Consider the following 1,153,433-nt stretch of genomic DNA (forward strand, 5'->3'; position numbering starts at 1 on the left):
AAATGTTATCATGCAACTCCTTTGTACAATTAGCATTTGCTGATGAAAATGCCTTGAAACAAAATTGCACACTTAATGATCATTCCCACAGTGTGTACAAAAGTCACACTAAAGGTGCTGGAGAGATGGTTTGGCGGCTAAGGTGCTTGCCTGAAAAACCTAAGGACCAGGGTTTGATTCCCTATTACCCATATAAAACCAGATGCACAAGGTGACACAAAGTGTTTGGAGTTTCTTTGCAGTGGCTGGAGGCCCTGGAGTGCCCATTCTCTCTGTTTCTCTATCTGCTTCTTTCTCTCTCTTCCATAAATGAATAAATAGATAAATTTCCAAAAAAAAAAAAAAAGCCATCACAATACAGTCTAAGAAAATGCCTGCCTCCACTTTCTACCCAGATAGAAGCAGACAATTAATATTTCAGTCCATAAATTTCCTTTAATTAATTGGGGTCATATGGCATTATGCTATATAGTAAATCACATATAAATGAGATGGTCTCCTATTATTGCCAAAAATATAGTCGCTACTGAGAGAAGACTATACTGAAGAAACAAGTTGGTTCTGGCAATGATCAGAGTACCCCGAGACAAGTCTGAAGTTCCCATCCTGTGGTGAACTCTTTCCCCAAGTCTTCTATTCTAGCTGTGCATGGAGCTCTCCCTGGAATCTCCTTGCCGATTATGTCTTTAAGGGCAAGCTAAATTGACTTCCCCTTACTTATATTATATAGTCCTATATTTCAACCATCCCAGCTGCAGTTCAAAAAGCTGGATATGTATACAACATGAATCAAAGTAGAGCACTAACTGAAAGGTATGTCAGTGCTTGAACTCTCTGCCTTTAAAGCCAGTAATGAGAGGACGATGTTTCTATTATTTATAACTATTGAGTTCTGAATCTTTGTGTGTTAATATCTCAAAGATCAACTTTGAAAAGCCCAATAAAAATAAATGGCTCAGCTCTTCAGCAATTCCAATCTATTGCTAGAGCTTAATATTCATGAAGTACAAACTAAATTCTTTGAAATTTTGACATCTTTTTCTCACTCCAAAAATCACATCTTTGTGGAAAATATATTTAAACTTCAAATAGGCTGGTTATTGGCAATTAATGGTATTTAAATTGCATTTAAAAATGCACTCTCAGTTTCAGCTCCAGAAACTCTAGTATTGATCATCTCAGCAGAACACAAGAAAGAAACCTAACCAATGTTTCTTTCTTTTTAAGTGAAGAGATGATGTTTTATTTTTTTAATCAAAAAGGACCTCAAGTTGGGAGAGTTTTTAAAAAGTTGAAATATAAAGAAAGACCTTCACCTATTTCTTTTTATCTTTGACTTTATTCTCCGTATTGCTTTCTTCCTTTGGTTTGGAAATCAGTTGGGAATGCAGCTAAACATACCAGGAAAGGGAAATAGGGAATTTAATTCACTTCTTTAAAAAGAGAACTAACTTCAGTATGTAATAAATAAAATATTTTTTATTTCCAATTCTGTTTGAATCCTTATTCTATCTAGGGCTGGAATGAAGGGGCGGGGGGGACAATGAAATCCCACCTCATGATCGGCCGAGACAGATACAGTCATAACAAGGAAGTTTTTCAAACAGTGTTTGGACACATTAATCACAACACACAAGGGAATGTGTATCTTTTCATTACAAAATCCTCTGTCCAAGTCAGGACTACAAAGTTTACATAGCTTTTGCCCAGCTCATAAAACATATATTCTGACAAGGAAATAATTCCACAATGTCTTTTTCGTTCGTTCGTTCTTTCTTTCTTTCTTTCTTTCTTCTTTTTTTTTTTTTTTTGAGAATTCTTTAGAATTACACAAAGATCAACAGACTACAGAAAAGACTGAAGTCTCTTTCCACCCTGTACCTTACACTAAGCATGCTGTTTGAGAAGCTGTTTTCAGGATATAAGAGATAAGTCATTGCTGATGGCTTCAAAAGGCAGGCACGGAAGAGGGTTTGTACTTTAAAACAGATATGACCACAGTGAAATTCAAATAAGTGTGGAAATGCTTTACGGTAAGGAATGTGGAATAAATTTAATTATTGCTGTGCATGTGCAATTTGAAAACATTGGTGTATTTTGAGTGTTTAGGTTGAATGGAAGCAGAGGTTCATTGTATTTGTAAGTAAAGTGTGTGTGTGTGCGCGCGTGTGTGTGTGTTAAGCTTAAGATGGTCTTAAGATCACTATGTAGCTAAGGATGACCTTGAACTTCTGATCTCCCTCCCTCCACCTCCCGGTGCTGGGATCACAGCATGTACCACCACAGCTGGCTTAGGCAGTGCTGGGATCACAGGCAGAACTTTGGACATGCTAGGGAGTATGCCACCAACCGAGCCCATCTCCAGCCTAAAAAGTTTCTTTCTCATTTGCTTCATGAAAACCATGTTTGTAAATAATTCCATAGCTTATTTGGTATAAATCTATGCTCTCATGTTTAAGAATATCTAGGCATGTTTGGATTTAAAATAGAGGGAGATGTTCTATGTGGTTGAAAGTAAAATATTAAACGATCATAATCTTTCTTATCTAATGATATTAACATATATTACTATCCTTCTTTATATACCATAATGAATGAATGAACAAGAACACAATTGTACATTTGAAGAAAGAAAAGATAACATGAAAGAGCAGAGAAACCAGGCCACGTAGTGATGGGAGCTGAGCTCCCCTTGTACCAGTGAAGCTGAGCTGTGAGCATGCTCAGACAGGGGAGGCACCACGCTCACTCACTACATCAGAACTCCTCCCGAGGTGTGAGCAGCACATGTCTAAGAGCCCACTTGCTATAAACCTGTTGCTGGTTTGAGATCTTAGACGTCTCTTCAGCCTCTGATTGACTGCAATGTTCCTTCTGCTTCCTTTCATCATTCTGATAGATGTGAAAGGTAAGGTCACTGCTTTCTTGCTTTAAATGAGCGCAACTCCCCAAGAACATACAATTTCACTTAGCGGTGTGATATTTACTAGTCTCATTGTAGTATCTAAGAAGTCAACATCAAATTTGCATTTCATTGTCATTATCATTAATTACTTGAAGCCTAGCTATTTCCATATGCAAGCGAACTTTTCATGGAAACTTGTCTTTTAATATTGTAAAAGCTAAAGATAAAAACAATGTTTTAGAAAATAATGTTGATGACAGGAGCCATAGACAAAATATATGATTTAGTCTTTCTTCCTTTTAGAAGTAGGGCAAATTAGAAAACTAGAAGCTTAATTTGAAAAACTTCAACCTGTTGAAACATGGCTATGAAATGCATGTGGTTCTTAAGAGCTGTGCTGCCTTGTTAACACGGTGAAGGCAACAGGCAAATATGAACGAGAAATTCTCTCCCTAAGAGTTAACCTGGGTAAATAATGTTCTTGAAAATCTACAAAAGCACATACATGTAGACTAGATAATTTTCTTCTGCGTTCTGAGGTTTTACAAATTTTTATGTTAAATTACTGATCTTTAGATCAGTGACATTTTATGGTAAAGCTAACAATAATTAAATTACACTGATTTAAGGGAAAAAAGTTTTATTGTGAGCTTATGAAATTATAATGCGTTCACCATACTCAAAGGATGTGGGCTTACAGTTATTGTGATTCAAAACATATTCGGTTTAATTTGTAATCTTTCCCCATGACATTTTATAGCCCTCTAAGAATAAATATTAGAATTTGGAGTTATCTTTGTTTGCTCAGAAATCCTTTTTTGGATTTTTAAAGTACTGAATTTTATTAAATGAATTTCAAAGGAGCCCTTTTAATTTTGAAACAAAATGTAATACCTGTGAACATAAATGAAATATGTATGCACAGAAAAATATGCTACCTAAACTTACCTTAAAAATTAAAGATTTCCAAATTTTATCACGAACTTAAAATGATACTAAAACTTTGTTCCAAATTATTTAAAAGTCTTATCTCAATATACCTAGCACCATTTTTTATTTTGGGTTTACATGGAAAGTTAACTTTTATCTAAGGAGAAAAAGCATATTAACTCATCTTACATGAAGCAACAACTGTTGAGGCAAGTTATTTCTTTGATTTAAGATATTCAGAAGTTTGTGGCCTGTCTGTATTTATACTATTCAATTTTGTAGGATTTCTAGCAATACACAATTTTAAAAAGTAGGTTTTTGGACCCTTACAACCGTCTTTGATGTTTAGAACTGTAGCTGGCTAATGCGGCGGACTCTCTTACTCATGATAGCACATCTGAATTTGATTCGACCTTCCTGACATCAAACCCTTTCCAAAGCAAGCTGTCACTTCCCACAGTGTAATGGTTTTCTTGAACAAGACATGAAACAGTTTTAAACACATCATTTTGTTTATCTCTGAGTAAGTGTCCAGTCTTGGATCCGTAGCCACCAATCTGTAACCAATAAGTGCTTACTGATGAGTTACAGTTCTCTGAAAAACGTTGTCTTTTAAGTTCATGTACTGTTCCTTTAAGCCTTTATAATTAAAGTGATCCATTTTCAAAGTGAGACATGTTAATCACCGCTTTGATGTCTTAATTGTACTAATGAAAATTGTAAGTATTTGTTTTCTAGTTACTAAAGCTTTTTGTCTTCTTCACAGAAGAGTCTAGACAGGTGAAATGGAAAAGCTCTTTGTAATAATCATACAAAGCTCATTTAAAAAATTATATCAGAGTAAGTGTGGCTTTCTAAATTTAAATTTGTGACTAGGCCACTTTAAACCAAGTGAAAAATGATACAAGTTTATTATTTTATTTCTTGGAGTCATGATCACTCTGGAATGCCTAAGACGTGAGTGATGTTTCCTGTTTTCACACACTCACTGATAACTTACAGATGACACACATGATTGATGTTACATGTACAGTTTATCATCAATTTACTCACTGTGTTCTTGCTAACCAGCCACTGATCACCTCTGAGAAGCTTTTAAGTGAATCAGTAAGGACAATATTACAAACAAAAACATGGCTTACATAGGAAATTAAAGTTTCCAATATTGAGGATTCTACTTGATAGCTACCAATCACTGCTTATTCAAATAATTTGTTACGCAGACGCCCAGGAGCATTCTGCAGCGAACGGTGTTCGATTGCCCCCTAGTGGCCACATCCTACGTATGACTTGAGTAGTCCTTTCCCAAGGAAAAAAGAAGGTTCTCCAACTACATTTTAATTTCACACAATTTCATCCATGCTGCGCATGGTTGTGAAAATCAATTGTATTTCAAGCAAGATCTCCTGAATTTTTTTCTCACCAGTAATGAAAAAAGAAACTCACTTGCTTGAGGCAAAATGGAGGTGAGTGAACATGGGCCAGAGACATCAAAGCCTTCATAGGTATGGAATCCAAAGACACTAGCTGACTACACAGATCTTGCAATAGATGCTTACACATCTTACTGTGAATAAATACAGCCAGGTGTCAGAAAAGGTTTAAAGCCTCTCGTATGAAGTAACAAGCTGCTTGCCACTTGAACTCTAGAGACAAAATTGAGATTCTGCTTTCAAAAAGATGATTTTTAGAAAGGTTAAAAAAATACATATTTTTTTTAATCTTGGAACATAGCATCTCAAATAAAGCTCAATTAACAAGAGAATAGTTGCAGTTTGTAGTTACTGGGCAACAGGTAGGTAAAGCTTTTAAGAGGATATATCAATTTAAGAGCTCGAAACTTTCTTGGCTTGCTTATTTGGTTACATGTGTGACCTCTTCAGAAAGCACAACGGATGTGTTTCCTTAACACGAGAAATAATAGTGAAATCAGAGATGCAATTATCTGGAAACAACAACAACAAAAAATCCCAAGTCTTTCTTGTAAGTTTAATTTACGTGGTGTCAATGTCTTACTCCACTTCCAGAGTAAACGGGGCACTTGCAGGGTTTTGTATGTATAAAAGGTAATAATATTATTTGCTAATGAATACCATGGGTCAATACCTAAGGGAAGTACCCCATACAAAAGTAAAGTGGTTCCCTTAGCATCTGTGTGATAAATCGGCTTGTGAACGTTTTAATATCAAATGGGATGTAGTGGAGAGATTAGCCATATGGTGAAGGAAAGACCATTGCAACGTGCTCAACAGTGACGGGCAGCTTCCCAGCGCTCCTTTCCTGACTCCCCCTCCTTGCCCCTGATCACCTGACCTAGGCCCCTTCCTCCCTGCTCCACCTTCCCCACATCTGCCCAGCTGTTGCTCTTCGTTTCTGTTGTGTGTCCTCTGCTTTCATCTGGACTTCATAGTTTCAGCTGACATGGAAAGCCTGTATCCATTTATGGGGTACTGTGGGCTGTTCCCAGGATGTTTCAGAGTAAACAAATCTGTCTCCTCAAATATTGATCATGTCTTTACAGTGAAATGATTCAAAATGTTTTCTTTAACCTCATTCTTATTCTTTTAAACATATATTCTTTATAATTTGTTTTTTTTTAAACTTTTTTTTTTAAATTTGCAAACAGGGTGGGAGGGAGAGAAAGGATAGGCATGGCAGGACCTCCAGCTGCTGCAAAGGACGTTAGACCCATGCTCCACTTTGTGCATCTGGCTTTATATGGGTCCTGGGGAATTGAACCAAGTTGTTAAGCTTTGCAGGCAAGCGCCTTAACCACTGAGCCATCTCTCCAGCCCCTCATTAACACACCATACACATCAGGGGAATCTTTCAACACCTGTGTTCAGGGGCACAGATCAAATCAGGATGATTAGCGTCTCCCGCCCCTCACTGCTTTAGGCTTGGAGCATCTGTCTACACGGAAAGACAAACTCCGTATCTACGTGTCGAAGCTAAGAAGGTCTGCGTGAATGTAGCACACTGAGTGCCAGAAAGGGGCACAAAGGCAGAGGGGAAACGGGCACCGAAACACAGCACTAGGTTCCGGTGTTTCGCTGCACATGGGACGGCTGTCGGTAATGACAACCTGCCATGTGTTGAATGCAGCAATTGCTCTTTTTAAAAAATTTATTTTTGCTTATTTGACAGAGAGAAAGAGGGGGAAAGAAAGGGAGGGAGAGAGAGAGAATTATCACTCCAGGGCCTCCAGCCACTGCAGATGAACTCCAGACGCGTGTGCCCCCTTGTGCATCTGGCTTACGTGGGTCCTGGGGAATCGAACCTGGGTCCTTTGGCTTTTGCAAACAAATGCCTTGACTGCTAAGCCATCCCTCCAGCCCAGCAATTGCTACTTTTATCCGTTCACTGCCTGGACATTTCTCCTTTGCTCGCCTCTGCACCCATCTGTCCTAGACACTCTCTTGGCCCCTCCTCCTCCTGCTTCTGCCTCTCACCCCTCACCCCTCACCCCCGGTGTTGCCTCCCGTCCCTGAAGCCTTTCTCTCTGCCTCCCCTTCCCAGCCCTCTTCTCTCCGCAGCGGCTTATGCTGCAGCCACGGCAATTCTCCCAGCTGCCCGGAGCTGCTCGCTGGCGTCTGCTGTTGTGTTTGTACTTTGGGGTTCACCTATCCTTCGACTTGCCCCTTAGTCAATCCATCCTTGCCCCTCACCACTTCCCGTCTTTTTGCTGCGCTTCCTCCCCTCCCAGGGGGCTTGGGGCGGCTTCTTCCTTTGTGGCACTTGTCTCTGGCCCGATCAACGCAGGCCCAAACAGAACCAGATGAGTTTTGTGTCTTAGGTCGCAGGACTCCCGTCCTGACAAAATCAGGAAAGCTCTCAAGTCTGAAAGTTCCATGGCCGTGGCCTACAATTCCAGTCTAAACTGACTAGTTTTGATCTTTCTTTTATACACTTCCTTGAAAATCTCATAGGTTTGTGCTGTAGCAAATGATGCATTTGATTACAAGATTTGTCTAAGACATAGTAGGGAATGTTGTATATCTTATGGAATATGCATCGTAGGAACTTCCTAAAATTAGAGTACGTAAAATATTACAAGGAAACTTCCCATGGGGTTTCTGCTAAGACGATACGGGCCGAGCTGCCACCCCGTTCTGGTCCTCTAATATCCTGTGGCCTTGCTGTCTCCACCAGTAGCCAAATGACTCTTTTCTTTGCCCAGGAATGTGTTTGATGAGGGAAAGATAGTTTCAACGACTCCTTTAGCTGATTCCAGTTTGTTCTTTAACCCAGTTTCCCAGGTCTTTTTGTATTTCAACAGTGATACTTTTCACTCTAATAATTCCAACTGTGCCAAGAGCAGTGTGGTCTGACTTTGTAAACTTCTATTCCTATTTCATGACGTTCGTTCTGCTCCTTTTTTTGAGAGTTTTTGGTACAGGGATTTTCAACTACTTTTTAAAAAAGTTTTGGTATCCCCTAGTCCTCAAGTAAAAGTTCTCCCTTTGTTTAAACCATGGCCATATTTGTGAAGTTGGATAAATATTTCTCCTTGAGCTGGAGAGATGGCTTAGAGGTTAAGGCACTTGCCTACAAACTCTAAGAACTCAGGTTCAATTCCCCAGTACCCATGTAAGCCAGATGTACAAGGGGGAGCGTGTACCTGGAGTTTGCAGTGACTGGAGGCTCTGGTGTGCCCATTCTCTTTCTCTCTCTCTCAAATAACTAAATAAAATATTAAAATATATTTATTGAAAAAGCAAAATAAAATAAAATAAAAATATTTCTCCTGCTCATGTCCCCTTACAAGTGTTTTACTAAGTATGTCAACATAGTCCATGGACTATAGGTCATGTTAATAGCTCAGGCATTTGGCCATGTGGGTGATGCAGCTCCGATCCTAAACCCCGTTTGCACAGTTCCACATTGTTTCCTATCAGCTGTGAGCTGGGGGCCTTATTTAAACTACAACTTTGGATGGTCCTGCCCTCCTGAGCCACCGTCTGCAACTCAGTCCCAGCACTTCACTGCGCGTGGTCACAGCCTTTGCCAACCTAGCTTTGCCCCCCAGACTTCTTTCAAGCTATCATTGCGCCCCTCTCTGATTACTTCATTGCACGTCCATTTCCCCTTCCCAGTACGGCTTTAGCTCTGCTGAAAAGAACAGTTGCCTTTTCTCTATCCATGGTCTATGGAAACTTCTCTCTCCTATGACATAATTCAATGAAAATACATAATGTTAATACTCACATGTAAGAGAGAAGATGCAGGGTTTTGAGGCCAGAGTGAAAGACAAAAGGATATATCTGAATGGAGGAAGCGGAAAGAGGGAGATGGAAGGTTGGAGGGGAGAATGGGAATTTAAAAAATGCATTTAATGCAAGAATGGATAACTAAATCTCTGTATGTCAACTAAAAATTAAAAAGAGAAATTTTTAAAAGAAAAACCTTTTAGTCCCCCCCCCACATACACACATATACACCAGAACAGAAAATTAAAAATTTCTCTCTTCTACCTGGCAAGCAGTCTTTTCTGTCTTTGGAGAAGTGTGATAGAGCATATGTAGAATTTGCTCTCCATGGACTGAGGTGCTTATCTAGAAGTCGGGGGTGGGGGGAAAGGTAGCTTTTATTCCTAAGTTTGCACCTCATCGGAAAAGAGGTGTAAGGGCTGGAGAGATGTCTCAGCAGTTAAGACACTTGCTTGCAAAACCCAATGAGTCAAGTTTGATTCCCCAGTACCCACATAAAGCCAGATGCACAAGTGATGTGTGCGTTTGGAGTATGTTTGCAGTGACTAGAGGCCCTGGTGTGCCCATTCTTTCTGTTTGTCTCTCTTCTATCTCCTTCTGCTTGCAAATAATAAATATATAAATAAATAGGGCAGGCACAGCACAGACCTGGGGTCATGGAGTGCCTGACAAAACCAGGACAGATGAGACAGCAGTGTGACAGGTAGGATCGTTGCCTGCACCTCTCTCTCTCTCTCTCTCTCTCTCTCTCTCTCTCTCTCTCTCTCTCTCTCTCAGTTATTCAAGGTAGGGTCTTGCTGTAGCCCAAGCCACCTGGAATTCACTATGTAGTCTCAGGTTAGCCTCGAACTCACAGCAGTCCTCCTACCTCTGCCTCCCAAGTGCTGGGATTAAAGGCGTGTGCCACCATGCCAGGGCCTCTGTCTCTTTTGTGTGTAGGGGAAGAGACTGGTGCTGGAAATGAAACCTAAATGCATTACTATATCCCCAAACCCTCTGTCTTTTATTCACAGCTTGTCTGAGGCATTCTGTCTGACCACTTAGGCTAAAAATAGACCATTTATTGCTGTAAATATTTCTGCTCCTAATTCTCTTGTCTATAAATGCATGATGTATTGAAAATGTAGAAGACATGGTTCTCTCGCATTCTCTTGGAGGCTACTACACATATTTCCTTAAGAGCCATCTGAGGACAAGATGAAAGAGCCCTTATATAAACACTCTTATAGGCAGGCAGAGGGTAGCAATCTACGCTGAGTGTTACTGACAACCCCTGCTCCTTTCCTGGAAGCCATTACCTTCATAGTTGTTTTCTCCTTCCCACTTTACAATGCTGCTCTTACTGTAATAACTAAAGCTAAAATTATCCACTGAGAAAGTACTTTGCTCTCCCTAGGAACACAAGGTTTCACAAAAGCTAGGTGCATTTAACCCCTGTACGTGTGAACTGTGGGTTCTGCAAAGAGTAACATGTAGAGAAATTAAGCTGTGCTCTGCACGGTTTGAGAGATCAGTGTGGACCACTTAGTGCAGCCTTCACATAATTTTCTGGACTGTTAAGGGAGGCTTAGCCTCCTATTTGGCTCTACAGTGGATAGCTTCAAGCAAAAATGTCAATGGCAACTTTTAAAAAAAGGGAGCTGGGCAGATGGCTCAGCAGTTAAAGGCACTTGCTTGCAAAGCCTGATAGTCTGGGTTCAAGTCCCCTGTACCCATATTAAAGTTATATGCACAAAGAGGCACATGTTTAAGGAGGTTTTTTTTTTGTTTGTTTGTTTTTTCTTTCTGTCTCACTCTAGCCCAGGCTGACCTGGAATTCACTATGTAGTCTCAGGGTGGCCTCGAACTCACGGCGATCCTCCTACCTCTGCTTCCCAAGTGCTGGATTAAAGGCGTGTGCCACCACGTCTGGCCCAATCTGGAGTTCTTTTGTAGTAGCTGTAGGCCCTGGTATGCCTATCTCTCTCTCTCTCTTCCCTTGGAAATAAATAAAAATATTAAAAATAAAACTGACAAAAAGAAGTATTGTCATAAGATAAATAAAATTTTATCTTTTAAAATTTCGTGTTTTATATATATATTCTCCCTGGGAATTTTTAATGGAGTTTGCTTTATGGATATCAATTTGAGGAACAATTAACATCTTAAAAACATGAGCATACAGGGACCATTGTGGAAGAGGTGACAGAAAGAAAGAAAGAGCCAATGGAAAGGGAGTTGTTGAGAAGTATGCCACCATCTTTTACTACTTCAAAGATATTTGGATTGTTTCCAGTTTGGGGCTGTGGTGAATAATTCTTCTGGGAATGTTCTAGTGGGAGTGTTGGGGGACGCATGCACATGCATTTCTGTGCACAGATGCCTAGAAGGGAGGCTGCAGACCTGTACCATTTGCAAAGCCTCGGGGTCCGTAGATGGTGACAAGCTGTTTTCTGAACCAGGTGTTCTAATTAGTGCTTAGGAAGTCTGTCCAGGTTTGTTTGTACATGTCCTCACCAGTCTGCATCATTGTTCTTTAAGATGATACCAGTGATGGGGGCTGGAGAGATGGCTTAGTGGTTAGATTGCTTGCAAAGCCAAAGGACCCAGGTTCAACTCCACAGGACCCACGTAAGCCAGATGCACAAGGGGGCGTATGCATCTGGTGTTCATTTGCAGTGTCTGGAGGCCCTGGTGCACCCATTCTCTCTCCCTCTCTCTCTCTCTCTCTCTCTCTCTCTCTCTCTCTCTCTCTCTCTCTCTCTCTCCCTGTCTATTTCTGTATCTCTCTCTCTCTCAAATAAATAAATAAAAATAAAATATTTTAAAATGATACCAGTGATGGCTTAGCAGTTAAGGTGCTTGCCTGTGTAGGCTAAGACCCAGGTTTGATTCCCTGGTGGCCACATAAACAGATGCACAAAGTATCTGGCCTTGATTTAGAGTAGCTAGAGGCTCTGGCAAGCCCATTCTCTCTGTTTTTCTTGTCTTTATCTCTGTCTCTCTACTTGCAAATATTGAATAAATATAAAAAATTAAAATATACTAAAAATTATACCATACGTAACCAGTAGGGGATCTTACTGTGGGTTAAACTACACTTCTGTGGATACAGACTAGATTTGATAACTTTTAAGGAGCTTTAAGTCATTTAGACATCTTCTATTGTTTAGATAACATTCAACTTTCCCACCTGTTTTCAATTTCCTGTTGATTATATTATTTCTTATTGATTTCTATAATATCTATGTAGTAGATGCTCTTGCTAATGTCTTCAAGTATGTGGATTGCCTTCACCTTTCCTAACGATCTCTTTCCTTTTATTCTAGTTTTAGTGAAAGTTCCTAATTTTTATTGTTTTATTTTTAATTACTTATTAGAGAAATAGAGAGAGAGAGAGAGAGAGAGAGAGGATCACACTAGGGCCTTTAGCCACTGCAAATGAACTCCAGACACATGTGCCACCTTGTGCATCTGGGTTTACGTGGGTATTGGGGGATTGAACCTGGGTACTTTAGGCTTCCCAGGCAGGTGCCTTAACCACTAAGCTATCTCTTAGTCCAAAAGCTCTTAATGTTTTATAAGACAGAGAGGGAGACTTGGCATGCCAGGGCCTCCAGCCACTGCCATCCAGCTCTGGTACGTCCACGGTGACCTCGCCTGTGTAGCAAGCAGAGATGCTTCTGTACTGGATGAGAGCTGAGGACAGAGGGCCAGCACTCTTCGGAGGGATGCCCCTGGTGACCCCTTGGCAGTTGGTTACTGTAAAGGTTCCTGCTGCCCATGAAGTCACGACGACCTAATTGCTGGCGCCAATGAGCTGTTTTCTGCGCTTTGTTTCTCTCCTGCTTCCTTCTAGTTGTTTGTCAAAGAACAGCTAGGTTCTACGCTACACTTACTATTAATCTTGCACGCAATCAGAGTACAAAAAACAATTTGAGTATTGAATGTGCCCCTCCTATGATTAGGGCAATGGAGGAAATGTATAACTCTATTAGGAATAAAAAATTAACTCTAGAACAGTTTTTAGATGGTGTAGAGTAGAAACAGCTTATGATGTTTTAGAACAATACTGATCCTGAGAAAGTGAAAGTAGAAATGTTAATCGGTAATGTTCATTAGAAGTATGACAGTTCTACAGATAAGGAGTTGTAAAACTTAGGCTTTTCCACCAGGAAACTTCCTGGGGGGTATGTTCAGTACTTGATCAAGGGCTGATAGTAGACTCCCAGAGCTGGGAACTACCTAGATCCACTCCCCTATGAGGGAGGATATGATGAATTCGGTAATAGATGAATGAATTATGAAGGAATAAGGAGGCTATGGCATTCTCTTCCATTTATGAAATGCTTAGCAAGGACACGTAAGCCTTGGTGCTTATACTCTAGACAAGAAAGAAAAGAATTCCTGGAAAACATTAAACCAGCCTTAAAATATTGGTGGTCTTTTGGATAGAAACACTTTTATAATGAATATGAGGATTATATAAATAATCTTATAAGTGGAAAGAGATGGCTCTCTGCTCGGTTTATAAAAAATAAATAACCTATTGTTCACCTTACATCCCTTACCCCAAGCTTCTATTCATGTAAAGCTGTGGTCAATGATGCAAGGCGTCCTTCTTAAAAAAATGGGTACAGTTCCTGCCTGATCAACATTGCATGTATGCTTACAATAGAACAATACTTAAGATTGTTTAGATTAATGATTTCTGAGATCACTTGTTGGCTTGCTAAGTTTCCCTGTTCAATCTGTATAAAATCTTCATGAAACCTTCAGTAAATTGCAGCAGCATATTCTACCTAGAGTGTGTCTGTCTGTCATTTCCTCGCCGAATCCCGAGTTCTCCTTGAGCCTTCGCCCTTGTTCTCCCTCGGTCCTGATCTCCCCGAGAGTCAGTCCGCGGCACAGCTCCATATGTGTGCGCCATCCTGTGCGCGTGCACAACCTTGCGTCACCTAGCGTGTCTGGCATATGTGGGATCTGGAGAGTAGAACATGAGTCCTTAGACTTTGCCAACAAGTACCTTAACCACTAAGCCATCTCTCCAGCCCCAAAAGTTCTTAATTTTTTAATATAGCCTCCCTTCAGTCTCTTCCTTCATGATTAGGGCTTTATTCTATTTTTGCCCTTATTGATACTCTCCCTAAAGGAATACCCCAGAGTCATAAAAGTTCCTCTCATTTATCTTCCAGACACTGATGTCCCTTTTCATGCTTTGATACAGAAACTACCTGGGGTTGATTACTGCCTCGTCTTGCTTCTCTGCAGTATCATTGGGCATGTATCGAGTATTCTTTTATGTGTCCATCATTCTCTAAAGTTTCTATTCTGTTCTTCTGGTCTGTTTCATTAATCTTTACACAACTATCATGCTGCCTAAATCAGGGTGCCATTATAATAACTTGATATGTGTGTAGTGAGGATGAAATTTCTTTGGTATTCCTTTGATGATGGAAATAAATTTGGGCAAAAAAATTCATGTCTTTAAAATAGTATCCACTCTTTAGCTTTTTAGCTTTAATTTCTCTCAATAACATCATATATCTTTTTTTTTTGATCCTATAGTGAAAGGTGCTTTTATCACTTTACCTTCTAATTGTTTGTGGTTTATATTCAACTAACTTTGTAGGAAATCTTGCTTCAGTCACTAATAACTCATCTTTGATGGCCTCATGCATGAAGAATGACAGGTTTAATTTCCTCTTTTCTAGCATTTACAGCACTGATTTGTCCTCCTTACTCAATTACACTGGCTAAGTCCTCCGGAACTGTACTACTGAGAGGTAGACATTGTTATGCCCTGTCTCAAAGGAAAAGCCTTCAGAAATTCACCATTAAATAAGCTGGAGGGGATGTATAGAATTAAATCAAGTAAATTACCTTCTCTTTTCAGTTTGCATAGTTATTTTAATGTCAAGATTCAGTAGTTCCACCCCAGGACCCATTTTGTAAGCAAAGTCACAGATAAGAGACTAATGGGAAAGAAATATGTGTGAGTTATAGCAAGAGGGCTGACCTCCCCCAAAGAATTTCAGCCTCATTGCCAGATTCTGTTTCTCACACATAGTTCCAAGTCCTGTGTTCCAAACCCTTGCTGTCAGGAATGAAAGTTCCAGCCAGTACATGGGCATAAACAAGTTTTTTTGTTTTGTTTTTTTAAAGCCACTGTATTCCTTTTAAAGAATTAACTTTGCCTCATGAATAGGTTTTCTATAATTTTTGACAATAATATACTATTTTTCTAATAAATCAATTTGAAAATATAAGGCAAACAAGAACTATTTTTAAGTATCCTTCTTTGAAAAGCTTATATTAGCAATATTTATAAGTTTCTCTAAATTCTTTGACTTTATTGTTCAAAGAAATGCCTTTATGGTAATCCCAGCATTCAGGTGGCAGAGGCAGGAGGATCCCCTGAGTGTGAAGTCACCCTGAGACTATATAGTGAATTCCAGGTTAGCCTGGAATAGAGCGAGACCTTACCCGACAAAAAACAAAAACCAAGAAAAACAAAAAAAGGATGATGATGAGGAATAAAAGGAGATGAAGAAAAGAAAGAAAGGCAAAAACCTAAACCTCTTGACCTGATGCATGCCAATGACAGTTACAGTACTGAGCAAAAAATAAAAATTTAAAAAAAGGTGAAAGCCGGGCATGGTGGCGCATGTCTTTAATCCCACCACTAGGGAGGCAGGCAGAGGCAGGAGGATCACCATGAGTTCGAGGCCACCCTGAGACTACAGAGTGAATTCCAGGTCAGCCTGGACTAGAGTGAAACCCTACCTCAAAAAAAGAAAAAAAAAAAAAAGTGAGACGGTGAATTTTAAGGAGATTAAAAACAATATAAAGATGGAGGAGGAGGTTTGGCAAGGCAGCCAAGAGAGAAAGCTTCACGCCTGGCAAAGGTGGGGGGCGTGGGGGTGCACGACTCATTAAATGTTTCAAGGGACAAGTGAAATAAAACGATCAAATATACATGGGTTCAGTAGCAAGAAGGATATCATTGGCTTTTGATGAGAATCCCAGAAGTGCAGTGAGGCCAACAGTGGAAGCTGTGGATGAGAGAGTGACGGGTGGGAACGTAGTGGAGATACTGGCTTCCATGAGCCTTCGGAGAAATGTTAATTGTGAAGAGGAGCCGAATGCACCCCAGGGCCAGAGCCTTGGGGATGTGGCACGTTTTGACTTTGTTTGCTTATCTGATTTGAAGATGAGACCTGAATGTTGTTGTGCTGTTGTTTTCTGGGTCGTTTGATGTTTCTGGTTTTGGTGGTGCTGAAGACTAAACTCAGGCTTTGAGCCTCTAGGCAAGCCCTCTACCACTGAGCCACATCCCCAGCCTTTGAGACCTGATTGAAGAAAACGGATATGAGGGGAAACATATTATTGAAAACACAAAGATATTGACATAGGGAAAAAAAGTAATGATTTTTTTAACATTTTATTTATTTATTTGAGACAGAGATAGAGAGAGAGAATGGGTTCACCAGGGCCTCTAGCCACTGCAAATGAACTCCAGATATATGCACCATGTGCATCTGGCTTATGTGGGACCTAGAGAATCAAACCTGGGTCCTTAGGCTTTGCAGGCATACACCTTAACCGCTAAGCCATCCCTCCAGCCCCCAAAAGTAATGATTTATATGGCAAAAATATGGCAAGGAAAGCTTCGCTGTGGGCAGGATGGGCGACCCTCATTCCTTTGTGCATCGCGAGAGAACGTCCCTGGTCCCAGTCCATGATTCTGTGGTCTCCACACGGCTCCTCACAAGCAGTCTGTATGAACTACAGCCAGTACTGGTGTGAGGTTCATCTGCCCAAAGCACACAGAAGTCTTCTTGGATGCAGGGGAACTTGTACTGATTGAACTGATTGGACTAGAACATGGAGGAATCCTCACTAAGAGGAGGAATAGCCAATGGATGCTCTTAGAGATGGGGCAATCAGTGAATCAGAAGTAGATGAGTAAGAAGAAAAAGGACAGAAGCACTGTCATCTCTCTTCTCCGTGATTCCTTGGGCCAAAGCTTCACCTCAGGGTGTCCAGCCATTTGTCCAACAAATGTGTGGAGACCCAGTCATAGCTTTCCTGGATGCTAGCGGCCCATGGAATAGAGGTTGGACATGCCCTCCCCTCTACCTATCTGTTACTTTCCCCTTTTCCTGCCCTCCTCATTCCTTCACCCACTCACTGAGCAGTCTCTGGGTTCCCCGTTCTTGGACAGTTTTTAGAAAGGAGGTATATTCTTTTTTAAAAAATTATTTTTGAGGCAAGCCCAACAGACTGACCTTTTAAAATTTTATTTATTTATTTATTTTAGAGAGAGACAGAGAAAGAGGGAGAGACTTGGTGCACCAGGGCCTCCAGCCATTTCAATCGAATTCCAGATCTGTGAAACGCCCTTGCACGCATGTGTGACCTTGAGCATTGCATCACCCTGTGCGTCTGGCTTACATGGGACCTGGAGAGCCAAACATGGGTCCTTAAGCTTTGCAAGCAAGCACCTTAACTGCCAAGCCATCTCTCCAGCCTGAAAATAGGTTCTTAAAGCATGGATATTTGTTTAAATACTAAAATACAGTCAGATGTGCTGGTACAGGCTTATAATCCCACAACTCAGGAGGCTACAGCGGGAAGTCTGTGAGTCTCTGTCTAATAATAGCAATAAAACAAAACTGAGAAGTCAAAGTTTTCACTTAAAGCAACTTCCCTTTTAAGTATGAACTTTAGGCTACTTATTGGTCCACAAGAAAACATAGCTATCTAGGGACATCTTTCTGATTCCCTTTAATCTAGTATAGTCCTTGAAAGGTACACCACTCAGTGTGTGGCCCTTACAGAAGCCTAATGAAAAATGATGCTAGCAATTTGAAACTCTACTTTTTTTTTTTCCAATCTAAATCAAATTGAACATATATACCATTCCCAAAATTAGACATCATTTCCCCAATTATATATGCTCAATCATCAAGCCATTATCTCAAGTAAGACAGGGCCATATTTCCACAGAAAATCTCTAACCCTTGGCCTAAGGGTCTTCCACCCGCATAAAGTACGTGGTTTGTCCCAGAAGAACGTGATAGACACAGGATATGTGGGAAAGTTCAGTGAAGGCAAGAATCTGAACTGAGAAGGAGGTGGGGTAAGTGTGTGATTCAAAGTCCCTGGATGTCCCACTTAAGAGATTGCCCTACGTAGTACAGCAGAGAGCCCTAACTTGGAGAATGGAGTGTGAGATGTCCAAATAGAAAACAAGCAGTCAAGAGATCTACTTCTCTCTACTACTTTAAGATGAAAACCCTTGAGAAAGACCTTCTGGGGCTGGAGAGATGGCTTAGCAGTTAAGATACTTACTGTAAAGCCAAAGGACCCAGCTTCAATTCCCTGGGACCCACAGAAGCACAAGGTGGCACATGCGTCTGCAGTTCCAGCTGAAGGTCCTCTCCCTCTCTCTCTCTCTCTCACTCTCTCTCTCTCTTTCTCTCTCTCTCTCAAATAAGTAAATAAAAATAAAATATCTTCCTTTTAAAAGAAAGAAAGACCTTCGGGTTTTCTACAATGTGTCTATCATGTGCCACACAAGGGAGAGCTTTTAGGGACTCCTGGGAAACAGAGATAAGATGGCTCCCAGCAGGTGGACTCACCAAGTAGAGTTGAATTCAGCTTTACTTCTCGCCGGTGATGCTCAGAGTTGATGCTCAGACATGCCCATGCCAGAGCTCCTGAGGGGACAGGCAGCGCCCGCCTTGTGGACTGACACCACAGCAAGTCACCCAGTGAGCTGAGTGTCTCAGGTAACATTCCCTAGATGCTAAAGGAAAAGGAACATTTTTTAGGTTCTCCAGTTATTGCACATGACCACACCTTCCTCTACAGTGTCTATAGTCTTCCGTGTCTCCATCGCCTTCCTCCGTGACCTGATGAGATAGTCTCCATGCTGCCCTGAGGCCATGGAGCCCCACTGCTGGCATTTGCCAGGGGAGAGTTCCATCCAGAACACAGGGCTGACAGGACACTCCTCAGCTCCATTCAGGGTAGTCCTGTCAGAGAATCAAAACAGAGGGACTTGTGTGTCTCCAGGGATCCTGTTGCGACCACCTCGACCAGCAAGAATGACGCGACCCGAGAGCTCTTCTTTAAGCAGTTGATTCAGGAACCTTGAACAATCTTCTGACCCCGGGGAGAGCCGACCCACAAGCTAAGTAGTCCTGCGCTAGCCAACCCTAGTGAGCCACGTGGCCCATGCAGATAGGTCCACGATTAAGGAAGCAGAATTAGTTAAGCAGCCTCAGCCAAATAAGGACTTGTTTATCCCAGAGAGCGCTCGCTATCGGGCTAGCGAAGGCGGAAGCCAACGCCATCTTTAGGGCAAGGCACATCGCAGCACTCCACAGGATCCTTAACAGTGTAAGCCTGAATGGTCATTCTCACCTGTGGCTGCCAGGGAAGCCCAGGGGAAGTGCTGGGGGGTAACACAAACAGACCCTCGGGCAGCAGCCCAGATGGCTTCCACAGGTGACCACGGAGTCCTTTTAACACTAGTGCATGGACATGTCCAGGATATTGAGCAAAGACAGAGGACAGACAATGAGGGTTTCTTTCACATGGTCAGACCTCCCTTCTGCTGAGTTTGGCTGAAGAAGCTATCAGAAGCTCTTTGATGCAGGCAGTCTCGACTTCCCTAATTCCCATGTTTCAATGAAACTGCCTCTTTCCGCTCCCATGAATGCCAGGAGCCACAGACCACAGAACATGCCCTCTCGCAGAAGGCCAGGGGTCCTTTTTCTGTATCTGCCAAATGCAGCAGGGGCTCTCAATTATTATTGAAATTTCATAAAGACAGAGCAGACTGATAAATGAGGTGCATGGAAACTAAATATGTCCTCATCAACATTGGAACCTAAGTGTGCAGCTTTGGGAAGGTTAGATTTTGAAAGACACACTTTCCTTTTTAATTCCGCAATGACCCATTCATGCATTCATTTATTTTTTTGTTATTCAATTTTGTTTTGTTTTGTTTGTTTGTTTGTTTTGGTTTGGTTTCTTAGTTAGCATACTGAGTTTTAGGTATCATTTATTTGGCATTTTCAAATACAATTTGTTTTAGTTGGTTCTCCTCCCTCCCTCCTGTCCTAAATCCCTCTCTCCCCAACCTCACACTTCTGCTTACATGCCTCATGTGTCTTTCACCACCCCAACTCCTTTCCTAATTATCTTTTTATATCAGCTCTTAGTTATCATTCTAGCTTTATACCTTTTTTTTACCTATGTCTCCCCATTTAAACACATACATATAGATATTACCAGCTAGGATCTGCCTATGAAAGAGAACATACAGTGTTGGTCTGTCTGAGTTTGGGTCATTTCACTTAATATAAATTCTTTCCAGATCCATCCATTTCCTACAAATCTCATATTTCTGTACTGCTGAATAGAAGCAGTGTGGGTTTATTCTGGGGTCTTCTAATCTGCTCCATTGATCTATTGTGTGTGTTTGGGTTTCCAGTACAATGCTGTGTGTGTCACGATCTTTCTGGAACATAATTTGAGATCAGGTATTTGGACACAGCCAGCTGTTTTCTTTCCCTTCAGCATTGCTTTGGTAATTCATCATCTTTTGTGTTTCCATATGAATTCTTGGATTATTTCTTGATATTCTAGTTCAGCAAGGAATTTTATCAGGACTTTGATGGGGATTGCATAGGAACTAATGAGTACTGTGGTGGTTTGTTTCAAGTATCAACTTAATAGGACTGAGCATCCACTGAGGTGGGGGGGTGGATTATCTAGATGAGGTTAGCCTCTGGGCATGTCTTTGAGGGATTGCCTGGGTGAAGTTTATTGAAGACCCACCTTAAGCACGGGTGGCATCATTCAGTGGGCATGTGGATGTCTGTGTAGGTGTGGGCATGTGGCTGTGAAAATGGCCATGTGTAGCAGTACCTAAGGGGGGATGTGTGGGTGTGGATGGGTATGCGGGTGGGTGTAGGCTGGGTGTTGATATAAAAGGTATATGATTGCTTGTGTATATATGTGTGGTGTGCATATATACATGTGTGTGTGCATGTTCCTGTATGTGCTGGTAGGCATATGTGTGCATGTTTGAATATGGGTGTGGAGGCCAGAGTACGACATTGGATAGCTTCTACAATAACTCCTCACTTTATTCTAAGTTTATGATTAATTTATCTACTTTTTTTATTTTCTTATTTTTGAGAGAGAGAGAGAATTGACATGCCAGGGCCTCGGCCACTGAAAATAAACTCCAGACGTATGTGACACCTTGTGTACTTGCTTACTCGGTTACTGGGGAATTGAACCTGGGTCCTTAGGCTTTGCAGGCAAGCACCTTAACAGCTAAGCCATCTCTCCAGCCCCACCTTATTTTTTTGAGACACTGTCTGTCACAAAGCCTACAACTCACTGATTCATCTAGAGTAGCTAGTCAGTAAACCCTAGGACACTCCTGTCTCTGCCTCCTCAGGGCTGAGAACATGTCAACACGTCCATGTGGGTTCCAAGGGTCTTCATACTTGTTTGGCAAGCACTTCACCATGAGCCGTCTCCTCTGACCTATAAATATATTTCTTAGTAAACTAATAAAAAAAATTAAGCTGGGCATAGTGGTGCATTCCTTTAATGCCAGCACTGGGGAGGCAGAGGTAGGAGGATCTCCATGAACTCAAGACCACCCTGAGGCTACATAGTGAATTCCAGGTCAGCCTGGGCTAGAGCAAGACCCTACCTTGAAAATCCAACAAATAATACTAATAATTTGGGACCTAGAGAAATGGTTTCGTGGTTAAAGGTGCTTGCTTGCAAGCTGGCCATCCTGAGTTCCATTCTCCATCACTCACATCACATCACACAATGTGGCATGTAACCACGATGTACCTCAGCAATGAGGGAACGGAGCCATGAGGATTTAGAAGATCATGTGCCAGCTAGACTGGTGAGCATGCAGTAGAAAAAAACATATCTCAAACAAAATGAAAGGAGAGGACAAAGACCCTCAGGTTTTTCTTGGACCTTCGCACATGGACTGTTGCATTTATGCATACATACACCACACACACACACACACACACACACACACACACATACACACACACACCATATACACACATGCATACATCATATACATGCACAGATACAACCACACATAATTTTTTTAGTGACTGTGAACAAAAGTATCTTGTGTGGGTGAACAAAGTTGCTTCCTTAGCCCTAGGTTATTGAATTAAAAATTCCAGTGCCAGAGATGGGCTCCCTCCCTGTGAGTTGTTGGTTAGAGGAGCCCCTGAGGTACAGGTATCGGCAGTGTACTTGGTTGCCCACCATAACCGGACAGTAAGATGCCATTGCTTAAGACACCATGCACCCTGGCTGTGGGACACACAGAAACCAAGCCAGAGCTGGAGTGGTTGCTTTCTCACTGCTGGATGTCCCTCAGGGTTCCTGAAAGTGCTATGCAAGCCACTTCTTCATCAGCAGTCTTGTTCACTCGTGGGCTCTGGGAGAAAAAACTACCAAGTGTCCAGGCATGATGTACCACTGGTGCAATAGTGGCAAGTCTGTTGCGGGAGTAACCAAGCACTTGCGGATTAGATCAGAGGCCCCGTTGCACAAGAGGAAATTCATAAGTCCTGGAAACCAGGTCAAAAGCTCTTGGATGGGCATGTTGTTGCCCCTAGTGTGGAAGCTGCTGCTGCTGTTTGACTAAGTGGGTAAGATGTTCTCATTAAAGTGCTTTCTCGGTGACTGCGTGTCCATAGATTAGTTCTGCAGTCAGCTTTGGTCAGAGGAACTTCTCTGACCAGTGGCTGGTGGTTAACTGCAGAGAATCATAACTGATCAAAGTGCTGAGAATTCATAAAGGTTGAATACTGAGACATTTATGTCACTCCCTCCAAGGCTCAGGGAAGATGACAGAAAAGGGGCAGTGGGAAGAATGTAAGAGCTAGAGAAAGGTGAGGTAGGGAATGTTGACCTCTGGACATGACATGGGTGGTGCGCTCTGGGACGCGCAATAGCTGTGATTACCTACACAAGATCTGCACAAGGCTGGGCTTACTAACATGCTGTCATGGAAGAAAGAGGGGCTCATGAAGACATATACCTTCGTTTTTATGCAATTCCTAGGGTCAAGAGAGACGTTTTCTCCAGTGGTACATCCACATGATAAGTTTTCCATGCTTCTGTAAACAAACTTTCACTCGTGATTCTGTAAGTAACCCTAATGAAACTCAATGGGTCACTCCCTCCCCCATAAAAACGATATGAAAGTATGAGGCTGGAGAGATGGTTTAGTGACTAAGGTACTTGCCTGCAAAGCCTAAGGACCCAGATTTGATTCCCCAGGACCCACGTAAGCTAGATGCCCAAGGTAGCACATGCATCTGAAGTTCGTTTGTGGTGGATAGAGGCTCTAGTGTGCACATTCTCTCTATATGTACCTGCCTCTTTCAATCTCTTCTCTCTCACATGCAAATAAATAAATAAATATGGCATGATAAGGTCATATAAAAGGGGAAAACTGGGAAGAGGAAGGGGGTCAGTGGGAGAGAAGGGGAATGAGAAAAGGTGATGGTGTGATATAATTGAAATTTATTGTTTGCAGGAATGAAAATGTCATAATGAAAATGTATAATTAACATATGCTAATAAATAAACATGTAAAAAGATGCTTAAACAAAACTTTTGGTGCTGCAAAGCAATCTCCGATGGAAGGGTCAGACCCCACAAGGGAGGGAGTTTTCTCAGAACCAGATTACAAGCATCTTCACATCCTTGTCTGTACATAGAGATAGTAACACAAATCAACAGGGTTGTCATTAGAATTCAACAGCATTCTGTATTCAACCAGACCCTTGTTCAACTCTCATCGTTCATACCTCATGTGCCCTGCCCTAGGAGACTATGGTTAATTTTTCTTCATAAGTGACTAAGACTCTTTGAAATGCAGATTCCAGACCCAATGGCACAGTGGTTGCAAGTGGGCTTCTGGGGCCAGAAGACCAAATAATATCTTCCCTGAGTTAGTTTCTAGATGGTGACAGGCAAGATCCTTAGCTTCCTTATCCCACAATATAAAGAAGAGTGCCACTAGAGCTTCAGGTGAGGGGAAAGATTAGCTGAGATGGGTGCTGCGTGAGGTGCTGGTACCTGGTACACTCAGTCTGTGAGACACCATTGCTTATTATTACCACCACCACCTTGTTTTAATGATTACTCATGATCTCATGTTTAGATAGTGCTTTATATCACTTCTCAGCTTTTGGGCTAAGATCAAGTGTACTATCTATTCTTAAATGGTCCTTCAGCATGTGTTTTTTTTTTTTATTGTAAGTCACCACAAATCCTTCTTGTAATAAAAAATTAATGATGGAATAAATTCATCCTTTTGAGCCTACTTAATTATGGCTTTTCCTGTTTCCAAGTGTGGACGATATCATGACTTCTTGCAAAAGTAGGCTAATGCCTTTGGCTTTCCTTACAATTACCTTCCTGAAAGGAAAAGTCAACATGAACCTTCATCCCTTCCTTGGTATAACTGATGCTGGGTCTAATCATAGACACTTAAAATGTCATTCTTGGGGCTGGGGCACTAAGAACAGCTCTAGAACACTCAAGTCATGAGTTTATTTTCTGTAACATTTAATGGGACAATACATGCGGGGGCTTATCCACAGTACCACTTGGTATCTTTCATGTAAGATTTCTTTTTGTGTCTCCCCACCCCTCTCCACCCTCATGTAGATTTTGCACTGACGGAAGGCAATATGGCCACTGCCTTGTGCCCCAAGGGCTACTTTCCGTGTGGGAATCTCACCAAGTGCTTGCCCCGCGCTTTTCACTGTGATGGTGTGGATGACTGTGGCAACGGGGCCGACGAGCGCAACTGTGGTGAGTCCCCCACCTGGCTTCACGTTGCCTGTCGCCCTGCATGTCCACCCCCAAGTTATGGGTCAGCTGTGAGCGATAGGAACGGAGCAGAAGCTGTGATCTGGCGTTCTCTAGAAAACCCTTTCTCCACGTCAGTCATCACTGCCCAGTGCCTTTGTGGTAATGACCTGAATTTTCAGGTAGAGAACATGCTCAAATCAGAAGAGCATTCTGTGAAAATTGAAATTATACTCAAAATCTGCTTGGGGTCTCCTATTTTAATCTTAAGGTGCTTCTTCTGACTACCTCCCAGTGGCCGCTGACTTGGCTCAGCTGCAAGAATGTCCATAAAGAGTCACTAGGCTTACCTACAGCAAGAACTGACTGAGCAGACTGATAGGAAGTGCTAACTGCGTGCCTGGACCTTCCAAATCACCGAGATTTAGTAGGCCCAAGGAAAACGAGGACCATAACCTTGTGGAGTTCACAAGGTCAATATGAACAAAGAAAACACCACCTGTACATAAACAGATTGATCACATCCAGAGAATGATAAATCCCATGGGCTTAAAAAACAAACAAAGAGATTGAAAGTAACTTGGAAGAGGGCTTTGACAGAATTAGAGGAAGCATTTTTTTTAAGATGGTAATATTTGAATTAAGAACAAAATAAGACAAGGGAAGGGAGGAAGGGAGGGACAGAGGAAGAGAAATAAAGAACAAAGAAAGAAAGAAGAGAGGAAGGAAGGAAGGAAAAGAGAAAGGCAAAGACAGGAAGGAAAGGAGGGAGGAAGGAAGGAAAGGAGGGAGTCAGGAAGGAAAGGAGGAAGGAGGAAGGAAAAGAGGGCAGAAGTGAGGAAGAGAAGGAGGGAGAGAGAGGGAAGAAGGAGGTAGGTAGATAGGAAAAAATGTAGGATTTATAGAATTTCAGGCAAAAGGAACAGCAAGGTCCAAGGCTCTGAGGCTAAATGAAGCCAGACTCCATGGTCACGAGCTAGACCAGGCAGAGCAGCTTGAGCAGAGACAGCAGGCGCACGAAGCGTGCAGAGGGAAGCAGAGTTGACCCAAGGCCTTAAGGTCACGTTCAGGGCTTTACACGGACGGGACGACAGATCCTGTCTAACCCCCCTCTCCTACTGGAGCGGGTGATGGGTCAAGTTACTCAGAGACTTTCTGAACCTGCCCCACCCACCTCAGCACTGGCCACCTTGCAATGTGAGGGGACCGCCAGTCCCTGGCATGGCCAGCAGCTGTGCGCAGACTACTCTCATTTTTTTGTTATTTTTGTTGTTGTTGTTTATTATTTTTATTTATTTATTTGAGAGTGACAGACAGAGAAAGAGGCAGGTAGAGAGAGAGAGAGAGAATGGGCACGCCAGGGCCCCCAGCCACTGCAGATGAACTCCAGATGCGTGCGCCCCCTTATGCATCTGGCTAACGTGGGTCCTGGGGAGTTGAGCCTTGAACCGGGGTCCTTAGGCTTCACAGACAAGTGCTTAACCACTAAGCCATCTCTCCAGCCCATTTTTTTGTTCGTTATTTTTATTTCTTTATTTGAGAGTGACAGACAGAGAAAGAGGCAGGTAGAGAGAGAGAGAGAATAGACTGCTCTCTTGTCCCTGATCCCTCAGCACGTTCCTTTAGGTGTAGACAATTTCAGCCACCTTCCCCATGAGTCCCTTCTGTTCATCCTTGAAGGCTCAATCCAGAGGTTGGGGGTATAGCTCAGTGGTAGAGTGCCTGCCTAGCAGATGTGAGGCATTAATAAACCCCCAACACCTCAAAAAAGAAAAAAGAACACCTTTGTTCGGGTGTCCCTTCCCAGGCAGGTCTCTCTGGCCACACAGCAGCACCATCTCCAGTGAAGGCCGGGCATGATTCCTCCTCCTGTCCCGGCACCTGGGCATACCTACAACCACGTAGAATCACGTGTGTTACCTTTCCACTGTGCTTCTCCTAGTCGTGAACACCCGGAAAAGAGGCCTGCATCTTCTTTGTTGTGTTATTGCCCAAACCTAGGGCAGCAGAGTATACAGTTAGGCATTCAATCAGTGCCCAGTTTCAAGAGCAGCTCTCTGGAGGGCAACAGACAAGTCACACAAAGAGATCTCCTCTTGGCTACTTGGGAATTGGGGAACCACAAACATTCTTGTATCTCACAAGGATGTTCTGAACCTACTTGGAATGATGCATGTGCAGCGGCCTATGATGTGATCAAAAGCCTCAGAGAGTCATGAAGATATTAAGGAGGAGTAGAAATAAATTAAAGATGACAGGGACCAAAGAGCCCAATGACAATTACTTAAGTCTATACTTTAACTTTCAATTTTTGTGAACTTCGGTATCATATACCATAATGCAAATCTTATTTCTACAACATCTACCCAAAGTAAATGATGCTTCAAAATTTGAATTCCTTCTTTTAATTATATATATATATATATATATATATATATATATATATATATATATATACATATACATATGTGTATATATTATTTTATCACAAAAAAGGGAACAGCAAAAAAGTAGACCATATTAACAAATGACAAATTGTCATATGACATATTAACATTGACACTAGTATATTATAACCTGAGGAAATATGATTTCTCTCAGTAGGATTCAACACCCTTTAACAAAGAGCACCTTGATTTTTAGTTTTATTTTAAAAGACCACATGTCTCCAAGTGGTAAGAGCACATGCTTGGGGTTCTGTCCCCAGCACCAAAACAAAACAAAATCCGTCAAGTGATTTTAATTTTATAAGAACTAATTATATCTATCAATCAAGTTATTTCCATACTCGAACGAAGTAGTATGAACATGATAAAAACAAAATTCAGAGTAAATATTCTTCTGAGGCCCTCAAAATTCAGGTCAAATGTTCAAAATGTTAGCATTAGAAACAAATAATATTTTCCATAGTTGTGTAAAATAAGATTTGCATTATATATTTTATGAAACACACATGTGAAATATGTGTATCAAAAGGGAATCCCCGCCTGGGTCTACCCAACTCTCCAGTTACTATCTACGTGCTTAAAATATCAATGATTCGATAGCTTGAAAATTTCTCGCATTTAATTTCATTAAATTTTTAGACTTGTTTTGTAGCATGGTACCTGATTTCTAGACTAACTTACATGTCAATCACCATTTCGCAGGTGACACTAGTGGATGGGCGACCATATTTGGCACAGTCCATGGAAATGTTAATAATGTGACACTCACACAGGAGTGCTGTAAGTGGTACGGGCTCAAAGACAGTTTCAGCTTTGTGGCGTGTGGGCTTATGTGAGAACAGTGGTCCCCTCTTATCTGTGGTTTCTCTGCCAGCAATCTCGATGACTCTTGCAGTCAACTGCAGTCCCCAAAGTTTAAATGACTGTCTTGAGGAGTTGGGGATATTGCTCAGTGTAATAACGTTTTGAGAGTCTCAGACAGACCACTGTCACATCATGCTTGTGATGGTATGTGGTTATAATTTTTTTTTCTACTATGTCATTAGTGACTGCTAATCCCATTGGCCTGACTTACAAATCAAACGTTATCATGGTACTTATGTGTAGGAAAAATAATTCTATGCAAGGCTTGGTACTATCTGCTGTTTTAAGAATCCCCTGGTCATCTTTGAATGCATCCCTTGTGGATAAGGGGGGACTGCTGTGGTGCATTAATTCCCTTCAGAAGTTCAGTTTCAGTTCAATGAAAAGATGCAAGAGTACGTGCATCTCTATTCATGGTAAGTTTGTGTGCTAACCTCTGGGTGCAGGGATATGGAAACAATGAATGGTTATGACAGATGATAAGGTCTGATTTCCTTTGACTGAGTTCACACTACTTTTGAGACCCTGTGTTAGGCACTGAGACTTCAAAGGTGACTAAAATGGGTTCCCAACTCGTGAATACGCCATGCGTAGCAGGACCAACGTATGCTTACAGAAGTCTTGATGAGTCAATGCCTCACCCAGGAGTCATGGGAGTACACCATAGCTCTGTCAGAGAGGAGAAAAGATGCCCCAGGTAGATGCCATTGAGGTGGACTTGAGAGTCCTCGGGGAAGGGAGAAGTGGTAACAATACAGTCAGGAAAGCAAAGTTGGCAAGACCCAGTGCCTTTTCACCTTTGCCCAGATGTGCTGAGGTTCTGCCAACATGAGGTAAGGCAGAGCTGCCACTAGAAAACTACAGCCAGCCCTTAATGGGTTGGAGGCACGCACTGTGGAGGTTGGCCTCTATCCCATATAGAGCTGGATTCAGCTATGTGTGTGTGCGTGTAAGCATATAGATAACAGACAATTTCATACATATTAGCATGTATGCATATAAAGGTATGTATATGCTATGTGCATAAGAGTATACAGTCAGCCCTCCATATCCAGGGGTTCTACAATTGCGGTACCAGCCGACTGCAAATCAAAAATATTTTCTAATTTCATCTGTGCTAAATTTGTACAGGCTTTTGCTAGTCTTTAGTCCTCAATGTAATCATCTATCAATCACACTACAGTAATGGCAGATAAACATATAAATACTATAATCACTATTGGCATAGTATTTATGTCATCTTGCATGTTAAAATCACCTAAATATAAAGGATATAGGTGGATACATGTAGGTTCTATGCAAATGCCACACCATTTTACAGAAGGGACTTGGGCATGTATGAATATGGGTATCCATGAGTGTCCTGAAACTAATTATAAAATGGCCAATGGAAGGATTCCACGGGGCAATGCTGGGTGTGCTGCCTGAAGCAAAACCACGAGCCTAACTCTCCACTTCCGCTCTCCTGAAAGCCATTATGATCCCAGGTTCTGTGGATTCTGAAAACACCCTTCCCTACCTTAGTCTCCTGTGGTGGCTGGAGTGTGAAACGCCCCAAGAGCGCCCTCATCCTCATCACATCAGGCACATAGAGAATAGTGGAATGTACATTTCATAACACCAGCTTTATAACTCAAGCACCCGCTCAGTTATATGCAAGATTATAATGTATAAAATTAGAAGTTAAGCCAGATATGATGACACTCATCTGTGATCAGGAATTGAAGGCAAGAGGAGTGTGACTTTTTTAACCGTGGCCACAAAATGATACCCTGTCTCAAAAAAGGGGGTTTCTTAAAAATTTATTTAAAAGGATAAGTTTAACAATGAGTGTAACTGAAAATACTGATATTCTCTTCCTGACACTTCCCACTGGAGCTCACTGCTCTACCCATTGGGCAACTACCAGATTTTGGGGTTTTTTTGTTGTTAGTTTGCACTGGGTTGGATCTTCCCTTTGCTTTAAAAGAAGATGAGCACATAATTAGAAATGTACCCCGTCAGAAATGCAGACAGTGGATTAGGGCAGTGAGTCTTCACCAGGGTCACTGTACCTGGAGGTAACTGTGGACGTTTTTAGCTGTCACAGCTAGAGCAGAATAGGTTGCTGCCAGCACATATCAGGTACAGGCCAGGGACAGATGAGCTTCCTACCATATGCAGGACAGCCCCATAACAGAGAGTGTTCTGGGGAAAACTGGCAGCGGTGCTGACTGAGCAGAAGGAATGAAGGGAATGCTGATTATAATGTCTATTTCAGCGCTCCAGAGAAACACTAAAAATCGGGGTACAGAAAACATCCTTGGAGAGATGTAACGGTTACCTGCTTGTTGCTGGGACAAAACTCCTGAGCAGAGACAGCCTATGGGAACAAAGGGTTTATTTCAGCTTACAGCCTTGAAGGGACGTTTCATCATGCAAGGGAAAGCACGGCAGAGCAGAGCAGCGCGCCGCACCTTGTCAAATGAGCTGAGCAGTAGTGCAGGCGGGCAGGTTGGATAAACCTCGAGGTCATCCCTCCTCCAGCAAGCCTCCGCCTCTCAGAGACTCCATAAGCTGGAAATGGAGGGTGACGTGAGGCCGCTGGGGACGTTTCACATCCAAACCAGCACAGGAGAGTAAGGTGGTACAGGAGGCTTTCCAGCATATAATCCACAGAACTTGAGATCATTACTGGCTTGCAGAAAAGGGAAACTGAAGAGTTAGGCCCACCTTGTTGTTTTAAGCAGCACTACCATATGAAACTCTCTCTCTCTCTCTCTCTCTCTCTTTCGGTTCTTCGAGGTAGGGTCTCCCTCTAGCTCAGGCTGACCTGGAATTTATTATGTAGTCTCAGGGTGGGCCTCGAACTCATGGCAATCCTCCTACCTCTGCCTCCTGAGTTCTGGGATTAAAGGCGTGTGCCACCATGCCCGGCTCTGAAACTCTTTTTTATTGGCAAGTAGATTCTGGCCACAGTTTTCAATCTACTAATATGATCATAAAATTCTCAATGTCAGTACACACTGATGTAACTTATTAACAGTATCTTTTAAAAAAAATTTTTGTTTATTTTTATTCATTTATTTGAGATCAACAGAGAAAGAAAGAAGCAGAGAGAGAGAGAGAGAGAGAGAGAGAGAGAGAGAGAGAGAGAATGAGCACGCCAGGGCCTCCAGCCACTGCAAACAAACTCCAGACGCATATGCCCCCTTGTGCATCTGGCTAACGTGGGTCCTGGGGAATCGAGCCTCGAACGGGGGTCCTTATGCTTCACAGGCAAGCGCTTAACTGCTAGGCCATCTCTCCAGCCCTAACAGTATCTTTAATGTGTTGAGACAATCAGCATATATCTATAGACAACATAAAATATTTTCCAAAACTTTATACACTAAAAGCATCTTCTGCATTAAGTGAGGACTCAGTAACAGCTTTTATGGCTTTTGCAAGTCATCAAAATTCACTTTTAATATAACATTTGGCTTAAAGGGATGTAAAAGAAACAGGGAGACTGTAAATAACCCACAATCACATTGAGGTAAATACTAATAGGCTGAGTTTGGTGGCATATGTATGTAATGCCAGAACCCAAGAAGACAAGGCAGAAAGCCGTGTGCTAAACAGCAAGACCCTGTCTCAAAAGTCCTCACTACAAAAAGTGCTCTCTAGTTAAAAATAATACAAAATCAAAAGTACGCATATTCTTTCTATTTATTTGTTTGTTTATTTTGAGAGAGAGAATGGCCACACCAGGCCTTCAGCTGCTACAAATGAACTCCAGTCACGTGCGCCCCCTTGTGTGCATGTGCATCATTGCATGCTAGCATCACAGTGTCTGGCTTACATGGGACACAGAGATCTGAACATGAGTTCTTAAGCTTTGCAGGCAAGCTCCTAAACTGCTAAACCATCTCCCCAGCCAAAAGATACTTTCTTAATGGCACCAAATCAAACATCCATCAGATCAGTGTAGAAATCAGAATCTAAACACATTCTCTTCCCATTCCTCACCCTTCTGTCAGTTATTCTGTCTTTCATCCCACACACATATGAACACGTGCTGTGGTTGCCCCATGAACTGGCTTGACCTTTTTGTTTTTCTCCATAGTTTTCTCACTCTTTTTTTTTCTCACTCTTTTATATGTCACTGTATTAACAATTCTTTAAGTTCCTCTGGAATAAATTCTAAAGCATACTGCATGATCCCAAATGTTTCACGTAGATGGATCTTGGTTTTCTCAGCTGTGTAGCTTCTCTCCAACTTTTAATTTCTACTTCTAACTTCATGGTAAGGGGAAAAAAAAACTAGAAAGATATCTGGGACTGGAGAGATAGTTAAGTTAAGGCACTTGCCTGCAAAGCCTAATGATCCAGGTTCAGTTCCCCAATGCCCACGTAAAGCCAGATGCATAAAGTAGCATACGCATCTGGAGTTCATTTTCAGTGGCTAGAAACACTAGTGTACCCATTCTGCCTCCCTCTCTCTTCTCTCTCCCTCAATCCCTCTCTCTTTGCTTACAAATAAATAATTACATAAATAAAGTATTTTAAAGGACATATGAGTAGGTTGATTTCAGTGAGGCCTGATGGTGGCTGGGGCAGGATCCACATCTAGTTCCTCATAGCACTGATTTTAAAAAAGTAAAATTACTTAAATTTTAATCAATAAGCATTTATTTGGCAACTACTTTGTGGTATTGAACTCAGTTGATCCAATCACTGCCATTAAGAAGGCAAAAAAGTGGGGGAGTACAAAAGAAAATAACGGGAGGGGATTATAATAAAACACAATATTTATGTGTATGAAAATGTCAATTAATATGTTAAAAATTTTAAAAAAAGATTTACTCAATCATACTATGGTATTTCATTGAAAATAACTGAATCTTACTTTGCCATATGATTTTATGCTACTTACATCTGCCTGTGGTTTCTTTCTACTCATCTGTTAGATGCCTGTGAGATCCCTGCTGGATGCTAGAAGTGAGAGGAACACTTCATTGCTCTGTACTTGATTAGGAGAGAATTCTTATATGTCTTCGTTATGGGATAAATAAGTCTGCTACTGGATGTAATTTTTGCACATTTAATGAAAAGAAGGCAGTGTCAATTGTTATAAAGTCATAACTAAATACATGTATTTAATCTGATAAAATTTTCTCACTCTGTCATTAGTTCTCGACCAGTACCCCCAACACTGTTACTGCAAAGAAACCGAACTGGAATGTATAAAGGCTGACTTGAGATCTGTGCCAGAGATTTCCAGCAATGTGACATTACTGTAAGTACAATGGTCTTTGTCCCTAAAGTCACATGAAAACCACAAGAAGAAAAGAACTCCCATGGTGTTATAATAATAAATACTATAATACAGAAGCCAGTCATCAGAGAGGTTGACATGTTTTCTTATAGAGAAAATATGTTTTAAATACTGTCCCTCAGAGTAGCCTAGGTAACACTGAAGTCACAAACATCTGTGGACTAGAGGACTTTACAACTACTTTCTGATATGTATATTACTACTAATGTGTATATGCTAACTATTAAAAGGAAACTTACAGGGCTGGTGTGATGGTTCAGCAGTTAAGGCACTTGTCTATCTAATGACCTTAGTTCAATTCCCCAGCACCCACATAAAGCCAGATACAAAGTGATTCATGCATCTGGAGTTCATTTGTAGCAGCTGGAGGCCCTGGTGTACCCATTCTCTCCCTCCCTCTCTCTCTCTCTCTTTCTTCTTGTAATTAAATAAAAAATATTTTTAAAAGAAAGGGAAATACACACCTCATTTGCGATGTCAATAATTCATCTAAGACTATGAAAATATCAAAGAGCCATAATTTAGCTGTGCTAAATCATATAACTTTTTTTTGAACTTTGCTGAAAAAATTTAAATCTCGGGGATTTGCAATCATATCATCATTTGGGCATGCCCAAGTTGGCTAGGATCTTTGGCTGTCTTGGTTTTACTTGTTACTGTGTTTTGTTAATTTATCTAGAGACTAAGATAAAAAAATTAAGTATGTAAACATTTTCTAATTTTTTTAATACTAACCAGTTAAATTTGCCCAATACTTGTAAATAAACCATATATCCAATGATGGTACCAAAAGATTGCGACAGGGACTTGAAGCTTTTCATTGACTGTTGATGTTGGAGTTATCCTAATGCCCTGGCCACAGCCACCACTCATGTGTTTGTGGTGATGCTGGAGGAAGCAAAGACTGTTATTAGTAACAGGAAAGCACAGCCCATGCCCTTATGTGCAGTGTGTGACAGTCACCAAGAATGTTCGTTGATTGCTGTACTTCTGGTTGAAATGTTTGCTGTACTATATTTTATCCTCAGTGTTCCACTTATTTAAAATGCTTCCTCTCAAGCAGGGTGTCATGCCACACCTCACGCATCTCATTACATTTCTCAGAATGCCTTATTTAAAATTTTTTTTTAAATTTTCCCATTGACAGTGCTTAATTACTGCCGTGATCAAATATGTATTGAGTACCATGTACTGTTTTCAAATATTCTCTTAGGCATGCAGCTTCTAGTGAAATGTCTGGTTGGCTATTTAAAAAAATCCATAAAGGGGGCTGGAGAGGTGGCTTAGCAGTTAAGTTGCTTGCCTGTGAAGCCACAGGACCCAGGTTTTATTTCCCAGTACCCACGTAAAGCCAGATGCACATGGTAGTGCAAGCGTCTGAAGTCCGTTTGCAGTGGCCAGAGGCTCTGGTGCACCCATCCTCTCTATATCTGCCTGCCTCTCTCTGTCTCAAATAAATACATAAAGAAGGTTAGGAAGATGACCCTGTGATTAAAAGTGTTAGTGTGCAAAGCCAGCCAGTCTGGGTTCAATTCTCCAGTAAGGCCAGATGCAAAAAGTGGCAAGAGGCCCTGGCATACTCATATTCTCCCTCTCTCTCTCTCTCTTTCTCACTCTCTCCAAATAAATAATTTTTTAAATTATTTATTTATTTATTTGAGAGCGACAGACATAGAGAGAAAGACAGATAGAGGGAGAGAGAGAATGGGCGCGCCAGGGCTTCCAGCCTCTGAAAACGAACTCCAGACACGTGCGCCCCCTTGTGCATCTGGCTAACGTGGGACCTGGGGAACCGAGCCTCGAACCGGGGTCCTTAGGCTTCACAAGCAAGCGTTTAACTGATAAGCCATCTCTCCAGCCCCAAATAAAAATTTTTTTTTAAAAAATTGAAGTTCACAAAGAAATTGTTTATGGTGAGACACGTTTATAATATTAGCACTGGTGAGGCTGAGACAGAAGGATTGCAAACGGTGCTCAGACTAAGCTCATAGTTCTGTGCATAGAGAAACTCTGTCTCAAAGAAAAGAGGAAAACTCCATACTGACACCTGTTTTGCATGTTATTTTTAGGTCTCTTAAAAAAAACAAAATCCACAGTCTTCCCGATAGAGTTTTCATCAAGTACACAGAACTTACAAAGATGTAAGTAACTATTAATAGTGTATTTGTGGGAAAACCCTTGGTTGTTTTCTTTAAGCTGTTCTTATCTAAAAATAAAATAAAATATAAAGTTTATGTCTTTTTATTTCCAAATTTATGTTTCTAAACTTAAGATTAGAAAATAAAGCATTTAAAAGTGTGTTATCTTTGCATTTCACAACTTAAAGTAGCTGACTTGATTTTACTTAAAATTTTCAGAGCATTTAACTTGGACTAGAGATAAAATACCCCAGTACATAGTCTCCTGTTTTTCCTTATGATTATTTGAAAAATGACTTTGCAGATACCAAGGTATTAGATGTACTTTGTAATTTGGGGGAAAAAAAAAGGTAAAATCATGGGCAAGGATGATAATGTCATTTAAAACACATAATGGGGGCTGGAGAGATGGCTTAGTGGTTAAGATGCTTGCCTGCAAAGCCTAAGAACTCATGTTCAAATTTCCAGATCCCACCTAGCCAGGCTCACAGCGATCCAAGTGTGCAATGTCGCACATGTGCACAAGGGGGTGCGTGCATCTGGAGTTCATTTGCAGCAGGCTGAAGGTCCTGGCATACCCATTCTCTCTCTGTTTCGTCTCCTTCTCTCTCAAACTAAAAACAATAATAATAAAAATTTAAAAACAGGGCTGGAGAGATGGCTTAGCGGTTGAGTGCTTGCCTGTGAAGCCTAAGGACCCCGGTTCGAGGCTCGGCTCCCCAGGTCCCACGTTAGCCAGATGCACAAGGGGGCGCACACGTCCGGAGTTCATTTGCAGAGGCTGGAAGCCCTGGCGCGCCCATTCTCTCTCTCTCCCTCTATCTGTCTTTCTCTCTGTGTCTGTCGCTCTCAAATAAATAAATAAAAAATGAACAAAATATTTTTAAAAAAATCTAAAATCATGTAATGGTAGGATGCAGACCACTTGCTAGGGTTATAGGAGCAAAAGCACAGTAACACAGAGATGTTAGCCTACTGGAGGAGAGAAGAGGTCAGTAAACAGTGCACAGCAGCAAATAAGAAACACACACAAAGTGAAAGAAAGGCCAAAATGATTCTAGCACCCAAGAGATCTAAAACTGCAGTCCTTGGAGACAGTCTCCGTGGGAGGGCAGAGACGAGTCACCCTTGACCACAGCTCTCAAAAACAATCACTTAATACCATTCGTACTCTGTTGCTCAATTCCATCCTCACAAAGCTATTTCATGATCATCAGCTTACTTTACACACATCTACACAGTGGAGTATTGGAAGACTTCTACCAGCAGACCAGGATGCCTGGAGGTCCCCCAGGGAAGTGGGGGCCAGGGTTGTGAGAGGATATAAGACTATAACGTAAGTAAAAAACTTATATATGTGAGTTTTAAAATAATAATAATAAATTAATAATAAATAGCGTCCATACAGACTTCCTTAGCAAGATTTAAAAATAAAAATAGAAGATACACAGGATCCTATATCACGACGTTGAGTTAGTGTCTGCCAGTCCTTCCGAGCCCTCTCACTCTGAGACACCTCTTCACCTGCCAAGAGGATCAGCAGTCTTGGTAAAGAAATCAGCAAGGTGATGCTACACATACTGGAAAGAAGCTGTTGGCACACACAACCATTGCCTGGTTTTGTCCTTCAACATCTAGCATAAAACTGAAAGTTTCTGGGAACATTTTCAGTGATGCCATGTTCATGAAAGTAAAGACAAGTCCTTCATATAAGAAAAGAACCCCCCTGGGTAGAACTGGGTGTGACTTAGTCTTACCTGGGATTGATTTTCACCTCTGTAAACCCACATACAGTTGGGACATTCCGTTCCATCCTAGATCATGTGGTCATGTTGTCATTGTCACGCTGTCAGAGCTACACATTAGCTCCAGGCTTCTAGAGTCCTCCGGGGGGGGGGGGGGGGTTCTATCCATGGTACTTTCTAATCTTTCTGGAAATTCTTTAAATCACAACATTTGCTCGATGAATCAACATTGTTCTTGCACTGCCTGAATCATACTCAAGGGAGAGGAAAGACATGAGCAAAGACATGAACACCCACAGGGAGAGAGGGAAAGCCTTCTTGTATGACAGTAGCTGTCTAAACTCTGAGTTATTCAGCTAGCTCTCAGCATGGAAATGCCATCAATTTAGAAAGAAAAAAAAAAAGGCTCACTTGGCTCATAGCTTTGGGAGGTTTCAGTCCAGGATTGATTAGTTCTATAGTGTTGAAACAAAGCCCTTCATAGATCATTACCAGAGAGAAAAGAGAATGAGGAGGATGAGCTCAGTAGCCCAGGCCATGCCCTCAAGGACCTGAAGACCTCCCTTTAAGGACCTAGCTCTTAAACTTTCCCCCTCCTCTCAACAGCACCAAACAGGGTTCTAAGCCTTTAACATGTGGGTTAACGTGGGGGGGGGGGACACATAAGATCCAAATTATAGCAAATTATTTTTTAACATTTGATTTATTTATTTATGAGAGTGAGAAAGAGGCAGAGAGAGAATGGGCATGCCAAAGTCCTTACCCACTGCAAACCAACTTCATACACATATGCCACCCTGTGCATCTGGCTTTACATGGGTACTGGGGACTCAAACTCAGATCCTTAGGCTTTGCAGGCAAACACCCTTAACTGCTGAGCCATCTCGCCAGCCCAACTATAGCAAATTCTATCATCTAGTATCATAGAAGTTTTAAGAACATCTATAGATCTCATTACACACAAGCTGACTAAAGTCTATATTGGTTAAATGATTTTCAGCTAAGACCTACAGTCAGTTAGTAGGAGGGTCAAAGTCCAGGTCATTGGATGCCGTGGGTAATATTTATTCTATCGTAATGAAAAACATAAAGAGGAATCGAAATTTTTCTAGCATTTAACAAAATTTTTACCAAGACATACAGTCCTGTAAGAATTCCTTTCCATGCCTTTGCCCATTTGGGGGAGCACCAGGGTGAAGACCTAATCGACTTCTGTCCATGGCCTATCCTGACCCCTGTTGATGTCCCCCTTACAGCTGACAGCCACTGGAGGGAAGAATCTGGAAGCACTTTGACAATGCAGGTCCCAAATTTTCTTAGTGAAGGAGGTATAAATTGGCCTTCCTTCCAAAACTTGCTGACATGTCAACAGTCTTAAGATCACAGAGTTTTTTTGTCAGCCAAGTCTCCATTCTGAAATGCTTTCAATACCCATGGTAGAGTTGTGGTCATTTTGACACTGAGAAAAAATAAATTCCTAAATCAACAAGTAATTTTCATTGCCAGATAAATAAATGTGGCTTAACTGATCTGAATTATTATTTTTTTACTATTTTATCAATGTACTCATCTTCATAATCTTTTTAAATGCCAGTACTTTCTAAAGTTGAAGAGGAAAGAGCAGTTTCAGGGAAATAAAATGCAATTTATAATACTTCATCATGGTTACCATGGAAACAAACAGCAGTTCTCCTCCTCATTGTAACATGAGCCTTACATAAATTAGGTAGTTCTTCTTCAACTGGGTCCTTGTTCAATGTAATCACTAGCAACAAAATGTAACTCAAGGTGTTTCCCTGGTTCTGGAGGACATAATGCCACACTTAAAAATAGCCTATAAACTTGCTTGTCATTAAAGCACTTATTTGCCTTAATTTCATGTGTATAAATTCCCAGTGTTCTGCTTGAAAAGTCCTGATGGCTGAAACAGCAGGAATTCAAGAACCCGTAAGTTATTCTTAGAAAAGCCACTCAGTGTTAAACGCATTAAATGGACTCATATCTCAATTTTGAATCAAAAGAGGAGGACGCCTGCCAAACTGTCATGTTTCCAGATTTCCTCCTACATTCTCTAACCTCCTATTCTGGAGAAGAAAAGAAATAAAAAAGTAGAACTGAAGAGAGAGTTTATGTTCATCAGCCTACACCAGACACCTGAGATTGGATCTCTGTGCACTGAGAGCCAGCAGGGAAACACAAGAGCAGAGCTGAAGTGAAGTCAGAGGTAGGAGAGAGTTGGAACACATCAGATGAATCATGCAGATCATTGTTGGTTTTATTCTTTCCTGTGACTGCCAAGACAAAAGCACAAGGTCAAAATCAAAATTTTCAGCTGCATCCATCTCTTCAAGATGTAGGTAAAACATGCATTGCATTTATTTTTTAAATTTTTTTTTTTGTTATTTTTGTTTATTTACTTGAGAGAGACAGAGAGGGACAGAAAGAGGCAAATAGAGAGAGAGAGAAAGGACGTGCCAGGGCCTCCAGCCACTGCAAATGAACTCCAGACACGTGCGCCCCTTTGTGCATCTGGCTAACGTGGGTCTTGGGGAGTTGAGCCTCGAACTGGGGTCCTTAGGCTTCAAAGGTAAGCGCTTAACCGCTAAGTCATCTCTTCAGCCCTGCATTATTTATTTATTTATTTGACAGAGAAAGAGGGAAAGAGAGAGAATGGGCGCACCAGGGCCTCAAGCCACTGCAAACGAACTCCAGACGCATGCGCCCCTAACCCTAACCCTAACTTGGGTCCTGGGGAATTGAACCTGGGTCCTTTGGCCTTGCAGGCAAATGCCTTAAACTCTAAGCCATCCCACCAGCCCTCACTTTTTGAATTAATAATCATCTCAGATAAAATGGAACTAACCCAGGTAGTGAATTTCATATTTAAGAGAAACTTCAGCAGATCCATCCCAGAGTAAGCTATTTTTTTCCTCCATTTTCATCAGTATTATAATCTAACTCACCAAATTAGCTAGTGTGACATCACTCCAGAGACTGAATATACTAAATCAGATATTGACCTGCGTAGATCCTTCCTATTCGTAGCAAAATCCCGAGCCCAAAGAAAGTGTTCTGCTGCCCTTGGGAACTTCCCCCCCACAGATGCGACACAGGAACGGGCGGGGTGCACGGGGTTGCACTCGCTGGCTCTCAGACTTACTTTCCAGGATGAAGTCCTGCTTTGTGTAACAGCAGAGAAGGCATGCGTGTGCTGGGCCGTGCCTACCTCTGGCCCCATGGTGCTGTGGTGGTGTAAATGGGAAATGACCACCTTGTAGGGCATTAGAGCCAAAAGGATGCGTTTGCTGACAATGGGAAGCCAGTCTTGGCTTCACCTGGCTGCCTTGAGATCCAAAGACACGAGTACCCTGGCATTTGTGTACCACATCCATAACCCAAAGACAAAAGCTGGGAAGCATGAAAGTCTAACAAGACTCCAAGTATACCCAGACACCAGGTGCACGTGGGTTCTACCAGCAGCGTTGCCCTGGAGCACCCCAACAGTTGGTGGTGGTGTGTAGTGTCGCGGGCAGCAGCAATTCAAATCAAAGTGAGAGCAACTGAAGCCCTTCCGAAGACTGCATAGGGGGATGGACAGATGGCTCAGCAGTTAAAGGCACTTGCTCGCAAAGCCTGATGACCCAGACTCCGTTCCCCAGTACCCACATAACGCCATGTAAAGTGGCCCATGTATGTGGAGTTTGCTTACAAGGGCAGAAGACCCCTTGTGCACCCATTCTCCCTCCCTCCCTCGCTCTGTAAATAATAAATACATGCTTTAGGAAACAAAATAAAATACTATGTAGAGGTTGGGTTTGCGGTTAAGTAGTAAAGCACTTGCCTAGCATGCACAAGACCCTGGGTTCAAAGGAAACACACACACACACACACATACATATACACTATATATATACACACATATGTGTGTATATAACATATATATATGTATGTGTGTATTTCCTTTAGAAAATCTGAATTCAGGGTGTGTGTGGGGGGCAGGGGTTGTGCCCTTTAGAAAATCTGAATTCAGAGCTCCCTCCCCCCCTGTGGACAAGACATGGCATCAGTTACAGCCTCCTGCTGGGGCCGTTACTGAATCAATACCATATGTTCCTGTTGCATTGGAAGTGCAGAAAGTCATGGGCTGGCAAGTTCAGGCCCAAGTCTGTCGCTATTGGAACCCTGAGCATCTCCCTGCCTCACTGACTGGCCTTGTGCCTCTCTCCTAATTTGCACCTGGAAACAGAAAGGAATCCAACGGTCCACTCCTCTGTTCGTGGGATCAGAATGAAGACAAATGTGGAACTAAAAGCTCAAGTCTGTGCTGAAAGACAGAGAGCTCGACAGAGAGGCTGGTTGGCCTTCCATGGCCAGCAACTCCCGCCAGCTAGCGCAAGAGGGTTGCCATAGCTACAGCTCCCAGAAAAGAAGACTACATCACACACACACACACACACACACACACACACACACACACACCATCATCAGAGTTCAGTGTGCACAGATCAGGGACGTGTGGACCTCGTTACACAGCTGCCGTGGACACAGCTTACTCTGGTTTGCTTCATTAGCCATCACTGACATCTTTGTCCCCAACAAGCGAATAGGACCTTGCGGTTTATTGTCCAGTTTTGCCAGTCGCCTTCAGGTAGAGAAAGTTCAAGAGACATTCTGCCACTTACAAAGCCCACAGAACACAGCTAACCGGCTCTCTTGTCTTATTCCTACCAGGTATCTTCAACATAATTACATTAGACACATTTCCAAGAAAGCATTTTGGGGATTATATAATCTACAAGTGCTGTGAGTAACTTCTTTATCGTTGGACTTCAGGGTGTGATTTGAAGCGAGGCCTACAAGGGGAGAATGGGAGTCCTTTGCCAAACCAAGAGTTGACTTGGTTGTGTATAACTACAAGGAATAGTGTATTAAAATATATTTACGTTAAGGGGCTGGAGAGGTGGCTCAGCAGTTAAGGCACTTGACTGCCAAGCATAACGACCTGAGTTCAATTCCCCAGTACCCATGTCAGCCAGATGCATGGAGTAGCGCATGTGTCTAGAGTTGGTATGCAGTGGCTGAAGCCACGGCAAACCCCATACGCTCTCTCCCTCGCCTGCCCTCTCTCGATCTCTGCTTGCAAGCAAATAAATAAAATATTTAAAAGGACTTTTAAAAATGTTCACACGAAGGCTGGGAAAGCAACTCAGTGGTAGAGCATTTGCCTAGCATGTGAGAGAACAAACTCTGGGGTTGATCCCCAACATGACAGGAAAGCACCTTGATTGATTATTACAGTGAGACAGTTACCCCAAAACTTCCGATGTCTACCAAAAAGACTTGCAGAAGCCCTCTTTGAACAGTGTCTTCTCGGTCTTGAGGTACTTCCATGGTGCTCTTGTGTTTTGTTTTTCTCTAACCGCTGATAACCCACTGTATGCTTCCTTAAAAGAGTGTTACCTGGGGCCAGAGGGCTTGCTTAGTGGTTAAGGAGCTTGCCTGCAAAGCCAAAGGACTCGGGTTCAATTCCCCAGGACCCACGTAAGCCAGATGCACAAGGTGTCACATGCATCTGGAGTTTGCAGTGACTGGAAGCCCTGGCAAGCCCTCTCTCTCTCTCTCTCTCCCTCTCTCTCTTTCTCTCTCCCAAATAAACAACTAAACAAGAATGTGAATTCTTTAAAAAAAATAAAATAAAAGAGCATTATCTATTAAAGATATGACCGAAAAAAAGGAGAAAAGCCAGAATTTCTCTACATATTTAGTTATTATGCTCTTACACTCCAACCTAAAGTAATATCCCCTATACTTTGTTCTTGGCCACTTTCCCTGGCTATGCTGTGTTACCGGCTGGACTAGTGGCTCCTGGTGTGTCTGGGCCATCCTTAGTGGCTCTGCTTCTGATCTTCCAGCAGGGCGCTTGCAGAGGCAGATAATCCCCCAAGAGGCTAATTAGATGGGACTGACTGGGGTATGGATGGAGTTTGCCTAATGAACTCACCCGTGCTGTCTGCAGGTACCTCAACCACAACTGCATTACCACTCTCAGACCTGGAACATTCAAAGACTTACACCAGCTCACTTGGCTGTAAGTACCCTCGTTTTTCTACAGTGGTCATAGCTTTAACGATTCACAACAGTGTTCAGATAACCTCCGTGCTCTTCTTTTAGGAGCACTTTGCCCAAGCACTTAAGACATGGGCAGGTCAGGGGATAGCCTTACCAAGCTAGTCAACCATCAGTTGCTCACCAAGAACAGAATTCCTCATTTTGACTTGTATAATTAATTCTCCATTCCATGGAGGCAGAACAAACAATATGCCTTGTGCATTTTAGGATGTTTGGCACCACCTGTGACCTCTGCTACCTAGATGCCAGCAGTCTTTACCTTCTTTTACAGTGGTGACAGCTAAAATGTGCCTCCAGACACTGCCAAGTTGCCTGAAGGGGACATGGCCTCTGTTAGAGGCCAGCGAGCTAGAAAGCAGGCTAAAGACTTGCTCTGATTCAGAGAAGCCTGGGAGGATGGGAAGTTTCAACATCTTCCTACTTTCCGGCTAAGTCAGCAGCTCTATCTCCAGGAGTCCCCCATCAGCTGCTGCCTGCCTTGGGATGATAAGCAAAGGGCAGTAGATGTCTCTTCGTCCCTCTATTATCCAGTAGAAAAGCCAGGGCTACCCCTTCAGCCAAATCCTGTGTGTGCCTGGATTGATGTTCCAGGCAACTTCCTTGGTGTTCCTAGGCTGTTTCTTCTAACAATTGCTTTTGTAAGAGGGACACTGAGGGCTGAAGAGAGGGCTTAGTGGTTAAGATGCTTGCCTGCAAAGCCTAAGAGCTCATGTTCAAATCTCCAGGTCCCATGTAGCCAGATGCACAGTGACGCAAGCACACAATGTCGCATACGCACCTGCAGTTCATTCACAGAAGCTGAAGGCCCTGGTGTGCTCTCTTTCTCTCTATCTCTCTCTCCCTCTCAAAATAAAAAAGGGGGATGTTGAGAAGATGAAGTCACATCATATACATAAAGTGCCACATGTAGAGGTCCAGGCACATAGTAGATGCCCAGTGTAATTCCTACTGCCAATCCCACTCAAGACCTCTGATGGTTAAGAGGACATGGCAGTTGGCTTCAAAGGCAAGAGAGAAGTCCTGGCCTCCTCATCTCCCATGCAAATACGTTTCCTCTTTCATCCACAACGTTCCTTACAAACGTGTTCACCAGTGTTTGCTGCTCACTCGTACAGACCTTGCTGAATGCATCACATAGCTGTGGGGCTGAATTATTTGTGATTCCCTCAGGATTTTTTTTTCTCACTGCTTGTCTCATCAGCAGGTGGGAGCACTTAGGAACCCACATTCAGTCAGAAAGTGCAGCTTGTGAGATAGACGCAAGGGGAATAAAGAAACACTCAGGTCCAACCCGGTAAGAGTCAGGAGCAGACAGAGCTGTGGCGATTTGGAGAAAAAGGAAGCTCCGGTCACAGATTGCAGGATAGGCTTTCCGGAGGACATTTTATCCACATACTGAAGAGACTGGTGTGTGTGTGTTGGGACAGTGTTGCATTTACCTTCCGGTTGTTGGGACAAAACACCCAACCAAAAGCAGCTGATGGGAGGAAGGTTGTTTTATTGTGGCTTACAGTCTCAAGGGGAAGGAAGTTCCATGATGGCAAGGGAAAGATGGTAGATGAGAGGCGGGGCATCACCTGGCTGCCACAGCAGGTGGCCAACAGTAGCAAGTGAGCCAAGCTCTGGCAAGGGGGAGCTGGCTATAACATCCCTAAGACCTCCCCTAACAATGCACCTGGAAGTCTCCACCTCCCAAATTACCATCAGCTGGGAACCAAGCACTGAAAACACTTGAGTGAAGGCTGCTGAGATTGTTCAGTGGTTAAGGCACTTGCCTGTAAAGCCAATGACCCAGGTTCAATTCGCCAGGACCCACGTAAGCCAAATGCACAAGGTGGCTATTATATCTGGAGTTCATTTGCAGTGGCTGGATGCCCTGGCACACCCATTCTCATTCTCTCTCTCTTTCTCTTTCTCTCTCTCAAATAAATCAAGTGCTTTTTAAAAAAAAAAATGAAAAGACATGAGTGTACGGGGGACACCTAATTCAAACCACCACAGGGAGGTAGGATTGTCACTGGTCTTGTGTTTTTTTCCTGGTTGTATTTCAGAAATGCCTCTAACAACTGATTGAGAGGGGGAGGGGTTATGATGGAGAATGGAGTTTCATAAGGGAAAGTTGGGAGAGGGAGGGTATTACCATAGGATATTGTTTACAATCATGGAAGTGTTAATAAAAAATAAATTAATTTTTTAAAAGAAATGCCTCTAACATTGGAAATGTTTTTGATTTGTTTTGTCAGAATTTTAGATGACAATCCAATAACTCAAATTTCACAGAGGTTGTTTACTGGATTAAATTCCTTATTTTTCTTGTGAGTATTCATCTCTCTTTCAATATATCTGTCTACAAATGGCAATGACACCTAACACCAGTTTACAGAAAATGCTTTAAAAAAATACCAGATTTACTGAAATGTTGTTGGTCACAATCTTTGTTATGTTTCTAATCATAATTACTATTGCTACTTCCTTGCTCAAAGGGAACAGCTGGTCAGATTATAATGTATACCTAAAGCCTAGTAGTTGATTGTTTTTGATCCTCTTTAATTTCCTAAAGTCAAAGGCTTGTGTTTATTTGCAGTGGTTGAACAGAGATTCATTTTTATAGCCTGGTCTCCCAGCTACATTGAAGTCTATTAGAATCTCATAGGAGTTCAGCTCCAACTCCATTTTTCCATAGGAAATAGTGCTTCTGCCTAGCAACAGTTACTGACAACTCCAAAATCGTTGTCTTGCTAACAGAGCAGTTTTCATAACTACATGCTCACTGTTTATTAATATATCAGAATGATTTATCAGCGGGGGTTACAATATCCCTTTGCAGTTGGTCATGTGGCATCATTATTATTCCATTTTTCAAAGGAAGTACAATGTCATAAATTAATCTTTTAGCTTAACATGCTCTTGACTTCATTTGCTTTCTCCAAATTCCCCTTAGTGTCATTTCTTAGGTTTAATGTATTTCCACTGTGGCACTTAATGTCATAAATGAGTAATACTTCCCACAGGAAGAAACTGTGGATATGTGACACTGGAAATGAGTGCAAACATGCAGCGTACAAGAAAAATCATCATAAACCTCAAAATTCTTCCACACGATATGCCTTTGTTTCCTCTCATAACGTTACACTGTGTAATGGTTGCTCTGAGGATGCATACCATACTCGCACAATCCGAGTTTCTTTGGCAACGTGTGTGCCGTGATCCTTGTCATTAGCACATTGAAGGGCCACTTGGAAGGACTTTGTCCTAACATGAATCTTAGCACACATTTCCAACTTGTGGAATAGCAAAATGTACTGTTTGTAAAGTGTCATGTTTTGTTTCTAATTACTATTTTCTTTTGTGTGGAGGTCCATGGTTAATAATCATCTAGAAGCCCTTCCAGAACGGCTATGCACCCAAATGCCTCAACTCAACTGGATGTGAGTATTTATTGAGGATTTGTCATGTGCCCAGATTAGGAAAACTAGCCATGAATTTAATTCAAAATTATCTTTAAAATCTATGCTTTATTTAACCAAAGTCATTTGAAGGTCTGGAGAAATGGCTCAGTGGTTAAAAGCATTTTCTTGCAAAACCTAATGGCCCAGGTTCAATTCCCCGGTACCTACATAAAGCCAAGGTCTAACACTGTGGCAGTCATCCTATTTAATGTTTGGAGTGAAAAGGATCTAAGACGCAAGACAATTTTAAAATAGGACTTAAAAAGACTACCATTAGATTAGTGATATGAGTGTGAGAATGAGAAAAGTTAAGAAGCAGAAAAACAGCTATCTGTCATGATATTTGGAGATTTCAGGCTTCTGACAATACAGAGAAACTTGAAAGCTGGGTGTGGTGGGGCACACCTATAGACCCAGCACTTAGGGGCTGAGGCAGGAGGGTTCCAAGGTCAAGACTTGCCTGAGCTATGTAAGAAGGCCTTGTCTCAAAAAGAGACATTGGGGGTTGGAGAGATGGCTCAGTTATTAAGGCGCTTGCCTGCAAAGCATAATGACCTGAGTTCTATTCCCTAGTACCTATGTAAAACTGGATGCACAAAGTGGCCCATGCATCTGGAGTTTGTTTGCAAAACCTTGAGGCCCTGGTGCACCTGTTCTCTCTCTCTCTCTTTCTCTGTATCTATCTCTCTCTGTTTGAAAATAAATAAATAAAATATTTAAAAAAAAGAGAGAGAGAGAGATTGTTTGGAAACTTGGTAAAAAAGTCACCTCTCATTCTCCTTACATTGCTCACAGTGGCCTCTGATGGGTATTTCTTAGTGAGGTGCCAATTGTCCGGAGGAGCCTTCTGGCAGAAAGCATTCTCCCTAATAGTGCTCTCTAGAACATCAATATACATCCCAAATAGCAGGAGGATTTGCTAAGACAAGGTAACTGAACCTTGGTCCTAGAATTTCTTAATCAGTGTGTCTGGTGTGGAGCCTGAGAAAATAAATTTCTGGAAAGTTCTACAGGGGCACTGAAACCGCATCCCCACTACTGTGCAAGCAACGCTATGCCACCTGGAGTCAGCATTCCTGCGGCCTCGTGTGTGTGGGGGGACCTTACATTTGGCATCACACAGACTGGGATTTATATCCTGACTCTGGTGTCTGATATGTTCAAGATAACTTTGACTTGAGTTTTTCCTTCGCCAAAATATTGAGAACAATGTGGGAATGCAATTGAGGATCTTAGAGACACGGCTGAACATTTGTCTGGGCTTCAGATACAGACAGATCCAAACTAGAAAGGCCTTTCTTCCAATTACTAGTTGTGTGACCAGTTGGAAATTGACTCTCCTAGACTTTCAAACGGCCGCCTTTCTGTTGAACAAGAAGTAATGGCACCAGCTCTGTAGGAATGTAACCCACAGTGATGTACCAGGCTGAAGGATGGTTGATGCTGATGGTTGGGCATAACTATAACTAATAACATGGTGTCCAGCACAGAGAGACACTCCTCTTCAAATTCTGGCTGCCCTTTCTCTTGGATGAATTGAGTTCTAACATCACTTGGAAGGGCACAAGAAACATAACATTAGTTACGTTAACTCTGCAATAATTGGGAAGAAAATATGGCAAAAATTAGAAGGATGTGAAAATAAAGTTTGGTACATTTATATAAACAATAAATATTCATAAGCAAATGATTTATACAACAATATTTTTTAAGGTTTTTCCTCCCATGACTTTCAGGGATCTGGAAGGCAATCGAATACAGTATCTTTCGAATTCCACATTTCTGTCCTGTGATGCGCTAACCGTGCTGTAAGTACACAATGGGCTTCAGTAAATGGCAAGACGCCCCAGTGGTTGGGACATTTAATGGAAACACTGGCGAATGGATTCTAAGCAGAGTTTGGTTTCCAGCCTTGGTGTGAAAGTTCAAAACTAGGACAGTGCCATATTGATGTATTTATTTCCCAATGAAGTGAGAATTTGTCTGTGAAAATGGAAAGCTATGCAAATATTGGGTGTTACTTCCCATGACGCCTACTCTTATGTCTCTCTCCCTAGCAAAAGGGGGGAAAATCTATGTATTCCAATTGGCCATAGATTTTGACTAGGGATTCTGATTGCTGGTTTTCTGGGTTCTTTTGGGGGGGGGGGGAGATGTGAAGGCATAGATGGAATGTCCAGTTGATACATTTGGATCAGTAAGCTAAGAAACACAACGTTTGCATTTGTTCTAATTTTAGTTTTCCATAGAGAGTAGGCATTCAGCCAGGCTTACTGGTTAGTGATCAGGTGACTACAGGAAATAATAGGGGAAAAGTGAAAAACAGACATTTTCTGAAATCATAGTCTAGTTTATGGGCCACATTCAGTGACTCCAATTGCTCATTCATCACTTCCTAAGAGAAGTCTTGTGGAAATGTCCTCAGTGAGAAAACCCTGACTCAGGTTGCACACCGGAAAAAAAACTCTTTGAGACCTCACAGGAGGCTTGTTAAATCACACCTGGAGCAGAGGCGTCTCCTGGACAGAGCTAACCATGGCCACAGAAGCAAACCTCAGCACTGACCTTCACTGTGTCTTACAGGTTTCTGCCTAGAAATCAAATTGACTATGTTCCAGACAAGACATTTTCTTCATTAAAAAATTTAGGAGAACTGTAAGTATCATCATCTACTCAGAAGAATGTGATTGCTTCTTCCAAGATTATAAATTTAAATGACAAGTAAGACTGCTTTTCCACGAGTGGCAATCAAACTTCTGTAGACTTTTGGATATTAAAAACAAATTACAGGGCTGGAGAGATGGCTTAGCGGTTAAGCGCTTGCCTGTGAAGCCTAAGGACCCCGGTTCGAGGCCCATTTCTCCAGGACCCACATTAGCCAGATGCACAAGGGGGCACACGCGTCTGGAGTTCATTTGCAGTGGCTGGAAGCCCTGGCGCGCCCATTCCCTCTCTATCTGTCTCTTTCTCTCCCTCTCTCTCTGTCACTTTCAAATAAATAAATAAAAAATGAACAAAAAAAAAATTTAAAAAAAAAACAAATTACAAAATACAATAGTTTTTTTTAAAAAACAAGGGGGGCTGGAAAGATGGCTTAGTGGTTAAGCACTTGCCTGTGAAGCCTAAGGACCCCTGCTCGAGGCTCAATTCCCCAGTACCCACGTAAGCCTCATGCACAAGGTAGTGCATGCATCTAGAGTTCGTTTGCAGTGGGCAGTGGATGGAGGCCCTGGTGTGCCCATTCTCCCTCTCTCTCTGCCTCTTTCTCTATCTGTTGCTCTCAAATAAATTAATTTAATTTAATTTAAAAAACAATTAAAGAAGCCAATGTTATCCTAAAGTCAAAAGTACATTAAAATCATATAGTGAGGGGCTGGAGAGATGGTTTAGAGGGTAAGGCACTTGCCTGCGAAGTCTAAGGACCCACTTTCGATTCTCCAGATCCCATGTAAGCCAGATGCACAAAGGTGAAGCAAGTGCAAGGTCGCACATGCCCACTAGGTGGCACAATCATCTGGAGTTTGATTTTAGTGGCTGAGGCCCTGGAATGCCAATTCTCCTTCCCTCGCTAAAAATATTTTAATTAATTTTTAAAAATCATACAGTGGGCTTAATCTACCCTAATCTTAATCTACCCTAGTTTCCCTTCCTACTTTTTGAGATAATTCCGTGTGTGTGTGTGTGTGTGTGTGTGTGTGTGTAAAGTTAGTTTCCCATAACTTCTTTTAAGCATGGGGATCATTTATCTGTAATAGCTGGAAGAGCCAATACTGAAAAAATGCTTGCTGAAAGAACAATGAAATGATGAAAGTGATATGAACTACTTGTAGCTGATCAGGGAAATGAGAATTGTTATCATCAGCCTAGAGAGATGGCGTAGTGGTTAGGGTGCTTGCATGTAAAGCCACAGGACCTACGTAAGCCAGATGCACAAGTCTGTAGTGCTAGAGACCCAGACACACCCTTCTTTCTCGACCTGCCCCCCTCTCTCTCATAAATAAATAAATAAATGTCCTACTGAGGATTAATAAAAATAATTCTTTTCGGGCTGGAGAGATGGCTTAGCAGTTAAGCGCTTGCCTGTGAAGCCTAAGGACCCCGGTTCCCCAGGACCCACGTAAGCCAGATGCACAAGGGGGCGCACGCGTCTGGAGTTCGTTTGCAGAGGCTGGAGGCCCTGGCATGCCCGTTCTCAATCTCTCTCTCTCTCTCTCTCTCTCTCTCTCTCTCTGTCGCTCTCAAATAAATAAATAAAAAATGGACAAAAAAAATAAAAAAATAATTCTTTTCATCGCTTCAGAAATTGTGACTTCTGTAGCACATGAAGCAAATCCATGTATCTAGAATGAGGATGAGGCTCACTGAAAAAGTTTCAGAGAATCCATGCAACTTTCTCTGTTCAAATACACGTTTTTACCAAAACATTTGTTTTCTTATTAATTCCTTGCTGCCGACATAGCTGCATCACTAGAAGCTAAAATTAATCCTAGGACATTACAAATAATGGCCCCCAGGGTAGAGAAATTATGCTCCCCATTGAGGCCTTACAATGGAAATCAGTATCTTAAGCTCTTCTGCAGTCTTTACACCTTGTCTTGCAAGACTGAAGTTAGTAACATGATGAAGGTGATTTTAAAAATAATTGATGGGGCTAGGGAGATGGATCAGTGAATAAAATGTTTGTGATGCCAGCATAAGGATAGAATTAGGACCCTGGGCACTCATGTAAATGCCAAGTGGGTGTGGTGATCGCAGGGCTTAAGAGGCAGAGAAAGGGAGATTCCCCTGGGTACACTAGCTAGCTAGGTTGCCAAAATAGTGAGTCCCAGGTTCAGCAAAAGACCCTGCCTCAGTAAATAAAGTGGAGAGCAATCAAGAAAGACACCCACTGTCAACCTCTGGCCTCCATACACATATGCACACGTGAGCACAAATACTCACACACATATGCACTCACACACAGAAACATGCATATGTGCACCCCACACACACAAATAACAATTCGTTAATAATTCTAATGATTCAGTATGGTTAATGAGCATCACAAAGAAAATTCACAAATATGTAAGTGTCTGATATATACTGATATATCTATACTGGTAATAAAAATGTCATTTTAGGGCTGGAGAGATGGCTTAGTGGTTAAGGCGCTTGCCTGAGAAATCTAAGGACCCATGTTTGGTCTCTCTCCAGATCCCACATAAGCCAGATGCATAAAGGTGAGGAAAGCTCAAAGCCATACATGCCCACTAGGTGGCACAAGTGTCCGCAGTTTGATTTCAGTGGCTGAGACCCTGGTGTGCCAATTCTCTCTCTTTCTCCCTCTCTCTCCCCACCCCCTCTCTCTTTCTCTTAAAAAAAAAAAAAAAGAAAAACGAAAAAACAGGTCATTTTTATGGCAAACAATTAAAAGTGTCTCATTCAGAAGCAATTTCCTTGAAGGTGCATTTCCAATAAGGCTCTGGAGAAGCAATGTAGATTTGGGCTACAGGATAGGGAAGTATTCTTTGGGTTGTAGGTGCCATTTCCAGTTTGGAGGAATAGGATAATTTTACATCTTCCCAGAGAAAAAGTCACGCAAGTCTAGGTGAGGAAGCAAAGCCGTGTAGGATGCGCCATTATTAGTCTTGGTTTAAGTTGCTGGAGAGGTTTACCCCGGCCCTCAGCTCTCTCCTAATGGTTGATGTTTTCTCAGGCCTGGTAATGTCTGCGTTAAGTCTTCCATCATCTCTCACAGCTCTGACCTGGTCCATATAGACAACTTCTTCCTGGTCTTCTCCTCCTGACTCTTGCTTTGCAGCCTTTTTTTCATGCTTCTGATATAATTGCCCTCCTGACTAATGTTCCAGCTCCCCGCTGCCTGTCGCTGGGCAAGGTCCTTGAGCGCTTCTCGCATGTTAAAGTATGAAAGAATTACAGGGGGCATTTGTTTATTTCAGCTTACCAAGCTTCCTCCCTGGATTGTGATGGGTCAGTCCTGGAGTAGGCACCTGGAACGGGATCTTTCTAGAAGCAGCCTCAGTGATTTGAATGTCTAAACTGTAGAGTGAGAAAGAATGCCGTACAGTCTGTTTGTGGTCCTCACATCTTATCTCCATGGTTTATTTTTTATTATTTTTTTATTTTTTTGTTTATTTTTATTTATTTATTATTTGAGACAGACAGAGAGAGAAAGAGGGAGAGAGAGAGAATGGGTGTGCCAGCGCTTCCAGCCACTGCAAATGAATTCCAGACGCATGTGCCCCTGGTGCATCTGGCTAACGTGGGTCCTGGGGAATCAAGCCTCGAACTGGGGTCCTTAGGCTTCACAGGCAAGTGTTTAACCACTAAGCCGTCTCTCCAGCCCGGTTTATTTTTTTTTCCCATGCTCCCTTTCCCTATATCTCCTCCATTTTTTGTCTTCTACCCATTTTGGACCATTGGCTTATTCCTAAACATGTTGCCGACTCCAGGTCTCAGTTTCTCTGGTCACACTTGGCTCACACCTGGAAATCTGCTCTTCATGTACCTCATCTAAAATCCCTGGACTTTGCTCAAACACTTCCTAATTTCTAAGGCCAAGACACTGGTTCCTTCTGTGATGTCATCTGTCTCATTTCTTCCTTGACCTTTGGTCTGGTTGCCCATTGTTCTGTTGCTATAACAAAATACTTGAAAGCTGAGTACTTTATGAAGAATAGAGATTTATTTAGCCCACAGTCATGGAGGCTAAAAAAAGCCAAAACCAACATCTCCATTGATATCACATTTGGTGTGGTGAGGGCATTATGATGAATGTTATTTTGAGCATGTACAAAGGGAGTCACATGGTGAGACAGGACGCCAGAGAAATAATCAGGAGACAGATGTATTTTTTATAGCAACTCGCTGTTTCAGGATGTACCTGGAGTCCCATATAAACTAATCTTTTCAGATGGTATGCACACTGTTTCCCACTAAGGCCCTCCCCTTAAAGATCCCATAACCTGTGCACTGAAAGCCAAGTTTCTAACACATAAACTATTGAGTAACGAGCCACATTTGGCAACGAGCCACTCTTTAGGGAAAGCGCTTTGTCTTATATTTGTAACTCTTCCACAAAAATAATGGCAATCTTAACTAGGCAACTGTACGTGGGTTTTAATCTTAACATCTTCTCTAACTTGGAGGGACTGTAGAATCTTACAGATAAATTTCTTCTGATACCAACGGATCTCTGTCATTCTCTAGTCACTTCCCCATGATTCTTTCTAGACAGGACAATTCTGTCGTCTTTAATTATAAATATTTAATTTATGGTGTAAGGCAGTCCTATAGGACAATGTATTTTAAAGGCATAAACGTATCCAGTGTAGATGGTCTGAGTGATACTGAGTAGCCAACGTTAGAATGCAAAATAAATAGAAGGCTTGACCTCAGAAAGATTAGTTGGATAAGCAAGGGATTACATATATGGAAGAAGTAGGCATCTCAGAAGTGTACAAGCAGTACCTCAAACAGGAAATTAATCAGAGAAATTAAAGCCAGGAAGTATTGGCGAAGGGGTGAGAGGAAATTCCAGATCGGAACTGGATGAACAAAATGCCACATGTCTGCTAAGTGATAGATTGCAAACCCCGTTGGCTGACTCAGAGGGTCTGTTGTGTAACGAGTTGTTTCCAATGTTTTGGTTTTTTTCCTTGTCATCAACAGGGATCTGTCCAGCAATCTGATCCCGGAACTACCAGTCCATCTTTTCAAAGACCTGCAGTTTCTACAAAAACTGTAAGTTCTCCTATTCATCATCAGATTTAAATGGCAACCTATTAGACTTCCAAAATAATAACATTTGTACTTATTTCCCCCTTCCTGTAATGGTTAAAAAAAAGGAACCTGTCATCCAATCCTCTTTTGTACCTCCACAAGAACCAGTTTGGAAGTCTTAAACGACTTCAGTCTCTGTAAGTAAAACACTACAATTATGTTGCCTATCATTTTAATGGGTGTCTTTTACTTAGAGACATTTATTTCGAAATGGGTGTTTCTCACTCAAGAGCACACGTCCTCAGGCAATCTTGGACATGGTGGGTACCATCAATTGTGTGCCAATGGACAACAAGCTTCCTTTACGACCATTCAAGTGTGGAAAAACTACTTTGGTGTTTGGCACTACATCTATGTTGTTCTTGAAAACTGGGCTCCTAGGGGGAAAAATGTCTATTCCCACAGCCTTCACAGAGGATTAATTTGTAATAATTTCTGTCCTAAAAGTTTGGCAAGAATAAATTATTCAGGACTTGCCTTCCTTTCCCCTTTCCTGAAAGAAATTAGACATATCCGTCTACTTTTACTTTGCAATGAATGAAAAAACGTATCCCACAACCATGAATAGTCTAACAATTAATGTTGCTTTGTATCTTAAAATTTCAACCAACTTAGTTTTCAAGAACTCTGCTACTTGTCATTTCGAATATTATATTGCCTGATTTCAGCTAAAAGCACTACTTTATTTTTTTTTATTTTAATTTTTTTGGTGGGAGGAGAGAGAGACAAAGAGGCAGAAGAGCATGGGGAGAACAGGGCCTGTAGTCCCTACAAATGAATTCCAAACTCATGCACCATTTTGTGCATCTGGCTTTATATGGGTACTGGGGAACTGAACCTGGGTCCTTTGGATTTGCTGGCAAGTGCCTTAGCCACTAAGCCATCTCACTAGCACAAAATGTGTTGTTTTTAATTAATTTACTTATTTGAGAGATAGCAAAAGAGAAAGTGGCAGATAGAGAAAGGAAGAATGGGCATGCCAGGGCCTCCAGCCACTGCAAATAAATTTCAGATGCATGCACCACTTTGTGCGTCTGGTTTGCATGGGTACTGAGGAATTGAACTTGGGTCCTTAGGCTTTCAAGCAACATCTTAACCAGTAAGCCATATCTCCAGCCCCTCCCTACTTTATTTAACTTCAAATACTATTTTTTGATTGTAGGCATGTGTTTGGTTGGCTTGGCTTGGTTTTATTATGATGATTCAGGATTACATAGAACCATTTTCACTCAACTATATAATGTGCTTTAAGCATATTCCTCCATTCCCCATTGCCCTCTCCATCCTCCTTGCCTCCTCCTTTTTTTTTTCTTTTGCTTACCAGACAATTTTACTACTACTTTCTTGTCATCAGTATAGACATTATTTTATATGTCTCTAACATCTAGGACCCACAAATGAAAGAAAGCTGATGCTATTTCTCTTTCTGAGACTGAATTTGCTTAATATGATTGTCTCTAGTCACATTCTTCTTTTCCATAAACAACCTAACTTCATTCTTCTTTATGGCTAAAAAAACAAAGTCCTTTGTATATATAAAATATATTTTCCTTATCCTTTCCTCTATTTATGAAATGAAATAGCTTTTATACAGCAAAGAAAACAATTAATGGAGTGCAGAGGTGGCTCTCAGAATAGGGAAAATCTTCTCTAGTTGAACATCTGACAGGACTGACACACAAAGCACTCAAAAAGCTAAATCTAAAAAATAAAATAGCATAACAAATACATTGGTTGTGGGTTTTTTTTTTGTGGGTCTTTTTCTTTCCTTGAGAAGGACAGGGTCTTATCTAACTCAGGATGAGCTCAAACTTGCTTTGAACCTAAGGATGACCTTGAACTCCAGAACCTCCTACCTCTACTTCCTAGGTTCTGGGATTCCTGGTGTGCTCTTCTGCTCCAAGCTCAAAGATGAATGGTTAACATCATGTTTCATTCTTTTCCAAATAGGTTTCTATTGGAAATTAATGCAAGGTAAAGTTCTTATCAACAGAGCTTAATGAGCATCCACTGGTGGAAAGAAAGGCATGGCTCTGCTCCCAAGAAGCTCGAGAAGTAAAACAAAAATAGGGCTGCAGAGATGATTCAGTGGTTAGAGGCATTTGCTTGTAAAGCCTCAGAGCCCAGGTTTGATCTGCCCGTACCCACGTAAATCCAGATGCACAAAGTGGCACATGCATCTGGAGCTCATTTACAGCAGCAGGAAGCTCTGGCACACCCATCTGCATTTTCCTCTTTCCTTCAAAATGAATGAATACATAAAACATTTTAAAAAAACCCAAAATACATGAATAACACATTATTTTGGAACCTAAGAACAGACTTCAGGATGTGACCCTTCCTTTCACTGACCACATACTGCGTTTCAGAAAATTGAGTAGTAACTACTCCACATTTCTCTTTCTCCATACTTACATTGCTTTACTGTCTATTTCTAAGGCTTGCCTGCACAATTATTTCACAAACACTTAGTAGACACCAACTTATGCATTCCGTCACCTTATACATTTAGGATATAGGAGCCTCTGCTCTTTTAAGATTTTCCCAAAGTATTACTCAAATGACCTCATAATCTCTCCTAATGATTTGTAAACAAATGCTAGAATAAGAGAGATTTAGCCAGTTGTGACTAAATCCCAGCACTTGGGTTCGTGGCCAGTTTGGGCCACATTCCAGGTCTGTCTGGGATAGACTGAGACTCTGCCTCAAATGAAAGAAAGAGAGAGAGAGGAAGGAAGGAAGGGAGGGAGGGAGGGAGAGAGAGAGGGAGGGAGGGAGGATGGGTGGAAGGGAAGGGAAGGGAAGGGAAGGGAAGGGAAGGGAAGGGAAGGGAAGGGAAGGGAAGGGAAGGGAAGGGAGGAAGGGAGGAAGGAAGGGAGGAAGGAAGGAAGGAAGGAAGGAAGGAAGGAAGGAAGGAAGGAAGGAAGGAAGGAAGGAAGGACAGAGAGAGAAAGAAAGAAAAGAAAGAAAGAAAGAAAGAAAGAAAGAAAGAAAGAAAGAAAGAAAGAAAGAGAGAAAGAAAGGAGTAAGGGAGGGGGAAGAAGGAAGGAAGGAGAGAGAAGGAAATAAAGGGAAAGAAAAGGAAAGAGAAAAAGAAGAGAGACTTGAAAAAGAACCCAGTTTCTTCCCAGTGCCATGTGCTAATTCAAAAGTATAAGAGCCTCTGCATGTTTCCCTTCTGACTTTCAGGGAACAAAGGGATACCTGTGTGGAGAAGCCACTGGACAAGGAAAAACACAAAATTATATTGAGAAAGCAAAAAAAAAAAAGTGAAAATTAGGCATCTTTCAAATTAAATATTAAAATCCAGAGGTTTCCCTTGGTAAAGATGGCCCTTTCCTATCAGCTTCTTGAGAACATGGTGGTTCTGAATTCACTCCATTCTGAGAAGGTCTTCTAAAGATCTCTGAAGCCCTTTGAGGGCATGTTGGGCCTGGAGGGATTACACGATCACCCTGAACAATGATGAATGAATGCTGTGCCTACTGCAATGCTTCATCCTAAAGGCATATAGGATGCGGAGAGATAATACAAAAGCTACCATGCTGCCTAACTTGTTAGGGATGGATCAAAGAATGGTGGATGTGGAGAGAGTATCATCATACAGGTTTGATATGAGGAGGTGTGCTTAGGGGGTTAGCTGATAGGTAGTTGTCTGGGTTGCTTAGGAGATCTGGGGAAAATAGAACTAACATGAGAGGGAATAAGAACATTAGTAGAAACGGAAGGAACTCTTACCTGCATCAGAGTTAAGTCTGATTGGGTTGACATTGGAGCCTGTTGCGAGAAGGAACAGCAGATGAATGACAGCAAGTGCTGGAATAAGGAGAGGGTTTCAATCCACCTTCCCATCAGCCTCACTTTGATTATGTCCGGGTGGGAATTACCAACACCTAGAAGAAACCTTGAACCTTCATGGAAACATTGATTAAATAAAAGTGAAGAACAATTTCACATGCATATAAAACACCACTGCCAGGCTGGAGAGATGGCTGAGTGGTTAAGGTGCTTGCCTGCAAAGCCAAAGGATCCAGGTTCAATTCCCCAGGACCCATGTAAGCCAGATGCACAAGGTGGCGCATGTGTCTGGAGTTCTTTTCCAATGGCTGGAGGCCCTGGCTTGCCCATTCTCTCTCTCTCTGCCTCTTTCTCTGTCTCTCAAATAAATAAGTAAAAGTAAGTTTTAAAACACTGCCATTTATTTATTGGTTAATTTTTGTAGCTCTGGGGATGGAACTCAGAACTTCTTGTATGTTAGGCAAGAAGTCAAGTAATGAGCTATTCTTCCAGGCCCTTGCCATTTTTTAAATCAATGAGATGAATCAAAGTGCTATGTTGGACTATAATTCTACATATAAAGTGACAAAAGAATTCCAACTTACAAAATACTTAAAGCAGAGATGGTAAAAAAAAAAAAACTGCAAGAAAATATGCTATACATATTTTATCCTAATTTAAATTGTTAACAAATTTTTTTGAGTCACCTTATTTGGGACAAGACAAAGAATGCGATTGTCAATTAACAAGTTTCATTCTGAAACAAGCCCTATCGTGCATATTTTTCAGAGACCTGGAAAGGATAGAGATTCCAAACATAAACACAGCAATGTTTCGGCCCATGAAGAATCTTTCTCACATGTATGTATGTATGTGTAAAGGACTGAAGGAAAAAGTACAGTGAAATGTTTCAAATGTTCTCATGTCAACTGTCTAATTTCACTGCAATGTGTTTTTCTTATGCAACAAAAGTCTTTTTTATTGAGAACTTTTTAATTTTGTCACCTTTGGTCCCTGTCAAATAGAGTTCAATATTATGATGTGCCGACACGAATGACCCTTCTCTCTGGAAACACGCTGTTTATCCAATTGAGGCCCAATAAGAGATCAGGGTACCAGAATGCCACATTTTACACAAGATGAAGTCACTGGCTAAAGGGTACACAGGAGGCCTGGAAACATTAATTCACTTCACATGAGTGAGCAGTCGGCTGCTCTAAGAGTTGAGCTATATAGATTCCAGGTGTTGTTACTGTTACTAAGTGCACTACAAAATGGAGGTAATTGATCTTTATCGTAGTTTTTTTGTTAAGTCACTTTAAATATATTTGGCTAAAGTGCACTGTGTAAGTTGTGTTCATATATGTGTTTTTTTAATCATGACTATTTAGCAACTGTATAATCTATTATGTTCATAATTTCAAAATTAACCATTGTTGTCCACAAAAACTAGGGAGAGCTCGGGGTCAGATCCCAAGTTGGGTGCAGCCAGTGGACGAAAAGTGTTGACTTGAAAGTGCTCTTTTGGGAGAACATTTTGCTTATGTCTACGCAGGAGGCATGAGATGCCTGAAAGATAGGTGTTTGATGCATATGCACGTGGTTTTACTCATTTCTCTTTCTGAGGCACCATTAGATAAATATTTAATGAGGCTATCCATTCTTTGCTGCAGGCAGAAGGTGAGTTCTTAGCATAGAGAAGTTCAAACTATCTAGCTTTTAGTGAACAATGTGCTGTCTTAAATAGAAACCGAAAGCCAAGGTCTGTTAGAAATCAATTTACAAACAGAAAACATGTGAGATTCGCTAGCAACCTACTAAGCAACCTCACTGCTCTTTCCCTCTCCCTCCCTATCCTTTGCTTACTGAAACACGTCATACCCTCACCCCATCCCTTTCACCCACCAACTGGTTACAGTATAAGAACCAAGATGGCTCCATCTGATGACAGTTGACTTGATGAAATCCTAACAGAACCAAGAGGGCAAGCCAAGTATATTCAAGGAACTCCGGAAAAGGAAAAGAAAACAGTAGTCATATAGGTCAAGTTCCTTCAATGGGATGTCAGATTTAGGGAGCTGGATCGCAAGCAGCTTGAGGGCAAGGTTTGCTCTCTGTGTCTGTAACACAAGACCCAGCACCTGGCTGGTGATCTAAGAATTATTTATTTATTCCTTAGCATGGTGCCAGGCACTATTCTAAACACTGAGGACATAGTACTGAACAAGAGAAAGAATACCCTATGCATCTTACATTGAGCTTTAGAACCAAGGTCATTTAACCAACAAATAATTATTAAATTCCATGACAATAAGTGAAGCAAAATAAAGGGATACATGCATGATTTGGAGGATGAGAGTGACATGGCATTCGGATAAACCTGAACATATCCAGAGGCAAGATTTTCAGAAGGGAATGAGCCTGGCTTACGGGGATCTGGAAGCTGTTGTGTCTGGGTGGAAGGGAGTCAGGCCATTTGGGATGTCCAGGGATGCAAGCACAGGAAATTTATTTAACCTGCTGGTATAGAAACTGAACTGGGAAATCACACACATACAGAGACACACACACACACACACACACACACACACACACACACACACACACACAATGTGACCTGGAGCAAAGAGCAGAGGGATGAACTCTAAGAGGCAGGAAAAGAATAAGGACAACAGAATGAGTTTTTATGGGAAGAAAGGCTAAACATCGGGTTTGGGGGGCGTTGATTGTAAGCTACATGACCTCGCAAATTCCAGCCCTTCAAGATGCCCCGTACCCAGACTGAAGAAGCAGGGACCACAAGCAACCCTACATTCCCCTTTAGAATTTAAGTCCTTCCAGACCTTAGAAGAAACCCACGTTGACAGGGCCTGCGTCTCCTCCAGTCTCCAGTGAGTGTCAGAGTCTCTCCCTTCCTTCCAGTGCCAAGGCAAAGGCTACTTTAAATAGATACCCACGTTAGCCAGGAACGTTTCCAGTGAGTCGCAATCAGTCCCTTATGAGACAAGGCTCTGCATGCTGGCTAGTACCGACTTCTTAGTATCCTCCTCGAGAGACTAACCCAACAGGGCCAGTGAGACTTCAGGATCGCCATAACCCCCCTAACTCTCCTCAGCCAAGCGCACCTTAAGGTCTGTGTCCTTTGGGGTGCCCAGCTTTCAAACAACACCGCCTAGGGTTACATATGACTTCAGGACATTATCACTGCTAAATGAAAATAGGCGACCCGAGAAAAGTTGTACACCCAGCATGCAGTTGCAGTCCTAGCGGGGTTGCAGCTGTCATTTCTGCATCATTGCTGCAAGTGACTCTCTTTTTCCCCTTTGACTTTAGTTATTTCAAAAACTTTCGCTACTGCTCCTATGCACCTCATGTCCGAGTATGTATGCCCTCGACTGATGGTATTTCTTCATTTGAGGACCTCCTGGCTAACAATATCCTCAGAATATTTGTCTGGGTTATAGCTTTCATTACCTGCTTTGGAAATCTTTTTGTCATTGGCATGAGATCATTCATTAAGGCTGAAAACACAACTCACGCTATGTCCATCAAAATCCTCTGTTGTAAGTATGTTTCCTATGTAAGTAGAATATCGTCCATGAGCTGTGGACTGTCGGTAGATCCAATTTCTGTGCATGGTACACACTGAACTTCGACAACATGAATTATACTTGGTGGGAAGATTTATTTTCAAGATGTCCATGTGGCTGCCCTTTAATTCAATTACAAAAAACAGCCATGTTTCACAAACTTGGGGGGGGTGGAGGGAATGACTCCCTTTATTAACTACACAAGTAATACATGTTTATTATTTAAATACTGGCTCTTTTCCTCCTTTCTCCTTTTAACTGGAAAACAAAACCTAGTGTGGAAATGGCTCTAGAACTTACACAGGTTTTGGCCACTGGCTGCTTGGTAGTCTAGTGGGTGATTTCATCCGTTCCTTTAATAGGGAAGGGTCGAGATCTAATTGCTGGCAAAAGCCAACATGCACTGCATTGTCTGTCCTCAGGTGCTGACTGCCTGATGGGAGTGTACCTGTTCTCCATTGGCTTTTTCGACATAAAATACCGAGGGCAGTATCAGAAATATGCACTGCTGTGGATGGAGAGCATACCGTGCCACCTCATGGGCTTCCTGGCCACGCTGTCCACTGAAGTCTCCGTCCTCCTGCTGACCTTCCTGACGCTGGAGAAGTTCCTGGCCATTGTCTTCCCCTTCAGCAACGTGCGCCCGGGCAAGCGCCAGACCGCCTGCATCCTGGCCTGCATCTGGCTGGCAGGATTTCTAATCGCTGTCCTTCCTTTCACCAACGCTGACTATTTTGGCAACTTTTATGGGGAAAATGGAGTATGCTTCCCACTTCATTACGACCAAACGGAAGATATCGGGAGCAAAGGGTATTCTCTTGGAATTTTCCTAGGTAAACTACTTTTTTTTTTTCCATTTCCAGGAGGAACATCATTTCTGTCGACTTCAGAAAGTAAACAAATAGAGTCATGGTTATGTCCTTCATAAAGAAAAGTTCTTGATATGTATTTATAGACGTTTTATTAAACTTTTTTATTGTAGCGCTTTAGTGTGGAAACAGAGATGTACTTTCAGAGTCCTTATGTGATTTTTTTTTTTTATTATCCCTATGTTCCTTTGATTGTGTGTTCATTTATAGTGACTGTGAACTGGAAGAATTCCAGTTAAGCCTCATCCTGAAATTTGACCAGTTACTTGAATTCCTTTTATCTTTAAGTCCCTAGTCATGAGTTAGATAAATAATGATGAAATTCTGCTAGTATCAGATTTATTACCTTTTATAAAGGTAGCTCTCAGGGATCCTGACAAGAAAAGGGTACTTAAGCTAGGCATGGTGGTGCACACCTTTAATCCCAGCCCTTGGGAGGCTGAGATAGGAGGATTGCTGTGAGTTCAAGGTCAGCTTGGGATAGAGCAAGACTCTACCTCAAAAGAAAAATAAGAAAGAAAGATACTTAATATCAATCCTTTTCAGCTTTCTAGTCATTTTTTCATTTTTAAATTTAATTTATTATTGAGAGAGACAGACAGACAAACAGAAACAGAGAAAGACAGAATAGGTCCACCAGGGCCCCCCGCCACTGTAAACAAACTCCAGGCACATGTGCCACTTTGTGCACCTGGATTTTCAAGGGTACTAGGAACCAAACCCAGGTCAACAGACTTTGAGAGCAAATGTCTTTAACTGCCGGGCCATCTCCTCAGCCCCCTTTCAGCTTTCTTAACTCTCCCTCAATTTTTTTTTTAGAATAGAAGATGACATTTTCTGTTATAATTGAATGACAAATTTAGACATTAAAGTTAAAATATTTTCTATTTTGTAACATGTGTTAGTTCTACTTAAAGTTAAGGTCATTCCTATGTCCTTTCTTAACTATGGCACATTGTCATTGCTCTGTGGTAATTTCTTCAAATAATTTCCATCAGAGCACCTCTTTATGTTCCATTTCTTCTGTCTCTGAAACCTTGCTACCTCCACCCTGAGTTATTCCTTCCTCCGTTCTGCACGTTTGACTTCACAGCCTTTTCCACCTCCCATTTATCAATCTACCATCTACATTCAACCTCCCTGGCCATCAAGGCAACTGTGCTCACTTCTGCTCAGAGACCTTCAATCATCCCATAGTATGTTGCCAGTCAAGTTTAAGTGGGTCTCTAGGCTTTACCCACTTCTGCCTTCTAATAGACAGGAGCTTATCATACTCTTCCTTCCTTCTCTTAATCCAGTAAAGTCTCTATACAGTTTTAAAAATAGGCTAGAGGAATGGCTTAGCAGTTAAGGCACTTGTCTGCAAAGCCAAAGGACCCAGGTTCAATTCCCCAGGACCTATGTAAGACACATGCACAAGGTGGCTCATGTGTCTGGAGTTCATTTGCAGAGGCTAAAGGCCCTGGCATGCCCATTCTCTCTGTCTCTTTCTCTTTCACAAGGCTCTGACCTTGTTACCAGCTTTCCGTCTACTCCTTCTCTTCCTCCTCTAGAAAGCAAAGCTCTCCATTTACACCATTTGGATAATACTCCTCAAACACTCCTCACTTGGGTTAGCTGTGGTTCAAAGGTTTGTCCCTCCCTAGAGAGCATAGCCTGTCTTTGTGTGTCCCCTTGACTCATTTCTCCATTGCTCCTAGCCCAGGTGCACTTCCTACATACTCCCTACATGCTCAGTGACATGCATCCCACGTTTCACTCACTGAATCATCACAGACTTCCTTAGCACCTGCCCTGGCTGTGTACTGTACTGGGAACTAGCAATAGACCCGATTCTGCCCTCGCAGACCTTACAGACCAGAAAGCAGCATGCAGGCAAGCAAATACTTTACATCACAGGCCAATAACACCATGATGGAAGAGTGTGGGTTGTTCTCAGGCGTCCCCCCTCTGAAGGCCAGGGAAGGCTTCTGGAAAGAAGTGAGGCATAAAAGAGAAGAAGGCAGCCAAGCATGGTGGCGCACGCCTTTGATCCCAGCACTCAGGAGGCAGAGGTAGAAGGATCGCCATGAGTTTGAGGCCACTCAGAGACTACATAGTGCTTACACAGGTCATAGGTCACTACATAGGTCAGCCTGGACTAGAGCGAGACCCTACCTTAAAAAAAACCTTTAAAAAAGGAAAGATAAAAAGGCACAGTCAAGTGAAGGCAGAGGAAGGCGGGCTTTGGGGCTGTATTCCAGGAAAAGGCAGTGGATTCAGAGGCCAAAAGTCAAGCAACAGGCCTGGTGAACGGGCTAAAGAAGTTGTTGGTGGCTCTTACAGCTAAGGCATGGGAATTTACTAAAAGGGGTTAATCACCTGTGATTATCGGCAACAGACACATCCTTATCAGCACCATCAGTGTGTGCAAAGTGAGGGTGGGATAAGCACCCTAGATCTCCAGATAAAGTGCTTTTGTCTCAAGAATACAGGGACATGCAATTTGAAACCAATTTCTACTTGAGAACAGTTTTAAATTTAGAGAAAATTGGCAAGGATGTTTCCCTTGCAAATTTCCCTCTTGTTAGCACTTGGCTAGTGTAGTACATTAAGAATATGCTTTACTTGGGCTGGAGAGATGGCTTAAGTGTTAGGCACTTGCCTGTGAAACCTAAGGATGCCGGTTCGAGGCCCAATTCGAGGCCCACGGAAGCCAGATGCACAAGGTGGCATATGCATCTGCAGTTCGTTTGCAGTGGCTGGAAGCCCTGGTACACCCATTCTCTATCTATCTGCCTCTTTCTCTCTCTGTCTGTCTGCCACTCTCAAATAAATAAATAAAAATAAAAAAAACAACAAAAAGTTTGAATCTTCATTACAGCAGAATAAAAGCAAGTTAAGGTACCAAAAATCAGCATTATTTGAGATCATGATATTAAATGTGAATTGTGAAAATATTTGGCCACAAAAGACTGATTTGTATAGTTGAATGTTAAACCTTTTATTCTTTCTTTTTCTAAAAATTAAATCTAAAGGTTTCTGAACCACAATAGTTTAATTACTGTGAATAACCTAAAAATAAGGAAAAACACATTTTTGTTTTACATATTATTTTTACTTAAGACCCTAAAACATGAAGAATAATGTTTCTGAGGCAAGTATGCCAATAATGACTTCTAAGGTTATTTTACTCATATGTATAAAACAAGGAAATAGGGTTGTGTTTATTTTTTAAGATGTGCATAAAAATATGGTGACTCTTTAAGGATTGGCTTTGAAGAAAGCAAAATCTTGCTTTGTGATATATTTACAACTGAATTTCAGAAGTCTGATTCTTTACAAAGGTTTTATGTATTTGAAATCCTTTTTTGAGGAAGAAAACCCAGTTCTTTGATATCCTTAAACTTGGGGATTTTAGCTAGATACACAGAGTTCATATGAAGAAATCCTTCTTGATCTGGAGAGATGACTTAGTAGTTAAGGTGCTTGCCGGTGAAACCTAAGGACCCAGGTTCCATTCCCCAGTACCCATATAAGCCAGATGCACAAGGGGGCGCATTTGGAGTTCATTTGCAGTGAATAGAGTCCCTGACTTGCCCATTCTCTCTATCTACCGCTCCCTATTTCTCTCTCTCTCTCTCTCTTTCTCTCTCTCTCTCTCTCTCCAATAAATCAATAAAGATATTTTAAAATAAAAGGATGCCTCTTGAAATTGCCAGTATAAGAGTCACTACATTTGCCATCCACGTGCCCCAGTGCCACTGCCAACTTCCCCCGATGCCGAAGCGTGTGCTTTTCCCAACAGGTGTGAACTTGCTGGCTTTCCTCATCATTGTGTCTTCCTACATTGCTATGTTCTGCTCCATTCACAAAACGGCCTTGCAGACTGCAGAAGTGAGGAATCACATGGGGAAGGAGGTGGCTGTTGCAAATCGCTTCTTTTTTATAGTGTTCTCTGATGCCATCTGCTGGATTCCTGTATTTGTCGTTAAAATCCTTTCCCTCCTCCAAGTGGAAATTCCAGGTCAGTAATCCCTTTTATCATTTTATCATGCCAAGTACATTATGCCTTCTTGGGCCCTTTGTTTGACAAGGCCAGAGTCTATGAGAATGCCTTACACAAGACAAAACTTTCATAGTTTCCTATGTTTCAATACAAAGGGATATTATTTCTCTTTGTCTTATAATTATTATATACTAGTTATAATAGTATATATAATTTGTATATATAATTCTAAGGAGGAAACTGGGCAGTGGTGCAGTCCAGTGAGCAATAATAAAAATTAGGAGCTAGAAAAAAATGTAAGCATGAGTACCCTTGCTTCTATATGACCTAGAAAAGTTCCTGGCATGCAGCCTGTTTCCTCAGAGAAAATCCCCCTTCTATTGAGTAGAATTTATTTTTTCCTTTTAAATTATAGAGGCTTTTGTTGGTTTGTTTGTTTTCCAAAGTAGAGTCTCATTCTAGCCCGGGCTGACCTAGAACTCACTCTAAAATCATGCTGGCCTCCAACTCACAGTGATCCCCCTTACCTCTGCCTCCCAAGTGCTGAGATTTAAGGCAAGTGCCACCATGCCTGGCTTTTCTGGGAAGCTCTTTCTGGGATAGAGACATCACATCCACGTGGGGGACCTCCCACGTTTTAGCCTGACTCTGAAACACAGCTTGGGTGTATTCTTCTACTCACTGTTTCTGGAAGAGTTCATCCAAGGTGGGAGTTGTGTTTTAACTCACTGAGACACCCCGGGGTCAAGCATGTTGTCTGGCACATCAAAAGCCTTGATGAAGAGTGACAAAGCACAAATGACCAGCAGCTATGGAGACCTCTTTTCCTCTGGCTGGTGCACAGGTAATGTTAGGCTCTGTCACATGCCTTACTCTGAACCAGTGTACACAGCCACCGTTGTCCCTGTGGGCTTCACCATCAAAGTGTGTGAGGTGCAGACCTGGAAATCAGGCAAAAAGTCTGGCTGAACATTGAGAGCCTTTGCTGGTCTGGGCGGTGAGAACTGAAGTCATAAGAATTTGTTGTGACGCCAGTGGAGGAGAGCCAGGTGTACAGGAAGAACAGGGTTAGGGCTGGATAGATGGCTTAGTGGTTAAGTGCTTGCCTGTGAAGCCTAAGGACCCTGGTTCGAGGCTTGATTCCCCAGGACCAAGCCAGATGCGCAAGGGGGCGCATGCATCTGGAGTTCGTTTGCGCAGGCTGAGGCCCTGATGTGCCCATTGTCTCTCTCTGCCTCTTTTTCTGTCTGTCTGTCTGTAGCTCCCAAATAAATAAATGAAAATAAACAGCAACAAAAAAGGAACAGGATTAATTAAAGATTTGTGACCTTAGTTGCTTTCTTGAGTAATCTCTAATCTGTAACTGCTACCGAGATAGTTCAATTTTTATATCCTATCACTTTTAAAAAATATTTTTATTTGTTTATCTGTTTATTTATGAGAGAGAGAAAGAGGCAGATAGAGAGAGAGAATGGGTGTACAGGGCCTCCAGCCATTTCAAAGGAACTCCAGATGCATGTGCCCCCTTGTGTATTTGGCTTAAGCAGACCCTGAAGAATCGAACCAAGATCCTTTCACTTTGCAGGAAAATTTTTTTAACCGCTAAGCCATCTTTCCAGCCCCTTTTCCCATTTTCAAAATGTAAAATATGTAAATGCAATAGCTATACTATATATCTTACAATTTTTAAGTTTATCTGAGTTTGCTAGTAAAATCAAGGGATATGCTATACTGAAGATAAATAAGATGTATTATTAATACAGTGTTAGTGGATAAGAAGATGTCATATCTGGGAAATCAAACCTGGGTCCTTAGGCTTTGCAGGCAAGTACCTTAACTGCTGAGCTGTCTCTCCATCCCCACCTTCCACTTTTTGATAATCTGTGAGCCTGTGAACCCCTTGGGACTTTTTCTGTGTGTGTTAGTTTCTACAGCCATCATAACAGTGTATCCCAGAACTGTATCTTCTTATCATTCTGGAGACTGGGTACATGAGATCAGTGTCTGCCGATTTGGTTTTTTCCTGAGACCTCTCGCATTGTCTTACAGATGGTCACTTTTGGCTGTGTCCTTAAGTGCCCTTCCCATCCAGGGTTGTCTCATCATGTGTCCATATTTTCTCTTACAATGACATTGGTCAGATGGGAATAGGCCCCACACTATGACCTCATTTTAATTTATTCACGTCTTTAAAGGCTCTGTCTTCAAACATAGTCACATTCAGAGACACCCAGGGATGGGAACTAAACCTACCCTGTCATACTTTTTAAGATCTCTGGGATCTGTCATCCGTGGTATGTCACTGACAGTACCTGGGGTCAGGTCAAAAGATAGACCTGGGTTGTTAGCCCTTGGTCTCAGAGGCCAGTTGCTGATCTGGAGTTACAAGATCTACCTGAGAGCAAACAGGAAACCTCATCCAGGGCACACATTCTAATGGACTGATTATATGTGGCCCATTTATTTTTGCTTAGTTAAAAACTGGTCCAATCAGGGATTTCTCTCTGCCAGCTCAAATGGGCTTTCTGGTAATAATTCCTCTGGGGATATAGTCATTAACTGTTCAGATCACTTGATTTTTTTTTTAAATTTAGGACAAATAATATAAAACTTTAATAAATCTAAACTAGGCTTATGAATGTATTTTTTATCCATTTTCTTTCTGATTTTAAGAAACAGAGACAAAGGGGAGCTGGAGGGATGGCTTAGTGGTTAAGGCATTTGCCTGCAAAGCCAAAGAACCCAGGTTCAATTCCCCAGGACCCACATAAACCAGATGCACAAGGTGGCACACACGTCTGGAGTTCATTTTCAGTGGCTGGAGGCCCTGGGGCACCCATTCTCTCTATCTGCACCCCCCCCCATAAATAAACGACTACAATATTTTTCAAAAGGAAAAAAAGTTAAATAGTAAAGCCTGGAATCCACTGCCCCTGTGTTCTTCCAGCAAAGACTTTTCAGGCTGTGGATGTATCTCAGTGCTAAGCACTCGTCTAGCAAGAGCGAGGCTCCGGGGTCCATCCCCAGCACTGCGAAAACAAAACAGAAATCCTCATTGTCTCTGGTGTTCCCACTCTGTCTCTCTCTCCAGGCACGATCACTTCCTGGATAGTGATTTTTTTCCTGCCCGTGAACAGCGCCTTGAACCCAATCCTCTACACTCTTACCACCACCTTCTTCAAGGACAAATTAAAGCAACTGCTGCGCAAGCATCGGAGGAAATCAATTTTTAAAATTAAAAAGAAAAGTCTATCCACTTCCATTGTGTGGACAGATGACTCCTCTTCCTTTAAACTTGGAGTTTTGAACAAAATAACCCTTGGGGACAGTATAATGAAGCCAGGTTCCTCTTAATGGCGTTGGATCACTGGACTTTCAAGGCACTACCTAAAGCAAGGTGCAGCTTGTGGAAGATGGCACCACGATGCTTCTCATCTTGGCCAGCAGCTACCCTTGCCCATGCCACAGGAGGGGCACAGCAGAATTGGCCCCACATTCCAATGGCGGCTTGATGACCTGTCAACTGTGCTGAAAACTGTACCAACACTTCTTGTCCCCTCAAGCCTGGCAGCACAAGTGAGTCCATGTAGAGTAGGCTAACATGCCACTGATCTCCAGCTAGCCATCATGGCCAGCCTGCCCACGAGTGCCCACAGGTAGACACTGTGATGTCTTCTTTTCCATCGAGTTTGACTGTCCGTGAAAGCATGCATGATGTCGTATTCCAGTGCTCCGTCATCACGCAGTCCAGCGTCTTGTTCCTCGCTTTTTCAGTTTTGCATAAAATCACCAGCAACGGCTTTCTCATACCTAACCCTCCCCAAATCTACCTCCCAGGCTGATGAGATAGGAACTCTAAAAGCAGGACCTCATGCAATTGAAACATGTCTAACATAACCAGAGAGGCACACTGTGGACACCTATTACCTTCTTGGCTTTTATTTAAGATCAGAAAACCTGAGATCTTGGATGATTTGCTTTTTCCTAAAGTTGCCCAGGGAACAAAAGAAAAATGGGCATCCATCTTCAAAAAAGAAAAAAAACATAAATATGTTTACATATTTTAGAGCAGCAATTCTATTGCCAATATGTTCTGTTATCACCTAGGACACAAACTGTTATTTAATGGGATTCAAGAAGATTGGCTGGATTTGGGATCATTTGCTTACTTGCAAAAACTCCATTTTCTAAGCCAAAACATCAGTAATTTTGAATTTGTTTTTAAAAAGTGAGAAATGCTTATGAAAAGCTAGATATTTTTATACTGAACATTTATAAGTGAAAAAAAGAATCAGATAAATAAATTTATGTTTTGCAGTTGCCTGTATATTATTTTAAGTTTAACAAAGAACAGGGATGGAGTTTGCTAACTGTTGGGCATCTGGGTAAACATAGAACTTTGTCTTAAATAACACATCTTAACACTTTTCTTCCCTTCCACTTTTGCCAAAGCATGATGGCATACACTTCCTTCTTTCTTTCTTTTTTGTTTTGTTTTTGTTTTTATTTTTTGAGGTAGGGTCTCATTCTAGCCCAGACTGACCTGGAATTCACTATCTAGTCTCAGGTTGGCCTTGAACTCACCGTGATTCTCCTACCTCTGCCTCCTGAGTATGAGAGCTGGGATTGAAGGTGTGCACCACCATGCCCAGCTACATTAATTTCTTAACCACCTCTTTCTGAGTTCCTGTAGAGACAAAATGCAGGCATCTGTCCACATACACCATATCACCTGCTTTTGGATATTAACTCTCCTCTAGTAACATCCAAGAGATAAGCTCAGAGTTTATATGGTACAGCCCTCCTGGTATTTTACTTACTACTTAATAGTGAACTACATATTCCTGCATTTTGATCAAGGTATCTCTTATGAAAGTGAAATCTTCTATTGAGATTCTAAAAATGATGTCACTACCCATTGACTAAGCTGCCCCCTTTCCTTATGGTTTTGAACCTATCCATATCTTACCTCTGAAGCATGAACTACTGTATCACTGCCTCTTTAAATTCTCTGATATTTTATCATGTCTATTGCAATTCCTTGATCGCACTTATAGTTTGCATCTTTTTTTTCAGCTTTTAATTTTTATTTATTTAATTGAGAAAGAAGGAGAGAGAGAGAGAGAGAGAATGGGCATGCCAGGGTATCTAGCCACTGCAAACGAACTCCAAATACATGCATCACCTTATACATCTACCTTTATGTGGGTCCTGGGGAATTGAACCTGGGTCCTTTGGATTTGCAGGCAAGTGCTTTAACTGCTAAGCCATCTCTCCAGCCCATGGTTTGGCTCTTCAAAATCCTCCAGAGGCTCATGTGGTGAAGGGTTGGTCTCTAGCTGATGGCGCTGTTGGGAGGTAACTGGGCCGGGGTTAGGGGTGGTCAGGCTAGTTAAAGGAAGTGAGGTCACTAGGGGTGTGCCCTTGAGAGGGTATTGGTACCCTGTCCTCTTCCTCTCTGGTTGCTTCCACAAGGCAAACAGGTCTCTTTCATCATGCGCATCTGTTGCCATGGACCACCAACCTCAAGCAACAAGGCCAAGTGACCACAGACCTGAGCCTGTGAAACTGTGTTCCAATAACTGTTTCTTTAAGTTCTCTGTCTCAACTATCATCTCAGGCACTCGTCACCACAAGCTCACAAGCGCAGTCATCACAAGATGTCTTTCCTGAGACATTTCTGAACAGAAAAATTCCCCAAAACACACTGACTACAGACTAGGCCCTAACCCTATAGTATTCCAGTTTGGACACAAACTTTTGTTCATGGCTCATTTACCAGCCATCAGTTATTCATGCCCACACTAGTGCTGGTGAGCGGTGGCCATTAGAAGCAAAAGACCAGAGCCTTCCAGAAAGGCGGCAGCTATAAGTAAAATGAAAGCCATTCATCAGTCAGTAAGTTGACAACAAGTGACATAACGCTGAAACCTAATAGCTTAGTGATTGACAGTCTTCCTCTGTACTACCGTACAGATGGAAAACCCTAACAAACATGCGTGCTTTCAGCAAACCATAGTCTCTTATTTAGTTGAAGAAAACCTTTTGTTAGGTGAAACCTGTTTTCTAAACCCAATATTTCTATGTTGTTGTAAAAGTACCATCTGAATTTATGAATCATTTTCTAAGACAATATAAACATCAAATACATATCATTTCAGCATTGAAGCAAGGCCATAGATTGAGTTACCTCTGAGGAGAAAAGAGTAAGGGCCAGTCATCCATTCTACATCCTCATAACACATCTGTACATGACTGGCATCTTGTCCTTCTCTGTTCACAGATAAATAAGTAAAATATTTTAAGTCAATGTAGCAGACAGCTTCAGGTTCACTGAGATGAACTTCCAGACCAGGCACAGTTATGGAGGAAGGGATATTTATTGAAGCTTACAGATTCAAGGGAAGTTCCATTACAGTAGAAGAAACTGGCCTGCCTTCATAGGACCAAGCAGAGAAAGAAGCACAAGCCTAAAGCCAAAAGCCACACAGCACACTTGAGGAACTCCAGCTAGGCACACTTTGCCTATCTTTAGACTGAAATCTGAAACCCACCACCACACCTTAAGATTTACCCAGTAATATTGCCTCCAGCCAGGTGGCTGCAGATGCAAACTACAAATAAACAACTGAACATATTGGGGACCATCTATTCAAACTACCACAATCAATATAGGGGCTGGAGAGATTGCTCAGTGGTTAAGGCACTTGCCTGCAAAAACTGATGACCTTGGTTCAATTCCCCAGTATCCAGTTAGAGCTAGATACACAATGTGGTGCATGCATCTGGAATTTGTTTGTGGTGGCTAGAGGCCCTGGCACACCCATTCTCTCTCTCCTCTGTCTCCCTCTGCTTGCAAATTATATATATATCTCCATCCATCCAATATGGGCCTCATATGAGAGTCCAAAGAGAGCATATAGACTATTTGTGTAAGATATAGCCAAGCTTATTTACATCATTTTGTCTCATTCTTAAGTCTCAATTCATTTTTCTGTCAGGATGGTTTGTGTCCATCCCAACTGCTAAAATAGCTTCTTTATAGTCCACAGATCTGAGCTGCATTTAGAGGTGGTATTACACATTTTTCCACCCTCAGCTGGCACCCCATGCCCTCGTGTGGCTGCTTAGTCTCCAGGATATTTACCCACATGGCACATAGAAGATGAATAAATTACAAGTGAAGAAATTGACTACCTTATTGGAATTTTATTATTCTTTTTCACTGATTCTTGTCTCTTCTCTCTGTACATCTCTTTGCCCTTGCAGAATCTCTTTTGATTTTGCTCCCCTGCCCCAAGGCTGTTCTCATGCCATGCCCCATCCCTGGCTGGTCCCCTTCATTATTCTAAATAGTCTTCCATTTTGTTTTCACGTCACATATATTCCATTACCCTCTTTTCCCCTCACCCCAAGAACTCATACTTCCCTCTTTAGATCACCTTTCTACTTTCCTGATACACACACACACACACACACACACACACACACACACACACAAAATTTTAAGTCTAGGTTCCACATGTGAGAGAAAACATGGTGGTGTGGTCAGCTTCACGTTGCTGGGAATAAACCTCTAAACCAAACACAGTCTATGGGAGGAATGGGATTTATTTGAAGAGTACAGATCCAAGGGAAGTTCTGTAATTATGGAAAAAGCTGTCCCCCTTTCACAGGTCCAGGCAGAAATACCGCCACCAGCACCATAAGTAAGCACACTCCAGGAACCCCAGGCAGAGTTCAAGCACTCTGCATGTCTTAGGCTGAAATTCAGATCTCTGTCCCCAGTGACACCTTAGGGCTGGATCCTAACATGTACCCACAGTGACACCTACTCCAGCCAGGCAACTGGAGATCTCATATTACAAGCTTGAATAAAACTTCTGAGTCTATCGGGATATATCTATTCAAACTACCAAACATGGTACTTATCTTTCTGAATCTGGCTTATTTTGCTTGGCATAATAACTTTAATTTCCACCAATTCTCCTCCAAACATCTGGATTTCATTTTTCTCTATGGCTTAATAAAATTTCATTTTATTTCATATGCACCACATCTTCTTTATGTATTCATATGTTGATGGACATCCAGGATGGGACCATTTCCTGGCTACTGTAAATAGTGCCACAAACAACATGGATGTGCTAGTATTTCTAAGGTTTGTGGACTTAGCCCAGGGTATAGCCAAGAATGGCATAGCAGGATCATATGGAAGTTTGATTTCCAGGTTTTTGAGAAACCCCCATGTTGCTTCTCATAGTGGCTATACTGGTTTCCATTTCTACCAGCAGTGAATAACAGTTCCTCTTTCCCTACATCCTCACCAGCATTTGAAGTCATTCATTTTCCTGACAATAGCCATTCTGACAGGGATGAGATGGAATCTCAGTACAATTTGAATTTGCATTTCCCCGATGGCTAAAGATGGCATTTCCCTGATGGCTAAAGATGTCGCATATACTTAAAAATATTTATTGGCCATTGGCATTTCTTCATTTGAGAACAATCTGTTCAGATTGTTAACCTGTTGTCTGATTGGAAAACTTGTTTGGGTGTTTAATTTTTGCAGTTGTTTATAATTTCTAGGTATCCATCCCCTGTCTCATATGTAGTTGCTCAGACATCCCCTCTGACTCTTCACTAATGTTGACTGCTTCCTTTGCAGTACAGAAGCTTTGTAATTTCATGTAATCCCACTTGCCAATTGCTAGGAATGTTTCATATGGGATTGGAGCACTTTTCAGAGAGTCTTTACCTATGCCTATATCTTGAAATATTTTATTTGTTAATTATTTATATTAGAGAGAAAGGGACAGAAAGAAAGAGGCAGACAGAGAAAGAGAGAGTATTGGTGAGCCAGAGACTTTCACCACTGCAGACAAACTGTAGATGCATGTGTCATTTCGTGCATCTGGCATTGCATGGGTACCGGGAAGCAAACCCAGGCTATCAGGCAAGAGAATGGAGGAACAACTCTAGAGTGGTCTCCAAAGATTGAATCCCTCATGTTTACCAGTCTTATCACTTCAATTCACAGATCACTTTCTTATTACAATATCTTTTCTCTGCCCGCATTCCTCCCTCTTCTGTCAAGTACCTGTCACCTTCTTCCTTTTAGTTCTCTTTTTCTTTTTCTCTCTCCCATCTTTACTTATCTATAAATCTGTTTCTTTGCCCCTCTCTCCATTGTTCTCTCTCTCTCTCTCTATGCAGATAGTGTTTTTGACTCTCCTCAGGTAGAAGCAGTGTTAGGAAAGGGAATGTAAGACCACATCAAAGCCCAAGTTAGATGGACACTTATGTTGTACAAACCAGGAGATTGATTGACTGGATTCATTGCTGTGCTCTCAGTGCCCTACGTGTATGGCATGGGTCCAACCAGCTGGCAATCCATCCCACGGCCTCAAAATAACCATGGAAATACATCACCTTAGAACAGCCCTTTATAGATTGTCATGTGCTTTCCCATAACCTTGAATTCACTAGTTAGACATTATTTATTCACAGCTACATGCTTTTTCAGGCACATCCATACATAAAATACCTTACTCCATTGGAATTAGTTTGTTTAATAACCTCACCAACTCGGTACATACCTAAGTTAAAGGAAGCCACCTAGTCTTAAAGACCTTTAAGGTGGGCTAGAGAGATGGCTTAGCGGTTAAGCGCTTGCCTGTGAAGCCTAAGGACCCCGGTTCGAGGCTCGGTTCCCCAGGTCCCACGTTAGCCAGATGCACAAGGGGGTGCACGCGTCTGGAGTTTGTTTGCAGAGGCTGGAAGCCCTGGCGTGCCCATTCTCTCTCTCTCCCTCTATCTGTCTTTCTCTCTGTGTCTGTCGCTCTCAAATAAATAAATAAATAATTTAAAAAAATTTGATGAAAAGAAAACTAATAAATCAAATTAAAATTAAATAAAATTAAATTAAAAAAGACCTTTAAGGAACTGAGAAGAACAGTGGTCACCAAGTCGTCAATTAAAGTTGGCAAGTGCTATACAGGAAAATGCTCAGGGCATGTTTGCGGGGTGCCCGTTTACCCCAGAGCGATTTCTAGGTGATATAAATACAGTGGCAAATATATGGACCTCCTTAGTGGAGAGGCAGGAAAATAAACACAAGTAGAAAGGATGAGCAGAACCTCTATACTAGAGGACAGGAAATCTATACAGAAAAACAGCATTATGGACAGAAGGAAGCTTTGCTAAAGTAGCGGAACTCTTTGGGCATCTCTGATAAAGGTGAAGGTTTATAAAATAGCCTGTCACCATTGTTTATTTCTTTTTAATTTCCTTATTTTTAAAAAGAGAAAGACAGGGGCTAGAGAGATGGCTTAGTGGTTAAGCTTTTGCCTGTGAAGCCTAAGGACCCCGGATAGAGTCTCAATTCCTCAGGACCCACATAAGCCAGATACACAAGGTGGCAGATACATCTGGAGTTTGTTTGCAATGGCTGGAGGCCCTGGTGTGCCCATTCTTTCTCTCTTTCTTTCCTTCTTTCTTTCTCTCTCTCTCTCTCTCTCTCTGTCACTTTCAACTAAATAAATGAATAAAAATAAACAAAAAAATTTTAAAGTGAAAGATAATGACTACTTCAAATAATTACTGAAAGTTTTGAGTGTGAAAACATCTATTCTACCACAGAGGACAAAAATCATTAATAAACCAACAAATATTAAACATATTTTAATCTCTAAATTTTACTCAGCATAGAGATTATATGTAGTCATACTGCAATCTCATATAATTCACATATAATATTAAGATTTTTTATTTATAAGCTCAGTGATTTTTTAAAGGTCTCTCTTATTTATTTTTATTTGAGACAGAGGGAGAGGGATAGACAAAGACAGACACACAGAGAGAGAATGCGCATGCTGGTGCCTCTAGCCACTACAAATGAACTCCAGATGCATGTGCCACCTTGTGCATCTGGCTTATGTGGGACCTGGAGAATCCAACCTGGGTCCTCAGGTTTCTCAGGCAAGCACCTTAACTGCTAAGCCATCTCTCCAGCACTGAGCTCAGTGATTTTAAGGAAGTGTGTGTATGTGTGTGTGTGTGTGTTGAACAACCAGTAGTTTGCACTACACATTTATACTATGAACTCCAAAACTAAAAGAAATTATGTAAAAATCAATTCTAAAATGATTCCAGTTACCTTTGAGGAAACTGGAAAAAGTACACAAAATCTATACAACATGTGATCCCAACTCAGTTCTAACAAACATCTCTAGAATCTTAAATCCATATGTCATCATATGTAGAATTTCCCAAGTCATGTCTCAGAGAAGACTTGTAATGCAATGTGGCAGGAATGAAAGGATTGATGAATAAACCACGAGATCAGAATAGAAAACCTGGAGGACATCTATATGTATGGAGGGTCTTGGTATGTAACTATGACAGGTAATGCTGACGAGGTACAACCAAATTGACCACTTATATGGAGAGTCCCAATAATTAAAAAAATAACATATTCAGAGCAATATACAGAATATGTAAAATGTAACATTTCTATACTATCACATTCACATTGTTTAGCATACAATCCAAAATTGTTCTACACATAAAGAACAAGGAAAATATGAATCGTTTTGTGGTTGTTTTAACAATAACAGCCAACTCAATAGCTGAAAACAACAGAAATGTGTTCTCTCACGATCCTGGAAACCAGAGACTATAATTAAAGTGCTGAAAGTGCAAACTCCCTTGAGAAATAGAAAAGGAAGTCTCTCTTCATTGTCTGCTCCAGGTGTTGCTTTGCATTTCTTGACTTGGGGTTCTGTCACTCCAGTCTCTGCCTCCATGATCATAATGCCTCCTTCTCTGATCTACCAAATCTCCCCTGTGTATCTTTTATATACTTCGTTAGTTATTTGTTTGTCTATTTATCTATCTATTTATTTATCTGCAAGCAGAAAGAGGATGAGAGAGAAAAAAAGAGAGAAAAAGAATGGGCATTCCAGGGTCACCAGCAGCTGCAACTCCAGATGTATGCACCACTTTATGCATCTAGCTTTAAGTGAGCATTAGGGAATTGAACTTGGGTTTCTAGGCTTTGTAGCCAAGTGCCTTAACCTCTGAGCCATTTCTCCAGCCCCCTCTCCTGTGTATATATTATGAGAAGGATGCATGTCACTGGATTTAGATTCAGATCATCCAGGATGAACTCTTCATCTCAAGGTCTTAAACATCATCACATCAGAAGAAAAAAAAAAAAAAACACTTTTACAAAGTTAGGCAACATTAACCAGTTTGATAAATTTAAAGTGAGTGTTTTCTGATAGGTCAATTTTAAAAAATCTATTTATTTGAGAGAGAGAGAGAGACAATGGGTGTGTCAGGGCCTCCAGCCACTGAAAACAACTCCAGACATATGTGCCACCCTGTACATTTGGTTATCTGCATTCTGGGGAATTGAATGTGGGTTCTTAGGCTTTGCAGATAAGAGCCTTAACCACTAAGCAATCTCCTCTGCTTTGGTAGGTCACTTTTTAGCCAATAGAATATAACCCCTGAAAAAATAAATATGTTGGATGAACCTATAGCAGAATAAACAGCAAAATTTAAGATAGACACATATAAAATATTCAATTTGAATGAAAAATAGAAAAACTCAAAATGAAAAGAGCCTCAGGAACCCATGAATCATTATCAAAAGAGCTAGGCATTGGACCTCCAGAAGGGGAGAAAAGAGAGAATAAAGAAAATTATTTTCAGGAAATAATAGTCACTTTTTTTTCCCCAGAAGTTTATGAAAGACAAAAATGCAAAAGATTCAGGTGATTCAGCACATTCCTAGGGGGATTAATAAACTAGAGAAAGGACTGTGTATCCCTGTGTAAAGAGGTAGAGTATTCATTCTAAGTAAGTTACATGGGGACAGATGGAGGATGGGTATGAGATATTTTCTGGATTGGTAGTAAAGATTTAAAGCTCGATAAGGATTTTGATTGTGGAAATGCACGCATTTGCCAAAACTCAGAAAGCATAATCTTAGGACATGTGTTTTGTTTATGACATGTTCACTTAGCCTCAAAAGAAGAAAAAAATGAAGCCAGATACAATGGCATATACCTATAGTAAAATTACTTGGGAGAGTGGCACAGCAGGATTAGGGATTCAAGGCCAAACTTGGCTACAAAGCAAGATTGAGGTCAGAGTGGAATACCTAAGACCTTGTCTGCAAAAAGCACCAGGACACCTTTCCATCCTTACATTATTTTGGTCCCCTTCTGCAATGTTGCAGAACCTTAGAGGGCACATTATATATCTCCCATAGTGTCAAGCTCTCAATAGTATTTGATTTTCAGTTTTGATGAGATCTGAGTCTCCTGAGTGTCTACCATTGTGTCCCTGGAGGAGGTTCTCAGGCAAGCATTGAGAGCAGCGCTCATATTTAATTTACACACCATCTATAAGGTTTCCTGGTCCCTGGCAGGTTATTGATAACACTACTGATGAGGGTCCTCTGTAGAATGGGGGTGGGGGAGGGAGAACACAAGGGGTTTATGATCAATTTGCAATATGTTCATATCCTAAAGATCTCAATTAAAAGAAAACAATAGTGAGCAATAAAAAGAAAACAATAGTGAGCTGTAGTTAATGTGTATGTATTTTACTATTTTAGAATGTATTAATATATAAATTTAAATGCATGAAAAATAGGAATTTAGAGATAGACATAGTAATGGACTGATAATCAAGTACAGTAAATATTAATGGCAGGCTCTAAATAGAGTCAACTCAGGAATTCACTGAAAAATGCCTTTAATGTTGCTGAATGTTGTTTTTCAGGTTAGAGTGTTGAAGAAATCAATGGTTTAAGAAAAGGACTAGGTAAATGCAGGTTTAAATTCATGGGTTATCCATATTACAAAAACAATTTCATCAAAAGTTTTGTTTGCATACAAGATAGCTCCACAGCTGAGTGCTATCTGTGTTTTCACATCTTAAGATTTGTGTCTTAAATATCTTTTGAAGGCCTTAAAGGTGCTAAAAATTTGTTCACAAACCTGTGGCAAGAGGTCCTGGTGTACCCATAATCACTCTCCTCTCTAATAAATAAATACACATACACACACACATGGTTTTTTGAGGTAGGGTTTTGCTTTAGCTCAGGCTGACATGGACTTCACTATATAGTCTCAGGGTAGCCTCGAACTCATGGCAATCCTCCTACCTCTGCCTCCCTATTGCTGGTATTAAAGATGTGCACCATCATGCACAGCTAATTTTTTTTTCAAGCTGGCTTGATGTAAACGTGAAGAACAAAACTGCTACATAGAAGATATTAGTGGGATTTGGAAGGTAGGGAGATTATATATGTTCATGTGTCTATGTGGGTACACACACACACACACACACACACACACACTTGTAAGAACAACAACAACAAAAAAAAAAAAGCTCAAGAAAGTAGAAGCAGTATAGGCCTTGGCATCTACATAGAAATGGCTCAATGAGATTTATGACTTTTTTCTGTGCTTTGATTTTTCACTATCCTTACTTACCAGGGAAAGTCTTGTGAGCATTGTGTGTGTATGTGTGTATGTGTGTGTATTTTACTCAGCCACATAGAAAAAACATGGTATTTGCTCAAAAACCAATACAACTAGAGATAATCATATTAAGTGAAACAAGTTAAACCCAGAAAGATAAATATCACATTTTTTCTCATTTGTGGGTCCTAGAATTTTTTATGGATACAGGAAACCATATACATACATACATACATACATACATACATACATATATATACATACATATATATATATGTACATGTATATACATATGTGTGTGTGAGAGAGAGAGAGATATGGAAGCAGAAGAGAGAGTAGGGAAAGAGACAAGATTAGCAGGAAGAGAAAAGAAGGAGGAACTAAAGGGAAGGAACAGGAGGAAGAATATGGTCAAAGTGCCTGTATGCTTGAAAGAAATAATCTATATGAAACCCAACACTATGTACAATGAATACATACCAATAAAACATAACTAGATATTAAAAAGGAAACAGGGAAGGCTGGGCTTCACTCAGTGGTCAGGGCTTGCTAGCATGTACAAAACCCAGAATTCAATCTTCAACTGTACCCCGTGTGTGGTGGGTGGATGGGCATGAATGATAAGCAAGTTAAAAAAAAAAAATCCAAGGAATATAGAAACCCTACCTGTAAGAAGATACCTAGATTCAAGTGAGATTTTTCAACATTTACATTATACTGAATAAAACACCTTTCATATAGTCTGCGCTGACACTTTCTTAAAAGAAAGGACGTGTCTGATATCCTTCAACAGAGATGGAGGAGGGGATCCTTGACTTTGATGCTGAGGAGCAAAGTCTGGTCAAGGTCGGTGGCAAGACCTTGACTCCAGGCTGGGAGTCGGGGGTGGGGAGACCACAGTCTTTTATTTTGGCAGGATTTGTGTCAGAGAATAAAAGCAGAGAGGAAAGATCCAAAGAGACAGACAGGGTGAGGACCACATTCTAAATCCCTCATAAAAGCTCTGTGATAGAAACACACTGGAAAATGGAAAACAACAACCATATGCATGCAATCAATTCCCTGCCACCATGATCTTTGAATGGGCTCAGTGTATTCCCACAGGAAGCTTCTAGAAGGCTGCCACACACAGACTATGTGTTAACTTGAACTCATGGGTACTGCAGAGGCAATTTGACAGCTAATGATCTTAGACTACCTTTTAACAAGAAAACTAATGTCTTTCCTACAGCGTAGCTTTCCGAGAATTCCATGGTGGTCGACTGAATTTGCTTTGCAGTTCTATACATAGCTTTCTTAGCCCCAGCTCACTGCTGGGGTCCACCATGGTTCACTCTCCAATTAACTGTGGTATGAATAAAGCCACAAATGTTTTCCTTCTTTCTTTCTTTTTTGACAATGTAGTTGTTATCCCATAAGCTAAATTATAGCACTATTGAAAGAAATTTAAATAAATAAATATAAATCTTTCATAATCCCACTATTTTAACATAATTTAATTGATTTGATTCTTCTTGCCCCTTGTTATGTGTAGGTATAGGCTCCCTTTCATGATGAACCCAGCATACATATAATTCTTTGAGCTATTCTTTTGCAAGAATGCCAATGCTGGTCCACATGGTTGCATAATTTTCCTCCTTTTTTTTTAGAAAGAGAATTCTAATTTTCTTTTGAAATATTAATTTTAATTGACTTAACCACAACCCTGATGTGAGTCGTTCTTTCCAACGTTGCTCACTCAGAAAATGAAAGTATGTTATTTTGCACTAAGCACAAAGAACCTAATGATAAATAAGAAACGGTCTCTGCTCCTAAGGAGTTCAGGATGAAGCAACAAATTCACTGCAGAGGAACCCAAACAGTGCAATGAGTGGGTTGGAAGTCAAAAAGGTATGGGCAGTTTTGGGGAGGGTTAATTAGCATATCCCAAAAAAAGAAGAGAAAAGAAGTTAGGCAAACGTTGGGGAGAAATCAAATGAAATAAAGTTAACCACCATTTTAAAAATCTATATTCTTGACTGAGTATGATGGCTCATTCCTGTAATATTAACACTTGGGAGGCTGAGGCAAGTGGAGCAGAAGCTCAGGGAAGCCTGGAATACTAACAAGATCATAGCTCCAAAAAAGCAAATCTGGGCTCCTATAAAGCCAGTGTGCATTCTCTCAGGAGGGAGACAATGTCTGTTGAGAAATAGAGCCTTTGCACAAGTAATAAAATTAAATTGAAGTCATTAGGTTGAACCCTTAACCCAGTATGATTGGTGGACATCAGAAAAGGAGATGTAAATCCACAGTTATGCAAGAACCACATGCCAACATACGCCTGGAGCTCCTGGAGAACAAAAGCCTCTTCTAGAAGCTTCCAGAAGGAGCATGTGGTAGTTTGAATGTATGTACCCCACAGACTCAGGTTTTTGTTTTATTAAAACTTGTAACTTGGGCAGCCAGCTGTACGTGTCTCTGAGGGGGTGGGTCCTGGGGTCCAGCCCTAAGGTGTCTGTGGGCAGGATCTGATTTTTAGCCCAAAGGTGTGCAGAGACGTCAGAGCTCTGCCTGGGTCCTTGCTGCTTATTTGTTTGGGTTTTGTTATTGTTGTTGTTGTTGTTGCTGGTTTTGGTGTGGGTGCTGGTATTGGTGATTTTGTTACTGCAATTTTTCTCTCTGCTTGGGTTGTTGAAAGGGAGCGAATTTCTTCTACCATCTTCCCCTGGATCTCTAAGATTGAAACAAACCCCTTCTTCCCATAGTGTCTGGTTTTGGATGGTCATTCCCACAACCCAAAGCTGACTGCAACGGAGCATAACCCTAACACCCAACACCATAATTTCAGACCTAGAGCCTCTGGCTCCTGGGAAGACACATCCTGGGTTGGGATGTGGAGGCAAAATAAAGATCTTGATTAAAGGAGGGCCAAGATGAGGTGATGAGTCTGGTGCCTTGCTCTTTAAACTGTAGTCAGGCAAGCAGCAGCAGCAGTACCAGCTGAGAACTTGAAGAAACACAGAAGCCTGGGCCCCACCCCAGTGAAACCACACTTTCACCTCTTCAATCAGCACACATGCTGACTGGCATGCACGCCCAGCCGAGGACCACTGCTCTGGAGCACTGATGATGGGACCCGGGTTCATGCTCCTGACAGTGAACTCACCTTGAGCATAAGTACTCCTTTTAGGGTTCCCCTTGAACACCTGTACGAGGGCCTAGTCTTTTACTTGGAGATATGAAAGAGCAAGGCTGAGATTATAATGGTGAGACTCTCAGAATGTGAACTTGCTGTTAATGTATGACCATTTCCAACAAGTGTCCTTGGAAGCTTCTAGTGAAGGTTAGGGTGAAGATGCACAAGGGGGTGCATGCGCCTGGGGAGTGTGTTTGCAGTGGCTAGGGGCCTGCTGCTCCCATTCTCTCTCTCTCTCAAGTAAATAAATAAACATAAAATATGTAAGGTTAAGGTGACTAGAATTTTTTCTTCTTTTTCAGTTCTCCTTTTCTTTCCCTCCCCTTCCTCCTCTTCTTCCTCTTCCCCCCCCCCCCGCCCTTCCTCTCTCCCTCACCTTCCTCTTTGTTCTCTGCATTGGCTACAGAATGTGTCACCTATCTGCCTGACCCTTACACAAGGACATATCCCAGTTACTATAAGTGCAGGCCGTACCCTTCACTTGTCAACCAGCCATCTCAGGGACTGCCTTGCCTGTAAAGAGACATCCCAGCTGAGGTCACACCAACCCTAAAGTGGCTGGCATCAGTGGTCGGGTTGGCTGAGCCTTTCTGGCCCAGTGCAGTCCAGGACATGGCAGCTATGATGGGGATCTCAATCCAGAACTACAATCCAGGCTTAGGCTGCCAGTCCTACATCCTGGCTCATGTCTCTTACAATCTAAAATCGCCTTCTCTCTCCCTTCCACAGGTATTGGCCCCAAGAGCATTCTCTAATATTTCTGAACATTAAACCATGTTCTTAGCCCATATATATATAGGTGCCTGTAACATGCATGGCATGAAGGAAATATGAGATTTCCAGGCAACTATGGGACGGAAAGGAAACGTAAATCTCACCCTGGGCACCGAAAGAGCTTCTTCAAGTCCCAAATTGGCCACAGAGAGGCAGTGTTATCTTTAGCAAGCCTCAAACATCTGAAAGACAAGAATAATCTCTCCCGACCTGTCTAACATGGCTATTGTCATAAGGACTGAGTGGAAAGATAAATATATGTGTCTTGGGAAAGCACCCCACAGAGTTAGGGAATTTGCCAGTACTCAGAAGCTTGTATGGGGTTTTTGGTGGTGGGAGGGGCGTGTGTGTATGTGTGTGTGTGTGTGTGTGTATTTGGTTTTGCTTGTTTTGCAGTAGCCTCTCCACGTTCAGCTCACTCAAGAAAAATCCTTCTCGTGGCTATTTTCACAGCAAGTCCAAGCTAAGATATTTTTATTTGTATTTTTTATTTTTATAGAGGGCGGGGGGATTGGCACAGCAGGGCCTTGGCCACTGAAATCAAACTCCAGACACTTGTGCAACCTAGTGGGCATGTGCAACCTTGTGCTTGCCTCACCTTTGTGTGTTTGTCTTACGTGGGATCTGGAGAGTCGAACATGGGTCCTTAGGTTCCACAGTTAAGTGCCTTAACTGCTAAGCCATCTCTCCAGCCCTGGGTTCTTTATTTATTCATTTTTGTTTGTTTTTGAGATGAGGCCTTGCTGTGTGATCCAGGCTGAACTAAAACCTCACTATGTAGCCCAGCCTGGCCTTAAACCCACAGTTCTTCTGCCTCAGCCTCTTGAGTGCCAAGATTATGGGCCTGAGCCACTACACCCAGCTTTGAAATTGAGTTTTGGGGCTAGAGAGTGCTTAAGTGTGGTTCCTGTGCAAGCATGAGGGTCTGAGAGGGCCTGAAACTGCCAGAGTTTGACTCTCCAGAGTCACAGCTGGGTGTGGCCATCCAGCTATAACCCCAGTCCCACAAAGGGAAGCAGAGACCAGGGAATCCTCCAACTCATGACAAGTAGCAAGGTCAGGATCCAGTGAGAGAGTCTGTCTCAAAAACAACAGGCTTGGAAGTGCAGTCCAGTGGGAAACCCTACGTTCTGCTCTGGCCACCCCAGGGGACCAACTACTGCATCAGGTGACGACATGGGGAGTGCCACAAGGTACATACACGTGCATATGCCACACGCCCTCCCCCCCCACAGCACATTACATACACACATACATGCAAGCAACAAAAGAAAAAGAAAGCAAGTTTCAACAGCTCCTAAAGAGATGTCAAAAGTCAAGAATGTCACAACACTCTGCAAAATGTATGCCAAAACTTTCTTTGTTGCACAGGTTCAGGTTCAAGGAAATAAAAACCTGTATTATTAAGTACAAATGCACTAAAAATATTCAAGTTTGGCAGGAAGAGCGTGGGCCCCTTGTCCTGCTCATGTGTGAGAAGCCAGAGTATAATCGATTGAGGGGAGAGAGCCACATTGCTAAGGAAAGAACGCTGCAGGGAATCACTGGGTATTTTTCTTTCTGCCTGTGATGTGTCTTTATAAGAATGAGTCTTATGTTAAAGACAGTATCCCAACTAAATAGCTAAGGAACAATGGCCATATCCATGTGCAGTGGGAAGAGAGACAAACTAGAGGCTTGACAAACTAGTGGTGGGGGGCATTCTCTGTGAACAGTGTCAACAGGAGATTCTCTCACTGGGTGTTTGACAACCGTGCCCCTCGCCTGCCTGCCTGCCTCTCTCTCTATGTCTCTGTTTCTGTCTCTCTCTTTTCCTGGAGCAGAAATAGTCACAGACAAGCGTCACAGTTAGTTCACTTACTGGTAAGTGGCTATCCATGAAAATTGAAAGGGCCAGAATTTTCCCAAATCTTCGGAGACTTCTGAGTTCTTAATTTCAAATTTATATTACTATATAATCTATACATTCTAGTATATATAATTATTATATATTATTTACTACATATATATGCATTATGTTCATATGTTTGAAATTACATACATGTGTGTATATAATTTCCACTATCCTATAATGATCCTTTGGGCTCATGAAAAAATATTAATTGGGCTAGAGATATGGCTCAGTGGTTAAGACATTTGCCTGCAAAGCCTTACAGCTCATGTTTGATTCCTGTAAGGCCAGATACATGGAGTGGGTGTGTGCATTTGGAGTTTGCAGAGGCTGGAGGCCTTGGCGTACCCATTCTCTCGCTGTCTCAGTCTACTTGCAAATAAATAAAACACAAGCACAAAAAGACAAATTATGCACGTTCTCCTTCATCTGCGGTTCCCAATCAGGAGCAGCTTGAGTTGCAGGGATAGGCAACTCGAGGTACAGATAACAGGGATGGAAGGGTCTCGGGGGAGGAGAAGAGAAGGGTGGCGGGAGATACACACAAAACTAAATCCAAAATGAATTACTACCATAGAAACCTTCCTCCTGGAGAGTAGACTAAAAGACATAACCCTCAATAGGAGTACAGGGGATCGTCTGGTAAGAATGGCCCTGAGAGGGTGGGATGAAGCAAAACTCTAACACATTTGGCTCTGGCTTGCAACTCCCAGTATCAGAAATTGGTTATAACCCACTTAGAGCTGTTGATCAGAGGGACACAGGAGGTACCCAAAACAAGACAGGCTTCTGTCAAAGCACTTGGTTACCAGCCTTAGGTGAAAGGTAAGACCATATTGTTGAAGACACCACGTGCTGCTGACACAGATAATGGAGAGATCTGGATGGAATTTGGAAGAGGCTAGTTCCCTGATAGTTGGACTATATAGTGCCAAAAAGTGCTACAAGAGCTTCTGGGGGGAAATGGCCACCAATATTGTGAGCAACCAGGGACACCACTGTACAAAAGCAACCAGCCTGACCAGACATCCATACCTGTGCAATGGTGGCACCCAGCCTAGGTGAGTAACCAACGGCTCTCTGATTGGCTAAGAGATCCACTCAGTTGGAAAGAAATGAAAATGAAAATGATTTTAGAATTCTGTCTCCATGATTTTCTTATACAGGAGTAATAGTTGGAGTTAATCAACTTAGAAGATGAACTAGATCACAAAAAAAATGCTAAATAGCTGGAACTGGGCCCCACATCAGAATCCTACAAAGACCAAGATTATGGATTCCAATGAGAAGCTCCCACTAGTTTTTGGCCAAAAGAGAGGCTACACCCATCAAAATCTCTCTAAATTAACAATGCTTATCCCCTTTAGCCTATGCTGATCTCACTCTCCCTTGGAGAATCTGATATTGTCTTCAGAAGGCAGTGGAGAACTGAGGACAACCAAAATCTATCAACAAGACAAGAAAAGATAGCTGACTTCCAGGGAAGAGATAAACCACCCCTTGCACATCAGCTAGGACCCAGGTGAAACCACAGAGGAATTGCTGAGAGGAGCAAGAGTGCTGCTTCCATGGAAAGCCTGAAATCCTGCACCAGGGTGGGAGACAGAGGGTAAGGACGCTCAAGAGCGTCTGTGAATGAACTCCAGATGTACGCGCCCCTTGTGACCCATGCACAACATCGTGTGTTTGCATCCCTGTGCATCTGGCGACACGGGACCTGGAGATTTGAAAATGAGTTCTTAGGATTCACAAGGCAAGTGCCATAAGCACTAAGACATCTCTCCAGCCCTCTTTCTTATTTTGCAAGAGAAAGAGGGAGAGAGAAAACATTTCATTTTTTGAAAAATTCAAAGTATATTCCATCAAAATGAAAATGATTTTAGAATTCTGTCTCCATGATTTTCTTATACAGGAGTAATAGTTGGAGTTAATCAACTTAGAGGATGAACTAGATCACAAAAAAATGCTAAATCTGAGCAACTAACCTATTGATTTCCTATAGCTAGAACTGTGTAACAGGGGCCTACCAGACATATTGACTAAGAGGGAAACAAAATAAAACATTGTTTCTTTTGTGTTAATGCTTCCAAAAAGTACAGAAGGAACATTTCATATTGTGAATAACCTAATGTGTTTTTGTTCCCTAATTACTTGGCAATTCACTTCTCGAAGGCATGTTTTGAGAAACAAAATAATGATGAAATTGCATGGATAAATCTATGAAGAATAACTGCTAAATAATGAAAAGTATAATGAACCTATGTATTTCTTTTTAAGTTCCTTTGCAATTTTAGAATACTGAAGAGGCAGATATATTAGCTTTAGATGAGATTTGCAACTTTTCTTTCCTTATTCTTAGAGAAATTAAGTCTTCCTTTAAGAAAACAACTGTTTTATAATTATACATTACCTTAAGATTTCACATCCTGCAATGTATAGATGACAATCAAATTTATTAATATGTTAATCTGAATCATTACAAATCATGTTGCTGTTTATTTTTCCACTCAGTACAGTGTCACCTCTATTCTGCACTACAGTTGGATCCAAAACTGCTTTGTTTCCTGAGAAGAGATACTGAGAATCTCATTTTATTTATCCCTTTTCTCTTTTTTTTTTTTTTGTGGTAGTAGGAATTGGACTAAAGTCCTCATGTATGCTAAGCAAGTGTTGTACCATGGAGCAATATTCCCGGCACTTTATTTATATATTTGGGTTTTTCAAGGTAGGGGGTTTCGCTCTATCCCAAGCAGACCTGGAACTCACTATGTAGTCTCAGGGTGGCCTTATAAACTCATGGTGATCCTCCTACCTCTGCCTCCCACGCGCTGGAATTAAAGGCGTGTGCCACCGCGCCTGGCTTCCTTTATTTATAATAATTCATTGTGCAGCATCTTCAAATCATCAAAATTAGTTTATTTATTCTTTATCACATTAAATATGTACTTTGGGCGCATATTCATCATGTTATTAAAAATTGTATAATAATATTCACCTCAAATCAGAAACTGTGATTATAAGATATTTAGAGCTTCTTACTATAGAACTTGGTAGGTGTTATTTTGAAAATATGACTATAGAAATACCACTGAGAAATACATAGTCCACAGAAAAAAAGTTAATGAAGTGTTTAAATATATCACAAGAAATGCACAAGGTCCACCAGCTATAGGCAAACCCAATTCACAGGCAGTTACCTCCTTCATGCAATTTTGAGGCACAATAAGCCACCAACGGTCCTGCTATGCTGCAAAGAAGGGGTTGCGTGAAAGAGAGAAGCTGAGAACAAAATTCCCTATCAATGGTGCTATCAAAACCTAGACTCCATGTCTTTTCAGTTCCTAAATTTTCAAAGGGTGGGAATTGTCCCTCCTCCCTTTGTGTATGTGAACACTTCAATCAATGTCACACCTTGCCCTTAAAGAGGCTGAGTTTAATTTAATCTGATTTCACATCAATAAATTTCCATGCTGTTAGACCTCTCCACACTGTACATATTTGGCGGGAGGGTGCCCTGATTTCTACCTCCACAGGCTGTTGACTCTGGTTAGTCTGTACATGAGTCCCCAAGGCTGCTAGTCAACAAATATACGTCTTTTTTTTTTTTTAATCAGCAGAGCTCCAGAATTTGGTTGGCTTATTTTTAACACTCCCAGGGCTTAATTTCTGACAGCTCTTGTCACTCAGTGAGTCCTCGTTCTGCATCATGATGAGAGTTGTGGGTGCACCGCACTCTGGAATCTACCTAGAACTAACAGGCTGCAGCTGCTTTTAGAATATTGCATATGGGTGGTTCTTCCAGCAATCACATGTCTGGAAACTAGATGAGAACTAAATCTTTAAAGCAAGCTAATATGATTAGAATCGCCAGAAATACTTCATCCCAATTCCAAACCTATCCTGGGACAGTTTTGCTTCAGTTGTATTGATCATTAGTGTGGAAGCACCTCTAGCCTTATTTTAATACCCTTAAAAGAAATAGAGAAGATCCGGGTGTGGTGGCACACGCCTTTAATCCCAGCACTCAGGAGGCAGAGGTAGGAGGATCGCCGTGAGTTTGAGGTCACCCTGAGACTACATAGTGAATTCCAGGTCAGCCTGGGCCAGAGTGAGACCCTACCTCAAAAACAAACAAACAAGAAACAAGGAAGGAAGGAAGGGAGGGAGGGAGGGAAGGAAGGAAGAAAGAAATAGAGAAATTGCTAACATACTAAGCAGTCAAAGACAATTAGAGATTTCTGTAATGGTGAAAAGATGGTATAAATTCTTGTCCTCTACTTGGCTATAAGATTTCTACTGGCAACATCTATGCACTGTATATTGCATGTATATATGTATATTGTTGCCACAGTCCCATTGATTCACAGATGCTTTATAGCTGGCCCAATATTTGCAATAGGAATACATGTAAGTGTTTCATGAACTAAAATGTCCATGAAAATCATTAAAAGTCATAAAAAGACAACTTTGTATCACTTTGACTCATTCTTCTTGTTCTCATACATGTAAAAAATTTAGCTATTCATTTCTTTACATATTGAAGGGAGAAATAAGACATTTTTCTTTCTTTCTGAAAGAGCTCACAGTTTCTAACAGTAATTTAAAAAAATTGGGTCACTGATGTCCTTTGAATTTTAATGAGACCACCCCCAAACTCCTCCTGAGAAAATAAACGCATCCATAATAAACTTTGATATAAATTCTTAGGGAATTGATAACCACCTATATCTCATCTTTAAAGCTCACACGGAAAAATGGGTGTTTGCATTCCATCAAATTCCATATGTTGATGCTCTAAAACAAATAGATGGTATCTTGAGACAATCACTCTAGGAACTTTCTGGATTGTGTTCTATCATGATGTGCTATAACCACAAGCATAACAGGTTTCAGTGAGGTCTGTGAATCCTCTTAGTGAGGGATCAAAGCTGAGAGTTATCTTAGGGAACCAGACTTAAAATTGGTATCAGAAATAAGAGTGGTCTTGGAACCTTTCTAACAGTGTCTGGCACTGGAGGTGAAGGTGGTCTTGGATATTCTAACATTACACCTGTTAAACATCTTTAAATTCATTACTACATTCTGCTATTTAAAAATTGGTCATGTTTGGAGGATGTTTAAGATAGTTACAAAGATAATTATCTTAAAACTGGTCTGTAAAGTAAATACCATACTTTATATAAACTCCACCACTGGAAAATCAAAGATTACAGCAAGTGTATCGTTTACAAGTAATCCAAATTTTAAAAAATCAAGCAGAAATGAGAAATAGATGTGGCCATTTTGCAACCCTTCACGAATTAATAGACTGTGGCAAGACAACCAGATAGCATGCACTTCCTGCTGAGAGAATTTCACCACCATTTTGCCAAAGGAATCAAACAAGAATCTTATCAGCTACCTGGTACCAATACGCTATCAATAAGCAGTAATAATAAGTACAGAATACTGTGCAGTTACCATGGTAGCTCATGTTTGTTTACTCACTTCTCCTTTCCTGACAGCAGGATGGCTAAGATTAACTGTGGCCCATTCTCCATAAAGCAAACAAGCCCCTGGAGATGGTGAGACAAGTTGTCAGGAGGAACCTGAAGATCTGCATGACTCTTTAGGGGAAAGATAGCAGCTAACTGGAAATGTTGTATGATTTCAGTATGACCCCTAAAAGTTCATGTTAGGACCCCACTTCCCATGTTAAATTACTTTTCATCACTGCGACCAGACTACCTTACGGACACAATTTCAAGGAGGAATGATTTGTTGTAGCTCACGGTTTCAGCGTGTTCAGTCCATGTCAATTTGCTCCTATGTGTGGGGCAAAATATAGCTTTTCACTTCATGACCAGGCATGCGGGGGACAGACAGGAGCCAGAGATAATATTCTCCAAAGGACCAGCTTCCAGTGGCCCTACTTCTTCCTAAAGTTTCATTAATTTATGTATTTTCAAGCAGAAACATAAAAAAAATAGAAAGATAGCCACAGGCACACATGCAGACAGACAGACAGAGAGAAATGAGTGTGTGGGTGCGCCAGGGCCTCTAGCCTCTGCAAACAAACTCCAGATGCATGCTCCACTTTGTGCATCTGGCTTACTTGGGTGCTGGGGAATTGAACCTGGGTCATTAAAGTGTGCAGGCAAGTCCTTTAACTGTGGAGCCATCTCTCCAGCACCCCCTCCCAAAGTCCCTACAAGTTCCCAAGATAGGGCTACCAGCTAAATACCACGCATTGTAAACATTTCATATCTAGCCTGAAACAGTTCCTAGTGTCGACAGGCAGAGCCTGATGGGAAATGTATAGGTCAGGGGGATGGATTAGTGCTGTTCTCAGACAAGTGGGTTGATTCTTGCAAGAGTAGGTTGTTGTTATAAAAGTTAAGTTTGGCTTCTTCATTCCTCTCTCCTGTCTTTGTGGCCTTCCAGTGTGTTATGAAGCAACAAGGCCTCCCGCCAGAAGCTGAAGAGACAATAGGGCCACACTCTCCGACTCCCACCCAGCCTTCGGACCAATCAGCCAGACACATTTCTATTCTTCACGAATTCCCTGCCGTCTTTGGTTATAGCAACAGAAAACAGACTACAATGGAACACTCACCTACAACTGTGAGTGGAAAAGAAACAAATTTCTTTCACTCTTAGCCCTTGTTTGTAATGGTAAAAGTACACAATTGCCCTAATACCTTAAAAGGTTGCTAACTCAAATGTCTTGAGCTACCAAGCAGGAAATATATATAAAGAGACAGGAGACAGCAAGAAATGTGGTGAGTTAGCACAGACTGTACTGAAATCACTCAAATTTAAAAAAAAAATCAACTTAATGTTCTGTAAACAAAATATCTAGCTGGCAATCCTTGCTTGGTCAGGATGATTTAAGTGAGTTCAGCTACAAATTCACACAGCTCTTTTTTACACCTTTTTTTTTTCTCTGAATCAAAAAGGTGTCATGACACCTCAGCCTGTGTCATATTACAGTTCATAGTCGTCTATTAAGCAGGATTAATCTAGGATGCTATAACATCTTAGATGGTTCAGAGCAGACAAAACGAAGGAGTACTCCCCTTTAACAGTGTGATCCGGGGACTTGGGAATCTTCTGCGGTGTTTGTTCCACTTCCACTGGGTGACATCCCCTTACGTGGTGGAAGCTTCCTCGCCATCACCAGCCTGCAGGAAACGGAAGAGGAAGCAGGAAGTGGAAGGGAGAAGGAACCAATCCAGGGGCAGGCATGTTTCTTCTTGAATCTCATTGGCTGGCCCCTGGTTACATAGCCACGCCCAGTCACAATGAAGTTTTAAGAAGTCAAGTCTCCACCTCAACTGTTTTGCAAGCAATTAAAACCTGGGGTGGGGGAGTTGGGGGGGGGGCTCTTGGAAAAGAAGTTGAGAATGTTGGGAGTTATTTCGTAGTCTCTGCCACATACACACTAGGCCATAAGTTTCTGCTCTGTCTTGGCTTGAGGGAAGCCAGAGAGATGACTTGACATGATTATTCTTCAGTAATCTCTGCTGGGTCCTGGTGGCCCTGGTAGACTTAGAATATCCTGTCCTGGTCTAAAAATCACCACGACAGTCCTTGCCAGCGCTAAGAACTTTGGTTTCACTTTGCAAGAGTCAATTTCAATTTCCTCTTTCACTATCTCCAGAGAGTATTTAGTCCTCAGAATTCCCTAGAAATCAATACCTTGGTGATTTCCTTCCCAGGCACTCCTGGTGCCATGAAAGGTAATTCTTACAGGCCAGGAGCTAGGAAAATAAAAGCAAAAGAAGCCACTGTAACAAGTCTTTTAAGTAAGCAAAATGAAAGGAAATCTTAAGCCAATGGGCGTGGTGACCCACACCTTGAACGGAGGCACTTGGGTAGCACAGGGAGGAGGATCTCAATGAGTTTGTGGCCATCCTGAGACTACACAGTGAACTCCAGCTCAGTCTGGGCTGCAGAGAGATCCTACCTCGTGAAAACAAAAATAAATAAGTGGAAAAAAACAAAGGAAAAATGACAGGAAATTTTAGAAAGATAATTCATTTTTTAATGTTTAGCTATATCCAGACTTAAAATCATTTACTTAAAAGATAGTTTTTATGCCAATCTCCTTTACAAACACACATCCTTTCCCCCCCCCCCAGTCATTTAAGGTAATTAAAACTACAAACATTAGCTTCTGTGAATCTCTACAAAGTCTTCTGCAAGGAGGGCAAGGACTGTAAGCCTAGTCTGTATTTCTGGTTGTCATCCCAGTTAAATGCCACAACAGTAGCTTCCTTTGGGATATAAATATTCCTTTTTTTTTTTTTTGATTCCCCAGAGAGCCCTTTGAGTGGGTGATTTGGAATAATTACATATCATATCTGACTTTACTTTCACATAATATGAAAATTTTTATTTTCTTGTTCCCTATGGTAACTGCTGACACTTCAAGGCACCTTCTGTTCTCCTTTAAGCATGTATCAATATTTTCTGGGGACCGGGCTGTAAATATATAAAAGCAGGTACAAGCAATTTAGGTTAATAGAGACATGTATTTCAAGCTTCATTTCTTGATAACCTATCTTCATTTTATGCACATCAAGTCAGCTTCTTTTTTTCCCCTGCAGCTTGTAGACATTTTTGCACCCTGTGGTCTTCCTGGGGCTGTTTGTTCAACGGCACCTCCTCTTTCCTTCTCGGCCGATGTACCCTCATCTATGTCTCACCGTCAGCTTCAATCTTCTCTCTGGTCATGCCAGACAGCACGTGTCCCGGTTTCAGCTAGTGCTGAGCGTTTGTAGATACTGTACTATTACATTATCTTTAGTTTAAAAAATTCCATAGTTTTTACACTTACACTAACTACATCCGAGTTCTTCTTCTTCTTTTTTTTAATCTGCTGGTACATTTCCTTTCCTGATATTTTAAAAAATATTTTTGTTTTATTTTATTTATTTGAGAATGATAGGAAGAGAGAGAAAGAGGCAAGTGAGGCAGGGGGAGAGAGAAGGGCCTCCAGCCACTGCAAATGAACTCCAGACGCGTGTGCCGCCTTGTGCATCTGTGATATTTAACCGTAAGGTACGTCGATTCTCCTGAAATCGTGAGGAACTGAGGCTAGCAGATTGAAAATAACGGGAGCTGGCAGACAGCTCATCAGGGAATCATTTTGGCTCCATCCGAGGTCCTATTCCTGCTGGCTTTTCATCCACAGAAGTAAATCCCATAAGCATAAGGAGACACAATAGATCACTGTCCTGCCCTGTGACCTTGGACAGGAGGAAGTCTGCTGGAGAAGGCTGTACAGCCATGGCTGGGGGGGAACAGATGACAGCTGACAGCCAGCTGAGCCAACCCAGCCGCACACTTTCTACTTCCCAGAGACTGGTTCCCACATGCTATCATGGGGTTGGGGAGAGGCTCAATTAGGTCAGCCTTTGAGCTCATATTATTTTCTTCTGAATGTACTGAGAAAATTATGATGTTCATCTGCTTCTGCCTCTATCAGTAAAAAGTATTTACTCACTTAAGACAGTTATCTTGCCTAGCACTGAGTATATTTCATGACATTCACAAAGTAGATTGTTTATTTTTATTATCTCAGTTCTTCCAACTCCTAACTCCCTGGGGTGGGACAGCATCTGCTCCTGCAAGAGAAATAGCTACAGCCTTCTCATTGGTTTTCTTTGGGTGTCTCGCTCCAGGGAGATTAATAGTCCTTCATTCTTTTGGATCACCCAGATCTACGTACAGAAATTTATGGGAAGGGCAGTTGTAATAGCGTGGTGTTAGATATCAAAATCTTATGAGAGAAAAAAAGTATGAGCCTAAAAGGAAGTACTGAAAAGGAGAGAAGGACTGGGGATGGAGCTCACAGGTACAGGCTTTGCCACCCTCCAGGAGAGTGGAGTTCTATCCCTAGCACTGACAAAAAGAAGAATAAGAAAGAGGAGAAGAAGGTAAAAGAAAAGAAACAACGAAGATTTAGCAAAAGTTTTCAAGGCCTTTAAAAATCACAATTCTCTAGTGGGACTTTCAATCTCAGAGTTCAAAAATACCGTTCCCACACCTTTGGCTTATTTACTACTAAAGTATTAACATCGTGTTCTTCTACATGGAGACTACCTTAGTTTTCAGGCAGTTAGATTTAGGGTTCAATATACAGCTTATTGAAGTATGGAAAGTGTTGATGTAATTCTCTAGTGTTCTTGCTGTTGTCCCAAAGCTCTAGAGCATGCATGCTATATAGGCCAATTATTTTTCAAGTTTCATAATGCATGTCAGCACTGTAGACTATTAGGATGGTAATAAAAAAGAAAAAAAGAAAAGAAAAGAACCCTTTTCTGAGGGTAAATCTGCACCTGACATTTAACAAACATGCCCTAAGGTCCTGCTAAGGGTGGGAAAGGTATGTGTGTTGGGCAAGTGGTACTAAGGATGGAGGGAAGGGAAGGAAGGAAATTAACAAAACACAGTAAACACCGTACCATCCCAGCCTTTAAAAGTTTGTAAACCGGGTGTGGGGGCTCATCCCTTTAATCCCAGCACTTGGGAGGCAGAGGTGGGCAGAATGGGTAGGGTATCACTGTAGCCCAGGCTGACCTGGAATTCACTATGTAGTCTCAGGGTGGCCTTGAACTCACTGAGATCCTCCCACCTCACCCTCCTGAGTGCTGGGATTAAAGGCGTGTGCCACCACGCCCAGCAAATCATCTCCTTTTTAATTGGCACAGTTACTTTTCTGCCTGTGTGTGCGGTGTATGCATGTTCATGTGTCTGGGTGCATATGAAGGCAGAGGTGGGCCAGCAATGTCTTCCTTATTCACTCCCCACCTCATTTTTTCAGACGGTGTTTCTCACTGAACCTGGCACTAGCTAGACAGCAAGTCCCAGGTATGCACCGCCACACCTGTCATTTCTTGTATGAACTTGAACTCAGGGCCTCATGCTAGTATGGCCGTGCTTTACCTAAATAGCCATCTCTCTAGGCCCTAGTCACTTTAAAATGCATTTATTATTTATTTGACAGAGAGAGAGAGAGAGAGAGAGAGAGAGAGAGAGAGAGAGGGAAAATGAAAATGAATTTGGTTGTGCCAGGGCCTCCGGCCTCCGCAAATGAACTCCAGATGCATGCACAATTTTGTGCATCGGGTTTTAAGTGGGTACCGGGGAATCAAACCCCAGGCACTTGATGTTGCAAAACAAGTGCTTTTAATCGCTGAGCCATCTCCCCAACACCCCAGTCACCTTTTGATAAAGTTTAGAATCCAGGGTTTTGCTCCTCAGGTCACCACTGAAAGGAACGATCACTCGCCACACATTTTGCACTTTTATTTAGATATAATTCACATACCATGAAGTTTACTCGTTTAAAATGTACAGTCCAGTGGTTTTCAGAATAGCCAGAGCTGGGTGTACAACACCATTATCTAATTGCGAATATACTCATCACCCCTAACATAAAAACTTTGATCCATGAGCAAGCATACCGGATCCCCTCTACCTCCCCCCTAGCAACCACGGATAATTTTGATCGCTGGGTGCTTTTAATTAATTGCTTGCTATTTTACACGTTGGAATTACACCTCTCCGCGTGAGTTTGAACAAAAACTGCATCTTTCATCCAGCAAGCAGTACAGAATCCGCCACCAACTGGCTCTGTGACCTTGACCAAGTTGCTAAAAACCGGTTTGCGTTTCTCCAAGATGAAGTGTAGAAGGCCTTTAAGAGAACTCTCAGCTTCAAAGAGCAAACACACGAAATCCCAAAACCCCCCCCAAGGCCTCCGTCTATAATCTCAGTCCTCCTCCCCACCAAGGCGGCCAGTGCCGGGCTCCCAGAATGTAAGTGTTTATGTAAATAAACTCGCACCCCATTGCGCCCTGGAGAAGGTGAACCCTTTCGGCCATGTCTCCAGGACGTGTTTATTTATTTCTGGGTTGGAAGAGGAGAGAAAAAGTGCAGAGCGCGGGCGCGCCGGTGCCCGCAGGAAGCCTCGCCCAAGCGCTGGACCCCACCCTCCGCGCGCCCGTGGTGAGAGCCTGCGCCGAGGGGGCAGGGGGCGTGGCCAGGAGATGAGGGGGCGTGGCCGTCGTCTCCCGCAGCCAATCAGCGCGGCGGCGCGTCCCGGAGGGGCGTGGTCCTCCGCTCGCCCGGCGCGCAGGGGGCGGGGCTGCACTTGACAGTGGCTGTCGCGGGCCGGCGGATCCGCGGGCGGTGCGCGGCGCGGGGACGGCGGTGGGCGCGCGAGGCTGCGGCTGCTGCTGCTGCTGCTGCGGCCCGGGCTCGCGGCTCCGAGAAGTGGCTTTGCGCGAGCGCGGTGGAGGCGGCGTCCCGGCGATGCTGCGGGGCTCCTCGGGTCCGGGCATCCCGGCCTCTTCCTAAGGTACCCAAGCCTCGCTCGTGCCTGTCTCGCCGGCCTCGGGGACCGCACGCCGGGGAATGGCTTTGTGGAGCTCGCGGCTCCCGGAGGGGGTGGGTGGGGCTGGGCGGGGCCGCGCCGTTGGGGCTGGCTTCCCCGGGAGGAAGGGGTGGGGGAATTGCGCTGCCACAGGCTGCAGCTGACGGCATCCCCACGCTCCATCCTCCTCCTGTGTGCTCCATGTGCTTTCAAAGAGGATTTGCTCCTGGAGAAAGTTTTGGCCTGGAGAGTTGCAGAGCTGGCCTTCGCTGATGGATGTTCCCCCCCACCCCCGCCCCACCGGCCCCGTCCCCACCGCCCAGTACCATGCCTTTAAAGACCGACAGCCTGCACCGCCCTGTGCACTGAATGAATACCCATGCCACTTTCTGACTTAAGAGCCTTGCTTGAGGAAGTTACTCCATGGGAATCGCCCTTGAGGAGGGAGCAGTTCTGCAGACACATCCAGAGTCCAACCTTGTGGGTTTTTTTTTTTTTTTTTTTTTTTTTTTTTTTGAAGAAGGAGGCCTGAAAACAGTGCTGCCAAGTATAACCAGTGGCTGGTAGACTAATTTTTTTAAACCTACCTTATGATATGTTTTAATCAGAGATCCCCAAGTCTAGCATGTTCAAGGGGCCAATGATTACTCGTGTTGATTCTGTAATACTTGCCTACTTGCCCTTTGTTTTTAGTTTTATTGTTGGAACAGGTGCTGTGGAGGGCAACAAAGTGGCAAGAAGTTATGGCCCCTCTCCTCTTTAGCTTAGTGTGAGAAAGGGGAACAAGGAACCCACTTGAAAGGCAGCAGAAGGCCTTAACTATCGAAGTAAGATGATTTGGGAGAGCGGTATTTGCTTTACAAGCCGTTAAAAATACTTTTTATTTGAGAACAAGAAAGAGGCAGACAGAGGGAGAGAGAGAGAGAGTAGTGTGGATGCTCTAGGTGAAAACGAACTCCAGTTGCATGTGCCGCTTTGCATATCTGGTATTACTAGGGAGAGGAGAATTAAACCGGGGCCATGAGGCTCTGCAAGCAAGCACCTTTAACCACTGAGCCATCTCTCCAGCCCCTGCAAGACTTTTTCTAAGGCAGAGTAGTAGTGAGTTGATGTAACCAAGATTGTTGGAACCCATCTGTCATAAACTGGCTTGTGTAGAGGTTGTAACATTATAACATGGAGTTATTGCTTGGTCTTAGAATGAGCAGATCTTTTTGTTTTGTTTTGTTTTGTTTTGTTTTGGAGGCAGGGTCTCACTGTAGCTCAGGCTGACTGGAATATACTATGTAGTCTCAGGGTGGCCTCTAACTCTAGGCCATCTTCCTAACTCTGCCCCCCACCCAAGTGCTGGGATTAAAGACATTGCCACCACGCCTGGCAGAGTGAGCAGATCTTAATAAACATATTGAGCCCATTTGATTCTAATCTGCCTAAGATCTTCCTGATATCCCATATCGATTCTCACAATTATACTCATCAACACACAGGCAATACCTTAGACAGGGCTGTCTTATTCCTACCCATATAATTTTACCTCTGCACCCAAGAAACATCATCTGTAGAAAAACAATTTAAGGCCATGTCCTTACTGATAATGCAACCATATCCCTACACTAACACTATGTGTGACATGCTTAGTACGTGTCATTTGTATTATTTAATTCTCACTATCACCCTAATGAGGTATTATTACTTTCCCTGAGTTGTTTGTGTGGTTGTTTCTTGTTTTGTTTTTTTGACAGGGTCTTGCTATTTAGCACAGGCTGGCCTTAAACTCATTGCAGTCCTCCTGTCTTAGCCACCAAAGGGCTGGAATTATAGGCATTATCTTACCTTGCCCAGCCTATGGTCCCTGAGTTGATAGACTTCCTTCCAAGGCTATATGGCGAGTGAGTTATGGAGATAGGATTTGAATATGGATCTGCTCTTACCCACTGACCTGTTGTGTCTCCTCGTTCTCTACAGAGAGCTAGCCTGTACAGTAGGAAATCCAAAGATGGCAGCATAGGCCGGTGCTGGCCTGGCATATCAGACCCCTTTCTAGAATGTCTCCTCTCTTTGGACTACTGTGTGCCCATTTGAGGGAGGGTAACAGCAGACCTACCCTAGTTCCATCCCTGTTGGTCTGATGGAAGGCTCCCCATGTGAACCTTTCCAGAAGACAAATAGCCAAGTGTTTCCATGCCTGGAGCCTAAGGAGTGGTCCAATGTCGCTGTCGTCAAGGCTATTTTAGCTCCGCACACCCTGCTGAGTGGCGGCAGTACGTTCATGCTGGCTCACGGGCCGCCCACACCAACTGTCGGAGAATTTCCGACCCAGGCCAGCCTGCTTAAAAGGAAAGACCGAGATGAAGTTGCTGGGAGAGTAGAATTAGTCCAAGGAATCCCTGAATTTTCAAGTGCTGAAAGGAAAAGGAATGAGTGTAAGGCCCTGGGGATAGGAAGCAGATCTTCTCCACACTGGGAAATATCATGAATATGCCGGCGCCTGTTGTCAACACCACTGAAATATGTCCAGCCTGTAGGAACCCCTTTTACCTATTGTCTTGGTGACTAATGACTATTTTTGATTTGGTTGTTATTTTTGCTTTTTTTTTTTTTTTTTTGGTTTGTTTTTTTTCTGTTTTTCAAGGTAGGATCTTGCTCTAGCACAGGCTGACCTGGAATTTGTCTCAGACTGGCCTTGAACTCACAGCAATCCACCTAACTCTGTCACCCGAGTGCTGAGTAAAGGCATGTACCACCTTGCCTGGCTGATCTTATTTCTGATTTGGTATTCACTTTTTTTAACTTATTGTTATTAATTAATTAATTTATTTATTTGAGAGGCAGAGAGAGAGAGAGAGAGAGAGAGAGAGAGAGATGGGCACATCCGTAGCCACGGCAAATGAATTCCAGACGCATGTGCCACCTTGTGCATCTGGCTTACATGATGAATCAGAATCAGACCTCGGGGAATCAGACCTCGGTCCTTTGGCTTTGCAGGCAAATGCATTAACTGCTAAGCCATCTCTCCAACCCTGGTATTTGCTTTTACAGTAAGACAGTTACAATTGACTGAGCAGCATCAAAAATTGATGTCACAATTGTGACCCAGTAAGCTTTCAGATGGTACCTAAGAAGATACTATTATAATTTGCATTCATTGTTTTGGAATATCTCCCCTACCTCACTCCCGTGTGTGTATGTGTGTGTGTGTGTTTCAGAGAGAGCGAGAGAAAGGAAGAGAGAGAGAGAGAGAGAGAGAGAGAGAGAGAGAGAGAAAGAGAACACCTTGGTATATTTTTCAACTTTTTCTTATTCCAAAATGGTTTTCAGTACTCAGATTAAAAGGAAATGCATGCATTTTTGAGCAGTGACCGTATGCTTTCTGTAAACATACCCTTACACTTACCATTGCTACTGTTATTCTTAGTGCTTCGAATCTTGGGATCCTGTACGTACACTTTGGGATTGAAACATGATCCTCTTGTGTAATAATTTCACTCCATCCTCTTTGGCATTGATAAGGTTTGAGTTTAGAACAGAGTTCCAGCACTTCTCTTCTAAACTGTTAAAAAAAAAAAATGATAAAAGAGAGAGAGAGAAAGAAAAAGAAAAAAAAAAACAGACTGGAATACCACCAACTAAATGGAGAAAGTAGAACATGAGGTTTGCTTATCGCCACACTCTTGTCCCACAGTGGAAGAGTTGGTAGACACATTGTTAGAGGAGGGGTGACTAGATTTCTTTAAGTGACTAATAGTCTGAAAAAACTGTATGGAACTGTTGAAATTGGCCAGTTCGCCTAAAATTACACACATGAACTTGAAACTGTCCTAAACAAAAACTTAATGAACTTGAAGCTGATATGAAAACCAACAGACTTCCTTTCAGCCTTCTATTCGGTTCCTAAATCATTTCATTTGCAGTTCATCTTGTTTTCCCATATTTCATCAAATCTAAAATGCCATCAACTGGAAAATACAGCAGCGTTATTTTCATGCCAAATAAGAAAAAGAAAATTCTGTCAATTTCATACCATTTTAACTCTGGTCTTCCATGACCTTGTGTGAATAGATCACACTTCTCTTTCAGTGCTTTTAAGTTCCCTTCATTTCTTCCATGGGTTTTGTTGTTTTTTTCCCCTGCCAGTTCACTTGGTAGCATTGCTAGATGTGATGGACAGTGCACTTGCATGAACCTCAGTAACGGATTATAACACAGCTTCCTCATACGTGTCTTTCTTTCAGTGTGGTAAAGCATTGAGATCTTGCTTTGCCAAGGCATTAGGGAAGTGCCAATCAAGTATAAATGCTTTCTTTAGTAATACAATGTGTATGCCCCACTGCTGCGTTTCAGTGCCTTCACGCATATGTACATCTTTCAGTGCCAAAATCATAGCGTAATGCTTTTGAAAACAGCCATTGTTGCATTAAATTTTTCTGTGGAGAAATGAACAAACATCTATTCACCCCAGATAGGGAACTAGCAACAAACCAAAGGAACACTTCCACCCAAGTCTGTCTTGGTGAACCTGTGAGCTTAATTGGGGCTACAAACAGGTGCCTACATCGCTGAAGAGTCCCCTTCCCAGAAATTAACTATTTGTAAGGGGTGGGCCGCATGGTACCAGAGTGTGGGGCCTTGTGTGTGTCCTCCCCCCCTCCGTGAGCGAGCTTAATCTTGAGGGGGAGGTTGCTCCTGGTGGTAGCACAGCTGCTCTGATTTCAAAATGGCAATTCCATGCCCACAGAATACCATTCCACAGCACGCACGCAGGCCTGGTAATGACCATAGCTCAGTAGAAGTGAAAACAGAATGCATCACTGTGACCGAGCTCGAGGACATGTGTGCCACGGCTGTCATCGAATTGTCAGCAGTTTTAATTAGCCCTCGGTATTAAAAACACGCACCAGTTCCAGGAATGTTAACATGTGCAAAGAACACGAGAGATGAAATACGCTCAACCTTGCTCACTGACTCTTACGAGCACTGACCGGCCTCCTTTCTTGTATCTCTCCATCCATCCACCATTCATGCACGCAGTCATGTCTTTTATCAGCCTGCAAACAAGTCGTGTAGTTTGTTAGTCCTGATCACTGCTGTATGAAAAGCATTTGGGACCCACCTTAACTGTGGGTAGCGCCATTTCCCAGGCCAGGGTCCTGGACTGCGTAGAAAGGAGAGAGCTGCTGACTAGCAGCAGCCATCGCTCTCTGCCTCCTCGCCCTGCCGAGTGTGAGCAGCCGCCTCAAGCTCCTGCCACCTTCCCTGCCCTGACGCACTGTTTCCTGGAACTGTAAGCTGAAATAAACCCTTCTTCCTTTCCATTGATTTGTGTCAGGTATTTTGTCTTAGCAACAAGTAGTTGACTAATACGCCTGGCTGTGCAATCCTGAGAATCCATAGATAAATAGATAGATAGATAGATAGATAGATAGATAGATAGATACATACATACATACATACATACATACATATATGTATTATATATGTTATATATATTATATAATATATTATATGCTATATAATATATATTAAAGCAATCACAGCTTTAATTATACATATTATATATATATATATATGATTAAAGGCTGTGATCAATATATATTAAATATACACATTATATATATGATTAAAGGCTATGATCGATATATGTTAAATATACATATTATATATATGATTAAAGGCTGTGATCTCTTGAATGTCCCTCATAGACTCAGGTGTTTTACTAACGCTTGTAAGTTGGATCTCCAGCCACCTGGCTAGAGGAGGTTTAACTGGGGGTAGATCCTGGGGTCCAGCCCTAAGGTATAGTTGGGAACAGATCTGGTTTTCCTGAAGGTATGCAGAGCAGTTCGACCTCTGCGGGGGACCCTGCTGCACGTTTTGTGCCTGTCACGTTTGGTGTTTGCTGGCCGGAGATGGTTTTGGTCATCGGGGACGTCTGGAAGCTGCTGCTTCGGCCACGGATGAGACGTCCCCCTGCATCTGTCAGCTTGAAGCAAGCCCTTTTCTGCTATAAGCTTGCCTAGTCTGGATGTTCTTCCCAGCAGAGTGAAAATGTCTGCAACAAAGGCCTTGCTTTGCAGTTCATTTAAAAAAATATTTTTTATTTATTCACTTAGAGAGAGAGAATGGGCATGCCATTGAAAATAAACTCTAGACTCATGCTGCCACTTTGTGCATCTGGCTTTATGTGGGTACTGGGGAGTCAAACCTGGGCCCTTTAGCTTTTGAAGGCAAGCACTTAACCTCTAAGCCGTCTCTCCAGCCCTACAGTCCACTTTTCAATACAAGAAGTGACCATATTTACATTTTGACATGAGCGGTACAGATCTCTGCCTGTGCCTGTCCTCCACACTGTTACCTGGTCAAAGAGAATGCCTGTCTAGACCAGCCACAAGAAGCTGGACAAAGATGCCAACAGAAGGAATGGTACCCACAGGAATTTAGTAATAGCTCGGAGCCAGTCCCAAGAACCTGAAGTGAATTAGCATTCCCCAAAGAACCCCACAGTGTATGAGTGAAAGAGCTGGCCTGCAAAGACACACCCAGTGACATGTGGGGCCCCTGGATAAATCTCACGAACCAAGCAACCTGGTGGGTTTTTAAGGTGCATTCAATCTTCTCACTGTGCTTTTCCTCTTACACATTGAACTCAGCGTGATGAGCAGCGAAAGCCTTTCTTTAGGTATGTGCCTGGTGTGATTGCTTATTTATTCATTGTCAGCATAACTGATGTAGATGGAGGATCATCACTGCATGTCCCCAACTATAAGTGACACAGTTGAACGTGATTGTGACAATTCTGTATGGACATTATATAACAGAGCCTGCTTTAAAAAAATTATTATTATTATTATTATTATTTTTACAAAGAGAACAGGGGTGAGTATGGGCATCCCAGGGCTTCCTGAAACTGCAAACAAACTCCAGACACACTTGCCACTTTGTGCATCTGGCTTTCCCTGGGTCCTGGCCGATGGAACCCAAGCCCACTAGACTTTATAAGCAAGCACATTTAACCACTGAACCATCTCTCCATCCCCGCTCTTTTATATTGTAGGAAATAACTACTGAGTATAGTTAACCACTAATAAAACAAATATAATTGCTTTTACTAAATGTTGTTAATGCAGGCCAAAGTAATGCAAATGTTAAGCTTGAAACCTGTTTCCTGCATACAGAGGGTGGATGACAGAAGACTTAATTGTAGGCATGTGGGGCTTTTATACCTAGAACTTATTTTAATCTGGTGTGGTAAGGCATGCAGAAATGATTAAATCATTAAGGAAGAAGTTTATTTTACTCACATTCCCCTAGAAGGCAGAGGCTTAGCCTGCCAAGCGGGGCTTTCATGTGCAGAAGCCCACAGCCAAATCAAGGGAGTGAGAAGCAGTGTGGACAGGGACCTATTGTGACTTCTGTGAGGAGGACCAGGCTAGGCCAGGGTGGGATTAAAACAAGCAGAAGAGCCATGTGTGGTGGCACACACCTTTAATCCCAGCACTTGGGAGGCAGAGGTAGGAGGATTGCCGTGAGTTTGAGGCCACCCTGAGATTACATAGTGAGTACCAGGTCAGCCTGGACTACAGTGAGACCCTACCTCGAAAAACAAAAACAAAAACAAACAACAAAAAAAAGCCGAAGAATGAGTGTCCCTAACTTTCCATTACCTGTCCCTCACGTGATGTAGAGCTGCTGACGAAGGTACTGAGGTGGGCTGTGGCAGGGGCTTGCATTTGAGGCATGCTGGGAGCAAGTCCTTACCTGCCCCACACATTGGCTGACCCTGGAAGTGGCTGTCCCTCTAGGTCAGCAAGGCTCTCGGATGTCAGAACACCAGAGTACAGAAAATAAAACTCATAATTAATACATAGGATTTTTTTTTCATGGTTAACTAATGAATTAGGCTCATGGACACATAGAATGTCTTATCACAGGGGCAGCAACACTTGGCATGGGGTCTGACAGATGTCCTCATTCAGTAAACATTAATTAAATCTGAGCCACAGTGCCAGATGGCCTATGCTACACTCAGTTCGTAATGGATATGGTAGTCAGGTGTGCAGGGCTGAGCTTGAGGAAAAAGTGAGGAAGCCTGCACTGTATGAAAGATCCCCAGATGATGGATAAACCATCGGGACTGAAAAGGAGGCAAGACACAGCCTTTAGAACGTTACTACATAATGTACATAAATGGAGTATATAAATCATTATCTCTAAGATGGTAAATCTGTAAGATAGCGCATGTTTGTAGTACTTCCTTATTCAGCACACATTTGGAATATTGAAGGTCAAGAAACTTTGGCTGGAGAGATGGCTTAGCGGTTAAGCGCTTGCCTGGGAAGCCTAAGGACCCCGGTTGGAGGCTCGATTCTCCAGGACCCACGTTAGCCAGATGCGCAAGGGGGCACACGTGTCTGGAGTTCATTTGCAGTGGCTGGAGGCCCTGGCGCACCCATTCTGTCTGTCTGTCTCTCTCTCTCTCTGCCTCTTTCTGGCTCTCTGTCTGTTGCTTTCAAATAAATAAATAAAAATAAACAAAAAAATTTAAAAGTCAAGAAACTGGAAAATTGCATGCAACTTAAAAAAATTATTTGTTTGAGAGAGAGAAAATGTATGTGCCAGGGCCTCATACTGTTGCAGATAAACCCCAAATGCACACACCACCTTGTGCATCTGGTTTTTACATGGGTGCTGGGGAATTGAACCCAGGCTGTCAGGCTTCATAAGCAGTTACCTTTAACTGCCAAACCATCTCTCCTGCCTCACATGCAACTTTGAACAAGGTGGGATTTTTATTTTTTCTGAATAAAATTGAAGTTGCAAAGTGAATTGTGTTACACATTTTGTGCTCAGGAGTGGGCTTTATGTGTTACTCAAAAACGTGTCAGACATATTTTTCTCTTCTTGATTACATGTTAGTATTATTTGGATGATTATACAACGATCATACACACACATACACATATGAAGCACACATACTGCAGAGAGCTGTAGGAAGGCAAATGACAGAATATTTTATGGCTCTCCAGATAGTAGGGAAAAAAATCAACAGATGTCAGATTAGACACTTGATATACAAGTAATGTACTGGATAGTGACTTCACCTTAGTTGTCTGTCCCTTACGTTTTTTTAAATTTTTATTTATTTATTTGACAGCAACAGACAGAAAGAGAAAGAGGGAGAGAAAGAGAGAGAATGGGTGCAGCAGGGCTTCCAACCACTGCAAATGAACTCCAGACGCATGCACCCCCTGTGCATCTGGCTAATGTGGGTCTTGGGGAATCAAGCCTCGAACTGGGGTCCTTAGGCTTCACAGGCAAGTGCTTAACCACTAAGCAATCTCTCCAGCCCTGTCTCTTGCTTTTTGTTAAATATTTATTTGCAAGGAAAAAGAGAGAATATATGAGAATGGGCATGCTGTGTGGCCTAGACTGGCCTAGAACTCATAATCTTCCTGCCTTAGCCTCCACAGGGTTCGGATTTCAGGAATGTCCAGAGTTTTGGAAGTCTTTGTTTTAATTTATTTTTTGTTTATTTTTATTTATTTGTGAGCAACAGACAGAGAGAGAAAGAGGCAGAGAGAGAGAGAGAGAGAGAGAGAGAATGGGTGCACCAGGGCTTCTAACCACTGCAAACAAGCTCCGGACCCGTGCGTCCCCTTGTGCATCTGGCTAACGTGGGTGCTGGGGAATCGAGCCTCGAACCGAAGTCCTTAGGCTTCCCAGGCAAGCGCTTAACCGCTAAGCCATCTCTCTAGCCCCGGAGTTTTGGAACTCTTAAAGGCACACAATGAGTACTGAAATGTGGTCTCAGTTCCACAGAAGTGTTCACATCGGTGTTTCTTGCACCTCTGCTGGAGCTTAAGGTGGAAACTCTGAGCTTCTCATGGAAGTGGAGCATGGCACTTTTGGTCATACAGGTTATACGAAGAGGAGCTTAGAGTACTGTGAAGCCACAGCTACATTGTGCATGCACACCTACAAGTGAATCCTGTCAGAATTAACCACCTTTGAATCAAGAAGACTCGGGGTGGGGAGATAAAAAAAATCTCTGTATCAACCGCTGTGGTAGTATGAACTTATGTTCCCTATAGCCTCACGTATATTTTTTTTACTATTTTTTAAATATATTTTTAACTTTATTTATTTATATATTAGAGACAGAGAGAGGTAGAAAAAGAGAAAAAAAAGAGGGAGAGAGAGAGAGAGAATGGGCACACCAGGGCCTCTAGCCGCTGCAAACAAACTCCAGACATATGTGCCACCTTGTGCATCTGGCTTATATGGGACCTGGAGAATTGAACCTGGGTCCTTAGGCTTCACAGGCAAGTGCCATTAACCACTAAGCCATCTCTTTAGCCCCCCCGGGTAGTTTTTTAAAATTCACCTTACTGCTTAAGTCCCCAGCAGCCTGCTGGAGGGGCCGTGTCACTGGGAGTGATCTGATTCCAGTCCAAAGCTATGGAGAGAAGAGCTTGAGCTCTGCCATTGCTGGTGGTGTGTTTCTGCTGGTGTTGGTGTTTTGCCTGCTGCAGAAGTTTCTCTGTGCTTGGATGTATGGAAGTAAACAGCTTCTTCCACCAATGATGGAACTTCCCCCTGGATCCATAGCTGGACTGAACCTCTTCCTCCTGTACACTGTGTGTGGTTGGGATGCCTGTCCCAGCACTGTGGAGCTATCTACAACAAGGACCAAGAAGGCTGCAGTAAAGTCACATGACACAACGCAACACAGGCAGGCACTTCCAGAAACACCTCAGATTCATTATGTGATTGAGTTTGGATTACCTTTTGGTCACAGTACATTCAGAAATCTCTTCCTGTTGTTAAATTTTTTACTACCCACGGGTTAAGAATCTGGGCCCTAAGTAATGCCATATAGCAGGCACTTGCATTGTAGCAGGTATTATAATTTATCAAGAGAATATTTAAAGTGTTATGGGAGGATGTGTGTATGCTCTGTGCAAATAGTACACCACTTTATATAAGGACCCTGAACACATGCCCATGTTGGCATCATTAAAGACGAATCCCCCATGATACTGCAGGTGACTCTATTGGCTCTTTTAGTCATAGAAACATCCTTAACTCAAACTGATCTGTACTTGCTGTCAGCACGAGGAGAGATCAGTGATTTTTTATCACTGATGTTCTCCTCAGGGCTTCGTATTCTCTCTTTATAGCATTTAGTCCCCCTGTGTGGTAGAGTCTGTTATTGCTTCTGTTTTACAGATTAGGAAATTAGGAACATGCAGGTTAAGGTATCTTCCTGAAGTACCTTGACAGCCAATGAAGAAGTTAGGCAGAGAGCCCAGAGTATCATAAAAGTTATTTCAGCACAATATCATACTTCCATGGTGTGGGCTTAATATTCCTCCACCAGCTTGCTTGTGCAGAAAGTGGAGCCATGCCTTTCTACAGGGCAGGTTTGTTGGAAGGCAGCGAGGCTGTCTGCATCAAGTATCTACTATACTGATGGTTCAGTTCTTAATGCTGCTTGTGTTATTGGACATTACTCGCCAGCAATGGCCTTTTAAATGCTGTGGATGGTTTGAATCTGTCGGTCAGCCCAGCCTGTCACGGCAAGCACCTCTCCCAGCCCCACGTCACCACACACCTGCACAGCTCTCTCTCAGACCTCCACAGGCTCAGTTTGGAGTCTCTGCTGCAGAAACCTGTCTTCTCTTCCTTACAGGAATGATGACGAGGTGAGTGGGAAGCAGAGGGGAAAGGAGGCACTTTAAAAGCCCAGGGCATGAGGCGGCTTTGTTCTCTGCAGGAGGCTGCACCCACTCACATGGCAGTGGATTAAATCTCCCACCCATAGAACAAGAGGAAGGTTTCCATTCAAGACTGCAGCGTCAGCGCTGGGGGACACTCATCTTTGCCGTCCCTTGGGTCCGGGGTTTGTTACTGTCTTAAGAAAGAAGAAAAGCACACCAGCTTCTAGTTTCTTTTGAAACCCTACGCAGAAAGGATGTGCTTAATTACAGACTCCATGAGCTCCCAAGCAGCTATCAGATCTTAAACATTCTGGTAAATATACTGTAACCAGTCAAACCTATATTGTATCCCCCATGACCTTTATGTAAAGAAATCCTAGGGATGGAGAGATGGCTTAGCACTTAAGGCACTCGTCTGAAAAGACTAAGAATATCTGTTCGAATCTCCAGGTCCTACATAGCCAGATGTGACAGTGACAAAAGCATGCAATGCCACTCATGCCCATGAATCTGGAGTTTGTTCACAACACCTGAAAGGCCCTGATACGCACATTCTCTCTCTCTTTCTCCCTCCCTCCTTCGCCCTCTCTCTGTCTCTCTCTCAAAAATAAAATAAAAATAGTGTTGGAGAGATGGCTTAAGGTGGTTAAGGTGTTTGTCTGTGAAGCCAAAAGACCTAGGTTCAATTCCCCAGGACCCACCTAAACCAGATGCACAGGGGCACATGCGTCTGGAATTTGTTTGCAGTGTCTGGAGGCCCTGGCGTGCCCATTCTCCCTCTCTCTCTCTTTCTCTCTCTCTCTCTCTACCTCTCTCTGTTTGCAAATTAATTAATTAATTAAAAACTTAAAAAAATAAAGATTTCTTTGCCTTAAAGAAGTCCTAAATCCTGGAGCACTTGGGAGTTTTGAGACATCAATTTTCACATTGCTCTTTAATTCTCAGAGGCCCAAACACCATGGGTTTATGACCTCTGATGAACACAATTGAGTGTGCTTCCCAGTGCTAAATATATGTTGTTATATAAAGAATATATGCGGGCTGAGAGATGGCTTAGCGGTTAAGCGCTTGCCTGTGAAGCCTAAGGACCCCGGTTCAAGGCTCGGTTCCCCAGGTCCCACGTTAGCCAGATGCACAAGGGGGCACATGCGTCTGGAGTTCGTTTGCAGAGGCTGGAAGCCCTGGCGCGCCCATTCTCTCTCTCCCCCTCTATCTGTCTTTCTCTCTGTGTCTGTCTCTCTCAAATAAATAAATAAAAATTTTAAAAAAAAGAATATATGCCCAGTGAGGAAAAATCTGAATATTTAGATAAGGAAATAGAAGAAAAATGGAAACTATTCATAACTGCTCCTCCTAAATACAATAATTATTTGCATTTTTTCTTTCCAGTTTACCTCTTTTCATGTATGGACATGTTATTTACAAAAATAAATCCATTTAATATGCCATTGTATAAGCTACTTTTTCACGTAGCACAGTTTATCCAAGATACCTTTGCATGACAGTAAATCATTACATAGATTATTTTAGGCAGACTGAAGTCATCAGGCCTTGGTTCTTGTGTGCAAAACACTGGAATAGCCATTTCTCAGCTCCAAGACTCAGAACCTGTCTCTTTCTACACAGGAACCACTTTGTGCGTCATAGAGGTTTCCAGTAGCCCAAGCGTGGCTTCCACCTGCTAAGTGAGAGCTCTGTGTCCACACTCCTTCCTCTGCTCACACTGTGGTTATGTCATAAACTACATGGAGTCTTGAAGTTTGCTGATGGGTCTGACCGGGAAGTACCAATGTCCTTTCCCCTCTGAATCTAGGTGGATGTCTTGAGATGCACAGCTCTGCCAACCAGCCTCTTAAAACCAAGCCCATGTGCCAATAAAAACTGCCATTGAGAACGTTGACACTCTTCCCCACCTGATAATTTCCATTTCTACAGCTGGTTCTTAATTATTGCTTCTCCTGGGAGCCAGGACGCCGATGCTAATTGAAGCCCACAGATAACACCCAAACTGCACGATGGTTTAAATCTCCAATCAGTCTTGGGGGCTGCTTACAAATGGGGTAGTTCGAGTTTCTCCAGCTCCCCAGCATAACCAGATTCAGAGCTTAATGAGCAGTGAGGTTGCCAAAGCTTGGTTGCCAGAGAGACAGGCAGAAGCAGCCATCTTCACTCTTTCATACCCCCCCCCCCCCCGCCAGCCAGCCCAGTGTTCTATTAGGAGAATCCAACACTATTTCGTCTTGGTTCTTTATCTAGAAACTTTTCCCAGGAACATGTTTATGGCTTTTGAATATGTTTACTTCTTTATTTGAAAGAAATTTGGGTTTATTTATTTGAAAGAGAGAGAGGCAAAGAGATAGAGTGAATGGGTATGGGCACTCCAGGGCCACCTGCCACTGCAAGTGAATCCCAGATGCATGTGCCACTTTGTGCACCTGGCTTTACATGGGTACTGGAGAATTGAACCCAGGCCTTCAGGCTTTGTCAAACAATTGCCTTTAACATCTGAGTCATCTTTCCAGCCCCATTTATGGTTTTTCGTACCAAGTGTCTCCAACAGCCCATCATATCTCTTCACACACATTCCACCTAATTGTTCTCTTGTTTAAAGATAACTGATTTCAGTTTTTCTGTCTGTCCTGATCTTCCCCCCGCCCCCGCCACCAAATGCCTATCAAAAATGACAAACAAAATGCCACATGGACAGTGTGAATGCACACAGTTTTAAATGCACGAATCATCCTTTTTGAGCTCAAATACTCCTTCTCCTCATACCTGCTTCACCGTCCAGCGCTGAGCCTTGAACTCACCGGCCTCCAAGCGCCCTCAGACAGGCCTCTCCCATTTCTTCCGGCAGAGGGTGCTGCTATAGCTCCCTAGCCCTCGCTTGCAAGACCATCCCCCCTCCCCCAGTGTTTTCACGGCCCTTCCCCCTTCTCTTGCTTGATGCCGTGTGTTTTTCTATTCTCCTGGCAGATTTGTTTTCTTGACAAGGACATACGATGTCCTGAGAGGGCAAACTTGACAGTATTTTCTGCGGCCATCGCAGATAAAACTTCTTACAGGGCTGTAGAGATGGCTTAGCGGTTAAGCGCTTGCCTGTGAAGCCTAAGGACCCCGGTTCGAGGCTCAACTCCCCAGGACCCACGTTAGCCAGATGCACAAGGGGGCGCATGCATCTGGAGCTCATTTGCAGTGGCTGGAGGCCCTGGCATGCCCATTCTCTCTCTCTCTCTCTCTCTCCTCTCTCTCTCTCTCTCTCTCTCTCTCTCTGTCTGTTGCTCTCAAATAAATAAATAAACAAAAAAAATTAAAAAAAAAAAAACTTCTTACAAAAGCATGGCTGGGGCTGGAGAGATGGCTTAGCGGTTAAGTGCTTGCCTGTGAAGTTTAAGAACCCTGATTCAAGGCTCGATTCCCCGGGACCCACGTTAGCCAGATGCACAAGGGGGCACATGCATCTGGAGTTCATTTGCAGTGGCTGGAGGCCCTGGAAAGCCCATTCTCTCTCTCTCTCTCCTTCTTTCTATGTCTGTCACTTTCAAATAAATAAATAAAAGTAAACAAAAAATTTGTTTCAAAAAGCATGGCTGTTGAGCTTTTTCCTTAAAGGACATCTATCATTAGCTAATTGAGCAGAAGCCATAAGAGAGGGTTGAAGCCCTCTGCTGACATCATGGATGGGAGCGAGGCACACTGATCTAAGCACTGCAGAGCACTTATTTCTGGACACAGTCTCCCCATCACTGCTTTGTAAGTGCCTGATTTCTCAGCTGGAGTGGTGATGGAGGCCCGTGGGACCACAGAGCCTTTTGAATAAGCTATCAATAACATTAAAAGCCTTCCCAGATGCTGGTGTTTGCCAGCACTTACTGGCTAGTGCAAATTGGATGAGTGCCTTCCTCATGGTTTTCATTTCTCTTCAGTGTTTGTTAAACAGTCGGGGTATTTATCAGAAATGTCAATGGAATAGAAGTGCGTTATAATATATGCTTTTCCTTGTACTTTTTTTTTTAACTGAAGCTGAAGAACTTGATTTCTTAGTGGATTGTGTCCATCATACCACAGAGGAATTCTGGGAATACTGAAAAGAAATTGGACATGCATTCCCCACAGAAGACAGTCAACGCCACGCAGCTTTCTGAGCCTCCAGCCAGGGCTGTGCTCAGGGGTGCTCGGGAGAAGGAAGCGAGACCTGAAGACTCCCATCTCTCACCAGCCTCCCCTGCTACCCCCATTTAGCAGCCTGATCAGTGTCTCAAAGGAACCCACGATGCAAAGTCTCTTTCCTTTGCTCTGAGCAAATTTTCCTGAGCTTCATTATGAAGGGAAAAAGTTTGAGATGGGTTCCTATACCCCCCGCCCCCTCCTCCAAGTTCAGCTGAAGGGAGGGGCCGGAGGGAAGGCTTTTAAACCTGAAAGTGTAACTTCCGACCTAGTATAAATCGTATCCAAGAAACCTAAAGTTGGAGGGAGGCTGATGCTGTCCACTCCTGACATGGGCCTAAGGCTGCAGAAGTTGCTGCTGAACCACGTTGTGGACAAATCTGTGTTCTTGTGGCTCAAGAGGAGGATCTAACTTTCCATAACCAGCTATAGTTGTAAATGGTTGTCCAAATATATGCTCAGACTTCCAGCACAGTAATTGCAAAATATATGCCTTTTTTTGGATCATGGGTGAGAATTGATTAAATTTTCCACTCAGGATCTGAGTGACTCATGAGTGTGGACATTGGATGCTTCGATACCATCAACGGAATTTCCTTTAAAAAAAATGAGTAGTCTGGCCAGACATAGTAGCACACGCCTTTAATCCCAGCACGTGTGAGGCAGAGGTAGGAGGATCGCTGTGAGTTCAAGGCCCGCCTGAGACTACATAGTTGATTCCAAGTCAGCCTAGGCTAGAGAAAGACCCCACCTTGAAAAAAAAAATGAGTAGTCTGAAATAATATACATTAAAATCAAAATCAAGTCATAACTAAGCCCAGCTTCCTATGCAATCAGTTCGTCAGAATTTGAGGGTTTTTTTTTATTGTGTCACACACTGCTTGTAATGACTTGAGTCATTACATATTCCCCTCCCCTCCAAGAAAAGACATAGAAGTATGAAATGATCAGCTTTGGAACCTTGTTTCATTAGTCTTAATGTCTCTGTTGTAGAGAAGATGCTGTCTTACTGTAAAAGGGAGATGGTAGGAAACCTATTTTGCATTAGATATCTGTTTGGTTGGCTGAATTCCCTCTTGCTAACCTTTTGAATCCATGGCTGTGCTCCTAAGTCTTATCTGTAAACTTAAGTGAATTTTCTGGAACTTTGTGAGTAGATTTCTTGCTCACAGCATTCTGCCGGATGTCCTCTGTTTTTCCAGAACACTTACTGAAAAAAGATATGTATGCTTCACGGGAAGAAAAGGTCACATCAGTGAGGAGTAATGGACCAGAGCAGAAGTTGACTGATGTTCACCTAACTTGTGTGGTTGGTGCTAAATCATTACTGCTTAAGTACCACTTGAGCCTTCTGCTTACAAACAAAAAGCATTATTTTTGGCACTGGCAATCACTTAGCGTACCATTTGGAGGGTTTATTTTATTCTCTGTCTTTTGCTTTGTTCTGTGGTGCTAGGGACAGAGCCCAAGCCTCACACATGCTAAGCAAGCACTTGACCGACCAAGCCACATCCCCAGCCCCTCATTTTCTTTCCTTCTTTTTTTTTTTTCTTCTTCTTTTTTTTTTTTTAGTGTATAATGTACCACCTCACAATTACAATTGAATTGCCACTGGAGCATGTTCCAAATTGCTGGTTTTTCAGAGACTTAGACTTAGTTGGGAATCCTTCTGAAATGTAGCCACTTTCGTCTGTCTTCTGTGACAGTCCTGAAGTTAAGGCTGTGGATGGGTAACTGGCCATCTGTGTGGACACAATGATGGACCCCCAGGGGCTGTAAACCTACGTATGCAGAACTGTTTGTCCATTAAGCTAAATTGTTCCAGATGTGCCTTTTTTCTTACTCTGTTTTTATAGACCATGTTTTTCCTTATGTGTATTTCTCAAACCTGCCACAGTATGTATGTATGTAATATATATATATATGTGGTATGTGTGTATATGTGGCATATACACATGTGTGCAGAGGCCAGTGAAAGACATCGGGTTTCCTCTTCTATTGCTTTGCCCTATTATTTCCTGTGTTGGAGTCTCACTGAACCTGGAGCTTCCCGTTTTCTGGTTAGACTGGCTAACCAGGGATACTTAGTGATCCTTCTGTCTCCACCCTGCTCAGTGCTGGGGTTACAAGCATGCAGGACCATGCCTAGCGTTTGGAGTAGATGCTGGAGATCAAATAGAGGTCCTTGGGCTGGAGGGATGGCTTAGTGGTTAAGGTGTTTGTCTGCAAAGCCAAAGGACCCAGGCTTGATTCTTCAGGACCCACATGCACAAGGGGGTGCACATGTCTGGAGTTCATTTGCAGTGGCTAGAGACACTGGCGTGCCCATTTTCTCCCTCTCTCTCTCTCTCTCTCCCTCTTTTTCTCTCCCTCTTTCTCTCTGTCAAATAAATAAATAATAAAATATATTTTTTTAAATAGAGGTCTTCCTGTTTGTACAGGAAGTGCTCTTAATTCACTGAACACATCCTCCCATTCCCACAGTTTATTTTATATAGTTATTTCCTATAGTTATGTGGGTGGATCCATACCTCTTCAATGCTAGAATGAGTACTCCAGAAATGCTAGACTTTGAAAAATAGTAAGAGAATTAAATTGACAATGCTTGATTTAGGTATGATGCATACTGGTTTTAATCATTCTCAAAAATGAATTTAAGGGCTGGGGAAATGGCTTAGCTGTTAAGACGCTTTCCTGCAAAGCATAAGGACCCTGGTTTGATTCCCCAGGACCACATAAGCTAGGCACTCAAGAGAACACGTGCATCTGGAGTTCATTTGCAATGGCTAGAAGCCCCGGCATGCCCATTCTCTCTATCTGACCCCTCCTCTCTCTAATAAATAAATAAAACATTTTTAAAAATGAATTTAAGTTGAAGACTAGGTTCTGGTTTGCCATAGTGGAACTACAAAATTTCTGAAATATCCATTACAGTTTCTAAAGCTGAGTGCTCTGTAGGCACTGTATATGCAAAGTTCCTCATGTAGCTCTACCTGGATTCATTCCACTAGTTGCAACTTGTCCCAAAAATTCACCTAATTTAGGTTACATGTTATAAATAACATGAGTAAAGATTGACAGTGAAATTGGTGAGAGCCTAAAAGCAGGTAAATATAAGATTAAGAGAGCTCACATCATTTGTTTGGAAGCAGAAAAATAGTTAAATATGTTAGATCTTTGCCTCTCTTAGATGCAAGGAGCTGGATATGAACTAGAACCGATACACATATAAATCTCTGAAGAAATCATCTTTAATTTATTCTTAATAATTTTAAGTGATAATTTTTATTTATTTTCAGGCTAATTTGTCCTTTCATAAAATGGGAGCAGTGCCTCCATATTTCATTGCATCTCTTACAATGATTATGTCATCATGCTCCTGTCAACATTATGAGTGGATACATTTTAGTATGTAAAAAATTAAACATCTACAGTTAGCTTGATTAAAATATTTGTGCAGCAGTGGCTATAAATAGTGTAATGAAATGCTGTTTTGTTGGATCTGAGTATGTTTCAGTTGTGTGGGGAAGTCTGGTTGCTACAACAACTTCCCCTTTTGCCCTGTGGCACATTTAATTTTCATTCCCTTGTCAGTTCTAGATTACAAGTGTTCTGCCTTTTTTGCCCTCCCCCCCCCCCCCACCTCATGCCAATCACCTGGATACAGGACAACTGTTCAACAAAACTGATTACCCAGCCGATTTAAACCAGATAACATAAGTCTCCAGGTCATTCTGGGTCAGAAAGATGTAGCTGTCTTTTTTTACTTATCACAGGATAATTATAAACTATTCCCTTCCCTTTTGTAGTCTTGTTTATAGGTATAATCTTTAAAGCTTTAAAATATTTTTTATTTTTTTGCAAGGAGAGAGATAGAGAGAAAGAGAGAAAGCAAGAATGGGTGCCTCCGGGCCTCTAGCTACTGCACACTAACTCTAGATGCATGAACTGTTTTGTGCATCTGGCTCTACATGGGTGCTGGGGAATCGAACCCAGGTCATTAGGCTTCACTGGCAAGTGCCTTAACTGCTGAGCCACCTCTCTAGCCTGTTAAACTCTTAGCCTGATTCTTGCAGGAAAACGTGTGATCATCATAGTCTGTAAGTTTACTTTCTCTGGTTTTTACCAAAATTTTCCCCCTACTTCCTTCACTTCAAAATGAAGCTGCCCTGGGATTCACTCGGAAAAGTCTTCATGCATTTGGACCCAATTTTGAGAGAGGTGAGAGAGGCGATTTCCCCCTAGATCTTGACGGCCAGCCAGACACTGGACTCCAAGGCCAACTTTGAAGGCAGCAGAACAATCTGGATGTTACCTCATAGGCAAATCCAGATCTGCTCCTGATGGCCCACGTGCTCTAGAGTTTGGCTCTCCCATTGGTGAGGGAAGTTGTCCAGCACTGAAAGGGGAAGTCATATTGCTAAAAGTAGGACTGCTCCAGACAGCTCCAGGTCTTTGTCTCTTTGCTTGATAACTAATCCCAACCCTAGTTCCTTGACCAAGACCTGGTACATAGTAGGTGGTTTCAGTATATATATATATATATATATATATATATATATATATATATATATATATTTTTTCATCTAAAAGTGGAGATTGTAATGTCTACCTCACAGGCTTGTTATTAGGAGTGGATGCAAGAATGTAGGAAAGGCCCCATGTAAGTAAGAATAAAAAAAAAAAAATCAAGAAGTCAGCAAGAACCCTAGCCAGGGCACCATCCTCGCTAGTCAGGTCAATGTACGTGAGTTGTGACCGTAATGTCTTAATGAGGTCTGTGGGCGGGGGAGGGGGAAATCAACTTCAGACAGTGATGGGGGGGCGGGGTGTTTGTGTGTGTAAGCAGCATATCCTAATGACTCTGAAAATTACCCCAGGAAGACACAGCAACCAGCCGGGCCACGCTGACGTATCAGCACTGGGCCGTGTAGTGTGTCTTTGCATTTCTAATGTGATTAGCTGGAAACTTGAATCATTAAACTAAAAGGCATCACATTTTGTATCCTGATAGGGGAAGAAAGGCTAATGATACTTCACTTTAGGAAATGATCCAACTTGACTTTACTCAGGAAATGATTTCTTCACACTCATTTTGCATTTCAGCCTAGAACAGTACTGCTATGTCTCTGTAATTAGAAATGTAATATTCATATCCAGACATTAGAAAAAAAAATGTTGGGCTCATTTTCTATACTTCCACATATGCTATATTTGTTTGGCTTATTATCTTCTTGCTCAGTGAAGCAAATTTATTTAAATATAGGTGTCAGAAAAAAAACAAAACTAAATGACTCACAGAATTTTACCATTTGGGGAATATTCAGCTTTTATACTAGTTAATCATGTTTGCAGACATAAGGCACAGGACAGGTTTTCCTGTAGTGCTTACAAAATGACATTTTAGCCCACAGAAGTGTGTCGTGTTTGAGCCCATACGACAGATAAATACTTCTGCTGGAATGTCTGCAGGGAAGACGGTGTGATTTCCTGTGTGTGGAAAGCATCTCAGAATACTTTGAATACGAGGCCTGCAAGGCCTTAGAGCACTGGAACGTTGGTTTTATGTTTAGAACAAGATCGAAGCCAAGGGTATTTGGAAGCTAACTGCTAGAAAAAACAACATTTTGCTTACTAAAACTAATTTTAAAATTTCATAGTCTAATAATCTCTTCCAAATAATTATTTATTTATGACAGAGAAAGAGGCAGGAGAGACAGGGAGAGAGAGAGAGAACAGATACGCCAGGGTCTCTTAGCCATGAACTCAAGACATTTGCACCACCATGTGCATATGGCTTACGTGAGTACTGGAGATTTGAACCTGGATTCTTAGGCTTTGCAGGCAAGTGCTTTAACTGCTGAGCCATCTCTCCAGATGCCAAATAATTTTTATTAGGCACTTTCCTACAAGCCGACCTTGACCCATACTCAGTCTTCATATTGTAGAATTGCAGACAGCTCCCTCCAAAGACAAAGCATACTGGTTGGCAATTCTAGAAGAACGCAAGTTTCCTTGCTTGATCCCAGAGTCCACACACTGCCCCAGCAGCATGAAGTTGTGCAGTTGTGTAACTCAGAGTGGAAGTCAGGAAAAAAAAAAGTAGCAACAGTAAAAGGTTTCCAAACACACAATGGCCAAAAGTTAATTCAAATTTAAACAGCTAATGAATCTGAGGTGTTTTTTGCCAGCAGCCACCCATGTCACATCATGTGACTGACTTCGCCAAGCCAGGCTTCTGAAAGCGCATTGTGCAGGTTCCCACCGAGCAGCAAGGAACGCTGCCTGAAACACCTTCCCTCACGTTTGCGACTGTCGTGTGCTGTGAAGTGTCATTACTGGGTATCCACAGATCTCTGCGGAAAACAAAGGCTTTTAATATTTTCCAACTGTGATTATTCAGCTTGGTAGTATATCTTTGGATTAGGTTGTGTTAGGCGAGCAGGCACATTCGTCCCACTGGTATGCACATTTGCTTAGTAAATGGTAAAGTGGCCGGGCGTGGTGGCGCACACCTTTAATCCCAGCACTCGGGAGGCAGAGGTAGGAGGATCGCCGTGAGTTCGAGGCCACCCCGAGACTCCATAGTGAATTCCAGGTCAGCCTGGGCTACAGCGAGACCCTACCTCGAAAAAAATAAATAAATAGCTAAAATAAAATAAATGGTAAAGTGATATGCATATGGAAGACTTGCTGTACAATTGGTGATTGATGATCAGTATGATGGTGTATTTTATATGTATAGAGTCACGTAAAACTTCTCAAGAGGAAAGGTATTTACAAGTGGAAAAAGCTTAAGAAGTCGGAGCGGGTAGGCTACCTAACAGGTAGGCACAGAAAGCAGCTGGTTAGAACCTGGGGGTTATGTGTGGACTGTAGCCTGTGGAAGCCGGGAGCTGATGTGGGAGCAGGTAGAGAGGAAGACTCCAAGCCTTAAGTAACTCATGGACTCTGAAGAGAGATGAGCATGAAGAACCCGTGAAGAAAGCTGACTCTAGAAAAGCAAGTGCCCGGTCGTGGGAGGCTCTAGTTGTTTTCATGTTAAGAGCAAGGAAGTTCAAGGTCTTCAGCTCTGTGGGTGGCCCAGATCTCCCGTGGTGGGTTCTGTACGTGGTATGATGACAGCTCCAGACCTCGTCCCTTTTAGTTCTCATGTGGGGCTTAGGGGCTGGAGTGAATTACATTGTGATAATTGTTTCTGACCCTGTGGCCATTTAGAAGAAGCTGGCTCACCTCAAGAAGCAGTCCTTCCTCCTGGATGAAGCTGGGTAACTTGAATATTAGGCAGGTGACATGTTTACAAAACTATGGTGTGACATAATGATGAAGAATTGACCTATCATCCTAGGAATCCTGTGGGAAGAGGAGAGGAAAAGGGGGAAAGAAGGAAATAGAGACTTCTAGAGCCCGGCGCAGTGGCACACACCTTTAATCCCAGCACTTGGGATGCATAGGTAGGATGATCGCCATGAGTTCAAGGCCACCCTGAGACTATATAGTGAATTCCAGGTCAGCCTAGGCTAGAGCGAGGCCCTACCTCAAAAAGCCCAAAACAAAACAAAACAATAATAGGGATTTCTTGTTGTAGCTGTTATTGACTCTAAAATTAATGATATAAATATACCTGTAGTCTTTTTTTGTGGGTCTTTTAAAATATTTTATTTGTTTATTTGAGAAAGAGAGAGAGAGGAGGAGGCAGAGAGAGAGAGAATGGCATGCCAAGGCCTCTGGCCAGTGCAATCGAACTCCAATCGCATGTACCCCCTTGTGATTCCGGCTTACGTCCTGGGGAATCAAACCAGGGTCCTTAGGCTTCGCAGGCAAACGCCTTAACTGCTAAGCCATTTCCCCAGCCCGGTGGTGGTCTTCTTTCACATGTAATTGTCCTTGGTGGTAGTTGAGAATTGAAGCCAGGGCATCATACCTATTAGGCAGACGCTGTTCCACTAGGCTGTATCCTAGCCTTATGGTGGCCAGTTTACTTGAAGCTGATTTATCCACCTCTATGTGATTTAGAACAAAAATAGGACATTGCAAGAAGAAAACGTATATGAGTGCCCAGTCAAGAATGCGGTAGCCCCGCCTCTTGGTATGGTAGCCTGGACATCACTTCTGGAACTTCTGCGACTGAGAATACAAGTGGCCAGTGGTTTGCCCTGTTGCTGACTGGCAGGAGAAAGCCATGCATGCCTGTCCTACCGTGTGAAGCCTTTGGAATCATTTATTGCAAAATGCAGATGGCTCCCATACTCCATCTGTTGTCATGTTGGGGTCACAGTTTCTCTGGCATGGTGTACCTTTAAATGATGCTGGGAGTCTTTTTTTTTTTTTTTTTTTTTTTTTTAGATTATCCTCCTTTTTTCCTTGTCTAAAGTATTTTTCAGTGGGGACAATAACGAACACACTGAATTCACTGTAAACAGGAAGTCTGGCAGCAGTAACTGGAGCAAGAACTGACTTTGCCAAGCCAAGTTTTAATGAGTCATTAATCAGGGGGCCATTGTCCCTAGAAAATAGGGTAAGTGTACCCCACACTGACTTGGTACCTCTCTTGACTGCCAGAGGGCACAGTTTTTCATGGGTCAGTGCTCCTTATACCCAGTGAACTTTTCTGAATGATCCATCACTCCTAGAATCAGAAAAAATGTTCTCAACTTCAGAGTCTTGAAGAATCATAACGTGAACTGTTAATGACCCCATCACTAGATCAGAAAATCAATTTAGTGAGTCAAGGGCAGCTATTAAGGAAATTAAATGTACTGGGTTGGAGAGATGGCTCAGTGGTTAAGGTGTTTGCCTGCAAAACCAAAGGACCTTGGTTCAATTCCCCAGGACCCACATAAGCCAGATGCACAAGGTGGCGCATGTGTCTGGAGTTCGTTTGCAGTGGCTGGAGAGCCTGGCGCATCCATTTTCTCTCTTTCTGTCTTGCTCTCTCAAATAAATAAATAAATAAATAAATAAAATAAAATGGATACACTAGAAATATGAAGGTATATAATGTGTTGATAGGTAGAGAATTGTGACCTCAAGGCTACATAGTGAATTCCAGGTCAGCCTGGACTAGAGTGAGACCCTACCTTAATAAACAAACAAACAAACAAATCTAAAAATAATGTTCCTATATTAAAATACTGCAATGAAACCCATTGTTTTGTGTATTAACCTAAAAATTAATTATAAACACACACACACACACACACACACATATCCCATGTGAGTGTGGATGGTGATACAGCATCTTTTTTTTTTTTCTTTACTGTGGTATTGTGGATATGGTTAAAAAGTTTAAAGTTAGTACTTTAGTACTTTTTAAAATTTGGAAGTGATAGTTTTTCCAACTAAATTTTAGATACAGTTAATGATTGAATAACACATTATTTATTTTTTTTCCTTTTTAATATTTATATTTATTTGTGAAGAGGGAGGGAGGGAGGGAAGGAAAGAAGGAGAGAGAGAGGACGGGCACATCAGGGCCTCTTGTCACTGCAGACAAACTTTGTGCATCTGGCTTTATGTGTATACTGGGGAATCGAACCTGGGCTGGCAGGCTTGACAAGTAAGCTCCTTTAACAGCTGAGCCATCTCCCCCATAGTATCTTTCTTTATGCATATGACATGTACCTCCCCTTGGAAAATACAGAATCTACTTAAGGTCACTAGATTTAGAGAAAATAAATGAACACGTTTATATTGTCCTCCAAAAAATGACATCAAACATAAGTGTTTGATATTTTAAGCATCTTGAAATATTTCAAAGCTATTATATTTTTGTTGCCATTTTTGAAGTATATACTAATCCATAATGATATTGCAAATTTAATTACTTAAGCGTCTTAGGTGGTATTTCAAAATTTAGAGCCTGTCACTAAAATCAAATAAGTAAAATGTAATAAAAGTCAGAAACCTACCAAGTCTGCTGATTGTTCTAAGTAGGAGAGAACAGAGTTGGGTTGCGTGAAAACTGCCACTAATATTTCCTTCCATACACTGTCACGGATGTTTGAAGAGTCCTCGTTGCTTATAGTATTTGGGGTGTTTTATCAAGTGGAACATTCACATGCCTACCTCCCGGGAAGTGGAGCATCTTGCTTTGTTGATGGATTGTTTTTACATAAAATTTGGAGGCAGCACATAGGAATGTAAACTTCTTGGGTAGAGCATCCTGAAGCTGCCTGTTTTCCAGGCCTGTGCCTCTGTTTTCTCATCTGTGAAGTGGAGAAATAGCAGGGCACGCGCCATTGAGGATTGCTTGGGTTAGCATTGGTGAGGTCTGGCACCAAGGGTGGTGTCATTTAGAACTGATGATTTCTGACGTGCAGGAGGTACCAAGTGGTGGCTGTGGTTGGAACGCCGCCTAGGCCTCCAGCCGTTCCACGGCCATTCGCTGAGGACCCAGACGCTCATCTCAGAGACTAGGGGTAACAAGCCAAGTTTCAACATAGCAAGAGTGCAGTGGGCAAATCAGATTCCTAGAGAGGTGACCAGAAAACAGTGAGGAGAGAAAGTCCAGTGCCCATTTGGTGGGGCTGTGGAAGGGTCGAGCGTGGTGGGGGTGTAGCCGGTCCCACAATAGCTGGTGTCATTCTCAGTGCTGATCTATACAACAGCATGTGCCTGAAGTTAATCACCTGTTGGAGATATGAAGAAGAATTCCTAGTTTAGTTTACAAATGACCTTTCCACCCCTCCCAGAGCACTTAAGCAATGGCTCAAATATTCTCTGATCATATTAGATATAACAGACTAATCCTCTGGAGTTCATCTTCCCCATGAACTCACACGTCCTGGGCCTTCTGATTCCCTTGATTGGCCACACTGAGCAAGGGCTCAAAACATCAGCATTACCAAATGGATCCTGCCCGCCGAGGCCAACAGTTAGGGCTAAAGGAGCCCCTCAGGGCAGTGGTGCAAGTCTTCCGGGAATTACTTGGTAAACCCCAGCTGTGTAACTATAAATGCGACTCATTGCATGGTCATGGGAGAGACGTCGGCGCCACATCTTGGAGCACACTCACGGAGTCACAGCCATGCTTCAGGGTGACCCAGAGCACTGAAGGCTTGTCTGTGCTCTGGGCGAGGGGCTGCTGTTCAAGCCCCCTGGCAGGTTGGTAGCCACGGCAACAGCGTGATGTTAGCTGAGGACCTGCTGCCAGGCAGGACAGCATCTGGGACACATTGTCCACTGAGATGGGACGGCAGAAAAACAGACCAGGAAGCCCACATGATCACTCAAAGCCCCACCTAAACCAAGTTCATGTCCCAGCCACGAGCTACCTATGGTCATGGTGTCTGTTCCCATATGGAGCTTTATATGTTATATTTGTTTCCCCCCCACCACTCTCTCTCTCTCTCTTTCTCTTTTGGCTTTTCAAAATAGGGTCTCACTCTAGCCCCAGGCTGACCTAGAATTCACTATGTAGTCTCAGGGTGGCCTCAAACTCACATCGATCCTCCTACCTCTGCCTCCTGAGTGCTGGGATTAAAGGCGTGCACTACCTTTCCCAGCAAGATGTTATATTTCTGACTATCATTAATGAGATTAAAAATGTTTCCCCTGGGGCTTGAGAGATAGCTTAGCAATTAAGGCCTTTGCCTACAAAACCAAAGGACCCAGGTTTGATTCCCCAGGACCCACGTAAGCCAGATGCACAAGGCGGCACATGTATCTGGAGTTTGTTTGCAGTGGCTGCAGGCCCTGGCGTGCCCATTCTCTCTCTCTCTTTCTGCCTCTCTCTCTCTCAAATAAATAAATAAATAAGTTTTTTAAAAAACTTAAAAAACAATGCTTTCGCCTGCCCATTTTTTTGCTGGGGATAAGTCTCTGTTGCAGGTAGAAATCACCCAACCAAGAGCAGCTTGTGGAAAAAGAGATTTATTTTGGCTTACAGACTCAAGGGTGAGCTCTACAATGTCAGGGAAAAGGATGACATGAGCAGAGGTAGACATCACCCTCTGACCCACATAAGGTGGACAACAGGAACAGGAAAGTGTGCCAAACACTGGCATGGGGAAACTAGCTATAACATTCAAAAGCCCACCCCCAACAATACACTGCCTCCAGGAGGCATTAACTCCCAAATCTCCATCAGCTGGGAAACCTTAGCTGGAGAAGTTTTGGGAATAGGTGTTAACTTGACATTAAAAGAAAGATAATCGGGCTAGAGAGATAGCTTAGCGGTTAAGGCACTTGCCTATGAGGCCTGAGGACCCATGTTCGACTCTCCAGATCCCACGTGAGCCAGATGCACAATGGTGAGGCAAGCACAAGGTCATACATACTCACTGGGTGGCACAAGCATCTGGAGTTTGAGTGCCAATTTTCCCTGACTCTCTCTAGAATAAAATTTAAAATATATATTTTTTAAAAACGAAAGATACTCATATGTGAAAAGTCAATGTAAAACTGTGAAAATACCTGTGAGAAAGTCAACTAGACACAAAAAAGATAGCATTATGATAGAGTCCAGGCGTGGGATCAAAGCAGAGAGGGGTTAATTAGTGACGCAGCCAGAGCTCAGAAGTGCTGGGACAACAGGAGGAGAGAGCTTGTTCTCAGGTCCTCATGCTCCAGCGGTGGCTCTCTTGAAGGGGACAGCAACCCAGCCTCAGTGAGAAACATGCGCACAGAATTCAAGATTCCAGGCCGAGCCCAAGAAGCTAAGATGATTTAATCAAGCCAGGATACAGTGCGTAAAATATGATTAAAGATGTATGCCGCTTATCTTCTCAGATTCCATCCTGAGCAGGACTTCCTTGTGCTGGCGGCAGATAAACAAAGATGAGAGAAAACGTGTAGCGAGCTCAAGGAGGTGCCCATGAAGTGCCAAACAGTGATGGCATCAAGCAGCAGTCAAAGACAAGGGCCTTTCTGGCTCGACCTGCTACTGGAGGAGTGGAAAGAACGACCTGGGTGAGACAGGGAGGCCGTTCGCAGAACGCAGAGGCTGCGGCAGGAGACGAAATGGCACTAGGAAGCGGGTATCTGGATGCTAATGTCTCTACTCCTGCCCGGCCTTGTGGTCACGGTGAGAGAGTTACCTGATAGCTTTCTGTGTTCTACCTGTGGGGGGAGAAATGACTGAAATAAGTGAAGTTTAAGATCCATACTGTAATTAGAAATTCCTATGGGGACTGAAGAAATAGAAAAATCAAAGTGAATCTAATTCCCGTGGTAAATTCAAAGTGGATTTTCTTTGTGAGGAAGTAAAAATGGGGCTTTTTTTTTTTTTTTTGGTTCTTTGGGGGGTAGGGTCTCGCTCTAGCCCAGGCTGACCTGGAATTCACTATGTAGTCTCAGGGTGGCCTCGAAATTCACGGCGATCCTCCTACCTCTGCCTCCCGAGTGCTGGGATTAAAGGCATGCACCACCACACCAGGGTTTTCATCATTTAGGGTTAGGCCTTCTCCCTACATTGCCAAGTTACTTCTGATTTGGGGTCACAAAACAACAAGCCTGTTCCTTCCTCAATGTCTCTGCAGTGCCCTGTCTTCTTCATGAGACTATTCCACTTTCAGTAAGAGGCACAGTTACACCTTCGAAGCTCGCCATGTATAAATGTGCAGACCCTGCCCACTTTTCTCCTCTCAAAGCTGCTTCACGGGGTACTGGGACCCTCTGTGTACCTGCCGATGAAACTTTGCCCAAATGGGTCCACCAGGGGAGCCAGCCTCCGTAAGAAAAGTGTGCACAGAATGTGCTGCCACTGTGCAGGAGGTATTATTTGGTGGCATCAGATTAATCGCTTCTTACTTATTTATTCATTTATATTTTCACACAGGGTCTCACTGTAGCCCAGGCTGGCCTGGAACACGTAACAGTCTTCTTGCCTCAGGCTCCCAATGCTGGGATAGTAGCCATCATGGCCAGCTTCAGTTCTATTCATAAATCATCAAATGTAGAACATGAGGCCCAAGTTGCCTCATATCTCCTGCGGGTCAAATGTTCTCACTCTTTCAGGCATCATGAATAGCAGTCTAAAGGAGAGCAATGCTGGGATGGAGAGATGGCTCAGCCTTTAAAGCGCTTGTGTACAAAGCCTAACGAGCTGGGTTCAGTACCCCAGTACCCACATAAAGCCAGACGTGCAAAGTGGCATCTGCATCTGGAGTTCATTTGCAGTGGTGGGCACACCCATTCTCTCTGTGTGGCTGTCTCTCTCTGCTTGCCAATAAATAAAATATTTTAGAAGAAAAGATAACATTTCATCCAGTTAACCGGGAAACTTCACTGACAACTTTGTGTTCCTCACGTGCTAAGGCAGCCCTAAGGAGTCAGAAAACTGGAATCAGAAAGCTCTTGCAGGGATTCCAGAATACCAGGTTATTTAAGACTTTGGTGAAGCCTTCTATAAAAATACCTTGAGGAAGATGGAGACCCTGTGGCTAGAAGGGCAAATCAATGAGAGTGGAAGTAGAGGGACAGCTAGGCAGGAGTCGGGTGACCGGGCTGAGCGGCCACAGAGGAAAGTCCCGGTAAGTCGTAGACAGCAGTCTTGGTCAGGTTACACTTGAATTGCTCATGAGCTGCCTCCGAGAAGATGCTACAGAGATCGCGGGGAGAGTCCGCGGGATGAAGAGATCTGGGGAGGACCGGGGCATTGGAGACCTGCAAACCGAAGGGAATGATAGCATTTGGAGACAGTTGACCAATAAGGAAGGCAGGTAGTAGACCACCAGGGAAACCTGTTTTGTTTTTTTCTTCCTAACTTAACCCAAGAGAAAAGCAAGGTCTTTAAGGCTATGTCTACATTAAATTTACAAGTGAAGTCAGAGAGTCCAGGCTATCTGTCAGCGTCCCCAGCAATCCCACAACCTGGAGTTACCCAAGAAGTTTCTGAAACGGATGCTCCACCTGCATTCCAGGTAGGAGAGGTGGTGGGTTCCTTATTTACGGAGGGAGTGTCAGTGCCTTCATGGGATGCTCCAACAGGGGGGTGTTGGTGGTACTCAGTCGATCTGTAGACACTGGGTTCCTTTGGAGCCTGAAATGTGAGCCTTCTAGTGGTGGCTTCACTTATAACTGAACAGCCTTGAACGTGGAGTTGGAGAAATCTGGGAAATCCGTGGACTGGCAGTGCCACTGGGGGGAGCGGACGAAATCCAGCAGAGAGACTTCTAGATAAGGAATGTCTGTTTTCAAAGTATCTACTTTGATGATGAGAAAGGTAGAATGTGGGGGGGTGGGGGAGGGCTAGCAGAAATAAGCCGTTGGGATCAAAAGAGGCTTTTATGAAAATGAGTTTGAGAAAAGGGTATTTTTGATTGATGAGATAGAATGGCATAAAACAAGTTTGCACTTGTTTGCTTTTCTGTTTAATGAATTGGGATCTTCTGAGATGTCAAGACACTAAAGATTTTGCAATATTCTCTCCGTCCAAGCTGAATGTTATAAACAAATGTATATGCATGTGTGTTTGCATTATATCATAGAGCAAATGCTCAGTCAATTTCCAAATCAATTTTGAGATTCTTAGCTTGATGATTCACATTAACAGAAATATATATGTGGTCTAGGAGTACAGCTCAATGGTAGAGTGCATGCCTATAAGACCCGAGCTTTAGACCCCCAATTTTTAAAAAAATATTTATTTACTTATTTATTTGAGAGAAAGAGAAAGTGGCATATATATATAGAGAGAGAGCATGGGCACACCAGGGTCCCTAGCCACTGCAAACAAACTCTGGAGCATGCACCATCTTGTGCATTTGGCTTACGTGGGTACTGGGGAATTGAACCTGGATCCTTAGGCTTTTCAGGCAAGGGCCTTACCGCTAAGCCATCTCTCCAGCCCAGCTCCCAGTATCTTAAAAAAATGTGTTATGTGACAACCAACTAGTATTGCCCTTTTCCTTGAGATTTAAGCAAGGCTATATATAGTTATTTTCTCTTTTACTGTACACATACATTACCATGTGAGTTTAATTTTTTTTTCTTTTTTAACAGCATATTAGAAAATTTGCAAAGGGAAAGCTTGGTTGAAATTTTAACTTGAGATAGACTCATTTTTCCCTTGCTAGTACAGACAAACCTACAGGGACCTTTTGTTGCTGGTCAAATGGAAAAAGCCTATTTTAAGAATCAACCCTGACTGTTTTAAAATGGTTTCTAGTCATTTCTGAATCAAAGGCTCCTGATGTGTTTCTTGAAGGATTAAACTAATAAACAACAACAACAAAAAAATCTGAGCTTCAAGTGAAATGCTAACAAATGGCACATACATCCTATGTTATGTGTTAATTGTTGTGTGATTAGTTAATCCTAGAGCATATGAGATACATTTTCATGGCACTAGCCATTCATCTTGGGCTTTTTTTGGTATTTTCCTTTGCATGTTTTGACGAGATATGGTGGCACAAGCCTTTACTTCCAGCACTAGGGAGGCAGAGATAGGAGGATCGCCATGAATTCAAGGCCACTCTGAGACTATATAGTGAACCTCCAGGTCAGCCTGGGTTAGAATGAGACCCTACCTTGAAAATCAAACAAACAAAAAAAATCATTTGTTGTATTTCATATGTTTTAAGGGGCATCTAAATTCCATTTAATTACTTAGTTACATTAAGGTTTTTATCTGTGCTAAATAAAGTCTGCGTATGTCTAAAACATGGTTTGCAAAGTTTGACGTCTCAAATCATGAGTACCCTTGATGGGTGGATGCATTTCCAAATATGCCCAGGCCTTTAGTTTAAGTGTAGTTTAACTGACTGAAGATTGAATGACAGAGGGAACTGAGATGCAGCGGAAACTTGAAGCTCTCTTAGATAAAGAGAACTAGCATTACCCCGAAGCATGGGCCAGAGTGGAAGAGGGAGCTAGGATCCTGATGTGATAGCTACCCCTGAAACTTGATGCCCCAAGCCTGTGAATGGACAGTGTTTGTAAATCCTTATTTCGAAGGGATTCTTCATGACTATGTAAGTACTGAATAGATCACAGATCATAGGCATGGGTGTGTATCTGTTGTGTGGGTATTTGGCTAGGTGTTTATTTTATGAGTGGATATATATATATATGTACACAAATATATGTATTTAAAAATTTGTCCCAGGTGGCTGGAAATTACTCCTCTGCCTTTTTATTTTCTTTCTGGCAGTACTAGGGATTGAACCCAGGGCCTTCTACCTGCTAGACAAAGTCTGTCACTGAGCTGCATGGAGCTCAGACTAGATTCAAAGTCACTGTGTAACTGAAGATGAAGATATGCTAGAATTCTTGATTCTCCTGCCTCCACCTCCCAGGTTCTGGAATTACAGGCACATGCCACCATGCCCAGCTTGGTGTATTTCTGCACAACACGAGAGGTGTTAATAGTTGCAAGTGACCCCGCGATCACATAGCATATGGAAGAAGGCCAGTTGTAGATAGGTGATGCCATCATTGGTTTACTAAGACATATCGTTTTTTAGTCCATGGATTTCATTTAATAAATAAAGTCAATAGGAAGCATTTCAAATGACTTGGCGGTGCTGGGTGGGGGGAGAATGTGAAGGCCATGTTAAGGAATAGTCATCATAAGTATGCAAGGGCTAACTGCAGTTCTGAGAACAGCATTTCTTATATATATATTTTAACATTTCTGTATTCCATTATTCTTCTTGCTTCTGTGAGCAAATACTGAGAAGAAGCAACTCAAGGCAAGGAGGGTTTACTTTGGCTGCCTGTTTGAAGGTACAGTCCATGCCATCGTGGCAGGAAGGCCAGCAGCAGCCTGAATGCCTCTCCGCTGTGGCGGTAGCAGTGTGAGGCTCTTTGCTCACATCTGGGAGGCTCAGGAGACAAAGAAAGTTGGCTCCTGGGCTGGTTTGCTCCTTTTCCTTCTTGTATTCAGTCCAGGACCTTGACCTGTAGGATCCTGATCTAAGAGTATGTCTTTCCTCCCTCAGCTAATGTCCCTGAAAAATGCCTTCACAGGCACATGCAAAGGGGTACCTCGCTAATGTTTTGACTACTTATCTGATCCAGTTGACAATCAAAATTAACCATCACAGATTCTTACTCTGAACCGTTGTTCTATAGGGGCCTGTGGTTCACATGTGAGGTGTTCATAAACAAGCATGGGGTTTTCAAGTGATCATAGAAGTAAAGTTTGTTTGATGAGGAAATTAACACTGTGCCTTAATGGGAACATAAGGGTTTATCATCAATGCTATACCAACCATTTCTAAATCTGTACCTGCTCATGAAAAGTTTACCTTTGCTTACGTGGTAATGTAAGGTACGTGGTGGTAAGCTAGCATCAGTACATGGTCAGGATGCAGTGAGTTATTTCTAGGTATGCCTCCAAATATGACTGTAATATAGTCAAAGGAAATAGTAATGGACAGGGATTAAGTGACTAGCTTTGGGGTTGTTCCTATTATTAATATAGTAAATTAAATTCACACACAATATGAAGCTGATGATTATTTGAGTAAGATATTAGCCTAGTCTCCACTGTCTGTATCATAATGAAAGGCAAAATTAATAGCACAAAATGGGGGGACCTCTGTAAGGGTGCAGTGTAATATGTGGCTGTGTGTGCTAGGTACCCCCTCTGGGCTATCAAACTGAATGTTCATAAGTGTCTTTTGAGTTAGATGATGTCTGTATTTCACCAATGAGAAAATTGCAGCTCACAGTGGCTGACCATGGTCTTGTATCTAAGGAAGTGGACTGAGAATGTGAACTTTGGTCCTTTTTTTTTTTTTTTTTTTTTTAGTACCAAGCTTATGAATGTTCAGTCTTTCATTCAATAGTTATTTCCTGAGCAACAGCACAGGCTTGTTAGATAAGCATTATTCTTGTGAGCAATGAATGTGCTTATTACCATATTTACTAGTCAGTCTTTGCACACTAGAGCTATTTTCTCAAGGACTTGAAGGCGCTAATACTTTTCGTAAATAGGCTGAGACTCTGTGTCTGCCCATTGAAAATGCTCCTGTACTACTAATTTACTCTCGTAGACTCATGCATAGCCCCCAAGAGAACTGACTAACTGAATTGGATTTTGTGTTATCCCTGGAATGACTCACTATCTAGACTCAGAATTTGCTATGGGCCAGGATTAATAGAAGACTTAATAGGAGACAGTTTTATACGTTAGAGGCTGCCACTGAACATCAGCCCTAAAAACATTCTCATGCCAGCACCGGTAAAGACCACATAGAATTTTCAACTAGAAAGCTTTGGAATATTTTTGAGTGTCAAGTAGGAGGAAGCAGCTGTGAATATGTGTTATTTTAAAAACGGAGAGCGAAGGCCTCTTTGTGTTTTCATTGCCAGTTTCATGTTTCTGATGGTTGAGTTCACAAACAAATGAAGTGTTTCCATCTCAGCTCTAATTTCAGTGGGTCCTTAGGTTCTTAGAGGTGTCGAAAGTATTTCTCTTTGCCACTTAGGCAGACATAAGCAATCTTACTGAAATGCACATGGGCAAAACAGGCAGTCACGCTAGTTCACCGCCACTGTTATGTTAATTACCATTACTTTCAAGCTTTTGTTGCATCTCTGAGATGCACTGAATTTTAAGTGAAATGCTTGTGAGATGCCAGTGAACTGATTAGGCAGGCAGATAGAAGCTACATTGGTATAGTTAGACTCTAGGATACATAGCTTAGGAAAAATAGCTCAGGGGCTGGAAGCAGTACACTATATTTTAAAGATGTTTAGGAATTTGTCAGCAATGCATACTCTTTATTTTAAAATATTTTATTTATTTATTTGAAAGAGAGAAAGAAAGAGGTAGATAGAGAATTGGCACGCCAAGGCATCCAGCCACTGCAAACTCCAGACGCATGCACAACCATGTGCATCTGACTTACGTGGGTTCTGGGGAATCAAACCTGGGTCCTTAGGCTTTGCAAGCAAGTGCCTTCATTGCTAAACCATCTCTCCATCCCTGCTTTATTTTACTTCTTTTATTTTTATATCCATTTTTATCACACATTTTTATCTTGGAAGAATGAAATTTTGTCACAACACAGACTTTCCAAAGCCTGTGAGTTATAGTTTCCCTCACACTGATGGGCAGACCTTCTGCTGACAGACTTATTTCATCTGTTCCATAAACGTTCATTAAGTGGCATTGCATGTGATCTGGAAGGTCCCCCAAGGTCGCGTGTGTTACAGGCTTGGTCTTCAGCTTGGTGGTTGAGGGAGATGGTGGAACCTTCTAGGACTCGGAGCCTAGCCTGCAAAAGTTAGGCCGTTGTAGGCATGCCCATGAAGGGATCCCAGGGCTCTGCATATTAACGTCTCTGCTTTGCAGCCACCGTGAGGAGAATAGACCTCGACCATGTGCTTTCACCATGATGCACAGACCCCAAGCAACGCAGCAAAGCAAACTTGAACAAAACAAAACGAACCTCTCCCTTCTTCTCGGTGGATTATCACAGCTATTGTGTCACAGTAATGTAAGGCTAACACATGTCCCATGACCAAAAGGGAAACTCCAAGTAGAGCTTCAGACACAGTGGACTGACCTTCTGGTGTGCACCCCGGAAATCGACTGTCATGTTCTTGCTTGAAAGTCACACTACAGAATGATCCCTCCATAGGAGCAATTTATATATTTAGAATCTGCTATCTGCTAACATGATAATGTCAGAAGATATTCTTTGTTTTTAAAATATTTTATTTATTTATGAGAGAGATAGAGAATGAATGAGTATAGGCATGCCAGGCCTCTTGGCCACTACAACTGGCTTTATTTGGGTACTGGAGAGTCAAACCCGGCCGTCTGTCTTTAAGTGCTGAGCCATCTCTCCAGTTCAAGATTTTCTTCATAATAACAGTGTGTAACAGTGTAAAAGCTGAAAGACATTTAGAGATTTTGGAGCAGATACAGTAAGAGAAAGAGGCTAGAGATGTGGCTTATGGTAGAGTACTTGCCTCGTGCACACAATGCCTGAAAAAAAAAAAAAGTGAAGGAAAGGATAACAGGAAGAAATAAAGAGAAAACAAAAGGAAAAAAAAAAGAGAGAGACTTCATAATATCCTGGCCATGGAGGCTACCTCCAAGTGTTTCTCTAATAGTTACACTGATGCAGAAAAGTGAGAAGGTGTGTGATTACAGATGGATGACACCCAGGTGACTGTGCAGATGTTTTTGTGTGTTGAGTGAGTACCTTCTGGAAGGATATGTCTCAGCCCCCATCTATGACTTCTTCACACCTAAAGTTAGAATCCCACGCAAAGAAAATAATAGCCATCTAGGTGGTGGGAGATGTCTTTGCGTGCACGTGCGAGACTGTCCCCTTGGCTCAGCTTAAAACCCTTTGGCCCGTACTGCTAGAAACGAATTTTAACTGTACCCTTTACTTAAGCTTGAAGACTTTAAAAAAGTAGTTACCTAATAAAAACATAAACTCATGGCCACCATGAAGTTCTACTTTCACTAGCAGTCTTTAAGCTTTTAATGAAAAGAGTTGTGAAAGAGGTTTAACGAACACTTTAGATTTCATTTTAAAAGGCACTAAGTGACATAAATATATATAAATGACTTATCCTGTAACTTAAATGTCGGGGAAGCAGTAAAGAGTCGGGACAGTATTTAGGTATGTTATTTTAGTATCCCTATCAGAGAGAAATAAATGTATTTTAAAATAACCTGAGCTAGTTGGAAGAAGTGGCTGGATGTGTGCCTTTGAAGGGTAGATCTTGCCTCTGTCCCCTTCCTGACCTCCTCTGTCTGCTTCCTGGCTGAGGTAAGATGGGCCACACGTTCCTGCCACCTTAGCATGCTGTTTGGCATCAGGCTGAAAGCCATGGGTCCAGCTGAAACAGTATAGCAAACTGAACCCTTCCGTTTTCAGAGATTTTTATATTAAATTTTACATTAGCATAGAAAGTAATGGCTTTTGCTGTTGCACACACACACACACACACACACACAATTATGTATAACATACGTGTGTGTGTGTGTATGCATTTATCCTGATTTCCTCCCACTCCCCTCTCCCTTCAGATATCTCCCCCTCCCTTTCCAGTTCATTCTCTCTCTCCTCTTTCCCTCTCCCTCCTAATATAAATCCTGAGCTCCATGTATGAGAAAAAAATGTGTTATTTGTCTGAGACTGGCTTATTTTTCTTAGCCTAATGATTTCCAGTTCCATCCTTTTTCCTACAAATGTCATGATTTCATTTTTCATAATGACTGAATAAATACATGGTGTTAAAAATAATATGAGGCCTGTGATGTCAGATTTTTTTATGTGGGTTGCAATTTATATAAATAATCAGTGTCAACCTTGAGATTGTTTTCTACTTTAATAAATTGTATATGTGATTATACATTATAAGAAGAAATTAGAACATAATTCAAATAATGATAATTTCTTATGGGAATAAAGTCCCCGGTATGTTATGCTGGAAGAACCCCCAGAATGCCATAGAAATCTAGCATGAGCATACATACAACCATAAGTTTCCCCATGGGCTCATGACAACAAAAAACTAAAGCATGTGGGCTGGAGAGATGGCTCAGCGGTTAAGCACTTGCCTATGAAGCCTAAGGACCCCGGTTTGAGGCTCAATTCCCCAGGACCCATGTTAGCCAGATGCACAAGGTGGCACATGCATCTGGAGTTTGTTTGCAGTGGCTGGAGGCTCTGGCATGCCCATTCTCTCTGCCTCTTTTCTCTCTCTCTCTGTTGGTCACTCTCAAAAAAATTAAAAAAAAAACTAATGCATATAAAATACTCCCCCCCCCAACCCAAGTCAAAATTGAATCATGTGGTCTAGGCTGACTTGAAACTTAGGCTGTCCTGCCTCAGCCTCCCTATTGCTAGATTTGTAGGCGTGCATCACAAGCCTGGCTATGTAATAGCCTTGTAATAGTACATTTTAAAAAATGTTATTTATTTATTATTTGAGAGAAATATGGAGGGAGAGAGAATGAGAATGCCTAGGCCTCTAGCCAGTGCAAACGAACTCCAGACACACGTGCCACCTTGTGCATCTGGCTTATGTGGATACAGGGGAATTGAACCTGGGTTCTTAGGCTTTACAGGCAAGTGCCTTAATTGCTAAGCCATGCCCAATGTAATAGTACGTTGTATAAGCCAGTTGTGGTGGTGCACACCTTTAATCCCAGAATTTAGGAGGCAGAGGTAGGAGGATTGCTGTGAGTTCTAGGTCAGCCTAAAACTACAGAGCGAGATCCAGGTCAGCGTGTGACCCTACCTTAAAAAACAAACAAACAAACTAGTTTGTCCAAAAATGATCATTTAACCACGTAAATATGAAATTATTAGTGGGATTTCTTTTCTCCATCTTTCCTCATTTGTGAATGCTGGTATAAGTTTCTGTTTGGCACATCCCAGTTCAGACCGACCAGGGTTCTGACGCTTTGCAGCCATGTGTGGGATGACTGCCATACCGAATGGGACGGCGCTGAAGCACACGGGCTCAGCAGACAAGAAAAGCAGCGTTCTCAGCTTAGCTAGCTGCTGCCTTCGCTTTAGCACTGCTGGATTCTATGAGTTTCCAGGAACACTAGAAATTCAGAGTCCAGTGAGACATGTCTTGATTTCTTGAATTGCTTACAAGTGATGGCCACTAATTCAAAACTTTCCACACGTTAACTCTGGGTACCCACTGAACATGTAGTGTTGGGCTTGGTTAAGGATAACAAAGGACCTCTTTTTCATAAGTAAAAGTTAAACATAGTTTTCAAGTTCGTGGACTAATAGTACTCCACATTAAAATCTACTCAGTGCTTGGTCTTGCTGCCCCTGGGTGGCCAGACAACACAGAGTTGGGGGGCTCTAAGGTTGAGCATTTAAAATTTTTTGTTTATTTTTATTTAGTTATTTGAGAGCATCAGAGAGAGAGAGAGAGAAACAGGCAGATAGAGAAAGAGGGAGAGAATGGGTGCGCCAGGGCCTTCAGCCCCTGCAAACGAACTCCAGATGCATGTGCCCCCTTGTGCATCTGGCTGACATGGGTCCTGGGGAGTAGAGGCTTGAACTGGGGTCCTTAGGCTTCACAGGCAAGTGCTTAACTGCTAAGCCATCTCTCCAGCCCAGGTTGAGCATTTTATTACTCCAAGCTATGTGCAACTCCCCCTTTAACATTTCTTCCCACCGGTAACTGATTGCTAGCTTTCCCTAGTTCATGTCACTGAGAACAGACAGAATCTTTTTCTCCGTTGTTTCCCCAGAACCTGGTATATGGAAGGCTTTGGAACAATACTCACTGAATGGAAGACAGAGTATCCCAACAACTTAAAACCCAAGAAGGGTGTTGCAGTTACCTTTTTGTTGTTGAGACAAACATCCAATCAGAAGCAGCCTGTGGGTTTACTTCAAGCTCACAGATTCCAGTACCAACCAGCACAAGAGCCAGAGCTCAGGCCGGCTCGTCACATGCCTAGTAGGGCTGGACTCAAGCTCCTCCTCCGGCCAGGCGCCCCCTTTTGAGGACTAAGCAAAAAGCTTAATTAAAAATACCTAAGGGAAAGTGGGGCATGGTGGAGCACACCTTTAATCCCAGCACTGGGGAGGCAGAAGTAAGAGGATCACTGTGAGTTCGAGGCTACCCTGAGACTACATAGTTAATTCCAGGTCAGCCTGAACCAGAGTGAGACCCTACCTCAAAAAAACAAAAACAAACAAGCAAGCAACCCTAAGGGAACCTGGCATAGTGGCGTGCAACTTTAATCCCAACACAACACTCTCAGGAGGCAGAGGTAGGAAAATCACTGTGAGTTCGATTCGAGGCCACCCTGAGACTCTATAGTAAATTCCAGGTTAGCCTGAGCTAGAGTGAAACCCTATCTTGAGAAACAAACAAACAAACAAAAAACCTAAGGGACTTAGTGGATAAGGTACTTGCCTGAAAAGCTTAAGGGGCCCAGGTTCCATTCCCCAGCACCCACATAAAGCCAGATGCATCAGGGGGAACATGAATCTGGAGTTTATTTGCAGTGGCTAGAGAACCTGGGGCATCCATTCTCACTATCTGTACCCCCTTCCATCTCTCTCTCTCTCTCTCTCAAAATATATAAATAAACAAATATTTTTTAAAATACACCAGTCAGGCATGGTGGCATACACCTTTAATCCCAGCACTCAGGAGGCAGAGGTAGGAGGGTCTCTATGAGTTCAAGGCCACCCCGAGACTACAGTTGTGAATTCCAGGTCAGCCTGGACTAAAGAGACACACTCCCTAAGTCTTAGGCTCCTTTCTTTGGGTCAGACCTCCAGCTAGGAGGAGCCTCATCCTCAGACTCAGGTGTGTGAGGGAGAGACCTGATTGGTTGGTGGACTGAGGAGGCTGACCTGGGAGGAGCCGGCCCCCAGGTGTGGTAGACCTGGGGAAACTTGAAGAAGAGGCCGGAAGTTGTCGCTGAGTTGATGCTTGCAGCCATCTTGAAGGACACTGGGTCACGTGCAGGTTCCAGTCCTGCCAGGACAGGCGAGGTGGTGTCTCCTTGGACCTCTGTCCCTGGATGACTACCTATCCAAAAAAAAAAAAAAATTAATCTACTTTGCTCCTATTCTGTATTGACACTAGAAAAGTAGACTGGGTGAAAGAGATTGGGGGTTCTGGATCTGTGTAGATCTGTGTGATCTTGACCAATATGGTGTGACTTAAATAAAGATATCTTATGCTCCAAACAAAATTTACCTAAGTCTGAGCGGTACATGCATTTGCATTCAAACCACCACCAAGGGTTTGGGAGGAGGTAGAAAAATTAGAATCCTGTACACTGTTGACAAGACTGTCAAATGGTCTGGGTGCTATGAAAAATAGTTTAATAATTCCTCAAAATATTGAAAATGGGACCACCCTAGGCTTCAGAAATTCTACCCCTGAGTATATGTACCTGAGAGAATTGCAAGCAAGAATGTGAAGAAATGAATATACACCCATGTTTCCAACAGCATATTCATAATAGCCAAACGGTGGACACAACCCTTGTGTGCAGAAAGGGATGAGTAACCAATGAGACGTGGGCTAAGAATACAACAGAATAGTATTCAGCCGTCATGAAACTAATGCTTATCATATCATATGATGTAATAATACATTGGCAAAGGGCAAATACTGTATGATTCCACTCATGAGGTATTTCTAGTGGAATTCATGAAGATGGAAAAAATAGATTGGCAGTTGCTGGAAGGTAGTGAGAGGGGAGTAAAAGATTAGTTAATGTTTCAGAGTTTCAGGTTTGAAAGACAAGGCCTGTGAGGCTCATGATAGGTTTACAACAGTGTGAACGCACCTAATATCACCGAGCTGTGTACTTAAAGGTGTAACATTACACTGTAATTAAAAATAAAGATTTTTATCCAGGCATGGTCATATGCACCTTTAATCCAAGCATTGGGGAGACCAAAGTAGGATGATCACTGTGAGTTCAAGGTCAGCCCAAGACTACCCAGTGAATTCTAGGTCAGCCTGGGCTAGAGCGAGACCTTACCTGGAAAAACCATACATATACATATACATATACATATACATATACATATACATATACATATACATATACATACATACATACATACACACATATATATATATATATATATATTTGGGAAGGTTGCCAGGCATGGCATACACCTTTAATCCCAGCACTCGGAAGGCAGAGGTAGGAAAATCACTGTGAGTTAGAGGCCACCCTGAGATTACATAGTGAATTCCAGGTTAGCCTGGGCTAGAGTGAGAACCTACCTCAAAAAAAAAAAAAAAAATTAAAGGTTAAAAAGTCAATGAGAAGGTTGAGTGAGTTACCTAAGGTCCCAATGTTGTACCCTGTCACTTTTTAGACTAATCCTAGTCTCTTTGTAATATTATTTGAGGTCACATGCTATAAAGGCAAGACACAGAGCTTAGAGCACAAAGAGCCAGCTGGGTCTGGATAAGTCACTTGCCACTGTGAAACCTACACACAGCTTGTGTTGTTTCCCTGGGACCAGCGAGCAGTAAGGCTAAGGTCATACAGGGAAGTAGGCGTGAGAAACCTATATGTACTGGATTAGCCCAGCATCTCGAAACATCCTGGTAATGTAGCCCATGTTACAAGAGCTTTATTGATCTGAGACCTCAGCTTACTTAAAGGGATTGGATCTGAGAATTTGCCTCCAGTGAACACGTGGGCTCGTGATTATGAGAATGATTTTATTTTGTCAACTTCCCTGTGCTGAAACACCCCCCAGATGGAGCTGTCTTTAAAAAAAAAAAAGATTTTATTTTTATCTATTTATTTGAGAGAGAGAGAAAAAGAGGCAGAGGAAGAGCGAATGGGCACGCCAGGGAAATGAACTCCAGATGCATGTGCCATCTGGCTTACGTGGGTCCTAGGGAACTGAACCAAGGTCCTTTGGATTTGCAGGCAAATGCCTTAACCACTAAGCAATCTCTCCAGCCCAGAGCTGTCTTTTTTTATTGTTTTGTTTGTTTATGTTAGTTTCAGAGGGAAAGAGAGAGAATGGGTGTGCCAGGGCCTCTAGCCACTGCAAGCGGATTCCAGATGCTTGTGCCATGATGTGCATCTGGCTAACATGGGACCTGGAGAATTGAACCTGGGTCCTTAGGCTTCACAGGCAAGCACCTAATCACTAAGCCATCTCTCCAGCCTGAGATGTCTTTTTTAAAATGTTTTTTTAATCTATTTATTTGAGAGAGAGACAGATAGAGTCAGAATGGGTGTGCCAGGGCCGCTAACCATTGCAAATGAACTCCAGACATATGTGCCATCTTGTGCATTTGACTTTACATGGGTCCTGGGGAATCGAACCTGGGTGCTTTGACTTGGCAGGCAAACGCCTTAACCATTCAGCTATCTCTCCAGCCCCAGGTTATCTTCTTCTCAAAATGAAACAGGGAGGGAAAAGAATCCTCATGCAATGGAAAATCTGTTGTCCAGGGACAGCACTCTTCCCCACTCCCCAATCCCCCATCGTCAGCGACCATTCCTGCCTCTGTAGCTCTGGAAATGCCTGTTATATACAGAAAGCCTGTTGAGCACTGAGAGGAAAAAGACACACCCACTCAACATTTGCCCCCCCCAAATATTTGCATTAGTGGGAAGTACAACTCTCAGTCTTCTGTCACGTGCTGTCACACACTGAGGTTGTCGAGAGGACACTGTCACTAAACCGAGAAAGCCAAGCTCTCTCCTGGCTCTGAAGACCAAGCCTACTTTACTGACTGTCCTGTTTCCGAAATGAACACATGCCGACGTCTTGCAGGTGATGTGTTCTTCTGATTGTTCCATGAGTCTTGTCACGTCCTACGATCAAGTAACTTCAAGATGCACTGACAAGAGCTGGGAAGGCGGTTCAGCTGTTAAAGGCGCTTGCTTGCAAAACCTTGCAGCCTGGGTTCAATTCCGAATGCACCCGTGTAAGCCAGGTACAAAAAGGGAGATGGTGCGTGCATATGCTGCTTGGTTTGTAGCAACAAGAGGTCCTGGCATGTGCACACACATAATGTGCGCACACACACACACACACACACACACACACACACACGTGTAGACACACAAATACGTAATTGCTTTGAAAGAGTGACTGAGAAAAGTTGAAACAGAAAACTAAAGCATAAAAATCAAGAAGGAAATATAATCGAATAGCAAAGCTTAGTTTGGGGAAAAGCCAATGAGGCCTAAACCAGTGAAAAATACATAATAGAAAAATTGGTAACTACATGCAATTTCTCCATATTAGAAATATTATATGATAAAGAGACATGGTCAAGGGGTGGGATTTTTTTTTAATTTTTATTTTTTTGGTTTTTTGAGGTAGGGTCTCACTCTGGTCCGGGCTGACCTGGAATTAACTCTGTAGTCTCAGGGTGGCCTTGAACTCACAGTGATCCTCCTACCTCTGCCTCCCAAGTGCTGGGATTAAAGGCATGCGCCACCACGCCCAGTTCTTTTTTTTTTTTTTTTAAGAAAGAAATGTGAATGGTTAATTTGTATGAAAAACTCATTCTTTTAGTAACCAAAGAAATGTAGGCTAAAATAAGATGAAGACAGTTTCTACATGACAGATGGCTTTGTTTTTCTTCTCAAGGGTAAATTCGTATCCTGGCCGAGTTCAGGGAGGTGTTGGTGTGATGCTGGGAGAAGCTTTGAGCTGCTGTAGTTTCTTGGAAGGTTATAAAAGAACAGGACCGAGGATTTTGCAATATGGACAAGCAATGTGGAGATTTATAAGTAGCTGCACAGTCCACAGCCTGTCCTGAGGAAATAATTAGAAGTGCTGATGAAGGAATATGTATATGTATATATGTGTATGTGTGTGTGTGTGTGTGTGTGTGTGTGTGTATAGTGGATGTTCACTTCAGAACTGTTTGTACTAGTGAAAAATTGAAGATCACCCAACGCAATTGTTGTAAATTACGGTTCATTAATGATAACGGTAACACTAATGCTAAAAATCAGTTTGAAGAACAGAATGTATTAAAATGTGCTCATTATTTATTGAAGGTATTAATATTTATTTCAGTATGTTCAGTGTCGCTCATATACAGTTTTATAATGTACCATTCTGTAAATATGTACAACCGACATCTACTACTTGCACACAATAGTATTCCAATTTTATTAATTATATGTATATTCACCAAAAAATGTTCAGTAGTATGGAGAAGCAGCTATCTCTGAAAGGCTGGATGATCAGTAATTTCATTTTTCCTTGTACTTTTCTTCCTGTTCTAAACTTTCCTGAATAGAAATGTACTATTTTTACGAACAGAAAATAAAGTCTCAAAGAACTAAATGGTTAACAGCAGATTTATTATAGAGATGACTTTTCAAATCTTTTAAAAATATATATTTTTTTATCTGTTAGAGAGAGACAGAGAATGAGAATGAATGGGCATGCCAGGGCTTCTAGTTACTACAGATGAACTCCAGATGCACACCCCACCATGTGCATCTGGCTTACACGGGTACTGGGGAATCGAACCAGTGTATTTAGGCTTCACAGGCAAGCACCTTAACTGCTAAGCCATCTCCCCAGCTGGGCTTTTCAACTCTGTTCATAAACTTTCTGCTGGTGCCATCGTTAATGACTCCATGGTTAATGACTGCGTTTGCTCTTTCTCTCTGTCGATCACCAGCTTCTTCCGTCTTCCTCCTCTGTTTCCTTGGTCTGCTCCTTCCTTTCCCCTCGTGCAGTCAGCCCAGCGTGTGGTTGGGGTCCTCACTGGATTTTCCAGGACAGAAGCCTCCTCTGGTTTGCCATAGACCTTGATTTTGAAAAATATATATTTATTTGTTCATTTTAGAGACTGGGGAAGGAGGGGAAGAATATGAGTGCACCAGGGCCTCTTTCCCCTGCAAATGAACTCCAGATGCCTGTGCCACTTCGTGCATCTGGCTTTGCATGGGTACTGGCAAATCAATCCTGGACCAGCAGGCTTTGCAAGCAAGCGCCGTTAAGCCTTTAATTGCTGAGCCATCTCTCCAGCCCTAACCTTGATTTTTAAATCTTTTCAAATTATTTATTTATTTATTATTTGTGAGAAAGAGAGAGAGAGAATGGGCATGCCAGGGCCTCTAGCCACTGCAAACAAACTCCAGATGCATGTGTCACTATGAACATCTGGCATACATTGGTTCTGGGGAATCAAACCTGGATCCTTAGGCTTCTCAGGCAAGCACCCTAACTGCTAAGACATCTCTCCAGCCCCCTTGATTTTACATTTTGACCTTGTCCTGGCTTCTGCCATTCTTAATATTTCTCAGGTCTACCTGAGACTCCCCTTAATCACACTACACCAGACTGCACTGTGCTTTCTCGTCTCTGAGACATTCCTTTGACCAGCCCCCCCTTGGTCATTCATTCGGCAGGCATTGACTGAGCAAGTTTTATGTGCTCTGGGTGGGCGCTCTGAGACACAGAGAGGAATTAAACGTCTCTGTCTTAGTCTCTGCTTGGGTGACATGTTAGTTGTCTGTCGCTACAACTAACACTTGAGATATCAACTTCCAGAGAGAAAAGGTTCATTTTGGCTCACAGTAGAGATGCTTCAGTCTGTGATTGGGCCTGTGGTGAGGCAGTCCATCATGGAGAAAACCTGTGACATCATAAAGCTGCTCCTCTCAGACCCAGGAAGCCAAAGTGGGAAAGAAACAGACCAAGCTCCACACCTGCCAGTAACCTGCAGACCTCCCACTACATCCCACCTCTTAAAATTTCTGACATCTCAGGCTGGAGACATGGCTCAGTGGTTAAGGTGCTTGCCTGCAAAACCCAACGACCCTAGTTCAATTCCCTAGTACCCACATGAGGCCAGATGCACAAAGTGACACATGCATCCGGAGTTTGTTTGTAGTGGCTGGAGGTCCTGGCATGGCCATTCTATCTGTCTCTCTATGTATCCATCTCTCTCTTCTTGTAAATAAATATATATATTTTAAATTCTGACATCTCCAAATAGCACCTTTCTGGGGATCAGCCCTCCAATACATGGGCCTTGTGTTAGTTTGAATGTGTATCCCCAATAGACTCAGGAGGTTTCATTAAAAAGCTTGTCTCCAGCCACCTGGATAAAGGGGGTATCACTGAAGGCAGATGCTAAGGTGTTACTGGGAGTGGATCTGAATTCCAACCTAACATGTAGAGTGAGCTCCAGGGGTCTTGCTGCTGCAGTTTCCTGCTTGTTGGTGGTATGGTTGTGTGTCTCTGCTTGTATCTGTGAAAGGGGGCCAGCTTCTTCTGCCATCAGTGGAACTTTCCTGGATCTGTAAACTTGAAATAAATCCCTCCCTCCCATAAACTGTGTCTGGTTTGGAAGTTCTTCCCAGCAGCATGGAGCTGACTACAACAGACCTTGTGCATGTATTTAAGATTAAAAAATTCTATCAATGATGCAGATAAATGTAACTCAGTTACATTTTTTGTAATGGGTGGCCCTCATGTTAAATACATTGGGCCAGTGATGAGAATGGGACGGAACCCGGGCCTGCTGGCTTCTAGAACCGTGTTATTCCCAGGCAAGGACAGTAGCACGTGAGAAGAAATTCCATTGTGGGCACGTGGGCATCCGCCCAGAGCAGGAGACAAGGCTGCATCATGGCCATGTGCACTCCACTGAGGCGCTAAGATCACAGTAATTAATACCTAAGTGTCTGTACTCTGTTCGGAGCACTTCCCACACTCAAATGCAATTAATCCTCACAAATAATTTCTGAGGCAGGAGAGAGAAATGTCTTTTATTTAAATTTATTATTATTATTTTATTTTTGAGAAACAGAAACAGAGAGAGAGAAGGGGGGAAAGAGAGGGGGGGGGGAGGGAGGGAGGAAGGGAGGGAGGGAGGGGAATTCCAGGGCCTTTCAGCCCCTGTGAATTGACTCCAGATACAGGCACATATGCAACATTGCACACGTGTGTCACTTTGCGTCTGGCTGACATGGGATCTGGAGACTCAAATATGGGTTCTTGGGCTTTGCAGGCAAGCACCTTAACCACTAAGGCATCTCTCCAGCCTGGTAAATATCTTTTTATACATCAACAAAGTGAGGCACAGAAAAACAAGATGGTTGGTAGAGGTCAGAGCCACTGTCAGCTCCAGGGTCCGAGCTCTTTGTGGCTGGGCTTTAATAATTCACGTTCTTGGTTGTCTTGTCCCTCACAAAGTAAAATACAAGAGGTCAGAGCCTGGAGCAGGCACATCCTAGCAGAGCTCTGAACATGCAGGAAATGACTGAATTGACTTGAGCAAGAAGCTTTCAAGCTCTGTCTCGGTGCAACGTTGTTGCCTGCTTTGATAATTATCCAGGCTTATGTCGTGGGAGAAAGTGAAGAAAAAGAAAGGGCCAGTCTATTTCACATCTTCATTTCACAACCCATGCCATTTAGAAGCGTGACAAATCCTTGTTGGCCGAATTCATACTGTTTCCCTACCTCACAGCCTCAGGGTGTCTTCACATTGGAAGCCGTATCACAGCTTGTTGAGCCTCCCACCCCTTCAAAAACCGTAACGAGACCGAAAGGTTCCAAGAACACGATTCTGAAATGTGAGAGAGACAGCTTTGAAAACTCACTTTCTGGGAAGGAGAGAGTGAGTCTGGCCTGGTCCGATTCCAACAGAATAGAGTCATGATGTGTCTGTTTAAAGGGGATCCTATGCAAGTGGACACTTATTTCCTCGGTAGGCCCAGACACACAGCAGCAAGCGGAGGGAACATGCTGAATTTTGCCCTGTGGGAGTTGATGGCCAAGCTACGAGGCCACAATAGAAGCATCACCAAAGACTGCCCTACCTGTGCGCCCAGAGAGGGATACTTCAGGCCTCCTCCCTTCACCCTCGTGCTGGTGGCAGGGGCCGTGTGGTCATGTGAGGGCACTGAACACTTCTCATGCCACCCAAGCGTGGCATTTGACTTAGCAGGGCAGGACAGGAAAGAGTAGGGAAACACACTATATGCTCTTCCTCTGGTTTCATACCAGGGCTTTTCCCGCCATGGCCCTGACCCTCCCCGTAAATCTTAGCCTCAGTGACCAGCTCAACAACGATTTTCCCCTTTTAAGAACAATAGAAGTGCCGGGTGTGGTGGCGCACGCCTTTAATCCCAGCACTCGGGAGGCAGAGGTGGAAGGATTGTGAGTTCGAGGCCACCCTGAGACTCCATAGTGAATTCCAGATCAGCCTGGGCTACAGTGAGACCCTAGCTCAAAAAACCAAAAAAAAAAAAAAAAAAAAAAAAAAGAACAATAGAAGTGCTGATATCCATGGAATACTTAACCCAGACACAGTGCTGTGTGTCTTGTTGGAAGCTGAGCATGTGTCACCTTTTTAAAAAACTTTATTTATTTATTTATTTATTTGAGATAGAAAGAGATTTTTTTTAAAAAAGGCTGATAGAGAAAATGAGCATGCCAGGGCCTCTAGCTACTGCAAAAAAAATCTCCAGATGCATGCTTCTCCTTGTACATGTGGCATACATGGGTACTGTGGAATCAAACCTGGGTCCTTAGGCTTTGCAGGCAAACACCTTAACCACTGAACCATGTATCACCTTAGAGTGAGGTTCTGTTCCTATTTGTGTTAACAGTTGCAGAAACCTAGGTTCAGAGAAGCACAGTGGATTGCCTGAGGAGCCACAGGGCTCACATCCAACTTGTCTTCCTCCCGAGCCCAGACTTTTTGCCTTTGCGCCCCACTTTCTTGGCCCCAGAACACTGGCCTCCACATCCTCCCTGCTCTGTCCTCCGGCCAAATTCCTCCAAGTTCCCACAGTGATTGAGCCGCATTTCTTTTTTGGGGATGTCCCAGTTCGAACAGCTTCTTGCTGTCACGTATAAAAAGTGCTTGGAAGCAGAGATCATCAACCCTTAATCCTTGGTGTGGCCTTCATGGCACTACATGTGCCGTGTGGACGAGGGGACGAGGGTTTCCATCACGCCGCTGCATCTGAACCCCTGTGCCTTGGCCGGGATAAACTACCTACAGACATTCCGCAGTGCAAATTTCCTAAAGAAAAGATTCAACTGAGAAAGACGGAGTCATGCTTTTCTTAACACGCCGGGCAAATCATATTGCATAGTCCCCCATAAACTTGCCGTGCCCCCGTCCCTTACTGTCTTGGCACTTTTGCCATTCCAAGGTCATGAGTGTCTCCCTGGGCTCAGAACGTTTGCTCATGGTCCAGACTGACTGCCTCCTTTCTGAGAACTTTGTGGGACAGAGTTGACTCTGTCCTTTGGCCCTTGGTGGTGGGCTGCAGAGATGTCTCCATCCTCTCCTCACTTCACAGTCAGGCGGTGACTGTGGCATTAACTGTCTTGTGTTATATAAGCTGGCACACCACATGGATTTCAAAACATTGTGTGAAATGCCTGCTGTAGCTGTTTGTTATGCCAGGAATGCCCACTCCCCTGTCTCTCTCTCTCTCTCTTTCTCCACTCCCTCCCTCTCTGTTTCTCCACTCCCCTGTCTCTTTCTGTGTGTTTCTCCACTCCCCTCTCTCTCTTTATTTCTCTCTCTGTTTCTCCTTCTTTTCTCTGCGAGGCTATTTCCCTCTCATCTTGCCTTTTGGGGTGTAGCAAGTGACAAGGACATGGAGCTCATACCCTGCTCAGTTCTTGGCAGAAGAGAGCAAGTTTGAACATGAACCCAACTCACTGATTCCTCCTACTTGCCACCCTTCAACATCTTTCTGAGGGTGTTGCTCAAGGTTTTAATGTTTGTTTGTTTGTTTTCCTCTGTAATCATTTCATAATCACTGGGTCAGAGCTATATTAACGCAGTGTTTTGTTCATAATCATGCTGAAATACATGTCAGTTAGTTAGTGGGTACAGGGTGGAGAAGAGAAACTAGAATGTCCACGAGTGTCAACACTACCACCACCCCACCACCCCGCTCCCCCAAGCACAACCCTAAGCTGGACATCCAGTCCTACCTGCACTGCTGGCCTCCAGCCATCGTGATGGCAGTCAGTCACAACCTTAGGCCTATCCCGGGGTCATTCCTGGTGCGTATGCTGCATGTTACGGAGCGAAACCTACAGTTGGCTCAGATGTTGCTGCCACCATCCTGCTTTAGGATCTAAGCAAGTCCATGATATAACGTCCCTGCATCTTGCTTCAGAGAGCCGCATGTTGCCTGTCTCCACCCCCTCCCAAATAATACCCCCCAGAAAATTACAAGGCTGCCTGCATCAAGCTTGCCAGTAAAGATGCAGCAAAAATAGCACCCAGTGCCAGGTTGCCTGGACCCTTGAGTGGTAAGGTTCTTTGAGTGCAATGCCCTGTGCTCCCATGGAGAGGAGTTGCTGGTCCTGACACATCCCACTGGGCCTGGAGTTCCAGGCCTGCTGAGACGAGACGGAAGATAGGTGTGGCCCTGTCACTTGCTGAAATTCAGCGAGGCCACAGAGAAGTAAGTGGCCCTGTGGCTCCCACTGCTGTCACTGGCGGCCTTGTTGGCACTCCCCAGGTCACTTGTTCTCGCCCTGAGCTTCACGCCGCATCCCGCAGGCCCCGGGGGCGTGGTGAGCTGATCTCACAGGCACCGTCTGTGGGCATTTTTCCTGCCACCCGCCATGGAACACAGAGGAAGCCACTTCATGGACTGAGAGTCACATCTCGTGAGTCCCCGGCCCTTGACGTAGACGCAGTTGCCCGGGCCCTGTCTCGTGCTGTCGGGGGTCCACTCATCAGGCCCCTCTCTTCTCTCTTCCATCCGGCCGTGGGTCATTTTTGTTGACTCCCGAAAGACCCCTCCAAGTAAGCGTAGTGTGTACAATTTCATTTCTGGGAGAAAGGTGCCACCACACTCAGCCTGGGCGCACCGTGGTTCCACATGTGAGCACATGTAGGGACAGGGGTGACACTCGTGTAGCGTGAGGTGACACTCCTTTGCTTACCTGCGGGGCCTGAGACCCAGGTCAACCCAGCTGTGCAGTCTTATAAACACTAATTTCTACCTGTGAGTAGAGGAAAACAATCTTAGTCACAGGGTCTTACAAGTTTTGTCCAAATCAGATGCCTTTATTTCTAGTCATCTCTTTTTTTAATTTTTCGTTGTTTACTTATTTTTATTTATTTATTTATTTTAAAATTTTTATTTATTTATTTGAGAGCGACAGACACAGAGAGAAAGACAGATAGAAGGAGAGAGAGAATGGGCTCGCCAGGGCTTCCAGCCTCTGCGAACGAACTCCAGACGCGTGCGCCCCCTTGTGCATCTGGCTATCGTGGGACCTGGGGAACCGAGCCTCGAACCGGGGTCCTTAGGCTTCACAGGCAAGCGCTTAACTGCTAAGCCATCTCTCCAGCCCTTACTTATTTATTTTAAGGCAACAGACAGAGAGAGAATGGACACGCCAGGGCCTTCAGCCGCTACAAACAAACTCCCGACGCGTGCGCCCCCTTGTGCATCTGGCTAACGTGGATCCTGGGGAACTGAGCCTCGAACCGGGGTCCTTAGGCTTCCCAGGCAAGTGCTTAACCGCTAAGCCATCCAGCCCTAGTCATCTCTTTTAATTTGGTAAATTTGTTACTGATAGGACCAATTCGTTGTGGGCTTTTTGGTTTTTCGAGGTAGGGACTCACTCTGGCCCAGGCTGACCTGGAATTCACTATGTAGTCTCAGGTTGGCCTCAAACTCACCGCGATCCTCCTACCTCTGCCTCCCGAGTGCTGGGATTAACAGCGTGCGCCACCGTGCCTGACTCAATTTGTTATTTACATAAATTGTTCATAAGTAAATATTTGCAGAAAATGCTTTACAAATTTGTACAGCTCAATGGTTTTTAGCGTATAAAAACCATTTTTTTTTTCCAAAGAGTATGCAGTGCCATAATCGATAACTAAGCCAATCAAATCATTCAAATAAATAGAAATTCAGAGGTGACTCGACGCTGCTTTATCTATGTGTGCCATGGCGCAATGTGGGGACACAGTTGTCACTTGCATTTCAGTGAGGTAGAGTGGAGCAGAAGAGAAGATGAACGTCCTGTGCCTGGGAGGCTAAGTGTGGTTGCAGGAAGCTTTTACTTCAGCTATATGTTAGGTACATACATGTGTATTTATTTGAGCCCACGTGTTGGGTTCATACATGCTCCCTTGCATGTGTCCCATGGCTTCTAGAGCTCTGTGTCAAAAGCATGCCTCGTCATGGGGGAATTGCTGCTTAAGGGTCCCTTTGAGCCTCTGCCCAGCCACTTTCATCAGGGCTACTTTGAGCCGCTTTGAATGTCACCTCCCTTCCCTAACCAAACCTCCAAAGGCATTTGCTGTTCTTCAAAGCCAAATCATGCATTCCTAACTGGTTGTGCCACCTTTGAGCCCTTGTTTTTTTTTTGTTTTTTAAATTTTCCCCATTTTTACAAGATGACTGAGGAGAAAACCAGAAATGGTGATAAGCAGTAAATAAATGGCATTTCATCATTCCCACTAGCATATCATATGAAAAAAATGATTCCTGTTGCTATTTTTAAGTGTTGCTCAAGTTAATGTGGTATTTCTGCTTGTGGAAAGTGCATGCCTGTAACCTTGTGTAATACGTGCCGGGGCTTCAGCACGGAGTCCTGAGTAAGATTTGCAGCTACCTAACCCGGTGTGTTTACCTGAGGCAGGTGAGTATGGCAAGGAATCAAGAAGGCAAACATGGGCTGGAGAGATGGCTTAGCGGTTGAGCGCTTGCCTGTGAAGCCTAAGGACCCCGGTTCGAGGCTCAGCTCCCCAGGTCCCACGTTAGCCAGATGCACAAGGGAGCACATGCGTCTGGAGTTCGTTTGCAGAGGCTGGAAGCCCTGGCGCGCCCATTCTCTCTCTCTTCCTCTATCTGTCTTTCTCTCTGTGTCTGTTGCTCTCAAATAAATTTTAAAGAAAAGTTTTTTAAAAAAAGAAGGCAAACATGTGTAGGATCATTGCAGAATAGCTGTGTTTACTACCAAAAATTCCTCTTTTCAGGGGCTGTTCGGGAATATGGCAGGAGAGGGGTGCCCATGAACAAACAGTTGAATGTCTGTAAAATGCTCAAACAGTTCAACTCCTACTTCAGGGCCAGGCACCAAGGCATGTGTGCGCACCATGAGCTGTAGTGGCATGTGCCAATGAAGGGCTTGGCAGGTCTCCCCTGACATGCCAACCCTCATTTTAGTGCCTGGCACTGTCACTATCAGATATACAATTCATTTCCTTAAGACGGAACTCAGAGTTGAAAGGAGGTTAAATGAAAAGGAACACAGCAGAGCCAGGTTTCCATTCCTTCCTTTGGTACTTAAATATTAATAGACACTTGGCACGAGATGCGTATAGCTTTGTGATACTCTGTGCTGCTCGGGGCAAGCTTCAGGTTGGATGTGTTAATTCCCCATTAGATTGTCCATGGTTAGCCAGCATATTTCCACATCCCTGGATTGTAGTATGACCCACCTATGTGATCCAACAGGTACAAGCAAGCAAGTGAAGGGGAAAATGAATTGGCTAGGACCTGGATTTCTTGCCAAGTCTCCTGAGTTATGTAAAATATAAAAGTAAAACAATACAGGGGGCTGGAGAGATGGCTAAGTAGTTAAGGGGCTTGCCTGCAAAACATAAGGCCCCAGGTTTGATTCTCCAGGTCCCATGTAAGCCAAATGCACATTGTGGTGCATGTGTCTGGAGTTCGTTTGCGGTGGTTAGCGGCCCGGGTGTGCCCATTCTCACTCAGTGTTTGTCTCCAATAAATAAATAAAAACAAATCAGAAAAAAAGTTTAAGTGAAACAATACAATTTTAAGATTCCTCTGCTCAAAGAATTGAACAAAATTACTTAGGTAGGGAGGAGGGAGGGATTACAGACACATGTAGGAAACACCTCTGAAGAATTATCTGTAACAAGTAGAAAGGAATTTCAGTCTTCCCTACACAGAGAAATGGCAAATGTTTGAGGCAGTAGTTAGCCAGTCCATCTGGTCTAATCATTAGACATGATATCCATGCATTGGACTATCACAGACCCATAAATTTCTCCAGCTATTATGCCCATTAAAACTTTAAAAAATATTTAAATAAAAAGCTTTACTTATCTAAAATGAAGAATTAACATACATTGTTTAGAGGGATGAGCAAGGAGCGTGCTTGGTTGGGTTCCATAGTCTGTGTCAACCAGGTGACCCTCGCCCAGCCATTGTCCAGCCGGAGATGTGATTTCAGCATCTGTAAATTGTCTTACGAGCAGCTAGGAGCGTACACATGCCGACCAAGCACCGTCTGTCTTCATGGCCTAGTCATAATATCCAGTCCACACGATCTAACGCATGAGACTACCCCTGGAGCACACTTCTCCATGTTCATAACGTAGACTCTGTAAAACTGGAGATATATATTGTTGCTTCTCTCCCTTCTTCTTTTCAGTCTCGGTAGTTCCTACCACACAGGAACAGCCTATGAATTAGCTTTGCTAATCGTAGACCCGTGTCCGTTAGTCAACAGCCTGGCCTCTGTGCTCTGTCTTACAGACTCCGCGGGCAGCGTTGCCCCATGGCTCTGAGCTCGGGCTGAAAGAGACACGTTATGTTAGGTTTCTGTGTCCTCACACAATTCTGTTGTCACAGTCAGCTTCACATTGCTAGGATGAACTTCCAAACCAGGCAGTTTATAGGAAGAACAGAATTTCATGCTAACAGATCCAGGGGAAGTTCCTTAATTGTAAAACAAAAAAATATATATATTTTAAAAAGATTTTGTTGTTTATTTTTATTTATTTATTTGAGAGGGACAGACAGAGAGAGAGGCAGAGAGAGAGAAAATGGGCGTGCCAGGACCACCAGCCACTGCAAATGAACTCCAGATGCATGCGCCCCCTTGTGCATCTGGCTAACATGGGTCCTTGGGAAATGAGCCTCGAACCAGTGTCCTTAGGCTTCACAGGCAAGCGCTTAACCGCTAAGCCACCTCTACAGCCCAAGATATATGTTTTTAGCTGACTGAAAATATTTGGTTTTACTTTTCCTCCACCCTTTACTTCTATGAAATTTTATATGAAATTTAAGAATAACATTATTTTCTACTCTTCGGTATCCATGATTAGATGATAGTTCTGCTGTGTGGGTCATTTAACATTTGAGAAAAAGACGTGCTATAAAAGTAAGAATATGATGGCGAATGGAATTTCAAAGGGGAAAGTGTGTGGGGGAGGGAGGCTATTACCATGGGATATTTTTTATAATCATGGAAATGTTAATAAAAACTGTGAAAAGAAAAAAAAAGTAAGAATAGTATAACCTGTGTTTGCTATTCCTTGTAAACAAATTCAGTACAAAATTCAACAGTTGTTACTTTGTATCACATGAGAAAGTATGTAGACTGTCAGATTTATAGGATTTCATATGTATACTGTGATTAATAGTAAGTCTATGATTGTCAGGAACAGTGACACAGGCATAAAAAAATCCATCCTATTTATAATTTTTCTCTCTATATTTTTTTGTTTCATCATGGGTCCCAGCAAAGGAGAAAAATCATCTTAAGCAAAGACCACAGTGTCACTATAGGCGCTCCTGACAGGAGAGATCAGTATCCTATGAAGGCCTCACACAAAAGACAGATGCTGGGGCTTGGAGAGATGGCTTAGCAGTTAAGGCGCTTGCCTGCAAAGCCTAAGGACCCAGGTTCAATTCCCCAGGACCCACATAAGCCAGATGTACAAGGTGACACATGCATCTGGAATTCATTTGCAGTGGCTAGAGGCTCTGGCATGCCCATTCTGTCTCTGCTGGTTTCTCTCTCTCTCTCTCTCTCTCTCTCTCTCTCTCTCTCTCTCTCTCTCAAATAAATAAATGAATAATTTAAAAAAAAAAAGATGTTGGATTGGAGAGATGGCTCAGCTGTTAAAAGTGCTTTCTTGCAAAGCCACCAGCCTGGGTTCAATTCCCCAGCACCCATGTAAAGCCAGATGCACAAAGTAGCACATGTGTCTGGAGTTTGTTTGCAGTGGCAAGAGGCCTTGGTGTGCCCACACTCACTCTCCTTCTATCTCTGTCTCACACACATAAATACATGTGAATATTTGGGTGGGGGAAAAATCCAGGTTGGTGATACTGGGATGAGTTCCCCCTTATTTTAAACAGTAAGGAGGAGGAGGGAGAGAGGAAAACCAAGGAGGGGACTAAGACCACCTTCACCCATTTTGAGGAGACTTCATGATCACGTCGGTCACCCCAGGCCCTTTGATCCGAAGCTCTCTTCCCTCACAGTGCACATCCTAAGTGTGCCTGTCCACCGAAGCAGGCCCACACTTCTTCCTGGCCCTTGATTGAGCTCCACAGAGGAGGCTTCACCGCACAACTGTTGGCTCCCAGTGAAGGGCACAGTCTGGCCGAGGAGGAAATGAGGCTAGGCTGTCTGATGATGGCTCAGTCCATAGCGCTGGGATCATGAGTGTTTTCCCATCATCCAGCCCCACACCCCACCCTGGAATCCAGCCCCTGGACTTCCCGGAACTGCAGGACATAGACTTACTTGCAACCTGCTAAGGCTCTATAGGAGACAAGATCATTTTAGACCACAACTTTTACTTGGTGTATAGAAGGAAATTTATGTAAATAAATAAACATGAAGTATAAACACAAAGATGGTAAAATTTAAATTGCTGCATTATAAGATCTGATAGGTTTTTGTTGTTGTTTTTTAATTCCTTGTTGATATTGGTGGGCATAAACCTTAACCATGCTGTCAGTATTTTTATCTTCAATATTTCATGGATTAAGCACTGATGAATATTAGATGCTTTTATGAAATCCATTATAATTAACATTCTGCTCTGTACAGACACTAGAATGCAATGACTCTTATCTACCTGAGGGCATTATTTTCTGTGCCTACTGCAAAAAATGACCACAGTTTCATGGCATAAAGCAACACAAATTAATTCTTATTTCAGGTTTATTTATTTATTTATTTTTACCTTTTCAAGGTAGGGTCTCACTCTAACCCAGTCTGACATGGAATTCACTATGTAGTCTCAGGCTAGTTTTGAACTCATAGCCATCCTCCTACCTCTGTCTCCAGAGTGCTGGGATTAAAAGGTATGTGCCACCACACCCATCTTGTTTTGGTTGTGGAGACCAGAAGTCTACACTGGCTGTGCTCCCTCTACAAACATAAGGAAAGCCCATTCCTTAACTTTGACTTTTCTAGCACCTACAGGCAACCTGGTCATCTTGGTTCCAAGCCACTTACACCGTGGGCTACACCTGCATAGCGGTAGCCCCCTCTCTGCCTCTGGCTCTCCTTCTTCTCTCTCATAAGGACCTTTGGGATTGCCCTTAAAGCCCACCCAAATAGTGCAGGACAATCCTCCCATTACAAGGCCCTTACTCTTCTCTGCAAAGTCCTTTCTGCCACACTGGCTAATACACTCACATGTTTCAAGGATTAGGAAGCAGAGCCCTCCAAGGGACTGTGTTGTAATCAGCCCCACATTGCTGGGATGAACATCCAAACCAGACACATTTTATGGGAGGAAGGGATTTATTTCAAGTTTATAGATCCAGGGGAAGTTCAATCAACTGGCCGAAAAACCTGGCTCCATTCATCAATCCAAGCAGACAGAGATGCCAGCACCACAAGAAAGCACAGCCAGAGCGCAACACTATCTCAGCACACCTTTAGGCTGGAATTCAGATCCACCTCCAAACACCCCTTAGGGCTGGATCCCGTGATCCGCCCCCAGAAACACCTCTTCTAGCCAGGAGGCTGGAAATCCAAGTTACAAGCTTTAAATAAAACACATGAGTCTATGGGGGACATGCTTTGAAACTGACACAGACTCTAGAGCTCTGGAATGTGTCAGACTGGCTGACTAGACCGAAATCAAACTAAAAAAAAAAAAATGAAATCCTGCAAGTGGAAGGTGAGCTCTGTAGTTTAGTATGCTGTTGTATGTGTGACGAGTGAAAATGCACTCTAGTATTACGTTCAGAACGAGACAGTTTCTCTCTGAACATTCTGTAAGTACTTGAATACCGGTTGATGTAGTCAGCTCCGCACTGCTGGGAGGAACCTCCAAACCAGACACAGTTTGTGAGAGGAAGGGTTTTATTTAACACCTGCAGATCCAGGATGACAGAAGAGGCGGGCCCCCCTTTCACAGATCGAAGCAGAGAGACATCACCACACAGTGCCACCAGCAAGAGCAGAAATGTACTGCAACAGTACCCCCAGAGCTCACTCTGCACACCTTAGGTTGGAATTCCGATCTGCCCCCAGTAACACCTTAGGGCTTAGACCCCAGGATCAACTCCCATTGACACCTTCTATAGCCACGTAGTTGAGATAAGTTTTAATAAAACTCCTGATTCTATTGGGAGACATAAAATCAAACGACCTCACTGGTCCATACCTTCATCATTCTGAAGTGGTCGACCCATGATTCATGACAACGGCACACTCACTACCCACTCAGTGCCATCATAAGCCCCAGGCAGACCACAGCCATGCCAGCTCATTTCCCTCTGGGCATATATGATATCTGGTCTTATATTTAGCATTTAAACTGGTAGTCAGCCCTTCCCAGAGCGGCGATGTGAACTTGTAGCTTAGTCCGTCACATGCTATGAAAATACAGTAATGTTCTCCGGCTTCCTGTGTGGCTCCTGAAGCAAGATGGCGAGCAAGGCAGAAGGAAGAACAGTAGATAGCAGCGTAAAGTTGGGGATCCAGTTACCAGATGCCACCCTTGCCCCAAAGCAGGTCCTGTCCCATGGAAACGTGACTGGCACGGACTGACAGACCTGAGGTGCTGTGAGTGCACGCCACACCCCGTGTGCTCCCCACGTTGAGGAAGCTTGGTGCGGAAGGAAGGGCGCAGCATGTGGGGTGAGAAGCCACAGGTTCAGAATAGGCACCTGCTGGCGTTAGAAGCTGGAGCTCGGCAAAGGCTGCGCAGTGCTCAGCATGCTCTGGGGCTCCTCGGGTGCTCCTCGGGGTCCCCCCACCTCGCTAGGTGCCAGGCTTCAAGCACTCTCCCCATTGCCTACTTCTGCAAACCAGATAAGCCGCTGATCTCCGTTAAACTCGCCTTGCTGCCATGCTGAATTCTTCAGGTCATGTGGTGGAGAGGAGGGATATTGTACTAATCCAGCCACGGAATATTCCTCTGGAAGCAGTCCTCCATTCAGAGCTAGGCTCCTGGCTCCATCCAGAATAAGCAAGGCCCCCACGGGGTATTTGCGAACTCAACCTGGGGACCGAGAGAACTTTATTTTGGTCAGCATCTGGCCAACAGAACCCTGGTGTTCACTGTGTGACAAAGTCTATCCACAGTGGAAAGATTGAAGGCAAGATGCAACATCTGAGAGCCTGGGGGGCTCTCTGCTCCCCGAGATGGGCCCTCTCCTCCCCAGGCATGGAGTTTGTGTCCAACTTTCCCAGGATTCATTCAGCATCATTCCCCACCCCCAACCCAAATGCATTGTAGGCTGTGCATTTCCAATCTCCTTTCTTTCACTTTAGACAGGATCTAGACTCAAAATAATTCTGTCTCCTATAGGAATTATTATTATGCCTAGTTTTAAAAGAAATTTGATTTCTGTAGCCCTATCAATTACATCATTGCTCCTTTTTTTTGGACATTTGTCCCCTATTTGCCCAGCACAAGGAAGCCTTGCAATCTAAATGTCCTCAGAAACTTCTCTTACAAGCATATTGTGCTGGATGACTGAGCTATAGATATTGACTGATGAAGCCGGGCATGGTGGCGCACCCCTTTAATCCCTGCACTCGGGAGCCAGAGGTAGGAAAATTGCCATGAATTCGAGGCCAGCCTGAAAATACATACTGAATTCCAGGTCAGCCTGAGGTAGAGCAAGACCCTACCTCCAAAAACCAAAATATATGAGACTGTGTGTGTATTTACTGATGGCCGCATATTGGGAAATTTTGCTTCTCAATGAGGCATAAGTAGATAAAATTTATTTCCTAAAATAGGCATGATTGAATGAACTTTGCGGTCAGTGCTCTACAATACAGAGGCCCAGTGGTGACTTTAGAGCCTGTCCAGGCGAGCTAACTATGCAAAGTGAAACTGGCACCTCTGCCTCCATCTCACCCTGGGGTTCTCTGAGGCCCTGGCCATAGGAATGCCTCAGCCAAGTGCTTCAGTGGGGAAGGATCCAGAAGCAGGGCCACCTCACTCCATTACCTCCATTGCCTATTTCCAGTGTCTAGCTAAAGTTAGATTTCTGGAAACGGTCATTTGATTGACCTGAACTAAGAGTATAAAGCTGCGTGGTTCACTAATGCGTCTGTCCCTGAAGCTACCCCCCAACAATTGTCCTTCACTCAGTAGTGTCTTCCTGACTAAAAGTATCGGCCTTTCTATACTTAGAAATGCTGTTCTCAGCCGGGCGTGGTGGCGCACGCCTTTAATCCCAGCCCTCGGGAGGCAGAGGTAGGAGGATCGCTGTAAGTTCGAGGCCACCCTGAGATCACATAGTAAATTCTAGGTCAGCCTGGGCTACAGCGAGACCCTACCTTAAACAATTAAAAAGACCAAAAAAACAAGCTGGGCATGGCAGCACTCGGGTGGCAGAGGTAGGAGGATCGCTGTGAGTTCGAGGCCACCCTGAGAATGCAGAGTGAATCCCAGATCAGCCTAGGCTAAGGTGAGAACCTACCTTGAAAAAAAAAAAAAGAAAGAAAGAAAGAAAGGCTGTTTTTAAAGGCAGCTTTCAAAAGAAATTGCTATTAAAACCTAATTTTCTAACTAGAACAATAAAAAATGGAAAATCTGATCTTTTTTTGGCTAGGTATTCAATTTTTTTTGTTGCCATTTTCTCTAAGAATAGGTCTGGTTGGCTAACTTTTATTTTCCCATCTCAAAATGAGATGCATTTCCAGCATGTTATTATGCCCTGTTCAAATGTGGCATCTCTGCATGACTATCAATTAAGGTAAATGGGAACGTTCCCTCTCTCTCCTCTCTCCACTGATAGAGGTGAATAGATGTTATTACCTGCTGATTGCAAAGTACTAGATTAGGCATTTGTGAAGGCAGCTGCCGTGGAAAGTTTAACTAGTCACAACAACAAATAATAGCAGCGGTGACAGTTCACCCATGACTGGGGCCATCTCAGAGCGGAAGTACCTTCCTGGGTGCACAGAGAAGAAAGGAACTACCACCAGGACCTTGACTCATGGCCCCACAAATCCACAGGATGGAATATTCCCTGGCTTCGAGTGTGAAGGTGGTACCACCTCTAAAGGCAGGTGTCTAAATACAAACAGAAAGAATAGGAATTCCTGGGCAGGACACAGCACCTCTTCCAACACGAAGATTCCATGTCGAGTGAGAAGCACTAGCCTGATCTTATTTGACCACAGGAAAATGAGCGCGATTTGAATCGTTGAAATAGAAAAAAAAAAAAAAAATCACTAAACTTTATTTTAGACAATGGATTCAAATTTATTAGGAAAAAAGTTGTTTTCAAAGCACCGTTCAGGGCTGGAGGGATTGCTCAGGGGTTAAGATGTTTGCCCATAAAGCCTAATGACCCGAGTTTGATTCCCCAGTACCCACATAAAAGCCAGATGCACAAAGTGGTGCATGCATGCGGGAGTTCGTTTGCAGCAGCTAAAAGCCCTGCTGTGCCCATATTTTCTCTCCAGCTGGGCGAGGGGACACATGCCTTAAATCCCAACACTTGGGAGGCTGAAATAGGAGTTTGGGGCCACCCTGAGGCTTCATAGTGAATTCCAGGCCAGCCTGGGCTAGAGTGAAAGCCTACCTTGAAAAAAATATAAAATAAAAGGGTTCAGCAGAGAAGACCAAAGAAGTCACCAGTTGAGTGTTAGCTTAACCACTCTGTGTGTGTGTGTGTGTGTGTGTGTGTGTGTGTGTGTGTGTGTTATCCTTCATGTTGAATTAACAGGAAAAAAAGCCGCAAAGAATATTGGTAAGGCAGCTTGCAAAGTGTGTAACAAAACACGTGCTTACAAAGTTCTAAATGAGTGCATGTTTAGGTGGCTGGTCTAAGGCCTTGACTAGAATTTTAGGTGTTCTGGTTTTGTTGCTTTTTTGTTTGTTTATTTTTTGGCTTTGGTCTTTTTTGTTCTTGAGATATGGTCTCATGGAACCCAGGCTGGCTCCTCAAACCCATGTTATAGCCAAAGATGACTTTGAACTCATCCTGATCTTCCCGGCCGCCACCTCCTCTGAGTGCTGGAATTGTGTCCTGCACCACCCTGCTGAGCTGGATGCTTTGTTTTCTGTTGTGGCTGCTGCTGTTGCTTTGTTTTGTGGTTTTTCAAGGTAGGAAGGATCTCACTCTAGCCCAGGCTGACCTGGAATTCACTAGTTGTATCAGGGCCTCCAACTCATGGCGATCCTCCTACCTCTGCCTCTGGGAGTGCTGGGATTAAAGGTGTTCTGTTTGTGCGGGCTCCTCCTCTGTTCGGTCTGTACTATGATCGAGCTTCCTGGTTCCCCCTCTCTCCATGTCTTCTAAGACACTCTGGACCAGCTAAGCAGTGGTCTCCCTGCTCTCCATGTTTGCTAGACATCATTCTCTCCACCCTCACTGAATGCTGGTTACCCATGCTCTTTGCTAGTTCCTTCTTCCTAACCCAGACACACTCAATGACCAGTGCCCCAAGACACTGTGTCCCAAGTCCCGTCCTGTTTGTAATCCACTTTGTCCAGTCACAAATGCTAAGGCACCTAAATCTACATCTCTGGCCCTGACATCTCCCTGAGCAATTCAAGTCCTTTCTAAACGCCCACCCACAGCTGTCTTGGAGGCAGACTTAACATGATTGATCTCTTTTCCTATGCCTCTTCCTCCTGCAGTCTTTCCATCTCAGTGGATAGCATCATTGTGGTAAAGCACCCATCCAGTCACAGCTTATGGGCAGGAAAGGTTTTATTTTGGATCACGATCTCAAGGGGCAGCTCCACGATGGCAGAGGAAAGCATGGCATGGGCAGAGGCTGCACATCACCTCTGCCACAGCAGGTGGGAAACAGCAGCAGGAGAGTGAGCCGAACTGGAAGTAACACTGGCAAGCCAGGCTAGTAAACCTCAAGGCCCATCCCCAGCACACACCTCCACCAGCAAGGCTCCGCCTCCCAAGTTGCCACCAGCAGGGGAGTCCGTCGTTCAGAACGCATCAGTCTATGGAAGTGCCTGATTCACACCACCACAGCCATCAGCCGGCAGTTAAGACTTGATCATTGCCATGCTTCGACCTTCCAGATGCTTGCGCCACCTAGTGGGCATGCGCGACCTTGCGCTTGCGTCACCTTTGTGTCTGGCTTACGTGGGATATGGAGAGTTGAACATGGGTCCTTAGGCTTTTGCAGGCAAGTGCCTTAAGTGCTAAGCCATCTCTCTAGCCCTCGGATCCTATTCTTGTCAGCTTTCAGTCATTTCCCTACCCAGCAGTAAGAGCGGTGGTACTTAAAAAATCATAGTGATGGGCTGGAGAGATGTCTCAGTGACTAAGGCACTTGCAAAGCCCAACAAGCCAGGTTTGATTCCCCAGTACCCATGTAAAGCCATATGCACAAAGTGGTGCTTGCATCTGAAACTCATTTGCAGCAGCTGGAGGCCCTGGCCATGCCCGTTCTCACTTAGTTCTGTCTCTCTTCTCTCTATCTCTGTCTGCTTGTGAATAAATAAACAAAGGTATTTTTAAAAATCACACTGACGGGCTGGAGAGATGGCTTAGCGGTTAAGTGCTTGCCTGTGAAGCCTAAGGACCCCGGTTCGAGGCTCAGTTCCCCAGGTCCCACGTTAGCCAGATGCACAAGGGGGCGCACGCGTCTGGAGTTCGTTTGCAGAGGCTGGAAGCCCTGGTGCGCCCATTCTCTCTCTCTCCCTCTATCTGTCTTTCTCTCTGTGTCTGTCGCTCTCAAATAAATAAATAAATAAATAAAACCACACTGACTATTATACTACACGTTCTCTGTCCCTTTTATGCCACTCCCCATTGACACCACCTCACTACAAAATCCAGACTCTCTTCTCTGATTACAAAGCAGCTGCATGCTTCTCCAATATCATTCTGTATCTTTCCTTTTATAGTCCAGGTTTACTCTTTATTTGTGTGATGCACCAAGTGTGACACCACCTCAGAGCTTCCCAAGTGCATTTCTGGGCAGAAAGCTCCTCGCCTTCTCTGTGTCTCAGCCTGATTCACTCTTCCGAGGCCTCCCTAGGGCCCAGGCTAACACCTGTCACTCGCTAGCGTGCCAGGCGATTTCAGTTCTCTATGTACTTGTTCACCGACCTTTCCTTCTTCTCTTTTGTTAGCTGTTAACTTTTGGCTCACACGTGTGCGTGTGCCCAGCTGTGCGGTCAAGGCCTTGGTGGTCCTTTTCACCACAATAACCTCAGGGTTTGGAGCAGCGTGGATTGTAGGTGCTTGAAAAACTAACTCTGAACAAAGAGATGAACCCGTTTAAAGGAATAGGAAGATCTTTAAAAATATTTGAATTTACTTATTTACAAGCAGAGAAAGAAAATGAGAGAGGGGGAATGGGAGCAGCAGGGTCTCTTGCCACCGCAGATGAACTGAGGATGCATGCTCCACTTCATGTGTCTGTCTTTACATGGGTACTTGGGAATCTAACCCAGGCTGTCAGGCTTTGCTAGCAAGCACCTTTAACCGCTGAACCATCTTTCCAGCCCTAGGAAGACCTGTTAAATGGAAATCGATGACCCTTCTGTTTTATGTTCTATATTTATTACGTATTTCATAGTGAGGTCTTAGCCAATCCAGCTACATTCCTCAGGATTAACCAAGAAAATGAAACTAAACCTTAGTATCCTTTGGCTGATTTGATTCTGAGTTCTACATTTGGGATGGAGACCTCCTTAAGGAAGCGCCAGGGTGTTCTGGCATGGGGACTCGTTGCTGATCAGATGCACCAGATGGCGACGCACCCCCGGTGGTGACATAACCTTACCTTTGCTGGGTCCTTGTTCTTGTGATAAGACTGTAGCTGTAAAGTCCAGGTTAGTCTCAGCAGACACGGAAAGCTTTCGTGCTGAGAGCTGTGTCAGCAGATGCCTCAGTTCTTCCCTCATCCATCCCTGCTTATCACTGGGGCAAGATGAAGGTTCTGGAAAGCACCACTGGCTCCATGGTGGTGGTGCCCAGTCGGGCTTCCTCACCATGGGTCCCACCCGTGTGCCTGCGGCTCCTGGCAGCAGCCTTCCCCTAAGGAGACCTTTAAGGCCACGTGCACTGACCCTCGCAGAAATTCTGGGGTGAGGAACTTTCTGTTTGTCCTTGGAGCACTATTTATGGCATCTAACCACGTGACACCATTGAGACTATATTGGCAGAGTTTTATTGGAGAACAGTGGTGAGCATTGCTGGTTTTGCTTTCTCCTGTGGGAATTTCCTATTGAAAAACAGGTTTATCTTTTTCTTTAGTCTCTTAGAACTAAGTTATCTTGCTGTTGGCCTGTTACCCACCTCTCCCTACGCCACTGCAGAATGCTGCTGTGCAGTTTCTCTCTGTTTGCAGCCCCTCCCGCGCTGTTGCTAAGCAGGTGAACTGGATTACATCCGTCATGGATTTCTCAACAGTAACACTGAGGGGGAGATTTAGGACTGGGTGATGGAGGAGTCAAACGGCAATAAAAGGAATTTTCAGAGACACAAAGATGGACTTATAAAGGTACCAACTAGGAGAGCGTGGACGCAGGACAAAATGTAATCTCCTTTGCCCTAATTTTCTTCTCTGTATTTTTGGAAACACCCAAGAAAGTAAATTCCCCTTGCAGGATGTTCATTTCATCATTTCTCCCCATTGTAGAAGAGATTTTCTAGCATGACCAAAAGGAAAAGGAAAATTATAGGAGAAAACAGTCAAGTAATTCCACTGCTTTATTACAAAGCCTATTCTGGCATTTGGGTGTATTTCCTTGCGGGATTTGTACTCATGACACTAGGGCAGATTTCATGTTTATTTGTTGATTTGTGCCCAGTTATAATGTACATACTTGTATTTTAGAATAGTTACTGAATTGTGATCATCACTTTAATATTTCAGGTTAGTTTGACTGCTAAAACAGGAAGATACTTCTAAATCTTTGTATTTTAAAAAACATATTTTATTTATTTATCTGAGACACACACACACACATACACACATATGGCATGTCATGGCCTCCTGCCACTCTATATGAAACCCAAACACACACACCACTTTGTGCACCTGGCCTCACCTGGGTGCTGAGGCATTGAACTCCATGCAGCAGGCTTCGCAAAAAAAAAAAGTGTTTTAACCATGGAGCCATCTCCCCAGCTTTGTTTTGTTATTACATAGCTCAGGCTGGCTTCAAACCCACAGTCCACTTCCCCCACCCATTGAATCCCCGGCTGCGCCACTGCTCCCAGCTGCCCAGCTCTTCTCTGTGATAAAGCTAATTCCACAACACTGGGGCCTACTAAACAGTCGGCTCTCATCAGGTCGTCTGTGACTTCCCATGGACATTTCCCACAAAAGAAGCATTGAATAAGATTCCAAAGGTTTCCTCTTGGAGCCCTCATATTTACCCATTCCACTCACCTGTGCAGTTTCTAATAAGCTTCATGCTGGCTCGGACTCCCAAGAGCAGGAAACAGTGTCTGTGGGCATAATTAGCCTCCCGCTTGGCTGTGAGATAGAGAGGGTAAGAGCCGCAGATTGGCCATCTTTGATGAGGCATTCCCCTCCAGACACGTTAGTGGTTTCCCAAAGTACAGCTTTGCACATAACTATAGACACTGCAAATAATGAAGTCACCAAGGCATGCTGCCGGAGGACACCAGAGGGCGCTAGCGGAGCGTTATAGCGTGCCTCTGTCGTCCTGTGAGCTCCGCCATGAATAGTGACTTTTCTTTTTATAGGAAGGCACTGTCTTGTCTTGAACACATTTATTTGAAGTGAGATAATACAGCTTGTAATACGAATTCGAATTTGTTATTATCATTCTAATCAGTCTTTTCCTGATGAAAGGCCTTTCTCCTACTGCAGAATTAGAATTTAAAAAGGGAACTTTATAAAAATAGTCTCTTCCTAGACAGTTGAAACACACACACACACACACTCTCTCTCTCTCTTTCTCTCTGTCTCTTTCTCTTCTAAGATTATACCTTTCGCTATTCAAAGAGTCAGCCGTGTTCTAAAGTGTCTAGTCGTTGTGGTCTGTGAGCTGTGGAAGAAATGAATCATTTTCAAACTAGCTTTCAGGCATGTAGCATTTGGTCCCTTCATCAGCATATCCTCCTGTTGAGTTTAAAATAAAGCATTTGAGTACCTCGGGATAAAGTTAGGGTTGGAAAAATGTAATATTAGAAAATTAAGCTGGCATTTATTTACAAATGACCATTATAGTTTAAAGGTTATATTCATTAGTGTCAAGGTATCTTAAAAATCTAACATAGTTCCATCCAACACAATTTGCTTGCAAATATGTGTTGAGTGCTCAGTATATGTGTATCCCAAATTACTTTTGAGCCATTCCTGCCTTAAAAACTGGATAATTAACTTGCAAGACAAAGAAGTCACAAGGCAAGTAAGTCAAAAGATAAATAACACAGGCCAAGGCTGCAGAGATTGCTCAGTGGCTAAGGTACTTGCCTGCAAAGCCTAACAGCCAGGTTCAATTCCCCAGTACCTATGTAAAGCCGGGAGCACAAAGTGGCACATGCATTTGGAGTTTGCTGTAGCATGAGACCCTCGTACATCCATCCTGATTCATTCATTCTCTCTCTCTCTCTCTCTCTCTCTCTCTCTCTCTCTCTCTCTCTCTCTCAAATAAATAAATAAAAACAACACAAACCAGACGGAGGGAGCCAAACATAGAGAGCCTGGCCTCGAACTCACAGCAATCCTCCCGCCTCAGCCTTCCGAGTGCTGGTGCATAGCTGTAATCGCAGCACTCGGGAGGCTGAGGATGAAGATTGAACATTCCAGGCCAGCCTGGGCTACACAACAAGACCCTGTCTCAAAACAAACAACAACAACAAACTCACAAAATTTGGCAACTATCAGGTAAAATAACAAGTGCTCAAAAATTAGAGCTGCTGTAACACTGGCGTGTTCAACGGAGGAACTAGATGGGTAGAATTAAGTTAGGTGGAGAATAGATCATCACAGAAAAGTAGTGGGGCGCTCCCTCTGGAGAACAGGCAAAAATGTTCTCAGGGGGTCATATCAGTTGTCCCCTTCATTCTCTTGCTGGGAGAGGCCGACCCCAAACTCAGAATTCCACTGTTTTTCCAATGGCCTGGTTTGGGTTTGGGATTTTTCTGTTGCTTTCTTTTTGGGTTTGTTTCAGTATTTGTTTGTTTTTACGTTGTAGTGTTTGATACTTTTAAAAGGAAATAAAAGGACTGGAGAGAACACTCAGCAGTTAAAGGTGCTTGCTTACAAAGCCTGATAACATGGGTTTGATTCCCCAGTACCCACACGCACGACATAGCACGTGCATCTGGGGTTTGTAGCACTGGGAGTCCCTGGCACGCCATTCTCTCTTTTCTCCATTCTCCCTCTCTCTCTTTCAAATAAGTATTTTCTAAAAAAATAAATAATAATAATAAAGGGAAACAAAACTATCGAATCATTGTTTAGCCTCTCCCACTTTCTTCCTTGTGGAGTCACATTGAAATAGAATTAATTCCTGTCTTCCTTCCTTCCCCTGCTCCTTCCCACCTTTCTTACCTCCCTCCCTTCCTCCCTCCCATCCTTCCTCTTTTCCTTATGTGGTTTGTTGAGATAGACTCTCACTCTGTAGCCTAGACTGGCCTGGAACTCATTATGCAAACCAAACTGGCCTCAAACCTGAGGAGATCCTCCTGCCTCGGCTTCCCAAATGCTGGGATTAAAAGCATGTGCCGCCATGGCCTGCTTCAACAGTCTTTTTTATTTATTTGTCTATTGTTTTTGTTTTTTGTTTTTTGTTTTTTTTCCTTTGAGGTAGGGTCTCTCTCTAACCCAGACTGATCTGGAATTCACTGTGTATCTCAGGCTGGTCTCAAACTCACAGCGATCCTCCTACCTCTGCCTTCCAAGTGCTGGGATTAAAGCTGTGTGCTAACATGCCCTGCTTTCAATAGTCTTTTAAAGTGGCAAGTCATCAATCGGTACTTTTTTTTTTTTTTCCTGGCCTTTTCCAGTTCTCTTCTAGCTAGACAAGTTTGGGCTGCGGGGAGACCCATACTTGCCGCTGGCTGCCTTGGAGAAAAATAGGGCTTCAGCCCCATTGGTCCACAGCACTTCATTCAAGTGGAAGTCACAGCTCTTACCAACCATGCCCAATGCCCTGGGAATGTGACATTTCATTCCAGGGACTAGAGTTTACAAAGTAGACTGGTGACCTAATTTTAGCAGTCTTAACTCTCAATAAACATTAAGAATGCAATAAGCATTTTTTTTACTAAAAAATAAGTCTTGTTAGTATATTGATAGTATAAGTGCAGTACAAATGCATTGAAGAATATTAGAGAAATACATGTAAGAAAAAGTGTTTTGAAGCCAGGCGTGGTGGTGCATGCCTTTAATCCCATCACTCGGGAGGCAGAGGTAGGAGGATGGCTGTGAGTTTGAGGCCACCTTAGGACTACATAGCGAGTTCTAGGTCAGCCTGGACTAGCATGAGACACTACCTCAAAAGTCCAGAAAACAAGCAAAAATAAAGTGTTTTGGGAAGCACTGTATTCCTGGAACAGTTACTGTAAATAACGTTTTTCTGCACACTGCTATGTCAGTCCATCTTTTTACCTATCTGTCAGTTAGATTATTTTGCAGCCAATATTTTCTACGCTGTATTTTTCACTTACTAGTGTTCACAGTTCCATATTACTAAGTCTGGAACTCCACTTCATATGATAATACTTACCAACAATTCATTGCCTAAAAATCCGCCTGGGGAATGTTTGCGAAAATACAAATTCCTTGGTCCCAGCCTGTGGATGCAGAGTCCTTAGGGATGTGGCTCTTGAATTTGGATTTTAACAAGGATTTAAATGCCATTATCCCAGGCATGGATCTACAGCATTATTTTAGGGAGTCAGAATAGATTGCACTTGTATAAAACAGATTCACAGCAATTAACTTACCCGATCTCATAGATTTATTTTTTCATTATTCTGACCCAGGTGATAAGTGTCATTAAATAATAAGCATAGGAAGTTGAGGTTATGGGCGTTCTTAAACTGTATAAGTAGTTATGGTGTTTTTATGATGTTGGTATCAAAATCAAATCTGTGCTCAGTAATTATAGGTCTTTGGTTTACAAAGTGGTATGATCACAAGACCTCAAGACAGAAATCATTGAAAAATGGACGGAATTAAAACAGTATTTTCTTTCTGACTTTTCCCCTGTGGACCACAGAAACAGTGTGAACGTGGGCGTAGCCGTATGATTCAAATCACCAAATTAGTACCTGGATCTTCTGCTTTATATGGACCCATTGACCCATTTGCCTGTGGGTCCCTTTAACACTACTGATAGATCTTTCTTGGTACCACTGATTACATCATAATGAAATTTCTGCCCCATGTGTATAATTTCATCTCAGTGTATGTTGGTGTAACTGGCCCATTTCTTAAAATGCTATGTTGATTATTCCAACAAAAAAAAAAAGTCCCAGAAGTTTTGGCATGCATATCTTTCTCCTTTTAAGTTATTGTCATGGTTCCTCCAATTTCATGATATAATGTTGGAATTAAACTTGAGCATCTTAAAACTAAGTAATTCATTGTGTGAGGCTTCAGTCGTAATTACTAATTGATCATCACCTATGTGGGTGTCGTCTGTTGGCAGTGAGTTACACAGCACTGTCAGGAGCAGATAGTGAAGTTACATTTGACCTGTCACTTACAGAATTTAGATGATTAAAGCTAAAAAAAAAAAAAAGAAAGAAAAAGAAAAGTGTCTTGGCTGGAGAGATGGCTTAGTGGTTAGGCGCTTGCCTATGAAGCCTAAGGATCCTGGTTTGAGGCTCGATTCCCCAGGTCCCACGTTAGCCAGATGCACAAGGGGGCGCACGCATCTGGAGTTCTTTTGCAGTGGCTGGAGGCCCTGGCACGCCCATTCATTCTCTCTCTCTCTCTCTCTCTCTCTCTCTCTGCCTCTTTCTCTCTCTGTCTGTTGCTCTCAAATAAATAAATAAGAATAAACGAAAAAAAATTTAAAAAAAAATGTATGTTGCAAAGACCTCCGATGGTCTACATTTGTCTAAGAGACTGTGTGTGGTCATCTATGCACCATTAGACTAATCTTTTTACTCTAATAACGGTGCTACATTACTGGAGTCTGTCCCAACATAATAGGTGGTTCCTACTCTTGCATTCATTTGCATTTATTGAGCCCGTATTTAGTGGGTACTAGGCACCATGCCAGGTCCCGGAGCTTCTTTGGAGAAAAGAAAGTTATTCCCTGCTACATGGAGATCAAAGACAAAAACCCAGGTAATTCCTATAAACATGGGAGGAGAGCATACAGCCAGGGCAGTTAGCCTAGCCTCAGAGTGTTAGGGGCACTCTCCGGTGAGTGATGCCCAGATAGGAACCAGTCCAGAGAGGACAGGGCATGTACAAGGCAAAAGGGTCGGTATCCATAGAGGTCTGTGAGCCACTTGCGCAGACAAGGGACCGGAAGCAGCTCTGTATGCCTGGAGTACAGAGGTGGCCAGATGACCCAGGTCAGCTGGACTCCTGGGGGAAATTTTTTTCCTCTTGATAGGAACAAATGGAGCTACATAAGATTTTAAACAGATTAAAGTGAAGGATTTTCAGTATGCCTATGTTTTAAAAGGACCAGGTTCCCCCAGGTAGGAGGAATAGTTTAAAAAGTTGCTCAAGGCCACAGGAAGAAATCGGGTGGGACCGTCCTGTACTCACTGAGGTGAGACGTGCTAGTGGCTCATGTCAGAAAGGATTGGTTATGATTTGTGCAGTCACCACGCAGGTCTGTTTCACTTGTAACATTGCCTTTGGCTTCTACTGTTCCTGTCAGAAGCCAAGTGCTGCTCTGTCGTTTGAGACCTTATGTTCAGGTAAAGATAGGCAAATAGTTTTCGAAATGAACCCAACAGCAATATTACTCATCAGTGGCCACTAGGTGGACATGACTCAAATGTCTTGTGGCCGTGTACATGGTTAGACAGAACGTAGTGTAACCACACAACGGACTGGTTAGCCTTGCAGACAGAGAAATTCCGATATATCCTGTGGCCTAGATGAATCTTAAGGACATGTTGCAAGATGAAATCAGCCCAGTCTCTACGGGGGCAAAAACTGTATCTTTCCCATGGTACTTAAGAGCAGGCAAAGCCATACAGATGAAAACTAGAAGGCTTGGGGCAGGGAACGAAGGAATTATTATTCAAGGATGTTATGTCAAAGCTCTGGAGACTGAAGAATCACTGACATTCAAGGATAATAATACAGACATTTGCCTGATAAAGAAATGATCCTGGGGCAGGTCCCCTCATCCAAGAGCAGCAGAGCTACGTGAGATTGGAAATCGGTCTGCTGGACCAGAGTTAAGAGCATTTCTTTTTGTCATTCTTGTTACTTATTATGTGTGTATGTACATGTATGTATGTATGCATATGTGGATGAAGGGGCGCACACGAGCCATGGAAGTCAGACGACAGCCTCAGGGTGTTCTGCATCCCACTACCTTCTTGTCAGACAGGGTTTTCCTTACTGCCACTGCTTGTGACTTCCAGATTCTTTAGGCTCTGACTCCTGCTGCTATTACACTGCGGATGTGTCCACCACTTTGTCCTCCTTTACTTGGCACAGAGGACACACTCAGGTCCACAAGCATGTGCCTTAAGCCCTGAGCTATCTACCACACCCCCATGATCGTTTCCTATGGTGAAAACTTGAGCAAAGAAGGCATAGGTTATACACAGTAAACCTTCACCCACCATAGATAAGAGGGATGGGACTATGGAAAACAAGGAAAGCACCGGAGGATAACCTATAAAGAAATTGTTGCTTCTGGATGGGTTAGGTTGTGATCAGGATTGCGTCAGGATGGGATTTGAGTTGAGTTCTTGACATATATTTAGAAATGTAGTCTTTTAATCTTGAAAGCCCGTAACTGAATAGTGAACTCCCCAGATTTCCCGACTTTATCTTCTGGTACGTATAATGATTAAATTTAGGGTATCTCAGAATTTTTCTCTTATACAGCATTTCAGTTTGGAGAGGTAAAAAGACTTCTGGAGACGGACAGACAGTGGTACAAAGTAATGTGAAAGTACTGACCATGCTGGACCAGTAATGGTGAGAATGGTAATATTTCTGTTGTGTATTTTCCCACATGTTAAAATAATCTTTTTTAAAGGCTCATTTCTCTTCTCAGCCAAACATTTTTTTTTTTTGAAGCTATGAAGTAAATAAAGGCAAGAAGAAAGAATGGGCAAAAGTTGTTTCATATAGATTTATTATTATTATTAATATTATTTTTCTGGCTTTTTAAAGCAGGGTCTTATTCGAGCCCAGGCTGATCTAGAACCCACTCTGTATCCCAAGCTGGCCTTGAACTTATGGCTATCCTCCTATCCCAGCCTCCTGAATGGTGGGATTAAAGGCACGTGCCACCATGCCTCGATCCTGGTAGACTATTTTTTTTGTAGGACAAAAAAAATAATACAGATAGTACTAAATTATATAAGGAAACAAACTGGACGAGCTAAACATAGAAGTAAATACTTGTAATCCCAGACATTGGATGACTAAGGCAGGAAGATCTTGAGTTTGAGGCAAGTCTAGTCTACCTAGAGACCCTGCTTCAAAATGACAACAGCAACAATAATAAATTTCATTCTGTGATGCACTGGGGAGTAGTTTGGAAGGTCAGGGTGCGGCCTGGGCTCTTTCCAGTGGCAGGCCATGAGACAAGTGAGGCAGGAACAGGTTCCAAATAAAAAACCAAAAACAAAACCCTGACAGGTCATGGGAAAGATGTGGGTTCATGTTTACTGCATTGGGTGGTACTGGAGGTTTTTAAGCATAGCAGAAATAAAATTAGATTTTCGTAACAGAAGATCACTATGCCATGAGACCATAGACAGTGGTGGGTGAGTGGGGAAGGCTAGAGGCCTTCAGTGGCAGCCAGAGTGGGGAGATGGTGAGGTAGATACATAGTGAGGATGTGATGGCTGCCTGGAAGGCAGCTCCAGCAGGCTAGGTGCTTGGCTGGCCACCCAAGGTGAAGTTCAGTTGAATCCTTGCCCACATTTTAGATGAACACTCACAGTATCCCAATGGTGTTTCTGGTAAAATCTTATGCTGTGAGGCCTGGGTTCTGTTTCTTATCAGGGAAGTAATATATGGAAAGAAACACATAGGAAAACATAAGCAGTGGCTCCGAGCTCAGAAAGGCTTGGGATAGAGGAAGCATCACTTATTAACTTTAGGAAAGATTACTTTCATTTTGGGTCTGAAAATGAGGCCAGTATTATGAACTATTAAAATGACGTAACCAAAGCCTGAAGGGTGACGGTTGGCCTTCCTTTCTTTGAGCCCCAGTCCCGCTATCGGAAAACTCATGGCTCACATGTGAACAGTACAAAGTCCTGGGTGAAGGATCAGCTGGGCAGATCTCAGAAGACACACAGTTCCACAGTAGCTAAGCCTTAGGGAGGCTCCGTGACTACTGGATAGGAGGCCAGCACTCAGACATCTGCTCATCTGCAGTTTCGTGACAATAGAACAGAGAACAGTGAAGGGGAGCAGTGAGGGGGAGACACCAGGAGTTCTCATTCACATTATGCAAAAGTATGGAGGAGTCAATCTAGCATATATTTAAGCCCTCATGGCGAAGACAAAAAAAAGAAAAATCTCATTAGAGCACGTGAACCAAGATGCAAATAAAGGGAGATCTATGCCATATTCTTAGATGGAAAAATTTCATATCAAAGTCTATTTTGACCAAAATGATATTCAAACTCCAAGGAGGCTCTGTGTTTATATAGGAGAGTGTGAAATTTTACAAACTGGTCCTAGAATTTTTAGGAAAGCACCAAAAATACAGAACAAAACTACAAAGTATAAAAGGACATGCTCAGAAAGCATGCAGGAGAAAGCTGCTCTGTCAAACAGCAGGGCTTACCTTAATGCTCTCCTGATTAAGTCAGCTTTGAGGTAGGCCTAGAAACAGACCAAACAAAGTAAAACACACAGAACATGTTCATACGGCGGCTCTTGTATAGAAGTTGATCTTGACATTATAGATGAAGCAGGGGAAATGACTAATGGAGATTATGTGTGTATATTATATATCACCTTAGGCTTTTATACACACACACACACACACACACACACACACATATATATTTGTATGTGCATGTATGATATGTAGATAAATATTTAATGATGAGAAAGAGAGAGAGATTGATTTCAAGATAAATACCAAGCCAGTTTCTAACTCTTTCAACTTTGCCAAAGGTCAGAAGGTCAAAAGCCAGAGCAAAATGGAATTCAGTTCTTAAGCCAAAACCACACAGTTCGGGAGAAAACAGAATGTGACTGATGCTTCATGGCACAGGAGGCCTGTGACCATCCCAGGGAAAGTTTCTGCAGGCAGATGAGAGAACAGCATCAGAGGAAGCCAGGGGACAGGCTGAAGCCACCTCGGTTCTCACTCCCATTAGCATAAAGCAAGGGAACCTCAATGCCAAGGCCAGCCGAGCCCACAGGGTAGCAGCGGTTCTGAAATGGTCTGCCAGCGGCCCCTGGCCTCCCCTTTTCTTGCTGCCGACTTTCCTCAGCCTCAGGACAACCTCGGAAAGTCGGGGCTGACATCCTCCTCCGCAAATTAATGCGGAAGTTCCCAGGTCACGCCGCTTGCTTACTCAACGCCGAGTGTTTGTTCTAGATGCCTGGGTTACATCCATGAACAGTGTTGACAAAAGAACCCTGACATCAAGATGCTACGTGCCGGAGAAAAGTGGACACTTACAAACAATCGGAATAACAAGCACATTAATTTGTGCCCAGCCCAATCCCATCCTGCTGGAAAAGAACCTGCATTTTTACTGGTTATCTGGGACTTCCTGTTCATATAGAAGTTTGAGACACTCTGTGAGTCTAGGAATCATGGCAGCTGCACTGGACCTGCCCTGGGCTGCGTTCAAGTACTTACGGCATCTCACGGGGGTGGTGGCAGCAAGGGACCTGGGAGCGGATGTTACAGGGCATCATTTGCCAAGTCATTCTGAATTTAGAGTTGCTTTCTTTCTCCTCAACATGGCTGTTTCTTTTAGTGATCAACCGGGAACTATAATTAGGACAACTTTAATGGCAGTCAGTAGTTTTGTTATTTTTACACAACCTGGCTATTTCGGAGCAATTTGTTTTAGTTCTGGCATATCTGGCTAGACCAAAAACCTATCAAATCCTGAGCTAAATAAAGACATACTTAGTATTTTCTGGGCTGCTGCTAGAAAGAAGCAGGCATATAGCAAGAGGTATTTGGACAGCCCAAGTGACCTGACGTATTTTCCCTCCTCCATACTTTGTCTTCATTATGGCTACTTCCAGAACGTTCTTTTCATGTTTCTCTGTCAATATGAATCCTATCCATTCTTTGATATACAGTTTCTAGTCTTTTCCATTAAGATGTTCCTGACCATTCCAAAGTGAACTGCTCATCTTTGACTTTCGACTCATGGGGCGCCTGCCATCTCTGTAACTCCCTCGGAAATGATTCACGTGCTGACTTGCAGTAGAACGTCTGTCACTTGTGCCTTGAGGGTTGTCACTTACAAGCTTCTTGGATTGCGGTTTGCATGCCCATGGTGGCATCTCCTCCAGTGCAGACTTCACATTTCTCAGGACGGAACTGTGTTCTAAGTTTCTTTTTTGTTGTGTGTGAATGTGAGGGATGTGTGGTACAGGCGTGTGTGTGTGTGAGCTGGTGTGATGCCCTGTGCACTTGACTGAGGTGCCCCTGTACGTTACCTACCACAGCTGGAGGGGAATATCAGGTGTCCCCTCTGTCACTCACCTGTCTGTCCTTGTGACTGAGTCTCTTACTGATTCCGGGGCCGGCTATTCAGTGATTCTCTCACGTCTCTGTTCTCCATAGGACTGGAGTTACAGACGTGTGTAGCCATGCCCAGCTGTTTGTGTGGGTTCCAGAGATTCAGAAAGGACACTTAACCACTGAGCTAGCTCTCCAGCCCTTATTTTAAGTATCAAAGTGCACTTAAAGGGTTGCATTGTCTTGTACAAGCTAGTCATTTTGATAAATGCTCAATTTTAGTATGTGTTTTTCGGTGGGTGAAGACTGTTCCTTTGAAATGTCAGGAACTTACTTTCTAAATGATAAAATGTGGGGCTTATATCACCTAGACATTTGCTGTTGGACTGGGGCTTTCGGTAATATTTTAAGAATTGGATCTGGGTCAAACTTAGCTTGGAATGCTATTTCTTGGGTTGCGAAGTAGAAAGAAGTCTTTGAATAAATGCTGGCTTGTCTGTAGCATGGAGATGACAGAATCTGTTGGAAGATCCAGCAAGAGAAGTGGCCTCAACCCTCAGAACACAAGCAGGCATGTGTCTGGAATTTGGCCTGAAGGCCTCTTGTCTTCTTTGTATCGTATAATCACCAAATATTTGAAAGAAGGACATAACCTAAGTCTAAATAAAATCCACACCAAAGCAGAGAGAATGTGAAATGTACACAGAGATTGTTTGTCCTGTGGCCTTGTGGAAAAGCAATTCCATACTGAAAGTAACCAGTTCCCAGTGAAATAGATAGGTCACTGCACTGAAACTTTAATCAGTTTATGTCCTGCTGTGCAGGTTACCCAAAAAGAGGAAGCTAGCAGGTAATAAATGCCCAAGAGGCATGATATAGAAAGATAAAAGACAACTCTCACCATGCATCCTTCTCTCTGTAACAAAAGTACACATTTTTTACTGTATCCTGTTTTCCCCCCACATTTCTATTGATAAGAGGAAAAAATGGGTTATGCCACTACTCAGGTCATTTTTAATAGCTCAACACACCATCCTGTGCCACACTGGTCTGGTTGGAATCTTGCTATATACTGTGAACTGCCCAATTTTGAAGTAGGATGAGTGGAAATTGTCTGCATGATTGAAGATTTTTGTAAGTAAAGAAAGAAAAAACTTCAAACATTAAAAGCTCATATTAAAAGAAGTGTGGCAGGTTGCATCTATCCCATGACTGTTGTAAAGTTTTCACATTAATTACAATTTTCTGAAATATATCACCTGCTGATGTAGCCCAGAGTAAAGAGTGGGCTGGGCTTTACGAATTTAAGTTGTGGAAGCAGCACCTCTACTCAGACTTTCTAATGAGAAATTGTAAGTGATAGTTGATCCGATTTTCTGAAAGCAGGAGACTGCTTGACCACACTTCCCAACCTGCACGTGCCCCAAGTCAGAAAGTAGACTGGAAGAGCTGGCAAGTGCCCAGGAAGCACCGTGCCACAACCAAACCAACCCTTTTGTTCTTAGATTTCCTCCTCTGAACGAATTGATTCTTCCTTTCATTTCTCTGTTTGGTTCTCCAGACTGCAAATATACTTATCTACCTGTAAACAGTAGGGCAAAGGTGACAAAATGTGACTATTAGGACCTTGTTCACAGCATGTTTACTGTGTGTGTAGAAAAATAATGGTCATATAAAGATGGTTTAATGGGATTAGCGTTAGCGCACAGGTAAACAGAACCTTCCAAAACTCAAAATTACTGATAATCGGCCTGGAGAGATGGCTCAGCAGTTAAGACATTTACCCACAGAGCCCTACTAACCTGGATTCAGTTCCTCACTACCCATGAAAAGCCAGACAGAGACACACAATGGCACATGTGTCTAGAGTTTGTTTGAGGAGCTAAAGGCCCTGATGTGCCCATTCTCTCTCTCTCTCTCTCTCTCTCTCTCTCTCTCTCTCTCTCTCTCTCTCCTTGCAGATAAATATTTTTTTCTTTGTAAATATTTTTTTTAAATACTGATAATTTGGTATGGGCAATATAAGCTGTTTCTGAAATATCTGTCCAATCCATTTCTCCAATATCATTTGAAGGAACTCTGCAACAAACTGAACTAAATCACTAGATATGGAAGCCCCTTGTTAAGAAACAGAAGGTTTAAAAGAATAATGAAATTGGGCTGGAGAGATGGCTTAGCGGTTAAGCGCTTGCCTGAGAAGCCTAAGGACCCCGGTTCGAGGCTCAATTCCCCAGGACCCACGTTAGCCAGATGCACAAGGGGGCACACGTGTCTGGAGTTCGTTTGCAGTGGCTGGAGGCCCTGTGGCCCTGGCGCGCCCATTCTCCGTCTCTCTCTCTCTCTCTCTCTCTGCCTCTTTCTCTCTCTGTCACTCTCAAACAAATAAATAAAAATATTAAAAAAAAAGAATAATGAAATTTTCTTGATGATTCTATAGTCTGCCTAAAAGAGACAGAGACTCATTAGGAGGAAGAGTGACTATGAAATACCTTTAGGGTTTATTTCATGCTATGTTAAATTATTTTCAGTATTTGTGTTGTATCCCCCACCCCATCCCTAGAATTTTAAGAATCAGTCTATCTTAACAACACGGGCTGATAAAGCACAACCATTCAGGAAGATCTCTGAGCATCAAGGAGTAGAGTGAAAGTGGACCACTTGAGGACAGCTGGATGAAACAGGACACTTCCCTCTACCACTACTAAGAAGAGAAATCAGGGGCTGGAGAAATGGCTTTGTGGTTAAGGCATTTGCCTGCAAAGCCAAAGAACCCAGGTTCGATTCCCCAGTACCCATGTAAAGCCAAATGCACAAGGTGGCGCATGCGTCTGCAGTTCGTTTGCAGTGACTAGAGGCCCTGACGTGCCCATTCTCTCTCTTTCTCTCTATGTGCCTCTTTCCCTCTCAACTCTCTCAAATAAGTTTTTAAATATTTATTTATTTAGTAATTTGTTTATTTATTTTATTTTTATTATTTATTATTGAGAGAGGGAAAGAGGCAGAGTGAGACAGAGAGAGAGAGAATAGGCACTCCAAGGCCTCCAGCCACTGAAAACAAACTCCAGACGTATGTGCCCCTTGTGCATCTGGTTTACGTGGGTACTAAGGAGTTGAACCAAGGTCCTTTGGCTTTGCAGGCAAGTGCCTTAACCACTAAGCCATTTCTCCATCTCTCAAATAAATATTGTTTAAAATTTTATTTATGTATTAGAGACGGGGGGGGGAGAGTGATAATGGGTACATCAGGGCCTCTAGCCACTGCAAACAAGCTCAAGATACATGCGCCACCATGTGCATCTGGCTTATGTGGGACCTGGAGAATTGAACCTGGACCCTTAGGTTTCGCAGGCATGTGCCTTAACTACTAAGCCATCTCTCCAGCCCATCAAATAATTTTTTTTTTATTTATTTGAGAGCGACAGACACAGAGAGAAAGACAGATAGAGGGAGAGAGAGAGAATGGGCGCGCCAGGGCTTCCAGCCTCTGCAAACAAACTCCAGACGCGTGCGCCCCCTTGTGCATCTGGCTAACGTGGGACCTGGGGAACCGAACTGGGGTCCTTAGGCTTCACAGGCAAGCGCTTAACCGCTAAGCCATCTCTCCAGCCCCATCAAATAATTTTTTAGAAGAGCAAGCGGAGATCATTTCAGAAGAGGCGATGGTAAGAATTTAAGAGCCCAAGGCTGGGGAGAAGGGCTGTGGAGCGCTGTCTTCAGGAACCTCAAGTGTCTGGTGTTTGCTTGCAGTGGATAGAAGCCCTAGCACACCCATCCTCCCTTCCCCCTCAAAATAAACAAATAAATAAAATAAATATTTTTTTTATATTTTTTTTAAATTTTATTTATTTATTTATTTGAGAGTGACAGGCACAGAGAGAAAGACAGATAGAGGGAGAGAGAGAGAATGGGCGCGCCAGGGCTTCCAGCCTCTGCAAACGAACTCCAGACGCGTGTGCCCCCTTGTGCGTCTGGCTAACGTGGGACCTGGGGAACCGAGCCTCGAACCGGGGTCCTTAGGCTTCACAGGCAAGCGCTTAACCGCTAAGCCATCTCTCCAGCCCAAAATAAATATTTTTAAAAGATATCAACATAGAAAAGGGACTAGTTATAGAAAGGGGGACAAGAAAAGGCAAAGGAGGGAGAATTATAATCAAAACACATTATAAACCTGTGTGAAAACTGTCAACTCAAAAAGACCAGGATGGGCTAGAGAAATGGCTTAGCAGTTAAGGCGTTTGCCTGCAAAGCCTAAGGACGCAGGTTTGATTCCCCAGGACCCACATAAGCCAGACGCACAGGTGGCACATACGTCTGGAGTTCATTGCAGTGACTGGAGGCCCTGACACGCCCATTCTCTCTCTTTCTCTGTCTTCCTCTCTCGCTCAATCAACCAATCAGTAAATTATTTTTTAAAGATCGGGGATAAAAGAAGGGACATTCATGTCACCTGGCCTATATAGGTTTTTGGTGCAGACTCTGGCAAGGTAACAAGGTAGCTGCGGTCAGTTTCTTCATTCACTGAAGGCCAAGCACTGTGCTGGACCACAGTGGGTGAGGCCAGTGGGTCCTTCCCCATGCTGTTTACACTGGAAGACAGTCTTGTCGGCTTTGCAAGCAGACACCTTCCAACTGCTGAGCCATCTCCCTAACACCCAACTGCTGTAGTTTCCTCTACAGCCATTGGTTTGTTGTGACACCCGTGTTTCTTCTGTTCCTCTAATAGCCGTTTCCCGTGGAATCACTTCTTACCTATTTTCAGAGTTGCTCCTGGGGAGGGCCCGCACGGCTCAGCCCATCTGTGCTGAGGCCTCCGCCTCCATGTCCACTGTTAGTGCTGCGCTTCCTGTCAGGTTTAATCTCTGCCTTTGGCAGAAGTCTTGATCACTTTTTTTTTTTTTAAATTTAAGAGCAACAGTCAGAGAGAGAAACAGGCAGAGAGAGAGAGAGAGAATGGGCGCACCAGGGCTTCCAGCCACTGCAAACAAACTCCAGACATATGTGCCCCCTTGTGCATCTGGCTAATGTTGGTCCTGGGGAATCGAGCCTTGAACCGGGGTCCTTAGGCTTTACAGGCAAGCATTTAACCGCTAAGCCATCTCTCCAGCCCATTGATTGCTTTTTAATTGTTTTAAAGAACTGACTTAAGATTCATCATTTCTATGTACTGCTGATTCTTTAACTTCCGATTTTTTTTTGTTGTTGTTGTTGTTTTCCCAAGTAGGGTCTCACTATAGCCCAGGTGACCTGGAAATCACTATGGAGTTTCAGGCTGGCCTTGAGCTCACAACAATCCTTCTACCTCTGTCTCCCAAGTGCTGGGATGAAAGGCGTGCACTATCACACCCAGCTATTTCTTGTTTATTTTTATTTATTTAAGAGCGTCAGACAGAGAGAAAGAAGCAGATAGATAGAGAAAGAATGGGTGTGCCAGGGCCTCCAGCCACTGCAAACGAACTCCAGATGCGTGCGCCCCCTTGTGCATCTGGCTAACATGGGTCCTGGAGAATGGAACCTCAGACCAGGGTCCTTAGGCTTCACAGGCAAGTGCTTAACCACTAAGCCATCTCTCCAGCACCCCCCACCCCAGCTATTTGTTATATCTTACTAAAATTAAAGTGTACTCACATTTTTCGAGGTAGGGTCTCACTCTAGCCCAGGCTGACCTGGAATTCACTATGTAATCTCAGGGTGGCCTTGAACTCACTGCGTTCCACCTACCTCTGCCTCCCAAATGCTGGGATTAAAGGCGTGCGCCACCACACCCGATTCACATTTTTGAGATAGGGTCTCACTCTAGCCCAGGCTGGCCTGGAATTCATTATATACTCTCAGGCTTGCCTCAAACTCATGATAATCTTCCTACCTCTGCCTCCCAAGTGCTGGGATTAAAGGTGTGAGCCACCATGCCCGGCTTCTGTTTTAATTTAATAACTAAAATACAGGGTGTTGGTTTTTTTTGAATATTTTGAGGACTGGAAGGAACCTTTGGTTTTGCAGAGCCACAAAGCAAGCAGGCTAAAGGGCTTGTTTCATGGCTCGCTAGTTGCAGAACCAAAAGGATGGAGTAATTTTCTCAATCCTTTTTTTCTGCTCCAGTTCTGGTGGGATGTGACCCTCTGCTGCCGCAGGCTGGCTTACCCTCTCAGTGGCCGTGACCCACAGTAGCCAACCAAGTGTGTTCAGGGCAGGCTCTGTCTTTTCTTCCTTTGGGACAGAGGTTCATTTGTTTTGACGCAAGGGCAATAAATAACCCTTCTGTTGATTCAGGTAGGGTTCAGGGGACCTGCCTTAAGGGAGCCACGGCACACCCCTTTCAGCTGCCCACTCTACATCAGAGCTCCTGGTAAAGTGGACATAAGGTGACCTTACTCTGCTCCCTCCGGGTCCCAGGAGTAACAGCACCCCCTCCAGTGGGCACCATGATCCCATCAGAACTCAACTGCACTTCTACCCCAACGCCTTTAATCCCAGCACTTGGGAGGCTAAGGTAGGAAGATTGCTCTGAGTTCGAGGCCACCCTGAGACTACAGAGTGAATTCCAGGTCAGCCTGGGCTAAAGCAGACCCTACCTCAAAAAACCAAATAGATAGACTGATGGATGGATGGATGGATGGATGGATGGATGGATGGATGGATGGATAAGCTACAATGCATAAAATCTCCCGGAAACTAGGTGACAAACGCCTTCTGTGCAGGCAACCATGGCATTATGCTAGACCATAAGGAATCTATGGAGAAGGACATCCACTTGCTAGTGTCTTCAGATCAGAATCAACGAGCCTGTCAGTGTGAGCAGAAATCAGAGACCACAGCCACTTCTTGCCTGCAGCCAACCCATGCCGGCTGTGCGTCCCCGTCTTCTCCTTTTTGGGAAAAGATGGGGTGGCATCCACAGGAAACCGCACTAGTGTGAACTCTAGAAGGGTGGCGACAGGTGCCATTCAGCGTTAGGTAATGGTGTTCTCTTGCTTAGGAATGGAAGTCTAAAGAGGATGTGTATAGACACATGTGTACATAAAAATGTATACATACACATTCTCTCTCTCTCTCTCTCTCTCTCTCTCTCTCTCTCTCTCTGTCTCTCATGCGCACGTACACACACACACACACACACACACACACACACACACCAGTAGACAGTAGAAGAGCTGAAACCCAAGAACATCTCATGGAGAATCCTTTGACCCATTCTTTTGAGCAACTGTCTTGTTTGAGCTTTCTACATTTTGTATAGACTGACACTCACTATATGTTTTCACTTTTTGTTTTGCTGCTGTTTTTCATTTCCCATTCCTTGTTTTGCTGCTTACTTGCTTTCAGTGAAGACATGGTATTTACTCCTGCCTCCTGGAGCTCCCCATAAAATTCAGTGCGGTTCTTGAAGATTCTAGTCAGCTGATGTTTATTACTGCTGACTCTTCTGCGTGGAGCCCTATACCCAGGGGCTCCTGCAACACGATTGTGTTTGCTTCCCCAGGACGGCTTCTAGTGCATCTGATGTCACCACTCTCAGTTTGAGGGTGAAGCCCAGAGAGGCTACAGTACTTGATGCCAAACCTGGATCTCCCGATTTCAAGTTGAAGTTTGGTGTTTTCATCTGCTGCTCAGAAAAACACAGTCTCACACTGCCGTGCAGATTCCTTATGGGCTAGGATGATGCCATGGTTGCCTGCATACAAGGTGTTTGTCACCTAGTTTCTGGGAGCTTATATGCATTGTAGCTTATTATCTACCTAATATCTATGTCTCTATCTATCTATCTGTAAGGGTCTGAGAATCGCTGAAGAAAGACCCCAGACTCAAATAGTATGTAAAAACAAAGAGCGTTTATTCTGCAGAATCAGGCAGCATGCGAGGTCAACCATCCTTGCAAAATGGCTACCCCGAGAGGAGCACGCAGACCCCTTTTCAGCACAACTGGGGGAATTTTAGGTGGGTTAGGTAATCTTTTAAAATGACTGGCTAGGCAAGCAGCAGTTACAGTTGTACATCTCTGATTGGTTGGGGCAGAAGGCGCAAAGGGTTGCAAAAGGGACGCGTCTCTAGAAACTGACTCAGGCCCCAGAGCCCAGCACCTCGTTAGAGGTTTTTCCCAGAAGTCTTGCCTGCCTCTCTGGGAAACTGAAACTTAGGCCTAGCTGTCAACTGGAGCAAATTTGATGCTCTCAATATCTATGTCTGTCTGTCTATCTATCTGTCTGGTATATCTGTATATCTACACACACACACACACACACACACACACACATTTGGATTTTCAAGGTAGGGTCTCACTCTAGCCAAAGCTGACCTGGAATTTACTATGTAGTCTCAGGGTGACCTTGAACTCATGGCGATTCTCCTACTTCATTCAGGTGCTGGGATTAGAGGTGTGCACCACCACGCCTGGCTCTTAATTTTATTTTTATCAAAGTATTGCGTAAGTACTCTTTGAGGGTCAAATAACAGCCCTATAACTGCTGCAAAAACTAACCTTCCAACCCAGCTGTATAATGAGCTTTTGTTCTAGGATTATTCTCTATGGTTTGATTTAAAACTTGAATGGACTGAGAGAATATGAAGTTGTTTTTACTTAGCAGTTCCCCAGGTAGTGGGAGCTATATTTCAGCAAGTTATCTCATTTAACAATTCTGAGAGTTCTAGCTAACCTATTACGCTATTCCAGGCCCAGGGCTATTCCATTCTATCTTCCCTGTGACTCCAGAGGAGCATTGGTACTATAAAATGTCAAGCACATTGTTTAAAGAAGAAAAAAAAAAGTTAACAAGATTTTGTATATACCATTTGCAAGTTCAGCTGTTTTCTGAAGTGCATCCTTCTAATTACATCATAAATTGATTGATTACTAATTAGACAACACTGAAGCAATGTTTTAATGAAATCCTCCCGAAAATCACTGTACTTCCTACAGCTTTATTTTAATGTTTTGTAGCTTTTCAGTTGTAAGTTTTGTAATTGTGTAGAGACTATATGAATTGTCCATAATTTTAAATAAATGTTCTTTAATTGGCCTCGGATATACTGCACTTCTGGCTGTGAGCAGTGACATGGAGTGACCCTTTGAACTTGAGAGAAGTTGGCACGCTCTGCTGTGTTTGTGAAATTTAGGGCAATCACTGGGTCATTTCTTGGCCTAAGTTATGTTTATCAATTTCATGCCCATGTTTGCTTCTCTGTCTAGCTTATCCCTAAACATATATGATGCGAATTTGATTTCTTCCTTCCCTCCACCATATATGGATGGATGGATGCATGCATGCATATATATATACATGTATTTATATTTTTTGGGGGGGGACTTTTCAAGGTAGGCTGTCACTTTAGCCTAGGCTGACCTGGAACTTGATCTGTAGCCTCAGGCTGGCCCAGATCTCACCACAGGGCACCTCTGACATCAGTCTCCTCAGTGCTGAGATAAAAGGTGTGACCACCACACCCAGCCCCTCCACAATTTCTTATTCCAGGTTTTCCCTGCTTGGTTTGTAACCAGAAGGTTAATCTGGTTTTGTAGCATTGTTCTGAGTTCATTACAGTGTAAATTCCCCAAGTGTTGAGGATCTCTGTCTAGTTCTTTTCTTCCCACCTCTCTTCCTGAACTGATAATATGCCAAAGAGCCCAGTGAACGTTTGCTTCTTGGGGTGACTGAAATGGGGGATTCTGTTTGTTCTTGGTGGGTGATCTGTGTGCACCTCTGGGAGACCCATAAGTGTGTGGCCAGCAGTTAACAGAAGGGCCCCAGGGGCTCACAGGGAGGGGAACAGACAGTCAGCAGAACACAGCTTCCTGGAGCCCACCTGCCTCTCCTGTCCTCTGGTATGGAAGACCCTCCCACTCCCCCAGGTGGTGGTGGGGCTGTTGTCATTGTCCAAAGCTATTGTCATCTTCTAGGATCTAGAAATGCCAATTAAATGGGACAGCACCAAAGTCTGCTTCCCATTCTCCCTCTTTTGTGTGGAACTAAAGAGGGAAGACACGTTCTTTTTTGTTTTTCCTTTGTGCCCTCCTTCATTTTGAAACATAACCAAAGATGCCATCGTTGAAATTTCCATTTTGACCTTCTGTGAATCCAGATCAGCTTTACAAGGTTAAGAGGCAAGTGTTTCAGCCTTATCCTTCCCTATCAGCCTTTGACCTGCATATTTTCTTGGTCTTGAACTCTCCTTATTTTTCTCTTTCTACCTACCTGCTTTCTGATGGGAGTCAGCTACTTAGGTACTTATGTTTGTTTAGGTTATGAAAACATAGCTTCTACAGTCTCGAATTGCTTCTAGGATTTGCCGGGACTTGGATGAGAGTTTCCTTGTGTCTCCCTCGATTCCTCACACGTGCACCTGCACGGCACTTCCCACAGTCCCGGTTGTAGAGAGTGAGGCGGGAGGGAGCAGAGAAACCAGAGGGAGTCAGAGATTTTCTCAAGGGGCCTGGGAAGGAGGGTGCGGTTAGGCAGGGAAGGCAGAGGAATGAAGGAAGGAGCAAGGGGCCAGCTGAGGACTTCAGGAAGAGGTTCTGCAGAAAGTCAGGCAGAACCTGAGAACCAGCTGGACAAGGAGCTTAGAGGGAGTGTTTTGGGGGAGTTCACCTCACGCATGTGCATTTGCTGAAAAGCAAGTGGTGGAGGTATAAGGAGGTGAAGTTGTGCAGAATGACAGAGGAAGGCTTTGGTTCCACCAAGTTGAGAGAAGCAGCAAGCCCGACCTCTGAAGGGAACCAGTAGACGGTGTGGTGGCTCACACCTTTAATCTCAGTACTCAGGAGGCTGAGGTAGGAGGATCACCATGGGTTCAAGACCAGGCTGGGCTACAGATTAAGTTCCAGGTTAGCCTGGGCTAGAGTATAACCCTGCCTTAAAACATAGACACACACACACCACATAATAATAAATACTCAAACTAAGGTATTCTAGTCTGAGAAGAATATTGTGAGAAAATGGAAAACAAAAAATAATCTTTATTAAATTATGTGTCGGGGGGCTGGGGAGATGGCTCAGTGGCTAAAGGCACACACTTGCAAAGCCCACTGGTTGGGTTTAGTTCTCCAGTACCCATGTAAAGTTGGATGCACAAGGTGGCACATGCATCTGGAGTTCATTTGCATTGGCAAGAGACCCTGGTGCCCCCAGACACATACCCTCTGTCTCTCAAATAAATAAATAAAAATTTTATAGATTATGAGTCAAGCTGCTATGTCCCTGTAAAGACCAAAGTAAAGCCACAGCAATCATGGAGGAATAAAACCTGACCTCCCAAATAGGGTGGCATTTCATAAAGGTGGTGTGACAGTGGCTCCTTTGTGGAGAAACTTGTTCAACAGCCAGAAAAATACAGGTCTGTGTATAGCAGGCAATTACTGATTTAATATGAACTCTGCTGACTTTTAGTCGGTGTTGGTCTACTTTGAGGGCAATCTCTAGAACAGCACCTATTGTATTTTGACTACATTTTTCTGCTTGGCAACAGTGAGTGTGTAGAAACCCAAGTGAAAATTCATTTATTTTTTTGTTTTTAAAGAGAACTAAATTGGACCTTATTTTACTTATTTGAGAGAGAGTGAGAGAGAAAGAAGGGGAGAAAGAGAATAAGAATGGGCACGCCAAAGCCTTCAGCCAATGGAGATAAACTCCAGACATATGTGCCATCTTGTGCATCTGGCTTTATGTGGGTACTAGGGAATCGAACCTGGGTCCTTAGGCTTTGCAGGCAAGCACCTTAACTGCTGAGCCATCTCTCCAACCTAAAAATTCATTTCTTTATCTACCAGTATGAACTCTAAAGACAGGTTCTTTGGTTTGCATGGGGTTCCTGAGCCTGGTTAGCTGGCATTAAGGCCTATCTATGTGAAGGAATCGAAAGACCGTGAGAGCAGATTGCAAGACTTGAAGGCCCCATTATAGCTGGTTTCCGGTTCTCCTGCAACATCCAAGTGACCACTAGGGAAATGGCTCTGTGTTAACAAAGCACTTTGCCAAACAAACATTGTTTTGTAAAACGTAAGGACTGAAGATCTTCGTAGTTGTCACAAGTTCTGTATCCATCTGAGTTTGGGAAATCGTTAGACAAGGTTAAACAGCAGTGGCTTTGGCTTTTGGCTGCAAGATTCAACATTCTTCCTAGTGTAGTGAGTCTCCAAGAGAGGAACTAATTTCAAGCTATTGGTCATGCGGGCACATGTCTGAGACCGGGTTGTTCACAGATGTAGGGTGAATGAGAAATTAGTATACTGACTCCAGACCTTCCATGAAAACCCTTTTTAAGTCGCTGCAGGAAGGGGGTCAAACTGAAGACCCCAGTGTGTGCCTCGTTTGGAGTTCTTGGGCCCAGACAGTGTTTTTCAAAACCAGAAGACTGTGTTCATAAACCAGGAGGGTTTATCATAAAAGTTTGGTTTACAAGCCTCTTGAAAATGGTTGAGTTTAGTGTGGAGAATGAGTTTAGTATGGACCCATAACTCAATACTCAGGAGGTAGAGACAGCCTGGCCTACAGAGGTAGCTTCAGGCCAGCCTAGGTCACATAGTAAGATCTAAGGACAGAAGGAAGATAGGAAAAGAGAGAGAGAGAAGGGAGGGAGGGAGGAAGGGAAGAAGGAAAGATGGGAGGAGACTAAAAGAGAGGTGGGAGAGAGGGAAGGAAGGAGGAAGATGAGGGAAATAAAAAAATATGTGGGGGACTGGAGAGATGGCTTAGCTGTTAAGCGCTTGCGTGTGAAGCCTAAGGACCCCGGTTCAAGGCTCGGTTCCCCAGGACCCACGTTAGCCAGATGCACAAGGGGACGCACATGTCTGGAGTTTGTTTGCAGTGGCTGGAGGCCCTGGTGTGCCGGTTCTCTCTCTCTCTCTTTCTCTGCCTCTTTCTCTCTGTCTGACACTCTCAAATAAATAAAAATGAATAAAAAAATTTTAAAAAATATGTGGGTCCTGACTCCTGATCCTCCAGAGCTGCAGACCCTGTGTCCTGGAGCTACTGTGCCCTTCAGAGAAAGAAACCCATCCCAGTTTTCACAATGTCCTTACTGACTGCTTCCTCCCCCTCCCCATTCTCTCCTCCTCTCCTAAGTCAGATTGTTTAATCAATATCTAGTTGTTGTGGGTTGCTTTTTTTTTCATGTGCATATGCATGTTTATATGTGTGTGAGCACATGCGTGTACCTGCTTATGGAGGCCAGAGGTCAATGTTGAATGGCTTCCCCAGTTGTTCTCACATTACATTTTGGAGACAGGATCTTGGAATGAGCCTAGCGCTCACTGATTTGGCTTAGCCAGCCAGCCCCACCCCTTCCCAGTACTGGCATCACAGGCATGTTCCCACAATGCCCTGTGTTTTACTTGGGTGCTGAGGATCCAGACTCAGTTCCTCGTGGTGTTTGTACAGCAAGAATATTAGCCACGAATCAATTTCTCCAGCCCCGGACTTAATTTTTATTCATTCCTTGTTTCCTCCCCTGTGCACTCAGGATGAAGGCCAGGGCCTGATGCCAAATAAGCACTCTTCCCGTCATTTTCCCACCTGCTTCTTACAGCGCGACAGCCTCGTTAGCCTATCTCACTTGGGGGGCTCCGGAATGGCTCCTCGGGCTCCTCCTAGCCATCTGAGGTGCTTCGTGGGAATTCATTCACACACTGGGCTGAGGACAGGCTCTGAGATGGGATCTGGGGGCGAGGGGGTTGTTAGAGGACAGGACAAAGTGAAAACAAAGACGGCACAAAGTTAAAAGCGCTCATCTTGGTTGATGAGGTTACAGGATGCTTTTTCCTTTGACTCTTTTTTTTTTTAATGTAGAAATATTCAGTTTAATTTACACTGAAACTGGAAATACCAATATATTTGTTAGGGGAATATTATCTAAATATAACATTTTGCAATACATATCTATATTTATGATTATCCTTAAAATCAAATAAACAGTGTTATGGTGTTAACTATATACATAATATTTAAGTATGGGATGTTTTAAGTTATCATATGATATAAGAATTATAATTTTTTTTTACCTCTTTTTTCACACTTAACAAGATTTATTACTGTAGATGCAGGGAATTTAATTCTAGTTTCACATTAGCACATTAAATCTTGCCTTGTAATTTTGCGGTTTGTACCATTTTTTTAACTTTTTTTTTAATTAAAGATTTTTATTAACATTTTCCATGATTATAAAATATATCCCATGGTAATTCCCTCCCTCCCCACCCCCACACTTTCCCATTTGAAATTCCATTCTCCATCATATTACCTCCCCATTACAATCATTGTAATTACATATATACAATATCAACCTATTAAGTATCCTCCTCCCTTCCTTTCTCTTCCCTTTATGTCTCCTTTTTAACTCACTGGCCTCTGCTACTAAGTATTTTTATTCTCACGCAGAAGCCCAATCATCTGTAGCTAGGATCCACATATGAGAGAGAACATGTGGCCCTTGGCTTTTTGGGCCTGGGTTACCTCACTTAGTATAATACTTTCCAGGTCCATCCATTTTTCTGCAAATTTCATAAAAAAATATGGAACGCTTCACGAATTTGCGTGTCATCCTTGCGCAGGGGCCATGCTAATCTTCTCTGTATCGTTCCAATTTTAGTATATGTGCTGCCGAAGCGAGCACTTGACTCTTTCTTGTGCTTTCCAAATATTCTGAATACAACAGCACAGGTATTTCTTTTAAATTGGAGATTTAAAAAAAATTAAAACAGCCAAAACATCTGAAATATGGATTTGGGGGAATTTAGAAACTGTGAATATGGGCTGGAGAGATGGCTCAGTGGTTAAGGCACTTTGCCTGCAAAGCCTGACAACCAGTTTGATTCCCCAGCACCCACATCAGGCCAGATGCCCAAGTGGCACATGCATCCGGAATCTATTTGCAGTGGCTAGAGTCCCTGGTGTACCCATTCTTGCTGTCTGTCTCCCTTCTAATCTCTCTTTGCTTGCAAATAAGTTAAAAAATAAAAACTCTGAGCATATCTGTCATTCTTAACTCAGGATTAAACCATGATTAGTAGAGAAGGACTACAGAGAATAAAGGGGGAGAATTCGATTTTCTAGATTGTGCTCTGAAAGGAATAGACATGTCTGTAATTGCATGTCTGATGCTGATCCTTGGACCCTCCCCCTCACAAGTCTTCCCCTCCACACAGCAGTTATAATTTTCCCACTATGATGCCTGAAAACGTCCAGACTAGAGCTGGTTTGTCGTGTAAAAGGACCAGAGCAGCCCGACATGGCTCACACCTCTAGTCCCAGCGCTGAGGGAACTGAGATAGGAGGATCAGTAGGAGTTCAAGGCTAGCCTGGGCTACAGAGTGAGTTCCAGGTCAGCCTGGGTTAGAGTGAAACCCTGCCACCACCTCCAAGCCCCCATAGGAAGACCAGCACTTGTCATTAATTATGTGTAGCAGGGCTGGAGAGATGGCTTAGCGGTTAAGGCACTTGCCTGCGAAGCCTGAGGACCCAGGTTTGATTCCCTCAGGACCCACGTAAGCCAGGTGCACAAGGGGGTGCACGCGTCTGGAGTTTGTTTCCAGTGGCTAGAGGCCCTGGTGTTCCCATTTTCTCCCTCTCTCCCCCCACCTTCTCTGTCTCTAATAAGTAAATAAAAATAAATTTTAAAAAATATGTGATGTAACTGCTACAGAGATTCTTGCTGCACCAAGACCCAGGTTCAAATAGAATCATCTGACGAACATCAGCGACACCAGGAACTGGGGGAAGAATGCACACACTTGCTTGTTTCTCCCATCCCTAGGATGTCCCAAGCCTGTACTTGAGCCAGCTACGAGAACCAGTGTTTATCCTGAACTTGAAGTTCTTTGGGCTAGGAGATTTCAAAGTCTGTCTAGGGAGCTTAGGAAGATGCTCTTCTTGCCCACCCTTCCCCTTATCCACGTGTCTTCTTTTTCCATTGCAGCCTCCTCTCATGCATTCATTTGTGAATTCTTTCTTAGAGGGGAAGTAGTCAGTCCTTTCTCATTCTGAATGATGCCGCCTATAGGTTTTTTGTTTTTGTTTTTTTTTTTTTTTTGTCTTTTCTTATTATTTATTTTGAGAGAGAGAGAGAGACAAGACAGAGAGAATGGGTGCACCAGGGCCTTCGGCTGCTGCAAACAAACTCCAGATGCATGCGCCACTTTGTGCATCTGGCTTTAGGTGGGTCCTGGGGAATTGAACCATGATTAGTAGACGTTGAAGGCAAGCGCCTCAACCACAGAGGCATCTCACCGGTCTGTCTTTTGTTGTTGTTGTTGTTGTTTTGTTATTTTTTGAGAAAGTTCCTTTTTGCTCCTGCTGTGTTAAATGTCATTATCAGAAATGCCAACTTCTAATCAGATGAAACTTACAAGTTTGGCATTATGACGGTACAATTTAATTTACCAAAACACTGCTACCTCGTATTTGTGTATCTCATGTAATCTTACAACTTCTGTTATTTATTATCTATGTAACGGACCTACAATATCTTTCATCCAGAGATACCAAAGACAAGGCATGGATGAAATAAACAAAATGGCTTCCTTTCTTTCAGAAAATGAAGGTGCCTGCATGTGTAATGGCTTAGTCCTGTGAATGATGGTTGTGTGTGCTTCTCCAGATCCAGAATGGATGATTTAGATTTTTGGGTCCAAGAAACATTCCTGCAGAAAATGATTAAAATATATTGAAAATGATGGGCTGAGAGCTGGCTTAGCGGTTAAGGCACATGTCCTTAAAGCCAAAGGATGTAGGTTCAGTTCCCCAGTACCCACATACAGCCATATGCACAAGATGGCGCATGCGTCTGTGTCTGGAGTTCATTTGCAGTAGCTGGAGGCCTATCTCTCAAGTAAGTAAATAAATGAATAAATAAAATATGTTTATATCAAGAGCTGGTGAGATGGCTTAGCAGTTAAGGCACTTACTTGTGAAGTCTGGGCACTCTGGTTCAATTCCCCAGTAACCATATAAGCCAGATGCACAAGGTGGTACAAGAGTCTGGAGTTAGTTTGCAATGGCTGGAGGCCCAGGGACACCCATTCTCTCTCTCTCTGTCTCTCTCTCTCTCTCTCTCTGTCTCTCGTAAATAAATAAGTAAAAATTACATGTGTGTGCATATATATGTGTGTGTGTATATATATATGTATATATATATATTTATGGAATGAAGTGGGGGTGATATAAAAACTGGTGTTATCTTTCAGAGTCTGTTGCTTAGGAAGCTTGCGTCAACCCACAGACATTTGCAGGAGGGAAATAAAAGCTGTCATAAAAGCTACAGTTAATTACGTTGCATAAGATATACATGGTGTTTATATCAGTCTAACAATTCTCTGGACTCAAAGGTGCATCTAATTTTTTAGCAGCATTTTCAAAGAAGAAGGCTGGCTAAGGCATAGAGAATCAAAAGGCCTCGTTAATGGTGGGATGTGGAGAGAATCAACCCTCAGCGGCCTGACCTGTTGGGGGCTGCAAGGTCAGGAAAGAGACGAGTCCTGCAACCAGGCAGTGACAGCAAGGAGAACAGAAGCCAAAAGACGTCGAAGGGGAAAATGTAGTCCGATCTGATTAGAGTAATTCCAAGATTTCTGGCTTATGTCACCTGGCAAATTGTGGTAGCAATTTACTAAGGTCAAAAATCCAGAGAAATTCCAGCAGCTGCAGGGCAGAAGTGCCAGGTCCGAACATGCTGACCTTCCCCCGGGAAGTGTCTAGGATGCCTTGGAACGCAGAGCATTAGCACACCGAGGCGACACTTGGGAACAGGGCCTGGATTCAGCTGCCACCTGTGCACAGGTGAGCATTGACCTCCTAGGCCAGGACTGCCATTATGGGGCCACTTCTCCCATACTCACAGTACCTAACTGCCAACCCAGGTTTTGGAACCATCTTTTTCTGAGGGCAAAAACATTTCGGAATCTTCAGTTATTTTATGAGTGCATTTTTTTTTTTCCAGTTCAATCTGTTTAACAGACGAATAAAACATAAACATCAACCTTTTCATGGCCTGGACCATGTAGGTGTATCGGGGTGAAACAGGACAGGTTTACTTGTATTCTCTCACCAAAGAAATCCACACAACCTCCCCCCCCTAACCCACAAAAGAAAACATGCCCTTAGGATCTTTCTTTAGTTTGAGAAAGGACAAGGCAGTTACTGGCATTTTGCTGAGACTTGCAGAATTGAACACGGAAGAATATAAATGCAAATGAGGTTGGGTTGCCAGCCAATGAGAGCTGGTTCTGAAGGTTTTAAAAAAGATACTGTTTGCCTGACATTATAAATGAGTGCAAGCGTGCACTTCGGCTTATCCCCTTTCCACACAGCTTTTGAGATAAATAAAGATGGTTCAGGAGAAAGGTTACTGGCTGGAGGCAGACTTTAAAAAAAAAAAATGTCTGTTTAACATGTTAGGAGTTACCAACTTGTTTTTAGCAGTTAAAGCCAGCTTTTATCTTTTTTTTTTTTTTTTTTTTTTTGGCTTTTCGACGTAGGGTCTCACTGTAGCCCAGGCTGACCTGGAATTCACTCTGTATTCTCAGGGTGGCCTCGAACTCATGGCAATCCTCCTACCTCTGCCTCCCGAGTGCTGGGGTTAAAGGCGTGCGCCACCACGCCCAGCTTTGAAGCCAGCTTTTAAATACAGACTTTTAAAAATGTACTTACTATCTACATGTCTAATTGATGCTACTGTTTAAAATGTATATATATATATATTTTCAGACCCCTATTTTCTGAAGTGGCTCAACCCTGTTTCCCCAGTGGGTGCATTTTGTGTGATGATAAATCCCCATTGTAGGTGTGGGACAGCTCTCCATAGTCATCTCTCAGGGAACTCCACTGATGCTCAACTTGCTTGTAGAAATTAGTGTAGTATTTACATTCTTAAAATATTATTATTTATGTTATGAGAGCGAGAGAGAATTGGCACGCTAGAGCTTCTAGTCACTGCAGTTGAACTCCAGCTGCATGCGTCTCCTTGTACACATGTGTGACCTTGTGTGTCTGGCTTACGTGGGTCCTGGGAAATTGAGCCTGGGTCCTTAGGCTCCGCAGGCAACGGTCTTAACCACTAAGCCATCTTTCCAGCCTTAGCGTGGTATTTACATGCAATCTACACGTATCTCCCACAGAGTTTGAGACATGTCCAGATAACTAGTGCACTGCCAAAGACAATGTGAATGCTATGGAATAGTCATTTTGTCATGTTGTGTAGGGTTGATTCTGTGTGTGGAACTCAGAGCTACAGAGGGCAGCTTGCCTATGTTCTCAGACACGCTCTACTGCGTCATGTCTTACTGCCCCGGCAGAGTCCTCGCTCTGCCTTCAGAACGCGTCCCTTGAGAATCAGCAATAGTTGGTCAAGTAGAGTTCTGGTGTCACCTCTGCATAGACTAGCTCCTCTGTATTGCAATAACTCTTTATAAAATCCATTTCCTTCCTGCCTACTACGCATTCTTGGTAGTAGAGACCTTGGACTTTTGCATGGCTCCAGACACATAGTAGGTCCTCCATGAAAGGCTTGCCGAAGAGAGGGGGTAACACATAGCTGTTGTTTCTGTTGGAAAACGGGCTTTTGTGGAGCCTGTGAAGAGTAGGAGAGGAAGAGAACTAACACAGGAAGATGCAGCTGACGACATGGCTGAAGCCCAGGAGCAGCGAGTGTTAACATCCCACCTCGGATCCTAAGTGTCCGTTGCTCAGAGACCTATGAGATGATACCACAGGCACTGTCACCCAACCCAGGCAAAGTGGGGCTGGCACCAGGAGTGCTTGGTGACCTTTCAGAAGAGAGAAATCAGCGGAGTTTCTAGACTTGGTGATTTTCATTATTCTGCTAGATGGGCTATCTTCCTTTAAAAATTGAGTAAGAGTCAAAGGGAAGAAATATTTGCAGAAGTGAATTACAGTGGGGGCAGATGAATTCAAAGCCAAGTTGATGAGGCTCAAGGTTAGTGTTGCAAAGTATCATTTTCAGTGCAATTGCGGCTTTCTCACAAGAAGAAAATAATTCAGAAATATTACTTAAAACCTGTCAGATTCATCAGGAATTCATTCTATAAACTGAGTAATTGTCTTTCTATAAGCTATTGGAACATTCCTAAGGAAAGATTATATCTTACAGCCAGGAAGAATACAGCTTGTGTAGGGATGGTAGTAGCATCATTTCATATAAAATATATAACTCCTTGAAGGACAGGGATTAGGATAGTCCAAAGAAGATGAACTTAATGGATTCATAGGAAAATGGGCACCTTTAAAGTGTAATGATTATTATAATAAAAGTATCTAAATACGTATTTATAGTTACTTAATTATAAGTTTTAAGATTCCCTTTTAGCCCAGAGCCCACTGAAATGAAAATTTTGAACTATTGACATAAAGAGGATTACAATCAAGAATATTATCGTTTAAACCAAACCCTAAATTTCCTTTGGTCTATTGTTACATTGCAGCCAACTTAAATATTTTGAAAGGATGGTTTCCTTTATTTGCATCCATTTCTATAGATTTTATTATGTTTTTGAATAAATAAAAAAAATGTTCTTGGCTGACATCACCCTAAAAATGTAATAATAGCAAGTTCAAGTTTTCCTCACGTTCCCTTTCAAGAAAATATATTTTCTGAGATTCTTTTCAGCTTATATTTCCTATGAGGGGGAAATTGGTGGGCAGGAAAGGAGTTGAATTGGGCAATCAGGAAACCCTTTTTTCCTCTCTTACATTACTTAATTTTTATAGGTTCAGGTCACTTTGGGGACCTCAGAGATAAGACAAGGATTTTGTTAATCCTCTTTTTAAAAATATTTCTTATTTTAAAAAAATATTTTATTTTTATTTATTTATGAGAGTAGGTGAGAGTGAGCACACCAGGGCCTCCAGCCACTGCAAGCAAACTCCAGATGCATGCACTACTATATGTGCATGTGGCTTACATGGGTTCTGGGGAATTGAACCTAGGTCCTTAGGCTTCGCAGGCCTAGTCCTCCAGCCTTAGTCTCTCCAGCCCTGTTAATGCTCTTATAATTTAAATCTCAGCAAAAGACAATACTTTTATCCAAATACACTTTAATATGTGAAGTTTCAACATGGAGACTGGGACTTACTTCTGACGAACACGTGTTACCACCTGAGCTCTATTTCTACTTTTTTGTTTTGTTTTGTTTTTTTGTTGATGGGGTAGGGTCTCATGCTAGCTTAAGCTGACCCGGAATTCACTGTGTAGTCTCACGGTGGACTCGAACTCTGGGCGATCCTTCTGCCTCTGCCTCCCAAGTGTTGGGATTAAAGGTGTGCGCCACCACGCCGGGCCTTATTTCTGCTTTTATCTTCCCTTTGCTCCAGAGCCTCTGAAAGCCTGTCATACAGGTCAGGTCTAGTTGGGCTGCACCAGGTCCCACCACAGCCCTGTGGTTACTGCAGTGGGAATCAACCCAAAGCTTGTCACAGAAAACTACAGAAAGGCTTTCAGTTCCTTTTAGGTGTCAAGTCTTCCTTGTAATGTGTTGGCGCAATTTACAGTATGCATTTGAAAATGAGTTTCAGCCTCCTCCTCTCGTCCAGCTCTCGACATTTGACTCTGTCTCAGAGTGCCTATGGATAAAAGGAACTAGGAGGCATCAGTGAGATCCTGTGTGCCAAACACTTAGCAAGGGCATAGCTGGTATTAAGTAGTCACTATGTGACTGCCAGTATAAATGCCAAGGGCTGGAGGGATTGCCTAGTGGTTAAGGCATTTGCCTGTAAAGCCACAGGATCCAGGTTTGATTCCCCAGGACCCACGTTAGCCAGATGCACAAGGGAGCACACGCATCTGGAGTTGGTTTGTGGTAGCTGGGGGCCCTGGCATGCCCATTCTGTTTGAGTGTGTGTGTGTGTGTGTGTGTGTGTCACCTTTCTCTGTCAAATAAACAAATAAATAAATAAAAATATTTACATGCTAAGTGCCTGTGCACTTAACCTCTGAACTTCCACCCAGCCTCTTAAAGACAGAGGCACAATTCTATGTTCACACGTACGTGCATTCCTGCTGCGCTCCATGGAATGGTAGCACCTTTGCTTAGACTTGGGATGCATCTTCCTGAATGCTGTGGGTTGGGAAAGCAGCAGTCCCCAGCGCTGAGCTCGCTAGCACACTGCTCGCTGTTCACACACACTCCCCCCCCCCCCTGTCTTCAGACTCCACCATGCTACGAGTTTAAAAGTTGAACACTGCTCTTGATGCTTGGGTTATGGGAATATGTATTGTCTCCTGGTAAATCACACCTCTAAGACTCCTTTACCTTGGTAAAGGTGAGGTTTGAGATAGGGCTAATAGGCCAAACTAGCCTGGAGCTCCCTGTGTCTGGTGCAGCTATAAACTTGTAATCTTCCTACCTCAGCCTTCTGTGAATTGGTATAGGAATGCACTGTGCCCAGCAAAGATGTAATATGCTTTTTTACTTGGGGGAAAAAAAAACAAAGGTATCTTTATTAAGGTAAGTGAGATTCCAGCTGTTTCCTAGGTTGTTAAGTGTGGTTTTATACAGGCCACTCACATTTTGATTCACCTTGTTCATTTTACTTTAACAAGAGTAGTTCTAAATCCTGGGAGGGACACAATTCAGATGATTCACAGAATGGTTAAAGAAAGGCCACAAAGGGCTGGAGAGATTGCTCAGTGGTTAAGGTGCTTGCCTGCAAAGCCTCAAAACCTGGTTCAGTTCCCCATTACCCATATAAGACCAGATGCACAAGGTGGTGCATGCTTCTGGAGTTCGTTTGCAGTGGCCAGAGGCCCTGGAACACCTATTCTCTCTCTTTCTCTCTGTCTCTGCATACAAATAAATAAAATACTTTTTTTTTAAAATTTTTTATTTATTTATTTGAGAGTGACAGAGACAGAGAGAAAGACAGATAGAGGGAGAGAGAGAGAGTGGGCGCGCCAGGGCCTCCAGCCTCTGCAAACGAACTCCAGACGCGTGCGCCCCCTTGTGCATCTGGCTAACGTGGGACCTGGGGAACCGAGCCTCAAACCGGGGTCCTTAGGCTTCACAGGCAAGCGCTTAACCGCTAAGCCATCTCTCCAGCCCTAAAATACTTTTTATGTGTGCTCTCTCTCTTTTTTTGTTGTTGTTTCGTTTTTCAAGGTAGGGTCTCACTCTAGCCCAGGCTGACCTGGAATTTACAATGGAGTCTCAGGGTGGCCTCGAACTCACATCAATCCTCCTACCTCTGCCTCCCGAGTGCTGGGATTAAAGGCGTGTGCCATCACGCCCGGCTAATAAAATACTTTTTAAAAGCCACATAATTTAGTAATCTAACATATATATGGTTGCCAGATTAAACTTGGAAAAATGTGCTTTTCGCTTCCATAGTTTGAAGACCTGTTGATGAAAGGGCGTAAGGAGATTGGAGGGTAACAAACAGAACTGCTCGTAGTGAAAAAGTGTGTCCTTGGCTAGGTAAAGAAATCCAGTGCCCAAATTTTAACCAGTAATACAACCACCTTTGCATCCAGGAAAAAAAAAAGGCAAACAGTAATTTCTGAAGTACCCTTTATAATGTTTGTGGTTACTGACCCCCAGCAGTGGGGAGCTCCTCACCTTCTCAACACATGTGAGGTGTGTGTGTGTGTGTGTGTGTGTGTGTGTGTGTGTGTGTGTACGTGGTATTGTCTATGTGCAAGCATGCATATACACACATGTCTGAACACACACTACAGATGGACACAGCCCTTGGGGCATGGCTGGAGAGGGTAAAATTAAAGACTTAGGATTTCTGCCCCTAAGAAGGAATGCAGGACGTTGCCACATAAATGGAGCAAGGGAAAATGGAGCAAAGGACAGAAATTCTGGAAGAGAAATAAAGAAAAAACAGGACCGGTGTAAGCAGGAAGCTGCTTGTCCTCAGACCACCAAACCAAGCAAGCATTTCAGTGGGAAACTGGGCGTCAGCCCACAGAGAACACATTTATTTGTGATCTGTTGAGTGGAGGCCGTCATTGCCACTGGGAGTGAAGTCTGTTTTCTCGACCTGACTCCCCTGCTAGGCCCGGTGAACTTCTGGAGAAGTCAGCTGCCAGGTGGAGTACAGGATGGAAGGGTGGGTGGTGACAGTCGGGGTTCCCGGTTCCAGGGATTCCTGGCACTGCTGCCTGACGGCGCACACCCACAACCGGTTCCTTCTTGGTCTCCGCCAGCCATCTCTCATCTCCCTCTTCCAACCAGCTTCTAATTGGCGGCCAGCCAAACAGGAATAGAGCAGGATTTTGTGTGTGTGTGTGTGTGTGTGTGCGTGTGTGTAGTTTGAAACACAAAGATAGGAAGCAGTGTAAAAGTACCTCCCCCAAACTGTTTAGAATTTGTAATCATTAGGGAAATAGAAATATTAGACTCACAATTTGCATTGGCACTGGCATTGGCATTCACTCTGGAGTGGCATCAGCAAAACAGATTTCACACGGGCACTCTTGATAGCACTTTATTGCCGTCCAGGAGAGCATGTCCTGTGTGGTGTCACATCTGCTCAGATTTCCTGGTCTCCAGCACCAGTGATTTTTTTTTCTTTTCTTTTCTTTTTTTTTTTTTTTTTTTTGGCGGGTGGCGGTGGGGGACTCTCTCTCCCTCTGTGCTATTAACTTTGGCAAGGAGGAGCTACTTAGTAATTCTACACCTGTTCAAGTCCACGCCCATCAGCTTGCTCAGCTTCCCAAACAAGTGCAGGGTAGTGCCTGAGAGCCTCCAGTCTGGGCAGCCTGGTGGAGGAGGAGGGAGCCCTGGCCACCGCTGGGTTCTGTTTGGGACATTTTTCTTCGGGGTTCCCAATGAATCTCCTACAATGGCAGTTGATGACAGCAATTTGTTTTCCAGAACAAAGAACAAACTGAGTGCATCTCAAAATGATTATAAATCACTGAGACGGAGCAGCCTGCCTCCCGAGCTCCCCATAGGAAATGATATTCGAGGACGACTTCAAAGAAACCTTAAGAACTTGGAACCCTTTCACCTGAGGCGCCCCAGAAAGAGACCATCCATATTTCCAGGTAGGAATTGTTTGAATCCATGCCATCCAGTTAAAACGAAACACAATGAAACGTGGCGTTGGTTAATTTGAAATTAACTTAGAGTACTTTTGAGAGCTCTTAGTACCCAAATAAACGTGTCCCTCTACAAGTTAGAACAGTCCTTCAGTTTAAAAGCACCTTGTTGCTTTCCTATTCCTTTACTGATCATGGCATGTTTAAGGATATGTAAGTGGGTATCTATTTTGCAACTGCTCGGCACCCACATACTGCAACAGCGTTCCTTGTGGCCCTAAAGAATTCTCTGTGACATTTCATCCTGGAGATTGGAAATTAACACCATCAAAAATACTCCGATGCATGTTTCACATTCCTGTCTTGCATCAGAGCCTAAAACCATTTGTCGTAAAGGGCTCAATTAAACAATGTGGATGGCGAAATGTATTAGACAGCAGGAGACACATGGATCTCAGTCTTGATAAAGGGACTCTGATGTCTGCCTTTGATGTTCTTCAGTGGGTTATTACAGATACGCAGAGCCTGGGAGACAGGCCACAGTGAAGCCTAACCGAGTACCCTGACTGCGCTCAGTCACCATTGCGGTTTCAGTTATTGAAACAACTTCATTTTAGTAACATTTGCATTGGAGTTTCTATGAAAATCCGCAAGTGCCTTTTTATTGTAATAGATTGTCTCATTGGAGTCTTTTTAAATGAGGGTTACATTAATTAATAACTTGGGATGAGAGCTGCCCCTGTTATAGAAAAATGAGAAAACAATTCAGTCCAGTATTATTTCATAAAAATTAAACAGACTCGCCTAACAGCTGACTGTTTGTGTTGCTTTAAGAAATAGCTAGGAGATGATGTCGAGATCTGAGGCTCCAGGCCACAGACTAAAAGTTACATTTCTTACGGGAGATATTACTTTAATGAATTTCTTCTTGGTTCGTTGGCAATACTCTGGGGTTGTTTATGTGGAAAAAGAGAAAGAAAAAAAAAAAGGTAGACTGGACCAGAGAGCATGAACCTGTGAGTGTATTGGGGAAGAGGAAGAGGATGAGATGGAAAATGAAAATGTGGGCTGGGAAAATGGCTCAGTGGTTAAGATGATTGCCTGAAAAGCCTAACAACCTGGGTTCGATCCCCTGGTACCCTTGTAAAGCCAGATGTACAAAGTAACTCATGTATCCGATGCATCATTTACTCATTTACGGTGGTTAGAGGCCTTAGTGCACCCATTCTCTCTCTCGCTCACTCTCTGTCTATCTTTGTCTCATCTCTCTCTGCTTGCATATAAATAAATTCAAACAAAATGGAAACTTCTAGAAGGGGCGGTATTTGGGTGTCTTGTGTAAACAATAACTTTTGACTTGCTCACTGTGATCTCCCAGAGCTACCAGACCTCAGGCCTGCTTTGTTGTCCTGAAACCCATGGCAGGAATCACTTTCTGATGATTGGTTCGCTGACATTTCTTCTAGAACCTTTTCCCAGAGCTGTCACTCTCTGCTTTTCCCTGTCTTATTTTATCCATTGGTTAACAGGCCTGGACTTGTGTGCTTCAAACAATGTAGTGAGAGGCTTTCTGGACTCTCCTGTGGTGGACAGCTTCCATTCAGAACACCGGGGATGGACCAGGCATGCTTGCCCCAGTGCAGAGTTCAGCCTTCCCAATCCCAAAGTCCTAGATCCCAAATGCTGCTGACTAGGAAACATTTCGGATGCTGATATCACACTGTCCGTGGGAAGTTCCACAACTGACCTGATGGAACGATCAAGTCAAACGCACTAGAAATGCTGTAGAAATTTACCTCTGGGCTTTGTGTAGAAGGTGTTTATGCAACAAAAATGAGTTGATCCTGTCATCAATATATCTCATTGCTGGCGAGGAATGGACGCTTACACCTTTAATCCCAGCACTTGGGAGGCTGAGGAAGGTGGATCACTGTTGAGTTCGAGGTCAGCCTGAGACCATGGTGAATTTCAGGTCAGCCTGGGCTAATGAAAGACCCTAGAGGCAAAAATAAATAAATAAATAAAAATAAAAGGCTAGAGAGAATGGCTTAGCTGTTAAGTGCTTGCCTGTGAAGCCTAAGGACCCTAGTTTGATTCCCCAGAACCCACATAAGCCAGATGCACAAGGGGCGCACGCATCTGGAGTTTGTTTGTAGTAGCTGGAGGCCCTGGCATGCCCATTTTCCCTCTCTCTCTCTCTCTCTCTCTCTCTCTCTCTCTCTCTCTCTGCCTCTTTCTCTCTCTTGTCTGTTGCTCTCAAATAAAATAAATAAATAAATTAAAAAACAAAAAATTTTAAAAATAAAAATTAAATTTAAAAAATAAAGATAAAGATAGTTCATTGTGTTTATGCATACATTTTTGCAACCTGAAACACTTCCAGACCCAAGTATTTCTGATAAGGGATGTTCAACCTGAGCTATGTTCTCTGTTGAGTTTTGCTGTCACTGAGATCTATAGAATGGTGCATTTGCTGATGTCTTAGTGGGTTACCAGGACCATGGAGAGCTTGGTCAGGCCCTTCATGAACACTGACTGTGATAAGGATATTTCTTGGGATTGCCTTCCTAGGTTCAGTAGTTGCACGTGGTGCTGACAGGACCCTTGAATTATTCTCCGTGGTTATTCCCCACAACATCCATGGCAGTGCTCTACATATGGTACGTGTGTCCATGTGGCTGGAGTAGCCATGCCAAATGAAGGAAAGAAAATATCTGATATGTGTCGTAAACCATGTCACAACTTCTCCATGGGCCACACCCTGCTCCTCTGGCATCATACTTTCCTCAAAAAAAAAAAAAAATACACTCTGAAATCAGGCCATGCTTGCTCGGGGATAAAGCTGAGGGGTCTTGTAGGCAAATGTTTGAAGCCCCTGTCATGGAAGGACTTCAGCCCAAGACTTTCACAAACTGAACCTAGCTGGGTTCCGTTCTGATGATCCTTACCTGGCACAAGCCACTTGATCTCTCAAAACATATTTCTGCATCTATGACTTGGAAATCCAGTGCCATTTTTAGGAGTCGGGTTAAACCCTGTGTGTGATCACGAAATGTTACGTAGCTCAATCTCACTCTTTGGTAGTGTTAAAGGTTTGGTTTTTCATAATTAGTACTTTCTTTTCCTTAACAAGTGGGCCATGGGTACAAATTAAAAAGCTTTGAAAATCGGTCTGGAGAGCTGGCTCAGCAGTTAAGGCACTTGTCTATGAACCCTAAGGACCCAGGTTTGATTCACCAGAACACACATAAGCCAGATGCATGTGACGGTGCATGCTAGAGGTCCTGGTGAGCCAATTCTCATTCATTCTCTCTCTGTCTCTGTCTCTCTCTTTCTCTCCCTCCTTCCCGCCCTCTAACAAATAAATTCTAAAAAACTATTAAAAAATTTTTTTGAAAATCTTCATGTTTGGAAATTTATCCAAAGAGTTAATCAGACCCTCTGCTGAAGTAAATTTTATGTAATGAGACAGTGCCACAAGACAGATCCATTTTACTTTTCTCACAAGAAACAATGGCATGGAACTCTTCTTTGCAGCAAATAAAACTCATATTTTCTCAGAATGAGTCACTAAGAATATTGTCATGAAAGGCCTTTAAAATTATACAGTGCTGGAAATTCGTATGTCTTTGTTTAATTGATACAATAAATATATTACGTAGCTTTATTGCATTTAATAATGTTGCCCAATTCTTTGTGTCTAAAGCCATGATTTTTGGAATTCAACCCATAAGTGTACCTTTGAAGAAAACTTGGAATCAGATCATTCTTTTGCACCCATAATTAAAAAAACAGCTTTTATGAAATTTTATTTAAAAATTCAACACTTGAAATTAATCTACTGAAATAGTGGAGCTTAGCCTTCAAAAACCTTTGAAAGTCAACACAACATTTTGATTTAAAATGTGATAACTTTGACATTTTTTTCAGAAATACCATACATCAAAAACTGATGTAGCCTATTTAATTAAATAATAAGTTTATTTATTATCAAGCTTAGTAAGATAATAGAGTTTTTTTAATTTATAAAATCATTTAGCACTGGGTATGGTGGCGCATGCCTTTAATCTCAGCACTTGGGAGGCCCAAATAGAAAGACTGTTGTGATTTCGAGGCCAACCTGAGACTACATAGTGAATTCTAGGTTACCCTAAGCTAGAGAGAGACCCTACCTCAAAAAAAAAAAAAAAAAAAAAAAAAAGGAGGGAAAGTAACTCTTGTCATCCAAAATAATTAGCAGTCCCTATGACTTCTGAAATGTAAATAATTTCAAGAAGAGTGTTGCACACCAGTGCATAATTATTTAAATAAAAAGCAGTGCTGGTTTGGAAGCCCTAAGCATTTCAAAGTTATGGCCTTGTCTTAATTTTTGCTAAATTCTAAAGAGCTTTGCTGTTTGGAATATATTTTGGGCCTTCAGTTTTTCAACAAAAGGGAAGTACTAAAAGTATATTCTTAAGTTAATATTTATAGTAATGATAGAAGCTGTTTTACTGGCAATAAATAACTTCCTGATTTCTGTGCCAAATAGACATGCACACACACACACACACACACACACACACACACACACACAGATGGACAAGAGGAAAGGAAATGGCTGAGAGAGAGTAAAAAATGAAAATACCTGGGGATAGAGAAATGACTCATTTGGTTAAGTGCTTGCCACATAAACATAAGGACCTGAGTTCAGATCCCCAGTGCCCACATTATAAAAAACAAACCAAACAAACAAAAAAATAAGCAAAACAAGGCATGGCAAAGTGTGCCTACAATCCCAGCACTAAGGCATAGAGACTAGAGAATCCCTGGGCTTGCTGGCCAGCTGGTCTACTCAAATCAGTGAACTCCAAGTTCAGTGAAAGACCTTGTCTCAAAAAGAGAAAAGGTAAAAGAGCTGTTTAGGAATACACCCAGCATTAGCCTTTGGTCTCCACATGAATGCACACACGTGCACATGCACCCACACACACCACACATGTACAAATAAAATGAAAACACAAAATCTGCACCATCAGGAGATATGAAAGAAGGGAAAGAGAAAAATAACAGAAATGAGTCTAATAGGGTCAGCAGAGAGAACATTGAAAAAGATGACAGCAGGGCTGGAGAGATGGCTTAGTGGTTAAGGTGCTCTCCTGCAAAGCCTGAGGACTCAGGTTCAATTCCCCAGAACCCATGTGAGCCAGATACATAAGGTGGCCGGAGTTTGTTTGCAGTAGCTGGAAAACCTGGTGTGCCCATTCTCTCTCTTTCTCTCTATCTTCTTCTTCCTCTCTTGCTCTCTAAAATAAATAAATAAATAATTTTTTTTAAAAATTTTAAAAAGAGCGCTGGAGAGATGGCTTAGCATTTAAGGCTCGTGCCTGTGAAGCCTTAAGGACCCCAGTTGGATTCTCCTGGTCCCATGTAAGCCAGATGCACATAGTGGTATATGCGTCTGGAGTTCGTTTGCAGAGGCTAGAGACCCTGGTGCGTCCGTTTTCTCTCTCCCTCCCCACCTCTCTGTCTCTAATAAATAAATAAAATCTTTAAAAAATAAAAATAATAATTTAAAAAAGATGACAACAATAGAAATACAATAACCCGACTGTCCCACCCACATCCACAGTTGCCACCCCCAGAAGGGATATGCGAGGTATTTTATTGTGAAAAGTTTGTTGACACAGGACAGTCAGCTGCCGGATGTGGAACTGGGTTTGGTCTTGCCTGGGGGAAATCCGAAGCTCTCAGGTGTCACCTACTTGGTTATGATGGGAGAAAAGGAGTGGAGCAGCTGGACAGGAAGGGTTCTGTCTTCGAAAGACTCTTGTGAAAATGCCCCGGCATTGGAGAGAATGATGAGCTAGCAGATTGAGACTGTAAGTACAGGGAGAGGGTCGGCTCATCCTCCCTGCAAAACCTGTGTCCATGAAGGTCTGATAGGCCAGGGGGGTGGTGTGGGACGGGGAAGGAGGAAGAGATTGAACTGGTTCTCCCGACATGCTTGGCCTCAGCCTCCTGATAACCATGACGGGATCCAGCCTCGGGTCACCGGGCAGCACAGATACACATCGCTAATACCTGAAGTTGTCTTGTTCACACAGAAGCTCGGTATCCTAGGATTTAGGTCTGAAAATAGAGTGTGTGGCAGGAGATGGACATTTTGCTCATAAATCCACCATTTTTGGTGGCTATTTATTTTTGACTTGACGTCTTTAAAATGTGGAAGTTTGGGATTAACGAACACTACAAAGCATATTAATATGTACAAGGTCTGTACAAAATACACATTAATCAGTCAACTGGAATTCTGCCCCTTTCCTAAACCACAATGTTTATAAACCCTAATCTCCTCTACTCTATAATTATAATTTCCGTGCACCACATTGCCACATGTTACTCATTACTGAAAGGACGGGTGCATAACATCTGTTTAAATGCTGTGAAATACAACTGTGGGGTATGTGGAGACTTTAAAGAAAAATTACAGAATTTGAAATGTCATGAACTTTATCCAAGGCAGGTAACATTTCTCCAGCTAGCTTGTAAGGAATGTGGTTATAAGAAGATAAAATTTTTTTTGAGGCAGGGTCTCACTCTAGCCCAGGCTGGCCTAGAATTCACTATGTAGTCTCAGGCCGGCCTTGTACTCACAGTGATCCTCCTACCTCTGCTTTCTGAGTGCTTGGAGTAAAGGCGTGTGTCACCACACCTGGCATTTTTTAAAATTTATTCTTTTATTGGGAGTCTATTGCCTCAATAATTTACTGTCTCCCAAGATAAGAGCATTAATCCAGTCTTGAGAGTACTACATCCTAAAAAGCTACCCTGTTTGCTTGTGGGGTTTGTTTCATTGTTAGGACAGGGTCTGGGGTGACTCCCAAAAGCTTATATTACAGGTATGTGTCACCACACCCAGTTAAGACACTACCTTTCACTACCATCACACTAGCAATTAAATTTCAACATGGGTTTAGAGGGTACATATCAATGATAGTATTACTCTACTATCAAATTATTATAATTTAATTTGGGGAGAATTACACAATTTATAACTTTAACCTTGAGCCTTGCCAAATCTGGACATCAACAAAGTATTTTAGGTTTTGAGATGGGTTTTTGCCAGTCATTATCTTAAGTAATTTTTTTTAATTTATTTTGTTCATTTTTATTTATTTATTTGAGAGTGACATAGAGAGAGAAAGAGGCAAATAGAGAGAGAGAGAGAGAGAATGGGCGCACCAGGGCTTCCAGCCACTGCAAACGAACTCCAGATGTGTGCACTCCCTCGTGCATCTGGCTAACATGGGTCCTGGGGAATCGAGCTTCAAACTACGGTCCTTAGGCTTCACAGGCAGTGCTTAACTGCTAAACCATCTCTCCAGCCAAATATTTTTATTTATTAATTTGCAAGCAGAGAGATAGAAGAGAGGCAGAAAGAGAGAATGGGTGTACCAGGGCCTCCAGCCACTACAAACAAACTCCAGATGCATGTACCACTTTGGGTAGTCGGGAATCATACCCAGATCATTAGGCATTGCAGGCAAGTGCTTTAACCCCTGAGTCATCTCTCCAGGCCAGGAAGTTTTAGAGAGTCACTCTTGGTAAGGCACTTATGAGGAGCAAGCCTAGCGCAAGACAAGGCCTCGGGATCTGAGCTCATCTCGGTTTTCAGTCTATACTGAAGTGTGTTTCTTTGAAGAAAGCCATCAAGTGAGAGAGAAGGAATTTTAGTCCCACATAACATGATTCTCCTCAGAGATACTATCCAAGAGATAGCCTGCTTAAATATGTCTTCTGAGGGGAAAGGGCAGTGGATGTAGTCCTTTTGAAAGTCTAGAGTATTTTTGCACGTGTCTGTTGCAGTCAGATTTGCATTGCTGGCAGAAATCACCCAACCAAGAGCATCTTGTGGAAAAAAATGGGTTTATTTTGGCTTACAGACTCAAGGGGAAGCTCCATGATGGCAGGGGAAAATGATGGCATGATCAGAGGGTGGACATCATCCCCTGGCTAACATCAGGTGGACAACAGGAACAGGAGAGTGTGCCAAACACTGGCATGGGGACACTGGCTATAACACCCATAAGCCCAACTCCAACAATACACTGCCTCCAGGAGGCGTTAATTCCCCAACCTCCATCAGCTGGGGACCTAGCAGTCAGAACACCCAAGTTTATGGGGGACACCTGAGTCAAACTACCACAGGGTCTCACTGACTGGGGGCCATGTCTATTCCCTTGTCACTGTAAAGCAAATTCTCCTGGAGAATAATCTCGTAGTGGCTAAGAAAAAAATTGAAATGGTAAAAATTTATATCTTAGTTTCACATTCTTCACCAAATATTCAACAAAGTTAAGACCAAAACCCTACATTCATGTACTTTAATAGTTAATTTTAAAAAGGTATCTTTTAATAAAACTAGTTACAATACATATATCTAAATAGCTAATTGAAAATAAGTTAGTAAGCCTATTGATTAAAAGGGCAATAAAGAGAGATGGCAAATTTGGCCTGTATATGCTTTGGAGCAGTTCTGGGATTGCATCTGTGAGTTCATGTTGGAGAAGCACTTTCATATCAGTAGGTGGACAAACTTCAATTTAATCCCTAAAAGGATGTCATGGTGTTATTTCATAAGGTCTTAAGTTTGAAAAGATACTTTGGGGGCTGGAGAGATGACTTGATGGTTAAGGCACTTGCCTGCGAAGCCTAAGGACCCAGGTTTGATTCCCTAGTACCCATATAAGCCAGATGCACAAGGGGGTGCATGTATCTGGAGCTCCTTTACAATGGATAGAGGACCTGGCATGCCCATTCCCTCCCCTTTCCCCCTCTCTCTCCCTGTCTCTTTCTCTCTCTCTCTCTCTCTCACACACATACACACACAAAATAAATAAATAAATAACATATTTAAAAAAAAAAAAAAAAGGTGCTTTGGGCTGGGCAAATGGCTCCACACAGTTAAAGGTGCTTGTTTGCAAAGCCTGCTGGCCTGGATTCAATTCCCCAGTACCCATATCCAGACAGAAACACAAAATGGGGCATGCATCTGCAATTGGTTTGCAGTGGCAAGAAGCCCTGGAATACCCATTCTCTGTCTCTCTCTCTCTCTCTCTCTCTCTCTCTCTCTCTCTCTTTCTCTCCTCACACATAAGTAAAATATACTTAAAAATAAATAAATAATAAGATAAACAAAAGCTCTATACCACTAAAGAGACTGAGCAATATATAAAAGATAGGAATTGATTTGGAAAAGGATTTCAGAAGGACTCAAAATGAAGCAGCTTTCAAAAGCAAGTAGCTAACTTTCCTCTTAAGTATGAGGATTTGAAAATGAAGATGGTGTTCTTTGGTTTGAAGTAGAAGAAGGCGGGGGGCGGGAGGTCAGTGGTGAGTGCTTACTACCCAGGCTCAAGGCCGTGGGTTTGATCCCCTGAACTGCTAAAACAGAACAGAACAGTGCAATAGAAAAAGAAGTTCATATAAGTTCACAAGCCCATATGTTAGCTGGGAACATTTTGCTCTTCAACTTTATATTAGGAAAGTTATCAACCTTTCATTCACCACCTGTAGAAAATCTCAGGCCCATGCCCAAGAATTCTGTAACTTTTTAGGGGTGTATCCTGCGGTTGAAACTCCCAATTTTATGGTTGTATCTAAAGTAATTTGTGACAAGTGCACATTAATATGGGCAGGATTGCTCAGTGAGGTGGTTTTTTGTAGAAAAAAATTATGGCTGGGTCCCTTTTGAAAGATAATTTCATTATAAACAAAATATCAGAAACCAGTTAGGGTATCATTATTAACTCTTAGAAGTTATTGAGTTCATGGATTAATAAATCCCATATAATCATTTTACATGCTTTACAAGAATGTGTGTGATGTTTACAGCCATCCATATATATCCTACTAATCTTTATGTTTTTATCATCTTTAATTCTTAGCTCTTTATTTATTTGAGAGAGAGAGAATGGGCATGCCAGGGCCTCTAGCCACTGCAAATGAACTCTAGATGCTTGTGCCACCTTGTGCACCTGGCTTTACGTGGGGTGAGCATTAGGAAATCAAACCTGGGTCCTTAGGCTTTGTAGGCAAGTGCCTTAACCACTAAGCTGTCTCTGTAGCCCAATTCTTAGCTCTTTGCATAGAACTGAGCATTCTCTATTTTTAATTGCCCAGAGATCTGTGAACTCTTTCCACAGTGAGTGCTCAAGAAATACTAATGCCTCTACCCTCAGAGCTGGGTCAAACTACACTTTCTTCCTATAGCAGTGAATGAATATAGGCAACTAATTTGCCCATGTCTGCCCTAGCTTCATCCTTCCAAAGTAGGATGAAAATAATAGCAGATCACACTAGACTGTCTGCTGTCCTCAAGACCCCTGGAGTCTAGCATGTTTTCCTCAAGTGGTTCTCAGCCACTGTAGATTTTCTTCTTGTTGATGCACAGTACTCTGCTTGATGGTATCTCTCATGTTTAAGCCGTGTTGCTTTTAGAATCAAGCCCATATTCCTAAGCGAGGCGTGAAAGACCTGTGGGCCCTCCAGTCTAGCCCCATGCCCAGATGGAAGGCTCTCAAGCCTGGCCTTTCTCTACATGTCGCTCAAGTGAGCATCCTTTACTGGTTTATCTGGCTCCTATACGCAAGTCTGGCTGAAATCATCCGACATTTTCTTTGGCTGAAACAGAATGACACAAATCAAAACTTCCTCATGTGCCTCCTGTGTGATGATGTCACCGTGTGTGCAGTGGTGGCAGCATTGCTTAAGCAGTAATGTGGAAGAAATAATTAGAAAGAACGGGGACTCCACAGTGGAGATGGCCTTGAACGAGTCAGAAAATAAAAGTGAACTTTTAGGACTGGAGGGATGGCTTAGTGGTTAAGGCATTTGCCTGCAAAGCCAAAGGACCCAGGTTCGATTCTCCAGGACCCACGTTCGCCAGATGCACAAGGGGGTGCATGTGTCTGGAGTTCTTTTGCAGTGGCTGGAAGCCCTGGTGTGCCCATTCTCTCTCTCTCTCTCTCTCCCTCTTTCTCTGTCAAATGAATAATTTTTTAAGTGAATTTTTGGAAATCATTAATATGGTGACAAATTATATATATATATATATATAAATACATATTTATAAATAATGTATAAATTTATATATATACATGTATATGTATATATAATATATATGTACATGTATGTATGTAATATATACATATATATGTATATAATATATATTATATATATTATTATATATAATATTATTATATATAACATATTATATATAATAATATTATATATAATAATATATGTATATAATTCCTTACATTAAACAATTGGGTCTAAGTCCTAATCCTAAGAAAACTTATGGAAATGACAATTCTTTGCTGTTTGAATTTGATTGTTTACCTAGTGACACAACATAACATATATTTCCAGAACAACCAGCTGCGTGACTGACAGCAGACTCCTCAGGGCATGGACTTTATGTGTTTGGCACAATCACACTTATTGTACATCAGTGCTATTTAAATATTTAATAACAGTTCCTCCCACACCTGTTCCTGGCAATGCTAGCCTTCCTGACTTGTCATGACCATAATCAAATATGTATTTGGACATTAATCATTTGAGGTGTGGCACCATTTTTAACCCTGGTGAGGTGATGCCATCTTCTCTGGGTGATGGGAATAGACATGATTAGTGATGAATATCAGACAACATTCTCCTTCCTTTCTTCTTAAAATACCTTCATTTTACAAAGTTAGCCTCATTTTCTCATAAAAATAAACCAGCCACATTTTGGAAGGACCTAGGCTTCTCCATGTAGGCTTCAACACCAGTGATGGGACCAAGGATACCTTCCTTTAACTCCTTGGAAGTGTGTTTGATCATTTGTGGAAAAATCCTTTTGGTCTAGTCACAGACCTACTCCCAAAGGTCATGTTTGCGTTTCTGTATTCAGAATCAAGAAATTAATTCTCTTTTAAGCCTTTCTTTTTTAATATTTTTATTTACCTATTTATAAGCAGAGAGATAGAGAGAGAAGAGAGACAGAGAGAATGGAAGTGCCAGGGCTTCCAGCTGCTGCAAAGGAACTCCAGGTATATACCCCACTTTGAGCATCTGGCTTTAAATGGATACTGGAGAATCAAATTCAGTTTGTTAGGCTTTGTAGGCAAGCACCTTAACTGCTAAGCCATCTCCCTAGCCCTCTTTTAAGCTTTTCTGAGGAGTCAAAAAGGCCCTACTATGGGGGCTGGACAGTTGGCTTAGTAGTTAAGGCATTTGCTTGCAATGCCAAAGGACCTCGGTTCAATTCCCCAGGACCCATATAAGCCAGATGCACAAGGTGTTGCATGCGTCTGGAGTTTGTTTGCAGTGGCTAGAGGCTCTACTGTGCCCATCCTCTCCCCTCTCTCTGCCTCTCTCTCTCCCAAATAAATAAATAAATTTTAAAAAGGCCCTCCTACTGGAATGTTTAATGTGTTTCCTTATTGAATGAATGGGAACGGCCCATTACTCATTATGTAGAAGAGACCAGTTGTGATAACCAATGGGGATGCCAAAGTACGTATATAGAGAACACCTCATTATTTAATTAGGTGATCTGTAAAATACCAACAGAAATTAAAATGATCAGAACAAACAAACTCTCATGAATGTGAGAGGAGTCACTATGTGACCTCTGTCCCTTGAGTTCCTTAGCAGTAAAATGGAAAATATCTTTTTGTTGACCGGAGCTCAAGGAAGGAAGTCGATACATAAAAGCATCAAGGTCCATCGCAGTTACAGGCACTTCTGCTGAGAAGTCTCTTGTGGAGATGTTACTGCTGTCTGGTGCTCTGACTTTCCTAACAGAGGGAGTACTTTCATTTGCACCCCTTCCTTTCTTTCCCATCCAGTGGTCTGGTGTCTGGTCATGTTCGGAGCTACCCACTTCTGCACAAGCCAAATGACGCTTGTCAGGTTGCATTGCCTTCTCTTGGCAGCTTCTCCCAAAGGCCCAGGTTTATCTGCCAAAAGAAAGGTATTGTAAGGGCTGGAGAGATGGCTTAGCAGTTAAGGCACTTGCCTGAGAAGGACCTATGTTCAACTCTCCAGAGCCCACCTAAAGCCAGACACACAAGGTGACACAAGCATTTGGAGTTTGATTCCAGAGAGTGGCTGGAGGCCCTGGCACACCAATTCTCTTCCTTCCCCCTTCCTCCCTCCCTCCCTCTCTCACTCTCTCTCTCAATCTCTCTTTCTCTCACAGTTGCTCTTTTTCTCTCACATTAAAAAAAAGGCCAGTCTGATGGGCTTTCCTAAAAATAAATAAATAAATAAAATAGTTTAAGAACCCAGGAAAACACTGTGGCCAATCTTTTCATTTCTACTTGCCTTGCCTTCTTTTTTATTTATTTATTTATTTATTTATTTATTTATTTATTTATTTGAGAGCAACAGACACACAGAGAAAGACAGATAGAGGGAGAGAGAGGGAATGGGTACGCCAGGGCTTCCAGCCTCTGCAAACGAACTCCAGACGCGTGCGCCCCCTTGTGCATCTGGCTAACGTGGGACCTGGGGAACCGAGCCTCGAACCGGGGTCCTTAGGCTTCACAGGCAAGCGCTTAACTGCTAAGCCATCTCTCCAGCCCATTGCCTTCTTTTATCTTGGAATTAGCAGAACTCCAGACGTTTTGCTGATGCATGCTGGGGTTTCCAGGGGTGACTCAGGTGAGCTGGAAAAATCCTGTGGCACAAGCCAACTCGGGATCGTTTCTGCCTGTAGCCACATTAACTTTCATGAGGTTAAGCAACTGTCAGAGAAGTTGACTTTCTCAACAAGAATGAACGAACGTTAAGAGCTTTGGCTCCACTGTATCTTGAATTAAACAACCTGTAACACCCAGCAGTGCTTTCTCTGCTCCCTGCCCACAGCAGTGGTTTATAATTGTATTATAATTGTATTGAGCTCACCTTTCAATTATTCATGTTATATGGCAATGCACACATAGTCTCAGATGCGTATAAGCTCTGTATGCCATTTTCTTTTTTTAATTTGGGGATTTTCAAGGTAGGGTCTCACTCATGCTCAGGCTGACCTGGAATTCACTATGTAGTCTCAGGGTGGCCCCGAACTCATGGCAATCCTCCTACCTTTACCTCCCGAGTGCTAGGATTAAAGGCGTGCGCCACCATGACTGGCTGTATGTCATTATTTTAATGAAACAGCCTTATTTTTTCCTAGCTTTAATACTTGCATACTGTCCAGCAGAACTCTGAAAGTGTGATTTTGACCTTTCTATCATTGCCTAGGGTCAACTTTCCTCATGCTATCTTCATTTTCTATTAATAATACTTGTAACCTTTGTTGTTATGCTCACTTATCTGCTTTTTCTCTCCATGTCTGTGATCCATAAAAGCACACAAAGACCATTTGTTCATTTTGAGGGCCTAAGAGATGACTCTACAATTAAAGGCTCTTGCTTGAAGATGCTTTTGAACACTTACTGTATGTCAAGCACTTGTCTAGAACTTGCTAGAGCTACTGTAGGCAACTAAGAGACACTGCAGGAAGAGGGCTGAGGTACAGCTCAATGATGGAGCACCTCCTTGGGTCCAACCTCCACAGCACCAAAAAAAAAAGAAAGAAAAGAAAGAAAAATAAAGAAAGAAAGAGAGGAGGGAGAAAGGAAAAAGAGGAAGGAGGGGAGAAGGAAGGAGGGGGGAGAAAAATACACCTTTGAACCTTCGACCCTACTATAGAGCATGAGCTGGGAAGTGAAATGAATGAGATATTGCATTTTTTTTATATTTTAAATTTATTTATTTATTTATTTGAGAGTGACAGACACAGAGAGAAAGACAGATAGAGGGAGAGAGAGAGAATGGGCGCGCCAGGGCTTCCAGCCTCTGCAAATGAACTCCAGATGCGTGCGCCCCCTTGTGCATCTGGCTAACGTGGGACCTGGGGAACCGAGCCTTGAACCGGGGTCCTTAGGCTTCACAGGCAAGCGCTTAACCGCTAAGCCATCTCTCCAGCCCAAGTAATTGCATTTTTTTAAAAAAATATTTTTATTTATTTGAAAGAGAGAAGACGCAGAGAGAGGGAGAGAGAATGGGCACATTAGGGCTTCCTGCCACTGCAAACAAACTCCAGACACATGCTCCACCATCTGACAATTCTATTTTTAAACTAATCAGAATAATCTGCTTAACCCTGGAACAAAGCAGTTATGGGCTGGTGAGGTGGCTCAGGGGTTAGGGTGCTTGCCCACAAAGCCTAACAACCTGGTTCTATTCCCCAGTACTCAAATAAAGCCTGATGTGCAAAGTGGTGCATGCATCTGGAGTTCATTTGCAGGGGCTACAGGCTGTGGCATGCCCATTCTCTCATTCTTCACCCCCTTCTTGTCTCTCTTTCTCTCTCTCTCTGCTTGCAAATAAATAAAGAAAAATATAAAAAAGCAGTTATACATCAGATTTTAAAAGATCATAATAACATAGCCAGATTTTCTGACAGAAGAAACACCAGTTGATTTATAAAATGTGAAATCTCAGTGGTGGGTGTGAGTCAGGATTCTAGGGTATGATCTGAGTGTTCATGTAGCTGCAACGTAGCCTCCTTTCTTTCACCACATCCTATATTCCTATACCACCAATAATGAGAATTTTCCACAGTCCTGCATTTAATACTATTTTATGTATTTGGGATTCTTCTCAGAAAAAAACAAGCCAGACATGGTGGCACACACCTATAATCCCAGCACTCAGAAGGCAGAGGTAGGAGAATCATCATATGTTTGAGGCCACCTGAGATACATAGTGAATTCTAGGTCAGCCTGGACTAGAATGAAACCTTACCTCAAAAAATAATAATAATAATAATAAATCTATGTACCTATCAAGTAGTACCAACTAACTCCTTGTTCCAATACTGCGATATATTTCCTCCATCATGTGTCTTATTTCTTGAAGTAGTCACATATAGCAGGTTCCCACAGATGACTAACAACCACATTCTTTGTTACAAAAAATGATGAGACATGGATGGGATTCTCATTTTTAATTTATTCTTATGTGTAGGGAGATATTTTTGGTTCGCTGAGCACTAATAGCTGAGGAGACCCAGGCGTTCAAAAACGGGGTGATGTCTCACTTGATTTTACTGGGTGACATCATATTATTTGGAGATATGACTCAAGAGCAGTGGAGGATGCATTGTAAGCAATGACACGTTGAAGTGTAGACACAGTCATTTTTGTAGTAAAGCCTTATCTGTCAGAGGGCCTAGCCCAAAGGATAAGCTTGCCTCACGAGTCTGCTGGCTTCCCAGACTCATCCGTGCACTCCAGGCATACCCAACTCAGGCCAGGTCATGAAACCAGAGCACCCTGTTTTCACCATCGGTACCTCCCACGTGATCATTCAGGCATCTTCCCTCACCTCGGCGCTGGTCCGACAGGCCGGAATGAGTTTGATCCCTCCTTGTTCTGCCGATGCCGCTCTTATCTGAACTGATTTCTTATGTTGCCGTCCAAGCTGCACTGGGTCCCTTTCTAAGCAGTTCCTGGCATTCTGTGAAGACCTTGTTTAAAACGTGCTACTCATTTGTCTTCTTTGATGAACTGTGAGCTCTTTGAGTCTATATATATATATATCAGGTGTGGTTGTGCACACCTTTAATCCCAGCGCTCCAGAGGCAGAGGTAGAAGGATTGCTATGAGTGTGAGGCCAGCCTGGAACTGCGGAATACTTCCATGTCAGCCTGGGCTAGAGTGGGACCCTACCTCAATAAAACGATATATATATAATTTGCCTTCTTATGAAAATACCTAAGATAGTACCATAGTGCCTGGTATTTAGACAAGACCTAATAAACATGTGTTAAAGGAGTAAGGGGAGAAAGGAATAAATAATTGCATCTTGCTCTGTAAGTGGGGCACTGACATGTCTACGTAAAAATCATAACTAACTCAGGATTACCCGCTCAGGACCCCTCCTGGTTTACAGGAGCTCTGCTTTCTTTCTCTCCTTCTCTTAAGCTCTACAGATAGGTTTTTGCTGTCCTCGTCTTTCACACTTTTCCTGCCTATTAATTCTTTAATTGACAGAGAAGAAAAAAGAAATCTGGGGCTAGGCGTGGTGGGGCACCCCTTTAATCCCAGCACTCGAGAGGCAGAGGGTAGGAGGATCGCAGTGAGTTCGAGGCCACCCTGAGACTACATAGTGAATTCCAGGTCAGCCTGGGCTAGAGTGAGACCCTACCTCAAAAAAAAAAAAAAAAATACCCAATCCCTAGAAAGTAGCATCTTGGAGGGGGCTTGTCCTGGACTTGTCACCCCCCATTCTGAAGACCACCAATGTGGGCCCCTCTAAAGTCAACGCCCATGCAGGTGGTCCTGTGACAATCTAAGTCCATCTACCTGGGTCCTCTAAATCACTCTTCAAGGCCTGAAAGCCTTCAAGAACTGGAACCCTACAGAACCTCAGTTGGCTCAGTGTCCACTTCCCCATGATTCCTTGACTCCTTCTTTCTCCTCAACATCTTCCTCCAGGACTGTCTCCCCACACTGTGCACTTTTAGGGTCCCTTAGATAGACTCACTGGAGGAGTGCCCTAACTGCTATGCCCAAAGCCAGTGTAGTCACCACCACAATTCCCCGGTGGCAGTTAGGGTTACCTCTTCAGAGGAGCATAATGAGGTAGCTTGGGAGCAACAGGGCCACCAAAAGTAAACTAAAAGTAGCCAAAGATGAGACTTGGCCTTCACCCTGTAGGGTGGGAAATGTCCTCGAGCCTATAAGGGAAACTGCTTTTCTTATCTCTTCCCTACATCTCTTTTTCCTTAAATCTGACTCCTTCTCTACTTCTGTTCCTCTCTAAAGGGGTTCCCCTTCCTTTAGAAACCTGGAGCAGGGGCTGGAGAGATGAATTAGCAGTGAAGGCACTTGCCTGTGAAGCCTAAAGACCCATGTTCAACTCCCTAAGTACCACCTAAGCCAGATGCACAAGGTGACGCATGCGCAGGGTCGCATGTGCCCACTAGGTGGCGCACGTGTCTGGAGTTTGGTTGCAGTGGCTGAAGGCCCTGGCATGCTAAGTCTCTCTCTCTCTCTCTCTCTCTCTGTCCCCTTGTCTTAAGCTCTCCATTACAAGAGCTCTGCCTTCTTGCCCTCTTAAGCTCAAGCAACAATTTTCTGCTCAACTTTACTTTCAGAGGAAAAAAATATATGAAGAACTCTTATCAGCTTCCTTCTATGAGCCAGGTATGGTGAACCTTCTGATAGTCCTCTAAGATAGAAAGCTTTACGTTCTTTATGCTGAATATATGAAAATGAGGCAGAGAATTAAAAAGTAAATGACCAGGACTATGCCATGCAGGCAGATTTCTACCTTAGACCTTTTTCTTTGGCACTTTTATATTCAAGCTTTATTTGAAATATGCCTGCCAATCAGAGAATGTGTCAAAATTATTAGTGTTGAGAGGATAAATAAAAATGTAAACCTTTTGCTATGTTTATATGAACAGAAAAAAATCATCACCTATAATTCTTCAAACAACTTTATTTCCTGTCATATTTTTTCTTATTTAAAATATAATGATGGGGGGCTGGAGAGATGGATTAGTAGTTAAGGTACTTGCCTGAAAAGCTTAAGGATCTGAGTTTAATTATCCAGGTCCCACGTAAGCCAGATGCACATTGTGGTGCATGCATGTGGAGTTCGTTTGCAGTGGCTAGAGGCCATAGCACACCCATCCTCTCTCGGTCTCCCTATCTCAAACAAACAAATAAATAAATATCTTTAAAATATAATGATGGGGCTGGGGAGATTGCTCAGTAGTTAAGACACTTGCCTACAAAGGCTAATAACTTGGGTTCAGTTCCCCAGTCCCATGTAAAGCCACATGCACAAGGTGGCACGTGCATCTGGAGTTCATTTGCAGTGGCTAGAGGTCCTGGCATGTCCATTCATTCTCTCTCTCTCTCTCCTTGCTAATAACTGAATTAAAAATACTTTTAAAAAAATATGTAATGATTATCACGTATATTCATCTTATCACTATATTTTCCTCATATTTATATTACTAGTTTGTCGTTATAACTAAAACAGTTGATGGTTGATGGTGTTGTGTTACTGTAGTTACCTTTGCATTGCTGGGACAAAACAACTGACCAAAAGCAGCTGTTGGGAGAAAAGTTTATTTTGGCTTGCCATCTTGAAGCGGAAGATTTATGATGGCAGGGAAAGGCTGGCAGAGCAGAGGCGGGTGTCACTTCTTGCCATAGCAACTGGCAAAAAGCAGCAAGACAGTGAGCTGAATTCTGGAAAAGGGGGAAGCTGGACTGCAACACCCCAAAGCCTGCCCCTTGAAAAACACCTCCTCCAGCAAGTCTCCACTTGCCAAATTGCCACCAGCTGGGGACCAAGCGTTCCAAGCAGATGAGTGGGTGTATGGAGGACATGTCATTCAAACCATGATGTGTGATGTCCCATGCGAGCTGATAGAGTTAACCGATACCTGATGGACACGTATGATTCTAACAATATGGTGATGAAAACATTTGTGTGCAGGATGTGTTTTAATGACTTTTTCTTAGATTTTCTGAATAAAAGCCCTCACATGAGTTATTAACAGTAAAAAGTTGAGAGGCTGAGACATGCTGCACTATGTCTTGTGGTTTCTAGTGTGATGGGGTCCTTGCGTCAAACCTCATTAGCCAGATAACCCATCTTAGGGAAAATGCCCCTGACCCACCGACCCAGATCATCAGTCCACAACACGACACACTACAAAGCCAGTGTCCACAAAGGGCACCGATAAAGGCTGGAAGGAAGCTGTCAAAAAATTGGCTGTGTACATCTTACCAGGTTTGTGTGGAAGAGATACCCACAGACCACAAAATGACCTGCATTGGGTGTGGCCTTGGGATATTTATATTGGGAATCCCCTGGTTATCCCCAGGTTTCTGTTACCATCTCCCTTCTGCCACGCGTGGCTTCAAGGCCGTTTTAGAACTAGGATTCTTAAAACACCAAAGAGGACACTGTGAGGATGATTTCTGCTTTTGTGACATAACTTCAACACCAAGTGACATGGGTTTAACACAATACTTCACGCATGGTCGGCACTGACTGGATATTTGTTAAAGGAAGGTATGGGTAGAGTTGGCAGCAAGTGCTTTGCAAACAGAAAGATGTGGGCTTGAAAGTCCTATCTATCTATCACCTGCTGACTTTCTGGCCTTGGACAAGAGACCTCACTCCACTTCAGTCTCCTCATATAAAATGCGGACACCATGAGCTGCTTACTGTGCCTGGTGACTTCTGTCGTGCTTGGGTGTTGAATTATCAATAAGAGCTACTCACATGAGGGAAGATTCAAAGGCTGCTTACAGCAATAGTGTCTCTGATGGGAAATAAAATAGGTCAGATCAGAGAGCATACAGGAAATGTAACCTTACCCAAAAATAAGAATGCAGGAAAAATAGGAATGAGGTGAAGCCGGGACTTTCCACTAACAAAACAAAGAACCAGCATTTCTAATGGTTCTCTTGGAGTCCTTACAAAACTTAATGGCTATCTCGTACATTTTAACCTTCTTATTACTTATTTGAGTATCTCATTTTTTGTATTAATTTCTTTTTTAAATTTTATTTATTTGAGAGAGAGGGAGAGAAGGAAAGAGAAAGAGGCAGATAGAGAGAGAATGGGCATGTCAGGAACTCCAGACACATGCACCCCCTTGTGCATCTGGCTTATGTGGGTCCAGGCAAGTTGAACCTGGGTCCTTTGGCTTTGCAGGCAAATGCCTTAACCACTAAGCCATCTCTCCAGCCCCTGTATTAATTTCTTGTGTACCCTTAGGTAAAACTCATGTAGATAAAAAACTGATTTTATAACATAGAAATTTAAGTTTTCTCTTTTAGAAGAGCCTATCTTTTTTATTTTTCTTTTAGGACATGTGAAATTTATTTTAAAATCCTCATTTGACTTACAAAACACTTTCTATGAATCTTTTTTTTTAAAGATGAAGCTTGTGTAAAATAGAAATGACGGTTTGAGTCGTCGTGGCTGAGTGATTCAGATGATGACTAGAAATGACAGTGTGAAAGCCCCCCTAGACTCTACTACGTCCCTCGTTGCGGGGTAGTGGGCTCTGGGTAGGCCATGTACACTTCTTCATAGCAATGCGCGTGTGTGATTCTGTAAGGGCTGTTGGCTGCTGCAAATGCCGGGTGACTTGCCACTAGAGCTAGAGCTAAGCCTGGCGGCTCGTACCTGTAGTCCCCAGCCCTTGAGAGGCTGAGATGGGGCTTGCCATGAGTTCACGGCCAAAATGGGCTACATAGTGAGCTCCAGAACAGCCTGAGATACAAAGTGAGACTCTGGTGGATAAAAACCAAAACAACGACGACAAAAGCCCCCTAAACTAATGCTCCCAGCTCTCCCTATACAGATCCACTTAAAGATGTTCCATATTCCAGTATCATCAACAAGATTGAACCTCCCATCGAACATTTCTTTCTTTCTTTTTATTTATTTATTTGTAGATGCTCAGAATGAAACCTGGGGCTTGTGTGTACTGCTTAGGGTCACTCCCTTGCCATTCTTCCAACATTAAACAACACTGTTGTTTATATAAACTCTGGATACTGATTATAAAAAAAAAAAAAGAAACGCCTATAAGCATCCGTGTGGACCTCCACGCTTTACATTTTCATGTCAGGACGCTGACTTCCTCCATTCTCCCAAGAACAGGTGTGTGCCTTTCTGTGTACCCCATAAGACGTAGATCTCTGGCTCTGTCATTTGTATAGCTTTATAGTTTTCCTTTAATTTAAATTATTGTTGCAGTTACTTTCTTGTTGCTAGGACTAAGCAGCCCACCAAAAGCAGCTGATGGGAGAAAAGCCTTTTCTTCTGGCTTACAGTCTGGAGGGGAAGCTCCATGCTGGCAGGGGAAAGCATGGCATGAGCAGCGGCTGGACGTCACCTCTGCCACAGCAGGTGGAACACAGCAGCAGAAGAGTGAGCCATGTCCCTTAAAGGGGAGCTGGTTATCACACCCCAAAACCTGCCCCCAACAGCACACCTCCCCCTTTCACAGTGCCACCGCCTGGGGTTCAGGCATCCAGAACGCATGCATTTATTTATAGGGGACATCTGTTTCACTCCAAAAAAAAAGGAACAGAACAATGCTGTGATAGGCACAACTGGGTTCCCACTTGTGAAACAAAGGTCAAACCATGCACACAGCGAAATTCCTTCTCTTTCCCCGTTTCTCCCACCAGACAAATAATCATTTTGGTTCTTTGTGTTGGGATACTTCATTCTTATGAAGAGTATTTGTGTTTTTATTTCATTCATGAGTATCATGAGCCTCGTTCCTTTGTCCTTAATCTCAAGCTTCCAGACTCCCATGAACAGCCATGTCCTCAAAGCTGACAGTGCTGTCACTCCATGCATGGCCTCCTTGGTTGTCAGTGCCTGGGGCATTTCTGGAACACTGTGACTTCTTTTGCTTGCCTAAAGCCTTATCTGTGAATGCTAAAAAAATTGTGTCCTGTATCTTAGCCAGGCTGTCTAGTGTCTTTCCCAGGAATACGTTTAAACCATGTGCCAAAACCAGTGCAGAATCCAGAGGTCAACCATTCTCTCTTTAAAAAAAAGAGAGAGAGAATTGGCGTGCCAGGGCCTCAGCCACTGTAATTAAACTCCAGACACTTGCGCCACCTAGTGGGCATGTGTGGCCTTGTGCTTGCCTCACCTTTGTGTGTCTGGCTAACCTTTCTCTTTAGAACCAATCACTGTCCTGTGATAATCATTTCACGCCTTTTTCCAAATTAAAAAACATAGTTTGTTAATTTCTGTTGACAAATTGAAAGTGTATATATTTGTGGAATATAAGACATGTTTCGATATGCATTGTAGAAATCCCCAAGCTAGACGCAGTGAGTGCACACCTCACATCCCCACACTGGCTTCGGTGGTTTGATAGTACTATCCAGAACTTCCTGTTGTGTGCCAGGGTCACCACGGACTCCATAAAGCATCACCCAGGCCTCTGCTTTTCTTTCAGCGCCGATCTGTTACAGTTCTGTGCGTTGTATGCTACAACCTAAGATGAGAAGTATTTAGGATGGGCCTAAAGGTTTTAGCATCCTATTCATGCGAGCATAACTCTGCATAAAATGTTTTTAAATAATTTTATCATAAAAAATTCTTTCCTTGCTTCTTTTTTTTTTGGTTTTTCAAGGTAGGGTCTCACTCCAGCCCAGGCTGACCTGGAATTCACTATGGAGTCTCAGGGTGGCCTCGAACTCACGGCGATCCTCCTACCTCTGCCTCCCGAATGCTGGGATTAAAGGCGTGCGCCACCACGCCTGGCTTTCCTTGCTTCTTTTACTTCTTTTTATGTTTTTAAAACATACTTTCACTTATTTGCAAGCAGAGAGAAATAGGGAAAAGAGAGACAGAGAGAATGGATTGCCAGGGCCTCCAGCTGTTCCACATGAACTCCACATTCATGCGCGTCTTTGTGCATCTGGCTTTATAGGAGTCCTGGGGGATTACCAGCAGGCTTTGCAAGCAAGAGCCTTTAACTACTGAGACTGGATTAGGACAATTTTTGTTGTTGTTGTTGTTGTGAGACTCTACCTGGAAAAACCAAAAAGAAAGAAAGAAAATGAAGAGCCTGAGTCTGGGTTGTGACTCCAGATAGGAGACTACAGAAGGGGAAAAGAGGTGATGAGGAGGGGGAAGGACAGAAGGAAACAGGTAGGATGAAAGCAGAAATGAGGCCAAGATGAGGGAAAGGGAGAAGTAAAAAGGGGTAAAGGAGGCCGGGCATGGTGGCACTTTAATCCCAGCACTCGGGAGGCAGAGGTAGAATTGCGATGAGTCTGAGGCCACCTTGAGACTCCATAGTGAATTCCAGGTCAGCTTGGACTAGAGTGAAACCCTGCCTCAAAACACCAAGAAAAGGGGGGTAGAGGGAGAAGAAGGGAAACACAAAAATACTGTTTGAAAACACCATAATGAATCTAATTTTTGTATGCTAGTAAATAAATTTAATAAATAAATTAAAATTAATAAACAAAGTAAATTTTAACGAGGTCCAATGGTAGGATAATGAATGGATGATTCTAGAAGACCCAAGAAGACTAACAGGAGAATTTTAGAATGCTCTAGAGGAAGCAACAAACATAAAAATTACCACAGGGTGTGTGATAAAGAACTCAGCACTCTAAGAACGTACAATAGGGCATGGACTACCTGGGGAAACTGGTAATGGTGAGTTACTCATTCATCAAATACTCTTAAGGACTGGAGAGTGCTGCTCTAGGGTATGATTTGAGCTGCATCTCATGGCTGTGGCACAAGGCATGGCTGGCATGGAGTGGACATTCCGTCGCTGTGGACATAGGTGAGTGCAAGAGGAGAAATTTGCATATCATTGTGCACAGGAAACAAGATCATCTTATCAGGGGGGCTTTTCTCACTGGTGTTTTCTTACAGTCCACCGCTCCCTATTCTGTAAGGAGTGCTTTTAGTTTTGTTAGACTTGTTACCTCACAAATACAAAGAGTTAAGAGGAAGTTGTATTTAGTTTTCTGACACCCAATGCCAGGTGTTTGGTTTTTTTTTAAATACTTTTAAAGTTCTTTAAAAAGTAAGATATATGGGGCTGGAGAGATGGCTCAGTGGTTATGGTGCTTGCCTGCAAAGCCAAAGGACCCAGGTTCGACTCCCCAGGACCCATGTAAGCCAGATGCAGAAGGGGGTGCGTGCATCTGGAGTTCGTTTGCAGTGGCTGGGAGCCCTGCCACACCCATTCTGTCTCTCTGCCTGCCTATTTGTGTTTCTCTCTCTCAAATAAATAAATGAAAATAAAGTTTTAAAATGTTTTTAAAAAGTAACAGTTATGGGGCTGCTGGTTAAAGGCACTTGCTTACAAAACCTGACAGCCTAGGTTCAATTCCCCACTATCCACATAAAGGCAGATGCACAAAATAGTGCATGCATTTGGAGTTTGTAGTGGCAGGAGATCCAGGTCCACCCATTTCCTTGCTCTTTCTGCTTACAAATAAATACATATTTTAAAAAATATCAGATGTATTCAAATCTATATATCCTATTGAACATGTACAACAAAGTCCTCAGTTCCTGATCTGTTCCTGGCAAAACTAAAATGAATTTTGTCACAGTGGATACAACTGTGTGTTATATTTAGGACATAAAAAGGAATGAACAAACTAAATATCACTATGCAAGGTGGTAGATTTAAATCATTCCACCTGATCAGGAGGTGTTTAAATAAAAGGTGTGCTACAGAGTCAGGGACAAGAACATCAGTAAGAAAATTAAATGTAGGGCTGGAGAGATGTCTCAAAGGTCAAGGCACTTGACTGCAAAGCGCAGTGACCTGGGTTTGATTCCCTAGTATCCCCATAAAGCCAGATGCACAAGCCAGATGGTGCATGCATCTGGAATTAGTTTGCAGTGACTAGAGACCCTGGCATTCCCATTCTCTCTCTCTCTCTCTCTCTCATAAATAAATTAAATTTTAAAACTTTTTTTTTTTTTTTGCTACCTTTGACCTCTTTTGAAATGCTCTTACACTCTGAAAACATGTTGTGAGGTACCACAGGAAAATGCTACGGCAGGAGGAGGCAGCCATTACTGAAGACAAAGGCCGGCTTGTGTCAGACAAGATCACGATGATCAGGCGGGCTGCACGCAGTGAAAGATGCACCTAGTGAAAGAGGGCACCTGAACAAACAGGTGTTGAACTTAAGGAATTCCTGCAAGTGTGGCCTGGGCTATGTCCCCATGGAAGACTTGGACGTGACACGTCCCACCAGCTCCCTTCTGCAGTGACAGTGTTCTCCCCATGTCCGAATGGGGAGCTTCTGCAAAGCTCCAAATCCTGCTCTTTCTACATGCTCACCAGGGACAGTTCTTAGTGTGACTAATTATCTTCAACTGGATGATGGAATGAAGTCAGTATTTCCACAAACCATCCAAGGGATGCTGGGTGGAAGGAACACTTCTCCTACACCTCAGAAACCAAGCTAGCCTCTCCATTGCGGATGTCAGTCCCTGCAGGAGAACAGAAATTCAAAATGAAGTAGAAAATCCAGTGTGAGACGCCATCTGTTAATAAGAAATGGAATACCTCATGTGCTTTCTTGATTGTCTCTTGGCCTTTTAATTACTAATGCAAGGGAGAGCTGCGTGGCCTAGCATTCTGGAATAGTGTTCCGGCCCACCTTGCCTTTCCATGTAATCTCACTGTTTGCTATCCACAAAGGTAGACAACATGCTGAGCGTAGCACCCTCCATTTTTACCCAGGAATTTAACAGCCTGTCTGCTTCGGGTGTTTGTAAACCTTCATGCGCTCAGCACCTGTTGGCAAATTGAGGTCGCTGACTTTCCACTGCATGTGATTTCCCCAAATGAAGCTCCCTTTCTACCACTCTTGACTCTATTCTCACAACTCCATTCTTCTTCAGTGTGCTCAAGAAATCGCCCCACACCTTTATACAAGTGCCGTTGAATGGAGTGGCTCATCGAAGACTCAGACTGAGTAATTGAGACGTTTGTAATATACGTGATATGTTTGGTTCTAATGTAATGAGAGTCTTGCTGTTTGCTTGGTTGAGCGTCCTTTTCATGGGATAGGAAGCTGGAGTAACTTAGGAAGAGCCATTATACTGTGAACAATGAGCCATCTTTTAAAAAAAATTATTTATTTGCAAGCAGAGATTGAGAGGGGAGGGGGGAGAGAGGGGGAAGGGAAGGAGGAAAGGAGGGGGAGAGAATAGGCGCCCCAGAACCTCTAGCCATTGCAGATGAACTCCAGATGCATGTGTCACTTTGTGCATCTGGTTTTATGTGGGTACTGGGGAATTGAACCCAGGTCATTAGGCTTTGCAAGCAAGTGCCTTAACTACTTAGCCATCTCTCCAGCCCTGATCCAATCATTTCAAGAAGTAAATAGGATGAGGCGTTTTCCTTTTCCTGGTGGGGGTGGAATTATATAGGCTTGGTACTCTTTCTAACGAGCTGTCAGAGGTTAGAATCCAGTTTGGGTTTGGATGGAGCATGGGGTGGGAATAAATGGAAAGTGGTATTGGTCTCCCGGGGCAGGAAGGGAATGGCAGGTTTAGGGACTGGGCGGAACCCAAGTGTCCATGCATCCAATCTGGGGAGCAGGCCCTCAGAAGAAATGAGACTAGGTCCACTCAAAGGCAGGCACTGTGGCTTCCACCTTGGGAGTCTGCGCACAGCCAGCTACGGGGAAAGGAGTGAGAGTCATTACAAGGCACTCTACAGTGCCCCGCTTGTCTTTCAAGTAGAGAAACCCGTCACACAGCAGAGGGGCCCATGCACAATCGTAGTACCCCACTAGCTATAATGATCTTCCCTGTCCAGGAGCAATGGTTTCAGACTTTTAAAAATGTATTTTTTTATTTATGAGCAAAAGAGAGTGAAAAATATATGTATGTATGTGTGTATGTATGTAAAGAGAGAGAGAGAGACAGACAGACAGGCAGACAGAATGGACACACCAAAGCCTCCAACCACTGCAAACGAACTCCAGATACATGCTCCACCTTGTGCATCTGCTTTACGTGGGTCTTGGGGAACTGAACCTGTGTCCTTAGGCTTTGCCGGCAAGCACCTTAACCCCTGAGCCATCTCTCTAGCCCTCAGAAGACTTTTAATAGGAATTGGCCACTTTAAATTGGTTAATTTTAAGTAAATACATTCTGCGTCTCTAAGATGTTAAAATAATACAGTGGTGAGGTCTCAGCCCTGCTCAGGAACTCAAAAGTCTGGCCAATTGCTTGTTGAACTATTTGACGGAAACCACTGAAAATTCTCAGATACTCCCAGGGGAAGAAAGGGAATACCAGGCAGTAGGCGAGCAAGTGTGAGGACGGGCTCAGATCCAATCAGAGGAGACAGCGAGGGATACTGACCTCACCCTGAAGCATTCATAGCAGCGCAGATCCATGATCCCACCACACTGAAGGCTCTGCTGCCCACAGAAGCATCTTAACTGCCTCACAGGCACTCCAAACTCTACGCAGAGCTCTAAGTCTTTCCAGCCTTGTTTTCTCTCATTTTACCAAACTTTCATTTTATCAATCACCTAGTCGTTTCTCGACATGAAACCTTAATTGATTCACTTGATAGATATTCAACAAACACACCAGCGCACTGTGCTTAGTCTATGGAACACAAAGATGAGGTTCTGAACCCAGGCAAACCCTACAATTAAAAGAAACTATGAGGGCTAGAGACATGGCTTAGTGGTTAAGGCATTTGCCTGAAAGGCCAAAGGATCCCAGTTCGATTCTACAAGACCCACATAAGCCAGATGCACAAGAGGCGCATGCCTCTGGAGTTCGTTTGCAGTGGCTGGAGGCTCTGGTGCACCCATTCTCTCTCTCTACCTGCCTCTGTCTCTCACTTGCTCTCTCAAATGGATAAATTTTAAAAATAATTAAATAAAAACTGTAAGAATCAAGAAGGAAGGCTTCCCTGCAACTGTAGAGTCATTGTCCTTGAAGATTCTGTTGGATAGGTACCATAGAGTTGATGACTGTTGCATTCTTCCAAAATTTCTATGTTGAAATCTAATTCTGAATGTGATTTTAATATGACAGAAGCCCTTTGGGAGAAAATTGGGTCATGAGAGTGAAGACTTCAAGAACCAGAAGCCAGCCCACATTAGACCCTGAACCTGAAATATAAATTTTTATTTTTATTTATTTATTTTTTAAAGACTTATGAGTATTAATTGATTACAGAGAGAGAGAGAGAGAGAGAGAGAGAGAGAGAATGAGCATGCCAGGGCCTCTAGCAACTGCAACTGAACTGCTTATGTGGGACTTAGAGAATCAAACCTGGATCTTTAGGCTTTGCAGGCAAGCGCTTTAACCGCTAAGCCATCTCTCCAGCCTACATTTTTATTTTGATAGTAGTCCAAGTGGACCAAGACAGAATGATTTGAGGGGAGAAGTGATTTGAAGATCTGTATTATTTGCTTAGACTGTTGGGTTCAGAATAATTCCTAGTCAGCTGCTAGGCAGCCTGGTTCCTTTTTTAGACAGTAGCTAAAGCACTACATAATCTGATGTGAGATCATTTAAATCCTTTTTATTTTTCTACATCACTGCATCTTTGGTTACGAAACATACACTGGCTGGAACGGCATGTCATAGAAGTGATATGGCCAAAACAGGGCATCAGGCCACATTTGCATAAGTTGAGAAAATGTGGATAGAGCAATGTGAACATGTATTTTTTTCCCTCTTACAACATAGGTGCCAAAGGAGGAAAGAACAGTGCATTGGAAAGTATCCAATTAGAATAAAAACTATATGAGAGAAACAAAAGCTAGAACTTTGATTTCCTGAAGAGATAAAACCTTCATGGGCACAGCCACTGTGCCCAAAGGGCACAGGACAGATGGCAGACGCCACCCGGGAAGATGCTGAAAACATCTCAGCTTAACGTCTCTGCCCTCTCCTCCTGTTGAGTACGTTGTGTTAATGAATGATTTCTTTTGAAAGGTAGGAACAGTGAAGTGAAGATATGTCTTCACTTGATTCCTCTCATTCCTGGAACATGATTTCAGTTCACTTCTCGTGGCTTTGCTCTTCTCATTAGTGATATTGAATATGCTTGTGACAAGAGGGGAAATACTTTCTTTCAGGGTCATTACCTGGACAATGACAAATTGCTGATGTGGAAACTTACCTGGCACGGTGAAGTACATTCTGGAATGTAGGCTCCAGCTTCCCCACGGCATTCTGTTTGTAACTTCGCCGTTGTCTCTGCCAACTTTTAACAGCTCCTAACGTTTATGAGGAAGACTGCTATAACCTCGGGCTTCACCCAGATACATTTCTTTTTCTTCTACTGCGTGGATTGGCTGATAGTTTTTACCTTGAATTTTTCTGAGTTGTTGCTGTTCTGAGTCAGAGTCTCATGTGGTTCAGGCTGGCCTTGAATTCTTCCTGTAGCTCAGGATGGTCTTGAACTCCTTATCCACCCGCCTCCACTCACCAAACTCAGTTGTACACCACTACGCCTGGCTTGCAGTGATGTTTTATGTAGTGCTGGTTCTATCATTGTTGTTTTAGAATATTTAGAACAATGTAATTCCTTTCTGCTTTTTTAAAGTAGCCCAGTTGAGGAATCAGAATCCCAGTTCCTCCATTTAGTACAAGACACACAGCCTCGCAGAAGCGGCGGGCCTCTCAAAGCTGTCCTGCCCTGAGACTGCAGGATGATCATCTACTAATCTTACCTTTGAGGGGACTGCCATGTTCAAATCCAGTCATGCTCCTGACACTCTGCCATGTAGTAACTGCTCAATAAATCTTGCCTTTGGTATTCTCGGAACAACTCTTTTTTTTTAAGTTTTTTATTTATTTATTTGAGAGCGACAGACACAGAGGAAAGACAGATAGAGGGAGAGAGAGAGAATGGGCGCGCCAGGGCTTCCAGCCTCTGCAAACGAACTCCAGACGCGTGCGCCCCCTTGTGCATCTGGCTAACGTGGGACCTGGGAAACCGAGCCTCGAACCGGGGTCCTTAGGCTTCACAGGCAAGCGCTTAACCGCTAAGCCATCTCTCCAGCCCTCTCGGAACAATTCTTAAGGAGATGTGGCAAAACACACATAGCATTGACATCTTTACCTTTAGGAAGTACACAATTCAGTTCATGTTACTCAACCAATGTCCAGAGTTATCGCTAGCCCATGGCAAACACCATTTTATTTGTATGTCTGTAACTTGCCTATTTTTAGATGTGGAAACACAACCTTTTGTGACTGGCTTGTTTTACTTAATGCAACTCCTCAAGATTTATCCATGCTGTAGCATTTGAGAATTTTCCTTCTATTTTCATTTATTTATTTGAAAGAGAGAGAATGGGTGTGCTAGAGCCTGTAGCCACTGCAAACAAACTCCAGACACATGTGCCACCTTGTGCATCTGACTATACATGGGTCCTGGGGAATCAAACCTGGGTCCTTTGGCTTTGCAGGCAAGTACTGTAACTGCTAAGCCATCTCTCCGGCCTCTTGTTGTTGTTGTTCAAGGACAAATTGTATTCCAGGATACGCCTATGCTACATTTTGTTTGTTCATTCATCTGTTGGTGGACATTTGATTTGTTTCCACTTGACTAATGCAAATAACATGACTCCTGCAGCTTAGGCTCATGGTGAACAAAATTCTCTCCAAGACTAAACCTTCAATTTGTTGGGATATATATTCAGACATAGGATTGCTGGAAACAATTGTTTTGTTTTATTTTCAATTTTTAAATTTTTGAGGACCATTCAGACCATTTTCCACAGTAGCTATGCCATTTTACATTCATAGCAGTGATTTTCAAGAGTGTATATGTCTCTGTGTTGTCTCTAATACTTGTTTATTTTCTCGGGTTTTTTTTTTTTTCTCTATTTATACTCTATTTATACAGGAGGTCCTGGAGTACCTGTATTCATTCTCTCATAAATAAATAAATATTATAAATAACAAGCCAGGCATGGTAGCAATCATCTTTAATCTCAGCACTCAGGAGGCTGGGGTAAAAGGATAGCTGTGAGTTTGAGGCCAACCTGAGACTACATAGTAAATTGTAGGTCAGCCTGGGCTACAGTAAGACCCTACATCAAAAAAAAAAAAAAAAAAGGGCTGGAGAGATGGCTTAGCATTTAAGGCATTTGCCCACTAAGCCAAAGGACCCAGGTTTGATTCCCCAAGATCCATATAAGCCAGATGCACAAGGGGCCCATGCATCTGGAGTTCATTTGCAGTGGCGACAGGCCCTGTTATGCCCATTCTCTCTGTGTCTATCTCTCTTTTCTCTCTCTCTCTCTCTCTCTCTCTCTCTCTCTCTGCTTGAAAATAAATAAATAAAAATTTTAATTGTTCTAAATTAAGGTTGGAGAGGTGGCTTAGTGGTTAAGGTGCTTGCCTGCAAAGCCTAAGAACCCATATTTGCCTCTCCAGGTCCCACATAAGCCAGACACACGAGGTGTCACAAGCGTGCAAGGTTGCACATACGCATAAGGTCGTGCACGTGTCTGGAGTTCTATTACAGTAGCTGGAGGCTCTTGTGAGCCAATTCTCTCTCTCTCCCTCTCTTTTTCACTCGCTCATTCTCCTTCTCTTGTAGGGAAAAAAAAAAAAAAGCCAGTCTGTTGGGCTTGCCTCAAAAAAAAATTAAATAAAATAAAAATAGGAAGAAGAGCTTCTATGATGAATTTTTGCTAGGAACCAAACCCAAGGCTTTGCATATTTCCCACCAAACTACATTCCTAGCTTCTAATTGCCATGGGTTTAGCCTGTAAGCTGGAGATGGTCTGCCTGGCCACCTCTTTAGCCTCTTTTCTCACTGATTCCCCCACTAATACTCTGGCAGGGGTGGGGACATTGTCCTCTAGGCCCCAAAGACAATATTTCTGCCTTGTCCTTCTTTCTTTTCTTGGCACACCTAGTAACAACCTTGAGCCCACTAAACACACTGAAAGTCAGTGTGTATCTTTTCCCACTTCTTTCACAGCGTGAATTTCCTCTTGTGTCTAATTGGCAGGCACAGCTGGGAGAATTCACACGTAATAAGTCAAATGCCATTCCTGTTATTCCAGAACTATAACTAACTGATGGGTTAGAATTTCTCATTTGTCTCCCTTGTCCCTTAATCTTGCTCATATTTTCTTTATCTCTTCCCTTTGTGCTAGATACTGGACCATTTCTTCAGGTATATCTTTAAAAAATTTTTTGTTTATTTTTATTTATTTATTTGAGGGTGACAGACAGAGGGAGAAGGAGAGAGAATGGGCACGCCAGGTCTTCCAGCCACCGCAAACAAACTCCAGACATGTGCAACCCCTTGTGCATCTAGTTAACGTGGGTCGTTGGGAATCGAGACTCGAACCGGGGTCCTTAGGCTTCACAGGCAAGCCCTTAACCACTAAGCCATCTCTCCAGCCCCAGATATATCTTTTGATCCACCATTTCTTCATGTTTAATTTATCTTTTAGTCTATTTATTTCTAATTTCAAGCATTAGATTTTCTTATTTCTAACAGTTTGTTTCTTTTTCTGATATCTCTAGACTTTTTAAATGCCTCTGGCCCCATTCATATATTTTTTTCTGCAGAGACAGGAGATAGGAGAGAAGAGGCGCCCCAGGGCCTCCAGCCCCTGCAAACAAACTCCAGACACATGCGCCACTTTATGCATCTAGCTTTACATGGGTACTGGGGAATCGAACCTAGGTCCTTAGGCTTTGCAGACAAGAGTTTTAACAACTGAGTGATCTCTCCAGTCCCCATTCATATATTTGAAGACTTGTCTTCTATTTACTTAAACATAGTGAAATGTAGCTATTTCTTAGTCAAATCTAGTAATTCTATTTTTAGTATTTGGGGGTCTGTTTTTGCTGTCTCTCATTTCTACAAATTGTTCTCTATGATTCTCTTTATATATATGAAACTAGATGATTAGATGCAATTTTGATATTCGCTGTTTATTTTCTTTAGAACTTTATGCATGGGAAGTTATGAGCCTACAGCCTGTGTTCCTGTGGAGGTGTTTTGCACTTGCCTCCATCAGAAACACTCCATGAACCAGGCGTGGTGGCACACACTGCACTCGGGAGGCAGAGGCAGGAGGATCATTGTGAGTTCAAGGCCCCCCTGAGACTACACAGTGAATTCCAGGTCAGCCTGGGCTAGAAAGCGACCTTACCTTGAAAAAAAACAGAACAAAACCAAAAAAGAAGCACTCCCTGAGAGTTTAGACCTAGTCAGGAATCACTCAGAACCAACTATGGGGCCTGAAGATGCTTTGGACTATTTAAGTACTACGAATTTGCGTTTCAAATTAATATACACTGGGCTTGTGCATCAAAGCTCTCAGCAATGATTCTTGCCCTCTCTCCTTGGTATCTAGATTTGAGATTCTTATTCTTTCTCTACAGTAGTGGGAATAGGTATCTTTCTTGCTTTTATTTTTTTCCCTTCCCGTTTATGGGCACTGAGAACCTTTGCAATCCCACTTTATGCTAGAGAGGAACAGTTGTTATACCTGCACCCTAGGGAGTCATGAAAAGCAAAACTGAAGTTTGTGTAGATTAGCAGGAGCACCCAGAGAGAGCTACGGGGCTCCGCTGAAGCCCTCTGCAGTCGTTTACTCATCTATGCATTTGTTAGTGTACTCAACACAGTTTTAGTATTTCATCCAAAATGTGGAAGCTTTTTTCCAGCAGGCAGGTTGATGTAGATATTAGTCTCCATAGTACCAGATGCAAAATTCTCACAATACTGTCTTTTGTTTCAAATTTGGCATAAAGGGAAATTTGTAAAAAAAAAAAAAAAAAGTCAGTAAACTGTGGTTAACAAGTTAACAAGTAAGTCATTCCTTTAGAAGATTGTATTTCTTGGGCTGAAGAGATGGCTAAGCAGCTGGGTGAGCTCTCCTGTGTAAGCACAAGGGCCTGAGTTCAAATCTTCAGATCCACGTAAAACAGCCGAGTGTGGTCCCAGTCCAGCAGGAGAATGGTGAATTGCCACGGTCCTGAAAGCTCTGGAATTAGCAAAAGGAAACTCTGGCTCAAAGTCCAAGACCAACTAGAAGAGTAAGGGAGGGGTCACCCAGCAGTCCACCCTGGCCTTTGCAGAAAAGCAGCCCCGTCACAGGTGAGCATAGAGAGCACCACATGGGCTGTGAACATTCGCACATGCACGCACACTCACTCAAGCAAAACCAAAAGATTAAAAGTATACTCTGTACGTATTTAGCCTGACTGCAATCATTGTGTGGTGATTATATGGGGCAAGGACGCTTCCCTTGCTCAGAGGGGAGCTTCAGACCAATCTCTCATGGGTTTACATTGTCCTAACCACTGACATTCCATGTGGTCTATTTGTAGTGTCTGGCGGTCCTGACGCACCCATGTTCTTCCTCCGTCTCTTTCCTAAACACATAAACAAATACTATTAAAAATAAGAGTCATACCGAGAGTTCGAGGCCACCCTGAGACTACATAGTTAATTCCAGGTCAGCCTGTACCAGAGTGAGACCCTACCTCGAAAAACCAAAAAGAAAAAAAAAAAAAAAAAAGAAGAGTCGGGCTGGAGAGATGGCTTAGTAGTTGCTTGTTTGTGAAGCCTAAGGACCCGTGTTCAACTCTCCAGATCCCATGTTAGCCAGACAGATGCACAAAGGTGAGGCAAGTGCAAGGTTGCACGTGCCCACTAGATGGCGAAAGCGTCTGGAGTTCAATTACAGTGGCTGAGGCCCTGGCATGCCAATTCTCCCTCTCTCTCTAAAAAGAAATAAGAAGAGCCGTGCTGGAGAGGTAGCTTAGTAGTTGCTTGTTTGTGAAGCCTAAGGACCCATGTTCAACTCTCCAGATCCCATGTAAGTCACATGCACAGTGATGTACATGTGCAAGGTCGCACACAAACACGTGGTGGCGCACATGTCTGGAATTCAATTGCAGTGGCTGGAGACCCTGGTGTGCCAATTCTCTCTTTTTCTCTCTCTCTCTCTTTCGTTTTTATTCTCACATAAAAAAGAAAAGGCTGGGCTGGAGAGATGGCTTAGCGGTTAAAGCATTTTTCTGCAAAGCCAAAGGATCCTGATTCAATTCGGACCCACATAAGCCAGATGCACCAGGGGGCGCATGCATCCACAGTTCGTTTGCAGTGGCTGAGGCCCTGGCAAGCCTGCTCTCTCTCTCTCTTTCCCTCCCTCTTTCTCTCTCTCAAATGAATAAATAAAAAGTATATTTTTTAAAAAGCCTAGTCCATTTGGCTTGCCTCAAAAAGTTAAAAATTAAAAACAAAAAATAAGGGTTGCCATGATGAGTGTGTGCCCTACAGACTACCATGTTTATAGGACTCAATGCCTTTGGCTTGGTAATGTTGAGAACTGCTAAGCATCAGATTAAGGGGTGTCTGCCCTAGAAATGTGATGGAAAGTCATTAGGGGTGGAAGTGGGAAGTAGATCATCTTGGGGACAAAGTGAACATTATTCTAGAAAACTAGTTCAAAGAGCAAAGGTCCTTCAAAGATCCTCAGCAGAGAGCCACAGTGAAGACAAAGCTGGCTGGACGCGGCTCCCCAGCACGGCCACGGTGCTTGTGACAGCAGACCCTTCTGCATGCCCACAGCCCCCAAACATGACTTTCACTCAGTCTAAACGTGAGTTTGCCCACTCACCCGCATGCCCCGCTGCCCTCCATGCCCAGCTGGCCATCATTTATCAAGCAGAAAACTTTCATTCGAGAAACAGATGTGGGAATCTTCCTCTACGGAGCAGCTCCTACAGCAAGACAAAGACATCTTTTGGAGCCTGGGGTTAAAGTACAAATTTTAAGATTTAAAAAGAAAACTTCTGGGTGGATCAATTTAGAATTAGAATTAGAAATGATAAGGACTTTAAGTGAGTCTATTCACCTTTTAGCTTTCTGGGAACATTAAAAACTTCTTCTTAGGGCTGGAGGGATGGCTTAGAGATTAAGGGGCTTCCCTGCAAAGCCTAAGGACCTGGGTTTGATTCCTCAGGACCCACGTAAGCCAGATGCACAGGTGGTTCAGGTGTCTGGAGTTCGTTTGCAGTGGCTACAGGGCCTGGCACATCCATTCTCTTGCTCACTCGCTCTTTTTCTTTCTCTCTCTCAAATAAATAAAATTGTTTTAAAAACTCTTCTGAGAACTAGTTTCTTCTTGTATCCACTGGCTGCTTTAGGAAACACCCTAATGTCTAGTGAGGAATGGCCACCGTGTGCTGTGCTTTTTGGGGCTCCTCCAGTTTGGTTCTGCTCACCTGGACCTGAACAAGCCAAGACATTCTCCCTGGCCTTCCCGGCCCCTGTGTGTGTAACAAGAATGGCAGAACCTGTCTCCACGTGGTTTCTAATCTCAAGAGGCCTGCCCTGGCCTGTTCTCCCAGTGGTCAAATAGTTCTCAGTGGCTAGAGAGAATGCCATCATACTCTTACCTCGTGTTTGCTAATGTCCCATTGGCCAAATGAGTCATTCAGGCAAGCCCAGACTCTAGTGGCTAAATAGATTCCTCCTCCTGATACAGGGAGCCTCTGCTACATTGCAAATGGAGGTACACACAAGGATGACTTCGTGACCCTTTGTGCGACCCTCTGTTATGGCCGTAAACTCCATTTCACAGAAAAAGAGCATCTCACTCCAAAAAATGTTCCTCAAACGTAATACATCTAATTTTATGAAGGAACAAAAAGAGAATACATTGCACATGGCCTTTTTGGATCTTCACATCTTGATACTCAGTACTACTGAGAATGTCCTTACTGTCAACACGTTCCTAGAGAACAGTGCTGAGAACCGTGAGGTGGTGAAGCTGAATCTAGGGTTAAGCCTGGGATTGGAGCTGAGAGTGAGGACTCTGGAGGAGGAAAGCCAGGTGAGATACGGATGAAGAACAGTGGTGGCTGGGGGGGGGGGGTAGGGAAATGGGCACAGCAATAACTAGGAAGGAGTTTAGCATCAGGATGGGATTGTGGGGGCTCGGTTATATGTGTACAACAGAGTCCTAATTATAAGGTCCCTAACCCAAGCCATGTACACTGGGTTTCTCTTATTATTTGATAACACCAACTCATTGTCTCAAGAGTTTCCCTAGACCAGGCACGGGTCAAAGCTTGAGCTGTTTGCTCAAGGTCAGAATCAAGGTCTCGGTTAACCTGGGCTCGTGCCTAGAGGCTCTGGGGAAGAATCTACTTCCTGGCTTATCGGTGCATCCTTAGAATCCAGATGCATATATGTGCTAAGCCTTGAGGTCCCTGCTCTCTTGGTAGCTATCAGCTAGAGTCATCTCTTCCTCGGATGCCATCACAAAGCACCACAGGCTAAGTGGCTTAAACGGCAGACATGCATTTTCTTGGCAGTTCTGGGGGCTAGAAGTCAATGATCAGGGTGCCAGCAGGGTTGGGTGTTAGCCAGACAGTCATGCTGACACACTGTCTAGTCACCCTACAGAGAGGAGGGGTGGGTAACATGCACAGGCTTTCTGGCATCTTCTTTGAGGGGACGAATCCTATGAGACAAGGACCCCCACCTCCACGACTTCATCTAACCCTCAGAATGACCCCCCCCCCCCCCACAGGCGCCATCTCACAGCTTCATTACTCTGGGGTTATGACTTCAACAAGGAAATTTGGGGGAAGCACGGGTGGTTCAGTTCCTGAAACAGCTCCTCCGGGCCACTTCTATTCTTCTTCTGTGGTAACTCCACTCCAGGCCAGTGGAAGCATATCAAAATCCCATGGTAGGTGGCTCTGTCAAAGAGAGGAAGAACTTTGCTTTTTAGGGCTGTGTTGCAGTCAGGTTTGCATTGCTGGCAGAAATCACCCAACCAAGAGCACATTTTGGGGGGAAAAAAAAGGTTTATTTTGGCTTACCAACTGGAGGGGAATATCCATGATGGCAGGGGAAAATGATGGCATGAACAGAAAGTGGACATCACCCCCTGGCCAATACAAGGTGGACAATAGCAATAGGAGAGTGTGCCAAACACTGGCAAGGGGACGCTGGCAATGATACCCATAAGCCCGCTCCCAACAATACACCGTCCCCAGGAGGCGTTAATTCCCAAATCTCCATCAGCTGGGAACCTAGCATTCAGAAGGCCTAAGTTTATGAGGAACACCTGAATCGAATTACCACCATGATTAGATCCCATCCACCTGGATCATTTCCCAGGTTTAAGTACACTTCCGACCTCCAACGTGATCCCAGGATGGTGCGTCACATATTCACAGGTTCGGAGAAGGGCAGGATGCCCATGGGTGCGTGGAGGGATGGTTCTATAACTTCTGCTTACTGTATCATCACTTTTCATGAGAAAATGAACAAATCAGAGAGGTTTTCCCCTGAAAAACTAACTTAATTGTGTAATCATCATGTCACTAGATTGTTATCAGATACATATTACATTAAGAAAACACCATGGCGGGGGGGGGGGATTGCAGGGATGGCTTAGCGGTTGACGCATTTGCCTGTGAAGCCGAAAGACCCTGGTTCGATTCCCCAGGACCCACGTTAGCCGGATGCACAAGGGGGCGCACACGTCTGGCGTTCGTTTGCAGTGGCTGCAGGCCCTGGCGTGCCCATTCTCTCTCTTTCTCTCTGTCTCCCTCTCAGTCTCAATAAATAAAAATTTAAAAAAGAAAAGACGCACTGTGGGGACTGGGGAGACAGCTCAGTGGTAAAAGGTGCTTGCTTGCAAAGCCTCCTGGCTGTATTCAGTTCCCCAGTAACCATGTAAAAGTCAGATGCAAAAAATGGTACAAGTGTCTAGCAGCAAGAGACTCTGGAATGCGCATGCACACACACACACATGAATAAATTTATGTATGTATATACACCTATAAATTTATTCATACATATATGAAGATATATGAAGGCATTATGGACATTCAGCCCTTTAGGAATAATGTCTCTCAGAGAGAGTGGATGGACAGATGTAGAATGAGCGCCACTAGATGTTACTTGATGCAGCTGGACGGAAGAAAAATGAGGCTGTTGCGTTCTAGAATACGCGAAGCTGCAGTCGCCTTGAGAAGCCAGCGGCCGTGGCTCCCTGAGGCGGGTGAAGGAGCCATGGTGCCGCCCGCTCGCTGAATCTCTGCCTCTACCTGAATCTTGGAGCCCTGCTGTTTCGGTGGGACAGCCGAGCGTGTTCTCACACCACCAGCCTTAGCAGTGTGTTTTGGTGCCTTCCAGACGGGATGGATGGTATGAGCCAAGGCTAAGTCCAAAATGCTGGCGCTGCCCATCATGTCGCTTTCAGAGTCCAGTGGGTGGTCGTGACGTTCTTTGTAAAGGTCACTGTGAAGCATGGATCTCAGACCCTGGATCTTGTTTACTATGCATCGTCGCTGGGTCAGATCAGTAGTCTAATAGATACAGTCAGAAATCTCAGCACCAGGGAGCAGAACACCACAGGAGGCTGGAGTCCAGGACTAAGCGGCTGGCTAATAGGCTAAAATAACTCACAAAAGGCAGCCGTAGTCAGAGCTCTCTCCTGAAGGATGCAGGATGCAGACTTAGAGAGGGCATCTCTAAATACATGCATATTGTACATATGGGGAATGTGAGCTCCCGGGGGAGGGAAGGCATGTCCACACATGCCTTGTGAGCACTGGCCCTTGGTACCAGAATGTCCCTGAAGTGACCGAATGAGGCTTTCAGAATTGGTGCCACTGACGGATACAGAAGCTTCACACACTGAAAATTTCACGATATTAATTCATGCACTCACTACACAGAAATCTCTCATGTTTCAACAACTTAATTTTGTATGAGATGTTTCAGTATTTTAAGAAACACAGAGAAGAATGTAAAAGGCAAATTATAAGTAATTTATTTTCTTTTTTTCCATGGTTTCAAACATTATTGGTCCTAAAAATTATTCATGAGGGTTCTGGGGCTGTTGCTTAGTGACAGAGCACTTGCTTAGAATACACATGGCCCTGGGTTCAATCCCCAGCATGGCAAGATAAAACAAACCACAACTAGAATTATTCCTGGAATCTGGAGCCTGTAACCTGTCTTTTTTCCATGGTACTGGGCATCAAACCCAGGGTCACCTGACCACCGAATAACACCCAGGACCCCTAGAACTTTTCATCACTTCCCAAAAAGCATAGAAATATGAAGTAACAGAAAAATACAATTGTTTTAAATCTACCTAAGTGGGGTGCAAGAGATAAGTTGGTGGTTAAGGCGTTTGCCTGCAAAGCCTAAAGACCCAGATTAGATTACCCAAGACCCACATAGGCCGGATGCACACGGTGGCACACGCGTCTGGAGTTCGTTTGCAATGGCTAGAGGCCCGGGTGTGCCCATTCTCTCTCTCTCTCTCTCTCTTTATCTCTTATCTGCTTCTCTCTCTAGTAAATAAACAAGGTAAAATACTTAAATCTACCTAACATTGGATCCAGTAACTAAGTGAAATAGATGTTGGCCAAGGAAGACATCGGCGGGCTACGGGCCTGCCTTGGCTGTCTGGAGGGTTGGAGAGTGCTCTGAGACCACAGCCCTTCCCAGAGCCAGACTGCTCTGTGTTTAGTGACCGGTTTCTTGGGAGAACACGTTTCTCTTTCCTGGTGAGCTTTGGTTAAGTTCAGAACATAAGTTCCTGAAGTATTGCAAGGGTATATTTATCCCTTTCATTAACATCATTTAGAACCAGGCACTGTCTTCTGCTTCCTGCTCAGCGACACTCAGTGTGCTTTTATATGAGGAGTGTATTTGGTGACAAGATTGCTACCCGGACCTGCAAAGGAATCGTAGTGATGTGGGACATGTTTGGAGGGGGGAAAGTCATTGAACTTGCACTTGTCTGAGGTAAGACTTTTACCTTTGGTCTTCCTTCATCTGCCTAGTTCTTTCTTCTTAAAAATTATTTTTTTAATTTCTTTATGAGAGATGGGGGAGGGGTGGAAGTCCTGGGCATGCCAGGGCTTTTTGCCCCTGCAAACAAATGCATGCCCCACTTCATGCATTGGAAACCAGCTGGCCGGCTTTACAAGCAAATGTCTTTAACTGCTGAGCCATCCCCTCATCCCCATCTATTTCAAAGATAGCACTGGTTCTCAAAGCCTCAGGGTCCTACCAGGGAAATAGGTGTAATTTTTCCTTGCTTACAACACCTAAAGGGTATTAGGGACATGACAAGAGATTAAGTGTAGTCATGATCTTAACACGGTTTCCCAGCAGGTACCATTGTCATTGCAATTACAGCTTATAATTCAACTTTAGTACATTGATGAGGCCTAAATTCTACTTTTCCTTGAAATTACCATGTCATTTTTCAATAAGGAATTAACTAGCCCTGTGGTCTTTAAGGAATATCTTGCTTCATGTTGCTTTCTGGGAGAAACGTGGTGTTTTCGTTTCCTGTGGAGGGAGCGTGGCGGCACATCATTAAAACCAATCCTAAGGAGCTTTCTCGCTCCCCTCTATGGTGGCATTTAATCAACAGTCTCTACTCCCAGGCATGTGCTGACATCCTCAGACTAAGAATTTTGAGATAAATTGTTAATCATGTAAAATAAATTCAGAGCAGAGACCAGGGGGAAAGTATGCTTCCTGGATTTAATTATGCCTTATTCATACATGATAAAAGCACCCTTGTAGGCCCCTTTTCCCCTAGAATGAGGGCTACATGTTTAGGAGAACAATTTGAGAACCACAGCAGAGCACATCTCACAGATCACCTGAGCATCTGTGAAGATCGTGGCAGCTCCGAGGCAGAGTGACCTCAGTGCATCATTGAGCTAGTTGATTGTTACACTCCGCAGCCACGGGGGGATTCAGGGAACACATCAGAAATGGACCAGAGCAGGATGCTCCCCAGATTATAAGCAGCCCAAAACCATATATAACAAGATTAAAAAAAAAAACATGACTACCCATTGCAATGGATCATTCTTCTTAAATTCAGTCCAATCTCTCTCTCTCTCTCTCTTTTCTTTCTGCTCTGTTAAAGGAAAAAAAAAAAATTAAGCCTGTATTAATCTCTATAAATCAGTAGGTTTTCTCCTCCAGAAATAGCCATGGTTGAGTCTGTGCAAAGGTTCCTTAGATATTGCTATGGTTGTGGACCCTATTTGTGGACTGGCATTGTTCTTTGTTCTCAAAGAAATATTTGGGTTTTGATTTTGTTTTCACACGGTGGGGTCTTGCTATAGCCCAGGCTGACCTGGAATTCACTATGTAGTCTCAGGCTGGCCTCGAACTCACAGTGATTCTCCTACCTCTGCCTCCCCGAGTGCTGGGATTAAAGGCATGTGCCACCATACCTGACCCGATGAAGTATTTGTTGAGCTGTAACTTTTGTTCATATTATTAATTTGTCAGGTTCTATACTTAGCCATTTCTTTTGACCTTCTTAAAGTGTCATGAATGTCAGTTGATTCAATTCCTGTTCTCCCTTCCCCACGCTATCATAAAGTCCAGATAACCAGCACACGGAGCACTCATCTAAAACAATGTTTCCTCTTCCATGTTCTTGGGGTCTTGTTTCTACTTAAAGCAAAATTGCTTTAAAAGTAGAATTCTGGACACAAGTGGATCTATACATATTTAAAAAATAGACGTGTCTATAGTCATACCACCCTGAACGTGCCCTATCTCATCTACTCTTGGAAGCTAAGCAGGGTTGGGCCTGGTCAGCACTCGGATGGGAGAAATATATATAAATATGGCTTTAACTGTGATATTCCCCTCGTCCCCTTTCCCCTCTGTAAGTTAACTCGCCCTTAAATGTGACTGCCTTGCTCTGTGTGCAGCCCAAGCTCATCAGTCTCTGACGGGCCACCACTGTCTGCCTGGGCATCGCAGGGTCATCCTGAGAGTTGGCTGACATGCCAAATTCTAGAAAATTCTATTTACTAGTGCCAAGTATCTCCTCATTTACAAGAAAATGCACATGGTATTTATTTTTATTTTTATTTATTTGAGAGAGAGAGAGAGAGAAGCAGATAGAGAATGGGCACTCCAGGGTCTCTTGCTGTGTGCACTAGCACTTTGGGCATCTGGCCCACGTGGGTCCTGGGGGGTCAAACGGGGGTCCTTTGGCTTTGCAGGGAAGCGCCTTAGCTGCTGAGCCATCCCTCCAGACCATCACGTGGTATGTTTATATTCCATTATATTCCAAGTTCTTGAAGGCAGGGGTCTGTTTTATACCTCTTTGGATTTCTATTACCTGGTAAATATGACTTAAGGGTACAGGTTTCTGTATCTTCTTACTTAGTGACTCCGCTTTGGATTAGATACGCTCATTCCTCTTAAGTTCATGTACTGAAGTCTTTAGGAGCTTTGATGTTAAATTGCTTTACAGAAACCAGAAGTAGAAATTTTCAGCCTAGAAGACCCAGCTCCCCTTTTGTAACATATGATAAATACTTTATTACTAATCCAGGACTGAAATCCAAAGATAACATCACATATATATAAAATACAATATATTATATAATGTTATGTATATAATTGTTACGGATAATATGTTGCAAATGTTATGCAATTATATATATATGTGTGTGTGTGTATGCATACATATATATATGCATACATATATATGTGTGTATATCTATCTATATATATGTGCATATATATATGTATATTTAGGGCTGAGGTGAGGACCTGAGTTGGATCCCCAGCACCCATGTAAGAAGCCTGGTATAGAGCGCCAACCTAACCCCAGAACAGAGGTAGCTAGACACAGAAGGATTGCTAGGGTTCCCTGGTCAGCCAGTCTAACCAGAAAATTATGAACTTCAGGTCCAGTGAGAAATTCTGCTGTCTTAAGGAAATAGGTGGAAAGGTGACAGAGGAGAACGTGTGATGCCTGCTTCCTCCAGCCTCCACATGTGTGTGCATGGGACATGTTCATCAGCACACACACACACACACACACACACACACACACACACCACATACTTCATGCACACCAAATAAATGTATATTTAAGTACATATCCATAGTTTGAAAGAAAGGGGTAAGGACAGTGATTCCTGATACTCTGGATATCATTGTGTTGGTGGTCTTCACCGTTGCTGAGGAAGACAAAGTGATAAGCTAATGTGTCCCCTCTTGTAAGTGTGCCCTCACCACCCCAAGGCACACCAGCACAGGTATAGACCACTATAGGGCAGGAATAGCATTGCCTTTAGCATTACAGCCTTCCAATTTCTGCCCAGTCACGGTTAAAGCATCAGATAAAACCAATTGCAGTTTTTCCTCCAGATACATACCATTTACATTCTGAGAAAATTTCGATGATATTAATCTTGTGCAAACATGGTTGTTTTCTCTGTGTAACAGTCTAGACGTAGATCATTAGACACAAGGTTTTCATTGCTGTGGATGTAGGGAGGTACATTGGGCAATCGGATGGACGTGGGCCAGCTCCTTATTGCTCAGAGATGCTCACGCCCGTCTGAGCAATTCTGCTTCCTGCCCATGAAGTATAAGAGGCAATCTTCTCCCATCACTGACTGATGAAAACCAAAGTTTGACCCAGCCCACCCAGTGAGAACTACCACAGATTATTGAGGAGGCCTCATAATGGATTTCATTCAATTTTATTAAAGAGTGTCATCCTGATAGACATCTATATAATAGACCCCATCATGTTGAAAAGTAATCGTCTGTCTTCCTGCTATTCCATAGATCTACTGAAGCCAAGACTACATCTTTCTTCTTGTTGTTTGTTTTGTTTTGTTTTGTTTTGTTTTGTTTTGTTTTGTTTTGTTTTGTTTTCAAGGCAGAGTCTCACTCTAGCCTAGGCTGACCTGGAACTCACTCTGTAGCTCCAAGCTGGCTTTGAACTCACAAGGCATCTTCTGCCTCCTGAGTGCTGGGACTAAAGGTGTGTGCCACCACACCCAGCAAGAAAACATCATACGGCATTCAGAAAGTCCAGTGTAGTGTGAGGGAGTTATCTGGTGTTCAGTGAATAAAGACTTGCAGATATCTGCCCTGTTCTCAGAAGAAGGGATTCTACTTTTATTAATAATTCATATCACTTTTTATCAAACTTCATTGTAGTATATGATTGTTAAGCTGTTTGGGGCTGAACTGTACAAACCTAGATCATGACTAATAATCTGTGCCTATCTGGTAGAAGCAGGCCCTTTGTTGAGTATTTTTATTACTGCTATCTAAATATAAGATGTAAGAAATGGAATGCTGATAACCTTTTACACCATGGCTTTTTCCTCTTAAAAAAAAAAAAGAACTTCTAATATAAAACTGTAAAGACCATCTTGGGTACAGTTATACAGAGAAAAATAGTAAAAACAATTGCTATCTCTAGACATGCCATAACCCACTTGGAGAGAGGGACTATACATATAGAACAGTTAAAGCAAGTAAGCGAGTGTGATGTGGAATAATGATGTCATTAAACACAGTGTGTGACTAGGGAAGGACTTGTAAGTCACTGGGACAGGCAGAAGGCTCAGGAAATCACAGGACCTGGTCACCAGGGTGAGTGATGGGTAGAATTTTAATGAACTGATAAAGCAGACCATACCCTGGACAAAGGGAGAAAATTTAACAGAAGTTGGGAGTCAATCATTAACATGACAGATGTGGAAGGGGGCATGGGGGTGAATGGGGAGAGGGGGAGCCAGGGGTGATGGTAAGGAGAAATAGGAAGTTTGTCCATTGAGGGAAAAGATAAGAAAAGTTGGTCAGCTAAATAAGGACCAACTTGAAAGATTATTTCATTTTAGACAAAATTACATTAATTGCATGTTACATTTTTAAAAAGTACCTTGGGCTGAAGAGATGGTTTCGTGGTTAAGGTGTTTGCCTGAGAAGCCTAAGGACTCATGTGCAACTCTCCAGATTCCACGTAAGCCAGACGCACAAAGTTGGGGCAAGCACACAAGGTCATACATATAAACAAAAGGACATACACATCTGGAGTTCAGTTGCAGTGGCTGGAGGCCCTGGTGTGCCCGTTCTCTCCCTCTCTCCTTTTCACCCTCCTCTGCTTCTTTCTCCTCTCTCTCTCTCAAATAAATAAGTAAATTAATTTTTAAGTGTCAACTTGTTACTTGGTAAGGCTGGACTTGAATTCAAGTCAGATGTGGTTTCTGCTGTGTAGGTTCTTTGCAGGGTTCCAAGATAGTCCTGTCCTCCAAACACTGCTTATTATAGAATTCATGAAATGGTTTGGAAACCACTGGGTGGAATAAAGAGCATCGCTTATGAGCCAGAGCCACCATGTATGGCTCCAACCCTGCTTAGAGCTGCCTGTCGGACAGTGAGTAGAAACTTGAGACAGGGACTGGGAAGATGGCTCAGTGGTCAGGTGCTGGCTAGACCAACATGAGGTTCTGGGCTTGGATCTCCAAGCATCCATGGCTTACAGAAGCCAAGCACGGTGCGCACCTGCAATTCCAGCACTGGGGAGGCAGAGAGGAGATAGCTGGCCAGCCAGGCTGACTACATTGATGAGCTTCAGGCTCAGTGAGAGATTCTGTCTCAAAAAACAAGGTGGAGCCGGGCGTGGTGGCGCACGCTTTTAATCCCAGCACTCGGGAGGCAGAGGTAGGAGGATCGCCATGAGTCCAAGGCCACCCTGAGAATCCATAGTGAATTCTAGGTCAGCCTGGGCTAGAGTGAGACCCTACCTCAAAAAAAACAAAAATAGAAATAAAAATAAAAAATAAGGTGGAGGTGGCAGGCGTGGTGGCACATGCCTTTAATCCCAGCCCTCAGGAAGCAGAGTTAGGAGGGTCACTCTGAGTTCGAGGCCACCCTGAGACTACATAGTGAATTCTATGTCAGCCTGGGCTACAGTGAGGCCCCATCTCAGAAAGTAAAACAAATAAAGTTGAATTTAAAGACTAATAAATAAATAAAAGTGGAGGGCTGGAGAGATGCCTCGTTGGCTAAAAGCACTTGCTTGCAAAGCTTGACAGCCGGCATTTGATGTCCAGGTGCCCACGTCAAGCGAGATGCCCAAGGTAGCGCGTGTGTCTGGAGTTCATTTGCGGTGGCTGGAGGCCCTGGCATACCTGGGCTTGTTCATTTGTTCTCTCCTTGCAAATAAATAAAAGAAAGAAATATTTAGAACACCAAAAAATAAGGATGGAGGGTGATTAAGGATGACATCCAACACTGACCTCAGTCCTCCACATACATGTACACACACATACACTCATGAGCACATGTGTATACACACACACACACACACACACACACACACACACCAAATAAAGAGAAAGGTAGGGAAAGAAGAAAGGAAGAAAAGAAAGAAAACGGACCTGCTACTTACATGAACACCCCCCCCCATTTTGTTTTTAGTGCATTTTCCCAGTGACTTTATGCTCACTCTGTAAACTCTGGGTGTAAGGTAAGAAATTCGCTCATTTACGTTTACACAACACAGTCTACCTTTGAGTGCTGGTCACTTTCCTGGGGAATGCAAACATTTATCACCACTATTTCCTAGGCCAGTTTTTTGTTTGTTTGTTTGTTTTAAATCTGGTTGCCAGCCAATGTTAGTAGTGTCCTTGGTTGCACTGTAAATGGCAGCATTGCCTCCTATAAAGCTAAATATTTGGGAGGTCCAGCTAGAACGGGAACAGAGGTACTGTGTGGAAAGCCAGGCATTTGCTGGACTGCAGAAGCTGCCGTTTTGGTGCCATATGTCTCATTGCTGTTTGGCGCAAGGCAGGATTTCAGCAAGGTGGGTATATAAAGCGTACAGGAGCAAGCGAGTGTTCAACACCTACCAACAGCAGTTACGAAACAAACGGATGTATTCACAGAAAGTGCTTGTGCTTCGCGATTGCCTGGACATCGCCATGCTCAGTATTACCAAGCTATGCGAAAGGCCGGAAGTCTTGACATTGACATTGGAACCTTACATCCTTCTGTGGAGAAGTAGAATCGCTTCTTTTATTTATTTATTTATTTATTTATGCATTCAAAGACGGGCCTTTAAATTTCTTTTTTTTTTTTTCTGGAAGGTTGTCTTTTTAAAATAAAATTTTAAAAAGCTGAGAAAAAATATACAATCTCACCTGCTAGTGCAGAGCCCATGCCCACAGAACCTTTGGAATAACAACAGCAAAATTCACGAGATTCAGGTGAGTTCCCCTGTGCCGTTCCAGTGATGGCTTCTTTAAGATCTGGGAGCAGCCACCGGCACAGCCAGAACCCGCCATCTGCTGCTGCTGTCGGGAGGATCCGGAGGTGATGGTAATTTTTAATATGATTAACTTTTCATCACTGCACACTTATTAAGAGTCCATAGTCTTCCACTTCGGAGTTCATCCTGTAAATTAAGCAATCACAGAAACTGAACAGGAACCAGAGGAAGTGTGTTGTCTCCTTTAAAAAGTAATGAAAAGGACTGGCTTTTAAGAAAAGAATCTATGCTTTGCTTGGGCTGGAGAAATGGCTTACTGGTTAAGTCATTTGCCTGAAAAGCTAAAAGACCCAGGTTCAATTCCCCAGTACTCATGAAAGCTAGATGCACAAGGTGGCGCATGTATCTGGAGTCGGTTTGCTAATGGTTGGAGGCTCTGGCACACCCATTCCCTCTTTCTCAAATAAATAAATAAAAATTTTAAAAAATATTTTTAAAAATTTCTTTACTCTCTTGAGTTAGGCATAGTGGATATATAATATATTCAGGCTGAAGAAATACAAAATGGGGCGAATGATACTTTAAGTAGGGTCCTTAGAGGAGAGCAGATGTATTTACATGAGGAAGAGCTGTGCCATTCATCACAGAAGTGAAAGCAGAGTGACAACATTTCAGCTTGGAAATGGGTCCGTGAAGTTACCCAGCCCTGAGCCTTAACCATTGCCCACTTCCCATGACAGCCTCATCGTGAATGCAGGAAGCCTCTGCTTCAATACCTCCGTGACAAGAGACTCCTTATTACCCCTGAGGAAATCCCCCACTCAGTGTAGTCCCTGAGCACCTACTGTATGCTCTGTCTTGTGGTTCTCACATCTAGAGAATAAAATAAATTCTAACGCCATTTCTGATGCCTTTTTTTCAGAAAGTTTTTCTTTCTTTTCTTCACTAGAATAACTGTTTAGGTGTTTGAAGAGAGAGGTGTCCCTTGCCCTCTCCCCCTCACTTACCACGTTCGTTTCATGTTGAATCAGGTACCATTCCATTTATTGATTGATTCGCAAGCAGAGAAAGAAGAGAGAGAGGCAGAATGAAAGAGCGTACCAGGACCTCTAACTGCTGCCGGCGAACTCCAGATGCAAGCGCCACTTTGCGCATCTGGCTGTACGTGGGGACTGGAGAATCCAACCCAGGTCGTTCCCAGGCTTTGCAGGGAAGCACCTTAATCGCTGAGTCATTGCTCCAGCCCCCTCAGGATCCATACTGATGGTTTTGTTTTAACCCAAGTACCTCTTTAAAGACACTGTCTCAATTCCAGCCACATTCTGAGTATTGAACGTTAAGACTTCAACATGAGTGTAAGAATACATAAACTAACTATAAATGCCCCTAACTGGAACACGTGTTGACAAGAGGATGACTCCATAGGAAAAGCCAGGGAGGACAGTCCTAGGTATTTTGGACATCTAGGTTACCATATTAGTTACTTTTGCCATGGCTGTGACCAAAAACTGACCAGAAGCAGCTCCCAGTTCTTGGGAACATCATGGTGGCGGAGAAACAGCAGAACATGAGGCAGGTGGTCACATTGTATCCACAGTGAGGAAGCAGAGAGCCTTGAATGCCAGTGCTCAGCTGGCTTTCTCTTTTACATTTAGTCTGGGACCCCAGCTCATGGACTGGGGTCTTCCTACCTCAGTTAACCTAATCTGGAAATTCAGTCACAGTCGTATCCCAGAGATCTGTCTCCCGGGTGACTTGGAGTCCCATCAAGTCTGCGCAGTGGAGGTCAGCCAGTCACAGTTTCCTTGCAAAATCCCAGCACCATTGACTGTATTGAGCATAAAGTCAGCAAGAAATTTCAAGTCTCCAAGCAAGTGGTTTCCAGCTATGTCTTTCTCCACCCTTTGCATAATTCACTCATTCATCTATTCATTCAGTAAGAGTGTCCCAAGGGCCTGAACCTGTCAGGCACAGAGACTGGGAATTGAGCAAAGCAGACCAGCCCTTGGTTCTTTGAGAGCTTAAAATATATCAGTGAGGGCTTCAATCAACAAATGAACAACAAAATTAGATGTGCTGGGACGTGGGTAAACATGTGAGTAATATCAGAGGCATTCTATTTGGGGTAGTTTGGTGGTTCTTTTTTTGTTTTGTTTTGGTTTTTGAAAGAGGGTGTAGCCAGAAGATAGTTTGGCATTTATCCTAAAGTAAAATATCCTTGTTTCCTATGTACCTGGTGTCCTTCTGTGCCTCAACCATTTATTGGGGAGATCATTTGCTATTTCTCATGGCCCTCACTTTTTCTTTATGCCCATATATGAGAATTATGCTATGTGAGCCTTCATCCAGATCATTAATGGGACATCAGACAGGTCAGACAGTGTCACCATTGTTGAAGAACTAACATTAATGCCCATTAACTACATAGCTACAGGTTTTAGCTGTCACATGTGAAAATGGGACTCTAGTTAGAAATAATGATAGTTTAAAAGTGCCCACAGTTACGTTTTCAGTCTCATTAGCTGAGTCTTAAACGTTCCTTCACATCCTGCCTAACATGGATCATAAGAGGCACTTCCAGGTATCTGCCTGATGATTCTTAAAAGGTCAAGTCTCTTTAAAGTGTTTCCCTTCCTCAGGTCAGATAAAGAAATTTGTTTCCAGTCTAACCAGAAAGAACACCATTTGTAAAACAAAATGCTCACATTCTGCAATGCCAAAAACTCAAGGGATGCCCACCTTCTCAGTGGCCAAAAGCTGCCTCAATAAACCGACCCCAGAAACCTGATGAGTACCGCCTCTTCTTCCCTGGCCATTAGTGACCAGGTCTACACCTGCTGCCCACTCTCACTCAGCCTGGTCTCCCAGCCGGGCCTGACAGTGCACCCAGTGTTCAGTGAAAGGCACCCCATTCCTGTAGCTGTCAGTGCAGTGAATGGCTCTTTCTAGCTGTGGGAGACGTTTCGACAGATCCAGAAGTGACTGAGTCGATTATCAGCCATTGCTGGCAAGGGTTACCCACCCAGAGGTCAAGTTGGTAGGAGATCAGAAAAAATGCAGACTTTTGTAGACCAGGGCTTCTTAAACCCTCTCCTCACAAATCCTTTCCACCATAGAAATTTTATACAGCCCCAGGTATATAGGTGTATAAAACAGTGTGCAGATCAAGCATTTTCTGATAACAAATCATAAAGAACTTACTTGAGATAATATTTTGGCATACATGCAATTGTAACATTTAAAAAAAATTTGTTTATTTTTATTTGTTTATTTGAGAGTGACAGAGAGAGAAAGAGGCAGATAGAGAGAATGAGCACACCAGGGTCTCCAGCCACTATAAATGAACTCCAGACACATGCACCCCCTTGTGCATCTGGCTAACATGGGTCCTAGGGAATCAAGCCTCGAACCGGGTTCCTTAGGCTTCACAGGCAAGTGCTTACCTGCTAAGCCATCTCTCCAGCCCCCAATTGTAACATTTTTAAAGAAGAAAGGAAAGCACATGCTTACTAAGGGGATAAATGTGCTTATATAGTTTTGCAAAATTAAATCAGCTGAATATCTGATTCTGCAGGATACTTGATGGGTATTTTGATTTCATAATCTCTGATCATGAGAATGCTACTTAATCTAAACATGTAACACAAAGTGCCAGAAGTAGAATGTCTAGGTTTATTTCAGAAATTGTTGGAAATTTTGTCCTAATCCCAAGCCAAAACTCAAGGCAATATGCTAACAAAGTACATTCCAAAAAACATATTAATTGGATACATGCTGAGAAATAATGATTGAAAAACACTAATATTTCAATAAGAGCAGAAACTTTGTTTGTGTGGTAAAAAAAAAAAAAAAACAAAAAAAAAAAAAACACCGCAGTTATAAGATACAATAGTTCCATTGCTGAGCTTGGATGTGTCAGGCAATGTACATTCATGTTGAGTGTCTCAGCAACATGCAGGGTGCATGGGTGTGTTTAGAACCAAGGCTATGGTGAAATCACGTGACAAAATATAAGCCAGTACTGTTAAAAACACCTGAGGTACATGGTACATGGTGAGTTTGGTTTTGAATTATTTCTTGGTCACCGTTTCAAAACAGTTTACTGCCAAATTTTTCTCATACGTCTCATTCAGTGATCAGATCTCCAAGCAGTTTCAGAAGTTGTGGTACAGGCCACAGCCAGCCAGGACCCAAGCAAAGAGGGGCTGTGGTTGGCATTTGCTTATGCAGATACATTACTTAACATTGGTTTATGTATTATCCTATTACCCAGTGGGGTAAGTAAATTACATTCTAACGAAATTCATCATTCACTCAAAGTCCCTTAAGCACCTATTACAAACTAAAATTCTACTAAAATTGCAGCAGGGATTAAAACAGAGGCTCTCTCCACTCTCTTGGACCTTAGATTCTGATGGGGATGGGAGATAGACATGGAATGTATTGATTTGTGCTACTCAGAAGGTTAAACATTAAAAGTCTCTTTTTCCATCATTAAACCATGTTCATTTCAATAGGAGCAGAAACTTTGTGTGTGTGGTAAAAACACTGCAACTCATGAGATATAATGGTTCCAGGTATAAAATATAAAGATATGATGAGCTGAGATGTGTCAGACATGACATGGTTCTTAAGATATTCACATACTTTCAGTAAAATAGGGGAAGGAAAGGAGGTAACAGTGACAAGGAAGTGGCATCATGCCTACCTTATGTCTGCTGTCACAGAAAATCTTGTTGCTAAGCAAAGACCTGAAGGAAGAGGAGGAGCAAAGCGTGTGACTAGATGGAGAGAGAGAGAGTCTAGACAGAGCTCTCAGTTGCATGGGCAAGGGCCTGGACTCTTCTCACTTCAGGACTAGCCTGGCATGCAGCCGGTGCTTATCAGCCATCACTGGTTTTCTCAAGGCTAGCAACGCATCTGAGTGCTCTTGGATAAACAACAAATTTTTGTGAACTCAAAGTGCACGAAAACAGCATTTTTGTTGTTCTACCAAGTATGTGTTTCTTATTGCTTGAGGTGTGCGTGTGTGTGTGTGTGTCTATATGCAGACTTTTGTGAAATAAAACAGGGAATTGGGACAATACTTAAGAGTGTGAGATTTTGTGGTATCCGTGATATAAATTCCCCTTGTCTATTATGTGGCATGCTGTTTGCAATGACCTTTACCCGCACTATTGTTCTTATCTTCCAAGCCAAGCGCAGAAGTTGGGTAAGGCCAGGAGGTTTGAAATCTGAATAAGAGCTTGTGGTACTTTGAATGCATGTTCCGTGTAGACTCGGGTGTTTCATTAAAGCTTGGAACTTTGGTCTCCACCTGCCTGGCTGGAGGAGGTGTCACTTGGCAGGGAGCAGGGGCAGAGTCTGGGGGTCCATCCTAAAGGTGTGTTGAGGGGTGGATCTGAATTCCATCCCAAAGGTGTGCAGAGCAGTTTGAGCTCTGGTGGATTTTTTGTACTTGCTGCTTTTTGGTGTATGCTGGCCAGCAGTGGTTTCTCTCCCTCTACTTGGGTTTATAAATGGGAGCCAGCTTCTACCATGGACAAAACTCACCCTGGATCTGTAAGCTTGAAATAAATCCCTTCCTCCTATAAACTGTGTTTGGTTGGATGTTGGTCTGAGATCATGGATTTCCCCACACCTGCTGTCTTGCTGTCTCTGCGCAAGAGCTGTCCCAGGTAGCAGGAGATTGTAGGATACTGCCTGAGGTCAGGCTGGCATTCAGGTGTCATTGGCACATCGGGATTCTGTACATCCTGAGAAATGGCAGGATGCACAGTGATGTAAGCGTGCAATGTCACATATGTGCACAAGGGAGCACACATGTCTGGAAGTCATTTTCAGCAGCTGAAGGCCCTGGTGTGCCCCATTTTCTCTCTCTCTCTCTCCCTCTTTCTCTCTCTCTCTCTCTCAAATAAATAAATAAAAAAGGACATCAGATCATACTCTAGCAAAGTGGAGACTTCAAAGATAGGCCCAAAGACATTCCTGCTTCTTAATTTTACCGGCCCAATCACCTCACCTAACAAAACTACCTGAATCCCTCTCAAGTCTACCTAATTAAATTAATGGGCAAAGCGCCCTAGAGAGCAAATAATATTGAAAAACAGACAGCACATGTATAACTACAGATTGTGATAAGCACCATTAAAAAAAAAAAAAACATGCCAGGTGTGGTGTGGCACATACCTTTAATCCCAGCACTCAGGAGGCAGAGGTAGGAGGATTTCCATGAGTTCGAGGCCACCCTGGGACTCCATAGTGAATTCCAGGTCAGCCTGGGCTAGAGTGAGACTCCACCGCAAAAAACAAACAACAAAAAAAAAAGGAAAAAAAAGAAATGTAGCAGTAAGAAATTTTATCCTTGGTTCTGGATTTACCCCAGAGAGCAAAGAAGGGATTCTGAAGAAGTTACGTAGGCTGATGGAAAGATAAACAGAATCTAGCCAAGGGAAGAGCAGAGAGAGGGGCATCTGTGTTTGGTTGGATGTTGGTCTGAGTTCATGGATTTCCCCACACCTGCGGTCTCTGCGCAGGAGCTGTCCCAGGTAGCAGGAGATTGTAGGATACTGCCTGAGGTCAGGCTGGCTTTCAGGTGTCATTGGCACAAGTGGACCAGCACGGCTAAGACCCTGAGAAGTCCAAGGCAGCTGGAGGATAGTGGGTGGGTGGCGGGGTTCAGGCAAGGTGGGCAGGGCAGCTCTCGCCCAACCTGGAAAACCAAGAAGGCACGAGGTCATGGGCGCAAGGGCAGGTTTCTCAAGAAGGGTGCTTACCTGCTGCTGAGATGCCAGGTAAGCTAAGGACAGAGTCGCTGGCGAGTAGGCAGGAGGGTTGAGGGGACAGCTGCAGGCGGTGTCCAAAGGCAAGTAAGGTGGACCTTGGAAGGGTGTGTTAGGCGGGAGGCTTTGTTTCATGGGCTGTTTGAATTTAAAGTGAGAGGTTTTGGACGTGCTTCCATGAAGGCAGGGAAGTGGTCACCAAATGTAAGAGACCCCTGGAAAGGAGACAGAAATGGGGCCCTGTAAGAGCAGGAAAGTGACTTTGTGCATCTGGTAGTGGAAAAATGGCCTTGTGGCATGAGGAATACCTATGGCTGCTCCAGCCCCCCACCCGCCACTTTACTTCAGACACCCCAAATCTTCCTTCACTGTTGTCCCACAACCATCTGAAGGGGGGAAGAATCCCTCTTGGCAAGACAAGTCATCTTGTTTCTGGTCCATACGTCTATACCAATCATCCTTAGAAATCCAGAAGGAATTGTAAAACGTCTTCCTGAGTTAGCTGTGTTTCTTACACTGTCTTTTTTTTTTTTTTTTTTTTTTTTTTTTTGGTTTTTCGAGGTAGGGTCTCACTCTGGTCCAGGCTGACCTGGAATTAACTCTGTCATCTCAGGGGGGCCTTGAACTCACGGCAATCCTCCTACCTCTGCCTCCCGAGTGCTGGGATTAAAGGCGTGCGCCACCATGCCCGGCTTTACACTGTCTTTTTTTATTAATCCTTGTAGAAATACTGTGATGTGGGAAGGGGTTGTTCCCATTTTGGAGACAGATAGACCAACTCCAGAAAGTTCCAGTGACATTCGAGAAATATGCCCACGCCACGACTGGAAATCAACTTTCTTTTCTGCCAAAACGGCTGACAGTTGTCATTGCACAATATCTAGCACTCCTGAGACGGACACCCTGCTTGGGCTTTGGCTCAGCTTGGGGTAGTGCACCCCTGTGAGGTGGAAATGGCTGTTGGCTCCTTTGTTAGGCCGTCCTCTGCATCCTGGCGACCTGACTACAGGATGCTGTGGCCACTAGGGGGCGACCGAGCAACACGATACAAATGAGGGGCGCACCTCTTGGCCAGTCTCCCAAAGCAAGGACAGTCACGTTAAATAACTAAATGAGGTGAAATTCATAGCTATCGATTTCAACAGTGACATCTCAGTAGCATGTTGTGTGCCCACAGAGCCGTAAGACTGCCACTTTGCCCTCAACACATTTCTATGACTCCATAGCAAAACCCTTACCTGTAAAATAGATCCCCCCCCAACATCCACCCCTCTCCTGGCACACCCCGTCAGTGGCCCTTCTGCGAACTGTCCCTATCTGTAGCTTTACCTGTTCTGTTGAAATGGGGTCATAAAACGTGGGACTTGTTTTTTATTTTATCGGACCTAAAACGATGTTGTTTAAACTTCAAATGATATTGTTGAGGCTCTTCCGTGCGGTAACATCATCCACACTGCGTCCCTTCCTATGAACGAGCGGTGCCCCACTATCTGAATACACATGGCCTGTCTGCTGCTTTCATTCATCCCCTGATGGACGCTGAGGGGTCTCCATCCCAGCACTCGGGAGGCAGAAGTAGGAAGATCACCCTGCATATGAGACCACCCTGAGACTGCATAGTGAATTCCAGGTCAGCCTGGGCTAGAGTGAAACCTTACCTCAAAAAACAAAACAAAACAAAACAAAAGGCGTGGCAACAAACGTGTGCATATGTATGTGCTAAAATATCAGTTTTCACTTCTGGTGAATACTCAGGAGTGAAATTATCTTTAGCTCTTTGGGGAAACCCCTAAACTATTGACATAACAGCTAAACTATTTTCCATTCTAAGTAGTAGTCAGTGCCTGAGGATTTTAGACTTTTAAAACTATAGCTCTCAATAAATAAAAATAAAATATTTTTTTAAATTGTAAGAGCTGGAGAGATTGCTTAGTGGTTAAGGTGTTTCCCTGCAAAGCCAAAGGACCCAGGTCCAATTCCCCAGGACCCGCAAAAGGCAGATGCACATGGTGGTGCATGCATCTGGAGTTCGTTTGCAGTGGCTGGAAGCCCTGGTGTGTCCATCCTCCCTCCCTTCCTCCCTTTCTCTTTTTCTCCACCTCTCTCCCCCTTTCTGTCTCAAATAAATAAATAAAAATAAAATATTTAAAAAATTATGGCTCTCAGTAAGAAATCCATTTTACATCACATTGCAGCCCAATATTAAAGCCTATATAGACACACATCAATATATTTCACAAACTGATCTTCACTTTTACTGAAAGACGCAGCCTTCCTGTTCTGTTTTATTAGAAAAAGCATCATGGTTTCAACCCAGCAAATTAATTCCACAATTTAAAACAACATGAAATTTTAAAAATCAGATTAACTGTTAAGACTAGAGTGTTGCTCTAACTGTATAATAACATAGCCCAATTTCCAGTAGATTGTCAGTAAACTTGGGTTTTTTTTAAGTCCAATGTTAAATTATATATGTATTTTTATGTTCTGTGAAAGAGCTTATTTAATATCTGAGAATGACATTTTTATATTAGCCTCAAACCTGGACGGTGGGGTGCATATTTAAATGTGAATGGTAATGTATACGCTTGAAATGCTGTGAGGACTGTAATTTCGCTGGTGTTCGATAATCAAGCGCTAATTGGAGGAAGTTTCTAGGAAAAGTCCACGCTGATGTGTGTTGTTTTCATTCAAGTCTTTAAATATAATTTGAATATCTCATAGAAGAGCATGTGGGGGACCACAAAAAGAGTGCAGGATGGAGAGAAAATAGGGAAAGGCATAGTCAAGGAAGTTGGAGACGGAGTCTGTGATAGGGTTCAATGGAAGACCCCTTGCCTGGCAAACATGAGGCCCTGAGTTCAATCCCCAGCACCACAAACAAACAAAAAAGAGGACAGCGGGAAGAAAAAAAATGTGCGGAGCTTTTCAAAGATGTGGTAGTTATCTGTGACCAGCTTCAAGTAGCACCTGAAATTGTGAGTTTTCCGGAATAAGCAGAGTCTGGAGCAGGCAAAGCACAGTGATGGGATCAGAAGGTCTCAGGACTCAAATGGACAAACACTCCTTTCTATTTTCACTAACCTGTAACTGAGAGGGAATATTTTCTTCAATTACAAATACAGGCAACAAAAATATTAGTGGTGCTCATGACTTTGCTGCCGCATGAAGTCTCAGACGTCTTCATCACGTGACAGCTGTTTTAGGTATATTTAGGCTCATTTATGTTATTTATGCTCGTTATTTCATTTTAAATGCCAATTATTACGCCTGTCTCTGGGCTAAGCTGCTTGCTTATTGTGTTATTAAAGAAGAAAAGATATATAATACCACAAGTGTGAGGTTTTTAAAAAATAGTCTGATAGTTGCATCTCAAAGTAATTGTAATCTTACATATTTTATCTTATTCATGGAAATGTATTATTCTGATAAGGAGCCCATTGGCTTTGTCAGACTTTCAGACATGTTCATGATACAAAAATTTGGGCTGGGGCTGGAGAGATGGCTTAGCGGTTAAGCGCTTGCCTGTGAAGCCTAAGGACCCCGGTTTGAGGCTCGGTTCCCCAGGTCCCAAGTTAGCCAGATGCACAAGGGGCGCACGCGTCTGGAGTTCGTTTGCAGAGGCTGGAAGCCCTGGCGCACCCATTCTCTCTCTCTCCCTCTATCTGTCTTTCTCTCTGTGTCTGTTGCTCTCAAATAAATAAATAATTAATTAAAAAAAATTGGGCTGGAGAGATATGGCTTAGTGGTTAAGCACTTGCTTGTGAAGCCTAAGGGCCCCAGTTCGAGGCTGGATTTCACAGGACCCATGTTAGCCAGCTGCACAAGGGGGCACATGTGTCTGAAGTTAGTTTGCAGTAGCTGGAAGCCCTGGTGTGCTCATTCTCTCTCTCTCTGCCTCTTTCTCTGTCTGCCGCTCTCAAATAAACAAATAAAAAACAAAAAAAAAAAATTAGAACCTTCTAGAGCTGTTCTGTCAAATCAGGGAGCCACAGATTGCGATTGTGCACTCAGAGTGTGGTTCAGATTTACATGTGCCGTACAATACACAGAAGATGTCAAACAGTCAGTGCTAAGCAAGAATATTAAACGTCATCCTAGTAATTTTCATATTTATTTCATATTGAAGTGGTAATGTATTGGGCATATTGGGTTAAGCAAAGCGTATATGTGAAGCATTTACTTTTAGCTATTTGAACAGACTTATTCAGATGTTTAGAGATGCCTTTGTGGCTTGCATCATATTTCCATTGGACATCACTGTCCTGGTGTCAGATCTGAGGTCCAGTCTTTGCAGTATACCATGACCAGCAGTCATCACACTTAGAGTTAATGTCATTACTCGGGGTGTCCTAGTGATGGGGCCTCCATAAGTCTCAGTTTCCTCCTCTGTAACCCACGGCGAAGGATGGATCACTAGATGTGTTCCAGGCCAGTCTTGTGCTTGTGACCAATACCTTCCTTGGTATAAGAAAGTCCTGCCACCCGCCTTTCTCCTAGAAGTCTATCGAAGGCCATGGATGCAGCCCTTGTCCTTACTCTTTCTGCCACCGGTTGTCTTAATGAACATAATATAAATTATGTGTGTGAAGAGCACTATGCAGAAGGAAGGGTGACTAGCAAAGTTAACGTCTAAAAATAATTCTTACGGATAAGAAGAAGGGCTAATTGCCTCGAGCAGCAGAGACGATGGAAAATAAGGCTTAAGGTAGGGTGGAGTATTTCTCTCTGACTGCATGCAGTTCCCACCCATCCTGTATTTATCCAGAGACTGGAATGGCATTTGGATAAAACTCAGACAAGCCACCAGCACATTCCTGGAGTTGGTAAATGGCCACTTACAGAACAGGACACCCTTAGCATGTCTCTAAACTAAACTTGAAAATCCAGCAGGCTGGTGCCATGACCAGGAAGGCACCCATGCTTTTCTTTAGGGGGAAGGACTGAGGAGGGACCACCTTCCCTGGCATGAATCTGGTTCCACGGAGCCCTAATAAGCACAGCACTCTGGGAGGACAAACTCTCCCGTCCACACAATCTCCCTGGAGATCCTGAAGCTACACGTGTCGTAGGCAGATGGAGGAGCATTGTGGAGATGAGAGAGAGTAGACCAAAGATGGTCAGGACCTGAGAAATAGGAGCTGGCCCAACTTGAACTTGGGTTTCTGTGTGGTAAACACGGAGGGACAGAACCCTGACCCTCCACCTCCATTTCCCTGGCCGGCTCAGGGTGGGGGTGACTTCACCCGGGCTGCCCATCTGCAAAGCTCATTATTCTCACCTCTGACTCCTGCTCTGAGCTTGGCAGTTGGCACTTCTCTCCACACCAGGCCCTGAGCCTCCGCGGTCCCTGGTCTGGTTTCTGACAGCTTCACCCTCCCACACAAAGCGCTGCCTGTCTGCTCGCGTAGGGTGGAGATCTCCCACCCGTTCTGAAAACACACCTTGCAAGACTTTCTCTGTCCTACAAAATAGACTTGCCCCTTCTCAGTTCACTTTCTAATGTGGCTGAACCCTGCCTGTGGTGGGGAAGAAGTCTTCCAAAAAAGTGGGGATCAGGGGGTCTACACCAGGCTGCTTCGTGTACAGATGAGCATTAAGGAGATTTTTTTGTTGTTGTTATTTGGTTTTTCGAGGTAGGGTCTCACTTTAGCTCAGGATGACCTGGATTAAAGGCATGTGCCACCACACCCGGCTAAGGAAATTTTTTTTAACACTTAATAAATATTTTTATTTTATTTATTTGAAAGAGAAAGAGGCAGAGAGAGAGAGAGACAATGGGTATGCCAGTGCTTCCAGCTGCCACAAATGAACTCTAGGTGCATGTGCCACTTTGTGCATCTTGCTTACGTGGATACTGGGGAATCGAACCTGGGTCCTTAGGCTTTGTAGTCAGGCATGTTAAGGATGTTTTGAAGGTAAAATCAGGCTGCTCAGAGAGACACTTTTTCTTAAAACGATGGCTCTAAGTGAGGTGATGCTACCTGGCCTTTGGCTCCTAACTTTGGCCCTTGGGTTATAAGACTTCCCTGGCGTAAGTTCTGTCTTTTCCTCTAAGCTAAGTGAACACTTTTATACTGTCCCATTTGCTTCACTTTGGATGACTTTCTCATTTCAGTATTGATCTATCTCTTAATATCCCCTCTGTTTTTGGTCAGCTTGCCCTGCCTGCCAGCCAGTGTGTGCTTTCACAGATACCCTTAACACTTGTCTTATTAAATGCAGTGAAAAGGTGAATCTGTTGCCAAAAAGAAATTAAGTTGTATATACCAAAAATTTACAAAGAATAATTTATTATCCAGTGTCCTGCATTTCCTGTGCCTTTTAGAGGTTGGCCTGTGAACAGTCTGAGTATGGGAAGGGATATTTTTTATTGTAGAGAAATAATAATTTATCTGAGGTTGGAGCCTCTGGGTCCAAATAAGAAGCAGAATAAAGTTTCCTAATTCCAAGTTGTTCTGTCTGTGGTGATTGATAGGTAGCTGAAAGCACGCAGTCAGACCTGGAATATAAACATGGGACTATCTGTAAAATGTAAGTAATGATGAGAAGACTAGATTAGGTAATCTTTAAAAATTATTTATTTATTTGAAAGCAAGAGAGAAAGAGAGAGAGAGAGTGAGTGTCAGGGCCTCTAGCCACTGCAGATGAACTCCAGATGCATGTGCCACCTTGTGCATCTGGCTTACCTGGGTACTGGGGAATCAAACCTGGGTCCTTAGGCTTCACAGACAAGCATCTTAAACGTTAAGCCATCTCACCAGCCCTAGAATAGGTAAATTTTGAAATGATTGTATTCTAACCAGAAGCTGGACTCACATGAGCATCTATCATGGGCCCCACCCTGCATAGGTGCAGGTGTAGGTAAGCTTTACCCTTTGCAAAGCCTTAGTCCTGTTGGTAGGAGCCCCCACCATGGTGGATTTAAGGGGCCATTTTGCACTGTGTAGTCCAGGTTTATTGCTACATATAGACCTGCTATCGAATGCTTGTTACCTGCCTGAGCTCCCGGCAACTCCTTGTGACAGGTCTGCCTGATGAGCAATAGCTCACAGAAGACAAGGACACTGAGGTCAGGAGATGCAGTTCCCGGGTGACAAAGCAAGGACTCCCCTCGGACACACAGGATCGCTCCCCTTGTAAATAAAATCCACTGGATGCTTGTTCTTGATGTCACTATTCAGCTGTCTGGAGCAGAGTCCTGGGAGAAGCCTAACTTTCCTTTCCCAGGCTGGAGGCCACAATTCCAGTTCATTCTGCAGCTGCTCCCTGGCAGGTTTTAGAAGTGCCCATCAGCTATGCCTTTGGTTCAGCTCTGTCCTGAGATAAAGCCTCGATGAAAGCTGCAACATTAAGTGCTTGATACCTGTCAGTTGTCAACTTGGGTGGCAGTGAGTGTGTGGAGGCTCTTCATGCGCAGAGCAATGGGTGGGGTGGACTCCCTTTCTTCCCGACTTCCTTTAGTCACCTGGGAGGGAGGCTTTGACTGACTTCTGCTTAAACCCTTCACGGCTTCCCCGTACAGGACATACCCATCCGTTTCTTTATTCTTGTCCTCAGGTCCTTACAAGTCCCCTTCAAAAAAAAAAAGAAAATAGTTCAACTGCTACGTTTTTGTTTTTCTTAATGAAAACCATTTTGGGAAACTTGATTTTTCTTATTTACGTCTGGGTCCGTAAAACAACAAGCTGTCTCAATAAACATTTAGTGGCATTCAGAAAAGTTAAATGTATTTTGAGGCTGGAGAGATGGCTTTGCTGTTTAAGGTATTGGCCTGCAAAGCCAAAGGACCCAGGTTCAATTCCCAAGGACCCACGTAAGCCAGATGCACAAGGTGGTGCATCTGTCTGGAGGTCGTTTGCAGTGGCTGGAGGTCCTGGTATGCCCATTCTCCCCCCCCCCTCTCTTTCTCAAATAATTAAATAAATAAAATATAAAAAGAAAGCCATTTTAGAAAAGTTAAATGTATTTCAATTAATTGAAAAAATGACCTGCAGTGGGTAGTAATGAAGTCAGTGTTTTCAGAACACAACCTGTTTTTTATGAAGCTGTGTGTCTGCGTGTTTTGTTTTTGTTTGTTTGTTTGTTTGCCCAGGCTGACCTGAGAGTCATAGGTTGGCCTCAAACTCACAGTGATCCTCCTACCTCTGCCTCTTGAGTGCTGGGATTTAAGGTGTGTGTCACCAGGTCCTGCTATGTGTGTTGAGTATGTATTTTTAAATAATTTATTTATTTGACAGAGAAAGAGGCAGAGAGAGAGAGAGAATGGGCACGTCAAGGACTCCAGCCACTGCAAACGAACTCCAGACGTGTGCGCCCCCTTGTGTAACTGGCTAACATGGGTCCTGGGGAATCGAACCAGAGTCCTTTGGCTTTGCAGACAAATACCTTAACCGCTAAGCCATCCCTCCAGCCCTGTGTGTTGGGTATTTTAAGCGAATGGTTACCACATTACGTGATAGGACAATTTCATGTGCTTTTCTCTAGCATTACTTAGATGGAATAGATAGATTAACCCAATTATGTATATAAAATAGGTCAAGAGAGAAGTTATCTATTTCAACACTTGGTTCTTTAGGTTATCTCTGTGAGGAGCTCTCTTCTTCATTCATTTTTCACAGCTTAAAGGAAAACAAGGTGCTGAGGATGGAGCTCAGTTGGCAAACACTTGCTTAACATGGCCAAGGCCCAGTTTGTCTGACAGCACAAAAAATATTAAAATAAATAAATAAAATGAAAGAAAGAAAGATAAAATCCTTTTGTCCTGTTACCATTTATCTCAGTTGTTGTTGTTTTAACTCAACCTATGGGCTGCTCAATTTAATTCAGAACAGTTCATATACGGTAGGAATGTAATATATATAATATTTTGGGGGGCCCTTGAAACTGCTGATCCAAAATTTATAAGGCAGTTTTGTTTTTCCTTGAGGCGATTTTTCTTTGTTTCTTTGGACCATGAAGTGTTTATTTCTCTTCTGCCTAACATTCCGTGTGTGTGTGTGTGTGTGTGTGAATGAGCATGCCACCCTGTGACAGTAATTGTGGGTGGGTGGGTGTTCACGTGCCCCCATTTTCTGGGAAAGGGGCGGGTTCAAGACCCAACCCAATCAACTCACTCAGACTCTTGGAAACCTGAGGTCACGATTCCTGATGCGCGCAAGTGCCCAGGCTACCTGATTTCATTTTCCCGCTTTTTGGTTTTGTTTTTGAATGCCCTACATTTCAGTCTCAAGGAACTGCTCCAAATTCTAGCTAGGGAAGCATGGATGAAATACGGATTGAGACACAAACTGGCTGTGCTTCAGCGACATTGATCCCCCAGAGGCGACCCTCGAGCCTGTTCACACACTCAACCTGTCTACCGCATGGGAACTTCTGTGCCAGGAGCGGCGGGGGCGGGGGGGGGGTGTGCTGCCAAACAGAGACATGGCTCTTCGGAAGGGAGAGAGGGGCAGGTGGTTAGGATGGGAACAAAGGCAGGGGCAGGTGGCACCAATTCCGACATTCATTCCCTGCACCCACTTCGCACTCATCCCCACCACTGTCGCTCAGCAAGGGGGACATCAGACTGACCCCCTTCTCAGAGCCCTCTGCCCGGTTGGGTCCTCCTGTAGTACCCAACACTCAACCCATCCATATGCCTTCCTGTGTAAAATACGACACTCTCTCTGGGTTGAGTCCTCCGCTGATGGAGATTTCGTAGCCAGGGTAGGCAGCGCCTACTCCAACCCTTGACGGCTTGGAGAGTAGAATCAGCGTACATTTTATCTATAGAGATGCAACTGTTCGGTGAATTAGATTGGTTGGGGAAACAAGGGCATCCTTTTTCTGGGTTCCTTCAGGGGACTAAAGTCCCCAGTTGGGGCAATCCCTTACCTAGGCAAAAAGCCAGGCAGGAGGGCAGTGATTGGGCTGGGAGGCTGGCACACCTTGAAGCCCCTTTGTTTGTGATAAGCCAGGTGGGGAGAGGGTGTCTCGACATCTCTTCCTGAACTTTCTCCAAAGAAGTGGGTTTTCCTGTTGCTTTTGATTTGGAAGGTAAGAAGCATATTCAGATAAAAGACTGAGCTAGCTAGACCTAATTTCTTCTTGAAGAAAGCTTCTTTTACAAGCTGTATTGGCCCACTGCTTTTAAGTTAATTGAGATAAAGAACATTTTTAATTGACAGGCTGACAGTTTGTGGAAGCAATACAGGTTGGTTTACCTCAAAATGTAATACCAAGCTCATAGTAAACAGTGAACATAATTTCATTTCAGATACATAAGAAATAAAAAGGGACAAAAACCTGGTGCCAGCATCAAAAATTCAGCACAGTAACGGTTTTTTTTTTTTTTTTTCCATCTTATAATCTCTGGGTTCCTTAACAAAGAAAAAGGGTGACATTCTTTTTAGCATTTGGTAGTTTCATGATACAAGGACTTCAATCTGTAAATAAATCACTTAGACCTAAATTTTGTCAGCCAGGTAATTTGACCTTATGTTCAGGTTCTTTGTCTGGTTTTTCTTATCTGAAAAGTGTATAGTAATAGTAGTTATCTCTGAGGTTTGAAGTAACAATTAAGTACAACTTTTTGTTTGTTTTTCGAGGTAGGGTCTCCCTGTAGCCCAGGCTGACCTGGAATTCACTATTTCGTCTCAGTGTGATCTCAAACTCATGGCGATCCTCCTACCTCTGCCTCCCAAGTGCTGGGACTAAAGGCGTGCACCACCACGCCTGGCTAAATATGATTTTATTTTTTACTTTTTTTTTTTGGTTTTTCAAGCTAGGGTCTCACTCTAGTCCAGGCTGACCTGGAACTCACTATGTAGTCTCAGGGTGGCCTCGAACTCATGGCGATCCTCCCACCTCTGCCTCCCAAGTGCTGGGATTAAAAGCGTGCGCCACCACACCCGGCCTAAATATGATTTTAAAACATGTATTTTAACACAGAACTTGTGTGTAATAAATATAGGTGGTCTCATCAGTTGTTAGCCCTTGTCTTGGGTTACTTTCTGGCTTTCTTCCTACTCTTGGATCTCATTTCCAGGGGTCTTCCATTTTCTCTGAACTATGGTTATCTTTCTTTCAGTCCCCAATATCTATCCTAAAAAGTGCTTGCTCAAAGGTTCACTGTATATTCCCCCCAAGACTTTTAAGGAAGGACTCCCTCAGTTTTATAGGTCTCAAAGCTAAGATAGCTTTAGGTCATCTTTAATGACAGTAGGAGTCAGGAAGCAAGCCAGGAACACATTTTGATTTTATTGTTTTATTTTATGGTACTTTTGCCCAGGTGCCTGCAGGTAGGGGTGCGCACATGCGCACGTGTGTGTGTGTGTGTGTGTGTGTGTGTGTGTGTACATTTTATGAGGCCCTCAGGGAGAGAAAGGAGACAAAAGGATACATGTTTTATCCTAGTTTGGAGCAGGTGTCATTTTATTGGATTTGCAGCCTTTCAGCCAAACAAAAGGCCCTTTTTGTTCATTTACAATACATGCTCTTTTTAAAGGTGCTTGAATGAGAAATAAAGTTTACACTGGACACAATTTGGGGTATAACATACATAAATGAGGCTCCTAGTTGCTGATTCACTATGAAGAAAACTAGGTACCATTAAAAATATTCTTTTCTATGGGTTGGAGAGATGGCTTAGCAGTTAAGGTGCTTGCCTCCAAAGCCTAAGGACCCAAGTTTGATACTCCAGGACCCACATAAGCCAGATGCACATGCATCTGGAGTTCATTTGCAGTGGCTGGAGGCCCTGCCATGTCTATTTTCTTTCTTTTTCTCTCTCTGTCTCTCTATTTAATAAAGTAAATAAATGTTTTAAAATATTCTTTTCTAAGCTGGGCATGGTGGCGCACACCTTTAATCCCAGCACTAGGGAGGCAGAGGTAAGAGGATCACCATGAGTTCAAGGCCACCCTGAGACTCCATAGTGAATTCCAAGTCAGCCTGGACTCGAGAGAAATCCTACCTCGAAAACTCAAAAAAAAAATATCCTTTTCTAAATAACATTTAAATTTTTATGACAATTTCCTTTGAAATACATAAAGTAGGGTTTTTATACCATTCACAGAATCCATGTTTGAGTGACAATACAAAATAGCTGATTTTATTATTTATTTATTTGCAAGGATAGATACTGGGGACTGAAAGAAAGATAACCATAGTTCAGAGAAAATGGAAGGCCCCTGGAAATGAGACCCGAGAGTAGGAAGGAAGCCAGAAAGTAACCCAAGACAAGGGCTAACAACTGATGAGACCACCTATATTTATTACATACAAGTTCTGTGTTAAAACACATGTTTTAAAGTCATATTTATTTGCAAAAGAGAGAGAACATGCCAGGGTCTCTTGCCAGTGCAAAAGAACTCCAGACACATGCACCACTTTGTGCATATGGCTTGACATAAGTACTGGGGAATCAAACTCTGACAGTCAGGCTTTGCAAGCAAGCGCTGGTAACCAACCTTTGAGCCACCTCTCCAGCCTCTCCAGCTGGTTTTAAGTATCTAAAACCTGCTGTCCCCAAATAGTTACTTGCTGTTCGATTACTTACGAAAGTAATCTGCTGTTTAGGTCATATAAGCAGGTAAGAGAAGTATTTAACTTAAAAAGTAAGTATAATTTTGGAGTTACTGAGTGGGTAAGAAAACAACAAGTAAATTAATAACTTAATAAATCCAGTAGGTAATAAAATGTAGCGTGTTTGCTATGTGCAAAACACTGTGCTAAAATCGTCATACATAAAGTCATTTTTTTTTTTTCCCATATCCATAGGAAGTGGGCACGTTGACTGTCCCCACAGACAAGGAACTAAGGCTCAGTAAGGTTGGTAGCTTTCCTTAGAAAGGTCTCAAAGTGCTGGGCATGGTGGCTCACGTCTTTAATCCAGCACTAGGGAGGCAGAGGTAGGAGGAGCGCCATGAGTTCAAGGCCACCCTGAGATGACATAGTGAGTTCCAGGTCAGCCTGGGCTAGGGTGAGACCCTATCTTGAAAAAACAAACAAACAAAATACAAAAATAAAAAAATAAAAAAAAATAAAAAACAAGAAAGGTCTCAAAGCTAGAAAGACTTGGTACCTAGAGTAATCTAGGGTCTTGCCAGGAGGTCCAGGCTACCATTTCTTTCAAGTATCCTGTGTCCTAACTGTTCATTTATTGCCATCTAAGGTGAGGGGGAAACACCAGATCTGGCGGATGCAATTATTAATGTATCATTTTGAAGTAAAATTTTTGGGCCTTCTTAGAGTATAGTTGATAAAAGAAAGTTGGTTAATCAGCCACAGTATGCATATGAATTGAAAAGAAGACCAGGCTGAGAAGATGGCTAGGTGGATAAAAGTCTTCTGCTGGGCAAGTATGAGGACCTGAGTTCAGATCCCCAGAACCCAGGTAAAGCTGCAGGGCTAGGGTCTGCCACTCCAGCACATCTAGGATGAGCAGGGAAGCAGAGGCAGGAGACTTGTCCCAAAGCTCGCCGGCCAGCTAGCTGGCATCCAGGGCAGTGAACAGTGAGAGACTGTGCCTCAAACAAGGTAGGTAGAAGCCATGACCTACACTGGGCTGTGCCCTGACCTCCACGCGTGTGCTATGGCATGCACGCCATGCACACCAAGAGAAAAAAAAAGCCAATTGTTGGTGTTGAGGGACTTGATGAGAATAAAATACCATGACGGGAGTTGAGGTTAATAGTGGCTGTGGAGCTGGAGAGATGGCTTAGCGGTTAAGCGCTTGCCTGTGAAGCCTAAGGACCCCGGTTCGAGGCTCGGTTCCCCAGGTCCCACGTTAGCCAGATGCAGAAGGGGGCGCACGCGTCTGGAGTTCGTTTGCAGAGGCTGGAAGCCCTGGTGCGCCCATTCTCTCTCTCTCCCTCTATCTGTCTTTCTCTCTGTGTCTGTCGCTCTCAAATAAATACATAAAAAATTTAAAAAAATAGTGGCTGTGTAGTGATCTGAAAGTGCTGATTAAGTGTTGGATTTTCAAAGTTCTTTTGTTTTAAAAGTATAAATCCATTGGATGCTTTCCTTCCGTTTCTCAAGTGAATTGTCGATCTGGGGCGTCCTCCTGTTTGGGTGTGTGTTGTGAGGTGGGGGTCGCCCAGTGGGTCTTAGGCTACATAACTGTCACGTCACTTACGCACTCTTTTGGCAGACATCAGTCATGGAGGTGCTGAAGGGGAGGCTCCCATGGCTGATGAGATGGTTGGCCAAATCTCACCTGCCCAAACACAGCCCGTCACTACTAAAAATACAATGCTCTTATTTAATCCCACCCTCACCCCCTCACCCCCCTCCCCCGGTCAAGCTAAACAATAATGTGATACAAAGCTGCCTGAAATCAGGACACCCGATATCAAGAATTCATGAAGGAGAAAGCCATCGTACAGCAAGGAGTCTAATGCTTTTGCATCTTATCTTTTTAATACATGAGAGATAAGCCGAACTGGGTTGGGAGATTCCTAGATATGAGAAGCATTGAGGAAACAGATCCAGGGTGGAATGGGGGCATTCTGAAAAAAAAAAAAAAAAAAAAAAAAACAAAAAACCAAGCAGGCTGACCAGTTTGTAGTTTGTCGCTTTCCTTCTAGAACACACATGGGGCTCGGTGCCCCTCCAAACGCCCACACTGCCGGAAGGGAAAAGCACAAAAAGGAATGCAGATTCTGCTGTGCTGTGCGGGTGACAGAAAGGGAAGACAAGGCCAGGCCACCGTCTAGCCATCAGCTAGCTTCCCTGTAGGCAGGAGGCTGACGGATTTTTTTTTTTTTTTTTTTTGCAAACGCCCTGCGGCCCCGACTCGAGGAGGGCGCAGTTGCTTACCGCAGCGTGCCGCAGTTGTGTATTTCAGGGTCAGACACAAGGGGAAGTCGCAGCCCCAGAGCAGCCTGGGCGGCTGTCTGTCTGTCTGTCTGTCTGCACAGCACAGCCCCAGCCTGGGAAATTTCCTCCTCCCAAGCCCAGGGTGCAGGCTGACTTGGCAGCTCAGGTTGAGCAGGGGGCAGGGGGAAAGGGGGCGGTGCTCCAAGCCCATCCCTCATCCCTTGACTGCTTGGGTATCAGGGAGGCCGACCAGGAACCCACAGCGTCAGCCCTCCCTTCCCCCTGGGGACAGCGGCTCTCGGTTCAGGTGGGGACTTCCACGCCCGCCGCCGCTGCCGCCCCCGTACCTGGCTGGAGCGGAGCCTGTGGGCAGCCGGCAGGCAGCGGGCATTGCTGGCTATGGAAGCTCAGCAATAACTGCAGCTGCCTCTGATGACCGCAGGGGGATCGGCACCCAGCAAATAAGAAGCAAGTCTTGGCCCTGGAGGAGGAGGAGGAGCAGTTGAGCATCTCTCTCTCTCTCTCTCTCTCTCTCTCTCTCTCTCTCTCCCCACTCCTGGTTGTCCTTTAAATGAGGACTCCCGGGCCCCAGCTGGAGGTGGATTTGCAGAACCTCCCTCTCGGCTCCTGACCCCTCGCTTACATCACTAACCTGTGACAGGCACATCTCCACCCCTACTACCTGCTCCTCCAGCAGCTCCCAGTCCGTGGAGCCTCTTTGTATGCCGCAGACATGGCCAGCCAGCAGGATTCCGGCTTCTTTGAGATCAGTATCAAATATTTGCTGAAATCCTGGAGTAATAGTGAGTAATAGGAAATTACCTCTTTTCTTTTGATTGTTTGTTTCTTTGCTGGGTGTTGCATAAGGTCTGAGAAATCAGATCTCAACTGGACGCACATATGTTTGGGAGCCGAGGAAGTTTTTTGTTTTTTAATTTTTATTTTTTCCTTCCATATGCTGTGAAAATCAAAATGTCAGAGACTGAAGGAGCTTTACTCAAGTGCAAAGGATGCAGTGGAATTGCAGTTGATTTTGTTTGCTTAAATTTCCAAGTGATAGGGCCCTTCAGACTTGGGGGGGGGGCAGGATCCATATTCCAGGCTACATCGCCTGTCTGCGTGCTTAGTTGATGTGTTCAGGCTTTATCTAAAAGATTCTGTGAACTGCAGTTTGATCGGAGGGGTGTGGCAGGGTTTCAGAGTACTTTGTGATGTTTTATTAGGTTATTGTCTGAAAAGAAAAAAGTACTTCTCAACCCAGAACCTAAGATTGATCTTTGTTACACATAGAGACATCTTCAGACTCGGTTTGTTTGATCTCTGCCTTGTTCCTGCGGGTGATTTCATAATGTCACTTACTGTTTGCACTTTCTGGAAAAATTCCCCACGGTTGCTCTGGCCCAAATAACGTGCTTGTCTGAAGTGTAAACAAGCAGGGTTCTGGCCTTCAGCATTCATTTGGCTGCAAGGATATCATGGATTTGGACTTGTGTTTCTGACCTATAGAAAGATGTTATCACTGAGCTTTTTTTCTTTTAATAAAGGACAGCCTCCCTAAGCCATCCCAGGTCTAGGATCAAATTTAAATGAGGCCTTCAGGTCAGTGATCAGTGACGCCTGGTATGTATGTGTGTATGTGCGTGTGTATGTATGTATTTATCTTTGAACAGTTTGAAAACAAAGTCCGCTCTGCTTCCACCAACAGCCTTTGTACTTGCTTTGAATAAAAGACTTGGCAGGTCTTACAGATCTCTAACTTTTAAATTAATAATTTCTAAGAAAAAATTTTGATATTATATTTTAGGTATATACTAATGAAACTTGCCTTTTCTCACAGACAGAGGTGAGAATTATCTCCACAGGTGACCTGTGGTCCAATCTGTCCTTATGTAAACAAAAACCATGGCAAAAGAAGAGCTTGGGCTGTAATTGCTTTGAGGGAAAAAGAAAAAAAAAGAGTCGGAGTACCTGCATGAAGGTGTCCTGGGATACTCTTGTCCATAGAAACAATTTTTCCCAGGTTGTTTAGTGCCCCTGTGCACTGTGGGGCTTGTCTATGGCTGTTTTGCTACAAGTGGGAAGCCATTTGGGAGTCACACTGTTGCTCAGACAGCATTCCTTTATCTGTTAGAACCATAAATCATTTCACTTAGATCCATCCTTGTACCTCCATGCTCATGCATGGCTCTTCCTTTGTCTAACCCTTTCATCAATGAGAAGAATTTGACACGCCAGATACCTTATGGAGCAGTTTTCTTACTGAACAAAAAAAAAAAAAAAAAAAAAAAAAACTCATGAGTTTGACATCAGTCTGTGGATTATGATGATTGCATTTGATTAGTCTAAGGCCAGATGATATTTTCTTCCATCAATTTTTGTTGGTGCCTTTCAATGGAAAATTATGTTGTGACAATGCTGATCCTAGTGGGATTTAAAAGTCCCCCACTCCAGTCTATTCTCAAATGACTTTAGACAAAGTAGATCTTCCTTCCACTCCTTCCTTAAGCTCCTTTTCTTCCTCCTACATCCCCACACTGGGAAATAGTTTTAAATTTCTGTTCATTTCTACTTTGTTCATTCATCAAAGACTTATCGAGCCCCTTATAGAGGCCAGGTGGCAGAGCTGACAGAGGTGATTAGGACACAGCCTGGCCCTCTATCTTAACTGGTGATTTCAGAAGGATGAAGTTGGTGGGTCTCCAGTGTTCTATGAAGGTCGGGGGGGGCACAATGATTTTTTTTTTACTCTTTTCGTGACAGAGGAAGAGGAAATACACGTGAGACCATCTCCTTTTATCCCAATACACTTACCTGCCCACAGGTAGCATAGTTCCCATCACGAAGTTTTACATATTTTCAGTAGCAAAGAGAGCAAGGCATCTGTGCAGAAGACAAAGTAGAAAACAGAAGCCTTAGGGCTCAACCTACTCGGCGTAACCTTGGCTGAAAGGATGCATTACAGGGCAAGGAGCTAGTCCCGCGTGCTTGCGCCTGCCTAGCGTCCCAGGTCGGAGAGGAGAGGATGCCCGCCCACATACCTGAATGGAGAGCCAGCCCCTAATTACATGGTAGTGCTTATTTACACAAGTGCAGCAATTAAAAAGAAAAGCAATAAAACAAACTCTCTAACTGCAGCTGGCTGACTGCTTAGCTCTGCAATAGTAAGAGGAAAAATGGTTTCATAAGCATTTGCAGGTTAAGGTCTCCATCTAACAAAGTAGGGCGCGTGGTGGGGGGTGGGGAGTGGCATTTCATACAACTTTGTCTCATCCGAAGAATTAACCAGCCAATTAAATAAACCGGCCGCTGCCTGGCGAGAGACGTTAGCTCTTGACTCGGCGCTCACGTTGGCATTCTCCTCTTCCTTGGCCTGCCCGTCCTGTCACGGTGCCACCTCTTCCCTTGCCAGTCAGTGGCATCCATAGCTGCTGCCCTCAGTGTCATGCCCGTGGTCACACCGTGCCCTTCTCAGTTGAAATAGTTAATGGACTTCTAAGGGCTGTCACCGCCGTCCAGCTCTTTCCTACTTCGGTGCATCCGTGGCCACCTACCGGGACCTTCTGAGCTACATATCTGTCCTCTGTCCCCTTGTTTTGCTTCTCACCCCCTCTCTCTGGGATTCACTAACTAGCAAGTAAAGAAACTCTGTCTCAGTGTTTTCATCTATGACATAGAAGTTAAAATAACAGGTGCCTCCCAGGCATGAAGTAGTAAGCTGTGGAGCAACTGGGATAACACTGAGTACCCCATAAATGTTCGACAAATATTGGAACAATGTGAATGTACCCTAATGCTCCCCCCCTTTCTGAACCCACTTAAAATTTGACGAGACCATTTCTGGCTTTTGCTCGCCGTCTTCAGTGAGTTATTTTGAGTTCTTAACACTTGCTACACCCCTGGACAAGGCGACCACATGGATAGGTGCCAGTTAGTTTACTTGCTTTGGACTACTTTTTTGTTTTCAGATTTATTTTTCAACATTACCCTTTTTTTCCCCATCTTGGCTACTGTCAAAGATTCCTACCTTCCCTGAGTGTGTGTCTTCCAGCGGCATGGGAGTTTCTCAGTGGCACCAAGTCAACTTGGCCTCGTAGAGTTGCTCTGGAAGGAGTTTGGAATGGTTCCTCTCTAGCTACTTCACAGCAGGGAGGGCCTGAGCAAGTTGGTGTGTGGGCTCCTGCCTCTGAAAGGTCTAAATGGCTCCCTTGTATTGCTACCCAGCCCAGGATGCACAGGGAACACTAGGCCCACTGAGATGAGGAGGCACTCAACGCCTCACTCTCTACAAGACAGCATGCACCCTTCCTATAATATTTGGCCCACCTTGTTACAGCATTGAGGTGAACTGTTGCATGCTCGTTAGCTCTTTTAAATCTTTGGAATTCCCAGAATCAATGAATTGCTCTGGGAGAACTGAATGATCTCTGCCCAGGGATCGTGGGGCACTGAAACATATCTATTATTACATGAGGAGATCGAGCGTTTCCCAGTCATTTTGCAACGGCATCATCAGGCAGACGGTGAGGCACACTCCTATAATCCTAGCATGTGGGGAGTGAAGACGGGAATCAGGAGCTCAGGGTTACCCTCTGCTACACACGGAGTTCAAGGTCATCCTGCACTACATGAGATCTTGTCTCAAAGCAAAAGAAAACAAAAGGAGCTGGAGAGATGGATTAGTGGTTAAGGCACTTCTCTGTAAAGCCTAGGGACTCATGTTCAACTCTCCAAGTCTCATGTAAGCCAGACATACAGTAACTGAAACAAAGAAGGTCTCACATGCACAAAAAGGGGCACATGCATCGGGAGTTCGATTGTAGTGGCTGGAGGCCCTGGCATGCCCATTCTCTCCCTCCCTCCCTCACTCTCTCTCTCTCTCTCTCTCTTTCATCTCCCCATTGCGCTCTCTCTCAAAATCAAACAAAAATAAAGAAAAAAGAAAAAGAAAGCAAAAGGACAATATCTATTCCACACAGAAATGCTGGCTCTACCCAGGTGTGGTGGGGCCCTTTCTTTAATCCCAGCAATGAGAGGCAGAGGTAAGAGGATCACTGTGAGTTCAAGGCCAGCCTGAGTTTACATAGTGAATTCCAGGTCATCCTGGGCTAGAGGGAAGACCCTACCTTGAAAAACCAAAAGAAAAGAACTTAGGTTCGCTATGGAGCCAAAGAAACCACGAGTGGATTCAGATGAAAAATCCCTTGGATAGACTGCAGAGCAGTGCTTTCCCTGTGCCAGATTCATGTGCCCCATGATCCTCAAGAGCACTGTGAGGGAGACCTCAGAAAAATTCGAAGATTAATGCTAGCTTGAGCCTTTTAATAGAGTTGGTTTAAGGAAGTAGAAAACGAAGAAGTTAGTGGAGTTGTCTAAATCTAGCAAAGTGGTTATACCTAAAGCACAGACTCATTTTGCAGAGAGAGAGAGAGAGAGAGAGAGAGAGAGAGAGAGAGAGAGAGAGAGAGAGCGAGCGCACACGCACTAGGTTTGGAACTCTGGGCCTCATGAAAGCTATATAAGCATTCTATCACTGAGTCCACTTGGTACTTTTCACGGAGGATCCACCAAGCACTGTTGCCTGCACTCAGCAATGGAGTGGCCATGGGGTCGTGTCCCTTAGCTCTCAGATGTTGGATGGTCACCCTCTCTCCAAGGCCACTGGGTCACTTCTGCTGGAGTAGTCATAGCCCTCATGAGAAACAACCCCACTTCAAACTCTATCCTTGTGTCTATAGTTGAGACAAATCAGTGGGATTTGCTTTGTTTTCTTTCTCATTTAAATGCATGGACAGCCCTAGGAAAGAGTCACTAACACTCTGTCAAACATCATGCTTCTGCTTGGGGACTTACATGTTTGTAGGGCAGCCACGTAGTTATTCGTCCAAACTGGGACACTTTGGAGAGCGAAAGTTAGTCATTATGCTAGAGTACTGAGCTCACCTGGGATAGCCCTGGGCAGAGGAGACATATGACTACTCTGTGCATTGTCTCTGGTCTTTTGCAATAACTCTCTGGGCTACAAGTTATGTACATTTTACAAGTGACAAGAAAAAGAAGTGAGTAGCTTGTTTGAAATCAGGAGGCCAGTAAGTGTCATAAACGCCTCCCCCCCCCAATCCAACTGATATCGCATTGTTTTTATGACCCCCCTCCCTCCCCGTAGCACAGGGGGTCAAGAACACTGTTGGGGACCTTGGGGCTTTTTACATTCTTCAATTTCCACTGGCCACCCAGCCTCACCCAGCTGCCCCCATTCTCTGTGCCTCATAAGTGTGTGCAAGCGTTCTCTCCCTCTCTCACCTGACCTCCTTCCCTCCAGCCTTCCTTCCTGCCTTCTTCTTGTTTCTTTACTTGCTAGAGACTATCTTCTCCTTAGGACAAGCCGCTTTGAAGGAACTAAATATTCACAAGTCATCTTCTTCATCATCATTGCAAACACCACATAAGCAATTCTCCCTATGATCCTATGTAAAAAAAAATTATTTATTTAATTCATTTAGTTGCAAACACACAAAGAGAGAAAGAGAGGGAGAGGAGACAGGGGAGGAGGGAGGGAGAAAATGGGCATGCCAGGGCCTCCAGCCACTGCAAATGTACTCCAGACGCGTGCACCACTTTGTGCATCTGGCTTCATGTGGGTCCTGGGGAATCAAACCTGGACCGTTAGGTTTTATAGGCAAGTGCCTCGACCATTAAGCCATCTCTCTGCAGCCCCTTATGATCTTTTAATTAAGCATATGTGCACACAAAATAAGGTGGTAGTAAAATTGTTCTGTTAGGAATGTTTTGTGGTGATTTTTCCCCCAGTTTGAAAAGGATATATAAATATGTTATTTAATTTAACTGGCTTCAGGGCTGGGGTGGTATCTTAGTGAATAGTATGCATGAGGCTCTGAGTTGTTTGAACCCCTGCAGTAGGGTGTGTGTGTGTGTGTGTGTGTGTGTGTGTGTGTGTGTGTATAAATCTCTCTCCAGCATATAAAAATGCATGGTAGTTTGGCTATATTGCTGAGGTTTCTTTGATGAGATATATTCCTATTTAGAAATATGTAGCTAAAGTCAGGTGTGGTGGCACACACCTTTAATCCCAGCACTCGGAAGACGGAGATAGGAGGATCACTGTGAGTTCGAGGCCAGTCTGAGAATACATAGTGAATTCCAGGTCAGCCTGGGCTACAGCAAGACCCTACTTCAAAAAAAAGGAAAAGAAAGAAAGAAAAAGAAAGAAAGAGATCTGTAGCTGCCTTTTACTTATTATTAGTAACAACAAGATGGGTCATATCCCTAGGGCTCATGGAAATCTACCTACAACTTCAGTATCTCATTTTACCTGACAGCTGTGGCCTGCTCTTTCCTAATGCCATCTAGAAAACTGGCAGTACAAATGACTGGATTTCACCATCTCTGCCTTCTTTGGCATGCTTTGGCATGGTGAATTGGCAGGGTGAAGCTGCCACCAAGAATGGAAATACGGAGCGGCAAGTAGCAATCAACAGTTAGGAGACATGACCTAGATAATTGTACAGTCGGGGACAAGTCCAGACTATCAGAGAAAGTCGCCAACATTTAGATGTTTCAACTGATACGCCAAGTTTCTCTCTCTTTAAAGGACATCTATTTCAAATATTTTCATACTCATGACTCGTTCATTTACTTTTGGGTACAGTTCAGGTAATTGAGTAAATTAGAAATGTCCTCATCAGCTTGTTGGTAACTTGTACAAGTCGGAGCCTGATTCAGGGTGAGCTGGGCTCTCATGTAAGTTTGGACCAGTGAGGAATGGCGCTGGCTGGGGTGGGGGCTGGGGTGCCCCATCTGTGTGCTGTGTGTGTGTGTACAGCCCTCTTGCTGGTACTAAGCCTTGGCTCTATTTATTCAACCCCTAAGTTTCTTCTTGGCATCTTCACGCACATCACCTCTTGAGGAGTGAGGCGAGATGCATGGATTGCGAGCGAACCCATCTTTTGAAAGTGCCATTAAGGATAATAAGACAGTTAGTTCTTCCCAAGTGTAGTTCCTGTGGTCGGACGTACCTACATGCTGTCGGATGATAGAGATTGTCATGTTTCAGATTAGACCTGAATGAACAGATCATAGTCTTAGTTCACAGTTTAGAGTTTTGAAAAAGACTATTTAAAACGCAAGGTAGGTTGGTATTTATCATTTAAGATATACAGGATAAGCCCATCTTTTAACATGAATTAAGATTTTTTTCTGTATTTTATTAGTCTTCTTTTAAAAGCATTGAAACATTTGTAATTTTCCACAACGTGGTACTTCCCAGGAACCATCCACTATGAGCACCCTATCCCGTTGAACAAAGTTTAGCCAGAAACCACTTCCTGCAAGTATGAATGGCATTGGTGGTACAAGACAGTTTAACTTCATTTTTTTTGTTGTTGTTTTACTGGTTTCTCTCACTTCATACACCCCATTCATCACATGCATTTAACCATTGCTGCTTTCTATCGGGATTTGTTACCTCAAGAAGAGAGTGTTCTCTTTATTTTTTTCTTTATTATTTGGCTGAACAGTTGCAACTCTCAGGCTCAGAGGAGCAATGGGCACTATATTTTTCAGTAAAAGCATCTTTTCTTACTTTCCAGTACTCGATTATACCACAAGACTTACTACCCATGCATTAGTTTGTCTTGGTTATTGTGCCCATGTAATTTGCTCTCCCATAGTGCCAAAGAAGGAAGACAAACACCACTCCAGTGTTTCTTCATCAGTCTTCAGCTGTATACAAGCCACGCATTGTTCTGAGAGCTTATAGATACATCCCCCTGGGAGCGACATCCAGGCCCTCAGAGCTTCCCTTCATTCTTTGTTGGGTGTGGGACTTAGCTATGTTAATGCAGAAGCTCCCTGAACTTACAGAACCCCGGGGAGAGGTAGCCGGTGCCCCACATAGTGGTGTAGAGTGTAGGCCCTGGAAAATCTCATTTGGGTCGATGTGTTTGATAGAGTCTATTGACTCTGTATTTCTACATACACCACATCAAAGAATAATTGGAATGAAGCCTGGTGTTTATAGACAAGGTTTTGTTAAGAACACTTTGAAATATTTTCTCCTAGTAGGATGGCTAAAAGAGAAAAAAATGTAAGCTACTTGCATTAAACCAGAATAGAAAACATGACCAGATTTCATTAAATGTATGTGTTTCAGATGGGCAGTCTTTTGTTTGTTTGTTTGAGGTAGGGTTTCACTCTAGTCTAGGCTGACCTGAAATTCACTAGGTAGACTCAGGTTGGCCTCAAACTCATGGTGATCCTCCTACCTCTGCCTCGTGAGTGCTGGGATTAAAGGCATGCGCCACCATGCCTGGCTTAGATGGGCAGTCCTTAACTTAGAAAAATGGAAAGAAAATTGGCTGTAGTTTTTTTGTGTTGTTTTGTCATTCCTGTGTATGTTTGTTTGCTTGTTTTTTTTTATTTTGAATATTTTATTTATTTATTTTCAAGCAGAGAGAAAGTGAGTGTGGGTGGAGCAGGGCCTCTAGCCAATGTAAACCAATTCAAAATGCATGTGCCACATTGTGCCTATGGCTTAATGTGGGTTCTGGTGAGTCAAACCCAGGTCTTTGGCAAGCGCCTTAACTGCTGGGCCATCTCTCTGGCCCTGCTTGCTTGTTTTGAGACAGGATTTCAATACGTAACCCTGGCTGGTCTGGAGCTGTCATTACATACACTATGTTGACCTCACACTTGTGGCAATCCTCCTGCCTCTGCCTCCAGAGTGTTGAGATTACAGAGCTTTGCCACTGTCCCCTTCTTCCGTGTTTTTCTTAAGGTATGGTGGTGGCAGTGTTCAAGACAGATTGGGGTAGGGGCTTGCCATGTTGCCCAAGCTGTTCTTGTGCTCTCGTGCCCTAGAGCTCCTTCTGCCCATGTCTTCTGAGTAGCTGGCACTGCATGCACGCCTTCCAGCTACCATACCTATCACGTTGTGCCTTTTGAGCAGAATACACAACACACGCGTTTAAATGTTAGTCACCCCAAATCCCAGATGCTGAGCAGCGGAAGTTGATATTCTACCAGCATATCCGACTCTGTAGTGAGTCTGATTTGGTTTAATTCCTTTCTACTGTTCAGTCATTTGATGAGCTGCAGATGGAAATGCAAGGCAAAGCCATAACATTTCCGCTGATACACCCTGCGCGGCTGGAGGGATTTGTTGTCATGTCAATTTAAGGAACTTGAAATCTTTTTTAGGAAGCCATTCAAATCTACATTAAGTGCTTTTATCAACCCTAATTTGATACACAACTCTGACTCTGCCGTTCTTAATCAATTGCAGAGTAGAAAGTAGTTTAGCACCAGAAGATGGTTTTGAAATTTTGGAATTTCCCAGCTATAGTGTAAGCACAAAATTATAGAATTATACAATTAAATTGCCATTCAATACTTCTCTACGACACTTAAGAAACACTAGGCTGACTTCGGCGAGTTTAGCTTTAAACAAGTAAATATGTATTATGGCAACCATGAATAAAGATAGGGTATTCGATTAACTAGGGCAATTTGTTAGCGAAATTCCATTTGAGGGTTATAGTGATGCAGGTGGGGTTGAGCCAGTCAGTAAAGTGGTTTGCTAGCTGAGGGTCGCATCAACAAGCCGCTTCGACTGTGTAACTTTCAGATTGGGTTCTTTTTCTTCTTTGCTTCAGTATGTGTGAGAGAGTGGGGGAGAGAGGAAAAAAAGGAACATGCCTGACCCTGTGCCCTCAATGAAAACTAAGGCTGATGGAAGCATCATATTGATCAGTTATTAAAGCACTTCAGTGGTGTGATGACTGAACTTTACCGATCAAGGAGGCTGAGTCCCAGAGCTGTTCAGCTTCTTAGACCTGCTTTTCAGTGACCTGAAAAAGAAAAGGCTGTTGTTCTATATAGCCTATCAGGTTTTTTTTTTCTGTTGTTATTTTATTTGTTTATTTATTTTAGCAGTAAAGTGTGTGTCTAACTCAGTGAATTGAAACATGGTCATCTCCAACTTGAGAGTGTAGCATTTGGGGTCTGAAGTATACACTTTTTTTCTTTCTTACAAAGCTGAATAGGGTATTTGTGGAAATTGCTGGCATTCTAGAGGTTTTGGCTATGTAGCTTAAAGACTCACCTAGCTTTGGGTAGGTGTTATGATTCAGATGCACTCAGCTGTTAAGAGTCTGAAACAACATTTGGTTGGCTGCATCATGCTTTGTACCTTCAAGAAGCATCAAAAAAATTGAAAACTGGAGGGCTGGAGAGATGGCTTAGCGGTTAAACGCTTGCCTGTGAAGCCTAAGGACCCCTATTCGAGGCTTGATTCCCCAGGACCCACGTTAGCCAGATGCACAAGGGGGTGCACACATCTGGAGTTCGTTTGCAGTGGCTGGAAGCCCTGGCATGCCTATTCTTTCTCTCTCTCTCTCTCACTCCCTCTCTCTCTCTCCTCCTCCTCTCTGTCTGTCACTCTCAAATAAATAAAAATAAACAAAAAAAATTTTTTAATTTAAATCTGGAGTCTGGGAGATGGCTCCATAGCTAAAACCTTGATCACGAGGTCCTGGAAGAAACTGAGATGGCCTGAGTTTAACTCCTCAAAACCTACTATAAGAAGCTGGGTGTGGCCATGCATGTCTGTTGCTCCAGTCTTCACAAGGGCTGAGAGACTAAAGACCTTTGATTAGCCTCCTAAGTGTACCACATGAAGGTGACCTTCAAAGCTCTTATGTGAGCTTGGAAGCCCAAGTCCAGACCACCATTAGCTGTGTCCCAAGATAACCAACCTCAGTTCCAAGTGTCTTTGCTTCACTTGAGAATGAGGAAGGGAGACTCGGAGGATAAAGGGTTTGCCGTTCACATGTGAGGGCCTGAGTTCTAATCCCCAGAACCATGTAAAAGCCGGAAGCTGTGATGGGCTTCTGGAATCCCAACACACCTATAGCAAGATGTGAGCTGGAGACAGGAGCATTTTCCAGAAGCTCTGGACTAGCTGGCCTGGTGAGCAAGCAGTGAACAAGCTGGAATTTGTCCCAGACAAGGCGGGTCGTGAGGTCTGACCCAAAGTCGTCCTCTGGCCTCCACACGTGTGACATGGCATGCACATCCCTCCACACACAAACATACACACACACACACACACACACACACACACACAAATAATAAGAACCATGAAAAGACAGGGAATATAATTCGATGGAAGAACACCTGCCTTGCATGTGGGAAGCCCTAGGTTCAATCCAGAGTACTGGGAAAGAAAAATTAAGGAAGAAAGCTTTGGTTAAAGATGTCTTCTCAAGGCCGGGCGTGGTGGCACACGCCTTTAATCCCAGCACTCGGGAGGCAGAGGTGGGAGGATTGCTGTGAGTTTGAGGCCACCCTGAGACTACAGAGTAAATTCCAGGTCAGCCTGGGATACAGTGAGACCCTACCTCAGAAAACCCAAAAAAAAAATTTCTTTCTCAGAAAAATCTAAAGCTCCTTATCCCCCCCGCCAAAACTGCCTGTTGAATCTCTTGGATCCTAACTGGGGCACACGCCTCTCATTAGACCAGCCACTGGCAAGGGTAGATTGCTAAGCTATCAAGTGACTCTGGTTCATGGTTCGTACCTGGACACTGGACGTAAAGACCATACTACTGCTTCCTGGAAGGAAAAAAAGAAAGAAAATAGACCGTTTTATGTAGGAAGAGGACCAACAGGAACTTCCATAAAGTAAAAATGACAGCAGAAACTCATTACGGTGGCAAATATTGCATCAAAGGCAGTCATAATAGTTGATATTCACTAGCCCCGTGAAGTGCCAAGAGCTTTCTCGGCTTGCTTTTCCTTTTCATACGTATGGGCACGTGAACTGAGCGCGCGTGTACGAATGTGTGTGCCTGTGTTGTACACAGCTTGCGCAGGTGTGCGTGCCCACATGTGCACATGCTTGTGGAGGGCAGGGGTCAGTGGTGTCCACCTTATTCACTTTGACAAGGCCTCTCGCTGGCCCCAGAGCTCCCCAATTCGACTAGTCTGGCCAGCCAGCAAGTCCTGTCCCTGTCTCCCCTACGCTGAGATGACAGGCGTGCGCCGCCACTCCCGGCTTTGACGTGGGTTCCGACGATCCGAGTTTAGTTCCCCATGCTCCTGCAGCAGGTACGCTACCCACTGAACCATCTCCCCGGCCTTCTCTCTGCTCATCATTCCCTCTAACCCTGACCTGACACAGTTTTATCCAAGGAGAAAAAAGAAGGAACTGTTTGTAAGTGGCGGAGCTAGGGGCCCGAGCCCAGTCTCTGAGCTGAGCATGGAACGGTGGTCATCTCATCATTACTTACCAGGTGCTGGTTAAGAGGAGATGCACTTAGTGACCTCAGGTAGGGGCAGAACTGCACTGACATGCGCTATGACAGTGGAATTTGCCAAACGGAAATGACAAATAGCCCAAGACAAAAAGCTTGTAAGACTGTCTCCCATCTCAGAAAAAGGGAGTGCTTCCTGCTCTTATTTTTACTTACTCATTTGCTTATTTATTTTTGGTTTTTGAAACAAGAGTCTCAGCATGTAACCCAGACTGATCTCAGACTTCTGGGCATTGGGATCACAGGCATGAACCTCTACCATGTTTCTTTCTTATGCCCACTCAACAGGAAACTGAGTCTTCTGTTTAAGAATAAAGCAATATGATAGAGAATGGAATTTCAAAGGAGAAAGTATGGGGGGGAGGGAGGGAATTAACACAGGATTTTTTTTTATAATCATGGAAAATGCTAATAAAAATTAAAAAAAAAGAATAAAGCAAATTATGGGCTGGAGATATTGCTTAGTGGTTAAGGCACTTGCCTGCAAAGCCTAAGGACCCAGGTTCAATTCCTCAGGACCCACATAAACCAGATGCACAAGGTGGCACACGCATCTGCAGTTCTTTTGCAATGGCTAGAGGTCCTGGTACACCCATTCTCTCCCCCACCCTACCCTCGACCTGTCTCTTTCTCTCTGTGTCAAATAAATAAATGAAAATAAAATATTTTTAAAAGAATAAAGCAAATTATAAATACTACTACTATGAGATCAGAAACTTGAACCTCTTAAGATTGTACCTAGCGTCAGCTGAGAGACAAAAACAAAGGAGTATATTAGATTTGCTGAACTCTGTTGGGTTTAAATGAACAAATATAGGAAAAAGGTGAGTGGCTGAGAGGTTAAAGGGACTTGCTTGCAAAACCTGGAGACTTGGATTCAAGTCTCCAGTATTCAAGTAAAGCCAGATGCACATTCATTTGGAGTTCATTTGCAGGGACCAAAGGCCCTGGTAGACCCATATTCTCTTTCTCCCTCTTCTCTTTCTCTCTTCTCAATCTCTCTCTCATAACTAAATACATTTAAAAACAATTAATTAACACATACAGTGTTTAGCTGTTTTATACCATCCAACAACAGAATGTGAGTTGCCCTTAATTTCCCCTTAGGTACCAGGATGACAAAAATACGTAATTATTTTCAGATATTTCCATTTCAGATGGAAGGGTCAATATTTGTCAGTCAGTATTATATTTTAAACTTATTGTTCTAATGTAGCTACCAATTTTTAAAAGCTTTTATTATTCACAAATGTACTTTCTAGACTAGCTCTTCCAGTGGTCTCATGAGAAAAACAAAACAAGCATTGATGAAGGACCAGTACATCTCAACCACAGTATTGGACACCAACCTGAACTTTATCATGTCCTGTTGAAGCCAATGCCACTTTACAGACAGAGAAAATGGAAAACTAGGATTCCTTGACAGCCCAGCAACAGCCATCCTTGCTACTCTCTTGGACACAGTTCCACCAGAACATCCCAAAGAGCTAGGTGTTCACTTCCTCCGTCTTCAGTGAACATTTGCAAGTGTGATTCAGTTGGTGAGAGAGCTTTTGGAAAAGGTATTTTTTTTTCCTCCTGAAAATAGGAGACATTCATCTTCATCTTCTTAGCCTCCTTGATTGACTTACTGCTTCTAGCCTTTGGACACAGTCCTGTGTAGACACCAGAACAGCAAATTTCTAAGACTCTGAGGTGATTTTAAGCCAAGTTCCAGACCCTAAAGAGAAGAGTTTCAGGTGGAAGAGAGTCTGTCGATTAATCTTGTCAATTTATTGGCTTTGAAAAGCACCTAGGAGGGCTGGAGAGATGGCTTAGCGGTTAAGCGCTTGCCTGTGAAGCCTAAGGACCCCGGTTCGAGGCTCGGTTCCCCAGGTCCCACGTTAGCCAGATGCACAAGGGGGCGCACGCGTCTGGAGTTCCTTTGCAGAGGCTGGAAGCCCTGGCCCGCCCATTCTCTCTCTCCCTCTATCTGTCTTTCTCTCTGTGTCTGTCGCTCTCAAATAAATAAATAAATAAATAAAAAGAAAAGCACCTAGGAGATTTGTAAAGCTTGACCCCTGGGTGTGTCTGTGAGGGTACTTCCAGAGAGGATTACCTAAGTGGGGGAAGACCTGCCCTGAAAGTGAATAGAACCTTTCCACAGGCTAGAGGACTGAATGGAGTAGAGATGTGGAGAAGAGAAACCCCTCTGTCCTGCCAGCGCAGGTATTTATTGTCTCTCTGCTCCCTGGCTGCCTTGCTGCTCTTCTCCGCCACGCATTTCGTACCATGTCAGACTAAAACCTCTAAAACTGTGAGCAAAAATGAGTAATCCCTCCCTTGACGTTGTTTGTTGAGTATTTTGTCAAAATGGCAAACGAGGCTAACATCATGATGTACAGAAACTAGTAATTATAATCGAGTATGAGCTTCCGTCAGCCCCCTAAAATACTATACTGATTTAAGGAAAATTATTATTTGTACATTAATATGATGCATTAGCTCTGTTATTTTCATAAACTGTTGACTTAGATCTCCAAAATGAGACCTTTCCTCACTGGCGTGACTTGCCCTCTCGCCTTCAGGTCCTTTATTGGGTTCATCATGAATGCTGAATTTCATTATCAATCAATCCCAGGTTCTTGAGAAATCAGTTTCCTTTGTGGTTGTTTAACCAGATCCATGTTCAAACTAACCTCGGTTTTCTTCCTGAGTGACTGGTCCCACATCTGGATCTTAAGTCAATTTCTCCTCTGCTGACACCTGGTTCCAGGACACTTGCCACCTGAAACTCCTCCTTCCCAGCTGTAATGATATGAGTCTCTCCTGCTGGGCACCCCCCCCCCCCATAGACTCATGTGCTTTATTGAAGCTTGTCTCCAGCCACTCTGCTAGAGGAGGTGTCACTGGGGGCGGATCCGTTGGTGGGGGGTGGATCTGATTCCAGCCCAAGGGTGTGCAACGAGGTTTCACTTCTGCCTGGGGTTCCCACTGCTTACACCGGTTTGTACTTGCTGCTTTCGGCTGTGTCTCTCTGCCTGGATGTATGGAAGCAGCTTCTTCCAGCGTGGGTGGAGCTTCCCTCTGGCTCCGTAAGCTGAAGTAAACCCTCCTGCCATCCACTGTGTCTGCTCTGGATGTTCATCCCAGCATCGTGACCACGGCACCAGCATTCACTACTACCGCCATCCCGGGACAGTACTGTCCTTCCCGCAGCTTTGGGTGGTAACCTTCCCTCGCAATGTGTCAGCTCTGAGAGTGAGCCTTCCCCAGGCAGAGACGTGTAACAAATGCCTTTGATGTTGGCAGTTGATTTAAATAGTCCTGGAAACTGGAAAGCATTGTCTGACATTCGTTTTATTGGTGATATATGTCTAAATCATTTGTTTTTGCAGATTTAAGTGTTCTATGGGATGCCAAGAAGGTCCCAGTCACTCAGCCATAGCCTGTAATTGAAACATCAATAGTATTCTCAAAGTATAATTCATAGCCTTTGGCTGAAAACAGTGTAGGAATCGGATTATAATGCTAGCAATGCAGTGTAAGGTAAAAAAGAATGATACCTTCTACTCTATACTATATATTTTTATGCTGGTGAAATTTAGAGTATATGTGTGTGATGTGACATGATATGCAAATTGAGGAAAAGCTTGCCAACAATCAAGTGAAAGGCCAAAAATTAAGTATAATTACCTGATTAGTATATGAAATGAGCCCAGGAAGAAGACAGAACATTTTCATGGAGTGTGTCATGACATTCCTACACTTCACTGAGGGAAGACCCACTCACCAGCTCTCAAGTGTCCCTCAGACACAGAATAACAGCCACCAGTCTGGTCCAATGAGCTCATTAAATATATTGTTCTGCCAGAAAAGGCTTTTGTTTTAGGGAGTGACCAAGAGACTGTCACTTCTTGGGCCAGCTCTATGGGCTCTGGGACAGAATAAATTGTTGGTACTGTTCCTAGCATGGCCCTCCCCATTTTGGTCTGTGATCGGACGATGTTTTATATTGAAAGATGACCGCACAGCTGATTGAGTCTGCTCTGTTTTCGCAACGTCACTATTGGTCCACACAAGGGAGGAGAGATTAGAATGTTCTGTATGGACAATGTTTAATTGATGCCAAAAGATCAACCCATGTCTGGTGCTGCTGGGGCAGGCAGAGTTACATGAGCTCAGAGCTCCAGGCCAAGCCTCCATCTCCTCCCCGAGAGTCAGCCAGGAGTATCATCACATTTGGGTTATTGACTTTGATTCTTTTTCGATGCAAACAAAAGTGAGTCAGTCTACACTGAGCCCTGCTACAGAGGGAAGTGGTACAACATGGGCCATGTGGCACAAAGAAAGGCCCATTATGCAAACCAGTTCTTCATGGGTTCTAGCGTGAAGAGAAGCTCAACATCAGTGCTCCTTACTGGAAAGAAGTACGCAGTTTTTGTCCCTTTGTTCATGGTTCTTTTTAGGGATAGGGAGCAAATGCAGAGCCTCCTTCTTGTCTGAAAACACTGTGTCTACCTATGCTTCCTGTCTGCAAAGTTTTATCGTACTGTAGATTAAACACAGGGCCTTGCACATGCTAGGCAGACACTCTCACTACTGAGCTACATGCATCACTGAGCTACACCCCCAGTTAGGTCCATTAATTTTTTTAATATATTATTTTTATTTATTTATTTGAGAGATACAGAGTCAGACAGAGGGAGAGAGAAGGAGAGAGAGAGAAGGAGAGAATGGACGTTCCAGAGCATCCAACCACTGTAAATGAACTCCAGACTCATGTGCCACCTTGTGCATCTGGCTTACATGGGTCCTGAGGAATCAAACATAGGTCCTTTGGTTTTACAGACAAGTGCCTTAACCACTAAGCCATCTCTCTCCAGCCCAGGCCCATTAATTTTTATTTCAGTACAAAGAAAAAATAAATGCTGGCTTTTTAATTTACTTTTCAAATGAGTAAGAATTTTCTCACAAGGTCTGGAACAGTGATGACCATATAAAAGGAAACAAAGATAACGAAATATATGTATAGTGTAGATTTATTAATGTATTCTTAGCATATTAGTATATTTATAATTATAGAATGAGGATATTGGTAAGTGTATGGATAAATGTATATGCCTTCTCAGAGCCATAATGATTAAATGAGTTAATACCTATGGAGTGTTTTTGTACTCAGTTATAATTGCTTAATACATGGTAGCCATTATTGTTAATTTACTGAATTATTACTTGTCTGAGGGTATTAAACTAAACTCACTATGAATTAAACGTCATTAGCCAGAAAATATCACTAAGGAACTGGCAGTCTGAAAGTCACCCCCCCCCCCCCCGCCATCAAGGGCAAGTTAGTAGAAAGGATGTTTCTGGAACCTCAGGAAAAAGAAAACCATCAGAGCTGTCTGTTGTTGTGTTATGATAGGGTCTCACCATCTCGCCTAGGTTGGTTTCAAACTCGTGATTCTCCTCCCTCACTTCCCTCATGCTAGAATCGGTGTGCATCGCCATGCACAGTTAAAGTTAGAGCTGTGCATAGTGACTGGTAATGTAGTAAGACGTCAGTGTCCACTACAGTTGCAGAATTCCCCAACCTTTTCTACCTATCTCCTTTGTAGCGGAGCTGACATTGTCATGTACTTGTCTTTTGTCTAAGTTCTTCCCAAACTGACAAACAGCCATCATTTCATTTGTTCTGCTCCTTTTATATCTCAGGGTACATTTACTTATTTATTTATTTATAAATATATGTTTTTGAGGTAGGGTTTCACTCTGTCCTAGGCTGACCTGGAATTCACTGCGTAGTCTCATAGTGGACTTGAACTCACAACGGTCCTCTTACCTCTGCTTCCCGAGTACTGGGATTAAAGGCCACCATGCCTCTTGTTACTAGTCTCTTAAATGTTAACCGAGGGGGAAGAGTTAGGTGAATAGATGTGAGAGGGTTGTGGTAAAACTTAAATAGCATGTTTGGCCATCAGGGGATGAGCATTCAGCAAACAATAACCAAATGTCTTGTCTTTGGGTTCTTTCTCTTTTACTTCAAGCTGAAACTTAATGCCAGCTATGCAGCTGATTTCTTTATTTCACCTGATTTCTTTACACTGATTCAACCAGCCAAAGGTCATCGTGGAGCTGGACAGATGTCTCAGTGGTTAAGGCACTTGTCTGCAAAGCCTAACGACCCAGGTTCAATTCCCCACTACCCACATAAAGCCAGATGTGGCTCGTACTGCTAGAGTTCATTTGCAGTGGTTGCAGGCTCTAGTGTGCCCCTTTTTTTCTGTCTGTATTCCTTCTATCTCCTTCTGCTTGCAAATGAAAAAATAATTTTAAAAATTCCCTATTAAAAAAAAATAAAGGCCATTGTGTTTACTGGACCCCGACACATGTGTCTGTGAACCTCAAAATGAAGTTGGAGAGAAACCATCTTCTATGTGTCTTGATCAGCCAACTTGAGACAATATTTCTGAGATTAATCTTTTGGATTGTTTTTCAATTAGTTGGCACTGTCAAGGATAGTTCTCTGCAAAAATATTAACTTATTCCTACATGTCATTTAAATTACATGGGCTTAATTTACTTTCAAAGCTTTCAGGCACTTTTGCCAAATTGGAAGGAAACCATGCTCCATGAAACCTCTGGAGTTAATTGAATTCTTTACAGACTGATTAAGGTCTTGTTCCACGTGGAGGGGTTGCTGTGCCATATTTATTTGGAGAAACTGATTGCCATCCTAGAAAAAAAAAATGTTTTGAACCCAAAGATTTTTTTTTTTCGAGGTAGCGTCTCACTCTGGTTCAGGCTGACCTGGAATTAACTCTGTAGTCTCAGGGTGGCCTTGAACTCCTTGAACTCACGGTGATCCTCCTACCTCTGCCTCCCAAGTGCTGGGATTAAAGATGTGCGCCACCACGCCCGACTCCAAAGATTTTTTTTTTTTATCATGGTGATTAAGGTACATGTGCCCACCCTAGTTAGACATGCCTGAATACGTGTCAGGAAGTGCCTTGCCCTCCTTATTCCCGATTAACTGCTTACACGTTTAGGACACTGTGGTAAACCGGCCCGCCCTCTTGCCCTCAGCGGACCTCACGGTCAGGCAGCTTTAGTGAAACGGGAGATAGGTGGAAGTTGAAGCAAGAACGAAATTGCCGATTAGAGGGATGTCCTACTTGTGCCGGGCACTGTTCTGAGATGCGGGGATCCTGACCTCCGTGAGCACCCAGAGAAGGAAGTGGGGCGTCGTTCTGAGTGCCAAGGAGCAGGCTGAGGAGAAGTCCACAGGGACTGGGACCCCAAAGCTCCAAGGACACCACAGAGGAGAGGGGAAAGGGTGAGGGAAGTCTGAGCAAGTCATGGAAGTGTAAAGGTGCCTGAGCGGTCCAGGGCGAGACAGAGGACACCCAAGGGAGAATGGTGGGCGGTATGCAAAGGCAGGTTGATAGCATTGACGGACCCAGTCTATCTGGAGAGCGCTGATCAGCCCACTAGTTTTTAAGCAAGGAGCAGTGTGGCCATGTCCCTGCTCAGTGTCGGAGTCTGGGTTGAGAATGGAGGTCGGGAGGATCGGTGGCCGGACTTCGGGTAAGATGACTGTGGTAGTTTGAATGTGAATGTATGCCCCCCACATGCTCAGGTATTTAAGCCTCCTGCTTATGTCTCCAGCAACCAGCTGGAGGGGGCGAGTCACTGGGCATGGATCTGATTCCAGCCCCAAGGTGCGGAGAACAGGTTTGAGCTCCGGCAATTCATGCTGGCTGGTGGGGCTGGCTGTTTGGTTGCATCTCTGCTTCTATCTAAGAAAGGGAGACAGTTTCTTCTGCTCTCGGTAGTGTATTTGTAAGTGTGAAGTAAACCCCTTCCTCCCACAAGCTGTGCCGGGTACGATGTGTGTCCCAGCAACAAGGGGCTGACTGCAACAGCAACTTGAGGGCAGGAAATGGACCCAAGCCCTTTGTCTGAGTTCAGGATCCAAATGGGTCTGGACTCATCTTGTATTTTACGTTGGGAACAGCCAGACATGGTGGTAGACCATGTGTACACAAGAGGCCGAGGTAGAAGGATGGCAAATTTGAGGCTAACCCATGCTACATAAAAACCCTCTCCCCAAAATAATGATGACGTTGATAATAGCAAGTTGTAAAACAGTGTTTGAAAATTATGCTTGGAATAGAAATATACTATTTAAGTAGAATGTATTGAAGGCTGAAGGTGATGATAGCATTATTTAGTATTAGGTTGGTGCACTACACCAAAAATCACAGAAAGACATTCTATAGACAATGTGTACAGCCCCATCATATTTATCACATGGTCTTATTAGGCTTTTTTGGTCAATGTCACCAGACATTTGACAGAAGCCATTTAAATGGAGAAAGACGTTCTTTGACTTAGGGTTCCGTGGGTACACTCTGTCATGGCAGGGGGGCACTGTGGCTGTGGTGACTGGAGTGGACCATTCATGGCAGTGAAAGCTTCAGGTAACAGTTCCTTCCATGACACCGGGCAGCAGAACGTTCTGGCTTGAACCACAGAGAGGGGTGACTTGTGAAGCCTGCAACAGTGACCCACGCCTGCTGGTCGGGCCTCATTTCTAGATGGTTCTGCAGTGTTCCAAAATAGCACGGTCATCTGGGGACCAAGTCTTCAAGCACATAAGCCTGCCGAGGATATTTCACATCGGAACTGTAACATGTTTATTCCAAAGCTATAGATTAGCAAAGGTTGTTGTTGTTGTTTTGTTTTGGTATCCAGTAAAATATGCAATTTATTTGACCTAATTACCTTGAACCAGTTAAATGTTAACTAAGCACCTTATGGGTGCTGTGTAGCTACCAGTTTACCTTGGGATAGTTCGGGGCATCTGTACATCTCAGTTGCCTAACCACTTTTTATATATGACAGCTTCCCAGGAAAATGAAGTTCCCTTTCGTAGTATTAAAAAATAATTTATGGGCTGGAGAGATGGCTTAGCAGTTAAGCGCTTGCCTGTGAAGCCTAGGGACCCCTGTTCAAGGCTCGGTTCCCCAGGACCTACGTTAGCCAGATGCACAAGGGGGCGCATGCGTCTGGAGTTCATTTGCAGTGGCTGGAAGCCCTGGCGCACCCATTCTCTCTCTCTGTCACTCTTTCTCTCTCTGTCGCTCTCAAATAAATAAAAATTTTTTAAAAATAAAAATAAATAATTTATTTGTCCCAGCACTCAGGAAGCAGAGGTAAGAGGATCGCCATGAGTTCAAGGCCACCATGAGATTCCATAGTGAATTCCAGGTCAGCCTGGGCTAGAGTAAGTAAGACCCTACCTCAAAAAACCAATAATAATAATAATAATAATTTATTTGAGGGGGGCAGATAGAAAGAGAAAAAGAGAATGGGTGCACCAGGGCCCCTATCCACTGCAAACAAACTCCAGACATATGTGTCACCTTGTGAATCTGGCTTATGTGGGTACTGGGGAATCGAACCTGAGTCCTTAGGCTTTGCAGGCAAGTACCTTAACTGCTAAGCCATCTCTCCAGCCCTTTTTTTGATATTTCATTTATTTGAGAGAGAGGCATGTAGAGAGAGAGAATGAAATATTAAGGCATTGTAGTGGGTCCTGAAGATAGAACTTCTTAAGAAATGCATTCAAGATGATCTTGTTAATTACTTTCACTGTATCCTAGGTAACATAGTTTGGTCCTCCCATGATATGCAGGCATTATCAGCTGGTAATTCTACACTCTTTCCACACTTTAAGGACAGCCATTTGTTTTCTGGGGCCAGCTATATTTGCAAAAACAAAATCACTCTAGGGAAATGTTTGCTGGTCATTGATGAATTTCTGAAAGGGATAACATGCCAATTTTTTTTTTTTTTTTTTTTTTTGCCAGTTCAAACTGCACCCTGTTAGACTATGAATCAGGTTCTCCCAACCTTTCATCTAAGCTTTTATTATGAGGGAGCTTCTGGAAGTTTAGTAACTTTTATGGTCTGCCAGGGCATGACATGGACAAGTTCAAAATGCCACCGAGTGCTGTGGTCACAATGAACAAGTCCTGGCCCATGGCTAGTCATCACATCAGGAAATAACACACAGATGCCAAAATAATAACCCACGGCTTGTAAACCTTGCATTTCATACTCTGCTGTGCCCTTTCAGTTTTCTGAAAGAATACTGTGCAATGGAGAAGCCCAAAATCAATTTTTAATCTCATATATGCATTGGTACTTCGCCATGCTCTGAGACTGTTCCTTAGTGAGGCTTCGTCAGGTAAGCAGACCTGTAGCTCTCCAGGTGAAAACAGGGAAGTTATGCTGCATTATAGCTCCATTCCTGGATAGGAGATGACAGAAAGAAAGAAAGAAAGAAAGAAAGAAAGAAAGAAAGAAAGAAAGAAAGAAAGAAAGAAAGAAAGAGAGAGAGAAAGAAAGAGAGAAAAAGAAAGAGGGCTGGAGAGATGGCTTAGCAGTTAAGCGCTTGCCTGTGAAGCCTAAGGACCCCGGTTCGAGGCTCGGTTCCCCAGGTCCCACGTTAGCCAGATGCACAAGGGGGCGCACACGTCTGGAGTTCGTTTGCAGAGGCGGGAAGCCCTGGCACGCCCATTCTCTCTCTCCCTCTATCTGTCTTTGTCTCTGTGTCTCTCGCTCTCAAATAAATAAATAAATAAATAAATAAATAAATAAATAAATAAAAAAGAAAGATAGGTAGATAGATAGATAGATGATAGATAGATAGATGGGATAGATAGATAGATAGATGGATAGATAGATAGATGATAGATGATTGATTGATTGATTTAGTGTTGCTGCAGGATGCAGGGGGGTGAGGGAAAGAACTGCTTCCCTTTCTTTTGGCTTAGGGAGTTTTCGTGGCACAGTGACATTTTATTTTATTTTTCCTAAGGTCTTTGAAGATGGGCTGGCACCATGGAGGGGGAAAAGACACGGCAGGCAAAATAGTGAGTGGAAGGAACTGAGGAAGGGAGTGGTGGCATGGCTGGCAAGTGTGGATGGAAGGGAATGAGGAAAGTGTCCACCGGACTGAGCGAAGAGCCCGGGGACAGACCACGGCTTTGGCTTTCTGTGGACTGCCGAGCCTGTTTGCCACGGTGCTCCTGACTTCGCGGTGGACGGGAGCCTTGAGAAGCCAGCGCAGGCCCTCCGTGATTCTGCTGCCGTCGTGCTGGGAATTAAAACAGGCCCGGTTTGTTTTGCTAATTCAGGCGCCTACAGTTCTAACACCTCTTCTTCCCACACGAATGCGTTTTTAAAAATGTGCAGTGGCTGGGGATGTAGTTCAGTCATGGAGCACGTTCAAGGCCATGGATTCAGTTCCCCATGCCAGAAATGAAAATTAACATGGACAGGTTTAAACAAATCAACTAACATCTGTGAAGGACCCACTGTGTGCAGAACGCTGCAATAAAGGCCAAGGCAAATTGCAAAGAAATACGAGCCAACTTGCACAGAGGAGAACGGCAAGCAAGGTGGCAATCTTTGTTTCATAGACATGTTTTACAAATAAGTCTTATATATAAGTAAAAATGTAGGGGCTAGAGAGATGGCTCAGCAGTTAAGTGTGCTTCCTGCTCAAGCATGAGGAGCAGGAGGGCACTAAAACCACCCTGTTAGGATCTCCAGATCTGAGATAAACAGTTGAGCCTGGCCTGTACCCCAAGTTCTGCAAAGGAGAACAGAGACCAAGACATCTCCCCAGCTCATGAAAAACAGCAAAGTCCAGTATCAATAAGAGACTTGGGCTCAAATAAGAATAGGCAGAGGGCTGGAGAGATGGCTTAGTGGTTAGGGTGCTTGCCTGCAAAGCCTAAGGACCCAGATTCAATTTCCCAGGACCCACCGAAGCCAGATGCGCAAGGTGGCACATGCAACTGGAGTTGGTGGCTGGAGGTCCTGACACACGCATTCTCTGTCTGCCTCCTCCTCCTCCTCTTCTCCTTCTCCTCCTGCTCTTCCTGCTTCTTCTCTTTCTCCTTCTCCGTCTCTCTCTCTTTCTGTCCCTCCCTCTCTCTCTAAAATAAGCCAACAAATAAATAAATAAAGCTGGGCGTGGTGGTGCAAGCCTTTAATCCTAGCACTCTAGAGGCAGAGGTAGGAGGATTGCCATGCGTTCAAGGCCACCCTGAGATGACAGAGTTAATTCCAGGTCAGCCTGGACCAGAGTGAGACCCTACCTCGAAAAAACAAAAATAAATAAATAAAATATTTTTATTTTATTTTTAATTTGTTGTTTATTTACTTATTTGAGAGCAACAGACAGACAGAGAAAGAGGCAGAGAGAGAGAGAGAGAATGGGCGCACCAGGGCCCCTAGCCACTGCAAACGAACTCCAGATGCATGTACCACCAATAAGTAAAAATATTTAAAAATAAATAAAAAGTGCTGGAGAGATGGCTTAGCAGTTAAGCGCTTGCCCATAAAGCCTAAGGACCTCAGTTCGAGGCTTCATTCCCCAGGACCCATATAAGCCAGATGCACAAGGTGGTGCACGCATCTGGAGTTCGTTTGCAGTGGCTGGAGGCCCTGGTGCACCCATTCCCTCTCTCTCTATCTGCCTCTTTCTCTGTCTGTCTGTTGCTCTCAAATAAGTAAATAAACAACAAGTTGAAAATAAAATAAAAATATTTTATTTATTTATTTGTTGGCTTATTTTAGAGAGAGAGGGAGTTACAGAAAGAGAGAGAGAGGGGGAGAAGGAGAAACAGAAGAAGAAGGAGGAAGAGCAGGAGGAGGAGAAGAGGAGGAGGAGGAGGCAGACAGAGAATGCGTGTGTCAGGACCTCCAGCCACCAACTCCAGTCGCATGTGCCACCTTGCGCATCTGGCTTCGGTGGGTCCTGGGAAATTGAATCTGGGTCTTTAGGCTTTGCAGGCAAGTGCCTTAACTGCTAATCCATCCAGCCCTAAAATATTTTTTTTAAGAAAACAAAAGGCAGAGAGGCTAGAAAGATGGCTCCGTGGTTAAGGCACTTGCCTGCAAAGCCTAACAGCCCGACTTTGATTCCCAGTACCCATGTAAAGCCATATGCACAAAGTCGCACATGCATCTGGAGTTCGTTTTCGGCTGCTGGAGGTCCCCCATATTCATTCTCTCCCCCCACATTAGAAGGCCTAATGTTTAGGCCACACACAAAAAAGTATGAAATATTTCATCACTGACTTGTGAGTAGATGCAGCTGTAGTGCTTAGTAATTTACACACCCACCATGCGCTGGCTCTTTCATAAAAGCTTAAAGGAGAACTTCTCGTGTCTTTGGTAAGTGTGCGGACAAGAACATGACATAAACTCCCAAGTTCCCATATGTCAAAGATATGGAAGGCAGCAGTTGGTCTAGAAAAGTACATTCAATGGACACATAATAGAAAACATGTAATTCTAAGTTTTTTATTTTTAATTATTTATTTGAAAAAGAGGGGGGAGGGATGATTTTTCAAGGTAGGGTCTTGCTCTAGCCCAGACTGATCTAGCATTCACTGTGGAGTCTCAGGGTGGCCTCGAACTCACAACAATCCTCCTACCTCTGCCTCCCAAGTTCTGGGAGTAAAGGCGTGCGCCACCATGCCTGGCTATGTGTATATTTTTAAAACTTACTTATTTGTGTGTGTGTGTGTGTGTGTGTGTGTGTGTGTGTGTGTGTTCATGATGTTGGGGTCTCTTATGTTACCAGTGCAAACAAACACCAAATACTTGAGTGACTTTTTGCAACTGATTTGTGTGGGTGACTTGGGAATTGAAACCAGGCCGGCAGTCATGGCAAGCAAATGCCTTTAACCACAGAGCCATTATTCTAACCCTGGCCTAGATTATGTTACAGTATTCAAAGTAGAGTCAGCGCTTCTAGACTGCCAGTTTGTAGGAACAAATTTATTATCTCCAGAAGTATGTGCATAGCAGAATATACAATAAAGTTAAAGATCCAAATAATGGACAGATTTCCTCAGAACATCTTGTTGCACACACCCTGTTTTGTTCTGGGTGTGTACAGTTGTCCTTAGGGAGGCTGTGAAAGGGTTCTAAGATGTATATAAATGGCACCATCTGCCTTTGTTGGTGTCATTTATTATGTAAATGCTATTTGAAATATGCATTTATCAGGGTATCTTCTCTTACATCTTGCTTTCAAATTTCCTGTATCCAATTTGCTGATGGTTTAAAAACTACCCCTCCTCCAAAAAACTTCCCCTCCTCCAAAATACTTGTTTACCAACTCAGTTGGTAAAAAGCTTGAATTGCAAGCATATGGATCTGAGTTGGATCCCCATGAAAAAAAAAAAAAAAAAAAAAAAGCTGAGCATGGTGTCATGTACTTGGAATCCCAGCACTGGGGAGGTAGAGTCAGGCATATCCCTGGGGCTCCCTGGACTGTCAGTCTAGCCTACTTGGGGAGTTCCAGGACAAAGACCCCGCCTCAAACAAAATGAGGAACAACACCTAAGCTTGTCCAAACAAGGTGGATGCCATTTCTGAGTATCCCCACCTGAGGTTGCCCGCTGGACACACACACACACACACACATACACACAGAGACATGCTTGAGTTGCATATTAAGAGTTAGGCTTGTGGCTGGGGAAATGGCTCAGCCATTAAAGATGCTTGCTTGCAAAGTCTGCTGGCTCAGGTTTGATTCTTTTTAATTTAATTAATTTATTTGTAAGCAGAGAGAGAGAGAGAGAAGAGAGACAGATAGAGAGAGAATGGGCCATGCCTCCAGCCACTGCAAAGAAACTCCAGACACATGTGCCCCTTGTGTATCGGGCTTACGTGGGTCCTAGAGAATCGAACCTGGGTCCTTTAGCTTCACAGGCAAATGCCTTAACTGTTAAGCCATCTCTCCAGCCCTGGTTTGATTTTGATTGCCCAGTGCACATGTAAAGCCAAATGCAAACAGTGTTGCATGCCTCTGGAGTTTTTTGCAGCACCAAGAAGCCCTGGTGTGCCCACACACATATTGCCTCTCTCTTTCACTCACTCTATATGAAAATGAATATTTTTTAAATAAGGGGCTGAATAAATGGCTCTACAGTTAAAGGTACTTGCTTACAAAGCCTGATGTCCTGGGTTTGATTCTCCAGTATGCATGTAAAGCCAGATACATGAAGTGGCACATACATCTGGAGTTCATTTACAGTGGCTAAAGGTCCTGGTGCACTCATTCCTTAACCCCCTCCCTGATTGCAAATAACTAAGTAAAAATATTTTTTAAAGAGTCTTGAAATGAGAACTTGCATTGGTCTCTACTATGTATACGTGCTCTGTATTAGTACGTGGGTTTTGTGAATACTACATTCGATCTTAGCCAAAAGGCCAAGAAGTGATCCGTTAGTGTACAGTAAGCTTACCAGTGCCAGCTAGATAGCTCTGTTCAGTGGGGAACAGTTTAAAACCCTCCCATGCATTCTTGTGCATGGAGACACGGTTTACTGGTCATCATCTTTTATTCATAAATATTTCCAAGGGTGGTCAGTAGCTTCCAGACCTGGCCGCCCTTATAATCAGAATCTGTACTTGAAAGCAAAGCAAACCAACAACAACAACAAAAACAACACAACAAAAACTCAGGATCTTTCTCTGTTACCCCATGTTGCAAACAGCTTCATTTTGCTGGGATGAACATCCAACCCAGACAGTTTTGGGGACAAAGGGATCCATTTGAAGCTTACAGATCCAGGGGGTCATTTCATCTTTGTGGAAGAAGCAGAGAGAAACAGCCACATGGCCAGAAAACAGCAAGCAAAATGAACCACAGCAAGCAGGACCCCACCAGGGCTCAGACCGCTCTGCACACCTTAGGGCTGGAAATCAGATCCACCCCCGCAAACACACTTTAGGACTGGACCTCAGGATCCACTCCCAATGACACTTCCTCCAACCAGGTAGCTGGAGACCCAAATTACATGCTTTAATAAAACACCTGAGTCTATGGGGGAACATACATTCAAATGACCACACCTAGATTGGCCTTGAATTTATTCCTCCTCCTTCCACCTCCTAGGTGCTTGAATTACAGGTGTGTGCCACTGTACCTGGCTGAGTGTACTTCTCAGCTTTGGGGGAATGTTGGGCTTTTGCCATGTCCCCTCTGCAAAAACACCTAAGCCAAATTGAGAGATAGGATCAGTGCAGTAGACCTAGCAAAATGGTGAACCTAAGAAATCGGGAAAGATTAAGGTAGAACTTACATATGTTCTGTAGAACGGTGGGGAGGGGTCTGTTAGCTGACCAGTGAGAAGCACTGGAGAAAGTTTTCTGGAGAAAAAGCAGTTAGAGTTTTTCTAACATGTTAAGTCCTTTTGGAACTAGATTTTTTTTTTTTTAGGATAAAAGCCCTGGTTTGGGGAGACCCAACAAACCGTACAGCTACCCATCCCAACATGTCAGTTAGAGAGACAAGTAGCCAGGCATGGTAGCTCATGCCTTTAATCCCAGCACTCACTCAGAAGGCAGAGGTAGGAGGACTGCCTTGAGCTCGAGGCCAGCCTGAGACTATATAATGAATTCCAGTTCAGCCTAGGCTAGATCAAGACCCTACTTCAAAAGAACAAATAGATAGATATATTAAAATAAATTTAAAAAAAAACAAGTACAAGGCAGAGGGGATTTATTCACTGTGGCTACATGAAGGAAAAGAGCAGATATAAAGTGACACCAGTGTGACCCACTTGAAATTTGGTTTAAACAGTGGAAGAACTGGGACAAGAGGAATGCACAGTGAAGCAGTTCTTGTCCAGGTATGGTGGCGTTGCCTGGTGTTGTCTCAAGTCTGGCCCTACTCACTGCTGGAGTAGACAAGGTGGTTCTCCGGAGATGATCTCTTCTCCCGAGTGCGGCCTCGCCCTCCTGGGTCTGTGAGTTGAAGTCGGCTCCTGGCAGGCACACCTGGTTGGGAGAACAGTGACCTGGCTCCAAGGCACACACACCTTGTGCCAACGCAAACCAACATTTCCCTAGAGGCCATCCTGGTGACCGCATTCAGGGTGCACTTGTTTAAAGCATGTGCCTTTAGGTAGTGACATCCTTGGCAAATGCCACATACAACTAGAAGCCTGTTGGGAAACCTGTCGTGCCCAGCACAATGTCACGTTGTCTTTCTGGGGTTCTGCCCTTGCTATGGTTTCCGCGGGCACAGGAAGGCCATGGGTGATGTCTGCTCACATTGAATTCCCTCTCTCCCTGTGGTTCCCTCCATATGACAGCCTCACCGACCCTTGGCTCTAACAGCTTTATTTTTCTAATATCTTATTTTTGTTTATTTATTTATTTGACAGAGAAAGGGGGAGAGAGAGAGAATGGGCATGCCAGGGCCTCCAACCACTGCAAATGAATTACAGACACGTGTGCCCCCTTGTGCATCTGGCTACTGTGGGTGCTGGGGAATCGAACCTGGGTCCTTTGGCTTTGCAGGCAAACACCTTAACCACTAAGCAATCCCTCCAGCCTTCTGACAGTTTTATTGATTCAAATGAATGACTAGATCCTCTTCTGAGCTGTGTCAGGGAAGAACAGGGAGAAGATAGGCTGCTTTTGGCATAGGCATCTACTGTGACTTGCATTTCTGTGATCATAGTTTAGTGCATGTATCAACTGAGATCCCCAAAAGACTAATACATATATGATTATGCAAATAGAATGTGATTTTTTGGCTGAAATATTTTACAGACTGGACCTAAAGCTTTATATGAGTGTTGGATTTATAAGACCAATAATGAATAAATAAATGAAAATCATCATTCCTTACATTTCTCCTGGGATGGGAGCTTTGAATTGCGTAGGTAAAGTTGTTTCCAATTAGCTAGCTGAGATCTTTTCGCTTTTCTTTGACCGCAATCTAGCAGAAGCTCTTAAAGTGCTGATCTGGGGGCCAGTTTGGTATAGACCTGCTTTGTTGTTCGTTGTTGTTTATGGCTCTGTTGTGGTGGTGGTTGCTTTTCCAAGGTAGGGTCTCACTGTAGCCAGGCTGACCTGGAACTCACTCTGTAGCCTCACGCTGTCCTCGAACTCACGGTGATCCTCCTACCTCTGCCTCCCTAGTGCTGGGATTATTAAGGCCAGGTTGAGGTTTGCATTTGACAGCCACGGGCTGGAGGCCAGCAGGCAGCAGCAGGTGGCGTCCTCTCGTGTGTCAGCACCCAAGCAGGCCCTGGGTGCAGGCCCCTGAGCTTAGCTGTTGTGTAGGCCCAGAAATCCCGACTTCCTGAGCTCTTGGCAGTGGCTAACATTGCAGCTCTGGGATCTAGGGTTTCGAAGACCCGTGGCCCTGAGACCGCTGCTGTTGCTTCGGCCGCTGCCCTTGCTGACGCTGAGACCCTCACCGGACCAGCAATCACCTCTGCATCTCCTCCACTGCTGCTGCCAGGGCTGCTGAGTGTTGCCAACTCTGCCCATGCTACTAACAGTAGGCAGGGAAAGACCACTGGGAAGCTGGGTGTGGTGATACCCAGCTGTAATCCTGGTACTCAGGAGTCCAAGAGCAGAAAAGTAGAGGTTAAGTCCAGCTTGAGCTACATGGAATTTAGCAACAAAAGCAAAAAGAAAAGAAGGAAAGGAGGGGAAAGAAGAGGCGAAGAAGGGGGGATAGGAAGAAAGGAGAAGGTGAAAAAAGGAAGGAAGGAAGGGAAGGAAGAAGGGAGGAAGGAAAAGAAGAGGGAGAGAAGGAGGGAGGGAGGGAAGGAAGGAAGAAAGAAGTAAGGAAGAAGCCTTTTTATGTAGGACACACTTGCATTCATGAGCAGTCCTTCTGCTACAGCCTCCCACGCGTTGGGATTGCGGGCATGCACCACGACCCCTTGGAGACAAGCTTTCTTACACTGTAGTACCGAGGAGAGGCAGCCCAGGAGGGTGTCTCCAGTGACCAGAACAGCCTGCGCAGACAGCCTCAAAGGGAACTGTAGCCTTCATGCAAATGGAAGGCAGTGTTTACACTAATCATGACACTGTCCTTTTTGAACCAGTCGCAACAGTCCTTCTGCTGGTCTTCCCCAGGAAGTGTTCTCACCTCTGGCCAGGGTGGATCAAGGCTGTGGGGTCACCTAGAGTTCACCCAGCCTTGCCTTGGCAAAACGTCCTGGTGTGGACGGCAGATCCTTTGTACCAGTCCTGGCGGAGCTGTTCCTTCCTGTAAGAGCCAGGCAGGGGTGGCGCTGTTTGAGGGACAGTCCTGTACTCAAGGCAGCCTGGGCAGCAGGGAGGAGCCCGACAGCTATTTATTAAGCAGTCAGCATTTTGCTCATTTATAGGAAAATAAACATCTGGAGTGCTCACAATAAGAACTTATTATTAACATTCATATCGGTTCAGCAGTGTTCAACAGCACTTTTAACAATGCTCTACTCCTGCTCAGTGCTCCAGGTATCAGTATGACTTTTTCTTTTCTTTTTGGTTTTTCAAGGTAGGGTCTCTCTCTCTCTGTAGCCCAGGCTGACCTGGACTTCACTATGCAGTCTCAGGCTGGCCTCGAACTCACAGTGATCCTCCTACCTCTGCCTCCCAAGTGCTGGGATTAAAGGCGTGTGCCACCACGCCTGGCTTCAGCATGATTTTTTTTAATTTTATTTTTTATTTCATTGTTTTATTTTCCTCTGACATTTCTTACCTTAGTGCCTTACTTACTTCTTTTTTAAAAATATTTTATTTTATTTATTTGCAAGCAGAGAGAGAGAGAGAGAGAGAGAGAGAGAGAGAGAATAGGCACAGCAGAGCCTCTAGCCTCTGCAAAGGAATTTCAGATGCATGCAGCACTTTGTACATCTGGCTTTACATGGGTACTGGGGAATCAAACCCTGATAGTTAGGCTTTGCAGGCAAGCACTGTAACTTCTGAGCCTTCTCTCCAGCGCCTCTAAGGTATTTCTTGCTTCCCATAATATAACAGGGTGGGATGACTCTGCTAAGGCAGGGGACAGAATTCAGGTAACATTGAGAGAGTATAGTTACAGGAGACTAAAGAACGTGGCTGGATCTGACTCAATGCATCTACTTGGCTACGGTCCTAACAACATTCCTTCCTTCAAGTGAGAAATTAAGTTACCTAGGAACTTCCTCCCAACTTCTAAGCCTGCTGTGGTAGAACTGGGTTTGATTTTCATCTGTACTTCATGCGACCAGGCCACAGAACAAAAGGGATTTTTTTTAACTTATTTTTTTGAGAAAGGTCTCACTTTGTAGGCCTGGCCAGCCTGGAACTTTCACTCTTCCTGTCTCAGCTGGGATGACTGGAATGTGCCCCCTCTCCAGCTGGAAATGAAAAATTTTATTAATATAAGATTTTTTTTTCTTTAGAATCTTTAGAATCAACTTGAAAGTCACTAATTCAGTTAATATTTGATGGTTGTTAAGAAACTATCATTTAAACGCAGCAACAATCCAGTGTGTTTTTTAAAATTAAATGTAGATTACATTAATGTAATTTAAAATACTTGCCATTCACCCTGAGACTACATAGTGAATTCCAGGTCAGCCTGAGCTAGAGCGAGGCCCTACCTCAGAAAACCAAAAATAAATAAATAAATAAATAAATTAAAAAAACACATGCCATTTATTTGGAGTCACTGAGGAACAAATGATGTATAAGTAAATTTCCTCCAGTCTTGATATGAACCCCTTGATGTATCAAAACACTTAAATTTAATAATTTGGAAGAATTCTTTTAACCTATCTTTTACTATTCTTTTTTTATTTTTTTGTTTATTATTTTTACTTATTTATTTGAGAGTGACAGACAGAGAGAGAAAGAGGCAGGTAGAGAGAGAGAATGGACATGCCAGGGCTTCCAGCCACTGCAGACTAACTTCAGACGCGTGCGCCCCCTTGTACATCTGGCTAACGTGAGTCCTGGGGAATTGAGCCTCGAACTGGGGTCCCTAGGCTTCACAGGCAAGCACTTAACCGCTAAGCCATCTATCCAGCCCATCTTTTACTATTCTTTATAAGAATCTGTAGTATAGAATACTATTATAATTTAACCATGTCTAAATAATTTAGATCATTGAGAAATGTAATAATTATTAAAGATTTAATAACATTGCTACCTTCAAGGCTTTGGAAATAGGGAGGCCTGGGTTGCAGATATGGCTCAATAGTTAAAGGCAATTATTTACAAAACCTGCCTGACTGGGTTCAATTCCCCAGTACCCATATAAAGCAGACACACAAAATGGTGCATGTGTCTAGAGTTCATTTGCAGTGGCAGGAGGCTCTGGTGTGTCTATATACTCTCTCTTCTTTAATCAATAAATAAAATAAATAAAATCAATAAATAAAATAAATAAAAAGAAGAAATATGGGGCCAGAGATATAGCTTAGAGGTTAAAGCGCTTGCCAGTGAAACCTAAAGACACAGATTTAACTCCCTAGAACTCACCTAAGCCAGACGCACAATGTGATGCATGTGCACAAGGTGGCCCACATCTGGAGTTCTATTGCAGTGGCTAGAGGCCCTGGCATGCCAACTCTCTCTCTCTCTTGCTCTCACTCTCTCACTCTTGCTCTTTCTCACTCTCTTGTAAAAAGAAAAGAAAAGAAATATGAAGGTCTGCCTTTTTGATACTAAAATATCCTCAGTTGCTATTCTTATGAGTTTAAAGCCTGCATTTTAGATATTGGCTTTTGATTTTATTATATTACCAGTGTTAATTGTCAGCCTGCTTTTAATCCAATATATTTCACAGACAGGGGACAAGATTTTTAGAATTGTGTGTAACGTAAGAGAAAATTGACTGCATGTGTGATAGAAAAAAAGATAAAAGTTGAAGTAATTCACTGATTACTGTAAGAGTTAATTGCTGAGGAGCTAAAACTTACCTTTGTCAGAAGCTGGAAAAAATCCCAAAGAAGGAACTATCCAGAAAGGACCCAAAGGGACCATGAGAAGGAAAGACAGTGTAGGCTAAAACAAAGTAAAATGGAGTTCATTGTTGGCCTGACTACAGAAATAACTGATATGCAAATTGCCACATCTAGTTTGTTCACTTACCCTTCCCTTTGGCTATGAAAACTATAAAATGGAAATGAAATCTCAGCTCGGGGTCAGAGCTTATTTGGAGAGCTATCTCAAGTTCCTCGATTTTCATCCATGTTGTTTGGTAATTCCAACCTCCACTGCTAAAGGAAAACCTTCAATTACCCTCAGCCAAGAATAGAAAATTAGTTGGGTTTCTTGCTTTTCACAGATGTGTTAGTGTAAGGATAGATTTTCATGGACCCTCAGAGTTGTGTCAGAAATAATGCCATTGAAAAATCAGTTCGTGTCTGGAGAGATGGCTCAGTGGGCAAAACCTAATAACCTGGGTTTGATTTCCCACTACCCACTTAAAAGCCAGATGCACAAAGTGGAACATGGATCTGGAGATCATTTGTAGGGGCTGGAGGCTCTGGCATGTCCATTCTCTCTCCTCTCTATGCTTGCAAATAAATAATTTTGTTTGTTTGTTTGTTTGTTCTTGTTTTTCAAGGTAGGGTCTCACTCTAGCCCAGGCTGACCTGGAATTCACTATGCAGTCTCAGAGTGGCCTCAAACTCAAGGCGATCCCCCTTCCTCTGCCTCCAGAGTACTGGGATAAAAGGTGTGTGCTACCACGCCTGGCAAATTATATATATATATGTATATTTAAGAGAAGATCAATTAGTTCCACTTTTATTTTGTCATTAAGTAAAACTACATTTTCTTTCCCAGTATCCATGGTTAGCCTATATCTGGTTTCTCTTGAGGATAATGCACCTGACATTGGTAAATACTAGCTTCTTGATTTTATATATTAAGTTTTTACCAAGTCCGTTTAGACTGTGTCTGTTAAAAATCACCTAATTCTAAATGTTAATAAAAATTTAAAAAAAATCACCTAATTCTAGATTTGAGCCACATCACTTTTTTTAGGACTTCCATCAGCAGTGTTGCGTTTCCTTTAAGGGCACAGGGTTTCTCGCTGCCTCTGGCTTCCAATAGGAGTTCTCTACTGTAGGTTTTGTCTGGAAGAGTCTTAGCTGGTTAAAGCTGTTGGTACTTGTGGCTGAGAGCCCCTAGCTCCCAAGGCAATAGTTCATCACCCACTGTGGGTTGTCTTTCCCCTTAGATATCTCCAGCGTGGGAACACGAGCTGGGCCGGTTGAGCCTGTGGGGTGGCACGTGTGTTCCGTGTGCCTGGGCTTTGGTGACAAACTGTGTGCGGAGCTCAGGTTCCTGGAGTGCTTTGAGCTGCTTTGCTAATCTGTCAGTGTAGTGTGTTCTTGTGGATAAATATAGATCTACAGGCCCTCGGTGAGTTGTAGGGCACTTTACTGTGCGGCTAAAAATTGTCCCCCCCGGTCTGAACAGTCTGCCCTGGACGGAAGGCCTGTTTTAGTTCGTCGTCTACTGTAGATTTCCCGCAGTTGACTAAAAATATACCTTGAAGCAAAACCACCAGAGCGCCCTACCTTGCGCCTGAGACCGGCGTGGTGGCGGAGCGCACCGGGAACCATGGAGCGCGCGGTTACGCTCTTTGGCTTCGGAACGTAGGCTGTGTTGCTGACAGTCCAGACAGTTCGTTTGGGATTTTGTTTTGTTTTATTTTGGTTTCCAGGCTCATGGAGATTACAACGGCTTGCTGGAGACGGTCCTACGTGATCGGCCTCATCAAAGGTCTTGGTAGGTCTGAAAGCCGGCTGTACGTGTGGAGGGCAGGGTCGGTCACCCAGTGCAGGGGGTGGGGGGACAGGGCTCAGTGGGTGGGGGGAAGGACAGTGGCACCTCTGAGAATGGCATTGTTGAGACAGCAGCAAAAGCCTCGGAGGTCTTCCCTTTGGGGTTGTAAGATCTCACTCTCTCTTCTGTGGCTCCATGAACAAGCACCTATGTTGTAATGGAATTTTTCTGTGCACACAACTTTTACTAAGAGACTTCTTGTGACGATGGCACTAGAAAATCACTGACCTGTATAAACAGCTTATGGTGTATTTAGAAGATATTTCATACTACTGAATTGAATGTTTGGGCACAAGTACAGTTTATTCTTGATGTCATCTAAAGTGCTTATGTAAATCCCCTAGTTTTGTTTTAAATATTGAAATTGTCCTAGATTTAGTACTTTTCCCTTTGTTTCTGGCTTAGCTTTCTCCAGCATTTAAAAAATAATGTTTTTGTTTTTGTTTTGTTTGGTTTGGTGGTGGTAGTGAATTTAAAAAACAAAACAAAACAGGGTATATAGTGGGCAACCTCAAATGGGTCCAAACCACATAGTGCTGCATTTTCTTATCAGCTACATTACCTCTAGCCTGACATTGTAAACAATATTGTATAACAGTTCCAAAAAATTAATGAGAGGAAATAACCATGACAGAGTTAATTGCATGTAACTTGGATATTGACTGTTTAACTTTCTATTTAATGAAGGTAGGAAAAGTTCATTTCTAAGTGGGAAAAGCTCAGCATATTGCTTTAATTGAGGAGAAACATTTTGCTTATTAAAGACTCGTGAGAGCAAATTGCTTGCTAATTATTTCACTTGCACTATCTCTAATGAAATCGTTTGATATTTGCCTACGATAGCATTCTGCATCTAAGACCAGAATCCTGATTACTTGTTCTTTTGCCCCTTACTTTGTCAGGTTATGGAATATGGTTTAGGGAACAGCGTTTCCTCTCAAAAACCTTCTCATTGTGGAATAAATATGCGTGTTAAATGATAATAATGTCTCCAGGAATTGAGAAGAGCCACTGCATCCTGACAGGATTTGTGACATACTTACTATTCTTATCATTCCTTAAAGATGCTACTGACTTGCCAGCGTGTTTCCGCTGAAGAAACCTTGTCCCCACTCTCCCTGGCTTCTCCCTCCTCCACTCTTCCAATCATTGCCTTTCTCTTTCTTTTGTTTTTTTTTATCTGTACGTCATTATTATTTATGATTATTATCATTGTTATTGGTCTCACGCTGTAATCCAAGTAGGCCTGCGGCTCACCGTGTAACCCAGGTTGGCTTCAGAATCGTAGTGGTCCTCCTGCCTCCACCTTCCAGTTCTGGGATGACAGGCATTAGCCACCACGCCCAGCTTTCTGTTGCTGTTTGGTCTTAATATTTTATTTTTATTTATTTATTTGAGAGAAGGAGAGAGAGAGAGAGAATGGGCACACCAAGGCCTCCAGCCACTGCAAACGAACTCCAGACACATGCACCACCCTGTGCGTCTGGTTTACGTGAGTCCTGGAGAATTACAACTGGGTTCTTTGGATTTGCAGGGCAACACCTTAACCACCATGGCATCCCTCCAGCCCTGTGTTGTGTTTTGATTCACAGTCTCTCCATGTAATCCAGGTTGGCTTCAAACTCTTCCTTTGTTTTTTGTTTTATGTTTTGTTTGGATTTATGTGGCCTCGAGCTCTATCCTCCTGCCTCAGCTTCCCGAATACTTTCTTTTTTTTTTTTTTTGAAATGTTATTTACTTATTTTTCTGAGAGAGAAAGAGGCAGATAAAGAGCAAGTGAGGGAGATAATGGGAGCACCAGGGCCTCTGGCCACTGCAAATGAACTCCATACCTATGGACCACTTTGCACATCTGGATTTATGTGGGTGCTGAGAAATCATATCTGGGTCCTCAGGCTTTTAAATCAAGTGCCTTAACCACCAAGCCACCTTTCCAGCCCCTTCATTGTTCTTCTTTATTGTTGTTGTTGTTTGTTTGTTTGTTTGTTTTAATATTGTTTGTTTATTTGAGAGGGAGAGAGTAAGAGACATACAGAGATAGAGAATGGCACGCCAGGGCCTCTAGCCACTGCAAAGGAACTCCAGACACATGCGCTATCTTGTGCATCTGGCTTACATGGGTACTGAGAATTGAACCTGGGTCCTTAGGCTTCACAGGCAAGGGCCTTAACCACTAAGCAGTCTCTCCAGCCCTTATTGTTCTTCTTGTTCATGGGATGTACAACTTACTTCTAGAATGGGCTAGGAGCAAGAGATCTGTCTCAGTGGCTTTGTAGATATATCACCGCCTTAGATGTTAAATTTCTACTAAGCATGTTTTAAGTGAATTTTACATAGTCATTATACAGTTCTGTAACTATTTTAAAAAATCAATAAACCTTAAATATTGTTGTTAAATGACTTAACATCTACTGACAAAAAGCCCATATGAACCACAAATTTATTGAGTGTTGCAGTATGGTTAAAATCAAATACTAACCAACCCACAGATCACTTAATGTATTCAGTTAACATATTTTTTTGTTGTTGTTGTTTTTGTACTCAGTAAATACAGTCAAGTTGGTACCGTTAGCCTCCTTCCTGTCCTCCCCATCCACAGGGACCCTTCTTTTTGGGGTGTATGGGTCGTGCATTGTGGGGCTAGCCCTCAGTTATGAGTAGGGGAAATGTCTCTGTGTATCATGACCAAACGTGTGGCTCTGACATTCTTTCTGCCCCCTCTTCTGCAAATTTCCCTGAGCCATGTTGGGTTCATTTTAGGTCTGCTTCAGTGACGAGGTCTTGGGAGCCTCTGTGTCTCTGGATATCTGGTTTGGTAGGAGTTGATTTTTCTCTGTGTCTATCTCCTTCACTATTGTGCTGGTTCCCGGTTCGCCAAGAAAACAAGTATTCTTGCATGTTTCCCCAGTTATTCTTAGTTTCAGCAGGGGCCTTTTGAGGTATGATGGGGTGGTTCTCTCCTTAGGATCTGCACCTATCTGAAAAAAAAAGAGAAGCAGATTCTCTGATGGAGAGTAAAGTTAGCACCAGATAAATGTGATAACCATTATTTTTTAGAGAGAGTTTAATAGGTGTAGGCCCTCTTGTAGCTCATGATTGGTGGGGGCCTGATAATGGAGAGCGGGCTCAGTTTTGGATATGTCTCTGACTTGTTTCTCAGCACCAGCTATGGGTCCCGTTCCACTGAGCAGATCAGTGAGCCAGATCAAGAGTAGTTGGCTTCCCACCAAGGCTGTGCACCACTATTGCACTTGTGTGAGCATCACGCCAGGTTGTTTGCCACTAAGTAGTTTAGACCATGAGTTGCTTAGACAGACATTGATCATTTTCCCCCAGTTGCTCATGTAACACCTTCCAGCACTAGACGCGCTAACTGTCTGGGGACTGGCTCTCTTCCAGCTTCCAGCCATGACACTCCATGTTACGTGTCAACCGCATATGGTGTCTTCAGCAGTAGAGTCTTACCACTAACCTTTGGCGGGTCATCAAGCGCTCTTCTTTTGGGAAACCTTGTAGGTCTGTCTGATCAAAAGCTCATTGTGGATGATATCCACCTGCTGGTACTGGGAGTTACAGGTCAGCACCCAAGAAGAGAAGGAAGAAAAGGATAGGTGATATAAAAGAGAAAGAAACAGAAATAGGAGGAGATAAAGGTCAGTTTTCATCGTACCCTCTTCAGTTAACATATTGTACAAGTGTCTGTTGTACTTTTTGTTTGTTTTGAATATTCTATTATTTATTTATTTGAGAGAGAGATAAGTAGAGAGAAAGAAGCAGATAGAGAGTAGGTGCCAGGACCTCCAATTGCTATAAACAAACTCCAGATGCATGTGCCACTTGCATCTGGTTTATGTGGGTTCTGGGGAATCAAACCTAGATCCTCTGGCTTTGCAGACAAGTGCCTTAACTGCTCAGCCATCTCTCCGGCTCTTATTTAATTTTGAGGTAGGGTTTCACTCTAGCCCAGGCTGACCTGGGACTCACTACTCAGTCTCAGGGTAGCCTCGAACTCATGGCGTCCCTTTTACCTCTGTCTCCCGTGTACCACCATGACCAACTAACTTTTCTTGTGTACGACTCAATGGAAGCCTTCACAGGCTATAGATGTTCAAAATATATATTGTGTCATCATATACACTGTGTAAAACATCTCTGCTACACATATACATACGTACATATGTGTCCATGTGTGCACTAGATATATCTTTTGGTTGTTAGAGGTAGGGTCTCATTCTAGCCCAGGCTGACCTGGAATTCACTATGTTGTCTCAGGGTGGCCTCAAACTCATGGCAACTCTCCTATCTCCACCTCCGAAGTACCGGGATTAAAGGCATGCACCACCATGCCCAGCTCTAATGTAATATATTTTGTCTGTGTATAAGTATATAGGTAGCTGTGTGTAGTATGAAAGTACAGCATTTTATCTAAGTCACTTTCCACATGATATAATCCCCAAGTAGATGCTGCAGGGGAAGTGCTGCAGCTTCGGATTACAGCCTGTGTTTGTGAAAATGTGGCAGCTGCTGGTACTGCCTTAGTGGCAGATACACAGAGAAAGAGAGATAGAGACTGCATAGTCTTCAGTGTCCCTTTATGTTGGGTTTCTTTGTAATATGCCCACCAATTCTGTTATAAAAGCTCATCATGGGCTGCAGAGATGGCTCAGCAGTTAAACTCGCTCACTTTCAAAGCCTGAAGCCTGGGTTTGATTCCCCAGTACCCACGTAAAACCAGACACACAAAATGGTGTATGCACGTGGAGTTCATTTACAGTGGCAGGGGACCCTGGCATGCCATATTCTCTCTCTCTCTCTGCTTCCATCTGTCTCTCAAGTAAATAAATAAAGATTTAAAAAATAAAAATCACATTGAGGTTCTTCCTCACTAGCCCTTGAAGCTTGGCTTAAATACATGTCTGGTAGAATAGATCAAGACGCTGGTTTGTCATGCGGCCAGCCTCAGACAGTAGTCTGTAGATGACTGTGGTCCCCTCAGCATCGACAGCCCCTTAGCCCATGACCCACGGTAGGAGCCGCGGTCTGCAGCGAGACCCGGAGCAGACGTCCACAGCTGAGGGCTCAGCCGGCTCCGGATCGCCTCCCTCTGCCACCTGCAGCGTTCCCATTCTGTCTTCTTGTCACTACGCTGGGGCTTATGAGCCCTTAACAACATGGCTTCTGTGACCCGGCCGTGACAGACTCTGCTTTAAAGGCTCTGCAAGCCAGGCATCTCCAGGGCACCGTCAGTCACATTCTCAGCTGCAGAGGTGTGCTGCCGGCCTCAGTGCAATCCTCTACTCCTGGGCGCTGCGGCTGTTTTATTTGCCAGAGTAAATGTGTGATTGTGAAATAGCTCCCTTGAGGGCTGGAGAGATGGCTCAGTGGTTAGGGCGCTTGCCCGGAAAGCCTGATGACCCCGGTTTGATCCCTGATGCCCACATAAACCCGGATGCGGATAGGCGCGTGCATCTGGAGTTCATTTGCAGTGCCCGGAGGCCGCCACGCCCATAGCCTCACTCTCTCTCGTTTTCTCTCCCGTCTCCATCTTCTTGCAAATACGTAAATGTCTTCTGATAGTCCTGGTGCGAACTGTGGGTTGAAGGTAGGATTTCCAAGCTTCTTTTGTTCCTCGTTTTTCTATTCAGTTTTTTGCATAGGCGTGTGTGTTGTGCAGACACGTGGGCGTGCTGTTGTACACGCCATCCTTGCACTCTTGCCGGATCACTCATCCTCGTATTTCCTGGAGATGGAATCTCTCGCCGAACCCAGAACTGTTGTTTTTTTTTGTTGTTTTGTTTTGTTTTGTATTGGTCAGAATGACTGACCAATGAATCCGGTGACTCTGTCATCTCTGCGCCCCTCCACGCTGGGGTTACAGCCACGCAGGCTGGAGAAGCACACTCGGGCCATCTTAGGCTTATGTGGCAAGGCTCTTACCCACGAACCCCATCTCCCAGCCCTGACCTTATGCAGTCGTATGCGTCCTCACTCCTCAAGACAGCAAATACCAAGAGGAGAAAAATGCAACAGGCGTAAAACAAATTCCTTACCCTTTGGCACTTCAGAATCATGGGCAGTCATACGTGGTACCTTAGGAGGCAAGTGAAGCTCTGGGTGACAGGAGTCACACCAGCTGTCAAGCTAGAAGAGCTTCAAGGAGGTCGGCCAGAGTGGCCTCTAGTAACTCTATCAGGAAGCCTGCAGGTGAGCCACCATGATGTCACCTTTCCCACTTCGTGCCTTTCCTACAACCCTCGGGCCTCCATTCTTGTCGCCTTAAGCCCTCTCCACAAGTGTCTATCAGCAGTTATTTCTAGCTTCTAGCGTCAGTGTCACTATCCCAGGGAATCCGGCCCTGGCATCCCACAATCACAGATGTGCGTTCCCCCGACCCCCGTGTCTCTGACACAGGGCAGCCAGCCCAGCGTTTCCCATGGTGCCGCCCTGAGTCTGCGTGTATGCCAGGGTGTGTTTCCCTGCTTGCCAAGGGCTGTGTGAGGCCAGGGGCACGCCTGGTCATGTGTCCCAGCAGATAGTGCAATGCGTAGAGCCGGGTGAGCCTTCAGACAGTGTTTGATGACTGAATAGATGAGTGGATGGATGAAGGAATTCTCTCCTAAACTCACGTGTTTGTACATTGACTTCAACATGGTGGCATCGTGTGCTTGAATGTAGAAAAGTTTAAATCATTCAGTCTGCCTTTAAAACCTGTCTTTGTATTCTCTATGGAATTTTGCAGTCTTACTCATATGAGGGCCTCATAAAAATGTGTTATTTAGTAAGTTCCTTAACTGACTATATTCCTAACATTCTGAGACAAAAAAAAAAAAAAAAAAACATTTCAGGAAGAACCCAACCCACATTGTAACATGAGCATGATAAAGGATGCCGTGAGTGACACCTCGCCTGTGTGTGTATGTATGTCACGTATTGCTTGTGTGAATGCTCCAAGATCACACCATTCAGTTCAACATTTTCAACATTCAGTTATGCAGCAGGGCAGAGGATGTGAACCCTTAGTAAATGCTTTTGAATATTCAAACCTTTGTGAAAAAATTTGGATTACAGACAAGGGGCAATTTTTTTTTCAAATTGGGGTCCTAGAATCAAATTCCATGTTTTAAAAATATGTATTTACTTATTTATTTATTAGAGAGAGAGAGAGAGAAATAGGCAGGTAGAGAGAGAGAGAGAGAGAGAGAGAGAGAGAGAATGGGTACACCAGGGCCTTCAGCCATTGCAAACAAACTCCAGATGTGTGCACCCCCTGGTGCATCTGGCTTGTAGCTCCTGGGGAATCAAACCTGGGACCTTTGGTTTTGCAGGCAAATGCTTTAACCGCTAAGGCATCTCTCCAGCCACAAAATGCCATTTTTATTGCTATTATAAAGATACATGAGGGCTGGAGAGATGGCTCAACAGTTTTAAGTACCCACAAAAAGCCAGATGCACAAAGTGGCACATGCATCTGGAGTTCATTTGCAGTGGCTAAGGCCCTGGCATATCCATTTTGTCCGTCTCTCTTTTCTCTATCTCTCTGCCTGCTTGTAAATAAATAAATAAAATTTTTAAAACTATGAAATGATTTTCTAAATGAACCATGTCTTTTAGTTTTATTCTGATTTTAATTTTGATTTTGGTTTCAGCTCTCTGAAAGTTTTACAGTGTAGCCCAGGCTGACCCCAAACACATGAGCCTCCTGCCTAATCTTGTAAACTGTGATTTCAGGTATGCACCACAGGCTGTGTGTGTGTGTGTGTGTGTGTGTGTGTGTGTGTGTTTCCAAGATTTAATAAACAGGTAGAAAATATGTTCAAGCAAGTCACTAAATAAAAAAAAAAAAATACAACTGCCTAATAGACATTTGAAATGATTCTCTAGCAGAAATCAGGGAAACGTAAATTGCAGTAATTAAATTACTTTTATTTGATTAAGTTACTTTTCACCCATCATTTTGACACAAATTTAAGAGTGATAACATCCCTTGCCAATTATAAAGAAAAGGCCACTTTTGTTGTTTGTTTGTTTCAAGGTAGGGTCTCTAGTCCAGGCTGACCGGAAACTCACTCTGTAGTCCCAGGCTGGCTTTGAACTCACAGCAGCCCTCTTACCTTTGCCTCTCAAGTGCTGGGATTAAAGACGTGTGCCACCACCTGAATTTTTTAAAGCCATTTTACTATGAAACACAAAGGGAGATACAGTAGTAAGATAAGACTGGATATTTCATCACTCAGATTCAAGCCATCTAGGGTTAGTCATTTAGGCTGACTTAGGCCCTGAAGTTGTTGTTAAAGTATTTTGAATCAAATGTAAAGCATCATTGCATTGAAGCCTCATAATCAGTGTGTATTCTACCAAGTAGAGCTGTTTGCTTACACATCTGTACTATTGGGATCATACCTAACGAAGGTGACCATAATGCTTTGGTCTGACCTAATATCCATTACATATCCTAATTTTTTTCTTATCATAACATGTTTTATAACAAGTGGTTTCATTGAAACAAGATTCAGATGAGGTCTGAATGTTGCACTTGGTTGTTTTTGTTTTGTATTTTGAGTGTCCTTTACACAAATCTTTCTTTTTTTTTTTTTTTTTGCTTTTTTTTGAGGTAGGGTCTCACTCTGGTCCAGGCTGACCTGGAATTAACTCTGTAGTCTCAGGGTGGCCCTGAACTCACGGCGATCCTCCTACCTCTGCCTCCCAAGTGCTGGGATTAAAGGCGTGCGCCACCACGCCCGGCTCTTTCTGTTTCTTTTTGTTGTTGTGTATTTGTTTGTTTGTTTGTTTTCTGCATGATTTTTTTCCGGCTTTTACATGGAGTCTGAGAATCCAAACTCAGATACTCAGGCTGTTTGTTTGTTTTAAATATTTTATTTATTGATTTGCAAGTAGAGGGAGAATGGGCACACCAGGGCCTCGAGTTGTTGCACACAAACTCAAGACGTATGTACGTGGTGCATCTGGCCCCAGGTCATTAGGCTTTGCAGGCAAGTGCCTTATAACCTTTGAGCCATCTCTCCAGCCTTTATTTGTTTTCTACAAGGAGGCATCTGTGGGTGTGTACTACATAAGGGGTGTGTGTGTGTGTGTGTGTGTGTGCAGATACACAAGTCCTGTATGATCACGTGTGAAGGCGGGAGGAAGAAGTTGGATCTCCTCATCTGTTGCTGTTCCACCTGACAAGCTGGAGCTTGCCGTTTGCCAGATGCACTGGCTGACCAGAGATCCTCAGTGACCCCCTGTCTCCACAACCCTCACCATGAGGTTACAGACATGCAGCCATCCCCAGCTTTTCACTCGAGGGCTGGGGATTTAATTCAGGTCCTCACACTGCTGCAGAAAGCACTCTTACCCCTCCTCACCCCCGAGCCACCCCCTCCAGCTCCCATCCTGGGTTTATCTCGTTCAGTGACTTACTGAAGTGAATGCACATTTTCTGCATTGTCTCTTTTGCTCCCGTATGATGACACTTGACTTGTACCTGTGTCCCACTGTGGACGTCATCTCTGATGCTGTGAAACCTTGATGAATGTAGACACAGGATGCAATGTGCAATTCTCTCCCTGCTGTAATGCCAAAGCAATTTTTGTCCCATGGCTGGAACTCCAAAGACAACACTACCCTTCCCAGTTGTACCGAGCCAAGAATTTTCTTTTTCTTTTTTTTTTTTTTTATTTATTTGAGAGTGACAGACAGAGAACGAGGCAGAGAGAGAGAGAGAGAGAATGGGCATGCCAGGGCCTCCAGCCACTGCAGACGAACTCTAGATGCGTGCGCCCCCTTGTGCATCTGGCTAACGTGGGTCCTGGGGAATCGAGCCTTGAACCGGGGTCCTTAGGCTTCACAGGAAAGCACTTAACCATCTCTCCAGCCTGAGCCAAGAATTTTCGAGTCTGGGTACAAAAGACCAGAAGCCTGACACAGGGAGCGAGCCTTAAGAAAGTACTGTGAGTCAGTATTCCAGAAAAGCTTCTGAAACACCTTAATCATTATGTGTCTTGCCAGGAAACATATCGTGGCTATTTCCGTTATGAACCAGAAGCAATATGACAAGACTTCAGATTCCTTTCTCTAGGCTGGGCACAGCTCATGGTAGAACACTTAACTGAAAAGGCCTCTGTCTAAGATATAGGATCTTCCTTCTGTCCCAACAGATGCCTTCTGGAGGTGTCCCCCCCCCCCCCGGTACTATTTTCATGACAGGTATGTCATCTTGTAATATGTATTGTCACACCTATTTTGCCCCATGCAGCATAACAAAAGCAGATCAACATTCGGCCTGGGACCATAAATGAAGTGCATATCTAAGGGCTGGAGAGATGGCTTAGCTGTTTAGATGCTTGCCTGAAAAGCCTCATGACCCAGCTCTGATTCCCTTGTAGCCACCTAAAGCCAGATGTGCAAAGTGGAGAATGCATCTGAAGTTTGTTTGCAGTGGCTACAGGCCCCGGCACGCCACTGCAGAACTCCAGATACATACCCTACGTTGTGCATCTGGCTTTATGTGGTTACTGGAAAGTCAAACCCAGGCTGTCAGGCTCTGCAATCAAGTGTCTTAACTGCTAAGCCATCTCTCCAGTCCTCATGATCTTAATTCTAACAATAGGAATATTTAAAAACTTCTATTTTAGAGCTGGAGAGATTGGCTGTTAAGACATTTGCCTGCAAAGCCAAAGGACCCAGGTTCAATTCCCTAACACCCACATAAGCCAGATGCACAAGGTGGCGCATGTGTTTGGAGTTTGTTTGCAGTGGCTAGAGGCCTTGGTGCACCCATTCTTTCTCTCTCTGTCTCTTTCCCTCCTCTCTCAAATAAGTAAAAAAATAAAATATTTTTTAAAAATAACTGAGAGTTCCAGGCATGGTGGCAAACTTTGGAGGCCAGGGAAGGAGGCTGTGAATTCAAGAACAGCCTGAGACTACATAGTGAATTTCAGGTCAGCCTGGGCTAGAATAAGACCCTACCTGGAAAAAAATACCTGTGAGGGCTAGAGAGGAGGCTCAGCGGTTAGGGCACTTGCCTGAAAAGCCTAATGACCAGGGTTCCATTCTCCAGTACCCACATAAAGCCAGATGCACAAAGTGGCACATGCATTGGAAGTTTGTTTACAGTGGCTGGAGGCCCTGGTGTGCCCATTTTCTCCCACTCTTTCTCTCTCCTCTCTGTCTCTCTCTGCCTATAAATAAATAAAAATACTACTCTAAAAAATACCTGAGAGCTAGGTGTGGGGCACATGGCTTTAATTCCAGAATTTGGGATCGCTGTGAGTTCAAGGCCAGCCTGGGACTACAGAGTAAGTTTCAGTTCAGCCTGGGTTAGAGTGAGAGCCTACCTAGAGGAAAACCTACAACCACAGAAATAACAACAACAAACATATCTGAGGTGGGCTGGAGAGATGGCTTAGCAGTTAAGCGCTTGCCTGTGAAGCTTAAGGACCCTGGTTCGAGGCTTGATTCCCCAGGACCCATGTTAGCCAGATGCACAAGGGGGCGCACGCATCTGGAGTTTCTTTGCAGTGGCTGGAGGCCCTGGCGTGCCCATTCTCTCTCCCTCTTCTCTCTCCCTCTTTCAGTCTCTGTTACTCTCAAATAAATAAATAAAAATAAAAACGATTTTTTAAAAAATACCTGAGGCTAAGAGGGACATTTACAAAACCACCACAGTAGTCACAGTAGTGCCTGAGATGTGACAACCACGGTTGTCCTCTGGTGTATGTGCACATGTATGTACATGCTTCTGCACATGTGTGTGTATACAGAGAGAGAGAGGAGGGAAGGAAGCTGGGAGGGAGGGAAAGAAGGAAGGAAGGAGAGAAGGAGAAAAGAAAAAAAGAAGGAAGGAAAGAAATAACAACAGGCACGGTGACACATGCCTGAAACCCTGGCACGTTAGTCCTCCCGCTGGAGGATAGAAGACTCAGGAGTTCAAGACTAGTCTCTGCTTCAAGGCTATCCCAGGTGTCAAACAACCACACAAACCAAGTAGAATGCCAGGTAGAGTTGGGGGCATAGCTCGATAGTAGGGTGCTCTCCTCACATGCATAAGACCTTTGCTCATCCCCAGCTCTCCAGATAACAGTAACAGGTCCAGTCGGTGCCAGTTCATCCCCCAGGGTAATGCAAAACTCACACCTTTGGCTTTTGGCTAAATATTCTTCCTCATATCTTTTGCCTCAGATGCATTCACTTTATTATTTAGCAAGGCGTGTGAGTTCTTCTGTAGACAAAATTGGAATCAATTTTGCTAAGTAGATTCTTTTGCTTTCCTATTTATTTATGCCTGGTGTCAGTTGGTCCAAGCAATGACCTCCCCAGGGGTTGGTTAGAAATGTACCATACCCCCATCGCAGGCCCTGACACTGAACTACAGGCCCAGCCTCTCAGGTGAGTTCAAGTATTCACATTGTGAGTCAGCTACAGCGTCAAAATCCTCAAGGCCTTGTTCAAAGGATCACAGCATTTGAATTCATAGAGGTCAAATTCGTGATCTGATGGTTTTCTGCAGGAAATAAGCAAGCCACATAAGAAAATAGACTTGAACGAAGGGGAGGGAGGGAGTCCAGCAACCGAGGGAGACTTGAATGAGCAGCTTGTCTGTTCTCTTGAAGAGAAAGAGGAAGTTGAAAATCAGGATTATCCTGCCTCCAGCAGGCTATTCGATCTCCCTTTAGTGAGAAAGGACCTTGAAATGTCACTGTAACCTCATCTTCCCTGGCTGCAGGCTTTGGCAGACATGGTTGCAGTCTCCGATGACAGCGCCTCCTTTGAAAATCGGGGGAAGTCCGTGTAATTGCATCTTAGGAGTTGACAGACATTTATGAGAGAAGTCACTGAGGTGTGGCTGTCATTTTTTCTCAGATAAAATACTGGAGGGCAGGGAAGAGACAACAGGGCAGCAGCTTGATGCTCGCTCCCCTTTTGACCAACGGCTTCTCGCTGCAGTTCTTGGAGAGACCAAAGACAAAAGTGGTTTTGCAAGGACAGGGATGGAAGGCAAACAGAGAAGTGAGCCTTCATTGAAACGGATGTGCTCCTGGTCCGGGCAGGAGGCCCTGAGAGGTTCTGGGAGGTTCTGCCATCTCGAGAGGAGCAGTGTGCACCTTCCCGTGGTATGTCACCACTCAGATCTCATCTGCTTCCCTGGATCTGCAGTGCTTGGTTCTTCTTCCCTCGTGTGGCCTTTCCCAAAGCCCGTTGAATGACTGCATACAAAGTCCATCTTAGTTCATGAGGTCACGCAACAGGACGAGAGGAACCTCCGTGGCCTGAAGATAGATTAGATGCAAGAAGATCACAGACTGGAGGGTATGAGATGCTTCCAGAATGTGCGCGTGGGCTCAGGTCCTGAGATGACTGCTTGGACGACTCTCCTTGGCATTCCAAACCTATGTGATCTTATCATATAAGGGAGATTTTTGATCTACCAGAATTATATCATGAATTAAAGGTACAAGATGTGCTAAGGATGTCTTATGAACACTGCAGGTTTAAGGAACACAATTTGAGAACTGTAGGAGAGCTAAGAGATAGAAGGAATATAGTTTATCCATTAAAATGTCAGAAGTATCTCACTATGGATTTTTATAAATATTCATTAAGAAAAAAATTAACTTTACTCTGAATATTTTTCTTCCGAGGCAAAATATACATTTTACCCAGTGAGCCTTTTTCTTTCCTCCTTTAAAACAGCTACTTGAGAAGCATCTTACTTTTCTAAGGAAATTTTTCTGTCATTTTTAAGCTGAATTTATTTTTAAAGTTGTTTATTTGTGTATGTAGGCGTGTGTGTATAAGTTCATGTGTGTGAGTGGGGATATGTGCATGCCTCGGTGCTTATGTGAAGGCCAGAGGACAGCCTTCACATCCATCCTTACTGTTCCATTTGAGGCAGTATTTTTCCCAATCTTACTCCATTATTTTTTATTTTTTAATTATTTTACTATTTATTTACCTTGTTTTTTAGGAAGGGTCTTACTATAGCCCAGGCTGACCTGGAATGCACTCTTCACCAGGAGCGCACTCTGGAGTTCCAGGCTGGCCTTGATCTCGCAATGATCCTCCTACCCCTGCCTTCCAAGTACTGGGATTAAAGGCATGCGCCACCACACTGGGCCTCCTTCTTATCTATGCTCCCAACACAACCTGTAGTGAGCGAGCCTTTAAAGTAGGTGTCCCCCCTCCCCAGAAATGGTGGTCTAGTTAAACAAATTTACTTTCTAGAGCTCAGAAGACCCTTATGTTTCACCTAAGGTGAAAATGTATCAGATGCCTGTTCTTTTCGCTGTTCTTCCTGCGAGCTCCCGAGACACCCCCCCCACACCCCGTCTCTCCCACACCTCACCATCAAAGTGCTGAGATTATAGGAGCCCTCCAACGCTGCCAGCTTCTTACATAGGGTCTGAAGATGCACTTAGGGACTCAAGTTAAGTGGTGAGTGCTTTATCCCCCCCCAACCATCTTCCCAGCCCTGAATTTATGTTTCTTATCCCAACAGTGTCTATTTCTTAATATTATTGTAAAGAGGAAAATAATTCTTACTACTGTATTTGGGGAGGGCTATTTATTCATGTGTTTATATACTATTTATTTATTTTACTTCTTACCCATTTACCTGACTCCTAGGTTTTCTGGGTAGTTTAAGAATTTGCAGTGCCACGTCACTTGCCCGTTTCTTCGGCACCCTCATAAAGAAAGGCATTACTTAGTGGACACTTTGTTATTGCTCTGTACACACAGTGACATGTTCTCGCAGGAGCTGCGTCATCCATGCTTATGTTTGATGGCATGTTCCTGTAATGCCAGTGAACAAAGCGAGGCTGACAGGAAGAGCAGGATGTGGGTGGAGGGATGACATGGTTCTAAAGAAAGACCCCAGCTGTTGATAACTAACAGGGTTTGCTCTCTGCACCTGCCTAACGAATGAAGTCCTGAGACCTGGCAGAAAGAATCTAACTTCTCTCCAACTGTGAACAAAGACATCTGTTGCGTTTTCTCCATAGGGTCTTCTAAACCCTAGAAAGTAAATGTGTTTAACTAGACCACCATTTCGAGGGAGGGCTCCTACTTCAAAGGCTTGCTCACTGCATGTTGTATTGGGAACAGAAAAGAAAAGAGAGGAGAGGAAAAGAGAGGAGAGGAGAGGAGAGGGGGGAGGGGAAGAGAGGAGAGGAGAGGAGAGGAGAGGAGAGGAGAGGAGAGGAGAGGAGAGGAGAGGAGAGGAGAGGAGAGGAGAGGAGAGGAGAGGAGAGGAGAGGAGAGGAAAGGAGGGGGAAAAGGCCAAGTATGGTGGCGCATGCCTTTAATCCCAGTACTTGGGATGCAAAGGCAGGAGGATCACTATGAGTTTCGGGCCACCCTGAGACTACATAGTGAATTCACATCAGCCTGAGCTACTGCAAGACTTCCTCAAAAAAATCGGGGGGTGGGCTGGAGAGATGGCTTAGCGGTTAAGCGCTTGCCTGTGAAGCCTAAGGACCCCAGTTCGAGGCTCGGTTCCCCAGGTCCCACATTAGCCAGATGCACAAGGGGGCACACGCGTCTGGAGTTCGTTTGCAGAGGCTGGAAGCCCTGGCGCGCCCATTCTCATTCTCTCCCTCTATCTGTCTTTCTCTCTGTGTCTGTCTCTCTCAAATAAATAAAATTAAAAAAAAAAAATATATATATATATATATAAATAAAAATCGGGGGGCAATGGGCTAGAGAGATGGTTTAGTGGTTAAGGCACTTGTCTGAGAAGCCTAAGGACCCATGTTCAATTCCCTAGTACCCACATAAGCCAGCTGCACAGCTGCACAAGGTGGTGCATGAGTCTGGAGTTCATTTGCAGTGGCTGGAGGCCCTGGTGGACCCATTCTCTCTCTTTATATCTGCCTCTCTTTCACTCAAACAAGTAAATAAATAAATAAAAAATTTAAGAAAACTGGAAGGCTGGTGTCTTCCTGCATCCTTTAAAAAAATGTGGAGGGCTGGAGAGATGGCTTAGTGGTTAAGCGCTTGCCTGTGAAGCCTAAGGACCCTGGATCAAGGCTCGGTTCCCCAGGTCCCACGTTAGCCACATGCACAAGGGGGCGCACGCGTCTGGAGTTCGTTTGCAGAGGCTGGAAGCCCTGGCGCACCCATTCTCTCTCTCTCTCTCCCTCTGTCTTTCTCTCTGTGTCTGTCGCTCTCAAATAAATAAATTTTTTAAAAAAATTTTAAAAAATGTGGAAAAAGAGAAGAGAAGAAAAATAAAAAGAAAAGAGAAAAGAAACCCATTTTATTGTAAACACACAGTATCAGACTCTAGTAATGGAACATCAAAAACAAAAGCATCAATTGTTTTGAAAAATTGGCCCAGTGCTTTATCTGTCTTTATAAGATAGAGAAAAGGTGGGTGAAAGGATGCTTCTTCTGAGGGGTCCCCTCTATGAAGGGAGGAGGCAGGCTATGCTCCTGTGGGCTTTTAGCTCGTGCCCTTCACAGGTGTGATAAAATTCCCAACTCCAACCATCCTGATACAGAGATCGGGGCAGGCCAGAGAGATGGGTAGGAGAGCAGATCCTAACTGCTGGCGTGTTGGGCCTGTCTGGGTCCCAAGGAACACAAACAGCCTCCGTTCCTCTCCAAGCCCCCACATCCTTTGCACAGGCATGGAAGAGCAACTGCCTCTGACCACAGATTCTGCCTCGCTTCCCCTTTTCTTTGAGAACGCACTGTGATCTGACATCATTGGTGTACAGGCTGGCATGTGAAACTGCCCCCTGACAAGTACACGAAAGCACAACCTTCAGCTCTGTTCACCTCCATGTTCCCACTGCCTAGAATAGGGCCAGAAATCTAGGGGTTCGTGAAGCAAACCCTGGTTGCAATAGTGGGTGACTGAGTGTGTCCCTGAGGAGAGATGGAATGACTTCTGGGAAACACTGACTGAGGAAACCAGCTGCTTGCTCGTCACTTCCAAGGCCACCCTGGGTTCTGATAGGAGGAAACTAAGCTGCCTTTTCCTTCCTTTTCAGCATCATGATAAAAATGTAGCGGAGGGGGCTGGAGGGATGGCTTAGCGGTTAAGGCGTTTGCCTGCAAAGCCAAAGGACCCAGGTTCTATTCCCAGGACCCACGTTAGCCAGATGCACAAGGGGGCACACGCATCTGGAGTTTGTTTGCACTGGTGTGCACATTCTCTCCCCCACTCTCTCTCTTTCTCTGCCTGTCTGTCACTCTCAAATAAAATAAAATAAAATAAAATAAACAAAAATATTAAAAAATACAAATGAGAAATTATGGAGAGCAAATATAAGAAGGAATCAGTAATTAAATTCAAAAGTAATATATGCAAATGATGTCCCTCCTCCCCACTCACATCAGCCCAACTAGGAAAAGTGAGCTATTGGGGGAAAGTATAAAGTTGGAATGCAGAAGGAAAGGGTTGAAGTGGGGTGAAGTTGAGGCTTAAAAAAAAAAAATCAACACACAGATGCCACTGAACTTAAATATATGTAAGTGTGGCTGAAATGGCAAATTTTAGTGACAATGTTGTCACAGTTAAAAATTAAAATCGTTGGGCTGGAGAGAGACGGCTCAGCAGTTAAGGTGCTTTCCTGCAAAATGTAATGACCTGGGTTCAATTCCCCAGTGCCCATGTAAAGCCATATGTACAAAGTGGCGCGTGCATCTGGAGTTCATTTGCAGTGGCTGGAGGCCCTGGCATGTCCATTCTCTCTGTCTCTCTTATCTCTCTCTGCTTGCAAATAAATAAATATTTTTTAAAAATTTAAAGCTTTTTTAAAAAAGTTTGTCATACGCAAGAAATTTAAATAGGTGGAAGTTTTGAAAACACCAAACTGAAAATCACGCCAGGTTGATGATGCAAGTCCGTAATACCAGCACTCAGGAGGTGGGGGCAGGAAGATTGCCACAAACTCCAGGCCAGCCTGGACTATACAGTGAGTTTGATGCCAGCCTGGGACACTTCCCTGTCTCAAAAAACTCCCACCCAAATAACAACAACAAAAAAAAAACCAAAAAACATTTCTTCAACAAATATTTGCAAGCGGGGAAATGCGACAGATGACCTGTCTGGGCCCTTTCATTGGAAGAGGTCCACATTCCAGGATACCCCGGATTAAAGCTGATCTTTTTCTCCAGACAGGCTAAGTGGTACTGAAAGGCACAACAAGGCTCACGAAAGTCAGGGCCCAGCCCTGGCAAGGCGTAAAAGGAGATAGGGCTCTGGACCCTGCAGGCTAGGCGGATTTGTTTGCCAGGCAGGTCAAAAGCAAGGAAAACGTCCCAAATACAGAAGAATGGATTCAGTCTCTGCCTACATTTAAAAGCTGGAGAACAGAGCTGAAGTTTGGGCAGCTGCTGTAGCTGCTGTTGCATTTTTTTTTTCTTTTTTTAAATAATGCCACAGAAAGGTATAGAATTCTTGAGAGCTGGATTCTGAGGGGCGGTGAGTCTGGTTCTTTTACATGATAAAAATATTTTATTTGTAGTCTATTTGAAAAGGTAAAAGTTTTATTTTCTTCCTACTTTATCTTTACCTCTCTGTAAAGCAACTCAGGGTCAGTTGGCTGGCTAGGTGCAGTAGTGTACTGCTTTATTCCCAGTGTTTGGGAGCTTGGGAGGTGGCGGCTGGAGGATCAGCTGTTCCAGGCCAGCCTTGGTTTCATATCACGTTTGAAGCCATCCTGGGATACATGAGACCCTGTCTTTAAAAAAAAAAAAAAAAAAAAAATGGAGGAGTGGGGCTGGAGGGATGGCTTAGCAGGTTAAGGCACTTGCCTGCAAAGCCAAAGGACCCAGGTTCGATCCCCCAAGACCCATGTTACCAGATGCACAAAGGGGCACACTTGTCTGGAATTCATTTGCAGTGGCTGGAGGCCCTGTCACACCCATTCTCTCCCTCTTTCTCTGTCAAATAAATAAATCAAAATAAAATATTTAAGAAAAAACTGGAGGAGAGAGATTAGAGAGAGAAAGGGGGCGCTGACTGAGGGTGATGTGCTCTGTGGACCCGTGGACCGTGCTGAATGGGGTGAGCATCCGTCAAGCCTGTGAGACCTCAGGATTCAGGCAGCCACGTTTTAAAGTTCTTGTGGCAAATATTTGTAGTATTTCTGGACTATGCCATTTTCTTTCACATCCTTTTATTTGATTGTATAGTTTCCATCCATGAAAATGATATGCCTTCCTCCTAATTTTCTGTTTCTGGGTTGTAATGAGTTTAGAAATTGGACAGATCTTTTCATTTTTTTTTAAATAAATAGTCTTAATAGTAAGTAGGTGTTAAAGGGAGGGGCTAATGATTGTATCTAATGGTAACTTTTTAGACTAGGGTAGACTTTCTGGTTTTATTTATTTATTTACTTTTTGAGGCAGCAGTGTCTTTATGTAGACCCCACTGGCCTTGAACTCCTGATCCTCCTGCCTCTGTGACACCCAAGTGCCAGACTTGCAGGCAGGTGCCACCATGCCCAGCTGCAGACACCAAATGCCTGATTTACTAAAAGAAGCCATGCCATAATGTTTATTTTTGAAAATTATACTGATGAAAGACTAGGACTTGTTGTGAACTAATTATGGCAGGATAAAGAGGGATTACTGAAACTTGAGAGTAGATCCAAGTCAAGGGCGCCTGCACCTCCATCTGCCCGAGGCTGAACTGCGGGAATCCAGAGTCACGGTGGCCGCTCTCCCCCGACTCATTCCCTGCTCTGGCATGAGGTTCAGTTGGTCAAGGGGAGCTCCAGCTCACTCAAGCTCTTCACATAGGCTTCCTAACTCGCAAAGACATTGGTGGAGACTGTTTTTCTTAAAAAAAAAAATGGATTTATTTTTACTAATTTATTTATTAGAGACAGAGAGAGGGGGAGAGGGAGAGAGAGAGATGGAGAAAGAGTGAGGATGGACATGCCAGGGCCTCTAGCCACTGCAAACAAACTCCAGATGCATGTGCCACCATGGGCATCAGGCTTACGTGGGACCTGGAGAGTCAAACCTGGGTCCTTAGGCTTCACGGACATGAGCCCTAACCGCTAAGCCATCTCTCCAGCCCTGGTGAATACTGTCTTTTTTTTTTATAGAGAGCAGTAAGCTGCACATAGTGACACACGCCTTTAATCTCAGCATTCTAGAGGCAGAGGTAGGAGGATCACCATAAGTTGGAAACTACATAGTGAATTCCAGGTCAGCCTGCGCTAGAGAAAAAAAAAAAACAAAAACCTAAATAAATAAACAAAAACAAAAAAGCAGTGAAGCAGCTGGGAAGATGTCTCAGGCACTTTCTTGCAAGCCTACTGGCTTGAGTTCGGGTCCCCAGACACCCACCTAAAGCAAAGTGGCACAGGTGCCTGTAATTCCAAAGCCTTTACGGCAGTGAGACGTGGAGCCAGCAACATCTGGAAGTTTGCAGCTGGGCTAAGCAGGTGCATGCAGCAACTAAACAACAAGCAACCCTATCTCAAAGAAGGAGGGAGAGGACGAACACCCAAGGCTGGCCTCAGACCTCATACACACACGGGAAAGAAAACAGAGGAGTGGCTGGGAGTGGTGGCACATGCCCTTAATCCCAGCACTTGGGAGGCAGAGGTAGGAGGATCACTGTGAGTTCGAGGACACCCTGAGACTACAGAGTGAATTCTGGGTCAGCCTGAGCTAGAATAAGATCCTACCTTGAAAAAACGAGAAAAAAGGGGAGGGGCTGTAAAGATGGCTTAGCGGTTAAGCACTTGCTTGCCTGTGAAGCCTAAGGACCCTGGTTCAAGGCTCCATTCCCCAGGACCCACGTTAGCCTGATGCACAAGGGGGCGCATGAGTCTGGAGTTCGTTTGCAGTGGCCGGAGGCCCTGGCGCACCCATTCTCTCTTTCTCTCTCTCTCTTTCTCTCTCTGTCTGCCTCTTTTTCTCTCTGTCGCTCTCAAAAATAAAAATGAACAAAAATTTTTTTAAAAAATACAAGTGAATTAGTACTTTGGCCTTGTAAATAGGTTTTTCTGAGGCATTGGGGTACTTGTGCCTCAACTCACTGGATCAAAATGCAGCCGCTTTGCCAGAGGGTGGCCAGGGTCAGTCATGAATGTCCCCTCACCACACCTATGACTTCAGTACCAGTTCCAAACTGTCCATACTGTTCAGTTATCATCATCCAGTCTCAAAAACCTCACCTTGAGCTGGATGTGGTGGCATGCCCCTTTCATACCAGAAGTCACGAGGCAGAGGTAAGAGGACTTCTGTGAGCTTGAGACCACTCTGAGATTGCGGATCTGGTATTTTCTGTCCGCTCCATTGCTGCTGTCCTCTTGTAATGGCTGCAGCCCTAAGCGGGACTCCAGATGGAGGCTTCAGGTTTGTATTCCCGGCCCCAGTTCTGCAGCATGGTGACCTCGATACATTAGGAAGATGGTGGAGTTACGCTGTCCCTCTGATCTGGAGATGGGGCAGTGTCCTACTGCCTCAGGGGATCCCCTTGCCAAGCGTGTAGAAATTAGACGGAGTGAGCAGCATTGGGTTTCTGTTGCTTGAAACTCATTCCCCAGTGGCGACACAAACATGTCTATTCATCCAAGATAGGGCCCAGACAGCAGACCAAAGCAGGATTGTAAGCAAACCAGCTTCGGTGAGCCAGTGAGGCAATCGGGATTACTTATAGAGCAGGAGCCTGCATGACTCACAGACAAATGCATCACGGACAAGCTCGCCCCAGCGCTCACGGAGTTCCCCCAAGCGGTTGTTCCCCCTTCATATAATCTTAGGGAAGACTCTTGCAACCTTTTTAATTTTCAGCTTTCCCAGCCTTGGTGACCTCCTGAGTCTTCCTCCTCCCTTTCCGGAGGGAATGTTTTGTTTGGGAAGAGTGTGCTATATGGCAGTTTCCATCACCTGACCTTGGATATGCACTAGTAGAATAAGTCGGGTCTTTTAGTTAGCCGCTTGTGAATCGAGGAGTCTTCATTAAAAATAGTATACCACTTCTTTTTTACTTTACGTTATTTTTTGAGAGAGAGAGAGAATGGGCACGCCAGGTCCTTTCAGCCGCTGTGAACAAACTCCAGATGCGTGCATGCCCTTGTGCACATGTGCGACATTGCACGCTTGTGTCACTTTTGTGACTGGCTATACACAGGACCTGGAGATTTGAACAAGCGTTTCTTATTTAGGCTTTGCAGGCAAACACCTTAACCTCTAAGCCATTTCTCCAGCCCATCCACCTATTCTTTTTTAAGTTTTTTTATTAATTTTTTTAAATTTTTTTGTTTATTATTTATGTATTTGAGAGTGACAAAGAAAGAGGGAGAGAATGGGCACACTAGGGCCTCCAGCCACTGCAAACGAACTCCAGATGTGTGCGCCCCCTTGTGCATCTGGCTAACGTGGGTCCTGGGGAGTCAAGCCTCGAACCTGGGTACTTAGGCTTCACAGGCAAGCGCTTAACCGCTAAGCCATCTCTCCAGCCCCATACACCTCTTCTTTAAAGATTCTCCCGCCATATGAATCCCTCTTAGGCCTGCAGAACTAGAACTAGAAGCCATGTTCATTTAGCCACTCAAGAAAATTTATTATTACCTATGCAAAGAATGCTACATAGAGACCTGGGGAGATGACTCAGTGGTTAAAGGTGCTTGCTTGAAAAGCCCACCATCGCAGGTTCAGTTCTCTCTCTTCATGTAGAGCCAAAAAGCGGTGCATGTGTCTGGAGTTTGCAACAGCCAGAGGCCCTGGCACACCCATTCACTCTGCCCCTCTCATGAATAAATAAATAAATATTTTTTAAAAAGAATGCTGTGTAACAGGCCCTCCATTCCTGTGGCTTCTGGATCTACATATTCATCCAGCCGATTGATTGAAAATTCTTGGGGAGGAAAACTTATTTCTGGACTGGACATGCCTATACATTTTTCTTCTTAGTATGCCATAAACAAAAACAACATAACAGTATTTTCATCACATTTGTATTGCCTTAAGTATCAAAAGCAACCTGTAGGCTGCAGGAGGATGTGCCTCACTTATGTGCAAATACCAGGCCATTTTAATAATGGAGCTGAGCACTTACAGATTTTGATGCTGAAGGGATCCTGGAACCAATCCCTTCTTGATGCCAAGAGATGGCTGGGAAGCTGTGGTCTTTTGTTGTTATTTGTTTTTACAGACTGGCTCTCACCTTGTAGCCCAGGGTAGTTTGGATTCAAGGCCCTCTCACCTCAGCTTCCTGAGACTGGGATTACAGGCACGCACCATGCCTGGCTGGAAGTTAGGGTTTTGTGAGGGAACTTTCAAGGGACACAGCCATAAAGGGTGCAATTACAGGAGCAAATAGGCAGAACAGTTTCTCCAACTGGTCAAATAAGAGGAGAACTGGATGGGCAGAGAAGAAGGGACAGAAAGAGGAGAGAAAAAAAGGCATACACGAGAGTAGAGCTTGCATGATCCAGGCAGGTTAGAGGCAAAATACTGAAGCCCTCGAAACGAGATTGGGAGGTGTGTTTCAAGGTAGGGCCTCGCTCTATCCCAGGCTGATCTGGAATTCACTATGCAATCTCAGAGTGGTCTCAATCTCACAGAAGTCCTCCTACCTCTGCCTCGTGAATTCTGGTATGAAAGGGGCATGCCACCACACCCAGCTCAAGTTGAGGTTTTTGAGACTGGATGATGATAACTGAACAGTATGGACAGTTTGGAACAGAAAAGTGTTATGATGAAAGCCACACTGAAGAAAGATTATAGGTGAAGTGAAATCCCAAAGAAACCACTGCTATCATCTCACCCCAGACCGCCGAGGGGAGAGACTAGCACAAAAGTAGCTTGAATGAGGAGGAGGAAGAGAAGTAATTAATATGCAGTGCACTTTACCATATGAACTTGGGAGGACATATTCCTACTAGGCAGTGGTAGCTGAGACCTGGAAAGATATAAGGGGCTCCTTAAGTCTATTGAATTGAGGGCAGGGGGATTGGAAGGAGGAAGGAGAATCATCAGTGGAAATTCAGTAATTCTGTAAAAAATCAACAACATCCTTGCATGACTTCTTCAGAACTGGTTGTGGGATGGAAAGAATGTGAGAGACGCTGTAATGTTTATTTGTCATTAAGAATGTTCAGCTCTTTGGAGAACTTTGCTCCCCTTTATAATCAATGACATCACTATTGTCCTGATGCTTAAACCAGTGGCCAAACTGGAAATTCACGTTTTTAAAAATATTTTTATTTATTTATTTGAGAGAGAGAGAGAGAGATACAGAAATAGGTAAGGAGAGAGAGAGAATGGGCACACCAGGGCCTCCAGCCACTGCAAACAAACTCCAGCTGCATGTGCCCCCTTGTGCATCTGGCTTACGTGGGTCCTGGGGAATCGAACCTGGGTCCTTTGGCTTAACCACTAAGCCTTCTCTCCAGCCCTGGAAATTCACTTTTCTTTCTCATGATTATTTTCCTTAGTTTCTGTGTCTAGTCATCCAAAATTATGACTCCCTTGAAGAATCTAACTTATCTCTGTTAGTCCTCTTCATCCCTAATGCCTCCATCCTAAGCTTGCCTGTACAGTGACACTGAACCACCTTACAATACTTGCCTGATGCAGTCTAGAATTCTTTTTTTCTTTTAGAAATTAGGTCCTATCAAAAGGAAATGTGTACTATGAAAGCAGAAAGGAGACTAAGCTGGGAAGGAGGACATGAGGATAGGGAGGAAGAAAGGGAAACAAAAAGTTGCTTAGAATGGAGGCCATGCCCCAGGAACCCTGAGAGCAGCTCCTGTTCAAGATCTAGCCAAGGACTCTGCACCATTCTTTTAAGGACAAAACTTGACCCAAGGGTGGTAACAGTAAAAAAAATTTAGCCATCCTTGTTTGTTTGGTTTTTTTCAAGGTAGGGTCTTGCCCAGGTTAACCTGGAATTCACTATGCAGTCTCAGGGTGGCCTTGAACTCACAACGATCCTCCTGGTCACCCGAGTGCTGGGATTAAAGCACACCTCACTGAGAGTGAAACATTAAATCCATACTTTGGATGGCATAAATAGGGTACGATTAGGAACCCCTAGCCCCTTAATTTTTGTGATAAGGTCTTGCTAGAATGTCCAGGCTGGCCTTGAACTCACTGAATGAGCAAGCTAGATTCAAATTCACAGCAGTCCTTTTGCATCAACCACCCAAATACTCGGATTACAGACGTGACCTTCTGAGCCTTTTTTTTTTTTCCTTCTAGAAGTACATTCCTTTTGCTGACAACAGCCAGCTGGCCTGAAACTTGGTCCTTAGAGATTTCTGAAAGAGTTGACCCCATAGTCTTTTCCATTATTTGACCCACAGAGGACAGAATGTGCCTACCATTAGGAAAGCCTAGACAAATCACTTTTTTTTTCCTGTGTACATTTTTTTTTTTAACCCAATTGACTGGAACATTGAAAAGGAGCACAAACCATCTTAGATATTGTAGAATTTATCAGATATACCAACATAGTAAGCAAAATTGTCAAGATGATCTACTTGGTTGTCATGCAAACATAATGTAATCAAAATGATTCTAACCCCATTTCTGAAGAATAGAGCCTGGTTATGATATTAAGCATGATGTTTGATGACTCACGTCCTTATGATTGTGGTGTATGGAGTTATTTCCCACCAGTGAGAACATCCATTCTGTTTTTCAGCTTCTCCAGTCGGCAACGGTTACATCAAGCCTCCAGTTCCAGCCGCTTCAGGCACACACAGGGAGAAAGGGCCACCAAGCATGTCACCTATCAGTGTGGACCCAGACAGCAAACCCGGAGAGTATGTCCTCAAGAGTTTATTTGTCAACTTCACCACTCAGGCTGAGCGCAAGATTCGTATGATCATGGCAGAACCCCTGGTGAGTACCTGCCATGAAAACGATTTATTTTCAAACTCATGTGTGCCCTGAATACAGCTGGCACTCCATGTCTGTGGTTTCTATGTCCATGGACTCAACAAGCCTTGGATGGAAAACATGCCAACACAAAAGATGCAGCTCTCGTCGTAAAGGGGATTACCTAGTTTATTCAAATACGAGTGACCATGGCCCAGGACCACAGATTCAGGTTCCCCTAATTCCATGTTCCCCCTTGTTAACTTCGTGAAGGTTTTATAGGCACAGAGCAGAATAAAGTCATAAATCAAGGTGCTTTTCAAATACATTGGCTGACTTATCAGGTAGGCCGGTTACAGCAAAGAGGGAGAGAGAATCTCTACGATAGCTTTCAGATGCAGTCTGATGGCTTTCCTAGCCCTTGGGTTGGTAGAAGCTGGAGATCTGTTAGTGCATTCCAAACAGATTGCACCTGATTAACTGATAGTCACCAGGATATTAGGTCAGACACAGAGGTGGGCAATACATGTCTGTTAAGGAGCTAAAGGTCGCCCAAGGTAATTTGTCTCTGACCCTGCAACATTCCATGGGTCTGTGATCGAAGGAGTTTTATCAGTCCTTCAGCCTTGTTGGAAGTAGATATAGCAGATGCAGCACTTTTCTGGGAACTTCAGTTCACAGATACTGGGCGGGTGGTGGGGGTAATTGGACTTAACTAAGCATTGTCATTGTTTTCTAAGACAATACAGTATTGTAACTATTACTATTTACACTGCATTAGATGACTTGAGACATACATGAGAATATACACAGACTATATCTAAATATGATGCCTTAAGAAATGTCAGCATCTTTTTTATAAAAATCCTCAGCAGATTTTCAGATCCAAAGGAGGTCCTGGAATGTATCCCCCACAAATATGTAGAGGTGACTATAATGTAGATTTAATCACACATATAAAAGATAGATGCTATTCCCTCAATTTCTAGGGTATTTTTCTCTTAACATCATAGGTTATTTTTTTTTCAAAGTTATTCTTTTAGTTTAAGGGGGAAATTTTTGCCTGTCAGGAAAAATTCAGTAGCATGTTTTGCTAATGTATCTAGTACTAATAAACATGACCTAACGAGGCTGGGAAGATGGTTCTGTGGTAAAGGCACTGGCTTGCAAAGCCTGCCAGTTTGGGTTTGATTCCCCAGTACTCATGAAAAGCCAGATGCACAAAGTGGCACATTCATCTGGAGTTTTCTTACAGTGGCAAGAGACCCTGGCACACCCATATTCATTCTCTCTCTCTCTCTCTCTCTCTCTCTCTCTCTCTCTCTCTCTCTCTCTCTCTCACACACACACACACACACACACACACACATAAGTAAATGAAAATAATTTAAATTAAAAAAATTAAAAATATAATCCAACAAAACTCCTCATAGCCTCATAGAAGAATTGTATTTAGAGTCTCTGTTGTATATATGATTTAATTCAAATCCTTAATCCTATTTTTAAAGTTAATAAAAAAAACTCATTGTTCAAATGGCTGTGTGGATTCCCAGAGTGAGAACACTAGGTTCTTGGTACCATATTGTGAGATAAGGTGTTTTGATGAGACGTTCAGAAACCACATTTCACCTACAGACTGGAGGACAGAATTTTTTACTAACTTACCTTTAGGTCTCTTAGGAGAGAGATGATGCCCTTGGCCTTCTGTTGGAAATTGGGACATAATGTTAGCCTTTTCCTAATTGCTTTGCCAGGGCTGTGAGGAGCACTGACTCTCAGAAGGACAGTCAGGAAGGAAGCAAGTGCAATCAGGAGATTCAGATTACTTGTTTTCTGACCTTGGTGGGGCCACACACAATAAGGGACAAGGAAAGGAATTCTGGGTGATGCAGTTCTTTCTGTGAAGCACATTTGTACCTCCCAAGAGATTAATTGGAGGCACAAGTTAATCAGTTGGCTTTGAAGACTATAGCTTAACATGGTGAAGGACACTGTCATCAAACCCACATTGCAGATCATTGTAAACAGTTGTTGCACAGCACCTATTAAAAATGGATCGCAACATAAGCTTGGGAATGAGAATTCAAGAACATTTGCTGCATGCTCGGCTGAAACTTTATACTCGAAGTTTTCATTAGATCAATGACTATTGTCTTTATATTTCAACTCATAAAATTCTAGTGAGGTATGGAATTTTTATAATTATGGAAAATGTTTGTTGCTTTTATAATTAAAATCAAGTAAGTTTACCCTGAGTGTGGCACCTATGCCTTCCACTCATATTTTTACTCAATCCTTTTACTTAATACTTTTGCTGCTACCCAAACTAGCAGCTAATATTTATGGAATGCTTACTAAACATATTGTATTTATTATATTGTATTATGTTATGTTAATGTTATAACTTACTATAATGACCTTAGGTCATTTCCCATTTACAGATGAGAAAAGTTAGCACAAAAGAGGTTTAAGAGATTATTCAAGAGAGGCGTGGTGGCGCACACCTCTAATCCCAGCACTCGGGAGGCAGAGGTAGGAGGATCGCCATGAGTTCGAGGCCACCCTGAGACTCCATAGTGAATTTCAGGACAGCCTGGGCTACAGTGAGACTCTAGCTTGAAAAACAACAAAGAGATTATTCAAGATCACACAGGGTTGATTGGGACCAGGCTGAGTGACAGTAGAGCCCACCTCTGAACTATGATCACTGTGCTCTGTGGCCAGTCTTTACAGTGCGCCTGTCTGTGTAGATACCTTCACTCTCCTTTTATACCAACAGGGCTCTCCTGTAATTGAATCAGCCAAGCTCAATACACTATTTGCTGTTGCTCAGAGCAGTGTGAATCTTTTGAAACCTGTGCAACAAGGACTGTCCCCCTTCCCCCCTATGGAGGGTGGGTGTTGTAGTCAGCTCCATGTTGCTGGGACAGACATTTAACCAGACACAGATCATAGGAGGAACAGGTTTATTTCAAGCTTACATATCTTGGGGACAGTCCATTAGTGGTGGAAAAAGGCTGGCTGTCTTTTGTATCCAAGTGGAGAGAGGAAACCACAAAACACCCAGTAAACACCAAAAGCAGCAAGAACAAAACAGCACCAGAGCTCAAAACTGCTCTCTCTCCACACCTTTGGGCTGGAATTAGATCTGCCCCAGTGACATGCTCCCTTATAGCAGGAATTTGCCCGCTAGAGGCTGAAGTTGCAAGCTCAACTTTAGTAAAACATCTGAGTTTATGGGGCCATGCATTCACACTGTCACATTCAAACTACCACAGTGGGAAGCTGCCTTGGAGTCCAGAATACCTGGGAGAGTCTAGAGAGGAGAATGATAGGCATAATGAAGGCTCATTTCATTCTTCAACAGCAAAACGTACCAGGCTAACACTTTCTGAAATAGTGTATCCTAGAGAATTTTCCTGAGCAACTAGGAAGTTGGACAAAAGTTGAAAGACCTAATTTGCTTTGAATCGTCTATGTCTCTAAAATTATAGCTTTATTTATTTATTTGAGAGAGAGAGAAAAGAGGCGGGAGATGGGGCAGAGAATGGGTGTGGCAGGGCCTCTAGCCACAGCAAACAAGCTCTAGACACAGGCGTCACCGTGTGCTTCTGGCTTACGTGGGTACTGGGGAATCAAACCCAGGTCCTTAACGCTTAGCAGGCAAGTGCTTTAGCTAATAGATTTATATAGTTACTTAAGACTTTATGAAGTGAAATAGTTTAAATTTGCTCATATTTTACTTAGCTTGGAACTTGATTCTGTGGGCTTCTTGTTTCCTGGGGTGACCAGTAGTCTTGCAGAACTCATAGGTGTTATAGCATTCTTCTAATTAGAGGGAGGCGTTTCTTCCCATGTCACAACCTAAATGTCTCAGAAAAAAACCAGATAAGTAGTTTTCACCTAAGCATCTTGATGGTGTGCCTACTATGAAGGATTTTGATAAGTACAAATGACCAAATGCAATTTTCATTAAAGAAATATATTTACTCAATTTTTGGTACTGTTATTTTTTATTAAATAAAACTATTTATTCCTTGTATTTCTTTGACAACAGTATAAACAAAAATGCCATATTCATTTCTTATCTGCTGAAAAATCTTGGAGATTTTTTTTGTCCTTATGTTTACTTACTTATAGGACAGTAATTATAAATGCGTTCTGTGTCTTGGTACCTATGTGTAAGTATGAATTTGGCATTGTGTCCTGCCACCGTAGAAATAGGTGCTTTTTGTTATCTTGTTTTGGTTTGGGGTTTGGCTTTGGCCTTTGTGGTATTAGGGATCCAGCCCAGAACCTCGGACAGAACAAGCAAACATTCTACCAAGGAGCTACATCTCCAGCCCAAGAGGTGCTGTCTTTGACATTTACAGAACACATTTAAAAGGACTTTTAGGACTGGAGAGATGGCTAAGCAGTTAAGGTGCTTGCCTGCAACCCTGATGACCCAGCTTTGATTCCCCAGTACCCCCATAAAGCCAGATGTACAAAGTGGCACATACACACACACACACACACACACACACACACACACAGTTTCTTTCTCTCTATATATTTAAGTAAACTTGAAAAAAATAAATCCAGGATTATGAGACTGACAGCATTTCCTGTGAGCAACCACAGAAGGAGGGCTGAGCCTCCCTTGAGATCTCAGCATCCCCTGAGCCAGCTATAGCAACAATGCATGGGGTCTCGTGGTCTCAGCGGGAGTGTATAGAAAATGGAAGATCAAAAGATGGAAATTTCCATCTCAGCAGCTATGAGAATATAGTCATCTAGGCTGGGATGAGACTTTTGATGCTGGGGTACTCCTACAGTAACCCCTTATCCCTGCTCTGTAAAGAAACCCAGTAAACTCGTTGGTTCAGTGGGGTGAATCCCAGTGGAGTGGTCTCCAGTCTGTCATGGTTGCCCTGCTCTGGAGAGCAAGTGTTCAGCCCCTTCTCCCCAGAAGAGAGCTCACACTGCAAGTCACCTACGGAAGGAATTCTTCGTTGGCCTCTCATGCAGATACAGTTAGGGTGTGCATGTGTGGGCAGGTGTTCTGTGTCATGCCAGAGATGTCACCAGGTGAATCAAAGGAAAGATGGGATGTTGTCACCAACCAGGTTTCTCTTCTCTGATCCTGTCGGAAGAATCTTCTCTCAATACAACTCTGCCTCTGGCATCTTCATTTGGAGCCTTTGTGTCACACCCTTCCGTTCTCAATTTGGCCGCAGTCTGTCTTTCTTCCACCACACACCTGGCTAAGTGCATGGTTCTCACCCCCACTGTGCATTGCTGCACGCTGAACCGTCTTCCTGGAATGCCACTCAGCTTCTCCTCCTGCCTAGCCGTCAAAGCCCGGTGCACCCTTGTCACTGAAAGGATTGCTAGATTTCTTCCCCTGTATCTCAGACAGTGGTCCCCATGAGGACACACTTGCCTGTAAGTATCGGTTTCATCAGAGCCAGCACATCCTTATCTCAAACACAGTATTCTGTCTTCATTGAATTGGAATAATTCAGTTGCATAGAATCCAGAAAGTCAGAGTGCATTATTATAAGCTTTAAAGATATCTGTTGTTTTATGAAATTTTAGTCATATGTGTACGTATCAGTATAAAATATATTTATTGGTAGTGGAAATTTTTTGTTGAAGAAGTGCTGTTATTGTATAAATTGCTGGGAAGCAATTCCAATGTGTCTATGTCTTATACATCTCACTCATTCTGTCCTTCTCCACACTCCCAAGCTCAAGGGAATGCTTTATATATAGTAGATAACATATGTTTTTGAATGAATATGTAAAGAAATGTGTAAGTAAAATATTAACAGACTAGTTCAAAAAGGCATGTCTTGGGCTAGAGAGGTGGCTTAGTGGTTAAGATGTTTGCCTACAAAGCCAAAGGACCCAGGTTCAATTCCCCAGGACCCACAAAGCCAGATGCACAAGGGGCACATGTGTCTGGAGTTTGTTTGCAGTGGCTAGAGGCACAGCATGCCCATTTTCTCTTTCTCTGTCTCATCTCTCTCATCTCTCTCTCTCTCTCTCTCTCTGCTTGCAAATAAATAAATAAAATTAAATAATAAAAAATGTTTTGGGCTGGAGAGATGGCTTAGTGGTTAAGCGCTTGCCTATGAAGCCTGAGGACCCCAGTTCGAGGCTCAAATCGCCAGGACCCACGTTAGCCAGATGCACAAGGAGGCACTCGCGTCTGGAGTTCGTTTGCAGTGGCTGGAGGCCCTAATGGGCCCACTCTCTCTATATATATGCCTCTTTCTCTCTCTATCTGTCACTCTCAAATAAATAAATAAAAATTTTTTAAAAATTTTAAAAATGTCTTAGGGCTAGAGAGATAGCTCGGTAGTTAGGTACTTGACCACATACTTTAGCGACCTGAGTTCCATTCCCCAGTACCCATGTAAAGCCAGAGGCACATGCATCTGGAGTTCATTGGCAGCACCTGCCGGCCCTGCTGCACCCATTCTCTTTGTCTCTCTTCTCTCTATCACTCTCTGCTTGCAAATAAATAAATAAAAGTGTCTCTTGTAAAGGAGTGTCTTTATAGGAACTTGTGTCCTGTAGGTCCTCTTGATAACCTCTAGATTCATAAGGGATCTTTCTCTGTTCTTTATATGTAGTAGATCAGTGCCCTGTAATGTGCTGAATACAAAAGACATTGATCTCAGCCTCTCCCTTGGGGCATCTGAGGGTACCTCATTATTCACAGACATGCTAGTCTGCCCCACCACCACTGCACCAGCAGATGACAAGTCAGGTAGACTCTTACCAGTCTGACTCAGTTTCAGAACGTGCCCTCTCCTTACAGTGTTCTCCTCATCTGTCACTGTAGTCATAGACCATCATCTTCTCCATAAGCTCACGCTAAGAGGCTAGTTAGATAAACTGTCCAATCAAGTAAGTAAAGAAAGCTCCAAAATGTTTAGAATTTTCAACGTTTTCCCAGGCTGGCTGAAACCAGATTTTTTTTTTAATTAAGACTTTTAATACATGACTATTTTGTAATTAAATCATAAGCCCTTCCTATTACCCTCTTTTATCACCATTCCTCTTTCAAAGTTGTCCTTCCGTTTGGATGGCTCATTCTTTTGTTTTTGTAAAAAATAAACTTTATTTATTTATTTTTAATTTATTTTATTTATTTGAGAGAGAGAATGGGCACCCCAGGGCCTGCAGCTGCTGCAAATGAACTCCAGACACATGCACCACCTTGTCCATATGGCTCATGTGGGCCCTGGGGAATCAAACCTGGGTCCTTTGGCTTTGCAGGCAAAGGCCTTAACCACTAAGAAATCTCTCCAGCCCCTGGATGCCTCGTTCTTTTTGTCCTTCTCCATTCTACATGTCAAAATGTTAATGGGAATCCAGACTTGGTGGTTCTTGCCTTTAATTCCAGCACTTGGGAGACAGAGGCGGGAGGATCGCTGTGAGTTCGAGGCCATCATGAAACTACATAGTGAACTTCAGGATGGCCTGGGCTAGAGTGAGACTTTACCTCAAAAAAACAAATGTTAATGGGCTGAGATGTGTGCAGCTCTTGTGGGGGCAGTGACAACCACTGTGAGGGCATGAGTGCCCTGGTCAGTTCATTTCTGGGGGACAGTGCCCCAAAGTACTCCTTTCCATCCTCTGACTCTTACGTTCTTTCTACCCTGTCTTCTGTGATATTCCCTGAGCCTTGGAGAGCAGTATAGACATGTCTCAACCAGTGAATCCTGAAAACTGTAAAACCGAGCAGCCAGGCAGGATTTGCTCGCTGATGCACTAGCGGCATGTAAGTTATGGGGGTAACTAACTGCTCTCTGATTGGATCTGAGGCCTGCTCACAAAGGGGGCATCCATGTCTGGTACTGAAAACAGGAATTTTATTTGTTTTGTCATCATATTGCTAGTGATCTTGCTTGTGGCACAGTCACTTAAATGGGAGCCATTCTTGTTTTCTAGGAGATGAGAGTGGTCAGGTGGCCACTTGTAGTGCTAATGTATACAACAGAAGAAATAAAGTACAAATTTCTGCATCTTTGCAGAAATAGATATACCTATATATAATAATGTATCATATGTAATTAACATAATAATAAATATTACATCATATGTAGTATAAATCATAATATGTAATCTCTGCATATAAAATAATATATAAATAGAAATAAGATAAGGCTTGGGCTGGGAAGATGGCTCAGGGGGTAAAGTGCTTGCTACATAAGCATGAGAACCTGAGTTCAGATCCCCAGCACCCGTAGAAAATTCCTGACCTGATGGCATACAACTGTATCCCAGTGATGGGAATGCAGGGGCAAGAAATTTCTGGCTAGCTAGACTAGACAAATCAGGAAGCTCTGAGTTCAGTAAGAGATCCTATCTCAATAAATGTGGGCTAGAGAGATGACTTAGTGGTTAAGGTGCTTGCCTGCGAAGACAAAGGGCCCATGTTTGACTCTCCAGATCCCAGGTAAGCCAGTTGCACAAAAGTGAGGCAAGTGCAAGGTCTCACGTGCCCATTAGGTGGCGCAAGCCTCTGGAGTTCAGTTGCAGTGACTGAGGCCCTGGTGTGCCAATTCTCTCTCTCTCTTTCTCTCTCTCTCTAAAATAGATAGATAGATAGATAGATAGATAGATAGATAGATAGATAGATAGATAGATAGATAGTAGGATATACCCAGTGTTTACCTCAGGCCTCCTAGGCACACTGACGTGCATGTGCACCCCACACATATATGAACAGACACATGCATACACTTGTACACATGAGAGAAAAAAAAAACCCACATGGCTTGTTGAAGCCACCCTCATTTAATCCTCCACGGTCCCTGTGAGGACCTGCAATGGAATCTGCTTTCAGGCACTGGCCAGTGTATGGGTATGAAATGTCAACAGGAAGAAGCAATTCACTCACCTGACAAAGAAGGAGAAAGTGCTTTCGACTTTGAAATCTGAGGAAAGGCACCGACAGGTGATTCTAGAAGGTACCACACCCACCGCATTGTCACATTGTCCTCAGCAGAGACTGCGACAGCCACCGAGCAGTGCCTGTCTCCCTCAGGCTTCTGGAACCTCAAAGTCCCTTCAGGGTGAAAAGTTTTGTGAGGACAGGTTTGCTTGGCCGGGGTAAGCCTTGCTCACAAACCACTCACCGGTCAGTGGTAAGAAGGGTCTCTCAGACACTGGACTTGCACAAGCTGGGAGACGGGTGGGCTGGCGGAAATGGTGATAATTCATCGAGATCATAACTGTGTCGCTGTGGAACACAGGCTGAAAAACAACACAGCATGATCGAGCTGGTTTGCTGACAAGAAAGAAAACGCGAAGGGAATGTCTACTTTAAAGACTGAACCCCAACTCAAAGTAAGCACGCTAGTTTCTTAGAGTAGGAAATCCTCAAAGAATGCAGGATGTCAAAGCCTGTGGCACATCCAGCACGAATGTGCCATGAAACTCATCAAGCCTTAAGACCAAACCTACACCAGCTCTTAGCGCTTAAGGCATTTGCCTGCAAAGCCAAAGGGCCTCGGTTTGATTCCTCAGGACCCACATAAACCAAATGCACAAGGTGGCACATTGTCTGGACTTCTTCTGTAGTGGCTGAAGGCTCTGGCTTGCCCATTTTCTCTCTCTTCTTCTTCTTCTCTCTCTCTCTCTCTCTGCCCTTTCTGATTTTTTTCTTGCTCTCTCTCTAAATAAAAATTATAAAACAGATAGAGGACTGGGAAGATGGCTCAGCAGTTAAAGGAGCTTGGTTGCAAAGGCTGATGTTCTGGGTTCAATTCCCCAATCCCCACGTAAAGCCAGATGCACAAAGTGGCACATGTATCTGGAGTTGTTTACAGAGGCAGGAGGCACTGGTGTGCTCATTCTTTCTCTCTCTCAAATAAATAAACATGTTTTTAAAACTAGGTAGAAATTGCTCCAGAACTTATTTTCAATCTAGTTCTTTTAAAAAAATATATTTATTTATTTATTTGAGAGTGACAGACAGAGAGAGAAAAACAGAGAGAGAGAGAGAGAGAGAGAGAGAATGGGCGTGCCAGGGCCTCCAGCCACTGCAAATGAACTCCAGCCGCGTGCGCCCCCTTGTCCATCTGGCTAACGTGGGTGCTGGGGAATCGAGCCTCGAACCGGGGTCCTTAGGCTTCACAGGCAAGCACTTAACCACTAAGCCATTGCCCCAGCCCTCTTTTTTAAAATTATTTGCTTCTGTTTATAATATCCAGAGATACCATTTGATTACTTTAAACTCATTATATAAAATTATGGCCTTCATGACAATATTTTTATCCATGTATGTATCCTTTGATTAAAATGATTCCATTACTCTCTCTTGTCTATTAATTTCTTTCCCCACTGGTTCCTTTTCTCTTCAGTAGTCCCCTTTCCACTTTTATGTCCTTTTATCTACATGTGCACATCTGTCATACATGTATACATGTTCAAGAACATGTAAATTCCAGCTAGATTTGATACGTGAAAACTTGCAATATCTGTCCTCTAAGTCTGGCTCATTTGATTTAACATGATCACCAATTCCATGTTTTCCTGCACACGACGTAGTTTCACTTGTCTTTATAGCTGAATAAAACTCCATTACGTACACACCACATTTTCTTCACCTTCATCCACAGTGTACACACAGTCTGGTTCCATTTCTTGGCTACTGTTAATAGTCCTACAGAAAGTTGGGGCATATGGGTATCTCTGTCGATGTTGACTTAGATTCCTTGGGTGTTTACCTAGGAGCAGTCTATGTGGATCACATGATAATTCTGCTTGAAGGGTTTCTATTTTGTGTGTAGGGGGGGGAGTTTCAAGGTAGGGTCTCACTCTATCTCAGGCTGACCTAGAATTCACTATGCAGTCTCAGGCTGGCTTTCAACTCACGGCGATCCTCCTACCTCAGCTCCCTAGTGCTGGGATTAAAAGCAAACACCACCACGCCTGGCCCAGTTTTCGTTTCTTGAGGACCTGCTATCCTATTCCCATTGTGCCTACCCTAATTTACATTCCCACTAACAACGTAGAGGGGCGCCTTTTGCAACAATTGCGCCTCGCCAGCAGCAGTTGTTTTCTGTTGATGAAAGCCATACTGACTCAGACAACATGGAATCTCACTGTGGTTTTTATTTATATTTCCCTGATGGCTAATGATGTAGAAAAAAATTTTAATGTATTACTTGGCTGTTTGTACTTCTTATGAGAACTGACAGAAGCATCATTTTTAACACAAAGAAGAGATCGTATGAAAGCAATCATCACATTTTATAGTATCAGAAAATGCCAAAAATTGTATTCAGTTATACTGACATAGGAGCTGGTGGTGTCATTCAGTGGTAGAGCATGAAGCCCTGGGTTCAATCCTTAGACCCAAAATAAATAATTGCATAGTGGTAAGTTTTGAAGGCTCTTTTTTAAAGTGCATATCTTTCTTATTTTATTTTATTCATTTGCAAGAAGAGAGAGATAGAAGAGAGACAGAAAGAATAGGTGCACCAGGGCCTCCAGCTGCTACAAATAAACTCCAGATGCATGCGCTTCTTCATGCACCTGGCTTTATGTGGGTACTGGGGAATTGAACCCGGGTCGTTAGGCTTTGCAGGCAAGCACCTTAACTTCTGAGGAGTCTATGTTCTTAATAATAATGTGGCTACATTTCCAAATAACATTTTACATTCTTAAAAGTTATCAATATGATTTTTAACAGCAGGACTGTTTCATTGTAGCAAATTTTTTTATATTTATTTGGGGGAGAGACAGAGAGAGAGAGAATGGGCACAGCAGGGCCTCCAGCCACTGCACACAAACTCCACATGCATGTGCTACCTTGTGCAGCTGGCTTACATGGGTCCTGGGGAATTGAACTTGGATTATTTGGCTTTACAGGCAAGCACTTGAACCACTAAGCCCTTATTATAGCAGTTCTAACTGGCATGCATCTGATGTCTACAGGTCTTTCTAGAAATTGTATGACGTAGTTTATTGGGCTTTTAGGTGTTGATGTGTATATGGTATGTGTGTGTTTATATGTATATTTGCATCAGTATAGGGACACATGTATGTGTGTAGGCCAGAGACTGAAGTCATTGTTCTCTGTCTTATTTATTGAGACAAAGTCTCTCACCTGAACCCAGCACTCACTGATCAGTTAGTTCAGCTGGCTACTTTACCCCAGGAATCCACCTGTCTCCACTCTGGGATTACAGGTAGACTATCATACTTAGCTGGCATTTATCTGGGTGCGGAGGATCTGAACTCCAGCTCTCACACTTGAGTGGCAAGCTTCTTACTGATCGAGCCATCTCCCCAGCCCAGATATCTTCTACTGTGATTTTATATATGTGTTCTGAATTTAGAGATTTTTATGATTTGGTGATATTATCTGATGCCTTTGAGCATGTCTACTTAACTTGTCAATTATATAATCACTTAGGGAGGTGGAGTTGTAATGTTCCAGGAGGTTTGTCCTCAAGGTGGTTTAGCCTTAGAGAATGTGAATATTAAGGAGGAAAAGCCTTATGAAGGCCAACAAAAGAAATGACAAGAGGGGCAAAGGGGCAGCTGACCAGAAGCGGAGGGACTCAAGAGGAAAGAAAAGAATGATGAGCAATGTCTCGTTGCAGCTGAAGGTCCAGGGAGAAAAGTACTGAGAAACAGCTCCCATTTGGAAAATTCCGGGGATCCCTGGGGGCTCTATTTTTAGTGCTGAGAGAAAAGCCAAATTGCAATGGTTGAAGCAAGAACTGAGGGGATGACAGATGTACAGAACACTCACTAGAGAATTGAATAGAAGAGAGACATAAAAAGAAGTCGCAGCCAGAGGAGGGGGTGAAGTAAGCGGGGCAAGGCACCAAGATGACCAGGGTTTGAACGTGTTGGCGCCTGAGAGAAGAGCCGGAGAGGGGATAAATGAAGACGGGCTGTGCAGAGCTGCCCATGGAGCAAGGACCCAAGGACAAGAGCACGTTCCAGCCAGATGAGGTAATGGTCCGTTTATTGAACATAGCATGCCCAGCTAGAACAATATGTTTGGACAAATAAAATAAAAAACATACCAATAAAATAGATCATAACCCAGAAACAAATGATAGGAAATTGTATCTCTTGTTTCTTGGTAGCTGTTGTAGACAGAAAAGAAAGGAAAAGAAGAGTGCCCGTGAGAGCCTTTTGATTTTTTTTTTTTTTTTTTTTTTTTTTGGGTTCAGCTACACTGAAGACTAACTTTGCAATTGAGTGTAGTTGAAGTTTCCCCTCCAGTGTTTGAATGAAGAAGGTGTTCTCAGGATTGTTAAGTTTGGCAGAGAGATGGGCTCCACTGAAATGACCAGAGCCAATTGCAAGTGAGATAGATTACCTCAGGAACCTTTACTTTAAATAATAAGTGCGAGGGGCTGGAGAGATGCCTTACCGTTTAAGACACTTTCCTGCAAATCCCAAGGACCCACCTTTGACTCTCCGGATCCCATGTAAGCCAGACACCCAAAGGTGAGGCAAGATCACACATGCCCACTAGGTGGCTGAGACCCTGGTGCACCAATTCTCTCTGTCTCCCTAAAATAAAATTAAAGTTAAAAAAAAAATTAAAAATAAATTAATAAATTTAAAAATGAGTGCTGGGCTGGGGAGATGGCTCAGTGTTTAAAGGGACTTGCTTACAGAACATGCCAGCCCAGGCTCAATTTCCCAGCAACCATGTAAAGTTGGATATCAAGTGGAGTGTGCGTCTGTGATTCCAATGCAACTGGTATAAGGAAAAGCAAAGCCACAAAGATCCGCAGCTTGCAAGCCAGCCAGTCTGATTGATATTCCTTTGGAATCTGGAAGTTTCTTGCCATTGGGCAAGTGATGAGACTCTGTCTTCAAAACGTTGGAAGCCAGGCGTAGTGGCTCACGCCTTTAACCCCAGCACTAGGGAGGCAGAAGTAGGAGAATCACCTTGAGTTTGAGGCCACCCTGAGACTCCATAGTGAAATCCAGGTCAGCCTGTGCTAGAGTGAGGCCCTACCTTGAAAAAGCAAAACAAACAAACAAACAAACAAAAAGTTGCAGTACAGATACCTCAAAGTTGACCTCTGACCTCCACACACCTACCATGGCATGCTTGTCCATACATACCCCCCATGTGCACAGAAATACTTTTTTTTTTTAACTTAGAAGTGGTTCTAAAATAGCACAATGGCTTTGCCTTGCCTCCGTGTTTCATATCATAGCTTCCTGCACAGCATCTGACCTGCTGACCGCTGCAAGCTCAGATGGTCTATTCCACTCTCTTGTTCTTGAGTTGCTTTACCCAACGTTTTGAGTAAAAATGAGCATATGTTGTTCTGCTTACAGAAACTCGCTTTATTCACAATAGGAAATTCAGGGGGAAACAGTTGGGTCTGTTTCTGCAGGCACACATCTACAGGTCTCCAGGGGTTTTAAGTGTGCCTCATTAGTTCTCGCTAGAACCCGTTCGGATGTGGCGTGCAAGACCCGTCATTACTGTGGGCAGACTAAGCCAGGCATCGAGGGGGTTCTTGGCCAGAAGCTGATGAGCTACACAGCAGACAATGTACTACGTCGTCGAGACAATTCATGCCTAGGGCCCCTGGCTGCCCCATACCATGGGGAGTGATTTGGGTCCAAAAAATAAAAATAAATTTAAAAAAAGGTCACTGGTTCAGAGCCGGGTGTACTTTCGCTTCTCAGGTATATTTTCAAAGGCGACTCAAAGGCACCACAAAGATCTGAGCAGAAAAAAAATGACAGTCACCAAACTGTTCAGGGCTCCACTTTTCTTTGGTTCAGACTACCGTCGTGTGTCTGCGGCAGCGAGCTGATAGCGCTGGATGGGAGGTTTTAGCGGTGCTGAGGTCGCCGGGGCCCTGTCCCTGTGCTCTGAAGGACACTGTCACCATGGTGATGAGGCAGCACACAGCTCAGCATCCTCTGGGTCTGGTAAAGAAGGGAGATCCCGATCAGAAATTAGTTTGGAAATTTCTTTGCTAACTCAGACCAAACATTATAGTAAAATCTTCTCCATTGATAGCATGCAGAGCTGCTGGTTAACTATATATAAACGTGTTCTTATCATCAAAAACAATGTAGCTTCAAGACTTGCAAAATCTACTGGTTGGCTGTTTTGTTATTGTTGCTGTTGTCTTGTTTCTTTTTATAGCCACCCGTCATTACATTACGCAGTCCATCTAAATTACCTACTGAGATTAAACCATTGTAAGAATGTTAGGAGTTTTTGTTTTTGATGACAGTTACTCTTTTTTTCTTTTTGGTTTTTCAAGGTAGGGTCTTGCTCTAGCCCAGGCTGACCTGAAATTCACTACATAGTCTCAGGGTGGCCTCGAACTCATGGCCATCCTCCTACCTCTGTCTCCCAAGTGCTGGGATTAAAGGTGTGTGTCACCATTCCTGAATGAACAGTTACTCTTTGTAATTTTTCCTTCTTTTTTTTTTTTTTTTTTTTTTCTTTTTCAAGGTAGGGTCTCTAGCCAAGGCTGACCTGGAGTTCACTTGGTGGTCTCAGGTTGGCCTCAAACTCATGGCAATCCTCCTACCTGTGCCTCCCAAGTGCTGGGATTCAAGGTGTGTGCCACCATGCCTGGATGGACAGTTGCATTTTGTAATTTTTCCTTTATATTTTCTACAATGCAACTTTCTGGTTACACGTGGCACCTTCCAGCAAGTTGAGCACCCAGTCTCAATGTAAGTGGGAATATCTGCTGCCCAGGCAAATATATGGAACTGGTTGCAGCTCCAGACGTAATAGAAGAAAAAGGCATGCATCTCCATCTTACCTACTTCCATGATGTTAAATAACAACAGTAAAAGAAATTCCCCCAGTGGCAATGGCAACAGTGAGTGACTGCTTCATGCCATGCATCTTCTCAATCCTCTGAGGTGGATTGGTATTTTCCCTTTTTTTTTTTTTTTTTTTCTTGCCTAAAAGGTAACTGGAGCTTAGGGTAAAAAGTCTTACAGATTATAGATGAGACTGAGAACCATTATCAGGTCTTCAAAATTCTAAATTTCTGGCACTTTTAAACTACTGTGATAACTAAGAGATACTAGAATAGCATCTTCAAGGGCTGGAGAGATAGCTTAGCGGTTAAGCGCTTGCCTGTGAAGCCTAAGGATCCAGGTTCGAGGTTCGATTCCCCAGGACCCACTTTAGCCAGATGCACAAGAGGACACACGCGTCTGGAATTTGTTTGCAGTGGCTGGAGGCCCTGGCATGCCCATTCTCTCTCCCTCTCTCTGCCTCTTTCTCTCTCTGTCTGTAGCTCTCAAATAAATAAATAAAAATAAACAAAAAAATTTAGAATAACATCTTCAACAGTGTTGGTGATATGCATAACAAATTGAATAACCACTTGTGAATTCCGTGACATTGTTGGGTTGAACATATATATTTTCCTATCCCTGAAGACAGGATAACTTGAATCTTCCTAGCATCCTGAACTCCTGGCCTGTATGGCTCACATTTGGAATTTGGGGGCACCACTTGAAAAGTCAGAAGTACATAGTGATTTAGTGAATGAGTTCCTTGTTTCCCTCAGATAAACCCACCTTGAATACACAAGAGTCTCTCTAGTCTTCTGGTTGTCTGGGACCTGTCCTGATAGGCCGTCTCTCCTCTTGGAGGTTACAGCGGTGTCTAATATGAAAAGGCTGGGAAGTTTCAATGCAGCTAGCGCACACTGAAATGGTTTGGAAATTGGGGCAGATGTCCATGTCTTCCCTCAACCCTTCTTAGGTAAATTTGGACACAAAGAGCTTTCGAGCATCTTAAGGGGAGGGTGGAGGAGGTGGGAGCTCCCTAGTGCAGCATACACAGGTGGAGCCCTGCTCACATCCACTGGAAACCCCTATGGAAGCCTTCAGGATAGGCGAGATGCCCCTCAGAGGACTAGACATCAGGAGAAGAAAAGGGGCTCCTGAGAACTATAGCTGGCTTCTCATATAGCAGGCAAAGTGCTTGACACCAAGCTATCTGATGACATATCGGATAAGTGCTATTGAAGTAGGTTTTGAGAACAGCTTGTACCATCTTTAAAAATAAAACATTGTATGACTTCTTGAAAACTCAGTAGTAAAAGAAGTTGCTGTATCATGGCTATATTAGTTACTATTTTTATTTTGGAGAATTCAATCATAAACAAATGACACAGTACACCAGGTGACCATTTCAGACAGTGGTCAGTCGTGGCTAATTTGTTGCGCACTCCCTGTATATGCCTCCAGTATTATTTGAAACAAATATGGTTATCCTTCAGTATTCACAGTAGAGTGTGTCCAAGACCAACCACACATCCCCTCCCCAATACAAAAGTCCACATATGTTCAAGTCGCTTGTAGAAAATGGGACTGGAGAGATGGCTCAGTGGTTAAAGGCACTTGTTTACAAAGTCTGACAGCCTAGGTTCGATTCCCCAGTACACATGTAAAGCCAGATGCACAAAGTGGCTTATGTGTCTGGAGTTGTAGTGGCAAGAGGCCCTGATGTGTTTTCTCTCCTCCACCTGCCCCCTTCCTTGAAAATAAATTAAATGTTTTTCTTAAAAGAAAAAAAAAAAAGAAAGAAAATTATGGCTGGTTATGATGGCACACTCCTTTAACTCCAGCACTTGGGAGGCAGATGTAGGAGGATTGCTGTGAGTTTGAGGTCAGCCTTGGACTACAAAGTCAATCAGTCTAGAGTAGAATGAGACCCTACCTCAAAAAAGAAGAAGAAGAAGGAGGAGGAGGAGGAGGAGGAGGAGGAGTAGGAGGAGGAGGAGGTGGAGGAGGAGGAGGAGGAGGAGGAGAAAATGATGTGTTTACATAGAATCTGCACATGTCCTCCTGTATGCATTTATTTTTATTTTAGCTCATTATACTTTATTTCATCATGTTTTAGAGATAGGTTCTCAGTGTGTAACCTAGACTAACTTTGAATTCTTGATCCTTCTGCCTCAGAGCCCTGAGTACTGAAATTAGAAGCATGTGCCACCATGCCCAATTTCCAATATAATTTAGATATTTGTTCTTTGGGCTTTTCAAGGTAGGGTCTCCCTGTAGCCCAGGCTGACCTAGAATTCACTATGGCCTCAAACTCATGGTGATCCTCCTACCTCTGCCTCCCGAGCACTGGGATTAAAGGTGTGTGCCACCACGCCCTGATTAGATCTTCTTTTTTAAGACTTACGGCACATGACATACTGTAAAACATGTTCTAAAATCAAAACAGTTGGTGTGTACATATTTGGTACAGTTTGTTTCAAATATTTTCAGTGTACAGCTGGTTGAACTTGTGGATGGTCTCAGGTACAGAACAGAGGGCCAAATACACTAGAAGCCTTGCTGTCTCATCCCTAAGCATTTCAGGATGTGGCTCTAAAGAGATAACGTATCTGGAAACATCCATGATCCCTTAGTATCATCAAATATCCAATCATAGTTCAAGTTGCCACTTGCTTCATATATGTAATGCTTTCATTTTTATTTTATTTTTTATATCTATTTATTTGAGAGTGACAGACAAGGAGAGAAAGAGGCAGAAAGAGAGAGAGAGAGAATGGGTGCGCCAGGACCTTCAGCCACTGCAGACGAACTCCATATGCATGCACCCCCTTGTGCATCTGGCTAACGTGGGTCCTGGGGAATCGAGCCTCGAACCAGGGTCCTTAGGATTCACAGGCAAGCACCTAACCACTAAACCATCTCTCCAGCCCCGCAATGCTTTCTTTTAACGGGTTATTTTAATCACTGTTCAGAGAAGGTGCACACTTTGTAGTAACTTTGTAGAAGGGGATTGGCAAGGATCGGGGAGACAGTTCGTTCTGTCAGCAAAGTGCAAGCCTGAGGACCTGAGTTCTATCTGCAGAAGCCCTGTGAAGAGAGCCGGTCACGGCGGCACACCCTTATCAGCCCTGCTTTGGGGAAGTGGAGACAGGCAGATCTCTGGGGATGACTGGCCAGCCAATGAGTAGAGCCTAATTGGCAAGCTCTAGGCCAATGACAGACCTTATATCAAAAAGGGCTGGATGATAGCTAGAGAAATGGCTTAGTGGTTAAGCGCTTACCTCTAAAGCGTAAGGACCCAGGTTCGAGGCTCAATTCCCCAGGACCCACATAAGCCAGGTGCACAAGGTGGCACATGCATCTGGAGTTCTTTTGCAGTGGCTGGAGGCCCTGGTGTGCCCATTCTCTCCCTCTCCCTCTCCCTTCCCCTCTGTCCCTTTCTCCCTCCCTCCCTCTTTCTCTCTCTGTCTGTCTGTTGCTCTCAAATAAATAAATAAACAAAAAAAAATTTAGAGAGATGGATGATGGGCTGGTGGGATGGCTTAGCGGTTAAGGCACTTGCTTGCAAAGCCAAAGGACCTAGGTTCAATTCCCCAGGACCCATGTTGGCCAGATGCACAAGGGGCGGACACATCTGGAGTTCGTTGGCAGTAGCTAGAGGCCCTGGTGCACCCATTGTGCCTCTCCCTCCCCCTCTCTCTCTCTCTCTCTCTCTCTCTCTCTCTCTCCCTCTTTCTCTGTTAAATAAATAAATATAACTATTTAAAAAAAGAATATGATTAAGACAGCATACTTGAATACAAATTGTTAAGGCAGGAAAACTTAGTATGTTATTCTGCCTGAGGCTTCAAGCCCACATTCTTGGCTCATGGCCTGAGTACTGCGGATGGCAATAACGTATCCTATCAGCTTTGCCTGCCTTGCAGCATTGCTTCTTCCACACGTATGTGAAAATGTGCAAGCATGAAGTCTTGTCCACACCAGCTTTCCACCATTTGTAGTGGGAAAATAATTACCTTAGGGCATGGGAAGTTCCGGGATGTGGCTGAACCTGGTCACCTTCATCCCCCCATAGCAGCAGGATCCTCTTTTCAGTGGTGATGGAAAGGGAGTCACGCTGTGGGTCCCCAGGGTGACAACTACAGAGAGTCACACTGTGGGTCCCCAGGGTGACAACTACAGAGTTATTGCAGGGGACCGCACGCCCGTGTATGTGATGAGCATTCACTTTTGGTTGGCATATAGATACATTCTCATTTTTAAAAATATTTTATTTATTTATTTATTTGACAGAGAAAGAAGGAGAGAAAGAGAATGGGCATGCCAGGGCTTCCAGTCACTGCAAATGAACTTCAGACGCTTGTGCCCCCTTGTGCATCTGGCTAACATGGGTCCTGGGGAATCAAACCCGGGTCCTTTGGCTTTGCAGGCAAATGCCTGAACCGCTAAGCCATCCCCTCAGCCCCTCATTTTTGAATGTATGTAAAATAAATACCATTGCTGATATAGTACAAAGTACCAATTGAAAAGTACCAATGGTGTCATGTTAGCTCTGTTATCATGAGTGGTTTAAGAAGATAGATAAAATAGAATTACTCTCTTGCCTATTTGGGGTGTGAGTGTGTGTTTCATGGTTGAAAATCTCAAGCCTGAAATGAGGTCAAAAACTAATAGTGGAGGTGATTAACTTTATCATAAATGTATATAATGATACTGAATCATCTACTTATTCATAACCCCACAGTGATTACAGATGTCCCCACTGAAGAAGAATGGGGACTGGGCCGGAGAGATGGCTTAGCAATTAAGCACTTGCCTGTGAAGCCTAAGGACCCCGGTTCGAGGCTCAGTTTCCCAGGACCCACATTAGCCAGATACACAAGGGGGCGCACGCGTCTGGAGTTCGTTTGCAGTGGCTGGAAGCCCTGGCATGCCCATTCTCTCTCTCTCTCTGTCTCTCTCTCTCTGCCTCTTTCTCTCTCTGTCTGTCACTGTCAAATAAATAAATAAAAATAAACAAAAAATTTTAAAAAGAAGAATGGGGAGAGGGGAGAAGGGACATGGAGGAGAGCCTGATGAGAATACGACTAATTTGCAATATGTTCGTATCTTAAAGTTCCAAATGAAAGTTATAAATTTTTTTAAATGGGGATGGAGAAATGGTTTAGTGGTTAGGGCACTTACCTGCAAAGCCGAAGGATCCAGGTTCAATTCCCCAGGACCCACACAATCCAGATGCATGGGGGTGGGGGCACGCATGCATCTGGAGTTCGTTTGCAGTGGCTAGAGGCCCTGGTGCACCCATTCTCTCTCTCGTTCTCTCTCTCAAATAAATAAATTAATTTAATTAAATATTTAAAAAATGGTAAACCTTACATATGCTTTACTCCAATGTAACACTAACCTATGTACACTCAAAGCAGAGATCCGCATATTTGCAGAAACCGTAAACCCTGTTGTCAGCTTGGCAGACACACAGCCAACGTGAAACCCTGCTCTGCTCTGTGACATTTCTGTCATTGTTGTTTTTCAAGGCAGGGTCCCATTCTAGCCCAGGCTGACCTGAAACTCACTCTGTAGTCCCAGGCAGGCCTCGAACCTACAGCGATGCTTGTTCCTCTGCCTCCCGAGTGCCCAGCATGTTCTGTGACTTTTCAGTGCTGAGAGAAAAACAAACAGAGGTGGCTGTGTGTCTGGGGCACCTTGGCAAGCAGAAGTGGCACTCGAGTTATCCTCCGCGCATATGTCATAGTGAATCATGTCTTTTTTTTTTTTTTTTTTTGGTTTTTCAAGGTAGAGTCTCACTCTAGCCCAGGCTGACCTGCAGTTCACTATGGAGTCTCAGGGTGGCCTCGAACTCACAGCGATCCTCCTACCTCTGCCTCCCAAGTGCTGGGATTAAAGGCGTGCGCCACCACGCCCGGCTCATGAATCATGTCTTTACAGTGGGATGTGGCTCTGTGCCGCGGTATAGACTGTGAAAGGAAGAATGTGTGAGGCTTTGCGTGTTTGTGAGGGTGGGGAGTGGAGCTGGTGTTGGAGATTGGTTCGGGAAGACTTCCTTGAGGGAAGGGTGGTTGAGTGAGCAAAGTCCTCACACTCCCTCTGGTCCAGGGATGGTTTTGGAACCTGGTGCCACCTGCTTTTTTCGCTTCTTTAATTTTCATTTTTGTATTTCTTGGTTTTACAATGAACACTAGAAAATGTCATTGTAACCTTTACACAGACAGTAAATGCTTTTCAGTTTCACTGGGGACTTTATCTCTTTGTGCTATCAGCCAAAACTGTTGTTTCTTTAATTTCTCACTGACGTTTTGGATCCACTCTCCACTTGTGTTGTTCTAGACGGGGCTTTGAAGGGCAAAGGCTTCTTGGTGTGTAAGAACAGTATTCTCTGCTGTTCTGACGTGTGTGCACATTCTCAAACTATATTCCACGGTGAGGGCAGGCAGGGGATTCATAAGCTCTTTGGAAAACGTCAGCTGTGTGGCAACGAGTCCACGATGGTTGTAACTGTCATTCTCAGCACTCGAGAGGCTGAGGCAGGAGGATTGCTGAAAGCTCGAGGCCAGCCAGGAGTGGGAATGACGCTTGCACCTGCCTTAAGGTATATGATATGTCCCATCTCAGTTAGTAGAGAAGATTAGAGAAGCCAGGCAGCCGTGGGAGTGTGTGATCCGCTCACTGAAGTCTCTCTAGGGCATCTACACTGCTCAGGACCAATGTAATATAGATGTGACTTTCACATGGGTTTTTGCCCTCACAGAGCAAAGACTATGAACAAGAATAAGAAATCATATAATGTCACGGTGGTGGGTCCGCCACGGCTTCCTGATGTCATCTAAGAAGAGTCTTATCTGTGAACGTGTCACTAATGAAGGTAGTTCGATGTCATGCAAATTGAATCACGTGTTCCAGTTACACCTAGTAAATGTGTAACAAATAGCATGTCCCCAAACACCGATCTAGCAAAGAAACTTTCTTTTCTATTTCGACACCTAAGGACTCGGAAGTGTAGACCTTTCAACTCGCTAGTATCTGTCAAACGCTAAGATAAATAAAATCTTAAGGCCAAATCCCTTAGTGTTTGTTATGTTTTCATTAAAAACCACATATGGCCAGGCGTGGTGGTGCACGCCTTTAGCCCCAGCACTCGTGAGGTAGAGGATCACAGTGAGTTTGAGGCCAGCCTGAGGCTCCATAGTGAATTCCAGGTCAGCCTGGACTCCAGTGAAACCCTACCTTGGGAAAAATGAATACATATGGCATCAGATTGTTTCTTTTTCACAATTCATAAATTAACAAAATAAATATATGTATGATATATGTGATTCCTTTTTCCTTTTTTGTGTTGTTGGGGATCCAACCCAGGGCCTTTCACTTGATAGGCAGGTGTTCACCACTGAGCCACCGCGCTAGCCCAAAATGATGTTTTAATATCTGTATACTTTGGGGAGTGAATTTAAATCAAATTATTTATCATTTCTACCCCTTCAGATGCATGTGTTTTAAAGTCATTTAAAATCTACTTTCTTGGCAATTTTCAAGTATATGGCACATCTTAATCTACTCAGGTGGTTATAACAAATTATTATAAACCGAGTAATTTAGAAACAACAAATTTTGATTGCTGGCACTTCTAGATACTTGAATACCAAAGCTTTGTATCTGTTGAGGGACTTCTCCCCACATGATGGCTTCTTTGTTTTTAAAATATTTTTTATAGGTTTATTCATTTATTTGCTTGGCAGAGAGAGAGAGAGAAAAAATGGGCACACCAGGGCCTCCAGCCACTGCAAACATACTCCAGATGTGTGTGCCCCCCCCCTTGTGCGGCTGGCTAACGTGGGTCCTGGGGAATCGAGCCTGTGTCCTTTGTCTTTGTAGGCAAACACCTTAAGTGCTAAGCCGTTTTTAAAATATTTAATTTATTTATTATTTATTTATGAGAGAGGAAAAGAGAGAATATGAGCACCCCAGAGCCTGTAGCCCCTGCAAACGAACTCCAGCCATACACACACCCTTGTGCATCTGGCTTTATGTGGGTAACAGGGAATCGAGCCTGGGTCCATTGGCTTTGCAGGCAAGCACCTTAACTGCGGAGCCATCTCGTTAGCCCCACATGACAGCTTCTTACTTGAGCTTCTCATAATGGGGGACAAGTGAGCACTCTTGGCACCAGTTCCACCAATGGCGAGTCTGGCCTCGTGGTCCAGTCAGTTCCCAGCAGCCTCAACTCTTAGCATCAGCATCCTGGCGACTAAGTTGCAACTCTGGAATTTTGATGGACACATTAAGATCACAGCACATCACACTCTTACTAACTATACACGGATGGCTTTGCAATAGAACTCTGTTCTTCCTTCTTCTGACTGTCTAACTAAGCTCGGCACCCCGTGACATCTCGTGCCCCCTTCCCCTGCCCCTCGTTGCCATACCATCCCCTGGCGCCCATTGCTCTACTCTCTGTTCCTGAGTTGGATGCTGTTAGATCCCATACCTAAGTGAGAACGTGTAGTATTTATCTTTCGGTGACTGGCTTTATCACTTAGCATAATCCCTCGGGTTCATTCCCGTTGTCCCCAGTGGACAGGAATTCCCTGTGTGCAGCTGGGTAGTATCCCACTGTGTAGGTATAGCTCATTTCCTACGTCCACTTGTTCACTGATGGACGTTGAGGTACGTTTCTTGACGTGGATATAGTGATATTGCTTCAGTGGATGTGGACATGCAAAGACTCTTCAGCATACCGATGTGTCACTTCTCTAGGGAATATTCTGGGAGAACTGTTGGTTCATATGGTAGTTCTGTTTTGCTGCTGCTGCTGTTGTTTTTAAGGAACCTCCATACTGTTTTCCATAACGTCTGTACTAAGTGACATTTCTTTTTTTTTTTAAATATTTATTTATTTATTTGAGAGCGACAGACACAGAGAGAAAGACAGATAGAGGGAGAAAGAGAGAATGGGCGCCCCAGGGCTTCCAGCCTCTGCAAACGAACTCCAGACGCGTGCGCCCCCTTGTGCATCTGGCTAACGTGGGACCTGGGGAACCGAGCCTCGAACCGGGGTCCTTAGGCTTCACAGGCAAGCGCTTAACCACTAAGCCATCTCTCTAGCCCCTAAGTGACATTTCTGCCAACAGTTTACTGGGTTTTCTTTTTCTCTGTGTCTTTACTACGTTTGTCTTTTTGACAAAATACATTCTAACAAATATGAGTTATTACCTAATTTGGGATTTTAATGTATGGTTTTCTGAACATCAGAGTCTTTGTGTTTTAGTCTATTAAGACCAATGCCAAGAGCTTGTTGAGGTGGTTCACCGTATAATGCCAACATTCAGAAGATTAGACAGGAGAATGGAAGGTTCAGGACTGGATTGGGATACCTAGTAAGACCCTGTCTCAAAAAACTAACACCAACGGAAACATTTGCATCAAGAATTACGGCAGAGGACTGGAGAGATGGCTTAGTGGTTAAGGTGCTTGGCTGTGAAGCCTGAGAATGCATGTAGCCAGACGCAGTGATGCAAGCATGCAGTACTGAACATGCACAAAACGGGGTGCAAGTGTCTGGAGTTCATTTACAGCCACTGAAAGGCCCTGATGCACCCATTATCTCTCTCTCTCTAAAGATCAGCTGCCCTGTGTTAAGGTCAGCCCAGCTAAAAGAGATAGCCTGGTGCCTCCTCATTTGTGAAAGGGGGAGGTTTGAAACATTGATATCTCTTTTATAATATTTTAAAATCTCTAGTAATTATCTTTGTATATCCTTTTCTTTTTCTTCATAGGAGAAGCCACTGACAAAATCTCTGCAGCGTGGAGAAGACCCTCAGTTTGATCAAGTAAGTGAGATGCTTCCAATGTTGTATCTGTTTATTTCAAAATGTACAGAGATGGGACCTGGGATGCAATTCAGTGGTAGAGTGCTTATCTGGCATGTATAAAAGGCCCTGGGTTTGATCCCCAGTTCAGAGAGAGAGAGAAGGAGGAGGAGGAGGAGGAAGGGAGAAAGAAAGAGCAAGATTGATAAGAGTGGACCATGGATGCTTGCCGTTGTTTTGAGTTTCCTTCCCCAGAGAAGGCCTAGGCGTGTGGTTTTAGTAGCAGCTCATTTGCAGCTGGGCTCATACATGTTTGGTAGATGGATGCCTTTGGATTTAAATTAGAAAGAATTGCAAAGGATCAACGCAATGAGAGTAGGACCTCAATTGTCTTCTGAATCTTTGTATACTGAAGGGAAAGAAACTGAAAAAAAGACAGTAAAGGTAAATCCCTTCAAAGAGATGAAGTTCTTCAGAATCAATGACACTCTGTGAGGACCAGGCCTCTGCACTAGAACTCATTCATGTTTTCATCCAGTTCTTTTGCTGGGTGCTTACTGGGTCTGAGCTGTGTTTTAGTCCTTCATGAACTCATAAGCCTGGTCTGGGTTATAATTCAGTGGTAGAGTGCCTGCGTAGCATGCACAAGATCCTGAATTTGATCCCCAGTACTACAAAGATTAAAAAAAATTCATTGGTTAGCTAATTAATTAATTTAAAGTCTTGCTAGGCTTCATGGTATGTGCCTGTAATCTGAGCCATTGGGAGGCTGAGGCAAGAGTGGGAGAAGGATAAAAAATTATTGATGAGGGCTGGAGAGATGGCTTAGCGGTTAAGAGCTTGCCTGTGAAGCCTAAGGACCCCAGTTCGAGGCTCAGTTCCCCAGGTCCCACGTTAGCCAGATGCACAAGGGGGCGCACACATCTGGAGTTCATTTGCAGTGGCTAGAGGCCCTGGCACGCCCATTTTCCCTCTCTCTCTCTCTCTCTCTCTCTCTCTGCCTCTTTCTCTGTCACTCTCAAATAAATAAATAAAAATAAACGAAAAAAAATTTTTAAATATTGATTAGCTAATTATTTAATTTACAGTATTGTTAGGCTTCATGGTATGTGCCTGTAATCTGAGCCACTGGGAGGCTGAGGCAGGAGGATGGGAGTGGAAGGTCAGCCTGTGCTACACGTTAGCTCCAGACCAGCCCCGGCTACAGAGCTAACCCCGTCTCAAAAAAAAAAAAAAAAAAAAAGACAAAGGAACGTAGAGATGGTTCAGTGGTTGAGTACTTGCCTCGCATGTGCAAGGCAGGTCCCAGTCTGGTGTGAGAGAGCAATAAGAAGCCTGTAGTCAGATAGCTTTTAACTTCAGGCTAGTCAGGACGCTTCCATGGGGAGGCCCCAGTGTGGTGAGAGTTCATGGAACAGGCAAGTGAGGCCATATGGCTCTGACGTCCAGCCCCCTAGTGAGAAAGTCAGACCATGAAGGAGAATCAATAAAGGCAAAAGAGATTCCCAGCAGCATTTTATAGATGCCTAATACCATGGAATTCTTTTAAACAGCTGTATTAACTGTCGGGGTTTAAATTTAAAACAAAATTGTCCTGGGCTAGAGAGGTGGCTTAGCAATTAAGCACTTGCCTATGAAGCCTAAGGACCCCACTTCGAGGCTTGACTCCCCAGGACCCACGTTAGCCAGATGCACAAGGGGGCGCACGTGTCTGGAGTTCGTTTGCAGTGGCTGGAAGCCCTGGCGTGCCCATTCTCTCTCTCTCTCACTATCTGCCTCTTTCTCTCTCTGTCTGTCTCTCTCAAGTAAATAAATAAAAATAAAAATAAACTGTCCTGGTACCAAAGCATGTGTGTGGGGTGTGTGTGTGTGTGTACATACACACAAAACTGGTGGACAAAGATGTAAGAATGTCTTCCCTAAGAACCTAAGTTCTGACTGGAGGCCCTGGTATGCCAATTTTCTCTCTCTCATAAAAAAAAGTACAAAAAGAAAAGATTCTAACTTAAGCACTAATATGTTCTTATGTGTTCTAACTCAAGCCCCTCCCCAAAATAAATGTTTTCAACATCAGATATGGCTGCCTGTGGTAGAGAGGACAGTTTATCAAGTACTTGAATCAATAATTTTTTTAAATTATTTATTTATTTATTTGAGAGCAACAGACACAGAGAGAAAGACAGATAGAGGGAGAGAGAGAGAGTGGGCGCACCAGGGCTTCCAGCCTCTGCAAACGAACTCCAGACGCGTGCGCCCCCTTGTGCATGTGGTGGGACCTGGGGAACCGAGCCTCGAACCGGGGTCCTTAGGCTTCACAGGCAAGCGCTTAACCACTAAGCCATCTCTCCAGCCCCAATAAGATGTTTTTCACTTGTATTAATGGTGAGGAAGATAAGAAATTTTAGAAGAAAGTAGAATAGCATACTTTATGCAAATGACCTGAACAGAGAAATGACATTATAAATTATCTTTCGGGACTGACACATAGATATTTAATTGTAGCCAAAGGCATGTATTGTCACAGCTTCAAAAATGGGCCAAATTATGACTCACAGAGATAGAAAATGAACAGCGTAAAGATTTTATTCAAGTCATTAAGGAGGAACATTTTTACAACCAGTTCAAAAGAAAATGCTGGGCTTGAGAGATGGCTTAGTGGCTAAGCACTTACCTATGAAGCCTAAGGACCCTAGATCAAGGCTCAATTCCCCAGGACCCACATAAGCCAGATGCACAATGTGGCACATGCATCTGGAGTTCATTTGCAGTGGCTGAAAGCCCTGATGCACCCATTCTCTCTCTCTCTTTCTCTCTCTCTTTCTCGTTCTCTCTCTCCTTTTTCCTGTGTCTGTCTGTTGCTTTCAAATAAATAAACAAAAAGTAATAAAAGAAAAGAAAATGGTAGCAGCAGACATTCATAAACCTGGAACACTGAGACCCAGGCGCATTCAGGAGCATTGCTGCATATTTCCCATAAAGAAGGGAAAACAACTACACCTTCCCTGGACAGTTTCTTCATTTCTATTGACAAGAATTCTTTGGTAGTAACATAATATATATACCACTTGAACAATTTTAGCATAGCTCAGAGGTATTGGAAGGCCCCTGGAATTAGAAACACATAGGCCCTGGAGAGGGGTGTAAGTTTTCATTGCAACCATTTTATTTTCTGCACACTGGGTATGTTAGGAAAGAGCTTTTAGACAAGAGGGACTCAGATTGTAGAACTCAATGCCACTGGGATGGGGCTTCATCTTATATTAGCATTAAGGTGATAGAAGGGGCAATTTGATGTCAACAGCAAGAGGCCATGTCCATGACTGAGCTGTGGAGAGACCCTTGAAGGCTCAAGGCATCGTGGGAGCATGATGCTAACATAGTGTTGAGGCTTAAGGAGCCTGAACTAAAACAGAGGCAGGGAGACTCATGGGATGAATGATTATTACCAAAATGATGAAAAAATAATCAGTATTTGCTTAAAGAAGAAGCAGAATACAATTAATTTCAAACGAACTCTTGGAGTGATTTCCACTCAAGTTAGCAAGCACCAAGTGTCTGGAACATGCTAGGATCTACACAAGATGCATGGGCAAGAAGAAAGTAGAGTTTTCATCTTCAAGGAATTCCCAGACCTGCAAGAACACAGATCTGAATTCTGCCCTGGAGAATGTTATAGTTGCCATGGAGAACGTTGTGGCTACCTTCACGTTAGGACACCTGACCTAAAGCGTCTGATGGGAGGAAAAGGTTCACGTTGGGCCATAGCCTGGAGGGAAAGCTTCATCATGGCAGGAAAAGAATGGCAGACCAGAGGCTGAGCATCACCTCTTGCCACCGCAGCTGGCAGAAAGCATCAAGAGTGAGCTGAATAGCACTGGTAAGCTGAGAAATAAACCCCGCTGTCACACCTCCTCCAGCAAGGCTCTACCTCCACACTTTCCACCAGCTTAGGACCATGCATTCAAAGCACATGAGGCTATGGGGCCATCTCATTCAAACCACCACATTTTGCCCCTGACCCCATAGATTCATGACCATCTGATGATACATATGGATTTTGGGGGATTTGAGAGTCTTTCTAAAGAAATAACCAGTCTTCATTTACTTATATGGTATGGCAGTTTGAAAGCCAACTGTCCCGCATAGCCTTGTGTGTGTTGAGTACTTGGTTTCCAGCTGGTGGCAGTTTTGGAGTTGGAGCTTTGCTGGAGGACTGTGTCACTGGGGCAGGCCTGAGGTTTTTGAGTCCAGCCCTACTGGCTCTGCCATCTTTCTCTGCCATGATGAAACTTCTCCTTGACACTGTAAGCAGACAAGTGCCTTAACCACTAAGCCATCTCTCCAGCCCCTACGCACCTCCTTTTTAAGTAGAAAGTTTGAGGCACTTGACTTTAGATTCTCCAGTGAAATAGCAGCTAAGCCTGTGATGAAGTTAGACCTACTTGAGTGGTGATTAAGTGTTGTTCAAATAGAAAGTTAGATCACTTAAAACAGCACACTCTGCAGTGAGTTACCCTTCCCTGAGCAGTATTGCCGCAGTTTCCTTATGAAGGGAGAGGTGATGAGTGACAGGCACTAAAGACATGAACACTCAGCAGAGAAAGATGAGGCTGCTGAATCATTCATAAGTACCTGCTGAATCATCCCTGAGTACCTGCTGAATCACCCCCGAGTGCCTGCTGAATCACCCCGAGTGCCTGCTGAATCACCCCGAGTGCCTGCTGAATCGAGTACCTGCTGAACCGTCCCCGAGTACCTGCTGAACCGTCCCCGAGTGCCTGCTGAATTGTCTCCAACTACCTGCTGAATCACCCCTGAGTACTTGCTGAACAACCCCCAAGTACCTGCTGAACCACCCCCTGAGTACCTGCTGAACCACCCCCCGAGTACCTGCTGAACCGTCCCCGAGCACCTGCTGAACCGTCCCCGAGTACCTGCTGAACTGCCCCCAAGTACCTGCTGAATCATCCCTGAGTGCTCCTGCATATACCTTCCAGCTTTGTGCAGATACCTTCTCGTGAATCATTTTTTGACTCTTAGGCTGCTGCTTATATATTATCTAATCATGACAAACATAAAAAGACTTATATAAGCTGAGTATCCCTTACTCCAAATGCTTAACACCAGAAGTGTTTCTGATATATAGATGAATGATATTATCCTAGGAATGAGACCTGAATCTAAATATGAGGTTCATTTTTGTGTCATATACACCTTCGACACATAACTTCAGGGTAATTTTATGCAACACATTACATAATTGTATGCACTTGTATTTCAGATTGTGGAATTTTCCACCTGAGAGGTCAGCTGGCACTTTAAGATTTTCAGATCATGGAGCATTTTGAATTTTTCAGACTAGGGACTCTCAATTTGTAATGCAAATAATTGTGTATCCCATATACTGTTTTACTATTTGAAGTATTACTACAGCTTTGCCTCTTAAAACATTCTCATTCGGTAAGTGGAGGTATTTTCTCTTCACATAGTTAACTATGATTGCTCCCCAAAAGACCTTTTTACCAGAACATCACAATTAAGAGTCCAGATCCTTACAGCCACAAAGGAGTCCTCTGTGCTTTGACAATTGCATAGGGAAACACAGAAGATGAGAGAATGAGCTAGAAGCATCTTAGGAACCTGAAGAGGAAAGCCCAGCTGTCAAGAACTCAACACTTCAGAGGACATGCCTGAAGAAAAAGATCTTAGCTTAGCTATTAGGTTTTTGTTTAATTAATTAATTTATTTATTTGACAGAGAGAAAGAGGGAGAAAAAGAGGGAAGAGAGGGAGAGAGAGAGAGAGAGAGAGAGAGAGAGAAAGAATGGGTGCACCAGGGCCTCCAGCCACTGCAAACAAACTCCAGACGTGTGTGCCCCCTTGTGCTTCTGGCTTACGTGGGTCCTGGGGAATCGAACCTAGGTCCTTTGACTTTGCAGGCAAACACCTTAAACCGCTAAGCCATCCTTCCAGCCCTAGCTATTGGGTTTTGACCCTGCTGATCTTTCAGGAAGAAACTAGGGCAGTGTGGCAAGAATAGACATCAGCTTTCAAAGATGGAAGAGTCAGCTGACAGTGAGACAGGAAGAAGTGCCAGATACACAGGGGACTGAGCACTGAGGAGGACAGAGACTTCAGGTGTGACGAGAAGAGGAGAGCATGCCTGGGGAGGGCTGCACACTTTTCCCAGACCCCACTCACACTGAATGAGTGCAAGCTCTTAGTGCCTGCTCAGCAGTGTGTTCGCTTTTTACCCGACACTCTTCCGAACTGCCCGAGATGTGTGGGTGAAGTGGACATTCTGGTAATAGGCCTTATCCAATTGGCTTATTCTGATTCCAGGATAATTCAGGTTACTGTCACCAGTGTCCTTTCTTGTTGACTTAAGAGTAGGAATCAGACATTCCCTCTCCCTCTCTCTCTAAAGGGTCTAATGAGTAGGTATCACTCAGCCAACTCTGTCATAAGAAGATGCCAGGCAATACGAAGACACTGTGCTTACAGCTTCTGGAGTCGGAAAAGTGTGGGGACATAAACTAAGCCCCGTGAATTCTAAAGGAGCCCCTGAGAGACTATGCCTTGGATGAGGACCAGGCAGTGCTCTCCCATGGCAAGAAGCGTTAAAAGCAACATTCCTCCATCTCTGGTGTATGCAAGTCCATCATCAACTTCTGTCCCTCCCTCCTCACTCACTCATAAGCCAGTCCCCATCCGAGTGGCTTTGTGTCAAGGCTTTAGTTTCAATATTTGCAAATGGAAGAAGGAAGTAGACATTTGGGAAGATCTACTCCACATTTTATAGCATTCCATTTTGTCATCATTCAATCCCAGTGAAGTAAGTATGTATGGTCTGGTCTTTTAGCTGAGAACCCAGAGCTTTGAAGAATGGTGGCTCGCCAGGCTCATGTAGCTCATAAAGAACAGAACTATCACCTGGACACAGGACTTGCTGTTCTTTCCAGTACCCTTATAAACATTTGAAAACATAGCAAAATGGAGGACCAGTCACCACTCAAGGACCCTGAATTGCATCTACTTGCTCTGGAGTATCACTTATATTCTTGGCTGAAATTATCTCTGTAGATTCCAAATCATTTAATGAACCATTCTAAGTAGCTACTTCTGAGTTTTCTTCTAAATTTTACATCTTATGTATTTTTGTGGCACTTTAGTTTGATTGTATGTTTAAAATACCATGTAATAATGGAAAACTTGTGGTAAAATATGTCCATATATACAGACACATGTGTATGTGCATTAAAGTTATGATAGCTTTTCAGCATCTTAGGTAGTAATGACTTTCCTCAATAAGAAAGTGAAATTTTAGTGTTTCAACATTCATTCAGATACTACAATTTAATGTACATCTATTTAAAATGAGGGAGTGAAAAAATACAAGCAACTAGGAATAAAAATCAACTGTCATTGGGTGTACACATATTACTATTATTTAGCATTTCTGAAATGGTTCTCCTGTGGAAAAAATGTATTCCATAAAATGAGCCAAGATGTTAATGGAAAATGACGGGATCCTTTTCTAATTATCCAAAAAAGTTATCACATCTCTGATGTCTGTTACCCCTCACCAATACCACAACCAAACAGTAGTGTAGTATATGGCTCAGTAAAAGTAACTCACATATACAAATGCAATTAATATGTCTTTTTTGCGATATTACATGGTGGGTACTTTCACTCTCAAGGTTGTTTGACCACCTGAACTTATTTTAGAAATTAAGGTATCGGTGGAGTGATTTTAAAATTATTCATTAAGTGCACCACACATGAGGAAGTCTGCCTTATTAGTGAAATATATGGAATAACTCCATGAGTAGATATTCAAACATGTATGTATGAACTGTCCTTCTTTGATTCCAGCAAGTATAATAAAATGCTCAAGAGAAATTAGCATCTTTGCTACAGCATAATAGACGGTCTCTTATAGCCTATTTATAAAAAAGCAAAAGTAAATATTAGAACTCTTATAAAGTACATTTAGTGCTTGCCCTCCCCCTCAAAAAAGAAAACAGCGTATGAAATGGTGCTGTGATTCGGTGTGCTCTATCTCCTCCTGCTGCCTAGTCGCTAGCTCATCGATGGTGGAAGAATGTGATCTTTTAAAGGCAACAAGAACATCTTTGTGAAGAGCCTGTCCCCTTTCAGCAGCAGCACAGAGCTGGAATTCATCTGGCCATTGGCTCTGCTTCCAGTACTTGAAGGAGTTTAGTAATGGAGAAGCCAGTTAGACCTTCCTCCCTTCCTGAGCTCAGAGGGCCAGGCCTCCTCAAACCCACCCTTCCTTCCTGAAAGCCCAGGCTCCCAAGGGAGTAGCAGAGAGATGGAAGACACACATGTCCAGCCCTGCTCTCCCTTCCTCCCTCCCCCCCTCCCGATGTTATCTTGGTGTGTGCCATGCAGAATGGGTCCAGGAGCTCAAATAACACAATGGGTTTCATGATGGCTTTTAAAACTTTTTTGTTTATTTTTTATTTATTTATTTGAGAGTGACATACAGAGAAGTAGGCAGAGAGAGAGAGAGAATGAGCACGCCAGGGCATCCAGCCACTACAAATGAACTCCAGATGCTTGCGCCCCCTTGTGTATCTGGCTAATGTGGGTCCTGGGGAATCGAGCCTTGAACCAGGGTCCTTAGGCTCCATAGGTAAGCGCTTAACCACTAAGCCATCTCTCTGGCCCTCATGATGGCTTTTTAATTGGCGGAGAATTTATATATATATATATATTTATATATATAATATATATATGTATATATATATATGTATGTATGTATATGTATATATATATTTTATATATGTATATATGTATGTGTATGTGTGTGTATATATATGTATGTGTGTGTGTGTATATATATGTATGTATGTATATTACTGAGGTTTGAGGAATACTATGGACATCCAAAACAGAGAATGTGGGTTTCACTAAAATAAAGTAGCCTAACACTGTGGCCTCTACCCAGAGATGTTTGGAAATTAGAGATATGATTTTGACTCCTTTGTGGTCTGTAGCAACTAAAAGTGTCTAAGTGCCCCACACCAGATAAACTTCATTTAGAATAGTTTGGATTTTATAGAAAGTTGTACCAATAGTATAGACTATGGCTAGTTTCCTCTGCTGTTGACACAATGGTGTATTTATCATAAGAAATCAATATTAGTATATATTATTCAACAAAATATCTCTATCCCTAAAAAATAATTTATATGCTGTTAGTTTTTATCACTAATATCTTGTTTTCTGATACCATCTAGATAACACCATGTCACACTCAGTAGGCATGTCTCTTTAGGTTTCCCCAGACTTGTACAAGTATGTTTTAAGTACTGAAATAGTAAATGCACTTGGATTTTATTATATGTGTAATAATTAAAACTATTAACCTATAGTTGATGACTCTTGAGTTGTGATCCCTTTTTGGCACTGTGGAAGAAACCTTCATTCTCCCAAATCAAAGCATTTCATTAATTGTTTTTATCTCCTTATTTATTTTTGTGGGTGTATGTATATGTGATGTGCATGTACACATATATGTATGTATGTGGGCATGTGCATATGCATATGCATTATATGTCTTCCCCACTCTCCATCTTTAATTTTTTTTAGAGAGAGAATTGGAATGCCAGGGCCTTACCCACTACAATTGAACTCTAGACGCTTGCGCCACCTAGTGGGCATGTTCAACTTTGCACTTGCCTCACCATTGTGCCTCTGACTTACATGGGATCTAGAGAATAGAACATGGGTTCTTAGGCTTCACAGTCAAGCACCTTAACCACTAAGCCATCTCTCCAGCCATCCATTTTTTTTAGACAGGGTCTCACTGAGCCTAGCACTGGCTGTGGATATAACTAGGGTAGAGTAAAAGAGCATTCTTCACCAAATGATTAGATTGGCTTCAGTTTTAAAAAATCAAAGGCACATAGTGAATTCCAGGTCAGCCAGGGCTAGAGTGAGACCCTACATCAAAAAAAAAATAAAAATAAAAACTTTTTAAAGGCTGCTTGTAGTGGGACGTGGTGGCACACAGCTTTAATCCCAGCAGCCGGGAGGCAGAGGTAGGAGGACTGCTGTGAGTTCAAGTCCAGTCTGGAACTACAGAGTGAATTCCAGGCCAGCCAGGACTGGAGTGAGACTCTATGGGGTAAGGGGAGCTATTTGTAACTAAGTTCACAGAGCAGACTGAATGGAACAACTTATTTATTTTTTAATTTCCATTAATTCATGACCAAAGACAATGAGCAATTTCATATACATATATATATAGACATGGCTCTGGGAGGAAGAGGGTCAGGTAGACCATCAGTAAAATCTGAGGATATAAGCCGTCAAGGTCACTGTTTGCTTAATCTAAAGGACTGCTTGTGAGCTAGGGAGATGGCTTAGTAGTTAAGTGGTATGCCTGTGAAGCCTAAGGACCCAGGTTCAATTCTCAAGGTCCCACTTGAGCCAGATGCACATGGTGGCACATGCGTCTAGAGTTTGTTTGCAATGGCTAGGGGACCTGGCATGCTCATTCTTGCTCTCACTCTCTCTCTCCCTTCCTTCCTCTCTCTGTCATAAGTAAATAAAAATAAATCTTTAGGGCCAGAGAAATTTCTTAGTGGTTAGGTGCTTGCCTGTGAAGCCTAAGGACCCTCGTTCAAGGCTTGATTCCTCAGGACCCACGGAAGCCAGATGCACAAGGGGGCACACACATCTGGAGTTTGTTTGCAGTGGCTGGAGGCCCTGACAGACCCATTCTCTCTCTCTCTCGCTCTCTCTCTCTCTCTCTCTCTCTCTCCCTCTTTCTCTCTCTGTCACTCTCAAATAAATAAATAAATATAAAAATAAATTTTAAAAAATAAATCTTTAAAAGACTGCTTGTAAAGGTGGCACTAGAAAATGCTAATGACACTCTGGCTGCCTGCTTTCTAAAAGGAAGTTAGGACTCCCTGCTCAGCTGCAGAAGCAAGTTACAAGATGGCTTCCATTTCTTCTGCCTCTTCCTCAGTGTAGGCCAACATCGTTGCCTGCCTGGAATCCTTGGGGTGACCTCGTTCAAGTGGATATCTTCCTACTTATCACTTCTACCTAAAAACTCCCCACATGCTTTTTAGAAATGATTATTGGCTTATTTCTCCATTCCAAAATCTGTAAGGACTTTAGTATTTCAGAAGAAAAATATTTTTCACTCTGGCATACCAACCCATCCCACACACACCCCTTCATCAATCACTTCAGTCATAATCATTATCAACAGTTATTTAGCAATTATCTTGTGACACCATTGCCATTGGTGTTTCTTCCTTGGTTCTTTGCATACTTTCTTGACTATCATGTCACAGTTGTACCTTCATTCCTAAACTTCCCCCCTTCTCCCTCCAGTAGCCTGTCCCTCCTGAGAAGGCCTGGCTTCAAGAGCACTCCATAGGTTGGCACATTTCCTCCCGGTCATGTTTTCTATGTGTTCATACTTATGTAGTATCTGCCAAGTAGAAGTTATATAAATATATTATTTCTGCCAAATAGGAGTTGGGCAAATTAATGAATTTTCAATCTTTTTTCCCTTGATATGTATTTTATATCATTTATTGATTTTGTATATATATGTGTATGTATGTGTGTATGAATGTATGCAGTGATTGATTGCTTGATTGATTTAGTGGGAATTAAACCCAGGGTCTTGCATGTGCTAGGCAAGCACCCAGTCACTAAGCTACAATCCTAGCCAGCAACAAATATTTTTTAAATGTTTTGGGAAGGATTTGAGACAGAGAGAGAGAGAGAGACAGATTTTGTATATATACATGTACAAATGAACTACATACACATATACCACTTTGTGTATCTGGCTTACACGGGTACTGAGGAATCAGAGTCTTAGGCTTCACAGCCAAGCGCCTTACAGCGCTAAGCCATTTCTCCAGCCTGAATGTTTTGGAAGTAGGATTCTTAAATGGTTTCATTGTCTATACTAAGTTCCACATTGTACAACTTTTGCTAGAAATAGCACTGCCCAAACATTCATAATTGTGCCTAATTCTAGATGAGATATATCTCGATTTTATTGGGTTTCTTGGATCTGTTTCCAACTCACCTTCCAGACATGTTTTGCCAATTTCTTTTCTCTGTCCGTAGCAGCAGCGTGTAAGCACGTCCACCTCCTCACTGCTTATCAGCGCTGAGCATTGTCATTATTTCTACTCCTTGTTCATTAAGAACTTGAAGCCCGTTTCAATGCAGGGCTTTTATCAGATGGGTATGTCATAAATATTTTCTCCCAGTCTGTAGCTTAACAACGTCTTCTAAAAGCAGGAGCTTCGAGTATGGAGGACATTAAGTAGATCACATTCTTAGCATTCCAGGTCATGCCTGTGACCTTGTGGCATAATCTGAAGCCACAAAGATTTTTTCCTCTATCTTCTTCAGATGTTCTATAGTTTGGGGTTTTACGCTTAGGCTTATGATTTGTTTCACATTTATTTTTACATATAGTGTGAAATCTGGGTTGATATTCATTTTGTGTGTGGTCATTAGTAGCAGATGAGGAGATCAGAAGAACAAAAGCATGTTTATTGTTTAAGGATGAGGAGAGATGTTTGCCTTTGATGTAATATCAAGTTAAATTTCCTACTTACTCATATCTGCAATCTAATTTGGGACATAAATAAATGAGTGCTTATTGGCAGAAAATAGTACTCATTATTACCATATAGGTGATTATTTAAGAGCTAGATTTGGGGCTGGAGAGATGTCTTAGTGGTTGAAGTGCTTGCCTGCAAAGCCCAGGTTCAACTCCCCAGGACCCACATAAACCAGAGGCACATGGTGGCACATGCATCTGGAGTTCGTTTGCAGTGTCCAGAGGCCCTGGCGCACCCATTCTCTCTCTGTCTGCCTCTTTCTCCCTCTCTCTTTCTCTCAAATAATCAAACACAAGAGATAAATTTGCCTATTTAACTTAAACTATTAATACAATTGAATTATTATATTTATTTACACAATAAGAAATTTTGAAGACCCAAAGAGTTACAAAGTAGGTGACCTGATGAAATAATTTCTTTGTGGTTCATGAATAACTGATGCAATTATCATCTGATTTCCAGAAGGTAGGGGAGTCAAAGTAATTAACTTTCTTGAACCACAAAATTATCCTTCTGTGAGGAACGTCTGTCAGCACTAAGAGACTTGAGCTCTTGGGAAGGAACTAATCAAGATTATGAAAAGGAAAGCCTGGAATGAGTAAAGGAAGTTTGCTTGGGGGTGATTTGTTCAAGTTCCAGTAGCTGGCATGGCCACAAAGCCTTTTTTTTTTTTTTTTTTTTTTTTTTTATTTCCATGTAGGGTCTCACTCTGGTCCAGGCTGACCTGGAATTAACTCTGTCATCTCAGGGTGGCCTTGAACTCATGGCAATCCTCCTACCTCTGCCTCCTGAGTGCTGGGATTAAAGGCATGTGCCACCACGCCCGGCTCCACAAAGCCTTCTAATGGCTGCCATCTTTCTTTTCCTGTAGGTCATAAGCTCTATGAGCTCCGTTTCTGAGTACTGCCTGCCTTCCATCCTGCGGACACTGTTTGACTGGTATAAAAGGCAAAATGGCATTGAGGATGAATCACATGAATACAGACCAAGAACAAGCAATAAATCAAAAAGGTACATTTCCTTGGTGCTCTTCCCTCCCTCCCTTCCTTCCTCCCTTCTTTCCTTCCTCCCTAACCCTCTCTCTCCCCTTTCTCTCTTCCAAATGAGTCCAAACCGAGAGCCATGTGGCATCTGTATCTTCCCTACTCCCCCCAAGGAGACCCAGCCCGTGCTGCAGTGTCCTCTGGCCTGTGGCGGGCAAGTTGTCCCTGCCAGCTGTCACAGCTCGGAAATTCACACACACCCTTGTTTCGGCATTTGTGGAGACAAGCTGCGATAGGCCACTTGCTTGCTTCTTCCTTTTGCAGTCTCCTCCTAATCTACACTCAGAATCAGGCCACTGAAAGCCCAGTGACATGCGGCGACATCTCCGCCGCTGTCAGAGTGCCCTTGACTACTCAGGGAGCTGCAGAGCCTCAGGTCTTGGTCATCCCAAGGCTCTCCACCTCTGCACCTGGGTGTCTCGAAATGAGGACATTAGGTTCTTGTCACTAACTCCTCCCTCCAGCGGAGAACTGTTTCCTTACACTGCTTCCTCCCCCCTGGTGGCTTTGAAAAGTGGACCTTATCACCACACAAGCCCTTTGGCACCCACCAGACTCAAATCCTCATATGCTCAAAATTATGTATGACCCCCAAAATCTTAGGTAAATATACTTAATTTCATGTGTCTGAAACCCAATACAGTATAGCTAAGCTGCATATAGATGAAAGTTTAATGCTTATTTTTTAAGAAAAATAATAAAATACTATCTTAAAGGTAATGATATTTTTCTGCATGAATTGATTCTGCAGGTTTAAATACTTTTAGAGACAGCACTAAGAGTCAGACTTGGGGCTGGAGGGATGGCTTAGCAGTTAAGGCATTTGCCTGCAAGGCCAAAGGACCCAGGTTCAATTCCCCAGGACTCATGTTAGCCAGATGCACAAAGGGGCACACACGTCTAGAGTTCATTTGCAGTGGTTGGAGGCCCTGGCACACCCATTCTCTCTCTCACTTTCTCTCTCTCTCTCCCCCTCTTTCTCTGTCAAATAAATAAATAAATAAAAATAAAATATTTAAGTCAGACATGGACTACCTCTTCTGAGTGGATTAGCCTTCATTTTTCTCAACAGTCCTAATACTTTTTAAAAACTTTTGAAATTGGGGCTATAGAGATGACTCAGTAGTTAAGGTGCTTGCCCATAAAGCCTAACGACCAGAGTTTGATTTTCCAGGACCCATGTAAAGGCAGATGCATATGGTGGTGCGTGCATCTGGAGTTTATTTGCAGTGGCTAGAAGCCCAGGCATGCCCATACTCACTCTCCCTTTCTTTCTGTCTCTCTCTCTCCTCCCCCTTTCTTTCTCCTTGCAAATAAAATATTTTTTAAAAGTTTCAATGGTATAATTTTTATTCTGTGTGAAAATGTTTGACCACTAAATGTGCAGGGTAATTTCATCCTTCACATTGTCTGTGTTGAATGGTGAACAGAAGTAAGGCTGCCTTGGGGATCAGCAGCATAGCAACTTTTAAAATTTATTTACTTATTTTAGAGAGAGAGGTAGAGAGAGAGAATAGCTGCACTGAACACTCCTGCAAACAAACTCCAGATGCACATGCCACGTTGTGCATCTGGCTTCACATGGGTTCTAGGGAATCAAACCCGGGTCGTCTGGCTTTGGAGGCAAGTACCTTAACCACTGAGTCATCTCTCTAGGCCTGAAACTAGATTTTTGCATGACTTGATTTCTTGATGGATTAAAAGTATGTCTTTTAATCACTGGTGATTATTTGCAGGAAACCCAAGTAGCTACTGTAGCCAAATGCCTCCGGAATCAGGACTGTAAGACGTGACTCTAGCCCGTTAGCTACACTTGAATGTTTAAAACAAGAGAATGTGTGTCGGGGGAAAAAAAATGCGGGTCAGTACAGCATGCTGTCTCTAAGCTATGTCTAAAAGAGGAACTTCAGGGAGAGGCCTGAGCAACTGAAAATAGTTGGTGGGAGGGATGGACACTGAGCAGTGATTTCTAAGATTAGTGTAATAGCAACACTTTTGCCTGCCAAATGGATTTGTCAAATGCTTGTGGCTCCTCGCGGCTGGACCTCAGATGGGTAATAAAGTTGAATTCATTTTTGGAAAAGTGTATTCTTAACTTTTATTTGAAAGCATAATTTGGCTTATTAAATAAAATAACATCAGGGGTCTTAAAAGTATGGGCTTTTTTTTGTTGTGGTTGTTGCTGTTGTTCCTTGCGAAGAATTATTCCTTTCTCTGGGTTCTCTGGCCGTTGTTAAAGGCCATCTTATCAGCCATCTGTCATGGAACTGCTCTCGCTCTAGACGCCGAGTGGCTTGAGAGCTCTCCCGGCCCTTGTTTTCAGACTTGCTCCCTCTCATGTCCTGAGCTGCAGAATACTGTTCTCCTTATGCTGCCCTGGAGGGACAGTGTCCCTTTCCCTGGTGAGCAAGAGCGCATTCTAGTTCAAGTGGGTCACTTGACATCTTGAAGGATGTCAGGTGAAAGGTTTTGTCTGCACCCTCCTCCTGGAAGGCTGCTTGTAAATGGTCCTGCATGAATGACACTCCCCACACACACACACAACACCCCCATGGGTGCATTTCCCCTGCGAAGACAAAGCCAAGCCTTTCCTTGGTAACCCATCCCTCATCTGACTGCCTCCATTTGACTCGCCCACAGCCATGGGCACCTCCAGGCGTTCTTTTTGTTTATATACCTATATCTCTTAAATCCCACGTTGCTTTCTTCATGTTCCCTCTCGACTGAGGACAACAACATTCTGTGTCATTTACCATGTCTTCCTGGCAAGCCTGAATCCTGTCCTTCTCAACAAGGACTGAGCAATTACGTGTGGAAGAGATGATTATGCTAAACATGTTATATAGGGCTTTGCCTCCTCAAGCCGTTATGTAAGGAAGGGGGAGCCCCCCAAAAACCAAAAATCTGAAGTGCCCCCAAACTAAAAATTGATGAGCACTGGTGTGACACAAGTAGAAAGTTCCATAGCTGATCTCATGCGACAGATCAACACACGGTACACAAGAGCATTCTAAGATTGCGTCCGGGCCGTGTACTTGTGGTACTAATGAGATGCAAGCGCTCTGACTTGGGTCCCAACCCCAAGATGCCTCATTATTCACATGTCAGCATTCCAGAGTCTGAGGAAATGTGAGACCAAACCCGATGGTCTTGTGTGTTTTGGATAAGAAATACTCAGTTCGCACTATTCCTTCCCATTTTGCGGAGGGAGATCCTGCTCATAAGTATAAGAGGACGGATTTTAAGTCAGTGCTTTTCACACCACGCCTATGCCAAGGCACCAGGCATTCATTTCAGTAGTCTTTCTTCATTTTTGTTTCAAATTGCATTCTCGGTGGACGTTAAGTGGAAAGTGGGGTGCAGGTAGCACGTTTCTGATCCAACGGTCTTATTTCTGCTCCCTAACTTTTGAAAGGGTGCGAATAATGTGACTTTTCCCTTCACTTCGCTCTTCCACTTACGGTTTAGTCTTTTTCCAACACTCCTTTACTTCTTTCCTCCTGCCACTGAATCTCAAGTGGCAAAGGACAGAATGAGGGGTGGGAAAGGGGAAAGAGAAATGCAATGCTGATCTCTTCTCTGTTCTCCACTGTTTTGCTCCTGTTGATTATGGTGACAGTTTCTAATCATGTATAGCTCCTTTCCTGAAATCCTCATAGTGCATCATTATATGACTCTGCTACTGTCAGAAAGTCCTGTCACTGAGGACCCCCAGCATTGTGGCTCTGCCTCTTGTGAGGGTCACGTTTTATGAATGGCATTCCTGGGATGTAAGGTAACAGTAGCTATTTGAATTTATACGCTTCGAAATTATTTTTAAATATTTATTTATTTGTTTAAGACAGAGAGAGAAATGAAGAGGCAGATAGAGAGACTGGGCATGCCAGGGCCTCCAGCCACTGCAAACAAACTCCAGATGCATGCACCAACTTGTGCAACTGGCTTACATGGGTACTGGGGAATGGAGTCTGGGTCCTTAGGCTTTGCAAGCAAGTGCCTTAACCTCTAAGCCATCTCTCCAGTCTGCTTTGAAATTTTATATTTGGAAGCAAATATCCTTATATTTTTAAGACATAATCTTATTCTATACGCAGTGCTTGTCCACTGTACCACATTGATACCAGAAGCAGCCTTTCTGTGCATTTAGCCACTGTGATGTTAGAGGAACAGAATGGCTTTACAGTCCTCTGCAGCTGAGAGCTGAACTTCATGTGTGCAGCGTCGTGGAGTGCATGGTGTTTCCATGTTTACATGTGTGTGCCCGTGGATGCATGTGCACGTGGAGACCAGAAGTTGATACCAGATATCTTCTTCAATCACTCTCCACTTTATTTTTTAAATATTATTTGTTTGTTTGTTTGTTTGTCTGTTTATTTGCAAGCAAAGAGACAGAGAGATATAGAGAAGAGGGAAAGCAGAGAGAATGGGCACACCAGAGCCCCAGCTACCACAGACAAACTCCAGATGCATACACCACTTTGTACATCTGGCTTACGTGGGTCCTGGGGAATTGAGCCTGTGTTGTTTGGCTTTGCAGGCAAACGCCTTAACCACTGAGTCATCTTTCCAGCGCTCCACTTTGGTTTTTTGAGACAGGGACTCTCATTGAACCTAGAGGCCACCTGATGTGACTAGACCAGGTGGCCAGCAAGTCCCAGGGACCCTCCTTTGTCTGCCTCACCAACGCTGGGAGGATGATAGACACATGCTGTCCTGCCCGGCTTTTACACAGGTCCGAGAGTCAAACTCAGCTCCTCATGTTTAAGCATTTTAGCAACAGAGCCATCCCCTCGAGAGCCCAGAGAATTTTTCTTTTACTTTTCTTCTTTACTTTTTTTTGTTGCTTATTTTTATTTATTTGAGAGTGACAGAAAGAAAGAGGCAGAGAGAAAATGGGCTCACCAGGGCCTCTAGCCACTGCAAACGAACTCCAGATGTGTGCCCCTTGTGCATCTGGCTAACGAGAGTCATGAGGAATTGAGCCTCAAACCGGAGTCCTTAGGCTTCACAGGCAAGTGGTTAACCAACCGCTAAACCATCTCTCCACCCCTGTTCTTTACTTTATAGTTTTTTCTTACTTATTTGTGGGTGTGTGCACATGCGCATGTGCTATCGGACACGTGTGGAGGTCAGAGGACAATTTCAAGGTGTCTGCTCCTTGTTCTTTGAGACAGTGCTCCAGCAGAGGGATTGCCAGACTGCAGACAAGCATTAGACTGTCTCCTGTCCCCTGGCTCCACCTTCCATGTCCTGGGCTCCTTCGAATCACAGAGGCATCACTTTGCATCCAGCTTTATGTGGATGCTGGAGAATTGAACTCCAGGCCAGCAGGCTTTGCAAGCAAGCAAGCACCTCTCACTGCTGAACCATCTCTCCAGTCCCAAGAGTTTACAAAATATTTTTAAATTTTTATTTACTTATTTGAGAGAGAGAGAGGAAGAGAGAATGGGTGCACCAGGACCTCTAGCCCCTGCAAACAAAGTCCAGATGCATGTACGACTTTGTGCCTCTGGCTTACGTGAGTCCTGGATCAAACCTGGGTTCTTTGGCTTTGCAGGCAAGTGCCTTAACTGCTAAGCCAGATGCACAAAGGGGCACATGAATTGAGTTCATTTATAGTGGCAAGAGGCCCTGGGATGCCCATTCTCTCTCTCATTCTCTCTCTCTCTCTCTCTCCTTGCAAAAAAAAAATAATAATAATAATAATTTTTAAAAATCAATAAGGTCACCAGGTGTGGTAGCACATGCGTTTAATTCCAACACTTGGGAGGCAAAGGTAGGAGGATTGCTGTGTGTTCTAAAGCCAGGCGTGATGGTGCATGCCTTTAATCCTAGCACTTGGGAGGCAGAGGTAGGAGGATCACTGTGAGTTCGAGGCCACCGTGAGATTACATAGTGAATTCCAGGCCAGCCTGAGCTAGAATGAGACCCTACCTTGAAACCCCCCCAAAAAAACCATCAATAAAAATTAGGTAGATTAATTTATTTTTTGGAATATTTCATAAGCATTTTGAAAGGGCTATTTGGCAAATTTCAGCATTAACTCCCAACTCTATAGCTATTGTTAACAAAAAAAAAATGCTATTTACTGTTGGCCCCCTTTAGAAAAAAATTTTATTCATTTGCAAGGAGAGAGAGCGCAAGAATGGGTGCACCAGGGCCTCTAGCCACTGCAAAGGAACTTCAGAGGCCTGCTCTGTTAGCAGAGGCTCGCGTGTCCTAACAATTTTAACACAGGAGTGTCCTGTTGCATGACTGTGGTAGAGATGTAGTCACATTGATCGGATAGTGTTCAAGGAGCAAGATGGTTTCTTCCAGCTGCCGTGTAGTTGACAAGTAACGTTACACAAACATACCCGGATGGAGTCACACCCACCAGTGGTTTCTAAAAGAAAGCCCTTCAGTCTATCTGCTTAGAAGGCTGGAGACAGTAAAAACAGAAGCAAATTGTTTTTATCTGTAAATGAGCCACATACCTCCCTTGGATCCAAGATTTATAGGGTATCCTGGGGAGTCAGGGAAGGGGACGGGGGACTGGTGATGCGAGCTGAATGGGAGTAGGGACAGAGGCCAATGTCATCCTTTTGTTTCCCTTCCCTCTTCTGACCCCGCCCCCATCCCGTACCTCTGGCCTCCTTACCCTGGTGGTGGTACCTGCCTTGTTTTGATCTCCCTCACCTCCATCACCTCCATCGCCTCTCGCCCCTCTCTCATGGCCTGTTTTGAATCATAGTCTGTACTCACTCCCACACCCTTATTTACTTACATGCAGGCATTACAAGTTAGGATCTGCATATGAGAGAGAACATGCGATTTTTGACTTTCTGGGCCTAGGTGACCTCACTTAGTATAATCTTTTCCAATTCCACTTATTTTCCTGAAAATTTCATTCGCATTTTTTTATACAGCTGTATAAAATGTCATTGTGTATATATATATGTATTACATCTTCATTACCCCGATATCAGTGGAGGGACATCTAGGTTGATTCTATTTCTTTGTTGTATAATAATATTATATGTACTTACTTATGTATTTGAGAGTGAGAGAGAAAGAGCCAGATAGATGGAGAATGGAGCACCTGGGCCTCTACTTACTGCAGATGAACTCCATAGGCAGGCACCACCTTATGCAGCTAGCTTTACATGTGTACTGGGGAATCAAACCCTGATCCTTAGGCTTTGCAGGCAAGTGCCTTAACCACCAAGCCATCTCTCCAGTCCCTGGTTCCATTTCTTTCTTTTTTTTTTTAATATATCTTATTTATTTATTTGATACAGAGAAAGAGGCAGAGAGAAAGAGAGAATGGGCATACCAGGGCCTCCAGCCATTGTAAATGAACTCCAGATGCATGCACCCCCTTGTGCATCTGGCTTATGTGGGTCCTGGAGAATCGTACCAGGATCCTTTGGCTTTGTAGGCAAATGCCTTAACTGCTAAGCCCTCTCTCCAGCCCTCCCTTCCCTGCCCCCCTCCTTGGATTCCATTTCTTAACTCTTGTGAATAGAGCAGTAATGAACTTGGATATGCAAGTATCTCCATGGTTGCACTTACAGTCCTTTGGGAATATGCCCACCTGGGTCATATGGCAGTTCAGTTTTTAGCTTTTTGAGAAATCTCCCTGATTTCCATAGTGGCTGCACCTGGTTATCCTCCCACCAAGAGTGAACATGAGTTTCTTTTCCCCCAAACCTTGACATCATTTGTTGTTAGTTTTCTTGATGCTAGGCACTCTGACTAGGGTGAGATAAAATCCCAACATGGTTTTAATTTGCATTTCCCTTACGGATGAAGGATGTTGAATTTTTTTTTAAGGAAATATATTTTGGCCATTTGTGTTTCTTCTTTTGAAAAAATATGTTTGCTTCATTAACTCATTTGCTGATTGGCAATTTCGTTTCTGGTGTTTAGTTTGAGCAGGTTTTTAAAAATATTTTTATATAATTGCAAGCAGGGGGAGAACTAGAGAGAATGAGAGATAGAAAGAAAAAATGGGCACACCTGCCACTGTAAATGAACACACACACACACTTTTTTTCTAGATATCAAGCCCCTGTCACAAGAATAGCTGGCAAAGGGGCTGGAGAGATGGCTTAGTGGTTAAGCACTTGCCTGTGAAGCCTAAGGACCCCAGTTCGAGGCTCGATTCCCCAGGACCCACTTTAGCCAGATGCACAAGGGGGCGCACGCGTCTGGAGTTCATTTGCAGTGGCTGGAGGCCCTGACACGCCCATTCTCTCTCTTTCTCTCTGCCTCTTTCTCTCTCTGTCTGTTGCTCTCAAATAAGTAAATAAATTTAAATTAAAAAAAAAAAAAGAATACCTGGCAAAGGTTTCCCATTCGGTGGGCTTCCCATCTACCCTTCTGATAGTTTCTGAGTTAGATTTTGGATAAACTATGTCACTTTGAAAGCATCTTCACTGTTACTTAATATATGATATTTTTCATTTTACAGTGATGAACAACAGCGAGATTATTTAATGGAGAGACGGGACCTCGCCATTGATTTTATTTTTTCTTTAGTGTTAATAGAAGTCTTGAAACAGGTGAGTGATTCCCATCTCTTTTGGTTAGCATGTACTCACTGAAAGCAACTGAAGTTTTGAAAGTCTAAGGTGATGCTCTATAAATCCCAAATGCCGGGCGATGTGAATCGTATGCGTTGGTTGCTGTAGGCCATATGTAATTATTGGGGGTACTATTACTGATGTGCTGTTTAATGGGCCCTTCCAAATTTCATGTCATCTTTTTCGTTTCAGATTCCACTTCATCCTGTAATAGACAGTTTAATACACGATGTTATTAACCTGGCTTTCAAGCACTTTAAGTACAGAGAAGGGTAAGGTGACTTCTTGCCTTAGAACGTTGAAGTTGGGCGCTTAAGACTGCATCACTAGTCGGCTCTTTTCTGGCCCATCTGATCCCCTTTTCCGTCATGTCTTACTTAGGTACCTTGGTCCGAACACTGGCAATATGCACATTGTGGCAGACCTGTATGCGGAAGTCATCGGGGTGCTAGCCCAAGCTAAGTAAGTGAACCTCAGAGGCCGTGGCTGGGAGAACAGACTGTCTGTAATTAAGGAAGGGGGTGGGTGTAAGTCCACTGAACCTGGAGTTGCTTTTGGCATCTCTGCCCATCCCTGAATTCCTCTCAAGGCTCCTTTAAGACAGGTACTAAATTACCTTTGGCACTTGGGCCAAATCCCGCTAAGACCCTGGGTTTCGAGTGGCTGTTTCTGAGAAATGGACTAACACAGTTTCTTGTCTCCTCGCCCAGATATTCGAAAGAAGTTCTTCGAGTTTTGAGTTTCTGTGTTTCATGAGGGATTTACAATCTATCATTTGTGAGTGGGAAAAATTCCATTCTACAATGTCCCTTTTACTATAGACCTTACTTAATTCATCTGTGCTAAAAATGTCCCAGACACTGTCATGGAAACAAGTCAGAGGGAAAATTCTCATTGCTAAATTTATCTGGCCCAGTAATGCTACTTAGCAGGCTAGGGCAAAGCTATGTTAGACTATTAGCAATAATATACTCCTTCCAAAAATGATGTCACACGTGACTTACCCGTCTCCATTTTATCCAACCCGGAGGCGAATCAGCCAAGATCCCCACTGTGTAGATTAGGTAAAATGAGCTAAAGACATAATATGAACTTGGGCCAAGAGACCAGCCTACAGCAAGTGATGCCTCAATCCTTTTGAAACACAGTCCTTAAAAAGAGATCTTTATCTTCAAGGGATGGAATTTCTTCACTTAGTAACATGCAGATCACAATTTATCAAAAAAAAAAAAAAATTCAAAGCTGGGCATGGTGGTGTACTCCTTTAATCCCAGTAATTGGGAGGCAGAGGTAGGTGGAGCGCCATGAGTTCGAGGCCACCCTGAGGCTACATAGTGAATTCCAGGTCAGCCTGAGCTAGAGTGAGACCCTTCCTTGAAAAACTAAAAAAAAAAAAGAAAGAAAGAAAGAAATTCAAGTACTTAGTAACATTACCCAGCCAAAACAAACCACAGAAAATAGACCCCTCCTAAAACTCTTGGCTATGATTAATTTTTTTTTTACTCTAATCTGTTTGTCCTGCTCATCCTGACAGCCTGTTGTTTTCTAATGCATGAAGAATCAAGGTTAGAAAGTGAAGGAGGAACGTGCTGAGGTCAAAACACTGCAGTGAGAAATATCAAGATCAAAGGCCGACAGCCACAGTGAAAAGAGACTAGAGAAACTGTATATGAGAATTAAATGAGGGGCTGGAAAGACTAATCAGTGGTTAAGGCACTTGCCTACAAAACCTAATGACCCGGGTTCAGTTCCCCAGTACCTACATAAAGCCAGATGCACAAAGTGACACACGCATGTGGAATTTGTTGGCAACGGTTGGAGGCCCTGGCCCATACTCTGTCTGGCTTCTCTCTGTCTCTATCTGCTTGCAAATAAATAAATAAAAACTTTAAAAAAATTTTAGAGAATTAAATGATGCACAGAAATTGTGTTAAATTTAGCAATAAAAGAAAAAATAATGTTTCCCCAAAAAACGAATTGCAGGATAGTTGTCTGGACCTCAGTGAACGAGACTGGGTGTACTTTTATTGTACTCCATTACAATTGTTCCTGAGTCATTAAAGAGAAAAGGAATAAAGCCCATTGTAACTAAGGCATACATGAATTGTCATCTACCTAAATAAGCTATAATTTCCTGACAGTTAACTCATGTGTATGATCTCATTCTTCAAATGATTTGAAAATGAAGGCATTAATATGTGTATCTGATGATTTATTAGACTGTGAAAAAAATCTCAACATATTCCTTGGCAATAATCACATGTGATTCTCTTGCGCTATCATTTGGAAAGTTTAAAATATGCTCCAGTGGCTTTTTGTGTTCCTCTTAGTACTGGGTACTGTCCAGCACAATAATCCTACATACTACCAGTCACGTGACCTTCCTTAGCTACATAGATAATGGGTTGAGAAGTCATGGCATCCCAAGCCTGTCTTAGTCAGGGTTCTCCAGCAAAATAAAACCTATAGATTAAATATTTGTACAGTGAAGGAGATGTATTAGACTGGCTTACATGATGCAGGCTGGGCGGTCCAATGGTGGCTGTCCGCAGGCTGGAGAGTCTGAGGACCCCGTGTCTGCTCAGATCACAAGGCTGCTGGCCCGAGCAGACCTCTTCTCCCACGTGTACCCAGAGGACATCCCGGAGCCTCTGGTCTGCAGTCCTTGCTGAGAGAACAGAGAAGCTCCGGGCTGAGGGCAGCGGAGGCTGGCAGCCGCAGGGTACATGCACACGCCAGTGAGGGGTGCCGGCAGGCAGGGGCGAACTTACTGGTTTTGGTCTGGAACCTCTTTATGCATCAGCCGCCCGCACCACTGGAATGGCTGTCCATTCTGGGACATTCTTTCCCCTTGTTAATCATTCCTAGAAATGCTCTCACAGACATGCCCAAGAGGTATGTCACTTATTTGATGATTGCTAATCTATTCAAATTGACAGTAGAGATTAATCATCATGTGGTTTACGCCTGTAATCCCAAAGCTCAGGAGAATGGGGCAGGAGAGAAACTACAAGTTTGAGGCCAACCTGGGCTACATGATGAGTTTCAGGCCAATTTAGACAACACTGGGCCCCTATCTCAAAAAAAAAAAAAAAAATCCCAGCACTTGGGAGGCAGAGGTAGGAGGATTGCTGAGAGTTCAAGGTCATCCTGGTACTACATAGCGAATTCCAAGTTAGCTTGGGTCTCGCTAGAAAAGAAAAAAGAAAAAAAAAACAGACATGACAGCTCACACCTTAAATCCTAGAACCTGGGAGGCAGAGGTAGGAAGATCACTGTGAGTCTGAGACCAGCCTGGAACTACAGAGTGAGTTCCAAGTCAGCCTTGATTAGCTCAAAACAATAAAATAAAATAAAGATGAGGAGGAAAGAAGAGGTGAAAGAGGTGGGAGAGAAAGAAGAAATGGAAATAGAAATAATATCATAACTAAACAGTGTTCAAAGATTATAGGAGGGGCTGGAGAGATGGCTTAGCATTTAAGGCATTTGACTATGAAGCCTAAGAACCCAGTTTGATTCTCCTAATCCCCACATAAGCTGGATGCACCTGGAGCTTATTTGCAGAGGCTAGTGGCCCTGGGGTGCTCATTCTCTCTGTTTCTCTCTACCTGCTTCTTTCTCACTCTCTCTCTAATAAATAATTTAAAATAAATAAATTTTAAAGCATCATAGGAATTTCCCTGTTAGGTTGGACTTATATCTATGAACTCAGTTTATTTCTTTTTTAATTTTTACGATGTCAGTTTGTCCTGGCTATAATAGTTGAATATAAGGAACTCCTCAATTTGGACAATACTCTAGTACTTTGCACTCATTGACAATCTCCTTTTTTTTTTTTTTTTTTTTGTCTTTAAAAGAATGTTAGGGACTGGAGAGATGGCTTAGTGGTTAAGACGCAAAACCAAATGACCAAGGTTCGATTCCCCAGTATCCACATAAAGCCAGCTGCACAAAATGCCACATGTGTCTGGAGTTTGCAGCAACTGGAGGCCCTAGCATGTCCATTCTCTCCCTCCCTCCCCCCCATATATATATATTCTGCCTCTTTCTCCCTCTCAAATAAATAAATATTTTGAAAAAACAAAAAGAATGTGGGCTGGAGAGATGGCTTAGTGGTTAAGGCCCTTGCCTGTGAAGCCTACGGACACATGTTCAACTCTCCAGGCCCCATGTAGCCAGACACAAAGTGACACAATCATGCAATGTTCCATGCGCACAAGGGAACACACACGTCTGAAAATTGTTCACAGTGGCTAAAAGGCTCTGTCGAGCCCATTCTCTCTCTCTCTCTCTCTCTCGCCCTCTTTCTCTGCCATTCCCATTCGCTCGCTCGCTCTCTCCCTCTTTCTCTCTCTCTCTCTGTCTCTCAAAAATAAAAGAATAAAAAGAATGTTAGGCAGAGGTAGGAAGATCACTGTGAGTTCAAGGCCAGCCTGAGACTATGGAGTGAATTTCAGGTCATCCCAGGCTAGAGTGAGGCCCTATCTCAAAAAAATAGAAAATAAATAAATATGTTCCATGTCTCTCCAGTGATACTTACACATGGAATTGACGTTTGCAAATTCACTTGAGTTAAAAAGCATTGTGTGAGGAACTTCAGCTGGTCCCGTCTTGAAGTATTCCTACTCTCAAACAGCCCTTGAGGTTTTCAGCCAGGCTACATGTAACTGACCTCTTTTAATAGATAGTACAATCTTAAATGAGTGTCATGCCATGAAGTATCTCATTACTTCTTTCTCAGACCTTTAAATATCACTGCATTAGAAAAGGAGTATTTCCATTATTAAGGGGTGGAGAGGGACCCATGTCTGGTAAAGTATGATTAACTATTTTTCTCCTTTTTGAAAAAGATATTTATTTATCTGACAGAGAAAGAAGGAGAGGGAAAGAAAGAGAGACAGAGAGAGAGAGAGAGAATAAGGATGCCAGGGACTCCAGCCACTGCAACTGAGCTCCAGTCACGTGCACCCCCTTGTGCATCAGGATAATGTGGGTCCTGGGGAATTGAACCTGAATCCTTTGGCTTTGCAGGCAAACACCTTAACTGCCAAACCATCCCTCCAGCCCTCTTTTTCTCCTTTTTATAAAGTTGAATAATGGCATCATTATTAGAATAGAGTGATGAATAATGCTGATTTTAGATTATATATCTAATTCCCAATGGTAATGAATATGAAATATTTTTCCTCATTGTGACTGTAGTTATTAAGGCTTAATTTGGTCTTTGAGTTTTGAAGTAATCATGGTTCTTATTCTTGCTATTAATAATGCTGGTTAATCCCAGTCTTTGAGGAATGTCTTGATATTAATAAGAACTGTAACCGAAAGTGAATATGAAGATATGATGAGCTGGTGAGGGGTGTAGGGGGTGCAGCATATAAACAAGTGAGAAAATACAGAGAGGAGAGAAACTGGAAGAAGAGGGAGGTAGGAGGGAAATAGAAATCAACAAAAAATTGCATTTGAACCGGCCTGGTGGCGCACGCCTTTAATCCCAGCATTCGGAAGGCAGAGGTAGGAGGATCTCCATGAGTTCAAGGCCATCCTGAGACTACATAGTGAATTCCAGGTCAGCCTGAGCTAGAGTGAGACCCTAACTCAACCCCCCAAAAAAAATTCATTTGAAAATAAAAGTACTCATATGTAGTATTGATGTTTTCAAAGTCAACTATGCTTAAATTAGATTTTCTTAGTAGTTAAACTTTGGTATATATATATATATATATATTTGTTTAGATATTGATTGCTTCTTGGGTTCCCACATCTTCATTGTGGTCTTATCTCTGTGAACTTGAGTTCTCTTCATCTTGTCTAGGCCCATCCTAGAGAACTCATCTGACCTTCATTACCTCTTTAAAGACCCTGTCTCCAAATGGAGTTACACTCTTCTGTACTGGAAATTAAGACTTCAACACATGATTTGGGTGTGGGAGTAGAGTGGGGGAGAGGGAATTCAGCCCATTATAGTAAATCTGGGTGGGGGTCAGAGAATGTGCATTTCTAGTGAGTTTTCAGATGCTGCCCATGTGGGTTAACACATGTAAGAATCACAGGCTCAGATATGGCACGTGGTGCTGAGAGTAACCCGTGATGCGGAACCAGACATGACCTTCAAACTCCTGCTCTGTCACTGCATTAACTTATGAAATCTCCGCTGTGGAGCTGGCCACTGTGGCGCATGCCTTCACTCCAAGAATGCCCCCTCCCCTGGGAGGCTGAGGCAGGAGGGTCTCTGTGAGTTTAAAGACAGCCTAGATTACAGAATAAATGCCAAGTCAGCCTGGGTGAGAGTGAGACCCTGCCTCTAAAAACAAACTGAAAATAAATAAATAATAAATAAATAAATAAATAAAAGCCAAGACATCTCTGCTGTGTGATAGTAATAATACCAGGCATATCAGGTGAGTTGCTATGAGTGAGAAGCCATGGCTGGCGTAGAGTATTGCTGTGTGTGGATTTCTGTCATTGTTACCATCTTAACCATCTGTTTACTTCTGTAAGAAATAGGAAGCATGGTGACATTGGAGGTTGGAATTTATATTCTGAAATGTGCAAAAGTATATTTTTAAATTTTCACCCTAATGTTGTATGATACCAAATCTATTTTCATACATTTAATGAAATATATATATATATATATTTAATGAAATATATATATGTATATTAAAGATATATACATATATCTTTAATTTTTTGCTAGTTTCCTCACCTGAAAAATTAAGACATAATTTTATAGTCTGTAATATATTTTTTGGTTTTCTTTGTAAAGCAAATGCAACTGATATTTTCTATTCCGCAGTATTTAAGAAATGTCAGAAATGTTAAAAGGGACCAGTTAATAATGTGGCCTAGAAAGTGGATGTTTCATAGGAATCCACAAAATACCACACAGATCAGGAATAAAGCCTGAAATATCCTTAACTATGCCACGACCCCTTAGAGAATACTTTATCCAAATATTTAGATGTCTTGAGGCTATTGATATTTTTTGTTTATTGACTTCTTGAAACCTTTTTGTTAAGAAACACATGTATAAATATAAAGGAAAATCTGTAAATCATAAAATCCAATAAAGTGCCGCCCTGCACTGCTGCTTGTAACAGGATATATATATGTCTACTTCTTCCGTTGTGTGCTCTGCTGTCTCCGCTCTGAAGCAAGGTTTTCCAAACTCCTGAGACTTTTATAAGTTTAGCTTTTATAATCACCATCACCCTTCCTCAATTAGGATAATTGACCTATGTAACCCATGTAGGAACTTCAGGCTAACAGACTCAGGAAGCCAAAAAACAATGAGTCCTAGAATGTTTTGTTTCTTTTCTTTCCTTTAATTAATAGTCAAACCAGCCATTGGGCTGAAGTGGTTTGGATGGTTTTCATATTTACATTCTTTACCCGTAGGTACTTTGAAGATCTGTTCCTGCTTTATAGCCTCTTTACCTTAGATCTATTCTTTAAAAAAAAAAAATACAAATGGCATTACTTTTGCTATAATCAGTATTATTGTGCTTTCAAACAAGACAAATAGTTTACGTTCCTTTGAAAATGGGACTGCACTCTTTGTATGTGTTTCGCATTCATCAGATCCCATTGTAAAATTCCGTGCGTGGGGTAGACAGCTAATTCATCTCTCTTGTTTGTTGTTACAGCCCTGGGGGGCACATGCACGATCTTGCGTATTCTAGGCAAGTCTGTACACAGAGCTACTGCGCCAGTCATTGGTTCTTTGAGCCAAGGTCTTGCAGTGTAGCCCAGGCTGACCTCAAACTCATGATCCTCCTGTCTCTGCCTCCTGAATATAGGGATCACAGGTATGTGCCACCACACCCAGCTTCATCTTTGCCTTTTAAAAATGACTTGAGGCCTGGAAAGATGGTCTAGTGGTTAAGGTACTTGCTTGCAAAGCCTAAGGACCCAGGTTCAATTCCCTAGTACCCATATAAAGCCAGATGCTCAAAATGGTGCATGTATGTGGACTTCATTTGCAGTGGCTGGAGGCCCCGGTGCGCCCATTCTCTGTTTGTCTCTCTTCTCTCTGTCTCTCTCTCTCTCTTTCTCTCTGCTTGCAAATAAATAAATAAATTTATTTTTTAAATGATTTGAATTTTCCCATGACTGGATTGGCCTTCAACAAAAATATATTTGTCCATCGTCATTAACCTAAAATTATACAAGAACAAGAAAACTTTGGCAGTGGAAATTAGAGTATTTGGGGCACTATTTAGAAAACAAATACAAAGATTATTTTCTGTCACTGTCGGAAACAGCCAAGCCTCATATGCCATTATGCACACACCGACCACTGAATAGGCTTCTCAAATCTATGCCTTGTGAGCAGCTTGCAGCCTGGGATAGCTATGAATGTGCCCCACAAAAAAAAAAAAATTAATTAATAAAAAATATTATATGGTCTGGAGAGATGGCTTAGTGGCTAAGCGCTTGCCTGTGAAGGCTAAGGACCCTGGTTCGAGGCTCGATTCCCCAGAACCCACATTAGCCAGATGCATAAGGGGACGCATGCATCTGGAGTTCATTTGCAGTGGCTGGAAGCCCTGGCGCGCCCATTCCCTCTCTCTCTCTCTCTCTCTCTCTCTCTCTCTCTCTTGCTCGCTCTCTCTCTCTCTCTCTGTCACTCTCAAATAAATAAATAAAAATAAAATAATTTTTTAAAACATTATAATTTTTTCTTCAGTTTGTTTATTGCAACTCAATCACGCTGTTTCCAAGTGTGCATTTGCAGAGAGAAATGAAACCGTTGTGTCAGTGTCCGAGGGTTGGACACTCCCAGTAGACCTTGGTTTCTGCAAGTACTTTGAAAGTAGCTAAGGGTGAAGAGCGGGAGGGTCATTTGTCTTGTTGGTGTGCTCAGTTTAAGACCTAAGCCAGGGGGGTGTGGGGGTGCATGCCTTTAATGCCAGCACTAGGGCGGCTGAGGTAGGAGGATCTCCTCGTGTTTGAGGCTACATAATGAATTCCAGGTCAGCTTTGGCTAGAACAAGACCCTACCTTGGGGAAAAAAAAAAAAAGAAAAAAAAGCTAAACCAGCCAGGCGTGGTGGTGCACACCTTTAATCCCAGCACTCGGGAGGCAGAGGTAGGAGGATTGCCATGAGTTTGAGGCCACCCTGAGACTACATAGCAAATTCCAGGTCAGCCTGGGCCAGAGTGAGACCTTACCTTGAAAAACCAAAAAAAAAAAAAAAAAAAAAAAAAAAGCCATAGTAAGAGAAGAGTTCAAAGACAATACCAGAGCTGCTGCCTGTTGTGAAGATGTGGAGCACATTGATGAACAAGCAGGGACAGGGCTCTAACAAATCCGAGTCCTGATGATATGACAGTCTTTGTACCTCACCTTGTTCCGGGACACTGAGTCACACAGAGATAGCACCAGAGAGAGAGAGAGAGAGAGAGAGAGAGGAGAAGCAGAAAATTTATTCATGTCAACATGGACTTGGGGGAATAACTTCCTAATCATGACTGAGCTCTGATGGCTCAGAGTGTTTATAGACAGTGTGGCAGGCAGTCTGACGTCATCTTGAATTCTTTACGCTATTGGTGGGTTGCAAGTTTCTAAGGTTACGCGATTTGGAGCTACAAACGGAAAATTCCTTAGCACTCGGCGCGTGATAAGAAAGTACAAATGTGGAAGGGAGAGCTGTTTGTTCAGGGGTTGCTTGTGCCTGTGGGTGTGCAAGCAGAGTGCAGCTGCATCGACGGGGAGGAGGCTCAGTGTCATGCTGCCTCCGTGTGTTGTAGAGTCTCATCCGGGCCTGGTTTCTCCGTGAAATTTCTTCTAGCACAGCCTGAGCCGAGAGGCCCTCTCACTGGGCCAGGGTCTTGCAAGACACCTTCCTGCCCGAGGCTGGGCCAATCATTTTGTTCTCTTCTTAGGTTCCCTGCTGTCAAGAAGAAATTTATGGCCGAGCTGAAAGAATTGCGGCACAAAGAGCAGAACCCGTATGTGGTACAGAGCATCATCAGCTTGATCATGGGGATGAAATTCTTCCGGATTAAGATGTATCCCGTGGAGGACTTCGAGGCGTCACTTCAGTTTATGCAGGTAGAGTTCCTACGAAGGAGCCTAAGCTGGTCGTGATGCAGCTGGAATATGGGAACCCTTGCAGGCAGTACCCAACTTAGGAAGGTTCGACCTACAATGGTCCACCTTTACGATGCTATCAGGCGTAAACATGGAGTAGCCACAATATTTCACATGTTTTACAAAGTGTTTGCAGTACGGACAATTGAACCCAGAGCCTTGTTCATGCTAAGCAAGCACCCTGCCAATGAGCTAAATCCCTAGCCTTTACTTTTGTTTTGTTTTGAGCACTAGAGAGATGGCCTACATTCATTTCCACAGCACCTGCTCTCATCAGGAGAGTCTAGACACCCCTCAGTGGACCATGCTGCTGAGGGGGGATCATGCAGTTTAAGTGTGTTGTAGTTATCTACATATTACTGGGACAAAACACCCAAACAGAAACAGCCAATGGGGGAAAGGGTTTCTTTTATCTTATAGGCTCGGGGGGGGGAAGCTTCATGATGGCAGGGAAAGGACGGTAGAGATCTCTGCTTGCCAGGGCAGAAGAAAGAAAGCAACAAGTGTGAGCTGAACTCTGACACACCTCCTCCAGCAAGACTCCTCCTCCTAAACCACCACCAGCTGGGGACCAAGCATTCAAACCACAAGTTTATGGGGGACATCTGATTCAAACCAGCACAAAATTTCCATTTATACTACTTTCAATTTATGATTTATTGTGACAAAACGCAATCAAGGGCCATTTGCACTTAAATATATATATATATATATATATATATATATATATATATATATATATATATATATATATGTGTGTGTGTGTGTGTGTGTGTGTATGTATGTATGTATGTTAGTATGTATATATATAATCTTACCTTCACAGTAATTCATAGAGTGTCTCCAGGCCACAAGGCCACCAAAATAGAACTTCATTTTTAACTTCTATACCATCTTTGCTGTTGAGGGTACAACATAATTTCCTGGTTTTGATCTTTTTTTCATCTCTTTCACCCATTGATACATGTTGATCTATGAATATAGAACTTCCTAGGGTCGTACCACCCAGCCTAGCCTGAGTTCGTGACAGACAGAAGACCTTCGGGAGTCTTTTTGCTAGTCTTCCCAGTGGTAACTCTAAGGGCAAGAGCTAATCAACATGTCATCAGCACAGGCAGTGTTGGACTCCTAATGAAAACAGAACCTCACAGAGGCCATAGGAAGTTGCTAACAGAAGGCCTGGAAGGGATGGAGAGAGAGCTCAGTGCTTGCATGTAAAGTTCATGGCCCCAGTTCGATTCCTCATGACCCACACAAAGCCAACATGCAAAGCGGCCCATAGCATGGAGTTTGTTTCCAATTGGAGGAGGCCCGCCCTTCCCTCCCTTCCTTCCTTCCTTCCTTCCTTCCTTCCTTCCTTCCTTCCTTCCTTCCTTCCTTCCTTCCTTCTTTCCTTCCTCTATCTCTCCCTCTCTCTCTCAAATAAATAAATAAACATATTAAATTTTAAAAAGGAAGGCCTGGAAGGAGAGAAGGACCAATTTTCCTATAGAATGAGTCCCTGGCAACCAAAATATATCCCCTCATTAGGCAGTAGCTTTATAGGCAAAGACATCCTGCCTGAACAGTCGATTCCAAAGGTTTCCTTGTCTGGGGTGAAGGGAAGCCTTCCAGACTTGCTTAAGAAATGACCCAAATAATAAACAAGCCTCAAATGTCAGGCTGAGTAAGTAAACAGCTCTGTACCCAAGGCTGTGAGGCACAGGACCTCTTGTAAGTTCCTTGCCCCTCTGCTCCTGTTTCTGTCCCTAGGGATCTGTGTTTGTACACCAGTCAAGGGCCCAGGGCCCCACACAGAGTAAGTGATCAATAGAAATTCATCGGGAATGAATACTTGAAATTTAGAGGATGCCTGTGTACTTACAGTTTATAGATGATTCGACCTTTCAGAAGAGCGAATTGAAATAAAAGTGGGAGAGGGAAAAGAAAACAAGTCTTGTGAAATGTCCTTAGGTCCCTGACAAACATTGAGACCCTGTCGAAATATTTGAATCCAGTGATTTTGTTTTTAACAATGAATGACAGACTGTGCTATGTTGGTGCATAGGGCTGAATTAAGAGCTATTATTTATTTAAATATATTTCACTTGACATTTCAATGTATGTTCCCTCCCTGTGTTCTTTTTCTACTCCCTAGGAATGTGCACATTATTTCCTGGAGGTCAAAGACAAAGACATCAAACACGCTTTGGCTGGGCTTTTTGTTGAAATCCTTGTCCCCGTGGCTGCTGTGAGATACATTTTCATTTCTAAGTACTTCGGGTTGGGTCACTGGCTCAATTCCATAGCAGAATATTCACATGTGTGTGTCTGTTTCAGGCTGTAAAAAATGAAGTCAATGTCCCCTGCCTTCGAAACTTCGTGGAAAGTCTCTATGATACCACACTGGAACTTTCTTCTCGAAAGAAGCATTCCTTGGTTAGTAACTATGAGACCACCCCAAATACAGTCAAAGTTGCAGACTCAAATTCCTAGGTAGAAATTTACTTGAAAGACATAAGGATTTCCCAGCTGGGAGATGACGCGAAATTCTCTTGAAAAGTCCTAACCGTTTCAAGCCCTCGAGCTTGCATTTAGCCCTGATACATGCATCGCAGTGAGATGAGGAGACTAGACAGAACCTCAAACAGCCCTTCTAGTCCTATAGCTTCAAGTAGTTATTTTTAAGATGAGCTTGATTTGCTTGTTGTTTCATTTTCTGAGATTTCCCAAATCAATAGGCTAAAGATTATAATAGCAATTTCTCTACTTAACCCCAGGAGCCTACATTGGCTAATTTCGAGCCGATACCCAGGATAAAACTTGAATGCTGGGCTAGAGGGATGGCTTAGCGGTTAAGGCACTTGCCTGCAAAGCTAAAAGACTCAGGTTCGATTCCCCAGGACCCACGTTAGCCACATGCACAAGGGGGCGCACATGTCTGGAGTTCGTTTGCAGTGGCTGGAGGCCATGGTGCGCCTATTCTCTATCTCTCTCTCACTCTTTCTCTGTCAAATAAATAAATTAATTAAATTAAAATACGTTTTTAAAAAACCTTGAACACAACAGGAAAGAGAGATGGGAAATAGTTGCCTACAGGCAAGGGTCTCGGAAAGCTAGGAGTAATTCTTGGGAAAACTACACGGAATCTCTTTAAGATGATGCCATCTGATGCCCAGCATGGTGAACAGAGCAATGGTTTATAACCTGGCAAGTAGTATGCCAGCTAGAGTTGCGGTCATCTGAAGGAAATAGATAGCTGATTGCACACCTGATCTCTACCAGGCTCCAAATCATGCATAGCACCCTCATGACCTGAACAGACACTCAGGGTTCTTTGGTTGGCTGTGGGGAGGAATTTGCTCACTTGCCTACATCCGGCATTCACTGTGACTAGTTGTACCCATTTAGGAACTGGTGTTAGAATTGCACCTTAAACCCTCTTAGAGTAAGTTCATACTGTAAAGAAAAATTAATGAATTGCGAAGCACCAAATCTCAACCACTGGCAATTGTCTCTTCTGAAAAAGAACCAGATCCACAGATAGGGCAGCTAAGATTCTTTTGTAAGTCTTCTGCCGCCTTTAAGGTGTGGCCACCTGAGCAGAGTGGTGTGTGCCTGTTCTCTGGGGGGCAGGGCTGCCCACTGGTTTTGCTATCCTCTCCAGTTGCTGTGGGAAAGTGGCCCAGCTAAGCAGGAAAATTACAGTAGCTCCTCTGTTTATTTGGTCGTAAGCAAATTCCTCCTGCGGTCAAATTTGTCTTGGTAGAGTTTACCAATGAAATAACATTTCTTTCAGGAATCTCCCTTAACTACAGGAAGATTACTTGTATAAATAAAAATATATATACACCTATCTCTAAGACCAGGACAAACCAGGAGATATTTATGAGTGAAAAAGCCAAATTCTATTTTCAAAAGTAATATAGCTTCATGTGTGTGCGTGTGTGTGTATGCATGCGCCTTTTTTTTTTCCTGGAGGTTGAGAAAGTGATCTGGCAAGGTGAGTTTGTTTTTAAAGTTAATAAGTGAAAACAAAGTTAGTGAATCAGTTTGCCTTCAGACTGTCCATGAAACATACATATGACTATACGTTAGCCACAGTTCTAGATGGTTCCTTCAAGCATTATCAGGAAGCAGTCACAAAATACTTGTCTGCTGGGCACCCAGGGGACCTGGCTGCGTTGCACGGCATTGTGTTTATTCTGGTCAGCAGGACCACAGGGGAGAGGGCGGTGGGGGACAGGGAATGGGTGTTTCCTGCTTTGTTAACCGGTCAGTAATCCTGGGCCTGGCTCCTTTCTTCTCAGGCCTTGTATCCCCTGGTGACCTGTCTGCTCTGTGTCAGCCAGAAACAGCTGTTCCTGAACAGGTGGCATGTTTTCCTCAACAACTGTCTGTCCAACCTTAAGGTCAGTGTCTGTCAGATCAACAAAAGACAGTCTATAAAAAGTTACAACTAGCTTTTTTTTTTTTTGAGACAAGGTGTTGCCCCAGGCTGACCTATAATTCACTGCTCCTGCCTTAGCTTCCCCAGTGCCGGGATTCCAGGTGTGTACTGCTTACAGTAAAAGCCGTAGGCAGGTGCAGGTGCTTCTGGCTAGAGATCAAAGAATTGACTACAGATGTGGGGATAATAAGTCTGATCCAATAAAGGTCACTTTAAAGATAGAATGAAAAATCACTTCATATCTATATACACCTGTAGATATGTGCATAGAGAAATATATACCTGTTGTCACATATTAATAAGTGATATGTAAATAAAACAATGATCGCACTGGGCTGACCTAAGCACGCCAGTAGATTTCAGACACTTTCCTATTCTTCACCATTTTCCCCCTGTCCCTTTCAGATTAGGCAAATATTTTGGAAACAAAAGCTCCATTCTGTGGAAAGGCTGACATAGCAGAGAACACTTAAAACATCCTGTCACTCATGTCTTTGATTATTTCGGGGGATTCTAACCCCATGACAGTGTCTATGTTACTGTTGTCCAGGTGGGCAGGAAGGTGCCACGCGGTGTGAGGAATAAAGTCATGGCCCTTGAGACCACGGAGCCTATAGTTAAGACATCTACTTGCCTGCAAAACCTAAAGACCCAGGTTCCATTCCTGAGTGCCCATGTAAGCCAAATGCACAAGGTGGTACATGTGTCTGGAGTTTGTGTGCAGTGGCCCTAGCATTTCCGTTCTCTCTATCTCTCTCTCTCCCTCAAGTAAATAAAAACATTTTTTTAAAAAATGGCTTTGGAATTTGAAATGAAAACATGTTTTCAGTTTTAGTAACAGATAGGACAACTGAACAAAAACCCTCTCCATCTAAGAGCAAATAGTGTGGTGATGCACGCCAGTAATCCAGCACTGGGGAAACCGAGGCAGGAGGATAACAAGTTTGAAGCCACCCTGAGCTACATAGCAAGACCATGTTTCAAAAAGCAGAACAGAGAGACTACATACTGAATTCCAGGTCAACCTGAGCTGGAGCAAGATCCTACCTTTAAAACAAAACAGAACAGCAGAACTGAACAGTAAAGTGGGATGCAGCCCTCACATCTGTTCTTGTTTGTGTCCAACACTGTGGTTCAGTTTCTTTGACAGGTTTGATATTTGTTACTTTTGACTTTTTTATTTTTTAATTTTTATTTTATTTGACAGAGAAAGAGGGAGGGAGAGAGAGAATGGGCATGCCAGAGCCTCCAGCCACTGCAGACGAACTCCAGATGCTTGTGCCCCCTTGTGCATCTGGCTAACGTGGGTCCTGGGGAAATGAACCTGGGTCCTTTGGCTTTGCAGGCAAATGCCTTAACTGCTAAACCATCTCTCCAGCCCTGCTGTTAACTTTTTTTAAAAAAAAGACTTACTTATGAAATCCTGTACGTGCTTCTACTTGTTGCCTTGTTTTGTAATTTTCTGAAGACACTTTAATTTGAGGTAGTTAAGATTAATTATATTATTTTGTCATTTACAATAATTATATGATAATTTCCAGGGAGCTGTTTTAAGTACCAACTATGTCCTGGCTCTGAAAGCTGATTGTGAAATCCAAAATTAGAATAATTCATTTTCTTCAAATTGGCAGTGAAATATAATCACAGTGGATAGAGAAGGAAGCTTTTAAGCGCTCTGAAAAATGAAATGTCTTTCAGGGTGATCAACTGTTATGTAATGGCCATGCTAAGGTGTTTTGTCTGAAGACAGCTCCATCTGTCATGTTTTCTGAAGTGCAGCCCTGTGCCCATCTTGTTATTTGGCTCACTTGTTATCCAGTAATTTTTAAAAGTTGTGTGGAAACAAAATGGTCATTTTGTTCAAAACAAACAGAATATCATTGAAAGTGCTTATGATGCAGCTTTCTGAATATATTATTTTTAATGTATCTAAAATTACAATATTTTGTACAATTTACAGCTTTTGTCAAAAGTACCAAACAAAATTTTTTTGGTCAAAATTAGTTTGGAAACACAGCAAAGCATGTTACTTTGGAACTTAATTATTTCAAAATCATAATACTTTTTGCGCGCTTAACAAAACCCACCAGAAGAAATAAAAGTTATAAACTGTCCCTGAAAGAAGTAGGTGCTTCCTTACACAAGCATTGCACACATTAGCATTTTTAATTTTAATTTATTTATTTGCATGCACACAGAGAGAGAGAGACAGAGACAGACAGAGAGAAAGAGACAGAATGGGTGCACCAGGGTCCCCATCAGCTGCAAATGAACTCCAGATGCATGCACCACTTTGTGCATCTGGCTTATGTGGGTACTGGGGAATCAAACCTCAGTTGTTAGGCTTTGCAGACAAGTGCCTTAACCACTGAGCCACCTCTCCAGCTCCTCATTAGAATTTTTTTTTTTGAAGTAGGGTCTCACTCTAGCTTAGCCTGGCCTGGAATTCGCTGTGTAGTCTCAGGGTGGCCTCGAACTCACCACAATCCTCCTACCTGTGCCTCCCAAGTGCTGGGATTAAAGGCATGTGCCAGTACACCGGGCACACATTAGAATTCTTCAAAATAAGACACAGTAAAGTGTGATCGAATATGTAGAGTCAGTGCTACAATGACTGAACCACATTCTGAACTTCAACTCAGTTCAGCAAGGGTGTGAAGTGCTGGGGACGAGGCTGGACATGGGGAAGATGGATAAGGCAACTGTGTTCAAAGTAGATTCAGCAGAGTCTCTGTCCTTGGAAAGCTTAGCAGTTTATTTGGTAGAAGTCATGTACTCATAAAGCATGGAAGAGGTGTTTGCTAAGCAACATAAAGGCAAGAAAATCCAAGCGCAGTGGTATGCACCCAGCACTGTGGAGGTGGAGACAGTGGGATTGCCAGCTCAAGGCCAGACTGTGTTACGTAGAGAGTTCCAGACCAGACTATGATACATTAGCAAGACCATAAATAAATAAATAAATGGATGAAAGACAGATCAATAGATTATTGAGACATAGATAGACAGACAGATGCAAGATTATTTTACTTTATGAGTAGTAAATTGTTAGAATCCACTACCCTTACCCCAAGGGTGAAGATCTTTGATGGTGATAAGCAGAATAAACTTATATATGTTTAGAACTTAACCCTGTAGGATTTTGAATTCGTTAAATGCCATTAATATATAAAACATGGTCCAAACCCCTCACACGTGCTCCAGACACACACACACACTCTTTCTCTCTCTGTGTCTGTCTGTCTGTCTCTCTCTCGCTCTCTCTTTCACACACACACACACACACACACACACACACACCCTCACTGGGTAGGAAAATCCCAAGAGAAAAACAACATGGCTTCAAAAGTAAATTTACCTTGAATACCTTCAGGATTTTATACCCCTTAGCACCAGCCATATTATTTGAAAGGGAGCCACCTGCCAGCGCTGACCCATATTCCTTTCACACAGTCCGCTGCCTTCCTTCCCTGTCCCCTGGATGGCTTGGGTTATAGTATCTGCATCATCTTGTCACTTTGGTGCCCATCGTTTCTGCAAAATGCCACAAGCAGAGCAGAGAGCTTTGAGCAGTCAGGTTCAAGGTCAACACTCTTTCAATGCAGTGCCTTGGCTTGTCCTCGGCACCTGCAGGATGCTTTGGGAACATAGACTTGAATTCTTTAATATTTATACTGAATTCACTTAGTCAACTGTATTCAGAAATATGCCCACTTTGAAGTCATGAGAAATTTCTGGCACTGTCTCAAGACATTTACATTTTGCAGAAACTTTTGGTCAGTGCTGACCAATTATTTTTTTTCTTTGATGCATTTTACATCAAAATCTGAGCATATTGCGCTGTGTAAAAAAAAAAAAAAATGACACATCACTTCATGCCTGCTGTATCAACAGCTAGCTCTGAAAAAAGGAAACGTACTTTGAGAGTTTAATAATACTTTCAAAATATGTTCTTTGCATTCATAATAACTATGCGTTCCTTTCTTATTCTTCCAAGCTAAATGTAATTGGGGGAGTTTGCAATTTTCTTTCCTTGTACAAAAGAGATAAGTATTCCAAGCCAGGCGTGGTGGCGCACGCCTTTAATCCCAGGACTCAGGAGGCAGAGGTAGGAGGATCGCCACGAGTTCGAGGCCACCCTGAGACTACATAGTGAATTCCAGGTCAGTGTGGGCTAGAGTGAGACCCGACCTCGAAAACCCAATAAATAAATAAATATTCTAGTGAGTCCCAGATTGTTTGAAAAATAAAAAGGAAAGAAAAGAAGGTTGGAAGTCAATAAATGCATTCATTGTATGGTTTGCAGTGGCTGGAAGCACTGGCACACCCATTCTTGCGCGCTCGCTCTCTCTCTCTCTCTCTCTCTCTCTCTCTCTCTCTGCCTCTTTCTCTCTCTTTCTGTCACTCTCAAATAAATAAATAAAAATGAATAAAAAGTTGTTTAAAAATAAAGCAAAGTGTAGCCAGATGTGGTAGTACACGCCTTGAATGCCAGTACTTGAGAGGCATTTAGGTAGGAGGATCACGGTGAGCTCAAGACCAGTCTGGGACTAGAGAGTTCCAGGTCTGCTGGGCTAGAGCAAAACCCTACCTCAAAAAAAAAAAAAAAAAATGCAAAATGTAAAGAAGGTGGGCATTTCATTGGGCATGCTGGCATGTCATATGAAATCACTGATGGGTGCCTAGGGGAGATCCATTGGGTTTCAGGAAGATCTACCCTACAGCCCACTGGTTTTTCTAAGTAACTTTATCAGCAAGCCTCATGGCCACTGTAAATACACCCATGTTAATTAGTAGGTAATTAATTCATGGAGACACAGACCAACATTTGAACTTGAAGCTGAAACCTTTGACCCAAATATGAGTGATGTGAGCATATGCCTAAAATGTTTTCACCCTGAAAACTTACATTGATGACTGATGACATTAGCTAATAAGGGAATGCAAAGGCTTATGAGGAAGACGTCCAAATAGAGGAGTCTAGTAGGTTCCAGGAGCATATCTAAGCAGCCTCTTTTTAGTTTTGGGCTGGAGTAGAACGTTTTAAATTCTTATTTATTTGTTTGTGTTTGTTTGTGTGTGCATGCACATGCACAAGTGTGCCACTGCCCACATGTGGAAGTCAGAGGACAGCGTCAAAATGTCTGTGCTTGGGCTGGAGAGATGGCTTAATGTTTAAGGCACTTGCCTGCAAAGCCAAAGGACCCAGGTTCAATTCCCAAGGACCCACATAAGCCAGATACACAAGGTGGCGCATGCATCTAGAGTTTGTTTGCAGTGGCTGAAGGCCCTGCTGTGTCCATTCTCTCTCTCACTACTTGCCTCTTTCTCTCTCTCCCTCTCTCTCTCTCAAATAAAAATAAATAAAATTTTTAAAAATATCTGTGCTCTTCATCTGCCTTCTTTGAGATAGTCTCTTGACAATGCACATGAACACCAGCCTAGCAGGCCTGTGATCTCTGGATTCCCCTAGCTTTGCCTCTCTTTGTCATAGGTGCTTTGGGATCACAGACACAAGGTAGCTCTTTGCATCTGGCTTTATATGGGTGCTAGAGAGGGTCAAACTTAGTTTACCATGGTTTTTGTTGTTGTTTGTTTGGGTTTTTCAAGGTAAGGTTTTGCTCTAGCCCAGGCTGACCTGGAATTCACTGTAGAGTCTCAGGGTAGCCTTGAACTCACGGCAATCCTCCTACCTCTGCCTCCCAAGTGCTGGGACTGTTTGGCAAGCAAGTTCCTTTAGTCAAGCCCTGGAATAGAAATTTTAATGCTGTGAATATACTGGGGCTAGATTACACAGATCAAATTCTGCCTTTTATTAGCTATGTGACCTTATGTAAGTTGGCTTCTCTGGGTCACTAATCTGTAAAATGAGAAAAATAAACCCTTCTCCATATATATTTCGATGAAAAATTAAGTTACTATGTATAACAGTATTGTCAGTCAGTGTTTCATCCCCATGACAAAATACCTTAGTTAAATAAGCTATAAGTGTATAGGTTTGCTTTGACTTATAGGTTTGGGGGTTCCAATGGATGACCAAGTGGCCCCTTTGCTGGGGGTGTCTGGCAAGGCAGTACATTACGATAGGAGTACATGGAAGGAAAAAACCATTCACCTCATTGCAAACAGTAAGAAGGATCCGGTTTCCATTGTCCCCTATGAGGGCCCCTCCCAGTGAATAAAGACCTCCCACTGTGCTCCACCTGATCAAGCCTCTATCTCCCAGTAGCTCCACAGGGAGCCTTTAACACATGGGCTTTGGGGTGACATTTACCCAAAGCACAGCAAACATGGCCGACAATGCCTGGTTTCACAAGCACGTGCATTCTGATTTCTGAGAAAAACGGTTCTTATGACAACAGAAGTCCCAGCCATCACTTACCAGCCTGAAGACTGGGCGATTCATTACACGTCTCTCAATTATAAAATTCTTCAACTGACGTGTTAGTTGAAAGAGCTTTTAAAATACCCAAAATGTCACATAAGTGCAAGACGGTGTTGACATCATATCACAGAGAACTGCTTTTCCCTGGGTTCTGTGTAAAGCAGTCTTCTTTGTATGTCTAGGTGTGCAGCTAGGTTTTTGGTCTTGTTGTCGTCATTGTTTTGGTTTTTTAACAAGAGAGAGAGAGAGAGAGAATTGGCACACCAGGGCCTCAGCCACTGCAGTCGAATGCCAGTTGCCTGCGCCACCTAGCGGCCATGTGCAACCTTGCACTTGCTTCACCTTTGTACATATGACTTACATGGGATCTGGAGAGTCGAACATGGGTCCTTAGGCTTTGCAGGCAAGCGCCTTAACCGCTAAGCCATCTCTCCAGCCCAGGACGGGGAACTTTAATGGAAAAAAAGAAGAAGTTGAAATTAAGACAGAAGAGAGAGTGGTGAGTGACTGAAACTACAGGTCTAAAGTCAACAGTCAGATTTTCAATGTGAGGTTAGTTAGGTGTATGAGAATTCAGAGGGAACCCTGTGCAAAGCTGAAACACAGCTAGATGTGCTACGAAAAGAACTTGATAAGGGAGAAGATATTTCCACTAGGATAGAAGCTCTCAAAAGGCAGGGCCATTGTCTCCCTTGTTTGATGGATTGCTGGTACGTAATGAAATGTATTCCTGGCAGGGAGAATGGCGCATGCCTTACGTGCACTCGCTCACTTGACTCCCCTACCACATCTGTGCGGTAGGGAGGATTGCCATCTGCATCTCTCAGGAAGGAAATGTCTGACCCCAAGAGAGATTAAAAAGCTTGTTCTTCAAGGCAGGCCATACAGCTGTTATGTTACAGAGTCAGGGTGGGCTCAAAGGCCCGTCTTCTGTTTGGAAGCAGCTTGGCCACTATGTACGTATACCAGAGACAGCTGCTGATTTGGAGCAATTGGAGGAAATGGATTCAGAATGCCTAAAATTTTTAAATGAAAAGAAATTTTAAATGCAACTTTACTAGTTTCCAGCTCCCTTTATCCAAAACATTTTACAAATTATCTCATTAACTTAGAAAAAAATCAAAACTTTGCATATAAATAAGTACTTCAAAAAGGCTGAGTTCTTTTTTTTTTCCCTGCACCTAGACAGCTAGTTTTAAAGTTTATATAGAGGGTTAAACATGCAAAAATGTTTGGGAAAACCCAAAAAATACAAAGATACTATAATACATTATGAGACCTTATTAATTAAGTTACTATAGTATTAGCACTTATTAGAACAATAGAAAAAAAGAAAATCACTAAAGACAGACTTAAATGCACATGGAAATTCAGACATTTAGAATAATGATCACAATAAAAAAGCTGGTTTTAGGGCTGGAGAGATGGCTTAGTGGTTAAGGTGTTTGCCTGCAAAGCCAAAGGACCCTGGTTCAATTCCCCAGTACCCACATAAACCAGATGCACAAGAGGACCCATGTATCTGGAGTTCATTTGCAGTGGCTGGAGGCCCTGACATGCCCATTCTCCTTCTCTATCTCTTATAAATAAATAAATAAAATGTATCTTAAAAAGCAGAAGTCTATCATCCCCAAAGAGGAAGAAAAGATGATTTAAATAAAAAGATGGTTTTAGACTATATAGACATAAGAAATTAAACTTCTCTAAATCTAAAAACTACTACTGTAATTGTTCCCATAGAATTCATTTCAGTGGCCCATCTTTCTGCAGTAAATAGTTCAAAGATAAAACTTACTCCACGATATTTTTAATCTATTATAAATTTGCCCTAAATGATCTATAGTGAGTAGAAAATGGGCAGAACTGTTATGGTAAGGTTGAGAAATAAAAAGGAAAGAGAAGTAAAGGCAAAATCCTACAAGAAGACTGACATCTAAATACTAATTCAGGGCTGGAGAGATGGCTTAGTGGTTAAGCGCTTGCCTGTGAAGCCTAAGGACCCCGGTTCAAGGCTCGGTTCCCCAGGTCCCACGTTAGCCAGATGCACAAGGGGGCGCACACATCTGGAGTTCGTTTGCAGAGGCTGGAAGTCCTGGTGCACCCATTCTCTCTCTCTCCCTCTATCTGTCTTTCTCTCTGTGTCTGTCATTCTCAAATAAATAAATAAACAAAATTTAAAAAAATATATTAAATACTATTTCATAAACTTTTATCTCCTACAGAATGATAAATTCTAATAGAGACCAGGAGTTGATACTGTCCTTTCCATTTAGAAGACCCACTACCTAAGTGGGAGCTGACTTTAATCAGAATTTAAAGAGGTGAGGGGCTAAGCTAGAGGTCTTTATGGATCTGGGGGCCCCCAGGAGCCCATGACTAATCTTACAACTTATTTGTTGCAAGCAGGGAGAGAATGGGCGCACCAGGGCCTTCTGCCACTGCAAGCAAACTCCAGGTGCATGTGCCGCTTTGTGCATTTGGCTTACGTGGGTGGTGGGCTTTGCAGGCAAGCACCTTAACCACTCATGAAACCATCTCTCCAGCCCCAATTGCATTTAATGTTTGCAGTGCTGGGGATGGAATTCAAGCCCTTTGCACACGTTAAACAGGTGCTTTACCACAGAGCTACACGCTAGGCAGATTTTAATGGGATGGGGTTTGGGGAGGAACAGAATAGGCTGAAAGGAAGAGAAGACATTCAACTCATCTCTGGAGGAGCAAGTGTTAACCTAGGAGAAAACCATGTGGGGAGGGAAGGGGCTTCCCAACATGAAAATGGAAGGAGCAGAACCAGCTAGAATAGGCCACGCCCACAGGTATTGCCTTGATCCTGCAGTCATTGAGAGGCGGCCACTGGATCTGTTCTAAACAGAGAGGATAGTGTCCAGTGTAAGAGAGTCGTCCCCCCACCTCCAGCAAGGGACCCCACTCAAGGAGATGAGGAGGTGGTTCCTGGGGCCAGGGCTTGAGCAGGGGAGGCTGTGTGGTAATCAAGACGACGCCGAGGTCACCAGATGCATGTGAGCAAAATCCACAAAATCGGTTACAAGGATGGAGTGAGCGCACCGGTGAGAAAGGAGGGCCATGCCCATCACACAGGAACCTGTATCCTCCTCTCTGCCTGGTTACCTGGCACCTAGATGCCACAGCTGTGACCCAGTGGGTCTAGCTGCCTCTGCTCCATTCCCCACACCGGACACGGAATGCCTGTCTGACGAATCTGGGTGACTCTCTCACCATCATGAGAAAACTGAGACGGTCATGGAGAGGCCATCATGTGACCCCACCAGCCTCTGCTCTTTCCCCTAGACTTGCGCTGGCTGTCCCCAAGTTCATGAGCTTCCTCCCCCCCCCCGACTTAGCTTCCATGTACTCATGTCCCCGACTGAAACACTCCCTCCCACCATCACTTACAGCTTTCATTTTTTAAAAAAAATTATTTATTTGTTTGACAGAAAGGCAGATAGAGAGAATGGGCACACCAGAGCCTCTAGCCACCTCAAACAAACTCCAGATGCATGTGCCACCTTGTGCATCTGGCTTACCACGTGGGTACTGGAGAATTGAACCTGGGGCCTTGGGCTTTGCAGGCAACTGCCTTGACCAATAAGCTATCACTCCAGCCCCTCATTTACAGCTTTCAAAGTTTCTCGTGCCTAATGTGGCCACTCACATATTTGTTAAATGATGAATGAATGAATGAATACATTTACAGTGTATTTGGGTTTTTAGCTGCTCCTGGAAACCTTTCCTGACTATTGAGTTTGCCCTTCTATACCCCAGTGCCCATCTCTGCCAGCTTTTCACTCTTCTGCTGTTGACTATAGTCTCCTCCACCTCATCTTAAGGAACAGGACCCATTTTCTCTGCACCTAGGTTCTAACATGGTACCTAGTGCATACCACTCTCAGTAAATCATGGAGGGTCACCACATAGGGTAAGGGCAGTGGTTGGAAGATTAAAACATAACCGCATTTAAAGAGATGTAACCAAGGCTGGAGAGATGACTTAGTAGTTAAGGCACTTGCCTGTGAAGCCTAAGGACCCAAGTTCAATCCCCCCAGTACTCATGTAAGCCAGTTGCACAAGGTGGCGAATGCATCTGGTGTTCATATGCAGTGGCTAGAGACCCTGGTGTGCCCATCTCTTTCTCTCTCTCTCTTTCTCTCTTAATAGTAAACAAACTAAATTAAATTAAAAGATGTAATCAACAGGAAGACCAAGTGGATTTCCAGTTGATGTGTTATTCTCCTGTTGGTTCCTTGGTTAGCCTCTTCAGTTCCTGCCTTAACAAACAAGAGAATAGCTGGGCGTGGTGGCACATGCCTTTAATCCCAGCACTCGGGAGGCAGAGGTAGGAGGATCACCATGAGTTCGAGGCCACCCTGAGACTACATAGTTAATTCCAGGTCAGCCTGGACCAGAGTGAGACCCTACCTGGAGAAAAAAAAAAAAAAAAAAAAGGGCTGGAGAGATGGCTTAGCGGTTAAGCGCTTGCGTGTGAAGCCTAAGGACCCCGGTTCGAGGCTCGGTTCCCCAGGTCCCACATTAGCCAGATGCACAAGGGGGCGCATGCGTCTGGAATTCGTTTGCAGTGGCTGGAAGCCCTGGCGCGCCCATTCTCTCTCTCTCCCTCTATATGTCTTTCTCTCTGTGTCTGTTGCTCTCAAATAAATAAATAAATAATTTAAAAAAAAAAAAAAAAAAAAAGAATAGCATGGCCCCTTCCCCCACCGCCACCTGATTACTCTTTCCCACCATCACGGCCATATCCCTGGGCACTATTGATCTAGCAAGCTCTTGGGAGGCAAACACACCATGAGTCCCAGGTGAGGCCATGTCTTAAAGGTACCTGCCACCTACCCAGCCTGCCTTTCCCATCCACTCAGATGGTCACTGTCATGGGCTGCTACTGTCGTGGGCTGCTGTTGAATCAGCTATCTTACATTTGGGGTTCTGTTACAGAACAAAGACCCCAAGATGGCTCGAGTCGCGCTGGAATCTCTCTACAGATTACTGTGGGTTTACATGATACGAATCAAATGTGAAAGCAACACAGCTACTCAGAGGTAAGGGCTTGGCTTGTACTGGGGTGAAATCCGTCATGCAGCTGATTTCCTGGTGACCGCGTTAACCAGCCACTGCGGAGGGGGTTTCTCTTTATTGCCCTCTGCCCTGACCCGGCTGAGAGCTGCTCACCCTGCTCAGAGCTGACAGTTCCTCCTGCGCCGTTGGCCTGGGAGTCTTTACTGAAACTCCAGCCTCCCCCAAGATTGCACTTGCCACCTTCCCAAAGGAAGCAGCCTTACTTTGCTATGTCGCTCTCCTTGGTTTCCAGAACCAAGCTTCGTGTGGAGTGATGAAGCTAGTGGAAAGGGAGGAGGTGGTTTGTCTTCTTTCTCTGAATCCTCTCTGATGCTCAGATAAGATGAAACGGTGGGCCATCTCTCCCTTACAGAACTGGAGCTCAGCCAATCTTGCTTGTTCTCTCTCTCTCTTTTTTTTTTTTCTCTTATCTTCCAGCCGACTTATAACCATCATCACAACACTTTTCCCCAAAGGGTCCCGCGGTGTGGTGCCAAGGGATATGCCTCTGAACATCTTCGTGAAAATCATCCAATTCATTGCCCAGGTAATGCAGGAGTTTCTGGCAATAAGCATCTTCTAATTGTTTTTAATGTAGCCAGCCTCCAGAAGAAATACTAAAAGAGATTTTTTTTTAATAAAGCTGAAATAATATCTTTTCAAGTGTTTAGACTTGTCAGAAAGGATCTGAGCATTTTCACACATAGGCATTTCTTTTGCTTCAAAACTAATTGTCATATGAATGCATCAAGTGTCTTTGGCATCTAATGAATACGCTGAGAGAGTTCAAATAACTCATCTGAGGTCCCAAAGTTATGGTAAAGAGCTTCCAGCACAGGAAAAATTCCTGGTTTGATCCACCCACTAAAAGAAAACAGAAAACTTCTTATAAGATTATAAGAGTACCTTGACCATCTTCCCCACTTCTCCAATCCTCTGTTCTTTTTTTTTTTTTTTTTTTTTTTGGTTTTTTGAGGTAGGGTCTCACTCTAGCCCAGGCTAACCTGGAATTCACTATGTAGTCTCGAACTCATGGAGATGCTCCTACCTCTGCCTCCCAAGTGCTGGGATTAAAGGCGTGCGCCACCATGCCCAGCTAATTCTCTGCTCTTGATTCGACTAGTAAAGAGGGAGCAAAAGAATCTGGTATTCCACAGAAATTTAAATGTTGTAATGAGCCAATATAGTGACATGTGAAGAGAAAATTTTCCAATTTTCCACTGTGAAAAAGAATTTCTGGGCTGGAAAGATAGCTTAGTTAAGGCGCTTGCCTGCAAAGCCTAAGGACCCAAGTTTGATTCCCAGGACCCACATAAGCCTGGCTTATGCACAAGGTGTCACATGCGTCTGGAGTTTGCTTGCAATGGCTGGAGACCTGGTGTGCCCCCTCTCTATCTGCCTCTTTCTCTCCCTCTCTCATAAAGAAATAAATATTAAAAGCAAAAAAAAAAGTATTTCCTAAGGAGAGTAGCACTTACCAAGTTAGCTTTATTCTTTGCCAAAAACTAAGTACAGTTCCCATACATTAATTTAATTAGTGGGTCCAGTAATATTAAAGCCAATTTGACCTGTGATGTGGTGTTCAAACACAAGATTTTGACTTTGTGGAGGGCAGACTGGTGAAGCGCTGGGGATTGGACCTAGGGCCTAGAACATGCTGAGCATGCACTCCGTCACCAATCATGCCTTCCAGTCCCAAGCTTTATTTATTTTATGTTATTTTTATTTTTTGGTTTTGTTTTTGCTTTTTTAATTTTTTGTTCATTTATTTATTTATTTATTTATTTGAGAGTGATGGACACAGAAAGGCAGGAGAGAGAGAGAGAGAGAGAATCGGTGTGCCAGGGCCTCTAGCCACTGAAAACGAACTCCAGACGCATGTGCCACCTTATGCATCTGGCTAACGTGGGTCCTGGGGATCGAGCCTTGAACCGGGCTCCTTAGGCTTCACAGGCAAGCGCCCAACAACTAAGCCATCTCTCCAGCCCTTGTTTTTGTTTTTTGAGGTAGGGTCTTACTCTGGCCCAGACTGACATGGAATTAATGATGTAGTATAAGGGTGACCTCGAACTCATAGCAAGACTCCTACCTCAGCCTCCTTAGTGCTGGATCTAAAAGCGTGCACCACCACACCCAGCAACTTTACCCTCTTTTTGACCTCTGTGATTTGCAGAAGGGCCAAGAGGGTATTTATTTTTGTTTTGAGGCAGGGTCTTACCCTGTTCTAGATGGCCTAGAACCCATTTTGGACCCCCAGGCTGGCCTTGAACTCTCAGTGATCCTCCTGCCTCACCCCTGAATACTGGGATTAAAGAAATGAGCCACCACACCCAGCTTAGGGAGACGCTTTCATTCCTCTCCTTCCCAGAGCAGCCCTCTCTCCTTCAACAAGCCAGAGAGCATCTTTTGTCTTCATTTCTGTATCTGTTATAATGAGAAGAGAAATGCTTTTCTTGTATGCCTCAGAAGAATGTGTGGCCAAAAGGAAATAATAGGCACACACAAATACTGTTGAAGTGTAATTAATAGAAAAATCCAGTGTTTCTCACAGACCATTCCATGTTTGTCATCTCTGTGTTGGGTCTGTGAAAGACTTCTGTAACATGTATCCTGGGGAAAAAGTACATTACTTGTTCTACAGGTAGAAATTGTTTTTTGAAAATTTAATGTGTTTTTTCTCCATGTTAAGGATATGCAGTGAGTATTCTGGAATATAATATGAGCATGTCATACCTTAGTAGCTTTTAATTTTTACTACTAGAATCTGTCTTAAATGTTGCCATTTCAGTAATCATTTTTAATATTTTATGTTTATTTATTTATTTATGAGAGAGAGAGAATGGGCATGCCAGGGCCTCCAGCCACTGTAAACGAACTTGAGATTCATGTGCCACCATGTGCATCTGGCTTACGTGGATCCTGGGTCCTTTGGCTTCCCAGGCAAGCTCCTTAACCACTAAGCCATCTACCCAGCCCTTAAGTAACCTTAATATGTCTTATTTGTTGATTATTCTTCCTACTTGCAGAATTATGTCTTATAATACAAGCCAGAGGATGTTTTAACATTATAAGGATAGAAGAAAATACTCATTTTACATTGAAAGCATTAAAAATATTTTGTAAGCTGAATTTGAAAAAGGTTACCAGCATTCACTGTACAAATAAGCTGTTTTAAGGCAGGGATATTTTTTGTTTGTTTTTTGGTTTTTGAGGTAGGGTCTCACTCTAGCCCAGGCTGACCTGGAATTCACTCTGTATTCTCAGGGTGGCCTCGAACCCACAGCAATCCTCCTACCTTTGCTTCCCGAGTGCTGGGATTACAGGCATGTGCCACCTCACCCAGTGGCAGGGGTATTTTTTGTTAATATTTGTTTTGGCACATGTGTCACGCTGTATGTGGGAGCTAATTCTGAGTGCAGTGCCTTGTGGACATCTATGCCCAACACAGGCGCGGAGCCAGCTCGGCCAGCAGTTCACATGGGCCTGGATTTTCCCCTGGAGGTTCTCTGTGACCCACAAAACTGAGTAGAACCCCTCTCCCTTTAGCAGCCACTTGCTTGATTCATATGGTAAAAACACAACAACAACAACAACAAAATAACTGCTATTTGTATTTCACCATTTTTGTTTTGTTTGTTTTCCCTCCAGGAACGCCTAGATTTTGCAATGAAAGAAATCATTTTTGATTTTCTTTGTGTGGGAAAACCAGCCAAAGCCTTCAGTCTCAACCCAGAGGTATGAATGAGCCTTCTATGCCCTCTGACAGAGCACATATTCACGGAGCCATACCTTTGCTTGGAACTGTTGGAGACCAGAGTTAGGGACAGCTTCTCTCAGAGGTCTTCTGTTCTTTCTGTTCATGTCAAAATTCAGATGATGAAACTTCAGAAGCAAAATTTTGGGGTGGGGCTGGAGAGATGGCTTAGCAGTTAAGGTGCTTGCCTGCGAAGCCTAAGGACCCATGTTGGAGTCTCCAGATCCCACGTTAGCCAGCTGCACAAAAGGTGAGGCAAGCGCAAGATCGCACACGCCCACTAGGTGGCATGCCTGGAGTTCAATTGCAGCGGCTGATGGCCCTGGTGTGCCAATTGTCTCTCTCTCTCTATGAAATTTAAAAAAAGATAATAATAACTAGGTAGTGGATACACTTAGGATGACAAAATGCTGGTGTTTACCTTATTCCACTCTTGCTAAATGGAGTAATTCTTGCCCACAAAAGATCATCTAGTGCTACAAGTTAGCCATTTTATTTTAGAAAAGGAGGTAGGGTAGGGGCTACGAAGATGGCACGTTTGGTAAAAATGCTCGTGCCACAAGCATGAGGACCTGAGTTCAGTCCCCAGCCCCCCACCCAGGCGTCCCAGTGGGAGGAAGGCAGAGGGCAAGAGGGTCCCTGGGGCTTGTTGGCCAGTCAGTTTAGCCTAATTGGAAAATTGCATGTGTGTCTGCATACACCCCACCACACAAATGCACACACACACACACACACACACACACACACACACACACTAAAAAAAGGTAAGCGTGGTGGCGCACGCCTTTAATCCCAGCCCTCGGGAGGCAGAGGTAGGAGGATCGCCGTGAGTTCGAGGCCACCCTGAGACTCCATAGTGAATTCCAGGTCAGCCTGAGCTAGAGTGAGACCCCACCTCGAAAAAACAAAGTTAAGTGAGCCCAGCATGGTGGCGCACGCCTTTAATCCCATCTCTCCAGACCCTAAAAAAGAATAATTCTATCATCACAGTGATATTATATTATCTGGCTCGTGCACCCTGTCCTGAAGTGAAGTGATTCAGAGCACAGAGACAGAACATAGCTTGTTAGTTGCAGAAGCAACCCAGAATCCCCCACTCCTTCCGTCACGCCCCACATTCTCTTATTGGCATGTCTGCCAAGAGAACAAGAAACTAAAATATGGGAGTTTCTGTCCAGTGGTTAATAATCTCCCAGGCCTCTATGGCCAGGGCCAGCTGGCCAGGTCGGGGCAGGCGGGGAGTCAAAGCCATGGTCTTTGGGCTGGAAGAAGGCCAGAGACTGGATTGTCACAGGACTTCCGTCATTCTGCTGAAGGTCTCAGCATAGTTTTCCTTTCTCAGTAGTCATAGGTCTACTATGTCAGCAACTATTTCTTAGGATTACTGGGTTCCTTGTCCAGACGGATATCTAAAGTTAGCTGTATGTTGTGGTACTTGTCTATATTTCCAGTACTTGGGAGACGGGGGCAAAAGGGTCACGAGTTCAAGGCCATCTCTCCAGCCCTGTTCACATTTAGGCTCCATGTTTTCACTTTTTCTGTGTGAATGGAAACGTATGATATCTCCTCCTACAAGGCATTAGAACATGATGCCTACCTCAATTTGCCCTAGTCACATCTGCCCAACTGGATGCTCTCCATGTTTAATGAGCGTCTTCATGGTTGTCCTAGTGAGAAGCAAATAGTGAAAGATGATTTTTGTAGATCCAGCCTACAGCCTTGTACCTTTTAAAAATTATTTTCTGAGCCGGGCGTGGTGGCGCACGCCTTTAATCCCAGCACTCGGGAGGCAGAGGTAGGAGGATCGCTGTGAGTTCAAGGCCACCCTGAGACTACAGAGTAAATTCCAGGTAGCCTGGGCTAGAGTGAGACCCTACCTCGAAAAAAACAAAAAAAAAAAAAATTTATTTTCCGGCCTGGAGACATGGCTTAGCAGTTAAGGCATTTGCCTGCAAAGCCAAAGGACCCAGGTTCAAGTCCCCAGAACCCACATTAGCCAGATACACAAGGGGGCGCGTGCATCTGGAGTTCGTTTGCAGTGGCTGGAGGCCCTAGCGTGCCCATTCTTTCTCTCTCTGTCTCTCTCTTTCTCTGTCTAATAAATAAATAAAAATAAAATATTTTTAAAAATATTTTCCTTTACTGATTTAGACCATAAGCCGCACCTAACTTCTCCTGCGATGGATGGTTTCATTTCATGACTGTCCCTGGGCCCTCGCCTTTTCTCATGGGCGCGTTGTCTCTTACAGAGGATGAACATTGGTCTGCGTGCATTCCTGGTGATAGCCGACAGCTTGCAACAGAAAGACGGGGAGCCTCCCATGCCCGTGACAGGAGCTGTGCTCCCTTCCGGAAACACGTTGAGAGTAAAGAAAACGTATTTGAGTAAAACTCTAACTGAAGAGGAAGCTAAAATGATAGGTGGGTTCCCGATGTTTTAGAGGAGGGCCCAAGCCTTCACAGTCACCGTTAGATACTCACCCAAAGAGAGATGCCCTTTTTAAAAACCATCTTTGAGAAGCATCTGATGAGACATCTCAATGTAATTTCGCTGATTGATTCATGCTGTGCTCTGGTTTTGCTGCCCTTTAAACTTTTTAGAACTTCCTGGTAAATAGCTTGCCCTTTCAATGTTGGCATTTTATTTGGGTCCTTGTAAACCTCTAATATTGGTTATTGGTTATCTTCAGTTTACAGTAAATTTCAAAGACTTCTGTGTGCTTTGCTAAATAATCTTCTTTATAAGTCATTCATTTATTTTTTAGAAAATTTCCTTCAATTCTTTTCCAGTCTAATTTGTATTTCAAACATTCCAAATCCTACAAACACTAGGGTATATTACATAAATCTAATCTGCATGAGATCTTTCTAACTTATCTACGTTAATCCAAAGAGGTGATTTTTTTTGTACTTGTTTATTTAAGTACCCAAATTCAGAATCCTGTTACAAACCTTGTTATAGTAATTCCTAGATTTCAAAGATATGAAGCACATGCATAAACTTTTTTTAATTAGTTAAGCAAAGCTTAACTGAGTTCAGAAGACTTCCTGTATGAGAAATGATTCTTTCATTAAAACTTACTTTTCATTTCTTTCCTGTGTATCTATAGTACATATGCATTTATATGACTAAATGTAGGGTATACAGTTTTGTCTTCTACTGCGATAGGAACTTATATTTAATGAAAACAGCACATATAATATAGCTAAAATACATCTTCTTCATTTATAAATATTGCACTTGTATGCATGCATGTGCCAGGGTCTCTTGCCACTGCAAAGGAATGTCCACCCAGCTTTATGAGAGTAGCTGGGGAATTGAACCTGGGCTGGTAGGCTTTGCAAGCAATCACCTGTCCACCTTGCTTTATGAGAGTAGCTGGGGAATTGAACCTGGGCTGGTAGGCTTTGCCAGCAATCACCTGTCCACCCAGCTTTATGAGAGTGGCTGGGGAATTGAACCCTGGCTGGTAGGCTTTGCAAGCAATCACCTTTAATCACGAAGCCATCTCCCCAGCCCTCCATTTTAACATGTATGTGAAGTCATTTTGTTTATTTTTCTCAGGAAGAATTTGCACACATATTTCAGAGGACAATCTGAAATATAGGTACTCGTAACCCCAAACTTTAGATTTTTCTTGTTTAGTACTCATTGAAAATACTTCCTGGTGACATTTCAGAATGTCTACTAACTTGATGTAAGTGGTTATTTGGTGAATACCTGCGGAATGCAGAGCACTATGCCAAGAGCCATGCAGTGAGAGACCAAGTCACACTCAGCCCTTCTGCCCGAGGAAATCGCTGACTCAGAGGGTCTGCAGCTTAAAAAGAAAAGTTCTAGAAGATGGATAAACCAGGATATGATTGTTTGACTCAGTTAAATGTGTAAGTGATATGTGTTTTTCAGGCATGTCTTTGTATTACTCTCAAGTACGGAAAGCCGTAGACAACATTTTGAGGCACTTGGATAAAGAAGTGGGTCGGTGTATGATGCTCACGAACGTCCAGATGTTGAACAAAGAACCAGAGGACATGATCACGTGAGTGCAGGCGGCCTGTTAGGAGGGGTGGACGAGCCGCAAGGTAGAGGTGGGAACTCTTCTCATTTCTCTTCCCACATGTTTCTGATTTGCTCTTATCTCAGAATCAGAGTTCTAAGAAGTGTTAAGGATAGAAAAAAAAAAAACTTAGTATTTGACTAACCATACAAATAAGTTCAAGCCAGAAATTGACCTGTTATGGTTATGTCTTGAGTATCATCATGCCAGTGTGTTAGAAAATGGGACCCAAACTCATTTGCTAGTGTGTGTTTTACAGAAGTGACATTTTGTTCCCCCTCAATCATGGCCCATGTGCTACAGAAAGCCCCAATTTACAGATGTTCCATCTTTATAAATCTCAGGTTCTCCAAGTTTCAGTGACAGGTCCTACTGAATAGTTTCTGTGACCCTATGCCAGAAATTTTTCAGAAAGCATTTGTAGCTCCAACTGGAGAACTGAAAGGTTCTTAGCCAAAAATCTAAAAGGCTGGCTTTGTCATTAGAGCTCTATAGAGGAAACTTGTACAACCTGCATTTCTATTTTTGATTTTACTATGACACAAAGTAAGGTTAGTTTCTATTTTTATACTTTAAGAAAGTTTAAACTTTATTGTTGGGATAAAAATCATATTTATCTGTGCATATAATATAATTCATATTTTCTTTATCACCCCCAATATCTAGCTATAAATATCAGAATTATTCTGAACTTGCTACCTATGTAGAGAAGTTCATTTTAGGGGCATGCACTAACACATGATGGTGATCAAAACAGATATATGGAATTATTTTACATACACATTTAGCATCTATAGTTAAAATAAAAGGCTTAGGGTTGAAGAGATGACTCAGCAGTTAAGGCACCTGCCTAATAGCATCCTGGGTTCGATTCCCCAGAACCTACGTAAATCTAGATGTACAATGTGGCACATGCATCTGGAGTTCATTTGCAGTGGCTGGAGGCCTGGACTACCCATTCTCATCCCCCCCCCCTCTCTCTTTCTCTCTGATTTAAAATAAATACATAAAAATATTTTTTAATACAGTCACCAGACAAGGTAGCCACACCTTTAATACCAGCACTTGGCTGGTAGAAGTAAGAGGATAGCCGAGAGTTCGAGGCCACCCTGAGACTACATAGTGAGTTCCAGGTCAGCCTGGGCTAGAGCAAGATCCTATCTAAAAAGAAAGAAAGAAAGAAAGAAAGAAAGAAAGAAAGAAAGAAAGAAAGAAAGAAAGAAAGAAAGAAAGAAAGAAAGAAAGAAAAGAATTAAATAAGATGAATTCAGCATCTAAGTGATATATTCAAAGCCACTAAAAAGGCACAGGTTCGAGCTGGAGAGATGGTACAATGGTTAAGGCGCTTGCTTTTAGAACCTAACAACTTGGGTTCAATTCCCCAGTACTCACATAAAGCCAGATGCACAAAGTGGCACATGTATCTGGGGTTTGTTTGTGGTGGCTAGAGGCCCTGGTGCACCCATTCTCCCTCTCTTTCTCCCTCTCTCTCTCTCTCTTTCTCTCTCTCTCTCTCTCTCTCTTTCTCTCTCTCTCTCTCTCTCTCTCTCTCTCTCTCTCTCTCTCTCTCTCTCTCTCTGTATCTCTCGTCTTGCAAATAATTAAATAAAATTTTTTTTAAAGGCGCAGGTTTGGAGCTGGGGAGATGGCTAAACAGTTAAGAGCAACTGTCACTTAAACATCAAGGTCTGGAGAGAGCAATACTCCCCAGAACCCACATCATAACAGAAGTCCAGAGTCTACATAGAACTCAACACTAAGAACAAACTGCTAATATGCCCACAAAGGCTCAGGGACTATTGCAGAAGAGGGGACACCAAGATTGTAAGAGCCACAAGGGGAGTAGGAATATCCTGAGGCACTGAAGACCCTCCCCAGAGACTGACTGAATGAATAATCACAGTGACCACCCAGAACTCTACTGAGGGGGGTCCTCAGGGACATAGAGACTAGGGGTGAGGGGTTAGAAGACTAACGTGTATAAAACATACACATGATATAAACTGGAAAAAGAAAGTTAGGCATGGCCTCACACGTCTATAACCTCAGTCCATGGGGAATGGTTGGGGTTAGAGATCGGAGAATCACTGGGGCTCCCTGATGTAATAAATGGCACCCCAGGCAGAGGAGAGACCCCATGTCAAGGAAGTGCATGGATGAGTGATAGACAAGAGCACCTCAAGTTCTCTGCATGTGCCCCACATGAACGCATCTTCACACACACATGTGTAAAACACACATAACACAAAACACCATGCCACACAAACACCAATAAAAAAGAAAAGAGGCACATGTTTGAATGTAAATATCATACCTGAGAGGCCGGGCGTGGTGGCGCACACCTTTAATCCCAGCACTCGGGAGGCAGAGGTAGGTGAATCTCCATGAGTTCAAGGCCACCCTCTGACTACATAGTTAATTCCAGGTCTGCCTGGACCAGAGAGAGACCCTACCTCAAAAAAACAAAAACAAAAAAATTGTACTTGTGTTTCAGTGTTTCAGGTTTTTTCTAAGCTTGCTCTCTACTTTTTCTTTATTTAATGTTTTTATTTATTTATTTGCAAGCAGAGAGACAAAGAGAGAGCGGGAGAATGAGACAGAATGGGCATACTAAGACCTTCAGCTCTTGCAAATGAACTCCAGATGCATATGCCACTTTGTGCATCTGGCTTTATGTGGGTACTGGGGAATCGAAGCCGGGTCGTTAGGCTTTGCAGGCAAGAGCCTTAATCACTGAGCTATGTCTCCTGCTCCTGTACTGTTTTTATACAGCTATCTTAAGAATCCCCAAAGTCAGGCATGGTGGCACACGCCTTTAATCCCAGCACTCGGGAGGCAGAGGTAGGAGGATTGCCATGAGTTCGAGGCCACCCTGAGACTCCATAGTGAATTCCAGGTCAGCCTGGGCTAGAGTGAGACCCTACCTTGAAAAACCAAAAAAAAAGAATCCCCAAATATGCCTAAGAATATTTTTCACAATGGATTTAGGCTGATTTCTAAGTGGAAAATAACTCACTCATTGCTTCATTTAAAAAAAAAAAATGAAAGGAGAAATGTTGGGGAGTCATACAAACACTTAGAACAAGAGGGTGGAGGCCACATCGCCCTAACGGGAACAGTCATGGGAGTTGGTATTTGAGGCTGGTCCACCTCTTTCCCAGGCTCAGCTTAGGGTATTAACTTGAACATTGCTCAATCTCCATTCCACATTTCTTTTGTGGCTAGTTTAAAAAAAAATAAAAAGAATATAAAGAAAAGAACAAATAAAAAATTACTTTTAATAAATTGTCTTAATTGTGTTTTTGGAAGAACTCACATGCTTCCCATAAAATCCCAGAGACCAAAGGCTGCAGCAGGAAGAGGAAATCATGCATCAATTAGTTTCCAGTCTAAGGTTCTTTATCAGCTTAGAAGTCTGGAAGAGTTTGCCCTACTCTTTAGGCCAGACAGGGTCATCTATTTTCTGACAGATAGGAACATAATCCCAGCTGTTTAAAACATCTGGTGAGTGAGCCAGGAGTGCGGCTCTAAACCCTTCGCTGGGGCAGACGAGCAGTCAGGAGCCATCAGTAGCCTGCAACACGGCACGTGCACGGCCACGTGAAGGGACCGCTCACCTCCAGCCAATTGGAAGCCACCATGTAATCTTTTCCTTTTGGGAATCCTCCGATTGTTGAGACAGAAAGTCCATGGAAAATGAAAGAAAACTGTCTCATGGCTTTTGCACAAAAGCAAAGTGCTGCTGGGCCTTGAGAGGTGGCTTAGAGGTTGAGGCACTTGCCTGCAAAGCCTAAAGATCCAGGGTCAACTCTCCAGGACCCACGCAAGCCAGATGCACAAGGGGGCGCACGCATCTGGAGTTCGTTTGCAGTGGCTAGAGTCCCTGGCGCGCCCATTCTCTCTCTCTCTCTCTCTCTCTCTCTCTCTCTGTCTCTCTCTCTGTCTCCCTCTTACTCTCAAATAAATTATTAATTATATATATTTTTTAAAAAAAGCAGAGTGCTATAGAAGACATGTGTGTCTTTTTTACCTCATTTTAGGATGACCAAACTTAAGCTTGCTGGATTCCTTTTGATTTTTAAAAATATTATTTATTTATTTATTTATTTGCAAGCAGAGAGAGAGAGAGAGAGAGTGCCACTGCAAATGAACTCCAGATGCGTGTGCTACTTTGTGCATCTGGCTTTACGTGGATAGTGGGGAATCAAACCTAGGTTCTTAGGCTTTGCAGGCAAGTGCACTAACTGGTAAGTCATCTCTCCAGGCCAATAAGTGCAATCTTAAAAAGTCACAAATGAGGGAAGGAGGGATGGCCCAGTGGCTAAGGCACTTGCCTGCAAAGCCTAAGGACCCAGTTTTGATTCCCTAATACCCACATAAACCCAGATGCACAAAGTGTCCCTGTATCTGGAGTTTGTTTGCAGTGGCTACAGGCCCTGGCATGCCCATTCTCTCTCTCTCTCAACCTCTCTCTCTCTCTATCTCTCCTCCTTCCCTCTTGTAAAATAACCAAAATATTTTTCAAAAAGTCACAAATGAGTACACAATTATATGGATTTTAGGATTTTGCTTATCATTATAATGTTCTGTTTTAGAAGCACTTCATTTTTAAAAATGGGGCCAGGAGAGAAGTTTGCAGATGTCCCGTTAGGTGAAGGCGCCATTGCTTGCAAATATTCAAATCTTACTTCAAATGCTAAGTGTAGGAATGTTGGTGACATGCTTTACATTTAGGCTTTTCTGTGATTTCTGGTGTCTTGCTAAGCCCCCGGGGACTATTTCCTGTGGGACTCAAGCGGATGGCAAATCTGTAGAGCAGTGCTGTCGAGATCAGCATTTTCAGAGGTGTGTGCCACGGTCTCATATCTACACTGTTTAACGTCCTTTAGAGTAGGGATGCTGTCCAGTGCATTCGAGAACTCCGTGGAAGTGACACCAGGCTATGATTTCAAAGGCATGGGTTAAGTTCACGTCTTACTGTACATATTTATTTAACCAATTGTGGTTTTTTGTTTTTAATTTTCATGGCTTTTTGACCTGTTGAAACTTTGTCTTCAAACTCCAGGGGTGAGAGAAAGCCAAAAATAGACCTTTTCAGAACCTGTGTTGCTGCTATTCCCCGACTGCTCCCTGATGGGATGTCAAAACTTGAACTCATTGACTTGCTGGCCAGGTGAGTGAGAACTGATGTGGATGTTATGCGACCAAATTTGCTTTTAACCCTTGGTCATGCTTTAAAAAAAATGAAGCAAAAATAAAAATAAAAACACCAGGAGAATGATCATTTTTAATTGATAGATGTTTACTGAACAGGTTGCTATTCTAGGTTGGCAGTACTTGGATTAAACATAGGGACTCACGCATGCTAAACAAGTGCTCTACCTCTTAGCTGTATGCCCTAGCTCTTTTCATTTTCTATTTTGAGAGAGTCCCAGGCTGGCCTTGAACTTGGGATCTTCCTTCTTTCACTTCCCAGCTTCCTGTGCCACTAGGCTTGCCCTAAAATATTTTAAATCTTTTTTATTATCTTATCATGCTTAAGGCGTTTATAAAAGTGCATAGGGGGCTGGAGAGGTGGCTTAGCGATTAAGGCATTTGCCAGCAAAGCCAAAGGACCTCAGTTCGATTCCCCAGAGCTCATGTAAGCCAGATGCACAAGGTGGCGCATGCGTCTGGAGTTCATTTACAGTGGCTAGATGCTCTGGCACGCCCATATTCTCCCTCTCTTTCTCTCTCTCTCTCTCTCTGTCTCTCGCCCCCCCTCCCTCTTTCTCTCTGTCAAATAAATAAATACAAATAAAATATGTTAAAATAAAAAAAATGTTTAAGTGTATAGGATAACTAATAACCCAAAGCAAGTAACTATACAGAGTGGATGTCTGAGGTCAATGGGTAATAAGATCACTATGGAGTGAGGAAGTAATTCTGGGATAAGGTGGACTTTGAACTGTCCTTCAAGGAGAAGATAAGGTTCAGAATTATAAGGAGAAAGACATAGTCTGGCTGGAAGGGTTCATTCAGGGTTAGACTCTTGAGTTTGGGGGGGTCCCCAGGCTTACAGGATGTCAAAAGAAGCTGGTGATGTCAAACCAATTGCAGCATGTCAGGAAGCTCCCCAAAATCATGTTTCTCACCCTTTCCATCCTCCATGACAATGCACAGTCCAGCCATGACCTAAAATTTATTTTCTTTGAGGGAAATTATCTCATTATGGTTTAGTAAGCTTAATTACATCCCATAACTGCAGCTGACAGTTCCAGAGGCCTTTTGTAGCAAATCAAGAGTGACATTACCTAAAGGCATCATAGAAGGCAGAATTGCTTCACACCAGGGATGCAAGGAAACAGAAGTTCCATTGCGTTAGGAAGGAAAAAAAAGAGTTTGGAAACCTAACAACGAAAGGATATAGAAAGAATCCTGGAGAAGTAGACTTTCACAGCAAGTCGTAAATATTTGTGGAGGCATTTGGATGAAAGAAATTTTAAGCGGGGGAATACAATGATAAAAATGTCATTTTAGTCTGATTAATGTGATGATGGCATAAAGGAAAGCCTAGAGAAGGGTAAGACAAAAAAAAAAAATAGTGACCCGTTAAAGTTGCACCAGCATAACCCGTTTACCCCATCCTGAGACTCTGGCATATCCCTGGCATTCCACATCGCTGTTGTCAGTCATGGACCACTCTGCCATGAGTATCTAGTTTGATGCCATTGATTGATCCCCTTGGCCTCTCACATAAAAGCTTTGGTTGCCCTCATCCTTCCCCATCTTTTTTCCACACCACTAGCACATGGGTGATGCTGGGTGTGAAAGTTACCTAAGTCCCATTGCTTTCAAAACCGCTGTTCCAAGCCTCAGTACTTTCAGACCAAGCCTTCTGCTCTTCAAGCTGCCATGTGTCACCCGAGGTCAGTCACCAGAGCCCTTTTTTTTTCCTCCCTCACCTTTCTCCTTCCCATTCATGCTTAGATCATACTTTGAGGGCCTGTTTAACATGCACCAAGCCCTGGATTCAATCTCAGTACCACGGAAATAAATGGGGGGGGAGGGGAATAGAAAAGGATAAGACGCTTTTAACAGCTAGCAGCCTAGGCCTTTGCGAAGGCCCAGCAACTGCAATGTGAGAACAGATTGCACTCGTCAGAAGCAGGGAGGCCGAGAAAAAGAGGGAGAAATAGACTTGGATGGAAAAGGGTGCTCCAGCTCTGGGTGAGGGGACCCAGAGGAACGGAAGGTAGAATTCCAAAGAATAGCACTCAGAGACTTGGGGGTGAGAACACGAGAGACTGGGGTACCGTGGGATCATCGCTCTAATACTGAGCCTTCCGGGATGAGAACCAGGAAAAACTGTGGTGACAAATTCCAGAAGAACCCTAGCCTGCAGGACGGTCACCTGACACTGCTGCGGACTATGGCGAGATGTTAACAACAGGAAGCCCCCGTTCCCCGGATGGGGAGAGGAGGTGACCCAGTGAAAAGGCTGAATGTGTCCATGAGAAATCGGTGGCTACGACCTCTCTCCACAGCCATATGGACCACCAGAGAACAAGGGACTGCTCTCTGAGAGAGGGAGTAGTTATTGTGAGAAAATGAGAGGATGGCAGAATCTTCTAGAAAGCCCAAACTGTGTATCCCTGCTTGCTATTTTTTTTTTTTTTTACTACATAGGTAATCTAGACAAATAACTGAAACCCTGAGCCTATCTTTTTTCCCCCATGATAAAAATTTTGGTAATATTGAGGGCTGGAGAGATGGCTTAGCGGTTAAGCGCTTGCCTATGAAGCCTAAGGACCCTGGTTCAAGGCTCGATTCCCCAGGTCCCACGTTAGCCAGATGCACAAGGGGGCGCACGCGTCTGGAGTTTGTTTTCAGTGGCTGGAGGCCCTGGCGCGCCCACTCTCTTTCTCTATCTGCCTCTTTCTCTCTCTGTCTGTCGCTCACAAATAAATAAATAAATAAATAAATAAATAAATAAATAAATAAATAAATAAATAAATAAATAAATAAAATAACAAAAATAATTTTTTTGGTAAGATTGAAATGACACTGCCTGACTCCTAGGACCGTTGAGTCACTACAAAAGTCTTGGCACCCAGTTGGGGCTGGGGAAGGTGTCTGTGGGAAAAAGCTGTGAGTTAGACGATGGTAGAAGGGAAGCTGGCTTTTTTTCGGTGATCTAACTGGTGGTCATGTCCGCTTAAAACATCCAACATTCTGGGGGAAAGCTGCTATTTTGCTAGAGACGAGTTGGAAGGCACTAACCTCTGAGATCACCTTGACAGCCTAATCCGGTGAGGCTGGCATCTGCAGACGTGGTGCCAGACGCGTGGGGAGGGCATTCTGTGAGCCAGGCCGGAATGTCAGTGCTATTTATAGCGAGTTTGTTATTATGCACATTCTCGTGAAGCCAACGCCATGGCTACTGTTTTTTATGAGGGAAAAGAACAAATAAATGTTCCCGAGAGTTTGGAAACATGACTGCACTTTATCTGATGCTTCTGAAGAAGGCTTTTTTCTTTTTCTCTTGTTTTTACAAACTTCAAAAGGAACCGCAGGCTGTTCCCAGGGGGGTGGGGGGGAGCAGTCACCAGCATGTGACCTCCTGGGCCCTGGGTCCTGTCAACCCAGGAGAAAATGAGGCTCTTCCGCTACCCTCTAGAGGTTCAGGGGACAAAAGTAAAATGCTTCACTTGCAATCAATGTGAGTTTCGAGTGCCGCCTAGGAAATCTCTCATTGCCTTTTGCTCCTCCGGTCCAGTCACATTTGGATTAAATTGACTCGAGACAGTCAGTGCCGTGTAGCCAGAAAGGATTTTATATATGTGATTTCTGATGCCTCCCGCTTACCCATGATGCGTTTTTACTTGATGTTTGATCTTCTTTGTAATCGGCAAAACAGCACCGCTTTCGCCGAGGCTCCCGCTCCTGGCCAATCAGCTCTCTAAGGATTTTCAAAGGTGGTGTCCCCACAGGGCTGCCCCGGGCCCCCAACCTAGCATTTACAGAGACAGCTGAATCTGCAAGGTTGAACATGATCACGGGATATGGAAAGAAGCTGTCAAGCCGCCTTCTCCCAGCCACTGAATTTCTGATGTTGAGCTGGAGTGAGGGCTTAGCAGTTAAGGTTCTTGTCTGCAAAGACTAAGGACTCATGTTTAACTCCCCAGAACCCATGTGAGCCAGATGCACAAGGTGGCACATGCATCTAGAGTTCAATTGTAGTGGCTAGAGGCCCTGGCATCCCAATTCTTTATATCTTTCATTAAAAAAAAATCAATAAATTTCTGGGCTGGAGTGATGACTTAGTGGTTAAGGCGCTTAACTGCGAAGCCTGAGGTACCAGGTTCCATTCTCCAGGTCTCACGTTAGCCAGATGCACAAGGAGGCGCACGCATCTGGAGTTTGTTTGCAGTGGCTGGAGGCCCTGGTGCGCCCATTCTTGCTCTTTCACTCTCTTTCTCTCTCTCTATCCCAATTAAATAAATAAACTAAATCTTCTTAAAATATATTTATTTATTTGAGAGAGACAGAATGACAAGCCATGGCCTCCAGCCACTGCAATTAAACTCCAGATGCATGCGCCCCCTTGTACATCTGGCTTTGTTTGGGTCCTGGAGAATAGAACCGGAATCTTTTGGCTTTGCAGGCAAATGCCTTAACTGCTAAGCCATCTCTCCAGCCCAAAGCTAAATCTTTAAAATAAAAAAAGGCAAAATAAGAAATAACTGTCTGATGTTACATGTATGGTTTGACCACCTCATAGTGGCTAGGTGTGAGCAGTGTCTCTCTCTGGAGGCTTCCTGGAGGATGTGGAGGCTGGCCTCATGGCAGAAGCCCTTCCTTTCCTCAGCACCAGAGCTTTTCTGGCTTGGCTGTGTAGGTCCCCCAAGGAATGTCCACATCTAAGAGGGAGCTGACTTTGTTCCAAGTGGTTACCGCCACGTCCGTCTCCCCCTCCCGTTTATGTCCTGCTTTTCCTTTGACCTCAAGGCCCTTGTCCTTGATAGTTCAAGACTCCTGTCGTCTGTGACTTCCTCGATACCAAAGACACATTAAGGGTTTGTTGTTTGATATTTACTTGCCTTTCAAAAAGACTTTGGAGCTGAAGAACTGGCTTAAAATCACAATTAAAGGCACTTGCTTGCAAAGTCTGATGGCTCAGATTTGATTTCCCCAGTACCCATGTAAAGCCAGATGCACAAACTGGTGCATGTGTCTGGAGTTTATTTGCAGTGTCTCCAGTATACCCATACACACTCTCTCTATGTCTGCCTCTTTCTCTCTGTCTGTGTCTCTCTCAAATAAATATTTTTAAATATATTTGACTTTATTAATATGATACTCACCTCATAGGGTTATGATAACTAAGTAATACGTAGAAATCGTCTAGCATAGTGTCTAGCACACAGTAAGCTTTCAGCCAGTGTTATTATGTTTAGGTATTTCCAAATTTGTATAATATGTACTATGTTATGTGGTGTGTTTCATATACATTATTAGGTAGGCTGGGTATATACCCATGCTTACTTTTAGATAGGAGACTGAACTCCAGAAACCTAAAACTGGGTGCTCAAATTTTCGGAACTTTTCTAGAAGCAAATATCATTGCTTTTATGCAAAAATTGTAATGTTTTATTTTTAATTATTTATCTGAGAGAGGTAAGGAGGCAGAGAGAGAGAGAGAAAGAATGGGCACACCAAGGCTTGCAGCCACTGCAAACGAACTCCAGGTGTATGCGCCACCTTGGGCGTTTGGCTTATTTGGGTCCTGGAAATTGAACTGGGGTCCTTTGGCCTCGCAGGCAAACACCTTAACCACTAAGCCATCTCTTCCAGCCCACTTTTAAAATTTTTTTTTCTATTTATTTGAGAGAAGGACAGAGGCAGGGAAAGGGAGAGGGCATGCAAAATTCTTTTTTTTTTAATTTTTATTTATTTATTTGATAGAGACAGAGAGAGAGAAAGAGACAGACAGGGAGAGAAGAGAGAGAATGGGCACGCCAGGGCCTCCAGCCACTGCAAACAAACTCCAGACGCGTGCGCCCCCTTGTGCATCTGGCTAATGTGGGTCCTGGGGAAATGAGCCTCGAACCGGGGTCCTTAGGCTTCACAGGCAAGTGCTTAACCGCTAAGTCATCTCTCCAGCCCGCAAAATTCTTTTATACAGTGTTTATTTATGGAATAACACATTATTAATTTGTGAAAATGTCTAAGTTAATGCATGAGTACGTCCATGATCCTCTGTGGTATCTGACATCTATTAACCATTTCTTCTACTTTCATCTTTAAGCGTGTCTGTGTTGTGAAAAGCGGCCCATTGTTGTGTGCTTTCGAGAGGGAAGTAGTTTCAGTTGTATGCTTTGCTTTAATAATTCACTTCATCTTATGTCTTTGTTTGAACTGGCCCATGGTCCAAAGAACTTGGAATAGATGGAGGTGCTCTTTCAACATCCCCAGACAAGAATCCCACCAATGCTGGCAAACTAATGTCAGGGCCAACGGTCTGCCCTCAGCATCCTGGGTTTCCCTTTGAAGTCCTTTCTTCCTCCGCTGCCCCCTGTGATGTCAGGGTGTGGTTTGTCAGTCGGAAGCACCTCCTTTACATAAGTGTGAACACTCACATCACTGAGAGCCACACAGCTGACACGTGGCAACCGCAAGTTCACCTTCATGTATTGAAAGCCACTGATTTGTCTAATCTGACTCAGCCAGGGGGTGACTTTGCCCTAGATGTAGTTTTCCCCCATTTTTAGCGTGCCCTTTGTTTTTGGCCAGAGCCTTGCTCACGAAGCACGTGTCCTCGGGCTCATTTCCCTCGGTTTGCTCTAGGTCGCTGCAGATGGGGCCCTGGCACCTTTAGCAGTAGCCCCACGGCCTGCGCAGAATGAGGTGCTGTGGTTGTTCACTGACCTGAGAAGTTGTGACCATGCCAGGGCCCCTGATGGCAGCAGCCTCTTGGGGGCATAGCAGCATGGGTGTCACAGTGCTGGGTCCCTGTGGAGACTTCTCAAGCCCCCGTAGTGGCTTGATTTGTGTGTAGTCATGTGTCTGAGAGCCGGAGCAAGACCTTGGAGAGCCAGATGGCATCTTAGAAATTGTACGTGAGTCCCCAAGACCGGTCAGACTGCTTCACCAGTCACTTCTCTTTAAGGCGCCCTCTCGCTCTCTCTCTCTCTCTCTCTCTCTCTCTCTCTCTCTCCCCTACTGCCACTAACTCCTCTTGGATAAAAGTGGAGTTTGTTTGTTTATAATTGTACTAATCTGTTTTACAATTAAGACCTCTCTTTTGCAAGATATTTGACACATAACCTCTCTTCCCAGTGCCCAGGAGGCTGGAGCAGGAAGACCGTGGGTTCAGATCCAGAAATATATATATATTTGCAAGTAGAGAGGGAAGATAGACAGAGAGAAGAATGGGCATGCCACGGCCTCTAGTCGCTGCAAACAAACTCCAGATGCACGCGCCACTTGTGTGCTTCTGGCTTTACGTGGGTACTGAGGAATTAATTCCTTGTTATTAGGCTTTGCAGGCAAGTGCCTTAGGTGCTAAGCCATCTCTCCAGCCCGTTGTCTCTCTCTCCCCATACATATATACATATATGTATATATATATATGTATATATATATGTGTATATATATATATATATATATATATATATATATATATATATCTCCTTTCTTACTTTTGTAGCCCAGTTTTTCTATGAAATGGCCCAAATGGGGTCTGGAGCTGTCCTTTCCATACCTCCCTCCTGTCTTTGCTAGAGACAAGGAGACCTAAGTGATTCAATGTTCAGTTTTAGTTTCTGCGTGGTTATGTGGTATACATATGTGTGTTCATATGTGTTCCCAGCATTTTTATGTGGATCGCGGGGGGCTCGAACTCCAGTCCTCCTGCTGCTGAGGCAAGCACTTTACCCATTTAGCTGTCTGTCTCCCCGGCTCTCGTGGCTTTGCGGTGATGTGAGGCAACCCCACTCAGCTCTCCCATGGGACTCAAGTCTTGTCTTCCCATTAGTTAGCCACTCTGTTCCCGTTTCATGATCCGCATCCATCTTACATGTTTCCCAAGATCATCTTTGGATAGCTGGCTTAAAAGCACTGAAGTCAGAATGAAAAATATCTGGATATAAGAAGCAGCAACAGTGTCTGACTGATTCAGTTGCTCTCCATTCGTGTGCTTCCAGAAACTTCCCTCTCCCTCACTTGTCCTGACTTGTCGTGATGGGTCTGCCCCCCCGTGACTGTCTCAGCCTTTCTCTTTTACAAGGATTATGTAGCTGGGCCTTCTGTCCCTCAGATGTCCCTCACGGTCCTGTATGTTCATTCTTCAGGAATATTTTCAGGTTCTTTCACTGGTGGAACATGGGAGAATTATCATTTCAAGAGGCATCATCAAAGCCAGGCGTGGTGGCGCACGCCTTTAATCCCAGCACTCGAGAGGCAGAGGTAGGAGGATCTCCATGAGTTCAAGGCCACCCTGAGACTCCATAGTGAATTCCAGGTCAGCCTGGGCTAAAGTGAGACCCTACCTCGGAAAAAAAAAAAGAAGAAGCATCATCACCCAGATTCCAGCAAGGACCACACAGCCCTGGGGCTTATTTTTTAAAAAATATATTTACTTATTTATTTATTTGAGAGAGAAAGAGATGGGGCATGCCTGGACCTCTTGCTGCTACAAATGAACTCCAGACATATGCACCACTTTGCATCTGGCTATATGTGGTTACCAAGGAATTGAACCCAGGGCCATCAGGCTTTGTAAGCTAGCACCTTTAACCACTGAGCCATCTCTCCAGTCCCTTCCTGAGTCTTTAAAATGGTCCTGCATCATGGTGTTGAAGTTAAGACAGATTCGAGATTGTTCATGAGAGCACAGTTAGCTAAGGGAACAGAATTACTCTCACTGGAAAAACTCAAAGTACTGGTACTTTTTCACTGGTTTCGTCTATTATCACAACACGGCTTTGCTTTGTTCTTGATGTTTGCCCAGTTTCAGGCCTGAATTGCTTTTGTAGGGCACTGACCCAATGTGCCACAAACTGGAGGCTTAAACAAGAGCGCTGTTCACCTCTCAGTTCTGGCCCAGGGCTCACCTCGCTCCTGGAGCTTGTGGACACATCACCAAGGTCAGCAAGTCTCCTTTCTCATAGCTCTGCCTGTGCGCTTGTCTGTGTTCCAAAGTGCTCTTACAAGGAAACTCGTCACGATGGACTCGGGTCCTGACCTACTCTCGTATGACCTTTCCCTTATGTAATGATCACTGCACGGGACCTTATTTCCAAATAAAGTTACTGTGTAGGGTAGGGTAGGACTTCAACACATGAGTTTTATAAGGGATACAATTCAACCCATTAACATTATCACTGGCTAACATTGATTCATGTCATTTCCTGATTACCATGCTAGTAACTAAAAGTGTAGTCTGTGGGCTGAAGAGATGGCTTAGTGGTTAAAGCGATTGCCTGCGAAGCCTAAGGACCCAGGTTCCACTCTCCAGATCGCACGTGAGCCAGAAGCAAAAAAGTGAGGCAAGTGCAAGGTCATATATGCCCAGTAGGAGGCATAAGTGTCTGGAGTTCCATGTCAGGGGCTGAGGCCCAGGTGTGCCAATTCTCCCTCTCTCTCTCTCCTCCCTCTCTCTCTCTCTCTCTCTCCAAAATAAAAAAAATAAAATAAAATTTAAAGCAATGTAGTTTGAGGACTAGAGAGAAGGCTCCGTGGTTAAGGCACTTGCCTCCAGAGTCTAACCACCCTGGTGCAATTTCCCAGTACCCACATAAAGCCAGATACACAAAGTGAGGCATACATCTGGAGTTCATTTGCAGCCTCTCTCTCTCTCTTGCAAATAAATAAATAAAATATTTTTAAGCAACACAATATAGTTCAATATCTGTGAAAGATTATTTCCTAAGATACTCAGGATCATAAACAGGTATAAATATAATGAACTTGAATGATAAACTTTAAAAAAAAAAAGAAAATGACTTCAAGTGCTTTTTAAAAATAAACTATTTCAAACCACAAATATGAATCAGAGCTGCTGAGCGAGGGAAAGGGCATTTCCTCCCCAAATGAGTAAGCTGTCTGAGTTTTGACCAGAGCAGCTCGGACCCTGTGTCCTATGAACCGAACTGCGTTGTCAGCCACTGTTCTTGAGAAACGGCAACAGTAAGGTAAGGAGACTGAAGGAAAGAGACTTCTTACAAGGACTTGGCTGGCACGTGATGGAGGCAGGCTAGTTCAAAACCTGCAAGGCAAGCCAACAGCTTGGAGCCCCAGGAGAACCAAGACCCCAGCTTGTAATCAAAGGCCATCAGCTAGTGACAGACCCAGGAAGAATCAGGGTCGCAGACAAAGTCAACAGGCCACCAGCTAGACATTCCTTGGCTCTACTCTGCCGCTTCTTTGTCCTGTTCAGACACGTGATGGAGAGAAAACTCTACCACCCTGAATGCTCATCTCACCCAAAAGAACCCTCCCAGAATCACCCAGAACATGGCACATGAAAGTAGTCATTATCATGGAGCTTGATGTAAAACTTGAGACCAAAAAAGGATGTGCCGCTGATTAAAATAAGTGAAAGGTTGGAAGCCCCTCCTGGAGACCGGCCTTAACTGGAAGTCCAGGTTAAAGGTCTGTTTTCTTTCAGAAGCATTATCTACTAGAGAAATAGAGATTTAATTGTGTAAGCTTCCTGAAGAATGGCCTTAGCTCTTCCTTTTTGGCATTTTTGAGGAAATGTATGTGCTTTTAAGATAGGAAATATATTCCCTAGCCCAGCATAAATCACCAGACTACAGAGCTTTTGATCTGGCTTATATTGTCAGATTTGGACCAATTCGTGCACTTTGTATTTTAGAGAATAAGAAAGGAGTTTGTTTATCTTATCAAGCTTTGAAATACCATCTACTCGGTAGTGCAGAACTGGAACACCTAATAGACGTGCTTTGTGGGGAAAAGATTTTTTTGGAGCAGGAGTTATAAGTCTGGGATTGGAATCCTAGCTCTTTCTTTTATCCATGTGACTTTGGGCAACTTTCATAACCACAATCTGGGTCACGATGGTTTTTTTTTTCTATTTTGTGGAGATTGTACCTGCGCTGTTTGTGGAAAGCACTGTGGTGTGGAACCCATTGTTCTCCTGTGCTGAACATCTCCACTGCACTAAATCCCAGAACTACTGTCTTCACAACACCTTTAATCTCCATCTCTCTTCCTGAATAGTCCTTAGCTCGGGTCAGGCCCTTACAGCCATATGCTCTTGACCTTGGTCTTGTTTCTTCTCCAAGGAAGTCTCCCTATTCCTGCCTGACTTTTTTCTTTCTTAAATGTGAATGGAATCACATTTCTTCCCCTATAACTTCCAGTGTCATGTTAATGTTCCTCTTCTAGTAGGAATTGCATTACTGGCACTTATTGCTTGTTACTGAGTACTTAGCTGTTCTCTCCCTGTGGTGGTAAACAGAGTAGAGCATTGTAGTGAACCTTACGCCTCAAACATAGTTATGAGATGCAAGTTTGGCTTTCTCCAGTTTACAAGTGAGGGCTCTGAGGCCTATGGAGATTAAGCAGGTAGCCAAGGGCATAAGGCCTGGGACACCCACTGATACCCAGAGTGTATACTGGTAACTCCTTCTCTGCTATGATGCCTCCCCCAGTGCCCAGTGACCCTCCAACAACCTATGCCTGCTTTCTCCACAGTGTGGCTCACACCGTCTAGTGTGCGATCCCCATCCAGTAGATATGTCAGCGCTGACCCACCCGCCTGGACATCCTAAATGCTGTGTCCAGTGGATATGGTACTTGAGCCTTAAGAGGCTACGTCACTACTGACCCACCCACCTGGACATCCTAAATGCTGTGTCCAGTGGATATGTTACTTGAGCCTTAAGAGGCTGTCAAGTGTTCCACTACAAAATGAATGAAATAGGGAATGTATAAGGCATTTTGTCAACTATAACCCTGCATGCCAATGTCAAGATTTAATAGGATGATGTTTTGATTAAACTACAAAAACACTGAAATTCTCCAGTTGACTAATTTCAAGTATCTTGCAACTATCCATATTTTTTAAATTTATTTACTGTCTTATTTGCAAGCAGGGAGAGGCAGAGAGACAGAGAGAAAGACAGACAGAGTATGGCCATGTGAGTGTCTCCAGCTACTGCAAATGAACTCTAGATGCATGTGCCACTTTGTGCATCTGGCTTTACATGTGTACTGGGGAATCGAACCTGGGTCCTTAGGCTTTGCAGATAAGCACCTTAACTACTAAGCCGTCTCTCCAGCCCCCAAACTATCAATATTTTCACCCAGATACTTCTTCCTTGTTGGGAGCTCTAGGATATTTACCAACCTCTCTAGCTTATACCCTCTACAGAGATGCCAGGAGCTCAGCCCAAGGTTTACAACCAAGAATATCTACAAACGTTGTCAAATGCCCCCTGAGGAGTAAGATCAATTGAGGATCACTGGCCTAACTTAATTGTTCATTTTATCGACCTTGTCCATGAGCCCTTTAGCTTCTCCAGTACTCAGGTCTAACCCTTAAAAATAGGGCTTGAGGGCTGAAGAGATGGCTTAACAATTACAGTGCTTGCTTGCAAAGTCAAAAGACCTAGATTTGATTCCTCAGGCCCCATGTAAGCACAAGGTGGCACATGAGTATGAAGTTCATTTGCAGTGGCTGAAGGCCCTGGCATGCCCAGTCTCTCTGTCTCTCTCAAATAAAAATAAATTAAATTTTAAAAACAACATAAAAATAGGGCTTTACATTAATTTATTCTGTATTTTTTAGTGTATTCAAAAGTATTCATGGGCTGGGGAGGTAAGTCAGGTAAAGTACTTGCCTTGCAAACCTGAGGGTCTGAGTTTGGTCCCCACTACCAGTGTAAAATGCCAGGCATGTTGGCGTGCTCCACTGAAGACAGGAGGGTCCCTGGAACTCACTGGGCAGCCAGTCTAGCCTGGTTCCTAAGCTCCAGGCTAGTGAGGACCCTGTCTCAACACAGGTCAACAGCATTCCTAAGGACAAGACTGAGGTCCTCTGTGTGAACATTTTAAGTATATATACAGTTAAGTATAATGTGGGGTTTTAGATGGCATTCTGAAATAGAAAAGAGGCAGTAATGAAAAGCTGATGACATTTAAGTTAAGTCTGTAGTTAATTAGTGGCACTGAGCCAGTATTAGTTTCTTAGTTTTTCCTTTGTTTGTTTGTTTCCTTTTGTTTTGGTTGGGTCTCACTCTAGCTCAGGCTGACCTGGAATTCACTATGGAGTCTCAGGGTGGCCTCAAACTCATGGTGATCCTCCTACCTCTGCCTCCCGAGTGCTGGGATTAAAGGTGTGCGCCACCACACCCAGCTGGTTTCTTAGTTTTGATTAATGTGCCATGGTTATAACAAGTCGTTAACATCAGGAATAGTTGATAAAGATGGAAACTCTATTAGCTTTCAGTAAATCTGAAATTAACCTTTTTAATTTTATTTTTATTTATTTATTTGGGAAAGATGAGGGATAAAGAGGCGGGGGGGGGGGAGAATGGGCACACCAGGGCCTCCAGCCGCTGTAAATGAACTCCAGATGTATGCGCCACCTTGTGCTTCTGGCTTACGTGGGTCCTGGGGAATCAAACCATGGTCCTTTGGCTTTGTAGGCAAGTGCCTTAACCACTAAGCTACCTCTCCAAGTCCTCTGAAATTAACCTTCTTAAATATTCACTTGGGTCATTCACTTGGAGAAAAAATAAGGAAGACTAGTCGGAAGACACAAGTAGGGGTAGAGAATGATATATTCTTAGGGCTAGGAGAAAAAATAACTGAAGCCAACAGTCTCACTGTCTTTCCTGCCCCAGGCTGTCCATTCACATGGATGATGAACTACGGCACATTGCCCAGAATTCCCTTCAGGGACTACTGGTCGACTTCGCCGACTGGAGGGAAGATGTTCTGTTCGGCTTTACGAACTTCCTGCTCCGAGAAGTCAACGACGTGCTCCACACGCTGCTCGACTCCTCCCTGAAGTTCCTTCTGCAGCTCCTCACCCAGTGGAAACTGGTCATACAGACACACGGGAGAGTCTACGACCAAACAAACAGAATCAGAAATTCAGAGGTGATTGTCTCTTTGCCAGCGTGTGTTCTGGTGTGCCCTGCACTTAGAAGCAGCAGCCTAGAGAACCTTTGGCACTTTTCCTTCCTGCCACATAGGAGCTGCTTGTAAAGCTGCCTCTTGGTTCTTCCACAATCCACATGGTGACAAAGAAACTCAGGGCAAGATACACCATCCGGTCAGATTTGTTAATACCAGCAAGGCCAAGTAAAGGCAGAAATTATTGTTTGTTTGAGTGAACTATGATTACAAATCTGTTTGCGGGCCTAGGGAGATGGCTTAGTAATGTAAGGGTGCCTGCCAGCCTGAGTTTAATGCCCCAGCCACTCACATAAAGCAAGAGACCCTGGCATACCCATGCACATGCCACGCACACGTGCAAATAAATGCATAGACAATTTCTTAATAATTTTTGTTATTTTTATTTATTTATTTGAGAGTGACAGAAAGAGAAAGAGAGAGAGAGAGAGGATGGGCGTGCCAGGGCCTCCAGCCACTGCAAACGAACTCCAGATGCGTGCACCCCCTTGTGCATCTGGCTAACGTGGGTCCTGGGGAATCAAGCCTTGAACCAAGGTCCTTATGCTTCACAGGCAAGCGCTTAACCACTAAGCCATCTCTCCAGCCCCTAAATACATATATAATTTTTTTTTAATCTCTTTGTAAGAACCAGTGACTATGGAACAGAGAGGTAGAAGTAGAGACGTGGATGTAGAAACGGCTGTGGTTATGCAAAAGTGAGCTGTACAGCAATTTTTTTTACATTAACAGCATACTTGTTGCTTTGTCCAGTGTCTACAGAAATGAAAATGCAGGCTTGTGCTTTCTCAGTAGTGAATGGTAAAAATTCACGCCAGGATTTGAGAGTGCATTGAGGAGGACCAGGGCTCTTGGAGTCGTAAGACCAGCTAGTATGAGAAATGCAGGTGGAGCCCAGCCTGCCTGGTCAGGATCATTGCTGAAGTTCTGAGGACTGTGGAGACTCAGGGCAATACAGCAGCATCCAGGAAACACTGAGGGGCCCAGATGGGCTGACCTCAGAGGCAACGTGCTACACGTGCAAACAGATAATCAGTTAGAAAGACAAGAGTTACTTATGCTTAGAAATGCAACTGGCTATGGAGCCTGGACTCTGCCATCTCATGTAGTCACGTTTGCTTAGGTTCACGTGATTACACCTTGAGAACTTTCAGATCCCATCACGTCAACATGCAAACTCTAGATTAGTTGACCGGAAGAGATGGCTCAACCAGTAAAAGTGTCTGTTGTGCAAGCAAGAAGACCCGAACATGGATGGAGAGATGGCTCAGTGGTTCAGGCACTTGCCTGCAAAGCCTAACAACCCAGGTTCAATTCCCCAGTACCCACGGAAAGTCAGATGCACTAAGTGGCACATGTATCTGGAGTTCATTTGCAATAGCTGGAGTCCCTGGCACACCCATTCTCTCTCTCTCTTTCTCTCTCTCTTCCCTTGCCCTGCTTACAAGTAAATAAATAAGTTTTAAACAAAGAGGACCTGACTTCAGATTCTCAGCTTTCCATGCTGAGTATGGTGGCATTTACCTAAAATCTTAGTGCTGGGAAGGCAGAGAGAGAAGGATCCTGGGGTTGGCTGGCTAGCTTGTCTATCCAAATTGGTGAGCTTCAAGTTCAGTGAGAGAGGAAGGTGAAGGACTGGGAGATGGCTCAGTGGCAAAGGCACTTGCCTGCAAAGCCTCCAGAGCCTTATGATCCAGGTTGGATACCCCACTGTCCACATAAAGCCAGTTGCACAAACTGGCACAAGCATTTAGATTTTGTTTGCAGTGGCTAGAGGCCCTGGCGCTCCCATTCTTTTTGTCTGTCTGTCTTCTCTCTATCTCTCTCTCTCTCTGCTTGCAAATAAATAAATAAAATATTTTTTAAAAAAAATAAGGTTAGAGAGAAACAGGGAAGCCCTTGACTTGGACCTCTTGCCTCCATGCATACAGACACACTATACACACACCCGTATGCATCCAGACATATATGTATAGATATATGGATAAAAGTATACAACACATGCGTTAAATTTAAGTTTATTTTATTTAATACATTAAGTTAAAAAAAGTTAAAGTCGAACACATGAAAAAGTATCTGGGCATGCTGATGCCCACCTGTAATGTCAGCACACAGGAGGCTGGGGCTGGGGGTAGTGAGTTCCATGCCAGCCTGGGCAGCACAGCAATACTCTCATCTCCACAAAACAAACTGGAAAAAGCCCCTAAACTCCAAAAAACTCTCATCCTGCAATGTTGCTCAATGTTAGAGCTCTTGCCGAATATATGGGAGGCCCGAAGTTCAAGTCCTAACGCTACAAGGATATGCAAGTCTAAATTAAAAGTAAAAGGTTGTCGGGCATGGTGGCGCATGCCTTTAATGCCAGCACTCAGGAGGCAGAGGTAGGAGGATCTCTGTGAGTTCGAGGCCATCCTGAGACTACATAGTGAATTCCAGGTCAGCCTGGGCTAGAGTGAGACCCTACCTTGAAAACAAACAAACAAAAAATTTAAAAGGGGCTGGAGAGATGGCTTAACAGTTAAGTGCTTGCCTGTGAAGCCTGAGGACCCCGGTTCGAGGCTCGATTCCCCAGGACTCAACATTAGCCAGATGCACAAGATGGCGCACGCATCTGGAGTTCGTTTGCAGTGGCTGGAGGCCCTGGTGCACCCATTCTCACTCACTGTCTGTCTGCCTCTTTCTCTCACTGTCTATTGCTCTCAAATAAATAAAAATAAACAAAAAAAATTTTTTTAAGTAAAAAGATTTTCAAATTCAACTTATTAGTGTCTAAAATCTGTGGAGAAATTAAGTGAAAAAAAGTCATACTACTTGGATTTTATATATAGCATATATTGATTATTAGTTTATTCATATATAATATAATATTACTTTTATTTTACATATGTGCACATATATATGTGTGTGGGTGTGTGTGTGTATGTATGTATGTATCACTACATGTATATATAGTGTTTTCCCAAATAGTATGGATGGAAGCAGTTTTATTTTAATCACTATGAACAGCCTTTTAAAAATTCTTTCTTTCTTTATTTATTTATTTGATAGAGAGAGGGAGAGAGAGAAAGGATGGGCATGTGAAGGCCTCTAGCCACTACAAACAAACTCCAGATGCATGTGCTACCTTGTGCATCTAGCTTTTTGTGGGCCCTGGGGAGTCAAAACACAGGTCCTTGTGCTTCACAGGCAAGGGCCTTCACTGCTAAGCCATCTCTCCAGCCCCACGAGCAGTCTTTGAAAGGTTGTTTCTCATCAGAGATAACAGATGGTTGATGTTATTCCAAAGCAACAGTTGGTCTGAAAAGCAAAAGCAGGGATCTATGATATTTAATGATTAATAAGCCATTCATAAGCACTGCCTCTAAGCCATCACAACTCATTTTAAAATTCCAAGGCCAAAATATCAGAAAATTCACATCTTTTTTTTCCCTTCCCGTGTTACTTTGCTGAACGTAGAATGTCATTCGTGTTTCATTGACAGCTCATTCCAAACAGCTCCAGCCACAGAATGCAGTCGGAACGAGGCCCTCACTGCACCGTCCTCCACGCGGTCGAAGGCTTCGCTCTGGTTTTGCTATGCAGCTCTCAGGTGGCCACACGCAAGCTGTCAGTATTGATCCTCAAGGAAGTCCGAGCTCTGTTCACTGCCCTGGGTCAGCCAGAGGTATGAAGTATTCCTGTGAATCTTTCTGTTCATGTGTTCCAATGGTTTTGAAATTTGGGTTTTTACAGCATTACATACATAGCATTTATTACTATTACAGGTATATTTGTGTCCCGTGTGACATCAACACATAACTGTAGATACCTTGTGTTGGATTTATTTATTACACAATACCATTCTAATCCCAGTAGGGGCAAGATGATGCATTCCGACAGCAATAGAAGAGATCATTCCTGAGAATAAAGATTCGACCTTGCTAAGAATTTTAAGATTAATTCACTTACGGGTTACTTCTCTTATAGTATTCAGCCTACATCTAGCTAAGATGTTAACATTTGGGTTCCAAATATATATGGCTTAGTGGTTAAGGTGCTTGCCTGTGAAGCCTAAGGGCCCAGGTTCAATTCTCCAGGTCCCATATTAACCAGATGTGCATCGTGGCACATGCATCTGGAGTTCTTTTGCAGTGACTAGAGGTCTGGCATGCCCATTCTCTCTCCCTCTCACCCTCTGTCCCTCTGTCCTTCTGTATCTAATAAATAAATAAAATGATAAAAAATAAAAGATGTTAACATTTGTATTAGAGAATAAACTTGAAAAAGTAATGAGTCCTGTTTAAAATGATCAAGGTGCCAAACCCAGTAGCCTGGCTAAATGAAGGTTGTTAAACCTCAATAAGGTTAGGAAAATAGCACCACAGGAAACATGTCCTTACAGATACCACAAAGAGCGCATGGTCAACTCCAGTGTCCAGTGTTTCTCTGGGACTAAAATTAATCACATCGATGTTCTAAGCCACTCTGGAAAGCCAGTAGCACAATATAAGTAGCATTTTAGAGATCTGGGAAGGTCTGCTCTTGTAGGGTTTCCATTCCTTAACCTTAGCAAAACTATGAACCCTTCTGGGACTAATGTATGGTATTGGTATTTAGATTCCCATGTGCATGCACGTCTTTGAAATTTGAGTATATGTCTTTTGAGAACAGTGTGAAATTGAAGCTTTCAGTGTCTTGTACTGAAATTTGAGAGACTGACCTCAGAACCACGGGGAGTTTTACTCACTGGCTATCACCATCCTGGCCCTCATGAATCTGTGAGAAAACCATTATTTCCGACCAGCATGCTGTTGTGCTCTGTGTGCTGGATGAGGCAGTGGGCTGGGTAGGAAGGATTCACTTTCCCATGGAGAATAAGGGTCTCCCTCTCCCTCTGCATAGGATGATGACAGGCCAATGATTGATGTCATGGATCAACTAAGTTCTTCCATTCTTGAAAGCTTCATTCACGTAGCCGTTTCGGATTCAGTGAGTATACATTTGATACTGATTTATATAATTCTTAGCTATAAGCCATGGACTTATCTATAAAAGAGAGTCAAATAAATATTGTGTGCAGAGAGCCGGGCATGCTGGGCACACGCCTTTAATCCCAGCACTCAGGAGGCAGAAACAAGAAGATTGTCATGAGTTCAAGGCCACCTTGAGAATACATAGTGAATTACAGAGCAGCCTGGGCTAGAGCAAGATCCTACCTTAAAAAAACCAAAAGAAAAAAAAGTTATATGCAGAAATTTCAGGGCTTCGTGTTAGAAAAATAAATTCATGCAAAGATATTGAGGAAAATAAGGTTAACTTTTCAAATGATAGCTTAGAACACGTTTCAAATAAACTTAGGGCCTTAGAAAATCAAGTAATATTTTTCACAAACTTCAATGTCAAGAATTCTTAAAATTAATTTACCTTAATTAATATATTTAATATACTTGATACTTCATATCATAATATTAATTCTGAAAATATAAATCCCCTATATGTATTAGTTAATAGTTTATAAAATACCTTCATGTTTATTGTTTTATTTGACTCTCAAAGTTATTTAACTCAAAATTATACAGTGAGAAAGGACTGAGGACTTATTAGCTCAGTGGTGGAAGACTTGTTTATCATCCAGAAGGGCTTGAGTTCCACCCCCAACATTAAGTTTAAAAAACAAAAAAAGAATTTTTGGGGCTGGAGAGATGGCTTAGCGGTTAAGTGCTTGCCTGTGAAGCCCAAGAACCCCGGTTCGAGGCTCCATTCCCCAGGACCCACGTTAACCAGATGCATAAAGGGGAGAATGCGTCTGGAGTTTGTTTGCAGTGGCTGGAAGCCCTGGCGAGCCCATTCTCTCTCTCTATCTGCCTCTTTCTCTCTCTGTCACTCTCAAATAAATAAATAAATAAATAAAAATGAACAAAATAAAAAAAGAAGAAGCATTAAAAATGGAAGTCCTGGGCTGGGGAGATGGCTTAGCAGTTAGGTGCCTGCCTGTAAAGCCTAAGGACCCCAGTTCGAGGCCCCATTCCCCAGGACCCACGTTAGCCAGACGCACAAGGGAGCGCAAGCATCTGGAGTTCGTTTGCAGCAGCTGGAGGCCCTGGGGTGCCCATTCTCTCTCTCTCTCTGCCTTTTTCTCTCTCTGCCTGCCACTCTCAAATAAATAAATAAAACAAAGAAAATTTTAAAGAAATGAAAGTCCCACCAGCATATACAAGAAGAGCATCAGGGTCCGGACTTAGCCATCTGGGCTGTGAGTCTTGCAAGTATCTGCTCAAAAATACTTTCTTCCTTTGAAAGAGCATATTGGCAACATTCAATTTCCTGAGCAAGTAGAAGGGAACTCTAAACGGATTTCAGTTATCTGACTTTTTTAAGATAGAAGTCCAGCAAGCAAGCCTGCATTCATTTCAGCTGGCGGGCTGGCGGGAGGTGCGGGCATCTGGGGCAGTTACAGAAGGCACCCGGCTGATGCCTAAGGTGTGAATGAATACAAGGCAGCGGGCACTGTGAGATCGCAGCTCCTTTCCTGAGCTGGGGCACAAGGCCTGTTCTTGACAAGAGCAGTCGTTGTCGGTTACTAAAGCCACAGCCAGGCCCTGCCGACATGACAGTGAAGTAGCCCTGCTTCGTTCGATGTTTATTTATTGACTTTTGAGGGAGGAGAGAGAATGGGCACTCCAGGGCCTCCCGCAACTGCAAATGAACTCCAGTCACACGCATATGGTTTTACTTGAATACTGGGGAATCGAACCCACGCCATCAGGATTGGCAAGCCAGTGCCTTTAATCGCTGAGCTATCTTTCAAGCCCCTAGTAGTACTTCTTTTAGAAGTGCATTTATTTTGACATGGAGTGGAATAGTTATCTCTCGTTCCCTTACATGACTGTATTACTTTCCTGCAGACAGTTATTACATTTGTTCACTTGATTTTATGCTGACTTTGCTAGAATCAAAATGTTGAGCAGGGGGCTGGAGAGATGGCTTTGCGGTTAAGCGCTTGCCTGTGAAGCCTAAGGATGCTGGTTCGAGGCTCAGTTCCCCAGGACCCACGTAAGCCAGATGCATAAGGTGGTGCATGCATCTGGAGTTTGTTTGCAGTGGCTGGAGGCCCTGATGCACCCATTCTCTCTCTCTCTCTTTCTCTCTCTCTCCCCGTCCCTCCCTCCCTCCCTCTTTATCTCTCTGTCCTCTCTCTGTGTCGCTGTCAAATAAATAAATAAAAATGTTGGGCAGGGGTCTCTAGGTCAGCAGCATTGCACATAGAAAAAAATGCACGGAAAGGGAAGGAGAGGAACGGGAAGGCAATGCTAGCTTGGTGCATGTGTTTCTGCCACTGCTATCTCATGTAATGCACTAAAAGATGAAGTGAAGTGAGAAGTATAATTTCCAAGTCATAAATGACAAAGGCAGAGACTCTGAGTGGATCTGATTTTCCCAGGAAATGGGTTTGGAGCAGGCCATTTGTTGGAATGTCATCTCGGTTTCTGGAGCTCCAATTCTGCCCTTTCCAGCCCATTGATCATCTAGCAAGTTCTGCAACATTCTACCCATGGAAGAGGGATAAAGTCTGTCACTTTAGATGCCCAACACACTAGAAGGCAGTTTCCTCCCCTAGCATAGTAGCTAGATACTTTGAAATTTGGTATTGCTTAAACATCTATATGAGTACTTAAAGGAAAATGAAATACAAAAACTTATTGATACATACATATACTTTGCCTTGAAGGAGGCCTTGAAATATATTATCTTGTCTTTGATAGCACAGGGCAAGAGTAAGTAGACATCTTACCTCAAAATCAGGAGAGGGAGTTCAGTCAGTGATTGACCAATGGTATGTGTTGTTCAAATACTATCTTGCGAGCAGCCTGTATGTGCAGATACACAGTGCTGTGCGGCATCAGAACTTTAAAAAGGACTGGGGAGATGGCTGAGCTGTTAAGGTGCTTGGCTGTGAAGCCGAAGGACCCATGTTCAACTCTCCAGATCCACATAAACCGTACCCCCAAGGTGATGTGAGCACTCAAGATCACAAAGGCACACACATCTGGAGTTCGATTGCAGTGGCTGGAGGCCCTGATGCACCAGTCCTCCCTCTCTCTCTCTCTCTCTCTCTCTCTCTCTCTCATAAAAAATAAAGGAAAAATATCTTAAAATATCAGGTGGGCATGGTGGCACATGCCTTTAATCCCCACACTGGGGAGGCAGAGGTAGGAGGGCATCCTGGGACTACATAATGACTTCCAGGTCAGCCTGGGCTAGAGCAAGACGCTACCTTGAAACCCCCCCCCCCCAAAAAAAAAAATATGCCCCTGATCCTTGAACTTCCCACTGAAGTTGCTCATCAGTTGACAGAAAAAAAGCAACTGACTGGTGTAGAGCAGACAATTCAGATTCAAAACGGGTCCCTCCCTGTGGTGGTCAGGAAAGGTGCTATGGGAAAGGAACATCAGATTGGGTCCTGGTGAGGACAGATCATTCCTGCCCAGCTTTCATCTGCCATCCGGCTCTTTGCCTGCAGGCGACCCTGCCGCTGACCCACAATGTGGATCTTCAGTGGCTGGTGGAATGGAACGCGGTCCTGGTCAACAGCCACTACGACGTGAAGAGCCCCTCCCATGTGTGGATCTTCGCGCAGTCCGTCAAAGACCCCTGGGTGCTGTGCCTCTTCAGCTTCCTCCGGCAGGAGAACCTGCCCAAGCACTGCCCCACGGCACTCAGCTATGCCTGGCCCTACGCCTTCACCAGGCTGCAGTCCGTCATGCCGCTGGTGGACCCGAAGTAAGGCATTCCCTGTTGCCCTGCTGGCTCTCTTAATTAATTAAATACTGGCTCTCATAAATCATTGTATGCAAGCAATTGAATACCATCATCCTCTCTGATCTTTCATTGCCTGCTACTGCAGAATTCTCCACAATGAATGAAGTTATAAAGTTTTGTTTTAGAGCCAGGCGTGGTGGCGCACGCCTTTAATCCTAGCACTCTGGAGGCAGAGGTAAGAGGATCACCATGAGTTCGAGGCCACCCCGAGACTACATAAATTCCAGGTCAGCCTGAGCTAGAGTGAGACCCTACCTCAAAAGAACAAAACAAAAAGTTATAGCTTTTTTCTACAAGAAAGGGGCTTTGCCTTGCGAACCAACATGGCTGTGTAAATGGGGACCCTCTGCCTCAAGACAGCTGAAGTTCTTCAGCTCAGCTTCTCATCCCCAATAGGCAGCTGTATAATTCTTGATGATCTTTATTGAGCAGATGATATTTAAAGACAGGCTTGATGGTGCTTATCTGGAATGTCAGCACTTAGGAGGTTGGGGTAGGAGGAGAGCCACAAATTTGAAGCCATCCTGGGCCTCAAAATACTGGTTTCAATAAAATACCAAATAAAATAATCTTTGAAAAATCAAGAACTTAGTGTTTATTTTCTTTTATCTTTTGTCTGTATGTCTCTAGCAGCCCAATTAATGCCAAGAAAACCAGCACGGCAGGCAGCGGAGATAACTATGTCACCTTGTGGAGAAATTACCTCATTCTCTGCTTTGGCGTCGCGAAACCCAGTATCATGAGCCCCGGACACTTAAGAGCTTCCACTCCAGAAATAACGGCAACTACGCCTGATGGTACAGTGAGCTACGATAACAAGGTGACATGACATGCTTCACAAGGATTATTCTGTAAGGTTTTTTTTTAGCTTGTTTGTCTAGAGTTTCCCAGTGCAACGTGCGCTTGCCTGCCATCCGGAGTATTAGGGAAATCAGACTTCCATCCTGCGCATTTCTGAATTCCATTGAGCATCTGTGTGAATAATTTTTATTTTTATTTGATTTATTTGGAAGCAGAGAGAGAGACAAACAGAAAGTGTGTGTGAGAGAGAGAGAGAGAGAGAGAAAAAAAATGGGTACACCGATGCCTCCAACCTCTGCAAACTCCAGATGCATGTGTCACTATGCATCTGGCTTTACATGGGTACTAGGGAATCAAACCCATGCTTAGCCACGTTGAACAGCCGAGCTCTCTCTCCAGCCCAATGTGAATAATTTATTACTCTTCTAGCAAATGGGAAGCTGAACACTAAAGAGCTTAAGAAGGTGGTTCAAGCCTGGGGTGACTTGCATTTATTAGTACTCCGAGATTGGGGTTGTCTCCTTCATGTCAAATTTCTCTGTCTTCACCATGTATTCACCTCTCAACCATGCCTTGATTAAATTATTTTGTCAATGGTAGTTTTGTAGGTTTACATGGTTAAAAAAAGAGAAGACTGTTACAATTTTTTTTTCTTTAGAATTTGTGTCCCCCGTGAGAAATGCCTTCATTGTTCTGCATTAAATTTGTCCCTTTTATTTGTTTATTTATTTATTTTTCCTGAAATGATGGCAGTGCCTTGGGATGTGACTCGGTCCTTTGAAACTGTTGTGATCAAATCGTCGTGTGATTAGAGGAAACTTCAGTTGCCATGTTACCTTGTTTTCACTTTTAATCAACTTCTTTCAGGCCATAGGCACCCCATCGGTGGGAGTTCTTCTAAAGCAGTTGGTGCCTTTGATGAGACTAGAGAGCATTGAGATCACAGAGTCCTTAGTTTTAGGATTTGGAAGAACAAATTCCCTTGTTTTCAGGTACAGTGGTTTCGGTGAGTTTGTCTAAATCATCCGTGCCGCTGTTGTCAATGTTTCTTTCTTATCCGGTGCCCGAGCGTGCGTGTGTCAAGGTGTGCTTGGGTGGCGTGTGTGTCAGGGTGTGCCTGGGTGGCCTGTGCGTCAGGGTGTTCCTAGGTTGGTTGCGTGCGTGTCAGGGTGTGCATGGGTTGCGGGCAGTTTCTTCATGATGTCCAGGTAACAAACATTTCTCACAACTGCTTCACATTCTGCTTGTAGCCACTGAGCTGTGATTTTTGCCTCCCAGGTTGTATTTTACCTGCAAGTCTTGTCTCAGATAGCTATCAATGAAAACCATTCCCCATCAATGCCTAGTTAGCCAGAATCTTGAGAGGCTGCAATATCAAAGTAAGGACGGTCCGTGACCATACATCATTCACACAGCAGTCCCACTGATGTCACGTGACTCGAGCCCTCCCAGATGTGTTCCCTGAGGGTGGTGTATCTTTCCATATGCCTCAGTAGAACTGGCTTTCTGGCTTCCTTGATTTTGTGTCTGCAATCAAATATCTCTTCCATCTGGGACAGTATCCAAGCCTTACAATGAAGATATCAGAACATGTTAATTCAAGCTGCTTCTACTGACATTTGCTCAACCTCAAAAGCCTGTATGGTCAAAAAAATTTTAAGCAAAAATTTTATACTCTGAAAAATATGGATTAATAAAAAGATGTTGAAACAACTAAAAAAAAAAATTCATTATATCATTCACTAATAGAGCCAGATTTTTTTTCCTTAAAAATTGGTAAGGCTGGCCGTGGTGGCTCACGCCTTTAATCCCAGCACTCAGGAGGCAGAGGTAAGAGGATTGCTGTGAGTTTGAGGCCACCCAGAAACTCCATAGTGAATTCCAGGTCAGCCTGGGCTAGGGTGAAACCCTACCTTGGGAAACAACAACAACAAAAAATCAGTAAGAAGTGGGCTGGGAATATGACCCAGTGATTAAAGGCACTTGCTTGTAAGCCTGCCTGCCTGAGTTTAATCCTCAGTACCCACATAAAGCCTGACAGGCGCAGGTGGTATATGAGTGTGTAACGTCCATGCGCTCCTACAGCAACGAGGGACAGAGGCAGGAGAATCCAGAAATTGGCAAGAAAGAAGATAAAAACCCTGAGGAGGCCGGACATGGTGGCACATGCCTTTAGTCCCAGTATCCGGAAGGCTGAGCTAGGAGGATCTTAGTGAGTTCGAGGCCAGCTTGGGTTTGCAGAGTGAATTCCAGGTCAGCCTGGGCAAAAATGAGACCCTGCCTCACAAAAACAAAACAAACAACAGGGAGATAAAAAGGTTGTCCTCTGACCTTCACATGTATGCCATTGCACAGACACATTCATACACACACACATACTTGCACACTCATGCACACAGGCATACATACATGCGTACAAACAAATGATAAAATTTGTTTAAGAGTTGCAGGTTCATATTACTGGAATACTCATTAACCATTTTACCAGTGATTTTTTAACTACTTAAAACTAAGAATCCTATAGACACAAGAAGACAACAATAACAATTGGTAAAATTGCCCAACATTCTGTTCCAAAGGACATAAGGCCCTTCTGTATATCTTGCTTTCTGTATTCCTGAAGGTGGGGGCCGTTATTCAGCTGACTACCCCAACAGCCTGGTAAAAGTAGTGTCTCCGAGCCTCAGTTTCTATAACTGCAATATTAGTATGGCAAATAAAATGAAGTATATCTCTAGTAAGAATCAACTGATATAATAGAATTTATCTCCTAGACTTGTTGAGAAATATGTTAAATGTGTATATTCACATATACACATGGAAGACATTTGGTAGATAGCTGTTAGGTGAAGGGAGCTATTCCTATTATTCCCATTTCTTTGATTAAAAAAAAAAAACACCACCTTTATTAGAGTAAACAGAACCAGAACCCAGATTTTCTTTTTTATTTTTGGTTTCTCGAGATAGGGTCTCACTCTAGCCCAGGCTGACCTGGAATTCACTATGGAGTCTCAGGGTGGCCTCGAACTCACAGCAATCCTCCTACCTCTGCCGCCCAAGTGCTGGGATTAATGGCATGTGCCACCACGCCCAGCTCAAGAACCCAGATTTTCTGTCTGTCAGGGCAGAATGCCACAGTGTGTCGGCTTCCTGTCTTTGGCTCTTCCTGGAGTGTGATGCTTAATGGCATAGATACAGTGCCAGGAGGGGTCCAGCTTTCAACCTGACAGCCATTTCAGACAGAATACTGAGGTGTTTATTTGGCAACAAGATTAGTCTCATGATTTCGTCCACTTTGACATAGAAACTTAGAAATTATTTCCCGAAGACAATCAATTAGATTAGCGAGTATAGATGAGAGCTACAGATTTGGAGCAGATGAAATACATCTACAATATACATGTAGAGATGCAAATAAGATATAGCAATGAGATCAGATCATTTGACTGCACATGAAAAAAAGGCTTCAACAAATACCTCACTGATTTAGTCCTTGCCACAATTTGCATGTGTCATGTAATTCGAATAAAAGAGTTTAGCTCAAGCCAGGTGTGGTGGTGCATGCCTTTAATCCCAGCACTGGGGAGGCAGAGATAGGGGGAGAATTGCTGTGAATTCGAGGCCAGCCTGAGACTCCATAGTGAACTGTAGGTCAACCTGAGCTAAAGAGAAACCCTACCTCAAAAAAAAAAAAAAATTTAGCTCTGAATTCCAAAGACTCCATCTTTACATCAACTGTAAATCAGTCTCCCGAGCAGCCAAAGGACAATTTAATATTATTCCCACCTCTTTCCTTCAATTACACTGAAAGTTTGGGGTGTATAGATATTCAAGATATTTTCAGTTTCATAGCATGTAGTAAAGTGCTCTGAGTTTAGTAAGCACTTAGAAAATACTGCTTAATTGTTCAGATAGAGCACTTTGTCATGGTGATGTCTAGACCATTAAATCAGTTAAGCTGCCAAGTATATTTGCTGTTGTTTTTTCGAGGTAGGGTCTCACTCTAGCTCAGGCTGACCTGGAATTCACTAAGTAGTCACAGGCTGGCCTCAAACTCATAGTGATCCTCTACCTCAGCCTCCCAAGCGCTGGAATTAAAGGCGTGCACCACCGCACCCAGTTGGCAGGTGTATTTTGAGCCAGAAGTATACGTATAGAATTGGGGTGAAGTTTGATTTTACTTGCATTAGGCAATACCTATTGCCAGCTCACCCCACAACTTGGAAATGAAGGCATCAAGGGAGATTTTGATCAGAGGCAAAATGAAAAAACATCAAGTTATGTATGGATTGAGTGGACATATTTGGAGACAAGTTTTGTGTAAATAACAAAGAATTTCAACTGTGACCCTTCTCCTCCACAGAGAATTGGTAGAAGAACTTCATCCACTAATGAAAGAAGCTTTAGAAAGAAGACCAGAGGTGAGATTGGGAATTAACTCTTTGTGCCTGACTTACCTGGACATTAATATAAAAATTTAAATCAAGCTTTGTAGTTGGCCCTAAACAATACCAACACCCCAGCAACGACTGTAATTTTTTTACATTTTTTGTTATTTTTATTTTTTCAGTTTTCAAATGTTTAGTATAATATAGTTCCTGTTTTAAAAAATTTTGCTCTCTGAATATACAAATGCAAAACAACTTGAGACATCATGTATATATTTACATTCTTTTACAAAAGGTTTGAGTTAAATGTTTTTAATATTTTATTTTTATTTATTTATTTGAAAGACAGAGAGAGAAAGAGGCAGGGACAGAAAGAGAATGGGCACGCCAGGGCCTCCAGCCACTGCAAACAAACTCCACACGCGTGCGCCACCTTGTACATCTGCCTTTACATAGGTCCTAGGGAATCGAACCTGGGTCCTTTGGCTTTGCAGGCAAGCTCCTTAACCACTAAGCTATCTCTCCAGCCTTGACTTAAAGTTTAATATTGTTCTTTAGATTGCTTGTTTTCCAACACCAGGAGTCAGTGGCCCAGAATATCATTTGTCTCATTTAACATACGATTACGTTCCCCCATATTGCTTTCCCTGAAGTGAATTCACTTGCATTGTGCTAAGACTGAAGAGGAATCTTCCCATCTAGTGAATATGATGCAAGAAGTGGCAAAAATTTAGCAGTTTGCAAAAGAGATGGTGTTCCCACATTGAGCAGACTTGGGGGTTTCAGTGGCCCCTTGTCCCCTCCCGCTGGTCTCAGGTGCCTGTCAGCAGACACTGGGGGTCACTGGGGAATGAGGCTTGCTGCTCCTACTTAACATTTTCGCCTTCTATGTTTTCATTAACCCACCTACGGTCTGCTTTCTTCACGGTCTATAATAGCAAGATTATCTCCACTGATTTAGGAAGACCGGGAAATACATGTCTGTATGTTTAGAAAGCTGAAAGTACTGGATCTTGACATTTTCCAGTTCAGTTTCCTAAAGCCGAGTTCACCCTGTTTTGCCTGTGGTGACAAGTACTGTCACCTCTCTCTCCACAGAACAAGAAGCGCCGGGAACGGCGGGACCTGCTGAGGTTACAACTCCTACGGATATTTGAACTTCTGGCCGACGCCGGTGTAATAAGTGACAGGTCAGAAGTCAACTGAAGAGCCCTCTCCTCACAACAGCAAGCTCTGCTTCTCTATTTTTTTGTCTTTTAAATACATTAACTTAAAATTTTCAAGTTTGCTCTTGTTTTATCATTTATTTGTTGGCAAGCAGAGAGGGATAGGAGATAGACAGAGAGAGAATGGGCGCACCAGGGCCTCCAGCCACTGCAAATGAACTCCAGGTGCACGCACCACCTTGTGCATCTGGCTTTGCCTGGGTACTGGGGAATCGAACCTGGGTGCTTAGGCTTTGCAGGCAAATGCCTTAACTATACAGCTATCTCTCCAGCCCCAAGCTTGGTCTTTTCATATCCTACTTATTATGCATCTAAGGACCAAATGTGCCATATGGATTCTGACAGTGAATACCATTTTTCGTGAAGCATTCACCTTGGCATGAAGGCTGATGTCAAAAAGTTTGTTTTTCCTTTATTCTAGCACAAATGGAGCCTTAGAACGGGACACGTTAGCTCTCGGAGCTCTGTTCCTAGAATACGTGGACTTAACCCGCATGCTCTTGGAAGCTGAAAATGACAAAGAAGTTGAAATTCTTAAAGATATCCGAGCTCATTTCAGTGCCATGGTTGCCAACTTGATTCAGTGTGTACCAGGTGTGGTGATATATCATTTCTAATTATCTTTTGGGCTTGGAAAGCCATTTTTTTGCTTTTTTGGTTGGTTGGTTGGATTTTTTCAAGGTAGGGTCTCATTCTAGCCCAGGCTGACCTGGAATTCACTCTGTAGTCTCAGGGTAGCCTCGAACTTACTGAGATCCTCCTACCCCTGCCTCCCGAGTGCTGGAATTAAAGGCGTGCGCCACCACGCCTGCCTGGAAAGCCATTTTTATTCCTCGTAACTGTTCTTTCCTCTTGAATCCTGCGGGTGGCACGCAGATCTGGTGGTGGGATCCTTTATCTCGAGATGTTTAGAAATCCACGTGTGAACAAGTCGCCCTAACTTAGCAGCATCACAAAGGAAAAGGTGGGAATCAAATTTGGTTTTGTGCTTATTGTTTCTGTCTCTGTTTTGGCTCCCATTTTCATTCTGACTGGAAGCATAGGAAACAAAATGGATGGTTTGTTAAAAAGGTATTCAAGTTACAAATTTGGGGTGTAATTACAAAAAGCATCTTTTGCGTTGTTTTGCTGCTAACTTCCCCATTCCTCATCATCTGTAATGACCCCAAACTAAGATTTCAGTTCGTTTGCTCATTAAAGTACGTGTGTTAGGGTAGGCGGTGCAGTCTGCCCTCTATTTCACAGTCCTCCCACCATCAGGAAAACTTGTCCTATGAACACAGAAGCTGTGAGGATTTGCAGATCTCCTTAGGTCCAGTTAGAAAAGAGTGTCTGATGGTGCCCATGGGAATTCTTCTCTGAGTCAAAGTGACTTTGGCTGCAACATGGGGAGAGGAAGGAGTCCCACACAGAAAGTAGAACTATACTGAAATATGGTCTAAAAGTCAGGTCCCCGTACCTAAAGAAAATCTAAGTTAGGGATGAAAGTTGTTTCTTTATGAACAACTTGAGACCATGTGTTAGGATTGCGTTCAGTCTAACTGGCTCTGTGTTATTCACTCTAGTTCACCATCGAAGATTTCTCTTCCCTCAGCAAAGCCTGAGACACCACCTCTTCATCCTGTTTAGCCAGTGGGCAGGACCCTTCAGCATCATGTTCACTCCCCTGGATCGCTACAGTGACCGAAATCACCAGATTACAAGATACCAGTATTGTGCATTAAAGGTTGGCATCGTTTTCCTCATTGGTTTATGAGACAAGGATCATCATCCTTAAACTAACAGCCATGCCTTGAAAAATAAGATCAAAGTAGGTAATAGGATATAAAATACAAGTGCAGATGCAAAAGTTCAAGTGGGTAAGTGGATGCTCACACATATAAATACATAAATTCTAAAATTCTAAACGCAAAAGCATATGTTGATAGACATGTATAAATATGTCAGCACTCCACTTGGACTCATGATGTAAAATGCAAAATTTGAGCTGGAGAGATGGCTTAGCAGTTAAGCGCTTGCCTGTGAAGCCTATGGACCCCGGTTCGAGGCTCGGTTCCCCAGGTCCCACGTTAGCCAGATGCACAAGGGGGCGCACGCGTCTGGAGTTCGTTTGCAGAGGCTGGAAGCCCTGGCGCGCCCATTCCCTCTCTCTCCCTCTATCTGTCTTTCTCTCTGTGTCTGTCGCTCTCAAATAAATAAATTAAAAATTTTTTAAATAAAATAAAATGCAAAATTTTATCAAGCTCCCACTTTGATCTAATGTATCCCCTACATGAAAACCATAATTTTACTTATTTGACCCTTAAATTTCTGCCTTGACAATCAACTAACTTCTAATGTGGGGGGGGGGGGGCAAAAAAATGGATGTTACTTCAAGTTCAAAATTAATCAAGAACTACAGTCGCTTTTATTGTTTTCCTAGCCCAGAAAACTTCCACACTGAGAAAACCATCTCAAAGCCTATGCCAGCACTGCCTTGCCGCCTAAGATCACTTGGAGAAGTAACTCTATTAACTGCTGTACACGCCACAAGTTTGTCTTTCAGGGTCACATACGCCACAGCTGGACCCACTAAATGACAGTCAGACCAGCCAAGTACAAGTTAGTCAAGATCTCCCTTCTCTTCCCCTCTCTCCATTTTCCCCTAGCTTATAGGAACTAAAAAGTCTATAATCTGAATTTTCTTTACCAAGATCAAGGATTGTAATTATTTATTTCCACACTTCATGATTTGTTTAGAACACTGGCCAAATATGGGTCATAAAACAAAAGCTAAAACTCTGAATTCCTTTCAAGTAGAATTCATCTCGCTTGAAATAATTAAAAGAACCTTTATCTGAAATATAATAAAGCACTCACTTATTCTAAAGGCTGTTTCTTCATAAACATTCGTTATAATCATAAAAGTATCCACAAAGCTAGTTCTATATATATATTTAACTTTGATTCTAAAAATTTGAGTCTGCTGGGATATTTATTTTTTTAGTTAATGCAAGGAAGGGATTTATTTTTGGCTTGTAGTCTCTAGGGGAAGTTTTATCATGGTGGAAAAAGCATGACAAGAACAAACTAACAGCGTGCCACATCTTGTGCCATCCTCTGGGAACAAACAGCCTGCTGGGATTTTTATATTGAATTTACTAAATAATGCTTTAAGATCTTGGATGAGGGCTGGAGAGATGGCTTAGTGGTTAAGACACTGGCCTGTGAAGCCTAAGGACTCATATTTGACTCTCCAGGTGCCACATAAACCAGACACAGTGACATAAGTGTGCAATGTCACACATAAGCACAAGGGGCACACGCATCTAGAGTTTGATTGCAGTGGCTGTAGACCCTGACATACCAATTCTCTCCCCTTTCCCCCACTCACACACACATTAAAAAGAAAAAAAAGGCCAGTCTGTTGCACTTGCCTCAAAAAAAATCGGGGGGTCTGGAGGGATGGCATAGCAGTTAAGGCACTTGCCTGCAAAGCCTAAGGATCCTTGTTCGATTCCCCAGGACCCATGTCAGCCATTTGCACAAGGGGGCGCATGCATCTGGAGTTCATTTGCAATGGCTGAAGGCCCTGGTGCACCCATTCTCTCCCTCTCTCTCTCTCTCTCTCTCTCTCTCTCTCTCTCTCTCTCTCTCTCTCTCTCTCTCTCCCTCCCTCCCTCCCTCCCTCCCTCTTTCTCTATCAAGTAAATAAATAAAATATTTTTAAAACAAAACTTGAATGAACAACTGCTCTTAAAGGTTTACGGTCAAGCAAGACAGAGTGGTATAAACCTGTAATTCCTGCTAAGGGAGGCTAAGCCAGGAGGCTTGTGAGTTCATGGCTGGCTGGGGCTACATAGTTGAGACCCTATCTCAAAAATAAAATCAGTAAGGCATTTGTCATCTCTAAGCATGGTAGTTGGGTTGTATGAAGTCAGTTAGAAACCATGATGTCACTGTAGGATTTCTTGCCAAGTTTTGTCTCCATAATTTGTTTTCATTTCCAGGCGATGTCAGCAGTATTGTGTTGTGGCCCAGTCTTCGACAATGTGGGCCTTTCCCCGGATGGCTACCTGTATAAGTGGCTTGATAATATTCTGGCTTGCCAAGATTTACGGGTAAGTAGTAAGCAAGAATATACTGTTTTTAGGCTGAGGGTGGTGGCGCACACCTTTAATCCCAGCACTCGGGAGGCAGAGGTAGGAGGATCACCGTGAGTTCAAGGCCACCCTGAGAATACAGAGTGAATTCCAGGTCAGCCTGTGCTAGAGTGAGACCCACCTCTAAAAAAAAAAAAAAAAAAAAAAAAAAAAGAATATACTGTTTTTAACTGTCTTTGGGTTCCTTCATTGGTTGAGTTTCCAAAGTGCATAAGCATTTCACAGCACGATCTTTCCCCACTTCAGCCACATAGGTACAGGTGTACATGGTGGGTACATTACACCATGATGTACTAGGCTCAATACACAGTAACTTTTATCCACATGGATCATAAACTGGGTCATAAAATAACTCTCAAAGTAGGTAACATGGGGCTGGAGCAATGGCTTAGAGGTTGAGGCGGTTGCCTGCAAAGCCAAAGGACCCAGGTTTGATTCCCCAGGACCCATGTTAGCCAGATGTACAAGGGGGCGCACGCGTCTCGAGTTCGTGTGCAGTGGCTGGAGGCCCTGGTGTGCCCATTCTCTCCCCTCCCTCTCTCTCTCTCTCTCTCTCTCTCTCTCTCTCTCTCTCTCTCTCTCTCTCTCTGTCTCCCTCTTTCTCTGTCAAATAAATAAATAAATTAATTAATTTTAAAAAGAGGAAAAAAGCCCACCTGGAGTGACCTGCTTCTGCCAGCCAAGACCCGCCTCCTTGGGCTCCATACCCTTTCAAATAGTGCCAAACCTAGAGACCAAACTATCAAAATTTAGTCCTGTGAGGGATCTTTGAGATTTCAGATTCAAGTCATAAACAAACACTAAAGCCAAAAGTTGAATAGTTTAACAGCAACAAATTTAGTAAATCCATAGCAAGTCCTATGAGAGAGGGAGAATATTAAGGGTGTGTCACTACTGGAAATGAAACAGGGGCTGGAGAGATGGCTTAGCGATTAAGCGCTTGCCTGTGAAGCCTAAGGACCCCGGTTCAAGGCTCGATTCCCCAGGACCCACGTTAGCCAGATGCAGAAGGGGGCACACGTGTCTGGAGTTCGTCTGCAGTGGATGGAAGCCCTGGCACGCCCATTCTCTCTCTCTCTTGTTCTCTGCCCCTCTCTCTCTCTCTCTCTCTCTCTCTCTCTGTCACTCTTAAATAAATAAATATAAATGAACAAAAAAATGTAAAAAAAAAAGAAATGAAAGAGAACATATGTTTGTCTTTGTGCCAATGAACATGAAATTTTAGCTAAAATAGACAAAGTCCTAGAAAAAGCAAACCAGATTAAAGGAAAATATTACTGGTCATATAAATATAATAAAGAAACTGAGTCAGGAAACTGAAAGTCTTACAGAAAGCCTTAAGGACAGATGGCTTTTCTGATAAATGCTACCCAGCATTTAAGAAGCAAAATAAATAAATAAGTAACATTTTTAAAAAGACACACATAGGAGCTGGCAAGATGGCTTAGCAGTTAAGGTGTTTGCCTACAAAGCCAAAGGATCCAGTTCTACTCTCCAGGACCCACGTAAGCCACAAGGGGGCGCATGCATCTGCAGTTCATTTGCAATGGCTGGAGGCCCTGGACAGCCCATTCTCTCTCTCCCTGTCTCGGCCTTTATTCTCTCTCCCTCTCTCCCTCTCCCTCTCTCTCTCTCTTTCTCTCTCTCTCAACTAAATAAATAAAAATAAAGTTTTTTATAAAGAAACATATAAAGTATTATTGAGAAAAATTTAAAGACCCAATAGGTAGACAAATACGCCATGATTGTGAAAAGTCAACCTTGTAAAGATGTCGTGGGGCTGAGATGTAGAATGAGTGTCTGAGCATGCCCGAAGGACTGAGATCAGTCCCCAGCACAGCATGAAACCAGCTATGATTCCAGCAGTTGGGAGGTGGAGTCAGAAGAACCAGAAGTCAAGGCCATCCTCCGCTGCACGGAGTGTGTGAGGCCAGCCTGGGCTACATAAGACCCTGTCTGAGGGCTGGAGAGATGGCTTAGCAGTTGGGGCGCTTGCCTACAAAGCCAAGGGACCTCAGTTCCATTCCCCAGGACCCACGTAAGCTAGATGCACAAGGTAGCACATGCATCTGTAATTCATTTGCAGTGGCTGGAGGCCCTGGAGCACCCATTCTCATGCTCTCTATCTCTCCCTCTTTCAAATAAATAAATAAATTTTTTAAAGACCCTATCTGAAAGAAGGAAGAAGGAAGGAAGAGAAGGAAGGAAGAAGGGAGGAAGGGAGGACGGAAGGGGAGGAAGGAAGGAAATCTATAAAAGGACATGAGTAGACTAACCATAGAGTAAACAGTATTTTTTAATTTTTTCTATTTTTAATTATTTATCTGAGACGAAGAGAGAAAGAGAAAGAGAGAGAGAGAATGGATTTGCCAGGGCCTTCAGCCACTGCAAACGAATTCCAGACGCATGCGCCCCTTTGTGCATCTGGCTTACATGGGTTTTGGGGAATTGAACCTGGGTCCTTTGGCTTTGCAGGCAAGTGCCTTAACAGCTAAGCCATCTCTCCAGCCTGTGAGCAATATTTTTAATGCATAACTAGTGAAGGATTCTTATCTATGACATATAAAGGGCCCTAAAATAGCTAAAAGCAGATTCAACAGGAAAGTGAGCAAGAAAATTAAGCAAGTCATAGTAGATGTTATCTAAACTGGCCACACACTTAAGAGAAGGTTCTCAAACTGAGCAGCAACCAGGTATCTTAGTCTCTCAGGAAACTATCACAAAACACCAGACTAAGTGGCTCATCAACAATAGGGATTTATTTCTCACAGACCAGGAGGGAGGAGAGCCCAAGACAGGTACTAATAGGTTCAATATCACGTCCTGGTTCATGGCCATCATTTTGCTTTGTCCTCTCCATGTGTAATGGGCAGGAAGCTCTCTGGGGACCTTTTATAACGTTCATAGAGGATCCTCACAGCTCAACACGTCTCAAAGGACTCATCTCCATCTACCCCATGAAACGGAAAAAGGGGTTCAGTGGAAGGGGAACAGAGAGGAGGATTAAGAGAGGCTAATGGGAGGGGATTTGATAAAAATACACTAAAGATAAAAATTGTCAGCAGGGCATGGTGGCGCATGCCTTTAATCCCAGCACTCAGGAGACAGAGGGAAGAGGATCGCCATGAGTTCACCATCACCCTAGAATCCATAGTGAATTTCAGGTCAGCCTTGGCTAGAGTGAGACCCTTCCTCAAAAAAAAAAAAAAAAAAAATTGAAAGCTGGAGAGATGGCTTAGCGGTTAAGTGCTTGCCTGTGAAGCCTAAGAACCCTGGTTTGAGGCTCGATTCTCCAGGACCCATGTTAGCCAGATGCACAAGGTGGCGCATGTGTCTGGGGTTCGTTTGCAATAGCTGGAGGCCCTGGTGCATCCGTTCACACACTCTCTCTCTCTCTCTCTCTCTCTCTCTCATAACTAAATAAAATATAAAATATTTTTTTAATTTCTAAAGAATAATGAAAATCTGATTTCTGTAAAGCAAACAATTTTTTATTTTAAAATATTTTATTTATTTATTTATTCATTTATTTATTTATTTGAGAGAGAGAGAGAGAATGGGTACTCCAGGGCCTCCAGCCACTTCCCAAAACTCCAGACTCATGCACTACTTTGTACCTCTGGCAATGTGTGGGTACTGGGGAATTGAACCTGGGTCCTTTGGCTTTACAAGCAAGCACCTTGAATACTAAGCCATCTCTCCAGCCCATAAACTCATTTTTAATGAGATACTATTTTCACACTCACCATCAGCTTTTATCTGCTGCTGGTTGCATCTGTGGGTGGGCGGGGTGGGGGGAAGACTAGATTGAAGATCCTTAGCTAGACAATAATATTATATATCCCACTTGGGCCCAAACCCTGTAAGTAAACAAACAAGTTAGATCCTTCCTTCCCACCTGGTTGCAACTGCCAAGAAACGTGGACCACCTCAGGAAGTGGCAGGGGGTGCTTTCTGAGGGAGGCATCTTCTCCACCGAGGCGTGTCCTGCGCAGATATGCATGCTCACGGACCATCTAGCGTTTGACAGTAGCTTCTGGAATCTTGACTAAGGGTCCTGTGAACTCTATCCAGAATGATTTTTTTTTTTTTGTCTTGATTTAGAAGAATCCATTAAGAGCAAATTTCTGTCTTTCAAACTTTTTTGTTTTTGTTTTTGTTTTTGTTTTTGCTTTTTGAGGTAAGGTCTTGCTGTAACCCAGGCTGACCTGGAATTCACTATGTCATCTCAGGTGGCCTTGAACTCAAAACAAACCTTCTACCTCTGCCTCCCAAATCCTGGGATTAAAGGCGTGCGCCACCACGTCCCACTCCAAATTTATTTTCAATTGACATAATACACTATGTCTTTATCATGTACACTGTGATACTCATGGTGGGACACAAATAAATGCTCAATCTCCACTTACATTTTACTCAATTTATATTAGCTAAGTTTGATCTTATGGCTTTCTTTAAAATATTCCTCCACTAAATACGAGTAATGGATTTGCTCCGTGCATTCATTCAGGTTCATCAACTTGGCTGTGAAGTTGTTGTCTTGCTATTGGAACTTAATCCTGATCAAATAAACCTTTTTAACTGGGCCATTGATAGATGCTACACCGGTTCCTACCAGCTTGCATCTGGCTGTTTCAAAGCTATTGCCACCGTGTGCGGAAGCAGGTAAGAGGTTTCATCATTGCTGGTCAGTGGCACGTATAAGCCTTGTTCTTCAGGCCAGGAGTGACTGAGAGTGTTGTGTTGTTGTTGTTGTTGTTTGCGATTATCTTAGTGGAATAAATCCCATGTGAGGGCTGAAGAGATGGCTTAGCGGTTAAGCACTTGCCTGTGAAGCCTAAGGACCCCGGTTCGAGGCTCGATTCCCCAGGACCCACGTTAGCCAGATGCACAAGGGGGCGCACGTGTCTGGAGTTCGTTTGCAGTGGCTGCAGGCCCTGGTGTGCCCATTCTCCCCCCCCCACTTCTCTCTCTCTCTGCCTCTTTCTCTATCTGTCACTATCAAATAAATATATAAAAACAAAAAAAAAAAATTTTTTAATCCCATGTGAACCTGGAATGACCTCTTTCTCTCACAGACTAATGACTCCCTTTAGGTTTGCTTCTCATTGAGTCGGAAGATATCTGTGGTTATACTATCTTGCTTTTGAACTGCCCAGGTATTTGAGAGCAGAATTTGAAACTGCTAACAGATATCTAATGGAACTAAAGGAACGTGTATGCATGCTCTTGACGGGTTCACCGAGAGCGCCTCAGCTACATCCAGATCAAATCAGACCCAGGGAACGTACCAAACTTCAGAAAGAGGGAAAATAAGGACATGTGGTGCCTTACATTCCGTAGACTACATTTCTTTGGAAATGTGCCGAGTATTGAACCCAGGACCTCATAGGTGTTAAGCATACGACCTCCCACTGAGGTATATACCCCAGCCTCTGAGCTTTGCTCTTGAAAATATTGTCCTTGTTATATCGTTAACAAGTGAAGCCTTTCAACACTACAGTTTATTGGGTGAAATAATTTCATAGCTAAGAAGAAAAGGTTGATGAAGGTTCCTCAAATTCCACAGACTGTCCCTAAGAAAGAGCTTGTAACAGTTGGGAGAATACATTGGAAGTTTTATTTTTGGAAAGACTCATGTAGGCATTCAGTTTTTCTTTTTATAATATCATTATATATTTTTTTAAATATTTCATTTATTTGAAAGAAAGAGAAACTGGCAAAGAGAGAGAGGACAGGCATGCCAGGGCCTACAGCCATGGCAAATGAGCTCCAGATGTATGTGCCACCCTGTGCATCTGGCTTACGGGAGTTTTCCTTTTTAAATTTAAATACAGGATGTTAAAGCTGGATCAAGAGAATAAAAGTGAATTGGTTTATAAGCTCTGACTTGTTATGGGCCTAAATTAATAAGAACAGTATTTTTGAAGACATCTATTTTCAATAAGTCCAAATGAGCATACTATTTAGAGAGATAGCGTCTCTTTAAATTTTTTTAATTTTTTTATAATGATAGTAGATTACTTTCCATGTCTAAAACTTTTACCATCCATAATCTTAGCCGTGGAATTTTTATTACTTACTTCAATCTCCATAAAAGTTATAGCTGATGACAGCAACCCTAAATGATTTTTCCATCAAGTTTTTTTTTTTGTGGGTTTTTTTTTGTTTGTTTGCTTTTGTTTTTGTTTTTGGTTTTTTGAGGTAGGGTCTCACTCCAGCCCAGGCTGACCCGGAATTCACTATGGAGTCTCAGGGTGGCCTTGAACTCACAGCGATCCTCCTACCTCTGCCTCCTGAGTAAGTTTTATTTCTTTTTTTTAATATTTTATTTATTTATTTGAGAGTGACAGACACAGAGAGAAAGACAGATAGAGGGAGAGAGAGAGAATGGGCGCGCCAGGGCTTCCAGCCTCTGCAAACGAACTCCAGACGCGTGTGCCCCCTTGTGCATCTGGCTAACGTGGGACCTAGGGAACCGAGCCTCGAACCGGGGTCCTTAGGCTTCACAGGCAAACACTTAACCGCTAAGCCATCTCTCCAGCCCAAGTTTTATTTCTTGATGTAAGAACATTGCTAAAAATTATGCAGAACTATGGGGCAATATTCCAGTGAGAGTCTTACAAAAAAAACTGCTCTTCTTCAGATTGGTTTTTGTCTGTTTATTTTGATATTCCAAAAATAAAGTTCTGTTCACATGACCCTTGGAGTTTAAACAGAAATGTACTTATAATCTATAACTTGGAATCTCTTTCTTTGATTAATGTAAGAATGATAAAATTGCCCTCTGCATTGCCTTTCTCCCAATGAATTTGGTTTGAACTAATACAAACTTATTTCATTGCATGGCTATCTCATAAGATGTCACTACATTCCTGTGACTAAGTCTAGGTAATTCTCCTCAGGGACACAGATAAGTGCTTCATGAACTTAGCAACATAGCCTCAGCTTCAATAATACTGTTAGTCACAAAACTGTCAGGTCACAAACCCCTTCGTGTTCCATGTAGATGTCCTAAGGTATTGTAACGGGGTGCTAGGGGGTTCAGGAAAGTCCTTGAACTCTAAACCTTAGGTCCATGTCTACTTTCTTTTGTAAAATATCTTATCTTTATTTATTTAGTTGAGAGAGAGAGAAAGAAAGAATGGGCTTGACAGTGCCTCCAGCCACTGCAAATCATCTCCAGACGCATATGCCCCCTTGTGCATCTGGCTAACGTGGGTCCTGGGGAATGGAGCCTCGAACCGGGGTCCTTAGGCTTCACAGGCAAGCGCTTAACCACTAAGCCATCTCTCCAGCCCACAAGGGAGCTTTTAAGAGTGGCCAAAGCAGGAATGGTGGCACACGCCTATAGCCCAGCACTCAGGAGGCAGAGGTAGAAGCATCACAATGAGTTCCAGGTCGGCCTGAGATAGAGGGAGACCCTGCCTCAAAAAAAAAGGAGAAAGAACAAGAGTGGTCTGGAGGGCATGGCGGTGTCATTCATGAGTGATGGGGTTAACGAGCCCTCGGGGGCTGGTTCTGAGAGGGAGTATCTGTCAGGCTCACTAGCCAGACTGCGTCATAAACTCTGCTTCTATATTCTTTTCAGGAACTACCCCTTCGACATCGTGACCCTGTTAAACCTAGTTCTCTTCAAGGCTTCCGATACCAGCAGAGAGATCTACGAGATCGCCATCCAGCTCATGCAGGCACGTACCGTTCATTGCCTAGCGAGGGAAACTTCCATGCTTGAACTGAGAAGGGGTGGCTGGTTTCTGTACGTCATTTGCACAGTAAGAAGACAAGTACATAATGCCCGATAGCAATATTAATTCACTAATGTTTTACCTCTAAATTAAAATAAGCATCTGCTACTTCTGTGACATCTTGTTTTCATGAAACATAAATGCTCATGAGAGAGCCAATGAATATATTCTCTTTTTCTCTGTTATTCTTTATAGATCCTTGAAGCGAAGCTTTTCGTGTACTCCAAGAAAGTTGCTGAGCAAAGACCCGGCAGCATCCTGTATGGAACGCACGGCCCGTTGCCACCTCTTTACAGTGTCTCGCTGACCCTCTTGTCATGTGAACTGGCCAGGATGTACCCCGAACTTACTCTCCCTCTCTTCTCAGGTACCGTCCAGCTGTCGGTAGTGACATGTGTGAGCATTTATTCTGCTCTAAGTAAATTTCCCTTTTTAAAATTTTATTTGCCCATTTATTTGAGAGAAAGAGAGGGGGACGAGGAAAGAATGAATATGGGGTACACCAGGGCTTCCTGCCACTGCAAACAAACTCCGGACACATGAGAAACTTTGTGTTTTTGGTTTTGTGTGGATATTGGGGAATCCAACCCTGGACATCAGGCTTTGCAAGCAGGCGCATTTAGCAGTCATCTCCACGGCTTAGCTCAAAGCGCAGGCAGTTTTCAAGTAGATTCCATAAACTGGTTTAGTATTCATAGGGTCCCACACCTCACTTTTCTAATGAAGTCTGAGTGATCCCTCCACCATAAAACCGAATCGTTATATCCGGAAATCATTTTCTTGCATTAAATCCCCAGTTTGGTACCTTTCATGTGTCCTTTTCTCTTTTGCCCCAGAGTTGGTAACTTCACTTCTCTCCCACAAAATCCTTCCTAGGCTCATGAGCCACACTGTTAGTAAATCCTTGCTGTCTTCGTCATGCCCAGTACAAGTGGCTGCGCTAGAAAATGCCCAGCATTGGACTGGAGGGATGGCTTAGCAAAGCCAAAGCACCCAGGTTCGATTCCCCAGGACCCACGTTAGCCAGATGCACAAGGGAGCGCACATGTCTGGAGTTCATTCACAGTGGCTGGAGGCCCTGGTGTGCCCATTCTCTCTCCCTCTCTCTCTCCCCTCTTTCTCTGTCAAATAAATAAATAAAGATAAAAGATTTTTTTAAAAAAAAAAAAAAAGGAAATGCCCAGTATAGAGGGGAAACGAACACTCTGAATTGATGGGGTTCAAGGGTGAATCATCACACTCACAGCATCAGCCAATATACGTCAGCTTAGAAATTAAATTCAATTTAAATTAAATTCAATATACGTCAGCTTAGAAATTAAATTCATTGGAAACTTTCACCTAACAGCTGAGCACTGTCACATCAGTACAGCATTGAATATATTTTTCTACAAAATAACAACAACAAAAAAAGACTAATTTTTTTTTTAATTTTTATTTATTTATTTGAGAGCGACAGATAGAGGGAGAGAGAGAGAATGGGCGCGCCAGGGCTTCCAGCCTCTGCAAACGAACTCCAGACGCGTGCGCCCCCTTGTGCATCTGGCTAACGTGGGACCTGGGGAACCGAGCCTCGAACCGGGGTCCTTAGGCTTCACAGGCAAGCGCTTAACCGCTAAGCCATCTCCCCAGCCCAAAAAAAAGACTAATTTTTTTAATTTTAAGGAAAGGGTCAAATCAATTAAAGGGGTCACTTGGAGGATCCAGGGAATTCTTTTATCATAATTTCTGTAGCAGCCATGAGCACTCGGAGTGAAGCTCCACCCCGTGTTGGACAAGAGTCCATGGAGAGGACACAGCTTCCTAATCCCCTTTGGGGAAAACAGGTTCTTCTCTGGAGCTGAAACCCAGGTGACCACTTCAGCACCTACTGTGTACGCTTGAAGTGTGCTCCTCTATCCATAGAGGGCTTGTTCAGGTCACAGGCAGCCTCAATGCCTGGTACTGACACAGTGAAGAAACGCCCTAAGAGACTGTTACACTGGGAGGCCTGAGCTGGGCGGAGCATTGCCCTTTGCAATCACAGCTCAGAGTCAAATGTAGAACTTGCTTTCAAGTAGATGACAATGAACTGGGTTTATTCTTTTTTTAAAAGAAATTTTTTTTTGTTCACTTTCATTTATTTATTTGAGAGCGACCGACAGAGAGAGAAAGAGGGAGAGAGAAAAAGAGAATGGGCGTGCCAGGGCCTGGATCCAGCCACTGCAAACAAACTCCAGACGCATGCGCCCCCTTGTGCATCTGGCTAATGTGGATCCTGGGGAACCGAGCCTCAAACTGGGGTCCTTGGGCCTCGCAGGCAAGCGCTTAACCACTAAGCCATCTCTCCAGACCAAGTTTATTCTTTTTTAAAAGCATTTATTTATGTGCAAGCAGAGAGATAGAATGGGCGCACCAGGGCCTCTTGCCACTGCAAACGAACTCCAGATGCATGCTCCACTTTGTGCCTTTGGCTTTATGTGAGTACTGGGGAATCGAACCCTGGATAATTAGGCTTTGCAGGCAAGCAACACCTCTCTAGCCCTGGGTTTTTTCTTCATGAGTCTCCATAGCTATTTTTTTTAAAACAAGTGATGTTGTATAGAAGACACTTTGTAAGTCATGGGCGTCTGGGAAAGATAGTGGTCATGGTAGAGTGACCCTGCCCGTCTCTGATCAAGAGCCTACTGGCCAGCAGGTTCTGCGCTGAGAATACACGCGCACTGGGACAGTGTCTCCTGCTCTTCAGTTGCCCAGTGTGAGTCACAGGGGTGAAATAAGTAGCTGAGTCACTTGTAGCTAGTGTGTGGTGGCATTCGGATCCAGTCACAGGTTCCAGAACTCTCAGCCCCCTCTTTTTTTTGTATTTATTTAATTTATTTTATTTTATTTTTTATTTTTTTGTATTTTCGAGGTAGGGTCTCACTCTAGCTCAGACTGACCTGGAATTCACTCTTTAGACTCAGGGTGGCTTCAAACGCTCGGTGATCCTCCTACCTCAGCCTCCCGAGTGCTGGGATTAAAGGCGTGCGCCACCACGCCCAGCTAACTTATTATCGATTTTTCCCCCAGCCCCCTCTTTTGCACACTTTGATACACCTCTTCCACTAGAGTGCATGTGAACTCATGAGGGCCTCCACCTGCCTCCATGTTGACCAAGCCTGAGCCGTTTCCACAGTGTTTTCTTGTCGGGCATGGTGGCACATGCATTTCATCCCAGCGCTTGGGAGGTTGAGCTGATTTCAAGGTCACTCTGAGACTGCATAGTAAATCCTAGGTCAGCCTGGGCTAGAGCAAGATGCTATCTCAAAAAACCAACAAAAAATAAATAAATAAATAAAATAAAATAAAATAAAATAAAGCAGTGCTTTCTTGCACACAGTGCTGGACCTGGAAGACGTAGGCTTACGGATAAACCTTAGCTATCCAGGGCCACAAAATCAGGCACTGAGGGGGCTGGAGAGATAGTTTAGCAGTTAAGGCCCTTGCCTGCAAAGGCTAAGGGCTTGGGTTCAGTTCCCCGGTAGCCATGTAAGCCAGATGCACAAGGTGGCACATTGCTCTGGAATTCGTTTGCAGTGGTTGAAGGCCCTGGAGCGCCCGTTCTCTCCCCCCCTCACCTCTGTGTGTGTGTGTGTGTGTGTGTGTGTGTGTGTGTGTGTGTGTGTGTGTGTCTGCCTCTATGTCTCTCAAATAAATAAATAAAACGTTTTTTAAAAATCAGGCACTGAACAAGCCAGGCGTGGTGGCACATGCCTTTAATCCCAGCACTTGGGAGGCAGAGGTAGGAGGATCGCCGTGAGTTTGAGGCCACCCTGAGACTCCATAGTGAATTGCAGGTCAGCCTGGACTAGAGTGAGACCCTACCTCAAAACAAACAAACAAACAAAAAGAAAAATCAGGCACTGAGATATCTGATAATCCTTATAGTACATTGTTTGATCAGTCATTGGTATCTTAGTTTGTTTTCATAGAGTAACATAGGGCTATCCATCACTGAGATATCTGATAACCCTTTTAATGCATTGCTTGATGAGTCATTGGTATTTGAGCTTGTCTTCGTAGACTAACACAGGGCTCTCCGTCACTGCATTGCTCTTTAGAGGTGAGCCAGCGATTCCCCACGACGCATCCAAACGGGCGCCAGCTCATGCTCACCTACCTGCTGCCTTGGCTGCACAACATCGAACTGGTGGACAGCAGGCTCCTCCTCCCAGGCTCAAGTCCCAGCAGCCCCGAAGACGAGGCCAAGGACCGGGAAGGGGAAGTGACCGTCTCCCATGGCCTGAAAGGGAATGGCTGGGGCTCTCCAGAAGCCACGTCGCTCGTTCTGAATAACCTCATGTACATGACAGCCAAGGTAACTGAGATAGCACCACTCTGCCATCAGAGAAGCCCCCTGGCTGCAAGACCAAACCCAGGCTGCCATTCCAGGGAAAATGGCATTTACAATGAAAATCGCGGGCTGGCAAGACGGCTTAGCAGTTAAGCGCTTGCCTGTGAAGCCTAAGGACCCAGGTTCAAGGTTCGATTCCCCAGGACCCACGTTAGCCAGATGCACAAGGGGGCGCACGCGTCTGGAGTTCATTTGCAGTGGCTGGAGGCCCTGGTGTGCCCATTCTCTCTCTCTCTGCCTCTTTCTCTCTATGCCTGTCACTCTCAAATAAATAAATAAAAATAAACAAAAAAATTAAAAAAAAAAAGAAAGAAAGTCGCCCAAATAGGGATGGGGAGGCAAGCCGTGAAGATAACTCAGGAAAGTGCTTGCCTCGCAAGCATAGGGACCTGTGTGCAACCCTAAGAACCCACGTGAAAATGCCAGTGTGGGGCTGGAGAGATGGCTTACTGGTCAAGGTGCTTACCTGCAAAGCCAAAGGACCGAGGTTTGATTCCCCAAGCCCCACGTAAGCCAGAGGCACAAGGTGGCGCATGCATCTGGCATTCATTTGCAGTGGCTGGAAGTCCTGGTGAAACCATTCGTTCTCTCTCTCTCTTGCTGTCTCAAATAAACAAAAATAAAACATTTAAATTTTTTTCTAAATGCCAGTGTGATGCGACATGCCAGTAATGTCAACACTGGGCAGGGGAGTGGAGCTGGGAAGGGGGGTGGAGACAGGAAGTACCTGGGGCTCAGTGGCCATCCAGTAATGTCAACACTGGGCAGGGGAGTGGAGCCGGGAAGGGGGGTGGAGACAGGAAGTACCTGGGGCTCAGTGGCCATCCAGTAATGTCAACACTGGGCAGGAGAGTGGAGCCGGGAAGGGGGGTGGAGACAGGAAGTCCCTGGGGCTCAGTGGTCATCCAGTGTCAGCTAATTGATGACCTCCAGGCCAATGAGAAAAAGAAAAAAGAAAACTTCTTTTTTTTTTAAATAATGTATTTTTATTTATTTATTTATTTGACAGAGACAGAGAGAATGGGCCTACCTCCAGCCACTGCAAATGAACTCCAGATGTGTGTACCCCCTTGTGCATCTGGCTAACGTGGGTCTGCTAAGCCAACCCTCCTGCCCAAACCCTTTCTTTAAAAAAGGTCCATGGTGGGGCTGGAGAGATGGCCTAGCAGTTAAGCGATTGCCTGTGAAGCCTAAGGACCCCGGTTTGAGGCTCGACTCCCCAGAAAATTCCCCAAAAAATTATAAAATAAAATGTTGTCTTCTGACCTCCAGACACATGCCATTGTACACGTATACCAACACCACTCATACACATGAACATGCGTGTACACACACACACACACACACACACACACACACACACACAAAAAAAAAAAAGCTGTAATAAGTACTGGGAAGTATCTCCATGCAGAGCTCTTGCCTTGCATATACAAGGCCCTGGATTCAAACCTCCCAAACTGCTTTCCCTCAATTGTTTTTTTTTAATTATTTATTTATTTATTTTTGAGAGAGATGAGAGAGAGAGAAAGGGCACACCATCACAGGGCCTCCAGCCACTACAGACGAACTCCAGACCTATGCGCCCCCTTGTGCATCTGGCTTATGTGGGTCCTGGGGAATCGAACCTGGGTCCTTAGGCTTCACAGGCAGGCGCCTTAACCGCTAAGCCATCTCCCCAGCCCGCCCTCGAGCATTTTGCACCATCATGTTCTTGGTGCGTCACGTCGTGTGGGCGGGTTTCTATTCTGTCCAGTACGGAGATGAGGTTCCTGGGCCAGAGATGGAGAACGCCTGGAACGCGCTGGCCAACAACGAGAAGTGGACCAACAACCTGCGGATCACCTTGCAGTTCCTGATCAGCCTGTGCGGCGTCAGCAGCGACACCGTCCTCCTGCCCTACGTAAGTGCTCCATGCCCAGCTCCGCAAACCGTGAGGCCCTCAGGAGCACACCCACATGTTGCGCCCAAGCTCACTTCTGCCCCCAACACACCAGCCCCACTGGCTAGTGACAGCAGTCAGCCCCATCCCGGAGCCATGGGACACAGGACCTGTGACTTGAAGAGAGGATTTTTTCTAACAGTTTCCAAAAGCTGCCATCTGTAAACATTAGTACCAATACATAGGAGGCACAAGATGAAGCTTATTATTATGATGATGATCATTTTTTGAGGTAGTCTCTCTTTTCGCTCAGGCTGACCTGGAATTCTCTATCTAGTCTCAGGGTGGCCTCAAACTCATGGTGATCCTCCTACCTCTTCCTCCCAAGTGCTGGGATTAAAGGCATGCACCACCACACCCGGCAAAGCATCCCATTATTACTATTAAAAAGTGGCTCTGGGCTGGAGAGATGCCTTAGAGGTTAAGCGCTTGCCTGTGAAGTCTAAGGACCCTGGTTCGAGGCTCGATTCCCCAGGATCCACGTTAGCCAGATGCACAAGGGGCACACGCATCTGGAGTTTGTTTGCAGTGGCTGGAGGCCCTGGCACACCCATTCTCTCCCCCTCACTATCTGCCTATTTCTCTGTCTGTTGCCCTCAAATAAATAACTGAATAAATAATAAACAAAAAAAAATATTTTTAAGTGTTTCTGGTTTCAAGCAAATAAAGACACAAAGAATCCAGGGTTTTCTCTTCAAAAGCTGGTGGGAAGGGCTGGAGAGATGGCTTAGAGGTTAAGCCAAAGAACCTCGGTTTCCACAGGAACCACATTAGCCAGATGCACAAGGGGGCACACGCATCTGGAGTTTGTTTGCAGTGGCTGGAGGCCCTGGTGCACCCATTCTCTCTCTCTCTGTGTCTCTCTCCCTCTTTCCCTCTCTCACTCTCTCAAATAAATAATTGTTTTTTAAAGTTGATGGGAGAAGGAAGAACTGAGCAGAGAGATCTGGTATTTTCTGTTTGCACTGGAAGGTGGTGGGATCAGCCAAACGATAGCTAAACCGCAGGCTCACCTGGCAGTCCCGCGCGCTCATTGTGTGCGCACGTTGACGTTTCCCTGAGCGGCACCAGCCACGCTGCGGCAGCGAGCGAGCTTCAGGTTAGATGTCAGGCCCCTGCACTAAGCAGCCATCAGTGGAGTTGCCGTGAAACCCTCAGGCTGCAAACAGCTAAAACTCATTTGTTTTTAGTGACTAAGAGGATAGAAGTGACTAAATTCCTTTTCTAATAAAAAAAAAAAAGTAAAAACATTTTTCCTACTATTGGTATAAATAAAATTCTTCCTGAAGATAAGACCTTTGATGGTGAGGGGTTTTTTTTTTTGGGGGGGGGGGGGCAGGGAGCATAGATTGAATGAGTTCTTCTGAAAAGTAACTTGTTAACCACTCTGTAAAGTTCCTGGTTCTCAACTAGTGCAGCGAAAGGGACATCAACAATGGAGCAAGATGGGGAAAAATCCCTGCCTCTCTCTGCTGGAGAACAGCCAGGACAGAAATGAGAGTTTGTGACAGATCCACACACGTGCTGTGACACACATGTGCCCTCCCCTCCCTCTCTCTCTCTTTCTCTCCCTCTCTCTCTCTCTCTCTCTCACACACACACACACACAAATAAATAATAACAAAAAAATTAAACCACTCTAAAGGATGTAGGTATATCAAGGTGGGTTTTCATCCAAACGCTTGATCATCCCCGGACAGTAAAGGTCAGCTGTCAAGGACAGTGTCCTGCAGATAAATTCATCCCGGGGAATGAGTGTCTGGCTCAGGATTCTTGTGGAAAATATAGCCCTCGTTCATCTTCTTCCAGATTAAAAAGGTGGCAATCTACTTGTGCCGGAATAACACCATTCAGACCATGGAGGAGCTGCTCTTTGAGCTGCAGCAGACGGAGCCGGTGAACCCGATCGTGCAGCACTGCGACAACCCCCCCTTCTACCGCTTCGCCGCCAGCAGCAAGGCCTCCGCGGCAGCTTCCGGTAGGGACAGGGCCACACTTCTTGCCATGGGTATGTGGGGTTTTCTTTGTGTAGGACACTAGGCGGGCTAGAGCGTATGTCTTACTTTCTCTTATTGCCAGCACAGTCATTTAAGAATAGCGTAAGGGCTGGAGAGATGGAGAGAGACATGAAGACTCTCAAACATTGGATTTTTTTTTTTAAATATTTTTATTTACTTGCAAGTAGAGACAGAGACAGAATGGGCATGCCAGGGCCTGTAGCCACTGCAAATGAACTCCAGTTGTGTGTAGCACTTTGTGCATCTGGCTTTATGTGGGCACTAGGGAATAGAATCCGGGTCATCGGGTTTTGAAGGCAAACACCTTAACTGTTGATCCATCTCTCCAGCTCAAACATTGGATTTTAAAGGCACTGCTTTCCTAAATTGACTTCAGACGTGAGCCTGACCCCTCTGATGCATCTTTTTCCAATGTCTCCTGATCCCATCTGCAGGAACCACGTCCAGCAGCAATACAGTAGTTGCTGGCCAGGACAGTTTCCCGGACCCTGAGGAAAGCAAGATACTGAAGGAATCTGATGACAGGTGGGTGCACACACCTGGCTTAACATTCAGTTTACTTACTGAGCAGTGCTCTGTGCAAAGGCATCCATACAGCGTACGGGGTTTCCTACATTCATACACGCACACCGAAATCCTTTATGCTTATGAACAGAGTGGCTTTCCGACACTGCCTTGTAGATCCCTAAAATTAATTTTCTTTTCCCGAATTAAGTCAGAGAAGAAGAAGATAGAAAGATATTCTGGCAAATCCCATTGGGTCCTTAGGCTTTGCAGTCAAGTCCCCTAACCACTGAGCCTTCTCTCTAGCCCTCATTTTATTTTATTTTATTATTTTTTTTTTTTTTGGTTTTTCGAGGTAGGGTCTCACTCTTGTCCAGGCTGACCTGGAATTCACTATGTAGTCTCAGGGTGGCATTGAACTCACGGCAATCCTCCTACCTCTGCCTCCCGAGTGCTGGGATTAAAGGCGTGCGCCACCACGCCCGGCTCTCATTTTACTTTTGATTCATTACATCTTAGTTAACCAGAACCCTGTCTCTTCCTCCTTAACCAAGTATCTATTCCCTTCAAGTTAGCTCTATAAAGAGAATATATTGGGACTGGAGAGAAATGGCTTAGCAGTTAAGGCATTTGCCTGTGAAGCCTAAGGACCCAGGTTCAGTTACCCAGGGCCCACATAAGCCAGATGCACAAAGTGGAGCATGCACCTGGAGTCCTTGCAGTGGCTCAAAGCCCTGGTGTGCCCATTCTCTCTCTCTCTCTCTCTCTCTCTCTCTCCCTCTCTCTCTCTCTCTCTCTTCTCTTCTCTTAAATTATATATATATATTATCTTCATGCTGAGTGTGGTGACACATGTCTTTAATCCCAGCACTCGGAAGGCAGAGGTAGGAGGATCACCATGAGTTCGAGGGCACCCTGAGACTACATAGTGAATTATAGGTCAGCCTGAGCTAGTGAAACCCTACCTTGAAAAAAAAACTAAAATAATAATAATAATAATAATAATATCTTCTTTGGTCGTATACTTATCTACTAACTACCTGTAACATTTTAATAAATGACTGAAATCAGATCACATTTTTTCTTCAGTTGATCATGAAGGGCAGGAAAAGATAAACAGGACTAAGATTTTTTTTTTAATTGGATGATCTCATGGTTTTGGAACTGAACATTTCAAAGATACATTTAATGTGGGAGCCTTCCCACTTAAAAAGTACTGAATGTTTATCCAGGCATGGTGGTACACATCCTTTAGTCCTAACACTAGGGAGGCAGAGGTAGGAGGATCACCATGAGTTCACGACCTGAGACTACATAATAAATTCCAGGTCAGCCTGGACTAGAGTGAGACCCTACCTCAAAAAAAAAAAAAAATTACTGAACATGGGTGGGAGAGATTGTTCATCAGTTAAGGTGCTTGCCTGTAAAGCCTGATGACCCAGGTTCAATTCCCCAGTACCCACATAAAGCCAGATGCATAAAAAAGGCACAGGCACCTGGAGTTCATTTGTAGTGGCTGGAGGCTCTGGTATGCCCATTCTCTCTCTCTCTCTCCCTCCCATTCTCTCTCTCTCTCTGTCTCTGTGTGTGTGTGTGTGTGTGTGTGTGTGTGTGTCTTTTCTCTTTGTCTCCCTGCCTGCAAATAAATAAATAAATAAATATTTTCTTAAAAAATTACTGAACACTCACAAATTCATACCGTAGAAGATCAAATATAAAAATAATTCATCTAGGGCTGGAGAGATGGCTTAGCGGTTAAGCGCTTGCCTGTGAAGCCTAAGGACCCCGGTTCAAGGCTCGGTTCCCCAGGTCCCACGTTAGCCAGATGCACAAGGGGGCGCACGCGTCTGGAATTCGTTTGCAGTGGCTGGAAGCCCTGGCGTGCCCATTATTTCTCTCTCTCTCTCTCTCTCTCTCTCTGTCTCTCTCTCCTCCTCCTCTCTGTCACTCTCAAATAAATAAATAAACAAAAAAAAATTAAAAAAAAAATAATAATTCATCTAGCCCAAAATGCCCCAGATTGCTTCCTTCTTGCCCTTGTGATTTCCCCATGATGCCGTGGGTGTGAAGGTGGAAGGTTCGCTGACGTAGGGCAGCCTATGTGAGGAGTTGCCAGGGGCCATTCCCTAGCCCAGGCTTTGCCCCGCCCCTGCCTCTCGGCCTCTGGGCAGACGCAGGTCGGCATGCGCTCTGCTCTCTCTATGTACACCCAGACCCAGTGAGCCACGAACCCTGGACGCGGTCCCGCAGAGCTCTCCAGTGAAGGACGGACTTTCTTTCCCAGAAATGTATGAAGATCTTCACATTCCTGACATCTGTGCCAGCGCAGGATTATTAATTAGCCTGTTGTGGTTTTGTTGTCACTCTTACTGTGTGTGTGTGTTCGTTTGTTTGTTTGTGAGAGGGTCTCACACAGCCAAGACTGGCCTTGAACTTCTGCTGCGCCTGTGTCCACTACCCAGTTGCGAGTCGGACAAGCACAAGCCACCATCGCAGTTCAGCACGTCAGTTTCTTCACTTTGTGACCAAAGCCACGTTATTGCGCTGAAGACACTTGTCCTTTCTGGCTGCTGTGTAAAGTCTTAATCATTTATTGACATGTGTCTACATATTAGCGTCTCATTACAAGGTCCTCTTTAACACCATTAGAATTTGCAGTGTTCTGCCTAAAGGTTTTTTTGTGTTGGCCTTTAAAACCGAGAAGCCTGGGCTGGAGAGATGGTCCAGTCGTTAAGGCACTTACCTGCAAAGTAAACGACCCGGGGTTCAGTTCCCTAGTACCCACCTAAAGCCCGAGGCACAGAAGTGGCACATGCATCTGAAGTTCATTTGCAGCAGATAGACGCCCTGGCCCACCCATTCATTCTATCTCTCCCTGTCTCTCTCCCTCCCCGCTCTCTTTCCGTGCAAATTAATAAATAAAAATAGTTTTTTCAATTTAGTAAGCCGGTTATCTTTACCATCAAGATCAGAGAGTCTTTTAAGAGAGGTTGTCCTTGTGTGGTGGCGCACAGCTGTGATCTGAGCATTCAGGAGAACGAGGCAGGAGGATTGCCATAAGTCAAGGAGGAAGGAGAGTGGTCTGGAAAGTTCTTGCTCCTTTCCCTCATCCCAGCCTCATAAACTCTATTGAAAAATAAAAATAAAAAGCTTTTAATCTATCCCAAAAAGGAAAAGAATTGCATCTACCACATAACTTGCACAGGTTCTCCAGGGCACATGGAGAGAGCCCCCCCCCCCCCCCAGCAACACCCCACGCAGTTCATCAGCAGCCACAGGTGCTGGGGAGCTCCCCACACCCCAGTCCAGCAATCTCCAGATGTGGAGTGCTTCCATCAGCCCGCTTTCTCCCTTTGCTGGCTGATGTCTGCACCCAGCAGACACTGTTTATAACATGGCACTTATTGGCACAAGTACGATAAGAGACTCCTTTGGAAAGTAGTAAGTTTGCTGCTTTGCTGGTTTCAGAAGTACCAGTGTGGTTTAGACTGTTCTGTGCCCTGATTCGTGTGAGCCCTGTCGGTCCCAGGTATTCTGTGATATCGACTCACAAAGGAATGGCCCAAATTATACGACAGTGAAGAATATTCATGGCAGTGTCGGGCTTTGGGAAAATGGGGTTTCACAGCTATATTGAGTGATTAGAACTAGCTGTTATAGACTATTGCACTGTGAAAGCTCACAAAATTCAACGCTCTGATTCATTGTTGTGAGGTTTCCACCCAGACAAGGTTGCAACAGAGTCACAGCTTAGTGACATGTGTATGTTTTCCTGAAACCCAACTCTTCATATCCTCATGAGGACATTTATATCCGGCATCATCCAGTGTCCCAGCAGGAAATAGTTAGTCTGTTGTCACCTAGCACAGGACACCCAATCAGTGGTGTAAAAGGACACTCTCTCATTTTGGCTTGAATTTTCTAGTATTTGTAGATAGCTTTGACTATATCTCTGTGCGTGTGAAGTGAGCTGAAACTGCTGTGTATCATCTTAAACATAGATATACCATTTGGGGCCTAGGGTAGAGCACTCTAGTTGGATAGCTGTAGGCCCAGGGTTCCATTGCTAGCACCGGGTGAGGAAAAGCCACACTGCCTGTATTTCCTCTTAGCCACACCCTTGCTCGGCCTTACAGGTGCTGGGGTGATAAACATGTTTTTGATTTGAATGTTTTTGGCATCCTGCAGAGGTGAGGCTGCGGTCTAGAGATCCCGAATCAAAACACAATAGCAACAGCTTCTGGTTGGGAGGTGTCTCAGCCTTTAGGAGAAAACATTCTCACATTTCTTTTGATTCCTCAGTCCTAAAAAGTAAATAAATAAATAAAAGATAAAGTATTTATAACTACTCCCTTTTTTCGATTGTGGAAATAGGGTTCTCAAAGAAGCAAACATCTTGGGTACAATCTCAGAAATAGTTATTAGTACACACACACATACACATTTGTTGTCGTTGACATAGTAACGGTATATATTTACCAGGCACTGAGTAACAGTCCACTACACATACACAGTGTGTGAAGGTAAGGTCAGTTAGTGGCATATCTATCTCCTTAGACACGAGCTTGGTCTAAATCAAGTTTCTGTCCCCTCAGAGGTAACACGGCACTGAAAGTGTCCCCGCACGGCCACCTCCCTGTAGTTAACACTGGACAGGCTGTTTAACCTCACTCAGCGTCCGTTTCCTCATTTGTAAAGTAAATAATGCTTCCCTCAAAAATGAGTGAGCCAAATCAAATCTCAATTTTCAGCTGTTTTTAATTCAACAAGCCACAAGGGAACCAGACAGAAGAATCCGTCTGATTATATTATGCCCCAACTAGTAACTTTTTCTGAAGATTCTCAGGGTATTTTGAGCAAAAAAAAAAAAAATTAATTTTAGCTACAATCCCAGATTTGTATTTCTAATTGAACTCATTTTAACTTGTTCGGTCATTCAGCACATATTCACTGACTGCCTGCCATGAGCTGTGCCCATCCTTCCAAAGCAAATGTTAGAAAGTTCTAGGTCTATTACAGTGTTAGCCTTGACATATTGTTATCTTCTCATGGTTTAGACTTTTACTGATAAGCAAGAAGGACCACTGGCCCTCTCAAGGGAAAAAAAATAATAAGTGTTTGGAGTATAATGGTTATGGTATTAAGAAAGTACCATCCTTAGAACTGAGTGCCTAAAGATGGCCCATGAAATGACAGCATCGGCTCATGAGCCACAGCACGTACACACGTCACCGTCTCATGACCGCTGTCCTTGTATTCGAAGGTTTAGTAACGTGATCCGAGCCCACACCCGCCTCGAGTCAAGATATAGCAATAGCTCTGGAGGATCGTACGATGAAGACAAAAGTAAGTGCCAACAGGGACAGTCCGCGTCTCCCAGTGACCTTCTCATCACTGGGACAAAACACCTGGCCAGAAGCAGCTTAAGGAAGGAAAGGGTCTACCTTTGGCTTACAGCTGAGGAGGAGTCTGTCGCAGTGGGGAAGGCGAGGCATCAGGAGCTGGGCCCGTTCAGTCCACAGTGGGGAAGCAGAGCAGAGCAGTGAGGACCGCTGCTTGTCCAGCCATCTCCTTTGTGTGCACGGTCCAGGACCCTGTCCGCAGTTAAGGCTGTGGTTCTGGACTATTTTCCAAGGTCTTATGTTAATGTGGCTACATAATAAGGAGGTGGCTAATTATAAAAAAGATTTATTTATTTGTTTGAGAGAAAGAAGCAGAGAGAGAGAGGGAGAGAATGGGCATGCCAGGGCCTCCAGCCATTGCAAACGAACTCCAGACGCGTGCGCCACCTTGTGCATCTGGCTTATGTGGATACTAGGGAATTGGACCTGTGTCCCCAGGCTTCCCAGGCTAGTGCCTTAACCACTAAGCCATCCCTTAAGCCCAGGGTGTGGCTAATTAAATTGAACAACTTATGCTGGACATTCATCCAAGAAGTTAACTTGCTCAGAGTGAGAAGCTCTGAGGTAATAAACTAAGACTTGGGTCTGAGACGAGCTACAAGTGTGCCTGCTTTCAACTTGTTCTGAGCAAAGCTTGAAGTAGACACACTGTCAGAGCATAGAATTATAAGGTTCCACTTGTTTAAAAAAAAAAAAGGCTGGAGAAATGGCTTTGCAGTTAAGGGACTTGTTTGCAAAGCCTTAGGACGCAGGTTCAATTCCCCAGTACCCACATAAGCCATAGACACAAGGTGGAGTGTGCCTGGAGTTTGTTTGCAGTGGCTAGAGGCCCTTGGGCACCCAATCTCTCTCTGTCTCTCTCTCTCAAATAAGTAAATTAAAATATTAAAAAAAAAACAATAGTTAGGCATGGACATGTCTTGAACTGCAAGGACCTCTGCTACCAGCTTTACAGGAAACCTTCATGAAACTTGCAAGTGTAATGACTTGGCTATTGTTGATGTTCATTTGGCAAATATACTTTAATATTTCAATATATTTTATTATAATTATCAATATAAATTATATTGAAATATAAATTAATATTTCGTTAAAATATTTAAATATATTTTATTTATTTATCTCTTTGAGAGAGAAAGAAAGAGGCAGAGAGAGAGAACAGGTGTGCCAGGGCTTCTAGCTGCTGCAAATGAACGCCAGACACATGCGCCACCTTGTGCGTCTGGCTTTACGTGGGTACTTGGGAATCGAACTCAGGTCCTTAGGCTTTGCAGGCAAGCACCTTAACCGCTGAGCCATCTCTGCAGCCCCTCATTTGGCAAATATTTCTTGGTCCCTTTCTATATCCAGGCACTGTTGTAGGTGCATGGGGAATAGTAAGGAACCAGAGTCCACACAGTACTGGAGCCTCTGCCAGGTTGGACATCCGATCCAAGAATGGGAAACTGGAATGGCTGAGAGAGAGAGGACGGTGGGGGGAGGGGGGGCATGCGGGATGGTAAAGGAAAGCACCTGTGGCAAGCTGAACAAAGAGACCTGAACGAAGTACAGGCGTGAGTCGGGCAGCCATAAGGAAGAGTAAAAGGGACGTCCTGTCGCAGAACGGCCGCGAAGCTTGATGAGTGTGCAGTGAGCAGCCAGGAGGTGGCAGGCAGCGAGCCCCGGGAGGAGCAGGCGGGCTTGTTAGCCCTGTGGTGTGGGATTGCCTCGTGAGCATGAAGGAGAGCCCCTGGACACTGCTGGGAAAGGAAAGCGACCTGGCCAAAGCTGTCGTCAGAGGATTGCTCTGGTGCTCTGTGGAACAGAACACAGGGCACACGGGGACGAACAGTGAGGAGCCATGGTGAGAGACGAGAGTGGAGGAGACGCGGAGAGCGGGGGTGGACTGGAAACAGAGGTCAGATGTGGGGTTTGCTTTGAAGGCAGAGCCTCCGTGGTGATGGTGACTGGTCAGCGTCTGCTCTGTAAGATGGGTAATAAGAGGTTCTCACTCCTTATTGGACTTATTGGATTGGCATGCATCGTGCACAGAAGACAAACTGAGCTACTGAATGCTCTGTTAGCTCCCTGTGGTTTTTGATTCTTACGACTGTGAGTTGGATGCAGGATTCGAGAGGAAGTCAAGGATGGCTCTAAGACTCTTGCCCTGAGCCATCTTGGAAATGTGGAGTCCATTTTCATGCTATGAGGAAGATTGGAGCCATTTTTCATAAGGGCAGGAACTCGTGATTTAATTTTCTTTTTCATCTAGATTTTTCTTACATGCTATAATGAAGAACTATAAATTGTCAAGTAATAACTAATGAAGTAATTACCAAGTCAAGGAATTATAATCCACTTGATGATATAATTCATACTTACCAAATCAAGTGTTCAGAAAGGTGTTTTTTTTGTTGTTTTTTTTTTTTTGCCCACACCCATTTGTAAGATTCTTTCTAAAAACACCAAATAGGGAAAACAAAAATCTTCTATCCCAGAAAATAAACCCATGTTTTTCTCACCCTCAGATGACCCAATCTCTCCCTACACGGGCTGGTTGTTAACTATCACGGAGACCAAACAGCCACAGCCCTTACCCCTGCCTTGTACTGGAGGATGCTGGGCGCCGCTGGTTGACTACCTCCCAGAGACCATCACTCCGCGGGGTCCACTGCACAGGTGAGCAACCTGTACAGAAGAGACAAACGACCGCTTGGTTCAGACTGAACTTCTCTGCCTATGAGAACAGGGTCCCTATGCCAGGTCCCACAGGATGAGAACATGATTTTTTTAAATGTTGATTTATTGGCATGCGTGTGTGAATGAATGCCCAGTTGGCTTTATGTGGGTAGCTTGTGAAGTGAACCTGGAATCAGCAGGCTTTCCACACAAGTACCTCTAACCACTGAGCAATCTTCTCGGCTCCAAGAGCACTTTCTTTTATTTTTTTATTTATTTATCTGAGAATGACAGACAGAGAAAGAAGCAGATAGAGAGAGAATGGGCATGCCAGGGTCTTCAGCCACTGCAAACGAACTCCAGACGTGAACTCCAGACACTTGCGCCCCCTTGTGCATCTGGCTAACATGGGTCCCGGGGAATCAAGCCTCAAACTGGGGTCCTTGGGCTTCACAGGCAAGTGCTTAACCACTAAGTCATCTCTCCAGCCCTCCAAGAGCACTTCCCCAGTCAGTAGGTCCTTGCTGGCTTCATGGCCAGCTTCCAGCATATGACCAGTATAAAGCTGCCTGGTGACCATTTGAAGTTTTTCTTCAGTGTGTTCTTGACTTCAGCAGTGACTTGTAGAGTGCGCATAACGTGGAGTGGGCGACTTATCTTCAAATTCTGTCCCTTTTTCATCCCTTCCTACCCAGTTGCTTGTCACCTTTCCATTCCGTGATGAGCTTAAGCAGTGTTTCTTGCAGCAGGGCCCTCTGCTGGGTTGGAAGTTAAAATCTGTTTCTCTAGAATAAGGATTTTTTTTTTTTTTTTTGCTTTTTCGAGGTAGGGTCTCACTCTAGCTCAGGCTGACCTGGAAATCACTCTGTACTCTCAGAGTGGCCTTGAACTCATGGCAATCCTCCTACCTCTGCCTCCTGAGTGCTGGGATTAAAGGCTTGCGCCACCCCACCCAGCTACATTAAGGATCTTAACACAATGCTGTGAGTGAGTCATTGGCATGGAATTTGACCTCTATGGAAGTTGCATTGCCGTCACCATTCTGTTGGCCAGGTGCAATATTGCTGTGATCTTTATGACGGAGATGGTGGTGGATCACAGCGTGAGAGAAGACTGGGCCCTTCACCTTCCCTTGCTGCTCCATGCTGTCTTCTTAGGTAAGACTGGGCCCGCGGGGAGGTCTAGACAACAGGGCTAAAGCATGCAGAGGTAACCCTTAGAAACTGCCTTTCCTTTATTCTTTTCTATTCTTTGTTGTTGTTTGTTTTCAAGGTAGGGTCTCACTCCAGCCCAGCCCAGGCTGACCTAGAATTCACTATGTCGTCTTAGGTCTTAAAGGCCCCACCACGCCCAGCCAGAAATTTCCTTTTCATTGATATAGGTTTGCCTTATTTCTAAGATACTCTTTTCTATTTTCCATTGTCCCTTGGTGATATCTACTCTGTAAATTTAAGGTGTTCGCTCATGGCTTACAACTGCCGTGGTTTTTACAGTATAAATATATCAGCCCTTCACTAGTTCTGTATCTCTAAAGACATCTAAAATCAATTGGATTCAGTTGAGGGTATTGGGCTGAGAAAATCAATGTAAAGCCCTGAAATTTGGTCAATGAGAAGGGAGAACTGTTAGGACGCATGGCAGAACCAGTGAGTTCCAAGTGACAGGTACCAGAGTGGGTAGAGCAAAAGAAGGAAGAGGAGCCAGCCAGAACAGCAGTTAGCGACCAAAAACTAAATAAATAAATAAACAAACAAGAATCCTTTAAGCCAGGTCCTGACACATCTCATAAACCCAGTACTCAGGAGGCTAGGCAAGATCACAAGTTCAAAGCCAGCCTGTGCTCCAAAGCTAGACCCTATCTCCAAGAATAATAAACTTAAAAACATAGGGGTCCTTCCATGACAGGGGGATCCAAGGAAGAGCCCATCTGAGGAAGAAAGAATAAGAACCGTGTCAGATGCTGCAGAGAGGTCAGGAGAAGCCCATCATCTATCAGCATTTTATGAGAACATTTTTATTTAAGCAGTAAAGCACTTTCCTTTTCCGAAGCCCAACTTCTTTATGTTGCTAACCCAAACAATAACAAAGAAAACTAAACACTCTTTGAACTTGTTCCTCCTGCTATCTTGGAATCTTTACTATCCCAGGAATCTCGAGGGGCTCAACGGTCTGTTTATACTAAGAGATTTCACTGTTTGCTTCTAGGTTTAGACCATTACCGGCCTGAAGTCTTTGAGCACAGCAAAAAGTTGCTCCTTCACCTCCTGATTGCCCTTTCCTGCAACAGCAATTTCCACACCATTGCCTCGGTGCTCCTGCAGACCCGAGAGATGGGCGAGGCTAAGACCCTCACGGTGCAGCCCGCTTACCAGCCAGAATACCTCTACACAGGTAACAACAGGAGTGCCAGGCACCAGTGGGAGATGGCTGAACCATCCACGGAGCCCACGTTCCCTTCTCTGGTGCTTTTGCCTCCAGTTTTCCATGGCATAAAATAACACCATAAAATGTGCACCGCTGTCTGGCTGTGAACTTGCCTCTGAAAAGCCACCTTCATTACTGAGCGTTTTAAAGTATAGCTCCATGTTCCTGTGATGGCGCTCCCATTGAGTTTGCTTCTGTCGATGAGTTGACATTAAAATGTTCATTGGCAGAGCTGGGAAGTTGGCTCGGTGGCTAAAGGCACTTCCTTGCCTGTTGACCAGGATTCACTTCCCAAGCCACCCGCATAAGCTGGAGACAGAAAAAATAGTGCAAGTGTCTGGTGTTCATTTGCAGCAGCAAGAAGCTATAGTGTACCCATACACACACACACACACAAATAAACAAACAAATAAAATGTTCACTGATCAAGAGTGTCCGTCTAGAACACTGAAGAATGAAAATATGGAAAATGGTTGTTCCACACCCTCCATAGCTAGCAGGTCATGGCCAAGGTGCCAGATAAGTCTTTTTTGTGCCTTCCAGTACCTCTGAAGGAATTCTCACGTTGTTGAATGATTGACTGGTGTTTTCTTTTAGAAGATATCATTGAATAGGATCCAGCAAAAGCCATTACTATTTGAAACTAGCAGTTTCTCCTTGAGACTGGAACCAGAAGACACTGGCTGTTACTCTGCATGTCAAGCTATGCTAAGTGGCCAATAGATCTTCAGGTTGGGAGTCATGGTGTCGCTCTCCATGCAAACTTTCCCTTGTGGGTTATCGGTGGTTTACACTCAGAATAATAATATTTGAAATGTCTTTTTCTTTTACTTATTTATTCCAAGGGAGGAGAGAGAGAATGAGCATGTCAGGGCTTCTCGCTGCTGCAAACAAACTCCAGACACAAGCACCACCTTGTGCATCTGGCTTTATGTGGGTACTAGGGAATCAAATTGAACCCAGGCTGTTAGGCTTTGCAGGCAAGTGCCTTAACCACTGAGACATCTCTCCAATCCTGAATGTCTTTTTCTTTTTTGATTGTTTTTATTTATTCGCAAGAAGTGAAAGAGAGAGATGAGAGAAAGGGGGCATGAGCATATCAGGGCCTCCCACCATGGCAAAGAACTCCAGATGCATGTGCCACTTTGTGCATCTGGTTTTACGGGGGCACTGGGGAATTGAGCCCACACCATCAGGCTTTGCAAGGAAATGCCTTTAACCAGTGAGCCATTTCTCCAACCCAAAATGCTAGGAAACACAGGGCCTTGGACGTGTTAGGCAAGTACTTAGCCACTGAGCTACAGGCCCAGCCTGACATATCTTTAATGACCATTGCTGTGTTGCTGTCTGAGAGAATTCAGGAGCTGCCTTTTTATACTTTTTATACTTTTATACTACATTACAGTAGCGGTGGATATGTCCTGACATTTTATATGTGACCAGACACTTTCTTCATAACTTGGAAAATGTTATTCCTTCTATTCATCACTTATACACAGCACGGACTTCTATTCTAATGGAGCTTAACATCTTTTTGAAAACACATATGAACTCATGGTTTAATTCTGAGGTATAAAGCCCACTGATCTCAGGTTAAGCTCTTTACTTTTTTAATATTTTATTTACTTATTTATTTATTTGAGAAAGAGGCAGATGGAGAGAGAAAACGGGTGTGCCAAAGCCTTGAGCCACTACAAACGAACTCCAGATTCATGTGCCCCTTGTGTATTGGGATTACGTGGGTACTGGAGAATCAAACCTGGGCCCTTAGGCTTTGCAGGCAAATGGCTTAACCATGAAGCTATCTCTCCAGCCCATTTTAAGCTCTTTACTTGAGCCAAGCTGCCCTTGATTAAAAATGACCCATCATGGGCTGGTGAACTGACTTAGGGCAAAGCCTGATGACCCAGGTTCGCTTCCTCAGTTCCCACATAAAGCCAGATGCACCAAGTGGCACATGCATCTGGACTTCATGCACAGTGGCAAGACACCCTGGTGCACTCTCTCTCTCACTCTTTCTCTTTTCTCTCTCTCTCTCTCCCTCTCTCTCTTTACAAATAAATAAATAAAAATATTTTGAAATGGCTCATCAGGGCTGGAGAGATGGCTTAGCAGTTAAGGCACTTGCCTGCAAAGCCAAAGAACCAAGGTTTGATTCCCCAGGTCTACATAAGCCAGATGCACAAGGTGGTGCATGTACCTAGAGTTTGTTTGCAGCAGCTAAAGGCCCTGGCACACCCATTCTCTCTCTCTCCCTCCCTCTCTCTCTCTCTCTCTCAAATGAAATAAATTTCATTTTATTAAATGTCCCATCACTGGTCTCTGAGAGACACTGAGCTCTCTGTGAAGCATACAGTAAATAATTCATTTTTTTGGTTTTTTTTAAAATTTATTTATTTATTTATTTGAGAGCAACAGACACAGAGAGAAAGACAGATAGAGGGAGAGAGAGAGAATGGGCGCTCCAGGGCTTCCAGCCTCTGCAAACGAACTCCAGACGCGTGCGCCCCTTTGTGCATCTGGCTAACGTGGGACCTGGGGAATCGAGCCTCGAACCGGGGTCCTTAGGCTTCACAGGCAAGCGCTTAACCGCTAAGCCATCTCTCCAGCCCAAATAATTCGTTTTAAATGACTATGAAAACTTCTTTTACAAATTCCCAAGGACATGTTCCGTTAAATATGTAAACTTAGGCTGAGAAAACCGTGATGTCTGTTAAGCAGTATTTCTTCAAATGTATTTATTTTGCATTCACTATGCCATTGCTGTTGTATAAAATGATTTAGATTTAAAAGATTAAAAACACAGGTACACAGTATTCATAGGCAAATCACTGATGTAGGTATAGAGTCAGGATTTACCAAAAAAAAAAAATGAAAACAAATCAAAATTCATACAACATTAAGGGTTTCCTTACATAGTGGTTATCATATTCGCCTCACACAAAATGCATAAAACAAGCCGGGCTTGGGGGTGCATGCCTTTAATCCCAGCACTTGGGAGGCCAAAGTAGGAACCAGTCAGAGACTGAATTCCAGGTTAGCCTAGGATAGAGCAGGACCCCTACCTCAGAAACAAACAAAAAAATGCATAAAACATCCACAGATAAGATAAACAGCAGCGAGCTAAAGAGATTGGAGTCTTCACACGGGAGAAAGGACATGAGAATGATCTCCTTTTATGTATTTTTGCATGTGTATTGTGCGTGCATGTGTGTATGCACGTTCCTGTGTGCAAGTGTGGAGGGGTGTATGTGCACGTGTGTACAGGCGAGAGGCCAGCGTCAGGCTCATCCTCAGTGGTTCTTCCTGTTCTTTGAGACTGGCTCTCTCAACGAATCCCGAAGCTCCCCAGTTTGGCTAGACTGGCTGGTCAGTGAGCCCCAGGAACCCCTGCTTCTGCCTCCCCAGTGCTGGAGTTACAGGCGCACCCCACAATGCCTGGCATTTTATGTGGGCATCGGGAACCCCAGCTCAGGTCCTCTTCCTTGCGCAGTAGGCACTTTACCCACTGAGCAATCTGTCCAGTCCCAATCCTCTTTGTATCAACACTGTTGAGCACTTAACTTCATCTGCAGTTGTTTTCAAATCCACACAAAGAACCATGATAGAAATTGTTGTGCTCATATTATTATAATAGCATTCTAACATACACAGAATTGTATGAATTCTGAAGTCATACTGGAAGCAGCAGAGATGCAATGACAACCAGGGACTCCTCCCTCATTTCTTCTAATTCCGCATATTACTAAACACGCCAAAAACTATATACATTTTTTATGAGTATTATAGAGAAAAGCCGAGCATGGTAACACACACCTTTCACTCCAGCACTTGGGAGGCTAAGGGAGGATCTGTGGGAGTTCAAGGCCAGTCTGGGGTTAGAGAGTTAAGTTCCAGATGAGCCAGAGGTAGAGTGTCCCTGCTTTGGAAAAACAAAAGTAGGAAATAGAAAAAGAAAAATTGGCTGGGTGTGGTGGTGCACACCTTTAATCCCAGCACTCAGGAGGCAGAGATAGGAGGATTGCCCTGAGTTCGAGGCCACCCTGAGACTCCATAGTGAATTCCAGGTCAGCCTGGACTAGAGTGAGACCCTACCTTGAAAAACCAAAACCAAAAAAATAAAAACTGATGGTTGCATTTTCAAACCCACATTATAGCCAGAGATGTAGAGTGTTAAGCAAATATGTAGTGGGAAAAAACAATATTTTCTTTTTAAGAATATTTTTATTTGTCCGTAGGTAGAGAGAGTATGGATGTGCTGGGACCTCTTGCCACTGCAAGAGAACTGTAGATACATGTGCCACTTTGAGCATGGTTTATGTGGGTGCTGAGGAATTAAATCTGGGCTATCAGGCTTTGCAAGCAAGGCCCTGTAACTGCTTGCTGAGCCATCTCCTCAGCCCAATAATATTATGCCATATTTCCTTAACTATTATGCTGTATAGCTCATTAAAATATATTAATATAGGAACTGGAGAGATGGCTTAATGGTTAAGTCACTTGCTTGCAAAGCCTAATGACCGGGGTTCCATTCCCCAGGACCCACATAAGCCAGATAAACAAGGTGGGGCATACGTCTAGAGTTTATTGGCAGTGGCTAGAGGCCCTGGCACGCCCATTTTCTCTCTCTCTCTCTCTCTCTCTCTCTCTGTCTCTCTGTCTCTTTCTCTCAGATAAACGAATCCAAAAATATTTTAAAATATATATTAATATAAAATTATAGGTATAGCTCAGTGATAAAAATGTGAACTTAACAAGCATTAAACTCTGGGTTCAATCCCCAGCCCTAGAGATGTGTATGTGTATATTTTACATGCTTGCATATACATAGGTACATCTGTACATGAAATACATACACACATATAATAGTCAAGCTCCTAGACATAATATTAAATATAACTTACTCATCAGTCATTAAGTGGCTGGTATATTGAAAACAGCATATATATATATATATATATATATATATATATATATATATATACACATACACATATATATATATACACACACACACACACACATACATACATACACACATATATTTGTTTTTTGAGGTGGTAGGGTTTCACTCTAGCCCACGCTGGCCTCAAACTCACTTCCCACCTCTGCTGCCTCCTGAGTGCTGAATTTTATATTTTTAAGTAGTCTTGACACTTGAGAATAATTTACTAACATCCAGTTAGTGATTAACCTGTTACAGATGGCCTGTGGTCTGGCCCATGTATGCATAAGACACACATACACCTCCCTCCCTTTTATGAAAACATCAGCTCAAATCCCAGAGTGGAATAAAGCAGATTTACTCATATTCCCAAACATGCAACAATCTATGTGTCTATAAGCAAAGAAAAATTACAGGTATTTAATCATAACCATAGCTCAAAATCAAGTAATTTCTTTTTATTTATTTATTATTGGTTTTTCTTTTTTAATTTTTTGTTTATTTTTACCTATTTGTTTGAGAGCAACAGAAAGAGAAAGAGGCAGATAGAGCGAGAATGGGCGCACCAGGGCCTCCAGCCACTGCAAATGAACTCCAGACACGTGCGCCCCCTGTGCATCTGGCTAACGTGGGTCCTGGGAAATCAAGCCTCAAACTGGGGTCCTTAGGTTTCACAGGCAAACACTTAACCGCTAAGCCATCTCTCCAGCCCCTGTTTTGGGGTTTTCAAGGTAGGGTTTCACTTTAGTTCAGGCTGCCTGGAATTCACTCTGTATTCTCAAGGCGGCCTCAAACTCACAGTGATCCTCCCACCTCTGCCTCCCATGTGCTGGGATTAAAGGCATGCGCCACCACGCCTGGCTTAAACCAAGTATTTCCTTTATTTTTTTTAATTTTTATTTATTTATTTGAGAGAGACAGACACAGAGAGAAAGACAGATAGAGGGAGAGAGAGAGAGAATGGGCACGCCAGGGCCTCCAGCCACTGCAAACAAACTCCAGACACGTGCGCCCCCTTGTGCATCTGGCTTACGTGGGTCCTGGGGAACCAAGCCTCGAACCGGGGTCCTTAGGCTTCACAGGCAAGCGCTTAACCGCTAAGCCATCTCTCCAGCCCCAAGTATTTCCTTTAAATGATGTTCTGTGTGTTCACTTCCGGGCGTCATTAAGCAGACTGGGGGCGACCCTGCCTCGTCTGTTCTTCCTTCATCTGCTCCTCTCCCCAGGTGGCTTTGACTTTCTGAGGGAAGAGCAGTCATCACCAGTGCCCGACTCCGGCCTGAGCTGCAGCTCCACGTCCTCCAGCATCAGCCTGGGAGGCAGCAGTGGAAACCTCCCCCAGGCCACGCCGGAGGTGGACGACGTGGACACAGGTGCCGACATGGATGAGAAGGCCAACAAGCTCATTGAGTTCCTCACAACCAGGTAGGGAGAGGGCAGGGGCCGAGAGCTGTCTTCACGTGGAACCTTTGAAAACATGCCAACGCGGGGAAAGTGCTCTTAGAGTTTTAACGAAGTCCTACTTTCCTTTTTAAAAAAAATTTTTTAATTTGAGAGAAAGAGGTAGAGAGAGAGATAAAATAGGTGCGCCAGGGCCTCTAGCCACTGCACGTGAACTCCAGATACGCGTGCCACTTTGTGTATCTGGCATTACCTGGGTAATGAAGAACTGAATCTGGGTCATTATTAGGCTTTGCAGGCAAGTGTCTTAACCACTGAGCCATCTCTCCAGCCCTGCAGAGTCCTGATTTCTCTATCTGATTTACATCAGCTATACTCAGAAGCAGACATGGTTAGAAGGTGTCTCACATCCCACATGATGGATGGGCAAGGACACGGGTTGTACCAGTGAGATGGTACACAGATGGAGGCAGGAGACGGTAGTGCCCTGTGGTTGGTGTGATTTTCATCGTCTACTAGAGCTGCCAGCGTCTGGAAGTTCTGAGACTTAGCCTAGAACTTCACTCTGAAAACTGAGGACATTAGCCACAATCAGCTAGTGGCATCTGCTAGGAAATCATTGCCACTTGACTGGTCCAAGAGTTGCTTATATTTAGAAGTCAGAAACCAGAAACACTAGAAAGCATGACCAGGAAAGGAATCAAAATAATCATGCTTCAAAATCAAGGAAAACTGGGGCTGGAGAGGTGGCTTAGCAGTTAAGGCACTTGCCTGTGAAGACTAAGGACCCAGGTTCAGTTCCCCAGTACCCACGTAAGCCCGATGCACAAGGTGACGCATGCACCTGGAGTTCGTTTGCAGTGGCTGGAGGCCCTGGCACACCATTGTTTCTCTAGCTGCCTCTTTCTCTCTCTCTTTTTTTTTTTTTCCTAAAAAATAAATAAAATATATTTTTTAAGCCAAGGAAAACTGGGCTGGAGAGATAGGTCAGTGGTAAAAGGGTTACCGGCAAAGCTTAACAATTCCAGTTTAATTCCCCAGTACCCACATAAAGCCAGATGCACAAAGTGGTGCATGCATCTGGAGTTTGTTCACAGCAGCCAGAGGCCCTAGCATGCCCATTCTCTCCCTCTCTCTATCTTTCCCTATTAGCAAATAAATAAATAAAATATATTAAAAAAAAAAAACTGCCAAGTGGTCTTAGGCATCTTCTGATTAACCGGGTCGCTTACAAGGCTTCAGAATGTCTTGTGCCCTGGGGTTCAGTGTTTGTGCAGGCTTGCCTTTGAGCTGGGAAGCATGCTCCTTTCTCAGGGAATTAAGTCCTGAAATTTATTTTGTATCTGCGGTCTACTGTATCCGCCATGGTTTGTCTTTGTTCAGCAATAACTGCGAACGGTACACAGAGAGCATCTTATGTGGTCAGTCATCCAGAGCATTCCACATGGCTCCCAGTTGAAGATGGATCTGAGCATGCGTGGGGGCACAGGCTGACGGGGGTTGCATACAGGGGTGAGCACACACGAGCCTCAGACACTGATGGTTTGTAGAAGGGGCGGAAACTGTCGCCACTTGCCACCTGCCACCACCACATGTGGCAGTTATTTCGTCTGACTTCACCCCTCCATTCTTCCTGCAGAAAACCAGGTAGCCAGGGGAAAACATGTCTTCATTTGGTTGTACAGAATTTCACGTCTTGGGATGTGATCCGGAAAGGAACAAAACAGACCTGTCTCTGCAAACTCTTACCATTCTGTATCATTCAATTTAGCAAACAAAAGATAGCGGCTGCAATATGCCACGTGCTGTTCTCAGTTGAAGTGGGGTGTTTATTTTTAATATTTTATTTATTTACGAGCAGAGAGATACAGGAGAGAGAGAGACCAAGCACGGGCCTCGAACCACTACAAACAAACTCGAAATGCATATGCCACCAATGCGTATCTGGCTTACATGGGTCCTGGGGAATTGAACAGGGGTCATTAGGCTTTGCAGGCAAGTGTCTTAACCACTGAGCCATCTCTTCAGCCCCAAATGGGAGGGACGGTCTCATTGTGTACATAAAGTAAAACAGCTCCACAAAGCAGCTGCGTGTGTTCCTGAGTATGTGCCTTTGATGTCAGAGCTTCATGAATGGTTTTAAAAATGCAAAACAATGATGGTGTTTGTGACATTTGTTATGTTTTATTTAAGGCCATTTGGTCCCCTTTGGTGCCATGAAGACATCACCCCCAAAAATCAAAATTCAAAGAGTGCTGAGCAGCTTACTAATTTCCTACGTCACGTTGTGTCTGTGTTTAAAGATTCCAAATCAGGTATCTCTCCCTACTGGTCTGTATCCCTGTTTTCAGCAGTTGTGGGTTGTTGTTTTTTCCCTTATGTAATCCACTGCTTTGAGATGACACACCACACAATGTGGAATAGGGCTATGCAGAGGGGAACTTTTTTTTTTTCAAGGTAGGGTCTCACTTCAGCCCAGGCTGACCTGGATCTCATTCTGTAGTCTTACATGGGCCTCACGCTCATGGTGATCCTCCTACCTCTGCCTCCCAGCTGCGGGGATTAAAGGTGTGCAGTGCCATACCCAAGGAAAACTATTATTTATATGACCCATTAATTTGTCTAACACCTTTGATTATTGCTATACACATATGATGTACTTCCAAAAGCATGTGTTACCATAGCTGCTGTAACATTAGGCCTGAATGGGGCTCAACATACTGGAGATCTTGCACATTTTTGCTGCATCCATTATTTAAATTTTTTTACCATTTATTTAATCTGGGCGCAGTGGCGCACATCTTTAATCCCAGCACTCAGGAGGCAGAAGGAGGAGGATTGCCATGAGTTCAAGGCCACCATACTGAGACTACATACTGACTTCCAGATCAGCCTGGGCTAGAGTGAGACCCTACCAAGTATATATTTTAGAGAGAGATAGAGAGGATGGGCACACCAAGGTCTCCAGCCACTGCAAATGAACTCCAGATGCATGTGCCACCTTGTGCATGTGGCTTATGTGGGTCCTGGGGCATCAAACCTGGGTTCTTTGGCTTTGCAGACCAGCAGTTTAACCTCCAAGCCATCCTTCCAGCCCAGTTTTTACAATTTTTATTTATTTATTAGAGAGAAAGAGAGAATGGATGAACCAGGGCCCTCAGCCACTAGAAATGAACATATGCATGTGCCACCTTGTGCATCTGGCTTACATGGGTTCTATGGAATCAAACCTGTGTCCTTAGGCTTCACAAGCAAGCGCCTTAACCGCTAAGCCATCTCTCCAGCCCTACCTCCATTTTTTTTTTTTTGAGCAGTATTTTACTTTTTTGCCCAAGTACCCCTGAAGTACTGGGCTCAAGTGATCCTCCTGCCTCAGCTTCCTGAGTAGCAGCGACTAGAAGTACATTCCACTGTGCCCAGCTTAAAATATTTCTTAGCTTGTCCTTTTTAAAAATTCTTAATCATTTATTTACTTATTCGCAAGCAGAGAGAGAGAATGGGTGTGCCAAGGTCTCCAGCCACTGCAAACAAACTCTAGATGCGTGTGCGTCTTTGTGCATCTGGCTTTACATGGGTACTGAGCAATCAAGCTTGGATTGTTAGGCTTTGCAGGCAAGTGCCTTTACCGCTAAGCCATACTCTGCAGCCCCTGTTTCTTCGTTTTAAATGCTTACCAGCGCTGGGCAGTTCTGTGCTGTTAGCCCACCTTAACCCCCGCCCCCCGTGACTTTGGAGCCCTCGTTTGCTGCATGGAGACTGATGTGCTCCCCGGCTCCTCTGACCGTAGGTTTCCATCTGGAGCAGCACCTCAGTGGAGTAGCGCTGCAGACGGCCCTCGCGAGCTCCTCGAGGCACTATGCCGGGCGGTCCTTCCAGATATTTCGGGCCCTCAAGCAACCCTTGTCAGCGCACGCCTTGTCTGACCTCCTGTCCAGACTGGTGGAGGTGATCGGGGAGCATGGCGACGAGGTTCAGGTACGGAAGGAAGGACCAGGGGACTAGCTCAGTGGTCAAGCGCTTGCCTGACGGGTACAAGACCCTGGTTTAATCTCTAGTGCCACAAACTTTATTTTCTTATAGGTAGACCCTCGTATTTGAAGCAATCACTCCGAGGAGCATTGTTCTACAAATTCAGTAGATACCATTATATTTTGTAAAATGAACATCTGAGGAACCCTTAATGACTTCTTTGGGTTTTACTGGTTTTTCAAATATTTTTTTTTATTTATTAGAGAGGGAGGGGAGAATGGGCGTGCCAGGGCCTCTAGCCACTGCAAATGAACTCCAGATGCATGTGCCACCCTGTGCAGCTGGCTTATGTGGGTTCTGGGGGAACTGAGCCTGGATCTTTAGGCTTGGCAAGCAAGTGCCTTAACCACGAAGCTACCTCTCCTTCCCAGTTTTGTTTTGTTTCTGGTGATGATAGTAGTTTTATTTGGGGAGGGGAAATAGGTTGGTTTGTATTATTTGGGGGGTTTTTTGCTACCCACTGAGGATGCAGTTATGCCCTCTCTCCAGAGTAGGATCTATTTTTTATCTGTGCAAAGCACTGTCCTTTCCTACGGGGCCAAGCCTTCCCAGCCCTGAAGGGTCCCGGACAGAATAAAGAGCGCAGCTGCTGAAGGAAGGCGCTATACACAGAGCCCAGAGTCTGGAGGGCTGAGCAGATTCAAAGCCAAGGATATTAAATAGCTGTAAGGCTAGGGCCAAGCCCTTTGTTCCCTATCACATCTGTCCCTGGATCTCAAGATATCATGCACCTGTAGGGTCTAGCTCTTTCTCCACCTCCTGACCCTCATCTGATAACTTCTGCCTTTTACGCATTATCACCCTGTATCTCAGTGGCCCACCCACACCTCAGCAGAAGGCCAGGGGCGCCCTCTCCCTGTTGGTTTTCCAACCCTCTTAAGTGTGTCAGGCCTGGGAAAATTAATCCTTAACCTTACCTGCCTACTCCTATCTAAACCATCTGAACTTCCCCAGCGATCCTTAAAATCTGTTTGTAGACTTTGTAAACTAATTCAACAGTGCCTTCTAGCCTCCAGAAATATTAACGTTCCTGGGATAGAGCTCTCACTCCGTGATCTCATCTTTGGGAAGTTAACAGTGGTCCCGAGTGGCGCCGAGTCTTATGTGGTGTGTTTGGCAGGGTTACGTCACGGAAGCGCTCCTGACCTTGGAAGCCGCGGTGGATAACTTGTCTGACTGCCTGAAGAACAGCAGCCTTCTAACTGTATTGTCTCGGTGAGAATCGCCTTGCAGACCCTTCGGAATCAAACTCACTGTGCTGGGTGTCTGAGAGATGCCTGGCTTTGAGCAGAGAACAAAAAAAAAAAAAAAAATGTAGTTTTTGAAGTCTTTTCATGACCTAAAAAGTATGTGTGCTATTTCCTTAAAAAGATGGGGATGGAGAGATGGCGTACTGGTTAGGGCACTGGCCAGCAAAGCCAAAGGACCCAGGTTCAATTCCCAGGACCCACAGAAAGCCAGATGCCCAAGGTGGTACATATGTCTGGAATTTGTTTAAAAAAAAAAAAAAAGCAAAAAGACAGGCTGGAGTGATGGCCCAGCAGTAAGGCACTTGCCTACAAAGCCTAATGATCTGGGTTTGATTCCCCAGTAGCCACATAAAACCAGAGGCACAGTGTTACATGCATCTGGAATTCATTTGCAGCAGCTAGAGGCCCTAATACGCCTATACTCTCTCCCTCCCTCCCTCTCTCTCTCTCTCAGTCTCTCTCTCTCTTTTCTCCATCTCTCTCTGCTTGCAAATAAATAACTAAAAATATATTTTTTAAAAAAAATCAAAGAGAGGCCAGGTGTGATGGCACACACTTTTAATCCCAGTACTTGGGAGGCAGAGGTAGGAGGATCACCATGAGTTCAAGGTGGCCCTGAGACTAAATAATGAATTCCAGATCAGCCTGGGCTAAAGTGAGACCCTACGTCAAAAAAACAAAAATAAATAAACAAATAGCCATAATAACTATAAATATTTAGAAGGTAGTTTGTCAACACATCCTTTCAGCAAACCAACAGCAATTGGAGCCAATCACCTCCCCAGCCCAGCAATGAGCTTTTGAGCAAAATTTTTTTTTGGTTTTTCAAGGTAGTGTCTTGCTGTAGCTCAAGCAGACCTGGAATTTACTATGTAGTCTCAAGCTGGCCTTGAATTTACAGTGATCCTCCTACGTCTGCTTCCTGAGTGCTGGGATTAAAGGTGTGCATCACCACACCCAGTGTTTTTGAGCAGATTTACAATATCAGGTATGTATTCCCTCCTTTGGAGTGAGTCCAGATTTCTTAAAAGCAATTTGGTAAAGTTACCTCATATTGTTTTGGGCTTTGTTTTATTTTAAACAACATATTTCTATGGAAAAGTAATTTTTTATATTCTATTTTTATTTATTCATTTGACCTGAGGAAGAGGGAGGAAGAGGGGGGAGAGAGAGAGAGAATGGGCACACCAGGGCTTCCAGCCACTGCAAATGAACTCCGGACGTGTGCGCCCCCTTGTGCATCTGGCTTACGTGGGTCCTGGGGAATCGAACCAGGATCCTTTGGCTTTGCAGGCAAGCGCCTTAACTGCTAAGCCATCTCTCCAGCCCTGGAAAAGTAATTTTGAGTGTGATGGCTAACATTATAAATATCTCCAACACCCACATGAAAATGCTGGGCATGGGCTGGAGAGATGGCTTAGCGGTTAAGCGCTTGCCTGTGAAGCCTAAGGACCCCGGTTTGAGGCTCGGTTCGCCAGGTCCCACGTTAGCCAGATGCACAAGGGGGCGCACACGTCCGGAGTTCGTTTGCAGAGGCTGGAAGCCCTGGCGCGCCCATTCTCTCTCTCTCCCTCTATCTGTCTTTCTCTCTGTGTCTGTCGCTCTCAAATAAATAAATTAATTAATTTTTAAAAAATGCTGGGCATGGTGATACTTGCCTCTAATCCCAGTGCTGGGGAGGAAGAGACGGGGAGTCCCTGGGACTCACTGGCTAGTGTAGCAGAGATACCTGTGTGAAAGAACAGGTGGAGAGTGATTGAGGAGGACACCTGACGTTGACCTCTGCGCACACACACACACACACACACATATACACGCACACACATACACACACACATACACACACACGCACGTGCACACACACACACACATACACACACACACACATGCACATATGCCCCCCCCACACATATGCCCACACTTACGAATACACTTACACCATACATACACATGCAAAAAAAATGTTGATAAAGAGTTTGACCTTTTCAGTATGAATAGGTAACATTTTAAAATAAATTTTATAAGTGCAAAAACATTCCCTTTGACATGAACATTTACCTTTTTCCCCTCTCAATAACATCATTTCTGCTTCTGTTATTGGCTGAAAGATGTTAACTTTTGTATTGGTTAGGTCTATTTTATTTCATAATTACACCTAGTCAAATTCAAACAGACTAAAGATCACTAGATTTGGAGTTTTTTTAATGAGTTAATAACTCTTTTTTTTCTTATCTATTTATTTGAGAGCGACAGACAGACAGACAGACAGACAGAGAGAGAGAGGCAGAGAGATAGAGAATGGGTGTGCCAGGGCCTCCAGCCCTTGCAAACAAACTCCAGATGCATGTGCCCCCTTGTGCATCTGGCTTACGTGGGTCCTGGGGAGTCAAGCCTCAAACCAGTGTCCTTAGGCTTCACAGGCAAGAGCTTAACTGCTAAGCCATCTCTCCAGCCCGATTTTGGGTTTTTTAGGCTTTCATTAAGTAGAGGTCAGTACTGGGTTTTCTTTTTGTTTTATAGGAGAAGACTGGAGGTACTGCTTACTATTAGCTTCTTTTTTTTAAGACTTATTTTTATTCATTTATCAGAGACAGAGAGGGGTGAGAAAGAGGGAAGGAGGGAGAGAAAGAGAGAGAGAATGGGCATGCCAGGGCCTCCAGCCACTGCAAAGGAACTCCAGATGCATGTGCCACCATGTGCATCTGGCTTACACGGGACCTGGAGCATTGAACCTGGGTCCTTACACTTTGCAGGCAAGCCCCTTAACCGCTAAGCCATTTTTCCACCCCCTAGCTTATTTTTGTTGTTGTTGTTTGTTTTCGAGGTAGGGTCTCTTTTTTTCAGCCTGTGCCACAGTGAGATCCTAACCTCAGGGGAAAAAAAATGATAGAAGAAAATAAATAATGAAAACGCTGTCTTTTCAGCAAAGCATGCTGGTCTTCTATTGACCTTACACACTTTTATACCCAGCTCATCGTCACCAGATTTAAGCTCCAGCACTAAGCTGACGGCCAGCAGGAAGAGCACGGGACAGCTAAATGTGAACCCTGGCCCCACCAGTGGCAACCCCACCACTGCAGAACGGAGCCGCCACCAAAGAAGCTTCTCCGTGCCCAAGAAGTTCGGTGTCGTTGACCGATCCTCCGACCCACCTCGAAGTGCCACACTGGACCGCATTCAGGCTTGTACCCAGCAGGGTCTTTCCTCAAAGACCAGAAGCTCTTCCTCGTTAAAGGACAGTCTCGCAGACCCCTCCCACATAAACCATCCAACCAACCTGCTGGCCACCATCTTCTGGGTCACGGTGGCCTTGATGGAGTCTGACTTTGAGTTTGAGTACCTAATGGCCTTAAGGCTCCTGAACCGGCTGCTGGCGCATATGCCACTAGACAAAGCCGAGAACCGGGAAAAACTGGAGAAACTGCAGGCTCAGCTCAAGTGGGCCGACTTCTCAGGGCTGCAGCTGGTGCTCCTGAAAGGGTTCACGTCGCTCACCACCACGGACCTCACGCTGCACCTTTTCAGCGTGCTGACACCAGTGTCCAAAGTGCCCATGGTGGATTCATCCCAAGCTATTGGTAAGGCCAACAGCACCCTTACACTTCCATAGCAGGCTGTGGCCACCTTGGTTGTGAGAATCCAGACGTACTGCCTGCGACAATTCTATTGAGTGGTTCTTTGGAAATAGATTGTTCTTTTTTCAAAAAACTGCTTTTGTTTATTTATTTACAGTGAGGGGTGGGCAGAGGCAGAGGCAGAGGCAGAAAGAATGGGCGCACCAGGGACCCTAGCCTTTGCAAATGAACTCCAGAGGCATATGCGACCTTGTGCATGTGGTGCCGGGAGGGAATCGAACCTGGGACTTTAGGCTTTGCACGCAAGTGCCTTAACCACTAAACCACCTCTGCAGCCCAACTGCTCTTCCTTTTAAAATTCTTTGTTAGTGGGGCTGAGGATATAGCTTTTGAGAGAGCACTTACCTAGCATGCCCTTGATTTATTCCTAGCACTGAAAAAAAAAAACTATGTGTCTTTATATTATAAGATAATGGCATGAAGGAGAAAAATTATATAGTGATCACTTTATGTTTTCCAGATCAAATTGCAGGTATTGTTAATTATTGCTCTTATATATGTTTTATTATTTTTTTGTATATGTGTTTGTGCATGAGTGTTACTGTGTGCATGCCACAGCACACATGTGGAGGTCAGAGGACAACTTTCATGTATCTGACATTGCTTTCCACCTTATTGTAAGGCAGGGTCACACTCATGCATTTCCCCTCTCTCTCTCCCTCTCTCTCTTTCCACTTGGGTCCTTTGACTTTACAGCCAAGCACCTGTAACCACCAAACCATCTCTCTAGCCCTGTCCATAGATTTTTGAATCATACACTAAGCTTTTCAAAAAAAAACTATTTGGGGGAGGGTGTGTCTGCAGAGATGGCTTAGCTGTAAAGGCACTTTCCTGCAAAGTCAAAGGACCCAGGTTCGATTCCCCAGGACCCACGTAAGCCAGATGGTCAAGGTGGCACATACGTCCGGAGTTCACTTACAGTGACTGGAGGTCCTAGAGTACCCATTCACATTCTCTCTCTCTCTCTCTCTCTCTCTCTCATTCTGTCTCAGATAAATAAATAAAATATTTTTTAAAACTATTCTTTTTTTAATTTTTTGGTTTTTTGAGGTAGGGTCTCATTCTAGTCCAGGCTAACCTGGAATTAACTATGTAGTCTCAGGGTGGCCTCGAACTCATGGTGATCCTCCTACCTCTGCTTCCCGAGTGCTGGGATTAAAGGCATACGTCACCACACCTGGCTCTTACTCTGTCTCTTTTTTAACCCAGGGTTTCCACTGAATGTCTTGTGCCTCCTGCCGCAGCTTATCCAGCATTTTGAAAGTCCCAATCAGTTCTGTAAGGATGTAGCCGAAAGGATCGCTCAGGTAAGTGCTATGGTTCCACGCACAGGCAACTGCACGCGGGCCGTGAGGAAACCCCCATGTCAGATGGAAACTGCCAGGCCCATGGAAGGTCAGGATGTGGGCTTAAACCGATTAGTAGTTAGCATTAGTGAATGCTTAAACTATTCTTTGCCTTCATTACTTACAAAAGATGAGAGAATAACAGTCCAGTTTCCAAACGTGGATGACTTGCAGCAAAGTCATCAGGATTCCTCTCTGTTCACTGGAACACCATCCCTAATCGGCTTGCGTCTCTTGAAAGGTTTGTCTGGAAGAGAAGAACCCCAAGCTGGCGAATCTCGCACACGTTATGACCCTTTATAAAACGCACAGCTACACTAGGGACTGCGCCACATGGGTCAACGTGGTCTGTCGGTACCTTCACGAAGCATATGCTGACATCACCTTGAACATGGTCACCTACCTGGCCGAGGTAAGCTTTTCACCGAAGGATAATGTCTCTTTAGCATCCACAGTTAACATGTTTGCACAGTTGATGGTAGACCCTGGATTTCTACTGAATGCTTATCATGCACTATCATAAATGTTAATGGAATCGTTTTACGGCTGAATAGAGCATTTGTTCAGCTTGTACAAGGCCCTATGCTCAACCTCCAGTACCACAAGAAAAAAAAGGGGGGGCGGAACACCTCTTGTCAGAAAGAATGTAAGAGCTAAAGAAAGGGTAGGACTCCTTACACGTGCTCCTCCAGACACAAAATGGCCTGGATATCCATGACCTCACAGTGCCTGACACTGCTTACATAAGACCATCATAATAGGAGGAAAAGATCATGACATCAAAATAAAAGAGAGACTGGGGCTGGAGAGATTGCTTAATGGTTAAGGCACTTACCTATAAAGCCTAAGGACCCAGGTTCTCTTCTCCAGGTCCCATGTTAGCCAGATGTGCAAGGTGGCACATGTGTCTGGAGTTCATTTGCAGTGGCTAGAGGCCCTGGTGCACCAATTCTCATTCTCTCTCTCTCTCTCTGTGTCTCTCTTTCCCTCCCTCTGTCACTCTGTCTCTAATAAATAAATAAATAAAACAATTAAATTTTTAAAAAAATAGAGACTGAGTGAGAGGGGTAGGGGATATGATGGAGAATGGAATTTCAGAGGGGAAAGTGGGGGGAGGGAGGGAATAAATTACTATGGGGTATGTTTACAATCATGGAAGTTGTCAATTAAAAAAAAAAAAAGCACCTCAGTGGAATCATTTTAAATCCCCACAACAACCTCTTAAAACAATAAACCCAAGGCTCAGTCCAGTTAAGGGTTAATTAGAACAATTTGTTTAAGATGGCAGAGGCAGCCTTTGAACCTAGATCCCACGGCCTCAGGTACTTAACTTCCTACTTACTATATTCATGCATGCCATCACATAGCTGAGATAAGAAACATTGCTTATTTGAGAAAGGGGAGAGGGAACAAATGCACACCAGGGCCTCCATCCACTGCAAAGGCACTCCAGACGCGTGTGCCACCTTGTGCACCTGGCTTTACGTGGGTCCTTGGGCTTTTGCTGACAAGCTTCTTAACCGCTAAGCCATCTCTCCAGCCCACACATAGAATTTTATGTGTCTGTTGTCAACTTTCACAGTACATGGCTCTGCTTGCTTAATATTAACTTGATTTGTGCGCTGTTCATATAACGCACAGGGGGTGTTTTAAATGACCTTGGAATTTTGTCAGCTTAATGAGATACATAATAGTCTCCAATTTGTTGTTTACATTTGTAATTTTTCAGTTACAAACAGTTTTTTTATGATATTGTATAGTTTATCAGATAATAATTGATTTGACCAAAAGAATTGTATCTAATAGTCTCAAGTGATCCCATTTTCCAAAGTAGAACCATCCAGTCAGTGGATCTGTGGAAGTTATTTTGTTCTTTCACTCTTTTACATAAGAAGTGTTTTTATGTATTTCCTTTCCAGTCAACACAGTGATTTTCCCACACAATAGACCTCTGTAGCTGTTTGTTTCCTCGTGTGCTAACTGCTCAGTTATTTCCTTTGACCTCTTTTGATGTGGAATTTCAGCATCAGCTTGGATCATTTCCATCAATTCTTTACAGTAAACTTGAACTAAAAACTTTTATCATATATACATAATATATATTTTCTCACTGTTTTAGTTTTCTTTTGGACAATCTTGTTGATTTTTTTTTCCTGATTATAAAAGCAGTAGATGTTCATAACATAAAATATTAAATTATAGAAGATCTTTAAAGAGAAAAGAAAAAGATATATTTAAAAATTATATTATTTAGAAAGAAACACTATTGCATTGCCTTTGGATTTCTTCTCAATGTTATTTCTGTATAATACACACACTCATATCAGCATCACTGCCCTCTGTTGTTCATCCAGTTGTGCATGTTGTATCTTCATTTGATATTTTCTAAGATTCTTTATTGTGTTAAAAACGTCATTCTGAAGCTGGAAAGATGGTTTAATAGTTAAGGCACTTGCCTACAAAGCCAAAGGACCCAGACTCAATTCCCCAGGACCCATGTAAGCCAGATGCACAAGGGGGCACATGCATCTGGAGTTTGTTTGCAGCAGCTGGAGGCCCTGGCACACCCATATTCATTCTCTCTCTCTCTCTCTCTCTCTCTAATAAATAGATAAAATGAAACTTTGAAACAATTTTAAGTTCTTATGAGGGGGCTGGAGAGATTTCTCAGTAGTTAAAGGCACTTGCTTGCAAAGCCTAACAGCCTGGGTTCCATTCCCTGGTACTCACAGAAAGCCAGTTGTAGTGTGATGCATGCGTCTGGAGTTGTTTGCAGAGGCAGGAGACCCTGGTTGACCCATTCCCTCTCTCACACTCTCTCTTTCTCTCTCTCTGCTTGGAAATATATAAATAAAAATATATTTTATTAAAAAAATGTAGTTGTTAATGGCACAATATCTCACCATATAATTTACCATTAACTTATATATCCATTTCCCTAGAGTCCAACAGCTTATAGTACATTCCCATTGTATTCTGTGTGATTTTTTTAACGAGGTAAAAAATGCCATAGCAAAATATTTTACATAAGTCACAGTATTTATTTCTATCTTGGGAGACAGTCCTAAAAGCATTATTACCATTTCAAAAGTGGGGACATCAGCTGGGCATGTGTGGTGTCACTCACCTTTATTCCCTGCACTTGGAAACCTGAGGCAGGAGGATAAAGACTTTGATGCCAATGTGAAATATGCAGTAAGAGCTCATCCCAAAGAACAGAACAGAGCAACAACAAAAAGATATGGGTCTCTTTAGTGCTCTTAATCACAACAAATGATTGCCGAATGATCCAGTTTACATTTCTATTGATGTCTTGAATATTTAGTCCTTTACCTCCTTAACCAGTTCTGAATATTATTAATTTCTAATCTGTGTCAATGTGATATCTGATGAATTAGTTCCTTAAGTTTTTTTATGGAGGAATATTTCATAAGGAGACTTTCAGTATTTTGTTTAGTATTTTATTTTTATTTATTTGACAGAGAAAGAGGGAGAGAGAGAATGGGCACACCAGGGCCTGCAGCAACTGCAAACAAACTCCACATGCATCCGCCCCCTTGTGCATCTGGCTAACATGGGTCCTGGGGAATTGAACCTGGATCCTTTGGCTTCGCAGGCAAACACCCTAACCGTTAGGCCTTCCCTCCAGCCCTATTTCCTTAAGTTTTTTAATTTTTTTAGAATTTTTTTGTTATTTATTTACTTGAGAGAGTAAGGAAAGTAGAAAGAGAGAGAAAATGGGCATGCCGGGGCCTCTAACCACTGCAAACGAACTGCAGATGCATGCGACACCTTGTGCATCTGACTGGAGAATTGAACCTGGCTCCTTTGGCTTTGTAAGCGAGTGCCTTAACAGCTAAGCCATCCCTCCAGCTCATAAACTTTTAATTTTTGATAATGTCTGATGTTTTCCTGTTGGGCTATATCTTCTTTGTTTTTCACTGTGACTTTTATGTCTTCAGACATCCTTCGTTGTCGTTTCTCCAGTAGTTGGCACTTTGTTTCCACCCCTAAGCAAACCGCAGTGGTAGAGGTGGGAGAAGGCGGAGTGTTTCTGGGGGACGCCTGGTTTGAGCTGATTGGCTGGACTTTGCCTCCCACAGTTGCTGGAGAAGGGCCTCCCCAGCATGCAGCAGCCCCTTCTGCAAGTCATCTACAGTCTTCTCAGCTACATGGACCTTTCTGTCATCCCCGTCAAGCAGTTCAACATGGAGGTGCTGAAGACCATTGAAAAATACGTGCAGGTGAGAACTTGCCTAGCTTCACTTAGCAGCCGGGGACGCACACGGACACTAAGGCCTGCCTGTAGCTTAGACTTGGATACAAGGCCATAGGCGTGCCGGACCACACAATTGACCCCTCTCCACTCATGACGCCCCACAAGCCACCGAGCCCATGAGCCGACCGCTGGGTGGCATTCTGAGGGGGAAGACAGAACAAGGCCCTGGCACATTCCTCACTTCAGAGGACGCGGTTTCATCACAGGGCTCGCGGGCTGGGTATGTAGAGTCACCTGCCTGGGAAGGTCCAAGCGGGTCCTAGTTTTCCTATCTTAGTCCAAGGAGGAGAAAGAAGAGCGTATATACGCCAGGCTCCTGGTTCCAGGTCAAGTGATATGCAGTTAAAATTGCCATTTTGGAGTTCAGGGAATAAGGCGAAGGACTTGCATGAATATGCTTGAAAATCCTCTAACAAACCACCAAAAAAATGTTGAAAGAGTAAATGAAGCGGAATGACAAAAAGATGAAGGGTCCAGTGGAACTCATTACTATGGTCGTCTCTGTTCTGTGTTTTAAATTTATTTCCATAGTAACCAATCTCTAAAATTTTAATAAAAACAATAATTAAAAACCATCAAGGGCTGGAGAGATGGCTTAGCGGTGAAACGCCTACCTGTGAAGCCTGAGGATCCCAGTTCAAGGCTCAGTTCTCCAGGACCCACATTAGCCAGATGCACAAGGGGGTGCATGCATCTGGAGTTCGTTTGCAGTGGCTGGAGGCCCTGGTGTACCCATTCTCTCTCTCTCTCTGTCTCTATCTGCCTTTTTCTTTCTCTGTCTGTTGCTCTCAAATAAGTAATTTTTTAAAAAAAATCAAGATGGGCTGGAGAGATGACTTGGCTTTCCTGCAAAGCCAAAGGACCCAGGTTCGATTCCCAAGGACCCACATAAGCCAGGTGCACAAGGTGGCATATGCATCTGGAGTTCATTTGCAGCAGCTGAAGGCCTTGGTGTGCCCATTCTCTCTCTATCTGCTTCTTTCTCTCTCTTTCAATAAACTGAAGAAGAAAAAAAAAAAGACACTGGGCCAAGGATCTCAATTACTAGAGGGTAGGGATTGTGTTTGAACTTTGCTCTAAAGCGATTGCTTTTATTTCATTGTATCAGGCAACCTGCCCAACAGGTCACTTGGGGAGCACCAATAATCATCTATCGGCTACTTACTTAAGGCCTTATCCTGAACAGGGCCGGGGGAGATAATTAGGATCGAATTTCTGAACTGGGCACTGGGAGCAGCGCATGGCCTCCTGGGAGCTTCATAGTCAGACCACACCCAACGGCATCTCACAAAGTCTTATTCTCCCTAATGTACTTGGTGAGTTGCTGAGGCTAAGGACCGCCACTGGGTTTTCTCTGGGCCATCTCACTGACTAAGACACACCGTGTAAACTTCAAACTGGAAACATCTGCACTAAGGCATCACAGAAATCACCTGATGCTACGTGTGGTTTGCAAGCTTTTCTGTCGGTTTGATTTTTTTTCAAGTATCAGTAACAATAGTGTCCCATGGAAGGCATTCAGTTACAGGGTCAGCACTCACAGGTGACAGAGGGTCAGCGTCCAGCTTCCTGCCGCCCCCAGGGCCCGTTTCCTGATGTCTCATTCTGTCCTAGGGCCTGCCCGTTATCTCTGGTACCTGATTTTTTTTTCCCCCTGAGCCATGGCTGATTCAATCTTGAAACCATGACATCCATTTTTCAGAATTCAACAGGGCCGCAAGTGTGTTTTGTTATGTATTTGTTTGTAATAAATACAGTATCAATGTTCAGTATCTTTGTGGGAGGGGTCGAAAGTTCTCTCCTACAAACCCAGTTTGGGGTTTTCAGGGAAACAGAAAGGGTAAAAATAATAATAATAACAACCTAACAGGAGGAGTAAGAGCTAAGAAGAAAGCATTCGAGGCAGAGGAAGAAGCGGGTGGACAGACGGGGAGGTTGAGACCTTGCCTGGTGGGGAACTCCAGTGACCTGAGCAGGCCGAATAGAAAGTCCATCTTGTCTACCACCAGAGGGAGCCCGCGAAGGCATTTAGGCAGGAAGGTGGCTTAATCCACTGTTCTGTTCTACAAAGATCAGCTGAGTTGCCGGCAGGAATGGAAAGGAGGGAATAAAACTGTGAGGAGGGAAGGTAGAAAAGATTAAAGAAGGAGTTCCTAGATTCTTGGGTTAGATAACGAGAAAGACTGTAAAGGTTAGAAGGAAAAGAGGTGAATCTCCTTGGTAATGAAATGGAGCAGAAAGACTAAGAGAAATTGAAAGACCAGGAATGTGAAGAAAATTCTGAAAGTGGATGATCAAAAGTATAAGATTTGGGGCTGGAGAGATGGCTTAGTGGTTAACTGCTTGCCTTTGAAGCCTAACAGCCCTGGTTCAAGGCTTGATTTCCTAGAATCCACGTAAGCCAGATGCACAAGGTGGCGCATGCATCTGTATTTCATTTGCAGTGGCTGGAGGCCCTGGTGCGCCCATTCTCTTTCTCTATATGCCTCTTTCTCTCTCTGTGTATTGCTCTCAAATAAATAAACAAAAAGAAAATAAAAGCAACCAGAAAACTCTAACACGTTTGGATTTTTTAAACTTTTTTTTTTTAATTTTTTATTTATTTATTTGAGAGCGACAGACACAGAGAGAAAGACAGATAGAGGGAAAGAGAGAGAATGGGCGCGCCAGGGCTTCCAGCCTCTGCAAACGAACTCCAGACGCGTGCGCCCCTTGTGCATCTGGCTAACGTGGGACCTGGGGAACCGAGCCTCGAACCGGGGTCCTTAGGCTTCACAGGCAAGCGCTCAACCGCTAAGCCATCTCTCCAGCCCTAAACTTTATTTTTTTTAATTTGAGAGAGAGAAAAAGGCAGAGAGAAGGAGAGAAAGGAGGGGGGAGAGAGAGAGAATGGATGTGCCAGGGCCTCCAGCCACTGCAAACGAAATCCAGATGCATGCACCACCTTGTGCATCTGGCTTATGGGGATTCTAGGAAATCAAGCCTCGAACCAGGGCCCTTAGGCTTTGCAGGCAAATGCCTTAACCACTAAGCCATCTCTCTAGCCCTGGAGTTGTTTTTTTTTTTTTAAGACTTATTTATTTGAAAATGAACAAAACAGATCTTTCTGTTATTTTCTAAATGTGGCTCATTGTACATATAAATATTAGTTTAATAATAATATTTTCCTTTTACTTATCACTAAATCACAAATGGTTCCATACTGATCACTGTCTTTCAAAACTGGATTTTTTTTTTTTTTTTTTTTTTTTTTTTTTTGCAGAGTAGGGAATCACTGTAGCTCAGGCTGACCTAGAATTCACTATATAATCTCAGGTCAGAGTGGCCTCAAACTCACAGTGATCCTCCTACCTCAACCTCACAAAAATGGAATTTTTTAAACTTTATTTTTAATATATTTTATTTATTTCTTTATTTGAGAGCGAGAAAGAGGGGGGGAGAGAGAGAATGGACACATCAGGGCCTCCAGCCACTGCAAACGAACTCCAGATGTGTGTGCCACTTTGTGCATCTAGCTTATGTGGGTCCTGGGGAGTCGGACTGGGATCCTTTGACTTTGCAGGCAAACACTTTAACCACCAAGCCATCTCTCCAATCTGAAAAACTGAATTATTTTTAATGCTTGAATGTTCATTTCCTCCAGAGTGTTCACTGGAGGGAGGCTTTGAATATCTTGAAGCTGGTTGTTTCTCGGTCGGCCAGCCTGGTGTTGCCTTCCTACCAGCCCAGCGACCTCTCCAAGATAGAGATACACCGCGTGTGGACCAGTGCTTCCAAGGAGCTGCCTGGCAAGACCCTGGACTTTCACTTTGACATTTCAGAGGTACTTAGTTATTTGAACTGCATCTGTGAACTTCAGCCTGAATTTATGCAGTCAAAGGTTAAACATACTTACTTGAAGAAATGAAGACATATTTACTAAAGACTTCTAAGGTCTGAGCTAGGTTCTTTTCTTTCTTTCTCTTTCTTTCTTTCTTTCTTTCTTTCTTTCTTTCTTTCTTTCTTTCTTTCTTTCTTTCTTTTTTTTTAACATGGTAGGGTCTCATTCTAGCCCATGCTAACCTGGAATTCAGCTGGAGGCCTCAGGGTGACCTGAACTCAATGGCAGTCCTCCTACCTCTGTCTCCAGAGTGCTGGGATTAAAGGCGTGTGCCATCATGCCTGACCAGGTTCTGTTCTTTTAAGAATACATTGAAGGGCTAGAGAGATGGCTTAGCAGTTAAAGCACTGCCTGTAAAACCTAATGACTCTGGTCTGATTCCCTAGCCCAATGCACAAAGCAGCACATGCATCTAGAGTTCGTGTGTAACCGCTAGAGGCCCTGGTACACTCATTCTCATTCTCTCTCTCTCCTTGCAAACAAACAAAATATTTATTTTTTTAAAAAAAAGAATATGTGCTGGAGAGATGGCTTAGCAGTTAAGACACTTACCTGTGAAGCCTAAGGACCCAGGTTAGATTCCCCAGATCCCACACTAGCCAGATGCACAAGGTGGTGCATGCAGCTGGAGTTCGTTTGCAGTGGCTAGAGGCCCTGGGGTACCCATTCTCTCTCTCTCTCTCTCTCTCTCTCTCTCTCTCTCTCTCTCTCTCTCTCACACACACACACACACACACACACATACACATAAATAAATAAATAAAATATTTTTTTAAATATATTGAAGCTGGACTTTAATTCCAGCACTCAGGAGGCAGAGGGAGGAGGATCCATGGAGCTCATTGGCTACACAGGCTAGCCTCAATTGGTAAGCTCCAAGCCAATGAGAAACCCTCTCTCAAAAAAAAAGGCAGATGGAGTTCCTGGGGATAACTCCTCTGGTCTCCACGCGTGCATGCACACACATATGCACACACTCATGCGCACATGTACAAACATGATGCACACGAGTGCAAAAAATTAAATGAAAATAAATTTTTAAAGAACACAACAAAACAGGTTATACCCAGCTTAGCATTTGTGACACAAAAGTACGCATTAACTTTTATACTTTCAGTGTTCGGGACGAGGTACTCATTTGCATCTCTACTTAAATACTATTAGGATCTGTATGTAAATAATGTTGAGGGATTAATTCAACCCCATCCATATTTAAATTTTTTTCAGGGGGGAATCGGGAAGAAAGCTGTGTTTATCCTTTGACCTGAGTTTGTACTGCTCTCAAAACAGGAAACAGTAGGCAGTTACCTGCTTCCCTCTGACCCCAGAAAGCCAAATTCTTCCCCAAGGGTGAGCCCTGGAAGCTTTGGGTATCAAATTACCCGTCAATTTCTGCCACCTACAGGATGCAGCCTGCCTGGCCGCGGCTCCGCAGTGCTCCCAGAATGATATTTATAAAGCATTGTCCAACTTTCTGGCCCTGACATCATCCATTTGAATAATTGAAAAGATATAAATAAGTAAAATTTTAAATAATTGAGGGTATATGCAATGACTGATGACTAAAGGTTGTAGAGAAAGGAAAGAACGTTATTCATTTTTTACAAGAAGTTCTTTCGAGCTCAACATGGTGAAACATATCCATCACCCCCACGGACTGGGAGGCAGAAGAAGCAGGAAGATTGCCACAACTTCAGGCCAGCCTGATCTACATATCAAGTTCCAGGCTAGCCAGGGCTACCTAGTGAGAGTCTGTCTTAAAATATATATATATAGTGCCAGGCATAGTGGCACACACCGTTTAATCCCAGCACTCAGGAGATAAAGGTAGATTTGCCATGAGTTCAGGGTTACTCTGAGACTGCATAATGAATTCCAGGTCAGCCTGGGCTAGAATGAGAAGCTACCTCAAAACAAATGTGGATTCTATATTAAAACGAATCTCAATCGTTTGCTATCTGGTTGTTGTACATCAGGAAAAAACATTGCGGGTATCAAGATACAGTATAACAAGGCTAGGGAGATGGCTCAGTGGCTGAAGGTGCTTGCTTGAAAAGCCTTCCAGGCCTGGGTTTGATTCCCTAGTGCCCAGATAAAAGCCAGATTCACAAAGTGGTGCATGTGTCTGGAGTTTGTTTGCAGTGGCACAAGGCCCTGGAGTACCCATACTCACTCTCTCAAATAAATAAAATATTCAATTTTTTTTAAATTTATTTGAGAGAGGGAGAGAGAGAATGGACATACCAGGGCCTCCTCGTGCATCTGGCTTACATGGGTTCTGGAGATTTGAACCTGGGTTCTTTGGCTTTGCAGGCAAACGTCTTAACCGCTAAGACATCTCTCCAGCCCAAATTTAAATATTTTTAAAGTATGACATAACAATTACCAGATAAAGGATGAGTCAAGTCTGAGGTCAGTCTGATCTCTGTAGATTTCCAGGCAAGCCAGAGCTATGTAGTGAGAGTTTGTCTCAAAAACAATGACTAACTAACTGAATGAAAGCAATATAGGGAGGGAAGGAGAAAGGGAGGAAAAAAGAGAGGGAGGGAGAGAGGGGATGGAGAGATTGCTCAGCAGTTAAAGGTGTTTGCTTGCAAAGTCTGACAGTATGGGTTCGATTCCGTAGTACCCACATAAAGCCAGATGCACAAAGTGGCCCGTGCATCTGGAGTTTGTTTGCAGGGGCAGGAGGCCCTAATGTGCCCATAGTTGGTCTCTCTCACCCTCTTTCGCTCCTTCTCTCTTTATCTTTCTCCCTCTTTCTCTCTGTCTGAATCTCTCTCAAATAAATAAATCTTTAAAAATCTGAAATAAAGAAAAAAAGAGGAGGAGGGGAGGGGAACAGAGAAAGAGGAAGGAAGGAAGGTTGCATTGGTTTCTTGCTAACAAAGAGCGTGGGAAAATGTCAAAGATGCAAAATGATTCAGAATGCATCCTGAGCATTAGGAAATGAGCCGACATTAATGTCGCTGAACCTCTAATCTGATATTTAATCACGTGAGCAGTTTTGGATCACTTCTGGAAAGACCAGTTTCTTTATACCACATGACTATTACGATGCAATGGAATGTTTTGTGTTCTTTCTCAAGACTCCGATCATCGGGAGACGATATGATGAACTGCAGAACTCCTCTGGGCGGGACGGGAAGCCCAGGGCCGTGGCTGTCACCCGCAGCACGTCATCCACGTCATCAGGCTCCAACTCCAATGTCCTCGTTCCTGTGAGCTGGAAAAGGCCCCAGTACTCTCAGGTATTCGATCCTAGACTTTCAGCATTGAAAAGGGGTTTGAGGGGTCTACTGCAGCCACCTCTACGTGTGATGATCGATTCTTCCCATCACCCCTGCAACATTGCCCATCCGGGCCCCGGTGCCTCCAGCAACGGGGTCTCAGCACTTGAAGGCCACCTCTTGTAAGTCTGTCTTTGTCACTTCCACTCATTGGTTCTAGCTCTCTTAAAGCCTAGAAAACAAAATCTGACCTGCCTTTTGCATGGCATTCTGTTGCAGTTAACTTCTCTTTGCTGGGACAAACACACAACCAGATGCCATTTGTAGGAGGAAAGGGTTGATTTCAGACTTACGGATTCCAGGGGAAGCTCCGTCATGGCTGAATAAGCTGGCTCACTTCCGTAGATATATAGCAGAGAGAGAGAGAGAGAGCGAGAGAGCACCAGTAGCCAGCAAACACAAACAGCCAGAGTTCAGACTTACTCGGAACACACCTTTGGGCTGGACTAAAAGATTTGCCCTCAGCAGCTCCTTCTCCAACAGGCTGTTGGAGATTTAAGTTGCAAGCTTCATCAAAAATATCTTAGGCTATGGGAGACATACATGTCACATTGACTGTGTCCCTTCAAATGTCTAAAGAAATTCTGCTTCTCTGCCATTCACCCTGACGAGTCTTCCGTCCTCCACACAGCATTTCCTATAGGTCATAGATTTGTACCCATTTGACAGGGCCACACACTCAAAGACCACCCTGACAGGTCTCAGAGCAAAAGCTTGAATCAGTGTTCAGTCATCGACATACTAAGCCACATAGAGCAGGTGGGGTTGTCACATTTCTCTGTGGTTTAGTTATCACGCCTAGGACTAGATGTAGAATCTGTGAGTGACTGCATCACAGTGTTGATGCCACTGAGCTCTCAGATAAAACCTCTGCATCATTCTGAAGTCTTTCAGCGGCATGTGGTAGTCACCCACTGAAAATTTATGTTAAGTAGGAGAGAAATGTATTTAAAAACCATCTGGGAGGGCTAGGGAGATGGTTCACCAGTTAAGGCACTTGCTTACAAAGCCTAATAACCTGAGTTTGGTTCTCCAGTACCCACAGAAAGCCAGATACACAAGGTGGCTCATGCAGCTGGAAGTTGTTTGCAGCAGCTGGAGGCTCTGGTGTATCCATTCTCTCTCTCTCTTCTGGGCATGGTGGCACATGCTTTACATCCCAGCACTCAGGAGGTAGAAGTAGGAGAATCACTGAGAGTTGGAGCCCAGACTGAGATGACATAGTGAATTCCAGGTCAGCCTGGGCTAGAGCAAGACCCTACCTAGAAAACAACAAACAACAGCAACAAAGAGAAAAAAAAAACTGTGTTAAGTCAGTCTTATGTCATGTTGTCAAAATACCTACGGGAAAGCAGCTTATAAAGAAGCAAAGTGGTTTTTTTTGGCTCACAGTTTTAGAGGTCTCAGTCCACAGTCACTTGGCCCTGGTCCTGGGTCTGTGACTTCACAGTCCATTATCATGGGAGTGTATGGTGGAGGAGGCCTGTCCATCTCATGACAGCCAGGAATCAAAGAGAAGGAAAGGAAGTGGCTGGGATCCTACTATCTCCTTCAAGAGCATACTCCCAGTAACCTAAAATCCTCCCCCTAGGCCCCGCCTCCTAACAGACCCACCACCTCCCCGCAGTGCCCCTGAGGCTGGTGACTGAGTCTTTTCACACATGGGTCTTTGGTGGACATTCAAGATCACAAGTGTATCAGTATCCATCTTGGCTTTGAGCATAGCTAGATCCTAGCACACAAAGGCCAGGAACCTGACCCTTAGACTCTTTCTCCTTAGTATGTCCCCACTTCGCTTCCCAAACTCTTGGTGTCCTGTTTCTGGCAAGCTTTTCCCACAGGAAGCAGTGGCAGCCCTAACAGCTCCTATTTCACTTATTTATTTATTTATTTATTTATTTATTTATTTATTTATTTATTCATTTATTGGTTTTTCAAGGTAAGGTTTTGCTCTAGCTCAGGCTGACCTGGAATTCACTGTGTACAGTCAGGATGTCCTCAACTCACGAAGATCCTCCTACCTCTGCCTCCCAAGTGCTGGGATTAAAGGCATGCGTCACCACGCCCGGATTCCTATATCGCGTTTTGGTTCTGATGAGCTCACACCAGCTTTCTTTCCAGTCGTCCTGGACAGCCATAGTGGTTCTGGAAAGCTGGAACTCTTGCAGCGTGCAGGAGGGAGGCAGTGCTCACATAGCAAGAAGGGAGCCCTCCTCAGGATAGAAGAAGAGCTTGAGTTACCAGAAGAAGACTATGTGGGTCCTGAACAAGAAAAGCGCTGTGTTTGCACGCGCCACCACCCATCCCGGGTTTGGGAAATGGAATCCGTAACACAGAGAGGCCGGAACACAGCATGGCCTCAGGCACTGCGCCTTGGCATTTGTACAGTCATTCTCGGGAAAGATGGGAAAGGGTGGATCCCTGTGTCCTTCTCCTGTACATCCATTTCTTCGCTGAATTGTAAAATGTTCTTAAGATGTAGGGAAATAGTTTGAGCAGATCTGAAGAACTGATGACTATTTTTTTTTGGGGGGGGGTTCAAGGTAGGGTTTCACTGTAGCCCAGGCTGACCTAGAATTCACTATGTAGTCTCAGAGTGGCCTCGAACTCATGGCGATCCTCCTACCTCTTAGCATCAAGGTCCTCCTACCTACCTTTGAAACAATATGGTATTGAATGAATGTGAACCTGGTTTCCTTAAGAAGGACAAATCTAAAGCCAGGAGAGGTGGTGCACGCCTTTAATCCCAGCACTCGGAAGGCAGAGGTAAGAAGATTGCTATGAGTTCTAGGACAGCCTGGGCTATACAGTGAGTTCCAGGTCATCTTGGGCTAGAGTGAAACCCTACCTCAAAAAAACAAAGAAAGAAAGAGAGAGAAAAGGAAGGGAAGGGAAGGGAAGGGAAGGGAAGGGAAGGGAAGGGAAGGGAAGGGAAGGGAAGGGAAGGGAAGGGAAGGGAAGGGAAGGGAAGGGAAGGGAGACAAATCTTAGAATAATATTGCCAGTGCCTCCTAGAAGTCTCCATGTATCAAACCTATAATCAGATAAAGGGAATTAGGAAGCTGGCTTTAAAAGCACTTCTAAAGTACATTAGCATTTTTCAGGCTCTGGCTACTGCTTCTTTATTTTTTTAAATTTTTTATTTATTTATTTGAGAGCGACAGACACAGAGAGAAAGACAGATAGAGGGAGAGAGAGAGAATGGGCGCGCCAGGGCTTCCAGCCTCTGCAAACGAACTCCAGACGCGTGCGCCCCCTTGTGCATCTGGCTAACGTGGGACCTGGGGAACCGAGCCTCGAACCGGGGTCCTTAGGCTTCACAGGCAAGCGCTTAACCGCTAAACCATCTCTCCAGCCCTGGCTACTGCTTCTTTACAAGCTACCAGTTACTGGGAGACCCTTGTTATCTAATTGGAAAATGTAATGGTTCTAATAAGAGTGCCCAGGCAAAGTAGGACATGCTGGTACATTCCTTTAATCCCAGCACTCCAGAGGCAGAGGTAAGAGAATAACTGTGAATTCGAGTCCAGCTAGAATGAGACTCTACCTCAAAATAAATAAAAATAAAAAAGAATTCCAAGGCAGAAGAGACTAGAAAACAAGGTTTATGAAGAAAAACAAAAGGAACTGAATCTATTTAACTTTAGGAAATCAACTGAGAAAGATTTAACACAGCCTGTGAACAATTGAATACTTTCATTCTATAAAACAGAAAGTTATTCTCTTGTTTGAAGAAAAAGACTTGTAATATATATATATATATATACATATGCACACACATTATATAACAAAGTAGACTTAATTTTGGTATTAGCAAAGCCTTGCTATGATGAAAGGTTGCAAACTACAAGGAAAAATTATCAAGGATAACAGAGGCTTTCCGTTCAAAGGTCTCAGGATTGATTTTCACACACACACACACACACACACACACACACACTCACACCATGAATGAGAGATTAGCCATGTCCAGGAAAAACATGATGTGAATCTCATTTTTAAATATGTAATAGTTTAAAGAATAAAAGTGGAAATGAGGGCTGCCTCTGTGGTAAAAAGCATGTGCCTGGCATCTGTGAGGCCCTCGGTTCACTCTCCAGTGCCAGTGAGGGTGGGGCGGAGAAATTAATAACATTCAGTGTAACACAATACATCTGAAAATATTATTTCAATATATTACCAGTGTTTTACAATCCTTTTTGTGTCAGGTCTTAAGTAATTTACATCTCAATGTGTAGTGACCCACGTTTTATACATGACTGTCCACCCTTTGTGGCCAAGGCCAACATGGTTCGGGCAGGTTTGCTCATAGGACCCCACAATGAAAATTTCCGTTGTGTTTTTTTGTTTTTTTTTTCTCCAGAAGAGAACAAAAGAGAAGTTGGTGCATGTCCTTTCTCTTTGTGGCCAAGAAGTAGGACTAAGCAAAAACCCATCCGTAAGTTCTGTCACATGTCTGTTATTTTGGTATCAAATGACTTTTGTCTTTGCTCTGTTTTGCCATTGATGGTATAGCTTTAAAGATTCTACTGTAACTGACAAGTAATATACCCACCATCTATCCTAAAGTCTTTGATTGTTCCTTTTGACCTCATAATTTGTTATTGTTGCTCTTTTCAACATAGAGTCTCACTGTAGCCCATGCTGACTTGGAATTCACTATGTAGTCCCAGGCCGACTTCAAACTCACAGGGATCCACCTACCTCTGCCTCCCAAGCACTGGGATTAAAGACATGTGCCACCACACCCAGCTACCTCATGATACACACACACACACACACACACACACACACACACTCAAACATATACACACACACACATATTCTGGTTTTTCAAAGTATAGTTTCATTCTAGCCTAGGCTGGCCTGGAATTCACTACATAGTCTCAGGGTGGCCTCGAGCTCATGGTGATTCTCCTACCTCTGCCTCCCACATGCTGGGATTCAAGGTGTGTGCCATCTTGTCTGGCTACCTCATGATATTTAAGCTTAGTTTAGAGCCTAGGAAAGATTTCATGGGCTCTTTGCTCCAGTTTGTCTAAGAATACAGTTATTTTCAGTCTTTGATTTCTTGGGGTAATTTTCGTAAATATGTCCAGGCTTCTTTACAAAGAAGGTAGCAATGTCTACGATACCTCCATCCATGACAATGGAACTGTAATCTCTCTGCAAATATCTCATATGCTGACACTGTTTTACATACATATAGCATAAAAATAATGACATAGTAACAAAAATTTGGTAGAAAAATTATTATGCTCTGCCCACTGCACATATCACCATGTTAAAAATGAAATTTGGGGCTGAAGAGTTGGCTCAGCAGTTAAGGCACTTGCCTGTGAAGCCTAAGAAGTCATGTTCAAATCTCCAGGTCCCACGTAAGCCAGACTCACAGTGACACAAGCATGCAATGTCTCACGTGGACACAAGGGGGCGCACACATCTGGAGTTCGTTTGCAGTGGCTGAAGGCCCTGACACACCCATTATCTCCCTCTTGCTGTCTCTTTCTCTTTCTCTCTCAAATAAATTTTTTAAAAAGTGAAAAATGCAGGCTGGAGAAATGGCTTAGTGGTTAAGCACTTGCCTGTGAAGCCTAAGGACCCCAGTTCGAGGCTCGATTCCCCAGGACCCACGTTAGCCAGATTCACAAGGTGGCACATGTATCTGGAGTTTGTTTGCAGTGGCTGGAGGCCCTGGTGTGCCCATTCTCTCCTCTTTTTATCTGTCTCTTTCTCTCTCTGTCTTTCACTCTCAAATAAATAAATGAAAATAAACAAAAATTTTTTTAAAAAATGAAACATGCCAGGAATGGTGGCTCACGCCTTTAATTCCAACACTAGGGAGGCAGAGGTAGGATGACCACCATGTGTTAGAGGCCATCCTGAGGCTACATAGTGAATTCCTGGTCAATCTGGGATAGAGTGAGACCCTACCTCAAAAAAAAAAAAAAAGAAAAAGAAATGTTACAACTATCAAAATGATACATTGTCATTTCTTCATAAATGAACAAATGAATGAAGCATAGAAGCAAGTTTCTAAAATTGGTATAAAATTCAGAAAATTCAGATTGTGTTGAGAGCATATTTTAGCAAAACGCTAAAACACTCAAGGTTGGACGCCAAGAATTCTTATTTTAAGTATTTTTATTACTCATTTAAAAACCAGGGGCTACACAGATGGCTTAGCAGTTAAGACTCTTGCCTTTGAAGCCAAAGGACTCAGGTTCAATTCTCAGTATCCCCATAAACCAGATGCACAAGGGGGCACATGCATCTGGAGTTCATTTGTAGTGGCTAGAGGCCATAGCATACCCATTCTCTCTCTGTCTCCCCCCCCCCTCTCTCTCTTTCTCTCTCTCCCTCTTCTTGCAAATAAATAAAATAAAATACTAAAATAAAAACAGCTAACCAGGGCTGGAGAGATGACTTAGCAATTAAGGCAGTTGCCTGCAAAGCACAAGCACACAGGTTCTATTCTTCAGGACCCACGTAAGACAGATGTATGAGGTGGCATATATACCTGGAATTCATTTGCAGTAGCTGAAGGCCCTGATGTGCCCATTATCTCTCTATCTCTCTCTCTCTCTCTTCCCCCCTCCCTCTTTCTCTATTTCTCTCTCATAAATAAATTAATTAATAAATATTAAAAGATTTAAGAGAAGCAGCAAACCAGCCGTGTGTGGTGGCACGCGCCTTTAATCTTAGCACTCAGGAGGCAGAGGTAGGAGCATTGCTGCGAGTTTGAGACCACCCTGAGACTACACAGTGAATTCCAGGTCAGCCTGGACTAGACAGCAAGACCCTACCTAAAGAAAAAGAAAAGAAAAGAAAAAAAACAGCAAAGTAAGTAATATACCAAATGAAGTAAGAATTAACAAGCAAATGTCTCTATGGAAACAGTTTTCAAATCCCAAACTTTATCTACTGGGCCAGGAGCAAGTGAAATACTAGAGGCTCTTAAACACTTGCTAAAGTACAGATTGGTATTTCTTTTCATCTGGGAAAGCTCAGCTAAACTTGGCCTCCATTAGTGTCACCTTTTTAGTGTTATTTTATTATCTTATTATTATTTTTAGTGTTATTGTGGCTCTGTTGGTGCTCCTGTGGAATTATTTGAAGCAGAGAGAAAGAAGAACGTTTGCATCTGTAGTGCAAAGCAGTCAGCAAGGGCTAGTGCTTACTGCCGTTGTGAGGGTCACTTTCCCGTTTAGGTCCAGACTGTCTGCCCCTGGACTTTCTGACTAAAAATCTTTACCTATAGTACTTTCCGAATACAGTAAATGACAGTAACTAGGGGGACAGGCCTTCGTGAGGGAAGTCGGGGTTTCTGACTCCTCTGGCTGCATCTCCAGGGACCTCCTTTCTGACTATCTCACATCTCCACTTGCATTCCCTGCACGCCAGTATGTGTGTGTCACGTTGCATTTTATTGGAATATAGCCTCAGTATCCCTTTTCTGAAATGCTTGGGACCAAAAGTACTTCAGACTTCGGAGGGCTATTTTTGATTTTGTTTTATCTTTGATTTTATTTTGGAGTATTTGGATAGACTTGATCCATTTTAGATTTCTCAGAAATCTAAAACTTGTGATCTTTTAAATCGTTTCTGGACTGGGCTAGTGAGCTGACTCAGTAGAGCTCACACTCACTCTCATTCACTCTCTCTATGTCTGTCTCCCCCCCCCCCCGCCCTCAAATAAATAAAGGTTTCTGGGCTGATGAGATGGCTCAGTAACTTGCAAAGCCTGCGTTTGTTTCCCATGTAAAGCCAAACGCACCAAGTGGTACATGTGTCCGGAGTTCATTTGCAATGGCAGGAAGCCTTGACACACCCTGACTTACTCTCTTTTCCTCTCTCCCAAACAATTTTTTTATTTTGAGTTTCAGATTTCAGAACTGAGTTGTTTAACCTACACAGTGCACATACATACATGTTTATTCTTGAGCTGCACATGAGAGGCCATGGCCCAGGAAAATAGATTCAGATCAATTTGAATGACATATTCCTCCAAAGAAGCTTTTATTAGTTACAGAATAAAAGAAAATCACAAATCGATGCACTTGCCAAATACATCGGCATAGCAAAGGAGGGGAAATTCTGCTATAGGTTTCGTATGCTACCTGAGGACAGTCTTAGCTCTTCGGATTAGCTAGTAGACTGCTAAGAGAACATTTCAGAGGTTTGACTTGATAGTCAAAAGGATGGTGAGTGGCTATTAAGGGGACTAAACACAGCCCAAGATCATTTATCTCTGGTTCTGCAATATGCAAACTCTTCCCCCCACCAAGTTCCAATTAGTGAGTCATGGAACCTGGCAGAAGCATCAATGAAGATGTGTTTTTGTTTTTCTGTTTTTGTTTTGGTTTTCTTGTTTGTTTGTTTTGTTTCTGGGAACTTCAGCTTAAAAAGGGATGCTTTTGATTTTATTGCATGCCTATATTCATTAGAGGCTGCCTAGCACATTTAGGTTCATTATTATTTATTATTTCTACAAAGTTCTATGAAGTCCAGCATGATGGTTTTCAGCTATAATCCCAGCACCACAGCAGACAGACAAACAAAAAGTTTTATTAAAATGTCTCTGTGAAAAGAGGCTACATATAGAAGTCCTGCATTTTTTTGTTGTTGGCTTCTAGTTATTATTCCTTAGCAATTTGTGGATTATCTCTTGAAGGGTTAAATTCTTTGTTCTCATGGTTCATTCCACAATAACATAGCTTGGCATCGTGCTTAAAATACTACATGTACACGCCTTTAATCCCAGCACTCGAGAGGCAGAGGTAGGAGGATCACTGTGAGTTCAAGGCCACCCTGAGACTACTTAGTGAATTCCAGATCAGCCTCAGCTATAGTGAGACCCTACCTTGAAAAAGCAACATATATGTAGATGTATATTCACATGTTTGCATTTGATATGTAAAGGTGTACAATTTCTAACCTCAGTCAGCTCATGAGTAGTGGAAATTTTGCTTAGCTGCTTCAGTTTATGAACACAGGCTTAGTGATTTCACACACACACACACACACACACACACACACACACACACACACACAAGTTCCGTCCCATCTTCACCCATTAAAGAGACAAAACAATTCAACTGTAGAACATTCTTCCTGGTGCGTGAACTTGAGTGTTTGTAACAAGTTGAATCCAGAGGCACCTGTCCAACATAAATAATAAAAGAACATTCTAAAAATACCCACTTAAGGAATTAGGTGTGTGGTGGAAATACAGTGCTACGGAGAGCCAATTGCCGTGGCTCACCGCACAAACAACCACAGGGAGCTGGGGTGTCTCAGAAGAGGGCTCTTTTGATTCGTAGGTGATTTTCTCCTCGTGTGGGGACCTGGATCTGCTGGAGCATCAGGCGAGCCTGGTGTCTTCGGAGGACGGCGCCCGGGAGCAGGAGAACATGGATGACACGAACAGTGAGCAGCAGTTCCGAGTCTTCAGGGATTTTGACTTCCTGGACGTGGAGCTGGAAGATGGAGAGGTAGGGTGCGTTCTGTGGCCGAAAAGACTGCTCCCCAACCTGAGCTTGACTGACATAACCGTGTCGTGTTACGTGCCGACCGGGTGCTGCAACAAGGGCTTCAGCTGGAAAGCTGGAAACTTTATTCTGAATCAACTTTTTCAGAGTCCAGCTGCTTAACTCTGGCAACTCAGTCCGCCCTTCCTGTCTGAGCCCACAGCAGCAGTTGCCAACTTATTTCTAAGTGGCCAAGACCCGAGTGGTAGTGACTACACAAAGACTGGGTGTGTGTAGTCCAAAGGGAAAGTTAAAAATAAAAACAAAAAATGAAAGTCACAGAGACACATCCTGTTCTGAGCCCGCTCACTGGCACCTGGGTGAATTGTGAGAAGCAGTTAATTCTTTCAAATGGGAACCTGCTCGAAATTCAGTTCCTTCAAAGCCTGCCTGCTCAGGCAGCATGAGATCAGAGCCTCCGGGGCGTTGGCTTTTTTTTTTTTTTTTGTGCTGTATTTGATGACATCATTAGAACCGGAAACTAAACATAGAGCACGAGACAGGGTCGGGGACAAAGATGACAGAGAACGGGCCATCTGTGCCCTGCCCGGGTTGCTGCTCAGCATTCCAGACCCCCGGAGCCCCTGAGCTCAGGTCCTGGCAGGCACGGGGCCCGCGCAGACCTGTTTATGGTCGATGATAGTCGTGGTAATGAGATGCCTTCTGCTGTGAATCATGGCTGTGGAAACAAGGCTGTAGAAGGGGGAGACTCGCCCTGCCAGTCACCCCCATTTCTCCAGGTCAGGGGCCGTGGTTCCCTGGAAGAGGCAGGCCAGTCTTTTCTCTCCTGGGAATAAAAGCTTAGTTCACTTTTAGGGCTGATGTGGTGGTGCTCAGCATGGTCAGTACGGATTTGACTAGACAGACCCTATTTCCCAAAGGACTTTCTTCTTCCAGTCCTACAATTAAAGTAGAGGACCAGATTCAAAAGTTCCTCAGATCCCCTGGGAGGTAGGCACCTCCCAACCTAACAGTAAGCTTATGAGAGAATGAGGCGTTGAGTAACTTTTCTAAAAGGGTATGACCACTGGTCAGCCCACTTGGGTCTAATTGAAGTCACAGAGCTTTCTTCCACTGTCTTCATGGCAACCTGGTGGATGTTTGTCCCAGCAGAAAAGATGCAGGTACTTAGAATAAATAGTATCTCCTTCATGATCATTTCTCTAGAAAGTGCTCCTTGCAGATCCAGTCCTTAAAGAGTATCAAACCAGAGAATCACCATGAGTTCAAGGCCACCCTGAGAGTAAATAGTGAATTCCAGGTCAGCCTGAGCTAGAGTAAGACCCTACCTCAAAACACCAAAAAAAAAAAAAAAGCAAAAAAATATCAAACCATTGGCTGAGGGTGGTAATGTTGCTTAGTGGTAATTTACCCCATCATTGCTAAAAAAGAAGGAAAAGTAGCCGGGTGTGGTGGCACACATCTTTAATCCCAGCACTTGGGAGGCAGAGGTAGGAGGATTGCCATGAGTTCAAGGCTACCTTGGGACTACAGAGTGAATTCCAGGTCAGCCTATTCTAGAGTAAGACACCTTGAAACACACACACACACACACACACATGCCGGGTGTGGTAACACACGCCTTTAATCCCAGCACCTGGGAGGAAGAAGTAGGAGAATCATTGTGAGTTCAAGGCCACCCTGAGACTACATAATGAATTCGAAGTCAGCCTGGGCTAGAGTGAGACCCTTCCTCAAAAAAAGAGAAAAAAGAAAAGTAGTGTAAAAGTACTGACTACAAAACAAGCTTTAAGTGAGTATCAGCTTAATTTTCATCTTAAACTGTTCTAAGAACCAATAAAAAAAGGATTGTAGTGGCTTTAGTTAACCATAAGCAATTACAGAGAAAACATTTGCCAAATGCAGTGAGACCCATATTAAAATCATAAAGCCAAACACAGTCATCTTGAATTCTTTCTAAATGTCAGCTGAGTGCTCAGCTAATGTCAAAAGATTAGTGCCCTCATCTGGAAGCTGATCTAAAGTTGCTCTAGGGCTGGGGTCCAACCTCTGGCACCCTGGTCCTTAGGGAAGCTAAACCAGGGAGGGAAAAACTGATAAGCAAGAGAGGCGTGGTTTTCCTGTCTCAGCCAGAAATGCAGGTTGCACGGAGTGACCGAGAGAATGATAGGAGCAGAGGAGTCAGGCATCGTGTCAGATCTAGTAGCTCAGTAGTAGAATGCTTGCCTAATGTGCTTGAGGCCCTAAATTCCAGCCAAGCATTGGGGAGGGGGCGATAAAAACTTAATGTTTTCCAGGGACAGTGAGCAATGAATTCCGTACTTCCCTTTTAGTTAGCTCTAAATTGTCCTAGCCAACAGCAACTGAAAAATCACATCACTATTTTTATCTTTTATGATTACAATTTAGGGTATGGAGAGATAGCTCAGCAGTCAAAGGTGCTTCCTTGAAAAGCCTACCAGGCCCAGGTTAGATTCTCCAGTCCCCACATAAAGCCAGATGTACAAAGTAGCACATGCGTCTGGAGTTCATTTATAGTGGCTGGAGACCCCGGCACACCCATATTCTCTCTCTCTTTCCTGACAAATAAATAAGTAAAAATATTTTTGAAAGATTAACATTTTTTTCTTTATTTATTTGAGAGTGACAGACAGAGAGAGAGAGAGAGAGAGAGAGAGAGAGAGAGAATGGGCGCGCCAGGGCTTCCAGCCACCTCAAATGAACTCCAGACGCATGTGCCCCCTTGTGCATCTGGCTAATGTAGATCCTGGGGAATCGAGCCTTGAACCAGAGTCCTTAGGCTTCATAGGCAAGCGCTTAACCACTAAGCCATCTCTCCATCCCAAAGATTAACATTTTTTTTTAATTTTTTTTTATTTATTTATTTGAGAGTGACAGACACAGAGAGAAGGACAGAGAGAGAATGGGCGCGCCAGGGCTTCCAGCCTCTGCAAACGAACTCCAGATGTGTGCGCCCCCTTGTGCATCTGGCTAACGTGGGACCTGGGGAACCGAGCCTCGAACCGGGGTCCTTAGGCTTCACAGGCAAGCGTTTAATCGCTAAGCCATCTCTCCAGCCCAAGATTAACATTTTTAAAGAAGCTCATGAAATAAGAAAATACACTTTATCCAAATAAATAAGACACTTGAAAGACAAATGTTGTGAAGTATGTCTGTACTCCCAACTACTTGGGAGATGGAAGCAGGAGAGTTATGTGGCCCCAGGTATTCAGGACCAGCCTGGCCAACACAGAAAGACCTCGAAAATGTCTTGCAAGGTCTTTTTTATAATTATTTTTATTTATTTATTTATTTGTTTGGGGCAAAGAGAGTGAGAGAGAGAACATGCACCCACTGCAAATGAACTCCAGATGCATATACCATTTTGTGTACCTGGTTTTATGTGGGTACTGGTGAATCAAACCTATTTTGCAAGTTCTAATAAAAATATAGCCAGGCATGGTGGCACACACCTTTAATTCCAGCAGTCACTCAGGCAGTAGAGGTAAGTGGATTGCTGAGTTCAAGGCTAGCCTGAGACTACCTAGTGAATCATTCCAGCTCAGACTGGGGGATGTGCTAATTTACTTACACAGCAGTAAAATGAATGTGTTTGAACTTCAGAGTCCATCATACTGTGAACTTCAGCTCTGCCGGTGATCTACCAGTATTTGAGGAGCATGGGTACAGTTTTCTTGGTTCAGTGGGTATATTAAAAGCTGCTTATACATTCTCTCTCTCCCTCTCTCTCTCTGTCTCAAATAAATAAATAAAATTTTAAAAAATGGGCTGGAGAGATGGCTTAGCGGTTAAGGCACATGCCTGCGAAGCCTAAGAACCCAGGTTTGATTCTCCAGGTCCCATGTAAACCAGATGCACATGGTGGTACATGCATCTGGAGTTCATTTGCAGTGGCTAGAGGCCCTGGCATGCCCATTCTCTCTGTCTCCCTCTCTTTCTGTCTCAAATAAAAATAAATTACATAATTATTTTTTAAAAAAAAGCTGCCTAGGGCTGGAGCGGTGGCTTAGCAGTTAAGGCACTTGCCTGCAAAGCCAAAGGACTCAGTTTCAATTCCCCAGGACCCACATAAGCCAAATGCACAAGGTGGTGCATGTGTCTGGAGTTCATTTGCAGTAGCTGGATACTCCGGTGTGCCCAGTCTCTCTCTCTGTCTCTTCCTCTTTCTCCATCTGTCTTTCTCTTCCTATCTTTCTCTCAAATAAATAAATAAATAAATAAAAATTTTATTTATATATATATATATATATATATATTAATTATAAAGCTGCCTTTAGAGCTGGCAGAAGGAGGAGTAAGATTGCCTACACAGAGCTGTGGCACAGTGTTGGACACACCGTTGGCATTCTCATGTCAGCCCACTAATACTGTCATTGGTGAATAACTTAGCAGTATCCCCATGAGAGGAAATTAAGCATCTTTGGCTTTTTGGTTAAAACAACAATTGGCAAAAAAAAAAAAGTTTGCTGCCTTTTTGTCTGCTCCTTCTCATGAAATAATCTCAGGAATGTGTTGAATAAAACCTGTATGAGAGTTTTTGCCCCAGAAGTTTCCAGAACCTCTTAAAGGTACTGCATCTTTTCAGTACTAACTGCACATCTGTCATGGTCAAAGGTCACGGGCATGGTCACAGAGACGTTGGCATCACGGGCAGCATCGGGAGATGCCACGTTCTGTCTTTCAGGTGATGGCCTTACTTCCCTTTCCCATGACATATAGCAGCATTTTTCCCACAAGCAGTTATTGGGTCATTAAAAAAACAAGTGTTGAAGAGATCACAGTTGTCACTGAAATGAAAAGCTATTTCAGAAACTGTGCTTATGACTTGTTAGCCTCGTCACCTGCCACAGAGAAGCAGAGAATTTCTGATGTCAAATCTGATTTTCCTCCTTGGGGTTAGCACCCTTTTTTTTGTTGTTGTTGTTTCTTACATTGTGTTTGTGGAAGTGTATGTCGGTGGCCCTGTGAGCTGCTGTTGTGTTAAGACTAAAGACAAATGCACTTGAGTTGTATAATCATTTTAAATAGACCTTTTGTTTGTTTTTCTGTCCACTCAAACTGCTTCCAGGAACTTCAGGTAAGATGATCCTGTTTTTAATTCTGATGCGCTGGTGGATGTCTTGCATCATTGCAGATTTGTTGTAACGATGTAACCGCTTTCATCCTTCCCTGCAGCCCACGCACGCTTACTTGTGCGAAAGTTTCTACTTAGTTGTGTGTGCGCAATAGAAGAGGGATTTTTCGTGGCTGCCGTAGCATTGGGAATACTTTCTAAATTACAAATACAAGACTCTAAAAAAATGCTTTATATTTTTAGTCCTGGAAGTTGCATGATTATAAAAAGTGAGACTTCAACTCTGATCCTTAGAAATCCTATTATTTCAGCTTAAGCGACTACACAATCTGCTGGATGGGCTTAATTGTTAACTTATTCTATGAAAAGTGGAATCAGGCTGAGGCAATAGCTTAGTGGCAGAGGATGTACTTAACATGAACAAGGCCCTGGGTTCCCTTCTCAGCACCACAGGAGAAAAAGCAAAACCAACCGTCAGCGAATGCAGCGCACACTCTTCCAGTGAAGTCTTTGGTTGTCAAAGGACTATCTCTGTCATCCTGAGAGGAATATTTAACTTTGATGACTATATGTAGAAATCGTCCACCTGGAGCAGTGAGCCATCCTCTACATTTTCTCACACCTAGTCTGACAGCATGATTAAAATGTCTTCTGTGGACACGGCATAAAATACAAAGCAGACATTTGGGGAGGTACAGGGTGGAGAGTGGCTTGGTTAGGGGGTACCTTGTGCCATGCGGAGGTATATTTACACACACTGTGAACTTGTGCGTGCGTGTTGAGAATTGGAGACTTCATGCCTGCTGAGCACGTGTTCTGCCTCTCGGCGAGAGCCCAGCCCCCACCCCCCCCCCCCACGGGCTTTAGCTGGGGCTAGATTGCGACCCTGGTCCTCCTCAAGCCCTCAGCTGCCACCCAGAAAACAGTCTAAGCCCCTGTGCTTCCCATGTAGCTGCTGCGTCCATTAGCCAGGGAGATGGCTCTAGCTTGACCCAGGCCTCAGCAGAGTCACCCCCACGTCACCAGTAGTGGCAATAGCTTCTCACCTGAGACATCTCTGTGGCATTGCAGCCTCATGGCTGTCTCGGGACCACTGTGGAAGACGTCTAGAACTGTCGCTGAAGATGTAGTTCATCTGAACCATCCATTCACTTGGTACAAAGAAAATGCCCTTTGTAAATTTATGTTTGAATATTTTGCCCAGTGGGTTTTTTTATTATTGTACCCTGTCTCCATTTTCCTTTGTGTTGCTTGCAATAACTTTTCCTTCAGCAAACTCTTGCTCTTACCCATTTTTCCACTGCAGTCATTATTTTTAAAATGCCAACCAAGCGTGGCATGGTGGCACACACTTTTAATCCCAGCAATTGGGAGGCAGAGGTAGAAGGATTGCTGTGAGTTACAGACCACTGAGACTATATGCATAGTGAATTCCAGGTCAGCCTGGGCTACTGTGAGACCCTTACCTCAAAAGACCAAAAAGAAAAAAAAGAAAAGAAAAGAAAAAGTGCTTGATACCCAAAGTGTTTCATAGTTTGGATTTTTTTTTTTTTTTCAAATTCTGCAAGATTTGCAGACACATAATAAGGTATCTTAGGGATGGGATCCAAGTCTATCCACTGAATTCATTTATCTTTTCTATACATAGCCTGCAGGTAATATTATACAATATGTTTAGGGGTCCTGTGTTTTGACCGGGTCCTGTGGCATGGAATTTCCCACTTGGGGGCAGCATGACGATGCTCAAAACTTTTAGATTTTTGGAACACTTCAGATTCTGGATTAGGGAAGCCCAGCCTATGCAGCTTACACATACATACAGAGATGAGATACAGGATATGGAAACCATATACTGAGTCTGCTTGCTTCCTCTGAGCAGGCCTCCTTAATAGCCATCATAAATACCAGGATAGGGATGAGCAGTGATAGCCATTTCTGCATCACATCCAGAGAGATATACTGAGGAGTCCTACGGTAGCCAGCTACCACAGATAGCCCGGGCACACCTAGCAAAAATCAGCCTCAGCTACTGGTAGAGTTCTGTGATGATGGAAGGCGTACCTCCTTAGGAGCCAGAAAGAACAGACTTGAACCAGGGGGAAATAAATAAGTACTCATCATGTTTAACAGGGATTTGAATCTCTCATTCCACTGAGCTGTCACCAGAGGAGTTGTTTTACTTCAATGAACTATTAGGCTGTGTTTCAAGTCACTAAGAAATGAGAAAATGGAGCTGGGCGTGGTGGTGCACGCCTTTAATCCCAGCACTCAGGAGGCAGAGGTAGGAGGATCACTGTGAGTTCAAGGCCAGCCTGAGACTACAGAGTGAGTTCCAGGTCAGCCTGGTCTAGAGTAAGACCATACCTCAAAAAAACAAAAAGGAAAAAAAAAATGTGAAAATGTAGTGTTAGACTCTATTCAAATGACTTTTCTGTTTAGGGAAAAAAAATAGTATCAATGGAGTGGGTCTTACTTCTCTTTCTTTGTTCTTAACAGACAGGGAAAAAATAAATCCCAAGTTCATTCCCACAGGAAAAAAAAAAAATTATGTTGGCCAAATAAGTTTATTTAATGGTTTGGACGGTTTGGAGCAAAAGTCTGATATGAGACTAAAAGTTTTGACACCTCCATACATACCTAGGCCAGGGCTCTATAAGGCAGAATAATATGTAAGCAATCATCTTGGGTGCCAAGGCAGGAAATTAACCATTCCCCAGCTTAGGACAGCTATTTGACCAGAAGCCTGCCGAGCGTGGGGGCGCACGTCTTTAGTCCCAGCACTCCAGAGGCCAAGGTAGGAGGATCGCTGTGAGTTCTAGGGCAGCCTGAGAAGACATAGTGAATTCCAGGTCAGCCTGAGCTAGAGTGAGACCCTACCTTGGGGTTGGAGGGAAGAAAGAAAGAAAGAAAGAAAAGAAAGACAGCAATGAGCCTGAAGTGAAGCCATGCTGCTCTGGCCTGTGCATAGTGCATGACCCATCACACTGTCCGGTACTGCAAGCCTTTAACTCCGCATTTTATCTGCTGTGGCAGAACAGGCTGGAATGTTTACCTAATACTCTTCTACTTAATAGTCAAAGAATTCCAGAATGTGCTGTGAGTGTGGCTCCTACTTCTGCCCCCTTCCACAAACTGTACTAAACAGGGGCTGGTGGGGGAAGGGAGTACACACCCCTTCTGAAGTCGTTTTAATATTTAATAGTTTTTTTCTAACAGATTTAAAAAATAATAATAGTAATAAAACCCAGATCACTCACCAAAATCAACTTTAAAAGAATACATTAACCAGACCCCCAAAGAAAACGGTGTGATGACCACCTTGACCTGAAGCACACTTACAGGAAAACTAGTTTTCCTGTTGTCTTTTGCAAATCAGGTAAAACTGAAGTTTGGGAGCCAGAGCAGGGCTTGAGAGTCGCCGCCGGGCGAGCTGGTTTCGAAGCTTTGATCGTGTTGAAGGTGTGTGCGCTCGCGGGAGGCATAAAAAAAAAAAAAAAAAGTGGCTGTGGTGTGATTTCAGGGGGAGAGCATGGACAATTTCAACTGGGGAGTGCGCAGGCGTTCCCTGGACAGCCTGGATAAGTGTGACACGCAGATCCTGGAGGAGCGCCAGCTCTCAGGAAGCACTCCCAGCCTGAATAAAATGGACCGCGAGGACTCGGATGACTCGTCGGAGGAGGAGGGCCTCACGGCCAGCCAGATCCTGGAGCACTCGGACCTCGTAAGTAGCCGTTCTCCCACTGCACAAAGGAGACTTCTTCTTCTTTTTTTTTTTTTGGTAATTAATGCAGGAATTTTGTCGCCAGCTTCTCAAGAAGCTTGCCACAGCTGCTGAGCTAAAACCTGAACTGTCAGGTGGTGTATCTGTCAGGCCCCAAGAGACCTCGCTTGGGTACAGTGGCAGAGGCTAGGCGTCTGTGGTACACACTCAGAAAGCCATCCAAATTTGGAAGGACTTTTACCCAAGCAGCTTTGAGGCTGCTGTAATCTCTTCCAAAAACTCCTCAGGTATCTTAAGTTTTAGGAAAACAAAGCAGGCATTTTGGTGAGGCTGCCTCACAGCACAGTTGTTGGTATCTTAAGAGGGTATTGGACTTTAAGAAAGCTGTCTCTGTCACCCACCCCTTCCCAAGGCAGATAGCTCCCTACCTGCTGTTACACACCTTGACTGTGCCTTACTACTCCAGGTCTACAGTGAGGACTGACACCTCCTTTCAGCCCCCACTTGTGGCCCTGGGTGAGGATGTGACAGTCCAAAGCTCCCGTCCCCTGGGGGACTTTTCTGGAGGCACTCCAGAGAACCTTCCTCCGTGCTTCCCCATCACATGGGCTTGGGTTACCTGGAGTGGCAGGTACTCAAAACCCTTTGCAGTAGGGGACTGTTTCCTCTAGCTCCCAAGAAAGGCTTGTAATCAATCGCCTCCTTTGTGACTGGGTGGTCCAAAGTCCCCTTTCCTCTTGCCCCTTACCCCACTGCTCTCTCATCTGACTTTAAATAAAACTTTGGGCCCACAGAGACAGTTTGTCGCAGTCCCCTATTGTGAACCCAAAATTTAGCAGAGGACTGCTCATGACTGATTCGCACCAGGTCACCTGCTGCCCTGTGCAACATCCAATCGTGATGACGCATGGAAATTGGAACGTTATTACCTCCCAGTGAACAACTGGAGAGCAGTTATTTGTATTCTTTGTGAAGTACAATCAGAGTGCTGAAAGAATGGGAACTTCACCTTGCTCTTTCCTGTGTCTTAAATAGATAATGACCCTCTCACCCTCGGAGGAGGCCAATCCCATGGACCTTCTCGCCACCGCCTGCGACTCAGCCCCCGCACACTCTCACGCCTTCAACTCGAGAATGGCCAGCTTTGACACTTCTTTGCCTGATGTGAATAACCTGCAGATTTCTGAGGGTTCAAAGGTGAAGAGATTTGGGCAATTATTATTTCCTTTATTACTTTCCAATTATTTCCTTTAATGGGGGGGGGGCGGGTAGGGAGGCCTTCTAATTGAAAATTCCTAGGGGGAAAAGGTCACAAGTGGAGGGACTTTCTTTTGTCTGTTTTAGTGAAATATATTTATGTATTTAGAAAGAGGCAGAGAGAGAGTGTGTGTGCAAGAGAGATTTGGTACACCAGGTGCATGTGCCACCTTGTGCATGTAGCTTAACGTGGGTACTGGGGAATCAAACCCAGGCCCTTAGAGCCCATCCTTTGAAGTTGTTTCCTACTCACACACTTGAGCAGCCAAGCTCTTGGTTGAAAGAGAAGTGGCCTAAGGTCTTTGTAAAAGAAAAGAGCTTGCCGGAACAGTGCCGATGGGTGTCAGAGCACAGCAGAGGAGTCTGCAGGAATCTGAGACCATGGTGACCGGACAACTGCTATTCTTTGACACAGCTTCCCTGAAACAATATGCTAAGTGAGGTGTGGGTGTATTCATGTATTTGGGGAAGAAATTATTTCCTATGTGGGAACCAATAACACAATTTGTGCATTGATTCCACACTCGCCTTTTGGCATGCCATAGGAATTTTAATGCCAGTCACATTTATTATGCCAGAATTGCACAAAACTCTCACAGCCAGACTCTCTGAGGAGAAAAGTTTAATTAGTATATATAATTTGTTTTAAAAGGTTAGCTTTTTACAAGTTTAAAAGTGTATATTTCACCCGAGATTTATTTTATCAAAACTTCCAGAAAATTTCCAAGATTTCCTGCCCATAAAACTATCCACTGGCATGTTGCAACCACATGTATGCCATGCTATACAATTCTATTTCTTTATATTAGAAATGGAATACTGGCTGGAAAGATGGCTCAGTGGTTAAGGCACTTCTATGCAAAGCCAAAGGACCCAGGTTCAATTCCCCAGTACCCACATACAGCCAGATGCACAAGATGCATCTGGAGTTCATTTGCAGTGACTAGAAACCCTGATGCATCCATTCATAGCAAAGGAAGAAATAACAGTAATTTATTGCTGTTAGGGTAGAATTAAGCTTTCTTTATCCCAAATATTGGCTATGGTTTTGTAAGCTTGAAAGAGAAAATTTTAAAAATTATAGAAGTGTATTCCTTTTGATATCTCTTAAGAGACAGAACAGTCTGGTCTGTACCATTTCACAATGTACAAAAAACCAGATCTGAGGTTAGAGAAACCTAACATGCTTTAAGCCAAGTGTCACCACTAAAGTGCAGTTACCTAAACATACGGAAGCTTAAATAAAAATTGTTTCTATGATTGTCCCATTGCAAAGAGGTTATAAACAGGATTCTTGGAGTTAGCAATGTCATTTTTTTAAGCCAAAAGAAGAACCCCAGAAAAAAAGTATTCTATAGTAAAATACCAGAGTCCCAAGATTCAAAACTTAAATTTCATAGGAAAAAGTATCACAAAATATATGTGTAGTGCTTAGCATTTGCTATTTCTCATTGTCAATATATTTTCTCCACTTTTTATTTAAGTGCTCAAATATATGAATTTACCATACAAAAAAAAATAGAAATAAGGCAGTTCTGGCAAGAACATATTATATCTACTTTCTAAAGAGCTCTCATTGTTTTTCTCATAACCTGGGTTTGATACACCTGGGATGTTAGAGACATAAAGATCTAGGATAGAGACAGGTGTGGTGGTGCACACCTTTAATGCCAGCACTTGAGAGACAGAGGGAGGAGGATCACCGAGAGTTCAAGACCACCATGAGACGACATAGTGAATTCCAGGTAGCCTGGGCTAGAGTGAGACCTTACCTTAAAAAGAAAAATACCACCAAAAAAAAAAAAAAAAAAGATCTAAGAAACATATAGCTCTTAAACACAAGTACCTCATCCCACCCCCAGAGACCAGCCTCATTACACCACTATAGTTATAAGAACCGGAAAGAAACTGGACACAGATAAACCTCGGAAGCTCAGCATTGCAGGCAGCTCCTCTAAAGCCATGACCTATCTCGTTTCTCTAACATATACTTAAACATTCTGGCTAATTTCCCCCGTAGCAATCCTCGATTCAAAATACTATACACTACATGGATAGCCAGATAAAGGTCTGTTCCCATGCATTCCTATTTCATCCTGATTTTGTTTTTGCTTCAAGAAAATGACTCACTGAAACATGCACGCGTATTTTCTTCCTCTCCTCTTCTGATGTGTACGTAACCCCGTTGCCTTCCTTCCTCTCACAAAGAACAATCAGTTCCCCAGCTGATTCCCCCTGGCCCAAGTTCAAGCCCAGCCTCTTTTTCCATTTCATTTGCTGTGTCTCTTGCCTGCCTCCACCGATCCCAGTTCTGTATGCCTTAGTGCTGTCGCCAGCTGCTGTTTATTCCACATGCTATAGTAGGTTGTTTTTTCTTTAATTTTTTTTTTATTTGAGAGCGACAGACACAGAGAGAAAGACAGATAGAGGGAGAGAGAGAGAGAATGGGCGCGCCAGGGCTTCCAGCCTCTGCAAACGAACTCCAGACGCGTGCGCCCCCTTGTGCATCTGGCTAACGTGGGACCTGGGGAACCGAGCCTCGAACCGGGGTCCTTAGGCTTCACAGGCAAGCGCTTAACCGCTAAGCCATCTCTCCAGCCCTATAGTAGGTTTTTGATCTGCTCTCCTGAGTGGGGTCTGGAAGAAGACAGGTGTGTGCATGTGGATGGCAGACAGCTCTCGGTATGGAAACACCTGTCAACCCAGCAGGCTCAGGGAAGGCTCTGGGTCACTCAAGCACGCTACACATATTTCTTGAGTATCTACTGTGCTCGACACCAGTGAATCTACATTCAAGTATCTGTTGGCAAAGAGATTTCCTATTGGAAAATTGGCTCGGGATAAGCGTACTTCTAAGGCTGGGATTGTACAATGGCAGGCGTTGCGAATCCAAAGTTTGTAGTTTCTCTTCCCAGCGCTAGCTTTGATCACCAGCCTGTCATGAGGCAAGTACCTTCACGTGGAATATCGTTTCCTTTCTTCCAACATGAGTGTGGGACCAGAGAGCTCTGTGATCTCTTCCCAGTTGAGCATTTACACCCCCTCAAATGTGGGTCAAATCGGATACTCTACTGAGAGCCCCTTTGAAGAGAGACTGAGAGGAATATTATTCACAAACAGTACTCCAGAGAATCTCTGAATCCATTTCTAGCAACTTTCTATATTGTACCCTAGAAAATAAATGCCTCCGCTTCTATCACAAATAAGACTTTCTTTTTTAATTTCTGCTTCAAATATCTCACACACTGGGGTTTATTTTTTGTCCCTTCAGGCTGAAGCTGTCCCGGATGAGGAGGACACCACCGTGCTCGAGGACGATCTTTCCAGTTCCATCAACGAGCTTCCGGCAGCTTTTGAATGCAGCGACAGCTTCAGTCTGGATATGACGGAGGCAGAGGAAAAAGGCAACCAGGGCCCCGATCGGTTTACTCTTGCAAGGCAAGGAAGCCCTTGGGAAGCGAGTGGTGTGAGTGTGCGCGGCACGGGTGCTGCGTTCACACCAGCGGGAGCACAAGGAGCCCTCGCACGTGACATGACAGGCATTCGCCAGTGCGGGGCGTTACATGAAATCAACAACGGGTGCCCATGTAGGAATTTTTAAATAGGTTATTTATTTACAAGGGGGAGAGAGAGAAAAGGGGCACACCGGGGTCTACTGCCACTACAAATGAACTCCAGACGCGTGCACCACTTTGTGCATCTGCCTTTACGTGGGTACTGGGGAGTCAAACCCAGGTCATTAGGCATTGCAGGCAAGCGCCTTAGCCACTGAGCCATCTCTTCAGCGCCATGCAGGAATTTATGCATACAGAGAACACTGTAGAACTCCAAAGGACTGGGCGTGGTGGTGCCCACCTTTAATCCCAGCCCTCAGGAAGCAGAGGTAGGAGGATTGCCATAAGTTCGAGGCCATCCTAGAAATACATAGTGAATTCCAGGTCAGCCTGGGCTAGAGTGAGACCCTACCTCGGAGGAAAAAAAAAAAAAAGCCGGAAGGGCCTAGAAACATGGTTCAGGTTTCAGGAGCTTTGAAGATACACAAGCTTTTGGCCAAGCTTAGAAACGAGTTCTTTCCGCTTTGAGTTTTAGAAGACACGCACAAAAGGCCTAAAGGCTGCTCTGTGAGTGGGCATCTTCGTTCGAGGCTGGTGGCGGGTACCTCTCAAAGCAGTGAGCTATGTGAATATGCAAAGGAAGCAGAGGAGATGAGACCACCAGACTTTGCATAAATTCAGGAAAAAGTCAAGCAAGCAAAGTCACAGGTGATAATGCTGCTATGCATATTTACTTCAGAAAAAGGTTGAGATCCTAGAATTGTTCTTCAGGAAGTAGAAAGTGACAACCGAGTAAAAAAAAAAAAAAAGCCTGTGAGGTGGTTAGACAAAGGACTTCCGCCGTGGCAAGCAGTGCCCGGCCGCGGGGGAGAAGGTTGAAGCCATACCCAAAGAAGAACTCAACTCTTCATATTTTACTCATCATCTCTCCTGCCTTCCTTTCTGCCATTCTCTGCTTCTCTCCTCTTTCATGTTCTAGTCAACCCGCCCACCTTTGCATTCTGGGCACTTTTTTGCACATGCATTCACTAATAGTCTAGACCTATAAGGGAAAAGAGAGAGAAATTAAAAGTTTAATTAAAATTTTTCTGCAGTCATGGTGGTGCACGCCTTTAAACCCAGCACTCAGGGGGCAGAGGTAGGCTGCAAGTTTGAGGCCAGCCTGAGACTACAGAGTGAGTTCCAGATCAGCCAGGGCAAAAAAAAAAAAAAAAAAAAAAATTTCTAATGAAAAAATTTAGAGGAATGGAAATGCCAAAGCCTTGGAACAGATGTTTGCTTTCCTGAGGCACAATTCCTGGAAGAGTGAGAACTTGCTGAGGGCTAAGAGAGGCATCAAGTCAGTATAGAAATACGAGAGGAGAAAATGATATCTCCTAGAATCAAAAATAATCTCTGAGGTACTGGAGAGGTGCCTTAGAGGTTAAGGCGCTTGCCTGCGAAGCCTAAGGACATAGGTTCAACTCCCCAGAACCCATGTAAGCCAGATGCACATGATGGCATATGCATCTGAAGTTCGTTTGCACTAGCTGGAGGTCCTAGAACATCCATTGTTTTACCCCCCCCCCATCTCTCTAATAAATAAAATAATGATAATAATCTCTGAGACCTTAGAGTCCCCCAGAGGGCCCTTGAAGGCAGTGGTCTTCCTCATCACTTCCACCCAGGGTTGGAATTTGTATAGCTAGGTAAAAGAGGGCCTACTTCTTTTTATTTTTTTATTTTGGTTTTTCAAGGTAGGGTCTCACTTTAGCTCAGACTGACCTGGAATTCTCTATGTAGTCTCAGGGTGGCCTCCAACTCAACGGTGATTCTCCTACCTCTACCTCCCAGGTGCTGGGATTAAAGGCCACCACACCCAGCCCTTACTTCTTTTTTAAAAAGAGAGAGATTAAGAGAAGAGAGACAGCCAGGCATGGTGGCACACGCCCTTAATCCCAGCACTCAGGAGGAAGAGGTAGTAGGATTGCCATGAGTTTGTGGCCACCCTGAGACTACATAGCGAATTCCAGGTCAGCCTGAGCTAGAGTGAGAACCCACCTCAAAAAGAAAGAAGGAAGGAAGGAAGGAAAGAGGGAGAGAGGGAGGGAGGAAGGAAGGAGACAGAGAGAATAGGCATGCCAGGGCCTCCAGCCACTACATACGAACACCAGATGCATGCATCACTTTGTGCATCTGGCTTTATGTGGGCACTGGGGACTCGAACTCTGGTCGTTAGGTTTTACAGGCAAGCTCCTTAACCAGTAAGCCATCTCCCCAGCCCTCAGCCTTACTTCTTGACATGGTGGTTCCCGTGTTTTGCAGCTTTGGGGAAGGGGACAGGGGCATGTCTCCCCCTCCCTCCCCGTTCTTCTCGGCCATCCTAGCTGCCTTTCAGCCCGCCGCCTGTGACGACGCGGAGGAAGCCTGGCGCAGCCACATCAACCAGCTCATGTGCGACTCGGATGGCTCCTGCGCCGTGTACACCTTTCACGTGTTCTCCTCTCTGTTTAAGGTACGGCCATGGGAGGGGGCGTTGTTTTGTCTTAGGGTGGGACTGCTCGCTTCTCTAATATCATTCCTTCTATTGAGCTTTTATCTTCTTTCCCTTATAAAGACATTGAACTGCTACCAGTTCTACCTCAATCACTACGATTTTTGTGATTTTTTAATGATTTTTTTTTTAATCATAAGTATCTGTGCCATTAAGGGAACCTTCTACCAGACTTTTCCTGGTCACTCAACTCCTTCCCCTCTTCCCTTTCCTGAGGACCCATGCCTACTGGGTATTATTATAATGGTTAAAATATACCAGGTATGGTGGTCCTCATCTGTAATCCCAGTCTGTAATTGGGAAGTTGACATAAACAGGTTGCCCTGAGTTCAAAGCTAGTCCATGCTACATAGTGAGTTCTAGACCAGCCTGGAGCTCTACAGGGGGACCCTATCACAAAAAAATAAAAAATTAAAAAATACACTTTGATTTTCTATTTACAGCTATTAAAAACTTGCAAAAATGTGGATTTTAAATGCTCTTACCCCGGAGGGCTAGAGACATGATTCAGTGGGCAAAGTGCTTGCCATGTATGCATAGGGAACTGAGTTTGGATCCCCAACACCCCGTAAAAATGCCAGGAATGGTGGCGCATGCCTGTAACCCCAGCCTTGGGGAGACAGGTACAAGAAATCCCCGTAGGGCTCATTTAGCTCACTAATCTCTCAGAATTGGTGAGTGCTGGGTTCAATGAGAGGCCCTGTCTCAAAGAATGAGATGGACAGGCAGTACCCAGCATCATCTCCTAGTACCTGTATACACGCACACACGTATCCCCCCCCCCCACACAAATACATATACATAGACACTGCAGACACACACACACACACACGTGCAGAAGAGTATTACCTCACAAAAGTAACATGTGAGATAATGCAGATGTTCGTTAGTCAGATGGAGACTACATAATCTATGCACAGTGCATACATACGCTACACAATAAATAGTATAACTTTTCTTTGTTCATTAGAAAAAAAATTGGGTTGGAGAGATGGCTTAGCAGTTAAGGTGTTTGCCTGCAAAGCCAAAGGACCTAGGTTTGATTCCCTAGGACCCACGTAAGCCAGCTGCACAGTGGCACATGTGTCCGGAGTTTGTTTGCAACAGCTGGAGGCCCTGGCATGCCCATACTCTGCCCCTCTCTCTCTCTCTCTCTCCCTTTCTCTTTGTCTCTCTCTCTCTCTCTCTCTCTCTGTCTCACAGACACACACACACACTCTCACTCTTTCTCTCTCACACACTTTCTCACTCTCTCTCATTCTGTCTCCCTCTTTTTCTCTCTCAAGTAAATAAAACTAAAATATTTTTTAAAAATCAATCAATATTACTTTACAAAACACAGAGGTTTGGTTGGTTGGTTTTTTGAGACAGGATCTAATAATTCCTGGGCTAGTCTTGAACTCAGTGTGTAACTGAGAATCTCTGATCCTTCTGCCTCTGTCTCCCAAGGACTGCGATTATAGGTGTGTGGCCCATACACACACACACACACACCAAAAAAAAAAAAAAAAACAAAGGTTTTTTTTTCTAGTACATAAATTAAACTTGGCCTTTGCAAGTGATCCACTATCCTGCCTTGCAGAATATTCAGAAAAGGTTCTGCTTCCTAACCTGCGATGCAGCCAGTTACCTTGGAGATAACCTCCGGGGAATCGGATCCAAATTTGTCAGCTCCTCCCAGATGCTCACCTCCTGCTCGGAGTGCCCCACCCTCTTCGTGGATGCTGAGACTGTGAGTACCCCACCCTGCTCTGGCAAGGAAGGAGGTGCCCAGCTCAGGGTAGCACCCTCGATAGGGTTTGTTCTAAAGATACCTTCAAGGTTATGAGCCGCACAGGGCTGTGATGTGATTCCCAAAGGCCTCGAGGTCTGCAGGGTAATTAGAGCAGTTTGCCAGCCCAGGCCAAGCAAAGCCATTTCAAAGATGTGGTGGTGGTGGTGGTGGTGGTGGTGGTGAAGCATCTACCTCTGTATTTCCCCCTGTCTTTGGCATCCTTCTCTGATGACTGACTTTGTCAGCTGTGCATATGGTTGGATAACAAGTCCCGGATGGGCAGACACCCAGGCCTCCAGAGGCAACATATCAACCCCTCCCTCAGTCCCAAGCTCAAATAAGACTTGTTACTCTCTGGGTCCATCCAGCTCAAACCATAAATGATGAATGTAGAGAGTGATTGAGACGGTCTGGCTGACTGTTGGATCATGATTTTATAAGAATTGCAACTCCGCAGCAGTGTGTTTTCATTACATGCCAGCCCCTCTTTCACAATATCAAGAACCATCACATGGCCTGAATAGCTACCAAGATTTGGGACAAATAAAGATATACTTTGGGGGCTAGAGAGATGGCTTTGCAGTTAAGGCTATTGCCTGCAGAGCCTAAGGACCCATGTTCAACTCTCCAGATCCCACATAAGCCAGATGCACAGAGGTGAGGCAAGCGCAAGGTCACACATGCCCACTAGGTGGCGTAAGCATCTGGAGTTCCATTGCAGTGGCTGAGGCCCTGGAGCACCAATTCTCTCTCTCTCTCAGTCCCTGTCTCTCTCACTTTCTCTAAAATAAAAATTATATATATACACACACACATACACACACATACATACACACACACATACATACATACATACATACATACTTTGGGATTCTTTTTTGAAACAGGGCCTGCTGTTCAGCTCAAGTTGATTTTGAACTCACAATCCTGCTACCTTATCTGAGCCCCTGGAGTGCTGGGATCATAGGCCTGCATCACCATGCTCCATGTCCTTTAGTATATAGTCAGAATCAGTCCTACCAACAAACTGATTGGTTATTGGTTGCCTCATAGAAAGGAATGAAATATGAAAAACATTAAATGACTTAAAACAAAAATACAGGACTGACAGGAGAGATGACTCAGCAGTTAAGACGCTTGCCTATAAAGCCTAATGACCAGAGTTTGATTCTCCAGTACCCACATAAAGCCAGATGCACAGAGTGGCACATGCCTCTGGAGTTTGTTTGTAGCAATTAGAGGCCCTGGCACAGGCCCATTCTCTCTCTCTCTCTCTCTCTCTCTCTCTCTCTCTCTCTTTCTTTCCCTCCCCCCTCCCCTCTCTCCCTCTCCCCCCCACCTTGCAAATAAATATTTTTTTAAAAAAAAGTTACTTATGGGCTGGAGAGATGGCTTAGCAGTTAAGCGCTTGCCTGTAAAGCCTAAGGACCCCGGTTCGAGGTTCCATTCCCCAGGACCCACGTTAGCCAGATACACAAGGGGGCACACATGTCTGGAGTTCGTTTGCAGTGGCTGGAAGCCCTGGCGTGCCCATTCTCTCTCTCTCTCTCTCTGCCTCTTTCTCTCTGTCTGTTGCTCTCAAATAAATAAATAAAATAAACAAAAAAAAATTTTAATTACTTATAATAATAAGGGACTTCAGGGGCTGGAGAGATTGCTCAGTGGTTAAAGGCACGTTATTTGCAAAGCCTGACAGCTTGGGTTCAGTTACCCAGGATCCCATGTAAAGCCAAATACACAAGGCAGTGCATGCATCTGGAGTTCATTTACTAGTGTGCCTCCTCTTTTTCTCTCTCTCTTTCTCTTGCACATTCTATCTCAAATAAATAAAAATATAAATTGGTGGGGGCCAAGGAGCTTTAAAAACATAAAGGACTAGAGAAATGGCTCAGTGGTTAAAGGTGTTTTCTTGCAAAGCCTGGCAGCCCAGGTCTGACTCCTCAGCACCCACATAAAGCCTCATGCACAAAGGGACACATGCATTTGAAGTTTCTTTGCAGTGGCGAGAGACCCTGGTGCACCATTCTCTCCTCTCTCTCTTTCTATCTCCCCTTCTCTCTCTCTCTCCCTCTCTCTCTCAAATAAATAAATATTTTAAAAATTAAAATAAAATGGAAAATAAATACAAAAACAGTCTGCATCTCACTTTGGAGACCTGTCATCACACCACACAGAATTAACTGGTTATTATTAGAGTTCACATATAAAGTAGGTGTCAGACTGGAGAGATGGCTCAGTGATTGAAGGCACTTGCTTGCAGAGCCTGAAGGTCTGGGTTCGATTCCCAGTACTCACATAGGGTCAGATGCACAGGGTGGTACGTGTGTCTGGAATTCCTTTGCAGGAGCAGAGACCTTGGCAAGTGCATTCCTCCCATCCTTCTCTCTGTCTGTGTGTGTCTCTCTCTCTCTCTCTCTTTCAAATAAATATTTTTTAATTTTATTTTTTAATTTTTTTAAATATTTTTGGTTCATTTTTATTTATTTATTTGAAAGTGACACAGAGAGAGAAAGAGGCAGAGAGAGAGAATGGGTGCACCAGGGCTTCCAGCCACTGCAAATGAACTCCAGACCTGTGCGCCCCCTTGTGCATCTGGCTAACGTGGGTCCTGGGGAATCAAGCCTCGAACTGGAGTCCTTAGCCTTCACAGGCAAGCGCTTAACTGCTAAGCCATCTCTCCAGCCCATTTTTTAATTTTAATAAATATTTTTAAAAGTAGACATCATATCCTAAGGTGGGTTTCCATGGAATACTTGGTAAGGCCTGCACTGGTAAAGAAAAGCTTATTTTTAGAGGCAGCCTGCATTAGAAGCTCGTATTCAGTTCCAGATGCCGCAAAACAAGCACTTCCCAGGTTGTCCAAGTGTGCGGCAGGCACTTCCCCTCGCACGCCTGACTTCCAAGTCTGCTTCTCTGTGGGGCCAGGCCTTTCCTCTGCTGTCTCCATTAACGTTTTAATACGATTTATTTTCCCGTCTTTAGCTCCTTTCTTGTGGACTTCTGGACAAGCTCAAGTTCAGTGTATTAGAGCTGCAAGAATATTTGGACACCTACAACAACAGGAAAGAGGCCACACTCTCAGTAAGCATCTGCTTTTCTTTTTCTTTTTTAATTTTTTTTTTTTTTATTTTTTCAAGGTAGGGTCTCACCCTAGCCCAGGCTGACCTGGAATTTACTTTGTAGTCCCAGGGTGGCCTTGACCTCACAGTGATCCTCCTACCTCTGCCTCCTGGTGCTGGGATTAAAGGCATGTGCCACCACGCCCAGCAAGCATCTGCATTTCTGCAGAGTCCAGTTCTCACAGAATAAGCCCAACCATAGGGGCGCCTGGTCTTGGGTGAGACAGACTCCCTACTTCCCTCTGTTCAGGATTGTAATTCTTACATAATAATGCCAGAAGAATATGTGATACAGATTACGTTAAAACATAACCTAGGGCTGGAGAGATGGCTTCCTTGCAACGTCTGATGGCCCAGATTTGATTCCCCAGTACCCATGTCAATCCAGATGCACAAGGTGGCACATACATCTGGGGTTTGTTTGTAGTGGCACAAGGCCCTGGCATAACTCACATTTACACACACACACTCTCTCTCTCTTTCACAAATGAATAAATAAAATATTTTAAAAACATAACCTAGGAGAGAGAACATTTTCAGCTTTTGTTTTTAGCTCCTTAGTATTCATAACAAGAAATCACAGTGTATCTTTTCAGTCTCCCCGATTTGTCCCTTAATCATATCTAAGCTTCTCTCAGAGGTTTGAATTAGTTGCCTAGTTCCTTCCACTGTTGACCTCACCCAAAACTAGTTGTGGCAAGTCTGGTGGCCTGCCTTCCTCCTCTTAGCCACTCTGGGTGGCCGCTTCTCGCTGTCCCTGTGGTCCTCTTGGCCTTAACTGTTACTTTGTAATCTCTGGTCCCCACCACAGATCTAAAGGGCAGAATGTTAGGGAAAGAAGTGACCTAGAAACCATCAATGCAAGCCACCAGTTTTCTGGCAGATAGAGGCCCAGAGAACTCAGGGGGTGAGTGGGGAATAACTGTGTGTAATATCTGTTGGTATCTATGTCCTCTTTTTTTTTTAATTTTTATTTATTTATTTGAGAGCGACAGACACAGAGAGAAAGACAGATAGAGGGGGAGAGAGAGAATGGGCGCACCAGGGCTTCCAGCCTCTGCAAACGAACTCCAGACGCGTGCGCCCCCTTGTGCATCTGGCTAACGTGGGACCTGGGGAACCGAGCCTCGAACCGGGGTCCTTAGGCTTCACAGGCAAGCGCTTAACTGCTAAGCCATCTCTCCAGCCCCTATGTCCTCTTATAATTTGCCAGGCACTCAAGACTGAAGCAGGGTCTAACTCTGGCCCAAGCTGACCTGAAACTCACTCTGTAGCCTAAGCCAGCCTCCAATTCATGGTGATCCTCCTGCCTCAGCCTCCTGGGTGCTGGGATTAGAGAGGCCTGTGCCACCACACCTAGCTCTCAAAATTTTATTTTATTGTCTTTAGGAGCATAATGAAGTTTTCCTGACAAAACTCCTGTTTCAAATATTCTCAGGCTATCTCTAAAGTTACCTACGACTTGTCTTTCCTTTTCCAACTACAGTGGCTTGCAAATTGTAAGGCAACCTTTGCAGGAGGTTCAAGAGATGGAGTGATAACCTGCCAACCAGGGGACTCGGAAGAAAAGGTAATGGGAGTCTCTTAGAACATGTCTCCTCTGTGGTCTGACACTGTGGTGCTTTTGCTCTCCCCAAGAAGCATGGGGCTTGACAAAGGAAGAGGCAGGATGGTCACCTCACACATGCGCAGGAAGCCAGGGGAGTAAGACAGAATGGCATCCTCACCATGCATGGTTGTGTGTGGATGGGATTCGGGGTGGGTTTTTTTTTTTTTTCTTTCTAGAAAAGTAGAGCTATAAAAATCACCATTGACTGGACACTGTCTAACCATGCTAATCATTTCCTAACAAATCTGTTCTTAATTCATTGATTTTTTTTTTTTTTTGTCCATACTTCAAGACGCATTTCATCATTCCTCACCCTCAAGTTCGTTGAAGTGAAGGAAATTGCTGTTCCCTTTTCACCAACCATTGTCAGACAGACTTGCCCATTTAGAATAAATAGCCTTAAGTGCCCACCACAAATCAGCTGGCTGATTCATGCATGATACATCGTGAAGACAATGAGGCAGAAAAGTGTAAACAGATCGGAGTCACTCACTCTACAGTTAGGTCATAAGGCATCCTGTTTGGCCCACATGGTGGTTATAGTAGTGAGCCAAGACAAAGATTCTGTTTCACTAGAGCTTTCTGATTTTTCTTCTCAGGAAGGGACAATAGTCAAGACATCATAAATTGTGATAAGTGACAAGAAGGACAGAAAAGGACAGTGAGCTCAGGGAAACTTCATCAAACAGTAGCATGATCCTAGGAAGACTTCCCCCCTGAAGACCTCATATGTGAGCTAGAGGTCACTGAGAGAAGGGTGGATAGGAAGCTATGGAAGGTCCTGAGGCTGAAGGGAACTGAAGAGAGCCTGGGACTGCAGTAAAAGTAAAGTGGGGAAGATGCAGCAGAGGTTGCCACAAGCCTGGCTGTGAAAGGCTTGGGTATTTCCCAACAGTGCTAAGTAATTGCCAAGTTAAATGGTGGAGAATGGTCAGCCTAAGGCACTGTCTGCCATATGAACCTGAAGTGGGCAAGAGGGGATAAGAAGGCCACTGGTGTAGGCAGAGAAGGTATGACCATCACCACTGGGAACATCCTCCAGACGATGCAAATCTGTGTTAGAGATGGGACTCTGTTAGGAAGGTTTGAGCCCGGCATGGTGGCACACGCACTTGGGAGGCAGAGGTAGGTGGATCCCCGTGAGTTCGAGGCCACCCTGAGAATACAGACTGAATTCCAGGTCAGCCTCTGCTAGAGTGAGACCCTATCTCAAAAAACCAAAAAAAAAAAAAAGGTTTGAGATGAAATTTTTCAACCTGATCCTAGTGGTCCAATTCCAATTGTTAAGACCAGCCATAGAGTTCTAGGAGTGACTGCCCTTGCAGCTGCCACTGAGTCCCTCCAAGGCCCCTTGATAAGTTTTGCAAAGAGACTAGACTGCACCAACAAACCCTAAGGCTGAGGAGTATCTAGGCAGGGCTATTACGTGATAGTTCCTGCCCTTTCGCTCTATGGTGTGCAGAGACATTTCCTGCATCTTAGGTCACTTGATCGTCTCTGGATAAGTGGCAGGAAGGTAGCCGTCCACCAGCCCACATCGTAGCTGAAGAGACCAAAGCTTGACCTGTCTAAGTCTCCCTACCTGAAGAAGTAAAGGCAGAACTTTGGACTGGCCACAAAACCAGGAAGCATAAGCAATGTACAAAATGGACTTCATTTGCATTACAACTTTAAATAGGTGTTTAATGGAGCGATAAAATAACTTTCTCATAGCAACATATAGTCAAATGTGTAGTTCACAGTCACGGAGGGCTCTAGCATTCCCATCAGTCTGCATTTATATGCAGGATGTACAGCTTCACATGATCTATAGCTCATTTTCCCCGATACCATAAGCCATCGGCATCGTATGAACCTATTACCTAAGTGGCTCACGGTATGGCTTCCCAGTGTCGCTCACTCCTGATTCCAGCTTAGCCCTCCCCCTACCTGCCTCACTGTTCAGACAAACTGGGTCCAGAAAATAGGGGCCAGGGTAGGATTTGAAATTAGCATAAACCTAATCCAGGTCATAGTGTAGTTTGTAAAGTAGTAGGTAAAAGTAATTAGTTATAGAAACATTTATCCTCAGTCATCCAATTCTACTATACTTTCTGTAAAAACAAAAAACTCAGTGGCTGCAGAGATGGCTTAGCGGGTAAGCCACTTGCCGCCAAAGCCAAAGGACCCAGGTTTGATTCCCCTGTATCCAAATAAAGCCAGATGCGTAAGGTGGCACATGCCTCTAGAGTTCATTTGCAGTGGCTAGAGGCCCTGAGGCACCTTCTCATTCTCTCTCTCTCTCTCTGTATCTGCCTCTTTCTAATAAATAAATAATAAAAATATTTTATTTAAAAAAATCAGGCCAGGCATGATGGCGCACACCTTTAATCCCAGCACTCAGGAGGCCGAGGTAGGAGGATCCTTGTGAGTTCAAGGTCAGCCTGAGACTACACAGTGAATTCCAGGTCACCCTGGCCTAAAGCAAGATCCTACCTGAAAAAAAAAAAAAAAAAAAATCAGGAAAGTGCAATAATACATGTCAGATGTTTTAGTGGAAAAAAGGTTAAAATCAAATCACCGATTTGTAGAGCTCCCTGGCTAATCCTACAGATAAATAGAAAGTCCAACTAAATTATCCTCTTCTCCAAATAGTCTAATTTTAAGATGCTTACCTGTCGTACTTCATTTCTGTTGTTTTCCTCTGGTTCGTTTCTCCCTTATTCCCCCATCGGTCTTGGTTTTCACTTATTCTTCATATTCATTTCCTCTTCAACCCTTTCTGTCTTTCTTTCGAGTGTCAATGGTAGAATTACTCAGGTGGCCTCATCATTGTGGGAGCGTGACAGTTCACTTACACAACCCAAGAAAGCCTCTCCTGTCACTAGGCAACGTGCTGTCAGGGAACCATCGTCAAACATGCGGCGACCAAGCCGCTGTTGCGTGGCTCATGCTGTGTTCTGAAGCGCTTGCTTCTCCTCCTCTCCTCTCTTGTATCTTTACTAAACCCAGGGGTTCTGAGAATAGAGAATAGAGCAAACCCAGGGGCTAAGAGAACAGAGCCCATCTTCAGTTGCTCAGTTTTGCGGGACAATTCTGAAAATAAAATTTAAAAGGGAGGGAAGAAGAAAGTGATGTTGCCCAAGTACTGTGGACATACAATCTCATTTGCTTCTTTATGGCAGTCCTTTTGTTATAGATAGATAGATAGATAGATAGATAGATAGATAGATAGATAGATAGATAGATAGATAGATAGATAGATATTTGAGAGAGACAAACACATGCACAGAGAGAGGCAGACAGGGAGAGAGAATGGGCTTGCCAGGGCCTCCAGCCACTGCAGACACACTCCAAGTGAATGCACTACCTTGTGCATCTGGCTTATGTGGGTGCTGGGGAATCCATCCCTGAGCTGTTAGGCTTTGCAGGCAAGCACCTTAACCACTAAGGCATCTCTCCAGCCCTATAGCAGTCCTTTGAAATGAGGGTCTTTCCACTGTGCAGATGAGAAAACTAAAGCCAAGAGGCACACTCTAAAGGCCGTGTTCATTCCATTTCTTCAAACTTTCTCTACCTTACTTTTATAAGCAAGACATACACAAAGTAAAAGGAGGACTAGAGAATAATTTTCGGCAACTATTTAAATATCTAGCCTGATCTTAGGAGTCTGCATACATCTTGAGGATCCATACAGTAGAGAAGAGTGGTCATAGCAGGATTTGAAAGGAAAACAATGATGAAAAAGCAAATTCCTGTATTATGTTTCCAACACTTTAGTAAAAATCAGCCACAAGTTCGCCCCGCTAGTAGTCTTTTTCAGATTTTCTGGATGGCTCTCGGATATGTTGGAGACCAGAGAACTTAGGCAGTGACTAGTTGTCCAAGAAAGTTGATTTCAGTCCCACCTATGTGACAATCCTAAAGAATGAGAGCAGTCCAAAAGACAAATTATAAACCACTTAAGGACATATATTGGATAGTAAAAAGGCAGGCAAGGATGGGTGGTTTGTTTAAATCATCTAGGTATCTAGTCAAGTTCCCTGTTTGAATTTCTTCATACACCCTAGAAATGGCCAAACCACTAGGCCACATACTGTCTCACCCCACGTGCTCCTTACATCCCACCAGACTTGACTGAAGCGCTCCTGAGCTCGAGGGTTGCTGGGCACTGTGGGGAGCGCAAGAATGAAGGCGGTCTGGCCCCATCACCAGCAATGTACTTAGACATAGCCAAAAATAGACTGTGAGAGCAAGCTGAGGGAAATCTTTACACTTAAGGGCGGGGGGTGGCCTGGGGAGGAATGGTTGTTGTTGCTCCATTTAAATACTGAGATTTGGGGTTTGATATCCAGAATTGTTGGAGATGTTTTGCTGATAAGAGCTACCATTTGGCTTCCATCCCAAAGGGAAAAGCTCAAGAAACATGACCTCCAAAGGAGTCTCTCCATTTCTCCTTTTTTAGCAGGCTGTTTTCTGAAGTAGTTTGAAGTGGGCCTTTATTCTGGGCACCCTCCATAGTGGGACAGCTAGAAGAGGAACAAGTACATTTATACTTGACCTTAGAGGCAGTGATAAATGGATTTAGCACTTGCTTATCCAGGGCTGGATACAAACTGTAAGTGACCGTGCAGTCACTACATGTGTGCATTCTATTTCAGAGAAGTGTGCGCAAAAGAGTTAGCATTTAACCAGGCGTGGGGGCGCACACCTTTAATCCCAGCACTCGGGAGGCAGAGGCAGAGAAGGATGGCTGTGAGTTCAAGTCCACCCTGAGATTACATAGTGAATTCCAGGTCAGCCTGGGCTATAGCAAGACCATAAGAGAGTTAGCATTTTGCCTGACTCAACCAAGCTAAGTGAATTCTTCAGCAGATAATGGCATCAGTGTGTCAGAGATAGGGTCAGTGCGCAGGCAGGCCCCTTAAGTGTTCCTCCCTCCCCTCCCCATGTCCTTTACAGTCTGGTCTGGTCTCTGCCAGGAGCTAGTTTCAATTCCTTCTTTAACAGGCAACATGAGGAAAGACAGCTGAGAGGTGAATATGTTCCAGGTTTTCTTTACCTTAAACGTGAAGTTGTATGTATCAAACTAATGAAGAAATGCTATGCACTGGTGACCTGTGAGCTAAAAGGAATTCATAGACATGTTTTACTACATATATACAACATTAGCATTTAAATCCTTAAGTACACACACACACACACACACGTATTTTAAATTAGATTACTGAGCCAGGCATGGTGGCATACACCTTTAATATCAGTATTCAGGAGGCACAGGTAGGAGGATTGCTGTGAGTTTGAGACCACCTTGAGACTACATAGTGAGTTCCAGGTCAGCCTGAGCTAGTGAAACCCTACCTTGAAAAGCAAAACAAAAAAAATCGGATTTCTGGTATCTCTAGATAAAAGCCTAGAGACATAGGGCCTGATTCCCCAAGTGTCATCAGTGACCTAGAGCTAAATATTAGCTGTCTTTATGGACTTTCTACCATCCCAGCTGTCCTTTGCGTTGGGGACACTAAAAGCAAAGGCCAGGTGCTAACCACCACAATGCTTACACTATTGTTTGTTTGATGCTTTCTTTCTTTTTGGAGGAAACTAGATTTTTGCTGCTTAAGTTTTCAAAATGAGGAGTGAAAAGTAGAGCGAGCCTTGTGCTTTAAAAACTGGACAAGAATACCATTCTTTGCATATGGGACAATCTCTGTGTGTATAATATGCAATCACCTGTTGGCTGAACTTACCGCCACCACAGGGTCTGCTGGAGATGTGCCCCCAGTGTGCTTAGAACAAAACAAACCATGTTTCTGAGAAAAGTGTTTCTAATCCTTCTGAAATGTATGTATGTATTGGTTTTTCATGGTAGGGTCTTGCTCTAGGTCAGGCTGACCTGGAATTCTCTATATAGCCTCAGAGTGACCTCACACTCACAGCGATCCTCCTACCTCTGCCTCCTGAGTGCTGGGATTAAAGGCTTGTGCCACCACTCCTGGCTCTGAAGTATATTTTTTCTATTTTTATTTATTTATTTGAGAAAGAGGGAAAGAGAGAATATGGGCACACCAGGGCCTCCAGCCACTGCAAACAAACTCCAGAGACATGTGCCACCTTGTATCCCTGGCTTATTTGAGTACTGATGAATCAAACCTGAGTCCTTTGGCTTTGCAGGCAAGTGCCTTAACTGCTAAGCCATCTCTCCAGCCCTGAAGTATACTTTGGAGATTTTTTAAAGACAAATATGACAGTAAATGGTTTAGGCTTCTTTGTGGTTATAGTAACAATTCTTCCAGAATGGGGCAAAAAACAAGGTATGTGATTTGTGTCTGACATCATTTCTGCTCATGTCTGCACACAGTGTTTCCCCAGCCTACACCTATCAAAAGAGAAAAATATTTTCACAACTTGCAACCAGCACTTCTAGTTAAAGACTCTGAATTCCACTGACCCCCTCCATCCCAGAGTGGCTACTCCTACCGAGATGGTTGAAGTGAACATAAATGTAGGTCAGAGAGCAAGGTGTCTTCACAGCTATGGCTTCTCCAGGCAGGTGAACGTCGTTCATCTTCCCACTGCTGTAGAAATGGCCCCAGGAAAGCTGAAAATGTTTCCATTTCATTTGTTATAAGGGATTTTTTTAATATTTTTATTTATTTGCAAGCAGAGAAAGAGAGAGAGAGGAAGGAAGCAAGGAAGGGAGGGAGGGAGGGAAAGAGAGAGGGAGGGAGGGAGGGAGGAAAGAAAGAAGGAAGGAAGGAAGGAAGGAAGGAAGGAAGGAAGGAAGGAAGGAAGGAAGGAAGGGAAAAGGTAGAAGGAAGGAAGGAAGGAAGAAAGAAAGAAAGAAAGAAAGAAAGAAAGAAAGAAAGAAAGAAAGAAAGAAAGAAAGAAAGGGCATGCTAGGCCCTCTAGCTGCTGCAAACTATCCGGGTGCATGTGCCACTTTATGCATCTGGTTTTATGTGGGAACTGGGGAATCAAACCCAGGTTATTAGGCTTTGCAAGCAAGTGCCTTATTGGCTGAACCATCTTTCCAGCCCATTATAAGGGATTTTAGTTGACATATTCATCATTCAAAAGTTAATTCTAGGGCTGGAGAGATGGCTTAGCGGTTAAGCGCTCGCCTATGAAGCCTATGGACCCTGGTTCAAGGCTCGGTTCCCCAGGTGCCATATTAGCCAGATGCACAAGGGGGCGCACGCGTCTGGAGTTCGTTTGCAGAGGCTGTAAGCCCTGGCGCGCCCATTCTCTCTCTCTCCCTCTATCTGTCTTTCTCTCTGTGTCTGTTGCTCTCAAATAAATAAATAAAAAATGAACAAAAAAAATTAAAAAAAAAAAGTTAATTCTAAGCCAGGTGTGGTGGCGCACACCTTTAATCCCAGCACTCAGGAGGCAGAGGTAGGCAGATCACCATGAGTTCAAGACCACCCTAAGACTACGTAGTGAATTCCAGGTCAGCCTGGACTATAATGAAACACTACCTCAAAAAAAAAAAAATTCTAGGAACCAGGAAGATGGCTCAGCTGTTAAAGGCACTTGCTTGCAGAGCCTACCAACTTGGATTCAATTCCCAAGTCAGCCATGTAAAGCAGACACAAAAAGTGATGCACGCAGTGTCTGGTGTTTGTTTATAGTAGCAAGAGGCCCTGGCCCCTCTTCTTCCCACCTTTCTGCACACATGTGAATAAATAAACAAATAATTGGTAAAAGTAAATTATATCCAGGCACGGTGGCTCACACCTTCTGTCCTGGCACTTAGGAGGCTGTGGTAGGAGGATCACTGAGTTTGAGGCCAGCCTGGGCTACAGAGTTCCTGGTAAGCAGCCTGGGCTAAAATGAAACTCTGCTTAAAAAAAAAAACAGGGGGCTGGAGAGATGGCTTAGCAGTTAAGCGCTTGCCTGTGAAGCCTAAGGACCCCGGTTCGAGGCTCGGTTCCCCAGGTCCCGCGTTAGCCAGATGCACAAGGGGGCGCACGCGTCTGGAGTTCGTTTGCAGCGGCTGGAGGCCCTGGCGCGCCCATTCTCTCTCTCTCTCCCTCCCCACCACTTCCCTCCCTCTTTCTCTCTCTCAAATAAATAAAATACTTAAAAGAAACCCATTCCAACAAACGAATTATGATAGTTGTCGGCTAGAGATATAGCTCCGTAGTGAAGCAATTGCCACACATGGACAAGGCCTGGAAAAAATAAAAGATAGTTGTCAACGTGCTGACCCTGAATAGCAGCAACGGGCGAGTGTGTGGTACCTCTACCTGCCTAGGAGATGAAATGCAGCTGCGACGCACTGTGGAGAGAAGCCTTGTCTGCGGTCCAGGTTGCCTCCTACTGGAACCTCAACTTCACCCCAGTGGCTTTCAGAGGTCAAATACGGTCAAACGTGTGAGCCAGCCATAGCTGTGCACGTGTATAATTCCCTTGCCCAGGATACGGAGGCAGGAGAATCACAAATTCAAGGTTGTGAGGTTGGCCTCACAATCCTCCAGCAGTTTCCCAAGAGCGCTGGAATCCTAGGTATGCATCACCATGCTTGGCTCTGTCCTGGGCTTTTCAAACTGCGCGCTCCTTAGTTGCCGATGACCAGCTCTTAACGTCTTGGCTTCTTGGTCCCTTTTCCTCGTGTTTGGAACACAAACATCTCCACATCTGACTTTAGAAAACTGTGCCACGAGATTTTAGGAAAAAGTCCTTGCGACCAAATAAAATGACGTCCCCACAACATGGCCAAAATAACCTTAAGTCACCTGAACACAGATAAATGTATAAAAACTTGTAAAAATACTAGTTTTAAGATCTGGACATAGGGACTAGAGAGATGGCTCAGTTAAGGTGCTTGCTTGCAAAGCCTGCTGGCCCAAGTTCGATTCCCCAGTACCACATAAAGCCAGATGGACAAAGTGACACACGCGTCTGGAGTTCATTTGCAGCAGCTAGAAGCCTTAGTGTGCCCATTTACACACACATGCATGCACGCACATACACACACTCTCTCTCTTTCTGTCTCTGCTTACAAACAAATAAAACTAGACATAGCAAAACATGAGTGTAGGAGAAAGCATTCACACTTTTCCCTGAACAGCCCCTTTGAAAGACATTTTCACTTTTTGTAACGTTAATTACAAATGAAATTCCAGTGTGGCCTTGCAAAGGATTCTGAGATAACAAGTGCCAAGGAAGTCTGAACTAACCCTACCTAAAAAGGAGAATTTAGGAAGGGACACTGAGGGCTTGGTGTTCATCAAAGTTGGCCATCGCCCAAGAAACAAAGTTTTGTGCCCTGAGAGCCGAGAGGGAGGAATTCAGTGACATTCCTCAGGGCCACGCCTGAGTCGGGAACCTTCATCTGCCCTTACTGAACTGACTGGCTTAATGAGCCCCTTGCCTAACACTTCGTTTAGAAAGAATGGTAAACTGCCGGCCGTTTTCCCCACACAAGACCAGATCTCTCGCTCAGCACTTGCGTCATCTGACAACACCATCAAAGTCAGTTCCACAGTGGAAGATCTCACTTGCTAAAGCACATTCTAAACCTAACCAGCGTTTTCCAAAGCTCTTGTACAGAAGATACGGTCTGTGTGTGTAGAGACAGGTCCAGTATGCCTATTGGGGATCATCTTACATATCAGCGCCTAAGGTTTGAGCACAGAAACTCACAAAGTTTTCTCAAAAACGATAAATACCTCCAGCCATATAATACATATCCCAGTCTTAAAGCTTTGAGAGATACAGATGGCAAGATTGAGAAAAGCCAGCAAAACCTCAGTAAATGTGTCAGTCCCGTGATTCTCCCACATGACATTAGCAATAGGTGAGAGGGGAAAAGAGCCCAGCGTGAGTGAGGTTTGTTAGCCACCTTCAGTAATGTGTGCAGATAGTAATAAATAAACAGTTTTATTTGCACTGCCGTTTATGTTAAAATATGTAACTAATAACCCCAAGATTTTTTTTAATTTTTTTTAATTTATTTATTTGAGAGCGACAGACACAGAGAGAAATACAGATAGAGGGAGAGGGAGAGGGAGAGAATGGGCGCGCCAGGGCTTCCAGCCTCTGCAAACGAACTCCAGACGCGTGCGCCCCCTTGTGCATCTGGGTAACGTGGGACCTGGGGAACCGAGCCTCGAACCGGGGTCCTTAGGCTTCACAGGCAAGCGCTTAAAACCGCTAAGCCATCTCTCCAGCCCAACCCCAAGATTTTTGAGTTTTAAAGTAATTTTTGTTGCCAAGGATTAGAAACTAGTGAAAGTAGATAGGTAATTTTTAAAAAAATTTTTTTGTTCATTTTTATTTATTTATTTGAGAGCAACAGAGAGAGAAAGAGAGGCAGACAGAGAGAGAGAGAATGGGCACACCAGGGCCTCCAGCCACTGCAAACAAACTCCAAATGCATGCGCCCCTTTGTGCATCTGGCTGACGTGGGTCCTAGGGAATCGAGCCTCGAACCGGGGTCCTTAGGCTTCACAGGCAAGCGCTTAACCACTAAGCCATTTCTCCAGCCCATAGGTACATGTTTTGTTGTTGTTGTTTTCGAGGCAGGGTCTGTCTCACTCTAGCCCCAGGCTGACCTGGAACTCACTCTGTAGTTCCAGGCTGGCCTGAAACTCACAGTGATCCTCCTACCTCTACCTTCTGAGTGCTGGTAAATATTTTTAAATTTTAAAGTAATAGTGACCCATAATTAGAAACAATCAAACTGATTTTGGGGTAAGGGTTGAGACAAGGTCTCATTATTAGTTCAGATTGACCTCAAATTCTCAATCCTCCTGCCTCAGTCTCTCAACTTGTTGGCATACAGGTATGTGTCACAAAGCCTGGTTTATACCAATTTAAAAAAAAATTTTTTTTTTTTTTGGTTTTTTTGAGGTAGAGTTTCACTGCATCTCAGGCTGACCTGGAATTCACTCTGTAGTCTCAGGGTGACCTTGAACTCATGGCAATCCTCCTACCTCTGCCTCCCAAGTGCTGGGAATAAAGGCGTGCGCCACCACTCCCGACTTAAATTTTTTTTATATACAGTTGTGGTAACCCTCCCCACCTACCAGATTTTCCCTAAAATATTTCTACATTTACAATATCACCAGTGAAATAAAAAAGTGGTAGCTAATGTTGAACATGGCCCAACTTATAACTTTACATTATCTTAAAATAATTAGCTTTAGATGAGAGAAATAGCTCTTAAAATGAGATAAAATAATTACTTATCATATGTCATTCTTGTTGGAAAGCGTTGACTTCTTCTAGCAGTCCTAGAAAAGGGACTCGGTTAGAGCAAGGCGCAGTGACTCACACCTTTAGCTCCAGCACTAGGGAAGCTGGAGGTAGGAGGATCGCTGTGAGTTCGAGGCCAGCCTGAGACAGCACAGAATTCCAGGTCAGCCTGGGCTAGAGCAAGACCCTACCTTGGAAAATAAGCAAATAAATAATAAATACGTAGTCTCCATTCCGAAGGCAATCCAACTAAAGGAAACCCACGTTAAAGATTCCCCCTTGAGCTCTGCGAAGCGGTTCGGCGCTTTGGGGCGGGATCGCTCGCATGGTTCCACGGTCCTCACAGCTTCTCTGTTTCACGCGCTGTTCACGCTCACGCACTCAAGTCTCTGACTTCTGGTCTCTGAGACTGACCGGGAAGAAAACCTAAACCAACTCACATGGAACCCAAATGATTCAAGATCCAGTTTCCTTTGTTCCCCACTAGAGCTTGTTTTTAACCGGATCCCCGTGCATGTTGAGTGGGTACAACCTTGGCAGCCACCCATGGGGTGTGGGCCAGCCGTGCCAATCCTGCTGATGGTCCTGCTCCAGGAGGAGGGCCCTGCTTTCTGTCGCATGCCTACACTGATCCTGTGCTCTTTTTCTTTTCTTCCTTTCCTGGTCCATGCTTGCTGCGTAGCAAATGGAATCTCTTGCAGTAAGTTAACTTTCTTTCATACTCTTTGTCCATTTAGGCCCAGACCATAACAAACCCTATTTCACTGTTACAATTATATCTGTCGGCATGTTCCCCCATTTTCATTTAATTTTCATTTTCTTTGGTACATCGAGACCAGGGAGCTTATCCGTAGCATTCTGGGCTGTTTTTTGCACCAAAGTAGAAACCTACATTGCTATGAATTCTCCTCCTATTGGTAGAATAATTGAAATAATAACAGCAATCTTTTGGCACATAGGAAAGTTGGAGTTTTCATAGCTAGGTTTCACTCTAAGTTGGGAAGGTAACATTATTTTTAAACAGTATTATTTTACTTATTAGCAAGATCCTGGAAGTTACCTTTCATATCATAGTTTAAAGGGTTTCCATTTGTTTAAAAAAAATTAAATGACCATAAAATAAAATATTTTACTGAAACAACAAAAGACCCAATTTGTATTGATTACTCTTAACCTTGGGCTGGTTGTCAGTATTTAAAAATCTAAACAGAAAGCAGGGTGTGGTGGTATGCACCTTTAATCTCAGAACTCAGGAGGCAGAAAGAGGTAGGAGGAATGCTGTGAGTTCTAGGCCAGCATGGAACAACAGAGCAAGTTCAGAGGTCAGCCTGGGCTAGAGTGAGACTCTACCTCAACAAAAAATCTAAACAGAATGGTTTTCCTCAAAGCTGAGGGAAGTAGAGAAGAAAAAGTAAAACTTTATTCAGCACAGTTTTAGCATGAATGTTATTATTTTTTGTATGAACTTTAATAACTTAAAAGTTAGGACCACGAGCCAGGCATGATGGTGCACACCTTTATCCCCAGCACTTGGGAGGCAGATGTAGGAGGATCGCCATGAGTTCGAGGCCACCCTGAGACTACATAGTGAATTCTAGCTCAGCTTGGAGCAAAACCCTACCTTGAAAAAAAAAAAAAAGCTGGGCGTGGTGGCACACACCTTTAATCCCAGCACTTGGGAGGCAGAGGTAGGAGGATCACTGAGAGTTCAAGGCCACCTGAGACTACATAGTGAAGTCTAGGTCAGCCTGAGCTAGAGTGAGACCCTACCTCAAAAACCTAAACAAAAAAGAAATCAGGGCCTAAAACATCAACCACCTGAAACCCAAACTTCTTACCATTCCTCTCCTTTAACTGACTTAGGAAACACATTTTAACTTGCCTTGGAGCTCTGAGTTCTGAGCTGTGTTTGTTGGGTTTTGTTTGTTTGTTTGTGGTAGGGTCTTGCTCTAGCCCAGGCTGCTCTTGAATTTAGAACATATTCCCAAACCGGCCTCACACTTGATCCTCCTACCTCTGCCTCCCAAATGCTGGGATTAAAGGCTTGCGCCACCAACCCCGGGCCAGAGTGAGTTCTTTACAGCCCCTTAGTCAGTAAGACGAAAGCCCAGGTGTGTCGGTTCTTGCAGCCCTTACAAACCAAACAATGAAGCCTTCGGTTTAAAACCAGTATTTAACCCACTTTCACTAATGACCCAGGAACTCGTGTCTGCTGAAGGCTGCTCTTTGCTGTTTAGAGTCCCATTCGCTGTCTAGGCGCCAGCCCGATAGACCACGGTACAGCTAGAACACTCGTGAGCTCGGGGGCTGGCCTAACTGCTGACTTCATCATGACCTCTCTCTACGTCAGTCGGGATTCATAAAGCACCGTGTAGACACTTTCCATCCATAAAATGGCCTAGTGCTTGCGAACAAAGTGTCACAGTAGTTAGAGGAAAGCTGACACAGGGCCTGAAAGAAAACTGGCCCGGTACTGCAGAGGACTGACTGCCTGTCTGGGGTCTCCGCAGACGTCCGCAGCGCGCCCCAGTGGCAGTCAGACCCATCACATAGCAGCCACTCAACTCCCCACCGTCTCACCTACAGCTACGAATGTTTTGCTTTTCAGCAAATATATATATTATTTGGGTGTTGGGGGGGGGGATCCTGAGGTAGGGTCTCACTCTAGCCCAGTGTGTCCTAGAACGCACTCTCTAGCCCCATGCTGGCCTTGAACTTACAGTGATCCTCTTACTCAGCCTCCGAAGCGCTAGGAGCAAAGGCATGTGCCACCACGCCCAGCTCAGCTCTATTTTTTGTTTTTTGGGGTTTTTTTTTTTTGTTTTATTTTGTTTTTGTTTTTGTTTTTCTGAAGTAAGGTCTCACTCTAGCCTAGGCTGACCTGGGACTCACTTTGAGGACCCAGGCCGGCCTCGAACTCACAGCGATCCGCCTACCTCTGCCTACCCAGTGCTGGGATTAAAGGTGTGCCCCACCATGCTCAGCTTCTTTACCTTTTCAAAGTGATCCACAGCTTATAAGAATTAATGCCAACAGCTGGCATGGTGGCGCACACACACCTTTAATCCCAGCACTGGGTAGGCAGAGGTAGGCGGATCGCTGTGAGTTCGAGGCCAGCCTGGGACTACAGAATTCCGGGTCAGCCTAGGCTAGAGTGAGGCCCTGCCTTAAAAAATAATAGTAATGCAACCACCAAGCTATAATTCATGAGTACTTAGTTGGCAAATCAATGGAGATGTGGCTGTTCAGCCAGTCTTTTGCCAGTTATTTCTTCGTTGTCACTGTTCTTCATTACACCGAAGATGACGTTCTATTTTATGCCATGAATTTCTCCCTGAGATTTGTCGGTGGGGTTTTGTTTTTATGTTTTATTTGGAATGCTATCAGATAGTTACATTTCCTTCAATTTTTTTTTTTTTTCCTAGAAAGTAGTGTGTTTGTCTCCACTGCGAGCTCACTGGTAATCCAAGAACGCGCCCGTAGTAACTGTTTCTTCCCATGCACGCTCTCTTCTCTAGCAACTGGAGCTGTGTCAGAGGCTGTATAAGCTGCACTTCCAGCTGCTGCTGCTTTTTCAGTCCTACTGTAAGCTCATCGGCCAGGTGCACGAAGTCAGCTGCATGCCGGAGGTGAGTGCTTGCGCGTCCTCCCTTCGCCTCCCGCCCCTCGAAGTGATCATGTCCTCCATCCCCACCATCCTGCTTGTGACTGGGTGGGGTCCCCCTCCGCCCCGTACATAGAATGGCCTTGCTCAAGCACAAGTCAGAAATAAATATCTTGGGTTTATTTCTGTTCCCGTTGCTTTTTAGGACATGTTTTATTTTATTTTTATTTTTATGTATGAGAGAGAGAGAACGGGCACACCAAAGCCTCCAGCCACTGCAAGCAAACTCCAGACGCAGGCGCCACCATGTGCATCTGGTTTACATGGGTCCTGGGGAATGGAACCCGGGTCCTTAGGCTTTTCAAGCAAATGCCTCAACTACTGTTCAGTCTCTCCAGTGCTCTGTTCTCATTTCTAAAAGGCCTTCCAGAGCAGGGCTAGGACTAAGAAGAACAAAAGTGAGCCCCCAATTTCAGGGCAAGTTCCCTCCTACATGGTAATCCCCTACATCTTTTGCTTGCATCACCATGATCCTGGCTGTCCGAATGGCCTCTGAAGAAATGTCTTGTGTGGTGGTTTTTCTTTCACACTTGTACTCATCTTAATGTCTGCTTGCACGTTTGCTTGTATCGTTTCCCTGCAACCCGTAGCATCAGGAGGCTTTAACACTTCTACATGGTAAACCCCAAATAATTTGAACATACTAGTGCCAAGTGGGCCCCCGTTTTCCTAGGATCAAAAGTGAAGGAATGGTGGTGTGTGCTGGTTGAAGCTGGAAAACTTTCTGGTGAAGTCACCCCCAGACAGAGTATTCAAAAACAAAAAATAAAACATTTGCTCAAGCATGATAGCAAGATGAGAGGAGGAGCTGCAGGCAATGTCCATACATAAAAATGAAAATACCTGCCCTGGAGAGATGGCTTAGCCCTTAAGGCGCTTGCCTGAGAAGCCTGAGGACCGAGGTTTGATTCCCCAGAGCCCCGTGTAAGCCAGATAGAAGCGGTGGCAGCGTGCATTTTTTGTTTGTTCGTTTGTTTTGTTTTGTTTTTCAAGGCAGGGTCTCGCTCTAGCCCAGGCAGATCTGGAATTCACTATGTTGTCTCGGGGTGGCCTCAAACTCATGGCGATCCTCCGCTCCGACCTCTGCCTCCCGAGTGCTGGGATTAAAGGCGTGTGTCACCACAGCCAGGGTTTTGTACATATTAGACACCCCATCAATGGAGCTGTGGCTGCATTTGCCTGAGAGTATTTTGAAAAGAGCTTTCTGGTATAAGAAAGTGGATTAGGGGGCTAGAGGAATGGCTTAGTGGCCAAGGTGCTTGCCTGCAAAGCCAAAGGACCCAGGTTTGATTCCCCAGGACCCACATAAGCCAGATGTACAAGGTGGTGCATGTGTCTGGAGTTCGTTTGCAGTGGTTAGAGGCCCTGGTGTACCCATTCTCTCTCTATCTGCCTCTTTCTCTCCTCTCTGTCTCTCTTTCCCTCACTCTCTTTCACACACACACACATACACACCCATAAATAAATACATTATATATTAAAAAAAAATAAAGTGGAGCCAGGCATGGTGGCACACACCTTTAATCCCAGCACTCGGGAAGCAGAGGTAGGAGGATCGCTATGAGTTCGAGGCCACCCTGAGACTACATAGTGAATTCCAGGTCAGCCTTGGCTAGAGTGAGACCCTATCTCAAAACAACAAAATAAATAAATTAAATTAAATAAAGTGGATTTGATGGCAATTAGACTGAAGGCTACTTATGAGCCTAATGAGTCCAAATAGGCAAGAATTCAAAATAGGACCAAAATGCTAGGCTTGAAGAAGAAAGAAGTTTAAGAAACACTTAGGGCAGAAGATCAAAGAAATTAGTGGGGGCAGTAGGGAGAGGCAATGCCAAGGTCCTGAGCTTCGATGGACTGAGGAAACCATTCATGTAGGAAGTCTCTGGTCCACTTCTGTCTGCGAGACCAGGACTGGGTTCAACGGCCACTGCCGTGGTTAGAGGAAGGGCCGCGTCTGAGGTCCAGAGAGCAGCGCAGGCTATGGGAGCAAGTGTAATCCAAGAGCAGCAGGTGAGGGGGAGCCTGGGAAAACTCCGTCTAGTGAGGGGGTGGAGAGAAAAGAAGAAAAAGACAGAAGAGAGAATGACAACTGTTTCACCATATTTATAACTCGGGTTGAAAAAGAGGGAAAAACATAGAACTGTTCAGTATACTTGCTGAAGAGATGGCTTAACCACTGAAGCGTTTGCCTGCGAAGCCTGGGGAACCAAGGTAGCACTTGGGTCTGGAGCTCATTTGCAGTGGCTAGAGGCTCTGGCATGCCCAATTCATTCTCTGTATGCGTCTCCCTTATAAATAAATTTTAAAAAATGCTTAAGGGCTGCAGAGTTAAGGTGCTTGTCTGAGAAGCCTAAGGACCCTGGTTAGATTCCCCAATACCTACATAAACCAGATACACAATGTGGCACATGCATCTAGGGTTCATTTGCAGTGGCTAGAGGCCCTGGCACACTCATTAAAAGAGAAAAACAAAAGAAAAGCAAAAACATAATAATAGTATAGTTTAGAGCCGGGTGTGGTGGCACATGCCTTTAATCCCAGCACTTGGGAGGCAGAGGTAGGAGGATTGCCATAAATTTGAGGCCACCCTGAGACTACATAGTGAATTCCAGGTCAGCTTGAGCTAGAGTGAGACCCTACCTCAAAATAAATAAGTAAATAAATAAATAAGTAAAATAACAAGAGTATACTTTCATATGCCAAGTGCAAGGAGGCATCAGAATGAGAATTCTGTTAATCTGCTCACCACAGAGCAGTCTGCCTCACAGAGTGTCACCAGATGACAGAGAACAGTGGATACTTACTGGTTGTCATGCGGTCAAGATAAAGTTTATCCTTCTGACTCTTTTAACCAAGCATTAACTGGATCCTTAGAGTCCATCTTTACTCAGAAGGAGAACAGTGCTGGGAAGGGTGGCACATGCCCATCATCCTTGCTCCAGACAGCCTGAGACCAGAGAATGGCAGAGAAAGTTCAGGGCTAGCCTGGGCCACATATGAAACCCTATCAAAATGAAGGGAGGATCACGGGGAAGGAAGAGACAGACAGTAAAAAAAAAAACAAAAAAAAAAAAAACGGAAATGTAGCTGGGCGTGGTGGCGCTCGCCTTTAATCCCAGCACACACTTGGGAGGCACAAGTAGGAGGATTACCATGCGTTCGAGGCCACCCTGAGACTATATAGTGAATTCCAGGCCAGACCGAGCTAGAGTGAGACCCTGCCTCGAAAAACAAACAACAACAAAGAAAAGAAAGAAAGAAAATATACAAACAAATGTAACTCAAGTACCATTTTTCATATTAAAAAAGCAGTGGGGGCTGGAGAGATGTGGCTTAGCAGTTAAAGTGTTTGCCTCTGAAGCCTAAGGACCCAGGTTCAACTCCCCAGAACCCACATAAGCCAAATGCACAAGGTGGCGCATGCATCTAGAGTTCATTTGCATTAGCTGGAGGTCCTGGCACACCCATTCTCTCTTTCTAAAAATAAATAATTTTTTTTAAAAAGCAGTTGAAAGCTGGAGAGATGGATTAGCAGTGAAAGTGCTTCCTGTGAAGCCTAAAGACCCAGGTTTGATTCCCCAGTATCCACATAAGCTGGATGCACAAGGTGGCAAATGCACCTGGAGTTTGTTTGCAGTGGCTGAAGGATCTGTTGTGCCCATTCTCTATCTGCCTCTTCCTCTCTCTCTCTCTCCCTCCCTCTCTCTCTCAAATGAATAAATAAAATATTTTTTTAAAAAAGCAGCAAGAACAAATTGGCCAACTAAAGGTGCCCATTGCTTAAAATGTCCAAAACAGGGCAGTGGTTTAAGGTGTTTACTTGCAAAGCCAAATGGCATATGCATCTGGAGTTCATTTACAATGACATAGGCCCTGGCATGCCCATTTTCCCCTCTCCTTCCCTCTTTCTTCCTCTCTCTCCTTCCCTCTCTGCTCCCTTATAAATAAATAAATAAATGACACTTTTTGTTCAAAGTAGGGTCTCACTCTAGACCAGGCTGACCTGGAATTCACTGTTTAGTCTCAGGCTGGCCTCGAACTCACAGTGATCCTCCTACCTGTGCCTCCTGAGTGCTGGGATTGAAGGCGTGAGCTGCCACGCCCAGCAATAAAATATTTTTAATGTCCAAAACAATGAAAAATAGATATATTTCCATCAGTATCTAAAGGCATGGCTGGGGCTGGAGAGATGGCTTAGTGGTTAAAGCACTTGCCAGCAAAGCCAAAGGACCTAGGTTCAACTCCCCAGGACCCATGTAAGCCAGATGCGCAAGGTGGTGCATGCATCTGGAGCTCATTTGCAGCAGCTGCCTCTTCTTCTCTCTCTCCCTCACTTTCCCAAATAAATAAATAGTAAATTTAAAAAATAAAAAAAGGAATGGCTAGAGTATTTAAAAAAGCGCTGATGGAAATTGCCAGGGAGAGAGAGACTCAAGATGGCCCCTGCCAACCATCGCCCCAGGCCATTTTCCCAGGGGCAATAATAAGCTCCCATGCAGGAGGACTTTCCCCTTATGAGGAAAAGTTAAGCAAGAAGCATACACACTCACACACACACACACACACACGCATGCACGCACGAGCACCCCTCCCTCATTACTGTCACAGATACCAGCCAGTCTTTGTTAATTCAGCTGCCCTGCAGGGCGGGCAGCTGTTTGGGGCAATGCGTGGTACAGTACTCCAGAGAAGGCGCCCACACCAAGCTGCTACCGGAGCCACCGCTAGAGGGCGCGCGGCTCTGCACGGTGTGGTCGTTGCGCCTGGCCCTCTCTGAGGCTCTGTCTGCCTTCATTCGTGGTACACCATTTCCCAGCAGAGCTGCTGCGCCCTGGAGAAAAGGTGCCTACCAAGTACTTCACTTCCTCCAGAGTAGTTGCACCGTACGCCGGTGGATCCGCATCCTAAGCCTACATGAAACTTTGTCTATCAGGGGCCAGGCGTGGAAAACCCACACCGGCGGGGACTGAGCAGCTGTGATCACTGGACACCTGAACAAGCCCAATGCCTTGGCTCCAAGGGAATTAGATATTTCACCCAGGAAGGCAAGCACAACCTTGAGGCCTAAGCCTATAGCAGTGTCATGCCGCTCAGCACCTGAACCAACCGCGTATCCAGAACCCAGGGACTTGAACCTGTGACAGAGGAGCGATCAAACACAGCTCCCAAGTCTGTGCTAAGCCTTGCCCCTGAGTAAGCGAGATGAGGCGGCGGTCCTTTCAATAAGTGGTACTCAGAAAACTATCTTTCCACATAGTCTGTACCCACGATCTACAGTGTGAGTTCCCCAGGTCAGCCTGGGCTAGAGGGAGACTCTCTCTCAAAGACAAAACAAGAACAGGCAGAAGAGCAGTACCCAGCACCCCACTGCAGGTGGATACGCCCTACAGGCAGCAAGCGCATGAGGGGCCACAAGAGCACATAGATGTACATACATCACACGCAAAGAAAGAATAAAAATGGGGCTGGAGCCGCGCGTGGTGGCACACGCCTTTATCCCAGCACTTGGGAGGCAGAGGTAGGAGGATCACCGTGAGTTCGATGCCGCCCTGAGACTACACACTGATTTCTAGGTCAGCCTGAGCTAGAATGAGACCCTACCTCAAAAACTCAAAATAAATAAATAAATGGGGCTGGAGAAATGGCTCAGCAGTGAAGGCACTTGCCTGTGAAGCCTAAGGACCTAGGTTCGATTCCCCAGTACCCACATAAGCCAGATGCACAGGTGGCCGGCCCATGCACCTGGGGTTCGTTTGCAGTGATTGGAGGCCCTGGCATACCCATTCTCTCTCTCTCTCTCTCTCCCTTTCTCTTTCTGTCTCTCTCCCTCTTCCTCTTCCTCACACACTCTCTCTGTGTCTCTCCCTCTCTAAAAATGAATAAATAACTAAAAATATTTTTAAAAAGAATAAGAATGAACAAACAGGGTGCTGGGGAGATGGCTCAGTGGTTAAAAGGTGCTTGCTTGCAAAGCCTGCCAGCCTAGGTTCATTTCCTCAGTACTCACATAAAGCAGATACACAAAGTGGCACATGTGTCTGGAGTTCATTTGCAACCGCAAGAAGCCCTGCCACGCCCATTACCCCAACTCTGTTTGCAAATAAATGAAAATATTTTTAAAGGAGTGCTCAGCACTGCAATATCTCTATCACACCTTCCAAGGCTCAGGGTCTATTGCAGAAGAGGTGGCAGAAAGAATGTAAGAGTCAAAGGAAGGGTAGGACTCCTTACAACATGCTCCCCCCAGACACAAAATGGCCTGGATATCCATGACCTCACAGTGCCTGACACTACCTACACAAGACTATCATAAGAGGAGGAAAAGATTATGACATCAAAATAAAAGAGAGACTGATTGAGATGGGGAGGGGATATGATGGAAAATGGAATTTCAAAGGGGAAAGTGGGGGGAGGGAGGGTATTACCATGGGATATTTTTTATAATCATGGAAGTTGTTAATAAAAAAATTTAATATTTTTTAATGAACAAACAAACAAACAAAAAACCTGGGCATGGTGGTGCACGCCTTTAATCCCAGCATTCAGGAAGCGGAGGTAGGAGGTTTGCTGTGAGTTCGAGGCCACCCTGAGACTCCATAGTGAATTCCAGGTCAGCCTGGGCTAGAGTGAGACCCTACCTCGAAAAACCAAAAAAGAAAAAAATTAAAAACAAAAGGAAAAAAAGAAAAAAAAGATTCATACGTGGATGAGCATAAGATATGCTAAATAAAACAAACCAAATACAGAAAGAAAAATATACTCCATGTTTTATAATTTTAAAAGCTCACATACACAGGGAACAAAGCCTAGGGGCAGGTGAGGGGAGAGGAGACGGCGACTGTAGGTCAGAGGATACAACACAGTGGGTGTGTAAAGTGAACACGACTCGAGATACAGAGTACAACTTGAGCACTGGTTTTGTAGTACTGTATTAGAGATTTTTCTCAAATAACCTTTTAGCTGTCATCATCAAGAGTAACTGTGAGGGCTGGAGAGATGGCTTAGCGGTTAAGCGCTTACCTGTGAAGCCTAAGGACCCCGGTTCGAGGCTCGGTTCCCCAGGTCCCACGTTAGCCAGATGCACAAGGGGGCGCACGCGTCTGGAGTTCGTTTGCAGTGGCTGGAAGCCCTGGCGCGCCTATTCTATCTCTCTCCCTCTATCTGTCTTTCTCCCTGTGTCTGTCACTCTCAAATAAATAAATAAAAACTGAACAAAAAATATTAAAAAAAAAAAAGAGTAACTGTGAGACGTCGGATGTGTTAATCTGCTTCCTTATAGTCATTGTTTTACTACTTACACCAGCCCGTATCATGTGACACATATATGCAATATACAAAAATTTAACTTCTTACTTATATCCTATCTAACCTAGTAGCTAAAACATTACCATTTCGACATGAGATTGACAGAATTATTTTTCAGATGAAGTCTTCAAAACTCCGCCTCTTCAGGACGTTTGAAGGGTCCAAACCATGTGCGGATAAACAGTGGTTACCATGGTGGGGTGGTGGAACTCTGCTGTAGGATGTTTTGGGGGTTTTGCTAGGGATTGAACCTGAGGCTTCATAGTGGACAAACACTCTACCAGTGAGTTATTCTCCAAGCCCTGACTTGATTAATAACAACTAAACGTGCCGTGCAGGGTTCACTTTGAGCCAGACACCCCATTCACCACCTTAGTAGGGTTCCTGCTCCGGTTCCACTCGATGACTGGCTCCTCCACGTCTGATGGGGAAGCCAGTTGGTTTGCAGGGAGGATAAAGCTGGCAGGAGGAAAGGAAAGTGTCCTCCCTTCTCCGATGGCAAGAAGCCAGTCTCAGAGAGTGTGAAACGCTTCCCTTAAGTCCATCCCCCTCGTCAGCACCCTATTTGCAAGGGTCAGTGCCACCAGAAAATTGACTGGATTGAGGAGTGAAACAAACTAGCAAAGGGTCACCTTTCTCATCACACTGGGGAGAACCGTGTCTCCTGGGCTGGAATGGACCCCCTTCCGCACCTGCTGCCAACAGCGAGATCCCCCAGTGAAGAAGAGAACCCGAGCAGCCGCAGCTGGCGACGCAGGTGTTTCACACATGGGCTGCTGTGCTAGACTCTCAGAACTTGACTCCAGAGGCCTCTGGTGACCTGGGGATGAGCGACGCGATGCTGAGAACGTCATGGCTGACCCAATTAGCAGTCGATCCTCTCCGTGGCTCTAATCGAACCTAATCAGCAGCTAATCTGATCAGCAATTTTTTTTAAAAAATATTTTATTTGCATATTTATCTGAGAGAGTGAGAGAACGAGGCAGGTAGGGACAGAGAATGGGCATGCCAGAGCCTCTAGCCTCTGCAAATGAACTCCAGATGCATGCACCACCTTGTGCATCTAGCTTCACATTTACTAGGGCATTGAACCCGGATCATTAGGCTTTGCAGGAAAGCGCCTTAACTGCTAAGCCATCTTTCCAGCCCCTGATCAGAGAGAGAGAGGATTGGGTGTGTCCAGGCCTCCAGCCACTGAAGAGATGGCTTAGCAGTTAAAGGCACTTGCTTAAAAAGCCTGACGGCCTGAGGCCAATTCCCCAACCTGTCACATAAAGCTGGAAAGGCATTTGATTGTAGGCAAGAGATCCTAGCACACAGATACACACACACAAACAGAATACAAGCATACATAAATATACACAGAAGCCTATGATTTTTGCTGCCATTATATTTTCATCCAGGTGGAGGAAGCAAATTTCTAGAAAGGCAAAGGAAGGATCAAAGGCAGTGGCTTATCTACCATGTTGGCTGTATGGCTTCCTTTTACGTTGGAGTGTCCCCTGCTCCCCCCAACCCCGCAGTAATCCATAACTCTGTTCTTAGGTCATTTACTGCCTCAGGGACCTTCTTTCATATTCATCGTCCTTGAACGTTGCACCATGAGAGAGCAAAGATCACTGGGAGAGGGCGTGCATGGGATCTGCAAATAGTGCGGGCTCCCCCAGAACTGAGTGCAGGGCCTGAGTCGGAGCTGCAGCTCCAGTGTGAGACCTTTGGCCTCACTAGGCTCATGGAGAGAGACTGCTTCCCAAATAGCCCCTCCACTGACCATTAAGTATAGAAGCATTCCCATTGGCAAGCCAGATATCTTAGCATTTGATAGGGCTTTTCTGCTTTTGTTTTTTTTTTTTTGTTTTGTTTTGTTTTGTTTTGTTTGTTGTTGTTTGAGGTAGGGTCTTGCTGTAGCCCAGCTGACCTGGAATTCACTATATAGTCTCACAGTGCCCTCGAACTCACGGTGATCCTCCTGCCTCCGCCTCCCGAGTGCTGGGATTAAAGGCATGGGCAGCTAATCACCTGAAGGTTCTTTTTGTTTGAACTTACCTGGTCTGTGAGTTTGGGGCAGTCATGTATTAGAGGGTCTTGTGGTACATGGAGTGGGTTCACCTAGTAACTCAGCCTGGTGCTGGAACGTTCAGCTGCTCTCCAGGACTTGCGTCTACAGAGAGACCTTGTGTGGGGTTCAGACTTAGCAGTGACAGCCCCACAGCTCGCTTGCTCTCTCTCTCTTGCTGATTTTTAAAATATTTTATTTATTTATTTAAGAGAGAGAGATAGAGGTAGATAAAAGACAGAAAGAGAAAGTGGATGCACCAGGGCCTCTAGCCACTGCAGATGAACTCCAGATGCATGTGCCAACTTGTATATCTGGCTGACATGGGTCCTTGCCTGTGAAGCCTAAGAACTCCCATTCAGAACTGCAGGTCCCAAGTAAGCCAGACACAGTGACGCAAGTGTGCAATGTTGCACATGCGTACAAGGGGGCACATGTGTCTGGAGTTCATTCATAGCGGCCGAAGGCCCTGGCGTGCCCATTCTCTCTTTTTCTCTGCCTCTTTCTCTTTCTCTCCCTCTCTCTCAAAATAAACAAACAGCAAAGAGCAGGCTGGAGGGATGGCTTAGTAGTTAAGGTGCTTGCCGGGTAAAGCCTAAGGACCTAGGTTCAATTCTCTAGTAGCCACGTAAGCCAGATATACAAGGTGGCACATGTGTCTGGAGTTTGTTTGCGGTGGCTAGAGGCCCTGGTGTGCCCATTCTCTCCCCCCCCAAATAAAATAAATAAAATAAAAAATCAGGGCTAGAGAGATAACTTGGCAATTACCCTGTTCCTCCAAACTCTTCCAACCTCTTGTGAGTCAGTTCCATACACCCTTCCACATCTTCAGGGAGAGTCACAGCAATGGCCATATTCCAGTACCACTTTTTTTTTTTTATTGACAACTTCCATAATTGTAGACAATAACCCATGGTAATTCCCTCCCTCCCCCCACTTTCCCCTTTGAAACTCTACTCTCCATCATATCCCCTCCCCCCTCACTCTCTCTTTTATTTTGATGTCATCGTCTTTTTCTCCTATTATGATGGTCTTGTGTAGGTAGTGTCAGGCACTGTGAGGTCATGGATATCCAGGCCATTTTGTGTCTGGAGGAGCATGCATGTTGTAAGGAGTCCACCGCCTCTTCTGCAATGGACCCTGAGCCTTGGAAGGTGTGATAGAGTTGTTTCAGAGCTGAGCACTCCTCTGTCACTTCTCAGCACCATGGTGCCTTCTGAGTCATCCCAAGGTCACTGCCATCTGAAAAGAGAAAAGGCCTTCTTAATTCACAGTTTTGCAGGCTAGAAGCCCAGATAGTCTGGCCAGAGCCATCGGCATCAGAGCATGGTGGAAGCCCACCTGGATCTGTGTGTCTGTCTCTCTGCCTTTCCTTATAAAGCCATCAAGATTCAGTTCTGGAAGACCCAGCGTTATCTAATTTAATCTCATTTCCCAGAGGTCCTGCCTGTGGGTACAATAATCGAATTAAGGGTCCACCCACTTAATACCAGTTACCATAAGATTTGGGATTGATCTACACAAGGGGAGTTCAGGGAGAAGTCACATTCCAATCTTGGCAGTATATGTCATTCCTGCTTTTTTCTATTTCTCTTCCCACGGTTTCAGTTATCCATAGTAAACTGCAGCCCAAAAATAGTAAGTGAAAATGAGTAACTTCTGTTTTGATACATTGCTATGGCTATTTTATTTTGTTACTTTTGTTTTGTTGCCCAAGGCTTCAAGCATCCACTGGGAGTCCCGGAATGCTTCACCTGTGAAGGGAGGGGTTATGGTGCTGCCGAAACCACATCTACACAACTCTTGAGTCAGCTGTCTTGTGTGGTTGGCCACTGATCATAGGCCTTTCTAGTTAAGCAGGAAAGGTTTGTTGCTGTTGATTTGCTGGTGCTAGGACGGAAGGCCTGGTGCACGTGAAGCAAGCACTTTACCACTGAGCTACACCTCCAGCCCAGGCAGGAAACATTCTAAATGAAGTCAGAATCTTTTCCATGGGGAAGGGTTGCAGTCAGGTTTGCATTGCTGGTAGAAATCACCCAGCTTGTGGGAAAAAGAGGTTTATTTATTTTGGCTTACAGGCTCAAGGGGAAGCTCCACGATGGCAGGGGGAAACGATGGCATGAGCAGAGGGTGGACATCACCCCCTGACCAACATAAGGTGGGCAATAGCAAAAGGAGAGTGTGCCAAACACTGGCAAGGGGGAACTGGCTATAACACCCAATAAGCCCGCCCCCAACAATACACTCCCTCCAGGAGTCGTTAATTCCCAATTCTCCATCAGCTGGGGACCTAGCATTCAGAACACCTAAGTTTATGGGGGACACCTGGATCAGACCACCACAGAAAGCATGCTACCCACTGAGAATCTACCACCCCAATCCTTTACACATACTGGAGAGGTCAGAGTCCTTTGTCTTGTCTTTTTCTTTATTTTCTTTTTCTTTCTTTCTTATTATTAGCCAGGGTCTCACTGTGAAGCCCAGCTTGGGTTTGAACTCACTATATGCAAGTGCTGTCATTACAGGCATGTACCACCACGTCCAGTTCTCTCAGTTTACCAAAGTATTAAGCCTCTGGTCAGCCACACCCTCGTGATGGGATGTGTTTTTCTTTTGAGGATGTAAAATGCAACTCGCCCCTAAATACACTTGTCAAAATTTTTAAACAGCTGCTGAACATGTCCAGAGAACTGAGTGACCTGAAGAGGAGGCTCAAGGAGGCCACCACAGCCATCGCTGCTGACCCGCTTTACATAGAGGGCGCGTGGTCCGAGCCGACCTTCACGTCCACGGAGACAGCCATCCAGTCCATGCTGGAGTGCCTCAAGAACAACGAACTTGGCAAAGCTTTACGGCAAATCAGGGAATGCAGGTCGCTCTACCGGTTCTTTTAAGGGTGGTTTTAGTAAAGACGCTCGTTCCCAGCGTCATGTCCAGAGACACAGGGCAGACTCTCAAGGTATTTTTATCCTTTAGATGGGTGAATCATATAAAATAAGAGCATATTTCGATAAAAGTGATTTTTTTTCTTTCAAAGTAGGGTCTCACTGTAGCCCAGGCTGACCTAGAATTCACTATGTAGTCTCGGGGTGGCCTCGAACTTATGCTGATCCTCTTACCTCGGCCTCCCAAGTGCTGGGATAAAAGGCATGCACCACCACGCCTGGCAATAAAAGTGTTTTTTTAAAGAATATTCTTACCAGGTATGGTGGCACATGCCTATAATCCTAGCACTTGGGAGGCCGAGGTAAGAGGATTATTGTGAGTTCAAGGCTAGCCTGAGACTACGTAGTGAATTCTAGGTCAGCCTGAGCTAGAGACAGACTCTACCTCATAAAACCAAAAATTAAAATAAAAAAGATACTAATTCATAACTCCCACCCCCACTGTGTGACCTATGGTACCACTCATCTATGTTATTCTTTCTTGACTGCAGAAGCCTGTGGCCCAATGACATCTTCGGAAGCAGCTCGGATGATGAGGTCCAGACACTACTGAATATTTATTTCCGTCACCAGACTCTGGGACAGACGGGCACCTATGCACTGGTGGGCTCCAACCAGAGCCTGACCGAAATCTGCACCAAGCTGATGGAGCTGAACATGGAGATCCGGGACATGATCCGCAGGGCCCAGAGTTACCGGGTCCTTACCACCTTCCTCCCAGACTCCAGTGTTTCTGGCACTAGTCTCTGACAGGAGCCTTCCGTCCCCCATGGTTTCCAAGCTGGCGCTGCTGCCATGCCGGGGCGACGTCTTTCAGTGTCTTGTTAGCCTTTGCAAGGCTTGGACGGACTGTTCTCCCTCTTGTGGCCTGTAGGACTTCCTCTAAAGGAGGTGACAGAACTCCCAGCCTGTAGCAATACGATCCCAACCGAGGTAGCAGAGGCCATCCTGCTGTGTGGCCCTCGGGTTACCTGTCACTGAGCGAGCAGCGCAACTCACTACTGAAAAGGTGACTTCCATTTGCATACCAAAGCCCACCACGCAGAACTGTACCTTCCTCCCTAGAACCAGTTTTAGATTGGCAAAAGTGCAATGTTTTCCTCAAGAAAAAGAAATTTCTATTCTAAAACTTGTACGTTCTTTTCTTCCCTTTCTCCTTTTTTTCTTCTTCTTTTGTTCCTGTTTTTCTTTTTCTTTGGGGGGGGGGTGGTGAGAAAGGGACAGGCGGAATGAAGCTGGCCACTGAAACATTGTAAGACGATCAAAAGCTGATAGCCTGTGTTCTGGAAGAGGGAATTGTAGATGGGCTACAATTTCCTGCACACTGGTATTTGATACAAAGACTATTAAAAGGGAGCTGCCACGAGGTACCTTTCCGCCATTGCTAGGCCACTGTTGCTGAAGACTTCGGATCTCTGCACCTGAAATGGTCCAGATAGACTCTTTGTAAGGATCTTGGCTGCTTTTTACCAGAAGGTTGCTTTTTGTGAGCATATTTATACTACAGAAGGATGAGTGTTAATTTGAATTAACTTTGCCATTTTGTAGAAAAATGATTCATTCACATGAAGTCCAAGTCGTTTCACCTGTCACGCATGCATATTTTAATATCCACTCGGATAGCCAGAAGTAGGGTCATCAAGACAAAACATGAGCTGTCACTTTGTGTCTTAAGAATGTCATATTTTTTTCTTTGTAATATATATATATGTAAAGGGCCGTTCTTAACTTTCCTCCTTAAACTTAATGCTGTCAAGTGTCCGGTGTGTGCATGTGAATCTCTCGCACATCAGAAACCTATTCAGAGTTCATCTATGTAACTTATTCACTCTGTAAATACATTTAAAGTTTTTGTGATGTAATCTTGATTGATACTCTGTTCAGAACTTTCTTTAGGCTAAAAAAAAAAAAAGAGGAAATACATGTTGACTATGGATTTTATTTCTAGTTAATTAAAATATTTGCCTTTGACACACACTTGTAGTTTTACGTGCTGATGTAACAGTGACAACATCGAGGAGCTTGAGTCATATGTAGCCAATGGAGGGAGAACCTACCTCAAAAAACAAAATAAATAAAAATTTCCTGGGGGCTGGGGAAATGGTTTAGCAGTTAAGGCATTTGCCTGCGAAGCCTAAGGGCCCCAGTTTGATTCCCCAGGACCCACATAAGCCAGATGCTCAAAAGGGGCACATGGGTCTGGAGTTCGTTTGCAGTGGCTAGAAGCCCTGACTGTCCCATTCTCTCTTTCTCTTTGCCTCCTCTTCTTCCTCCTCCTCCTCCTCCTCCTTCTTCTCTCTTTCTCTCTCTCTCTCTCTCAAATAAATTAATTAATAAAATATTTTAAAAAACAGACCTGGTGGTGCACACCTTTAATCCCAACACTTGGGAGGCAGAGGTGGGAGGATCACCATGAGTTCGAAGCCACCCTGAGTTCCAGGTCAGCCTGGGCTAGAGTGAGGCCCTACCTCAAAAAACCAACCAAACAAATAAATAAATGCAATCTCTTTGGAAGGGGTTACCAAAGTAACAAACAAAGAGAAAATTCAGAACTGGATGTGGCAGTTCACATCTGTAACCCTAGCACTTGGGGAGCTGAGTAAAGAGGACTGTTGTAAGCTTCAGACCCTATCTCAGAAAGAGAGAAAAGGAGAGAGGGAGGGAGCAGAAGAAAGAAAGAAGCTGGGTGTGGTGGTGCACGCCTTAAATCTCAACATTTGGGAGACAGAGGCAGGAAGATCACCATGAGCTCAAGGCCACCCTGAGACTACAGAGTGAATTTCAGATCAGCCTGAGCTAGAGTGAAAACCTACCTTGGAAAACCAAAAAAAAAAGAAAGAAAGAAAAATAGGTGGGGGGAGAAAGAAGGAAGGAAGGAGAAAGAAAAGGGAGGAAAGGGGGAAAGAAAAGGAGAAAGGGAAAAGAAGGAAAGATATGATAAGGGTTCTGACCTGTCACTAGGTTGTTCTCTTAGAAGGGAGAAATAAGGATGGGAGATGGCTCAGTAGTTAAAAGCATTTTCTTACAAAGCCTGATGCACAAAGTAGCACATGCTACTGGAATTTGTTTGCAAAAAGACCCTGAGAAACCCATATTCATTCTCTTTAATTTTCTCTCTGTCTCTCTTTTTAACTTTAACGTAGTGTCTCGAGCTCAGGCTGACCTGGAATTTACTACATAGTCTCAGAGTGGCCTCAAACTCACAGTGATCCTCCTACCTCTGCCTCCCAAGGGCTGGGATTAAAGGCCTGTGTGAGCACACCACACCCAGCTTCTTCTTTTTTAAAATTATTTATTTATTTATTTACTTATTTACTTATTTGGGAGAGAAACAAAGAAGGAGGCAGATAGAGAGAGAAAGAGGGCATGCAAGGGCCTCCAGCCACATGTGCCACCTTGAACATGTGGCTTACATGGGTACTGAGGAATCAAATCTGAGTTCCTAGGCTTTGTAGGCAAGTGCCTTAACTGCTAAACCACCTCTCCAGCCCAATTTTTTCTCTAAAATAAATATTTTTTAAAAATATAATTAAGGGGCTAAAGAGATGGCTCAATAGTTAAAAGCACTTGCTTGCAAAGCCTGATAGTCCAGATTAAATTCCCCAGTATCCACATAAAGCCAGATGCACAAGGTGGCAAATGCATTTGGAGTTTGTTTCCACTGGCTACATGCCCTGGCATGCCCATATTTTCCCTCCCTCCCTCCCCCCCCCTCCCTCTCTCTCTCTCTGTCTCTCTCTTTCTCAAATAAATAAAATAAATGAAAAAAAAAAAAAGAAGAGTTGACTGAGCTCTCTGTGAAGTGATAATTTCCATAATGTAATGAGGGTGAGGCTTTTATGAAGGGATTTATATTTGTATCCTTATTAAAAAAAAAAACAAAAGGACACCGGGCTGAAGAGATGGCTTAGCAGTTAAGGCGCTTGCCTGCAAAACCTAAGGACCCTGGTTTGATTCCCCAGAACCCACTTAAACCAGATACACAAGGGGCTGCATACATCTAGAGTTGTTTGCAGTGGCTAGAGGCCCTGATGTGCTGGTTCTCTCTCTCTCTCTTATCTGCCAATTTCTCTCTCAAATAAGTAAATGAATTTAAATATATATGGAGAGAGAGAGAGAGGAAGAGAGAGGTGTGTGATGGCACACACCTTTAATTCCAGAACTTCCCCTCCCTTATTCTCTCCCTTCTTACTTCCTTCTCTCCCTCCCTCCATTCCTCTTTTCCTCCAGAATGGATTAGAAAGGCCAAGTGACTTGTCTAGTGACAGTACCGGTGTGAAGGAGAGGATGGATCAGAACCCAGCTCTGCCTCTTTGAAGCTGAAAAGTGGGCGGCAGCCAGGCTTCCCAGGAATGTGGGGTGGGGTGGGGTGGGGTGGTTCAACATCCTGTAACTGTTCCAGTAACATGCTGTAACTGTGTCCAGTTGTCCCTGGGGGAAAAGGAGAGGAGACTGCAAAAGTCTTGTCTGAGCAAGAGATCATCATGTCACAGCAGAGCAGGAAGCGGCCTCACTTCCTTGACAGAGGCCAAGAGAACTTGGAGCCGTGGTGACCAGGCAGTCATGAAGGAGAAGCAACCTAAACTGGACCCATTTGTCCAGAGACCTTGGACAGTGCAGGATGCCCTGACATTTCTCAGGTTCTGTGTGCCAACGACTCAGGGACACCTGGAATAGGGGTCCTGGGAGAGTATAGAGATGGGTGGCCAATTGTGCTCAATGCCTTTGAAGAAATCCCACGCATAGAAGAAAAGTGATACTGGACCCATATACCACGAAGCCTCTGGGATCACCTGGGCCACCACAGTATCATGCTGTGTGTATGTGTGTTTCAGTGGGAACAGACACTTTACTCACCAGTGCGGGCGATGAGTCCTTTAGCAGTCTGCAACCGTTTCCACATTTGAACCACCCTTCTTCCCTCTCCAGAATGCAAAAGTCTCCCTTTGTGTCACTGGCCTGGAAAGTAATGAATATGATGCAGGATTTGGGGGTTCAGGAGGGGCCTCACAAACTTGTGAACCCCAACTTTGGCTCCTTATCCTCCTTTAACAAAGAATTGATAAAATGGGCTCATGAAGGATAAATTATGACTTACTGAGTTTATTTAGGGAGAAATCATAAGTCATGAGGTTTATTTAGGGGAAATTGATATCTAGAAAAAAAGCTGGGGTAGTTAGACAGACACAGACACACACACACACACACACACACACACACACACACACACTTGAAAGATCAGACATAGAAGCCCCTTCAAATAACACACTTGAGAAAATTAAATAGTAAAGGACTCAGAGATCAAAGCTGAATCCTACATCCAGGGCTGGTGAGATGGCTTAACAGTTAAGGTGCTTGCCTGAGAAGCCTAAGGAAAGGGCCCAGGTTCGATTCCCCAGTACCCACGTAAGCCAGATGCACAAGGTGGCCCAGGTGTTTGGAGTTCGTTTGCAGTGGCTGGAGGCATTGGCATGTCCATTCTCTTTCTATCTGCCTCTTTCCCTCAACAAATAATAAATAACTTTTTTTTTAAGTTTTTAAAAAGATCTTACATACAACCAAAGTGACACAGATGGAAGACAAGAAAAATCCTCAAGCCAAGATAAGTAGTCCCCCTTCCAAGCCAGGCTGGTCCCAATGAGACTGGGAGGGACAGCCTTGCAAGGATGTTCAGGCCAGTGTCACGAGGCCAAAGATGGAAGAGATATAGATCAGCCATCCAATCAGGGTGAGCCTTGTCATCAGGCTCAGGTGGGTAAGCAGAGAACCCATTGGCTGTAGTCATCGGCAGACCCAGGAGGAGTCACAATCTTATTGGCTCCCGCATTCAGGGGGCGGGCCCAGAGGGGCCCAGCTGAAGAAGCCGGAAATTCCTGGTGGGCTGTTAGTGGCGGCCATCTTGAAGAAATGCGAGTCAGACTCAAGTTTCAGTTTTTCCTAGCTGGACAGAATTTGCTCTCCCTTTGGGCGTCTGTTCCTAAATAACTTCCTGCAAGAAGGTAGCTTTCTCCTGTTTGTCCTTCAACTTCATCAACTACGTTGTGAGCCAAGTGCCCCTTGCGGTTCAAAAGGAGGACTTCCATTTCACCTCCCAACATTTTCCACCCACGTGGAGGCGTTAAACCTGTTGAGGAGGTGAATGAGCACATCCAACTAACTTAACCCCCACTCCCCAAAGAAGACGCCTTCTGTAGGACACCCCCATTCTTAGACCAGGGCCCAGCCCTTTTCTCGTAAGATTTCAGACACTACCCACCTAGCACATGTTCAAAGACCCCACAAAGGGCACACCCAGAAACTCTGCCCACGGAGATAATCTGGGGACATGCTTCTTGGGGGGCCACTCATCCCATACACACCAACGCACCTGCGAGGCTAGAGTTCCCAGGCACTTAGTGCAGAACTCTGATTAACCGCCAACACACCAAATCGCCATCTTTGTCCTTCTCCTTGGCCTTTATTTCCACCCCAAAACTCCAGCCAACTCCATTGGGTGGGGGGGGATTAGGAACTAACAAATGACCCTTCCCTTGGACTTGGGCTCTGATACTGATGAGAAACAGAACCCAATGATGTGAGTGGGCTCCGGATGAAGAAGGGAGGTTAGCTACCCGCAATGTGGAATTTATTTTATGATTTTTTAAATTTTTTTTTTTTTTTTTTTTTTTGGTTTTTCGAGGTAAGGTCTCACTCTAGCCCAGGCTGACTGAAATTCACTATGTAGTCTCAGGGTGGCCTCGTACCTCTGCCTCCAGAGTTCTGGGATTAAAAGGTGTGCACCACCACACCTGGCTGGGATATATTTTTTTAAATATTTTATTTATTTGACAGAGAAAGAGGGATGGGGGGCGAGAATGGGCACTCCAGGGCCTCTAGCCACTACAGACGAACTCCAGACGCAGGTGGCCCCTCGTGCATCTGGCTTATGTGGGTCCTGGGGAATCGAATTTGGGTTCTCTGTCTTTGCAGGCAAATGCCTTAACCGCTAAGCCATCCCTCCAGCCCCGATGTGGGACGATTTGAGGAACTCTTACTGGAGAGCTTGACAGTGGCCCTTAGTTCCATTAGGGGACTGAGGTCAGCCTGGGACTTCATGTGCAGGGGAGTGATGGAAATATTCGGGACAGGGATGGGGGGGGGGTCCATGTTACCAGGGAGCAGAAAGGAAGATGGCAGCTAAAAGCTCAGCATCTGGGCAGGAGGTACACAAGGGCCCTATGTCTCTGCTTATCATGCCCAACCGAGCATGGCCTGGGGAATCTCTCCTTGCTAAGTGCATGGCGGTGCTGGGGATTAGGGCCAGCCTTCTGAATCTGCTCCCTGACAACCGCCCCTTCCCGCCCCCAGAAAACAGGCTTCTCATTAAACTTTGGAAGGCTACATTCCTCAAATGTGCTTGGGAAACTCCGAATGTTGCACACTCAGAAGCAGCTTGAGCATTCTCCACTCTAAACAAGACTTCCCCAGACCTACTCATCTATAGGAGCTACAGAAACCTTTGGAGCGTTGGGATCACAGGAGGCCCGTCACAGAGGTGCAAAGGACCACGGGCGGTGGCCGAGACCGTGAGGAGGAGGTAGCTTTCACTGGCGGGTGCTCCCACATTGGCTCCACAAGCTGCACTTGTCCCCCACCCCCAGACAGAGTTGGAGCCCAGTCTGGTGAGGTGTCCCATTGTGGAGACAGGCACTGGGGACTCCTTAGCAGAAAGGAGGGGGTGGGGGCTGGAGAGACGGCTTAGCGGTTAAGCGCTTGCCTGTGAAGCCTAAGGACCCAGGTTCGAGGCTCGGTTCCCCAGGTCCCACGTTAGCCAGATGCACAAGGGGGCGCACGCGTCTGGAGTTCGTTTGCAGAGGCTGGAAGCCCTGGCGCGCCCATTCTCTCTCTCTCCCTCTATCTGTCTTTCTCTCTGTGTCTGTCGCTCTCAAATAAATAAATAAAAAATTTATAAAAAAAAAAAAAAAAAGAAAGGAGGGGGTGGGTCTAGTGTGCCTCTGGAAAGTTGGGAAAATGTTGAGAAATTCAACTCATCTTGAAACTCCCATATCGCCTTGACTTCTAGGGCTGCTCCCACCAAAAGTGAGTCTCTTTCTCTTCTTCATCATGTCCAGCCGGGACACCAGAGTTCCTATGATATGCGGGCTCAGGACTCAGGACGAGCAGTCATGGCTGCAGCCTGCAGGAGTTCCTCCAGCAGTGCCCCAAGGCGAAGCTGGCACCACAAAATCCTGTGCCATCTGCGATCATCCAACCAAGTGTGCCAGCACCAGCCCAGCAAGCCCCTGTGAAAATGGAGCCCAGCATGTGAGCCAGCCCGGGAGATTGTGGAGCGGACTGCTGAGGCGGTCCCAGGGAAGACGGATCCAGGTGTCACCGCCAAGCCCACCTCTGTGGTCACAGAGAAGTGTGGCAGCAGCTGCTGAGCCCACACATCTCCCCACTGAGGTGCAGGTTGAGCGACCTGGCACCCTCTTTAGACCACACACACCCCGCCCCATCTGAGGCCGAGAAGTCAAGATGGAAGTGAATTATCAAAACGAAGCTTTATCTGGCCTCTGCCCGAAGTAGACATCCATCCAGGTCAAGGCTATGTTTGAGAGTCACAGCTCTGGTATCTGAAGTGAGCCACCCTTTCCAGAGAAAATATCCCTTTAATTTTTTTTTATTCATTGGGTTGTTTAAACATTGAAATTAATAAAAAATTAATTGTTCACATTAATTGTATGTTTCATGGGCATGAAGTCCACTCCTATGGTATAACTCATAGCACGGTCTACAAGTGACTTCAGCTCTAAGACAAACACTGGGGTCATGGAGGCAGTAAGGGGAAGGCCTCTGGCATTACAGGAAATGGTGAATGCAAGAATGCGTCCAGGGCTGGAGAGATGGCCCAGTGGTTAAGGTGCTTGCCTGCAAAGCCTAATGACCCAGGTTTGATTCCCCAGCACCTATGTAAAGCCAGGTGCACAAAGTGGCATATGTATCTAGAGTTCATTTGCAGTGGCTGGAAGCCTTGGTGCACCCATATTCATTCATCCAGTCTCTTTCTCTCTCTCTCTCTCTCTCATGCTCATCTCCTTACAAAACAAATTTAAGATACTAAGAAAAAGAATGCATCTGGTGCCTGCAGGGAAAGCAGATGGTCTCAGCATGGGCGCATGGCCCTGTGCTAACACAGTGCACATGATGGTTAGGGACATGGCCCCTCAGGTCAGGCTGATGGGTGGTTATTGGCAGAGCTCTGCTTTTTAGTCTAGGGCTCCTGGTCTGTCAAAGTGGACAGTGGCCCCTACTCAGGGTGGGATGAAGTGTGATTAATTATAATAATTATGTGTGGATTTCTCTTCGAAGCCTGAGCCCAAAGCACTGCCTCCAGCTTAGTCACAGGTAAAGTTCCTTCTGGGGTCACTCAACATTGAAAGTTGGCCATTCTAATTCACAGATCTTTCTTTAAACTCCCTCCTACCAACTTAGTCCTGTAATGTCCTACATATACCTTGCTGAAGTTTTTGATTATGCAGTCAGAACAGTGGGCTTAATGGAGTGCTGCCTTAGGATGTACTGGTGTTACAGAACAGAGACAAGAAGTCCTCGGGGGCAAGCAGACACCTTTGCCCATCTGACTGTTCCCCTCATGGGGATTTAAGTGTTCCTTGGTGAAAATGCACCCATATAAACCCTGGACCAGGCCAAGTGTTCAATAACAGTCACCTTTGTGCCATGGAAACACCTGGAAATTTCAGGGTGGGGTTCACTCAGATTCTGTAGCCTCATGATAGTGTACATATAACCACACACACATTCATACCACCTGTAATGTCTTCTATAGTAACTCCAAGCAGGTACCTCACTCTGTGGCCTAAACAAAGGCAATTATAAACAAACAAACAAACAAAGAAAGAAAAAAGACAAGGAGCCAGGGTGGTGACTCATGCCTTTAATCCCAGCACTCAGGAGGCAGAGGTGGGAGGATTCTGTGAGTTCAAGGCCACCCTGGGACTATGTAGTGAATTCCAGGTCAGCCGGGGCTACAGCGAGACCCTACCTCAAAAAAAAAAAAAAAAAAAAAGAGAGAGAGAGAGAGGGGCTGGAAAGATGCTCAGTGGTTAAAGCACTTGCCTGCAAAGCCTAACAACCTGAGTTCATTTCCTCAGTACCCAAGTAAAACCAGATGCACAAAGTGGCACATGTATCTGGAGTTCATTTGCATTGGCTGGAGGGCCTGATGTGCCCATTCTATCTGTGTACGTGCAAATTATATATATATACTCATATATATATGAAAGGCAGGAGTTGATCAAGTTCCCCTTCCTGTAACTGGGTGCCCCTGGGAGTCTAACCATTTCCTGAAGTCCTGGACAATTGGCCAATTTCTCTCTGTCAGCTCCGCCAGGTGGAATGTACTCTGATGGCACAGGCCACATTCTGCAGAGTTCGGATACCGAACAATGGCCAGGCTGTGCCTTCCACTCATCCCCAGGCAGCACCCAGCAACAGGCAAGGCCAGCAGGGAAGGAGGCTCAGGGGGTCAGTCTTACCCAGAGGTGCAGGAGTGGGGATGGGAGGGTGGTTCCCAGCCAGGGATCCAAAATGTTAAAGGAAAAACCATGCACAAAACAGGCAACTGAGGCAGAAGAAGACTGATTTATTCGTACTGACATGGACTCAGGGAAATATTTTCAAAGCCTGAGCCCTGAGCCACTTATTACCTAGGGCGTCATTTAGCGTCATTTCTACTCTTACGGTCAACGGGTTTCAATATCCTGCCAATGTGACTTAAGATCCATGAGCAGGAATTTTTAGCAAAACTCAGGTTTATTTCTTTTCTTAAAAAATATGTTATTGCTGGGCGTGGTGGAACACTCCTTGAATCCCAGCACTGGGAAGCAGAAGTAGGAGGATCACCGTGAGTTCAAGGCCACCCTGAGACTCCATAGTGAAATTCCAGGTCAGCCTGGGCTAGAGTGAGACCCTACCCCGAAAAACAAAACAAAACAAACTAACGATATATATATATATATATATATATATATATATATGTGTGTGTGTGTGTGTGTGTGTGTGTGTGTGTGTGTGTGTGTGTGTAATTTATTTGAGAAAGAAAGAATGGGCACTCCAGGGCCTCCAGCCACTGCAAACAAACTCCAGATGCAGGCGCCACCCTGTGGATCTGGCATCTGGCTTAAGTGAGTCCAGGAGAATCGAACCTGGCTCCTTTGGCTTCACAGACATGCACCTTAACCACTAAGCCATTTATCCAGCACTCAGGTTTATTTCTTGAAATATCTTGAGCAAATTGGATAATCTAAAGGCCAGAGGACTCTGCACCATTTAATAGACCTCAACAAAATGCTGTACCTCAGTGTTCTCAAGTTCTTATGAAAATGCTAATGTGTTCGGATACTCTGATGCCATCTTTCCACGAGTGTAAAGTTCATTTATTTAATTTATTTATTTATGAGAGAGAATGGGCACACCAGGGCCTCTAGCCACTGCAAATGAACTCCAAATGCATGTGTCTGTATGTGGGAACTGGGGAATCAAACCCAGGTCCTTTGGCTTTGTAGGCAAGTACCTTAACCATTAAGCCATCTCTCCAGCCCTACCAGTGAAAATGTTGTAGCTTTTGATGGTTCACTGTACAAATGCAGATTCACAGGTGGCTCTCATCAGATGCAGCTCAGTCTGCCCTTGGATCACTGTTACTGATAGCTTACTGACCCGCTGCCTTTTCCACGCTTGGCTTGACCCATTGGAGATGCCGTACTTCCTAGACTCTCATGCCCAGGATGTGTGCATGGGCCTTCGGCAGGAGGCAAAGGTGTGAGGGGCGTGGCTTGCTTGCCAGGAGCTGATTGGAGGGAGCGGAGCATGCGCAGAGATGGCCATTACCCGATCAGATTCCCTGAGTGCCCTCGCCCTCCTCTGTGGCCCCGGAGAGTTACGGAAGCACCTGGTGTTCCCGGCACTGTGGGGCACGGGGCGTCGTCTGCGGCAGGACTGGGCCTGGAGGACCTCCCAGGACTGGAGTCGTGTCCTCGGGGAGGCTTCCCGTGGACACTAGGTAGGCCTGGCCTAAGAGCCACTCCTGTATCTTCTAGTTGAAAGTGGCCGTGGAAGGTTTTATTGTTACCAACTCCTTGTGGGGTCAGATCAGACGTCCAGGAACAGATCTTATCCCGGTGAGGTGGAACTTTCAAGATCAAACCAGCAGATCGTCAGCTCTGTCTCCAGAGAAAATTGCTCAGAATCAAGGCAGCAGTTGCCAGAATCAGAGTGAAGTCGCCCTGGGCACGGTCACCTCCGTCTGCAATCCCGGAACTTGGGATTCTGACTCAGGAGCTTTGGGGGCCAGTGGGCTTCAGGGAAACAGGACTCTGCTCCAGGCCAGCAACAAAAATGGAGTCGCTTATGCCATCCCTTCTAATAGGAGCCAAGGCCAGGCCGTTTTCGAGAAATGGTTCTTATGCATGGTACGTGACTGAGTGTCTTCTAATTTTGGCTTCTTCTTGTGGTCTGTGATACTTACAGTGGCATGTTCCACCTCAAGGTTGAAGCGTTAAAAACCAAGAGTGGTTGGGTAGACTTTACCGTATTTGTGATTACTATAGCTACAAGGTATAATTTTACTGTCATATTTAAATTTTATGAATCCTGACTTTTTTTACACTCATTTTTCTCAACGAAGCCCACTGAGAATTATTACTGTCCTTATTGAAATGAAGATCTTCTAAAAGCACACTTACGTCCCCCCCCCTTTTCCTAATGGGCTACTAAAGCAGGCACCCTAAGAAATGTGAAATTCCACAGGAATCTCACACTGGAAGAAGGAAAAGGCCGAAGCCTGGTGCCAGCCGCAGGAGGAACTCATCTTCCAGAAAGAGATGTCTCTCCCACAATTCTGACAGCTTGTCCGACCACCTTGCAAGAAGAGACTGGAGCAGAGACAATGGCAGCTAAGTAATGGGCTCCGCCTTGACCGGGCTGCTTAGCTATGTCTGACCTCTGTGAGCTATGCCTCACTCTGCAGGTAGACGGACTTGGGGATGTCTCTTGACTTCTTTACTTGTGGTTCTCAGTGTGACCACATTCAGTCAATTTCCTTTTCCTTTTCTTCTTTCTTTTATTTTATTTTATTTTTTCATGGTAGGGTTTCACTGTAGCCCAGGCTGGTCTGGAGTTCACTATGGAGTCTCAGGGTGGACTCAAACTCATGGCCATCCTCCTACCTCTGCCTCTGGAGTGCTGGGATTAAAGGCGTGCACCACCATGCCCTGGTGTGCCCATCCTCCCTCCTTCCCTCTCTCTCTCTCTTTCTCTCAAATAAATAAATAAAATATGTTTTTTAAAATGTAGACAGAAGGACTGGAGAGATTGCTTAGTGGTTAAGCGCTTGCCTGTGAAGCCTAAGGACCCTGGTTCGAGGCTCAATTCCCCACGATCCACATTAGCCAGATGCACAAGGGGGCGCAAGCATCTGGAGTTGGGTTGCAGCAGCTGGAGACCCTGGCATGCCCATTCTCTCCCTCCCTCCCCGCCCCTCTCTCTCTGCCTCTTCCTCCCTCTGTCTGTTGCTCTCAAATAAATAAATAAAAATAAACAAAGTAAAAGAAAATGTAGACAGTGCTAAGGATGATTCCTAGAATAATAGAAGGTGTTGTCACCATGTCTTTGAGCCATGGGACTAAAATAAACAATTAGGTTTTACTAATCTCAGTATTTAAACTCAACGCAACAAAACAGAAGTAAACTACAGAACTTTTTTTTTTAAGAGCTGGGTGTGGCAGTGCATGCTTTTTTTTTTTTTTTTAATTTGAGAGCGACAGACACAGAGAGAAAGACAGATAGAGGGAGAGAGAGAGAGAATGGGCGCGCCAGGGCTTCCAGCCTCTGCAAACGAACTCCAGACACATGAGCCCCCTTGTGCATCTGGCTAACGTGGGACCTGGGGAACCGAGCCTCGAACCGGGGTCCTTAGGCTTCACAGGCAAGCACTTAACCGCTAAGCCATCTCTCCAGCCCACTACAGAACTTTAAAGGGATATTTTCTCTGGAAAGGGCAGCTCGCTTCAGATACCACAGTTGTGATCCTCAAAAACAGGCCTGATGGGCTGGAGAGATGGCTTAGCGGTTAAGTGCTTGCCTGTGAAGCCTAAGGACCCCGGTTCGAGGCTCGGTTCCCCAGGTCCCACGTTAGCCGGATGCACAAGGGGGCTCATGTGTCTGGAGTTCGTTTGCAGAGGCTGGAAGCCCTGGCGCGCCCATTCTCTCTCTCTCTCCCTCTATCTGTCTTTCTCTCTGTGTTTGTCACTCTCAAATAAAATAAAATAAAAAAAAAAAAAAAACAGGCCTGACGTCTCTAGCCTCCACGTTCACAGGGGCTTGCTGGGCTGGTGCTGGCACACTTGGTTGGATGATCACAGATGGCACAGGATCTTGTGGTGCCAGCTTTGCTCTGGGGCACTGCTGGAGGAAGTCGTGCAGGCTGCAGGCATGACTGCTCGTCATGAACCTGGATCATAAGAACTCTCGTCTCTGGGTTGGACAAACCTAAGAGAATGAGACTCACTGTTGGTGGAGACAGTTCTAGAAGTCAGGTGGGATGGGACTTTCAGGATGAGCCAAATTCATTAGTATGACTATGTTTAAAATTATCCAGAGGCACACAAGACCCCCCCCCCAAGGAATCCCCAGTACCTGTCTCCCCAATGGGACACCTCACCAGACTGGGCTCCAACTCTGGCTGGGGGTGGGGGGCAAGTGCAGCTTGTGGAGCCAAGTGGGAGCACCCGCCAATGAAAGCTACCTCCTCCTCACGGTCTCGGCCACCGACCGTGGTCCTCTGCACCTTTGTGACGGGCCTCCTGTGATCCCAGCGCTCCAAGGCTTCCCGGAGCTCATTTAGATGGAAGAGTAGGTCTGAGGAAGGCTTGTTTAGAGTGGAGAATACTCAAGCTGCTTCTGTGTGTGCAACATCCGGAGTTCCCCAAGCATATTTTGGGAATGTGGCCTTCCAAAGTTTGATGTAAAAGCCTAGGGCCCTGGGAAAGAGGGAGGGGCAGTTATAAGATTCAGAATCCTGGCTCTCCTTCCCCAGCACTGCCATGGGACCCACATGGGGAGACTCCCAGGGCCAAGAGTGGCTGGGCATGGCGGGCGTCATCAGAGTGCCGAGGATGAGAGATGCCTTGGTCAGTGTATGTGGAGGGTGTGCCAAACACTGGCATGGGGAAACCGGCTGTAACACCCATAAGCCCACCCCCAACAATACACTGCCTCCAGGAAGCATTAATTTCCAATTGCCATCAGCTGGGGAACCTAGCATTCAGAGGACCTAAGTTTACGGGGGACATATGACTCAAACCACCACACCCTCCAACTTTATTAATTTCTGGAGAACCTCATTCCCAGACAAAACAACACTCATGATATCAAGGAACCCATGTTTGACTTAGCAGGTCCCACATAAGCCAGATGCACAAGGTAAGGCAAGCACACAAGGTCACACATGTGCACAAGGTGGCACACATTTCTGGAATGCTATTGAAGTGGCTGGAGGCCCCAGCATGCAAATTCACTCCCCCCATAAAAAAATTACAAGAAAAATATGATTCCCCTAATAAGAGAGAAATGGAGAATATTTGGGGCAAAAGTACCCAGAAGGGATGGAGGGAGAAAGCTTGACCCTAAAACCATAAGCTACTGCTGATAAAACTCAGTGCCAGAATTGGCCTACCTCCCACAGTGAGCTGTTGGTCAGAAAGCCTATGAGGCCCCCCAAAGCAATGCAGCTGGCTGCCAAAGCTGTTGGTTACCAGATGTAAATGATAAGACCCTATTGCCAGAAAGTCCTATACAAGCATTTGGGGGATAATGGTCAGTAAGAGCATGAACAAGTAGCGGATCCTGCAAGCTACAAAATCAACCAAGCAAGTAAGACATGGTTTAATAGTGGCACACAGACTACGGGATGGTGACGGATACGAAATCCACTCAGTGGGAGAGAATTCCTACCTGATGCTGACATGCATGCCTGTGGCTGGAAAGGTCATAGACCGTAGAAGTAAGTTGCCACTGTTCCTTGGGGTTATGCCCATCAAAAAGTCTTTCAGGGCTAGAGAGATGGCTTAGCCATGCAGGTGCTTGCCAGCAAAGCCAAAGGATCCAGGTTCGATTCCCCAGAGCCCACATAAGCCAGATGTAAGAGGAGGTACATATATCTGGAGTTTGTAGTGGCCGAAGGCCTTGGCATACCTATTCTCTCTCTTTTCCTATCTGCCTCTTTATTTCTCTTTCAAATAAACAAATATATTTTTTTATTTTTACTTTTTTATGGGCTTGCCAGGACTACAGATGCACGCAGCACCTTTGTACATCTGAGTTGAGTGGGACCTGGAGAATCAAACCTGGATCTTTAGACTTCACAGGCAAATGCCTTAACCACTAAGTCATCTCTAACCCAAATAAAAATATTTTTTAAAGCTGTCTAAATGTCTATTTTTTATTTTTATTTTATTTCTATTTTATTTTTATCCATGCTCCTCCTTGATTAGAGAATCTGCCTTTTACAGATGGCAGAAAATAACTGGGAGGCCCAAGGCTGATAAGTGTTTTGGCTTACAGACTCAAGGCGAAGCTTCATGATGGCAAGAGAAATAATTACCTGAGCAGAGGGTGGACCTCACCTCTGGCCAACATCAGATAGTCAACAGCAGCAGGAAAGTGTGCCAAACACTGGCAAGGGGAAGCTGGCTATAACACGCATGAGTTGGTCCCCAACAATGCACTGCCTCCAGCAGGCTCCAAGCAGCTGGGGATCTAGTATTCAAAACACGTAAGTTTATGGGGAGCACCTGAATCAAACCCCCACACATTTGGACGATATCACTTCACTTCAACAGTTCTCACAGCATTTGCTTCACATACCAAAATGCCTATTATTATCATTTGCCATTGATTCCCTATTCACGTGCTGTCTGATTTTTCCATCAACAAATTTCTTTTTTTAAAAAAATAGTTTTTTATTCATTTGCAAGCAGAGAGATAAAGAGAAGAGAGGCAGCGAGAGAGGGAGGGAGAGAATGGACCTTCAAGGGCCACACTAGCCATTGCAAACGAACTCCAGATGCACACGTCACTTTATGCATTTGGATTTGTGTGGGTACTGGGGAATCAAACCCAGGTCATTAAGCTTTGAAGGCAGATGCCTTATCTGCTGAGCCATCTCTCCAGCCCTGAAATTTCTTGATGAATTAAAATTTATCAAAGTCTCAGCTAATCGATACTATTCCCAGGGTGGTAAAAGTGTCTGTGATCTGCGCTGTGACACACACATGTTGAAGTCACAGCACAGGCTGCAGTTCTCTCAGGACGAGGTGACAGTCATTCTGCTATGGATGTGGGATTCAAGAGGAAAAAAACCACTGGAATGCACAGGACAGAGTGGAGAAACCCTGTCACTCCCCAGGGAAAGGGAAAATGAAAAGGAACCATGCTGTGTGCTGATACTTACACCCCATCCTAACCACCACCCAATCAACTGTGATGGGAAAGAGCCCTAATGATTCCTGGCTCCCGGGGACCTGTGGATGGTGGTGTGGGTGCCCGTGTGAGCTCGTGCACACAAGTGCGTGTCCCCGTCCGCCTGTGGTGTCAGGTGACGCCAGCCCTGGGCTTGTGTCACACAGGTCTGTACCGTCAAATACAGCTGACAGCATGCCAGGAAGTAGGAGCTAGAATGACCCCTGGGGAGCAGGTGGACAACAGAAGCATCTCTGAGAGGGACAAGGATAGTCTGGGGTGACACTTCTGACAAGAAGGAGAGTGTGGATCAGGACCAGCCCTGACTCTGAAGCTGAGGAGCTGGCGGAAGCCGGACTTCCCAGGCAGAGGGTGGGGGAGCATGTTGCTATCACTGTGCCCACTTGTCCCTAGGGGAACGATAGTAGAGCTGAGGGTCCATGGGGAAGGTCTGTCTGAGGAAGAAACTGGTAATAGGAGACCAGGAAGTGACCTCATTTCCTTGACAACGGCCAACAACAGAACCTGGAACCCTGGCGACCAGGCAACCACAGTCCAGAGGCAACCTCAACCGCCTCACCTGCCTGAGGACCTGGATGCACTAGGATGTTCTCTCGCTGCTTCTCGAGCACCGCAGGCTCAGGCCCCAGCAATGCCTTGTATAGAGGCCCTCGCCGCCTCTGGAGACGCTGGGTGCGCCGCTGTGCCCAGTGGGTGAGGCCAGTGTCTGGCAGGTGCACACAGGTAACGCTGGACAACCCACAGCAGCCTACACGGGCCAGGACACCTCTGTGATACCATGGGTCTGCCTACATTTCAATGTGTGTGTGTGTTCACATGGAGGAAAATGGTTTTAGCGCACTTTCCACTTCCAGCTATGACAATAAATGATTTGGCAGTCTGGTAATGAGTCCACTCTTGGACCATCCTTCCTTGTCCCTCTTCCTGGTTAAAAGGTGTCGGCCCGCATATTGGATTACCACAGTCCCAACTACGTGGTGAACATGGTAGACTACCTCGCAACCGCAGTACAGAACGAGGATCAGTTTTCCATCTCCATCTTTCTGGCCATCTACCCAAAGTTTGCCACCATCTGGGAGGTGCTGGACATGGTCATGAAAAGGTGAGTGTCACCCTTCCCTCGGTCTTGGGAGGGCCCTGCTGGCTCTGAGGCTGTCTGCTCTCATAGAATGTCTCTAAGTAGGCTTGAAGCTGCCATGGTGGGCCTGGTCCTGAGAAGACTGGGGGATCTGGTGGGCAACCCTCCCTAAAGAAGCGCTGCCTAGCACTACCCTCTCTTAGGCCTCAGGCCAAGTCCTTTTTCCTTCTGTGAAGAAAGTTCCACATGCCGTTTAGCATACCTCATATAAATGGCCCATGATCAACGACCTCACCATGGGCACACCAAGCATCTCTGTGCCCATGGAGATACCTGGGAAGGAGCTACTATGTTCACTCCCTACAGAAACTTTCCCAGGCACTTAGCATGAACTCAGAGAACAGGCAACACACCACATTCCTAGCCACCCCCTTGTCCTTAGCTTTTGTTCCCAGCCCAAACTTAGCCATTCCCTCTAGATATCTGGGTATGTGGGGGACACAGGATTAAGGACTGACACCCTCTTGACTTCGTCTAGGTACCCATCTTTCCAGCATAATTGTAAGCAGGACCAGAAGGATAAAAAGTGAGTGGGTTTGGGATGAAGAGGGAAGTTTGTGCCCCTCTGTGGTGTGTGATATCTGGGGAGGTATTGCTGGAGGGCTGAGCAATGGCCTTCACCCTCTTCTGGTGATTTCCACTAAAGGACTGATGCCTGGGCTTCCCCTGCAGGTAGAGAAAACCATCTGTGGGTGGAGCCCTCGGTACTGGGAAGCAGAGGATGCAGGGCAACCAAAGCACTGTCCCCCACTGGGGCTTGGGCAAGAGGTGTCAGGATGTCGTCTACGCAGGGCCACATGCCTCTACACCATGCCCAGCTGACCCTTTCCTTGGAGGGCCCATGACATGCTGGGTGAGTGGAGGCCAGGCTCTGACTCTGCTTCCCAACCACCTTTCCCCAGGGCCATTGCCTTCTTCCTGGGGCTGTGGATAGAGAGATTGCCGCTGGACTTCTGTGAGTCTCCGGACCTGGCCGTGCTGAACCAGCTGAAGGCCTACGTGAGCCTCAACATGCCTTCATCGCACCTGGACGTCCGCGTCCAGCTGCTCCTGTCGCTGCTGGAGGAGGAGGAGGGATACAAGAATCAAAATCCCAAGGAGGCCGCCTGCGGTAGGTGTCCGAGGGTGTGAGAGGAGGTTTCAGTGATGGGTGCCACCAGGTAGGCTCCAGACGCCTCTGGCATTTTGCGCAGAACCAGAGGTGGACCTTAGTCTGGCAGAATCTCCTGTTGGGGGAGCAGAGTCTCGGGATTCCCTCGCAGGAAGGGCTCATTTGTACCTTTGGAAAGACGTAGGAAAATGCACTCATCCTGAGAAACCTCATCTCATCTAAAAGTCCTATACAACCTCAATTTGGAGTCTCCTTCTCTCCATAGGTTTGGGCTCCTCCAAGAAAAGTTCTAGCCTCCAGGCACTGGATGGCACATCAGGAATGCAAAACTCTCTGGAGCTAGCACAAGCTTTGTTTGCAGTGCCTCAGGGAGCGCTGCCATGTCTTGTGCCACCTGTAAACATGGAGCCACTTATGCCAACAACAGCCACACCAGCACCTGTTACAATGGAGCCAAGCGCCTCAGTGTCGGCAGAACCAGCACCAGCAACCGCAGAACCAAGTATCTCCACCACAGCCAAGCCAGCACCTCCGCCTCCAGCTGTGGCTGCAGACTCTCCCACAGCCTGGCAGGAAGCGCGATTTGCATTCAAATCAGCAGAATCACAGTCTGTTTGCCCTTTGCCAGACGTGGACATTTAGTCCTGTCAGGCCTCTGAGAGTCACTCCGTGGCATCTCAGCTTCCCATCCTTTCCCTTTCCAGGAGAGAAGTATTAACTTTTACTTTTTTGGTTGTTGTTAATTTGTGTTTTTCATTGTTGAGTTGTTAAGAATTGAGATGAATAAAGTTCTATTGTTCACGTTAACTGCATATCTCAGGGGCATGAAGTCTACTCCTACTGGGTTATAATTCCTGCTCTGTCTACCTGTAGATTACAGACTCAAGCCAAGCCCCTGAGTCCTGGAGGGAGGACACTTCAGGCCATTATGGAGGGAGGGAGGAGAAGGCTCTGGCAGCACAGGAATGCAAGAATAAATGTTGTGCCTTCAAGGAATGCCTACACCATCAGCATGGGCACACTGCATCGTGCTAGGAAAGTGCACATAACGGTTACGGACAGACATGAAAGTGAAGTTAGGCAGACGGAATCATTGACAGCGATTTCCAGTTCAGTCTAGGGTTCTTGGTCTGTCGAACTGGACAGTGGCCCCCACCCAGGGCAAGATAAATCCACTTAAATGTAACGATGTGGGGAGTTCTCTGAGACTCCGGAGCCTGAAACTGTTTGCACATGCTCACCGCGCACTGTGCACGGTGTGTGATATGGAATTTAAAGGAAGGAGGCACTGATTGAGCTGAGATTTTATTCCACTGGGGAGGTTTAAACCTGCTTTGAGGTGAGGTCTCACTCTAGCCCAATTTGACCTGGAATTCCCTCTGTAGCCCCAGAGTGGCATCAGCCATCATGGCCATGCTCCTGCCTCAGCCTCCCAAATGTTGGGACTGAAGGCATGTGCCATGTCGCCTGGCTCTAGTGATGATTCTCTTAAAGGACTGCTTGGCCCATGCAAAGGTGACACATGGAAATGTTCATTGTGGGACTGGCCTGCATGCAATCCCATTCTTCACGCTGTGGCCCCCCACAGACAAGGCCAGAAATCTCCATCAACAATGGGTCACTGCAGCCAGGTGTGGCGGCTCCTTCCTAACATCCCAGCACTAGGGTGGTTGAAGCTGGGGGATCGCCACAAGTTCGAGCTTATCCTGTTCTGCCTAGTGAGTTACCATTCAGTCTGGGATCAAAAACTCACAAAACAACCATCATTGCAGCTCTCGTCCTGGGTGTTTGCGGTGCCATCTGCCACGTCATGGTCAGGGCACTCTCAGGAGTATAAAGAAGCTCATCTTGACTGGTGAGGAAATGAGGCCCCATCACTAGTCACCAAGACATTTGGCCTGGGTAAAGATTATGTCTGGATGCCCTGGGCACATGGGTCCACAATCAGCACAGTGGGTGTCACCACACAGGAAGGTGAGTCTCAGATCACATCCAGTCCCAGAGGCCAGGGTTCTAATGGACGTGATGGCTGGAGAGTCGGAGCTGCACAGGACCAGCTATAGGAAACCCCACCCAGACCTGGTGGAGATGGTCTTCCCATGGAACTTGCAGGCAGAAGGAGCAGAGTGGTCACGGGCCACGGGGGTGGAAGCAGTGGCTTGGCAGTGGGTGAGAACAGCAGAAAAGAGGTTAATTCCTATACAGGAGGAAACGCCAACTCTCCTAGTTCCAGGCTCTGCTGCAGCTCGTTCCTGAGCTGTCCTGCTGCTGTGCTGTGTGTAGGGACAGGAGGGTGTAAGCCACTGTCTCAGGCAAGAAGAGATGACTGTGTGTTGTCCAGACTGTTCTCTCTCCCTGTGTAGCACTGCTGAGGTTCTAATCCAGCATCTTCAATGGAACACCAGTTCATATATGTATTTAATATTTAGTTAAAGCTGGGCGTGGTGGCGCACGCCTTTAATCCCAGCACTCGGGAGGCAGAGGTAGGAGGATCGCCATGAGTTCGAGGCCACCCTGAGACTACATAGTAAATTCCTGGTCAGCCTGAGCCAGAGTGAGACCCTGCCTCGAAAAACCAAAAAAAAAAAAAAAAAAAAAAAAAAAAATTTAGTTAATTTATTTATTTGAGAGAGAAAGAGGCAGACGGCGGGGGGTGGGGGGGGAATAATGGGTGAGTCAGAGTCTCTAGCCACTGCAAACAAACTCCAGACACATGTACCACCTTGTGCATCTGGCTTACGTGGGTCCTGGGGAATTGAACCAAGGTCTTTTGGCTTTGTAGGCAAATATCTTAATGGCTAAGCCATCTCTCCAGCCCCCAGTTCTTATATTTTTAATGTCTCTTTTAAAACCTTTAATTGATATGGTTCCTTTTCTGTGCTGCTTTAGAATTCCACATTAAATCATAATCCTCTGATCAGATTTAATATTAATAATTCGTATAAATGGATATCTGCATCTACTTATAGAAAACATTAATTATTCATGACATATACTACTTATGTGTTTTCTTTACTGCAGAAACATGAACAAACATCTATCTACCCACCCCTGACAGGCCAAAGTAATGATTCCACCCAAGTCTAGCTTGGTGAACCAATGAGTCCATTGTGTTTACTTATAGGAGCATGAGGAAAGGATGACCCAGAACAGCCACCTCAGTGAAAAATCTCACACAGAAGGAATAGAGAATTCCACAGAGCTGCATAGATGGAGGTCCTCCTGTGGAGCCTTAAATCCAATCAGAAGCAGTTGGTTGCACCTATAACACATGCCAGTATTGCAGCAGTGAGTACCTCTTACCTGACATGTTGATAAGGTAGCCTGCATGGGATGCATTCCTTTTTAAATTTTATTTTATTATTAGATAGGGTCTTGCTCTAGCCCAGGCTGACCTGGAATTCATTATGTCATCTCAGGCTGGCCTCGAATTCATGGTGACAATACTCCTAGCTCTGTCTCCCCAGTGCTGGTATCAAAGGTGTGGTGCATGCCTGGCTCAAAATATTTATTTTTTTCAAAATATATTTTATGTATTTGAGAAAGAGACAGATAGACAGAGAGAGAATGGGCACACTGGGCCTCCAGCCACTGCAGAGGAACTCCAGATACATTTACCACCTTGTGCATCTGGCTTACATGGGTCTTGGGGAGTTGAACTGGGATCCTTTGGTTTTGCAGGCAAACTCCTTAACCACTAATCTCTCCCTCCAGCCCACAGGGTGGGAATTCTTACAGGACTACTGGTGACGATTCTACCTCAGCAGACTACATAGTGTCTTCCAACACCACAAAAGCTAGTCAGGAGGGACAAAGCTTCAACCTCAGCCAGTTTTATTTCTCCATGCCCTGCAAGCAACACATGTCATGTCATCATCAATAGGGTATTGGTACCTAGTTTGGGTGGGCAACCAATGTCAGTGGTAACAGTCTGTTTGGGGGAGCTTGGGGACCTCCTTGGCCAAGAATTAGTCAGGAGGTAGCCCATCTCTGGCACTGGTATTTTCCTTGAATAAGCTAATGGCTTCTGGGACGGTCCTTCTATCCATACGAACACTCCAGCCACGGTTCCCATGCTTTCAGAAGCAGGCTGTTGCCAGGATTTTCTTACTCACCTTGCTGGGCACTGTCTGTTCCTTACCCAACCATAAAGCCTCCAATAATTCACTGCTGTGCCCAGCTCTTGGGCCCTGTGTGAACTGGTTTCCCACCCTTGCTCCTTTAGGCGTGCTTGTGGGTCTTTCCAATGCTCTTCTAAACCTGTAAAACAGCCAGAGGTTAGCATCATATCATATATACATATATTGAACCTTTTTACCGAGGGTGGGCAGGATCTCGGAAAACTCAATACAGTCCATTCCAAACGGTGTCAACTGGTCTTAAGATTCAGCAGCGAAGAGGATGTGGAAAAGATTCTAGGGATGTGGAGCTGGCTTAATGATTAAAGTCACTTGCTTGTGAAGCCTGCCAGCTTGGTTTCAATTCCCCAGTACCCATGTAAATCTAGACATACAAAGTGGCACTTGTGTTTGGAGTTTGTTTGCAACGGCCAGACGCCCTGGCACATGCATATTCCCCACAACATATGTCTCAAATAAATTTTTAAAAATTACTTCTTGAGGCCAATCCGGGACTACTTAGTGAATTCCAGGTCAGCCTGGATTAGAGTGAGACCCTAATTTGAAAAACAAGCAAAATAAAAATTTGCATATATATTATTCGTTTATTTGCAAGCAGAGAGAGATAGAAGAGAGACAGATGGAGAGAGTGAGCACAGCAGAGTCTCCAGCCACCACAGATGCATGTGCCACTTTGAGCATCTGGCTTTACGTGGGTGCTGCGGAATGGGCCTTGGGTTGTTAGGCTTTGCAGACAAGCTCCTTAACCTCTGAGCCATCTCTCCAGCCCCTTATCTTTTCATTTTCTTTGTTTTTCTTTTTCTCTTTTGGTGTGGTTTTTCGAGGTAGGGCCTCAGTCTAGCCCAGATTGACCTGGAACTCACTGTGCAATCCTAGGTGCAAGCTTTTGCTATTGTTATTGTTTGGGGGTTTTTTGTTTTGTTTTGTTTTTTTCGAGATAGTCTCTCTTTCTAGCCCGGGCTGACCTGGAATTAACTATGTAGTCTCAGGGTGGCCTTGAACTCACAGCAATCCACCTACCTCTGCCTCCCGAGTGCTGGGATTAAGGGCATGCACCATCACACCTGGCTGACTGCCTTTCTTTCTTTCTTTCTTTTTTTTTTGGTTTTTTATTTTCGTTTTTTTGAGGTAGGGTCTGGCTCTAGCCCAGGCTGGTCTTGAACTCAAAGTGATCCTCCTACCTCTGCCTCTCTGGTGCTGGTATTAAAGGCGTGCGCCAGCAAAGGTCCAACATGGTGGGGCAAAAGCCTTTAATCCCAGCACTTGAGAGACAAAATATAGAAGGATCACTGTGAGTTTGAGGCCAACGTTGGACTACAGAGTGAGTTCCAGGTCAGCCTGGACTAGAGCGAGACCCTGCCATGATAAAATAACACTAGAAGAGCCCAATAAACCTTGTAAGGATTCCATCACTTACGTCGGTTGTTTCCTACAGAGCAAGGTGGGGCGTAGCAGCAGGGACGTCAGGCTCTGCCTTATTTGGCTCTCCACGCTCCGCAGGGATCCTCCAGGAAATACCCCACTCCCTTCCCCCATTGTACCGCTAGCAGGCCAACACGCAAGCTCCCAGGTCCAGCAGTCTTGGTGGGGCTGACACAAGCTACTAGGACCAGAGTAGAGCAGGGACTGGCCCCTCCTTTGGCTTCTGTGTCTGCCCCTGGAGCTCCTTGCATTCTGCCTTACACTGAGCCAACGCTGTGGCTGGGACACTGCCTCCCTGTAGCCACACCCGGCTGCTCAGAGTACCTCGGGGTAGATAGACAATTCCCGTCTTCAGTGTCCCAGGTTTTTATTTTGTTTATTTTATTTATTTGTTAATTTTTTTAATTTTGTTTATTTTTATTTATTTGAAAGCGACAGACAGAGAAAGAAAGAGGCAGATAGAGAAAGAGAGAGAGAATGGGCACGTCAGGTCCTCCAGCCGCTGCAAACGAACTCCAGACGCCTGCGCCCCCTTGTGCATCTGGCTAACGTGGGTCCTGGGGAATCGAGCCTCGAACTGGTGTCCTTAGGCTTCACAGGCAAAAGCAGCTGAACAAACGTGTGTGCATCAGTCTGAAGTCCAGGAACCACCCTGACGTCTCAGCATTGTTTTAAAAAAAGTGTTTCAGGGCTGGAGAGATGGCTTAGCAGTTAAGGCGCATGCCTGAGAAGCCTCAGGACCCCGGTTTGATTCTCCAGGTCCCACACAAGCCAGATGCACACCAGATGCCCATGGTAGCATATGCATCCGGAGTTCATTTGCAGTGGTTAGAGGCCCTGGCACACCCATTCTCCCTCTCTCTCCCTCTCTCTAATAAATAAAAATGAAATTTAAAAAAAGTTTTTTTTAAAATATTTTATTTATATATCTGAAAGAAAGAGAGAGGGAGACAGAGAGAAAGAAGCGGATAGAGAAATGGGTGCACCAGGGTCTTAAACTATTCCAGACACATGTGCCACCTTGTGCATCTGGCTTACGTGGGTACTGGGGAATTGCACCTGGGTCCTAAGACTCACAGGAAGCACCTTTAACTGTAAGCGATCTCTCCAGAACCTTAACGCTTATTCAAAACAATATTTTTATTTATTTGTTTATTTGCAAGCTGAGATAGAAAAGAGACAAGAGAGAAGGGGCGTGCCACCCTGTGCATCTGGCTCTCTGAGGGCACTGGAGAATCCAACCGTGTCATCAGGCTTTGCAAGCAAACGCCTTTAACCGCTGAGCATCTCTCCAGTCCTGCACGGTTTGGTTTTTTTTTTTATTGTGCCCGCCTTCCAAGGTGGTAGTAAAGTTGGCTTTCATTGGTCGAGCCCAGATTCGGCCAATAGGATGCTTGGCTGTGGCCAAGCCAGCATCCTGGAGACGGCATCTGGACGTGGGCAGTACTGGTGAGAGTGGGGGGGCGGGGGGCAAGAGCCAGTGTGTATGGAGACCCGGATCGAGAGCTGCCAGGAGAGGGTTGAAGATGGGGCCTGGAGGAGGTGCTGTTCCTTTGGAGAAGTCCTGATTTTCAGTATCCCAAAAGATCTTTAGGGGGTCATCTCAAGGATTCAGGAATCAAGGACTCCCGGGGCCCCGCAGTTTGCTCCTCTTGATGGTGAGTTCATTCCTGCCCGGCACACACCTGCCCCGGACCTGGGGGTCCTCATAGGAAGTCACTCTGCTCCCCTCCCTGCCCCCTGTACCGTGGACCGTGTCAGCAAGTCCCACGGAGTCCCCCGTGGGGTTGTGTCCACGCTGTGAGCATCTGGCCCCAGCAGGACCACTTCCTGAGCTGCCCCTCCCTGAGTGAGTCCTCTGCCTCTGTTTCCTTCCCTTCCTCCCTGGGGTCCCCGAAGTCCTCTGTCCTCAGAGCCACAAAGGGGATGTGGTGGTGGTGGTTGTTTTTTCCAGGTAAGCTCTCCCTGTTACCCCAATCTTACCCGACACTCACTCTAGTCTCAGGCTGGCCTCGAACTCACAGAGATCCACCAACCTGTAAAGAGCTGGCATTGACTGTGTGCCCAGTGCTTGGTCACATCTCAGCAGACCAGGACCGGGAAGGGTGATGGAACTTGGGGAAAGGGAAACGCTGGTCCTCAGCTAAAGGGGACATTCTTGTTTTGTTTTGGGTTTTCGAGGTAGGGTCTCATTATAGACCAGGCTGACCTGGCACTCACTCTGCTGAGTCCCAGCCTGGCCTCGAACTCAGAGTGGGCCTCCTTGTCTTTGCTTCCTGAGTGTTGAGATTAAATGCATGAGCCACCGCCTGGCTAAAGGGGGCCTCCTGAAAACACAGATGTCGTGGGAGCACAGCCCTCAGTAGGGGCCAGGGTTCCTCTGCTTCTGTCTGAGCCGCTTCCCTCCGCCCCTTTCTCCTGCTCTGTCACTGCGTGCGGCCGGACCCTCTCCTTCTAGTCCCACACTCTGACCCCAGACTGTGTTTCTCACATCAATTAACTTTGAGATAGGGTCTTGCCTGGTTTTCCAGGTGCTTGCTGTGTAGCTCAGGCTGGCCCCTGACCCATGCCTGACTTGTTACTTCTGCTAGAATCCTGACTCCAGCAATGCACACCACCTCTTTCCCCTTACAATGTGTTGATTGTGCCAGTGGTTTTGTGTAGTGTCGAGGTGTGGACACAGGACAACTGTTTGCCCCGCACCCCAGCACACTGACGTACAAGGATTCACCAACATCTCCATGATCTCTTTCCGGCTCTGAGTCCACCGGCCATCATTATATGGTCACTGACTCGAAGGTTTTGCTCTGTTCCATCTGCAAGCGGTCTCTCTTCCCAGAATGCTCCTCCATCACATTCAAAAGTGAGGAAAGTTTGTTTGTTTTCGAGGTGGAGTCTCACTCTATCCCAGGCTGTCCTAGAACTGTCTCTGTAACCCCAGGCTGGCCTCGAACTCACAGTGATCTTCCTACCTCTGCCTCCCCAAGTGCAGGGACTAAAGGCGTGTGCCGCCACGCCTGGCTGAATGTTTATCGCATTCCCGTCTCCAGGGTGAGGAAGAGGACAGCGTGTCTTCATTGTCGTCATGGTGTCTTGTCTTTACTAAGTGTGCCTGAGGAGCTGGTGCCCAGAAAATGGGAGACTGGGCAAGGCTCAGAAACTGCTCAGGGAGCCCTGGTTGCACAAAACTTGTGACTTTCTCTTCAAGTAACGTACTTGCACACTCGGCATCTTGGAGAGCAAAAGGTCCATGACACCCCCGTGAGATGTCAGCGAGCGCGCTCGGTGCTAGAGTGCCAAGATGGGCCAGGATGGCCAAGGCACTTGGTGCTTGGCATGTTTGCCTGCTGCGTAGGGGAAGACGTCCTTGGGGCCGTGCTGTGGGGCAAGTGCAGGGGCCAGAGGTGATATTAGGTGTATTAGTTATTTGTCTCTGACCAGAAATCTGACAAGAAACTACGTAATCTAGGAGTGGCTCGTCTGGGTCCGTAGTTCGGGGGGAACAGCCCGTGGGGGGTGGGGGTCCCTCCATGGCTGCCGTGTGGCACAGGTGCTTGGTCACAGCTCAGCAGACCAGAACAGGGAAGGGTGACGGAGCATGGAGAAAGGAAAAAAGGTAATGCTGGCCCTCAGCTGGTTTGCTTATTAAAATCATGGGATGGGGGCTGGAGAGATGGCTTAGCAGTTAAGCGCTTGCCTGTGAAGCCTAAGGACCCCAGTTAGAGGCTCGATTCCCCAGGTCCCACGTTAGCCAGATGCACAAGGGGGCGCACGTGTCTGGAGTTCGTTTGCAGTGGCTGGAGGCCCTGGTACGCCCATTCTCTCTCTCTCTACCTGCCTCTCTCTCTCTCTGACTGTTGCTCGCAAATAAATAAATAAAAATAAAAACAAGCAAAAAAAAAAGTTTCTTTAAAATCATGGGGATGGTGCTGCCCACACTCAAGTCAGGTCTTCCCCCCTCAATTACCTCTTTTTGGAAAAGCCCCCCAACATATGCACACACAGGAGTGCCTCATTAATGTCCTAAATATTCATTAATGTAATCAAATTGACCATTGAAATTAACCATCACAGGGCCAGACATGGCTCATGCCTTTAATCCCAGCACTCAGGAGGCTGAGGTAGGAGAGTTTGAGGCCAGCCTGGAGCTACAGAGTGCCTTGAAGAAAATCAAAAAGAAAACAAAGAAAGAGAAAGGAAGGAAGGAAGAGAGAGGGAGGGAGGGAAGAAGGAAGGGAGGAAGGTCATAGTCAGAAAAGCTATCCTAAGCAGGAATGATGCCCCCAGGGGCAGCTGTGATGGCGTTTCCCTGGTGGGTGCACTTACCTGGACAGATGGGGATTGAGAATGTCAGAGAAGGAATGGTGCTGGTGACACTGGATATGAGGGCTTGGCAAGTGGTGGTGACAGAACCCAAGTGACTTCCTCCACCTAGTGACCTGTTCTGGGTTCCACTTGCAGAAACGCATCATCCCTGCCTTCCACCCAGCAGTCAGGCCCCTCCCGAAGCTGGAAGTGCTAAGCCCCCCTCGTCCCTGGAGCCCTGATCGGTCCCTGGAGAGACCCAGGTGAGTCTCAGCTCAGGCGTGCTGAGGTCACTTGCCCCGTTGGCCCCAAGTATTGGATCCTGGAACCGTTCAAAGTGGGACAATAAGCGCTTGTGCGTTCACAGCGCGAGTAGCTTTCCGTTCCAGGGCTCGGCAGGAAAACGCGGATCGTGCTGCTTCCTGACAGCGTGGGTCCGCCTGTTAGAGAGTCTTCGAGAAGAGGCTGGGGAAAGGGCTCAGTGGTTAATGTGCTGGCTTGCAAAGCCTAACAGCCTGAGTTCAGTTCATCAGGGCCCACGTAAGCCAGATGCACAAAGTGGCGCATGCACCTGGAGTTCATTTGCAGTGGCCCCAGGCCCTGGAGCGCCCATATTCTCTCTATATATTCCTCCCCCGCTCACAAATAAATTTTAAAAGCAATGTTAAAAAGAAAGACAGTCTTCAGGAAGAGCACGGTGGCTCACACTTGTAGTCCCAGCACACAGGAGGCTCGTACAAGAGGAACAAGTGCTTACGGCTGCATAGTCTCAACATACTCAAATTAACATTTACTTCAGTTCATTCTTTCTGTCTTCCTTTCCTCTTCCTTTATTTTTTTTATTTCTTTTCTTTCTTTTTTTTTTTTTTTTTTTTTTTTTTTTTTTTTTTTTTTTGAGGTAGGGTCTCACTCTAGCCCAGGCTGACCTGGATTTCACTATGTATTCTCAGGGTGACCTCAAACTCACGGCGATCCTCCTACCTCTGCCTCCCGTGTGCTGGAATTAAAGGCGTGCGCCACCATGCCTGGCATTAAAAAACTTTATTCGTTTAGACAGAGACAGAGAGAATGCGGCAGAGGGAGTATGGGCAGACCAGGGCCTTCTACCACCACTGTGAACGAATTCCAGATGCATGGGCCACTTTGTGCGGCACCCTTTACATGGGTACTGGGGAATCGAACCTGGGCCATCAGGCATTGTGAGCAAGCACCTTTTCACTGCTGAGCCCTCTCTCTGGCCCCTTTCCTTGCGTTCTTTTGAGAGAGCACCTTACTGTATAGCCTGAGCTAGGCTTGAATTCCAGATTTTCCTGCCTCTGTCTCCCAGGTGTTGTGATGAGAGGCGTGAGCAGTCGTGACTACCTGTGTCGTTGTATCTCATTATCTCTATTCTGATATTTTATTATTTATTTATTTCGTTTTGGTTTTTTTTTTTTTTTCTTTTTTGAGGTGTAGGGTCTCACTGTAGCCCAGGCTGACCTGGAACTCACTCTGTAGCTGGCCTCTTACCTCACTGTGTTCCCCCTCCCTCAGTTTCTGAAGTGCTGGCATTAAAGACACATGCCACTCCTGGCAAGTCGTTTAATTTCTGTGAACGTTGGGTGACAGTGGTTGGCTTGCAGAACGATGTGAAAATGCAAGGTGACCGCCCTGGTGCGGGCGCGTTGCCGGCAGCTGTCCGTAAACGCTGCGGAGGAGAAGGTAACTCGGATCAGCCCCACCCTGAGCTTGGTGCGCGGGTCTCGCTTTGTCTGTCTCTGTCCCTAGGTCTGGTCTGGCTGCATCCACTCTGGCGACGACAGCGCCTGCACAGGCTGAGCTCATTCCCCAGCCTGGCCAGAGATCCCCGTTTGAGAGTGAAGAGGACGGCTTCAGCGAGTCCTGCACCGCCTCATGGCTGAATCCCGGGTAGGGACACATGACTCTATGCTTGTGCCCATAGCAGAAGTGGACCGCCCAGCTCTCACTGTGTGTGGGCACGTGTCTGTGACAGACAAAGTCATCAGACTTTTAACACTTCTATAAAGAACACTCATATTAATTGCCCTTTTATTTTTCTGAGACAAGGTCTTCCTGTGGAGCCCAGGATAGCCGCAAGCTCACAATCCTTGTGCCTCAGCCTGCCGAGACCCCGGGATTCCAGTGATGTGCCACATTTCAAGATTTTTCATTTATATCTTTCTTTTTTTTTTTTTTTTTTTTTTGGTTTTTCGAGGTAGGGTCTCACTCTAGCCCAGGCTGACCTGGAATTCATTCTGTAGTCTCAGGCTGGCCTCAAACTCATGGCAATCCTCCTACCTCTGCCTCTCGAGTGCTGGGATTAAAGGCGTGCGCCACCACTGGCTGGAGTGGCCAGTTTTTCTTCTGGTAAGAATTATATATTGAGTGCATCTGAACTAAAATTAAGGGAAGGGTTCTAAAAGACATGGAGGAACAAAAGAACATAAGGCCATGGAGGAAATCGGGATAGAAAGGAGACTAGGCCAAGTAAGGGCTAGATTAGGACCACTGTATTTTCAAACACAAGCATTAAGTAGAGAAATTGTGCGAGACCTGCTCAGGGCCTGCGTGGTACCTGTGATGCCCCAAGGTGAGCCTAGTGGTCAGGAACCTCTGAACTCCAGCCAACAGCCATCCAGACAGGTCCAGAAAGGAAAGAACTCAGCACACCACCAATTCCTGCCCCAGTCATGTACAGGAATAATTTCCTATCAGCCTATAAATATATCTTTCATCACATGTATGTTAAAAAATCCACATAGCTAAAATGAATTAGTAGAATAAGAGAATATTTCCAGTATGAATAAAGATAGGGTTTTCTTTTTACATTCATACATATATTTACATACAGTAGGATTTAGCAAACTAAACAGTAATATTTAAAAATCATTGTTGGGAGCTGGGTGTGGTGGCGCACACCTTTTTTTTTTTTTTAATTTTTATTAACATTTTCCATGATTATAAAATATATCCCATGGTAATTCCCTCCCTCCCCACCCCCACACTTTCCCTTTTGAAATTCCATTCTCCATCATATTACCTTCCCATTACAATCATTGTAATTACATATATACAATATCAACCTATTAAGTATCCTCCTCCCTTCCTTTCTCCACCCTTTATATCTCCTTTTCAACTTACTGGCCTCTGCTACTAAGTATTTTCATTCTCACGCAGAAGCCCAGTCATCTGTAGCTAGGATCCACATATGAGGGAGAACATGTGGCACTTGGCTTTCTGGGCCTGGGTTACCTGACTTAGTCTAATACTTTCCAGGTCCATCCATTTTTCTGCAAATTTCATAACTTCATTTTTCTTTACCGCTGAGTAGAACTCCATTGTATAAATGTACCACATCTTCATTATCCACTCATCTGTTGAGGGACATCTAGGCTGGTTCCATTTCCCAGCTATTATAAATTGAGCAGCAATAAACATGGTTGAGCATGTACTTCTAAGGAAATGAGATGAGTCCTTTGGATATATGCCTAGGAGCACTATAGCTGGGTCATATGGTAGATCAATCTCTAGCTGTTTTAGGAACCTCCACACTGTTTTCCACAATGGCTGGACCAGATTGCATTCCCACCAGCAGTGAAGAAGGGTTCCTTTTTTTCCACATCCCCGCCAACATTTATGATCATTTGTTTTCATGATGGTGGCCAATCTGACAGGAGTGAGATGGAATCTCAATGTAGTTTTAATCTGCATTTCCCTGATGACTAGTGACGTAGAACATTTTTTTAGATGCTTATATGCCATTCGTATTTCTTCCTTTGAGAACTCTCTATTTAGCTCCATAGCCCATTTTTTGATTGGCTTGTTTGATTCCTTATTATTTAACTTTTTGAGTTCTTTGTATATCCTAGATATTAATCCTCTATCAGATATATAGCTGGCGAAGATTTTTTCCCATTCTGTAGGTTGCCTCTTTGCTTTTTTCACTGTGTCCTTTGCGGTGCAAAATCTTTGTAATTTCATTAGGTCCCAGTGGTTAATCTGTGGTTTTATTGCCTGAGCAATTGGGGTTGTATTCAGAAAGTCTTTGCCAAGACCAATATGTTGAAGGGTTTCCCCTACTTTTTCCTCTAGCAGTTTCAATGTTTCCGGTCTGATGTTAAGGTCTTTAATCCATTTGGACTTAATTCTTGTGCATGGTGAGAGAGAAGAATCTATTTTCATCCTTCTGCAGATATTTATCCAGTTTTCAAAACACCATTTGCTGAAGAGGCTGTCTCTTCTCCAATGAGTATTTTTGGCATTTTTATCGAATATCAGGTGGCTATAGCTACTTGGGCTTACATCTGGTTCCTCTATTCTGTTCCACTGATCTACATGTCTGTTTTTGTGCCAGTACCATGCTGTTTTTGTTACTATGGCTCTGTAGTATAGGTTAAAATCAGGTATGGTGATACCGCCAGCCTCTTTTTTGTTGCTCAGTATTATTTTAGATATTTGAGGTTTTTTGTGATTCCAAATGAATTTTTGGATTGTTTTTTCTATTTCCATGAAGAAAGCCTTTGGAATTTTGATAGGGATTGCATTAAATGTGTAGATTGCTTTAGGTAAGATTGCCATTTTCACGATATTGATTCTTCCAATCCAGGAACAAGGGATGTTTCTCCACTTTCTAGTGTCTTCTGCAATTTCTCGCTTGAGTGTTTTAAAGTTCTCATTGTATAGATTCTTTACTTCCTTGGTTAGGTTTATTCCAAGGTATTTTATTTTTTTTGATGCAATTGTGAATGGGAGTGATTCTCTGATTTCATCCTCTGTGTGTTTGTTGTTAGCATATATGAAGGCTACTGATTTCTGTGTATTTATTTTGTATCCTGCTACATTGCTGTAAGTTTTGATCAGCTCTAACAGCTTGCTAGTAGAGTCTTTAGGGTCCTTTATGTATAGAATCATGTCATCTGCAAATAATGATAACTTGATTTCTTCCTTTCCAATTTGTATCCCTTTTATGTGTGTTTCTTGCCTTATTGCTATGGCTAAGACTTCCAAAACTATATTAAATAGAAGTGGGGACAGTGGACACCCTTGTCTTGTTCCTGGTTTTAGTGGAAAAGCTTCCAGTTTTTCCCCATTTAGTAATATGTTGGCTGTAGGCTTGTCATAAATAGCCTTTATTATATTGAGATATGTTCCTTCTATTCCCAGTCTCTGTAGGACTTTTATCATGAAGGGATGTTGGATTTTGTCAAATGCTTTCTCTGCATCTAAGGAGATGATCATGTGATTTTTGTCCTTCAACCCGTTTATGTAATGTATTACATTTATAGATTTGTGTATGTTGAACCATCCCTGCATCTCTGGGATAAAGCCTACTTGGTCAGGGTGAATGATCTTTTTGATATACTCTTGTATTCTGTTTGCCAATATTTTGTTGAGAATTTTTGCGTCTATGTTCATGAGGGAGATTGGTCTGTAATTTTCTTTTTTTGTTCTATCTTTGCCTGGTTTTGGTATCAGGGTGATGCTGGCCTCATAGAAGGAGTTTGGTAGAATTCCTTCTTTTTCTATTTCCTGGAAAAGCTTAAGAAGCAATGGTGTTAGCTCTTCCTTAAAAGTCTGGTAAAATTCAGCAGTGAATCCATCCGGGCCTGGGCTTTTTTTAGTTGGGAGATTATTGATAACTGTTCGGATCTCCATGTTTGTTATAGGTCTATTTAAGTGATTAATCTCATTTTGATTTAATTTAGGTAGGTCATATAGATCAAGGAAATCATCCATTTCTTTCAGATTTTCATACTTTGTGGAGTATATGCTTTTATAGTATGTCCCTATGATTTTTTGAATTTCTCTGGAATCTGTTGTGATGTTACCTTGTTCATCTCTGATTTTATTAATTTGTGTCTCTTCTCTCTTTCTTTTGGTCAGATTTGCTAAGGGTTTATCAATCTTGTTTATCCTTTCAAAGAACCAACTCTTTGTTTCATTAATTCTTTGGATTGTTCTTTTTGTTTCTATCTCATTAATTTCTGCCCTAATCTTTATTATTTCTTCCCGTCTACTAATTTTTGGTTTGCCTTGTTCTTCTTTTTCCAAGGCTTTAAGGCGAAGCATTAGGTCGTTTACTTGCGACCTTTCTAATTTCTTAATATAGGCACTTAAGGCTATAAATTTACCTCTTAGAACTGCCTTCATTGTGTCCCAGAGATTTTAGTATGTTGTGTTCTCATTATCATTTGACTCTATAAATTTTTTGATTTCCTTTTTGATTTCTTCATTGACCCACTCATCATTTAGTAGTGTATTGTTTAGTTTCCATGATTTTGTGTATGCTCTATAGCCTTTCTTGCTACTGATTTGTAGTTTAATTCCATTGTGGTCAGATAGAATGCAAGGAATTATTTCAATTTTCCTGAATTTGTTAAGATTTGCTTTGTGTCCTAACATATGGTCTATTTTAGAGAATGTTCCATGTGCTGCTGAAAAGAATGTATATTCTGCAGCCTTTGGATGAAATGTCCTGTATATATCTGTTAGGTCCATTCCTTCTATGACCTCATTTAGTCCAGATGCCTCTCTGTTTATTCTTTCCCTGGATGACCTGTCAATTGATGAGAGTGGGGTGTTGAAGTCACCCACCACCACTGTGTTTGGTGTTATCTGTGACCTTAGTTCTAATAGTGTTTGTTTGACGAATTTGGGAGCCCCCATGTTAGGTGCATATATGTTTAGGATTGTAATGTCCTCCTGTTGGAGTGTGCCCTTAATCAATATAAAGTGACCTTCCTTATCTTTCTTGACTAACGTCGGACTAAAGTCTACCCTGTCTGATATTAGGATAGCAACCCCTGCTTGTTTTCTAGGCCCATTTGCTTGAAACACCGTCTTCCAACCTTTCACCCTAAGATAATGCCTATCCTTTGTAGAAAGGTGAGTTTCTTGGAGACAACAAATTGTAGGATCCTGCTTTTTAACCCAGTCTGCAAATCTATGTCTTTTTGTTGAGGCATTGAGACCGTTGATATTAAGAGATATTATTGAAAGGTGTGTATTTATGTTTGCCATTTTTGTGTGTGTGTGTGTGTGTGTGTGTTACTGGTTCTACCTGTGCTCTCTTCTGTTAACTGGTATTTGAGTATAGCTTGTTTTTTCTAGGTTCCTTGTATGTGTGCTTTTCCTTTTGTTCAGCATGGAGGATTCTATCAAGTATTTTCTGTAGAGCTGGTTTTGTCTTCAAATACTCCTTTAACCTGCTTTTGTCATGGAATGTCTTTATTTCTCCATCTATTTGAATGGATAACTTTGCAGGATAAAGTAACCTTGGTTGACAGTTGTTATCTTTCAGAACTTGGAATATATCACTCCAAGCCCTTCTGGCTTTAAAAGTTTGTGTTGAATAATCTGCTGTAATCCTGATGGGCTTGCTTTTGTAGGTAACTTGATTTTGCTCTCTAACTGCTTTCAATATTTTTTCTTTGGTGTGTGTGTTTGGAAGTTTGATTATAATATGGCGAGGAGAGGTTCTTTCTGGGTTTTGTCTGGCTGGGGTTCTAAAGGATTCCTGTATCTATATTGGCACCTCTTTCCCAATTTGGGGGAAATTTTCCTCTATGATTTTGTTGAAGATGCCTACCATGCCTCTGGAGTGGAGTTCTTCTCCTTCTACTATGCCCTGAATTCTTATATTGGATCTTTTCATAGTGTCCCGAATATCTTGAAATTCCCACTCATACTTTTCTATAAGTTTGTCTTTCTCTTTGTTGGACTGCATTAGGTCTGCCACCTGGTCTTCTAGCTTAGATATTCTGTCCTCTCCCTCATCCATCCTACTGGTGAGATTTTCTACAGAGTTTTTTATTTCATTAACTGTGTTCTTCAGTACTAGTAATTCTGACTGGTTTTTCTTTATTATTTCTATTTCCCTATTTATGTCTTGTATTGCCTTCTTTATTTCATTAAATTGGTGTCCTGCCTCTTCTTTGATTCCTTTGATTTCCTCTTTGATTTCCTCTTTGATTTCTTCTTTGATTGTTTTCATGTGTTCTTTGAACATATTTATAATTATTCTTTTGAACTCTTTCTCAGGCATTTCCTCTAACTCTTTCTCACTGGAGGACATTTCTGATGCATTAATACTTTTAGGTGGATTTATATCGTCTTGCTTTTTAGTGTTTCTTGTGTTATAATGTATATATTTTTGCATCTTGGATTAAGTTAATGCTTGGATTTTCTAGCTAGCTGTGTATTCTTAGCTGTATCAATTGATTTGATGTAATATATTTTCAGGGTAGGACCTTAAGGTATTAGGTGTGGCTCTTAAGACTCTCAGAGTATCTACAAAGATGTTCTTAGGGGTTGAGTTTCCCTGCTATAGGAGTATTCAAGCAGGCTGAGTGGAATAAAATACAGGTAGATTCTAAAATTTAACTAAACACTATACACATTCAATCAAAAACAGCCCCGAGTATGTATGCAAGAGTAGTTATTATAATGACCAGATCCTCTATCAACAAAGAGGTTTAGATTTCTGGTCTGTTGAGGGATCCAAGTCATCTTGTGACCAAGTGAGACCCTTCCCTGGTGCAATCCCAGTTACCTTGGGTGATTTTGGTCTCAGTCAAGTTGCTGCCTGGGTCGTCGGGCTGCTGTTCTGATTTCTGGAGCTGGGCACTTGCTTTTCCTACGGGGCAAACCGAGCCGCTGCTGCTGCCTCTGCTGCTGCTGTAGCTGCCACCGCTGGAGCCACCACCGCTGCTGAAGCTGCCGCTGCCATGTCCACCGCTGCTGCTCCCCCCGAAGCCGCTGCTGCGGGATCTGCCGCCGCTGCCGCTCCTGGGTCCGCTGCTGCTGGGGCCACTGGTACCGGTGCTGGAGCCGCTGATGTTGCTGCCGAACTCTGCTCCTGCTTGGGTCCCGCTGTCAGCCCAAGTTGGCATGGCCGGGTCCCGGGCCGCTGCTCTGTTCGCCGGAGCTGGGCTCAGGCGGTGCGGGAGGGGAGGGAGCCGCGGCTGCTCTGGTTGTTTCGCTGCTCCACGTGTTCTTCTACCTCGCGGTCTGCTCCTCCACTGCTCGCTGCCGCTCTCCCCTCATGTTTCCCGTGTTGCGGAGAGCGCGGTGTGAGGGGAAGCGCCCGCACCTGGCTTTTCCTGCGGCTCCAGCCGAGAGTCTGGCGGCTTCCTGCTGCGCCGCGGCTGCGGCAGTTGGCCGAGCTGCCGGAGCCGCTTACCCCGCCTGTGCAGGCTCTGGATGCTCTATAACTCTTCTACTTCTCCGCTGCCGCTTCAATTTCCTATACACCTCACTTTTTAGTAAAAGTGTGTATTTTGCTGAGTTTTTTTGGTTTTTTTTTCCCCCCTAGGCTGCTTTGGCGTGGTACCTACACCACCATCTTAACCGGAAGTCCAAGATAGGGTTTTTTAAAAAAATTTTATTCATTCATTTGCAAGCAAATGGGGAGGGGAGGAAGAAAGGAAGGGAGGGTGGGAGAGAACAAATGGGTGTACCAGGGCCTCTTGCCTCTGCACATGAACTCCAGACACACATGCCACTTTGTGCATCTGGCCTTACATGGATAGTGGGGAATCCAACCCAGGTCACCAGGCTTTGCAAGCAAATGCCTTTAGCCACTAAGCCATCTCTCCAGCCCGAAAGTAGGATCATAAGCACATAATTCAAATTGTACACACTAGAGTCAAACCAGTCAAAGCACACCGACAGTTCACAACAGAGGGATCACACCTCAACTACAAATATATAAGAAAACACCAAGTTCAGGAAAAATGGTCGTTTGTATGTTTGGTTTTTGAAATAGAGTTTCTGGTATCACAGTCTGTCTTGGTAATTGCTGTAAAGCTGAGGGTGCCACTGAACTTCTGATCTTCCTGCTTTTACCTCCCCAGTGCTGGAATTATAAGCATTTGCCAACAAACTTGGTTTTACACAGTTGGGGGGGAGGGGACAGAGCTTCTGTATGTTAAGCACTGCCAAGCGAGCAGCATCCCGGCCTGCTGAAACACGCATTTGCGTGAGTAAGTAAGAAAACTATTACTTATGTAATTTCCAGTTGAGGAAATGATTTGTGGAAGTGTTTTGTGCAGTTTGTGGTAGACATAAAGTGTTCACCCATTTGATTCAGCAACTTGCCTTATGGTGATGTGCTCTGTAGAACTAACCTCTAATCCAAGAAATGTAACCTGCACACAAGGTGACCTCATGGTTAGTCAGATCAGTGACGGTCATGGGAAGTCAGCCCACCAAAGAGGCATTGCTGACTAAGCTGATATAATTGCTTGATTCTTCTCTTCAAAGGATGTATTGAGGGACTCGTATGTGACAAGTTTGCACGTTATCCATGACCTACATCATAGGCTGCAATTTTTTTCCTTTTTATTGACAGCTTCCATATTTACAGACAATAAACCATAATAATTCCATCCCCTCCCCACATTCCCCTTCAAAAATCTACACTCCATCATACCATAGGCTGCAATTGTACCTGGCTTTTAAAAGATTGAGTAATAAAACCCTACTAATAACATGATGAATTGTACATGTATGGAGTTTTCGTGTGAAAACTAAAACAGGGGCTGGAGAGATGGCTCAGCAGTTAAGGCGTTTGCCTGAAAAGCCAAAGGACCCAGGTTTGATTCCCTAGGACCCGCAGAAGCCAGATGCTCAAGATGGTTCATGTGTCTGGAGTTCATTTGCAGTGGCTGGAGGCCCTGGCTTGCCCATTCTCCCTCCCTCTCTCTCCCTCTCTCTCCCTCCCTCTCTCTCTCTCCCTCTCTCTCTCTCTCTCTTTCATAAACAAATTAAAGACATAAAATTTTAAAAACTGAAACAGTAGAAAGAAATGGTTGGTGTGTACCAAGAGGCGGCAAAGTGGATGCTTTCCTGCCTCCGCTTCCATGGTTTATGAGTCATAAACTGCTGGGATGGGGTACTAGAGACTGTGCGTTCAGCGTTTATAATAATTTGGTGTGGTGCCACATGGCTATAACCCCAGCACTTGGGTGGTTAAGGCATGAGAATCACGAGTTCAAGGCCAACCTGGGCTACACAGTGAGACCTTGTCTCAAAAAAATGAAAGTGGGTTGCGGGAGCCCTATGTGGTGTCTCATGCCTCTAATCCCAGCAATAAGGAGGCAGAGGTAGAACGATCAAGACCAGCCTGGGCTACACACTGAGTTCCAGGTTAGCCTGAGCTAGAGTGAGCCCTACCTCAAAAAGAGAGGAAAGAAAAGGAAAGTGTTTGTAGATATCATTGTCAAATGTTAATTTACTTGTTTATGTTTATTTTACTATCATTATTTTTTTTTTGAGGCAGGGTCTCTATCTGAGGTACACTCCTCCTTAGCCCCAAGTTGGCCTTGAACTCCCAATGATCCTCCCACCTCAGCCTCCCGAGTGCTGGTCTTGAAGGCGCACCAGCATACCTGGCCTCTTGTTTCTCTCGTCCTCTGATGTCCTCATGCAGGTCAGGTTGGCAGAGTGAAGTGGGAAGTCGGGCATCGTCCTGTACGGCATCAAACTATGGCGAAGAAGGGGACACTGCGAGGCCGGGGCCATCCAGCCTCAAGGACCCGGAGGCAGACCGCGCCTGGGGAGACGCAGGCGGCCTCGGAGATGCTGCATGTGCTGTCCGCCCCCGAGCCCAGGTGACGCAGACGCCCCAAGCGCTGCCTCCACGGCGACAGAGGGCACGAGCAGCCACGCTCTGATCTGTTCTGTGTTCCCCTCCCTTTGCTTTGCCACTCTCCCTGGCATCATCATCATCATTAGATTCAGCCTCATTTTCTATCTAGTTAGGCTAAAACCGAACCTCTTCGCTTTACCCTCAAAGTCAAGTCTTACAAAGGCAAAGGTGAACATCTTTGCGCTTCTCACGTAGACTTCTGTGAAATGCTGAAAGTGCAGCTCTGTCCTTGGAACCTGGCGAGCTCGAGTCCCGTGGAGTTGCGGGCAGCTGTGCGCACAGGGCCCTCCTCAGTGCTCAGCTGGCACCATGCACATTGTCCCACACGCCGTCCTGCTGGAGTGGCTGTGACGAAGGCCGTGCGGCATGCACTTATCTCAGCAGGCTTCCCACGGACTCTGAGGAGTTTTAGTCACGGCCGAGTCCCACGTGGGGTGACAAAGGGCCAGGAACCGTCAGAGGGCGCCAGGGCCCGCTTCTCTACTAAGCCTGGGTCTTGACCGGTACTCACGGGGCTTTGGGAACTAGATACGGCTACTTTCAGGTTTAGTGTTTTTTTGGTCCCCCCCCCCAAGGTAGGGTCTCACTCTAGCCTGGGCTGACCTGGAATTCACTCTGTAGTCTCAGGGTAGCCTCGAACTCTCAGCGATCCTCCTACCTCTACCTCCCGAGAGCTGGGATTAAAGGCATGCGCCACCACGCCCAGCTGGTTTTGTTTTTTAATGGAGCATTGCTTTGTACACCATGCTATTTTTAAAAACCCCCAATTCCCCTATCTGAGCCTCCCTAATGACGGCTTTATAGGCAGGTACCACTGTACTTCACATAACACCTTTCTTTGTTTATTTTTTAAAATATTTAATTTAAGAGGCAGAGAGAGAGGAAAATGGGCATGTCGGGACCTCCAGCCATTGCAAATGAACTACGGACGCATGCACCACCTTGGACACCTGGTTTATGTGGGTTCTGGGGAGTGGAACCTGGGTCCTTAGGCTTCTCAGAAAAGGGCCTCAACAGCTCTCCAGCCCTTTGACAAAGGGTGGTTCTGTGTGTCAGCGGCTGAGCTCAGATTGGTCTTCCTGGTGCCTCAGCCTCCTACATGCTACAAGTGCCAATGTGTGCTAAAAATATGCATTTTTCTATGATGTGTTCTTTTTAATATTTATTTATTTGCAAGCAAAGAGAGAGAGAAAAACAATGAGAATAGGCATGCCAGGGCTTCGAGCAGCTGTAAACGAACTCCAGATGCATTTGCCATTTTGTGCATCTGGCTTTACGTGGGTCCTGGAGAATTGAACCCAGGTCATTAGGCTTTGCAGGCAAGTAAAATTAACCACTGAGCCATCTCTGCTGCCCTCACATAAAATTTATTCATGGCGTGTAAAATTATTTCAAGAAAGTACCTTGAACCACTGAGCATCTCCCCAGCCCACATTCTCTTACTGATTTCACAACTAGTTGGTATCAGTGGGGAGTTTAATACATGTTTCCCAGGGTGAACCAGGCTGTTGTTTCTGGGAGATAAAGAGCAAGAGATCATTATTTCCCCCTCCTCCCCGAGCCCTTCACCAAATAACGAATGCGGTGCCAGAGGGATGACTTAGCAGTTAAGGTATTTGCGTACAAAGCCAAAGGACCCAGGTTCAATTCCCCAGGACCCATGTAAGCCAGCTGCACAAGGGGGCGCATGCATCTGGAGTTCATTTGCAGTGGCTGGAGGCCCTGGCACACCCATTCTCTCTCTCTCTCCCTTTTTCTCTGTTAAATAAAAATAAATAAAATACTTAAAAAATAAATAAATAAAAATAACATGTGCATTGGGAGCTCAGTCTCCTGCTCCTCTGGTGGCTGTCCTTGGAAAAATGGGCAATGAGGCTGTCCGTCTGGAGGTCTTAGCTCTCAGCTCTGCAGTGCCCTGCTTGTGAACTTCTTTTTTTTTTTTTTTTTAATTTATGAGAGAGAGAGAGGGAGAAAGAGAGGTAGAGAATGGGTTACCGCCTCTAGCCACTGCAAACAAATTCTAGAAGTCTGTGTCACCTTGTGCATCTGGCTTTATGTGGGTACTGGGGAATTGAACCTGGGTCCTTTGGTTTTATAGGCAGTGCCTTAACCACTAAACCATCTCTCTAGCCCCATCGTTTTTTAAAAAAATATTTTTTTACTTATTTGCAAGCAGAGAGAGAGAGATGAGAGACAGACCGAGAGAATGGACCAGAATAGAATAGGACCTCTAGCCATACAAATGAACTCCAGACGTATGTGCCACTTTGTGCATCCGGCTTTACGGGTGCTGGGAAATCAAGCCTGGGTCATCAGGCTTTACAGGCAGGCACCTTAACTGCTGAGCCATCACTGGCCCTAAACATCTTGTCTGTAACAGTCTCCACCTTTGCGCCAGCCAGAGAGGCGTCCCTCCCATTGCCTGCAGCATAGCCCATCTCAGGCGAGGTGAAACCCAGCAAGATTTTCCTGAACCCTGGGCTTGTAAGGCGAGCATACGACCGGGCGCCAGTCTCAGTTTGTCCTCCCACCAGCTGCTCTTGGGGCCCCTGGCACCGTGCACCATCCCGGTGCCAGAGATCATCAGGCCGCGGTGCACAGTGGGTGCTGGTGACGTAGAGTTGCCAGCAGCATGTCCCTCGGGGCAGACAGCTGCTCCACATTAGTTGCACTTGCCCGTGGACTGTCACAAGGATGATATTGGGTGCTGCCCTGAGCAGACTTGACGGAAGCTCTTGTTTTGAGTTGGACTCCCCATCACAGGAGACGGGAAGCCCGCAGCACGGCGGGACGCGGGGCTCTCCACAGCCCGGGCATAATAAGGAAGTCAGTGTCTGAGTTCTTCTGCCCGGGCCTCGTATGAGGGAAGACCTGGGAGCCCTTCCCTCCCACCTGCTGAAGCCCTTGCCAGCTAGGTGCCCAGGACACACAGCGGTGGGGAGGGTAGGAAGTAACAGAGCCGCATAGTCAAGATGACAGACGCGGGTAGCATCGAACCTTATCTTTGTCTCTTGTAACAAGAAGGTGCCACCGTCACGGGAAGGGTTCAGTGGAGAAGATGATGTTTCAGAGCCAGGTGCATATTCAAGCTCCTCGTCTTGCTCAGCACAGCGTGCGCAACAAAAAGGTAAGACAGTGGTTAAATGGAGGAGGTTTTTATGGCCAGTCCTGGTCGCCAGTCCTGGTGCTACCACACCTTCCTGTTACAGCTCTGGGATTCTGACTGGGAATGTACTTGAAATTCGTTGTCGCGGCAGATGAGCATTCCCCTTTCAGTTGAGTACATGCAGCCGTGAGAGAAAGGGCTCGCCCTTGGAGCCTTTTTGTCTGTTCTCTGAGCTAGGCACGAACTCATGGGTAGAGGCTGGGGCAGCATACCGTGCCTTTCTCAGCCATCAGGAAAGGGTCCGCTGCATGAGCGCATGCGTGGAAATGCTTCTGGAGCCGGGCACCTGTCCTTTGTGTATGCTTCATTTGATGCAGCGAGAGAAGCAGTTTGAGATTCCTACGAGGCAGCAGAGTGTGAGGAGGAGAGCCTGGCATGCAGTGCGTGGGCAGGATCTGCTTGGGGGGGGGGGCTGATCTTGAGCCTCTCAACACATCCATGTAAATCTGTTCATAAGGTACCTGTTGGAAACATTACTGCCCTCGTAATAAACCCAGGCTAAGGGGCTCATTCTTTTTTTTTTTTTTAATTTTTTATTTATTTATTTGAGAGCGACAGACATAGAGAGAAAGACAGAGAGAGGGAGAGAGAGAATGGGCGCGCCAGGGCTTCCAGCCTCTGCAAACGAACTCCAGACGCGTGCGCCCTAAGGGGCTCATTCTTACTTGGAATTTTGTTTTCTTCTTTCTAAAAAAATTATTTATTTATTTGTATGAGGAGGGAGAAAAGGGGAGAGAGAGAGAATATAAGCACAGCAAGGCTTCCAGGCACTGCAAACAGACCCCAGACACATGCTCCACCTTGTACATCTGGCTCTATGTGCGTCCTGGGGAACTGATCTTGGGTCCTGAGGCCTCAACCTCTGAGTGATCACTCTGATCCCTTTTTGTTTCCCCTTCTTTTCTGAGACACGGCTGTCTTGAGCCCAGGCTGTCTTGTCCCTGGGGATCCTCCTGCCCTTGCCTCTCGAGTGCTGGGTTGAGAGACATGCACACCATGTCCAAATTTGTAGCGTGATTTCCTTGCCAACGTCTGCTGGATGTGGCCAGGTGGGGCGTGGGTCCCACGTCAGTTAGGGTCCTCTGAGGAGATAGAACCCACAGGGGGCGTTGAAGAGGTGATGAATTGAACGGGATTGCCTTGCAAGGAGTAAAGAGATTGCAGGAATAGCCCATTAAGGTTGCAGTCAGTATCTTTGGGGTAGACTAAGAGCGCTTGCGGAAGGAGCAGCCGCCGAAGCGCCTCACCAGAGCTGCGCGCCAGGCCCTGCTGCCCCGAGTGTGGCCGTGACCATCCTGGTGCAGAAATTGGGGTCGGGCAAAAAGAACCCCCATCCCATGGAGAGGTGCAATATGGTGCTGGTCATGAGAATATTAAAGCAAAATGAAAAGAAATAAAACCAGGAGGTAAGAATGAGAAATAAGTAAGAATGAAATAGAATAAATGAAATCGCCGAAGTGAAAGCGGAGAAGCAAGCCCTTCTCCTTCCGTGTCTCTCCAGCGCCCTCTACTGGCCGCGGTCAGCATGGCGCCCACTGCGGGGCGGGCATGGCCTGGCAGCTGCCCAGGCAGCGTGTGCCCAGCGGCTGCGGCCCCCTGCAGTGCTGCTTGCTTGTTTTTTGTTTTGGGTTTTTTGTTTTTGTTTTTTTTGTATTTGTTTTTGTTTATTTATTTGAGAGCGACAGAGAGAGGGAGAGAATGGATGCTCCAGGGCCTCCAGCCATTGCAAACAAACTCCAGATGCGTGCGCCCCCTTGTGCATCTGGCTAACGTGGGTCCTGAGGAATCGAGCCTCGAACCGGGGTCCTTAGGCTTCACAAGCAAGCGCTTTAACCGCTAAGCCATCTCTCCAGCCTTCCCCCCCCCCCTCAACCCCCATGGGTATGGTCTAGCTCTAGCTCAAGCTGACCTGGAATTAACTATGTAGTTGTTGGCCCAAATGCTGGGATTAAAGGTGTGTGCCACCACGCCCGGCCTGCTTGCGTTTTTGTTTTTTTAATATTCTATTTATTTTTATTTATTTATTTGAGAGAGAGAGAGAGAGAGAGGAAGAGGCAGAGTGAAAGAGAAATGAGCGCGCCAGAGCCTCCAGCCACTGCAAACAAACTCCAGATGCATGCACCCCCTTGTTCATCTGGCTTATGTGGGTCCTGGGGAATCGAACTGGGGTCCTTAGGCTTCGCAGGCAAATACCCAAGCCGCGAAGCCATTTCCCCAGCCTGCTGCTTGCCTTTTGATTGAAGTCACACGTGGAGCGTCCCTGTCTTTGTATTTATCATCTAAAGCTACAGCTGGCAGCCAAATGCCTCTTGCACTGTAGGGAGACTCCTGCCAGGTAGATGGACACCTAGTTCTGATCCACGGTCCCCTTTGCTGGATGCTTTGCACCCCGTCCTGTGTCCTCCTCCTCCTCCATGGCTGTGGGAGGTGACACATCTCTCCAGGCTGCTCCCTTCCCTCACGCACCAGGGTCCCAAACCATGTCATCTGGCTTCCTTCCTTTCGGTGACTTCCCCAGGCCAGAGGCTCCATGCCTTAAACACAGGGGGCAAGTCTCCAGTATCATCGCTTTTGGTTTTGTTTTGGGTTGTTTTTTGGCAGTGTCCAGGATAGAACCCAGGAGGTCGTAATGGGGCCCCATTCCGTGGCTTGGGGCCACATAATTTTCACTGCCTTTGACCCTGTGCACAATGTCCTGGCGACACAGCTCCTGTCCAAACTTCCCTTCCCCCTTCCCTTTGCCTCCTTCCTTTCTCCATCCCTTTGCTTTTCTCTCCTTTCCTCTTTCTTCTTTCCTCCCCCCCCCCCCACCTTTCTGATCCATTTCCTTCCCTCCTTTCTTTCCACTTTGATTTCCTCTTTTTACCCTTTCCTCTCTCATTCCCCTCCATTTCCGTATTTCCCTCTCTCCTCTCTTTCAAGTGAAGGGCTCAGCATGGAGCCGGGCCTTGCCTGCAGGCTGAGAAGCTGCAGCCTCGGCTTCCGGCTTCCCCGACGCTGTGAACCCAAGCACGGGCTTCCTCCCCGCGTGCCCGCCAGCCCACTCCTCTTTCTTGCTAAGATCCTCTGCGCTCTGGGCTGTCCCCTCCTGGGGCCATTCCTCACTCTCTCACGAGGCTCCCCTCCAGCTTTAGCTTCTTGGGTGCTCTCAGCTCGCCTTTCCTCCCCGCAGGGTGCACAGCACCTCTCTGCTGTGAGCGCCCAGCCTGGGCAATCGCCTCTCTACGGCAGAAGTCGATGATGTCTGAGGAAGAACAAAACTGCACCCAGTGTAGATAGACCCCTCACTGCCTCCACTTCCAGTTCTGTGGTCAGACCACTCTTCATGACATAGAACCAGCCATCTAGTAGGCTGAGCAGAAGAGGATGATGTTCTAGACAGAGAAGGGCCAAAGAAGGCAGCCCAAAGGCTGACTGGCCATTTCTGTTACTTGTGAAGGGGGACAGAGACAGAGCAGTAAGAAAATGGCCGGGTGGTTGACAGCAGTTTGGTTCAGATTATTGACTTTTATGGATTAAAGTAGAGTTTAACTAACTCTAAGTGTGGGAAATTTGGATCTCTACTGATGTAGGATAACAACTTAGTTGAATCTAATAATCTAATAATCTTAGTTGAATGGCCATAAGCTTAGTGTGAGAGGTTCCATGGTGATTTTTATTTATTTGTGTGTGTGTGTGTGTGTTTTGTGCGTTTTGGGGTTTTCTTTTTTTTTGAGGTAGGGTCTCACTCTAGCTCAGGCTGACCCGGAATTCACTCTGTAGTCTCAGGGTGGCCTCAAATTCATGGCGATCCTCCTACCTCTGCCTCCCCAGTGCTGGGATTAAAGGCATGCGCCACCACACCCGGCATGGCGATTTCTTTAATATGTATTTTTATTTATTTATTAGAGAGAGAGAATGGGTGTGCCAGGGTCTCTAACCACTGCAAATGAACTCCAGATGCATGCGCCACCTTGCGTGTCTGGCTAACATGGGACCTGGAGAATCGAACCAGGATCCTTCAGCTTGGCAGGCAAACGTCTTACCTGCTGAGCCATCTCTGCAGCCCCCATAGTGATTTTAATCTGGTCTGTTGGGGTCCACTCCCAACAGCTTGGCCCCAAACAGTAGCTTTGTGTGATTTTCTTCTTGGATCCCCTGTTGCTCCCCTCCCATACCCAGCCAGTCTTAAGGTCCACTGGACTGTCCCCCACCTGCGCCCCTGTCTCTGCTGCTGTCTCTCATTCCTACCCGCTGTCTTCCCTGCTGCCCAGGGGCTGGGGAGGGAGGACCTTGGTTGGTCACCAGCCTTTCTGACAGTACGTGGCCTGCAAAGGGAGGCTTCCTTGTCGGATCATAAGCTCCATGGCTTCCTCGCCACCATCCTCTGTACGTCTCTGTCCACCACTCACTCTGTGACATGCCCCTCTGCAGGGACAAAGGACAGAGCCCCAGGCCTGATGTGAAATCGTTGTGCATAGGGATGTTGGAATAAAGTGCTGTGTCGTTTTTGGCGTGAAGTGGGAAATATCTGCAGTTTGAAGTCTCTTCTCTGTGCCTTTTACTTATTTGTTATTTTTATTTTTTGGTTTTTCAAGGTAGAGTCTCACTGTAGCTCTGGCTGACCTGGAATTCACAATGTAGTCTCAGGGTGGCCTCGAACTCACGGTGATCCTCCTACCTCTGCCTCCTGAGTGCTGGGATTAAAGGTGTGCGCCACCATGACCAGCTCTTCTGTGCCTCTTAAGATTCAACTGATGGAGTACCTCAAAGATTTGTTGGAATAACCAAAGAAAAGTTCCAGGAATTGAAAAGAGAAAACATCCTGCTAATCACCACAAATCAAATCCTCAGAGTTGAGTTGTTTACAATGAAACAGGAAGTAAACAAATCACAGTTACAATTCAAGACTCTGCGGGAAGAAAACACGAGGCTGAAAGAGGCAGAGAAAGCATCTTTGCAGGAAGGTGAGCTATCTGTAGGACTTTATTTATTAAGAGACAATATTTCCTGTTGTACATTTGTTGATGTTTCTGTGGATAATGTATGTTGTAATAAAGAGTCTTGCATTAATTAGTACACTGGTTATATTTTTCTAAAAGATGTGTTTAAGAAAGATTATCAATTAACTTATTAATTGGAGAGTAGTTTCTTTATCAAGTTCAGACTGGCTCCAAGTCTTTTATTTAATTTAATTTTTCATTTCTAATTAAAATGAAAATTTTTAGTTGTGGACAGGGCTCAACAGGTAAAGGTTGATTATGTGCAAAGTCTGCCAAGCTGAGGTTCAACTCCTCAGTACCCAATTAAAGCCAGTCGTACAACATGGCACATGTGTTTGGAGTTTGTTTGCAGCAGCTTCTCTCTCACACACATAAGTAAAAATATTTAAGCTGGAGAGATGGCTTAGTGGTTAAGGTGCTTGCCTGCAAAGCCAAAGGACCCAGATTTAATTCCTCAGGACCCATGTAAGCCAGATACACAAGGTGGCACATCCCTCTGGAGTTCATTTGTAGCAGCTGAAAGCCCTGGTGTGCCCAATCTCTCTCTCTCTTTCTCTGTCTCTCTCTCTCTCTCAAGTAAATAAATAAAAATATCCAGAAAAGAATGCTTAAAATAAATTTTGTAAACATAAGTAAAAATTTTTCATAAAATAAAAACTTACTAAAATATTTACATAATCACCCTCAGTGCCCTCCTTGATAACCCCCTCCTTGATTTATTCCCTCTTCAATATTGATGTCTTTTTGGTGGGGGTTTCGAGGTTTGGAGGGTCTCGCTCTAACCCAGGCTGACCCAGAATTCACTGTGTAGTCTCAGGCTGATCTCAAACTCACAGCAATGCTCTTACTTCTGCCTCTCAAGTGCTGAAATTAAAAGTATGTGCCACTGGGCTGGAGAGATGGCTTAGCGGTTAGGCGCTTGCCTGTGGAGCCTAAGGACCCCGGTTGGAGGCTCGACTCCCCAGGACCCACGTTAGCCAGATGCACAAGGGGGCGCATGCGTCTGGAGACACACAGCTTGTTCTCTTGTGCTCACTCACTCTCTTGTTCTCTCTCTCTCTTTCTCTCTCTGTCGCTCTCAAATAAATAAATAAAAATAAAAACAAATTTAAAAAAATGTATGTGGCACCACTCCGATCCCAGCTGTCAACGCCATCTGAAAAGGGAAACTTCTAACCCAAGCTGAGGGCAGCGCAGATACATAGGAATAACTCAAGTGTGTTCAGGGCAATTGGGTGGGTGTAATATATCCGTGAAACCAAACAAGCGATAGTAACCCTCCCCCCACCCAGGCTTGTGAACATCCCAGGCACAGGCTTTTGACTAGGTTCTCAGTATCAGGCATGAATTTGGGCCCGTGGAATGGCTCTCAAATCCAACTATAGAGCAGGCGGCTGCCCCAAAACTTACATGTCGCTGTTGCGCCGGTAGGCACATCTTGTGTGACCAGTTGGGCAGCTCACAGGATCCACTGGTGGATAAGCCCTCCGGTGACCTCTCTCCCAGCACGCCGCATAGCTCTTTTCAGCACCGTGGCCACTGGACAGCTGCGTGGAGGCGTCCAGCTCACTGCTAGCTGGATTTCTCTGTGCCCAGCAACCCTGGCATATGGAGTCTTCGGTCTTGTGTGCGTTGCCACACCTAGCCAGTAAGACTAGTCCCTTAATCTTATGTACTTTTTCTCAATTAGCTGACAAATAGCTTTCCATATAGCTGAGCCATCACCTCCCACCCCCTTCTCTCCTTTCCCCCAGTATTCACCCCTCCGCTTACTTATCTACTGTCCCGTCCCCCCGACTCCTCCCTCCCTCGTGCCCCGTTTCTCAATTCCCGACCTCTACTACTGACTCTTTGCCAGCTCACATACAAGTCTGAACATTTGAAGCCAGGACCCTCATGGGGGAGAGAACGAGCTGTGCCTGTCTGAGGCTAGGGTACCTCACTTAGTATAGCCTTTTCCAGACCCACCTATTTTCCTGCAAATTTTATTCCTTTTCTTTACGGCTGAATAAAATTCCAGTGTGAATACGTACCACGTCTTCATTATCCACTCATCAGTCTACTGGTCAGGTACTAGGACAGCAATACTAGCTTGTTCCCTGGTCCCTATAAAGCCAGGTCCATAGAGTAGCTCAGAATGGAGTTCAGGTGCAGCGGCAGGAGGCCCTGGTGTGTCCATTTCCCTCTCTCTCTCTCTTTCCCTCCCTCCCTCTCTCTCCTTGAAAACAAATAAATAAAAATATTCTCAAAATCATTTTGTTGTGTATTTGTGAGGAGGGAGAATGGGTGCACTAGGGCCTCTTGTCGCTGCAAACTGCAGATGCAGGTGCTACTCTGTACACCTGAGTTTAGGCGGGTATTGAGGGATCAAAACCAAGCTGGGGGCTGGAGATGTGGCTAAGTGGCTAATGCACTTGCCTGCAAGGCCAAAGGACCCAGCCTGAATTTCCTTGGACCCACAGAAGCCATGTGCACAAGTGATGCATGCATCTGGAGTTCATTTACAGAAGATGGAGGTCCTGGCACGCCCATTCTTTTACACTCTCTTTTAAATAAATAGTAAAAATATGGGAATTGGGGGCTGGAGGTGTGGCTTAGCGGTTTAGGCACTTGTCTGCAAAGCCAAAGGACCCAGGTTCAATTCGCCAGTGCCCACATAAGCCAGATGTGCAAGAGGTGCATGCATCTGGAGTTCACTTGCAGTGGCTAGAGCCCTGGCACACCCATTCTCTCTCTGTCTATCTCCTCTCTCTGTCTCTGCTTGCAAATAAATAAATAAAATAATTTTTAAAATATGGGAATGGAGAGATGGCTTAGCTGTTAAGGCCCTTGCCTGTGAAGCCTAAGGACCTGGTTTGACTCCCCAAGAACCCACATAAGCTAGATGCACATGGTGGCGCATACTCCTGGAGTTTATTGGCAGTGGCTAGAGACCCTGGCATGCCGATTCTCCCTCTCTCTCTCTCTCTCTCTCTTTCTCATAAATAAATAAATAAAATATTTTTTAAAAGCAGGCTGGTAGGCACCTTTGACCACTGATTCATCTTCCCAGCCCAAAGTGACTTATTCTTAAGGATAAAAGCAGAATTCAACTCATTCCAGTTGAAACAGGCTTGTGTTGGAAACTTAAATGTTATCTCTGTTGATGTCAGATTAAAAACTTGCTTGAAACTAACAGTTCAGTGACTTGGGGTTTAGAATGACTAGTTCCATGTGATTTTTGTGTTTCAAATAAAGTGCATTTGTTTTGATGTAAAATGATAAACACCTATATTTTCAAAACTTCTTTCTCTACCTTTTTAGATACAACTGATAGGATACACAAAGGAAAGCTTGAGGAATTGCAAGGAGAAAACTCGCACCTAAAATCAGCAAATGAAAATCTCACTCTTCGAGTGTCTACGATGAAACAGAAAATGAACCACTTACAGTCAAAACTCAAGAGCACAGAGGACAGCTTAGGGCTGAGAGAGGCTGACATCGCCGCATGGCAGGAAGGTGACGTAGGAGACGCTTGCTTTAATTCTTTTGAGATATAATGTTTCGTGCTGTATACTTCTTAATGTTTCTGTGGACATGTTGTGTTCTAACTAAGATTCTTTCAGTTATGGATTTGCTGCGATTAGATCGCATCTATATCATTTTATCAAGCTTCAAACATTCATTTGTATGTATTACACACACACACACTCACTGCCTCTGTCCCTACACCAGAACAAAGAGCAAATGAGGGCTAGAGAGATGGTTCCATCGTTAAGTGTACTTCTGAGAAAGCTTGCCCACCTAAAACGCTGAGCCTGGCTTACGTGCCTTTAACTGCGTCCTGCGGAGGATGGACCCTGGAGAATCACTGGGACTTATGAACAGCCAGGTCACGAAGAGACTCAACTCCAGGGGAAAACAGGAGGGCGGGTGAAGGAGGGGCCACCGGACATCCTCACCTGGCTAGCACAGGTGAGCCCACAGAGCACCGTGTCAGGACACACACGTACAAGAAACACACACTGCTCTCACACTATACCACAATATTATGCATGTGCAAAAAAAGGGGGGAAATTATTAGTAATTTATGTAAAATCCTGATAAATTTATTATAATGGAATACTAAATCATTGTTTTTCAGCCGTTTCAAGTGAACTACTTTTTCTGAAGAAAGAAAAGCAAGAAATGCTGGCTGAGAATAACTCACTGAAGATGATTTTACAGCGAATGAACGTAGAAATGAGCCACTACCAAACAAGATTCGGGCATCTGTGTAAGGAACAGGTAATATGTCCAGTTATGAGAAGTCAGATTTCCTTTTATGTATTTATTTAAATACCCTCTATGTTTAAATACCCTCTATGCCCTGCAGAGCAGGTGGCAAAGGGCCAGACTGGAAGCAGTGCCAGCCTATAACATTACCTTCAAGGCTTGCCCCTGAGGACCTATTTCTCCCTGCTCTGCCCTGTCTCCTTAAGGATCCACAGGCTCCAGTAGTGGCGCCAGAGAAGCCCTGTTCTTCTCTGCTCTTCTCTCTCCAAAGGACTGAAGTTACACGCGTGTACGTCCCCACGCTGCTGTGCGTGGCTGCTAGGGCATCAAGCTCAGTGTGGATCCGGCCCCCGCGGGTCCTCTTGCTTACGCAGCGAACACCCTTACCCGCTGAGCCATCTCTCCAGCCCTTGAACAGTTTTAACGTTCAGGTGGCTAACCCTCACGCAAAATGCTCGGGTCCAGAAGTCTTAGATTTTCAAGGGTTGGGATTTTGGAATGTTTGCCCAAACTTTGCCTAATGAACATCCTTATTAAAATTTTTTTTAACTTTTATTTATTTATTTGAGAGTGACAGACACAGAGAGAAAGGCAGAGAGAGAGAGAGAGAGAGAGAGAGAGAGAGAGAGAGAGAGAGAATGGGCAATCCAGGGCCTCCAGCCTCTGCAAACAAACTCCAGACACATGCACCTCCTTGTGCATCTGGCTAACGTGGGTCCTGGGGAGCCGAGCCTCGAACCGGCGTCCTTAGGCTTCACAGGCAAGCGCTTAAACGCTAAGCCATCTCTCCAGCCTGTTTTGTTTTGTTTTGTTTTTTCCAGTGTGGATTTGGAAGTATTTTGGAGTTGGGATGGTCCAATTAGGGATGCTCAATGGTGTAATTCACCTACTATCCATTCCACCGGTTTGTTTCATTCCATTTGCTCCCTGGTGTTCCTGAGATAGGGTCCTGTGTAATCCAGCTTGTCCTCCAACTCCTGCTTGCGTCTCTCAGTGGTAGGAGGATGACGATAGCCATGTCACCCTGCTCTCTTGATTTCACTCATTTTAAGTGTACAGTGTCAAGGGTTTGCAGACTTTCTCAGCCATCGCAGAGTCAGAATATCCTGTCCTCACCCTGAGCAGTCCCTCCTCCCTGCCGCCACGTACACCCCCCACCCCAGTCTCCAGCAGCATTGCTTCGCTTTCTGTGTCTATGGATTGTCCCATTCTGAACATTCCATAGAAATGGACTCGATAACGTACGGTCTTTTGTAACTGATATCTTTCACTCAGCATAATGATTTTGTTGTTATTGCTGTTTTGTTTTGTTTTGCGTTTTTGGAGGTAGGGTCTCACTCTGGCCCAGGCTGACCTGGAATTCACTCTGTAGTCTCAGGGTGGCCTCGAACCTACAGCAATCTTCCCACTTCTGCCTCCCGAGTGCTGGGATTAAAGGCGTGTGCCACCACGCCCGGTTCTTGACATAATATTAATCTGACTTTTCGTTCTTCTTTGTGATGCTTATAGCCAATCCCAGGGCCTTGGGCCCAGGGCCTCACTTTTACCAGTCAAGCACTCTGCCACTGAGCTCTCCTCCCAGCTCCAAGGTTAGCTTGGTTTTGTTTCTCTGAACCAGGGTCTCACATGGTAACCTAAGCCATCCTATAGTTTACTATACAACCCAGGCTAACCTCAAATTTTCGGCAGTCCTCCTGCCTCAGCCTCCTGAGTTCTGGGATGATAAGCATGAGCCACCACACCTGGCTCCTAATACTAACTTTCTTTTGTTTCTGCATTTGAGTCAACACTTGCATTCGAGGCAATTATAATTTTTCTTTTGTGTGTATAAGTGTGGTTTACATGCACATATATATGTCTGCATACATGTGTTTTGAGTGTGTGATATGATGCCATGCATGTAGAGTCCAGAGGTCAGCATCAGGGGCCGTCCTCAGCCACACGCCTCATTGTTCTTTGAGACAGGACCTCTCAAAACCCTGGAGTCCACCATCTCAAGTAGACCAGCTAGTCAGCAAGCCCCAGGGACTCCCAGGCTCCTCTTGGTGCTGGGATTGCAGGCACGTAACTCCCACGAGGGATGTGAAGTCGCTTCCTCACAGCACTGTCTGCACTGACCCATCTCCCCTGTCCCATATTAATATGTTTCTGTTTGTTTGTTCCTGAGGTAGGGTCCCACTCTGGCCCAGGCTGAGCTGGAGTTTACACTGAAGCCCACGCTGGCCTCAATCTCATGGCCACCCTCGTCTGCCGAGTGCTGGCGCTGAAGGGAAAACTCTTGTGCCCAGCTTCATATTCATTCCGGCAGCAGCATTAAGTGGCCACGTGAGCCAAAACGTGCTGGCGAGGTCAGGTCCGTCTGCAGGGCAGCAGGAGGAGCAGGACACGCAGCTGAGGGCAGCTTTGCGGTCACGGCCTTGATCTATGCATGTTCTGTTGACCTCAGCCAATGCCACGCTTTCTCTGCGATCCTTCCTGAGCCGCTACCCAGAAGTCAACTTTCTTTTCAACAACTGTAGGCTTTTGTGAAAGCTGCTCTTAAGACGCTTGCAGCTTTCTACTCTGGACAATATTTGTGGGTCGTGTTTCTGTTATCAGTTAGGTTGTGACATCCTTGCAAGCAAGACTTGCCCTGCATGTCCTGGCTTTGTGAGTCAGCAGCGTTTGCCGAATGAGCGCTGTGAGAGGGGTTGATGAGGGTGTTGGAGAACAGGGCTGGAGGAAAAGCAGTCTTGGGGTACAGTCTTGGGGTCCCAGAGCTGGGAGATGGAGACAGAGACCCCCAGAGCTTCCGGTGAGCCAGTTTTGCTGAATCTGTGAATCTAAGGTTCAGCAAGAGACCTTGCGTCACAGAGGAGGGCGGAGAGCAGTTGAGGAAGACACCCGGCATCAAACTCTGACCTCCCCACGCACGCAGGAGGCAATGCGTGCACCCACACTCACACACACACCTATGCTCGTGCACAGGAAAAAAAGAAAAGAATACCAGGACGAAGGGAGCGGTGGAGAGAAAGAGCTATGTAATCTGCATGGATTCCTGGGAGTTTTGTGGAATTCAAATCCACACATATGTAGGAAGAAACCCCATGAGGCTGGCAGGACCCAAGGGCAGGTTGCGGTGAGAGAAGCAGTCCAGGGCCGGCAGCACCGGGGGCTCTGAGTCCTGCCCAGTCACAGGCTGTGGCATCAGCAGAGAGAGCCCAGAAGGGCTGTGTATTGGTATCACAGCCTTTCACTACAGGTTATTAAAGACCCCACTGTTACCAGGGTAAAAAACCAACCCCAGAAGAAATAAACTCTCCTATGAGAAACTGAGTGTCAACAATCAATACGCCAACACTTTGAAAAGTTACTGTCATTTTAACGTGTGTGTGTGTGTGCACGTGCACACTGTGGATGTTCGTGTCACATGCACGTGGGGTGCCTCAACACGGCTGGAGTTCCACACATGCTTTGTAAGAGAGCCCAGGCACTCTTACCTACTGAACCATCTCCCCAGCTGTTAAGCCAACACATTTTAAAGAAAGATAGCAAGATCCAGAAATAAAAATAACCCGCCGGGGCTGGAGAGATGGCTTAGCGGTTAAGCGCTTGCCTGTGAAGCCTAAGGACCCCGGTTCGAGGCTCGGTTCCCCAGGTCCCATGTTACCCAGATGCACAAGGGGGCGCACGCGTCTGGAGTTCATTTGCAGAGGCTGGAAGCCCTGGCACGCCCATTCTCTCTCTCTCCCTCTATCTGTCTTTCTCTCTGTGTCTGTCGCTCTCAAATAAATAAATAAATAAAAATTTTTAAAAAAATTCTTAAAAAAAAATAAATAACCCGCTGGACATGGTGATGCACACCTTTAATCCCAGCACTCGGGTGGCAGAGATAGGAGGATCACCGTGAGTTCAAGTCCACCCTGAGACTCCATAGTGAATTCCAGGTCAGTCTGAGCTAGAGTGAGACCCTACCTCGGAAAACCAAAAAAATAATAATAACTCAAGCCAGTCATGGTGGTACACGCCTCTAATCCCGGTACTCAAGTCACCGAGGTAGGAAGATCTCTGTGAGTTGGAGGTCAGCCTGGGACTACAGAGTGACTTCCAGGTCAGCCTGGGCTAGAGTGAGGCCCTACCTTGAAAAAAAAAAAACAAATAATGATAACAACAACTCAATATAAAATATGCAGTTTAGGTGTTGGAGAGATGGCTCAGCGATTAAAGGCACTTGCTTGGAAAGATTGACAGGCTAGGCTCAATTCCCCAGTACCCATACGAAGCCAGAAGCACAAAGTGGCACGTCTGGAATTTGTTTTCAGTGGCACGAGGCCATGACACACCCATATTCTCTTTCTCTGCCTATTTCTCTCTCTCTCTCTCTCTCTCTCTCTCTCTCTCTCTCTTTCTCAAATAAATGAATAAAATAATTTTTTTAGCCGGATATGGTACCACACCCCTTTAATCCTAGCACTCAGGAAACAGGGTAGGAGGATTGCTCTGAGTTTCAGGCCGCCTGAGATTACCTAGTGAATTCCAGCTCCGTCTGGGCTAGAGTGAGACCTTACCACAAAAAATATATTTTTAAATCTATCTATCTATCTATCTATCTATCTATCTATCTATCTATCTATTTATCTATGCAGATATATAGTTACTTGACTATTCCCTGCAACCCATGATCTCCGATTGGCTCCCTGATCAGGTAAGGTCATTAATGGGAAAAAATGAATTGGAAATAGTCTGCATGTTTGAAAATAGTATTGTATTAATATGCATTTCCTCATTTTATATGGTACTGTGGCTTAGTAAATGAATTTTTTTCATAGGAAGTATGCCCTGAAGTGTCGAGAGGAAAGGCGGAATTACTCTCAGATGTCTCAGAAACACTTTTGTACATATGTCCATCCGCATGCACAGGTGGATGGTGCTGGCTCAAGATTAAGGGTCAGGATTTCAGAGGAGTATAGTTAAGCTTTTCTTTCCTATGTTTTTTATTCTCAGAGAGTCCACACGGAAGGCCCCCCCACACAGGGCTCTGCACCAGGCTGGTTGGTGAGTGAGTTATTTAAATATTTCAGGCTGGCCTGTGTTTGCCAAACTACTAAGAACCATCCCAAAATAAATGTATTCTTGCCTTTTTTTAAAAAAAGTGTTTTGATGTAGCAAATGTATTAAGCACATTTTAACTTACGACTCCATCTTCAGGTGGATTTAAAGCTCCTTCCGCCTTTGTTGCTGGCTTATGAAGACGTAATGAAGGAGAAGGACGAGCACTATGACAGCCTGAAGGTAGGTCAGGGATGCCTCGGAAGAGAAGATTTATGCAAACTGAGGCTGAGCCATGATGCGTGGTGGCTCATGCCTTTAATCCCAGCACTCAGGAGGCTGAGGTAAGAGGATCACTATGCGCTAGGGGCCAGCCTGTGACTAGTTAGTTCCAGGCCAGCCAGGGCTAGAATGAGACCCTATCTCAAAAAAAAAAAAAATCTAAAACATAAATAATACTTTTTCAAAGTTTGTGGCAAGAAATTGAAGGCAAGTGTGCCTGACATGTTTGCTAAAGGAATGGAGGGAGGACTATGGTAAGATGGGAAGGAGGGAAAGGGAGAAGGAAGAAGGGAGGAGAGAAGAAGGAAGCGATTGATAGAGTCAAAGGGTGGGTGGGTGTAGTGGGAAATAGAGGGACGGGGGGTCTCCAGTGGAAGCTGTGGCTTTGGGGACAGGCAGCCCCACGCAGCTGAGATCTTGGGGTTCAGAGAAGGGAGCAGTGAGGAGGCTTGTGGTTGTGAGGACTCTGTGTCTACAAACACTACATCGGAAGGGAAATCTGGGGAGCTGGAGAGCTGGCTCAGCAGTTAAAGGCACTTTCTTGCAAAGCCTGTCGGCCTGGGTTTGATTCCCCAATATGTACATAAAGCCAGATGCACAGTGGCCAAGAGGCCCTGGTATTCTCGTTCCCTCTCTCTCTCTCTCTCTCTCTCCCCCCCCCTTCTCTGTCAAATAAATAGATAATAATAAAAGGACATTTGGGCAGACAGAGAAGGTCATGTGGCAGGAGTGTTTTAGGCAAAACTTATGCTTAATTCCAGCAAATGCTGGTCCCCAAGAGGCGTCATAACCGAGCTGTTAGAAGCCTTAGGAAATGCGGTTTGCTCCATCTCTGCCTTGTTCACTCCGGGGTCCTGGACGGGCTTCTGGCAGTGGCTCCGTCTCTGTGGGAGGACCGACCGTGCCGCTGCAGGCGTCGTGGATGCCTCCCGGGCCCTGGCATGCTGCCTCCTCCTGGGTCCTCACTGAGTGACCACGTAGATCTCTGGATTGATGGATCCAAAGAGCAGGATTTGTGTTTATGGGTGCCAGGGTAGGAAGCATGCTTTTGAACCACACATCCTGGTCTTCAGTCCTGTATCCCATGAACTTTTTCTGTTCTATACATGAACTTTTGTGACAGACTGCTGGTCACTTTATTTCTTTTGAGATTTTTGTAGACAGAGTCTGTAGCTCAGGCTGACCTAGCACTCACTGTAGCTCAGGCTGGCCTTGAACTCACAGAGATTCTCCTACCTAATCCTCAGGCTGCTGTTTGCACCACCATGCCCTGCATGGACTCTTTAAATTTTTTTATTTATTCATTTATTTATGAGAGAGAGAGAGAGAGAGAGAGAATGGGCACACCAGGGCATGTAGCCACTGCAAATGAACAGATACACACACCATCTTGTGCATCTGGCTTTATATAGGTACTAGGGAATCAAACCCGGGTCCACTAAGCCATCTCTCCAGGCCCTCTTTACTTCTATAAAGAGCATAAATGTATCTTATGCTCATTGACCAAAGATCAATCCTAATAATAAGATTACTATTTGAGTACAGTATCCCTATGAGGCTCAGTCCACACTGTAAATATTTGAGGCTGTATGAGTCATGCAGCTTCTGCCAGCAGCTCAGCTCCGCGGCTGCGCGTGCAAAAATCGGTGCGGATGTCGTGTGCATGACAGGAGCCTGGCTTCCTGTGACACTGACCTACAAAACGGGCAGCTGGCCTGTCGGCTTTAATTGCCCCAGACAGTTCCAAAGAGAGCCAGGTGGTCTGCAGGCCCATGGTGTCTGGGTCCCGGCAGAAGGTGAGGGACATCCAAGTTCCTGCTAGGTGATGGTGCTTTAAGAGGCAAGCAGGTGTGGGCTGGGGGTGTGGTGTGGCTCAGTGGTAGCGTACCGGCCTAGCCTACCCAAGGGCCTGGGTTCATGCGACTGCCACACATATATCAATCCACCAGAACACGTATAAGCGTACATGTCTGATATGTGAAAGACCAGTATTTCCAAGCTCCCCAGAGCAAGTGCGGGCACTTCAGAGTCCCACAGAGGACAGCACAGGGCACTGAGGCCAGCAGGCGCGGGCTGGAGAAGACCACGATGGATGCCCAGGTGCATTGCCCTATACACAGAGCACCAGGAGCCAGAACCGGCCCAGCTGTGAGTGGACAGCTTTCTCACACTGCTTGGCATGCGGCAAGATAGATTAGCCTTGGGCCCTTGCATTAACCCCTCCCCCACCCACATGCGTTTTCATGAAGGATAGAGAGGTCTTTCTTTTTACATAAAAAACCAACTCATCTCCTAGTGTCTTTTCAAAAAATAATATTTATACTAGGATTAGAGCTAGTCGTATTTTGTTTTAATGTCTCTATTTATTTGAGAGAGTGAAAAAGGGATTGAAAGAGAGTGAATATGGGCATGCCACAGCATCCTGCTACTGCAACCAAACTCCAGACGTACGTGCCATTTTGTGTATCTGCCTTTACATAGGTACTGGGGAATCGAACCTGGGCCATCAAGCTTTGCAAGCAAGCTCCTTTAACCACTGAGCCATCTCTGCAGCCCTCATCTGTATTTTTTGTTTGTTTGTTTGTTTTTGTTTTTGTTTGGTTTTTCGAGGTAGGGTCTCTCAATCTAGCCCAGGCTGACCTGGAATTCACTCTGTAGTGTCAGGGTGGCCTCAAACTCACGGCGATCCTCCTACCTCTGCCTCCCGCGTGCTGGGATTAAAGGCGTGTGCCACCACACCTGGCATCCCTCATCTTCTAATATCTTAAGGCCGAAAATTCTAGCATCTCGGCTTTTTTAACCCCCCCTTGAAGTTTTCTCATATTCGGCATTTACAGAAAAGATTACAAATTCAGAACTAGATACCCGAGACCTCAATGGTTTGCCCCCATGCTCAGCACCATCCCAGCTGTCTCAGTGTTTCTCAGTGGTCCACAGGCTCCCCAGGGACATGCTCGGGGCCCTAGGGCTAGGTGCTAGAGCAAGACTTTACCAAATGGCTGCTGTATTTGGTTTTAGCTGCAACTGTAACAGTCAGCTAGGGGTACTGACATGTGTAGATGTGAGCATTTCAGTGTACCTCAGTTTTCCTTCAGGAGGAAATGAGATCACTCAGGATGCAAATGCAAGACATGGTGAAAGAAAACGAAGAATTGCAACAAAAACTAAATGAGAGTCATGTGACAAAGGAGGCAAGGCAAGTGGTGTTTTCCATTTAAAACAAGATAATAGGAATAAACTTCACGAACTCATCAAATACACACACAAATTTTCTCTTTCTTAACATATTTTTTTAGTTTTTTTTTTTTTATTTATTTTTTGCAGGGAGGGGTTCAATGTAGGGTCTCACTCTAGCCCAGGCTGACCAGGAATTCACTCTGTATTATCATGGTGTCTCGAACTCACAGCGATCCTCCTACCTCTGCTTCCGAGTGCTGGGATTAAAGGCGTGCGCCACCATGCCTGGCTTTATTTGTTTATTTGACAGAGAAAGAGAGAATGGGCATGCTAGGGCTTCCAGCCACTGCAAACAAACTCTAGACACATGCACCCCCCCTTGTGTATCTGGCTAACGTGGGTCCTGGGGAATTGAACCTGGGTCCTTTGGCTTTGTAGGCAAATGCCTTAACCACTGAGTCATCCCTTCAGCCAGTTTTTTTTCTTTAACTAATGTATATGATGGGAGTGTATGAAATTAATAAGACCTGACGAAATCCTAGTACCTCTTCTAAATTGGGATGTCATATATATATATTTTAAAGTAGGGTCTCCCTCTAGCCCAGGCTGGCCAGGAATTCACTATGTAGTTTCAGTGTGGCCTTGAACTCACAGCAGTCCTCCTACCTCTGCCTCCCAAGGGCTGGGATTAAAGGCGTGCACCACCACGGCCAGATAAATTGGGACTGTTAAATTACTATTTTTAGACATGCTGGGGGTGGAACCCAGGCCTTCATGTATGCCGGTCAAATCTCTTCCACTGAGCACATCCCCAACCCTTTGGTTTTTGAAATAGGGTGTCATCATGTGGCTGAGGCTGGCCTCTAAGTGGCTCCTGCCATCTTTGTGTTTTTTTTTTTTAATTATTTATTTATTTATTTGAGAGCGACAGACACAGAGAGAAAGACAGATAGAGGGAGAGAGAGAGAATGGGCACGCCAGGGTTTCCAGCCTCTGCAAATGAACTCCAGACGCGTGCACCCTCTTGTGCATCTGGCTAACGTGGGACCTGGGGAACCGAGCCTCGAACCGGGGTCCTTAGGCTTCACAGGCAAGCGCTTAACCGCTAAGCCAGCTCTCCAGCCCCATCTCTGTTTTTTTTCTTCCACTCCACCTTTACCTATTTACAGTGTACTTTGGATAGGAAATATTGAAGCGGCCAATTTCCAAAGCCCCTTCAGCTCATTCTGATTGGAACTGGTAATCCTAAAAGTTATATTGGGCCACAATCTGTAGTGTACTATATGTATTTACAAAGGGTCTTCTCATGGAAAAGTTAAGGTTGGATTATGTTTGTTCAGTCCTGAGAAACCGTTACAAAGCCTTCTGGAAATTTGCTCTTTGGTTTATGTTTTCAAGTTTTATTTTAATTGTTTATTTATTTTGATTTTTTTTTTGAAACTGAGTGTTAATAGTTGGACAGATTGTCCTGAGACATAATTCCTGCAACCTTCACTTTCCCATGTGGAATTGCATTGCAAGCATGTACCGTGGTGCCTGGCTTATCTTTTATTTATTAATTGTTATTATTGTTTTGTTTTTATGATGTAGTGTCTCACTCTAGTCCAGGCTGACCTGGAATTCACTATGTAGTCTTAGGGCAGCCTCGAACTCATAACAATCCTCCTACCTCTACCTTCCAAGTGCTGGGATTAAAGGTGTGCACTACCATGCTAGGCTTCATTTTTAATTTATTTTATAAAATATTTTATTTTTTATTTATTTACAACAGAAAGAGGGGGAGGGGAGGAAAGAGAGAATGGGTGCTCCAGGGCCTCTAGCCATTGCAACAAACTCTAGATGCGTGCGCCACCATATGCATTTGGCTTGTGTACGTTATGGAGAATTGAACCTGGGTCCTTAGGCTTCACAGGCAAGCACCTTAACCATGAAGCCATCTCTCCAGCTACATTTTTTTTTATTTTTTAAGAGCCATGAGTCTTACAGACTTCCCATGATCTGGCCCTGAAGTCCTACACTCAGGAGATTCTCTTCTATAACACTGGCAATGCCCGTGTAGCTGCCGTGCCCAGCCTAATGACCACGAAGGAGTGTTTTTGAACTAAAACGGGACCGTACAAAATTTTTTTAAAAGGTTTCACATGGGTGTCAAAATTAATTCAGTTGGGTGCGGAGAATGGACGTTGACAGTGACAAAACACAACTGGCCACTTCATGATGGCCTCTCCTGAGTGCTACATACATGGAGCTTTCCTGCTCGCTGTATTTTTAAAATATATATATGTATTGATTTTTAGCCGGGCATGGTGGCACACACCTTTAATCCCAGCACTTGGGAGGCAGAAGTAAGGAGGATCTCCGTGAGTTCGAGGCCACCCTGAGACTACATAGTGAATTCCAGGTCAGCCTGAACCAAAGTGAGACCCTACCTCGAAAAAAATCAAAATTTAAAGATATATTTATATATTTGCAAGGAGAGAGAAAAGGCACACCAGGACCTTCTGGTGCTACGAATGAACTCCAGGTGCATGAGCCACTTTACGTGGGCACTGGGGAATCAAACCCAGATCCTTAGGCTTTGCAGGCAGGCTCCTTAACCGTGAAGCCATCTCTCCAGTCCCTGTTCTCTGTGCTTTTGTGTGTATTTGAGCCTTTGCCTTTACAACATGACTGGTGCAGGCCACAATTCAGGTGTCGCTGCTGTCACTGTGAAAGGTAGCATTTGCTGTGTCACTACTGTGTTCCACATGAATGTGTGCCCCGTCACTCCGTCACTGCACGCTCAGGCGCGTGTCTGTGGTCTTGCACCCCGAACGACAGTACCTAACTGTGTAAATTGATTGTAGGCGTCACATTTGGACTCACATCGAAGTGGTTATGGATGAAAACAACTTGTTAAAGGAGCACTTGAGGATTCAGGAAACAAAAGCCCAGAGTGCCAACCAGGAGCATGTCCTAGAAGGTGCGTCCCATCCTTGAAAACGGGCAGGAATTGTGTCTTTCAGACTTCGTCCTCATTGAGACACGGCTACTTACTGAATATCTAGCCAGTGCCCTCCGTGTACTTACTGCTCTCTCATGGCTGCGCAGTGTATCTCTTGTCACTCCGTGTCCTCTGTGAGTCCCTTGTAGGGTCAGACTCACCTGAACTAGTTAAGAGTAAAACAGTGTCTAAGGTGTGGGGGGAAAAACACACAAGGTAAGCAGTTGAACAAGCACAAGGTTGTCCTCCCAGATTTTTGTTGCCTGAATGAATAAGTCAAACCATTCTCTGTCTCCCTTCCAGCCTATTCCCTACCCCATTCCCTAAGTGAGCGCTGGAGTGATGCCCTTCTGCTCAACCCACCCCTGGCCCTTGGTTTTTGAGGTAGAGTCACACTACGTATAGCCCAGGCTGGCCCAGAGCTTGTTAGTTCAGGGTAGCCTTGGTCTCAGGATTTTCCTTCCCTACGTCCCCAGGAGCAGGATAACACATGTGCACCAGCACGCCTCGTTTTACGGTCACTCTTTTCTCGCAGGGCTGTGGACATCATCGTTCAAGCCTCTGTGGCTCTCAGCTGCTTCTCACGAGTGTCCCTTCTGTTCCCTGTGTAGCTCCCTGTCCCTAGGAGCCTCCACAGCACGCCACGTGGACTACAAGGATTCTTGTTGTGCAAGGAGCGGGGAGCAGAGCAAAAGATCCATGTTACAAGTTGACTTTTAGTATTTCCTTGTAATCCATATCCTTTCAGTTTTGTTTCTGATGCTGGCAATTGAGCCTTAGCACATCACACATGTTAGACACCCCACCAATGACCTACTTCTCAGTCTTTCTTTCTTCTTCTTCTTTTTTTTTTGGCATGTGTATATTTGTGTGTGCGTGTGTGCGCGCACGCATGTTGTAACAGGTATAGACACACGTGTATGTGAATGCACAGATGTATGGTGAGGCATGTGGTGAAGGGAGTTGACATCAGGGTCCTCCTCAGCCCTCGGCACCTTACCTCATTGAGACAAGGTCTCTCTAAATCTGGAGTTCACTGACTCTGCTAGACTAGCTAACCAGCTTTCCAAGCAGTCAGCACTGGAGTCACAGGCCTGGGTACCATGCCCAGCTGCTACAAAGGTTAAGCACTTCCCCAGCTGAGCCACCTCCATACCCCTATTCCTGTTTTTTTCTTATACAGTTCATGTAGCCTGGTGTGGTTCAAACTCGTGACCCCTCTGCCTCTGCCTCCCAAATGTTGTGACTCCAGGCCTGGACATCACACCTGATTTGAACCTGTACACACCTTTATTTGTATTTAGTTATTTGACAGAGAGAGAAAGAGAGAGAATGGGCACGCTAGGGCCTCTAGCCACTGCAAACGAACTCCAGATGCATGAGCCCTTTTGTGCATCTGGCTTATGTGGGCCCTGGGGAAATCAAACCTGGGTCCTTCGGCTTTGCAGGCAAGCGCCTTAACTACTAAGCCATTTCTCCAGCCCCCTGATTTAAACCTGTGATCCCTCTGTCTCCTGAGTACTGTGATTCCAGGCCTGGACATCACACCTGATTTGAACCCGTGATCCCTCCACCTCTGTCTCCTGAGTACTGTGACTCCAGGTCTGGGCATCCCACCTGACCAATGCTCGTGTTTCTTGTCTTCCGGGTAAGTCTGTATCCTGTTCTTGTCCATTACTTTTCAGTTGCCAAGGTGACCAAAAAACTCATTCTGGAGGAGGCCAGAACACAGAAGCTAGAAAGGGAGTTGAAAGAGAGCAAGGAGCAGCTGGAGCGTTCACGTGCCAAGTGCAAAACACTCAAAGAGGAGTCGGACAGGAAGATCGCAGCAGACGTCCATGCGTCAGTGGTAAACGAGTTAAAAAGGTAAGGGTTGCTTGTCTTCCCGAGCATGCGTGAGGCAATCTACACATTCTAGGGGAAGTAAAGAGAAGTTGCTCAACTTCTGCTTTTTGTTGTTGTCAAGGTAGGGTCTTTCTCTAGCCCAGGCTGACCTGGAATTCACTATGTAGTCTCAAGGTGGCCTCAGACTCATGGCCACAGCGATCCACCTACCCCTGCTCCCTCCCCTCCCCCCCCCCCCCGCTGGGATTAAAGGCATATGCCACCTAAACTTCCGTTTTTGTTGTTTTGTTATTGTTGTTGGAGTGATGCTTTTTGAGTTTGGGGGAAGGTGGTTTTGTTTTGAGGTAAGGTCTCATTCTATCCCAGGCTTACCTGAAATTCACTCTGTAGTTCCAGGCTGGCCTCGAACTCAGTGGTCCTCCTATCTCTGGCTCCTGAGCTCTGGGATTAAAGGCTTGCGCCATCACACCTGGCTGGTTTTGTTTTCTTTGCTCGTTTGTTTGTTTTTGTTTTTGTTTTGTTCTGTTTCTGAGGTAGGCACTCACTCTGTAACCCAGGCTGGCCTGGAGCTTGCCATCCTTCTACTTCTGTCCCGGTGTTGGCACTGCGGGTGTGCGCCCACACCCAGCCTGCAGTTCCGTGATGTCTGCGGTGTGCACTTGCTATATAGCCAAGGAACAGCCAGAAACGCATCAGCTCAAGCAATCCTCCCACTTCACTTTCTGCATCCACCTACTCAGGGTTTTCCTGTCTTGTTCTTTTTTTTATTTTTATTTATTTATTTGAGAGATGAGCGAGGGAGAGAGAGAATAGACGCACTTAGGGCCTCTAGACACTGCAAATGAGCTCCAGAAACATGCGCCACCTTGTGCATCTGGTTGTGTGGGTACCAGGGAATCAAACCTGGATCTTTAGGCTTCTCAGGCAAGTGCCTTAATGGCTAAGCCATTTCTCCAGCCCCATGTTTAAAAAAAAAAAATCAAGATTCTTGTACAAGAGGACGACGCATTCAAAGCCAACCTATAGTACATAACAGGACTATTACTGGAGTTTGAAGTCAAAATCTTCAGCCCTAGGGTTCTGAATGTACTAGTCTGAGCCACTCATCCCAATCTGCCAGTCAAAGAGGTGAGTAGCGGGGCTGGGGAGATGACTTACTGGTTACAGTGCTTGCCTGCAAAGCCTAAGGACTCGGGTTCAATTCCCCAGTACCCAAATAAGCCAGATACACAGGGTGGCACATGCATCTAGAGTTCATTTGCAGTGGCTGGAGGCCCTGGCACCTCCATTCTGTCTCCCTCTCTCTCTCTCTTACTCTCTTAAATAAATAAATAAATAATGTTTTTAAAAGCAGATGAGTAGTGATGAAGGTCAGAGAAAGGAGATTTAACTAATGTGATCATGTTGGGAAGAAGAGATTTAAAAAGTTTCAGTATCCTCAAGTGGGTCTGCATCAGGCTAAAGGAAACTATAAGACTTTGTAGGAGATGGGGAAGGATGACCTGACAGCTGGGCATCTTGGTTAGGACAGAGGTCTGACTGGTCACTGCCTCAAGGCTGGTTCTGCAGAAGTTGCTCTTGCTGTCCTTATTGGGAGCCATGAGGCGAGCACTGCAGCTCACCATCATGACCAGATTCCCTCATATCCAGGGTATGTGTTCTGGGAGGGAAAAAGTAAAAGTCAAATCCAGGGAGAAACTGGAGCAGTTAGGGAGTGACAAGTGCCTTCCTACAAATGCTATCTAAAATGCTTTAGGGCTGGAAGGATGACTTAGCAGTTAAGGCACTTGCCTGTGAAGCCTAAGGCCTCAGGTCCGACTCCCCAGAACCCACATAAGCGAGACGCACAAGGTCACGCATACGCACAAGGTGGCATCACATCTGGAGTTCAATACCACTTGCCAGTTCACTTGCTTGCTCTTTCTCTCTTAAAAGTAAAAAAAGAAAAGTAAAAATTAACAGGGCCGGACAAGGTGGAACACGCCTTTAATCCCAGCACTTGGGAGGCTAAGGTAGGAAGTTCTCTGTGAGTTCAAGGCCAGCCTGAGATTACTTAGTGAATTCCAGGTCAGCCTGGGCTACAGTGAGACCTTACCTTGAAAACCAAAATAAGAATAATAATAATTGAGCATAGTGGCACATGCCTTTAATCCCAATACTTGGCAAGAATGGGTCACTGTGAGTTTGAGGCCAACCTTAAACTACAGACTAAGTACCAGGTCAGCCTAGGCTGGTGAGTCCCTACCTCAAAAAACCAAAACTAAATAATTTTTTTCTAGAAGAAATAGTATCTGAATGAGTGGGCGGCCAACAAGCTTAGATGATCGCTGTCAAAGACAGTGTGCCCTGCCCGCACTGGCCCCTCTCCTCCAGCAGCTGGGCACCACGCTCTGTCTCCTGACCTGGGTCCCACCAGAGCTGTGTCTCAGAAGCTCTTTAAAGAAGGATTTGAGGCCAGACGCGGTAGTGCACGCCTTTAATCTCAGCACTCGGGAGGCAGAGGTAGGAGGATCGCCATGAGTTCAAGGCCGCTCTGAGACAACATAAAGAAGGATCTGGGGGCTGGAAAGATGGTTTAGCAGTTAAGCACTTGCCTGTGAAACCTAAGGACGATGGTTTGAGGCTCAGTTCTCCAGGACCCACGTAAGCCAGATGCACAAGGTAGCACGGGCATCAGGAGCTCATTAGCAGTGGCTGGAGGTCCTGGTGCTCCCATTCTCCACACCCCCTCTCTCTCAAATAAATAAATAAAAATAAAATAAAACAAAACAATTTTAAAGGAGGATATGTCAGGAGCTGGTAAGTGATGACTTCATTTTAGCCCCAGTGCACTGCACACAAAGCCAAGTCACTTTTTTTTTTTTTTCTGGTCCTTCAGCCAGTTGCTGGAGAGAAAAGAGAAAGAAATGTCTGAGACAGAAGAGCTGAGAGAGCAGCTGAGGGCCCTGCAGGAAGAGATCAAGAGCACACTCCAAGGGAAGCACGGATGGGAAAACAGAAGCAGAGAGCTGGACGCGGAACTCCACCATACACAGAAAATAAATAGGTACAGATACGTGTTTTCCCCCTTTAAGTCCAAGTAAGGTTTTCTTTATTTTCATAAAGACCCAAGGCCCTATCTATGACCTCAGACCAATGAGAACTGTGTCTCGGGACCTGTCTAGAGGATCTGTCAGAGAATAGAAATCAGAAATCAGTGGCCTCGTTTCAGCCCCAGTGCACTGTACACAAAGCCCATCACTTTTTTTTTCTTTTTTTTTTTTTTTTGGTCTTTCAGCAAGTTGCAGAAGAAAAGAGACAAAGCAAGCGCTGAGACTGACAAGCTGAAGGAGAAGCTGGTCTCCCTGCAGGAGAAAGTGAACCACATGCTCCTGGAGAAACGCAGCTGGGAAGACAGAAACAAAGAGCTGGATGCCAAACTCCAGTCCACACGGAAAATCAACAGGTACAGATAGAGAGACCTGTCTGGCCTATCCCCCAGAAGGTGTGTGAGTTTTTAAAAATATTCCTATGTATGTACTTGAGAGAGAGAAAGATGATTGGTGCATCAAGGCCTTTGGCTGCTGGCAAACAAACTCCAGGCTCATGCGCCACTTGGTGCATCTGGCTTTACATGGGTGTCGGGGAATCGAACCCAGGCCAGCGGGCTTTGTTAGCAAGCACCTTTAACTGCTTAACCATCTCTCCAGCCTCCTCAATGCAAACATATTTATTTATGTGCGTGCGTGTGTGTTTAGAGGTCAGAGAACAACATCAAGGTATTAATTTTCTTTTTCTACTATTTTCTTTTCTTTCTTTTTTTTAATTTTAATTTTTATTTTATTTTATTTTTGGTTTTTAAGGTAGGGTCTCACTCTAGCTCAGGCTTTCCTGGAATTCACTATGTAGTCTCAAGGAAGCCTCGAACTCACAGCCATCCTCCTACCTCTGCCTCCCAAGTGCTGGGATTAAAGGTGTGCACCACCATGCCTGGCTATTTTTCTACCATTTTCTGGGTGGTTTTTATTCAAGGCAGGTTCCAGGCTGACCTGGAATGGACTACGTAGTCTCAGCCTGACCTCAAACTCAGCCATCCTCCTCCCTCTGCCTCCCACATGCTCGGATTAGGGGCGTACACCACATTGCTACCATACTTGGAGACAAGGTTTCTCTTTTGTTGAGTTTTGTTCTCTTTGCTTGTTTGTTTGTTTTTTGCAAGGCTTCTGGCCAATCTAGTTGACCTGTGAGCATTGGGATTCTCCTGGTTCCACCTCCCATGGCTAGAGACTCCTTGAAATTACAGAGCACTGCTCCACTTTGCATCGGGTTTTATATGGGAGACTGGGGATTGAACTGGGGTCATTGGTGTACACGTGAGGGTAAGGGAACAACTTTTCTATGTCTGGGCCTCACCTTCTCCCTTGGTTGTGCGGGGGTGTGCTCCTGTCTCCACCTCCCACTTCACCGTAGGTGTGCTGGGGTGACAGAAGCCCCCTTTTACATGGGGTCTGAGGGTCTGACTCAGCCACTCAGACTTGTGTGGTAAGCACTTTTCCACTGAGCCACTTCCCTAGCCCCTGACAACTTTTTAAATTTTTATTTTATTTTATTTCATTTGATTGTCCAACCATTTGGGATTCTGTAGGAAACAGCGAAAGAAGATTGACAGCCTGAGAAAGGTAGTGGAACACGCCAGGTGGGACGAGCTGGCGGCTCACCAGTACCTGTCAAACCTCCTCAGAGAAGTGGAGAAAGTCGTCCAGGAGCGAGACGAGCTTGAGCATTTGGTAAGTTCCGCCAAAGTTAGGTTAAGAAAACTGCAAGGTAATCTGGAAATGTGACTTTAATAAAATGGTCAGAGAAATCTATAAAAACACTCCATATTTATATTCAACCACTCATTTCCAAATTCTTTAAAATTTGATCTTCTAGCCAAGGGCAATTTTTTGTTTTGGTTTTGGTTTCTCAAGGTAGAGTCTCACTCTAGCTCAGGCTGACCTGAAATTCACTAAGTAGTCTCAGGGTGGCCTCGAACTCAGGTGATCCTCCTGCCTCTGCCTCCCAAGTGCTGGGATTATAAGTGTGCGCCACTATGCCCAGCACCAAGGGCAATTTAAAAAAAATGTTTTATTGTTTATTTGCAAGCAGAGATGGAGAGAGAGGGAGAGTGTGCTCGCATAGCCTCCAGCCACTGAGAATGACACTCCAGACACATGAGCCGCTTTGTGCATTTGGCTTTACGTGAATATTGGAGAACCAGACCCAAACCATCAAGCTTTGCAAACAGGCTCCTTAACCACTAAGCAATCTCTTCTCTTCAGCACAAATTTTGAAACAGAGTCTTGATACATAGAAGTTAAATTTGAACTCTTGTCACAGTCTCCCAAGTGCTGGGATTACAGCAATGGGCAACCTTCCTGGCTCAGCCAAAACACGTAAAAATTTATTTATTTTTGGCACTTTCATATGTGTATGTTAAGTATTGTGATCTTAGTGGGCATAATGGCACACGCCTTTATTCCCAGCACTTGGGAGGCAGAGGTGGAAGGATTGCTGTGAGCTGAAGGCCATCCTGAGACTACATCGTGAAGTCCAGGCCAGCCGGGACTAGAGTGAAACCCTACCTCAAAAAGAAAAACAAAACAAAAAAAATGTATTGTGATCTTATTCCTGCCTCCATTTACTCACCCTTAACACCTTCTCCTTCCACTAACTTCCTTCCTCCCATTTACCCCATCCTACTTTCATGGCTGTTTTTGATATACTATGTATTTCAGTTTAGACATCAGTTGCGATTGCAAAGGTTCTGCCAGGGCATGGTGATACATGCCTAATCCCAGCTCTCTGGAGAGAGAGGTAGGAGGATCACTATGAGTTCAAGGCCACCCTGAGACTACATAGTGAATTCCAGACCAGCTTGGGCTAGAATGAGACCCTACCTCGAAAACAAAGGGGAAAAAGTATTCTGCAATTGTATGATGCATAAAATATTCCAGTGAAGACACTAGAATGGTCTTTTGAGGAGCAGAAAAGTCATTCAATCCGAATCAGTCTGCCAATGCCAGTTAAATAGGCATTTCATTTACAGTGTGATCCTGAGGACACACACTGGCCTGCACACTAACAATATGAAACTATTTTATGTGATTCATTTAGAGAGAGAGAGAGAGAGAGAGAGAGAGAGAGAGAGAGAGAGACTATGTGACGAAAACATAGTTGAAAAGCAGAAAAGTGCTTTTTACTGACTCGTTTTTTTTTTAAAGAGATTTTGCATTTTTTTAAATTCATTTATTTGAGAGTGACAGAGAGAAAGAGGCAGAGAGAGAGAGAGAGAGAGAGAATGGGCATGCCAGGGCCTCCAGCCACTGCAAACAAACTCCAGACACGTGCGCCCCCTTGTGCATCTGGCTAACATGGGTCCTGGGGAACTGAGCCTCAAACTAGGGTCCTTAGGCTTCAAAGGCAAGTGCTTAACCACTAAGCCATCTCTCCAGCCCTGGTTTTGTTTTTTTATTGACAGTTTTTTAAATACTTTTTTTTTTTTTTTTTTTTTGGAGAGAGAGAGGCAGATAGAGAGAATGGGTGCATTTGGACCTCTAACTATTGCAAATGAATTCCAGACACATGTGTCACTTTGTGCATCTGGCTTATGTGGGTACTGGGGATTCGAGCCTGGGTTCTTAGGTTTTGCAGGCAAGCATCTTAACTGCTAAGCCATCTCTCCAGCCCTTGACAGTTTCCACATATGTACAAAATGCGTTTTTTTTCAATTTTTTTGTTTATTTATTTATTTATTTGAGAGCAACAGAGAGAGAAAGAGGCAGAATGAGAGAGAGAGAGAGAGAGGGAGAATGGGCACGCCAGGGCCTCCAGCCACTGCAAACGAACTCCAGATGCGTGCACCCCCTTGTGCATCTGGCTAACGTGGGTCCTGGGGAATCGAGCCTCAAACCGGGGTCCTTAGGCTTCACAGGCAAGCGCTCAACCGCTAAGCCATCTCTCCAGCCCTAAAATGTGGTTTTTTTTAAATTATTTATTTATTTATTTATTTGAGAGCGACAGACACAGAGAGAAAGACAGATAGAGGGAGAGAGAGAGAGAATGGGCGCACCAGGGCTTCCAGCCTCTGCAAACGAACTCCAGACACGTGCACCCCCTTGTGCATCTGGCTAATGTGGAACCTGGGGAACCGAGCCTCGAACCGGGGTCCTTAGGCTTCACAGGCAAGCGTTTAACCACTAAGCCATCTCTCCAGCCCCTAAAATGTGTTTTGATCATAGTCTCCTCCTGTCATTCTCTCTTGCTCCCACTCTCCCATTTCCCTTCCACTGAAACCCTCCCTTTCTCCAACGAATCCCTCTACTCTGTTGACGTTTTGTTGCATTTTATTTTTGCCTTCTTCCGTCATCATCCACAACAACATGCTGATGTCCTCAACATCACGCAGGTAGCAGCAGCCACAGTGAGGTTATGAATGCGACGGCCACCACGTGTCCGGGAAACGACGTTCCAAAGCCCGCCTCCCATCCTCACGTTCTTTCCAGCACCTCTCCGGCAGTGTTCCCTGAGCCGAGGCCGGTGTGGTGAGGACACCACGTTAATGATGGGAGCGAAACTGTCACTTCTCGGTCCTCTGAGGAGTCTGAGTCTCACCAGTATCACCGCCATCTAGGAAAAGAAGCTCTCATATCAAACATGAGAGCAGAACTACTAGGTGAACGTGAGTATCGAGAGGGCACTGATGGGCACAACATGTACATACAGCCAAACAGCAGCAGTGGCCTCTTCCAGCGCCCTCGACCTTCCAAGCCATAGGCTTTTGAGTAGGTTTCAGTAATGGCGCGGATTCTCTCCTGTGGAATGGGGCCTCAACTCCAGAGGGCAGTTGTGCCCCTTAGCAGTCATGCCCTATCGCACCAATGGGCTTACCCCACCTGACTACTGGTTGTGTGCCTTATAAGGTTCATTGCTGGGCAAGACTTGGTAAGTTTTCTTCACCATCAGCAGAAGGCTTTCAGCTCAACACCAGCTTGATTTCCCAGAATCATTAGCAATAGTCTTACATTCTAGTGTGGGGGATCCAAGAGCACTGGGAATAGTCCGTGTTATTCTGTGGGTCTCATGGGCCTCCCTGACCAGCAAATCACTGGGGAGTTTCCCACAGAGTTTTCCCTCTGTCACTGGAATGGTCCTGTAACAACCTGTAGCAGAGAGCCGCAGGGTACTGAGATGAACGTCCAGACCAGGCACAGTTACGGAGAAAGAGATATTATGGAAGCTTACAGATCCAGGGGAAGTTCCATAATGGCAGAAGAAGCTGGCCTGCCTTCACTGATCCAAGCAGAGATAGAGAAGAGCCAAAAGCCACCTCCAGCACCACAAGTCAGAACTCAGGCACTCTAGGTATCAAAAGATTAGGTATCTTTAGACTGGAAATCTGAATCCACCCCCACACCTTAGGGCTGGACCCTGAGATCCGCCCAGTGACACCTCCTCTTACCAGGTGGCTGCAGATCTAAATTACCCACTTTAATAAAAATTTATTTATTTGAGAGAGAGAGAGAGGAAGGAGCAGAGAGAAAGAGAGAATGGGCACACCAGGGCCTCCAGCCACTGCAAACGAACTCCAGACACATGCGCCCCCTTGTGCATCTGGCTTATGTGGGGCCTGGAGAGTTGAACCGGGATCCTGTGGCTTTGCAGGCAGATGCCTTAACCGCTAAGCCATCTCCCCAGCCCATCATTTGGCTTCTTGATGCTAACCATTCTTTCTGGCTGAAGTGAGACAGAATCTCAAGGTGGTACTGACTTGCATTCCCCTAATGGCTAAAGGTGTTGAACAATTGTTAACATGTCTATTGTCCTTTGTATTTCTTCTGCAGAGGGAGGTATGCCTGGTCTTGACTCTTCTGTCCCAGCCCCAAGTGGTTTAAGACTCAGAGGAGGTGTCCCACTGAAAGACATACTCACCCGCACAGGGTTGAGTGGTCCTTTATCTCCCGTACTGACTGTTAGGCCCAGAGAAAGGGACACATGCCGACGAGAATGCCAAAGGGGCATGCTGAGTCTCTGGAGAAAAGCCTGCACCCCTGTATTTTCAGGGATCATGTTCCATTACACAAATATTTACCCTTTAACTTACGGTCTTTTCTAGCGCAAACTGAGCGTGAGGTTGAAGTTCTAATGCCCCAGATCTCCAAGGTGACTGACTTTGGTGTGTTAAACACTTCGCTCGTGAACAACCACGGGGGTAGCTTAGACTTGTTGCAAGTCTTCACGCCCCATGCCGTGAACTAGGGGGCATGCTGTGCCCAAGCAGAAGTTTTCTTTACCTGGTCTGGCAGTCAGAAGTCAAGATCAAGGGTTAGCAGATTTGGGGTCTGGTGAGGACCAACATCTTGCTGCATCTGCAAATGTGGAAGTGCCAGATAAGCTCCATTGAGCCCACTTGTGAGGACACTAAGCCCATGAAGGAGGACTCCCCATATCATGACCTCATCATCTTGCACAGAGGCCCTACCTGCTCACGGACACAGTGGTGGTTCCACAGTGGGGGTTCGATTTCACCATGCACACCTGGGGGCAGGACGCAAAGAGGCACTTGTAGATATCATAGGGGTTTTCATAGCCCATGCTACCTACTTACTTCTGTTGATTTGGGGTTTTGAACTCAGGACCTTGCACATGTTAGGCAAACATTCTACCACTGAGCTATATCCTCAGCCCACCACAGGTTTTGCTTCTGTTTTCCTTTGGTTTGAGACATGGTCTCACTGTGTATCCTTGGATGACCTAGAACTCACTGTGTGTACCAGGCAGGCCTCACACTTGCTGCTCCTGCCTACTTCTGCCTCCCAAGTGCTTATATGACAGGCGTGCAGCACTATGCTGAGTTGATGCAGTTCTGGAGATCAGATTCAGGGCCTTGGGCATGCTAGGCAAGCACTCCACCAACCGGGCTACTCCGGCCCCCAGTGCTTTTATTTGAACAATTTTAATTAGGGAGAAGGAAGGGAGGGAGGGTGTTGGGGAAAGAAGGAAGAATGAAAGGAAAAAAAGACTCTAAAAGCTGGCTTTATTCTCAGTGTGCTGACAAGTTGGAGAAAATGGCAGCTGGTGCTCCCAGATGACTGGTGGGGTGTACTGCCCATGTAACCCCATTGGCTTTAAGGACCACAGAAAACATTCCCTGTAGTTTCCACATGTGGCATTCAGAGCCAGGCACAGTGGACACTTCTCCAGGACCCCGTGAGCTGCTTAGGTGGCTGAGGCAGGGGATTGCTTGAATGCTGGCATTTGAGACCCGCTGGGGCAGCTCCATGGTCGAGCGTCCACCTCTCGACTTGGACTTGTGAGCGCCCCGTCTGCTGGCAGCAAGAGATGCGCGCCTCCTCCCGACATTCAGTTCACGGTGGAGGAAGAGATTCAATGGATAAACACTGACCTTTATTGAAAAACATTATTTTTAGGGTGGAATCCAGCTGCCCCCCACTCCCCTAGGAAGAAGTGGATGAGGATGGGCACACGTGGAAGGGAAGTGGTATGATACCGTGGTGGGAAGCGGTGGATCTAAGAAAAGAGGTGTGAAGGACACGAAGCTAGAAGCTGACGCCATAATGAAAGAGCAACTTTCCATCGTTCACAGCACGTTGCCGGCCCGTGTAGATTCTCACCGTGAACGGCTGCTCGCATAACCCAGTGCGTGTGTTCAGAATGTGCGCTTACTTTCTGTGTTCCCATGGCAACCTCCCTGCCCAGTGGATGGACAGCATCTTCACTGCTAAACATGCGGTGTGATGTAGCTGTATCGTACAGGTTTGAAACCAACATTTGAATAAAGCGTTCGGAGACTTAATGCTTACAGAAGAATACTCTGTGTTTTGTATTTTGTAACAGTGACTAACATTTATAAACTCAGTGACCATGCAGTGCTGTTGCGTGTCAAGTATAGGACAAACAAAAGGATGGGTGTCGTTTTTCTTCCTTAAAAAAAAATTATTTAAGAGAGTTAGAGACTGGGCGTACCAGAGCCTCCAGCTACTGCAAACAAACTCCAGATGCATATGCCACCTGTGCATCTGGCTTTATGTGGATACTGAGGAATCAAACCCTGGTTGTTAGGCTTTGGAGGCAAGCACTTTAACCACTGAGTCATCTCTCCAGCTCTGGGATGTTATATTCTTTTAAAATATATATATGTATTAGCCTGGCGTGGTGGCACATGCCTTTAATCCCAGCACTGGGGAGGCAGAGGTAGGAGGATTGCCATGAGTTTGAGGCTACCCTGAGACTACATAGTGAATTCCAGGTCAGCCTGAGCTACAGTGAGAAACTAACTTGAAAAGACCAAAAAAAAAAAAAAAAAAGTTTATTTATTTGACAGACAGAGAATGGGCATACCAGGACCTCTAGCCACTGTAGACAATTCCAGATGCATGTGCCACTTTGCACATCTGGCTTTGCATGAGTACTGGGGAATTGACCCTGGGTCCTTGGGCTTTGCAGGCAAGCACCTTAACCACTGAACCATCTTTCCAGCCCAGAGGTGTTTTTTTCTAAAAGTCACCCAAACTTTTTCTGCATCAAACACACCTTCATAAAATTTGTCCTTTGCAGATTTTATTTTATCATTTTCAAAATAGTCATTCTTAGGCTTTGAAGATCTGTGAGGGAGGACTGAGGAGATAGCTCAGTGGTAAAGCACTTGTGTAACTCAGGTGAGTCCCTAAGTTCAATCCTGAGGACTAGGAAAGTTAAAGAAAGTAAAGATCACGTGGACCAGGGTGAGCTGGAGGTCCATTTATGTCGCCATTCTTTAGCCCAGGGGATGTGAGTAACCGCACTCCTCTGATAGGAGAGCCCCAAGCCACCTCTGAGAGGGAAACCCATTCTTCAGGCAGTGGCAGTCACAGGAAGGAAGACAAGAGCTTTGATTCATGGGAAGTTAGGAACAATGAAGCTGGTGGTCTGGGGAAAGAGTCCATGAACTATGTCCCTACTTGTGTTTCTAGTCCCATTCCACTTTCTTTTTTTTTTTTTTTTAATTTTTTGTTCATTTTTTTATTTATTTCCTTGAGACAGACAGAGAGAGAAAGAGGCAGAGAGAGAAAGAATGGGCATGCCAGGGCTTCCAGCCACTGCAAATGAACTCCAGATGCGTGTGCACCCTTGTGCATCTGGCTAACGTGGGTCCTGGAGAATCGAGCCTCGAACCGGGGTCCTTAGGCTTCACAGGCAAGCGCTTAACCGCTGAGCCATCTCTCCAGCCCCCATTCCACTTTCTTGCCATAGGACCACATCAAAAACAATTCATGTGGGCTGGAGAGATGGCTTAGCAGTTAAGGCACTTGCCTGTGACACCTAAGGACCCAGGTTTCATTCCCCAGGACCCACATAAGCCAGAGGCACAAGGTGGCACACGCGTCTGGAGTTTGTTTACAGTGGCTAGAGGCACTGGTGCGCCCTTTCTTTTTCTCTCTCACTCTCTTTCCTTTCTCTCAAATAAGTAAATAAAATGTTTAAAAGAAACATTACATGCCTTTAATCCCAGCACTTGGAAAGCAGAGGGTGGAGGATCACTGAGAGTTTGAGACCAGCCTGAGAGTACAAGTAAATTCCAGTTTAGCCTGGGTTAGAGAGAGACCCTACCTTGAAAAGCAAAACAAACAAACAAAAATACCCCACAAAACTATAAAAATAAAGTCAATGCAATACCATACAAAAAAATGGAGGCCCTGTTGGGCATGGTAGCTCACGCCTTTAATCCCAGCATTTGGGAGGCAGAGGTAGGAGGATCACCATGAGTTCAAGGCCACCCTGAAACTCCATAGTGAATTCCAGGTCAACCTGGATTAGAATAAAACCCTATCTCAAAAAAAAAAGGCAGTAAGTATTATCCCCATGTGATAGATGATCAGGCTATATTGTAGAGAGTAAATAACTCGCCCGTGACCATCTCTTCAATATTACACTCGGGATTTGAAGTTAGGTAAACTGTGTATCTCTCAACGACATCCACTTCAGAGCTCAAAGCAGGTGTCTAAGAGCCATTGCTCGTTTCCTCCATCGCCTGCTTCCAGTCTTGTGTGCTGTTTGACATGCTCTTGAACTTACAGACCCCTTCCTCTCCATGACCGCCACTCTTGCCCGATTCCGTGCATGTCTGTTAATTTCCTAACAAGTCATCCTTTTTCCATCCTATGTAGTCTTGCCTCATAATAGTGAGATTTTTAAAAAAAAAATCTTATGTCATTGCCCTGTTGAAACTCTATCATGAGTTTTCATACTTGTGATCTTGGCCTGAAAAACCTCAACAACTGAGCCCTTTTCACCTCAGCCTCTGAGAGGCCCATTCCTGGAACAAAAGCACACACTGTCCTCTCAGGGCCTTTTCTCATGCTGTTTCCTTAAATCAAAGCAATCTTCTCCCAGATCTTTTATTTTAAACTTTCTTTTAAAAAATATTTAATTATGTGAGAATGAAAGAGAGAAAGAGGCAGATAAAGAGAGAGAATGTTACACCAGGGCCTCTAGCCACTGCAAATGAGCTCCAGATGCATGCACCTCCTTGTGCATATGGTTTACATGGGTCCTGGGGAAATCAAACCTGGGTCCTTTGGCTTTGCAGCAAGTGCCTTAACCACTAAGCCATCTCTCCAGCCCTTCTTCCAGGTCTTAACCCCATGTTGCCTCTTCCTATGGACTCTAAAGGAATTTCTTCTTTCTTCCTTCCTTCCTTTTGTTGTTATCTGTTTTGATTTGAGGCAGGGTCTTAATCTAGCCCAAGCTAACCTGTAACTCAACTCTGTAGCCCCAGGCTGGCCTTGAACTCACGGTGATCCTCCTACCTCAGCATCCTGAGTGCTGGTGCTAAAGGCTTATGTCACTGCCTGGCTTCTAAAGGACTTTCTCAATCATGGTGTCATGTTTTCTTCATGGCATTTCACAATATGAATTTGAAGAGAAATATAAACATTGTAGTTACAAGCATAGAACAAGTCCTGTTCTTCCTAAGTTCAAATCCTGGCTTTAGCCCATGACTTTTCTGTGCCTCTAACTCCTCATTAGGAAGAGGCATAATAATTCTTACTTTATATGGATGCTGCAAGCCTGTGGTGGTGCAGTATGTCTGTAATCCCACCAACTGGGAGGCTGAGGCAGGAGGATCAGGCTTTCAAAGTCATCCTCAACTACACAGCGAGTTCAAGGCCAATGTAGGCTACATGAGAGAGTCTTCAAAAAGAAAAATATGGCTGTGGTGGTGAGTTATAATGGTGCCTGGCATATGGTGAGTGTAGATGCTCTTTCTGCTTTTTAAAAATTTTATTTTATGCTAGGCAGGTTGGTGCACACCTTTAATCCCCACACTGGGGAGGCAGACGTCAGAGGATTACTGTGAGTTCAAGGCCAGCCTGAAATTACACAATGAATTCCAATTCAGCCTGGGCTAGAGCGAAACCCTACCTTGAAAAACCAAAGAAAAAAATTATTCATTTATTTATTTATTTGAGAATGAGAGAGAGAGAAAGAAAGGAGGAGGTAGATAGATAGACAGAGAGAATGGGTGCATCTGGGCCACTAGCCACAGGAAACAAACTCCAGACACATACACCACCTTGTGCGTCTGGCTTACATGGGTCCTGGGGAATTGAACCTGGGTCCTTAGGCTTCGCAGGCAAGCGCCTTAACTGCTGCTCCATCTCTCTAGCCCTTCTCTCTTTTTGCCCTTCTCTGCTTTTGCTATGAGTGTGCATGGTGGGAAGCAAGGGAAGCCACTTGCCTACTTGGTCACATGAATGATTTTTTTTTTCCCCTCTTCACTATCTACTGATATTTGTACCCTGGAATAACCAATTTGTATGCTTTCATGGTCTAGTTCATATGCATATATTTTATTTCTTCCTATTACACAACTGTTATATACAACCTACAAAAAGCCCAGTCCATTTTCCATTGCCAAATCAGAGCCGTGTTGCAAAAAGGGAAGACAGCATGGTCAGTTATCCAAACTCATCAGCCAGATCTACCGCCTGTCACAGGACATACTTGAGCCTGTGGATGTTCCCACAGGGGAACTTCTTGTCTTTGCAGCGACCACAGAGCTCCTGCCGGTGAGGCTTCATCAGATCAATGTGTCTTTTCTTTTGAGGACAGGAGCAACGAGTCTTGGAGCAGGTCTTTAAGAAGCAAGGAACATATGATGGAGAATGGAATTTCAAAGGAGAAAGTATGGGGGGGCTGGGAATTAACATGGGATTTTTTTTTTTTTTTTTTTTTGGTTTTTCAAGGTAGGGTCTCACTCTAGCCCAGGCTGACCTGGAATTCACTATGTAGTCTCAGGGTGGACTCGAACTCACGGCGATCCTCCTACCTCTGCCTCCCGAGTGCTGGGATTAAAGGCGTGCGCCACCACGCCCGGCTTTGGGATGTTTTTATAAGCATGGAAAATGCTAATAAAAATTTTTTAAAAAAGAAGCAAGGAACAGATTGGACAATAACAAATCAAACTAGTTTCAAGAGTAATCCTCATATCACAATAGTTTGTTTTATTTTTTTCCCCCAATAACTTCATCTCCCTTTGAGTCCCATGAGGAGCCTAGGAATGAGATGGACAAAAGCCCTGGCACAACCATGCTCTCTGTATGTCTCCTCTCTTTGCTTCCAAATAAATAAATAAATGAAAATATTTAAGGGCTGGAGAAATGGCTTATCAGTTAAGGTGCTTGCCTGTAAAGCCTAAGGACCAGGGCTCAATTTCCCAAGTGAGCCAGGTGAACAAGGTGGCACGTGCGTCCCAAGTTCATTTGCAGTGGATAGGGGTCCTGGAGCACCCATTTTCTCTCTTTCTTTCTGCTTCTTTCTCTTTCCCGCTCTCTCTCAAATAAATTACAAAATACAATATTTATTAAATATTTAAATAAGTAAAATATATACACTTCAAACATACAGAAAACTTAATGCTGTAAACCAATATCCAGTTCCATAAATCCCAAACTGTTTGTCACAGAGGCTTCATGTCAGCAGAAATGTAATAACCACAATGAACGTATTCTATGAGCTTACCTGACATTGGATTGCTTCCACTCGGTAAGGGTTAAAACTCTTTTGACACTTGCAACAGAGTTGTTTGAAGTAAACCTAAATAGAAATTGGTGTTTAAGACAAGCTGACAAGCACTTACATCTCCAAGCACTCGGTTCACAACATAACTCATCCCTCCACTTTGTGCTTTGCTCGTATGTAACCTCTGCCTTTGTCATCTTAAGTGCTTCTAATGCTGTCACCTCTTCTGACTCTGTGAGTTCGACTTTTCTCACCTGTAAAATTGGGATAATACTACTTTTTCTATAGTTCTGACAACTGCCCAATGACATGGAAAACAAACCACAATAAGTACTCAACAGAAAGTAGCCCTTACAGGGCCAGAGAGATGGCTTAGCGGTTAAGGCACTTGCCTATGAAGCCCAAGGACCCAGGTTCAACTCCCTAGAACCCACATAAGCCACCCGCTCTTGCTTACCTTATTAGTTCCAGAAATGCACCACACGTATGCGCTCTCCCATCGGGTCTTACAGTCTTTACAGTGAAAATAGCCGTACTTTGGCTCCAAAAACTGAAAATAAAGAGTGGGGAAGGAGTCTTTTACTATTTTGGGGGGAAAATATCTAGATCCTCTCTCCCTAATTGCTTTTGTTTCCCTAATTCTTTGTATAAGAAGTAAAACTCACCAAAAGGCCTCCCATCTATACTCAAGGCTACTATATTAACTACTCTTCTCCAGAAGTCCTCTTGTGGCTTGTATACTTTATTAGTTTATTTACTTTTTTTTTTCATTTATTTGTTTTGTTTTGTTTTTCGAGGTAGGGTCTCACTCTCGGCCAGCCCAACCTGGAACTCACTATGTAGTCTCAGGTTGGCCTCGAACTCTGGGTGATCCTCCTACCTCTGCCTCCCGAGTGCCTGGCTTCATTTTTTTTGTAATCGAGATTTATTTATTTATTTATTTACTGAGGTAGGCTCTCACTCTAAGGCCCAGGCTGGCCTCGAACTCACAATGATCCTCCTACCTCTGCCTCCCAAGTGCTGGGACGGCCGGCTCAGTGATACTTTTCCACTTCCCACACCACCAGCAGCACAATTTCCACAAGTTCAAGTCTGACTTCACATTTCACAGATTTGAAGCTCTCAAGCCCAGCATCCATCTTTAACTTCAGCACTCGGTAGTTCTGAGGTAAGAGGATGGATGTGAGGAGCCCGACTGGGGTTACAGAGTGAGTTGCAGGTCAGCCTGGGCTAAAGGCAAACCTTACTTCAAAAACAATAAGAGAAAAAGAAAGAAAGAAAAACAAATCCTCTTTTTCTGCTCACCCTCAATAGCCATGGTGACCATACTTGCAGAAACAGAAGAGAGAAGGCAGACCTGCCTGTTGGCAGACTGAGAGAAGAGGAGACGCACCCAGCTGGAAGGTGGGCTTTGGGAGGGCACCTGCAGCCGTGTTTCCATATACCTGCTTGCCCTTCCTTTCCTGAGCTGGCACGGCACCCTCCTCCCGCAACTCCTGGGGCTGCACGGGCTCTTCCTCCTCCTGCTTGTCATCATCTGACCTTGAGGTTGGTGGCAGCTGCTGGGTAGCCTTCGCAGGGTCTGGGGACTCCTTGCCCTGCTCTTCCCCATCCTTGGGCGACCTGATCAAGGCCCTTCGGCCCGCTGGTGAATAGACTCCCCAGGCTAAAAGAGGCTCCCTGTGGCCGGTTCTGTTCCACGGGGGGCTGCTGCTGCTGCTGCTGCTGCTGCTGAGCAGGGTCCGAGGCCCCAGCGAGCACTGCACGGACTTGTCCACTTTGAGGCTCACCTGGATGCCCACCTCCTTGGTGTCGGCCTTGCACATCCGGACGCTCAGGTTGGGGTTCATCTGGGTGAGAATGGCCTTGAGTTGTGCCCTCTTGTAAGGGTACATGCAATAGTCAGAGATGTTCGCGGGCACCAGCAGCCCTGGGCTGGCCAGGAAAGTGGGAGGAGCCGCAGTTTGCCTCCAGTCTGGCTGCTTACAAGGCCCTGAGAACGCAGGGGAACCCAAAGGCAGCGTGTTCCCATGACCCTGGTATAGGTGGCAGGGAAGGCGGACAAATCGCTCCATCAGCTGACCGGTTACTGCGTCCCGATATCCTGCAGCAATTCGCCCTCCCGCAGCTTGCTTTGCCTTCTTTCAACCCACCTCGGCTTTCTCCTGGTCACATGGGTCCAGGTTGGTCCCAGGCTTCTCCATTTATTTCCAGATAAGAGCCGCCTATTTCCCTTAATTGAAAGAAAGACCTACTTGATGCCTAATTACTTTTCCCCACATCTTCAATTTGTTCTCCTCAAAGCTGTTTTCCATTTCTCACTTCTTCGCACATGCTTTAATTATCAATTTCATTCTTTTGTGCCTCTGGAGTTAATTTTATAGATCTCTTTTGCTTTGTAAGAATGTAAGTTAGTACAGCTATCATAAAAAGAAATCAATACGAAGACTCCTCAGACATTAAAGACAGCTGGGCATGGTGGCGCACACCTTTAGTCCCAGCCCTTGGGAGGCGCAGGCAGGAGGATTATCATGAAGTCGAGGCCACCCTGAGATTACATAGGGAATTCCAGACCAGCCTAGGCCAGAGCAAGATCCTACCTCGAAAATAAATGAATAAAAACAAAGATACCGTATGATCCTGCTATCCCACTACTTTGGTGTGTGTAGACTCACAGAAAATGAAATCCTTAGGGAGATAACTGTACTCCAGGTTCATTGCAGAATTATTCACTATGGAAACAACCTGCCATTGACAGATGGCTAAAGACATTGTGGAGCTGGAGTGATGGCTCAGTGGTTAAGGCATTTACCTGCAAGCCTAACAACCTGAGTTCTATTCCCCAGTACCCACAAGAAGCCAGATGCACAAAGAGGCACATGCATCTGGAGTTCATTTGCAGCGGCTGGAAGCCCTGGCACACCCATTCTCTCATAGTCTCTCTTCTCTCTATCTCTCTCTGCTTACAAATAAATAAAATATTTTTTTAAAAAAGAAATTGTTAAACCAGGCATGGTGGTGCACACCTTTAATCCCAGCACTCGGGAGACAGAGATAGAAGAATCACCATGAGACTGAGGCCACCCTGAGACTACATAGTGGATTCCAGGTCAGCCTGAGCTAGAGTGAGACCCTGCCTCAAAAAAGAAAGAAAGAGAGAGAAAGAAGGAAAGAGAAAGAAAGGAAGGAAGAAAGAAATTGTGATATACATGGAAATACTATTTCTCCATTAAAACAAAAAAGTGGGCTGGAAAGTGCAAAAAGGTGGCACAGCGTCTGGCATTCCTTGGCAGTAACAGAAGCCCTGGCATGTGCACACACACAAGTAAATGATTTAAAAATTAAAATACCATATGAAAGGAAGGAAAATGGACGCATGAGGACTTTTGTTGCGGGAAAGCTAATTTGAGTTTTACCTCTGGCCCGGGATGTGGACAGGACATCTAAGATACCAAAAATGTAAGATTATGGTCCCTCTTTGTTTCTTTCCTTCTCTTTTTTTTCTTTTCCTTTTCTGCAAATGAACCCCTTTTGTGAAAGAGAATGAGTGTGCCAGGGCTGCTGCAAATGAACTCCAGACACATGTGCCACTTGTATATTTGGCTTACTTGGGTCCTGTAGCATTGAACCTCGGTCCTTTGGCTTTTCAGGCAAGCACCTTAACCACTAAGCCATCCATCCAACCCACCAACCCCTTTTTTAATAGTTAATCCAATTGAGCCTGTCTATCACCTGGCTGAGAGACCAACCCTCACTTACAGACATTCTAAAGAGGTGGGAGGAACAGTTATCCCCTTAATGAGATTGTGTACTTGAACTCACAGAAGCCCTTTCCTCTTGTAGTTGCCTACAGGACTTTACTGCCCAGTCTGCTGTCTGAGCTCTAACTCGGAAAGTGTAATTTTGCTGTTTTAGTTTTATTTTTTTCTCTCTCTCTTCTTTGGATACCAGCTAATATCCTAAGCATGTTCACCCTGATATTTTGGAGCTCTTCCACCCTTTTTCTCAATAAATTTCTTTGGTCTTATACATACCTCATTATTTGTATGTCTAATTTTTCATGCTCATGAGACAAAGAACTGGATGGTATGAAGGTGTAGCAATGGCTACACACACAAAAAGGTAGCTCCATGAGGATTTAATGTGTTAATTGCTTGACTTGTATTCATCATTCACAATGTATATGTATATCAGGATGGCACATTATATACAATTTTTATGAGAACAATAATTTTTTAAATAATAAAGGAAATACTGTGGTACTTTGTAGTAAGTTATTTGAGCAGCCAACTGGCTGAGCTGGAAGAAAATATATCACAGTAAGTTTAATAGACATCAAGTTCTTACCACTAAGAGCAAGGAATATAGTTATAAGAGTAGAAGTGTGTATGATGAAATATATTTCAGAGGGTGGTGAAATGTACAAAGGGTTCTCATCACTCCATATTTCTTCCTGAGAGAGGTAAAAAGCAAAATTGTTCTTTTTTTTTTGCTTGGTTTTCGATGTAGGGTTTTGCTCTAACCCAGGATAACCTGGGATTCACTATGTAGTCTCAGGGTGACCTCAAACTCATGGCAATCCTCCTACCTCTGCATCACCCCACAACCACCCAAGTGCTGCCACGCAGGGAAAAATTGTTCTTTTTTTAAAAAAAAAATATTTTTTAGAGCTGGGCGTGGTGGTGCATACCTTTAATCCAGCATGGGGGTGGGGTGGGGGAGGGCAGAGGTAGGAGGATTATTCTCACTCTCTCTTTCCCTCTCTCTGACAACTAAATACAAAGAAAGAAAGAAAGAAAGAAAGAAAGAAAGAAAGAAAGAAAGAAAGAAAGAAAGAAAGAAAGAAAGAAAGAAAGAATTTAAAAGCCGGGTGTGGTGGCACACACACTTAATCCCACCATTCAGGAGGCAGAGGTAGGAGGATTGCCATGGGTTCAAGGCCACCCTGAGATTACAGAGTGAATTCCAGGTCAGCCTGAGCTAGAGTGAGACCCTACCTCAAAAAAAAAAAAAAATTAAATAGCTGGGTGTGGTGGCACATGCTTTTAATCCCAGCACTCAGGAGGCAGATGTAGGAGGATTGCTGTAAATCTGAGGCCCGCATGAGACTACATAGTAAATTCCAGATCAGCCTGAGTTAGAGCAAAACCCTACTTTGAAAAACAAAACAACAAGCAAAAAACATTTGATTTATTTGTAAGGATAAAAAGAGAGAGAGAAAGAGAATGGGCATGTTCCAGGGCCTCTTGCCACTGCAAACGAACTCCAGACAAATGTGCTACTTTGTGCATCTGGCTTTATGTGGGTACTGGGGAATCGAACCCATGCTAGGCTTTTCAAGCAAGCTCCTTTAACCACTGAGCCATCTCTCCAGCCCCTAAAATTAAGAAGAAGAAAAAAAAAGTTTCAAGATAGGGTTTCACTATAGCTCAGGCTGACCTGGAACTCACTCGGTAGTCCTTGGCTAGCCTTACAGCCATCCTCCTGCCTCTGCCTCCTGAGTGCTGGTTGTTAAAGGCATGCACCACTATGCCCGGCTAAAAAGTATTTTCATTTACTTATTTGTGTGTGTAGAGAGAGTTGAGTGTGGATGTGTCAGGGCATCTTGCCACTTCAAATGAGCTCCAGATGCATGCGCCTCCCCAGTGCTAGGATTAAAGGTGGGTGTCACCACAGCAGACTACTCTTTTTAAAAATATATTGTTTTTAATGGGGTGTGATGGCACATGCCTTTAATCTCAGCACTCAGGAGGCAGAGGCAGAAGGATCCCTGCGAGTTTGAGGCCACCCTGAGGCTGCAGAGTGAATTCTAGGCCAGGATAGGCTAGAATGAGGATATAGATAGATACAGATATAGATAGATGATATAGATATAGATATAGATGATATAGAGATAGAGATAGATATAGATAGATATACATATAGATATAGATATATAGATAGATATAGCTATAGATGATATAGATATATAGATGATATAGATATAGATAGATATAGATGATATAAAGATAGATATACATATACATATAGATATACATATAGTTATAGATATATAGATAGATATAGATATAGATGATATAGATATAGATAGATATAGATGATATAGAGATAGATATAGATGATATAGAGATAGAGATAGAGATAGATAGATATAGATGATATAGATATAGCAAGCAGAGAGAGGGAGAGCGAATGGGCAAGCCAGGGCCTCCCGCCACTGCAAACAAACTCCAGACACATGTGTCACTTTGTGCATGTGGCCTTTATGTAAGAGGTCGGTTACTGGGGAGTGGAACTCCGACTTGTAGGATCTCCCCCGCCCTCAGGCCGACCCCGAGCTCCCGGCCCTGCGCGGCCACGCCTCTACCGGGTACCAGTCCTCTAACCTAGGAGCTCCCTGTCAGCCTCGGCGAGGAGCGCCGCGGCGAAGCCGGCCCCACTTCCGGGTCGCGCGCACGCACGCACGCACGCGGCGCGGCGCGTCACCACGTCCCCGCGTCACGTGACCAGAGCGGGCGCTTTTGGCGCGAGCGTGTGAAACGAGGCTGCGGAGGCGGAGCTGCCGGCGGGCGGGCGGGCGGCAGCCGGAGGGGACGGCGGAGCGGGTGAGTGGGCCGGGGCGCCCTCGGCGTGCCGGCTGGGGAGCCGCGTGCTCTTGCCCCGGGAGACAGACGTCCTGCTCCCCGGGCCGCGTCCCCGGCCTGCCGCGGGCTTGCACGTCCTGGGGGCCTGCTGACGGGCGGGCGGGCGGGGAAGAGCTGCGGGCATTGCCACCCAGCCGTCGCGCCTCTCCCCGGGTCTGGAGTTCCTCCTGGGGCGCTGTATTCCCGTCTCACTTAAGCCAGTGATCGCTGGCCTGTCCAACAGGAGCCCTATGGACCTCGTTCATATAATTCTACTTTCAGACTAGTTCTTTCTCTGCTTTCTTTTTTTTTCTGTTTGTTTGTTTGTTTTGTTTTTCGGTGCTGAGGACCGAACCCGGGGCCTTGCGTTTGCTAGGCAACCGCTCATCCACTGAGCTAAATCTGCTCAGCCGCTTTAAAGGTTAATTCTTTTCTTGAGCCCCCACTTTATCCACCCTTTTCCGGTACTTAATGTATCTAGTGGCTATTGGGATGGCTAGCACAATTTATAGAATATTCCCCGTCCTCACTGCCAATTCTGTTACTGCCCCCCAGGAAGTGGGTCTGAGGGACAGTCCCTCTTAGGCAAGCTTATTTGTCAGCCCTTCTGTTTTTATTTGAAGTCGCTTAACAAACAAAAATCCCTGCGGAGTGTTATTTTTGGTCTTCTCTTTTGCAGACTTAACTTGCCAAGCATAGAAGAAATACTGTAGAGAGAAAAATGTCTATTGGATACAAGAGGCCAACTTTTTTTGAAATTTTTAAGACGCGATGCAGCAAAGCAGGTATTGACGGGTCTTTAATATATAACTTGATAAATAACACAATAAAATCAGTCAAAATTAATGCCTGTTTTAAAAAAGAAAAACAAAAAAAACTAGGGCTGGAGAGATGTCCCCAAAGCCAGATGGACAAAGTGGCATATTGCATCTGGTGTTCCTTTGCAGTGGCTGGAGGTCCTGACACACCCATTCTCTCTCTGTCTCTCTGTCTGTCCTCCCCCCCCCCCCCCCCGCTTGCAAATAAAATGATAAAATGCATTTAAAAAACTCAGAGGCTGGGGAGGTGGCTCAGCAGTTAAGGTGTTTGTCTGCAAAGACTGACAACGAAGCCATCTCTCCAGCCCTGTTGCAGTCCGGTTCGCATTGCTGTTAGAAATCACCCAACCAAGAGCAGCTTCTGGGAAAAAGAGATTTATTTTGGCTTACAGGCTCGAGGGGAAGCTCCATGATGGCAGGGGAAAACGATGGCATGAGCAGAGGGTGGACATCACCCTCTGGCCAACATAAGATGGACCACAGCAACAGGAGGGTGTGCCCAACACTGGCATGGGGAAACTGGCTTTAATACCCATAAGCCCGCCCCCAACAATACACTCCCTCCAGGAGGCATTAATTCCCAAATCACCATCAGCTGGGAACCTAGCATTCAGAACACCTAAGTTTATGGGGGACACCTAAATCAAACCACCACAAGCCCTATAATTTTTTTTTGTTGTTGTTCATATGTGTCTGTGCATATATATGTGTGACTGGGCTTGCCAGGGTGTCTTGCTGCAAAGGAATGACAGATACATGTGCCATATTTTGCATCCACAATTACATGGTACTGGGGAATTGACTTGGGCTGCAGACTTGGTAAACAAGTGTCTTTAATCTCAAACATGTCCTCAGCTCTGCCTCGTTACAAACGCATCACGACTGCTCAACTTGCATGTCACTGCTATACTAGTGGGCATATCTTGCATGGCTGGCTTATTGTATAGCTGGTAGAGTCCACTGCTGGTTAATACCTTTATTTATTATTATTTAAGAGAGAGGGGGGTCATGCCAGGGCCTCTAGCCACTGCACACCAACTCCAAACACACGTGCCACCTTGTGCGTTTGGCTTATGTAGGTGCAGGAGAGTCAAACCTGTGTCTTTAGGGTTCTCAGGTCAGCACCTTAGCCACTAAGCGATCTCTCCAGCCCTGGTTAAGACTTGTAATGACTTCATGCTGAGCAGCTTGTTTACACCTTCCCGCACTGTGACAGCTAGCTAGCAAGGAGGAGGCTTCCAGCTCAGTTCTGCGTTGGCTTCTCAGCATCCTGCACCCAAAGCACTTGTCGTCTTCAGGCAGGCACGTTGCCACACCGTCTAGTTCTGGAGGGCAGTCTTGACTCTGGGAAGTAGGCTATAGTGTTTGGAGGCCCTTGGCAGCCTACCTGGGCATTATTCTACCCTGGCACTGGGATTTCCCTGTTACCTTTGGCTTCTGGAGGCAGCATTCTCCACCTCCACCAGATACTTCTGCTGAAACTTTCTCTCAGTTTGTGGAGGCATGGTGTCACTCTAGCCCAGGCTGACCTTCAACTCCAGGCAAACTTTTTAGTTTTTCTAGGTAGGGTCTCACTCTGGTCCAGGCTGACCAGGAATTAACTATGTAGTCCCAAGGTGGCCTCAAACTCTTGGCGATCCTCCTACCTCTGCCTCTGGAGTGCTGGGATTAAAGGCGTGCACCACCACAGCAGCTCACTTCTTGTTTTTTGTTGTTTTTTTTTTAATTTTTTTATTTATTTATAATCAGAGAGAGATAATGGACACACCAGGGGCCTCTTGCCACTGCAAATGAACTTCAGATGCATGCATCACTTTGTGCATCTGACTTTACATGGGTACTGTGGAATCAAACCAGGGATGTCAGGCTTTGAAAATGAGCGCCTTTAATGACTGAGCTATATTCCCAAGCTTGTTTCGGTTTTTTAGACAGATCTCTTTGTATAGCATAATTTGGCCTCAAACTTGAAATCCTCCTCCCTCAGATCTGAGTGCTGGGGTTATAGGTGGGTACAGTCAGTCATACCTTGCTAGGTGTCCTTTTATTTATTACGTTTTTTTTTTTTTTTCCTCCTGAAATTTTTCTGTGTCGTTTACTAAAACTAGGATGAGATTTTTGTTTTTCCTTACAGATTTAGGACCGGTAAGCCTTACTTGGTTTGAGGAACTTTCTTCAGAAGCTCCACCCTATAATTCTGAGCTAGCAGAAGAATCTGAATATAGAATCACCAGTTATGAACCACATGTATTTAAAACTCCACAAAGGAAACCCTCTTATCAATTGGCTTCAACTCCAATAACTTTCAAAGAACAAGGTAAGACTCTGCTACTATACTGGTGGTAAATATTTATCAAGTTTTCTTTGTAAAAATATTTTATTTATTTGAGCGAGAGAGAGAGAGAATGAATGCATCAGAACCTCCAGCCACTGCCAACAAATTCCAGATGCATGTGCCACTTTGTGCATCTGCCTTAAATGGGCACTGGAAAATTGAACCTAGGTCCTTAGGCTTCACAGGCAAGCACCTTAACCACTAAGCTATTTCTCCAGCCTCTGCTTTTTCTGTAAGTCAATTTTTCTTTCAAGGCAGGGTCCATAGCCCAGGCTAACCTCCCACTCACTCTATAGTACAGGCTGGCCTCAAATTCACAGCAATTCTACCTTTGCCTCCTCAGTGCTTAAAGGCATGTGCCACCATACCCAACTCAATATGGTTTGTTTGTTTGGTTTTGGTTTTCTGAGGTAGGGTCTCATTCTAGCTCAAGCTGACCTGGTATTCACTAAGTAGTCTCAGAGTGTCCTTGAACTCTCAGCGATCCTCCTATCTCTGTCTCTGGGTGCTGAGATTAAAGGCATGCGCCACCATGCCTGGCTTATCTTGTTGCTTATTTTGATTGTTTTTCAAGGAAGGTTCTTCCTATAGCCAGGTTGACCTAGAATTCACTGTGTAGTCTCAGGCTGGCCTCAAATTTACAGTCCTGCTTCAGCATCCCAAGTTGTGGGATTAAATACGTGTGCCACTTGCCTGGCTAATTTGTGGGTTTTTTTTTTTTTTAACAACAGTTTTAAATATTTTTATTTATAAGAGAAAGAGATAGAGTATATGAAATCAAGACCTCTTTCCACTGCAAATGAACTACAAGATACATGCCGCTTTGTGCATCTTACACTCTGTGAGTACTGAGGGATTGAACCCCAGCTGGCAGGCTTTGCATGCAAGCACCTTACCTGCTTAGCTATTTCTCTAACCCTAAAATCAGTTTTTTAAAAGTATCACTGTTTATTTAAGAGTGAGAAAGAAAGAGAGAAAGATAGATAAAAAGAAAGAGGAAGAGAACTGGGCCCATCAGAACATCAAGCCTCTGCAAACAAATTCTATACGCATGCTTCACTTTGGGCATCTGGCACTGTGTGGGTACTAGGGAATTGAAACCTGGCTGACAGGCTTTGCGATCTGTAGGAGACTAGGGACAAATGTAGAAAAAGGGATAATTTGGGGGACAGTGGCAGAACACAGTCTCGGGCAGACTGTTTGTAACTGAACAATCTCACAGAGTGGACTCCGGCTGGAGAAGCGCCCCGCTGAAAGAGGAGGTCCTCATGAGTAGGAAACGTTACTGTCCGTGTTACAGAGCAGAAGTCCAAGTTGTCGGTACCTAAGTGCAGAACTTAAAGCACGTCTGGTGACTGCTTATAAAGGGTAACCGTCAAAGGAGGGTAAACATGACAGAGAACGGACTTGCCCTATCTATGGACAGAGTAGAGAGGAGTTAAAGTCACACTTGCCAGTTCCCTGTGTGGAGGTAGCACAGAGTGTGGCTGACGTGTCAGCTCTCACTAAGAACAGAGCAGCAGAGAATATATGAAAACAGCATATATAAGATGAATGAAATATACCTACTTCTAGGAATTAGCACTGTGCCAGCAAGGCAGGTGTGGAGTGTGTTAAAATTACAACTTTGAATCCCAACAGCAAGTAAGTGCCTTTAAGTGCTGAGCCATCTCCCCAGCCCTAAAATCAACTTGCTAAAAGTATCTTTTCAAGGGCTGGAGAGATGGCTTAGTGGTTAAAGATGCTTGTTTGCAAAACCTGATGGCTCAGGTTCGGTTCTCCAGTACCTGTATAAAGCCAGCTGCACAAAGTGGCGTATTGGTCCTGGCGCACCCCTCCTCACTTTCTCTGTGTCTGTCTCATTCTTTCTTGGGTGGGAATTATCTCCTTCTATACGTTCTCTTCTTATGCTTAAGTACTTCCAGGAAATGTCAATTCAAAATCCAGAATATATTCATCTTCACTGAATTATTTTACTATTTCAGGAAAGGATAATGCAAGTAGTGAACATAAAAATCATTGCAAAGTGAAGATTAAAGTAGACCAAGCAAGTGATGTTACCAGCCCACTTCTGAATTCTTGTCTTAGTGAAAGGTATGTTAAAGCTGTTAAAATATTTATTTTATACGTATACATTTATTTATTTGAGAGAAAGAGAGAAAGAATGGGTGTGCCAGGACCTCTAGGCATTGCAAACAAACTCCAAATAACATGTGCCACCTTGTGCATCTGGCTTTACTGTGGAATCATGTGGGTCCTTGGGCTTTGCCAGCAAGCCCTTACCCACTGAGACATCTCTCCAGCCCTATTTATTTATTTTTAAGACAAAAATTTCACTGGACCAGGCTGGCCTCAAGCTCACAGCAGTCCTCCTGCCTTAAACCTTGTGTTCTGGGACTATAGGTGTGAGCCGCCCTGGGTGGTGGTCATCTCATGATGCTTTTGTCTTAGTCTCCTGAGAAGCTAGGAGTTCAGTCATGAGCCGTCTTACTCAGATGGAACTAAAGTATGTTTACGCAAAACATTTTCCTGCCTGTATTTTTTTTTTTTTTTTGAGTCAGGGTCTCACTGTTTAGCCTGACCTTGAACTCAGCCTCTTGAATGCTAGCATTAATGGCATGTGCCACCACACCTGGCTGTAGCCTTTTTATGTTATGTCATGGAAATGAAGCTAATTTTTATCCAAGTTACTTTGGCTAAGTACCTCATGGAGAACCTACTGTTTTAGATTACATTTTTATTTTATTTTTATTACATTTTATTTATTTGCAAACAGAAAGAGCCTCTAGTCACTGCAAACGAACTCCAGATGCATGTGCCACTTTGTGCATCTAGCTTTACATGGATACTGGGGAATCAAACTCAGGTTATTTTTACACTATAAACACTTTGAGCCAGGCCTGGTTATAACATCTCCTGAAATCCTAGCACCAGGGAGGCTGAGGCACAGGATCATAAGCTTGAGTCCAACCAAAATAGCATGCTATCTCAAAATAACAAAAAAAGGAAACATTTAAATTCAAAATATAACATAACAATTCTTAGCCCTGAAGTTTATGAGCACTTTACACATTACTTTCCTTTGTTGCTTTTTTGTATTATGAGACAGTCTCCTGTATCCCAGCCTGACTTTAAACTCACTGTGTAGCTAAGGCCTTCTGAATGCTGGGATTGTTTTACAGGCCTATGCTACATCCCTAGCCCATGCCTGTTTATTACTTTCTATGAACATTTTAGTGTTTATGTTGTTTTGGTTTTGGTTTTAGCTTTTTGAGATAGGGTCTTGCTCTAGCCTAGGCTGTACTGGAACTTACTATGTAGTTTCAGGATAGCCTTGAACTCACGCCATCTTCCTACCTCTGCCTCCTGAGTGCTGAATTAAAAGGCATGCACCACCACATCTGGCTCCATGAACATTTTAAACAGCACTTATTGATTGCTTAATTCTTCATGAAATTTTTGTTTTAATTTTTAATTTATTTGAGAGAAAGAGGAAAGGAGAGAGAGAGTAAGGAAGAGGCAGACAGAGAGAGAATGAGTGTGCTCAGGCATCTAGCGACTACAACTGAACTCCAGACACATGCACCACCATATGCATCTGGCTTACATGGGTTCTTAGGCTTCGCAGGCAAGTGTCTTAACCACTAAGCCATCTCTCTAGCCCTTAATTTAAAGAAAAAATATTTTACTTATTTATTTGAGAGAGAGAGAGAGAGAAAATAGGCATGCCAGGGCTTCTAGCCACTGCTAATAACTCCAGATGGATGCACCACCTTGTGCATCTGGATTTACATGAGTACTAGGGAATTGAACCTGGGTCTTTAGGCTCTGCAGGCAAGCACTTTAACTGCTGAGCCAGAGAGATTTAATTTTTAAAAGTAAATTAGGACTGAAGATATGGCTTTGCCATTAAAGTGCTTACCTGTAAAGCCTAAGGACCCAGATTCGATTCCCCAGGACTCACATAAACCAGATGCACAAGGTGGCACTTGCATCTGGAGCTCATTTGCGGTGGCTTGAGGCCAGGAATGCCCATTCATTCTCTCTCTTTTTGCCTCCTTCTCTATCAAATAAAAATAAAATATTTTTAAAGTAATATGAAAACATTATATAGGACTATCATTCTAACAGTTAATGTGACTGGGGATCTTTATTTATTTCTGTTCATGTCCAGGTTGGACATGAGCTCATGACTTCCTCTTGCCTTAGCTTCCCGAGTGCTGAGTTTACAGGCATGATGGTAACAACTGTTATCACACTGTCTTGATGAGAGGCAGAAGCTGCAGTACAGTGAAGATCTTCTAATCTTTTAGATTGAGCCCTTTACTGAATATTTTATATGTTAGAAACACTTACTTTGAGATAGACCTAGTAGCCCACTCCTGAATTCCTAGCACTGGAGAGGATTAGGCCAGAGGACCAAGAGCTTGGGGTCAGCTTGGACTACATGGAGAAACCTTGTCGCCAGCATATAAACTACAAGGTTACCTTAGTTTGTCTCTTTGATACTGCTATTTTAACCTGAGGGATTTGTTTTGTTTTCGTTAGTCCTCTTGTTCTACGATCCGCACAAGTAACGCCACAAAGAGAAAAACCAGGTATGATTAAAAATAAAGGTTTTCATTTTTAGAGTCATAAAATTATTACTAGAAATATTACAGTGTTCTATTTTTTCATCTCCAACAGTATGTGGAAGTTTATTTTATACACCAAAACTTGAAAAGGTAAATATTCTCCATGGGTTACTTATCGTCTATTAATTGGGAAATTGATAATGTGTATGATATATTTTCCTTGAAATTTGTAGATCATATCTAGCAAACTTTCTCCTGTAGGTATTCAGCAAGTGATAAATGAAAAAGTGAATGAAAAAGATTTTCATACTTTTAAAAATAATTGGGCTGTAGAGATGGCTTAGCTCTTAAGGAGCTTGCCTGGGAAGCCTAAGGACCCAAGTTTGAGTCCCCAAAACTCATGTAAGCCATATGCACATGGTGGTGCATGCATCTGGAATTCATTTACAGTGGCTAGAGGCCTTAGCATGCCCACTCTCTTCCTTCTTCCTTCTTTTCCCTCCCTCTCTCTCTCCCTCTAATAAATAAAAGTAAAATGAAATAAAATACTTTATTTACTACTTAATTTGAGAGAAGGAAACAGGCCACGCCAGGACCTTTAGCCAGTTCAGGCAAACTCCAAATGCCTGTACCACCTTGTGCATCTGGCTGATGTGCGTACTGAGGGAATTGAACCTGGGTCCTTAGGCTTCACAGGCAAGCATCTTAACTGCTAGGCCATCTTAACAGCCTCTCTTTTACTGTTTTATATTTTTATTTGGGAAGAGAGAGAAAATGGGCATGCCAAGGTCTCTTACTGCTACACACTAACTGCAGGTGCATGTGGCTTTATGTGGGCACTGGGCACTTGAGCCCAGGCCAGTGGGCTTTGTGAGCCTGCATCTTTGACTGCTGTGCCTTCTTCCTAGCCACCCCCCAACTTTTAAAAAATATTTTAGCAGAGGAGGGAGGGTACTACCATGGAATAATTTTTATAATCATGGAAAATGTTAATAAAAATTGAAAAAAATGGAAATAAAATATATATATTTTATTTATTTGAGAGAGAGAGGCAGAGGAAGAGGCAGAGAGAGAGAGAATGGGCACACCAGGGCTTCAAGCCACTGCAGATGAACTCCAGACGCATGCACCCCCTTGTGCATCTGGCTAACGTGGGTCTTAGGGAATCGAACCAGGGCCCTTAGGCTTTGCAGGTAAACGCCTTAACCAAACCTCCCCTCCCCCCCAGTTTTTAATCTTCAGTGAAATAAATAAACTGTTTTTTCTTTCTAGGGTCAGACACAAAAACATATTTCTGAAAGTCTGGGAGCTGAAGTAGATCCTGATATGTCTTGGTCAAGTTCCTTAGCTACACCGCCTACCCTTAGTTCTACTGTGCTCCTAGGTAAGAATAGAAGACGTATCCTGTACAGGGAAAGACAGGTGAGGCTGATATGCTGTCTTTTCTGATTCCTCTGTTGGAAGAAAAACATGGATAGAAAGTAGAAGGTAATACTGTAAGATGTTGATAGTTCAGAACAATTTTATTCCATTCAGTTAAGATAGAGCAAATCACAAATTAGGTGCTGTCATGTGAGAGTCAAGCATGTTTCAGCACTGTGTCATCCTTGTATAATAGCGTTATACATATTCATATACTTACATTATATAACCACTGAGAGCTAACATTTGCTTTAATTGCACATTTTTCACAATTTTGATACTTTAGTTATTAAGACAGCATTAAATAAGCACTGCTTCCTCTGCCTATCTCTCCTTTACAGATCTATATTTGTGATGGTACTGAATTGAGATTTTAAGTCTCACAGTTGTAATTACACATCCAAAATTTCTTGTATAATCTGTTTACATTTACTAAGCTCTGTGCAGATTCACTGTAGTCCTGTAAAACCCCTGCTTCTTCCCAATTAGGTTCCTTCCTACTTCATATCTAAACATTTAATTAAATTCAGTGTTGTTTGTTTTGTATTATCTACCTTGGCAATATAATACTGGATTCGATTCATACAGTGTTTGGAAGCATTCTTTACTTTTCTGTCATATGGAAGAATTTGAGACCCATTAAGTTAGTTCTTCTTTAAAGGCCTTAGCATTCCTCAGTGAGTCTGTCTGTACTTGGGCCCTTTTCAGTGGGAAGACTTTCTTATTGCTACTTATGTCGTCTTGCTTGTTTTAAGTCTGTTTAAATTATTTTGTTCACTTTGACTTAACTTTGGCAGATCATATGCATCTAGATATTCATTTCTTTTAGATTTCTTCCAACTTAGAAGAATTTAGGTTTTTAAAGTGTGTCCCTATGAAGTTCCGAATTTCATTGCTATCTGTTTTAATGTCTCCCTTTTCGTCTCCAATTTTATTCATTTGGGGATTCCCTTCTGTTTGTTTGGCTATGGGCTTGTTGATTTGTATATCTTTTCAAAGAAGTAGCTATGAGAACAAAAGGCGCTGGCGATCAGCTCCACTTGAGTCCTCCCCAGCCCTGGCAAGTCTGGGTTCCCCTCTGCAGGGCTCTTTGCATTTGGCCACCTGGCCGTCATTCCATCCTTGCTCACACCTCCAAATGGGACTTTGGCTGTGTTCTCTGTGCAGAAAGAAAGCAGATACCATTTGTCATAAGCATTGTTAAAGTAAAAAGAAACTGAAAAAATTAGTATATAGTATGCAGTTAGGGCTGCAATTAAGCAAGAAACAAAAAAAAAAATTTAAGAGAATCTTACATATGAACTCTGGCTGACCTTGAATTCCTGATACTCCTGCCTCAGCCTTCCACAGCAGGGCTAAGCTTACATGTGTGCACCTCCACATCTCCCTTCCTCTAGGTAAAGTTAACAGTAAGTAAGCAATGAATCATTCTTACTATATTATTTTATAGGACACACTTATACTCAAAAATGACTACTTTAGGTCTGGAGAGATGGTTCAATGGTTAAGTCGCTTGCCTGTAAAGCCTAAGGACCTGGGTTCAATTCCCTAGTACCCATATAAAGTCAGATGCATAAGGTGGCACATGTGTCTGGAATTCATTTGCAGTGGCTAGAGGCCCTGCTGTGCCCATTCTCTCTTTATCAAATAAATAAGTAAAATATAATTTAAAATGTACTACTTTACATAAGGTTTTTGTTTGGTTTGGTTTTTCGAAGTAGGGTTTCACTCTAGCCCAGGCTGACCTGGAATTCACTATGTAGTCTCAGGCTGACCTTGAATTCACAGTGATCCTCCTACCTCTGCCTCCTGAGTGCTAGGATTAAAGGTGTGCACCACCACTCCTGACTATAAGATTAAATTTTAACTAAGTACTTTTATCTGGCTTCATACACAGTAAAGCATTTTATAAAACCTACTTTGTTTGTGTACATATATATGTGTACACAGTCATTTATATATATTTATGTAGTATAGATTACTGTAAATTGTACTGAAAGCATGAGTTTATACTCAAATTAGGACTTTTCAATTTGCTGGTTTTAGCTATACCTCTTCCTGGGAGTGACCAGACTTCTTTTTTTATCACTTACATGAAATAATAAAGGAAAAACATTTTTTGAAAACTAAAGAAGTGTTAGGTATGACTTTAGGCTATATTATTGTCTAAATAAATGCTGGTTTCTAACTTTAGCTTTAAAGTCATGATCTGGTAGATTCTCAGTCTTGTGAACATGCTAGTGTAGCATTACCTCACCACAGTTTCTTTTTGTTGTGGTTTTCAGTTATGGTTTTCCTCTGGCCCAGGCTGACCTGGAATTCACTATATAGTCTTGGGGCGGCCTTGAACTCACAGTGATCCTCCTACCTCGACCTCATGTGTGCTGGGATTAAAAGCACATGCCACCATGCCCGGCCTCAAACTATAGTTTCTTTCCACCACGTGAGTGGTACTAGGAAAGTGAGTATGACTTAGTTACTGTGTTCATTGATTGTCCTAATTATTGTGTTTTGCTCTCTTAATTTTGTTTCAAGTGCATCACCTAATCCAATAGTATGAGTGTTATTTTGGTTTTTGACATATTTTGGTATTAATTTTAGTTATAATATATAATGAAGTACACCTAAGTGTAATTTTTATCTTACAGTCAGAGATGAGGAAGCAGCTGAAATTTCACTTCCAAATAATACTACTCCTGTAAGTGAATGTCAAATTGATTATACTATTCAAATTGCTTAGAATTTTAGATGCCTTGATAAAGCATTTGTCCTGCTTTTTAAAAAAGTTTGCGTGTATGTGTGTGCGCTCACACACATGCACATTCATGCAACTCATGAATCACTTCTCAGTGCCTTTAACCAGCTTCTTCTTCCTCCTACTTTTTGACTCCTTTGTTTTTTCTTTTCTTTTTTTTCCAAGGTAGGGTCTCACTCTGGCCCAGGCTGACTTGGAAATCACTATATAGTCTCAGGGTGAGTCTCAAACTCACAGCAATCCTTCCACTTCTGCCTCCCGAGTTCTGGGATTAAAGGCATGCGCCACCACACCCGGCTTCTCTTTGACTCTTTTAAGGAAGGGTCCTGCTGACCTGGAACTAGTTATATAGACCAGCCTAGTCTTTGTTTATTTTTTATTTATTTATTTGAGAGCAACAAACAGAGAGAGAGAGAGAGTAAATGAGTGTCCCAGGGCCCCCAGCCACTGCAAACGAACTCCATGTGCATGTGCCACCTTGTGCATCTGGCTTACATGGGCTCTGGGGAATCAAGCCTTGAACCAGGGTCCTTAGGCTTCATAGGCAAGTGCTTAACCATTAAGCCATCTTTCCAGCCCCAAGACCAGCCAAGTCTTGAACTTGTGGCCGTCTTTCTGCCACTGCTACCCAACTGCTGGTATTATACATGTATATTTCCATGCCCATTCTGTCCTTCATTATGTAACTCTAGTGTGTAATTTTTCTAAGTCTTGAGAAAGTCTCTAAAATGTGGTCCTGTACATATAGGATTTCTTTTTTAAAAATGGTTTTTATATTTTTTATTTATTTGAGAGAGAGGGAGAGAATGGGTGCGCCAGGCCCTCCATCCCTGTAAATGAACTCCAGACATATGCGCCACCATGTGTATCTGGCTTATGTGGGTCCTGCAGAATCAAACCTAGGTCCTTTGGCATTGCAGTTAAGTACCTTAACTGCTAAGCCATCTCTCGAGCCCACTTAAAGGATTTCTTTAACCCCTACAAAACGTTGCTGCCTCACTGGGCATGGTGGCACACACCTTTAATCCCAGCACTTGGGAAGCAGAGGTAGGAGGATTGCTGAGAGTTCAAAGCCACCCTGAGACAGCATAGTGAATTCCAGGTCAGCTAGAGTGAGACCCTACCTTGAAAAACAAAACAAACAACAACAACAAAAACTTTGCTGCCTCTATTTAAGAATGACATGCATAGGCCTTGTGTAGTGGCTCACACACCAGAGGCAGAGGCAGGCAGATTGCCATGAGTTCAAGGTCACCCTGGTCTACATAGTAAGTTCAGAACAGCCTGAGCTGCACTGATACCCTGCGTCAAAAAAGCAAAGATTTAAATAGTAATTTGTCTATGTATATGAAGCCGGACATGGTGGTGTATGCCTTGAATCTCAGCACTTGGGAAGCAGACAGGAGGATCATTGTGAGTTTGAGGCCAACATGGAACCACATAGTGAGTTCCAGGTCAGCCTGGGCTAGAGTGAGACCCTACTTAAAAAAAAAACAAGAAAAAAAGAAAAGGAATATGTATATGTATGTAATGAAAGTGTTTATACAAATAGTGATTTTTAAAAATAACTTGCAGGTTTTGAAAAGCTGTTTTTCTAGTCACAATGAAAGCCTGACAAAGGATGCTAGATTTATGCACTCTGTTACTGCCAAAGAAAGCAAAACTCACAGAAATGCTGTTGGTCATGGTAAGTCTTTCTGTGTAGTTGAACAACTGTTTGTGGTTGATGTTCCTTTTTTCTTAAAAAGAAAATCTATTGCTTTTCCTTTTTACTAAAGTAAGAGTGTTTTTGCTTTTGAGGCAGGGTCTTACTCTTGCCCAGGCTGACCTGAAACTCTATAGACCCAGGCTAGCCTTAAACTCTCGACAACCTTTCCACCTGCCTACCTCAGTCTCCCAAGTGCTAGGATCAAAGGTGTGTACCACAGTAAAGTAAGGTGCCAGAGGTAGACTCTAATTTGATTTAATTGGCCGTGTTTAGGCATCATTAATCCTAGTACTCAGGAGGATCACAAGTTCTAAGCCAGCCTGAGCTACAAGCAATTTCTAGGCTCGTCTGAGCTACCCAACAGCACGGTCTTGGTTTTTTATTGCTGTACCAAGTACCTGACAGGGACAAGGGAGGAAAGATTGGGTTTGGCTCATGGTTGTAGAGGTGTCAGCTTGTCATGGCAGGAGCATGAAGGCCCAGAGCCACTCACATCTTAGATACCGGAAGCAGCTAGGTCAGCATAGAACCCCAAGGAGAGGTTCCCGGTGACCTTCCTCTTCTAGCTCCCCAGTGATGCCATCGTGTGATTAGAGCCTTCCTGATGCAGTTGTTTCTGGAAATGTCACAACAGATGTACCCAGAAGTATGCTAAGATTGAATGTCTGTGTGGATAGTATCAAGTAGATGAGATTTGACTCTTGGCTGTAGTCCTACAAAGTTGATTTGTAACATTTGGTTTGGTAGTTCTTAGAATATTAAATTAGGTACACAGTTTTAAAAGTGAGTTTAATTGTGTGGAGCTGGTAAAGAAAAATTTAATACTTAGAATGCATACATACACATATATATGTGTATGTGTATATATGTATATGTGTGTGTGTATAAAGGCTGTGGGACCAGGTGTTGTGGTGCATACCTTTAATTCTGGTATTCTGAAGGCTGAGGTAAAGAATAATGATAAGTTTGAGGCCAGCCTGAAGCTACAGAGTATGTTCTAGAGCAGCCTGTGCTAGATTGAGACTCTACCTTAGGAGGGAAAAAAACACTCCTTCTGGCCCCCGCCCCCAACCCAAGGCTCTGGGTACATTAACATCAGGTTTTGCCAAAAGAATAGGGGAAAGATGAGTTGCCAGAAAAAGAGCTAGGTTGTGAGAATAATACAGACTGTATGGTTGTATTATAAAATGTTATTAATATGCTTTTGTTTTGATTTTTAACAGGATTAAGGAAAACATTAGGGAATTCATTTGGCAATGTGCATAGCTACAAAGATCACCTTGAAAAGTCAATGCCAGATGTCCTAGAAGATGAGGTTTATGAGACAGATGTAGATATTTCTGAAGAAGATAGTTTTTCATTGGGCTTTCCTAAGCATAAGTATTGTCTACAGAAAACAAGAAAGGGCAAGACTAGGAAAGAGAGTTTTTGTGAAATAAGCACTGATGAGTTAAGTGAAGAAGCTGAAATCCAAGACACCGAAAGTAAGCGTTCCTGTGCCCCTGAAATGGGGCCCAGTGGTAGTGATCCCTTAGAGACAGATGCTACAAGTCAGAATCCCTTTGGCAACACAAATGACAAAATCTCCAAGGAAGTTGTTCCACCTTCAAGCTATGAATGGTCTCCCATAACCCTCTCCAGTCTAAACAGAACTCACTTGGAAAAAACACCTCCACTGCATATTACTAATAGTGGCCAAAATAATTCGGAAAAAGACTTCATAGAGACAAAGAAAGAATGTATTGATTTTATTACCTCAGAAAACTTTTTGCCACATAATTTTAGTCTGCTAAAACCTGAAAAGATATTGTATGAGGAAACACAGGGAAATAAGAAACTCCAAGGACATCAGTTTGAGTTTCACAAAGACTCCTTTCTTACAGTAAAGCAAACAACGCCCGGAGCTTCTCAAGTATCCTGTCCCGAGCAGAGTGTTAGAATGCCTGTGTTCAGGATGAAAGAACCACTTGAGACTTTGGGCACCATTTTCTCAGATAATGTGACCAATCCAAGCTTTAAAGAAGAAACTGAGGCCTTTCAAAATGCATTGGAAATGTCTGCTTTTGACTCAGGGAGAGAGGACTCTTTATGTCCTAGTTCAGTTGATGATGGAACCTGCCCAGCCAGTGTTACACATACCTCTGTAACTTTGAAAAATACCAGTTTAATATCCACTTTGAAAAAGAAAAGAAAAAAGTTTATTTATGCCATAAGTGATGAGGCGTCTTATCAAGGAGAAAACATAAAGAAAGACAAGAAATCAGAGCTCGGCAACCCTGGACCCTGGATCAACGCACCACCTGCATTTATGAATGCTGATTCAGGTCTCTCTTTTTTTTTCTTCTTTGAGAAATATATATGGTTTTATTGATGAAGATAGGTTCTTATATTTAAATATATGAATTTTTAAATCTTTCTTTTTGCATGTGAGTGATGGTATGTCAGCTTACTTTTGTGGAGGCTAGAGGTCAACTTTGGATATCCCTCAGTTGCCTTTTACCACTAAGCCATTTTTTCAGCCCAAAAAATTAATTTCTCTACCTTGCCTATCTTCTACTAATTATTAACAATGGATTTTTCTAATTTTTTAATAAAAATTAAAATTGATTTATATTTATGCTAGCTATCTGTTTCCTAGAATGTGATAGTAATTTAGATTGAGTTTGTATATATTATTAAAAAAATACCAAGGCCCTGTTTATCTTTAGCTAGAAATTTAACAATTTCAAAATAGTATGTAGGGTTCTGTTTTAAATGCTATTCACTCTTTGCTTCTCATGTGATTATTTTAAACACTGCATCCCTCCCTCTCTCTTGGCAGGGGAGAGAAAGAAAGGGAATGGGCATGCCAGGTCCGCCTGTCATCGCAAATAAACTCCCAATGCACAGGCCACTTTATGCGTCTGGATTTACATGGGTACTGGAGAACTAAACCCAGGTGTCAGGCATTGCAATCAAGTACTTTTTAACTGCTGAGCCATCTCTCCAACCCAAATACTGCCTTTTAAATATACTAAAATCCTTGATATTTGATAGGTTAATAATATGTTAACTTTGTTTTGTCACCTTGTGTTCTTATGTTTAGGGTTATCATATCCTTCTGTCACAAGACACTGTTCACAGGATGCTGAAGAACACCCGTTGTCATTAACCAACTCTTTTGGAACTACTCCCAATAATGAAAGTAGTTACACTGCTACAGTATCTCAGGACCTTAATTACAAAGAAGCAAAAATTAACAAGGAAAAGCTACAGTCATTCCTAACTCCAGAAACTGATCTTCTGTCACCCCTGCAGGAAAGACAACATGAAAATCAAGAAAGCCACACAATTTCAGATAAAAAAGAAAAGGTCTTGGTCCCAGCATGCCATTCTGCAGCACAGCGTTTGGAAGTGAAGTCTAGCAGCATTCACTTTCGGTCGCAGGAAAGCCTTGTAGATGGCCATAGTAATACTAGCACTCTCATGTTATCTCCTAGCTCCAGGGATCTCCTGTTAAGTCCAGTTCTGGTTTCTAGAGGAAAAGAAGCATATAAAACATCAGAGGAACTAAAATATAAGAACTGTGATGTTGCTCTTGAATTAACCAAAGACAAAGGGAACTTAGGGGAAAGTGAAAAAATTTGTGTTTCAAATGAAAATTCTAAAAAAGTTGAGCTTTTGTCCTCTGAAAATTATGGAATAGTCGCATCACCGTTAGCAAACATGCAGTTCAACCAAGACACCAATCTAACAGTGATCCAAAAGGACCAAGAAGAAACTACTTCAGTTTCAGAAATAACTGTCAATCTAAACTCTGAAGAACTTTTCCCAGAAAATGAGAATAATGTCTTTCAAGTAACTGATGAAAAGAATAATCCTGTTTCAGGAAATGCTAAGGAACTCTCTGAAGAAGTCCTCAGTTGTACAAAAATTCCTGTTCTCAAGAACTCTTCCATGGTAGTAGATCGATACAGAGGTGATGAACGAGCAGCCCAAGTGCTGCTTACAGAAGACCTTGACCCACCAGACAGGGTCCATGGTCAGGCAAAGGAGAGCAGGACCAGTGTAAGGCAACACCCGGAAGTAAGTGCAGGCCAAGGTGTAAAGTCGCATGCCTCCTTGGATATGAGGTCAGGCACAAGCAATTATGGCGCAAACAGACGGTCAGTGCTCTTGGGTCCCATGTCAAAGCGCAGTTTGGGAGGTAGCTTTGGAACAGCTTCCAGTAAAGAAAGAAAACTCACTGCGTGTGACATTAAGAAAAGCAAAATGTTCTTCGGAGATACTGAGGAGCAGCATCCTACTAGCTTAGCTTGCATAGAACTTGGAAATGCCCTACCAGAAAGTCAGAAGGAACTAAGCAGACCTCATTCATTTGATTCACAGTCAGTTAGTTCTGTGTCTACCTATGTGCAGAATAATGCACTTGTTTCTCCTCAAAGAGGTGACCTTGCGACGCCTCAGGTGTTATCTTTAAGGCAAGATATTATTAATTCAAATCATAATTTAACACCTAGCCAAAAGGCAGAAGTTACAGAACTTTCTACTATATTAGAAGAATCAGGAAGTCAATTTGAATTTACACAGTTCAGGAAACCAAGCCTCCTCATACAGAGAAATACATTCAGAGTACCAGGAAACCATATGGCCGTTGTAAACACCACTTCTGAGGCTAGTAGAGATGTTGGTTTCCATCAAATGGCTGATTCCTGGCCTGTAGGTCATGAAGATTACAGCAGAAAATTGGAAGGTGCAGATGGAATTAAACAAAAGTTTCCCTGCTCATCGAACAACAACTGTAGCAAAAATGCATCCTGTTTTTTTACAGATGAAAATGCAGTGGAGTTTAGAGGCTTTTATTCTGCTCTTGGAACAAAACTGAATGTTTCTAGTGAAGCTCTGCAAAAGGCTATGAAGCTGTTCAGTGACCTTGAGAATGTCAGTGAGGAGACCTTCTCTTCAAGTAAACGTCATGATTCTGTTCCAGAGTTTCAGTCAAAAACTCCTAATAGTAATAAAAACCTTAATAAGAAAAGTACTAAGTACCAAGTAACATTACAAAAAAATATTGAAACGGCTACTGACATTTTTCTTAAGGAAAATAATGAAAATTCCACAAGAAATAGTGAACATAACAAATACACTGGTTCCAGCAGAAATGCTTGTAAACTAGAAGGTATAGGTGTCACAGTTAATCATAAAGATGAAAGTGACCTGCCACGTGCTCATCAGCACAGTGGGCATCTTATGTCATCTAGCCAGTTTGTGAAGAAAGGAAGCATACAAATTAAAGAAAGTTTGTCAGATTTAACCTGTTTGGAAGTTGTGAAAGATGAAGAAACATGTCATTTGAAATCCTCAAATAAAGAATTAGCTGCAGGTAATAAGGAACAAAATAGAAAAGATTGTGCTATATCCTTTCAGACTGCAAGTGGGAAAAACATCAAAGTCTCCAAGGAGTCATTCAATAAAGTTGCAGATTTCTTTGATCAAGAAACAGAACTGTCTAACTTTTCGGATTCCTTTAATTCTGAAATTCTTTCTGGCATAAATAACACAATAGGCATTTCAAGTCACAAGGTAAGAGTTGTGATTAAAAGCAAGTTATTGGAAGAAAGTTTCCCTGCTGATACTCAAAGGCAGCCCCAAAATCCCCAGCAACACCCTAAGTATGAAATACAAAAGATCAAAGAACCTTTGAGTTTTCATACAGCTAGTGGGAAAAAAGTTAAAATTACTCAGGAATCATTGGACAAAGTGAAAATGCTTTTTGATGGGAAAGAAGATATTAGTAGAACCATCAGTTTTAGTCAAGAGGCAAACCTGCTAACTGAGGAAGAGGACTGTCAGGAAATACTTTCATTAACATGTGAGAGAGTTGGATTAACTGTCCCAAAGTGTGAAGAAATGCAGAATTCTCAAAGTAATAATGAGAGGAACTTTGTTTCTAAGGAGACTGGAGTGCTATCCAAGCTAAGTGATAATTTACATAGACAAACTGACAATCCCAAAACATCAAATAGTATCTCCTTGAAAGCTCAAGTACATGAAAATGTAGAAGAAAGCATAGAAAAAAGTACAACACCTTGTCTCGAAAGTCACTCCCCTTCCTCAACCAGTGAAGATCCAGCTTTGGCATTTTACACAGGACACGGCAGAAAAATTTATGTAAGTCTGGCTTCACTATCCAAAGCAAAAAAATGGCTTAGAGAAAAATTGGATGATCAACTAGAAAAAAATCCTTCCAGGATTGTGTGTGTAAAGGAATACCCTGAGTATGATGTAGAAAATCCATCTGAAAATAGTTCAAATGATACTAGAACTGAAAATGATAAAAATCAGCTCTCTGAAAATCAAAAGTCACCTTATTTAAGGAAACATCACATGTCTAACAGCTATCCACACCATTCTGATGATGTATATAATGATTCAGGATATTTTTCTAAGAATAAAGCTGGTTCTGGTATTGAGACAGTCATAAAGAATGTCAAAGACAAAAATAACACCAGTTTTTCTGAAGAATCCATTGTAAAGGAAGTAAGTGCACACCCACAGACTATACATGAAGATACTCATGTTCAGAATCCTGGGACTAACCCTTTACCATGCAGAAATAAAAATGCAACCCCTAACTTAACCACACGTGATGCAAGTAATTGTGAGGTTGGATCACCCGCATTCAGTACAGCCAGTGGTAAGGTTGTCTGTATTTCACATGAAGCCATAGAAACGGTGAGAGAGAGATTTACAGACAACTGCAATAAGATAATTAAGCAAAACACCAAGAGCAAAAGAGACACTCCCCAAACAGCTCACAGTGAGTCAGTGGCTCATTTGGAGTTGTTTACTTCTCCTAACTCCTTAGGTGATGAAGGGTGTTGGGGTTCACATGAAACTGCTGCTGGCATTCAAAACAAACAGACTTTACAAAACAACCACAGTACATCTGGATTGGAGAAAGTTTCTGGAAGATTGCCTTGCCACCATGCTAGTTTGGAAACTTCACATACTGGGGATCTTCCTCGTTCTACTTACGCTTGTGGGATTTTTAGCACAGCAAGTGGGAAATCAATACAAGTATCAAATGCATCATTACAAAAAGCAAGACAGGTATTTTCTGAGTTAGAAAATAGTGCTAATCAGTGCTCAGCCACAGTGCCAACTAAAAGTAATGATTATGTAGACCAGTGCACAGGAGAAAGAGACATGGTGGCACCTATCCCCCAAGAAGCACTGTCACTTCACAAAAACTTGTCACACAACATAAATGCACCTGCTTTTGCTGGGTTTAGTACAGCAAGTGGAAAACGGGTTACAGTTTCAGAAAGTGCCTTGCACAAAGTGAAGGGAATGTTGGAAGAATTTGATTTCATCAGCACTGGACATGTTCTTCAGCCTTTACCTTCCTCTGAACAGAATGGGTCAGAAGCACTTTCTTGTGGTAATAGGACACCAGAATATTCTGTAAACTCTAAGCTGCAGAAGACCTACAATAATGAAGTAGAGTCATCAAGTGATTATAATGCTGAAAGTGGTTCTTCAGAAAATATTCATCCAGTCAGAGTTTCTGCCCCTCTCTCTCCGAAGCAAGATACACAGCTGGTATTAGGAACCAAAGTATCACTTACTGATAGCACTCATCTTTTGGGAAAAGAACAAGCTTTACCCCAAAGCATAAAAGTAGAAATTGGTACAACCAAAACGTTTACTAACATTGCTGTAAAAAATGCAGATCATTCTACTTCCTGCAAAGTTCCAGAAACTTACTTTGAAACTGAAGCAGTAGAGATTGCTAAAGCTTTCATGGAAGACAGTGAGTTGATGGACTGTGAACCACCAAGTGACACCGAATGCTGCCTGGCCTGTCCCAGAAGTGAGGAAGTAGTTTTAAGTTCAAGAACTAGGAAAAGAAGAGGAGTCACTGTTGGCCCAGTTGGTAAGTCACTTTTTTGTTTGTTTCTTTGTTTTTACTTTGGGTTAGCCAGTCTGTTGCAGAAGGTTTCAGTCCTTAATATTGTCAGCAGGCTACAAATTAAGAGTTTTAAAAGTATTTTTTTTCCTGTGGCATTTTGGGACAATGATTTGACTTGTTATCTATTAAGTCTGGGTACCTGTAAGTCATCTTAAGGATCTTCTAGTATAATTTTTCTCATTGTTGATAGTTGTAATTGAAAAATTACTGTTAAAGTTTGAGCTTTAAGACAGATTATGTAACGTTAACCTACTAATAGTTTTTTTTAAAAAAATATTTATTTGTTTATTTGAGAGAAAGAGGCAGAGAGTGAATATGGGCACAGCTGGGCCTTCTACTACTGCAGATAAACTCTAGACACGTGCACCACTTAATATGTCTGGCTTTACATGGGTACGAAATTAAACCTGGGGCTGTCAGGCTTTATAAGCAAATTACTTAGCAATAAACCCAACATAGTACTTTTGTGGGTAGAGAACTCAATGTTAGCTTGCTTCCCTCACAGATAGATATTCTAAAAACAGTTGCTATTTTCAAATAGTATCTTCTTAATGCCATAGGGCAGTATTCTAACTTCAAAGTACCAAGGTTTGATTCCCTAGATCCTATGTAAGCCAGATGCACATGGTGGCACAAGCATCTGGAGTTTGTTTGCAGTAGCTGGAAGCCCTGGTATGCCCATTCTCTTCCCCCCCCCCATAATAAATAAATAAAAATAAAATGAAATGAAAAGAAAATAATGGCTTTACTTACTATAATCCATTTTGTTCTGTCTGTATGCTGAAGTGAATTGATCTATGTAGAAAGGAAAAACAACTTAGGGGCTGGAGAGAGATGGCTTAGCAGTTAAGGTACTTGCCTGCAAAGCTAAAGGACCTGGGTTCGATTCTCCAGAACCTATATAAGCCAGATGCACAATGTGGTACATGCATCCAGAGTTCATTTGCAGTGGCTAGATACCCTGGCATGCCCATTCTCTCTCCCTCTCTCTGCTTCTTTCTCTTTCGCAAATAAATAAAATATTTTAAAAAAACAACAACTTGGAATTGTAAACAATGTCAACAGTATTTTATGTACAATTTTACCAACTTCTGGTGTTTTCCTGACTTTCATTTATTTGTGAGGAGAGAGAGTAAGGAGTGCACCAGTGTCTCTTGCTACTTTAAACAAACTCCAAACGCATGTGCCACCTTGTGCATCTGGCTTTATGTGGGTACTGGGGAATAGAACCAGGGTCTTAGGCTTCACAGGCAAGCACTGTAACTGCTAAGCCATCTATCTCTCTGGGCCAAAATATTTTATTTATTTATTTGAGAGAGTAGAATTTTTAAATGTGTGTTACTATTACTAATCTTTATGTAATTTGGTAATATTTGAAACTTGATTCTATTTTACTGACTCTTTCACAGACTTATAAATAAATTCATCCTTAAGCCAAGTATGGTGGCAAGTGCCTCTAATCACAGCACAAGTTCATCTTCAGTTCCATAGCAAGTTTGAAGTCCGAAAGAATCAGTAAAAAGCAAAGTTAGTTTTCAAACATTACCAAATTACATCAAAAATATCTCCAAAGGGCTGGAGAGATGGCTTAGCGGTTAAGCGCTTGCCTGTGAAGCCTAAGGACTCCGGTTCGAGGTTTGGTTCCCCAGGTCCCACGTTAGCCAGATGCACAAGGGGGCGCACGCATCTGGAGTTCGTTTGCAGAGGCTGGAAGCCCTGGCGTGCCCATTCTCTCTCTCCCTCTACCTGTCTTTCTCTCTGTGTTTGTCGCTCTCAAATAAATAAACAAAAAATAAAAAAAAAAAAATCTCTCCAAAGTCAGGCATGGTTACATACATCTTTAATCCCAGCACTTGGGAGGCAGAGGTAGGAGGATTGCCATGAGTTCAAGGCCACTCTGAGACTTCATAGTGAATTCCAGGTCAGCATGAGCTATAGTAAAACCCTACCTCGAAAAAACAAAAGAAAAAAAAAGAAAGAAAGAAGGAAATATCTCCAAAGAAATCATTCTTGACTTTACTGCCCCTCCCCCAAAAAAAGGTTATTTGAAGAGATTTTTATTTGTTTATTTTTTGAGAGGGAGAGAGAGGCAGATAGGAGAGAAAATGGGCACACCAGGACCACTAGCCACTGCAAATGAACTCCAGATGCATGCAACACCTTGTACACCTGGCGTTGCGTGGGTACTGGGGAATCAAACTCGGGTTCTTAGGCTTTGCAGACAAGTGCCTTAACCATGGAGACATTTCTCCAGCCCTATTTGAGAGATTTTATTGTCCTTATTGGAAGTAGACCTAGAGTCAATGCCATTTTATTAAAAAGTAGTTTATTATATGATTTGTGGAAATATCTGTTTACTTCACAGACCCTTCTAGTGTTTAAAAAGTAATAGAAATTAAGTTGGGCATGGTGGTACATGACTTAAATCCCAGCACTCAGGAGGCAGAGGTAGGAGGATCACTGTGAGTTTGAGGCCACCCTGAGACTACAGAGTGAGTTCTAGGTCAGCCTGGGCTGGAGCAAGACCCTACCTCAAAAAACAAAAAGCAAACAAAGTAATAGAAATTAAATTAATATCCAACATAAATTTCTCTTTATTTAAAAGTAGAGCGATTGTTACTTAAGTTGCAGCTACAGGGCTGAGGACGTGGCTCAGTTGTTAGAGTATGTACCAAGCATGCAGGAGGCCCCGGGCTCAGCCCCCAGCACTGCATAAACTGTGTGTGGTCGAGCGCAGCTGTGCTCCCAACACCCCGCACGTGGACGGGGCAGGAGGATCAGGAGCTTAGGTCAGCCCGGCTACACAGTGAGACCGATACATGAAGCTTATTTCAACAACAAATTAATTTGTGTATTTCCTTGACAGATTGTAAGAGTATTTTAGTTTTTAAAAATGAATACAGGCGTTTAAAAGATAAAATTGATGAAATTACAAGCATGTATGGAATTATCTTTTCAGGAGATCCTCCAATCAAAAGAAGCTTATTAAATGAATTTGACAGGATAATAGAAAATAAAGGAAAATGCTTAAAAGCCTTAAAAAGTACTCCAGATGGTAAAGTTTGCTTTTTATTTTTGTCTTGTCCCTAAGGTACTATGTATATAATATTCTTGAAGTTATCTCACTCAGTTCATTTGGTATGTCTTTTGCAAAAGATTTTATAGTGTGGTTTCACTGTTAAACTGTTATTTTTGTTTCCTGTGTGGACTTTCCCTTCATGGTACTTAGCACGATGCTGGGGTTGTCTGTAATTAGAAAGTGTAAAATGGTTATGAAGACGGGTATGGTGGGGCACGCCTTTAATCCCAGCACTCAGGAGGCAGAGGTAGGAGGATCGCCGTGAGTTTGAGACCACATAGTGAATTCCAAGTCAGCCCAGCTAAAGCAAGATCCTACCTTGAAAAACAAAACAAAACAAAAAAAAAAGGTTATAAGGTCATGACTTTAAATCTTTTTAATTTATTTTTATTTATATATTTGAGAGAGAGAATGGACACATGCCAACTTGTGCATCTAGCTTATGTGGATCCTGGGGAATCCTACCTTGGTCCTTTGGCATTGCAAGTAAGCACCTTAACTCTACGGCATCTCTGCAGCCCGACTTTTTTTTTTTTTTTTGAGGTACGGTCTCACTTTAGCCCAGGCTGACCTGGGATTCACTCTGTAGTCTCAGGGTGGCCTGGAACTCACAGCAATCCTACCTCTCCTCTTGAGTGCTGGGATTAAAGGCGTACACCACCATGCCTGGCTCTGACTTGTTAATTTTAAAAAAAATACTTTATTTATTTGCAAGAAGAGAGAGAGAATGAGTATGGGCATGCCAGGGCCTCCGGTCTCTGCAAACAAATTCTAGATGCATGTACCACTTTGTGCATCTGGTTTTATGTGGATACTCGGGAATCGAACCCAGGCTGGCAGGCTTTGCAGGCAAGTACCTTAACCACTGAGCCATCCCCAGCCCGAATAATGACTTTTTTTAAATTTTTATTTATTTATTTGAGAGTGACAGACACAGAGAGAAAGACAGATAGAGGGAGAGAGAGAGAATGGACACGCCAGGGCTTCCAGCCTCTGCAAACGAACTCCAGACACGTGCGCCCCCTTGTGCATCTGGCTAACGTGGGACCTGGGGAACCGAGCCTCGAACCGGGGTCCTTAGGCTTCACAGGCAAGCGCTTAACTGCTAAGCCATCTCTCCAGCCCCCGAATAATGACTTTTAAGCTGTGAAAATTTACTAAAAATATGATAGATAATTTAAATCTCAGGTTCCTGAGTCTAGTTGTTTTTACAGTACTACAGTAAGTACTTTTCAAATTTTCATGTATTTATTTGTGTGTGCATGTGTGTGTGCGTGCACACGCGTGTTTGCTGCTGCAAACAAGTGCCAGATGTGTCACTTTTTGTATCCAGCTTATGTGGGTGGTTTGGGATTTGAATCCACGCCAGCAGGCTTTGCAGGCAAACATCGTTAGCCTCTGAGCTAACTTTCCAGCCCTCCAGTCAGGCTTTTGACTACTCCCAGTCCACCAAATATTCTTTCCCAGTCATATAATAATCTCTGTGTTGCCAAATTAGGTGAGCAGTTCTCAGTTATTTATTGATTTATTGATTTTCATTCATTCATTTGTGAGAGAGAGAGAGAGACAGAGGCACACACACAGAATGAATATGAATGTGCTAGGACCTACTGCCATTGTAAACAAACTCTAAACATGTGTCACCTTGTGCATGTGGCATTATGTGGGTACTGAGGAATCGAACCCAGGCCATCAGGCTTTACGAGCAAGCACCTTGAACTGCTGAGTCATCTATTCAGTCCCTCAATCTTTATCTAACTACATCTTTCAGCCAACATAGTATAGTTGAGTGCTCTTCTTGAGTGCCCTGTAGTCTATTTACACACATCCTCTTTCCAGTCTTCCTAGTGGTTCCTCTCTGTCCTTTCCGTATCAGTTTGCCAGATCTCTTCTGGGCCTAAATGTCCTGAGTAGCGAAGCTGTGAAGCTTTCCATACAGCTTTCATGTGGCTGCACTCCAGACTCATTGCTAGTGTGCTTATCAAACAGTATGGCCATGACAAATTATTCATTTCATTCCTCCTCCACACTTGTTCTTTCTCTTGTCTTCTGTTGTAAGAGGCAGGACCATTCTGCCACTTGATTACATCAGAGCCTTAGTGTTATCTTTTACTCTGTTGTTCCTCATACCCCTCACTCAACCAATCAATAATCCTGTACGTTCCACCTTCAAACATACAAGAATCTCACATGCACAACCCGAGTTTAATCTGCATCACTGCAAACCAGCGTAAATAACAGATGGGTATGGAGACATACGCCTGTGGCCCAGACTAAGGATGCTGTGGCCAGAGTGCTATGATGTTGAGGCCACCCTGAGCCACATAGCGGATTTGAGGCCTGCATGGACTACATAGCAAAGGCTTACCTCGAAAACACAGCAAGTTTTGATGATTTCTTTGTTATCTCCCTGCTTTTTGTTTTAAGTATTTTCGTTTACTTATTTGCAAGTAAAGAGAGAGAAAATGATGGGCACACCAGGCCTCTTGCCACTGCAAACCAACTCCAGTAGTGCGCACCACTTTTTGCGTCTGACTTTACCTGGGTACTGGGGAACTGAGTCTGGGCCTGCAAGCTTTTCAGGCTTAGGCACCTTTAACCACTGAGCCATCTCCCCAGCCCATTCTCTACTTTTTGTTGTTGTGTAGAGCTAGGGTCTCTCTCTGAGAGAAGAGAATGGCTGTGTCAGGACCTCCAACTGCTGCAAACGCCAGATGCATGTGCCACTTTGTGCATCTGGCTTTATCTGGCTACTAGGGAATCGAACCTTGGTCATTTGGCTTTGCAGGCAAGCGCCTTAACTGCTGATCCATCTCTCTAGCCTAGCATTTGCTTACTTATTTGCATGTGCACATATTTGCATGTGCCACAGCGTACATGTGGAGGTAGAGAAATTGTCTGTGCTCCACTTACTTTGAGAAGAGGTCTCCTGCTGCTCCAAAAATACAATTCAGAGTCTACTGTCTCTACCTCCCATGGTCATAGGCACACTGGAGTCACAGGTGCTTGTAACACTTTGTTTCTGGTTTTAATAATCTCTGTGTTCTGGCTAATTGAAGTCAGGTTAGCAGGCTTTGTAAGCAAATACCTTTAACTGCTGAGCCATCTCCCTAGCCCTATTTCCTTGCTTTTTTATTCTCACAAGAAGTTTTCCTAGGATCTTGTAATTTGTCTGCTCCAGTGCTGGAATCAGCTGTGGTACTTGGAGCAGTTAATAGTTTCTTACAAATGAGACTGAGGCATGATGATGATGTTGCCGTTCTTGTTTTTGTTTTGTTTTAATGCCCATGTTCTTTGTTCCTAATAACTTAGTTACCATTTTCATATTTGCTCTATCATGTAGCAGTAGGGTTTTTTTTACTTCAGAACCTCTTATTCTCTCAAAAATTATTGAGGACCTGAAAGAGAACTTGTTTATATAAATTATATCTATTGATTCTTATCACATTAAAAGTTGGAAGAGCCAGGCATGGTGGCACATGCCTCTAATCCCAGCACTCGGGAGGCAGAGGTAGGAAGATCACTGTGACTTCAAGGCCACCCTGAGACTACAGAGTGAATTCCAGGTCAGCCTGAGCTAGAGAGAGACCCTACCTAGAAAAAAAAAAAAAAAAAAAAGTTTAAAGTTGGGGCTGCAGAGACAGCTTAGCAGTTACACTTGCCTGCAAAGCCAAAGGACCCACGTGAAGCTGAAAGCACAAGGTGGCGCCTGCATCTGGAGTTTGTTTGCAGTGACTAGAGGCCCTTGTGTGCCCATTCTCCCTCCCTCTCTCAAATAAATTAAATAAAATAAAATTTTAAAAGTTGAAATTTTTTAATGGTGGTGGCAATCTGCATTGATCATTTAGAAAATATTAGTTTTCTGAGATGCATATAGATCCCCCAAAAGTTAGCATATGTTATTATAAGCGTGTAGTCATGAGTGCTGGGAACCGCGGGTGTGCACATCATGCGGGTTAAGTAGTGGTCAGGTTTGAACACTCCAGGCAGGCACTGTGTGTCAGCTGTGTCCGTTCCAGCCCCTTCCTCCACACACTGCTCACCTCCGTTGTGTAGGCTTCACTTCTCTTTTCTGCTCACCTCCGCTGTGTAGGCTTCACTTCTCTTTTCTGCTCACCTCCGCTGTGTAGGCTTCACTTCTCTTTTCTGCTCACCTCCGCTGTGTAGGCTTCACTTCTCTTTTCTGAGAGCCTTAAATACTAGAAAGCCTGACACATGCTTCCTAGAATTCTGATTTTCATTTGCAAGCCTAAATTTTGCTACGGGAAAAGATAATTGTCATTTATTTTCCTTATAGCCATCACCTCATTTCATTCATTCAAAAAACATGTTTGGGGCTGGAGAGATGGCTTAGTGGTTAAGGCACTTGCCGACAAAGCCAAAGGATCCATGTTCATTGCCCAGTACTCATGTAAAGCCAGATGCACAAGCTGGCGCATGTGTTTGGAGTTTGTTAGCGGTGGCTAGAGGCCCTGGCACACCTATCTTCTCTCTGTCTGCCTCTGTCTCCCTTTCAAATAAATAGAATATTTTGGGAAAAAAATGTTTTCTAAATACCCAGGTTTGAAGAACTAGTTGTTTGCTATTTTTTCAAGTAAACATGGTAAATATCTAAAGAAAAATATGTTAATGCATCTCACCACCTAATTATGAAAATTTATTTTCCCCAGATCTATGTTCTGCACATATTGCAGACCATGCTAGCAGTGCAAATGTTATTTCGCACAGAGTAAAGGCCATAAATAAGTAATACCTTAGAGTACGTGACAGTGGATCTCCTAAAAGGGCTGTGGGCACTCTCCCTCTGTTCCTCTGTTCACCCTTGAGAATTGCTGCCCCACACTGTACACACACAGCCTCGAGTTTACGGCACCTGTGGAATTTACAAATTCTTTGCAGTTGTTAAACATGGATAGTCCACATACTGTGTTGAATTGTCAAAGTTATTCTTCTGCACTTACAAGTTTAGTAGCTAGGCTAAATGCACTTGTCACCATTTGTTTCCAATTTTATGATTTTTTTTACATTTAAATAAATTCACTCATAAGATGTAACTAGATAAATCTTAATTCTGTCTCTGTTGTCCATATTATTTACCTTTAGTATTGCTTTTTTAGAAAATATTTTTATTAATCTTTTTTGCAAGCAGAGAAGGAGGAAGAGAGAGAATGGGCATGCCAGGTCCTCCAGCCACTGCAAACAAATTCGGGGTGTATGTGCCACCTTGTGCATATGGCTTTATGTAGGTGCTTAGGAATTGAACCCAAGCCGCTAGGCTTTTGTAAGCAAGTGCCCTTAACAGCTGTGCCATCTCTCCAGGCCAGCCACCTCTTTGTAATTGTTTTTGTTTTATCCCTTGGGGATTCGCCTTTGTAAAACTAAGCAAATACATGCATATATGTTCTCATTGCCCTTCTTGAGTCAAAACATATAATATATTCACCTTTTTATAACTTGTTTGTTAGAATTTATCTAGTAGACACTCCTAGTAAGTACATAAAAGTCATCTTCGTTTCTGTGGTTACATAGTACTTGGCCATGTGAGTATATCCTGTTATTTTCAGCTAATTCCTAATTAATGGGTGAATTAGAAGTTTAATAGATATAAATTATATGTTGAGAATGAATAATATCTAAAGCTATACTTTTTAATCTTCATAAAATCAAAATTTAGATTTGATATTTACACTGGCAATTAGTTCACGCTGCTGAGTTATGATTATTAAAACCAACAGACTAAATTTATAAGTAATTCCTCTTGGGGTTTATACTCTTATGTTATTTGGCATATAGTCATAATCAATTTGTGGATCAAGTATATTTTGATAATTATCATTACATATTTATAATATGCATTGAAGATTTTAGTGTCTCAATTTTTATGAATATTTACAATAATATGTGATAAACAGAAAATAAAATCTCCCACTAGATTTTCATTAATATAGAAAAATCATTTTTTTCTAGGCATAATAAAAGATAGAAGATTGTTCATGCATCACATTTCTTTAGAGCCAGTATCCTGTGGACCCTTTTGGTAAGATAGGTTTAAATTTGTTTTTAATCTAGTATAATACAGGAAAAATGTGATCTCTTAAAAAAATCAATATTTCTGAAACAAATGTCACCAATAGGCAGTAAAGAAATTAACACTTCTGAAAGTCTAAGAGCGTGTGTCAGTATTAAATGATTCTGTACTTTGGTCATATTTTTTAGTACTGTTTTATATCATCATCCAATATTTTTTAGTCATGGCAGGTTTGTGAAGTAGATAGATTATATTCCAATTTTATGGATAATGTTCTGAATTGGGAGAGATTAAGAAATGCTTTAATCAATTGAAAGGATGGCAGTTAGTGGACTGAGAGAGATCATGAGTTCAAATTTGAAGCCAGCTGGCTACAGAGGGAATTTCTAGCCCAAGCTGTAGAGATCTTGTTTCAGATGCTCATGCGCGCACACACAGAGATGGCATTGATAGATACCCTTTTAGCTCTCCTCCATCTCTAAAATTTACTAAGGCTACTAAGAGAATTTTTCATTGTATCATTTTCTTTTTGTTTAAGTGTTTTAAATTTATTTCTTTATTTATGACAGAAAAAGAACAGGCATGTCAGGGCCTGTTATTATTGTAAACAAGCTCCAGACACATGTGTCACATTGTACGTCTGGCTTTAATGGCTACTGAGAATCAAACATGTGACATCAGAATTTGTAAACAAATGCTTTTAACTGCTTAAGCCATCTCCCCTGCCCCTCACTGAGTAATTTCCCAGACATGCATCAGAAGAAACAAAGGTCCAGGAACTGAAAACATGAATGCCTCAGCAGTCCGAGCAAGCAGAGGCGCTACCAGACTCCCTGTCTTGAGGAAGACTCGGTTGTCAGCAGCAGTGCTTCTCATGCTGGAGCAGGAAACAGGCCGGTCCATTGAAGAGTCCTCTGTCGCCCCTGCCCCACTGCAGACAAGCATTCGTCACGAATTCAGCAGAGGACTTACTGCCATTCTGGTCTGAGGATAGGCGAGAGGAAGCGGACACTAAACACAGCTGAAGTGCTTTGAGAATAGAAACTAAGTGAAAGTGTGAATATCACATGGACATGTCCAACCTCTTTCCTACACTTGCCTCCCGGATGCTGGCAAGAGTCTTGTTGGTAAGGAGTATGGCTGGCCCAACAGAAGTGATGTAGAAATGCTGACAGTTCAAGATGCTCAGATGAAGTAACTTCATGGCAAGTCACCAGACAGTGAGGTCAGCAACTGACAAGTCTTATCAGAACATGCAGCCTCCAGCCTGCAATTTAGTGCATCTTCGTTCAGTGAAAACTGACAGTAAAGAACCATTACGGCATTGCAAGGGGCCACAGTGAGAGATGGCAACCAAAATATGAACCGGGCTGGAGAGATGGATCAGTGGTTAGGCATCTGCCTGCAAAGCCTAACGACCCAGGTTTGAGTCCCCAGGACCCACATAAAGCCAGATGCACAAGGTGACACATGTGTCTGGAGTTCATTTTGTGTGCCCATTCTCTCCCTTTCTAACTGTTTCTGTCTCTGTCTGCTTCTTCCTCCCTCTCCCTCCCTCCCTCTCTCTCTCTCTGATAAATACTAAAATAAGTAAATAAATAAATATGAATCAGAGCTAAAAAATGAAAGGAACTTGTAGGAAATGGACAATGTGAGGATCAATGCAGAAGGAAAATGAAGAGAAATTCTTTTTTTTCTTTTTTAAACAAGATCTCCCTTTATAGCCCTGGCTGGCCCAAAACTCCCTATGGGCACAAAGCTAGCTTTGAACTTGCAATCCTCTTGCCCCACCTTGAATGTTGGGATTACAGGTGTGTGCCACCACTGCTGTCTGAGAAAGAAATTTCTTAAAGAGTGAAGGTATTGTGGCTGGGACTGAAGGAAATACATTTCTTGGATGTAAAGGACCTACTGAAAAAGCACATAAGGCGAAAATGACCCTTTTGCAGTACATCCTTATGAAATGCTAACATGCTAACAATGAGAAACCTTAAATTTTTTTAAAAAGAGAAAAATCAGGCTTCAAATAGTTTCAAGTTATAATTGTATGAGTTCTCTCATCAACAAGAAAAACTAAAAGATTCTAGATTCTAGAATAGGTTCATCCAGAGCATTACCTTCAAAATTCTCATCTGGTTCCCAACCTACAATCCTATCATTGACTAAAACATCAGCTGAAAGGTAGGGCACAGCTCAGTGGTGGCACATTTGCTCATGATTGATCCTAAACATGCCCTCCCAGCCCAAATAGTATAGATATTCTTTTTTTTTTTTTTTAATTTTTATTAACATTTTCCATGATTATAAAATATATCCCATGGTAATTCCCTCCCTCCCCACCCCCTAGTATAGATATTCTTAATATGCACCCAAAAATTGATCTCCCATATACTTTTCTCAGGATACTAACTGACAGAAGTGTATAAACCAAGGAGAAGGAAGATGCTGCCCCCAAGAAAAGAAATCATCCTAGAGGGGCAAAGATTGCTTCAGGGTGACACTGAAGGAAGATCTAAGGATCAAAGTAAATCTAAGACTAGAGACGCAGCCGGGCCACACCGGAACAAAGTGATCTTAGGAGAGTGTGTCTACAGGGCAAAACAGCACAGGAGCTGAGAGCTTTCTGTTTTGTTTTTGAGATGGAGTCTCATTTCTATAGCCAGAATTGGTCTGGATTTGGGACCATCTTACCTTAGCCTCCCACGTATGTGGGATTGCAGGCACACACCACTGCACTTAGCTTAAGTTTTGCTTTTTTGTTTGTGTGTGTGCATTTGTTAGTTTGTGGGACTAGGAATCAAACTCAGCCTTGTTCACACTTGGGTAAACACTCCATCCAAACTGTGTTCCTAGCCACTAACCACTGAATATTCTAATGTATTAAAGGACCTTCTTACAGAGTGCCTACTTGTCACAAGTCCCTGGTTTTGATTCCCAAAACCATAAAAGAGATTGAAAACACAGAAGAGAACCTTATTGGTCAAGATGATGAATTAAACATACTTATCTATAGCCATTCACCTGTACTGGAGCCAGTTGTTTCCAGGATGCCCTCCCTCTACTTACAAATGACAAAAGCCACAGTCTTTTCATCTGAAATAGTGTTGTTTTTGCATATAGCCTGCACACTTTAAACCATCTACTTGTAACATGTAATGCAATGTAAAAGTTAGGGAAATAGCTTGTTTTATATTGTTTAGGGAATGATAATAGCCAAAAATGTCATGTTCAATATAGATCAAATCCCCTCTTAGCTGAATTTGACAATTCGAACCCTAGGAATCTAGAAGATCAACTGGACTTTTATTTCTAAGTAAATTTTTACTGAAACAGTGCAAACGCCAAAGTCAGAGAGAACAGAAAACGAGACCACAGCAACTAGTCTTTCAAGTATGTAATGAGGGTTTCGGAACACCCTGAGTCCTCTGCTGTGACTCAGCTTGCAGAATGCTGACAACCAGGCTTTCATTATTGGGGGTTTTAGTTAATTCATGTCCAGTGTAACTGACATACAGCAAGTCCCTTTTATGTACAGAGAACTTTCAACTCATTTTTGGTTCTTCCTACACTTGAGTATGAACAGACACTGTAAATTGACAGACATTAGGAAATGAAAAAAATAAGCTAATGAAAACAACTTAAACACTCTTCAGGAAGAAAAGAATTAAAAACATATATATTTATTTATTTAAAAAGAGGAAGTATGAGCACGCCAGGTCCTCTTGCTGCTGCAAAGGTTCTCCAGACACATGGGCCACTTTGTGCATCTGGATTTACACAGGTACTAAGAAATCAAACCCAAGATGCAGACTTTGCAAGCAAGTGCCTTTAATTGCTGAGCCTTCTCTTCAGTTCCAGAATTTTTTAAAGCTATTAACAAAATGAAGTGTGTATATAAATGTGTGCATATATTATATAGCCATCACACAGTAGCTTAGGTGTGAATAAAATGTTAGGACCATAGAAAATTAAGCTTGTCAAAAAGGTTCAAAAAAGCCAAAGTTGAAAGAAAGGAAATATGCCAACATACTTTTTATAACACATTCCTCTGTAATGTATTTAATCATAATGTAAATATTTGTACTTGACAGAATCAACTATACAACTCATGAATCTGTTGAGAAATAAGAGTGTTATTAAAAGGTGAAAGTGGGGACTAGAGAGATTGATTGCCTAGCGGTTAAGGCCCAGGTTCAGTTCCCTAGTACCCACATAAGCCAGATGCACAAGATGGCACATGCGTCTGGAGTTGGTTTACAGTAATTGGAGGCCAGGGAGTACCCGTTCTCTCTCTTTCCCCTCTTCCCTCTTTCTTTTTTTCCCTCTCTCTCTCTCTCAAGTTAATAAATAAATTTTTTTTAATATAAGTGGTATAGACAAAGAGCTAGTTCTTCAACTTACATAGTGAAAAGTCCTGAACAACTTTTGGTTTTTAGAGGTAGGGTCTCGCTCTAGCCCAGGCTTACCTGGAATTCACTGTGCAGTCTCAGGATGGCCTCAAACTCACAACAGTGTGCCTCCAGAGTGCCAGGACTAAAGGCAGCGTGCATCACCTTGCTCAGAGCTGGGCAACCTTTAGGAGAACAATTTCTGTAGCGTAAGGTAGCAGAAGAAAGGAGAGCTCACTTTGTGGAAATGAGGCAAAAATTGCCAGTCTGGAGATTTCCTGCTGAAGAAGCTGGACTAAAAGGAGTAGCAGTGGTAATTGTTGGCGGCAGAGGTAATGCCAGTGAACACATGTTAAAAAGGCGAGGGGGACCTTGAGGCCAAGTGAAAAGAACACTTAAAAAAAAGTAGAGTGGAGAGAAAAAAGAGAAGTGGGACACTGACTCAAAGAGGAAGCTTCCGGTATTTAGGTGAAGCGTGAGTTCTTGCAGAGGTAGGGGGACACGAGCTATTCCTTTGTGAAGAGGTGAGTAAGGAGTCCTGTGGTGAACTGGAAAGAACTCTCCCAGAAGGGGCTCGCTTACCTTGTGAAGTCAAAGGCCGGGAATCATTGGGGAAGAAAGAGCAATAGCCTTAAAAATGTGCTGTTTTGTAGTGGAACAACCATGAGTGCAAAACAGTTAACAAGAGTGGGTAGCATCTGATGGGCTAAGAAAAAGGCATGTTCTCAAACTGTGTATACATTGGCTGTCAGACTTAAGTATTCTCTCTTCAATACAGCACCAGGGAGGAACGGCAAGAAATCCAGAATCCAAATTTCACCGCACCTGCTCGAGGATTTTTGCGTAAATCTCATCTTTATGAACACTCAACTTTGGAAAAATCTTCAAGCAATGAAATCCCTACTACAAGAAATGAAAAGATAAAATGCTCACTTTTTACAGGCAAATCAGCCAAAGCCTTCGTGCCACCTTTCAAAACTAAGTCACATTTTCATGGAGATGAACACTGTGTTAGCAAGAAAATTCATTTGGAGAACAAACTAACCCTAAGTGAATGTGGTTCTGATGGAGGTGGAAGTGTTGATGGCAGTGGCTTTCGTCCACTTCACGAAAACAGCTCCCTTCAAGAAGCAGCTGTCGTTTGCACAGAGTGTGAAGAACCCTCAGGTATTGTGTGACAGTTCGGTGGCATGTTTCAACTCTTTAATAATACCCTTAAGTATTTTCTGTCTTTCGTGGTGGAGATCAATAATTTTTTTTAAACCAAGTGTGATGGTACATACTTTTAATTTTTTTTTGTTTATTTTTATTTATTTATTTGAGAGCAACAGACAGAGCAAGAGGCAGGGGGAGAGAGAGAGAGAGAGAGAGAATGGGTGCGCCAGGGCCTCCAGCCACTGCAAAGGAACTCCAGATGCATGCGCCCCCTTGTGCATCTGGCTAACATGGGTCCTGGGGAATAGAGCCTCAAACCAGGGTCCTTAGGCTTCACAGGCAAGCGCTTAACCACTAAGCCATTTCTCCAGCCCGAGATAATAATTTTAAAGTCTTAATACTTTAGATTTTTGAATTGCAGAGATGAGGTCCAAGTTAATCTAACGGTTTTTTTTTTTTTTTTTTGCAAAGATAACTACTTATAGACTTCGTTGGGTTTCAGTTTCGTGTGTGTGTGTGTGTGTGTGTGTGTGTGTTTAAAGACCAGGTATAGAGCCAGGAGTGGTGGTGCATGCCTTTAATCCCAGGACTTGGGAGGCAGAGGTAAGAAGGGTCACCATGAGTTCAAGGCCACCCTGAGACAACGTGGTGAATTCCAGGTCAGCCTGGGCTAGAGTGAAACCCTACCTCAAAATATATAAATAAATAAATAAATAAAATAAATAAATAAAAAGTAAAGACCAGGCATGGTGAGCATGCTTATAATTCCAGCACTCAGGAGGCTGAGTTAAGAGGGGAGTGAATTTGAGGCCAGCCAGAGCTATCCCAAAAACAAACCAATCAAAAAGGCTATTAGACATACAATTTAGGACTGCTATTATCAGAATGTTTTGATCATACTATTAATTTTATTTCAAAATTGAGATAAAAATTATAGACATTTCTGTTCATTATACAATTTGACATTTTTTTCACCCCTGGAAACTTAAAAGGTCCAGGGCCCCCTTTTACTCTGTATGTAAAATTAGAAGACATTGATATACATAGGCTTTTGTTTTGTTTTGTTTTGTTTTTCAAGGTACGGTCTCACTTGAGCCCAGACTGACCTGGAATTTACTGTGTAGTCTCATGGTGCCTCGAACTCACAGTAATCCTCCTACCTCTGCCTCCCGAGTGCTGGGATTAAAGGCATGCGCCACCACACCCAGCTTGATATACATAGTTTTAAGTCACCTATACTTTTTCTAAATTTATGTTGCATCTTCCTTTTTGCAAATTATTCTTCAACAGATTTAATTACAAGTCTTCAGAATGCCAGAGATATGCAGGATATGCGAATTAAAAAGAAAGAAACGCAACACATTTTTCCACAGCCGGGCAGTCTGTATCTTGCAAAAACGTCTACTGCGCCTCGAATCTCTCTGCAAGCCGCAGTAGGAGGCAGAGTCCCCGCCGCGTGTTCTCATCAGCAGGTACTCTCACTTGCAGGACTCGAGCTTTTATAGCCAAGGGGAACCTGTACCTACTGTCTGCAAGTTGTCTTCTGTGAAAAATGAATGTATTAGTTGTAAACTACATTTAAGAAGACATTCTACTTCCTAATCAGCCTACACTGTGGCCTCCTTCTCCCCTGCCAGGCTGCCTCACTCTGCCAAAGAGATCTGTGCTTTAGAACCAGTTTCTGTTTCAAATCCTACTTGTTACTGAAGTGCTCTCAGCTAGGCCTGAGAGGAAAATAGCCTTGAATTTAAACTAGGAGTAGCTGGCAGCCCTGGGCCTTCTAGAGGTTTTATATTTTTAGAAGAGGATTCTGCTTAAGACACTATAATTTCGGATTTTTCACAATGCAAGGTTGAAATTAATCATGATGCTGTTCCCACGTAACATTTATTGAGGATTCTCTGTCCTGTGCTCTCATGTACCAGTTAGATCTCCCCCATTCCTCACAGCCACCTCAAAAAAAATACCATGATTTTGCCCATCTCGCACATGAAGGACTAAAGCATAGAGAAAATAAGTCTCTTTCCCAAATCACATAACGAGACGTGGAAGAACCGTGGTTCCAAAGCGACTCTAGAGTCCTGTTCTGCACAGAGGAAAGACTCAGCCTCCCAGCATGAAAGGAGGCCAGTGGTGGATGCATACTTTGCCCTGCTACTTTCATGTTGTTTATACAAGATGAGTGAGAGAGATGGAGTGCCAGCTGGTTGGGGTGGCACACACCTTTAATCCCAGTACTTGGGAGGCAGAGGTAGGAGGATCGTCATGAGTTCGAGGCCATCCTGGGAATAGAGAGTGAATTCCAGGTCAGCCTGGGCTAGAGTGAGACCCTACCTCGAAAAATTTTTTTAAAAAAGGATGCCTCCTGAGTATGCAGTTCTTTGTGCCAGGGCCCATCTAATCTGTGTATTACTCAGTTTTAGGACATGTGCTACGGAAGCAAGTACAGCTTTCTACTTGCGATTTCATAAGCTGGTATTTTTATCCCCTTCTTGTGGCAGAGTCAGCAAGATGAATATACATAGGGGACATTTAAAAGTGCCATAGTTTCTTGAACACACAGGTCTTTTATAATGCATCGTACGTCTTAGCTGCTGGGACACAAGGTCTCTCGTGTGTGCGTGTGTGTGTGTGTGTGTGTGTGTGTGTGTGTGTGCATGTGTGCACGTGTGTGCACGTGTGGTGCTCGTCACATGCTAGGCACATAGTCTAACCCCTGACCCACACCACCACTTCAGTTAAACATAGTATAGTCAGTGTTTTTGTATTTCAGTTAATGTTTTTTGTCATTCAGTTTTGGGTTTTCTTTTTATTCTGTTACTATTTATTTGTCTTTTAACTCATTATTAAATTTTCCACGGTTTGCTCTGTACAGCTCTACATGCATGGCGTTTCTAAGCATTGCATAAAAATTAACAGCAAAAATGCCGAGTGTTTTCAGTTTTATATTCAAGATTATTTTAGTAAGGAAGATGTATGTGCTGGAAAAGGAATTCAGTTGGCCGATGGTGGATGGCTAGTACCTGCCAATGATGGAAAGGCTGGAAAAGAAGAATTTTACAGGTGCTATGTGCAAAAAAAGATTTTGTGTTTTCTTTCACATGGTCCATTATCCTTCTCCTAACAATTGACTGTCCTCTCTGTCCTTATAGCTCTTAAGCTATATAGTTCATATTGACTTAAAATCTTTTAGCACAGTGAATCATTTTAAGTACATTTTGGCTCATTAAACATTCTTTTGAAATTCTTGGAAAATGAATGTGACCAGAATAGTTATGTGTCCCACTCTATCGCTCTTCTACCCATTCACATTTTGAGCTGGAGTTTCTTACTGATTAGGAGCTTGCTGTATTTTGTGAGCCTGGGGAATCCCCTGGTCTCTGTTCCCCTTTGTGGGACTGGGGTTACAGTCATGCGTGGCCATGCCCATCCATCTACATCACACTCGTGCAGAAAGTGCACTTAACATCCGAGCTGTCTCTCCAGCCTTCAAGTTATTCTTTTAACAAAATTGACCCCAAATCTTCAGCTATAGAATACAGCTTCCATGTAACTGCTCCAGTTAGGAAGGGCAAAGATAGAAAGGAAATTGAAGTGAGCATTAAATAATTTAAAATATTTATTTTTTTGAGAGAAAGAATAAGTGTACCACGACCTCTTGTCATTGCAAATGAATTTCAGATGCATATATTGCATTGTGCACTGGCTTTATGTGGGTACTGGAGAATTGAACCGAGGCAAATGCCTTTAACTATTGAGCCATCTCTCCAGCCCTGATCTTTGAATATTTGAAACCAGTTATGGTGGTAGATAAAGCTAGCACTATTAGTAGCCAGTTAGTTATACATGACTGGAGTATAAGTAGCTAGAAAATACACTATTAAAACTTGCTGGATGGGAAGCCAGGTGTGGTGGCACATGCCTTTAATCCCAGCACTCGGAAGGCAGAGGTAGGAGGATAGCTGAGAGTTCAAGGCCACTCTGAAAATGCATAGTGAATTCTGGTTCCGCCTGGACTAGAGTGAGACCCTACCTCAAAAAAAAAACAAAAACAAAAAACTTGCTGGATTGGCTGGAGAGATGTCTCAGCAGTCAAGGCACTTGCCCACAAAGCATACCAACATAAGTTTGATTCCCCCAGTACCCATGTAATGTAAAGCCAGATGCACAAAGTTGCACATGCATCAGGAGTTCATGTACAGCATCTCGAGACCCTATAGTGCCCATTCTCCCTGTTTGTCGTGTGTGTGTGTGTGTGTATGTCCATCCACTGCAAATGAACAAATAGTTTAAAAGAAAAACAACGTCCTGGGCATGGTGGCACATGCCTTTAATCCCAGCACTCAGGCAGAGGTAGGATCACTGTAAGTTTGAGGCCACCCTGAGACCACATACTGAATTCCAGGTCAGCCTGGGCTAGAGTGAGACTCTACCTCCAAAACCAACAACAAAAAAAGCAGCAGCACCAGAGCTGTGGAAAGGACCTTGGGGTTTGTAGGTATGAGTCCCAATAGCATTCTCTTTAATAAGAAAAACAATAAGGAATGGGGAGAGAGAGGACCTGACTAATCCCCAGCACCCATGTAAAAAGTCAGGCATGGTTACACGTGCCTGTAACCCTCGTGCTGAAAGGGGGCAGAGACAGGAGGATCACTGGGGTTCCCTAGTCAGCCAGCCTAGCCAAGAGACGGGAAGCTCTGAGTTGAGTGAAACTCTGCAATGTAAGACAGAACTGTAATCAAAGAGGACACCCAGTACCTTCCTTTGCCTCTGCACAAGTATTTCACATGTGTATATAAAACCCCCAGTTGTTTTTTTTTTTTTTTTTTTTTGAGATAGGGTCTTGTTCTAGCCCAGGCTGACTAGAATTCCTATCGGCACTAAATTCACAATTTTTCATCTTTATTTTTTATTTATTTAGTTGAGAGAGAGATGGGGAGAGAGAATGGGCACACCAGGGCCTCCAGCCACTGCAAACAAACTCCAGACACATGTGCCCCTTGTGCATCTGGCTTATGTGGGTCCTGGGGAATCGAACCAAGGTCCTTTGGCTTTGCAGGCAAACGCCTTAACCGCTAAGCCATCTCTTCATCCCTTTTAAAAAAAAAAATTATTTATTTTCCTCCCGGTTTTCTTAGATGATAAAAATAATTTAAGTTATGAGTTGTTTTCTAGGAACAACTGTATTACTTCAAGTTAATATATTGACTAAGTGGCATTTTGTATTGGCTGTTGTATTGATGAAGTACATTGTACTGATTAAGAGGTACTCTTAAGTATGCTACTGTGACAAATATTAATTTTCTAAACCCATATGAACTTACAGGTATGTGTTCATTCAGTAAAACTTACTGAATGCTCTTGCACAATCTAGTTTTGGGCACAGAGAATAGTCATAGTTGGATCCAGTCCCATCCTGCATGGTTTTTATACTATTCTGCTTGTTGTTCAGGGCTCTGTGTGACACTCCAGGCGTCAGTCCAAAGCTGATTTCTAGAATTTGGGTCTATAATCACTACAGATGGATTATATGGAAACTAGCAGCCATGGAATTTGCTTTTCCTAAAGAATTTGCTAATCGATGTCTGAACCCGGAACGAGTGCTTCTTCAGCTCAAATACAGGCAAGTTGAGAGGATAGAGGAAGTGACTCCCATGCAGCCTGCGGCCTCTCAGAGATGGTGCTTAAGGCATGGTAGTGGTCCTTCCCACCCCACCCTGCGGGCTGTGCTGGGAGAGCTGTCCACTCACCATCTTACAGCCCCCACTTACGAAAGACCACACGGCCACTCGTGGGGCCCTCTTCTCCCACCCTACTGTAGCCTCTTGACATACGAAGTAACAGGAATTATTAATCTGATGCATTGTTTGGAAATTCCCAGTAAAGTATTTTTGCCTTTAGTAGTCATATTTTAACACCAAAATCTTATATTTCTAGGGATGGAGAGATGGCTTAGCAATTAAGGCGCTTGCCTGTGAAGCCCGAGAACTTCTGTTCAAATCTTCAGGTCCCACATAAGCCAGATGCACAGTGAATCAAGTGTGCAATTTTTCACATGCGCACAAGGGGGCGCACACATCTGGAGTTCACTTGCAGCAGCTGAAAGCCCTGGCACTCCTATTCTCTCTCTTTCTGTCTCTCAAAATGTAAAAAAATTGGCCTTTAATCCCAGCACTTGGGAGGCAGAGGTAGGAGAATTGCCATGAGTTCGAGGCCACCCTGAGACTACATGTGAATTCTAGGTTAGCCTGAGCTACAGTGAGACCCTACCTTGGAAAAACAAAACAAAAAATCATATTCCTTAGCCAAAAATTTGTTAGTCACCTTTTCAATATTTCTTTGACATATTATAAATATTCTCAATTAGTCAGTGATTTTGTTTACAATGAAATGTTGGCAGGGCAATTTCTAAAAGCCTCATTTTCTTTTTATTTTAGATATGATGTGGAAATTGATAGAAGCAAAAGATCTGCTATAAAAAAGATAATGGAAAGAGATGATACAGCTGCAAAATCGCTTGTTCTCTGTATTTCTGACATTTCACCAAGCACAAGTGTATCTGAAACTTCTAGCAGTAAAACTAATGGTGGCAATACCAAGAAAGAGGGTGTGATTGAACTTACAGATGGATGGTATGCCATCAAGGCCCAGCTAGATCCTCCACTCACGGCTCTCCTAAAGAAAGGGAGACTTACTGTGGGTCAGAAGATCATTATGAATGGGGCAGAACTTGTGGGCTGTCCTGATGCCTGTGCGCCTCTGGAAGCCCCAGACTCTCTTATGTTGAAGGTAAGTTAAACTAGTTTATTCCAGGTAGTGGCCAGTCAGTGACTCAGCAACATTCTAGACAGTTATGTACTAAAACATTAGTTACAGGCATGATGGCACATGCTTTCAATCCCAGCACTTTGAGGTTCAGGTAGGAGGACCACCCTAAGTTTGAAGCTAGCCTGGTGTTACAGAGTTAGTTTAGGCCAGCCTGGGCTAAAGTGAGTCCCTACCTAAAAAAAAAAAAAAAACTTTAAAAGCTGTCTGGAGAGATGGCTCAGCAGTTAAAAGCACTTGCTTACCCATATAAAGCCAAATGCGCAAAGTGGTCCATGTGTCTGGAGTTCGTTTGCAGCAGCAAGAGATCCTGGCACACCCATATTTACTTGTATGCACATGAGTGCTCTCAAGTAAATAAAAGAATACTTTTTTTTTTAATCCTCATGCTTTTATTTATTTATTTATTTTTAATTATTTATTTATTTATTTGAGAGCGGCAGACACAGAGAAAGACAGATAGAGGGAGAGAGAGAGAATGGGTGCGCCAGGGCCTCCAGCCTCTGCAAACAAACTCCAGATGCGTGCGCCCCCTTGTGCATCTGGCTAACGTGGGACCTGGGGAACCGAGCCTCGAACTGGGGTCCTTAGGCTTCACAGGCAAGCGCTTAACCGCTAAGCCATCTCTCCAGCCCAAAAGAATACTTTTTAAAAGTTATGTTTATGGCTGGCGAGATGACTCGGCAAAGGTACTTGCTTGTAAAGCCTGAAAGCCTATTGGTCTGAATTGATTCCCTAGTATCCATGTAAAGCCAGATGCACAAAGTGACCTGTGTCTAGAATTTGTTGCAATGGCAGGTGGCCCAGGAACACCCTACCTCAGGAAAAACATATATATTTATTTTTTTCAAAGCAGTCCTAAAAGAATGAAAATGCTATGGTAGACTTAAACATGTTTAATTTCTAAATCAGTTTGTTTTGTTGTTGTTTTTGTTTGCTTTTCAAGGTAGGGTCTCCCTCTATCCCATGCTGAGCTGGAATTCTCTATGTCATCTCAGGGTGGCCTCAAACTCACGGCAGTCTTCCTGTCTCTGCCTCCCAAGTGCTGGGATTAAAGGCGTGCACCACCAGGCCCAGCTCTAAATCATTTTCTCTCTGGATTTTTCCAGATTTCAGCCAACAGTACTCGGCCTGCTTGCTGGTACACCAAGCTTGGATTCTTTCCCGATCCCAGACCTTTCCCTTTGCCCCTGTCATCACTGTTTAGTGACGGAGGGCATGTGGGCTGTGTTGACATCATCGTTCAGAGGGTATACCCTATACAGGTAGAATGTGCTTTTCAAACTGAGGATGATTTGGGGTTGTTTTTTTTTTTTGCTCTGGAGAGAATTTGAATGTTTCCTCCTGTGTTTTTTAATACAATGCATGCAGTGGGTAGAGAAGACAGCATCAGGATTGTACATGTTTCGCAATGAAAGAGAAGAAGAGAAGGAAGCAGCAAGATTTGCAGAGGCCCGACAAAAGAAACTCGAGGCCTTGCTCACAAAACTTGAAGCAGAATTGAATGACCATGAAGGTAAAAATAAGTTATGTATTGCAAATTATTACTTTTCAAGTTTTTCATATTTTAGAGGCTTTCAAGATTTATGATTAAATTAGTTTTCTTTGGATAATTGATTCTTTTTAAGTTTTCCATCTGATTTTGATTTTTTTTTTTTTTTTTTTTTTTTGGGTTTTCTTCAAGCCTAGAATTCACTGGGTAGTCTTAAGGTAGCCTTGAACTTACAGTGATCCTCCTACCTCTGCCTCCCAAGTGCTGGGAGTGCCCGGCTCCATCTGATTTTTTTTTTAAGCTTGTATTTTATTTATTTATTTTTTTTGCAAGGAGAGAGAAGACATCTAAGCACCAGGGCTTTCTGCCACTGCAGACTCCAGACACAGGCCCCACTGTGTGCATCTGGCTTTACGTGGGTACTGAGGAATCAAATCCTGGCCAGCAGGCTTTGCAAGCAAGTGCCATTAACAGCTGAGCCATCTCCCCGGCCCTACATTGGATTTATTTTTTTACTTTGAAAATGCAAATACAGATTATACCATTGAAGTTTCAAAACCATTGACATTTCAAAACACTGAGCTTTTTTAAATATATTTTTTTGTTTTATTTATTTATTTTAGAGCGACAGAGAGAAAGAGAAAGAGTTAGAGAGAAAATGGGAGTGCCAGGGTTTCCAGCCACTGCAAATGAACTCCAAACACATGCGCCCACTTGTGCATCTGGCCAACATGGTCCTGGGGAATTGAGCCTCGAACCGGGGTCCTTAGGCTTTACAGGCAAGCACTGAACTGCTAAGCCATCTCACCAGCCCAACACTGAGCTTTTATGTGGTAACATCTATTCTATGTCATAGTCCATTGAGAATGACATGATTTCATCATTTGTCAGGATCCTTGAGCATATTTCCTCTTTAAAAAGATATATATAAGCTGGGCACCATGCCTTTAATCCCAACACTTAGGAGGCAGAGGTAGGAGGATCGCTGTGAGTTTGAAGCCAGCCTGAGACTAGAGTGAATTCCATGTCAGCCTGAACTAGAGTGAGAGCCTGCCTCGAAAAACCAAAAAAACAGACAGACAGATAGATAATCACCAAGCATGGTAGTGCATACCTTTAATCCCAGCACTTGAGAGGCAGAGGTAGAAGGATCACCACTACTTCGAAGCCAGCCTGGGAGTACAGAGTGAGTCCCAGATCAGCCTAGGCTAGAGTGAGACCCTACCTCAATAAAACTACAGCAACAACAAAATCTCAGAAGGCTGTCTTGCAAAGTTGACCAAGCTGCTCTCAGAATCACTGTTTAGTCCCAACAGTCCTTGCCATTCTGGTCTTCCTGGCTCAGCCTCTGGAGCAGCTGAGATCACAGTCCTGTGCCACCACCATGGCAGCAGGGTGGCTCTGGGGCCACCAGCCAGCGCACATGCTCCCCAAGCCCACCGCACAGAACTCAGTGTGTTTCTAACTGAGAATTTTATTGTATGAACATCTTGCATGGTCACATTCCCTTTGGGTTTCCTCTCCACCACCCCCTTGCTGCTGAGAGCCCTCTTCCATGGGGCTGTCTGTCTTCACTCTGGGGCCGTGAATTTCTTCCAAGTCTTCAATGTTGGCCTTGGTGTTTCTGCTTTGACGAGTGTTTGTCTGCTCAGAGGCACCACTGTCCCCTTTATTACCAAGCTGGGGTTCTCAGGCTAGCAGTGAGAGCAGCACTCATTATGTATGCCTTTTTGTTGCTAAAGATTTTGTTTCCATACATTTCCTCATTTTGTTGTTGTTGTTGCTACTGTTGGTTTTTGAGGTAGGGTCTCACACTAGTCCAGGCTAACCTGGAATTCAGTAGTCTCAGGGTGGCCTTGAACTCAAGGTAGTCCTCCTACCTCTGCCTCCTGAGTGCTGGGATTAAAGGCGTGTGCCACTACGCCTGGCCATTTCCTCATAATTTTATGTTAACTGTGATTTATACAAATCTATAGAAAGATTAGAATTCGCCCTGCTTAGTGGCACACGCCTTCAATTCCCCAAGACCCACATAAAGCCAGATGCAAAATGTGACACATGCATCTGGAGTTCGTTTGCAGCAGCTGGAGACCCTATCATGGCCATTCTCTCTCTTTTTCTCTCTCTCTAACCAAAAAAAAAAAGCTTGTTTGTAAGGAGATAGATCAGGGGAGAAAATGGGTGCAGATGCATTTGCCACTTTGTGTATCTGGCCCTATGAGGGTCCTTGGAGTTCGAACATGGGCTAAACCTGGGTCAGCAGGCTTTGCAAGCAAAGGACCTCTAACCACTGAGCCATTTCCCCAGCCCTGTATTGCTTTTTTTCACCATGATTACACCAGTTTCAGTTTCTCCATGGAAACTTTTAGTGGATCAGTGACTTCTTAACGATTAATTTCCATTCCTTGAATATTTAGGACTTGGTTTTATAGTTTTCACTTTTCCTAAATTTTTGATTTAACTAACTGGTGCGGTTCTTCCCCCCCCCCCCCCCCCCAGAAAGCACAAAAAGACAATGTATGCCAGCCCGTGTACTCACAAGGCAGCAAGTCCGTGCTCTTCAGGATGGAGCAGAGCTTTATGAAGCAGTGAGAAATGCACCAGACCCAGATTTCCTTGAGGTGAGAGGAAGAGGCAGATGATAAGCCTCAAGCCCTGCTCTGTGGGAGAAGCTATGCTGACACTGGCCACTACAGAAAGTGGCATGTTGAAATACTACATCTTTCTTCTTAAAATATTTTTATTCATTTATTTATTTGCAAGCAGGGAGAGATAGGAGACAGAGAGAGTGGTGGAGATGTGTTATAGCAAAGATAGAAGAGCTTGTAATACACATCTGCTTTAAATTGTATCTGCTGTTCCCAAGAGTTAATTAAACCATCATTTAATGAATGAAAGCTCTTGAACCAACCTCCCCCAGATGGCCTACACAAGTTATTTATTCTCTCTATTCCTCAGTTTCATCAACTGTAAGTAATAGCATCAGAATCATAGGATCACCGTGAATTATGAAAATTAGTTCATTTGCCACACACAAATCCACTTTTCAAACACATTCCTCTTAGCCATTTATGATGTAGATGGGGGTGGTTATGGTTAGAATACATTCCGAAGTAGAAATTTGGCTTCATCCTGGGCAAATTTGTCACAAGGATTAGTAAACAGAGGACCTTCAGAATACTATGTTACAAAATGAGTACATTAATACATGCCCCTAAGATGCACCCAAATCTATTGTATTTCATTTATGCATACAGCAGTCAGTTACAGTAGGTGGAATTTTCTGCTGTGTTTGATCCGTTTTCCACAGGGTTATTTCAGTGAAGAGCAGCGGAGAGCCTTGAATAAACACAGGCAGATGTTGAGTGACAAGAGGCAGGCCCAGGCCCAGCTGGAACTCAGGAAGGCCATGGAATCTGCTGAACAAGGGGAGCAGGGGCCATCGAGGGACGTCACAACTGTGTGGAAGCTGCGTGTTGTCAGCTACAAGAAAAAGGAAAAATCGGGTTTGTATGCAAATTTGTGTTTTATCACACTTAAGTTAAAAAATGTTCTCAGTAGCCAGGTGTGGTGGCACTTGCCTCTAATGCCAGCACTTGGGAGGCAGACATAGGAGAATTGCCATGAGTTCAAGGCCACCATGAGACTACATAGTGAATTCCAGGTCAGCCTGGACTAGAGCAAGACTACCTCAAAAAGAAAAAGAAAAAATCTTATTAACAAATATGACTTCAAATGCAAATAAAATATAAAATTTGTGTATATCAAACAAGCGATGCCCACAGACCTTAGTCTTTGTTACTGTGTTTATTTTAAAAATTATTTATTTGCATATGTGTGAGCATGCACATGCATGCATGTATGAGTAAACAAACCAGGATCTCTTATCACTGTTAACATGCAGTTTTTTGCATCTGACTTGACATGAATGCCAGGGTATTAAACCCAGACTGGCACGCTTTGCAAGCGCCTTTAACTGTTGAGCCATCTTCCCAGCCTGTGGGTTCCCCCCCCCCCCCCCCTAATTGTTTGTATGTATGTGTTTATTTGTAGGGGCGGAAGTGGGGGTAGTCCATGGCCTCTTGCCACTGCAAAGGAATGCCTGACACTTATGTACTTTTTTGCATCTGGCTTATCATGGGTGTCTTGGGAATTGAACCTGGGTTGGCAGGTTTTGCAAGCAAGTGCTTTTAGCCACTGAGACATCTTCCCCGCCCTGTCACATTTATTTGTAAACAAGATTATCCATTCTTTCTCTTCCTCTGAACAGTTATATTGAGTATCTGGCGGCCATCCTCAGACTTACACTCCCTGTTAGCAGAGGGAAAAAGATACAGAATCTATCATCTTACAGCATCTAGATCTAAGAGCCAACCTGAAGGACCTAACGTTCAGTTAGCAGCTACAAAAAAAACTCGGTATCAACAACTGCCGGTATAAACCTTTCATTACAAATTTTCAATTTTGATAAATGCATATTATACTCTAGAATCTCCATAAACTGAATATTTGGTTTTGTTTTCTGTAGGCTTCTGAAGAAATCTTATTCCAGGTTTTCCAGGCAAGAGAGCCCCTTCACTTCAACAGATTGTTAGATCCAGACTTTCAGCCTCCTTGTTCTGAAGTGGACCTTATAGGATTTGTGGTTTCTGTTGTGAAGAAAATCGGTAATGCAACATATTTATTTATAGCCTTTTGTTGATTCTTTTATAAGCATTGCCTTTTGAAGCTTTTGAACTCATGATTAGTTGGAGCTACCAGTTGGCAAATTTGTTAACTAACGATATGAAAGTAGACCTAGGCAACTCAACATTTTTTTAAAGTAACAACTTACATTTCATTCTGTGCTACCTAATTTTTTAAGTGTTTTGTAGCACAGTAGTAATTACCACCACATAATTAAAATCTGTCCAGTTATTGGAAGATTAAAATCTCTAACATCTCTGGCTTTTTTTTAAGAAAATATTTTTCTTTATTGAAAAAAGGAGAGGGAAAGAGCAAATAAGTAGGGGCATGTCAAATCTGGGCTATCAGGCTTTGCAAGTAAGGCCTTTAACCACTGAGCCATCTCTCTAGCCCTATATTGTTTTTATTTATTGATTTATTGAAACAGGGTCTCATATAGCCAAGTTAGCCTCAAAGTCATTACATCTCTAAGGATGACCTTGAATTTTTTTTTGTTTGATTTTTTTTTTATTTATTTTATTTATTTATTTATTTTATTATCAACTTCTATGATTATAAAAATACCCCATGGTAATAACCCTCCCTACCCCCACTTACCCCTTTGAAACTCCATTCTCCATCATAACCCCTCCCCATCTCAATCAGTCTCTCTTACTTTTTGATGCCATGATCTTTTCCTCCTCTTATGATGGTCTTGTGTAGGTAGTGTCAGGCACTGTGAGGCCATGGATATCCAGGCCATTTTGTGTCTGGAGGGAGCATGTTGTATGGAGTCCTGCCCTTCCTTTGGCTCTTACATTCTTTCCGCCACCTCTTCCGCATTAGACCCTGAGCCTTGGAAGATGTGATAGAGATACTGCAGTACTGAGCACTGCGGTCATTTCTTTCCATCACCATGATGCCTTCAGAGTTGTCCCAAGGTCACTGCCATCTGAAAAGAGAAGATTGTCTACCAAAAGTGAGAGTAGCATTAATATAAGGGTATGAACATAAACAGAAGGGCTTACTTTGCAGTTTGATAAGCATAGTATATACATTTAGCCAGACAACAGCAGACGTTACACCCCTAGGGCTCATGACTACTCCTGTTTTAAGTTTTTAATATCAGGGATGTATTCCCTCCCATGGAGTAATATTTTATTTATTTGAGAGAAAGAGACAGAGAGAGTGAATGGGCCTGCCAGGAACTTTAGCAACTGCGAACAAACTCCAGAAGCATGCACCGACCACCTTGTGCAACTGACTTATGTGGAACTTGGCAAGCAAGTGCCTTAGCTGCTGAGCCTCCTCTCCAGCCCATCTTCGGCTCTTACTTCTCTCTAGCACTTTAGCCAGATTCATCCCTGTGTTTTGTTTGTTTTGGAGGTTCTGGGAATCATCCCTAGGGCTGTGTGTATACCTTAGCATTCCTCAGCACCTAACAATGTTTCTCTCTCTCTCTTTCCCTCTTCTAGCAAATAACCTCTAAGGTTCAGGATTGTTCATTACTGCTACATCCCCAGTCCTAAAACAGTGCATGGGGCAGTGAACTCCTTGTTTACCAACTTCCCTGTCATGGTTTCTCTTTTACTTTCCAAGTGTATTGTTGTTGTTTTGAGAGAGCCGTACATGATCCTGTCCCACTGGGTCCTCACGCTTGGAAGCAGATTTCATCTATCTGAAACTATCCATATACAGTTGGATACTAGATACACACTGAGCGTCCATAATCGAAAAATCTGAAATTCTTCAGAATCTGAAACTTCTGAACATAGATATGACTCTTCAGGTGGAAAATTCCATGTGGGTCACAGTCAAAATGCAGGCACTTTTAGAAAGTATTATATAAAATTGACATTATCAGGTTGTATATAAGATATATATGAAACATAATGAACTCTGGTTAGATGAAGTTTCCATATCCAAAGTACCTCATTATGTATTTGCAAATGTTCCATACTCCAAGATGGTTTTGGTTCGAAGTATTGCACAGAGGTTAAGTATCCCCTATCTGATACTATGAGTTCGGGCTTTTTCCTTTTCCTTAGACCTATGTAGAAATTGTCCTTTGATATGGGACAGTCTGGGGCTGGCCTGATTAGCCCCTATTTAGGTGATTTTCTTCATGTGTTGGAGTACCTAAAGAGTATATTTTGGGGCTGGAGAGATGGCTTAGCAGTTAAGCGCTTGCCCGTGAAGCCTAAGGACCCCGGTTCGAGGCTCAGTTCCCCAGGTCCCACGTTAGCCAGATGCACAAGGGGGCGCACGCGTCTGGAGTTCGTTTGCAGTGGCTGGAAGCCCTGGCGCGCCCATTCTCTCTCTCTCCCTCTATCTGTCTTTCTCTCTGTGTCTGTCGCTCTCAAATAAATAAATAAATAAATAAAAGAGTATATTTTGGGGTCTAAAAGCTTACCTAAGTTACATATAAGTTTTCTGTACATAGTTCTCTAGAACATGATTGTTCATTGAATCTACAGGTTCAGTGTTTTTTATATTTCAGGGAAGTTTTATCTTTCAATGTGTCTGTAGGTCCCTTTATTGGGGTCCCTACTTCAAGAATACCAGGTAGCCTTACATTAAATTACCTTTTTTTTTTTTGTCTCTGATTTTTTTCTTTGCCTTTTATTTATTTTTTTTTTTAATTAATTTATTTATTTGAGAGCAACAGACACAGAAAGAAAGACAGATAGAGGGAGAGAGAGAGAATGGGCGCGCCAGGGCTTCCAGCCTCTGCAAACGAACTCCAGACGCATGTGCCCCCTTGTGCATCTGACTAACGTGGGACCTGGGGAACCGAGCCTCGAACCGGGGTCCTTAGGCTTCACAGGCAAGCGCTTAACCGCTAAGCCATCTCTCCAGCCCCCTTTTATTTTTTTTTTTAATTATTATTCACTAACTTCCATGATTGTAGACAATATCCCGTGGTAATGCCCTCCCTCCCCCCACTTTCCCTTTGAAACTCCACTCTCCATCATATCCCCTCCCTCTCTCAATCAGTCTTTTGTATTTTGATGTCATGATCTTTTGCCTCCTATTATGATGGTCTTGTGTAGGTAATGTCAGGCACTGTGGGGTTTCTTCGCTTTTTCCCTCTTTTTTTTTTTAAGAGAGAGTATTGGCACACCATGGCCTCAGCCACTGCAATCGATCTCCAGATATGTGTCACCTTTGTGTGTCTGGCTTATGTAGGATCTGGAGAGAGATTGAGAACATGGGTCCTTAGGTTTCACAGCCAATTGTCTTAACTGCTAAGTCGTCTGTCCAGCCCTGCATGCCCTTTCCCTCTGTTCATCATGATTATATCCAGCCTTTATGTCCTGAGTTTTTATTTTCAGTAATACACTTTATACATTTCACTCTTGGTTATTGCCAATGTGGAAGTCTATCCCATTATGATGAGGTAGTAATATCCTTGGTTCTGTAGTCAGTTACCTTTTCATCCTAAAAAATCTGTTTTCCACTGCCAAGTTCAGGGTTTTGGTGGTGGTGGTGGTGGTGATGGTGGTTTTTTTGAGGTAGGGTCTCACTCTAGCCCAGGCTGACCTGGAATTCACTATGTTATCTCAGGATGGCCTCAAACTCACAGTGATAATCCTACCTCTGCCTCCCGAGTACTGGCATTAAAAGGCATGCACCACCATGCCTGGCCCCCAGCTGTTATTTTATTGGCGACCTGCTGTTAAGTTCCACAATAGAAGTCAGTTGTGAAGAAGAGGGGAGGGCATCTGTACATTCCAGTAGTGTGAGGGCTGCGGAGGCTGGTTTCAGTTGCCATTCAGAGGTCATGGGAACTTTCTGAATTCCAGAAGTCCAGTGAAAGGACTCTAAGAGACAGAAGAAAGTATGCAGTGCTGTCCAAAACAAGGCAGTGCAGGACTGGAAAGATAGCTCAGTGGCAACAGCACTTGCCCATAAAGCCTGACTTACCCAAGTTTGATTCCCCAGTACTGACATAAAGCCAAATACACAAAGTGGCACATGTGTCTGGAGTTCATTTGTAGCAGCTAGAGGCTCTGGTGTACCCATTCTGTCTCTCTGCCAGGCATGGTGATGCATGACTTTAATCCCAGCACTCAGGAGGCAGAGGCAGAAGGATGGCTGTAAGTTTGAGGCCAGCCTGAGACTATATAGTAAATTCCAGGTCAGCCTGGACTAGAGTGAGACCCTACCTCAAGGGTTAAAAAAAAGGCAGTGTGCAAAGCCTTCTGGAAGCCAAGTCAGGGGTCTACAAGATGACCTAAGAGTCTGGGCTTTTTTGTTTGTTGGTTTGGTTTGGTTTGGTTTTGTTGTTGTTTTGTTGTTGTTGTTGTTTTTCCAAGGTAGGGTCTTGCTGTAGCCCATGCTGACCTAGAATTCACTATATAGTCTCAGGGTGACTTCGAACTCACAGTGATCCTCCTACCTCTGCCTCCTGAGTGCTGGTCTTAAAGGCATGCGCCACCACGCTCAGCTTGAGTCTGGGCTTCTTGTGGAGATTCACTTGTGACTAGTTCCTGTGCTCCCAGAGGACAGTGTGATGAGCCTTGGCTTTTACAAAGGAAAAAGTAAGGAGGCCTTCCAGAATCTAATGAAGTGTTGACTCGTTCTGCTTATTATTCAGGACCAATTTGTGTTTCCTTCTTCATTAGTGTGAGGACTGGATTATTAAGAGTCTGTCCACTATCCATTCCATCCCTGAGGATACCTCAGTTCTTTATGTATTTTATTGATTTGAGAGAGAGAGATAGAGGAAAAGGCAGATAGAAAGAGAATGGTGCACAAGGGCCTTCAGCCGCTGCAAATGGACTCCAGATGCATGTGCGCCATCTTGTGCATCTGGTTTATGTGGGTCCTGGGGAATTGAACCTGGGTCCTTTGGCTTTTCAGGCAATTGCCTTAACCACTAAGCCATCTCTCTAGCCCAAGGTTATCTCAGTTCTTGGTCATTTTCCCCAGTTCAGTTCAGTGAGTAATCCTTTGTACTAATTTAACTATTAGAGAATTCCTCATACAAAGTAAGGTTAGTGAATGCAACTTTCCTTTTTAAAAAAAGTTGATGTTACGTGTTAGAGGAAGGAAATTCATATATGCTAGGACATTTCACAGTGCCACCTGTAGCTAGGAGTCCCCATCATGATGCCCCTCAGGACAGAAGCTCCCTCCATAACCTCCACTCCACATACCCCAGCTACACTGTACATTTTCACTGTGACACACTGTAGCACTCACTGTGCTCTACTCTTTAAAAAGCTCTTCACTTTCCTTAGAACTCCCTCTATTCTCTCCCTTTCATGATGAGTTCTTCCCACTCACTGTCAGCTCAAACATCTATCTGGCCAGATGGCAATACTCTAACTAGAGTTCCCTTCCTCCAGCATCTGTACATGGTGGAGGACTCTTACCACAAGTCCATGGTGTTCTTTCTTATACTTCATGCTGAAAACAATAAAGCCAGTACTTGAGAGCTGGTCTTAAATAGGGACTTCCATATTTTTAGTCTAATGCTTTGCTTCTGTATTAGAGAGACGCTGTGTTACAAAATGAATTGAGATCATTTTTCAATTCGTATTCCCTGGGAACGGTGTCCGTATGAGCCCTCACAGCCATGCCGCTGCCAGACACAGGGCCCGTCGCTAGACGCTTGCTACTCAGGCAGCAGGCCGCTTCAGGAGAGCGTCCCAAGGAGAGCGATGGACAGACCAGGGTGGGGCTCAGTAGCTGGAGGCTCTGTGCCTGAACCTGGAGCCGCTGCAGGCAGAGTCTATGCCAGCAGCTTCACAGACTGCCCTGTGTCTTGTCATTTCAAAGCGATTTTCCAAAAGAAATGGAAGAAGGCACAAAAAAATTTATACAAGTTCAGAGTAGCCCAAGATCCACATTGCAAGCTGGGTATGGCGCACACCTTTAATCCCAGCACTCGGGAGGCAGAGGTAGGAGGATCGCCGTGAGTTCAAGGCCACCCTGAGACTATACAGTGAATTCCAGGTCAGCCTGAGCTACAGTGAGACCCTACCTTGAAACCCTCCCCCCCCCCAAAAAAAAAGTTAGCACTGCATACATGTTGGTAAAAGTATTCTGCAGTGTATATCTGGGATTGCCACCATGCCCAGCTTATGTTTTTAAATTTGTTCATTTGCAAGCAGGGAGAGAAGACAGAGAATGGGCATGCCAGGGCCGCATGTAACCCTTGTGCATCTGGCTTATGTGGATCCTGGGGAACTGAACCTGGTTCCTTTGGCTTCACAGGCAAATGCCTTAACCACTGTGCCATCTCTCTAGCCCCAATGCTAATAGTTTTAAAGGTATATGAAAGAGGTCCAAAGATATGTGCACTGACTCATGCCTATATCCTCAGCTACTGGGAAGGCTGACATGTGAGGATCACAAGTTCAAGACCAACCTAAGTGTTGCAGTCAGCTTTACATGCTGGCAGAAAACACCCGGCCAAGAGCAGCTTGTGGGAGGGAAGGGCTTATTTTGGCCTACAGACTCGAGTGGAAACTATATGATGGCAGGGAAACCAATGGCATGAGCAGAGGCTGGACATCACCTCCTGGCCAACATCGGATAGACAGCAGCAGCAGCAGCAGCAGAGTGTTCCAAACACTGGAGGGGGAAGCTGGCTGTAACACCCATAGGCTCCCCCCCCCCCCCCGCAAACAATAACATCACCTCCAAGAGGCTCCAATTCCCAAATTGCCACCTGCTGGGGACCTAGCATTCAGGACACATAAGTTTATGGGGAACACTTAAACTACCACACTGGGCTATTTAGAAAAAGAGGTATTGTGGACCTGGAAAGGCGAATTAGAGGTTAAGGCTATTGCCTGCAAAGCCTAAGGACCCAGGTTCAATTCTCCAGGACCCACATAATCCAGATGTACATGATGGTGCATGCGTCTGGAGTTCATTTGCAGTGGCCAGAGGCCCTGGTGTGCCCATTCACTCCTTTTCCACGCCCTCTCTCTAATAAATAAAAATAAAATATGTGGGCTGGAGAGATGGCTTAGCGGTTAAGCACTTGCCTGTGAAGCCTAAGGACCCCGGTTCGAGGCTCGGTTCCCCAGGTCCCACGTTAGCCAGATGCACAAGGGGGCGCATGCGTCTGGAGTCTGGAATGCGTCTGCAGAGGCTGGAAGCCCTGGCGCGCCCATTCTCTCTCTCTCCCTCTATCTGTATTTCTATCTGTTTCTTTTGCTCTCAAATAAATAAATAAAAAATGAACAAAAAAAATATTTAAAAAAAATAAGTAACAGAAATAAGTAAGTCTTCCCTATGAAACCTTATAGGAAAATCAGAAGAGCAAACTAACATGGAATTATATCTTTTCTGTTGCTGTTTTTCTTTTTATTTCTTTTGTTCTTGAGAGAGAGAAAGAATTGGCATGTCAGGGCCTCAGCTGAAATCAAACTCCAGACGCTGCGCCCCCTAGTGGGCATGTACTACCTGTGCTTGCCTCACCGTTGTGCATCTGGCTAATGTGGGATCTGGTGATAGATCGAACAAACATGGACCCATAGGCTTCACAGGCAAGTGCCTTAACCACTGAGCCATCTTTCCAGCCCTCTGTTTTTCTTTTTAAAATACTTTATTTATTTGAGAGAGAATGCACATTTATTTTAAGTGTTTGTTTTGTTTTTTTTTTCTTTTTTGTTTGTTTTTGGGTTTGGTTTTTTTTGAGGTAGGGTCTTGCTCTAGCCCAAGCTGACCTGGAATTCACTATGTAGTCCCAGGCTGGCCTCAAACTCACAGCGATCCTCCTAACTGCTAGCATTAAAGGCATGCACCACTATATCCAGCAGAGATCTTTTAAAAAAAATTTTTTTTTTTAGCACTTTTATTTATTTGAAAAAGAGAGAATGGCTGCACCAGTATCTCTTGCCACTGCAAATGAATTCCAGACACATGTGCAACCTTGTATATCTGGTTTTATATGTGTCCTGGCAAGTTGAACCTGGGCCAGCAGGTTTTGCAAGCAAGAGCCTTTAACTTCTGAACCATCTTCCCAGCCCTGAAAATGACAGTTCTTTCCATTCCTGTCACTTGTTGGGGCTATGAGACCTTTGGAACAGCATAAATAAGAAGCTGTAGGTAGAAGACTTAATGATTTTTATCTAGTCCAACCCTAGTCTGTCTCATTTTCACTGACTCAGTGACCGGTACCCATTTCTACATTATGATGTAGAATAATATAGCATAATGTTTACTATATAATATATAAATATAGGTTGTTTTGTTTGTTTGTTTTGGGGGGTTGTTGTTGTTATTTTTCGAGGTAGGGTCTCACTGTAGTCCAGGCTGACTTGGAATTCACTATGTAGTCTCATGGTGTCCTCAAACTCACAGTGATCCTCCTTCCTCTGCTTCCTGAGTGCTGGGATTAAAGGCCTGTGCCACCACGATCGGCAAAATGTAGTATATTTTTGAGAAAAGGTCTTGCTATATAGCCCAGGCTGAACTTGAACTTGTGGTTCCTCTGCCTTAGTCTCCTGAGTGTATGTAGCAGAACACCCAACCTTATTTTTTTATTTTGAACTAGTTCCAACCCTTCAAAAAAAAATTGAAAAAATAAGATAGCATTTCCAAATATTTCTCACCCAGTTTACCCTATTGGAATCTTGCCTGACTGTGGCACAGTTATTATAACTGGGTAGTTAACATTGGCACCATGTTATACTTATCTGTAGACTGGTTTAAATTTATTCAAGTTTGAAGGTTTGTATGCCATCTTTCTTTTCCTGTCCCAACATCCTAAAAAGGATGCTGAATTGCAGTCATTCATTATTTCTCTATGGTAGCCCATCTTTAACATTTGTTCATTTGGCTGTCATTTTTTTTTATTGTGATACTTTTAAGTGGGTTGTTATTTTTTTGATCATTTCCCTTAAGTTGAATGTATTTAATGTTTTCTCTTGAGTTGATAGGAGATATGCATTTTGGGGCAAGATTGCCACTGGACTGATGTGTCTGTCACATACTGGATCAAGAGGCTAATGATCTTTGTATTTCTTGTTACTGTTGTAATAACTTTGACCATTGATTAACATGGTACCTGCCAGGCTTTTCTTTGAAAATAACTGCCTTTCTCTTTGTAGTAATAAGTATCTTGGGGATACTCTTTAAGACTGCACATCCTATTTCTTCTCAGATTTAAAACCTTTAGTTTTAGCAATTCTCAGTTCTTATGATAAGAACAATAGTTCTTATGATATTTGCCTGATGATGACTTTACCTCCTCATTCCTTTTAACTGTGGAGCAAACTTTTCATTAGTTTCACTTATGTGCTTTCATGCATGTGCATAACATGCCAGGGTTCTGATCCACTTTCATATGAGTGCCAAGGAATTGAACATGGGCTGGCAAGCTTTGCAAGTAAGCTCAGCCATCTCCCCCCGCCCCCCCCCCTTGTTCCTTTTTACGTGAATTGCAGCTTTGATCAGCTAGTGTCTGTCTGTGGGTCTTGGGAATATGGACCTGTCCTGCGTTGTTCGGTGCCGTTGCCACGCTCACACGGCTCCAGCTTTGACGCCTGGGATCCAGCTCACCACTTTCACTGCTAGAGTCCCTCCTTACTGTCCGGCACTATGAGATTTTCTGGGGTCATCTTGTACGTTCCCTGCCCCCGTTTTGGACCAACCAACTGCAGAGTAGCTCTTCACACCAAGCTGTACTGCTGGTTGCAGGCATCCTAGCTGTGCACAAAGGCACCCAGAGGTGCGCCAGCCCTCTGCCGTCACTACCCTGACCCTGGTCCTTCCTTCTCCCCAGTGGGCCCTGACTCTTCAGTTTCCACTTTAGGCTTCCTCCATTTCTTTGCCCAGGTTATGGAAACATCTGTTTTCTTCCATCTCCTTTCTCTATAAAATCTATTTTATTTATTTAGAGGGAGAGAAAGAGACAGAGAATAGGCGCACCAGGGCTTTTAGCTGCTGTAAACAAACTCCAGACACATATGACACCTTTTGCATCTAGTTTACGTGGGTCCTGGGGAATCAAACGTGGGTCCTTTGGCTTTGCAGGCAAATGCCTTAACCACCAAGCCATCTCTCTAACCCCCTAATCTCCTTTGTTTGTTTGTTTTTTACAGAGAGGCACAGATAGGTAGAGAGAGAATGGGTGCACCAGGGCTTCTAGCCACTGCAAACAAACTCCAGATTCATGCACCACTTTGTGCATCTGGCTTTACGTGGGTACTAGGGAATCAAACCCAGGACAGCAGGCATTGCAAGCAAGCACCTTCAATGACTGAGCCATCTCCCCAGCCCTAAATCTTTACTAAGTGAGTTAGAGCACCATGCCAGGGCAGCATGGTGAGATCCAAACTGGAAAAGGGGCGACAGAGGATTGGGGAGGAGGGAAGATTGAGATTCCAGAAATCTGAAGAACAAAGCTAAGTGGTCCTTTGTATGATTTTCTGGGAGAAGAGTGCCTGGGAATAGACTACATGAGAGAAGTCATGGGAACAATGGAGCAGGAAGTAGGGGATGAAGGCCTCTGGTCCTTCACCTTCTCTAAGGGAGACAGGCTGCTCTGCCAGTGCACACAGCGGGGGGGGGGGGCAGGAAGACACATGGACACGTGGTTATAGAACAAGGTCACGCAATTCAAGCAGCAGGGCCTTGTAAGGTGACTGCTCTGTGCACTAACAGGTGGCATGCTTTAGTTTCCTCTGCTTGTCTTGTCACAGCTGCGTAGCATACCACTGTGCGGCTGTCATATTTAGTTCACCCAGCGTTCCCCCATGTTGCTTCCAGGATTTCCTAGTCGCACACAGAGCTCCAGCGGCCTGTTCACAGCTGAGCTCATGAGCCATGCTGGACGTGTGTCTTCAGAATGGATACTGGAAGTAGAAATGCCAGGTGGAATGGTAAATACGAAATGTGGGCATGGCCTTTAGGCATTGCCAGGCTTCTCTCTAGAACAGCTGATCAAGTCTGCAGTCTGCCCAGCGGTGTGCACCTGTTGTCCGTGCCTCAGAACGTACTGGCATTGGCATTTCAGTCCTTCAGCAACGAAAGGGATTCCTGTGTTTTCTCTAAATTCAGTTAATTTTATTTTATGTATTTGTCAGCGTTAGAATAAACTAAAATAAACAGGCATGTTTTTGGTCCCCTCCCATTTTAAAATCTTAATAATGACAGTTCTTTTCGTTTCAGGCCTTGCTCCCGTGGTCTATTTGTCAGATGAATGCCACAATTTACTAGCAGTAAAGTTTTGGATAGCTCTTAACGAAGACATGATTAAACCTTGTATGTTAATTGCTGCAAGCAACCTCCAGTGTCACCCAGGATCCAAATCAGGAATTCCTACTTTATTTGCTGGAGAGTTTTCCATATTTTCTGTCAGTCCAAAAGAGGTCCACTTTCAAGAGCGATTCAGCCAGATGAAGCATGCTGTTGAGGTAAAATCACTTTCCATCATTACCATACATTTTGCTATTTTCCTACTAAAATAGTCCAATGTGAGTGAGAAACAGAAATAATCTAAGTTAACTGAACTTCACAAAAGTTGGCAGAGTGGGGGCCAGGGAGATGGCCCAGCAATTAAGAGCACTTTCCACAAGAGACCCTTGGGCCAGAAACTGCCAAATCTGACTCCTCACAACTCACATTAAAAAATAAATAAATAAGATGGCTGAGCATGCCCATATATCTGTCACCCCAGTCCACAGGAAGCAGAGACAGAATAGCTGGTGCTTACTGACGGACAGCTGTGGGCTGAAAGACCCTGTCTCAAGGAAGTACGCAGGTGGGCAATACAAGAAGACCACCCGGTATTCTCCTCCACGTGCATGGGGCATATGCACGTTCATATGCCATAGATCCCACACATGCAGAGGAAAAAGGGGTGTGGTTAATTGATAATGCGTAGACTAGAAGTTTCCATTTAAACTGTATCAAGCATCTACATAGTTTATGCCTCTTTGACGTGAATTCATCAAAATAAGAAACTCTAGGCATAGTGGAATGCACCTTTCAATCCCAGCATTAAGGAGGCTGAGGTAGGAGGATTGCTTTGAGTTTAAGGCCAGCCTGAGACTACATAATGAATTCCAGGTCAGCCTGGACTAGAGCCAAACCCTATCTCAAAAACCTAAAAGATAAAAAGTAAAAAGAGAAATCCCAGCACTCGGGAGGCAGAGGTAGGAGGATTGCTGTGAGTTCGAGGCCACCCTGAGACTACAGAGTTAATTCCAGGTCAGCCTGGGCTAGAGTGAGACCCTACCTCAAAAAAAAACAAATAAATAAATAAATAAATAAAAAGAGAGAGAGAGAGACTCTAAAATCATTTCCGTAGGGAGCTGGGAAGATGGATCAGAGATTAAAGGCACTTGCTCGCAAAGACCCTGGTTCAATTCTCCAGCCACCCTCATAAAGTCAGACACAAAAAGTAGCACAAGCAGGCTAGAGAGACAGCTTCCCAGTTAAGGCGCTTGCCTGCAAAACCAAAGGACCCAGGTTCGATTTTCCAGGACCTACATAAGCCAAATGCACAAGGTGGCACATGTGTCTGGAGTTTGTTTGCAGTGGCTGGAGGCCTGGCATGCCCATTCTGCCTCTCTCTCAAATAAATAAATAAAAATAAAAATATTTTTTTTAAAGCTGGACGTGGTGGTGCACGCCTTTAATCCCACCACTGGGGAGGCAGAGGTAGGAGGATCGCTGTGAGTTCAAGGCCACCCTGAGACTCCATAGTGAATTCCACGTCAGCCTGGGCTAGAGCGAGAGTGGCACGAGCGTCTGGAATAACATTGGCTGATGCTTAGTAAATGTGTCCTGCGTGTCAGGCCTCGGTCTAATAAGTCTCTGAACAACTCTTTAAACTGTCTTTTCATTTTACTGGTGAGAAACACAATCTGAATGGGTCACCCTAGGTAACATGCCAAGTTGATAAGGCCACGCCTCATACTTTGGCTGTCTGAACACAGGGGTTGGGGGAACATAGACTTTTAAAAATATTTTATTTGGGGGGCTGATGAGATGGCTTAGTGGTTAAGACACTTATTTTTTATTTATTTATGAGAGGCAGAGAGAGAGAATGGGCACACCAGGGCTCTAACCACTGCAAACAAACACCAGACACATGTGCCACCTTGTGCATCTGGCTTTATACTGGTGCTGGGGAGTCAAACCCAGGTCCTTAGGCTTTGCGGGCAACTGCTTTAACTGCTGAGCCATCTCTGCAGCCCCAGAAATCAAACTCTTAATTACTATGCATGCTGATTTCCCATAACATATTGGATTTCATAAATTGCTACGAGTGAAAGATCCACAGAAAATAAGCCTTATGGGAGAATTGCTATGAGTTCAAGGCCAGCCTGAGACTACATAGTGAATTTCAGGTCAGCCTGGGCTACAGTGAGACCCTACCTGGGACCCCCCCCCCCAAAAAATAAGCCATAGTTCTGTAATTGAACACTTGAAAGGCTATTCAAAATTTATATAAAATATCTTAACAGCATTGGAGGGCTGGGTTATGCACGTGCACACGTGTTTGCTCTCACCCTCCATGTCTCCCCCTGCCCCTTTCTCTCTCCTTTCCCTCTCCCTCTCCAGTCTTGTTTGAACAGTTGACTCTCCGTAAGTCACTGCTGTTGGTTTTGCATTGGTTGGCATGTGTGACAGGTGCTGTCTGGTTTTGGGTGTCTCCCCAGGTGTGGTAGCACACACTCGGGGCCAGGCAGAAGAATCTAGCGTTCACAGCCAGCCTGGGCTACATAGTGAGGCCCTGTCTGAAAGGGGAGAGAAGTGCTTCATTCTTTTGTTCTGGTCTCATTTGATTTCTAGTCTTGAAGGAGGAAAAACTTCTGAACATGAATTAGCAACTTACAAAGCAGCTTTTCCAATTTCTTTTCTTAGGACGTTGACACATTTTGTAGTGACGCAGAAAGCAAGCTTCTGCGTCTCCTTCACGCAGGCGACCCCCGGTGGCCCACCCCAACCAAGACCTGCAAGCCAGAGCCGCAGCCTGTGTCTACTGTCCCTTCTACAGGAAATAAGTTGCTGGTAGGTTAATGTGAATTCAAGAAATATTGTATTTGGGGGCAATGGTATATTTGGTGTTTCCTAGCAACCAATGTACAGTCTGACTGAATGACTAGAAAGTGGTTCATTGTTGTGTAGCTGTCATTTATATAGGGTATTTGGGAATCGCATCTTGTTTGTTGAAGCAAAAATAAAACACTTTGGGAGCAAACTTCACAGATATTTCTGGCATTCCAAGTACATGTGCCTGAAAAAAAAAGAGGCCTTTTGGCCTCTTTTTCTCAGAAGAACTAGTCCATACCATTAGGTTGCTAATGTATTGTTTCTAAACTCAATTAAATCAGAACTGATAGAAATGAGGTGAGTCTGTGATAGTGGCTGGACCGCTAGCGTGTGGTCGGCACCCTGCCTGCCTCACTCAGTCTTCAGAGCCTCCTTCCCGTGGACGACAAGCTGTCAGTGCAGGCGGAGGCTGTGGCAGGGAGAGAAGTTGAGCAGCTACCCCAGTCCCAGAGCTGGAAAAATAAGTATCTAAGCTTAGTGTATGGTCTCAAAATGTTTATGTTGAACGTGGTAATTATATAAAAAATTAAAAGCAGCCGGGCGTGGTGGTGCACGCCTTTAATCCCAGCACTCAGGAGGCAGAGACAGGAGGATCACTGTGAGTTCAAGCCACCCTGAGACGACAGAGTGAATTCCAGGTCAGCTTGGGCTAGAGTGAGACCCTATCTCGAAAAACAAAAAAAAAATTTTTTTTTTTTTCAAAAATCCTTCTTTGTATATTATGATTACTCATTTTCCTTTTCATGTCATTCTTATGTCCTTTTATGTGAAATTATTTCATTGTGGAATAGGAGTAATGATATGGATGTTCCTTGAACCCATCTAGCCCGTTTGCAATTAGACCAGTGAGAATTATTGTGGCATTTGTGTTTCAGTATTTTTTAATGAAGAGTAACTTGATTTCTGTTTTGTTTGCTAGCGCATAATTATAATGGGCTCCTTTTGCTGTGTTCTACTAGGAGTCCTCTAACAATGAGCAAAGTTGTCAAAGTCCCCTGTCACAATGTACACCCAAAGGGAAGCCTGTGCCCACGTCTGTGTTGGCCCAGGTGACTTCAAAGTCTTGCAAAGAGGAGAGGGAGGGTGATGACCCGAAGAGCTGCAAGAAGAGGCGGGCCTTGGACTTCCTGAGTCGGCTGCCATTGCCCCCTCCTGTGAGCCCCATGTGCACGTTGGTTTCTCCGGCCGCACAGAAGGCGTTCCAGCCACCACGGAGCTGTGGTGCCAGGGATGAGACACCCAGAAAGAGCAGAGAATGGAGACCTCCGCCCAGGACGCCACTGAGGAGAGCCCATGACGTTTCCCCGCTGGAACGCGACTCGATAGCTGATGAAGAACTGGTGTTGCTGAACACCCAAGCCCTGGTGTCCGCTTCGGCCGGAGCAGATCGGCTCCCATCTGCCAGTGAGCCCACGAGGACTCCGCCCTCCGCTTCAGAAGGTCACCCGGCACAGCAAAGATGCCACGTGGCCCCTTAGGTCCAAGGACAGGAATTTCCACGCCAGCACAGATGAAGGTCATGCCCATATTCAGGACCCAAGTCCAAAAATGAGTACATTTCAGGAATTACAAAGGCAACAAAAACAAAAGTAACCATGCTTAATGACTCCTAGCTTTCCCAATTTATGTGTACAGTTTCAACCTATACGTGCTTCTGTGACAAGATGTGCAATAGCTTCGAGTTTCCTCAGGTGTTTATGTATCATAGAAATGTCCTTTGTTTAGCGTACTTTTATTTCATTTGTCTAACTTAAAGCTGACTGTATGTTTACTGATTGGAAAATCTCGTTTAAATCTTTATGATTAGATTGATCACTACAAATATTTTGCACATACAATAAAACATACTTTTTATTTTAGTTTGTGTCACTTACTAAGTGAAATGAGGGTTCTAAGTGTAGTTTTAGTTTGTTCAGGTTTCTTTTTGAAGCGAGGTCTCACGTATGCCAGACTGGCCTTGAACTTCTCATCGTTCTGCCTCTGCCTCGGTGCTGGGACCTCAGGCACGTGCCGCCCCGCCCAGCTTATGCCGTGCTGGGATCAAACCCAGGGCTTGCTGTACGGTAGACGGGCCTTGTACCAACTGAGCTACATCTCCAGCCCAAGTACACTTCCTTGGATTACTTTCCATTCTCAGAGGGTTTTTTTCAGAGATAACTCATGTGAAATCATTTTCCTTCAAGCATATGTGGTTCTCCTAGAGTTCTGTCGTGTCCAAATGCCAGGATAAGCAGAGACGCTGCACAGGAGTTCCTGACCATCTTCACCCTTAAGCCAGCACAACCACAACATAGATCCTTTGTGTGATTCTGACACGGCGTCTGGAATTAAATTATTCCAGTTAGAAGTCCCACTGTGGGCAGGAGAGATGGCTTAGTGGTGAAAGTGCTTGCTTGCCTGTGAAGCCTAAGGACCCATGTTCAATTCCCCCAGTTCCCACATAAGCCAGATGCACAAGGTGGTACATGAGGCCCTGGTATACTCAGTCTCTCTTATCTTCCTCCCCACTCTCTCTCTGTCTAATAAATAATTTTTAAAATATTTTTTAAAAGAAAGAAAGAAAGGAATCCCATTGTGTATGGTAGCCCACACCTGTGATCACTGCACTGGGGAGGCAGAGGGACAGGACCTGTAATTCAAGATTATCCTTGGCTGTGTAGCAAGTTTAAAGGCAGCCTGAGCTACATGAGATCTTGCCTCAAAATGAAAGAAGAGAGGGCTGGAGAGATGGCTTAGCAGTTAAGCGCTTGTCTGAAGCCTAAGGACTCCAGTTCAAGGCTTGATTCCCATGTAAGGACCCATGTGAGCCAGATGCACAAGGTGGTGCGTGCACCTGGAGTTCGTTTGCAGTGGCTGGAGGCCCCGGCATGCCCATTTTCTCCACCACCCCCCCTCCAACCTCTCTCTCTCTCTCTCTCTCTCTCTCTGCCTTTTTCTCTCTGTCACTCTCAAATAATAATAATAAAAAGAATGAAAAACAAACACTGCCAAACAAATGGAAAGACCAAGAGAAAGGAACGAAGAAAGTGAGTTTTCTCCTCCTCTTGGTGATCATTAGTACCTATTCAAGGGTGTTCTTAGATCTGAGATGGAAAGCAGTAGGGAGCCATTCATCCTGTTATGGTTTGGGGTGCATACAGGCAAACTGTGTCCTCTTAACAAATTTTTAGGGAAGAGGAAGAAAGGGAAGGGAAGGAAAATTCAAATAGAAGTAGATTTCAGAGAGAGAGAGAGTGTGTGTCTGTAGGTTTAAGCAAAGTGGCCAGATGCTGCTTCAGAGTCCACAGGTTGCACAAGGCATCACTCTGCCCACTGTGTCTTAGCTCCATCACAGGACCTAGCATGTTAAATCCACCAACCACTAAGGCAGAAGAGAGCAAGTTGAACAGGTATGTTTAACAGAGAAAAGGAATAGAGCGATTCTAACCCCAATTAGTAGCAGGAAGAAGCTCTTGATTTTTTTTTTTTTTTAAATTTATTTGCAAGCAGAAAGAGGGGAGAGAAAGAGAATGGGCATGCCAGGGCTTCTAGCCACTGCACGTGAACTCCAAATGCATGCACAAATTTGTGTATTTGGCTAACGGTACTGGGGAATCAAACCTGGGTCATCAGGACTTACAAGCAAGTGCCTTTAACTGCTCACTGAACCATCTCCCCAGCACTAAAATTAATCTTTGGGGTTTGTTTGTTTGTTTGGGGTTTTTTTGTTTGCTTGTTTGGTTGCTTTTTTTTTTTTTTTTTTTTTTTTTTTTTTTTTTTTAGGTAAGGTTTCATTCTAGTCCAGGCTGACCTGGAATTCACTACGTAGTCTCAGGATGGCCTCGAACTCACAGCGATCCTCCCATTTCTTCCTCCTGAGTACTGGGATTAAAGGCGTGTGCCACCATGCCTGGCTTTGGTTGGGGTTTGCTTTTTGTTCTGGCCCAGGCTGATCTGGAATTCATTATGTAGTCTTGAACTCACACAACAATCCTACCTCTGCCTCCCAAGGGGATTAAAGGCATGTGCCACCACACCTGGCTTAAATCTTTAATGTATCTTAAATCTACATATAGTATAGTCTCAAATCCAAGTGAAACACATTTCAAGGCCAAGAATAAATCTTTTTTAAAAGCACACGCCCTTAATCCCAGCACTTGGGAGGCAGAGGTAGGAGGATTGCTTGGAGTTTGATCTCACCCTGAGACTCTAGTGATTTCCAGGTCAGCCTGGGCTAGAGTGAGACCTTACCTCGAAAAACCAAAAACAGAAAAAAAATTATTTATTTGACAGAGGGAGAGAGAGAGAGAGAGAGAGAATGGGCATGCCAGGGCCTCCAGCCACTGCAAACAAACTCCAGATGTGTGCGCCCCCTTGTGCATCTGGCTAATGTGGGTCCTGGGGGAATCAAACCTGGGTCCTTGGGCTTTTCAGGCAAACATCTTAACCACTAAGTCATCCCTCCAGCCCAAATCGTTTTTGTATATATGTTTTAAGTTTTATTTTGAGGCAGAATGAGAACAAGCATGCTTCCTGCCACTGCAAATGAATTCCAGATGCATGTGCAATAGGACAAATCAGGAAGAATCCTGTATTTACCATCGTACGGCTGTGCATGCTTGGGTTCGCTTATGATTAAAATCAGACGCAACATGGCAAGGAACATGAACAAGCAGAAGAAATCCTATTTAACCTAAGTTTGTCAAAACGTAACTACCACAACTGTGCCCTTGGCAGTGGCTCCCTCTTTGTGGATGCAAAAAGAGGCTCTGGAGGGCTGGGGAGACAGCTCAGCAGTTACAAGCACCTGGAGCACAACTAGGAAGGCCTTTGACCACCCACGCTCCCGGTCAGTGATTGACGTGAACAGCTGGCCATGGTCTCACATGTAACCCAGTCATGCCAGGGATGGAGCGCAGAGAATCCCTGGCCCACGGAGAAAGGCAGGTAAGTGAAAAGAGGAGGACGTCTGGTATTTTCCTCTGAGCTGGCATGTGCATGTGCACACACGTGTATACACAACACACACATACAGGCCCCAAGCTTTTCCATGCAGTGGCTCTCTGCCACTCTCGGCAGTGCGCTATTGCTTTGCTTTTTTGGTGGTGGTTTTGCTTTTTTTTTTTTTTTTTTTTTTTTGGGGGGGGGGAGTAGGGTCTCGCTCTAACCCAGGCTGACCTGGAATTCAGTATGTAGTTTCAGGGTGGCCTCAAACTCTGACTCCCTAGTGCTGGGATTAAAGGCATGTGCCACCATGCCCAGCTTGCTTTGCTCTTTTTATTAAATCATTTTTAATATTTTTATTTAAGACAGAATGAGGCAGACAGTATGGGTGCACCAGGGCCTCCTTGCCACTGCAAATGAACTCCAAATGCATGTGTTGCTTTGTGCACGTGACTTTATGTGGGCACTGGGGGATCTAACCCAGCCCATCAGGCTTTGCAGGCAAGCACCTTAAACTGCTGAACCATCTTGCCAGCACTACTGTTTTGCTCTTGAAGTTTCCTACTGTTTTATTTTTCCTGTGCATCTTTTCCAGTTCTTAGATTGACATCAACATCCAAGAAACACCCAGAGACCACCAGCAAGCAACAAAAGGAGATACCAATTTGGAAAATGGTTTTAAAATGTATCAGATGCATTTCTGGTAGTCATGACTATGCTGAATAGATTTCAATAGTGGTAGATAATGGAATGTTAGGGCTGGAGAGGTGGCTGAGTGGTTAAGGCACTTGCCTGCAAAGCCTAAGGACCCAGGTTCAACTCCCCAGTACCCATGTAAGCCATACACACAGAATGGTGCACGTATCTGGAGTTCATTTGCAGCAGCTAGAGGCCTTGGTGTATCCATTCTCTATCTGATTCTTTTCTTTTCTTTTTTTTTTTTTTTTTTTTTTGGTTTTTCGAGGTAGGGTCTTACTCTATCTCAGGCTGACCTGGAATTCAATATGTAGTCTCAGGGTGGCCTTGAACTCAGGGCAATCCTCCTACCTCTGCTTCCCTAGTGCTGGGATTAAAGGTGTGCACCACCACGCCCGGCCTTATCTGATTCTTTCTATCTCTCACAAATAAATAAATAAAATACAAGATAATAGGATATTAACTGAGACCTAATGAGTACAGATTTATGTACATTAGAAAACATAAGGTCGGGCTGGAGAGATGGCTCAATGGTTGGAGGCATTTGTTTGCAAAGCCTAGCAACCCAGATTCAATTCCCCACTACCCACTTAAAGCCAGATGCACAAAGTAGTGCATGCATCTGGAGTTTGCTTGTAGTGGCAAGAGGCCCTGGCATGCCCATTTTCTCTTTCTCTGTCTCAAACAAATAAATGAAACAAATACCCCTTTAAAATATATATAAAGCTGCTCTTATTTTTACATTTATACCTCCTATTTATTAGACAGCAGTTAATAAACCTACGATGTAGAAAATGTTATAATGTGTTGAAGTCTGGGACTTACCAAACCAACAAAAGTCAATGAAAAAATCCATATAAATGCAATGCCATATACAATTTTTAATAACCAAAAAGCACCATTATATAAGACATTTAAAATAATATTTCACAGAACATTAGAAAGAAGCTGTTAGCCAACAACAAATAGAGCATTCACCCCACATGATCTTGTCTGTCATGGTCTCTACCAAAATAATCAGACTACAACCTGTTGGGATTAATTTGGATTCATAAACTGAGTACTGGGGTAAGAGGGACACCCCACCGTTGTAGTAACCTCAGTTGTCTCAAACAATGCCACATGGACGATCCAGGCTGCTATTCGTTCACTGGGAGTGGCATGTATACATCCTTGTGTGACCCTGGGCTGCTTAACTCCACATGCTCCCAAGCATTTGGGCTGCCAACTAAATGTACAGGCTACAGGCATCATTATAGAAATTGCTTAACTATTCCTCTTAAAAATTGGTTTTCTATGTATGAAAGCATATTTATTTTATTTACACTATTAGACAACAGCCACAAGAAAGGTTTAATCTGTAATCCAGTTAAAGGAGTTGAACACGGGGTTTGACTTTAATGACACTGACTCTCCTGACTTGCCTATGTTATTAAGGATTTAAAAGACGTTTTCAACAGTGACACATCATTACAATAAAGGAATCATTTTCCCAAAAGTTCACTTTGGAGGGCAACATTCCTTCATAGCTCTATTTTCTGGTGCATTGGTTTGAAGGGAAACGTCAGCGTCATTAGAGTGACATGACTCACGGCTTTAGATACATAGATTATCAACGTAGAGAGATGGCACTAGATGTTTCCTGCCTTTGCTTCCCCCATCCTGCCAACTTCCCTAGAGATGAATTTCTTGAAAAAAAATAAATAAATGGATTACTTCAGGGAATGTAGTACTGAAATATATATATAATTCAATATATATAAGCATATATATATATTACTTCTGATTATATATATATATATGTTTTTAATTTTACTTCTGAATCTAACTAGTCTGTTCTTGGCTTTCAATTTCAATGATTCCTTTCTGTCGAGGAAGAGAATAACCCGGTCTACAGAGTGCCCAGCATCAGGCCATGCATGTGGCTGGTGCTGGAGCCTGTTTGTTCAAGATAATGAATATAACGGCCTCAGGCTTGACTATACACTGGAATGAGAATTGTGACCAAAACTGAACAAATAATAAACACCAAAAGTTGAAGTAAAAACCTATTTAGGAAAATTCTGGATGGCTGTAAAATAGGCCTCTTAATATCCGCGGTGACAACGACTCCTTCGGAAGGAGCTCTCGTTTGTAAAGCCGCCAGGAGCCCTCCGGTTTGGCAGCTCGGCGTAGGTGTTCCAGTACCCCGAGCTGCTGGGAGGCGACGCGTTATTCTTGTCCTGGCTTCTGTTCATTCTGCTTGGTTTCTCGGCGTGAAGCACGCTGTGAAAGGTAACATTATGTTCATACCGTTCTTTCATTCGGTGTATCTTTTCTCTTGGAACTCCATGGATGTTTCTTCTACGTAAAATAATAATAATAATAATGCAGATGTTTAGTTAAGGCAAGACAAAAAAGAGTTGCTCGTAGTTTACAAATCCTGCATCTCAGAACATAACTGATGGAAGCACATTGTCTTGCTCGTCAGTTATCTTTCAGGCTCTGCTCCCTATTTTCCATGCCAAACTGCACACCCCTCAATCTAGCTTGAGGTTAGCTTTACAAAGGCTTTGCTTCTGGTACTAGTGACTATGTGCTCCAAGCCATAAAAGTACACCATGATTTTTTTTTTCGTCATATGAACATTTATGAACAGTAATAATGTATATGTATAATACAATCAATAGGGGTTATTCAGTCCCTGATACTATTAAGAAAGGCTATATATCCAATCTATCTTAAATTCTAGAGGCACAAATATCAACTGGGGATGTAGTTAGAAGTGTAATTTCTAGTCGGGTGTGGTGGCTCATGCCTTTAATCCCAGCACTCGGGAGGCTGAGATAAGAGGGTAGCTGTGAGTTCGAGGCCACCCTGAGACTACATAGTGAATTCTAGGTCAGTCTGGGCTAGAGTGAGACCCTATCAAGAAAATAAAAAAGTAATTTCCGAAGAGGACAGCTGCAGGACAGAGTGCAGGAAGCTGGTGGCTGTAACAGCTGCACTGGGCAATCCTGGTGGCGTGGTGACAGAGCCACTTTGGACACACGCTCTGTTGTAACCAGGGACAAACTCGTCTTACTTCCAGAACACAAACTCTGACCTCACTGGCTCCTTCATGCCACAGACATTGTCACGGAGAGTGACTATCAGAGGCCATGCATTCAAAATGAAGTTAGTATGACTTGGGTATTTGTTGTATAAATTAGAAGCAGCAACTAATCTATAACCAGTTCAATATCCAAGGTCTTTATTTAGCCTAAAAACAAACAAACAAAAAAACAAAAAAAAAACACCCTGAGGTGTGCAATCCCATGCCGGGGAAAGTGGTTTTAAGCATTCATTAATGAAGACACAATTTAGCAGAACGTTAAGATGTCCCTTTAAAGGACCAATTCCAAGCTAAGAGTTTGCATTCAGCAATGTATTAGAAAACTGACTCAAAACTAAAGTCTTCATGTTAATAGGTCCAAAGTTAATCAAGTTCCAAGAATTACCATTTCTGGCCTGAAAACTACCAGTCCATTTCCAGCCTGAAAAGATTCTTTTGTTCGGCCTGAAATACCTGAAAATAGCAGGATACATAATGAGAAACTAGAAAGACAAAGCAGTACCTTGCTAACTCTTGAACGTTGAATTTCCAGCGAGTGTCAGGTTCTCGGAATATAACTTCATAGTTATTTTCAAGTGCCTGATTTTTCAAAAGTACATAAAACATTGAAGACAGAGTATATATGTTTTGGGAATGTTTATGTTCCATTTAACATTTACTACAAATCTTGTCTAAACTTCCTTTTGCATTGCCAGAAATCCAGTGCCTTAATTTATCTATTATACTTCATTCCCATACTCAGCCACTTTCGTGGGACAATATGGCTCCCAATGGGAGATTGTGGTCAATCTTATCTAATATGAAGTTGAACATCTCTAAAGACAGATCACTGAGCTTAGGATAAAAATGCCCCAAACACTGGAATAAGCATGATCCCAGTGGATTCCAAGTATCAGATTTGCACCAGTCAAATGTGCTGTCCTATTCCTCCTGCCTTGGTTTAGAACTGAGAGTGCCAAATAATTTATGAAATAAATACGATTTCCACAGGTCTTGCCCAATCTTTCCTGCAAAAGTAGCTTTTCCTGCTTTGCCCAATTCTTTGGCCCAGTTCCCTGTGCCCCATTTTTTTAAAAAATATTTTTATTTATTCATTTGCAAGCAGATAGAGAGAAGAGAGATAGACCGGGAGAATGGGCGCACCAAGGCCTCCAGCTGCTGCAAACAGACTCCATATACATGCACCACTTTGTGCATCTGGCTTTAGGTGGGTACTGGGGGAATTGAACTCGGGTCATTAGGCTTTGTGGGCAAGCACCTTAACTGCTGAACCATCTCTCCAGCCCCCTCCCATTTCTTTTTGACTTCAGAAAACTATTACAGTTCCTATAAATAGTCTTTGCCTTCATAAATGGGCCTACTTTATCTTAAACTGAACTTTCTGTTACAACTACTATTTATTGTTATAAAATGAAGAAAGAAATGAACTAAGCAGAAATATTTCCTCATAAATAAAATGAAAAAAAAAATGCAAGTATACTATTGCACCAACGGGCAATTACAATTAACTCTGTATCATAAATCAGATGAGCAGAGCGCACTTCGAATGCTCTCCTCACAAAGAAATGGTGTTTGAGGTGACACCCTAAATATCCTGATCATTACACAGTGAATATATTCAGCAAAACATCTCTGTTCACCATGAATGTGTGTCATTACTATTTATCACTTAATGAATGTATTTAATTTTTTTTGAGGTAAGATCTCCTTCTAGCCCAGGCTGTTATGGAATTCACTATGTCGTTTCAGGCTTGCCTTGAGCTCACAGTGATTCTTCTACCTCAGCCTCTTAAGTGTGGGGTTAAAGGTGTGTGCAACCATGACGGACTTAAGTTTTTAAAAAGGAGAGACAGAAGGGGGCACCAGGACCTAAAGCAACTGCCAGTGAACTGTAGCTGAATGTGCCTCTTTGTGCCCCTGGCTTTACATGAGTACTGGGGAATTGAACCTGGGTCATTAGGCTTTGTAGGCAAGTGCCTTAACCACTGAACCATCTCTCCAGCTCTAAATTTAACAATAAAAAGGGGGAAGGGCTTCCTTTTCATTCTTTGGATGAGTACTTTTTTTCATATAAGGATTCAACTATTATTATATCTGGAAAATATCTCATTTCTGAGTCTTATTAATAGGTGTGCATGACTAAAAAAGACTACATGGGGGCTGGAGAGATGGCTTAGCAGTTAAGCGCTTGCCTGTGAAGCCTAAGGACCCCGGTTTGAGGCTCGGTTCCCCAGGTCCCACGTTAGCCAGATGCACAAGGGGGCACACGCGTCTGGAGCTCGTTTGCAGAGGCTGGAAGCCCTGGCGCGCCCATTCTCTCTCTCTCCCTCTACCTGTCTTTCTCTCTGTGTCTGTTGCTCTCAAATAAATAAATAAATAAATAAATAAATAAATAAATAAAGACTACATGGCCAAAAACCAAAAAATAAAGTGACTTCCCATTATGTGTGCTGATAACGGTCAGATAATCCCTAAATCTTGGGTTGGGGTCACGCCCACACTCAGGCGGCTATTGATGACTTTGCTCATCTCTCACCCAAGAGGCCTCTAATGTGCGCTGATAACCGTGAAGACGCTCGCTCTAATGTGCTGATGACCGTGAAGATGCTCACTCTAATGTGCGCTGATAACCGTGAAGACCTCCCTCTAATATGAGTGATAACCAGGAAGATGCTCTGCTCCCTCTAATGTGCTGATAACCATGAAGGCACTCACTCTTCATACAGACATCCAAGTCCCCAAATGTAACAAAAGCCTAAAACTAGACCACCATAAGGCTGTGTAGGACAGACTTCCCAACTGCAGTGGTAATTACACATGATGAAGCCGACCATTTCCTTGTCTCCTCCCTACCCTGCTCTATATCTGAGGATCCTTCCTCTGTTCTATACTCAACACAGAGTGTAAGAAAAAAGCAGGCCTGAAAATGATCAGAATGGAAGTTGGGTAACATGTGTATTTATATTTGTATTCTACTGCCTTACCAGGGTTAGTGTTAATCCTCAATCTGGTTTTTGTTTTTTTTTAATTTTTTATTTATTTGAGAGCACAGAGAGAAAGACAGATAGAGGGAGAGAGAGAATGGGCGCGCCAGGGCTTCCAGCCTCTGCAAACGAACTCCAGACGCGTGCGCCCCCTTATGCATCTGGCTAACGTGGGACCTGGGGAACCGAGCCTCGAACCGGGGTTCTTAGGCTTCACAGGCATGCGCTTAACCGCTAAGCCATCTCTCCAGCCCCCTCAATCTGGTTTTAAATTAGAAACTCCCAGGGCTGGAAAATGGCTTAGTAGTTAAGGCACTTCCCTGCAAAACCTTAGGACACGGGTTTGATTCTCCAGGACCCACATAAGCCAGATGCACAAGGTGGCACATGTGTCTGGAGTTTTTTTGCAGTGGCTGGAAGTCCTGGCATCCCCATTTTTTCTGTCTGTCTATCTCTCCCTCTATCTGTCTATCTGCCTCTTTCTCTATCTCTCAAATAAATAGATGCACAAGGTGGCACATGTGTCTGGAGTTTGTTTGCAGCAGCTGGAGTGCCTATTCTTTCTCACTTTCAAATTAATTAATTAATAAAAATAAATAATTTAATATAAAAACCTCATTGTTGGGCTGGAGAGATGGCTTAGTGGTTAAGGCATTTGCCTGCAAAGCCAAAGGATCCCAGTTCGACTCCCCAGGACCCACATAAGGCAGATGCACAAGGGGACACATGCACCTGGAGGTCGTTTGAAGTGGCTGGAGGCCCTGGCACAACCCATTCTCCCCCTTACCCCATGCTGCTTTCTCCCTCTCAAATAAACAAATAAATAAAAATCTATAAAATACGAACAACTGTCATTTTGGTGCACGCCTTTAATGCCAGTACTTGGGAGGCTGACATAGGAGGATCACTGAGTTCAAGGCCAGCCTGAGACTAAATAGTGAATTCCAGGTCAGCCTGGAGTGAGACCCTACCTCAGGAACCAAAAAAATAAAAAAGGGCTGAAGGGATTGCTTAGTCGTTAAGGCATTTGCCTGTAAAGCCAAAGGACCCAGGTTCGATTCCCCAGTACCCACATTAGCCAGATGCACAAGGGGGCGCACGTGTCTGGGGTTCATTTGCAGTGGCTGGAGGCCCTGGCATGCCCATTCTCTCTCTCTCTCTCTTTCTGTCTTTCTCTCTCAAATAAATAAAAATAATTTTTTTAAAAAAATTGGAAACATCTGCCCCTGAAACTCAGCCAGCAACAGCAGAGCGCTAACCATCCTCGGCTCTCTAAGGACAGACCTGCCCTGCTGAGACCTGCTAGTGTGTTATCTAATCCTCTACTGTCCTGCAAGCTTCAGTGAGTGTTCCTCTGTGTGAAAATAACAAAATAACCAAGACTGAAAAATTATCAAGAATTCACACTAAGTGGGCTTGAGAAATGGCTTAATGGTTAAGGCACACGACCTGCAAAGCCTAAGGACCCAGGTTGGATTCCCCAAGGCCCACATAAGCAGTGGCTAATGGCCCTGGCGTGCCCATTCTCTCTCTACCTGCCTTTCTCCCCCTCTCTTTTTCCCTCCCTCTCTCAAATAAATAGACAAAATATTTGAGGGGGGAAAAAAAAAAAAAAAAGGAATTCACACCAAGGACTGTTTACAGACCGCACCCCGAGGTGGCTGCCGTCTCAGCAGAGTTCACTGAACAGTGGAAAAGCGCCATTCCCTGGTAAGAGCTACTGTTAGCAAACGTGAAGTTATGGAAGGTCAGAAAAAGAAGAAAGAACACAGGTTTCAGCTTTGTCACGAAACGTCCGTAACTGAAAATTCACAATGACGGCACATCTTCCTACCATGACTGCATAGGGCTTCATTTCCCAGGCGTGCAGGTTGGTATTATCAATAATAATGGGGGTTACGCCATTCCTCATTGCTTTTCTCGCTGCAACACAACGTTACATGACAGTGAACAACACGGAGCAGGCTCAGCGTCCGCTTCTGCTACAGAGCGTGCTCTACACAATTCCATGCCGCGCAGTTTAGAGCCCGTTATCAGTAATTTTCTCTCCCCCCACCCCGAATCTAGAGTAGCTACGCTATGGCATTCTGCTGCGGATTTGATCAAGCTTCTGCCATAAAATGCATTCACTCTGGGCTGGAGAGATGGCTTAGCGGTTAAGCGCTTGCCTGTGAAGCCTAAGGACCCCGGTTCGAGGCTCGGTTCCCCAGGTCCCACGTTAGCCAGATGCACAAGGGGGCGCACGCGTCTGGAGTTCGTTTGCAGAGGCTGGAAGCCCTGGCGCGCCCATTCTCTCTCTCTCCCTCTATCTGTCTTTCTCTCTGTGTCTGTCGCTCTCAAATAAATAAATAAATAAATAATTTTTTTTTTTTTTAAATGCATTCACTCTGAAGCAGCTACAATCTATGCACGTGACAGGGTTTCTCGGGGCGTTTGGAAAGGAATCGGTCACCTCTTTTCTGGTTCCACTCATGGGCCTCCTCCAGGAAGTCGGGATTAAACTCATAGGAGCCGTCTTCCCTGAAGAAGAACTCATCGGTGCTGAAAATCAGAGCCCTGGGAAAGTCGCGCTGCAATTGCCTGGAAAGTGAAGAAACGAGAGAGGGATTTTTATTACTATGCTATGCAGAGAATCCTGGGGAAAGCGGTGGTTCCTTTCATCTCTAACGCTTAGCAGTTTGTAATTCTGAGGTCACCAGGTTTTTGAGTTTTGCACTTCGTTTAAGAAGACGGCATGGGCTCCTCCGCAGGAGGCAGGAGAGGGCAGAAAGGCCGCTGGGAGGGACCGTGGCTTCTGCTCCTACAGTAACCAGGACTGACAGATCCAAGCTGAGGCTGGGGGCCAGGTGACACCAGCCCCCCAAGGCCAGTCTCCAGGCACCAGCGCCCTCCCCAGACCTCCCGGTGGGCGCCACGCCCCCACACTGCAGCCCTTCCCTTGCCCCTAAACTCTTACCTGTCCTGGGTCCCATTCCTCGGAGCTCTGGCCTCTGTAAGGACCCATCTGAGCAACTAGTCCTTGCTGAGGTGTGAAATGTGGATAGAGGAGATCTGTGTGAGCTACCCTCTTAGGCAACAATTATGTCTTAACAATATCTAAACCAAACGGAAAAAGCATAAGAGAAGGAAAGAAATGAGCTGCTCGTCCACCACTCTGAGTGTGAATCTGAAAATTCCACAGAATTAAAGGAAAAGCATCGAGCCGAAGGGCCATTAAGCTCTGTGCCAGCAAACCTCAGAGATGTTTCCACTTGGAATCCTTGGGCTTTTTTTTTTTTTTTTTTTTGGCAGAAGGTGATATCGGGCCAAGCAGTGACTGGGGACCGTGCAGAGCCGCCTTCCCTCGTCTGTGACAGTCCACGCTAATGAGGGAGGCCAGCGCTAAGTGGACAGGCATGGACTGACTGCAGCGCCGCCCAGCAGAGCAAGGAATCCCTCACGAGTGCAGCGGGGAACCCAAGCATGCGTGGTTGTGCTGCGGTAAGACGCTGACAAGTTAGAGAAAAAGATCGGATAGCCAGAGAGAGGAGTGAGAGAGAGAGAGTTGGCACACACCTTTAATCCCAGCACTCAGGAGGCTGAGGCAGGAAGATAACCCTAAGTTTGAGGCCAGCCTGGGCTAGAGTGAGAACCTACCTCAAAAAACATAGACAGATAGATAGATACATAGAAATAAATATAAATAAAAAATAAATATAAAGAAATAAAAAATATAATGAAATATAAAATATATATAGAATGAGAAGGGTGGGAAATACAAAGAAAAAAGCAGGCACTTCCCTTCTTTGCTTTCAATGTATGTTCTTTTTAATATTTTGATTTATTTATTTGAGAGGGAAAGTATGGGCACCTCAGGGCCTCTTGCCACTGCAAGGGAACTCCAGATGCATGTGCCTGTCACTTTGTGCATCTGGCTTTATGTGTGTGCTGGGGAATCAAACCAGGGCTCCCAGGCTTTCTAAGCAAGCACTTTAACTGCTTAGCCAGCTCTCCAGTCCTCGGTATGGGCTTTTTTTTTTTTTTAAACTTCTAAATCGGTGTGTGCTCTTAATGAAGATGAACAGGGAGCCACCAGGGCCACGCTGGTTCGTCAGAGCTGGCTCAGCCTTGACTGGTCCATCTGCAGTCAATGGTCTCAGCTCATGTCATGGAAAGTGTTGGAAAGACGGATAAAAGGAAAGGCACTAACAAGTGATTTTTGTCAGTAATAATTCACCCACCCAGACTGCCGACAGACAGGCTGTGGGAACAACACGCACTGGAGTACAGGAGAGTGTGAGATCTTTCGGGTAATACAGAGGCTATGAGAGGAAAGAGGAAGGAAATGCCGACACTTTCAAAGGTGAGTAAATAACACGTGCCAGAAACCTCAGGCAACCAAAATTCCTCAGCAGGTAGGAAAGCATTCAGCCGAAAACGATTTCAAAGTAGCTCGGTGTGGTGGCGCACGCCTTTAATCCCAGCACTCGGGAGGCAGAGGTAGGAGGATTGCCATGAGTTCAAGGCCACCCTGAGACTACATAGTGAATTCCAGGTCAGCCTGGACTAGAAAAAGATTTTACCTTGAAAAACAACAAAAATAATTTCAAAGTTAATGTATTTTCTTTGTTAACAGGTTTTGGTGTCATACAAGGAAATCTATCTATCTATCTATCTATCTATCTATCTATCTATCTATATATATATCTATGTCTATAAATCTACATATATATAAACTGGGAGTCTCTTGATAGCCTTCTGGGAATATTCAGCCACGAGATAACATATTTTGCTTTTTTTTCCTTTTCTTCAAGGTAGGGTCTCTCTCTAGCCCAGGCTGACCTGGAATTCACTATGTAGTCTCAGGGTGGCCTCGAACTCACAGTGGTCCTCCTACCTCTGCCTCCCGAGCACTGGGATTAAAGGTGTATGCCACCCCGCCTGGTTCAGCTTTATTTTTTAAAGATATTTTTATTTATTTATTTGCAAGCAGAAAGAGAGAAGAGAAACAGAAAGAGAGAGAGAATAGGTGCACCAGGACCTCTAGCCACTGCAAATGGACTCCAGATGCATGTGCCACTGTGCATCTGGCTTTACGTGGGCACTGGGGATTCAAACCCAGGTCATCAGGCTTTGTAGGCAAGCACCTTAACCACTGAGCCATCTCTCTAGCCCAGAGGTAACATATTTTAATGCTGAAGGACTATTAGTTAATTAGTCAATCGAATTGCATGCTTAACATATGTCTAATGTTAAGTGATATGTTAAGGCACAAAGTACAGCCCCGCTCAGCTTCCTATGACACATGGTGGGAAGAGCTGTACCAGCAAAACACCAAGAGAATTTAGGTCAGAAACAAGAAATCCTGGTAAGGAAAACATTGCAAAGGAGAAACATTTGACTTGGACTTGAAAATTGGGAAGACTTCCACCTGTTGTGGGGAGCAATAAGCAAAGGAGGAAGGTTCAGGATCTGTTAAAAGTGAAGGAATCCGCCGGGCGTGGTGGCGCACACCATTAATCCCAGTGCTCGGGAGGCAGAGGTAGGAGGATCGCTGTGAGTTCGAGGCCACCCTGAGACTACATAGTGAATTCCAGGTCAGCCTGGGCCAGAGTGAGACCCTACCTCAAAAAAAAAAAAAAAAAATCCCAAAAAGTGAAGGAACTCAGGGGGAATTGAGCAAAGACACTGTGGCCTAACTGTGACAAATCATTTGTGAACAACGGTTTCAGTTCTGAGTGCCGCAAGTTCTAAAGAGAAATTTGGCAAGGCTAAGAAAGAAAGTCCACAGCAGAGTGACCAGGCAAACATAAAGTTCACAAAGGAACAAGATCGTCCACTTGGAGTGTTTAAAGTGAAAATAGACAATAAAGATGAGTCCTGGGGCTGGAGAGATGGCTTAGTGGTTAAGCACTTGCCTGTGAAGCCTAAGGACACTGGTTCGAGGCTCAATTCCCCAGGACCCACGTTAGCCAGATGCACAAGGGGGCGCACGCGTCTGGAGTTCGTTTGCAGTGGCTGGAGGACCTCGTGCACCCATTCTCTCTCTCTCTGTCGCTCTCAAATAAATAAACAAAAGAAATTTAAAAAAAAAGATGAGTCCTGCTAGGCCTCAGGTGCTGAAATCTGTTACATGGAAGAAGAAAAAAAGTTGTTTTGGAGCCAGCAGTCTGGGCTGGGCTCAACTGGGCAGTTCTGGGCATCTTGGCTGTGCCCTCTGGTGGGCCGGCGGTCACTGGCACCATGGAGTCCCCAGGAGGCTAACCAAGCCCCGTTTGTGGATAGCATTTTTGCAAGAGGACATGAGCTGACACTGCTAAATGCCAACCACACGGTTTTGGGCAAAGCAAGTCTCTCTGCTGTCCTGCGTTGACAGGACAAGATAATAATTTCCACTTCTTGAAGGAATTGAGAGCAAAGAAAACGTGGCCAGTACCAGATGAGCACAGGGAGAAAAGCTGATGAAAGACGGAGGCAGTAGAAAGAAGACTGGATGGAGCAAAGGCTTTTCTACCACAAATGTTTATTATTTGACTTTAAAGATGCTCAAACTAGCAAGGCATGGTGGTGCACCCTTTAATCCCAGCACTTGAGAGGCAGAGGTAAGAGGATCAGTGTGAGTTCAAGGCCAGCTTGGGACCACAGAGTGAATTCCAGGAAAGCCTGGGCTAGAGTGAGACCCTACCTCAAAAAAAAAAAAAAAAAAAAAAAAGAGAGATGCTCAAACTTAAAAAGTCAAATATGTCCCAGTCAACCTCCACACAAACGCTTTTTATATAAAGATGCCTTAGGAAGGAACCCAGGCAGCTCCAGAAGCCCTGTCACATGTGCGTGTCCTGTTTTTGGTCAGCAATGTATTTGTGACCACTGTCAGGTGTTCATTAGCCTGATGAGAGCTACATTCAGAGTAAAGTAAAAAAGCATAGAGTTTATTTCCCTTCTCTTGTGCGCCAACTATGGAAACATTCCAAGATTTATTTTTCTTTGGGGTTCCTCTCCACCTGGCTCTATTTGTTCTTCCAATAAGTTTCTCTCGCCGGTTTGTTTCTGTTAACATTCTCAGAGCTGGATCTTTCCTCTCGCCTACAATCCTTACCGACTCAGGCTTTGCTCTGCCTTGCCTTCTGCTGCTGATAGCAAGCCTATGCTTTCTATGTTCCCATTACAAGGGCTTTAAGACATGGGTGCCCAGCTCACATTTCATTTTATTTGGCTCATTCACTTCTAGAACATGGACAAAACATAAAACTGCTGTCCTTTTTTAATGAAAACCTTTACTCAGAGTAAATTTTAAATTGTTTAGGTCCATGATGGGGCAAGACCACCTTCTTGTCACTTCTTAAGATGCCATTTACTGCGGGGCCCACAGTCCTGCTAACACACTGCAGGTGGACCTAGAAGTGATTTCCCTTTTAAGGACTCAGGGCAGATTTTGTTCTTTGGTCCATATGATGTTTGTTGCTCAATGACCACCCCTTCCGCAACTAATTTTATCTTTACCTACATGATAAAATAGCACCAATTCAGGACAATGAAACACAAATAAAATAGAAGCGATTAAACAATCTTTAGATTCTTAAGCTTAAGTGTAATCAATAAATACCATTGTATCAGCTTCAGAAGATGAGGAAAGAGCCCCAGCGCTAGCTTTCTTTATGGTAGTCAGGCGTCTCATGCATTAGGAAAATTGAGAAGAAAAGGGAGAAAATAGAAAGGCATTCATTACTTCCATATAACCACCTGCTCCAGTGCCCCCACAAACTCACTTAAAATCACTACCCTCAAACAAACTCAGAGTAAATCTAGACTTCACAACTTATCACTTTTCTGTAATTCATTAACAACTGAGAATAAAAATATTTTGGTAACTACCAGTCTATTTAGTTGAGAATGTCCAATGCTACTATGTAATTTTGACTTGTACGCCTAACTTGATTTGTTTTGTTTTGTTTTTCCAGGTAGGATTTCACTGTAGTTCAGGCTGACCTGGAATTCTCTACGTAGTCTCAGGAAAGCCTTGAACTTGCAGTGAGATCCTCCTACCTCGGCCTCCCAAGTGCTGGGATCCTGGCCTAGGGTGAAACGCTACATCAAAAAACAAAAAAGCTGAGCATGGTAGTTCACGCCTTTAATCCCAGCACTTGGGAGGCTGAGGTAGGAGGATCACCATGAGTTTGAGGCCACCCTGAGACTATAGAGAGAATTCCAGGGCAGCCTGGACTAGTGAGAACCCACCTTGAAAAAATAGGAAAAAAAATATATATCCAATCTTATTCTACTTCATATTTCATACCATCAAATAATGTTCTCTGTGCTTAGTTTTCTCTGCTTGTTTCGATAACACTTGCCTGCACTTGGTCTGTTTGGCTCAGGACCAAACAGATCCACATGTTGTTTCTGGTCACCATGTCCCTTAAACCTCATTTATTCTGATTTTTGTTTTGTTTTGTTTTTACGTTCTACCTGAACTTTTTTGCTTGCAATATTTTAATTAGAAAATGTTTAAAACTATACAAATAAAACCTCTACAAATAAAAACATAAAACACTGCTTATCCTGTATTTCCAGTCACCAGTTATTAACATTTGCTTCATATATGTCTGGCACATATATTTTTGGTGAATTGCATGAAAATCAGGGGCAGACATCTTGACACTTTGTCCCTAAACTCCTTGTTAACTACCTCCTAAAAATAAGAACATTCATCTACATAACCACAATACCATTATCACATATAAAATATTTCTGTAATTCATGTTATATTTTAACATTTTTAAATTTTCCCTGGTGGTCCCCAAAATATTTTTTCTTTTGTTTTATGTGTGGCCTTTAGTTTAGTTTAGTTTAGTTTTTTAGTTTTTCAGGGTATGGTCTCACTCTAGCTCAGGCTGATCTGGAGTTCATTATGTAGTCTCAGAGTGGCCTCGAACTCACAATGATCCTCCTACCTCTGCCTCCCGAGCGTTTTTTGATCTAAAACTGTCCTCATGCCCCTTTGGTTCTTTTGGAAGCATTCAGATTCATGTGTCTCGTTGTTTGTTTGGGACTAGGTCCAAGTTAAATATTTCCAAAGGAAAATGCCAAGGAGTTGGTGTGCTTCCTCCACTCACATGACAACTTGCCTCATCATGCTAAGTTGGGACATTTGGCTAAAAAGCAGTGTCAGCTACACTTTTCTACTATGCAAAGGCATTGCTCGCTTCTGTGGCATTACTACGTGGGCATGACACAGAAAGACCAAGTCATCGCCACTGATCTTGCCTGAAGCAAGGGCTGCATTTGTAATTCCTTTCATATTTACTACGTAGAATTGTTTTTAATAACTTATTTATTTGAGGGAGAGAAGAAGAGGCAGATAGAGAGAGAATGGGCACGTAAGGGCCTCCAGCCACTGCAAACAAAATCCAGACACATGTGCCACCTCATGCATCTAGCTTTCCTGGGTACTGGCGACTCAAACCTGGGTCCTTAGACTTCACAGGCAAGTGCCTTAACCTCTGAGCCATCTCTCCAGCCCTAGAACTATTTTATAAGGAGCTTTCCCCTTCCTCTTTATAATCTTTACCACAATTACTTTTTTTTCCTGCTATGTAGTTCAGACTAGCTTTGAACATACAATCTTACACAAGCAGCTCCTGAACACTGGGATTACAGGCATGCATGACCACACCCAGTCATTCATTTACATATTTATTTGCACATGTGTGTACATCTGCTGCAAATGAATACTAGCTGCTTGTGCCACTTTTTGCATCTTGGCTTGGGAATTTAACTATGGCCATCAGGCTTTGCAAGCAACTGCCTTTAACTAGTAAGCCATCTCCCCAGCCCCACTTTTTCCTTTCGGTTTTTCTTTTGTTTAGACAGTGTCTTGCTATGGAGTCCTGAAAGGTCTGGAACTTACTATGTAGACCAGGCTGGCCTTGAACTTGGGGAGATCCCCATACCTCTGACTACTGGGATTATAGGCATGCACCACCACAGTATTTTTTAAAATATTTTTATGTATTTATTTGCAAGCAGACAGAGAAGGGGGTGCATCAGGGCCTAAATTCCAGACACATGTGCCACTTTCTGCATCTAGCTTTACATGGGTACTGAACATGGGAATTGAACTGGGGTCATTAGGTTTTCCAGGCAAATGCCTTAAATGCTGAGCCATTTCTCCAGCCCCCCACAATAACATTCTTTATGATGTTCAAACTGCCTTAAATTTAGCCAGTAGATACTCTTCAAGCTGGATCTGCTATGAAAACCTTTAGTAAACTTTAGTATCTGTTTTTACTTTCTAATTAGCAAAGGTATACATACTCGAGTACAGGAAGTTTTGAAACATTAATAGGCAAAAGGGGGAGGTTCCTATATCCCTCCATCTAAAAATGATTATTAACATTTTGGACTTCTTTCTAGGATACACATAAAACTTTCTGTTTCATTTGCTACATAAAAACAGGAATGTGAACTGGAGAGGTAGCTTAGAGGTTAAGGTGCTTGCCTGTAATGCCAAAGGATCCAGGTTCAATTCCCCAGGACCCATGTGTCTGGAGCTCATATTCAGTGGCTAGAGACAATGACACACCCATTTTCTCTCTGTGTAATACATAAAATTAAAATAAAATGGTAAAACAATAAAAAGGGAATGTAATATAGAGAAGATTTAGTTTTTTTAAAAAAATACACTTATTTATATGTGTGCATGGGCATAGCAGGGCATCTTGCTGTTGCAAACACATGCCAGATGCTTGTGCTTTTTTCTCTTTTCTTTTCTTTTTTTTTTTTTCCAAGGTAGAGTCTCACTCTAGCCCAGGCTGATCTGGAATTCACTATGTAGTCTCAAGATAGCCTCAAGCTCACTGCAATCCTCCCACCTCTGCCTCCCAAGTGCTGGGATTAAAGGTGGTGTGCACCACCATGCCCAGCCATCCAGCCATTGTACTGTTTTTGCATCTGGCTTTAGGTGGGTACTGGAGAATTGAGCCCGGGGCAGCAAATTTTGCAAGCAAGCTCCTTTAACCACTGAACTATTTCCCCAGCCTGAATAGCAAGTTTTCACCAATAATTTTTTTTAATGTTTTATTTATTTTGAAAGAAAGAGTAAGAATCAGAGAGGGAGAGAGAGAGAGAGAGAATGGGCATGCCAGGACCTCCAGTCACTGCAAACAAACTCTGGATGCATGTGCCACCTTGTGCATCCTACTTTATGTGGGTACTGGGGAATTGAACCTGAGTCCTTTGGCTTTGTCAGCAAGTACCTTAACTGATAATCCAGCTCTCTAGCCTACCAATAATGTTTTTTTAAAAATATTTTATTTATTTATTGATTTGAAAGAGAGAGAGAATGTGTGTGCATCAGGGCCTCTAGCCACTGCGAATGAACTCCAGAAACATGCACCACCTTATGCATCTGGCCTACATGGATGCTGGGGACTTGAACCTGGGTCCTTAGGCTTTGCAGGCAAGTGCCTTAGCCACTAAGCTATCTCTCCAGCCCCCAATAATGTTTTAATGGCAAATTATTTCCCACCTTATGAAATATTCTCCTACACCATTTTAAATGACAGGGCTATGGATGCATATGGTTTCCCTATCATCTACACTATGGCTACCCTTCAGTTTGTTCCTCATTTCTCTGATTATAAATAAGACTTTTTTTATATTTGTTGTTCATTGAGAGATATTCTTTTGTAAACTGCATTTGATTGCTAATTAAGCCTCCTTATTGGGAGATTTGTCTTATTGAATTTCAATTTCTTCTTGAGACAGCCATTGCCTTCTAACTTTGTTTATAACAATCTTTTTTATTTTTTAATATATTTTATTTATTTATTTATTTATTCGAGAGAGAGAGAGGAAGAGAATGGACGCACAGGGCCTCCAGCCACTGCAAATGAATTCCAGATGCATACACTCTCAATCTTTAACATATAGAATCTAAATAATTTAAAATGTTTTCAGAGAGTTGGAGATATTGCTCAGTGGTTAAGGCACTTGCCTGAAAAGCCTAAGGAGTCAAGTTCAATTCCCCAGTACCCGTGGAAAGCCAGATGCACAAGGTGGCACATGCATCCGGAGTTCATTTCTGGTGGCTGGAGGCCCTGGCATGTCCAGTCTCTCTCTCTCTCATAAATAAATAAACAAATAAATAAGTAAAAAAATTAAAAATTGTAACCTGGTCACATATAGTCCTACTTTTTACTTTCAAATTTATACCTTTGATTGAACATTTAAAAGTCTCACCCCAAGATTGTGTAAATATAACTATACTATATCTATCTCCTCCTCTATCTAAAATTTTATGTTACTATGTACTATTAAAAATCCAACTTGGGCCAGGTGTGATGGCACATGCCTTTAATCCTAGCACTCGGGAGGCAGAGGATCACTGTGAGTTCAAGGCCAGCCTGAGACTACATAGTGAATTCCAGGTCAGCCTGGGCTAGAGACCCTACCTTGAAAAACCAAAAAAAAAAAAAAAATCCAACTTTTTTGTTTTGTTTTGTTTTTTGCTTCCTAGTAGCCTGGTTTTCCCCAGACTATTTAGGAAATGCTTTATCGATTCCCTCATTGTTTTGAAATAATTTTACTACCCACCAATGCCTGCACATGCTTAGGGTTTGCTCTGTTTAGCCTGATGCAGAGAACACGTTGTCTCAGTTATCTTCTTTTCCAGTTTTCCTTCTCTGTCGTATTCAGTAGCTGAGAATATTTCCTTTATAAAACTTATACTTTTGGTTTAGTTTCTTGTTTTACTGAAGAAATGTATGGAAACAGTGTCAAATAAAAACGCATTACCTTCTCATCTTCAGTTCTGGTCACCACATTTGGCTCAAGTTGGCTGCTCCAGTAATTTTTCAAGAGTGCGAGAAACTGTCAGCGCTCAGCTTTGGAATGGCTTCCTAACAATCCCGTGCAGTAACCGATATTTCCTCCAGCCTCTGCGTAAGGAAACTGGCGCTCCAAGCAAACCCCTTGGACTGCTGAGCCATCTCTCCAGCCGCCACTTCAGGAGCCTGAGGGTCTCACGCCCGCACAGATTCCCAGTTTCTAAGCGGTGCAGCCAAGGTTTTGCCTCGGGTCCGAAGCGAATCAGAGCAAGCACATGCGATTCTGGTTGTTTCCACACATGGGCAGTGCGAAGCCGGAGTCCAGCGTCCCTTCACCTGCAGTCACCAGTCTCTCTTGTCTTCCTTATTATGACATTTTCACAACTGCAGATCGCTACTGTACTTCGGCCATATCCCTTCCCACCAGCCCCCCCTCCCCCCCCCCATGCCCCTGCAACCACCATTTTTAATGCCACTGCCTCCCCAGCCTTCACATCCATGGGAAGAGAGACACAGGATTGGGGATGTAGCTCAGTGGTAGTGGGCTTGCCTGCCATGTGCGAGATCCTCGAGTCTATCTCCAATATACCACCAATAAGAGAGGAACAAAATTGGGCTGGAGAGATGGCTTAGCGGTTAAGCGCTTGCCTGTGAAGCCTAAGGACCCCGGTTCGAGGCTCAGTTCCCCAGGTCCCACGTTAGCCAGATGCACAAGGGGGGCGCACGCATCTGGAGTTTGTTTGCAGTGTCTGGAGGCCCTGGCATGCCCATCTCTCTCTTTTTCTCTGTCTTTCACTCTCAAATAAATAAATAAATAAATTTTAAAAAGAGAGAGGAACAAAATTAAAAAAGGAAGCCAGGTATGGTAGCACATGCCTTTAAAGTGCTGAGGTAGGAGAATCTCTGTGAGTTGGTGACCAGCTTGAGACTACATAGTGAATTCCAGGTCACCCTGGGCTAGAGCAAGATCCTAGCTTAGAGAAAGAAGAATGAGGAGGAGGAGGGAAAGAAGGAGGAGGTTGAAAAAAAAAAAAAAAAGGAGGCCAGAGCACTTCAAACTATAGCTTTACAGTTGGGCAATGCAACCCTGTCCCCAAATGGCTCCTAAGAGAGGAGAGGGAGCTAGCTCACAGCATGTGGGGCTGTCTTGTGGGGCATGCTGAGGTAATGAATTTATTTATCACCTCTCAATTCTATACTCAGAATGTCTGACACCGCTAACAGAACCCTTGTCATCTTTGTTCTGATTCCATTCTTCCCTCCTTTGTCTTCTGTGTGACTGTTGACTTCCTGCATCGATTCTGCTTATCTCTATCTCGAAAACACTTTAAAGTTCCAAAAACTGCTTTGAAATCTTTTAAACACACACACAGAGATATATGATTTTGCTTTTTAATTTTCTGCTCCTCAGTCAACAGCTTTCATATTTCAGAGTCCTCATTTCTCCTTGCCTTATTATCACAAAGAATTTTTCAATATAGACAAAAATAATTAAATAGAAAAGAGATGCCACAACAAACGCCATATATAGCTCTCCCCACCTAGAGCTGACAATCACTAACATTTTCTCATATTTGTTCTCTTGGCTCAGTTCAACTCTGCACCTTAACCCTGATATTCCCAGACTCCTTCCGTACACTCCACTTCTCTCCACAGCGCTCATTATCTCCTGACATACCATATAAATCCCTTAGAGTTACAATCATTCCCCTACCTCGGGCATACAAGGTCCACTTGGGCAGGATCTTTGCTTTGTTCACTGGTGATTCCCAAGTACCTAGAACACTGCCTGGAACATAGTAGACACTCAATAAATATTTGTTGAATTGGAAACATGAAGAACATTACATATTTGAGATCTATTCATGTTCATATACAATAAGATATATATATATATATATGTATATATATATATATATATATATATATATATATATATATAGTGCTAGATTATCCACAAAAATAATAAACATAACTAACATTAAATGCTCAGTGTGTGCCAGGCACTATTCGAATGGTTTCACATGTCTCACATGTTGCTCAAGGAGACCTGGGAGATAAACACTAGTAACCTACACGTTATAGACCAACAGTGGCACAGCTGGTTGAAATCCTGGTCCCCAGCCCCAGGTTCAGCACTGGAAGTTGAACAAGCCACAAGGACTTTTCCATTTCTCCAGGGACACATAAAGTGTTGGCAATTTTCCCAGATGAAACCTTTTTTTAAAAAAAACTTTTATTTTTATTTATTTGAGAGAGAGAGAGAGAGAGAGAGAGAGAGAGAGAGGCAGAGAGAGAAGGACAGAGAGAGAATGGGCGCAGCAGGGCCTCCTGCCACTGCAAACTAACTCCAGATGCATATGCCCCCTTGTGCATCTGGTTTACATGGGTTCTGGGGAATCAAACCGAGGTCCTTTGGCTTTGCAGGCAAACGCCTTAACCGCTAAGCCATCTCTCCAGCCCCCAGTATGAAACTTTTGCAATGGCCTTCACTGCACACGTGTGTGGTGCTACAGCGCACACCTCAAGTCAATGGCTATGAAAGCCTTTGTTTCTTGTTTTGTTGACAGCAGAGCACATGCCCTTGAAAATGGCCTTCTTTCCCCAGAAAGTATTGCCTATGAGAGGGCATATATTTGGTGAAGTTAGGGCTTTTTCTCTCTTCCTGTCACTTTTTTTTTTTCCCCCCAAGATAGAGTCTCTCTGTAGCCCAGGCTGACCTGGAATTCACTATGTCGTCTCAGGGTGGCCTTGAACTCATGGTGATTCTCCTACCTCTGCTTCCCAAGCGCTGGGATTAAAGGCGTGTGCCACCACGCCCGGCATCCTGTCACTTTATTCTAAGCATATAGATATATACCAGGTAGACAGGAGGAAATAAATACTTGGTGAATTATGAATGGCTTTTGGATATAAAGTCCTCTAGATATAATTATGCAAGCTCCTTTTTTTAACATTTTTAAAATATTTTATTTACTTATTTGTAAGCAGAAACAGAGGGGAATGAGAGAGAGAGAGATAGAGAATGAATGTGCCAGGACCTCTAGCCCCTGCAAACTAACTCCAGATGCACGTACCACTTTGTGAATCTGGCTTTACATGGGTACTGGGGAAATCAAGCCCAGGTTATTAAGCTTTGCAGGCAAGTGCCTTAAGTGTTGAGCCATCTCTCCAGTCCTGCAAACTCCTTTTTGTAAATATAAATTTTACTTATTTATTTGTGAGAGCAAGAGATAAGGAGGCAGAGGGAGAGAGATAGAGATAGAGAAAAAGAGAGAGAATGGGCGTGCCAGGGCCTCCAGCCACTGCAAATGAGCTCCAGACACATGCTCCACCTTGTGCATCTGGCTTACATGGGTCCTGGGATATTGAACTGAGGTCCTTTGGCTTTGCAGGCAAATACCTTAATGGCTAAGCCATCTTTCCAACCCTTAACTTCCCCCTTACCCCTGAGGTAGAGTCTCACTCTAGCTCAGGCTGACCTAGAATTCACCATGTAGTCTCAGGGTGCCCTTGAACTTACAGTGATCCTCCTGCCTCTGCCTCCCAAGTGCTGAGATTAAAGGTGTGTGCCACCACGCCCGGCCCAAACTCTTTTTATACTACCCCAAAATGTGTGAGACTCTTCTCAAGCCCATCCTCTAAAGTAGCCTGGCATTAAAGATTATTCTGGGACTCTAGCACTTTTCCTGGGATGCTAAGAGAATTTTCCTGAGGGATTCTAAGCCAAAAAACAAGAAATCCAGAAGCCTGGAGCCCAGGAGAGACCATGGCTACAGAGCCTGCTGAGGGCTGGTATGGTGGAATGTTGATGGTGTTGCCAACTACCACATCAGGGCAGAGCCCTGCCCTTGAAGAGACGGCTTTCAGCCAGGCTCTGCCTCTCTCCCCATCTGTTTATCATTGTATCGTATTGGAAAGGCATCATTTCACTCCCCAAGAGACCTCTGGTGTACGACCAGACCACGGAGGCTTTGGGAGCATCTGCAGCAAGTTCCCCGGAGGTTGCACGGTTCGAATTTGCTTTTCTCTCACACACCTCCCAAATAGGGCATGTAAATGAGACACAAAACCAGACCTCACTGGCACCAGGGGGGTGTGGTCCTACTTCTCTCTGGTAGAGGTTCCTCTTAATGTATTGTACAAGAACAGCCTGCCATCTCTTTTAGCAATGTGACAAGTTCCTTTTATCTGTTTATCAAACAATCATGTTCAGTCATGCTCAGAGATAGGGAAGGGATTAAGCATGCCTAAAGCAGTACTTAAAAAAAAAATTTAACCAGGGTACAGTGGCGCACCCCCTTAACCCCAGCACTTGGGAGGCAGAGGCAGGAGGATCTGTGAGTTCAAGGCCACCCTGAGACTACAGAGTGAATTCCACGTCAGCCTGGGCTAGAGTGAGACCCTACCTCAAAGAAAAAAGAAGTATTGTTTATTTATCAGGGAGTGGTGATAAACCAAGGTCTCTTGCTGCTGCAAAGCAACACCAGGCACCTTGTGCCATTTTTTGTCTCTGGTTTACATGGGTCATTTGGGAATTGAACCTAGGCTGGCAGGTTTTGCAGGCAAGCACCTTTAACCACTGAGCCATCTTCCAAGCCCACCTAAATCAATACTTTAATTTTTTTTTAACCATCTTTTTCCAAAATGTCATAGGTCAGTTACAGATCAAAGAACAGTGGACCCCTGGCCTCCTCTCACTTGACTGTGGTTTACAGGAGACAGTGGCCACATCTTTGATGCCACATTTTGAATCACTGTGTGTGTGTGTGTGTGTGTGTGTGTGTGTGTGTGTGTGTGTACATGCACGCACACATGTGCATGCATGCATATACGGGTTTGTATGTGTGGGTGCACATGTGTGTGGAGGCATCAGGGCATCTTAGTAAATGAATTGTTCCCTACCTTCTTCTTTGAGACAAAGTCTCTTGTTTAACTCTCCAGTGTGGTTAGTCTGGCTAGCCAGTGAGTCCCAGGGGTCCTCCTGTCTGCCTCAGCAGCACTGGGGTTACAGGAGAGCACCACCATGCCTGGTACCTTACAAGAGTGCTGGGGACCCGAACTCAGGTCCTCACGGGAGCACAGCCACTTTACCTGCTGAGTCATCGCCCCATCCCTTGAATCACTGTTTGATGTAAGTGGCGGATGGTGGAGCTGGTACTTCAAACATTTTCTTGTATAAAAAATAGTAAGTTTTCTGTGCGCTGAATTGAATTTTAGAATGAGAGATTCTATCCTTTTTTTTTTTTAACTTATTTTTATTTATTTATTACCAAGAGAGGGAAGGAGAGAGAGAATGGGTGCGCCAGGGCCTCCAGCCTCTGCAAAGGAACTCAAGACACGTGCACCCCCTTGTGCATCTGGCTAATGTGGGTCCTGGGGAATCGAATCGAGGTCCTTTGGCTTTGCAGGCAGACACCTTAACCACCAAGCCATCTCTCCAGCCCTATCCTTAAATAAATAAATAAATAAAACCTTTACTGTTCTCTACTACACCTCACTAGCTCATATCTCATTCATTCTTTTCCATTTATGTTATGTGTCTAACCTCCTTTTGGGTTTGGTTTACTTATGACTGTATTCACAGCTGAGCTTCCACCACTGAGGAAGCTTCTGGCATTTTCATTAACAAATCCACTCATCAACAATTAGTGAATGCCTATGAGATGCCAGGCCTTCTTTTAGAAGCTTGGCATGGAGACTGCGGTGTTTTCTGTTTTGTTTTTCCTGTTTTGCTTGTTTGAGATAGGGTGTTACTATATAGCCTCGACTGGCTCAAACATGAGCAATTCTCCTGCTTCAGCCTCCTGAGCGCCAAGGTGACGGGCATGTGCCATCACACTCAGCTCAGAGTAAAGTTCCTGCTCCCAAAGAACTTATTTTATGTCTTAGAACACTTACATTCTAGTAAAACCAAACCAAACAAAAAACATGCTTATGTGTAGAAGAAGAGTCAGGGTACAGGAGAAAAGGAAACTGAACAGGTATGATTCTAGATCATACCTGGGCAGAGAATGCCCCTCAGACCCTTGTGTTCATCACATCTTCAGCACTGAACGATCCTAGCTCTACAGCCACACTCAAACAGGACGTCCTGCTGGGAGCTTTGGAAGTTGAGTGAGGAACGTGCTCAGGAGCAGCTCTGGTGGTCCTCTGATGAGACTCCATCTCAGAAGCACGGTGGATGTGCCCTGACCCTAACATACTCTTCCACCACATTAAAACATAAAATAAAATAAAAAAGCAAAAATAAAAACTAGCTTTACAGCATAAGGCTCCATAAGGGCCAGTAAGCCAGTGAGTCCAAAAAGTGCAGGCATATAACCAACAGCCCATAACCATGTGCTAAGCTTTGCTGTCTCATGATGATTTCCCTCTGCCAGGTTCTTACCTTGATAAACAGATAGCCTTCTCCCCAAGCCATATACATGATCCGACAGAGAGCCTTATGAAGGAACAGCCAGAAATTAGAGTCCTTTTCCTTTACCATACTATTTCCCCAACCCCACAGAGCTTAAATATCTTTAGATACACTTGGAGTACTAGAAATAATTATTTTGATTTCTAATTGGATTTCTCTAGTGTTGAGATGGCCCTAGGAAGGTGCCATTATATAGAGAAGATTTCACCAGAGGGTCCAGAAGGAACCAAGCTGAGTAATAAGCATCCTGTCACATGAGCCGATTTAGAGATGGGAGTTGACATCGTGATGGCTGGAGTGTCGCTTCTCCACTCCATGATAAGTCAGTGTCGATACAAATACTTAAGACCTCAACCTCAGCTCCTCCCAATAGTAATATATTATTAACAAGGATATGAATTTGCTTTTTTTATTTATTTTCAAGGAGAGAGAGGAGAGCAAGTGTGAGCATGCCAAGGCTTCCTACCACTGCACACGAACTCTAGATGCATGTGCCACTTTGCATATCTGGCTTTATGTGGGCACTGGTGAACTGAACCCAGGCCACCAGGTTTTCCAAGCAAGCACTTTAACCACTGAGCCACATCTTTCTAGCCCTGTAATATTTTTAATTAGGAGAACCAACTTATTAATATTGACAGCAACAATGTACTTTCCTTACCCTGATAGTTGAAATCCAGGTTAGCTTAGCTCTCTCTCTCTCTTGTTTAAAGATTTTTTTTTAAGAAACATTTTTATTTATTTATGAGAAACACAGAGAGAGCATGGGCATGTCAGGGCCTCTAGCCACTGCAAAGTCTAGATTCATGCACACTTTGTATACCCAGTGTTACATGAGTATTAGGGAATCAAACCTGGGTCCACCCAGGTCATTAGGCTTTGTAGGCAAGTGCCTGAAGCACTAAGTCCTCTTCTCTCCAGGCCAACTTAGCTCTTTTAATAGAGACTTGAAGTGTTTGTTCCTCCCACAATAGATCAGAACAAACCTCATGCCTCTCACCCAACTAGTTCTTCCTGGAAAATGTAGGTCAGAAAGCTCTGAATTGGCAATAAGGGAAACGTGGGCTTGGCCATCAAGGTCAGAGGTTGAGTGTTTGCCTGCATTCAGTCCCTAGTGCTGAAAGAAAAGAAAAGAAAAAGGCAGGGAGAGGATTGACCTTGACCTTGATCAAGATCCCGAGCTTCTCAAAGCATCACGTCCTAGGCTTGACTGAGATGAACTCTGCAAGTGTCTCTTACACATCACTTCAGCTTTTCCATTCTTTCACAACTTGACTTCGTCCACTCCTTCCTCCTGGGTCACACCTCAGTACGCTATGCTTCAGGTCAGCAGGGCCTTCTTCCACCGGCCCAGCAGCTCCAGGGACACAGCGACATTTCTTGTATCGTGTACAGACCCCTCCACCAACGGTCTTCCCGGTAATTACAAGCACAGACGGCGCGATAGATCCCCACTTCTCAGGAAAGAGAAACGTACTTGCGGTCTTCATTCATTCCCCCTCCAGAGGGAAGTGTTGCAAGGATGCTCATCATTGAGATTCAGAGCCCACCTTAAGAAAATCATGGAAAATATGGAAGGCTAATAGTCATGTTTTAAGTAGTTAGGACTAAAGACCTGGGATGTCACCTACCTGCCACTCTTACTTGTTTTTTTGAGGTAGGGTCTCACTCCAGCCCAAGCTGACTTGAAATTCACTAGGTAGTCTCAGGGTGGCCTTGAACTCACGGTGATTCTCCTATCTCTGCCTCCCGAGTGCTGGGATTAAAGGCACACGCCACCATTTGTGGCTGCTGCTGCTTCTTTTTTTTTTTCTTTTTTGATAGACAAAGACTATTTAGGCCTTGCTCTTACCCACGAAAGCCACAGCCTCACGCTAAGAAACACCATAGTCCAGGCCTGCTGGCTCGGTGCATGGTCAGCGAGGCAGCTTACTTTGGAGTTAAGTTATACACTGCTTTACTCACTGACCAATGGACCCTGTTCTCACTGATGCCCATAGTCTATGATTTTGCAAAGTGATCTTGATCAAGGTCAAGATTAATCCTCTCCCTGCCTTTTTCTTTTCTTTCAGCACTAGGGACTGAATGTAGACAAACACCTGTTTGTCATGGTATCACATCAGACAATCATCTTTCCACTTCTGAGATGTCTAGTACCAAGAAACAAGGGAAAGAGAGCTGGGCGTGGTGGCACACGCCTTTAACCCCAGCACTCGGGAGGCAGAGATAGGAGGATCGCCTTGAGTTCAAGGCCACCCTGAGACTACCTAGTGAATTCCAGGTCAGCCTGGGCTACAGTGAAACCCTACCTGGAAAAAAAAAAAAAGAAAAGAGAAGAGAAAAGAAACGAAAGGAAAGGAAAAAAGAAACATGGGAAAGGTGCTTCTTTTGATGGGAAATAATTTCCATGTTATCCAGAGATGTGAGTGAGGAGAAAAGTTAGCTGTTGGTCATCATCCTTTGAGCATCATGAATCCATAGGACAAGTCTTGTGTGATGGTACCAAACGGAGGTAGAGCGCTGCAAACAGGCCACGTGAACTAGAATGGTGGCCAAACTTGGCTTTGGTTGACACGTAAACATCCAACAAACTTCCAAGGAACTGATGTAACCATTAACAATTTTGTTGCTGTTGTTGTTTTGATTTTCTGAGGTAGGGTCTCGCTGTATCCCAGGTTGACCTGGAATTCCCTCTGTAGTCTCAGGATGGCCTTGAACTCATGGTGATTCTTCTACCTCTGCCTCCCTAGTGCTGGGATTAAAGGCATGTGCCACCACGCCCAGCTACCCTTAGGAATTTTAATTTTTTAGGGCACACTCTTCTGTTGCTGTTGTCTATCTTACGTCAGACAGGAGGTGATGTCCACCCTCTATTCATGCCATTGTTTTCCCCTGCCATCATGGAGCTTCCCCTCGAGTCTGCAAACCAAAATAAATCCCTTTTTTCCCTTTAAGAAGAAAGAATTTTAACTTTTCAAACAAGGTTCTTTTAAAAAAAAATACTCTACTAATGCATTTCCAAAAAACATTTTAGTTGTATACTCATAACAATGGAATATAATATATAAAAGATAATGAAATTCTTCCATAATAGTACATGCATGAACCAGGAAAACATTATGCTCAGTGAAATAAGATGAGCACAAAGGAACAAATATTGTGTGATTCACTTACGTGAAGGGCTCAGAACAGGCCAGTGACTGAGTAAGTAGCCTAGAGGTTGCTGGGGGTAATAGGGATAGGGTTACATGGGTTCTATTCATCAATACAAAAATGAAGCCAGGTTGCAGAGATGGCTTAGCAGTTAAGGCCCTTGCCTGTGAAACCCAAGGACCAAGATTCAATTCCCTAGGATCCATGTAAGCCAGATGCATAAGATGGCACATGCATCTGGAGTTCATATGCAGTGGCTAGATGCCCTGGTCTACCCATTCATTCTCCCTCTGCCTCTTTCTCTCTCAAATAAATAAATAAATAAATAATATCCATATTTTTTAAAAAATTAAGTAATAGTGGCAATGACTTCCTATCATGAATGTACTAAATTTTATCCTTTTAAAAGGAGAAAATAATCAAAACAGGGAGACCTTTGAGCACGGCACACACATGCACACAAGCACACGTATGCTTTGAAAAGCTTATCCCTGGATCTTTCTCTGAGGCTGTAGAAAGGGCAGGTGCAGATTCAAGTGAGTTTTGTCATTTGGCTGCAAAAATGGAGTTCTAGAGCATTGACCATGAGTGAAAGGAATCCTATTTCTACTCTGCAGTCCAACCTGGGGCACGTTGTTGTTGCTGGGGTGTGTGTGTGTGTGTGTGTGTGTGTGTGTGTGTGTGTGTGTGTTTGAGGCAGGTCTCCCTCTAGCCCAGGCTGACATGGAATTCATTATGTAGTCCCAGGCTGGTCTTGAACTCATGGGGGTTGTCCTACCTCTGCCTCCCAAGTGCTGGGACTAAAGGTGTGCACCACCACACCTGGCTGCAGTGTTATGTAAGCGTTAACATTTTTTTCTTGGTTTTTCGAGGTAGGGTCTCACTCTAGCCCAGGCTGATCTGGAATTCACTAGGTAGTCTCAGGGTGGCCTTGAACTCACAGCGATCCTCCTACCTCTGCCTCCCGAGTGCTGGTATTAAAGGCGTACGCCACTATGCTCAGCTCTCAAATTATTTTATTTTATTTTATTTATTTATTTGAGAGCGACAGACACAGAGAGAAAGACAGATAGAAGGAGAGAGAGAGAATGGGCGCGCCAGGGCTTCCAGCCTCTGCAAACGAACTCCAGACGCGTGCGCCCCCTTGTGCATCTGGCTAACGTGGGACCTGGGGAACCGAGCCTTGAACCGGGGTCCTTAGGCTTCACAGGCGAGCGCTTAACCACTAAGCCATCTCTCCAGCCCAGCTCTCAAATTTTAATATTAATATAGAAATTAAGAGTAGGTCTTATGTTGTTTGAAAGTATGTCCTTTTTTTCTAAAATTTACATATTGTTCATGGATTGTTACTCAGGTACAGAAGTACAAACAAAGCTTTAGCTGACTCTGTAACATACAAAAGCACACTAGACAAAATAATGACACTTCTAAAAAATGTTTGTTTCCTTATAGGCTTATATATGTCCATGCAAGGGTCTCTTCTGTTGCAAACAAATGCTCATCTGGCTTTATGTGGGTGGCTGGGAAATTAAACTCTGGCCAATAGGCTCTGCAAAGCACTTTTAATTACTGAGCCACCTCTCCTTCCAGTCCAACATTTAATCGGGCCTTGTGCCTAGACAGGAGACTCCCTGCTGTGACTCCTCGGGCCTCAAGCCCAACAGAACAACCAGCTCGGTCCCACCTCCATCTCCTCCCTCCCTCACACTTTCCAAGGCCAATAAGGAGCCATTTCCATGTGGAGAAGACTCTCTCTCCTTCACTGGCTTTAATCTCCCTCACTGACTTCCTTGGCCTGGAACTCCACAGGCATACAAGATGACACTCCCCACAGGACCTTCCTCTCCCACGGTCTTCATCATTTCCACTAGTTCGGTCTTGTGTAAGCACCTTCTGTGAACCCTACCAGACTGGTTAAGTCTACTAAGTGAGCAATGCTCTGTTAGTGACTAAGAATTAACTGCAGTGGGCTGGAGAGATGGCTTAGCAGTTAAGCACTTGCCTGTGAAGCCTAAGGACGCTGGTTAGAGGCTTGATTCCCCAGGACCCACGTTAGCCAGATGCACAAGGGGGCATATGCAACTGGAGCTCGTTTGCAGTGGCTGGAGGCCCTGGTGTGCCCATTCTCTCTATCTATCTATCTCTCTGCCTCTTTCTCTGTCTGTCACTCTCAAATAAATACAAATAAACAAAAATTTTAAAAAATAAAATAATTAACTGCAGTTGGTACTTCAGGAACAATCATTTCAAGGTGCTTAATGCACATATTTAATCCTGGAGTCTGTGTTTACCACAGTATATAAAATCTTCACAATAAATGGATTAATATTAGCTCCATGTTAAAAGAATTGGAGATGTTAAAAGAAAAAAAACAAGTAAGCCGGGAATGGTGGTGCATGTCTTTAACCCCAGCACTTGGGAGGCAGAGGCAGAAGAATCACCGTGAGTTCGAGGCCACCCTGAGACTACCTAGTGAATTCTAGGTCAGCCTGAGCTAGAGTGAGACCCTACCTCGAAAAACCAAAAAATAGCAACAACAACAACAAAAATAAAGTAATCTGTTAGCTCATATGCTAATTGAAAAATTAACAAGATAAAATTTAATAAATCATTAAAAATCCAGGGCTAGGGAGATGGCTCGGCAGTTACAGGTGCTTGCTTGCAAAGCCTGCTGTCTTGGGTTTGATTCCCCAATACCCACAAAAAGCCAGGTGGCACAAAGTGAACTTACAGAGGTCCTGGCAAGCCCATGCTCTTTCCCAAATAAATAAATAAATAAATAAATATTTTTTAAAATCCATCTCCTTACCAGGTATGGTGGCACATACCTTTAATCCCAGAACTCGGGAGGCACAGGTAGGAGGATCGCTGTGATTCCAAGGCCACTCTGAGACTACATAGTGAATTCCAGGTCAGCCTGGGCTACAATGAGACCCTACCTCAAAAAACTAAAATGAGGGGCTGGAGAGATCACTTAGCAGTTAAGGTGTTTGCCTGCAAAGCCAAAGGGCCTCAGTTCAATTCCCCAGGACCCACGTAAGCCGGATGCACAAGGGGGCCACATGCATCTGGAGTTTGTTTGCAGTGGTTGGAGGCCCTGGCAACCCATTCTCGATCTCTCTCTTTCTCTGCCTGTTTCTTTCTCCCTCCCTCTCTCTCTCTCTCTCTCTCAAATAAATAAAATATATTTTAAAAACTAAAAAGAAAAAAAATCTCATCTCCTCATGAGTGAGTTTCCTAATATGTATCCAATTGAAAACAAATTTCAGTTATGTAATAAAAGCTTTGTATACAACTTGGGTCCATCTATCCAAGGCACTAAACAATCCTTTTTATATAATTGTGCCTTAATCACCACCTTTAAAATGTTGCCAAGTAGCCGGGCGTGGTGGCACACACCTTTAATCCCAGCACTTAAGAGGCAGAGGTAGAGGATCACTGTGAGTTTGAGGCCATCCTAAGACTACATAGTGAATTCCAGGTCAGCCTGGGCTAGAGCAAGACCCTACCTCAAAAAGAAAAAGAAAAAAGGTTTCCAAGTAATACAAACGTTTTTATTTTGTTTTTATTTTATGGGGATACAAGGTCTCTAACCACTGCAATCGAACTCCAGGTGCTTGTGCAGCTGGCTTGATAGGGCACTAGGGAACAGAACCTGGCTCCATTGGCTTTGCCAACGGATGCCTTAACTGCAAAGCTATCTCTCCAGGCCCCAAGTAATATATATATTTGTTGTAGAAAATTAGAGAATAAAGTCAAGGGAGAAAGGGCCACAATACTAGTACCTAATGTCAATAACTACTGATGGATATTTATGTTCTCACACATTTTGCAAAGAATCTGTGTAGACTTTTGAGCATAAAATGGGATGCATATGTCTGTTTTTCTTTAATTTTTTATGTGTGTCTGTATCTTTTATTTAATGAAATTCCCACTTGTTAGTCTTAAGATATTTCAGGAGTTTTTTTGTTTTGTTTTTTTCCTAAGTAGGGTCTCACTCCAGCCCAAGCTGACCTGGAATTCACCATGTATCTCAGGCTGGCCTCAAACTCACTGTAATCCTCCTACATCTGCCTCCTGTGGGCTTTGAACTTGCTAAATTGCAGGGGTGAACTCATAATCCTCCTGCCTCTCCCTCCTGAGCGCTGGGATTACAGACATGCACCAGCACCCCCAGTTTACGCAGTGTGGTGGTGGAGCCCAGGTATGCTAGGTACAGGTCCACCAACTGAGCTGTATCCTTCTTTATGAGCTTTGAACTTAAGTGAGAGAAGATACATTTATAAGCCAAAATGTATGCTTCCATTAATGACTGCATGACTCGTAAACCTCTATTTTTTATAATATTTTATTGATTTGAAACAGTGAGAGAAGAGAGAGAGAAAGAAAGAGAGAGAATGGGAATGCCAGGGTCTCTAGCCACTGCAGACAAACTCCAGACGCATGCGCCATCTTGTACATCTGGCTTACATGGGTTCTAGGGAATTGAACTCAGGTCCTTGGCCTTTGCAGGCAAGCACCTTAATGGCTGAGCCATCTCTCCAGCCCCCAAACCTCTATTTTTGACAGTTAAATTGTTTCACTTTTTTTTTCTATTACATAAGAAACTCTGTGATGAACCTTCCTCCATGTTTACATACTTAAAAGGTTAATAGTAACAGCCTATCTAAAAGCAATGTTTAGGTAAATACAGGTGAAAATACAGATTTAAGGGGCACACAGAATTTTAGTACTCTAGATATGCTTAGAACTTTTAAACCAGATCAAACCAAAATTTTAAAAAAATCCAAAGACTTCAAATAGATGTTTCTACATCTCAGCCACTTGAGGTAAGAAAGCACATAGGTGAAAATTCTAGAAGCTTGTGCTGATTTGGAAGACAAGACATATCCTAATTTTAAAAAAGAGATGTTTATTTTTATTTAATCAAATGATAAATAATGGTTAAGCAGAAAAAAGATAAACTCATATTTGTAAAAACTAACTTCCTCCAATTTTAAAGATTAAAATTTTATTAATCTGATTTAAGAAACATACATTATAGAGAAATTGGAAAACAGAGAGAAGATCTGAACTCCTCAGAACACAACAAATATGTGAAAACCTTTTACTATTTTCTTTACATGTGCATTTTAAAACAATTTTCCACCCTCTTTTCCCCCACTCAGCCCCCCAAACCCATGGGGAGATGGCTCCCTGAGGGCCACACAGCACCTGTCATGCCATTTCATCTTTGCTTCAAGCAGCCCTCCTTGCTAAGCTATAACTGTTCCCTGCTTAATCCCTAGGTTCTACATAAGTGCACATCCCGCTGGAAAGCATGCCAAAGCTCCTGGGCCCAAGACCTCCAGTGCCCAGCACAATGGGAAAGCTCAGTGCCCACTTCCAGCTGCCATCATCCTCTTAAAGCCAGGCATTGCCCCATAATGCTGATGATTTTCTACAGCTGATCAGCACCCCAAGCAGTAACTACACCTCCAAGAGCATTTTAATCTCTGTACTTGGGAGGCTGAGGTAGGAGAATTGTGAGTTAGAGGTCAGCCTGGGAATATATATCACCTTAAAAGTTTGAAAAGTTCGAAAAGTTCTTCTTCTTCTTCTTTTTTTTTTTTTAAAGTATTTTTATTTGAGAGAGACAGAGGGAGAAAGCGAGTGGGTATGGGCTGCCTCCTGCACTGCAAATGAACTCCAGATGCATGTGCCCGCTTTGTGAATCTGGCTTTACATGGGTGCTGGGGAATGGAGGGTCATCAGTGTTTGCACGTCAGCACCTCTGAACCATCTCTGCAGCCCCTGAAAGTTCACTCTTCACAACAGCCTGCAGAGGCAGAAAGGGCAGATCCTCCCCATAAACAGAAGAGACGGAAACAGAGGGGTTGAGTGAGGAGCACAGCTGGTCCGGTGGTTTTACTGTCAAACGTCCATCACAGACTCATGGGTTCCAATACTTTAATCTCCAGTTGGTGGTGCTGCTGTGGACTCCCGACGAGGTAGAGCCTTGTTTGGGAAAGGGCGACACAGGGACAGGCCTCGGAGTGGTACAGACTAGCCCAGACCTGCTGGCCACTGCTCTTTCTACTTCCTGCTGATGCGACACCAGCTGTCTGCTCCTGCCCCGCATTCCCTCCCTGACAGACTTCTCCAGGAACCTGTAAGCCTTAAACGAGCTGTGTTTCCTGAAGTCGTTTCTGGTCTGATACTCTGTCTGTCCCCGCAAAGAGAAAGAAACTGACACAGCTATGAGTGGCAGAGCTTGACTATGAAGCTGTAAGTTGACCCTTTAACCTGCCTTTTTTTTTTTAACTTTTTTTTGTTCTTTTTTTTAAATTTTAATTTTATTTATTTGATAGAGGGGGGAAAAGGGAGAAAAAGAGAGAGAATGGGAGTGCCAGGGCCTCCAGCCACTGCAAACAAACTCCAGATGAATGAGCCACCTTGTGCATCTAACTTATGTGGGTCCTGGGAAATCGAACCAAGATCCTTTGGCTTCACAGGCAGGCGACTTAACCGCTAAGCCATCTCTCCAGCCCCCATTTTTAAAAAGAAAATTTTTAAATATTTTTTAAAATTTATTTTCAAGGAAGCAGGTGGAATGAATGGGCGTGCTAGGGCCTCCAACTTCCTTAAACAAACCAGATGCATGTGCTACTTTGTGCATCTGGCTTTACATGGGTACTGGGGAATCGAACTCAGGTCATTAGGCTTTACAGGCAAGTACCTTAACCATTAGCCCATCTCTCCAGCCCCTAACCAGCCATTTGTAAGACTGGCAACTGGAAATTCAGAGTCAGAAAGATCTCCTCCAACCTAATCATCTCTTAGTCACCCATAAGGAGCATAAGGCCCAGACAAACTAGGGGGCTGCCCAAAGTCCCCAACTGGTCGGACAGACCTCCAGCAGGGCAGACTTGAATTGTTCCTAGAGAGATGATCTTTAATAAGCTGTTCTCTTGTCCAATATTTTCTGCTTAGCCAAAAGGTATGTAGGAATGAAAAATCCTAAAAGTGTAGAAAATTAAGAGTCAGAAAGGGCCCCTATACTCCTCAGGCCAACCCACGCCCTGGCTTTACTAGAAACAAATCTAGTCAACAATGTTTACTTCCTTCTTGGACGCTCGGCGTGTGATAGGCCACAGACCAGCAAAGTGAAAGTGAAGCGAACAAGAGGTGACATCCTGAAAATACCTGATAGCAGACATACCCGCTATGGAACGGCTGCTACCACAAAATAACCAGGGTTCCAGAGAGGCTCCCCAAGCTAGACCACCCTCTGGCCGCCCAGGAGCTGCTGGAGGGGACTTGTGTTTTCGAAAAAAAGCGTCCTTCACAAGTCCCTTGTCCCTTTCACCTACAAAGGTAGCAATACTCTTTGGCTAAATGCGTCTGTTTTACAAATCAACTAGAATCACAGTATTAAAAAAAAAAAAAAAAAAGACAGCACCTTTCCAGGGCTGTCACAGGTCCCCCACATCCGCACCCGAAGGACTCAGGCCCTCCCGAGCTCATGATGACCTGGGCACCATGGTACTCAGCATGTGGCTGGCCACCTGTATGCTTCAGCGGTTCAGGGTCCTTCTCTGGCGACATGGAAATCTCATGGCGGAAAAGGCTCATTTCCTCTATTAACTGTCTGCTGTGTGCCAATGTGCGTGGCCCCTACCTTCAAGACTCTTAGGCAAGGAAAAAACCAAAACTCATGCACCAAGCAAGCTAAGCGCAGTCACAGGGCAGTGGGCTGTGAGCAGGAGCCGCGGGGCTGCATGTGGTGGAGGGTGAGGCCGCTGCGAGAGAGAAACAGCTTGGTTTACAGAAGAGAAAACCGGAGTCCAACGTCGCTGGGCATCAAGGGCAAGGCCGGGGGGGTGGGCAGTGGGTGGGCCTTCGGGCTGCAGCGGTGGGCCTAGCGAGGTGGCGGAGGGCACCGAGCCCGCCCGCGCGCGCGATGCTCGCCGACCGGGGTGCCCGGCTGGGGCCCGCTACGCAATTGGCTCGCGAGGGAGCGGATGTGGGCGCCCGGGGCGATGCTCTTGTCAACGGACCGTCGGGGTGGCATCTCTGATGGCACCGCCGGTGGCACCGCCAGCCCCTTCACCCCCACCCCACCCCGACCCCCGGGTACCTGTGCGCCTTCGCAGCCGCCAAACAAACGCGGGCTGCGGGAGATCCACCAGGTTTCCACGTTAAGCCTCCAGACCAGGGCCAGGGCCAGGGCTGCCCGGGACCCCCCCCCCCACTCCCCGCCCGCGGACCCCCGGTCTAAGTCTCCCGTGGACGCACTGTGGCGGCGGCTGCCTGCGCGCTACGGGGAGGGAGGGCGGGTTTCTTCCGCGGTTGCCACCAGCTTTTCCCGAAGCAGCAGCAGCAACAGCAGCAGCAGCAGGAGGAGGAGAACAGTCCCCCCCCCGGGGGGGCCACGCCGATCGGGGGCTCTGGGGAGGGTCTGGGGGTCGGCGATGGCTGGCTCGGCCCCGGCTGGCACCCTCGGCACCAGGCCCGGGCACGGCGGCCGTGGAGGAAGGACCGGTGCCATGTGGGGCTCGCGCCAGGCGCAGCGCGGGCGGGATCCATCCTCCCGGGTGAGCGCAGCCAGGCGAGCGCCCCTTCTCTCGGAGCCCGCGGCGGTCCCCGGGGGTTGGGGGGTGGTGGTGGTGGTGGGTGGGGGGAGAGACGGCGACCCGGGCTTCCCCCGCACGGCCAGGCCCGGACCCCGAGGCCGGTGCCAGGTGGGCGGGCGCGGCGCCGGGAGCCGCTCGGGGCAGGAGCGCCCAGGCCGCTGTCGTATTACCTGGCCAGTGTGGTTTTCCCCGAGCCCGGGAGGCCGCGCAGGAGGTAGAGGTGTTTCCTAAAGCCGTGCCGGCGCGGAGGGGTCCCCCGCGGGGGCGGCGGCCGCGGCGGCTGCGGTCGGAGGCTCAGCCTCCCGAACGATTCCAAAAAGCTGTCCTCCATGGGGAGGGGGCTGCCCGCGAGGGCTTGGGCTCCCGCTCCTGAAGTCACGGTCTTGGCCAAAGCTGTTGTGTTTCTTGTTGTGTTTTTCTTTTTCTTTTTTTTTTTTTTTCTTTCCTTTTTTTTTTTTTTTTATTTGACTCTCGGGCCATGTGATAGATGGAGGGGCGGGCGCTCGGAGCCCAGCCCCTCCTCCCCACCCACCGGAACCGCGCTGCGTGGGAGGGGGCGTCCCCCACCTGCGAGGCCCCGAGACCGACAGCCTGGAAAAATATGGGGGACGCAGCCACCCCCACATCCTCCCAAGCCAGCTTCCCCTTTCTGCCTCCCGATGTCCTGCTTTCTGAAGGAAGGAGGCCCACCCCAGGACACACTGGGACATTGCCTCGCCTGGCCGCCACTGTTGCAGCCAAGACCCTCTGCTAAGCAGCGCGCTGCCCCAGCCCACCTCCCACGGGCCCAGACCTTGCAAGAAACCGTCTGTGTTGACCTCAACGCACTGTGGGGAGTGTTTTGGATAGCAACAGCCAAAGGCGCTCGTGTGCCCCCAGTTTGTGTGCACCGACATCTGGCTGGTTTCCCAGGGGTCAACGCACACTCCTCCAGGCCTTGTTATCTTTTCTATGGCTGGTGTCCCAGGGCCCGGCACACACTCCTCCAGGCCCCCTGTATTTTCTCTTTTCTCCTTATCAGCCTGCCAAAAATATTCTTGGAAAGCTTTGTTGCCAGGACATAAGTTTAGATGCCATCCTCCGGAAAAGCAGCCCTTAGTCTCCGATGAACTTAGTATCAGTTGCACGAGGGACTTTTAAGCAGCACCTGTGCAGGGGGCACCCCGTGGCTTTCAGATCCCACAGCTCATGGAACCACTTAGAATCGAGTTCTAGCTTCCTGGGAATCGAACCTGGGTCCTTTGGCTTTTGCAGGCAAGACTTTTAACCGCTAAGCCATCTGTCCAACCCCTTTGAAAACTTATTTTTAAAATTTATTTTGATCCTTTTTATTTTACTGAAAGAAATAGTATTCAAAATTTCCATGCTAGAAAATCCAGGATATTTATAGGTAGCTTTGACTACAATAATTATTGTAAAATAAATACATTTTGTTTCTGGCACATAATGTATGAACATTATGAAAAAATTGTGGAGCCGGGCGTGATGGTGCGCGCTTTTAATCCCAGCACTTGGGAGGCAGAGGTAGGAGGATCGCTGTGAGTTCGAGGCCCTCCTGAGTTCCAGGTCAGGCCCAGCTAGAGTGAGACCCTACCTGAAAAAACAGAAAAAAAAAAAAAAAAAGTGCGGGGGCGAGGGTGGACAGTGTTTCCTGAGTCAAAAATCCAGATTATTTCACAATTTTTGGAAGGGGCTGTCCAAGTAGGGAGGGCCTTTGCCTGAGAGTTTCATCTTCCCCTGGGGCTTCCCTGGGGTGGGTGGGGCGGGGTGGGGCAGGGAGCTGTTCTTAGAAATTCCCTCCCAGCAGGCAGTACACTTCATTGATTATTCACAACCCTGCTAAGAGACAGCAGAACGGCTTGTTAGGAGCAACACAAAGTACAGGACCATGACAGCGACACAATTTATTACCCCGTTATACTGCCTGTGACCCAGGGACTGCACCCGGGGCGACTCCCACACACTGAACTGATCTCCACCCTCAGTACGGACACGTTCCACAGGAGTCTTTCCTCGGCCTCAAACACTCCCTTTTTCATTCCGGGCTTTTGCTGTCCAGTAGAGCTACTAGTCACACGTGGCCATTGTGCGTTTGGAAGGCAGCGTGCTCAAATCAAAGAGAGATTAAATATATACTCACTGAGGAGATAACTCAGTGCTGGGCAAAGTGCTTGTTGCACAAGCTTGAGGACCTGACTTTGGCTCTCCGGGATCCCCGTAAAGCTGGCAGCATGAATGCTCTGTAATCGCAGCACACCAAGGGCTGGGTGGGAGAGTCCCCAGAAGCTCAAGGCCAGCTAGCCCTGCGCACACGGCAGTGAACGATAGAGACCCTGCTTCCGCTGGAAGGCAAGGACTGATGCCCACACTTACACCATGGCATGTGCGTGCCCACACTTAAACACACACACCACACACACATTTTTATTTTTAATATACACTTTTTGAAAACTTAGTATGAAAAGTGAGAAACAGTTTATTTTGCTATACTAGAAACTATTACCGTAATGGACGTAACAAAAATAAAACCAGTGCTGGAGTGATGGCTTAGTGGTTAGAGCGTTTGCCTGCAAAGCCAAAGGACCCAGGTTCAATTCCCCAGGACCCACGTTAGCCAGATGCACAAGGTGGTGCATGTGTCTGGAGTTCGTTTGCTGTGGCTAGAGGCCCTGGCATGCCCATTCTCTCTCTCTCTCTCTTTCTCTCTGTCAAATAAATAAATAAAAATTAAAATAAACCAGAAAGACTGGTGTGGTGGCACACACCTTTAACTCAGGGAAGCAGAGGTAGGAGGATCACCATGAGCTCAAAGCTACTCTGAGACTACATAGTAAATTCCAGGTCACCCTGAGCCAGAGTGAGACCCTACCTCGACAAACCAATAATAATAAATAAAACCAGATACAGGATGCTGTTGAAGGAGAAACTGGAATAAGATAGCTTTTTACCCGCAGTGAGGGACAGAAGCTCCAAGGGAGCAAGAAGATGCCACATCCCCACCCACCCGCACTGGCAAAATGAGAACTCAGCGTCTGATCCAGTCTCCCCCAAGAGGACTACTACCAGCAATTCCTCAGCGACAGTGCCCCCAGCTTCTTCCCCAGTCTAGCATACTTGGGTGGGCTGGCCTCTCTGGGTCCCCAAGTCCATGCGCCAATCAGATCTGTCCCTTACACACCTGGGTGATACCACCCTGCCTATGAGCTCTCTTCCACACCGACAGCCCGGCCTGTGGTCTTGTCACCTGGCTGGAACAGGGGAGGGCTCTGTGACAATGCCTGGGTCTTTTTGTCTGCTGGCTTCTCACCTATTGTTTGTTTCCAAACGTCTTTTCACTTTGTTTTATATATACGAGTTTCCTCTAAGCTCTGGGGCTGCCTTGTGCCCAATAACTCTCTCAGCTACCTACTCTGTGGGTGTCTGCATTTCCCCGCCTTGCTGCACTCCCCTCTGTGACTTAGGAGATCTTACTTTAAGCCCTGAGTCCTTGGCTGCCTTAGTTCTTAGCCTTTCCTGCCCCTTGCGAGAGTGGGGTGAAGAGCTGAGCGCTTCTGCTTTCCTCCCACGGGTGTGGGCACCTGTGTTTTTTTCTAAATCCTTTGGCCTGGGTTCTCAGGGTTTGTCTTCCGTGTGTACCCGCTTCTTGGGCTTCTCTCTTGGGAATTTCCCTAACTCTATTTTTCCCATTTCTGTGTCTACAGACAGCCAAGGAGGAGTCTTTCAGCTAGCCTCCTACCTGGATCCCAATCCCCCTCCCTTAATAGTCCTCATAATTCATAATTTCTCTTTAAATAAGTTCAATAATTTGTAATTTACCTTTCTCAGAGTCTGACTGTTCAATTATTTGTTAAAATAGACAAGCCCAGAAGTTGGGGTTCACAGGCTTACCCAAGCCCTAAAACCCTGCATCACTTATTTGGACGCTACTTGAGACTTTGGGAGGGTGAGGCAGGAGGATATCTGAGAACTGGAAATTTAGGATCAGCTTGAGTAACATAGGGAGACTCAAAAGAAAAAAAAAAAAAAAGGAAGGAGGGAAAATAACCTGATAAACCATTTTTGGCAAATGACAAATGTTTCTCTAAATATTACTATTTAGCAAGATGTAGAGATATGAGAAGATAAAAAATAAAAACTAGTGGATAAATCTACCAACAGAAATATACTCTAGACAAGCCTGATTTGGTAATTCTGCCCTGTTCCGCCGCCACTCCTGCATTCTATACCCATCTCTCACATGCGTGTGTGTTGCTCAGGCTCAAACTCAGGGCCTCACACCTGCTAGGCAAGCAGGGTACTATTGTGCAATATCCTCACACTGCACCTAGTACTCCTGAGCTGGAGATAGGGCTGTAAGGTTAAGGTGCTTGCCTGCAAAGCCTAACAACCTGGATTTGATTCCCCAGTACAACCTACATAAATCCAAATACACAAAGTGGTACATGCATCTGGAGTTTGCAGACTAGAGGCCCTGGCTTGCCCATTCTCTCTCTCTCTCTGTCCTTGTAAATAATAAATAAATAAATAAATTTAAAATCTGCTCCCCAGTACATTATGCCAAGCCCAAAATGGGGAGTATCTTTCTCAATATAATTGTTAAAAAAATGCACATTGCTGCAACACTCATAAAATGCTTCCACAAGAAGAGATTAAGAATTAGAGGGCTGGGGCTGGAGGGATGGCTTAGCGGTTAAGGCACTTGCCTGAAAAGCCAAAGGACCAAGGATCAATTCCCCAGGACCTATGTAAGCCCGATGCACAAGGTGGTGCATGTGTCTGGAGTTCATTTATAGCAGCTGGAGGCCCTGGTGCACCCATTTTCCCTCTCTCCCTTCTCTCTCTCAAATAAATGAATAATTTTTGTTTTTTTTTAAAGGAATTCAAGGGCAGGGGAGATGGTTCAACAGTTAAAGGCACTTTCTTACAAAGCTTACTGGCTGGGGTTAGATTCCCCTGCACCCAGGTAAAGCCAGATGTCTAAAGCGATGCCTGTGTTTGGAGTTCATTTGTAGCATCAGGAGGCCCTGGTGCACCCATACTCATTCTCATAAATAAATAAATTTTTAAAAAAGAATTAGACTCAGGCTGCTTTGTGAGATGACCAAGGCTAGAGAGGACAGCTTAAAGTGCAGATAAAGTAGCAACTTCAAAATCAAAAACGTGTCCTTGACATAAATTATTCACAGTTGTATTCTTTAGCAGTAGAAAACACTTCTAAATTGGCCATAGCTAAATAAAGCCATATTTTTTGCTTGCTTTTTTTTTTTGGGGGGGGGCTTTTTTGAGGTAGGGTATTTCTCTTGCCCAGGCTGACCTGGGATGTACTATGCAGTCTCAGGGTGGCCTCAAATTTACAACAATCCTCCTACCTCTGCCTCTGGAGTGCTGGGATTAAAGGCGTGTGCCACAATGCCCGGCTTTTTGCATGCTTCTTGAACTGGCACCTCCTCACGTCATGTTGGGGACATTCAGACTGGTAAAGGAAAACGCCCCCTAACTTCCATTTCTGCAATGGAACCCCAGGAAGGCAGGGAGGTTTCCACTGCTTTTCCTTGGGGTACAGAACAGCATCAATGCAAGATGAGCCGATAAGTGTTTGCTGAACACCATGGGCGGATGTCTCACCTCCTTTCCTAGAATTCTTCATAGTCCACTTACCCTACCCATACCACAGTTACCCTACGTGTTCCAGTTCTCTCCAGATCGTTTCATGGAGGCACTTTCCGTTCTTCCATCTTCTTTCAGGAGAAGCAGATTGAGAATCAAGTATTTTGCTGGGTATATGTGTATTTCTCATTGAGAAGTAGAAACATAGACTGTTCTCTCAGAAACGAGATAAGTAAAGACAACACATGGCCAACGTGCGGTGCATTCAATTCTTACCAGACGCAGACACACACATACACTGAAGTGGTAGCAGCTGTGTTTATTTTATAATTTGGGCATTTGGAGAAAAAGTGCAATGTGTTTACTTTAATGTCAGCTTGAGGTCCAGTTAAAAACACATCTATCATTTTACCTCTTTTCGTAGAGCAACACTTAATATACTACTTAAATATAACCTGCACCCCAAATTCCTAGTTCTGGTCACATACCAAACTCAGGTGTGGATCCCTCACAAACTGTGTGTTGTCAGAGTACTCTGAAATGTGTTCTGACTAATAAAACAGGAAAACTAATTAGCAAGCAACAGTCTAAGCTGTATTTCACGGGAAGATCTACATTTAAAGAAAAGAGTCATGTGCACAGGTTGCTATGGGAACGAACTGTATTTTCCCATACTTAACACTTCAACTGTAATACACGTGCAATCTCACAACCAAATCACGTCAACATCCCCTTTCTCCTGATCGTATAGATTCCTGTCTCTACAACAAGTAGTACTTACAGTTCAAAGAACTCTCGTTATAACCGAAGTTCTCCTGCTGTTTCTAGAAATAATGAATACACACATAAGACAGTGAATAATACTTGGCACTGAGGAATTTTCTTGTATGGGATATGCATATATGTGTATTCGTGTTTGCCTGTGAGTGGGACACATATGTGTGGGTGCATGTAGAGGCCAGGGTACATCACATGCTGTCCTCAGGTAAGCTACCCACCTCCTTTGAAGCGGGGTCTCTCATTGGCCTGGACTCTAACAATTAGCCCAGGCTAGGCTGGCCAGCAAGCTCCCATGTTTCCACTTTCTAAATGCTGGGATTGCAGGCACAAGCCACCGCCCTCAGCATTTTCACGTGAGTTCTGAGTATTAAACTCAGGTCCTCTGGCTTGCAAGACAAGCAAGCACTTTACCCACTGAGCTCTCTCTCTAGAGGGAGAGGAGCCTGAGGATAAGTTTTCACTGCCATTTAGTCATGCACTAGCATTCCTAAAATGACAACAGAAGCATTACAACTGCAACTGTCAGCCCGAACATTTTAAGTATGGCTGAGTGCGTGCTTGTTTGCAAGCGCATGTGTAAGTAGCAGTAAGGTCTTTATAGCTGTTGTAGTTACACTCTCATTTCTGGGACAAAACACTCAATAAGCAGCAGTTTAGGGCAAGAAAGGGTTTAGCTTATAAGTTTGAGAGGTGTCATCATGATAAAGTATGGCAGAGAAGAAAGCTTGCTCACATTTTGTCACATATCTGGGTGGAAGTAGTCCAAGTGACGTAGCTAGCTAATATCTAGTAGGGCTGGACTAACAAACCTCAGGTCTACCCTCAGTGACATGCTTCCAGCAAGGCTCCATTCCCAAAGGTCCCACCAGTTGGGAATTGAGTATGAAGCTTAATCACAAACAAATGAGGCTACGGGGAATATTTCACATTTAAACCACCACATTCCGTTCCTGGTCCCAATAGACTCATAACCATCTGTGGTTTGATTCAGGTGTCCCCCATAAACTTAGGCGTTCTGAATGCTAGGTTCCCAGCTGATGGAGATTTGGGAATACCTCCTGGAGGGAGTGTATCATTGGGGGCAGGCTTATGGGTGTTACAGCCAGTGTCCCTATGCCAGTGTTTGGCACACTCTCCTGTTCCTGTTGTCTACCTTATGTGGGCCAGCGGGTGATGTCCACCTTCTGCTCATGCCATCATTTTCTCTGCCATCATGAAGCTTCCCCTTGAGTCTATAAGCCAAAACAAACCTCTTTTTCCCAGACACTGCTCTTGGTTGGGTGATTTCTACCAACAATGCAAACCTGACTGCAACACCATCTCAAGATGTAAAATACATTAAGTTCAACTTTAAAAAAAATTTTTAATTATTTAGAGAGGAAAAAAGGGAAAGAGGGAGAGAAAGAGACACAGAGAGAATGGGCACATGAGGGCCTCTAGCCACTGTATGCATTTGGCTTATGCAGGGGCTGGAGAACCAAACTTGGGTCCCTAGGCTTCACGGGCAAGGCTCTGAACTATTTTTTCCAGCTCTGAGTTCAACTCTAATAATCACAACACTCATGAAAAGATCAAAGGCTCACCCGAGACTCAAGATAGTGTCTTAATTGTGAGCCCCGTAAAATCAAAAGACAAGTTACATGCTTCCAATACGTAACAGCACAGAGTAAACATTCCCATTGTGAAAAGATGACATAGCAAGGAATGACTGGACCAAAGCAAAACAGAAAGCCAGCAGGGAAGCTTCAAATCCTGCAGCTCCATGTCTGACATCTGGGACCCGTGATAAACACTCCAGAAGGCTGAAGTCGCTCCATCCCTCCAGTTGGGCTGCTTATAGCCTAGAGTTATCCATCCTTGGCAGCCATCCCATTCCATAATCCTGGCATCTCCAAAATTCTGGGTTCTCCAGTGCAACCCACAGTTCATCTTCATGGCTCCATGCCATGGCCTCACAGGGCGTCCAGGCGGAAACAACAGTCCTGTTTTCCCGCTGCCTGCTGCTGCATCCAGGATTGTTTCTTGCATTTGTTATGCTCCAAGACCATACCAGGTGGGTGAAGCTGCCAAAATTTGTGCATCTGGGGATATAGCCAACTTTGAGGAAGAGCAAACTCCTCTAGCAGTCTCCTTTTAGGCCTCCTCCTTTCAAAAGAATCAGGTGAGGATGGAGGGATGGCTTAGTGGTTAAGGCATGTGCCTATGAAGCCTAAGGACATAAGTCAGATGCACATGCATCTGGAGTTCATTTGTATTCTCTCAAATAAACAAAAACAAAATTCTTAAAAAAAAATCAGGGCTGGAGAGATGGCTTAGCGGTTAAGCACTTGCCTGTGAAGCCTAAGGACCCCGGTTCGAGGCTTGGTTCCCCAGGTCCCACGTTAGCCAGATGCACAAGGGGGTGCACGCATCTGGAGTTCGTTTGCAGAGGCTGGAAGCCCTGGCGCACCCATTCTCTCTCTCCCTCTATCTGTCTTTCTCTGTGTGTCTGTCGCTCTCAAAAAATAAAATAAAATAAAATAAAATAAAATAAAATAAAATAAAATAAATCAGTTGGTGCTTATCTTTAATCCCAGAACTTGGGAGGCAGAGGTAGGAGGATCACTGAGTTTATGGCCAGCCTGGGATCTGGGGTTACAAAGTAAGTTTCAGGCCAGCATGAGCTAGAGTGAGACCTGCCTCCAACAAAAAGAAGAAAAGGAAAAAAAAGAAAAGAGGAGTCAAGAATATTGTCCCAAGCAAAGTAGCTGGCCCATCCTCAATGGTGGTGATCTCTTAAACACTTGCAGCTGAAGGCTGCAATCGCTGGGCCCAGCGTCTGAACCTGGTCACATTTCCCACCAAACATACCAGCCCATTACTATAAATCCAAACTTACTCCAGTTCACAGGATGCAGACAGGATTCAACTTCTGTAGCAAAGCTCCTGTGCATTCCTTTCTGAAACCTTGTAAGTTGAGCCTCCACAGTCCAAAATTCTCTCTACATCTTGGTAAGCCCTTTCTAGTCGGAAGCTCCAAATCCCTCCACATTCCTCCTGCAATCCAATTCCTTTTTTACAAGGCCACCAGCCACACACCAGAACTTACCTTGTCCAATCTATTCCCACAATCTAGTTCACAGCTTCCATTTAAGTGTCCTCCTTTTCTGTTTAACCACATGCCATTTCCACATGGGAAATTCTTTCCTTTTCTTTCAAGCCACATTCCTTCTCCTTGTATAAACACTGCTTGTAATTCACTTCCATATTGAAGGTATCCCAAACCAAACCACCATCCTGTAACCTCTTCAGCTTCTCTAGCACTGCCAAACTTCACTCAAAATATATTAGTAAGATTATCATTCATATTTTCTATGTGCAGTAATTTTATTTTGTGTTACACTTGTCTCTTCATCATCAAGGTAAGCTATTTGATAAATGAGATCTGTTTCTTTGGAAAAAGCTTTCCAAATATTTTAATACTTATTTGCAAGAAGTGAGACAGAGAGAATGGGTATAGCAGGGCCTCTAGCCACCGCAAATGAACTCTAGACATGTGCACCACTTTGTGCATCTGGCTTTACATGGGCTCTAGGGAATTGAACTGTGGTCATTAGGCTTTGCAGGCAAGTGCCTTCACCACTGAGTTGTCTTTCCAGCCCAAGTTTTCCAAATTTTAATTAATGGATGCTTGATCATTGTTGATTATGATGATAGTATGTATGTAAGGGATAAAGAAGTTTATAATTTTCTTTTACAACACTGCCTTTGTGCTTTCTGGTGCTGATTGACAGTAATAACTGTTAATATAATTAGGTCATGGGCCCTCATGATAAACCTTAAGAATCTACAGACTTTTCCCCAGAAAGGAGAATACAAAATTGACAAAAAATTTTTGCATATCAGCCTGTTGGGGGAGAAAAGTCATCAGTGTTCTTAATCAGCAGTAAACCCTGCAAAATCTATAGCTAGCAAGTTAGGCCAAATGTACTAACTTGTACAGTGGTAGCATGTCTATTATGAGGAAAACTAACTGCTGTCTGATTGGATCAAGGTCCACTCTCCAGAAAGGAATTCAGGCCAGGTAGTGAAGACCAAACCATAAGCCTATAGCTGGGGAGGTTATAAACTCTAGGGGGAAAACTACTACTATAGTCTAGATAAATGGATGTATTATGCCCATCAAACTGCCCTCTAAATAATTATGTTTATGAACATATATTAATGCTACTCTCATTTTTGGTTAGAGAAGTTTCTCTTTTCAGATGGTAGTGACCACTAGGGTGATTCAAAACTCACCAAAGTGCTCAGAAGTGACAGTGGACTGTTCAGCATTAAGCGAGACATCTCCATCACACCCTCCAAGGCTCAGGGACCAATGTGGAAGAGATGGTGGAAAGAATGCAAGAGACAAAGGAAAGAGAGGAGTGCTTTGTAATACTGTCTTCCAGACACAAAGTGGACACTGCATTTGTGGCCTCACAGAGGCAGACACTACCTATACAACAGAACCTACATAATAGGAAGGAAAAAATTGTTGGGCATGGTGGCACATGTCTTTAATCCCAGCACTTGGGAGGCAGAGGTAGGGGGATTGCTATGAGTTTGAGGCTAGCCAGGTCAGCTTGCTGTAGAGTGAGACCCTACCTCAAAACAAAACAAAACAGAAAAGGAAAAACGTGGTATCAAATAGAAGGGAAATCAATTGAAATAAGGGATTCAGTGGAGAGGGGATTCTGGAGGGAGAAAAAAAGGGTGGTGGAAGGGAATTTTAATCATGGTATAATGTTTACATGTATGTGTGTATGTTGTCAAGAAGTTTAAAAATTGCATGTTTTCAGAATATCTGAACATTAGACTAAGATTCCTGACTCGAAATGTTTTCAATTTTTAAGTTCCAAAAACACACACACTTTATTTTTAAAAAATTTAGATGGAGGGCTAGAGAGGGCTTAGCAGTTAAGGCACTTGCCTGTGAAGTCAAAGACCCTCGGTCCGATTCCCCAGGACCCACGTAAGCCAGATGCGCAAGGTGGCACATACATCTGGAGTTTGTTTGCAGTGGCTGAAAGCCCTAGTGTGCTCATTTTCTCTGTCTCCCACCTCTTTTCTTCTCTTAAATAAATAAATAAAAATATTTTTTGAAAAAATTTAGATGGAGGCAAGTTGTTGTCATTGTATATCTAGTTTCTTAGGTGGACAGAAAACTGCAGCAAATAGTTAAGTCACAAAGATTACAAATATGACAACATGATGTCATGTTCCCAAGAATAGATAATTATGACTCCCTGGCCCTGGGATTTGGCCAATCACAGGGATTGACCTTTTGGGACCAAATCTGTCGGAAACGTAAGAAATTTGGGGGCAGCCTGGAGTGATGGCACACACTTTTAATCCCAGCACTCAGGAGGCAGAGATAGGAAGGTTGCTGTGAGTTTGAGGCAGCCTAGGAATACATAGTACCCTGGGGTAGAGTGAGACCCAATTTCAAAACACTAAAAAAGCTGGGCGTGGTGGCGCATGCCTTTAATCCCAGCACTTGGGAGGCAGAGGTAGGAGGATCACCAAAAGTTCAAGGCCACCTTGAGAGTACATAGTGAATTCCAGGTCAGCATGAGCTACAGTGAGACCCACCTCAAAAACAAAACAAAACAAAATCATAAAAGTCAGGTGTAATGGTGTACACCTTTAATCCCAGCACTTGGGAGGCAGAGGTAGGAGGATCACTTATGAGTGTGAGGGCACCCTGAGACTGAATTCCAGGTCAGTCTGGGCTAGAGCAAGATCCTACCTCAAAAAGAAAGAGAGAGAGAGAGAGAGAAATAAATAAGTAAATAAATAAATTAGGGTTGGAGGGAACACTTAGTGGTTAAAGCATTTGCCTGCAAAGCTAAAGAAGCCCAGTTCAATTTCCCAGGACCCATGTTAGCCAGATGCACAAGGGGGTGCATGCATCTGAAGTTCGTTTGCAGTGGCTGGAGGCCCTGGCACGACCATTCTCTCTCTCTCTTTCTCACTCTCTCAAATAAATAAATAATTTTTAAAAAAGAAAATAAATTTAGGGGCTAAGTGGAAAAACGTGGGGCTAAGTGCACTGTTTCAGCAGTGCAATATCTAGAAATAAATAATAGAAGAGCCAGGAGAAGTAGAGGGATTAGAACACTGGCTTCTTGACCCTGTCCCCAAAGGTGGTCACTGCAGGAAATATCAGCCACTACACGATGAAGAATGATGTCCACTTTGGGATACTTAGCATCTTAAAATACGCTTATTGCTGGGCTGGAGAAATGGCTTAGTGATTAAAAGCATTCATTTGCAAAGCCTAATAGCCTGGGTTCGGTTCCCCAGTACTTATGTAAAGGCAGACACAGAGCGGTGGCACATGTCTGGAGTTCATTTACAGTAGTAGGAGCCTATATTCTCTTTCTCTGTCAAATATATAAATATTTTTAAAAATATGCTTGCCATCTGGCATTTGCTTGTAATTGTACTGAGAATACTAATGAAATCTATTTGCTTGTTTTACTCTCATGTAGATTTTTCAGTTCTAAAGCTCAACATTCTTAAGAGCCCGAAGGAGTCTTTTAGATTCAACCAGTCAGATTCTCTCCTAATCTCTTCAGTACCCTTCACAGACAATCTTTAAAGAACGAAATATAGGGCTGGAGAGATGGCTTAGCAGTTAAGGCGCTTGCCTGCAAAGCCAAAGGACCCACGTTCAATTCCCCAAGACCCACGTAAGCCAGATGCACAAGGTGGTAAATGTGTCTGGAGTTCGTTTGCAGTGGCTGCATGCCCTAGTGTGCCCATTCTCTCTCTCTCTCTCAAATAAATAAAATATTAAAAAATTATTTTAAACAATCCAAATTCAACCATTTTAGATATTTTTTTCATCTTTTAGTCTTTACTAATCCATCTTTACTCATATCACATATGGGAGCTGTAATTGTGAATGAGAAAAGAAAGGACCAAGTGCCAAACAAGGAAAAGGTAGAAATTAGAAAGATAAAGGCATTTAAAAGACTTGGTGGCAAGGGATGGGAGCTTTGATAGTCCAGTGCTGCTGGCTATGGCTCCTCATTTTCTCTGCTGAAAGGCAATGCAAGACCAAGAGACTGCAGGAATCCTGAACACCAGGCAGGAAGAAACACCTTTGCTTACTTGAGTATCTCAAACTGGATCTTTCATGTTTAATAAATCCAAGTATCGACTCACTAGAATTCCAGATCCAAGAAGCCTTACTAGTTGAAAAGCAAACCATTGCCATTACAGTAGCCCAAGGGAGTTAGAGTCATAGCTCATTAAACCGTGTTATCCTCATTGTGTGACATCACATGATGGTTTGGGTTCTCATCTCTTCAGCTTTTTGCTTAAACTTTCATTTAAAAACTAGATGTCAGAAGTAACCCTCAAAGAGCACAAAAGATTAGGCTGGCTACTTAAAATTTCTGAAGAAATATGCCCTACACCAATTACTTTATTTCTTACTCTTCTCTGAGATTTGAAAGTCAAAAATGTTTTTCTGTTGTTGAAAGACACCACCCAAAAGCTAGATATGTAATGTAGTACAAGAGAAGAAACAGGATTTTTATAAAAATACACAGCATGCCCTAGTCTATTAAGAAGCAGGTAATGAGAATAAAATTGCCTAGTATTTGGAGGGAAATCTTTGACAACATTAAGGTAAAATAGATGATGATCAAAGATCGTAAGTGTCTGCTTTTTCTCCTCTTTGCTACTTATTTCTGAAATGCTACCTTTCTCCCCTAAAACAGCATCTGGTCCATGCTTCTCTGTGAACAGGCCACTGTTCTCTCTTTCTTTTGCATAGATAAGAGTTGGTCCCGGTAAGTCACAGTCAGATGGCCAATCGGAAAGCCTCATGTGAAGGTTTTGCTTCTTTGTTGACTCTAAGGTTCGCTTTGGGATCTCCACCTGAGAAAAGCAGCTTCCAGAGACAGTTGTTTCTGGGTCCTTGGGAGTATCTGTAGTTGCAGTGAGTGCTAAGTCTTTGTTTTCTACCAGTAGGCTCTCCTCTGTCAAGACCTCTGGGTTGCTTGCTGGTTCTGATGCTCCTTCACAAATGGTTATCAACTTAACCGACTGCTCCCTGCTCTCAGGACAGCTCAGCCTCTGTGATCTATCTTTCTTTGGTCTCTGTTCACACACAAACTTATGAGGTCCTTCAGGCCAGATGCCAAAGTATGGGTGACTTTCAGAACCTAGCTGTAATTCTTGACCAGATAAATTAGTTGTGAAAAAATTCCAGCAATCATTTTGAATTGTGTGTCCTGATTGTTCTTTTAAAACGTTCTCTGAGGCTCTGGATCCCCATTGCTGGCACAGAACTGGCTCACCTGGGTGACTTTCATCTACGGTATCTACCGTCTTCATGAATGAGCGTGGGGTTTCTGCAACTATGTCCTGGGCAGGGGCATCTAAGGTGAAGCTATGCCTACTTCCCGTATGCTTTTGTGCTTCCACACCTGTAGAGTCACCCCTGGCTACACAGGAACCATGTGGAGTCCACACGGGATAAGCAGCAGCACTTCCATTTGGCACTGAGGACGCAGTTAGACACAAGTCACCCTCTTGCTGAGGGAGGCTGTTCTTTACAGTGTGACTCATCTCAGCTACAGACAGAACATTCTGCAAGTTGTCTGCAGGATCTGGCCTTTGCCAATGTTTTTCTTTATGGCCATTCATAAAATCTCCTGCTTCATTTTGTACACTGCCAGTAATGAGACACCCTGATTCTTTTCTGATCTTTTCAAAATCTTCCTCTTCTCTCTGGGATGGCTCATGGTTTCTTGGTGTAAATGAGTTCACACCCATGATTTCACTAAGAACATTATGCTTTTCATATCTGCTTTTCTTCTGTTTGGTTTTGCCAAATCTGTGTCCACTTCTCTTAAAAATTCTTTCTCTGAAATATAAAAGAATAAAATGTATAACATATTTATAACATTAGCAAATGTTAACATCTATCTTTTAATAAGCAAAAATCATTAGTATGAGTGCCTATGTACTGTGTACTATATTCTAAAGTAGTTTTTGAAAAATTCCCCAGAGGCATTGCCTCCCAATAACTGACTGCTGCTCCCATAATGCATAACCCACAACCCCATGAGGAATACTAGCAACCCCAAGAAGGGGGGCCCCCAATGGAATGGGGGCAGGGAGGAAGGAAAAGATAGTACCGACACATGATGTATCCATACAAACATGTTCTTAATAAAAATAAATAAATCACTCATTTTCTTTCTCTAAGTATAGCTGCATCTTTCTCTCTTAAATAAATAAATACATGTCTTAAGAAAAAAAAAAGCCGGGTGTGGTGGTACACACCTTCAATCCCAGCATTTAGGAGGCAGAGGTAGGAAGATCCCTGTGAGTTCGAGGTCAGCCTGAGACCACATAGTGAATTCCAGGTCAGCCTGGGCTAGAGTAACACTCTACCTTGAAAAGCCAAAAAAAAAAAAAAAAAAAAAAAATGCAAGAGAAAGGGAGAGAACATCATGAGTCGGCATACCAGAGCCTCTTGCCATTGAAAATGAATTGCATACGCCACTTTGTGCACCTAGCTTTATGTGAGGACTGAGGAACTGAGCCTGAACTGGGAGGCTTTGCAAGCAATGCCTTACCACTCAGCTATCAAGCTATCTCCCCAGCCCTGATACATATAAATTTTTTTTTTTTCAAGATAAGGTCTCTCTCTACCCCAGGTTGACCTGAAATTCACTATGTAGTCTCAGGTTGGCCCCAAACTCACAGTGATCCTCCTACCTCTGCCTCCCGAGTGCTGGGATCAAAGGCGTGCACCACCACTCCCTGCCCTTGTACTATATATATTTTTTGTACTATATTTTAAAATCACTTTTAAAGAAATTTAAAAATCAGGTTGGAGAGATTGCTTAGTGGTTAAGGCATTTGCCTGCAAAACCAAAGGACCCATGTTCAATTTCCCAGGACCTATGTAAAGCCAGATGCACAAGGTGGTGCATGCTTCTGGTGTATGTATGCAGTGGCTAAAGCCACTGGTGCACCCATTCTCTTTTCTCCCCTTAAATTAAAATCTTATAAAACTTAATGTATATTGATTAAGCTAAAGTTCATACTCATACTCATTTCATAAGCTAACAACTTTATGAATACCTAATATTTACTTTAAAGAAGATATCTCAGATGTGTATGTAAAGCCTAGTATTTTTTTAAAAAATATATCTTATTTACTAATTTGACAGAGAAATAGGGAGAAAGACAGAGCATGGGCGCACCATGGCATCCAGCCACTGCAAACAAACTCTAAGACACATGTGCCCCCTTGTGCATCTGGCTAACGTGGGTCCTGGGGAATTGAACCTCAGTCCTTTGGCTTTGCAGGCAAACACCTTAACTGCTAAGCCATCCCACCAGCCCATACCTAATATTTTTTAATGAATTGATGGAGTTTATTGTATTCCTGTTCAAATCTCAACAAAACTTTCCTTGAAATGAAATAGTTAAAAATTTTAACTGTGATGATTTGAACATAAAATATCCTCCATAGCCTCAGGTGTTTGGGATGAAGCCTCCTTCTTGGTCCCTGTCTGGTGGGGCCTTGCTAGAGGTGGTGTGCCACCAAGGATCAGGCCCCGGGGTTCTAAAGTCTAGCCCACCTGCCAATGCTCTCACTCTTGCTGTCTTACTGTCTGTCTTCCTGCCTTCTGCTATGACAAGAAGTGATGGCAAAGCTGTTTACTCTGTCATACTTTTCTGTCATGATGAAACTTCTCAAAACCAAACCCTTTCCTTCCACCTGCTGCTTCTGGTTGGGTGACTGCTACAGTAACACCTTACATTTTGGAAGACAAGACGTGGCTGGTACAGTCTCAGAATGGGATCACTGTAGAAGCTTTAATGACTGGGTTTCATAGACAGAAAGACAATGACAACTATGCGGCTCCATCAAATTATATACAATGGTCAATAGTGAGCAGTTAAGCCAGAATTTGTGTGACGTTTCTAACTGTCTAACTAGCAGTGGTTCTAAAACAGGCTACATCCCTACTTTGTAGGCTGTTTAGAAATGGGTGAAGGCATTTCTGGTTGTTACAGTGACTGGTAATGTGTTAGCAGCATCTAGCACTAAAGCGAGGATGGCAACCATCCTACAATGCTCAGGAAGAAAACTCCCCCCTCCAAAGAGATACAGTATTGTCACCGAGTATACCAGAAGTCCATAACTCCCCCATAAGTGAAGGAAGACGTCAGTCAGGCTGATCTCATCTTAAATGATGTTAAGGACCATACTTGATCCCTTTCAAGGTTTAAGGCATTTTCTAGAGCTGGGGAGAAGGCCCAGCAGTTCAAGGCCCTTACTTGCAATGTCTGCTGACCTGGGTTCAATTCCCCAGTTCTCACATAAAGCCAGATGCACAAAGTTACTCATGCATCTAGAAGTTTCTTTTATAAAACATTTTTTATTTAATTGATTAATTTATTTAACAGAGAAAAAGGGAGAGAGAGAGAATGAGAATGGGCATGCCAGGGCCCCTGGCCACTGCAAACAAACTACAGATGCATGCACCCCCTTGTACATCTGGCTGTGGGTCCTGGGGAACTGAACCTGGGTCCCCTGGCTTTGCAGGCAAATGCTTTAACCACTAAGCCATCCCTCCAGCTCTGCATTTGGAATTTACTTGCAGCGGCAAGAGGTCCTGGTGCTAGTTCTCTGTCTCGCCTCATAAATAATTTCTTTTTCTTTCTGGGAGTGGTGGGACATACCTTTAATCCCCGTACTCAGGATGCTGAGGTAGGAGGATCACTGTGAGTTCCAGTCCAGCCTGTGACTACATAGTGAATTCCAGGTCAGCCTGGCCTAGAGTGAGACCCTACCTCAAAAAACCTAAAACAGCCGGGCGTGGTGGCGCACGCCTTTAATCCCAGCACTCGGGAGGCAGAGGTAGGAGGATCGCCATGAGTTCGAGGCCACCCTGAGACTCCATAGTGAATTCCAGGTCAGCCTGGGCTAGAGTGAGACCCTACCTCGAAAAACCAAAAAAAAAAAGAAAGAAAAGAAAAAACCTAAAACAAAATAAAATTTGGGGCTTGTTAAGGTGCTTGCCTGCAAAACCAAAGAACCCAGGTTTGAGACCCCAGGAACCATGTAAGCCAGATGCACAAGGTAGTGCATATGTCTGGAGTTTGTTTACAGTGAAAAGCATGGTGTATCCATTCTCTCTCAAATAAATAATTTATCTTTAAAATTACATATTTATTTATTTGAGAGAGAAGGAGAGAAATGGGGGAGGGGGGCAGAGAATATGGGCACTCCAGGGCATCCAGCCACTGCAAACAAACTCCAGACACATGTGCCCCCTTATGCATCTGGCTATGTGGGTCCTGGGGAATTGAACCTGGGTCCTTTGGTGTTTCAGGCAAGTGCCTTAACCACTAAGCCATCCCTCCAGCCCCATTAGTTTTTACTTTTATTTATTTTGAGAGGGAAAGAGGGAGAGGGAGAGAGACAGAGAGGGACTGATTGAGAGAATGGGTGCACCAGGGTTTACAGCCACTGCAAACGCACTCCAGATGGATGTGCCACCTTGTGCATCTGGCTTACGTGGGTACTGGGGAATCGAACTGAAGTCCTTTGGCTTTGCAGGCAAGCACCTTAACCACTAAGCCATCTCTCCAGCCCCTCAGATAAATAAATTTTTGAAAAATATGCTTCTAAGGTGGGTGTGGTGGCATGCACCTTTAATCCCAGCACTTGGGAGGCAGAAGTAGGCCACCCTGAGACTATATAGTGAATTGTAAACTATATAGTGAACTGTAGGTCAGCTTGGGCTACAGCGAGACCTTACTTAAAAAAAAAAATCACACAAAAAAAGATATTTTATTTTTTTGGTGGGGGTGGGGAGGATTCAAGGTAAGGTCTCACTCTAGCCCATGCTGACCTGGCACTTAGCTCTAGTCCCAGGCCGACCTTGAACTCACAGCGATCCTCTTACCTCTGCTTCCAGTGCTGGGATTAAAGACATGTACCACCATGCCTGGCTTTTAAAAGACGTTTTCTAATTTTATTTCTTTTTTGAAAAAAATATTTTATTTACTTGAGAGAGAGAGAGAATGGGAATGTCAGGGCCTCTAGCCACTGCAAGTGAATTCCAGATGCGTGTGTCACCTGTGCATCTGGCTTTATGCCAGTACTGGGGAATCAAACCTGGGTCCTTAGGTTTCACAAACAAGCGCCTTGACTGCTAAGCCATCTCTCCAGCCCCATTTTGTATTTTTTATTTTGGATTTTCACCATTTTCTAATTTTGAATATACAAGTCTACTTATCCTCTCTTCCACACCGAGTAGTCAGTGACAGTGCCAATGAAGACAGGAAAGGGTAGGAAGAGAGACACGGAATGAAAACCCGTCAAGGAGCAGTCTTTGGAAAGACGGAAGTCCAGTAGAAAGGGTGGGAGGAGAGCACAAGGAGGCAATGCAAGGGATGGTGATCAAAATGCACTCTCAGACTACACGGTGAGGTCCAGGTCAGCCTGTGCTACAGTGAAACCCTGCCTTGAAAAACCAAAAAATAAAATAAAATAAAATAAGGGATAGAACAACAGAACAAGCAAGTAAGCAAACAAAATAAATATAGAAAAATGGTGAGGAAAAGGTTGCTTGTTCTCAGGCCCAGTACTGAACCAATGAGCTTGTTACACCTACTCTGGTCTGACCAGTGTTCTATGCGGCTAGAGAACTTTTCATAGACAGGACATATGGCTACCTTGTAGGTGTTTACGTCTCCTAATTACTGCTGCCTTTGTTCACACCTGCCTGGATGCTGCCTTACAAAGAACAGCAAGGGAAACACCTGGAAGCAGCTGTCGGAGAACTCAAGTGTTGGAAAGTGTCCCTTTGTTGGTGGTAGATTTCGGTCACAGGCAGCTCCGTATGACTCCAATTAACATTCTCCTTGAAGTCCACAGTGCACATCACTTATGAACTCCACACTGAAGACTAGTATGTCACCTGAAAAAACCAGCTCTCCCACCTGTCTAAACATGAACTGTGCTGCCGCGATGTGAGGAGGGACAGGGAGCGGGATCTGCTGTTGTCCGATTTCGTCAGATCACGTGTCGAGTGAGAACTGACGGCCCCAGAGCTGGTCCGGGACCACCGGCTCCCTGGTTCTGTGGAGGCAGGTGCTCTGCACGTGTAGCTGCTGTCCCTCTAGACAGTTCTCAACTGGCCAAGAAGAGTCCAAATACGGGGAAGTGGGGTTACTAGGATATGGCCCCTCACCACAGTGTTTGTCCATCTCGTGCCATCAGAAAGACAAAGACCCACAATTCTTTGAAAATTGGCTTGCAAAAAACAAAACCAATTTACTGCATACTTACTGTGTCTCAGGACTGACGAATTCCTTTACCTGTCCCTAGTCTTCACAGTTATGTAAAGTAAGGACAATGCTAGTGTTACGCTCATCTCACAAAGACAGCTGAAATGGGGCAGTGAGTGAACTTTCCCCAGTTCACATGGGTGATGGCAGACTTCAGAGGTAGGCTAGCTAGCTAGCTGTATAGACCCATGCCTTACTAACTGCTTCTCCTTAGTAAGAAAATTATACAAAACACCTTCTTTTCTTCTTCCTATTCTCATCCTCGAATCCTTGCTGTATGTAAACAGAGTTAATTAGCTTTCCGGAATTGAGACATTGAGACCTTTCATGAGAGCAGTATTTGGGCCACCCCAAAGACTCGATCACAAACTTAATACATAAGTAGGAGTTCTGGAGCAGGGTGGCCCTCTCCCCAGTCTGTCTCATGTCAAGGCTTCATAAAAACAACGGGGGAGGGGGGGAAGCAAGGGTAGATGGCCTACAACCTGAACAGGACAAAAGAGGCTCCTTCTGGTCCATCATCACTGAGTAGAGGCAGGGAGAAGTGATCATATTCTGGATTTGTTTCCCCTTGGAACAAGATTACCAGCTGTTCTAAAACACTACGTAGCCTTATTAACAACTGCTTTGAACTCTGATCCTCTTGCCTCAGCCTCCCTCCCAAATAAACTCTCAGCAATCCTCCAGTTCCAACCTCCTGAGTGTGAGCCACCATGCCTCCCCACTGATGCTCTTTAGAGCTACTGTCCCTCTAGTAACAGTGGGCCAGGCCCTCTGGAAAAGAAAACATAAATCAGTAACAGTGGTTCATGAGGCTACAGGGAGATAAGAAATGTAATGATGGTGGTCATTTCCGTTGGAACATGTATGTTGCTGATATTAATCAGCACCCGCACTTTTGCAGGAACATGGATCTATCAAGCGTGAGAGGTTCACCAAAGTGCTGTCTAGGCTTTAAACCTGATCTCACTGGGGCTGACTCACTGAAGGATGAGTGGTCTTGTTAGAAATGAAAGAGGCTTACGAAATAAAAGTGAGTCATGAAGAGGAAGTCAGGAGTTAAAAAGGCACAGACTGCAGCTTTTGAAAGGAAAAAAGAAACAAGAATTTAGTGACGGTGATACATCTATGATAAATAAGATTTTGATTTCTAGATGGTGGCTTAGAATGTAAGCACATGGGTAGGAACAGGATGTATCTCTCAAGAATTAGAAAGAATGCTTTCTCAGAGACAGGTTAACCTGACCAACTGAACTTGACCAAAACACAAAGGTGAGAAAGCCTCTAGATAAAGCTGAAAGTATTATGGACAAAAGAAAGAACATGGGAAGTGATGATCTTCATTTAAAAAAAAAAAAAACTTATGGGGAAATAATATCTTCCACTGTAGAGCCCTACATAGCAACCATGCCCACATGCATACTCTTTCATGAGCAATACATGCAGATTTTAAAAGTGGTCTCATGGGCTGGAGAGATGGCTTAGTGGTTAAGTGCTTGCCTGTGAAGCCTAAGGACCCCAGTTCGAGGCTCGATTCCCCAGGACCCACGTTAGCCAGATGCACAAGATAGCACATGCATCTGGAGTTCATTTGTAGTGACTGGAGGTCCTGATGCATCCATTCTCTCTCTCCCTATGTCTATTGCTCTCAAATTAAAAAAAAAAAAGTGGTCTCACAGCTTTGTGGAAGGACTATAGCTGGAAAAATCCAGGCCTAGGTTCTCCTGTAAACAGGTTTTCTACATAAAATGGGGATCATATCCCCTCCCTTCTAGTACAGTTGCTGTACTACAGATGCTCTTAAGTGACTAATGACAGATAACAGACTCTCCTCATTGTGTCTGCATAATAGTGATAGAGACCAATGGCACACTGAATGTCCCCAGCTTAGATAGCTACTCTCCAGTATAATCCTAATGGTGTATTACAGGTGCGGGCTGTGCAGGAAAGGAGAAACACTGAACGGAATTATAGGTTCTATTTTTCCACCATGGAGTCATGGTGTATTACAGGCATGTACCACTATGTCTAACTCCTAATGGGTTAAGTATCAGAAGTTTTTTTTTTTTTTTTTTCGAGGTAGGGTCTTGCTCTAGCCCAGGCTGACTTGGAATTCACTATGGAGTTTCAGGGTGGCCTCATAGTGATCCTCCTACCTCTGCTTCCCAAGTGCTGGGATTAAAGGCGTGCACCACCACGCCTAGCTCAGAAGATTTTCTTTAAATCAGCAATAAGACAAATTTGACTATGACCATTTTCAATCAATATCATACTGGAATACTCAGGCAAAATAGACAGGAAAAATAATGAAGGAAATGATTATAAGACAAAATGTTATTGTTGGAGATGACGTAGTAGTGTGGAGAGATAATTTTTAAAATCTGTAAGTAAATCAATAGTATTTATAAGTTTAGCAGCTGGACGTTGTGGCACATACCTTTAATCCCCAGCACTTGGGAGGCAGGGTAGGAGGATCACTGTGAGTTTGAGGCTAGTCTGAAACTACATAGTGAATTCCTGGTCAGCCAGGGCTAGAGTGAGACCCTACTTCAAAACCAAAAACAACACAACACAAAACAAAATTGAGCAAATGTTATAGGATGAAAAGCTAATACTCAAAAATAAACTACATGAGGGAGATGGCTCCGTGGTTAAATGTGCTTACTTGCAAAACCTGATGGCTTCAATTCAATTCCCCAGTACCCACATACAGCCAGACCCACAAAGTGGCACATAACTTTGGAGTTTGTTTACAGTGCAAGGAGGCCCTGGAAAACCCATACTCTTTCTCTCTCATGAATGAACAAATAAATAATATTTTTAAAAAGTCAAATGCATGAGTGATGTCAGTGAAAATTGACAGAGTAACAAACTTCAAAATCTGTAATTGGTAAAGATGGCTAGAATCAACTTTATCAAAATTCTGAACACAAATCAAGGGTTCACAGGAAACAGGCAAATGCTTGAAGAAAAAAAATAGTTTAGTGCGAGACTTGTTTTTTTTTTTTAATATTTTATTTATTTGAGAGAGAGAGAGAGAGAGAGGGAGGGAGGGAGGGAGGGAGGGAGGGAGGGAGGGAGAGAGAGAATGGGCATGCCAGGGTTCCAGCCACTGCAAACAAACTCCAGATGCATGTGCCACCTTGTGCATCTGGCTTACATGGGTCCTGGAGACTGGAACCTGGGTCCTTAGGTTTTGCAGACAACTGCCCTAATTGCTAAGCCATCTCTCCAACCCCAGATTTGGTGCTTTTAATTTACTCTAGACACATCTACTGCTGCCTCTATTGGTGTTTGTTCTAAAGACAACCAAGTACTTCTCAGCTCCAGTTATTTATTTTGGTTTTGGTTTTGGTTTTTCAAGTTAGGGTCTCACTCTAGCTCAGGATGACCTGGAGTTCACAATGTAGTCTCAGGGTGGCCTTGGACTCAATGGCGATCCTCCCACCTCTGCCTCCCAAATGCTGGGATTAAAGGCGTGCGCCACCACGCCCGGTTCAGCTCCAGTTTCTTGTATCAGAGGCAGAGAAGTACCTTACTCTCATGTCATTCTGTTTGCTTTCACCTCTGATGACTCCTGAGCTAAAACAGTTCATGACTATTTTGACTAACTTGAAACTCTCTTTGGAAAAAGGCAGCTCCCTTGGGGTGGGGTAGGAGGCATTGGTGAGCACACTTAAAGTCAAATACACTAGCCATTACTTATGAGGCAAGGCATAAAAGCTGATATATATAATAGACAAACCAACAAACTTAAGAGGCATGTGGCTTTAGAGAAATTCCTATGTATTTCTAACAGTTTAGAAAGTAAAAAATACGCTATGTCTGGGTGTCTGCTCCGAGAACCTGAAACCTCCTCAGGCTCTCCCTCTGGCTGACCCCCACACTGCGCAAGCAAGAAGCAAAGATTAGAGCACAACTGCAGAGGCTCAGTGTCGAAGGTGCATAAGACACACGGCACAGAGCCTGCTGGCGCTGACGGGGTTTGTCTTTGCTGTGGCTCTAGATATGTAAAGAAGCCTCTGCTGAACACTGGCTGCTATGGAGCTGAGAACAATGACGTCAGTTGGCACACACAAAGAATACAGACTCACATGATTAGTGCAGAAAGGCCATTAAACAAACAGGGACAGTCACAGCATCAACAACAAACTAGGAAGGAGTATGCTCTGATTACAGTTAAGTGTATTATTCAAAATATCTAATAGCCAGGCGTGGTGGCTCACGCCTTTAATCCCAGCACTGGGGAGGCAGAGGTGGGAGAATCACCATGAGATCGAGGCTGCCCTGAGACTATATAGTTCCAGGTCAACCTGGGCTAGAGTGAGACCCTACCTCGAAAAACAAAAACAAAAACAAAACAAACAAAAAACTCCCAAAAAACAAAATATCTAATTTTCAACCAAATATTAGAAATACAAAGAAATTATGAACTAACTGGGCATGATGGCACACGCCTTTAATCCCAGCACTTGGGAGACAGAGGTAGGAGGATCCCCAAGAGTTCGAGGCCACCCTGAGACTACATAGTGAATTCCAGGTCAGTCTGGACTAGAGTGAGACCCTACCTCAAAAAACCAAAAACAAAGAAATAAATAAGAAATTATGGTCCATACATTAAAAAAAGAAATTAACAGAATCTATCCTTGAGAATGCCAAGATATCTGACCTTATTAGAAAAAGGTGAAGATTTTTGATTAACTACTTGTTGCAGTCAGGTTTGTATTACTGGTAGAAATCACCCAACCAAGAGCAGTTTGTGGAGGGAACAAAAGAGGTTTATTTTGGCTTATAGCTTGAGGGGGAAGCTCCATGATAACAGGGAAAATGATGGCATGAGCAGAAGATGGACATCACCCCCTGGCCAACATAAGATGGACAACAGGAACAGTAGAGTGTGTCGAACACCTGCAAGGGAAAACTGGCTGTAACACCTATAAGCCCGCCCCCAACAATACACTCCCTGCAGGAGGCATTAATTCTCAAATCTCCATCAGCTGGGAACCCAGCATTCAGAACACCTGAGTTTATGGGGGACACCTGGACCAAACCACCATACCTCTTAAGATATGCTAAAAAAAAAAAAAAATTCAAGGAAGCAATGAAAAAAGAACCAGATGAAATAAAAAAACAATGTCTCCAAGTAATGTGACACACTGTGAAAAGAAGCAAACAGAAAGTCTGGAGGTGAAGAGCAGCACAGTGGACACAAAGCAGTCACTAGGAGGGTCAACAGCAGACCTGGGCTGGCATCAGAACTTGTGAACGTGAAGATAGGTCCACGAGGCCACACAGTCTAAGCAGATCAAGAAGAAGAGGACAGAGGAAAAGAGGGAGAACATGGCAGAGCTTGGAACAACAAACCTCAAACCCAACACCACAGCCACATGGGAGTCTCTGAAGGATGGGAGGTCCCATCCAGGAGGGAACCAACACAAAGACTAATTTAAGCTAATTTAAATGAAAGAAAGTTAGATTTTCAAAATTTAAAGGAGAAAAATTGTATCAGTGGACTGTATCTCCATCAAAAAAGAAGAAAAACAACCCTAACCTTCAAAACTGGAGAAGGCTAGGGAGGTGGTTCAGAAGTTAAAGGCACTTGCTAACAGAGCCCCTTGGTCCAAGTTCGATTCCCTGGTACTCACATAAGCCCAGATACACAAAGTGGAGTTTATGTGCATTGACAAGACACCTTGGCATGTCCATTCACTCTTTCTCTCTGCTGCCCCTCTCTGCTCACAAATAAATAAATAAATGGCATGAGCAGAGGTTGGACATCACCCCCTGGCTAACATAAGGTGGACAATAGCAACAGGATAGTGAACCAAACACTGGCTTGGGGAAACTGGCTATAACACCCATAAGCCCACCCCCAACAACACACTCCCTCCAGGAGGCATTAATTTCCAGATCTCCATCAGCTGGGAACCTGACTGTAACAGTAAAGTGGTACCGAGGAGTGGAATTGCTGCTAGACACCTGACTGTGTAGCTTTGGCCTTTTGGAACTGATTTTTCAAGAGGAATGTGGAAGGATTTGAAACCTTGGCCTAAGAGACACCTTGCAGGGCTGTAAGTACAGTTTGATGGAATATTCTGGTCAGAGTTGAAAGATCTGAATGCAGTAAGAACTGTGGGCTGTGAAGTTTGGCTTATGAGGGTGAGAAAGAGCTTTGTTTGGACTGGGCTAGCAGTTTATATGAGAAGCTTGCTCTTATGCCTGTGTCCTAAGAAGTTGTGCAAGGTTGCTTTGCGCAGAAATGAACTGGTGTGAGCAGAGGGATATGGCACAGAAAAAAATGAAAACTTTGGGCTTAAATTGCTTCCTATTGACCTGCAAATTCTTTGAGATATTACAGCCTTTGAATTTGGGCCAGCTGGGCTTCACTGGGGCAACAGGATGAATGTTGATTCTTTTGAAGGGGCCTGAGTGCTCAAGGAGTGTCCTGTTCATCAAAGTCTGCTTTATTCCCCCCCTGGATTAACAAATTGGCACCCTACCTGGTATTGTGGAGTATAAGAAATGCTGAAAAAAGGGTCATTGAGTTTGCAACATGGTCTTGTGTTTTGGAAATGGCCATGAGCAGTGTGAAGCAGGTTTGCTGGATGCCTGCATGGAGACCCCATGGGGCCATGAGAATGAACCATGGATTGCAGTGGAGGCCCAGTGGAGATGCCAAGACCACGAGATGGGTGCTAAATAGCTCCTGGCCCCCATGAAGTTTCCCAGGACTGTGTGTAGCCTAGCTGGAGGGGTAGAATTGGAATACTTGAGACTTCTTGCTAGTTAGAATTATTAGACTTGGAGATTTGTGACTGGCTAGAGTTGTTGGACTTGGAGTTACAGAGTTTGATGTTTGTTGTGGTTGTTTTAAATCTTGTATTGGTAGAATATTTCTTTGCTATGCCTAGCACCATCTTTTGCAGTGTGAATGTTTATTCTGTACCATTATGGTTTTTTTGAGGTTATTTTTTGGTATTAAGGCTTAGTTAAAAAGATCTTGGACTATGGGGATATTTGAACATCATTGGAATTGATTAAAAACTATGGGGACTTTTAAAGTCAGACTGAATGCATTGTATTTTATATCATGTATGGATATCAGTTTATGGGGGCCAGGGGCAGAATGTGGTGGTTTGATCCAGGTGTCCCCCAAAAACTTAGGTGTTCTGAATGCTAGGTTCCCAGCTGATGGAGACTTGGGAATTAATGCCTCCTGGAGGGAGTGTTATTGTTGGGGGTGGGCTTATGGGTGTTATAGCCAGTTTCCCCATGCCAGTGTTTGGCATACTCTCCTGTTGCTATTGTCCACCTTATGTTGGCCAGGGGGTGATGTCCACCCTCTGCTCATGCCATCGTTTTCCCCTGCCATTTTGGAGCTTCCCCCTCGAGCCTGAAAGCCAAAATAAACCTCTTTTTCCCAGAAGCTGCTCTTGGTTTGGTGATTTCTACCAGCAATGCGAACCTGAATGCAACACCTGTAAAGCCAAAGGACCCTGGTTCAAGGCTCCATTCCCCAGGACCCATGTTAGCTAGATGCACAAGGGGGCGCACACATCTGGAGTTCATTTGCTGTGGCTGGAGGCCCTAGAGCGCCCATTCTCTCTCTCTCCCCCTCTTTTTCTGTCAAATAAATAAATAAAAATAATTTAAAAAAGATGGAGGAGAAATGAAAACCCAGATAACCTAAATCAGAGTCCACAACTAGTAGACTGACCGTGCAAAAATATGGAGAGCTCAAAATGAAAGAACACTGGACAACAAATCTACACAGCAGCACATACCTATGATCTAAGCACTCAGCAAGCGCAGGCAGAGGATCAGGAGTTCAAGTCTGAGGCCAGTCTGAGCTACAGAGTGAGACCTTGTCTCAACAAAACAAAACTAACAATGCAACAAAACCCAGAAGAAATAAAACTGCAGATGACTTATAAATAAAGTTAGCATTGCTTTGACAACCACATAAACCAACAGTTACACATCTGTACTGCTGGGCATCCAGTATATAAAAGTTAACCCATGACAACAAAAATGTGGGGTAAAAAAGCTATCCAGATATAAGCACAATGTTGTGACGCACGCCTTTAATCCCAGCACTTGGGGAGGCAGAGGTAGGAGGCTCTCCATGAGTTCAAGGCCACCCTGAGACTACATAGTGAATTCCAGGTCAGCATGAGCTACAGTGAGACTTCACCTTGAAAAACCAATCAACCAAAAGAAAAACAAAAACAAAAACAAAACAATACCAAAACAACAATAAAAACAAAGTTCTTCTATATAAATAAAGCTAAGTTAGCATTAGTTCTTACTAGATTGTCATAAATTAAGATGTTACTTGTAATCCCAAACCAACTACAAAAAAAATTTTTTTGTTTGTTTTTTAAGAATAGGTTCTCACTGTGTAGCCCTTCTTGTCCTGGCCTTCCAAATGTTGGAATTAAAGGCATGGGCCACCATACCAAGCTGAAAATAATTTTTAAATATATAATAGAAAGGACTCAAAATGAGGCACTGGAAATTATCACAAAAGAGGGAAGTAAAAGGAGAAATGAGAAATGAAAAATATAAGGCATATAGAAAACAAGTCAGCTGCATATGTCAATATTGTCCAGTTCAAAACATACTTTAACTGGGTATGGTGGCACAGCATAGAATCCAGCAGTCAGAAGGCTACAGGCAGGAGGATCTCGGGTTCAGGCCCTGTCTAAGTTAGAGTTAGGTCATCCTGGGCTACAAAGAGAGAATGAAGGAAAAGAGGTTGAAGAAAGAAAACAGGCTTGGCTGGGCGTAGTGGCGCACGCCTTTAATCCCAGCACTCGGAGGCAGAGGTAGGAGGATCGCCATGAGTTCAAGGCCACCCTGAGAGGACAGAGTTAATTCCTGGTCAGCCTGAACCAGAGTGAGACCCTACCTCGAAAAACCAAAAAAAAAACAAACAAACAAAGAAACAAACAAAAAACAGAAAGAAAGAAAACAGGGACAGTAGGAAAGAAGTAGAGGAAAAAATATATTTTTAAAAATGTGTCTAAGCACATTATTTGTGATGATTTGAAAAGCGTATGTAGGGCAGGTGTGGTGGCGCACACCTTTACTCCTGCATGAAGAAGGCAGTAGGAGGAGTCCGAGCTAGCCTGCGGAGTTAGAGTGTATTCCAGGTCATCCTGGGCTAGAGTAAGACCCTGCTTCAAAAAAATAACATATACAGTACCTAGAAATAAATTTTTTAAACATGCCTAATCCTTTAAAAAGAAAATAATAAAGCTGGGCATGATGGTGCATGTATTTAATCCCAGCACTCAGGAGGCAGAGGTGGGAGGATTGCCATGAGTTCGAGGCCACCCTGAGACTATATTGTAAATTCCACGTTAGCCTGAGCAAGAGTGAGACCCTATCTCGGAAAAACAAAAATAAATAAATAAATACACACATGTATAGTTTTATTGAAAAATGTCTGAGGGGCTGAAAGATGGCTCAGTGGTTAACAGTGCTTGCCATGAAAGCAGGAGGACCCAAAGTGGTCTAATTCATCCTGAATTCAATTTCCCAGCACTCACACAAACAGCAGGGCATTGCCACATGGCTTTAACTCCTGTCTTGTAGGGAGCGAAGATCAGAGCTCACTGGATCTTGCAAACAAGCAAGCAAACAAACAAATAAGAAAAACTCTGCAGGTCTGGGTTTGGAAGGACACTCACAGATGAGATATAGAGGGAGACACCCTACCCTACATTCCCCCCGGCTTCCACACTTGCAAACATGGAGTGCATGTATCTGTACACATATATATTCACAACACACACACACACACACACACACACACACACACACACACACATACATGTTAAATAAATCCCCCAAGTGACAAAGACTGAACGGATATAGTACGTGTGCACTATAATCAGAAAGAAAGACAAATAGCTCAATTGTAGCTGTTACCTTCTCGTTGCCAGGACAAAACACCCAACCGGAAGCAGCTGACGGGAGGAAAGGGTTTGATGTGGCTTACAGTCTTGGGAAGTTTCAGCATGGCGGGGAAGGATGGTAGGGTGGAGGCTGGACATCACTTCTTGCCACAGCAGCTTGCAGAAAGCAGCAAGAGAGCGAGCTGAGCTCTGACAAGGGGGAAAACAGCTATAACACCCCAAAGCCTGCCCCCAGCAACACACCTCCTCCAACAGGCTCCACCTCCAAACTTTCCACCACCTGGAACCAAATATTCAAGACATAGGAGTCTACAGGGGTCATTTGGTAGAAACCACCACATAAGTAGAAAAACAAGCAAAAAAAAAAAAAATTATAAAAAGTTATGTGTTTTAAAAAGGAAATATAATAGTCGAAAATACATAAATTCAATCTCATTAGTAATAAACCTTGTGAAAACTATAATCATGATAATATAAAATTTCTTCCAGATCAAAAATTTTAAATCACTCAGTACCAACTATTAGCAAACCAGTAAAGTAACTGAAATTCTTATTCAGAGCTAGGAGGGGTAGAAAAGACACTATCACTTAAAAACAGTGAGTATACCTAAGGAAACCAAATATGTTCCCATCATAAAATCCAAAAACATTACTGCTAGGTATAGAACCTAAAGTGGAAACTTTACTTTTTTGACTGCTACTCAATAGTAAAAAGTACATCACAGGCTGGAGAGATGGCTCAGCAGTTACAGTGCTTGCCTAAAAAGCCTGACAACCAGGGATCAATTCCCCTACCCATGTACAGCCAGATACACAAAGTGGCAAATGCATCTAGAGTTCATTTGCACTGGCTAGAGGTCCTAGCATGCCCATATTCTTTTTTTCTTTTTCCCTCTCTCTCTCTCCTTGCAAATCAATAAAATAAAATAAAATGTTTTTAAAAGTACAGAGGGAATTACCATAGGATTTCTTTTACAATCATGGAAAATGCTAATAAAAATTTAAAAATAAATTAAATTAAAAAATAAAAAAAAGTACATACTGGGCTAGAGAGATGGCTTAGTAGTTAAGGGACTTGCCTGTGAAGCCTAAGGATCTAGGTTTGATTCTCCAGTACCCATGTAAGCAAGATGTACAAGGTGGTATATGTATCTGGAGTTCATTTGCAATGGTTAGAGGCCCTGGCATGTCCATTCTCTATCTGCCCCCTCTTAAATAAATAAATAAATAAATAAATAAGTATTTTTTAAAAAAACATCTTGTCAGGCACAGTGGTGCACACCTGTAATCCCAACACTGGGGAGGCAGAGGTAGGAGGATGACTATGAGGCGAGCATAGGACTAGGGCTCCAGGTTGGTCTGAGCTACAGTGAAAACCTACCTTAAAAAAACAACAAAGAGGCCTGGAGAGATGGCTTAGTGGTTAAGCGCTTTCTTGTGAAGCCTAAGGACCCCGGTTCGAGGCTCGATTTCCCCAGGGCCCATATTAGCCAAATGCACAAGGGGCGCATGTGTCTGGAGTTCGTTTGCAGTGGCTGGAAGCCCTGGCACGCCCATTCTCTCTCTCTCTCTCTGCCTCCTTCTCTCTCTCTCTCAAATAAATAAATCAAAATAAACAACAAAAAAATAAAAAAACAACAAAGAAAGTACATCTCACAGCCTCCCCAACCCCCAGACATCTACACATTATTTATCCTTTAAATGTGCAATAAACACTATACATATAACACTGAATATATAAAAAGAGAAAGTGTGTATTTTCCAACTCATTTTGGTAATATATATGGGAGTAGGGATGAAACAGAGTCTTGTGTCACCCCCTGCTGTCCTTAGACTTGCTATGTAAGCCGAAGATGACTCTGTACTCCTGATCCTCCTGTCTTGGCCCCCTAAGTTGACACACATGCACCCTCATGACCGGCTTTCAGTGGCGCATGCATGTGGACTTTGTTTGCAGCAGCTGGAGGCTCTAGTGCATCCATTTTCTCTGCATCTCTTCTGTAGCTCACACTGCTTGCAAATAAATAAGTTAAAAAAAAGAAAGAAAAAAATACAGTTCAAAAACAGATAGAGATGCAATGTCAGTAATTCAGAAAAAGAACAGTTAATATACCAGGAAGACTTCTGTTCCCTGCTTCTTACTCATTAGGCATTACAGGTTCATGGTTAAAAGTTCAACACCATTGCTGGGCGTGGTGGCGCACGCCTTTAATCCCAGCACTTGGGAGGCAGAGGTAGGAGGATCGCTGTGAGTTCGAGGCCACCCTGAGACACCATCATGAATTCCAGGTCAGCCTGGGCTAGAGTGAGACCCTACCTCGAAAAAGCAAAAAAAAAAAGTTCAACACCCAGGTTGGAGAGATGGCTTAGCAAGTAAGGCACTAAGGACCTAAGTTCGATTCCCCAAAACCCATGTAAGCCAGATGCACAAGGTGGTGTCTGGAGTTCAACTGCAGCGGCTCTCAGAGGTCCTGGTGTGCCAATTCTCTTTGCTGTCTCTCGCTCGCTCTCATAAAAAGCACAGCACCCGCGTCCCTTTCCCTGCGCTGGCTTTTCTCTTCCTCTCTAAAGCTGCTGGTAAGCAGGAAGGGTAGTTTCGGTTCTGTTTCTGCACACTCACAGGAAACCTCAAGAGCGAGTCTTGCCCGTCCCCATGGGAGGTTATGTTGGCAGCACTGAAACAAAGGTGCCTGAAAACCTCTGAAAGGCCCTGCAAACTACACACCCCGCCCGCCAGGCAGGATGTGCTTACTGGAGCCAGAGTGGCAGTGACTGCTATGCAACCCAAATCTGATTGGATTTGAGATAACTTTATGGGAGGGAGTTCATGCTTGGGACTGGAAACCTAATCAAAAGCTTAAGGCTGGGAGGGTCATAAGCCCTAGGAAGAAACTACTACTGTTGTTTGGCTAAACAGATATATTGTGCCCATCAAACTGCCCTATAAATATGTATGTTTATGCCCACAGTTTAGAGCTGCTCTTACCTTTGTTCAAAGAAGCTTCTTTATTACAAAATATTTTATTTATTTACTTGAGAGAGAGAGAGAGAAAGAGAGAAAACAGGCATGCCAGGGCCGCCAGCCACTGCAAACAAACTCCAGACACATGTGTCACCTTGTGCTTCTGGCTTACGTGGGCACTAGGGAACTGAACCTGGGTCCTTAGGCTTCACAGGCAAGTGCCTTACCCGCTAAACCATCTCTGTAGCCCAAAGAAGCTTCTTTGTACAGATGACAGTGACCACTAGGAAGATACAAAACTCATTAACGTTCTGAGAATAAGTGACTTCTAAGTGCTTAGCACTAAATAAGACATCTCTAAATGTCCTCCAAGGCTCAGGTAACATTGAAGAAGGTGTGGAAAGAATGTAAGAGCCAGAGAACAGGGAGGAGTTCTTTGAAACATGAGCAGAAGTGACCACTGCATTTGTGACATCATAGCAGCTGATGTTACCTTGTCAAGACCTCCATCATGGATGATGGAGGAGGGGAAAAAGGTCAAAACAAGAGGGGTTAGTTGTAAAGAAGAAAAGATCCAGTAAAAAGGGGATAAGAGAAGGTAATGGGAGGGGATTCTGGTCAAAGTATATTCTGAAAATTGTCAATAACAACAATGAAGTCCTGGTAGGCTTCTCCAGTGGTAACAGAGGTGCACCGGCCTGGAGCCCTGTGCTTCTGGGCAGCCTGATGCTGGTTGCGTTCACCCTGTGGATGAGGAAACAGAGCCCAGAAAGGTCCCACCTGCAAGAGGCTGGCTGAGCCTTTCTCCCAGTGCTGTGCTGGAACTAGGTCAGCCTGGCAGACATTCCTTGATGCTCGAACTGCCTTTTAGGAAGTGAAACAGTTCCTGCAGGGCTAGAGCTGGTCTGTCCAATGCAGATGCCACTGATACGTGGCCATCAGCACTTGAAGAGTGGCTCACAGGATTCGAGATGTGCCAGGGAGTGTAAAATACAAACTGGTTTCAAAGTAAATATGATTTTTTTAAAACTGTAAAATATATCATTGATTATTTTACAGACTAAAATGACATTTTGATATTCTAGGCTATATAAAATGAATCAATAAAAATATAAAGGCTGAGACTTGGGGCTGAAGAGATGGCTTAATGGTTAAGGCGCTTGCCTGCAAAGCCCAAGGACCTAGGTCCCAGCCTAACCTGATCTTAAGGGTATTCAGAACTTCACACAAAGAAAAGCTCAAGCCCAGTAACTTTCCTGGTGCATTCTATAAAACATTTAAAGATGAAGTAACATTCATTTTTCACAAACTCAAAACTTAGAAGAAACACTTTCCAATCCATCTTATGAGGCCACTAATACACAGCCAAAAATATCACAAACAAGAAACCTACAGAGCAATATAGAAATATGTATAACATTTCCTATGGAATTTGGATGCACAAACCTTAAAAAAAAAAGCCTTTAAAAAATCCAACATGGGGCTGGAGAGATGGCTTAGCGGTTAAGCGCTTGCCTGTGAAGCCTAAGGACCCCGGTTCGAGGCTCGGTTCCCCAGGTCCCACGTTAGCCAGATGCACAAGGGGGCGCACGCGTCTGGAGTTCGTTTGCAGAGGCTGGAAGCCCTGGCGCGCCCATTCTCTCTCTCTCCCTCTATCTGTCTTTCTCTCTGTCTGTCACTCTCAAATAAATAAATAAATAATATTAAAAAAAAATCCAACATGAAGAAAAGGACTATACCCCATGAGCAAGTAGATAACTCTAACATGCAAAATCCAATTGATGTAATATGCCATATTAATGAAATAAAGGGCAAAAACCACATAATCACCTAAATGAATGAGGAAAGGCACCAAAAAAAAAAAAAAATCTGTTGTTTTATGGCCAAAGACTGTAACAAAACTAGGACTAGAAAGAAAAGACAATATTGCATTGCAAATACCTATATTGCACATTAATATAAATAGCAAAAAATATGTTTGACTCTTACGTTTCTCAAGAACTGTTTAAACTAAAATTAATACAAATAAAGTGCTCAAATGTCACCTTTTCAGGTAAGACCCATGTTGCTCTTCTTGTCTGAAATTACAGCCACTTATATTCCCTCTTCTCCCCTCTGTGCACAGACCTGTACCCTGGGCCAGATGCTGCGTCTCTTCCTCCTCCTTCCACATCAGTGTTCTCTTTTACACTCAGTACCTTCTAACACACCATGAGCTTCCTGACTTCTCCACTTCTTTGCCTACTTTCCTCCCAGCTGCCTCCAGCCCCTGCATACTTAGGGCAGAGTGTTTCTAAAGGAACAGGTGCTAATGAGTGAATTCTAATTTCACCACTAAATGAGCAGTGGAAGCTGTTGCTTTTATGTACTTATGGCCCACATAATTAGGCAGAAACGTTATGCTTAGTTTTACAATTAGAGGGCATTGTCACTGTCTACCCCACTTAAAGCAAAACACTTTCTCTCGTCACTTTAGCTGAGACCAATGAATGATCGATCACAAGTCTGAGGCATTTACTCCAAAGACAGTGGCTCACGAAAAGAGAAAGCAACAGTCTAGACCTGAGGGTGTGGAGGGGGTGGTCTGAGAGTTGACTGGGGAAGAAAAGCAAAATACTTCCTGTTGTTGCTGATATTATTTTGGATGTCAGAAGACTATCCTAGTTATCAACCACCACCATTGTTCACTGTACTCATATGCATGCATTAAGTGTATTATTATCCTACTCAATCTCCATAGTAACAATGCAAATTCAAATAATTGTACCAAGCAGGTAGGCGTTAGAAGTCTAGCAATAAAGTTTGCATTCTTAAACACTGTCAGTACCTGGCACCCTTATTCATCATGCTCAAGATGAGTTACAGTGAAATTACGTTATCATTATCATCAGATTCACCTTGCTCCCACTATTCTGAGTGGAGACCAAATATGAAAGGGGCAATTTCTGCAGATAAGAATACCTTCTAGTATTTAGGTAATAACTTCCAGGCCTGGAGGGATGGCCCAATGGTTAAGGTGCTTCCCTGGGAAGCTTAATGACCCAGTTCAGTTCCCCAGGACCCACGTAACGCCAGATGCACACAGTGGCACATGCACCTGGAGTTCGTTTGCAGGCCAGCACTTTTCAACACTGAGCCATCCCCTCAGCCATCTACGTCCTTGTCACTCCTTGTTTCCCTCACATTCTACTCGGAGGTAAGGTTAGCAGTTTGGCATGGGTCCCTTGGGGGTAAAACACACATACATGAACACGTGTACCCGTTAATCAGGTGTTTAGGTTCGGGTGCTGGTGGTTGTTTCTTTTTTCCCCACAGCGCAAACACAGGAACAGCTCACTTTGTAGTCACTTAAATAAAAACAACTTGGGAACATAACAAAAATCTCTAAGCACTTTCTGGCTTGCTGAAGTAGATTTCCTTCCCTTTCAGTTCCCTCTTTTTGAGGCAGTTTGCTTTTTTTTTTTTTTTTTTTTTTTGGTACAAAAATGCAATGAGTTTAGCTTAATGGTTTCCACATCCTAAGTTTTTTCACTATAGCATGTGGTAGCAGTGCAAGTTGGGCCACTTTCACAGAGAAGAACAAAAAATTAGATGTAGCAACTTAAAAGTATCTGAAGATAGGAAAACACTGCAAAATGCAAATAGAAGAGCTCAAAAGACAACATGGAACTGCTTGGAAGACAACAGAAAGAAGCTTCCCCGTCCTGAAAGTAATCTAACAGGAGCCTCACCGCACAGCAGTGATCACAGCTTAATGGACAACGCACAGGAGGCAGAAAATGCTACGCACAGCTATTAAAAGCACCCAAGAATACTACCTGTTTCCGCTGACTATACTTGCTGTCTATTCTATGACCAAGTTATTTTTTCAAGAGAGGGTCTCACTCTAGTCCAGGCTGGCTTGGAATTCACTGTGTGGTCTCTGGGTGGCTTCTGAACTCATGGCAATCCTCTAGCTCTGCCTCCCTAGTACCTGGATTAACAGCTAGTGTCACCACACCTAGCATTTGTTTCTTGAGACAGAGTTTCATGTGGTCCAAGCTGGCCTTGAACTTGTTATGTGGCTGAGGATGACCTCAAACCCCTGGTCTTCCTACTTCCAGTTCTTAAGTGCTGGGATTACAAGCCTGGGCTATTTTCTTTTCCTCAACAATTGGATTGAATTTAGCCATTGTACATTCTAGGTGAGCATTTCATCATTGAGTTATAGCCCCAGCTAGTTGCTAAGTTTATTAAAACAACAGATGTGACACTTATCAAACATACTGAGAATTTGGAAGTTAGGATAAGTGCCTGTTACTAATGGGATTCACCATGAAATTTGTGACATGAAAGGGTCTTAATATCCTTTTCAGGAATATAAATAAAGCAACTCACATGGATGAATTTTCACTTTAAGACTGACTCTGGATTTCAAAAACAGATATTTGCTATGTAGGAAAATGATTTTTTGTTTTTTCCCTGAGATAGGGTCTCACTCTGTCCCAGGCTGACCTGGAATTCACTATGTAGTCTCAGGGTGGCCTCGAACTCACAGTGATCCTTCTACCTCTGTCTCCCAAGTGCTGGGATTAAAGGCGTGTGCCACCACGCCTGGCCGGAAAATGATAGTTTTAAAAGCTGGGTGTTTGGAATGCTTAATATATCCTGCAAGCACTCGGTCTCAGAGGTGGAACGGTGCTGCCACTATGAGTTCATTCATGTACAGCTCTCACATACCTTATTTCAGACTATAAAAGGCACTGTTAGCTAGGCATGGTGGCACATGTCTAAATCCCAGCTTCTTGGGAGCCTGAAGCAGAAGGGCTGAATTTGAAATGAGTGTGGATTACCTAGCAAGACCCGGTCTCAAAAAAAAAAAACAAAAAAAAAGTACCCTGGGTTATTGTCTATAATTATGGAAGTTATCAAATGAAAAGTGGTGGGATGTAGCTCAGTGGTAGAGTACTTATTTAGTGTGCTTAAGGACCTGGGTTCAGGCTCCACTACAAAAGGCACTGTTAATAATTTCAAATTACTAGAAGTTTGTTTTTTTTTTTCACTTATTTGAGAGAGGGGAGAGAGAGAGAGAGAGAGAGAGAGAGAAATGAGAAATGGGCATGCCAGGACCTCCAGCCACCGCAAATGAACTCCAGACACATGTGTCACCTTATGTATCTGGCTTACATGGGTAATGGGGAATCGAATCTGGGTCCTTAGACTTTGTAGGAAAGTACCTTAACCACTGAGCCATCTCTCCAGCCCTAAAATACTTCTTACAAAGGGACTTTTAGTTTTGCTCCACCCCTTCCGTATTATATTTTGGATTACCTGTATGTGTAACTCCTGTGTAGGTCTGTGTGATCTTTCCCACGCTCTGCTCTTGGGATTCTCATCACCCACAGCTGGGTACCTGGTGATCACACCTGAGCAGCCTACAAAACCTGCTTGGATGGAGTATCTCTCAGTGTGAAAGCTGCTCAGGATACTGATCACCGTTCTCCTCCTTCATAGCATCGCCTTACGCTGTGCTCCAGGATTTGGGAATTCCAAGCCCCTTGCAGATGCCACTTTGGCTTCATGACTACTTCTTGACCCTGCTGCCTCCACCTCTTCAGCAATTCCCTGCTGGCATGCACCACAACTGACAAACTTAAGACTTTAGGGACCGGAGAGATGGCTTAGAGGTTAAGGTGCTCGCCATCAAAGCCAAAGAACCTAGGTTTGATTCACCCGTGCCCATGTAAATACAGATGCACAAGGTGGCGCATGCAGTTGGAGTTTATTTGCAGTGGCTAGATGACCTGGCACACCCATTCTCAATATCTCCCTTTTTCTCTCAAATAAATAATTTTTAAAAATATTTTATTTTTGAGAGTGTGAAACGGTAGCAGGAGGAGAGAAAATGGGCAACCCAGGACCTCTAGCCACTGCAATGAACTCCAGATGCAAACGACACCTTGTGAATCTAGCTTATGTGGGTCCTAGAGAATTGAACCTGGGTCCTTTAGCTTTGCAGATAACTGCCTTAACCAGTAAGCCATTTCTCCAGCCCAATAAATTATTTTTTAAGATGGGCATGGTGGCTCACACCTTTAATCCCAGCATTTAGGAGGCAGAAGCAGGAGGATTGCTGTGAGTTCAAGGCCACCCTGAGACTATACAGTGCACTCCAGGTCAGCCTGGACTATAGCAAGACTCTACCTTGAAAAACTAAAACAGAGGAAAATAAAAACATCCAGTAAAAATTATTTTTTTATCCAGGCATGGTGGTACATGCCTTTAACCCCAGTACTTGGGAGGCAGAGGTAGGAGGATTGCTGTGAGTTCAAGGCTACCCTGAGACTCCATAGTAAGTTCCAAGTCAGCCTGGGCTAGAGCAAGACCCTAACTCAAAAGATCAAAATTTTTTTTTAAAAGTTTTTTTTTTTAAGAAGTCTCTAGTCATGTACTGCAAGGGACGTTGTAATCCAGAAACTATAACCTTGGTGATGGACCTTACCAGCAGCTTTGTGTTTCCTGTACATCACAAGAGAAACTCAACAGTTGAACCTGTGGTGGTCATGTCATGACATTTTCCATACCGTGACTTTTCTTTCTTCAAGGAGATGGTCCACACTTGCTTTCTGGCTCTTTTCCAGGCTTGGCTTCTTTGCCTCTTTTCATTCCTTTGTCCTTTGTCATTACCTTACATTTGTAGAATTGTGGGGGTGGTTATTCCTTTTGCTGTCTGGGCACTGGAGATTGTATCCAGGGCCTTGCACATGCTAAGCATGTGCTCTATTACTGAGCTACATGACCAGGCAGGTTGACTTTCAATTGTGTAAGTTTATGCTTCTAAATAGTACATTCATGGCTTGTTTTTCTTAGGCTTTGTTGTTTTTGTTTATTTTTTGAGGTTGGGTCTCCCTGTAGCTCAGGCTGACCTGGAATTCATTATGTAGCCAAGTTGACACTAAATATTACCAGCTGTTACTTAATACTCAGTAGCAAGATTTTTTGTATAAGAAAGATGGACATCCTGGAGGCACTAAAGCCTTCATCCTTCCACCAGTTGTAGAAATGTTATTTCACCTCTTTGGACTTCACTTTCCTCATCTGTAATACGAGATTTAAATGAGCGGTCCTATACAACTCAGCACTAGCATACCAACCTTCTATCTAATATATTCAAACTTACCCTGCTCACGTTTTACACTTTGAAGTCTCCATAACATTCCTCCTACTTTAGTTCTTGCACCAGAATTACCAATGTCAGGACTGCAGAGATGGCTTTAGTGGTTAAGGTGCTTGCCTACAAAGCCTAAGGGACCCATGCTCAATCTCTCTCCAGATCCCATGTAAGCCAGACGCACGAAGGTGATGCAAGCGCAGAGTCACACATATGCACTAGATGGTGCAAGCATATGGAGCTAAACTATAATGGCTGAAGCCCTGGTGCACCAATTCTATCTCACTCTCTTAAGACAAAAAAAAAAAAAAAAGAATTACCAATGTCAAGTTGGGCATAGTGGTATACCTTTAATCCTAGCAATTGGGAGGCAGAGGTAAGGAGGACTGCTGTGAGTTCAAGGCCACCCTGAGACTACACAGTGAGTTCCAGGTCAGCCCGGGCTAGTGAGACCATCCTTGGGGAAAAAAAAAAAAAGAGAGAGAGAGAGAATTACCAATGTCTTGTCTATTTCCTGAGGACCCACCTTAAAGTTCCAAATGGAGTCTCATTTTTGACATAATTTATATTAATTTTCTTATATATTTTTACAAATATTTATTTATTTGAAAGAGAAAGAGAATGAATGAGTGTACCAGGGTCTTCTGCCACTGCAAATGAACTTTACTGAGCCAACTCTCAAACTCCTCCTTTTACATTTTAACCAACTACTGTGCCACTATCATTTCAATATTCAATAATACTTACTTGAAGCCTATACCTTTAAGTAGATCCAATATACACAAGTATTCAGTGGCTGAAAAAAATTCTTTGTACCATTTGTAACAATGATTTTGTACTTTTCTCCTCCTGTAAGTATTCCTTTATTCTCTTTTAAGACTTTCCTAGTTCCTAACCTAGACATCAGTTAATAAAATTGGCTTTCCAAGATCTTCAAAGACATTGAATTAACCTTCTAACCTAACACATCCTGTCCCAGCTATGATCTCCAAGAGCTCAGTCCTATCACTTACCCTGGCCAGAACCTCAACCAGGTTTCTTTGCTCCCATGTCTTCTGTACAAGTTTTCAGACTTTTCCCTAAAACTGGCAGACATAACAGACACATCTACTGTTAAACAACATTACAAGTACAAAGTCAAAAAACTGTTCTGTTGTACTCAGAAAAGACAGAATAAAATCCAACTTTCAATTGATTCTAGCCAGTAGCAGACTTGAGGGAAGCACTATTCACCAGTAACAGTAACTCTTGGCTCACTTCTCTGAGGCTATCCACTCCAAACAAGAATTAGGATATGCTCGGTGTGGTAGTGCATGCCTTTAGTCCCAGCACTTGGGAGGCGGAGGCAGGAGAGTTGCCATGAGTTCAAGGCCACCCGGAGACTACACAGTGAATTCCAGGTCAGCCTGGGCTAGAGTGATACCCTACCTCGAACACCAACCCCCCCCCCCAAATTAGGATAAAAATGATGCCTGACGCCTAGCCCTTCTTCAGGACTTTTATTGAATCATTAACTAACAGGTTAATTACTGACACCCCAAAGAGCCCACAGGTTCCTTCTCAACACAGCAGACAGGCTGAACATACCCACTATTACATTATCTTAGTATTGGCTCTGGGTAAGCAGCCAAGTTAGCTTTTTTTTTTAAATTTAATTTATTTATTTATTTGAGAGCGACAGACACAGAGAGAAAGAAAGATAGAGGGAGAGAGAGAGAATGGGCGCGCCAGGGCTTCCAGCCTCTGCAAACGAACTCCAGACGCGTGTGCCCCCTTGTGCATCTGGCTAACGTGGGACCTGGGGAACCGAGCCTCGAACCGGGGTCCTTAGGCTTCACAGGCAGGCGCTTAACTGCTAAGCCATCTCTCCAGCCCAAGTTAGCTCTTTTTGACCTTCCTTTTGACACATGCAGTGACTGCCCTAGTGAGAAACTCATATACTTGACTGTGCCAAGGGGTTGGATTAGCTGATGTACAACCACATTCCAATTGCATATTCAAGAGCCATTCTGTAATGAATGACTCCTCACTCAAGAGTTCAAAAAAAAAAAAAAAAACCTTTTGAATCTCTCAGATACTCTCAGAATATGGGCTCTGACCTGAAAGCACCTTCTTGTTATTCTAGCCCACAACTTGACAAACCAGCTCACGTACAATAGGTAGGTTAGGGAGGGGTGGGGTGTAGACCACAGCCAACTAAAGTGGACTCCTGCTTCTTGAGACAAACAAGGTCTGGGTTTAGCCAAGCAAAACAGGGGCTTGACTAAATAACATACTTGGCAAGCCAATATCTTGCCAAACAGGTGTATTCGTTTTCACTGTAAAGTTCAGGTCTTCCAAAAAGACAGAGTGGAACACAAATTCGAGAGAATGTTATCTTCTCAACTGGGGGTGCTTCTGAGTAGAAGAAAAAAGAACAAAAACACATACGCAAAAAAAAGAAAAGGAAAGAAAAGAAAAGCCAAGAAGCCAACTCTAGGTTCGATCAGGCTTAGGGCAGCCTTATGTGTGTAAAAGGACTAGTCAGGCAATTCATTTCTGTTGAGCCAATTCAGAGAGCTGACACTGCAGTTACTTTTCATTGCCAGGACAAACATCCAACCAGAAGCAGCTTATGGGAGGAAAGGGTTTAGTTCATGCTTATAGAATCCAGGGGAAGCTCCATCATGGCAGAGGAAGCTGGCTCACTTAACATCCACAGCAGAGAGAAAAACCAGCAGCCAGCTAGAAACACACACCTAGAAAACCACAAACAGCTAGAGCTGAAAACTGGCTCAGAGCCAGGCGTGGTGGCGCACGCCTTTAATCCCAGCACTCGGGAGGCAGAGGCAGGAGGATCACCTTGAGTTCAAGGGTACCCTGAGACTACATAGTCAATTCCAGGTCAGCCTGGACTAGAGCAAAATCCTACCTCAGGAAAAAAAATACAAAAAAAAAAAAAAAAAACACCACCCAAAAACAAAAACAGTCCTGAATACACCTTAGGGCTGGACTATAAGATCTGCTCCCAGTGACACATGCTGGCGATAGGTAGGAAGAGTAACCTTAATCATAAATCCCTGAGGTCAATGGGAGATATACATTCACATTCAAACCACACTGTCTTACTTTCAAAAAAAAAATTATTTTGGCAGTACTGGGGAATGAACCTGAGGCCTTACACATGTTAGGTAAGTACTTTACTACTAAGATATAGCCTTGTTTGCTTTCTGAGACATTGCTTTGTTCAGTTACCCAGGCTGGCCTTTGGACTAACTCTGTAAGCCCAGGTAAGCCTTCAACTTGAGATCCTCCTGCCTTAGCCGCTTGAGTGTTAGGATAGCAGAAATAGGCTAACCAGGCTGCACTGGTTAGTTTCTCCTAACCTATATGCTAAAATGGTTCTTACTCACATGATCTTGAAATCCAGCCAACAGAGGCTACTCTACTCTTAGAGATGTTTCATCCTAAATACTTTGTGATGTCTGTTACCACTAAAACTAAGACAAATAATCAAACTTGTTCAATCAAGCAATGATGAAAATAAAGCTGGGTGTGGTGGTGCATACCTTTAATCCCAGCACTAGGAAGGCAGAGGTAGGAGGATCACTGTGAGTTCAAGGCCAACCTGAGACTCCATAGCCAGCCTGGGCTAGAGTGAGATCATGCCTCGAAAAAGCAAAAAAAAAAAAAAAAAAAAAAAAAAGGCTAAAATAAACTATACCCACCCAGGGTCAGAACCACCCTAAGGTATTTGGTATACTGTACTGTCTTAGGCCACTCAAACTGCTCAGCAAACATGACTTCTTTTTTATTGGGGAGGGGAGGGGGTTGGCTCCCAAATGAGAAAATGTCTATAGACATTTCCGTATTTCTATTGCTGCTATCAGTATGTTCCATATCAGACAGTGCTGTTCATAGTGTCATCTATACAAGTTCTGGATCATGACCAGTTTGCTACTAGTCTACAAGATACATAGAGAAGTTGACAGTAAGTTTAGTTTTTAAAAGACAAAATATTTTTTGGAGTTCTGCTCTAGAGAGGTAGCCAGGGGTCCACTGAAACACACGAAACACCAGACCGATAGGTAGTAGGGAGGAAGAGGAAAATCTGAAAGAACTAACACCAACATTAAGAGGGGTAGAGAGATGGCTCAGTGGATAAAGTGTTTGCTGCACAAGCATGAGGGTCTGAGATCAGATCCCCAGATCTCATGTTTAAAACAACCTCCCAGTGGTTCCTCATCTCACACACAACCCAGTAAAGGCCTGTCTTACTTCAGGAATTTATCAGGCCTCACATTACCTAGTTCCTCATTCCTCTTGGACTCTCCTCTCTACTTTGCCCTTACCTCACTTGGCTCCAACCAAACTGCCTCCTGGCTATTTCTTGACCACACCTAACAGTTCATCTTTCTTATCAGGGCCTTCACTTGCAGGATCCTGCCTAGAATGCTCGTCCTTCACTGCTTTCTTTTTATTCATTCTCTCTCACCTTCTCCAAGTTTTTCTCAGATGTTGTCAGGCTGTTACTGACCACTCCAAGCAAAGTGTCACCCATTCCCTTCAGTCTTGTCCATTCTGTCCCACTTATACTACTCTATTCTCCACCCATGGCACTTATGTGACCCAGGGTGCACTGCCCTGTCCATAGCAGGGTCTGCATCTCCACACTGACTAGGAAAGGGCGACTCTGTTGTGCTCCCTGCTATACATCTATCATATATCTGGAAGAATGCCTGTGGAAACCCTTCCCTGAGCCCTTCCATTGTAACCAATAACTAACTACCCATCTATTAACTACACAGTAGGAAAACAACCCCACCATTAGACACTCATGCACACAGTCAACTCTGCTCTTCTCACTACTGGGTCATGTATTTTCAACCAGGAAAATGTCTCACATTCTCAGAAACTATGGCTCCACCTTTTACTTTTCTACTGCATTTAGTGAAAGACATTCTGAGCTGTGCATAGTGGTACGTGCCTGGAATCTTAGCATTATGGAAGTAGAGGCAGGAGGATCAGGAATTTAAGGTCAAATTTAGCTACATAATGACTCTGAGGCCAGCCTGGGCTACATGAACCATGTTTAAAATAGAAGAAAAAAAACAATCGAGTTGGAGAGATGGCTTAGTGGTTAAGATGCTTGCCTGCAAAGCCAAAGGACCCAGGTTCAACTCCCCAAGACCCATGTGTCTGGAGTTCATTTGCACAATCTGGAGGCCCTGATGCACCTATTCTCTATCTGCCTCTTTCTCTCTCCCTCAAATAAATAAGTAAAATAAAAAAAATTTTCTCACCAAGAACCCATATGGCTAAAAGCTAATAAAGTAAACCTGGAACATTCAATCCCACACCATTCATGGCAACGAGCTAATGCCATTCTCTTCATCTGACTTGTCTCGGTTCCACTTTGGTTCCTAATTCCTTGACTCAGCCTTCTGTTCCCCTTTCTTGCTATTCTTCACCTTTTTTTTTTAAATTTTTTATTAACATTTTCCATGATTATAAAATATATCCCATGGAAATTCCCTCCCTCCCCACTCCCACACTTTCCCATTTGAAATTCCATTCTCCATCATATTACCTCCCCATTACATTCACCTTTCTTATATTTTTTGACTAAGCTTAACTTTCCCCAGCCTTTAGTGCTGAGACTTTTACTTTGGATCCTTTTTGGTCACTGTTGCTAAGATAAGATGCCCACCACAGCTTCAGCCCACCATGGCCTTCGTACCTTTAGCAGATCTTCCTAGCTTTAACAAAGGGTAGATTTATATGATGAACTACACATTTCTTGGGGCATGATATGTAGTTCAGTGGTAGAGTGTATCATCAGCATGCATAAAGCTTTGGTCCACATATACCCCAAATATGTACATTTCTAGAAAGTTCTATACCACAGCAACCTAATTAAAAACTGTTAGGCTACCCCCAGTTTGGGTTTCTTTTCTTCCTTCCTCCCTTTTTCTTTCTTTCTTTCTTTCTTTCTTTCTTTTTTTTTTCTTTTTGGTTTTTTGAGGTAGGATCTCTGACCTGGAATTCACTATGGAGTCTTAGGGTGGCCTCGAACTCAGTGATCCTCCTACTTCTGCCTCCCAAGTGCTGGGATTAAAGGCATGCAGCACCACATTCAGCTTTGGGTTTCCTTTCTTAATGCTATTTATTTTGCCTACAAATAATATTTTTTCTTCAATATTTTATTTATTTGACAGAGAAAGAGAGAGGGAGGAAGGGAGGGTGGGAGAGAGAATGGGCATGCCAGGGTCTCCAGCCACTGCAAATGAACTTCAGATGCGTGCACCCCCTTGTGCATCTGGCTAAGGTGGGTCCTGAGGAACCGTACCTAGGTCCTTTGGCTTTACAGGTAAAAGCCTTAACCACTTCACCATCCTTCCAGCCCTCAGCTGGTTTTTTTTTTTTTGTTTGTTTGTTTTTGTTTTGTTTTCCGAGGTAGGGTCTCCCTCTAGCTCAGGCTGACCTGGAATTCACTATGTAGTCTCAGGGTGGCCTCAAACTTTTGGCAATCCTCCTACCTCTGCCTCCTGAGTGCTGGGATTAAAGGCGTAAGATTTTTTTAAATATATCTTATTTATTTGAGAGATAGAGGCAAAGAGAGAGAGAGAGAATCAGAGTGCCAGGACCTCTAAACACTGTGAACAAACTCCAGACACATGTGCCACCTTGTGCATCTGGCTTACATGAGTACTGGGGAATCAAATCTGGGTCCTTTGACTTTGCCAGCAAATACCTTAAGCCCAGGATTTTTTAAATTTTTTTTTGGAACAAGATCTCACCATATAACCCATAACCCCAGATTGGCCTCAAACACATAATTCTTCTGCTGCTGTGCCAGGATTACAGACATGCACATCATTCCTGGCTAAATAAGACTATGATTCTGTACATTATTTTTAAATATAATAATTTATTCTACTTATGAGTAGGATAAAATATTCTAAGGAATGAGATAAGAACACTGAAAGATGGCATTAAATTTTAGAATACTATTATTTTAAAAAAGCAAATGCAGTTTATCTTAACACATTATGAACGTTTCCTACTCCCCAACATTTGCTCACTTCCTTATTCACTGAATCTTGTGACAACTTTCATTTCATTAGCTGTATTACAAAAATAGAAAGCCATCATCAACTCAAACTGATGTTCCAGGCTTTAATGACTCATTTAGTAAGGGCCCACACCACAATTAAGGAACAATTTCCCATACCTATAGGTGGCCTGGTATCACACTGTTACATGAGCATTACACAGAACATTATGTATTTAGGTGCGGGAAGGGAGCTGTGAATCTATGAGAAACATGAGACTGTAGGAAAAGGTCATCAGGCTTGACTTTCAAACAACAAAAACTAGGGGCCAGGTGTGGTGGCACACGCCTTTAATCCCAGCACTCAGGAGGCAGAGGTAGAGGGAATCACTGTGCCAGCCTGGGACTAGAGAGTGAGTTCCAGGTCAGCCTGGGCTAGAATGAGACCCTACCTTAAAAAAACACCACCACCACCACACACACAAAAACCCTCTTTGTTTTCTTTTAAAGAAAACAGATTTGTGTGGGCTGTTCAACAGACTATTTTGTAAAATTAACCTTACCAAATTTGTTAGTAAAAATGGGAACATCAACTTTGATGGGTTTAACAATCTATATAACACAGGGGAATGATTTTCCAGTATTCATAATAAACAGGTATGTGCATCACTAATTGTTTTATTCCACAGGTTAACTACTGACAATGCTAATGAATCTACCTTTGATAAATTTAAAAATTTGTCCATACAAATCACAGAACTTCATGACAAAACCAGGAACTAATTTGGTTGAAACTCTAACTTATATTTCTTTTCTTTTTCAAAAAGAATTTTAAGATTTACATTTATTTGAGAGCGAGAGCAAGAGTGAGAGAGAGAAAGAAAGAGATAGAGAATGAGTGTGCCAGGGCCTCTAGCCACTGTAAAGGAACTCCAGATGCATGTGCTACCATGTGCATCTGGCTTACGTGGATCCTGGGGAATCGAACTTAGGTCCTTAGGCTTTGCAGGCATGTACCTTAGCCACTAGGCCATCTCTCCAGCCCTAACTTCTATTTCTTTGTCCATCCAAAAACCTTATAAATTAAGAAGGCACTCACTCACCTCTACCACATTTACCAGGGTCCAGGAGAAACCACAGAGGATGCAACACACAAGCACTGCTCCCAGTGCCTGACAACCACCTCTAGAGACACAGTAACAAAAGGATGTGAACACAACAAAACAAAAATACAGAGGCTACAGAGAACTCAACACTAAAAACAAGCTGCTAACATACCCAAGGCTCAAGGACTGTAGCGGGAGAGGGTGGGAAGACTGTAAGAGCCACAGAGCAGACAGAAATTGTTAGGTAAAACTCCCAGCCCAAAACTAAGAGAGGCCCTAACTGCCCCTCATTGAACACCAATGAGGCTACTGAGGACACTCAGGGAATTGGGGACCGGAGATGAGGAGGTATAAGACCATAACCTATGTAAAAATATTTATAAGCCGGGCGTGGTGGTGCACGCCTTTAATCCCAGCACTTGGGAGGCAGAGGTAGGAGCATCGCCATGAGTTAGAGGCCACCCTGAGGCTACATAGTGAATTCTGGGTCAACCTGAGCTATACTGAAACTCTACCTCAAAAAAAAAAAAAATTAAAATGTACATGATTTAATTCTTTGCTGTGAACATGATCACTGATCACCTGGGTCTCCACTGAGTTATATTTCTGTTCTGAAGGTGGCTGCTTTAACATTAATGGCTGCTGATGGCTGGGATTTCTGTGGCAATGTCACACAACCACATCAAATGTGCCGTAACACTTTGGTTCGTTTCTTCTGCTCATGAAGGATTTTTCTGTAATGCACATCGCTGTTTAACAGCAACAAACTGAAGTCGACGTCTCAAAGGCCCCTGCTGTTTTACCACCTACATTTATGAGACATTAAGCCGTTTATTGTCACCACCAATATTCACAGCACTTTCGCCAGGAGCAGAAGCCATCTCAAACCACCCCTTTCCTTGCTCACCCACAGGAAGCACCTCATCTGTTAAGCTTTCATGATTGGAGCTAATGAGTCATATCTCCAGCTTTACAAACAATTCTAGGTCTCTGCAGTTATCTCCTCCTCTGAAGCCTTGTGCCATTCCAAAGTTACCCATGAAGATAGAAACTAATTTCTTCTAAACGCCTGTTAATATTGATACATTGTTCACCTCCCTGTGAATCGCAGAAGTTCTCAATGGGATCTATAACAGTGAATCCTTTCCAGCATTTCATTTCCTTTGCTAAATACTTCAAAGGCCTCACAAGGCAGCTACAGCCTTATGGAAGGTAATTAATTCTTCAATAGAAAGACTTCAAAGCTGAAATCACCCCTTGATCCTTGGGCTGTAGGATATACTCTGTGTGTTAGCAGCCATGGAAACACTACGAGCGGAGCTCTTGGATGGCCAAGTGTATTGCCAAGGAATCTTTTCTCTTAGCAGTAGGTCTCAACCATAGTCTCAACATCTGTAAACAGAAGTGCTGTCATCAAGGCTCTGTCACATTTCTAGAGCAGGCTCTACAGGATGATAAGGGTCCTAGCACTTTTGAATTAGCAAATAAACATTAGCTTCGACTTAAGTCACCAGCTAGCATGGCCCCTGACATATTTAGCTTGTTTGAAGGCAGGTGTTACCTTCCCTTCAGCTGTGATGCCCCAGACAGCTTCTTCTCCAAAAAGAGCACGCCTTTAATCCCAGCACTCAGGAGGCAGTGAGTTCAAGGCCACCCTGAGACTACATAGTGAATTCCAGGTCAGCCTGGGCTAGAGCGAGACCCTACCTCAAAAAAATAAATAAAGAGTCAAGCAGGTGGTAATGCATGTGCTGAACTTCCTAGCCCCCAGAACTGTGAGTCAATAAACTTCAGTGTTTTATAAGTTACTCAGTCTTGGTATTTTATTCTAGTAATAGAAAACTGGCTGACTGGGTCCAAGCAAACTAAAATAGAATTTGGTACTAGAAAGTGGGATGTTGCTGAAACAAATCCCCCAAAGTGGAAGTTACTTTAGAACAAGGTAGTGTTTAGAGCCTAGATTGCTCTGAAAATATTGTCCATCAAAATGTGGACAAAGAAGGTGATTCTGATGAGGATTTAGGAATAAATCAACTGTAGAGAAAGCTTCTAACATATGTAGAAATAGAGATGTCAAAAGTGCTTACAATGAAGTCTCAAACAGAAATGAGAAATGATACTAGAATTGGGAGGGAAAAAATGTAGCTTTCCAAAATACAAAACTGTGTTTCATTTTCTCTGTGTGGCCTTTGGCCTTTTGGAACTGCTTTGCAAGAGGAATGTGGACGGATTTGAAATCTTGGCTTAAGAGATGACTTGCAGTGCTAAGTACAGCTTGATGGACTGTTCTGCTCAGAGCTGTAAGACCTGAATGCAAGAACAATATGGACTGTGGGATTTGGCTTATGAGGGTAAGAAAGAGCTTTGCCTGGGCTAGGCTAGAAACACAACAGTTTGTGTAAAAGGCTTGCTGTGATACCCGTGTCCTGAAAACTTGTGCAGGGTTGCATTCAGTAGAAATGGACTGGTGTGAGCAGAGGGATGTGGCACAGAGAAAATGAAATCTTTGGGCCGAAACTGCTACCTGTTCAGCTGCAATTATATGAGAGATTACAACCATTGAGACTGGATCAGCTAACAGGAAGAATGCAGACTCTTTTTTTTTTTTTTTTTTTTGGTTTTTCGAGGCAGGGTCTCACTCTGGCTCAGGCTGACCTGGAATTCACTATGTAGTCTCAGGGTGGCCTCGAACTCACGGCGATCCTCCTACCTCTGCCTCCCGAGTGCTGGGATTAAAGACGTGCGCCACCACGCCCGGCTAAGAACGCAGACTCTTGAAGGGGCCTGCGTGCTGAAGGAGTGTTTCATTCTTCAACGTCTGTTTTATTGCCCCCTGGATTAACAGACTGACAGCTCACCTGGTATTATGGAGTATAACAAATGCAGGAAAGAGGAGTTCAATGAATTTGCAGCACAATTTTGTATTTTGGAAATGGCCATGGAGTGTGTGAAACAGGCTTGTTGGTTTACCTGTGTATACCTATCCTATGGAGCCATGAAGATGAACTGTGGGCTGCAGTGGAGACCCAGTGGAGATGCCTGGACTATGAGATGGCTACCAAGGAGAGCTTCCAGCGCTGGCACCAGATGAAGTTTTTCCAGGACTGTGAGTAGCCTAGCTGGAGGGGCAGAATTGAAAATCCAGAGACTTATCACTGACTAGAGTGGTTGGAATGGGAGCTGCAGAGTTTGATATTTGTACTGTCTAAATCTTGTATTGGTTGAATATTTCCTTGCTACGCCCAGTGCCATCTTCTACAGTCTGAATGTTTATTCTGTGCTATTATGTGTTTTCGGATTTTTTGTTTGTTTTGTTTTTTGGTACTATGGCCCAGTCAAAAGATCTTGGACTATGGGAATGTTTGAGTATCACTGGAATTAACAACTATGGGGACTTTTAACATTGGCTGAATGCATTACACTTTACATCATGGATGGCTATCAGTTTATGGGAGCCAATGGTGGAATGTGGTGGTCTGATTCAGGTGTCCCCCACAAACTTAGGTGTACTGAGCTGGACAGATGGCTTAGCATTTAAGGTTCAACTCCCCAGGACCCATATAAGCCAGATGCACAAGGTGGTACATGTGTTTAGAGTCTGTTTACAATGCCTACAGGCCCTGGCATGCCCATTCTTTCTCTCTCTCTCTCAAAAATAAACAAACAACAACAAAAACTTAGGTGTTCCAAATGCTATATGAGAGCAATTTGGGAATTAACACCTCCTGGTGCAGTGAATTATTGGGAGCAGGCTTATAGGTGTTACAGCCAGCACCCTCTTACCAGTGTTTGGTATACTCTCCTGTTACTGTTGTCCACCTGATGTTGGCAAGGAGGTGATGTTCACCCTCTGCTCATGCCATTGTTTCCCTCTGTCATCATGGAGCTTCTCCTTGAGTCTATAAGCCAAAATAAACCTTTTATATTTTCCACAAGCTGCTCTTAGGCAGGTGTTTTCTACCAGCAATGCAAACCTGACTGAAACAGGCTGATGAGGAATACTGAGAACACAACAGAGGAATCTGCCTGTAAGGAGCTTGCAATCTAATGAAAGACAACTCAAAAACTTGTGAAAAGAACCGGGTATAGTGGCACATATCTTTAATCCCAGCACTTGAGAGGTCGAGGTAGAAGGACTGCTGTGAGTTCAAGTCCAGCCTGAGAATACATAGTGAATTCTAGGTCAGCTTGGGCTAGAGTGAGACCCTACCTCAAAAAACCAAAAATAAATAAATTAAGTTCAAGGAAGTTATTATTTCAGGGGGAAGACCAAGGCCTGTGTCTAATAGTTCTTTTACTGGCTTCAGTAATAAACAAAGCAGCATGGACACAGGAGCTCAGAAGTAAAGATTCAAGCTCATGGCACTTAAATTCTAATGAGAATATGAATTCCCTTGATATAACATCCTGTCTCTACTGGTTTATAAGCAATAAAGGAAAGGAAGGGAGAAATGCCAGTTTGGACAATTATTCTGCCTTTATTATTTGTTTGTGTTAGGACATGCCACACTCCTATACACCACCATTGTGCACTGCTTTCCAACTTCCTGTATTGAAAAGTTAAATCTATTCAGAAAACTAATGCTATTTCTTCTACCAGCAAGCCATTCTTATTCTAAGCAAAAGACTCAGTTTTAGCCAGGCGTGTTCGTACACGCCTTTAATCCCACTACTTGGGAGGCAGAGATAGGAGGATTGCTGTGAGTTCAAGGCCACCCTGAGACTACATACTGAATTCTAGGTCAGCCAGGACTAGAGCAAGACCCTACCTCCAAAAACAGAAACAAAAACAAAAACAAAAACAAAAGACTCTGAGTTGACATTTAAAACAATATAGAACCCTACCCCCGGACAAACTACTTTTAGGAAATTAAGAAAAACCATGTAAGATCCAGTTCTTTAATTTTTAAAAGCCAACTAGAACATAAGACAAATAAGAGCTGGAGATATAGCTCAATCAGTAAAGTGCTTGCTTAGCCCACAGGAAGCTATGGGTTCAATCCCCAACAACACATAAATGGGGCAAGGTGGTGTGAATCTGTATTCATAGCACTTAGGAGTTAGAGGTAGGAGGATCAGAAGTTCAACGTCACAATGGGCTACATGATGAGTTCAAGGCTCACCTGGACTGTATGAGACAGTTTTTTTTTTTTATTTGGTAAAGGACAGATATTCAAAAGAATTCTTCATTGTATAATTAAATTTTACCCTGATAATGCTGGGGATGGTAGCTCTTCCCTATAATGCTAGTATATGGGAAGGTGAGGTACAAGTTCAAGACCCAGTCTAGGCTGCAGAATGAATGCCAGGTCAGCCCAGACTAGACTGATACTTAAAAAAAAAAATGCTGGGCATAGTGGCACACGCCTTTAACCCTAGCACTCAGGAGGCAGAGGTAGGAGGATGGCTGTGAGTTCAGGGGCCACCTTGAGAATACAGGGAGTATTCTAGGTCAGCCTGGGTTAGAATGAGACCCTACCAACAACAACAAAAAATATTTCATTGTAGAGTAACTCAATGTTATTTATAAAACAAACTTTAAAAACTGCCTCTTTTCCCAATGAAAATTTCTGAGGAGAAAAAAAGAAAACACTTTCATTGTTTTTGTTGTTTCTTTTGAGGTAGGGTCTCGCTTTAACCCAGGCTGACCTGGAATTCACTATGTAGTCTGAGGATGGCCTCAGACTTATGGCGATTCGCCTACCTCTGCCTCCCAAGTGCTGGGATTAAAGGTGTGCGCCAGCATGCCTTGCTTCTTTCCTTCTTTAATTTTAGATCTTTAAAACATCCTAGGGCTAGAGAGGTGGCTCAGTGGTTAAAGGTGCTTGCTTACAGAAACAAACCACTCAGGTTTGATTTCCCAGTATACACCTACAACCAAATTGCACACAGTGGCACACACATCTGGAGTGTTTGTAGTTGCAGGAGGTTTTGATGCGCCATACTCACTCTCTTTCTGTCTGCCTCTTTCTGACTCTCTCTTAAATAGATAAAAAGTAAAATATTTTACAAAACAAAATTTAAAACCCTAAAAGGAAAACTGACATAATTTCCATGACAACTAGTATTAACACACTTCAAAAGCTCAAATAAGCAGATATAACTAAATAAGGCCATCTATAAAGGGTGACTGAAAACTAATCATAAATAAACACCCAACTTTTATAAGTTGATAACACATTTATTGAACACTATACATTCCATGTGAATTAAAGTGAGAAAATATTAATTTTATATCAAAATTTATATCAAAGCATAACAGCATATATATAAGTGCAACTAAAAAGTAATCTCTAAAACATAATTATCAGCTGTATGAAAATATAAACTGTATAAAGCATTTAAACATTAAATGGTGGAAGTGTCTACTTTTAATCTTGACTTTCAAAAACTGAATTCTAAATAGCATCTTATCACACATTTTATCTTTTAACTTTCAATGAAACCTCAACATACCTTCTAGTCCTATAAATTAAAAGTACCATAAGATGTACTCAGTTCTTCAGTTCTACATTAGAAAAAATGTAAAATGAAAAGAAAAGAGGACTATATGGTTTAAATATAACACACTACCTAATCTTACCGACATTTGAATCCAGTTCTATCTCTTACTAGACAAATACTGGATAATCTGCTTAACCTAAAATTTTGTTTCTTTTTCATAAAACCCTGTAAAATTGTTAGGAAAATTTAGAAATTACAATAACCCCTCTTAATACTATGCTTTAATATTGATGGACACTAAATTGATGGCAGTTGTTTAAATAAACGTTAGTAAATTAAGGCTTATTGCTATAAATTTCCCACTGTTTGCTGCATCAGCATTGCAGAGTATAAAGAACCACCGGAAAAGGTTTAACTCAACATGGCTTCAACTTTCCTTCAAAGCCACTGAGCCTCTTGTCAGAACAGTGGCTTCTAGACTAGTGACTTCCAACTACAGTTTGTCACCTTGAAGTCTAGCATCATGTCACTGCAAAAATTTTTTTTTCTGAAATCTATACATCCAATTACTATGCCACCTACATTTATGAAAATCTCAGCGATGGATTTTTAAATGCTTTCCTAAGAGTTTGCCTCTCAAAATTCGAATCCATTGGTTAGGGAACTAATTGCTGAGCTGTGGCTGCAAACTGAACCTGATCAAAGTTTATACCAAACAATGGAAGGGAGACAGGAAGGAAAAAGAAGTTATATCTAATTATATTACTTACCATCTCATCTTCATGTAAAATGTTACGAGGTTACAGGAAGATTGCTGAGCAAAAAGTTGACAGAGAAAAAAAAAGTGGACAGAGGAAACAAAACAAACAAAAAAAGACACACATGGGAAAAAACTATGAAAGAAAAAAAAAAGAATTCTAAGACTAAGGAAAAAGATAAAAGAGAAAAAACCCTACTATCCTTTCTCAAGTTTTCTTCCATTTTGCTAGACTAAAAAAACCTGAACGACTTCATAACATAACTGGAGATGTCAGGAAAACTGCAAAATGATTTCAACAATTACTAACAGTAGATGAACTAACCTCAATAGGAAAGTATAATTTAACATTTCTTATATGAAAGCAAATACAGCTATAATAGCCCAAATAATCAAAGTATTTCAATGACCTCTACTGAAGTTGGACATAATTTTAACTATGAATGAACAGGCTGTTCTTTTCCCTTAGTGACTAATATAGTTGAGAGGCAATCAATTTGGCAGGTCCTTTCAAAAGCTCTCAATCTTCCCTTTAGTTTACAAAAGTGGTTGAATTTAAAACACACGAATGAACAGAAAGCCCAGGAAATATAACCTATTAGATCAATGCCCTCACATTAAGCTTTCAGCTCCTTGTCAGACAAGAATAATCTGGTCTGTGAGGCTGTGTCTAGTTCTAAGATTAAGCCCTACATTATAGCTATGTCCACACTACATGAAACTATTGATTAGTACTTTAACAAATCACATGCTGAGAAGTGTAGTATCCTACACAGTTACTGAAATAACCATATGTGGAATACTGGTAGGATTATCAGAGACGAAAATTGAAGGAAAAAATATTAATTCCAAATATAAATGTAAATGACCAAAGCTTCCATGTAATGTCTAAAAAGCTAGCTAAAATAATCCAGTCCAAACGGCATGTTGGTGCTCACCTGCAATCACAGCACTTGGGACATGGAGGAGGGAGGATCCGGAGTTCAAGGTCATCCTCAGCTACATATCAAGACTGAGGCCAACTGGGCTACAAGACCTATCTCGAAAAAAGAACTTCCAAGCTGAGCGTGGTGGCACACACCTTTAATCTTAGCACTAGGTAGGCAGAAGTAGGAGGATCGCCGTGAGTTCTAGGCCACCCTGAGACTCCATAGTGAATTCCTCGTCCACCTGAGCTAGAGTGAAAACGTACCTCGAAAAACCAAAAGAACTTCCAAAGCTGGGCATTGGGTCACATACTTTTAATCCCTGTACTATAGAGGCAGAGGTAACAGGATCACTGCAAGTTTGAGGCCAGCCTGGGCTAGAGTAAGACTCTGCCAACTGTGCCCTACAGCGACAACATAGTAATTTCCATAAAAGACATAGTCTGCATTAAACATTTATGACACTCATTGTAATCTAAGACACTGAGTACAAACTATGCCCATTCTTTCACAAATTAAACAAAATTAGCTGTAATCATTAATGTTTTACAGTTACTCTGAAATTTATGAAACACAAAAATGTGAAGACTTCTTAGGCATAAAACTCTTGACAATTTGAATCAACTGAAATAATCTAAATACTGCTTTACAAAGTAAAACAGGAGTAAAAAATGACAATTGGGCTAGAGATGGTTTAGTGATTAAGGCACTTGCCTGCAAAGCCTAGCAACTTGGGTTCGGGTCCCCAGTACCAATGTAAAGCCAGATGCACAAAGTGGCAACTAAAATTTTTTACTGTGCCTCTGAGAAATTATTCTATGTTGGACATACATATAAAAACAATACTCAGCCCTTATCAGTTACTACATTCAAGTCAGAAAACTACATTAAATTTCAGTGGACTGCAAGTAAAATCATCTGGTAAAGGCACTGCTTACTACATTAGCAACTACCTTTTAACTTTTTAGTTTTTAAATTAATCAATTTGTGTGTGTATGTGTATGTATATATGCATGTATGGGAGATGTAAGTAAGGGTGCACCAAGGCCTCTTGAAAATGAATACCAGATGCTTGTGCTACTTTTTGCTTACATGGGATGCTTGGGAATTGAACCTAGGTCAGCAGGCTTCATAAGCAATTGCTTTTTAACTGCTGAGTCATATTGCCAGTCCTATCATTATTTTTCATCTGCAGCCCTGTGTGGCAGCTCACGCTTTAAATCCCAGCACTCAGGAAGCAGAGGCAGGAGGCTCGCCTTGAGTTTGAGGCCACTCAGACAGACTACATAGTGAATTCCAGATCAGCCTGGGCTAGAGGGAAACCGATCTCAAAGAAAAAGTATTCATATATATAAGTAAGGAACTCAATAGTCTGTATTAAAGATAAGAAAACTTCAAATACCCAAATCAATGTCTCTCAAATAAAAACCCAATTATATTTTACAATCTTACTTTAAAACAGACAAAGTATAAAAAGCCAAAAATTTTCTTTTAGAAAGATGAATACTAACTGCTTCCTATTCTTTTGACAAAAATCAAATGTAGAAAGGTGAATACTGGAAATTAAATTAACTACTTAAAAAGGAGTAGGCAGGGGCTGGAGAGATGGCTTAGCGGTTAAGCGCTTGCCTGTGAAGCCTAAGGACCCCGGTTCGAGGCCCGGTTCCCCAGGTCCCACGTTAGCCAGATGCACAAGGGGGCGCACGCGTCTGGAGTTCATTTGCAGAGGCTGGAAGCCCTGGCGCGCCCATTCTCTCTCTCTCCCTCTACGTGTCTTTTCTCTCTGTGTCTGTCGCTCTCAAATAAATAAATAAAAAGTTAAAAAAATATATATTAAAAAGGAGTAGGCAGTACATGCCCAGCACTCAGGAAGCAGAGATAATAGGAGGATCGCCATGAATTTGAGGCCACCCTGAGACTACATAGTGAATTCCAGGTCAGCCTGAGCTAGAGGGAGACCCTACCTCGGAAAACCCAAAAAAAAAAAAAAAAGTGGACAAAAGTTCAATTTAATGATCAAGTGTTTTGGCTAATAAAATTATGATACAGGGAACTAGAGAGATGGCTCAGCGGCTAAGGTGCTTGCCTACAAAGCTTAATGACCCAGATCCGATTTCCCAGTCCCCATTTAGAGCCACATGCACAAGGTGGCACATGCATCTGGAGTTTGTTTGCAGTGGCTAGAGGCCCCAGCGCAACCATTCTCTCCCTCCCAATCTCTCTCTGAAATAAATACTTTTTTTTGTTTTTTGATTTTTCAAGATAGGGTCTCCCTCTAGCCCAGGCTGACCTCCAGGAGTCTCAGGGTGGCCTTGAACTCATGGTAATCCTCCTACCTCTGCCTCTCGAGTGCTGGGATTAAAGGCGTACACCACCACGCCTGACTTAAACACTTGTTTTTAAAAAACATATTAAAGGGCTGGAGAAATGACTTAGTGTTTAAGGCACTTGCCTGTGAGGCCTAAGTTCAATTCCCCAGTACCCACATAAGCCAGATGCACAATGTGGCACATGAGTCTGGAGTTTGTTTGCAATGGCTAGAGGCCCTGGTGTGCCAATTTTCTGCCTAATAAATACAAAACATATTTTTAAAAAACTTACTAAAATTGATATAGAAAAATCATAAATTTATTTAAAAGGTAATCAAGGGCTGAAAAGATGATTTAGTGGTTAAGGCACTTGCCTCTGAAGCCTAAGGACCAAGGTTCGATTCTCCAGGTCCCATGTTAGCCAGACACATCATGGCACATGCATCTGGAGCTCGTTTGCAATGGCTAGAAGCCCTGGCACACCTATTCTCTCTTTCTCTCCCTCTCTGTATCTCATTAAAAAAAAAAAAAACTAAATAAAACGATTAAAAAATTTAAGCTGGGTGTGGTGGTGCAGGTCTTTAATCCCAGCACTCGGGAGGTAGAGGTAGGAGATTGCCATGAGTTCGAGGCCACCCTGAGACCCTATCTGTAAAAAAAAAAAAAAAGGGGGGGGGGATGAAGAAATGACTTAGCGGTTAATGTGCTTGCCTATGAAGTCTAAGGATATGTCTGACTCTCCAGGTCCCAAATAAGCCAGATGGACAGTGACACAATGCACAGAGTCACACATGTGCACAATGGCACATCTGGAGTTCAACTGCAGTGGCTGGAGTCCCTGGTGCTGTGCCAATTCTCTCTCTTGCATTAAAAAAAAAGGCAGTCCATTGGTTTTAAAAAATTTAAAAGGGTAATCTTTATACTAAGCCTACAAAAAAACCTGATTATAGCAATCCTACTGAACCAAACTAAAAGTTTTGCAGTATGTTTTTATTAAGTGATAATTAGAGCCACTTAATTCTTTGTTATGAAGACCCAAGTTAGAATGAGGTATAGTAGGGCTGGAGAGATGGCTTAGCGGTTAAGCGCTTGCCTGTGAAGCCTAAGGACCCCGGTTCGAGGCTCGGTTCCCCAGGTCCCACGTTAGCCAGATGCACAAGAGGGCGCACGCATCTGGAGTTCGTTTGCAGTGGCTGGAAGCCCTGGCGCGCCCATTCTCTCTCTCTCTCTCTCTCTCTCTCTGTCTCTTTTTCTCTCTGTCACACTCAAATAAATAAGTAAAAATGAGCAAAAAAAAAAAAAAAGAATGAGGTATAGCAGCAAGGACATTAAGATTATGTCTGAATAAAAGAAAAACTAATATCTATTTTTAGAACCTAATCAAAGTCTTATAAGTTATTTTAGTGTCTTTATTCTATATTCATTACTTCTTATTATTCTTTTAAAAAGTAGCCACTTATTGAGTGTGGTGGTATACCTTTAATCTCAGCACTCAGGAGGACGAGGCAGGAGGACTGCCATGACTTCAAGTCCACATTGAGACTACATAATGAATTGCAGATCAGCCTGAGCAAGTGAGACCCTACCTCAAAAAAAAAAAAAAGTAGCCACAATTCTTGGAAGAATTATTAAACATGTAATTCAGTGGGTAAAGTGTTTGCTGTGCAATCATGAGGACCTAAGTTCAGACCTACAGAAACCAGGTAAAATGCCCCGTGTGCTGGAGTGAACCTGTAAGGTCTGGGAGGTGGAGATAGGAAGATCCCTATAGCTTACTAGCTTGTACAGCCAAATTGACAAGTTCTAGGATCAGTGACAGACCTTGACTCAAAAAAAGGTGGGTTGTTGGAGAGACAGCTCAACAGTTACAGACACTGCTTACAAAGGCTGCCAGCCTGGGTTCAATTTCCCAGTCCCCAGTGCAAGCCAGATACGCAGTGTCTGGAGTCCACTTTCAGCAGTGAGAGGCCCTGACATGCCCATGCTTACTCTGCTCGTAAATGAATTCAAGATAAAAAAAAAGGTGGAGAGCAACAGAGAGAACCCAACACAAACCTCTGACCTCTATACACGTTATACACATGCACAATCATTCACCCACATGTGCCCACCAATGTAAGAGCCTGCATATGCACACCCCACACATGCACATGCCAAAAAAAAAAAAAAAAATACAACCTTTCAGAATGCCAATTTCCCTGGCTCAAAGTAACTTGTAATTTAAGACTGGAGAATGGCATGGTAGTTACAGTACTTGCCTGCAAAGTCTAATAACCCAAGTTCGATTCCCCAGTACCCATGTAAAGCCAGATGCACAAAGTGAAACATGCATCTGGGATTCATTTTGCAGTGGCTAGATGCCCTGGAATGCCCATTCTCTCTCTTTCTGCTATCAAATAAATATTTTTAATTAAAAATTAATTTATAATTTAAAAAAATTCAGAAATGACTGATGATTTCTGAAGGATTATTCTTTAGTAGTCAGAAATACCAGGAGATAACACTGAATCTGTAACAGAACCTAGAAAATTTATTTATTTATTTATTTTAGTTTTTCAAGGTAAGGTCTCACTCTAGCTCAAGCTGATGTGGAATTCACCATGTAGTCTCAGGTTGCCTTAAACTCATGGTGATCCTCCTACCTCTACTTCCTGAAAGCTGGGATTAAAGGCGTGCACCACCATGCCCAGCTCTAGAAATTTATTTTAGACTTAGTATTTAATATGAATGTTTTTGCATTTTTTTCTCCCAAAGGCAAACTTATTTGTTGAAAACATGATTAGACAATTGAGAGTTTATTAATCAAAGTTACAGACTTATAATACTGTTATTTCTAAATAAAGTTTCATAAAGATTCAATATATATAACAGTTGTTCACCTGTCCCTAAGCTTAATTCTTTAGTATGATTTTTTAACTATGCTAATTTACATAATAATATATCAGGAACAACAAGTGCAAATTAAAATTTTTACTCTAGGGCTGCAGTGATGGCTTAGTGAAGTCTAAGGACCCAGGTTGGATTCTCCAGGTCCCACGTAAGCCAGATGCACAAGGTGGCACATATGTCTGGAGTTCGTTTGCAGTGGCCAGAGGCCCTGGCATGCCCATTCTCTCTCTCACACACATACTCTCTCTCTGTCTCTCTAATAAATAAATCAATAAAAATAATTTTAAAATATTACTCTAAAATAGAGTATTAGATGAAGATGAGTACACATGTGTGTATGTGTGTCTATATACATATATGTATATATATACATACACACACATATACACACATACATAGATACATATATATATACATGGCTATATATTCTTACAAACATGTTAGCATATTCACTCTAGACATTTAGTTAAGATGAACAAATACATCAAGTCTGCATCCATTCAAACAAACAGCAATCAACAGTACATCTAAACAGAAATTATATCCTAATTTCACTAAAGGCAATGTAAAAAAGGTCTTGTTGATAGTACTACACCTAGTATTCAGTTTCATAACTTAAAGAGTAACAGAAAGGAAGATAACAAAATTCAGCTGGGCATGATGGTACATGCTTTTAATCCCAGCTCTAGGGAGGCAAAGGAGGACTGCTGTGAGTTTGAGGCTACCCTGACTATATATTGAATTCCAGGTTGGCCAGCCTGGGCTAGAGCTAGCCACTTCCTCAAAAAAAAAAAAAAAAAAAAAAGGTAAAATAAAATTCAAGGTAGGCGAAGTTTAAGAGTCAGAGCTATGAAATATTAGGCAAAACATATAACAACATATAATAAGTTAAATTTTAAAATTACATGGTCATTAGCTAGAAGTTTCTTATAAAAACAAAATAATGATTAAGGAAACATTTCCTATAAAACACTGGGAACAGGGCTGGAGAGATGGCTTAGCAGTTAAGCGCTTGCCTGTGAAGCCTAAGGACCCTGGTTCGAGGCTCAATTCCCCAGGACCCACGTTAGCCAGATGCACAAGGGGGTGCACGCATCTGGAGTTCATTTGCAGTGGCTGGAAGCCCTCATGTGCCCATTCTCTCTCTCTCTCTCTCTCTCTCTCTCTCTCTCTCTGTCACTCTCAAATAAATAATTTTTTTAAAAAAGAAAAAAAATAATCAGAACTAAAAAAATCCTCATAATATTGTGTATGGCAAATGCTCTTGACCTGTGTTCAGCAACTGTCCAAAATATTTTTATATCAGAACTATAGTGTATTAAATTGAACAAAGTAAGTTGGGCATGGTGGCATATGCCTTGAATCCCAGCACTCAGGAGGCAGAGGTAGGATCATCATCATGAGTTCAAGGTCATTACATAGTGAATTCCAGGTAAGCCTGAGCTAGAGTAAGACACTCGGGGGGGGGGGGACTGAACAAAGTAAATTAAAACATTATCAGAATCAAAGCTTTTTCTACCTACAGAGTGACTTGTCTTTATATTCCTTCTAGAACTCTGAATTAGGTAGGTACAGGAAGATGGCTTTAAAGGATGATGAGGCTGGAGTAGTGGCACATGCCTTTAATCCAAGTACTGGAGAGGCAAAAGCAGGAGGATTGCTATGAGTTAGAGGCCAGCCTAGAACTACACAGTGAGTTCCAGGTCACCTTGGGCTATACTGAGACCTTACCTAAAGAAAACAAAACAAGAGCCAGGCATGGTGGTGCATGCCTTTAATCCCAACACTTGGGAGGCAGAGGTAAAATGACTGTCATGAGTTTGAGGCCACCCTGAGAATACATAGTTAATTCCAGGTCAGCGTGGACCAGAGTGAGACCCTACCTCAAAAAACCAAAAAAAAAAAAAAAAAAAAAAAAGAAATTAAGAAAGAAAGAAAAAAAAAAGTTGGTAAAAAAATGATGAACATGTGTACAGTATGTGATGAATATATATTACATATATACATATGTATATAATATGCATAGTATAAACTTGTTATTTAATTTACCTGTTAGAAAAGTAACATGCTATTAATTAAAAATAAGTGACATGCCTTAGAACTAATTTTGTCACACAGATGAATTGGCTAAAACATAATATACTTATATAACTGAATAAAATCAACTAAGGTATTTGATAAACAGCTTGTACCTCTCATATATTTAAAGTAGAGAAAAAGACTCAAGTTTTATAAAAATTTAAAGTATGAACCATTAAAAAAGCTATTCAACATCATCTGCAAAATAGATGAAAATTAGTTTAAAATTCAATTTAAAAAAATCTTAGTTCCTTTCAATTCTACTATTCATGATAATCAGAAGTATTGCCACAAAAGATTATAAAAACATTTAAAATACAAATTCATATAATTTTTATTTGTACTTTAAAATTTAAACAATTTGCTGGGAACATCCTTTTTGAGGCAACGTGGTCTTTTTTGAATTTGAACCTATTTAAAACTTCATGATAGGCTCACTAATTCCTTTTTTTTTTTAAGAGCAATCAATATGTTAGCTAAAAATAGCCAACTTAATGATTACTTGTGACACAGACTTGATTATGTGAGCCTAGAGAGCCGCCCCACCTCTGTGGCCCCGGTAGAGGAAGGGGTCTTTGTGAGTTTTTCTCTGTGGGTTCCACTGAGTTCATGACAATGGAGATGGACACATGGTACTCATAGCGATCCAGCATCTGAGCAATCTTCTTCCGAGACACACCGTGCTTATTCCTCCTATCAAAGAATGGGATTCTCAGTCAGTATTTAGAAATCACTCTTTTACACCAACACAACAGTCTAAATGATTTTTTACAAATAAATATCAAGATAAACTTCATTTACTCTCATTTCATACAAAAGATTTATATTGGCTGTATTACAGTAAAGTGTTAACTGGTTATACCTTCTTCACACAGAAACTGATCACTTAAGGTAACGTGTATATCTCCATTTCTATATCAAAATCAATGTTCAAAGTGATTCTATACTATAAAACCAGCTCAAAGCCAGCCAGGGCCTTGACAAGAAAGAGATCTTGTCTAAAGAGAGATAGCACAGCAGTTTAGGTACTTGCTCGTAAAGCCTAAAGACGTGGGTTCAATCCTCTAGGACCTACATAATACAGTGTTATGTGCATCTAGTATTTGTTTGCAATGTCTGGAGGCCCTGGCACACACCTTCTCCCCTACCCCCTTACAAAATAAATAAACAAGCAAACATACTTTTTGTAAAAAAGAACTGGCAAAAAAATGAGTTAGGTGTATAGACTGGTTTGTCTAGTATGCTTGAGGTCCTGAATTCAATCCCTAGAACCACAAAAAATTTAAATTAAAAAACTGGCACCCAGGTGTTTTAGCACATGCCTTTAATCAACATCATCTACAAAACAGACGGGAGGCAGAGGTAGGAAGATCGCCATGAGTTCAAGGCTACTCTGAGACTACATGGTGAATTCCAGGTCAGCCTAAGCTAAAGACCCTACCTCAAAAAATAAATAAATAAACTGGCAACAGCCAGGTGTGGTGGCGCACACTTTTAATCCCAGCACTAGAGAGGAAGACATAGAAAGAATGCTGTGAAGTTGAGGCCAGACCGGGACTACAGTGTGAGTTCCAGGTTAGCTTGGGCTACAATGAGACCCCACCTTAAATGAGAAGAGAAGAAAAAAAAACCAGGGCTAGAGAGATGGCTTAGCGGTTAAGGCATCTGTCTGCAAAGCCAAAGGATCCCAGTTCGATTCTCCAGAACCCACGTAAGCTAGATGCACAAGGGGGTGCATGCATCTGGAGTTTGTTTGTAGTGGCTGGAGGCCCTGGTGTGCCCATTTTCTTTCTCTGCCTCTTTCTCTCAAATAAATAAATAAATAAATAAAGTACATTTTAAAACACAACAAGGGCTGGAGGGATGGTTCAGCGGTTAACACAAAGCCAAAAGACCCAGGTTCAATTCCCCAGGACCCACATAAGCCAGATGCACAAGGTGACACATGCATCTGGAGTTCCTTTGTAGTGGCTAAAGGCCCTGGCATGCCCATTCTCTCTCTTTCTCTCTCTCTCTCTCTCTCTCTCTCTCATAAATGAATAAAAATAAATAAAATTTAAAAAAAATATTAAAAACAAAACAAAAAATCAGCAAGATATAACTAACCCCACAAGATTCTGGAATCAATTATTTAATTCTACCCAATTCTTTCTAAAATCAGATTAGGCTACATGTAAGTTAAATTGGCTATAAGTCAATTTATATCAAGAAATTAATAAATTCCAACACTCCCTGGAATGTAAAAGAGGCCTTAACTCTAGACAATTTAATAAATCACTCATTCAGTATAATACATCTGTTTAAATTTGTCTTTAAGTACCAAATATTACTATTCATGAATTTATCAGTATTACTTATTTATATATAAGCACAAGTCAAACAAGTCAGAAAGAGAAAGAAAGTAGTTAAAAGACTGAAAGATGAGGAAAACAAATTAGTTGGACCCCATACATAGAATAACAGCTTGAATGCTAAGAATGTTAGCTTATTGGTAGAATGTGTGCTTAGAATGTACAAGGGCCTGACTTCCATCACTAACACCAAAAATAAGATATAATAGCTTAAAATAGGAAGAGGGCATCCTTTGATGGGAGGGTAAAAACAGGTTTAAAAAAGGAAAGTCAAGCTGGGCATGGTGGTACCTTTAAACCCAGCACTGGGGAGGCAGAGGTAGGAGGATCACCTTGAGTTTGAGACCACCCTGAGACTACATAGTGAATTCCAGGTCAGCCTGAACTAGAGTGAGACCCTACCCTCTCAAAAAAAAAGAAAGAAAGAAAAGGAAGCCATAGTCAGGCATGATGGTGCACATCTCTAATCCCAGCACTGGGGAGGTAGAGGTAGGCAGACCACCATGAGTTTCAGGCCTCCCTAAGACTACATAGTGAATTCCAGGCCAGTGTGGGGTAGGGCAAGACTCTGCCTGGGGGGGGGGGGGGTGAGTGAGGGCTAGAGAGATGGCTTAGTGGTTAAGGCACTTGCCTGCAAAGCCCAAGGACCCAGGTTCAATTTCCCAGGACTCACGAAAGCCATATGCACAAGATGGCACATAAGACTGGAGCTCATTTCCACTGGCTAGAGGACCTGGCATGTCCATTCTCTTCCCTCTCTCTGCTTCCTTCTCTCTCTCAAATAAATAAATAATAAGAATAAAAAATATTTAGCAGGGTGTAATGGCACATGCCTTTAATCCCAGCATTTGGGAGGTAAAGATAGAAGGATTACCATGAGTTCAAGGCCAGCCTGAGACTAAATAGTGAATTCCAGGTCAGCCTGAGCTAAGTCAGACTCTACCACAAAAAAAAAAAAAAAAAAAAAAAGTGAGGGGGGAGTGATGGTTGTATAATTGTGAATATACTAAAAACTATTGAATTGTATGCCTTAAACAGATGAACTGTAAGGTATGTGAATTATACTCAATAAAGCTGTTACCAAAAAGGGACTGAAAGTTGAGAAAGAAAAGAAGACAGAAGTCATGATATGAAGGGACAAACGATACTGGAAAACACAAATAGAACAGCTACAGTGAAAGGAACATATTCAATTGTCCAATTCAGTAAGATCTGCTGGGGGCGTTATCTCAGTGGTAGAGCACTTGACTAGCATGCACGAAGCCCTAGGTTTAATCTCCAGTATGGGGGAAAAAACATACAAAAGTTGAATTTTCTGTTATTAACTCAGATGGCAAAAAACCTAAATAGATCTGTGCTCATATGGCACAATGACCTAGTCATTGAAATTACATCACATAGAATCTTAAACTGACTAGTAAGTAATCTTTCTTTCTTACTTAGACTGTTTGTGACAAGAGACATGATAATAAAACAAAGTAAATACACATTATTGTCATCCTAAAATCCAGAACATTTGAATTCTAAGACATTCAGTCTAAGGAACTTGGGATAGGATTACTAACCTATCATAAAGCTGGAAAAGAAGGAGCAAGATGAAAACACAATATTCACAGGTGGGACCTAAAATGGCAGAAAGGTAGAAAGACAAGGAGAAGTGACCTAGCTAAAAACCAGAGAAAAGTTCTAATGCTGTTCTCAGTTTCCTGGATCTACAATATGATTTAATTAAATGAATTAGGAATTCACACAAGAAGTATGTAACACATTTAGCAAAAAGTATTTAATAAACTTTGACAAAGAAAGGCTCTTCAAAAATCTTTAAGTCAATGTTCCTCTTAACAGGAAAAAGAAGGTAGTAGTTCCCATTCACAAGTACCAAAGATGATATGCAAAAGCTAGGAAACTGACCTAATAAAGGAAAATCAAAGAAAAAAAAAAAGACGGGGATTCCATAAAAATTTGAGCGTCTTACTTTTCTAATTCTTCAGGATCAAATTTCCACCAAGTTTCAGGTTCATGAAACTCTACTCTGTATCCTTTTCCTATTGCCTACAAGAAGGAAAGGAAGACAAAAACCCAGAATATAGTTCTTCACATTAAAACAAAGCAAACAGATAAATATCATTTAGATAACACACCTAAGTCTGCTCAACCAAGAAAAATTCTACTTATAAAATAATGTGGCTTAGAATATTAAAACTATTAAACTGGACAAACTATAAGAAAAGGCCAAGATATCTGGGAAAAACTAACAAGATGAGCATATTTGAATTATCATAAGTACCATTCCCAATTTTTCTTTTTTTAACTTTATTTTATTTATTTATTTTGAGGGCGAGAGAGAGAGAGAGAAATAGGCAGAGAGAGGGGGAAAGAGAATGGGCGTGGCAGGGCCTCCAGCCACTCCAGATGCATGTGCCTTCTTGTGCATCTGGCTTATGTGGGTCCTAGGGAATCGAACCTGGATCCTTTGGCTTTGCAGGCAAGTGCTTTTAACTGCTAAGCCATCTCTCCAGCCCCATTTTCAATTTTTCTTAAAACTAAGCAAACCAGCAAACTTCTTCAGAAAAAGGACAATCTACTGGCATGCTACCCTGATAGTGCCCAATCTTGTCTGAGTTCATAAACTAAGCAGCGCCGAGCCTGGTGAGTACTTGGGTGGGAAAAAACAAGGGGAAAACATTCTTATCATAAAGATCAAATTAACCAAAACTTCATAGAATATTAAAAATTGACAAGAATAAGAAATAAAAATTCAATCTAATATTTACCATTTCCACATATGGTTTCATTTCCCAAGCTTGTGTATTAGTATTGTCAATTATAACTGGAGATCTCCCCTGATTGATAGCCTGTTTCGCTGAAATAAAAGACACATATAAATAAAATTTAAATATTCATTATTAATAAATATACATCTCTGAGCCAGGCACAGTGGCACATGCCTTTACTCCCAGCACTCAGGAGGCAGAGGTAGGAGTATCACTGTGAGTTTGAGGCCACCCTGAGAGTAGAGTGAATTCCAGGTCAGCCTGGGCTAAAACCAGGCCTACCTTGAAAAACTAAAAGAAAAAAGAAAATATACAGGGGCTGGGAGATGGACCAACAGTTAAAAGACACGTGATTGCAAAGCCTGCAGGCTTAGGTTCAATTCCCCACCACTCATGTAAAGCAGATAAAAAAGTAGCACAGGCTTTTGAGGTTCATTTGCAATAGTAAGAGACCATGATCTGACATTCTCCACCCCATACACACACAAACACAGGTGCAAATAACTTTTAAAGAATATAAATGTAAGCCGGGCATGGTGGGGCACGCCTTTAATCCCAGTACTCCGGAGGCAGAGGTAGGAGGATCACCGAGAGTTCGAGGCCACCCTGAGAATACATAGTGAATTCCAGATCAGCCTGAGCTAGAGTGAGACCCTACCTTAGAAAACCAAAAAAAAAAAAAAAAAAAAAAAAAAAAGAATATAAATGTACACCCGGGAGGCCGGGAGGCAGAGGTAGGAGGATCGCCGTGAGTTCGAGTTCAATGCCACCCTGAGACTACAAAGTTAATTCCAGGTCAGCCTGGACCAGAGTGAGACCCTACCTCGAAAAAACCAAAAAACAAACAAAAAAAAAGAATATAAATGTATAAATGTTGCGATTATTGTGCTACCCTTTAATATATTTGGAGAAAATTCTAGCATGTCATAAACCCAATAAAATAGCTTGAAAATTTACCTGAAACTCTAGGGAGCAAAAGTGGTTCAGATTTCAGTAGTTTTACATTTCGGAATATTTATACAGACAACAGATTAAGCAAACCTAATCTGAACAATTAAACTCCAAGCTGCTTCAATACAGAAATTTTGAACGTTGGTGTAACAAAGTTTGCTATTCCAAAGTACCTAGGAATTTGGGATTACAGATGCTAAAAGTAATATTTAACATTTAAATATTTCTATAATGCTATATATTGTAATGGAGGGAAACCATTTTGCTCAAAAATATCTTCAATGAAACCCCTTTTTCTAAAAATTGACAGGACTTTCCACCTAAAAAATCCTATTAAAATAATTCTTGGGGCTGGAGGGACGGATTAACAGTTAAGGCACTTGCCTGCAAAGCCAAAAGACCTAGGTTCAATTCCCCAGGCCCCACATTAGCTAGATGCACAAGGGGGCGCACACATCTGGAGTTCATTTGCAGTGACTGATGTGTCCATTCTCACTTTTGCTCTCTCTCTCTGACTCTAATAAATAAAAATTTAAAAAATATTAAAAAGAGATAACTCAGTGGTTAAGGTGCTTGCCTACTAACAACCTGAATTCAAATCCCCAGTGCCCACATAAAGCCAGATGCACAAAGTGGTGCATGCATCTGGAGTTTGTTTGCAGTGGCTTGCTTGTTCGCTATCTGCCTTCCTCTCTCATAAAAAATTAAAAATACTACAAAAAATATTTCTTGGGGGCTGGAGAGATAGCTTAGCAGTTAAGGTGCTTGCCTGTGAAGCCTAAGGACCTAGTTCAATTAATTCCCCAGTACCCATGTAAGCCAGAGACACAAATTGGCACATGTATATGGAGGTCCCAGCATGGCCATTCTCTCTATCTGCTTCTTTTTCTCACACGTGTGCACAAATAAAGTATTTTTTTTTTATTCACAAAAAAAAAATGCATTCACACTGTTTTTCCTATACTTTTTTCCTATGCTATCCTGTACTTTTAGTGCAACTCTACTTGGTAGCTTTAGTTGAGAGTAAGTTTTTCATTACAGAAGACTTAGTTACTCAACATGGAAGGAATGATAGACCTAGAATTTTCATTTTTCAAAGACTACCTGATTGAGAAAACAAGTAATTGCTGGATAAAGCCTTCACACATAAGTCTACTTTATTAAGACTGAGACAACCAAACACTTTCTAGGATAGAGAGGGAGGAAATTATGTTCTCTGAACCCTAGTCAAGTCCCAGTCTAGAGCTAATTTTAATTTAAAGGTAATGTAGCTGGGCATGGTGGCACACGCCTTTAATCCCACCACGTGGGAGGCAGAGGTAGGAGGATCACCGTGAGTTTGCGGCCACCCTGAGACTACATAGTGAATTCCAGATCACATTGGGTTAGAGTGAAACCCTACCATGAAAAACCAAAAAAAAAAAAAAAAAAAAAAAGGCAATGTAAGGGAAACAAAGGATATCTTGGCACAAGATAGCAGAGTTTCACCATTGTTCCAGCATAAGGAAGTTTTTGGGGGCTGGAGAGATGGTTTAGAGGTTAAGGCACTTGCCTGCAAAACCTAAGGACCCAGGTTCAATTCTCCAGGTCCCATGTAAGCCAGATGCACACAGTGGCACATGCATCTGGAGTTCATTTGTAGTGGTTAAAGGCCCTGGCATGTCCATTCTCTCTCTTCTCTCTCTAATAAATAAATAAAAATAAACCAGGAAGTCTTTTGAATTGAGCGATACTTGATCAAAGTCATCCATACAAATTTTAGGTTAGAAAATAAGCCCTTTGGACATCTATGGTTGTTTTTTGTTATTACAGAATTAGAACTATTAGACATGGGGACAACATGACTTTTTGGTTTTTTAAGGTAGGGTCTCACTCTGGCCCAGGCTGACCTGAAATTCATTATGTAGTCTCAAGGTGACCTCAAACTTATGGCAATCCTCCTACCTCTGCCTCCAGAGTGCTGGGATTAAAGACGTGCACCACTACACTGGCCAATGTCTTAAGGCCTTGTTTGTTTCCCCTCTAGGAAAGCTCTCATTGTATTACTTAATTGGCCATTCATATATGTGAGATATCCCTTTACTTTGGTTATACATCTCTCTCGTAGTGCTTAAGACCAAGCAGATAGCCAAAACTTAATAAAGGATTAATTTTGGAGGTCACTAATGGCTCTACAAAGGAGACCTTAGGGACCCAGGAGTAGCCCTATAGCTTCTCCAATATTGGTATTTTCTGTCTGTCAGGATAAGTCAGGGACGTGCTGGCTAAGTAGTTTTCCTTTCTTTGGGACGCCAGGAGGACTGATTTCTCCTCTGTTGTGACTTTCCTGTTTCAGACCGTACACTGATTTTTTGTTTCTGGATCTCCGTATTCTCCCTGATAAGAAACCCAGGCTATCAGGGGCCAGTGTAGAAGTGTCCCATCATCTCCAGTGGCCTCATGACCTGGGGGCACAGGCCAAAATATTGGCCTTTTCAGCTCCAATCATTCCAATTGGCTTTGACTTCTACATAGGTTATTCATACATTTAGAAAGGAAGTTACACCAACCTGGATGTGTGTAAATATACAGCACATTTGATTACTGAAACAGATTTAGTTAAAGAATGACACAGGACCTTAAAGTCACTTTGTCCAACCTTTTAAAATTTGGCTGTCCTGTGGCAGCATAGGCCATCTCTGAGGCATAGAAAATAGGTACATCTTACCCTTTAAATAAATATCTAATAGTTATAAATACAGGCAGAACCTATTATCAGTCTTGAAAATAATACAAATCTAAATCAATTAATTTAACCTAGAAATTGTCAGAAAAGGACAAGTAAGACATTATGATATGAAGTCAGCCGGGCATGGTGGCGCACACCTTTAATCCTAGCACTCGGGAGACAGAGGTAGGTGGATCACTGTGAGTTCAAGGCCACCCTGAGACTACATAGTGAATTCCAGGTCAGCTTTGACTAGAGCGAGACCCTACCTCAAAAAATAAAAAATAAAATAAATAAAAAGACATTATGAAGTCTTAGCACCTATGTTTGAAAACATCTTAGTCCAGATATCTGTGTGGGTACCAATTACCCAGGGAACAATGGAAATAGAACCACCAAGCTTGAAATTGTTTCTCTCAGATGAGGACCATTATTTGAGCATGAGGCTGTACCCTAAAATAGGGAATGTCTTAAGAGTTAATTCTGTTATAATCACTGGACTTGAGATCATCAGGCCTGTACCACCAAAGCCAGACTGCTCTCCAAATTTAACCAGAATCTCTGGGGCTGAACCCCAAGGATTTTTAAGTAATTTCCAAGTGAGCCACTGGGATTAACACCATTGTTCATGATGAAAAGTAACTTATCTATGTCCTCTAAAATCTCAAGTAGGGTTCTTATAACACAATACCAGTAAGAACAACCTTTAATACTTACAGGCATTATATTAACTTGAGGCTGGAGAGACGTTTTAGCAGTTAAGGTGCTTACCTGCAAAGCCTAGGGATCAAGATCATTTCCCCAGTACCCATATAAAGCCAGAATACAAGGTGCCATATGCATCTGGAATTCATGTGTAGTGGCTAGAGGCTCTGGCACACCCATTCTCTCTATCTGCTTCTCCCTCTCCCTCCTTCCCTCTCGCTTTAATAATTAAAACTAAATAAAATATTTTTAAAAGACGAGAAAATATCTGCATTATTCTCAGTGAAAGTAACTTGGAACACAAAATAACAGTATCCGAGTTCTGCGAGTTTATAAATTATAAAATAAACCCTATTAAAATATCTTGCCAGGTGTGGTAGCTCATACCTTTAATCCAGCACTTGGGAAGCAGAGGTATGAGGAGCACCATGAGCACAAGGCCACCTTGAGATTACATGGAGAATTCCAGGTCAGCCTGGGCAAGAGTGAGACCCCACCTTGACCAAAAAAAAAAACCCCTCACACCTGTACTATTTTACCAGCTGATCTTAGTTTACTACTTACAGTTTACAAAATCTTCAGATTTTCCCAAGATAATGATCACTCCTTATAGAAAAAGAAAATGGGATTCTAAGCTATCTAAATGGCTTGTCAAAGTCATTCAACTGGCAAAAATCTGAAGAATAAAAGCTGATCTGACTTATACTCAAACATTCTATCCCAGAAGACTTGGCCCAAAACAAACCTCTGTTCTGGTTCCAGTCATGGGCATCACCAAGTTGATTAACATTATACCTGTACCCATCTTGATGGTGAAAATAGTCATCAGTGCTGAACACAATGCCATCACGACTCTGACCAAGCAGAATTCTGTTAACAAAAAAAAATCATAAAGGCGCCATTTATAATATCTATAAACATGAGAACAAAACCATAGGAAAGGTTACTAAGTGAATTCCTGCCATTTACTACTAAGTATTTTGCAAAGAGAATGGCATAGGAGCTGAACTCCATTTAAAATACTCTTGGATTCCAAATACCCTCTCACGCTTAAATCTACACAACTACAGCCAATAAAACATTTTAAACCAGTATTTGCATTACAACTTTTAAAAACACTATTCTTAGCTGGACTTGGTGGTGCATGCCTTTAATACCAGCACTCAGGAGGCAGAGGTAGAAGGACTGCTGTGAGTTCAAGGCCGCACCTTGAGACTATCTACGTAGTGAATTCCAGGTTGGCCTGGGCTAGAGTGAAACCCTAATTCAAACAAACAAACAAACAAACAAACAACAACAAAAAGAAACACTATTTTTTAATAACATCAACTATTATGCATGTTGTAAGTTTAGTGTACTTACATCTAATACCTAAAATAGTCTCAAGTTGGTACAATATATAACCTAAAAAGCAAGTTAAGACAGAAAAAACATTTGACCTAAGACAGCTTTCATAAACTCATTTCTATGAAGTATAAGCATATATGAGCCACAAGTAAAGAGTTAGAAATAGCATGAAACAGGGACTCAACAGTTAAAAGGTGCTTGCTTTTAAAGCTTGCTGGCATGAGTTCAATTCCCCAGTTCCCACTTAGAGCCAGAAGCACAAAGTAGCACATGTGTCTGCAGTAGCAAGAGGCCCTGGAGTACCTATACACACACACACTCTGCCTGTTTCCATCTCTCTGTCTCTCTTCCTCTCAAATAAATAAATAAATAAATATTTAAAAATAGAAATAAGGCAGATGTGGCAGTGCACACCTTCAATCCCAGCACTCGGGAGGCAGAGGTAGGGGAATTACTGTGAGTTTGAGGCTTGCATGGGACTACAGAGTGAGTTCCAGGTAAGCCTGGTCTAGAGTGAGACCCCACCTTGAAAAAAAAAAAAAAAGTTTTTTGAGCCGAAGAGATGGTTCAGCAGTTAAGATGCTTGCCTGCAAGGCCAGACTAGGTTCAATTTCCCAGTACCCAGGTAGCAGCAGATGCACAAAGCGATGCACGCATCTAGAGTTTGTTTGCAGTGGCAAGAAGAGGCCCTGATGCACCCACTCATATTCTCCCTCTCCTTGCAAATAAATAAGAATATTGAGCGGGGTGTGGTGGCGCACGCCTTTAATCCCAGCACTCAGGAGGCAGAGGCAGGAGGATCACTGAGAGTTCAAGGTCACCATGACACTACATAGTAAATTAAAGGTCACCTTGGGCCAGAGCAAGACCCTACCCTTAGCTTGAACTCGGAACAGAGTCAGTATCTATGGAGACTAAGATCATGGACTCCAAAGAGAAGCTCCCACTACTCTTAGGCCAAAAGACAGACTACACCCACTAGGCATCTGTGCATGCCTTAACCCTAGCACTTGGGAAACAGAGGAAAGAGGAACACCCTAAGTTCAAGGCCACTGACTACATAGTGAATTCTAGGTCAGCCTGAGCAAGTGAGACCCCCCAAAAAAGAGGCTACACCCATCAAAACCTCTCTTAACAATGCTTATCCTATTTAACCTACACTGATCTCATTCTCTGTTGAAGAATTTGTTTTTTTTTTTCGAAGGCAGTGAGAACAGAGGAGATAAACCACCTTTCACACATCAGCCATGGTCCATGTGAAACCACAGAGGAATGGGCAAGATGATCAAGAGGGCTACTTCAATGGCGACCCTGACAACCAGCCCCAGGATGATGGGGACAGACACTGAGGACACTCAAAATGCACCAAAGCAGAAATCCAAAAGCTGCTGAGAGCTCAACAGTAAAGCACTCTTAAAACACACCCGCCATGGCTCAGAAATTTTGCAGAAGAAGGGGCAGAAAGATTGTAAGAGCCACAGAGTGGAAGGGAATGTCAGGAGGCACAGCTCATCCTCCTTACAATGACTGACTGCTGCTCTCACATTTCTTTTCTTATTATTTTATTATTAAATTTTTATTAGTTGCAAGCAGAGACAGAGACACGTCAGGGCCTCCAGCCACTACAAACAAGCTCCAGACATATGCACCACCTTATCCATCTTGCTTACATGGGTACTGGAAATTGAACCTGGGTGCTTAGGCTTTGCAGGCAAGCACCTTAACCACTAAGCCATCTCTCCAGCCCTGCTCTCCCATTTCATAACCTACAATCCAAGGGGGAATACCAGCAATCCCACTGAGGAGGGAAATCATGGCAATAACACACGGTATGTCCATAAAGAGTTTCTACATAATTAAATAAGTAATTAAATAAAGAGTGGGGCATCCCAGCACTTGGGAGGCAGAGGCAGGAGGATCACCATGAGTTTGAGGCCACCCTGAGACTACATAGTGAACTCCAGGTCAGCCTGAGCCAGAGTGAAACCCTACCTCGGAAAAAACAAAAAACAAAACAAAACAACAAAACATTGTCCAGGGGCTGCAGAGATGACTTAGTGGTTAAGGCGCTTGACTGAGAAGCCTTTCCTTGCAAATAAATAAAAAACAAAATTGAAATTGAAAGAGGCAACCAACAGAATGGGAAGAAATCTTCGCCAGCTATATATCTGATAGAGGATTAATATCTGGGATCTACAAAGAACTCAAAAAGTTAAATAATAAAGAATCAAACAAGCCAACCAAAAAATGGGCTATAGAGCTAAATAGAGAGTTCTCAAAGAAATACGAATGGCATATAAGCATCTAAAAAAATGTTCTACCTCACTAGTTATCAGGGAAATGCAGATTAAAACTACATTGAGATTCCATCTCACTCCTGTCAGATTGGCTACCATCATGAAAACAAATGATCATAAATGTTGGCGGGGATGTGGAAAAAGAGGAACCCTTCTACACTGCTGGTGGGAATGCAATGTGGTCCAGCCATTGTGGAAATCAGTGTGGAGGTTCCTAAAACAGCTAAAGATTGATCTACCATATGACCCAGCTATAGCACTCCTAGGCATATATCCTAAGGACTCATCTCATTTCCTTAGAAGTACGTGCTCAACCATGTTTATTGCTGCTCAATTTATAATAGCTGGGAAATGGAACCAGCCTAGATGTCCCTCAACAGATGAGTGGATAATGAAGATGTGGCACATTTATACAATGGAGTTCTACTCAGCGGTAAAGAAAAATGAAGTTATGAAATTTGCAGAAAAATGGATGGACCTGGAAAGTATTATACTAAGTGAGGTAACCCAGACCCAGAAAGCCAAGCGCCACATGTTCTCTCTCATATGTGGATCCTAGCTACAGATGACTGGGCTTCTGCATGAGAATGAAAATACTTAGTAGCAGAGGCCAGTAAGTTAAAAAGGAGACATAAAGGGTAGAGAAAGGAAGGGAGGAGGATACTTAATAGGTTGATATTGTATATATGTAATTACAATGATTGTAATGGGGAGGTAATATGATGGAGAACGGAATTTCAAATGGGAAAGTGTGGGGGTGGGGAGGGAGGGAATTACCATGGGATATATCTTATAATCATGGAAAATGTTAATAAAAATTAAAAAAAAAAAGAAAAATGAAGTTATGAAATCTGCAGAAAAATGGACGGATCTGGAAAGGATTATACTAAGTGAGGTAACCCAGGCCCAGACAACCAAGCGCCACATGTTCTCCCTCATATGTGGATCCTAGCTACAGGTGATTGGGCTTCTGCGTGAGAAGGAAAAAACTCAGTAGCAGAGGCCAGTAAGTTAAAAAGGAGATATAAAGGGAAAAGAAAGGGAGGGAGGAGGGTACTTAATAGGTTGGTATTGTATATATGTAAGTAGAATGATTGAGATGGGGAGGGGATATGATGGAGAATGGAATTTCAAAGGGGAAAGCGGGAAGGGGGCTGAGGGTATTACCATGGGATATTTTTTATAATCATGGAAATGTTAATAAAAATTGAGAAAAAAATTACTCTGTGAAGTTATGGATATTAAATTACAAGCTTTCTAATTAAAGAATGGATATATAACCCCCCCCAAAAATAAAATTTCTGTCTGGGGACTGGAGAGATGGCTCAGTAGTTATGGTGCTTGCTGACAAAGCCAAAGGACCCAGTTTTGATTCCCCAGTACTCACATAAAGCTGGATACACAAGGTGGTATATGCATCTGGAGTTCATTTGCAGTAGCTAAAGGCCCTGGCATGCCCATTCTCTATTTGCCTCTTTTTCAAATAAATAAATATTTATATTTGCTTATAAAAATACTGTCAGTAGTATGTGGGGGGGGGGTCATAAAACTAGAAAGGGAATCACTAGAAGAGAGGAAAAGTTCTTAAGGGAGGAAGAAAAAAACAGGGCATAGTGAAATGCATGTTAAAACAGAAGGAGGGGTCTGAAGGAGTTAAAGGTGCTTGCTTGCAAAGCCTCCTAGCCCAGGTTCAATTCCTTAGCCCCCATAAATAACCGAATGCAAAGTGGCACATGTATATGTGATTCCAACTGGAGGTGGAGCTAGGAGAGTCCCAGGCTGTGGGCCATCTAGTCCATTTATAATCAGAAGTTTGTCTGCAGCAGTAAGAGATCATCTCAAAGAAGGTGAGGCTCAAACACTGCAAAGATGTCCAAACACAAGCATACATTGTGGCTTGTGTGCCCATACACATACACAAAAAATAAACAAATTTCTAAAAATTCTAAGTAGAACTGACACTTCAAAGCCAAAGGAAGCCTCTAGTGCAAAATCACTTTACCCAGGCACTTCACTCACTAAAATACTCCTTGAATTAAGAATAAAAATAAGGAAGCCGGGCGTGGTGGCGCACACCTTTAATCCCAGCACTAGGGAGGCAGAGGTAGGAGGATTGCCGTGAGTTCAAGGCCACCCTGAGACTCCATAGTGAATTCCAGGTCAGTCTGGGCCAGAGTGAGACCCTACCTCGAAAAACAAAAAATCAAAACAAACAAACAAAAGAATAAAAATAGGGCAGAGGAATGGCTTATTGGTTAAGGTGCTAGCCTGAAAAGCCAAAGGAGCCAGGTTTAATCCCCCAGGACCTATGTAAGCCAGATGCACATGGTGGTGCATGCTTCTGGAGTTCATTTGCAGTGGCTAATGGCCCATTCTCTCTCATCTGCCTTGTTCTCTCTCTCTCAAATAAATAAGAAAAAAAATTTTAAAGAATTTAAAAATAGGGCTAGAGAGATGGCTTAGCAGCTAAGGCACTTGCCTTAACACACAAAAATGCACAAATGCACTTAATGCACAAAGGTGAGAGGCACCTGCAAAATTGCATACAGCCACTAAGCGGTGCAAGCATCTGAAGTTGGATTTCAGTGGCTGAGGCCCTGACACAACAATTCTCTCTCTAAAGTAAAAAAAAAGTTTAATAAATAAAAACAAACAAACAAAAAGCCTGGCGTGATGGCACATGCCTTTAATCCCAGCACTTAGGAGACAGAAGTAGAAGGATCACTGAGAGTTTAAGGCCACCCTGAGACTACACAGTGCATTCCAGGTCAGCATGAACCAGAGTGAGAGCTTTCCTTGAAAACTCAAAAAATAAATAAATAAAATAAAATAAAAAGGTAGGAGCTGGGGAGATGGCTTAGCAATTAAGGCATTTGCCTACAAAGCCTAAGGACCCAGGTTCGATTCCCCAGGACCCACATAAGCCAGATGAACAAAGTGGCACATGCATCTGGAGTTTGTTTGCGGCGGCTGAAGGCTCTGATGCACTCATTCTCTCAAATAAATAATTAAAAATAAATTTTTTTCAGAAAAGAATAAAAAAGTATAAATAAGGAATAAAAATTTTTTTCTAATGGGGTTAAACTGAGATCTCCTCCCACATGGAGGAAAAAAGTCTCTCTTCTACCTCTGTAACTCTCTTCTACCTGTTTAAGCTTCTTAATTCCTACAGATGCTAGAACAAATAATCAGGCTTGACACTGTAACCCCACTCCTGTGGGGAGAGTCATTGGGGTTCCCAAAAACCACAGCTCTGGGTTCAGAGACCTCTCTCTCAAGGAATTTGCAGGCGATAGAGAAAGACCTCTGTCCTTTTCCTCTGGCTTCCAAATATATGCATGCATCTGCACACAGAGACACACTACACCACACATACTACAGACAGAGAGAGAAAACTGAGTGAAAGCAGGCTGGGGGAGGACTCAGTGGATGAAGTACAAATGAAGAACCTGAGGTTGGACCCCCAGAACCCACATAAAGTCAGCCAGATGCTACAGTGCAAGGTCTGTAATCCCAGCACATCCACAGTGAGATGGGAGGCAGGGATAAGAGAATCACCTGGAAGCTTGCAGACCAGCTAGACTGCCAAATGAATGGTGAACAAGAGACCTTGCCTCAAACTAGGTGGAAGGTAAGGACAAACACTCGAGTTGTCCTCTAAACTACACAAGTGACAAGGCATACACACATCTCCAGACACACACACACAAAATCTAGTGAAATCTAGTTTACTTTTCCAGAAACAAAACTCAAGGCTTGGGAGGAAGGAATTATCAGGATTTATTGTCTATGATTATGGAAATTGTCAATAATTAAAAAAAATAATTTAAAAAGACTCAAGTCTTGATCCTTAAATCCGTGTTCACTTATTATTATTAATTTTTTTTTTTGTTTTGTTTTTTTGAGGTAGGGTCTCATGCTGGTCCAGGCTGACCTGGAATTAACTATGTATTCTCAGGGTGGCCTCAAACTCAAGGTAATCCTACCTCTGCCTCCCCAGTGCTGGGATTAAAGGTGTGCAGCCCCATGCCCAGCTGGTTCTGTGTTCAAAACTAATTGAGTCACATCCTGTTAGCCTGAGGACAACAATGGTAACAAAACTCTACTCTAGATATTGTTGAATTCTGCCTCATATGAACTTTTCATCAAAATATTACCAGATTGCCTAAAAGGACAGAGAACTTCCACTTAAGTATACTTCCAAAAGGTAAACTGTTTTCCACTGACTTTCTTTTTTAATTTTTACTTATCTTCATGTGTGTGTGGCAGGGGCACAAGCTAAAGCACCAAAGCTTCTTGCTGCTGCAAACCAACACCAAATGCTTGCGTAAATTTTCTGTGCCTGGCTTACATGGGTGGATTGGGAATTTATAAGCAAGTGTCTTTAATGCTGAGCCATCTTTCTAGCCACAAACTTTTTTGAGGGTGGGGAGCTGCTTGAGGCAGTTTCAACATAGCCCAAGGCTGAGCTGGATCTTAGCTCTGCAGACCAGGCTGGCCTGAGACTACTCACAGCGATCCATACTCCTACTTCAGCCTCCCAGATGCTGAGCGTGAGCCACAATAAGTTGCGCTCATCTATACCCTGTCTCTAAAAGCTGATACTTTGTAGGAAGCCCAGCAAAGCAGCACATGCTTGCAATCACAGCACATGGGAATGAGAAGAATCTAAAGTTTGAGGCCAGCCTGAAATACATTGTGAAATCCTGTCTTAAAAAACTAAGGCCAGGTATGGTGATACATGCAGGCCTTTAATCTCAGCACTAGGGAGACAGAGGTAGGAGGATTTTGGTGAGTTCCAGACCACCCTGAGACCACATAGTCAATTCCAAGTCAGCCAGGGCTAGAGCAAAACCCTACCTTGAAAACCAAAAACACCCAAAACTAAGGGCTGGAGAGAGGGATGACTTAGCAGTTATGGCACCTGCCTGTGAAGCCTAAAGACCCTGGCTCAACACTCCAGGTCCCATGTAAGCCAAATGCACAAGGGGACGCAAGCACGCCAGGTTACACATGCACACAAGGTAGCACATGTGTAGATTCCTTAGTACCCACATAAAACCAGATGCACAAAGTGATGCATGTATCTGGAGTTCATCTGTGGTGGCTAGCGGCCCTGATACACCCATTCTCTCTCCATCTCCTTGCAAATAAATATTAAAAAGAAAATACTAAGGGCTGGACTGGGAAGATGGCTCAGTGATTAAAGGTACTTCTTTGCAAAGCCTGATGGCTCCAGGTTCAATTTCCTAGTACCCACAAAAAGCCAGACAAGGTCGTGCATATATAGTTTACATGTAGTGGCAGAAGCCCTGGTGTACCCACTCTTTCTCCAGCTTTTTTAAAAAAAAAGGGGGGGAAGAGGGGAGCAGAGAGATGGCTCAGCAGTTAAGGCACTTACTTGCCTGTAAAACCTAATGACCCTACTTCAATTCCAATGCATCAAGTGACTAATGCATCTGGACTTCATTAGCAGTTGCCAGAGGCCCTGGCACACCCATTCTCTCCCCGCCCCCATACTTGCAAATAAATAAATAAATATAATTTAAAAAAAAAAAAAAAACGACAACTAAGAACTAAAGAAATAGCTAAGTGACAGAATTCATGCATAGTAGGCACAAGGTTCTAGTTCCATCTTCAGCACTCCCTGACACCCCCACCCCATGCCCCCCAAAAACTGGTAGCAAAGTGTAGGTAAACAACTGACTCTTGCCCTCTTATGAAAATGGCTTAGGGGGCTGGAGAGAGATGGCTCAGCAGTTAAAGGTGCTTACCTGGTGGCCTGGGTTCAATTTCCCAGTACCACATAAGCCAGATGCACATGGTGGAGCATGCATCTGGAGTTTATTTGCAGTGGCTACAGGCCCTGATGTACTCATTCTCTCTTTCTCTCCCTGTCTTTGTCTCTAACAAATAAATAAAAATAAATTTTTTAAAAAAATATTTTGTTCATTTTTTATTTATTTATTTGAGAGTCACAGACAGAGAGAAAGACAGAGAGAGGGAGAGAGAGAGAATGGGCGAGCCAGGGCTTCCAGCCACTGCAAACCAACTCCAGACGCGTGTGCCCCCTTGTGCATCTGGCTAACGTGGGACCTGGGGAACCGAGCCTCGAACCGGGGTCCTTAGGCTTCAAAGGCAAGCGCTTAACCGCTAAGCCATCTCTCCAGCCCTAAAAATAAATCTTAAAAAAAAATGTTTTTAGGGGTTGGAGAGATGGCTTAGCGGTTAAGCGCTTGCCTGTGAAGCCTAAAGACTACAGTTCAAGGCTCAATTCCCCAGGACCCACGTAACCCGGATGCACAAGAGGGCACAAGCATAAATGGAGTTTGTCTGCAGTGGCTGGAGGCCCTGGAGCACCCATTCTCTCTCTCTCTCTCTCTCTCTCTATCTGCCTCTTTCTCTCTCTGTCTGCCACTTTCAAATAAGTAAAATTAAACAAAAATTTTTTTAATGGTTTAGAGCACCTGGATGGTGGCACAATACCTTTAATCCCAGGACTCAGGAGGCTGAGGTAAAAGGATTGCTTTGAGTTCAAGGCCAGCCTAGGACTACACAGTGAGTTCCAGATCAGCCTGGCCTAGAGTGAGACCCTACCTCAATAAAACAAAAACAAACTTAAAAATGGGCCAACTCATGGCTCTTAGTGAGCGCACAGACCAGATGTATCTTGGGATGTAGGAGTATACAAATATCTAAACAGTCACATGGCTCATTTTGTTTGTATTTGAACAAATTCAAAGCAGCAAATGTAGCTCATTTTAAGATTTAATTTCATTCAAAGGGGAAAGTGTGTGGGGGGGGGAATTACCATGGGATTTTTTTTTTATAATCATGGAAAATGTTAATAAAAATTTTAAAAAAAAAAGAAAATGAGGATTCAATAAAATCAAGTATTCATTAAAAAAAAATAAATGGGCCAAATCAGAATGAGTGAAAGATAACGCTGTCTGATGCAGTTTGTACTGAACCCAAAGCAGTAAAGGTAAATGCTATGCAGATGCAAAAGCACTACTGAGAACCACGATGAGAAAAGACAGGGTGGTGGTGCATTTCTGTGAAGTGGCTGAAGCAGGAGGATCAGTAAATCCAACTTCAGCTACCTGGGGAGTTCCAGGCTAGTCTAGACTACACAGCAAGAGCCTGTCCCAAAACAAACTAGCAAATGAGGTGGAGGTATTTAAGACAACCTTCCACTCAGTAAAGTTCTGAGGAAAATGGAATAATAAACCATCATGTCTCCAGCAGTGAAGAGGTGTTAAGTTTAATTGTAAATAGTTATAAAAATGGAAAGCTGCAGCCAGGCATGGTGGCACACACCTTTAATCCCAGCACTAAGGAGGCTGAGGTAGGAAGATTGCTTTGAGTTTGAGGCCACCCTGAGGCTACATAGTGAACTCCAGGTCAGCCTAGGCTGAGTAAGACCTTACCTCTAAAGACCAACACTCCCTCCCAAAAGAGAAGTAGGTAAAGACTAAATTAATGAAGAATGGGACTCATTATCACATATCAAACTAAACATTCCAGGCTAGAGAGATGGCTCAGCAGGGGGGATGCTAAGGACCAGAGTTCCATTCCTCAGTACCCACATAAAGGCAGATGCACAACGTGGCATATGAATCTGGAGTCTGTTTGCAGTGGTTGGTGGCTCTGGTGAGCCCGTTCTCTCTGCCTGTTTCTCTTCTCTCTCTGCTTGCAAATTAATAAATTAAAAAAAATTTTTTTTAAAAAGGTAAACATTCCTGTCTTCTAATTTAGTTCTCTAAACCTACTGGACTCTGATCTAACAATTTGTTGTTGTTGTTTTCTGCAAAGCATGCTTTGAAAACTAATGCCTATATGAAACCATTCCTAATCAGAGAATATGTGACTTAATATGAAAAATTAACACCTCTTAATTCCAATAGGACTGACTTTTGGTGGCTGGGGTTGTAGCTTGGGGCAGAGTGCCTGCCTAACATGTACAAAGACCTGGGGGGGTTTCATCCCCAACACTAAAAGATAAAAAGAAGTATTCCTGCCAGGCATGGTGGCACTTTTAATCCCAGTACTTGGGAGACAGAGGCAGTAGGAGCACCATGAGTTCGAGGCCAGCCTAAGACTATATAGTGAATTCTAGTAAATTTAGGTCTCCTTGAAATCCTATTGAAATGCCACTACTTTATTCACCTGTGGTTTCAAAATCCTCTAATCTATTGTCTTTAGCTTTTTCTGAGACACAAAGACAATGAGAGAGAGTGAGTATGGACATGCCAAGGCCTCCTGCCACTGCAAACAAACTCCAGATGCATGCACCACTTTGTGCATCAGGTTTTATGTGTACTGGGGATTCAAACCTGGGCAGTCAAGCTTTACAAGCCAGCACCTTTAACCGCTAAGCTATCTCTCCAGCCCTACTTTTTCTTTCTTGTATTTTTCTATACCTATTCTTGGATAAGTGGCCCTAATTAGCATAAAATTTCCTAATTTCAATTATTTATATACTCTGACATTATACCCTAAATCCAAAAGACTGTCCATGTTTGTAAAACTTCACTCTTCTTTCTGAAATTTAATCTTCTCTACACAAATCTTCACAAAAATAACAGGAACCAAAATGCAAACACCAAAATTTAAATTGAAAGACCATGGCTCATAACCTAAGATGAAATACATATATTATAAATTTAATCTCTACCTTCCTCAGTCTGAAGAAAATTTTTATTTATTTAGACCAGCTTACAAGTAAACATAAACCGTGTGCGGCTGCACCAACGTATTCAAACATTAATATTCTACGTAAATTGTAAATGAAACAGGAATCTGAAATATTTTGTAATACAAGAAAACATTCCCATTCTAGCCGGGTGTGGTGCTGCACACCCTTAATCCCAGCACTTGGGAGGCAGAGGTAGGTTCAAGGCCACCCTAAGACAACATACTGAATTCCAGGTTAGTGTGAGCTAGAGTGAAACCGTACCTTGAAAAACCAAAAAATAAATAAAGGCAGCTGGCAACGTTGTCAAATGGCATTTGCTTTCATCACTGTCATAACCCCCCCCCCAAAGTAGGGTGTCACTGTAGACCAGGATGACCTGCAGCTCATCCTGTACTCCCAGGCTGGCCTCAAACTCACGGTGATCCTCCTACCACTACCTCCCAAGTGCTGGGATTAAAGGCGTGCGCCACTACACCAGGCTTTATGATGTATTTTTAAAGCCCTTTGCAGAAACTAAATATATATGCCAATTCTCCCTTTACCACTAGAGTACATCTTCTAAATTATTTCCACAGTTAGATGCCATTTTCAAATGTAACATATAAAAGACTTACTTCTAATAAAAACATGAAAGTTCTCATCACTTGTGAGTATCCTTTACTTACCGAGACAACGTTGTTTTCCCAGAACCAGGCAGACCTCGCAAAAGAATAAGTAACTTCTGCAATTTATTTAACTTTTCCTCCTGAAACTGCTGGTTCACAAACCCATCTGTTCCATTATGTTTGTCCAAGAAAGGATCTTTCCAGTATCCTTCTCTGATTTCACAGAAACCATTGGTTACATATCCATCCTGCACACTGTGGCCATTTCTAGAGGGATGTGCACTACTGCTATTCTCAGTATAGTTACTGTATTCATTGCTGTGATCAAAAGTCAAACAATTCCTGTTATCCAGGTAACTATTTACACAACACCCATTTTGCATCCGAGAGTCATCTTGGGCATGAAAAATATTTGGTGGTGGATGTGGTGGAGCACTGAATCTTTGAATATTTAGATGATAGTTCAAACTGGGAGGAGGAACATGGGGTATGATAAAAGGATGCACTGACGGCCATTCGGGTCTGAAGGGAGGAAATGAAAAATCACAGAACGTGGGTATTGGTGGTTCAACGCAGGGGTATTTGCCTGGCTCATTCTCAAAGTACTGTTGATAGCCACTTCCTGCATCAGAGCTCAGGACATCATTATAGCCCTGATACTGTGGAATGACTTGTTCTTGAGCAGGCTCCGGCTCCTTGCAGGTGTCTTGTGAAGCATCTTTTTCATTTTCAAGCTCTTCAATTTCTTTATAAAACTGGGATAATTCTGTGTCAAGCTCTGATTTTTTTGAGTTAAATGTCTGTTTCTCCTCCCGTCTTCCTTTACCATTGGTACTATTGAGAGTGTCTGTTTCGTTCTTCCTTTTATTACTCTTTTTTCCGCGGGGGGGTTTGTAAATGGGTCCTATGAATGCCTTACTTGTGCTATATATGTCATCATCGCTGCATATTAATGGAGGGTTTCCATCCCGTAACACTTTTGAATCAACAGCTTCAATAACATCTGGTCTATCGCCAGGCACCTCATCATGAGTAGGGTTTAGGAATTCTGAAGTTCTCTTACTGTCCTCCTGTGAACTACATCCTCTGACATCAGTGACAGTCATGGGGACCCAACTATTTCCAGTTTTCTCTTGGATTCTGTGGATATCAGGACCACCATGATGGGGGAAAACACGGGTATCTGCAGTTGACTTCAGCTTTTTATAGCATGGTTCACTTGTGAGTTTTTCTCCAGGTCCCAAGAACTTAGCTTCAACTTCATTATAAGGCATCTGAGGAGTAAACAAAACACATAAGCTGCGCGTGGTGGTGCACACCTTTAATCCCAGCACTCAGGAGGTAGAGATAGGATGATCGATATGAGTTCAAGGCCAGCTTCAGACTAATTCTCGGTCAGCCTGAGCTATCACAAGACCCTACCTGGGGGATACTTATAAAATCGAAACAAAAGTTTCTTCATAAGCAAGGACTTATAATGGCATTCAAATGTGTGACATAAGCACAATTCAACAGCAACATCTTCCCAGCAATAAAGGGTGTCATAACATAATGGTCTATGTATGGGGAGGGGTCTTAGTCTCATTTATATAAACACACTTCATCTCTCTTTTTTTTTTTTTTCCTGTAGTGGTATGTAGGTTGAACCTGTGATCTCATGTGTGCCAAACAAGCATTTTGCGACTGAGCTCAATCCCCAAGCCCTGTTTATTTTTGGCCTTGAACTCAACTTTAATCCAAACAGGACCTAGCTTTTGATTCTCCCGCCCTCAGCCTCCTGGAATGACAACTCGCAACTTGGCTTCTTATCGAAACGTATCCGCAACCCCTAAGAGTTACAACCCCAAAGCCCGATGTTGGGCTCAATACCTCTCACCCCGCCAGCTTCTACTTTGCTGCTTACTTACTCCGGAGGAGAATGGAAAGGGGCGTGGGCTACAAAGCCAGAGCGGGAAGGAAGCAACGACTGGAGATCACCACCCTACCAGCGGACACGAAATCTCGCGAGAGTCCGCGGAGCCTGCCCGCCGCCCGGGCCGCGCAAGCGCACAAGGCTGCGCTTACGGCGTGAGAGCCCTACGCCGCCCAGGCCCGCCGCCCCCTCCCCGCCGGAGCTTGGCCCAGCCCGGCCCGGCCCGAAGCCTCCCTTGGAGAAACATCCGGGCCTCTCCAGGAACTAGGTCCCCGACACTCACAGCTTCACTCCCGCCTTCCACGTTCACGGCTAATCTAAGGGGATCCGGCCACAACGAGAACAAGCCGAATAAGCCACCCAACACAAAGCACCGCCACCTAAAATAGGGTGTCGACTCACACTTAAAAGCTCCTTAACGTCCCCCAGACACTTCCGCAAAGACAGGAACCTCCGTGAGGATAAAATAACAAAAAACAAGCCGCAACAAAGCCGAGCTGTCAGGATCCCGGGATACACCCGCACCTCCGTACGAAGATGGCGACCACCGCTCGCTGACCCAGGCCGAGTTTGCGGGCTGGCGCGGAGCAGTGTGGGAATTGAAGTCTGGCGTTAGCGTCAACGCCGCTCCGTTCGGCGCTCCGGGACTCGCTCTCCCAGAATCCCTCGCGTGACCTACGCACTCATTTGGCAACATAGACCTGAACGTATGCGTGGGTCTGGGGTAAGGTAGCTATTAAAAAACACTGAAGCTTGGCTACAACGTTGTGTGGCGTTGATCCCAGGGGGCTGGGGGGGGGGGGGGTGTGGAGACAGATGGGGAGGGCTAGGCGCCCCTGAATTTTCGGCTTTTCAGCAGTCACAAGTCAGCGGGCTTTTCAAAGTGGACTTAACATTGTGTATTGCAGAAAGCTGCGTTGCCATCGTTCCTCCCAAGACTCCCATACCAAGAATAATGTTAGATTCATGCTTTTCTGTCAGAGGATAGAATCCCAGGCGCTCAAGCCTCCATAATAAATAAAATACACTTAGTAAAGTAAATTACGCAATATCTTTTATCCTGGTAAGAATAAGTGCTATATAAGCATGTATTAAAAGTAAGTACCTCAAGCTGGAGAGATGGCTTAGCGGTTAAGGTGTTTGCATGCAAAACCAAAGTATCCCGGTTCAAGTTTCCAGGACCTACGTAAGCCAGATGCACAAGGGGGCACATGTGTCTGGAGTTCACGTACAGTGGCTGGATGCCCAGGTGCACCCATTCTCTCTTCCCCCTCTTTCAAATAAATAAATATTTTAATTAATTTTTAAAAATATATAATTATTTTAAAAGTAAATACCTCCAGGTAAATACCTCTAGGCCAGCCTAGGCTAGAGTGAGACCCTACCTTGAAAAACAACAATAATAAAATAAATACCAAGCCAGGCGTGGTGGCCTACTCCTTTAATCCCAGCACTCGGGGACAGAGGTAGGAGGATCACCATGAGTTCGAGGCCACTCTGAGACTACAGAGTGAATTCCAGGTCAACCTGAGCTACAATGAGACCCTATCTTGAAAAACCAAAAACAAAACAAAATAAAAGAGAGACCTCAAGAGAATGGGAGGGGAGATGATGGAGGGTGGATATGTGCAGGGGAAAGTGGGAAAGGGGAAGGAATTATCATTGTTTAATTATGGAAGTTGTCAATAAAAAAAAGTTTTTTAAAAAAGGGGAAGGAAATAGTATAAGCAGAGTATCTGTTCTATAGACATGGATGACGGTGCACCCAGAAGCCACAGATTATTATTAGAAAAATTTCAGTGTCAGGAGTGGGGTACCATCCAGTGAGTTCTTGGCCAGGAAGTTTCCTGAAGACCCCAAAACATTACAGGCCATGGCCAAGGCTCTTGGTTACCCACCAGAACTAGATAATAAGACTCTATTGCTGAAGTCCACCTTTGTGGGGGGCAGGTCATTGAGAAATCAATCTGGAGCTGAGCTGGAAGCCTCCTCTCTGCCAATGAGCTGTCAGTATTCTTGAAAGCATGCAGCCTTGTGGGAGGTTTTTTGTTTGTTTGTTTAATATTTTATTTTTTATTTATTATTTATTTTATATTTTTATTTATTATTTATTTATTTAACAGAGAAAGAGGGAGAGAGAGGGGGAATGGGCATGCCAGGGCCTCCAGCCACTGCAAACAAACTCCAGATGCATGTGCCCTCTTGTGCATCTGGCTAATGTGGGTCCTGGGGAATCAAACCCGGGTCCTTTGGCTTTGAAGGTAAACACCTTAACTGCTAAGCCATCCCTCCAGCCTCCCCCCCGTTTTTTATTTTTGAGGAAGGGTCTCACTCTGGCCCAGGCTGACCTGGAATTAACTATGTGGTCTCAGGGTGACACTGAACTCACAGTGATCCTCCTACCTCTACCTCTCCAGTGCTGGGTGTAAAGGCGGCTGCTCATACAGCCTTTTGGAAAAGAGAAATCATCAGCAGTGTTAACCAGCAATGGACCCTGCAAGCCTTACTGGCCAGCCAGGCCAAATGTGCCGACTGGTGCAACAGTTAGCAAGGAAACCAACTGGTCTGATTGAACTGGAAACCTGCTTCAGGAGGAAATACACACCTGATACTGAAAACCTAGCTAAAAGCCTATGGCTGGGGAGGTCAAAAGCTCTAGGGAAGTAACGGCAATTGTCAGGCTAAATGCTCATAGTTCACCCACCAAGCTGCCCTATAAACATTGATGTTTATTCCTATATGTTGATGTTACTCTCACTTTTGGTTAGAGAAAACTCCTTTTCATATGGTGGTGACCACTGGGGTAACTCAAAAGTCACCATAGGGCCTGGTGTGTGGTACATGCCTTTAGTCCCAGCACTTGGGAGGCTAAGGTAAGAGGATCGCCATGAGTTTGAGGCCACCTTGAGAGTATATAGTGAATTCCAAGTCAGCCTGGGCTAGAGCAAGACCCTACCTTGAAATACAAAAAAAAAATAAAAAAGTCACGATAGTGCTGAGAAGTGACAGTGCAATGTTCAGCAACATATGAGACATCTCTTTCACACCACAGGGTGCATAAATGTTCTTTGGGGCAATATCCTCCCAACATGAACTGACTGGTTAATTCATGGGCATTGTAGCTACTGATACCCTGGCAAGACTAGCACCGAGCCCATCAACATGTTGACTTGGACAAAAAGAATGAGCCAGCTGGGTGTGGTAGCCCATGCCTTTAATCCCAACACTTGGAAGGCAAAAGGAGGATCACCATGAGTTCAAGGCCACCCTGAGACTACATAGTGAGTTCCAGGTCAGCCTGAGCTAGAATGAGACCTTACCTCGAAACCCCGCCCCCCAAAAGAAGAAAAAGAACGAGCCAGCAAGATGAAGTGAATACCTTGAAAGACGAGGGTTGTCAGGGGATGGAGCTTGGGTGAAAAGGGACAAAAAAGTTTAAGGGAGGCAGTGGTAGGAGGATCACTATGAGTTTAAGGCCACCCTGAGACTACAGTGAATTCCAGATCAGCCTACACCAGGGGGGGGAAAAAAAAAAAGCTTAAGGGGCATGATCATGATCAATTACCATATGTTCATATGATAAAGTTCTCAAATTTTTTTTTTTCTGCTAGCCAGGCGTGGTGGCGCACACCTTTAATGCCAGCACTCAGGAGGCAGAGGTAGAAGGATTGCCTTGGGTTGGAGGCCACCCTGAAACTACATAGTGAGTTCCAGGTCAGCATGAGCTAGAGTGAGACCCTACCTTGGGGGAACAAAAAAAATTCTACACAGCAAAAGGAACTTATCAACAAAGTGAACAGACAGCTTACAGAAAGGAAAATATTTGTTCATCTACACTTCAGACACAGGCTAGTAACCAGAGTTTACACAGAACAGCAAATATTAAACACAAATTGTATTTGAAGTTTCCTGAATGAATGACACCTAAATCTCTGTATGCCAACTAAAGATAAGTACATACATGCATCAGGAAGCTTGATTGTTTTTTTTGAGGGGTTTTGTTTTGTTTTCGAGGTAGGTTTTTACTTTAGTCCAGGCTGACCTGGAATTCACTTCAGGATGGCCTTAGAGTCACGGCAATCCTCCTACCTCTTGAGTGCTGGGATTAAAGGTGTATGCTACCATGCCCTTCTGGAAGCTTGTTTTTCAATTTTATCATTTTTAAACATTTTTATTCATTTATTTGGCAGAGAGATTGTGTGTGTATGTGCGTGCATGCGTGTGTGTGTCTGCCCATCAGGGATTCTTACTGCTGCAAATGAACTCCAGATGCATGTGTTACTTCATACATCTGGAGCTCTGAACCTGGACCATCAGGTTTTTCACATATATATAATTTGAGAGTGAAAGAGAGAAGTAGATAGATAGATAGACAGACAGACAGGCTAGAGAGAATGGGTGCTGTCGGGCCTACAGCCACAAGATAGACAGACAGACAGGCTAGAGAGAATGGGTGCTGTCGGGCCTACAGCCACTGCAAACAAACTCCAGACACATGCACTACTTTGTGTATCTGGCTTACATGGGTCCTGGGGAATTGAACCTGGGTCCTGTACTTTTGCAGGCACAATGCCTTAACCACTAAGCCATTCCTCCAGCCTTTTTGTTTTGTTTTTATGTTTTCAAGGTAGGGTCTCACGGTTACTCAGGCTGACCTGGAATTAACTATGTAGTCTCAGGGTGGCCTCAAACTCACAGCAATCCTCCTACCTCTGCCTCCCAAGTGCTGGGATTAAATATGCATACCACTGTGCCCAACGTGATATATTTTTTTTAATTATCTATTTGAGAGAAAGGTAGACAGAGAAAGAAAGAGAGAGAGAATGGGCATTCCAGAGCCTCCAGCCACTACAAATGAACTCCAGATGCCTGTGCTACCTTGTGTGTCTGGCTTATGTGGGTCCTGGAGAATTGAACCCGGGTTCTTGGGCTTTGCAGACAAGCACCTTAACCACTAAGCAACCTCCCTAGCCCCTGTTTCCTTTATCTTGATTTAAAATAAATATTCCTAACAACAACAAATAAATATTCCTCCCACCTCCACAGCAGGTCTATAGGTTAGGAATGGTCTTTAAAAGTAGGGGGCCATAGCTTTATGTTTTAGGTTACTTAGAATCATGGCCCCATCCAGGGCCAGAAGTAAAACTCAAATTAGCTTTCCTTCAACAAAATCCCCAATACTAGCCAAGATTAGTGGCACACACCTTTAATCTCAGCACTTGGGAGGCAGAGGTATGTGGATTACTATGAGTTTGAGGCTACCCTGCGACTATATACTAAATTCCAGGTCAGTATGAGCTAGAGTGAGACCCTACCTTGAAAAACAAAACAAACAAGCAAACAAAAAAAGCCTGAATACTTCCATCCTCCTTCCTTTCATTTGTTATTTTATTTTATTTTGGTTTTCTGAGGTGGGGTTTCACTCTAGCACAAGCTAAACTGAACTTCATTCTATAGTCCCAAACGTGCCTTGAACTCACAGTGATCCAAGACTCTGCCCCCCGAGTATTTTTTATTCATTTATTTTTTTAATTTTTTTTTTGAGGTCATGTCTTACTGTAGCTCAGGCTTACCTGGAATTCTCTATGTAGTCTCACGCTGGCCTCGAATTCACGGTGATCCTCCTATCTCTGCCTCCCGAGTGCTGGGATTAAAGGAGTGAGCCACTGCACCCGGCTCCTTAGCTTTCTTCTATGTGAAGGTGCAAAGCCTGCGCACTGTGCTTTGCTTCCACGTGTGTGTGCGTGTGCTTCTCCCAAGTCCTGGTTCTGGCTCCCATGGTTTGCCTTTCACATCTGTGGGCGCCAGGCTTATCTTCTCATACTTTGCTTCTCACCTCTGTGTGTTTCTTCTAAATCTTTTGGAATGGCTCTCGGGTCTTGTCTTTCACGTGTGTGTGTGTGTAACTGTTCCAGGCTTTCCCTAGATATCAGTTTTCCCTACATAAACATCATCATTTCTCCCTAAATAAATTCAATAATTCATATATCCTTGCCAGAGTCTGTTTTCTCAATTATTTATTAAAATACACAAGAGCCCAAAGGTTGGGGTTCACAGGCCTGGGGTAACTCTCCTGAACCCCCAAATCTTGTACCACTTCAGTGACCTCCAAGCCCAATGTTTGCCTGGAAATCTATCAGAATGTTTAGTATACATGTGGCTTTTGTTAGGAACTTAGTTCCCAGTTCCCCCCATATTGGCCAAGTGTTAAATTTTATGTGCGTGAAGGAGAAATATTGTGTCCCACGTTTCTAGGAAGGCTCATTCCTACAATCTGTTACACGAACTTCAGTAGGCAGGAAGTCTTTAGGAGAGAGAAATAGCAGGTAAAGCCAGGCATGGTGGCACATACCTTTAATCCCAGCACTGGGGAGGCAAAGGTAGGAGGATCTCTATGAGTTCAAGGTCCTCCTGGGACTGCAAAGTGAGTACCAGCTCAGCCTGGACTAGACTGAGACCCCTACCTCAAAAAAAAAAAAAAAAGTCAAAACAAAAACAAAAGAAGAAACCCCCTAAACAGAAAATTTAAAAAGTCTCTGAACTAACTAAAGTCCAAGCCTAGATGGATTTACTGGTGATTTTTATTTTTATTTTTATTTTTGTTCATTTTTTATTTATTTATTTGAGAGCGACAGACATAGAGAGAAAGACAGATAGTGGGAGAGAGAATGGGCGCGCCAGGGCCTCCAGCCACTGCAAACGAACTCCAGACGCGTGCGCCCCCTTGTGCATCTGACCAACATGGGACCTGGGGAACCAAGCTTCGAACCAGGGTCCTTAGGCTTCACAGGCAAGCGCTTAACCGCTAAGCCATCTCTCCAGCCCTTTACTGGTGAATTTTACCAGACCTTCACAGAAGAAGTAACACTAATGCTTCTTAAACTATTCCATAATACAGAAAAGGAAGGAATACTACTAAACTCCCTTTATGGTTCTAGTATTAGCCTGATGTCAAAACTAAAAACACAAACACAGAAAAAAACATAAACAACAACAAAAGAAAGTTTTTAAAAGTCTCATTTTCTTTCCCTCTCCCATTATGTTTGTTTTGTTTTTCAAGGTAGGGTCTCACTCTAGCTCAGGCTGACCTGGAATTCACTATGTAGTCTCAGGGTGGCCTCGAACTCATGGCGATCCTCCTACCTCTGCCTCCCTAGTGCTGGGATTAAAGGCGTGCGCCATCATGCCTGGCCTCCACTATGTTTTTATGAGCAAATTGCATTCTTTTTAAAAAAATATATTTTTTACTTACTTATTTGAGAGAAAGAGTATGTGCATGCCAGGGCCTCCAGCCACTGCAAACAAACTCCTGCATCTGGCTTACGTGGGTCCTGGAGAATCAAATCGGGATCCTTTGGCTTTGCAGGCAAATACCTTAAATACTAAGCTATCTATCCAGCCCTGCATTCTTTTTTTATGTGTTTTTATTTATTTGTGTGTGTGTGAGAGAGAGAGAGGCGGGGGGGGGGCAGATGATAGAGAGAATGGGTGCAGCACTAGGGCCTCCAGACACTGTAAACCAACTCCATACACATGTGCCACCTTGTGCGTCTAGCTTTACATGGGTCCTGGGGAATTGAACCTGGGTCCTTTGGCTTTGCTGACAAGTGCCTTAACTGCTAAGCTATCCCTTCAGCCCCAAATTGCATTCTTTATACCTTCTGGGTAAGTATTTAAGCTTAAGATATTTTTCAGAATTGTGTGGCGGTACATGCTTTTAATCCCAGCACTTGGGAGGCAGAGGGAGGAGGATCGCCGTGAGTTCGAGGCCCCCCTGAGACCACATAGTGAATTCCAGGTCAGCCTGGACTAGAGTGAGACCCTACCTGAAAAACTACAACAGGACTGGAGAGATGGCTTAGCAGCTAAGGTGTTTGCCTGCAAAGCCAAATTCCCCAGGACCCACATAAGCCAGATGCACAAGAAGGCACATGTGTCTACAGTTCTTTTGCAGTGGCTGGAGGCCCTGGTACACCCTTTCTTCTCTTCTCTTCTCCCCCCTCCTCTCCCCTCCCCTCCCCTTCTCTCTCTTCTCTTCTTTTCTCTCACTCTCTCTCTCTCTGTTAGCAAATAAGTAAGACTTTATTATTATTATTATTATTTTTTGAGGTAGGGTTTTGCTCAAGCCCAGGCTGATCTGCAATTCACTAAGTAGTACCACACTGGCCTCAAAATCATGATGATCCTCCTACCTCTGCCTACTAAGCGCTAGAAATAAAGTCTCACTCTAGCCACACTGGTATGAAATGCTTTCTTTTTTCTTTTTTTTTTTTTTTTTTTTTTTTTTTTTTTTGGTTTTTCAAGGTAGGGTCTCACTCTGGTCCAGGCTGACCTGGATTTAACTCTGTCATCTCAGGGTGGCCTTGAACTCATGGCAATCCTCTTACCTCTGCCTCCCGAGTGCTGGGATTAAAGGCATGTGCCACTACGCCCTGCTTGAAATGCTTTCTTAAAGGCTGTTACACTGTCATTCTCCTGAGCCACTTTCTTTTCCTTTGGACACTCAGTCCCTCCCTGCCACCTGAAAACCCTGCCAATAATCTGTTAACTAAAGGATTAATGGTAGCAAGGGACATTCAGGGTCATACTATAGCCAGTATCTATTATGGTTGGTCCTTGCCTGTTTTGTGAAGTTATCATTATTTTAAATTCAGTCCATGAAGGTTTTTATATTCATATGACTAACATTTTTATTTATTTATTTTTTATTTTGTTTTTTTGAGGTAGGGTCTCACTCTAGCTCAGGCTGACCTGGAATTCACTGTGTAGTCTCAGGGTGGCCTTGAACTCACAGCAATCCTCCTACCTCTGCCTCCTGAGTGCTGGGATTAGAGTGTGCCACCACACCCGGCATGACTAACTTTTTAGAGAAGGCATATGTATTTATATAATTAATTCCACCCACAATTAAATTATAATTTAATAAATTAATTTAAATAAAAATAATAAACAATAATTGATAATAATAAAATGTATATATAAATAAATGAAGAGTATATTCTGTACTGATAGATACTTAAACATTAAAAGTAATTTTGTTTTTGTTGTTTTTCGAGGTAGGGTCTCACTTTAGGCCAGGCTGACCTGGAATTCTCTGTGTAGTCTCAATGTAAACTTGAATTCAAGGCAATCCTCCTACCTCTGCCTCCTGAGTGCTGGGATTAAAGGTGTGCACCACCATGCCCAGCTAAAAGAAATCTTTTTAAAAAATTGCCTACCATATCTCAAAAAGAAAGAAAGAAAGAAAAAGATGTATTTATTTGAGAGAGAAAGAGGCAGAAAGAGAGAAAAAGGACACACTAGAGCTTTCAGAAACTGCAAACAAACTCCCAGTACATGCACCACCTTGTGCATCTGGCTTACATGGGTACTGGAGGATCAAACCTGGGTCCTTAGGCTTCGTAGGCAAATAACTGCTAAGCCATCTATCTGTCCAGCCCTAAGAATAATTTTTGCTGGGTGTAGTGGCACATGCCTTTATTTACAGTTCTAGGTAGGCTAAGGTAGGAGGATCACTGTAAATTTGAGGTCAGCTTGAGACTACATAGTGAGAATTCCAGGTCAACCTGGGCTAGAGGAAGACCCTACTTCAAAAAACCAACCAACTAAATAAACAAAAAAGCAATAAAAACAAAAATTGATTTTCTCTAGTTTTATAATTATGAGTGACCTTTTACCTTTCTTTCTTTTCTTTTTCTTTTTCTTTTTTTTTTTTTTTTTGAGGTAAGGTCTCACTCTAGCTCAGGCTGACCTGGAATTCACTATGTAGTCTCAGGGGGGGCCTCGAACTCACTGCGACCCTCCTACCTCTTCCTCCTGAGCGCTGGGATTAAAGGTGTGCACCACCAAGCTCAGCTTTTATTGTTTTTGGCTTTTTTCTTTTTAATTTCATCTACATTTCCAGATTGTTCTACAATGAGCACATTATTTGCACTCATAAAATTAAAATGTAATTCTAAGGTAATTTCAGGAAAAAAAAAAAAATTAAGTAACATCAACATTTTCCAACAGCTCCATCTGCTGGCTGTTGAATAAAGCTAATTGTGAAACATTAACAAATTTTTGCTTTCACTGAATGGTAAAGGAGAGAAATTAAAACGAAGAATACCTCTTACTTATTTATAAAGAGTATCAGGAATATTAAGTTCCCTGAAAAAAAGCCACACCTCGGTTGACAATTGTACAAGGCTGATTATCTGATTAGAATTTCACGATCGGGGCTGGGGACGTAGCTTGGTGGTAGAATGTTGGCCTGGAGTACATGTCATCCTGTGTTCTATCCCAGTGCCTCATGAAATTAGGTGTAGTGACGTGTACCTGTAATTGCAGTGCTTGGGGAGCCGATCAATAGTTCAGGGTCATCTTATACTACACAGTGAGCTTGAGTCCAGCCTGAGCTACATGAAACCCTCTCTCAAAAGAAAACAAGAAAAAAAAAAAAAACCCAACGTATTTGTGATAGTGGAGAGTTGGAGACAGTTAGAATGTTGCAGATCCTCAGACAAGTTATCTTGGGTTATATTTGGTTCCCTAGATAACTGTTCATTGCCCACCTCTGTGACCTGACAGCCTTTGAACCATCAGACAAAACCTTTGGAATGTATTAATTCAACAGACCACTAGCTTCCAAAACCGAAGAATGTCATCAGCTGGCTTCTAAAAAACCTATAGCAGTTTCAGTTTTTCATATACTTTCTTACTTATCTGGACCAATGACATACTTGATACAAATATAGATATGCATACATATATATATGCACATATACGCACACATATATGTGTGTGTATGTATGTATGTATATGTATATGTATGCATATATATGTGTGTGTGTGTATATATATATATGTATATATCTACATATATATATATATAATATATATATTGATTTTTTGAGGTAGAGTCTCACTCAAGCTCAGGCTGACCTGGAATTCACTGTGTAGCCTCAAGGTGGCCTCAAACTCATGGCAATCCTCTTACCTCTGCCTCCCCAGTTCGAGGATTAAAGGCGTGCGCCATAATTTTTTTAAACTTTTTATTTATTTATTCATTTTTCACTTTTTATTTATGAGAGAGAGAAAAAGAGAGAGAGAGAGAATTGGCGTAGTAGGGCCTTAGCCACTGCAAACATACTTCAGATGTGTGTGCCACCTGTGTTCATGGGCAACCTGTGGGCATGTGTCACTTTGTGCATCTGGCTTATGATGGTTCTGGGGAATCAAACCTGTGTCCTTAGGCTTTACAGGCAAGTGCTTTAATGGCTAAGCCATCTCTCCAGCCCTTTTAAAACTTTTTTTAAAAATTGACAACTTCCATAATTATAGACAATAAACTATGGTAATTCCTCCACTCCATCACTTTCACTTTCAGATATCCACCCTCTATCATATCCCCTTCCGCGCTCATGTAGTCTCTTGTTTATTTTGATGTCATCACCTTTCCCTCCTATTATGAGGGTCGTGTGTACAGGCACTGAGAGGTCATGGATATCCAGGCCATTTTGTGTCTGGAAGAGTGCTTTGTAAACAGTCCTACCTTTTCTTTGGTTCTTTTTAAAAATTTTTTTTTTGTTTATTTTATTTATTTATTTATTTAAGAGCGACAAACAGAGAAAGAAGCAGATAGAGAGAGAAAGAGAATGGGTGCGCCAGAGCCTTCATCCACTGCAAATGAACTCCAGACACATGCGCCCCTTTGTGCATCTGGCTAACATGGGTTCTGGGGAATTGAGCCTTGAACCGGGGTCCTTAGGCTTCACAGGCAAGCGCTTAACCGCTAAGCCATCTCTCCAGCCCTTCTTTGGCTCTTAACATTCTTTCTACCACCTCTTCCATAACAGACCCTGAGCCTTGGAAGGTATGATGGAGATATTTCAGTGCTGAGCACTCCTCTGTCACTTCTTTGGCACCATAAAATTTTTTGTGTGGTTTGGTTTTTTGAGGCAGGGTTTCACTCTATCCCAGGCTGACCTGGAATTCACTATGTACTCTCATAGTGGCCTTGAACTCACAGCGATCCTCCTACCTCTTTTTTTTTTTAATATTTTTATTTTTATTTATTTATTTGAGAGAGGGAAAGAGGCAGAGAGGGGGAGAGAGAGAGAGAAAGAGAATGGGCACACCAAGGCTTCCAGCCACTGCAAAAAAACTCCAGACCCATGTGCCACCTTGTGCATTTGGCTTATGTGGGTCCTGGGGAATTGAACCAAGCTTTGCAGGCAAGCACCTTAACCGCTAACCCATCTCTCCAGCCCTCCTCCTCCCTCTTTTCTTAAAAATTTTATTTATTTATTTATTTATTTATTTGAGAGCGACAGGCACAGAGAGAAAGATAGAGAGAATGGGTGCGCCAGGGCTTCCAGCCTCTGCAAACGAACTCCAGACGCGTGCGCCCCCTTGTGCATCTGGCTAACGTGGGACCTGGGGAACTGAGCCTTGAACCGGGGTCCTTAGGCTTCACAGGCAAGCGCTTAACCACTAAGCCCTCTCTCCAGCCCTCCTCCTCCCTCTTTAATCTCAAGTGCAATGAGTAAAGGTGTGTGCCACCATACCCGGCTTTTTGCCATATTTTTTTAAGCAAGCTTCAACAATTTCAGAGAATACATGATGAAATAGTGGTTACTGGTTATTTATTGTGTTTTTAAAAAAAGTTTAGAGGGAGGGAATTACCATGGGATTTTTTTTATAATCATGGAAAATGCTAATAAAAATTTAAAAAAATTTAAAAACGTTATTTATTTTATTTATTTTTAATTTTAGAGAGAGAATTGGCATACCAGGGCCTCAGACACTGGAATCAAACTCTAGGCATTTGCGCCACCTAGTGTGAATGTGCGACCTTGCACTTGTGTCACCTTTGTGCGTCTGGCTTATGTGGGATCTGAGAGAATCGAACATGGGTCCTCAGGCTTCACAGGCATATGGTTAATTGCTAATCTATCTCTCTAGGCCTATTTATTTATTTTTTTGAGGCAGGGTTTTGCTCTAGCTCAGGCTGACCTGGAATTCACTATGTAGTCTTAGACTGGCCTCAGATTCAGGGAAATTTGCCCACCTCTATCTTCCTAGTTCCGTTGTTAAAGGCATGTGCCACCATGCCTGGCTATTATGGTGGTTTTTTTTTGCTTTTTCAAATTTTTTTTTAAAAATATTTTTTGTTCATTTTTTTTTTATTTAGTTATTTGAGAGCGACAGACATAGAGAGAAAGACAGATAGAGGGAGAGAGATAGAATGGGCGCGCCAGGGCTTCCAGCCACTGCAAACGAACTCCAGACGCGTGCACCCCCTTGTGCATCTGGCTAACGTGGGTCCTGGGGAGTCAAGCCTCGAACCGGGGTCCTTAGGCTTCACAGGCAAGCACTTAACCGCTAAGCCATCTCTCCAGCCCAAATTATTTTTGGTTTATTTTTATTTATTTATTTGAGAGCGACAAAGAGGCAGAGAGAGAGAGAGAATGGGTGCGCCAGGGCCTCCAGCCACTGCAGACGAATTCCAGACACATGCGCCCCCTTGTGCATCTGGCTAATGTGGGTCCTGGGGAATTGAGCCTCGAACCGGGTCCTTAGGCTTCACAGGCAAGCGCTTAACCGCTAAACCATCTCTCCAGCCCCCTCAAATTTTTTTTATTAACAACTTCCATGATTATAAAAAATATCCCATGGTAATAACCTCCCTCCCCCCACTTTCCCTTTTGAAACTCCATTTGCCATCATATCCCCTCCCCTATTATGTTTTTAAAAATTTGTTTGCTGTTGTTATTGTTGTGATTTTGGTTTTTGAGACAAGAATTCACTTTGTAACCCAGGCTGTCCCTGAACTCACTATGTAGTCTAGGACAACCTACCTTAGCCTCCTGGTGCTGAGATTGAAGGCTTGAGTCACCATGCCCAGCATTCAGGTTGTGAAATAATAACATTTTGGCCAGGAATTCCAACGTTTACCATTGTGATGTCCAGCAGAAAGCCACAACACACATGTGCACACTGAGTACTTGAAATATAACTAGTGGGCATGGTGGTGTATGCCTTAAATCTCAGTTTTCAGGAAGTTGAGGTTACTGTGAGTTCGAGGCCACCCTGGGGCTACAGAATGAGTTTCAGGTTAAGCCTGGGCTAGAGTGAGGCTCTATGAAAAAACAAACAAGCAAAACAAAATACAACTAGTGGAAATTGAGATGTGTTGTCCATGTAAGCGCACAGTTCACAATGAACACAGTATAAAATAATGCATTAATAATTTTTCATATTTATTGCATGTAGAAGAAGCAGTATTTTGGATACACACTGTTAATTTCACAGGCTTCTCTACTTTTTCTTTCTTCTTCTTCTTTTTTTTCTTGTGTGTGGTTTTTCGAGGTAGGGTCTCACTCTAGCTCAGGCTGACCTGGAATTCACTATGGAGTCTCAGGGTGGCCTCAAACTCATGGTGAGCCCCCTACCACTGCCTCCCAAGTGCTGGGATTAAAGGCGTGCACCACCATGTCTAGCCTTCTCTACTTTTTAAAATAAGAAAATCTGGGCTAGAGAGATGGCTTAATGAGCAGTTAAGGCACTTGCCTGCAAAGCCTAAGGATTTGGGTTTGATTCCCTAGATCTATGCACAAGGTGGTGCATGAGTCTGGAGTTTGTTTGCAGAGGTCCGGTGCACCCATTTTCTCTCTCTACCTGCCTCTTTACCTCTCTCACTCAAATAAATAAATAAAATATGAAAAATTAACAATATTTTTTAAAGATTAGAAAAAAATTATTTATTTATTTACTGTTTTTTTTTTTTTTTTTCCCTTTGAGGTAGGGTCTTGAGCTAGCCCGTGCTGATTTGGAATTCACTCCGTAGTCTCAGGCTGGCTTGGAACTTACATCAGTCCTCTACCTCCAAGTGTTGGGATTACAGGTGTACACTACTACATCTGACTGAAAATGAGAGAACTGTAAATGTGTTGCACATCATATTCCTGTTGGCAGTGTGGCTTTCTAGCAGAAGTAATGCAATCTCCTCCCATTGAGCAAGGCGGACAGTGAACAGCACACTCAGCATTGACTCTGGATGGGCAAATGGCCATGGCTTTGCCTGCCTTGCCAAACACCTTCAGGAGTTCTTGGCCAGATGCTCAGAGCCACAAACGCAATGGTGGCGGATACTATAAAACTCCCAGGGAACCAAGGAAAAGAAAAAGAAAAAATAATCTCCCAAGTGCTGGGATTAAAGGCATGTGCTACCATGCCTGGCTAGAGTGTTTTTTTTTAAATTTTATTTTAATTTAATTGAGAGAGAGAGAGAGAGTGAGTGAGTGAGAGTGAGAGAGGGGGGCAGAGAGAGAGAGAATGGGCGCACTAGGTTCTTCAGCTGCTGCAAACAAAGCCCAGACTCATGTGGCATCTTGTGCATCTGGATTAGGTGGGTCCTGGGGAATTGAACCTGGGTGCTTTGGCTTTGCAGGCAAGTGCCTTAACTGCTAAACCATCTCTCCAGCCCTAATATAACTTAAAAACAAACAAAACAGAAAACTGTTTTTATTTATTTATTTATTTATATTTTGGTTTTTCGAGGTAGGGTCTCACTCTAGCCCATGCTGACCTGAAACTCACTATGTAGTCTCAGGGTGGCCTTGAACTCACAGCGATCCTCCTACCTCTGCCTCCCAAGTGCTGGGATGAAAGGCGTGCAGGACCACGCCCAGCACAAAAAACTTAAAAAATGTATTTTATTTAGTTATTTATTTGAGAGAGAGAGAGAGAGGGAGAGAGAGAGAGAGAGAGAATGGGCACACCAGGGTCTCCAGCCACTGCAAATGAACTCTAGATGCTTGTGCCTCCTTGTGCATCTGGCTTACATGAATCCTCGAGAGTTGATCCAGCCCACAGAATTTTTTTTTTTTTTTTTTTGCCAGTGATAGCTCACGCCTTTCACCCCAGCACTTGGGAGGCTGAGGCAGGAGAATCATTAAGAGTTCGAGGCCAGCCTGTGCTAGAGTGAAACCCTACCTCAAAACACCAAAACCAAATAGACAATAAAACAAAAACCCCCAACTGTTTTTTGTTTTCAAGGTAGGGTCTTGCTCTAGCCCAGGCTGACCTGGAATTCACTATGTAGTCTCAGTGTGGCCTTGAACTCATAGCCATCTGCCTCCCAAGTGCTAGTATTAAAGGTGTGTGCCACTACCCCCCGCTCTCCTCCAGCTTTTTATCGACAATTTCCATAAGTAGACAATAACCCATGATAATTCTCACCCACCACCCCAATTATCCCCTCCCAAGTCCACCCTCCATTGAATCCCTTCCTCTTTCTTATTATTCTCTTTACTATTTTGATGTCATCATTTTTTTTTTTTTCAATTGTGAAGGCCTTCTTTAGGTAGTGTCAGGCACTGTTAGATCTTGAATGGGAAGACCATTTTGTGTCTAGGAGACAGCACTGTAAGCATTTCTCCCCTTCCTTGGGACCCTGAGCCTTGGAGGATGTGATAGAGATGTTTCATTTAGTACTGAACATTCCCCTATCTTGAACTCATAGCAATCCTCCTACCTCTGCCTCTGCCTCCTGAGTGCTGGGATTAAAAGGCGTGCACCACCACGCCCGGTTGGACTCTTTTTTTAAAATTAAATATATTTTATTTATTTCAGAGAGCGACAGAGAGAGGAAGAAGCAGATAGAGAGAGAGAATGGGCCTGGCAGGGCCTCTACAAAGAGGGCCATTGCAAACAACTCCAGTTGCTTGCGTCCCCCTTGTGCATCTGGCTTATGTGAGTCCTAGGGAATTGAACGCGGGTCCTTAGGCTTTGCAGGCCTTAACTTAGCCTTAACTGCTAAGTGATTTCCTTAGCCCAACTTTTTTTTTTTTTCCCTTGGTTTTTCGAGGTAGGGTCTCACTCTACCCCAGGCTTACCTGGAATTCACCATGTAGTCTCAGGGTGATCTCGAATTTATAGCGATCCTCCTACCTCTGCCTCCCAAGTGCTGGGATTAAAGGCATGCGCCACCATGTCCGGCCCAACTTTTATTTATTTTTTTTTTAAGACTTTTTTTGTTTTTGTTTTTGTTTCTGTGTTTCGAGGTAGGGTCTCACTCTAGCCCAGGCTGACCTGGAATACTGGAATGTAGTCTCAGAGTGGTCTTGAACTCATGGTCATCATCCTTCCTTTGCCTCCTGAGTGCTGGGATTAAAGGCATGCGTCATCAAGCCTGGCTCCCGGATTTTTTTTTTTTTTGAGGAACTTCTCTACTGTTTACTGACTTACAGTCCCATCAATAGTGAATGCAAGTTTTTTCTCTGCGACCTCACCAGTAATTTTCAACATTTATTTATGAGAGACAGAATGAGAGAAAGAGGGAGAGAGGGAGAGAACTGGTGTACCAGGGCGTCCAGCCTCTGCAATGGAGCTCCAGACGTGTGCGACATCTTGTGCACTGCGTCAGCGCATGCGTCCGGCCGACGTGGGTTCCAGAGAGCTGCACCTGGGTCCTTAGGCTTCACAGGCGATCATCTTAACTGCTAAACCATCTCCCTCCCAGATGTTTTTTGCATTTTCCCATCCTCTTCATTTGAGAACCACCGTCCTGGGACAGATGAATGAGACATCCTTGCAGGAAGACAGGCATCCAAGACAGGCAGGGTGCCCCGTACAGGAAATGAATCTCACCAGAGGGAGGTATTCCAGGTACCAGGTGCTGATGTTGGGAAAGAGGTGGAAGGGAGGGGCCTTAAGCTTCATGTCAGTGGTAGTAGTGCTATGAATAGGAGACCTATGGAGAAGACTGTCACCTGGTCCCCTAATGCCCCAAATCCTGCAATAGTATTTTCTACTGGGCTTGGTCTCTGCTAATGGATACTAAAGGGCTAGGGTGTTATTTTTTGGGTGACACGACCATTTTCCAACAGGGTTTCTGGAAATGTAGTGTCTTTGCCCATGGAATTAGTCGAGTGGGAATATACGACTATTGTATACTGGTTTTTGGTTTGACTGGTCTTTGTGACGTCCCTTGAATTACATCAGCTAGCCATTGTGTCCTTGTTTATGGACGAGGTGCCCAACCTGCTGTACTGTGTTATGAACGCTTTGCTGTTGTTTGGAAGTCACTTGCTTTTATTTATTTATAAGGAGAGAGAGAGAGAGAGAGAGAGAGAGAGAGAGAGAGAAGTGAACTCCAGATGCGTGAGCCAATTTGCGCATCTGGCTTTACATGTGTACTGGGGACTTGAACCCCAGGCTGACAGGCTTTGCAAGCAACAACTTTTAACCACTGAGCCATCTCTCCAGCTCTGGAAGTCACTTGTAATCCACATAGACTGCATTTCAAAATACATCAGGAGCTGCATGCCTTTAATCCCAGCACACAGGTAGAAGTGAGAGGATTCCTGCGAGTTCAAGGCCAGCCTGGGAGTACAGGATCAGTGTCAGGTCAGCCTGGATTAGAGTGAGAGCCTACCTTGAAACAAAACAAAACAAAAAACCCCAAAGAAACAAACAAACAAAACACCAATACAAGAAACCCTAAAAAACAAAAACTAGCAGGGAAATGGACACATATTTAGGGTTCTTCATATTACCTGTGCATTTCTGATCTCTTCTAAATTTGTAACACCTTGATTTTGATTTATTTATTCATCTTAGTTTGCATGTGTGTGTGTGTACATGGGTGTATATATGCATGTGTGTTTGTGAGTGTGGGCATCCACATGCCACCTTGTGCGTGGAAGATGAAACAACTTTTGGTTTGGTCCTTGCTATCCCACCTCGTTTGAGGTGGACTTTCTCTCAGTTGTGCCCTGTTGCTGCTGTTTTTTTGCCCCGCTCTTGTCTCTACCTCTTGTCAGAGGGCTGGGATTGCTGTAGCCAGCCATGGAAGATGGCTTCCAGGTTCTTGCGTTTTTACATGAGGCCTGAGGATTGAATTGGGCACTGGGGTTTGAGAGGAGAATGCTTTGTACACTGAGACATCTTCCTAGCCCCCTTCCTAACTTCTTTTTTGGAACATTTTTAAAAACTTTTATAAATATTATTTATTTATTTATTTGAGAGAGAATGGGCTGCCATTGCAAATGAACTCCAGATGCATGTGCCCTCTTGTGCATCTGGCTTACATGGGTACTGGGGAATTGAACCTGGGTCCTTAAGCCTCGCAGGCAAATGCCTTAACTGCTAAACCATCTCTCTAGCCCCTAAAGCTATTTTTAATATTTTACTTATTAGAGAGAGAGAGAGAGAGAGAGAGAGAGGCAGATAGAGAGAGATATAGAGAATAGGTACACCAGGACCTCCAGCCACTGCAAATGAACACAATACCAATGCGCCACCTTGTGCATCTGGCTTATGTGGGTACTAGAGAATCAAACCTAGTTCCATAGGCTTCACAGGCAAGCACCTTAACCAGTAAGCCATCTCCCCAGCCATCTTTTTTAAAAAACAGTCTTATTTACTAAATATTTATTTATTTATTTATTTTGAGATAGGGTCTTGCTGTAGCCCAGGCTGACCTGGAATTCACTATATAGTCTCAGGGTGGCCTTGAACTCATGGCAATCCACCTACCTCTCCCATGTGAGTGCTGTGATTAAAGGCGTGTGCCACTATGCCCAGCATTATTTATTTGAGAGAGAGAGAGAAAATGGGTGCACCTGGGCCTCTACCACTGCAAACGAACTCCAGACGCATGCACCACCTTGTGCATCTGGTTTTACGATGGGTCCTGGGGAATCGAATCTGGGTCCTTAGGCTTTGCACGCCATGTCCCTTAACTGCTGAGCCACCTCTCTAGTGCCTGAATTCACTTTTCATTTGCTCATCGTTGAAGCAAACATTCTGGAACTGTTCTAGTATGAAATGTTTCATATGAGGGAGAACTTGTTCAAGGCAGGGTGGACATTAATGGGTGCAAAAGGAAAGTGCAGTCTGTCCTCAGCCCTGGGCAGAGCCTTAGGTAGGTGATGAGCTGGGGTCACAGGGAAGAGCCTATGCAGGCCACCCCAGCCCACAGCTGTGGCCTTCAGATTACATCTTCCTCTAATAGAGACAATTCTGAGTAAGCCACAAAATGCATCATTACACGTTGAGTTGATGGGGGTCCCTGTCCCCACCTGCCACCTGTTAGGCGATCTCCACACTGGGAAGGGGGAGGGCCTTAGTGAAACGCAGCACACGATGCGGGAAGGACTTGCACATCTTGACATCAGTAGGTCAGTGCTACCAAGGAAGCGGCAAAGTCGTCTGTGATCATTTTATTTACACAGCATCATATCAGTGCTGAACGACAGCGTGTGAAAAAAAAAATCGCCCACTTCAAATAAAAAAAAAAGAAGAAGAAGAAGCGGGGCTGGAGAAAAGATAGCTGAGCGGTTAAGGCGCTTGTCTGCAAAGCCAAAGGACCTAGGTCCGATTCCTGAGGACCCACCTAAGCCAGCTGCACAAGGGGGCGCGCGCATCTGGAGTTCGTTTGCAGCGGCTGGAGGCCCTGGCGCGCCCATTCTCTTCCTCTTTCTGCCTTTCTAATTAAAAAAAAAAAAAAAGGATAGAAGCGTACAATCATCTCCACGGTTTTGCCCGAAGAGCTGCGTCCGCCCCAAAGACAGCCTTGACAGCTGCCCGTCACGCTGCCACCCGGGCGGCGGCGGCGGCGGCGGCGGCGGCGCGCGCGTACGCGCAGGGGCGGGCGGGGGCGGAGGAGCGGCGTGCTCGCGTGCGCGCGCGCGCGGCGGGGGGAGGGGGGCGGAGCCCGGAGGGGCGGGCCTTGCGTTCGCGGGCTCCGGCGGCGTGCGGTCGGCAGGGGGCGCTGCGCACCCACGCCGCGCTCTGCCTGCCCCGCGGGTGCCGTCGGCCGCGGTTCGATTGGAGCAGCCGCCGAGGAGCGCTTGGCGCCATTTTGAAGCGGAGAGGAGGAGGAACGGCCGGGGCTGGCTGCGGAAGGGGAGGGGGGGGGAGGAGACGATTGGATGCGGCGGCGGCGGCGGCGGAGCCCCGAGAGCAGCGGAGTGCGAGGAGTAGCGAGACGGGCACCCGCAGGTAGGAGACGATTCCGTTCGCGGGGAGGAAAGCTCTCTCTCTCTCTCGTGTGTGTGTCTCTGTCTCTGCTCGCCGGTGGCCACGCTCCATTTTCCAGCGCCCGCCACCGCGGCGGCGTGTGGGGTGTGTGTGTGTTTGGCGGGGTGGCGCCGCCGCCCCGGCCCGCCCGGCTCGGCTCCCGCGGCGGGGCTGCAGCGTGCGGCGGTGTCTGGCGGCGGCCGGGCTCCGGGGCTCCGGGGCTGCGCGGTGGGGGCGGGGAGGGCGGGCGGGCGCCGGGGCTCCGCTCCACGCCGCCGCCGCCGCCGCCGCCGCCGCCGCTGCAAATTAAACTTGCCGCCCTGCCCCGGGTCCCGGGCCGGCGGCGGGCGGTGACCTTGCGCCGCGGGGGGTCCCGCAGCCCCCCGCTCCGCGCGCCCCTCCCCCGCCCGCCCGGGCGCCGCTCCCGTCGGGTCCTCGGGCGGGTTCCACCCCCTCCCCAAGCCGGGCGCGGGGTTGGGGAGGGGGTCCTCCGGGGTCCCCGCGTCTCATCGCTCACCACCCCCCTCTCCGCTCCACCTCCCTTCGTGTCCCCGCGCGCCGCCGCCGCCGCCGCCGCCGCCGGGAAGGAGGGAGGGCCGGAGGGGGGGAGCTGGGCTCCGGGTCGGGGACACTGGCTGATCCAGTGACATTTTCATTCTGTGACTTGCCAATCACCCGAGATAAAAGCGCTCCAAGCCGCGCCCGGGAGCCGGGGTCGGGGGAGGCGCGGGGTGGGGCGGGGGTGACCCCGAGCCCCGAGCGCAGGGGAGGAAGAGCACCCCCGGAGCCGGCGTGCGCCTGGGGACCCGGCCGAGGTGTCCTCCCGGACCGGGCGCGCGGCGGCAGCGAACGTGGTGCGATCGTGGCCCGTTCGCCTTGCCTGCACCGTTATTTCATTGACATCAGGAAAAAAAAAAAAAGTTTGCGGTCCGGAGGAAAGCCTTGGTTGGCTGGGCTGCAGCTGCTGGGTGGTGTCGTGTACCTTGAAGGCCACTACGAGCACGACAGGTGTTGGAGGGGGTGAGTCCGAACCCCCGAGATTCAGCACCCTGGTCTGCAGGCACTGACCGTGAGCGCCGGAAGCGTTCGAAAGTGGACTTAAGTCACTCACTCGTTCAAGACGTGTCCCAACCATCCCCAGTCACCCGACCAAGAGCGGACCTTTGTTTTCATTTATTTTATTTTTTATTGCAAAGAACGCTGCTCCCATACCTGCATGGTGAGCTGATGGATGGCCCGTAGCGTCTCTGCCCTCTAGTAAAATACTCGTGGAAACCTTAAACATAGCCTTTAATTGTGAAGATTGATCTGCGGTTTTGGGAGAGTTGGAGGATCCCGCGTGTCTTCCAAATGCACCTTTAGAAACGCAAATGTGTTTTCTCTATAGGAGGGAGATGTATAAATCACAGTTATTTTAAGTCCTGAATGGCAGCATAGTCATTGTTCTCATTGTTAACACGTCTAGATAAAAGTTCCTCCAAGAGAGAACATTTTCCGTGCTAACTTTGGTAGAAGTTAAGTAAAATAGCTTAACACAAACATGGGCTTCAGAGGCTCTTATCTGTGCTACAGTATTCAGTCAAGCGTTCGCGTCTTTAGGGATAATACACAGAGCATGTGTGTGGTGTACAAAGGCGCTGGGCCGCTGGAACGATTAACCTTGCAACTCTTGAAATCCACAGCGGTGAATTTGTAGTACAAGTTAGAGGTATATGTTATGTCAGCATTAATTCTCAAAAACCTCAAAGGTAAGCCGGAGGTGGTGGCACACGCCTTTATTCCCAGCCCTTGGGAAGCAGAGGTAGGTGGATTGCCAGGAGTTTGAGGCCACTCTGAGAATACAGAGTGAATTGTGAATTCCAGGTCAGCCTAGACTAGATTGAAACCCTACCTCAAAAAACCAATAAATAAATAAAAATTTTAAAAAATCCCTCAAATTTTGAAAGTACATTTTCAAAATTTTTATTTACTTGAGGGAGACGGAGAGAAAGAGGCAGATACAGAAAGAGTGAGAGGGAGGGTGGGAGGGATTGGACACTCCAGGACTCGCAGCCACTGCACTGCACATGTGCCACCTTGTGCGTCTGTCTTATGTGGGTACTGGGGAATTGAACCTGGGTCCTTAGACTTCACAGGCAAACACCTTAACTGCTAACCCATCTCTCCAGCCCAAAGTATGTATATATGTATGTATGTATGTATGTATGTGTATGTATGTATGTATATATGTATGTGTGTATATATATGTATGTATATGAAGTAGAGTTTCATTCTAGCCCAGGCTGACCTGGAACTTACTCTGTAGTCCCAGGCTGGCCTTGACCTCACAGTGATCCTCCTATCTCTGCCTTCTAAGTGCTGGGATTAAAGGCATGCACTATTATGCCTGGTTGAAAGCACATCATGTTTAAAAATAGCAGTACCTCCCTATAGTAGCCCAGGTTAGTCTCGGTCTCACAGTGTTCCCAGTCCTTAGTGGTGGGGTCACAGGTGGTGCCACCACGCCCAGTTTATTTATAAAACCCTATATGTCAGAACATTATTTGAAATAATATTTGCATATACCACAAGCTTACAAATATAGAAAAGGTGTGCTTTAAATTTTATTATTTTCTGGGGAGTTTTTTTTTTATTTTATATTTTTCAAGGTAAGGTCTCACTGTAGCCCAGGCTGACATGGATTCACTTGGTAGTCTCAGGCTGGCCTCAAATTCAGCCATCCTCCTTCCTTTGTCTCCTGAGTGTTGGGATTAAAGGCATGCACCCTCATGCCTGGCTATTTTTTTCTTTTTTCTTTTTTATTATTTATTTATTTATTTGAGAGCGACAGACACAGAGAGAAAGACAGATAGTGGGGGAGAGAGAGAATGGGCGCGCCAGGGCTTCCAGCCTCTGCAAACGAACTCCAGACGCGTGCGCCCCCTTGTGCATCTGGCTAACGTGGGACCTGGGGAACCGAGCCTCGAACCGGGGTCCTTAGGCTTCACAGGCAAGCGCTTAACCACTAAGCCATCTCTCCAGCCCCTGGCTATTTTTTTAAATTTTATTTTATCTATTATAGGGAGAGGGAGAAGGGAGGGGGGAGAAAGAGAGAATGAGCACACCAAGGGCCTTTAGCCAGTGTAAATGAACTTCAGATGATTGCACCACCTTGTGCATCTGGCTTAAGTGGGTCCTGGGGAATGGAACCTGGGTCCTTTGGCCTTTCAGGCAAACACCTTAACTGCTAAGCCATCCCTCCTTATTATTATTATTATTATTATTATTTTTGATGTAGGGTTTCACTCTAGCACAGGCTGTCCTGGAACTCATGGTGATCCTCTTACCTCAGCCTTCCAAGTGTTGTGATTAAAGGTATGTGCCATCATACCTGGCCGGATTTAAACTTCAATCTGAAGTACTAAGTTTTTCTTTTTTTCATAGCTTAACATCTTTTCCTCTTAGCTGGGTTTTAGTTGAAATTTTGTGTTATTCCTCTGAGTGTGTTCCCTCCTCCTCCCTTTCTCCTTAAGACTGTGACAGAGTGATTCTTGACATGATGGTTTGTGCACAGGTTATTTGTACCAAAGGTCTGCTTCGTTAGATATTTGATAAAAGCTGGATTCCATCTTTTTTTTTTTCCGAGGTAGGGTCTCACTCTGGTCCAAGCTGACCTGGAATTAACTCTGTCATCTCAGGGTGGCCTTGAACTCATGGCAATCCTCCTACCTCTGCCTCCCGAGTGCTGGGATTAAAGGCGTGTGCCACTACGCCCGGCTCTTGTTTTGTTTTTTGAGGTAGTGTCTCACTGTAGCTCAGGCTGACCTGGAATTCACTACGTAGTCTCAGAGTGGCCACAAACTCATGGCAATCCTCCTACCTCTGCCTCCCGAGTGCTGGGATTAAAGGCGTGTGCCACTACGCCTCTGGCTCCTATATTACTTTTTTTTTTTTTTGAGGTAGTGTCTCACTGTAGCTCAGGCTGACCTGGAATTCACTACGTAGTCTCAGAGTGGCCACAAACTCATGGCAATCCTCCTACCTCTCCCTCCCGAGTGCTGGGATTAAAGGCGTGCACCACCACACCTGGCCTGTATTACATTTTTGAAAGGTTATCTAAAATTGCTGTGTAACTTTATTTAACAACTATAACATTTTGAAAAGTAGGCTTTATCAGTAATTTGTTAAGCCTAAAATAAAGTGACAACCCTGCATTGGATAAGTAAGAAAAAAAAATAGTAGGGTATGCCTAAACTGTGTGAAGGGAAGAGTATTTTGGGAGGCCGAGTTTCTTTTTCTTGCTCCCTTGGCAAATTTAGAGATTGTCCTTTAGCCTCTCACCAGATACTTTTTCTCGGCTCATGTTTGCTTAGTTTATGTCGTTTACCGATTTTTAGGTGACATATACTGTGCATGATAATCTAGGAGTACATTTGTCTGTCTTTCCTTAGTGTTTTAGAGTACTACAAAGGACTTTAAGGGTGTTCCCAACTCCTATTTTATAAATGGGGGATTTGGTCCAAATGATAATTTACCTGATGTAAACAAGTTCACGGACCCTAGGAAGTGTCCTGGTGGCCTTGTGTTGACTCACCTGTACTCTCATTGTAGTGCATCCATTCTACTCCAGTCCGTTCTCACTTGCTCGCCGTGGAAATCAATAATGAAGATTAACCATTTCTCTTAGACTGTGGTCGGAACAGTTCTCATGTGGGATTCAGCGCAGCCAGTCCGAGTCTGTCCCTCCTGGAGCTGTGTGCTCTCTCAGTGTTGAGCAGCTTGACACGGCACTTGCCTGTTCTCTGGCGAGCCAGAGTCATTAGGAAGAGCTGGCATTAAACCCGTCTTGTTACAAGATAGATGGTATATGAGCGCTTTATTTTACTTTTAAACTCAGTTTACGACACAAGTCGTTTGTCACTGTCATTTACAATAGCTATTTTATTTGCTTTGTGTATTCCTGTTTGGCAATGTTAAAAATTCCAAGGATATTTAGTTTAAAAATAAAACCAGAAATTTCTGTGAGAATGTATGAGTTAAGCTTTTATTTTTTCTTTCTCATGTGTATGTGTGTGAGAGAGAGATGGGGGGGGTAGGGAGAGGGAGAGGGAGAAGGGAAATATCTCATTCTGTAGCCCTGGGGCTGGCCTGTAACTCACTTACGTGGCCCAGGTTAAGCTCCAACTTGGAGCAATCCTCCTGCCTCAACATTGTGAGTGCTAATTTTACAGATGTCAGCCAGCAAACTGCTGCTTTTTTTTTTTTTTAAAACGAGGGAGGGTCTCACTCTAGCCCAAGCTCACCTGGAACTCATCACTCTGCAGTCCCAGGCTGGCCTCAGAGTCACTGTGCTCCTGCTTCTCCTCCCACGTGCTGGAATTAAAGGTGTGTGCCACCACACCTAGCCCTGTACTGCTGTTTTAAGCTTGCTCAAAAGCTGCCAAGTTGACACCTTGGAGAGTAGAAGTCAGCTGTTTTCCTCAACCTACTCTTTTTTTTTTTCCTTTTTTCAAGGTAGGGTCTCACTAAAACTCAGGCTGACCTGGATGGAATTCATTATGTAGTCTCAGGGTGGCCTCGAACTCACGACAATCCCCCCACCTTTGTCTCCCCAGTGCTGGGATTAAAGGCGTGCACCACCACGCCTGGCTTTATGCAGCAATGTTGTATAAAACTTAAGAAGTCAGCTTGGGGCTGTGGAAGAAAGACTGAAGCAGGCTATTTTGAGGTATCTTTTGGGTCTAAAAGTACTCTGTTCTTAGAAGACTGAGTTGACTCAGTGAACGTGAGCAAGCGTTAAGTCACACACACAACGTGTGGACGATGACGTAGCAAGCGGTGCCGACGCATCCTGATGTGTAGAAAGTGCTTGGAGAGCCATACCCAAGTGACCATAGCTGGCAGAGTGGCATCTGTGTTGCTGATTAGAGGAGTGGGCCATGCTTGTCTTCCCTTTTCCTGGCTAGTTGTCCAGAGGGAGAGTGACATCAGCCAAAACTAAGAAGACAGTGAATGAGGAGATGCCATGACCACATCTCACTCGTTCTTGGAGAGGATGGTCGGGGTCCTGCAAGGAAAGCAGAGGGGTAGTCAGTAGAGTTAATGACCCCCCCACCTTCTTTCTTTGTAGAGGTGATTTTTGGAAATCAAATGAAGAGATTTTAAAGGAAAGCTCCTCCTTATCCTGAAATAACATCCCTTACCACCGAGATCTTACTAGGGAATTTCAGTCATTAGCCTTCAGATAGGGACAGGCTGGGATGGACTGGTGCTGAGGGTGGTGGTTGAGGTTAGGAGAAATAGAATACTTAAAGAACTGGATACTTTAAGCTAAAAACTCGTACGTGTATACTTAAAACATAAAAACTAAAATAACCTTTTAATAGTACAGAAAACTGAAAATAAAAATTACAGTTCTCCTTCCTCGAAAAAGATTAACCTACTGTCAACAAGTTCCAGAATGTTTACTTGAAAATGTATAGAAATAGTATTGTATTAAGCTGTCTTATTATACTACATTCTTTTATCCTTAATGTTCCAGAGCCTTTTTCATATTGCCACACAGAGATCAACATAATTAGAAAAGGAAGAATATTTTATTAACGGATGTAGCACAGTTGAGTGATACTATGTTGGGCAGTACAAGCAAATGATACACATTTGAGCTGACCAGCAGTAGACTGGCCACCTTTTGTCTTTATTAATTTCTTTATTTTTGCGGATTTGATGTGCTAAGTTTGTCTTGTCTTAAGGTCACAGTTCCTAACCACTAACCACCAAGCCATCTCTCCAGCCCCATCAGTTTCTTTCTGAGTGTGGCAGGCATTTGTTCATAGGCTTATCAGGCCAGGCATGGTGGCACATGCCTTTAATCCCAGCACTCAGGAGGCAGAGGTAGGGGGACTGCCATGAGTTTGAGGATAGCCTGAAACTACATAGTGAATTCCAGGTCAGCCGGGGCTAGAGCGAGACCTTACTTCAAAAAACCAAGAACAACAAAAAGCTCATAAGCTTATTGTGGGGAAGTAACTTGCAGCAGCACATACTGTTTTTTTTTTTTTTTTAAAGTTTTGTAATTTATTCATTTCATTTATTTGAGAGAGAAAGAAGCAGAGAGAGGAAGAGAATGAGAATGAATGAGTGGGCATGCCAGGGCATTCATGAAGCCACTGTAAATGAACTCCAAACGCATGTGCCGACTTGTGCATCTGGCTTACTTGGGCCCTGGGGAATTTAACCTGTGTCCTTAGACTTTTTAAGCAAACACCTTAATTGCTAACCCATCTCTCCAACCCACATTTTTTTTTTTGAGGTAGGGTCTCACTGTAGCTCGAGCTGACCTGGAATTCACTATGTAGTCTTAGGGTGGCCTTGAACTCATGGCGATCTCCCTACCTCTGCTCTGCTGGGATTAAAGTCGTGCGCCACCACACCTGGTACTTTTGCTTGTTTTGAACAACGGGAGGTCAGCATGAGAGAATTGAAAACCCTTGACTTGGTGTTCATATAAGTAGAGGAAGGCAGAATCAAGTGGAAAGGAGATTTGGCAGCAGGAGTAAATACATTTTGTATAAGACCAGCTCTGTCTTGTATTACCTGTTTGTACTGTCCCATTGCTTCCTCTGCCCACCTTTACATGCTCCCTAATTTGTGTATATGTGTGTGTATATATATATGTGTATTTTATGTATATATACACACATCCACACACATATATACATATACATGTATATATATATACATATATATATATGTATATATATATATATATATATTTTTTTTTTTTTTTTCCTTTCCACTAGGTATGGGCTTACTTCAGCCCTGGCTGATCTGGAACGTACTCTAGTCTCAGGCTGGCCTTGAACTCCCAGTGATCTTCATAGCTCTGCTTTCTAAGTGCTGGGATCAAAAGTGTGTACCACCACACCTGGATCAAGAATATTATTTATTTGCAAGGGAGAGATGGAGAAAGTACTCCAGGGCCTCCAGCCACTGCAAATGAACTTCAGGTGCATGCGCCACTTTGTGCATCTCACCTTACATGGGTCCTAAGGAGTTGAACCCAGGCCATTTGGCCTTGCAAGCAAGTGTCTTTCACCACTGAGCTGTCGCTCCAGCCCCTCTCCTTCATCTTTGTTCACACTGACATTGGCTAGCTTGTCCTCCCTGGCAGTGGTGGCATGGCAGTCTGGATTTTGTTATTTCAATTTCTCAGATTTGATTTGAGGCCTTAGTTTCTTTTTTTTAATTTTAATTTTTCTTTATTTATTTGAGAGAGAGAGAGAGAGAGAGAAATAGGCAGGGGAAGGGAGGGAATTGAGAGAGAGGGAGAGAGAATGGGCATGCCAGGGCCTCCAGCCGCTGCAAACAAAGTCCAGATGCATGTGCTCCCTTGTGCATCTGGTTTACATGGGTCCTGGGGAATCGAACCTGGGTCCTTTGGCTTTGTAGTCAAGAGCCTTTACCACTAAGCCATTTCTTGAGCCTTTTTTTAAAAAATATTTTTAAAAGATTTATTGTTATTTATTTATTAGAGACAGAGAGGGAGAGAGAAAGAGAAGGGGGGAGAGAGAGAGTGAGATTGAGGGTGCCAGGGCCTCTAGCCATTGCAAATGGACTCCAGATGCATGTGCACCATGTACATCTGGCTTACATGGGACCTGGAGAATCAAACTTGGGTCCTTAGGCTTTGCAGGCAAGTGCCTTGACTGCTAGTACATCTCACCAGCCCAGTTTTTTTAAATTAAAAAAGTATTTTTATTTTGAGAGAGAGAGAATGGGCACAGTCTCTAGCCACTGCAAAGGAACTCCAGACACAAGTGCTGCCTTGTACATCTGGCTAACGTGGGTATTGAGGAATCGAACTTGGGTCCTTAGGCTTCTCAAGCAAGCACCTTTATTGCCAAGCCCTCTCTCCAACCCAAGGCCTTACCTTTTCTTAAAAGGGAAACCTTAGCCAGGCGTGGTGGCGCACGCCTTTAATCCCAGCACTTGGGAGGCAGAGGTAGGAGGATCACCGTGAGTTCGAGGCCACCCTGAGACTACATAGTGAATTCCAGGTCAGCCTGGGCTAGAGACCCTACCTTGAAAACCAAAAAAAAAAAAAAAAAAAAAAAAAATAAAAGAAAGAAACTTTTTTCTTTTTTTGGTTTTTCGAGGTAAGGGCTCACTAGCTCAGGCTGACCTGGAATTCACTATGTAGTCTCAGGGTGGCTTCAAACTCATGGTGATCCTCCTAACTGCCTCCCGATTGCTGGGATTAAAGGCATGCACCACCACGCCGGCATATTTTCTAATTCTTTTGTTTTTTTCAAAAAAGATTTTATTTGGGCTGGAGAGATGGCTTAGCGGTTAAGCGCTTGCCTGTGAAGCCTAAGGACCCCGGTTCGAGGCTCAGTTCCCCAGGTCCCACGTTAGCCAGATGCACAAGGGGGCGCACGCGTCTGGAGTTCGTTTGCAGAGGCTGGAAGCCCTGGTGCGCCCATTCTCTCTCTCTCCCTCTATCTGTCTTTCTCTCTGTGTCTGTCGCTCTCAAATAAATAAATAAATAAAAATTAAAAAAAAAAAGATTTTATTTTAATTTATTTATTAGAGACAGACAGAGGGGAGAGAGAGAGAGTGAGAAGAATGGGTGTGCCAGGGCCTTTAGCCACTGCAAACGAACTCCATATGCATGCACCACCATGTGCATCTGGCTTATATGGGACCTGGAGAATTGAACCAGGGTCCTTAGCCTTCGCAGGCATATGCCTTAACAGGTAAGCCATCTCTCCAGCCCAATAGTTCCTAATTCTTAGCAGCACCTCTGGTGGATACTCTGGGAACCAGAGGTCTTCCATGACGATGTGTACCAAAGTCTTGTGGTGTTGCTAGGACTGAAAGAACTTTATTTCTGTCTAATCCTATCTGCTGTATTTTTTTCACCTGAGTTTCAGTTTCTGAAAAAAATGGAATAAGGTTTTCCTTAGGCTTAAGAGGTAATTTTTTTTTTGTTTTTGTTTTTTGAGGTAGGGTCTCACTCTCATTCTAACCCAGGCTGACCTGGAACTTACTATGTAGTCTCAGGGTGGCCTCGAACTCATGGCATTCCACCTTCCTGTGCCTCCCAAGTGCTGGGATTAAAGTCATGCGCCACCACGCCCTGCCTTAAGAGGTAATTGTTTTACGTGCTCTCGTTTACCAGTTGGCTGGCCCTTTTGCCATATTTACGCTTAGTCTAGGGCATTGGTTCTCAAAGAGGTCATTTTAGAGGCCCCCAGCTCCTCCTTCCTTCAAGAAGCTTGGCACTGTTGTTATTACAGGTGAGGGTAGCCTTGCCATTGGCATCTGCTTGTTAGAGGCCACACAGAGCGCGCTAACAGTCCCATGCATTTGTAGCACATCCCTTCACAGAAAAGTGATGGGGCCTCAAAATGTCCATTATGCCAAGGTTGAGAAATCTACGCAGAGTTGGTTCCGGGGCTTGCACTCATCCTCAGGTCATTTAGTCACCGTGGCCATGGCTGTTGAGAAGCTCGGTTAGGCATGCCCACCACTGTGGTCATAGCTGTCGAGCAGTCTGCGGTACTGTGGGACCGTAGCTTTAGCTCTGAAGCACTTTCTTCCTGTTCCTTTAGTATTTTTCTTTTCAAAAAAGGGTTTTATAGTCTTAGATGGAATTTGGAAGTTCTGACATTTAAGACTTGAACACCCATACCTTATTTAAGTGTTTGTTAAGATGCATAGTGAGCAAGGTCCTTCTTAAGGAAGGCACAGAAGAGTATGACTGTAACTCATAGAAACTTGCAAGTCAAGACCGCTTAAATTTCTATCCTGTTTCCATTATGAACTAGACATATCACTGGGCAAATTGCCCAATTTTGCCAAGCCTCAATTTCTCAATCTATAAAGTGAGGGCAACAGCAGATAACTTACTTTTAAAACATATTTATTTATATGAGGGGGTGTGGGAAGGAATGAGAATATGAGAATGAGCACACCAGGGTCTCTTGTTGCTGCAAGCAAAATCCAGATGCATGGGCCACTTACACTTGGTGCATCTGACTTTACATGTGTACTGGGGAACCAAACTTGGGTTGTTAGGCTTTGCAGGCAAATGCCTTAACTGCTGAGCCATCTCTCCAGCCCTGTCTGGTTTGTTTTGAGACAATGTCACTACATAGCCCAGACTAGCTTCAAACATCTGCTTTTGCCTGTGTTGGGATGACAGGCATGCACCCCTACACCTAGTTCCCTGCAAAAAGTTGTTTTTTAATGAGTATTTACCTACTTGGCCCCAAACTGACCTAGCATTTGTCCTGGCTCATACCAAAACCAGTGAGGTAAGGAGTAATGACAAGCCGCACCTAGCGGCTCTGAGGCTTCTCTCCAGCAGGAGACAGAAATGTTCCACAGTCAGACTGCATTGAAGGTTGCACAAATTGGTGAATATATACTCCCCCCTCCCCTCTCTTATCTCTCTCTCTCTCTCTCTCTCTCTCTCTCTTTTCAAGGTAGGGTCTCACTGTAGCTTATGTTGACCTGAAATTCACTATGTAGTCTCAGGGTGGCCCCAAACTCATGGCAATCTTCCTACCTTAGCCTCTAGAGTGCTGGAATTAACCCACACCCAGCTTTTCTTTCTCTTTCTGCTTGCAAATAAATAAAAATACATTTTTTTTTTTTGTTTTTCTTTTGTTTTTCGAGGTAGGGTCTCACTCTGGCTCAGGCTGACCTGGAATTCACTATGTAGTCTCAGGGTGGCCTCGAACACACGGCGATCCTCCTACCTCTGCCTCCCGAGTGCTGGGATTAAAGGCGTGCGCCACCACGCCCGGCACAAATAAATAAAAATATTTTAAAAAAAATTTAAAAAAGCAAATGAGACAAAATTTGCAGGGAGTCTATTTGTGGCATATTTCAGCTATATTACTTTAAAAGCAAAAAATGTGATAACTGTTGAATGGATGGTTTACATGTTATATCATTCAAGGAAATTTTTCTTAGTGCTGGATAAAGTTATAAAGATGGAGATATTCCTGTAATCAAGCGATGAATATTCAAATTTGAAGATAGAAGCTGGTAAGAAAATCCTAACACCAAGCGGAATACAGTTAATGCTTCAGGAAGAAGGCATAAACAGAATTTTGACAACTATGACTCTGATAGAAGGTACACATTGTGGGAGCCATGAGAAACTTCTTGAAGGAGGACACCATTTTGGCCAAATTTTAGCTTTTACAAAGCTAGACCTTAATCCCAGCACTTGGGAAGCAGAGGTAGGAGGATTTTGAGTTGGAGGCCACCCTGAGACTACATAGTGAATTCCAGGTCTGCCTGGGCTAGATAAAGAGTGAAACCCTACCTCAAAAAAAGAAAAAAAACAAAAAAACAAAAACAAACCCAAACAAACCAACAACAAACAAACAACTAGACCTTTGGCTCCAGGGAAGAGTGATTGCAGACAGGCTGTGGTCTTATTTTTTCCCTTTATGTTGCTGTGATGTGATTGCCTCTGTAGCCACTCCCACGCTCCATTAGCGGTTCTAATCTGTTGTTGAGGTGGCTTAATTCAGATAGGTGTTCTGACTGTTAGGTCTCCAGCTGACAGCAATTTAAAGCCTCCTGGAGGGAGTGTATTGTTGGGGGCGGGCTTATGGGTATTATAACCAGCTTCCTCTTGCCAGTGTTTGGCACACTCGCCTGTTGCTGTTGTTCATCTGATGTTGACCAGGAGGTGATGTCTACCCTTTGCTTATGCCATCATTTTTCCCTGCCATCATGGAGCTTCCCCTTGAGTCTGTAAGCCAAAATAACCCCCCAGCCCAATCTGCTCTTGGTCAGGTGTTTTCTGCTAGCATTGCAAACCTGACTGCAACAGTTGTGAACTTGGGAAAGGAAATGTTTCAAATAAGCTTTTAATGTCTGCAAGAAGAGGATAGCAACATGTGGTCTCATGGTATTACTTCGAGTTACTTGCAGTTTTAATTTATTCTCAATTTTGGTTTTATCTCAGGCTAATTGGCTTTATAAGTAATTCCTAGATAAATTGATGCCTGCCTGTGTTATATATGTTTGCTGTTTCTATTGACTGTATCCCATGACTTCTTTCAAATTTCTCTGTCTTTTGGACAGGTCCTTACTTTAGACAAGGCTGACCTGGAACTCTCCCTTGTAGCCTAGGTTTGCCCCAAACTCATGGCAATCCTCTTACCTCAGCCACTGGGATTCAAGGAGTGAGCCACCACACCTGGCAGATTTCCTTTTTTTCTAGTGCATTCTTGGATATGATGCCCCTGTTGTGTCAGAACCAATGCTGAGCTGTCTTCCCCACTCTATTATGATTCCAGTGCTTGTCTTGGTTAATAACACAGCCCCCTCCTTGTAAGGGACAGCTGCATTTATCATGACCTCAGAAACCTGATGGTCATCTTGATCCTTCTTTCCTCTGCATCTTTCCTCTCACATCAAATAAGTACCAAAGCTTGTTATTCTAATTCCAGGTTAGTTTTTTAAACATTATACATACATATATACATACATACCTGTATGTATATTTATTTATTTATTTAATTTTGGTTTTTCAAGGCCTTGGGTCTCACTCTAGCTCAGGCTGACCTGGAATTCACTATGTAGTCTCAGGGTAGCCTTGAACTCACAGTGACCCTCCTACCTCTGCCTCCTGAGTGCCAGGATTAAAGGCATGTGCCACCGTGCCTGGCTCCTAGTTAATCAATTTTTAATGTATTGTGCTTTTTTTTTTTTTTTTTTAAATTCAAGGCAGGAGCTTATCCTAGTCCAGGCAAGTCTCAAGCTCCAGATGATCCTAGTACCTCAGCCTCACATTATTTTATTTTATTTTTTTAGTTATTAAAGAGAGAGTGTTGCAGTCACGTTCACACTGTTGGTAGAAATCATCCAACCAAGAGCAACTTGTGGGAAAAAGAGGTTGATTTTGGCTTATAGGCTCGAGGGAAAGCTCCATGATGGCAGGGGAAAATGATGGCATGAGCAGAGGGTGGACATCACCTCCTGACCAACGTAAGGTGGACAACAGCAACAGGGCAGTGTGCCAAACACTGGCATGGGGAAACTGGCTATCACACCCACAAGCCCGCCCTCAACAATACACTACCTTCTGGAGGCGTTAATTCCCAGACCTCCATCAGCTGGGAACCTAGCATTTAGAACACTTAAGTTTATGGGGGACACCTGAATCAAACCCCCGCAGAGAGAGAAAGAGACAGACAGATGGGGTGGGGGTAGGGGTAGGTAGAGAATGGGTACCCCAGGGCCTCTGGTCACTGCAAATGAACTCCAGACACATGCACCACCTTGTATATCTGGCTTTATGTTTATATCTGGGGAATTGAACCTGGGTCATTAGGTTTAGCAGGCAAGTGCCTTAGCCACTAAACCATCTCTGTAGCCCATAGAACCAACTTTTTATTGTTTGTTGTTTTTTTTGTTTCTATTTTTTTTATTTTCTTCAGTTTGTTTTTTGTTTTTTTTTTTTTTAATTTTTAAATTTTTATTAACATTTTCCAAGATTATAAAAAAATATCCCATGGTAATTCCCTCCCTTCCCCCCCGACACTTTCCCCTTTGAAATTCCATTCTCCATCATATTACCTCCCCATCTCAATCATTGTAGTTACATATATACAATACCAACCTATTAAGTACCCTCCTCCCTTCCTTTCTCTTCCCTTTGTATCTCCTTTTTAAATTACTGGCCTCTGCTATTAAGTATTTTCTATTTTTATTTAAAAATGATTTATTTGCAAGCAGAGAGGGAGGGAGGGAGGGGAGGGAGGGGGAGAGAGAGAGAGGGAGAATGGGCACACCAGGGCCTGCAACAAACTCCAGATACATGCACCAATGTGCATCTTTGGCTGTATGTGGGTACTGGAATTGAACCCAGATCATTAGGCTTTGCAGCCAAGTGCCTTAATTGCTGAGCCATCTCTCAAGCCCACCTACTTTTTAAAATAATATTTATTTGAGTGGGAGAAAGGCAGGTAGAGAGAGAGAGAATGGGTGCACCAGGGCCTCCAGCCACTGTAAACGAACACCAGATGTATGTGCCACCCTGTGCATGTGGCTTTATGTGCGTATTGGGGAATCAAATCTGGTCCTTTGGCTTTGCCAGCAGGTGCCTTAACCACTAAGCCATCTTCCCAGCTATTTTTAAAAATTATGCTTTGATCTTAATTATTTCTTTCCACCTGCAGCTTTTGGGTTTGGATCTTTTTTTTCCCTAAGGTTTAAAGATGTGTTATTAAATTATTTATTTGAGGTCTGTCTGATTTTGAAATCTGTTAGGGTTGCTTTCATTGTATCCTGTAGATTTTGGTCAATCTGCCCCCGACTTCCCAGGCAGGGTCTCATTCTAGCTCAGACTGACTTGGAATTCATTATGTATTCTCAGGGTAGCCTCGAACTGATGGCAGTCCTGCATATGTGTGTCAGTTTGTACATCTGGCTTTATGTGGATACTGGGGAATTGAATCCACGCTGTCAGGTTTTATAGGCTTTAACGCTAAGCTGTCTCCCTAGCTCAGTAAGATTATTTTTGTTGGATTTAGAATTGAGGATCAACAGTCATAAAAATGTCATTTTATATTCTTTTGGTTTTCACTATTTTTTAGTTAAAAAATATATATTTGGTTTTTTGAGGTAGGGTCTCACTGTAGCTCAGGCTGACCTGGAATTCACTATGTAATCCTAGAGTAGCCTTGAACTCATGAGAATCCTCCTACCTCTGCCTCTTTTTTTTTTTTTTTTTTTTTTTGGTTTTTCAAGGTAGGGTCTTGCTCTGGTTCAGGCTGACCTGGAATTAACTCTGTACTCTCAGGGTGGCCTTGAACTCATAGTGATCCTCCTACCTCTGCCTCCCAAGTGCTGGGATTAAAGGCATGCGCCACCACTTTCCGGCTCTACCTCTGCATCTTAAGTGTGCCACCACGTCTGGCAAAATGTATGTGTCTCTCTCTCTCTCTCTCTCTCTCTCTCTGTGTGTGTGTGTGTGTGTATATGTATATATATATGTGTGTGTGTATGTGTATGTATGTCTATGTATATGTGTGTGTGTGTGTGTGTGTGTGTGTGTGTGTGTGTGTATATATATATATATACTTTTAATTATTAGAGACAGAGAGAGAAAAAATGAGCACTCCAGAGCCTCTAGCCACTGCAAATGAACTCCAGATGCATGTACCACCTTGTGCATCTGGCTTATGTGGGACCTGGAGAATCGGACCTGGATCCTTCAGCTTTGTAGGCAAATGTCTTAACCACTAAACCATGTCTCCAGCCTGTTTTTTAAAATTTTGATAAGTTTTTCTTTTATTTTTCCCAGCAGCTTCTCACTCAAGCTCAAGCTGACCTAGGACTAACTCTGTAGCCCAAGCTGGCCTAGAACCCAAAGCTGCCCTCCTCACAGCCTCATTTCTGGGTTCAAAGGCATATGCCACCATGCTCAGCTAATTTTCAACAATTTGATGAGTACTTAAAAAAATATATATATATGTATATATATATTTGGTTTTTCAAGGTAGGGTCTCACTCTGGTCCAGGCTGACCTGGAATTAACTCTGTAGTCTCAGGGTGGCCTCGAACTCATGGCGATCCTCCTACCTCTGCCTTCCGAGTGCTGGGATTAAAGGCGTGCGCCACCACGCCCGGCTTAAAAATATTTTATTTATTTGTGCGAGATTGAGAGAGAGAGTCTGGGTGTTCCAGGGCTTCTTGCCATTGCAAATGAATACCAGGCACATGCACCACTTTGTGCATCTGGCTTATGTGGGTACTCCAGGCCCACAGGCTTTGCAAGAAAGTGCCTTTAACAAATTCTGAGCCATTTCCCCAGGCCAGTTTGATGTGGACTTTAAAAATATTCTACTTGGAGTTTGTTGAGCTTCTTTGATTTGAAAGTTGATATGATCCACAAAATTTAGGATATTTTAACTGTTACTTCAAGTTTTTTCCCTGCCCCATTCACTTTTTTCCCTCCGAGATTTCATGTTAAATGTTATTTTGTTTAAAATTGCACTACAAGTCTGTGTTTTTTGGTTTTTCAAGGTAGGGTTCCACTCTAGCCAGGGCTGACCTGGAATTCACTATGGAGACGTCTCAGGGTGACCTCAAACTCACAACAATCCTCCTATTTCTGCCTCTCGAGTGCTGGGATTAAAGGTGTGTGTCATCATGCCCAGCCTAAATCTGTGAGGTTTTTTTTTTCTCCCAAGTTTTTTCATTTCTCAGTTTTTCTGATTAGTAACTTTTACTGATGTGTCCTTAAAGTAACTTAAGTCTATTTACTCTTACTTCTTTCTGCTGTTAAGCCCGTTTTCAAGTAATATGTCCTTTAATTCTAGAATTGAATAATTTTTTTTTTTTTTCAAGGTAAGGTCTCACTCTAGCCCAGGCTGACCTGGAATTTACTATGTAGTCTCGGGGTGGCCTCAGACAGTCCTCCTGCCTCTGTCTCCTGAGTCTGGGATTAAAGGTGTGTGCCACCACGCCCAGTTTAGAATTGAATACATTTTATTTCATTAAAAATCCCCTTTAAAGCCTGGTGTGATGGTGCATGGCTTTGATTCCACCACTCATGAGGCAGAGGTAGGAGGATTGCCTTGAGTTCCAGGCCAGCCTGACACTAATAGTGAATTCCAGGTCAGCCTGGACTAGAGCAACACTCCATCTCAAAAAAAACAGACAAAAAAAAAAAATCCCCTTTATTGGCTTAGGGGGAGATGGCTCAGTGGGTACATGCTTTCCATGCAAACATGAGGATCTTAGTGTGGATTTCAGGCACCCATAAAATACTGGTCTTGGTGGTGTGCACCTAAAATCCCTCACTGGGGAGGCAGAGACAGGAAGATCCCTGGGACTTACTGGTTCGCTTGTCTAGCTGAATTGGTGCATTCCAGTTCAGAGAGCCTGGTGATTTGAATGAAATGTCTTTCAAACGTTCATGTGTTTTGAATATTTGGTTGTCAGCTGGTAGTAATTTGGGAATCTTGTGGGGCCTTTGAGAGGTTTTATTGCTGGGATTGGCTTTTGGGAGTAATATAGGCCAGCTCTAAGCATAGTAGTTGGACAGTTTCCTTCCTGCCCTTGGGGAAATGCGACCTAGGCTTTCTCCTCAGCCCTGCTATGGTTTTCATGCCATGATGACACGTCCCCTTGAGACTGTAAGCTGAGTCAAAACCTTTCTCCCATAAGCTGCTTGTGGTTGTTCATTTTCCCAGCAGTGGTAAGGTAACTGCTACAGAAAATTGGTACCAAGAAGAGGATCTGTTGATGTGAGAAGCCTGAATGTTTGGTTTTTAGTTTTTTGGAACTGATTTGTGGGAGGAATATGGAAAGATATGGAACTTTGAACTTTGGAGGCTTAGCCTATGAGGGTTCATGTAAACACCACATGCTGATTGCTAACTGGAGCTGTAGAGAGAGGGAAGAAAGCACTTCGGTGGGACTGGGCTAGATAGCTCGTGTGCTGTTCTGGCAGAGGCTGCCTGTGCTCTTCCCTGTCTGCCTCTGCGCTGGGACAAGAGGAGGAGGGCTGGTTCTTCTCAGGAAGAAGCCTGAATGAAGATGCTGCAGGAGTGTCCTTACTCTTCATGGCTTTGTCCCCTGTGGGCTCACAAGTTTGGTGATGCTACCCACCTTTGGAAGCACTAAGATGCTGGAAAAAGAGTAATGAAGTGCATACAGACAGGAGATGCTGATGGGAGACAGGGTTGAGGCTTCTGCAAGGAGGTCCTCATGTGGCCCAGATGGAGCTGTGAGCATGAACTGTGGGCTGCGGCGGGGACCCCAGGACTTTGGAGATTGTGGAGACTGCCGCCAAGGAAAGCTGCTGGCTCAGGATGGATTTTCCCTGGCCTGTAAGCAGCAAAGCTGGAGGGTGGATTGGAGCCTAGAGATTGCATCACACATTCCAGATGCTAAACATGGAGTAGCAGGAACTGATATTTGCCATGCTGGTTTTCCATCATACGTCGTCCAGTTCTTCCCTTGCTGTGTTCCCATTCCTCCTCCTCCTCTTTCTCCTTCTCCTCCTCCACCTTTTTTTTTTTTTTTTTCTCTGAGGTAGGGTCTCATTGTAGCTCAGGCTGACCTGGAATTCCCTCTGTAGTCTCAGGGTGGCCTTGAACTCATGGTGATCTTCCTACCTCTGCCTCCCGAGTGCTGGGATTAAAGATGTGCACCACCACGCCTGACTTCCCATACCTTCTTTTTGTTCTATTTTTTTTTTTTAAATTTTTTTTCGAGGTAGGGTCTCACTCTAGCTCAGGCTAACCTGGAATTCACTTTGTAGTCTCAGGGTGGCCTGGAACTCATGGCGATCCTCCTACCTCTGCCTCCCAAGTGCTGGGATTAAAGGCGTGTGCTACCATGCCCGACTCCATTCCTAATTTTTGAATGGGAATGTTTACTCTGCGACATTATGAGTTGAAAGTATGTAACTTGTGTTTTGATACAGGGCTCACAGCAGCTGCTTAGATGAGACTCTGGACCTTTGAAGATTGAATTTTTTGTTTTTTGTTTTTTTGAGGTAGGGTTTCAATTTTTAGCTCAGGTCTCAGGGTGGCCTCGAACTCACGGTGATCCTCCTACCTGTGCCTCCTGAGTGCTGGTACTAACGGCGTGCACAACCACACCCAGCTGCATTTTTTGTTTTTTTTTTTGAGGTAGGGTCTCACTCTAGCCCAGGCTGACCTAGATGTCACCCTATAGTCCTAGGCTGGCCTTGACCTCACAGCAGTCCTCTTACCTCTGCCCTCTGATTGCTGGGATTAAGGGTGTGTGCCACCATGTCCGACATGACTGGGGACTTTTAAGATTTGAGTGAAAAAAAAAATTAAATACATTTAAAAAATTTATTTGACAGAGAAAGAGAGAGAGAATGGGCACATCAGGGCCTTCAGCCACTGCAAATGAATTCCAGACACTTGCACCCCCTTGTTCATCTGGATAACGTGGGTCCTGGGGAATTGAACCTGGGTCCTTTGGCTTTGCAGGCAGATGCCTTAACCACTATGCCATCCCTCCATCCCATTGACTGAATATATTTTACATCATGAGATGGTCATGAGTCTGTGGGGTCCACTGCTAGAATGTGGTGGTTTGAATGAAATGTTTCCCTTAGGCTCATGTGTTTTGAATATTTGGTCCTCAGCTGGTGGCAGTTTGGGAGAGTTTTGGAGCCTTTGCAAGGTAGACCCTTGCTTGGAGGAGGTGTGTTCTGGGGCTGACCTTGAGGTTAGTCCAGCCCTACTGAATGTTCATAGCCTGGCTTCCAGCCCAGTGGACAGACCACTTCCTTCTGATGCTGTGGAGATGGGATGCCAGGCCTGCTTCCTGTTCTGCCATGCTTTCCCACCAGGATAAAACTTTTCCTTGAGACTCAAGACAAATTTTTTAACACATAGAACAATGAACAACTTTGTTCTAGGGCTAAGGATGATGTATTAGTCTTTCTGGGCTTTGATCTTCTTCCTCAATAGAACTCCAGCTCTTGCCCTCTAGCATGGAGCCGTTGGCTCTCCGCATTGGCCAGGTCTCTGGTGGGCCAGGCAAGGAGCAGGCCCTGCTGGAACGGCTCCTCCAGAAGCCTGCTGATCTTGGCATTCTTTATCCGTTCATAGCATTTCTTTTGAATTTTCTTTGATTTATTTTTATTAAAAATCTCTTCCTCTTCAGGAGTTAGCTTGCCCCTTGTAATTATTTATTTGAGAGACAGAAAAGAGGCAGACATAGAAAGAAAGTGAGTATGGCCATACCTGGGCCTCCTGCCACTGCAGATCTATGCAACACTTTGGGCATCTGACTCTACATGGGTACTGGGAATCAGAACCTGGGCTGGCAGGCTTTGTAAGCAAGTGCGCTTAACATGGAGCAATCTCACAGCCCCCGGAGAGTTGTTTTTGCCACACGTAGCAGTTGGTTATAGTCTTCGGCTGAGGCAGGCAGTAGCACCGGGCAGCTGGGACGGGAAGATAGACGTGAAGTGGAGGAGAGCATGCGAGGAGGATTTGGAAGTCTTGGGACTGAACTGACCCGTAATCCTAAATCTGCAACTTTGAGATGATGAGGGTGACCTACAAAATAGGTATGGCACACCTTTCTTTGGAGCTGAGCACAGACTACTTGATGAGTCAAAGGAGATTTGATAGGAGACAGAGTAGCTGTGGCCCAGTGGTGATGCCCTGTCAGTGAAAGTGAGCCAGAGGCCCACGTGCTGACAGCTCCGGCCGGTTCTGATGAGTGTAACAGCAGCATGGCTTGCTCCTTCCCCTGCTTGTCTCATGGGATTTTATTCCGCTAAGCCATCCCTCCACCTTGGAATTTTCTCTTCTTGAGACCAACTCTAATTCATAGCCATGCACAGAGAAAAGGGTTGAGTAAAATGTAGTTGCAATCTAAATATGTTGATAGGATATATAGCTGTTAAAATCTATTTCTTACTATGAATATTCACTACTTTAATCATTTTTAACTTACCACATAAAAGATAGCTATGAAATTAGACTTTTGCTGTGCATAACGAAATGCCGGTTCAAATAGCACAAAACTTTTAGAAGAGCAAAGTGCCTTTGTACATTTTTAGAATAGTTTTTTGAGCTGTCACATTTTATACTCATATCTTATAATTTAAGTAGTATGACATGAGGTTAAGCTATTAACAGGTAGATATTGAAAGGGAGATAAAAAAGCAATTTGGTTAATATGTATACAATTTTATATTAAAATAAAGGCAAAATTCTCAATAGTTCTTATTTCTACAGCTAGTTATGTGGTTGTAGTTATCTATAATTACCTTTTCCACTGTCATTCCAGAATCCCTCTGTTCTTGGCAAGTACTGCAGCTGTTTGTGGTTTCCTGCCTGGTGAAATGACCTAGACTTTCATTCTTTAATGATCTGGGAAATTAGCAGTTCTGCCTGGATTACTTCCGGTGACTTTAGCTGTAATACATGGAAATCGCAAATGGCATCCTAGAGGAACTCCTGCATTCCAGTCATACTTCTTGTTAGCCTCTTTGTGTAGTGACTAGCCAGTTTCTCTTGGTGCTAAGATCAGCCACACTAGTCACTTCTGTAGCCTCTTTGGATTCAGTGGCATGAAGACACACAGAGTGCTTGCTTGGCATGTGTTAAGTCCTGGGTTTGGTTCCCAGCACCTCATAAATTGGGTGTGGGGCTTATGCCTGGGATCTCAGCACTGGGGGTGGATGGAGGCAGGAAGCTCAGCAGCAGTTCAGGGTTATCCTTGGCTTTCCATAGGCAGCAGTTTTGAGGCTGGTTCAGCAGGTAAAGCTGCTTACCATGCAAACACAAAGACCCGAGTTTGAACCTGTGGCACTCACGTAAAGCCAGAGGGAGAAGCGCACGCCTGCCGTCTCTGCGCACCTCTGGCAAGATGGCCGGGGGAGGGGGGCGCGTAGAACCCCGTGGCTTATAGGCCAGCTAGCCTAGCATGTGCGGTTACGACAGCTGAGTGTCCTCTCCTTTGGGGGACTGACTCCTGAGGTTGCTCTCTGAGCTGTGTCACATGCAGTCCTGCCCTGACACACAGACACACAACAATTCAGAGTGAGAATGAACAATTAATACAGGTATAGTTCATTATTCTTGTAAGTTCAATATTTACTTGCCTTGAAAGAGTTGTTGGTTCCCAGGTGGTGTAGTCAGCCTCAGCTTGGTGGGATGAGCCTGCAAACCAGACAGTTTCTGGGGTCCTGGGGAACCAACTGGGGTCCTTAGTGAAGGCAAGCATCTTAACCGCTAAGCCATCTCGCTGGCCCTGCCCTCTCCTTTTATTGCATTATGTTTCCTTCATCTAAATTTTCAAAAACCGCTCTTTTTGTTAAAAGTTTAATGAATCTGAAATAATTACTCTTTCCTTTTAGAACCTTCTAAACTTAAAGAAAGTCTTTGTGTGTATGTTCCAGTGTGTATGGCGGTGCCACAGTGCAATCTTAAATGTTGGTCCTTGCTGTCTGCCTTGTTTGAGGCAGGGTCACTTGTACATTGGCCTCATATGCCAGGATAGCTGGCCCCTGAACTCAAGGATTCTTCTGTCTCTGCCCTTCTTCCCACATCTTGCCATATGAGTACTGGGATTACCCATGTGCACTACTGTGTCTGATTTTACATAGCTTCTGGAAATCTAAATTTTTATTAAGTACTTTAAAAAAGTGGGGGTGAAATGATAAAAAATGTGATTAAATTCTCTTAATGTAGTAACTGGATTTTACTGAGGTAAGCTATTACATCAGGACATTGCTGTGTGGAGAAAAATTATTTTACAATATTCTCTCTCTCAAAAAAAAAAAAATCCCCTGGGCTGGAGGAATTGCTTAGTGGTTAAGGCATTTGCCTGCAAAGCCAAAGGACCCAGGTTCGATTCCCCAGGACCCACGTTAGCCAGATGCACAGGAGGTCACATGCGTCTGGAATTCATCTGCAGTGGCTGGAGGCCCTGGTGTGCCCATTCTCTCTCTCATCATCCCTCTTTTTCTGTCAAGTAGATTAATAAAAATAAAATATTTTTAAAAAAATCCCCTTTCTAAGCCTTTCATGTATAATGTCAGTCATTTTCATTGCATTAGTCTTGTTTACTCTGGAAATCTAGTTAATCTGGAAATTGGAATACTGATTTTATTCATTTTTCTTCTCTTCAGCTAATATTGAGTTTACTTTTTCTTGGCTCAAACCCTTCTTCTGCTTGTTGCTTTTCAAGTCTTTATCTTGTTTTCTTAAGTTAGTTTACTAGCCTCTTAACTAATCTCTCAATTCTAATTTTATTGTTTTCTCTCTATCCTCTAGGAACTGTCAAACCTGTTTCTGGGAAAGATATTTGGTTATTTGACAATTCCCACCCTTAAAAAAAAATTTTATTTGAGAGAGAAAGAAACAGACAGACAGAGTGAGTTTGAGCATGCACCAGGGCCCCTTGCCACTGTGGATGAGCTCCAGATGCCTGCATCACTTTGTACATCTGCTTTTATTTGGGTACTGGGGACTTGAACCCTGAGTGTCAGGCTCTGCAAGCAAGTTCTTTTTACCACCGAGCTGAGACCCTCTTTGTCTTTATAAGTTAGTTGCCTCAGTAGTCTCCCCCCCACCCCCCCCCACCCCGCCTCCAGGCAGGGTTTTTCTCTAGTCCAGGCTGACATAAGAACTCCGTAGTTCTAGGCTAACTTCAAACTTACAGTGATCCTGTTTTTACTTTTAGTTTTTCAAGGCATTGTCTCATTGTAGTCCAGGCTGATCTGCAATTCACTGTTTAGTTTCACACTGGCCTCGAACTCACAGAGATCCTCCTACCCCAGCCTTCCAAGTACTGGGATTAAAGGTGTGCACCACCATGTCTGGCTACTTTGTATTTGTTATAATGACAGAAAGCTGAATAATACATTTCCTTTGTGTCCCAGCTGTAGGTAATTAATACTTGATGTCCTGTTACAGATTTGCCTATCCAGACATTTAATAAAACTGGGATGATAATATGTTTGGCCTTTGGTAGCTAGTGTCCTTCATTTGGCATGCTTTTTTAATCAGTTTAAGCATGTATCAGTATTCTTTTGTATTGCCAAATAATATTTTATAGCATGGCCATGTTCCATTTTTTCTTTTTTTAAAATATTTTTTGTTCATTTTTTATTTATTTATTTGAGAGCGACAGACACAGAGAGAAAGACAGAGGGAGAGGGAGAGAGAATGGGCGCGCCAGGGCTTCCAGCCCCTGCAAACGAACTCCAGACGTGTGCGCCCCCTTGTGCATCTGGCTAACGTGGGACCTGGGGAACCGAGCCTCGAACCGGGGTCCTTAGGCTTCACAGGCAAGCGCTTAACCGCTAAGCCATCTCTCCAGCCCCCATTTTTCTCTTTTTCTTTTTCTTTCTCTTTTTTTTTTTGAGGTAGGGTCTCACTCTAGCTCAGGCTGACCTGGAGCTCACTGTGTAGTCTCAGGGTGGCCTTGACCTCTTAGTGATTCTTTTACTTGCCTCCTGAGTGCTGGGATTAAAGGCATGCACCACCAAACCCAGCCTAGATTTTTTCTTTTCCTTTCCTTTCCTTTCCTTTCCTTTCCTTTCCTTTCCTTTCCTTTCCTTTCCTTTCCTTTCCTTTCCTTTCCTTTCCTTTCCTTCCCCTTCCCCTTCCCCTTCCCCTTCCCCTTCCCCTTCCCCTTCCCCTTCCCCTTCCCCTTCCCCTTCCCCTTCCCCTTCCCCTTCCCCTTCCCCTTCCCCTTCCCCTTCCCCTTCCCCTTCCCCTTCCCCTTCCCCTTCCCCTTCCCCTTCCCCTTCCCTTCCCCTTCCCTTCCCCTTCCCTTCCCCTTCCCTTCCCCTTCCCTTCCCCTTCCCTTCCCCTTCCCTTCCCCTTCCCTTTCCTTTCCTTTTTTGGTTTTCAAGGTAGGATTTTGCTCTAGCCCAGACTGACTTGGAATTCACTATGTAATCTCAGGGTGACCTCGAACTCAGTGATCCTCCTAACTCTGCTCACTTCCTTAGTGCTAGGATTAAAGGCGTGGGCCACCACGCCCGGCTACATTTTCTTGTTACATTTATTGGCTCGTTGACATTTGGATAATTTTTCCTTTTTGGTTGCCATATATAGTTGTGTACACTTTCACGTGTGGACTTAGGGTTTTTTCTTGGGTTTGTATCTAGGAGTGGACTTGCTGGATGGTATGCTAGCGTTATGCTTAGCTGTCCAAGGACATGGCAGACTACTAAGCTATTGCAGCATGTGCATTCCCATCAGCACCGTGTGGATGTTCAGCGTCTGCCCATGTGTGCCTGCATGTTTTACTGGCTGTCTTTTGATTATAGGTGGTTGTGGTGCCATGATATCGTCCCTACGCCTGTACTAGGGTTTGAGACAGACGAGCACTGTACTGAACTGTAGCGTTCACTGTGGTTCTGATCGTCTTGCCTGATGGATAATGGTGCTATTGCACCTGTACCTGTGTGTGCCTCCTCTTTGGAAAATGATTTGGATTGTCTATTTTAAAATGGGGTTGTCTTTTTTTTTTTTAAATTGAGTGAGAAATGTGGTGGGGGAGGGGAGAAAGAATGGGCAGGGTAGAGTCCTTTGCCACTACCAATGAACTCAAGATACATGCACTACTTGGTGTGTTTGGCTTTGCATGGATACTGGGGAATCAAACCCAGGCAGTCAGGCATTACATGCAAGTTCCTTTAACCAGTGACCATCTCTCCAGCCCTGGGTTGTCTTTTTGTTGTAGAGTTGGAACAGTTCTTTATATATTCTAAGCTCAAGTCCCTTGACAATTATTACATGGTTTGCATAGATTTTCCTCCAGTCAGGAGAAAAGCGTTTTCTCCTTTTTGTTGGTATCCTTTGATATATGAGCTTTAAGAAATGATTGAAAAACATTTTATTTACTTCTTGGGTGGGGGGAGAAAAAGCAGCAGATAGAGAAGGAGAGAATGGGCACGCCAGGTCCTCCAGCCACTGGACATGGACTCCAGATGTTTGTGCCACCTTGTACATCTGACTTTATGAAGGTACAGGAGAATTCAACCTGGGTCCTTTGCAGGCAAGTGCCTTAACTGCGAGGCCACCTTTCCAATCCTTAAAAAAATTATTTTTGACAAGTCTTACAAATGTCAATAATGTACTTTTTTTTTTTTTTTTTTTGTGGTTTTTCGAAGTAGGGTCTCACTCTAGGCCAGGCTGACCTGGAATTCACTATGGAGTCTCAGGGTGGCCTCGAACTCACAGCGATCCTCCTACCTCTGCCTCCCAAGTACTGGGATTAAAGGCGTGCACCACCACACCTGGCTAATAATGTACTTTGAACAGAATCATTTCTCGTTAACCTTTTGCTTTCCTCCCTGACATACGAGTTTTAGTCACACTTAATCAGTTTGTTTTTGTATATATGTGTGCCACCATGCCCGGCTTTTTTAAAATTAACTTTTTGTTGATGTGTGTACCAAGTAAACAGACAAAGTTGTAAGTTGATAGGTTCATGAGTTTTTCCATATTCTGTGTAGCCAACATTTAGATCAAGAAACATATTACCATACATTTCCTCAAATCTTTCAGTTACTGCTGCCCAAGGGGTAACCATTATTCTGATTCAGTTTTGAACTTCATATAAATTAACTAAATGTAGTCTTTTGCGCTTGATTTACTATGTTCAACATATTTATGAGATAATCTGTATTGTTCTATGTGGAAAAAGTATTTTTTTGTATTTAAAAACTGTTTCTTTAAAGTTTTATTTATTTATTCATTTGAGAGACAGGGAAAAAGGCCTCTAGCCACTGCAAATGGACTCCAGACACATGTACCACCTTATGCATCTGGCTTATGTCGGTACTAGGGAATTGAACCTGGGTCCTTAGGCTTCATAGGCAAACACCTTAACCGCTAAGGCATCGCTTCAGCCCATAACATTTTTTTGTTTGCTTATATGAGAGAGAGAGAGAGAGAGAGAGAGAGAGAGAGAGAGAGAGGGGCACAGACAGACAGAATGCACGGGCACACCTTGGCCTGCTGCCGCTTCAAAGAAACAGCAGATGCATGTGCTGCTTTGTACATCTGGCTTTGCGTGAGTACTGGGGAATCGAACCTGGACCTGTAGGCTTTGCAAACAAATGCTGCTAACCTCTGAGCCATCTCTTCAGCCTATGACACTTTTATTATTACTGGATATTTCCATTTAGTTGTTAGGTAATCTAAACAGCTAAGTTACATTGTCTGAAGATGATTTGTAGTCTATGGGCATGAGAATTTTGGGATGATTAGGGAGATTGTTAGTATACAAAAGTAAACACAGCTGCCAGACTTTATTAGAGAAAATAAGTGTAGATAGATTACTGCTAGGAATCACTGCCCTTTATTTTCTGTTTTATTTGTTTGAGAGCTAGAGAGAGGGAGGAGAAGAGGGAAAGAGGCAGAGAGAATGGGCGCCTGGCCTCTAGGCACTGCAAATGAACTCCAGATGCATGCACCACCTTGTGCATTTGGGTCTTGAGGAATTGAACCTGGGTCCTTAGGCTTCACAGGCAAGTGCCTTAACTGCTAAGCCATCTCTCTAGCCCATTTTTTTTCTTTTTAATCTAATACTGTTTTTGTACTTGGATGGTATTAGTATACAGAATACCTTATCAACTTTAGTTTTGTATGGCTATGTCAAAATTTACTTTTCTTTTGGAATACATGTAATTTTCAATATTATCTTTGTCTGTAAAAACAGGAAAACACCCCACATTACTGTTGCTTGTTATTTCGGGCAGTTGGACAGAATCAGCCAGGAACATTGATGGAACCGCATTGAAGTCTTCCCAACTCTGATTTACTTACTTACCTGCTGTTAGGTGCCCTTTCTTTGTGAAAGATAGCTGGAGTGAGAAACTGTTACTTAAACGTATAGGAATTCTACAGCTGGGAGATGCTCGGTCGTTAAAGTGCTTGCTTGCAAAGCCTGTCAGTCCAGGTTCGATTCCCCAGTTTTCATGCAAAGCCAGAAGTCATGCATGTGTTTGGAGAGGTCCTTGCACTCCCATACTCCCTTTTATCCGTTTTGCAAATAAAGTATTTAAAAAAATTTTAGGCTGGGAGTGGTGGCATGCACCTTTAATCCCAGCACTTGGGAGGCAAAGGTAGGAGAATTGTTGGAAGTTTGAGACCAGCCTGGGTAAGTTCCAGGTCCGCTTGAGCTAGAGTGAGCCTCTAGAAAAAGCAAAACAACAACAAAAGTTCAAGAATTCTGACAGATAGTGGGAGCTCCTATGGCTTGTGCTTGTCTGCATGGAGGTGCTGTGGTGGTTGTAAGATTACTCTTTGCTCTGCACTTCTGAGAAGTACTGTTTATCATAGTAAGGAATTTCTCTTTCGGATTTGCTCCAAGGGATTTAAATTAGTCAGGAATATTGGACAGTTTAATTTACATGATCTGGTACTTTCCCTTTTTGGCCCATTAATACAGCCCATTCATTAATAGATTCTCTGATGCTGTCTGCAGAGAGAATACCTACAAAGGAGAGTACCACATTAGTTGAGCAGTGAAGTCATATAACATATTTGAATCACCCAAAATAAATTCTGAGCAGTGCTCAAAACACCTCTGGGTTAATACTGTTGGCTAGAAAAATTACTGTATCTCATCCAGTTCAAATACATTTTATCGTATGCCATTTACTTACTGTCGGGATGGAATTAACATGACTGGACTGTCTTGCCCCGCTGTGGCCTACTTGTGGGGCTGCTTCTTAGCACTTCCAGAAATTCTTGGCAGCTGCTTTATCAGAGGGGCTTGTAATGGTTGTGGCGGAAACAACTACACATCTACAGTCCAGACACATTGCTTTGGATATTTTGGAAGTACAAAAAATACGACAGAAATACTAAGCATTATATACTAGAAAGAAAGAGACCATTATGGCAAATCCTTTTGTTGTCTTATTTAGTAGCCATTGTCTATCTTTTTTGTAGATAGAACTCAAGTTTGTTATGATTTCAGAGGTTATATAACTAAGTTAGTTCCCACGAACCTTAAGGAGTAACTTAAGTAATTAATTATGTGGCTTAATAATGGCATTATTACTTGCTTCAATTTTGCTAGTTAGTGTGTGTTGCAGTCAGGTTCACTGTGGTGCTAAAAAAAACACCTGACCAAGAGCAGCTTGAGGGAAAAGGGTTTATTTTGGCTTAAAGACTTGAGGGGAAGCTCCACGATGGCAGGAGAAAGTGATGGCATGAGCAGAGGGTGGACATCACCTCCTGGCCAGCGTAAGATGGACAACAGCAACAGGAGAGTGTGCCAAATACTGGCACGAGGAAGCTGTCTATAACACTCATAAGCCCGCCCCCAACAGTACACTGTTTCCAGGGGGCTTTAATCCCAAATTGCCATCTGCTGTGGGGAACCTAGTATTCAGAACACCTGTTGGGGGGGGCACCAAATCAAACCACCACATTCTGCCCCTGACTCCCATAAGTAGATAAATATAAATGGTGTAAAATGCAGTGCATTCAGTCCAATTTTAAAAGTCCTCATAGTTTTTGTCAATCCTAATGTTTAATTATCCTCATAATCCAAGGTCTTTTTTTTTTTCTTTTTTTTTTGAGGTAGGGGCTCATTCTAGTTCAGGCTGACCTGGAATTCACTGTGTATTCTCAGGGTGGCCTTGAACTCACGGCGATCCTCCTACCTCTGCCTCCCAAGTGCTGGGATTAAAGACATGTGCCACCATGCCTGGCTTGATCCAATGTCTTTTAACTGAGCCATTATACCAAAAAAATCCACCCCCCTAACCCATAATGGCATAGAATAAACATTCACACTGCAAAAGATGGCATAGGGTATAGCAAATAAATATTTATCCAATTCAGGATTTAAAACAACCAGGGCAACCATCAAACTCTGTAGCTCCAAGTCGGCAACTCTAGCCAGTGACAAGTCTTCAAGTCTGATAATTCTAACCAATGACACATCTCTGGCATTGCAATTTCACCCCCTCCAGCTAGGCTACTCACAATCCTGGAAAACTTCATCTGGGTTGGCAGCTCTCCTTAGCAGATGTCTCGTGGTCCTGGCATCTCTACTGAGTCTCCACTGCAACCCATGGTTCATCCTTATGGCTCCATCGGTTCTCCATGCAGGTAATCTAACAAGCCTCCTTCATACTGCCCATGGTTGTTTCCAAAACACAAGACTGCATTTCAAACTCAATGACCTTCTCTTTCCTGCATTTCTTATACTCCACAATACCAGGTGGGGTGCCAGTTTATTAATCCAGGAGGAAATAAAGCAGACTGAAGAACAGAATGCTCCTTCAGTATTTAGACCCCTTCAAAAGACTTCAAAAGACTCTTCCTGTTGTCCCAGTCAGGTCAGCTGTCCCAATCTCAATGGTTGTAATCTCTCATACAATTGCAGCTGAATGGGCAGTAGTTTTGGCCCAAAGATTTCTTTCTGTGCTATATCCCTCTGCACATGTCAGTCTATTTCTACACAGTGAAACCTCATACAAGTTTTCAGGACACCAACATAATAGCAAGCCTCTCATACAAACTGTGTTTCTCACAGTCCAGGCAAAGCTCTTTCTCACCTTCATAAGCCAAACCTTACAGTCCGTAGTTCTTCCTGCATTCAGGTCTTTCAACTCTAACCAGAATAGTTTATCAAGCTGTACTTAACAGCACGGCAAGGTGTCTCATAGGCCAGGGTTTCAAATCCTTCCACATTGCGCTTGCAAAGCAGCTCCAAAAGGCCAAAGCCACACAGTCAGGTTTCATGTAGTAGTGACACCACTTCTCGGTACCAACTTTACTGTTGTAGTCAGGTTCACATTGCTGGTAGACAACAGCCAACCAAAGAGCAGCTTGGTTAAAGAGCTGTGGTTAAAGGCCCTTGTTTTCAAAGCCTGCCAACCTCGGTTTTGGTTCCCTAGTACCTCCCTAAAGGCAGATGCACAAAGTGACCCATGTATGTGGACTTTATTTACAGTAACAGGAGGTTCTGGCACCTCAGTTCTTATTCTCTGTGTCTGTTATGTGGGAGTGTGTGTGTGTATGTATTGGTTTTTTATTTTATTTTATTTTTTTTTTTGGTTTTTCGAGGTAGGGTCTCACTCTGGCTCAGGCTGACCTGGAATTCACTATGGAGTCTCAGGGTGGCTTCGAACTCTTGGTGATCCTCCTACCTCTGCCTCCCGAGTGCTGGGATTAAAGGCGTGCGCCACCACGCCCGGCTTATGTATTGGTTTTTGAGAGGTAAAGTCTCACTCTAACCCAGGCTGACCTGGCACTCACTCTGTACTTCCAGGCTGGCCTTGAACTCATAGTGATCCTCCTGCCTCTCCCACCTTAGTCCTGGGATTGAAGGCATGAGTTGCCATACCTGGTAAATAAATACATTTTTTTAAAAGAATTTTTGTTTATTATTTATTTATTTGAGAGTGACAGACAGAGAGAAGAAGAGGCAGATAGAGAGAGAGAATGGGGTGCCAGGGCCTCCAGCCACTGCAAATGAACTCCAGATGTGTGCGCTCCCTTGTGCATCTGGCTAACGTGGATCCTGGGGAATTGAGCCTCAAACCAGGGTCCCTAGGCTTCACAGGCAAGCACTTAACCACTAAGCCATCTCTCTCCAGCCCAAGAATTTATTTAATATACTTAAAGCTGTACCATTTAGTAAAGTGGAAAGCTCATTTACATGCTAATAAAATGGATGTGCTTGTTCATTTTTATTTGAAGAATGAAATCTTGTCTAAGAAGTTGATCTTGCCGCTACAGAGCATCATTGTGCTTGTCAGGGTTATGGTCATCAGTGCTGATCGTGCTGATTTGCACAAACACATAAATATATTATGGAAGAAGGATGTCGAGGGCCGTTTAGAAATTGTTGGGAGATTCTGTCCTTATCCCCCACCAAAGTATATTTAATGTTTGTTTATTTATTTATTTCCATTTTTTTGAGGTACAGTCTCACTGTAGCACAGGCTGACCTAGAATTCACTATGTATTGTCAGGATGGCCTTGAACTCACAGTGATTCTTCTACCTCTCCCTCCTGAGTGCTGAGATTAAAGGCATGCACCATCTGGCTCATTTTGGCTGTTTTTTTTTTTTTTTTTTTTTGCTTTTCAAGGTAGGGTCTCACTGTAGCTCAGGCTGACCTGGAATTCTCAGGGTGGCCTCGAATTCATGGTGATCCTCCTAACTCTGCCTTCCGAGTGCTGGGATTAAAGGTGTGCACCACCACACCTGGCTTGTTTTGAGTTTTTGAGACACGGTCCCAGTGTATAGCCCAAGCAGTCCTGGAAAGTATATGGAACCCAGACTAGCCTTGAGCCTGCCATCTTCTGTTTTCAGCCTTCACAATGCTGACTTCTGTCTTCTGTTTGCCTTTGTTACCCTTGTCTTCTTGGTTGTTTTTATAAAGGCTATTTGTGCCCAACCAATATACATACATACGTATATATACATATATATGTATATGTATATGTACATGTATGTGTGTGTGTGTGTGTGTGTGTGTGTAATTGTGTGTGTGTGTGTAATTTTTGGTAGGAAAGTTATTATTCCAAAGCCTCCCTACTTTCCCCCTCCTTTAAATCATTACCTTGAAATTCTAGCTTTTTAAAAATTTGATACAAAGTCGCCTTCACTGTGATAAGCATTCTCTTCCCAACTTCCCTGTTGATGTTGCTCACTGTTTTAATTTAGTTCTCACTTTTGATTCCCAAATTAGACTTGTTACTATGTGCATTGATTGCTTATATTTTATTTTCATGTTTATATTTTTAGTTTTTGCTTACTAGCCTTTCTGTACTCTCTCTCTGTCATTGAGTATCTCTTCATTCATTTGTTAGCACACAAACTAATGGATTTCGTTGTGCCATTTTCCTACTTCTGTGTCATTATACATGGTTCTAATTTGTCCCGCACTGCCTTCCCTGTGCATATTGCCTATTGTCTCCTTCCTTTCCTCAGATAGTCTCTCCTTACCGTCCTTGTCATGTGCTTCTGTCACCCTCTCTTTTCTCAGTGCTGCCTCCTCAGACCTCTGCTTTCTAGCATGGCTCCCTTTACAGTTTCATGATCTCCTAGACACATAGGTATGAACACATGCATATATCATCTTAAATACGTGTTCTGCCTATGAGAGGAATCATGCAGCATTGTTTTCTGATGTGGCCTATTCTTGATTCTTGATTGCTTGTGGCTTACTTACATAACGATTTCCAGTTCCACCCGTTTTCCTGCAAATGTCAGGAAATAATTTTCCTTTGTGGATAAGTAAAGTTCTGTTGTTGCATATGTATCATAGATTTTTTTTATCTGTTTGTGGATACCTAGGTTGGTTCCACTGTCTAATTATTGTGAATAACGCAGCAGTAAATGTGATATATAAGTCTCTTGGTGGTATGTGGTTTTAAGAATCCTTTTGGTGTTTATCCAGGTGTGGTATAGCTGAGTCATGTGGTAGTTCTGTTTTTAATGTTTTGAGAGACCCCCACTCTGATTTCCTCTATTAGTGCAAAACTAATAACAGATCCACAAAACCAAACCAAACAAACACCGGCAAACCATAACTCTTGCCTCAAATGGGGTATGTGGTAACAGTTTCATGAGGTTTCTTTTCTTTTTTGTTGTTTGATTTTTTTCATGGTAGGGTCTTACTCTAGCCCAGGCTGACCTGGAATTCACTATGTAGTCCCAGGATGTCCTTGAGCTCAAGGCGATCCTCCTACCTCTGCCTCCTTTGTGCTGGGATTAAGGACATGTACCACTATGCCTGGCTTCATGAAGTTTTTATAGTAACAGAGCAAAGAGAGCCATAAACCAAAACCCTTTTGTGTGTGTGTGTGTGTGGGGGGGGTGGCTTATTGAGGTAGGGTCTCGCTCTATTCCAGGCTGACCTGGCATTCACTACATAGTCTCAGGGTGGCCTCAAACTCATGGCTATCATCCTACCTCTGCCTCCTGAGTGCTGAAATTAAAGGTTTGTGCCACCATGCCAGGGTCCAAAACCCTTTTGAGATGTATTGGTGTAAAAAGTAGGTAGCTAGTTACAGGAAAGTAAGGGCATCTTTACTCAAGTTTTAGAATGATGGAAGCTAGAGGAGGTCTGCCCATACATTCCAAAAGGTTAATAGTCACAAGGTCACACATATGGGTGGCCAATAAATGGCTGTTTAAGGGGCTAACATACTTTGCCTGAGATAATTGGACCTGAAACATTCTAGTCTCTCCACAATCACTGAAGTTTAAGTCACTTAATCAGCCTTGTAGAAGGTTCATTGTAGGTCCTACTGCTTTTTAGGAGTTTGAGTTAACACCATAGCAGATGAATACCTTTTTACTGCAGTGTGTAAGTATTCTTTCCTCACAGCCTCACCAGCATTTGCTATTTATTTATTTTTAAAATTTTAAATAGTTTTGAGAATTTCATAAATATACAGAATGTATTTTGATTATATTCACCCCCATTGCACATTTTTCTTTAAGATAGCTGCGTTATCCTTTTTTGTGTGTGTGTTGCTGCTGCTGCAACAAATACCTGATAAAAGCAACTTATGGAAGGAAGGGTGGATTTAGTTGAGTGTATACTTTGAGTGGGTGTAGTCTGTCAGGGTGGGGAAGGGTGTGATGGCAGGGCATGAAGCAGCCTCTTTCTTGATGTTTGGGTAGCAGTCTCCTTTTTCTTTTTTCTGAGGTAGCATCTCACTGTAGCCCAGTCTGACCTGGAATTCACTACATAGGCATAGGATGGCCTCAAATTCACAACCATCCTCCTGCCTCTGCTTCCCGAGTGCTGGGATGTGTGTGCTCCCATGCCCAGCTAGCATTCTCCTTTTTATGGATGGTGCCAACCCATATGTGGGGGTGGGTCTTCCCACCTCAATCTAACCTAACCTAACCTGACTTGATAGGATAGGATCTAATCTAAACTCAAGGATCCCGAACATGTTAGAGATTTGTTTACACGGTGATTCTAAAGTCTGTCAAGTTGACAACTGTGATTAACCATCACAATAGCCATTAAAAAATACTTTTATTTATTTATTTGACAGAGAAAGAGGGGGAGAAAGGGAGAGAATGGGTGTACCAGGGCCTCTAGTCACTGCAGATGAACTCCAGATGCATAAGCCCCCTTGTGCATGTGGCTTACATGGGACCTGGAGAATCGGACCTGTGTCCTTTGGCTTTGCAGGCAAATGCCTTAACTGCTAAACCATCCCTCCAGCCCCACAGTAGCCATTTGACTAGGGTAAGATGCAATCTCAAAACAATTTTACTATTTTTATTATGTGCTATATTTGTCTGTCTCTTTGTGTGTGTGTGATGTGGCATGTGGATGTATAGTGTATGCGTGTGTATGTGTGTGATGTGGCATGTGGATGTATAGTGTATGCGTGTGTATGTGTGTGATGTGGCATGTGGATGTATAGTGTATGTGTGTGTGTATGTGTACTTTTAGTAAGCTTGTAAGTGTATGTGGATGTGGAGGTCAGTGCAGAAGATGAGGGTCCTTCCCTGTTACTCTTTCCCCGTTTCTTTGAGAGTCTCTTACTCAACTTGGAGCTGCCATTTTTCAGTCAGTGTGGCTCACCAGCAAGTCACAATGACTGTCCTTTCTCTCCCTCTAGGACTGGCTTTACAGGTGTGACCCTGCCCAGCTTTTTTTATATGGGTGATAAAGACTGAACTCAGGTTCTCTCATTTGTGTGAGAAGTGCTCTTACCTGTTGAGCCATCTCCCCATCCCCTATTTATCTTTTTAAAAAAATATTATTTATTTATTTATTTGAAAGAGGGAGGGAGGGAGAAAGGCAGAGAGAATGGGCGCTCTAGGGCCTCTAGCCACTGCAAACGAACTCCAGACACATGTGCCACCTAGTGCATCTGGCTTATGTGGGTCCTGGGGAATTGAGCCTCCAACCAGAGTCCTTAGGCTTCACAGGCAAGCACTTATCTGCTAGGCCATTTCTCCAACCCAGAGCTGATTACTTTTGTAAGTTGGTTTTGTATTGTATCTTGCTGCTTTGCTGAGTGTGTTTATATGGGTCCTGGGGAATCAAACCTAGGTCCTTAGGCTTCACAGGCAAGTGCCTTAACCCCTAAGCAATCTCTCCAGTCACCCCCCATTTATCTTTTTTAAAAAAGAAATGATTTGTATATTTGTGTGTGCATGTGTGACTGTGTGTGTGAGCATGGGTGCCCATGTGCTGTGGTACATGTGGAGTCAGAGGCTAGCTTTTGGTTAGGTCTTCACCTTCAGCCCCATTTGAGGCAGTCCCATTGCTCTTACTACTTCGTTTGCAGGTCTCTGGGGAATGCTCCTTTCTCTACCTGCTTCTTGCTTGAAGCATACTGTGTTACAGAAAGAAGCCTTCCCCAGCACCTAGGTTTTCACGTGCGGCCCTGGGGATCCAAACGGGTACTCAGAGTTGTCTAGCAAGCACTTTATCCACTGAACCATTCCCCAGCTCCTATCTTTGTAATACAAGGTAGGGTTTCATTTTAGCTCAGGCTGACCTGGAATTCACTATGTAGTCTTAGGGTGCCCTTGAACTCTTGGTAGACAAAAATAGGGAGTTTTGCCAGGTGTGGTGGCACATGCCTTTAATCCCAGCACTTGGGAGGCAGAGGTAGGAGGATCACTGTGAGTTTGAGGCTACTCTGAGACTGCATAGTGAATTCTAGGTCAGCCTGGGCTAGAGTGAAATCCTACCTTGAAACCCCCTCACCCCCCCAAAAATCATAGTCTAAGAGTTACTCATATATTCACATAAAATATTCTCCTTCTAGGCTTACTGATATGCTGTGAAAGTCTCTTAGGGCATATGTAAGTTCTCATGTCTTAGAATCAGATTTTACATCACCTCTCTCATGCCCTACTTCACAGGGAGTTCTAGATTTTGTGAATGCTTCTTCTGTGTATTTCTTGAGAATTATAATATCCAAAATGTCTGTAGTGTGTAGAGGATTCCAAGATGTCTTGCTACCCAGTTTTGTAATTGCAAGTATAGTTTATGCAATGATAAACAAATAAGTGGAGAAGTGGAGCAATTTTGTAGAATAAACTCTAAGTATTTGTACAAAGTTGCTCTATTGAGCTATTTATATATCAGAAGACGGTTTTCATTTTAAAGCTGATTTTTAAATTATACTCTCCTGTGTGTTTTAAAAGAAAGGCTTCTTTTCTGTCTGTAAGAGGAGGTGAAAAAAAACTTTTATTCTTTTTTTGTTGTTTATTTGAGAGCAACAGACAGAGAGAGAAAGAGGCAGAGAGAGAGAGAGAGAGAGGGGGGGGGGGAATATGAATGAGCGTGCCAGGGCCTCCAGCCACTGCAAATGAACTCCAGATGCATGTGCCCCCTTGTGCATCTGGCTAACATGGATCCTGGAGAATCAAGCCTCAAACCTGGGTCCTTAGGCTTCACAGGCAAGCGCTTAACCGCAAAGCCACCTCTCCAGCCCATATTTTATTCTTAAGAATAAAATAAGAGTTCAAAGATTAATTTGCAGATTAGTAGTTGTGTCACGACATTAATAAATCTGTAAAGAACAAATCATGTAGGTTGGAGGGATGGCTTAGCAGTTAAGGCACTTGCCTGCAAAGCCAAAGGACCCAGGTTTAATTCCCCAGGACCCACATTAGCCAGATGCACAAGGTGGTGCATGCATCTGGAGTTTGTTCATAGTGACTAGAGACCCTGACACGCCCTCCCTCTCCTCGTCCCCCTCTTTCTCTGTCAAATAAATAAAATATTAAAAAAGAACAAGTCATATTTAACTGATGTTGTTGGAGAGGGAATTATCAAGAATTATCAAGAGGTAATTATCAGAAACCAGCTGGAAGTATAGTCTGATTATGGAATTGTGGAGTTTTAGACTTGGAACAAACTTGTGTTGGGAAAAGAATGGAGAGATGGCTGGGTCATTCAGCTACATTCTTGTGTACATTTTAGGGTCTTTCAGTGAAAGGTGTAAGGGGATAGGAAGACAGGAAGAAGAGAAGAGGAGGGAAGAAAAGTGAGTGCAGTCTCATGTAGGGTGATAAAATAGAAAATTACCTACAGAACTAAAATTAAGAATACAAATAAGCTCTTCCTGTCAGTGACTTATGAAAATGGTTCGCTAGTCTCTTGATCAAGAAAACTTCACAAAATCATGCAAAACAAGGGGTTCAAATCTTCATGTTCATTTTAAGAACACCCATGAAACTGCCCAGGACATCATATCTGAAAAGCCACCAAGCATCTGAAAGGTGTCAATTTAAAGAAGCAGCATGTGCCATTCTGGTGGTACAGTGGTGGAGTTGGTAGGTGTGCCCAGGCTAAACAGAGGATCTAGACACAGGGTCGGTGCCCCCAAAAGAGTGCTGAATGTCTGCTGTACGTGCTTAAGAATACAGAGAGTAATGCTGAACATAAGGCCTTAGGTGTGGACTCCCTGGTCATTGAGCACATCCAGGTGAACAGGATGCCCTCCCATGCGCTCTCCCTGCCACACTGAGATGATCCTCACTGAAAAGGAACAGGTTGTTCCTAAAGCAGAAGAGGTCGTTGCACAGAAGCAAAAGGTATCCCAGAAAAACTGAAGGCAAAAAACAAAAGTCACCTGTGTCACAGGAGTAAATTCAACATGAAAATAGATGGAAGTAAAAGTAAAAACAAAAAAAGAATACAGAACAGGGCTGGAGAGATGGCTTAGTGGTTAAGGCTCTTGTCTGCAAAGCTAAAGGACCTCGGTTCAGTGCCCCAGGAGCCACATAAGCCAGATGCATAAGGTGGCGCATGTGTCTGGAGTTTGATTGCAGTGGCTGGAAGCCCTGGTGCGCCTATTCTCTCTCTCGCTCTGCCTCTTTCCCTCTCTCAAACAAATAAATAAATAATAAAATTAAAAAGAAAGAATACAGCTTAAGCACTATATGTATATGTATGTGTATATATATGTATATACATTTATATTTGCAAGGAGAGAGAGAATGGGAATGGGCGTGCCAGGGTGTTTAGCCACAGCAAATGAACTCCAGATATGCACCACTTTTATCCACCTGGCTTTATGTAGGTATTGAACTCTGGTCGTTAAGCTTTGCAGGCAAGTGCCTTAACAGCTGAGCCATCTCTCCACCCTGCCTACCCCAAATTTTGTTTGTTTTGTGGCAAGCCCAACAGACTGGCCTTTTTTTTTTTTTTCCTTTCAAGGTAGGGTCTCTCTCTAGCGGAGGCTGACCTGGAATTCACTATGTAGTCTCAGGGTAGCCTCGAACTCATGGTGATCCTCCTACCTCGGTCTCCCAAGTGCTGGGATTAAAGGCATGTGCCACCATGACCCGCTGGCCTTGTTTTTTTTTTAATGATAGGGAGGGAGGGAGAGGAGAGATTGGCACTCCAGGGCCTCCAGCCACTGTAATTGAACTGCAGACACGTGCGCCACCTTGTGTGCATGCGTGACCTTGTGCACTTGCATCACCTTGTGCATCTGGCTTACATGGGACCTGGAGGTAGAACATGGAAACTCAGGCTTTCAAGGCAAGTGCCTTAACTGCTAAGCCATCTCTCCAGCCCTGATTTATTTATTCATTTATTTATTATTTGATGGGAGGGGGAGGGAGAGACAGGGAGAAGGAAAGAGAGAAAAAGAGAGAGAGAGAGAGAGAGAGAAAGAAAGAAAGAGGTGCCATCTTGTACATCTGGCTTACATGCATCATGTGGCATTGAAGCTAGGTCCTTTGGCTTTGCAGGTAAGTGCCTTAACCACTAAGCCATCTCTCCATCCCCTCCCCATTTTTTAGGTAGGGTCTCGTTATAGCCCAGGTTGACCTGGAATTCACTCTGTAGACACAGGGTGGCCTTGAACTCATGGTGATCTTCCTACTTCTGCCTCCCGAGTACTGGCATTAAAGGCATGCGCCACCATGCCCAGCTGAATGTTTTTTAACCTTGTCACACCACTGATTGAAGTAAATAGCATATGCTGCCATTTCACCCAAAAGTGGTGTTTTTACTCTGTCCCTTCTTGATGGCTCAATGGGTCATGAGCAGAAGGCACATTGAATGCTTGCCTTTAAAGGGAGACCTTCCCCCCCACCCCTGGGAGGTAGGGTCTCTCTCTAGCCTAGGCTGAGCTGGAATTCACTAGTCTCTGGCTGACCTTGAGTTTATGGTGATCCTCTCACCTCTGTCTCCTGAGGGCTGGGATTAGAGGTGTGTGCTACCACGCTCAGCCAAATTTTTTATTATTGTAAACATGCAAAAACAATATAGGTACAATTAGAGCTTGATATGAATGTATATACTGTGTTACAAATGTGTTCTCAAAAGATTTGTAATAAGGCAGTTTAAAAAAGTCCTGGCTGGAGAGATGGCTTAGCAGTTAAGCGCTTGCCTGTGAAGCCTAAGGACCCCAGTTCGAGGCTCGGTTCCCCAGGTCCCACGTTAGCCACATGCACAAGGGGGCGCACGCGTCTGGAGTTCGTTTGCAGAGGCTGGAAGCCCTGGCGCGCCCATTCTCTCTCTCCCCCTCTATCTGTCTTTCTCTCTGTGTCTGTTGCTCTCAAATAAATAAATAAATAAATAATTCTAAAATAAAATAAAAAGTAGTCCTCCTGAATGTGGTGGCGCATGCCTTTAGTCTGAGGTAGGAGGGTGGATGGGGGTTTGAGGCCAGTGGAGAACTACAGAGTGAGTTCCAGGTCACTGTATGCTAGAGTGATAACTGCCCCCACACTAAAAAAAAGAAAGAAAGAAAAGGAAAGATAACAAAAACACAAATACTACCACAGTACAACTTGTCTTTATTCATGTGCGTCTAGAAGTGAGGAATTTTTGCTCTGTTGGAGTTAATGTGTTTATTAATTTTCATAGACATTACATACCAGGAATGCTATTGTAACTACTCACGTTTTTATTTATTTATTTACTTGAGTTAAAGAGAGAGAGCAAGAGCATGATGTGTGTGCCAGGCCCTCTAGCTGCTGCAAAGCCCAGTCACTTGTGCCACCATGTGCATGTGGCTCACATGGGATCTGGGGATTTGAACCTGGGTCCTTATGCTTCATAGGCAAACGCTTTAACTGCTAAGCCATTTCTCCAGCCCAACTACTCTGATTTGAACATCAAATTTCTCCCTTGGGGATCTTCTTGACAATGAGGAGTGTGGTTATGGAGGGTGACTGTCACTCAATTTGCCAAAGCAGCACTCCTTTAATCTAAGTATGTTGAACATTTTTACAAGATTTTTGTTGGAAGAATGAGCTTCATGAGTAAAGTCAGCTTGAGGAATCGGTTCTTTGCATAGATTCTTCTTATAGGTCAAACTAGATACAACGATATTGGTTTTTTGCATGTCTTGTGTTGGCTCCCCATTCCTGTACAGTTGTTTTTGCTGAGATTCATGCTGAATAGCTTGAATTGTAATTTATTTTGTAGTGAAAGATTAAAAAGAGTAAATAAAATTCACCTCATGCTTAATTCTAAGTACATTAAAGGGTTTTTCTTTTCTTGTTTTTAAAGATTTTTATCTTTATTTATTTATTTATTGGAGATGACAGAGAGAGGGAGAGGGAGGGAGAGAGAGAGAGAGAGAGAGAATAGGTATGCCAGGGCCTCTAGCCACTGCAAAGAAACTCCAGATGCATGTGCCACCATGTGTATCTGGCTTACACGGGACCTGGAAAATCGAACCTGGGTCCTTAGGCTTCTCAGATCTGCAACTTAATTGCTAAGCCATCTCTGAAGCCCTAGGTTTTTTCTTTATATCACTCAGTAACACATTAGAGTTCAGTGAATACTCAGTTGTCAGACAAAAGCTTCATTTTTCTGAGTGACTCTTGTCTGTGCCTCTTAGACCATATTAATTTTATTGCTGATATTTCTGTTTGCAACTTTATGTTCTTTAAAGATTGCTTGTGCCGTAACTATGGTGCTTTATATTTTTCTTTTGAAATATATTAAGCCAGTGAGTTGGTTGTTTGTGGCCATACACACTAGAAGCATGTATGAGGCAGTTTTAATTGTACCATTCATGATTTTTTCATTTTTTTATTATTTAAAATTTAGCTTTTAGCCTCTTAACTTTTTAAGTTTTTATTTATTCATTTTCCCTTCAAGGTAGTGTCTCACCTGTAGCCCATGCTGACCTATAATTCACTATGTAATATCAGGGTGGCCTCGAACTCATGGCAGTCCTCCTACCCTTGCCTCCTGAGGGCTGGGACTAAACGGCATGTGCCACCATGCCCAGCATTTTTTTTTTTTTTTTTTAATGTACAGGGTTACTCTGGTCCAGGCTGACCTGGAATTAACTATGTAGTCTCAGGGTGGCCTTGAACTCACCATGGTCCTCTGACCTCTCCTTCCTGAGTGCTGGGATTAAAGGCGTGTGCCACCACACCTGGCTATGCCTAGCTTTTTAAATAAAATATTTTATTTATTTGAGAGGGAGAGAGAATGGGTGCGCCAGGGCCTGTAGCTACTGCAAATGAACTCCAGATGCATGTGCCACCTTTTGCATCTGGTTTATGTGGGTACTAGGGAATTGAACCTGGGTCCTTGGGCTTCACAGGCAAGCAAGTGCCTTAACTGCTAAGCCATCTCTCCAGCCTTCTTTTATTTATTAAGTAGAAGCCTTGTATGGACACATCACGTGTTGGTACCCTTCCTGTCCTCCCTACCCCCATTGCACTGAGGCCCCTCCTCCGTGGGTGCTTCTTATTCACTGGGGGCATGTAGTTACGAGCTGTGAGAGTAGCAGTCATTTGTGGGGGGGGGGTGCCTCTGGATATTCCCTCCCATCCTGTGCCTCTTACAGTCTTTCCACCCCCTCTTCCACAGCGTTCCCTGAGCCCTGGTGAGCATGTTACAAGTCTCCTTTAGTGTTGAGCTCTCAGCAATGTCTGGAATTCTGCTTTGATACGTTTTTAATGTGTCCTCGGTCTCTGTTGTCATTACCCTGGTGCAGGTTGTTAGGCTTGCCTTGAGAGCTGGCCTCTTGGTCATTTTGCCAGTTCCTCTCTGGTTTCACCTGGGTCCTGACTGATGTGGGATGGGTGGTTCACCGCATGCTAGGGAAAGATTTTGATTGTTTTTGCTGCCTTCTTATTGCACCCCTGGAGTTCTAGCATGGTTTTGATTGGAAATCCTGTCAAGGAGCTTCTTGGTGCTGGATGAGTCAGTGAAATTTTATTGACTTCAGCTTACTCATTTGTTAAATAGAAATGATAATAAAGAGGAGAGAATTGATGATTTTCCCCAAACAACTCTCAACAAGTTCAGTGACTAGATTTTCAGACATTTTCTCTGGGATTCTTTTTGTTTTTTTTTGAGTTAGGGTCTCACTCTAGCTCAGGCTGACCTGGAATTCACTATGGAGTCTCAGGGTAGCCTCGAACTCATGGCTACCTCTGCCTCCCGAGTGCTGGGATTAAAGGCGTGCGCCACCACGCCTGGCTTAGAATTTTTTTTTTTTTTTTTTTTTGGCACTCCATTTCTTTTTGGAGCCATGAACTTTCTAGAGAATATATCATAAGCTCTGAATCTTTTCCTTGGAAAAACATAATTTTCCCATGTGTACAGGATTTCATATAATAATCTAAGTGGTTTATAGACTTCTGTAGACCATGTGTGGATTTCCCACGTGGAAGTTTAAGAGGTGACCTGGAATATTAGTCTTCAGTCTGGTTGATTTTGCCCGGGGGATGACACTTGGGGGTGGTGGCGTGAAGGCGCTGCTGGGGCTTAGTGGACAGAAGCCAGGACACTGCTGAACATCTTACCAATGTATGTAGAACATCCTGATCCCGATGATAGCAGGGAATTTTGGGGAAAACAATCTCTAAACGAGATGAGTTAGATTTCTTTGAACAAAGTACCATTATTTACTGAGCTGTGTGATACTTGAGTAGTAATCACGGCCGTCCATCCCTCTGCTTGTTCTTCATATAATTCTGTATGAGTTCTCTTTCATTCTTTGTTGCTTCTCAAATGTCTTTGCAGGTGTAGTCACTTTGCCTCTCTGACGGTGAAGTGAGTTTCTTTATTTTTATTTATCTGAGAGCGACAGACACAGAAAGAGGCAGAGCGAGAAAGAGCGCGTGTGCATCAGGGCTTCCAGCCACTGCAGATGAACTCCAGATGCATGCGCCCCTTGTGCATCTGGCCTTACAGGCGAGCTCTCACCTGCTAAGCCATCTCTCCAGCTCCTGACATGAATTTCTTGAAGACAACAAGTAGTTGTCTAGCCCATTCAGCTAAGATAGCTTTTAGTCCATTCAGCCAGTATTTCTTTTAACTAAAGAGCTCAGACCATTTATAATTCAGGGTGTTCTTGAAAGACACGTACTAATTTTCCCCTTCATCTTAGAGGCTTGCTGGGTCATTGAGTTAGTGCTGTTTGATACTTTCCAATTCTGACTTGCTTTTCCTGTAGTGAGCCTTATTCTTTCCTGAGCTTTCATATTTGCATGCATCTCCTTTTCTGTGTGTGACATTCCTGGAGCATCTGCTGCAGTGGTGTCCCGATTGTATGGAAGGTCTTTGTTTCTTCTCAGATTCAGGAGCTGACATTACTGGTGCAGTGATCTTGGTTTGCAGCTGTTTTGTCTTGGGGATTGAGGGACAGCAGCACTCTGGCAAGAGTGCCGTGGCTCAGACCTGGTGGTCCTCATCTGCAGGCTCCTGCCTTCCTGCCTGCCTTGGTCATGCCTGTTTGGGGTTCTGAATTCCTCTTGTACTCTCGGATGCTCATTTCTTTTTTTCTTTTTCTTTTTTTTTTGTATATATTCAGAGGTAACTATTTGGCTTTTATTTCAGTTAGCACACACAAATGGAGACAGTCTAGAAAGAGAAAAAGCTGTTTAAATTGTTTTCATTATAACTCTACAAAAGTCTGAATTAAATGCACATCTTATAAAATGATAGCCTATGACCACAAAGGAAAACTAATCAAACCAACAGTATTTGGTATTTTTGAAGTTTCCATTAACTTCATTTTAACAATTCTCTTCCCAAATAGAGGCTGAAAAGGAGCAAGCCATCTTCTAAACTCTGTGGTTGTACTAATTAGGTTGAAATTGTGAATATCTTTCTTTCCAGTTCAGCTGTTTCCTCATGCATCCTCATATGATGCTCCTCCAGTTACTTTGTTTAATTGTGATTACGTGAGCATAGGTAGCATCTTTTTTTCTTGAACTTTATTCCAGTCTTCAGTTACTTCTTAAACATTGATTTATTTATTTGAGAGATTGAGAAGCAGAAGCAGATATATAGAGAGAATGGGCACACCAGGGCCTCTAGCCACCACAAACAAACTCCAGACACGTGTGCCGCCTTGTGCATCTGCCTTTACATAGGTATTGGGGAATTGAACCTGGGTCCTTAGGTTTTGTGAGCAAGTGCCTTAACCACTGGGCAATCTCTCCAGTCCTTTACTTACTTTAAAAAATTTATTGGGACTGGAGAGATGGCTTAGTGGAGAGATGGCTTAGTGGTTAAGGTGCTTGCCCGCGAAGCCCAAGGATCAAAGTTTGATTTCTCTGGACCCATGTAAACCAGATGCCCAAAGTGTTGCATGCATCTGGAGTTTGTTTGCAGTGGCTAGAGGCCCTGGTGTGCCCATTCTCTCTATCTGCCTCCTCCTCTCAAATAAATAAGATATTTAAAAATATTTCATTTACTTACTTGAGAGTGTGTGAGAGAGAAAAAGGTGTGCGCACACATGTGTACACACACACACACACACACACACACACACACACAATGAATATGGGCGTGCCAGGGCCTCCAACCAGTGTAAATGAATTCTAGACTCATGAACCTCCTTGTGCATCTGCCTTTATGTACATACTGAGGAATCAGATGTGGTCCTAAGGCTTTGCAGGCAAGTGCCTTAACTCTGCTAAGCCATATCTCCACCCCTCAATTACTTTAAAAAATTTTTAAATATTTTTATTCATTTATTTATTAGAGAGGCGCGCATTGGGGGGAAAGAATGGGTGCACCAGGGCCACCTCTAGCCACTGCAAATGAGCTCCAGACGCATTTGCCACCATGTGCATCTGGCTTATGTGGGACCTGGAGAATCACAAACTGGGGTCCTATCTCTCCAGCCCTTAAAAATCTTTTAAGAAATTTTTATTTATTTGAGAGAGAGATGAGGGGAGAGAGGGAGAGAATGGGTGTACCAGGGCCGCCAGCCACAGCAAAGGAACTCCAGATGCATGCACCAATTTAGGGGTACATCTGGCTTAGGCGGGTCTAGGGAAATTGAATCTGGGTCCTTTGGCTTTATAGGCAAGTGCCTTAACTGCTAAGCCATCTCTCCAGCCCTCAGTTACTTTTTATTTGTACTGCTTTAACATCCTCGTTTTTCTGCATTATTTTGAATTGTGCTGTGGCACATTTTTCCTTTATAATCATTCTTCTTTTCAGTGAGGTTTCTTCAATCTCCAGTTTCTTTAGTTCTCCCTCATCACTTTCAGTTTGTCCTTTAAGTTAGGCTTGGTTTTACAATACTGGTTAATTTTCTCGTCTTACTCAAGTCCCTTTATTTTGATATAACTACATGTCCAGCTGACATGAAGGCAGGAGCATATGAGAGCCTGTGTGGATGTCATAATTCTCCATCACTTCCAGGAAATTATAATCTTCTGGATTGTGTCTTTAAATTTTTGTATTCTGGAAAATCCATGGTTTTTGTTTGAATTCTATTATACTTCTTTCAATAGATCTGTTAATGTCTCAGCTCATTCAGTGCTTGGTTTTCTCTGAAATATGTATTTTCTTTTGGGAATTTCTCTCTTGTAGCAACAAACAAATGTTTTATGGGCAGGTTGGTTATCAATAGTCCAAGAGGTCTCTTTAGCCTGTGCACCTAGGAGTAGTGCACATCCAAGTTGTGGGGTTTCACGTTAGTGAGAGAGGAGGAGAAGAAAACAGCCCTGAGGCCCCCCCCCCCCCCATGTGTATGAAGAAATCTTTAGATTTCCTTTAGACTCGGTAGATTTTGGGAAAGTTTCCTTCACTGACAGATGAGCCTGGGTGTTCGCCAAGCCTCTTCAGAGAGTACAGAAGGTTTTCTCAGTAGTATATTCTGAGACAGAAGGATCTTGGTTAGAAACCTTTAAGGAGTAAAGACGGGACTGGAGTGCAACGAGAGAGTAGAGTAGTCCGACTGTTATATATATAGCAGCGAGAATTTGTTTAAGAATTTTCAGTAAGGAGGTGACCTGGAAACACCAGCATGGTAACTTTCTGGCTCCCCTACGAAGCATGAGCTTTTGAGGATGTGCTCCAAAGGGTGGACGTCATTGTTTTGCAGGTCCCACGAACAGGACTTGATGACTGACTTTAAATGTTGAAAGGGAATTACCAAGCATCCTTCTCAGTTTTCTGGGAAGATTAAGAGAGAGGAGTGAAGAATAATGGAGTGGGCAAAAATTCAGAGACTGTTCATGGTTTAGTTTTAGATCTCTTAAATTTTGATGCCTTTCATAATACTCATGTGTGAATTTTAAGTAGACCATTGTATATATGGACTGTATTCTGAAGAACTTATTCTGGGTGTGGTTTTTTTTTAAAAAAAATATTTTCTTTATTTATTTGAGAGAGGGGAAGAGAGAGGAAGAGGCAGATAGAGAGAATAGGCATGCCAGGGCCTCCAGCCACTGCAAACAAACTCCAGATACATGTACCACCTTGTGCATCTGGCTTACATGAGTCTTGGGGAACTGAACTTAAGTCCTTAGCTTCTTGGGAAAGTGCCCTCCCTCTTGAATAATCCAGCCCTGGGTGTTGTTTTTTTAAAAATATTTTATTTATCTATTTGGAGGGATGGAGGGAGGAAACACCAGAGTGCATGCCAGGGCTTCCAGCCCCTGCAAATGAACTCTGGATTCTTGTACCTTGGGGGAGTCAACCCGGGTCATTGGGCATTGCAGGCAAATTCATTAATTGCTGAGACAGCTCTGTGTTTTTATTGTTTGGAAGTCTTTAAAGCTTTGAGCATTGGGAGAGAACTATATAGAATTTAAAAAAGAGAAATTAAGCTGGACTGGTGGTGCACGCCTTTAATCCCAGCATTTGGAGGCAGAGATAAGAGTTGGAGGCCACCCTGAGACTACATAGTGAATTCCAGGTCAGCCTGGGCTAGAGCAAGACCTTACCTGGAGGGGCGGGGAGGAGGTCCAGACCTGAGCTCTGCTATTTAGAGGTTGGATAGAGAAGGAAACAAAGTAGACAGGTGTGACCAGTAAGATAAGATTTTAAAAGAAATTGGTACAAAAGAACTGAAAGAAAATAATATCTATTATAAATATTTTTTTTCTTAAATTTTTAAAGGTGTATGCCACCATGCCTGACTGTTTTTTTTTTTTTTGTTTGAGGTAAAGTTGACCTGCAATTCATTATGTAGTACCAGGTTGGCTTTCAACTCACCACTATCCTCCTACCTCTCCCTCAGGAGTGCTGGGATTAAAGGTTCGCTCCACCACACATGGCTGGCTCCATGCTTGCGTTTTGATGGGAAGAGCTACCAAGTTACTTAGCGCAGATACAGGGATGGGAGAAGAAGTTTTTGCTCTATTTGCAGTGTTGCCATACTGATCACGGCAAGAGCTAGATTTGTCTGGTATGAAAAATGAACTGCAGGTAGAAAATTAAAATTACTCTCCGAGAAGCCTGAGTTTACTTTTAATCACTCTTTGATTACCTTGAAGGTAATTTGATGGCTGCTGGGGTATTTGCAGTCTAAGCGGTTGTGATTTTCTTTTGTTGTTGTTGTCTCCCTTTCCTTCCATCCAAGATCAGTATTTGAGTGTTGAAAGGATTTTGTTGATGCAGAATGATGGATGGTGCGGTGGAAAAAAGACATGACTCATGAAGTGAAAGTCAGAAACAGAGGGTGGAGTTTTGTGTGCCTGCAGAGGGTCAGGCTTTGAGAAGAGGCCTCTTCCTGGCAGCAGGCAGGAGAGAGCGGGCGGTAATGTGTATAGGCATGTGAATTTGGTCATTCAAGGCTTCCATTTTCTCACTGTAGGCAGTCTTCTAAGAGAAGGATGTATGTTTCGTAGGACTGTCTGTGAGAGATTTGACATGGATAGAGAAGTATATGATTTTATCTTCCCAACAATGGGACACTGAGCTGGCTACTAACCAGAGAAAAAGTCTTCACTATATGGGAGCTGTTACCACTGTGTGGTGGCACACACCTTCAGTCCCACAGTGAGATAGGAGGATGGCTGTGAGTTTGAGGCCAGCCTGAGACTACATAGTAAATTCCAGGTCAGCCTGTGCTAGAGTGAGATCCTTCCATGAATCCACGCCCCCCACCAAAAAAAAAAAAAAAAAAAAAAATTAAAGAGATTTACCAACACAGTGTGTGTTGTTAGAAAGTTAGAAAATGACACTTGGAAGATGGCTTAGTGGTTAAGGTGCTTGCCAGCAAAGCCAAAGGACCCAGGTTTGAGTAAGCCAGATGCACAAGGTGGAGTTTGCAGTGGCTGGAGGCCCTGGGGTACCCATTCTTTTTCTCTCAAATAAATAAAAAGAATATTAAAAAAAGAAAGTTAGAAAGTGATGCTAATTGAGATGTTCTGGAGGCTGCCGCTCTCACTGTACTGGAGCCAGTTAAACATTGTTTTTCCCATGAAATTGGTGGTTAAAAAGGTTGTACACAAGAGAGTTACCATATGACCTTCTTATAACAACCGTAACAAAAACATGAACTCACAAATTGGTCTGCTTTATACAAGAACTTACCGAAGTGCTGGACATTGCAGTCATTCCTCAGCGTCTGTGAGAGACTGGTTCCAGGAGCCGCTGTGGACACCACACTCTGCAGAGGTTGGAGTCTCCACATAAAATGGCTTAGTGTATGCACGTCTAACTCCAACATGCTCTGGCTTATTTCATAGCATCTCTAGATGCTATGTATATGCCATATACCTAGTCCTTGAGCTATTGGTTAGGGAATAATGATTTTTAAAAGTCTGTGCATATGTAGTACAGAAGCAAAAACTAAATAAATTGTTGCTCCTTATTTGGTTGAACCTACAGATGTGGAGCCAGTATACAGGGATGACTGACCATACTCTGTTTTAGCAGAATGCATAAAGAATAACAATTAACTGCATTTAATTTAAACTAATAAAGATCAAGCCATACAAAATGGTGGATTAATAATAATTTTATCTTCTCCCAAACAAAATACTAAGTTTACCACTGACCAGAGACTTACTGATCATTCAGTGAAGGAGAAATGTTAACATTTACTAAAAAGCGTGAATGGGTTTTGAGAACACCGTGCTGTTAGGAACTGATGCTGTTGAGATATCTATCCCACATAGTATAAAAACAGCCTTCCGCTTGGACAGTTAAACATAAATAAATACAGCAGCAAGGTTAGATGGTTAAAGGTTTATTGCATTGTTTATTTTACCTCTTTTGTTTTTTTGTTAGAAACTCCTTTTAGAGTTTTTTCATTGTCCTAACTTGTCCTGTTTAATTACTATGTGGTAGGATTGTGTTTATGGAGGGCACCACCTGCTGGTTGTCAGAGGTACCAGTCATGGGCAGGCTGCTTGCTGCAGTTTCCAGACTTCATAACTTTCCAAGTTTTTCCTAATGCTGCTTCAAATGTGAAGTCCCAGGAGGAAAAAAAAAAAAAAGGAGCTTTAAATAAACATGGCTAATTATGGATTCTAGTAGTGGCTAGATTTGATTTCTGTGACTGTGAACTTAATGTCACATTGTGACTCTTTAAGGAAAATGATGAAGATAAGATGTGTGGTTCTTGTTTCCAACTAGGTCATTTGAAAAAACTATTGCTGAAGCTTTTCTTGCTCTTTCTCCTGGTTCCCTCCAGTGCTCTGTTGTTTCATCCAGTGAAATGATTGTAGATACCTTTTGAGCAAAGAATGATGAGTTAATTGACTTTTGTTTTTCTTCCTTGCACTGTTAGTGTGATTTAAAATACATGTTTCCTTTAAATAACCTTTTTTTAAAGAAAGTTTTTTAAAAAAAGTTTGTTTTTAATTTACTTATTAGAGACAGAGAAAGAGGGAGGGAGGGCCTCTAGCCACTGCAAACAAACTCCAGATGCATGTGCCCTCATGTGCATCTGACTTACTTGGGACTTGGAGAATCGACTCTGGGTCCTTAGGCTTCGCAAACATATGCCTTTACTGCTAAGCCATCTCTCCAGTCCTTAAATAATTTTTTGAACTTATACAAAGAAATGCTTAAGAGCATTTATTGTTCATACTGGACATAAACTAAATTACATACGTGTACTTTTTGAATGTAATAATTTTCTGAAAGTTTTTTTAAAAAAATTTTCATTTATTTATTTGCAAGGAAAGAGAGAAAGAGATTGAGTGAGTAAGCAAGAGAGAATGGGTGCGCCAGGGCTTCTTGCCATTAAAGATGAACTCCAGGTGCATGTACCACTTTGTGCACCTGGCTTTATGTAGGTACTGGAGGATCGAGCCCTTTTGCAAGCAAGTTCCTTTAACTGGCAAGCCACCTATCTCCCCAGACCTGAAAGTTTCTTCTCATGTTTTGTATTTTCAAGGTAGGGGTCTCTGTAGACCAGGCTGACCTGGAACTCGCTGGTCTTGAACTCACATTGATCCTCTGTACCTCTGCCTCTGGCCAGAGTGATAGGATTAAAGGTGTGGGGCACGTGGTCCACCTTCTTTTTATTTTCTTGTAATTTGAAGTTTATTCCCATCATTCTCCAGAACCTTTTTTTTCCCTTGAATATCATCCAACCATATTCAAGGAAATATTTGCTGAAGTTATTTTGTATGTTTTCAGCAAAGTAATGTCACTCCTCCATCTTCAAACATAACAAATCCCCCTTATGTTTTTATAAGCTTACCTCATTGACTTTTCCTTTGTGGTTTTCCCAGACCATCTATCCCTCTTCCTCTTCAATATAATTAACTCCTCAAGGCTTAGTCTTGATATCTCAGCTTATCCTATACATTTTTTTTTTCTTTTTAAAACTCCCCCCCACCGTGTGTGTGTGTGTGTGTGTGTGTGTGTGTGTGTGTGTGTGTGTATCTTTCTTCCTTTGCCTCCTGAGTATTGGTAATAGAGGTGTGTGCCAATATTCTTGAGCTTTACATTTTCTTTACTAATCTTTTTTTAAAAATAGGATTTTTTTTTTTTTTTTTTTTTTTTGCAAGCAGAGAGAGAAGAGATAGAGAGAATGGGCATGCCAGGGCCTCTAGCCACTGCACTTTAACTCCAGATGCATGTGCCATCTTGTGCATCTGGCTTTACATGGGCACTGGGGAATCAAACTTAGGTCGTTAAGTTTTGCAGGCAAGTGCCTTAACTACTAAGCCTTTTTATTAACCTTTAAATTTTTTTTTTTTTTTTTTTTGAGGTAGAATCTTACTCTAGTCCAGGCTGACCTGGAATTCACTGTGTAGTTCCAGGCTGGCCTCAAACACTCAGTGATCCTCCTACCTCTGCGTCCTGAGTGCTGGGCTTAAAGGAATGCGCCACCATGCTCAGTGGATCTGTTTCTTATATTGTAGTCACTGATTGTGTTAACTCCTCATTATTATTATTATTTTTTTTGGTTTTTCGAGGTAGGGTCTCACTCTAGCTCAGGCTGACCTGGAATTCACTATGTAGTCTCAGGGTGGCTTGGAACTCACAGTGATCCTCCTACCTCTGCCTCCCAAGTGCTGGAATTAAAGGCGTGCGCCACCACGCCCGGCTTTCTCATTACTTCTTACCTACGGTTTTAGAGCAGTTTCCTAGCTGGTTATACTGTATTTGGTTTCTCCCGCTGTCTAGTCTGCATTGCTTGTTATAACCACACTGTTTTTTTAAAATTTTTTTTGTTTGTGTTTTTGAGGAAGGGTCTCACACTGATCCAGGCTGACCTGGAATTCACTATGTTGCCTCAGGGTGGCCTTGAATTCTTGGTGATCCTCTTACCTCTGCCTTCCAAGTGCTGGGATTAAATGTGTGCGCCACCATGCCTGGCTTATAACTACACTTTTAAAACATAGTTCTGGCCATTCATTCAGCAAGTATTTCTGGAGTACCTACTATTGTGGTAGCATTAAGTGACACATCATCCCTGTCATAAGATGTTTACAGTCTAGTGGAAGAAACAGACATGGACATATTTGTGGTAGGCTCAGAGTGTGACTAGCTACTAGGGGAAGGAGCCCTCTGCCACACTGAGGTCAGGAAAAGTGAAAATGTACACTTGAGACTTTGGAGTCCATGGAATTTGTTTAGTAGGCAGGAGTCAGTAAATATGGCTTGCTCTGTGGAGGGAGCTTATGTGTATTTGCGGAAGTGTTTCAAACCTTAACTTGGGCAGGTAAGATGCAGGTGCAAGCTGAGTACCTGCCCTTTGTTGGCTTTCTTGTCTTTTCTGCGTTAGCCCCCCGACCTCGGTCCACCTTTTCTTTCAGTGACAGATTCTGAGCTGTTTCATCTTGTTCTGTATATCCCTACCCCTCGTCCCCACCCATCTGTGGAAATGCACTTTCTTCAGATCTTATTTGTTCCAGAGTCCTTGTTTCTATGAGATGATTTCAGAGTGACTATCACTTAATTATTTATGGAAAATTCTGTTTCTCTTGGTAGATTTTGCGATCCATCTTTCTTATTTCTCCGAAGTTATCAGTAAAGTTTGAATATATGGATGAATACATTCCACAGTGTCTGTGTCTGTTAGAATAGCATTTGTCTCTTGAGGCAAGGTGGAGACTTTCTCTCACTCCATGCTTTTGTGGAAATTGGGAAGCTTGTTATATTTATGTATGTAACCCTAGAATCATGTGTCCTAGGCCTTTTGTGAAAATGTTTGCTTGAAGAAATGCAGTTAGGAGCTTTTGGTTTTTAGGCAATAGTACTTTTCTTAACCTGATATGATGAAATTATTGTCTCCTATCCTAAAGGCTTTTACATTTTGCTTCAGTAGTTGGATTATTATAATCTACCTGAAATTCATTTTGTGTATATATGAGACATAGATACATTTTTTCTTTCCTGTCACTGTTGTCATGTAGTTTCATGTTTGTATTAGTCTGTTTCTGGGCTATTTCTTGGGTTCCTTTGGATCTTTATTCTGTGCCAGTACTGCACTAGATAACTTCAGCTTTGCTTTATATTGTTTTAATATCTGACAGAACCAAGTCCAGTCATTATTATTGTTTTCATATTAAACTTGTAGTTTTATTCAGGTTTGATTTAACAAATGTGTCGGGGAGAACCCGCAGGAGAAGATGAAGTCCATGGGGGCAGGGCCCTCCCAGGTGCCTGAGGAGGGAGCAGGTCCCTTCTCCTCTCCTCCTCTTGCTTCCCCTAAAAGGGTTTGGGAACAGACACAGTACAGGCAGGGAAGGGCACTGGTCCCCAGTCTGTACAAGCGGTGCCTGGAGGTGAGTGATGGAGAACAGAGACTAGACTAGGGACAAGTGGGAGAAAGGGGACAAGGTCCATTTGCCAGAATCCACAGCTTTCTGATTCCAAATTGAATAAAAACAAAACACAACAACACCCCAAACCACAAGCAGCACCCACCCTCTTCCCCCACCTGGGCTGTAGTGCAAGGGAAGAGGAGGGCAGCTCCACCAAGGCCATGGCTCCCTCTCTCCTGGCCAAGGGAGCTAGTTGAAGGGCTGGAGCTCCTCGACAGTTTTCGGGAGGGGTGTATGGAAAACCAAAATAAAACTTAAATTGTATAGAGCCCAGCCAAGGGCCATCCAGAGCAAAACCAGGCTGGGGGAGGGACCTCTGCAGGCCCAGATCACTGCTGCCTCCGCCACCACTGCCACCACCCTGGGAGCCAGTTATTTTGCCATTGCCTTGACTGCAACAGCTGCCTCCTCTGTCATGGCAGACAGCACGGTGATCAGAGTCTCTTCTGCACAGTCACACTCTGCTCGGTCTCCTTGCCGAGGTGGCCCTCAGCCAGACGAAGGTCCTCTCGCACTTCCCCACTGTCCTGAAGCAGTGACAGGTACCCGTCCTGGATGGCAGTCAGCTGGAAGTCAGTCCTTTTGATGTTGGGGACATCCATATTATGAGCTGATGGGCAGATATCCTCATATTTCTTCCCTGTAAAGATGTCAATACCAACCACGTGAACCTTGGTGTGGCCGTGCTTGCCAGTCTTCGAAGTAGACATTTCGATGATCGTACATGGCCAGCCTTTGACCACCACAAAGCCGCTCTTCCGTAATGCTGAGCACTGTGTTGGGAAGGTGGCCGAGGCCCCTGCAACTCCTGTCTCGAAGTCCCAGTCATCTGCCATTTTAAGAGGCTTCGATTCCAACTTGCGCGAACACACTGACTCGACTGTCTGCTCGCCGTGAGCTCATCCGCTGCCCCCGGACCTGCTGCCACACTGCCTCTACCCCAGTCATTTTTTCTGCTTTAATATCTTGCAATTTTGGCCTTTTATATTAACTTCTATTAATATATGTGATTACCCCTCTGCTGACTTGATATTGTCTGATTTATTTCTTATACATAACAAGCATAAAATTATATAATGTCCTCTCTCACATTCTTTAAAAATTTTTTTTTGTTAATTTTAATTTATTTATTTGACACAGAGTGAGAAAAAGAGAGAGAAAGAGAGAGAGAAAATGGGTGCACCAGGGCCTCTAGCCACTGCAAATGAACTCCAGATGCATGTGCTACCTTGCGCTTTTGGCTTTACATGGGTACTGGGGAATCAAACCTGGGATGAAAGCTGTGTATCACCGTGCCTGGCTTATTCTGTCTTTTAATTGAGCTATTACTCTTCTCTGGGTCATCTTAAAGTACTGTGTGCCAAACAGTGTTTTCGATGCTCTATGCATATGTACATACATATGGTTGGCAATTTTTGTTTGACTAATTTGTGCTTATGTTACCCATTCATTTTCCTTTTGGTTTTCCCAAGGTAGGCTTTCACTGTAGTCTGGACTGACCAGGAGAGTTCACTATGTAGTCTCAGGGTGGCCTTGAACTCAGAGCAATCCTCCTACCTCAGCCTCCTGAGTGCTGGGATTAAAGATGTGTGCCACCATGCCCAGCTAGTTTATTTATTTTTTTCGAGGTAGAGTCTCATTCTGGCCCAGGCTGACCTGGCACTCACTCTGTAGTCCCAGGCTGGCCTCAAACTCATGGTATTCTTCCTATCTGTGCTGCCCAAGTGCTGAGATGAAAAGCAAATGCTACCATGCCCGGCCTCATGATCTTTTTTTAATAAATAATTTTATTTATTTATTTGTAAACAGAGAGACAAAGAAAGAAGGAAAGAAAGAAAAAAAGGTAGGTAGGTCACACCAGGGCCTATTGCCACTGCAAAAGAACCCCAAATGTGTGTGCCACTTTGTGCATCTGGCTTTATATGTCTAGTGGGGAATTGAACCCCGGCCAGTTGACTTTGTAAGCAAGGGCCTTCACTGCTGAGCCATTTCTCCAGCCCCATCATCTCTTTGATTGCTATAATATCTGAAGAACTCCGGTGTTGTTTCTGATGTCTGGAATTTCTCTTGGGTCTAACTCATAATGTTGTGCTCCATCAGGTGCTTGGTTCTGTTCATAGAAACTTCATACCTAGATGTCTTTGCCTCAGATGAAGATGCTCTTGTCTAGGCTGTGCTTGGGTTTATGTACATCAGGGGCTTGGGATGACTAACAATTGTGTTACTAGTTTTTTTTCTTTTTTCACAATTTTTATTAACATTTTCCATAATTATAAAAAATATCCCTTGGTAATACCTCCCCCCCCCGCACTTTCCCCTTTGTGTGTTACTAGTTTTATATTTTCAAGTTCGTAGGATTGTGGAAGTCGTGGGAATCCCAGCAAATGTACAGCCATGGCCAAAGCTCATTAGCTGTCCCTGCTCTGTAACCATTATTACTTTGTTGGTTGTAGGTTCTTTGGTCTCAGTAGGGGTCCGGTTGGGAGAAAAGGGTACTCTGGTTGTATCTTTTTCTTTTGGGGATGGGATAGAGTTCCATTTTAATCTCAGGAGAGATGTTTGACTCTTAGCTTCACAGGTTCATATACTCTGTCACATTTGTCTTATGAGTCCCCCAGAATGGAATCCTATTTTTGTCAGGATTGGCAAAAAACTTTCAGAGCCCAAGTAGATATGGTGCTCTAGTATGTCATTTACTTTTCTGGGTTCTTACTCTTCTTAAGTTTTTGTTTGAGTAATTTATGGTACTTTAAAAATGTTTGTTTTAGTTATTTGTTTTAGTTATTTTTTTCTGTGTGTGTGTGTGCGTGCGTGTGTGTGTGTGTTGTTGGAGTGCTAGTGTAAATAACACACCTTGCTGCTAATGGAAATGAAAAAGTAAGTTTGTTTTTCTGAAAAATAATTTTGGGAAATGTTCAGTAGAGTGATTTTTTTTTTTTTTTTTTTTTTTTGATTTTTTGAATTTTTTTTTGAGGTAGGGTCTCGCTCTAGCCCAGGCTGACCTGGAATTCACTATGGAGTCTCAGGGTGGCCTCGAACTCTCGGCGATCCTCCTACCTCTGCCTCCCAAGTGCTGGGATTAAAGGCGTGCGCCACCACGCCCAGCTAGAGTGATTTTTGTTAAAGTGAATTACTGTAAATTAGGAGGCTGTTACAAATTGTTGGGGGAGCAGGTTATTATTATACATTTTGCTTAATAATTTTAATTATTTTAATAATTTTCTTGCCTTAGGGGTAACAATATTTCCATCATGGCTCATTCAAAGACAAGGACCAATGATGGGAAGATTACTTACCCTCCTGGTGTCAAGGAAATCTCAGATAAAATATCTAAAGAGGAGATGGTGAGACGATTAAAGGTGAGTAAAACTTTCTTTGGACATCTGATTAGTGTGGGGATTTCCTGTGGAAATCAGGTAGGGCTGGGTGTCTTGTGGGGGTGGGGGAGCCCTAAATGGCCGAGAAAAGGCCTAAGGGAATTGGGTAAGTGAGGACCACTAGGGATCCCTTTGCTATTGCTGCTGGGAGAGAAACTGGAGAGGCGAGGCTTCCTTTTCCAGGCCCCGTTCTCGAGTGGAGAGCAGAAGCCCGCATGCTCCCACTCGGGTGTGTGCACGTCGATGTGCCACTCTGCACCGCGCCCTCCGTCCCATCAAAGGACTTGCCTGCTCTTTCTCCCTGGGCTCTGACAGTGCAGTGACCAAACAAGATTGATGGTGAACTGCCGTAGATGAGGCAGTCACTGTATGACAAGGTCTCTTTAAATGGGCTTGAATGGTGTTTCACCTGGTCCTTCCAGGCAGCAGTGGTCCTGAGATGTTTAAACTAGCATCGTGGGCAAGGCGCATATTAAGCTGATTATCAGTTGGCGTTTTTTCATGTATGACTTTTCTATTTAGACATTTATCTTGCTTGATATTTTGTTATATTGTTCATTTCTTTAATCTGATTTATAGATACATTCATTATATTAATAATATTATATTATATTAATACATCCTATAATACGTTAACATGTATACATTGTACAATATTTAATATGCTATTCTTTAAAGAATTGATGCTGAAGAACTTTTTCTAGTCATTTCAGACTCCAGAGCTTTAAAACAAATGCTATTTTATATTGCTGTGTGGTATATTTTTTATGAAGTTTAAAGGATGCTAATTATTATTGTAAACTTATTTAGGATCTGGATATTATTAGAATGTTAGATGTCAAATGTTTATTTATTTGAGAGAGAGGTGGGGAGAGACAGAGGGAAAGAGGCAGATAGAATAAGAGAATGGGTGCACCAGGGCCTTCAGCTACTGTAAACAAACTCCAGACTCATGTGCGACTTTGTGCATCTGTCTTACATTGGGCAATAGGCAGTTGAACCTGGGTCCTTTTTTTGTTTGTTTATTTATTTGAGACAGAGAGAGGTAGTGTGTGAGAATGGGCATGCCAAGGCCTCTAGCCAATGCAAATGAACTCCAGACACATATGCCACCATGTATATCTGGCTTACATGGGACTTGGACAATCGAACCTGGGTCTTTAGGGCTTCACAGGCATGCACCTTAACCTCTTAAGCCATTTCTCCAGCCCTTCAAACGTTTATTATGAAAGTAAAGTATCTTTGAACAGATAAAATATTCACATATTGTCAAATGTTATTATTTAAGAACTTGTATATATTTTATTAAAAATATTCACGGGCTGCAGAGAGATGGCTAGGGGTTAAAAGGCATTTGCTCGCGAAGCATGAGAGCATGAGGTCAGTTCTCTAGTGCCCACTTTCAGCCAGATGCACACAGTGGCTCATGTGTCTGGAGTTCATTTGCTGTGTGAGAAGGCCTGGCCTTGCTCGTACTCCCTGTCTTCCTCTTTCTCTCTCTCTGTCTCTCAAATAAATAGATAAATATTTAAAAAAGATTCAAGCTAAATTACTTAGGCACAATGCTTCATTTTCTGTGTATTGACATTTTCTCACCTACTGTATTTTTGAGAAATCAGTGCATTCATCTCATCAGCAAACGGATCTGTTTATTTTAGGAATGCGTGGTAAATATCATTTTGATCTTGAAAAACGTCAGAGCCTACATTTAGAGAGGTTATTCTCTCAGATGCCTTTAAGTTTATAGGACTAATCTGAGTTACTAATGAGTTTTTGTTTTCTGGTAGGTTTTAAGACCAAGTTGGGCTGTGTATTTTTTTTTTTTTTTTTGTTTTTTGAGGTAGGGTCTCACTCTAGCCCAGGCTGACCTGGAATTCACTGTGGAGTCTCAGGGTGGCCTCGAACTCACGGCAATCCTCCTACCTCTGCTTTCTGAGTGCTGGGATTAAAGGAGTGTGCCACCACGCCTGGCTGTTGTTATTCTTGGTATAAGGATTTCTATAGTACCCACATTTAGTGTTTGGTAACATGCTTTCACTATTTTGCAGATATTTATGTCCAGCAGGCATCTAGTTAATATACTTTTGCATCATTTTCCTAATTTATACCATCCACTGTTTTTAATATCCTTTTAGAGAAATGTAAAATGAATTTTATATGGTATAATTATACTTTTTGATATATACAAGTACTTACCCATTTAAGTTTTTTAAATTATAACAATTTGTTAACACATAGCATGACATTGTTTATAATTTCTGGTTTTTCCTATATCATTTTATTTGAAATGTACTTTTCTCATTCTTATTAAAAGATGCTAAGCAAAAATATTTCTGTATGCCTAGCTATTTTTTTCTGTTCGTGTCTCTTCATAAACACCTAGGTCCTGAAAGCAAACACCTTGAAAATAACCAGAAAGGAGGATAGCCCCAGATATCATGTCCTTAAATTAACTGTAGTGCGTGGTTGGAAAGATAGCTGGCTGTGGATTACTGTTGGCTCTGGAATATGACCAAGTGGAATTGAGAGGTTGCTGTATGAGGAACAGTGTTTTCTATGGCTGCTTTGAGAATTATGTATAAAATTGAACATTTTTTTAAACTCACAAATACAGCTCTTCAGCAAGTGGACATCATAGACATTAATGCTTGGTGGCCTTATTTGTTACTTGGTATTTGCAGCACCACCTAGTGGATGCTGAATGGTCACCTTGTCATTGGAGTTAGATGTAAATGTCACCTCTTGTCAAGCTAGGCAATTTTCTTGAGTTTCACTTGAAGTAAGAACAGTACAGATTGAGATCATCATTTCTACTACTATAGAAATTGGAGAAAGCTCCTCATGGAATATCAACTATAGAATTCCCCATTCTCATTTTCATCCTACTTCTTTCATAAAAATATTTTTGAAGATGAATCAATTCCTTACAGCTTCCTTCTGCTCAACCCAGACATGCACTTGACTCAATGACATAGCCGTAGCATGCTGTCTTTAACTGAGACACACGAAGTGTCTTGTTGGATGCTGTAATACGCACTTTGTGGTTACTGAGGGTGTGTCTTTGTTTAAGGATGCATCTTTGATACCCCTTTTTTTTTTTTTTTTTTTGAGGTAGGGTTTTACTCTAGCCCAGGCTGACTTGGAATTCACTGTGGAGTCTCAGGGTGGCCTCGAATTTACAGTGATCCTCCTACCTCTGCCTCCCAGTGCTGGGATTAAAGGCGTGTGCCACCATGCCTTTGATATCCTTTTTTGGACATATATATTTTGTTTTTTAGCTGCATATAGAAAACAACATGTCTGTAATAGTTATTGGCTAAAATGGTGTGTTAGTTACTCTTTTTGTTGACATTCTTGAGGGAACTTGAGAAAGGAAAGTTACATTGTGGCTCACACTTTGAGGAGGTCCAGTCCATTGTGGCAGGGAAGGCCAGGCAACAGGCCCATGAAGCAGCTGGGGCATTTGTCAGCAGTCCGGCGGCAGAGAGAAAATGCTGAAGCACCATTTGTTTTTTTCCCTTTTGTGTGATTTTATTAAAAATGTTTTTATAGCTGGGCGTGGTGGTACATGCATTTATTCCCAGCACTCGGGAGGCAGAGGTAGGAGGATCACTGTGAGTTCAAGGCCACCCTGAGAATACAGAGTGAATTCCAGGTCAGCCTGGCCTAGAGTGAGACCCTACCTTGATAAAAACAAAAAAAGTTTTTCTAGAGCTGGATGTGGTGGCATACACCTTTAATCCCAGTACTGGGGAGGTAGAGGTAGGAGGATTGCCGTGAGTTTGAAGCCACCCTGAGACTGCATAGTGAATTCCAAGTCAGCCTGGGCTGGAGCGAGATCCTACCTTGAAAAACCAAAAATAAAATAAAATAAATTGCCCTCTCCCACATAGATTGACTGAGACCTCATACCCTACACTGAATACTAATCACCCCACTGAGGAGAACCCTCAGGGAAAGTGGGTCTGAGGGAGATGGAGTATAAGACTATAACTTTTGCAAAATAAATAATAATAAAAATAAATAAAATATTTAAAAGATTTAAAAAAACAGCTAACACATGGTATCAATACATAAATTGTCACCAAATATATCAAGAAGGTCAAGTGATTTATATGGTTTTTATGCATTTTTGGGACTATTTATATAGAAGAAACAATAAAAGCTTAGGAAATGTGGCTGACGGCAATATAGCCCACATGTTCTTTATTTCTTTGTGCTCTTGTTTTGTATGATCTTCTCCTCTTCAGTGTGTTAGTCTTTTTTTTTTTTTTCTTCTTTCCTTGGTAGGGTCTCGCTCTAGCCCAGGCTGACCTGGAATTCACTGTGTAGTCTCAGGTTAGCCTTGAACTCATGGCTATCCTCCTACCTCTGCCTCCCGAGTGCTGGGATTAGAGGTATGCACCACCATTCCTGGCCCAGTGTGTTATTTTTTAAAAAGTTGTTTATATTATATGCATGGAAGGATCTCGTTCTGTCACTTTCTTTGTTGAAAAAGGAAAGTACTTATATTTCAACTGAACCATTACCATTAATATAGCCTTTATTTCTGGTGAGTTTAAAGTATGGATTTCACTATTTAGCTATTTTTTTTTAATGTAGATGGTTGTAAAAACGTTCATGGACATGGACCAGGATTCTGAAGAAGAAAAGGAGCTTTACCTAAACCTAGCTTTACACCTTGCTTCAGATTTTTTCCTCAAGCATCCTGATAAAGATGTTCGTTTACTTGTGGCTTGCTGCCTTGCTGACATTTTCAGGATTTATGCTCCCGAGGCGCCATACACATCTCCTGATAAACTGAAGGTGAGTGCTAGCTTAAAGAACTGCCAAGTTTGCTGACATGGGGTCAAACATTTAAGTTTCTTTGTTCTTTTTCATGTGAGGTAGAATAGTCTTTTTTTGTTGTTGTTGTTTGTTTGTTTTTTTTGTTTTTCCGAGGTAGTGTCTCACTCTGGTCCAGGAATTAACTCTGTAGTCTCAGGGTGGCCTTGAACTGATGGCAATCCTCCTACCTCTGCCTCCCGAGCGCTGGGATTAAAGGTGTGCGCCACCACGCCAGGCTAGAATAGTCTTTTTGAAAAACCTTTATCTCTTTATTTATCTATCTATCTGTTTGCAAGGTTGGGTTCTCATTCTAGTCCAGGCTCACCTGGAACTCACTCTGCAGTCCCAGGCTGGCCTTGAACTCACCGTGATCTTCCTGTTTCTGCCTCCCAAGTGCTGGGATTAAAGGAATATGCTACCACACCCAGCTAACTTTTGTTTTTAAGGGGGTGATAGCTCACTTGGTAAATGATTGTGTTGTAAGAATGAGGACTTTAACTCAATTCCTAGATCTAAAGCCAGGCTGGGCATCTGGTGCTTATAATTGCAGGGCTGGTGAGGCAGAGACAGGTGGAGCTCTGGTTGGAGGGGGTTCACTGGTCAGGCAGTCTAACCTAGACTGTAAGAGACCCTGTCTTTAAAAAGGTGAATGATGGGATGGAGAGATGGCTTAGTAGTTAAAGCACTTGTCTGCAAAGCCAAAGGACCTCAGTTTGGTTCCCCAGGACCCATGTAAGCCAGATGCACAAGGTGGTGCATGCATCTGGAGTTCATTTGCAGTGGATAGAAGCTCTGGTGCACCCATTTTCTCTCTCTCTCTCTCTCTCTCTCTCTCTCTCTCTCTCAAAAGAAAAAGGTGAGTTAGATGTCTCAGTGGTTAAAGATGATTGTTTGTAAAGTTGCTGTCATGGATTCAGTTCCTTAATACTCAACAGCAAGAGGTCCTGCTCACTTGCTCAAGTCAGCCAAAATGCAAGAATGGAGCGTTCCTGACGTGGTTTGATCATGCTTGCTTTATGCTTTATGTTCTGATGAGGGAAAGTCTGAAGGCAAGGGGAGTAGAAGGGCAGAATTGGTCATTTTAAGATTCATGAATGGCTAGAGACTTAACAGAGGTCCTGGCATGCCAATTCTCTTTCTATCTGCCCCCCCCCCAATAAATAAAAAATGTTTTTATAAAGTAGATAATATGAACTGGTTGTATACTTATGTTTTCCACTGAATCTCTTGATTTCTCTTTGTGAACATTTTTGGAGATATTGAAGTGGCATGAAGAACAATTGTCTTTGCTTGCTATAGACTGTGGCTTTTACTTACAGGTGTTTGCTTGACAGTCTAATGAAAAGGAAGCATGAAGACTGCTGCTCTATTTACCTGTCTGTGGCTTTCTCAGTTTGTATGATCAGTGACCAAAGTCCTGAAAAGTCATCCTAACCGAAGCATTTAAAAATTATCTTGACCAATCTTTTAAGTAATACATTTATTTATTTGCAAGGAGAGAAAGGTGGGGGTAGTAGGTGGTGAATGAGAATATTGGTACACCAGGGTCTCTTGCTGCTACAATCTCACTCAGATGCATGTGCCACTTTGTGCATTTGGCTTCATGTGGGCACTGGGGAGTTTAACCCAGGCCATTAGGATTTGCAGGTAAGCACCATTAACTGCTGAGCCATCTTTCCAATCCTAATCAATCTTCTTATTTTATATTTTTATTTATGAGAGAGAATGAATAAATATGAATATGAGCATATCAGGGCCTCCAGCTGCTGGAAATGAACTCCAGACTCGTGCACCACCTTGTGCATCTGTATTACCTGGGTCCTGGGGAACTCACTGGGGTTCTTTCAGTTTTACAGGCAAGCACCTTAACTGCTAAGCCATCTCTCCAGTCCTTGTTTTTTTAAAATGTCCTTTTAATGTTTTGCAGATAGTACATAAAAGTTACTTTTTTTGTGTGTTTTTTTTTTTGTTTGAGGTAGGGTTTCACTCTAGTTGAGGCTGACCTGGAATTCACTATGCAGTCTCAAGGTGGCCTGGAACTCATAGTGATCCTCCTACCTCTGCCTCCTGAGTGCTGGGATTAAAGGCCTGTGCCACCACTCCTGGCTTTTTTTTTTTTTTTTTGAGGTAGGGTCTTGCTCTAGTTCAGACTGACCTGGAATTCACTGTGCAATCTCAGAGTGGCCTTGAAATTACAGCAATCCTCCTACCTCTGCTTCCCTAGTGCTGGGGTTAAAGGCATGCATTCCATGCCCAGGTAAAAGTCACCTTTAAAAAAATTTTTTTATTTTTATTCATATTTATTTATTCAAGAGAAAGAGATACAGAAATAGGCACGTAGACAGAGTATCTGTGAGAGTGAGAAAATGGGCTTGCAGTGTCTACTGTTGAGTATCTCCACTGGTGATTTCTCTCTCTTCTGTTTAGCTGCATGCAACATAGTTTTTTTCCAGCTTTCTGTCAGTAGTCTACATGGAGGATGTTTTCAGCTCAGCTCCAGTGGGATTTCTCAGTGACCTTGCAGCCCAAGTATGTGGAGTCTTTAGCAATAGGGTCTTGCCATCTATTTCCTGGTGGGAAACTAAGGGCCTTGGCAATGGCTTGTAAATGTTTTAGGGGCATCAGCGACCTCCCCGGCCAACACCTCACCGGAACATATCCCATTCCTGGCACTGAAAATTTTCTAGTAACAATCTATGGCTTCTGAGTGTTCTATTGTACAAAAAAGTAGATTTCCATGTGACTTATTTATTTCCTCTTAGATTTTGATTAGCCCTCCCTCCACCTTTCCTTTACTGAATCTCTTCCCCTGACCTCACGTAGGCCTTTTCACCCCTATTAATTTGTTCTTCTACTTACATATATATATAATACCGTCCTATTAAGTCCTCCCTCTCTCCTTTTCTATTCCCTTTATATCCACTTTCTAGATTACTGGCCTTTGCTACTGAGTTTTATTCCTACTCACATAGAAGTCCAATCATTCTTAGCTAGGATCCACATATGAGAGAGAACATGTGATGTTTGGCTTTCTGGGCTTGGGTTACCTCATTAAGTACAATCCTTTCCAGATCCATCCATTTTCCTGCAAATTTATCAGCTCTAATAATTTGCTGGTAGAGTCTTTAGGGTCCTTTATGTATAGAATCATATCATTTGCAAATAATGATAACTTGATCTCTTCATTTCCGATTTATATCACTTTTACATGTATCTCTTGCCTTATTGTTATGGCTAAGACTTCCATTATTATATTAAATAAAAGTGGGCACAGTGGACACCCTTGACTTGTTTCTGATTTTAGTGGAAAAGCTTCATGTTTTTCTCCATTTAGTATTATGTTGGCTATAGGTTTGTCATAAGTAGCCTTTATTTGTTGAGATATGTTCTTTCTATTCCCAGTCTCTGTAGGACTTTTATCATGAAGGGATTTGGGATTTTGTTAAATGCTTTTTCTGCATCTAATGAGATGATCATGTGATTTTTTTCCCTTCAGTCCATTTATATAATGTATTACATTTATCGATTTGCATATGTTGAATCATGCCTGCATCTCTGGGATAAAGCCTACTTGGTCAGGATGAATCTTTCTGATATATTTTTGTATTTTGTTTGCCAGTATTTTGTTGAGAATTTTTGCATCTATGTTCATGGGGGAGATTGTCTGTAATTTTCTGGTTTTGTTCTCTCATTGTCTGGTTTTGGTATCTGGGTGACTCTGGAGGCTCCTTAGGAGGAGTTTGGGAGGATTCCTTCCTTTTCTATTTTATGGAGAAGTTGGAGAAGCACTGGTGTTAGTTCTTTCCTGAAGGTCTGGTAAAATTTGCCAGTAAATCTATCTGAGCCTGGAATGATTCCCCCCCCCCCCCCCCCGAGGTAGGGTTTCACTATGGCCGAGGCTGACCTACAATTCACTACGTAGTCTCAGGGTGGCCTCGAACTCATGGCGATGCTCCTACTTCTGCCGCCCATGTGCTGGGATTAAAGGTGTGTGCCACCACGTCTATCTCTGGATGTATTTTATTTTATTTATTTTTGTCCTGCTTGGGTGGGCTTGAATGGACTTTTTTTAAATTGGAAGTTTTTTTTTTTAATAACTGTTAGGATCTCCATACTTGTTATAGGTCTATTTAAGTGGTTAATTTTATCTTGATTTAATTTTGGTAGTCCTATGAATTAAGGAAATCATCCATTTCTTTCAGATTTTCAAACTTAGTAGAGTATATGTTCTTATAGTATGTCCCTGTCATTTATCTGTTATGATGGTATTTTTTTTCACCTCTAATTTTATTAATTTGTGTCAGTTCTCTCTTTCTTTTGGTCAGATTTGCTAAGGGCTTATCAATCAATGAAACTCTGTTTCATTGATTCTTTGGATTTTTTTTTTTTTTTGGTTTCTATTTCATTAATTTCTGCCCTAATTTTATGATTTCTTCCCATTTACTGATGTTTGGTTTACCTTGTTCTTATTTTTCTAAGGCCTTAAGGTGAAGCATTAATTTGTTTACTTGAGACCTTTCTAATTTGTTAATATAGGCACTTAAAGCTATAAATTTCCCTCTTAGGAAAATTCATTGTGTCTCACAAGGTTTGGTGTGTTGTATCCTCATTTATGTTTGAATCTGTGAAATTTTGGTTTCCTTCTTGATTTCTTCATTGACCTATTCATCATTTAGTAGTATATTGTTTAGTTTCCATAATTTTGTGTATATGCTATAGCTTTTCCTGCTATTGATTTGTAGTTTGATCCCATTGTGATCAGATAGAGTGCAAGGAATTATTTCAATTTTCCTGTATTTGTTAAGATTTGCTTTGTGTCCTACTGTATGGTCTATTTTAGAGAATGTTCCATGTGCTGCTGTAAAGAATGTGTATTCTGCAGCATTTGTATAAAATGTCCTATATATGTCTGTAGGGTCCATTTGTTCTATGACCTCATTTAATCCAGATGCCTCTCTATTCCCCCCCCCCCAATGACCTGTCAATTGATGAGAGTGGGGTTTTGAAGTCACCCACTACAACTGTGTTTGGTGTTACCTGTGACCTTAGTTGTAATAGCGTTTGTTTGATGAAATTAGGTGCCCCCATGTTAGGTGCATGTATATTTAGGATTGTAATGTTGTCCTATTGGAATGTTCCTTTAATCAATATAAAATGACTTTCCTTATCTTTCCTAATGTTTGCTTGAAGTCTACCCTGTTAATTATTAGGATAGTGAACCCTGCTTATTTTCTAGGCCCATTTGCTTCAAACACCGTTTTCCAGCCCTTCACCCTAAGATAGTGTCCTTCCTTTGTAGAAAGGCGATTTTCTTGGTGGCAACAAATTGAAAGATCCTGCTTTTTAACCCTGTCTGTAAACCTGTCTTTTGGTTAGGGCATTGAGGACATTGATATTATGAGTAACTATTGAAAGGCATGTATTTATTTTTGCCATTTGTCTTGTTTTGTAGTTCTTCTGGTTTTACCTTTGCTCTCTTATATTAACTAGTATTTGAGTATGGTTTGTTTTTTCCAGGTTCCTTATATGAGTGCTTTTCTTTTCAGCATGGAGGATCCTTTCAAGTATTTTCTGTAGAGCTGGTTTTGTCTTCAAATATTCCTTTAGCCTGCTTTTGTTGTGAACTGCCCTTATTTTTCTGTCTGTTTGAATGTTTGCAGGATAAAGTAACCTTGGTTGACAGTTGTTATCTTTCAGAACTTGATTTGTAAAGTTTGTGTTGAGTAATCTGCTGTTATCCTGATGGGCTTAACTTTGTATGTGACTTGATTTTTCTGTTTAACTGCTTTCAATTTATTTTCTTTGGCTTATGTGTTGGTAGTTTAATTACAATATGGTGAGGAGAGGTTCTTTCCAGGTTTTTTTTTTTCTGTTTGGTGTTCTGAAGGCTTCCTTTATCTGCATTGGCATCTCTGTCCCAATTTGGGGGAAGTTTTCTTCTGTAATTTTGTTGAAAATGCCCATATGCCTTTGGAGTGAAATTCTTCTCCTTCTACTATACCCTGAATTCTTTTTTATTTTTTTAAAGATTTTTTAAAAAAAATTTATTTATTTATTTGAGAGCGACAGACACAGAGAGAAAGACAGATAGAAGGAGAGAGAGAGAATGGGCGTGCCAGGGCTTCCAGCCTCTGCAAACGAACTCCAGATGCGTGCGCCCCCTTGTGCATCTGGCTAACGTGGGACCTGGGGAACCGAGCTTCGAACCGGGGTCCTTAGGCTTCACAGGCAAGCGCTTAACCACTAAGCCATCTCTCCAGCCCTTATTTTTTTATTTTTTTAATTTTTATCTTTTCACAATTTTTATTTACCCTGAATTCATATGTTTGATCTTTTCATAGTGTCCAGAATATCTTTAAATTCCCATTCATACTTTCCTATTAGTTTGTCCTTCTCTTTGTTGGACTATATTATATCTGCTACCTTGTCCTCTAGTTTAGATAGTCTGTTCTCTCCATTCATTCTACTGGTGAGATTTTCTATGGAGTTTTTATTTGACTTGCTGTGTTTTATATTACTAGTAATTCTAACAGGTTTTTCTTTCTCATTTCTATATCCTTATTTATGTCTTGTATTGACTTTCTTATTTCATTAAATTGGTTTCCTGTGTCTTCTTTTATTTCTTTGATTCTGTTGATTGCTTTGAGCATATTTATAATCATTCTTTTGAAATCTTAATCAGGCATTTTCTGTAAATCAGTCTCACTGGAGGTCATTCCTGATTCATTTATAGTTTTTGGTGGATTTATATTGTCTTCATTATTTTTGTGTTTCTTGTATTATAATGTAGAGATTTTTGCATCTTGGATTAATTTAATGCTCGGGTTTTCTAGTTATCTACAGTATTATTAGCTGTCTCAATCAAACTGACATTATATATCTCCAGGGTAGGAGCTTAAAGGCGCTAGGAGTGGCTCTTAGATTCTCAGTAACCACAAAAGTGACTTTAGGTATTGGGTTCGCCTGCTATGAGCGTATCTAGAAGGCTAGGTGGAACAAAATACAGGCAAATTCTAAAATTTAACTAATTATACACATTCAATGAAAACCAGCACAGAGTATTTATGCAAGAGTAGTTATTGCAATAAACCCATCCTCTACCAAAGTCACAGTCCCTAAGGATGTGTATTTTGCTCCCCCCTTCCCCAGGCTGATTTGCCAATGCTCTTATGCTGCCATCTTAACTGGAAGCTTTTTTTTTGTTTTGTTTTTTGAGGTAGGGTCTCACTCTAGCCCAGGCTGACCTGGAATTCACTATGTAGTCTCAGGGTGGCCTCGAACTCACGGTGATCCTTCTCCCTCTGCCTCCCAAGTGCTGGAAGCTTTCTTTTTAAGCTAGGGTCTCATTCTGGCTCAGGCTGACCTGGAAATCACTCTGTAGTCTCAGGGTGGCCTCAAACTCATGGCAATTCTCCTACCTTTGCCTCCTGAGTGCTGGGATTAAAGGCGTGCACCACCACATCTGGCTTGTGTCATTTTTTAGACCTCTTTGTTTAACTTGCTGTGAGGTGAAGATTTTCTTTCTCTATTTCTTTTTTGAGTTTTAACAAAATTTATTGGTATTTTAGTAAAGATAATCATTTTCTCTATTTTTTTAATAGAGTGTGGTGGCTCTCACCTTTATTATTTTTTATTTTATTTACTAGAGAGAGAGGGCAGGGGACATAGGGAGAGAAGCTGATAAAGAGGGAGGATGGGCATACCAGGGCGTTCAAACACTGAGAATGAAGTACAGATGCATGCTCCACCTTGTGCATCTGGCTTACATGTGTCCTGGAGAATTGAACCTGAGTCTTTAGCTTTGCAGGCAAGTGCCTTATCTGCTAAGCCATTTCTCCAGCCCTCTTTCTCTGTTTTCAGGTCATATAATCACATAAATGCTGATTTAGCTAGTTAAAGTAGTTTATTTATTTATATTTTCATTTAACATTCATAATCTAAACAAGATTTTGTTTTTTTTTAAAGGATATATTTATGTTTATTACAAGGCAATTGAAGGGACTAGAAGACACAAAGAGCCCACAATTCAATAGGTATTTTTATTTACTTGAGGTAAGCTGTATATTTATAACTTTAGATGACATTTATGTATTATTTTTGTGCTTATATATATTTTTAAAAATTGAATTATTTGTCTTTGTCCTTTTTAACCCCTTCTTTTAGAACATTGCGTGGGTCAAGTCATATAACATATGCTTTGAGTTAGAAGATAGCAATGAAATCTTTACCCAACTATACAGAACATTATTTTCAGTTATAAAGTAAGTTTATTTTCAAAATTAAGCATGTAGCATTTTTTAATTGTAAGAATTTTCAGTTTACAGGTGAATCCACATAAATTGTTGGTTATGATGCTAAGTGCTATAAATTCAATATATTCCTTAGATATTTCTAAAATGCATAGAAATTAATTTTGTATTAAGGAATTACTGGTTACAGGAGTAAATTACTGATATTTTCAGATTACTATTTTTTTTTGGTTTCGGTCAAAGTAGGGTTTCTCTGTAGCCCAGACTAATTAGAATTCATAGTGTAGTCTCAGGGTGGCCTTGAACTCATTCATGGCAGTCCTCCTACCTCTGCCTCCTAAGTGCTGGGATTAAAGGCGTGCACCACCATGTTGGCTTAGTGACTCTTTAATACATGTGGTTATTGGAGGTTTTTTGGTATCTCTTTAAAATTACTTACTAGAATTTCAAAACAGCTTTACTTTCTGCATTTAAAGCAAGACTGAAATTGCATTTGCTTTGATCCCTTTGATTGTAAGAATGGCTAAAGTTAGGGGAAGTACTTTTTTTTTTGAGGTAAGGTCCCGCTCTAGCCCAGGCTGCCCTGGAATTCGCTATTAGTTGCAGGTTTAACTCTAAAGTCACAGTGATCCTCCTACCTCAACCTCGGTGGAGTAAAGGCATGTACTGCCATGCGTGGGAGGGGAAAGTAATTTTCAGGATGTAGTTTAAACATGTATTGTGGAGGAGCTGGGCATGGTGGCACACATCTTTAATCCCAGCACTTGGGAGGCTGAGGTAGGAGGATTGCTATGAGTTCAAGGCCACCCCGAGACTACATAGTGAATTCCAGGTCAGTCTGAGTTAGAGTAGGACCCTCCTTCAAACAAATAAACAAAAAAAGAACAAACACACATACTAAAAACGTATTTTAGATGCTAATGTAAGATGCAGGGGTGTGTGTTTGGGGAGGGGACAGATGCTTTTAATGAGTAATGTGTTTTGTCTTCTTTTTTTAAATATATAAAGTAGAATGTTTCCTAGGATCTTATTACATCCTTTACATCATAGATATATTTTCAATAAAATAAACTATTTTGAATTTCAGCAACGGCCACAATCAGAAAGTTCATATGCATATGGTAGACCTCATGAGCTCTATTATTTGCGAAGGGGATACAGTGTCTCAGGAGCTTTTGGATACAGTTTTAGTAAATCTGGTTCCTGCACATAAGGTAAGTAGAAACATAAACTGGAATGTGTTTGTAGCCTATTTATATTAAAATTCGGAATGTTTTCTTATGTTCTAACTAGAACTTATCCTGCCTTAATCTTAGTTTTATAGACTCTGTTGGCAAACACTAGTCTTAGTACACTTACTGTCTCATGTGTAAACAGAACTCAGAACATTGATTAGCTGGGAACTAAAGGAAAAGAAATAATGGGTCTAGGTTATATAATAAATTACATTAGGTTAACTAGTTTTATATAAGGTGCATTTCACATAGGGAGTCAATAGCTGCTTAGGTGGTATTATATAACTCACTAAGTTGGTACTTGGAAAGAGTTGGGATCTTAGCTAACACATCTGGATAATGTAGCAATAGAAAGGAGTGTATTGAGTTAGAAGGGCCTGTCGACTAATTGAGAAACAAAGGGTAACACAGTTACTTTCCTGAGTGATGTTAATCAAGGTATGTGTGCATGTGTGTTTTTGTGTATGTATTTGTATTTTGACTTTTCAAAGAAAATGTCAAACTCTGTGATAAACAGTTTTAAATAACAGTTCCATGAATTAGAAGGGGTCTTGTTTCAAGAGAAGGGCACAGGAGTCACCAATATAAACATTGCTTAAAAATTTTTCCCTTTGTTAATTGTTTTTGAGATAGGGTCTCACTGAAGCTCAAGCTGACCTGGAATTCACTATGTTGTCACAGGCTGGCCTTGAACTCACAGCAGTCCTCCTACCTCTGCCTCCTGAGTGCTGGGATTAAAAGTGTGTGCTGCCATACCAGGCTCCTTTGTTAAATTTCTGACCTCTGTGGCAAGATATGTCTTAGTCAGTAGCTGTGTAGCATTAATACAAGTAATCCTCCATTGAAAATGAACTTTTAATCTAAAATTTAAGACCTAAAAGAAAATAATCCACAAATGCTGAAAGTAAGCAGTCTTGACAATAGTAAGATAGACCTCAAAAATTCAGATAGTGTATTATTAAATGAAAAACCATATGTGCAAATGTGCTTTGGGCAGGACTACTACCATCTTCTCCCTCTGTTGTCTGCCCAGCTGGCTTCACCTGTGTCCCTTTGGACCCTTAAGTGAATGTTGGAACTAAAGAGCATATCCATCTTCCTGAGGCACATTTGGTCCAACCGCCTTCTTTGTCTTTAGTGGCCACATTGTTAGGACCCTTGATATTGTTCTCTTTGAAAGAACTGTAAAATCTCAGCTGGGTCCTGGCTGCTTTCTTTGAGGAAAGCAGCCAGTAGAGCCTGGCATGGTGCATCAAGCTCTCTGCTGTCTGCTTAAGTAGGAGGGTCAGGATCATGCATTCTACCACAGGGGATTAGGGAGAATGGCTGAGCTTCCATGAAGAGATATAGTAGGTTCCCCAAAGGGGCTTCACCTCACCAGATCCCTAGCTCAATCCCTCTGGAGCCCATGCCAGCACCTGTGAGAAAAGCCTTCCCAGGCACAGATTAAGGGTCCAGTTTCAGTTTCCGCACTCTGCAGCTGACTATCAGAGACGTCCCAGACCTTCTCTATCCAGTCATTCTATGAGAAACCACATTTGCTGGGAGGTGTTGCTCTGTGGGAGCTCATGTTTACCTAGCATATGTGAGGTTGTAAGTTTGATGCCCAGACTGCCAAAACCAACTAGCATTATATACTAATGGTATTTCCTGAGCATGCATTTTCTTCTTGGTCCACTGCACAGCGACAGTGTTACCTGTGAGCAGAGGCGTGGACTCTTCCCACAAGCTCCTTACAGTTTCATTCTCTACCTAATCTGAAGCTTGACAGTTTTCAAGGCCAGTTATATTCTTTCGAGAAGTTCCAGTTATGTAAACAGTATCTTTGTTGTTAGTGAATGCTCTTGTTACTGAGTAAAACATTCTATCAAGGCTAAAACATCATAAATATTAAATAAATTAAAGATAGGATATATTTAAAGAAATTAAGGACATAGCTATGTTATCACTTAAAAACCCATAATAGCTAGACATTGAAAAGGGAGTATTTAGGAGAAATGAAAAATGGTCACTGAAGTTAAAATCCTTACTGGGTTATATGTAAAAGGTAGTTGAGGAACTGGGAGATAGATTTGAGGAAATTATAATTAATGATAGAGAAAACATAAAACAATGAAAGGTAGGATCCTTATGTTCATTAGTGATTTGAAAATATCCACTTGAGAATAAGAAGTGGCAATGCTTGAATGGATATTAGATTAAAATATTCCAGAATTACTAGAAAGCATTTACTTATATATCAGGTAGTAAACTGTCTTGAGCAGAATAAACAAAAATGTACATCCCTGACTAGGCGTATGCTGGACAAAACAGGTTAAACTTAAACAATTTGTAAAGCCCTCAGAACTAACACCTGGAGGCCTCCCAATAAGCACAGGTTGAACTAATGGCTCGCTTCTCATTTGTAAGGATAGATGCCAGGAGATAATGGAAGCACATTTTAAGTGTTCATAAAATAATTCTTGGGCTGGAAAGATGGCTCAGTGAGTGAGAGTGTTGGCCACAAGCATGAAGACCTGGGAAAGCTTGAGTTGATTCCCTAGGACCTGTGCAAACAGCTGGGTGTGGTCACGCATTCCCAGTAATCCCAGTCCTGTGGGAAACGGAGACTAGAGTGTCACTGGGGCTCAGGAACATTGCAGCTGTGTGTTCAGAGACTGCATTGAGGGAAGAGGAGGGTGAGCCACAGAGGAGGGACACCTCTTGTTATCTCTGCCACCTACACGTACATCTGTGCATACTTGTTCATATTCCACACATGGGTACTGCACGTGCAAAAGCAACCTCCAACCTAGAGGTGCATATCCAGTTTAAGTCAAATGAAGACATAGTTGCTTAAATTAGATCATGAAATAACAATTATATGAGTCATTCATAATAAACTAAATTGAATTTAGCAGTGAGCCATAATAGATAGTGGTGAACAAATAATATTATAAATAACTGATACACTATACAAAAACAATAACAATAATTGCAGTAATTAACTAAAGGGGCATTTACAAAATAGTATACCAATGTGTACAAATACTGTGTAAGATTGAATTGTTCAGTGAGTGATATGATCCTGCTGACTAGTCATATTAGAACTCTTGATTAGCAGAACTTTAAATGAAGTCTGTTGATCTTACAATTTAAGAATTTCAAGAAAAGGAAGATTTATTATAGATGTAAGTGGTGTGTGTTTACCACATAACACAGATTGTCACATGGGTTGAAGATGAACCCAACTTGTTAATGTGAATATCAGAAACAGCTAAAATAGTCTGGAAAGGTTAGTTTGTAAAAGGATGGGGAAGGAGTTAACAGGCAGAGGCAGTTTATATTAATATGACATAATAGATTTTTGAGACAGGGTCTCATGCATTCTAGGTTGACCTCAAATGTGCTGTGTAGCTGAGGGTGACTTTGAGTTTCTGATTCTCGTGCCTCCATCTTCTGGAAGTTGGGGTTACAGGCTCATGTCACTGTGCCTGGTTTGTTGTGCAGTGCTGGGTTTCAAGCCAGGCCTTCGTGCTCTCTACCAACTGAGCTTCACTCCTGGCAATTTTTTTCTGGGCATAGAAAATCTTTATTCAGTAAATTTGTCAAGCCTAAACTGAAAGAATTATGAATGGAAACATTTACAATTTAGTGGGTCATTTATTTATTTAGGAGAGAATTTATGGCTTAAAACACAACATTGAGCAGACCATGATATATTATGTATATAGTTAACATTTATGTTCATAGGATTTAAAGAGAAACCTTACAAACAAAAATAAGACCACCAAATAGCCTTTTTTAAAAATGTGAGAAAACCTTCCAGATCATTTTTCACATATTTCTAATGTTTAATGTGCATAAAATGGGAGGATGAGTAAAACAGTAATAGCATACTCTATAGTAATATACTAAACAGTAGCTAAGAATGAGTGAAGTAGGGCCCGGAAGAAGACTTGATGTTTAAAGCCCAATGGCCCAGGTTCAGTTCTCAAGCTGCCCATGTAAGCTGGATGCAAAAATTGGCATAGGTGTCTGCTGTTTGTTTGCAGAGGCAGGATGCCTTGGTGTGAGTGTGCATGTACACACACACACACACACACACACACACACACACGCACACGGAACTTTACAAACATCAAGGCAGTAAATCCAAATCTATGTTAAGTAAAGAACATGAGTTTAAGGATATGTATGCTATTTATTCTCTGGAATATCCTTAATCCCAAATAGTGACTTCATTTCAGCTTCTAGATGATCAATATCTCTTAGCAACACATTTTTTCTTGGTGCACGTGTGTGTGTCTCTGTGTGTGTGTATTTGCATGCACATGTATGGGTGTAGAGACTAGAGGCTGATGTTGGATGTCCTCCTCAATTGCTCTCCACCTCCTCAGTGGCTCAGGGCCCCCTGGCCCGGTCACGTGCAGGCCTGGTGCAGGTCACCAGAGTTGCTGTGAGTTTATGAATGCGATGGCCTTCTCACGTCTGGACAGCAGAGTCCCATGGCTGTCCTCCAGCTCTTACATTCTTTCTATCCCCACTTCCACAAGGTTCCCTGAATACTCGTCAGTCACTTATTTTCATTATTTGACCACTTGAGAGTCTACATTGACTGCCTGCTACTGCCAGAAAGAGGGTGGGGGTGGGGGAGGAAAGACAGACAGACTGAAAGAGGAAAGAAAGAAGAGAAAGAAAATAAATCCTTTTCTAACCAGGGCCGAGAGCAGAACTAACTTGGGGGTTAGGGCAATACACCCTAAAGAGAAGCAGTAGTAGCAGCTCCTCTAGTATATACTGTCTCCCCAGCTTCGGGCGTTTGGCTTTGTTTTCAGTACCAGACCCAAATTCCCTCCTGAGCGAGCCTGAACTCCAGAGGGCAATTGGTTACCCTCATACCACTATTGTACCAGAAGGCACATCTTCCCTGGTTGGTCCAACTTGAGATGGCAGATTCCCTACTGGGTGATACTGTTGATATTTTTTCTGTCAGCAACCTACTTAGTTATACATATCAGCCAAGAAGGAAGCTGGGGACATGGCTCAGCAGTTAAGGGTACTTGCTTGCAAAGCTTGCCAACCCAGATTCAATTCCTCAGTACCCACAAAAGTCACACATGTGTCTGGAGTTGGTTTGTGATAGCAAGAGGCCTGGTGTGCGCGTATTTACTCTTCCTCTCTCTCTGTCTCTCTCTGCCTCAAATAGATAAATAAAAATATTTTTTAAAAAGGAAGATTCAGTCTCTATTTTATCTTAATTTCTCTCTGCACTGCAAACAACATTGTTTTTTTTTTTTTTAATAGTTGCAAAGGAGGGAGGGAGGAGTGTAGTTAGGGGGACAAAGAAAAGAGACTGAACATGTCAGGGCTTCTGGCTGCTGCAAATGAACTTCAGATGCACGGACCACATAGTACATCTGGCTTTATATGGGTACTGGGAAATCGAACCTGGGTCATTAGGCTTTTCAGGCAAATGCCTTAACTGCTGAGCAATCATCTCTCCAGCCCCTGGTTTCGTTTCCTTTCCTTTCCTTCCTTCCTTATTTCCTCCCCCCCCTCTTTCTCCCCCCCCCCTTCTCTCTTTCTTATTGTTTTGCAGAGGGGAAATGGGTGGGCCAGAGCATCCTGCCACTGCAGATGATCTCCAGACCCATGTATCATCATATAGGTACTGGGGACCTGAACTTGGGCCATCAGGGTTTGCAAATGAGTGCCTTTTAACTGCTGAGCCATCTCACCAGCCCCAAGTGTGGTTTCTTTAGCAGTGAAGTCTTACCATTCAGGGCTGGTGGCCATGTAAGAGCCATGGCAATAGCTTGTATTGGGGGGGGGAGGGGCTGGGGACTTTGGGACTTATTTTAACAACAACTCACAAGGAAGTATTTCATATCTGACACTGATTATTGTTTGATAGCCCATGGCAACATTGTATTATCAGTGTAGGATATCTCTGTTCATTCTAATAGATATATAGTAGGTTTTCTTAGGGCTTTTTCATGTGTCTCCCCCATTTTCTCACCTCAACCATCCATGTGCCCACATCCTTTTTTAAAAAACAGGTAATTACAATTTTTATTTATTTATTTGAGAGAGGATGAGTGAATGAATGAATATTGGTGTGGCAGGGCCTCTAGCCACTGCAAATGAGCTCCCAGTAACCCCTTTCAAATTGTTTTCATATTATTTTTGTTATACTATATTATCCACTTAAGGCCTCCCACCCCCTGTTCCTTTTCAAATGTTTTTATTTATTTATTTATTTATTTATTTGAGGGGGTGGAAGGAGGGAGGGAGGGAGGGAGAAAACGGGCATGTCAGGGCCTCTTGCCACTGCAAATGAACTCCAGACACATATGCTACTTTGTGCATTTGGACTTTCGTTGGTAGCAAGTGCGTTTAACCCCACTAAGTCATCTCTGTAGCCTCCCTTCCCCTGCTAGTTTATAAATTTCTGGTCTGTGCAGAAACTCTAAGTTGAACTCACAGGTTTGGATATGACTGCATGGATATCTAGGCTCTGCATTTGACAGACAGCATACACCATATTTTTTTAATTTTTATTTATTTATTTATTTGAGAGAGACAGACACAGAGAGAAAGACAGATAGAGGGAGAGAGAGAGAATGGGCGTGCCAGGGCTTCCAGCCTCTGCAGACGAACTCCAGACGCGTGCGCCCCCTAGTGCATCTGGCTAACGTGGGACCTGGGGAACCGAGCCTCGAACTGGGGTCCTTAGGCTTCACAGGCAAGCGCTTAACCGCTAAGCCATCTCTCCAGCCCACCATTTTCTTTTTGAGCCTGAGTTACCTATCATATTTTGCTACAAATTTCATTTTTACCTTACAGCTAAATAAAATCCCATGTTGTGTATGTATAACATTTTCATTATCCAGTCACAGTTAATGGACATGTAGGCCACTTTCACTTCCTTGCTGTTGTGAATAGAGCAGCAGTGAACGTGGGTGTGTAAATACCTCTGTAGCAGGTGGGAGTGCTCTTGGGCATAACCCTAAGAATGGCATATAGCTGGCATGTAAGGGAGTTCAGTTTCCATTGTTTTTGAGGAGTTTCCATAGGTGCTGTACCAATTTAACCTTTTTTTTTTTTTTCCTGAGGTCGGGTCTCACTCTAGCTCAGGCTGGCCTGGAATTCACTATGTCTCACTATGAGTCTCCTACTCACTGAGACCCTCCTACCTCTGCCTCCTGAGTGCTGGGCCAATGTAAACTTCTTATAGTAGTGAGAAAGGTTCTCTTTTTCCTTAAGATCTTGCCAGTGTTTTTAAAATTTCTTTTGTTTTATTTTTAATATGTATGTATTTATTAGAGACAGGGCGGGTGAGTGAGAATGGGAGAGCGAGGGCCTGCAGCCTCTGCAGACAGACTCCAGACACGTGCGCCGCCATGTGAACCTGGGGAATTGAGCCTGGATCCTTAGGCTTCACAGGCAAGCGCCTTAACCACTAAGCCATCTTTCTAGCCCCTCAGCATTTGTTTCCTTGATGATGACATTCTAATTGGGATGAGATGGAATATCAAAGTTGTTTTAGTTAGCATTTCCCTGATAGCTAAGGAGCACGTTCTAAGTTTTTTTTTTTTTTTAATTTTTTTGTTCATTTTTATTTATTTAGTTGAGAGAGACAGAGGGAGAAAGGCAGAGAGAGAGAGGGAGGGAGAGAGAGAGAGAATGGGCATGCTAGGGCCTCCAGCCACTGCACACAAACTCCAGATGCGTGCGCCCCTTCCGCATCTGGCTAATGTGGGTCCTGGGGAATCGAGCCTTGAACCGGGGTCCTTAGGCTTCACAGGCAAGTACTTAACCACTAAGCCATCTCTCACTTTCTAAATATTTATTAGCCATTTGTGTTTTTGTTTTTTTGAGAAATCTCTGTTCAGTTCCATGGCCCATTCTTTGGTTATGTTTCTTTTTTCCCTTGGTGTTTAGTTTTTTAGATGTTCTTTGTATATTCTAGATGTTAATCCTTCATTACATGTATAGCTGGCAAAGATTTTCTTTGCTTCTGTAGGCTGCTTCTGCACTCACTTGACTGTTTCCTTTCCCGTATAGAACTTTTTAGTTTCATGAGACCTCATGTTGAATGGTTGCCTGTTTTCTGGACAACGAGAGCCTATTCTGATAGATCTTCTGTATGCTTAAATCTTGAAGTATACTCCCTGCTTTTTCTTTCAGATGTTTTAGAGTTTCAGGTCTTAACTTGATGGCCTTGATTCATTTGGAGTTGATTTTTTTTATACAGGGTGAGAGATGAAAGATCTAGAAGTAAACTGTTTCCCAGCTCCCTTTGTTAAAGATGCTGTCTTCAGTGTGTAATTTGGGGCGTTGTCATAAAAAATAAGGTGGCTGTAGTTACATGGATCCTCTGTTCTGTTCCATTGATCTCCATATCTGTTTTTGTGCCAGAAACATGCTATTTTTATTACCATGGCTCTTATATAATTTGTAATCAGTTATGTTGATACCTCAAGCAATATTCCTTTTTTTTTGTTTTTGTTTTTGTTTTTGTTTTTTGAGGTAGGGTCTCACTGTAGCCCAGGCTGACCTGGAATTCACTATGTAGTCTCAGGGTGGCCTTGAGCACACTACGATCCTCCTATCTCTGCCTCCCGAGTGCTGGGATTAAAGGCGTGTGCCACCACGCCCAGCTTCAAGCAATATTCTTAATGCTCAGGATATTTCTGGCTATCTGAGGTCTTTAGTGCTTCTCTGTGAATATCAAGCTTTTTGTCTATTTCTCTTTGGAATGATACTGGAATTTTATTTGGGATTGCATTGAATTTGTAGGTGCTTTTGGTAGGACAGCCATTTTGCAATATTTATTTTTCCAATCCATGAGCATGGAAGGACTTTTAATCTTCCAGTGTCTTAAGGTTTTCATTATGGAGGTGTTTTAGTTCTTTTTTTTTTTAATTTAGAGGTTTTTCCATTTCCTTTAACTGTTTTGAGGCTTTTGTGATTAGGAATTTTTTCTCTGGCTTAATTTTCCAATATGTTTGTTATGGAATATAAGAAGGCTACTGACTTCTGTTTTTTGTTTGTTTTGTTTTTCAAGGTAGCCTCTTAGTCTAGCCCAAGCTGACTTATGTAGTCACTGACTATGTAGTCACAGTCTGCCCTCAAATTCATGGTGATCTGCCTACCTTTGCCTCCCAAGTGTTGGGATCCTGCCACTTTGCTGAAAGTGTTTTTATAAGCTTTATTTTTGATGTTGTTTTTTATTAGTATCTGACTATAGCACAGGCCAACTTCTAAATCATTCTGTGGTACCAGGCTGGCCTCGAACTCATAGTGATCTTCTTACCTTTGCCTCCTGAGTGCTGGGATTAAAGGTATGTGTCACCATGCCTACCCAGTTGTAGAATGTTTTTAGTGGTTGAGTATTTTAGGGTATCTTATGTGTAGAATCATATCATCTATAAATAAGGATACTTTGTTTTTCCTGTTTGTATCCCTTTTATTTCTTCATTTTGCCTATTGCTTTAGCTGACTTTATGCACTGTATTGAATTGGAATGGGGAAATTAGACAGCCTTGTCTTCTTCCTGATCTTAATAGGAATGCTTCCACATTTTTCTCCATTAAGTGTGGTGTTAGCCATAGCTTTGGATTATGTAGCTTTTATTATTTTATTTTGAGATATGTTACTTCTATCCCTAGGTCCTGTAGAAAGGATGTTGGATTTTGATAAAGACTTTCTGCAACTTTTGAGATGATCATGTGATTTTTGTCCTGGACTCAGTTACCTGATTAATTTTATTTATTGGAATGGTGAAGTGTCTGCATCTTGTTTATGGTGAATTTTTTTTTAACGTGAGAGAGAGAGGAAGGAGAGAGAGAATTGGCATGCCAGGGCCTCCAACCACTGCAGTGGAACTCCAGTGTGTGCGCCGTGTGACCTTGGGCGCTTGTGTCGCTTTGTGCCTGTGGCTTATGTTGAACCTGGAGAGTCGAATGTGAGTCCTTATGCTTCACAGGCAAACACCCTCAGCCATCTCTCCAGCCTGCGAAACGAACTTTTCGATGCACTTTTCAAGTCAGCTCTGTTTTTGCATGTTGTTCAAGGAGACGGGGCTATAGATTTTTCCATTGTTGAGAAACAAAAATTTTTTTTGCATCCCCTTCATTGTTTTTGCTTTGTTACTTATTGCTTTTGTTGTTGTTTCTTTTTTAAGGTAGGGTCTCACTCTGGCTCAGGATGACCTGGAATTCACTTTATAGTCTCAGGGTGGGCTTGAATGTTTGGCGATCCTTGCTAGGATTAAAGACGTGTGCCACCACACCTGACTTTTTTTTTTTTTTTTAAGTCTTCATGCTGTGGTGTCCTTCAGTAAATTTCTTTCTCTACAACTTTCCTGTAGAGTTCCTTTTTCCGCTGAGAGCTCCAGTTGCTATCTCTACTACAACCCAATTGATCTTTGGTGTTTGCTGCTTTTGCAACGAGCATGTAACATCTGCCTGCAGTTTTAGTCAGCTGAACTGATCGGAATTTGAAATGAGATTTTGAATAACTTAAGATCTCCTCCTTTTAGCTGTAAACAGTATTTACCGTTTCTTTGTGGTTAATCTGTTATGAATGAGATGTGTGGAGACTATATTTATTTTTGCTTGAAAGAGTCCTATGATCCAGTAGGCCAGATTGTCCTAAGAAAAGTGATTTTTTTTTTCCTCCTCCTCTTCTTCTTCTTCTTTTTTTTTTTTTTTGAGGTAGGGTCTAACTCTAGACCAGGCTGACCTGGAATTCACTATGTAGTCTCAGGTGGCCTCGAACTCATGGCGATCCTCCTACTTCTGCCTCTCGAGTGCTGAGATTGAAGGTGTATGCCACCACACCTGGCTCTTTTTTCTTTTTATTAAGTATTAAACATAGATCTGTCACTCACTTATTCTGTAGTAGCTTTAGAAATACAAATATTTTGCTTTTCATAGTTGGAGATAGAAAGCTGTGGTGTAGCTTCAGTGACAGAGCTCTATAGGCCTAGTAAACGTGAGGGTCTGAGTTTGATCCCACCACTGCAAAATATAAACAAAAACAAAAAAACAACAACAACCAAGAACGTGGGCTGGAGAGGTGGCTTAGTGGTTAAGACACTTGCCTGCCAAGCCAAAAGACCTAGGTTTGATTCCAGATGCACAGGTGGCACATGCACCTTGAGTTTGTTTGCATAGACTGAAGGCCCTAGTGCACCCATTCTTTCTCTTTCTCCCTCTCCCTCCCCCAGTCTCTCTCTCTCTCTCTCAAATAAATAAAGTATACTAAATAAGAAACAACAACCAGGGCTGGTGGGATGACTTAGTGGTTAATGCCTTTGCCTGCAAAGCAAAGGACGCAGGTTTGATTCCCCAGGATCCACGTTAGCCAGATGCACAAGGGGATGCATACGTCTGAAGTTCATTTGCAGTGGCTGGAAGCCCTGGCGTGCCCATTCTGCCTCTGCCCCTCTGTCTTTCCCTCCCTCTTTCTCCGTCAAATAAATAAATAAATAAAAATAAAATATTTTAAAAAACAACCAAAAATGTATAGCTCTATATACATTTATATAATACAGATGTTGTTTATGTTTTTCAGAATTTAAATAAGCAAGCATATGATTTGGCCAAGGCTTTACTGAAGAGGACAGCACAAGCTATTGAACCATATATTACTAATGTAAGTGTTAAAATTGGTTTCTAGAAAGAATATGCTAAAAATTTAAAGCCTCTTATATGAAAATTTTCAGCAAATACTACACAATTTTTACTCTTTTTTTCTTGTTGTTGTTGTTAAACCAGTAAGTAATGTATTTTATTTTTCTCTTTTCTTTTTTCTGAGGTAGGATCTTAATTTGGTCCAGGCTGACCTGAAACTCACTTTATAGTCTCAGGGTGGCCTCAAACTCTTGGTGATCCTCCTACCTCTACCTCCAAGTGCTGGGATTAAAGGCGTGTGCCACCACGCCCAGCTTTGTCTTTTCTTGATATTATTTTATATTATTTTCTGGTAAGCTAATGCTCATCTTGTTCGCTTCTTTCCAGTTTCCTGGAAGCTTTGACAGCTTTCATTTTGGTCCACAGGAGAGAGAACTGTATCTTTCTGATGTTAGAGATAAAGTTAAAGGCAAATAGATTAAAAAAAAAAAATTTAGAACTTTCTATTATTCAGAGAAGTTGCTTACACATTTTTATATAAGAAAAAGAAATGAACTGATACCAAAATCTAGAACCTGAAAGGGAGTGTGACTGGCAGCTACAGTGTGGTTAGAGTTGCTTATGCATTGCGTCCCCCAGAGAGATGCCCTGTAGCAGTCCTGTTTCTGAGTTAGGGGACATTTGCAATGAATAGTAACCCTTTTAAATGGTACCTCAGCTTGGGTTGCTTATGGTGACCATTTTAGATTTAATTTTAGAAGCAATAGTTTTTAGCCATTTGGTTCACTGATATAAGCTTATAGTCTGTTTTGTTTTCTCTCTATGACTATTGGGTTTTATCACTGCAGGTGGCACCATTTGTATCCTATTGTAGGTGAATGATGCCTTGAGAAACACACGTAGAATACAGTATTCATGGCAGCCTATGACACTGTTTAAAGCTGCTTGTCTTTCTGCCTGCCTCTGCTTTCACTCATCATTAAATAAGTAAAGGATGTAAGTCTACCTGACTGAGAAACAGGATACTGTCTTTTCTAAATTTGTATTTAAGTCTTCTGAAATTTATTGGACTTTTTTTTTGTAGTTTATGAAAACTTCAAGTCAGGATTTGAAAGATACCTTGAAAAGATAGACTGTGAGAAGTAGCATTCATTATAAAACAGTCGTTTGCTAAGTACCTGCTTTTGTTTTTGTCCCATGGTTTCAAAGGATTCTAAGCATGTGATGATTTAGACAAATACAGTTTATTTTCAATGACATTATTTTGAAGGGTGACCTTTCAGAACCTGTGTAATTAAATTCTGTAACCCATCTTAATAGCCCTAGGGTTGGCAGGGAACTTCGTATTGTTCAATATTAATTAGTTGAATTGAGTTTTTTATTTTTGGCTTATTGTATAGACCAGGACTTAAGCATTCTGACTACTCCTTGCTTCAAGTGTTTCTAAATGAAGATTGCCATGGCCCAGTAGAGCTACTAAGTGAGCTCCTCCTGCTGGACATTTATTTAAGCTGGTACTGCCTAACCAATGTGTTTTTGGGGGAACACTATTTTGATACGTTTTTCTGGCATAACAATAAGGAAAAGGTAAAACAAAACAAAACAAAACAAAAATCCCACAACAGTAGTAACAACAAAAGAACAATAAAAACAACACTGTACCATGCTGATATCTCTTTTAAGATTGAGGAAAGTAGATATTTGCTTGGTGTAATTAAATAGAGAAGAGTGAATGATAACTTTTAGAACTGAATGATTTAGGTTCATTATACTATTGTTATAATTTGGGGCTATGTTTGAAAATGCAGTGAAACATAAGGAACAAAAGAAAGACCCAAGGAATACTTTGAGAAATCCCAGATAAATCAGTATAAAACCTTTTTCCTGTTACTAATATTTTCTCCGCCTGTCTTCCTGTCTGTGTCTGTGGACACAGATGATGTCCCTTTACCCTCATAGTCTTGCTGTGCTCTAGCCTTTGAGGTGGCAGAGGACAGGGGACGTGCACAATGATTGTAGCACACTTTTGGCTACAAGGTATGTCTAATAGTGTGTCAATTATTTTCTTATGTCTTCCTTTCTTCTTTTCCCTTTCTTTGATGGTGAGTAAAGAAGTCATTGGCAATTGTTTCCCCCCACTAAATCCCTTGTAAGCCATCTTACTTTGCTGTTTCAATTCTTGTGTTTTTTTTAAAATAATTTTCTAAAGAGAGAGTGAGAAATAGATGGGGAAGGAAGAACTGATTTGTCAGGGCCTCCAGCCACTGTACTTGAACTCCAGATGCCACCTTGTGAGCGTGTGCAACCTTGTGCATCTGGCTTATGTGGGATCTGGAGAGTTGAAAATGGGTCCATAGGCGTTGCAGGCAAGCACCTTGGCTGCTAAGTCATCTCTCTAGCCCTCAGTTCTTTATAATTACATGTAACATCACTTTCTAATGAACTTACTTTTCTTATAGAATAAAAGTAATGCAGTAGTAGAAGTCAATGTTATTTCTTTTTTACTTACTAGATGAAGTAGCCATTGCTAATTTATCTTCCTAGGACCGTATTAGCAAATCAAAGTAAGGTATAAGATAATAATAATCCTACACTCTTTTAAAAAATATTTTAGGGCTGGAGAGATGGCTTAACAGTTAAGGTACTTGTCTACAAAGCCAAAGGACCCAGGTTTGATTCCCATGTAAGGCAGATGCACAAGGTGGTGCATGTGTCTGGGGTTTGTTTACAGTGGCTGAAGGCCCTGGCACACTCATTCTCTCTCTATCTGCCTTTTGTATTTCTCAAATAAATAAATAATTTAAAAAATATTTTATTTATTTGCAAGCAGAGAGAGAAAGAGAATGGGTATTATAGGGCCTTTGGCCACTGCAAAGAAATTCCCAATGTATGTGCCACTTTGTGCATTTGGCTTTACATGGGCACTGGGAGATTGAACCCATAGTGGCAGGCTTTGCAAACAAGGGCCTTTATTGTGGTGTCATCTCTCCGGCCCTCCACCATTTTTTAAAATTAGATATTTTTTATTTAACTAATTAATTTATTTTTGTTTTTCAAGGTGGGGTCTCACTCTGGTCCAGGCTGACCTGGAATTCACTACGTAGTCTCAGGGTGACCTCAAAGTCACAGCGATCCTCCTACCTCTGCCTCCCTAGTGCTGGGATTAAAGGCATACACCACCATGCCTGGCTTTATTTTTTGCAAGCAAAGAGAGAATGGGCACCTCTAGCCACTGCAGATGAACTCTAGATGCATGTGCCACTTTGTGTATGTGGCTCCATGTGGGTGCTAGGGAATCAAACCCAGGTTGTTAGGCTTTGCAGGCAAGTGCCTTAATTGCTGAGCCATCGCTTCAGCACACCCGCCATTTAACAACTTGTTTTTACTGTTGTATGTATTAGCACATTCAAATTTGTTCTTTATAAATAATGATTTAGGCATATAGAAAGACTGTAAATGAGCGTTATAATAGAGTTTTGTTTGTTTTTATATTGAAATCAGTTATCATTATATTACTCAGGCTGACTAGAAATTACTTGGCTTAAGTAGTTTTGCCGCAGCCTCCTGAGTAGTTGAGAGTACAGACATGTGTCACAGTGCCCTGTGGTTAATATTTTCAAATAGAATTAATTATGACATGGCAATCTAAGAAATAGTAAAATACATACTTTTTTTTAAAGGCAAAACCAGAGTATCAAAAAGAAAACATACATAGTAACAATTCAGAAAAGTTCTACATGGATCACATTTTAGTGATACTTACTATTTTCAGATCTTTTTATTTACAAATTTTAGGATACAGATAAAATTATTTTGTTTTGATGAAAAAGTATTTGAAGGACTGAGGAGATGGCTAAGGGATTAAAGGCGCTAGCTTAAAAGTGTGTCAGGTCCTTGTTGCTATAGGTAAAATTTGTTTAGTGTTTAATCTCAGTGATTTTTGGTTTTTGCCTTTATACATCGAGGTTAATGCTTGGAACAGTGGTAGAAAACATGTTCTTTAATATGAAAGTACTTTTATAATTAAATTTAGCCATGTAAATGTAAGGTAGAATTCATTGTTGACTTCTTTCATTAGGAGACAAGTATTTCTAAAATTTTTATATTTATAGAAAGTAACTTCTTTACCCATTTTCAAATAAATTTTTGTTAATGATTTTTGGAAGTAAATAATCAAATCTATATGTAACTCCATTGAATTTTTTCCAGTGAATTTTTAATTAGAATGGAGGGCTTGGGTTGTTTCATATTTGGATTAGAATGGCTATTTCATATTTATTCATTTTAGGAACTCTGCTAAAACTTTGTTATGCTGTGGAGAATAATAACAGGCTGGTCACTGTCCCTCTGAAGACCATAACTTTCTTTTCTCTTTACCATTTTTCTCTTCTCTGTTCTAATTGTTGTTGTTATTTTTAAAGTTTAGAGAGACCTTATTAAATTAAGGGAAGGAAGTATAGAGAGCTCTTGCTATATGGAAGGAGGCAAGGGGTTAAAGCCCCCTAATTATTTTTAGTATACAAAATAATGATTTTCATCATGACATTATAATATTATAACACATACACCATTGTATGTTCAAATCCCACCTCACTCCACTCCCCAGTCCCTCTTCTTCCTGCACTCTATTCCTCCCCCAAATACCTTTTGTGTTGTATATGAGTGTGTGCATTTATATAGTTAAATCTGAATTCCACATATGAGAGAAAATGTGCTGTATTTCTAGATTAAACACATATATGATCTAAAGCTAGACGAGGGACTATAAGGATACAGGAAGAAGTCTATAGGGATTACAGGGAAATTGGGAGGGTACTGGTTAGGGAAAATATGGGCTGACCTAGAATTCACTAAGTCTCAGGCTGGCCTTGAACTCACAGCGATTTCCCTACTTCTCTGTGCCTCCTGAATGCTAGGCTTAAAAGGCATGAGCCACCACATCTGGCTGAGTGTGTATTTTTGATGGAATTAGTACATGAAGAATAATATTTGCCACCATTTTTTTTTTTTACTCTAGTTCAGGCTGACCTGGAATTCACTGTGTACGCTCAGGGTGGCCTTCCGCTCTAGGTGATCCTCCTACCTCTGCTTACTGAGTGCTGGGATTAGTGTGTGCCACCACGCCTGGCTTGCTCCCTTTTTCCAAGGAAGTATTTTTAAACTGGTAGAAGGTAGTGATGAATTGACCACTGTGGTGGCCAGAGTAAGAAAAGATTATTGTTCTTTATTAAGAAAAGTTAGATTGAGGGATTTTATTCTGCTGTTTTTTTTTTTTAAATAAAAACAGGGTAAAATTGGAGAGTGGAAACTAAAAAAGACACTAAATTAAAAAAAAAATTTTTTGTTTATTTTTATTTATTTATTTGATAGTGATGGAGAAAGAGGCAGATAGGGAGAGAAGAGAGAGAATGGGCGTGCCAGGGCCTCTAGCCACTGCAAACGAACTCCAGACGCGTGCGCCCCTTGTGCATCTGGCTAACATGGGTGCTGGGGAATTGAGCCTCGAACCGGGATCCTTAGGCTTCACAGGCAAGCGCTTAACCGCTAAGCCATCTCTCCAGCCCCAGACACTAAATTTTTAACCTGAACAAGAATTTAACTTCTTGACATTTTATTTTTTTCCACAGAATTGATGGTTAGGAAACCAATAGGGGAAATGGCTCTGTGGGCCTGACTTGGATCCCCACCACCCAATGTCCAAGCCTGGGTATGGCTGTGCATGCCTGTAGCCCCAGAGCAGAGAATAGCTAGTTCTCACAGATCATGGCGTCTAGCTGTAAAACAGAGAGCTCCAAGTTCCGTGAGAGACCTTTCTCAAGAAACAAAGGGAGAAGAGTGATAGAGGTGTCCTGTTCATGTATATGCAAAGGGGCTTGTGTATCTGTATACACACATGCATATACCACACAGGCACACAGAAACTAATGAATAAAGGAAGGAATAAAATTTGTTCTCCTTTTCTGGGCTAGATATCTCTCCTGAATCATAGAGCTAAAAGTCTTCACTTAATAACAAATCAAGAACATAGAAAGATACATAAAATATTTGAATCTGTCCTTTGAACATGGATGGCAAAACCCAGTCAAGCCAAGTTACGTGTTTGATGGTCAAGACAAATGAACAGGGCAGTTTGTATGGTGTACAGTATGCTTAGCTCTCTATCTGTGAAGATATTGGCAGCTGTGATTTTTGTTTTGAGTTAATTTTATATATTTTTGGAAGAGTTTTAGAAAGAAAGCAACTTGGTTATTATGCCCATATCTGCCTATTTCAGTAGTTATATGCTGATTGATCTGACTGAAACTTGCTGCCTTTATTTTAGTATTCTTTTAACTGAGTTTTGATTGGTATTGCAAACTTTGTACACATGTATACATCCTTCATCATGTTAAAGGAGCAAAGCCTTCAAAAGAGGTTGTTTTATGGTAAAAACACAGAGTGATAGCCTTCCTCTGACCTTGGACAGTGCTTCCTTACCGTTAGGGTGGCGCTCTGTGCTGCTCTAAAAACAGTTTTGGGGCTGGAGAGATGGCTTAGCGGCTAAGCGCTTGCCTGTGAAGCCTAAGGACCCCGGTTCGAGGCTCGGTTCCCCAGGTCCCACGTTAGCCAGATGCACAAGGGGGCGCACGCGTCTGGAGTTCCTTTGCAGAGGCTGGAAGCCCTGGCGCGCCCATTCTCTCTCTCTCTCTCTCCCTCTATCTGTCTTTCTCTCTGTGTCTGTCGCTTTCAAATAAATAAAAATTTTAAAAAAATCTGATTAGTTTAAAAACAGTTTTGAAGACAACCCAGAAATAATGTCTTAGAAGCAGTTGAAGTAATTTTTGATATTTTATTTTCCATGTATGTATTTATTAGAAAGTGGTGTGTGTGTGTGTGGGGGGGGGTAATGAATGGGAATGTCAAGGCCTGTAGCCACTGCAAAATGACTCCAGACGTATGCACCACCATGTGCGTCTGGCTTACATGGGTTCTGGGGAATTGAACCTGGGTCCTTAGGCTTTGCAGGAAAGTGCTGTATTTCCAGTCCTAATTGAAATATTTTTAAACCCAATTAAGTTGGCACCAAGATATGATTGACCTCATTTTGTAGGCATAAGAAAGCTTTGTTTTAGATCCTGTAGTCTCCCATACACTAAAATAAACAAGATGTGATTGCTTGTTTATGGAATTTATCTAGTGAGGTGATTAAGTCATTGTAGGTTATTCAGAGAAATGGAATTATTAGAAGTGTAGAAAGTAATGTGTTTGTGAGGAGACTGCCTAGAATTGGTTTATTCTGTTATGAAGTCTGACAGTCCCCCATAATGTGCTGTCTGCAAATTGGAGAACTAAAGAAACTGATGTTTAGCTCTGAGTCCAAGTCCAAAGGCTGGAGAACCCAGATTAGGGCTTCTGGTGCAAGTCTTGGCATATAAAGGCTGGAGAACCTACAGTTCTGACGTTGAAGGGCAGGAAAAGGAAGGTGCTTTAGTGCAGAGGGGAGAAAGTAAATTTCTTTGCCCACATTGAGGCCAATGTTTCCCACTAAGCCCATGGATTTATAGTCTTCCAGTCCAGGGATTAAACAGATATTTTATTTATTTTTTTATGAATGAGAGAATGAGAGAATGGTTGTGCCAGGGCCTCTAGCCACTGCAAACGAACTCCAGATGCATGCGCCCCCTCCCTTGTGCATCTGGCTTACATGGGTACTGGGGAGTCAAACCTGGGTCTGTAGGCCTAACTGTGAAGTCATCTCTCCAGCCCCCGGGGATATTTTTATTCCATCAGGTTGACAACAAAAGTATCACAGACCAAATATGGTATCATAGTGTAACAAAATGTACTTTGTAAGGTAAGGGCATTTATTGATGTATTAATTGATGAATCAGTACAAATTACTTACATCATTATGAGCAAGATGATTTAAAAAATGTATAGACTTGCCAGGGCCTCCAGCCACTGCAAATGAGCTGCAGATACATGTGCTAATTTGTGTATCTGGCTTATGTGGATCCTGGGGAATCAAGCCTTGAACTGAGGTCTTTAAGCTTCACAGTCAAGCACCTTAACCGCTAAGTCATTTCTCTGACCCATGCAAGATGATTTTCATGTTTTATGATATCACCTGTAGTGAGTTCTCACATTGTATTTTGATTACCTGGATTCACTTTGTATAAAATAATAATGAATTTAAATGAATAATAAGAGTTTAGAAAATTTATTTATAATGTTTTTATTAATGACAGGTTTTCTTCTCAAAAGTTTTTTAATCAGGTCCTGATGCTTGGGAAAACATCAATCAGTGACTTGTCAGAACATGTCTTTGACTTAATTTTGGAACTCTACAATATTGATAGTCATTTGCTGCTCTCTGTTTTACCCCAGCTTGAGTTTAAATTAAAGGTAACTAATATAAAAATAATATAATTGTGTCAACTAGATTAGCAGAAAACATTATTTGTGGTATCAGTTCTTTTGTCATTTTAATTGAATGTAAGAGATGAGGGGGGAATGTTATCATTTTAGTGTCTTTTCGGCTTTTCTGTGTATTTCCAGTGCTTGGTGTGAGGCCTAGGAGTAGTACTTCCCTCGTAAAGGATTAGCAGGACACCATTTTACTACACGGGTTTGCTAGGTCATTTGTGAGATATGAGTTTATATTTCCAAAGCACAAAGCATTACCATGACCTCTTGATTAGCACATAAAAATATCTTAGAATTCATAATCCATACTGTAGTTTGTTTTATAGTGAAAAATCTGAGATTTTTTTTATATTCTCCCCTTTCTTTTTAAAAGAATATTTATTTTCAAGCAGAGAGAGGCAGAGGCAGAGTGGATGGATGGATGGAGAGAATGGGTGCGTCAGGGCCTCTAGCCACTGCACACAGGCTACATATGCATTTGACACTTTGTGCATCTGGCTTTATGTGGGTACTGGGGAATTGAACCCAGATTGTTAGGCTTTGCAAGCAAGTGCCTTAACTGCTAAGCCATCTCTCCAGCCCTGAAATCTTTTGGTAGCATGTTTCTATTACCTTGGTATTAAATTATTCAGTAATTCTGAAAAATTGGGGAATATAGTTTTCTCTTTCAATTCATTATGGTAAATTAAATAAAATACATTATAATTATAAATATTTACAATATTTTAGTATATCACTCAGAAAAGTTGTTAACATGATTTCTGTGTGTGTGTGTGTGTGTAAAATTTAGTGAGAATTTAATGTAATTTACCATTTGGGGTCCTAGAAGGGCTCTGTGATTTAGACAGTATGGGAAATCAGCACAGATCATGTTCTGCAGCTCTACCTCGTAGTTTGAAAGGTGCTTGTGCTTTGTTTCAGAGCAATGATAATGAGGAACGCCTCCAAGTTGTTAAACTATTGGCAAAAATGTTTGGGGCAAAGGATTCAGAGTTGGCTTCTCAGAACAAACCACTCTGGCAGTGCTACTTGGGCAGGTACATGACTGTGATTTTCTGTTTGAAAGTAATACGTGTTTATATGTGTGTGCTGTTTATGAAACCATGCTGCATTTTCTGAAATCTTAAAAACAAAAGTCAGAGCTTATATTGAGCATCTGGACGCTGAGGAATGGCCGTGTTAAACATTTGCATTAGGCTGCCACTTTATTTTGTCTTCAGTGATGGGTTTATCTTGTGATGGTTTTTTTTTTCCAAGGTGGCACATTCTAAAAGCTATTTCATAACTTTACAACCACAAGATTAAAATGTATTGCTTCAAGGCCAGGTGGTGTTGTGGCACATGCCTTTTTTAATCCCAGCACTTGGGAGGTAGAGGTAGGAGGATTGCTGTGAGTCCAATGTTAGCCTGAGTGAATTCCAGGTGAGCCCGGGCTGTGAAGTAAGACCCTACTCCAAAAAAAAAAAATTTAATTATTTCCAACTGAAGATAACTCTGAAAATGTAAGCCCCCCCCCTTCAAAAAAACCTCTTGTACTTAATTAGATTATTTGGAGATAAGAAAGAATAAAGATGTTAACAAAATAAATGAGTAAATGACTAGTTTTCTCTCCCTTTCTGCCCCTCCTTCCTCTTCTACCTTCTTCCACCCTCTCCTATTCCCTCCTCTTGATCCCCTCCCTCTGCTCCTTTCTGAGGGTCTCTGTTCTGCTGCCTAAGCCTGTCGAGTGCAGGGGTTATAGGCGTGCACTGTGTACTGCCAAAGCCCAGCTTCTGTGTTTCTCAAAGGAAGTGAGCTGGGTTTCTTACATACTTTAGCGGTCCACAGAACTCCTCAAATTGGTTGTAAATATTCAGTGTGTCATTTTTTTATGGCAAAGGTTCATTTCATTACTTCTTCTAAAGAAACCCTTGACCTTGAAAATAGTAAAAACACCACAGATCCTCTGGCTGAAATCTACTTTGACCCAGATAAAGGAAATTTTTATTCACTGGGTTTGCTCTCATAACCAAGAAAGCAGTTAAGTCATTAACAAACAAATAGGATTTAAAACTAAATCTATTTTGTTTGTATGTTGAAGATAGTTTCACTGGTATTACTACTTTTCTTCTTGGTCCTACCCCTTACCCCTCAGTAGGGTCTCACTCTAACCCAGGTTGACCTGAAACTCACTCTGGTTGTCCCAGGCTGAGCTCAAACTCATAACAATCCCCCATCTTTGCCTCACAAGTGCCGGGCTTAAAGGTGTGGATGACCACGCCTGGCTTCTTTCTCGTTTGATTACTATCAGTGATTATAATAAATCTCATCTTTGGTATAGCTTTTCTAATTTGGTAAGGATATGTGTCTTTATACTTACTTCTATTTCCAATCTGATACCTTATTTTCCTCAATGATGATATTAAATTAGGAAGATAGACTAATTTATTAGTTCATTACTAATTTTGAATTTGATTTCAAGACTTTTCTGGAGATAATTTTGAATGTGATTTTAAGACTTTTTCTGGAGAGTATTTTATTAGTTTAAGTTATGCAATTCAATCCCATTTTTTATTTTAAAGATACCCTTTTGATAAAGAATTATGTATCACTGAATGATAGAAACATTTTGAAAAATGCATCATTTGGTGATTATATTGTTGTACAAATGCCAGAGAGTAAACTTAACACAAAATAAGATGGCCATAGTATCACTAATGGATTGAATCAAAATGAACCATTGTTGTAGATATCATCCGACACTGAACTGTTATGAGGTACATAGCTGTGTAGATACTGGTTTGTTTTTAAATAAAGACTTGAATTAGCGTGGGTATATAGGTTTCTGGTGGAAAAAATCCCAGTTGAAACATGTCAACTTTCTATTAGATTGTTACTTTTCTTTCTAATGGCATAAACTCACATAGTATTAAATGTTAATTGATGGAAGATTTTGGGTCCAGGGGAAGATTAAATTTTGTAAAGATGAAAGAGATCCCATTCCTGTGTACCCCAACTTTTGGGTCCTTCTCTGAGTTAGCAAAGAATTGAGGACACAGACTCCAAGAAGGGTGAGTTATGATTTATGAGGGTTATTTTGGGGAGAATGAGGATCCAGAAGGAAGGCTAGCAGGGAAGCTCAAGCCAAAAAGAGACTGCCCCTTCCCAGCCCAGCTTGGAAAGGGAAGGAGACGTGGAGAAAACCCCTTTCACATCCCTGGGGAAGAAGCCCTGGAGAAGGTACTGACTTGTGGCAAAAGCAGAAAGACCTTCTCTTAGGGAGAAGGGGCAGAGAGGGTTAAGAGACAGTAAAGGACTTGGAGCATAGCAGAGACCATATGTGGAAAAGCAGGAAAGCATCCAGAAGACAGCAGGTGCACATGGAAAGCAAACCATGAGAGCCCCCATGCCACAAGGACCCCTTGCGTGAGAGCTCAGAGGTCAGGACATGCTAAAGGCTGAGAAATTAAAGATCAAACGTGTGACCAAGCAAGAAGGCACCAGAAACACGGCAGGGAGTGCTCTCCAAAAAGAAGCCATGCTGGAAGAGGGAGGCTCACCAAAACAGGGACCCCAGAGTCAGGGTCCAGGAGAATGAAGAGATGGCCAAGAGAGCTTTTACACATGATTAGGCAGGAAAGCACCCACAGCAAAGCCTGTGAGAAAAACATGCAGGGAAGTGCCCAGGTAAGAAGAGACCCTCCCCTTCCCAGCTTGGCTTACCAAGGGGTCTCGGAAGCAAAGATCAAGGAGAGTGGAGCGTTACACACGTGCCAGGCCCATCTATGGATGGTTTCAGTTACTTTCTGTTGCCGGGTCAAACACCTGACTAGAAGCAGCTTATGGGAGGAAAAAGTTTATTTTAGGCTTACAGAATTAAAGGGAAATACCATCAGTGGAGGAAGAAGTTGGCTCACTTCAGCATCCACAGCAGTGGGAGAAAAACCAACACCAGCACCAGCCAGGAAACACGAACACTCAGGGACGAAGCTGCTCTGAACGCTCCTAGGGCTTAAGAGACCTGCCCCAGTGATGTCACTTGGGACTGAGGAGGAAGCTTAGCCTTGTACTCAAAGATCCCTTAGCCTTGGGAGACATGCACTTGCATTCAAACCACGGCATGGATTAAACATCCAATTAAGATGGGCCTTATCATCAGACCAGGTGTGTAAGCAAGAGATCTGACTGACTGGTAGACTCAAGAGGGCGACCCAGAGCCTGGCATGGTGGCGCATGCCTTTAATCGCAGCACTCGGGAGGCAGAGGTAGGAGGATTGCTATGAGTTTGAGGCCAGTCTGAGACTACATAGTGAATTGCAGGTCGGCCTGGGCTAGAGCGAGACCCTACCTCAAAAAACAAAAAACAACAAACAAACAATAAAAACGACTCCGGAGGGGCCAGTTCACCCAGCTGTGCTAAGTGTGAAGAAGCAGGAGGCTGCTGGGGAGTGGCGCTTGCAGCCGCCTGGTTCACACACAAGTGCTGCCCTGCCAAGGCAGCAGAGTGACGTCCATGTTCTCCTGCAGCGCTGTCTGTGGCTGACTGCCTTAAAAAAGTTATCTTGTGCTGGGTATGGAACCAGTGGTCAATACTAGCCTAGCATGTTGAAGGCCCTTGGTTTTACTCCTAGCACCACAAATCTAATAACTAAAACAACAAAAGCCTTCCAAGAAATTGAACAACAGCAAACAGACAAACAAAAACTCCATTAAATTTAAGGAGGGTGTGTGTGTGTGGGGTTGTGTGTGTGTGTATGTGGGTTTTTTGAGGTAGGGTCTCGCTCTAGCCTAGGCTGATCTAGAAGTCACTATGTACTCTCAAACTCACGGCAATCCTTCTGCCTCTGCCTCCTGAGCTCTTGGATTGAAGGTGTGCACCATCACACCTGGGTCTAAAGTATTTTTAAAATATTTATAATTTATTTATAAAATATTTGTATAAATATTTATTTGTAATGCTTACTCGAAATACTAATGTGTGTAGGGTTGAATAGTTTACTGGAGAAATGTTAAAGTGTGTAGGGTCGAATGCCTGAAGACTTTTTTTCTTCTTTATATAAATGATGAATTTTCTTATAGTATTGAGTAATATACTTAGAAGGCTTTTGATTTTAGAGTTAAGGCATACAAATTTGCTGAATGGAAAACTACTTTAATGTGGAAATGTAAGCAGTTTCTAGAACATAACTATTTTGTACTCTGAGATGAGGCAGCACACATAGATGTGAACATCAGTGACTGAGAGTGTGCGGTACCACTGACGGAGGAGCGCAGTGCTGTCTATGAAGCAGTTGTGCTGAGAAAGTTGAGTCCCACCGTGATCAAGACTCCAGCCCTCCCTATCACTTTGCAAGGTGCAGGAGTGCAGGGAGCCTCTTAATTGACAGTCGAATAATAAAATTAGGAAAAATGCAAATAGTTGTAAAGCATTATTTGCATGCATATCCATATGCACCCCATACCCCCTACACACCAGTGCCAACAGGTTACAAGACAATGGAGAATGTAAGGGAGACTTAAGAAGCATATCGACCAGAGTTGTAACTTACAAGATATGTCAACTTTAGATACAATATAAAATTTCACTTTTCTATTAGTGGAAATGTAATAATGATAGTATTTAACTGGACAGGAGTAACTGGTTTTTTTTTTTTTTTACAATTTAGGATCATGTGATATAAACCAATATAGGATTTAGTATGAGATTTGGAATTAATAAATATACTGCATTTAAGTAAAAAGTACTTTATGAAAAGTTTTCCCTCAGACATGGTATAAGACGTATATTAATTTCTCTGAACTATATGTATATACACACAAGTACTTAGGAACAGCTGTATTTGAAAGTACAATATTTATGGGAAAAATTTTTTGCATTCCACTTCTTGCATTCAGCCAAATGTGTATTTAAACATGCCCCACAACAGTTCATATTAATGGAGATTGCTTTTACTTGCACACAATTAAAATAGTCTGGCTTCACTTTGGATGTTGATACAAATGGTTTCTTCTTTAACAAGATGAATGTGGATTAAACTTATATGTGTTTTGTTGCTTTAAAGGTCATCCTTTTATATATCTTATCAGGTTTAATGACATTCATGTACCAATCCGCCTGGAATGTGTGAAATTTGCTAGCCATTGTCTCATGAACCATCCTGATTTAGCAAAGGATTTAACAGGTATTATATATACTTCATAGCAAATATTGCTAGTGTTCTTTAGTGAAAAAGTAATTAGTTTTATAAGCAATATCTTTTCTTAGAGGTGGTTATGAGAGATGTTATATTGTTTTATTCATTATCATGGAACTTACTCGGTAGCTAGAATTCTGACAGCATAGTTCTTGTGTGTAGACTAGAAGTGTTTATAAGGAAAATGTCAGCTGGGGGTGGTGTTGCACGCCTTTAATCCTAGCACATTAAAGTTTAAATACTTACTCATCTTTCACAGTTTCAGGTATTTGTCTAATTTTCTTTCTCTCTCTTTTTCTCTTTGTCCTCTCCCCCTTTTCCTTCTTTCACTCCTTCTCCTCCTCCTCCCTCTCCTTCCTTTCTCCTCTGTCTTCCTCCCCTCTCCCCTTCCTCCTTCTGTTTCTCTCCTTCCCCTCCTTCCTCCTTTCTCTTCTTTCTTTTTCTTTTCCTCTCTTTCCCTTCCTTTTTCTTCTCTTCCTTCTCTTTTTGCCCCCTGCTCCTTTCTCTTCTTTCCTGTTCTGTTCCCTTCTCTTTTTTCTCTTCTTTTTATTGCTTTCTTTGCAGCTGGGTCTCATTTTAGCACAGGCTGACCTGGAATTAACTCCTGTAGTCCAGGCTATTTTTTCTTTCTTAAACCTTCCAAATTTGGAGAGCATTTCACACTGCTTTTGCTTACCATTGCTTCTTAAATCGTACTACTGTTTCCTGAGTTATTTTGGTAGAGAAAGTCACAAAATATATCCATTTGTAATATTTTAAACAGCAGCCTGTCATAGTGGTGTTTTTAGGTGTGCTAGAATGTTCAGCTTTAGTCGGGATGAGACTCCAGACCAGACACAGTTACGTTGGAAGGGATTTATTGACGCCTACAGATGGAGGAGAAGTTGGCCCCTTTCACAGGTCCACACAGAGAGGGAGAACAACTACTGCCCAAAGCCAGCCAGCACACTTCAGGAGCCCAGGCAAAACTCAGGCATTTTCCTTATCTTTAGCCGAAAATTCCAAATCTACTCCCACTTCTTAGAGCTGGACCCTAGTATCTGCTCACAGTGATACCTCCTCCAGCCGCCTAGTTTGAGGTCTAAATTACAGACTTTATGTATGGCCGCGCACGCCTTTAATCCCTGCACTCAGGAGACAGATGTAGGATGATCACCATGAGTTCAGCGTCACCTTGAGACTACAGAGTGAGTTCCAGATCAGCCTGGGTTGGAGTGAGACCCTACCTCAAAAAACAAAACAAAACAAAACACAAAAACAAGCTTTAATAAACTCCTGATTGTATTGGGGGATGTCCATTCAAACTACCTCATTCCACCTCTGGTCCCCAGTAGATTCATAACCATCTGTATTGTAAATTGTACTCAGTCCAACTTCAAAGGTCCCCATAGTCTTATCTGAGAGATTTGAAGATTGTTAACTGTGAGCCCTGTAAAATCAAAACAAATTATATACTTTCCATACAAAGGCACAGAGTACCATTTTCAACTGCTATAAGGCATAGCAAGGAGAGACTGTACGAATACAAACTCAGTAACCATCAAGCAACATCAGACTTAAAGATTTCATTGTAACTAAAGAAAATCTTATCTTTCAGAGTATCTTAAAGTGAGGTCACATGACCCGGAGGAAGCCATTAGACATGATGTGATTGTGTCTATAGTTACAGCTGCCAGAAAGGACATTCTTCTAGTCAATGACCACTTACTTAATTTTGTGAGAGAGCGCACACTGGATAAAAGGGTAAGAAGGAATAAGTAATTATTGCTAGAGTTCTACTTTTAGTACTTGAAGCCTAATATAATTTCATTTGAAAATAGCTTTTTGTAAATATAATTATTATAAAATGATACTCAATACCTGAGGCTTGAGCAACATACATTGTGTAACATGCAGGGAAATAAAAGTTTAGAAAACCATACTTGACTGAACTTACATGTAGAACCATTTTTACATTATAACAGAAACTGCTAGTGTAGTTCTTGTAGTTGGGACAAAAGACTAACTGAAAGCAGCTTATGAGAGGAAGGGCTCATTGCAGCCTTCAGTCTTGGGGGGAAGTTTCATCATGGCAGGGAACCATGACAGGCATCACCTGGTGGAAGTATCTTATCTCCTGGGCTTGGAGCTGGGCTGTACCATCCCAAAGCCTGCTCCTAGCTAAGTTCCACCTCCCAGTTGCCACCAACTGGGGACCAGGTATTCAAAACCCATGATGCTCTGGGGGCACTTTACATTCAATCATAATCATGTAAGGGAAATATAAATAAAAAAACCCAGAAAAGTAGATGTATTAGTAGTATTTATCTTTGCTGAGACAAAATACCTGACAAAAGCAACCTGGGGCCTGGAGGGATGGTACAGTGGTTAAGACACTTGCCTGCAAAGGCAAAGGACCTAGGATTGAGTCTCCAGTGGCCATGTAAAGCCAGATGCACAAGGTGGCACATGCATCTGGAGTTCGATTGCAGTGGCTGGAGGCCCTGATGTGACCATCTTCCTGCCCTCTCTCCCTCCCAAATAAATAAAAATAAACAAAATTGAAAATATTTAAAAATAAAAGCAATTTGGGGGAGGAGGGTTTATTTCTGGCTCACAGCTCTGGAAGATGCTATATCGTAGTAGGAAAACCGTGGCAGCAGGAGGGTATGGTGGCTGGCCACCTTTCATTCGTATTCAGGACATAGGAAGAGATGAGTGCTGGTGTTCAGTGTGCTTTCTCCTTTCCCAAGTGAGACTAGAGCCAGTCCTCTTGACGCTGAAGATTTACACTAGACTAGACTTTACTGAATTGATGTAATAGAGCATTCTTATATTGAGAAGTTTCTTTTTTCTAACTTTTAAGTGGCGAGTGCGTAAGGAAGCCATGATGGGACTTGCTCAGATTTATAAGAAATACTCTTTACAGTCAGCAGCTGGAAAAGATGCTGCCAAACAGATATCGTGGATCAAGGACAAATTACTACACATATATTATCAGAATAGCATTGATGATCGGTGAGTTGTGATCATGTATGTTGTTTGTTTTTGTAAGGTATTTGATGATTTTGAGTATGATATAACTTCTTGATTTGTTGTCTCATGCAGAATAGTTTCTTTTTTTTATTTTTATTTTTTAATTTTTATTAACATTTGCCATGATTATAAAAAAAATCCCATGGTAATACCCTCCCTCCCCCCCAGAATAGTTTCTTTATAGCTTTAAATTCCTTCCTTAGCTTTTACAGGGTAAATGGATCGAATGATTTCCTTCCTACCAGAGTCACAAATGCAGTGGTAATGCATATATAACTTTAGGGATGAGTGCAACTTTGACATTTATTTTCATACTCTGATTTTGAACAGAGTAATAGCTAAGTGTAGAACTATGAGGCTATCATTTAAATTTTGTCTAGAGAAATACTTTAAAGAGATCTTTGTTAATATTTTCTAAATAAAATTCAAATGAAAATAAATCTTTTGTGTTATAGACGTTTTTAAATTAAAAAAAAAATCTCTCCAAGTTAAAAGCAGCTTATAAACATCTGTTGAAAAGACATTGTCAGGCTGGAGAGAGGGCTTAGAGTTTAAGGCAAAGCCAAGGGACCCAGGTTTGATTCCCTAGGACCCATGTAAGCTAGATGCACAAAGTGGTACATGCCCCTGGAGTTCATTTGCAGTGGCTGGAGGCCCTGATGTGCCCATTCTGTATCTCTTTCTCTTTCTTTCTCTCAAGTAAATAAACAGAAATAAAATATTTACACACAAAAAAGGCATTATCAACCTAAAGGTAAATAGATCTTGTATAGGTAGGTAGCAGCCATTTCGTACTTAATAGAGCTGAAGTACTAACCCAAGATACTATACCTCTTCACAGTTTAATATGGTGTGCTGCCCCTCCCCCCCATGATTGGTACAGGCATAACCATCTGGATAATTAACAGTTGATCAAACCCAGAATTTGTGGCTGTTAAGGGGACCAAAGCTGTGCGCTTTAATCATTGAGCCACCTCCTCATCCTTGTAAGAAAGTTATTTTTATATAGTTGTAGTTTTTGGACCTTTTAGTACATAGTATTGCACATCAGTGCATAAAAACTTATATTGTTCGCCCTTTCTTCCCTTGGTAGTGCCCTTCCCTCTGCCCCTGTGAGTGTGTGACAGTGACATGCTGCCCTCGGTGCGGTAGGGAGCAGGTTTCAGCAGAAGCAGAGCAGCTGCTCCTGGTCTTGTTCTCAGTGCATTTTATCAGATCCTCTTCCCTGAGCGCTAGGAGACGTCAAAAGAATCTTAAAACTTCCTGTGTAGCTTCAACTTCAGATAACTAAGTCTTTTCTTGTATCATCTTGGATGTTCAGAAGGACATCTCATTTCCATTCAAGAGACCAAGGACTTCTTTGTGTCTTTTTGTTTGTTTGTTTTTAAAGATGCTTTAGAATTTTACATACTCATGGAGTACTTTTTTGAGGTAGGGTTTCACTCTAGTCCAAGCTGACCTGGAATTCACCATGTAGTCTCAGGGTGGCCTCAAACTCATGACAATCCTATCTCTGCCTCCCAAGTGCTGGGTTTAAAGGCATGTGCCACCATACCTGGCTTCATGTAGTACATTTTTAAAAAGTCAACAGGGGACTAAGGGAGATGGTTCAGATATTAAAGATGCTTGCTTGCAAAGCCTGCCAGTCTTGGTTTCAGTTCCTCAGTACAGATAATGCCAGATAAACAAATTGGTGCATGAGTCTGGAGTTCTTTGTCAGCAGCAAGAAGCCTTGGAATGCCCATACTGCCGGCCTGTTTGTGTGTGTCTCTCTCTCACTTTCCCTCTCTCAGATTAATAAATAAATAATACGTACACATTTTTAAAATATCACCCTAGTACCTTGTCTTTTCTTTTCTAGGTTACTTGTTGAGCGGATTTTTGCTCAGTACATGGTTCCCCACAATTTGGAAACTACAGAACGGATGAAGTGCTTATATTACTTGTATGCCACACTGGATTTAAATGCTGTAAAGTATGTCTCAATCTCAAATGTCAGGCTGTTCTTTTCATCTTTTGCAGTATTTTGGATTATTTTGAGAAGATACCACAACTATTTTAAATATAATTCATGTCATAATGTACAAATTGTTTCAAGGTTTAAGACACAATAAAGTACTTGATTACTTTTTCCCCTCTACTAGAAAGTTCTTTGATAATATTTGACTAAGCAATTAAAAAGCATCTAAAGGGGTGGAGAGATGGCTTAGTGGTTAAGGTGCCTGCCTGCGAAGCCTAAGGACCCATGTTCTACTCTTCAGATCCCATGTAAGCCAGATGCACAAAGGTGATGCAAGTGCAAGGTCACTCATGCCCACGAGGTGGCACAAGCATCTGGAGTGCGATTGCAGTGGCTGAAGCCCTGGTGCCCCAATTCATTCTTCCTTCCTTCCTTCCTTCCTTCCTTCCTTCCTTCCTTCCTTCCTTCCTTCCTTCCTTCCTTCCTTCCTTCCTTCCTTCCTTCCTTCCTTCCTTCCCTCTCTCTCTCTTTCTTTTGTCTGTCTGTCTGTTTGTCTCTCTGTCTCTATCTCTGTCTGCCTCTCTGTCTCTAAAAATAGTTGGGGGGAATCCTGGAGAGGTGGCTTAGCAGTTAAGGTGTTTGCTTGGAAAGCCTAAGGACCTTGGTTCAATTTGTCAGGACCCACGTAAGCCAGATGCACAAGGGGGCGCATGCGTCTGGAGTTTGTTTGCAGTGGCTGCAAGTCCTGGCTCACTCATTCTCTCCCTGTCTCTCCATTTTTCTCTCAAATAAATAAATAAAATACATAAAAAAAACACCAAAAGTACTTAAAAAGTACATAGAGAATTGGCATGAAATCTTTATTAAGGTTTTGATTTTCATGTTGATATCATTTCAGGAATGTGATATCCCTGCTCCCTCAAGTTGTTGGGAAAATTATGAAATTTTTATATTTCACATTTCATATTCGGAAAATATAACGTTTCTACTGTATCATTGTTCTGATTTAGATGATGGTGTAGAACAGTTGAGTATAAATTTTTGTGCTGCACAGTCTCAATACAGTGTTGTAGTTTAGCATTAGGTCAAATCACCAATACATTTTTGTTACTAAGTTTTATTCAAAAAGTACCTTTGGATATTTGGGCAGGGAAATGACAATTTAGATATGATGAAGACACTGATGCACTGCTAACATACATGAATCATATTGTGAGTTAGGAAACTGGGGCCTAGGGATTTCCTGTAGGCGTGGGAAATGGAGACTAATAATAATCCTGTAGACATCGCTTAGAACTTTTGAGGATTAAATGCTTAGAAACTGGAAGTCTAAAAAGCTATATACTTAGTTTTCATTTGAACTTTTTAATGAGCTTCTGGCTTCATCTCCTCCATGGAAATAATGCTGTGAGCTATTGATATTTTATACAGATTGTTCTTCCTTGTTTCAAGCACTGGAATATGTATTATCTGTGAATAAATTTTTATACTACAGATGCAAAAGAGACCATATGGCCCACCTATCTTAAAATATTTCTTGTCTGACCTATTACAGGAAAAAAAAAACCCTGCCAAATTAAGTGATTTTTTTTGTATTCAACCAAAATGAACTGTATCATACAGAGATTAAAGACCTTGCATAGTTTCGCAGTAGTAAGAGAGCTAGGATTTGAAGTCAGTTCTAATTGGTTAGGAACCCCCCCCCCCCATTACATGCAATCAAACATATTGCTATTATATTTATTTATTTTTTCTCTGCAATTAGAATGTTGGTTTGTCTCGGAATTGGTTTCTCTTTTCCTCATTAGTGCAGTTGATATCCTCTTAAATTGACAATATATGATATTTATGTCCAGTTTCAAACACATTAATTGCAAAGCATAATAAATGTGGTCATGACTCAAATACCATTTAAGAATTAACTTGAAAAGTAGTATTCAGATCTTTTGTGAAAGAAATTACTAAGGATTTTTCTTTAAGTGGTGGAAACAGATATTTTATTAAGGGAGTAAAGCACAATTGAGAATAAAAATGACCCATAGTTGGAGCATTGTTAGAAGCTCAATGGCCCATATATATATATATTTAATGAGAAGGTAAATGTAGAAGGAAGGAGTGGCATGCAAGAAACAACAAATATTTGAAATGTTTCTGCAAGTATGACCAACCAGAGATTATATAAACAGCAATAAAGTTTTCTTTGCCAAGGATGGAGCAGTGTGGATTTAAAAGTAGGAAGCAAATGGGCTGATTCTTAACCAGCATTCTGCCACGCTGTCTGTGAGCTCTTGCAAGTGTCCCTGGAACTCTGTCTTCCATAGCACTCTCCCTTGGTGGAAACAGCAGCAAGGGCTCCAGGACCTGTCCTCCACTCTTAGTGCCACGCCCTTGCGACAAAGTTTGAATACTCTCAGATATAATTTAAGAGACTATGTAAGAAAACACACATTAAAGTGTTCTGATGTTCTTTTATCATATACCTGGTTGGGAAGAAAAATTGACTAGCCCATATATCAAGTGTGCATGTAAAAATTTAAGTCATCCCTGTAAGGATAGAGTTTGACTGTGGAGCCTCTAAGTCCATGCAATGGAAAGAAATGGAATGTTTAATACCAGAAACAAATGCAAATAAGAAAAATAGTTGTAAGTAGAAAGATGAGTTATAAATTGTGGCTATAACACTTCACAGATACTACTTTACATCTAAATCATAAGTCTTATTTATTGAATTAGTAAAGCACTCACAACAGATGCCATGAAAAAGTTGAAAGTAAACTCCTATTTGGAGCAGTTCAAAGCGGCTTTATTTGGGCTGGAGAGATGGCTTAGCAGGTGCTTGCCTGTGCAGTATAAGGAACCAGGTTTGATTCCCCAGGACCCATGTAAGCCAGATGAACAAGGTGACCCATGTGTCTGGAGTTTGTTTGCAGCAGCTGGAGGCATGGCATGCCCATTTTCTCTTTCTCTATCTGCCTTTTTATCTATCCCTCTCATAAATAAACATATTTTTGCTTTTAAAGGCTTTGCTTGGGCACAGTGGCACACATCTTTAATCCCAACACTTGGGAGGCAGAGGTAGGAGGATTGCCATGAGTTCAAGGCCACCCTGAGACTACAGAGTGAATTTCAGGTCAGCCTGAGCTAGAGTGAGACTCTACCCCCCAAAAAACCAACAACAACAACAATAATAAAATAAATAGAATAAATAAAGAAAGAAGGCTTTTTTTTTTTTTTTTTTTAGTTCTGGTGTGGGGTACACGACTTTAGTCTCAACACTTGGGTAACAGAAGTAAGAGGATTGCTGTGAGTTTGAAGCCAGTTTGGGACTACAGAATGAGAAGATGTGTATTTATTTTTTAAAATACAATTCGTTGGGCTTGGAGAGATGGTTTAGCAGTTAAAGAGCTTACCTGCAAAGCCAAAGGATCCAGACAAGCCAGATGCACAAGGTGGCACATGTGGCTGGTGCTCGTTTGCAGCGCCTAGAGGCCCTGGCACACCCATATTCTGTCTCTCTCAAATAAATAATTTTTTAAACATAAAGTACAGTTAATTGATTATATTACCTAAAAATTTTGAACTTACTTTATATATATATTTTCCCTCAAAGCCTTACATATATTTCTAAAATTTTTATTTATTTATTTATTTATGAGAGAAAATTGGTGCACTAGGGCCTCTTGCCACTGCAAATGAGCTCCAGATACATCCACAACTGTGTGTCTCTGACTTTACTTGGGGACTGGGGGATAGAACCCAGGTCATTAGGCTTTGTAGGCATGTGCCCTGACTTCAGCTGTGCCATCTTTGTCAGCCACCCTAAGAATATGTACTTGATAGATGTGTGTCTGTGTTACTATGTAGTAAACCATGAATGTGTTAAGGGATAAAACATATTAAGAAAATTAATGAGTGTGCCATCCATCTTGCGAACCCTGCCCTTTTATCCTTCTGTCTTTATCCTAGAGGTAGGCTCTAGGCTGCTTTCCTCATCTATTAAAAATAGCTTTTGCTGGGTGTGGTGGCGCACACATTTAATCCCCGCACTCAGGAGGCAGAGGTAGGAGGATTGCCATGAGTTCAAGGCCACCCTGAGACTACAAAGTGGATTTCAGGTCAGTCTGGGCTAGAGTGAGACCCTACCTCAACAAACAAACAAAAAAAGCTTTGACCTATGTATGTGTATATGCATATGTATTCCTTTAATATATTTTTGAACTTTAGTCTTTTAATATTTAGTCTTATGTGGTATTTTTTACTCCTATTTCTAAGATTCATTCATAATATCAGATAGAATCCACGTAACGGCAGTTTTATTCTCTTATTTTGGTGTTGGTAATGTGCATCAATGGATAGCATAGGCATTTGTGTTATTTCTATTTTTATCTTAGTTTTTACCATTTTAAATAGTGCTACTGTAAATACTTAAAAATATATCCAAGGGTTTCTCTAAAATGTGGTTACAAATGATGTTAAGAACCACCTTGAGAGTGTTAAACAAGACTTGAACATAAATCTCTTTAAGAGATTCAATTTGTCTATAATGCAATCCATTTTGGGGGAGTTTTGCAAAAGCACTTCATAAGATTCTGATGGTACCAGGGTTTGCAATCATTATAGTAGTTGCTAGATTTGTTCAATGTGCATGTCTTCATCATTATAAACTAGTTTTGAATCTTTTCCCAATGTAATTATGCCAGTTTATACTTAGTGGTTTATGATTTTCTATATCTTCCTGTATATTATCAGCTATTTTACTATTTTTTAATTTTTTATTGACAACTTCCATAATTATAGACAATAAACCATAATAATTCCCTCCCCCACTTTCCTCTTTGTACCTCTACTCTCTATCATACCCTTTCCCCTCTCAATTAGTCTCTCTTTTATTTTGATGTCATCTTCTTTTCCTCTTATTATGAGGGTCCTGTGAAGGTAGTGCCAGACACTGTGAGGTCATGGATATCCAGGCCTTTTTGTGTCTGGGTGAGGAGACTTACCTTTCATTTGGCTCTTACATTTTTTCTGCCACCTCTTCCTCAATGGATCCTGAGCCTTGGAAGGTGTGACAGAGATATTTCAGTGCTGAGCACTCCTCTGTCACTTCTTCTCAGCACCATTGGTGCCTTCTGAGTCATCCCAAGGTCACTTCCATCTGAAAAGAGAAGGTTCTTTAACCACAAGTGAGAGTAGCATTAATATATGGGTATGAACATTAAGAGAAGTGCTTACTGGGCAGTTTGATGAGCATAGTATATACATTTAGCCAGACAACAGCAGACATTACACCCATCACAGATTTTCAGTATCAGAGATGTATTCCCTTCCATGGAGCAGGCCTTCCAGTCCAATTAGTGAGCAGTTGGTTTTTCCCCATAACAGACATGCCACTATTGTACCTGTAGACTCATTGGGCTGCATGCATCATAGTTTTTCCCCAGCTTTCTGTCAGCTGGTCTATATAGAGGAGGTTTTCAGCTCAGCTCCACCAAAATTTCTCAGCGACTTTGCAGCCTAAGCATGTGGAGTCTTCAGCAGTAGGGTCTTACCATCTATTCCTGTTGGGATACCAAGTGCCCTGCCATTGCCTGTAATGTGTTGGGGGCATTAGGAACCTCTTTGGCCAACAACTCACTGGAAGGTATCCCATCCCTGGCACTGATTTTTTTCTAGTAACAGTCTGTGGTTTCTCGGTGCATCTAAAAACGTAGGTTTCCATACGGCTTATTCATTCCCTCTTAGATTTTTTTGGTTAACCCTCCCCCACCCTTCCTTTCGTCAATCTCTTTCCCTGACTCCACTTAGGCCTTTCCACCCCCATATGTACATTGCCATCACCTTAAGGCCTCCCACCTCCTCCCTCCCTTATAGCCCCTTTTTAGCTTACAGGCCTCTGCTACTGATTGTTATTGCAACTCATATACAAGTGCAAACATTTGTAGCTAGGATTCACTTATGAGAGAACATGTGGTGCTTGGCTTTCTGGGTCTGAGTTACTTCACTAACTATAATCCTTTCCAGGTCTATCTGTTTCCCTGCATATTTCATTTTTCTTTACTACTGAATAGAACTCCGTTGTGTAAGTGTACCACATCTTCATTATTCACTCATCAGTTGAGGGACATCTAGGCTGTTTCTGGTTCTCAGCTATTTGTGACTAGAGAGGCAGTAAACACAGATATGCAAGCATCTCCAAGGTAGTGTAATGAGTCCTTAGGAGTGATATAGCTGGGTCATAATCGTAAGTCTTTTTTTAGCTGTCTGAGGAACCTCTACACTGATTTCCACAATGGCTGTACTAGCTCACATTTCCACCAAAGGTATCAAAGAGTTCCTTTTATATTCCACCAGATTTTATTTTCACCAGAATTTATTATCATTTGTTCTCTTGATGGTGGCCATTCTGAGGGGAGTGAGTGAGATGGAATCTCAAAGTAGTTTTAAGTTGCATTTCCCTGAGGCTAAGGATATAGAACATCTTTTAGATGTTTATAGGCCATCTATCTTTCTTCTTTTGAGAACTCTCTAATTCCATAGTCCATGTTTTAAATATTTTATTTTCTGTAGCCCATTTTTTAATTGGATTGACTTTTTTTTTTTTAGTTCTTTGTATATCCTGCATATGAATGCCCTGTCAGATGTATAGCTGGCAAAGATTTTTGCCCATTCTGTAGGTTGCCTCTTTGCTCTATTCACAGTGTCCTTTGCCATACAGAAGCTTTGTAACTTCATGAGGTCTCGGTGGTTGACTAATAGTTTTATTTCCTTAGCAACTGGGGTTATATTCTGAAAGTTGTTGTCTATGTCATTATGCTGAAGGGTTTCCCTTACATTTTCCTCTAGCACTTTCAGAGTTTCAGGTATGATATCAGGTCTTTGATCCATTTGTACTTAATTCTTGTGCATGGAGAAATATAAGGATCTATTTTCATCCTTCTACATATCGATATCCAGTTTTCCAGCACCATTTATTGAAGAGGCTGTCTTTTCTTTTCTTTTTTTTTTTTTTTTTTTTTTTGGTTTTTCAAGGTAGGGTCTCTCTCTGGTCCAGGCTGACCTGGAATTAACTCTGTAGTCTCAGGGTGGCCTTGAACTCACGGCGATCCTCCTACCTCTGCCTCCCGAGTGCTGGGATTAAAGGCGTGCGCCACCACGCCCGGCTAGAGGCTGTCTTTTCTGCAATGAATATTTTTGGCATTTTTGTCGAAGATCAGGTGGCTGTAGCTGCCTGGACGTTTATCTGGGTCTCCTATTCTGTTACATTGATCTACATACATGTCTGTTTTTGTGCCAATACCATGCTGTTTTTGTTTTTTGTTTTTTGCTCTACAGTATAGCTTAAAATCAGGTTAGTTGGGCGTGGTGGTGTGCACCTTTAATCCCAGCACTTGGTACTCCTGAGAGTACATACTGAATTCCAGGTCAGCCTGGGCTAGAGTGAAACCCTACCTCGAAAAAAAACTAGCAACAACAAAAATAATCAGGTAATGTGATACCACTAACCTCATTTTTTTTTAAAAAAAAATTTATTTATTTATTTATTTGAGAGCGACAGACACAGAGAGAAAGACAGATAGAGGGAGAGAGAGAATGGGCGCACCAGGGCTTCCAGCCTCTACAAACGAACTCCAGACGCGTGCGCCCCCTTGTGCATCTGGCTAACGTGGGACCTGGGGAACCGAGCCTCGAACTGGGGTCCTTAGGCTTCACAGGCAAGCGCTTAACCGCTAAGCCATCTCTCCAGCCCTAACCTCATTTTTGTTGCTAAAAATTGTTTTGGATATTTGAGGGTTTTTTGTAGTCCAAATGAATTTTAGGATTTTTTTTTTCTGTTTCTATAAAGAATGCAATTGGAATTTTGATGAGGATTGCATTAAATGTATAGATTGTTTTTGGTAAGATTGGACTTTTTTTTTTTTTTTTGGTTTTTTCGAGGTAGGGTCTCACTCTAGCCCAGGCTGACCTGGAATTCACTGTGGAGTCTCAGGGTGGCCTCAAACTCACAGCAATCCTCCTCCTGCCTCCCGAGTGCTGGGATTAAAGGCGTGCCCCACCATGCCCAGCTAGACATTTTCACAATATTAATTCTTCCAAACCCGGAACATGGAATGTCTTTCCATTTCCTAGTGTCTTCTGCAATTAATTAATTTCTTTATTTCCTTTTTTTTGTTTTTGTTTTTCTAGGTAGGGTCTCACTCTAGCTCAGGCTGACCTGGAATTCACTATGTAGTCTCAGGTTGGCCTCGAACTCATGATGATCATCCCACCTTTGCCTCTTGCATGCTGGGATTAAAGGTGTGTTCCACCATGCCTGTCTTAAGTGTTTTAAAGTTTTCAGTGTAGAGATCCTTCACTTCCTTGGTTAGGTTTATTCCAAGACACTTTATTTACTTTTTATTAACAACATCCATGATTATAAACAATATCCCATGGAAATACCCTCCCTTCCCCCACTTTCCCCTTTGAAACTCCATTCTACATCATATCCCCCCCCCCTTCTCTCAATCAGTCTGTTTTTATTTTGATGTCATGATCTTTTCTTCCTCTTATGATGGTCTTCTTTAGGTAGTGCCAGGCACTGTGAAGTCATGGATATCCAGGCCATTTTGTGTCTGGAGGAGCACGTTGTAAGAAGTCCTACCCTTCCTTTGGCTCTTACATTGTTTCTGCTACCTGTTCTGCAATGGACCCTGAGCTTGGAAGGTGTGATAGAGATATTGCAGTGCTGATTACTCCTCATCACTTCTCAGCACCAAGGTGCCTTCTGAGTCATCTCAAGGTCACTGCCATATGAAAAGAGAAGCTTCTCTAACCAAAAGTGAGAGTAGCATTAATATGTGGTTATGAACACTAAGAGAAGTGCTTATTGGGAAGTTTGGTGAGCATAGTATATATGTTTAGCCAGACAGCAGCAGACGTTACACCCTAGGACTCATGACTACCCCTGTTGAAGGTTTTCAGTATCAGGGATTTATTCCCTCCCATGGAGTGGGCCTTTAGTCAATTAGAGGGCAGTTGGTTTCCACCATGACAGACATGCTACTGTTGCACCCATTGGCTCCTTTGGCTTGGCTGCCCAAATATAAGGCTTGCAGTGTCCACTGTTGTGTATCTTCACTGGTGATTTCTCTCTCTCCCATTGAACTACATGCAGAATGGCTTCTTCCAGCTTTCTGTCAGCTGGTCCACATGGAGGAGATTATCAGCTCAGTTCCAGCAGGATTTCTCAGTGGCCTTGCAGCCCAAGTATGTGGAGTCTTCAGCAATAGGGTCTTAACCATCTATTCCTCGTGGGAAACCAAGGGCTTCAGCAATGGCTGAGGCACTTTATTTATTTAATTTTTTTGGGGGAGGCAATTGTGAAAGGGAATGAATCCCTGATTTCATCTTGTGCTACTGATTTCTGTGTGTTTATTTTGCATCCTGATCTGTTGCTGAAGTTGTTTATCAGCTCTAACAGTTTGCTGGTAGAGTCTTTAGGTTCCTTTTTGTATAGAATTGTATCTTTTACAAATAATGGTAATTTGATCTCTTCCTTTCCAATTTATGTCCCTTTTGTGTGTGTCTCTTGCCTAATTGCTATAGCTAAGATGTCCAGTACTACATTAAATAAAAGTGGGGACAGTGGACAGCCTTGTCTTGTTTCTGATTTTAGTGGAAAAGCTTCAAGTTTTTCCCCGTTTAGTATTATGTTGGCTGCAGGTTTGTCATAGTAGCCTTTGTTATGTTGAGATATGTTTCTTCTAGTCCAAGTTCTTGTAGGACTTTTATGAAAGGGATGTTGGATTTTATCAAATGTCTTTTTTTTTGGTATCTATTGAAAAGAACATGTGGTTTTTGTTCCTCAGTCCATTTATATATTACATTTATCGATTTGTATATGTTGAGGGATAAAGCCTACTTGGTTGGGCTGAATGTTCCTTTTGATATATTTTTGTATTCTGTTTGCCAGTATTCTTGTATCTATGTTCATGAGGTAGGTTGGTCTGTAATTTTTTTTTTTTTTTGGTTTTGTCTTTGTCCGATTTTGGTGTCAGCATGATACAGACTTCATAGAAGGAGTTTGGTAGAAATTCTTCCTTCCTTTCCTATTTTATGGAAAAGTTTGAGAAGCTCTGATATTAATTCTTTTGTGAAGCTCTGGTAAAATTCACCAGTGAATCTGTTGTGGCCTGGACATCTTTATAACTAAACAATTATTATAAATTATGGCTATAGCCAACATCAAAAACTGATCACCTTTGGGCTAGAGTTATAACTTAGTGGTTAAGGTGCTTATCTGCGAAACTTAATGACCCAGGCTTGATTCCCCGGGACCCACATAAGCCATATATACAAGGTGGCGCATGTGTCTGGAGTTCATTTTTTTAAAAGGATCACTTTTTTTTTTTTTTTTTTTTGGTTTTTCGAGGTAGGGTCTCACTCTGGTCCAGGCTGACCTGGAATTAACTCTGTAGTCTCAGGGTGGCCTTGAACTCATGGCAATCCTCCTACCTCTGCCTCCCGAGTGCTGGGATTAAAGGCGTGCGCCACCACGCCCAGCTAAAAGGATCACTTTTAACAAGGAATGTAATTAATAATAACTTGAATAGATGACAAGTTTTTTTGTTTTACCTAAGGCAAGTTTCAAAATTCAGATTTTTCAGTTATAAGTAATGATTATATAGTAGACAGGACAATGCACTGACTTCAGAGTTCAGCAGTAATTTCACAAATACTGTTTCCTTGAAATTCCAATTTTATTCATGTAATTGTTGGTGTTTAGGTTTTTATCCTTCTGCAAAATAGTTACTTCGGTGTTAACAGTAGTTACATGAATAAAGCTAGAACTTAGGGAATATGATAAAGAGCAGAATTGTGAAGGGGACGTGGGGGAGGGAAATAATCATGGTTTATTGTCTGTAAGTATAGAAATTGTCAATAAAAAATAAAAACTAGGGCTGGAGAAATGGCTTAGCAGTTAAGGCATTTGCCTGCAAAGCCTAAGGACCTCGGTTCGATTCCCTAGGACCCGCATAAGCCAGATGCACAAGGGGGAGCATGCTTCTGGAAGTTCATTTGCAGTGGCTGGAGACCCTGGTGTGCTCATTCTCTCTCTCTGCCTCTTCCTCTTCCTCTCTCCCTCAAATAAATAAAATATTAAAAAAATTAAATAATTTTTTTTTTAAAAAAGCTAGAACTTAAGCTCAACTTGATAGTAATCATGTGTGACTACATAAAATTCAAGTTGTGAGTTGAAAATTCCCTAATATTGCCTTTCTGGTACCATGTGTGAATGACTGCTCTAAAAGTATTTGAGTTTCCAAGTTAAAGTAAATTATATCCTTTAAGAAAAAAGATCCAAAGGCAGCCACACATGGTGGTATACCCATTTAGTCCCAGTACTCAGGAGGCTGAGGTAGTAGGATTGCCATGAGTTAGAGGCCAGCCTGAGACTATGGAGTGAGTTACATGTCAGTCTGGGCGAGAGTGAAACTCTGACTCGAAAACAAACAAACAAACCACATCCAGAGGCATTTTACAAATATTAAATAGGGGAATGGGAATTGTAAACACTTTTCTGACAAAGGAAAAAGATTTTATGTTTATATATTACTGTTACCTATCAATGATCTATCAGTGTGACAGTGTGTATAAATCTATGTGTGAGTGTGTGTATATATGAGGTTAATGATATTGATTGAAAGTACACTGATAAAAAATTCTGTAAGAAAATTAACTTTAAAATGTATTATTCTATTGTTCTATGACGTTATATATCATTAGCATTAATTTCTGGTTTATGTCTTTTCTTATATACCTATTTGCCTTTTTAGATTCAAATTTCTGCCTGAGAACAGAGCGCTTACTAGGAAGACTTAATTTACTCAGAGCATAAATAATTTCAGTTTAATGTTTATATGTACCATGATATGTGTTTTAGGAAAAGTATACACAGTCTTTCTCTCATGGCTATCTCTTTTTATGTCTTAGATTTCATTTTATTCTGTCTACTATGAGATCTTGCTTAGTCATTTCTTCCTTTATTTCTCAAGTTCGTAGTTTATATTGTTAATTCCTACCCCTTACCTTACAAATATACTCCAGTCAATCTGTTTTTATACAAAGTAAAAAGCGGCCACCACAAATTCCTACCTCATGATTTTAATGTTTGTTATTATTTTTTATGCTTGGTTATTCTTTCCCCCTATACATCACTGGCTGTTTGTTCTTGTGAATTTTACCTCATCTCTCTCATCTTTTGCTTTAAACCTTTTTAGTTGGAATATTCAGGAAGGAGTTTTAGCCTGTTTTTTATGTTGTTTTTCAGAGCACTGAATGAAATGTGGAAATGCCAAAATCTCCTCCGACATCAAGTAAAGGATTTGCTTGACTTAATTAAGCAACCAAAAGTAAGTTAACATTTAAAGAAAAAAATTACTTTTGGTGTTAAGTTTTCTAAAACACATGTATTTTAGATGCTCTTTACCATTGCGGCTGCTGCTATCACATAACTAATTGCTAAGAAACTTGTTACTTTTTTGGCACAGGGTTAAGGGGAGTGCAACAACAAAATAATAGCATTATTGAAAGCTTGAAAATACAATAAAGTTAAACTTTATTTTGCTATGCTGTTCCAATATTTTTTATACAATCTTATGGCTTTAGAACACTTGTATAATTATATAAATCATACTTTGCATAATTTAGATATGATTTTAACATTATGGTTATTTGAAAACATCTGGTTGTAATTCATTGAATAGTGGTATTCTTTCAGTAAATATAAGTTCACTGTTTGCATGGAGGAAGCACCCTTTCTCCACTTTGAGAATACTGCTTGGCTGGCTGGCATCAAAAAGCAGTGCACCTGGTCACTTTAAAGTGCACTCAGGAAATAATGCAGGCTTGTCTTTATGTTATTACTAGTCTAAAGTTACCCCTTCACCTCCATCTCCCTGTTTCCTTTTGTTGCATAGATCTTGAGTTTATAGGACATGGTCATTACAACAGCGTTGTTTTATCCAAAGAGATATATTTTCCTATTTTTCTAGGCTTGAAATGGCCAGTTGCCTTAAAGATCCAGTAGTTAACTGCAGGTGTTTTAGTGATTTATAGTGTACCTCTTACCAATTTATTTATGAGAGAGAGAAAGAGAGAGAGAGAGAGGGAGGGAGAGAGAGAGAGGGAGAGAGATAGATATGCAGATAGAGAATGGGTACACCAGGGCCTCCAGCCACACTGTAAATGAGCTTCAGACACATGAGCCACTTCATGCATCTGGTTTACATGGGTACTGGAGAATCAAACCTAAGTCTATAGGCTTTGCAGGCAAGCACCTTAACTATAAACCATCTCTCCATGGCATCTCGCTAATTTTTTAAATTTTTTTTGTTCATTATTTATTTATTTATTTGAGAGTGACAGACATAGGGAGAAAGACAGATAGAGGGAGAGAGAGAGGATGGGCGCACCAGGGCTTCCAGGCACTGCAAACGAACTCCAGACGCGTGCGCCCCCTTGTGCATCTGGCTAATGTGGGACCTGGGGAACCGAGCCTTGAACCGGGGTCCTTAGGCTTCACAGGCAAGTGCTTAACCGCTAAGCCATCTCTCCAGCCCTCGCTAATTTTTTAAACCTGTGTGATGTGACGGCTTTAAGAACCAGGGCATTTTGTACGTCTTGTGTGTGTAACTAATGCTTATGTTTCAAAGTATTTTTATCTTACAGGCTAACGGTAACGTTTTTTAATGCTTTATTGAATATAACTTGACCTTTTGTCCCTGTGATCTTTGAGTATATTGACCCTTTTGGAATATATTTGCCTCAGCAATAAGGAATTTAAAAGTAATTTAGTGATTTCTTGCTGTTTTCTTTCTCTTGGTTTCCATTTCAGTGAGTAGGCATGGGTTCCAGTGAGTGTGAGAGCAGCGAGCCAGCGTACTTCAGTCAGCACTCCAGGAAAGGGGCCTCTCTTAGTCACCCAGAGCTGTATAATTTTACATTTCTTCTAGCGTAATATGCAAAAGTCATCCTTACCGATAGGAGATGTTCTGGTATGCGTATGTGGTCTTGATTCTAGACATCACTGAAGGCGTAAGGTCAGGTTGTATGAAGCAGCAGTAGGTCACGTGGGTCAAGCACGATGTAGAAGACTGTAAACGTTTGTACTGAGAGTCTTGCTGTTCCTTCCACATGTGTTTAATTGATAGGAGCTTCTTTATCTGGTCTGCTGATTAAAAACTTGGCAGGATCCCATGGATTTGCACTTGTAACTCCACCCAGTTTAAATAGGTTCAAAATAAAATAGCTAAGGAAAGTTGCAGCAGTGCTGAGGATATAGGTCTGGAGTACCTTTCGGAAGGGTGTCATGTGGATTCTTTTTTTTTTTTTTTTTTAATATTTTATTTATTTATTTATTTGAGAGCGACAGACACAGAGAGAAAGACAGATAGAGGGAGAGAGAGAGAATGGGCGCGCCAGGGCTTCCAGCCACTGCAAACGAACTCCAGACGTGTGCACCCCCCTGTGCATCTGGCTAACGTGGGACCTGGGGAACCGAGCCTCGAACCGGGGTCCTTAGGCTTCACAGGCAAGCGCTTAACCGCTAAGCCATCTCTCCAGCCCTAAATTTTTATTTATTTATTTATTTGAGAGTGACAGACACAGAGAGAAAGACAGATAGAGGGAGAGAGAGAGAATGGGCGCGCCAGGGCTTCCAGCCTCTGCAAACGAACTCCAGACGCGTGCGCCCCCTTGTGCATCTGGCTAACGTGGGACCTGGGGAACCGAGCCTCGAACCGGGGTCCTTAGGCTTCACAGGCGAGCGCTTAACCGCTAAGCCATCTCTCCAGCCCTGTCATGTGGATTCTTATCAGAGAATTTCAACTTTGTTTTCTTTTGTGTGTGTGATTTACAGACTGATGCCAGTGTGAAGGCCATATTTTCGAAAGTGATGGTTATTACAAGTAAGTTACTTCAAATTAAAGCATTTTTATAATAAATTTCATGGAATTTCATTTTAGGCTGAGCTAATGTACAAATGATGAAAGTGTTTTTGCATGATACACAACAAACAACTCGTTTTTCCTTTACCTGATTTTCATTTACTTTGTATACTACATAAAATTTTTAATTTTCGTCATGTCCTAAATGAGCAAGAGCTGAAGGATTTGTTATATGAATTTATTTTAGAGAATTAATTTAAACCCTTACACAAGCATACTATTTTGATGTTGTTGCTTTAATGTAAATTTAAATCTAGTTTTGTATTGAGTTGAAATTTAGAGTGAAAGACAATACCTAATTACATAATGACTTTAAAAAATATTTATTTGTTTATTTATTTGAGAGAAAGGGAGAGAGAGAATGGGCACCCCAGGGCCTCCAGCCACTGCAAATGAACTCCAGATGCATGCTCCATCTTGTACATCTGGCTTTTGTGGATACTGGGGAATCAAACCTTCGTCCTTAGGCTTCATTGGCAAGTGCCTTAATCACCAAGCCATCTCTCCAGCCCCATAATGGCTTCTTTGCAAAAATACCGTTTCCTTTATCAGATGTTGAATAAAATGTTACTGATTACATGTAACTGTGCGTGTAAGAGGATCACGTGGCACACTCCTTACTCAGTGTTCACTTCCGTCCCTGTGTAGCAGATGCACAGACTCTGAAGAGAACAGTCACCTCATTCACTGGCTTTAGGTCAGGTGACTGGACTGTTAGTGTGAGTAGGGACAGATCTTTTAGAACCAAAGTATCAAAGTATCTTTCTGATTTAGGTAGCTAAACAGTATTCAGTTTTTGTTTTTTTTTTTCTGATAACTTGCTAAAGCAAGTGGTTTTATGTTAATGCGTTTCAAAGATTATGTCCTCAGTAGTTTGTTTGTGGATTCTGTCTCTTGAAGAGATTGTCCACTGCATTCTTTTTTTTTTTCAATATATTTTCTCCTAGCAATTATTTTCTGGATACTGTTTCTAGGAATACTTAGTATTTAGCAGATGTTAATAGTATTATGAGGAAAATGAAGGTTTCCATGGTCATGTATTTTATATATATATATATATATATATATATATATATATATATATATATATATATTAAATTTAATTACCCATTTATGAGAGAGGGAGAGAGAGAAAGAGAGAGGGAGAGAGAGAGAAATGGGTACATTAGGGCTTCAGACACATGTGCCACCTTGTGCATATGGCTAATGTGGGTCCTGAGGAATCGAATCTAGGTCCTTTGGCTTTGCAGACAAGTGCCTTAACTGCTAAGCCATCTCTCCAGCCCCAGGTGTATTTATAAAATGCAAACGTATATGTTTTTCTCCTCCTTCTCTCTCTCCTCTTTTGCTTTGTTTTATTAAACAGTAGGCCTTAATATGATGGCTGTCTTATAAAGGGGCTATAAAGTGGCATTTTCCAAAATTATTTTAAAACATTGTTAAGTCCTCAGTACTATTAGACTCCAGTGAATTGCTAGTGATCTTTGGAACACAGTGCCCAGGTGCTAGCTTACTGCTTTAGAGTGTTTATGTAAATACTGACCTTCTGTAGGGGATCATGTTTGTCTCTTACAGTGTGGTTCTCTGGCAGTGGTCTTTTTCTTAGATACACAAGAATGAATTTTGATGATTAAGATAGTCTTACTACGTTCCATGGTAAATAATTCTTGCTAGGACTTATGAAGGATTTTCAGAGTTGCATGCGAATTTGAGGACTTAATTCATTATAGCTACATTTTTAGATATAGTTGGATTCTAGTTTGGGGCAGTCTGAATTTTACAGTTTCTGTTACTTTCTGTTAGAGTTATCCTAGCCTAGTTCAAGGAGCAATTAAGTAGCCAGAGGGGGAAGAATACTAAGATGAGCATGACGTTAGCTTTTGTAAAAGTTCTGGTAGCAGACACATGAGGAGTATGATTTAGGGTCTCGCTCTAGCCCAGGCTGATCTGGAATTCACTAGGTAGTCTCAGGATGGCCTCGAACTCACGGTGATCCTCCTACCTCTGCCGCCCCAATGCTGGGATTAAAGGTGTGCGCCACCATGTCCAGCTAGTATGTTTTTTTTTTTTTTTTTTTTTTTTTCCTACAAAGAGGTATCCTTTGTTACCAATAGTGACAGACCCCGCAGGAGCAGCTTCCTCGCTGTATGTCATTGTTACATAGTATGCATATGAATATGAGTTTTCTATGGATTGGTTTAACTTAAGTAAGGAAATTAGGAAAAGTTTGTTTGTTTGTTCTCCTCCCTGTTTGGTTTCATGAGGTAGGGTCTCATTCTAGCTCAGGCTGACCTGGAATTCACTATGTACTTTCAGGATGGCTTCGAACTCATGGTGATCCTCCTACTTCTGCCTCCTGACTACTGGGATTAAAGGCATGCGCCACCATGCCTGGCTTTTCCTTTTTCTTTTTGTTTTTTGTTTTTCAAGGTAGCTTCTCAATCTAGCCCATGCTGACCCATAACCTACTCTTTAGTCCCAGGCTAGCCTCAAACTCACAGTGATCCTCCTTCTGCCTCTGCCTCCCAAGTACTAGGATTAAAGGCACATGTCACCATACCTAGCAAGAAAAGTTTCTTAAAGGTAAAACTTACAAATTAATGTATAGCTGTGAATTATGGAGAGAGAATGTAAGCAACAAACTCAAAGGAGCAATAAATAATACTGGCACCACTCAACTTGACACTTCCTTGAAGGAGTTACCAAGAATAGTCTTTCCCATGAAAATATCTCTTCATAGTGATCCTTGTTTTTATTCCAGAAAGCAGATTTGTGTTTGTGAAGGTTGACTGGCGGGGCTTCACAATTTATTAAACAATTTATAGATGAAGATTGTTACCCAGAAAAATAAATAACTGAAAGTTTTCGTCTCTACCATTTAAAAAATTCAAAACATTTTATTTTAATTTACTTTAAGGAAACTTGCCAGATCCTGGTAAGGCTCAGGATTTCATGAAGAAATTCACACAAGTCTTAGAAGATGATGAGAAAATAAGGAAACAGCTAGAAGTACTTGTTAGTCCAACGTGTTCCTGTAAACAGGCTGAAGGTTGTGTGGTAAGAAAATTAAAAGAGCTAATGAGAAAAAAAACAAACACCTCCAAATAGTTTTTTAAAATCTACCTCCTTTGTATTAAAGTAACATATGCTTATCATATGAAATTTAGAAAAAGTCATAACAGCACAGATAGTTAGAACTCCTCGATATGATCCTTTCTAAATGAAATGAAGTTAAGTAGAATTTTACACATTTTAATTTTTGTTGGTTTTTAATAGTACTTAATAGTACACAGCCTACCACTCATTATGTGCACTGTAATTTACTGAACATCCCATTATTAAACATTAGATATTTTTGTCTATTTTTTTCTGCTTTTCATTTTTTATTTTTAGTTTAATTTTTTGAGATTAGGATCTTCTTGTCTAGTGTGGTTTTGAACTCACACCTGCCTTAGTTTTCTGAATAGTAGGGTTTATAATTACATCCTACTGCTTCTAGCTCCACTGTGTAATACCGTAACTAGTAATTTTAGTCTTTATTCTTTAATATAAATTGTTAGAAGTATAATTGCTGGGGTTAAAGGCCCATTTGTTAAAGCCTTTAATATTTATTAATAAATTGCTCTCTAGAAATAAATTAGTGTTAGGCTTATCTTGAGTGAAATTATCCTTATTTATAATATTGGCTGCTATTGTCACTAGAAATGAGTAAAATGAGACAAAAGATTGTTACTTTGGTAGGATTTGTGTTTGTTAGTTTCTTGGTTTGTGCCCATCTTTCCTCCTTAGGTTTCTTTTTTTTTTTCTTTTTATTTATTTATTTATTTATTTTTAATTTTTATTAACATTTTCCATGATTATAAAATATATCCCATGGTAATTCCCTCCCTCCCCAAGGTTTCTTAATCATCTGTATTTCGTTTGCGAATTGTATGTTTACAATCCTTCCTCTTTTTATAGAATAGTATTTGTGTATCTTCCTAATTGGTTAGTCATATGTCATTGTTAAGTTGCAAATGATTTCCTATTGGCTACTGTTTACCCTTGGATTTTGTTTAGGATGTCTTTTATATATCATGCACTTGCTTTTACTTTAGCTGTGCATTAACCATATGCCTCTTCATTTTTGCCTTTGGTGTCTTGGTTATGAAATTCTGTTGTGAGTCAATGAAAGTAATTATTTTTGTTAGCATTTCCTAATCTGCTACTTGTGTATCTCCTAAGTTGCTTTTCAGGAAAAGACGATTCTTGGCTCCATCCCAGGTTGACTAATGAGAATCCTCAAAGTGAGATTAAAAAAACAAAAGCATGTTTACAAAGCAAGGTCCAGGAATCTAGTTTTAACAGTTTTGCCTGTTGAAGTTTGTCCATCCTTGGTTTTATCATTTTGGTTTCTGATAAGTGACATGAGCTCGAGACCTAACATTGTTCTGTGCCAAATGTCTGTCCAGTTCTTTCATTGTTGCGCTGGGTGACGCGCTTCTTTCTTACTGAAATGTTTGTTACCTCCCAGACACTCACTTCTTAAGCTAGGTGTTTTAACTTGTCTTACTTCCTGTAAATTTGTACTTTCTAGCTTCCAGAGTACAGAGTTTTAATTCTTATAGGTTTTCACCCTCTTAATATAATGATTTATCTAACCATATTTTTGTAATTTTTAAAAAAATTTTACATTACAGCGTGAAATAACCAAGAAGTTGGGAAACCCTAAGCAGCCTACCAACCCCTTCCTGGAAATGATCAAGTTTCTCTTGGAGAGGATAGCACCTGTGCACATAGATACGGAGTCTATCAGGTACTTGTGCCTCATCGTACGAATGCTTCCTCCTGTTCGCGCAGCCATGTTGTTAGTGAAGTGAGGCCCTGGTGAGACCCTGCAAGTCACCATAGTAGTTGTTTAGCGCTGCATGCTTAAATATGTGATCATCTTTGTACATGTACATTTGTGTATACATACATGCTCATCTTTGTTTAGCTTGTCTGACATTTTATTTTACTGTACTTTTTGTTAGCATATATTAGCTATATGTAATAATGAGATTTAGTATGACATCATCACACTGTGTTTAATGTATTTGGGTCATATTTTGCATCCTTCCTCTGAGCCCCATCCACTCCTGCTCATCCCTTTCTTCCCAACTAGACCACCTTACCTCCTTCCTCTCTTCCCCCTTCTGCTTTTTTTTTCCCCTCAAGGTGGAGGCTCATTCTAGTCTAGGCTGACCTAGACTCACTCTGTAGTTCCAGACCAGCCTCACACTCATAGCAGTCTTCCTACCTCTGCTGGGATTAAATGCATGCACCACTATGCCCACTCCCTTCTACTTTTATGTCTTCTTTTTTTTTTTTCTTTAAATTTTTATTAGCATTTTCCATGATCTTTTTTTTTTTTTTTTAAACTGACCCACTGAGTTTACTTAGGGTCACTTACAGGAGCTCCTTACCAGTAGCTATACCACTGAAGAGAATGTCCTTCCCTCCCTAGTGACTGCTAACTGCCTACAGATACTTAGGGACGATGGGGTACTCTCGAGCTTCCCCTTCCCACTAGCCAGCTATTAACTGCCTGTAAACACTCAGGGAGGGCTACTTAACTTTCTGTGTTGGTTCAGATAGTCCACATCCAGCTTTTGATACATTATCAATAGACTAGAAGCTCCTCTTTTTGTTACCTTGCCTAGGTGAAATAATATAAATTTTATATGAACTCAGGAAAAGAAAACTGGGTAAATCTGTTACAGAGAACAATTGATGCATTTCTGTAAGGATTTTTGTTTGTTTGTTTGTTTCTTTGTTTTGTTTTGTTTTTTCCTAGGTTGGGTCTTATTCTAGCCCAGGCTGACCTAGAACTCACTGTGTAGTCTAAAGGTGGCCTTGAACTCATAGTGATCCTCCTACCTCTGCCTCCCGAGTGCTGGGATCAAAGACATGTGCCACCATGCCTGGCTTTTCTCTAGGTTTTTGAGAACTAAAAATACTATTGTTTTTGAAAATCTTTTTTATTGTTAATACTTTCTTCTTGTTTGTTGTTTTCAAAGTAGGGTCTCTAGCTTAGGCTGACCTAGAACTTACTCTGTAGCCCCTGGCTGGCTTCAACTAACAGTGATCCTCCTACCTCGTCCTCCCTAGTGTTGGGCCTAAAGGCAGGCCTGCCCTGGCTCCTGCCATTCTTCTTCTTTCTTCCTCCTTCCTCTTCCTCTTCCTTTTTTTAAAATCTTGTATTTAAAATTTCAGCTTTGGTATCACCTAACTGTGACATTTTGGACAACTATTTGTTTGTGTGGTTGCATTTATTTGTGTGAAGTGCTGGAAAACATTTTCATTTATTTTAAGATTCTCTCTAAATTTTTTCAATTAGTTGAAACAGAGAGCGCTTATCTTTAGTTACTTTGGGCTCTTCTTATGTCAGTTTTTTTTAAACTAAAAATATTTATTTATTTATTTTAGGAAAGAGAGAGATTGAGAGAGAGAGAGGAAGAGAAAGAGAATATGGTCACACCAAGGCCTCTAGCCACTGTAAAAAACTGTAGACACACATGTCACCTTGTGCATCTGGCTCACATGGGTACTGGGGAATCAAACCTGGGTCCTTCACAGGCAAGCGTCTTAACTGCTAAGCTATTCTGTAGCTCCCTTATGTCAGTTTTATTTGAAAAGGTGGTTCTGAGATTTAAGAATATAAAACAACAAAAAAAAGGAACATTAGTTAGTAGTAGAATGTGAATAAAAACCAACATTCATTATTTAAATAACCTTAGTGCCATCTCAGTTCAAAGAAGTACTAGTTAACTGTTGGCAAAACATTTTCTCTGATGTACATTTGTTTCTGGTTGGTAGTAGAGTTTACTTCGGTGACTCTATTTTACTCCGTAAGATAATAAAAGTAGAATTCAGAGAACTCACAAGGCAGTCTGTAAGAGGAATGTTTTTCTTGTGAGGGAAGAATGGATAATGTTTTGTGCTTGCAGACATGGGAGGAAGTGTGGTCGGCATTAAGGGGAGCATCAACCAAGCTCACTGGAAGGAAAAGGAGAGAGTATGTAGAGAGGGGTTGACGTGTGTTGACACTGCAAGGTGGAGAGGTGTGGGGGTGCGGGTGTTGGACACTGGAATCAGGTGTCCAAAGCCTTTGTGGTGGAGCTTCGGTGCTTTTACTTCATCCTGAGATCGTCTGTGAATCACAGGTTGAGGGGAAGGATAAGGAGGGGGAAGAGAGAGACTACGCACGGGTGTTCTGCTTGTTTGTAGTTGGTGGTGTGATGGAAAGAAAACAACATATTTGAGGAAGCTCTAAAAACAGCAATCTAGGGCTGGAGAGATGGCTTAGCAGTTAAGGAACAAAGGACCCAGGTTTGATTTCCCAGTCCCCATGTAAAGCCAGATACACAAGGAGTTCATTTGCAGCGGCTCGAGGCCCTAGCATTCCCATTCCCATTCTCGTTCATATTCTCTCTCTTTCCCCTCTCCCAGTCTCTCCCCCCAAATAAATAAAATTATAAAAAATAATCTAAAATACTACACTCTTACTATGTATAATATAAGGGTAAAAAATACAAGGGATTATGTTCAAATAATGAAGAGAACACCTTAAAAATAGCTTTTTTTTTCTTTTGAAGAAAATGAGAATATACCCTTTATTTGGATATGACAGTCAATTATTACTTTTTTTTTTTTTTGAGACACATTTCATGTAGTTAAATGGCATTGAACTCATGTAGCTGAGGATGACCTTGAACTTTTGATCTTCCTGCTTTGAACTCCCAAGTTTGGGACTACATGCATGTGCCACATTTCCCAGCTAAATTTTTTCTTCAGCTAGTTAGCGTTGAATTGAATATGAAGGGCTGAAGAGATGGTTTAGCGGTTAAGCGCTTGCCTGTGAAACCTAAGGACCCCGGTTCGAGGCTTGATTCCCCAGGACCCACGTTAGCCAGATGCACAAGAGGGGGCATGTGTCTGGAGTTCGTTTGCAGTGGCCGGAGGATCTGCCATGCCCATTCTCTTTCTCTCTCCCTCTCTCTCTCTCTCTCTCCGTCTGTCACTCTCAAATAAATAAGAATAAACGAAAAAATATTTTTTAAAAAGAATTGAATATGAAACCATGAAAACTGACTCGAATACTGAGATTGAGTAGAAAAAGTAAAAAGATAATGGGATGCAGCCTGGGGATGGTTTTTATAGTAGAGAAATGATAGAGCTTAAAGAAGACAAAGGGATTTCAGAATTTTAAACTTAAAAATGGAGAAAATTTTCGGAAGTAAGGTAAATATTATGAGCAGAGAGATTGAGGACTCAGAGCAGCCCTCTTTGGCTTCAGTTGGCAGGGAGTATGTGCTGGTGACCCAGAGGTATGTGAGAGTGGAACGGTGACAAGAAGCAGTTAGTGCTCACTGATTTTAAAGTTTCTCAGGTGGTAACTTATTTACTTAAATTTATGGCACAGGAACTGTTTGCAGATAAGGAACAATGAGATACAAAGATAGTAAACTCAGGAAGCGGCTGCAGAGCCACAGCACATTCTATTCTAGCCTCCTGAAGCTTAGTTCACTGTGGTCCTTCCATGCAGTGCCTTTTCAGGTCACTGCACTTTATAGGTTACTGGATGATGATAGCCTTTTACATTTGTTTAATTATATAAAGAATTGAGGGCTGGAGAGATGGCTTAGCGGTTAAGCACTTGCCTGTGAAGCCTAAGGACCTCGGTTCGAGGCTCGATTCTCCAGGACCCACGTTAGCCAGATGCACAAGGGGGCGCACGCATCTGGAGTTTGTTTGCAGTGATTGGAAGCCCTGGTGCACCCATTCTCTCTCTTTCTCTCTCTCTCCCTCTTTCTCTTGTCTGTCTGTTGCTCTCAAATAAATAAATAAAAATTTTTAATAAAAAAAAGAATTGAATGCTTGTTAATAAAGTGGATTTTCCCCCTCCAAATATCTTTGAGGTATGTCTGCTGTTTTCCTGTGACAACCTCAGGGAACTGCTTTCTCTTGTTGATCATGAGCATGCTTCGCAAATAAGACTCTTATCCGCTTTGTTTGCTCTTTGACTCTGAGCTCAATATTGATCAGTATTTAGTTATATAATTGGCTCAGTGTTTCCTTTTGGATTCCTTTGGACTTTGATCTATTAGGTTGTCTTTTTTCTTTTAATGCTTAAATACATAGTTGGTCTTGAATTTAATTCAGTGTAAGTTGTATGGAGATCCTGCCTTTTTATTGTATGTCATGATAGGTAATTGTATCAACATTAATTAATCAAAATTAATCCCCATTTGGTTTGACATTTTTCCTTACTGTAACATAAATTCTTATGTGTTATAGACCCTTGTTGGTTTTTCTTTTTGTTCCTTTGTTTTCTGAACCATTTTTAATCTCATAGAGCCCATGCTGACCTGGAATTCACTATGTAGTCCCAGGCTGGCCTTGAACTCATAGCGATTCTCCTACCTCTGCCTCCCAAGTGCTGAGTGAGATAAAAGGCGTGCACTACCATGTACGACTTCCACTACTTACTTTTTTGAGGAAGTTCTTTTGCTTTTCCTCCCCCTGAAGTTAGCTCTTCCAGATGAGCAGTAGCATGCATGTATTGACTCTTTTCTTTCACTGAGTGACCGAAAGATTTAGTGCATTAAAACTTTTTATTTCTAGTCATTTTATGCATTTTGGTTTCTCACGTTAAGTAGATCTGTCCTCTGTGCTTTTGGCTTTTGCCAGTACAGAAAAGCACTATTAATTCTTGATTGCTTTGTGTTAACTTACTGACTTCTCCCCCCCCCCCCACCTCTTAATGTTTTATGTTGGTATACAAAGTATCATGGGTTTCATCAAGGCATCTTCATACATATACATCATTTTATTTTATTCTCACTCCTCATGGAATGCTTAAGAGTGTTTTTCCCCCTTTTAGTTTTCAGGTATTCTTTTATTTTTCACGTTGATGGCTTTGTGTGTGTGTGTGTGTGTGTGTGTGTGTGTGTGTGTGTGTACATGCACATGTGTCTGATTAGCTCTTGTTATTTGATTAATTGCTCAGTTGTACTTCTTCAGAACTTTTTTCTGAGCTACCCTGGCTAAGGAACTTCACTTACTGTCATAATTATGACTTTCCTGATGGTCCTTGTTTTTAATGTGTGTTCACTTGTGGCCTTCCTTCTCTAGACCAAGAGTTTTAAACCATTAGTTGTGGGAGAGAATAAAAAGTTTACTTTTTTAATTTCTTAATTTTTTTTCTGTCATTACCATGACCTTTATTTTCTTAATTTCTTTTTAAGAGAGAGTGACAGGCAGAGAGTGGCGGGGAGAGTGAAAGAGAGAGAGAGAGAATTGACGCACCAGGGCCTCAGCCCTTGCAGTAGAAGTCCAGATGCTTGCACCACCTAGTGGGCATTCATGACCTTGTGCTTGCCTCATCTGACTTATGTGGTATGTGGAGAGAGTCAAACATGGGTCCTTAGGCTTTACAGGCAAGAGCCTTGACTATTAAGCTATCTCTCTAGCCCTAAAATCTAATTTTGATATGTGATCTTCTTTTATTATTACTTTTTTTTTTTTCGAGGTAGATTCTCACTCTAGTCCAGGCTGACCTGGAATTTACTATGGAGTCTCAGGGTGGCCTCAAACTCACAGCAATCCTCCTGTCTCTCCCTCCCAAGTGCTGGGATTAAAAGTGTGTACCACCATGCCTGTCTTTCTTTTATTGTTCCAGAAAATCTTGGGAGGGCCTTTGTGAGTAAGACTTAGGCTGAAGATTTTATTTGGGATAGTTGGATTTATAAAATAAGGAAAGTTCATTTTTTAAAAAAAATTATTTATTATTTGGGTGTGGTGGTGAGTGTGCCAGGGCCTCCAGCCACTGCAAATGAACTCCAGACTCAGACTCATGTACCATCTTTTGTATCTGGCTTACATGGGTTCTGGAGAATCAAACGTGGGTCCTTAGGCAAGTGCCTTAACTGCTAAGCAGTATCTCCAGCCTGAAAGTTCATTTTCTGACAATGATCCCAACAAAAGAGAAAAGGAGAAACTTTCAGAAATAAACTCCTGAAGTCAGATAAGTCCTTGTAATGGAGACTGATACACTTGAATCCTAGCTTGATAGGCAGTCTGTGTACGTAATTTTAGTTAACTTAAAAAAAATATTTATTTAATTGACAGAGGGAGAGAAAGAAAAAGAGTGAGAGAGAGAGAATGAGAATGGGCGCACCAGGGCCTCTGGCCATTGCAAACAAACTCCAGACATGTGTACCCCCTTGTGCATCTGGCTAACGTGTGTCCTGGGGAATCCAACCTGGGTCCTTTGGTTTTGCAGGTAAATGCCTTAACTGCTAAGCCATCCCTCCAGCCCTGTGTACATATTTTTAAGGAAATATCTGTACTCAGTATTTTAAAGAATCTTATATGAATTTTTTATTTATCTTTTATGTCAATATTGTTACTTAGTAACTTAATTTTTATAAAAAGAACAACTACTCATCAGTGTGAATGATTTTATTAGTATATTACAAATTATTTAGAAAATATATTTATTTGGGGATTGGAGAGATGGCTTAGTGGTTAAGGTACTTGCCTGCAAATCCTAAGGACCCAGGTTCACTTCCCCAGAACTCACGTAAGCCAGATTCTCCTGGTAGTGCAAGTGTCTGGGGTTTGTTTGCAGTGGCCAGAGGCCGTGTACCCATTCTTTCTCCCTCTCTCTCATATATATAAGTAAAATAAAATAAAAATAAATAATATTTATTTATTTGGGGTTGGGGAGAGGAAGGGAGGGACATGGCCAGGGTCTCCTGATACTGCAGACAAAATTGAACTTCAGGGTTGGAGAGATGGCTTAGCAGTTAAGGTGCGTGCCTGTGATGGCGAAGGACCCAGGTTCGATTCCCCAGTACCCATGTAAGCCAGACACATAAGGTAACACATGTGTCTGGAGTTCGTTTACAGTGGCTAGAGGCCCTGGCATACCCAATATGCCCTCCCCCAAGATAAATAAATAACTTGAACTCCAAATACATCTGGCTTTACATAGATACTTAGGAATCAAAGTTAGGCTGTTAGGCCTACAAGCAAGTGCATATTAACCATTGAGCCATCTCTCCAGCCCATCATCATTTTGTTTTTTAAAGTAAGATAAGTCTTGTTTTCACAGAAAGCTTGTAAACATTGAATTCTTTTTTTCCCCTAAGGTTCCTGTTCTTTTTTTTGTTGTTGTTGTTTGTTTGTTTGTTTGTTTTTCGAGGTAGGGTCTCACTCTGGTCCAGGCTGACCTGGAATTAACTCTGTCATCTCAGGGTGGCCTTGAACTCATGGCAATCCTCCTACCTCTGCCTCCCGAGTGCTGGGATCAAAGGCGTGTGCCACCACGCCCGGCTTGTCTCCTGTTCTTGTGAGGGTGTTTCTTGTGTCTGGTGTGTGCATGTGGGTGTGCCCTTGTGGCTCCGAAGCACTGCGGTGTGCTCTGTGGTGCTGGAGCGGAGTGTTGGGTGTTCTGCGTCACCACTCTTCCCCCTGTTCTCATGTGTACTGGATCTGCATTCTCTCACTGATCAGGGCCTTGCCATTTTGTGGTTTTCTTTTTCTCCACAAGCTCCAGATTCCTGGGTCTCTGTCCCTTGCAGAATTGGAGCTACAGGCACATGCCGCCAAGTGCCCAGCTATTTACATAGGTTCTGGAGATTCAGACTCAGAAGGTGGTCTCAAGTTCTCCCCTCAGGACCTCATGCTTGCACAGGAAGTACACTTTAACCTTTAGGCCTTCCAACTCTCTTGTGAGTTTGTGTTTTTGCCAGTTGGGTATTTATTTTGTGAACCTTCAAGTAGAAGGCATCTGGTTTCTGGCTCTTAAGAGCTTTGCCTGGCACCGTCATTAGTAAATGGCTTTAAATGGCTTGATTTGGATGGCTCAGTCAATGAAAGGCTTGCCTTGCAAGCCTGAGGACCTGAGTGTGATCCTCACTTCCCACATGAAATCCTGGTGATCATACACACTTGTAGTCCCAGCACTGGAAAGGTTGAAATAGGTAGATCACTGGCCAGCTAATGTCGCCTAATTAGTGAGCTCCAGGCCAATGGGAGTCTGTCACAAAAAGAAATGTACGACGAATTTGCAGAGTAACACCCAAAGTTGTCTTCTGGCTTCCATATCCATTATTTGTATATCTGAACACACATGCATGCTCCTGTGCATATATGAACATACACACACACGCATGCAAAAAATCACATGCTTGGAATTGGCTTTCTTTAGAATAGACACTCTTAGAGTCTGGCATGGTGGTGCAAGCCTTTAATCCCAGTATTCAGGAGGCAGAGGTAGGAGGATTGCCATGAGTTCAAGGTCAGCCTGGGCTAGAGCAAGCGAGACCCTACCTCGAAAAATCAAAACAAACAAACAAACAAAAGGATACATTGATAGAATCAAGTAGAATTTTGGGTAATAGTAATTTATGTTTTCTTTCTAGTGAATTTGAGTGTTCAAACTTACTACTAAGCTAGAATACCCCTTTTCATTGAGTGGATAAAGAAAAGGAACTTTTTTTCTTTTTCTTTCTTTTTTTTTTTGCTTCTTTATTTGCTTATTTGTTTATGTGTGTGTGTGTGTGTGTGTGAGAGAGAGAGAGAGAGAGAGTGTGTGTGTGTGTGTGTGTGTACATGTACCAGGGCCTCTTGCCACTGCAAATGAACTCCAGATGCATGCACCTCTTTGAGTGTCTGGTTTTACCTGGATACCTAGAGAATTGAACCCTAGCAGTTAGGCTTTATAAACAAGCGCCTATAACCACTGGGCCATCTCTCCAGCCCCAGAACTGTTTTTGGAAAGAACGGGCTCAAAAGTATCTTACTGTAGTTTGTTTTACAATAATACTCTGGGAAACAACTCTATCAAACTTGTATGCACTTTAGAAACTTTTCTTAGAAACTGTAAATAAATGAGTTTTTTTTTTTTGTCATACTTTAGTGCTCTTATTAAGCAAGTGAACAAATCAATAGATGGAACAGCAGATGATGAAGATGAGGGTGTTCCAACTGACCAAGCTATAAGGGCAGGCCTTGAACTGCTTAAGGTAAATACCTAAGTGTTCAATTGGGTAATTATTAGATGTGTATAGCTTAGAATTTGTTCTTTAAGGTTTACTTCTGATGTTTGTGTCACCATCTAAAATCTTCTCAGGTTTTAAAATAGGATAATTCAGAAATTACTCATTTATTGTGACTTATAAATTCTGTATTTTCAATTTTAAAGTCTGTCAGCTAACTTAATATTTGTTTAGATGAGGATAAGCTGTCTTTAGTGGGGAAGCAGATGCTAATCCTAGTATAGAATGGTGAATTTTTCTCTTAATTCTTTCCTTTGATAAAATATGCTGCTGCCTTTTAATGACTATAAAAAAATCAGATCATTGTTGACAACTTCAGAAATATTAAGGTTTTCAGGCGTACATACATCAACATTGATTTTTTTGTTTTGTTTTGTCTTGTTTCTTTTAGTCTTTAAGAAATTCAAGGTCAGCCTGAGACTACTTAGTGAATCAACCTGGGATAGAGCGAGACCCTACCTCAAGAAAATAGCAAAGAAAGAAAGAAAAAGAAATGCAGCTTAGTTGAGAAATTCATACTGAATATTATTTTATTGTTTTTATTCAGATATAAGCATGTTTCTGGCATTAATTTCATGACTTTTTAATAAGATCACAAAATCTGATTTTATTGTTTTTCGAAGTAGGGTCTCACTCTAGCCAAGGTTGACCTGGAATTCACTGTGTGGTCTCAGGGTGGCCTTGAACCCACGGTGATGCTCCTGTCTTTGCCTCCCAAGTGTTGGGATTAAAGGTGTGTGCCAGCACACTCAGCTTGAATTTTATTTTTATCTTTGTTCGTATGTCTACTGATACCTCCAGTTTTTCTTAATAAAACTGATTTGGTCTTAGAGAGATGGCTTAGTAGATGCCTGCAAAGCCAAGGGACCCAGGTTTGATTTCCGTAGGATCCGTGTAAGCCAGATGCACAAAGTGGCACATGTTTGGAGCTGCTGGAGGCCGTGGTATTTTTCTCTCATAAACAAACAAATAGCTTTGAGCTTTTATTTTTTTCTTTATGGGAAATATTTGACCAATAAAAACTTTATTGTAGTTAGGTTATAAAGTGTAATCATAGAGTGAATAGAATAGAATAGAATAGAATAGAAGAGAAGAGAAGAGAAGAGAAGAGAAGAGAAGAGAAGAGAAGAGAAGAGAGTAGAGTAGAGTAGAGTAGAGTAGAGTAGAGTAGAGTAGAGTAGAGTAGAGTAGAGTACATGTGTTCATTTTATATCCATGAGTCCTCAAAGGTTCAACAGTTCCAGGATTTCGTACAAGTTCAACTTGAAAGTCCCCTCTGAGGTTTAAGACACATGTCAGCTATGAATACCTGTTAAAAAGAAGCAATAAATTGCATACTTCCAGCATACAGTGGCATAAAGTAAAAAAACAAACAGGGAGAAGGGCACACAGATAGGATAAGTAAGGCCAAATCCTTAGTTGTTGTTGTTTGTTTTTATTTATTATTTGAGAGTGACAGAAAGCAGATAGAGAAAGAGGGAGAGAGAGAATGGGCGCGCCAGGGCCTCCAGCCACTGCAAAGGAACTCCAGACGCGTGCGCCCCCTTGTGCATCTGGCTAACGTGGGTCCTGGGGAATTGAGCCTCGAACTGGGACTTCACAGGCAAGTGTTTAACCCACTAAGCCATCTCTCGAGCCCCAAGCCCTCGTTTTTTAACCCCATTAAATCCTGGAGCTCCATATGTGGCATCTGCATCACATGACATGAGCTAAGAGGCATTAGGCAGTCTGGCCCTATGCTGTTTTTGATTGCAAGCTGCATGCTGGCTCTGTGTCCTGAGTGGAACTTGTCTCAGTAGATGTTCCAAGTTCTTGGCATCTCTCACTTCCTATGGTTTTCATTATGGCTCTGAGTTCAGTTTTATGCCACATACCTCACCCTTGGAGAGGCCACCCACAGGGAATCTTGATCTATTGCATATTGCCCGACCCCCAGGATTTCCTTTAAAATCTGGGTGTAAGTCTCCATGGCTCCATAGCTCTTGTATTCTACACACCTTAAAAACCAGCATTACATGGGAAACGCAGATGTCTGTCATCAGCTTGAGCAGTGTGGACACACTTTACACTGTGGCCACAGCAGCCTTTCAGTGTCTGCCTGTAAATCAGGGAAGTGAGTCATGGACAACTTTCTGGGTGAAAAGTCTTCTCCAAGTATTCATATCACATGAACCTACACTCTAATATCCTTGAGTTTGTGTTATATGGAATCTGGCCATCCCTCAAGACATCTTTCCTTTTTAACATTTTATTTATTTATTTGAGAGAGAGAACGGGCATACCTGGGCCTCTAGCCACTGCAGATGAACTCCAGATGCATGTACCACCTTGTGCATCTGGCTTTACTTGGGTACTGGGGAATCAAACTCAGGCCATGAGGCTTTGCAGGCAAGTGCCTTAACCGCTGAGCCATCTCTCCAGCAAGCACCCCCCACCTTTTCTATTAACTTGATGCAAAGTACTTGGCTTCTTTTTGCTGATTGTCTCCATAACTATACCTCTCTTAGCCCAACATTAAACATGCTTCTTTTCAGGTAAACTGCAAGTTTACAAAATCCTTTTGTTCTGCCTTTTTACTCCTTATTCTAATGACATTAAATCTGGCTAAAAGTAGCCAATAGCAAATGTACTACATCCCAAATACTTTCCTGCCTTTTTCTCCCCCAGATTATTCTACAATTTTTTTAAACTATTTTTTATTTTTTACAAGGTAGGGTCTCACTCTAGCCCAGGTTGACCTAGAATTCACTATGTAGTCTCAGGGTGGCCTCAAACTCATGGTGATCCTATTTCTGCCTCCCGAGTGCTGGGATTAAAGGCGTGTGCCACTGCAACTGGCTTTCATCATCTTTTTAAAAATATTTATTTATTTATTTATTTGCAAGCAGAAAGAGACAGAGAAAGAATGGGAGCACCAGGGCCTCTAGCCGTGCAATCAAACTCCAGATGCATGGGCCACTTTGCATCTGACTGTGGGTACTGGGGAATTTAACTCGGCTCATTAGGCTTTGCAAGCAAGAATCTTAACCACTGAACCATCTCTCCAGCTCTTATTCCATCCTGTTCAAATATGGCTGCATTGTATGGTTCAGGACACAGGTAAAACAGATAAGTTGCCTGTCGGAATTTATCATGAATTGCCACTAGTCTAATTCCCATTAGAATCCTTGTGCAAATCTAGTCTTATGAGTGTAGTTTTTTTCCCCCCTAGTTTTTTAAGGTAGGGTCTCACTCTAGCCCAGGCTGACCTGGAATTCACTGTGTAGTCTCAGGGTGGCCTCAAACTCACAATGATCCTCTTATCTCTGCCTCCTGAGTGCTGGGATAAAAGGTGTGCACCACCACCCCTGCTCAAGTGAAGTCTTTTCTGTATTCCCACCAGCACATTTTATTTATTTAGAGACAGGACTTTATATAGGCTAGGCTGGCCTGCAATTTGCTGTGTAGCCAAGGGTGACCTTCAGCTTCTTAACCTCCCATCTCTAGCTCCTCCACGCTGACCTTACACACATGCACCACCAAACCTAGTTTCATGTGGTGCTGTGGATTGAATCCAGCGATTTGTGCATGCTAGGTGAGCAGTCTGCCAACTGAGCTAAATCCCCATTCACATCTTTAAAGTCAGTTGTAGCCAGGTGTGGTGGTACATGCCTCTAATCCCAGCACTCGGGAGGCAGAGGTAAGGGGATCACTGTGAGTTCAAAGCCAGCCTGGGACCATAGAGTGGAACCCTTCCTTGAAAAATAAAACCAAAACAAAGTTCCATTACAGTCTTTATGCTCTAGGTTCTTAACAAATGCCAGAGTCTATTTGTGCCATATCTTTTTGTTTTATGGTTCATCCACTCTTTTTATCATTTTGATTTTGCTATTGTAACTTACATCTTTTAGTGTTTGGAAAGTATGTTGCACCTTCCTTCCTTACTTTACTTTTTGTGTATTTATGTGTGGTGCATGTGTTTATGTATGTGTGTTTGTATGCATGTGGGTATACATGTGTACAGGTGCATGTGTTGTGGGCCTCTTGAGGCTAGAAGTGAGCATCAGGTGTCTTTGTTAATCATTCTCTCCCTTATTTTCTGAGACAGGCTCTCTGATTGAGCCTGGAACTCATTGATTTGGCTAGACTAGCAAGCCAGCAAGTCCTGGCTTCTCTTGTCTCTGTCTCCCCAGCACGGTGATTCTAGGCGCGTCCTACCACATCTCACATTTGTATGTCAGTTCTGGGGATCTGAACTCAGGCCCTCATATTTGCACAGCAAGCACTTCAATGGCTGAGCCATCTTTATCACCCTTCCCCTCCCTTGACCTTATTGACATTAAAACAAATATTCTTAGCTAGTCTCTTATGACTTATGTAGAAAAATGGAGTGATGTCTCGTTAAGTTCTTTTGTTTCCCCTTTTCTCCTAACCTCATCCCTCTCCCCTGGGAGAAAACATAAGCATCAATTAAAATGCAAATTGTTTTAACTAGAATTACAGTGCTATATTTTATAGGACATAGCATAATTAAACTTGTATTGATACAGAGTTGTAATAGTTGTAATAAATAATATTTTGGATTTAAATTGTAAACATGGAGCATTTTCACAAGTAACTGCTCTGATTCCTTCTGCAGGTCCTCTCATTTACACACCCCATCTCATTTCATTCTGCTGAAACGTTTGAGTCACTGCTGGCTTGTCTGAAAATGGATGATGAAAAAGTAGCAGAAGCTGCACTACAAATTTTCAAAAACACAGGAGGCAAAATTGAAGAGGATTTCCCACATATCAGATCGTGAGTTGGGTTTTTTTCTGATAAATATTTTGGATATACTGTTTCTTGAGTTATATGATAATTAGAATCTATCCAGTTCTTTTTTGGCCTGTGTCTGGTTTGTATGCATGTGAACACACATGTGTACAGGAATTCATGCACATGTGTGGAGGCCTGAGGTTGACATCAGGTGTCTTGTTTAGCTGCCTTATTTCAGACTCCCACTGAACCTGGAGCTCACCAATCAGCTAGACTGGCTAGCTAGCCAACAGTGTTCTCCTGTCTCATTTCCTACATTTCTTACTTTTTTTTATTGTTGTTGTTTGTTTGTTTTCAAGGTAGTGTTTCACTCTGGCTCAGGCTGACCTGGAATTCACTGTGTAGTCTCAGAGTAGCCTTGAATTCATGGCAATCCTCCTATCTCTGCCTCCCGAGTGCTGGGATTAAAGGCGTGCGCCACCACGTCTGGCATTTCTTACTTTAAAAAAAAAAAATTTAAATTTATTTACTTGAGAGACCTGGAGAGGGAGAGAATGGGCGTGCCAGGGCCTCCAGCCACTGCAAACAAACTCCAGATGCGTGTGCCCCCTTGTGCATCCAGCTTACTTGGGTCCCGGGGAATCGAATCGAGGCCCTTTGGCTTTGCAGGCAAATGCCTTAACCGCTGAGCCATCTCTCCAGCCCCCATTTCTTACTTTTTCCCCTAAGTCTTGGACTCCTCACTGAATGTCTGCTCCATGTCGCTGCCCAGCCCTCTGGGCTGTGGCTTGCTTTTGCTGACCCTGTAGTTTCCATCGCTTCCTTCGCCTGCTTGCGCGTTCTCTGTGAAGCCGCCCATCCCTTCTATAAGCAAACTTCGCGTCTTCATCCAGCCTTTTACCCATTTCAGCCTCTTTGATAGCAGTAGTTGAGTTAGCTACCTTGTCTGTTGTGTGTGTGTTTCTTGTTACAATTTGCTTATTATTATTCTCATTCACATATCTTTTCTAGTTTTATTTGGGACCAATTAGCAGCATATTTTGAGGCTCTCATTCCCCAGACCTCAGAGACTAGATTGAAGAAGCAATTGGAGAAGAGACCCAGCATGGACCCTGGCCTTCACATGCATGCTCGTGTAAATGCAACTGCTCACACACGTGTAAATGCATGAACTAACAGACATGCACATGCTCCCCTTCTCTCCTTGCCAAACCCCATTCTCTGGAGCTTCAGCATTCTTAGTCTCTGTAGGGGTCAGCTTCAGGGACCCTGGCAGTCATTCTTACATGGTTAGGTCAGCCCTTGCCTCGGAGAGCGAGGCTGCCTTCTGCGCCTCACTGAAGTGAGCATCCTGCCGCTGCCTACACTTCTTAGGTTGTTAGCGTCTGGTACTCCCCTCTCTAGGACTGTATCCGGCAGCCATCTTTCACCCTAGGACTGTGTAGGTTAACTCCAGACTCCCTGGGATTATTTCATGTCCCTGTTTTAAATGTCAGATATCTCACCCTGTCCTGAGTCCTAGGAAGTGACAGATGAGAGTGCTATTACGTCACTGGGGAACTGACTCTCTCACAAAACCCACGAGATTCTAGGCTTAGGGAACTCTTGGATCGTTCCTTGGTTATGACTGTCAGCCTCTCTTCACCAGGGCTACCACCTGGCTGGAGGCATGTGCCTAGTTCTTTTGATGGCCCTTCCCTTCTCTCTCCCCCGCCTCTCCTATAACTCCCTAGAGTGCTCTTTTTCCCTTTGGAATAAAGTTTTTTTTTATATCGGGGCTTCTCCTTCCTCATGTCACATGGAAACAGCTTGTTTTGTTTGTTTATTCAAGGTAGGGTTTTTCTGTAGCCCCAGGCTTACCTGGCACTCATTGTGTAGCCCTAGGCTGGCTTCAAAGTCATGGTGATCCTTCTACCTCTGCCTCCCAAGTGCTGGGATTAAAGAGGTGTGCCACGACTCCTGGCCCATGGAAACAACCTCCAATCCACCATCTTACCCGGAAGTATCATTGTTTTTATTGAATGGATAGTGGTAGGTTATGGAATAGCTATCGTGTGTGGACAAACTGTGGCTCTTACTTCTTGGGCTCTGCTTACTTGTCTTTGAACCTATCTTAAAGGTTACAGAGAGTCTGCTCTTTTGTTCCCCTCATGAACTTTGACTTTTTCCTTCCTATTGAACCTTCTTATGTAGTAAATGAGCTTAAACTTAGTCTTTGTCACTTCAGACATCACATTTTTTTGTATTCTTTAATTCCATTTGGGTCTTTGAGTCTTTTTAAGATTAATTTTTAATAGTATTTTTGTCTCATTTATGTTTTCCTTTATCTTCTTAAATATATGGAAAATACTTTTCTTAAAAATGTTTTTATTTATTTGTAGGCAGAGAGAGAGAACACTTTTTGGCTATACTTATAACAAATGCTTAATATTTTTGCTAATTCTCTTACTTCTACCATTTCTCAGTTTGTGTCTTTTTTTTTTTTTTCCTGGTCTTTCTGCTATGGGTGGTGGAAACAGGTGCTTTTTAAAAAACATATATTTATTTGGATTGGAGAGATGGCTTAGCTGTTAAGGCACTTGCTTGCCTTCGAAGCCAAAGAACCCATGTTCGACTCTCCAGATCCCATGTAAGCCAGATGTACAAAGGTGAGGCAAGCACAAGGCCACACATGCCATAAGGTCTGGAGTGTCTGGAGTTGAATTGTAGCGGCTGAGGCCCTGGTGTGCTAGTTCTCTCCTCTCTCTAATAAAAAATTTTAAAAAGTTAAAAAATATTTATTTGCAAGTAGAGAAAGAAAGAGAGATGGAGAGGATGGGTATGTCAGGACCTCTAGCTGCTGCAAAGGAACTCCAGATACATGGCTTTATGTGGGTACTGGGGAATCAAGCCAGGGTCTTCTGGCTTGGCAGCAAGTGCCTTAACTGCTGAGCCATCTCTCCAGCCCCCAGCACTGTATGTAACGAGGCGGTTTGTATCCTGTTGCACTCCAGCATCCATGGATGTGTTCTCGTCAGAGATCTCGCCAGTGCTTGCACTCTTTTGCTTGTGGTAACTCCTTTGATAATTAATCAGCCTGAGAAATTGGGCCTGCCTTGCCCTTTGTGAGCCCCAAATGCTCCCCATTCCATCTTAAGTTGGGTTATTCCTTGCTGCACATTGGAAACAACTACTGTGTGGCAAGCTGGGGCAGATCTAAGGCCTTTCTAACTTGTTCCCCACCTCTGTGAGATCATGGCATGCTGCTTGGTCTGCTATACATAAACCCTTTAATATATTTACCTTGTTATCTGGTTACACCATCATGTAAAGTAGAAGTCTTCTTTTAGTTTTAATTCACTTGTTTTTAGTGAATGAAGGTAGAAAAAAATTTTTGGCACATCCCAGGGTGTATCATTGACTTTCTCATTGTGGGAGTCTCAAGGGGAAGTCCATCGTGGGAAAACAGGTCAGGAGGAGACCAGCACCACATCAGCTCAGCAGGGCGGAAGTACACAGCTCACTGTCCACTTTGCAGAGCCCAGAAACCCATAGCTAGGGTGAGCCCTAATCTAGAAAATTCCCAAGACACACAAGATATTTATTATCATGGCGATTCTAAATCCTGTCAAGCTAACAACCAAAGATTAACATCACACAGGGTAATGTGTGTATTGTCTTTTGAAGAGCTTTCTCTCTGTTTTGTGTAGGCCAATTTTCTGTCATTATTGGTATTTTTCAGTTCTTCATATTTTAGGGATGAAAAGTTTCCTTTTAATGTGAAACAATTTATTTCTCCTTCAAGTTCTCATTTGTCTTTTTTCCACCCCCAAGGTTGGGTCTCAGTCTAGTTCAAGCTGACCTGGAATTCACTATGTGGTCTCAGGGTGGCCTTGAATTCACAGTAATCCTCCTACCTCTGCCTCCCAAGTATTGGGATTAAAGGTGTGCGCCACCATGCCCAGCTCTTATTTACCTTTTTATGGTAATTTCATTGGTTTCTTTTCAGACTCTTACTGTGATAAATTACTGAACCTCTCCATCCTTACTTTGGAGTACTGGGTTGGTACTAAGCAGCAAAAAGATTGCTCTTCCTACGTGGTGTTGACTAATCATTGAGCTAAGAGCCCAACTTTCCTTAGTGCTCGTTTTAGGCTTGTGACTGATAGAATGTTTTGATACTTGCATGTTCTTTCATGGGATATGTTAGTGTTCCTTACCTTTCTCAGAATTCATGGGTATTTCATCAGAGGACTTCTGCTGGAAACGGTAGCATTTTTTGGCACTCCCCTCCACTTTGCAGTCCCTTTCTGCTTTTTTTTTTTTTCTTTGAGGTAGGGTCTCACTCTAGCCCAGGCTGACCTGGAATTCACTATGTAGTCTCAGGGTGGCCTCGAACTCATGGTGATTCTCCTACCTCTGCCTCCCGAGTGCTGGGATTAAAGGCATGTGCCACCACGCCCAGCTCCACTTTTTGTTTTTTATCCAGAGCAGTTACCAAAATTAGTATAATACATATTTTGCTAATATATTTTGTGTTTTCTCTAAAATGCTAGCAGCACGAAGGCAAAGCTTTTCAGGCTTTACATATTATTGATTACAAGCACTGGTTAGTCTTGGGTGTTCTTGTGTAAAGTGAAAGATGACTTAGCAGAGGCAGAGACTCGAGGATGAAAGAACAGTGTACGGTTCAGTCCCGTCACAGTGATCTTTGAGTGATGTGGCAGAACCTAGGTGGAGTGGTAACAGAGAATAGAAAAAGGCTTAATGGCAGTGTCATTTAAGAGGAGTGGGAGTCACTAGCCCTATTAGTGTTTGTAATTGGTGAGTAACAAAATACGTGCATTTGGATTGTATTTTTAAAATATTTTTATTTATTTATTTGAGAAAGAGGCAGAGAGGGGGAGAGATAGAAGAGAGAGAGAGACTATGGGCATGCCAGGGCATCCAGTGACTGCAAACGATCTCCAGACACAGGTGCTACCTTATGCATCTGGTTTATGTGGGTCCTGGGGAATTGAACCTGGGTCCTTTGGCTTTGCAGGCAAGTGTCTTAACCACTAAGCCATCTCTCTAGCCCTGGGTTGTATTTTTAATAGATACTTAGCAACAATAATAAGAAGAAATGAAAATGAGTTTGAGTAACTTTTTGACAAACAATAATAAGAAGAAATGAAAATGAGTTTGAGTAACTTTTTGACATTGTTCTCACAATGCTTAAAAAAGCAAACATTAGCTAGGCGTGGTGGCATAAACCTTTAATCCCAGCACTCGGGAGGCAGAGGTAGGAGAATCACCATGAGTTTGAGGCCACCGCGAGACTACATAGTGAATTCCAGGTCAGCCTGGGCTAGAGTGAGACCCTACTTCAAAAAAAAAAAAAGCAAACATTAAAATGTTTAGCAAATCCGGGTGTGGTGGTGTACGTCTTTAATCCCAGCACTTTGCAGGCAGAGGTAGGAGGATTTTCATGAGTTCGAGGCCAGCCTGAGACTACATAGTGAATTCCAGGACTGCCTGGGTTCGAGTGAGACCCTTACCTCGAACAAACAAACAAACAAACAACAGTATTTAGTAAACATCATATTTTATTACTCATCATTTTCCCTTGATTTTTTTCTCAGAGCCTTACTTCCTGTTTTACATCACAAATCCAAAAAAGGACCACCTCGTCAAGCCAAATACGCCATTCATTGTATCCATGCAATATTTTCTAGTAAAGAAACCCAGTTTGCCCAGATATTTGAGGTAATGAAAATATTTTTAGAATTTTCATTTGTTGTTAAAAATTGAATATTGATTTTACAGAATATTCATAGTTGGAGATTTATCATTTTGCATACTCTCAAAATTTGAATCAGTAATACATTACAAAGTAGTTGAAATATAAAAATAGCTGATTTTTTTCAGATGTTTTAAGGCTAAGTTCTATTTTTGACATTGTTTTATATATTTGCTTTTGGAGACTTTCATTCAGTAATATATAATTATTGATAGTAGGTTACAGACTATTAACTTGTCAGTTTGTAGACTTAGACATTTAAATTCAGAGATTACCTCAATACTAACTAGTAGTGTGACTAAGTTTACATTTTCATTACTGAGCTAATAATGTGGCAGATATAAATGTCCTTTTACTATATAGTTTTTATATATTCGTCTACATGTTGAATAACTTTTACCTAGAATTAGTCTTATTCCAAGCAGCTATAAGGATGCTGTTTAGCATTGTTACTACCAATAAAAGTTAAACAGAAAAATCTGCAAAACATTGATAATTTGAAGCCAGAACAATTTGGAAGTTGTACTAAATCTACTTACCATAAATATTTCTGCTTGTTATTGATTTAGAAGTGTTATGAGGCAGTTTTGTATATTTTCATGCAAGATATTAGAAGTTTTGTTAAACAGTAAGAAAAGTAATTGAGTATTCTATCTTCCAAAAAAAAAAAACATATTTGCTTTAGATAACAAATAATTTACTTTTATGTATTTGGGGATGGGAGTGTTTTCTGTGGTCTGTTTTGTGTATGAGAGTGGCTTTCATCAATGAGTAGCAGCTTACAGGGAACATGTTGCCTTGACTCATCTGCAGTTTGTTTTAACGATAATGATGATGATACACTTTAAATTCATACTATTTTTATTTTCATTTTGGTACTATATCAGCCATATCCTCTTTATAAGAACCCCAACTATGCTTCTTGTAATGTGAAAAACTTGTTGGCTTTTTGAGAAAATATTTCCTAGGGCCTCTGGCCATTTTGAGTTTGCCATTATCTGGCAATTAATTTTGCCTTTTTCCCATTGATTTTATTAATATATTGTATAAAATTATTAACCTAGTGACAATAAAATAATTGGAAAGATAAGCTATTATATTGAACAAGATGGTGGGTTGGTGGGGTACAATAGAAGTATTGGGAAACTGTCTTCTTTTTCTTTGTAAGGTAGAGTCTCTCTGTAGCCCAGGCTGGTCTCATACTTAGCTTCCTAAGTGCTGGGATCAAAGGCATGCACTACACCTCCATGCCTGGCTTTATTTACTTATTTAAACCTCGTATTATCTTAATATGTTGGGACTGTACAAGGTACGTTGCTTCTCAAGGCTGATGCTCATTGTTAGAATATAAAATACCACATTTCATTAAAATGAGGCCTTAACATTTGTGATAGTTAATACATCCATTTGCTTTAAAGTTAGTTGATGAAAAAGATCTGTATAGTGAGCCCCCCCCCATCCCAGGCGCTTTCTTCCTGTTGTCAGTTAGCAATTGTTACCATTATAGATGAGTATGTTCTTTTGTCATGGCAGAAGACATTAATAGTTTGGTTTTAAATCAGATAACAAAAATATCATTTTAATATTTGCTGTAATTAAAAATCACACCCCAAATTCAATTAACCGACACATAGGAGAATCTTAGTTTTTTACTACTAAAAATTCCACTTGGGTATTTGAACAGCCTCCTGAATTGCAGCTTAGGGACACAGGCTGACTAGGGGCTTCTCTGTACATTCCACTCGACCCTTGGCATTAAGCCTGTGGAGAAGACACCCTGCTCTTGTCTGCCCAGTGCAGGTGTGGCACACTTCACTTGTCCTCCTGCTCCCTTGACCAGGATGTGCCAGACACATCCTCACCTTGCACAGCGGCAGAGCAAGCTGAGGTGGAGTCCTCTGTGCGTCTGCGTGGGGTGAACAGGTAGATCCTGGTGAGTCCTGGCAGTCTGTCCTAGTCACACGTAGGGTTCTAGGGTACATGCTGTGGAATAGTATGCACATGATTTTTTTTTTTTTTTACTTGTTTCTAAAGTGTGGGCTGAACAAAACTGAAAATATTTGAGTCTTTTTGACATAGGTGACCTATTGAAGCTTGAGTTGCTGGTTATACCATATATAAACTTTTATACTTTTTTTTTTTTTGGATTTTCGAGGTAGGGTCTCACTCTAGCTCAGGCTGACCTGGAATTCACTATGTAGTCTCAGGGCGGCCTCAAACTCATAGTGATCTTCCTACCTCTGCCTCCTGAGTGCTGGGATTAAAGGCATGTGCCACCATACCTGGTGCAAACTTTTATACTTTTTGTAATATAAAGATGAAATATGTGAGCAGTTTTTGGGTATATGTTTATGTGTATAAAGAGTGAACTGACTATATTTTTCTCCCCTCATGTTAGCCTTTGCATAAAAGCCTAGATCCAAGCAACCTGGAACATCTCATCACACCACTGGTGACTATTGGCCATATTGCTCTCCTTGCCCCCGACCAGTTTGCTGCTCCTTTGAAGTCACTAGTGGCCACGTTTATTGTGAAGGACCTTCTCATGAATGACCGGGTAATTTATAGTTTTCTTTGATTTTTGTTCTTTATAATGCTATGTTCTAAAATTTTGTATAAAAACACAAACATAAAATGACATTTATTACATATCCATTTAGTTACTTTTATTTTTTATATCCCCTCCCCTCCCTTTCCCTCCCTTGCTCACTTGTGCTTGCGCTCTCTCTCTCCCTCCCCTCCCCTCTCTCTCCCCCTGTCTCTTCTCTCTCTTTCTCTTTCTCTCTCTCTCCATCTCTCCCTAGTCCTACTTGTCTTTCCCAAGTACACATGCACACATCTGGCTGGAGTCCTTGCTAGCGATTGCCTTGAATGATAGGTGGAGATCGTTCTCCTCATTATACTAACAGTTTGTGTTCTATGAACATGTTTATTCATAGCTCTCCGAACTTCATGGGTGTGATGTACCTCTTAACTAGTCCTTGAGATCTCCTGATAACATTAAACAGCACTGTGTGGGTGCATGCCTGTCTGCCTGCTTCTGTGGGGGGGAGGTGGGGGGGGCACATACATGTGCAGATCAGCGTACAGCCTTGGGTTTTTCCTCATGAATGCCGTCTGCCTGTTTTTGAGAGATGGCATCTCCTTGGCCCAGCGCTCACTAATTAGACTAGACTGGCTAGCCAGCACGCATCACTGACTCTCCTCTCTGCTTCCCCAGCGCCAGGGTTATAGGTCCACACCACCATGCCCACATTTCACATGGCTACTGAGTATCAAATTCAAGGGCTCATGTTTACAAGACAAGCATTTTATCCATTGAGCTGTCCTCCCAGCCCAACAGTTCTTAAATCCTGTGTAAAGGTTTTATACAGCTTTTTTAAAAAAAATATATTTTATTTCGAGAGGGAGGGAGAGAGAGGAAGGAAAGGGCAAAGAGAGCCATTGCACCACTGCAGACAGACTCCCGATACCTTGTGCCTCAGGCTTTGCGAGTGTGCAGGGAGCCAGACCTGGGCCACCAGGCTTTGCCAGCACCCCCCCCCCCCACACACACACACGCTTTTGAGACAGGATCTTGGTCACATGGCCCAGGATGGCCTCACACTCTCGATTCTCTTATCTCTGCCTCAAGAGTCTACAAGCATGCAGCACCACGACTGGCTTTGTGATGCCTTTTGTTTTGTTTCCTTCGAGGTAGGGTTTCGCTCTAGCCCAGGCTGACCTGGAATCCACTATTATAGTCTCAGGTGGACCTCAAACTCATGGTGATCCTCCTACCTCTGCCTCCTGAGTGCTGGGATTAAAGGCGTGCACCACCATGCCTGGCCTGGTGATCAGTTCTTAATGAGTGATCAAGAGGACTTGTAAAGATGAAGTTAGACTGTTACATGACCATTTGAGTGTGAGGTGCCTGTAAATGAGCAGAGATAAAGTTAAAAAGGCAACTGAGTACACAAGGTCCAAAGATCAACAGAATAACTATGAAGATTATATAATAGGTATAATATTTTTCCACCATGAAAAACGTGTGATCCACTCTTAGAACTGTTCACCAGATGGCATGATAGTGTCTGACATGATCTGAAATTTCAAAATAGAACAAGAAATATCAGGATGTTAAGCTCTCTGCTCTGTCATTTGTCTATTTGTTTTTATCTAGGAAATTTAAAATAAGTGAGAATTTTATTCGTTTATAATACACAAAGTGACAGGTCTTGCCTGTGTCTAACCAGTGGTTAGACGTCTCTCCAGATATGTGAATTACATCTGTGTTTATGACATTGTGACACCCAGGACAGGATTCTACCTTTCTCTGATTTAAGCTGGGTTTAGAGTAAGTCTGTGCCCCTATATGAAAATATTAGAACATCTTTAAAAGTCTGTAGACAGATGAGAATTGTTAAATATAGGCATCTTCATTCAGCCTGACTTGTCCTTTTATTTCTTATAAAAAGAAGTTGATTTTCAGTAAAGTTAGTTTTTTTTTTTAAGATTTATCTTATAATCTTTCTGTTCAACATGCACATACCTTCTTACACATACTTTGTAACTTTTCTGATCTAAGGACTAGTCACAGAAAGTCTTTTTAGCAACATTCTTTGATTTTTTTTTAAGCTTTATTTATTTGAGAGAGAGAGAGAAAGAGGCAGAGAGAGGGAGAATGGGCACACCAGGGCCTCCAGCCACTGCAAATGAAGTCCAGTTTTATTTATTTATTTGAGGGAAAGAGGCAGAGAGAGAGAGAGAGAGAGAGAGGAGAGAATATGAATGGGCACACCAGCACTTCCAGCCACTGCAAATGAACTCCAGATACATGTGCCACCTTTGTACATCTGGCTTATGTGGGTAATGGGTAATCGAACTGAGGTCCTTTGGCTTTGCAGGCAAGTGCCTTAACTGCTACGCCATCTCTCCAGCACCCCCTTTTCTGTTTTTTTTTTTTTTTAAATTTTTTATTTATTTATTTGAGAGCAACAGACACAGAGAGAAAGACAGATAGAGGGGGAGAGAGAGAATGGGCACGCCAGGGCTTCCAGCCTCTGCAAACGAACTCCAAATGCGTGCGCCCCCTTGTGCATCTGGCTAACGTGGGACCTGGGGAACCAAGCCTCGAACCGTGGTCCTTAGGCTTCACAGGCAAGTGCTTAACCGCTAAGCCATCTCTCCAGCCCTGTTTTTTTTTTTTTTTTTGAGGTAGGGTCTCACTCTGAATTAACTATGTAGTCTCAGGGTAGCCTCAAACTCATAACAATCCTCCTGCCTCTGCCTCTCAGGTGCTGGGATTAAAGGCCCCCTTGTGCATCTGGCTTGCATGGGCAAACACCTTAATTGCTAAGCCATTTCTCCAACCCTCTTAGCAACAGTCTATATATCCATCACTGAAAATTTCCCTTTCAGTTTCTCTTCAACCATCATCTCATCTCATGTCATCATCTGATCTCATCATAACCCACAAAATCTTAACATCTTCTTATAGAACTATTAAGAGAAATCATACCTAATTGATTTATCTCATTACTAGTTGACAGAGAAGTAAGCTTATTGGTATAATGTAGTTATGAAAGTTTTAACCATCATTGGAAATCTACAGAAAAACATCCTTGGCAGAAAAATTTAGAAGTAAACATTTTTAGCATGAATATTTAAATTTTTTAGTTTCCCCTCTTATTATTAATGTCATCAAAACCTCTCTATAAATTTAGGAAAAGTGACAACCAGATTTGTCTTATATTTATCAGTATATACCTATAGATTTTATATAACCCATTGAATAGAGACATTTCTTCTTATTAAATCCTGTGAAAGATATTTTTAAAAATATAGGCCTATGGTAACTGCCCTGGAGATAATCCTTGCCAATAAACTTAACACACCTGGAAATGATTTTTAAAGTAGCTAAAGCAGATTTTTATTGTCTTTGCCTTGAGGCAGGTTGGCCTGGAACTCCTGGTCCAGTTGCCTCTTCCTTCCAAGTGACAGGACCATCACAGCTAGCAGGATCCTGTCATTTCCATAATCCTCTAAGACACCGTACACAGTATGAGCCACCACACACAGGAGAATTCTGTTGTTCCCAATAATTCTGTAAGCAACTTGAAGCATTTAAACCTGGAATATAATCTCAGTAATGTTGTAATAATTTATCTTGATTTAATTTTTCTTTGATATTACAGTACATTATGTCTTTGGTTAATCATTTCAAAATATATTATAATTTTTAAACAGTCTTGAATTTTAGTCATGAGCTTAGATTATTAGAATTGTGTGTTTCAAGTTACTTGATTGCAGAAAATTCCGAGCACTGTTTTTTGGGATCTAGGTTTGCAGTTGAGAAATCTGAAATTGATTTGATTTTTGTTCCTTTCTTTGGTGTTTTCCTTCATGAAGCTTTTGTTTTTGATCTTGGTTCAGAAATTTCATCAGAATGTATCTAATATGATTACTTTCTATTATTTTTGGGGGGTTTTCAAAGTAGGGTCTTGCTCTAGCCCAGGCTGATTCAGGCTGGCATCGAATTCACAGTGATCCTCCTACCTCAGCCTCTTGAGTGCTGGGAATAAAAGCACAGGCTAGCATGCCCAGCTTAATTTTATGCTTTGAAAGGACCTCTTAGCTGACTAAATAGGTTTGAGATGGCATGGGACTGTTTGTCTTCATGGTGAAAGAATTATCTGTCATATTGTCAGGGGGTTACCTGAGGTGATAATATTAGCTGACTTGTGGATCAAAATTGGGATAAGCTTTTTCTGTCTTTTTTTTTTTTTTAAAGTTTTTTAAAGTTTTTTGAGGTAGGGTCTTGTTCTAGTGCATGCTGACCTGAAATTTACTGTGCTCAAACAGTGATCCTTCTGCTCTGCCTCTTGAGTGCTGGGATTAAAGGCATGTGCCAGTTAAGCTTGTTTGCCGTTTTAATTTTCTGACTGCACTGGAAAGTTAAGTCTCCTAGTATATGCAGTTTACTTCAGGATTCTTTTCTGCTTATACTGGGAAGAACTAACTTTTGAGGACTGTGTTCTCATCTGTCCTTCTGGAAGTATGAGCCTTTCAGTTCTATTAATATTTCACTGTACCTTTTCTGTTTTCCAAAATTGGCTAAGGTATTCCCCCTACTCCCCACCCAAGGTAGGGTCTCACTGTAGCCCAGGCTGTCCTGGAATTTACTATGTAGTCTGAGGGTGGCCTTGAACTCATAGTAATCCTCCCAAGTGCTGGGATTAAAGCTGTATGCCACTATGCATAGCTGGCTAAGACTTTTTTGTTGTTGCTTTTTTCAGTTTTTTTTTGTTTGTTTGTTTGTTTGTTTTTCGAGGTAGGGTCTCACTCTGGTCCAGGCTGACCTGGAATTAATTCTGTCATCTCAGGGTGGCCTTGAACTCATGGCGATCCTCCTACCTCTGCCTCCCGAGTGCTGGGATTACAGGCGTGCGCCACCATGCCCGGCTGTTGTTGCTTTTTTGAGGTAGGGCCCCACTCTTGCTCAGGCTGACCTGAAATTCACTCTGTAGTCTCAGGCTGGCCTTGAACTCACAGTGATTCCCCTACCTCTGCCTCCCGAGTGCTGGGATTAAAGGTGTGAGCCACCACGCCCGGCTCTTAGACTTTTTAAAGTATCTTTCCTCTTGTTTAAAACTCTTATAGGCTCACAGCTTTAAAAAAAAGTCCTATTTATTTATGAGAGAAAGAGAGGAAGATACAGAGAATGGATGTGTCAGGGCCTCTATAGCCACTGCAAATGAACTCCAGGTGCATGTGCCATCTTGTGCATCTGGCTTTACATAGGTACTGGGGATCAAACCTGGGTCCCTTGGCTTTGCAGGCCAGCACCTTAACCACTAAGCCATCTCTCCAGCCCTTGGCTCACATCTTTGATCCTAGTGCTCTTAAGGTTGAATGTGGAAGGAGGACCACTGGGCCGCAGGGTTGAGTTCAGGTTAGACTAGGGCTAGAGGGACACCCTGCCTCAAAAACACAACCAGCCAACAGCCTTACAGCCCTACACTTCTTGATCCTAGGATGCCACCCTTGCCCTTGTTTGCTGCCTTAAGTAAGTCTTGAGGTCACAATATAGAGTCTGTTCAAAAGTCAGTCCAGTGTACCTGTAAATAACCAACTGGTGATGGATCAGGAATAGCTCTCAGGGGCTGGTGAGGATAGGCAGGCCTTTCAACGTTTTTCAGTAAATTGGGTTAGATGAATCACATAAATCAACTGTCGTCGTAAGAAGGTAAAAATTTCTTTCATTCACTAGATATTAATTGACAATGATAATTCATGCTCATATTTTATGTCTTTTTTTTTTTTTTTTTTGCTTAGCTTCCAGGAAAAAAGACAACTAAACTTTGGGTTCCAGATGAAGAAGTTTCTCCTGAGACTATGGTCAAAGTAAGTAATATGCATAAATTATTATTTTTAGTGTATTTCTGTAGTATAATGTTAACGGTATTGAAATTTCTTTTTATGTCACAAACACCATATTTACATTCATTTCATTTCATTTCATGATATTACATACTATGAGTGTAGGGCAGTATTGAGCTGCCTGGAGCTTTGTGAACCACAGCATTTAAATCTGTTTGAGGGAATAAAGGTTGGGAAGTATGTTTCTGCTTCTGAGAGATCAGCCTTTGAACGACAGAGGAATACTATTCCAGGTTTTTATTTATTTATTTTTATTATTTATTTATTTGAGAGAGAGAGAAAGAGGTACAGAAATAGGTAGGTAGAGAGAGAGATTGAGAGAGAGAATGGGTGCGCCAGGGCCTCCAGCCCTGTAAATGAACTGCAGATGCATGTGACCCCTTGTGGCTTACATGGGTTCTGGGGAATTGAACTGAGGTCCTTTGGCACACTTGTATCACCTTGTATGTCTGGCTTATGTGGGACCTGGAGAGTTGAACATGAGTCCTGAAGCTTCACAGGCAAGCACCTTGACCGCTAAACCATCTCTCCAGCCCCAATTCCAGGTTTTAATTTCTTTATGTTTTCCTTTCTGACTAGGGAAATTAGCTTGATTTTAATTCTATGTCCTAAAGAGTGAGAATCACATTAGGAAACATTAAAAATAGCAACTGCAGGCTGATATGGTCTCATGCCTTTAATCCCAGCACTCTGACTGAGGTAAGAGGATCACTTTGATTTTGAGGCCAGCCTGAGACTACATAATAAATTCCAGGATAGCCTGGGCTAGAACAAGGCTCTACCAAAAAAAAAGAAAAAAAAAAAAAGCAACTACAAAAGAGCTAGTCTTAATTAAAATCAGTTTTTTTCCCACTTTGTTGGAGGATGAAACATCTTTAATTTAAAACATTCATCTTGGTCTGGAGAGATGGCTTAGCAGTTAAGGCATTTGCCTGGGAAGCCTCAGGACTCATGTTCAACTTTCCAGGTCCCACGTAAGCCAGACACACAAGGTTATGCAAGTATGCAAGGTCACATCATGCACACAGTGTGGCGCATACGTCTGGAGTGCATGGAGGCCCCGGTGTGCCAATTCTCATTCTCTCTCTCTCTGATGATGATGATGATAATAATAATAATAATGATAATAATAATAAAGATTTAAAAACCATACATTTTATTCATGTATAAAATATAGATGTATATAGAAAACAACTTTTTTTCTTGAAAAGTATCCATTTTTTCTGATTTAATTTGGGCTTTCAAAATGGCAACAGCAAATATGTATTATTACCTTTACAATCTAGGACAAGGACAATAATTTATCAAAATGACTTTTAAAATTTCTATTGATATTGGTGTGGAGGTTCTTTTATATTCAACAATGCTCTATGTGTCAATTTGCCTTTTAAATAGATACAGGCTATTAAAATGATGGTTCGCTGGCTACTTGGAATGAAAAATAACCACAGTAAATCGGGGACTTCTACCCTGAGATTACTCACAACAATACTGCATAGTGATGGGGACTTGACCGAGCAGGGGAGAGTTAGGTACGTAATGACTACTGCCAACTTTTTTGGATTTCATTGTATTTCAATTCCTGGTATAATTCTGTTGCAGCTATTTTTATATTACTTTTTTTTGTTGTTGTTGTTTTGTTTTGTTTTTTTGAGGTAAGGTCTCACTCTAGCCCAGGCTGACCTGGAATTCACTGTAGTCTCAGGGTGGCCTTGAACTCTTAGTGATCCTGCTACCTCTGCCTCCCGAGTGCCAGGATTAAAGGCATGCGCCACCACGCCTGGCTTGCAATGTGTTTTTATACAGTGGTTATTACAGAATGACAGCCACATGTTAATTTATAGGATTACAAATTGAAAATATTTCAAGGAAAGATCATATTTTGAAATAGTTAATATGTAATTGTTAGTGTACAAATCTGTAACTGTTATTTTACATTCTTGTTAATGTCTCAAGGGAAAAGAATCAAATGAGTAGAAAATAGCTTATGGAATCTTGTTTCTTGGATACATGTAATGCAAATTTAAAAAATGTACTTGATGCAAATCGTTTAAACTGTACATATTTTCTTGTTTGTAATTTGTTTTGTTTGAATAATGAAGTATAAAACAGTGTGCCTTTTTCACAAATTCTACATCTGTGGATTCAACCAGTTATGATCTGAAATTGGAAACGAAGTATTTGGCTTAGTGAAAATGTATAGAACCTCCCTCCATCATTTCCTGTATAAAACAGTATCACAGCTATTTACAGTGCACTGGGTATTGTAAGTCTTCTAGAGAGGGTTCACAGCACATGGGAGGATGTGGATAGGTTCCATGTAAAAACTGCCGTTTCAGATGTGGGTCTGGAGCATCTTGCATTCTGGTGTCTTAGTGTAACGAGGGTGACTGACTATATGTAGTGACTGAGTCAAAGTCTGGAGCTCAGATTTGCGTCCTGAAAACACACATTCTGGGCTCGATCACTTTCTAGGTAGCCATTAAACAGGTTACTTTACTTCTCAGTTCTTTGATTTCCTTACCTGGCTTATTGAGCCATTGACAGAATTAAGTATGTTAGCATGTCTGAAATACTGAAAACAGTACACAGTACATAGGAGTCCTGAGGTTAGTAATGATTGCTTTGTCTGCAGTAGCTAAAAGTAGAGGTCCGTTCTCAGTGTCAGCCCAGATTCCATGCTACACCACTGTGGTGATACAAAGTAGGTAACTTCCCTTGTTCACATACCTGAAGATTGATGAAAACATGAAGGGGACTGCCAGCTGCTTTTGCCCTCCCAGCCTTTGCTGTATCTTTCTCTTCCTTTTGGTAGTTCTGGGCACTGGGAATCCAACCTAGGACTTTGCATGCTACATACACGCTTTGTGTGTGTGCTGGGGGGGGAGCACACAGGATGGCCTTGGACTTCTGATTCTCCTGCCTCTACTTTCCAAGTGCTAGGATTACAGGCACGTCTGGTTTATGTGTTCCTGGGAAGCAAATCCAGCCTGTTCTGCTCTCTTTATATGGTCCTCTTTGCATTGAATGCTAACAGCACGTTTCTTAAACAAAAGAAAAATAATACTTGAGAACATGCATTCTTCAGTTTATTTACCTACCTTTTCTTAGTTGAATTAATTGTTTTGATCCCCATAGCTTTTACATATTGCCAGTGTTTAGGATTTACAAAAAAACAAGGATACTTTGATTTAAAATTCATCTTGAATTTGAGGTAATTTTATACCAGATCAGCCTGGTAGAGAGAAAAACTTTCCTTCATATTAATGCATTTTGTCTCTTAATTTATTAGTTATATGACTTTGTACTAATTAATACCAGTTTTTGTATTAGTTATACTTAGCTGTGCCTTAATAGCTTGTAACATTGACAAGCTGAAGGCGCAGTTCAAGTTCAGGTTCTACCATTTTTCAGCTGCTTTTATATAAGTAAGTTATGTCAGTTCTGCATGTCTGTGATTCCTTACCTGGAATCTTTATAGAGTTTGTATAAAATTTTCATATATGTATATATATATATTGCAGTCTACCTACTTTTTATGTAAGTTGTTTATCAAGAAACCTGTGTAATATAGAAACCTATAGGGGCTGCTTAGAGTTCGGAATAAGAATTTCTTACAGAAACAAAGCAGATGGAAATGTTGCTGTAGTGAGGGTTGCTTTACTAGGAAACTTCCTTTGTTACATATGCCCTTTCCACCTTCATACAAGATTTTGTTTGGTGATGTTTCTTCTAATTCACAAAATTGAAAATATCAAGAAATAACTCACTAGACTAAGTAGAAACCACTTCATGAAGAAGGATTGTTTTCTGTTCTTACTAATCTAGCCTTCTGTGACATGTGCCGTAGATGACACTTCAGAGTCCTTTAGTCTTGAGAAGTCCGCAGTTAGCAGTGCTTAGCTGTACCTGCTGTCATTGTACTTGCTTTATGTTTAGCACAGTCGTGACTAACAAACTTACAAGTCTGGACTTTTATGCCAGCTGGATAAATACACCTCAAAAAAGTATATGCCTAACAAGCAACATACAAATAGTTTTTTCTCGACTTGCATGAGAGCTATTATGTATCAAATGAGAAAGTTGGCTTTAATGACAACAAGCTCAGATAGGTGTGAGAGAACTATTGTTTAGCAAATAAAGTGTCATCTCCAAAGCTAAGAAACATGTTATGATGAGCATCAGTGAGTTACTTACTGCCCTACTATAATAAGTATCATAGGCTAACATATAAACAACAGACATTTACTTTTCACTGTTGTGAAGGCTGGAAGTCCAAGATCAAGGCCTACATGGCTGGGTTCTGGTGAGAGCTGTACCCCGGATTGTACACTGCTCACTTCTTGGTGTGTCCTCCCATGGCAGAATGGGCCTACAAACTGGCCATTAACCCCATTCATGAAGAGAGGCTGTGCCTCTTGTCTAAAACCCTATCTCCTAATACCATCACCATAGCCCAGGGTTAAAAAAAGGACTCATCTATTTTATTATTTTTAAAATGTTTGCTTGTTTGTCTTTCTTTATTTATTTATAAGATTTATTTATTTATTATATAAGATTTAAACAGAGCAAACATCAAACTCTGTAGCTTCAAGTCCAGCAACTCTAGTCAGTGACAAATCTCCATGTCTGATAATTCTATTTTATTTACTTATTTATTTGAGGTGGGGTGTTCATGCTAGGGCCTCCAGCCACTGCATTGAACTCCAGATGCATGTGCCACCTTGTGCATCTGACTTATGTGGGTACTGGGGAACCAAACTTAGGTCCTTTTGCTTTGCAGGCAAGCACCTTAACTGCTAAGCCACCTCTCCAGCCCCATATCCGATATTTTTAACCAGCAACAAGTCTCTGGAGTTCCAATTCCACCCCTCTAGCTAGGCTACTCATAGTCCTGGAAAACTTCATCGGGACCCGCAGCTTTCCTTAGTAGCCATCTCATGGTCCCAGTATCTCCACTGGGTCTCCACTGCAATTCACACTCCATCCTCAGGGCTACATTGGGTCTCCAAGCAAACCTGCTTCACACTGCCCATGGCCATTTACAAAACACAAAACTGTGTTCAAATTCAACGACCTTCTCTTTCCTGCATTTCTTATACTACATAATACTAGGTAGGATGCCAGCCTGTTAATCCAGAGGGGAATAAAGCAGACTTTGAAGAACAGAACACTCTTTGGGCACTGAGGCCCCTTCAAAAGAGGCTATAGTCTTCCTGTTGCCCCAGTGCAGGTCAGCTGGCCCAAAATCAAAGGTTAGAAGTTTAAGCCCATAAATTTTATTCCTGTGCCATGTCCCTGTGCGCACACCAGTTCGCTTCTATGCAAAGGAACTCTGCACAAGTTTTCAGGACAGGGGCATAACAGCAAGCTTCTCACACAAACTGCTGCTAGCCCAGTCCAAACAAAGTTCTTTCTCACCCTCACAAGCCAAACCTCACAGTCCATAGTTTTTACTGCATCAGGTCTTTCAACTCTGACCAGAATAGTCCACCAAGCTGTACTTACAGCACTGCAAGGCACCTCTTAGGCCAAGGTTTCAAATCCTTCCGCATTCCTCTTGAAAATCAGCTCCAAAAGGCCAAAGCCACACAGTCAGGTGTCTAGCAGCAATCTCACCCCTTTGGTACCAACTTTACTATTGCAGTCAGATTTGCATTTCTGGCAGAAATCACCTGACCAAGAGCAGCTTGTGGGGGAAAAAAAGGTTTATTTTGGCTTTCAGACTTGAGGGGAAGCTCCATGATGGCAGGGAAAATGACAACATGAGCAGAGGGTGGACATCACCCGTCAACCAGCATCAGGTAGACAACAGCAATAGGAGAGTGTGCCAAAAACTGGCTGTAGTACTCATAAGCCATCCCCCAACAATACACAGCCTCCAGGAAGAGTCAATTCCCAAATCTCCATCAGCTGGGAACCTAGCACTCAGAACACCTAAGTTTATGGGGTTCACCTGATTCAAACCGTCACAAGGTAAGAATGTTTTTTGCAAGCATGTAGAAATTTTACTTATATTATTTTCTTGCTTATTTTTCAGTAAACCAGACATGTCACGCCTGAGGCTTGCTGCTGGGAGTGCTATTGTGAAGCTGGCACAAGAACCCTGTTACCATGAAATTATCACGTTAGAACAGTATCAGCTGTGTGCACTAGCTATCAACGTAAGGAAAGTTCTAGATTCGACATGGCTTTCATATGGTCTTTGACTTTTAGGAAGAAAAAATTGCTGTGATAGCATCAAATCCTTAAGTGTTCGTATTTTTGAAACACGGTCTCATGTAGCCTATGCTTGCCTCGAACTTGCTGTGTAACCAAGAATGATGTTCACTCCTGACCCTCCTGCCTGTACTTCAGTGCTGGGGTGTGCTCATTGTACCCAGCAGTGTTTATGTTTTCTTTTGAAAAATGTATTCATGAGAAACGTTTCGCAGTTCTAAAACTGACATTTAGTTTGGGGCTGCTGCCATAGTGTACCCAACTTGTTCTGCAGTTGTTCTGGTCTATAAAGTTAACCTAAGCACCAAACCAACACTCACTGAGCCATTGTTCTTGGGGAGATAGGAGAATAGATTCCTTAGAGACTCTGGTCACAAATTTAAAAAAAAACAAAATGATTAGTGTATAACCTTGTTTTATGTGTGTTTCTGTTCTAAAACCTTTTGTTTAATATATCTGCATAGCTATTAACGTTGAGCTCATAGCCAACAACACTATAGCTCATACCTGAATTAGGCTTGTTTATAGCATACACATTTTCTTTAGGCCATACCACAGCCGCCTTATGCTTAGAAATACTAAACAGCACTTTATCACTATGTTTGGGAGCCATTTTGATTTCAAATTGTGAAAAAAATGTGGCACCAAATAGACCACAGCCAGTACCCTTTGTAATGGTGTCTGTTGATGCCACAAATCTCAGCATGTTTTCCTTTTGTACCGACAAAGCTCATGCTCTGCTCTTCCTAAGATTCTCTGTAGTTTCTATCTCTCCGTTTGTGGCTCTTTTTCATTTCCTTGAAGTCTGTGTACTCTCTGAGGCTGTGTTAAGGATCAGTGGCTCCACTTCCACCTTCTTTCTTGGCCACCTCATCATTATGTGTGTGTCTGCTACACCGGCAACATTAAGGGTTGGTTTTCTTTCTTTCCAAATCTGTGGTCCTACTTCAAATACTAAATACAAAATTCAAACTTTACCCCAGACATAGTGGTGCATGCCTTTGATACCAGCACTGGGAAGGCAGAGATAGGATGATCACCAGTTACAGGCCATCCTGAGATTACATACTGAATTCTAGGTCAGCCTGAGCTAGAGCAAGACCCTATCTGTGGAGGTGGGGGAAGGAGAAAAAAAATTAAACTCTATGTTCTGTGAGTCTAAGACTTAAGTCAAATGTTTCTATCCTTTCCTGGCACTCCCCAAAGTTTTAATAAATCTAAAAAAAGCATGGCTTATGTACTTGACACTGTTTATATTTCTGCTTTGTTGAAAACGTCCAAATAATCTTGTCTTGCTCTGTTTTTTGTTTGTTTGTTCATAGCTTCATGACCATGCTTGCTGCTGTAGTCAGCAGGATCTCTCACCAACCTTTGTATATACAGACAATAGGCCATGATCATAATCCCCTCCCACCACCTTCCCTTTCCCCCTCCCCAATCCCCCTTCCGCTGAATCCCTGCTTCTTTCTAACTAGTCTCTCTTCTATATTAATGACATAATTTCCCTCCTCCTATTACGCAGGCCCTATGAGTTCATGGGTATCAAGGCCACCTTGTGTCTGGAAGACAGTATTTTAAGCATTCCTCCCCTTTTGGCTTTCACATTATTTTTTTCTGTCACCTCTTCCTCAGTGGTCTCTCAGTCTTGGAGGGTATGCTAGTGAGGTCTTAGTGCTGAACACGCCACTGTCACTAATTCTGGGCACTTTGAGTTTTGTGTCTCTAGTAGTCACTGCCATCTGAAAAGAGAAACTTCTCCAACCAAAAATGAGAGTAGCATTGTTACATGGGCATGAACATAAGTGTTTAAAGGGTAGTTTGGTGGGCAATAATCTATCTATTTGGTTAGATAACAGTAGTAGTTTCCTCTCTAGGACTTAGAACCTCCCCAGCTGTAGGCTTTGGATTAGGTTTTCAGTACCAAGCGTTAATTCCATCCTGTGGAACAAGCCTCATGTCCAGTCAAAGAGCAGTCAATTTGTTCCATAGCCTACATGTCACCATTGTACCAGTTGGTATATTTGTCTTGGCTTACCAGATCCACTGCTGGTTAACACCATTGATGATTTTTCTCCCCTATTAGCTTACATAGCTCTTTCTAGCATGACGACAAGTCATCAGCAGGGACGAGGCTTCTCAGTTCAGGTTGACTTCTCAGTGACCTACAACCAAAACCTGTAGTATTTTCAGCAATAAGGTCTTGCCATCTACTTATGATGGGCAACCAAGAGCCTTGACAAAGACTGTAATATTTGGGGGGCATCAGGGCCTCCTCTGACAAATAACTCACTTGAAGATAATCCCTCCCCTGGCACTGAAATTTTGTTAAAATTTACGGCTTCTGGGCACAGCATTATCCACCCCACAGGATACTTCTGCCCAAATGCATGCTCTCTCTCTTTTAATTAATTAATTAATTAATTAATTTGAAAGAGAGAAGAGGAGGAGGAGGAGGGAGTGAGAGAGAGAATGGGTGTGCCGGGGCATTAAGCCACTGCAAATAAATTCCAAATGCACGCACCACTTTATGCATCTGACTTACGTGGGACCTAGGGAATTGCACCTGTATCCTTTGGCTTTGCAGGCAAGCGCCTTAACTGCTAAGCCATCTCTCCAGCCCCAAACTTTCTCTTTGTATATATTTATTTATATTAATGAGAGGGAGAGAGAGAATGAGAATGGGCTCACCCCAGCCTTTAGCTACTGCAGTCGAACTCCAGACACATGCGCTACCATGTGCATTTGGCTTTATATGGGTGCCAGAGAATCAAACCCAGATCTTTAGGCTTTGCAGGCAAGCACCGTAACCATTGAGCTACCTTTCCAGCCCCTAAGCTCTCTTTTTTAATATGTATAATATTTAGCTAGTAAAGAAGTAGGTTTCCGTACTGCTTATTCATGGCATTTTTAATTTTGATAACTCTCCTTCTAACCCCTCCTCCCATTCATCCCCCTTCCAAAGCCACTCAGACCATTTGAAGAAAAGTTTCTCTTTTTTTTCTTTTTAATTTTTTTTTTTAAACAAGTGCCCTTCTTTTTTTTTTAAAATTTTATTTATTTATTTGAGAGTGACAGACACAGAGAGAAAGACAGATAAGAGGGAGAGAGAGAATGGGCGCGCCAGGGCTTCCAGCCTCTGCAAACAAACTCCAGACACGTGCGCCCCCTTGTGCATCTGGCTAACGTGGGACCTGGGGAACCGAGCCTCGAACCGGGGTCCTTAGGCTTCACAGGCAAGCGCTTAACCGCTAAGCCATCTCTCCAGCCCTTTTTAATTTTTTGTTCATTTTAAAAATTTATTTATTTGAGAGCGACAGAGAGAGGGGAGGGGGGCATGCCAGGGCCTCCAGCCACTGCAAACGAACTCCAGACGCGTGCAGCCGCTTGTGCTAAACTGGGTCCTGGGGAATCAAGCCTCAAACCGCGGTCCTTAGGCTTCATAGACAAGTGCTTAACCACTAAGCCATCTCGCCAGCCCCAAAAGTTTCTTTTTTTAAAGGAATAGTCAGTTCATTTGTAAATATATTTGTGTTTGTTGACTTAAACTTATTTATTTATTTGAGTGGGGATGAGAATAGGCACACCAAAGCCTCTAGCCACTGCAAACAGACTCCAGATGCATGTGCTTGCCTTACATGGTACTGGGGAGTCAAAGCTGGTCCTTACACTTCACAGGCAAGCACTTTAACTGCTAAGCCTCCTATGCTACTTTTTGAGTCTGGCTTATGTGAGTGGCTTGGCAACTAAACCTGGGCTGATAAGCTTTGTAACCAAGTCCTCTAATTGCTGAGTCATCTTCCCAGTGCCTGCCTGTTTATATAGTTTTTAATTGGGTGTTTTCACAATAAATTGGAATACACACACACACCCATTCCTCATTCCTATGGCATTAAGACTGAGGAAGGACAGACCTTATTTTGAGTATGAGAGTTGATGTAATAAATTTCTCTGAAAGTTTGATTACTTTTTAAAAGTAGGTATTAGAAGATACTGAAGTTTAAACTAAATGAAGGATACATAAAAGTAATTAATGCCGCGCTAAAGAGATGCCGAGCCCAGCACGGGGAGCACCCGCGCAGGTGCGCTGCAGGCGGCCCACTTTGAGCGGAGGGAGGCGGGAGCTGCTTGTTAAAGAGCAGGGAGGAGCTTGCTGGGAGAGTAGGGGTAGGTGGTTTGAGAAGAGGGCCATCATAACGTAAGCAAACAGCTTGGTTTGTACAATTAAAAGTAATTTGAGTTTTCTGAAATTGATTAAAAACTCTTAGAGTCATGCATTTTAATTGGGGTAGTCTTTTAAATGATACAACTCAGTTGTGGTTTTGGTCAGACTCTTACCTTGCCACAGAATGAAGAAAGGCTACACGTGAGATGGTGGTGGTTGTCTGTGGTGGTGTTTGGAAGTGCTGGGTTCAGGGCTTGGTGCTTTCCGGGCAGGCACTGTGCCCAGCTCCTGCTCGCTGCTCACTCCTTGCCGCCACGTGCATGGAGTCAGGAATCATTGCATCTTCACAGGACGAGTGCTACCAAGTAAGACAAGTGTTCGCGCAGAAGCTTCACAAAGGCCTTTCCCGATTGCGCCTTCCGCTGGAGTATATGGCCATCTGTGCCCTGTGCGCAAAGGACCCCGTGAAGGAGAGGAGAGCCCACGCGAGACAGTGCCTGGTCAAGAACATCAACGTGAGGCGCGAGTATCTGAAGCAGCACGCGGCTGTCAGTGGTGAGTGCGCTGGCGGGAAGAGTGGCTCCGGGAGCCAAGCAGCCTCCCGTTCATGGAATACAAACCATGACTGGGACTCACTGTGTTGTAATTAGCACTCTTCAAGCAGGAATTAGCATTGTTTCCAGTAACTTTTTCATTTACTGTAAAGGCCGTTTAAAAAGCGTAGGCAAGTTTTACTGTCTCTATGTAAAGGGACTAAGTGAGCAGGAAGCCTCGCGTGGCACTAGAGGTGGAGCGGCAGCGTGCCGCTCCGAGCAGAGCCAGGCACCGCGCTGGCTGGGGAGAGTGCTCGTGCTTGCGCCTGCGCTTGTGCTCCGGCGTAGCTCACACTCGCGCCAGGGCTCTGCTGCTCTCCCTCCAGCTGCTCCCCTCGCCCTGCCAGGCCCAGTTGGTGTAGTTGGTGTGCCTCTGACGTCTGTGACTTGTTTAACAAACCGCATTAACAGTCGTCCACTTAGCCAAGCCAGAGATCAGAGGCATTCCTCCTGCCTTTCCCCCTCACTCATCAGTCATACAATCCTTTAATCCTTCTAGATGTCTCAAATATCTATCTTCCACTTTCCTACCTTGCTGTATTTTACTTGGACTCCTGTAGCTTCTTTGAACTACCTCTCTGTCGTAAGTGTTCCCTTGCTCTCTCCCCCTCTCTCCCACGGTGCCACACTGCTCTCAATTCTCCTAGAGCAGATCCAGTCACTCCCTCCCCTTGTTGAATCACCTCATGCTCTGTATAGTTTGCTCTCAACCCAAGACTCAGGCATTCTATCTGTTATAAACTCTCTGGTACCTATATTCTTGAATTTGAATTTATGAACTATTAATTTTTTGTGTTATTTGAAATTTATGCATTCATTTTCCCTCCTCTCTTGCCAGCTCTGTCTGGAAATTGCCTCTCTTCCAAACAAACAAGGCCAGGAAGTACAGTTTATTCCCTTTAAGTCCTTTAGAATACAGTTTGGTATTGGTGGGTAACTGTGACCCTCCTTCTCTTCCTTTCCATGGTACTTTGTTGTTATGTTTGGCCAAGTTATTTGCTCCATGCCTTGGTTGTGTGTATTTGTAAAATAGGCATGATTATACTCCTTGTGGCTGTCATTGAGATTAAAAGATGTTATGCAAAAAGCACCCAGCATGATGAATAGCCCAGAGCCATCACTAGATGCCAGCTGTTCTTACTTGATGACACTTTTCACATAGCTTCGTCTACTGGTACTGTATTTACATATAGGTATTTCATTTGTGTATGACCTTATTTATCTTTATTTTAAAATTCTAATAAATGCATAAGAGTAAGAGTAAATATTTGATAGAGTTTAATTTAAGTTTCACTGAAATTTGAACCTTGCCATCTTTTCTTTTCTATATTGATCACTAGTGGCAATGCACAGAAACAGTTTTCTTCAAGTTCAGTGACATCTGGTGCTTCATTGAAGAGGTTGAACATCTGACTAAGATTTTTACTGTGACTATATAGAATTATTAGACATACAAATTCCTCTCTTTTTGCATAGTCTTTCTTAAAGTTCATTAGAGTTACTTTTATGACCTCAACAGCAGAATTTACTAATCTCTGTAAACAACAAAAAAAGTTTCAGTATAAGCCAAAAAGTTCCTTGTTATGGAAAACACCCCAGGAATGCCACTGTTTTTTGTATGTTCTTCAGATACGAATAGAGCCATCACTACTCCTTAGCCCCATGCCATGCTGACGCGAAGGACTTGGAAGTTTTCATTTTGCTCAGTAGCTTAAAGAAAATGTTAAAGCCAAGGGTGCTCATAAGAGAAAAAAAATGAATTTTAGGAGCGTTGCTTAGTCTTGAATATAGTTTGTATGGGTCATGTTTCCATATGCTTTTGAAAGCCAAAGTATTTGCCTTTGTAGTCTCAGCACATGTTATGTTTAGTAGACATTTTAATAGATGTGATGGTGAATAAACTGTTAATTATGCTCCTCAGCACAGGATCACTCCACATGTTGTTTTAGTCATACTGTAGGAAATTCTAAGGATGCAGGAAATATAGTAGGATGTAGTATGAAAGAAGCAAGTGTGAGATTGGATTTTCTAATGTGGATATTTTTGTTTTGTTTGTTGTCTTTTCAGAAAAATTATTGTCTCTTCTGCCCGAGTATGTTGTTCCATATACAATTCACCTTTTGGCACATGACCCAGATTATGTCAAAGTACAAGATATTGAGCAACTTAAAGATGTGAAAGAGTAAGACTTTTTTCATCTCATTTTCATATTTTCTGAAAGTTGTTTTTAATTTTAATTATAATTGACATTTTATCTCCTAGGAGGTTAAGGTTCTTTTTCTTAGTCACTGTCTTGTTTTTGTCTTTTCCAAATCTCTTCTCATTATATTTCTTATATAATTTCCCTAAACAGTTGCATTCTCTTTCTCTACTGGTGTGTCATTTCTTTTTTACTGAGGTGTGGCCCATTAAAGCTTCTTGTCTTTTCTCATTTCCTTCTGAAACTGCATTTCTGTGCGAGGTGAACTAAGATTCTCTTCCTCACCTCGACAGTGCACGTTGTTCGTCTGCAGGGAGAGATTGCAAACACTACATACACCCGGGTGTAGAATGTGGAAAGATAGTGATATGTAGAGAAGCATTAATAGAGCATAATTCCTGAAATTAACAAGACCATGCTTTGTTTTCTTTTTCTTTGCGAGAGAGTGCAAGAGAGAATTGGTGTGCCAGGGCCTCTAGCTAGTTCAGTCGAACTCCATACATGTGTGCCACCTCATCATGATTTGTGACCTTGTGTGCATGTGTCACCTCCTGCATCTGGCTTACGTGGGTTCTGGGGGGTCAAACCTGGGTCCTTAGGCTTTGCAAGCAAGTGCCTTAAATGCTAGGCCATCTCTTCAACCTCATTTTCTTTTATAATAAAAGATGTCTTGTATTTTTAAAAAATACTTAATTAATTTATTTATTTGAGAGAGAACAGGCTTGGGGCAAGTCAGGGCCTGTAGCCACTGCAAATGAACTCCAGATGCATGAGGCACCTTGTGAATCTGGCTTTATGCGGGTACAGGAAAATTGAACTCTAGTCTTTAGGCTTTGGTGGCAAGTATGTTAACTGCTGAGCCATCTCTCCAGCCCCTCTTTCTTTTTTTTCTTTCTTCCCAAAGTAAGGTTTCACTTTAGCCCAGGCTGACCTGGAATTTGCTGTATGGTCTCAGAGTGGGCTTGGAATCACAGTGATCCTCCTCCCTCTGCTTCCCAAGTGCTGGGATTAAAGGTGTGCGCCACCACGCCTGGCTCCTCTTGTGGTTTTTGAATCAATTAGTTTACTGTACCTTTAACATACTACTAAGGGAAAGTAAGTCTTGGTATCTTAATTCATAGAAGTATTTTGTAGCTGACTGAGATACCTTATAAGAATAAAATGAACTTTCCATTCATTCCCCATAGAAGGGAAGAACTTGTTGCCTCTGTCTTTTGTTTTGCTGTATTTCTAAGACACAAGCAAATCTCCAAAAATGAGTTCTGTGTTAGTGATTCTAACTAATGAAAATTCTAGCCACCTCAGATTGTCTGAAAACACTGTTCTATTCTAACATAGTTGGAATGATCTTTGGCACTGTCTTCACAGTTCAGGGTGTCTTTCTCGTTGCCCTGGTGGCCATAAGTTACCTTCATTGTGTTGGAGAGCAACTCCATACCTGAGATTCAAAAAGTGATGTTTCTCATCTCTAGATTAGTATTTTGCTTTACATTTCTCACTTTTTCCTATTAGTTTTGTCCTTTATGTTCTATCCTCTCTATATAATACAGATCTAGTTTTTTTTAATTACAAATCAGCATCTGAAGCTTAAAATTTTCTCCTCATTAAGCAAAGATAGTACATGTAGGCATTAGCCCCCCCCCCTTTAAAAAAATATTAGTGGCTATTCTTAATAAGGTGATTGTATGCACTGGAAAACTTGCTATTAGGACTTGACTCATTGTGGAGCCGTTGGCAGCTCACTTGGTCTGGGCCCGTCTGCTCCAGCACTCTTCCCTCACCGCCATAGGCGGGGTTAAGATGCTTCACCATGTAGCTTTCCTCCGTGAGTGATCCAGGGAGGCTTTGACCTTAACCCATCTGCACTGCTGCCCTGATAATACGTGTGTGACATAACCTTTACCGCTATTTCTGTTTTAATTTATAGCTATTGCTTTTTCTTTTTTTCCTGTCCCTGAATTGTAATCTAGGTTCATTCTGATAATATTTGGAATCATCATATCTTATGTAACAAAATTTTTCCCATATCTTCTTATGTTTTAGATGTCTTTGGTTTGTTTTGGAGATATTAATGGCTAAAAATGAAAATAACAGTCATGCATTTATCAGAAAAATGGTAGAAAACATTAAACAAACAAAAGATGCTCAAGGACCGGATGATGCAAAGATGAATGAAGTATGTGCTTGTGATTCCACATTGTGTTAAAGACTCCTGTATGAAACTTGTAATGCTTGGAGACAATAGGAAGCCTCTTTCCCTCCCTCCCTCCCTCCCTCCCTCCCTCTCTCCCTCCCTTCCTTCTTTCTTTCTTTCTTTTTCAGGGTAGGGTCTCACTGTAGCTCAGTCTGACCTGGAATTCACTATGTAGTCCCAGGGTGGCCTTGAACTCACAGCGATCCTCTTACTTCTGTATCCCGAGTGCTGAGATTAAAGGCGTGCGCCACCACGCCCAGCCAGGAAACATGTTTTCTATCAGTAGTAATTAGTGTCGCTGATGTAGAATTAATAATAGTAAACAAAACAACAATATGAGCTTCAGTATTTTTTAATACTGATGTTCACTATTTAGATTGATGCATGTTCTAGAATTGCTCCTAATTTAGAGCTAGGAGCCAACCTGATTATCTAAAAAAATACCATTGCAGAAACTGTACACCGTGTGCGATGTTGCTATGAATATCATCATGTCAAAGAGCACCACCTACAGTTTGGAATCTCCTAAAGACCCTGTACTGCCAGCTCGTTTTTTCACTCAACCTGACAAGGTAATTGTAGAATTTGCTTGTGGAAGTTGAATAAAGTGTCTTCTCAGCACCAGGCTGTGGGAGATCCCAATGGTCGGTATTAAGAGCTAGCCCATTTCTGATAGCGCGAAGAGATTTCCGTGGGTTTTAAAAGTGGGATTCAAGACCAAAGTGTGAGTACAAGTGGAAGAACTAAGGTTTAGATACAAACTAGGATAACCTAGAGTGTGTGGCAAAGTCTGAAGCCCAGCTAAGAGCACAGGTGAAAAATGTTCCCAAGGATTTATGAGTTAATAGCTGCTGATCCAAAATGGGAGCTAGAATGCCAATGTACAATCTGGTTGGTTGGGTCTTACAATTGCTAAGAGCAAATGTGTGGAGAATAGACGCCGGAGTGGGCCCAAGACTAGACCACTGTGGGAACATTCCCAAAGCACACTGCAACATGTTGTGCGTTGTCTCGCACACGCTTAGAACTCCAGTATGTCAGAACTCAAATCTGTTTTGTTAATACTAGAACAGCTACAAGGTTAATGTTAATTTATTGTAGTAGTTAGTTCAACCAATGACTGAAATTTCATGATTAGCTTAGTAAATATGTACTTTAAAATGAAGCTATTTTATGCTTTGTTGGCTTTTAACCACCTCCTGAAACTATTTCAGTATTCACTGACTGTTTCTTTTTCCATTCCTTGTAGAATTTCAGTAACACCAAAAATTACTTGCCTCCAGAAATGAAATCATTTTTCACTCCTGGAAAAGTATGTTTTGAGAATTGTCTTAATATTTATGTGGTGGATTATTTTAGTATGATGATTGGCCTAATTGTGTTATTTTTTATTTCTTTTAAAATTTGTGAGGCTGGAGAGATGGCTCATTCGTTAAAGTGGTTCACTTTCTCTCTCTTTACAAATGAGTAATGAAAAGAAAAAAAAAAAAAGCCCGTATGTGGTGGCCCATGCCTTTGATCCCAGCACTTGGAAGGCAGAGGTATGAAGTTCACTGTAAGTTCAAGGCCACCCTGAAACTACATAGTGAATTCCAGGTCAACCTGGGCTAGAATGAGACCCTACCTAAAAAACAAAAAAAGATCAGACAGATCAGCATTTGTTCAAAAACAGTGGCTGTTTAATAAGGCCATACACCTTTAATCCCAGTGCACTCTGGAGGCAGAGGTAGGAGGGTTGCTGTGAGTTCTAGGCCAGCCTGGGATTACAGAGTGAATTCCAGGTCAACGTGGGCTAGATCAAGACCCTATCTTGAAAAAATAAAATAAAAATTTGTGTATCTCAGGGCTGGGAGAATGGCTCAGTGGTTTAAGGAGCTTACTTGCAAAGCCTTCTGGTGCAGATTAAATTCTCCAGCTACCATACAAGCCATATGCAAAAAAATGGTGTGAGGCCCTGGTACACCCACACACACCCATGTACAGAAATAAATTTTAAAGTAATTTGTGTATCTCAAGGTAGAAAATATAGTTAGCAATCTTCTATTTTTGCTGGTATGAATTAGTTGTATTTGCTATATCGATGCGCACTGAGTCGCACCAATGTAGTTTTTAGCTTATTAAATAGATTACCAGTCTTAAAAGGACTCTTCCAGTGTCCTTCTATAGCAATACTATTTTCATGATTGGCCATACATTTCATTTATTCACATATTCTTTATCTTTATGTTTTAGAAGTATTTTATTTAGTTATTTATTTGCAAACAGAGAGAGAGAGAGAGAGAGAGAGAGAATGGGTTTGTCAGGACATCTAGTCATTGCAAATGAGCTCCAGATGCATGTGCCTACCTGTGCATCTGGCTTTTCTTGGGTACTGGAGAATCAAACCCAGGTCGTCAGGTTCTGTAGGCCAACACCTTAACCACTGAGCCATCTCTCTAGCCCTTGTTCTCGTATTCTGTGGAAACCTTTTCGCCTGATAATATGAAATGAAACCATTATTCTTTATTATTCTTGTTATTTAGTTTTTGTTGTCTGTTTTGAGACAGGATCTTGCTATGTACTCCATGTCAGCTTTAAACTTGTCCTTCTGCCTCAGCCTCAGTGCTGGAATTATAGGCATTAACCATGCATACCTGGCAAATTGTCTAGATAGTTTTGAATTTGTTTAAGCGGTTCTCAATCTGTAGTACCTCTGCTTAAGGATAGATACATTTTCCATGATTATGTGTTGTTACTGATAGTTCTTTTTTCTTCAGTTTTTATTTTATTCTATTTGAGAGACAGAGAGATTGGGTATGCCAGGGCCTTCAGCTGCTGCACACAAACTCCAGACACATGTACCACCTTGTGCATCTGGCTTATGTGGGTCCTGGGGAATTGAACCTGGGTCCTTTGGCTTTGCACTAAGCTATCTCTCCAGCCCTGATAGTTCTTGATATGTAAGTTGTGTTATTATCCAGATGAAAGATCCACATTTCTCATTTCAGCCTAAAACCACCAACGTCCTGGGGGCAGTTAATAAGCCCCTGTCGTCGGCAGGCAAGCAGTCTCAGACCAAGTCCTCGCGCATGGAGACCGTAAGCAATGCAAGCAGCAGCTCAAATCCAAGCTCTCCTGGAAGAGTGAAAGGGAGGTAAGCACTGAAGTTCAAGATTCCAGTGAGACCACGATATAAAGTAGTACACGCTAAGACGCTAGTGTGAGTGGATGGAGGGTCACTGGTAGTCACTTGCAAATGCAAGTGCTCATGTACAGCAGGTGCTGCTTCTTAGCTCTTCCCAGTTCAGCTTGCTGGGGCAGTGCACGCTAGCACACGTCACAGGCCTTCCACCGCTCGTGGGGTGCTTGGATAGCTGTCAAATTCAGACAGTGGAGACGAGCTAAAATGATGAGATCTGAACTCTCACTGGAGAAATTGCTTTCACAGTACATCAGTGAACAAGAATGGCAGAGTATATAGAACAGTATTATGATACCTTTGTTTTGTAAAAAGATGTATATTACAGTTATTTGTATATACATAGAAAATTTATAGGGAACTATGCAGTCTTAAAGTATTTATAATAACTGGAGGAAATAATTTATTCTATTTGATATTGTTTGAATGGCTTTTTACTATGCATATGTGTACACACACATAAATACTCTGCTGTTCTTTCAAAAAGTAGTCCTGGGGTAGGGGCTATGGTTCAGTGTGTACTGCAAAAGCATGAGGGCCTAATTCACCAAGCTCACTTCTCCAGCACCCACATAAATACTTGGGTGTGACTACTGCCTGTAGCCCCAGTCCTTAGGACCCATGGATTGACCAATCTGACCAAAACGGCAGCTTCGGGTTCCGTGACAGACTCCTCCAGGAAACACCCGCCGTTCTCTGGCCGCCATGCTTGTGTGTATGTGCTGTGTGTTATCACGTACATACATGCATGTACATGCCATACACACTGCGCTGCACATACTAGGCACATACTTGCAAAAATACAGAAAAAATAGTTCTAACGTGGTCTCTCTTTTCTTGTTAAAAAGGAGAAAAAAATTATAGATCTTTTTGTTGGCTTGAGACTGAGATTTAGGATTCAATACAGGTAAACAGTGTTTAGAAGTAGATAAGGATGTGCGGAAAGGCTGAACCCTTTTCAGAGAATGAGAGCGTGTGTTATCACCTCGTCTGATGCGTCTTTATTGGGTGTCTGCTGTATGCCACATGCACGTTTAAATGCTAGCCCGCACCGTGACAAAGGGCCATGGCTCCATTCCAACAGGAGAACACAGTCACACTCTCTCAAAAATAGGAAACAGAATGGCTTTTGTGTGCTGAGTAAAAGTGAGATTGGGGTAGGGAATTGCCAGGGACAGGTTAGTTAGGTTTCAAAATGACATGGGAAAAAAATGAGTTTATGATTGTTTTTCCTGAGTGAGCCTCACTGCTTACTGATAATTATTCTGACTGTGATAGAAAACGAGATTTGATCTGCACAAGTAATGAAACCTTTGCTCTAAAGCTACATAACAGCCAAGGCGGCTTTCAGATGTCAGATTATAACAACTGAAATGTTTGTATTAAAAGGCTTGATAGTTCTGAGATGGATCACAGTGAAAATGAGGATTACACAATGTCTTCACCTTTGCCGGGGAAGAAAAGTGACAAGAGAGACGACTCTGATCTTGTAAGGGTGAGATACTGGTTTGATCCTCTAACACTTCTAATAGCAATGACTTTAGTAACGTACATCTTAGCCAGTTAGCATTAAAATTGCAGTCAAATTTGACATTTGCGTTGCTTTTAGTGGCTTTAGTTACAAAACTGAATTTATAATTTTAACCTTTATCATGTAATTTAAGTATATTGAGTTTATGTGATTCTTGTCATTCAGATAAGTGATCTTAATTTTCTGTGTCTTTGGAATCAGGAATGCCAGTTCCATTTTCAGAATTGCATGGTTTTGTTTTATTTTAGGGTGCTCTAAAAGCTATTTTAAACGCAGTGTTTTAGACAGAGCCTTAGAAAAGGTATAGAAAACAAGTCCTAAATTGCTTCCTCTTATTTCACTTCTTGAACTGTTTACTAAGGAAATTTCTAGTTAATATAGGAAATGCTTAAGTTTGCAGAAAGTCCTTGTTTAAATTTCAATAGAATTAACCTCTGTCATTTTAAGATAATTTTAACATAGAAATATATATATTCCAATACAGCTCAGTGGACTTAATAATTTTGACTTCTTAAATTCAACTCTAAACATTTCCTGAATAACTTCTTAGTGTCTCTAGATTACTTTCTTTGTCTATATGTCACATACTTAGCTGCAAAATAAGTGAATTGACCCAAATAAGCTGTTACCGCTACTTTGTGGTAGTAATGGCTCATGCCTCTGAGTGACCGCTGTCTCAACAGTGACTGTGTTTGAATGTGCTTCGTCAGCGGAGCTGGGGGTTACCTGTAAAGTAATTCTTTGTGCTTTCTTCAGAAGTTTTTGCCCTTCTTATCTTTCACTAATCTAACAGCCATATCCCAGTTATTTCCAATTTCTTTAGTAATTTTTATCTTGGTGGGTTGGTTGTTTTTCTTATTCAGAAGAAATTAAGATAAAATTTGTACTAAATCCTTACTGTTTTGAATAGCTGATTAACAGTATCAAGTTTCATTTACTAGTTGGGTGGCTTATGCCTTTAATCTTAGTACTTGGGAGGTTAAGGTAGAAGAATCATGGTGAGTTCAAGGCCAGCCTGAACTACATAGTGAGTTCTGGGTCAGCCTAGGTTAGAGTGAAACCCTTCCTATCCCCCGAAAAAGTTTCATTTACTAAAATTTTGTAAGAAAGTAAAATTAGTATTGATAGTAGCTTAGGATTGCTGATAGAAAGTATAGCATTTTAAGCCGGGTATGGTGGCGCACGCCTTTAATCCTTGCACTCGGGAGGCAGAGATAGGATTGCTGTGAGTTCAAGGCCACCTTGAGACTACATACTGAATTCCAGATCAATCTGGGCCATAGGAAGACCCTACCTCAAGCCCCCCCACCAAAAAAGTATAGCATTTGAAATTACAGATAATATCTTAAATTTTTTCAAGGTAGGATCTCATTCTAGCCCAGGCTGATTTGGAACTCACTCTTTAGTCCCAGGCTGCCCTTAAACTCAAAGCAGTCCTCTTATCTCTGCATCCTGAGTGCTGGGATTATAGGCATGCGTTATCACTCCTGGCTATAGATATATTATAAATGTGGAAATTTAATATTTTTACTTTCCAATCTCTTTATAATAATAGCTTTTTAAAATCTGTGCATAGAAACTAAGTGAATATTAACCAATAAAATCCTACCACAAGTCTTTTTTCCTACAATGAAATAAAAATAGTTCAATGTGGGATGAAGAGATGGCTTAGTGGTTAAGACACTTACCTGCAAAGCCAAAGGACCATGGTTTGATGCCCCAGGACCCACATAAGCTGGATGCACAAGGTGGTGCATGTATTTGGAATTCGTTTGCAGCTGCTGGAGGCCCTGATATGCCCATCTCTCTTTCTCCCCCCTCTTTCTCACTCTTTCTATCTGCCTTTCTCTCTCAAATAAATAAAAGGAAAAAATTCAATGTTAAACTCTTAATGCAATATATAGTTAGTTGATAAATAAGAAAGATAAAAAAGATAATCTCAGATTATGCCAAGAAAACATGAGTTAGAATTAAAAGTATTCTTGTGGCCATTTACCCCGTGGTAAAATGCTCACTGTCAAGATAGAGTACTTGAGTTGGATCCCCAGACACCATGTCACAAGCTGTGGCAGGCTTCTGTAGTCAAGCAAGCTGACACTAATTGCAAGATGGGAGGCAGAGATGAGAACATCCTGGAAGCTCTTGGCAAGCATAGCAAATATCAGAGCAAAAACAATCCAGAGTGAGAAACCCTGCCTCAGATGAGGTAGACATGCAGGATCGACCCAGAAGTTGTTCTCTGAACTACACACAACTACATGTGCGCACACACAGGCACATATACAAACTAAAATTTTAAAAAATTTAGCCAGGCATGGTGGCTCACCTTTAGTCTCAACACTTGGGAGGCAGATATGAGTTCAAGGCCAGCCTAGGATTACAAATTGCATGCCAGGTTAGCCTGGGCTAGTGTGAGACCCTACCTCGAAAAAAAATTTTTTCAGCTTTATTCTGGTCCTAGCAAATGATTACATGAAGGATACTTCCTTAACAGGCTGTAAATTTTATCTAATTTTACCCATTTTAAATTAATCTTCTTAAAGAGAAAATACCTAAAGAATGATTTAAAATCAGGAACAAAAGAAGCAACTTGTAACTATTATTTAAAATTGTTGTAGAGTTGTATTTGACCCACTCAGGAAGGCATGAAATAGGTTTCGAGTAGGGAGCTGGCCTGGAAGCACATACCTATAATCCCAACATTTGGGAGGCTGAGGCAGGGGAATTATAAGTACTAAGGACTGGGGGTAATGGGGAAGGCTCTGAGTGCTTCTCAGCACTGGGAGTAGAGAGGGGGACAAAGAAAAGACGAGCTCTGGGAATTTTGCTTATATCAGATATGCTTAGGAGTGAATTTTCTTTCTTACACTAACCTGTACCATAACAAGAGAGATTAAGTAGATTCACATAATCTTAAATGTAACCTTAAAACACATTTTTAATATAAAATGAAAAGGAAAAATATGTGGGAAAAATCTCAGAACTGAAGACTTGAAGAGAATGAAGACATGCTGTGTTTCTGTGAGAAATAAAGGTAATTGTAAAATCCAGGGATTATGTTTGAAGTCATTATGGAAGAATAAATGGATAGAAAAAAAGAGTACCAAAGATAATACTAGCCCAGCCAGACACAAACATACTTAGTTGTAATTAGTCAACTATTATGCTGTTGTTATAACACCCCCCCCCCAAACATTGTTTTTCACACCATAATTTAAAGGAAAGCAGGCAGTATGAATCAATGCTTGTGAAGTGACTGGATATGTCTTTGAGGGTGGATGAGGAAAGAATGTTTCCTTCTTGGGAGCGCAGAGGTGAGCTGCCATCATGTGGGCTCCGTCCTCACGACTTCACCTTGACCAGATGACCCTAAGTTCCCTTCTGCAGAACCCGTCAGACTGGGTGGACACAGTTCAGTCCACAGCAGCTGTACAGGATGGTTCGGGCATATTAAACACTGAAAGAGGGTACAGAAAGGCACTAAGTATCCAGTAAATGCCAAAGGCATAACTGGGCAATTCATAAATAACACTAATCACTAATGACAGCTTGGGATTTCTTTTTTTCTTTTTTTTGAGACAGGGTCCTATGTAGCTCAGGCTGGCCTCAAACTTGCTATGTAGCCAAGAATGGCCTTGGCTTTCTGATCCTCCTCCTATTTCCACTCTCCCAAGTGCTGGTTAAGACGTGTGCTACCATGCCTTATTTTAGTTAGTGCAGAGAACTAAACCCGAGGCCTCAGATGTGCCGACAAGTACTCTGCCACCTGAGTTACATTCCCAACCTCTAGTGGTTATCAATGTTGTTGTGTTTTTATTGGCTTTTAAATATTTTGACAATTTCATACATGTATTGTATTTTGCTCTCATTAGTGCTCTTAACCTCTCTTGTCCCCCCCGTGCCACTTCCCAAAGCTAGTTCCCTTTGTGCATTTAGTTTTTTGCTTATTGTGACCCAAATGGCTATGATAGATTTGGGTTACTTACATGAGAATGGGTGGAGGGCTATTTGCCAAAGCATGGGCTGTACCACTGAAGAAAATATCTATTCTTGTTGATTTAATTTTAAGAGCATAAATTTGCGTAGACATTATGGAAATTTTATTTGCACATAAGGGTTCATACACATTTTCATTCCTGGGTCACTGAAAAATATCCTCAATCTCCATTTGTTTGTTTATACATATGTCTCTGGATGTAAACTAGGATTTTATTTTAAACTTGGGATTTTTGTTTTTGTCGTTAATTAGCTATATATATGGAAAAAAATAATGTCTCTGATTCAGAAGTGCTTCTGAAGTTTTACTATAAGATGAATATCTTAAAGCCTCCACTTACAAGATAAAAATAGTTTTATGTTACATACATGATATATGAAACATTGATGTGTCACATTATGTATTATGCAGTAAAACTAGTTAAATTAACCATTAAAACTTTTTTTTTTTTCAAGGTAGAGTCTTGCCTGTACTCCAGGCTAACCTGGAATTCACTATGTTGTCTCAGGCTGGCCTTGAACTCACAACAATCCTCCTACCTGTGCTTCCCAAGTGCTGGGATTAAAGGCGTGCGCCACCACGCCCAGCTAAAAACAGATTTCACTATAATAGTCTATAACCAAACCCTGAGTTTGAGATGGCGTTACATGAAATGGCTCTTCACTACTTAGTAATATTCTGGTTTGAGAGGCTTTCCCTTGAAGTTCTGTAGCTTTAATTTAAGAACAAGAGTGTATTCTCTTATCCCTGGGAGTTTTTTTTAAATTAAAAAACTAGTAAATATTCTGGTGTGATGGTGCAGTCTTGTTGTCTTAGCTACTCTAAAGACAAGGGAAAGAGGAAGGCTTGAGGCCAGCCTTGGTTCTAAAAAAGAAAACAAAATGAAGTAATGAAGAGTTATGATTGCAATGTATTTAAGAACCGTGTATTTAAATACATAATGTGGGGCTGGAGAGATGGGTTACTACTTAGGGTGCTTGCCTGTGAAGCCTAAGGACCCAGGTTCAATTCTCTAGGTCCCGTGTAAGCCAGATGCATAAGGTGGAGCATGCATCTAGAGTTCCTTTGCAGTGACTAGAGGCCCTGGTGTACCCATTCTCTTTATCCCTCTCCCTCTTTCTCTTCCTCTCCCTCTCTGTCTAATAAGTTAAAAATAAAAATAAAAAACTAGAGCCGAATGTGGTGGCGTATACCTTTAATCCCACCACTTGGGAGGCAGAGGTAGGAGGATTGCCATGAGTTCGAGGCCACCCTGAGACTACTTAGTGAATTCCAGGTCAGCCTGGAAAAAAAAAATTTTTTTTAATTAAAAATTATATAGTGTAGCAAAAGTAGATCATGGATTTTTTTGTTGCATTGTTTAAAATACTAATGATTGCATTTACTTATTTGTTGCAGTCTGGAGCTTGAACCCACATGTTAGGCAAGGGTTCTACCACTCAGCCATAACAATTTAATTTTTAAAATTAAACTTTATCTTAAAATTTTGATTCCAGGCTGGAAAGATGGCTTTGTGGTTAAGGCAAATGATGTAGGTTCGATTCCCCCGGACCCATGTAAGCCAGATGCACAAGGTGGCGCATACTTCTGGAGTTTGCAGTGGCTGAAGGCCCTGGTGTGCCCATTTTCTCTCTAGCTGTCTCTTTCTCACAAATAAATAAAAATTTAAAAATTGTGATGCCTCTTCCTCTAGTCTGAGCTGGAGAAGCCTAGAAGTCGGAAAAAAACTCCCGTCACAGACCCAGAGGAGAAGCTGGGGATGGATGACCTGAGCAAGCTGGTGCAGGAGCAGAAGCCCAAGGGCGGCCAGCGCGGCCGGAAGAGAGGCCACACGGCGTCCGAATCGGACGAGCAGCCCTGGCCCGAGGAGAAGAGGCTGAAGGAAGACCTGCTAGAGAACGAAGATGAGCAGAACAGTCCCCCCAAAAAGGGCAAAAGAGGCCGGCCGCCGAAGCCTCTTGGTGGAGGGACAGCGAAAGAAGAGCCAACAATGAAAACATCTAAAAAAGGAAACAAAAAAAAATCTGGACCCTCTGTAGTGGAGGAGGAGGAGGAGGAAGAGCGACAAAGCGGGAGTCCTGAGCAGAAGGCCAAGCACAGGCAGCACCGGCCGCCGAGGAGAGCGCAGCCGAGGTGAGTGCTGGGCAGTAGAGCTAGCCGCCCGCCCGCCGCGTTGTCGGCCGAGCTTGATGCTATCCACATTTGGGTCTCCCCAAAGCAGAGCAGAATCTCCTGAAACTAGTGCAGTTGAATCCACACCACAGAAAGGACGAGGAAGACCATCAAAAACGCCATCACCATCACAACCCCCCAAAAATGTGTAAGTTGTGAATAATATTAAATTTCAAACCAATTTCAAGTTATTTTGCAAAAGTTCATAAATTTATCAACATAAATGTTGCTGCATTTAAGTTCTAGATATTTAGTCCCATTATGCTAGGTAAGACTCGCTTTTATAAATTTACCTAGGGGATTAATATTCCAGTTAACCCTATGGTAATATTTGTACCTTTTTTCTTTTATTTATTTGTTTGTTTGTTTACTTATTTGTTTATTTATTTGTTTGTTTGTTTTTCAAGGTAGGGTCTTACTCTAGCCCATTCTGACCTGGCACTCAGTGTTGTTCCAGGGTGGCCTTGAACTCACAGCAAACCTACTGCCTCTTCCTCTGAGTGCTGGGTTTAAAGGCGTGTGCCACCACCATGTCTGGCTCTTTTTTCTGTATGTGATGTTGCCATAGTCAGCATCAACACCTCTTAAAATTTTTATGTATTTATTTGAGAGAGAAGAGAGAGAATGAATGGATGTACAAGGGCCTCTTGCCACTGCAGAATGCATGGGCCACTTTGTTCATCTGGCTCTTTATGGGTCTTGGGTGAAAGACCCAGAAACTAAATTAACGCCATGAAGGGATTCAGTAAGGTGCTGCCCTGGCTGGGCCTTACTTTCAGGTTTTCCATTTAGGCAGAAGGCAACCGCCCTGACATATGGTTAGGGAAGGTGCCCACCCAAAGGCCAGAGTCACCCCCTAGCCTAGACATGCCCAGGACATGCCTAAGGCCTGTCCATTTTGCTCTTTCTGCCCCAGCCAATCACAATGAAGACTACCTCATCTGCTTGGGGTTCCCCTAGTTCCCACCTCCGCCTTGCCCCCAACCTTGCCTGCCGAAATCCCAAGCCAATCAGAAAAATACTGTTTAAATCAACCAATCATGTACTCATCCCCTTCTTCTGTGTTCAAATCCCAATCCCATCCCCCCTCAGGGCCCTTGCATGGAACCACTGTGTTGGTGAAGTCAAGGGACCGAGCTTAAACCGAATATTAAAAGATGCTCCTTGTCCTTGCATGCATGTTTGGTTCTCCTTGGTGGTCACTGGGGGTGCCGAGAACTGGGCATAACACTGGGGAGTCCAACCGAGGCCAGCAGGCTCTGCAAGCAAGCACCTTAAGCCACTGAACCATCTTTCCAGCCCAAAATAGTTCTTGCTTTCTGTTTTTATAAAGTTCTTCCCCATGGTACTGTCAAGTTTTTCATTGTAGGGTTAAACCCTTAATTGGGTTGGCTTTTTTCTTTTTTCTTTTCTTTTTGTTTGTCGAGGTAGGGTTTCACTCTAGGCCAGGCTAACCTGGAATTTACTGTGTCGTCTCAGGGTGGCCTCAAACTCATGCCTTCTGAGAGCTGGGATTAAAGGCATGCCCCACCATGCCCAGCTGCTTTTCTGCTTAAAAAATACTTTATTTATGTATGTGAGAGAGAATGAATATGGGTGCACCAGGGCCTCTAACTACTGCAAACCAACTCCAGCCATGTGCACCATCTTGTGCATCAGGCTTTACATGACAATTGGGGAATAGAACCTATGTCCTTAGGCTTTGCAGCCAACCTGTTTAACTGCTGAGCCATCTCTCCAGCCTTGTATTTCTTTAATCTTTTTTTTTTTTTTACTTATCTATTTGCAAGCAGAGATTGAATTGACACTTAGGGCCTTTTGCCACTGCACTAAACTCCACGTTTGTGCTTCACTTTGTGCATCTGTCTTCATGTGGCTACGGGGAAGACACCAGAGGCTGGCAGGATTTTTTTCAAGCAAGCATTTTTAACCATTGAGCCATCTTCCCAGTCCTCTCTCTTTTTAAAAACGTATTTCACTTATGTGGTGTGTGCACACGCTCGCACTGGGACTCTTGCTATCCAGGCTTGTGTCACTCTTCGTATCTGGCTTTCATGTGGGTGCTGGCGCATTGAACTCAGGCCCATAGGCCTTGCAAGCGAGTGTTTTCAACCACTGAGCAATCTCCCCAACTCCTTACTTGGACATATTTACATGTCTCTGAAATGAATACCTAGTAATTTCATCTTCTTTTTTAAAAAAAATACTTATTTGCACGTGGGGACACAGAGACAGAGACAGAGACTGGGCAGGCCAGAGTCTCCATCTGCCACAGGTGAAATCCAGATGCGTGCACCACTTTGTGCGTCTGTCTTTACATGGGTACCGGGGAATCAAATTTGGGTTGTTAGGCTTTTAGGCAAACACCTTAACTGCCTCCCTCCCTACTTTTTTTTTTTTTTTTGCTTGCTCCCGTGTGTATGTGTCCTAGGGCCTCTTGCCACTGCAAATGAATGCAGACACATGCACCATTTTTTGTGTCTGGCTTTCTGTGAGTACTGGGGAATTGAACTTGTGCTGGCAGGCTTTGTAAGCAAATACTGTGAACTGCTAAGCCATCTCCCCCAACCCTGAGTTCTTCAGTTTCTATACAGGTTTTAACGATCTCAGAAGAGGTGGCTGTTTTTAAATAGTCCACATTAACCTAGGTTGCCTCAGTGCTCCAGAGTTTTCTAGGTCTATTCCTCTAACAACTGTTCCTTTAAAAAAAAAATGGTTTTACACTTCTGCTTTTATTCTTTGGATTTGTGCTGGGGAATAGTAAGCATCACTTTCCTATAAATTATTACTGGATGATCTCAAGATTTTAATGTCTTCATTTAAGTTTATTTTATAATTTAACTTACATATATATCTACATATAGGTTGTTTTGGATGTCCATACAAGTACATTCTTATGAGAGTAGCAAGTCTGTATCTAAAATTGTTAATGTGACAAGAATACTATATTTTGTACATTTGACAACATTCACCTCCTCAGTTATATAAGTGAAACAGAACAGCATGTTTTCTGTTAGATATTCTGCCCACCTCTCCTGAGCACGACCCAATATATAATTGTTTCAGTAGCTTGACTTTTTAGAGTTGCCAGCCTACATTGATAAATACTTGGTCATCTTAGAGTTTTTCCTATTCCTGTGTGTTCCACAGGAAGAGGAAAAGTTGCCTGAGTGTCTAGCCAGTGCTTCATGCCTTCCTCCATGTAATTTTTCTCTAAGGTTAAAAAGAAAGGTAAGTACATTATTATGGCAGCTTCATAATTGAGTTTGGATTCATCTAAACAAAACAAAGGTTTCTTAAGGAATAGCAAATAACCTGTGATTAATTTTGTAACAAGGAAATGACAGATTAAAGAGCTTCATCCTTATAACGTTCTTTATACTGGACATCATAACACTAAGGACCTAACCCCTAAAATTACTTAGCCTTTCCACAGATGCTCAACCTCAGTATTCTCTTATGAAATCAATGCATAGTATACTTTATATTATGTCTTACCTGCCTATATTTGGTTCTGTGGGCAGCTCTTTTTCTCAGAGCTAGAAAAATAGCATGTTATGATTTGTTTGTTTCTTATGTTCTAACTGCAGTGAAATCGAAAAAGATTGCCATTTTCTATGTAATTTTAAAAAACTTGTTTGTTTTTATTTATTTATTTGAGAGCAACAAAGAGAGAGAGAGAGAAAGAGACAGAGAGAAAGAGAATGGGTGCACCAGGGCTTCCAGCCACTGTGAACTGAACTCCAGATGCATGCACCCCCTTGTGCATCTGGCTAACGTGGGTTTTGGGGAATCGAGCCCCGAATCGGGGTCCTTAGGCTTCACAGGCAAGCACTTAACCGCTAAGCCATCTCTCCAGCCCTCTGTGTAGTTCTTACGTAGTGGCTCGGAGTGTAGACCTGCTTCTTATCCCACACCTTTTCTGAGCTTGAATTTGCTCAGCATAATCCAGTATGTAATTGGATCCTATTGACTTTTTAGAGTTCCCATGTGTGGAACTATGACTCTGGTAAATACCCTGAAAGTACGTAGGGGATTATATGAAAATATAATGGAAGAATTGAAAAATTGAGAGTTTCATCTTTGGAAAGTGATAATGAATTGTTGACTTGAGACCAGTGGGAGCTAGAAAATAAGGAGAAGAATATTCCAGATAAAGAGAATACCATCTTAATGAACTCAGAAAACTGACGGAAGGCAGGGGCTTACTGGATTTTAATTGTTAGGAGTAAGGGAATAGGAAGGATGAAATGACAGGTAGGCCAGGACTGTGTCAGTTTACAGAATTATTTCAGTTTGGTAGAGAACAATGTATAGGGAGTGATGGCTATCAGCTGCTTGTGTGTGTGTGTGTGTGTGTTTAAGATTACTCTGTAAAGACAAGAGGTAGGAAAATTTGAGTAGGTCATACCAGTGGGAGTGAGGAGAAGTGAATGGATTTGTGATTTCAACCATCTACAGTCTTGTAGAGCTAGAGGGAATGACATACTGTTTTTTACTCGGAGACTGACTGTTTTGAGCAGCTCTGAATACAGATGTCTTAGTGAGCTGAGACAGATGAGGTAAAGGGCAGAGGCTGCAGGTAATGTTTTGAACCCTTCATGATGATAGTCTGAGCCACAGTTTTATTCTTCATTGGATCTTTGAACATAAGATTCCAACATTAATGACTTCAGTTTCAGAATATAAAAAATTACTTCTTGTCTCATGGCATAATTAAGGATCAAAATGACAAATTCATAATCCATTTGAAGCATTTTATCCAAGTAGTAATTTGCAACATGAAAATTGGACTGTTCATTTTATTTTACATGTGTTTTGCTCTAGCCGTGTGGGACGCTCCAAACAAGCAGCTAGTAAAGAAAATGACTCAAGTGAAGAGCTAGATGTGTTCCAGGGTAGCTCTCCTGTGACCGTCAATGATGATCTTCCCCAGGAAGAAACGGAGGAAGAGGAGGTTTCTGCAGTAAATGTAAGTGTTTATTAAAGTGTCACATACAGTGGTGTGGAATATATAGTAGCTCTTATAATCGTCTGTGGTTCTACATGTTTATGTTTTTATTCATTAGTTTGTAATGTAGCTTGATTTTCAATATGATTTATATGTTTATTTAGAGACAGAGACAAGGAGAATAGGCATGCCAGAGCCTTCAGCCACTGTGAATGAACTCCAGATGTGTGTGCCCCCTTGTGTGCATGTGTGGCGTTACATGCATGTGTCACTGCATCTGGCTTATGTGGGACCTGGAGATTCAAACATGAGTTTTTAAGCTTCACACACAGGCAAGCACCTTAACTGCTAAGCCATCTCTCCAGCCCTGACTTCCAATCTTGAATCATGGAGAAAACTTTAAGGGGAGCATGAAGAGTAATAGTTATAATGCCCAGCGAAGGGGCAGCCATCAAATGTAAACAGCGCAGAGAAGTGCAAGTAGCACTTTAGCACTTCAGTTATACCTTTTAGAGAAAAACAATATTTTATTCTTACTTATTTGAGAGAGGAAGAGGCAGAGAGAGAGAATGGGCATGCCAGGGCCCCTAGCCATTGCAAACGAACTCCAGGCATATGTGCCGCCAAGTGCATCTGGTTTACATGGTACTGGGGAATCAATCCTGGGTCCTTAGGCTTTGCAGGCAAGTACCTTAACCACTAAGCCATCTCTTCACCCCCCCCCCCCACTTAAAAAAATTATATATTTGCAGGCCTGGTGTGGTGGCTCACACCTTTTAATCCCAGCACTTGGGAGGTAGAGGTAGGAGGATTACTGTGAGTTCAGGGTCACCCTGGGACTACAGAGTGAATTCCAGGTCAGCCTAGACTACAGTGAGACCCTACCTCAAAAAAACAAAAACAACAACAACAAAAAATTATTAGCAAGCAGAGAGAGAATGAGAGAATGTGCATACCAGAGCTTGTTACCATTGCAAACCAACTCTAGACACATGTGCTACTTTGTATGTCTGGTTTTAACTTGGGTACTGAGGAATTGAACCCAGGTTGTCAGGCTTTGCAAGCATGCACCTTTAACTGTTGAGCCATCTCTCCACCTCTTAAATATGTCTTGATTTTAGGCTGCTGGTATCCATGAAGTATGCTATTGTTTATATTTCATAGATCTATTGGATATTTCTGCTTTGAGTATCACAGTAGAAACTAAAAGGAAGCCACATTGAGTAAAATTGTAGTTTTAGCTGGGCCTGATGGTGCACACTTTTAGTCTCAGCACTCAGGAGGTTGACTGACTTGGATCACTGTGAGTTCAAGCCTAGCCTTAGCTCCAGGTCAGCCTGTACTAGAGGGAGACTCTGTCTTGAAAAAATAATGAATGCTGCTGTTAGTTAACACTTCCCAAATTCGTCTCCTTGAAGAAGACATGATTAAGCCAGTTAAATGGGGCCTTAGTGGTTGTGAAGCTCGAGTTCCATGAGCAGCTCCACGACTGGACTCTGTGGTTACGCTGTGGGATGCGCTCAGCTGTCCTGTCTCCAGGGTCGGTCCATGTGACTGCTACATCAGGCTGAATTGTGGTCTTAAAGCTGGCTTATTTCCTAACGGGTTTTTTTGTTTTTGTTTTTGTTTTTAATTGGAGAGAGGTTAAGACTGGGGCTGGAGAAATATCTCAGTAATTAAAAGTGCTTGCTTACAAGCCTGACTGCCCTGGTTCAGTTTCTCTGTACCTTCATAGAAGCCAGGTGCACAAAGGGGCACATGTGTCTGGAGTTCATTTGTAGTGGCACGAGGCCCTGGCAGGCCCGTATTCATTCCTCTCCCCATCTCTCATCCCCCCACCTTGTGAATATGAATAAATTTAAAAAAGTAGTTGTGCGTGGTGGTGCACACCTTTAATCTCAGCACTTAATCACTGTGAGTTCAAGGCCTGCTTGAGACTTTATAAGTGAATTCTACATTCCTGCCTGGGCTAAAATGAGACCCTACCATGGAGGGAAGCATCAAGTAAGACTGAAGGAGTCATAATGACTGATGTCTTCAGCAGAGAAAAATTGCACAGTATATTTAATTAAACCCTGTTCTTTCTACATACATGCTGTTGATATGCATCTTTTTCTTTCTTTAAAATTTTTTTTCTTTTCATTTATTTATTTGAGAGCCACACAGAGAAAGAGAAAGAGGCAGAGAGAGAGGGGTGGGGGGGGGGCGGGTGGGGAGAGGAAGAATTGGTCACACCAGGGTCTCCAGCCACTGCAAAGGAACTCCAGAACCACCTTGTACATCTGGCTTACGTGGGTCCTAGGGAATTGAGCCTCAAACTGGGGTCCTTAGGTAGGCTTCACAGACAAGCGCTTAGCCACTAAGCCATCTCTCCAGTTCTTTTTTATTGAGAACTTTATTGTATGGACATTTTCCTATCAGGCTATACTCTTTTAAAAAATACTTATTTAAGAGAGGGGTGGGGAGAAGACAAGACACACACATAGAGAGAACGAGGATGGGCACTCCAAGGCCTCCAGCCACTGCAGACAAACTCCAGATGCATGTGCCACCTTGTGTATCTGGCTTATGTGGGTACTGGGGAATCAAACCTGGGTCCTTCGTCTTTGCAGGCAAGTGCCTTAATGGCTAAACCATCTCTCCAGCCCCAGGCTATACTCTTTATGTCCCTTCTTCTCTACCCTATTCTATTGAGGACACTCCTCGGCAGGGTTATTGATTATTTACTGTGGGGTTATGAATGCATTGGTCAGGCTTGGTGGCAGGGTACAATGTCTTGGAATAGATCTTCTCACCCTGTTGCTCTTTCTTTCTTTCTGACCTTTATTCCCCAATGTTCCCTGAGCCTTGGCAAGCATGTTATTAGTCTCCTTTAGTGTTGAGCTCTCAGCAGCCACTGCTTTTCTCCTTTGATGAGTTTTAAGTCTCCTCAGTGTCTACAGTCATCTACCTGGAGAAGGTTCTCAGGCCAGCAGTGAGAGCACACTCATATTTAATGTGTCACTTCCTCAAAAAGAGTTCTCTGTAGTGCTTGCCAGTGAATGGTAATATGTGTGAATTTCTGGGTATTTTTGTATATTTAGTAGTTGTTGGGAGCCAAACTCACTGCTTTCCCAGAATGTCAGCTGCATAAGCTCCAGTGTTAAGAGTTTTCTTTGCCACAGAAACATACATAGCAAGATGCTGAATCTGTGTACAGTTGTTTTTCCTAGTGTGTGGATAGTGACTTTGTAAATTATTCTCTATACCTATTAAATACAAAAGTACAATGATTTTGCGTTCTGGGAAAGTCTACTACTTACAGACATATAAGAGTTTATAGGGGCCTAAGAAATCTAAAACCTACACAGAAAGTTAAAAAGAGAAAGATGGGGTTAGGGGCTCAACAGTTAAAGGTACTTGTTTTGGGCTGGAGAGATGGCTTAGCGGTTAAGCGCTTGCCTGTGAAGCCTAAGGACCTCGGTTCGAGGCTCGGTTCCCCAGGTCCCACATTAGCCAGATGCACAAGGGGGCGCACGCGTCTGGAGTTCATTTGCAGAGGCTGGAAGCCCTGGCGCGCCCATTCTCTCTCTCCCTCTCTATCTGTCTCTCTGTGTCTGTCGCTCTCAAATTAAAAAAAAAAAAAAAATTTAAAGGTACTTGTTTGCAGATCTTGTTGGCCTGGGTTTTAATTCCCCCAGTATCCTCATAAAGCCAGATGCACAACATGGCACATGCATTTGAAGTTTGCTTGCAGCAGCAAGAGGCTCTGGTATGCTCCCCCCAACTAATAAATAAATAAAATGCTTTTACAATAAAGAGAGAAATGTTTGGGGGAAAGAAATTAAAACTAAAAAATAAGTGAGAATAAAAATTGATTTTAAAATAAGTGTTATTGTGTATCTTATAAATGTATACTCATTACTTTTCTGGTGACTTTTCTCTCAAGGTACGACGGAGAAGTTCTAAAAGAGAAAGGCGATGAACAGATGTAATTTACTTTCTTTGTGAACGCTTTGAAAAAAACTTTTTGTCAAGTGTGAGGCTAAAGAAAGCCTTTGATGCACAAAATGGGACTGCCAAAGTATGAACAGTTGAGTCCTTGAATGACCACATGTATTTGTGGTCACACACTTTAGCCATGCACATGGTGATAACATTGGCTATAAAGTCCTGTCAAAGTGTAATGTGTGATGGCTATGTAGACATAAACTAAAGAAGAAACTTGTAAATATCTTTTTTCTTTTCATTTCTTTCTTTTTCTTAATGTTTCTGATTTCTAAAGTGCTTGTATAGCTTTTATGTGCGGCTTTAAACTGACAGTGCCCAGCTGTTTATTGGGTCTATTGATCTGAAGAGGTTGCTAGGGTAGATCTTAAACAGTAACTGTCAGTGTTTGTATTTGTATTCTCCACAATTTTACTGTGAAAAATGGTTTTTCAACAATTGGTGTCATTTTCTTGCTGTCACTACTTGTTGGAGAGGTCAGTGTCTCTTCCCCTCATGAGTCTCAGCCAGTGTTTACCCCAGGGCACCGCCGTCTTCAGAGGCGCTAAGCTGGCTGCTGCCACACAGGGCTGACGCCTCTGCGGGGAGGCCACCGTGCGCGTTGTCAAGTAGTCCTGAAGTCTTTCATGACTTTACACCTCAGTGTTGTCCCAGAACCTTCTGGCCTTTTCATGGCAATGAAAATTAAAGAAGAGAGAGATTTAAAATATTTTAATTTTAAAGAGTGTGTTATAAAATAACGTACTGAATTCCTTATCCCATTTTATCATACCGTTCAGTTTTTATTAATCTACTGTGTCAATAAAATTCTGTAATTTGAGTTTTTAATAGTCTAGAATGTTATTGTGTATAGATATTTCCTCTTGAACATTATGTCCAAAATGCAAATTATTACACTATAATATAAAATCTGATATATACACATTAGAGAAGTTCCAGTTTTCCATAACCGTGTAAAGTTAATCAGAAAGAAAAAATTTTATTGATGCAGTGTGTCTTTATAAATCTGTTCTTGAAAGCCGTTTTGTATTTTATAGTGAGTTGCATGTTTATGAAAAAAAGTGCTGATAATGGGATGTGCTTTTTCCTGTAAATTCATATTTAGCCATAGTATATGATAGATTATCCCATAACATAGTTTTTCATCAAGAGTTTTATTACTGTACTTTATTTTGGAGCCAAAAATTGTTTGGGGGGAGGGGCAGAGTAGAAGTGGTTCATCTAATTATGCCAGCCACTTGTAGGTGACCAGGCTCGGACACCGAGAACTCCCACTTCATCTACACAGGAGATCTTTGGACTTAGAGATCTTTTTTGCTGTTGTCGTCATTATATATGCAAAATAGAGAAACAAATTACTTAAGACAGTATCCTTTATAGTTTATCTAGTTGTATGAACTGTATTTTGAACCAAAATGTATTGGTTACCATTTCACGCTGACCTGAATTCATTTTCGTATTCTGGGTGCTGTTCTTTTGTTTTGTTTCATGGTTGTTAACACCAGAAAATTGTATTGTAAATTATTAAATTTATCACGTTGAATAATGGAGCATTTTCATATAATACACCATTATGTGTAAGGTATGTTTCCAAAATTGGCTATAATAGATTGGGGATATAATAAAGAAGCTATTTTAGAAAATGACATTTTGCTATTTTCCAGTGTATATTCCAGCTGATGTGATTTTCTTTAAAAATTCTCCTTGAGTTGATGAAGCAACTCTTACTTTTTAAAAAAGATGCTTTAAGTTGTGTCTTAATCTCTCAGTGTATAACTTTTCTTCATTTGCAACAATGCTGACACTACTGATTATGCAGACAGCTAATGTTAGATTATGACTTTATGAGAGAGAGAGCATGGGCGTACCAGGGCCTCCTGCCGCTGCAAACAAACTCCAGACACATGCACCACCTTCTGCATCTGGCTTACATGGGTCCTGGGGAATTGAACCTGGGTCCTTTGGCTTTGCAGGCAAGCGCCTTAACTGCTAAGCCATCTCTCCAGCCTGGTTTTAAATGTTTTGTCAGCTCATTTCTCTCAAACAATGCTATTTTTATTTCAATGGTACAAAAGCCAGTTTTTGAATGTATAACATAAAGGCTAGCTTTACATTTTTGTCAGTGACTAAACTGCACCAGAAATATTAACAGAGCTACACCTTTATGACCATTTATAAAGCATACGAAAAAGAAGATTGTGAGGGATTTTTATTTGCATGATCTTAGGTAACTAAATTTTATTACACATTAATGCTATACAACCAATGCTCTCAAAAAAGCAGTTAATGGGGATTTTATTTATGTTCAAAGTCAATGAGTATAATATAATTTTACAACCTGTATGTTCTTTAGTAAGATTATAATTTTTTTTTTCATTTTCTCTGCAGAAAAAAATATGTGCAGTAATGATCAGTTTTGATGTCCTCAGTCTCCATGTCAGGGGCTTATCTTTAAACTGAACATTTTGTGAGCTAACATTTGGAGAGCCACATATTTGAATGAAAATAAGATTGTGTACAAAACACTAATTGCTAACAGTTGTTAGCGTGCTTGGCAGAGAACATTCATTTTGAAACCAAATTTAGCCTACTGTACCAAGTTGCTTTCTGAAGACCACTTGCGTCCTTGGTGAGGTTTTCTTGGTGCAGCGCACCAGAAAGCGTGTTCCATGGTCTCCACTGTGTGTGTAAATCACAGTTCTGGCTGTGAAACTTGTTCTGGACATTAACACTTAAATTACTTACTTTGTCTTCTTACAACTTGTGAGTTTGATCTTTAAGGTTTCATTTTAGAGCCAGGCGTGGTGGCACACACCTTTAATACTAGCACTTGGGAGGCAGGGGTAGGAGGATTGTTGTGAATTTAAGGTCAGCCTGAGACTACATAGTGAATTCCAGGTCAACTTGGGCTAGAGGAAAACCCTACCTTAAAAACAAAACTTCATTTTTCCCACTTGGAAGACTATCAGAAATTTGACAGTTTGTTTGCTTTCCTCATATATCTCTACCACATAGTATTATGTTACTCTAATGAATGAATGGTAACCAATTTTCAGATACATTTTTGAATTTTCTGTCTAGTTGAAGAAATATGAAAGCTCATGTCATTATATTTTTTTATGTGACTCACTATATATCTACTAAATACAGAAAGTCATGTTTTGGTGATTTTTGATTTTGGAGCCTTTGTTTCCCAGTAACATTTTCTAAACTGTGTATTTAAAATTTGTATATAAAATCTTGGCATGCAGAAATGTGCTAAAAACTGTTTAAGTGGAGATTGGAATGACAAGAAAATTAATGTGTAATGTATTGTTTGAAAATCAGTACTAAGAAAATAAGTTGCTAACGATAGCTTTATCAATTTGCACAGTCAACATTTATTAAGTGCCTACACTTGACAGTCACTCAAAAATTGTACCAGTTGTGTTGATGAAGACTGTGGTTTTTGTCTTGGGAATAAATTACCGGGGAAAAATGAATTACTAGGTTGTAGAAAATGCAGTGTTTGAAAAAGACAAAGCAAGATCAAGGGAAGAGTGACCAAGGGGAAGGTGTTGTATACGTCAAACCCATATCCACGTGTCAAGTGTAGAACTGAAGCCTGCCATGCTGCTTGATTTCTTATAATGCCGCTTAGCATCTGTCCAAGTGCTTATGTCTACTTTGCCTGGCTCTGATAATGTTGTGCCCACTTTGCTTTCATTATTGTTTGTAGTTATTTTCATTCTATTTGCATCCTCATCTTGTAAATGTGTGGCATGTAATATTTAGAACTTGGTCCTTCACTGCTTTGTTTTGGGTTTTTTTGCTTTTTGAGGTAGGGTTTCACTCTAGCCCAGGCTGACCTGTGACTGTGGAGTCTCCGGGTGGCCTCGAACTCACGGCGATCCTTCTACCTCTGCTTCCCGAGTGCTGGGATTAAAGGCGTGAGCCACCACGCCCGGCTCCTTTACTGGTTTTAAACTATTTACTTTTAGTCTACCATGCTGCAATATTGCTTTTTCTAAGCTTTATTTTCCCTTTTTCTACCTTGTACTTTTTGCTATTTTATTGGAGCTCTTCTCTTAGTGCTTTGGTTACGTTGACTTAATGGAGTCCCTGCAGGTTGCAGTGTCTGACTGTGACAGTCTGTGACATCCATGCTTGTGCCAGCTTCGTAACCACTCACATAGTTGCTGCCGCCGTCCCTTGTGGTGTAGCGCTTGCGTGCTTTTCAGTCACTCATAAATGCCACGTATTTATTGTCGATGCTGCATGTTTGGTCACACACTTTCTTTTGGGGCTCTTTATTTGCTTTCTACTTCATCTGAAATCATTTCCCTTCAGCCTGAGGAGGTTTTTGTTTGTTTGCTAACTATTGGCTTGTTATGGGTCTGCTGGCAGTTACCTCAGGCAGCCTTTGTTTTGTCGAGAGAACTTTCTTGTGTCTCTATTTTGAAGCATATGTTCACTGCATAGAGAATTCTTTCTTGTCAGTTTCATCTGGCATTTTTAAACTTGGCCTTCTGGGCTGGAGAGATGGCTTAATGGTAAAGGCATTTGCCTGCAAAGCCAAAGGATCCCAGTTCTATTCCCCAGGACCCACGTAAGCCAGATGCACGAGGGGGCGCATGCATCTGGAGTTCATTTGCAGTGGCTGGATGTCCTGGTGTGCCCATTCTCTCTCTCTCTCCTCCTCTTCCTCTCTCTCAAATAAATAATACAGATATATAAGAAAAATTTAAACTTGACATTCCATTGCTTTCTGTTGAGAAGTCAGCTGAAAATCACTTTTTATATGAGTAAATCTAGAAACTGAAGCCAGAAATGTAGAGATTGTCTGACTCCTCTCTTAAACCTGATCTAGTCCAGATGTAGTAAGATCCTGGTGAAATGAGGTTTTCACAGATAGTATCTCTTACTAAGCTCTCATTTTATCTTATTTATTTATTTATTTGAAAGAGAGGGGGACAGATTACAGCAGTGCCTCTTAACTGCTGCAAATGGACTCCAGATGCATGCACCACCTTGTGCATCTGGCTTCACACCCGCACTAGGGGACTCAAACCTGGGTCCTTTAGCTTTGCTGGCAAGCTCCTTAACCACTGAGCCATTTCTCCAGCCCTCTCATCATTTCTTTTTTTTTTTTTAATTATTTATTTATTTATTTGAGAGCGACAGACACAGAGAGAAAGACAGATAGAGGGAGAGAGAGAGAATGGGCACGCCAGGGCTTCCAGCCTCTGCAAACAAACTCCAGACACGTGCGCCCCCTTGTGCATCTGGCTAACGTGGGACCTGGGGAACCGAACCTCGAACCGGGGTCCTTAGGCTTCACAGGCAAGCGTTTAACCGCTAAGCCATCTCTCCAGCCCCCTCTCATCATTTCTTGACTACAGGTTGATCTCACATTTGCTCTTGTCCCACTTCAAATTCGTTTTCAGTGCTGTCAGACTCCTGTGAAAAGCACTGGCTCCACCTACCTCCGGCAGCAGTTCTATAATGAAGTGATTGGAAAAATGTGTCCTGCAGGCTCTTCACCACTGACCGTTCTTATCCATCCTCCTTAATGTTCTGGGCCAGTTGCTATCTTGTCAGGTTACTTAGGGGAGAAGATGAAGGATGCAGATGTAAAAAAGATAGACTTTCTTAGCCGGGCATGGTGTTGCACGCCTTTAATCCCAGCACTCGGAGGCAGAGGTGGGGGGATCGCTGTGAATTTGAGGTCACTGAGACTACAAAGTGGATTCCAGGTTAGCCTGGGTAGAGTGAGACCCTACTTTGAACCCCCCCTCAACAAAAAAGGAGATATTTCCTTCTCTTGTGTTAGTGCTGGGGGCCCTCTTTCTTAGTCCGTGTGCCTAATATTGCCTCCTGAGAGTACAGGCGAGAGGTCGAGTGAGAGTGTCACGCGCTGGCTTTTCCCTCCGGAACTGCTAGCTCAGCTCACGCTTGGGTTATTTGGCTAGTGCCTCTGCCCCTTCGTCCCCATGATGAAGTACAGGACAGAGATGTTGTTCTTGTTTACTAGTTTAATTCCAGCACTCAGCAAGTGCCTGGTGCACACAATTAACTTTAAATTATTAAAATATAAAGACCCATTAAAAATGGTTTGATGAGCCAGGTGTGGTGGTGCACACCTTTAATCCCAGCAGTGGGGAGGCCAAGGCACTGGAACCACTGTACGAGGCCAGCCTGGGACTACAGAGTGAGTTTCAGTTCTGCCTGTGGAAAAGGAACCTGTTCTTTTTTTTTTTTTTTTTTGAGGCAAGCCCAAAAGACAACCCCTCTTTTTATGAGAGGGGGAGGGAGAATTGACATAGAAGGGCCTCAGCCACTGTACTCGAACTCCAGATGCGTGTGCCATCTTGTGCTCATGTGCGACCTTGTGCACTTACTTCACCTTGTGCTTCTGGCTTGCTTGGGACCTGGAGAGTCGAGCCTGGGTCCTCAGGCTTCACAGGCAAGTGCCTTAACTGCTAAGCCATCTCTTCAGCTCAGAACCTGGTATTTATTGTACCAGATATCTCACCGACAGCTCTACCTGTGTTACTGTGTCCCATGATCCTCACTATTACATGTATAGTATTCTTGAAATAATCTCTCATAGATGAAACAGGATCGAAGATTATTTTAGGAAGCCATGTGTGGTGGTGCATGCCTTTAATCCCAGCACTCGGTAGGCAGAGGTAGGAGGATTGCCGTGAGTTCTAGGCCACCCTGAGACTCCATAGTGAATTCCAGGTCAGCCTGGGCTAGGGTGACACCCTACCTTGAAAAAAAAAAAAAGATTATTTTAGGGCTGGGAAGATGGCTCCACAGTTAAAAGTGCTTGCTTGCAAAATCTGTGATTCCCTAGCACCAGTATAAAAGCAGATGCAAAACGTGGACTGGGCGTATCAACTTAAATCAGGGTTTCTTTGCTTATAAAATGTTCATGCTTTCCATAGGTACTAAAAGTTGTAATATCAAGATAATGTAAGTGAACAGGTATTCAATACAATATGGCCAACATTCATTCTATCAAGCCCAATTTCCAATATAATTTGAGAATTAAATATCACTACTGAAGATTCATTAATACCCAGTAAATAGTGGTTTATTATTATTAATCAAAGTAGTAGAGAAAGACCATAGCTTTGGAGTAACACATATGTAATCAAATCTTCCTTCCCATACTAAGGAGATGGCTCAGTGGTTAAAGGTACCTGCTTACAAGGCCTGTCAGTCCAGGTTCAGTTCCCCAGCACTCACTAAAGCCAGTTGTACAAAGTAGCTCATGTATTTGCTGGCAACAGCAAGAGGCCCTGATGTCCCTATTCTCTTTCTTAAATAAACATACTTAAAAAGATGCTAGGCATGGTGGTACATACCTTTAATGCTAGCACCTGGAAGGCTGAGGTTGCCATGAGTTCTGAGATCATGGTCTTAACAAATACTTAACTGTGTTGTTTTCTATAAGAACTCAAATGGGGCTGGAGAGATGCTCAGTGGTTAAGGTGCTTGTCTGCAGAGCCTAATGACCCAGTTTTGATTCTCCAGTACCCATGTAAAGCCAGATGCACAAAGTGTACCACTTTGTCTGGAGTTTGTTTGCAGTGGCAAGAGGCCCTGGCAAACCCATTCTCTTGTCCTCTATCTCTGCCTGCTTGTAAGTAATCAATTCATTAAATTTTAAAACTTATAAAACCACTGCTTTTCATTTATCAAAAGCATGCACAATGCTTCAGACAGATCTTGAAAAGTAATACATGAAAGAGTTTCATTTATCTACTGTAATTTGCAGTCAAGTTTTAACAACATTCACTTTTTGTTTTTAGCATTATGCCCCTGGGAGAATGCAAGGTTTTTATTTTGTTTTGTTTTTTGAGGTAGGGTCTTGCCCAGGCCTGGAATTCACTATGTAGTCTCAGGGTGGCCTTGAACTCATGGCAACTCTCCCACCTCTGCCTCTGGGGTGCTGGGATGAAAGGTGTGCACGGCCACACCCATCTGAATTTTTTTTTATCTGAGAGAAGGAGAGAGAATGGGTGTACCAGGGCCTCCAGCCACTGCAAATGAACTTCAGACACATGCACCACCTTTTGCATCTGGTTTTACACGGGTACTGGGGCAACAAACCTGTGTCCTTAAGCTTTGTAGGCAAGTGCCTTAACCGTGGAGCCATCTCTCCAGCCTTGTCCCTGCATTTTGAATTAAGCTTGTTTATGTGGGTTATTTAAAATGTTACATCCTACTTCTGCCTTTGTGTGTCAAGCATTGGTGTAGGGAAGCTCTCTTGTGAGCGTATTGCTCTTTGTACTTCTTTTGTAAATTCATTTACTTGCAAGGGGGAGAGAGAATAAGAAAGGGTGCACCAGGGCCTCTTAATTGCAAATGTCCTGCAGATGCGTGCACCACTTTGTGTGTCTAGCTTTACATGGGGATTGTGGATTTGAACCTGCTAGGAAGCTTGGCATGCTAGCGCCTTTAACAACTGAGCATCTCCCAGCCCAGTCTTTAGATGTCAACGTTTATGTTTCAAACTTGTATAGGACTCATGACTGCTATCTATTCTTGATGTACTGGGTCATTTCAGTGGTATACATAGCACTCTTTCTCCTCAATGGCCTTTGCTCAGTTTTAATTTTGTTGTACTTTTTTTTTTAAGTGCTTGCTTGTTCATTTTTATTTATTTATTTGAGAGTGACAGACAGAGAGAGAAAAAGAGGCAGAGAGAGAAATAATGGGTGCACCAGGGCCCCTAGCCATTGCAAATGATGTGCACCCCCTTGTGCATCTGGCTAACGTGGGTCCTGGGGAATTGAGTCTCTAACCAGGGTCCTTGGGCTTCACAGGCAAGCACTTAACCGCTAAGCCATCTTTCCAACCCAATTTTGCTGTGCTTTTTATTAGGATTTGATTTGCTTTTGCCACCATCAAATTTTGTCCCAGTGTTTAAACAACATAAAGCTACCAGCACTCTTATTTCTTTCCAGTCTTCCTTGGCTCAACTTTCGGAATTCTTACTGGGGTTTTAGGCACTCCGTCTTTCACAGCTCACCTATACTTCATAAGCCCTTTTTTCACAATGTGTTTTAGGCTCTGATTCTTCATGACGGTTTCCTGTTCTTTCTAGATTTGACAAGGCTTTTACTTTCTTATCATTGTGGATTTATCTGGACTGTATTTTTTTTGTCATCCTCCACCATTTTCAGAGGAAAGGTGGATGTGAACTCTTAATCCTCTGTGGGTCTGGGGGGTACCCTTCCCTCCTTCTAGTGCTTCTTCCCCTCTTGGCTGGTTTGGGGTATAAAACTTCCATTTACCTGTATTTACTCCCTTGTTGTTGAGCCTTTGCAAACTGCCACAGCTGTTTCCGTGTTCGGTCTTAGCCGTGTCTTCGCGTATCGTTAGGCTGCCACTTCTCCTCCCAAGAGTGGGAGTCACTTCACTTCCTCAGGTGTCTCCTAGTCAGCCAGTATGGAGCAGTCACTCTATGGAACCATCTAGAAATCACCAATGACTAAATCTTAACCCTTTATCCCTAACCCTATTTTGTGACTACTGTGTTACTTGCTTTTTGACTGGCCCCTGTGGTACCTTTCTAAATTGCTTTTTTTCCTTCTCATACCTCTTTAAAAAAATATATATATATTTTTATTTATTTATTTGAGAGCAACAGAGAGAGAGAGAGAGAGAGAGAGAGAGAGAGAGAGAGAGATTGGGCACGCCAGGCCCTCCAGCCACTGCAGATGAACTCCAGATGCATGTGCCCCCTTGTGCATCTGGCTAACCTGGGTCCTGGGGAATTGAGCCTTGAACTGGAGTCCTTAGGCTTCACAGACAAGCGCTTAACCACTAAGCCATCTCTCCATCCCCTCTTTCTTTTTTTAACTTAAAAAATTTTTTTATTGTTATTAACAAGATGTTTTATGTGGATACATCATGTGTTTGAACCTGTTATTTTGCTGCTGTCCCAATTTCACTCATTACTTAATTGACATTGTAATTTTTTAAAAAGGCTTTTATTTATTTATTTGAGAGAGAGAAAGAGAGAAAGGCAGAGAGAGAATGGGCATGCCAGGGCCTGCAGCCACTTCAAATGAACTCCTGGTGTGTGTGCCACCTTGTGCATCTGGCTTATATGAGTTCTGGGGAATCGAACCTAGCAAGTGCCTTCACCGTCAAGCCATCTCTCCAGCCCAACATTAATTAATTAAATTAATTAATATAAGAATTATCATTTTTTTGTCTCCTTCCTAAAGGCTAAAAACAATTTTACTGTTTACAGCCTGTGCTAGTTTATCTCAGTTGTCCACTTGCCAAGACTTAGAATCAGCATGAAAACAATTCTAAGCATGTCTGTGAAGTATTTTCTAGAATAGGTTCATTGAGGTAGGAAGAGCCACCTAAATGTGAGTGGTACCCTTCCATTGATGGAACATCCTGGACCGTATGAAGAGGAGGGGCCTGGCTGAGCACCAGCCTCCGTTGCCCTCTGCTTCCTGACTGCACTGAACGTGAGCAGGGCTTCCTGCTCCTGCCACCCCACCTTCCCTGCCATGGTGCCGAATCCTCCCCTCAGGCTGACAGCCAGAATAGCCCTTCCTCCCTGAGGTGCTTTTGTCAGCTCTTTGTTGCAACAATGAGAAACATAAATACCACACTGACTTCTGCATGGCAGTAACTATAGAGCTAGTGTTGCATGAGGAAATTTTATATCACATGTATGGTCATAAAACTAAATACATCATTGATAAATGATAATTTTTAAAACTACTCCCTTTGAAAGATGTGATTATGTTACCCTCTTTATCCCTCACAACATGTAATGAATGATACTGTGACATGAAGGCAAACAAAAATGAAGACAGGACTGGAGAGATGGCTTAGTGGTTAAGGCACATGCCTGTGAAGCCTAAGGACCCAGGTTTGATTCTCCAGGTTCCACATAAGCCAGATGCACATGGTTGTGCATGCATTTGGAGTTCTTTTCTGTGGCTAGAGGCCCTGGTATGCCCGTTCTCATTCACTCTCTTCCCCCCCCCTCTCTCTCTCATAAATAAATAAAAATAATAAAAAAAAAGAAGGCAATCTTTTGGGTTTTTGTGAAGGAGCCCTAGCTTTAATCATTCTCCCCATCCTTAGCATCTATTCCTCTTCCTCCACACATACTAGAATGATGTCACATGCAGGGGAAAGATATCGAAAATATATAAATGAAGATATGTTTATTCCTTGTCCAGATTCCAAGTGTAAAGGAAAGCAGATAGATAGGTAACAGAGCCCTTGCTTTCCTGGTTCAGCAAATGTGATGTCTGTAGTCTTAGGCAAGTCTGCATTGCAGTTTCTAAATCTATAAAGTGGGAATAAATACCTGTTAAAAACTTAAAGATGGGCTAGAGGGATGGCTCAGCCATTAAGGCATTTATTTGCCTGCAAAGCCAAAGGACCCAGGTTCAATTCCCCAGATCCCATGTTAGCCAGGTGCACAAGGGGACGCATGTGTCTGGAGTTCGTCTGTAGTGGCTGGAGGCCCTGGCACCTCCATTCTCTCTCTCTCTCTCTCCCTCTTTCTCTGCCAAGTAAATAAATAAATAAAAATAAAATATTTTAAAAGAAAAACGCCTCGAAGACTGGGGCTGGCGAGATGGCACAGTAATTAAAGGAACTTGCTTACAAAGCTTTCCAGTCTGGGTTCACTTTCCCATGTAAGACCAGATGCCCTAAGTGCCGCATATGGCTAGTGTTCATTTGCAGTGGCAAGAGGCCCAGGTATGCTCATATTCTCTCAGTAAATAAATAAAAATATCTTTAAAAGGCCTTTAAATTTTCAAAATACCTCAAAAACCAGTCAATCAGAATATGTGTTTGTAAACAAATTGTCACCATTCCTACCCTTCCGCTGTGAAAGCGTGTTGATGACTCTGGCTGTTGAGGTCACGGCCTGCTTTCGGATACCGGTACTCATTACCCTTGAATCAGCCACTGGCCTGTTGCTGTGAACAGATAACTGACCAGAAGCAAGCAAGGAAGGAAAAGGCTTATTTTAGCTGACAGTTTGCCCTTACATTTTCAGTCCATAAGGCAGGCAAGGCATGGCGGGACAGCTCGACACTTTTCAGCCACTCAGGAAGCGGAGAGCAAACAGGAAAGTGGAGCTAGGCTATGAAACCTCAAGAACCTGGTGACCAACTCCCTCCATCAAGGTTCCACCTCCTTAAGGTTTCACGGCCTTCCAAAGCTGCACTGAGTGACCAGCTGGAGACCAAGTGTCCAAACGCATGAGTCTATGAGGAACGTTTACATTCAAACCACAATAGTCCTTAAAATCTACTTAACTGAAAAGATATAAACACATGCATTGCATGTCTCATTGCTATGACAAAGGGCTAATTTCGGCTTGCAGGGGGAGGGTACAGTCCTTCGTGTCTGGGAAGGCGTGGCAGCAGGGAGGGCAGTAGCTGGTCCCATCGCATCTCGAGTTCAGGAAGCTGAGAACGGGCGCACCAGGGCCTCCAGCCACTGCAAACGAACTCCAGGCACATGCGCCTCCTTGTGCATCTGGCTAACGTGGGTCCTGGGGAATTGAACCTGGGTCCATTGGCTTTGCAGGCAAATGCCTTAACTGCTAAGCCATCCCTCCAGCCCAGGACTGTTTTTAAATCCTCCATTGGCTCTACAAGTCATTAACACAGCTCTACCCCTGATCCATTATTTGCAATCCTGACCTCTGAATTCTCACTGGAACTCTACCCACTAATGCGTTGACTCACTTCACCTTCTGCAATCTTACCACCACAATTCCAACCACCTGCCATCACCCTTGGAGACCTTCATGGAGTCCCAATTATTGCACTTTTCAAACCAGAAGACATTTTACTTTCTATGTCACTGCAACCACTGAAAACAAAAGAAATAAGCAGACAATTTTGTGTTTTGTTAAGCAAAGAAATAGGTACGAGTTTATGCCACAAGTGAGAGAGAATATTTGACAAGTATTTTTGGACTAAAACAAAGGAAGTACTAAAAACAGTGGACCTCTCAAACTCGAAAACTAATTCCAGAAGAAAATGTCAACACCATGAACAATCCACACAAAGGTTTTATGGCAGAGGTGACACGATCTTGTTGACGTCCTATGTGTGACAAGAGGGGCTGGTGAGAGAGTGGTGACTCACTGAGCAGTCTGCACTGTGGCCTCCAGATGGAGGGAGCGGTGGCTTGGGAGTTGAGAACTCACCAAGAGGAAAGCCAACAACGTCAGCTGTGTGGCCTCACTTGCAGCTGGACACTGGATTCAGCTGAGCCCTGTCAGTGGGTCTCCAGAGAGACAGAGCTGACCTCTTGCCCGCAGGAGTGATGCAAAAGCTGAGTGTGGGGCCTGGAGAGATGGCTTAGAGGTTCAGCACTTGCCTGTGAAGCCTAAGGACCCTGGTTCAAGGCTTGGTTCCCCAGGTCCCACGTTAGCCAGATGCACAAGGGGGTGCACGCATCTGGAGTTAGTTTGCAGTGGCTGGAGGCCCTAGTACAACCCATTCTCTCTCTCTCTCTCCCTCTCCCTCTTTCTCTCTGTCACTCTCAAGAATGAACAACAACAAAATAATAATAATAATAATAAAGCTGAGTGTGGATACCCCACTCTCTTTTATGAGACTTGAGAAACTGCTGCTTCCTATGATGGGTGCTAACTTTTCCTATAGTGCCCTGATAATGTAAGTAGGAGGCCTGAATTAAGCTGCTGTTCTCGGGAGATGAGCGAGAGGCAGCGATGGGTCGTAGGGAGCATCGTGAGCAGTCGCCGCAAACTGACAGCTGCGTACTTCCTGCCCCCAGTGCCCTCCCTGACAGAGCACAAAGGGACAGTCAGGGAAGGGCGAGCGAAGAGCATGAGCAAAGGTCTACTCCCAGACTGTACAGCACATTCCTCAAAACTGAAATATTCCCTCCTGAGGGAACGGGAAGGCTCAGGACACTCACGAGGTGAAATCTGGGAGACGTGAAACTTAAAAACATCACAGGACAAAGATGCCTGCAAAGCTAAAAGACTCAGGTTCGATTCCCCAGGACCCATGTAAGCCAGATGCACAAGGTGACAGGCATCTGGGCTTTGTTTGCAGCAGCTAGAGGTCCTGGCACACCCATTCTCTATCTGCCTCTCATTCTCTCTCAAACAGTAATATTAAAAAATATATAAAAGCAAATGTTAAAAAAAGTCACATGACCACTCCCCAAGGCTATAGGAGTGTGAAATAACTATAGAATGGCAAACTTTGACCAGTGTTGTGTAACAATTGAAACATTCCCCCCTGGGGGTAGGAGGGAGGCCCAAGGGACTCAGGAAGTCAAGACTGGGGACCCTTCTCTAAGGTTATACAAAGGGTAACCAACGACTTGGGGATTGACCCTCCAACCAGCCCAGCTGCCTGTAGGTCCCACAGAGAGCTCCAGAGACACAGATTCTGGGATTGTCACCTAGGCTGGGTGGCTTTTCGCTGATGTAGCTGCTTTTTGAGTCACCCACGCTCCTGTAAGCAAACGCCAACGACCCCATTGGCTCATCAGAACTGGTTTTGGTGTAACCATGCTTTGGTCTGTCATCTGAACTCTACCTGGGGTGACCAGCTGTATGTTAGTGTCCCTGCCGTCCCGCCCAGAGAAAAGGTTTCCCACGACACTTGGTGTTCAGTGTGGGGTGTGACCCTTGACGCTTGAGCAGAAAGATTTCAGGTGAGACCCACCCGCAAAGAGATTAAAGAACCTGAATTCTGGGAAAGCACTTACAGAAATTATTAGGAAACAGGGACGCAAGCTACAGATAGTTGTAACATATATAAGGAATCAAAACAAGGCCGATCCAATATGCTAAACCATGCACCCATGAAACAAAATGTGCCTTTGCAAGGAGCTCTGAGTTGTTTGTAGATTTTGACTAGTGAGCCACAAAGAACCTCAGACTTCAAAATTAAAAGTAAAAGGATTGTGACTTTTTTTTTCTTTTGATTTTCTCAGTTCACAGGAAAATCTCTACAAAGTGACTATCATAAAGATACCAAGCCTCAAAGGCAGGATGGTCTTCTGTAAGGCTAATTAAGCCTGGGCTGTCTGGCCAAGTCCTTATTCCTCACACTCTCACTTTTGCTGCATGTTTGGTGTGTAACTTTGACCAAGTCATGTAGCTAGCTTCTCAGTGTCAGTTTCAGTGGGTTACATACATGTAACAATGTGCCTGGCCCATAGGCGCTCAAATAACATGTGCTACTGGGCTGCAGAGATGGCTTAGCAGTCAAGGTACTGACCCACAAAGCCTAAAGATACAGGTTCGATTCCCCCAGACCCACGTAAGCCAGATGCACATGGGTGGCACATGAGTCTGGAATTTGTTTGCAGTGGCTAGAGACTCTGGCAGGCCCATTCTCTCTCCCTCTTCCCTCTCTCTCTCTTTCTCAGATAAATAGAATTCAAAATATTAAAAAATATATTAGCTATTGTTACTGTTTCCCAAAGTGGTCATTATGGTTGGAGCTCATTATTGAAGGGCTCGCTCTGTTCTCAGTGGTGTCAGTCCTGAGTGCTGTTGGGGGCCTGACGGGTCACAATTAAGTTTTACTATTGGATGAAATGGGACCCTCGGGGTTTAGAACAAATCAGTCATACTCGGGCTGCTGTGATGAGAACACAGCGTAAGTGAGAAGAGTGGAGGCAGAGACGGCAGCTCCCGGGCGGCTGGGGTAACACAGGGATGGGTGACTGCAGCGGCCTTGCTGGCCTGGGATGTGGCAGCAGTGGTTGGATTATGGACATATATTAGAGATGGGACTAGCAGAACTTACTGATACATCAATGAGTGTGACTCTTAAGAGCAGGTTCCTGCCTCAAGAATGATACCAGCTGAGGGGTGCAGAACCACATTGAGAGGATGGGCATCCTTCCCTGAATGCAGGCTTGGACTCGGAATTCTCTAGGGCACCGTGAGCTGTATGGAAGTCACAGCTGACCTCAGTGCGAATGAGCCTCCTTCCAGACCTCAGCTGGAGAGTTTAGTATTGACCTTGCAGATTCCTCATTTCCTGGTTCCTGGAATTCCCTTAAGAGTGTGCCATGTGGGGGAGGGAGGGTACTACCGTGGGATATTGTTTATAATCATGGAAGTTGTTAATAAAAATTTGAAGAAGAAGAAAAGGAGTGTGCAACGGACCTGGGTGTGGTGGCACTTGTCTTTAATCCAAGCACTGGGGAGGCAGAGGTAGGAGGATCGCCGTGAGTTCAAGGCCACCCTGAAACTACAAAGTGAATTCCAGGTTAGCCTGAGCTAGAGCGAGACCCTACCTAGAAAAGAAACAAAAAAACAAAACAAAAGAATGTGCAAGGATTAAATTGAGGATGCAGAGAGTGCCAGTTGTGGTGTGAAATGTTCCCAGTAGGCTTATGTGTTTGAACACTTGGTCCCAGGCTAGTGACCTTTAGGAGGTGGAGCCTTGATGGAGGAAGTGGGTGAGTGGAGTGGCCTTGAGCTTCAATAGCCTGGTGCTCCTGCCTGTTCACTCCGCGCTTCCTTACTCTTGTCCGCAACGGCAAGCTGGCCTGCCGTCCCTTGCATGCCCTGTTGCGCTTATATATCCCTTTGAAACAAAGTTAAGACAAACTTTTCCTTAAGTTGCTTCTGGTCAGGTATTTGCTCACAGCAATAAGAAAGTAACTAAGACAATGTCGGTGCTACAAGAAGCCGGAGAACATTCCTACCGTGTAAACTTGAGCGGTCCCTCTTTGGAGACAGTCACTCAGGTACAGAAAATGCTGAGTGCCACCCTCTTGCGGCGGGGGGCGGGGAGGGGGCTATGGGAGGAGGAGGCAGCTGGCTGCAAGCTTGAAAGAGAGGCCAGGAGCGATCCTTGGTGAGCAGAGTTGAACAAAGAGGGGAAAGGAAAATGTCTGAAGGGAAAGCCTCACAGGGCCATTACTGTCTGCTTGCATTCCAGTGAGATCCTGTGCCAAAGGCTGCTCACATCATGGTGGCCAAGATCTAGAAAGACAGGAAGGGGCCAGGATCCCTTCATGGGTGCACACCCAGTAACCCAATTTCTATCCACTGGCCCCACCTCCTAGAGGTTGCATCACCTGCCACCATTGGGAACCAAGCCTTCCACGTGTAGGCCTTTTAGGGGACATACAAGATCCAACTGTAACATTTTCTATTGGTTTAAGTCAGCTAAGGGCTTTTTGTTCCCCTGCGTTCACTGAGCATATACTGGTAGATCCTGTAACACCATTGGAAGCTCATAGCAAGAGCCCAGTTGAGTACTTTCTGGGAGCTGGTGAGTGGAATGAACACTTAATATATGTCACCCAACAATTCCTCACAATTCCATGAGGTAAAATCAAAGGTAAAATTCAGAAAGTAATTTGCCATGTTCAGACAGCCAGATTGTTGAATCTCGAGCTCATGAAGCAAATTTTATAGTGGTTAGACCAAAACCAGACACACTAAAGTACGTGGATCCAAAAGATCACTTCAGAGTGTTAACTGCAATGACTTATCAGCTTGGAATCTGTAACTATGAAGTTATCTCTAGAGGTACTTAACCACCCAGTAAAGAAACACTGATTACAAAAAAAGAAGAAAAGAGCTCCCCGTCGCAGGCTGTGTTGGCTCACACCTTTAATCCCAGCATTCAGGAGGCTCAGATAGGAGGATCACCATGACTCGGAGGCCAGACTGGTCTTTGGAGTGAATTCCAGGTCAGCCTGAGACAAAATGAAACCCTGCCTTAAAAAAAAAAGAAACAAAAATGAACTGGAGAGATGGCTTAGTGGTTAAGGAGTTTGCCTGCAAAGCCAAAGGGCCCAGGTTCAATTCTCCAGGACCCATGTAAGCCAGATGCACAAGGGGGCATACATGTCTGGAGTTCGTTTACAGTGGCTGGAGGCCCTGGCGCACCCATTCTCTCTTCCTCTCTTATCTGCCTCTTTCACTAAAAAAATTAAGGGCTGGAGAGATGGCTTAGCAGTTAAAGCGCTTACCTGCAAAGCTTAAAAACACATGTTCGAATCTCCAGGTACCATGTAGCCAAATGAAAAGGTGACGCAGGTGCCCAATGTCACACACATGCTCAAGGTGGAACACGCGTCTGGAGTTTGTACACAGCGGTTGAAAGGCCCTGGCACGCTTGTTCTCTCTCTCAAAAATAAAGCAAATAAAATATTTTAAAAAATGAATTTCAAAGAAAGAAAGGAAACTGTGATTACACCATAGACAAACTACTAGGCCACTTCTTAATTTTGATGTTTTCAACATCTGAAGGTTGAAAATCTTATATGTGCAATTTATAGTCTGTGCTTCTATGAAACAAACTTTTAAAAATCTTTCAAGTATGCAACGAGTATGTCCTGTAGTCATAAGCCTCATAGTTTGTTGTATCATAATCATCCCTGATTCAACCTCCAATAAGATACAAAATTGAATTGTGACTTCATGCCCAGCCCCCCTGTGAACCTGTTTCAGCATGTCAGCTTTCTCCTCCCAATCTGTGACAGTTCTGCCCTCATGTTTATTCAGGCCCCAGCTTAGAAATCAGCTTTGACTCCTCCCTCACCTACCCCTATGAATCTTGAAGGAAATTCTTTTGAGTTTCCTTAAATCAAAAACAAAACAAAACAAAACATGTAGGGCTGGAGAGATAGTTTAGTGGTTAAGGCACTTGCCTGTGAAACCTAAGGCCAGGGTTCGATTCTCCAGGACCCACTTAAGCCAGATGCACAAGGGGGTGCATGCATCTGGAGTTTGTAGTGGGCTAGGGGCCCTGGCGCACCCATTCTTTCTCTCTGTGTGTGTCTCTATCTGGCTCCTTTAAATAAGTAAAATATTTAAAGAAACACATAGAACTTACTGACTCCATGGTCCAAGTCACCGTGGTTAGCTTGGTGTGTTAGCCAGGGCTGCCTTTGCTCAAGTACGAACCGAGCAGCTCATGAAACAGATTTATATTCCAGATCTGGAAACCGCAAGGCCAGCGTTAAGCGGTTGGCAGTGTTAGGTCCTCCTGAGGCCTGAAGGGAGGATATGTCTCAAGCCTTTTCAGTGGCTGGTTTCCCTACATGTCACCTTCCTGGTATGCGTGTCCCTGTGTCCGAATTTCCCCATTCCACTAAGACAGTTCCATTTGAGTGGGGCCCACTCTAACAGTCTCACCTTAATTACAGTTACATTCTGAAACCCTGAGGGTGAACACTTCAGCATATGCATTTGAGGGGACACAAGTGAGCCCCAGTAACCAGCTCACTATAGAAGCGTCTGCCCTGTCTCTTAGAGCCTGTTCTCCACCCAGTGGCCAGTTACTCTTGTGAAATAGAAGTCAGAGCATCTGCCTCAAGCTCCCCCAAGGCGTCACCCCTGCAATCAAAGGCAGAGCGCCTACAGTGGCTTGTTAGGCCTTGTGACCTGGCCTCTGTCACATCTCTGATGTCATCCCCGTCTCCTCTCAGGCTTACTCAGCATCCCTCTGGGAGCCCAGCAAATTTCAATATCATGGTGTCTGTAAGGAGTATTCCCTCTGTAATATTCTTCCCCTGGAGTGAGTGTGTCTCATTCACATCCTCTTTTGGGCGTGAAGCTCTCCCTGAGTTCCTTATTTAAACCTGTGGCCTCTTGCCCCAAGCTCCTCATCGCTCTTGCACGATTGTTTTTTTCTCTGTAGACTCATCCGCTTACAGTAGATCACGGAATTTTCACATTTTATTGTCTGTCACCCTCTACTTGAAAACAGCTCTGTGAGCCTCTGTGGTCCGCTATATCCTCAGGGTCTAGAACATAACATATGTTTATTGTGAACAAAAGAATTTCATTTTCTAACTGCTGAAATTGAAGAACAAAGCATTTTCCAGTGTTTTATAATGACTTGGTAACAGAGCTTGGAGGACCGTCAAGGCAGCTTGGTTCAGAGCTCTTTTTCTAGAACCAGAACATCAATATTTTCTTTGTCACAATGGCATTAGTATCAATGCTAATTAAAGCTTACAACACAAACTTACATTTTGTTTCTTAAAATGTATTTATTTGAGACACAGAGAGAGAGAGATTGAGAGAGATTGAGAGAGAGAGAACGGGCACACCAGGGTCTCTTGCCACAAGAAGTGGGCTTCACATCCATGCACTCCTTTGTGCATCTGGTTTATATGAAGTCGAACCCTGGGCCAACAGGCTTTGTAAGCAAGTACCTTTGACCACTGAGCCAACTCTCCAGCTCCTAAACTTTGATTTTAAAGCCTGCCTTCTGCTTGGTTAGATTATGACTATTTTAATAACCAATTTAGCTTATTGTGTTGTCAGTTGGTTACTGTCACTGTAACCTGTGTAGCCAAGTACCACATACAAGACTCCCAAATAGTGTTCGCGGTGATGGCTCAGTGTTGCTTGCAAAGCCTGATGGTTTGGGTTCGATTCTCCAGTACCCATGTAAAGCCAAATGGATAAAGCGGTGCGTGCATCTCGAGTCTGCAGTGGCAAGAGGCCCTGATGTGCCCAGACGACCGTACTAATCCCCAACACAAATAAATACTCTTAAAAAAGCCTCCCGAACGGAGTGTTCCTCAGTTAATTCTGTAACTGCCTCTGGACCATCATGCATGCCAGAAATAGTTTATTTATTAGATGTTTTTAATTTCTATAAAGAAACATGGAGACGTGTTTGGAAAAATCAAGCATTATGGAAAAGCCTGCAGTAAAATGTCTCAAACTTTCAAACACAGCAGGGGTTGGAACCCTTCCTCAGCCCAGCCCTTCCGCGCTTCCCCAGCTTCTCTCGTGGAGCTTCCTGTCTTCCCGCCCAGGCTCAAAGCAGAGCTCTCACTCTTGGACTTCCCTGACAGCAGACTCTGCTGTTCTTTTAGATCTTATGCATTCCATGTATATGTCTGTGTGTGTGTGTGTATATATATATATATATATATTTATGTATTTGCAAGCAGAGAGACAGAGAAAAAGGGGGAGAGAGAGAGAGAGAGAGAAAATAGGTGCACCAGGGCCTCTTGCTGCTGCAAACTCCAGATGTGCATGTGCCACCTTGTGCATCTGGTGTGATGTGTATACTGGGGAATCAAACCCGGGTCATTAGGCTTTGCAGGCAAGTGCCTTGATCACTGAGCCATGTCTCCAGGCCTAGATCATTTTCTTATTTTGCTGGATTTCATTCTCAAGTTATTTCTTAAGGGAATGAGAGTAAGCTCTGTGAATCCTTGAGTCTCTAGAACATATCTTTATTATTTATTTATTTATTTGAGAGAGAGAGAGAGGGAGAGGGAGGGAGAAAACGCACACTCCAGGGCCTCCAGCCAGTGCAAATGAACCCCAGACACATGCATCACACTGTCCATCTGGCTTACGTGGGTAATAGGGAATTGAACTTGGGTCCTTAGGCTTCACAGGCAAATGCCTTAACCACTAAGCCATCTCTCCAGTCCTAGAACATATATGTTTTTCTGAGGTAGGGTCTTGCTTTAGCCCAGGCTAACACGGAATTCACTTATGTAGTCTCAGGGTGGCCTGGAACTCAGGGCAATCCTCCTACCTCTGCCTCCTGAGAGCTAGGATTAAAGGTGTGTGCCACCATACCCAGTTTAAGAACTTTTTTTTTTTCTTTTTTCTTTTGGTTTTTCAAGGTAGGGTTTCACTGTAGCTCAGGCTGACCTGGATTCACTATGTAGTCTCAGGCTGGCCTCAAACTCACAGCAATCCCCCTACCTCTGCCTCCATAGTGCTGGGATTAAAGGCGTGCGTCACCACGCCTGGCATTAAGAACATATTTTTTGAAACGACTTGATCACCACTGCAGGCCACACAGGCACTACCCCTGGATGGCACAGTGCCGTGGTGTGTTCGTTAGGAAGATCAAGTATGCCACAGTGACTAGCAATAGGTGTGCTTGCATCTGGGTTTTTGGTTCCTCCTTCCTTGCCTGGCCTCTGACTCCTAGCTGCCATTTGCCTCCACAGCATTTGGCATATTGAACTCCCTGACCCCTGGCCTTTGACTCCTTTCTCATGCCAGGGTCAAGCTTCCCTCCCTAGGAAGTCTTTCAGCACGGCACTGCTTCCCAGCAGCTGGCTTGTCATTTGACACTTTGATTAGGACACCTGCAGAGCTTAGGAAGGATGGCTGGCAGCGGGAGCAATCAAAACAAGAAGAGGAAGAAACAAAAACACCAAGCAGAAGACACAATTAATCCCTTTGCCTGTGGGGAAAATGTTTTCTATTTCCCCTTCTTCTGCTTCAAGAAACCTAAATCTGGAGAAATTGGAACTGGAGAACGATTAATCTAAAAGGAAATGGTTTGCAGATTTCAGGAGCTAGGAAAAAGGATTCAACTCCACAAAGATGGGCTGAAGGTACTGCCTGGTGGCTAGGGAGGGCATTTGCCTGTGAAGGCTAAGGAACTCGGGTTCGATTCCCCAGTATTCACGTGAGCCAGATATTTAGGATGGGGCATGTGTCTCGAGTTCATTTGCAGTGGCTAGAGACCCTGGTGCATTCATTCCCTCTATCTGCCTCTTTCTTTCTCCCTTTATCTCTCAAAATAAATAATTAAAATAAAATAAACTTTAAAAAATTTTCCACAAATGTGCAAGAGATTCCAGGCCTGTAGACTGCCAGTTTTAGGTCCTTATCTGAGTTAGCAAAGAATTGAAAATGTGGACTCAGAGAAGGGTAAGCTATGGATTACGAGGTTTATGTTAGGAAGAGTTAGGATGCAGAGGGCAGGCAGGCTAACAGGCCCAAGCCAAAAAGAGGCTCCCAGGCTGGGGATGGGAAAGAGAGACAGAAAATCTCCCTTATCTAGGGAAAAGTTTCGGCACACACTCGTGTAGAAAGCAAAGCAGGAGTGCCCAGGCCACAAGATCCCCTTATGTAGGGGTCACAGGTGATTGGGAGGTAGTAAAGGACTCAGAGCTTGTCCCACACAAGCAAAGCAGAAAAGTACATGGAAAAAGAAAAAAGAAACCCTCCCCGCCTTTCTGAGAAGAGGAGACCAACGGACCCCTACCCTTATGTCCAGGCAGATCTAAAGGAAGACAGGAGGACCACAAGGGAGATTTACACACATGGCTAGGCAAGAAAGCACCCAGAACAAGACAGTCCCGAACAGCAGTCAGAAAAGCACCCCAGCAGGAAAGAAACCCAGTTCCTCCCCTAGCCAGGAGAGTTGGCACCAGGAGAATGAAGAGAGGACCCAGAGAGTTTCCGAGCCTCGGTTAGATTCCCTTATATGGGTCAGACATCCAATTAAGGTGAGCCTCATCCTCAGCCGGTGCTGTGTAAGGGAGAGACCTGACTGGCTGGTGGACTCAAGAGGCTGACTGGGGAAGTGCCAGCCCCGCAGTATGCTAAGGGCAAAGCCTGAAGCCGCAGGACACGCTGCTGAGCTGTTGCTCTCAGCTGTCTTGAGTGAGACTGGAGCAGGTGTGGGTGCTGGTCCTGCCAGGACAGGCAAGGTGCCAGCCATCTCCTCAGGTCTTTGTCCCTTTCTGACTGCCTGTAGAATAACAACAACAACAACAGACCAAGAGGTGACTTGCAAAAAAAAAGAAAAAAAAGAAAGAAAGAAAGAAAAGAAAAAGGAAGTTTATTTTGCTTGGGGTGGTGGCGGGAGTGTGTGTGGGGGGGGAGTGGGGGAGGGGCTCAGAAGATAGCTATGAATGAGGCCCAACACAAAATCATGAACTCAGTTAAGATATGTGTTGTGTGACTCTGAAGGACTCAGGAACCAGATGGACGCCATGACAGGCTTCAGAGTCCTCAGTAGGCCTAAGTTTCTGTTTCCCGGCAAGATCTAAGTTTTTATTTTCCAGTAAGGGTGGGTTTAACAGTTACTGCAAAAATCGCAAACTGCTTATGCCATACATTCCTGTAGTCATAGATAAGTTCAATTCCCCTAGCCCCTGCCTGCCCACTTTGCCCGCCAGTATCCTAAGCCAAGCAGAAGAGGACAAGTGCAGCTACTGTTTAAATCAACCGATCATGTACCCAACTCCTTCTTCTATGTTCACATCCCTGTAAGAACCCTGCCCTCCTGCTATCCTGGGCTCTTGTTCGGATCCACTGTGTTGGTGAAGTCAAGAGTCCAAGCTTAAGCCCCAAATAAAGCTCCTTGCCCTTGCGTACATGTTTGGTTCTCCGTGGTGGTCACTGGGGGCGCCGAGAACTGGGCGTAACAGCTCAATTGTGCATTTCTCCAGTGTGAACTTTGTAGATGGTAATGTCATATCATATCTGACAAAATAACTCGCCTGTCTGCGCTTGCTATTGGCATGGATGTGTGGCTTCAATTTTCCACTGGGTGTTGTCTTCCAAGCCCAGTATTGGAACTGACACCCTCAGACACGCTTTCTGACCTAACCATGTGTGCCACGGTGACTTGGTGAGTGAAGCACAGCAATGACGAAGCCTTTCGCCTACCACTGCAAATGACAGGTGACTGACGGCACTTAGAAGAAAGGGAAGTGTTCTTACTTGATTATCTAGGGGTACGTTCACACCTTGGCAATTGGTACTCTGCTTCACACTGCATGGGCAGCTGGGATGTGCAAGGGCACGAATCTATTTTCCTGTTAATAATTTTTATAATAAAACTAAGAGTAGTCCATTGTCTACAACTTTAAAAATCATTTATTTATTCATAGGAGATAGAGAAGGTGGGTATGGCAAAGCCTCTTCCTGCTGCAAAGGAGTTCTAGATGCATGCCCACTTTGTGCATTTGGCTTTACATGGGTACTGAGGAATCGAAACCCAGGCTGGCCAGCAGTCTTTGCCAATAAGTGCCATCTCTCCAGCCTTCTATTACATTTTTTTTTTTCCTTCAAGGTAGGGTCTCACTCTAGCCCAGGCTGACATGGAACTTACTCTGTAGTTCCAGGCTGGCCTTGAACTCACAGTGATCCTCCTACCTCTGCCCACTGAGTGCTGGAATTAAAGCATGTGCCACCACACCTGGCACATTGTTAATATATATATTTATTTATTTATTTTATGAGAAGTAGAGTGAGAGAGAGAGTTGATGTGCCAGGACCTCTATCCCCTGCAATCAAACTCCAGAAGCATGTGCCACCTTGTGCGCCTGCACGACTTTGTGCATGTGTCACCTTGTGCGTTTGCTTATGTGGGATCTGGGGAGTCGAACATGGGCCCCAGGTTTCGCAGGTGCCTTAACCACTAAGCCATCATTCCAGCCCCCTCTATTACTTTTTTAATGGTTTCTACATCTCAAAAGAAATCAGAAATCCCCCCCAAAGAGGAAAAAAATATAGATGAAGTTGTATATATAAAAACTATAGAAGATTTTTCAATGAAAAGTATACAGGTGATCACTTTTTTGTCAAGGCAAATAGAATGTATGACACTCTGACTGTAAGGAACTTGTGCAACTTTTCAAAAAGTATAATTTTCAAAGGTAGTATATACAAAAACATGCTGCCAGACTCCATTTGCATCAGGGTTGGGTAAGAAGGACAAAATAGCAAAATGGGAAAATGTCAGTCTTAATAACTTTTTTAAAGTTACAACTCATGTCTTCCAAACTTCCCCATTCAGATTATTGATCCACAGGCACCTTCTAGTAATTCAGATTTTTAAGAAATTTTATCTGTTGGAGAAAAAGAGAGAGAGAGAGAGAAAATGGGCGCACCTGGGCCTCCAGCCACTACAAACACCTGGAGGGTGTGGTAAGGGACGAGATACCAGGGAACGAAAACTACTGGTGACATGGCGATGGGCAAGCTCTGAAAGGTTGGTGGATGTTTCTGGAATATTCTTGGGGTTCTCTCTTGCTGAGCAGCCCCTTTTAAGATGCCTCTGCTTATGTGACTGCTCTAGAGACTCCATGTTTGAGGAACTTAGAATTCTTAGCCTGATAGTACCCCTCCCATGATCTCCTTTAAGAGGACCCAAACCTTCCTTGAACTCAGCTTCTACACTAGATGCCCAGGCTGCAGACCACCCAGACCAGTAAAGGGAGACAGTGTCCTGCAGCCACTGTCCAGGTGCATCTGACCCACCCAGCTGGGCGTCTCAAGCTCTTTAGCCTGGGCCGGGTACCCTGCCAGGATACTGAGCAAGCACTTTACCACTTTGAGGGGTGGGTGATGAGAGGACAGCTCTTTCCCAGGAAACCCCTTCTCCACAGTCATTTACTGTGTATCTTCCCTATATATACGATACCTTTCACCTTTTTGGCTTATCTGGGCCACATTAAGCAAAGACTTGTCTTGGGTGCACATAAAACACACAAACACTAACAAAAGCCAATGAGCAAAACATGAAAGGTCTGTGTATAATTTTCATGACATCTACCACCAAGAGAGTCCTCACCTAATAATTCTATTCATGCCATGCCCATTCAGAGTCTTTTAAAGTCATCAAGCCAGTCCCAAGTTTGCAATCGCTGATAAAGAAAATGAACTAGCTGGGTGTGGTGGCGCACGCCTTCAATCCCAGCACTCAGGGGGCAGAGGTAGGAGGATCTCCATAGCGAAGTCCAGGTCAGCCTGGGCCAGAGTGAGAGCTAAGTAATAAAACTTGATTTTTAAATTTTTTTTATTATAAAAGTAAAGAGAGCAATGTAAAAGTAGTGATGCTTGACACTGTATTTGAGAAAACTAATGCGTCATGTGTTGCTCAATGGAACCAGTAGTGGGGTACTCAGCGAGTTCTCAAGGTGCTCATCAATATTTTGGGTTGAATTTTACTCTCAGTATGTTTCATTCTTGAAATAGTTGCCCACACATGTTGGCGCTGCCAAAAGCGATGGCCTGAACAAGACATGGTTATGAGGGAACATTTGTCTCTGGAAAGACAGGACTTAGAGAAGCCGATAAAGAGGCATGGCCATGGGTTCGTAGCGAATAGTGAACAGCTTTACTGCAACAAAGTGTTGTGATTTAAAGAATCTGAGTTACTAGTGGCTGGAGAGATGGCTTAACAGGGTACTTGTCTCCAAAGCCAAAGGACCCAGGTTCAATTCCCCAGGACCCACATAAGCCAGATGCATGTGGTGGCACATGCATCTGGAGTTCATTTACAGTGGCTAGAGACCCTGGCATATCCATTCTCTCCCTTCATACCCCCCCCAAATAAATAAATAAGCAAATAAAACTAAATGTTTTTTTTTAAAGAGAAATGCTTTGTGTGTTTAGTGTGCACACAAGGTCAACATCAGTATGTGTGTCACTATCCTAAGTAATAGAATGGAGTGAGGAAAGGCTAGAGATATTGCTCAGTGGTTAAAGGTGCTTGCTTACAGAGCCTGATGGTCCAGGTTGTATTCTTCAGGACCCACATAACTCAGATGCACAAAGTGGCACCTGCATCTGGAGTTCATCTGCAGTGGCAGGAGGTCCTGGTGTGTCTATCCCCCCCTGCATGGAAATAAATAAATACATGAATAAATAGTTTTTTGTTTATTTTTATTTATTTATTTGAGAGTGACAGACAGAGTGAGGAAGGCAGATAGAGAGAGAGAGAGAGAATGGGTGTGCCAGGGCCTCCAGCCACTGCAAACGAACTCCAGATGCATGTGCCCCCTTGTGCATCTGGCTAACGTGGGTCCTGGGGAATCGAGCCTCGAACCAGGGTCCTTAGGCTTCACAGGCAAGCACTTAACCGCTAAGCCATCTCTCCAGCCCGATAAATACTTTTTAAAATAGGGTGATTCCAGGAGTGGCGGCCTATGCCTTTAATCTCAACACTTGAGAGGCCAAGGTAGAAGAATTCCTGTGAGTTCAAGGCCACCCTGAGACTATAAAGTGGATTCCAGGTCAGCATGGGCTATAGCAAGACCCTACCTCAAAAAAACAAGCAAGGGCTGGAGAGATGGCTTAGCCGTTAATGTGCTTGCCTGTGAAGCCTAAGGACCCATGTTCGATTCTCCAGATTCCACATTAGCCAGACGCACAAAGGTGAGGCAAGCTCAAGGTCTCACATGCCCACTAGGTGGCACAGGAGTCTGGAGTTTGATTGGAGTGACTGAGGCCCTGGCATGCCAATTCTCTGTCTCCCTCTCTATTAAAACAAAAAGCAAAAAATGAATGAGATATGTTAATAACAACAACAGCATAGTGAGGTCACACTTTGGCCTCACCAATCCTGTCAGGTCAGTGTACTGGTAACAGTGCTTTTGAAGCATGATTAAATGCTACACCCAGAGAGCTGGACTCCTACCTTCGACCACCATGACTGTTAGCACTTAGGAGGCAGAGGTGGAAGGATCACAGTGAGTTCGAGGCCACCCTCAGAATATAGTGAATTCCAGGTGAGCCTGGGCTAGAGTAAGACCCAACCTGGAAAAACCAAAAAGAAAAAAAAAAAAAAAAGAATATTCATGAATTTTGGAAAAGTTTATGATGTGCCAACTATTATCACGATGCACTAAAATCTCACCAGTAGGTTTTACTTGACATCTTCTAGTTAGAAAAAGATGAAACATTAGAAGTTGTCTAAATGTCTTAGAAAGTAGAATCAGAATTCATTCATTTGATGGAAGAATTTGCAATCATTAAGAGTTTCTAGGGGCATTTGATCAAGTGGGAAATGCACCCGATGCGGTGTGTGTAAATGAGAAATTACCGTTTCTGTGTAACAAAATGCTTAACTCTCTGCAATTTTATCCATTTAAAACAGGATCTAAACTGCTTAAATACAATATTCTAGCCTAGGAAGGAACTCAATAGAAATAGAGTCAGCTCTGTGTTATGGGCTTTGCATCCACATATTCCACCCATAGATTGAAAATATTAGAAAGGTAGCTGGGCGTGGTGGCGCACGCCTTTAATCCCAGTACTCGGGAGGCAGAGGTAGGAGGATTGTTGTGAGTTCGAGGCCACCCTGAGACTACAGAGTGAATTCCAGGTCAGCCTGGACTAGAGTGAAATCCTACTCGAAAAAAACAAAACAAAACAAAAATATTAGGAAGGGGTCTGGGGAGGTTACTCAGTGGTCAAAGGTACTTGCTTGCAAAGCCTGCCAATCCCCCCAGTACCCACATAAAGCCAGATGCACAAAGTGGTGTATGCGTGTGGAATTTGTTTTCAGTGGCAAAAGGCCCTGGAACATCCATACATTCATATTCTTTCTCTTTCTCTTTCCTTGCAAATAAGTAAATAAATATAAAAATGTTAAGAAGAGGGCTGAAGAGATGGCTTAGTGGTTGAGATTCTTGCCTGCAAAGCCAAAGGACTGAGGTTTGACTCCCCAGGAGCCGTGTTAGCCAGATGCACAAGGTGGCACATGCATCTGGAGTTCGTTTACAGTGGCTGGAGGCCCTGGCATGGCCATTCTCTCTATTGCTTTCTCTCTCAAATAAGTAAATAAAAATAAAAACATTTTTAAAGATTAGGAAGAAATTACTCTTTATTGGCATGTGTAGACTTTTTTTTTCTGGCAGTATTTCCTGAACAAAACAGTGTATCAACTATATACATGGCATTTACATTATGTGCTATTGATAGCTCAGAGATGATGTCAAGCATGCACCAGGGTGTGCAGAGGTTATAATAAAATGGTGCATCATGTTACATAAGGGGCTTGAGTATGTTTGGATTTTGGTATCTGGGGCATGAGGATGGGGTGGGGGGGGGTCCTAAAACCAATTCCCTGTAGGTATCTGGGATGACTTTTCGTCTGTCAGAGCCTTTCCTTTATTACTCTTAGATCTCGTCCTGTGGGAAGGTGATGGTTTCTGGAAAATGGTTGTGAGGATGGGCTACATACCTGCCCAGCTGGGCCTGAAGGGTCTATAGGCCTAGGAAGATGAAGACCTTTTAAGAGGAAGCACAGAGAAAGGTATGCAGAAGCAAGTATCCTTTCAGCAGCAAACAAGCAGCTGCTAACATATGTAATGGGCTTTGCAGAAGGCCTAAATGCAGAGGTAGATGGGCTAAAGTTAGCTAGATTATAAAACCGTAGCTCACAAAACAAGTAATGCACATCTTCTGGTTTGCAGATGCTATCCTTGATATTCACCAGGTAGAATCAACCTGATTAAGTGCTTGTTAGAGCAGAAAATAAGTGCTAGAGAATTTATGGGATGACTGTAGATTTTGCTGTTCAATGTACAGACTGTCATGAGGTCCCTCTGCCTTCTAGAAACTGAAGAAAGAAGAAATAAAACAGGCTGAATAGAAAAAAAAAATTGGCATCTATGTAAAAACAAGATTGAAACAAAAATTGGAAGGATGATGAAAAAATCAGAAAGAAAAAAGTGTTGAAGCCCAAGAAAATGCAAATCTACTTTGTCTCTGAGAGGGGCCCCTCTCCCATCAGCAGAAACTGCTGTCATTTTCTAACTCCTCACCCTGGATCAAGAGCCAGATTCCCTCAAACCCCCCCAAATAACTTTCAGAATGCTCAGCAGTTTTGGTACAAGTAAAAGAGCCTTCAGTACAATTAGCCCCTCCCCCTGGTAACATCCTAAAATTCCCTTGTTCCTTGTCTGACAAAAAGAAAATTGGAAAAAAAAAAAAAAGAAGAAGGCTGGAAATTTTGCTTACTGGAAGAGCACTTGCTTAGCAACTATAAGGTCCTGGATTCAGTTTCTAGCAGCCCCCTCTCCCCCCCAAAAAATCATAAAAATGCTAAACCAAGATCAGGCTGTTCCAAGTCTCAATTCTGGACATACTCTTGCTTTCCTCCCCATCCTTGGCTTAGAGGTCAGCAGAAGTTCCAATCAAGGTCATACTTATAAGGTGGCTAAGTCCAAGACAGTGGGGGAGGGGCCACATCTGCTCCTCAGCCCCCATCCCCACCCCTTGGAGAATCCCCTTAGGGTTCCTCCAAGATTAATGTGTCCTCCTCAGTGCCTTGAAGGAGCAGGTCACAGCAGGACAAAGGTGTTCATTGGTATTCTTGTCTGAGAGGAGCTCCTTGTGGGGCTTTGAAGGTAAATGTCCCCATGGCCTTGGGTGTTCATGATTAAGCCTCCTGCTTAGTCCCCGGTGGCTGGAGTCTTTGAGAGGTGAGCCCTGCTGGAGGAGGTGTGTCATGGGGGTGGACGTTGGGTCCAGCGTCACTGTGTGTTCAGAGCCGGCTGGTACTCGCTGTTCTCTCTGCTGCTGTGAAGGTGTGATGAAGGGAACCAGCTTCCTCCACCGTGCTGAGGCCTCCCCTCGGAACTGTGGGCCACAAGTAAACTCTTTCCTCCCTTCAGCTGCTTTGGGTCTGGTGTCTTGTGCCAGCATCGAGAAGCTAAGTGCACTCCTCATTGTCCTCTCCCTTGGTCTCTGTCACTCCAGAAGATGCCTTCAAGAGGACAAGCAGCCCCCCCAAAAGCTTCAGAGGTTCTCTCCATGGGCAGGTCCTCCAAGGTGAAGGCAACCGCGGTGACCTGAAGTAACTCTGTCACCAAAACAGCCCTCCCAGAAGCCCAGCAGAGGAGTGGGCCTCTTCAGGGAGGACTTAGGTGCAGCGGCAGACTGCCAAAGGACTGAGAGGAGAGCCTCTTCCCCAGACCCAGGTCTAGTGAAAGGACATCAGAGGCAGAATGGCTGCTGCATGTTCTCTGCAGAGATGCCAGTATGACAAAGCCAGGCATCGGTCCCCTTTGTTGGCTCCTCCTCAGATGGGCCCCAAGAGTTTCCGTATGATGAAGGATGGGTGGGCAGGCATCAGAGATCGCTGCTCCCACTCTCCGTGGCCACAAATGTACCATAAACAGACCCCTTCTCAGGGTAGAGAAGCCCCCCCCCCAATCTGAAGGGATCCTTTTCCTCCATGTCCAAGGAGAATGGTTTCCCCTCCACTAAGTGAGGGCATCACTATCACTGCCACCAAGATAGAGAAACAAATATGAAGAACATGGGCTGGAGAGTTGGCTCAGTGGTTAAGGGTGCTTGCTTGCAAAGCTTGATGGCCCAGGTTCTATTCCCCAGAATACATGAAGCCAGATGCACAAAGTGGTGCCCTCAAATTATAAACTTTTAAGATAGCTCACATAGAAATAGGTTTCCATAAGGTTCTTTCATAACATATTTAGTTTTGATTAGCCCTCCTGCACCTGGCGGTCTGGGTTCAATTCCCCAATACCCACATAAACCCAGATGCACAAAGTGGTGCATTATGTGGAGTTTCTTTGCAGTGGCAGGAGGCCCTGGCATGTCCATTCTCTCACACACACTCTCTCTGTTTGCTTCTTTTTGTCTTTCTCAAATAAATAAAAACATATGTTAAAAAAAAATGAGAGAAATAAGGCTTGGGAAAAACAGTAAGAAAAGAAAAGAAGCTCTTCTGATATGTGGTGATGGTTGTTTTCTGACCTTATCTTCTATGTACATAACTCAGGTATTATTTCTTTCTTTCTTTTTTCCCGAGGTAGGGTCTCATTCTAACCCAGGCTGACCCGGAATTCACTATGTAGTGTCAGTGTGGCCTTGAACTCAAAGTGATCCTCTACCTCTGCCTCCCGAGTGCTGGGATTATTTTTTAATTAAATATTTAATTAATTAACTTATTTGCAAATGAGAGAGAGAGAGAGAGAGAATAGGCACACCAGGGCCTCTTGCCGCTGCAAATGAACTCCAGGTGCACATGCCACTCCTGCATCTTGCTTCACACGGGTACTGGGGAATTGAACCTGGGAGGAGTCAGGCCTTTCGAGCAAGTGACTAAACCTCTGAACCATCTCTCCAGGCCCTCAGATACTATTTTTTTTTTAAATTATTTATTTATTTATTTGACAGTGACAGACACAGAGAGAAAGACAGACAGACAGAGGGAGAGAATGAGAATGGGCGCACCAGGGCTTCCAGCCTCTGCAAACGAACTCCAGACACGTGCGCCCCCTTGTGCATCTGGCTAACGTGGGACCTGGGGAATCGAGCCTCGAACCGGGGTTCTTAGGCTTCACAGGCAAGCGCTTAACCGCTAAGCCATCTCTCCAGCCCTTTTTTTTTTTTTTTTTTTTTGAGGTAGGGTCTTGCTCTAGCCCAGGCTGACCTGGAATTCACTATTTAGTCTCAGGGTGGCCTCGAACTCACAGTCATCCTCCTACCTCTGCCTCCTGAATGCTGGGATTAAAGGCGTGCGCCACCATGCCTGGCTCCTCAGATACTATTTCTGTTCAAGAGAGAAGGACTGATAAAATGATATGTTTTTCCTTATTGCATCGCAGTGTCAGCATTAGACTCACATCTCTGTTTCCTGCTCTCTGGTTTCTCCTCTGCCTTCCCCATGTCCCGTGTCTACCTCCACTTCCCTCCCTTCCCAGGGCCCTCCAATTGTCCAGCAGAAATGCTTGCTGGCCTTGGTTTCCACAAGAGCACTCCTCTCCCCACAGTCCCTTCCTCTCACCCTGGTGTGAGGAGGGTGACTCACTGTGGCCCTGCGGCCATTCTGCCTCTGATCCCGGGGCTGTGAGTCAGAAGACTTCAATGTCTTCGTCTCGCCCTTTCTCTAGCATTGTGCTTCTTCACTCCACACGCTAGGCCGATCTCTTCAGGATCTTTACATCATTATCTGTGTAAATGCCAAGGTTGACAAACTGTTCTGGGAAATTTAATTAAAAAACTGAATACACTTATTTGAAAATTGAGAAGTGGCGTTTTATTTCCTCCTAAATATATTTACATGTAAAGAGAACATAATATGATATCAGAGCCCAGGAGAGCATGAACAGATATTAATTGATTCTGATGGCAAAAGCTGAAGTGTATCGTGACATCCACGTAATGCAGATTTCATCTAATTCAACAGTGTAAATCCGGGCTGTGCTTAAGGCTGTGAGGCCCCGTCTGAGGTCACCTGTGCTGAGCAATGCTCCATGTGAGCCTTCCTCAGACACTGTTGCAATGGACTGCTCTACACTGTAAGGTTGTGCTAATTGTCTCAACTGGGCAGCAATGGCCCTCAGAGTTTTCTTAGATCAAATTAAAATCTGGGGCTGAAGAGATGACTTTGCAGATAAAGGCACTTGCCTGCAGAGCCAAAGGACCCAGGTTCAATTCCCCCGTACCCACGTAAAGCCAGATGCACAATGCTGTGCATGCGTCTGGAGCTAGTTTGCAGTGGCTGGAGCCCTGGCGTGCCCATTCTCTCTAGCTGCCTCTTTGACTTTCTATAGATAAATCAAGAAATATTAAAATGGAAATGTCATAGATGTTAAGAGAAAAGATCTGATTGTCAAGTTAATATACCTAGACTTTGAAAGAGCGGCCCTTCAGTCCAAATAACTGTGGACGTGCGCATAAAAGCTCGCATTTGGGAAGGTGGCTTCTTGCCGTGGGAAGCCATAACCATCATTAGATTTTAGGAAAGCAACAGCTTTTTTAGCTCTTGGGCTACTCACTGGCACGTGAGGCCTGGTGTGGGCGCTGTACCAGCCCCGCCTGCGGCCTGATCTCCGCAGAACTCACGCTCTCATCATACATGATACGTGCGTGGTAAGGAACGACTCTGATGTTAACAGGCATGACTCCTGGGGGATATTTTTAATATTCAAACCATTTTTGAACCTTCTAAGTCTGTTTTCAAGACCCTGACATTATGAAAGGACAGCAAGGAAAATAACGCTTCATCACAGTGGCTTTGTTCAATAGGCTTTTGTGATTACTTCTCATGGTTTTGTTCTCTGCTTCAACACAAAGCCAGAAGGGGAAGACGTGTGGAAACGAGTCAGTGTCCAGTGTTGCTGCGTCTTAGCATAGAAAACTCAAACTTTTAAAAAGATTTTTTATTTGTATTTATTTATTAGAGACAGAGATAGAGATAGAGATAGAGATAGAGATAGAGAGAGAGAGAGAGAGAGAGAGAGAGAGAGAGAGAGAGAGAATGGGCACGTTGGAGCCTTCAGCCACTGCAGACGAACTCCAGACACACGTGCCCCCTTGTGTGCATGATGGTGCCTCTGGCTTACGTGGGACCTGGAGATTTGCACATGAGTTCTTAGGTTTCTCAGGCAAGTGCCTTAACTGCCAGGCCATCTGTGCAGCCTGCTCAGGATGTTTCTACCCACCACGTGGCTACGGTTTTCCCACACCTTCTTCCGCGACAATCCCTGGGCCTTGGCAGGTGTGTCAGTGGCATGTTTTCGTGCTGACTTCTCCGTAGCCTCTGCGTTTCTGCCACCGCAGTGTTTGTCACTGTTTCCCTGGAGGTGGTTGTCAGGTTAGCACTGGGAGCAGTACTTGTGTAGCCGCTTCCTCTGCAGCTTCTCCTGGACCCCAGTAAATGCTATACCTGCTTTCACAGCATGCAGGGGCTTTGGGCTTTAGTGTTATGCAGGGCTTTGGGGGCTTTGCCATACTGCTGCGCATTACAGAGCCCCGTATCACCAGTGACCTTGGCACACATATGCTACAGTTTCGGTAAATGGCTACAAAGGCCGCTATGTTGAAGTCTCGGTCCTTAGTCCAGGTCCTTAGGAAGTGGTGGAACTTTACTAGATGGATCCTAGTGGGAGGAAATTAGGTTATTGGATGTGTGCTTTGTAAGGGGACACTAGGACCCCGGCCACTCCTCTCTGTCTCTCTCAGCTGCTGAGCTGTCAGGAGGTCAACAGCCCTTGCCATATGTTCCCATGATGTTGTTCCCATGACGTTTGGTTTTGCCACAGGCCCGAAAGGAAACAACCAAGGACAGAAATCTCCAAAACTATGAGCCTAAGAGTTTTTCCTCCTTAAAAAGTGATCACTTCAGGTATTTTGTCACAGTAATGGGAGGATGTGTAACACTAAGCACCACGTGTGCCATACTGTATGACATGGCTTTTCTTCATCTGAAGAAATTTTCTTCCAACCGTAACATTTGGGATCATCTTTTATTTTACTTCACCTCTGCTCCGTTCCCCGAAGATGCTGGGGCCGTCCCCTCTAGGTCACATCTAGCTGTGACAATGTCCACAAAGCCAGGGAGATTTTCTGTGCGTCTCTTTTTGTTGGCATAGATACTCTTTATGTGCCACCCTTCCTCCCCTGGCACATGTTTGCCAATGTGCCCATGCATTGATCAATGAATAAAAGTATCCTGGCTTTCCTTTAATTGGTGTCCTGCTTTGGTTGATAAATTTATTTACAAAGGCACAATGAGAGGTATCTGCTGCTACGTAAACATTCTCCTTTTGTCTGTAGCCGCAGAGCCAGAGCCATTGAAGGGTTAGATGTAACTGTGGAGGTTTTGTCAACCCCTAGAGCGCTACATCACTTTTATCTGTGAGAAGTTGTGCACCACTGTTTGTTTTTCTAAGATCCTCACATTCATTAATATTCCCTCTCTGCCAAGAAATGCAATTCTTTACTCTCTGTGAGGCTAGAATGTCTTAAGTCAGAACACACAGGCATCCAAAGAAAAGCTCTTTCCCTTATGTAAAATACAGCTGTTTTCCTTAATTGTGAGCTTATCACATCTAATTCAATGGAATTTTTGGCATAGGCAATATTCCACTGGATTCTAGTAAGAAAAAAAAAGAAATGTGCCCGTAAAGTATTACTTCTCTTCAGAAGTGGATAAGTTATATCAATTTGTGTTTTTTTTTCTAATTTATAAACTAGAAAACTTAGTCAATAAAAAAATAAATAAATAAAGCCCTAGGCGTGGTGGTACATGCCTCTAATCCCAGCACTTGGGAGGCAGAAGTAAGAATATTGCTGTGAGTTTGAAGCCAGCCTGGGGCTACAGAGAGTCCCAGGTGAGCCTGGGCTAGGGTGAGACCGACCCTTCCTGGAAAACAACAATAAGAAAACAATTTAGTGAAAGCAACTACCATAGTCCATGGTATTTCATCATCGTTGTCTTTGTCTTGTAGCCAAGGTCAATCCCCACATATTGGAACTCATGAAATTGCTTTTAAATTTTCTTTTTGATGTGCTAGCTAATCACTCACATTTCATCGATCAGACCTTCCACAGAATTGTTGAATTTGCATGACTCGTTTGGAAAAAAAAAATACAGAAAATGTTTCATCTCGGTGAATGGGTAGAAATAACATGCTAAATTTAGGGTAAGAGATAGATTTAAAATAATTGTATTTTTTCTGATGCATATTTAGATAAAATGTTAGTCATAATGAAATCAATCCATTTCATCCATTTGATTCTTGGTAATTATTATTGATCTTGTGCTAGACAATCTATTTCAATTTGTTTATTTATTTAAATTTTATTTTATTTATTAGAGAGAGAGAGAGAGAGAGATAATAGGTATGACAGGGCCTTCAGCCAGCTGCAAACAAATTCCAGATGCATGTGCCACCTTGTGCATATGGCTTATGTGGGTCCTGAGGAATTGAACCTGGGTTGTTAGACATTGCAAGTAAGAACCTTAACAACTTAGCCATCTCTCCATCCCCACATCACCTTTTTTTTAAATTACCTGTGATGGTTAATCTTAATCATGAATTTATATAGAGAAATGCCTAGGAGGATAGGAAAGGACAACTCTGGGTGTGTCTATGATGTCATTTTCAGAGACAACTAGATCACAAAGAGTCTGACCCAATAAATGAAGTAATCCCCTCATGGGTTCATAATATGGTATCAATCACTAGAAGGTGGAGAAGGGTAGAAAGTGGTGGCTTTGGGGATTATATCTTGTCCATGTTGTCTGTTCCAACATGCTGTCTTTGCTATGATAGACTATGTAACCTATGAAAATATGAGTGAAATAAATCTTTCTTTCCTTAATTGTTTCTGTTAGGTATTTGGTCACAATAATGGGAAAAGTGACTAACACATCACTCCTGAAGGAAGCTTACCATGGTTACTTCTCCTCTCAATTCCTGGAGATTCTGAGTATATAAAGAAAATCGTAGCCAGGCATGGTGGCACACGCCTTTAACCCTAGAGCGTGGGAGGCAGAGATAAGAGGACTGCCGAGAGTTCGAGGCCACCCTAAGACTACATAGTTAATTTCAGGTCAGCCCGAGCTAGAGTGAGACTCTGCCTCAAAAAACAAACAAACAAAAAAGCAATATGTGAACTTTTGTACATGACTTCTATTGCCACAAACTTTTGAAGATTCAGTCTCATTACAGTATGTATTAATAGTTTATTCCTTCTTTTAGCTGAATAAGATTACATTAATTTGATGTGCCACTATATTGTTTTTTTTTTTATGGCTACCATAGTAAATTACCACAAATCTGATAGCTTCAAAACCAGATGTAGTCTTAATCTCAGCACTGAAGAAACTATACTTATAGCAAGATCATTTCTTTTTTTTTTTAATTTATTTATTTGCAAGCTGTGAGAGATAGAGAGATGAAAGACAGACAGACAGGATGAGTGCTCCAGGGCCTCCAGCTGCTGCAGACGAACTCCAGACACGTGCGCCACTTTGTGCACCTGGCTTTACGAGGGACTGGGGAATCGAACCTAGGTTGTCAGGCTCTGCAGGCAAGTGCCTTAACTGCTGAGCAATCTCCCAGCCCCAGCATCATTTCTTTAAATAAATAACAAAACAAATAAATAAGCCATACATATTTTTGTCTTATGGTTATGGAGGTGTGAAGTCTGAAATTAATTTAAAAATTTTTTTGCTTATTTTATTCATTTGAGAGAGAAGGAGAGAGAGAGAGAGAGAGAGAGGGAGAGGAGAGAATGGGTGTGATGAAGCCTTTAGCCACTGTAAACTAACTCCATATGCATGCACCACCTTGTACATCTGGCTTACGTGGGTCCTGGGGAATTGAACCTGAGTCCTTTGGCTTTTCAGGCAAGTGCCTTAACCACTAAGCTGTCCCTCCAGCCCCTGAAATTAATTTAACTGGGTTGAAGTGTAGGTATTGGTAGGGGCATACCCCTCCAGAGGCTGGAGGGGAAAATTTGTTTATTTCATTTTATTATGTAATTTTATTTTACTTTGGTTTTTCAAGGTAAGGTCTCCTTTTAGCCCAGGGTGACCTAGAATTCACTGTGTAGCCTCAGGCTGGTCTCAAACTCACAGCCATCCTCCTACCTCTGCCTCCTGAGTGCTAGGATTGAAGGCATGTGCCACCACACCTGGATATTTATTTTTTTTTTTTTATTTGCCCTTTTCAGCTTTTGGTGACTGCTGGAATTTGTTGGTTTGTGATCCTTCTGTCCATCTTCCAAGTCAACCATGCAGTGTTTTGCCTGTGTTGTTACATTACCTTTTGCTCTGTAGTCCAGCCTTACTCCACCCCATTCCCAGAAGGACCCTGTGGTGACAATAATGCCACCTGGGTCATCCAAGGTGCTTTCCCATCTCAAAATACGGAGTGCCATTCAGTTTTCATTGCTGTGACAAAATGCTTGACATAAGCCACTTACCAGAGGAAAGATTGATTGTGATTTATGGTTCCAGAGGTGTTTTAGTCCACACCAGCTAGCTTTATGCAGAAACACTATGTGGGCAGGACATAAAGGAGGAAACCTGTTTACTTCAAGGTACGGGAAGCAGTGAGAAATAACAGGAAGGGACCAGAGTCAAGATACACCATTTAGGGCAAGAGAGATGGCTTAGTGATCAAGGCGCTTGCCAGCAAAGCCAAAGGACCCAGGTTCGATTCCCCAGTACCCACGTAAAGCCAGATGCACAAGGAGGTGCATGCATCTGGAGTTCATTTGCAGTAGCTAGAGTCCCTGGCATGCCCATTCTCCCTCTATCTGCTTCTCTCTCTCGCTCTCAAATAAATAAATAAAATATTAAAAAAGACACACCACTTAAAGGTATACTTCCAGCAACTGACTAAACCTCACTGTTTGCACTTTGATCACATCCCAACAGTCTATGAAAATTTTAGAACCAGGCTGGAGAGATGGCTTGGTGATTAAGGTGCTTGACCGCAAAGCATAAGGACCCAGGTTCAATTCCCCAGGACCCATGTAAAACCAGATGCACAAGGTGGCATATGCATCCAGAGTTCGTTTGCAGTGGCTAGAGACCCTGGTGTGCCCATTCACTCTCTCTTTCCCTCTCTCTGCATCTTTCTCTCTCTCTCTCAAATAAATGAATAAAAATAAAAATATTTAAAAATAAAACATTTTTAAAAAGGCAGTCTGTTGGGCTTGCCTCAAAACAAAACAAAACAAAACAAAACAAAACAAAATAAAACAAAACCAAAAACTAGAACCATCGGTGGATTAGTCCATTGATGGGGTCAGAGCCCTGATCATGCAATCATGTCTGGAAGTTCAGATATAATAAGTGTATCTCAGATTCACTAGGAGATGAGCTTTGTTAATTAATCTCCTAGGTGTCTCTCATTCAATCAAGTTGGCAATGACGATTAGCCATCATAATACTTAACTAGTCGCATCTGTGGAATTCTTTCACTATATAAGCTAACAGTCTCAGTGTTTAGACAGGATTTCCTATGGGAACAGAACAAATAGAATGTACGTGTTCTTTAGTACATGCTAGAAAGCTGAAGGAGCTGGAGTCTCATGTCAGCAGAGGATGGTGGCGGCGGCGGCAGCAGCAGCAGCAGCAGTGACAGATACACTCCCTGGCAATAAGCAAAGGCAGGCAGGCAACGCTGCTGCTCCCTCAGACCTCTTCATATCTGGGCCACCCTTTAGGAGATGTCACCTACCCTGGGGGGGGGGCTTTCAACGCCCCCCACCCCGTTCATACTTTGACAGTCAAACATCCCTCACAGACTTAGCCATGGATTCCAGATCTCATCAAATTGTTCAGTCACCTGCGTTGAGACATGATCTCACTGGATTGCAGCGAACCAATAAGTTAGACTGGCTGGTCAGTGAACCCCATAATTTTTATTTTTTGTTTTTGAGGTAGGGTCTCACACTAGCCCAGGCTGGCCTGGAATTCACTATGGAGTCTCAGGGTGGCCTTGAACTCATGGCAATCCTTCTACCTCTGCCTCTTGAGTGCTTTGATTAAAGGCATGCACCACCATGCTTGGCCTTAAACCCCAAGAAATCTTCTATCTCCACCTTCCAAGGCAATCCCTTTAGGAATGTGGCATTGCTATTGGTTCACTATTTTTCTTATCTGTTAGAAGCAGCTCTAATGGCTTACATGTGGCCTTTTAAACTAAAAGACCTCACTCTGCATGCCACAGAACCAAAGTAGAGACTCTACAAACTCCTTAGTATATCAACTCCAATTATACATTCTGAGATTGGGGAAATAACCAATGAGTTCTGGGATCCACTGGACCTACTGGAGGCTTTTGCTAAACCTCTATTGATCACATGACCTCCATAAGACCCTACTTCAAGTGGATGGCCATAACGCTGTCTGAGATATCCTGGAATCAATGTAAATTTAGAGCCAGTGTCATCTGGCAGGCCCCCAAAGTGTTATTATTTCGTTTTCCACGATGTATAGCTATCCTGGCAGAAGGTTGAAGGATACCTTCGGGGAAGGAAAGAGAGATTAATACTAAAACCTCTTGGTATTATAGTAGGTCCTTTCTCAAGAGGGCCTGGCTTCCCCGCCATTCAAGGGGTCCTGGGTCTGTGAGCTGGTGAGTCCAGAAATTGGCCGAAGGGCTATGATTTCTCATGGTTCTAATTCCAGGTAGGCTTTCGTTCATTTTGCTCATTTCATTTCTGCTTCGACAAACCCAACAAAAACTTAATAGGCTTCCTTACTTCTTTCACTTCTGGGAGCAACATAATGAATTAGTCAGTGTTGAAGGTCTACAGAGTCAGACCATTATGATCATTGCTTTCCCTTTGCTAACCATTACAGGAACACGACCTGAAGTTCCCGGAAAGAAAGCTGCACTTACCTTAAATCTTCTCAGTGCTGACTGGCCGATTGGAGCCTCTCTGATTGCAGAAACCCGCAGTGCTAGAGGTCTGGAGCTATGTTGTTTTGGGCTGTCTTTAGCTCCCTAAATATCCATTTATCATCCACCTCTTTTTCCTTTTTCTCTTCTCTCCTTCCTTCCTTCCTTCCTTCCTTCCTTCCTTCCTTCCTTCCTTCCTTCCTTCCTTCCTCCCTCCCTCCCTCCCTCCCTCCCTCCCTCCCTCCCTCCCTCCCTCTCTCTCTCTCTCTTTCTTTCTTTCTTTCTTTCTTTCTTTTAAGGAAGGGTCTTACCCCTGCACATAGAATTCAATCTGTAGACCATGCTAGCCTGAAATTCTCAATGACCTCTCACCTCAGCCTCCTCAGTGTTGGGATTAAAGGCGTGAGCTGCTATGCCTGGCTTATTGTACAGCTCTTTGGCCTAACATCCTTGAGAGTATGACGTAAGGCCTTTTGGGAATGTACAAGTAGGTCCCCTAGCTTCACCAACCCAAAAGCCATATAGCTGACACCTTACAGTTATGTCAGAGACCCCTCCCCACCTTTCTTGTAAAAGTCTTTTCTGATGCATTTTATTTTTCAGGGTAGGGTCTCACTCTAGCCCAGGCTGACCTGGAATTCACTATGGAGTCTCAGGGTGGCCTTGAAGTCATGGCGATCCTCCTATCTCTCTGTCTCCCGAGTGCTGAGATTAAAGGCGTTGGTCACCACACCGGCTGTCTTCCTTTTTGACTCTAGCCACCCAGATGAGTGTGAAGTCATACATCCTAATGAGTGCAAAGTGAGTTTTATTTACACATCCTTAATGACTATGATGAGCATTTTTCTTCACTTTTTTTTTTCTTTGTCGTGTGGTGTGGCATGTGATGTATGGTGTCTGCTTGTGTGTGTGTGTAGACACACGTGCCCCGTGTGTGAGGATGCCATCAGGTGTCCTTCTCTTACTCTTCATCTGCAAATTTCTTTTCTTGAGATGAGGTCTCTCCTTCACCCCAGAACTAGTGTTGGTTTGGGAGCTCCAGTGACTTTGTTTTTTTCGTTTCTGCCTCCCATGGACTTGGGTATCAGACATGGGTTGCCACACCTAGCTTTTTACATAGGTTCTTGGAATTGAACTGGTAGCTTCTGGTCCAAGAGGCCCACTGAGAAATCTTCCCAAATTGATGTTGAACGTTTTTCATTTGTTTTCTTAACGTTTGTTGATGACTTCCATAAACATAGACAATATATTATGATCACAAGCCCCTCCTACCACCCTTCATTCCCCCCCCCAAATCTTCCCTCCATTGATTCACTTCTTTTGTCTAACTGGTTTCTCTTCTATTTTTAAAAATATATTTTATTTATTTATTTATTTGAGAGAGAAGAGAGAGAGAGAAAGGGAGGGAGGGAGAATGGGCACACCAGGGCCTCCAGCCACTGCAAACAAACTCCAGATGCATGTGCCCCCTTGTGCATCAGGCTTATGTGGAGCCTGGACAGTTGAACCAGGATCCTTTGGCTTTGCAGACAAACGCCTTAATTGGTAAGCCATCTCTCCAACCCTCTCTTTTACTTTTTAAATTTTATTTATTTATTTGAGAGAGGGGAAGAGAGAGAGAGACAGAGAGAGAGAGACAGAGAGAGAATGGGCACAGCAGGGCTTCCAGCCACTGCAAACAAACTCAAGATGCATGTGCCACCTTGTGCATCTGGCTTATGTGGGTCCTGGGGAATCGAACCGAGGTCCTTTGGCTTTGCAGGCAAGCACCTTAACCGCTAAGCCATCTCTCCAGTTCCTCTCTTCTATTCTGATGTCATCATTTTCCCCTCCTGTTATGTAAGTCTAGTGTAGGTAGCATCAGCCACTGTGAGGTCATGAATATCAAAGCCACTTTGTGTGTGGAAGACACATTGTAAACATTGCATGTTTTGTATTATAAACAACCCTCACTTTCCCTTGGCTCTTACATTACTTCCATCACCTCTTACACAATGGACCCTGAGCCTTGGAGGGAGTGATAGAGATGTCTCTGCGCAACAATCTGCTGTCACTTCTTCTCAGTGCTTTGTTGAGTTTTGAGTCTCTCCAGTGAGTAGCATTAATATATGGGCATGAACATAACTACCTAGAGGGCACTTTGGTGGGCATAATATATGCATTTAGCCAAACAATAGTAGTAGTTTTCCCCTTAGAGCTTATGACCTCCCCAGCCATAGGCCTTTGATTAGGTTTTCAGTACCTTTTAGGGAGCAGACCTCAGGTCCAACCATAGAGTGCCTTATATGCTTATAGGCTATTTGTCTGTCTTCTTTGGAGAAATATTTATTAAAATCCTTTGCCTATTTTAAAAACAGGTTACTTTTTCAGAGCATTAGAGTCCTTTTTATATTTCTATTCCTTGTTATATGTATGAAGTAAATATTTTATACCATTCTATGAGTGGTATTTTTAAAAATATATTTTAATTTTCTTCATTTTTATTTATTTGAGAGAAAAAGAGGCAGATAGATAGATAGAGAGAAAAATGCGCATGCCAGGGCTTCCAGCCACTGGGAACGAACTCCACACACACGTACCATCTTGTGCATCTGACTTATGTGGGTCCTGGAGAATTGAACCGGGGTCCTTTGGTTTTGCAGGCAAGTGCCTGATAAGCCATCTCTTCAGCCCTGAGAGATACTTTAAATTTCTTGGTGGTTTCCTTCAAAACCCAAAGGTTTTAAAAATTGATAAAGCTAATTTATCTTTTCCTTTGGTTATTTTGGCTTTGTACATTTTGTCTAATGCTAATCTAACCAGTTAGGGACCATCTATTTTTGTTTGTTTTCGGTTTTTCGAGGTAGGGTCTCACTATAACACAGGCTGACCTGGAATTCACTGTGTGGCCACGAACTCACAAGGTGATCCTCCCGGCCTCTGCCTCCTGAGTGCTGGGATTCAAGGCGTGCGCCACCACGCCCGGCTTCTATCTTATGTTCTGGGACAGAGTTTGTCCCTGAGCCTGAAGCTCAGGGATTCAGCTACACGAGCAAGCCTCAGGGATCCTCCTGGGCCGGAATCGGGATTACAGATGCATGCTGCCACAGTGGGCTTTTACACAGGTGCTGAGGGTCCAAACTCTGTGCCGACGGAGCCATCTTTACAGCCCCCAAAATGCTTTCTTGGTCCTTACTTGTCAGGCACAGGTAAGAGGCCCCAGGCCACTGAGGGTTAAAGCGGGCCTGAGCGTCCAGACAGGCCACAGGAGGTCACAGCTGGCCTAGACCCCAACAACTTCGGGTCCTGAGGCCAGCAGGAGTGGGGCTGCTCCCTCCCCGAGCCCAGGACACCTGGATGTCCTGATAAGACATGGGTTTCACTTTCCCCAGAGCCTTGTGACCTCTTGTCCCCTTGCTCCGCAAGTCCCTATATGTTAATAAGGCATCAGTCAACAGCCTTCACACAGCCAATCCCCCTCCGACCCATACCCCGTAACTTTTCTGGCCACGACTTAGACCCTGTGACCCTTTCCCACTCCCGTGACGTCGTACATGCTAATTAGGCATCAGCGGGACTTTTGAACTGACCAATCCCCTTATGACCTGTGCCTCTTCCTGCTCTTTCACAAACGCTTACCAACCCATTCCCCTGACAAATAAACAAGCTGTTCTCCGCGGCTGCCCCTGGCTGTTTCTTCCCATCGCACTCCCGGCTGCTCATGGCCCTGCTCTGCCTGGACGCCCCTGGGAGCCTGATGCGCAGCGGCCCTGGAGCAACCAGGAACCATGCTTACTGACCCTCATTTAGAGCTTTTCCCCCCTCATTGTAAATTGCAGCTTTGGTCTGTGTTGCGAGAATGTCTTTCTACTGTGCTGAAGCAGTACATATGCTGCTTAATTTCTGTTCTTTTGTTGTTTTGCTTTTTAATGATGAATATCTGTAAGATTTGTCCTTGAGACTTTTCTCTTGTTAGTTAAAAAAATTTTTTTTTTGGTTTATTTTTATTTACTTATTTGAGAGTAACAGAGAAAGAGGCAGAGAGAGAGAGCCACTGCAGACGAATTCCAGATGCATGCGCCCCCTTGTGCATCTGGCTAACATGGGTCCTGGGGAATCAAGCCTCGAACCAGGGTCCTTAGGCTTCACAGGCAAGCGTTTAACCACTAAGCAATCTCTCCAGCCCTCTTGTTAGTTTTTATGTGAAATTAGTTTCATGAAGTATTAGAATCACATGGGGATCAAGAAAATGTTTTCAATTCAGAGTTTATATTCCTAACGGTTTTGTAGCTTTAAAATTTGGCAACTTGTTTTGTGAGTTGTCCATTATCTGTTTCCTCCTCATTTTTTCTAACATTAAAATTTTTAATACTTTATTGACTTATTTATTTGCAAGAAGAGAGAGAGAGAGAGAGAATGGATGGACCAGGGCCTGTAGCCTCTGTAAATGAACTCCAGATGCATGTGCCACTTTATGCAGCTAGGCTTTGCATGGGTACTGGGGAATCAAACCTGGGTTGTTAGGCTTTGCAGGCAAAAGCCTTAACTGCTGAACCATGTTGCTAGCCTTCCTTCTCATTTTGACCAAGACATTTCTTTTTTTTTAATTTAATTTTTAATATTATTTATTTATGAGACAGAAAGAGAGAGAGAGAGAGAGAGAGAGAGAGAGAGAGGTATGCCAGGGCCTTTAGCCAGTGCAAACGAACTCCAGATGCATGGGCCATGATATGCATATAGCTTACATGGGTTCTGGGTCATTAAGCCTGTGTTCTTAGGCATCACAGGCAAGTGCCTTACCCGTTAAACCATCTCTCCAGCCGTAATTTAATTGTTTAATTTAATTTTGTATATAACAAGTTATATTGTTTTATCTCCTTGCCCCAACTCCCAGCACTCTGGAGGCCTCCTCAGTGGGGTCATGGTATTCCCTGTGGGGTCATGAAGGCCTCAGTCAGCCTCTGTGGGGTGGGGATGGGAGGTTGGGACTGTGCCTCATGGCATTCCTACCAAGCCGCGGCTCTCCCAATCTTTCTGCCCCCCTTTCTGCAATGGTTCCTGAACCGTGGCAGGCCTGTTGGTAGTCTGATTTAGTGTTGAGTTCTCCGAAGCTGCTGGATTTCTGCTTTGGTAGGTTTTGATTGATCACCACACTGTTGCCGTCACCCTGGAACTGCCTGTCAGGCTTGCCATGAAAAAAAGAGGAGGAGTCTTCATGTCCCCACTTCCTGTGCAGTTTCTCCCAGGCTCTGGCAGATGTGGTAGAGGTGGCATGGTTTATGGTGGGCAGTTGGCTGTCTTCTTGTTTTATCGATGGGTCTTGGTTCTCCTGGTTGTTTTTTTTTTCCATCTATAAAATAAAGCAGATTCTCCAAACAAGAGTGAGAGCCGCTTGGGTTAAAGGGGTCTGCAAAGTTATCTGAGAGACTGTGTGTGTGTGAGTGTGTGTGTGTGTGTGTGTGTGTGTGTGTGTGTGCTCTTCTCCAGACAGCAGTGGGGGGGAATCATCTCTCTGTGAAGTCTGAGTTTCCTGACCATGGGATTCTGACTTGGTTTCTGGTGCCAGAGATGAGTTCTCTCCCACTGAGCGCCGGGCCTCAGTCCAATCAGAGAACAGTTGGTCACTCCCAGAGGTGTGCCAAGTGTGGACTTCTTGACCTGCTGCTTGAGTTCATAGTCTGCAGGGTCCCCTGTTGGTGACCATCGTGCTCCAGAGGCTCCTACACGGCTCTCCAGCACTGTGACGTCGAGGAGACGGGGAGAAGCTAGTGTCCCGTTCAGTTCCAGCACATGTCCTGCGGTCCCGTGACCTTGGCCTGCGGTGGGAGACCTTTCTATAGAACAGTGCAGTGAGCAGCGTGTCTACATGACATAGAGGCGAGGGGGCACTTTGCCTGTGTGGCACTCCGACTTCAGTTTCTGCAGTGCCCGTGCAAACTTTAACACTTTCACTGCTGTAACAAATTCTTCTCTATTAAGCCAAAGCACTTTAAAATGCAAGCTGGTATGCCGCCCTCACTCTGACTTCCTTAGTGGCTCCCACTGTACTTGGAACCGAATCTAAGCTTCTTGCTGTGGCCAAAAGCTGCATGACTTGGTGCCTTCTGGAAGCTCACACCTCCTTTCTGGGCTCTCTCCTGCATTCCAGGCACCGGGCTGCCCTTCTTCCAGTTCCTTGGACGCGCCATACCCACCTCAGTGCCTTTGCGCTTGTCCTTGACCTGTCTTGGAGCGCATGTCCACTCAACTTTGTATGTCTGGCTCTCATTCTCCAAACACACAAGTGGTAATCTTTCAAGAGCTGACCTTGCACCACTTTGCATACTCCCTCTCCCTGTCTACCACTTTACACCTCTTTTTTTCCCGTCTTCTCCCTTGTCAAAATCACAAAGCTTAGCTGTTTATTTATGTGTACACCGTCGACTTCTTTCCCTAAGTTATAAACTTGGGGAGGCCAGGCCTTGTATCCTCCTATGTCTCCGGTGGCTGGGACAGGCCTGACACACGGTCAACGCTTAATAAATATTTACTGAAAGCATAAGTTGATGACATGGGGAAGATGGTGGCGTAGGAAATGCCAAACGTTGTCCTCCCGTGGAAACCAGTGACCGAACTGCTGCTCAGGAGTCCGCAGCAGCCACCTGGCAGAAGGGGCATGGACGGTGACCACACTGATGTAGACTGGTGTCCCTGGAACACCTGGGAACAAAGGGCTCTATCAGCCAGGTGACGGATATCCTTGGGGGTCCCCGTGTTCTTGTCTTGCAGGGAGCCCTGGCAGTTGCTGGCACTGAGGACTTCAACAGCCCTGGCAGGGGCTGCAGTCTCCCTGCAGCGTTCACAGCGCAGGCGGACCTTGCGTGGCCCAGCAGCCCTTTCTGGAGGAGACTGGGTCAGTTGAGGGTGACGGGGGACCCTAAAAGTAAGCAGCAGGACTGCTCTTGGGCCTGCCCTTGCAGTCTCCACTTTGCTGGGGGTCGGAGAAGGATCTGGATCTCCTTATCTCTTGCCTAAAGGAATTCCCTTTTACCTGTTATTATTCTTTTCTTCCCATCAACAACTGGAGTCCTTCCTTGGGAAGGAGTTCCCTTTTCCTAAAATTAAGGTTTACATCTGATCCTGACATTCTGGTTGGTTAAGGTCAGCCCAGAACTGGGTGTCGTGGCTGTCCTGTTTCTGAGACACCCCGGTCAGCTCTGTCACAGCCACCACAATAAGGTTATGAAGAATAGGTGCTTACCAGCTGGGGCAGGCCTCTGGTTTGGCCTCTCACCTCTTCTGAACTTCCAGGTCCTGCTTTGGTAAGCTCCCCTCCCTCGGCCCTCCTGGGCTGAGATGGGGGGACCCGTACTCCCATTTGAGCTCCGTATCCCCTCCTGCCTTCCGCATGACATGAACTCTCTATACCTCCTCTCTCTCTAAACCCTACCCTCTGGTATATGGATCTTAATTCTTTAAATTCATAAGACAAGTATCTGGGGAAATCCTAAATTTATTAGTGTGTAGGCATATTGATGTATTGGCAAGCCTCCCCCCCCCCCAGATTCCCATTTAAAGACATTGGCAGGTTTTGCTCCTGAAGTGACCAACAACCATCACTTTCACTTCCCTGACCATCAAGAAAGGGAAACACGGGGCCGGAAAGATGGCTCAGCACTTAAGGCACTTGCCTGCAAAGCCAAAGGACCCAGGTTGGATTCCCCAGGACTCACATAAGCCAGATGCACAAGGGGGGGTGCATGCATCTGGAGTTCGTTTGCAGTGGCTGGAGGCCCTAGATTCTCTACCTATCTCTACCTGCCTATTTCTATCTGTCTGCCTCTCTCTCTCTAATAAATCAATAAAAATAAAATATAAGAAAAAAAGAAAACAAACAAAGAAAAAAAAAACAAAGGGAAACTCAGCTTCTGTCTCTCCAAGGAACATGCTGTTCCTCTTGGTGGCGCACGCCTTTAATCCCAGCCCTGGGAGGCAGAGGTAGGAGGATCTCTGTGAGTTCAAGGCCACCCTGAGGACTACATAGTGAATTCCACTCAGCCTGGGCTAGAGTGAGACCCTACCTTGAAAAAAAAAAAAAAAAAAAAAAAAGACATGTTCCCTGGCTGTGGTGCTGCAGCTGCTTGAATGTGCCACACTTTTGGCATCAGAGCCACCGCCCCAGACAGCCAGCATGTGCCCTAGACCCTGGAGCCGCTGTAGCCCAGGCTCCCGCTGTTGCTTTCCAAGGCACCCTGACTCTGAGGTTGAGGCGCGGGCACTCCTGGTCCCAATACCCCTGCCACTGCAGGCTCAGGAGCCATAGTTCCTCCATGTGTGCCCACGTTCCAGAGCCTTCCTCTGTCATCATTGCGCGGGTGATGCACAATGTACTGAGGGAGACTCGGGAGAAAGCTAGTTTCTGTTAGGCTAGTTTCGGTTAGGGACAGGAGCCCCAAAGGGAAAATACCTTTTAACACACTCCCAGGTGGGCTGGCCTTAGGGGTCAGCCCCTTGGCTCTGCAGCACAGAGTCTGAAAGACATAGAGGAGAGGGAGAGAGAGAGGGAGGGGGAGAAAGAGAGAGAGAGATAGAGAGGGAGAGAGAGAGAATGGGTGCTCCAGGGCCTTCAGCCCCTGCAAATGAACCCCAGATGCATGCGCCACCATGTGCATCTGGCTTATGTGGGACCTGGAGAATCGAACCAGGGTCCTTAAGCTTTACAGGCACGCGCCTTAACCATTAAGCCATCTCTCCAGCCCAAAAGAACCCATTTTTAATCAACTATAAAGGCTTTCCCATGCTAATCTCTGCTCTCTCTGCCCTGTGTCCTCCGTCTGGACACATGTGAGTCTGGCTCCCCTGTCCAGCCTGGCGCACTGTTTCTTGGCCTGGATAGTTTTCTGCTTGTTTCTATCTGCCTTATGCTATGGGGTAACTTCTCACCTTAATTGTATGCATGATTTTCCTCTAATCTGTTCGTCTACACCATGTGGACTCTCTTTACACTATAGATCGACCACATGGGTATTTCCTTTAGACTCTGGGCTTGCTGCCTGCATAATTTCTCTAAGCTCAGGGTGACCAGGGCCATGACTGTCTTCACTGCTCAGCTCTCATCTGAGTTTCCTAGTCTCTGCTTTGGTTCTTTTTCTCTCCTATTCATAAGCCACTTACTCTCAATTTTCTCTCATGGAGTGGGGGGGTCAGGGCAGACGCTGCCCCTTCCACAAGAATGCATGTTTCTTTAACTCTCTCCGTATAAGCTCGTAGAGCCTATTATCTTCCACATGTTTTGTGACTCTGCTCCAGTCTTTTCCTGGACCCCAATTTCTTTTCAGTGAACCACAGGGTGGACGCTGTGTCTTCTACACGAGTGTGTTTCTTCTAAATCTCTTTACAGACTTCCGGTTAAGATGGCGGCGTAGGTACCACGCCAAAATAGCCTGGGGGGGGAAGACCAAAAAAAACTCAGCAAAATACACACTTTTACTAAAAAGTGAGGTGTATAGGAAGTTGAGGCGGCAGCGGAGAAGTGGAAGAGTTATAGAGCATCCAGAGCCTGCACAGCCGGGAACAGCGGCTCCGGGGCGGCTCAGCTACCTGCCGCAACCGCGGAGCGGCAGAAAACCGCCGGACTCTTGGCTCGAGCCGCAGGACAAGCCAGGTGCGGGAATTTCCCCTCACACCGTGCTCTCCGCAACTCGGGAAACGTGAGGGGAGAGTGGCAGTGAGCAACGGAGGGAGGAGCAGACCGCGAGGTAAAAGCACACGATACAACCAGAACAGCCGCGGCTCCCTCCCCTCCCCTGCCGCCTGAACCCAGCTCCAGCGAACACAGCAGCGGCCCGGGACCCGGCCACGCCAACTTGGGCTGACGGCGGGACCCAAGCAGGAGCAGAATTTGGCAGCAACTTCAGCGGCTCCAGCACCGGTACCAGTGGCCCCAGCAGCAGCGGACCCAGGAGAGCAGCGGCTTCGGGGTGAGCAGCAGCGGTGGACACGACAACGGCAGCTTCAGCAGTGGTGGGGGCTCCGGCGGTGACATCTACAACAGCTGCAGAGGCGGCGGCAGCGACTCAGTTTGCCCCGTAGGAAAAGCAAGTGCCCAGCTCCAGAAATCAGAACAGCAACCCGACGACCCAGGCAGCAACTTGACTGAGACCACAATCACCCAAGGTAACTGGGATTGCACCAGGGAAGGGTCTCACCTGGTCACAAGCTGACTTGGATACCTCAACAGACCAGAAATCTAAACCTCTTTGTTGATAGAGGATCTGGTCATTATAATAACTACTCTTGCATACATACTCGGGGCTGTTTTTGATGGAATGGGTACAGTGTTTAGCTAAATTTTAGAATCTACCAGTATATTATTCCACTCAGCCTGCTTGAATACTCCTATAGCAGGGAAACTCAACCCCTAAGAACATCTTTGTAGATACTCTGAGAGTCTTAAGAGCCACACCTAATACCTTAAGGTCCTACCCTGAAAATATTTTACACCAAATCAATTGATACAGCTAAGAATACACAGCTAGCTAGAAAATCCAAGCATTAACTTAATCCAAGATGCAAAAATATATACATTATAACACAAGAAACACTAAAAAGCAAGACGATATAAATCTACCTAAAAGTATTAATGCATCAGAAATGTCCTCCAGTGAGAAAGAGTTAGAGGAAATGCCTGAGAAAGAGTTCAAAAGAATAATTATAAATATGTTCAAAGAGGTCAAAGAACACATGAAAACAATCAAAGAAGAAATCAAAGAGGAAATCAAAGAGGAAATCAAAGGAATCAAAGAAGAGGCAGGACACCAATTTAATGAAATAAAGAAGGCAATACAAGACATAAATAGAGAAATAGAAATAATAAAGAAAAACCAGTCAGAATTACTAGCAATGAAGAACACAGTTAATGAAATAAAAAACTCTGTAGAAAATCTCACCAGTAGGATGGATGAGGGAGAGGACAGAATATCTAAGCTAGAAGATCAGGTGGCAGACCTAATGCAGTCCAACAAAGAGAAAAACAAACTTATAGAAAAGTATGAGTGGGAATTTCAAGATATTCGGGACACTATGAAAAGATCCAATATAAGAATTCAGGGCATAGTAGAAGGAGAAGAATTCCACTCCAGAGGCATAGTAGGCATCTTCAACAAAATCATAGAGGAAAATTTTCCCCAAATTGGGAAAGAGGTGCCAATACAGATACAGGAAGCCTTTAGAACCCCAGCCAGACAAAACCCAGAAAGAAACTCTCCTCGCCACATTATACTCAAACTTCCAAACACACAAACCAAAGAAAAAATATTGAAAGCAGTTAGAGAGAAAAATCAAGTTACCTACAAAAGCAAGCCCATCAGGATTACAGCAGATTATTCAACACAAACTTTTAAAGCCAGAAGGGCCTGGAGTGATATATTCCAAGTTCTGAAAGATAACAACTGTCAACCAAGGTTACTTTATCCTGCAAAGTTATCCATCCAAATAGATGGAGAAATAAAGACATTCCATGACAAAAGCAGGTTAAAGGAATATCTGAAGACAAAACCAGCTCTACAGAAAATACTTGATAGAATCCTCCATGCTGAACAAAAGGAAAAGCACACATATAAGGAACCTAGAAAAAACCAGCCATACTCAAATACCAGTTAACAGAAGAGAGCACAGGTAGAACCAGTAACACACACACACACACACAAAAATGGCAAACATAAATACACACATTTCAATAATATCTCTTAATATCAACGGTCTCAATGCCCCAACGAAAAGACATAGATTTGCAGACTGGGTTAAAAAGCAGGATCCTACAATTTGTTGTCTTCAAGAAACTCACCTTTCTACAAAGGATAGACATTATCTTAGGGTGAAAGGTTGGAAGACGGTGTTTCAAGCAAATGGGCCTAGAAAACAAGCAGGGGTTGCTATCCTAATATCAGACAGGGTGGACTTTAGTCCGAAGTTAGTCAAAAAAGATAAGGAAGGTCACTTTATATTGATTAAGGGCACACTCCAACAGGAGGACATTACAATCCTAAACATATATGCACCTAACATGGGGGCTCCCAAATTCGTCAAACAAACACTATTAGAACTAAGGTCACAGATAACACCAAACACGGTGGTGGTGGGTGACTTTAACACCCCACTCTCATCAATTGACAGGTCATCCAGGGAAAGAATAAACAGAGAGGCATCTGGACTAAATGAGGTCATAGAAGATATGGACCTAACAGATATATACAGGACATTTCATCCAAAGGCTGCAGAATATACATTCTTTTCAGCAGCACATGGAACATTCTCTAAAATAGACCATATATTAGGACACAAAGCAAATCTTAACAAATTCAGGAAAATTGAAATAATTCCTTGCATTCTATCTGACCACAATGGAATTAAACTACAAATCAGTAGCAAGAAAGGCTATAGAGCATACACAAAATCATGGAAGCTAAACAATACACTACTAAATGATGAGTGGGTCAATGAAGAAATCAAAAAGGAAATCAAAAAATTTATAGAGTCAAATGATAATGAGAACACAACATACCAAAATCTCTGGGACACAATGAAGGCAGTTCTAAGAGGTAAATTTATAGCCTTAAGTGCCTATATTAAGAAATTAGAAAGGTCGCAAGTAAACGACCTAATGCTTCGTCTTAAAGCCTTGGAAAAAGAAGAACAAGGCAAACCAAAAAGTAGTAGACGGGAAGAAATAATAAAGATTAGGGCAGAAATTAATGAAATAGAAACAAAAAGAACAATCCAAAGAATTAAATCTCTTTACAGAAGCTCCTAGATCCTATCTTCCATGTGCTTATGACATGCTTGTGACGTCTCCAGCCTTCTCCTAGATCCCCATTTCCTTTAAATAAACTCCACAATTTCTGATTTTTCCTTAAATGAACCTAGTAACTTACAATTTTTCTTTCTTGAGTTCATTTTTTTTTTTAAAAAAACAATTCTTTGTTAAAATAGGATAAGAATGCAAGATTAGGGGTTCATCAATTTTGGTAGATCCCTCCTGAAGACCCTAACCCTACATTAATGCTCCGCTGCCAACACAACCATGAGTTCCCTGTGAGATGGACCTGGCTCTGGAATGGACGTTACTGGCCACATGGGAGGAGAAAAGATCAGAAGGAATTCAGTGCCCTTCACCATTTCCCTGTCCTTGCTACCACTGCAGCTGCCTTTCCCTGCCCCACCAGCAGGGGGTGCTGAGAGCCCCGCCTCTGAGGTGGTTCCACCACTTGAGTTCTCAGTGTCAGCAGATTTCTGGGGAAGTTGTGGCTGGGGGAATGCCTTCTGGCACAAACAAAACAAAAATGGTAATCCTTTAGGCATCAATAGCTACTTCAAATCTAGACACTTCATTCTCTTTTTAAGGATTGAATCAGTTATAACAATCACCAGGTATCAAAAACAGGGACTTGAACTTTGGACCTCCGATTAAAAACATGATGTTTTCCTGACTGAGTTTTCCAGACCCACTCGTTACTTTAAATGTAAATGGATTAAATACTCCACTCAAAAGAAAATGTTAGCTGGAGTTTATAAACAACATACTTCCCTTCAAGAGACTTACCTTAGCTTTAAGGACATCACACATAGGCTGAAAGTGAAAGGCTGGCCAAATATATTCCATGCAAATGAAAACCAAGAGAGAGCTCAAGAGTTGTATTAGACAAAATAGACTTAAGTCAAGACCTGCAAGAAGGGAAAAATAACCTCATTCCATAATCATTAAGGATTAAAAAAAACATTCATTAGCCAAGGGGTGCAATAGTGGCACATCTGACATGGTGGAAACCAACTGCTCTCTAATTAGATTGGAGGCCCGCTCCATGGGAGGGAATACATCCCTGATACTGAAAACTTAAAACTGGGGTAGTCATGAGCCCTAGGGGTGTAACGTCTGCTGCTGTCTGGCTAAATGTATATACTACGCTTATCAAACTGCCCAGTAAGCACTTCTCTTAATGTTCATACCCATATATTAATGCTACTCTCACTTTTTGTAGAGAATCTTCTCTTTTCAGATGGCAGTGACCTTGGGATGACTCAGAAAGCACCATGGTGCTGAGAAGAAGTGAATGCTCAGTACTGTAATATCTATCACACCTTCTAAGGCTCAGGGTCTAATGTGGAAGAGGTGGCAGAAAGAATGTAAGAGCCAAAGGAAGGGTAGGACTCCTTACAACATGTTCCCCACAGACACAAAATGGCCTGGATATCCATGACCTCACAGAGCCTGACACTACCTACACAAGACCATCATAAGAGGAGGAAAAGATCATGACATTAAAATAAAAGAGAGACTGATTGAGATGGGGAGGGGATATGATGGAGAATGGCATTTCAAAGGGGAAAGTGGGGGGAAGGAGGGTATTACCATGGGGTATTTTTTATGTTTGTTGTTATCTGTGACCTCAGTTCTAATAGTGTTTGTGTGACGAATTTGGGTGCCCCCATGTTAGGTGCGTATATGTTTAGGATTGTAATGTCCTCCTGTTGGAGTGTGCCCTTAATCAGTATAAAGTGACCTTCCTTGTCTTTCTTGACTAACGTTGGACTGAAGTCTACCTTGTCAGATATTAGGATGGCAACCCCTGCTTGTTTTCTAGGCCCATTTGCTTGAAACACAGTTTTCCAACTTTTCACCCTAAGATAATGTCCATCCTTTGTAGAAAGGTGAGTTTCTTGGATACAACAAATTGTAGGATCCTGCTTTTTAACCCAGTCTGCAAACCTATGTCTTTTGGTTGGGGCATTGAGGCCATTGATATTAAGTGATATTATTGAAAGTTGTTTATTTATGTTTGCCTTTTTTTTTTTTTTGTGGTTCCGGTTCTACCTTTGCTCTCTTGTGTTAATTAGCATTTGAGTATTGCTTGTTTTTTCCAGGTTCCTTATATGTGTGCTTTTCCTTCTCTTTGGCATGGAGAATTCTTTCAAGTATTTTCTGTAGAGCTGGTTTTGTCTTCAAATACTCCTTTAACCTGCTTTTGTTGTGGAATGTCCTTATTCCTCCATCTATTTGAATGGATAGCTTTGCAGGATAAAGTAACTTGGTTGACAGTTGTTATCTTTCAGAACTTGGAATTTATCACTCCAAGCCCTTCTGGCTTTTAAAGTTTGTGTTGAGTAATCTGCTGTAATCCTGATGGGCTTGCCTCTGTAGATAACTTGATTTTTCTTTCTAACTGCTTTCAATATTTTTTCTTTGGATTGTGTGTTTGGTAGTTTGATTATCATATGGTGAGGAGAGGTTCTTTCCAGGTTTTGTCTGGCTGGTGTCCCAAAGGCTTCCTGTATCTACATTGGCACCTCTTTCCCAATTTGGGGGAAGTTTTCTTCTATGATTTTGTTGAGGATGCCTACTATGCTTTTGGAGTGAGATTCTTCTTCTACTATGCCCTGAATTCTTATGTTTGATCTTTTCATTTTGTCCCGAATATCTTGAAATTCCCATTCATACTTTTCTATTAGTTTGTCTTTCTCTTTGTTGGACTGTATTAGATCTGCCACCTGATCTTCTAGCTTAGATATTCTGTCCTCCATCCATTCTACTGGTGAGATTTTCTACAGAGTTTTTTTTTATTTCATTGACTCTGTTTTTCATTGCTAGTAATTCTGACTGGTTTTTCTTTATTATTTCTATTTCCTTATTTATGTCTGGTATTGCCTTTTTTATTTCATTAAATTGATGTCCTGTGTCTTCTTTGATTCCTTTGATTTCCTCTTCGAGTTCCTCTTTGACTCCTTTGATTTGTTCTCTGACTTCTTTGAACATATTTACAATCATTCTTTTGAAATATTTCTCAGGCATTTCCTCCATCTCGTTCTCACTGGAGGTCATCTCTGATGCATTAATATTTTTTTGGTGGATTTATATTGTTTTGATTTTTGGTGTTTCTGGTGTTATAATGTATATATTTTTGCATCTTGGATTAAGTTAATGCTTGGATTTTCTAGTTAGCTGGGTATTCTTAGCTTATCAATTGATCTGATGTTATATATCTTCAGTGTAGGAGATTAAGATGTTAGGTGTGGCTCTTAACACTCTCAGAATATCTAGAAAAGTGTTCCTAGGGGTTGAGTTTGCCTGCTATGGGAGTATTCAAGTAGGGTGAGTGGAACAAAATATGGGTAGATTCTAAAATTAAACCAAACACTGTACACATTCTATCAATAACAGCACTGAGTATTTATGCAAGAGTAGGTGTTATAACAACCAGATCCTCTATCAACAAATAGGTTAAGATTTCTGGTCTGTTGAGGGTTCCAAGTCAGCTTGTGACCAAGTGGGAATTCTTCCCTGGTGCAATCCCAGTTACCTTTTTGGATGATTTTGGTCTCAGTCAAGTAGGCTGACTGGGTTGCTGGACCTCTGTTCTGTTTTCTGGAGCTGGGCACTGGCTTTTCCTGCAGGGCAAACCAAGCGTGGCAACTATGGCCCTGCAGATGGGCACCCCCGCTGCTGGGTCCACTGCTGCCGCTGCTGCTGGAGCTGCTGTTGCCAGTGCCGGAGCCGCTGCTGTTGCTGCCGGGGCCGGATCCATGGCTTCCAGTGCTGCTTCTGCTGCCGGAGCTGGGGCGCCACTGCCGGAGCTGCTTCGTCCTGCCTGTGCGGGCTCTGGATGCTCTGGGACTCTCATACTTCTCTGCTGCCATTCTAATTTCTCATACACCTCACTTTTTAGTAAAAGTGTGTATTTTGCTGGGTTTTCTTTGGCTTTTTCTCCCCTAGGCTGCTTTGGTGTGGTTCCGATGCCACCATCTTAGCCGGAAGTCCTATGGGATATTTTTAAATTTTATTTTAAATTATTTATTTATTTATTTGAGAGCGACAGACAGAGAGAGAGAAAGAGGCAGATAGAGAAAGAGAATGGGCGCACCAGGGCCTCCAGCCACTGCAGATGGACTCCAGATGCGTGCATCCCCTTGTGCATCCGGCTAACGTGGGACCTGGGGAATCGAGCCTCGAACCGGGATCCTTAGGCTTCACAGGCAAGCGCTTAACCACTAAGCCATTTCTCCAGCCCCCATGGGGTATTTTTTATAATCATGGAAGTTGTTAATAACAATTTGAAAAAAAAAGCCCAGTCAGAAGATATAACAATTGTAAATATATATGCACCCAACATTGGTATGTGCAAAACAAACATTAAGAAATCTGAAGGGAGAAATGGACTGTAATAAAATAGTCTTGTGTTTTATAATTTTAATACTGTACTTCCAATAATGGGTGGAACTAACAGAATATCAATAAGGGCACACTGAACTTGAATTACACTTCAAACTAAATGGACCCAACAGATAATATGAATTCAAGACACATTCTTTTCAAGCTCACATGGGATATTCCCCAGGATAGAGCAGATATTTATCACAAAACAAGTCTTAATAAACTGAAGAAGACTGAAATCAATCATTTTTTCTGACCACAGGGCTAGTAAGCTATAAATCAATAACAGCAGGAATGTTTGAAAATTCACAAATATATGAAAATCAAACTGCACACTCTTGAACAACCAACGAACCAGGGAAGAAACCAAAAGGGAAACAAAAGTACATTGAAGCAGGGCTAGGCGTGGCAGATAGTAACCACAACACTGGGGCAGGGGAATTGTGAGCTTGAGGCCAGCCTGGGCTGCATACAGGAACCCCATCTCCCTAAACAAACAACAGCAGCAGCATGTACATAAATACATACATAGAAACACAAGATAGTAAACATAGGGAACGAAGCAGAAGCTGTCTTGAAGGAAGTTTATAGTTTATTTTTCCTACACAAAGAGAAAGGAATGATCTGAAGCAACCCAGCTTTATACTTCAAGAAATTAAAAAAAAAAAAAGAACAGGGCTGGAGAGATGGCTTAGCGGTTAAGCGCTTGACTGTGAAGCCTAAGGACCCTGGTTTGAGGCTTGATTCCCTAGGACCCACGTTAACCAGATGCACAAAGGGGTGCAGACATCTGGAGTTTGTTTGCAGTGGCTGGAGGCCCTGGCGTGCCCATCCTCTCTCTCTCTCTCTGCTTCTTTCTCTCTCTGTTGCTCTCAAATAAATAAACAACAAAAAAATTTAAAAAAAGAACAAAATAAATCCAAAGTCATCATGAGGAAATAGAAAAGAGAGAAACATTTTTTTAAACTTACCATTATGCTGTGTAACATTAAAATATGCTTTTTATACAGCCACTCACTTGATAGCCCTGTCCCCCTCAAATTCTATGAACTAGACCAAGTGTTAGTATATTCCTTGAGAGATGAAGGTGCTTGAGCCTTATGAGCTTATATCTGAACTGGCAGTGAATCTGAGACAAAAAGCTAGGTCATTGGACTCTATGTCCAGCCACATTGCTATGGTTTGGATATGAAGTGTCCCCCAAAGGCTCCTGTATGGATGGGTTGGCAGCTGGTAAATCCAATCAATGAGTAGAGAGGTAATCAGATTATAAAGGCACTAACTTCTTATCTCTGGATTAATCATGTGTTGTAGTCATGCTATGATGGAAGTATTGGAAGGTGGTGGAAAGTAAGAGGTAGGGCTGTGTCCTGGAAAGGTACACCCTGCCCCCATCCCTTTCCGTTCTCTCTGCTTCCTGGCTGCCATGATAGTTTTCTTTTCCACAGGCCCGTAAATATGCAGACAGCTGACTTGATAGAGACCTCTGAAACTGTGAGCTAAAATAAACCTTGCTCCCAGGGATTTGTCACAGTGATAAAAACTTATTAACAACTACATCGGTGCCCCTTGTTTTCCACTGAGGTGAACATGCCGTTGGCAATGACATCCTGAGATGAATGTGCTTTTGTGGAAGACAAAATGAAGTCTATCCACAGAGGAGAGCTGATGGTGCTTTAGGCAAGTGTCATATCGCTGAAATCAGGTATAAGGGGAAAATGAAAAACTTGTCTACGTGAACAAAATCTGCTCTTGTTTTTTTTTTTTTTTCTTTTAATAAGAGTCTTGGTTTCACAATTTGCCTAGAAAAGGAGCCAAGCAACAAATGCAGAGAGGCATGTGCATAGGGGAGATAAGAAGGACGGGGAAAGATGGTGGGGGTGGGGAGCAGGCCCTCAAAGGTGAAGTGAAGGCAGTAGCTACTATAACAAACTGTGGGCTGAGGCTACAGTGTGTTGAGGACTGGAGGGCAAGCGGGGGATGACTGGAGTGTTTTGTCTTACGTGAAGGTCAAAGCGCATGCCCAAGTCAGGTATTGCAACCAAAATTCCAAAGCCAGAAGTGGTCAAAACCCAGATTGTCATACTGAAATGAACCTTCAAGGGATGGCTATGTGCCATTCCTTCAGGCTCCTTTATTATTTCCTTAAAAAACAAACAAACAAAACAAAACCGAAAATCAAAAACTTTTGTTGTTTTGAGGTAGGGTTTTGCTCTAGCCCAAGCTGACCTGGAATTCACTATGTAGTGTTAGGCTGTCCTAGAACTCACAGTGATCCTCCTACATCTGCCCCCCAAGTGCTGGGATTAAAGGTGTGTGCCACCAAGGTGGGCAAAAAAACAAAACAAAACCAGAAAACCCCCCAACGTTTTGTTGACAACTTCCATACATATAGATAATATACCATGATCATAGTCTCCTCCCACGAATCTGCCTCCACTGAATCCCTTCTTCTTTGCAACTATATTGTCTCCTTAATTCAAACTCTGCCTTTAAGCAAGATGAAATGTTGTCTAAGTTGGAGCCTGAGAGAAAAATGGCCACAAGATTCCAAACTGCCGGCTTCTCCTCATCCATTCTTGGGGTGGGGGGCCACTGTCACCTTCTCCTGTCCTCAGTGATGGTTTGAGTGTGAAATGCCCCCAACATCCTCATGGGCCAATGATGAAGCCTCAGCTTCAAGTTCAAGCTGGTGGCAATTTGGGAGGTGGAGCCTTGCTGGAGGAGGAGCTATATTCCTGGGGTGGATCTTGGGGTTCATTAGTCTGGTTGTACTGAGTGCTCACTAGCTAGCTCTCTCTTGCTGCTCCCTCTCAGGTGCTGGGACAAGATGTGAGTCATGCTCTCCCAGGCCTGGTGAGGCTTCCCCTCAACACTGTGAGCTGAAGTAAACCCTTTCTTTGCATAAGCTGCTTTTGGTTGGGTGTTGTTTTGTCCCAGCAATGAGAAGGCAATTGCTATAGTGCCCTCCCCTTCAGCTTGGACCCCAGCTTCCAAGTAGGTTCCTTTCCCCATTGGAATTTACCCACAAGAATCTCTTACCTGCATTCTCTGTTAAAATAAACCTGACTTGCTAAGCATGGTAACACATGCCTTTCTTTAATGCTGGTAATCGAGAGGCAGAGGTAAGAGGATCGTTGTGAGTTTGAGGCCAGTCTGGGATAACAGAGTGAGTTCCTGGTCAGTTTGGGCTAGAGTGAGACCTTACCTTGAAACACACACACACACACACACACTCTCTGACTTGACAGATCGCCTAACTAATATTCACCACGTTAATGCCTGAAATTTTTCTTACTTCTTCAAACAACTCTCAAAGGCTTCTGCTCCTCAGAATCTCTGAATCCACCTTCACTCTTCCTCGTCTTTCCTCTGCATTGCAAAATGCCTGTGGACCTCATGTCCCAAATGTCTGCCATCTCATCTTGAGACAGTGGTCCTTAAATGTGTTTGGAAAAGGGAGACATTTATTTATATCATTTAAAATATTTAAGTATTTAATTTGAAGTTGTCTAGATGTAGCCTCCATCTCATGCTAATCTGGAGAGTGTACTAAAAGGTAAAGGAGGGCTGGAGAGATGGCTTAGCGGTTAAGCGCTTGCCTATGAAGCCTAAGGACCCCAGTTCGAGGCTCGGTTCCCCAGGTCCCACGTTAGCCAGATGCACAAGGGGGCGCACGCGTCTGGAGTTCGTTTGCAGAAGCTGGAAGCCCTGGTGCGCCCATTCTCTCTCTCTCCCTCTACCTGTCTTTCTTTCTGTGTCTGTCTCTCTCAAATAAATAAATTTAAAAAAATTAAAAAAAAAGAAAAGGTAAAGGAATGAACAGTTAAAGAAATATGTACATGGGGATGATTAAGAAAATTCTATCCATGAACATAGTCCTTCTCCTAATAAGGATGGAGAGATGATACAATTTTGGCACTGGAGCCCCTTGGTGCGGTGTTGGGAGAAGGTAGCAAATTAAGAAGGCAGTGGAAAGTTGGTGGGGATAACACGGGCTGTCTGCTGTAAGCTAATGCTGAAGCTCTCTAATTAAATGCAGGGGCTGTGCAGCATTCCTTCCCTGGTGGAGAGGTATAAAGAAGTTGGAAAAGATACTAGCTAACACCAGGGCCTCCAGTCATTGCAAATGAACTGTGGCCTAATTGGTGATCTCCCTGCCAATATAAGAGGGCCTGTCTTCAGAAACTGTGGAAGGTATTCCCGATACACCCAGAGTTGTCCTCAGACCTCCATATGCATGCAATGTACAGGTATACGTGCACCAGAATGAACACACAGAGACACAAATGAAATAGCTCAGGATTGCTCATGCTTAGCAATGACCCCTGGGAATATGCAATTATACTCCCCCGCCCCCGCACACACTTCCCCACATATACAGACGACTTAAGGAGGCAGCATGTGGGTGAGGAGTGGGAAAACAAATCCCAGCAAGACTGTGTTAAAAGCAGTTAAAAGCATACTGCAGGGGCTGGAGAGATGGCTTAATGATTAAGGCGCTTGCCTGCAAAGCCTAAGGACCCAGGTTCGACTCCCCAGTATCTACATTAGCCAGATGCACAAGGTGACACATGTGTCTACAGTTCATTTGCAATGACTGGAGGCCTTGGTGCACCCATTCTCTCTCTGTGTCTCTCATAAATAAATAAAAATAAAATATCTTTTAAAGCAGTTAAAAGCATGCTGCAAATTCTGCTTCTATTGACTGACGTCTTTTGTCCTCTGAGTTCAGTTTCCTCATCTGTAAAGTGGAGGCAATACACGTATATCTACCTACCTTATAGGGATGATATAAGGGCTCTATAGATTAATACGTGTAAAGCATTTAATATGATGGACATAACATAGGCATTTCCCTAAGGGTTAGCTAGTATCTTTTCCAACTTCTTTATACCTCTCCACCAGGGCAGTGTCACATCTCCACACCAAGCAGGAAGAAAATCTCCCGAGTGAGTCAGTTCTCAGCACTCAGTAAGGCTGGACAATCAACCCCCGAGGTCCACCCCCGACCCTCAGCAACACACTTCCTCCAGCAAGTTTCCACCTTCCAAAGGTTCCACCAGCTGGGGATTAAATAGGAAACTTAATCACAAACACTTGATGTTACAGGGGACATTTTACATTCAAACCACCACAACCTGCCCCAGGTCTCCATCATCACAAGATCATCTCACAAGGCAAATTGTACTCAGTCTGGCTTTAAAGTCCCTATAGACTTTATTGTTCCCAATGCCATTCAAAATTCCAAAGTCTCTTCTGAAATTCAAAACGGTCTGTGAGTCCTGTAAAATTACAACACAGGCGTTACATACTTACAACACACAATGGAACAGAGTAAACATGCCCATGTAAAAAGAAGGCATAACAAGGAGAGACTGCACCAGTGCAAGATCAAAAATCGGTAGGCAGGCATTAAATTCTGCAGCTCCATGCCCAGCATCTGGATCCCATTATGAAGTCCTGTGGGTTCCAACAGGTTCACTTCTATCCCTCCATCTTGCTACTTGCTTTCTGGGCAGATCTACTCAAGCTAGAGGGAGCAGCATTTCTTGGTGGGCATTCCACAGTTCTGGAACTTTTAAAAACTTTTTTAGGTAGGGTCTCACTCTAGCCCAGATTGACCTGGCATTCACAATGTACTCTCAGGGTGGCCTTGAACTTATGATGATCCTCCTCTCTCTGCCTCCTAGTGCTGGGATTAAAGGTGTGTACCATCACACGTAGCTCACAGTTCTGGAATGTCTAAATTCCTGAAGTATCCGTTGCAACCTATGGTTCACTTACACAGCTTCATACAGTGGTCTCACAGGGGTCTCTGTGCAGGGATTTCAACTCACCTCACATATTCAGAACTGTGTACATTTCATGACCCTCTTTCCTGCATTTTTTTTTTTTTTTTTGAGGTAGGGTTTCACTCTAGTCCAGGCTGACTTTACTATAGAGTCTCAGGGTGGCCTCAAACTCATGGCAATCCTCCTACCTCTGCCTCTTGAGTGCTGGGATTAAGGGTGTACGCCATGATGCTCGGCTTCTTTCCTGCATTTCTCATGCTTCTGAAACTAGTACCAGGTGGGCTTCAGTCATCAAAGTTGTAAGTCCAGGAGGAATAAAGGTTGGCTTTGGGGAGCAGGATACTGCATCAGTATGCTTCCTTGAGGCTCCCACCTTTAAAAAGGAATTTGCATTGTTACTAGCTTAAGCCTTCACTGGCTTAGGTTTCTCCCTAAGGGCATCTTTATCATTGTCCCAATGCAGAACATCTGGACGACCCTTTTATTTTTGGCTTTTCCAGGTAGTGTCTTGCTCTAGCCCAGGCTGACCTGGAATTCACAATGTAGTCTCAGGATGGCCTTGAACTCACCCTGATCCTCCCACCTATGCCTCCTGAGTGCTGGGATTAAAGGCGTGCGCCACCACACCTGGCTTTGAAAGGAACTTTTTTGAGCTGACTTCCTGTATTAGTTATCTTATCATTGCTGGGACAAAATGTCCAACAAAAATCAGCTTAAGCAAAGATGTGTGGGATGGACTGTTGTGTGGTGGTGTCCCTCAGAACTATTGTCAGGGTCATAATGTGGGTGTGATTCACGAAATGTATACACAAAATATTGATTCACAAAATATTGGTGGCTTTGTTTGGGGATTGGAAAGCCAAGATGGGTGGGATGGACTCTCTTGTGGAGGTGGCCCTCAGAACTATTACCAGGGTCATAATGTGGGTGTGATTCACGAGTTAGATTCATGAAATATTGATTCAGGAAATATTTATGAATAAAGTCTGATTAAAATCTTAAAAAAAAAAATCAGCTTAAGGGGGATGGAGAGATGGCTTCACCATTAAGGTGCTTGCCTGTAAAGCCTAAGGACCCAGGTTCAGCTCCCTAGAGCCCACATAAGCCAGATACGTAAAGTGACACACGCACACAAGGTGACACGCACGTCTGGAGTTTGTTTGCAGTGGCTAAGGCCCTGGTGTGCCAGCCGTCTCTCTTGCTCTCTCATAAATAAATAAAAAAATTGGTTTAAGGGAGGGTTTTTTCAGCTCATGGTTCCAGGTCACAGTCCATCAAGGTGGGGAAGGCGTGGTGGCTGGAGCTTGCAGTAGCTGATCACATTCAGGCCACAGTGAGGAAGCAGAGTGTGATGATGGTAGTCTTCAGCCAACTCTCTCCTTTTCATGTAGCCCGGAACTCCAGCCTGTAGAATGGTACTGCCCGAAGGCTAAGGCGGGTCTTCCCACCTCAATTAACCTAATCAAGATAATCCTTCACGGGCATGCCCAGAGGCTAACGTAATCTAGTTAATCCCTCAAGTGATCAAGTTGACAATCAATATAAACGTTCATGCCACCTTTTAGAGGGATGTGGCGACATAAACTCTAGCAGCACTGCAGAGGTAAGAACAAGGACACCATGCAGAGACCGAGTGGAATATGCGTTGGAGGAAGGACAATCTGAAGGAGAAGTGAAAACCCACATCTGATTCATGCAATTGGTAGATCTTGGCTCCTTCCACACTGTGCCCCAGCTGCTGGGGCCCCTCTGTATCTGTTTGTTTGTCTTCCAATGGGAAATGTCTCTAGCCTTGGAAACAGCCTGCAGGAACTGAATTGTTTGCCTAGAGACAATCACAATCATTGAGCCACCTGGAAGGTAGGAAATGGGGCTCTGAGAGAAGGTGTTTTTTTAAAACAACAACTCAGAAGTATTTAAAAATGAAAAAGTAACGTCAGTGTCACATACTAAACACTCAATAAATATCACTTTGATATATTCATCCTCTATTTTTGTTTTAAGTGATGAGTAGGAATTGTAGGCACCTATTTTTTATGTTTTTTTTTTCTGTTTCCTCAGAATGGATATTTCTATATACATATACAAAACGTATATGATATGAATTATTTTTTATTTTTATCTTTTGGACACGGGGTCTCATTTTGTAGCTTAGGCTGGCCTTAACTTTGTGATCCTCCTGCCTCAGCCTCCCAAGGCACCCTCGGATTATAGGCATATGTCACCATATTGGGTTCCTGAGAGTAAACTCCTTTGAATGAACTAGAACAGTACCTCCTACGGTACATACAGCTCATGGGCAGGCCTTCAAGCCCAAGGTGGGGCCTAAAAGTCTGCACTGTAATGTGCTTCCAGGCCACTCTAAATAAACTTCCACACTTTGGGAGCACAGCCTGGATTCACCATAGGCAAGTAGGGCAGAGCTTAGCCAATGGCAGGTACCCCTCTGGAGGTGGGTTTGAGAGGACCAGTCCCCTGTAGGAGGAGAAAAGAGCAAATTATTAACCCCTAGTCTCTCCAAGGTCAGCTCCCAGCCTCTCCAGTGTGTGAATTTTTTTGTTTCTACTTTCATGAAATGTCAGATGTCAGGAAGGGTAAATAAATCTCATTGATGACCTTTGTGATCTATTTATAGTCAAACTGCTACCCCGGGGAGCCCAGAAGAACCATTAGCGAGCTGACAAATGGGGTCCTGGCAACATGCCACTTCCTGTAATGGCCATTACATGGGTCAGCTCAGAGGCTGCCTGTGCTGGCGGACAGTCCTCCTTGTGTGGGGTCGAGCCCTCTCTCCCTGTGTCCTTAGGCGGGAGGAAACCCTTTCCTCAGGAGAAATTTGATCCTTGGTAGTTATTTTCCTTTTGCCCAGTTGTATCTCATACGCTTCTTTGCAGAAACTGTTCTCTAAGCTGAACCCGAGGAGGGCAGCGCGGGGAGGGTGGGCAGCTGGCGCTCCAGGCGCTTCGCTTTGGGGAGAGTCATATGTGGGACCCGAGCTCCGGCTTGGGATGCGGTTGACTTAAAAGGCTGCTGTGGCTTGTTTGCTGCCACCTGGTTTAATCTGGAAAGATTCTTTCCGCGGAGGATTTTATGAATGCAATCGAAAAACCAAATGAAGAAAGGAGAGGACCTAAGAAAGGAGTCGCCTGGCCAGCGTGGAGCCCAAACCGTCACTGCTTCCACGAAGGCCTGCGTCAGCACTGAGCGCAGAGTGCAGACAGCCTGGTTGTCAACTCCGGGCTTTCTTCTCCGCTGCCTCTGTGTCTTTGTTAGTCCCCTCACTTGGCAGGCAGTTTTGCCTCCAGCAGGCGATTTCGGGGGACACATCTAGTGAGAGGCTCTCCATTGGGGCCCCAGGGGAGCTCACGAAAGGGATCTGCTTGCATTTGGCTGGGTGACGCAGCTGGGCAGACAAAGGGGCGCCACGTCAAGTGTGCTGGGACCCAAGCCCGGACCTGCACGTGGACAAGAGTGACCTCTCCGAGAGCAGCCTCACACCTGCCTTGGTCTAAGTTCCCAGGTGTGGTGGCCTCTCCCTCTGTGAGAGCCTGTGCCTCCCCGCTCCCCCCCACCCCCATTGAAGAAAACCAAACAAATAAAAATGGACATAAAGCAGAATGGATTTTATTTATAGTTGAGTCCAACTGGGGGGGAGGCAATTTCCTCCCCACTGTCCCTGTGGCCATCTGAAATTTATAGAAGGCTCTGAGTCAAAGGCCAGACAGATGCACGTTTTACCGTGACACAGGCTAATCAGTCCTATTCTGGGGTGGAAGGGACCTGTACCCCAGGTTATCAGCAGACAGTTTATCTTATTTAAGTTAAGGAGGAAGAAAATCAGTCGGGTCTGAAAGATTCCTCATTTTCAGTGTGGGGTGTTTATGGGTCTGAGAGAAATATTTGTCTATAGCTCCATTCCTTTCATAGGCAAAGAATGCAAGCCTTTTGTGTCTTTTCTCCCTTCCTTCCTTCCTTCCTTCCTTCCTTCCTTCCTTCCTTCCTTCCTTCCTTCCTTCCTTCCTTCCTACCTTCCTTCCTTCCTTCCTTTCCCCCTTCCTTCCTTCCTTCCTTCCTTCCTTCCTTCCTTCCTTCCTTCCTTCCTTCCTTCCTTCCTCCCTCCCTCCCTCCCTCCCTCCCTCCCTCACTCCCTCCCTCCCTCCCTCCTTCCCTTCCTGCCTTCCCTTCTGTTCTCTTCCCTTCCTCTTTCTCTTTCTTTCTTTCTTTCTTTCTTTCTTTCTTCTTTTTGGCTTTTTGAGGTAGGGTCTCACTCTAGCCCAGGCTGACCTGGAATTCACTATGTAGTCTCAGGCTGGCCTCAAACTCACAGTGATCCTTCTACCTCCACCTCTTGAGTGCTGGGATTGAAGAAGCATGCCGCCAAGCTGGCCTTTTGTGCTTTTGTGTCTTTTCTGTGGCTGTCAGCTTCACCGCGCGAGACTCCTCTGCTGTGAAACACACGGCTCTCACAAATGGAAGAAAGTGATTGAAGCCAGGGCGGTGAGTGGGGAGCCAGGCTTTCCTTGCACTGCCATTACGCAGCCCGCACACGGAGCCCTTTCTAAGTCTCCCCGTTCCCTCACCCTCTCCTTCTATGCCCAAGTCCTCAGCTTCCTTGTGGGGTGTCTGCCCCCTTCACAGAGAGCTGTACCAGACATACCAGGCTTTCTTCTTTCCAAACAAGATGCCAAATTAATCCATCAACATCACTTTTCAAGAACTTTCAGTGGTTGGCTATTTTCTTCTCTTCTGTTAAGTGGCCTGTCACGAAAGTCATTATAGATCTGACCTCTCCACCATTCCCCTCTGTGATGGTTAATGCTGATGGTTGTTGTGATTGGCTTGAGATGAATAAAACACACCTCTGGGTGTGTCTGTGAGGAGCATGTATCCAATGCGGAGGATATTCCTCCCATGTGGCCAGCACTGTCTGATGGGTGATGAGACTTGGTGGATGAAAAGGGACAAAAGGAAGGAGAGAGCTAGCCAGCCTGCCTTGACAGGCATTCCTTCTCTCTCCCTCTCCTCTCTCACTCTTTCTCTCCTCCTTCCTGCTTCTATTCCAAACCCCTTCTTGTACAATGGGCTCAAACCTTAGGTATAATGAGCCAGAATAAATCCTCCCAGCGCTTGGGGCTCTGCTGTGATCAGACTGTCACCTTGGGGAGTGCGCTTTTTCTTGTGTCTATTTTCCAAGTACTGTTCTGTCCTCAGAGCCCAGTTCAAGCCCCATTGCCTTCAATAGGAACAGATCTCATTTGAGTACCTAGCACATGCTCAGGCTCTGTACTAAAGGTCCAAAGTTCAGCGATGGGCTGAACAGGTCTGTCTTAGCTTGCAAGAAGTTTACAGTCCAGCAGAAGTGAGAGTCAGCAATTAATGCTATGTAAACCAATGCCACAAGTTGTGCCAAACTCTAAGGGAGAAAAACTGACCGGAGTTTTGAGAGTTCCCTGAGGAAGTGACTTTGCAGGTGATGCCTAGTGCAGAGATGGGTAATGTGTGCCAGGCTGAGGGAAGAGCGTACGTGAAGGCTCTGAAGCAGAGGCGTGCCCTGTGTCTTGGTTCTTAACCTATCATCACTGTCTCTGATTCTCTATAGGCAGATGCCTGGCCATATGTTGCCTTGGGTCTTTCTCTGATATTGAATAATGGGTTAGCCTTGCCTTCCTAAGTAAACTGGAAGCTACATGTATATCTCATAATTGTTTCTTTAGGCATGTAAACACCTTGCCTAGTGAGGGACATAGTGGATTAGAAGAACAAGGCATGATTTGTGGGCCTAAGGTTGAGGATGTGAGTGCCTGGGAACCACCCACGCAGGTGTCAGTGCGCTGATGGTGATGGAGTGTCTGGGTGTGAGCACTGCATCTGCTACAGGCGGAGGGGTAGATATGCAGAAGATGGATTTTCTGCCTTTAAGAGCAGAGCTGGTCCACTTAGGGCATGGGTAGGGACCTCCGAAACATTACAGATGTTCTTACTGTTGAGCCTTTCACCTTGTGATCCCCCCCCCAAAAAAAAAACAAATGAGACACATGGATGATGAGGACAGGGTAAGGCACAAAAAATTTATTGAAAAAAATGTTGGGGCTACAGTAAGCACTTCTCTTAATGTTCATAACCACATATTAATGCTACTCTCACTTTTGGTAGAGAACCTTCTCTTTTCAGATGGCAGTGACCTTGGGATGACTCAGAAGGCACCATGGTGCTGAGAAGAAGTGACAGAGGAGTGCTCAGCACTGAAATATCTCTAGCACATCTTCCAAGGCTCAGGGTCCATTGCGGAAGAGGTGGCAAAAAGAATGTAAGAGCCAAAGGAAGGGTAGGACTCTTTACAATGTGCTTCTCCAGTCACAAAGTGGCCTGGATATCCATGACCTCACAGTGCCTGACACCATCTACACAAGACCCTCATAAGAGGAGGAAAAGATTATGGCATAAGAATAAAAGAGAGACTGATTGAGAGGGGGAGGGGATATGATGGAGAGAGGAGTTTCCAAAGGGAAGTTGGGGGAGGGAGGGAGTTACTATGGGATATTGTTCACAATCATGGAAGTTATCAATAAAAAAAAAAGTTGGGGTTGGAAAGATGGCATAGTGGTTAAAGTGCTTGCCTGCAAAGCCTAAAGACAGTGGCTCATTTCCCCAGGACCCAGGTAAGCCAGATGCACAAGGTGGTGCATGTATCTGGAGTGTGTAGCGGCTGGAGGCCTTGGTGTGCATATTCTCCTACCCCGCCCCACCTCTTTTGCACTCTTTCAAATAAATAAATAAGTAAATAAATAAACAAACAAATAAAATATTTTTTGAAAAGTTGAAAAAGTCCCAGTGTGTCAGGACAAACGTGTTTAGAATTTTTTAAAAAATTTTATTTTATTTTTATTTATTTAATATAGAGAGAAAGAGAGAGAATTGGCACTCCAGGGCCTCTAGCCACTGCAGATGAACACCAGACACATGTGCCGCCTTTTGCATCTGGCTTACATGTGGGTCCAGGGGAATTAAACTGGGGTTTTTTGATTTTGTAGGCAAATGCCTTAACCGCTTAGCCATCTCTCCAGCCCCTGCTTAGGATTTTGATTTTGAGTGAAAAGGAAAACTTACACTTTTTAAGCTTGAATTTAGAAAGGTGGGAGGGCTTGACGGTGAGGATCTAGGAGCGACTGCCTCAAGGAGGGTCTTCTGGTGGTACTCTGGTTGAACAGACACGCCCCAGTAGATTCAGGAATTTTTAAAAAAATATTTTTTATTTATTTACTTATTTATTTGAGAGAGAAAGAGGCAGAGAGAGAGAATGGGCACGCCAGGGCATCCAGCCACTCCAAGTGAACTCCAGATGCATGTGCCCCTTGTGCATCTGGCTCACATGGGTCCTGGAGAATTGAACCGGGATCCTTTGGCTTTGCAGGCAAAGGTCTTAACCGCTAAGCCACCTCTCCAGCCCAGATTCAGGAATTTTTATTGAAGTTTCTTGGGTTTCCAGCTACCTGGCTGGAGGAGGTGTCACTAGTGTGGGGTGTGGGGCGGGGGAGTTCTGAATTCTGGTCTAAGATATGCAAAGTGCCTGAGCTTTGGCTGGAGTTCTTGCAGTGTGTTTGCTTATCATTTTTCTTGCTTTCTCTCAAAGTGGGCTTGTGAAAGGGGGCCCAGCTTCTTCTGCCATTCTGGAACTTCCCCTCTGTCTGTAAGCTTCAAACAACTCCCTCCTTCCGCCCATAAACTGCGTCTGGTCTGGAGGTTCATCCCAGCATCATGAGGCTGATTATTCCAATAGTAACCTCCACCCTCATCCCTTCCATATATGTCCCGTGGAGGGGCGATTGTGATGTTTCCCCTTTTAATCTTAGCAGGCAAACAGGAGGTGGGGCCCACCCTTGGATGACCACCAAGGCAGCAAATGAGGGTCTACCTCCAACACTACCACGCCTCCAATGACACCAGCATGCCTCCAATGACTCTGTCCTGTTTGATCCCCTCCAAGCAACAAGGTTACTCCTGGAAGTGCACGTTGAGAGGAGATGCTCCTGCATCTCTTCTTGCTCACCTCACAACTGTTGACTCCTGAGGTCCTTGTCACCTTTTGCTGAGTGCCACTCACATTGCCGGTGACAGTGACGAATGACAGAAGGCACAGCTTCTGCGTGGGCCGCACCCTCACCTCAGCCCCTGCCTGTGAAAACATTCCAGAACTAAACTCCAGTTGCCCTCACCTTTGCTCTAGCTGACTCATGCGCTAATTACCCATATTTGCAACTAATCAGGAGCTGCTACAGGAATAAGCTGATTTATTTTTCTCTCTCAAGAAGGAGTCTGAGCCAGAAAATATGCACCGGACACTTAACATAGACACGGGCCCGGGAAGGTGAATAATTATAGCCAAGGAGAAAAGTCATTCCTGTTTTTGGTCATTCAGTTTGCTTCCATTGCCTGACCACTCAGGGCTGTGGGAGCAGGGGGTCCCTCGTTAACTTCTGAGCCCACAGCAGCAGTTCCGTTACCTCAGTTCTAGTCTAGACTTCTGCTGATCATGGGCAGATTGGAGCCCAGAAGGGTGACCTAGGGGAACAGCCAGAGGTGGGAGCTGAGGCCTTCTAGAAGATCCCGGCAAAACAGAAGTGGTAGGAAGAAAACAGTAGCAGAGCCCACTAAGCTAAAAAGGAGATATAAAGGGAATAGAAAGAGGGGGGATTTAATAGGACGGTATTGTATATATGTAAGCAGAAGATCAGATTAATGGGGGTGAAAAGACCTAAGTGAGGTCAGGGGAAGAGATTGAGTAAAGGAAAGGTGGAGGGAGGGCTAATTAAAATATAAGAGGATATAAATAAATCATATTGGAAACCTACTTTTCTGGACAATGGAACACTCAGGAACTATAGATTGTTAGTAGAAAATTTTCAATGCCAGGCATGGGATACCTTCCTGTGAGTTGTTGACCAAGGAGGTCCCTAAACATTACAGGCCATTGCCGAGGCTCTTGGTTTCCCACCAGGAATAGATGGTAAGACCCTATTGCTGAAGACTCTGAAGACTCCATATACTTGGGCTGCAAGGTCACTGAGAAATCCTGCTGGAGCTGAGCTGAAAACCTCCTCCATGTAGACCAGCTGACAGAAAGCTGGAAAAAGGTATTCTGCATGCAGTTCAATGGGAGAGAGAGAAATCACCAGTGAAGATATGCAATAGTGGACACTGCAAGCCTTAAATTTGGTCAGCCAGGGCAAATGAGCCAACGGGTGCAACAGTGACATGTCTATTATGGGGGAAACCAATCGCCCTCTAATGTGACTGGAGGCCTGCTCCATGGGAGGGAATACATCCCTGATACTGAAAACCTACAACAGGGGTAGTCATGAGCCCTAGGGGGTGTAATGTCTGCTGCTGTCTTGCTAAAAGTATATATTATGTTCACCAAACTGCTCAGTAAGCACTTCTCTTAATGTTCATACCCATATATTAATGCTACTCTCACTTTTGGTTAAAGAAGCTTCTCTTTTCAGATGGCAGTGACCTTGGGATGACTCAGAAGGCACCATGGTGCTGAGAAGTGACAGAGGAGTGCTCAGTGCTGTAATGTCTCTATCGCGTCTTCCAAGGCTCAGGATCCATTGTGGAAGAGGTGGTAGAAAGAATGTAAGAGCCAAAGGAAGGGTAGGACTCCTTACAAGGAGCTCCTTCAGACACAAAATGGCCTGCATATCTATGTCCTTACTGTGCCTGACACTACCTACACAAGACCATCATAAGAAAAAGATGATGACATCAAAATAAAAGAGACTGATTGAGAGGGGGAGGGGATATATGATGGAGAGTGGAGTTTCAAAGGGGAAAGTGGAGGGAGGGAGGGAATTACCATGGGATGTTGTTTACAATTATGGAAGTTGTCAATAAAGAAAAACCAAACAAAACAAAAAACCAGAAATGGCAGGAGAGGGAATAACATTTATTTTTTATTTTTTGGGTTTTCAAAGTAGAGTCTCGCTGTAGCCCAGGCTGACCTGGAATTAGTCTTAGGCTGGCCTTGAACTCAAAGTGATCCTCCTACCTCTGCCTCATGCATGCTGGGATTAAAGGTGTGCACCAACATGCCAACTGAAAATAACATTTTATGGTATTGTAGTTGAAACATATCTCATCATGCAAATAGGAGAGTGACCATCAGGCAAGGGTGATGGAAAAGCATAAACCCCAACATTCATTCTGTTCAGTAGTATTTAGAAAGGGGAAAGCTGTTACCAGGATCTCGTTCTGGTCTTCCCTCAGCTTCTTTGGTTCTTGGATCTCTGTGGAAAGAGCTCAGAGAGCACACAGTGTAGACAACAGGTAGTTTGTTAAGGGGAAAAGTGGGGCGCCCTCAATGGTGAGAGTGTACGGTGGTCAGAGAGGCCATTTAGCAACTTACCTTGTTAGGTAGACTTCATACTTTTTCTTTTTTAATATTTGTTTATTTATTTGTGTGTGAAAGAAAAAGAAAGGAAAGAGAGAAAGAGAGAGAGAGAGAAAGAGAGGGAGAGAGAGAGAGAATGGGCATTCCGGGGCCTCTAGCCACTGCAAACAAACTTCAGACACATGCACCACCTTGTGCATCTGTCTTTACATGGATTCTGGAGAATCGATCCAGGTCCTTCGGCTTTGCCAGCAAGTGCCTTAACTGCTAAGCCATCTCTCCAGCCCCAGCTTCTTTTTTTTAAACAATTTTATTTATTTATTTATTTGAGAGCGACAGACACAGAGAGAAAGACAGATAGAGGGAGAGAGAGAGAATGGGCGTGCCAGGGCTTCCAGCCTCTGCAAACGAACTCCAGACACGTGCGCCCCCTTGTGCATCTGGCTAATGTGGGACCTGGGGAACCGAGCCTCGAACCGGGGTCCTTAGGCTTCACAGGCAAGAGCTTAACCACCAAGCCATCTCTCCAGCCCTCGAGTAGCAATTTTTTTTTTGTTCATTTTTACTTATTTATTTATTTATTTATTTGAGAGTGACAGACAGAGAGAAAGACAAATATAGGGAGAGAGAGAGAATGGGCGCACCAGGGCTTCCAGCCACTGCAAACGAACTCCAGACACGTGCGCCCCCTTGTGCATCTGGCTAACATGGGACCTGGGGAACCGAGCCTCGAACCGGGGTCCTTAGGCTTCACAGGCAAGCGCTTAACCTCTAAGCCATCTCTCCAGCCCCAGCCCCAACTTCTTGAATCTTAATTTGAAAAACAGTAAATATCAGATGGCTGTCACTGGGTGGGTTCCTATCTGGATGGTGTGTTTGGAAATGTTAGTATTCAGAGTTATTACTGAAAGTGGTGTATTAATTCCTATGATTCTTGTGGTGGTGTTTTTTCTATTCCTCTTTTTCACTGTTTTTCAAAATGGTTTTTATTCTTTCCTGTGGCCACATCTATATGCTTTTTTTCTTCTCTTTATTCTGAAGAATCTCTTTAAGTATTTTATGTAGTTCTGACTTAGTGGTCATAAATTTCATGAGCCCGTTTTTATTATGGAAAGTTATTTCTCCTTAAATTATGATAGATAGCTCTGCTGAGTATAGTAGTCTGGGTTGGCAGCTGTTGTCTTTCACAACTTGAAATACATCATTCCATTTCCTCCTGTTTTTTTTTTTTTTTTTTTTTTTTTTTTGAGGCAAGTCCAATAGACTGGCCTTTTTTTAATGAGAGAGAGAGAGAGAGAGAGGGAGGGAGAGAGGGAGAGAGAGAGAGTTGGTGCACTGGGGCCTCTAGCTACTGTGGTTGTGAGCTCCAGATGCATGCACTCCCTTGTGCACATATGTGACATTGCACACTTGTATCACTTTGTGCTTCTGGTTCATGTGGGACCTGGAGAATCAAACATGAGTGCTTAGGCTTTGCAGGCAAGCACCTTAACTGCTAAGCCATCTCCCCAGCCTTCTCTTGCCTTTTAAAGTTTCTGTTGAGAAATTTGATGTAATTCTGATGGGTTTTCTTTTGAAAGGGACTTGGTTATTGTCTGTTGCTGATGTTCAAGTATTTTCTTTGGTTTGCATATTTAGTTGTTTAATTACAATGTGACAAGGAGAGGTTCTTTTCTGGGCTTGTATATTAGGTGTTCTAATTGCCTCTGGTATCAATATTGGCATCTCTTTCCCTAATTTGGGGAAAAATTTCTTCTATGATTTTGTTGAAAATACATACTATGCCTTTAGACTGAGAGTCTTGTCTTCTATGTCCAGAATTCTTAATTTGACATCATCATTGAGTTCCAAATGTCTTGACTGTTCTGCCCATGCCTTCTTACTAATTATCTTTTTCCTTGATGGAATATTCTAAATTTGCCACCTTGTCTTCATGGTCAATTACTCTGATCTCTCCTTGATCCATTCTATTGGTGAAAATTTTTACAATGTTTTTATTTGACTTACTGCATTTTTTCCAATTCCAGTATTTCATACTGGCTTTTCTTTATATTTTTATTTTCTTCCTTATTTCTTGCATTGACTTCCTTTTTGCATTTGTCTGTTTTCCTGTGTTCCTATGAGATTCATATTTTCCTCTTTATTTCTTTTGATTTCTTTTAATATTCCTTTAAATTATCTGCTTGGAATTTCATCTAATCCATTCTTGCTAGAGGCCATTACTGTGGTAGTTATAATTTGTGTATGGGTATGTGTGTAATGTGTTGTGTGTACACTATACACTCTCAGGGTGGCCTCAAACTCACGGCGATCCTCCTACCTCTGCCTCCCCGGTGCTGGGATTAAAGGCATGTGCCACTATGCCCAGCCAAAGTATATTCTTAATTTTGAAAAAAAAAGGAAAAAGAAAAAAAAAAATCTACATTTCTCCTGTTTCTCCTTCCACAGTCGTGAATTAGTAGCAACGTTACCTTTTACTTCAGTAGCTGTTGGTGGTGAAGCGAGCAAGGCTGGTAGAGAGGAGGCTGGAGTTTGGGTTATTTTGAAATGAGAGAAATGTGGGGTGGGTTCCTATGGGGCCCATTATTAACTTCGAAAGACACTGGGGTGGCAAAATTACCCTGGAGAGCCAAGTTGGGATATTGTGAAGTTCTACAGATTTTTGAGACTTTTGTTGGGAGGTTGTAGTTATGGATAAGAAAGAGGAGAGGAGGGCTGGAGAGATGGCTTAGCGGTTAAGCGCTTGCCTGTGAAGCCTAAGGACCCTGGTTTGAGGCTCGATTCCCCAGGTCCCACGTTAGCCAGATGCACAAGGGGGCGCACGCGTCTGGAGATCGTTTGCAGTGGCTGGAAGCCCTGGGGCGCCCATTCTCTCTCTCTCTCTCTGCCTCTTTCTCTCTCTGTCACTCTCAAATAAATAAATAAAAATGAAAAAAAAATTAAAAAAAAAAGAAAGAGGAGAGGACAAGGAGGACGGAGAAGAGGTGGGAAAGAGCAGAAAAGTACACGGACTGTACACGGGAAGAACAGAAGAGAGATCACAATAGTTGACTGAGTGGTAAAGAAATACAGAGAGAATCTAAAATCCAGCTGGAATCTAGAAACACTAAAATGGCCATCAGGCAAGAGTGGGAATTTGAAAACAGATGCACTTTTGGGGTGAGTTTTGTCTTACCTATGCTGGATTGTGAATGCGATACTCTCTTTGCATTCAGCTTGGCTTGTTGTGGTAGTTTGAATGTGTGTCCCTCATACATTCAGGTGTTTAAAATTTTTTTTGTTTATTTTTATTTATTTATTTGAGAGCAACAGATGGAGAGAGAAAGAGGCAGAGAGACAGAGAGAGGAGACTGGGCGCGCCAGGGCCTCCAGCCACTGCAAACGAACTCCAGATGTGTGCGCCCCCTTGTGCATCTGGCTAACGTGAGTCCTGGGGAATCGAGCCTCTAATGGGGGTCCTTAGACTTCACAGGCAAGCGCTTAACCACTAAGCCATCTCTCCAGCCCATTCAGGTGTTTTTATTAAAGCTTGTAACTTGGATCCCCAGCTGTCTGGAGGAGGTGTCACTGGGAGCGGATCCTGGGGTTCAGCCCAGAGATGTGTTTAGAGGCAGATTGGGTTTCCAGCCCATAGGTATGCAGGGCAGGGTGAGCTCTGCCCGGGTCCCTGATGCTTGCTGCCCGTTTGTGCTTGCTGCTTTTGGTTTGTATGGGCTCCTTGGCTGTTTCTCTCTGCTTGGATGTTTGGAGCTCCCCACCCCCACCACAGTGGATCTGTAAGCTTGAAATAAACTCCTTCTTTGCACAAACCGTGTCTGGTTGGGATGTTCATCCCAGCCTCGTGAAGCTGTCTATAGCACTTGTCTTGGCTGGCTAATCAGCTGCTCTGGGGGCAGCGTGGTGGAGGGGAATGTGGGAGCTTTTAGGGCTGTGTGATCTCTGCTCTCTTGGTTTTGGCTTACGGGGGAGGTCAGGTGTGCAATGCTGCTTGGGGGTGTTGTTGATGAGCTCAGCTGCCGGTTGTTCTGATTTTGCAAGGCAGTAAAGAGGGAGAGAGAGAGAGAAAGGGCATGCCTTTAGCCACTGCAAACAAACTCCAGGCACATGTGCCATCTTATGCATATGGCTTTACATGGGTACTGACAAATTGAACTCAGGTCCTTAGGCTTTGCAGGCAAGTACCATAACCATTGAGTCATCTCTCCAGCCCTTCATCATAGTTTCTATGGTTCTTGTTGGTGCCAATGGGGCAAGGCTAGTTGTGAATGAGGAGGAGCCTGGCATACTGATTAGCTCCAACTTGTTCCTGCTTCCCTGTGGGGTCTCACGTGGTTTAACAAGAGCCTTTACAGATCTTGTCTCATACTGAACTAAAAATCAGTGATTTGTTTTTATAACTTCATTAAAAACTTATTTTGGCCTGGTGTGATGGCACATACCTTTAACCCCAGCACTTGGGAGGCAGAGGTAGGAGGATTGCCATGAGTTCAAGGCCACCCTGAAACTATGTAGTGAATTCCAGGTCAGCCTGGGCTAGAGTGAGACCCTACCCTGAAAAGCCAAAAAAAAAAAAAAAAAAAAAAAGAAAATTAATTTGTTGGAGCAGGGGGAGGGAGGGAGAATATGATGGATGTGCCAGGGCCTTTAGCTGCTGCAAAGGAACTCTAGATGCATGTGCCACCTTATGCATCTGGCTTACATGGGTCCTGGGGAATCGAACCTGGGTCCCTTGGCTTTGCAGGCAAGCACCTTAACCACTAAGCCATTTCTCCAGCTACCGTCTCTGATGTTTTTTTTAAATGTAGGTATTTAGTGCTATCAACTTCCCTCTTAGGACTGCTTTCATTGATACCTTAGGTGTTGGTATCTTTTGTTCTCATTTTCATCCCATTCTAGGAAATTTTTATCTCCTCAGTGACCCATTCAGCATTCAAAAGTTTGTTGTTAAATTTCCATGATTTTTTTTTGTTGTTGTTATTTATCTTGCTAATGCTTTTTAGCTATTCCATTGTGGCCATATATAACGCAAGACGTTATTTCAATTTTCCTATATTTGTTAAGCCTTGCTTTGTATTCTAAATTTGTAATCTATGGTAGAGAAAGTTAAGTGGGCTGCTGAGAAAACTAAGTATTTTGGGGCCAGGTGTGGTGGTGCACACCTTTAATCTCAGTACTCGGGAGGCTGAGGTAGGAGGGTTGTCATGAGTTTGAGGCCACCCTGAGACTACAAAGTGAATTCCAGGTCAGCCTGGGCTAGGGTGAAACCCTACTCAAAAAAACAAAAAACAAAAAAAATAAGTATTTTGTAGGGCTTGGGTAGAATGTTCTGTAGATGTCTGTTAGGTGTATTTGATTGATGATGTCCTAATTAAGGGAACAATACATGAAGACATTACAGTTCTAGATGTATATGCACCAAACACAGATGCACCGAATTTTTTTAAATAAATGACACTAGATATAGAGTCAGAGAATAACCCCAAACACAATAACAGTCAGCGACTTCAACACACAACTCTCACCAACAGACAGGTCATCTGATTCCATGCATTTACAATACCCTTTTCCATCAGGTAGTGTCTGTCCTTGCGAGGTGTGTTTCTCGGATACAGCCCAAGATGGTTCCTATTTTCTAATCCAATGTGCTATCTGTCTCTTTTTCTAAATATTTTATCTTTTATTTATTTATTAGAGGCAGAGAGAAAAAAAAAATGGGCATGCCAGGGCCTCTAGCCACTGCAAACGAACACCAGATGCATGCGCCACCATGTGCATCTGGCTTGCATGGGAACTGGAGAACTGAACCTGGATCCTTAGGTTTCTCAGGCAAGTGCCTTATCCATTAAGCCATCCCTCCCGGCCAACTATTTGGGGAATTGAGACCATTAGTATTTAGAGTTAAATATAAAGGAAACACTATCCTTTCCTAGCATTGAGGCATGCCCCTTTAGTGCTGGGATAACTGGTAGGGGCACCAGCTCATTGCTTCCCTTCTCCAAGGTGGCCAGTGGTCTGTGGAGTCTCCGAGTGCTTGCTTGGTGTTTGGAACTCACTGCATGGTGCTCAGTACAAGCACTCAGTGGAAAGTGACCAGTGCACAGAACCTGGTGTTTGCTACTTAGCACTGAGTTCTGAGAACTCACTTCTCTGTTCTGTTCTCCACACGCACCCAGCACTTCACGGGGAAGGTAGAGCTACTCCAGGCTGTCAGTCTCTACCTAATGCATTTCACTGGCTCCTTGATTGGATAAACATATTTGGCAATGCTTCATTACAACCTGTACTGTCTGCATTAAAAAAAAAAAAAAATCTAGGGCTGGAGAGATGGCTTAGCCGTTAAGCGCTTGCCTGTGAAGCCTAAGGACCCTGGCTTGATTCCCCAGGACCCAAGTTAGCCAGATGCACAAGGGGCACACGTGTCTGGAGTTTGTTTGCAGTGGCTGGAGGCCCTGGCGTGCCCATTCTCTCTCTCTACCTCTTTCTCTCTGTGGCTTTCAAATAAATACATAAAATGAACAAAACAAAATTTAAAAAAAATCTAATGAGGGGCTGGAGAGATTGCTCAGTGGTTAAGGCGCTTCCCTGTGAAGCCTAACAGACCCAGGTTCGATTCCCCGGTACCCACGTAAAACCAGGTGCACAAAGAGCTGCATATATCTGGAGAGCGTTTTCAGTGGCTGGAGGCCCTGGTGTGCCTATTCTCTTTCTCTCTCTCTACCTCTCTCTCAAATAAATACATAATAAAAATTAAGATAAAAATAAATCTAAAGAGAACAGTCCTTGGGACAGCCACGCTTTCTGCATATGGGCTGAGGAGGGCAGGTAAGAGCTCTGAGCATCCTGTTCTTTGGCCTTGGTCTCTGGCTCATCTGCTCCAGGTGGTCTCCAGCTCATCTGCAGTGGGCCAGCGCAGCTCCGAAGCCCCATCCCTTAGCTCGGATGCCCCGTCCCTTAGCACTTTCTCCCTTGGCGCTCCCTGCAGACCGGCAACTGTTTGTAATGATCCACCAGGCAGAGCAGGTTCTCCTTGCCATGTTTCCACATCTGCAAACTCACTTCTTTTTTGGGGGTCGGGGGAGGGGGGTGGGGGACCACATCTGTTCCCACTTCCCATGTGAAGTTGTCTCAGTTGACTGCAAAAATAATTGCTCACTTACACTAAAGCAATCAGTTCATCCCCAACCTTTCCAACAGGACAGCAGATTTCACTGGGAAAAAAGGGTTCTCTCAGAAACAGTTACTTGAGGGCTTCACAAAGTGGGAAGCGGAAAGCCCCCCAATTTTGGGGGCGGTGGCAGGGGAGGGATAGAGATGATTGCTTTTTTTTTTTTTTTGAGGTAGGGTCTCACTCTAGCTCAGGCTGACCTGGAATTCACTGTGGCATCTCGGGGTGGCCTTGACCTCACGATCCTCCTGCCTCTGCCTGCCAAGTGTTTGGATTAAAGGCGTATGCCACCCACCACACCTGCTCCTTTCCCTTTTTGATGAGTTGAGCTTTGGCATGTGTGTGGGAAGATGGCTCACACTTTAATAAAAAGTTTATGGTGGCAGAGGCTAAAGGACTTTATTACAGCCAAGAGTAGAAAAATTAAACACAGTCTAGTTCCTTTTAAAATATACCCGACAGCATAAACTTAGTTATAGTAAAAAAAAAACACAAGGGGGGGGGCTAATGTAGGGGCAGTAATATAGCAATATGAGATGGATGATAATTTGGGGGATTAAGTGGGAGTTCATATCACAGACGATAATGCTTACAAAGATAGAGTAGGTACCAGGCTGATGTTTTTCACTGATTTTTATGGGCAGTCATCACAGGGATTTGAGCTTTCCATTTCATAAGATTTCACATCTTCCTTACCTCAGCTGTCAGCTCAGAGAGGCAGGGAGCAGAGCGCATCATTCACCCCTGAGCTGTGGCGTGTACGGCTCTCTCCTGTAAGTGATCGTTTCCAGGTAACTGAAGGTTTGCTGTGTCTGGAAGGAGAGCTGCAAGACCTTTTGAAGGCAATAGTGGTGGAATGGATGTACATTTATTTAGTGTACTAATGTCTCATTTATTATTTATTTATTTGAGAGCAAGAGAGCAAGAGAGAGAGAGGGAGAGAGAGAAAGAGAGAATATAGGCACACCAGGGCCTCTAGCCACTGCAAATGAATCCTTTTTTTTTATTTTTAAATTTTTATTAACATTTTTCATGATTATAAAAAAATATCCCATGGTAATTCCCTCCCTCCCCCCCGACACTTTCCCCTTTGAAATTCCATTCTCCATCATATCAAATGAATTCTTACGTGCACCACCTTGTGCATCTGGCTTTATATGGGTACTGGGAAATTCAACCTGGGTCCCTTGGCTTTGTTGGCATATACCTTAACCACTAAGTCATCTCTCCAGCCCTAATGTCTTAAATCTACACTATGTATTAGATGTTATGGAGATCCAGCAAGTAAACCATGGGCCCAGACCTCAAGGATCTTATACCAGGGACACACTGAAAGAGACATTCACTATAAGGCAGTAAGTGTGACCCAATCAAGCAGGGGGATTAGTGAGGGACGCAGAGACTCAGAGGAAAGGCTTGTCAGGGCGGGTGAAGTGTGAGCTTGCAGGCTAAAGGCCAGGACACTATTAGGGCAGCTGGTTGAGAGGAGCAGAGGCACTTCAGGATGAGGGGCTTTTTGGTGTTCTTGTGATGGAGTGGGTGCTCTCGCAACAGGGAGATACAGTCAGACTGCCGCTGTGGGGAATGAAGGGTGTTGAGTGGATATAGGGCCTCCAGCCACTGCAAACGAACTCCAGACGCATGTGTCAGCTTGTGCATCTGGCTTATGTGGGTCCTGGGGAATTGAACCTGGGTCCTTAGGCTTGGCAGACAAGTGCCTTGACCACTAAGCCATCTCTCCAACCCAATTTGCAGAAATTCTCGACAAAAGATGGCAAAGATGCCTTCTGAATGGTTAGCTGGCTTTTCAAGAAAAGTGGGGAAGCCAGCTACTTCTAGAAACCAAGGGAACTGAAACCCAGATGGAATCAACATTCTTGTTTAGCCTCTGGGTGAGGTGAGAACATTACGGTTTCTGCAGCCAGGAACTTAGGTTCTAATCCTTATTTGGCAGTAAGATGCGAGGCCATGGTCTGATGAAAAGGAGCTGTAAATGAACCAAAGTCCCTCCTTAATCCAGGTGCTTCCATGGTTATGTCCTCAGAGAAAGGCCAGCAAGGAACATCTGTGTACTGGCTCAGAAAGATCAGGAAGCATTCCTGTCTTTGAGTGAATAAAGAGACACTGCTTCTCTCTCCTCTCCCTAAAATTCCATACTACACGTTTGTGCTTCATCTAGGCTTTGGTTAGTGAATTTATACAACCTGTAATGGTCCAGCAACAGCCAACTGGAAATTTTTTCATAATGTTGTCCCCCAGGTTGGAGATATAACTAGGATGCTTTGTAGGAATAAATGTGAATTTCAAAAATTACTAAAAGTAAATATTACAGTTTGAATTAATAATGTTCCCCCTGGGCTCGTGGTCTGAATGCTTATTTCTGCGCTGGTGGTGTTATTTTGGGCATGTGAGGAGGTGGGGCCTGGCTGGCGTAGGTAGGCCCCTGGGGGCAGGTTTGGAGGTTATATCCACCCCTGGTTTTGTCACTGTCTGCTTCCCTTTGGCTTTACATGGGTCATGGGGAATTGTACTCAGTTTATTAGCTTTTGCAGACAAGTGCCTTGACCACTGAGTCATCTCTTCAGCCCCAGGGAAGGATTTTTCAAACAATAAATAAAATAATGAAGAGAAAAAGTTGACTGTATTAAAATATAAAAGAGGGGAGACGGCTCAAGGGTTCAAGGCACTTGACTGACAAGCCTGCCAGCCTGGCTTCAATTCCCCAGAACACATGGAAAGCCAAATGTACAAAGTAATGAATGGATATGTTTGGAGTTTGTTTGCAGTGGCAAGGAGTCCAGGCATATCTATACACAGGCATTCTTTCTCTCTCTTGCTCTTTTTCTCTTATTGCATGTAAATAACTGACTAAATAATTTTAAAAATATTTTTATTTATTGAGAGAGAGAAATAGGCAGGAAGAGAAAGTGAGAGAGAAAGATTGAGAGAGAGGGAGAGGGAGAGAGAGAGAGAGAGAGAGAGAATGGGCGCACCAGGGCTTCCAGCCACTGCAAACGAACTCCAGACACGTGCGCTCCCTTGTGCATCTGGCTTATGTGGGTCCTGGGCAGTTGAACCTGGGTCCTTTGGCTTTGCAGGCAAGCACCTGAACCTCTAAGCCATCTCTCCAGCCCTAAGTAAATATTTTCTTTAAAAGGGGGCTGGAGAGATAGCTAATTGGTTAAAAAGTGCTTGTTTGTAAAGCCTGACAGCTCAGGTTGAATTTCCCAGTACCCATGTAAAGCCAGATGTACAAGGTGGTGCATGCATCTGAAGTTCGTTTGCAGTGCCAGGAGACCCTGGCATGCCCATACTCACTCTTTTTCTGTCTGTCTCTCTCTTTTTTCTCTCTCTCAAATAAATACATAAAAATATTTTGAAAAAAATTCAAAATTCAAAAACCTAAACAAAGAGGTTGACTTGTTAAAATATAAAATAATATATTTCAGAAAAAATATCATATAGTTTAAAAAGGAGATCTTGGGCTGGAGAGATTGCTCAGTGGTTAAGGTGCTTGCTCTGCCAAGCCTAAAGATCAGAGTTCAATTCCCCAGGACCCACATAAGCCAAGATGCACAGGGTGGCACATGCACCTGGAAATCCTTTGCAGCAGCTGGAGGCCCTGGAGTGCCCATTCTCTTTCTCTCTGCTTGAATATCAATTAATTGAAAAAGGAGTTACCTCTTAAAATTATTTGCTCTGCAAATAATTTAGAAAGGATTAGTATAGATTATATGAAGAACTATTTAGTAATAATAAAAAAGCAACCTATAAGAAAAAAATGAGTAAATGCTGCAAGTCACAGAAGATGCACAGCTTCACTAAAATCAAAGGGCTACAAAATAAAGCCATTCCATGCTGATCATACTCAGATTGGCAAAAATAAAGCAATCTTGATAATAGCAGGTGTTGACCAGTGTGGGGGAAATGGAAATTCTTACATATTGCCAATGGGATTATAAATTGGAAGAACCACTTAAAAAAAAATTGGCCTATCCAAAAATTGGCCAAGTCCAAGTGGAGTGCACTGTAAAAGAAGGAAATTCTTCTGAATACATTCCCTAGAGAAACTCTTGCTTATGCATGCATGATGGCTGTGGTGTTGCTCTTGGGGATGAGGAAGATGGAGTAAATTACCTTCTGCTAGGAAGCAGTGTGGATACATTGCTTTTTGCAACAATAAAATATCTGAGCCAGGCCTACATGTCTCTATGGATAACCTAAAAAAAAGCAATGTTGAGTGAAAACAATGGTGAAACAGGATCTATAGAGTGTGATACTTTGTATTCTAAGGAGTATATGAAAGTATTTATAATCCACCCATGATATAATTATAAGCACGCATGTGCAGGCCATACGTAGAGGCTGAATAAGGCAGGCATGAGGAAGCGGAGAAACTGTGGAACATCAGCTGTGTCAGCAAAGCCCTCTCACTTGCTATTTCCCCTTTTAAATTTTAAATTTTCAAAAAATATTTTATTTATTTGCAAGGGGGGAGGGAGGGAGAGAGAGAGAGAGAGAGAGAGAGAGAGAGAGAGAGAGAGAGGATGAGAACGGCTATGCCAGGGCCTCCAGCCACTGTCAACAAACTCCACATGCATGCCCCACTGTGCATTTGGCTTTATGTGGGTGCTGGGGAATTGAACCCAGGTTGTTAGGCTTTGTAGGCAAGCGCCTTACCACCGGGCAATCTCTCCGGCCCTCACTCTTTAAAAATAATTTTATTATTATTTATTTGCAAGGGGAGGCAGAGAGGGAGGGAGGAGAGAGAGAGAGAGAGAGAGAGAGAGAGAATGGATGCACCAGGACCTCTTGCTGCTGCAAACCCCAGCTGCATGCACCACGTTGTGCATCTGGCTTTATGTGGGTACTGGGGAGCAGGAACTCAGGCTATCAGGCTTTGCAATCAAGTACTTTTTAACTGCTGAGCCATTTCTCCAGCTCTATTTTCCTTTCTTTTCTTTTTTTTTGTAAAGTCCTAATGGAAGTATAGCTATTTAGCATCAATTATGAATGTCATTGCCTTTTATTTTATTTTATTTTTGTTTACAATTTCTCAGATGCCTTACATTTGAATTTTTTTTTTAACAAGAGGCAATCTGAGAATGCCCACATCCACATTCCTGATAGTTATTACTGATAGTTATTACTGTTTACAGTCATCTCCACTTGCAGATAAGGTGACCGTGGGTCCAACGGTTGGGGAACAAGAATAAATCATGAGATGAGAGGGTCAAAGAACTTTTAGGCGAAACAGTGCTGCAACCGAAACTTTCAAGAAGCTTGTTGAAACATGGGCCAGGAGTTACCTGGAGAAAGTGCACGACTTACAAAGCCTGCGGTAAATTCTGGCCGAGAACACCCTTTGAGAAACCCTGGGCTGGGGGTGGCCTAGCTTGGGTAAGCCTTTCAGTTTGCCACGAAGATGAAAAAGGAATGGTGACAAGATGATTTTGAGAGGTTAAGTCTTCATGGATGCTCGCAAGGCCTGAGCGAGGGGCAGTAATTCTCCTAATCCACAGCGCATTCCTTCAGGTATCCCTGAAAGCGCTTTCCTTGCCACTTCTTAAGTTATGCTCCCACTGGGCCGAAGATGTGGGATACAATTCAATTTAATGCAAACATGTTTTCCGAGCTCTGGCTGGCTGAAGTGAGTTAAGGCATTCCTGGTGCCTGGCATGAGGTTTGCTCTTTTCCTCACAGGAAGCATTCTCTCTACAAGTAACTTTGCTGCCCTGAGGAGTCTTTCAGACAACTCTGTCTCCACTTGCTGAGGGTGTTGTAGGGAAGCAGGGACGGGGAGCTGTCATGCATGACCTTGTAGGACAAGGTCAGAGGATGAACTTCTGGCAAGGATGCAGGGGTACAGATTGGAACAGGTGTCTTGTGCACACAGTAAAGAACTGTAGTGTTTATCTGTTTTTTTTTGTTGTTGTTGTTGTTTATTTTTTATTTGTTTTTGAGGCAGAGTCTCACTCGAGCCCAGGCTGATTTGGTACTCATGCTGAAGCTGCAAGCTGGCCTCAAACTCGCAGTGATCCTCCTACCTTAGCCCCCAGAGTCCTGGGATTAAAGACATGCACCACTATGCCTGGGTTGTCTTTTAAAAATTATTTATTTTGCCAGGCATGGTGGCATACCCCTTTAATCCTGTCACTCAGGAGGCAGAGGTAGGAGGATTGATGTGAGTTCTAGGCCAGCCTGAGACTACCTAGTGAATTCCAGGTCAGACTGGGCTAGAGTGAGACCCTACCTTGAAAAGCAAAAATATTTATTTTTTTGACTGGGAGTGGTGGCGTACCCATTTAATCTTAGCACTTGGGAGGCAGAGGTAGGAGGATCACTGTGAGTTTGAGGCCAGCCTGCCTGGGGTTAGAGTGAGTTCCAGGTCAGCCTACACTAGATTGAGACCCTACCTTGAAACTAAAACAAAAAGAAAAACAAAACAACAACAACAAAAACCCCACAACTATGTTTATAGGTCTTATATGAGTAATATCTACATATGTGTCCCTTGCTCTGGCATGTAAGAGACCTAGAAGGCATGATACCCTGGAGCAATGAGCACATTCCACCTCCAAATTTGGTTGCTAATACCATCCTCCAGTAAAGGAACCAACACTCTTTAGGACAATGGCTGATTGTGTGGCTGGGGAGAAGAGAATACAAGGTGAGCCTGAAGCGTCGTATAGGCCTAAAAGGACGGCACACCAATGGAGGCATGTCTTCCACGAGACACCTGGAAGAGTTATTAATGGAGAAAGGTGAGACAATTTTATTGATAAAATAAGTAATATAAACCAAAGTATGAACATGGACATATATGCTGATACAAATAAATGATTGTAAAAATGCACATGGGAGGTCTGGGGAGACACCTCAGTTGGTCAAATGCTGCTTGTAAGCATGAGGACCCGAGTTTGGTCCCACAAACCCACACAAAGCGAGGCAGGTGTGGTGACATGCTTGTAACCCCAGTGTTGGGGGACATGGAGACAGACATGTCCCTGGGGCTCCCTGGCCAGTCAGAATAGCCTACTCGGTGAACTCCAGGTCAATGAGAGAACCTGTCTCAAAAAGGGTGACTGGCGCCTGAACAATGACACGCGAGGTTGTCCGCTGGGCGTCACCTGCTCCCCATGCACACATGACCACACACGCGAGAACACATACGTACGTGAAGTACGAAGAGCAGGGAGAGAAGACGTACCTCCATGAAGCGAAATCTCCAGTAATTTATGTGGTGAATCTGCCACAAAGAGTTCCTAACTGTAGGCTGTGCAGAATGACTGCCTTCCAGGCTAGCCAGATGGCTTAGTGGTTAAGGTGCTTGCCTGCAAAGCCTAATGACCTGGGTTCAATTTCCCAGGACCCACATAAAGCCGGATGCAATGGAACATGTATCTGGAGCCCTTAGTAGCTGGAGGCCCTGGCACTCCCATTCTCTCTCTCTCTGTTTCTCCTCATTTGCTTGCAAATAAATAAAAATTACTTTTAAAAAGCAAGAAAACCCAGAAGGATTGCCTTCTGAAGACTTCAGCTTGGAAAGGTGGAGGAGAGGCCACCTTTGTGGTAGAGAAACTGTCACTACCTCTGCCAGGAGACCAAGGCCACCATCAACAGTCAGCACTGTGTTACTGGCATGTGTCCTTGATACAACGCGAAGAATGGGCTTTTGTTAACAATCATATGCCACTATTTTTTTTTTCATAGTTGGGAGAAGTATGTACTAATGTTTGAATAGACGATGCTGGGTGTGGAGAATATGGAAACTTTCCTTACTGTCTTGGTAACTTTAAAAAGGTCTGAAGCTATTTTAACTGTGTTCATTTCCCTAGGGAAGTCTTCCCTGGTGAAGCTGGGTTCTTTCTTCTCCCACCCAGTACCTTCTCCTTTATGACATGCGTGGAAGACAGAGCCTTGCTTTCTTCACTGTATTCCCGGGGACCAGAGTCACACCTGACACAGGATGGGCCATAGTACATGTTGAATAAACACATGAAAGTGTCTATCTGACTGACGAGCGTCTCTTAAGCTCATAAGCTCTGTGAATGTAGGAGGCTGGATTTGCTCCGTGTTGGAGCCCCAACACTTGCGCAGGTTCTGGAGGATGCTAGTAGTCAGTGTTGGTTGGGTGAATACACACGAGTGAATGCCCAGTGGGTACTAGGCTGGGGTTATGCTATATAAGAGGTGGCCTGGTCCAGATACAGCCTCAGCAGCTGGAACTGGCCCAGCTGTGAAGTGGGAGGAGACCTCATTTGTTGGGGATAGTTCTTATCCATTCCCCCCTCCAAGGGGTAAGAGAGCTAACTGCTTTCTGTGGGCTCGGGAAGTGACCAGTGTGCCCGTCTCAGTTCTCTCTGGCTTACGAGATGACTTGGCCACAGACTGAGGCCAGTCGAACTCTACTGGGCAGGAAAGCCGAGGCTTGTCTGTCCCGTGAG

General features: G+C 43.4%; 8 protein-coding genes and 2 non-coding genes across 26 annotated transcripts; 4 read left to right on the top strand and 6 right to left on the bottom strand.

Moving 5' to 3' along the window:
* Positions 1–1,908: 1,908 nt before the first annotated feature.
* Rxfp2 (relaxin family peptide receptor 2) lies at positions 1,909–70,361 on the top strand. Its single transcript, XM_012949074.2, has 18 exons — positions 1,909–2,033; positions 24,787–24,933; positions 28,080–28,157; positions 33,396–33,501; positions 35,610–35,681; positions 42,155–42,226; positions 43,440–43,511; positions 45,796–45,867; positions 46,909–46,980; positions 48,738–48,809; positions 49,585–49,656; positions 54,673–54,744; positions 54,849–54,920; positions 59,350–59,421; positions 61,894–62,123; positions 62,573–62,983; positions 66,807–67,025; positions 70,099–70,361. The coding sequence occupies exons 1-18, from the start codon at positions 2,024–2,026 to the stop codon at positions 70,359–70,361; spliced, it is 2,184 nt and encodes a 727-aa protein (XP_012804528.2). The 5' UTR covers positions 1,909–2,023.
* A 29,241-nt stretch (positions 70,362–99,602) lies between these two features.
* Fry (FRY microtubule binding protein) lies at positions 99,603–572,557 on the top strand. Of its 7 annotated transcripts, XM_045154946.1 has the most exons (64): positions 99,603–99,700; positions 202,790–202,962; positions 335,819–336,018; positions 361,554–361,607; positions 375,098–375,237; positions 383,725–383,815; positions 384,029–384,108; positions 384,218–384,298; positions 393,727–393,895; positions 396,072–396,164; positions 396,254–396,352; positions 398,224–398,325; positions 409,711–409,814; positions 410,269–410,377; positions 413,479–413,565; positions 415,834–416,005; positions 417,492–417,624; positions 422,708–422,815; positions 436,500–436,758; positions 440,276–440,458; positions 441,676–441,762; positions 445,295–445,554; positions 446,224–446,413; positions 447,262–447,386; positions 450,758–450,815; positions 451,881–451,972; positions 452,430–452,602; positions 453,574–453,734; positions 455,998–456,108; positions 460,661–460,815; positions 463,742–463,841; positions 464,094–464,265; positions 467,981–468,237; positions 470,027–470,173; positions 472,022–472,190; positions 472,665–472,755; positions 477,998–478,080; positions 480,644–480,794; positions 481,848–481,951; positions 483,000–483,185; positions 489,390–489,588; positions 491,758–491,879; positions 493,352–493,539; positions 494,714–494,808; positions 497,814–498,421; positions 499,688–499,785; positions 500,066–500,236; positions 503,928–504,068; positions 507,747–507,926; positions 511,073–511,234; positions 515,637–515,711; positions 520,597–520,767; positions 525,854–525,862; positions 529,380–529,580; positions 530,616–530,777; positions 534,109–534,275; positions 536,696–536,885; positions 538,507–538,656; positions 541,681–541,779; positions 543,304–543,387; positions 555,290–555,307; positions 558,126–558,236; positions 570,305–570,507; positions 571,072–572,557. In XM_045154946.1, exons 3-64 carry the CDS (start codon positions 335,899–335,901, stop codon positions 571,328–571,330), a joined length of 8,919 nt encoding a protein of 2,972 aa, XP_045010881.1. In that variant the 5' UTR covers positions 99,603–99,700; positions 202,790–202,962; positions 335,819–335,898; the 3' UTR covers positions 571,331–572,557. The 7 variants fall into 7 exon arrangements, with proteins under 7 accessions (XP_045010881.1, XP_045010877.1, XP_045010882.1 ...); XM_045154942.1 differs by lacking the exons at positions 99,603–99,700; positions 202,790–202,962 and adding an exon at positions 273,505–274,011 and having other exon boundaries at positions 446,227–446,413; XM_045154941.1 differs by lacking the exons at positions 99,603–99,700; positions 202,790–202,962 and adding an exon at positions 273,506–274,011.
* LOC123462410 lies at positions 192,467–192,573 on the bottom strand. The gene has a single exon (XR_006638232.1). It is a non-coding gene; the product is annotated as a U6 spliceosomal RNA (small nuclear RNA).
* An 80,057-nt stretch (positions 572,558–652,614) lies between the features above and the next one.
* Positions 652,615–655,719, bottom strand: Zar1l (zygote arrest 1 like). The gene is made up of 4 exons (XM_004659991.1): positions 655,050–655,719; positions 654,102–654,202; positions 653,645–653,719; positions 652,615–652,758 (listed from the first exon to the last, which is right to left on the bottom strand). Exons 1-4 carry the CDS (start codon positions 655,717–655,719, stop codon positions 652,615–652,617), a joined length of 990 nt encoding a protein of 329 aa, XP_004660048.1.
* Positions 655,720–660,198: 4,479 nt separating this feature from the next.
* On the top strand, positions 660,199–725,349 carry Brca2 (BRCA2 DNA repair associated). 3 transcript variants are annotated; one of them, XM_045154205.1, is made up of 27 exons: positions 660,199–660,249; positions 660,947–661,052; positions 663,217–663,399; positions 665,403–665,511; positions 667,966–668,015; positions 668,104–668,141; positions 669,264–669,375; positions 672,062–672,111; positions 673,744–673,855; positions 675,100–676,200; positions 676,962–681,794; positions 684,790–684,885; positions 690,877–690,946; positions 696,104–696,492; positions 697,771–697,952; positions 699,356–699,543; positions 701,933–702,103; positions 702,918–703,269; positions 704,415–704,570; positions 704,677–704,821; positions 707,297–707,418; positions 708,108–708,303; positions 709,068–709,231; positions 709,326–709,464; positions 720,599–720,843; positions 723,302–723,448; positions 724,450–725,349. In XM_045154205.1, exons 2-27 carry the CDS (start codon positions 660,989–660,991, stop codon positions 724,966–724,968), a joined length of 9,933 nt encoding a protein of 3,310 aa, XP_045010140.1. In that variant the 5' UTR covers positions 660,199–660,249; positions 660,947–660,988; the 3' UTR covers positions 724,969–725,349. The 3 variants fall into 3 exon arrangements, with proteins under 3 accessions (XP_045010140.1, XP_045010141.1, XP_045010142.1); XM_045154206.1 differs by lacking the exon at positions 724,450–725,349 and having other exon boundaries at positions 720,711–720,843; positions 723,302–723,435; XM_045154207.1 differs by lacking the exons at positions 720,599–720,843; positions 724,450–725,349 and having other exon boundaries at positions 723,302–723,421.
* Positions 725,350–729,970: 4,621 nt separating this feature from the next.
* N4bp2l1 (NEDD4 binding protein 2 like 1) lies at positions 729,971–766,586 on the bottom strand. 2 transcript variants are annotated; one of them, XM_045155411.1, is made up of 5 exons: positions 766,350–766,586; positions 737,640–737,767; positions 737,022–737,110; positions 732,706–732,782; positions 729,971–731,452 (listed from the first exon to the last, which is right to left on the bottom strand). In XM_045155411.1, the coding sequence occupies exons 1-5, from the start codon at positions 766,508–766,510 to the stop codon at positions 731,197–731,199; spliced, it is 711 nt and encodes a 236-aa protein (XP_045011346.1). In that variant the 5' UTR covers positions 766,511–766,586; the 3' UTR covers positions 729,971–731,196. The 2 variants fall into 2 exon arrangements, with proteins under 2 accessions (XP_045011346.1, XP_045011347.1); XM_045155412.1 differs by lacking the exon at positions 732,706–732,782 and having other exon boundaries at positions 731,261–731,452.
* Positions 766,587–779,765: 13,179 nt separating this feature from the next.
* Positions 779,766–855,419, bottom strand: N4bp2l2 (NEDD4 binding protein 2 like 2). 4 transcript variants are annotated; one of them, XM_045154328.1, is made up of 7 exons: positions 855,255–855,419; positions 853,001–854,214; positions 840,739–840,863; positions 835,631–835,719; positions 834,832–834,908; positions 831,052–831,198; positions 779,766–781,471 (listed from the first exon to the last, which is right to left on the bottom strand). In XM_045154328.1, the coding sequence occupies exons 2-7, from the start codon at positions 854,212–854,214 to the stop codon at positions 779,935–779,937; spliced, it is 3,189 nt and encodes a 1,062-aa protein (XP_045010263.1). In that variant the 5' UTR covers positions 855,255–855,419; the 3' UTR covers positions 779,766–779,934. The 4 variants fall into 4 exon arrangements, with proteins under 4 accessions (XP_045010263.1, XP_045010264.1, XP_045010266.1 ...); XM_045154329.1 differs by lacking the exon at positions 779,766–781,471 and adding an exon at positions 796,973–797,039 and having other exon boundaries at positions 855,255–855,411; XM_045154330.1 differs by lacking the exons at positions 779,766–781,471; positions 834,832–834,908 and having other exon boundaries at positions 831,063–831,198; positions 855,255–855,410.
* A 20,359-nt stretch (positions 855,420–875,778) lies between these two features.
* On the top strand, positions 875,779–1,064,468 carry Pds5b (PDS5 cohesin associated factor B). 5 transcript variants are annotated; one of them, XM_045154102.1, is made up of 35 exons: positions 875,779–875,843; positions 934,010–934,136; positions 938,757–938,960; positions 946,947–947,033; positions 947,145–947,242; positions 948,318–948,444; positions 960,031–960,111; positions 968,334–968,474; positions 969,417–969,532; positions 974,562–974,656; positions 976,266–976,411; positions 977,514–977,665; positions 979,545–979,658; positions 991,954–992,035; positions 994,543–994,591; positions 997,548–997,687; positions 999,310–999,425; positions 1,008,579–1,008,684; positions 1,013,336–1,013,496; positions 1,019,058–1,019,181; positions 1,021,614–1,021,772; positions 1,027,532–1,027,600; positions 1,029,032–1,029,168; positions 1,033,677–1,033,800; positions 1,038,368–1,038,572; positions 1,040,678–1,040,792; positions 1,042,854–1,042,986; positions 1,043,457–1,043,576; positions 1,044,254–1,044,316; positions 1,045,992–1,046,137; positions 1,047,572–1,047,677; positions 1,053,404–1,053,843; positions 1,053,929–1,054,030; positions 1,058,710–1,058,854; positions 1,062,762–1,064,468. In XM_045154102.1, the coding sequence occupies exons 2-35, from the start codon at positions 934,029–934,031 to the stop codon at positions 1,062,795–1,062,797; spliced, it is 4,347 nt and encodes a 1,448-aa protein (XP_045010037.1). In that variant the 5' UTR covers positions 875,779–875,843; positions 934,010–934,028; the 3' UTR covers positions 1,062,798–1,064,468. The 5 variants fall into 5 exon arrangements, with proteins under 5 accessions (XP_045010037.1, XP_045010038.1, XP_045010039.1 ...); XM_045154103.1 differs by having other exon boundaries at positions 1,053,932–1,054,030; XM_045154104.1 differs by having other exon boundaries at positions 1,047,572–1,047,671.
* LOC123462628 lies at positions 916,266–916,401 on the bottom strand. The gene has a single exon (XR_006638414.1). It is a non-coding gene; the product is annotated as a small nucleolar RNA SNORA21 (small nucleolar RNA).
* Positions 931,212–931,613, bottom strand: LOC101606192 (eukaryotic translation initiation factor 5A-1-like). Its single transcript, XM_012949108.2, has one exon. It carries the CDS (start codon positions 931,611–931,613, stop codon positions 931,212–931,214), a length of 402 nt encoding a protein of 133 aa, XP_012804562.2.
* Positions 1,064,469–1,153,433: the final 88,965 nt, after the last annotated feature.

The sequence above is a fragment of the Jaculus jaculus genome, chromosome 7 (genome assembly GCF_020740685.1).
Source record: "Jaculus jaculus isolate mJacJac1 chromosome 7, mJacJac1.mat.Y.cur, whole genome shotgun sequence".
NCBI classification, from domain to species: domain Eukaryota; kingdom Metazoa; phylum Chordata; class Mammalia; order Rodentia; family Dipodidae; genus Jaculus; species Jaculus jaculus.

What these genes read in the sequence shown, in the direction of transcription:
- Rxfp2 (XM_012949074.2), top strand. An exon ending in GGCCGACGAGCGCAACTGTG is followed by an intron (nt 24,934 to 28,079) that starts GTGAGTCCCCCA and finishes ACCATTTCGCAG; the next exon opens with GTGACACTAGTGGATGGGCG. An exon ending in TCCAGCAATGTGACATTACT is followed by an intron (nt 33,502 to 35,609) that starts GTAAGTACAATG and finishes TGTTATTTTTAG; the next exon opens with GTCTCTTAAAAAAAACAAAA.
- Fry (XM_045154941.1), top strand. Translation starts at nt 273,942, where the DNA reads ATGGCCAGCCAGCAGGATTCCGGCTTCTTTGAGATCAGTATCAAATAT. An exon ending in GGCCTCCGCGGCAGCTTCCG is followed by an intron (nt 472,191 to 472,664) that starts GTAGGGACAGGG and finishes TCCCATCTGCAG; the next exon opens with GAACCACGTCCAGCAGCAAT. An exon ending in GGATTCATCCCAAGCTATTG is followed by an intron (nt 498,422 to 499,687) that starts GTAAGGCCAACA and finishes TTTTTAACCCAG; the next exon opens with GGTTTCCACTGAATGTCTTG.
- Zar1l (XM_004659991.1), bottom strand. Translation starts at nt 655,719, where the DNA reads ATGGAGCGATTTGTCCGCCTTCCCTGCCACCTATACCAGGGTCATGGG. An exon ending in GCATTTCTGGAACTAATAAG is followed by an intron (nt 653,720 to 654,101) that starts GTAAGCAAGAGC and finishes ATTTCTATTTAG; the next exon opens with GTTTACTTCAAACAACTCTG. An exon ending in TGGAAGCAATCCAATGTCAG is followed by an intron (nt 652,759 to 653,644) that starts GTAAGCTCATAG and finishes TGCTTCTTAAAG; the next exon opens with ACCTGCTCCAAGACTCGTTG.
- Brca2 (XM_045154205.1), top strand. Translation starts at nt 660,989, where the DNA reads ATGTCTATTGGATACAAGAGGCCAACTTTTTTTGAAATTTTTAAGACG. An exon ending in ATACACCAAAACTTGAAAAG is followed by an intron (nt 668,142 to 669,263) that starts GTAAATATTCTC and finishes TTTTCTTTCTAG; the next exon opens with GGTCAGACACAAAAACATAT. An exon ending in TTCTGTTGTGAAGAAAATCG is followed by an intron (nt 709,465 to 720,598) that starts GTAATGCAACAT and finishes TTTTCGTTTCAG; the next exon opens with GCCTTGCTCCCGTGGTCTAT.
- N4bp2l1 (XM_045155411.1), bottom strand. Translation starts at nt 766,510, where the DNA reads ATGGAGGACAGCTTTTTGGAATCGTTCGGGAGGCTGAGCCTCCGACCG. An exon ending in TGAGTGGAACCAGAAAAGAG is followed by an intron (nt 737,111 to 737,639) that starts GTGACCGATTCC and finishes GTTGTGTTGCAG; the next exon opens with CGAGAAAAGCAATGAGGAAT. An exon ending in AACGTTCAAGAGTTAGCAAG is followed by an intron (nt 731,453 to 732,705) that starts GTACTGCTTTGT and finishes TATTTTACGTAG; the next exon opens with AAGAAACATCCATGGAGTTC.
- N4bp2l2 (XM_045154328.1), bottom strand. Translation starts at nt 854,214, where the DNA reads ATGCCTTATAATGAAGTTGAAGCTAAGTTCTTGGGACCTGGAGAAAAA. An exon ending in TGAAACCATATGTGGAAATG is followed by an intron (nt 834,909 to 835,630) that starts GTAAATATTAGA and finishes TCCTTCTTGTAG; the next exon opens with GCAATAGGAAAAGGATACAG. An exon ending in GATCCTGAAGAATTAGAAAA is followed by an intron (nt 831,199 to 834,831) that starts GTAAGACGCTCA and finishes ATTCTTTGATAG; the next exon opens with GAGGAATAAGCACGGTGTGT.
- LOC101606192 (XM_012949108.2), bottom strand. Translation starts at nt 931,613, where the DNA reads ATGGCAGATGACTGGGACTTCGAGACAGGAGTTGCAGGGGCCTCGGCC.
- Pds5b (XM_045154102.1), top strand. Translation starts at nt 934,029, where the DNA reads ATGGCTCATTCAAAGACAAGGACCAATGATGGGAAGATTACTTACCCT. An exon ending in TTGAACCATATATTACTAAT is followed by an intron (nt 960,112 to 968,333) that starts GTAAGTGTTAAA and finishes TCTTCTCAAAAG; the next exon opens with TTTTTTAATCAGGTCCTGAT. An exon ending in TGGCAGTGCTACTTGGGCAG is followed by an intron (nt 969,533 to 974,561) that starts GTACATGACTGT and finishes ATATCTTATCAG; the next exon opens with GTTTAATGACATTCATGTAC.